The 1,101,045-nt window shown below is 46.9% G+C and overlaps 12 protein-coding genes, 3 long non-coding RNA genes, 3 other non-coding genes and 4 pseudogenes across 61 annotated transcripts; 12 read left to right on the top strand and 10 right to left on the bottom strand.

Moving 5' to 3' along the window:
• Positions 1–2,643: 2,643 nt before the first annotated feature.
• On the top strand, positions 2,644–41,584 carry NTAN1 (N-terminal asparagine amidase). 4 transcript variants are annotated; one of them, XM_012477434.2, is made up of 10 exons: positions 2,644–2,832; positions 13,785–13,887; positions 13,964–14,029; positions 14,333–14,441; positions 17,746–17,819; positions 20,946–20,999; positions 21,508–21,561; positions 22,512–22,609; positions 23,853–23,966; positions 24,609–24,952. In XM_012477434.2, the coding sequence occupies exons 1-10, from the start codon at positions 2,752–2,754 to the stop codon at positions 24,783–24,785; spliced, it is 930 nt and encodes a 309-aa protein (XP_012332857.1). In that variant the 5' UTR covers positions 2,644–2,751; the 3' UTR covers positions 24,786–24,952. The 4 variants fall into 4 exon arrangements, with proteins under 4 accessions (XP_012332857.1, XP_064218548.1, XP_012332859.1 ...); XM_012477435.3 differs by lacking the exon at positions 24,609–24,952 and adding an exon at positions 40,234–41,584 and having other exon boundaries at positions 2,751–2,832; XM_064362478.1 differs by lacking the exon at positions 13,785–13,887.
• PDXDC1 (pyridoxal dependent decarboxylase domain containing 1) lies at positions 25,098–88,193 on the bottom strand. Of its 3 annotated transcripts, none has more exons than XM_012477433.1 (23): positions 88,175–88,193; positions 71,338–71,411; positions 70,757–70,822; positions 67,650–67,730; positions 64,921–65,067; positions 56,020–56,209; positions 53,792–53,860; positions 52,897–52,975; positions 47,034–47,118; positions 46,082–46,130; positions 45,828–45,929; positions 44,255–44,380; positions 40,720–40,770; positions 37,262–37,325; positions 34,456–34,544; positions 33,343–33,448; positions 31,074–31,245; positions 29,921–30,039; positions 29,524–29,645; positions 28,483–28,575; positions 28,310–28,406; positions 27,323–27,427; positions 25,098–26,856 (listed from the first exon to the last, which is right to left on the bottom strand). In XM_012477433.1, the coding sequence occupies exons 2-23, from the start codon at positions 71,385–71,387 to the stop codon at positions 26,597–26,599; spliced, it is 2,322 nt and encodes a 773-aa protein (XP_012332856.1). In that variant the 5' UTR covers positions 71,388–71,411; positions 88,175–88,193; the 3' UTR covers positions 25,098–26,596. The 3 variants fall into 3 exon arrangements, with proteins under 3 accessions (XP_012332856.1, XP_012332854.1, XP_012332855.1); XM_012477431.2 differs by lacking the exon at positions 88,175–88,193 and adding an exon at positions 87,759–87,950; XM_012477432.1 differs by lacking the exon at positions 88,175–88,193 and adding an exon at positions 87,107–87,164.
• Positions 88,194–113,143: 24,950 nt separating this feature from the next.
• MPV17L (MPV17 mitochondrial inner membrane protein like) lies at positions 113,144–127,370 on the top strand. Of its 2 annotated transcripts, XM_021665662.2 has the most exons (4): positions 113,144–113,453; positions 117,921–117,991; positions 125,581–125,610; positions 125,690–127,370. In XM_021665662.2, exons 1-4 carry the CDS (start codon positions 113,144–113,146, stop codon positions 125,867–125,869), a joined length of 591 nt encoding a protein of 196 aa, XP_021521337.1. In that variant the 3' UTR covers positions 125,870–127,370. The 2 variants fall into 2 exon arrangements, with proteins under 2 accessions (XP_021521337.1, XP_021521338.1); XM_021665663.2 differs by lacking the exon at positions 117,921–117,991.
• Positions 127,371–159,995: 32,625 nt separating this feature from the next.
• On the top strand, positions 159,996–327,242 carry BMERB1 (bMERB domain containing 1). Its single transcript, XM_012477438.2, has 6 exons — positions 159,996–160,247; positions 257,205–257,328; positions 304,680–304,753; positions 320,709–320,823; positions 323,146–323,228; positions 325,968–327,242. The coding sequence occupies exons 1-6, from the start codon at positions 160,052–160,054 to the stop codon at positions 326,078–326,080; spliced, it is 705 nt and encodes a 234-aa protein (XP_012332861.1). The 5' UTR covers positions 159,996–160,051; the 3' UTR covers positions 326,081–327,242.
• On the bottom strand, positions 164,335–199,014 carry LOC105734569 (uncharacterized). Of its 4 annotated transcripts, none has more exons than XR_001111546.2 (6): positions 198,926–199,014; positions 194,590–194,706; positions 190,431–190,508; positions 183,965–184,028; positions 176,280–176,344; positions 164,335–166,525 (listed from the first exon to the last, which is right to left on the bottom strand). It is a non-coding gene; the product is annotated as an uncharacterized LOC105734569 (long non-coding RNA). The 4 variants fall into 4 exon arrangements; XR_010337354.1 differs by having other exon boundaries at positions 194,590–194,686; XR_010337355.1 differs by lacking the exon at positions 164,335–166,525 and adding an exon at positions 173,171–174,603 and having other exon boundaries at positions 176,210–176,344.
• On the top strand, positions 193,349–229,660 carry LOC135269015 (uncharacterized). Its single transcript, XR_010337357.1, has 3 exons — positions 193,349–193,571; positions 223,649–223,810; positions 228,789–229,660. It is a non-coding gene; the product is annotated as an uncharacterized LOC135269015 (long non-coding RNA).
• Positions 327,243–333,171: 5,929 nt separating the features above from the next.
• Positions 333,172–380,988, bottom strand: MARF1 (meiosis regulator and mRNA stability factor 1). 6 transcript variants are annotated; one of them, XM_012477439.2, is made up of 27 exons: positions 380,853–380,988; positions 375,996–376,197; positions 371,840–372,526; positions 370,564–370,738; positions 369,430–369,656; positions 366,793–366,910; positions 366,060–366,232; positions 361,211–361,639; positions 360,851–361,008; positions 360,604–360,762; positions 359,108–359,297; positions 357,915–358,093; positions 356,645–356,725; positions 353,591–353,827; positions 353,344–353,463; positions 351,840–352,015; positions 349,899–350,119; positions 348,923–349,065; positions 348,619–348,752; positions 347,167–347,369; positions 345,951–346,178; positions 342,878–343,108; positions 340,837–341,049; positions 339,514–339,574; positions 339,301–339,426; positions 337,733–337,903; positions 333,172–335,715 (listed from the first exon to the last, which is right to left on the bottom strand). In XM_012477439.2, the coding sequence occupies exons 2-27, from the start codon at positions 376,137–376,139 to the stop codon at positions 335,474–335,476; spliced, it is 5,226 nt and encodes a 1,741-aa protein (XP_012332862.1). In that variant the 5' UTR covers positions 376,140–376,197; positions 380,853–380,988; the 3' UTR covers positions 333,172–335,473. The 6 variants fall into 6 exon arrangements, with proteins under 6 accessions (XP_012332862.1, XP_012332863.1, XP_021521335.1 ...); XM_012477440.2 differs by having other exon boundaries at positions 359,108–359,300; positions 361,211–361,636; XM_021665660.2 differs by having other exon boundaries at positions 359,108–359,300; positions 380,853–380,935.
• Positions 335,831–335,934, top strand: LOC135269198 (U6 spliceosomal RNA). Its single transcript, XR_010337490.1, has one exon. It is a non-coding gene; the product is annotated as a U6 spliceosomal RNA (small nuclear RNA).
• Positions 380,989–381,133: 145 nt separating the features above from the next.
• Positions 381,134–446,561, top strand: NDE1 (nudE neurodevelopment protein 1). Of its 9 annotated transcripts, none has more exons than XR_010337351.1 (11): positions 381,134–381,730; positions 383,389–383,453; positions 401,937–402,062; positions 403,884–404,037; positions 412,358–412,506; positions 424,313–424,449; positions 427,959–428,138; positions 431,024–431,115; positions 434,162–434,313; positions 442,914–445,998; positions 446,084–446,561. XR_010337351.1 is itself a non-coding variant. In XM_064362473.1 (11 exons), the coding sequence occupies exons 3-10, from the start codon at positions 401,980–401,982 to the stop codon at positions 443,002–443,004; spliced, it is 1,038 nt and encodes a 345-aa protein (XP_064218543.1). In that variant the 5' UTR covers positions 381,134–381,730; positions 383,389–383,453; positions 401,937–401,979; the 3' UTR covers positions 443,005–443,027; positions 446,084–446,561. The 9 variants fall into 9 exon arrangements, 8 of the variants coding, with proteins under 8 accessions (XP_064218543.1, XP_064218542.1, XP_064218544.1 ...); XM_064362473.1 differs by having other exon boundaries at positions 442,914–443,027; XM_064362472.1 differs by having other exon boundaries at positions 442,914–446,561.
• MYH11 (myosin heavy chain 11) lies at positions 440,852–605,222 on the bottom strand. Of its 5 annotated transcripts, XM_064362464.1 has the most exons (44): positions 605,104–605,222; positions 603,737–603,852; positions 581,112–581,473; positions 566,132–566,288; positions 540,530–540,557; positions 527,602–527,704; positions 525,681–525,701; positions 523,379–523,471; positions 519,693–519,756; positions 516,660–516,758; positions 510,547–510,690; positions 502,145–502,240; positions 498,260–498,378; positions 497,257–497,409; positions 495,552–495,725; positions 493,951–494,124; positions 490,636–490,750; positions 487,610–487,803; positions 485,166–485,287; positions 484,994–485,063; positions 484,688–484,848; positions 482,323–482,431; positions 479,720–479,851; positions 479,423–479,629; positions 477,933–478,070; positions 476,456–476,579; positions 475,676–475,847; positions 473,615–473,827; positions 470,600–470,744; positions 464,632–464,838; positions 462,722–462,826; positions 462,481–462,633; positions 462,002–462,250; positions 459,146–459,358; positions 458,567–458,779; positions 457,860–458,021; positions 456,996–457,124; positions 456,636–456,724; positions 455,730–455,853; positions 454,569–454,777; positions 452,598–452,706; positions 452,351–452,523; positions 445,898–445,936; positions 441,728–441,815 (listed from the first exon to the last, which is right to left on the bottom strand). In XM_064362464.1, exons 1-43 carry the CDS (start codon positions 605,220–605,222, stop codon positions 445,906–445,908), a joined length of 6,090 nt encoding a protein of 2,029 aa, XP_064218534.1. In that variant the 3' UTR covers positions 441,728–441,815; positions 445,898–445,905. The 5 variants fall into 5 exon arrangements, with proteins under 5 accessions (XP_064218536.1, XP_012332842.3, XP_064218537.1 ...); XM_064362466.1 differs by lacking the exons at positions 603,737–603,852; positions 605,104–605,222 and adding an exon at positions 599,868–599,974 and having other exon boundaries at positions 440,852–441,815; XM_012477419.3 differs by lacking the exons at positions 445,898–445,936; positions 603,737–603,852; positions 605,104–605,222 and adding an exon at positions 599,868–599,974 and having other exon boundaries at positions 440,852–441,815.
• Positions 460,688–471,948, top strand: LOC110567161 (uncharacterized). The gene is made up of 2 exons (XR_002477622.2): positions 460,688–463,147; positions 470,527–471,948. It is a non-coding gene; the product is annotated as an uncharacterized LOC110567161 (long non-coding RNA).
• Positions 581,456–633,378, bottom strand: CEP20 (centrosomal protein 20). 9 transcript variants are annotated; one of them, XR_010337352.1, is made up of 8 exons: positions 633,298–633,368; positions 628,999–629,196; positions 623,664–623,748; positions 616,166–616,302; positions 610,770–610,859; positions 605,104–608,989; positions 603,737–603,852; positions 602,681–603,638 (listed from the first exon to the last, which is right to left on the bottom strand). XR_010337352.1 is itself a non-coding variant. In XM_021665656.2 (6 exons), the coding sequence occupies exons 1-5, from the start codon at positions 633,323–633,325 to the stop codon at positions 610,783–610,785; spliced, it is 525 nt and encodes a 174-aa protein (XP_021521331.1). In that variant the 5' UTR covers positions 633,326–633,368; the 3' UTR covers positions 581,456–581,473; positions 610,770–610,782. The 9 variants fall into 9 exon arrangements, 7 of the variants coding, with proteins under 7 accessions (XP_021521331.1, XP_064218546.1, XP_021521329.1 ...); XM_021665656.2 differs by lacking the exons at positions 602,681–603,638; positions 603,737–603,852; positions 605,104–608,989 and adding an exon at positions 581,456–581,473; XR_010337353.1 differs by lacking the exon at positions 605,104–608,989 and having other exon boundaries at positions 602,681–603,852; positions 616,170–616,302.
• Positions 619,935–620,041, bottom strand: LOC135269192 (U6 spliceosomal RNA). Its single transcript, XR_010337485.1, has one exon. It is a non-coding gene; the product is annotated as a U6 spliceosomal RNA (small nuclear RNA).
• Positions 633,379–639,648: 6,270 nt separating the features above from the next.
• On the top strand, positions 639,649–640,584 carry LOC135269013 (tubulin beta-4B chain-like; annotated as a pseudogene).
• Positions 640,585–643,206: 2,622 nt separating this feature from the next.
• LOC135269065 (nuclear pore complex-interacting protein family member B12-like) lies at positions 643,207–666,156 on the bottom strand. The gene is made up of 7 exons (XM_064362747.1): positions 665,808–666,156; positions 651,255–651,383; positions 650,073–650,134; positions 649,563–649,657; positions 647,971–648,044; positions 645,750–646,230; positions 643,207–643,385 (listed from the first exon to the last, which is right to left on the bottom strand). Exons 1-7 carry the CDS (start codon positions 665,811–665,813, stop codon positions 643,207–643,209), a joined length of 1,026 nt encoding a protein of 341 aa, XP_064218817.1. The 5' UTR covers positions 665,814–666,156.
• Positions 666,157–690,016: 23,860 nt separating this feature from the next.
• On the bottom strand, positions 690,017–690,632 carry LOC105708968 (large ribosomal subunit protein eL15-like; annotated as a pseudogene).
• A 12,204-nt stretch (positions 690,633–702,836) lies between these two features.
• Positions 702,837–894,425, top strand: ABCC1 (ATP binding cassette subfamily C member 1 (ABCC1 blood group)). Of its 3 annotated transcripts, none has more exons than XM_064362456.1 (32): positions 702,837–702,896; positions 750,907–751,083; positions 752,834–752,959; positions 759,435–759,572; positions 760,408–760,533; positions 780,880–780,941; positions 784,551–784,682; positions 795,841–796,071; positions 797,239–797,416; positions 800,010–800,171; positions 804,787–804,879; positions 808,800–809,003; positions 822,990–823,136; positions 825,841–825,928; positions 830,859–830,934; positions 833,915–834,041; positions 838,777–838,953; positions 842,062–842,229; positions 844,368–844,551; positions 852,099–852,128; positions 855,790–855,880; positions 858,230–858,365; positions 862,707–862,914; positions 865,924–866,234; positions 873,033–873,232; positions 875,819–875,945; positions 876,830–876,931; positions 883,816–883,962; positions 885,400–885,558; positions 887,603–887,769; positions 889,481–889,675; positions 892,295–894,425. In XM_064362456.1, exons 1-32 carry the CDS (start codon positions 702,849–702,851, stop codon positions 892,401–892,403), a joined length of 4,626 nt encoding a protein of 1,541 aa, XP_064218526.1. In that variant the 5' UTR covers positions 702,837–702,848; the 3' UTR covers positions 892,404–894,425. The 3 variants fall into 3 exon arrangements, with proteins under 3 accessions (XP_064218526.1, XP_064218524.1, XP_064218525.1); XM_064362454.1 differs by lacking the exon at positions 702,837–702,896 and adding an exon at positions 749,947–750,095; XM_064362455.1 differs by lacking the exons at positions 702,837–702,896; positions 852,099–852,128 and adding an exon at positions 749,947–750,095.
• Positions 894,234–980,936, bottom strand: ABCC6 (ATP binding cassette subfamily C member 6). Of its 8 annotated transcripts, XM_064362463.1 has the most exons (31): positions 980,273–980,934; positions 978,548–978,730; positions 976,734–976,859; positions 976,467–976,595; positions 973,024–973,149; positions 970,871–970,932; positions 967,296–967,427; positions 961,171–961,374; positions 959,805–959,982; positions 954,736–954,897; positions 949,903–949,995; positions 947,057–947,260; positions 945,726–945,869; positions 943,934–944,021; positions 941,372–941,447; positions 938,932–939,058; positions 938,544–938,720; positions 934,382–934,549; positions 933,407–933,581; positions 931,877–931,952; positions 928,875–928,995; positions 925,880–926,087; positions 921,877–922,187; positions 918,968–919,167; positions 917,443–917,569; positions 915,380–915,481; positions 914,723–914,869; positions 905,689–905,847; positions 905,445–905,611; positions 900,561–900,755; positions 894,234–900,225 (listed from the first exon to the last, which is right to left on the bottom strand). In XM_064362463.1, the coding sequence occupies exons 1-31, from the start codon at positions 980,306–980,308 to the stop codon at positions 900,117–900,119; spliced, it is 4,512 nt and encodes a 1,503-aa protein (XP_064218533.1). In that variant the 5' UTR covers positions 980,309–980,934; the 3' UTR covers positions 894,234–900,116. The 8 variants fall into 8 exon arrangements, 7 of the variants coding, with proteins under 7 accessions (XP_064218533.1, XP_064218527.1, XP_064218528.1 ...); XM_064362457.1 differs by lacking the exons at positions 894,234–900,225; positions 900,561–900,755 and adding an exon at positions 904,977–905,277 and having other exon boundaries at positions 980,273–980,935; XR_010337350.1 differs by lacking the exons at positions 894,234–900,225; positions 900,561–900,755; positions 905,445–905,611; positions 918,968–919,167 and having other exon boundaries at positions 905,757–905,847; positions 980,273–980,936.
• A 5,597-nt stretch (positions 980,937–986,533) lies between these two features.
• On the top strand, positions 986,534–987,469 carry LOC135269012 (tubulin beta-4B chain-like; annotated as a pseudogene).
• Positions 987,470–1,009,019: 21,550 nt separating this feature from the next.
• Positions 1,009,020–1,084,716, top strand: TEKT5 (tektin 5). Its single transcript, XM_064362871.1, has 8 exons — positions 1,009,020–1,010,123; positions 1,013,217–1,013,962; positions 1,017,569–1,017,652; positions 1,018,261–1,018,331; positions 1,026,586–1,026,729; positions 1,031,658–1,031,880; positions 1,074,602–1,074,756; positions 1,084,340–1,084,716. Exons 2-8 carry the CDS (start codon positions 1,013,399–1,013,401, stop codon positions 1,084,554–1,084,556), a joined length of 1,458 nt encoding a protein of 485 aa, XP_064218941.1. The 5' UTR covers positions 1,009,020–1,010,123; positions 1,013,217–1,013,398; the 3' UTR covers positions 1,084,557–1,084,716.
• Positions 1,024,436–1,024,576, bottom strand: LOC135269171 (U4 spliceosomal RNA). The gene has a single exon (XR_010337466.1). It is a non-coding gene; the product is annotated as a U4 spliceosomal RNA (small nuclear RNA).
• On the top strand, positions 1,082,871–1,083,522 carry LOC135269098 (large ribosomal subunit protein uL13-like; annotated as a pseudogene).
• Positions 1,084,717–1,101,045: the final 16,329 nt, after the last annotated feature.

Below are 1,101,045 nucleotides of genomic sequence, written 5' to 3'. Positions count from 1 at the left end.
GTGCCTGTAATCCCAGCTACTCAGGAGGCTGAGGCAGGAGAATTGCCTGAACCCAGGAGGCGGAGGTTGCGGTGAGCCGAGATCGCGCCATTGCGCTCCAGCCTGGGTATCAAGAGCGAAACTCCGTCTCAAAAAAAAAAAAAAAAAAAAAATGAGCACTAGGGGAGGCCAGCAGGAGGATCTCCTGAGGCCAGGAGTTTGAGATCAGCCAGGGCAACATAGTGAGACACCCATTTCTACATTAAAATATTTGAAAAACAAATTTGGATCGTTTCACTAAATATTTACTAAGGCTCTACATAATGTTCATCTTTTTTTTTTTTCTTTTAAGACAGAATCTCTATCACCCAGGCAGGAGTGCCCTTTTGATCCTCCTGAGTAGCTGGGACTATAGGCCTGCTACCACTTCCAGCTAATTTTTGTTATCTGTTGGAAAGGTAGGGTTCCCTGTGTTGTCCAGGCTGGTCTTGAACTTCTGGGCTCAAGTGAGTCCTCCCTCAGCCTTTGAAACTGCTAGGGTTTCAGGCATGAGCCACAGTGCTGGCCACACATCTGCTCTTGCTTCCTTATTGGCTGTAGACCAAAATTGGTGGGGCTGAGATGGGAAGAGAGGTGGTAGGTGAGGGGCTTTCTGCTTGTTTCTGGCTCACTTAGTTCTTTAAACACAGGAGTCAGCCTAGGAGATTGATAATCTGAGATTACTTGAAAAAAGATCACCCAAAAGTGAAAAACCAATTTAAGGCAAACTGCACTAGCTCCAGGCAGAACCCACAGAACCTTGTTCTTCACCTTTGCACTTCCCAAATGCCTCACTTTTATTGACTATTCTTTGCTCTGCAATTCCAATAATAGCTATCTTTAGAGGATTTAGTACGTACCAGATGAAACAAACTGAGGCTATGACCATTCTTCTACACGTGAGAAAACCAGTTCAGGGAAGTTAAGTAACTTGCTCCAGGCCAGCCTGCTGGTCATTGATCACCCTGGATTCAAGCCCTGTTTTTAGCCACGGGCTTCCTAATTGGGACTTAACTTAATTTCACCTGTAGTACAATGAGTTGTTTACAGTCTAGGGACATCTTATAGTGATGGAGAGCACTGCCTTTGGAATCACACAAAGCTGGGCTCAGTCTTTGTTCTACTATGTATTTCTACCACTTTGAGCAAGTTACTCTGTCTGTGATAACGGAGGTGTTAGTACTGGCTCCTACATTTGTGAGGAGCAAGTGAGAAATGTAGGTGTAATAATACAGAGAAATAATTTCTTGGTAGCTAGAAATAGAGCTATTTTGGGTGAGAAGTTGGGTAAGCTGGCGATGGGGACACCATCTTCTACAGTCACTTCTTTACTGTAGTAAATTTCCTGGTATTTTCGTTGAATGCGATGTGTAAGCTGAGGGAGAGATTTATGAAAGAAGACAAATACAGATGATAAAATTCTAATAAAGATTTTGCTGTATCCTGTGGCTCCTCTTCTTAAACTCACCACTATATCTTTTGTAAAATTACTTTTTGTTAATGTGCTGCAGAGTCGGATGTATTTGAGCAATGTTTCCAACTTTTAGAAGAGAGCTCCACGGTAAGACGCCTTGAACCTTGGGGACTTGTTTTCAGAGTAGGGGGGGTGCAGTCAGTATCTGCAAATCCTTCCCCCATGGTTCCTAGCCCATCTGTGAGTGGCCTGTTGGATTCCAATCACGAAGTGTTATCGATGATCTCTTAATACGTGAGGCTAGCACAGTTCAGGATGTAGTTTCCCAATTTAAGACTGTTGACGTTAGGCCGGGCATGGTGGCTCACGCCTGTAATCCCAGCACTTTGGGAGGCCGAGGTGGGCGGATCACCTGAGGTCAGGAGTTTGAGACCAGCCTGGCCAACATGGTGAAACCCTGTCTCTTAAAAAAAAAAAAAAAAAAAAAAAAAGACTTGACATTTCTTTTTTATTATTTTTAGAGGCAGGGTTTCCCTCTGCAGTGTGCAAACATAGCTCAGTGCAGCCTCCGACTCCTGGGGTCAAGCGATTCTCCTGCCTCAGCCTCCAGGGTGGCTGGGATTACAGGTGCATGCCACCATGCACAGTTTTTAAATTTTTTGCAGAGACGAGGGTATGGAGGAGGGTTGGTTTCGCTGTGTTGCCCAGGCTGGTCTGGAACTTCTGGCCTCAAGCGATCCTCGCGCCTCGGCCTCCCAAAGTGCTGGGATTACAGGCGTGAGCCAGCGTGTCCTCCTGATTAGGTTTATTACTCATTGAATACAATCCTACGGAGCAGCACAGCTGGGTCCCAAACTCAAGCTTGCAGAAGGTCACACACCTGGGAAGCTAAAGCGCAGAAGCCTGAGCCAGACCGCGTCCGTCCGGGGAACTCGCCCTGAGGCTCTCTTAGCTCGCGCAGCTGCTCCCTGTCCTCTCTCTCCCCTTTCCCCAACCAACCGCCCTCCCTCCCACGCTTTTAGGACTACACTTCCCAGCGCCCCTTGCAGAGGAGGCGGGCCGCGGGCTGCTTCCGGGGCTGCCTCCTGGTTTTGGACTACATTTCCCATGAGGCATTGCCGCCCCCGTCCTGGATTTCTTCAGTCTCTTCAGCTAGCGCAGTCTCCGCCTGGACTCCACTTCCCGGCAGCGCCCGCGTCGAGGCGGGACGGGGCGGTACGCGCGGCCCGAGGGGCGGGGGCGGCGGGTGGCCGGGGGCTGGCGCGGGGGGGCGGGGGGGGTGCCGCTTCCCTGGGCCTGCCGGGGCGGCCGCCTCCGCTATGCCGCTGCTAGTCGAGGGGCGGCGAGTGCGGCTGCCGCAGTCCGCCGGGGACCTCGTCCGAGCCCACCCGCCTCTGGAGGTGAGCGAGACGCTGCGCGGGGCTTCGGGGCGGGCCCGAGGGGAAGCTGCCGGGCGGGCGAGCGCTCTCCTCACCCCGCCGTTGCTCGCCTCACGCGACACAGACTTGAAACTTTGCGCTGTCGGCGCATTCGGAGACCCGGCAGTCGGCTCGAGTCTTCTCCTTGAGGTCCGGGAGCTTTTGCCTTCTTTAGACTTCAGCGGGCTGCCGCGCTCTCTGACAGGGGAGGGGACCGGGGCCCAGAGAGGTTATGTGACTTGCCCAAGGTCTCACAGCACCGCGGCACGGGGACACGGCGGGACCCCCCATTCCCAGACTGGACGGCTGCAGCCGCCAACCCAGGCTCGGTCCGTTTAGGCAAATCCGGGCGCTCGCCTTCGGGGACCCGCAGCCTCCAGTGAACATTGCTTCGTCCTTGGGTACCCATGAAGCAGAGGGTTATTCCAGGGTGGGCTTCCGAGAACGTTTGGGCCAGGGGGTCTTGGCGAGGACCCCCAGTCCTTCCTCCTCTCTCTACCCTACCCCCGGGGCGTAGGGCGCCGGGTTATTTTTAGCCGGAAGAGAGAGCCCTGGTTTCCCCAGCTGGGCCATGGGACCACGCCCTGATGCACGGGTTTTGTTTTTTCTGCTTTTGTGCTCAAATAGATCTCCGAACTCTTGTCCACGGCTTCTGCAGGGACTGTTGGCAAGGGAGTTCTTAGTGTTTAAAAGAGGCGGGGGGCGGGGGGGGGGGCAAACGTCCTACTTGCCATAGATCCTGTTAAAGAGGAATCAGTTTGTTGATTTGAGTTCCTAGTATCTGTTGGGTCCCGTACTGATCCCTGTCCCTGCCTTCAGAGTGTTTACAGTCTAGAAGGGAGAATGTTTTCTGAAGGAAGAAGGCTCAGATCCTATAAACGGCAAAGTGCCATAAAGAAAAAGCGTCCCCTTCACTTTGAGACGCGAAACACAGGAACCTGACCAAGTGTGTGGGATTGAGGAAGGCGTTTAGAGGTTTCATCTGTCACAGCTGGACCGTTTGTGTTTGCCTGTTTTGTTCTGCATTTGATCTGTCCTCAGAATGTAAGCTTCTTGAAGACAGATAAGAGTGTGTTCACTGTTGTATCCTCAGAGCTTAGGACGGTTCCTGGCATAGAATTGGCGCTCAGTAAAGATGTGTTGCGTAAATGAGGACACAAAATGACCCCTGAACGTGATGTGAAGGATGACAAGGACTTACTGACGGGGAGAAGGCAGACAGATCCATATGATTCTCAGCTTGCATTTTAGGACGACCAACGTCCTGTTGGCCAACATGCACTGAGCTAGGCGTGGTGCCGTGTCACTTTATTCTTGCACTGTGTCACTGCCCTACTGTTAACTAGCGAAGTCAGGCGTAGGACTCACCAAGAAAAAAAATGTCAGCCGCCTGAAGAATTTCGGGGACGCTCTACCTTTACGTCTGTTTGAGAATGTCCGTGATAGAAAGCTAGATGAGTGTCCTGGGCCGCACACTAAGTGTGGAGCGGGGAAATGTGGTGACGTACTGGGGCGGCTCCTCTCGAAGTAAGGTTTTGGCCTATTTAAGAGGACATGTCCTAGAAAGGCTGTGTGTTGGGGACCAATTTGTGTTACAGGAACATTGGAAGTGGGGTGATGACTTTGATTTGCGGCAGTGTAAGTGAAGAAGGATGCCGGCACGAGAAAGATTTGAAAAGGAGAAGAAGGGTGAGGGCATCGCAGCTGGGCGGGCAGGCCGCCCGGGCTCGGCAGGCAGGAGGGGAAGGCCCCAGTGGGCGGGTGGCCTGGCCAGTTTCCCGGGAGCAGCCCGGGTGAGGACGGGAAGCATGAAAAGTAAACCTACAGAGGTGGGTTGTACCCAGACCAAAGGGCTTAGATGGACCTTTCACCTACTTAGCAACAGGGAGAAATTAAGGGTTGGATTATTTATTTTTATTTTTTTTTAGAGACTGAATTTCACTCTATGGCCCAGGCTGGAGTGCGGTGGTGCGATCTCGGCTCACTGCAACCTCTGCCTCCCGGGTTCAGGCAGTTCTCCTGCCTCAGCCTCTCGAGTAGCTGGGAGATTATAGGTGCACACCACCAAGACCGGCTAAGTTTTTTATTTTTAGTAGAGACGGGTTTCACCATGTTGGCCAGGCTGGTCTCAAACTCCTGACCTCAAGTGATCTGCCGGTCTTGGCCTCACAAATAATCCAGGTCAGGCGCAGTGGCTCACACCTGTTATCCCAGCACTTTGGCTTGGATTATTTTTATATAATAAAGCAGGGTGTCCTCTTTGTAGGAAAGCAAAATATAAATGTTACAGAGAAGAAAAATAATGTATGACCACAACCATTCTTTTTTTTTTTTTTTTTTTTTGAGACGGAGTCTCGCTCTTGTTACCCAGGCTGGAGTGCAATGGCGCGATCTCGGCTCACCGCAACCTCCGCCTCCTGGGTTCAGGCAATTCTCCTGCCTCAGCCTCCTGAGTAGCTGGGATTACAGGCACGCGCCACCGTGCCCAGCTAATTTTTTTGTATTAATAGAGACGGGGTTTCACAATGTTGACCGGGATGGTCTCGATCTCTCGACCTCGTGATCCACCCGCCTCGGCCTCCCAAAGTGCTGGGATTACAGGCTTGAGCCACCGCGCCCGGCCCGACCACAACCATTCTTAAGTTTGTTGAAAGTCCTAATGGAGGTTTTTCTTTGTATGTAATTTACTTTTTAAATGATCGCTTACTATATATTGTTTTACAATGTCTTTTTCACGTAATGATGTGTTGTGAGTATGGAGTACCAACAGTTAGAAGTCTATGTGTAGCTATGAGTAGCAAATAACGACAATAACAGTAATACAGTGGAAGCTGCCAGGTACCACAGCAAGAGTTATTGCTATTCCCATTTTACAGATGAGGACTGTCAGGCACAGAGAGGCTGGGAAACCGGCCCCAGGTTCCACATCTTGGGAGTGGCGAAGCCAGGATGGGAACCCTGGGAGTCTGCCCTTGACTCTGGAGCTGCACTGTTTGTACAGTAGCCACCAGCCATGTGGTTACTTTCATTTTAATTAAAATTAAATAAAATTAGATAAAATAAAAAACTCAGTTCCTCGGTTGCACTAGCCACATTTCAAGTGCTGAGGAGACACTGTGGCTACTAATGGGACAGTGAATATAGACGGGGGCCATCCCTGCATAAAGTTCCTTCAGGCAGAGCTGTTTAGAGCCCTCCCTTAGTCACTCTTAACCAGTCACTGGGCACTTAGTAACCAGTCCTGCAACGTCTTGGGTAACATAGTTCCATAGACTCTGCAAGATGCTCGCAACATAGCTTACTTTCTGCTTTTATTTATTTATTTATTTATTTTATTTATTTAGAGACCGTCTTGCTCTGCTGCCGAGGCTGAAGTGCAGTGGCTTGATCTCGGCTCACTGTAACATCTACCTCCTGGGTTCAAGAGATTCTCCTGCCTCAGCCTCCTGAGTATCTGGGATTACAGGTGTGCACCACCACACTCTGCTAATTTTTGTATTTTAAGTAGAGACAGTGTTTCACCATGTTGGTCAGGCTGGTCTTGAATTCCTGACCTCAGGTGATCCTGACCTCAGGTGATCCTGACCTCGGCCTCCCAAAGTGCTGGAATTACAGCGTGAGCCATTGTGCCTGGCCTTGCATTGATTGATTGATTGATTGAGTCTTGCTTTGTGGCCCAGGCTGGAGTGCAGTGGTGTGATCTTGGCTCACTGCAACCTCTGCCCCCAGGTTCAAGCCATTCTCCTGCCTCAGCTTCCCAAGTAGCTGGGACTACAGGCGTGCACCACTATGACCAGCTGTTTTTGTATTTTTTAGTAGAGACGGGGTTTCACTGTATGTTGGCCAGGCTGGTTTAGAACTGCTGACCTCAGGTGATCCTCCTGCCTCTGCCTCCCAAACTGTTGGGATTACAGGTGTGAGCCACTGCACCCAGCCAGTTACTGCTTTTAAACATGAAAGATACTTACTCTGTTTCACCATTATGCACATTCTTTACCCCCATCCCCTTTTTTTAATGTTAGGGTCTCAGTTTGTGCACCAAGCTGGAGTGCAGTGGCGCAGTCATAGCTTACTGCAGCCTCAGACTCCTGGACTCAAGCAGTTGCCCCCCTCAGTCTCTGGAGTAGCTGGGAGTACAGGCACAAGCCACTGCACCTGGCTGATTTTTAAATTATTTTTTGTAGAGAAAGGGTCTGTCTTTGTTGCCCAGACTGGTCTTGAACTCCTCCTGGCCTCAAGCAGCTTGCTCACCTCACCCTCCTAAGGTGTTGGCATGACAGGTATGAGCCACTACACCCAGCCTGATGTGCACATTCTAAGGGTTCTTTATAAACCCCTGTAATTATTCATACAAGTGAAATTGCTGGACTCAGGTTTTTTATTTATTTATTTTTTGAGACGGAGTTTCGCTCTTGTTACCCAGGCTGGAGTGCAATGGTGCAATCTCCGCTCACTGCAACCTCCGTCTCCTGGGTTCAGGCAATTCTCCTGCCTCAGCCTCCCGAGTAGCTGGGATTACAGGCACGCGCCACCATGTCCAGCTAATTTTTTGTATTTTTAGTAGAGACGGGGTTTCACCATGTTGACCAGGATGGTCTCGATCTCTTGACCTCGTGATCCACCTGCCTCGGCCTCCCAAAGTGCTGGGATTACAAGCGTGAGCCACTGCGCCCGGCCTATTTATTTATTTTTTTGAGACGGAGTCTCGCTCTGTTGTCCAGGCTGGAGTGCAGTGGCATGATCTCAGCTCACTGCAGCCCCCACCTCCCAGGTTCAAGCATTTCTCTCCCTCAGCCTTCTGAGTAGCTGGGATTATAGGCACCCGCCACCATGCCCATCTCATTTTTGTATTTTTAGTAGACACAGGGTTTCACCATGTTGGTCAGGCTGGTCTTGAACTCCTGACCTCGTGATCCGCCTGCCTTGGACTCCCAAAGTGCTGGGATTAGATTACAGGCGTGAGCCACGGCGCCCGGCCTGGACTCAAGTTTTTTTAGCAGAAAAATGATGTAACAAAATCGTGTTTTTAAGTAATGATGCTGCCTGTCATCAGGTAGGAAAGACTGGTCAAGGGAGGCAGGGAAGCAGAGATGGGAATGGTGACAGCCCCATTCAGTGAGCCCTCATCTGGGACCAGGCACAGTATATGCCCTCTACAGAATGTCCTCTCAATTAATTCTCAACCAGTCCACAGAAGTGGGCATCACCATGCCCATCCATTTACCAGAGGAGGAACCAGAAGCACAGAGGCCTAGCAGCATGTGCCCAACCTGGGGAATGTCTTGCTCTATATTGTATTGTATTATGTTGCAGTAATTTATTTTATTATTTTTGAGACAGAGTCTTGCTCTGTCGCCCAGGCTGGAGTGCATTGGTGCGATCTCTCCTCACTGCAACCTCTGCTTCCCAGGTTCAAACGATTCTCCTGCCTCAGCCTCCCAAGTAGCTGGGACTACAGGCATGCGCCACCATGCCTAACTAATTTTCGTATTTTTAGTAGAGATGGGGTTTTGCTGTGTTGGCCAGGCTGCTCTCCAACTCCTGACCTCAAGTAATCCTCCTGCCTCGGCCTCCCGAAATGCTGGGATTACAGGCATGAGCCACTGCTCCTGGCCATATTGCAGTAATTTAGATGTAAGACAAGGAAGGACTGAAGTATGGTATGGGAGTGGATTTTTTTTCATTGTTTGGGAAAGAAGGCTTAATTTTGAGAGCTATACCTATTTGTAATTTTTTTTGTTTTTGAGACAGCATCTCTTTATCACCCAGGCTAGAGCGTAGTGGTGCAGTCATAGCTAACTGCAGCCTCCAACTGCTAGGCTCAAGTGATCATTTTGCCTCAGCCTCCTGAGTAATTTGTAAATTTTTTGTAGAGATGGAGTCTCGCTGTATTCCCCAATCTGGTCTTGAGCTCCTGGATTTAAGCTCTCCTCCTGCCTCTGTCTCCCAAAGTGCTGGGATTACAGGCGTGAGCCACTGCATTGGGCTTCATAATTTCTTTTCTTTTTCTTTTTTTTGAGACGGAGTTTCACTCTTGTTGCCCAGGCTGGAGTGCAATGGCAGGATCTCAGCTCAGGTGACCTCAGGTGAGCCGCCTGCCTCGGCCTCTCAAAATGCTGGTATTACAGATGTGAGCCACCACCACCATGCCCAGCTGGGCCTCATAATTTCTTGTATACTATTGTGCTTTACAGTTCACAAATCACTTTCATGCCACTCTCCTGTTTATAAAGGAAGAACTGACAGGACGGCAGGGGTGAGGGTCACATGATCATCCCCTAGGCCACAGGTAGGTGACTGGCTAAGACAGGTCAGCAAGCCACAGCTCATGGTCCAGACCCTGTTTGTGTATAGTCTGTAGGCCAAGATTGGTCTTTATATTTCTCAAAGGTTGAAAACAAAAGAATATTGTGTAACATGTGAAATTGTATTGAAATTAACACTTCAGTGTCACCCATAAAGTTTTTTTTGGATTGCACCCACATTTATATTGTCTGTGGCTGCTTTCACTCCTAACAGCAGAGTTGGGCAATTGCAGTAGAGACTGCAGCCTTGCAGAACCCCAAATATTTACTGTCTGGTATTTTTCAGAAAATCTGCTGACCCCTGGGTTAAGAGAATACTGCCATTGAATAGGAATTGGGAAATAAGGATGAGGGAGTGAAGGAAAAGTTGTTTTCTTTGTTTGTTTTTTAAGCAAATATTAATGTCTAGAGAATATTAGAAGAAAACTGGGGCCGCTTTTATTTCTAAAGTTTATGAATTTATAAAGTAGGACTGTGTGTTTTCCCAAAGAACAGAAGTTTGGCTAAACTCTTTTCATAACTTAAAGCAAAAATTAGCCAAGTCTGGTGGCATGCACCTGTGGTCCCAGCTACTCTGAAGGAGGCTGAGATGGGAGGATTGCTTGAGCCCAGCAGTTTGAGGTTGCAGTGAGTTAAGATCTGGCCACAGCACTTCAGCCTGGGCAACAGAGTGAAACCTTGTCTCTAAAATATAAAAAATAAAGTAGAGGCTGGGCACAGTGGCTCATGCCTCTAATCCTAGCACTTTGGGAGGCTGAAGCAGGAGGATCACCTGAGGCCAGGAGAGAGTTCAAGACCAGCCTGGGCAACACAGGGAGACCCCATCTCTATAAAAAAAAAAAAAATATATATATATATATATATATATATATATATATATATATATATAGTATTTTATATTATATCTATAAAATATATATTTTAATTATATTATATTACAAATATAAATATATTTATATATATTTCTATTTTATATATATATATATATATATATAAATTAGCCAGGTGTGGTGGCTCACACCCGTAGTCCCAACTCCATGGAAGGCTGAGGTGAGAGGTCTGCTTGAGGCCAGAGGCTACAGTGAGCTGTGATCTCGCCGCTGCACTCCAGCCTGGGAGACAGAGTGAGACCCTGTCTCAAGAAAGAAATTAAAAAATAAAAGAGTAAAGCAGCATACTGTTTTAGTTTTCTGGCATTATTTCTGATAATTTTTGCTTTTATTTCTTTGGGAAATCGTAGGAGCTGTGTTGAAGAGAGACATGAGTTTTGGTCTTTGTGAAAGCAGTAATTCATTTCTCACAAATAGCTTTGCTTTTGAGTGGTGACCCAATTGTGAAAATGAGTGTTAAAAATTCGCCTTTGCGCTCTCCCTTCCCTTCCCTCAAAAAACAAAGCAGAAGGTAAGTATTTCAAGAGTAATGAAGAGGGAATTCTGAATTCTCCCCTATGTAATTCTGAATTAAGGTGAGGTGAGAAGTGGAATGAAAATGAGAGGTTTTCACCGGTAGAGGGGTTCTGAGTTTTAGAACAGGCAGTAACACCTATTTCTTACTGACTTCTGGAGCAAACAAGGCTGTCTTGCCAATTGAATTTTACACTGCAGTTCATTTCATCTTTAGTTTGTTTCTTAAATATGGGGCTTGTCTCATTCTCATTGACATCTTGTTTCCAGTTAATGGAAGTTTATCAGCAGAAGAAAATGCCGTGTCAGTAATCGAGCTGATCATTATTATGTTTATAACATCTCTTCTTTTAGCTTAATTATATATATATATTTTTTGAGGCAGGGTCTTGGTCTGTCACCCAGGCAGGAGTGCAGTGCTATAATCATGGCTCACTGCAGCCTCTATCTCTGGCTGCAAGTGATTCTCCCACCTGAGCCTCCAGAGTAGCTGAGACTGCAAGTAAGCACCACCACACCCAGCTAGTTTCTGTATTTTTTGTAGAGACTGAGTCTCCCTTGTTTCCCAGGCTGGTTTAGAACTTATAGGCTCAAGCAGTCCTCCTTCCTTAGCCTCCCCAAGTGTTGAGATTACCGCTGAGCTCCATCACACCCAGCTGCTCTTATGTTTTATTAAGTGAGCGCTAACCTAAATTAGCTCCAGTTATGCGCAATGGCAGGAAGCTGATAGACTTAAGATGCAAAACCGTTCTCCAGTGTAGGCATACATGCATAGGTTCTCTAGACATTTGAGCAATAATTTGTTCATCAAGAAGTTTATTTGTTGCAAGTAAGAAGGAAATTAAGATACATTGTAGTGTTCTATCACTGTAATGCTTTTGACAAAGTTTGTTTACATTAAAAAACCACCTGAGGTCTTGTAAAATTTTTTTTACAGGCTTAGTAAGAGTTTGTACAAATATTCAATTAGATTATTGACACTTCGTATTAACACATCTTTCATAAATTTGCCTTACCCATTTTGTTTTTGTATTCTGATAATAACTATAGGATAGGACATTTAGAGAAGAGAGAAAAGACAACAGCGCCAGTAAATCTTAACTCGTGTTTGCTCTGGCACAGCCCTGGTTGTATTGGTGAAATTTGCTTTCAGTATTTTTCTCTGTGGGTATAAGAATTTAATCATTGTTGTATTAACAGCACATTTATAGCTATTTAAAACATTTTTTATACTTTTCTATCTTGCTTTTCAGTTAGCATTTCAAAACTATTTTTTCTGTAGTTTTCATTTCTTATGACTCTGCAGTTAGTGGCTGTGACTTGGTTCTGTGCATAATCTACTGACCTTTTCCATTCCTGCTCCCAGCTTTTTGCCATTACAAATGACACAGGGGGCCGGGCACCATGGCTCATGCTACAGTCCTAGCACCTTGGGAGGCCAAGGCAGACGGATCACTTGAGGCTGGGAGTTTGGGACCAGCCTGGCCAACATGGTGAAACCCGGTTTCTACTTTAAAAAGCTGGGCATGGTGGTGCACACCTGTAGTCCCTGCTACTGGGGAGACTAAGGCATGAGAATCGCTTGAACCTGGGAGGTGGATGCTATAGTGAGCCAAGGTCACGCCACTGCACTCCAGCCTGGGCGACAGAGCAAGACTCTGTCTCAAAAAATAAAACAAAACAAATTACACAGGGATGAACACATCTTGAATTACTTCCTTAGGACAGATTTCCAGAAGTGAAATAACTAGGTTCGGGACTAAGGAAGGTTTTTGTTTGTTTGTTTGTTTTGTTTTGTTTTAAAAGATGGGGTTTCACCATCATGGCCAGGCTGGTCTTGAACTCCTGACCTCAGGTGATCCACCCACCTCGGCCTCCCAAAGTGCTAGGATTACAGGCGTGAGCCACCGCGCCCGGCCCGAGACTAAGGAAGTTTTTAACTCCTCTTGGTCTTTAAAGAAGGTAAAGAGGAGGCTGGTCACGGTGTCTCACGCCTGTAATCCCGACACTGTGGGAGGCCGAGACAGGTGGATCACTTGAGTCCAGGTGTTTGAGACCAGCCTGGGCAGCATAGGGAGGTCCCATCTCTACAAAAAGTATAAAAATCAGCTGGATGTGGTGGTGTGCGCCTGTATTCCCAGCACTTTGGGAGGCCGGGGCAGGTGGATCGCTTGAGCCCAGGAGTTTTAGACCATCCTGAGCAGCACAGGGAGACCCTGTTGCTAAAAAAAGTATAAAAATCAGCCAGGTGTGGTGGTGCATGCCTGTAGTCCCAGCTACTTGGGAGGCTGAGGTGGGAGGATTGCTTGAGCCTGGGAGGTGGAGGCTGCAGTGAGTTGAAGTTGCATCACTACACTCCAGCTTGGATGACAGAGAGACTGTCTCAAAAAATAGAGGTGATGTGGTTTCAGAGTCACCCACCCTGTATTCCTAGGTAATCTCATTCTCTTTACAACTGTAAAATTTTGTTTTTTTGCTTGTTTTTTGAGATGGAGTCTTGCTCTGTTGCTAAGCTGGAGTGCAGTGGTGTAATCTCAGCTCAATGCAACCTCCACCTCCTGGGTTCAAGCAATTCTTCTGCCTCAGCCTCCTGAGTAGCTAGGACCACAGGCACTTGCCAGCACGCCCGGCTAATTTTTGTATTTTAAGTAGAGATGGGATTTCACCATGTAGGCCAGGATGGTCTCAATCTGTTAACCTCGTGATCCACCCACCTCAGCCTCCCAAAGTGCTGGGATTACAGGCATGAGCCACCGTGCCTGGCCAACTGTAAAATTGTTAAGAGTCTCACACTGTTTAGTAAAGAACTGTGATAGCCCATGTGGTGGCTCACGCCTGTAATTCCAGCACTTGGTGAGGCCTAGACAGGAAGATTGCTTGAGCCCATGAGTTCAAGACCAGCCTGTGCAACATAGTGAGTGTCTGTCTCTTAAAAAAAAAAAAAAAAAAAAAAGTAATAAAGGATTTTTGCATCTCATTTAATAGGTTACTATAACATCTGATTTCATAGGTTAAAAAACCACCCCCCAGAACCTCATCATTTTCTCTGCATTGTTCCCAATGACTGTGGCTGCTGCATTTTTCTTTGAGCCTCTCTGTCCGCTAACACACTCCCAGCACACTAGTGTGCCGCTCACGCAGAGGCCGCTTCGGCTCTCTCCACATCTTCAGTTTTTCCATCCTCACTAATTTACATCACTATTTTATTTTTTTTTTAATTAAACAGGAAAGAGCCAGACTTCTCAGAGGTCAGTCTGTTCAACAAGTGGGACCCCAGGGCCTTCTGTATGTTCAGCAAAGAGAGCTTGCAGTGACCTCCCCAAAGGATGGTAGGTTAGGAAGCAGTGAATTGGGCGTTATCCCAAAAGGCAATTGGATATTTTATTTTATTTCTTTTTTAAACAGGCTCCATCTCCATTCTGGGTTCTGATGATGCCACTACTTGTCACATTGTGGTCCTGAGGCACACAGGTATGATGAGAGAGGTGAAGGAAACCATTACTTAAAGTGGCCCAACCTTTGGGACCATTGAATTTCTCGAGTTAAGTTTCCTGGTGTCTTGTTGGAAACGGACTCTGCTTACGTTTTTTCTGGTCTGCATGGTGTCTCCCTGGTGTCCTGGTCAGAATGGGTTGGCTGGGCAGCACAGCCCTTTCTGTTTTTCCCTACAGGATGTTCAGAGACGAGGCGGTCCGAAGGGACAGGAGTAGAGTCTCGACCTGCTACTGCGCTCGCATCGGGAATAACTTGAGTCCTTTCACCCTTGTTCTTCAGGTAATGGGGCCACCTGCTTGACACATTGTGATGGAACCGACACCAAAGCTGAGGTCCCCTTGATCATGAACTCCATAAAATCCTTTTCCGACCACGCTCAATGTGGAAGGTGAGATCCATGCTGCTCTAATAGGTGAATTGGGATATTTGAACCCTTGCGTAGAGGACGTAGCCGCGGAAGCTATTATGGCAACACAGGATGCCATCACTGCCGTGTCTGTCTCTTTCCCCCGGAGCAGGGCATGGGCACCGGGTCAGCAGTGGTTGAGTGGATGAGTGGATGCTGGGCACAGGCAAGGAGTCCATGCTGGATTTGAGATGGAAGGCTTGACTATGAACTTGACGTCCTTTTGGGAATGTTGAGTTTGAGGTTTTTACTGCGGGTGTGGTAGCTCTTGATGCGGTCATTCCTCCAGTATTTACTTGTTAATTGCTTCCTCTTACCTATACCTTGTAGTTTCCAGGGACATAGCCGTGAAAAGAGTAGACGGAAAGCCTGCCCTAAGGTGTTCGGATTCTGAAGCCGAGAGACAGTACACAAGACAGGGTGTTCAGGGGTGAAGCAGGCTGTGGAGAAAACAAGGCCAGGGAGATGTGGGAACTGCTAGGGGGTAAGGCATGTGTTTTTTCTTTTTTGTTGTTGTTGAGATAGGGTCTCACTCTGTCGCCCTGGCTGGAACGCAGTTGTGCAATCTCAGCTCACTGCTGCCTCGACTTCCCAGGCTCCGATGATTGTCCCACCTCAGCCTCCCAACTAGCTGAGACCACAGGTGTGTGCCACCATGCCCAGCTAGTGTTTTGTATTTTTTATAAAGACAGAGTTTTGCCATCTTGCCCAGTCTGGTCTCAAACTCTTGGGCTCAAGTGATCCTCCCAGCTGAGGGCGGCGTTTTTAAATTCCAGCAGGTTGGTAGTTTCACCATGGATTGCTGGATAAGAAGCAGCCGCCAGCCTGGCTGTCCCGCAGCACCTCATCCTCTCTTCTCACAGTAAAGTATTCGCTGCCTCCATTTGACAGAGGCAGGCGCTGAGGCTCAGCGTGCTGGAGCACACAGCTAGCTAAGTGGAGGCTGAGGACACAGGCCTGCTGTCCAGACTTGTGTTCACACACCTGTCCCCTCTGCTTTCTCTGCCACTGTGTAGATGTGGCAGGCATTGCTCTCATTTTATTTGAAGTCTAAGCCAGCCATTGAGTGAACTATGCCCATCATATACAAGGGCTTAGAATCCCAAGAGGCAAAAGAGGAAAAAGAAAGAGTTCTCTGGGAGAGTTTTGTTAGTGCAATACCGATCGATTCTTAAATGCCACGTCTGCGGTCCATGCCACGGCTGGGCTAGCTTCATGGCCATGTGACCCATGCAGGCCCAAAATGGCATTTTCATTTTCCTATCATCTTGGCCCCCACAGGGGGACATAATGCCATTATGTTGCCACACACTCCACTCCTTGGTTCTAAGAACATGCTTGTCACCTTTTCCTGGTCTGCTGTAGAACAGCCATGCTTGCTTCAGGAGTCAGAGGCAAACCTGGTGGCCCTGTTGCCAGCAGAGCCATCATGGTCACAGCCCTCTTTACTACTTGGGAGTTTATCATGAGGCCACTTGAGGCAGTGCCCTATATCGGGTACATGCAGGGTCCTGGCTCATCCCTTAGGAAGATTTTTTGTCCCAGAAGGCAGTGTAAAGTCTGGCAGTGCTTTTCCAAGCATGAATTCCCCCGGTTGACAGGGGCTGTGGAAAGGGGGTTGGTAGATGAGTATGGGAAACACTGGGCTCCACAGACATAGTTGGAGTGTTTTCAATCGCAGGACGTATCAGAGCTTCACTGTGCTAATGGCAGTGGAACTCTTCTAAGGAGGGCTTCCAACAGGCAAGATGGCCCTGTCTTTTTTTTTTTTTTTTCCAATTTTTTTTCTCAGAACCACCCCCAATTTTTTTTTTTTTTTTTTGGAGACAGAGTGTTGCTCTGTTGCCCAGGCTGGAGTGCAGTGATGCATTCTTGACTCATTGCAACCTCTGCCTCCTGGGTTCAAGTGATTCTTCTGCCTTAGCTTCCCAAGTAGCTGGGATTACAGGTACCTGTCACCATGCCCAGCTAATTCCTCCTCCCCCAGAAGGAGTCTTGCTCTGTGGCCCAGAGCTGAAGTGCAATGGCACAGTATCGGCCTACTGCAACCTCCCACCTCCCGGGTTCAATTAATTCTCCTGCCTCAGCCACTCGAGTAGCTAGGATTACAGGTGTGCACCGCCGTGCCTGGCTAATTTTTGTATTTTTAGTAGAGATGGGGTTTCACCATGTTGGCCAGGGTGATGTCAAACTCCTGACCTTGTGATCCACCTGTCTCAGCCTCCCAAACTGCTGAGGTTACAGGCGTGAGCTACTGCACCCAGCCTAATTTTTGTAGCTTTAGTAGGGATGAGGTTTCACCATGTTGGCCTGGCTGGTCTCGAACTCCTGACCTTAAGTGATCTGCCTGCCTCGGCCTCCTAAAATGCTAGGATTATAGGCATGAGCCACCATACCTGGCCCCAAACTTTTGTTTTAACTTTATGAACACAGTTTCCCCGTCTCATGAGGCTAGTGGGAAACAACAATTTAGGAAAATCAGGTGTAGTGGTTCGTAAGCATGCATCTCTGTAAAATGGAGCTGATTATCCCCCTCTACCGAGTTATGGTGGACATTAGGAGACGGCACCTGTGAAATGTCTACTTAACAGCAGGCCCCTCCCATTGTCTTACTCTACTTGCTCCCAAGCAGGACACCAAGAGGTGGGTTTTGGCAGTGTCCTGCTTTGGGTAGGTGAGTGACGTGGCCAGCCTCTTCTTTCTTTTTTGAGACAGAGTCTCTGTCGCCCAGGCAGTGGTGACTGCAGTGGTGAGATCTCAGCTCACTGCAACCTCTACCTCCCAGGTCCAAGTGATTCTTCTGCCTCAGTCTCCCGAGCAGCTGGGATTACAGGCACATGCCACCAGGGCTGGCTGAGTTTTTTTGTATATTTAGTAGAGTCAGGGTTTCACCACATTGGCCAGGCTAGTTTCGAACTCTTTACCCCAGGTGATCCACCCACCTCAGCCTCCCAAAGTGCTAAATTAAAGTTGTGAGCCACCACACCCGTCCTGTGCTCGTACTCTTCTAGAGCGGAGCTCCTCACTGCTGCATGGAGGCGGCATCACGTTTGTGTTTAGATACGGATCCTTTCAGTCATTGGGGCCCTCGGGCAGGGTCCCCGGAAACTTCCTATTGGCCTTGGTAGCATGCTGCAGATACCTTATGCGGTGGCACGCAGACGAGCTGGAAGCCCTGCTGTAGAACAAGGGCTCACGGAAGCTGAGAGTGAAAGTTCAAAGCGAGACCAGCCCATGCGCTGGTGTCTTGTTCTGGCCTCTGACCCCTGTCCCATCTCTTTGCCAGGCTGGAAGTGCACCTTGTGGGAGGCTTCAATGACGACAGGCAGTTGTCACAAAAACTCACTCATCAACTTCTTAGTAAGTTCACTGGTTTTTTTCCCCCATATTGGACACAAATTTGTACCTGCTTTTGCTTGGGTTAAAAATCCCAACTGGTTCTAAACCTAGAGGACACATCCACTTGGAGCAGCGCAGAGAAACAGACTGGCCCAGCTTGGAATTTCACAGACGGAATAGCATGGTGCTCATTTGTAGGGGGTAAGGGTAGCAGGGGTAGGGACAAGACTTTCTACTAAAATAGCAGTGGACACATTCCAAAATCCTAAGTGCTCTGAACTGTGTGAAAACAGAAACACCCTCCCTTCTAGCAAAAATGTCTTTTAATCTGCAGAAAAGTAAAATACCGATACCATTTTGCCCTATTAGCAATTTTTTTTTGAAACGTAGTCTTGATCTGTCACCCACACTGCAGTGCAGTGGTGTGATCTCGGCTCACTGCAACCTCCGCCTCCCAAGTTCAAGCAGTTCTCCTGCCTCAGCCTCCCGAGTAGGTGGGATTACCGGCACTCACCACTATGCCTGGTTAATTTTTGTATTTTTTTTTTTCCTTTTTTTGAGACAGAGTCTCACTCTGTTGCCCAGGCTGGAGTGCAGTGGCACGATCTCAGCTCACTGCAACCTCCACCTCTTGGGTTCAAGCGATTTTCCTGCCTCAGCCTCCCGAGTAGCTGGGAACAGGCACGTGCCACTAGGCCTGGCTAATTTTTTTGTACTTTGAGTAGAGAAGACAGGTTTCACTGTGCTAGCCCGGATGCTCTCGATCTCCTGACCTTGTGAGCTGCCTGTCTCAGCCTCCCAAAGTGCAGGGATTATAGGCGTGTGCCACTGCGCCCAGCCTATTTTTGTATTTTTAGTAGAGACGGGGTTTCACCATCTTGGCCAGGCTGGTCTTGAACTCCTGACCTCAGGTGATCTTCCTGCCTCAGGTCCCAAAGTACTGGGATTACAGACGTGAGTCACTGTACCCTGCCTAAATTAGCAAATATTTTCAAAAAATAAAGATGACATTGTTCTGTGTTGACTAACCACCAGGCCATGAGGTAGGCTTACTCATACAATGGTACAGCCTGTCCAGAAAGCAATTTGGCATCATGACTTAACTCTCTCCTCCCCACCCCACCCCCCTGCCGGAGATAGAGTTGCACTCCGTCGCCCAGGCTAGAGTGCAGTGGCTCAGTCTCAGTTCACTGTAACCTCCGCCTCCTGGGTTAAAGCAGTTCTTCTGCCGCAGCCTCCTGAGTAGCTGGGATTACAAGCACAGGCCACCACAGCTGACTAATTTTTTTTTATTTTCAGTAGAGATGGGGTTTCACTATGTTGGCCAGGCCGGTTTTGAACTCCTGACCTTAGGTGATCCACCTGCCTTGGCCTCCCAAAGTGCTGGGATTACAGGCATGAGCAACCACAACCAGCCAACTTAACTCTTAAAAAAGGTTTATACCTGGCTGGGTGCAGTGGCCATAATCCCAGCACTTTGGGAGGCCAAGGCAGGTGGATCCTAAGGTCAGGAGTTCAAGACCAGCCTGGCCAACATAGTGAAACCCTACCTCTACTGAAAATACAAAAACTAGCTGCGTGTGGTGGTGCATGCCTGTAATCCCAGCTACTTGGGAGGCTGAGGCAGGAGAATCGCTTGAACCCAGGAAGCGGAGGTTGCAGTGAGCTGAGATGGTGCCACTGCACTCCAGCCTGGATGACAGAGGCGAGACTCCATCTTAAAAAAAAAAAAAAGTTCATATACTTTGACCCAGTAATTCCCCTTGTGGAAATATATGCTAATAATCTGAAACGTGCATAGAGATTTATACCTGAAGATGAGCAGAACATTATTTACAACAGGAAATCTGATGTTAATAGAACAGTAATTATGTAGTCACTAAAAAATAACACACATGAAGGTGTGAATTACATGGGAAAATACCTATGCACAAGAAATCAGGATGTAAAATTGTCAGCTGGGCTTGGTGGCGCATGCATGCCTGTAATCCCAGCACTTTGGGAGGCCAAGGTGGGTGGATCCCTGGAGGCCACGAGTTTGAGACCAGCCTGGCCAACATGGTGAAACCCCGTCTCTACTAAAAATAGAAAAGTTAGCCAGGCATGGTGGCACACGCCTGTAATCCCAATTACTTGGAAGGCTGAGGCAGAAGAATCGCTTGAACCTGGGAGGTGGAGATTGCAGTGAGCCGAGATGGCACCGCTGCACTCCAGCCTGGGCAAAAGAGCGAGACTCCATGTTTTTTTTTTTTTTTTTTTTGAGATGGAGTTTCGCTCTTTTTACCCAGGCTGGGGTGCAATGGTGCGATCTCGGCTCACCGCAACCTCCGCCTCCCGGGTTCAAGCAATTCTCCTGCCTCGGCCTCCCGAGTAGCTGGGACCACAGGCGCGTGCCACCATGCCCAGCTAATTTTTGTATTTTTAGTAGAGACGGGGTTTCACCTTGTTGACCAGGATGGTCTCGATCTCTTGACCTCGTGATCCACCCGCCTTGGCCTCCCAAAGTGCTGGGATTATAGGCGTGAGCCACCGCGCCCGGCCCATGTTTTTTTTTTTTTTTTTTTTTTTTTTTTTAAAAAAAGGGTATAACATTGTCTCTGTGGTCAGCTCTGCTGAGCATGGAAAAATTTGGATGTAACATTGTCTCTGTGGTCAGCTGTGCTAAGCATGGAAAAATATGGAAGAAAATTAAGTATTAACAGTGCTAGGATTATGGATGTTGAAAACTGACTTATGTTCTCCTGTATTTTTCAAATCTGTTACAGAGGCCAGATTTTTGTTTTTACAACTCCGATAATCAGGAAAACAGGTTACTTAGGAGAAAAGTAAAAATCTTACGAATCCATGGGTCCCTGCAAAACTCTCAGAATGAAGAGAAAAATGGGAAGGCTCAGCCCTGGCTCCTTGGGGCCTGAGGCTGAATGTGGCCATCTTGTGGCGGTCAGGGTTCCGTGGTGGTCAGGGTTCTGCAGCATCAGCTCCCTCGGGTCTGGCCCCAGAGGCTGGGCTGTGGCTGCTTGGGCGTGGGCATGGGGGTGTGGGAGAGTGCACTCAGCTGGCTGCTGTCCCTCCCTGTCCTTGGCTTGCTCAGCAGTTTGTTCTGGTAACTAGAGGAACTTTGCTGATATCCAGTCTTACTCATTGTAGGTGAATTTGACAGGCAAGAAGATGACATTCACTTAGTGACATTATGTGTGACAGGTAAGTTCTGCTATTTATCCCAAAGCGAAGCTGTGCGTTTCAGGACCATTTTGCCCCCAGCCTTGCAGCGGGACCAAGCACCGGCACACACTGCTGTCACTGCTTGGCCAGCGTCTGTTCCAGCTCTTGCTGTGGTGGAATGGCCGTTGCCACACTGCCCAGCCTCAGTTCCAATGCGGCCCTCTCAAGTGTGCCTCGTCTCCCAGGAAGGAGGGCACTGGATCTCACAGCTGCCACCTGTGTGGCAGATGGGGTGCACGGAGAAGGTGGGGTGGGATTAGCGACCTATTCTGCATGTGCCAGTTTGTTCAGTATAAACCTACCCGCCTTGGGGCAGGGCAGGGAAACAGGGTCACAGTCCCTTTCATTTTCTGGGATTTTCCTCCCTTTCTGCAGCATCAGCTCCTTTCTGCAGTGAGGGGTTCCTCCTTGGCCTTTATCATACAAAATAAACATAATTGTTTGGTATTTGTTTAAAAAGTATATCTTAAACATTTTTATTTTGTAGAATTAAATGACCGGGAAGAAAACGAAAACCACTTTCCAATAATATATGGCATTGGTAAGTAGTGTGCATCTTTGTGGGTTGGAGGCTTGGTCACATGTGCAGTTAAATCTAATTCAGCAAACCACTGCTGTCAGGATGGGACAGCCTTGGGTTCAGATCCCAGCTCCTCTGAACACGTGCTGTGAGACCTTGGGCAAGTAGCTTAACTTCTCTAAGCTTTACCTACAAAATGGAGATAATGTTCATGTCTTAAGACTTTGAAGAAGCAGCGTGGTAGCAAATATAGCATAGGCCAGGCCCATCCTTCCCAGGACCTGGGGAGCACCTGGCCTCTGTTTCCTCCTCTCCCCAGCACGTCAGGCAGGTGTGCTTGTCTCCTGCCAGTGCTCTGGGGGAGGGAGGCAGGCACTGGAATCTTTTTATATATCCGGAACTGAGGAAAGTTTTGCTCGAGAACAGAAGTTGTCCAAAGTGTGAAACTATCATGCTGAAGAAAACCTAGAACCATCCTCCCTGCTTGACAGCTCCAGGACTCCTGTGGAAAAGGCATGAGATTGGCTGTATTTCAGAGGCCTTCTGCTGTATCGGTGATATTTATTTAGCAGGTGGTAGGTACACAGGTGTTCACTGTCTTACTCTCTTTAACTTCGTGTATAAAATATGAAATTGTGATAACAGTTCACCCACCTACCCCTGGCCATACACCAGTAGGGCTGACCAGAGAGGTTTTGCTACTTGTCTGACTGCAGGAATGGCTGCTTCCCATGTGGAAAGCAGCTCTTGGTTTAGAACAAAATCTCACCGAGTCCAGCTCAGGCCTCACTGAAATGCATGCGGTAAGGGTAGCATTTTCCCTCTAAAGGGAGGAGCAGCTCCAGACACTTAGGAGCCATTCTGTTCACTTTCCTATCTTTCTCTTAGGAGTGGTGGGAGAAATTTAAGACTTTGCAGGCTTTCTGCTTTGGTTTTTTGTCAATTCAGAGTCATCCTGTTGTCCCTCATAGCTGTCAACATTAAGACTGCAGAGATTTACAGAGCCTCCTTTCAAGATCGAGGTCCGGAGGAGCAGCTGCGTGCCGCACGAGCTTTAGCAGGAGGACCAGTGAGTTTGAAATCATCTTTGTGATAAGGGATTTAAAAAAGGTATCAAATGCCAAGGCCTTAAGTTTTATCAATCTTAGAAAATTCTGTTTATGTTGTATGTCAGCTTCTTTATAGCTGTAAATTATCGAGGACCACAACACACATACACCCCCTCCCCACACACTCTCTCTCAGTAATGAATATCTTTAGGTCATGAGCTCCAGACTCCAGTTCTTTGCCTAAAAGGTGCGGGAGGTATGTGTGAATCCAAGCACCCAAATTCAAAGACAACAAACTTCTGTTACTTCGTAAGAGCTTTCCTATAAAGTTCCTGCAAATAGAGGAGACCTAGGAAGTGGGAGAGAAGTTTTTTTTTGGATCAGGTCACTCAAGAGCAATTTGCTGGAACAATTAACCCAACAGAATGATCAAATTAATTAAATTACACTGTAATTTTAAAAGTTTGAAAACCGAAGGTTTATAAGCCATTTGAGGAATAGGTGAAAGAATTCTTTAAAAATTCTCAAAGTGTGAAAAAACAGAAATCTCATTCAGGCCACCCCAAAGAAATAATATGCTCATTTATGAAATGCTGACATTTTCACTGGAAAATGTGTTGGGATTCAGAGCGATTTGTTTTGCCAACCTTCTAACATTTTTAGGATTTCTCAAGGAGCATAATGGCCCTAGTTTAGTTGATATTCAGAACCTATTTCTGTCTGTTACCAAAGCTGAATATTGCTGGGTAAGGTGACTACCATTGGCAAATCTGGGAATTCAGGGAATGGATCATTTGGCAAATTAGCTTCTTTCTTTTGATGGGGCACCAGGCTTTTAAATTGCAAAGCGATCAGTTGCTTGGGGTATAAATAATGAGGCAGTGTTTTCTGTGGCAATGACGAACACAGACTTGTCAGACGCACCTGGCTTTGAGGTCAAGCTCTGAGGCTTACCAGACAGGCGACCTGGGAAATGGGTCGTTTCTCTGAGTCTCAAGTTTTCACCCTAAATGGGAAAAAAACAGTCTTGCAGGACTGTTGTCAGCACTAAACAGCCATGTATGTGACCCACAGCCTGCAGTAGCAGATAATCTAGATGTGTTTAGTAGGTGGCAGCTTGTGGTATTAGAGACAGTTTATAAGAAGCTTATCAGGCAGATAAATGCCTGAAAGTGCTAGACTACACTGGAGTTTGCATTGCTGGGAGGGTTTGAAAAGTGGGTGACATTCCTGAAATTCTATCCTTGACACGTTCTTTTCTAGATGATTAGCATTTATGATGCAGAGACAGAACAAATTCGTATAGGACCGTACTCCTGGACGCCATTTCCACATGTAGATTTCTGGTTGCAGCAAGATGACAAGCAAATATTAGAGGTGAGAATTTACAGGCTAAGTTTTAAATCTCTGGACCCTGGTTTTCCCACCTGTAAGACAAAAGGGTTTAGACCAGGTCATAGCTGCTTTCCCTTTGGCGTGTAGTAGTTACTTTTTGGATGCCACTGACAGACCCCATATAACTTGTGTATCAATTGGGCGTATGTCGAGTCCTGGATGGAAATTTGTGTGAGTAAAGCAGTAAGCAACAACTTTTTTCTTACTCATCGACGCCACTCCATTTCTTTTTTTTTTGAGACGGAGTTTCGCTCTTGATACCCAGGCTGGAGTGCAATGGCGCGATCTCGGCTCACCGCAACCTCCGCCTCCTGGGTTCAGGCAATTCTCCTGCCTCAGCCTCCTGAGTAGCTGGGATTACAGGCACACGCTACCGTGCCCAGCTAATTTTTTGTATTAGTAGAGACGGGGTTTCACCATGTCGACCAGGATGGTCTCGATCTCTTGACCTCGTGATCCACCCGCCTCGGCCTCCCAAAGTGCTGGGATTACAGGCTTGAGCCACCGCGCCCGGCCTACTCCATTTCTTAACTGTATATATTTATGTGTCCAGGAACAAAGATATTTTGACATCTTTCTCAAACAGGGCCGAGTAAGGTGACTGATACCGTCTTGTGTTTTCAGAATCTTTCCACTTCGCCTCTGGCTGAGCCACCCCACTTTGTTGAACATATTAGATCTACCTTGAGGTTTTTAAAAAAATACCCATCTCCAACTAATACATTGTTTCCTGGAAATAAAGCCCTACTCTACAAAAAAAATGAAGATGGCTTGTGGGAAAAGATCTCTTCAGGAAACTAAAAAATAGGAATTACCAAAGAAAGCACCTTCTTGGCCTGACAAGAGACCATGGGTGGAGCTGGCAAGAATCTGAATTTGGAACCTACATCCACTGGGTCTTAGGTCTCCTTCCTTTCTCAGTGTCTTTCAAATGACTTTCAAAATAAAACCTTATTTTGGCAAAGGCATTTGTTGAGACTGCTTTACTAAAAAGTTGATCTCTAGTTAGTTAGGTTTTTCTCTGCTGACCAAAAAAAAGCTATCTCCCACTGGTAGGTAAGTAGCTATTTCAGATACTGGGGTAAGTAAGTCTGAATTCACTGAATTCACTGGTAACAATTTCAAGAACCTTTATTGAAACCAACATTCAAATAGTATCTCAAGGGTGAAATGTCTCAGCAAAACCAATTTAACAATTCCAAATATATATAAAAACATTTAATCTTGTTAAACGTGATAATTTACCCCACCCCCATTTTATCTGCTATACTTCATTGCACCAAATAAACAGGGAAGACTTTGTTTAATCATTGGCACCAAAAAAAAAAACTGCATTTGGAAAAGTGCCAAATGTCAAAAATCCCATCAAATCAGAGTGTAATTATAGGCTGAATGTGGTATAACTAAGGCTTCCAATACTACAGTCCACAAACCCAGTGTGAATTCCCCATTTTCAGGTCTCCCAAAAGCTTGACTCTGCTGGACTAAGAAGGCACAGGGCCAGTACTTACGACAAAGCGATGCAGTACTTCAGAAAGGTAGTAACGGGCAGTAAGAGCGAGCTTCTACTCACTTAAGCAGGAGCCTGGCTGGATCAGCATGAGAGTGCTCTGCTGGCTTGTGTCTGAGTTGAGCCCAGGTGAGCTGCCAGGGAAGTAGAAGCTGCAGAAGCTTCCGTAGGGGAAGGTCAAAGGGGTACGGTACTTGCTTTCAGGTTTTAACCCAGGTGGGTGCTTCACAGCACCTGGAATAGCAGGCTCTAAGGGTAGCATCTATCAGGTTTTTAGATACTAAACATAAAAATGAGCACAGTCTGTACTTGTGTGCCAATTTAAAAGCTTTACCAGTATTTAAAAATATACATATATGGTCAGGAGGAGACTTTACAGTTTTTCTGAATAAATCTGTCCTTAAATTTGTTTACAAACAGTATACAAAGGGAGAAGTGGGTTTGTGGCAGGGGACAGTCCCTGACAGAAGCCCTGCCACAGCTCAAGTGGACACAGTCCTTACTAAGTCTCCAGGAAGAGCAGCAGCGGGGGATGGTCGGAGAGGGCTTCTGATGCTCTGATTTACAATCCCGAGAACACCCATGCTCCTTCAAGCCTGGCAGTCTAGTTGTGTATTACCAGTTCATCACACTAGAGACCGACTGACACAGACAACAAAGGATGCGGCCAGTCTCACCTCTCTGAAGTGTCGCAGAGAACCTGGAGAGTGCTAATGAAAAGCTGTTTACCAAAAAGTTGCCATGTGCAACCTCGTAACTTCTGCTTATGTTTAGAAAGAGCAAAGGTTCAAGTAGCAGACACTTGAAATTCTAAGTGTTTTTTGTGAATAAAAAGTGTTTATGGTAACTTAGGAAAAAGTGGTATTACTAGAGCTGAGTAGGACAGCATACGGTTCCTGGTGATTCTACACACACAAGAAGTTAGACAAGTTGACTGCCCTAGAAAGCCTACTTTTCAGGCACATATTTGTGCAAAAATCCCAGTGAAGCACAAATAACGGTAATTTCTATTGTATTAGTATGTGGCACAGTTCACATTTCCAGTATCACTTCCTCTTTCCTGAAACAATACTCAGTACAGTCTCAAACCACACACACAATCTTATCTTAAACTCTCCAGTCCTTCTACCTGTGAGTGGTCAACTTCTGGGCGCAGGGCCCCCTTCTTGAGGGCCTCGGTCTGGTCAGCGTGACGAGGGCTGGGAGCCCCTGGGTGTCCCTCAGTGCTGCTGGCCTCAAGGGTCATCTGCTCCGGTCCGTCACACAGGTGCTCCACCTTTTCTAAGTCTTCAATGTGACTGACTGAGCTGGTCTCACTCAAAGCATCTGAACCTCGCAGGGACCTTTTAAAAGGCTTCTGGCCTAGAGAAAGGGCAGACGGACGGCACTGAAAGCTTGGTGAGTATGCTGCCACACAGGCTGTCTGTGCAACAGATAATTGCCTTATTTTACAAGATGGCTTCAGCAGAAATCCTGTAGCTACTGGCTCTGAAGTGTTTGAAGAGAAAACCAGGAGCTGCTAGCATGACACCAACACGTGCCCCAGGCCGGGCATCTCTGCGGCCATCTTCACTAGGAAATGCCCGGGAGGGAAACACCCAGTGACAATGTCACCTTTCGAGACCCCAACTTCCCCCTTGGGGTGCTACCAAGGCATTTCTCCAAGGCTGAACTCCTTGGCTACTGAAATGGTTAAAAAGATGGTAGGAGTTGGTCTTAAGTGAAGATAAACAGACCTTGAGTTAAAGAACCCAGAAAACAAAGGAATGCAAGTAACAACCAACAGGGGAAACCTGTTATCTGAACTCTGCGTGGAGGTGTCACTTACCTGGAAGCCTCTGCTTGGTACGAGTGCCCGAGGGCGTCGGAGGCGGGGTGACTCCTGCACCTTGTGCTTTGTAGACATATATGGGTTCTGTGGACTCCAGAGAGCCTGCAGGAGAGAGAGCTGGGGTGGAAGCTGCAGGCACAGGCTGCCTTGGAAGACGCCACCTGCCCTCACACAGCCTTGCTCCCCAATAACGTTTCAGCCACTGAGCCTGCCACAGACTGGTGTAGACGCGGGCACTTACAATGTGCCGAGAGGAGGCCAGCTCCCAGGGCCAGTACTGCGAACACTGGCCGGCAGTGCGGCCTAAGCGCACCGGGGGAGCCAGGCCCAACAAATGCACTGGAGCCACAAGAAGTAGGTGCCTCTTTGCTGAAAGCTAAGGCTTGGCAGATGAGAAATCAGATTATCTTTTGCTTTCATGACAATGTAGTCATCGTTTCCTGGGGAAGAACAAAGGAAGGGCCTTGGGTGGAGGAAATTACTTCCGTGGTAGAAGAGGAAAGGAGGAGTCCTGGACTATAACATCCTCCCCACACTCCAGCGGCTGCAACGGTTGCTGGCTGCCCAGGTCAGAATAAACCATGCCAGTGCTCCACGCTTCAGTCTCTGCACTGCTGCTTTCAAAAGCAGGCCTGCTGGGGCAAAACATACCTGAGGACGACAAGTATGAGCCCTGAACCAAAATGCCTAAGACAGCACCCTCGGAATCTGCACAGCTGAGTGGGCGTGTCCTCATGGCCTCATGGTGGCGGCAGCTGTGGGGTATGGGTAGCTGCTTCCCTACTGTTTCAGCCACCAGGATGTGTGGGGAGGAGGACAGGGCACAGGGCCAGCCAGACCGTGTCTCCTCAGATGCCCAGCCCATACCCAGTGACGAAGAACGGGAACTAGGCCAGGCTTAGCGGGAGGAGTGTTGGAACCCAAGGGCATTCTGTGAAACCTCCCAAGGTCAACGAGACCTGGGCGGAGACTACGCTGTCCTACCTGCTGTCAAGTTAAAAGTTCTTCCCTTCTGTAAAGCCTGGACTGGAGAAAACCAATTCAGCACGGAGCCCACGACGGGGATCTGCCGCAACACCCCCTGCAAGACATGACCGGGGCTCTGGACTGCCTGGCCTTGTGGCGGCACCCCAGCCTGCTGCCATCGGCGGCCTCACCTCTTCCAGAAGCCGTTCCTCATTTGCCTTCTGCAGCTCGACCTGAGCTTCCTGAATGCCTTTCCGAACCACTTCTGTCATGTTTTCCAGAAGCTGTGGTAAGACCAAGAAAGGCATTACTTTAAGCTTCTTGCCTGGGGCCCAGAAGAGCTAGTAATGAGGCACTGGGGGAATTTTCAAAAGCAGGTCAATGAAATCCTGCACTGAAACACCAGTGTAAAAAGAAAATAGAAAAACAAAGACAAGCAGATGAAATGCTCATAGAGGCCCAGGCAGACACACCTTGGTGACCAGCCTCATTTGCTGGGAACAGAGGAGAAATAACTATTTATCACCCAAATGGCATATTGCGTTAAAAAACAACAGAAAACAAGCACTGTTTAATATTCTTCAAAACACAGAAGTCACAGGCTGGGAAGAAACCTTGAGTCCACCCAAGAATGAACAAAGCTGGCTCTCAGCTGCATTTCCAAGGGCATGCGTCTCTCCTATTAGAGCAGTCTTACCTTGGTCCCTTCTTATCTCCTTTTGAGTGATTTTTTTTAGGGAAGTAATTGTTTGTTTGGAGGACACCCTGTCAGCCTTGTTGCCTGGTTCTCCACCCTAAGGGACCCACAGAAGCAGGTCTATCCCGGGTGGGAAGTGCTGTGGGGGAGGGGTGTGGGGGAAACCACACACAAAGAAGCACCTGTTTCATTCACCCTCAGGACCCACCTCCAGAGCGGAAGTCCTCCCTGACCTGGGCAGGCAGGGGTGAATGTGTCTGCCTGTGTATCTAGCCACCTGCCCTCTTCTCCGAGGCACGGTTACTACCCAGCATGGCTATGTGGATCTTTCCCCTGAGCTTGTGTGTTCACTGGGGCACGGGCTGGGTCAAACCCACTTGGCATCACTGATGCCTGGCACAAGGCCCAGCTTACAGTTAACACTGACAGACAGAGAACGAGCAGACGTCCTGAGAGCAGCTCCTTTCCTCGAGACCCCCGCTGTTTGCTGGGGCAAAACCTGGAAAAGGAATGAACACTGAGGGGAGCCACAGACCCTCGAGTTCTCCTCTATCTCCCGGGCTGTGGCCACGATGGTCTCCACAAGCTCCGCAATGTCAGTGTCGTCGCTCGCCATGCCCACGTACAGGCAGCTCTTCATGCTCTTATACTCAGGGCCTGCAGAGGAAACGAGACAGACTTGGTTCCCAAGTCCTCTGTCATGGGTGAGACACGGGCCTGCTCTCCTGTTCAGTGGCCTGACCACACACAAAGGGGTCTCCTCCATGGAGATTCTGATGACGGAGGGAAAGGCGCAGCAAGGCTGCAGAAGGGGAGAGAGGTCTCAGAGCTGGAGAGACTCTAACCCTCCAAGAGATGAGCCATCTTCCTTAAAGCCAGTTAGCAAATGTCCTTCCAAAGGTCACAGTTGACTTATAAAAGTAAGTAATTACCTATTTTAAATGTTAGGTCTGATTCCAGTTCATTTAACTTTTTCAGGAGTCCAGCATGGATTTTTTCCCCTTCAGGATCTGATTTCAAAGTGCTCTTATCATCATTAGCATGTTCATACCTAAAACAACATCAAACGACAGCATTTCAGCCTAAAAGATCAAATGTCTCTTCAGACACAGGATTAGAGGTGGTGTAGAAACCTCTAGATAGTAATTACCAAGACAGCAGAGCAGAACCAATAGGCAGAGAGCTACTGTGAGTGTCTCCAGACCACAATCTTTCAAGAATGCCACAGGTTTACAGCTTGCCAGGAGTAAAGGAAGAGTCACAGGAAAGCCTCTTTTTTATTTTTTAGTTTTGTTTTGAGGCAGGGTCTTACTCTGTGGCCCAGGCTAGAGTGCAGTGGCATGATCTTGGCTCACTGCAACCTCCACCTCCCGGGCTCAGCTGATCCTTCCATCTTAGCCTCCCGAGTAGCTGGGGCTACAGGTGTGTACCACCACCCCTGGCTAACTTTTATATTTTTGTAGAGGTGTGGTTTTGCCATATAGTCCAGGCTGGTCTCAAGCTCCTGGCCTCAAATAATGCATCCTCCTGTCAGCCTCCCAAACTGCTGGCATTACAGGTGTGAGCCACCATGCCCAGCTGAAAGCCAAAGTCTTAAGTCCATGTAAATAATAGGGAAGACAAGGTCTAGAAGTCTCACATGCAATACAAAAAGAGACTTGCCTCGCCTCTGAAGGCGACAGAAAGCAGCTACAGGACTGTACCCACAGAACAAGAAAGGACAAGGGAGTTCTGTCTCCCTGAGAGCTGGTCCTTTTTCTTACTGATTTGCAATTCTCATTATGCCCGGATGAGTAACCACCGTCAGTGATACATACCCGTCCGAACCTTCTCCTAGGTAGCCGAGAGCCGGTGCTTGCAGACAGAACATTCAGCAACTCCCCCTCCCTGAGTGCCATTGTGGGCCGAATCGCCTGCTTGCACTGTGCTTTTGTAAATGCCCAGAAAATCAAGCTGCATTTTCATTAAACAAGCATATTGTGACTACACATTCATCTTGGATTTCTAAGCTGGTTCAGAAAATGACCCACCCATGTTCTTTATACAGCAAAATCTCTAACATCGAGTGGCAGGCCAAGACTTTACCTGACAACCCCTATTCCAGGCCAGTTAGGGTCATCAACGTATAAGAGACCTGCCGTTCCTTCCACCTCCTGCTTGAACTCTTCATGCAACTGGAGTGTGCAACTCAGCACTGGCAGCTTGCTTTGTATGCAGGCTACAAGCTGATCCACGTCCTCTCCCCGAGTTCCTAAAACTGAAGATGTTCACAAAATGTCAGAGAAACGCTCGAGATGGTCGACGACGAGAGGGCAGGGCTCCCTCTTCCACTACTGGGAAGGTCAAAAGCTCGAGGTACTCCAGTTACCCGGAGCCGTGGAGATTTTTAAAAAAGCCATTCAACCCCGACATGGAAGAATTAGGGTTAGAAACTGACACAGCTGGCTGTACCAGGTGTGGACTGTTTCTTTCACAGATGTGGCCCACAATGACACACTCCAGTGTTAGAAATCACTCTTCCCGTAGAAAGCCCACTTCTGGCAGGCTGCAAACATCATACCACAGGTTCTCTGTATACATTACTATGATTGAGAGAAGGGAAGTACTGTGGTGGGTTGGTGTCCCCACACAGGAAGCGCAGGGAGATGGTGACAGCACAGGGCCTCAGGGGCTCACTGGCTTGCTTTTGCAGTGTGAGAGACTAAGCCTCTAGAGCTGTGGCCAGGCCATCCTTACAGTGGTCAGTGCTTTGGGAAGCTAAGGCAGGAGGATCACTTAAGGCCAGGAGTTCAAGAGCAGCCTGGATGACATAGAGAACCCATCTCTATGAAAAACAAAAAAATTAGTCCAGGCGCGGTGGATCACACCTGTAATGCTAGCACTTTGGGAGGCTGAGTGGGGCAGATCATGAGGTCAGGAGTTCAAGACCAGCCTGACCAACATGGCAAAACCCTGTCTCTACCAAAAATATAAAAATTAGCCAAACGTGGTGGCAGGTGCCTGTAATCCCAGCCACTTGGGAGGCTGAGGCAAAGAACTGCTTGAACCCAGGAGGCGGAGGTTGCAGTGAGCAGAGGTTGTAGTGAGCCGAGACTGCACCACTGCACTCCAGCCTGAGCGACACTCCCATCTCAAAAAAAAAAAAAATTAAGCAGGCGTGGTAGTGTGCGCCTGCAATCCCAGCTATTCAGGAGGCTGAGGCAGAAGAATCACTTGAATCCAGGAGGCAGAGGTTGCAGTGAGCTGAGATGGCACCACTGCACTCCAGCCTGGGTGACAGAACAAGACTCAGTCCCCCCAAAAATAAAATAAAAAATGAAAAAATTAGCCAAATGTGGTGGCACTTGCTTGTAGTCCCAGCTCCTTGGGAGGTTGAGGCAGGAGGACTGTTTGGGCCCCGGAGGTCAAGGTTGCAATGAGCTATGGTCAAGACACTGAATTCCAGCCTGGGTGACAAGTGAGACGCTGTTCTAAAAAAAAATAGTAATAATAACCAAAACACAGATACCCAGGCTCCATTCTAGAATCTCTGGAGGTGGGCAGCCATTGGTTGTGTCTAAAGCTCCCCAGGTAACTGATGTACTGCTAGGAGGAGGAACCCTTGCAGTAGAATACCAAGGGTCACAAGACATCAAAATACAGGAATTCTGCTTGGGCAACATGGCGAAACCTCATTTCTACAAAAAATGCAAAAGTTAGGTGGGTGTGGTGGCTCACGCCTGTGGTCCCAACTACTCAGGGGCTGAGGTGGGAAGATCACTTGAGTGCAGGAGGTCCAGGCTGCAGTGGGCCGTGACCCCACCTCTGCACTCCAGCTGGGCGACAGCAAGACCCTGTCTCAACACAAAAAAGGGAATTCAGGTGATTACTTTTTTTTTTTTGTTTTTGAGACGGAGTCTCCTCTGTTGCCTAGGCTAAAGTGCAGTGGAGCAATCTTGGCTCACTGCAGCCTACGCCTCCTGGGTTCAAGTGATTCTCCTGCCTCAGCCTCCCAAGTAGCTGGGACTACTGGCGTGCACCACCACGCCTGGCTAATTTTTGTATTTTTTGTAGAGACAGGGTTTCGCCATGTTGGCCAGGCTGGTCTTGAACTCCTTACCTCAGATGATCCGCCTGCCTCGGCCTCCCAAAGTGTTGGGATTACAGGCATGAGCCACCACACTCAGCCAATTCAGATGACTTCTGAAGTCTCATTTTGATTCTGAGAAGTTACATGGGAATGCTAATCTACCTTAATTTAGCCCAAAAGAGAAAAAGCCCCTCCAAAAAGAGATGCTAACTCTAGAAGAATGGAATATCCTAAGGGCAGGCAGCCCCACAACAAAAGCAAAGGGCATCCACTGAGCCTGCTTACCTGCTGCTGTCATCAAAGGGCTGAACCGCATACATGTGCCGTCAGCTTCCAGATCCATGACTGTGAGGCCGCTCGCAGGCACCAGCTGCTTCAGCTGTTCTCCTAGCTGTGGGGAGGAGGACAGAATCAACACCTCCTATAACGAGGGACTCAGACTTATTCAGGACCCACCCTCATCCAGTCAGCCCAGACCAAAGAGGCTCCTGGAGAGCTGGCAACTTATCTTTTGACTGTCTCTGAATACTCAGAGCAGCTTTTTAAAAACAGTAAATTTTACTTTTTCTTCTGATTAATAAAGTTCACTGCAGAAAAACCTAGGAAATACAGTTAAACCAAAAGGAGAAAATAACAATGGCCCACAATACATTGCTAAGCAACACCCACTGTTGCCATGTGGTCTACCCACAGGGTCTTTTCTCTGTGCGAGTGGCGGGGAGGGGACTGTATTTTTTCTTGTCATAAAACACGCTACTTGACACTGCTTAGTAACCTACATGGTTTCATGTCTTTCATGGTGACCAGTTCCTTTCTGCCTGAGACATTCAGCTCTGTGGTCTCTCATGGCTGTGCTCAGCCCCAGCATGGATGTGCCATGACTTATCTGCCAACCCCATTAGGCGGGGCATGTCCAGCATGGGCTAGGACCACTGCTGCTTCTGCTGCCGCCACCCCTCACTGTTCATAGCACCCTTCAGACTCAAATCCTATAGCTGCTATTCAGGGCCCAAAAAGCTGCCAAAGCACAGGGCCTGGCTCCACAGCACCAGCCACAGATGCTCGGCAGACTCCGCCTGGGGGTCCTGGCTGTGCTGTCCAGCTCACCAGACCCATGGCAGCTGCCCTGCAGCCCACGTTTGGCATGCTGTCTCACAGACTTATACGGCAGCAAGGAAACTGAGGGAACAATGCTGGAAGGACTGGCCAGAGATGACCCAGTTCATGAGGCAGGCGGTGACGGAAGCGGGAACAGAACCCCAGAGCAGGCCCAGCACCGCAGGGCGGCTCCTCCTGTAGGCCTCAGATCCCATACACGAGCATGTGTCACCCTCACCAGCAGGTCAGACAGGGATGCCCGGGGACCCGAAAGGAAAGGCAGGCGGCTGCACTTCTCACCCAGCGATTCAGTGCGTCACACGAGTGCCTCTCCCGGCTGACTGCTGAAGGTGTCATGTTGGGTGCTGGGACAGCTTTAAGCACCGGATCTGACACCAAAACACAGAAAGGGAGTCACTCCCAGAAACACGGCTGACCGAAACAAACACCATCCCAACCCCACATCATTCCCATCCCAATATTAACCCGAGGGAACAGACTTGTGTTACTCAATTCAAATGTAGTATCTGACAGAAGGGTTACATTTCTTTTTTTTCTCGTGATCTATGTAACATTTGAATACATTCACATAAAACAGAATTATTAAGTTCATTTTTAAAAAGGTTTGCTTTCAAGGGATTGCAAGAGAAAACAGCCATTTTTACTGTAAGTTACTAACTAGTCTACCGAGCACTGTGCGAGGTCTGTGAGAGCGCCACAATCATCCAACTCGGCTTTGTGGTGGGTGCCACCCATGCCAGGCACATGGCATGGAAGGCAGGTAAGGTTTCTGTCATCTCGGAGCTTACATTTTAGTTGAGGAAACAGACCATAAAGAAAGAAAACCACTCCATGTGGTTGTTAGTGCCACAAGAGAAGGCGAGGGCTCCATATGATGCAGTCCCCTCAAGCAGGACAGGCATGGAAGGCTCTGAGGAAGCAGACACTTAGTGGAGACTGAAATGGTGAGGAAGAGCCAACACCAGAAAAGAGAAGAAATCCCAGGTGCCTGGGATTACAGGCACCTGCCACTTCCCTTCACAAAGGGAACGCCAAGTGTGAAGGCCTCGCGATAGGAAAGGGCAGAGTGTTCCTGGAGCACAGAGAAGACTGGTCTGACTGAGGCACATGAACAAGAGGGAGAGTGGCAGAGGGGAAGTCGGGGCAGGGTGCCAGGCCTCATGGGGCATGGCGAAGAGCCTGGCCTTTGTTCAGCTCAAACAATAAGATCCCATGGGCTCTAGCCAGGGAAGTGACATTGATACGGGAGTGCTGGGAAGGGAAGAGCATGGTCCCTTTAAATGACACAAAAGTAGGGAAGTGCTGGGGAGAGAAAGGTGGGTCCCTGGCTAGGGCTCTACCCCCACAGACCTAGGTGATGACAGGCACTCCTGCTTTCCCCCAAATGTTGCATTTCCCAAGACCACGCTGGCCTGCCACACCCCCATCCTGGGCCTATAAAAACCTGAGACCCTAGCGGCCAGACAGAAGCAGGTGGACGGTGAGAGGAGAAGACACAAGAGGCTGGTCATGGAGAGCAGGCCAGCAGAAGAGAACCCCAACAGACGCCGGCAGGCCAAGCCATCGACCGGCAAAACGAAGTGGAGTTTGGCCAGGGCCACCAAGCAGCCTAACTCCAGGGGAAAACCATCTCCCTTCTGACCTCCTCATCAGCAGAGAGCCACTTCCACTCAATAAAACCTGGCACTCATTCTCCAAGCCCAAGTGTGATCCGCTTCTTCTAGTACACCAACCCAAGAACCTGCGATACATGAATCCCTCTGTCCTTATGATAAGGAAGGGGGTCTAACTGAGCCAACTAAAACGAGCCACCTAAAGATGGCTAAATTAAAAGAGCATCCTGTAACATGCCCCCGGGGACCTCAGGAGCTGTAAACATTCAACCCTAGATGCTACCGTGGGGTTGGAGCCCCATGTCTCTATGCTCTCCTAGAGGTCTGAGCAGCAGCGGGGCAGTGAAGAAGCCACACCCCCATCGCATGCCCTGTGAGGGTAGACAAGGGAACCTTTCCTGCTTCAACACCATGTGACTTCTGCTTATAACCCTCACTCTGCCAGGTGGAAGATGGTCTGGAATGGGCTGTGCAGAATGTAGGCAAGTCTGAGATCTGTTGAGAGGGGACAATGGCCGGCCATCCAGGTAAAAAAGAGTGGTGTCCTGGACTATGCTGGTGGCACTTGGAACTTTTTTTTTTTTTTTTTTTTTTTGAGATGGCTGGAGTACAGTGGTGTGATCTTGCCTCATTGCAACCTCCACCTCCCGGTTCAAGCAATTCTTCTGCCTTTGCCTCCCGAGTAGTTGGGATTACAGACATGCACTATGACACCTAGCTAATTTTTGTATTTTTAGTACAGACTGGGTTTCATCATATTGGCCAGGCTGGTCTCAAACTCCTGACCTCAGGCGATCAGCCTGCCTCAGCCTCCCAAAGTGCTGGGATTATAGACAATAGCTACCACACCCAGCTAAGACCCAAAAATCTTTATGTTCAAACAACTCTTTCTCAGCCATTCCAGGACTGTCCAGGGACTGGCATTTGGGAACCCAAACTATTTGCTGATTGTTTAATCACCGCAAACTATCAGCAAAAATGCTAAGGCATTTCGAGCTGAAGTTTTCATAAAAATTGTTACATTTTTCTGAAATGATGACTGAAGATTTTAAGAATAAAAATATTTTCAGCTATCTATTTAACTTGAAATGGTATCAAATTCAAAGCCTTTAACACAGATATGAAAATGGCCCTCTTGGATGAGTGCAGTGGCTCATGCTTGTAATCCCAGAACCTTGGGAGGCCAAGGTGGTCGGCTCACGAGGTCAGGAGATCAAGACCATCCTAGCCAACGTGGTGAAACCCTGTCTCTACTAATAATACAAAAATTAGTCAGGTGTGGTGGCACGTGCCTGTAATCCCAGCTACTCAGAAGCTGAGGCACAAGAATTGCCTGAACCCAGGAGGCAGAGGTTGCAGTGAGCTGAGATCACGCCACTGTACTCCAGCCTGCTGACAGCGTGAGACTCCATCTCAAAAAAAAAAAATAAATAAATAAGAAAGAAAATAACCCTTTTTAAAAAATCACCTACCTGAGCCTGGTAATTCCTGGAAAAATCTGAATACCACCACTGGGGAGCTGAGCTCATCTTCTACCTGGAAGAATGGAAGTCTCATATTAAACTCCAGAGACCTTCAAAACAAAATGCTGAGTTCGAAAAATAAGAGATGCTCTCTTTGTAAATAAACACATTAAAAATTTCAAATATTTCAGTTGCTAGAGAAACAAAAATCAAATTGTTAAAAATCACTATGAACCAGTCCTGAGAGTCTACTGTGAATTATAAGCTATGTGACACTGGTACACTGAAATTAAAGCAGGAGGAAATTTTAATAAGGGACAAACACAGGTCTAATATTAAAGATTAAAACTAGTAAGAAGCAGTGACATGAGACTCAGTGCTGAGAGAGCCCGTGCTTTCAAGAATCCCAGAAATTATGCAGGATTTATTGAAACATAAATTTTTTTTTTTTAGAGATGGGGTCTTGCTATGTTTTCCAGGCTGGTCTTGAACTCTTGGCCACAATTAATCCTCCTACTTTGGCCTTCCAAGTGTTGGGATTACAGGCATGAGACACCATGCCTGACCAACTAGAATTTTTTATATTTATAGAAAAAAGGGAAAGAACAAGTACTTTGTTCCCCTTTGTAAAACTTTCGGAACAAGATGCAAATCCTGCTGGCAATGTAGACAAGCACAGCTGAGAACTGGATCTATGTATTTTCTAATATATGTGCTTATTATTAAGATAGGCCACAGATGACTAACTTCATTAGTGAGTTTCCTAACAGATGAAAACCTTCACTGCATTATGATAACCCGGCACCAAGTTCCTGTTCTGCATCAAGCAGTATACCCTGACCTGGTCAAGCCCATGAGGTCAGGGTACCGTGAGCAGCCATGTCCTTGGCAGGCTCTGTGGTGCTGAAGGGGCGTGTGGGCAGCCCTGGGGGAGAAGATCTCTAAGCAACCAACAATCCCAGTACTATAACTCTAGTCATAAAGTTTCTGTTCCAAGGCTCTGAGTGTGGTGACTCACTGGCAGGGCCACAACAGGAAACGCTAACTTGGAAAGACAGGAAGTGGTGGCCCAAGATCTTTTCTCCTAACTTTTCAAAGGACCGTGTGTACAGGATTCAGATCAAGCAGGATGTGAATTCTAATGTGTCAGTTATTTACGGAGCCAGTTCCTGTGCTAAGTGCCTTCACGTCTATCATCTTTAACTTTCGCAGAGACAAATAAAACGTGTTACTTTAAAAAGTATGGGCCAGGGCTTAATATTTAAATAGGGGAGCAAGACCAATAAGCAAGTAGGAACAAAAAGGCACCAAAATAATCCACCCATTCTCCCGTCCTTAGTTAGGAAAAGGCAGAATGAATTGAGTGCCAAGACTTTGATGAATATTATGATCATCTTTTCTTTCTTTGAACTCAGTAGTCTCAAATGTCAATGTGTGTAAGAAATATTACACAGGGCTAGAGGCACTTCCGGTTCTAGCAATATGATAGACTGAGCCAATATTGAAATTACCAATTCCAAATATCCAAAATATTGGATTAAATATAACCAAGAACCAAAAAAAGGCTAAAGCATTGCTGGGCTCACACAAAAAAGGGTGAATCCACAAAGAAGAAGAAACAGAAAGATGACTGTAAGCTGAACAGCAGCGGGTGGGGAGCATGTCTGGGGCTTGGCACTGGGCTTTCCGGGCAAGGGTCTTGGGTAAGGCTTTGACAAAGCTTCTATAGGAAAAAACAAACAGATTTGATTTCAGATAGCAAAAAGTGGATGAAGAAGACCCAGGCAATGGAGTGATGTATGACAGTGAGAAGTTATCTTAGGGGGTCAGGAAAGGCCTTTCTAAAGAGGTGAGATTTGAATCAGGATCTGAAAGATAAGAAACCAGTCATTAAAAGAATTGGTGTACCCCATGTACAAAGGAGACTGTTGGGAGGGTTGAATGAAATACACATATAGTACCACACACACGTTTCACAAGCAGCAGCTGGGATGGTGGTGATGATGCTGTTGATGATGATGACAAGACACAATGCTTCATGGTGTTTGCCAATTACTGTACGCTCTACTGAAAAAACAGCCACTGGAAGCAGGGACAGAGCAGGCCTTCTGTCTGGGCCAGTGTGGTCTACAGAGATGCACCAAAACAGCTGGTGATTAACTAGCACCACTGGCTCCCCCGACGTGAGAACGAGGGGGCAGCGAGGACTGAGGAAGAGCTGAGTGGGCTCAGCACAGCAGGGGTGGGAAAGCAGACAGGCCCAACACTGCCTGCATTCCTAACAGCTTGCTCAATCTAGGCCATAATTTGCGTTTCTGTTTGCAATCAGAGGAGTTCAACCAACATCTCTGACAGTGGAGCTCGTAGGCCCGGAAAGAAAATGACTCAAATGTCACAGGGCCAACCTGTGGCACTGCTAGAAGCAGAGCCCAAGCCTCCTACATTCATTCCTTGTTTCTCCAGCAGTCCACTTCCTCATCCAAGGCTAGAACCCCAACCCCAGCTACAACTCGGGTCAACTGGCTCAAGACTCTAACTCAGAAGGCAATGCAGAGTAGCCACCCCCTTAAACCAAACCAGTTTTTAAATTTTTCTTCCTTGAGACAGGGTCTCTGTTACCCAAGCTGGAGTGCAGTGGCACAATCTCAGCTCACTGCAACCTCCACCTCCTGGGTTCAAGCAATTCTTTCACCTGAGCCTCCCCAGTAGCTGAGACTACAGGCATGTGCCACCACGCCCAGCTACTTTTTGTATTTAAACCAAACCATGTTCTAAAAGAAAAATAAACTCTACTAACTTGAACCCCAAATACACTCAAATACTAGTTGTAAACTTAACACTGAGTGAACCTATCTAAATCAGAATTTGACATTATTTCCTAAAGTTCTAAAATACAATGAAGCAAAACACAGAAACATTCAAACCTGAACTGATCCTCACGCTCGTGGTTACCTCTCCTAAATCCTTGTTTCCTTGTCTAGTTATGCCTAGGGAGCAATCTCTGCTGGATTCACTTCGGGAAGATACAGCAGAAGACAAGGGCAGGACCATGTGCTTTTTTCTTTCTCTTGCTTCGTGCAAAGGAAAACTCTGATGGCAGAAGGTTTCAGAAAGAGAAGCCCAAAGCACTGTGAGACACAAAGTGAGTTTTCATTTCGGGAAGATGGGTGTGCGAAAGGCCTTGGGCATCTGAAGTCAATGGTATTTATCTCTGTGCAATTCTAAACTTTAACACAATAAATGAAGTATATGAAAATGACCATAGGAATTAAACATTGTATGGTACAAATTTCTTCACTTCAGGCTCACTGTATAATTAGGTCATAAATATAGGCACAATTTTTGTTTTTTTTACTGGATCTACCACAAATCCACTGAAATGTATCAAATGTGGAGAAAATCATTCTAAGTTGAAGTTTAAAAAAAGTTATTTGGTTTTGAAAACAGATGAAATGATAATAGTATACCAAGATTTTGATGTAGTTCACTTTCTTCAAACTTTCCTGCAACCGGTGACTCTGCAAATGACAAAAAATAGCGCATGTAATTTCCTTAGATGGACACAGCACACAAAGACGCAGTTTTTACGAGGGGCTGTGGAGGTCTGCAAACGCGGATCTCAGACAAAAAGTCAAATGTGACTTGGTGGTTTCTAAGTTCAGCCACCCGTTTTTGTATTTCAACATCTGTAAATATTCCCCAATTTTTCATTTAAAAGTTACATGTAGTAATTCAAGAAAAGCAGCTTCTAGTAAGACACAGGAATCTATTGTATTTGCAATGTAAGTCTGTCTTTCATTCAAAAGCTACTGAGTATAAACATGTGTAAGGCACGGTACTGAACACTGGGGGAGACCACTGACAAATGAGAGGCCGCAACGCGCTCAAGAGCTGCCAATAAGAGCACAGGCTGCCACTTACCACCTGCAGGACCACAGGTAAGTCACTCCATCTGCCAGTCACCAGCTATTTAACCTGTCTGCTTCAGTTCCCTCAATTATAAAATGGGGAGGATGGTATCTATCTCATGTGACTGAAAGGATGAAATGAGCTGATGTACGATAATATACAATACACTAAGTGCTTAGAAACAGGGTCTAGAATGTAGTATCACTAGACTAATATCTCAATCCCAGTCCCTCATCACTAATCGTATCTAACTCACGGGATTGGAGTACATTAATTCAACAGATATTGACTACTGGACAGTAGAAAGTCGCTCGAGAAAATTCTTTTTCTCTCTCTCTTTCCTTTTTTCTTTTTCTTAAAGAAAACTAATTCTAGCCGGGTGCTGTGGCTCATGTCTGTAATCCCAGCACTTTGGGAGGCCGAGGTGGGCGGATCACAAGGTAAGGAGTTCAAGACCAGCCTGATCAACATGGTGAAACCCCATCTCTACTAAAAATACAAAAATTAGCTGGGTGTGGTGGCACGTGCCTGTAGTCCCAGCTACTCAGGAGGCTAAGACAGGAGAATCACTTTAACCTGGGAGGCGGAGGTTGCAGTGAGCCAAGATCATGCCACTGCACTCCAGTCTGGGCAACAGAGCAAGACTCCGTCTCAAAAAAAAAAAAAAAAAGAAAACTAATTCTGAATACACTGTCATCAGTGGACATTACCTTCTAGTGAATTTGCAGGGATCAAATGAGATGCTGCATGAAAGTACTTCATGGTACCTGACACTGAGGTGAATGTTCAATAACTACTACAGAAGAGAAAGAAGGAGAGAGAGGGAGAAGAACAGGAAGGAGGAGGATGAGGGGAGAATGCTGATTTCCGCTCTCAGAGAATGTATGCTCTACTGTGGACTATAAGGCATAGATATATACAGATCTCCATGTCTGGTAAATGTCCATGCACTTTAACATGCATTTAGCCTGTAAGTCAGCAGCAGGGCAGCGTTCGAATCCTTGGGAGTATGCAGTTCTGCCTAAATGAAGAGGCCAGAGCTGTGGTGACCTCAACGGTTTGGTAGTTAATAGCATTATTATTCTCCTGCACTCCATAGCCAAGGGGAATTGAAAAAATCTCCCCTGAGCACCTAAACCATCTCTAAACTAAAGTACTATGGCAATAAAGGCTTCTCTTTCCTAAGAGCCACATCTCAAGACATGAGCTAATAGCACAGTGAGACAGTTTTCAAAAAATGCAGTGCTTTTCTAAACATGAGCATCAATCTTTTTCTTCTTTTGAGACAGGGTCTTACTCTGTCACCCAGGTTGGAATGGAATAGTGCAGTAGTGCTATTTGGGCTCACTGCAACCTTGACCTCCTGGGCTTAAGTGATCGTCCCACCTCAGCCTCCTCAGTAGCTGGGATCACAGGTGTGTGCCACTATGCCTGGCTAATTTTTGTCTTTTTTGTAGAGACAGGGTTTCACCACATTGCCCAGGCTGGTCTTGAACTCCCATGCTTAAGCGATCCACCTGCCTTGGCCTTCCAAAATGCTGGGATTACAGGCATGAGCCATCATCCTGCCTGGACCAGTGCATAAATCTTAAAACTGTTAAACTATTCTAACTTATCATGAACCAAGGGACTACAGCTAGAGCAGTATGAAATTACTTATTCTTGTGGGTTTTCTTTTTGAGACAAGAGTCTCGTTCTGTTGCCCAGGCTGGAGTGCAGTGGCGTGATCTTGGCCCACTGCAACCTCCACCTCCTGGGTTTGAGCAATTCTCCCTATCTCAGCCTCCTAAGTAGCTGGGACTACAGGTACCTACCACCATGCCCAGCTAATTTAACAGAGACAGAGGTCTCACCATGTCAGACAGGCTGGTCTCGAACTCCTGACCTCAGATGATCTGACCTCAGGTGATCCTGACCTCGGCCTCCCAAAGTGCTGGGATTATAGGCGTGAGCCACCGTACCTGGCCTATTTTTCTTAAATAAAGAAATAATACTTGAGGAAGTGCCAACTCCCCAAGAATATATTTAAAACAAAGATTTCAACCGTTATGCATAACTTACTATGTGAATAAACGCTACTGCAAAAACTCCACCTGTATTTGCTCTTCAAGCCCTCCTAGCAATCCTGTGTCATATGATTTCTACTTCACAGGTAAGAAAATGGAGGTGACACACTTCTGAGCTTAAGCAAGGCTCAGCTCTAACCCTGAGTACACATGACCTTGTTCTTTTGTTTTCTAAATGCCATAGTCTGAATGTTTATGTCCCCACAAAATTCCTATGTTCAAACCTAATCCCATTCCCAAATGAGTTGTGGCCACTGGGAGGTGATTAGGGCATGAGGATGGAGCCCTCATGAATAGGATTAGTGACCTTCTAAAAGAGGCTCAAGAGAGTGCATTTATCCCCTCTGCCACGTAAGGCCACATGGAAGGTGCTGTCTATGAGGAAAGGGCCCTCATGAGACACGGAATCTCCTGGCACCTTCATCTGAGACTTCCTGCCTCCAAAACTGTAAGCAATAAATTTCTGTTGTTTATAAATTACCCAGTCTAAGGTATTTTGTTATGGAAGCCTGAATGGTCTAAGACACTAAACTATAGCATAATTATGGATTTTTCACAATTAGAACACACCTAAAATGGACAGAGAATTAGAATTGTTCCCAAGAGCCCTGCAATTTGGGAACCCGAGCCAGCTGGTTTTCAAAACACCCGTGCCTTCCAATAACTACCCTCTAACCTTCCTATTCCCTCACCACAGAGACTCGGTCCATCAAGGGGAACGTTCATTCCCGACCCTCCACCTTTCACACCCTTCTCCACTCCCTGGAAGTCATCTGAGACTTCTCTCCTGATCCCATGCTGACAATGCTGTTCCTTTTCATCTTAGTTCATCTGCACACAAATGCTGGGACAACCCAGCAGTTTCTCCCAGAACTTTGAAAAAGAAAGATATACATGCAGGGTGATTAGTCACTGCCTCACCAGACAGTGAAGCTCTGGATGGAAGGTACAGAAATAAGATGTTTTTCTGTCTCTGCTTTGGCCAAGGAGTCTTTCTAACTCTTTTAAACGTCAGGCTTCTACTCACCAGTTGACAGGCATGCTTGATCCTCTCCACAATCCCATCAAGTCCCAAGTATTGTAAAGACAACCACAGAGGCAGGGCACGGAGTTTGTCTGCGGGCTTATTTGATGTAAGACCAGCAACTAAAGTCTAAAAAAGCCAAAAGAGGTTTATTAATCAAAGCCATTGCAATCTCAAAATAGAACCAGCCAGCTACCATTGCTACTGACTTAGTATGAGCTAGATCCCATACTAGTGACTTGGCTTGCATTATCCATTTGATCTTTCAATAACTCTGAGTTAAGTATTCTACGTAACTTCACTCAGAGACCTTGGTTTGTCCAAGGATTCACAGCTCGGGAGTGGCAAAGCCAAGGTAAAAACTCCCGATGGGTCACATCCCAGAACCCAGCCATTCAAGAGACTCCCCACTTCGATGGTAGCTCTGCACATCCTCAAACAGCTGGCCATTATTAGCTGAGCAACATGGTAGACAGTGTTTCAGCAGAAATCACTTAAACCTTATTTTCACACTGACCTATTATCAAGAACCACGCTATGATTTTTTTTTTTTTTTTGACAGGGTTTCATTTGCACACCCAGGCTGGAGTGCAGTGGTGCAATCACAGCTCACTATAGCCTTGCTCTCCAGGGCTCAATCAGTCCTCTCACTTTAGCCTCCTGAGTAGCTGGGACTACAGGCTCACACCACCATGCCTGGCTAATTCTATTGTATTTTTTTGTAGAGACGGGGTTTCACCATGTTGCCCAGGCTGGTCTCAATCTCTTGGGCTCAAGCATTCTGCCTGCCTCGTCCCCGCAAAGTGCTGGGATTACAGACATGGGCCACCACATCCAGCCCACAACTATGATTTAAAAAAAAACATGTGGCCGGGCACAGTGGCTCAAGCCTGTAATCCCAACACTTTGGGAGGACAAGGCAGGCAGATCAGGAGGTCGGGAGTTTGAGACCAACCAAACCAACGTGGTGAAACCTTGCGTCTACTAAAAACACAAAATTAGCTAGGTGTGGTGGCACATGCCTATAATCCTAGTTGCTTGGCAGACTGAGGCAGAATAATTGCTTGAACCCAGAAGGCAGAGGTTGCAGTGAACCAAGATCATCTCACCACTGCACTGCAGCCTGGCCGACAGAGCGACACTCCATATCCAAAAAAAAAAACCCTATTGGACAATGTGGATCAGGAGGCTTCAAATTCCCCCACTCAGTAATTCCACATCTGGGAACCTATTCTTTTTTTGTGTGTGTGTGTGTCTGTGTGTGTGGGGGTGGGGGGGAACCTATTCTAAGGAAATAATCAGAAACACAGAAAGATGTTCACTGCCTCATTATTTCAATAACAAAAAACTGAAAACATCCTAAAAGTTCATAAATGGAGAATAAATTGTGACAGAATATTATACAATCATAAAATGTCACTAAAAAGTTTCACATTACAAATTTTTTTTAAAAATGAAACAGAAGTGAAACTAAGGATATTTTTCACTTTTTCCTGTATTTTTCTGTATTTGGCCCCCACAGCCAATAATATGTACTTAGCCACGTGCGCTCCCTCCCCAGTGAGGGGAAGCGTACCAAGGCGGGGTCGTCGTGTTTATACAGTGTCACCGCAGGAACAGCTGGCAAACCCAGCCACGGACCTGGAGTCATCGTCATGCTATCACATTTGGTTGCAGCCTACCAAAACAAGAACAATTCTTTGTTAGATTATCAGAACACATAAACCCAACACCCTCCTCCATTCATAAAAACTGTGAAGAGCCATCAGGGATTGAGTGATTTTAAATTCCTTCTTACAAACACCAATATTCAGTAAATCAACAACATACCAGCACTGACGAGGAGACATAACCTAGAGCCAATGTTGCCAGATTCACGCTGGAAGAAAAAACACCAGTCTAAGAACTAATTATTTACTGTTGCTTATTTACTATGTACTTAAAAAATAAAGGCTGTGCTGTTGCAAGGTGACATTTAAGTATCTTTTTAATGTGTTATTAGCTTTTATAACAGCAACAGATGATGTGGTTTATACAAATTCAAGAAAATCTTGAAAATGCACTTTAATTAAAACGTGTTTCAGGAATTACCCCTGCTCATTTAGTATAAGGGGACTATTATTCTCTTTCACGGATCCTATTTTCCAGTCATCATTCTTTACTTAGGGATAAAAAACAAACCTCCTTGTATGATGTGGTGGATATAGCCTACTCTGGCCGCCTCACTTCCGTTCCCCCAGCTTCTCTTAACGGCCCTCCAACAGCTTTCTGGGGCGCCATCCCCATTTCCTCTAGCAGAACATGAGGTTTGCAGGGAGGAGACAGCACTACCTGCTCCAGAGGAGGACAAAGAACCTGAACTATCAGAGGATTCTTTCTCCCTGGCCACAGTGGCCAGTTTAGTATGAGCCTTCAGTTGGGACCTCCAGCTGACCATGAAGCTGGAAAGACGACTGGAGTTTCTGCAGCTACTTTGCACTGTAACAGGAAGGTCTGTCCACAGACAGAGTAAACAGTGCCTGTGACTAGGGGAGCAGAGGTGGGAGGAAGACACTGAATCCTGGCTGACGTCATGCCTGAGGCCAGTCCTAACACTGGTCTTCATAGTTATGTGAGCCAATAAAATCTCTTTGTGCTTAAGCCAATTTGGGTTATTTTGTAATCTGTGGCCCGAAGAGCCCTTTGTGACAAACATCACCACAAAGTGAGAGCCTGGCTGTCCAGTCCTCACGAGGACTCTGTGCAGGCCCAACTGGAGCCACCAGCCTCACCGCCGGCTTACCCCTCCACGTGAAGCCATATGCCATACTGCTCACAGAGTTCCTTCAATCGCCCGATCTTGTCTGTGTGTCCTACTGCTGTGGTTCCTAGGATAAAACAAATAAAAGGAACGAACGTTTTCTAAGGCTTTATACCTTAAGCACTTTTATACACATTACCTCCCTAGGAGGGAAGTGACTTATTATATCCCTATTTTACTGAGATTTTCTTTGTGGAAGGACTTAAAGTAAATGTTTGCAAGTTGATTTATTACAAGTTTTGAAGAGTATGTAAACGCTATTACATGTATCTAATTGTGTTATTGTCATCTTTTATATACTTCTTTTCTATCTACTTGATCTGCTGACCCATGAGAAATATATTCCAATCTTCCACCAAGACTGTGAGTTTGTCAATCTATACTTGTATTCCATCAGACTTTTCCTTTAGCTTTCCTTTATATATTTCAAAGTTATGTTCACCAGCATTCATAACTGTTATTTATTTTAGGAGATTACATCTTTCATCAATATGAAGTCTATTTTATCCCACACTAATATTGCTATGGTACTTTCATTTTGTCAGCATTTGTTCAAGATAAACTTTTCCACCATTCTGTTTTATTGTCACTTCCTGGATTATTTTGATTTAGATATGCCCTTTATAAAAACATATAGGTACATTTTTTTTTTTCCACCCAGGATTTTTGTAATACAGAACATGCATTCATTCTGAAGCCAGCTTACACATATTAAGCACTTTAAGCCACTCCCTTGGTAACTGACTGCACTGAAGATTTTGCTGGGGAGATCCCTTTACAGAGAAGGCTTAGGTGAAACGTGGAGTCATGCATTCCCCCAACCATCCTCAATTTTCAGTTAGCAGCAAGCCAACTAATAAAGATTTCAAACCCTCACCAACAACCTCAACAAACACAGGTAAAGAAAGTGGTTCTTTTGTAAGGTCTATGACAGGAAAAGGCCTAAAACCTTTTTCCCCCTCACACCTCAAATTTAAATCTACCTCAAATTTAAAAAAAAAAAATCTTAAGACACATTTGGTTTAGGTGAAACAAGATCAAACGCCAATGCATGGGTTGTGCCAAAAGGCCCTTCCAGCAAAATAAAAGCGTATACTGCTGTGCATTAGTGCCTGGACCGCATTCAGAGTCTCTTTTCATATTTCTGGGCAATGTCTGCTGACTAACCCTTGAGATGTGTCTTCTGGCACCTGCAGCATAATCACACTGGCAAGTCACTCGGTCACATGCCAACTGCAGCCCTCCAGTTTATCATGTTGACTGAATATGAGTGAATTTGTGTTTTTAAACAGTAGTAAGTCAGGCAGGAAGTGATGGTTTTCCTGCTGGCAATAAAGTGAATATTTACGTGGCTTTTTTTTTTTTTTTTGGAGACGGAGTCTCGCTCTATTGCCCAGGCTGGAATGCAGTGGCATGATTTCTGCTCATTACAATCTCCACCTCCTGGGTTCAACCTATTTTCCTGCCTCAGCCTCCTAAGTAGCTTGTATTATAGGAACCTGCCACCACACTGGCTAAATAAATAAATATACATACACACATACACACCTTTTTTTTTTTTTTTTTTTGAGACGGAGTCTCGCTCTGTCGCCAGGCTGGGGTGCAGTGGCGCAATCTCAGCTCACTGCAACCTCTGCCTCCTGGGTTCGAGCAATTCTCCTGCCTCAGTCTCCCCAGTAGCTGGGACTACAGGCGCAGGCCACCATGCCCAGCTAATTTTTGTATTTTTTAGGACCAGGATGGTCTCGATCTCTTGACCTTGTGATCTGCCCATCTCAGCCTCCCAAAGTGCTGGGATTACAGGTGTGAGCCACCATGCCTGGACTAATTTTTACATTTTTAGCAGAGACAGGATTTCACCATTTTGGCCAGGCTTGTCTCGAACTCCTGACCTCAGGTGATCCTTCCGCCTTTGCCTCTCAAAGTACTGGGATTACAGGCATGAGCCACCACGGCCAGCCTAAATAAGCAGTTTTATTGTAGTATGATTTACATGCAATAAAACTCATGTAACTGTACAGTCCAATGAGTTCTGACAAATATATAGAGCATGTAACCACCAACATAATCAAGATTCAGAATATTTCCATCACCCCTCAAATACTTCCATCAACCCCCAAATCCCTCATCCCCACTCCAATTACCCTTTTCCCAACTCCTCACTGGCTCCAGAAAATCCTGATGTGCTTGTCACTGTAGTTTTGCCTTTTCTAGAATTTCTTATCACTGGAATCATATATTATGTAACTTTTTGTCTGGCTTTTTGTACATGCTTTTAAAATTCATCCATGCTAATATGTGTATCAGTAGTTCTATTTACTACCTGGCTAACGTTGAGTATTTTTTTGTAGAGACTTCCTAAGGGTTTTGCCACATTGCCCAGGCCGGTCTTGAACACCTGAAAGCAAGTGATCTTGCCGTCTCAATCTCCCAAAGTATTGGGATTACAGGCATGAGTCACCTTTAATTTCTCCATTCTAACAGGCATGTAGTAGTACCTCATTTTGATCTTAATTTGCATTTCTCTAATGGCTAACGACGTTAAACATCTTTTCAAGTGCTTGCACATTTTCACTTTCTTTAGTGAAGCATCTGCTCAAATCTTTTGTTCATTTAAAAAATTGTATTGTGGGCCAGGCACAGTGGCTCAAGCCTGTAATCCTGGCATTTCGGGAGGCAGAGGTAGATGGATACCTGAGATCACGAGTTAGAGACCAGCCTGGCAACATGGTGAAACCCCATCTCTACTAAAAATACAAAAAAATCAGCTAGGTGTGGTGGTGCATGCCTGTAATCCCAGTTACCTGGGAGGCTAATGCAGGAGAATTGCTTGAACTCGGGAGGCAGAAGTTGCAGTGAGTTGAAACTGTGCTACTGCACTCCAGTCTGGGCAACAGAATGAGACTCGATCTCAAAAAAAAAAAAAAAAAAAAAAAAAATTGTATTGCTAGTCTCCTTATTGAGTTGTAACAGTTCTTTATGTATTTTAGATACAAGGTGTCAAAAAATGTTTTGTAGCTTCTCGGGAAAAGACTGAAAATGAAATTTAAAACAGACAGGCCCGGCACAGTGGCTGGCCAGGTGTGGTGGTGTGGTGGCTCACACCTGTAATCCCATCACTTTGGGAGGTCAAGGCAGGTGAATCACCTGAGGTCAGAAGTTCGAGACCAGCCTGACCAACATGGTGAAACCCCATTTCTACCAAAAATATAAATATTAGCCAGGCATGGCCTGTAATCCCAGCTACTCAGGAGGGTGAGGCATGTGAATTGCTTGATTCTGGGAGGTGGAGGTTGCAGTAAGCCAAAGTTACCCCACTGCGCTCCAGCCTGGGTGGAAGAGCAAAACTCCATCTCAAAAAAAATAAAAAATAAAAATTTAAAAAGACAAAAAAAAAAGAAAAAAGTGTTTTGCAAATATTTATCCCAGTCTTTAACTTGCCTTTCATTTTCTTAATAGAGGCTTTCAAACAGCAAATGCTTTTAATTTTTGATAAAGTACAATTTATGGTTCACAGGTTTTGTGTCCTAAGCAATGTAACCTAAGGTCACAAACATCTCCTGTATTTTCTGAGACATTTTATTGTCTTAGGTCTATGCTTAGGTTGATGAACCATTTATACTTAATTTTTATATATACAAAGAATGAGATAAGGGTTAAGATTCAGTCTTTTCCCATATGAATATCAAATTGCTGTAAGACCGCTGATGGAAAAAGACTGTCCTTTCTCCCTTGAATTACCTGGGTATCTGTAAAAAACTGAAGTGACCATATACGTCATATGAGTCTATTTCTGAATTCTCTATTCTCTTTGGTTACTCACAGAGTTTTACCTTTAGCTTTATAAAAAGTCTTGAAGTATGACAGGATAAGTCTTCCAATTTTGTTCTTTTTCAAAATTCTTTGGGCTATTCCTAGATCCCTTGTATTTCTATAAAGCTTTAGAATTAGCTCATCAATTTCTACAATAAATTGTAGCCTGTTGTTTTTTTTTGGGCGGGGGGAGGCAGAGTTTTGCTCTCGCTGCCCAGGCTGGAGTACAATGGTTCGATCTCAGCTCACTGCAACCTCCACCTCCCAGGTTCAAGCAATTCTCCTGTCTCAGCCTACCAAGTAGGTGGGATTACAAGCACATGCCACTATGCTCAGTAAAGACAGGGTTTCAACTACTGGTCAGGCTGGTTTCAAACTCTTGACGTCAGGTGATCCGCCCACCTCAGCCTCCCAAAGCGCTGGGATTACAGGAGTGAGCCACCGCACCCGGCCACCTGTTGAGATTTTAACAGGGATTGAGTTGACTCTACAGGTGAGTTTGGGAAGAAATGACTTAATACTTAGTCTTCCAACACGTGTATGGCATAGCATTCTTGAGTCTTCTTGAATTTCTCTCAGTAACATTCTTAGTTTTCAATGTACAGATCTTGCATGTATTTTGTTAAATTTATCCATAAATTTTTCATGTTTTTTGATGCCATTATAAATGACATTTTAAATAAAATTTTCAATGGTTCTTTGTTAGTACATAAAAATCCAGAAAGGATAGATTTGCTAATATTAGTTCCAGGAGCTTTTCTTTAGTTTTCTTAGGACCTTCCATCTATACATTCTTGCCTGCAAACACAGTTTTACTTCTTCCTTTCTAATCTGTATGTCATTTATTTTTCTTGCCTATTTCACTTAGATTTCAAGTATGATGCTGAATACAATAAATGGAGCAGAAAGTGGTAGTTGCTCTGCCACCTGTAAGGTAGATATTTAAGTGAGAGACTTTATGAATTTTCTCATTCAATTTTTACAACAATCTTACAATGCCAGTATAATTATTTTTATTTATTTATTGAGATGGGGTCTTGCTATGTTACCCAGGCTGGTATTCAACTTCTGGGCTTAAGCCAACATCCTGCTTGTCTCCTAAGTAGGGGGACTATAGGCACATGCCACCACACCTGGCTTAAAGTGTCATTTTAAATTCAGACTGGGCACAGTGGCTCACGTCTATTTGGGAGGCTGCGGTGGACAGATCACCTGAGGTCAGGAGACCAGACTGGCCAACATGATGAAACCCTATCTCTGCTAAAAATACAAGAAATTAGCTGGGCATGGTGGCATGCACCTGTAGTCCCAGCTACTCAGGAGGCTGAGGCATAAAAATCACTTCAACCTGGGAGGCAGAGACCGCAGTGAGCTGAGATTGTGTCACTGCACTCCAGCCTGGGCAACAGAGTGAGACTCTGTCTCAAAAAAATAAAATAAAACTCAGTTTAGAACAGAGAAAGGAAGTACATGAAGGAGAACATAGAGAAGCATTTACAATCTAAGTGAAAAAGTATACATACACATAAAATGACTTTCAAAACAAACCAACGATTAAAGAAAATCTAATGAGCCAACTTTACTATTATAGTTTTTACTACCTTGTGGATACAGACTATCTTAAACATGTGGCACACAAACATTCCTTAAGACTTTTTTTTTTTTCCTAGTTGAGAAGTCTTGTTCTATTGCCAAGCTGAAATGCAGTGGCACAATCTCAGCTCAATGCAACCTCCACCACCCAGGTTCAAGGGATTCCCCTGCCTCAGCCTCCCAAGTAGCTGGGATTACAGGTGAATGCCACCATGCCTGGTGAATTTTTTTTTTCTTTTAGTAGAGACAGGGTTTCACCATTTGGGCCAGGATGGTCTTGATCTCCTGACCTCGTGATCTTCTTGCTTCAGCCTCCCAAAGTGCTGGGATTACAGGTGTGAGCCACCCCCGCCCAGCTAAGACTTTATCTTTTATAGGCTAAGGACTTAGCCTCACTCCTATATATTCAAAATGGTAGATTCAGCATCATGCTACCTACCCGCATTTGCAACAAGCAACAGGGGCAGTCTTCCTCGTTCTACATCATCTTTAATCAGTTTCTCCAGGAAGGCAACATCCTGGAACCAAAACAAACAATTAAAAAATGAGGTGCCCAGTATAAAAGCTATAAAATGAAAAACTATGACTTACAAAAGAAGCAGATAACTCTCAAAAGTAATCAGTCAAATCAATTCTTACTCTTGACAATTTTTCTGTTTTCTGTCATCATAGATGTGAAAATCAATTTTCCTTGAAGACTAGAAAAATCAGTTAAACAAGATTAAACGTAAAAACTGTACATATGCAGGAACACTTCTTTGGTTTTAGAAATGTTCTCTCAACTCCCCTAAAACAGCCAAGAATATATCTTTACTATTACTCACTGATGTACCTGAACTAGAAAATAAAACTACCTTGACAAAAGAAATACAAAACTCTAAAATCCATCCCTTCCTTTTCCTTCTAGAATTACTAAGGAGAGATTTATCACCTACATGTCTAAATATAAGCAGAAGTCAATCTCATGATTACAATGAAGAACCTCATTTTCAAAATCTGCCCATTCATAAATCCAGGCAACAGTGCTAACTCGTTAAAAGTACGAGGTTTAGAAGAAACTTCTGGTGCTTAATTGAGTTGCCATGTTTCTACTTAAAGCAGGTAATACAGTAATTGCAAGACTCCTTAAAAGCCAGGCTCCTTACCTGTATACCAGCCAACCTTCATGGACATTCACATATTAGTAGAAGCATATATTACACAATGGAAAGATCCAAGCAATAAATGATTAAGCTACTAATTATCTGGAGGCCAGCAAACAGAACTTCATTTGAAAGGAAGGTAGTTTCAAAACACAATCCCACATTATTTTACAAACCAAAGGCAGAACTTACCATCTGATGCTGGGATCCAAACATAGTGTTACAGGGTACACGGCACAGGCAGGGGAAGGGCAAGCCGAGCTGCAAGAGGAAACACGCGACCTGACAAGAAAGCTCTCTGCACCAATTGCAAAAAGCTGTGGCTCTAAGACAGCCATGATTATTCTTCTCAAAAATCTCTCTCCTTAGGAACTCTTAATATTATAAATAGATGTTAAAGTACATTTAGAAAGCCAAGCCAAAAAATAAAGAGTGAATTTCCAAGTGCCTCATAAGAGGATATAACGTAAAATTTTCTAAATGAGTCAAGTAACTATCTTTGGTATATTCTAGAATATAACAGAAACACTTCTGCAAACAGAGAAACAAGTGAGTCGTATTTCAGCGGGGGTAGTTTTGGAGTCTTTCTCCAAGCATTACTGGTAAATAACACCAGCTAAAGGCATTCAAAGAACAGTATCTTATTTGTGGGTCCACCCACTCCTAAAAAATAATAAATATGGATTAGCAGATGTACGTTTCTCAAGAGAAGTGAAGTCAGTGTTATGCACGGAGACAATGACAGTCAACTTAATTTCATATTCTTCATTTTTAGCTTCCAAGTCCTTAAGGAGTTTCTAGATTTAGGAATCGTAAACAGTTGCAGCATATTGTGCAGTGTGACTAAGACTTGGTATCATTCAAAGACCAAAAATTTAACAAGCACATTTTGCTCCTTAAATAATCTTTTTAAAAATTATGAACGTCACATCCAAGTAAAACCAATTATCAAAAAAATACAGGTATTAAAAGTGAGAACGCCGGCCGGGCGCGGTGGCTCACGCCTGTAATCCCAGCACTTTGGGAGGCCAAGGCGGGTGGATCACGAGGTCAAGACATCGAGACCATCCTGGTCAACATGGTGAAACCCCGCCTCTACTAAAAATACAAAAAATTAGCTGGGCACGGTGGCGCGTGCCTGTAATCCCAGCTACTCGGGAGGCTGAGGCAGGAGAATTGCCTGAACTCAGGAGGCGGAGGTTGCGGTGAGCCGAGATTGCGCCATTGCACTCCAGCCTGGGTAACAAGAGCGAAACTCCATCTCAAAAAAAAAAAAAAAAAAGTGAGAACGCCTAGCCTCCTACCCTATAAGCCACCAATCCACCCCTGTTAACAGTTTAATACACAACCTTTCTGATATTTTCTAGGTATAAATGTAACTATTTTTCTAGGTACAAAAACATAGGTATAAAGGGTATACACACTTTAAGAAACATGAACATAACCATCTTACATATGCTGCTCTGCTGGCTGCCTTTCTCAACACAACACTCTCACACATCTTTTGAAGGTTAGACTGTTCTCCTCAAACAGCCTTGGGTCCACGAGAGCCTGGCTTGCAGTAGACACTAAGTGATTTATTTCATGTTTCATAGGATTATTATTAAAGTCTCCATTTTGTACACTCTCAAGAAGACATAATTTCTTGCCACCAGTGATCACAGCTCGAAATCAATTTAAAAGTCAATGAGTGTTTCCCATACACCCTACTGGGACTCCTACAGTTTACAAAAGAGGAACCCTCCAACCCTATGGGTTTTGCTTTCAAATGTTCTTGGTAATGAGGGTTAACAATGTCTTATCTCAATGTAGTCCCCGCACTTGGTCTAGAAGCACCATGAACTTAAAAAATGGTCATGCTCTTTGATCCAGCAATTCTAGATTGACTCTGAAAATCCATCTGAGGACCATAACTCTAAATAAAATACGCAAAGAGCTTTATGCACAGAGAAGTCCGTAATAGCACTACACAAAAAACATGACCTGAAAATGGTCACAGAAAGCAAAAGAATGCAAACACTCTTAATTATCCAAAAGGGAAACAGTTAAATTACTATATATTCACTTGAAGAAATACCATGAAAGCATTAAAAATAAACTATACTCTGAATAATTATTATTAAAATATGATATATTCCTGTTTTAGTCTAAGTGAAAAGAGCCGAATACAACCATATAAACACAAACGCTTCGATTAAGGTCTGGGAAAAAAGAAAGAAAATGTTGGCTGTGGTTGCCCTTGGGTAATCTATTACATATTCTTTATTTCTAAATTCAGTAATTTTTAAAAATATGACAAAAGCATATAAGACCATCTTTCACTCAAAAAGAATAGTAACTAGAGAAACAGGTCAACTTTAAAATTTTCAGGATAAAACAAGACATTATTTCTTTAAAATAGCCACCTTATACCACATTACCTGATTACAAAGGTACTGGCCCAGGCCAGGTCTAGCAGCAGCACTAAGATATATGACAGGCTTTTTGTTATATAACACATTGAACCCATCCACTACGAAGTCTTCATATCGAGAATGAATGGCAAGCCTGCATATTTTTGCAAGTCCTTCTCTTTCCTCTTCGTGGAAATAAGCACAGCCATTTTCATATCTGTTAAGAGTGACACACATATTAATACGCTCTTATTTCTAGTTAAGGATTGTGTAAGTCAATCTTATAATCAAGGAAACAATTCTTTTCTCAAGCTAGGAATTGTCACCTAGATTAAGCAAAGAGGACAGGAATGTGAGACATTCTCATCATAGAGATGGCTGACAACTCATTACACCTGCGGTTACCAAGCAGCGAGACAATAACACTCCACTCATACCCAATTCCATAAAGAGCAGAAACTAGGAAAACAAGTAGAGACCAGGAGTTTCCACATACAAAAAGCCTGAAGATCATGGTTCTGGCTTATTATGAACCAAGGCCAGCACTGGATAACACAGACATGGTTCGTAGCAGTTTCAGCCCTAAAACATCCAAAGTAAATAAAACTGTCAAAAATGCTAGTTAGAGGCCAGGTGTGGTGGCTCACACCCGTAATCTCAGCACTTTGGGAGGCCAAGGCCAGCGGATCACCTGAGGTCAGGAGTTCGAGACCAGGCTGGCCAACATGGTGAAACCCTGTCTCTTTTTGTAATTTTGTAAAAATATAAAAATTAGCTGGTTGTGATGGCGGGCACCTGTATTCCCAGCTCAGGAAACTGAGGCAGGAGAATCGCTTGAACCCACGAGGTAGAGGTTGCAGTGAGCCAAGATCATGCCAATGTACTCCAGCCTGAGCAACAGACCAAGACTCTGTCACCAAAAAAAAAAAAAAAAAAAAAAAAAAAGCTAGTCAGGCTAACTTTTTGCTTCTACTATAATCTGCTGAGGCTCAATCTTCTAGAAGAGGAGGGACAATTTCAATCACAAGCGTTAGATTTTTTACTAGAACAACAGAACACTGCTCCTTTAATAAAGTTAGGCAAACATACTCCTGCTCGGTCAAGTTCTTTCCCAACACTGAAAGTGAAGGTCTCTCAAATGATTCAAGTTAGGCAAAGAATTCTTCTCCATAAAGTCACAGCATAAACCCAATACCCCTGGTCCTATGTCTCCTACTAAATCCTTAATCTGCTCTAACTCCTTCATATTGCCAGCATTATCACAGAATAAAACAGATTCCAATTTCATAACACATATTCATCTCCCTCATGACAGAGTTTCCTTTCTAATAAACACAAGCTAATATTTTCTTTTATCTTTTTCTGTGACACTGAGTCTCACCCTGTCGCTGGAGTGCAATGGTGCAATCTTGGCTCACTGCAACCTCCACCTCCTGTGTTCAAGAGATTCCCTCGTCTCACCCTCCCGAGTAGCTGGGATTACAGGCACATGCCACCACGCCCGGCTCATTTTTTGTATGTTTAGTAAAGAAGGATTTCACCCTGTTGGCCAGGCTGGTCTCAAATTCCTGACCTCATGATCCTCCTGCCTCGGCCTCTCCAAGTGCTGGGATTACAGGCGTAAGCCACTGCGCCCAGCCACAAGCTATTGTTTTCAAAGCACAGCTGGCCCTCCGAACCTGTGGGTTCTGCATCTGTGGATTCAACCAACCGTGAGTAAAAAATCTTCAGAAATTTAAAAAGATGGCTGCATCTGTGCTGAATATCTACAGATTTTTTCCTTGTCATTATTCCCTAAACAATAAAGTGTAACAACTATTTACACAGCATTTATATTGTATTAGGTATTACATATAATCAGAAAAGTTAAAGTATATGGGAAGCTGTGCCTAAGTTATATGCAAAATACTGTGCCATTTTATATAGGGGATTTGAGCAACCATGATTTTTTTTAATCATGGGGTGAGGGTGGGAGGTCCAGAACCAATCCCCCAAGGACACCCAAGTATAAGGGACAACTGTACTTGAATCCAGATCTATCTTCTACTCTATCTTCTACTGACATGTACCAATTAGATAGCCCAAAAATAAGTAGCTGCTGACACTATCAAACATGTATGTAATTATTTTTTCCACCTTTAACATGTACTAGTCCATTAGCTCATTTATCCTCACAACATTTCTATGAAACAGATATTAAGGTTTCTGCCAAGATGGTCTAATAGGAACAGCTCTGGGGTGCAGTTCCCAGTGAGAGCAACGCAGAAGGCGGGTGATCTCAACATTTCCAGCTGAAGTACCTGGTTCATCTCACTGGGACTGGTTACACAGTGGGTGCAGCCGAAGGAGGACGAGCCAAAGCAGGGTGGGGCGTTGCTTCACCCGGGAAGCGCAAGGGCCAGAGAACTCCCTCTCCTAGCCGAGGGAAGCCAGTAGGGACTTTTCCTGACACTCTGGCTCAGATACAGCACTTTTCCCATGGTCTACACAACCCAAAGACCAGGAGATTCCTTCCAGTGCCTGCAACACCAGTGCCCCAGGTTTCCAGCACAAAACTGGGCAGCCGGCCGGGCGTGGTGGCTCATGCCTGTAGTTCAAGCACTTTAGAGACCAAGGCAGGCAGATCACTTGAGGTCAGGAGTTCAAGACCACCCTGATCAACATGGTGAAACCTCATTTTAAAAAAAACAAAACAAACAAAAAAAACTGGGCAGCCATTTTAGCCACAGCAGTTTTTTCCCCCCCCTCATACCCCAGTGGCTCCTGGAATGCCAGACAGACAGAACTGTTCATTTCCAATGAAAAACAGGGGCTGAAGCCAGGGACCCAAGTGATCTGGCTTGTAGGATCCCACCCCCAGGAAGACCAGCAAGCTAAGATCCACTGGCTTGAAATTTCTCGCAGCCAGCACACACAGCAGTCTCAGCTCCACCTGGAATGTTCGAGCTCAGGCCAGGGAGGGGCATCTGCCATTGCTCAGGCTTGGGTAGGCGGTTTTAACCTCGCCTGTGTAAACAAAGTCGCTGGGAAGTTTAAACAGCAACTGGGCAGAGCCGATAGAAGCTCAGCGAGGCCTGTGCAGGTAGACTGTGTCACTGAACTCCCTTCTTGCTGGGCAGGGCATCTCTGAAAAAAGGCAGCAGCCCATCAGGGACTTAAATATAGAGGCCCCACCTTCCTGGGACAGAGCACCTGGGAAAAGGAGTGGTTACAGGTTCAGCTTCAGCAGACTTAAACCTCCCGGCCCAGCAGCTCTGAAGGGAGCCATAATCTCCTGGCACAGCTCTTGAGCTCTGATAAGGGACACACCACCTCCTCAAGGGGCTCCTTGACCCCTGTGTATCCGGACTGAGAGATAACTCCCAGTAGGAGTTGACAGACACCTCATACAGGAGAGCTCTGGCTGGCATGTGGTGGGTACCCCTCTGAGACGAAGCTACCAGAGGAAGGAACAGGCAGCATCTTTGCTATTCTGCAGCCCTGGCTGGTGATTCCCAGGCAAGCAGGGTCTGGAGTGGACGTCCACCAAACTCCAGCAGACCTGGAGCAGAGGGGCCTAACTGTTAGAAAGAAAACTAACAGAAAGAAATGGTTTAACATCAACCGAAAGGACGTCCACTCAGAGACCCAATCCAAAGTTACCAACTTCAAAGACCTAAGGTAGACAGATACACAAAGATGGGAAGAAGCCAGCACAAAAAGGCTGATATCTGCAAAAACCAAAACGCCTCTCCTCCTCCAAGGGATCACAACTGCTCACCAGCAAGGGAACAAAACTGGATGGAGAATGAGTTTGACGAATTGACAGAAACAGCTTCAGAAGGTAGGTAATAACAAATTTCTCCGAACTAAAAGAGCATGTTCTAACCCAATGCAAGGACGCTAAGAACTGTGAAAAAAGGTTAGATGAAATGCTAACTAGAATAACCAGCACAGAGACAAACAAACGACTTGATGGAGCTGAATAGCACAGCACAAGAACTTCGCGAAGCATATGCAAGTTTCAACAGCTGAACTCATCAAGCAGAATAAAGGATATCAGAGATTGAAAATCAACTCAATGAAATAAAGCAAAAAGGCAAGATTAGAGAAAAAACAGTGAAAAGAAATGAACAAAGCCTCCAAGAAATATGGGATTATGTGAAAAAAAAAACCTAATCTATGTTTGATCAGTGCACCTGAAAGTGACAGGGAGAATGAGACCAAGTTGGAAAACACTCTTCAGCATATTATCCAGGAGAACTTCACCAACCTAGCAAGGCAGGCCAACATTCAAACTCAGGAAATATAGAAACCACCACAAAGATATTCCTCAAGAAAAGCAACCTCAAGACACATAATCGTCAGATTCACTAGGGTTGAAATGAAGGAAAAAATGCTAAGGGCAGCCAGAGAGAAAGGTCGGGTTTCCCACAAAGGGAAGCCCATCAGACTCACAGCAGATCTCTCGGCAGAAACCCTACAAGCCAGAAGAGAGTGCGGGCCAATATTCAACATCCTTAAAGAAAAGAATTTTCAACCCAGAATTTCATATCCAACCAAACTAAGCTTTATAAGCGAAGGAGAAATAAAATCCTTTACCAACAAACAAATGCTGAGAGATTTTATCACCATCAGGACTGCCTTACAAGAGCTCCTGAAGGAAGCACTAAACATGGAAAGGAACAACCAGCACCAGTCTCTGCAAAAACATACCAAACTATAAAGACCATCGACACTATGAAGAAACTGCATTAACTAACAGGCAAAACAACCAGTTAGCATCAAAATAGCAGGATCAAATTCACACATATTACCGTAAATATAAATAGGCTTAATGCCCCAATCAAAAGATACAGACTGGCAAATTGGATAAAGAGTCAAGATCCATTGGTGTGTTGTATTCAGGAGACTCGCCTCACGTACAAAGACACACATAAGCTCAAAATAAAGGGATGGAGGAAGATTTACCAATCAAATGGAGAGCAAAAAAAGCAGGGGTTGCAATCCCAGTCATGATAAAACAGACTTTAAACCAACAAAGATAAAAAGAGATAAAGAAGGGCATTACATAATGGTAAAGGGATCAACGCAACAAGAAGAGCTAACTACCCTAAATATACATGCAGCCAACACAGGAGCACCCAGTACATAAAGCAAGCTCTTAATGAGCTACAAAGAGACTCAGACTCCCACACAATAATAGTGGGAGACTTTAACACCCCATTGCCAATATTAGACAGATCAGCAAGACAGAAAATTAATAAGCATATCTAGAACTTGAACTCAGATCTGGACCAAGCAGACCTAATAGACATCTACAGAACTCCCGACCCCAAATCCCCAGAATATGCATTCTTCTCAGCACCACATCCCACTTATTCTAAAATTGACCATATAACTGGAAGTAAAACACACCTCAGCAAATGTTAAAGAACGGAAATCATAACGGTCTCTCAGACCACAGTACAATCAAATTAGAACTCAGGATTAAGAAACTCACTCAAAACCACACAACTACATGGAAACTGAACAACCTGCTCCTGAATGAGTACTGGATAAATAATAAAATGAAGGCAGAAATAAATATGTTCTTTGAAACCAGTAAGAACGAAGACACAACATATCAGAATCTCTGGGACACATTTAAAGCAGTGTCTAGAGGAAAATTTATAGCACTAAATGCCCAAAAGAGAAATGAGGAAAAATCTAAAATCAACACCCTAACATCAAGATTAAAAGAACTAGAGGAGCAAGATCAAACAAATTCAAAAGCTAGCAGAAGACAAGAAATAACTAAGATCAGAGCAGAACTGAAGGAGATAGACACACAAAAAAACCCTTCAAAAAAAAAAAAAAAAATCAATGAATCCAGGAGCTGGTTTTTCAAAACATCAACAAAATAGATGGACTGCTAGCCAGACTAATAGAGAACAAAAGAGAGATGAATCAAATAGATGCAATAAAAAATGATAAAGGGGTTATCACTATTGATCCCACAGAAATACAAACTACCATCAGAGAATACTACAAACACCTCTGTGCAAATAAACCAGTAAATCTAGAGGAAACTGATAAATTCCTGGACACTTACACCCTCCCAAGACTAAACCAGAAAGAAGTTGAATCCCTGAATAAACCAATAACAAGGTCTGAAACTGGGGCAGCAGTTAACAGCCTACCAACCAAAAAAAGTCCAGGACCAGACAGGTTCACAGCCAAATTCTACCAGAGGCACGAAGAGGAGCTACTATCACTCCTTCTTAAACTATTTTAAACAATACAAAAAGGGAAGCCTCCATATCTCATTTTATGAGGCCAACATCATCCTGATACCAAAACCTGGCAGAGACACAACTAAAGAAGAAAACTACAGGCCAATATCCATGATGAACATTGATGTGAAAATCCTCAATGAAATACCGGCAAACCGAATCCAACAGCACATGAAAAAGCTTATCCACCACGACCAAGTTGGCTTCATCCCTCGGATGCAAGGTTAGTTCAACATATGCAAATCTATAAACGTAACCCATCATATAAACAGAACCCAAGACAAAAATCACGATTATCTCAATAGAGACAGAGAAGGCCTTCGACAAAATTCAACAGCTCTCTATGCTAAAAACTCTCAATAAACTAGCTATCAATGGAACACATCTCAAAATAATAAGAGCTATTTATGAAAACCCACGCCAATATCATACTGAACAGGCAAAAACTGGAAGAATTCTTTGAAAACTGGCACAAGACAAGGATGCCCTCAATTAGCACTCCTATTCAACATAGTATTAGAAGTTCTGGCCAGGGCAATCAGGCAAGAAAAAGAAATAAAGGATATTCAATTAGGAAAAGAGAAAGTCAAACTGTCTCTATTTGCAGGCGACATGACTATATTCAGAAGACCCCATCGTCTCAGCCCAAAATCTCCTTAAGCTGATAAGCAACTTCAGCAAAGTCTCAGAATACAAAATCAATGTGCAAAAATCACAAGCATTCCTATACAGCAGTAATAGACAGAGTCAATTCACAACTGCTACAAAGAGAATAAAATACCTAGGAATACAACCAACAAGGGATGTGAAGGACCTCTTCAAGAACTACAAACCACTGCTAAATGAAATAAGAGAGTACACAAACAGATGGAAAAACATTCCATGCTCATGTTTAGGAAGACTCAATATCATGAAAATGGTCATACTGCCCCAAGTAATGTATATATTCAATGCTACACCCATCAAGCTACCATTGACTATCTTAACAGAATTGGAAAAAAAAACACCTTAAACTTCATATGGAACCAAAAAGGGGCCCACACAGTCAAGACAATCCTAAGTAAAAAAAACAAAGCTGGAGGCATCATGCCACCTGACTTCAAACTATACTACAAGGCTACAGTAATCAAAACAGCATGGTACTGGTACCAAAACAGAGATATAGACCAATCGAATAGAACAAAGGACTCAGAAATAACACCATACATCTACAACCATCTAATCTTTGATAAATCTGACAAAAGCAAGCAATGGGGAAAGGATATCCTATATAATAAATGGTGTTGGGAAAACTGGCTAGCCATATACAGAAAGTTGAAACTGGATCCCTTCCTAACTCTAAACGGATTAAAGATTTAAACATAAGACCTAATACCATAAAAACCCCAGAAGGAAACCTAGGCAATACCATTCAGGACATAGGCATGGGCAAGGACTTCATGACTAAAACACCAAAATCATGCCAATGAAAGCCAAAGCAGACAAATGGGATCTAATTAAACTAAAGAGCTTCTACACAGTGAAAGAAACTATCCTTAGAGTTAATCAGCAACCAAAAGAATGGGAAAAATTTTTGCAATCTACCTATCTGACAAAGAGCTAATATCCAGAATCTATAAAGAACTTAAACAAATTTACAAGAAAAAAACAGCCCCATCAAAAAGTAGATGAAGAATATGAACAGACACTTCTCAAAAGAAGGCATCTATGGAGGCAACAAACATATGAAAAAAAGCTCATCATTACTGATCATTAAGAGAAATGCAAATCAAAACCACAATGAGATACCATCTCACTCCAGTTAGAATGGCAATCATTAAAAAAACCAGGAGACAACAGATGCTGGAGAGGATGTAGAGAAACAGAAACGCTTTTACACTGTTGGTGGGAGTATAAATTAGTTCAACCACTGTGGAAGACACTGTGGCAATTCCTCAAGGATCTAGAAACAGAAATACCATTTGACCCAGCAATCCCATTACTGGGTATATACCCAGAGGAATATAAGTCATTCTATTATAAAGACACATGCACACGTATGTTTACTGCAGCACTGTTCACAATAGCAAAGACTTGGAACCAACCCAAATGCCCATCAATGATAGACTGGATAAAGAAAATGTGGCACATATACACCATGGAATACTATGCAGCCATAAAAAAGGATGAGTTCATGTTCTTTGCAGGGACATGGATAAAGCTGGAAATCATCATTCTCAGCAAGGTGACACAAGAACAGAAAACCAAACACCACATGTTCTCACTCATAAGTGGGTGTTGAACAATGAGAACACATGGACACAGGGAGGGGAACACCACACAACGGGCCCTGTCAGCAGGTGGGGGGATAGGGGAGAGATAGCATTAGGAGAAATACCTAACGTAGATGACGGAGTGATGGATGCAGCAAACCACCATGGCATGTGTATACCTATGTAACAAACCTGCATGTTCTGCACATGTACTCCAGAACTTAAGGCATTAAAAAAAAAAAATTGAAATTAATACTATCCCCATCTAACAGACAATGAAACAGGCATGGAGAGGTTAAGCACCTCTTCCAAGAAGGAGTATATCTGAACCTAAGTAGTACAGCTACAGAAAAAAGATCTTTCAGCCTATACCCAACTCATAAAAGTCTTCACTGGAAACTAAAAACTCTTCATGTCTTTACCTGAAAATTCTGCATAGCCATAAGGTGGTATCTGAAAGTATCCTAGTTGTAAGTTTTCTCAGCTTCTCCTTGTCCAGAGTTGAAATATAAGCTCCCAGACTATGTCCCAACAAAGCCATATGACCTTGTTCTCCAATATTTTGGATTCTGTTAAGCAAAATTAAAGAAAGAATTAGTCAAACCATAAAAAAGGACACAGAACATAGAGACAGTATTCCACAGAAATTTCTGTCAGACTTGAAATCTACTTAATGGCCCAGAAGGCAGAAATTCAGATAAATTTAGAAAATTCAAAGGATATACAGTACTGATAGTTTGGTGAAAATTTTGAGATGGAGATATATATATATATATATATATATATAATTTTTTTTTTTAAGATGGAGCCTCACTCTTGCCCAGGCTGGAATGCAATGGTGTGATCTTGGCTGACTGCAACCTCCACGTCCTGGGTTCAAGTGATTCTCCTGCCTCAGCCCCCCAAGTAGCTGGGATTACAGGCACCCACCACCACACCCAGCCAATTTTTTGTACTTTTAGTAGAGATAGGGTTTCACCATGTTGGTTAGGCTGCTCTCGTACTCCTCACCTCAGGTGACCCACACACCTCAGCCTCCCAAAGTGCTGGGATCACAGGCATGAGCCACTGTGCCCGGCCAGAAAAATATTTTCATAATTTAGGTTCCAGGAGGTAAATATCCCTTTTTAAATTGAGTACCTACAAACTGTTTTAAAATAATTTCCTATTAAAAATATTTTTTCAGGCCAGGCGCAGTGGCTCACACCTGTAATCCCAGCACTTTGGGAGGCCGAGGCAGGCGGATCACGAAGTCAAGAGATCAAGACCATCCTGACCAACATGGTGAAACCCCGTCTCTACTAAAAAATACAAAAATTAGCTGGGCATGGTGGCGTGTGCCTGTAGTCCCAGCTACTCGGGAGGCTGAGGCAGGAGAATTGCTTGAACCCAGGAGGCGGAGACTGCAGTGAGCCGAGATTGCGCCACTGCACTCCAGCCTGGAGCCTGGTAACAGAGTGAGACTCTGTCTCGAAAAAAAAAAAATTTTTTTTCGAGATGGAGTCTCACTCTGTAGCTCAGGCCAGAGTACAATGGCGCGATCTCAGCTCACTGCAACCTCCGCCTCCCTGGTCCCAGTTCAAGCAATTCTCCTATCTCAGCGTCCCAACTAGTTGGGATTACAGGCACGAGCCACCATGCCCAGCTGATTTTTGTATTTTTTAGTAGTGACAGAGTTTCACCATGTTGGCCAGTCTAGTCTTGAACTCCTGACCTTGTAATCCGCCCACCTTGGCCTTCCAAAGTGCTAGGATTACAGGCGTGAGCCACAGCACCCAGCCCTGTTAAAATATTTTTAAGATTAAATACCAGCCTTAAGAATTCTGGACGGTAGGCTAAGGTAAAATGAGCTGAAAACATTTTTTAAAGAATTAAAGTCCAAGTCTCTGCATTAAATAAAAATTAATTGTTTATTGCAATAATACAGCAAATTCAAGAGGGACTAGGTATTGTTTCATATATAATTAAAATTGATTTTATAAAATGTTTTGTATATAATTGAAACTAATTTCCCTTATAAAGAAAAACTGTAAATAAGGAGGAAAAAGTTTAAAATTGTTAACTGTAAGTAATAATAAAAAGACAAACAGACTAATAGGACCACAGGCAACAGCCAGTTCCTAGAAAGGGAAATATAAATGGGTCTTAAAACATACAAAAAGATATTTCACTTGGTTCATAATAAAAACTTATCAGATTTCTCATGACAATATCACTTATCAAAGATCATTTAGTCTGACAACGCCTTTGCAGTTGAAGGTGTGGGAATAAAGTCCTCTCATACATTGCTGGTGGGACTGCTGAATGCCACAACTCCACGGAGGGAAATTTGGCAGGATCAATCCCAATTACAGAAGTACACACTGTCTGAGACAGCAATCCCACTTTCAGGACTTTGTCCTCGAGACACACTTGCTTCTATGAGAAGGAACACATGTCAAAAGTGACAGTGAAACATGACAGGGGACCAATAAAATAAAATATGGCTAATCAGTTCCAAGTAAAATACACAGCTCTGACAAAGGAGAAAGCTCCTGAGCATGAATATGCAATGAACTCCAAGACTTAAGTGAAAAAATGTAAGGTGCAGAACATGTGCGTAGTAATTATGTCTTAGAGAGGGTGGGCATGGACATTGTCCTTGTGTATAATACATACAAAATCTCCCGGGAAGAATACACAAGAAAGTGGTAATGTCTATCTCTAGAGAAGAAAACCAGGGAGGGAGAAACAGGTAGAAAGGAAAATTCCCTTTGTATATTGTTTTTTATTGTCAGAATTTTGAACCAAGAGAACATTTTACTTATTGCAAAACATTAAAATTAAAATAATTAAAGAGAAAACTAATCAACACAGGTGCAGCAATTCTTAGGAAGCAGAAGAACAGCAGCAGAACGGTGCTTACTCTTTAGTCCTTCTGCCAGCCCCTCTCTAAGACACGAGACCATACAAACTATGGGTTCTAATTTCAGTAAATGCCTTCAATTCACAAAATATATCTTATATATAAATGTCTTTATGAACAAAATATTTTAGTATCATATGAAACTCAATGAAATATAGCTTCTTATTTGAGCCACTTGTCAGAGTGCAATCACTACTGAAATCAAGAACACATACACTCAAAAAGAAAAGCTGCCAGGTTCTTTACCTGGGGCTCTGGGGCTCCTCATCTTCATCTCCATGCATCAGATTCTGAACCAGCTGGAGGATGCTCACCATATCTTGTCCACTGCAGAATAAAAGGAGTTGATAGGCTGGTGGGAACAACACACATACCCCACCCCTCTCCCGTTACTGCTCTTATCTAACTAGCCTTGCTAAAAAGTTTTTTTTTTTTCTTAAATAACTATAAAAGAAAGAATGTGGTACACATTTTATACTTTTTAAAAAACAAAGCTCAAATTATAAACTAAATTCTGATATAAACTTACTTGTGGCTAAATAAGTCTTCTACCTAAATATGAGTTTCATTTTAATAAATGTAACCAGTCTTTTTATTTATTTATTTTTTTAAGACAGGGTCTCACTCTGTCACCCAGGCTTGAGTGCAGTAACACGATCTTGGCTCACTGCAACCTCCGCCTCCCAAGTTCAAGCAATTGTCCTGCCTCAGCCTCCTGAGTAGTTACACACATGCGCCACAGCGCCTGGCTACTTTTTATATTTTTAGTAGAGACGGGGTTTCACCATATTGCCCAGGCTGGTCTTGAACTCCTGGCCTCAAGTGATCCACCCACCTTGGCCTCCCAAAGTGCTGGGATTACAGGTATGAGCCACCGTGCTCGGTCTTTTTGTATTTTTGGTAGACCATGTTGCTCAGGCTGGTCTCAAACCACTGAGCTCAAGCAATCCTCCTGCCTCAGCCTCCCAAAGTGCTCAGATTATAGGCAAAAGCCACTTTGCCCAGCCACCAGTCTTGCTCTAGCTACATTTCTACACATTTCATTTGAATCTTGGAGTATAAGACAGAGAGTATTTAATAAGCATGTAAGAAGACCCAAAAGTCCTTATAATATGTACCTACAATATATAATAAGCAAATTCCTTATTATATTATAATGCCAGACAGTCACAGACTATTCCAATGCCACTGGCATATCTAATTTCCTCCACTTATGAATCTTGTCTATGTGGACTAACAGGCTTTAACAATGTAAGCTTCATTTATTACCAGCTCTTCCCCAAGCTGGGAAACTTGAGAACTGATTAAAGTGTAAAAACATTTTACTTCTATCCAAGATATGTTGCTATGAAATGCTCATTACATGAGGAGGTGGAAAGTTATGAAAAGAATTCGAATGGCTGAAGTAGCAACCAATGGCAAGGCAACCTGCAACAGGAATAACATAAAGTTATCCCTCCATTAACGAGAACAGACTAATAAAATGCGTCCTCTTACAACAAAGGAAGCACCATCAAAACGATGTCCCCAAACCAATTGTCCCCAAGGTGCTGCCCTTCAAGTGAGAGGGGCTCTGGGCCCTGGACACTGTAGATAAGATTATGGCAGGCAGAGGCCCTTGGCTACCTGCCACATGACCCTGAACATGCTATTCCAACTCGTCAAGCTGAACGTTATGGACTTGAGAGGCTTCAGACAGTGAAAGTATGGTACTCAGTTGTGCCTGGCAGATTACCAGTCTTGAATGCATTCTTAAGTGTGATCCCTCCTAGTCAGTGGCTTAACGTGCTGTCATTTTGATAATTACAGATGCTGTTGGGAGTATCTCTCCTGGGGAAACATCAGTGGAATCAGGAGACTAAAACCTTAAAGCCTTTTGTTTCCATCCGTAGGCCTGAATGGAGATTTTATAGGCCCTGCTTCCTGTTCCAACCTGAGAAAGTACTTCGCGCCTCGCTTCACATGGCATTATTCATGCTATGAATAGGAGTGACTGTTTTAAAGTATTAGTATCTCAGTGAGTTAGATGTGACATTTACTGGCACACTGTGATCCTTCCTCCATACTTTTCTTTTGCAACCTGGTTCAATTTATATTCAGGTCAAAGGATATTTAAGGGAGTTGGACTGTTTACTTATGTGCAGTTTCCTGGTTATAAAAGGAAAAAAAAAATAAGTTGTATCAGAGAAGGTGGGCTGGGTCATCAATCCCAGATTAACTGCTAGTATCTTGTGAACATTTTAGTCAGCTACTTACTTTTTTGCTATTTTTCCTGCTAGCTCAAACAAGGAAGACATGACAGATTTGCTTCAGTTGCCAAACAATAAGTGATTAAATTTGACATTTTCCTTTTCTTTACTGTATTATGAAAACGATAAATCTTATCAAATTAAAATAGCTCTTACAATAAAACTCAGTCTACCAAATAGATTACAGGTTTCAAGAATGAACTAAGTATGATATACCAGTAATAATGATGAATTTTTATATCACTTTTATTTTATTTCAGAGATAGGGTCTCGTGATGTTGTCAGGGTATCCTCGAATTCAACTCAGGTGATCCTCCTGCCTCAGCCTCCCAAGCAGCTGGGAATACAGGTGTGCACCACTGTGCCTGGCTCCATGCATCATTTCTGAGTCATGAGGTTGCATGAAATTGTTGGTTTAAAAAAAAATTTTTTTTAGAGTATCTCTATCACTCAGGCTGGAGTGCAGTGGCACAATGACAGATCACTGTAACACTGAACTCCTGGGCTCAACTGATCCTCCTTCCTTGGCCTCCCAAAGTGCTGGGATTACAGGTATTACCCACTGTACCCAGCCTGTACTGAATTCCAAATGGGAGAGGGAGAGAAGCCAGCAGGTGCAGCAATATCACCAACCAGCCAAGGGTACTTCAGTTTTCTAATGTTATACTGCACAGAAGTCTATTTAAATTTGTTACATGTTCATTAAAACTGAAACCGTAAATCAATGATGGTAAGATATTGGTTTAAGAAAGGTAGGCCAGGCGTGGTGGCTCACACCTGTAATCCCAGCACTTTGGGAGGCCGAGGCGGCTGGATCACCTGAGGTCAAGGTCAGGAGTTAGAAACCAGCCTGGCCAACACGGCGAAACCCCGTCTCTACTGAGAACACAAAAATTAGCCAGGTGTGGTAGCGCACGCCTGTAATTCCAGCTACTCAGGAGGCTGAGGCATGAGAACCGCTTGAACCGAGGAGGCAGAGTTTGCAGTGAGCCCACATCATGCCACTGTACTCCAGCCTGGACAACAGAGCAAGACTCCATCTCAAAAACAAACAAACAAAAATTTACACCTTAACTAAAGGTATGGATCCTCATTGTCACCTACCTGCCCTGGAGTGGTCCTGGAATATCCCCTGACACGAGCTTCTTTCCATTTTCCTCTTCTGTTCTTCTAATTTAAAGAAAAGAAAAAGCTATTCATTTGTTTCATCATATCAAATTTCTAACTCCTAAACATGCAAACATGACTATGTTGCCTATAATCTCTTAGGGACTGAGGCAGGATTTGAAACACATTTATCATATCTCCCTGCCTCTAGTTTTAGGTACAGTTTGAGTTTCTGGAAAAGAATAAGAATATGCAACAAAAAGTTCCGTCCACTTCTTATTTAGTTGGTGCTTTATATGACCTGAATATATAACAAGTAATTACAGAGTCAAATCAATATATTAAGTAAATGAAACTCTTAACAGACAGATTTAAAAATTTTAAGCCCTTCCTCTCAATTTCAAAATCCTTTAATTACAAGGCACCTTTTACTCAAGACAAATACCAATTTTCAAGTCAGCAGAAGCTATGTGTGACACTGTGAAGCCAAGAGGTATCTTTAACAGAAGGAAACCAGAGCCACCAGCTTCACCACAGCAGGCTGAACTCGTTGAACAGGTCACTTCTGTAGTGCTCACCTCTGACTGTCCTCCAACATCTTCATTGCCTCCTTCAAGTTTTTTCCCATTTCAGCTAGCGTGGGGTCTGCTATCTGGGAAACAAAGAAAAAGGAGAAACATAAATAATTCTCTATTGCCTCTACAACACAATTCACCCAGAAAAATTAAGTGCATAATTTCTTGAAGATTTACTGTAAAATACAGGCATGATCTTAAAACTTCCATCAGTACTAAAGTGTAACAGAAAAAGTAAAAGTCCTTCAGCCCCACTTGCCACCACTTTTTTTTTAATTTTTATTTTTTGAGGTGGAGTCTCACTCTGTCACTCAGGCTGGGTGCAGTGGCGCTATCTCAGCTCACCGCAACCTCTGCCTCCCAGGTTCAAGCAATTCTCCTGCCTGAGCCTCCCAAGTAGCAGGAATTACAGGCACATGCAACCATGCCTGGCTAATTTTTGTATTTTTAGTAGAGACAGGGTTTCATCATGTTGTCCAGGCTGGTCTTGAACTCCTGACGTCAACTGATCCGCCCACCTTGGCCTCCTAAAGCGCTGGGATTGCAGGTGTGAGCCACCGCGCCCAGGCTCCTTTTGAATTTTACCATGCATACACCTATCTCCCATCCAAAAAGTAAACAAAATTAAGAATTTAAAGTTTTTCCCAGAATTACTATTTTTTTGCCATTCATTCTGGGGAGAACCAAGTGAGGCCAAAACCAAGGACCCTACCCTTCTCCACTTGGGGTCACCTTCCCCCTTGACAAGTTACTAGTCCCAGTGGGGTAACCACAAGATCCCCTCAGCCTGGCTTTTGTACATAGCCCCAAGGTACTGACAATGCATGACCTACAGTCCAAGGCAGCTGGACAGCTTAGTCTTTGTTGAGATCACACTTCTGATAATAAAGTGAGTCAGCTTCACCTCATACAAGCAATGTGGCAGTTATACAAAGACATGCTATTCTGACAAATATTATTATTTTTGAGACAGTCACTCTGTTACATAGGCTAGGGGTACAGCGGTGTGATCGTGGCTCACTGCAGCCTTGACCTCCAGGGATCAAGTGATCCCCCGACCTCAGCCTCCTGAGTACATGGGAGTACATGCGCTCACCACCACGCCTGGCTAATTTAAAAATCTTTTTTGTACATACAAGGTCTCATTATGCTGCCCAGGCTGGTCTTGAACTCCTGAGCTCAAGTTATCCTTCTGTCTGGCCCTTCCAAAGTGCTTACAAGCATAAGCCACCGCACTGGCCTTTTTGTAGAATTAAAACACACATATTCATTTCCCTTTCTCTCTTCATAATCTCTGTAATTATTTTTAGGGAGCAAATTCTTGTTGACTTCAATCTCTGTGTACTATGAGTTGTGTTATGAAAGTTATAGCTCTTTTGTTCCCCTCTTACTCTTCTTCCAAGAATGCTGCTTAAAGCAAGAGCTGTGTTTATCTTTTCCTGTTCCTCACTGTATCTAGCAGATCTTACAAAGTAGCATACAATATGTATGTATTTAGAACTGTACTGCCTCCTCAAAATTGTTTTTAAGACATTCCACTCTGCTTATCAATATAAGATTCAGAAAATGTTAAATTCTAAACGGGACCTAAGGGATCTAGTCCAGGGATTTTCCCCACTGTGTTCTCCTGAGCCTAAGGCCCCTGGGAGAACTGAAAAGGAAGGGTTAGGTAAGCAGCTGGGGCTTCTAGTTCCCTATCCTCCACTGGGCAGATAAGCTCTGTTTTATATAACAGAGGGTTTTTTTTGGTTTGTTTGTCTGTTTTGTTTTGTTTTTTAGATGGAGTATCACTCTGTTGCCCAGGCTGGAGTGCAGCAGCACAATCTCAGCTCACTACAACCTCCGCCTCCCGGGTTCAAGCAATTCTCCTACCTCAGCCTCCTGAGTAACTGGAAGTACAGGCATGCGCCACTATGCCCACCTCAGTTTTGTATTTTTAGTAGAGATGGGGTTTTGTCATGTTGGCCAGGATGGTCTCAATCTATTGACCTCCTGATCTGCCCACCTCGGCCTCCCAAAGTGCTGGGATTACAGGCGTGACCCACTGCCTCTGGCCCATAACAAGGTTTTGAGCAAAGTTTCATTTGTAAAAAGTTTCATTGAAAAAAAAATGCTTTGGGAGGCCAAGGCAGAAGAATCACTTGAGGCCAGGAATTCCAGATCAGCCTGGACAACACAGCGAGACCCCATTTTTACAAAACAAAACAAAAAAAAAGAGCTGGGTATGGTGGAGTATGCCTATAGTCCTAGCTACTTAAAAGGCAGAGGTAGGAGGATCACTTGAGCCTGGGAATTTGAGGCTGCAGTAAGCTATGATCACATCACTGCATTCCAGCCTGGAACAGAGTAAAACCCTGTCTCAAAAAACAAACAAGAAAAAAGAAAAAAAAATGTATAACATAAAAACGTCTGATTCAGGTCTAACATTTTGGAGGTGATGCAGAGAGGTTAAGCGACTTGCCTACAGTCACGGAGCTAACAAATGACAGCGAGGTGCCAGAACCTGGGGTCCCTGACTCCTGTTTCTGGCCTCTATTACATCATGCTGGCTCCCACAAGGGCTTACAAGGTAATCGTTTAGCCACAACCACTCCAATTTTTAGATAAAAAAGACAAATTTTAAAACAGATTATTTTCAATAAAATTCACCATTTTAACCACGACAAGGGTCAGAAAACACTGGTAAAAGGCCTCAGGGCTGACAGTGAAGAGAATGAGGAATAGATGACGGTCAAGAGAATTTATCATCATCCCTGAGTCAGCTGGTGATGCTCCTGATGATCCTCACTCCTGTGACACTCCCATATGTCCCCTACCATCTGGCCAGATGAAAAGATAAACAGTTTGGCTTGATCATTCACACCTTCATGCTGCCAACAACCGTCTGTCTGAAACACCCTTGTGCTTTTTATCTCTCACCACCTATTCAATTACAAGTCAATAATTCCAGGAAACCTTTAGGGATAAAGCCATCTTTGCTCTTTCACATACCCTCTAATGATACTGATGCCTTTTTTCCTAAACCAAAAATCTAGACTTGTTGCCTGACAACGGTTGTTGTATTTGTGGGGACAACGGGACAGAATGCCTGCAGCTGAGGCCATTATGATGTGCAACTACCATTTAGCCTCATGATTCCTTACATTCTTCACTGTGAATGGTTTTATAGATGTGCTTTCCAGTATAAATGTGCTCTCCAATTAGATTATAAGCTTCCTGAAGGAAGGGATTCAGATTCCTACTAATTTTGACTTCTCTTTAGACCAATGGTCTAAAGTTGGCTCAATTCTCTGATTGTCGTATTACCCTGAAAATCCCTTAGGAAGGCATGCCAGACTGGATATAAGCATACTGTTCCCTCTGTAAGTACAACACAGCTATTTCTTTCTATAGAATTATAATGAATATTTCAGTTAAGAATAGATACAATACACCAGGCATGGTGGCTCATGCCTGTACTCCCAGCACTTTGGGAAGTCAAGGCAGGAGGATCACTTGAGTCCAGGAGTTTGAGACCAGCCCAGGCAACATGGCAAAAACCCATCTCTACAAAAAATACAAAAAAAAAGTTAGTCAGGCATGGCGGCGCATGCCTGTGGTCTCAGCTACTCAGGAGGCTGAGGCGGGAGGATTATTTGAGCCCAGGAGGTCAAGGCAGCAGTGAGCCAAGATCGTGCCACTGCACTCCAGCCTGGGTGACAGAGCGAGAACCTGTCTCGATTAAAAAAAAAAAAAAAGAATAAACAAAATATAGCCTAGCCTAGGCAACATGGCAAAACCCCATGTCTGCAAAAAGTACAAAAACCAGCCTGGCATGGTGATGCGTGCATATAGTACCCAGCTACTTGGGAGGTTTACGTGGGAGGATCACATAAGCCTGGGAGGTTGAGGCTTTGGTGAGCCATAATCACACTACTGCACTCCAACCTGGACAAGAGTGAGAACCTCTCGACAACAACAAATACACACAAACACACACACACACACACACACACACACAGACACACACAGGTTGGTTCAGAAGCCATATTGTGTGAATACTCATTTGTAAACACTAAAATCCCAGGTAATGACAAGATGCTTAAACTGTGAAAGGCAGGAGGGAAATGCAGATTCATAATCCCCGTGTGAATCTCTGACTCTGGAGTATACATGCACTGCATGGACTGGCTTACATTTAAATTGTTCTTGCTGGTTGCATGTGGTGGCTCACATCTGTAATCCCAAGCACTCTGGGAGGCCAAGGTGGGCGGATCACCTAGGGCCAAGGAGTTCGAGACCAGCCTGACCAAGATGGCAAAATTCCTTATCTACTAAAAATTTAAAAATTAGCCAGGTGTGGTGGTGGGCACCTGTAGTCCCAGGTACTTAGGAGGCTGAAGCAGGAGAAACTCCTGAACCCAGGAGGAGGAGGTTACAGTGAGCTGAGATTGCACCACTGCACTCCAGCCTGGGCGCCAGAGCAAGACTGTCTCAAAAAATAAAATTAAAATTAAAAAATAAATAAATAAATTTTTATTGCTCTTCAGGAGTAAGCCCAGTAGGAGAGGGTGGGTAGGAAAAGCAGCATGGATAGTTAACTTTGGGTGAGTAAATGTGAACATGCTATGTCTCCAATGCTGTAGGCCCATGTTTGTTGCATTAATTGGATAATCGAAAATATAAAGTATTATCCAGTTTCAGGATATTAGATATAAACCAAGGAATGCTCTATGAAAAGTTGTAGATTTATTAACTGATCCCTTAAAACTAAAAACAGTGTATTCATAAGCTTCTACTGAGGGCAGCTACCACTTTCTTCATCACATTTCTTATCTTCGGTAGCTGTGGGCAATGCCAAAGTAGTTGTATGATCAATATTTATAAACATTAGCAGGGCAACAGCCAGTCACAAACCTAAATGAAGAATTAAATTCTATAAAGATGTCTATTATTCAGTACATAGAAGGAGACTGTTTGATAATGTTGACAGAAACAAAAACAACAAAAAACAGCAGGCCAGGTGCAGTGGCTCATGCCTGTAATCCCAGCACTTTGGGAGGCTGAAGCAGGCAGATCACTTGAGGTCAGGTCCTTGAGACCAGCCTGGCCAACATGGCAAAACCCTGTCTCTACTAAAAATACAAAAATTAGCCAGGCGTGGCGACCGGCACCTGTAATCCCAGCTACTCGGGAGGTTAAGGCAGGAGAAATGCTTGAACCTGGGAGGCGGAGGCTGCAGTGAGCTGAGATGGTGCCACTGTACTCCAGCCTGGGTGACAGCGAGATTCCATCCAAAACAAAAACAAAAACAAGCAAACGAAAAACAGTATTCTATGTCAGGTTCCTGGGAAAAAACGTTAAATGATTTCTGTATCCTTTTTGCAGGGTCGGACACAGAGTAAGTATTCCATCAGATTTATGATCCTCTATAATTACTAATACTAACTGGCTTGCTTACTATATTCCAGGCATTGTGCTAATAATTAACCCCTCTACACATTACTTCCTCATAAGCCCTAAATCATAGTACGCTTTACAGCCAGAATTTAAAACTAAGTATAATTCTAGAACCAGTGCTCTTAACCACTGGACAATACTCCCTCTCAACTTTATCAGTAAGTAAATGAAGCAGCTCAACACTTAAAAAAAGCTCGTACTCAAAAATTATATTTAGAACTAAGGTTTAATTTTAAAGATTATCCTTGCTTGATTAATGTTTTCACCTAGGAAGAACTCTCTCTACAGAGAAAATGTCTATTTTACAACAGTCTCAACTGATGTCCATAAACTCATCATCCAGACCAGGGCATTTGTTTTTCCTTTTCCACCAACGCTTAAACCGAACATTTTTAAGAATGAAAGTGGGGCTGGGCATGGTGGCTCATACCTGTAACACCAATACTTTGGGAGGCCAAGGTAGGCAGATCACCTGAGGTCAGAAGTTTGAGACTAGCCTGGCCAAAATAGTGAAACCCTGTCTCTACTAAATATACAAAAATTAGCTGGGTATGGCAGCATGCGCCTGTAATCCCAGCTATTCGGGAAGCTGAGGCACAAGAATCATTTGAACCCAGGACGTGAAGGTTGCAGTGAGCCGAGATCACACCACTGCACTCCAGCCTGGGCGACAGATCAAGACTCTGTTTCAAACAAACAAAAACCCCGAAACCAAAAAAAGTGCACCAAAGCATTTACAGAGGGAGTATATCTACATGCACATTTTCTGACAGATGCTAATTGCTGAGAATTTAGAAACAGTTATACCTCTCTGCAAATTTATAAACTGTATTTCAAGTATGTTAACTCTGTCGTGTAATGAAGTGGGTTCAGTATTTTTGCTACAATTATATCTAATACAGATGCATGGTAGCTATCATTTTATTCTCCTTTCCTAAGGAGAACCACTGAAGCGTATGGTCATGGCCACAGAACTGAGAGTGTTGTTGTTGCTGTTTTTGAGACAGTTTCACTGTCTCTCAGGCTGGAGCACAGTAGCACTAGCAGGATCTCTGCAACCTCCACCTCCTGGGCTCAAGTGGTTCTCCCTCCTCCACCTCCCGAGTAGCTGGGATTACAGGCACCTGCCATCGCATCCAGCTAATTGTTTGTATTTTTAGTAGAGACAGGTTCTCATTATGTTGGCCAGGCTGGTCTTGAACTCCCAACCTCAGGTGATCTGCTCTCCTCTGCCTCCCAAAGTGCTGGGATTACAGGTGTGAGCCACTGTGCCCAGCCAGAACTGAGACATTAAAAGGTAGCTCATTTTATAAAACAAGCCCTACTATTGATACCTTCATGAGCACTTTTTTAAATTTTTTTTTTTTTTTTTTTTTTTTGAGACACAATCTCGCTCTATCGCCCAGGCTGTACAGTGGCGTGATCATAGCTGGCTGGAGCCTTGAATTCCTGGGCTCAAGAGATCCTCTACCCTCAGCTACTTAAGCAGTCAGGGCTACAGGCACACGCCACCATGCTTAATTTTTTAAAAATTTTTGGAGAGACAAGGTCTTGCTATGTTTCCCAGGATGATCTCAAACTCCTGGCCTTATAAGCAATCCTTGGCCCCCTAAAGTGCTAAGATTAGAAATGTGGGCCACAGTGCCTAGTCAAGAATCATTTTTATGCTAGGTGATTTTTATCACTTTTATGCTAGGTGATTTTTATCACTTTCGGACAGTATGGGATATTAAAATACTCTGCCACTATCAGAAGAAATATTACACATGTAATGTTAAAATTGCTTTAAAGTTCTGACAATTTAAATATTAGGGAAAAGTCAAGAATCAAATGCAAGGTAAAATAACATAGGAGGTCAGGAAGCAAGTCTCAGTTTTTTAAAAAAGCTAATATTATAAATTTATGTGGAATAAGGCTGCATAGATTGATAAAAAAAAAAAAAACACTTACTTTTGCTTTTGGCTAGAATTATATCAACCTAGCATGAGGTACAATTCCTGCCTCTCTCATCTGGAATATATTCTATTTTCTATTTTGTTCTTTTTGTTAATCAATACATAATAATTGCACATATTTATGGGGTATAAGTCATCTTTTTTGGTTTTTAAAAACTGCTGCTAAACTGATTCGACATTCCATATATAGGATGCATCCTGAAGTATGAAAAAAATCACCATTTAATGGATGTTTACAGTTACTAGTAATGAGATAAACAATTTTTTTCTTTCTTTTTCTTTTTATTGAGACAGAGTCTTGCTCTGTTGCCCAGGCTTCTGTGGGCTCACTTCAACCTCCACCTCCCAGATTCAAGCGATTCTCCTGCCTCAGCCTCCCGAGTAGCAAGGATTACAGGCACGCACCAGCATGCCTAATTTTTGTATTTGCAGTAGAGACAGGGTTTTGCCATGTTGGCCTCAAGTTCCTGGCCACAAATGATTCACCCGCCTCAGCCTCCCAAAGTGCTGGGATTACAGGTGTGAACCACTATGCCTGGGCAATAATCTTTCATTAATAAAGTTTATTTACTAAGATGTTGTTTATCAGATCTTCCAAAAAGTGGAAACTACAGTAGATATAAAAGGAGTTTTTCGAGCCTAAGATTTGGGAATTAACACACTAGCCACTTTAAAATTTTTCTCAGCTTTTGAAAGCACACTAATCAACACTTTCCTCCATTAAACCAGTTCACCAAAGTGTAAATTTAAAAAATTATACATTTGGCTGGGCATGGTGGGTCATGGCTGTAATCCAGCACTTTGAGAGGCTGAAGCAGCCGGATCATGACGTCAGGAGTTCGAGACCAGCCTGGCCAACATGGTGAAACCCCATCTCTACTAAAGATACAAAAAATTAGCTGGGTGTGGTGGTGCACACCTGTAATCCCAGCTGCTCAGGAGGCTGAGGCAGGAGAATCGCTTGAACCCAGGAGGTGAAGGTTGCAGTGAGCCAAGATCATGTTGTTTTACACTCATATATGTATTTACTGTTACATGATTGGGGAAAAAAATACCTCAAATACCAGAATTTACAGACATTACAGTTGAGCATAAATCTAAGTTAAAAGGCGGGGGGACAGGGATGGGATGGGAGGGTGGTAAGGGCTAGAGTGACAGAAAGCAGGTATCTACAGTAAAGGGACACAGAGACATTTTCAGGGAGATGGAAATGCTCTGTACCTTTTTTGGGTGGGTGAGTAGGGGATTTTTTTTTAAGACAGGGTCTCACTCTGTCCGCCAGGCCGAGTGCAGCAACACTATGATGGCTCACTGCAGCCTCACCCTCCTGGGCTCAAGCAGTACTCTCACCTCAGCCTCTCAAGTAGTTGGGACTACAGGTGCATGCCAACAAGCCTGGTTATGTTTTTATTTTTTATAGAGATGAGGGTCTCACTATGTTGCCCTGGTTGCCCTCAAACTCCTAGGCTCAAGTGATCCTCCTGTCTTGGCCTCCTCAAGTGTTGGAATTACAGGTGTGAGCCACTGCTCCAGGTCAGTGCTTTTTATCTTGATCATGTGATAATATGACTATATACAACTTCCAAAACACAAACTGTGTAATTAAAATGGGTATTTTTGTTTTATGTAAACTGTCCCTCAATAAAGGGAAGTGAATCAATTTAAAGTAGATTTAAAAGACAATATTAAGCAAATAATAGTATAGGTGGTACATCAATGTGGCCAAATTCACAAATGGTATATGAATAACTGCTTTTGGAAGATACAGAGCTAAGCCTTTAAAGAGAAGGCTTTTAAGAGAAGCAGCCTCTATAAAAAAAAAAAAAAAGAAAGAAAAACAAAGTCTAAAATGTATTTTTAAAAGTACATTAAGAATAACATTAATCAGTAATAGAAATATGTAGTACTTTAGTTTCAACAAGGTTTTTTTCAGGAGAGGAATGTTCTTATTTGGGGGACTCTTTGGGCTAACTAAAGAGAAAACAGCTGCTCATATTAGAAGACCTTGGTGTTATCAAATGCTAGTGTACACCATATGCATTAGACATAAAAAATCACTACCTTTCTTCGGCTAAGATAAAAAGCAAGAGGTAAAGCTCCAAACAGCTGTTCCTAACTTACCAAGTACTCTTGCCTCCTACAGCTTTCTAAACAAGGCAAATCCGGAAGATGGATAATCATTCAACCTTCATCTCTGCAAAAATCATTTCTTTTCCTCCCAGGAGAAAAGCAAACAGTGTCTGCTATCTAGCACTAAACAAGTTCCCCAAACACCACACGTCTACTTTAATACATACCTCTGAGAAGCCACAGCAGGAACACAATGTTCCTTATGGCAAGGATGAGAGAAGAGGACAGGAGTCCTCCAAGTTGATACAGTGACTTGTAAACCTGGTTTATCTTGTTGGAGTCTCAGTTTTTTACATTTGTAGGTATTTTTGCCTGATTCAACAGTACAGTAATTAAGAACTAGAACTTTTGTTTCCTCCCATCTTTTTTTTTTTTTTTTTTTTGAGATGGAGTCTCACTCTGCCGCCCACACTGGAGTGCAAGTGGTGCAATCTCCTGAGTAGCTGAGACTACAGGCATGCGCCACCACACCTGTCTAATTTTTGTATTTTTAGTCGAGACGGGGTTTCACCATGTTGGCCAGGCTAGTCCCCAACTCCTGACCTCAGGTGATCCACCCACCTCGGCCTCCCAAAGTTCTGGGAGTACAGGTGTGAGCCACCACGCCCAGCTGTCTCCTCTCATCTTCTAAGAACTGCATACTCTTTGAAAGTCTTATTTTTAACCATCATGGTCTCTACGCTTGAGTGTGTCTGTAAGAACATGAAGACATACTGTAATTACTGGCTCATTAAGCATCATAATCTTCCTAGTTGCAAAGGGTTAGCCAAGTACTGTATAAGGTATGAGTATTTAACCCTATAATTCGCTCAAGAAGAGACGCGAAAAATAAGAACGAAAAGGGCAAAAACAGGAGGGGGGGCAGCAGCTCACGTCTATAATCCTTGCACTTTGGGAAGGCCAAGGCAGATGCATCACCTGGGGTCAGGAGTTCAAGACCAGCCTGGCCAACATGCTGAAACCCTGTCTCTACTAAAAATACAAAAAATTAGCTGGGTGTAGTGGTGGGCACCTGTAATTCCAGCTATGCAGAAGGCTGAGGCAGGAGAATCGCTTGAACCCAGGAGGCAGAGGTTATAGTGAGCCGAAATCGTGCCACTGCACTCCAGCCTGGGCAACAAAAGCAAAACTCTATCTCCAAAAAAAAAAGAAAAGGGCAAAAATACTCAACAGTGGAAAGGAGGCAGTAAAGTTAACAGCACAGATCACATCTCAGTCACAAAGAGCAGTACCTGAAGGTGGGAAAAGGCCTCCAATCACTTGACTCAGACATGCGTTGGAGATGCTAGAGATCCAGTCCATGTTCCAAAAAACTGTGTTCCCAAAGACCATTATTGCAGAGTCGATTCATACAGACCTTATAACATGAGTAAACGCTTCCAGATAACTATACCGATGGACAAATACCATACAACAGAAAGCTCTATTTCTAAACACTTCACTGTTTATCTGGAATCACACCCTTATTCTGGAACAAAAAGAAAATTGCTAAAGCGAAGCATGCTATAGTCACTCGATACTGTTATAACGCTTTCTTAGGTTAGGCTTTTTTATAGGCAGTGTTTCCTAGGGCTTGTTAGCGAGCGATCAAATCAGAAAGGTAAAGACGAAATGGCTTTCCTGTCTCTTGATTTTTATCTACCAGCAATGTAAGGCACACTCATAAAGAACTGCATTACATTTACAATTAAACTCTGAAAAGCATCATTCTGAGCTATATATTCTGCCTAAAGAATGTCTTCCACACAATCTTTTCTGGTCACTTCTCCATGCAGTCACAACTTGCTTCTTAATTCCTATGCTTTTCATCCCTCCTTACTATATAAGGATTTGTCCAAAAAAAGTATGCCCCTTACATAGCCTCCTTCAGGGGTCACATCTTATTCATCTTGTGTCTCTGTCAGCACTCAACACGGGGCTTTGACCACAGATGACCTTTTATGAATTGAAGCTGACCTTCAATTCACAAAAATTATAAATCAAGGTTGGGTGTGGTGGCTCACACCTGTAATCTCAGCACTTTGGGAGGCCGATGCAGGCAGATCACTTGAGATCAGGAATTTCAGACCAGCCTGGCAAACATAGTGAGACCCCATTTCTATTAAAAATACAAAAATTGGCTGGGAATGGTACAAAAATAATCCCAGTTGCTCAAGAGGCTAAGGCAGGAGAACTGCTTGAACTCAGGAGCCAGAGGCTGCAGTGAGCTGAGATCATGCCACGGCATTCCAGCCTGGGCAACAGAGCAAGATTCCATCTCAGGAAAAAAAAAAAAAAATTATAAATCAGGTTCTGCTTTAGGTGAAAACAGATGACATTAAGCTCAAGCAACTTCTTATAACTCATAATTCTAGATATAGTGAAGCAAAGACAGAAATAGGAACCATCAATAGCTCTGCCACTGACTACCTCTGCAATCTTGAATAAATCAAGTATGACCAAAGCCATAAATTTCTAGGATCAGAAACTCTGCACTATGGCTGAGTCCCATCAGTTTTCCCTGACACCCAGTATTAGATAATCATTTACAGCCACAGCTGCCATGCACCTGTATGCAAAACTCTCACATTATGATAATGTTGGAATTGGCTTTATATGAAAGCTACAATTACAGCCTATCATCTCCTCCTTTCTATATAAATCTACAAAGATCTACAAAGTCATAAACCAAAACTGGTCATTCAACCTTGCCTAACAGGGGTTCTTTTCTCATGCTTTTAAACAAAGAGCAGCACTTGAAATTCTGGGAATTCTTATCAGTAAGTAAGGATCAGGAATGCTCCATCGATGGTACTATAAACCTCTAGCATAACAATAAGGTGACAAAGAATTTTCTAAAATCAGGCCCAAAGAGCAGGAAAGCAGCACTTAGCTCAGGATGAGTACAAGAACCAAAAATAGGCTGAGTTGTGATTTAGGTCAGAAACAGGGTCAAAGTTGTCTCTTTCAGAGATGAGGATTAGATATAACAAGTAATTGGCTGGGCGTGGTGGCTCATACCATAATCCCAGAACTTTGGGAGGCCAAGAGGGGTAGATCACTTGAGGTCAGGAGTTGGAGACCAGCCTGGCCAAAATGGTGAAATCCCATCTCTACTAAAAATATAAAAGTTAGCCAGGCATGGTGGTGGGCACCTGTAATCCCAGCTACTTAGGAGGCTAAAGCAGGAGAATCACTTGAACCCGGGAGCTCCAGCCTGGGCAACAGAATGAGACTCTATCTCCCCCAACCCCTCGCCCTAAAAAAAACTGCTGCCAGCTCTTAGCGCTGTCCGGTGCAAAGTTCTTTGGCGACGGAAATGTTCTATGTCTGTGCTGCCCAGTGTAGTAAACATCAGCCACATGTGGCTGTTGAGAACTTGCAATGTGGCTAGCATGACTGAGGAAAGGAATTTTAAATTGTGTTTAATTTTAATCTAAATGTAAACTGCCAAATATAGCTAGTAACTACCAAACTGAACACTGTAGTTCTAGATTCCCTAAGCCAGGGACTTTCAACTAGAGGCAATTCCCCCCACCCTTCGGGGGACAATTGCCTCCATCTGGAGACATTTCTTATTGTCACAACTGGGGGTAGGGAGTGCGACTATCATCTACTGAGTGGAGGTCTGGGACACTGCTAAGCATGCTGCCATACACAGGTCAGCCCCCACAACAGAGAATTATCTGACCCAAAATATCAATAGTGCTGATGCTGAGAAACTGCTCCAAGTTTGCACAAGGATGGAATTAAAGTAAATGCAAAGCAAATGCAGTCCACCTTGTCTAAACATAATACTCAGGAAGAATGAGATTTTTTAACCAACAGAAAAATGTCTGGGCTATTCTACAGGTTTCAAGTAGCAGGTTTTGGCCTGGCATGGTGGCTCATGCTTGTAATCCCAGGAGTTTGGGAGCAGCCTGGGCAATACAGTGAGACCTTGTCCCTACAAAAAAAAATAAAAAATTTAATTAGCTGGGGGTGGGGGTGAGTACCTGTAGTCCCAGCACTCAGGAGGCCGAGACTCTAGAATCACCTGAGCCCTGGAGACGGAGGTTGCAGTGAGCCGAGACTGCACCATGGCTCTCCAGCCTGGGTGACAGATTGAGATCCTGTCTCAAAAACAGTAATTTAACAGGGTTTTACTGAGAGGTGTGTTTAATAACTTATTAAGATCTTCAGCATTATAGTGATTACTTCCTGTGGCATTTTCCTTCCTCGAATATTAACATAAGTAAACACTGTAAGACTTTGCTACAGGGCCTTGTTCCTTATGCCTTGGACATACAGTGTGGGGCTTGGGCAAAGCCCCTACTCCTCTCCCAGTTTGAATTCCCTGCCTCCTCAATTAACCTATCTGATTTATTGGGACATCAGTAATCTCGGATGTAAGCAAACTGATACTGTTGTGAAAGAAAAGCAAATCATGACAAGAAAATGGCTCTGTGATCACAGGTCTGCACATTTACCAATCACCTACAGAAAAAGCAAGGGACAGAATTATATTTGGACCAAAGGAAAGGTACTGAGAGATTCTACTAAATGGTGATGGCATACTACATTTTGTTTAATTTTTGTGTTTTTTTCACATACTGCATTTTAAAGTGAGAGATATTATTTGAAATTTTAAAGGGTATCAAATAATGTGGTTTCTGTAATCAGTATAAATTATGCAAGGATCAGTTTAAATGGGATCATTCCGAACTGCTCAAATATCTCCCGAATTAATATTAACAATGTAGAATTTAACGCAGCATAGTCTATTCCTCAAAGAAACAGGAATAATGAACACAACTAAATGTTTCACTTTGATTCAAACTATTTTTCAGCACACAAAGTCCTCAACACTCATAGCAATGCTTTTTCCTTCCTGCCCATTTAGCACCAACAGAAATTGTTCATTCCATCTAAGGCCCTCTATTACTTCACGGAATATAAACATTTAAGTCCCAGTCATAGTTCTGAAAAACTTACATTCAGAATTTTCACACTGACCTAAGGCAGAAACTTCCAGCCCACATGTTCCGAATTCCTAAAAGATCACTGCAATTTTTGCGAAGACGCCAGTATTAGACACACTGGAATTTCAGTCCCTCTTGAGATCTTCACTGACAGAGTTTAAGATCTTTTATCATCAATTAATACTTACAGCAACCACCTTAATCTACTGATCAAATGCCAGAAAAGTCATATTTAAAGCAGGATTCTGACCCACTCTGCACATTTTCCTATAAAGGCTAACTATCCCTGGAGGAAAGATCACCCTAAGTGCTTTAGAATTCCAATCACAACCACATGAAGCCCATCCATCTTCGTATGAAATTGAAAACACTTTGCATCATTTTGTATTCAACTGCTGGTGTTGTAAACATGATCTACACCAGGATTTCTCAGCCTCAACACTGCTGACGTTTTGGGCCAGAGAATTCTCCAGCGTGGGGAGGTGTCCTGTGCAATGTAAGGTGTTTAGAGTCGTCCCTGGCCTCCACCTACTAGGTTACCAGCAGCACCTTCCTGCCCCCATTGTGACAATCAAAAATATGTCCAACGACAGCCAAATGTCCCCTGGGGAAATAAATTGCCCCCTGCTTTAAGAACCACTCATTTGGACAAGACTTTACTTCCAGCCAGAAAAACACAAAACATTCACCCCAGAGATGGCACAAGAAAACCCTATTTTTCTTGTCTTCCACCCCAATTTACGCTAAGCAACCGAGTAGGCTATACCAATGAGAACATGAAGACATCTGGCCCAACTTTTACAATTATTGCCTTCAACTCTCCAGTGACAAGTGAACAAATCTACAGCAGCTGTTGCCTTGAAAAAAGACAAAATGATATTATTCCTACCAGCTCAAAATTAAAATGTAGCAGTCTTAAAACACTAGCATTGCTCCTGAAAGCCACATGCATGAAAAACCGAGTTTGCATTCGACTGGACAAGCAGACTCCCAACGTGAAAAAGAAGGGCTTTGAGGGAGGGCAGAATGTCAGGTACTGAAAGCAAGAACCCGTGAAGAAACCCAAGCACCGATTCCCATTTACAAGCCTACAGCCGGGACAACCAGAAGCCGTTTCCCATGGTAGAGCAGTCACACAGGTACATCACGCTGCTGTTCCCCCCAAGAAGCAACCAGAGGAAGGCGCTGTTACCAGTGGATTTCGGGTTAAGTTGGGGATCCCTCCTCGCCACTGGAAAATGGGGAGCCAAGAAGTTGTGGAGCAGCTGCGATGCCCGAAACTCAATTCGCAATTTACGCAATACCCACCCCTTTCTGGACCTCGGAAGTTCTCGCCAGGTGTTCGCACGCTCAGCATCGGAATCACCTGCGTGGGGCAGAGTGGTGGGGGGCGGTGGCGGTTAAACCCGCAGATCCCGGTCCCGCCCCCAGAGGTCATGACCCCGGGACTGAACATCCACATTTTAAAAAAGGCCCCAGGTGATTCCCACGCAGGCTGAAGTTGGAAGAACACTAATTTAGCAATTTGCATTCCTAACTCGGAGACCAAGGAAAACCTACAGGTTTGCAGTTGGCTCCGAAAAAACTGCGGCTTCCTTCCGGGAGCACCTGGGGCCGCTCCGCGTCCTCCGAAAGGGCCAGCCGCGCTCAGGCCGGCCCCTCGCGGAACCTTAGCAGGGCCCAAGGTCAGCCCCACGATCCCAGTCCTGGGCTCCCGGCCCCTCGCGGCCCCCAGGGAACCCGGCCAGCCTCTTCGGCCCACGGGGACCCGACAAACACCTGGCCCCACGACGCGCCCGAGCCCCAGTCGCCCTCCCAGCCAGGCCTCCTCAGGCGGGGCCCGTTAGCCCGTGTCCCCCTGCCCAGGTCACAATGGCAGCTAAAGACTGGGAAACAGTCGCCTCAGAGGCGGGGGCCAGTGGCCGCAGTGCCGTCCCCTTCGCCCCCTCTCAGTACGGACCTTCTCCAGGGACGCGTCCATGGCTGAGGCGGCCGGTGGCCTGGCGGTCCCGGGCGCTACTTCCTCCTCCCACGCCCCGCCGCTGTTTCCACGCTGGCAGCACTGACGTCCCCCGCGCCCGCGGCCGGCGGCGCGGAAAGGAGGAGGAGGAGCCCGGCGACGCCGCGGGCTGGGCAACCTGCGGGTTGCGAGGCGGTGAGGCGGTGCCCCGTGGCGGTGGGCGGAACCCTCTGGGCTTCCGTACCTGGCCGTCACGCCGGCCCTCCCTAACGTGCGCAGGTGAAGGGGGAGGATACACAGTAAATTGTTCACCAAACTCACACTTTTCAGCAGCCTGTCGCAATCATCAAGGTATAAGTATAATAATCACAAATTACTATTCATGAAGTGAAAGGCTGGAAAAACTAGTGACGCACCTGCACTTGCAGACCCAGGCTTCCAAGTCTCCCGCCTCCCCCCATGTCGGCAATCCTCGGGAATGGAACAGGCTATTCGCTAAGTAGGGGGCGAGCTAGCCAGCACCCTTGCGCATGCGCAGGACCCACAGCATTCTTGGCGCCCAGGGACTTGGGGGTTTGGGGTTTGGGGGCTTCTCGGTGACCGCTGTTCAGAGAAAGTGCTGATCTGAGCTGGAGTGTTTGTCTCAGACCTTGCCGCCGAATTCTAGACGGAAAAGATTGTTGAGACGACTGGTCCAGCCTCCTCCTTCATGTCACAATTATGATTTGTCAGGTAATGGGTAATAATAATGGTGATAATATTAATACATCAGCTGCTGCTCTTCCATTTTCCTATTTCAACAGCCCTTGGAGATCATTATTATCCCCATTTCACGGTGCCGATCTACATAGGATTCAGACCCAAGCCCCATGATTCCACATACTGCTTCCACTCCTACTTTACTTTAAATTTTTTTAAAAGTTAATTTTTAATTATTTTTTTTAATCTTGTTACCGATGAACTGAAAGGACAAAAAATAACAATTTCATTTTAATAGAGAAGGTGTGTGTGTCTCACTATGTTGCCCAGGCTGGCTTCAAACTCCTGGTCTCAGGCGATCCTCCCGTCTCAGCCTCCCAAAGTGCTGGGATTACAGGGGTAATCTAGTACGCCTGGCCACTCCTGCTATTTTACTGCATTTTGTTTCTAACGAATGGGGAGGGCGTACATTCTCTTGGTAGATTCCTCAGACCTTAATGAAGGAAACTATAATAGACTACCATGGTTGCAATCAATGGAACACTTCACCTCTACAGTGACGCTACAACCACAAGTCTGACTCCTTTTCTCTCCTGTTTTATACTCTTCCTCCCGAAATCTGTGTAACAGGGTCACATTTTCAGCGCAGTAACTCCATGTTTTGAGTTATCTCTCTAAATTGTATTCAGTCAATTGCCTGGTTGTGTTAATAAAATTATTTCCTATCAAAACCTTTTGTGGTGATTTAAAGTGTACTGTGGGAATTATTCTGACTCTCTAAAGCGCTTTGCAAACAGAAGGAATGATAGATTTATATCTAAAACTGAAGATTGAATGTACCCCTGCTTGAGTAAAACAAGTCACTTTTCCAACGTGTTATGAAATTTTTCAAACACGTAGAAAAGTTGAAACAATTGTACAGTGAACAACTGTGTACCCACTGCCTATATTCTACAATTAATTTTCCCTATATTTGCTTTATCATATATGCATCCATATATCCATCCATTGATATATGTGTTAGTACATTTCACCTCTGAGCACCTCATCATTGAAACTAGTAAATTTTAAAGTGACCTCCAAGTTTCTCTGGATTGCATTACAAAGTATAATAGATTCCACAAAACAAATACTAGAGAGAGAAAAGTTAAATTTACTGTTTGAAAAGTAGACTTTGAACACCCAACATGAAAAAGTAGAAATAACTGGATTATTTATTATATTTATCTAAACATTTATTGACTACCATCTAGGACAGTTATGCTGGCAATAGTATGTAAAAGAATAAGAGGCTGGTTGTGGTGACACACGCCTGTAATCCCAGCACTTTGGGAGGCTGAGGCGTAATGGGTAATAATAATAATATTAATATATCAGCTGTTGCTCTTCCATTTTCTTGAATTCTTTTTTTTTTTTTTTTTTTTTTCAGAATACCTCACTGGAGAACACATTTTCTTGAATTCTTGACCATCACTTGAGGTCAGGAGTTTAAGACCAGCCTGGCCAACAAAGTGAACTCGTCTCTATTAAAAATACAAAAATTAGCCAGGCATGGTGGCGTGTGCCTGTAATCCCAGCTACTCAGGAGGCTGAGGCAGCAGAATCACTTGAACCTGGCAGGAAGAGGTTGCAGTGAACTGAGGTTTTGCTACCGCACTCCAGCCTGGGTGACAAGAGCGAGACCCTATCTCCAAAAAAATAAAAATAAAGACAATGTCTCTGCCCTAAAAGAAAACACTGTCTTGGGCAGAGGTTTTTACTCTGGGGTGCAGATGGAGGTCTGTGAAACTCCTGAAACTACTCAAAATTTTCTGTGGGAATGAGTGCATTTTTCTGGAGAAAACATCCATCGTTTTCATTGTATACTCAAGTCTGTGACTCCCCCCATCCCCAGAAAACAACAAAAAAAAAACATTGAAACCATTTGGCTTCTGGATATACAGATAGGAAAGCTGATAAGTTATTATGCAACATTCTAAGGACTAGTGAAGACCAATAAGCAGAATATGATTTGGAGCATAAAGCCATCAACTGTGGGGAAGTTTAATCTCTGCTGACCTATGGCTTTATGTGCTGCTAACAGACCTTTCTCTCTCTTTTTTTTTTCTTCTTCTTTTTTTTTATCTTTTTTTTTATTTTTTTTCTCTCTCTTTTTGCTTTCAGATGAGTCTCACTCTGTCGTCCAGGCTGAAGTATAGCAGCGCAATCTCCCCTCACTATAACCTCCACCTCCAGGGTTCAATTGATTCTCCTGCCTCAGCCTCCCCGAGTAGCTGCAACTACAGGCGTGCACCATCACACCTGGCTAATTTTTGTATTTTTAGTAGAGATGGGGTTTTACCATGTTGGCCAGGATGGTCTCAAACTCCTGACCTCAAGTGACCCTTCTGCCTCTGCCTCCCAAACTGCTGGGATTACAGGCATGGCCACCATGCCTGGCCTCAAGCACTTCTAAATCCGTTAGGGACACCTCCCAAACACAATCCCCAGTTCTTCCCAAGAAAGAATAACTATTTTCGACTTTTTTTGGGGGGGTGGGGACAGAGTTTTGCTCTTGTTCCCCAGGCTGGAGTGCAATGGCCTAATCTCAGCTCAGCACAACCTCCACCTCCCAGGTTCAAGTGATTGTCCTGCCTCTACAGGCATGCGCCACCATGCCTGGCTAATTTGTTTGTATTTTTAGTAGAGATGGGGGTTCTCAATGTTGTTCAGGCTGGTCTCAAACTCCCGACCTCAAGTGATTCCCCAGCTTTGGCCTCCCAAAGTGCTGGGATTACAGGCATGAGCAACCGTGCCTGGCCTCTACTTTCTTTTACAGTAATCATTCCTTTTATTTTCTTTGTAGTTTTATCAGCCAAACGTGCATCCCCGAGTGCTATAGCTTAGTTTTATCTTTTAAAAAAAAAAAATTATCTCTTTTAATCTTTGCAATTGATTGCTTGAAGACTCCAGATTATTACTCCAGAATTTCTTTTAGTCTGGATGTTGCTCAGTTCTCTGTATTTCCTGCAAACTGATAGTTGGATGTAGGCTTAAGCCAATTCAGGTATGAAGTTTTGGGGGCATATTCAGAGATAATGTTGTGTTCTTCATCAAGAGGCACAGAAACTAATCTTTAACTTCGTTCATTCTGATTTCAGTGACAAGAGTTGTGAATTCCCTTATACTATAGACTTTTTTTTTTTTTTTTGAAACAGTCTTCCTCTGTTTCCCAGGCTGGAGTGCCAGTGGCATGATCATGGCTCACTGCAGCCTCAACCTCCCAGGCTCAATTGATTTTCCCACCTCAGCCTCCCAAGTAGCTGGGACTACAGGTGCACACCACGACACCTAGCTAAGTCATAGACATTTTTTTGTAATACCTGAGGAAAGTTTTCAAGATATGATTTCGTATCATCCTACTTTCATTTTTATTTTTCATTCATTTCTATTTTTATTTTGACATATTTTCAGACTTGTAAAGATGCAAGAATACAAAGAATTTTCTTAAACTCTTCACTAAGATTCCCCAAATGTTAACATTATATTTTTCCATACTTGTTGTAGTGTTCTCTCTCTCTCTTCCCCACACATTTTTTTTTTTTAAGACCGAGTCTCACTCTGTCACCAGGCTGGAGTGCTGTGGTGTAATCTCGGTTTACTGTTACCTTCGCCTCCTGGGTTCAAGCAATTCCCCTCCTCAGCCCCCTGAGTAGCTGGGACTACAGGCACCCGCCACCACACCCAGCTAATTTTTGTATTTTTAGTAGAGACGGTGTTTTACCATGTCAGCCAGGATAGTCTCAATCTCTTGACCTCATGATCTGCCCGCCTCAACCTCCCAAAGTGCTGGGATTACAAGCATGAGCCACCACGCCCGGCCACATTTTTTATATCATTTTATAGTCGGTTGCAGACATGATGCTCTTTTATCCCTAAATAATGTATATTTCCAAAAAGACAGGACATTTTCCTTCACAAGGCAGAACAGTACAATAAAGAAATGTGAAAATTAACGTTGATACAATACTATTTTCTTTTCCTTTTTTTTTTTTTAAATAGAGATGAGGGTCTCAGTATGTTGCGTAGGCTGATCTCAAACTCCTGGGCTCAAGTGATCCTCCCACCTCAGCCTCCCAAAGTGCTGAGAGTACAGTGTCAGCCACTGCCTGGCCAGATACAATACTGTTTTCTAATCTATTCAGATTTTGACAATTGTCCCAATGAAGTCCTTTATAGCAAAAGAAATTCTGAAACAGTATGTTCTGGAAAGGTTCCTCAGTCTTTGTGTTTTGGAACAGATTTGAGGAGTCCAAGCCGGGTCTGAGATAGAGTCTCACTCCATCACCCAGGTTGGAGTGCAGTGGCGCAATCTTGACTCACTGCAACCTCTGTCTCCCTGGTTCAAGCGATTCTTGTGCCTCAGTCTCCCAAGTAGCTGCGATTACAGGCACATGCCACCACATCCAGCTAATTTTGTACTTTATTTATTTATTTATTTATTGAGACAAAGTTTCACTCTTGTCCTCCAGGCTGGAGTGCAATGGCGTAATCTTGGCTCACTGCAACCTCCGCCTCCCGGGTTCATGCAATTCTCCTGCCTCAGCCTCCCAAGTAGCTGGTATTACAGGCAGGAGCCACGCTCAGCTAAATTTTTGTGTTTTTAGTAGAGATGGGGTTTCACCATGTTGGCCAGGCTGGTCTTGAACTCCTAACCTGAAGTGATCCACACACCTCGGCCTCCCAAAGTGCTAGGATTACAGGTGTGAGCCACCACGCCCAGCCTTACTTTTTTTTGAGATGGATTTTCACTCTGTCACCCAGGCTGGAGTACAGTGGTGCAATCATAACTCACTGAAGCCTCTACCTCCTGGATTCAAGTGATTCTCCTGCCTCAGCCTCCTGAGTGAGTAGTTGGGATTTCAGGCGGCCCACGCCACTATCCCGGCTAATTTTTTACTTTTAGTAGAAACAGGGTTTCACTATGTTGGACAGGCTGATCTTGAACTCCTGACCTCAAGTGATCTGCCCACCTTAGCCTCCCAAAGTGCTGAGATTACAGGTGTGAGGCACCGCACCTGGCCTGAAGGTACAAAAATTGGGTTATGTGTAGGCCAGCTTTTTCCTTGTTCATAGTACAGTCCATGGGTTAGAGCTCAGATTGTAGCTACAAGTATAAATGGACTCTTTTTTTTTTTTAAATGGAGTCTCATTCTGTCACCAGGCTGGAGTGCAGTGGCGCAATCTGGGCTCACTGCAACCTCCACCTCCCAGGTTCAAGTGATTCTCCTGCCTTAGCCTTCCGAGTAGCTGGGACTACAGGCGCGCACCACCATGCCCAGCTAATTTTTGTATTTTTTAGTAGAGACAGGGTTTCACGACATTGGCCAGGATGGTCTCAATCTGTTGACCTCGTGATCTGCCCACCTCAGCCTCCCAAAGTGCTGGGATTACAGGGGTGAGCCACCCACCCGGCCTGGACTCTTATTTTTTAAGCTGTTTAAGTGAAAGCTCCTTGGGCAAGTTACTTAACCTCTTCATATATTAGTTTCCTCATCTGCAAAATTCTGGTTATACTTGCCTTTTAGTGTTTGTTAAACATTCTCATGATTCTTACATCAAAAAACAAGCTAATAAAAACTCATCTCTATCCACATGCCCTCTGGTCACACCTAATGGTCTGTTTTCTCATCACACACATACCACCAACTCATCTCCATCCACCTTCAGCTTTGTTCCATCCACCCACACGAGTCTCACTAAAACCATCTCAGTCCACACCTTGTCTCAGCAGCCCTAGAACCAGATGATCACTTTCTTTTTGAAACTGACTTTCCATGCTCCCCACAATATCAAATCCTTCGGATTGTCACCTTCCCTTTCCGCCTGTTCCTTCTCAATGTCTTTTGCAGTTTCTTCCTCCTCCACCCAATGTTTAATTGTTGGATTTCCTCAGCACTCAGCTGGCAAGACTTTTTTTTTTAAAGACAGACTCTTGTTCTGCTGCCCAGGCTGGAATGCAATGGCACAATCTCCTTGCCTCCCTGCAACCGGTGCCTCCTAGGTTCAGGGGATTCCCCTGCCTCAGACTCCCGAGTAGCTGGGATTACAGGCACGTGCCATCCTACCTGGCTAATTTTTGTATTTTTAGTAGAGATGGGGTTTCACCAAATTGGCCAGGTTGGTCTTGAACTTCTGACCTTAGGTGATCCACCTGCCTCAGCCTCCCAAAGTGCCGGGATTACAGGTGTGAGCCACCATGCCTGGCCTGGAAAGCCCTTTTGATTTCTTCTACACACTTTGATCCTCCATTATTTCAGTTAACACCTATATCAAACTGAGAGTACTTCATCAATGGGTTGTGAAATCAACCATTGGGTCATAAGCATCAATTTAAAAAAAAAATGGAAATAGAATGCAAAACATCAGAGCACATCACATGGATTAAGGATAATTAGGCAGTAACTGAAATGTCCATCAACAGACAGGTAAACAAACTGTGGCCTATCCCTACCATGGAATGGAATACCATACTGCAATAAAAGAGTCAATTACTGATCCATGGCACACCACAGATTAGGAGTTGGCAGACTTTTTCTGTGAAGGGCCCGGTTGTAAATACTTCAGGCTTTGCAAGCCATAGCTTAGGTTCTTGCAATCTCGGTCCCAACTATTTGATTCTGTAGCATGAAAACAGCCATAGACAGTACGTAAACAAATGAGTGTTTCTGTGTTCCAGTAAAGCTTTAATTACAGACACTGGATTCTGGGTTTCATTTAATTTACCTGTGTCACATAATACTCTTCTTTGACTTTTTTTCAATCACTTAAAAATATAAAGTTATGCTGAGCTCCTGGGCCTTTGTATAATCAGGTACTGGGCCACATTTGGCCCACAGGCCCTAGTTTGCTGATCCCTGTCATAGATGAATCTTATAAACATTATGCTGAGTGAAAGAAGCCAGATACATGGCCCAGATCCTGTAATCCCAACACTTTGGGAGGCCGAGATGGGACGTTCACTTGAGCCCAGGAATTTGAGGCCAGCCGAGGCAACATAGAGAGACCCAGTCTATACCAAAAAAAAATTAGTTGGCAGTGGAGGACTGCTCAAGCCTGGGAGGTTGAGGCTGTAGTGAGCTGTGATTGCACCCCTGCACTCCAGGCTGGGTGACAGAGCAAGACTCTGTCTCCGAGGAAATTTTAAAAAAAGCTAGATACAAGTAAATACATATATTGTATGTAGACTGTAGATATGCTCTATAGTTTAATTTATATGGAATTCTAGAAAATGCAAGCTATAATGACAGAAAGCCTGGGGCTGGGGTGGAGAGGGAATTGACTGCCAAGGGGTACTGGGGAATTTTTAAAGGTGACAGAAGAGCTCTGTATTTTAATCATGGTGGTGGTTATGCAGGTATATACATTTGTCAAAACCTGTTGAACTGTACGTGTAATATAGGTGAATTTTATTAAATTATATTATGTAAAACATACTTCAACAAAGTTGATTTATATATATCAGAGCATTGGTTGGTTATTTACTACTGGGTAAAATATTTTTTTTTTTTGAGATGGGAGTCTCACTGTTGCCCAGTCTGGAGTGCAGTAGCGAGATACGGAATCTTACTGCAACCTCCACCTCCCAGGTTCAAACGTTCTTGCGCCTCAGCCTCCCGAGTAGATGAGACTATGGGTATGAGCCACCATGCCCAACTAATTTTTCTATTTTTAGTAGAGACGGGGTTTCACCATGTTGCCCAGGCTGGTCTCGAGCTTCTGCTCTCAAATGATCCATCTGACTCAGCCTCCCACAGTGCTGGGATTACAGGTGTGAGCCACCATGCCCAGCCAAAAAATTCTTTAAAAAAAAAAAAAATATATATATATATATAAAATCAGAGCACCTGCTATGGTGGTAAGAGTACTCATTCCTTCTGAAACTTCTGTTTCTGTTATTCACATTTATAGCTGTGCCCTGATCGCACTGAACTCTTCCACCCTAAGCCAGGGCCTCTCGCACTCCTGATCCCATAAAAGCTCCCCATCCTCCACATAGCTATTCATGCCCAGAATCTGGGATTCTTCCTCTCTCACACACTTTCCCTTCTCCAACCCCTTCCAATCAGTGTTGCCACTTCTACCTCCTAAATATCTCTCAAAGCTGTCTGCATCTCTATTTCCGTTGCTACCACCTTGACTACTGCCATATCTAAGCAGTCTCTGTAGCCAAACCATTCTTAATACAGAAACCAGAGTCATCTGTTAAATGTAGAAATCAGATCATCTGCTCACAAGTCTTCAGCTGTTCATGGAATAAAGCATGCATCCTTCACTTGGCCCAAGAGTATTATATGGTCCCTGCCTACCTCTTTGGTCTTTGGCTGTCATTATCCCCATGGTCTTATTTTTTTTTTTTTTTTTTAATTTTGAGACAGGGTCTCACTGTGTCACCCAGGCTGGAGGGCAGTGGCGTGAACTCAGCTCACTGCAACCTCCACTTCCTAGGGTCAAGTGATCCTCCCACCTCAACCTCCCGAGTAGCTGGGATCACAGAAGCACATCATTACGCCTGGCTAGTTTTTCTGTATTATTGTAGAGACGGGGTTTTACCATGTTGCCTAGGCTGGTCTCCAACTCCTGAGCACAAGTGATCCACCTGCTTCAACCTCCCAAAGTGCTGGGATTACAGGCGTGAGCCATGCTTCCCACCTTGGTTTTTTTCTTTTTCTTTTTTTTTTTTTTTGAGGCAAAGTCTCACTCTGTTGCCCAGGCTGGAGTGCAGTGGCATGATCTCGGCTCACTGCAACCTCCACCTCCTGGGTTCAAGTGATTCTCCTGCCTCAGCCTCCTGAGTAGCTGAGATTACAGGTGCCCACCACCACGCCCGTCTAATTTTTGTAGTTTTAGTGGAGATGAGGTTTGACCATGTTGGCCAGGCTGGTCTCAAACTGCTGACCTCAGGTGATCCACCCTCCTCGGTCTCCGAAAGCAGAGACTACAGGTATGAGCCACTGTACCCAGCAGAGCATCATATTTTAAAGACACTTCAGCCGGCACGGTGGCTCACGCCTGTAATCCCAGCACTTTGGGAGGCCGAGGCGGGCAGATCACAAGGTCAGGAGATCCAGACCATCCTTGCTAATACAGTGAAACCCATCTCTACTAAAAATACAAAAAATTAGCTGGGCTTAGTGGCATATGCCTGTAGTCCCAGCTACTCAGGAGCCTGAGGCAGGAGAATCGCTTGAATCTGGGAGGCAGAGGTTGCAGTGAGCCGAGATCGTCACTGCACTCCAGCCTGGGGGACAAAGAGAGACTCTGTCTCAAAGGAAAAAGAAAAGGACACTTCATGGACCCAGGGGCAATTTACCTCCCAAGTCTAGCTAGTCCAATGTCTAGGATGCAATCGGGGTTCAATAAATAATTACTGAATGTATGGATTCAACAAATACTTTCTGAAGGTACATTATATACCACACAGTATTTTAAAAATTGGGGATACAACAATAATTAAAAGAGATTAAGACCTTGTCTTCCGTGGATTTTTTTAAGTTGAGATAGGTCTCACTTTGCCCCCCAGGCTGGAATGCAGTGGCATGATCCTGGCTCACTGCAGCCTCAACCTCCTGGGCTCAAGTGATCCTTCTACCTCAGCCTCCCAAACTGCAGGGACTACAGGCATGCACTACCACACTCAGCTAATTTTTTCATTTTTGTAGAGATGAGGTCTCCCTATGTTGCTCTGGCTACTCTTTGAGCTCCTGGGTTCAAGTGATCCTCTCGCCTTGGCTCTCCGAAGTACTGGGATTACAGGCTTGAGTCACTGTGCCCGACTATTTTCGTGGATTTTTTTTTTTTTGAGATGGAGTTTCACTCTTGTTGCCTAGGCTGGAGTGCAATGGCACGATCTCAGCTCACCGCAACCTCCACTTCCCAGGTTCAACTGATCCTCCTGCCTCAGCCTTCAGAGTACCTGGGATTACAGGCCGCCACCACCACACCCAGCTAATTTTGTATTTTTAGTAGAGACTGGGTTTCTCCATGTTAGTCAGGCTGGTCTTGAACTCTTGACCTCAGGGTGATCCACCCGCCTTGGCCTCCCACAGTTCTGGGATTACAGGTGTGAGCCACCACACCCGGCCTGTGGATCTCATATCCTACTGTAATAGAGAGATAATTAATTAGCTATATAATGTATATTAATTACTTGTAAATACCATAAGAAAAATAAAGCCGGATTAAAAAAAATAGAGAGCAAATTATGAAAGAATCCGTCCCTTGGCTATCAATTTGAAATCTCTGTTCTGAAACATTGGAAATGTTTTAGAAAATGTTTGTTCAGTGATGATCAACTAGAAATAGACGACAGCAAAACCAGTCACTACCATCAATGATTTGTTGACTTATTATTAATTTTCAAGACTTTGAGGAAAACATTCCCACTGATAATTTTTCTGGTACTCAAAGAAACTTTGTTTTTTTGTTTTTGTTGTTGAGATAGGCTTTCACTCCTGTCTCCCAGGCTGGAGTGCAGTGGCATGATCTCAGCTAACTGCAACCTCTGCCTCCTGGGCTCAAGCCATCTTTCCACCTCCGCCTTCACAGTAGCTAGGACACCACCACTCCTGGCTAATTTTTGTGTTTTTGGTAGAGATGGGGTTTCACCATGTTGCCCAGGCTGGTCTCAAACTCCTGAACTCAAGCATCTGCCCACCTTGGCCTCCCAAAGTGCTGGGATGGCTTAAGCCTGGCTGAAAATAAGAATTTTTATTGGCATTTTAAACTATAATCTATGTTTAATTTGTTTCAGATTTATTTACATTTCATGAAAGTGCCCAGGCTTCTCTAAAACTGTGTGCCCAGAAGACAAATGAGCAAAAACATTAACAGACAATATAAAAAGGAAAAACGTGCAAATACTCAGCATGACAAAAAGTTCAACATTACTAGTAACCAAAGAAATGCAGAAATGGATGAGATAGCATTTTTGCCTATAATTAGCAAAGTTGTTTTGTTTTTTTTTTTAACATCCGGCCAGGCATGGTGGTTCATGCCTGTAATTCCAGCACTTTGGGAGGCCGAGGCAGGCAGATCACCTGAAGGAGGTTAAGACCAGGCTGGCCAACATCGTGAAACCTCGTCTCTACTACAAATACAAAAATTAGCTGGGTATGGTGGCTCACGCCTGCAGTCCCAGGTACTTGGGACACTGAGGCAGGAGAATTGCTTGAACCCAGGAGGCAGAGGTTGCAGTGAGTGGAGATAGTGACAATGTACTCCAGCCTGGGCGACAGAGTGAGACTCTGTCTATAAATAAATAAATAAATAAATAAATAAAATAACATCCAGTGTTAGTGTAGAAGAAAGTAAGTATTCTCACGGATTACTGGTAGATTTTCAAACTGTTAAAAAACCTTTGACATATTTCAACTGTGTTGAACTGGATGGATGGATGGAATTGGGCATTCAGTAACAAAAACATTTAAAATATACCTATGTTTTGTACTTAAAATTCTACTCCCAAAGTGTAAACTAAAGACATAACTATGTTAAAGATTCAAGTATAAGACTGTCCGCACTAGCTTATAATGAAACAAAATTGAAAACAAACTGCATATCCAACAAAATAACAGAGAATTGGCTCAATTCTCAAGTGGTACTTCCATAAAATTTGTTAAGATACCACCTTAAAAAAAAAGTGTCAGGTGCAATGGCTCTCACCTATAATCCTAACACTTTGGGAGGCCAGTGTGGGAGGATCACTTGAGGTCAGGAGTTCCAGGCCAGCCTGGCTGACATGGTGAAACCCCCTCTCTACTAAAAGTACAAAAATATTAGCCGGGCATGGTAGTGGACACCTGTAATCACAGCTACTTGGGACGCTTAGGGAGGAGAATCATTTGAACCTGGGAGGCAGAGGTTGCAGTGAGCTGAGATCATGCCACTGCACTCCAACCTGGGAAACAGAGTGAGACTCCTTCTCAAAAAAAAAAAAAAGTGATGCAGGTGCACACTTATTAACATGGGAAGATGACATTGCCAACTCAGAAGGGCTGGTGAGAACACAGCATGTATAACATGAACCTAATTTTATTTTATAATGAAAACTACATACATGGAAAAGATTCTAAAAATTCACAAAACTTGAAAAGAGTGGTTAACTCTAGAGATGTTCATTTTCTTTGTTTTTGGAGACCGAGTCCAGCTCCGTTGCCCAAGTTGTTATAGTGGCACAATCTCAGCTCAGTGCAGCCTCCTGCCTCTCGGGCTCAAGGGATTCTCCTCCCTCAGCCTCCCAAGTAGCTGAAATTACAGGCATCCATCATCACACCTGGCTAATTTTGTATTTTTAGTAGAGACAGGATTTGCCATGTTGGCCAGGCTGGTCTAGAACTCCCGGCCCCAAGCGATCCGCCTTGGCCTCCCAAAGTGCTGAGATTACAGGTGTGAGCCACCACGCCTGGCCAAAATGTTAACTTTCTTAATTACACTTTTTTGTTTTTCATACTTGTAGAATTATTTTTTAAAAACCATTAAACAGCCAGGCCTAATGCCAGGAGCCCAGAGTACCAGCTACTTAGGAGGCTGAGGTGAGAGGATAACTTGAACCCAGGAATTTGAGGCCAGCCTGGGAAACACAGCAAGACCCCATCTCTAAAAAAAGAGTGTAATATCTCAGTCCTATGGGTAGTGACTGTTCCTTATATCTACTATTTGTATACTTTTTTTTTTTTTGAGGCAGGGTCTCACTCTGTTGCCTAGGCTAGAGTGCAATGGTGCAATCTCAGCTGACTGCAACCTCTGCCTCCCGGGCTCAAGCAATCCTCCCACCTTAGCCTCCCAGGTAGCTGGGACTACAGACACGTGCCATCATGCCTGGCTAATTAATTTTTTTTTTTTTTTTTTAGAAATGGAATCTTGCTGTGTTGCCCAGGCTGATTTCCAACTCCTGAGCTCCAGCTAATCACCTGCCTCAGCCTCCCAAAGTGCTGGGATTACGGATGTGAGCCCCCGCACCTGCCTGTATACTCTTTAGAGTCCTTGTCTTACTACCTAAACCCTCATTATTCCAGTCTCCTGTGAACAATTCTTCATACAGTCCATCCTTGTTATTCACGGGTTCCATGTTTATAAATCCATCTACTTTGCTAAAATGCATTTGGACACTCCCAATCAATACTTCTGGTGCTTTTGCCATTATCTGAAGAATGTACCTGCACAGAGCAGCAAAAAATTTAAGTCACATGATGCACTCATTGCCAGCTGAGGTCCAACAAGGTGACACTCTGCTGTCTTTTTTTAAATTTTTTTGACACAGTCTTGCTCTGTCACCCAGGCTGGAGTGCAGTGGTGCAATCTCAGCTCACTGCAACCTCTGCCTCCAGGGTTCAAGCAATTCTCCCACCTAAGCCTCCTGAGTAGCTGGGACCACACACATGTGCCACCGTGCCCGCCTAATTTCTGATTTTTATTAGAGACAGAGTTTCACCATGTTGACCAGGCTGGTCTCAAACTCTTGACTTCAGGTGATCCTCCCACCTCAGTCTCCCAAAATGCTAGGATTACAAGTATGAGCCACCGTGCCCAGACATACTCTGCCTTCTTGTCTCAGCTTTCAGACTGCAAACAAGTGTCTTTTCTGCAGTTTACTTAGTATCACATATTTCACAGTTCTGTGCTTTTTGTTAGTGATTTTGCTGCTTAAAATGGCCCCCAGCTGGGCGCAGTGGCTCATGTCTGTAATCCCAGGACTTTGGGAGGCCGAAGCAGGTCATCACTTGAGGTCAGGAGTTCGAGACCAGCCTGGCCAAAATGGTGAAACCCTATCTCTACTAAAAAATACAAAAATTAGCTGGGTGTGGTGGCAGGTGCCTGTAATCCCAGCTGCTCTGGAGGCTGAAGCAGGAGAGTTGAATGAATCTGGGAGATGGAGGTTGCAGTGAACCAAGATCACACCACTGCACTCCAGCCTGGGGAACAGAGCGAGACTCTGTCTCAAAAAAAAAGAAGGCCCCCAAGTGTCCTCCTGAAGTGCTATCCAGTGTCTCTGAGTCCAAGAAGGCTGTGAAGTGCCTAGTGGAGAAAGAACATTTGTTACATGAGCTTTGTTCAGGCATGAGTTACAATGCTGTTGGCTGTGAGTTCAATGTCAATGAATCAAGAGTATGTATTAGATAAGGCGTTCTTCAATACACTTACATAAAACCAGGTTATGCATTGACTGCTTTATAAAAATGTTGTGACCAGAGGCTTGGGGAAACCCAATTCTGCATTTCCTTTAGAGCAATGATTCCATATTCGCCAATTCAGTGTCCTTGGTGACTTTATAGAACATAACTATCTGGGATAATGAGAATCAACTATATTAAACTTTCCCCATTCTAGCTGGGCACAGTGACTCTTGCCTGTAATCCCAGCACTTTGGGAGGCTGAGGAGGGTGGACTGCTTGAGTCTAGGAGTTTAAGACCAGTCTGGGCAACATGGTGAAGCCCTGTCTACAGAAAACACAAAAATTACCTGGGCATGGTGGCACTCCTCTGTAGTCTCAGCTACTTTGGAGGCTGAGGCGGGAGGATCACTTGAGCCTGGGAGGCAGAGGATGCAATGAGCCAAGATCGTGCCACTCCACTCCAGCCTGTGCAACAGAGTGAGACTCTGTCTCAAAAAAGAAAAGAAAAAGAAAAATTGTATAGAAAATTTGCAGAAAGCATAGCTATTTTTTATTAGTCTGTAGCCACATTTTGAGCCAAAATCATCACCCAAAAAGAGTCAAACTCTGTAAAATATTTGAAGAGATTTATTCTGAGCCAAATATGGGTGACCATGGCCCATGACACAGCCCTCAGAAGATTCTGAGAACATGTGCCCAGAGTGGTCCGGGTGCAGCTTGATTTGATACATTTTAGGGAGGCATGAAACATCAATCAAATACATTTCAGATTTACATTGGTTTGGTCCAGGTTATAGGTAGATTTAAAAATGTTCTGATGGGCAACATTGGTTGAAAGAGTCATTATTAGCAGAAAGGAATATCTAGGTCACAGTAAGAGGTGGGAGAGATTGAAGTTTTCTCTCTCAGATCAGAGTTAATAGATTGTACATTTCAGAGTAAATAAATTGTAAATGTTTCTTTTCTTTTTTTTTTTTTTTTTTTGAAAAGTAGTTTCACTCTGTCGCCCAGGCTGGAGTGCAGTGTTGGGATCTTGGCTCATTGCAATCTCCACCTCCCAGGCTCAAGCAATTCTTATGCTTCAGCCTCCCAAGTAGCTGGGATTACAGGCATGTGCCACCACGCTCGGCTAATTTTTTTGTATTTTTAGTACATAGGAGGTTTCACCATATTGGCCAGGCTGATCTCAAACTCCCAGCCTCAACTGATCTGCTCACGTCAGCCTCCCAAAATGCTAGGATTGCGCCGCTGCACTCCAGCCTGGGTGACAGAGCAAGACTCTGACTCCAAATAAATAAATAAATAAAAATAAAAAGGAAAGAAAAGAAAATCAGGAAGGAGAGAGGAGTACATATCGTTTCCTTGCCAGCCTCTCTCCAGTCTCATTTCAGGTAACAAAGAGGAAGGCGGTTGCTTCAGTTTCCCACTCTGTCTACACATATGAACGAGTCTCAGAGTCAGATGTTGAAGGAACCTCAGTGCTACATTTTTTGAGGGGTTGGCCTTACTTCATCTGCTCCATTGGAAAACAATCCGTTTGGTCTTAAAAACGTTGCACATTGGCTGGGCATGGTGGCTCATGCCTGTAATCCCAGCATTTTGGGAGGCCAAGGCAAGCAGATCACCTGGGGTCAGGAGTTCGAGACCAGTCTGGCCAACATGGCGAAACCCCATTTCTACAAAAAATACAAAAACATTAGCCGGGTGTGGTAGTGCACACCTGTAATCTCAGCTACTCAGGAGGCTGAGGCAAGAGAATCGCTTGAACCTGGGTGGTGGAGGTTGCAGTGAGCCAAGATGGATCGTGCCACTGCACTCCAGCCTGGGTGACAGAGCGGGACTCCGTCTCAAAAAAAATTGCACCTTGTAGTCTTTTGTTTCTCAGTAGAAATTTCAGAATTTGCAAGAGAAGTTAGATTTTAGACATGGTAGCCCCCTTGGTGGTTCTTATTAAACTGGGATTCATTTAAATGAAACAGTAATAGCTACAATAAGCTTCATTGTAATCATCTTAATATATTTTTAATGTGATCCTTAGTTGTAAATTGAAGCTTAGTTCTACTTCCCACATCAGTACTTATTCCCTGCTGAAAGAGCGCTGAACAAAACTTCTTTTTCATTCGTACACAGCCCTATGTTCTCCATTCATCTCCCACTGTTTGGGGATATTACCGGCACATGAATGTGCAGCTTCATTATTGCTGGAGGGCTCTGAGTCACAGCTTCCACAGATGATGAAGCATCAACGTAATGAATTAATTTATCTTAGAGCTTCTCCTCTTGTTTGAAGACCATGGGAGTCCTTTAGCGTTTGCTTGAGTAATAGATTGTCTTTAGTGCCTGATTATTATTTTTTCTATTGCTTCTAAGAAGAGACAAGTGTATAGTAATGCACTGGAAATCATCAGAGCCTTCTAAGTGTTCATTTTTCCTTCTTGCAGTTCCCATTAAGTAAACCTGTTGAGCTGGTCCATAAAGAACGCCATGGATATTAGAGAATATTTTCCTCTAGAGATTGCTACCAATCCTTTACCTCTCCGGGTTCTGGGAGAACTGACATGTGCAGAAGCCATCTAGTAAATGACAGTTTCATCCCTTTGGTATTGCCAGATTTAGCAAAATATTTTTTTCCCTTTATGGTCTTTTAATTTTTTTTTTTTTCTGGGATAGTTTCGCTCTTTTTGCCCAAGCTGGAGTGCAATGGTGTGATCTTGGCTCACTACAACCTCTGCCTCCCGGGTTCAAGCAATTCGCCTGCCTCAGTCTCCCAAGTATCTGGGACTACAGGCATGCACTACCACGCTCGGCTAATTCTGTATTTTTAGTAGAGACGGGTTTTCAGCATGTTGGCCAGGCTGGTCTCAAACTCCTGACCTCAGGTGATCCACCCGCCTCGGCTTCCCAAAGTGCTGGGATTACAGGCATGAGCCACCGTGCCTGCCCTAATTTTTAAAAATTTTTTTGTTTTCAATTGGTGTCAGAATTTTTTTTCTTTTGAGACAGGGTCTCACTCTGTCACCCGGACTCACCTCAAACATAAGAAATACGTCTGAAAAACAGTTACTTTGATAGAGTAAATTATGCAGGTTACAATCCTCTTATTTCTAGAATCAAAGGAATTGAACCTACCACTGAGAATCCATAAATTCTTGGCTGCAGTGGCACAATCATAGCTCACTGCAGCCTCAAACTTCTGACTTCTGGGCCCAAGTCATCCTCCCACTGAGGCCCCCGAGTAGCTGGGTCTACAGGTGAGTGCCACCACACCAGCTAATTTTTTTTTTTTTTTTGTATTTTTGGTAGAGATGGAGTCTCACCATGTTGCCCAGGCTGGTCTCAAACTCCTGGGCTCAAAGCGATCCTCCCAACCTTGGCCTCCCAAAAGTGTTGGGATTACAGGTGTGAGCCACCATGGCTGGCCAGCAAAATAGTTTTTAAAAATACAGCGTACTCAGTTAACTTTGAATTTCAGGCAAACAATGAAGAAGTTTTTAATGTAAGTATGTCCCCAATTATTGCATGGGGCATACTTACACTAACAACGTATTCATCGTTTATCTGAAATTCAAAGGTAACTTAGCATCCTAGTCCCTTCCCTACTCCACTTTGCGGCTCCCAGTCTCCTTTGTGGAAACCCAATATTGCTCTATTTTTTTCTCTAACAAATTTAGTTAAAGGAATTGTGTAGAAATAATTTGGGAAATTTGGGGTTTTCTTTGTAGATCATAAGAATTTTTTCCTAGAAACCCAATTTTGCTCTAGTTTTCTAACACATTTATTTAAGGTAATTGTGTATGACTGATTAGGGAAATTTTCCTTTTTTTTCATAGACTGTAAGTGCTTTCTTTATTTTAGGCAGGGATTAGATTTTTTTTTTTTTTTTTTTTTTTTTTTTGAGATGGAGTCTCACTCTGTTGCCAAGGCTGGAGTGCAGAGGCGTGATCTCGGCTCACTTTAACCTCCGCCTCCCAGGTTCAAGCAATTCTCCCTGCCTCAGCCTTCCAAGTAGCTAGGACTACAGGCACCCATCTCCACACCCGGCTAATTTTTGTATTTTTTAGCAGAAATGGGGTTTTACCACGTTGGCCAGACTGGTCTTGAACCCCTGACCTCAGGTGATCCACCCACCTCAGCCTACGGAAGTGCTGGGATTTCAGGCGTGAGCCACTGCACATGGCCATATATATATATATATATATATATTTTTTTTTTTAGAGATGGACTCTAACTCTGTAGCTCAGGCTGGAGTGCATGGCACAATCTTGGCTCCCTACAACCTCCACCTCCCAGGTCCTGGTTCAAGCAATTCTTCTACCTCAGCCTCCCAAGTAACTGGGATTACAGGCATGAGCCACCATGCTCAGCTAAGATTTTTTTTTAAGCATTGCAAATACAAAGTCTTTCCATAGCAGATAATTCAGTGCCTGGAACATAATGCTTCTCAATGAATATTTAGCAATTGAATGAATGACTGAATAAATGCTGGGACAAACAAAAGTCCTGGGGCTGTGTGCATTGAGAAAGAGATAGTGTGATTTCAGCTAAAATGATCAACTGCTGTCAGGTGAGACCAGAAGGATTATGGAGAAGGAAGATGTGCTAAAGAGGGGGACAGTAGGCTGAATAATGGTCCCCCAAAGATGCCCACAGCTGAATCTCTTGGGAATATATTATTTTACATGGCAAGATAAACTTTGTAAATATAATTAACATAAATATTATTACTATTACTATTATCGTTTAGTTAGCAGCTCACTCTGTTGCCCAAGTTGGAGTGTAGTGATGTGATCATAGCTCACTGCAGCCTCAAACTCCCAGGTTCAAATGATCCTCCTGCTTCGGCCTCCAGAATAGCAAAGACTACAGGTGTGCACCACCAGGCCCAGGTAATTCAAACAATTTTCTATTTTGTAGAGATGGAGGTTGTATTAGTCCATTCTTGTATTGCTATAGAGAACTACCTAACACTGGGTAATTTATAAACAAAAGAGGTTTAATTGACTCACAGTTCCACAGGCTATACAGGAGGCATGGCTGGGAGGCCTCAGGAAATTTACAATCATGGCAGAAGGTGAAAGGGCAGCAGGCACGTGTTACCTGGCCGGAGCAGGAGGAAGGGAGAGAAGGGGGAGGTGCTACACACTTTTAAACCAACCAGATCTCATGAGAACTCACTCACTATCACAAGAACAGCAAGGGGGAGCTCTGCCCCCATGTTTCAATCACCTCCCAGCAGGTCTCTCCTCCAAAACTGGGGATTACAATTCGGCGTGAGAGTTGGGCAGGGACACAATTCCAAACCATAGCAGGGGTCTCACTATTTTGCCCAGACTGGTCTTGAACTCCTGGCCCGACAAGCGATCCTCCAGCCTCAGCTTCCCAAAGTGCTGTGGTTACAGGTATGAGCCACCACACCCAGCCAACATACAGATTGTGAGATGTGGAGCAATGCCTGGATCATCTAGGTGCACCTAATGTAATCACAGGGGTCCTTCTAAGAGGGAGGCCAAGAATTCAAGACAGCCCTGGAGACATAGCAAGACTCCATCTCTACAAGGTCAGAAAAGGCTATGTGGCTGGGTGCAATGGCTGACGCCTGTAATGTCAGCACTGTGGGGAGGCTGAGGTGGGAGGATCGCTTGAGGCCAAGAATTCAAGACAGCCCTGGTGACATTGCAAGACCCTGTCTCTACAAAAAATTAAAAATTACCTAGGCATGGTGGTGCCTGCCTGTGGTCACAGCTACTCGCGAGGCTGAGGCAAGAGGAACCCTTGAGCCTGGGAATTTGAGGCTGCAGTGAGCTATAACTGTACCACTGCATTCCAGCCTGGGTGACAGAGTGAAAACTTGTCTAAAAAAAGAGAGAAAGAGAGAGGCGAAGATTCTATGCTGCTGACTTTGAAGATGTTGGAAGGGGAACCAACAAATGCAGGGAGCATCTAGAAGCTTGGAAGAAGCAAGGAAATGGACTCTCCTTGGATCTCCAAGAGGAATGCAGTCCTGCGATCTATTTTAGACTCTAACCCCCCAAACTCCAAGACAAGAAATTTGTGTTCTTTTAAGTCATTGAATTTGTAGTAACTTGTTACCTTGACAATGGAAAAATGATACAAAGGGAATACAAGGAGATGTTCTGGTGAGCTGGAAGCTTGCCCAGCTGGGAGAAATCTAACAGAAATTTACTTGGGACCAGTAACAAGGATTGTGAAAGTAAATGGCTAGAAATCAACAAATGGGCAGATAAAAAGGGTCAGAGAATATAGAAACAGGCAGATTGGCTGGGCGCAGTGGCTCACGCCTATAATCCAAGCACTTTGGAGGCCAAGGTGGGCGGATCACCTGAGGTCGGGAGTTCAAAACCAGCCTGACCAACACAATGAAACCCCGTCTTAAAAAAAAAAAAAAAGAAAAAAGAAAAGAAATGGGCAGATTCCCAAGAACTGAAGAAAATGGCTATATTAGTTTGCTGGGGCTGCCATAACAAACTAGATAAGGGTGGCTCAGACGATGAAAATTTATTTTCTCGGCTAGACGTGGTGGCTCATGCCTATAATCCCAGCACTTTGGCCAAGTGGGTGGATCACCTGAGGTCAGGAGTTCGAGACCAGCCTGGCCAACATGGCAAAACTCCATCTCTGCTAAAAACACAAAAATTAGCCGGAAGTGGTTGCACACACCTGTAATGTCAGCTACTCGGGAGGCTGAGGCAGGTCGCTTGAACCTGGGAGGCGTAGGTTGCAGTGAGTTGAGATCCCACCATTGCACCCCAGTCTGGGTGACAGAGCAAGACTCCCCGTCTCAAAAAAAAAAAAAAGAAAAAAAAATTTATTTGCTCACAGTTCTGGAGGCAAGAAATCTAAGACCAGGGTGACTGCTGGGTTGGTTTCACACATCTGCCTTCTTGCTGTGTCTTCTTGACATGGTCTTTCCTTGGTGTAAAAACATCCCTGGTGCCTCATTTTTTCCTTTACTTTTTAAATTAAAAAAAAAAAAGAGAGAAAAAGGGCTTGCTATGTTGCCCAGACTGGTTTCAAAATCCTGAGCTTAAGTGATCCTCCTGCCTTGGCCTTCCAAAGGGCTGCGATTACAGGTGTGAGGCACCATGCCTGGCCCCTGGTGCCTCTTTGTGTGTCCAAATTTCCTTTTTTTTTTTTTTTAGATGAAATCTTGCTCTGTCACCCAGGCTATAGTGCAGTGGCACGATCTTGGCTCACTACAACCTTCCTCTCCTGGGTTCAAGCAATTCTCCTGCCTCAGCCTCCCGAGTAGCTGGGATTACAGGCCACCACACCCGGCTAATTCTTTTATTTTTAGTAGAGATGGGATTTCACCATGTTGGCCAGGCTGGTCTTGAACTCCTGACCTCAAGTGATCCTCCCACTTCGGCCCCTCCCACTTCAGCCTCCTACAAGTGCTGGGATTACAGTGAGCCACTGAGCCTGGCCCCAAATTTCCTTTTCTTATAAGGACACCAGGCAGATTGGATTAGAGCCCATTCTAAATGTCTCACTTTCCATTTAAAGGCCCTATCTTTAAACACAGTTGCATTCTGAGGTACTGTAACTGTACCTCAAAAGGTCTAGGGCTTCAACATATGAATTTTGGAGGGCATTATTTAATTTAACCCATAAAAACTGGGTTGATGAATTGAGGGACAGCCTACAAAATAACTGGTTAGTGGTCTTGCTTGGAGACTAAGACCGTTTGATAGTTCAACACAATGCTGAGAGATCCGGGATTGGAGGCCAGACTGGGAAGAAAGGAACTTAGGGTGACGAACAGCGATCATTTGAATAAGATCTGTAGATTAGGTAAGCACATAATCTCCATGCTTATTTCCTTGTTTTGATCATTGTACCATGGTCAGGTGCAGGTGCATGTCAATATTTCAGGAAGCTTGGGTGAAGAGTATGTGATAACTCTTTGTACTGTTTTTGCATTTTCTTTCAAAGTCTGCAGTTATTTCAAGCAAAATTATAAGTTAAAAATCAAGGCCAGGCATGGTGGCTTATGCCTGTAATCTCAGCACTTTGGGAGACCAAGGCCGGCAGATCATCTGGGGACAGGAGTTCGAGACCAGCCTGGCCAACATGGCAAAACCCTGTCCCTACTAAAAATACCAAAATTAGCTGGGCACGGTGGCACATGCCTGTAGTCCCAGCTACTCGGGAGGCTGAGGTAGGAGAATTGCTTGAACTTGGGAGGTGGAGGTTGCAGTGAGCCAAGATCTTGCCACTGCACTATAGCCTGAGCAACAGAGCAAGAGTCTGTCTCAAATAAAAAAAAAAAAAGAAAGAAAGGAAGGAAGGAAGGAAGGATGGAAGGTAGCAGAAGGAAGGAAGGAAGGAAAATGTTAAAAATCAGAGCTTCATTGGGTGGCATGTGCCTGTAGCCCAGCTACTAGGGAGGCTGAGGTGGGAGTATCGCTTGAGCACTGGAGTTCAAGACCAACCTGGGCAACATAGCGAGACCCTTCTCTCAAAAATAAATAAATGCAATCGTTAAAAGTAAAAAAAAATTAAAACTAAATAAATGTAGGGTAAATAGAGAAGAGGAAGTGAGGGAGAGAGAACAGGTTTGGATGTAACTGTGAAAGAGGAGAAAAAAAGGCAGGAAAAGCCAGACGTGGTGGTTCATGCCTAGAATCCCAGCACTTAGGGAATCCAAGGCAGGAGGATGGCTGGAAGCCAGGGGTTCAGACCAGCCTGGGGAACATAGCAGGACCCTGTCTGTAAAAAAAAACTACAAAATTAGCCAGGCATGGTGGCAGGTGACTGTAGTCCCGGTTACTCAGGAGGCTGAGGCAGGAAGATCCCTTGAGTCCAGGAGTTTAAGGTTGCAGTGAGCTATGATTGCACACTGCACTTCAGCTTGGGCAACAGAGTAAGACTCTATATCAAAAAAAAAAAGAAAGAAAGAAAGAAAGAAAAAGTCAAGAAAGAAAGAAGCAAAGACAAAAACGAGTTCTGTAAGGTGAGAGACTCCACCGTGTCTGTTGCTTGGGACAGTGCCTGGAAGCTGGGAGCTCAGCATATGTTTTGGGAAGTGACGATCACTGAGGCACAAACTGAAGAAGAGAAGGCAGACTGGGCCTCATCTCACATTCATAAAACCCCTCAAATTGTAACTTTGACATTTTCTCTAGAGGAAAGTCACACAATCAGTTCAGTGTATTCTGTGTGTTGCAAATGTGAATTATTGGTCTGCCAACTTTTTTTTTTTTTTTTTTGAGACTGAGTTTTGCTCTTGTTGCCCAGGCTGGAGTGCAATGGCGAAAGCTCCGCTCACCGCAACCTCCGCCTCCCGGGTTCAAGTGATTCTTCTGCCTCAGCCTCCCGAGTAACTGGGACTACAGGCGCTTGCCACCACGTTCAGCTAATTTTCGTATTTTTAGAGACAGGGTTTCACCATGTTGGCCAGGCTGGTCTCGAACTCCTAACCTCAGTTGATCCGCACGCCTCAACCTCCCAAAATGCCGGGATTACAGGCACAAGTCAACTTTTGCTATCCCTTCATTTATCTGTCTCTCTCTCTCTCTCTTTCTCTCTCTCTCTCTCTCTTTTTTCCAGGCTGGAATGCAGTGGCCCTATCGTGGCTCACTGTAGCCTTGAACTCCTGGGCTCAAGCGATCCTCCCACCTCAGCCTCCCGAGTAGCGGTAGCGGAGACTATCAGCGCGAACCACCAAGCCTGGCAAATTCCAATAATTTTTTGTATGTTTGTTTTGTTTGTAGAGACGGGGTCTTCCTGTGTTGCCCAGGCTGATCTGGAACTCCTGGCCTCAAGGGATCCTCCTGTGTAATCCTATCAAAGTGCTGAGATTACAGGCATGTGCCACCGCGCCCGGCCAAATGCACCCTTTCTTAGTGTACAATTCAATGTTTTTTTTAATATAAAAACAAATGCAACCATCACACCTATCTAATTTCAAAATGTTTTCATCACGCCAAAAAATAATCCCGTGTGCGAGGCCGAGGCGGGCGGATCACTCGAGACCAGACTGGCCAACATGTTGAAACCCCGTCTCGGCTAAAAATACAAAAATTAGCCGGGCGTGATGGCGCACGCGTAGTCCCGGGTACGCGGGAGGCTGAGGCAGGAGAATAGCTTGAACCTGGGAGGCGGAGGTTGCAGTGAGCCGAGATCGCATCACGTTACTCTAGCCTGGGCAGAGCGAGACTCCGACTCAAATAATTAATTAATTAATTAATTAAAACAGAAATAAATAAATAACCCCATACCTTCTGCCTCTGTGGCTTTGCCTGTTCTGGGTATTTCGCGTGAATGGACCCAAGCCACGGGTGGGCCGGGCCCCTTTCAAACGCTCAGCCCCGTCGTCGGCCCGTGGTCTCCGGATTGGACGGCGCGGCGGGGTGTGTGCGCGGCGCCCAATCGCTCCGGAGCATCTGGAGGAGGCAGGTGCAGGCGCGGACTGCGGCGCCGCAGAGGCTGCTGCAGGAGCTGCAGGCCCGAACGTGGTACAGAAGCCGCCGACCACCCCGGCTCCTGATCGCGGGTGCCCACGGCGCGGACATGGCGGGCTGGTGGCCGGCGTTGTCGCGCGCGGCCCGGCGCCACCCGTGGCCCACCAACGTGCTGCTCTACGGCGCGCTCTTCTCGTCCGGGGACGCGCTGCAGCAGCGGCTGCGGGGCGCTCAGAACGACTGGCGCCAGACGCGGCGCGTGGCCACCGTGGTGGTGACTTTCCACGCCAACTTCAACTACGTGTGGCTGGGCCTGCTGGAGCGCGCGCTCCCGGGCCGCGCGCCGCGCATCGTGCTGGCCAAAGTACTGTGCGACCAGGTGGTTGGCGCGCCCATAGCTGTCTCGGCCTTCTACGCTGGTGAGGGGCCGGGAGTGGGTCTGGGAGGTGGGACCCAATATTGGGGGACTGGAGGCAGGGACTCAGGGATCAAGTGGCTGGAGGGAGGGCGCTGCAGGGGCCTGGGGACGCGGACAGGAGCTGGGGCTCTGAGACCCGGGCTGCTTCAGCGGCCTGGGAGAGCCGGCGCAAGGGCTGGTGGCTGGGGTGTTTGATGAGAAGTTGGGGTGGGGTACACTGGCTGGGGAGCCCGGAAATTGGGAGCCAGAGGTCCACCGGGTCAGGAATTGAGGGGACTAGGGTCAGGGCTGAGTCTGGGGTTGGGTGTAGGCCAAGGCTGGAGGTAGGCAGGGCTAGGGAGGGTTTTTCCCGTGAAAAAGGCCCACGGGAAAATCAAGGAGATCCCAGCTCAACGCCATAGCAGCTGCAAAGACCGTGAACCAGTCATGGGGAAGGGAAGGGACCCACCTGCTGTTCAGAAAATCCACGCCTGGGGCTCCGGGGCCAACACAGGAACAAAATGCAACGGGACCCATGCAGGTGGAATGTGAGATTATGCCTGGATCCTCAGAAAATTCATGCCCAAGGTCCTAGTCCTGCTTTGGTAACAAAAATTTCCCCTGGGGGTCCCACGGAAAACAGGGGACCTTGTATTCCTGCTGTGGAGGACTATATACCTGTGAGGGTTCGGGGAACCCTCTCCTTAGAATATCCGACCCGGGCCTGGGGTGTAGGGGACAAGGGATTGACTGTGGAAACCTTCTCCACTGCCTAAAATAAGAACCATGGAAATGTTACCTGAAAAATGCCAGGGTTCATTCCCCTAAGGAGTCACAGATGACTCCACCAAGAGGCAGGTTTTGATCAATGGGAGTTTTATTACTTGGCAGGAGTAAGGAAAACACCTGGCTTATTCTCCAAAGCAGTGTGTCGCCCAGAGAAAGAGACAGGAGGGTTTTATGGGATGATGGAGAGGGGAGAAGGGTGAGGGTACATGATTGCATGTAGAGTAGGGGTCCCAGTGGCGCAGATGCAGTGAGTCATCATGTTAGTACATAGGTTGCATGTTATAGTCATGAAGCTATAGCTTCTCCTGTGGTAAAGACTTTAGCATGGTAATGAGGAGAGTTAACTTGGGTTCATCTATAAGTAACCTGGGTTCAGTTAGGAGCTGGGTTGTTTTTTGTTTTGTTTTGTTTTTTTTTTGGAGACAGAGTCTTGCTCTGTTTCCCAAGCTTGAGTGCAGTGGTGTGATCTTGGCTCACTGTAACCTTCACTTCCCGGGTTAAAGCGATTCTCCTGCCTCTGCCTCCCCGGTTCAAACGATTCTCCTGCCACGCTGCCATGCCTGGCTAATTTATTTTTGTATTTTTAGTAGAGATGGGGTTTCACCGTGTTGCCCAGGCTGGTCTCAAAGTCCTGAGCTCAGGCAATCCACCCGCCTTGGCCTCCCAAGCTGCTGGGATTATAGGCATGAGCCACCTTGCCCCCTGGAGCTGGTTTAAACAAACAAAGTGTCCTCATTCCACCCAGGGTTGGGGAAGGACAGGTTGAGGGCAGGAGTCTGTAAAACAGGCTGATTGCTCAAGTTGGTTAAATTCCAGTAATCTTTGGAGATCTTCCCCGTCTGCTTACAGAAAGAGCCCTATGGCCTCTATCATCATCGCAATTTCTATAGCCTTGAAGGGGATGGGGTGGGTAACTGGGGAGAAAAGCTCTATGGGTCTTAAGCCTGACCTTGGGATTAGAGATCACTAATTTCCCCCCAAATGGGAGAGGACTTTTCCTAAGGGCTGTTGATGCTTTCTAATACCCAGGTTGAGGTCAGGCAAGCCACCGTCTTGAAGAAACCTATTGTGCCCCCTGAGCCTTAGTCAGATTCATTTCCTTTCCCGATAGACCCCACCAGAAACACAAACGACCTGATTACCTATGGCCATTGCAGCCAGCTACATGGCTGATGGGGTCAGTGGGTCAGGAGAACAGACAGCCTGAGAGCTAGGGCCTCCTGTTTTATCAGAAGGTCTGTGCCTGATTCCAGGGTATGATTTCCAGACTGGATTTGCAAACAGCTTCCTAGCACATGTTACAGAAGCCTTGTATACTGGCGAAGGGGTAGGGGACCAGAATCCTATTTAATCCTCAAAGACCAATGAGATTGTTCTTTTTCTTTTTTCTGTTTTTTTTTTTTTTTTTTTTTGAAACACACTCTTGCTTTATTACCCAGGCTGGAGTATACAGTGGCCTGATCTCAGCTCACTGCCACCTCTGGGTTCAAGCAATTCTCCTGCCTCAGCCTGCCAAGTAGCTGGGATTACAGACACACACCATCATGTCCGGCTAATTTTTATATTTTTAATGAAGTCGGGGTTTCACCATGTTGGCCAGGCTGGTCTTGAACTCCTGACCTCAAGTGATCTGCCCACCTCGGGCTCCCAAAGTGTTAGGATTACAGACGTGAGCCACCACACCTGAGATTGTTCTTATTATTCTCATCTTACAAATGAGAAAACTCAGTCTTAGAAGGGTTATGTGACTCACCCAAAGAGAACACAATCCAGGTACTTGATGCTCTCATGGTCAGAAGGTTGACAGTGAGCCTGGACTGAAAGGTGCTGAATAACTAACAAGACTTTAACCTATGTCCAGGCCAAGGTCTCTGATACAGATTCCTGGCCAGATTGCTACTTTGCTTTGGTTTTCAGTTTTTTCTGGTTCAGTTTTCCTCATCTTGTATTACAATGAAGGGGGAAGTGGAATGGAATGGATTGGAGGTTTGTGTAAGGCTCTACTTGGAAACTGCATTAATCAGATGATCTTTGTGCTGGGGCCACCTTGGGGAACCTGAGTCGTAACAGATTAAGAGCTCTGCTTGGGAATCGGACACCTGGGTTAATGTCTGCTATTAACCTCTCTAAGCATTTTTCCTCCTTTGTAACTCTGCCTACCTTAGCAAGTTGTAAGGAGAGGAACATGAAATGAGGCACATAAAGTACTTAGCATTTAATTAATTCTGGCTAAGTGGAACACAGTATTACCAGTATTTTGCTGGGTCACGTAAGAATCTTCTGCAATTAACTAATAAAGCTCTTATTTCCCTACTTTGTAATTAGGGATTGGAAAGAACTTTTAAAGTACTCTCAGTTTTACAACCCTTCCTAAAATACAAGAGCTTTGCCTTGCTACCTGAATTTCTTTTTTCTTTTTTCCTTTTCTCTTTTTGAGACAGGGTCTCGCTCTATTCCCCAGGCTGGAGTGCAGTGATGTGATCACAGCTCATGGCAGCCTTGACTTCCTGGGCTCAAGCGATCCTCCCACCTCTGCCTCTGGAGTAGCTGGGACTACAGGCGTGTACTCCCATAACTGGCTGGTTCTTAAATTGTTTTGTAGAGACAAGGTCTTGATGTATCACCCAGGCTGTGAATTTCTCTTCAGAGATGTTGAAGATCAAAGTTTTCGAAGTGTTTTGAGGAAGGCTGAATTGATGTTCCACTTTCAAATTTTGATTAGGGTAATATTGATGAGAAATTTGTAGTTGCCAGAATATTTGGGTCCACTAAATAAAAAAATACTTATTTTTATTTTTTTGAGATGGAATCTCGCTCTGTCACCCAGTCAGGTGCACAGTGGTGTGATCTTGGTTCACTGTAACTTCCGCTTCCTGGGTTCAAGCGATCTTCCTGCCTCAGCTTCCTAAAGTAGCTGGTACTACAGGCATGCACCACCATGCCTAGCTAATTTTGTATTTTTAGTCAAGACAGGGTTTCTCCATGTTGGTCAGCTGGTCTCAAACTCCCAACCTCAGGTGACCTGCCCATGGCCTCCCAAAGTGCTGGGATGAGCCACCGCACGTGACCCACTGGCTTTTTTTTTAAAGATAGAAATTAAAATTTCAAAATGTTCGACATACCACAAAATGTTTGGAAGGTAAAGTCACCAATAGACCCACTATTGTAACTTGTTTGTTTTTGTGAATTGTTACAGTTTTTGAAAAAATAATTGTTCTCCTGTAACTTTTATACTCTGCTTTTAGAATGGAGATTATGTTCTTTTTTTTGTTTTGAGACAGGGTCTTGCTGTGTTGCCCAGGCTGGAGTGCAGTGACATTATCACAGCTCACTGTAGCCTCCACCTCCCAGGCTCAAGCAATCCTCCCACCTTGGCCTCCTGAGTAGCTATGATTACAGGTGCGCCACCACATCTGGCTAAGTTTGGAATTTTTTGTAGAGATGGGCTTTCACCATGTTGCCGGCCTGTCTCTTAACTCCTGGACTGAAGCAATCTCCCTGCTTCGACCTCCCAAAGTGCTGGGATTACAGGCATGAGGCACCACGCCTGCCTATGTTCTTTTCACTGTAGGGTCAGAAAGGTCATTGATGGATGTTAGTGATGGTTACTTTGCATGTTGGAATGGGAAACTTAAACATGAACTGTTATACAGTACTCTTATGAATCTCTTAAAATTCTTTCGGTGTTTTTTGCAAATAGGTATGAGCATTCTCCAGGGAAAGGATGACATATTTTTGGACCTGAAACAGAAATTCTGGAATACCTATATGGTAAGACAGGCTTTTGAAAGCGTAATCAGTATCTTTTTGGGTATATATGTATATAAGGATTTAAAATTTTTTAATTGACACATATATGCAGATAATTCAGTACACACGTGATTACTCAGTACACACGTCTAATCATATCAGGGTTCTCTGTGCACACACGCGTGTGTGTGTGTGTGTGTTTTAAATAAACAAATTTTTCTGAGACAGGGCCTTGTTCTGTTACCCAGGCTGGAATGCAGTTGTGTGATCATGGCTCACTGCAGCCTCTACCCCCTGAGCTCAAGCAATTCTCCCACCTCAGCCTCTGAGCAGCTGAGACTACAGGCATGGGCCACCACACGCAGCTAATTATTTTTAAATTTTTTGGTAGAGACAGAGTCTCACTCTGTAGCCCAGGCTGGCCTCAAACTCATGTGCTTCAGCGATCCTCCCATCTCAACATTAAGTACATTTTAATAAAACTAATTCTTAAATTAGAGCTCCAGTTTGGCTGGCAGAAGGGTCCAATATTTTGAGAGAGAAATCTTAGTTATTTTGATTGATGAATGAGGAGAGGCTTTAAGAGTATCTATACTTCTCATGAATTGGAAAGAAATAATATCTCTAGGCTGGGCAGAGTGCCTCATGCTTGTAATCCCGGCACCTTCAGAGGCTGAGGCAGGTGGATCACTTGAGGTCAGGAGTTTGAGACCAGCCTGGCCAACATGGTGAAACCCCATCCTACTAAAAATACAAAAATTAGCTGGGCATGGTGGTGCACATTTGTAATCCCAGCTACTCCGGAGGCTGAGGCAGGAGAATCACTTGAACCTGGAGACAGAGGTTGCAGTGAGCCGAGATCACACCACTGCACTCCAGCTTGGGCAACAAAGCGAGACTCCATCTCAAAAAAGAAGTAATATCTATGCATTTTAGTCCATGTTCTCAATGATTTCTGACTTTATTATATGAACTCTTATTAATGATCACAATTTATTTTGTAAATTTTGCAGCCAAAGGGACAATTTTTGTAAATTTGGGATCCTATTTGCAAAATAGGGATTGTAGACTGTAAGTGGCTTAATGGAATCCTTCCCACATTCAGAGTCAATGTTTTCAGGTAAGCATTCTGCGGACTCTTGCTGAAAAGAACTTTATTATCAAAAAGGTACTGATAGCGAAGGAGAATGTTTTTCCCCCAGGGTTATTCCAAGGTTTGAAGCAAATCAGCTGTTTTAGTGTTTGCTCAGCACAAACATATACAATCCAGTCCAATACATATTTATTCATTTATTCAGTTAAGATTTATTGAACAGTGTCCTAAGGCCTGGCAAAATCAGGGATGATTTTCATCTCTGCCCTAGAGCATGTTCGATTGCACTCATCACAAGGAGATGAATCTTTGGGATTCCAGAATGTACAGAGACTGGCCTAGGCCTTCACATGTTCTTCATTCCCTATCAAAAGCAGTGTTGAGCCACAATTACCTGTACAGCTTCTAGCATCATCTGTTGGATGGTACTGAGCCCCTGAGCAAGCATCACTTGATGGCTAGAGGCAGAGGATGGAGAGGTTTGAAGCCAGAGGCTTCCCCTGAGCCTCTATACTTGGGAACAGTAACTACAAGGAATGTGTTCAGAACTCTTGGGATTTCTCTTAGGGCAGAAATTGAGGGCCCCATGCTGACAACCAAATGTGATTTTCTTCTGTTTTGTTTGTTTGTTTGTTTGTTTTTGAAGACAGAGTCTCACTCTGTCTCCTAGGCTGGAGTACAGTGGCACCATCTCGGCTCTTTGCAACCTCTGCCTCCCAGTTCAAGCAATTCTCCTGCCTCAGCTTCCTGAGTAGCTGGCATTACGGACGTGCACAACCATGTCCAGCTAATTTTTTTTATTTTTCAGTAGAGACAGGGTTTCATCATGTTGGCCAGACTGGTCTTGAACTCCTGACCTCAGGTGATCCGTCTGCCTCAGCCTCCCAAAGATCTGGGATTACAGGTGTGAACCGCCACACCCAGCCACTTCTTTTGTTTTAATTTGGAAAAAAGGAACAAGCTTTTCCATTATGTTGTAAAGTTTATAGAGATACATACAGCTAACATTTTTTTTTTAAGAGCAAGAAGTAGGCAGTTCACATCTGTAATCCCAGCACTTTGGGAGGCTGAGGCAGGAGGATCACTAGAGTCCAGGAGTTTGAGACCAGCCTGCACAACATAGTGAGAACCCATCTCTACCACAATAAAGTAAAATAGCTGGGTATAGTGGAGTGCATCTGTGGTCCCCGCTGCTTGGGAGGCTGAGATGGGAGGATCACAAGCCTGGGAGACTGAGGCTGCAGTGAGCCATGATTGTGCCACTGGGCTCCAGCCTGAGTGACAGAGTGAGACCCTGTTTCAAAAAAAAAAAAAGAGAGAGAGAGAGAGAAGGAAGTAGAATTGGGAAAGAAAGAAGCTTCAGGCCAGCACTTTGGGAGGCCAAGGTGGGCGGATCACGAAGTCAGGGGATCGGGACCATGCTGGCCAACTTTGTGAAACCCCGTCTCTACTAAAATACAAAAAAATTAGCTGGGCGTGGTGGTACACACCTGTAGTCCCAGCTACTCAGGAGGCTGAAGCAGGAGAATTGCTTGAACCCAGGAGACGGAGGTTGCAGTTGCCAAAGATTGTATCACTGCACTCCAGCCTAGCGACAGACCAAGACTTTGTCTCAAAAAGAAAGAAAGAAAGAAGCTTCAGGCAAGGATTTGTAAATGATGAACAGAACCATGGGAACATTTGCATACTGTTTTAAAAAAATAGTGGTTACAATGAGTGAGTCTTATCTACCCTCATGAAAAGAAAGAGGGTATACCAGCAGTCTGAAGCCCAGCCCATTTAGAGATTTTTCGGGAAGATGTGCTGTAATAAGAAACTGTCTTCCAGGTGCTGTACTGGGTGTTTGTGGAATATACCCAAAAAACCATATAAAACACAGATTCTGTCCTAAAAGGACTTAGATTCTAGTAGAATAGATAGATAAATAGACAAGTCATTAACTAGAATTCCACGAGAAATGCTCTCAGAGCCCATGGGTACTTAGCACAACCAGGAGGTGTGGGGGTGGGGATCCAGGAAGTCTTGCTGGAGCCAGGCACCAGCGGCTCATGCCTGTAATCCCATCACTTTGGGAGGCCAAGGTGGGTGGATCGCTTGAGTTGGGGAGTTTGAGACCAGCCCGGGCAACATGACAACAAAACCTCATCTCTACAAACACAAAAGTGAGCTGGGCATAGTGGCTCACACCATGCCACTCAGGAGTCCCAGCTACTCAGGAGGCCGAGGTGGGAGAATCTCCTGAGCCCAGGAGGCTGAGGCTGCAGTGAGCTATGATTGTGTCACTGCACTCCAGCCTGGGCAACAGAGTTGCCCAGAGACCTTTTTTTCAGAGACCTTGTCTCAGAAAAAAAAAAAAAAAAAAGCTATAATTACACACTTATTGGAGGACAGGGCATCCCAGGGACAGAAGGAGCTGAGCAGAGTTGACAATATGTAAAGCACCTTGGTATGCCTGGAGGGGAGAAAACACAGGCAGTTTGGTGTTCACAGAGCATTTGCTGAGCAACTTGGAATGAGTTTGGATCCTGGAGACTGTTGAATGCCCCGAGCTGAGGCTCTTGAACTTCACCCTCAGATAATAGCAGCAAAGGAAACCAAAGTTACATTTCTTATGTAACCAAGCTCACATAAGAAATAAGGAAGCACGCTGCGTGCGGTAGCTCACACCTGTAATCCTAGCATTTTAGGAGGCTGAGGCAGAAGGATCCCTTGAGGTTACGAGTTCGAGACCAGCTTAGGCAACATAGCAAGACTCTGTCTGTATTTATTTAAAAAAAATAAAACTGGCCAGGTGCGGTGGCTCACACCTGTAATCCCAGCACTTTGGGAGGCAGTGGCAAGTGGATCACTTGAGGTTGGCAGTTTGAGACCAGTGTGGCCAACATGGTGAAACCCTGTCTCCACCAAAAGTACAAAAGTTAGCCGGTGTGGTGGTGCGCACCTGTAGTCCCAGCTACTTGGGAGGCTGAGGCACGAGAATCACTTGAACCCGGGAGGTGGAGGTTGCAGTGAGTCAAGATCACACCACTACACTCCAGCCTGGGCGACAGGGAGAGACTCTCAAAAAAAATTAAACAACAACAACAACAACAACAAATATACATATAAAAGAAATAAGAAAGCAGTGGGCATAGGAAAGATTTGAGGGATATTTAAGAAGGTAGAATGAGTGGGTCAGAATGATTGATTGAAAGTAGGGGTAATGGATTCAGGACACCTCTAAGGAGCCCACAGTTCGAGTTTAAGCAACTACATGGTACTGGTTCATCACTTGATTTAGAGAAAAGGGAGCCAAAAAAAATGAGATGAGTTCAGTTTGGGAAATGCTGAGTGCCAGATGTCTTTGGGCTATTCAGAGAGAGATTGTCGAAGCACAGGGAAGAGTTCACGGCAGTGTTTAATTATTTTTAGTGCTCACACGTCCCAGATTTGGCCAGTGGGAGTCCCTCCAAGCTCGTTCCTGTGTCCTATGACATCACTCAGCTTCTTTCTTCTTTTGTAAGCCACTTCCTTTCTGGCATGATAATATGTTCCTGGACTGTCTTGTACCTTGTATCTCGTACCTGCCCTGCTCTGCTCTGCCCTGGCATCAGCCAATTCTCCGAGGAGTCCTGATTCCTTTTTATGGGAGAATGGTGTAAGAACAAAATTACTACTACATGATACTACATTCTGACAAGAAAAGAAAAAAACACAGTCATAAGAAATAAAGCCATGGTCGGGCACAGTGGCTCATGCCCTCACGAGGCGGAGGCAGGAGGATTGCTTGGGGCCAAGAGTTCAAGACCAACCTGGCCAACATAGTGAAGCCCCCATCTCTATAAAATAAAAAGAAAGAAAGAAAGAAAATTGGAAAGCTATATTTGGATGAGTTTAGTCTTCTGATTATTTTTGCTAAAGTTTAAATTTTTTTTTTTTTTTTTTTGAGGCAGTCTCATTCTGTCACCCAGGCTGGAGTGCAATGGCATGATCTTGGCTCACTGCAACCTCCACCTTTTGGGTTCAAGCGATTCTCCTGCCTCAGCCTTCTAAGTATCTGGGATTACAGGTTCTCACCACCACGCCCTGCTAATTTTTGTTTTTTTACTAGAGATGGGTTTTCGCCATATTGGCCAGGCTGGTCCCAAACTCCTGACCTCAGGTGATCTGCCCGCCTTAGCATCCCAAAGTTCTGGGATTACAGGTGTGAGACACCATGCCCAGCCTTAAATTTTTAAATATACTTTAAATATAAAATATATATTATATGTACTATCTACTTTTAAATATAAACATAAATATTATAAAGCTTTTGTTTTAACTGTTCATTTTAGAAACCTCAGAAAATACAGATTAGGAAAAAGAAGAAAATAAATCACTAATAGCACTTTTAAGGACTATTTTAAAAACCTCTAGCTTTTTTTTTGAGATATAATTTACATATCAAGACTTCTTTTTAAAAAAATTCATAATGGTGACTTTTTCATCAGAATGCGTTGGATAAAGCTTGTTAAAATGTCTAAGATATTTTGTAATATTTAAAAATTTCAGCTAAACTTGTCCTATAGCATCACATGGTTTGAATATATTAACAGAAAGTCATTCATAAACCATGGTTTGGTATATAGTTTTCAGAATTTGAGACTGGGCTCAGTGGCTTACGCCTGAAATTCTAGCATTTTGGGAGGCCGAGGCAGGTGGATCAGGAGGCAGGCTGAGGTCAGGAGTTCAAGATCAGCCTGGCCAACATGGTGAAACCTTGTCTCTACTAAAAATACAAAACTTAGCCAGGCATGGTGGCGGACACTTGTAATCCCAGCTACTCAGGAGGCTGTGGCAGGAGAATTGCTTGAAACCAGGAGGCGTAGGTTGCAGTGAGCCGAGATTGCACCACTGCACTCCAGCCTGGGCAACAGAGCGAGACACCGTCTTAAAAGAAAAAAAAAAAAGGAATTTGGCCAGTGAGGTGGCTCATGCCTGTAATTCCAGCACTTTGGGAGGCTGCGGTGGGACTATTGCTTTTGCCTGGAAATTCGAGAGCAGCCTGGGCAACATAGACACCATGTCTCAAAAAAAAATTAAGAAAAAAAGAATTCATTGATGATTCTGTATTTACAAATATATTCCTGCATCATTTGTTCATGGTAACCAGGAAATTACAATACATAAATATAGGCTATTATTTTCAAAGCATTTGTCTTCCAGAATTGGTACTGATTCTATTAGACTTTTCATTCTGGAGCTAAATATAAATTAAATTAATACAAATGTCTTGTACCTGATAGCTTTTTTTCCCACAACTCCCCAACCCTCTTCACTCTAGAGGCCTTAAGTAGTCTAATTTAATCAGCTTAGTCTGAAATATAATACTACCTCGGCATCTTGTTGGCCTAGTATTGCTTACTTTTTTATGAAATGAACTCTGCAATTGTTTTGTGTGGTTCAAAGGCATTCTAGGCCAGGTGCGGTGGCTCACGCCTGTAATCCCAGGACTTTGGGAGGCCGAGGTGGGCAGATCATCTGAGGTTGGGAGTTTGAGACCAACCTGGCCAACATGGTGAAAACCTTTCTCTACTAAAAAATGCAAAAATTAGCCAGGTGGAGTGGTGTGTACCTGTAATCCCAGCTAGTCAGGAGGCAGAGGCATGAGAATTGCTTGAACCCAGGAGGCAGAGGTTGTAGTGAGCTGAGATCGGGCCACTGTACTCCAGTCTGAGCGACAGATTGAGACCTGTCGGGGGCCGGTGAGAACGGCACGTCTGCCGGGGTCTCTTGGCCTGCAAGAGGGTCCCAATACCTGGAAGAGAGAGTGCGCGGAAGAAAAGAAAAGACAGGACAGCTGGAGTCTGGAGGGCTGGCCCTAAAACCAGCAACTTTATTGTACACTGAGTTAGTATATATATCTTTTCCTACCTCATTTTACAGGAACATTCTTTGCCCCACTTCATTTACATAAGCATTCTTAGTCCCATCTCAATTATCAGAACAGATGCCATTATCTTAATAAAGGGAAGAGAGAGCCATCCGGCTACAAGCTTAGGCAGCGGAAAACACACAATGGGTACAATCAAGTCACATAATGGGTACAATCAAGTCACGGAGGTGGGTCTCATTATCAGGGTGAGGAAACCTATAGTTAAAATGTTAATGATCTATACAAGTCATCAGAGAGGTGATAGACCCATTAACTTTGCAAATAGCAGTCACAGGAACAAGCATGGGACCCATCAATAGAGGGTAAACAAAGTCCTAAAAGTAGCCCAGAGCAGGTACTTCAAGAAACAATGCCTAGTAAAACCACACAGCCTTCACCCAGCATTTTAGGTCAGTGGACCAGAAATAGGCTTCTGCAAACTCAAACTTCTATTAAATCTCTCTTTCACTGGTCTCGACTGCTTCCAGGGGGTGAGAAACATGTCCGGGCTCAAGCTCCATTATGGCGGGGACACCGAGTGGTCTCAACGCTGGAGCGATCCCCACAGAGACCCTGTCTCAAAAAATAAAATTAAAGTTTGTTTTTTTTTTTTTTCAATTCCAGAGTGGACTGTTGTACTGGCCCTTTGTACAGGTGAGTTCCGCCTACTCAGGAATATTAACTCAGGGCTTTGGTTTCCATGTGGCCCTAACGGACTCTCTCTCTGTTCCAGCTGACCAACTTCAGCCTCGTTCCTGTTCAGTGGAGAACAGCTTACGCGGGGCTCTGTTCTTTTCTCTGGGCCATCTTCCTCTGTTTTTCCCAGCAGAGTGGTGATGGCACATTCAAGTCAGCTCTTCCTTTTTTTCATACCAAGGGGAGCAGTGCCATCAAAGAGTCCCCAGAGAAATGAGAATTCAAGGACTCTCTTAAAGGAACCACATTGTTGACATAAAATACACGGATTGCCTGCAGACTGAATACTTGATTCGCCAATTATGTACTTCATTTGGAGGGATTACTACTATTTGTTGACCCACTTGTTTTTTAAATTATCCATGATTATTTGTGAATTGTATTCATTTTTTCCTGTTCTAGTCTGAAAGCTTTACTTCTCTAATATTTTGGTTAATATGAATAATAGTGGCAAAATGGCATTTTAGTATTATTAATATTTCTAATATTTTAAAGCGAGTTTCAGGAAACTTGGTTTTGATTCTTTACATTTCTATTCTAAAATCTCAGGTTATCTCCTGAACATTTTTGGGTCAGATGAACTTTTCTACCAAAAAATAGTCCTTATACTGAATTTTAATTTACATATAACTCAATCGAAATGAAGATTTAATAACCAGATTTCTTTCCCCAAAACATACATAATTTGTTGCTATTTTGATACTAAAATTTAGTTTCTTTCTTTCTTTCTTTCTTTCCCTTCCTCCTTCCCTTCCTTCCCTCCCTCCCTCCTTTCTTTCTTCCTTCCTTCTTTCCTTCCTTCCTTCCTTCAGATGGAGTCTGACGACTCTGTCACCCAGGCTGGAGTGCAGTGGCACAGTCTCGGCTCCCTGCAGCCTCCCAGGTTCAAGCGATTCTCCTGTCTCAGCCTCCGGAGTAGCTGTGGGATTATAGGCATGTACCACCACACCTGGCTAATTTTTGTATTTTTAGTAGAGACGGGGTTTCGCCATTTTGGGCAGGATAACCTCAACCTTTGCCTCGGCCTCCCTCCTAAAGTGATGGGATTACAGGCATGAGCCACCTCTCCTGGCCTTTTTTTTTCTTTTTTTTTTTTTTGAGACAGAGACTTGCTCTGTCGCCCAGACTGGAGTACAGTGGCATGATCTCGGCTCACTGCAAGCTCTGCATCCTGGGTTCAAACAATTCTTCTGCCTCATCCTTCAGAGTAGCTGAGATTACAGGTGCCTGACACCATGCCCTGCTCATTTTTGTATTTTTAGTAGAGACGGTATTTTGCCATTTTGGCCAGGCTGGTCTCAAACTCTGGCTTCAACTGATCTGCCTGCCTTGGCCTCCCAAAGTGCTGGGTTTACAGGTGTGAGCCACCGCGCCCAGCCCAGTAAGTACATTTTTTATTACCAAAAAAAGAGGAGAGTATGACTGGCGTATTCTGTATAGAATGTATTTTATTGATGTCTTGTATTTTTATAATTTCTGAGTTAAGTACTTTTTAATTATTGCTTTTTAGTTTTGAGAAGATTCAGTTGACTAAAGCACCTCATTTCCCAGATACATGAAATAAAATATTTGGCTTCTTAAGGAAATACAGTGAATTCCAGAGGAAGGAAGAATTCTAATCCATAAGGTAGCAGGGAAAATAATTACCTCAAATTTCACACTGATGTTATTTTGTGAAAATAAGTGCTTTAAATTACATCTTTATACTGTAAAGTAAACATGAGAAACTTGATCTAATATTTAGTATTTATTCAGTTTGTCTAACCTCTACACCAGCAAATTTAAAAATTATGTAACTGTCTCAAGAAGTTTCACTTGGATGTGATGGCTCATACCTGTAATCCCAGCACTTTGGGAGGCTGAGGTGGGAGGATCACTTAAGGCCAGGAGTTCAAGACCAGCCTGGGCATTATAGTAACATCCCATCTCTATTTAAAAAATAAAAAGTTTCAGCAAATTTCACCTAAGAATTGCACCACAATTTTGTTGTTTCCAATGTCTTGTTCCATGGATTTCAAGTTGTGAAGCCCTGAACTGTTAATTTATCTCGAGAATTTATATTTAATCTTAATTTAAGTATACCTAAAAATTGAGCATATAATTTGTATAATTTATTTATATGTTTCTATAAGTCATAAGTCTATAGTTTATAAGTATGTAATTTATCTGAATGTAATAGACAATGCTATATTTTACATTATTGGGACAGGAGTAAAGAAATTTCTAAATGGTTTGTAAAATAATTTGCTATTTGCATTGTTGTAGTTAATACAATGGAAAACCTGTTTCATAATAATAAGATACATTTTAACATCAAAAAGTGTACCCAAGGTAATTATAAGTACTATATGACAAAACTTTACATAAGCTGTTTTATCACTTTTATGATGAAAGAACAGTATTTGCATTTTGTATGAAAGTACTTGGGACTGGGTGTAGTGGCTTATATCTATAATCCCAGTGCTTTGGGAGGCCAAGGCAGGTGGATCACTTGAGCCCAGGAGTTTGAGACCAACCTAGGCAACATGACAAGAGCCTATTTCTCCAAAACACAAAAATTAGCCAAGCATGGTGGTGTGAGCCTGTAGTTGCAGCTACTTGGGAGGCTGAGGCAGGAGGATCTCTCAAGCCCAGGAGGCCAAAGGTGCATAAATAAATGGATGCAACTGAATGACATGAGGTTCCTCTTGAAAGAGAGAGCAAAAGAGATTTTAATAATAATAAGAAGAAGAAGAAGCCTGGGTGTGGTGGCTCACGCTTGTAATCCTAGCACTTTGGAAGGCCAAGGCAGGTGGATCCCTTGAGGTCAGGAGTTCAAGACCAGCATGGCCAACATGGTGAAACCCTGTCTCTACTAAAAATACAAAAATTAGCCAGATATGGTAGCTTGTGCTTTCGGTCTCTGCTACTCAGGTGGCTGAGGCAGGAGAATCGCTTGAACCTGGGAGGCGTAGGTTGTAGTGAGCCGATAAATATAAAAAGTATTTAAGTACTAACAGAGGAAAATTTCCACTGACCACCCTTTAGCTTTAAATAATATGCCCAGTTTACTTGTAATTAAAAATCACGCATCATTCACAATTTGTCTTTTTTGTTTGTGCAAAAACTATCTTTTATCTGTATTGTGATTGATTTGGTGAGAGGGAATTAGGCCACTCAAGAGTTTGTGCATGTTTAAAATTGTCTGGCCAGGTGCAGTGCCTCACACCTGTAATCCCAGCACTTTGGGAGGCTAAGGTGGGCAGATCACTTGAGGTCAGGAGTTCAAGGTCAGCCTGGGCAATGTGGTGAAAGCCTATCTCTACCAAAAATACAAAAATTAGCTGGGTGTGGTAGCTTGCTCCTGTCCTCCCAGCTGAGGCAGGAGGATCGCTTGAGCCCAGGAGGCGGAGGTTGCAGTGAGCCTTGATTTTGCCACTACACTCCAGCTAGGGTGACAGAGCAAGATGCAGTCTCAACAGCAACAACAACAAAAAAAAGACAGAAAGAAAGAAAAAGTTAACTTTGATATTTCAGGTTGTATTTAAATAGGGACTTCACATCAACTATGTTCACTACAATTGACCAAATTAAGTGTAAATAGTCTCTTTAATAGATTGTCTGGAATTGCAGTTTCTAACTCATACATCATTGCTATAAACCTTATTTGTTTACTGTTTCTCTTCCAAGGACCATCAGTCATCCTTTAAGATTCACTTGAAGCTATGAAAAGATATTTTTTTGTTACATGGGCAACTTACTTTTAGTTCAGTAAAATGTTATGTGAATTTCTACAGAACGTTTGCCAAAATGAATTATATCTAGAATATGCTTAACAATATATTCTGGAGGCAGCTTTCATTTGAAATTAGGTTCATCTTCTGAGAGTATTAAAAAGTTAATGGGTTTTTGTGCCTGAAGATTTTGACATTGCATTTGGCTACATTTAATTCAGTTTCACCCATAAGGTTTAGCATCTAAAGGAATTAAATCACTGCTAATGTAATTAAAATGATGGAAAATGTTTCTTTTAATACTTTCTGCAGCTGATACATGAAAAGGGAAATCTGGGGTTTAAAGATAAAGTGTGTGCTGGAGTTGAAAGGTTAGGAATGCGTGAAGATCCGTGAACTGTAGCCAACCAAGTGCATAGAAGGCAGTCATTACTAACTGATTAACAGTTTTGGTATATATCAAGTAAAAGCTAGTCTTCCTGGTTCGCTTCTGCTTTGTGTGTCCTTCTCTTGACTGCATCTTTATTCATCCATTTCTTCCTTCCTCTTTCTTTGTCCACAACCCAACAAACCCACTGCTCTCTGCTCTCACTCCCTGTCTGTGCCATGACCACTCAAACATTCCAGGAGGGCAGAATAATTGTAATGAGGGTAAGGCCCAGGGCACCTAAGGACTCAACAGCCTTGCTTTAGAGAGGATGGTAGCAGAGGATCCTCTCTGGTGTCTGGGAGAAGAAAAGGAGGAATGACCATCCCAGGAGGAATTTATTTTTATTTTGGAGATGAAGTCTCACTCTGTTGCCCAGGCTGCAGTGCAATGGGGTGATCTTGGCTCACTGCAACCTCCGCCTCCTGAGTTCAAGCAATTCTCCTGCCTCAGCCTCCCAAGTAGCTGGGACTACAGGCGTGCGCCACCATACCCAGCTAATTTTTGTATTTGTAGTAGAGATGGGATTTCACCATGTTGCCCAGGCTGGTCTCGAATGCCTGACCCCTAGTGATCTGTCCATCTCAGCCTCCCAAAGTGCTAGGATTACAAGCATGAGCCACCGTGCCCAGCCTAGGAAGAATTTTGAACTGAGTAAATATCAGGTGCCTCTTTCTTTTCTGAGACCCTGTATCTTCCAAATTAGTTCTTACTTTCTTCCCCTCACCCTTCAAAACTTCAGTTTTTTCATCTGGCTGATTTTAGCTAGGTGCTAGAAAAGTAGGTTTGGGCACAATGGCTCACACCTATAATCCCAGCACTTTGGGAGGCTGAAGTATGAGGATCACTTGAGGCCAGGCACTGGAGACCAGCTTGGGAAACGTAGTGAGACCCTATCTCTACTACAACAACAACAAATTAGCTGGGTGTGATGTCACGCACAAATATTCCTGAGTAGTCGGGAGGCTGAGGCAGGAGGATCACTTGAGGCTGGGAAGCTGCAGTCAGCTGTGATTTTGCCACTTGGGTGACCGAGTGAGACCCTGTCTCAAAAAAAAAACAAAAAAGTAGATTCAGTAAGCTAATTTACTGAGACGCAGATAACAGCTTTTTTGAGTTTTTATTTTATATTTTATTTATTTTTATTGCTTTTTGAGACAGAGTCTCGCTCTGTCACCCAGGCCGGAGTGCAATGATGTGATATCAGCTCACTGCAATCTCCACCTCCAGGATTTAAGCAGTTCTCCCTGCCTCAGCCTCCAGAGTAGCTGGGATTACAGGTGCTAACTCCCAAGCCCGGCTAATTTTTGTATTTTTTTTTTTTTTTTTTTTTTTTTGAGACGGAGTTTCGCTCGTTACCCAGGCTGGAGTGCAATGGCGCGATCTCGGCTCACCGCAACCTCCGCCTCCTGGGTTCAGGCAATTCTCCTGCCTCAGCCTCCTGAGTAGCTGGGATTACAGGCACGCGCCACCATGCCCAGCTAGTTTTTTTTTTTTTTGTATTAGTAGAGACGGGGTTTCACCATGTTGACCAGGATGGTCTCGATCTCTTGACCTCGTGATCCACCCGCCTCGGCCTCCCAAAGTGCTGGGATTACAGGCTTGAGCCACCGCGCCCGGCCAATTTTTGTATTTTTAATAGATACGGGGTTTCACCATGTTGGCCAGGCTGGTTTCAAACTCCTAATCTCAGGTAATCCACCCACCTCGGCCTCCCAAAGTCTTGGGATTACAGGCATGAGCCTTGGAGCCTGGCCTTGATCCGTTACTTTCTAATATTCATATTTACATCGGTGCCCTGTTTCTCTGAGCCACAGGCCACAATGTCCTTTTCATATTCTGGGTAGAAAGTATTGTAAAAGCAAAACCAATGGTTGCATTTTTAGGTTTAAATTTAATGTAGACATATATTGAAATTTTGATGTCATTTGATTTTGTGTGTATGAAAAATAAATAAATCTTAGTTAAATACAACAAATGACTCTGGCTACTTTGTGTTTTTGGTGATCTGATTATTCTGGGAAATATTTAAAGGTAATTAGATTTATATTCTGTAATCTTTCCTTTATTGCAAATACAAGATTTACACGTTTACTCTGGCTGGAGATACAAGTTGTTGTCTATTTATATATGTTCTTTACATCACTTATTGAAGTCTTCCAAATGTTAAGCTATTTTTTAATTTTTTCTATTAAAAAATTTTTTTTGGCTGGGCACAGTTCATGTCTGTAATCCCAGCTTTTTGGAAGGCCGAGGTGGGCGGGTCACATGAGGCCAGGATTTCAAGACCAGCCTGGCCAACATGGTGAAATCCCGTCTCTACTAAAAATACGAAAATTAGCCAGGCATGGTGGCAGGCACCTGTAGTCCCAGCTACTCCAGAGGCTGAGGCAGGAGAATCACTTGAACCTGAGACGCAGAGGTTGCAGTGAGCCGGAATTATGACACTGCACTCCAGCCTGGGTGACAGAGTGAGACCCTGTCTCAAAACAAAGCAATACAATACAAAAACCAAACAAATTTTTCTTTTTTTTTTTTTAACTGTCTCCCAACTGGCTATGGAAAAATGTCAGCTTATTTTACAGATATGTATGTACTGTCATAGAGGTGAAAATCTAGAGTTGAATTCATTCCCAGGGGACTTCCTAGAAAGCCATTCTTCTTGTAGCATAAGTAGAAAAAAAACGCAGTGTTAAGATTTCTATTGGTCTGGTGCAGAGGCTCAAGCCTGTAATCCGAGCACTTTGGGAGGCCGAGGTGGGTGGATCACCTGAGGTCAGGAGTTCGAGACCAGCCTGGCCAACATGGTGAAACCCTATCTCTAGTAAAAATACAAAAAAATTAGCCAGGCGTGTGGATGGCGCCTATAATCCCAAGCTACTTGGGAGGCTGAGGCAGGAGAATTACTTGAATCCGGGAAGTGGAGGTTGCAGTGAGCCGAGATCGCACCACTGCACTCCATCCTGGGCAACAGAGTGAGACTGTCTCAAAGAAGTGAACAGACAGCTACTCCACAGAGTAGGACATTCTTGAAAGTGAGAGGAGGAATGAATCGACCCCTAGGTACGATACTCATAGATACAGGAGATGTGCTCTGCTATAAGGGTTTGTGATAAATAATTAATTTTTTAATTACTATATTTTGCAAGAATCAATACTATTTTATTTTATTTTATTTTTAATTTAATTTAATTTATTTTTTTTAAAAAAAGAGACGGGGTCTCGCTATGTTGCCCAGGCTGGAGTGCAGTGGCTATTCACAGGCGCGATCCCACTACTGATCAGCACGGGAGTTCTGACTTGCTCCATTTCCGACCTGGGGTGGTTCACCCCACCTTAGGCAACCTGGTGGTCACCATATTGATGCCAAACTTAGTGCGGACACCCGATTGGCATAGTGCACCACAGCCCAGAACTCCTGGACTCAAGAGATCCTCCAGCCTCAGCCTCCCAAATAGCTGGGACTACAGGCACACACCACCGCGCCTGGCAACTATTTTATTATCTTTAAAGAAAAATTAGGAATGCCTTTGTTCTCCAGATATTGGGACATCTGGACACTCCCAAGTCTGGATCTGTTAAGTAACCTTTCCCTTTTTTTTCTTTAAGACGGGGTTTCACCATGTTGGTCAGGCTGGTCTTGGACTCCCGACCTCAGGTGATCCACCCGCCTTGGCCTCCCAAAGTGCTTGGATTACAGGCATGAGCCAATGTGCCAGTTTAAGATCTCTGTTTTAATGTTAATCCTGGTCAGTTGTGTCTGGATTCCAGAAGGAGGAAGGTATAATGAGGCAGGTTGACACTTCTCCTTCCCATCATGGCCTGAGCTGGTTTTTCCAGTTTACTCTGGAATGCCCCTGGCCAAGAGGAAGGGTCCATTCAGTCACATTGGGAGGCTTGGAATTTTATTCTTGGTTTACATCTAAACTATCACAGCATAAAGTAGGAGGGATATTTCATTATTGTCTGGTTAAACTGGTTAATGCAGACAAGAAGTCTGGAAATTCTAGTTTTAAAGGAAAATTCTGGACATTATACAATTGATTATTTGGCATAGCTGTGATGCTTGATCTTGCATTATGGTTTTGCTGGCAGGGCAGCCTTTAAGAATCTGTATATTTTTTTCTAGATTCTATATATTCCCTATGAGTATTAGTTGAATGGTCAAATTGTCAAAGTTTACCATAGGTATAAATAATAGAGAATGTGGAAGAATAAAGTGAGAGAGAAAGTCCATACGATAATAGAGAAGGTGAGAAGTAATAGTGGCTTGGCCTAAATATTTGTTGAATAAATTTTTTTAAAAACAGGCTACCTGCAATTTGTGTTGAAGATATGAATGACTGAAGTTTCCAGACCCTTATGTGGAGTCCAATGAGGAAGGGTCCCCAGATGGGGGAGAGCCCCAAGTTGAGGAGAACAATGAACAATTGTTAGAGACAGCTAATTACAAACAACCTGCAGGCACAATGACCTCATTCCACATGTAGCCCCCTCCAGCACGACCCTATAAAATTTTCCTCCAGCCCCTGCCTCTTTGCAGACAGCCCCTTCTCTGTTGTGCTACCCATTGCAACCTTACAACATATTTTCATACTTTCTCTAATAAATCTGCCTTTCTTTACCTACAACTGTCTTGGTAAATACCTTTACCACCTGCAACACCGACCCTGGCTAGTTGCTACCTGATATGGCTTGGCTGTGTCCCTACCCAAATCTCCTCTTGAATTCTAGCTCCCATAATCCCCATGTGTTGTGGGAGAGACTCGGTGGGAGGTAATTGAATCATGGGGGCAGGTGTTTCCCAAACTGTTCTCATGATAGTGAATAAGTCTCATGAGACCTGATGGTTTTATAAAGGGCAGTTCTCCTGCACACACTCTCTTGCCTGCCACCATGAAAAATGTTCCTCTGTCCTTCTTTGCCTTCCACCACGATTGTGAGGCCTCCCCAGCGCGGAACTGTGAGTCCATGAAACCTCTTTTTCTTTATAAATTACTCAGTCTTGGGTATTTCTTTATAGCAGTATGAAAATGAAATAATACATTACCTAAGACACCTTAGGAGGTTTGTATAAACTGCAATGCCACGTCTACCATATTTTTAACGTAATAAAGCAAATGTTTACCCATGAAAGCACTGGCTTTCAGCTGGAGCCATAGCAACTCAGGTAGCCACCCTGTCTTAGTGTGATTAAAAGTAAATATTAGGCTGGCCACAGTGGCACACACCTGTAATCCCAGTACTTTGGGAGGCAGAGGTACAAAGATTGCTTGAGCCCAGGAGTTTGAGACCAGCCTGGGAAATACAGAGAAACCCTTTCTCTACAAAAAAATATATAAATTAGCTGGGTGTGGTTAACACACGCCTGTAGTCCCAGCACCTCAGGAGGCTGAGGCAGGAGGATCTCTTGAGCCTAGGAGGTTGAAGCTGCAGTGAGCAGTGATAATGTCAGAGGTGTGTGAATTAGAGCAACTCCATCTTGAATAGGAGAGGGGTAAAATGAGGCTGAAACCTACTGGGCTGCATTCTCAGATAGTGAATGCAAGCTAAGTCACAGGATGATAGAAGGTCAGCACAAAATACAGGTTTTACAGACCTTGCCAATAAAACAGGTCTCAGTAAAGGAGCTGGCCAAAACCAAAATGGTGACGAGAGTGACCTCTGGTCGTCCTCACTGCTACACTCCCACCAGCCCCGTGACAGTTTACAAATGCCATGGCAACATCAGGAAGGCATGAATAATCCACCCCTTGTTTAGCATATCATCAAGAAATAACCAGAAAAATGGGCAGCTCTGTCTATGGAGTAGCCATTCTTGTATTCCTTTACTTTCTTAATAAACCTGCTTTTACTTTGCACTGTTGACTCGACCTGAATTCTTCCTTGCACGAGATCCAAGAACCCTCTCTTGGGGTCTGGATTGGAACCACTTTCCTATAACAATCACGCCACCGCACTGGGCCACAGAGCGAGACCCTGTCTCAAAGAAAAGAAAAAGTAATATGACTTAATACATTCATTTTGGAGGATAAGTCTCTCAAAATAGGCCTTTCACTGGGGGGAAATGGTAAAAATACTCCCTGGTAATTCTAGAATTGCATACTCCTGAGATGCTGCTCATATTAGCTGAACACTTGCGAACACTTGTCAATGTTTCACTTTCTCCCATATATACTCAAGGAACAGGTGCTATTTAAAGTGTTTCACTCTGCTGTGCTGGGTGCAAGACTGTAAGAGGTGTGAGGATCAACACTTTTATGAAAATCAATGTCATTCTGGATATAGTTTCAGATGCTAGTGAAAAGGAAGCTCTTGGGACACAGAAGACTTATTCAACAATAACCTAGATATGGTTGCTTCCATTTTCTGCCTCACATTCTTTCTTTTTCATGGCTAAAGTGATGAAATGTTTATGACCGTTGCAGACTAACAGTCCACAGTGTTTTAATGACACCTACAAGGTTTGAAGACTTTGATTTCATATTAAAAATCTGGGTTTCAGGCCGGGTGAAGTAGTACACGCCTGTAATCCCAGCACTTTGGGAGGCTGAGACAGGTGGATCATCTGAGCTCAGCAGTTTGAGATCAGCCTGGCCAACATGGTGAAACTCTGTCTCTACTAAAAATACAAAAATTAGCCAGGCATGGTGGCATGTGCCTGTAATCCCAGCTACTTGGGAGGCTGAGGTGGAAGAATCATTTGAACTCAGGAGGTGGAGGTTGCAGTGAGCCAAGATCATGCCACTGCACTCAAGCCTGGGCAACAGAGCAAGACTCCATGTCCAAAAAAAAAAAAAAAATCTGGGTTTCAGGCCAGGTGTGGTGGTGCACTCCTGTAATCCCAGCACTTTGGGAGGCTAAGATGGGCAGACAGCTTGAGCTCAGGAATTCCAGACCAGCCTGGGAAACATGGCAAAACCCCATCTCTACAAAGAATACAAAAAAATTCGCTGGGTGTGGTGGAGTGCACCTGCAATCCCTGCTAATTGGGAGGCTGAGGTGGGAGGATTGCTTGAGCTTGGGAGGTTGAGGTTACAGTAAGCTGAGATCACACTCCTAAACTCCAGCCTGGGCAACAGAGCAAGACCTTGTCTCAAAAAAAAAAAAAAAAAAATCTGTGTTTCTGGCATCTCAAAAAAAAAGGAAAGTTCTTGTCTGTGGCCTGTTAGGAACTGGGCCACACAGCAGGAGGGGAATGGTGGGTCAACCATCGAAGCTTCATCTATATTTCCAGCTGCTCCCCTTTGCTTCCATTGCTGCCTGAGCTCCGCCTCCTGTCAGATCAGCAGCGTCATTAGACTCTCATGGGAGCGTGAACCCTGTTTTGAACTGCACACATGAGGGATCTAGCTTGCATACTCCTTATGAGAATCTAATCTCTGACGATTTGAGGTGGAACAGTTTCATCTCAAAACCATTACCCCCGTTGCACATCACCCCTCGCCGTGTGTGGAAAAACTGCCTTCCATAAAGCTGGTCCCTGGTGCCAAAAATGCTGGGGACTGCTGTGCTTTAGAATCTGCCATGAATCTGCAGCCTCTATTATATAGTTTCCCATAGATTTCGCTTCCTACTGTCTTACATTTAGCCTTGCAGGCATTTAGGTTTGCAGCCCTTGTTTTTGTTGGTATACTATGCTGGTGACATTGACCAAATGACCATTATTCATTATAAGCTTAGTTGATAATGACCGCAATGGAATAACGTGACACAGTACCGTGACAATACTTCTTGCATGTATCTGCAGGTGGAATCGTAAACCTAGAGGTCAGAGATGGTCTAATTCCATCTTACTATGTAGCTTGTTATATTAATAGTGGTAGCATTGAGGTGGTGATTCAGCATTTTAATGCCACTTCTCATGGCAACAACAAATGTTTTCCTTCTGAATCAGCATTCACCTAGATGTTACTGTGGGTCAAAATTAGACTCTACATTTTCAACCACAGAAATATTGGGCAGTTAAAATTTTTCTTAATACTGATTGCCTACGTAGGTTATATCATTAGCCTATGTTTACAGTTCTGTGATTTACGCATGGCTGCCACAGAGCCGGAGGGGGTAAAGCAACAGCATTTTCTCAGTTGTGCGAACAGCATTACCTTATAATGAATAGATAATATTAAATTGGGCTGATGAGTCATATTACAGTAATCTAATATTTCGCTCGTAAAGTCCCTGAGGTTTATAGAAGGAAATCTTTTCTAGTAACAAGAAGAGTGAGGTGTGTGCTTTGGTCTTTATTTCCTGGTTATATGATCTTGGGTAAGGTGCTCAACTTTTCTCTGCTAAAATTAAATGAGGATTAAATGAGATCATATATGTGAAGGTGTGAGGGACAGTGTAGGATCGATCAGTGTTAGTATCTCTAAAACAGAGATTCTGAACATCCATCAAGTGGGAGAACCCATCTTAAGATTCCCAAATGATAGAATTGTTATTTACTTGCCTATGTAGCATGGGATTACTTACTGTATGCCCAGGGGATCCTTCTTTGTTAAAAAATAATTTTTGTTTATTTATTTATTTTGAGACAGAGTATCGCTCTGTCTCCCAAGCTGGAGTGAAGTGACACCATTTTGGCTCACTGCAACCTCCACCTCCCAGGTTCAAGCGATTCTCCTTCCTCAGCCTCCCGAGTAGCTGGGACTACAGGCGTGCATCACCATACCCAGCTATTTTTTTTTAAATTCATTTTTAGCAGAGACAGGGTTTTGCCATATTGGCCAGGCTAGTCTTCAATTCCTGGCCGCAGGTGATTAACCTGCCTCAGCCTCCCAAAGTGCTGGGATTACAGGTGTTAGCCACTGTCCCTGGCTTCTTTTTTTTTTTTTTTTTTAAGACAAGATCTCACTCTGTTGTCCAGGCTGGAGTGCAGTGGCACTACCATGCCTCACTGCAGCTTCGAACTCCTTGGCTCAAGAGATCCTTCCACCTCAGCCTCCTGAGTAGCTGGAACCACAGGTGTGCACCACCACACCCAGCTAATGTTTTATTTTTTGTAGAGATGAGGTCTTACTATGTGGCCCAGGCTGGTCTTGAATTCCTGAACTCAAGTAATCCTCCCACCTTGACTTCTCAAAATGTTTGGATTACAGGCATGAGCCACCGCACCTGGCTCCCTTCTTTAATAGTTTTAAGGAGGAGAAGAAAGAAAAAGACTGATTTTCTTCCCTTCCACTACCAAGACAGGCAAAACACACCATGATACTTTGTTTAGCATTTCTTTTCAAAAGGAAATTTCTTTTCCAAAATTTATAATAGAACTCTTAAGATTATGTACTGGAATATATCCCAATTTTATCTCCAGTCTATAATTCAGCTAGATGCAGCTCATTTATCTTATTAATGCTATGGATCATCAATAGTTCATGTTTTCATATTACTTGAGGCCATGCAATCCTCTTTTTTGGTTGTTGAAATAATTTCTATAACTTTATTTCACCATTTCAATTATCAATATTAATCCAGCAACACCAAAGCTGTCTGTCTCAGACACTATGCTAGTCACTTGAGATATCCAAGGTGAGTAAGATGAGGACGCTGCTGTCAGTTTGGCTGTGATCTAGCAGACAGACTTCTACACTTTTTTTTTTTTTTTTGTCTTTTTTTCCTTTTTGTGGAGAACAGGGTCTTGCTATATTGCCCAGGCAGGTCTCGAACTCCTGGGCTCAAGCTATCCTCCCCGCTCTGCCTCCCTAAAAGCTGGGATTACAGGCATGAGCCACCGTGTCCTGCCTAGCAGACAGACTTCTAAGAAAATTAGTTGCCACTTTTCGTATGCCCACTAAGTGTAGATAAGGGTCTATGCCATGCCCTTTACATCATGTGGTAAGTGGCACGGTATAGTTGAATGGCCTCCACCATCGATTTCCTCTTCTCCCCCACTTCCCGACAGCTCCCACTTCCTTTTTGGGGATCTTCCCAGAAGATCTTTACTTGGCTGAAGAGGTGGAGCACGTGACAGAGGTTGAGCCAATCAGGGCATTTGACGCCCCTGGCGACAGGGTTCAGAGATGATCATGTTATCTGCAGCTGCCCAATTACAGTGAATCTCATAACCTTTGTTGGGAAATCAGGACAAAGGCATTCTCTCCTTGTGTCACTGGGATGTTAATACAGATGTAAGGCCTGGGACTGCTACAGCCATTTCTGTTACCATGAAAGACATGGGGACAAGAGGATATCACTGAAAGAATCTCAGAGAAACCCTGAAGATTTTATAAAATCTGCTATAACCTATGCCCAAAGTCTGCTCTGGACTTTTCTGTTACAGGAGCTAGTAGATTCTCTTTATTGTTCAAACCACTGTGAATTCGGTTTTCTGTTACTTGAAGGAAGGCATCTTAAAGGATACACATGACCTTTTTTGTTGTGTTGTTTTGTTGTTGTTGTTTTGAGACAGGATCTTGCTTTGTCGCCCAGGTTGGAGTGCAGTGGCGCAATCTTGGCTCACTGCAACCTCCTTCTCCCGGGTTCAACTGATTCTCCTGCCTCAGCCTCCTGAGTAGCTGGACTTACAGGAGTACACCACCATGCTGAGATAACTTTTGTATTTTTAGGAGAGACAGGGTTTCACCATGTTGGCCGGGCTGGTCTCAAACGCCTGGTCTCAAGTGATCCACCCACCTTGGCCTCCCAAAGTGCTGGGATGACAGGCATGAGCCAGCACACTCACCTGATTCATTTATTTTTTATTTTTGCCATACAAACCCAAAACTTGCAAACTCCATTATAACATTTCCCAGAAATTTGTGGGGTACAGGTGCAATTTTGCTGCATGCATAGATTTCATAGTGGTCAAATTAGAGCTTTTAGGCTATCCACCACCTACATGACGTGTATTGTACCCATTAAGTAACTTCTCGTCTTCCACCCCCCCACACACCCTCATCCTTTTCAATCTCCATTGTCTACCATTCCATGCTGTAAATTTCTGCGTACACATTATTTAGCTCCCAGTTATGAGTGAGAACATGCAACATTTGTCTTTCCGTGTCTGGCTGGTTTAAGAAAATGGCGGGCCGGGTGCGGTGGCTCACGCCTGTAATCCCAGCACTTTGGGAGGCCGAGGCGGGTGGATCATGAGGTCAAGAGATCGAGACCATCCTGGTCAACATGGTGAAACCCCGTCTCTACTAAAAATACAACAAATTAGTTGGGCATGGTGGCGCGTGCCCGTAGTCCCAGCTACTCAGGAGGCTGAGGCAGGAGAATTGCCTGAACCCAGGAGGCGGAGGTTGCGGTGAGCCGAGATCGCGCCATTGCACTCCAGCCTGGGTAACAAGAGCGAAACTCCGTTTCAAAAAAAAAAAAAAAAAACGGCTTCCAGTTCTGTTCATATTGCTGCAAAGGACACGATTTCATTCTATTAACAGTTGAATAGTATTCTATTGCATATATGTGCCACATTTTCTCTATGCACTCATCGGTGGATGGACACTTAGATTGAGTCTGCATCTTTGCATTCACTCTCATTGTTATAGCTGAAAAACAGAGGTCCTTGCCCTTTGCCACTGAGTCAATACATGGCAGAGTCATGAAGTCTGGTTGATTTCCAAACCCATACTCTTATGATCATGCTTAGTAACTCCAGTGCAGTATAATAGGTATGTGAAAGATACGGTAGTGAAAGCCAGGCATGGTGGCAGGCATCTGTAATCCCAGCTACGCGGGAGACAGGAGAATTGCTTGAACCCGGGAGGTGGAGGTTACAGTGAGCCAAGTACCACCACACTTCAGTCCGGGCAACACAGCAAGACTCCATCTCACACACACAATAAAAGGCTAGTGACACAAAGGAAGGAATGATCAGCTCAGAGTGTGTGTTTGTGTGTGTGTGTGTGTGTGTGTGTGTGTGTGTGTGTGTGTGTCTGGTAGACATAGAAATATTCCAGGGCACCAGACATGGACAAAAGTATGAAGTGAGGGGCCCATGGTATATGCCAAATAAATGTTTCTGGCCAGGTGCGGTGGCTCATGCCTATAATCCCAGCACTTTGGAAGGCCAAGGTGGGCAGATCATGAGGTCAGGAGTTCAAGACCAGCCTGACCAACATGGTGAAAACCTGTCTTTACTAAAAATATAAATATTAGCTGGGCATGGTGGGGCACGCCTGTAATCCCAGGTACTCAGGAGGCTGAGGCAGGAAAATTGCTTGAACCAGGGAGGCAGAGGTTGCAGTGAGCTGAGATCACGCCACTGTACTCCAGCCTGGACGACAGAGCAAGACTTCATCTAAAAAATAATAATAATAAATAAATGTTTCTATTTTATTTTCCTTTGTGCTTCTGAGAAATTTGCTGTGCCAGAGAATCTTAGTGGGAAAGTCCCAATATCCCTAATGGGTCCTTGAAAATAACACAGCAGACTGAGAGTTACTTTGAAAACCTAGTGTTTTAAAACAGGGTTGTGCAGATGAATTCAGGTCGTTTGTTTTTTGAGACACAGTCTCATTCTGTTGCTCAGGCTGGAGTGAGGCAGTATGATTATAGTTCACTGTCATCTTGACCTGCTGGGCTCAAGCAATCCTCCTACCTCAGTCTCTGGAGTAGCTGGGACTACAGCCCACCACACCTGGCTAATTTTTAATTTGTTGTAAAGATGGAGTTTCACCATATTGCCCAGGCTGCTCTTGACCTCCTGGCCTCAGGCAGTCCTCCCGCTTCAGCCATCAGGAATGGGCCATCAGGAATCTTAGAGCAATTTTAGTAGAACAGAGGGGAAATTTGGGAGGTCAGCGTGGGTAGATCACCTGACGTCAGGAGTTCGAGACCACCCGACGTCAGGAGTTCGAGACCACCCTGGCCAACATGGTGAAACCCTGTCTCTACTAATTGTACAAAAATTAGCTGGGCGTGGTGGCACAGGCCTGTAGTCCCAGCTACTCAGGAGGCTGAGGTATGAGAACTGCTTGAACCCGGGAGGTGGAGGTTGCAGTGAGCAGAGATCACGCTATTGCACTCCAGCCGAGGTGACAGAGCATGACTCTGTCTCAAAAAAAAAAAAAAAAGAATGGAGGGGAAATGACTTGCCCAAGATCATGCAACTGGTAAGCAGTGGAGCTAGAACTAAAAGCCTAGGTGATCTGTTTCCAGAGCTCAGGTTATTTATTGCTATGCTTTACAAGTAATATTTTTGACATGCCTATTAAAACATTAGCAGTGGACTATCTGTATGCTGGAAATAATATGCTATTTCATTGCTATAGAAATTAAATACTGAAACATAAACTTATCTTTACACATTTAATTCTTTGTTCACTTCTTTCTAAGCCAGGAAATCCTATTCTTCCCTAACTGTATTTATTTTATTTATTTTGAGATAGGGTCTCGCTCTGTCACCTACCTTGGGTGCAGTGGCACAATCATAGCTCACTAAAGCCTTGATCTCCTGAGCTCAAGCGATCCTCTCATCTCTCAGCCTCCTGAGTAGCTGGGACTACATGAGCACACCACCATGCCTCGATAATTTTAAAATAATTTTTTTTAATAGAGATAGGGTCTTGTCATGTTGCCCAGGCTGGTCTTGAACTCCTGGGCTGAAGCAATCCTCTTGCCTCAGCCTCCAAACAAGTACTGGGATTACAGGCATGAATCACTACATCCAGCCCCCCTTTCTCCATAATTCAGATAGAACGAAAGAAACATCATGGTAGGAGGGATCCAAGATGGCCGATTAGGAGCAGCTCAGGATTGCAGCTCCCAGTGAAAGCGCAGAGGGTGAGTGGACACTGCATTTCCAGATGGATTTTTATTGCCCACAGACCAGGAGATTCCCAGGTGGAGGAGCCCCACGGGTTGCCAGCATGGCTGTTTTGGCTGGCACAGCTGGTGCGGCTGTTTTCACTGGCACGGCTATTTTGCCGGCACCCTGGCACGGCGGTTCTCTGTACAAAATACACGGGTCTGGGCGCCGTTTTAGCTGGCAATTGGAGCTCCGGGAATGCAGAGTCACCCATTCATCTGATTAAAAAGGGGACTGAAACAGGGAGGCAGGCCAGGAGATTCCCAGGCAAAAAAGTGCCACGAATCTTAGTGCTGCTGTTTCAGCCGGCGCAGTGGGTCGCCACATGAGAAATCACACAGATCCCGGCGCTTTTTCAACGGTGACTGGAACACCTGGGGGAGAGTTGACTATTCAACCAAAAAAAGGCTCTGAGGCAGGGAGCCAGGTGATCAGGCTCAGCTGGTCCCACCTCCACAGAAAAACAGCAATTGGAAATGCTCTGGGTTGAGAGTTTCACAGCAAGCACAGCTGAACCCAGGAATGTCCAGCTCTGTGGGGGAGGGGCGCCTGCCATTACTGAGGCACTCCACCACTACGGAGGTAGTCTGCCATTGCTGAGGCAGCCCGCCATTACAGAGAGAGTCCGCCATTACAGAGGTGGGCCACCATTGCTGAGGCAGTTCTAACTACACCCGTATAAACAGGACTGCAGGCAAGTTTACACGGCAGTAGGGTGGAGCCCACAGCAGCTCAGCAAAGCCCCTGCAGGCAGACAGTGACTAGGCTGCCTCCTTGCTGGGCAGGGCAGCCCTGAAAAAAAGACAGCAGCACAACAGAAACCCATAAATAAAGGCCTAACTCCCTGGGACAGAGGATCTGGGGAAAAAAAGGGATTTATGAGTTCTGATGCAGCAGACTTAAACGTACCTGCCTGGCAGCTCTGACTGAACAACAGAGCTCACAGCTCAGCACTTGAGCTCCTATAAAGGACAGACCGTCTCCTCAAGCAGCTCCCTGACCCCCATATATCCAAAGAGTCACCTCATCAGGGAGCGCTCAGACTGACATCTGGCGGGTATCCTTCTGGGACAAAGATAGCAGAAGAAGAAACTGGCAGCAACCCTTACTGTTCTGCAGCCACTGCAGATGATCCCCAGGCAAGCAGGGCCTGGAGTGGACCTCAGCAGGCCTACAGCAGAGGGGCTAGACTGTTAGAAGGAAAACTAAGAAACACAAAGAATAACTTCATCATCAACCAACTGGATATCCATTCAGAGACCCAATCTGAAAGTCAGCAACTGCAAAGATGACAGGTGGATAAATCCACAAAGATGGGAAGAAACCAGAGCAAAAAGGATGAAAACACCTGAAACCAGAATGCGTCTCCTCCTGCAAGGGATTACAACTCCTCACCAGCAAGGGAACAAGGCTGGATGGAGAATGAGTGTGATGAAATGACTGAATCAGGCTTCAGAAGGTGGGTAATAAGAACTTCTGTGAGCTAAAAGAACATGTTCTACCCCAATGCAAAGAAACTAAGAACCTTGAAAAAAGATTTGATGAAATGCTAACGAGAACAGACAATTTAGAGAGGAATATAAGTGAATTGATGGAGCTGAAAAACACAACATGAGAACTTTGTGAAGCATACACAAGTTTCAACAGCCGAATTGACCAAGCAGAAGAAAGGATATCAGAGGCCGAAGATCAACTCAATGAAATAAAGGAAGAAGGCAAGATTAGAGAAAAAAGTGTAAAAAGGAATGAATAAAGTCTCCAAGAAATATAGTACTATGTGAAAATACCTAATTTACGTTTGATATGTGTACCTGAATGTGACGGAGAGAATGAATCCAAGCTGGAAAATATTCTTCAGGATATTATCCAGGAAAACTTCCCCAACCTAGCAAGGCAGGCTAATATTCAAGTCCAGGAAATACAGAGAACACCACAGATATTCCTCAAGAAGAGCAACCCCAAGGCACATAATTGTCAGATTCACCAGCGTTGAAATGAAGGAGAAAATGCTAAGGTCGGCCAGAGAGAAAGGTCAGGTTACCCACAAAGGGAAGCCCATCAAACTCACAGTGGATCTCTCAGCAGAAACCCTACAAGCCAGAAGAGAGTAGGGGCCAATATTCAACATCCTTAAAGAAAAGAACTTTCAACCAGAATTTCATATCCAGCCAAACTAAGCTTCATAAATGAAGGAAAAATAAAATCCTTTGCAAACAAGCAAGTACTCAGAGATTTCATCACCACCAGGCCTGCTTTACAAGAGCTCCTGAAAGAGGCACTAAACATAGAAAGGAACAACCAGTACCATCCACTCCAAAAACATACCAAATGGTAAAGAGCATCAACACAATGAAGAAACTGCATCAACTAACAGGCAAAACAGCCAGCTAGCATCAAAATGGCAGTATCGAATTCACACATAACTGTATTAATCCTAAATGTAAATGGGCTAAATGCCCCAATCAAAAGACACAGACTGGCGAATTGGATAAAAAGCCAAAACCCATCGGTGTGCTGTATCCAGGAAACCCATCTCACATGCAAGGATACACAAAGGCTCAAAATAAAGGGATGGAGGAAGATTTACCAAGCAAATGGAGAACAAAAAAAAGCAGGAGTTACAATTCTCATCTCTGATAAAATAGACTTTAAAGCAACAAAGATCAAAAGAGACAAAGAAGGAAATTACATAATGGTAAAAGGATCAATGCAACAAGAAGAGCTAACAATCCTAAATATATACGCACCCAATACAGGAGCACCCAGATACATAAGGCAAGTTCTTAATGACTTAAAAAGAGACTTAGACTCCCACACAATAATAGTGGGAGACTTTAACACCCCATTGTCAATATTAGGCAGATCAACAAGACAGAAAATTAACAAGGATATCCAAGACTTGAACTCAGACCTGGACCAAGCAAACCTAATAGACATTTACAGAACTCTCCACCCCAAATCCACAGAATGTACATTCTTCTCAGCACCACATCGCACCTACTCTAAAATTGACCACATAATTGGAAGTAAATCACTCCTCAGCATATGCAAAAGAACGGAAATCATAACAAACAGTCTCTCAGACCACAGTGCAATCAAGTTAGAACTCAGAATTCAGAAATTAACTCAGAACCGCACAGCTTCATGGAAACTCAACAACTGACTCTTGAATGTTAACTGGATAAACAATGAAATGAAGGCAGAAATAAAGATGTTCTTCAAAACCAATGAGAATGAAGACACAACATACCAGAATCTCTGGGACACATTTAAAGCAGTCTCTAGAGGAAAATACGTAGCAATAAATGCCCACATGAGAAGCAAGGAGAGATCTAAAATCGACACCCTATCATCAAAATCAAAAGAGCTAGAGGAGCAAGATAAAAAAAACTCAAAACCTAGCAGAAGACAAGAAATAACTAAGATCAGAGCATAACTGAAGGAGATAGAGACACAAAAAACTCTTCAAAAAATCAATAAATCCAGGAGCTAGTTTTTCGAAAAGATCAACAAAATAGACCACTAGCCAGATTAATAAAAACGAAAAGAGAGAATAATCAAATAGATGCAATAAAAAATGATAAAGGGGATATCACCACAGATTCCACAGAAATTCAAACCATCATCAGAGATTATTACAAACAACTCTAAGCACATAAACTCTATGCACATAAATTCCTGGACATTTGCATCCTCCCAAGCCTAAACCAGGAAGAAGTTGAAACCCTGAATAGACCAATAACAAGGTCTGAAGTTGAGGCAGCAATTAAGAGCCTACCACCCAAAAAAAGACCAGGTCCAGACGGGTTCACAGCTGAATTCTACCAGACATACAAAGAAGAGCTGGTACCATTCCTTCTGAAACTATTCTAAATAATGCAAAAAGAGGGAATCCTTCCTAAATCATTTTATAAACCAACATCGTCCTGATACCAAAACCCGGCAGAGACTCAGCAAGAAAAGAAAACTTCAGGCCAATATCCATGATGAACATAGATGCAAAAATCTTCAATAAAATACTGGCAAGCCGACTGCAACAGCACATCAAAAAGCTTATCTACCATGATCAAGTAGGATTCATCCCAGGGATACAAGGCTGGTTCAACATACGCAAGTCTATAAATGTAATTCATCACATAAACAGAACCAAAGACAAAAACCACATGATTATCTCAACTGATGCAGAGAAGGCCTTTGACAAAATTCAACAGCCCTTTATGCTAAAAACCCTCAATAAACTAAGTATTGACAGAACATATCTCAAAATAATAAAAGCTATTTACGACAAACCAACAGCCAATATCATACTGAATGGGCAAAAACTGGAAGCATTCCTTTTGAAATCTGGCACTAGACAAGGATGCCCTCCTATCCAATATAGTACTGGAAGTTCTAGCCAGAGCAATCAGGCAAAAAAAAAGAAATAAAGATATTCAAATAGGAAAAGGAAGTCAAATTGTCTCTATTTGCAGATGACATGACTGTATATCTAGAAGACCCCATTGTCTCAGCCCAAAATCTCCTGAAACTGATAAGCAACTTCAGCAAAGTCTCAGGATACAAAATCAATATGCAAAAATCACAAGCATTCCTATACACCAATAACAGACTTAAAGAGAGCCAAATCAAGAACGAACTGCCATTCACCATTGCTACAAAGAGAATAAAATACCTAGGAATACAACTAACAAGGAACGTAAAGGACCTCTTCAAGGAGAACTACAAACCACTGCTCAACGAAATAAGAGAGGACACAAACAGATGGAGAAACATTCCATGTTCATGGTTAGGAAGAATCAATATCATGAAAATGGCCATACTGCCCAAAGTAATTTACAGATTCAATGCTATCCCCATCAAGCTACCAATGACCTTCTTCACAGAACTGGAAAAAAAACACCTTAAACTTCATATGGAACCAAAAGAGAGCCCGTATAGCCAAGTCAATTCTAAGCAAAAAGAACAAAGTGGGAGGCATCACACTACCAGACTTCAAACTATACCACAAGGCTACAGTAATCAAAACAGCATGGTACTGGTACCAAAACAGAGATATAGACCAATGGAACAGAACAGAGGCCTCGGAGGCAACACAACATATCTACAACCATCCAATCTTTGACAAACCTGACAAAAACAAGCAATGGGGAAAGGATTCCCTGTGTAATAAATGGTGTTGGGAAAACTGGCTAGCCATGTGTGGAAAGCAGAAACTGGACCCCTTCCTGACACCTTACACTAAAATTAACTCCAGATAGGTTAAAGACTTAAACATAAGACCTAACAGCATAAAAACCCTAGAAGAAAATCTAGGCAAAACCATTCAGGACATAGGCGTAGGCAAGGACTTCATGACCAAAACACCAAAAGCATTGGCAACAAAAGCCAAAATAGACAAATGGGACCTAATCAAACTCCACAGCTTCTGCGTGGCAAAAGAAACAGTCATTAGAGTGAATCAGCAACCAACAGAATGGGAAAAAATTTTTGCAATCTACCCATCTGACAAAGGGCTGATACCCAGAATCTACAAAGAACTAAAACAGATTTACAAGAAAAAAACAAACAAGCCCATTCAAAAGTGGGTGAAGGATATGAACCAACACTTTACAAAAGAAGACATACATGAGGCCAACAAACATATGAAAAAATGCTCATCATCACTGGTCATTAGAGAAATGCAAATCAAAACTACATTGAGATACCATCTCACGCCAGTTAGAATGGCGATCATTAAAAAATATGGAGACAACAGATGCTGGAGAGGATGTGGAGAAACAGGAACACGTTTACACTGTTGGTGGGAGTGTAAATTAGTTCAACCATTGTGGAAGACAGTGTGGCGATTCCTCAAGGACCTAGAAATAGAAATTCCATTTGACCCAGCAATCCCATCACTGGGTAGATATCCAAAGGATTATAAATCGTTCTACTATAAGGACACATGCACACTAATGTTCATTGCAGCACAGTTTACAATAGCAAAGACCTGGAACCAACCCACAGGCCCATTGATGATAGACTGGACAGGGAAAATGTGGCACATATACACCATGGAATATTATGCAGCCATCAAAAACAATGAGTTTGCATCCTTTGTAGGGACATGGATGAACCTGGAAACCATCATTTTCAGCAAACTGACACAAGAACAGAAAATCAAACACCGCATGTTCTCACTCATAGGCGGGTGTTGAACAATGAGAACACATGGACACAGGGAGGGGAGCATCACATACTGGGTCTGTTGCGGGTAAATAGGGGAGGGACAGTGGGGGATGGGGAGTTGGGGAGAGAGAGCATGAGGAGAAATGCCAGATATAGGTGATGGGGAGGAAGGCAGCAAATCACACTGCCATGTGTGTACCTATGCAACAATCTTGCATGTTCTTCACATGTACCCCAAAACCTAAAAGGCAATATATATATATACACACATAAAAGAAACATCATGGTAATAGGAAACTGTATTTCTGATGTTGTTTCATAAATACATCTTGTACAATGGAAGGTTTTTTTTTTGTAATTTCTCTGTTCATCAGCTGATGGACATTTGGGTTGTTTCTTGGCTATTGTGAGTCATGATGCTATGAACTTTTGTGCACAGATTTTTGTGTGAATATCGGTTTTCATCTGTCTTGTGTAGGTTCCTAGGAGTGGAATTGCTGGGTCACAGGGTGACTCTGTGTCTAGTATTTGAGGAACTCCCAGACTGTCTTCCAAAGTAGTTGCAACAATGTATATTCATGGTATGAGAGTTCTAATTTTTCTACTCAATGTCATTTCAACGGTGTTGAAATTTTTTTTGGTTGTTTTTGTTTTTTTGAGACAGGGTTTTACTCTGTCACCCAGGCTGGAGTGCAGAGATACAATCATAGCTCACCTCCACCTCAACCTCCTGGGTTCAAGAAAGCCTCCTACCTCAGCTCCCCGAGGAACTGGGACCACAGGCACATGCCACCACACCCGGCTAATTTCTAAATTATCACTTGTAGAGACAGGGTCTCCCTGTGTCGCCCAGGCTGGTTTTGAACTCCTGGGCTTAAGCAATCCTTTGCCTCAACCTCCCAAAGTGTTAAGTTTACAGGTCAATGTAATTTTAATAGGTTTTTGGTTTTGATTTGGAGACTTCATTTGGTAAATTCTCAAAGAGCTAGAACTCAAAATATCAGCTAGCGCAGTGCTTCAACCCAAGAGTGAAGATGGTCATGATGATGACACTAACTTGTACTGAGGCCCTGCTACAGGCTGTCATGCCTTATCTCATTCAATCATCATAATAGTCCTCTGAGGCTGGGTGTGGTGGCTCACGCCTATAATCCCAGCACTTTGGGAGGCTGAGGCAGGTAGATAGTCTGTGATCAGGAGTTCGAGACCAGCATGGCCAACATGGTGAAACCTCGTCTCTACTAACAATACAAAAATTAGCCAGGTGTGGTGGCGCATGCCTGTCATCTCAGCTACTCAGGAGACTGAGACAGGCGAATCACTTGAACCTGGGAGGTGGAGGTTGCAGTGAGCCAAGATCACACCACTACACTCCAGCCTGGTCAACAGAGTAAGACTCTGTGTCAAAATGAGAATAATAATAACAGTCCTCTGGGCTAGATAATAATATCATTAGCATTTGAAAGAAAGTGAAGAGAAATTAAGGGACACATCACACAGGGTTACACATGGCAGAGTCAGGGCTCAAACTCAGATCCACTGGATTTCACGGCTCGAATTTTTGAAAACCATGCGATTCTGATAAGACCAGTGTCATGGGCATTTCAAATTCTCAACATGCTGGATGAAGTATCAAATTACCAGGATGAGACTGCATTATTTTCCCTTTCAATCAACCAAAGTGACAGTTATAAAAGTGTCTTGCACTGGCCCCTGCTGCCTTGGCTCTTAATAATCACCCAGGATCCCTCCAAGTCCTTGGCATTCCCAGCAGAGCCGAGGCAGTGAGCCAGGACAACCAGCCAGGCTGAGGGGGCAGGGGGTTGTGCGGCTTAATACTTCCACGCAGATGGTGGTTTCAGCCAGTTATTGAACTTGAAGCATTATCACCCTACACTAATGCAAACAGACAGGGTTCTGGGCACTGTGGTGTCAGGGATAGTTTGTCCTCTAGGGTTATGGAATTGTATTACACATTTTCGGAAATGAACTTTATTCTCTTTTGAATTCTAAAACAATATGGGCTCAATATAAATGGTTGAAAAATTCAGAAAATTAAAAAAAATCTTTCCCAAATTTTAACTCTAGAAATAATCATTGTTAATATTCTCTTGTATTTCCTCCTAGTTATTTTATTTTTCATACATTGGAAACATTATTTATCTTTTAGGGACAGAGATTAGCTCTGTAGCCCAGGCAGGAGTGCAGTGGCAAGACTATAGCTCACTCACTGCAGCCTCAACCTCCTGGGCTCAAGCGATCCTCCCACCTAAACCTCCCGAGTAGCTGGGACTACAGGCGCATGCCACAACAGCTGGCTAATTTATTATTTGTTATGGTAGAGACAGGGTCTTGCTGTATTCCTAAGGCTGGTCTTGAACTCCAGGCCTCAGGTGATCCTCCTGCCTATGCTTCCCAAATTGCTGGGATTACAGGTGTGAACCATTGCACCCGGCCTGATTTTTTTTTCCTAATTATAAAAGTAATACAGGCTGGGTGTAGTGGCTCACATCTGTAATCCCAGCACTTTGGGAGGCTGATGTGGGCAGATCACTTGAGGTCAAGAGTGTGAAACCAGCCTGGCCAACATGGTGAAACCTCATCTCTACTAAAAATACAAAAATTAGCCAGGTGTGGTGGCAGGCACCTGTAATCCCATCTACTCGGGAGGCTGAAGTGGGAGGATTGCTTGAACCTGGGAGGTGGAGGTTGCAGTGTGCCAAGTTCAAGACTGTACCATGGCACTACAGCCTGAGCAACAGAGTGAGACCGTCTCGAATGAATGAATGAATGAAATACATGTACTTTGTAGAAACATTGGAGAATATAAACAAAACATTTATCATCATGACATACATAGGGAATCACTATCAACATTTTGGTGTATGACATTTTAGTGTTTTTTTCACCCTGGATGTATATACATGTGTGCATATATGTAAACAGGTAAGCTTGTAATCACAGTAGCCGGATATGGTGGCTCACACCTGTAATCCCAGCTCTTTGGGAGGCCAAAGCAAGAGAAAGACCCAAGGCCAGGAGTTCAAGACCCATCTGGGCAACATGGCAAAACTCTATCTCCACTAAAAATAGAAAAATTAGCTGGGCATGGTGGTCCACACCTGCAGTTCCAGCTACTTGGAAGGCCTAGGTGGGAGGATTGCTTGAGCCCAGGAGGTGGAGGCTGCAGTGAGCTGAGATTACACCACTGCACTCCAGCCTGGGTGACAGAGTGAGACTCTGTCTGGAAAAAATAAAAATTTGGAATCATAGTTTTTTTTTATTTAATTTCTACCATTACCATTCTATAACATAATATGATTGAGATCAGTGTACATGTGATCTTAGCCAATAGATCCAGAACAACAGCTCACACTTCTTTGAGAGGAGTTTCGCTCTTGTTGCCCAGGCTGGAGTGCAATGGTGTGATCTTGGCTCACTGCAACCTTTGCCTCCCAGGTTCAAGCGATTCTCCTGCCTTGACCTCCAGAGTAGCTGGAATTATAGGCATGTGCCACCACACCCAGCTAGTTTTTGTATTGTTAGTAGAGATGGGGTTTCTCTATGTTGGCCAGGCTGGTCTCGAACTCCTGACCTCAGGTAATATGTCTGCCTTGGCCTCCCAAAGTGCTGGGATTGCAGGCATAAGCCACTGTGCCCGGCCTGTACTGAGAACTTTAAACGCATCATTTCATTTAGAAATGACCTCCTGCAGAATCCCTTGAACCCAGGAGGCAGAGGATGCGGTGAGCCAAGATCTCGCCATTGCACTCCAGCCTGGACAACAAGAGCAAAACTCCGTCTCAAAAAAAAAAAAAGAACGAAAGAAAGAAAGAAAAGACCTCCTCCTGCAGTACTAAGACTCCCCTTGCATAGATTAAAAAAAAAAAAAAATTGGATGTGTTAGGTGATCTGACAGTTAAGTGGCAGAACCAGGATCAATCCCCGGTCTGTTGGACCCCAGAACCTGCTTTTAACATGAAGGTTTATTGCTTTCACGGTTTCAGAAAACTTCCTAAGTCTTTTGAGATAGTTGTAGAACATACTCAGTGATTTTATAAATATGTGGCAGCCCTGTTGGTCTCTGAAGCTCACAGAGGCCTTGAAAAAATGCTGAGTCCATGCAGAATAGAAGCTGTTCACACGAGTGCTGCTTTGAATGTTCACTCTGTGCCTTGCTGGCTGTGTGACTTTAGGAGTATTGCTAAGCCTCACGCTACCTTCATTTTCTGAAAATAGAGATGATATTTATTGTGAATACTAAATAAGATGATGCATGTGGAACGCAAGTGCTCAATATATATTGTTTACTTGCATTCTGTTAGTGCACCACATTTATAGAAAGAACCTGCTTTTATTCTTTGCAAGGAATTATGTAAAGCAACACTTTGGACTAAACCTGCAATATTGGTCAGTTCCCTAATAATGCTCTTATAGCTTTTCTGTTTTGTTTTGAGACGGAGTCTCGCTCTGTTGCCCAGGCTGGAGTGCAGGGGCATGATCTCTGCTCACTGCAACCTCTGTCTCCTGGGTTCGAGCAATTCTGCCTCAGCCTCCCGAGTAATTGGAATTACAGGCATGCACCACCATGCCCAGCTAATTTTGTATTTTTAGTAGAGATGGAGTTTCTCCATGTTGGTCAGGCTGGTCTCGAACTCCCGACCTCAGGTGATCTGCCCACCTCAGCTTCTCAAAGTGCTGGGATTACAGGCATGAGCCACCGTGCCCAGCAGCAGCTCACACTTCATATTACAATTTGTATTCTATTTTTCCCGATGTTTTGATTAAATTGTGTTATGTTTCCACTATGACATTTCAAACTCTTTGTAAAGATCATTTTATTTTATTTTATTTTATTTTGAGACAGAGTTTTGCTCTTGTTGCCCAGGCTGGAGTGCAGTGGCGCATTCTCTGCTCACCGCAACCTCTGCCTCCTGGGTTCAAGCAATTCTCCTGTCTCAGCCTCCCAAGTAGCTGGGATTACAGGCATGTGTCACCACGTCCGGCTAATTTTTTGTATTTTTAGTAGAGACAGGGTTTTACCATGTTGGCCAGGATGGTCTCAATCTGTTGACCTTTTGATCCACCCGCCTCGGCCTCCCAAAGTGCTGGGATTACAGGCGTGAGCCACCACGCCCGGCCTTGTAAAGATCATTTGACATAAGTGTACAGTGTTACATTGCATGCATACTCTAAGTTGTTTAGCCATTTCCCTTTTGTAAGATATTAGCCTTTTTCTAATTTTTTCTACATTTTACATAAATTGTAAAATATATATATATATTATATGAATGTATTTCTAGTAATTCAAATATTTCTTAGGATAGATTTCAGGAGTTAAATTTTTAGATCCAATAGATGCATTTTTTCTTTTTTATATTATAAAATATTAGCCAGGCACGGTGGCTCAACATCTGTAATCCCAGCACTTTGGAATGCCAAGGCGGGTAGATCACAAGGTCAGGAGTTCAGGACCAGCCTGGCCAATATGGTGAAACCCCGTCTCTATTAAAAATACAAAAAATTAGCCAGGCATGGTGGCACATGCCTGTAATCCCAGCTACTCGGGAGGCTGAGGTGGAGAACTGCTTAAACCCAGGAGACAGGAGTTGCAGTGAGCTGAGATCGCACCACTGTACTCCAGTCTGGGCGGCAGAGCGAGACTCTGCCTAAAAAAATATATATATATATAAAATATTTTAGTAGATATAATTACATAACAAAGATCCCTGAATGTACCAACCATCTTTTAAGGGACACACAAACACTTTTATTTATATATTATGTCTGTAAGATTCATCCATTTTGTTGGGAGTAGTTTGGTCTTTTTTTTTTTTTTTTGACACAGGGTTTCACTCTGTGGCCCAGGCTGGAGTGCAGTGGCATGATCATGGCTCACTGCAGCCTGAGCCTCCTAATCTCAAGTGATCCTCCCACCTCAGCCTCTGAGTAGCTAGGACTACAGTCCTGTACCACCCATGCCTGGCTAATTTTTGTATTTTTTGTAGAGAAGGAATTTTGCCACGTTGCCCAGGCTGGTCTCAAACTCCTGGGCTCAAGCGATTTGCCACCTTGGCCTCCTAAAGGGCTAAGATTACAGGTGTGAGCCGCTGTGCCTGGCCAGTAGTTTGACCATTTTCATTGCTGTACAGTATTCAATTGTATGAAAATACCACAATTTTTGTACATTCTATTGTTGATGGACATTTTCATTGTTTTCATTTTTTGCTATTACAAGTAAAGCTTTTAACATTGGTGGACACAAGTATTTATTTCTCTTAAGGATACATCCAGGAATAGAATTGCTACGAAATAGAAAAAAACATATTTGTAGCTTTAGAGAGTATTGCCAGTTTGCTTTTTTCTTTCTTTTTTTGTTTTGAGACAAGGTCTCACTCTGTTACCCAGGCTGGAGGACAACGACGCAATCACAGCTGTTTTCAGCCTTGGCCTCCCCGGCTTATGCAATCCTTCACCTCAGCCTCCTAAATAGCAGGGACCACAGACATGCATCACTATACCCAGCTAATTAAAAAGTTTTTTCTTATTTATTTATTTTTGGTGGAGACAACATCTCACTATTTTGCCCAGGCTGGTCTCAAACAATCCTCTTGCCTCAGCCTCCCAAAGTGCTAGCATTATAGGTGTGAGCCACCATGATGAGCCTGAGATCTCCCATTTTCTATTTTTTTTTTTTTTTTTTTTTAGACGGTGTCTCACTCTGTTGCCCAGACTGGAGTGCAGTGGCACAATCTTGGCTCACTGCAACATGCGCCTCCTGAGTTCAAGTGATTCTCCTGCCTCAGCCTCCTGAGTAGCTGGGATTACAGCCATGAGCCATTATGCCAAGCTATTTTTTGTATTTTTTTTTTAATAGAGATGGGGTTTTGCCACGTGGGCTGGTCTCGAACCCCTGACCTCAGGTGATCTGGCTGCCTCAGCCTCCTAAAGTGCTAGGATTACAGGCGTCAGCCACCGCAACTGGCCAATATTTTCCATTTTCTAAAGTGGTTGTACTATTTTATACTCCCAACAGCAATACATTGTATTTACGTTCTTACTAAATGCTCACTCATTCATTTACTAACATCTGGACTAACATTTGGCATTGTCAGCCCTGTGAATTTTAGTCATTCTGGTAAGGGTGTAGTGCCGACCAGCCATCTACAGCACAGCCTAACATATATGCTTCAGATCTCTTTTAAGAAACATAAATTTAAATATTCATTGGTGAGTCTAGTAAAAGACGTGCATGTGTGTATATATATTCATGTGTCTATATACACACATATATACATATGTACTATATAAAAAATTACACATTATACAAAACATGTATATATATACACACATACTATATATATACACACACATACACAAATTATATATGTATGTATGTGTGTATTTTGGAGACAGGGTCTCTATCATCCATGTTGGAGTGCAGTGGTATGGTCTTGGCTCACTGTAGCCTCAACCTCCCAGGCCCAAGTAGGCCTCCTACCTCAGCCTCCCAAGTATCATCTGGAACTACAGGTGTGTGCCACCACACCTGGTTAATGCTTTAATTTTTGTAGAGATGGAAAATTGCTTTGTTGCCCAGGCTGGTCTCAAACACCTAAGCTCAAGGGATCCTCCCACCTTAGCCTCCTAAAGTGCTGGGATTATAGTCGTGAGCCACTTAGCCCAGCCAATGTCTCTATTTTTTAAAATTGTACTAATCTTGCACTTTTCTGTAGATTTAAACATTTTCAAAATACTGTAAACAGTTTAAAATATACACATTTTAGATATAGTTGAAACCAACTATTTACCCCTTCCCAGCCTCCCCCAAGGTAATTACTACTCTGAATGTAGTATTTATTGTTTTGTTTTTGTTTTTTTGAGACAGAGTCTCACTGTCGGCTCAGGCTGGAGTACAGTGTCGTGATCTTGGCTCACTTCAACCTCCGCCTCCTGGGTTCAAGCGATTCTCCTGCCTCAGCCTCCTGAGTAGCTAGGACTACAGGCACACCACCATGCCTAGCTAATTTTTTGCATTTTTATTAGAGATGAGGTTTCACCACGTTGGCCAGTCTGATTTCGAACTCCTGAGCTCAAGTGATCTGCCCACCTTGGCCTCCCAGAGTGCTGAGACTATAGGCATGAGCCACTGTAGGACTGGCTGCATGAATGTAATGTTTATTGTTCTCAAGTGTATATGTATAGATGTACAAATTATATATAATAGCATTATTTTACATTTTCTTATAATTTATACAAATGACATCATACTTTATCTAGAATTCTGCAAGTTGCTTTTTTTTTTCGTTCCACAATATGCTTTTCTTTCTTTTAAAAAGATAGAGACATGTTTTCAATGTGTTGCTCAGGCTGGTCTTGAATTCCTGGGCTCAAGCAATCCACCCACCTTGGCCTGCCAAAGTGCTGGGATTACAGGTGTGAGCCACCATGCCCAGCCCACATTATGCTTTTGAGAAGTATCCATGTTGATTCATGTAACTGTGGTTCATAGTCTACTGTATAGTATTCTACTCCATGAATTAACCACAATTAGACTATTTTTTCATTGATGAGGTATAAAGGTTATTTCCAATTGTCCACAATTACAAACATGGCGACAGCAAACATTTTTATACCCATTTCCCTGCACGACTGAGTAGGACTTTTTCTATGGGAAAAAGTTACAATGGCATGTGGTCTGCACATCTGTAACTGGACTACAGTGTCAACCTACTTTTAAAATTAGTTGTACCAGTCCAGGCACAGTGGCTCACACCTGTAATCCCAGCACTTTGGAAGGTCAAGGCAGATGGATAGTCTGAGGTCAGGAGTTCGAGACTAGCCTGGCCAACATGGTGAAAACTTGTCTCCACTAAAAATAGAAAAAAAAAAAAAAAGAAAGAAAAAAATTAGCCAGGCATCATCGGGTACACCTGTAGTCCCAGCAATTCAGAGGCTGAGGCAGAAGAATTGCTTGAACCCGGGCAGCAGAGGTTGCAGTGAGCAGATATTGTGCCACTGCACTCCAGCATGGGTGACAAAGCAAGGCTCCATCTTAAAAAAAAAAAAAATTAGTTTTACCAATTTATACTCTCACTATCATTAGATAAGAGTTCAAATTTTGCCAGGCATGGTAGTTCATGCCTGTAATCCCAGCACTTTTGGATTCTGTCTCAAAAAAAAAAAAAAAAAAATCCACATCTTCTGCAACACGATTATTACACTTTTTAGTTTTTGCCTATCTGATGATATATTATTATTTACATTTTCATTTTCCTTATTACCAAGGGGGCTGAACAGCTTCTCACATTAGGCCTTCCTCCCCCACCCACATGAAATGTCTGTTCATATTCTCTTCCTGTTTCCTACTGAGATATCTTTTTTTTTGTTGTTACTCTTTTTATTTATTTATTTATTTATTATTTATTTATTTTTGAGACAGCGTCTCCTTCTGTCACCCAGGTTGGAGTGCAGTGGCGAGATCTCGGCTCATTGCAACCTCCACCTCCTGGGTTCAAGCGATTCTCTTGTCTCAGCCTCCCAAGTAGCTGAGATTACAGGTCTGTGCCACCACGCCCAGCTAATTTTTCTATTTTCAGTAGAGATAGGGTTTTGCCATGTTGGCCAGGATAGTCTCGAACTCCTGGCCTCAAGAAATCCACCCTCCTAGGCCTCCCACCGCGCCCGGCCACTGCCTTTTTTTTTTTTTTTTGGTAGTAGGATACTCCTCTGGGTTTCTGGAAAGTGAAGACCAATGCTCCAAATAGCTCTGCTATACCTGCATCCAAAATATTTTCATCCTTCTCTCTCTCTCTCCCAGTTGCATGCAAACACATATGGAACTGACACAGACATCCACTGTCCCACTTCGAATTATACACACAGATGTAAACGACAGAGATTCTCATAGAAACACTATCAGCCAATCCCAGAACCCATTGATCTAGGTCCACACTCACGCCCCTGCATACTCCCCAGAAAGATGGATCCGTCGCCCACAGATAGAGACGGGCTCACCAATCGCACTCAAAAACCGCAGCCCACTGACAGCTCTTAAGCCGCCCACAGTGCCAGCCCCGTGCCAAGCATCACCAGTGGCTCTGGAATGGGCAGGGGTCTTGTTCTCACTTCCTTTGGGTTGGTTTTTAGTTGTTCTGTTTGTTGTTCTTCTTAGAGTTATCACCTACCCCTCTGTCTCCCTACCCAGCCCCCAAACCTCCCCTCCCAAGCCTCCACTGCGCATGTGCCCTACATCCCTCCTCCTCCTGGGTACCAGTAGGCGCTCCCGGGCGCTGGCGACGGAAGAGATGGAGCCGCGTCACGGGCACCCGGCCCCTTAAAATGCTGCTGGCTGGAGCCGCCTCCCTCCCTGCAGCCCGCGGCGGGGATGGAGTAAAGGGAGACCCGTCGACCGGGCCGCGGGGATCAGCGATGGAGTTAAAACAATCTTTGTCCACACATCTGGAAGCCGAGAAGCCTCTGAGGCGCTATGGGGCGGTGGAGGAGACGGCATGGAAAGCGGAGGGACTGGGGAGAAGTGAGTACTGGGGCGGGGGGCAGGGGGCAGCGGGGGATCAGTGCGCCCGAGCGGATGGTCACGGGAGCGCGAGGAACGCCAGCAGCGGATCCAAGGAAGCGCCCCCGCAGCGGGACTGGCAGCGCAGGGGGATGCGCAGCTCTGCGCAGCGACGCGCTCTCCCTGTGAACAAAAGGGGGAACCCTCCGGGCTGAGCCTCACCGGGAGGCTTGGGAGATGGCCAGGCAGCTAAGGCAGGAGCTGGACTTAGGAGTCCAGGATCCGTCAGCTCGCAGCTGGTCCTGGAAAGTCGGGTCTCTCCCGCAGCCCAGGGAGGAGGATGCTCTCTCCGCCTGGGCTGCGCCAGGGCGCTGGAGATGCAGGACCGTCCTGGAAAGCGCCCACGTCCCTGGAAGGGGGGAGTGTCCGCTGGGTTTCCGCTTGCTTTCTCCCCCCCTGCGCGAGGTTTCGGGGTGCACCTAAAATTCTCATCTTTTCCTCCCCGACCTTCCCTGGGTCGGGGTGGGAGGCTTGGGGTGGTGAGAGGGTCAGAAGATTAACCATGCACACACCGTTCTCCTTTCTCGACTAAAGTCTGCTTGGGTACAACACTGGAAGGCAGTTTCAAAATAGACTGGCCGTATTTATTTACTGGTTCTCTCTGTGGTGTTTGGATGCCAACATTTCTAAATAAATGAGGGATTTTTGTTTTTCATTAATAGGATGCAATAGTTCAAACTCCATCCCTCAAAGAGTAGAGGCAGCGTCAGGGGCTCTAGGGTTACCGGAGATCCCTGCAAACCCGGGGGCTCCCCAGAGCCTCTGCTCTCACTTAGCTAGCCCACCAGGCTGCGAAGGAAAGGCCCTCTCGACCTTCTCAGGGACCCTGCAGCTTCCTGCCTCGGCTTTGGGTCACTGCTGTGCGCTCTGCTCCGGCACGGATTCCTAAACGATGTAGGGCTAAAGTATTGTGAATGTGATCTTCTCCTGTCCTCACCTCATAGAAATTGTGTGGGCGCGCTCTCTTTGTCTATACCTGTAATTATCAATTCAGAAAATCTTCCTAGAAGGGCTCAACTGTGTTCTGATTCTGATGGGTTGAAGTTGAAATCATAAATGAATGTCTTAGTGGTTCATCAGCTAGGATGATGCCATGGCGCTGCCAACCTCTTTCCTTTTTTTTTCCTCCTTTTTTAAACCTTGTTCTTTCTGCTTCATCCTTTCAAGACCCATTAACTTGGTGCGTTCGGATAATGTCAGGGCGTCAGGGCTGAGGGTCTCTGTTTCTTTATTTAATTTTTAAGCGCACATAGTGTCTGTATTTATAGGGTACCTGAGATATTTTGATGCAGGCATACAATGTGTAATAATCACATCAGGGTAAATGGGGTATCCACCCCAAGCATTTATCCTTTCTTTGTGTTACAAACAATCCAGTTATACATTTTTTTTTTTAAAGCCCAGCTGTGTCATTACTTATACTCCTAGTTTTTTGTTTGTTTGTTTGTTTGTTTTTTGAGACAGAGTTTCACTCCTGTTGCCCAGGCTGGAGTGCAATGGCACAATCTCAGCTCACCGCAACCTCCGCCTCCCAGGTTCAAGCAATCCTCCTTCCTATCCTCCAGAGCAGCTGGGATTACAGGCACCCGCCACCACGCCTCGCTAACTTTTGTATTTTTAGTAGAGACGGGGTTTCACCACATTGACCAGGCTGATCTTGAACTACTGACCTCAGGTGATCTGCCTGCCTTGGCCTCCCAAAGTGCCGGGATTAAATGACAATAAATTGTTGACTGTAGTCACCCTGTTGTGCTATCAGATAGTAGATCTTATTTATTCTATCTACCTGTATTTTTGCACCCATTAGCTACCTCTACGCCCCCACCTCCCAATACCCTCCAGCCTCTGGTAACCATCATTCTACTCTGTATCTCCATGAGGGTCTCTGTTTCTTAAAAGCTCAAAATAATCTCAACAGTGGCTGCCTTTTTTTTGCTAGATTACCATGTACTGAGAACTTTACTTATTTATTTATTTTTGAGAAGGAGTTTCACTCTTGTTGCCCAGGCTGGAGTGCAATGGTGTGATCTTGGCTCACTGCAACCTTTGCCTCCCAGGTTCAAGCGATTCTCCTGCCTTGACCTCCAGAGTAGCTGGAATTACAGGCATGTGCCACCACACCCAGATAGTTTTTGTATTGTTAGTAGAGATGCGGTTTCTCTATGTTGGCCAGGCTGGTCTCGAACTCCTGACCTCAGGTGATCTGGCTGCCTTGGCCTCCCAAAGTGCTGGGATTGCAGGCATAAGCCACTGTGCCCGGCCTGTACTGAGAACTTTAAATGCATCATTTCATTTAGAAATGACCTCTTGCAGAATCCCTTGAACCCAGGAGGCAGAGGATGCGATGAGCCAAGATCTCGCCATTGCACTCCAGCCTGGACAACAAGAGCAAAACTCCGTCTCAAAAAAAAAAAAAGAAAGAAAGAAAGAAAGAAAAGACCTCCTCCTGCAGTACTAAGACTCCCCTTGCATAGATTAAAAAAAAAAAAAATTGGACGTGTTAGGTGATCTGACAGTTAAGTGTCAGAACCAGGATCAATCCCCGGTCTGTTGGACCCCAGAACCTGCTTTTAACATGAAGGTTTATTGCTTTTACGGTTTCAGAAAACTTCCTAAGTCTTTTGAGATAGTTGTAGAACATACTCAGTGATTTTATAAATATGTGGCAGCCCTGTTGGTCTCTGAAGCTCACAGAGGCCTTGAAAAAATGCTGAGTCCATGCAGAATAGAAGCTGTTCACACGAGTGCTGCTTTGAATGTTCACTCTGTGCCTTGCTGGCTGTGTGACTTTAGGAGTATTGCTAAGCCTCACGCTACCTTCATTTTCTGAAAATAGAGATGATATTTATTGTGAATACTAAATAAGATGATGCATGTGGAACGCAAGTGCTCAATATATATTGTTTACTTGCATTCTGTTAGTGCACCACATTTATAGAAAGAACCTGCTTTTATTCTTTGCAAGGAATTATGTAAAGCAACACTCTGGACTAAACCTGCAATATTGGTCAGTTCCCTAATAATGCTCTTATAGCTTTTCTGTTTTGTTTTGAGACAGAGTCTCGCTCTGTTGCCCAGGCTGGAGTGCAGGGGCATGATCTCTGCTCACTGCAACCTTTGTCTCCTGGATTCAAGCAATTTTCCTATGTTAGCCTCACAAGTAGCTGGGATTACAGGTGCCCGCCACCACACCCAGCTAATTTTTGCATTTTTAGTAGAGACAGGATTTCACCATGTTGGCCAGGCTGGTCTTGAACTCCTGAACTCAGGCGATCTGCCTGCCTCAGTCTCCCAAAGTGCTGGGATTACAGGGGTGAGCCACCTCGCCTGGCCATAGCTTTTTATATTCTTACCATTTTATAAGAAAAAAATTGAAACATGCAGGAAATTTGCAGCAAGCACCCAATTTATAGCAGTTTCATTCCTGAAATTTTTGTACTTCTAAGTCGTATGGGCTGCACACTGCTAAAAGTCTGGTAGAAAGCCTTCTCACCCTCTGTTTCAAACCATCAAAGACTGAGTCTTGCTTCCTAGTCAAAGGCAAGAGGAACAGCTCCTGATCTGCGGTTGCATGGATCCTCAAATCAGGTTTTTCTTTTCTTTTCGATCTCTGCTCACCGCAACCTCCGTCTCCTGGATTCAAGCAATTTTTCCTACCTCAGCCTCCCAAATAGCTGGGAATACAGGCACCTGCCACCACAGCCAGCTAATTTTTGTAGTTTTAGCAGAGAGAGGTTTTCACCATGTTGGCCAGGCTGGTCTTGAACTCCAGACCTCAGGTGATCTGTCCACCTCGGCCTCCCAAAGTGCTGGGATTACAGGCATGAGCCACTATGCCTGGCAAAACTTGAAAGTCTTAAAACACAGATTCAGAGTCTAAGTTTTGAAACCTGAATCTGGCAAGTTTTGTTTTCCAGACTCTTTTTTTGTGGAGGAGGGGACAGGTTCTTGCTCTGTACCCAAGGCTGGAGTGCAGTGGCGCAATCTCAGTTCACTGCCAACACCCGCCTCCCATGTGCAAGCAATTCTCCCTCCTCAGCCTCCCAAGTACCTGGGATAACAGGCGCGAGCCACCACACCTGGCTAATTTTTGTATTTTTAGTAGAGATGGAGTTTCACCATGTTGGCCAGGCTAGTCTCGAACTCCTGGCCTCAAGTGACCCCAAAGGCTGAGATTACAGGCGTGAGCTATCACCCCAGACTGTTTTCTAGACTCTCATTTGCAACCAGGTGGTGTTTGATTAAAGCTTTTTGGAACACTCTTTCAACTCCAAGGGTATCTATGGATCCATTCCATAAAGCTCGGGCCCTCCATTTATTTATTAATGAAGTGTGAAAATTGGTATTTTTGTTTCTATGGCATGACAATTGCCAAGCCAATGTTGTAATGCATGAAATGCTGGAGAAAAGAAGAGTCCCCTTAAAAAGAAGGCAAGCTCTGTTTAACTTCCACACATTTTTAAATATTTTATGTTAAACACTGAGTAGGTGTAAATTAAACAGCATTGAAGAGGGGAGGGAGATTGTGGAACTGGTCTTTTTTAGTTAAGGTTGTGTTGACTGCTATTTTTAATTTCAACTATAGTTTTTAGATAAAAGATATATAATGTACTATAGCGGAGAAGGAAGGCTGAATGAGTTCAAACCAGTCCCATTCAGCTGTCACTTGGTAGATTTGTGACCCTGGGAAAATTGCTCAACGTCTCTGAGTGTCAGTTTCCTCATCTGTGAAATGCGGATAACTGTCATAATATGCACTTGGGACTCTTGGAAGATTAGATGAGATATGTATATAGTGCAATTATCATAGGGCCTCACGTGCTGAAAGTGCTCAATCGAGGCTGAATGGTTGTCACAGGCGGACAGAAGAGGATGGCCCCCAGCAGTATTTGCAGAGGTTATTTCAAGCTCTCCAGTTATAGCTTTTCATTGCTTCCATTTCTTAGTAAATTCTGGATAATGATTGTGTACATATAGCTTTCCTCATGTGAACGCATGGGAAAAGAAAGGCTTCTGCACCCTTACAAACCATCCAGTATTTTCTCCTTTGAGAAAGATTCAAAGTAATTGCTCCCAGCCACTTTTGACAGCATTTTTTCACTAGCAGAGAGGTTTTTTTTCCCCTGCTCAGTTGGAAAATGTATAGTGACATTTCGGCGTGGTTAGATATATAAAAATACTGCTTTCAACCAAGTGTAATTAATTGAGGGAGACATGCAGACAAGGTGCCTTTTGAAAAAGCACAGAGCTATTCAGAAACATACCTATCTGCTGTTGTGGCCATTTCTTGATAGATTTGAATGTGTCTTAAAGGATGATCAAGATTTTGGACAGGGGAAGTAGAGGAGATGGGAATGGCGGAGGGGAATGCCACGAGACGCAGTAGCATCAACTGGCCAGGTGCGGTGGCTCACGCCTATAATCCCAGCACTTTGGGAGGCCAAGCTGGGCAGATCACTTGAGGTTAAGCGTTTGAAACCAGCCTGGCCAACATGGTGAAACCCCATCTGTACTAAAAATACAAAAATTAGCCAGGTGTGGTGGTGTGCGCCGGTAATCCCAGCTGCATGGTAGCCTGAGGTGAGAGAATCGTTTGAACTCAGGAGGCAGAGGTTGCAGTGAGCCGAAATAGTGCCACTGCATTCCAGCCTGGGTGACAAAGCATGACTTCATCTCAAAAAAAAAATAGCATCAACAAAGGCATAGTGGTGGAAATAAATGCTCTGAGTAGGAGATTGGAATAAAGTGGAAAGCTCAAACTGCAATCTTTCTATAAGCCCAGGGGAGATGACTATTATTTAAAAGTTCAAGGTTGTGTACTGACTAACAATCAGATCGTTAAACTGGCCAGCGTTTCAGGTTTCATAAAAAGTGTGGAGCCTGAAATCATGCGAATTGCTGGCAATCTATGTAACAGATTCTTGGGGAAGGTTTTGAACAATTTTCTTCCGTTTGATTACATCTGCTCATTTTATTATTTTATTTTGGTTTTGCATTATTTCTTTTTTTCTGATTCTAGAAGTAATACACGCAGTTTATAAAAATTTGAACTCATCTGAAATATGAAAATAAAACATCAAAAATGACCATCATCTCCTCCCCAGATCCCATCCATTCATTCCATAAATAGGTACTGAGTGCCTTAGAAGTGTCAGGCAGTGTTCTAGAGGCTGCAGGTACAGACTTCAGAAAGACCAAGTCCTGTCCATGTGAAGCTTCTGTTTAAGAAGAATCAAGACCTGGGGTGAGAGTGAAGGTGTCAAATAATAAGAATACACAAGTAAGATGGTTTTGGTTATAATAAGTGTTACATGGGAATTAATAGGGGAAGGATATTTTTCATCTGGTGTTCAGGAATTGCTTCTCTAAGGAGGTGACATTTTGCTGTATAAATAGCAGGAATCCAGGCAGTAAATGCAAAGGCCTTGGTGTGCTAGACAAAGAGACAGAAAGCCAGGGTGGCTGGAATCCAGAGAGTCAGGGTGAAGGGCAGGTGAATCAGAGGGGAGCCAGACTAGGTAGGGCCTTTTAGGTCATGGTTAAAGCAAACAAAAAGCCTGAAATTTATTCTCATTTCAGGAGAAACTGCTGAAAAAATTTAAGCAAGGGAATAACATGAGCTGTTATGTGTTTCATGTTTTTTGTTTGTTTGTTTTTGAGATAGGGTCTTGCTTGTCACCCGGGCTGGAGTGCAGTAGTGAGATCACGGCTCACTGCAGCTTTGACCTGCTGGGCTCAAGGGATTCTCCTGCCGCAGCCTCCTGGGTAGCTGGAATGACAGGCATAAATGCAACCATACTCCATTCACTTTTTTTTTTTTTTTTAGATGGAATCTCACTCTGTTGCCCAAGCTGGAGTGCAGTGGTGCGATCTCAGCTTGCTGCAACCTCTGCCTCCTGGGTCCAAGCAATTCTCCTGCCTCAGCCTCCTGAGTAGCTAGGATTACAGGCACCCACCACCACGCCTGGCTATTTTTAATATTTTTAGTAGAGGTGGGGTTTCTCCATGTTAGCCAGGCTGGTCTCAAACTCCTGGCCTTAAATTATCCACCCACCTCAGCCTCCCAAAATGCTTGGATTACAGGTGTGAGCCACCATACCTGGTAGCCCTGTTAATTTTTGAATTTTTTATAGAGATTGGGTTTTGCCGTGTTTCCCAGGCTGGTCTTGAACTCCTGGGCTCAAAAGCAATCTGCCTGCCTCTGCCTCCCAAAGTGCTGGGACTACAGGCAAGAGCTACTGTGCCCGGCTGGGTTTTCGTTTTTAAAAGGTCATGTTTGCTACTAGATGGGGAATAAGGCCATAGGGGGACAAATGATGATCAACGCAAGCAGCATTTGATGTAGTCCCTGATTCCTTCCTAATCAATTTTATTTTGAAGAAGTGGTGGCAATTTCCTTGAGTGTGAAAGGTGTGACAAGGGCCCCAAGGGCTGATCTCTGAGAGATTAAACTCTGGGTTAAGAATTAGGAGAGGGGGCTGGGCGCGGAGGCTCACGCCTGTAATCCCAGCACTTTGGGAGGCCGAGGCGAGACGGGCAGATCACGAGGTCAGGAGATCGAGACCATCCTGGCCAACCTAGTGCAACCCCGTCTCTACTAAAAGACAAAAAATTAGCCGGGCGTGGTGGTGCGCACCTGTAGTCCCAACTACTCAGGAGGCTGAGGCAGGGGAATCGCTTGAACCCAGGAGACAGAGATTGCAATGAGCCGAGATCATGCCACTGTACTCCAGCCTGGCTACAGAGAAAGACTCCATCTCAAAAAAAAAAAATGAGGAAAGGGATAGATTCTGCACTGTCTCTGGCTAGGCAACTGACTATGTAAATTATTGCACAACTATCATAGCAGGGATATAAATATTATGAATATGATACTATCTAGAATGTACTTTGAACAAGCCTAGTTATTTGCACAGTTGGGTAATGTTTGCTCGTAACTTTGTTCATAACTTTGTCTTATTTTTGTTAGAGTTTCCTTCTCGTGTTAATTGAAAAGAAAAAATTAATCATGCCTATTCTTGGACGAATTAGTTATTAAACACATCTTAATAATAATATCCATTCAATGAGTTTTAGCTATGAACTTCAGCTTATTACATTCTCGTAACAGCCCTGTGACATAGGGAGAATTATTATTCCCATTTTAAACATGGGGAAGCCGAGTTTTCAGGAGGTGAAGAAACTTGCCGAAAGGCATAAAGCTAGAAGGTGGGAGGGATGGAGCCCGATGCCAAGCCCGCGCTGCCTCTAGATGTTCCTACACACTCTCTGTTATTCCTGGTTCAGTGCTGGATGCTGTAGAGATAGAGATGGAATAAAACAGTATCTCAGGCTTCACTCTGAAAAGGTTTACAGATTTGGGGAGTGGGAAACACAGCTATAAAGAACACCACAGGGCCAGGTGTGGTTGCTCACACCTGTAATCCCAGCACTTTGGGAGGCTGAGGCAGGTGGATCATTTGAGGTTAGGAGTTCAAGACCAGCTTGAGCAACATGGTGAAACCTCAGCTCTACTAAAAATACAAAACTTTTTTTTTTTTTTTTTTTTTTTTAGAGAGAGAGAGAATGGGGAGAAGGAAAAAGGAAGAGAAAGAGAGAGAGAGAATGGGGAGGAGGAAAAAGGAAAAGAAAGAGGGAGAGAGATTGGGAGTATTGCTTTCTTGCCCAGGCTAGAATGCAATTTAGTAATGGGTATTGAAAACCTCTTGTATACTGATAATTATACTTAATGATGAAGTCAGGAAGGAATAAGGGAAGAAGATAACAAACAAACAGCCAACCAATATTTCATTTAAACCTATGAAATGCTATGCGATTACTGAGGAGTGATTTACTTCCAATTATATAGTCACTTTTGGAATAGGTGTGAGGTGGTAATGTATGTTTTGTGTATTTGAAGTGGAGAGTTCTATAAATGTTTATTAAGTTTACTTGTTCCGGGTCTGAGTTCAAGTCCTGAATATCCTTGTTAATTTTCTAAAAATACAAAACTTATCCAGGTGTAATGGCGTGCATCTGTACTCCCAGCTACTCGGGAGGCTGAGGCAGGAGGATCACTTAAACCCAGGAGGTGGAGGTTGCAGTGAGGTGAGATTGCACCACTGGACTCCAGCCTGGATGATACAGCAAGACCTGAGACCCTGTCTCAAAACAACCACCACAGGCCGGGCACAGTGGCTGTCACCTATAATCCCAGCACTTTGGGAGGCTAAGCTGTGGAGGATTTCTTGAGCCCAGGAGTTTGAGACCAGCCTGGGCAATGTGGCTAAACCCTGTCTCTACCAAAAATACAAAAAATTAGCTGGATATGGTGGTCTGCCTGGGATTCTAGCTACTTGGGAGGCTGAGGTGGGAGAATCGCTTGAGCCTGGGGGGCAGAAGCTGTGATGAGCCAAGATGGCACCGCTGCACTCCAACCTGGGCAACAGTGAGGCCCCATCTCAAAATTTAAAAAAAAATCCTGCTAAATGAAAAGTACAAGTGTGGGCTGGGCATGGTGGGTTATGCCTGTAATCCCAGCACTATGGGAGACTGAATCGGGTGGATTGTCTGAGGTTGGGAGTTCAAGACCAGCCTAGCCAACACGGTGAAAACCTGTCTTTACTAAAAATATAAAAAGTTAGCCAGATGTGGTGGTGCACGCCTGTGATTCCAGCTACTCAGGAGACTGAGGCAAGAGAATCACTTGCATCCAGGAGGTGGAGGTTGCAGAGATCGTACCACTGCACTCCAGCCTGCATGGCTGAGTGAGAATCTGTCTCAAAATAAACAAACAAACAAAGAAACAAACAAACAAAAAACCTGGCCGGGCGCGGTGGCTCAAGCCTGTAATCCCAGCACTTTGGGAGGCCGAGGCGGGTGGATCACGAGGTCAAGAGATCGAGACCATCCTGGTCACCATGGTGAAACCCCGTCTCTACTAATACAAAAAATTAGCTGGGCACGGTGGCGCGTGCCTGTAATCCCAGCTACTCAGGAGGCTGAGGCAGGAGAATTGCCTGAACCCAGGAGGCGGAGGTTGCGGTGAGCCGAGATCGCGCCATTGCACTCCAGCCTGGGTATCAAGAGAGAAACTCCGCCTCAAAAAAAAAAAAAAAAAAAAAAAAAAACCTGTGAAACGAGGGAAGAAACTGGCTCTGACCGGGGAACCACAGGCCAACAGCAAAGACGGGTGTTTGCATTCGGCCTGAAAGCTAAACAAGGTTTCGAAAGGGGAAGAGGGTACAGAAGGCCATTTCACGTGAGTTGTCTGCCCTAGGCACGGAGGTGGAACTTCCAAAGGCCAGGGTTGAGGTACCAGCTTTGTTTTTCTTTCCTCTGGCTTAATGGATCTCTACCAAAAATTAAAAAAAATTAGCCAGGCATAGTGGCATGCATCTGTAGTCCCAGCTACTCGGGAGGCTAAGGCAGGGGGATCACTTGAACCCAGGAGGTAGAGGTTACAGTAAGCTGAGGTTGCACCACTGGACTCCAGCCTGGACAGCAAGACCTGAGATCCTGTTTTAAAAAAAAAAAAAAAAAAAAAACCACAGGCTGGGCACGGTGGCTCTTACCTGTCATCCCAGCATTTTGGGAGGCCGAAGCGGGGAGGATCGCTTGAGCCCAGGAGTTTGAGACCAGCCTGGGCAATGTGGTGAAACCTTGTCTCTACCAATGTTTCTTTCCCTTGGGCTTAATGGATCCTGGGACTGCCTGTTTCACTTGTGTGCATGGGCTTGGGGGCTGATGGAAACCCAGCACAGGTAAAGGTACTCTTTTAGTGTCACCTTTTAGAACTTCGCTCACAAGTTCCCCAAAACATGCTTACCATACAATCCATTCATTTCTTCACTATTCCTTTGTTGTGAGCGCCTCCTATGCACTCCTCGTTTGAGAGGAAGAGAGCTAGCGGGGTCCTGACTCCACCCTTAAGAAATCCCCTGTCCTACTCTGGTCCCTCTGCTGCTTCCTAGCATTGTGATCTTGGACAATTGGCCTAACTTCCCTATGCCTCAGTTTCTTCACCTGTAAAATGGGTATAGTGATTCCTTTAATCCCCTGAGAATTAAATAGAATAATGCCAGGAAAGTATGGTGACGAATACATGTCACTAAATGTTATCGATGGTAGCAGTATGAAGGCTCAGCTCGGCTTAGCAGACAACATTTATTAAGAAATACCTGCCAGCCTGGGTGAGAGGAACTGGCCTCATAGTATGAGTAAGTGGTGGCCCTGTCACTGAAGAGCAGATGAGTTCTAGGGTATTGGTTATAAGTGGGGCTTTTGAGTCAGACAGCCTGTATTTGGAGGCCTGGCTGTGCCATGTGCTGGCTCTGGACTTCAAATGAATTATTTCACCTTTTTTTTTTGCCACTGCCTCAATCTTTTTCTATTTGTATCTGTTCTCAATGGTAACCATGAGGAATTATATAAATCTGAAGAAGTTTCTAAGTCAGTTTTTGAGATGGGGTCTTGCTCCATTGTGCAGGCTGGAGTGCAGTGGCACAACTACAGCTCTGGCAGCCTCAACCTCCTGGGACCAAGTTAGCCTCCCACCTCAGCCTCCCAACTAACTGGAACTACAGGTGCACGTGACCACACCTGGCTAATTTTTAAAATTTTTTTTATAGAGATGGGGTCTTGGTATGTTGCCCAGGCTGGTCTTGAACTCCAGGCCTTAAGTAATCCTTCTGTCTTGGCTCCCAAAGTGCTGAGATATAGGCATAAGCCATGATGCCCGGCCATTTCACCTCTTAAGCTTTGGTTTGTGCAAATTATACAACAGCAACAGTAATAGTGTCTATTTAGGATAGCTCAGAATTCCTTGAGACACAGATTGGAAATCATTCAGTACAGAGGCCAGTACGCGACACATGTTTAGTAAATGTTAATTATTATATTATTGGCTTTACAACTATGGCAACAGACACATAAAAATGTAAACTCGATTTAATAAGGGTGTGTAAGTAGGGGGCTGGGGGCGGGGCAGCTAATGGAGCAAAGAGGAGGGGCTTAGCCCAACCCTGGGTCTACTGAAAGCTTTCCCAAAGAGCTGAGCCTTAATAAGAAAGAGGAGAAGGAAATACATACATGGAATCACTATTAATCATTAGGAAAAAAACAAATGGAAACCTCACTGAGATATCACTATGCAGCCACTAGAAATAGCCTTTCTAGTTAATTAATTAAAAGGACTAATCATACTAAGTGGTGGAGAGGATGAAGAGCAACTGGCACTTTCATGCCCTTCTGGTGAGAATGTCACATCCGTGGGGAAATGGCTTGGCAAGATCTTAAAAATGTTTAAATACACCATTCATAAGACCTAGATGCTGAACTGTTGGGTATTTACCCAGGAGAAATGACAGCATGGGTCTCTCCAAATATTTGTACACAATGTTCATAGCAGCTTTTTAAGGAATAGCCCCAAAATGAAAACAACCCAAATGTGGTATAACCATACAATAGAATGCTTCTCAACAGTAAAAAGGAACGGACTAAAGATACACTACATAGATGGATCTCAAAATCATTATGCTGAGTGAAAGAAGCGAGAAAGGAAGAAAAGAGTACATACTAGGCCGGGCGCGGTGGCTCAAGCCTGTAATCCCAGCACTTTGGGAGGCCGAGGTGGGTGGATCACGAGGTCGAGAGATCGAGACCATCCTGGTCAACATTGTGAAACCCCGTCTCTATTAAACAAAAAAAAAATTAGCTGGGCACGGTGGCGCGTGCCTGTAATCCCAGCTACTCAGGAGGCTGAGGCAGGAGAATTGCCTGAACCCAGGAGGCGGAGGTTGCGGTGAGCCGAGATCGCACCATTGCACTCCAGCCTGGGTAACAAGAGCGAGACTCCGTCTCAAAAAAAAAAAAAAAAAAAGAGTACATACTATATGAGGCCACGGACATGAAATTATTTTAAAAATGCAAACTACTGTATAGAGACAGAAAGTAAATGAGACCCTGACTCTAAAAAAATAAAAATTAAAAAGTTAGCTAGGCATAGTGGCCCATGCCTACGATGCCAGCTACTCAGGTGGCTGAGGCAGAAGAATGGCTTGAGCCCAGGAGTTCAAGACTAGCCTCGGCAACATGGCAAGACCCCGTCTCTACAAAAAATTTTTTAAAAAATTAGCTGGGTCAGATGATGTACACCTGTAGTCCTAGCTACCTGGCAGGGCTGAGGTGGGAGAATTGCTTAAACCTCATAATTTGAGGCTGCAGTGAGCTCTGACTGTACTACTGCACTCCAGCCTGGGCAACAGTGAGACTCTGTCTCTAAAAATATATTAAAAGAAAGAAAATGATTGTAAGAAATAACACGCATGGAGCACTTCCTATGTGCCTACTCTGTGCATGATTTATATGCATCCTCTGCTCCTTACAAAACATCCTATGAGATGAGGCACAATAGAGCCACTTATTGCTCTATTTTACAGATGAGAAAACTGAGGCTTAGAGAGATTAAGCAATTAGCCCAATGTCACTCCACTGATAAGTGGTAGGGCTAAGGTTTGTAACCAGCACAGGCTGACTTAATTCTGCTGCCTTCCTGATTTCCCGGGATTAGTTGAAGCTGACATTGATATAGATGCTTAATTCAGCTAGACACGTCTCCATATTTCTTAGAACTGATTCTGTTTTCTGGCTCATTAATTTCCTTTTCCATTACAGACACACCCCTTGTAAGCTTGAGGACTACAACTCACCACTTCAGAGTGCCTTCAGGGTCAAACTGGAGTGGAAGTTGAAGACATTCACAAAAATGCAGCAGGAAGAGGCTTTCTGTTTTGAAGACTTGTAGCTTTACAGAAAAAGGCTTTCTTTTTTTTTTTTTTTTTAATAGTTTTTTTTTGTTTTTAAGACAGGTTTCACCACGTTGGTCAGGCTGATCTTGAACTCCCGACCTCTGGTGATCCGCCCGCCTTGGCCTCCAAAGTGCTTGGATTACAGGTGTGAGCCACCACGCCCGGCCAAAGGCTTTCTTTAAATGATCAAGAAGGATTTCTTGGTCAATATAGGGGCATATTAGTGTAATGTTTCAGGGCAAGAGCTCTGCCTGCATTTGAATCCTGGCTTTACCATTTCATAATAGTTGTGTGACCTTGGGCTGGTTACTTAACCTCTCTGAATTTCAGTTTTCTCATCCATAAAACGGGGATAATAATAGGATCTGCCTTAAAGGCTGTATTACTCCGTTTCACCCTGCTATAAAGATACTATCTGAGACTGGGCAATTTATAAAGAAAAGAGATTTAATTGACTCACAGTTCCACCTGGCTGGGGAGGCCTCTGGAAACACAGTCATGGCGGAAGGCGAAAGAGAAGCAAGTACCTTCTTCACAAGGTGGCAGGAAAGGGAGACAGAGAAGAGGGAAACACCAGACACTTACCAAACAACGAGATCTCGTGAGAACTCACTCAGTATCACGAGAACAGCATGGGGGAAACCACCCCCATGATCCAATTACCTCCCACCAGGTCCCTCCCTCCACAAGTGGAGATTACAATTCTGATCACAATTCAAGATGAGATTTGGGTGAGGACACAGCCAAACCAAATCAAAGGCTAATTAAGAAGAGTCAATGAAATAACATGTGAAAACCCTTCACAGAGTCTGGTGCTCTCAGTAAATGGTGGCGATCATGTTAACAGAAGACAATGTGAAGTGGTAATTGACAAGCTAGTATCTGAACAGCTGGAGAGGAGAAGAGGGAAGTTAAATTTAAGTGGGTGAACCAGCCTCGGGGAAGAATGGAGGTGTCGATGAGCGTGGAGGTTTCTGGAGGCGTGCATGAGCTTGGTTGCATTGGAGGAGTCGTGAGATACAAGGGATGGTTTAGCAGGACCACTACACTTTGGTGGATTAAAAAACGGCTGGCCATTATGGGGTCAGAGGGAAAGGAAGTAGAATTTCTTTTCTTTTTCTTTTTTTTTTTTTTTTGAGATGGAGTCTTGCTCTTGTTTCTCAGGCTGAAGTGCAGTGGTGTGATTTTGGCTTGCTGCAACCTCCACCTCCCAGGTTCAAGCAATTCTCATGCCTTAGCCTCCTCAGTACCTGGGATTACTGGTGCCCACCACCACACCTGGCTAATTTTTGTATTTTTAGTAGAGATGGGGTTTCACCATATTGGCCAGGCTGGTCTTGAACTCCTGACCTCAGGTGATCCACCTGCCTCAGCCTCCCAAAGTGCTGGGAGTACAGGCATGAACCACTGCATCTGGCCAGAAGTAGCATTTTAGGAAGCCTTGTCTGGCAATGATAGCCAACTACATGCAAAGTCAGGGGTCCTGGGGATAAGAAGGTCAGCTAGGAGGGTTTGGAATTATCCCAACATGAGGGCTGGATGTCCAAATATCCATCACAGGGCTGGAGTCTACAGGAGCAGTGGCTTTGAAAAAAGAGGCTGATCAGAAATCTTGAAGGGAAAAGACCACAGTAGTAGTTGATTACATCTCAGAAGGAAAAAAAGTCTTCTAAGTGCTTGCAATATGATAGGCAAGGAAAATCCCTGTCGTTAGCCTGAGGTCTTAACCATTTAAAAATATCAGCATCCAGGCATGGTGGCTTATGCCTGTGATTGCAGCACTTTGGGAGGCCCAGGTGGCCAGATCACTTGAGCTCCAGGGTTCAAAACCAGCCTGGGCAACGTGGCAAAATCTCCTCTACCAAAAATATAAAAATTAGCTGGGCATGGTGGTGCAAGCCTGTAATTCCAACTACTCAGGAGGCTGAGGCATGAGAATTGCCTGAACCTGGGAGGTGGAGGTTGCAGTGAGCAGACATAGCACCACTGCCCTCCAGCCTGAGCAACAGAGTGAGACTCTGTCTCAAAAAAAAGCAATTGTTTCTGATACTACCATGAAATTAGCATGTTTGCCTTCCACATTGAGAGAAAGATTCAAGATTTTCAGATCAGATACAAAGTAACAGGAATAGTTACCACGAATGGGAACCCGCAGCCAACTGACAGTGTTGTGATGGGTACAGGCTGGGCTAGATGCTTTACACACCTTAACTTTTGATTCTTAGATGCCAGCATAGGTGAGGTGCAGCATTTCAGAGTAAATCACTCTTTCTGAAACAACAGAAACAAAAAAACAACAAAGCCCCATTAAATAGACTAGTCCATTGAGCACGACTGGCAATAGCAAAGATGTGGAATCAATCTAGATGCCCATTACGGTGGATTGGATAAAGAAAATGTGGTACATACACACCACCAAATACCACCAGCCATCAAAAAGAACAAAATCATGGCCTTTGCAGCAACATGGATGCAGCTGGAAGCCATTATCCTAAATGAATTAATGCGTGTTCTCACTTATAATCGGGAGTTAAACATCGGGTACAGACGGACATAAAGATGGGAACAGCAGACAATGGAGACTACGAGAGGGAGGGAGCTGGAGGGAAGGGTTGAAACACTACCTATTAGGTACTTTGCTGATTACCTGGGTGATGGTTCCATCCAGACACCAAATCTCAGCATCATGAAATATACTCTCTTGACAAACCTGCACATGTACCCTCTGAATCTAAAATAAATGTTGAATTTTTTTTCTTTAACTTTTTTTTGAGATGGAGTTTCACTCTTGTCACCCAGGCTGGAGTGTAATGGCATGATTTCCGCTCACTGCAACCTCTGCCTCCCGGGTTCAAGCAATTCTCCTGCCTCAGCCTCCCGAGTAGCTGGGACTACGTGTGCATGCCACCACGCCCGGCTAATTTTTGTATTTTTACTAGAGATGGGCTTTCACCATGTTGGTCAGCCTGGTCTTGAACTCCCGACCTCAGGTGATCCTCCCACCTCGGCCTCCCAAAGTGCTGGGATTACAGGCATGAGCCACTGCACCTAGCCAAAAAATACATATAAAAGGATGAGAGGCTCACTATGTTGCCTAGGGTGGTTTTGAACTCCTGGACTCAAGCAATCCTCCTGCTCGGCCTCCCAAAGTGCTAGGATTACAAGCACTTAAGTTTGGCCACCAAGCCCAGCCACAGATTAAAATTTTAAAAAATTGTAAATATACAGATCCACTTAAAAGACTAATTTCATGCAGAAAACAGGGTCATAAGAGACATTGTTCAGTGTTACAGCCTTTTTGGAAAGCAATAAGATAATATCCATTCAATATAAAATGCTTTTAAGTTTTGACCCAGCAATCCCACTCCTGGGAGTCCTTTTTTTGAGATGGAGTCTCTGTTGCCCAGACTGGAGTGCAATGGGGCCATCTCAGCTCACTGCAATCTCTGCTTCCCGGGCTCAAGTGATTCTCCCACCTCAGCCTTCCGAGTAGTGGGGATTACAGGCACGCACCACCATGGCCAGCTAATTTTTGTATTTTTAGTAGAGATGGAGTTTCACCATGTTGGCCAGGCCGGCCTCTCACTCCTGACCTCAAGTGATCCACCCGCCTTGAACTCCCAAAACGCTGGGATTACAGGCGTGAGCCACTGCGCTCGGCCCCTCTTCTGGGATTCTATCCAATGGAAATAAAAACACCTATGTGCAAAATACTGGCTGTAAAGTAGAGGTACATCAGGAGAAGAATGGTGGAAGAAATTATTGTTCATCTGCTGTGAAATACTATGTGGATGTTAAAGAAGAATAAATTAGAACAATAATAGTTGTTTTACAGATATCATTGAAGGTGAAAAATGAAAAATGGGATCCAGGAAAATGTATGTAACAGGATCTCCATTCTTTTTTTTTTTTTTTTTTTTTGTGAGACAGAGTCTCACACTGTTGCCTAGGCTGGAGTGCAATGGCATGATGTCGGCTCACTGCAACCTCCGCCTTCCAGGTTCAAGCAATTCTCGTGCCTCAGCCTCCCAATTAGCTGGGACTATAGGCATGTACCACCATGCCCAGCTAATTTTTGTATTTTTAGTAGAGATAGGGTTTCCCCATGTTGACCAGGCTGGTCTTGAACTCCTGATCTCATGTGATGCACCCACCTCGAACTCTCAAAGTGCTGGATTACAAGCGTGAACCACGATGCCAGGCGAAGGTTTCAACATAGACATTTTGGGGAGAGGTAAACATTCAACCTATAGGATCCTCTTTCATGCAGGTGGGAATTAAGATAGCTGAACACTAAAGATCTGTCCAGGCCATACTCCAGAGGTGAAATGCATCTGGCAGTTGGCTCTTAAAAACAGCTGTCGGCCGAGCGCGGTGGCTCACGCCTGCAATCCCAGCACTTTGGGAGGCCGAGGCGGGCGGATCTCGAGGTCAGGAGATCAAGACCATCCTGACCGGGCCGGGCGCGTGGCTCACGCCTGTAATCCCAGCTACTCAGGAGGCTGAGGCAGGAGAATTGCCTGAACCCAGGAGGCAGAGGTTGCGGTGAGCGGAGATCGCGCCATTGCACTCCAGCCTGGGTAACAAGAGCGAAACTCCGCCTCGAAAAAAAAAAAAAAAGACCATCCTGACCAACATGGTGAAACCCCATCTCTACTAAAAAATTCAAAAAATTAGCTGAGCATAGTGGCTCGCGCCTGTAGTCCCAGCTACTCGGGAGGCTGAGGCAGGAGAATCTCTTGAATCCAGGAAGCGGAGGTTGCAGTGAGCAGAGATGGCGCCATTGCATTCCAGCCTGGGCGACAAGGGCGAAACTCCGTCTCAAAAAAAAAAAAAAAAAAAAAAAAAAAAAAAGTGGCCGTCATTTTGACGAGGAACGAAAGTGCTTAAATGGTTTGCATTTTGGTTCCGTTTGGTTCTTCCCACACCGAATCTATCAGGGTAAGACCGCGTCACCCACTCCGTGTTTGCAGTGCTGCCTTAGTGCTGGAGACCCGACAGCCGCGGCTGCAGGATTCATCCTTCTTCATCTTGTTTAAATAGACACCGTGAAGGCGTCCCTGGAGTACATCCTGCTGGTTAAAACCAGTGCAAACGACATCCTGAAGAGAGCAGCTCCGCTGGGGGCCGGGAGGCCGGGCTGGCATTCAGGAGATGAGAGGGCCATTTTCCTAGAGATCAGCTCTGCCTTACACAGAGCTTTGTTCTTTCTCAAATGCTGATCCGGAGCTGGGACTAGGTACGCTTTATAAGTCTTCTCTTCTGAGATAGAGATTTTTTTTTTTTTTAATTTAGGTGCAATTTACATGATGTAAAATTTGCCATTGGCTGGGCGCTTGGCTCACACCTGTAATCCCACCAATTAGGGAGACTGAGGCAGGCAGATGACCTGAAGTCAGGAGTTTGAGACCAGCCTGGTCGACATGGCAAAACCCTGTCTCTACTAAAAATGCAAAAAATTAGCCAGGCCTGGTGGCCCACACATGTAATTCCAGCTACTTGGGAGGCTGAGGCGGGAGAATAGCTTGAACACGGAAGGTGGAGGCTGCAGTGAGTCAAGATGGTGCCACTGCATTCCAGCCTGGGTGACAGAGTGAGACCATTAACTATTTTATAATGTATAATCTACCGTACAAGGTACTGGCATTTAGTACATTCACAGTGTTGTACAATTTTACTTATGTCCAGTTCCAAGACATTTCTAAACCCTAAAATGAAACCCTGTACCCATAAAGCAGTTCCTCCTCATGCATCCACGACAGAGAAAAAGATTTCTTTTCCTCACCCATCACTAGGTTCATGGTTGAGACTCTTACAACAAAAGATAGATTAACAACAGAGAAGCATAATGAATTCATTTTTTGGAAGTTTTACATGACTCAGGAATGAAGACCCAGGCTGGGTATGATGGCTCACACCTGTAATCCCAGTACTTTGGGAGGCTGAGGCAGGAGGATTGCATGAGGCTGGGAGCTCAAGACCAGCCTGGGTAACATAGTGAGATCCTGTCTCTACAGAAAAGTTTAAAAACGTTAGCTGAGGGGGGTGTTGTGTGCTTGTGGTCCTAGTTACTCCAGAGGCTATGACTGGAGGTCACTTGAGACTGGGAGGGGGTGGCTGCAATTTGCTGTGACTGCACTACTGCACTCCAGCCATGGTGACAGAGGGAGGCTGGTGACTGCCTCAAAAATATATATATATATATATTATATATATAAAATAAAGAGAGAGAAAGAAAGAGCCAGGCATGGTGGCTCACTCCTGTAATCCCAGCACTTTGGGAGGCTGAGGCAGGCAGATCACTTGAGATCAGGAGTTCAAGACCAGCCTGGCCAACATGGCAAAACCCCATCTCTACTAAAAATACAAAAATTAGCCTGGCGTGGTGGTATGTGCCTGTAATTCCATCTACTGTGAAGGTTGGGGCACAAGAATCGCTTGAACCCAGGCGGTGGAGGTTGCAGTGAGCCAAGATCGTGCCACTGCACTCCAGCCTGGGCAACAGAAGGAGACTTTGTCTCAAACAAACAAAACCAGAAAGCACTGGCAATAAAATTGTGTTGGAGATAAAGCCGAGAGAAACACCACCATGAGCTTCCCAAAGCATAAAGAAATCTCCCCATGCAAAATGGACTTGATTTTTCTTAAGGTATTCCTGCCCAGAAAGATTCCTACTTCGTACAAATCAAAGTGAATGAGAAAGTGTCACTTTCACTTATAACAAAGAAAATGCTCCAGGTGGATGACTAGAAATACCCTCCCAGCAACAGCCCTCTACTCTGCTACCGAAATGCGGGGGGATTTGTGTCAGTGCAGAGGGCACTGATGGTAAGGTTTCTCTGAAAGGTGATCTGTTTCTAGGGACTGGCTGTTTTTTTCTTCGTTATCATCTCAGAGTACACAGAAAATCATGAAAAGGACCAGCAGAGGAAAGGGACCAGAGGTGACACATGGCATTTCCATTATTGCAAATTGAAAGGAGCATTTCTTCTGGTGGGGCGGGGGAGGAAAAAGAATGCATAGTTCTTCCATCTTTTATTTATTTATTTATTTATTTGAGATGCAGTTTCACTCCTGTTACCCAGGCTTGAGTGCAGTGGTGCGATCTTAGCTCACTGCAACCTCCACCGCCTGGGTTCAAGGGATTCTCCTGCCTCAGCCTCCTGAGTAGCTGGGATTACAGGCATGCGCCACCACACCTGGCTAACTTTTTGTATTTTTAGTAGAGGTGGGGTTTCACCATGTTGACCAGGCTGATCTCAAACTCCTGGCCTCAAGCGATCCACCCACCTGAGCCGCCCAAAGTGCTGGGATTACAGGCGTAAGCCTTGGCAGCCAGCCCTCCCCTTTCCTTCAAACTGGACTAGAAATTGTTATCCCAGAGGGAAGTGCTGAGCAGTAGTGTTACACAAAGGGGTCCTGACTCAGACCCAAGAAGGAGAGTTCTTGAAGATCACGGAAGAAACAACTGGAGGTGAATCCACAGAGTAGAGTGAACCAAGTTTATTCGAGAAGTAAAGAAACAAAAGAACTCCCACTCCATAGGCAGAGCAGCTGCATGGGCTGCGTGACTGAGTATACTTATAGTTATTTCTTGATTATATGCTAAACAAGGGGTAGATTATTCATGAGTTTCCTGGGAAAGGGGCAGGCAATTCTGGAACTGAGGGCTCCTCCCTCTTTTTGACCATATAGAGTAACTTCTGAACGTTGTCATGGCATTTGTAAACTGTCCTGGTGCTGGTGGGAGTGTCTTTTAGCATGCTAATGCATTATAATTAGCATATAATGGGCAGTGAGGATGACCAGAGGTCCTTTTGTTGCCACCTTGGATTTGATGGCTTTTGACCAACTTCTTTATTGCATCTATTTTATCAGCAGGGTCTTTGTGACCTATATTTTGTGATACCAGTCCTCTGACCTCATATCTCATCCTGTGACTAAGAATGCTTAACCTTCTGGGAATGATGCCCAATAGGTCTCAGCCCCATTTTACCCAGCCCCTATTCAAGATGGAGTCACTCTGGTTCAAACACCTCTGACAGTTGCAGAATTAGAACTCCATCCCATTTATCCTATATGTTCAGAAGGAGCTAGGTGGCCGGGTGTAGTGGCTCACACCTGTAATCCCAGCACTTTGGGAGGCCAAGGCAGGTGGATCATTTGAGGTCAGGAGTTTGAAACCAGCATGGCCAAAATGGTGAAACCCCATCTCTACTAAAAATACAAATTAGTTAGGCAAAGTGTCAGGCGCCTGTAATCCCAGCTACTCGGGAGGCTGAGGCAGGAGAATTGCTTGAACGTGGGAGATGGAAGTTGCAGTGAGCTGAGATTGCACCACTGCACTCCAGCCTAGGCAACGGAGACTCCATCTGCTAAAAAGAAAAAAAAAGCTGGGCACGGTGGCTCATGCCTGTAATCCCAGCACTTTGGGAGGCTGAGGCGGGTGGATCACGAGGTCAAGAGATGGAGACCATCCTGGCCAACATGGTGAAACCCCGTCTCTACTAAAAATACAAAAAAATTAGCTGGGTGTGGTGACGTGCGCCTGTAGTCCCAGCTACTTGGGAGGCTGAGGCAGGAGAATTGCTTGAACCCAGGAGGCGGAGGTTGCACTGCAGCCTGGCACCTGGCAACACAGTGAGACTCTGTCTCTAAAAATAAAAATAAAATAAAATAAAAAGGAGCTAGGTAAAATATTTATCTTCCTAATAAAGGACTTTCTCTATCAGACCATGATTGCCAATGCCTGAAAGCTCTCAGTAAACTAATTAAATCTAAAATTGTAAGCCTATCATCATCACTGGGAAAACGTTTTAACCCATGTGTTCTGTTGCCCTAGGTCAGCCAGACTTTGCTGAATACAAAGGATACTATTGCTGTTATTATTTGTAACCATTATTCAGCAATTGGTCATGGCAGAGAGATGTATAACCTGTATTTGGTGGACTAACCTTTCCATTAATTTAGTTCCTTTTCTGAAAAAAAAAGGAAGCACAATAAATTGTATTTAGAAAAGATAATTATCCATTAGCTAATGCATTTCTCAAAGAAATATCCTATTACATGACAATGAGTCAGTTGCAGTAGAAATCCACCCATAGTTCTAATGCAGCATGGGGCAGGAGTCAAAGGCATATTTGAGGAAATTCAGGGAAAAAAGTTAGCATCTTCCTATGTTCCTAAAAGACAATTTTTAGAATAAGGTAAAACCCTGACTCTCAGAAAGATATAAAAACGAACATGTGTTAAAGACTACTCTACCCATTCACTGAGGGATCCAGGTAGGTCTTATTAACCAGTTTAAAAGAAGCTGAAGAACAGACTAAAGTATCAATCAGGAATTTGACATGACTGTGCAAAGGAAAGTAACTTTGATTTTTCCACGAAGGAAAGGGAAGTCGATTGCACTTCTGTGAGACAGGACATAATTGGAATAGAATTATTTTTGCATTGTCGTCAGTTACCTACTACTTACAGAGTTGTGAAATAGCTCACAGACAGCGAAGGACCAGGCTCTGATAACCCGAAGAGGTTAGACAATGCACAGTTTTCCATCCAAGCCCACTTTTTTTTTTTTTTTTTTTTGAGACGGAGTTTCGCTCTTGTTGCCCAGGCTGGAGTGCAATGGCATGATCTCTGCTCACCACAACCTCCACCTCCTGGGTTGAAGTGATTCTCCTGCCTCAGCCTCCCAAGTACCTGGGATTACAGGCATGTGCCACTGTGCCCAACTAATTTTTTGTATTTTTAGTAGACACGAGGTTTCTCCCCATTGGTCAGGCTGATCTCGAACTTTCGACCCCAGGTGATCCACCCACCTTGGCCTCCCAAAGTGCTGGGACTACAGGCGTGAGCCACACGCGCCTGGCCCTTTTCCTTTCCTTTTACCTTTTTCCTTTCCTTTCCTTCTTTCCTTCTTTTCTTTTCTTTCTTTTTCATATTATGCACTCTCCTGAAAGAAAGCAGTGAGAATTCACGTTCTTAATTAACCACAGTGTTTGAGCATAAAGAAAGCAACTTGGTCTCAGGAATTACAGTTCAAAAAATGACCCTTTAGACCATAAAGTGATTTCAGATGAAACCTGGTCTAGTGAAAGTCTGTGCTGGAAACATGAAATTTAGAGGGGTGCTGAAAAATCGTTGAAAATGTGGCCAATTCGTTACCCAGATGTTCGTTTATCTCTTGATGCCAAATGTCTGATATTTTATTGACTTTGTGAAAGCATCAACCAGATGTGTGACTCGATTCAAACAGAGAGGACTGGTTAGAGAGCACTTGCTGGTTATCCAGTTGCTGGCTGCCTTGTGAACCGAAAATGACCAGTACATATATAGATTTTAAGGTCAGAGTCATTACCTCAATCGCCCTGTGGCTGATAGCTACCAACCTGCCTGGTTAACAGATCTTCCTTTCAAAGAAGAGGCTGTGAACACAGGGAGTGGCACGCAGTAGGAATTCAATACGCATTTGCTAAATCCCATCCAAGTATTTGAGTCCAAGCAACAGAGGTGAGTTGCTTCACTTCCTAGGGAGGTAGACATTTGGGGCAAAGCAGCTAACAAGCTTCTAAAAATGGCCTTGAAAGAGAAATTACTTTGGCCCCTGGGGGGATTGGAATCAGGCGTGTAGATTTACAGTATTTACTCGGCTGCCATTTCTATTATCTAAAAATCAGGCAAAGCAGCTTGGAGTTGGCTAGTGAGTATAAACCCCTTGGTGTTTGATTATTTACTGGCTTGGCATACGCTGTTCTGTGTATAAAGATCTGGTGACTCCACGTATCAGAGGCAGGATTTAAAGATAGAAATCCCATGTAGCAATTTGCCTTTTTGCCGCATTTATAAAATCAGCCATCTGGGTGCTCATTGTCCAAATAAAATAATTTCCCTCATGACTGTGGGCTTTTTCTCGAAGGCAGCACTTTCTAAACTATGTTTAGAGGCATAGCAGCTGTTAATAGGTTTTCTAAGAAAAAGAGGCAAGTCTGTGTGGTCAACAAGTTTGGAAATTGCTGGGTGGAACTGAGTGATGTAGGTTTCTCGGTTGTTGGAATCTTTAACAGGCTAATGCATACCGTGACACTCCCATGAAACCTATATAGGGGGTGCCTCCTACTTTCAGCTCTCTTAACCAGTATTTTAATCGCTCTCATTTCAGCCTATGTTTCTCTGGCTCAAAAGCTTCCTGTTGCCTCTGATGCCAGTCCCAAACTCTTCTACCGTATTTTGTTATTTTTACTTTTTTCTGAGATAAGGTCTTGCCCTTTTGCCCAGGCTGGAGTACAGTGGTGCAATCCTAGCTCACTGCAGCTTTGAAGTCGGCTCAAGCAGTCCTCCTGAGTAGTTGGGACTACAGGCATGCCACCATGCATGGCTTGTTTTTACTTTTTAATAGGAGTAAAGACACTGTCTGGACTTCCCCATCTTCTGCAATCCACATCTTTCTTCTCTCCCACCCTAACCTTATTTCCTGCACACTCTAAATACATCCCTGATCCTGCTAGATTGATCTCCTCTTCTGTGTACACAGTGCCTTCACATACTCGTCTGTAAAATGGGGATGGTGTGTAGCTACCTTGCAACAGCATGGAGACCACTGAACGAGGATGTATGTAGGGCTTTGATCACTGTGCCCAGCATGTGAGAAGGACCCGATGAATGTTAGCTGCGCTGCGATTGTGATTGGTGTTATTGTCATCATTCCCTGCTTCGTGCTGTTCTGCCTTCCCATTTTTTCTTCCTTTCTGCTTAAACTGGATACTCCTTTTTTTTTTCTTTTTGAGACTGTCTTGCTCTGTCACCCAGGCTGGAGTGTGGTGGTGCGATCACAGGTGACTGCAGCCTTGACCTACTGGGCTTAAGCATCCTCCCGCCTTAGCCTCCCAATTAGCTGGGACTGCAGGCATGCATCACCATGCCCAGCTTATTTTTTGTATTTTTGAGATAGGGTCTCCATCAAAAGGCTATGTTGGTCTCGAATGGCTGGCCTCAAACTCCTGGGATCAAACGATCCTCCCACCTCGGCCTCCCAAAGTGCTGGGATTCCAGGCGTGCACCACCACACCTGGCCTGGATACTATATTCTCTTTGTGGCATTTCTGTTTGACTACATTTCCCCCACTTCCTTTTTGATTCTATAAGCCCTCTTATATAAAGGAAAATGAAAATCCCAATTGAAATTACTGTTTCTGAGCCCCTCTTATGTAGAAATTCAGGAATAAACAAAGATTCCAGCCTCAGCTCCTCCAAAAGCCCACACCCCTTCCACCTCACTTCTTCCTTTGAAGGGTTTCTTTCATTTCTGGCCTTCTAGTACACCCTCTCCATCCCCAGAGTTGAATGCTTAGTTTCTTGTTTCAGTTGATTTGGGACAATTTCACCCAGTTGGATTATAAGCTCCTTTAGAGCAGGGACAAAGCTTCGCCTTTATTTTTAATCTCCATCTAGTATTTAGACCGGAGATGGGCAAATTTTTCTTTTTTTTAAAGTTTTTCTTTTTTTTGAGAGATGGGGTCTTGCTATGTTGCCCAGGCTGGTCTTGAACTGCTGATCTCAAGTGCTCTTCCTGCCTTGGCCTGCTGGGATTACAGGTGTGTGTCACTATGCCCAGCCCTGACAGATGTTTTCTGCTCAAGGCTAGATACTAAATATTTTAGGGTGTGCAGGCCATATGGCCTCTGTTTCGGGCACTCGACTCTACCACTGTACCCCAGAGATGTAGCCCTAAAACTACCACAGACAGGCACCTAAATGAATGGATGTGGCTATGTTTTATTTCAACTTGATTGGTGAGCCCTGAAGATTGAATTTTATATAATTTTCCCATGTCATAAAACATTATTATTCTTTTGATGTTTTCCCACAGCCGTTTGAAAATGTAGAGGTCATTCTTAGCACAAGAGTGATACAGAAATTGGCACCGGTCTGGGTTTGGCCTGAAGGCTTGTGGACCCCTGGCCTAGACGAATGACAGGCATGTAAAAGGTAGTCACATCACAGGTGGCGCTGTGTGTGTGTGTGTGTGTGTGTGTGTGTGTGTGTGAGACAGAGGTCACTGAGGCTGGAATGCTGTGGCATGATCTCAGCTTACTACAGCCTCACTTCCTGAGCTCAAGCAGTCTTCCTGCCTTAGCCTTCCAAGTAGTTGGGATTACAGTCACAAGCCACCATGCCTGGCTAATTGTTGTATTTTAGTAGAGACAGGGTTTCACCATGTTGTTGAGGCTGGTCTTGAACTCCTGGGCTCAAGTGATCCACCTGCCTCGGCCTCCCAGAGTGCTAGGATTATAGGCATGCGCCACCACTACTGGCCACAGGTGGCTTTTTGATTCCTATGGGAGGAGAAAGTTCTGGCTGGCTTCGATGTTATAATTGGCTCTTCCGAACCACCGTTTTATGGCTTTTTCCTGCCAGAGCTTGTCCTGCCGCTGGATGAGAGTGCATTGCCCAAGAGAAAAAGTTGGTGAGGTTCCGCGTTCCATTTATCAATGATCATTTTGGGGGTTTTCACACACAAGAGACGGGATTATTTGCAAGCAACACCAATGAACTTTGGATAACTCAGAGGTTTTCCAAGATTTAAAGTGTCACGTATGAGACTTTAGTTTAAGGGAGTGTAACCAGCATGAAAAAAACGAAATAGAAGGAAATAGAAAATAGAAAGTTCCATCTATGCCACTAAAGGTTAAGTCTTATTTTGTGCAACTTTTTTTTTTTCCTGTGACGGAGTCTTGCTCTGTCTCCCAGACTGGAGTGCGGAGGCTTGATCTCGGCTTACTGTATTTCCCACCTCCTGGGTTCAATCGATTCTCCTACCTCAGCCTCCCGAGTAGCTGGGACCACAGGCTCATGCCACCACCATGCCTGCCTAATTTTTGTACTTTTAGTGGACATGAGGTTTCACTGATTGGCCAAGCTGGTCTTGAACTCCTCATCTCAAGTGATCCACCTGTCTCAGCCTCCCAAAGTGCTGGGATTAGAGGCATGAGCCATGTGCCCGGCCTATTATGTGCAACTTTTGTTTTACGTATGCCTATATCTGTATAGATACTAGGTCTCTCTTAATATGTCTTTTTTTTCTTTTTTTGAGACAGGAGTTCACTCTGTTGCCGAGGTCAGAGTACAGCGGTGCAGTCATGGCATACTGAAGCGTTGAATTCCTGGGCTTAAGTAATTTTCTCCACCCAGTCTCCTGAGAAGCTGGGACTACAGGTGGGTGCCACCATACCCAGCTAATTAATTTAAAAAACTCTTTTTTTTTTTTTGTAGAGACAGGGTCTTGCTTTATTGCCCAGGCTGATCTTGGACCCCTGGGCTCAAGTGATCCCCCTGCCTCAGCCTCCCAAAGTGCTGGGATTAGAGAGACGAGCCACTGCATCTGGCTCTCTATTTCTTACTGTGATCCACAGCAAGTAAACTTGTTTAAATAAGTGTGCAAACTACAGGAACTTAAGGAAAAGGAATGTATTGAAAGCATCTGGAAATCCTTCCACAATTAAAAAAAAATAGCTCTAGGCACAGTGGCTTATGCCTGAAATCCTAGCACTTTGGGAGGTTGAGGTGGGAGAATTGCAGGAGGCAAGAGTTTGAGACCAGCCTGGGCAACATAGGGAGATCCCATCTCTACAAAACAATTTTTAAAAGTATCCAGTCATGAGGCGTGTACCTCAAGTCCTCTCTACTTGAGAGGCTGAGACAGGAGGATCGCTTGAACCCAGGAGTCTGAGGTTACAATAAGCCATAATTGGGCCACTGCACTCCAGCCTGGGAAACAGTGAGACACTGTCTCTTAAAAAAAATAGAAAAGAAAAGAAAAAGAAAGGCTGGGCACGGTGGCTCATACCTGTAATCCCAGCACTTTGGGAGGCCGAGGTGGGCGGATCACAAGGTCAGGAGTTCAAGACCAGCCTGGCTAACATGGTAAAACCCCGTCTCTACCAAAAATACAAAAAATTAGTTGAGCATGGTGGCACGTACCTTTAATCCTAGCTACTCGAGTGGCTAAGGCAGGAAAACTGCTTGAGCCCAGGAGGCGGAGGTTGCAGTGAGCCAAGATCACGCTATTGCACTCCAGCCTGGGCAACGGGGTGAGACTTCATCTCAAAAAAAAAATAAACGCTTAACAGCCAGACCTTAGAGAGAAGGAGAACCTTGGCAACTAGAAAGTTCCAGATGGCAGAAAATTTAGGGCACTGTCATCTGGGTGAATCAGTCCTACTCTTTTGCATTTCTGAGCCCCTGTGCCCAAGATTCAAATACTCAGGAGAGAACACAGACAAGATCTCTACGTCAGCCAGAGTCCATTTCTGTTGCTTGCCAATCATCCCTATCTCCTGTGTGTGCAAACTCCTAAAATAACCACTTGTAGAAGAAACGCTGACTCATACAAACTTCTACTGTGTCTTAAGGCGTCCTGCCAGCTCTGCAACTGCTGCTGTCGGGCAAGGGAACCTCTCCGGTCTCAGGACAATGGTGGCCGGGAGAAGCTAAGCTAAGGTCAAAGCAAAACACAGCAAGAACTTAGTCTAAGTTATCGACCTGGCTAGGAAGGAGGGCATCTTGAATGCCAGTTCCCCAAGACAGCGTTTCATGGGTGAGGTGTATTCTCCCATGGCAAGACATTGGAGGTGCCACGACGAGACACAGGACAACAGATGACTGCAGAACAGAACCCACAGACGACTACAAAGGAAGGAAACTGGTTTTCCTTCTCTAATAAAAACAACAACAACAACAACAAAAAAAAATATCCAGGTGTGGTGGCGGCTGCCTGTAATCCCAGTTACTTGGGAGGCTGGGGTAGGAGAACTTGAACCCGGGAGGCAGAAGTTGCAGTGAGCCGAGATCGCACCACTGGACAATAGCCTGGGCGACAGAGTGAGACTCCATCTCAAAAAAAAAAAAAACAAAAAATCCAAAACCAAAATATTGTTGCTTCTATTCTGATAATAAAACAGGGTTAATGCTCAAAATTTTTAAACTAAAAAAATACGGAGGCTGGGTGCGGTGGCTCACGCCTGTAATCCAACCACTTTGGGAGGCCACGATGGGCGGATGATGAGGTCAAGAGACCAAGACCATCCTGGCTAACACAATAAAATCCCATCTCTACCAAAAACGCAAAAACTTAGCCAGGCATGGTGGTGCATGCCTGTGTTTCTCAGCTACTTGGGAGGCTGAGGCAGGAGAATTGCTTGAACCAAGGAGGTGGAGATTGCAGTGAGCCTAGATGGCACCACTGCACTCCAGCCTGGGTGACAGAGTGAGACTCCATCTAAAAAAAAAAAATCCTGAAAGTTATAAAAGAGGGCAAATGTCATTTAAAAGAATGCTGCAGCCAGGCAGTGGCTCTCACCTGTAATCCAAGGCAGAAGGCAGGCGCTTGAGCCCAGGAGTTCAAGACCAGCTTGGCCAACACAGCAAGACCCTGTCTCTACAAAAATAAAATTAAAAATAATTACCATGTGTGATGGTGTGGCTCTAACTCTATTTTAGCTACTAGGGAGGGTGAGGCAGGAGGATCACTTGAGCTCAGGAGTTCGAGGCTGCAGTGAACCAAGAGTGTGTCATTGCACTCCAGCCTGGCCAATAGAGTGAGACCCTGTCTCTAAAACTAACCAGCTGGGTGCAGTGGCTCATGCCTGTCATCCCAGCACTTTGGGAGGCCGAGGTAGGCAGATCACTTGAGGTCAGGAGTTCGAGACCAGCCTGGCTAACATGATGAAACCCCATCTCTAGTAAAAATACAAAAATTAGCCAGGCGTGGTGGCACACACCTGTAATCCCAACTACTCGGAAGGCTGAGGCAGGAGAATCACTTGAACTTGAGAGATGGAGGTTGCAGTGAGCCAAGATTGCACCACCACACAACAACCTGGGCAACAGAGCAAGGCTCCGTCTCAAACAATAATAATAATAATAAAAATAATAAAATAATAAAATAAAACTAACAGAATGCTGCCAACCTCAGATAAACACTAAGAGCTTCCCTTCAGACATCTCTTCCTTCTTTCTTTCCTTCCTTCCTTCTCTCCTTCCTCTTTCCTTCCTATCCTCCTTCTCTTCTTCCTGTTCTGAATCATGCTTCTCAAGGAGAGACAAATTGCACTTTGGGATCTGGTCTCTTTTCTCACACATCTCTGCTCTCTAGGGGGGCACCTCCCTCCCTATGGATATCACAGGGAGTTCTTTTCCTTTTAGATTTTGAATGGAGGAAGACTTCAGGCAGAACTGTACACAGCTCAGAGCTGGAGAGAAGTGAAAGCTTAAAAGAAAATAATGCTGGACAAATTAGATGTAGCTTGTATAATCTGGAGCTAGTCATGAGAATAGAATGTAAGAGAAAGTCTAATTTGATTCAGCAAACACATTTTTTCATTCCTTTTATGCAGATGGCTCTGCTAGGTGACCTGGAAGGGAAGGAAACAGGCAGGGTTGCTTCCTTCAAGGAAGACAGAGTTGCTTCCTGTCCCCCTGTCCAGGGGGGAGAGAATTTCAAAGCGATTACAGCACAGACCAGCCTGTGGCAAATGCCTGAGCCAAGTGCGATGAGGACATAGAGGCAATTAAAATGCAATCATTAAGGCCGGGCACCTTGGAAGGCCAAGGCGGGCGGATCACTTGAGGTCAGGTGTTCGAGACCAGCCGAAACCCCCATCTATACTAAAAATACAAAAATTAGCGAGGTGTGATGGCACAGGCCTTTAGTCCCAGCTGCTCAGGAGGCTGGGGCAGGAGAATCTCTTGAACCCAGGAGGTGGAGGTTGCAGTGAGCTGAGATCGCGCCATTGCACTCCAGCCCGGGTGACAAAGTGAAACTCTCTCTTAAAGAAAAAAAAATGCGGCCGGGCGCGGTGGCTCACACCTGTGATCCCAGCACTTTGGGAGCCGAGGCGGGTGGATCATGAGGTCAGGAGTTTGAGATCAGCCTGGCCAAGATGGTGAAACCCCGTATCTACTAAAAACACAAAAAAATAAGCCGGGTGTGGTGGCAGAGCCTGTAGTCCCAACTACTCGGGAGGCTGCAGCAGAAGAATCATCAGAACCCAGGAGGCAGAGGTTGCAGTGACTGCACTCCAGCCTGAGTGACAGAGTGAGACTCCGTCTTCAAAAAAAAAAAAAAAAATGCAATTTAGCTTGTTGTGTGATACATTGTCATTTCACAAGTAAGAGGGCATTCCAGATGCCTTCCACTCCAGCCTCAGGGGGTTCTCTTCTACTTGCTTTGCTTTGCTTTTTCTTTTTTGAGATGAAGTCTCACTCTGTCACCCAGGCTGGAATGCAGTGGTGAGATCTTGGCTCACTGCAACCTCTGCCTCCCAGGTTCAAGCAATTCTCTTGCCTCAGCCTCCTGAGTAGCTGGGACTGCAGGTGCCTGCCACCACACCTGGCTAAGTTCTGTGTATTTAGCAGAGCAAGGGTTTCACCATGTTGGCCAGGCTGATCTCGAACTCCTGGCCTCAAGTGATCCACCCAGCTCGGCTTCCCAAGTGCTGGGATTACAGGAGTGAGCAATGGTGCCCAGCCATTTGTTTTGCTTTCAGCTGCTAGAATGGGTGCTTTTTTTAAAAAAAAAAAAAAAAATCTATTTATTTAAATTTTAGACTCAGAGGGTACACATGCAGGTGTGTTACATGGATTTATTGTGTGAGGCTGATTATTTGGGGGCTTCTATTCACCCAAATCGTGAATATAGGGCCCAATATATTTTTCAATCTTCTGGGTGCTTTTGCTTGGATTCTGTCCTTCCTCACCTGGTGAACTCCTTCTCACACGTTCAGGTCTCAAATATCAATGCCTCACTTTCCCTGACTTCTTCCCTGGGCTCCATACCCATCTCTCTCTCTCTTTCTCTCCCTCTGTCTCTCTCTCCTTTTTTTTTTTTTTTTTTTGAGACAGAGTTGCCCAGGCTGGAGTGCAGTGGCGTAATCTCAGCTCACTGCAGCCTCCGCCTCCCACATTCAAGCGATTCTCCTGCCTCAGCCTCCTGAGTAGCAGGCATCACAGGCGCCTGCCACCACCACGCCCAGCTGATTTTTGTATTTTTAGTAAAAATGAGGTTTCACTATGTTGCCCAGGGTGGTCTTGAACTCCTGACCTCAGGTAATCCACTCCCCTCGGTCTACCAAAGTGCTGGGATCAGAGGTGTGAGCCACCACGCCCAGCTCATACCCCTCTCTCTTATTACAGGTTTTTTTTCTTCCTATCACCTCACCCTGCACAATTTTTAATAACATGTTTACTGCCTGTTCCCTTCATTCTGTTAGGGAAAAGGTCACATTTGTTTTATTTGTCCAGCACTTGGCTGGACTCAGTGAATAGCTATTGAATCAATAAAAGGCAAATGACCATGTTAAATGACAAGATATACACTCATGAGTGGAAGGGGCTGAGGCAGGTTATTCTGATTGAGATGGGGTAGGTTCTGACCATTGAACAAGAGAGATGCTAAAAGCAACGTGGGATGCTGGACTGGATCCTGGAACAGAAAAAAGATGTGAGTAGAAAAACTGGTTACTTTGCATCAAGTCCGTGGTTTAGTGAATAGTGATGTGCCAAGGTTAAATTCTTAGTTTTGACAAAGTTTTTATGTACCATCGTTCTATAAGATGTTAATATTGAGGGGAAGGCAAGTAAAGTGTTCATGGGAACTCTGTGTACTATCATTGCAACTGTTCTGCAAATCTAGAGTTATTCCAAAATAAAACCCTTTTTAATTATTTATTTATTTATTTCAGACGGAGTTTCGCTCTTGTTGCCCTGGCTGAAGTGCAATGGTGTGATCTCACTGCAACCTCCACCTCCCGGGTTCAAGCGATTCTCCTGCCTCAGCCTCCCGAGTAGCTCGGATTACAGGCATGCACCACTATGCCCGGGTAGTTTTGTATTTTTAGTAGAGATGGGGTTTCTTCATGTTATCAGGCTGGTCTCGAACTCCTGACCTCAGGTGATCTCCTGCCTCGGCCTCCCGAAGTCCTGGGATTACAGGCGTGAGCCACAGCGTCCAGCCTATAGAAACCTTATTTTTAAAAAGAACGGAGGCTGGGCACGGTGGCTCACACCTGTCATCCCACCACTTTGGGAGGTTGAGGTGGGAAGATTACTTGAGCCCAGGAGCTCAAGATCAGGCTGGGCAACATGAGGAGAACTTGTCTCTACAAAAAATAAAAAATATGGGGGCCAGGTGATGTGGCTCACACCTGTAATCCTGGCACTTTGGGAGGCCGAGGCGGGCAGATCACCTGAGGTCAGGGGTTCAAGACCAGCCTGGCTAACATGGTGAAACCCCATCTCTACTAAAAATACAAAAATTAGGTGGGCATGGTGGAGCATACATGTAATCTCAGCTACTTGGGAGGCTGAGGCAGGAGAATTGCTTGAACCCAGGAGGCAGAGGTTGCAGTGAGCCAAGATCACGCCACTGCACTCTACCCTGGGTAACAGAGTGAGCCTCCATCTCAAAATAAATAAATAAATAAATAATTTAAAAAATAGCCAGATGTTGTGGTACGCACCTGAAGGCCTAGCTGCTTCAGAGGCTGAGGCAGGAGGGTACTTGAGCCCAGGAGTTTGAGGTCATAGTCAGCCATGATTGTAGCACTGCACTCCAGCCTGGGGGACAGAGTGAGATCCTAACAAAGAAAAAGGAGAAAAGAAAGAAAGAAGGGAGGCAAAGAGGGAGGGAGGTAGGGAGGGAGGGAGGAAGGAGGGAAGGAGAGAAGGAAGGAAAAAAATCTTGCATCTGCAATCAGAGAATTTCAATTTCAGAGATCTTTTGTGATCTCAAGAGTGTTGAAAAACTCTCCCTGCAAAAATAAGCTTGCAAAATTAATTCCCATTCCTTTAAACTGAAATAATACATGCATGTCAAATATATTTAACCACAATTTGCAAAGTCAAGTCATACTAAAGTCAGATCGCAGTATCAAAAACTTACGACTCATCCTGCTAATACCTAATTGATTTTTTCCTTCTGTTTTCTTAAGTTGTAATCATTATAAACCAAGCTGTGGCCTGTGATTAAAAGTTAACTGCTCAGGTGCAGATCAGTGAAGCCTGAGCATACTAACAAGCTCTTCTCAAACCAGCTATTGGATGGGACCAAGAACTGTTAAGTCTCCAGGCCTCCCTGTCTCCCATTGGGTTAGAGTTTTCCTATGGCACATACTAAAATCACCTGTGCCTGAACACCACCAAAAACCAAGCAGAGATTCTAATCTCTGGGGATATACATTAGGCTTACAACTGAAAATTAACTTTGTGTTAAACTACAAGATCAAGATTGCTGCTCGGCCAGGCACGGTGGCTCACACCTGTAATCCCAGCACTTGGGAGGCTGAGGCAGGCAGATCACTTGAGGTCAGGAGTTCGAGACCAGCCTGGCCAACATGGCAAAACCCTGTCTCCAATAAAATACAAAGAAATTAGTCGGACATGGTAGCACGTGGCTATAATCCCAGCTACTCAGAGGCTGAGGCAGGAGAATCATTTGAACCTGAGAGGTGGAGGTAGGGGTTGCAGTGAGCCGAGATCGTGCCACTGCACTCCAGCCTGGATGACAGAGCAGGACTCCGTCTCAAAAAAAAAAAAAGATTGCTGTGCTATTTATGCTGTGAACATTGCTGAAAGATTGAGCAGGAAAAATGGAGATCAATACTCAGACAGTTCCATCTGAAAGGCTCCCTTTGAACATAGCAACTGTTCGCTGGTGGAATTTGGCTCTACAGGTAATGAGCATTTTGTGAGAAATCACACTTGTGGTCTCCCCATCAGCATTAACAATCTCTTGCAACAAAGAAAGCTGCAATGAACAGGGGAAACGTAGAAAATGTCATCAGAGGCCTCGCCGTGGCTCCCGCCTGTAATCCCAGCACTTTGGGAGGCCAAGGCAGGTGGATCTTCTGAGGACAGGAGTTTGAGACCAGCCTGGCCAACATGGTGAAACCCTGTCTCTACTAAAAATACAAAAATTCGGCAGGCATGATGGCGGGTGCCTGTAATCCCAGCTACTCAGGAGGCTGAAGCAGGAGAATCACTTGAACCCGGGAGGTGAAGCTTGCAGTGAGCCGAGATGGCACAACTGCACTCCAGCCTGGGTGACAAATCGAGACTCCAAAAAAAGGAAAATGTCATACCCAACACTGGCCACTACTAGTGTGTTCAGCCATCCTGATTTGCTTGGGACCGTCCTGTTTTTAGCACTCAAAAGTCTTGCATCCCAGGAGACCATTGGTCCTGGGCAAAACGGGTGGGTTTTGTTGTTATTTTACGACTACCTGCTTTATGGAGAGTGCAAGGCTTCAGAAGGCTGTTCAGTGGTAAGCAATGGAACTGGTTTCTCCTTATCTGTAGCATTAAAAGCCAGATACTGAAGAGCGATGGTGTAAGAACATAACCCAGTTGGAGAAAAATACCTGTATAGAGTAAGCTGGTGTATTGGATGCATAATTGCCATATCAACAAAGCAATACTAATAACTATACATTAAGATAGGAAACAGCTTTCTTCCGAGGAGTGCAGCTTTATAAAAGCAGTCTTCACTATCAAGGCATTAAACCTGTACTCTGAAGCCAGGAAACCTTGGCCTGACTTGACACTGTGCTCTTTGAAAGGTCTGTTGTTAATGTTTGACTATTCTTAATGACCATTTCTGGCTTATCAAGGTGACATTTTCCTTTCATTTCAGGTGGCTGAGACTTAGGGAGTGAAGTAATTTGGTGGTATTCATTGCAGGGGCTGCACAGATGCTGTCAGTACGCTTTAAAAGTCTTTTTAAAGTAATAGATGCTCATTATAAAAATTCAAACAATACAAAAATGTAGAAAGTAGAAAGTACTTTCTACTTTAGGAAGGAAATTTCCCACCCTCAAATTTTCATTCCATCACAATTTGATGTGTTTCTTCTCAGTGGTTTGTTGGACATATGTTAACACATGGATATAAAAAAATAAATTGGACGATATTGTACTAATCATAATCTTTTTTTCATTCAAACTATATATCATGACCATCTTTCTATGCCAGTAATACAGCATTATCTTTTCTTTCTTTCTTTTCTTTTTGACGGAATCTCACTCTGTCATCAAGCTGGAGTGTAGTGGCGCCATCTCGGCTCACTGTGACCTCCACCTCCCAGGTTCAAGCAATTTTCCTGCCTCAGCCTCCAGAGTAGCTGGGACTACAGGCACGCGCCACCACACCCAGCTAATTTTTGTATTTTTAGTAGAGACGGGGTTTCACTGTGTTGACAAGGATAGTCTTGATCTCTTGACCTCATGATCCGCCCACCTCAGCCTCCCAAAGTGCTGGGATTACAGTCATGAGTCACTGCGCCCAGCTCCCCTCCCCTTTATTTGAGACAAAGTCTTTTTCTGTCATCCAGGCTGGAGTGCAATGGTATAATCATAGTTCACTGCAACCTCTGCCTCCCAGGTTCAAGTGATCCTCATGCCTCAGCCACAGGAATAGCTGGGGCTAGAGGCACACGCTACCACACCTGGCTAATTTTTGTATTTTTAGTAGAGACAGGGTTTTGCCATGTTGTCCAGGCTGATTTCAAACTCCTGGCCTCAAATGATCTGCTTGCCTTAGTCTCCCAAAATGCTAGGAAGACACTGTGTCCGGCCAAAAATAAAAGTATCTTCTGTTTAATTTGGCCTATTTCTTCCTTTTCTCATCACTGCATAATTTTTCAGCATCTGGTTATACCTTATTTTTTCTTAACTAATTTTTTATTGCTGACAGCTAGGTGATTTAACAATTTTATAAAGAATGCTGCAATAAATATCTTTTGTCATTTTTGCACACTGTCCAATTATTTCCTCTATATAAATTCACTTCTCTTTTTTATTTTTGATACAGAGTCTCACTCTGTTGCAAAGGTTGGAGTGCAGTGGCGCGATCTTGGCTCACTACAACCTCTGCCCCCCGGGTAATACAAGCTATTATCCTGCCTCAGCCTCCTGCGTAGCTGGGATTACAGACACTCGCCACCATGCCTGGCTAATTTTTGTATTTTTAGTAGAGACGGGGTTTCACCATGTTGGCCAGGGTGGTCTCCAACTCCTGACCTCAAGTGATCCACTCGCCTCAGCCTCCCAAAGCGCTGGGATTATAGGCATGAGCCACTGCCTCCAGCCTCCTCTATACAAATTCTTAAAAGTAGAATTGCTGAGTTAAAAGCTTTCAACTAGGCTTAGATTGTGGAAGACGTGCAAATCTGAATTCACTTTACAGGGTGCATTTTGAGACTAAATTAAAACTTCTTAACTTGAGGAAGAGAGAAAATACAATAATTCAAATGACACCATGGAAAGAGCAGCGGAGCAGGAGTTAGAATATCTTGGTTCTAGTGTTTGTTCACCTCCCAGCTAACTGGTTGACCTTTGACAAGCTTCTTAACCTTTCTGCACGTCTGACTCTTGCCTCCAGTTCAATCTAGTCTCATGGATCTTCCAAATAATTGACAGAGTCATTTTCTACAATGCAAATATGACCTCTGCTTAAGTCCGTCAGGAGCTCACCATTGCCTTCCGGATGAAGCTAAAACCCCTAGCTAACCACGCAGCAGCCTGTGTTTGTAGCTTCCTCTCCCTCCACGTGCCCAGCCAGGACCTTTGATTTAGCTGTTCTCGCCTCCTTTCATCGCCCTCAGTGCTCACAGGTTGCTAAGCCGCCAGTGTTGGTTTAGATTTTCCCTCTTTCTGAGCACCTGGTCCCCTCTCTGACCAGCTGACTTCTGCTCATTCTTCAAGAAATACCTTGGACTTTATATGAGTCCATTCTCACACTGCTATAAAGAAATACCCAAGACTGGGCAATTTATAAAGGAAAGAGATTTAATTGACTCACAGTTCCGCATGGCTGGGGAGGCCTCGGGAAACTTAAAATCAAGAAGGAGAAGCAAACACGTCCTTCTCCACAGGGCGGCAGAAGAGAAAGAATGAGCAAGAACAGGGAAAACCGCCTTATGTAATCACCAGATCTCTTGAGATTTCACTCACTATCACGAGAACAGCATGGGGAACACCACCCCCATGATCCAACCATGGGGATTATAATTCAAGATGAGATTTGGGTGGGTACACAACGCCTAAGCACTTCGGACTTCCGACCTTCTTAGAAGACTTTCCTGACACCTCCAGGTTGAACTGATGCCTCTTCTGGCTCTTGTGAATGCAGTGTATTACTTCACATGTCCTCTGTAAATAGCACACACTGTATTACAATGGCTGACTTTCTTATCTGGGTCACTTCATTCTTTTGACGGCAGAAACCATGACTTGTTCATCTTTGAATTCCCAGCATCTACCACAGTGTCTAACACATATAAATGTTTGCTGAATCTTTGTGGAATAAAACAATTGATCTATAAAACAAGTGATTGGATTCAGTAATACAAAATTGTAGCCAAGTGTGGTGGCTCACGCCTGTAATTCTAGCACTTTAGGAGGCTGAGGTGGGTGAATCACTTGAGCTCAGGAGATTGAGACCAGCCTGGGCAATGTGGTGAAACCCATCTCTACAAACAATACAAAAAAATTAGCTGGGTATGGTGGTGCACACCTGTAGTCCCAGCTACTTGGGGGGCTGATGCAGGAAGATTATTTGAACCCAGGAGGACGAGACTGCAGTGAGCCGTGTTGGCACCACTGTTCTCCAGCCTGGGCAACGAAGTGAGACCCTGTCTCAAAAAACAAAAATTGTAGTTTATGAGAATTAAAAGTTGAAGGAAACCTCAGAACAACAACTAAAGAAACAATTCAAAATAATACAGTAAACACACACACACACACACACAGACAAGGCCAGGCATAGTGGCTCACACCTGTAATCCCAGCATTTTGGGAGGCTGAGGTGGGTGGATCATGAGGTCAGGAGTTCGAGACCAGCCTGGCCAACATAGTGAAACCTCATCTCTACTAAAAATACAAAAAAATTAGCCATGCATGGTGGCAGGCTTCTGTAATGCCAGGTACTTGGGAGGCTGAGGCAGAAGAATCACTTGAACCTGGGAGGTGGAGGTTGCAGTCAGCACTCCAGCCCGGGTGACAGTGCAAGACTCCATCTGAAAACACACATGCACACGAATCAAAATGGCACACTGGAAAAATAACTATTTAACATAAAAGAAAGCAATAAAAAAGGAACAGAGTAACAAAAAAGACTTGAAGCATATAAAAAACAAACAGCAAAATGTCAGGTGTAAATCCAGCCACATCAATAATTACATAAATGTGAATGGGTTAAATACTCCAATCAACAGGTAAAGATTGTCAGACTGGATTAAAAAAAAAAACAACCAGGATCCAACTATATGCTGTCTGTAAGAGACACACTTCAGATTCAAAGACACAAATAGGCTGAAAAGGATGAAAAAATGTATACCATGCAAACATAAGAGAGCGGGAGTGGCTATATTAATATCAGACAGAAGAGAATGTAAGACAAAAAACGTTACTACGGAAAAAGAGGGACATTTTATAGTGATAAAAACAGTGGCTCACGCCTGTAATCCCAGCACTTTGGGAGGCAGAGGCAGGGAGATCAGCTGAGGTCGGGAGTTCAAGACCAGCCTGACCAACATAGTGAAACCCCATTTCTACTAAAAATACAAAAAAATTAGCCTGGCATGGTGGCAGACACCTGTAATCCCAGCTACTGGGAAGGCTGAGGCAGGGGAATTGCTTGAACCAGGGAGGTGGAGGTTGCAGTGTGCTGCACTCTAGCCTGGGCAACAGAGCAAGACTCCAACTCAAAAAAAGACAAAAAACAATACATCAGGAAGACATAACAATTATATATATGCCCAATAACAAAAGTAGAAGGGAATTGTAGAATGAATTACAGATCCTTTACAGTGTGTATATTATAACTTACAGTGTGTAATTTACAGTGTGTTTTTAGAATCATCCCTGGGAACCTCTCCAGATTCTTGACCTTGTGGCTTCCTGTCCACTCCATTCTAAGGTGTTATCATACTCAAGTGCACCACAGTGGTGGTCTTGATGGGGAAAAGAAATCACAGTAGCACTAACAGGAAACAGCTGTCATTTTTTGGTGTAGGAGAGATGTTTAAGAGCCCATTTTAAACATCCGAACTTCTGGTGTTCGGATTTTTGTCAGCCCATAGTCAGTTTCTTCTCTTAAGTCTCTTTTCCTTTAACTGGTCCTCTTTCCACACCTCATTTCTCAGTCATTCTGATCTTGATCTCAGAAATCTCACATTCTCCTCATTGATTTAGCATGGTTTCCTACTCTAATACCAATTCTACTATCAGATGGAAAGAATCATCTTCTGGTGTGACAGGAAGCCCTAATTATTGATTTAAAATTCCCCTACCCTTCTCCAACTTCTAAGGAAGTTAACTCAAGAATGATTGGAGTAGATTGAAGATTCTCTGAGTGGAAGAATGGGTGAGATTCAAATTAGAGAAGTACTATGAGGACTGAATGAACCTACCTAAGAAAGACAGTTTCCAAACTAAAGATATGGGAGTTGGGTACATAGGTAGGGGTTCTGGAATCATCTTAACCAGAGAGGGGACAGAGGAAAAACACAGAGGAGACTCAGGGGAGAGAGTATCAGGATGGATATATAGGCAACAGATTCACACTTCAAGGGGACATTTAGACATTCTGCTCTGGGATGAGCAAAATCACCCTCTATTTAATCTCCCAACAAAACGTTTAATAAAAAGTAAAACACTATTCTTTATTGGAGCAGGATCTGTTGATTTTGTTTTTATTTTGCTCTTTACTTTCTTAAAATTCATTGTTTTTGAAGTGATGATATGCTAAGACCAACCTGAAGGTGGCCAAGGGCAGAAGCAGAGATTGTGACTTGCAGGCTACGCTGACGCTGGGCAGTCAAATTCACAGCTCAACACATCAGCACATATTGGCTGAACATTAATTAGTTCTGCCTAGTTACAGAGTTTCCAAAACGGATGAGACATTGTGTCTCCCCTCAAGGAATTTGTGGGCTGGTAAAGGAGACAGACACGTTAACAGATCATTATGTAATATGCTAAGTGCTTTATTAGAGGAAAAAAGCTGGGCGCAGGCAGAGCGCAGTGCCTCACGCCTGTAATCCCAGCACTTCGGGAGGCTGAGGCAGGCAGATCACCTGAAGTCAGGGGTTCGAGACCAGCCTGGCCAACATGGTGAAACCCCATCTCTACTAAAAATACAAAAAATCAGCCAGCTGTGCTGGTGCATGCCTGTAGTCCCAGCTACTTGGGAGGCTGAGGCAGGTGGATTGCTTGAACCCGGGAGTTTGAGACCAGCCTGGACAACATGGCAAATCCCATCTCTACAAAACAAAAACAAAACACCAAAATTCACCAGGTGTGGTTGTGTGCACCTGCTACTCAGGAGGTTGAGGCAGGAGGATCACCTGAGCCCAGGAGGTTGAGACTACAGTGAGCTGTGATTGGGTCACTGTACTCCAGCCTGGACGACAGAGCAAGAGCCTGTCTCACCAAAAACAACAACAAAACCAGACAAAATCCCCCCAAAAACAAGTGCCCAGTTAACTTTGAATTTCAGATAAACAACATAAAATTTTTTAGTATAAGTATGACCCATGCGATGTTTGGGACATACTTATCCTAAAAAAATTGTTATTTATGAGAAATTCAAAGTTAATTGGGTGTCCTGTTTTTCGTTTGTTTGTTTGTTTTTGAGGTGGAGTCTTGCTCTGTCACCCAGGCTGGAGTGCAGTGTTGCAATCTCGGCTCACTGCAACCTCCACCTCCTGGGTTCAAGCAATTCTTCTGCCTCAGCCTCCCGAGGAACCGGGAGTTACAGGCACCTGCCACCATGATCAGCTAATTTTTTGTAATTTTAGTAGAGATGGAGTTTCACCGTCTTGGGCAGGCTGGTCTTGAACTCCTGACCTCGCGATCTGCCCACCTTGGCCTCCCAAAGTGCTGGCATTACAGGTGTGAACCACTGCGCCCAGCCTTTTTTTTTTTTTTTTTTTTTTTTTTGAGACAGAGTCTCGCATTGTTGCCTGGGCTGGAATGCAATGGCACAATCTCAGCTCACTGCAGCCTCTACCTCACAGGTTCATGTGATTCTCCTCCTCTGCCTCCTGGGTAGCTGGGATTACATGCACACACCACCACACCCAGCTAATTTTTTTGTATTTTTAGTAGAGATGAAATGTTAGCCAGGCTGGTCTTGAACTCCTGACCTTGTGATCAGTCCACCTTGGCCCCCCAAAGTGCTAGGATTACAGGCGTGAGCCAGCGGGTCCAGCCTGGTGTTCTATATTTTTATTTGTAAACCTGGCAGGCTTAAGTCCAAGATCCCATAAGATCACATGACTAGGGGACCTGACTTAGCCTGGGCCGCAACCGGAGAAGGTGATTGGAGAAAGCATGAGATCTGTAGACAGGAAGCTGTACCTGGGAGAGGAGGCCAGAGAGGGGAGTGACCCTGGAGGAGGGAACAGCATAAGTGCAAACAGAAATCGGCCCCAACAGAGTATTCAAGAGTCTGAGAGAAGGCTCCTGGGGCTTGAGCACGGACGTTTAGTTCACTGGGATATGGAGAGAGGAGAAGCAATTGGAAAATGAATAAATATATCATGCTTTGAAGGAGGCATGCAGTACAAGTAAATGTCAGGTGCAGTGACTCAGGTTATTGATTTGAAAGATGAGTCAGTGGAGATGTGTGCTGGACTTACTCAGTCCCTCTGTTGTCAAGGAAGTTCGACGGGGCCCGCACTAGATCCTTCAACAATGCAGAGTCCTTCCCCAAATGAATCTGACTTTGCCTGTAAACCGCAGAGAGTTTCAAAAAAGAGAAAGTGGCTAGGCGTGGTGGCTCATGCCTGTAATCCCAGTACTTTGGGAGACTGAGGCGGGCAGATCACAGGTCAGGAGTTTGAGACTAGCCTGGTCATCCCAGCACTTCGGCAGGCTGAGGCGGGCAGATCACCTGAGGTCAGGAGTTTGAGACCAGCCTGGCCAACATGGTGAAACCCCATCTCTACTAAAAATACAAAAATTAGCCGGGTTTGGTGGCAGGTGACTGTAATCCCAGCTACTTGGGAGACTGAGGCAGGAGACTCGCTTGAACCCAGGAGGCTGAGGTTGCAGGAGAGCTGAAATTAGGCCACTGCACTTCAGTTGGGGCAACAGTGAGACTTTGTATCAAACAAAGAAAATCCAAAAATCCAAAGAATGCCAGGCACATTGGCTCATACCTCCCAGCACTTTGGGAGGCCAAGGTGGGAGGACTGGTTGAGGCCAGGAGTTGAAGACTATGCTGGCCAACATAGAGAGACCTTGTCTCTAATTTTTTAAAAAAGAAGAAGAAACAAAAGAATTGCTACTGTGTAGGCAGAGCACTCCCGAGGGCTGCTGGTTGACTATGCTTGTGCTTATATCTTAATCATATGCTAAACAAGGGGTGGATTATTCATGAGTTTTTCAGAAATGGGGCAGGGAATTCCTGAAACAGGATTCCTCTTCCTTTTAGACTATATTGGGTAACTTCCGGAAGTTGCCATGGCATTTGTAAACTGTCATACGGCTGGTGGGAGTGTCTTTTGGCTAATGCATTATAATTAGCATATAATGAGCTGTGAGGACAATCAGTGGTCACTTTTGTCACCATCTTGGAGTTGTCAGATTTTGGCCAGCTTCTTTATTGCACCCTGTTTTACCAGCAGGGCCTTTGAGACCTGTATCTTGTGACCTCCTGTCTCATCCTGGGACAAAGAATGCCTAACTTCCTGGGGATGCAGCCTAGCAGGTCTCAGCCTTATTTCATCCTTATTCAAGATGGAGTCACTCTGATTCAGATGACTCTGACAAAGCCAGCTTAGATGAAGACCTAACATCCTTGAGTAAATGAGAGATCTGTGTGATGGAACAGTGACATGCTTTGACTGGCGTGGTTGATCCCATGAATCCATACACGTGATAAAAATTTCACAGAACCCCACACACATATGCGCGCACATGCCAATGAATGGATGTAAAACTGGAGAAATCTGATTAAAGTCACTAGATACTATCAATTTTGTTTTCCTGGTAAAATGTCATCACTGGGGAACAATGGGTGAAGGTTTTTAGGATCTCTCTAAATTATTTCAAGCAGATATAAACCTACAATTCTCTCCAAATAAAAAGCTAAAAAACAAAACACTCAAAAAACCAAAAACAGTCTCAAACACTAGCGCCTTGTATCCACCATCCACATTTGGTTAATGCTAAGATCTTTTTTTTTTTCTTTTTTTTTTTTTTGAGACGGAGTTTCGCTCTTGATACCCAGGCTGGAGCGCAATGACGCGATCTCGGCTCACCGCAACCTCTGCCTCCTGGGTTCAGGCAATTCTCCTGCCTCAGCCTCCTGAGTAGCTGGGATTACAGGCACGCGCCACCGTGCCCAGCTAATTTTTTGTATTAGTAGAGACGAGGTTTCACCATGTTGACCAGGATGGTCTCGATCTCTTGACCTCGTGATCCACCCGCCTCGGCCTCCCAAAGTGCTGGGATTACAGGCTTGAGCCACAGCGCCCGGCCTTTTTTCTTTTTTTTTTTTTTTTTTTTTTGAGACGGAGTCTCGCTCTTGTTACCCAGGCTGGAGTGCAATGGCGCGATCTCGGCTCACCGCAACCTCCGCCTCCTGGGTTCAGGCAATTCTCCTGCCTCAGCCTCCTGAGTAGCTGGGATTACAGGCACGCGCCACCGTGCCCAGCTAATTTTTTTGTATTAATAGAGACGGGGTTTCACCATGTTGACCAGGATGGTCTCGATCTCTCGACCTCGTGATCCACCCGCCTCGGCCTCCCAAAGTGCTGGGATTACAGGCTTGAGCCACCGCGCCCGGCCTTCTGTTTTTTTTTTTTTAAGACAAGGGTCTCACTTTGTCACCCAGGCTGGAGTGCAATGGTATGATCTTGGCTCACTGCCACCTCTACCTCCTGGGTTCAAGCGATTCTCATGCCTCAGCCTCCCGAGTAGCTGGGATTACAGGTGACTGCAACCACGCCTGGCTAATTCTTGTATTTTTAGTGGAGACAACTTTCACCATGTCGGCCAGGCTGGTCTTTAACTCCTGACCTCAGGTGATCCGCCTGCTTTGGCCTCACAAAATGCTGGGATTACAGCCGTGAGCCACCACATCCAGCCCTAAGATCTTTGTATCCATCTTTTTTAGAAAAATAAAACAAAGCCTTAAAGATTCAGCTGAAGAGTCCTACTCAGTCCTTTTTCTTTCCAGAAGTGACCGTTGTCATTGAATTAATACGTATCTATCTTCTCCACGTTTGCTTCTACTGCATAATGTGTATATTCATAAACAGTCTGTGATATCCTGTCACCCATCTCCTTTGATAGCTTAGTTTGCCACTAAACGTTATGTTTTTAGGGTGTATGCATGTTGAAACATGTAGACCAATTCTTTTAATTTGTTAACTGCGCAAAGTATTTCTAATAGGTGAATATACCACAAATTCTTCAACCAATTTTCCACTGATAATAGATAGGTTGTTTTCCATTTTTTACTATTACCAGACACCGCTATTGTGGCCATCCAGGTGTAAGTGCCTTTGTGGGTCCAGGAACAAGAGTTTCCGAAGGGTGTTTCTCTAGAACTGGAAGTGCTAAGTGTGCACACATTCAATTTCAGTAAACATTGAGAAACGGCTATCCAACCGTGACTATACAAATTTATGGCTGTCCCAGCAGGAGGTAATGATTACCATTTGCTTACATTTTCACCACCCAACCCTGAGCTTTCCAGACTGTTAAAAGTTTGCCAATATGATGGATGTAAAATAGTATTTCATTGATATTTTATTTTTGCATTTTCCTGATTACCAGCAAGGTTAGACATCTCTTCATATGTTTATTAGTTGGAGTTTCCTCTTCTGTGAATCCTGAGTTTATACCCTTTTGCCCTTTTTTTTAATATTGTGTGTCATTGTCAGAGGTATTTTTTGTATTTGGTTCCTGATTTTTTTTGTATGTTTCTGTATTATAAACTTCAGCTTGTGGCCTGTCTTTAAAAAATGACTTTTTATTTTGCAATTATTATAGTTTGCATGCAGTTGTAAGAAATAATACAGAGATCTATGTATACCTTTCACCCATTTTACCCCAAAAGTGACATTTTGGACAACTAACTACAGTATCAAAGGCAGAAAATTGACATTAATGCAATCCATTCATCCTATTCAGATTTCACCAGATTTATGTGTGTGTCAGTGTGATATGTTTATGTGTATTTAGTTCTATACAATTTTACTATATGTTTAGATTTGTGTGAGTCGCAATGCAGTCAAGAAGATACAGAACAGTTCCATCACAACCATTCTTCCTGCTCCTCTTGTATAGTCATAATTACCTTCCTCCATTCAACTCCTAGCAACTACTAGTTACTCCTCTGTTTCATAATTTTGTCATTTCAAGAATGTTAAAGAAATGTACTCATACCATATATAACCTTTTTGAGATTGGCTTTTTTATTCACCATAATTCTCTCAAGCTCCTTCCAAGTTACTGTGTGTATCAGCCATTCATTCCTTTTCATTGCCAAGTAATATTCCATTGTATGGATGTATCACAGTTTGTTTTACCCACTGAAGGACATTTGGATTATTCTCAGTTACAGGCTATTATGAATAAGGCTGCTATGAATACTCTTATATGAATTTTTGTGTGAACATAAGTTTTCATTTCTCTGAGATAAATGCTCAGGAGTGTAGTTACTGAGTTGTGTCAAATGCATATTTAGCTTTATGAGAAATTGCCAAACTATTTTCTAGAGTGGTTGTACCATTTTACATTCCCATTGGCAATGCACAAGGGATTCAGTTTCTTCCCATCCTCACCAGCATTTGGTGTTATCATTTTTCATTTTAGCTAGTCTGATAGGTGTGTAGTGACATCTTGTGGCTTTAATTTGCATTTTCTTTATAACTAATGCCGTTTAACATCTTTTTGTGGGCTTATTTTTACGTCCATCTGTATATTCTCTTCAGTGAAATGTTTGTTCATGACTTTTGTTCACTTAGTAATTTGTTTATTTGGGGTTTTTCTGCTGTTGAGTTTTAAGAATTCTTTATATATTCTAGATACAGGTCTTGCTGGATACGTGATTTGGAAATCTTTCCTCCTAGTCTGTAACTTTTTTTTTTTTTTTAATTCTCTTGTCAATTAAGAGTCAAACTCGGCCGGGCGCGGTGGCTCAAGCCTGTAATCCCAGCACTTTGGGAGGCCGAGGCGGGTGGATCATGAGGTCGAGAGATCGAGACCATCCTGGTCAACATGGTGAAACCCCGTCTCTACTAATACAAAAAAATTAGCTGGGCACGGTGGCGCGTGCCTGTAATCCCAGCTACTCAGGAGGCTGAGGCAGGAGAATTGCCTGAACCCAGGAGGCGGAGGTTGCGGTGAGCCGAGATCGCGCCATTGCACTCCAGCCTGGGTAACAAGAGCGAGACTCCGTCTCAAAAAAAAAAAAAAAAAAAAAAAAAAAAAAGAGTCAAACTCTGGGCCGGGCGCGGTGGCTCAAGCCTGTAATCCCAGCACTTTGGGAGGCCGAGGCGGGTGGATCACAAGGTCAAGAGATCGAGACCATCCTGGTCAACATGGTGAAACCCCGTCTCTACTAATACAAAAAATTAGCTGGGCATGGTGGCGCGTGCCTGTAATCCCAGCTACTCAGGAGGCTGAGGCAGGAGAATTGCCTGAACCCAGGAGGTGGAGGTTGCGGTGAGCCGAGATAGCGCCATTGCACTCCAGCCTGGGTAAGGAGCGAAACTCCGTCTCAAAAAAAAAAAAAAAAAGAGTCAAACTCTGTAAAATATTTGAAGAGAAGTATTCTGAGCCAAATGGGAGTGATCAATGGCCTGTGACACAGCCCTCAGGAGATCCTGAGAACACATGTCCAAGGTGGTTGGGCTGCAACTTGGTTTTATACATCTTAGGGAGACATAAGGCATCAACCAATATATGTAAGATGTTCATTGGTTTGGTCTAGAAAGTCAGGACAACTGAAAGCAGCACCTTTCAAGTCATAGGTGGATTCAAAGATTTTCTGATTGGCAATTGATTGAAAGAGTTAAGTTATTGTCCAAAGACTGAGAATCAATAGAAAGGAATGTCTGGGTTAAGATAAGGGGTTGTGGAGACCAAGGTTTCATCCTGCAGTCAAAGCCTCTGGGTAGCAGGATTCAGAGAAGATAGATTGTCAATGTTTCTTTTCTTTTTCTTTCTTTTTTTTTTTTGAGTCAGGGTCTCAGTCTGTTACCAAGTCTGGAGTACAGTGACACGATCACAGCTCACTACAAACTTTGCCTCCTAGGCTCAAGTGATCCTCTTACCTCAACCTCCCAAGTAACTGGGACCACAGGTGTGCACCTCCCCACCTGGCTATTGTTTATGCTTTTTGCAGAGATGGGGTTTGACTATGTTGGCCAGGCTGGTCTCAAACTCCTGGCCTCAAGTGATCTACCCGCTTGGCCTCCCAAAGTACTGGGATTACAGGGATGAGCCACCACATGTGGTCTGATTGTAAATGTTTCTTATCAGACTTAAAGCATCTGTTCTATTAATAATTCCAAAAGGAAGGAAGGTGTAATGAGGCATGTCTGGCTCCTCCTTCCCATCATGGTCTAAACTAGTTTTTCAGGTTATCTTTGAAATGCCTTTGGCTTAGAGGAGGGCTCCATTCATGGGGAGGCCATAGAATTTTATTCTTGGTTTATACTCTTCACAGGTTCTTTGCAGAGCAAAGGTTTTTAATTTTGATGAGGTCTAATTTATCAATTTTCCCTTTTATAGATTATGCTTTGGTGTCAAATCTGGGAACTCTTTGGCTCCTTTTAGGTTCTAAGGATTTTCTCCTGTTTCATTCTAAAAGTATTACAGTTTTACATAAGTCTGTGAATCATTTTAATTGTTGTGTAAAGCACGATAATTAGGCAGAGATTTATTTTTTTGGCCTATGGATATGCAATTGTCCAGCATTATTTGTTGAAAAGGCTTGCCTTCCTCCAGTGAATTGTTGTCACTTGTTCTTCTTTTTCTCTTTTTGGATCAGAGCCTTGCTCTGTTGCCTGGGCTGGAGTGCAGTGGTGTCATCTCAGCTCACTGCAACCTCCATCTCCTGGGTTCAAGCGATTCTTGTGCCTCAGCCTCCCAAGTAGCTGAGACTACAAGTACATGCCACCACACCTAGCTAATTTTTATATATTTTTGGTAGAGACAGGGTTTTGCCATGTTGGCCAGGCTGGTCTTGAACTCCTGGACTCAAGCTATCCTCCCACCTCAGCCTCCCAAGGTGCTGGGATTACAGGCATAAGTCACCACACCCAGCCTTCATACCTTTGTGAAAAATAATGTGAGCACATTTCTTTGGGGCTAATTCTGGATTCTCTATTCTGGTCCCTTGATCTATGTGTATATTCTTCCACCAGTAACACAGGCTTGTTATAGTAAGCTGTAGGTATATGTAATCATTTGTGATTCCTTCCTCTTTATTCTTATTTTTCAAATTATTTTAGCTCTTATAGGTCATATGCCTTTATATATAAAATTATAGGTTTTATAGGTCCTATGACTTTATATATAAAATTTAGAGTAATAGGTTTAAAGGTCCTATGTCTTTTTTTTTTTTTTTTTTTTTTTTTTTGAGACTGAGTTTCGCTCTTGTTACCCAGGCTGGAGTGCAATGGCGCGATCTCGGCTCACCGCAACCTCCGCCTCCTGGGTTCAGGCAATTCTCCTGCCTCAGCCTCCTGAGTAGCTGGGATTACAGGCACGCGCCACCATGCCCAGCTAATTTTTTGTATTAGTAGAGACGGGGTTTCACCATGTTGACCAGGATGGTCTCGATCTCTTGACCTCGTGATCCACCCGCCTCGGCCTCCCAAAGTGCTGGGATTACAGGCTTGAGCCACCGCGCCCGGCCGGTCCTATGTCTTTATATATAAAATTTAGAGTAAAATTGTTTATACCTTCAAAAATTACCTTGCAGGGGTATTGATAGGAATAGCATTAAACCTACAGGTCATTGTGAGGACAACTGACATCTTCGCTATGTGGAGTCTGCCAATCCATGAACACAATATGTCTCTGGATTTACTGAGGTATTCTTAATTCTTTCTTCAGAATTTTGTAAATTTCAGCATACATATCCCTTACATATTTTGATAGATTATATCTAAGTATTTCATTTTCTTTGAAACGATTATAAATGGTATTGTGTCTTTAATTTTGGTTTCCACATGTTAATTATTAGTATATAGAAATGCAGTTCATATTTGCCTCTTGACATTGGATCTTGCCAACTTTCTAAACTCAGTTATTAGCTCTAATAGTTTTTTTGTAAGTTATTGGCAAGTTTCTACATAGACACTTATGTTATGTAAATAGGGACAGTTTTATTTCTTCCTTCCTAATCTGTACGCCTTTTATTTCTTTTTCTTCTTTTATCGCACTGGCTGGAACTTCAGTATTATGTTGAATAACGATGAGGAGAGCAGGCATTCTTGCCTTGTTCCCAATTTTAGGGAGAAAGAATTCAGCTTCTCACCATTAAGATGTTAACTGTAGTTTTGTGTAGATGCACTTTATTAAGCTGAGGATGTTCTTCCTTATTCCTGCTTTCTCAGACTTTTTGTCCTATGTGGGTGTTGGATTTTGTCAAATGCTTTTTCTGCATCAATTGATATGATTATATGATTCTTCATCTTTACCTTGTTAATATAGTGGATCACACATTGATTGATTTTCAGACTAGCTTTGCATACCTGATTGTCCCACTTGGTTGTGTATATAATTCCTTTCATACATCATTGGGTTTGATTTGCTTGTATTTTGTTGAAAATTTTTCCTCTGAGTTCATGAGGAATATATTGGTCTGTAGTTTTCCTTTTTTATACTGTCTTTGGTTGTGATTTAACAGTAATACTTAGCTTCATAAAATGAATGACAGAGTGTTTTCTTGTCTGTTTTCTACAAAGGATTGTGAAAATGCATGCTAATTCTTTAAATGTTTGATAGAATTCTCCATTCTCCAATGATGAATTGATAAGTTTTCTTTTTTTTTTGGCCTATGGATGTCCAATTTGTCCAGGAATTGCCTGGAGATGTCTCCTTTTGCGAGCTTTAAAATTATGCACTCATTTTCCTTAAGGGTTATAGAACTATGCCGATTTTCTAGTTCATCTTGGATGAGTTTGGTAGTGTGTTGTTTTCGAGGAATTGGTCTATTCTATGAAGTTGTCAAGTTTCTGAGTATAAAGTTGTTTGTAGTATTCCCTTATTATCTATTTAGTGGCTATAGAATTTGTAGAGGTATCACCTGTTTCATTCCTGATATTAGTACTTTGTATCCTCTCTCTCTCTCTTTCTCTCTCTCTCTCTCTCTCTCTCTCTCTGACTCTCTGTCTCTGTCTCTTTTTAGAGATATGAGTCTTGCTTCATTACCTAGGTAAGACTTGACCTCCTGGGCTCAAGAGATGCTCCTGCCTTAGCCTCCAAAGTAACTGGAAGTACAAACATGTACCACCACACCTAGCTAATTTTTAAATTTTTGTAGAGACAGGGTCTCCTTACATTGCCCAGGCTGGTCTCGAACTTCTGGACTCAAGCAATTCTCCCACCTCAGCCTCCCAAAGTGCTAGGATTACAGGCATGAGCCGCTGCACCCAGCCCTCTTTCTTAATATGAGCATTTAGTGCTATACATTTTATGCTGAGCACTGTCTCCGTATCACATATGTTTTGACATGTTTTATTTTCGTTTATATTTGGTTCTATCCTATAAGTTTCCTTTTAGACTTCTTCTTTGACCCAAGGATTATTTAGAAGTACATTGTTTAATTTCCAAGCATCAGGAGATTTTCTGTTATTAATTTCTGGTTTGGTTCCATTATGGCCAGGAAATATAATGCATAATCTTAATTCTTTTGAATTTGTTAGGGATTATTTTTTGGCCCGGCTATGGTCTATCTTGGTAAATTCTCTGTGAGCACTTGGAAAAAAAATACGTATTCCACTGTTGTTGGGTGAAGTGTTCCCAACTGAAGTATCAATTAAGTTGAATGCATTGACAGTGTTATGCAGTTATTCTATATCCTTGCCGATTTTCTGTCTCATAAGTCTACCAATTGCTCACGGTGGAGAGTTGAAGTGATCAATTGGAATTGTAGATTTGTGCACTTCTCCTTTCAGCTCTGTTCCATTTATCTTCAGACTCTGTTGTTTGGTGCACAGACAGGATTGCTGTGCCTTCTTGATGGGTTGACCCTTTTATCGTTATGTAATGTCTCTCTGGTAATCTTCTTTGCTTTAAAGTCTATTTTATCCGGTATCGGTGTAGCCATCTTTGCTTTCTTTGGATTAATATTTGTTTATCTTTTTTGTCATTTAGCTTTGAATCTGCCTATATCATTATATTTGAAGTGAGTTTCTTGTAGATAACATATTGCTGAATAATGTTTTTATGTTCATTCTTCCAATCTGTCTTTTAACTGATATAGTTAGACCATTTACATTTAAGGCAATTATTGATGTGTTAGGGTTTAATTCTGTCATTTTATTGTTTGTTTCTCCTGTTTTTCCTTCTCTGCTTCTCTTTTCCTACTTTCCTATGGGTTACTTGACATTTTTTTAGGATTTCATCTTTTTATTTATTTATTTTTTATATAGGGTCTCACTCTGTTGCCCAGGCTGGAATGCAATGGCACGATCTTGACTTACTGCAACCTCCACCTCCCGGGTTCAAGCAGTTATCATGCCTCAGCCTCCCAAGTATCTGGGATTACAGGTGGGCGCCACCACGGCCAGCTAATTTTTGTATTTTTAGTAGAGATAAGGTTTCACCATGTTGGCCAGGCTGGTCTCAAACTCCAGACCTCAAGTGATCCACCTGCCTTGGCCTCTCATAGTGTTGGGATTACAGGTGTGAGTCACTGCGGCTGGCCAGATTCCATCTTTAAAAAAATGTATCATTAATTTTTGTGGGTACATAGCATGTGTATATTTATGGGTTACATGAGACATTTTGATATAGGCACGCAATGCATAATAATCATATCAGGGTAAATGGTGTATCCATCTCCTTAAGCATTTCTCCTTTGTGTTACAAGTCAATTATGCTCTTTTAGCTATTTTAAAATGTATAACTAAATTATTTTTGACTAGAGTCACCCTTTATTTTTGTACTCATTAACCATCCTAGAATTCCATCTTGATTTATTTATACTTCGTATAGTTTTCTTAGTGGTTGCTCTAGGTATTATAATACATATACATAACTTATCAGTCTACTGATACTGAATTTTTACCACTTCAGTGGCTTCCATTTAGGTCCCATCATCTATTCCCCCACTGTTGTTATTTTTTTGAGACCAGGTCTTACTATGTTGCCCAGGCAGGAGTGCAGTGGCTATTGACAGTCACGATCATGGCACCCTACAGCCTCAAACTCCTGGGCTCAAGTGATACTCCTGCAGCCTCCTGAGTAGCTGGGGCTATAGTTATGTACCACCGTCCTTGGCTATCCCACTTTTAAAGTAGAATTGTCTTAGGTCTGTTTTTCCAAATTCACTGAGTACCACATCAGATTGTGTTATAATTTTTGCCTCAAATATTATCATTGCATCAAATATGACTTAAGAAACACGTAAGATAGTTTATTCTAGTTACCCATATTTTTACCCATTCCAATGTGTTTCTTTCTTTTCTAAAGTTCCAAGCCTTCTTCTGTTATCATTTCCTTTCTGTTTGGAGACCTTCCTTTAACCATTCTTTTTTTTTTTTTGAGATGGAGTTTCGCTCTTCTTGCCCAGGCTGGGGTGCAGTGGCGCCACCTTGGCTCACTGCAACCTCTGCCTCCCAGATTCAAGCAATTCTCACGCCTCAGCCTCCTGAGTAGCTGGGACTCTAGGCACCTGCCACCACACCTGGCTAATTTTTGTGTTTTTAGTAAAGACAGGGTTTCACTATGTTGGCCAGGCTGGTCTCAAACTCCTGACCTCAGGTGATCTACCCACCTCAGCCTCCCAAAGTGCTAGGATTACAGGTGTGAGCCACCACACCCAGCCTCTTTAGCCATTCTTTAAGGGCATTGTTTGCTAGCAACAAATTCTCTTAGTGTTTTCTCACCTGAGAATGTCTTAGTTTCCTTTTCATTCCTGACATACATTTTTGCCAGATATAGAATTCACAATTCATAATTCTTCTCTTTTAGTTCTTGAAAAATATTGAGTCACTTCCTTGTAGTTGCCATGGTTTCAAAGGAGGACTCCACTGTCATTTAAATTGATGTTCCCCTTCAAATAATGTTTTATTTCTCTCTGAATCCATTCAAGATTTTTTTTTTTTTTTTTTGGTCAGAAGTTTAAGGACATGTCTTGGTATGGATTTCTTTGCATTGATCTTATTTGGGATTTTCTCAGCTTCTTGAATACCTAGGTTATCTTTCATCAACTTTGGGAAGTTTTCAGCTATTGATTCTTCAAATACTTTTTAAGTATCATATTATTTCTCTTCTCCTTCTAGGAATACGAATTTTTAAAAAATTTTTATTTATTTATTTTAAGACAGGGTCTTGCTCTGTTGTCCAGGATGGAGTGCAGTGGCACAATCATAGCTCACTACAGCCTCGACCTCCTGGGCTCAAGCAAACTGCCTGCCTCAGCCTCCTGAGTTGCTGGAACTACAGGCATGAGCCACCACACTCTGCTAATTTTTTTTTTTTTTCTTTTTGTAGAGACAGGGTCTCACTATGTTGCCAGACTGATCTTGAACTCCTGGCCTCAAACGATCTTCCTGCCTCAGCCTCCCAAAGCACTGGAATTTGAGGCATGAGCCACTGCACCTGGCCTTTCTCTTTTTTATTTTTATTTACTTTTTTTGAGATGGAGTCTTGCTCTATCGCCCAGGCTGGAATGCAATGGCACGATCTCGGCTCACTGCAACCTCCGCCTCCTGGGTTCAAGAGATTCTCCTGCTTCAGCCTCCCAAGTAGCTGGGATTACAGGCATGCACCACCACACACAGATAATTTTTGTGTTTTAAGTAGAGACAGGGTCTCATCATGTTGGCCAGGCTGGTCTCCAACTCCTGACCTCAAGTGATCTGCCCACCTCGGCCTCCCAAAGCACTGGGATTTCAGGCGTGAGCCACCGCGCCCAGCCTTTCTCTTTTCTTTGTAATCAGGCAGCCTAACTATTGAGCTACAGTATGAGGGGTGGCTGATTGTGTATGTTCACGTTCCCCCTTGGTGCTGGTGCCACTTTCCTAACAAATGTGAAGAATAAACTGACGCTGCTGCATTGCTTCCTAGTTGGGTGTTCATTCAGCTCCTTACTGGGCTCTATTGCTGCTGGGGAAGAGAGAGACGATGCACTCATGCCGCTTTGCTGCTGCAGGGGGAGGGCAGAAGCTTAGCTCCCCTGTGGGTCCCACTGACACCAGCTGGAGCGGGAGTGAGACAGGAATACAGACTAGCCTTGCACAAAGTCAGAGGACAGTCCAAAAGACCGCTCTCACTTCTGACACCAGCTGCAAGTTTGGGGGCCTCCAAAACTTTCCTCAGGTTTCCTGATTTACTAGAAGGACTCACAGAACTCCCTGAAAGCTCTTGTACTCACAGTTAACGGTTTATTACAGGGAAAGAGTACAGATAAAAATCAGGCCAGGGAAGAAGCCTGGGGGGCAGAGTACAGGTACGTTCCAAACACGGAGATGACGGTGGAGTATTGGGCAGCTCTAAAGTTCTGGCAGTAACATGCGACAAAATGCACAGCCTATGGCAACCAGGGAAGCTCACTCAAGCCATGGTGTCACCCCTAGACTTTCCTGACACTTCTTTGGTAAAGAAATCAGAGTGCCACCTCCTTCCACGGGGTGGGGGATGGAGAATCAGCTTTGAATTCATTCCCACCCACGCTACCCCAGCAGGGGAATCAGATTGTTACCACCTGTTTCTGCCACACGGGAGTTGGAAAATCAGCTTTAATCTCCTGCCAACGATGTGTGAAAATACACACAAAGTATTTCCAAACAGGGAAGTGCTCCCAAGCGTTGGTGTCCAGAGTTTTTACTGGGGCTCAGTCATGTAGACCTGGTTGGCCGCCCACATTGCTGACATTGTCCAGCCCCTCTGATGGCTGAGCTGATGCCATGTGACCCAAAGTGCCCACCCTAAATCACATCAGTTGACCTTCTGATGTGGCCTAAAGTCCCCCATGAACAAAGACACTTTTATTAAGCAGGACAGTCCAAGGGCTGAGAGATGACCTCCCAGGAGCCGAAGGTTAAATTCATTACTGTGTGCCCTGCTTCATAACATCTCATTCACTTTTTTTAAGTTTTGAAACAGAGTCTCACTCTGTCGCCCAGGCTGGAGTGCAGTGGCACAATCTTGGCTCACTGCAGCCTCTGCCTACCAGTTTCAAGTGATTCTCCTGCCTCAGCCTCCTGAGTAGCTGGGATTACTGGCGCCCACCACCATGCCTGGCTAATTTTTGTAGTTTTAGTAGAGCCAGGATTTCACCATGTTGGCCAGGCTGGTCTCCCAACTCCTGACCTCAGGCAATTCACCTGCCTCAGCCTCCCAAAGTGCTGGGATTACAGGTGTGAGCCACCGCGCCCAACCAACATCTCATTCACTTTTATTGCTGCCAGGTGGGTGTGGAGATTTAGCTTCACAGTGAGCCTTGTTGACACCAGGGTGGGTGGAAAATGCAGCGCTGGCTGGCCATGACTTGCACCACTTGTCCAATCTTGTTGATGCTGATTGCGATGGAGATTCAGGTTCTGGCTGGGCTCTGCCAACACCAGAGTGAGAGGCAAAGAAGAGTAGCGTTGAGGAGCCTCACCGTGCAGCAGCTCATTAAGTCTGCTGAAGGGGAGGGGAGAGAGATGGGGGAGACCCATCACCAGTCCCTGATGACATGGCCATGCAGGAAAAGAAGAAGGTTCCACTGGGTGGGAGATAGACGATCAGCCTCCCACTCATCCCCATCTGGGTACCCCAGCATCACCACCTGCTGCTGCCACGTGGAAGCTGCAAGACCAGATCCCCAGTTGGCCCTGCTGAAATGACAGGGAAGGGGTTGCAGTTTTTCCATTGGTTTTTGGCTGGCAGGGCAAAGATGGTTTTAAAAAAAAACCTCTCTATAATCTCAGCATTTTGAGAGGCCAAGGTGGGAGGATCGCTTGAGGCTAGGAGTACAAGACCAGCCTGGGCAAGTGTTTTACTCTGTTCTCACGCTGCTATGAAGACATATCTGAGACTGGGTAATTTACAAGGAAAAGAGGCAACTGACTCACAGTTCTGCATGGCTGGGGAGGCCTCAGGAAACACAATTGTGGTAGAAGGCACCTCTTCATAGGGTGGCAGGAGAGAGGATGAGTGCAAGCAGGGGAAATGCCAGATGCTTATAAAACCATCAGATCTCATGAGATTCGCTCATTATCACGAGAACAGCATGAGGGAAACCACCCCCATGATTCAGTTACCTCCACCTGGTCCTGCCCTTGACACGTGGGGATTACGGGGATTACAATTCAGGGTGAGATCTGAGTGGCAACACAGAGCCACATCATATCAGCAACATAGTGAGACCTCCTTTTCTACAAAAAGTACAATAATTCAGCTCCGGCGATGCACGCTTGTGGTCCCAGCTGCTCAGGAGGCTGAGGCGAGAGAATTCCTTGAATCTCGGAGGTCGAGCCTGCAGTGAGTTGACTGCGCCACTACATTCCAGCCTAGGCAACAGAGACAGGCCCTGACTTAAAAATAAAAAGATCAGGAGGCTGAGGCAGGAGAATTGCCTGAACCCAGGAGGCGGAGGTTGCAGTGAGCCGAGATCGCGCCATTGCACTCCAGCCTGGGTAACAAGAGCGAAACTCCGTCTCAAAATAAATAAATAAATAAAAAGATCAAAAATCCTGTTGTTGGTTTTCTTTCTTTTCTTTTGATTCAGGGAAACTGGCTTTTCTTAGAGCCTTTTTTTGTCCATGCCTGGTAGTGGTTCCAGGTCAGAGGCTTTTCCTGCACTGTGTCTGGGATGTTGGGGTATATGGAAGACAATTAGAAAACTCAGGCTACTCACTGCCATGAGTGCCTCAAGTCCCAAGATCCGGAGGTTGTCCGCCTTCTCCTTTTCACCTTTCAGAATCTCTCTTTGCTTGTCTGCTGTGTTATGTCTGTGACTTCTCAGTTGTAAGACAGAGGACCTGGGAAGAATGACACCACTCCATCTTGGCCAGAACCAGAAGTCATGTAGCTTGGCTTTCACTTTCCTTCTGATACTGCACTTAGTTTTGACTTTTAACAAGTCAAATGCATTGATCTTTTCCTCTAAGGGTTGTTTTATTTATTTATTTATTTATTTATTTATTTATTTATTTATTTTTTGTCCCTGTTTAAGAAATCCTGTCTACATTCAGGTCATAAAGATAGCTCAGACTTTTTCCTCTAGCTTTTATTATTTTTTTTTTCAGGTGGTGTCTCTCTCTGTTGTCCAAGCTAGAGTTCAGTTGCATAATCTTAGCTCACTGCAACCTCCGCCCCCCAGGTTCAAGCAATTGTCCTGCCTCAGCCTCCCAAGTAGCTGGGATTACAGGCACATGCCACTATGCCCAGCTAATTTTTGTATTTTTAGTAGAGATGGGTTTTTGCCATGTTGGCCAAGCTGGTCTCAAACTCCTGACCTCAAGTGATCCTCCCACCTCAGCCTCCCAAAGTGCTGGGATTACAGGCATGAGCCACCTCTCCTGGCCTTTTTATCTAGTTTTTAAGTGTTTTCCCCGCCCCCATATTTAGGTCTTCAGTCTAATTGAAATTTATTTTTGGGTGTGATAGTGATTTTCAAAGCATGATCCAAGGCCCCTGGGTGACTGAGATCCTTTCAGGAGGAGCTTGAGATCAAACTATTTTCCTAATGATGCCAAGATTTTTGATTTTTTATTGTGTTGACATTTCCAGTGATGATGCCAAAGCATTGGTGGGTAACACTGTTTGCACCTTAGCACAAAAACAACACAGGGCACGCCACTCTGCTCATCGTCATATTCTTCACGCCCATGCACTCACAGTTAAACAAACATGTACCAGTTTCACATAAGAATGTTCTTGATGAAGCAATGAGAGTTATTCGTGTTACTGACCCCTGATCTCGAGGATGTCTTTGAGCTCTGCTGGATGATGGAATGGAAGGCACATGGAAAGCGCTTCTGCTGTCTTCCGAAGCACAATGGTGGTCGCGAGGAAAAGCATTGATGCAACGGCTTGAACTGACCTAGCTGCCTTTTGTCTTTTGTTTTTTTGTTTGCATAGAAACTCTGGTTTTTCAGCTTGGATATTTGTCAGACATTTTCTCAAAAGCGAGTAAGTGAGCCTGTCACTTCAAGGAAAACAACTGACAGTGTTTGTTGCGGTGATCAAACTTGAGCTTTCAAATAAACATTAGAATTTTGGAACCCTCGCATCTATTACCATGATCTCGATGTTTTCCCATAGAAGACTTGTTTGGTGTGGTTGGTGGTAATGTTAATGAATGAATGTGATTTTGGGGATGAAATGTGTCATATGTGGAAGATTGGTGTAACTCAGTGGACCAGTGTTTTGTAAATGACTAATACGTGATATTCTAAAATCATGCTTGAGCAAAAGATCTTTCAAAGGGTAAGTTAGACCAATGGCTTTTCATGTAACAGAGTATGAAAAGTTCATTGATGTAGTTTCAGATTCCACATTGCAAGTAAACCTTAAGAAACAACTACTTCTTGAGTTTTGGTGTCATAGAAAATAAGAATATTCACAATAATCTGAAAAGGCTATTGAACTACTCCTGCCTTTGCAAACCACACATTTCTGTGAGGCTAGATTTTCTTTATACACTGTAACCAAAACCATGTATAACAGACCGAACATAGAAGCAGATAAGAGAATCTAGCCAGACATTGAAACCATTTGCAAAAATTTAAAACAATGTCACTCAAAATTTTTTTTTGTTTAGAAAAATCAGTTTTTATATTAAATAACATGTTACTTATTTTACCATGTAATGAATTTATACTGAATTAAAACAAAGAAATTAGTAAGGCGAGACGTGGTGGGTGACACTTGTAATCCCAGCATTTTGGGAGGCTGAGGTGGGAGGATCATGTGAGCCCAAGAGTTCGAGACCAGCCTGGGCCACATAGAGAGACGACATCTCTACCAAAAAAAAAAAATTAGCGAGACATGATGGTGCATACCTGTGGTCCCAGCTAGTTGGGAGGCGGAGGTAGGAGGATCACTTGGACCTGGGAGGTTGAGAATGCAGTGAGCCATTATCATGCCGCTACCCTCAAGCTTGAGCAACAGAGTGAGACCCAGTCTAAAAAAATGTTTTCCTAAATTTCTCAGTTTCAATTGATCATATAGTTAATATGGTTAGATAGATATTTTTAAAAAGCTCTTTGTGGCCTCCATATTTTTTAAACGGCCAGGAAATGTCGATCTATGGCCTGAAATAGAGATCTGATTTTATTTTCTTTTTCTTATGTGAATAACCAGTTTCCCCAGTACCGTAAAGTAGTCTATCCTGTCCCCACGAATTTTTAATATAACCTCTTGCAATTAATATGTTTCCATATTCATGTGGTTTTGTGGCTAGACTCTTTTTCTATTACATATATTTATTTGTCCGTCCATATGCCAATTCCACATTGTCTTAATGACTATTACTTGATAGTATCTTGATATCTAAGGGAAAATGGACATTTTATGGTACGTCTTGCCATCCTGACTATGGTATACTTTTATTTATTTATATCTCCTTTCTGTGTCCTTCAATCAAATTTTATAATTTTTTTGTAGAAAGATTTCATATTGTTTATTAAATTCATTCTTAAGAACTTTTAATTTGCTATTGTGATGGTTATTAATTAAACACTTAAATTCATTGGTGCTTAGGTGTAGGAATCTATTGAATTTTTTTGTATCAATCTTGTAAACAGCAACTTTGCTGAACTCTTTTACTAATTGTAATAGTTGATAGCTATGCTTGAATTTTTTATGTGATAATCGCAGAATATGCAAATTAACACGATCTCGTTCTTTCTATTCCTTATGCTCCTTTCTCCCTCTTCATCTTATTGATCAGCACAGTTCTCAAGTGTAATGTTAACAGTCATGATGTTACTTTCCCTCCTCACAATCTGTTAATTTTTTTTTTTTTTTGAGATGGAGTCTCGCTCTGTTGCCCAGGCTGAAGTGCAGTGGCATGATCTCGGCTCACTGCAGCCTCTGCCTCCCGGGTTCAAGCAGCCTCCTGAATAGCTGGGACTACAGGTGCATGTTGCCACGCCCAGCTAATTTTTTGTATTCTAATAGAGATGGGGTTTCACCATGTTGGCCAGGTTGGTGTTGATCTCTTAACTTCATGATCCTCCCACCTCGGCCTTCCAAAGTGCTGGGATTATAGGCGTGAGCCAGGAATTACACTTTTAGAAACTCGTATTATACAAATATTTGCAGAAATGCATGAAGATCTATGTAAAAGAATTTCATTAGAGCATTGTGTCTAGTAATAAAAAATTGGAATGAATGTAAGAGTCCATTCATAGAGAAGTGGCTAAACGATGATACAGCCTTAGAGCAAAATATTATGTAACTATTTGGAAAAGAATGCCGAAGATCTACTTGTATCATCATGAAACGGTCTTCAAGACATTAAGTAGAAAGTCACCAAGTAGGAAAGCAAGTCACAGAATACGTATGGTATGTTCCTATTCTGCTAAAAAAAAAACAGAAAAAAAAAACAAAAAAAAACACGTCAAAACTCACTCATGTGCATACCCGACCACTACCAGTGATTTGTCAACTCTGGGAAGAGGAGTGGGACTGGAAGAGACATGTCAAGGGAACTCTTTTTTTCCTTTTAAAAACATACTTCTAGATTGTTTGCATCTTCTACAATGATAATTAATTCACATATTGCTTGTGTACTTTTTTGTTTTTTGAGATAGAGTGTCACTCTGTCATCCAGGCTGGAGTGCAGTGGTGTGATATCCGCTCACTGCAACCTCCACCTCCCAGGTTCAAGCAATTCTACTACCTCAGCCTCCCAAGTAGCTGTGCTTACAGGAGCCTGCCACCATGCCCAGCTAATTTTGGTATTTTTTTTTTAGTAGAGATGGGGTTTTGCTATGTTGGCCAGCCTGGTCTCAAACTCCTGACCTCAAGTGATCTGCCTGTGTTGGCCTCCCAAAGTGCTGGGATTACAGGCATGCTTGACCTGCTTGTGTAATTCTAAACAATCATCAGGACCATGAACCAGACCATCTGTGAAAGGCAGAGATGTTTCCTGGCAGGATAGGGTCCATCGCCATTGTTACTGGCAACGTGCCTGCTGCTCCTTAGCCTGCTGTAGGTACCAGATTGACCTTGAGTAGAACCAACCTCGAGTGAAAAGGAAAGGAGAGCCAGGCCCTAATCACAGGATCCCCAGGGGTGTAGATGATGCTAAGGCAACATCTTCTCTGTCTCTAAGAGAAAAAGACTCTGCCCTGAGTATGAACTGATTTGTGTGTTTTGCTGTCAGTGCCCTAAACAGGAAGCCATGAGGCGAGCAGAGACACTTCCTTGCTGCCTGGGGCTGGGAGCTGAGAAGTGAGAAAACGACCATCCAGCCGGTGGCTTTGAATCCTCCATTGACATGTTGGGGGCCTCTGGAGGAGGAGCCTGGTGTGGAGGGTTGAGCCTGGTGAGTTAGAGGAAGCAGCTGGTTACTTTCCATGCAGAGCAGCTTGGAGCTGAGTCACTCCACAATCCAAGGGCACCTGTGGAAGCCGCCATGACTCTTGCTACCTTCAGTTTCACATCCGGGGGAGGAAATCACTGAGGGAGCAAAGCGAGGCGACTTCCAGGGTTTGCCGTGTGGGATTCTCCCACATGTAAAAAAGATTGTACAGGATTTAAATATAGCATGTATTGCCTATGTTCCTAGTTACAAAATTAATAAATGTACATAATAATCGTAGTCACAGTTATTCTATTCAGCATTTATCCTATGTCAGGTACTGATGCTTCAAGCTTTACATACGCTGTCTCACTTAGTCTTTCTGATCATTCAATGAGGGAGATCTGTTATTATACCCATTTTACAGACATGGAAACTGAGTCTATACACACACACACACACACACACACGTAAAACACATAGAAAAAAATCACCCACAATTCGACCCACCAAAATCAACCAACATCCCAAAGCATGCTTTTCTAGCGACCTTTTCATATTATTCCTGTGTCGCTAATATCCAACCACTTTACTTTCCCATATCCTGCCTTTTTCACTCAGCACTAAATTGCGATCATAGTCCCAAGTCATCGCATGTTCTCCAATGACTTGATTTTAATCGGTCCATATGGCCAAACGTTGTATGTTTCCAATTTTTCCACTGTTACAAAGGGTGCAGTTGTTAGTATATATCTTAGTGGGCTAAACTCAGATTATTCCTCTAGCAAGAACATGGAAGGATACATTCTTCTAAAGAATTGTTCTGTGTTGCTATGCTCTTCCCTCTACTAGGAAGCAATTGAGCAGAGTGGGTGAGGGTTGGAGAAACCTATGTTTGAGTCCCAGCTCTCTGCTAATCTACAGCTGTGCAAACTTGGACAAGTTATGTCCCCTTTCAGGCCCTTGCATAGTTACCTATAAAACAAGGCTAAAGTAATATTTATTATCTCAAGGGTTGCTCTGAGGATTAATGATGTAATTATTGTTTATAGAGGAGTCTTAGTCCATTTCGTGTTGCTGTAAAGGAATACTGGAGGTTGGGTAATTTATTTTTTATTTATTTTATTTATTTTTATTTATTTATTTTGAGATGGAGTCTCACTCTGTCACCCTGGCTGCAGTGCAGTGGCTCGATCTCAGCTCACTGCAACCTTTGCCTCCTAGGTTCAAGCAATTTTCCTACCTCAGCCTCCCAAGTAACTGGAATTACAGGTGCCTGTCACCGCACCCAGCTAATTTTTGCATTTTTAGTAGAGATGAGGTTTTGCCACATTGGCCAGGCTGGTCTCAAACTCCTGACCTCAGCCCATTTGCCTGCTTCGGCCTCCGAAAGTGCTGGGATTACAGGCGTGAGCCACTGTGCCAGACCAGTTTGGGTAATTTATAAAGCAAAGAGGTTTATTTGGCTCACAGTTCTGCAGGTTATACAAGAAGCATGATGCCAGCATCTGATTCTCGTGAGGGGCCCAGAAAGGTTACAATCACTGTGGAAAGTGAAGGGAAACAGATATCACATGGCAAGAGAGAGAAAAAGAGAGGAGGGAGGTGCCAGAGTCTTTAACAGCCAGATCTCTCAGGAATTAAGGGTGACAACTCACTCGATCCTAAAAACATGGCACCAAGCCATTCACGAGGGATCTGCTCCCATGATCCAAACACTTCTCAACAGGCCCCACTGCCAACACTGGGGATTAAATTTCAACATGAGATTTGAGGGGAACAAATATTCAGACCGTATCAAAAGGGCTTAGCACTTGGTTTTTTCAGAAAGATCTCTCTTTCTCCTGCCTCTTAACCACTATATCTAGTCTCAATGACACTCTGAAATCTCTGCTATCTGCATAGTTAAAATTATGCTCTTCCCCCCACTCGCCTTTTTTTTTTTTTTGAGACAGCTTGCTGCCCAGGCTGGAGTGCAGTGGCACTATCTCAACTCACTGCAGCCTTCACCTCCCGGGTTCAAGCGATTCTCCTGCCTCAGCCTCACAAGTAATTGGGACTACAAGCACACCTGGCTAATTTTTGTCTTTTTAGTAGAGATAGGGTTTCACCATGTTGGCCAGGCTGGTCTGGAACTCCTGACCTCAGGTGATCCACCCACCTTGGCCTCTCAAAGTGCTGAGATTACAGGCATGAGCCACCGCGCCTGGCCTCTTTCCCCGTTTTTAAAAACTGAAGGCAAAATTCACATGACGTAACATTAACCATTTTAAAGGGTAGTCTTCAGTGGCATTACGTACATTCACAATCTTGTGCAACCATCACCTCTAGTTCCCAAACATTTTCATCGTCCATGAGGAAACTGCCCACCCATTGACCCCTTACCCACAGTAGTCGCTGTAATTTAAGGTTTCCCATATCCCATACCCAGCGTGGCTGGATCTAAGGGATCAAATGCCATCAGTAGACTCCATCTTTCCATGTTCTCTTGATTCTGCATCTACCAGTGTTGGCTTCACTCTCAGGCAGATGCTTTCCACATGGTGACCCCAGTGGCTCCAAGCTTACATTAGCTGTCAGGTAGCAATCCCAACAGAGAGAGATTGTTTCATTTGAAGTTTCATTGGAAGTCATGGGACTGAATCTTATTGCTCCAACATGGATAATTTGCCCACGCCTGAACTGATTACTATGGTGGGGGAGAGGGGAAGAAGTGGTGATAGAATATTCTGATTGCCCAGGTTCTGGGTCATAGTCCCCTAAGTTACAATTGGAAAATGGGTGCCGCGTGGGGCAAAAAAATAGGTGTCATTCAAAGGTCACTGGGCTTGGGGAGCTGGGCTCAGAGGTCAGAGGCCCGATCTTGACCTTGCCATCACTTAGCAAATCTCCTGGCCATTCAGGCCTTCACACTTCCTGTCTGTAAATGGGTTCATCACCACCCATTCAAAGCCCAATTATTCCCAGCACTGGGAAACCGATGCTTTCTTTTTCCATCTCGCTTGTATAATTTCTTCAGAGAAGCATTTGGATGGTCTCTGAACCATTTTTACTTTGAGAAATGGTACTTAGGAAATTGCGGCTGAATTTTATATCCCTTCTGGTCATTTCAGTAATTGGTTCTGAGACACTATTTATTTCCCTGAGCTCCATCCCAAGTATAAACGGCCATTTCCATCTGTGTTATTCGAGGAAGACAGGGCAAGACAGTTGTGGGGGGTTTTCCCCAGGACAAAAAAAAAGGCAAACAGACAACAACAAGAAAAACTAAAGTAGAGCCTAAAACCAATTTGTTGGTTCCTAGGTTGGCCTCGGCACCTTAGGCATATTTCACCCGTCCCTCCACCTGCAAACTAGTCATTCTTGGGAGCTGACCTAGTTAGTGCACAGCAAAGGAAATAATCAGAAATCTAGCAAATCCATCATTTGAGAGACCCATGCTGATGATTCAGAGAATATAAAAGATGGCAGTTTGGCCAGGTGCAGTAGCTCACACCTGTAATCCTAGCACTTTTGGAGGCCAAGGTGGGTGGATCACCTGAGGTCAGGAGTTCGAGACCAGCCTGGCCAACATGGTGAAACCCTGTCTCTATTAAAAATACAAAACTTAGCCAGGTGTGGTGGCGCAATTGCTGGAACCTGGGAGGCAGAGGCTGCAGTGAGCCAAGATTGCATCACTGCACTCCAGCCTGAGTGACAGAGCAAGACTCGTCTCAAAAAAAAAAAAAAAAAGGCAGGTTGTTTTGCTTTTAATCAGGTTATGTTTGAGGATTATTTTTGGTCGTAGGTGACCAAAACCCACTCAGTTCAGCCAAAAGTGGATATTGTTGAAGGATTCTGGAGAGTCTCACAGAACACAGGGCCATGGTTCCACTGGAATTCAGGAAGAAGATTAAGCCAGTTGTGAATCAAGGAGGTCCCTCCCACCACCTCTACCTCTTGACTGTGTTTCTCTCTTCATGTCTCGTTTATTCTTCTATCTCATGGAAGAGTGACAGAAGTCAGGTTGAGACTGGAATCTTAACCTTAGTACCAAAATCTCCGGGAAGGAGGCTATTGGTCCAGCTTGGGCCAGATGGCCACACCTGATCCAATCAGATATGGAGAGGGATGTGAGTTCCATTGTATCAACATGATCGTGTTGGGGGTCCAGAGAAAAGATACTTCTGAGGGAAAAACAGGTGTATGTTACACAGGGCTATGAATTAAATTCTAAACTATAGTGAAATATTCTTGTCATTCCCACCTCTTTTAAATAAATCTGAGATGGTCTAACCCCTAGCATAGTTCAGTTTCTGGAGCTAGATTACTGGGGTTTGAATCTTAGCCCCAATATTTGCTGTGTGAATTTAGTTAAATTACTTAACCTGCCTCTGTGCTTTAGTTTTATCATCTACAAAATGGGTATCATAATATTACTTACCTGACCGGGTGGTTGGGGTCATTAAATGTGTTAATATAAGTAAAATGCTCAGAACTCTGCCTGGTAAATTGTAAAGGCTTAACAAATAGCTATTATTACTGTAAAGTTCATTTCATTATGACAAATTATTTTTCAGGTTATTCAAAATATAAAAGATGCTTAAAAGAGAACTTTTGTGATAATAGGAAAATAGGACTAAATAACCATTACTTAAGATTGAATAAATCATTGCTATTGCCCTTGAATGTTATTATTTGAATTCATATTATTTGAATTCTAGATGGTAATTTTGGTTTATAATCTTAAAAGCTTAAGTAAGAGTTTCTTCTAAACAGCCTTAAATAAAATAGTAGCAATTCTTGCCATCTTACCTAGCAAGAAAAACCAACTGTTTTATTAAGTTTGCTGGCATAAGACTGGAATTTAAAGCCTTCAATATCTTAGTTTATAAAAGACAAGTTACAGAAACTCTCTTTCCTGAATGTCTTAAACATAGAGTTACAGTATCCTATAGGGCAGGACTTTGTGAACCTTTGCTAAAAAGGGCTGATGGTAAATATTTTTGTCTTTGCAATCCAGACCCCAGGAGAGGATTCTTGGATACTGTGCAAGAAAGAACTCAAGGCGAATCCAGAGAGTAAAATGAAAACAAGTTTATTTATTAAGTTTCTTAAGTTATTAAGAAAGCAAGAAAGTAAAGAAATAAAAGAATGGCTACTCCACAGCCAGAGCAGCAGCTTGGGTTGCTTGGGTAATAATACTTGAGTCATTTCTTGATTATATGCTAAACAAGGGGCAAATTATTCATGAGTTTTTTGGGAAAGACGTGGGCAATTCCCAACTGAAATTCCCAACTGAGGGTTCTTCCCCTTTTTAGACCATACAGGGTAACTTCCTGATGTTGCCATGGCATTTTTAAACCGTCAAGGCGCTGGTGGGAGTGTCTTTTAGCATGCTAGTGCATTATAATTAGCATATAATGAGCAGTGAGGAGGACCAGAGATCACTTTCATTGCCATCTTGGTTTTGGTGCGTTTTGGCCAGCTTGTTTAGTACAACCTGTTTAATCAGCAAGGTTTTTGTGACCTGTATCTTGTGCTGACTTCCTGTCTCATCCTGTGACTTAGAAGTCTAACCTGGGAAGGCAGCCCAGTAGGTCTCAGCCTCATTTTACCTAACTCCTATTCAAAATGATGTTGCTCTAGTTCAAATGCCTCTGACAATACGGTCTCTGTCCCAGCTACTCAGCCCTACTGTAACGCAAAAGCAGTCATCAACAGTATGTAAACGAATGAGCATGGATGTGTTCTAATAAAGCTTTATTTATAGATGCTGAAACCTGAATTTTTTGCAGTTTTCATGTCATGATGTATTCTCTTTATTTTGATTCCACACTGACCTCTTGCCCCCCGTCCAATCATTTTAAAATGTAAAAGCCATTCTTGGCTCACCGGCTACACAAAAAAGAGATGAAGGCCTGGAGATGACCTTAGGGCCATGTTTTTTGGACCCTGCTTTAGGAGACAGTGCATTGGCACTCTGACATGTTAGAAGCAAATGCATGTTCCTCAGTGCCAAAAAGAAGAACTGGTGCTCAAAGAATTTTCTCAGCAAGGCAATTTTACTTTCTGCAAAAAGGGTGCTTCTCAGAAGCCTGATTGTCATGAGAGCACCGTAAACAAAGAAAAACAGAGGTTTTGATCCCTGATGCATTGGGTCCTTACTGCTGTGTCCTATCTCCATTGGCTAGAGCTGAACCACACAATCTAGACTGATTCTGATTGGCTAGAAACTTATAACTTTCCTAAATAGGTAAACGTACAATGGAGAACAAAGAAAGGAAGGGGGTTGTTTACAGAAAACTAGGAGAATAACATTTCCAAGTAAGGAAGAGGTATAGACAGTAAGTCGGGAAATGCCCAGGTACGTTCAGACATGTCTGAGCAGGCTATAGGCTAGAACAAATAACTTGGTTCAAGCATAAGGACATAGAATGTACTTATTCCCTTAACATGTTTAACAGCTGCATAGAGCTTAACAAAGAGTTATTAGCAAAAAGCAAGGAAGCTTGAAGGAAGTGAGTTTTTAAAAGAAGCTATTATTTCTAACATTTATTATTTAACAAAAGGGGAAACTTTCAAGAGGAAAGTTTTGTTTTTTACAGAAAGCAGGCAGGGGAGATACAAGGTGACTGTCTACGGCCCTCGGGTTCTAACCCTCCAGATGCATGTTTGCCCCCTGCTTCTTCTCATCATGCATTTCTCTTAGAGGATATATAGTATCTGTGTGACCCTCTTGGTTTTATGCAACAGAAAACTCAAACCAAACTGCATATGCAAAAAAAAGGAATGTACTGGTCTATACACTTTAGGGGTGGTTGATACACAGGTCCAAAGTCTTTCACCTGTTTATCTCCATCCCTCAGCTCTTATCCCCTCCATGAGGGCTTTGTTCTCAGGATTCAGGGTTTCTTTCCCCCCAGGGGCGTTCAACACCAAAGTTCTCGGTCCGACTACTTCTGGTGTGTATCTGATCCCATTTCCATCTGAATCTGAAGGGAAACGGAACACAGTGAGTGCCTTAGACCACCCCATTAAATTTGCAAGTCCTGGGAGTGGTGTGCCTCTTGGTTCCCCAAAGGAAACAGGGGTCCTAGTACCTAAGAAAAGTAAATGGATGCTGGGAGGCAAATCAACCAATGGTCATTGCACATGAGGACATCATACTGTGACATTTAGAATCTAAACACCCTGACAAAATGTACGGGGGACCTGCCAGGAACCGGAAATTGCTGTTCCTACCCCGTCTTCCTGGAGAAATTGCTGTCCTCCCATTGGAAAACTCCCTTTGCAGGTTCCAGTTTCTTTCTCTTAGAACAGACCTTCTGGCTTGGCAAGCCCAGTCCCACATCGAGGTGTAGTTTTTGTCTTCTGTGCAGGGTCATGGCAGTTGCTTGATTGAAATTTTGTCTGGGGGAAGCAATGACTCGAAGAGCTTACAGCCTGGGTCAACCACTCACCACTCTCAGGAAAAGCAGACAGAGCCGCACTTTCTAGCTGGGCTCAAAATAGCTACTTTCTGACGTGGGTCCTCCATGACTCATGGTGGAGTTTTCCAGGCTCAAGGGGACTGTTGACATTTATTCTGCTCCTCCCGCGCCACAGAGTCTAGCTTTTTCTGTCTTCCCCCAAACGGAACTCATTACCTCCATTTTATCCCAGGTACACTTCTTTCTCACCCCATTTTTCTTTTATTTTCAGTGATCCATTCCAGATCCAGTATCTTTTTCCTCCATCCTTTGCCAAACCAAGACTTCAGCTTCCAGTTACTGGTGCCCACTTCAAGAGATGCCAGGCAGGGAACTCTCAGGACACATACCAGACCTGGACTGGTATATATATATATTTTTGGAGACAGGGTTTCTCTCTGTCACCCAGGATGGAGTCCAGTGGCATGATCATGGCTCACTGCAGCCTTTAACTCCTGGACTCAAGTGATCCTCCTACCTCAGCCTTCTGAGTAGCTGGGACCACAGGCATACGCCACCACACGCAGCTAATTTTTCAAAATTTTGTGGAGATGGGTCTTGCTGTGTTGCCCACACTGATCTTCAACTCAGTCTCAAGCAATCCTCCTGCCTCAGCCTCCCAGAGTTTTGGGATTACAGGCATGAGCTACTGCACTCAGCCTCGAACTGCTATTTTAGATCCCACTTTCTCAACGAGGTATGATCCTGGGTGTGTGTGCCCAGAGACGTCCTGGCTTCCTGGGATTTATCCACCAAACACCTGGTCACTCAGCCCTGTCTGTGGGAATAGCACCTTAAGGGATGTCCCACCCTCTGCAAAGAACTACGATGCTGCAAAGTTGTCTGTGGCTCAGTCGGAAGAAGTGGAGGTCACCTGCATAAGTGCAGTAGTATGTTTACTGATTTTATTATTACTTTTTTTTTTTTTTTTTTTTGAGACGGAGCCTTGCTCTGTCACCAGGCTGGAGTGCAGTGGCACAATCTCAGCTCACTGCAGCCTCTGCCTCCTGGGTTCAAGCAATTCTTCCGCCTCAGCCTCCCGAATAGCTGGGACCACAGGTGCGTGCCACCACGCCCAGCTAATTTTTGTATTTTTAGTAGAGATGGGGTTTCACCATGTTGGCCAGGATGGTCTCGATCTCTTGACCTTGTGATCCACCCACCTCGGCCTCCCAAAGTGCTGGGATTACAGGCGTGAGCCACCGCACCCGGCCTATTCTTACTTTTTGTTTTTATTTATTTATTTATTTAGAGACAGGGTCTTGCTCTGTCCCCCAGGCTGTGGTGCAGTGGCATGATCTCAGCTCACTGCAACCTCCACTGCCTCCTGGGCTCAATCCTCCCACCTCAGCCTCCCGAGTAGCCGGGACCACAGGCACAGGCCACCATGCCCAGCTATTCTGGTTTTAGTATTTTTTGTAGAGATGAGGGCTTGATATATTGCCCAGGCTGGTCTTGAACTCCTGCGCTCAAGTAATCCTCCCCTCTCGGCCTCTCAAAGTGTTGGGATTACAGGCATGAGCCACCACGCCCAGTCCAGTAGTGCATTTACCAATAGCATTTATTGCAGCCATTTTCTTTTATTGCATTTTCTGTGTTCTGGCTATATCCCAGGCTTTGCACACATTAGTAGGCGTTGGATCCTTTAACAACTCTTTGAGGCAGTAGCAGGTCTTCCTATTTCTATACTTGCTCCCTTAGGAGAGCACACTCTCACGGCAAACAGCGACTTTTTATTTTTTTTGAGACAGAGTTTCCCTCTTGTTGTCCATGCTGGAGTGCAATGGCGAGATCTTGGCTCACTACAACCTCCACCTCCCGGGTTCAAGCAATTCTCCTGCCTCAGCCTTCCAAGTAGCTTGGATTACAGGTGCCTGTCACCACACCCGGGTAATTTTTGTATTTTTAGTAGATAGGGGGTTTCACCATGTTGGCCAGGCTGGTCTCAAACTCCTGACCTCAGGTGATCCGCCTGCCTCGGCCTCCCAAAGTGCTGGGATTACAGGTGTGAGCCACTGTGCCCGGCCTGATTGTATTTTTTAAAATTAAAATACCATCAATAGGTTGACCACCAGGACAAATATCCAAACTTTTCAGTGTGAGCTACAGGCCCGGCATCATCTGGCCTCTTCCTGTCTCTCCACCTCGTAATACCTCTCCCCTTCCTCATTTTGCTCCATTCACATCCGCCTTCTCTCTTTCTTCTAGAGACACGATCTCACTGTGTTGTCGCCTCTCATGGCTTTTGCGCCTGTGGATCCTCTGTCTGAAGCATTCTTCCCCTCCGTCTTCCCAGGCCAGCTTCTGCTGGTCATTCAGTGTCAGCTCAAATGCCACTTTCTCAGAGAGGCCTTCTGTGACCCAGCTATCTGGAGGAGTCCCCTGATCAGTCACTCTCTGGCCCACTAATGGCACTTTACTTTCTCCCTAGCCCTGTCCGTCTAAATGATGTTGTGCGTTTATCTTTTGGCTTGCTGTCTGTCTTCCTCACGAAGACGGATGGTTCATTTCTGCATGCCTAGCTCCTAGAAAGTTGCATGGCATGTGGCGGGTATGTCGAATAAACAAAGAGCCCCCAAATGACATAGAAGGCCATGCCATGTGCCCCAGGCCCCGCAGAGGAGGGAGCACCCACTGGCAGAGCTCTGCGTGTTTGAAAGGAATGCCAGAGAGAATAAAAATCAGAGAGTTAAAAAAAAGTATCCCAACTGGCTGCATCATTGCCTAGTTTTTTGCTCAGTTTTTTTGGTGGTGTTTTTTTGACATCAGTGCCTTTTAAAGCCAGGTCAACCTTTGGACTTGAACCCTCAGGTTTTGCATCTCCCGCTGCGTTGCTGGGCCGCTGACCCTTCCCAAACCACCAGTTCTAGCTGAGACATACACAAGGTTCTGGATTTTTGCTCCACCGGCAGGTGATCTTCTTCATCTTTTAATGTAGACAGCCTTTTCTCTAATTATAAAATAACACCATACTCCACTCTCAAGGACACGCTCATAACTCCCTACTCTGTAAGTATGGGCTGTATGTCGTGACTTCCTTCCAAAGAGGAAGTGAAAGGAGAGACTTGACAGTTGAGAAACTTGGCAGACACTCCCTCAGCCAGGGGATCAAGGTCAGCATCCACAGTGCAAACTCATCTTGATGGGATGTAGCACGGGTGTCAAGTGATGAGACCGGTGACTGGGCACGGTGGCTCACACCTGTATTCCCAGCACTTTGGGAGGCCGAGGCGGGTGGATTATCTGAGGTCAGGAGTTTGAGATCAGCCTCACCAATACGGTGAAACCTTGTCTCTATTAAAAATACAAAAACTAGCCGCGTGTGGTGGCGCATGCCTGTAGTCCCAGCTACTCAGGAAGCTAAGGCAGGAGAATCACTTGAACCCAGGAAGCGGAGGTTACAGTGAGCCACTGCACTACAGCCTGGGTGACAAAGTGAGCTTCCATCACCAAAAAAAAAAAAAAAAAGGAAAAAAGTGATGAGAATGGTAACTTACCTCTGCGGTCTTCTCCCCAAACCCATAACTCGTCTCAATATCAGCAAAATCCCAAATTAAAGGGCATTCCACTACAAAATACCTGTCCAGTGCCCCTTAAAACTGTCAAGGGCATCGTAAAAAAACAAGGGAAGCCTGAGAAACAACTGTCACAGTCCAGAAGAGCCTAAGAGGACATGAGCACTGAATGTCATGCAGCGTCCTAGACGGGATCCTGCAATGGAAAAGGGACATTGGGGGAAAACCAAGGAAATCTGAACAAAGTATGGATTTCAATTTTTAAAAAAATTCCCTAAGGATTTCCAGTACTGATGCTTTGCCTTTGTGATTGAGATCCCCATTTAGGGCTTCGTCTTCCTTCTGTGGATTTTTTTTCTTTTTTTTTTTTTGAGATGGAGTTTCACTCCTGTCTCCCAGGCTGGGTGCAGTGCCGTGATCTCAGCTCATTGCAACCTCCACCTCCCGGGTTCAAGAGATTCTCCTGCTTCAGTCTCCCAAGTATCTGGGATTACAGGCGTTCGTCACCATGCCCGGCTAATTTTTGTACTTTTGGTAGAGATGAGGTTTCACCACGTTGGCCAGGCTGGTCTTGAACTCCTGACCTCAAGTGATCCGCCCACCTCAGCCTCCCAAAGTGCTGGGATTATAGGCATGAGCCACTGCACCCGACCTCTAGTGTGGATTTTCAGTCCGACATCAATACTTCCAGATGTGCTGCTTTCTTCCCTCTGACATCACCTTCAACTTGACCAGTTCATGCCTGCACACATCCTGTTTTTCCCCTGGCTGTTCTTCCTTGCCATCTCACCCAGACCACCCCCATTCACATGAGGATATATCGCACCCTATTTCTTGGGCTTAACTTTCTGAATGAAAATAAGGTTCCTGGTGCAGTTTATCACTCCTGTCAAGTTTCCAGCCTGCAAGGAATTAAATGAGGCACATGATTTTCAGGCTAAGCAATTTTTTAAAACTGAAATATTACTTTGGACAGTCCCAATTTATTTTCCTCTGGATTCCCATCCTTTTAACCCCACCAAGCATGGTTTTAAGCAGCTCCATCTGCTTCTCTAACCATCCTTGTGTGACCAGTGCACTTGACTTACTCCTGAATTGGTTTGTAAATTGGAAGAATTAGGGAGGCGGTTAAGATGCATGAATCATGACTCAGGATAGATTTATAATTGTCTGTAACTTATAGACATCCTCAGATTGCAGGGCTGGGGGATATTTCAGAATAAAAGGACCCTGAGTAACAGAATGAACCTACAGAAGTGCCAAAAAAGATTCATCGTTTCTGCAATTTTAACTGGGCAATTATGTTATCACTGGTTTATCAATTTCCACAATTCTAATTCGATAGCCCTAATGATTTGCTTTGAATTAGGAAGTACACTTCATTCTCTCATAGGGTCCCAAGGGCCTTGGAAAGCAACTGGAGCCCTTCACTTCGGCATTGGAAGAAGTACGACAGTGTGGTTTGGTGACTCACTGAAGGTCACTTTGAAGTGCTGGATCGAGAGGACACTGAGTAATGTAAAATGACATTACAGTTTGTTAAATAATCGGCCAGAACTCTTGTATCATCTCTTTCAAAGTCTCACCCTGGAAGTACCACACACATAATTCAAATGCAAACCTTTCTGGAAGTCCCACCTGGGAGCTGAAATCCCAATCTGTGGCAAAGTCTTGTGAATATCCCAATGGTGACAAACCTTTTCCTTAGAGAGAGTTCAATATTTGGAATAACCAAAGTCATTCTGGGCCACGGTGTTTGAATAAAGTGATTGATCAAATCAAGGTGAACATAAAGGTATTTTAACTGCTTTTCTCAAGTAATGGTGGTGATGGTGATGATGGTAAAGATAATGATGGCGATAGTGGTTATGATGGTGGTGATGGTGATGATGGTGGTGATGACAGTGATGGTGATAGGACAGTAATCGTGATGATGGTGGTAGTGATAGGGATGGTTATGATGGTGGTGATGGTGATGATGGTGGTGATGACAGTGATGGTGATAGGACAGTAATCGTGATGATGGTGGTGGTGATAGGGATGGTTATGATGGTGGTGATGGTGATGGTGGTGGTGATGACAGTTATGGTGATAGGACAGTAATCGTGATGATGGTGGTGGTGATGATGACGGTGATGGTCGTGACTGTGATTGTGTTGATGGTGATGATGGTAAAGATGATGGTGATAGTGCTGATGGTGATGATGATGACGATAGTGATTATGGTGAAGATAGTGACAGTGGCTGTGATGATGGACACTCAGCAAGTCTTCACTCTGTCCTTATGATGTACTAGGCACCACATTAAGAGCCTTACACATGATCTGTCACTCAACCCTCACTGCAACCAAGGGCACCCTCTATTACTAGTCCCAGTTAACAGGTAGTGAACACCAAGGACTGGAAAAGTTGCGTAACTCAGTAACCAGCCACACAACTAGCTATTATGAAATGAACAAACATCGCAAGCTAAGGATTAGTAGACCCACTTTATAAGGGCAACTTGTTAAAGTGGAAACTCAGAGAATTTAAATAACTTGTCCAGGGGCACAGAGCCAGGCAGGGGCAGAGCCAGCCTTTAGACTTGAGTCACACCGTCTGCCATGTGGTGCTGCGCCATGGCTGTTGGCCCTGAGCTGAGTGGCATGGATGATGCCCAGTGAGCAGGAAGGCAGTCTGCTTGGTTCCCCACTTTCACACTGAATTTAGGTCCCTCCCTACAAACCACAGTTTCTATCCTTGAAGATGATAATGACCCTATCCTGGGACCCTCCACTGTAGGCTTACGTGGACTCCTCTATCATGTAGAATGAGACAGGCTGAATAATGGCCCCTCAAAGATGTCCATGCCTGAATCCCTGGGACCTGGAAATCTGTTAACTTGTGTGGTGTCTTAGTCAGCTCTAGCTGCTGTAACAAAATACCATAGACAAAGTGGCTTAAACCTTATTTATCACAGTTCTGAAGACTGGAAGTCTAAGATCATGGTCTGGTTCATGGTGAAAGCCTTCTTCCTGACTTGTAGAAGGCCACCTTCTTGCTGTGCCCTCACATGACAGCATGGCAGGGAGAAATAGTTCTAGCTCTTCCTCTTTTTCTGTTTTTTTCTTAAGACAGGGTCTTGCTCTGTTGCCCAGGCTGCAGTGCAGTGGCATGATCATAGCTTATCACAGCCTCAAACTCCGAGGCTCAAATGATCCTCTCACCTCAGTCTCACAAGTAGTTGGCACGACAGGTGCACATCACCAAACCTGACTGACTTTTAATTTTTTTTTTAAGAGATGGGGTCTTGCTATGTTGCCCAGGCTGGTCTTAAACTCCTGGCCTCAGAAACTCCTCCCACTTTGGCCTCCCAAAATGCTGGGATTGCAGGCTTGAGCTTGGCCACTTTCTCTTATAAGGTCACCAACTCTAGCTTGAGGGTTCTACCCTCATTTCCTCATCCAATCCTAATCACTTCCCAAAGGTTCTACCTCCAAATATCATCACACTGGGGGTTAGGACTTCCACATATGAATTTTGGCAGGACACAAATATTCAGTCCATAAGATACGGCAAACAGGAATGAAAGTTACAGATGGAATTAAGGTTTAAGGACCTTGAGATAGAAGACTATACTAGATTATCTGGGTGGGTCAGATCTAATCACAGGCGTGCTTAAACTCAAGAGAATCTTCCCTGGCTGTGTCAGAAAGAAAGATGTGGGGGTTTAAAAAGGGTCAGAGGCTGAGCACAGTGGCTCACACTGTAATCCCAGTACTTTGGGAGGCCAAGGTGGTCGGATCATCTGAGGTCAGGAGTTTGTGACCAGCCTGGTCAACATGGTGAAACCCTGTCTCTACTACTACTACTACTACTACTAATAATAATAAATTAGCCAGGTGTCGTGGCAGGCGCCTGTAGTCCCAGCTCCTCAGGGGACTGAAGCTGGATAATCACTTGAACCCAGGAGGTGTAGACTGCAGTGAGCCGAGATCGCAGCATCGCACTCCAGCCTGGGCAATAAGAGCAAAACTCTGTCTCAAAAAAAAGGAAGGGTCAGAGAGATGTGCTGTGAATAGACTCCATTCACCATTGCTGGCTTTCAACAAGGAGGAAGGGGCCATGAGCCCAGCAATACAGGTGGCCAAGGAACGTGGAAGCTAGAAAAGGCAAGGAAACTCGCTTTTCCCTAGAGCCCCCAGAAGAAACACAACCCTGCTGACACTGTTACCAAAACACCAGAGGATTGTTCTAGGTCCTGCGCTCACTGCACAGAAAGCCAATCACTGAGAGGACAATTATTGCTAAGGAAGAAGAAAGCTTCACTCAGGTGCTGCAGCCAAGGAGACAGGAACTCAATCTCAAACCCATCTGCCTGACCAATTAAAATTAAGGGTGTACATAGCAGGGAAGAAATGTAACATTGTGTAAGAAAACAGGAACTTGGGAGGGGCAAGGAAGCCATCACATGAATAAGGGTCTGGCATCGCATGGTTTGGATGCTGTAATCTGCTAAGTTTCAGTTCTTTGATACTTTTTTTGAAAGGCAAGGAGTTCCTTCCTGAGGAAGTATCTCAGATGAAACAAATACAGGTTTTAAGCTTTAAGATTAGAAGGGTCAATTTCTATGTTTATCAAGAAAAAAAAAAAAAACCTGTCTATGGGACTACTGGGTCAGTTTCAACACCTTGATTTTCATGTTCAGGGGACCTCTGACCTCCAGAACTATAGTAAACGTGTGTTGTTTTAAGCCACTAAATTTGTGTTCATTTGTTATGGCAGCAGTAACTGAGACACGGATCGGTATTTTTTTCCATTGTCATGCCTCTTGCCTGGTATCGTCAGTTGCCGCTGTTAGTTTTAGCTGGGAGGCAGTCAGAACATGAAGTCAGCATGAACGATGATGATCTCCAGAGAGGGAAGCCCCAGGCTGGCGGGATGATCCCTGCTGTGCCCCGTCATCATTAGCCACAGCACTTGGCTGGCATTTGAGCAGACTGGTTATCACTGCAGCGTTCACGCTCCTGCCCCCGGCTTCCTGTCCTTCCTTCTCTTCAAGAGCACTCAGGGCATCTCTCTCCAAACCAGTGCTTCTCCATCTTTATGGGAGTGATAATAGCTAACATTTAGCACACTGTGGTCGATGTGTGAATCCCCTCACTTAATCTCCATATGAGCCGTTGAGATAGATACTATCATTACCCTTCCCATTTCAGGAAATGCAGGCCTACAGAGTTTAATGAAGAATAACCTTCTTGAAGGGCAGCTTGCTGGGTGTTCTTGAGGGAGATTTTGATTCAGTAGATCCAAGAGAAGCCCAGGGAGATGGATTTTTTTTTTAACCACACCTAGGTGAGTCTCACACCTGTGTCCTAGGAGCACAATAAAAAGCTCTGGGTTTAGGCTGGGTGGGGTGGCTCATGCCTGTAACCCCATCATTTTGGGAGGCTGAGGTGGGAGGATCACTTGAGCCTGGTTTAAGATCAGCTTGGGTGACACAGTGAGACTCTGTCTCTACAAAATTAAAAGAATGCGGTGGCACACACCCATGGTCCCACCTATTCAGGAGGCTGAAGTGGGAGGATTGCTTGAGCCCAGGAGATTGAGGCTGCAGTGAGCTGTGATCACACCACTGCACTCCAGCCTGGGTAATAGAGACCTTGTTTCAGAAAAAAAAAAAAAAAAAAGGAAAGGAAAGAAAATTAAAAGGAAAGAAAAGGGGAAAAAAGAAAAAGGAGATAGGACAGGAAGGAAGACAGGAAGAGAAAGGAAGGAAAGAAGGAACTAAGGAAGGAAGAAAGGAGAAAAAGGAAGAAAAGAAGGATAAAGACCCTGAATCAAATCCTGTGGTTCTCAACAAAGGGTGATTTTGTCCCCTGGGGGATACTTGCCAGTGTCTGAAGACATTTCGGGTTGGGGAGAGGATGCTACTGGCAGCCAGTGGGCAAAGCCCAGGGATGCTGCTGCACACACACCCTGCAGTGTTCAGCACAGCCCCCAGCACAAAGAAGCATCCAACCCCAAATGTCATAGCGCTCGCAGGCTATGGAGCAGCGGTGAGATGAAGCTCATGCTCCAGCCTTGGCTCCTGCTCTCAGAATGAGTCTTCAGAAGTTCTCAGATTACACTTCCACAGGCTTCGCCTGGAGTTTGTCTTTCTTGTGAAAGGAACTCGTTGTCTCAAGTCTTGGGTCCTCCCAGGATGCCTCCCTAGATGGGCTAGCTCAGTCTCTCTTCTACTGCTCAATCTCACCTCTTCACCTGCACCCTTATTTCCTATTTCACTGCAAAAGTCAAGGGCCCAGCCTGGACAACATGGTGAGACCCCGTCTCTACTAAAAACACAAAAATTAGCCGGGCACAGTGGCAGGTACCTGTAATCCCAGCTACTAGGGAGGCTAAGGCAGGAAAATCGCTTGAACCTGGGAGGTGAAGGTTGCAGTGAGCTGAGATAATTTCACTGCACTCCAGCCTGGGTGACAGAACAAGGCTCCGTCTCAAAAAAAAAAAAAAAGTCAAGGGCATCAAATGCTCTCCTTTGTAGTTTCTTTGTACCCGGACCTCTTAGATCTGGGACTTCTGGGAGGTCAAAGAGGAAGAGCCTGTTTGTAGAAAGAAATTCCTACTATCAACCAGTTCTGCATACCCTTGTGGGTCATGAAGGAGGAAGGACCACAGCTTCTCCCAGAGTCCTCCTGGGATGGGCATCCGTGGACACCTGCTGTCTGCCTCCCTTTCCTTCCTCCCAGTTCTTTCCTGGAGGGAGAGTGTTCGAATTCTGCAGCTCTGGACATTTCTTCCAGCTCATCATTCAGGTTGTTCAGAGAATCTGAAAGATGAGTTTTTCTCTTGCCAACCCTGACCGCTTCTTGTGGGAAGATGCCATGTCATTATTATTTAATAAGCTGTCTCCTTCAGCTCACCAAAGACCTTCTAGCTCCAGGCAAGGAGTGCGGGGAGGGAGTGGGGAAACAAAGGGATGAAAGTACAGGAAAATCCCACCCGCCCCTTATCACTCAATCAATATATTCAATCAATATAGTTAATAGCAATGCACCAATGTCCGTTTCTTGGTAACATTAACAAATAGTGGAAATGGAGTGAGGAGTAGCAGGGAATTCTGTATGCTCTTTGCAACTTCTCACGGTCAGTCTCCGGTTTTCTGGCGCCTTTCTTCAGACGCCAGAGGTGGAGTCCCCTCCACAGAGATACCTGTGTCCTTACCCCCACCTTCCTGGCTCCCGACAGACTGCACTGCCTGAGAGAGCTGATGTCAGGCATACTTTCTGCATGATTCTGGATCACAGCCGAGCCAGTCCTATCAGGATTTAGGGGACAGATAACCTGTGCGGCCTGCACCCCACATGCTCCTTCTAAGGGTTTCCTCACAGTCCCTGCTGGAGGGGAGGGTCCCATGTGACCTGGGGTTCCACACAGGTTGAACCTGCTGAGCCCCTGACCAAAGGCAGGGCCACCTATAGGCTGCTGGGGGCTGGAGGTGGGATGAGAGGGTCCATCAGAAGCCCTCTAATGAGAGTGGTTAAAAGAGAAGGCAGAAGAGTCCTGAAATGGAGAAACCTCAGGGAGACAGAATCTTTGAGGAAGGGGAAGGTATCAGGGAGAAAAGAAGGAAACGGAGGAACAGAGTGTCCCAGGATAGTGAACAAGGCCTTGGGACTGGAAAGCACTTGAAATGTGGCCATTCCAAATTGAAATCAATTCTTTATTTAGTTTTGAGACGGAGTCTCACTCTGTCACCCAAGCTGGAGTGCAGTGGCACAATTTTGGCTCACTGCAAACTCCATCCCCCAGGTTCAAGTGATCCTCCTGCCTCAGCCTCCCGAGTAGCTGGGACTACAGGCATGTGCCACCAGACCTATCTAATTTTGGTATTTTTAGTAGAGATAGGGTTTCACCATGCTGTCCAGGCTGGTCTCGAACTCCTGACCTCAGGTGATCTGCCTGCCTCAGCCTTCCAAAGTGCTGGGATTACAGGTGTGAGCCACTGCGCCTGGCCTAAATTGAGATCTATTCAAAGGGTAAAAAATACATACTGGACTTGAGACGCCCATACTCCCTACAAAAAGGATATAAAACATCTGATTTATATCTTTAAAATACTGATTACATTTTGAACTGATAATCCTTTAGATCTATTGGATTAAATAAAATATGTTACTGAAATTAATCTCTCCCATTTCTTTTTATCTTTGTTCTTGTTTTTAAGACACAGGGTCCTGTTGCTATGTTGCCTAGGTTGGACTCAAACGATCCCCCTGCCTCAGCCTTCAGAGCAGCTGGGACTACAGGCACGTGCCTCTGTAACCACCTCTTGTTAGTTTTAGTTTTGTTTTTTTGACACAGAGTCTCATTCTGTCGCCTGGGCTGGAGCACAGTGGTGTGATCTTGCCTCACTGCAACCTCCGCCTCCCAGGTTCAGGCAGTTCTCTTGCCTCAGCCTCCTGAGTAGCTGGGATTATAGGCACCTACCTGCCACCATGCCCGGCTAATTTTTGTATTTTTAGGAGAGACAGGGTTTTGCCATATTGGCCAGGCTGGTCTTGAACTCCTGACCTCAAGTGATACGCCCGCCTCAGCCTCCCAAAGGGCTAGGATTACAGGCATGTGCCTCTGCACCCAGCTCTTTTTTTAAGAATGTGGTTCCTGGAATGTTCAAAATTACATGTGTGGTAGTGTTTTTCAGTTGGACTGTGCTGGTCTGTACATTCTCTCTTTTATGACCCCCGATTTACAGGAAACTGAAGCTCAGAGAGGTTAGGGCATTTGCCAAGGTCGGCCATTAGAAAGACGCAGCGCCGGGCGTCAACTCACGTCTGCTAAAGGCCAACGCCTACGTCTTCACCCGCTGTTGCTGTGTCCTCCCTGATTACTTTTGTGTCCTTTGACATGTCAGATGTGGCTGGGAAAACAGAAATCCAGAGAAGTTAAAAAAGTGTGCCTGAGGTGCCATTGGAGAATAAGAATCATAGCCAGGATCTGAAGGCTGTCAGTGTCCTCAGCTGCAAAATCTTCCGTGTGGGGTCACAGAGACAGGATGTATGGGATGGCAGAGTGCAAGGAAACATATGATCGCTCTCAGGGATCCAGTGCCATCTTCTCCACAAGGCAGGCTGGGGGAAAAGGAGCAGCCAGGAACTTCTGAGTTAAAAGCAGTGACTTCATCTCTTTGGGAAATGGTGACTCATTAAAAGCAACGGGCGGCTTCCCATTACATCCACATTATAGAAAGAAGGCGAGGTGCTTGGTGCATCCCATAATAGGATGCTTGGGGGTTGGAATGAGCTGCTTTCCTACATGAACGATTGATGACAATGAAGGCTGGAGTGCCACCAGGAGCCTTTGAAATGCCTTCAGATGTTGGTTCCCTGGTCAAGGGGTGCAGATCTATCTCTTGGGAATCCAGACTTCCCGTTGGGCCAATACCAGGAACGGGCTCCCTGACAACAGGCTGGTGGGGGCCCCTCTAGAGTCTCCTCTCAGGGCAGGTGTGGGTCTGTTGGAGCTGCAGGGCTGTGGTCTCACCTAGAGGGGTGCAGAGATGGCTTCCATGACCATGAGTCTGTGTTCTTCAAATCTGATGGTCGCTCTGATTTTACTTCCTCCCCAGTGTTAGTCTGGCTTCTTGCAGAGAAAGGCAATGTGATGGCGGGAATAATGCTACTGACCACTGTTTGTGATGTCCAGGTACTCCACCAAGCACATGATGTATACAGTTGGTCCAGGTACTCCACCAAGCACATGATGTATACAGTTGGTCCAGGTACTCCACCAAGCACATGATGTATACAGTTGGTCCAGGTACTCCACCAAGCACATGATGTATACAGTTGGTCCTCTGTATCTGTGGGTTCCGCATTTGCAGATTCAACCAATTGTAGATAGAAAATATTCACAAAAAAATCTGCAAATTTCCAAGAAGCAAAACTTTTGAGTACTACGCTGAATCTATGTAAATGAAGTGATGTGTAGGCATCACATTAGGGATTATAAGCCATCTAGAGATGATTGAAAGTCTACAGGAGGATGTGTGGAGGTTATATGCAAATATTACACTGCGTTGTATCAGGAACTTGAACATCCAAGGCTTTTGGTATCCACAGGGAGGCCTGGAACCAATCCCACAAGGATACTGAGGGGTAAATGTATTATTCTATTTCATCCCTACAGCAGCAACTTCATGAGGTAGGAGTTACTGTTCCCATTTCACAGAAGAGGAAACTGAGTCTTGGGGCGATCAAGTCATTTGCCCGGGTCGCACTATTAGTGGTAGAGCCAGGACTTGAAGCGACGTCTGTCTTGAGCCAGTGGCCCCTACAGATTCTTAGAGCAAGTTTTCTCCCCAGCGGTGTAAGCCTCTTGCTAGAAGCTCAGGTCCACAAAGACAGAGGTTTGTGTCTGTTTCGCTCATTGCTCCAACCCTATGGCTTAGAGCCAGGTCCTCCACAAAGCAGGTTCTTGATGCATAGTTATTTGGTGGATGTAAGAGCAAATGTACTTACAGAGAACTTTCTATATGCTTGGCACTTACATTAATCACCTGTGAGATGGGTATGATTGTTCCCCAGTGTGACAAATAAAGAAACTGAGGCACCCAGAGTCACTGATGGATGAGTCAAGCATGAGAACTGGGCTCTGAAACCCCAGCGCCCACACCCAGCACCACGCCCCTCTCTTGTTCTCTTCAAAGGCTGACCTGGCTCCCCGTGGTGCCTGCACACATCAACCCCTTTTCTTTTCTCCCTTTTTAATTTTAAATGTTTTGAAAAGGTAGCATCTGACCACTGGTAAAATTGGTAAAATTTCAATCAATATAGTTAATAACAATGCACCAACGTCAGCTTCTTGGTAATGTTAACAATAGCGGAAATTGAGTGAGGAGTAGAGGGGAATTCTGTATGCTCTTTGCAACTTTTCTTAAAATCTTTTTTTTTTTTTTTTTTAGAAATTATTTATTTATTTATTTATTAATAGAGATGGGGTCTCACTATGTTGCCCAGGCTGGTCTCAAACTCCTAGGCTCAAGTGATCCTCCCACCTTGGCCTCCCAAAGTGCTAGGATTACAGGCGTGAGCTACCACACCCAGCCCAAAGTGAGCTATGATGGTGCCACTCCACTCCAGCCTGGGTGACAGACTAAGACACTATTTCTAAAAAAAAAAAATTTTAGAAATAGTGACTTAGTCTGTCATCCAGGAGTGGAGTGGCACCATCATAGCTCACTGAAGACTCAAACTCCTGGACCCAAGCAATCCTGTCACTTCAGCCTCCCAAGGAGCTGGGACCACAGTCACGTGCCATCACACCCGGCTAATGTTTACATTTCATTTTTGTAGAGATGGGGTCTTGCTATGTTGTCCAGGCTGGTCTTAAACTCTTGACTTCAAGTGATCCTCTTCCCTAAGCCTCCCGAACCACTGTGAGTACAGACATGAGCCACTGCATCCAGCCAAATTTTCTATAAATCTAAAATTATGCCAAAATAAAAAGTATTTAAAAACCCAAATAAGAGAAAGGGACATATTAGGTGAAAGTTGGTTCTCCCCCAACACTGACTCCCCCTACCCCAGTCCCTCATATCAAGCCTAAATGCAACCTCTCTGGCCCAAGTATATTCCAATGATGACATGAATAGCCCCAGCCCTTCATTTAATTGCCTTTGCTATATGAGCCGAGTTGAAATAATCGCTCAAAATGACAGATTCCTCTTTGGGTAGGACTTAACCCATGGCTGAGAATTGTCCTTTCAGCTTGAGTTCCCATTTAATTTTCTTTTCTTTCTTTCTCTCCCTCTTTCTTTCTTTCTTTTTTGACAGAAACTTGCTCTGTCGCCAGGCTGGAGTGCAGTGGTGCGATCTCGGCCCACTGTGACCTCCGCCTCCCGGGTTCAAGTGATTCTCCTGCCTCAGCCTCCCGAGTAGCTGGGACTACAGGCACACACCACCACGCCCAGCTAATTTTTGTATTTTTAGTAGACATTGGGTCTCCCCATGCTGGCCGATCTTGTGACCTCGTGATTGGCCCACTTCGGCCTCCCAAAGTGCTGGGATTACAGGCATGAGCCACCGCGCCTGGCCCTCATTGAATTTTCAATGAGAACTGTTTATTGAGGGACCCTCAGAACCATATCTTGCCAAGTCATTTTACATCCTATCCAACATGGGTATGAGGCCGACCAAAAAGACCTTTAAGACCTTTCCAATGCAAAGGACTAGAATTCCATTCTACAACAGGGGATAGGATAGGTACCCCCAGTGGTACTCTAATCTTGTAGCATCAAACAGCAATTAATTGTTTTACCCTTCAGGAAAGCTACTTGTTTTTCCCCCTGGTTATCAACCTTTCTGATTACCAAAAGGAGAAAGCCACAATTTGGTGCTAGCTTTGTCTTTAATGCTGATTCACCTTGTTAAGAAAGAAAATTCAAGCTTCTATCTGAACCTTAAGAATGCTAGATGGTATTTAGTCCGAATTTAACAGTATTGCTTTGTTTTCATCAGGTTTATTTTTACGGCTATTTTCTAATTATGCCAAGTAAGAGTCACTTATTATCTGTGGATGTCATATGATATTTCCTTTATAAAATCCGAGTAAAAAAAGCAAATGTCATGACATATTGAGTACTACATGACAGAGCACAGAATATGTAGTCAGGGTGAATTCTACGCAGTGTTGAGAGTTTTGGAAACACTGTTCTGTAGCTCTTCTGACCTTAGAGCACGGGCAGTGGGATCAGACAGATCTGGGCTTGAGTTTCAGCCCCACCACTCATTGTGCCACTGGCCCAACTGCTCCCTTCGAAGTGTTTATGATTCCTTTTCAATAAACATAAAAATTGACCCTCTTAATCTTTAAATTTGAGAAAGTTACATTTATCTTACCTGAGTTCTGTTCTCAAGAAACTGACCTGCAGGCCGCCCAGATAGTATTAAGGAATTGAAATTTACCAGATCACCACGTGTAGACAATTAAATACCAGACTCCTCAACCATCAGGATTGCCTAACCCACCACCTGCATCCTGTTGACCAGATTCTCTTCCTTACCCCTTCCTAATCCTTTTTTCCCAGAAAAAAAAAGAATAGGGATATATCACAATGTAACACATGGTTACATTTCTTCCTTGCTACCTCTAATTTTAGTGGGTTGAGGAGACAGATTTGAGGCTGAGTTTCCATCTCCTCAGCTGCAGCACCCAATTAAAGCCTTTTTCCCTGGCAATACTCATTGTGTCAGTGATTGGCTTTCTCTGCAGCGAGTAAATGGATCTAGACAGAACCCCTGGTGTGTCTTTAACAATTGAGTGAGTGAGTTTGACCCCTCATTTATGACCTCTCTAAGCCTCATTTTACTAATCCAGAAAGTGCTTGATATGAACTAGATCATGGCTCATGGTAAATGCCCAAAATGAGTGCACTCTGGGGCCGGTACTAGGCAAAGAAAGTTATGAAGCAGAAGTAAAAAGAGGGGTTGTGCCGGGCATCCTGGGCTTAAATTCTTACCATGACCCCTGATTGGAAAAGATGGGCTAGGGAAGGTATCTTTCTGGTTCCCCAGCAGTTTAACCCTCCAAGCTTATATTTAAACTAGAAGTTTCTAGATCACCAGCCTTCGTCCTCCATCACGTCCACCACTCCTGTTCCTGGGTAGCCTTACTTTTTGTTTTGAGATCAGTGATTAAACCTGTTGGCACGCCCCAGTGCTGCCCGGGTACTCAGTGCTTGTTTGCTGGTGCCACCGCTCAGGAAGCACGCACCTCCCTGGGGTGGCATTTGGGGATGGGAAGATGGATTTAGCTACCTCTTCCCCCAGAAGTGACTCAGCTCCTGAAAGCTCAGTGACAGCAATGGCAGTTGGAGTCCTGGGGACGTCTGTGGCTACATGCTCTGCTCTTTGCACAGAGCAAGCAACTCTTGCTTGGAAGTATGCACAAGAGGCTCGTGGCGGCCGTTGTCTCTAGCTAGTCAGCTTGAAATGCTCCTCCCGTCTCCTCCCATGATTTGTCTCCTTGTGGAGACGTTCCTTGGCAGCTGTTGGATGCCTGACTTCTAGCTGAAATATGTGATCAAGAAAGGAACAGCCTATCAGGCTAATTACACAAGTTCAGACTGGGAAAAAACCGATCATGTGAGATACTCATTTATTCAGGTCCTGTATCAGCATTTTTAAGTTTGATCTGAAGACCTCCTTTATGAAGCTCCCTGGACAGGATACCTCAACCCCGATTTATCCTAATCCCTGGAGGTGGAGGCAGGGAATTTTTTCTTAAACAATCATCCTAGATATTCACCATGCCCGCTAACTAACGTCTGAGAATAACTACTCCTTCTGTGTCTAAAGCAATACAATCTTTGTTACAATGATGATGGTACTTATATAGAGAGGTGGTTCTTACAGGAATATGGTTGATTACAAGAGCTTTGGAGTAGGACAGACCTTGTTTTAAATCTCCCTCACTAACTCCCTTTCCTGAGCCTTGACTTCCCCATCTGTGAAATGGGATAATAGCACTGACCACCCAGGGCTGTTTTGAGAATCAGATAAGGTAACGCACAGGTTGTGGCATGTGATAAATGCTCGACAAATGTTAGTTATTATCGTTACTGGATAAACCTGGCTTTCATAACCTTTAAGCTGGAGAAATTGGCCAGGTGTGGTAGCTTACACCTGTAATCCCAGCATTTTGGGAAGCCAAGGCAGGCGGAACACGAGGTCAAGAGATCGAGACCATCCTGGCCAATATGGTGAAACCCTGTCTCTACTTAAAAAAAGAATTAGCTGGGCGTGGTGGCACGCGCCTGTAGTCTCAGCCACTTGGGAGGCTGAGGCAGGAGCATTGCTTGAACCCGGGAGGCAGAGGTTGCAGTGAGCCAAGCTCGCGCCACTGCACTCCAGCCTGGCACCTGGCAACAGAGCGAAACTGTCTCTCAAAACAAACAAACAAACTGGAGAAATTACAGTATCTCACCCAGGACAGGGGTTGGCCAACTTTTTCCATAGAGCCAGGTAGAAAATATTTGAGGTGTCATGGGCCAGGGAGTCTCTGTGGCAACTATTCAGTTTTGCCATGCAAAAGCAGCCAGCAATAATGGATGAGCGTGATCAGTGATCCAGAGCAACTCCACTTACAATGTCAAGCTTTGGGCTGGATTTGGTCCCCTGGCCTAGGTTATCAACCCCTAGCTTAGGGGATTGTAAAAGACTAAATGAGATGAGATTCATTCCAGTAATCGCTTTGGGAGGCTGAGGCGGGCGGATCACCAGAGCTCAGGAGTTGGAGACCAGCCTGGGCAACACGGCAAAACCCGGTCTCTACAATAACACAAAAAAATTAGCTGGGTGTGGTGGAGCGAACCTGTAATTTCAGCTACTCAGGAGGCTGAGGTGAGAGGATTGCTTGAGCCTGGGAGGCTGAGGCTACAGTGAGCTGAGATCAGGCCACTGCACTCCAGCCTGGGAGACAGAGCGAGATCCTGTCTCAAAAAAAAAAAAGGAGATGAGGTTTACAATGAGCCCAGCACAGTGCCTGGTGCAGAGACAGCCTTACGGCAAGAAAGGATTCTAACAATTTGTATCTGATTCAAGGTTTAGACTGTGTTCCTTTCTCTTGGGGAAGAAAAGCATCCTTAAACAAGGCTTTTCAACATAGGTCTTTGTTCCATTCTTTGCCCCAAATCCAAGCTAAGCACCTGGAGCCTGGCAGCCACCGCCTCCGCCCTCCCCCGGGGATGGAGGTAAAATGCCAGTTCCTGGGTGTGATTAATTCTCTTTGTCCCACGCCTCGTCCCAGGGTGTGTTGCCATTTTCAGCATCTGCCCCATGGAAATCAGGTTGCCCATCTGAACTGTGATGAGAAAAACAAGGATACTCATATTGTGGGGTGGTTAACTACGCACTTTCGCAGCCACAGATGCATTCGGCCCTCACCAGGAGGCTGGATTGCGTGGTTAAGGTCACGTGGTTGAGGTTACGTGGTTGTGAGTGGAGAAAGGGAGAAAAGAGAGAGACAGTGTGCCCCAGCTGGGTCACTCTCCTTCTCTAAGCCTCAGAGTCATCATCAGTAAAATAGGGATTAAATAAGAGAATACACAGAAAGCCTCCAGCACAGGTACTATTGAACATCGTTGTGCACAGGAGGAAAGTGATACAAAGACCTAGTAAAAGGACTTTCGAGGTCTTGTAGCCAATGGCTGGTGACAAATGAGGATTTCTGCCACTGCCCCTACTCAGCCGTTTTTTGCCAGACCCCAGCTGCCCCACGCACTTCCCTCTCTCACTCCCTGGCCATCTCCCGGGGTTCCTGCTGCTTCCAGCCAAGGCTGTGCTCCATGTGCAGGGTGTAAAGCCCCTGGAGAGAGTGACATTATTGTCAGGAAGCTTGCAAGGCTATGGCCATTCATCCTTGTGGGTTTGTGGCCTGAAGTTCATGTGCATCTTATAACTTCAGAATGTGAGGGTTGGGCGCGGTGGCTCATGCCTGTAATCCCAGCACTTTGGGAGGCCAAGGCGGGCGGATCACAAGGTCAAGAGATCGAGACCATCCCGGCCAATATGGTGAAACCCGGTCTCTACTAAAAAATACAAAAATTAGCCAAGCATGGTGGCGCATGCCTGTAGACCCAGCTACTTGGGAGGCTGAGGCAGGAGAATCGCTTGAACCCGGGAGGCGGAGGTTGAGCATCTGAATGGGACCTTGTTTGGAAATAAGGTCTTTGCAGGGTAATTCAGATGAGGATCCAGATGAGCTCACAATGGATTAGGGTGGGCCCTGAATCTAATGAGACAGAAAGGGACACACAGAGGAAGACCCTGTGAAAACAGAGGCGGAGGTTGGAGTGATGCTATTACTTTGTGGCAAAAACCGCAATAACTTTTACACCAACCTAATACTACAAACCAAAGAGCCACCAGGGGCTGCAAGAGCCAAGAAAAGATCTATCCCTAGAGACTTCAGAGAGCGCACGGCCCTGCCAGCACCTTGGTTTCAGGCTTCTGGCTTCCTGAACTCCAAGAGACTACATTCCTCTTTGTTTCTTTGTCAGGTGGAGGCATTCTCTGTCGCCCAGGCTGGAGTGCAGTGGCACGATCTCGGCTCACTGCAACCTCTGCCTCCCTGGTTCAAGTGATTCTCCTGCCTCAGCCTCCCGAGTAGCTGAGATCACAAGTGCTCACCACCACATCCAGCTAATTTTTGGATTTTTAGTAGAGACGGGGTTTCACCATGTTGGCCAGGATAGTCTCGATCTCTTGACCTGGTGATCCACCCATCTCGGCCTCCCAAAGTGCTGGGATTACAGGCGTGAGCCACTGTGCCCGGCCTTCCTCTTGTTTTAAGCCTCCCCATTGGCCGTGACTTGTTATGGCACCCCACTTGACTCTGAGATGGGAATGAATGGGGGGTGTTGGACTTAGGACAGCTGCATGGACCAGAGGCAGCTATGAGGGTCCAAGAGCAGGAATTTGGAGCCAGACCCGGACTTAGCTCTTTCCCTTGCCAGCACTGAGCCTTCGTTTCTTTGTTTGTGAAAGTGAGAACCTACTGAACCTGCTGGCTTATGGCAAGGGTTAAAAGAGGTGACGGGCAGAGCAGGTATGGATGGCGGTTGTAACGAGGGCAATTGCAAGCATATATTGAACATGATGTGCTGGGGTAATTCATCCCTCATGTCTGTTTTGGGTGGTGAGCTCTCTTCCTATCCTCATTTTACAGACGAGAAACGGAGCCGATGAGAGGTTAACAAACTCCCCAAGCCCACACAGTCAGGGAGGAAAACTGGGACTCAAAGCCAGGCCATCTGATTCCGGGAGGCCGGCCTTCTAGCTTGGTAGCATCACAGCACACAGTAGCCCTCAATATCTTTTTTTTTTTTTTCCAGATAGAGTCTCAGGCTGGAGTGCAGTAGTGCGATCTCGGATCACTGTAGCCTCCGCCTCCCAGGTTCACATGATTCTCATGCCTTGGCCTCCCAAGTAGCTGGAATTACAGGCACCTGCCACCATGCCAGGCTAAATTTTGTATTTTTAGTAGAGATAGGGTTTCGCCACATTGATCGTGCTGGTCTCGAACTCCTGATCTCAGGTGATTCGTCCATTTCAGCCTATCAAAGTGCTGGGATTACAGGCGTGAGCCACTGTGCCTGACCAGTATTAATATTTCGATCCTATCCCTTCCTCCTTCCCTCCTTCCTCAAGCCCGTCCTCACTGCACCAATCCCAGGAGCCATCTCAGCATGGTGTCAGGGACAGTAGTAGGACCCAAAATTGGATTCCGGGGCCTTGAAGCATAACCAGATGACCCCAGGAGATCTTTCTTTTTCTTTTTCTTTTTTTTGAGATGTAGTCTCACTCTGTAGCCAGGCTGCAGTGCAGTAGCACAATCTCGGCACACCGCAACCTCTGCCCCCGGGGTTCAAGCGATTTTCTTGTCTCAGCCTCCCAAGTAGCTGGGACTACAGGTGCATGCCACCATGGCTAATTTTTGTGTTTTTAGTAGAGACAGGGTTTCACCATGTTGGCCAGGATGGTCTCGATCTCCTGACCTTATGAGCCACCCACTTTGGCCTCCCAAAGTGCTGGGATTACAGGCATGAGCCACCGTGCCCAGCCGATCTCAGGAGATCTTTAGCCAGCACGTCACATGAGACGTTACCCACAAATCCTCTGCAGATAGACATCATGTCCTCTCCCCAAGCCACAGCCTGAGACTGCTTCTCTGACCTCTCTCTTACCTGCTTCTCTTTGACACTCCCTCTCCTCCCTCCACTAGTGTCTCCCGTTTCACCCTTCTCTGGCATAGGCTCGGCCAGGTGGGCAGATAATCTTTGGGACCTGCCATCTTTAGAAGGCAGGGAGAGGCTGGGCGTGGTGGCTCTTCCTGCCAGGTTCAAACAATTCCCTGCCTCAGCCTCCTGAGAAGCTGGGGTTACAGGTGCACGCCACCATGCCTGGCTAATTTTTGTATTTTTAGTAGAGACAGGGTTTCACCATCTTGGCTAGGCTGATCTTGAACTCCTGACCTCATGATCCACCCACCTCGGGCTCCCAAGGTGCTGGGATTACAGGTGTGAGCCACCACATCCAGCTGAGGAGAAAATCTTTAACAGGTCTGTGACCATCAGGTCAAATTTTTTCCTCTCCCCAGATAATTGCTTGGCCTTTTCCATTGCCTTTGTTACTGTTTCTCTTGAAAACTGGGAATTGTCAGGCCAGGCATGGTGGCTCACACCTGTAATCCCAACACTTTGGGAGGCCAAGGCTGGTGGATCCTCTCAAGTCAGCCTGGCCAAAATGATGAAATCCTGTCTCTACTAAAAATACAAAAAATTAGCCAGGCATGGTGGCACGTGCCTGTGGTTCCAGCTACTCAGGAGGCTGAGGCAGGAGAATTGCTGGAACTCGGGAGGCAGAGGTTGCAGTGAGCCAAGATTGTACCACTGCACTCCAGCCTGAGCAACAGAGCAAGACTTGGCCTCAAAAAAAAAAAAAAAAGAAAAAGAAAAAAAAGGAATCGTCTTAGAGAGAATGAAGAGAGGCTATTAATTTCAATATGAGAATCAGCTCCACAGAAGTACCTTCTTCCTGTCTCCTCAGCAAAATAAGGTGTTTTGATCGGTGGAGGGGATACAGATAATTTTGGCACATGGAATGGACACTTTAGAGGGTAGGTGATGGAAAGGTATGCCAATTTACCAAGAATCCAATGCCTGCTGAAAAACCCAGGTCCAGGAGAGTCCCATAGGTGGACAAATGCATCAGGTGAGCTCCTGGAAGAGGGTGCTATTCTATCCAGACATCCTAGCAGGCAGGGACTGACTTCAGGGAAACCTGAAATCAGAGCGCCCTAAGCCCTGTGCAAGTACACAGGGGCCAGAGCCTCAGGACCTAGGAGGGAGACGAACAGGTAGAAAGAGGACAACTTTTACTGGGCACATTGGCCCACACCTGTAAATAATCCCAGTGTTTTGGGAGGCTGAGGCAGGAGGATTGCTTGAGGCTGAACGTTCAAGACCAGTCTGGGCCACATAGGGAGACCTTGCTTCTACAAAAAGAAGAAAGAAAACCGGTGTGGTGGCTCACACCTGTAATCCCAGCACTATGGGAGACCAAGATGGGCTGATGACTTGAGATCAGGAGTTCAAGACCAGCCTGGCCAACATGGTGAAACCCAAACTCTACTAAAAATACAAAAATTAGCTGGGCATGGTGGCATGAGCCTGTAATCCCAGCAACTTAGAAGGCTGAGGCAGGAGAATTGCTTGAACCCTGGAGGCAGAATTTGCAGTGAGCTGAGATCACGCCACTACCCTCGAGCCTGGGCAACAGAGGGCGACTTCATCTCAGAGAAAAAAAGAAAAAGGAAAAGAAAAAAGAACAACTTTCCAAATCAAAGGTATAAGATATACCAACTTTGATTATTTCTTGAGGATAAGGAAAAAAGACAGATGCCCTTGTAGAACTGCGGTGTGGGGTGGCTTTCAGCTTGGGGTTGGGTGTGGAGGGAGTTAGCAGATGCAGGTGATGTGATGGTGTCTCAGGGTACACCAAAAACATCTCCTCTCATGAGCCTCCCCCACTACAGGTCAAAGGCTTTGAATAGCATGTCCCTTATAAACTCAGCCATTCACCCTAGAAACAGCCAGAAGGAACCCTGTAGATGTGTGCAAAGATTTCGCTTTGAGAATGTTCCTCACTGGAACATTCCTACAGTGAAAATAATTCTTACATTTTTTTCCCCATGATTACAGTGGGGAAAAATAGGAAACAACCTACATGTCTGTGGATTGCCTAAGCGCGTCGTGATACAGCCACAAATAGAGAACCACCCCGCCTTCCACACTGCTGCCGAGGAAGACCATCCAGGGACAGGCAGGAGCGCTCACAGCGTGTTGCCAAGTGAAAAGAACACGTGATGAAGTAGTAAGATCCTAACTTCATGATAAAAATAAGACCCATATCACGGTGGATAGATGTGTATGTATATAATATTATAAATATACACACACATGCATATATATTAACATTTGAATGGCTAACATCGTAGTGTACTTTTTCAGCCTTAAAAAAGTGTGTCTGGCCAGCCGTGGTGGCTCACGCCTGTAATCCGAGCACTCTGGGAGGCCAAGGCATGTGGATCACAAGGTCAGGAGTTCGAGACCAGCCTGGCCAACATGGTGAAACCCTATCTTTACTAAAAATACAAAAATTAGCCTGGCGTGGTGGCACACACCTGTAATCCCAGCTACTCCGGAGGCTGAGCCAGGAGAGTAGCTCAAACCCGGGAGGTGGAGGTTGCAGTGAGCCAAGATTGTGCCACTGTACTCCAGCCTGGGTGACAGAGTGAGACTCCGTCTAAAACAAACAAACAAACAAACAAACAAACAAAAAAAAAGTGTCTGTGTCTGTTATACATATTATATATAAAAAACCATATATATTCATATATACACACATATGTATGTATATGTATATATGCTCACGCTTGTAATCCCAGCCCTTCTGGAAGCCAAGTTGAAAGGATTGCCTGAGGCCAGCAGTTTGGGACCAGCCTGCGCAGCATAGTGAAGCCCTATCTCTACAAAAAATAAAACTTAAAAATTTACATAGGTGAGCCTGTAGTCCCAGATACTTGGGAGACGGAGGCGGAAGGATCCCTTGAGCCCAGGGTTCGAGGCTGCAGTGAGCTATGATTGCACCACTGCACCCCAGCTTGGATGACAGAGTGAAGCCCAGTCTCAAAAACAAACGAAAAAATATTTATATTACTTATTAGTAGTAGCTGATAAAACTTTGTTCTGCCTAGAGTCGGCCTTGGTCTTGGAGGCTTAGAGCACAGGGCAAAGTGGTCAGCGGGAGCAGATGCTCAGAATTTGGGACTAGGAAGGCGCTGACAAGGCCTTCATCAGGCTTTTGTGAGCCCCCTTGTGAACCTCCACCAGCCATCATAACAAAGTTCCCGGCCGGTGCAACGGCTCATGCCTGTAATCCCAGCACTTCAGGAGGTGGAGGCAGGCGGATCACTTGACCTCAGGAGTTTGAGACCAGCCTGACCAACACGGTGAAACCCCATCTCTACTAAAAATACAAAAATTAGCCAGGCCTGGTGGTGCACACTTGTAATTCCAGCTACTTAGAAGGCTGAGGTGGGAGAATCACTTGAACCTGGGAGGCAGAGGTTGCAGTGAGCTGAGATCGAGATCACGCCACTGCACTCCAGCCTGGGCAACAGAGCATGACTCTGTCTCACACACAAAAAAAGCAAAGTTCCTGTGGAAAATATGTTTTCTGGTTTCCAAAAGGTACACTCATGGATACGCATTTGCAGCACAGGCCGAGGTCTGTGTGCCCTCGAGGCATATGAGGGTCTCGGGAAAGCCTGTGGCCTGGAACGGTATCAGGTCTGCCCCACAGTGCAGCCTTGGGGTCCTGACGCTTGCGTTTCGTGTCTCCTGCACAGATCAGCTGGACATCATCTCCATGGCGGAGACAACCATGATGCCGGAGGAGATTGAGCTGGAGATGGCAAAAATTCAGCGTCTCCGGGAAGTCTTGGTCCGCCGGGAGTCTGAGCTCAGGTTCATGTGAGTGTTTTGGGGATGTGACTGAGAAAAGAAGGGTGTGGAGGAGAGAGGAAAATCTAATATTGATTGATCACCTACTGTGTGCTGGGCAGTGAGATAAAGGCATTATGCATGTTTTAAAAGCCTCGTTTGATTGTCATGACCACCCAGAGAAGTGGGTATTGTTATCTCCTATTTTAAGCAAGACCCTTGTTGGAAATAGATGCTCTGTGCCACAAAGAAAAATTAGCACTGAGACAAAGGATCTTTCAGCAACGCAATTTTTACTTCCCGGACTGCAGGAAGGGTACTCTTGCTAGCCGTTTTGCCGCAAGAGTACAATGAGCAAAGGAAAACACACAAATTTATTTCTTACGCATTTGGGGTCATCCTTACTGCTGTGTCTGATTTCTTGGCTGGAGCCAGACCTCACAATCTAAACTAAAACCCAATTGGCTAATAACTTAAACCTTTTCTAAACAGGTAAAAGCAATGGGGAGCTAAGACATGCCTTTGAGCACATCCAGCACAGATATCTTGGTTAAAGTACAAGGACATAGAGTGTAATATATGCCTGTAAGCATGGCATGTCTAACAGCTACATAGGATAGGGCTTAACAAAGTTATTTGCACACTTATTCTTTAACGAGAAAGGAAACTTTAAAAGGAACTTTTCTACTTCCCACAACCCTGAAGTTGGAATTGAATTCAGGCCAATCTGACTCCAAAACCCCAGCTCTTTCTGTATCACCCACGGAAAAGAAAGAGGGACAGAACGCAGAGGTGGTACCCTGTGCTGGGGTCTTTCACAAGCACACACTCTGCTCTCAGATAGGCCTGAGATTTTTCTTAAAAGCCGATCAGCTTGGGCAGGTTGTGTGGACTCTCTGAATTTCAGTTCCCACATTTCTAAAATGGGGGAAAATAATGATATGGGGTCCCTAGCAACATCAGAGTCAGGTGGGTTGAACACTCCTTATCTACACAGCACAGCATTCCTGAAGAGTTGCAGGTGTCTTTCAAGACAGACTCTCATTTAAAAAGTTGGGTTCTGACCAGGCACAGTGGCTCATGCCTGTAATCCCAGCACTTCGGGAGGCCAAGCCAGCCAGATCATGAAGTCAAGAGATCAAAACCTCTTGTGTGTGTGTGGGTGTGTGTGGATGTGTACGGGTGTGGATGTGTCTGTGTATGTGTGTGAATGGGGTGTGCGGGTGTGGATATATGTGTGTGGATGTGTGTGTGCAGATATGTAGATATATGTCTGTGTGTGTGGATGTGGTGTGTGGATGTGGTATATGGATGTGTGTGTAGATGTGTGGATGTGTGGATATGTGTGTGTGGTGTGTGGATGTGCGGGTGTGGATGTGTGGATATGTGTGTGTGGTGTGTGGATGTGTGTGTGGATGTGATGTGTGGATATGTGGATGTGTGTGTGGTGTGTGTGTGAATGAGGTGTGTGGGTGTGTGGATATGTGTGTGTGGATGTGTGTGTGGATGTGTGCTTGTGTGGATGTGTCTGTGTGTGGGTGTGTCTGTGTGTGGATGTGTCTGTGTTTGTGGATGTGTGTGTGGATGTGTATGGATGTGTGGGTGTGGGTGTACGTGTGTATGTGTATGTGTGTGAATGCGGTGTATAGGTGTGTGTGTGGGGGGTGTGGGTATGTGGATGTGTGTGTGGATATGTGTGTGTGTGTATGTGTATGTGTGTGTGTGTGCATGCACGTGTATGAATAGATGTGCACATGCCTGGCACTTAGCCAGGGCTTAAGGACAAGAATAGCTAGCATTTCTTAAGCAGCAGCTCTGCCCTAAGCTCTTGGCTTGTGATCTCACTGAATTTCCTCATCAAGCCCATGAGTCTGACCACTTCAGGCCAAGTGTCAACAGTAGATTCTTGGATAAATCAAATTATCTAAAGGATACAGAAGGACCTGAGTGTTGTTAGGACATAGATCAGGGACTCTGTCACATTCTCCAGGGAAGGAACCCCCTTCTAGGCCCCCAGATATCTTGCTGGAATGGGGTCCTACGGACAGTATCAGTTGATGATGATGCTCCCCAACCAAGCTCCAACTTGCACGGTGTGTAGCCTGCCCCGAGGTGCACCTGCCTCATCAGTCTCAGAGATACACAGTGGACTCTAAGGCTGCCAGGACAAAGGATGCAGCACGCTCAGATCTGCACAAACTCCTCATCCAGCATCCTCAGCCCGCCAGCCCAACAGGATTTGAGCCAAGTCCCTGCTTGAATTCAGTTTCTCGGCTCTTTCTCAGAGCTGGTTTTTCCTGAAGCTGTGGGGCTTATCCTGTGAGCGGGTCCTCAATGGGAAGGAATGGGAGGTTAAGAAATTTGCCCAATACCGCATTAGCTAATAAGTAGCCAAGCTAAGATACAGTCTGATTCCAGAATATTTATTAAATGAATCAGGGAAGGAAAGAAGGAAGGGAGGAAGGAAGGGAGGGAGGAAGGGAAAGGAAGGGGAGAGGAGGGAAGGGGAGGGAAGGGGAGGGGAGGGAAGCAGAGGGAAAAGGAAACTTTGACTCTAACTACCAAAATAATTCCTTCAAGCTGATAAGCTCCATGAGGGCAGAGACCTTATACAACTTCCTCATGTCTTCTCAGCATTTTGAACACTGCCTGGCACTTAGGTTCATGAATATATGTCAAATGTGCAATAAATTATTTTTTCTCACTCCATCCTTACCCCAACGATCCTCTTACACACACCCACACACACACACATACACGTGAGACACTCTTGGCATAGAGTAGGACAGAGAGAAAAAAAATTCAGACCCTACTGATCATCTTCAGGCTCAGGCAAGGAAGCTTGAAATGACAGGAATGTGACAGCCCTCAGCTGAAAGCCTCCCAGTGACCACAGTGTAATAGCTGCGTTGAGATTGGTTTTGTCACACCTGCTGCGAGGTAATCACCTTAATACCCATCAGCTGCTGCAGAGACAATATGAGTGAGACCCTATTTCATGGTTGAGAATGTGTCTCACTTCCACGGCTTCCTGCTGCATTGATTCTTTATTTCCTTTACTTTTTTGAGACAGAGTCTCACTCTGTTGCCCAGGCTGGAATGCAGTGGCGCGATCTCAGCTCACTGCAACCTCCACCTCCCAGGTTCAAGCAATTCTCAGCCTCCCAAGTAGCTGGGATTTACAGGCATTTGCCACCATGCCCGGCTAATTTTTTTTTGTATTTTTAATAGAGATGGGGTTTCACCAAATTGGCCAGGCTGGTCTCGAACTCCTTACATTGCGATCTGCCCACCTCAGACTCTTTTATTTTTATTTCTTGCGACTGGGTGTCGCTCTGTTGCCTTGGCTAGAGTGAGTGGTGCAGTCTTGGCTCACTGCAACCTCTGCCTCCTGGGTTCAAGTGATTCTTGTGCCTCAGCCTCCCAAGTAGCTGGGACTATAGGTGCCTGTCACCACACCTGGCTATTTTTTGTATTCTTAGTAGAGATGAGGCTTCACGATGTTGGCCAGGCTGGTTTTGAACTTCTGGCCTCAAGTGATCCACCCTCCTTGGCCTCCCAAAGTGCTGGGATTACAGGCGTGAGCCACCATGCCCGGCCTGCACTGACTTTTAAGCATGAGTCCAGGGTGGGCTGCCTGTCGCACCCTCAACACCCTGGCAGCCTGACATTTAGATTATTTCATGGGCTTGCTTTTTCTTGGCTGATTTACCTTGTCCTTTCCCCCAAGATCCACAGCCTCTGTCTGTTCTCCCTCTTTTCCTGCCAAGACAGTGAGGAGGAGGAAGAGGGAGATTCCCCTTCTCCCAGGGAACCAGTGAGAACTCGGGAGATGTGGGATCAGAGGTCATCATCCTGGCTCTCCTACGTCCTTGGTCTGTGACCTTGGGCGCATGACAGAGCACACAGAGTTGCTGTTTCCCACGGGCACTGACATGCCACACTGAGTGCTACATCCCTTCATGCATTCACCCCTTAATTTTAGCTTCCCGAGTCCTCGCAAGAACCCCAATAGAGTGAGTTCTATTTCTTTCTTCTATTTAGTGAGTGAGGAAATTGAGGTGGGAGAGGCAGAGTGTCTTGTTAAAGGTCACCAGCTAGGATGAAGTAGCAACAGGATTTGAACCCAAGATGTCTGTCTTGGGGGTCAGAACCCTTAACTTGAGGCTATTCTGTTATCTTTATTCTCCATGCCAGGACCCCTTTTCTCTTTGCCTTACTCTTCTACAATGCAAGGACAAACTTCCGATTGGACACCCCCATTCCCACACTGGGCCTTATCTTGTTCTGCCATCTTGAATTGTGTATGGTGGAACTTGGATGAATTCTATTCAGTCAGGCTTTGGACTTTTCTGTACCACTGAAACTGACCCAATAGTCCCATCATAGATGTTCTTTCTGATAAACACAGAAGTTGACTTTTCTGATCTTAAAGCTTAGAGTTTACATTTGTTTTATCTGAGTTCCTTACTCAGGAAAGGACCCCCAGGCCTCTCAAAAAAGTATCAAATAACTGAAACTCGCCAGATTGCCCCATTCAGACAATGAGATGCAAGACCCCTCATTCATCATGTTGGCTTCCTTGCCCCTCCCTAATTCCTCTTTCCTTACACATTGTTACATTTCTTCCCTGCTATATAAACTCCTAGTTTTAGTTGGCCAGGGAGATGGCTTTGAGACTGAGCCCCCATCTCCTTAGCTGCAGCACCGGAGTAAAATCTTCTTCCTTGACAATACCACCTTCTCAGTGATGGGCTTTCTGTGTGGTGAGCAGCAGGACCTAGACCAAACCCCTGGTGTTTCAGTAGCACCATTTCTCTGCACATAAACAGTGTACTTATTTCAGACACCAAAATGATGAATTCTAATGTAGACAGTCAAGGTCTGTGAAGTCAAATGCTGGGAATTTGCTGTAGAGAACACTGTTCCCATAAAGACTCTTAAGGACCACAACAGTTGGCATTTACGGAGCCCTTATTGTGGCCCTAGGCTTGTGCTAAGCCCTTCACACACATGCTCACATCACCCATGTCAAATGCTCCCTAACAGAAAGCTACATCAGGAACTACCCCAACACAGGACACCCATTTGCCCTGAATCAGGCCCAAGAGGTCCAGTTCACAGCCCAGCAATGAGTGAGCTCCCAGCAGGCAGGCCAGAGCTGAGTGTGCTCCTCACTCTGAACTTCTAGTGTGTCTTCTGCTGACTTCTCTTTGCTTGGCCTCTGGTTTCCAATGTGTAAAATGTCATTTAGAGATCTCTCTCGAGGCTTGGCAATTTTATCAACTTTACTGGAACAGGGAAGTAATACGAAACCACCTCCAGAAAAGAGGCAGCCAACATCTGGGAGGTAATGCTTGAAACGCCTGTTTTCCCCTTTCCTGACCCTATGTTCCACCCACCTTCTAGTCCTTCCCACTGCTACCCCATCTCCCTACCCATCCTGCCCCCATCTTACTGCAGGCAAGAACTCTCAGAGGCTGTCAACAAGCTCAGGCTCATTTTCTCGCCTTCATTCCAGCACTGAATCACATCATTAGTTTTTAATAATTTCTCTTGCAGCCCCCCTCTCTCGCTTCAGCTTTTCCACGACTCGTCTCATCTACCATCCGCTCCTGCTGTTTATCTGGGTTTCAGATAATTAAGTATCTTCGGCCTCCAAATGGGGCAGGGGTGTGGTTATCTTCCTTTTACACCCACTTGCTGGATTTTCATAAAAAGGGATAGCATGCCCTGCCGCTCGGCTCGCTCTGGGCAAAAGCAGGTTTTAATCAGCCAGAGTCAGAACTGCAGCAGGCAGGGAAGGTGGGCGGCGAAGGACATATTGCAAGAGCACAGCCTTTGACTTCCAATATTTCCAGAGCCTGGGCTTGAAATTCAGTAACTTCATTTTATGAAGAGGTACCAAGTGTGATGAAGGGGTCAGGCCCTGGGAACCTGGCAGAGTCAAAATGGAGTAACATTGGCTGGGCGCGGTGGCTCACGCCTGTAACCTCAACACTTTGAGAGGCTGAGGCGGGTGGATCAAAAGGTCAAGAAATCGAGACCATCCTTGCCAACATGGTGAAACCCCGTCTCTACTAAAAATACAAAAATTAGCTGAGTGTGGTGGCATGCGCCTGTAGTCCCAGCTACTCGGGAGGCTGAGGCAGAAGAATTGCTTGAATCCGGGAGGCGGAGGTTGCAGTGAGCCGAGATCACGTCACTGCACTCCAGCCTGGCGCCTGGTAACAGAGCAAGACTCTGTCTCAAAAAAAAAAAAGTGCATTGTATTGAAAACCACAAACACAAACACACACACACACACGAACGCATAAAGAAACTGCATGCATTGTAGACAACAGTTCTTTTGAAATACTTTCTATGCTGGCCAGTTTTCTAGTGTTTTGCTGTTTTGATTCACATAATCCTCACTACCACCCTCTAGGCAGAAAATATCACATGGCCCTTATCTTACAGATGAGGAAACAGAGGCACTGAGAGTTCAAGTCACTTGCCCAGGGTTGTACATTTCCCATGAAATAGCATTCTGGATCCAGATGAAATGGGCAAAGTTCCCTTGTCCCCCTCGCAGTGTGTGCACTGGGGAAGTGGCTTGCTGCTTCAGTGCCCTGCTGCTCAAACCTCTAGGGTAACATACAGCTGGGCTGGTTGTCGGGCTCCAACCCCACGGCAGTGTCTAGGGTGGATGCTCACAACTCCTGCAGCCCCAGCAGCCGTGTGTTACAGGGTGCCCTTTTAGGTTTGCCATCTATAGGCGGCTTGTGTTAACCCGATCAATTAGACCCTCTACCTTGTCCCAAGGACAGAGGACTTTCTGTATCCCGGGTTCCTGCCTCGGTGAACCAGAAGAATCGGATCACCCCGGGCTTGGAGAATGAGTGCAAGGTTTCACTGAGTAGCAGTACCTCTCAGCAGACGGGGGAAACCACAGACGGATGGAGTGGGAAGGTTTTTCCCTGGAGACGGGCTGCGACTCTCTTCCAACTGCCCCAGCCCAACTCAGCCTCACTTGGCTAATCGATGGCCATGTACTCTTCCGCCAGCGCACTCCCTTTGTTTTTTTTTTGAGACAGTCTTGCTCTGTCACACAGGCTAGAGCGCGGTGGCGTGATCTCGGCTCACTGCAACTTCCAACGCCCTAGTTCAAGTGATTCTTCTGCCCCAGGCTCCCGAGTAGCTGGGATTACAGGTGCGCACCACCAAGTAATTTTATTCGTATTTTTAGTAGAAAGGGGGTTTCACCAGGATGGCTTCGATCTCCTGACATCATGATCTACCTGCCTCTGCCTCCTAGAGTGCAGGGATTACAGGCGTGAGTCGCCGGCCCGGCCCTTCCTGTCTTCTCGCCTACAGCTGCTTGTGTCTTCCTCCGCTGATCCTCTGCTCTCCATCCAGCAGCTTGTGTTTCCGCCCACTAGGGTCTTAGGGTTTTTATAGGCACAGGATGTGGGGGTGGCAGGCCAGGGTGGTCTTGGGAAATGCAACATTTGGGCAGGAAAAGAAAAATGCCTATCCTCACCTAGGTCCGTGGGCACGGGGGGGGGGGTGGGGGTGGGGCCGTCACCAGGGACCACGCCCTCCTCTACCCAGCACTTCCCTTCCCTCCTCCTATGGCATTTGAAGCGACCACGTCCTTCCCTTCCCACCACTTCCCTTCCATATCGCAAGAGTCCATGGTCTCTGTCATCAGGCTGTGAGGTCTCCCAACGAGCTTTGAATCCTGGTTCTACTTCTTACAACTGTGTGACCTGGAGCAAATATTTTATCCTGCTTCGAACTCAGCTTCCCCATCGGTACAATGGGGTCAGCGATATATCTCCCTGCAGCATTATAGCAAGCGGTAAAAACAGACCACCGGTATGAAATTGGGTGGCCCTTCCTAGGTAGTAAGCAATTCAAAATTCCCTTCTTTCCTTTCATTGTTAACGCTGTGCTTTATGGGAGAGCAGGGCATCAGGGCTGCTTATAGTCGTCCCCAGCGAATTCCCAGAAAATATTCCTCTCCCTGAGAGAAGCTGGGATTCACCGTGGTTTCCTTGAGACCCCTTTGGGAGGGGCCGACTCTCTGAGTGTGGCTCTCAACCATTAAGTGCAACTCTACCCTGGGGCCTTGATTTTATGATGATGACTATCAAAATCTTTTTTTATAAACCTGCATTTTTTCCCCTTTAATGAGCTGATAATTCTGCAGTCTGTTAGGAAGAGCTTCAAGCCAAGGGCAGAATGAAGCATGTGCGCTTATGTAACTTGACACATCTCAGCCATATTCGGGAGCCCTGCGTCACTCTAGTTGCACTAGGGGTTTTAAATAGCATCTTCCAGAACAGGTCACTGTTGCCGGGGCCACTGTACGTATCAGGTGGGAAGAGCTGCTCGTAATTGCAGAAGGTCTAAGAAGCAATTTCTCTTGGATAAAATATACAAGAATTTGGGGTGTAGGGGAGGGAAAGGAAGGAAAGGGAGAGATTAGAGGGAGGAGAAAAGAGGGAGAATGTTCTAAGCTAGACTTCTGAATGGAAGGATCCTCCTGCTGAATTTCTAAATGTACTGGGAGGTGGGGAGGAAGGTGGTAATCTGTGTTGATCGAATGGAGAAATAAATGTTGGGCCAGGTGCAGTGGCTCATGCCTGTAATCTCAGCACTTTAGGAGGCCAAGGCAGGTGGATCACCTGAGGTCAGGAGTTCGAGATCAGCCTGGCCAACATGGCAAAACCCTATGTCTACTAAAAAAAAAAAAAAAAAAAAAATTCGCTGAGCATGGTGGTATGCACCTGAAATCCCAGCTACTCAGGAGGTTTGAGGCACCAGAATCACCTGACCCCAGGAGGCAGAGGTTTCAATGAGCCAAGATTGTACCCACTCCACTCCAGCCTGGGTGACAGAATGAGACACTGTCTCAAAGAAAATAAATAAAATAAATGTTCTGCACTTGACAAGCTCTTGCTGCTGCTACAAGTTGTCTTTCATGGTCGGAACAAGTTTCCAGAAAGAAAGTACTCCTCTCTAGAAGTTCTATCTTCTAGAAATGTACTGCATTCTGCTCTGAGGACCACCTCTGAACCACCTAGACTCCACTGGGTTGGGAGGCAGATTACTGTGTAAGACCCTGGTGATGGTTAATTTTATGCATCAGCTTGACTGGGCCACAGGGTGCCCAGATGTTTGGCAAAAGATTCTTCGAGGTAGGTGTCTGGGAGGGCACTGGTGGATGAAATTAACATTTGAATTGGTAGACCGAGTAAAGTGGACTGCCCTCCCTAATGTAGAAGTGGGTGGGCCCCATCCAACCAGTTGAAGCCCTGACTACAACAAAAAGGCTAAGAGGGAACTCCGGCTGCCTGACTGCTTAGGCTGAGACATTGGTCTTTTCCGACCTTTGAACTCAAACTGAAACATTAGCTCTTCTTGGGTCTTGAGCTTGCCAGCCTTTGGACTGGAACTTACACCATCAGCTCTCCTGGATATCCAGTTTGCCACCTATAGTGGACTTCTTGGCCTCTAAAATCCTATGAGCCAATTCCTTGTCATAAATCTCTTTCTAGGCTAGATTTAGTGGCTCACGCCTGAGATGAGGAGTTCAAGACCAGCCTGACCAGGGGTGGTGGCGTCCACCTTTAGTCCCAGCTACTTGGGAGGCTGAGGCAAGAGAATTGCTTGAACTCAGGAGAGGGAGGTTGCAGTGAACCAAGATTGTGCCACTGCACTCCAGCCTGGGCAACAAAGGGAGACTTCATCTCAAAAAAAAAAAAAAAAGGATAAACAAATTAAACAAAATAAATCTCTTTCTACATCTGTCAATACTGTTGGTTCTGTTTCTCTGGAGAACCCTGACTAATAACTAATAGAGCCCCCTTTGTTCTCAGATTTTTTTTTTTTTTTTGAGATAGAGTCTTGCTCCGTCGCCCAGGCTAGAGTGCAGTGGCTCGATCTTGGCTCACTGCAACCTCTGCCTCCTGGGTTCAAGTGATTCTCCTGCCTCAGCCTCCCAAGTAGCTGGTATGACAGGTGTGAGCCATCACGCCCAACCAGAAAGTTTATCTTTGCATCAACTTTCATTTGGATTGTTTATCTGATTAGCAAAGATCTAGGGAGTTGGATAAAATGAAGATATAGGGAAACTGGCTCTACCTCTTTAGAAAACAGTTCAGTGTTACCTAGTAAAGATGAACAGGTAATTATAACCTGCAGTTTTGCTCCTGGGTCTACCCCTGGTTAGCCACTAGCTTCACGTGGCTATTTCACTTTAAAATCATTAAAATTAAATAGCATTGAAAATTCAGTCCCTCGGTAGCCTGAGCCATGTTTCAAGTACTCATTAGTAAATAACAGCTAGTGGCGATTGTATTGAAAAGTACACATTTGTATAGAACATTTCTATTGTTATAGAACATTCTATTGACCAGCACTGTCCTAGAAAAACTACACATGAGCATCAGGAGGCGTGTTCCAGAATGTTCATAACTGCTTTGTTGGTATTCTAGTTGTACCACAGAATACTATACAGCAGTGAAAAATGGATAAGCGTGTATGAACATGAAAGCATCTCAAAAGCAAGATGCTGATTAACAAGTTTATGTAAAGTTTATAAAACTAAAATATATAATTGTGCAGGCATTCATATATGAGCAGTAAATGATAAAAATAAAAAACATTAACACGAGTTTGTGATGGTGTCTACCTCTGAGGGAATAAGAAAAGTACGAGGGAATGGGGCACATGGGGCCATCAGGAGTCACACACAGGTTATTACTTAAGTAGGATGCTTGGAACATAACTGCTTTATTATTCCACAAAAATAATGAAGTATTTTCTAGATAGAGAATCACAAAAAAAAGAAAAAATATAGTAATATTTCCATAAACTATGAATAAAATATTTATTATATTATTTAACTTATGTTTATTATTGTATATTTTATTATAATATAAAGATCATATATTAGAAAAATAAAATGTTTTATGCATACTTTTATGTATAGTTCACACACACTTCTGTTTTTTAAATTGTGGCCAAATATATATAAATATATATAAAATAATATTTACTATTAATAGTAAATATTTATGTGTTATATATATTACTTACATATAACATTTATTATATAAGAGAGTAAATATATGTAATAATATTTACTGTCTTAAACCATTTCTTATAGTTTTGTGTGGTTAAGAACATTCATAATGTGGTGTAACCATCACCACCATGCCCCTCCAGAATTTTTTTCATCTTCCCCAACTGAAACTGTGTACCATTAAACACTAACTCCCTTCCCTCTGGCTCCTGTTAACCAGAATTTTACTTTCTGTCTCTGATTTTGATGACTCTGTGTACTTCATAAAAGTGGAATCAGGCCAGGCCCGCTGGCTAGCACCCGTAATCCCAGCACTTTGGGAGGCCAAGGTGGGCGGATCGCCTGACCTCAGGAGTTTGAGACCACCCTGTGCAACATGATGAAACTCCATCTCTACTAAAATACAAAAAATTGGCCAGGCAACCTGGTGCCCACCTGTGGTACCAGCTACTTAGGAGGCTGAGACATGAGAATAGCTTGAGCCCTGGTGGCAGAGGTTGCGGTGAGCCGAGGTCCCGTTACTGCACTCCAGCAGCTTGGGCTCCAGAGAAAAAGTGGAATCACATGATATTTGTCTTTTGGGGGACACACACACATTTCTAAGGGGAAAATGCTGAGACAGACCAGCAGGGGAAGACACAGTATCTGATACTTCCACTTAAATGTCTCAAAATTACCTTTAACTCAATCTGTCCAAGTCAGATTCCTGATCCCCCCATCTACCCACAATGCCCTCCAGCCCTAGCTCAGAAAATGTCCCAGCACCACCATCTATCCACAGAAATCTCAAAATTCCAAAATTAGACATCACCTTAACCCCTCCCAACCCACCACCTCATATATTCAGTTCGTCACCAACTGGTGTTCGTTTCACCTCCTTAAAATAGTTTTCAGCTGTCCACCTTTCTCCATCTACACGACTACCACCCAGGTTCACACACCCATCTCTGTCCTGCAGCCAGAGAGATTTTCTCAACATGCGAATCTGATTATAGCTCTCGGATTTAAACACTGTCTGAGTCCATTCCTGTTGCTATAACAAAATTCTTTAGACTGGACAAGTTATAAATAGAAACTTCTTTCTCACAGTTTGGAGGCTGGGAAGTCCAAGATCAAGATGCCAGCAGACTCCAAACCTAGTAAGGACTCATTCTCTGCTTCCAAGATGGTGCCTTTTTTCTGTGATCTCCAGAGAGGAAGACCACTGTCTTCTCACAAGCAGAATGGACAGAAGGTCAAAAAGGACTGAACTTGCTCTCTTGAGTACTTTTGCAAGAGCACTGATCCCACCTTCTAAAGGTTCCCACATCTTAATCCTATTGCACTGGAAATTAAGTTTCAATATGAATTTTGGAGAGTCACAAACATTCACACAATAGCAACACCTTCCAGCACGTGTTAGCATGATAAAGCCTATGAAGTCCTGCTAGACCTGCTCACACTTCTCTAGCCTCTTCTTTTCTTCCTCCATTCCCTACCCCAGCTCCCTCCCTGACACACACATGCCACTTCCTTGGGCCTTTTAGTCTCCACCCTTTCCCCGGCCCGCCCCCACCCCCTCCCGCCCAACACACACACCACGTCCCCTCCTGCCATGAGGGCCTTTTTGTTTGTGCTGTTCCCTCTGCCTGGATCCCTCTCCTCCCACCCCACTCTCCTTCCCTAGTGCTGTGATCTGAGTGTTTGTATCACCCGTAACTACATATGTCGACATCTAATTCCCAATGTAATAGTATTAAGAGGTGGAGCTTTAGGGAGGTGATTAGATCATGCGGGCAGAGCCTCATAAATGGGATTAGTGCCTTTGTACAAGAGGCCGAGAGTAGCTTGTTTCTCCCTTTCACTGTGTGAGGACACAGTGAGAAGTCACCATCTATGAGAAACGGGTCCTCACCAGACACTGAATCTTGGACTTCGCAGCCTCTGTTACCATGAGAAATAAGTGTTTGTTGTTTAGCCTAGGCTAAAGTATTTTGTTATGGCAGTCCAAAAGGACTAAGGCACCTAATAAACTCTCTGTCTTCCTCCGGGACTCAGATCCAGAGCATTTCTGGAGGGACACCTCCGAGCACTTCCCCAGCCCCTGTCCCATTACCATCCCTGCAATCCTTTTGTAAATCTACGTTCATTGGTGTGAGTATATGTTCAATATCTGACTCTCCTCCTAGATGCTGACCTCCATGAGGGGAGAGGCTAAGCGGTTTTCACTCCCAACAATGTTGACGGCACCCAGCACGAGGCCAAACACAGAGTAGGCACTCAGTGAAGACTGATTGGATGAATGAATGAGGGCTCATCTTCCTGCTTCTCCCAGGGCCAGATTGTCTCAACGGCTGCCCTTCACGTGGCAGGTCGGTGGTGAAAGCTGCCTGGCTCTGATGGTTAGGGTGGACAGTGGGTTCATTCATAGGAAGGAACAGGGTGATAATGCAGCTAAGTGCATTACTTCCCTGTGGCTAGTGTAACAAACGGCTGCAAACTTGGTCTTAAAACAACACATCCTTCTCTTCCTTGAGTTCTGGAGGCTGGAAGTCTGAAATCGATTTCACTGAGCCAAAGTCAAGGTGTCAGCAGACCATGCTCTTTCTGGAAGCTCTAGAGGAGAAGCTTCTCCCTCACTTGCTCTAGCTTCTGGAACTGTATTCTTTGTATTTCTTGGCTTGTGTTTCTTTCCTCCATCTCCGAAGCCAGCAGCATGGCATCTTCCAGTCCCTCTTCATGGAGGTCATCTTGTCACCTTGGCTCTTCTGTGTCAAATCTTCCTTTGTCTTTCTCTTAATTTTATGCCTAGTGTTCCATTATTGGAACGCTAAGCATGTGAGAGTTATTTATTTCCTACCACTCAAGGTCATCACCAGGTCTGCTTTTTCAAATTCAAAAAATTGCAGCCTCAGGCATAAATGGGTAGGGACACTTGTGATGATATTGAGGGTCCATCTGGATAACCCAGGATGATCTCCCCATCTCAAGAGCCTTCATTTAATCACATCTGCAAATTTCCTTTTTTTTTCTTGAGACAGAGTCTTACTTTGTAGCCAGGCGCCAGGCTGGAGTGCAGTGGTACAATCTTGGCTCACTGCAATCTCCACCTTCTGAGTTCAAGCGATTCTCCTGCCTCGGCCTCCTGAGTAGCTGGGATTACAGGCATGCACCACCATGACCAGCTAATTTTTGTATTTTTTAGTAGAGACGGGGTTTCACCATGTTGGCCAGGATGGTCTCGATCTCTTGACCTAGTGATCCACCCGCCTCAGCCTCCCAAAGTGCTGGGATTACAGGCGTGAGCCACTGCACCTGGCCCAAATTTCCTTTTTTAAAAAATATATATTTTTAGAGAAAAGGTCTTGCTCTGTTGTCCAGGCTGGAGTACTGTGACACAGTCTTAGATTATTGCCACCTTTAATTCCTAGGCTCAAACAATCTTCTTGCCTCAGCCTCCCAAGAAGCTGGGATCACACACACGTGCTACCACACATAGCTAATTTTTGAATATTGTAGAGACAGTCGTATGGCCTGGCTGTGTCCCCACCCAAATCTCATCCTGAATTGTAATCCCATAATCCCCACATGTCATGAGAGGAACTGGTGGGAGGTAATTCGATCATGTGGGTGGTTCCATCATGCTGTTATCGTGATAGTGAGTTCTCACAAGATCTGATGGTTTCATAAGCATCTGGCATTTCCCTTGCTGGCACACTCATTCTCTTTCCTGCTGCCCTGTGAGGAGGAACCTTCCGCCATGTTTATAAGTTTCCTGAGGCCTCCTCAGCCATGCGAAGCTGTGAGTCAATTAAACCTATTTTCTTTACAAGTTACTCAGTCTCAGGTATTTCTTCAGAGCATCCTGAGAATGGACTAGTACAGTCGGGATCTCATCATCTTGTCCAGGCTGGTGTCGAACTCCCAGGCTCAAGAGATCCTGCCGCCTAGGCCTCCCAAAGTCCTGGGATTATAGGCATGAGCCATTATGCCTGGCCCAAAATCCCTTTTGCCATGTAAGGTAACAGATTCATAGGTTCATTAAGACATGGGAATTTTCAGGAACCATTCTTCAGTCTACCACATTAAGTGACCACAGCAATTCCTCTAAGGGCTAAGCCCAGAGCAGGAGCCCCAGGGTGGCAGCAACAATGACAGAGACAGCCCTGGTGAGGCTGGGGAAAGGGGAGGACAGCACACTACACGGAGCACCCTCATAGTTTCATCCTGTGCTGGGTTCTCATCATTTGTTGAAATCTCCGGAAAAAGAAGCTTCTTAGAAAGACAGGGTAATAGATATCAGCAAATTGCATGTACCGTGGCCTGTCGATTAAGGACTTTTCCATTCTCTTTGCTTATTTCTGGAAAGTTTCAGACGTGAGTGGCTGCAGAGATTGAGAAAGCCTCGTCCCTATCACTTGATGGTCTGAATTGAATTGGATCATGCCTGGCTGAGCCTCCTTTCCACATTTTCCTTCAAATAAAATACCAACCCTTTCTTGACAGTTTTAGGAGAGGATGCCCAAAGACAAATGGGAGGGCATAAAACTACAAGCGACTTAGCAGAGCCGCCTTGGTGTCTTGGGTCTACACAAGCAGATCCCCAGACACCCCCTTAAAGCAATATCCTGACTTACATCTTTCATGTATGTAATTGGCTGCTATTACATACATAATTGAGCCATCAATTACCTGGGTCTTGTTTTCTCCTCGAATTCCACTGTGTCTGTCCTCAGTCCTCTAAACTCTTCAGAGATCTCAAATTATGTTAGATCAATCCAAGACATTCCTGGTTGGGTTCTGTCAAAGGTGGCAGGATCCCTGTTTTTTCATTACTAGACATCCTGGTCTTGGATGGAGTTGCTTTCTGATAAACAGAGAGACCTCATGCCTGGTAAGTGTGTTTACTTGCTCCGGATTAAATTACACCTAGATTTGAATTCTAGCTCTGCCGTGTATAGGCTGTGCAATCTTGCCCAAGTGTCTTACCTTCTCTGAGCCTCAGCAGCCTCATCTGTTAAAACAGACATGCATCCAGTATCTCACAAGGTGGTCATGAGGAGTGAAGGAGGTCATGTGTTTTTTTTTTTTTTTTTTTGAGACAGAGTTTCGCTCTTGTTACCCAGGCTGGAGTACAGTGGCGTGATCCCAGCTCACTGCAACCTCCGCCTCCTGGGTTCAGGCAATTCTCCTGCCTCAGCCTCCTGAGTAGCTGGGATTACAGGCATGTGCCACCATGCCCAGCTAATTTTTTGTATTTTTTAGTAGAGACGGGGTTTCACCATGTTGACCAGGATGGTCTCGATCTCTTGACCTCGTGATCCACCCGCCTCGGCCTTCCAAAGTGCTGGGATTACAGGCGTGACCCTGGCCAAGGTCATGTGTATCAAGTGCCCAGTCTAGTGCCTGCTACCATGTAAGTGCTCATTAAATGTTACTTTACCAACAGGAAGCAGTTGAGCTTGGAAATGAATAGATGCAGACATAAGTGCAAACACTGGTTTCTTGGATTGGAAGAGGAGGCACAAGGGAAGGGAGGAGATTGGAGGGTGGACTGATGGTCTTTTCTGTTTCAAAAGTTGCTGAAAGGAAGACAGAGGGCTCAAGGGGCACCTAAGATTTGTCTCAGAATGTCTGAAGGATGTCACAAGGAAGAGGAAATTTATTCCTTCTTTTTTTTTTTTTTTTTTGAGACAGAGTCTCACTGTGTTGCCCAGGTTGGATTACAGTGGTGCAATCCTGGTTCACTGCAACTTCTGCCTCCCAGGCTCAAACAATCCTCCTGCCTCAACCTTCTGAGCAGCTGGGACCAAGCAGCAGCCTCAGGTGTGGGGGGTTTGAGCCTCTCCTCACTCCTCTCTGATTGCTCCAGATTGGCTCAGTCTGGGCTGATCAGAGTCTCTCTGCTGGGATTGAGAGAGACTGGGCCAGGTGGATGAAGGGGGAGTGGCAAACTGAGGTCTACGCTTAAGCAGAGAAACCCGTCTTTGGAGGGAAAGAAGACAGAGCATCTGCCTCAGTAACAAACAAGAGAAACAGTGTCCCTTGGAAACAAAGAATGAACTCTCCCATTGCAGTCCAGATGAACTGGGCAGTCCATAAGATATTGCACCTTGTTTGTCCCTGAGCGTCCCCTCTCCCGGCCCTTGAGGAAATACCTCCCACCCCGTGTTGCCACCGCCTAGGGAAATCCAAAATCCAGCTGTACAATGCCTGTACATTTCCAGGGGACTTCCATCCTCAAGACTTCTCTGCTCCAATGCTTGGTTCTTTGGGTCCTGTACCTCCATCCATCTGAATATGAAACCCAGATGCTTCACTAGTTTCCATAACAGCAGAACGAAACAATGCCCTATCCTACTCCCACAGGTCATTTGAGGAGCAATACAATGAGCATCACAAAAACGGTGTCATTGACCTCTTCATAGCAGACAGCTTAAAAGCATAACCAGTGACAGTCCTCCCCGGCTAATCATTCAACTGGCTCTCCAACCCCAGAGGACTAGCCCCAGCCACAGCCCTGCAAAGACCTTGATTCTTTTTTTAATTGCAAAAGAAAGAAAGAAAAAAGGCCAGGTGCGGTGGCTCATATCTGTAATCCCAGCACTTTGAGAGGCTGAGACGGGTTGATCACCTGAAGTCAGGAGTTCAAGACCAGCCTGGTCAACATGGCAAAACCGCCTCTCTACTAAAAAATACAAAAATGATCTAATCCCAGCTACTCGGGAGGCTGAGACTGGAGAATCACTCGAACCCAGGAGGCAGAGGTTGCAGTGAGCCGAGGTGGTGTCACTGCACTCCAGCCTGGGCGACAGAGCAAGATTCCATCTCAAAAGAAAAAAAAAAAAGTCAGTGTTCCAGTGAAGGGCATCGTGGCATCTGTATGGCCATAACTAGAAGAATTAGAAATTCACATTTGACGTTCCTGGTTAACAAGGTCTTTTTCACCAGGCTGTGCCATGAGACAATGGGGCGGTTTCCTTTTTCTTGGCTTTTTCCACACGCAGGGCCCAGTTCCCTCCATTCAAAGAAAGACGCTTCTTTCTCCTGTCTTATCCACAGCAGCTTTGCCCTCTCCTAAGAAGCCATGGTACCCACCCATTTATGCCTGGCCTCTTGCAAGTACCACCCCAGGTGTTTGTCAAGCTGTAATTCCAAGCAAAACCATTATCTCCTCAAGACAGATATGGATACCATCTGTGGAGACGCTAGCATTTCCCTTCATTTTCTTACACCTTTACTAAACTGTGTTTTTATCAAGTGAGCTTGAGTGGATTTCTCTTTCTTCTAGTCTGTGCTGCAACATTCTATTGAAAACTTAGTCTGAGTGCAGTAATCCCAGCACTTTGAGAGGCTGAGGCAGGAGGATCACTCGAGCCCAGAAGTTCAAGACCAGCTTGGGCAACATAGCAAGACTCCATCTCTACAAAAAAATTTTAAAATTAGCTGGGCGTAGCGGTGCATGCCTGTAGCTTCAGCCATTCTGGAGGCTGAGGTGGGAGGATTGCTTGAGCCCAGGAGTCTAAGGCTGCAGGGAGCTACGCTTGTGCCACTGCACTCTGGTCTGGGCAACATAGTGAGACTCTGTCACAAAAAGAAGAAAGAAAAGAAAAAAAAAAAGCTTAGCTATGCTGAGAACTTTGTTTCTCTCTCTTTTTTTTTTTCCAAGATGGGGTTTCACCATGTTGGTCAGGCTGGTCTTGAACTCCCGACCTCAGGTGATCCGCCCACCTTGGCCTCCAAAGTGCTTGGATTACAAGCGTGAGCCACCACGCCCGGCCGAGAACTTTATTTCTCATATCCATTTCTGTATTAGTCTATTTTTGCACTGTTATTTAAAAATACCCAAGACTGGGTAATTTATAAAATAGAGAGATTTAATTGACTCACAGTTTTGCGTGGCTGGGGAGGCCTCAGGAAACTTAGAATCATGGTGAAAGGCGAGGGGGAAGCAGACCAGCCTGGCTAACACCTTCTTCACGAGGCGGCAGGAGAGAGTGAGCGGCAGCAGAGAAACGCCAGACACTTACATGACCCTCAGATCTCCTGAGCACTCACTCGCTATCAGAAGAACCGCCCCCATGATCCAATCACCTCCCTCCCTCGACACGTGGGGATTACGATTGGAGATGAGATTTGGGTGGGGACGTACAGCCAAAACCCATCCTTTTCCCTGTTGGGTGTGGGTTAAAAGTAGGCAGAATAGGATGGTGCAGGAGATTTGGGAAGTGGAAGGAAGGCGACCTCAGTGTTTACTCTTCGAAGGCTGTCACGGTGAGCCAAGGAGGTGATCTGACAGAGGGGCCACAGAGGTTCCAGCTTCTCCTCCCCCTCCCCCGTGTCCCTTCCAGCCTGTCTTCCTGACCGCTGGCCCTGCGGACCAACAGCAGCCCTACCTTCTCTGGACGCTTGGCAGACAAGGCAACAGCCCTGAGGGGACCCCTCCACCCGCTTCCCCTCTGCCACCCTGTCTTGACAGCTGGAAGTGTCTGACCCTCACATCGGCTGTAGATGATTTCTCTGGTCCTCCCCTCCCCTCCCAGACTGCCATCTCCCCAGCTCCCTGGACGATTGTAGAAGGTCTAATTCCTATAACACATCCCTTGCCCCAGAGCACGTAGTGACCCTGCTTCCCCAGCTGAGCACTGACTGATACCCATCAACAGCCTTTACAGAAGCAGCCAGAGGTTGGAGGCAATGCGTCCGTCTTACACTAGGCGAACATTCCCCCATACTTAGGCTTCTCAGCCTTGACTGTCTATTGAAATCACGTGGAGAGCTTTAAAGAAAATGCTAGGGCCTGGTCTTACAGCCAGAGTCTTGTATAATTGCTCCAAGGCATAGCCTGGGCATTGGGAGTTTTAGAAGCAGGTAGGGTGATGCCCCCCGTCACCCCCCACAGCACAGACATCCCCTCACCTCTTCCCTGGGTGAAACAGAAGAACCCTAGTGTCCGTCAGCTGCTTACAGATGACTCATCTTCTTAATCCTTTCTTGATGAAAACTTGCCTCAGATGTTAATAGAAAGTACAAAATGTGCCCTGTGTTAGTTTGACTCCTTGGCACAGCAGTGGGGACCTTTCTATCTCTCCCCTATAGTCCAGGATCGTGATCGGTATCAGAATGAAATGTGTGTTTGTGGTCTCCCCTGGCGTCAGATAATTCTGATGCCATCTGTCATCTTCATCATCACATCTGTTATTGAAGTCCATTGATTACGCCTTTGATTGAACCCGGTGCTATATTTATCAAGAAAATTACAGGCTTTCTGACAGTTTCCAACCAAACAGAATTTGTCATCATTCGATGACGATTGCTTTCAATTTGGTCCTGTTTTACACTTTTAAAAACCAACACAGGGTCTCCTTTTATTTTAATTCTTTAAAGAACTCAAGTGAGCTGGCCAAGAGCAGAACATGGATTTTATTATATTTTATTATATTTTATTTTATTTTGAGAGGGAGTCTCACTCTGTCGCCCAGGCTGGAGTGCAGTGGCACAGTCTCGGCTCACTGCAACCTCTGCCTCCTGAATTCAAGTGATTCTCCTGCCTCAGCCTCCTGAGTGACTGGGACTACAGACGCCTGCCACTATGCCTGGCTAATTTTTGTATTTTCAGCAGAGGTAGTGTTTCACCATGTTGGCCAGGCTGGTCTCAAACTCCTGACCTCAAATGATCCACCCACCTTGGCCTCCCAAAGTGCTGCGATTACAGGTGTGAGCCACCGTGCCCAGCTGAGAAATATATATATTTTTTTAAGAGATGGGGTTTCACTCTATCGCCTAGGCTGGAGTGCAGTGACGAATCATGGCTCACTGTAGCCTCGAACTCCTAGGCTCCAGCAATCCTTCTGCCTCAGCCCCTTGAGTAGCGGGGACTATAGGCATATGCCACCATGCCTGGCCAATTTTTAAATTTTTTTGTAGAGATGGGGTTTTGCTATGTTGCCCAGGCTGTTGTCAAACTCCTGGCCTCAAGTGATCCTCCTGCCTCAGCCTCCCATAGTGCTAGGATTACAGACATGAGCCACTGTGCCTGGTTGAGAATTCTTAAATTTTTCTGCCACCTATGAAAGCATTTTGGAGCCATAGTTTGACCCAAGACAAAAACCGATCATTTACATAATGAAATGTAATTTCACCTTGAAAGCAACACTTCGGGAAATGCCTGAATAAGCCAACATCTTGACTTGATAGGAGGCTTCCTCACGTGGAGTTTGGTGAGCCATACCAGGTCATTAAAAAGCCCTTACATCAGGCTGGCTATGGTGGCTCACACCTGTAATCCCAGCACTTTGGGAGGCCGACGTGGGTGGCTCACTTGAGGTCAGGAGTTCAAGACCAGTCTGGCCAACATGGCGAAACACCATCTCTCCTAAAAATAACAAAAATTAGCCGGACATGGTGGCACACACCTGTAATCCCAGCTACTCAGGAGGCTGAGGCACAAGGATCACTTGAACCTGAGAGGCGGAGGTTGCAGAGAGCCGAGATCCCACTCCTGCACTCCAGCCTGAGCAACAGAGCAAGACTCTGTCTCAAAGCAAAAAAAAAAAAGGCTCTTAAATTGGAAGTCCGTGCCCTGATTCTCCCTTGAAGACAGTGACTATTTGCTACTGTTCCACGTCTTCAGTGCTCACGCTGTTTCTTAGGCCTGTTAGAACTGACCTTGAATTAGTCCGGAGGAAAATCCCATCAGATCGTAGAACAATCAGAGCAGGCCTGCTTCCGTCCAGAATCACTCTGGTGATTAACTTCAGAGAGCTTGCCCAGGGCATCATTAACCGCCTGGAGGAGTGAGCCCTCTCACCATCTGCTGTCTGCCGTCACTGTGCGGTTTTTCTCTTTGGTCTCATTTAGAGCCAAATTGAGAAATTTCCAGTTTCTCTTCACCTGCTGCCCCAACATGGTTAACCAGAAACACGATGTGGCCATGGGGCCCATGTTGTAGCTAAAAGGGCCCTGGACTGGAAAGCAGGAGCCGGGGTTGATATCTAGCATCCCCAGCCTATTTGGCACTGAGGACTGGTTTCATGAAAGACGATTTTTGAGACGGAGTCTTGCTCTGTTGCCCAGGCTGGAGTGGGCGACCAGGGGTGGGACGGGGGCATGGTTTTGAGATGATTCAACTGTATTACATTTACTGTGCACTTTATTTTTTATTTTTACTTATGTATTTATTTTTTGAGACAGAATCTCTCTCCATCACCCAGGCTGGAGTGCAGTGATGTGATCTCGGCTCAGTGCAACCGCAGCCTCCTGGGTCCAAGGGACTTTTCTGCCTCAGTCTCCCAAGTAACTGGGATTACAGACGAGTGCCACCATGCTTGGCTAATTTTCGTATTTTTAATAGAGACGGAATTTTACCGTATTTCCAAGCTGGTCTTGAACTCCTGACCTCATGATCCACCCTCCTTGGCCGCCCAAAGTGCTGGGATTACAGGTGTGAGCCACTGCTCCTGGCCTACTGTGCAGTTCATTTCTATCATTATAACATTGTAATGTATAATGAAATAATTATGCAAGTCCTCATAAGGTAGAATCAGTAGGAGCCCTGAGCTTGTTTTCCTGCAACTAGATGGTCCCATCTGTGGGTGATGGGAGACAGTGACAGATCATCAGGCGTTAGATTCTTACAAGGAGTATGCAGCCTAGATCCCTCACATGCACAGTTTGAAATAGGGTTTGCACTTTCATGAGAGTCTAATGCAGCTGCTGATCTGACAGGAGCTGGAACTCAGCTGGTAACGTGAGTGATAGGGAGTGGCTGTAAATGTAGATAAAGCTCACTCCCCCTCCGCCTCCTGGCCCCGCCACTCACCTCCTGCTGTGTGGCCTGGCTCCTAACAGGACCAGGACCTGCAATGGTTGTGGCTTGGGGTTTGGGAACCCCTGCTTTATCAGACTCAGTCCAGTTTTTCCCAAAGTAGGGTATACACTCTGGGATGATTTTAGGCAGCATTTAGGAAAACATTAAATTAAGAATTCATTTTCAGGCAGGGCCCAGTGGCTCATGCTTGTAATCCTAGCGCTTTGGAAGGCCAAAGTGGAGGATCGCTTGAGCCTAGGAGTTGAGTCCAGCCTGGGCAACATGGCTACAAAAAATAAGCCCAGCGTGGTGGTGTGCACCTGTAGTCCCTCAGCTACCCAGGAGACTGAAGCAGGAGGATCGCTGGAATCCAGGCTGCAGTGAGCTGAGATCACGCCACTGCACTCCAGCCTGGACGACAGAGTGAGACCCTGTCTTAAAAAAAAAAAAGAATTTATTTTCATGTTTTTAGGAAGAACGTTAGGTTTCCATTTATGGTGATGCAAAAAAGTGAATCAACAGAAAGAGAAGTATTAAATAAACAATAATAGAGAACATACCTGTAACCCCAGCACTTTGAGAGGCTGAGCTGGGCAGATCATGTGAAGCCAGGAATTCAAGAACAGCCTGGCCAACATGGCAAAACCCCATCTCTACTAAAATACACAAATCAGCCAGGCACGGTGGCACACACCTGTAATCCTAGCTAGTCGGGAGGCTGAAGCACGAGAATCGCTTGAACTTGGGAGGTGGAGGTTGCAGTGAGCTGAGATCGTGCCACTGCACTCCAGCCTGGGAGACGGAGTGAGACCCTGTCTCAGAAAATAATAATAATAAAGAGGGCTTGAGACGTAGCAACCATTGCCATGGTGATGTGCCAGTGACTGATGTTCAGGAAACATTGACTTTACCACCCTGAGCCGCACTTTTCCTTCTTCCCTACAAGGCCAGACGGAAGTTGCGCCTGGTGGCTGGTGTGAGGAGGTCGGGCACAGCAAGAGGCAGCACACGTAGCGGTTACGGTCACAGGCTTCGCCTGTGCCAGAGTCTGTGTCCCAGAGCACATGCTTATCAGCTGTGTGATTTTGAGCAAAGTGCTCGACTTCTCTGTTCCTTGTTTGTGTGGTGTTTTCTAACATCAGTTCTGACACCAAATGTGTTTTTTCTGATACCAAATACTTGTCACTTTTTTACACTAAGTCTCCAATTTTTTTTTTTTTTGAGACGTGGTCTTGTTGTCGCCCAGGCTGGAGTGCAGTGGTGCAGTCTCGGCTCACTGCAGCCTGAAACTTCCGGGTTCAGGAGTAGCTGGGACTACAGGCATGTGCCACCACACCCAGCTAATTTTTGTATTTTTAGTAGAGACGGGATTTCACTATGTTGGCCAGGATGATCTCAATCTCCCTGATCTCTCTCGTGATCTGCCCACATCGGCCTCCCAAAGTGTTGGCATTACAGGCGTGAGCCACGGTGCTTGGCCAGCTCTGATTCTTGGATGCCAACCGGGTGACCAGGCAATTCAATTCAACTCTCACACCATGTCCTGGCATGAAAAGTCCCCATCCCACCAGACTGCCCCCACCTTGGATGCCAGTCGCAAGGCTGGAGCCACCCACCCTTCTGCCTGGCCAACTACACGCTTGGGGGTTCCCACGACCACTCCTTAGGTTTGATATTTTGCTGGAATGACTCACAGAACTCAGGAAAGTCCTTTACTTATGTTTGCTTGTTGATTACAAAGGGCAGAACTCAGGAATAGACAAATGGAAGAGAGACGCATTGGGCAAGGTGTGGAGAGGGAGCCATGTGGAGCTTCCACGATGCCCTCCGTAGAAGTAGAAAAGTTCTTCATTGGATTTGTCTTTGTAGCAATGTGTAAGAAAAACAAAGGTTCTTCAAAGTTTCCTTTCTTGTTAAAGAATAATAATAATAATAATGTTAGAAATAATAGTCTCTTTTTTTTTTTTTTTTTTTTTTGAGACGGAGTTTCGCTCTTGATACCCAGGCTGGAGCGCAATGGCGCGATCTCGGCTCACCGCAATCTCCGCCTCCTGGGTTCAGGCAATTCTCCTGCCTCAGCCTCCTGAGTAGCTGGGATTACAGGCACGCGCCACCGTGCCCAGCTAATTTTTTGTATTAGTAGAGACGGGGTTTCACCATGTTGACCAGGATGGTCTTGATCTCTTGACCTCGTGATCCACCCGCCTCGGCCTCCCAAAGTGCTGGGATTACAGGCTTGAGCCACCGCGCCCGGCCCAATAGTCTCTTTTAAGAACTTTCTTCAAAGCCTTCTTGCTTTTTACTAGTGACTCTTTTTTAAGCCCTATCCTGTGTAGCTGTTAGACACGCTCACAGGCACATAGTACATTCTGTGTCCTTGTACTTTAACCAAGATATCTGTGCTGGATGTGCTCACAGGCATGGACCAGCTCGCAGCCTATGCCTCTTCCTTATTTAAACTTCCTTTTTGTTCTCCATTGCTTTTACCTGCTGAGAAAAGTTTTAAGTTGTTAGCCATCAAGTTTTAGTTTTAGATTGTGAGGACTGCCTCCAGCCAATGGAGATCAGACACAGCAGTAAGGATGACCCCAAATGCATGAGGGATAAATATGTCTGCTTTTCCTTTATTCATTGTACTTTCATGGCAAGATGGATAATGAAGGCACCCTTTCTGTAGACAGTAAAGATTGCCTTGCTGAGAGATCCTTTATCTCAGTGCTGATTTTTCTTTGCAGCACCAAACATCTGTTTCAAACACTCTCTCTGTGTGCACTGGTCTCCCAGCACACCAATGTGTCCACCAACCCAGAGGCTTCCTGGATCTCCCTGTTCAAGAGCTTTTATAATTCAGTCACCAGCCTCCTCTTCTTTCTGGCAGGTCAGCGAATGGGACTGAAAGTTGCCCGCCACAATTTTTTTTTTTTTTTTTTGAGACAGGGTCTCGCTCTGTCACCCAGGCTGGAGTGCAGTGGCGCGATCTTGGCTTACTGCAACCTCCACCTCCCGGGTTCAAGCAATTCTCCTGCCTCAGCCTCCCATGTAGCTGAGACTATAGGCATGCGCTACCATGCCCAGCTAATTTTCGTATTTTTAGTAGAGATGGGTTTCACCATGTTGGCCAGGATGGTCTTGATTTCTTGACCTCGTGATCCGCCCACTTCGGCCTCCCAAAGTGCTGCGATTATAGGCGTGAGCCACCACACCTGGCCTGTTATGCTTCTTAAATAAAAATTAACTAACAATTAGAAATAAGGAAGAATGTGGCCGGGCGCGGTGGCTCAAGCCTGTAATTCCAGCACTTTGGGAGGCCGAGGCAGGTGGATCACGAGGTCAAGAGATCGAGACCATCCTGGTCAACATGGTGAAACCCCGTCTCTACTAATACAAAAAATTAGCTGGGCATGGTGGCGTGTGCCTGTAATCCCAGCTACTCAGGAGGCCGAGGCAGGAGAATTGCCTGAACCCAGGAGGCGGAGGTTGCGGTGAGCCGAGATCGCGCCATTGCACTCCAGCCTGGGTAACAAGAGCGAAACTCTGTCTCAAAAAAAAAAAAAAGAAAAAAGAAATAAGGAAGAATGTTTTTTCCATGTCATACAAGGCATTGTTTAAAGACCTGCCCACGGATGATTAATTATCTTGGACAGGATACATGCATCCGACTTTGTTATTTATTATTTGATTAGAGTGCTGACATAGTGAAATTACACGTTAACTTGTAGATTTCTGTCCAGTAGAAAAAAGACAACATTAAAGGTTGTGGTTTTATTGCCCTTACCATGTTAACCAGATTTGTCTCGCATTTTGCCATCTTATGCTAAGATTGTTATTAAAAATTCGATGAATCTACTTTTTTTAAATTGTACTTTAGGTTTTGGGGTACATGTGTAGGTCATGCAGGGTTGTTGCATAGGTGCATACATAACCAGGTGGTTTGCTGCCTTCATTCCCCCTTCACCTATATCCAGCATTTGTCCCCACATTATCCCTCCTCACCCTCCCCACCCCCTGCTGACCCTCTCCTAGCCCCCTCCCAACTGACCCCAGTGTGTGATGCTCCTCTCCCTGAGTCTATGTGTTCTCATTATTCAACATGGAATCTTGCTCTGTTGCCCAGGCTGGAGTGTGCGATCTCAACTCTCTGTAACCTCCACCTCCCGGGTTCAAGCAATTCTCCTGCCTCAGCCTCCCGAGTAGCTGGGACTACAGGCACATGCCACACGGCTAATTTTTTGTATTTTTAGTAGAGATGGGGTTTCACTGTGTTAGCCAGGATGGTCTCGATCTCTTGACCTCACGATCCGCCTTCCTCAGCCTCCCAATGTGCTGGGATTACAGGTGTGAGCCACCACGCCCGGCGAATCCACTTTTTAAATGCCCTTGGAGTAAGCTTTATCATCTTACTGCTTCCCTCATTAATGGGTTAATAAATTTTTTGACAAGCATTCATTTGACATTTGTATGAGTCAGCTTTTAAATTTTGAAAATATACTTCAGCATGATCATAACGCCAAGTCCCAGAGAGTGCTCTGCGCCCATAATTTAGTTCACTGGGCACATTCCCATTGCACATTCTGTATGCAAGGCATCATGGTGAGCCCCGCAGGGAAGACTGAAATGGGTAGTACTGGTCCCTATAGACGCAGATCTCATAATTACTTGTGGGAAGACAGGAAGTTTATAAATTACTTCCTCCACTATGAGAAAGAGAAAAGCAGCCCGTGGCAGCCAGGAGCTGGCTTGACACTCAAAGCTTGGCCAAAGTGTTCTCCTGTTGAACGTCAACAATTTTGCAGATTGCCGGCATCAGACAAGGCCATCCTGAGACCATGATAGATCAAAACAAAATAACACTACCCCTGAAGGCAGATAAAGATATGAACATTGTGCTAACCACAAAAATCACCCAACAGCCCCATTTCCTAGCTCATATGAGTGACTACTGCTTCTCCATCAATCACAGTTTTAGTCTCACTCAGTTCTTCTCCCCTTAAAGGAAAGAATTATGAAGACACTCTATCAGAGAATTACCTTCACTTCCTGACAACATTCAATCCAAAGTAAATGCCCACTTCCTTTAAACTGTCCCCCAAAGAATCTAACACAAGCCCAAATTTATTTTCTTTTTTTCTTTCTTTCTTTTTCCCTCCCCTCCCCTCCCCTTCCCTCCCCTCCCCCTCCCCTTCCCTCCCCTCCCCCTTCCCTTCCCTCCCCGCTCCCCTCCCCTCCCCTTCCCTCCCCATTTCCCTCTTTTTTTTTTTTTTGAGGCAGAGCTTCATTCTTGTTGCTCAGGCTGGAATGCAATGGTACGATCTCTGCTCATTGCAACCTCCACCTCCTAGGTTCAAGCAGTTCGCCTGCGTCAGCTTCCTGAGTAGCTGGGATTACAGGCACCTGCCACCACACCCGGCTAATTTTTTGTATTATTAGTAGAGACAGGGGTTTCACCATGTTGGCCATGCTGGTCTCAAACTCCTGAAGTCAGTGATCCACCTGCCTCGACCTCCAAAAGTGCTGAGATTACAGGTGTGAGCCACCGCTCCTGGCCCTTTTATCTATCTATCTATCTATTTATTTATGGACATGAAGTTTCGCTCTTTCACCCAGGCTGGAGTGAAGTGGTGCAATCTTGGCTCACCACAACCTCCGTGCCCCCACCCCCCGCCACCGGTTCAAGTGATTCTCCTGTCTCAGCTTCCCGAATAGCTGGAATTATAGGCGCCCACCACTACACCTGGCTAATTTTTGTATTTTTAGTAGAGACAGGGTTTCACGATGTTAGCCAGGATGCTCTCCATCTCCTGACCCCGTGATCTGCCCGCCTCGGCCTCCCAAAGTGCTGGGATTACAGGCATGAGCCACCGTGCCCGACCAGAAGGTCTTCATTGACAGAAGTCAAAGAAGAGGATGGGGCCCAGGCACAGGGGCTCATGCCCGTAATCCCAACAATTTGGGAAGCCGAGGTGGGCAGATCGCTTGAGGCCAGGAGTTTGAGACCAGATTGGGCAACACGGTGAAACCTTGTCTCTACAAAATATAGAAAAATTAGCCAAGCATGCCAGGGCGCATCTGTAGTTCCAGCTACTCAGGAGCCTGAGGCAGGAGGATGTCTTGAGCCTGGAAAATTGAGGCTACAGTGAACTGTGATCAAGCAATTGCACTCCAGCCTGCGTGACAGAGCAAGATCCTGTTTCCCCATCTTAAATAAACAAATAAAAACACGTACACACAAACCCTGGCCTTCTAAGCAAAGTGAGTCCTGCTATCTGCAGGATTTTGATTTTTTTCAAGAGTGTTATGCTGAACTGGTATCAGAGCTAAATTACTTGGAACAATTGTTCCTGGATCAAACTGAGGGTTGGGCTGCTCTTCTGGTGGCCCAGTAACGAGATGCAGGTGAACTGGGAAAGCAGGGAGTTTCTACTTCCGTTACCAGTTACGGGGAGAAGGCCTGGAAAATACCACCAGACAAAATTACAAAGTTTTCCAGAGCTTACATACCTTCTAAGCTGTATGTCTACGTGTAAGTGTGCATTCATCTAAAGACCTAAGTGATTAGCTTCTTCTAATCTGTAACTAAGGTCTGAGTCCTGAAGCGCTTTCTCTGGAGCCCCAGTAACTGAGTCTAAAGGGTCCCTGGTGCTGGGCGATTACCCTTATCTTGTCTCCTGCTAAACTGGGGAGGTTTGGGGAGTTCCTTCAGACCCCCAACAAACTTGTCTGTGGAGGCCAGGGAAGTTTCCTCAGGCCCCCAATAAAACGTGTTTAATCCTAAACGGTCCTGTTAAGAATTCCTTCGTTATCTTGTCATGCCTCAAGGCCCAGGAACAGCCTGGGCAAAACTCTTTGGGAGTTTTTGTTAATTCCAGCCTTTGTATAAGGGGACTGGCTCGCTCAGCGTTTTTTTTTTTGTTTTTTTTTTTCCTTTTGAGAGAGAGTCTTGCTCTGTCACCCAGGCTGGAGTGTAGTGGCACAATCTCGGCTCACGGCAACCTCTGCCTCCCGGGTACAAGCGATTCTCCTGCCTCAGCCTCCTGAGTAGCTGGGATTACAGGCGTGTGCAATCATGCCCAGCTAACTTATGTATTTTTAGTAGCGATGGGGTTTCACTATGTTGGCCAGGCTGGTCTTGAACTCCTGACATCAGGTGATGCACCCAGCTCGGCCTCCCAAAGTGCTGGGATTATAGGCGTAAGCCACCTTGCCTGGCTGACTCTTTCAGGTTTTAATATTTAACTTAACCACACAGTCCATGCTGAAACAGCCGTTATGGAGGCCTGCGTTAATGAGACCTGGCTGGCCACACAGTGAAGTCTCATTCCTCATTGTGATAATGTGGGTGCCTGAATCAGGCTACACAAGCGATTCTCCCACCTCAGCCTCCTGAGTAGCTGGGACTGCAGGCGCACGCCACCACACCCAGCTAATTTTTGTGTTTTTTAGTAGAGACAGAGTTTGACCATGTTGGCCAGGATGGTCTCCATCTCTTGCCCTCGTGATCCAACTGCCACGGCCTCCCAAAGTGCTGGGATTACAGGCATGAGCCATTGCGCCTGGCTGAGATTTGTGTAGTACAAATTAATTAAAATTGCATAGTTTCGATCAAGGTTTTTCTTATAGTTTGCACAAAATTGAGGAAAATTTTTATTTCTTATTTTCTCTTATTGTTTCTATCCTACCTGATATTTCGCATTTCAAAAGCACTTTCTAAATGTTGAGGTGGTGTTGAAGGCTAGCGGAAATTATGAGGTGGGACTAAAGCCATTCCCTGCCATCCCCAAGAAAGCCCACCCCTTGGAACTGCCACTGGTTGAAAGCAATTTTTTTTTTTTTTTTGAGACAGGGTGTCACTTTGTCACCCAGGCTAGAGTGCAGTGGCACAATCTCAGCTCACTGCAACCTCTGCCTCCCAGGTTCAAGCCATCCTCCCACCTCAGCCCCCAAGTTGCCGGGACTACTGCTACCACCATGCCTGGCTAATTTTTGTACTTTTTAGAAGAGACGGGGTTTTGCTGCGTTGCCCCGGCTGGTCTCAAACTCCTCAGCTCAAGTGATCCACCTGCCTCAGCCTCCCAAAGTGCTGGGATTACAGGCATGAGCCACTGCGCCTGGCCCGAAAGCATTTTAGAAGGCTCCTGACTGCAAGAATGGGACAAAGCAAGGGACTACAGGAGCAGAGGGTGACAGCCTGGTATAGCTGGTTGGCATATGTAGGCAGTCTGTTGTAGTGGCAATTGTCAGGGCTCTGGAGTCAGACTGTCTTCTTTCAAATCTTGTAAGCTGTGTGATCTTGGGTGATTTACTTAACCTCTCTGAGACTTCTATAAAGTGGAGATTGACAAAACCACACTATAGATGATGAGGATTCCATGAGATTGGGCTGGATGCAAATCAGCTATTGTTGGTATCAGCTTGAGAGGAGGGATGGACTTGGGAGTGGAGAGGGTGGATGTGGGAGGGGGGACGCCGCACAGCGGCAGGAACTTGCAGCAGGTGACTGAGAATGGAAGGCACAAGAGAGCCCAGATGCTGAGACAGCTCGGAATAGAAACAGTATTGATAGCAAAATGCAAAGCAGTATCACTCGATTGACGGATGTTTAATTGGATTTCTCCAGGGCTGACTCACCGCCTTTGATAGATGTGATTGCCCTCGTGGCGTCTATTATGAAATGTGAAATTTTTCCACCTGCACCTGCAGTCTTTAGGTCTTGTTTCAACAAAATGCAGGACTGCATGTACTCCCCAGGCCTGCCAGCCTTCCTTCCCTTCCTTGTGTATTTACTCCGATGTGTCAGGCACGGAGTGGTGTGCTAGAACCATGAAGGAAAAAGGCAAAGTCCCTTAAAGGAGGTGCAGTCTGTTGAGGGAGAAGTGCAAAGAAATGCTTAGATGGTTCTGGGATGCCTAGATGTCAGTGGGATAACAAGGGGGCTATGGCTGCGTGTTGGAAACAGATGCTTGGTGCCACAAAGAAAAATTAGCACTGAGACAAAGCGTCTTTTAGCAACGCAATTTGTGCTTCCTGGACTGCAGGAAGGGTACTCTAGCTAGCCATCGTGCCACGAGAGCACGATGAACAAAGGAAAACGCACAAATTTATCCCTTACGCATTTGGGGTCGTCCTTACTCCTGTGTCTGATCTCCGCTGGCTGGAGCCAGACTTCACAATCTAAACTAAAACCCGATTAATAACTTAAAACTTTTTAAAACAGGTAAAAGCAATAGAGAGCTGAGACATGCCTGTGAGCACGTCCAGCACAGATATCTTGGTTAAAGTACAAGGACTTAGAATATACTATGTGCCTATAAACATGGCATGTCTAACGGCTACATAGGATAGGGCTTAACAAAGTTATTAGCACAATTATTTTTAACAAGAAAGGACACTTTAAAAAGGAACTTTTCCACTTCGCATATTGCATGAAGGAAGAGGCCCTGATGCAGCTGAGAGCATCAGGAAGATTCCAGGAGGAGAAGGGATTAGTGAAGCTGCAGAGGAATTAGTAAAGGTGTGCTGAGCTGGGGGAGGAGTCGGGCAAAGGCTTGACAGACATGGGGCCAGGATGTACACAGGCATGTGCATGGGCTGTGTATCAGTCCATTCTGACACTGCTGTATGATACTACCTGAGACTAGGTAATTTATAAAGGAAAAAGGTTTAATTGACTCACAGTTCTGCCTGACTGGGGAGGCCTCAAGAAACACAGTCCTGGCAGAAGGTGAAGGGAAAGCAAGCATGTCTCACATGGCGGCAGGAGAGAGAGAGCAAGAGAGAAAAAGAGTGAGGAAGTGACACATTTAAAACCATCAGCTCTCTTGAACTCCTGCACTCAAGCAATCCTCCCGCCTTGGCCTCCCAAAGGGCTGGGATAACAGGCAGGAGCCACCTCACCCTCCCTGGAGTTTCATCTCTGTTCACATCTTTAATTATTTCTGGGCCAAGGGCCTTAGAGGTAGAGTTAGGAACACCAAGGGCCAGTCTTATCTCCTTCACAGCTCGCTGGGCCCTCCAAGGGAAGGACTTGTGTCTCATTCTAGGCATTAACTTGGTCAGAGTATGGGGAAAAAAAATAGAAAATAAGAAATGAACTCATGGGGTTGGACACGGTGGCTCACACCTGTAATCCCAGCACTTTGGGAGGCCTGAGGTCAGGAGTTCGAGACCAGCCTGGCCATCATGGTGAAACCCTGACTCTACTAAAAATACAAAAAATTAGCTGAGCATAGTGGTGTGTATCTGTAATCCCAGCTACTCAGGAGGCTGAGGCACAAGGATTACTTGAACCCAGGAGACAGAGGTTATACTGAGCCAAGATCACACCACTGCATTCCAGCCTGGGCAACAGAGTGAGACTCTGTCTCAAAAAAGAAAGAAAGAAAGAAAGAAATGAACTTACAACACTGACTGTCTCCTTCAAAGGAGCGAAGTATGTGCAGAGGGCTAAGTGCGGTCACAGAAACTGCCAGGTAGTATTAGTGAGCATGTGCGGGAAATCTGTTGGCCAACTTTACATGCACTGGGCACAGTCCAGTTCCCCGCCAGAGCCAAGAGAAGAAAACAAGCTCAGGTCTCTCTGATGAAGCAGTGGGGTGGGAAGAGCCCTTCTGTCTTGCCACGTGGCCTTAGTAGCTGGCCTCATCCTCAGTGTCTGTCGAAAGTGAAAATGGATCAGGAGGGCTGGTACACAGTAGACACTCAAGAACTGTTTTCTGGATGAGTCAGGGAATCGGTGAACAGCATTCACCTCTCTGGGCATTGATTTCTTCATTCATGTAAGGTGAGAGCTCTTCTAGCTGCAAACATTTCTTTAGGGCCGGGCCCAGTGGCTCGCGTGTTATCTCAGTACTTTGGGAGGCCCAGGCTTTAGCCCCGGAGTTTGAGACCAGCCTGAGTAACATAGCGAGACTCCCACCTCTACAAAACATTGTTTTTGTTTGTTTGTTTGTTTGAGATGGAGTCTCACTCTGTTGCCCAGGCTGGAGCGCAGTGGCACGATCTCAGCTCACTGCAACCTCCATCTCCCAGGTTCAAGCAATCTCCTGCCTCAGCCTCCCGAGTAGCTGTGATCACAGGCATGCACTGCCACGCCCAGCTAATTTTTGTACTTTTAGTAGAGACGGAGTTTCACCATGTTGGCTGGCCTGGTCTTGAACTTGTGACCTCAACTGATCCACCTGCCTTGACCTCCCAGAGTGTTGGGATTGCAGGCGTGATCCACCGTGCCTGGCCCAAAACATTTTTTTAAAATTACCCAGGTGTGGTGGCATGCATCTGTAGTACCAGCTACTCGGGAGGCTGAGGCAGGAGGATTGCTTCAGCCCAGTGGGTCAAGGCTGCAGTGAACTATGATTACACTCCTGTACTCCATCCAGCCTGGGCAAGACAGAGAGACCTTATCTCAAAAAAAGAGAAAGAAAAGGAAAGAAACTTCCTTAGTCTCTGAAATACTTACCATGGTTCTTTCTGAAAACCAGAGGTCAGCAAAATATTTCTGTAAAGGGCCAGGGACTAAGTATCTTAGGATCTACAGAGTGTACAGTCTCTGTCGGGATTACTCACTTCTGCCACTGTCGTGAGAAGCAGCCACAGATGATGCGGAAATGAACGGATGTGACGTCGTTCCGATAGCCCACTATTTACAGACACTAAGCTTTGAATTTCGCATCATTTTCATACATCAGAAAATGTTATTCTTTTGATTCCCCCAACCATTTACAAATGAAAATTAAACTATTCCTAGTTCCTGAGCTGTACCAAAACAGGCAGTGGGCCAGATTGTGACCGTGGGCTGTAGCTTGCCAACCCCAGCTGAAGATTGATGAGCAAACACATCTTCCAGGAATTCCTTGGAGTGTCATAGACAGAAGTTCAAAGAGAGAGTGCTCTCTCTCCTTGGTGTGTAAATACTGACCACCATGTCTTCCAGTCTGGGTTTCATGGACACATCGCCATGCCATGCTCTCACTCTAGAACCTAAGATGGCTCCCATGTTAAGGTTCTTCACAACCCAGACACATATGTCCCTGATATGTCCTAATTGGGCAGACTCTTCATTGTCACCTACCCTGGCATACCACACTCATTCCTAATATTTGTCTCACCTCCCCCACTCTCTGAATGCCTGGAATCTCTTCCTGACCCCCTCCAAGTTGAGCCCCTCCTGTAAGTGGCACCTCGATTTGAGCAGCCTTCTCCCAGACGATTCTGATCCGTCTTCCTTGAGCTTCAATTACTGTATGGAACTTTCACACTTCCAGTTGAGAGCATGGGCTCTGAGATCAGACTGCACGGGTTCAAGTGACTTTGAATAAGTTCTTTATCCTAAAAGATAATAACAAGCTGGGCGCAGTGGCTCACGCCTGTAATCCCAGCACTTTGGGAGGCCGAGGCGGTGGATCACCTGAGGTCAGGAGTTCAAGACAAGCCTGACCAACATAGAGAAACCCTGTCTCTACTAAAAATTCAAAATTAGCTGGGTATGGTGGCGCATGTCTGTAATTCCAGCTACTCGAGAGGCTGAGGCAGCAGAATCGCTTGAACCAAGGAGGTGAAGGTTGCGGTGGGCCAAGATCATACCATTATACTCCAGCCTGGGCAACAAGAGCGAATCTCTGTCTCAAAATTTAAAAAATTTAGAAATAATAATAGTCTTTACTTCATAGAGTTACTGCAAGAGTTTACTGAGATGATGTGTGTAAGATGCTTAACCCAGAGCCTGACACCAGTAAGTGCAATTATACTTCTGTGTTGTTTGATGTTTTTTTTTTTGGAGTTGGAGTCTCACTCTGTCACCAGACTGGAGTGCAGTGGTGCAATCTCGGCTCACTGCAACCTCCATCTCCTGGGTTCAAGTGATTCCTCTACCTCAGCCTCCCAAGTAGCTGGGACCACAGGCACATGCCACCACCCCGGCTAGTTTTTCGTATTTTAGTAGAGACAGGGTTTCACCATGTTAGCCAGGATGATCTTGATCTCCCGACTTCGTGATCCACCCACCTCAGTCTCCAAAAGTGCTGGGATTAGAGGCGTGAGCCACCACGCCCAGCCTGTATGATGTTTTTATAGTGAGACCATATTTATGTAATATTTGTAAAATGTTTTAAATAGACCAAGCTGGGTGTGGTGGTGCATGCCTATATATGCCTGTGTTCCCAGGTCCTTGGCAGGTTGAAGCAGGGGGATCCCTTGAGCCCAGGAGTTCAAATCCAGCCTGGGCAACATAGTAAGACCCTACCTCTAAAAAAGAAAAAAAGGACCAAGTATCCTTTTAGGTCTAAAACAAAAGTAACTAAGCAGTACTGGTTTCTTTTTGTTTGTTTGTTTGTTTTTTGAGACTGGGTCTCACGCTGTCAAGGCAGAGACAGCTGGTCACCCAAGTCAAGGAAATTAACTATTTTTAAAAGTCAATCCTTCCCTCCCAGGTTGGAGTACAGTGGTTTGATCATGGCTCACTGTAGCCTCAATCTCCTGGGCTCAAGTGATCCTCCCACCTCAGCCTCCCTGGTAGCTGGAACCACGGGCACACGCCACCAGGCACAGCTAATTTTTTTTATTGTGTAGAGTCAGGGTCTCTCTATGTTGCCCAGACTGATCTCAAACTCCTGGACTCTGTCAATCCTCCCGCCTCAGCCTCAAAGTGCCGAGGTTACAGGCATGAGCCACTGTGCTCAGCCATATTTTTTTATATCATACATACAGGAAAGATGAGTATTAGCAATTTTTCTTATAAGAAAAATCAAAACTCAGGCAGTCTAGAAAGCTCTTGGAGGAGAGAAGAGTGAACTGTGCTTGAGGAAGTTGGCATTTGTTTGGTAGCAGAGTGGGAACGAGGATCTTAAAGAAGGCGACATTGGTTTGGGAATAACTGTCTGGTTACAATCAAAGGAGAGGCTGGTGTGACTGGTGGATGTTAATCCACAGACCATTAAACCAGCCACGGAGAAAAACAGGCAGATTGGCCTTCCAGAGTGCGACATGAGGGCATTCCTTTTTTATGTACGTCACCCAAGCCCACTGGCGGGCACCCCTCTGTTCCCTTGGTCCCCAGCAAGATGCCGAGAAGTGGTTGAAGCCTGGGGCTCCCTGGAGACTTCTCAACACTCATCCTTCCCCAGGGATAGCATTTACGCTCATGAATCCCACGAAAGCTGACTCAAAGCACATGTTTAGCATCTTGGTATCATTTGATTTGAGGAAATTGAAATAGCACATGATGGCTGGGCATGGTGGCTCAGGCCTGTAATTCCAGCACTTTGGGAGGCCGGGGTGGGTGAATCGCCTGAGGTCAGGAGTTCAAGACCAGCCTGGCCAACAAAGTGAAACCCCGTCTGTACCAAAATACAAAAATTAGCTGGGCATGGTGGCACACACCTGTTATCCCAGCTACTTGGGAGGCTGAGGCAGGAGAATCGCTTGAACTTGGGAGGCAGAGGTTGCAGTGAGCCAAGATCCTGCTATTGCACTCTAGCCTGGGTGACAAGAGCGAAACTCCTTCTCAAAAAAAAAAAAAACCATGTGATGGTGAGACACACGTTTTGCAGAAATGTTGGCTGAGATAGTCCAGGAGAATCTCTGTGAGCTGACTTCTTACCTAGAGTGGAGGGTGGATGGAAGTGGCTGTGCCTACACACCCACACTGCCTATGCAAACCGTGGGCTGCCTGCATTACACACGCAAGCCTGTTTGAGTCTCATACAACCCAAAGACAAAGGTGTAACCCCTTTTCAACAGTGACAGTGCTGAGGCTGAGAGCAGCAAAGGAATTCATAGCCAGTCAATGGGGGTACTGAGACCGGGCTGGGTCTGAAGTGGGTTGTATCCTCTCTGTGCTCGCAGAATGAGGCTCGAGAGCTCGTCTAAACCCCTCCTTTTATTTTTACTTATTTATTTATTTTTTGAGACAGAGTCTCACTCTGTTGCTCAGGCTGGAGTGCAGTGCCGTGATCCTGGCTTACTAAAACCTCCCTCTCCCGGGTTCAAGCGATTTTCCTGTCTCAGCCTCCCGAGTAGCTGTGACTATAAGGCATGTGCCACCACACCTGGTTAACTTTTTTTTTTTTTTTTTTTTTTTTTAGTAGATACGGGGTTTCACCACGTAGCCCAAGCTGGTCTCAAACTCCTGAGCTCAAGTGATCCACCCATCTCAGCCTCCTGGGGTGCTGGGATTACAGGTGTGAGCCACTGTGCTCAGCCCAAAACCCCTCATCTTATATCTAAGGAAACAGAGAACCAGAGAGGGAGCTGACTTGCCCAAGGTCACAGAGGGTTGTGCTAGAGCTTGTCCAGACACAGGCTCCAAATCTAGACCAGCGTTTCACCTCTAAGGTCATATGTTACTTCTTTTACTCACCTGTCTTAAGATGCCCACAGGCTCCATAACTTACTTTTAAAAGGAGGCAATAGAGACTATTTTTAAAAGTCAATCCTTCCCTCTGGAAATCTGCCTCTGCCTTCATTGTGCTCTCTGCTGGGTTTCCATTAGGCTGCAACTCAAGCTACCAGTGCCTCCGTTTTGTGTCATTTTCAAAGAAATTTTGTAAAGCAGCAGCTCTATTATTCCAGCAGGGCCTGATCACCTCTCCCCACCCAACGCTGGTAAAAATGACCCACTTTCCCCCATCATCCCAGCCCGAAAGGCCAAGATGCTGAATGACACAGGCTGGCTTTCTTTTTCTTCTGGTGTTAATCAAGTTCTTGAAGATGACATCTCTCTCTGGAATAAGCCAAAAACAGCAGAGTTTGATTTCCAGGTTTAGCCCTAATGGTACAAAGACCTGGACTAATGTGGCTTATTCAAAGTTCCAGCTATGCTTTTAACTATTTTAGCCTTCATGAACTATTTACATGCATTTGGAACAATATGATTCAATGGTGTTGGAAAATCATCATGATGTCATGCTTGCAATAAGCAGCACAGATGTAGGTGTGTCTTGATCCAATACACATTAGAAATGCACCGATCCACACACAAGTCCGTGAAAATGTCTTCAGCTGCAAGTAACAGAGCATCCAATAACTTGTGTCTTAAATCTTGGGTGAGCAACTGTCTCTGTTTGCCTGGGACTGAGAGGTCTCTATGGATCTGGAAATTGCAGTGCAGAAAATGGGACAGCCCCAGGCAAACCAAGTCAGTTGGTCACACTACTTCAGTCATAAGGACATTTAATATTTACTTGATAAGCAGTCCAGATGCAGGTGGCCTGGGGGTCAGTGGGGTGGCCCAAGGATGCTATCAAGAGTCTGGCTGTTTCCTCTCCTCCCCTCTGTCATAGATAGCAAACCTGTCCCCTTCTGCTCATGCATAGTAAGTCAATCACTGTTAGGATAGATTTGGCAGAAGAAAAGGATTTATTCACACCAGTGCAGCCAAGCAAGGAGGTAGGAGAAAAGTTCTCATATCTGTCTCCCTGAAGATGGGATGTAGGTATCTTTATTGCTGGGACCAGCTTGGTCATAGAGACCCCGACCCAGGCGGCACCGAAGGAATTAAGCAACAGACACAAAGATAGACTGCAAAAGTGGGAAACAGTGGGACGTCACAGGACTACTGACTGGCAGCACTTCTCAGCTGAAAGCCCAGAGCAGACTCTGACCCACGTATTTATTCTTTGTGAACAAGTTGTTTTGTTTTTTGTTTTGTTTTTTTGGACGGAGTCTTGCTCTGTTGCCAGGCTGGAGTGCTGTGGCACAATTCGGCTCACTGCAACCTCCACCTCGGTTCAAGCGATTCTTCCGCCTCAGCCTCCCGAGTAGCTGGGACCACAGGCGCATGCCACCACGCCCGGCTAATTTTTGTATTTTTTTAGTAGAGACGGGGTTTCACCATGTTGGCCAGGATGGTCTTGATCTCTTGACCTCGTGATCCACCCACATCAGCCTCCCAAAGTGCTGGGATTACAGGCGTGAGCCACCATGCCCGGCTGCGGTTATTTTTACTAAGCAGGTGTTCAGTGTTTCTTCATAGAATAAAGATAGACTAAATCGGCAGATAGTGCCAGTTCACTACTAAGATAGAGATAAGCTAGAAAGCGCCCTTCGTGAGTCAGCAATGGGGACAAGGTCATGTATTCTGCGTTTTGGGAACTGGTTTAACTAGTGCATGACTGGTGCATATTGCTTACTATTTCAGCAGTTTTCTGCCTGGAGATGGCTTGGTGTTCCTTGCTATCGTTTCTCAGTAAACAATATATAATCTGTCACATACACGTCAAGTTATCTACTGTTTGGCTGTTTGACTTTTAGCTATCTAAGTTTTAAGATCAGCTAGAAGTAAGTGGTTAAAAGCAAGCAAGGCAAGTGAAGTTTGGTGGGCTTAATCAGGTTAGCATTCAGTTTCACCACCTCACCTGAGAAGCTATAGGAGCTTAGGACCAGGAGCGGCGAGAATGCAAGGCCCTAATCATCCTTCCCAGAAGCCTGCCCGAGCATACTTATTCTTGCATTGAATTGGCCCAGAGATGTCATGGCTACCTTTAGTTGCAAGAGAGCCAGGAAACGTGCGTGTCTGGCCAAAGCAAATGGGATTCTGTGACTGGCTTCCATCAAGACTGGGCAGGTTGCCTCCTGGACAAATAAGAGCTCTGGGAGAAAGGGGGAGGCGAAGGTCTGCAACTCTTGCAGCCATATGTAGAAGAGACAACACAGTGAAATTGTCAAGAGCAGGAGCTAGGGCTGAATCTCGAAGGTCACTTACCAGTACGGAACTTTGGGCGCGTTGCTTAACCTCCACGTACTCATCTGTAAAATGGGGCTTAAAATAATGTCTCTCTTCCTGGACTGCTGTGAGGGTCTAGACGAATTTATGCACAGAAAGTGCTGAGTGTGATGCCTGGCTCATAGTAAATGGTCTGTAAATGCTGACTTCTTTTTTTTTTTTTTTGAGACGGAGTTTCGCTGTTGTTACCCAGGCTGGAGTGCGATGGCACGATCTCGGCTCACCTCAACCTCCGCCTCCTGGGTTCTGGCAATTCTCCTACCTCAGCCTCCTGAGTAGCTGGGATTACAGGCACGCAGCACTGTGCCCAGCTAATGTTTTGTATTTTTAGTAGAGACGGGGTTTCACCATGTTGACCGGGATGGTCTCGATCTCTTGACCTCGTGATCCACCCGCCTCGGTCTCCCAAAGTGCTGGGATTACAGGCGTGAGCCACCGCGCCCGGCCAAATGCTGATTTCTTAATGGCAGAACCCATCCTTCCATCTTCCAGAAAAAGACTTGATTTTTAGTTAGGTGAATAATGGACAGCTTGGGGTGGGGGGACAAGCTTCTTTCTTGGGGGGATGTTCAAAGGACCATGAGACTTTTGGTTTTGCCAAAACCCTCATGGTCCTTTGGGGTCCTTCTGGGGTTTGTAAGTTGAAGAACAAAGCTGAATTATTTAGGACAGGGGTGTCCAATCTTTTGGCTTCCCTGGGCCACGATGAAAGAATTGTCTTGGGCCACACATAAAATGCACTAACAGTAACAATAGCTGATGAGCTAATAAAAAAAATCACACAAAAAAAATTTCATGTTTTAAGAAAGTTTACAAAATTATGTTTGACCACCTTCAAAGCCATCCTGGGCCAGGTTTGGACAAGCTTGATTTAGGACCTGATGGTCCTCCTTTGTGTGGAAGAGGTAGAGAGAGGGAGAGAAGAGATAGGGCATGAGGAAAACAGAGCCATCTCATGGGGACATTGATGGAGTCCTGCAGCGTGATTCCTGTCAGCTCTCCTGTAGAATTCCACCTGCTTGTCAATGGGTTGTAGGCTTGGATCTCTTGGGAGGATTCAGTGACATGTTAAGTGCAGCCTAGCGAGGGACAAAGGGCTGGGGCAAAGGCCCCCAGGGCAAGCCTGCCACCCTTTGGTTACATGGAGGAAAAAGACTGGTGTGAAATCCACCAAAAGTCCCGGAGTGGAAGCGGCCTCTGTTACATGTAGGTCAAGGTCATGCACACTTTTAGCTTCCCTCTTTGTATTTGTTTGTATTTTCCAAAATTTCTACAGTGGTTAGGGATCCATTCTACAATCCGATAAAAATGCTATTTACAAACTTTTATTGGCCGGACATAGTGGCTCATGCCCATAATCCCAGCACTTTGGGAGGCTGAGGTGGATGGATCACTTGAGCCCAGGACTTTGAGACCAGCCTGGGCAACATGGCGAAGCCCTGTCTCTACCAAAAACACAAAAAATTATCTGGGCATAGTGGTGGTGTATATTCCCAGACTTCAGAGGCTGAGGAGGAGGATGGCTTGAGCTCAGGAGGCAGAGATTGCAGTGAGCCAAGATTGGACCACTGCACTCCCGGCCTGGGTGACAGAGCCAGACCATTTCTCAAACAAAAATAAAAATAAGAACTTTTACAAAGAGAACTATAGTAACTGAAAGTTATTTTTGAAAAAGTTTTACCTCAGGAGGCTGAAGCAGGGGATCGCTTGAACCCAGGAGGCAGAGGTTGCAGTGAGCCAGGATCACACCACTGCACTACTGCATTCCATCAGCGGTAACAGAGCAAGACTACGTCTCAAAAAAAAAATGTTTACATGTTCGCTCCATTCCTCAGAAAGAGTGCTTCTTCTGCATCCTTTTATCTTTCCTTTTTTTCTCTGCTTCTTTATTTTTTATTTATCTATTTTTTTTTTGAGATGGAATCTTGTTCTGTTGCCCAGGCTGGAGTGCAGTGGTGTGATCTTGGTTCACTGCAACCTCTGCTTCCCGAGTTCATGCAATTCTCCTGGCTCAGCCTCCCGAGAAGCTGAGATTACAGGCATGCGCCACCACACCTGGCTCATTTTTGTATTTTTAGTAGAGACAGGGTCTCACCATGTTGGGTAGGCTGGTCTCGAACTCCTGACTTCAAGTGCTCCTCCTGCCTCAGCCTCCCAAAGTGCTGGGATTATAGTGTGAGCCACTGTGCCTGGCCATTCTCTGCTTCTTTCTCACAGCTAATGATAATAGTAAAGGCCAAGGGTGGTGGCTCATGCCTGTAATTCTAGTGCTTTGGGAGGCCGAGGCAGGAGGATTGCTTGAGGCTAGGAGTTCAAGACCATCTTGGCCAACCTATCAAGATCCCATCTCTACAAAAAATTTAAAAATTAGCCGAGTGTAGGCATATATGCTTGTAGTCCCAGCTACTTGGGAAGCTAAGGCAGGAGAATCCTTTGAGCCCAGGAGTTTGAGGCAGCAGTGAGCTATGACTGCACTGCTGAACTTCAGCCTGGGTGATAGAGCAAGACCCTGTCTCTAAAAACATAGTAATATTAGATAGCATGTATTGGGCATTTAACTGTATATGTCCCAAGCACTGTGCTCAGTGTTTGATGTGCATAATAATCCCAGCAAGTAGTACTGCCATCATTCCTATTTACAAAATGACAGCCAGCTGCAGTGGCTCACACCTGTAATCCCAGCACTTTGGGAGGCCAAGGCAGATGGATCACCATTCGAGACCAGCCTGACCAACATGGTGAAACCTTGTCTCTACTAAATAAAAAAAAAAAAAAAAAAAAAAATTTGGCTGGGCCTGGTGGCACATGCCTGTAATCTCAGCTACTTGGGAGGCTAAGGCAGGAGAATCACTTGAACCTGGGAGGCCAAGCTGCAGTGAGCCAAGACTGTGCCACTGCACTCCAACCATTGCACTCCAGCCTGGGCAACAAGAGCAAAACTCTGTCTCAAAAAAGAAAAGAAAAGAAAAGAAAAATAAATAATTACAGATGAGTGAAGCGAGACAGAGAAGGAAGTCACTGCGCCACGGCCCCTTTGAGCCACAGTTGTTTGGTGCCAGAACTCTGCCTCCTCCTCACTACCTGTCCTCCTTTTGTCCTTTTTCCATCTTTTCCTCTCTTGCCTCTCAAAAATTCTCAAGAATGTGCTAATTCTGTGGTTAGAATCCAAGATTCCTTAACTTCAATGTGATTGCCATGGTGGCCGGCTCGCTCTCTGTTGTGGGAACTGTTCTGTGCACAGTAACATGGTTAGCAGTGTCCCTGGTCTCTACCCACCAGATGTCAGTAGCAAGCACAGCCCCTGCCAACACACGCTCAATTATAATAACCAAATATGTCTCCAGGCATTGCCAAACATCCCTGGCGACCAAGATTGCCCTGATAGAGCCTGATCTCTGCGAAAGCATTCGAAGTCTCTCCAGCTGAACGATCGCTGATAGAAACCCACGGGAACAGTCTGTGCCGTCCTGGCAAGCCCATGCTCATTCGAGGCAGCTGTCACCTGCTAGGACATTCCAGGGCAGGGCTTGAGAAATTCTTGGTGTGCCTCTGGCAACAAGAGATGCAGGCTGAAGCAAGGTATTTCTGCCTCTTGTCCTGAAACTAGGATGCTGAGATTAGAATGGACAGCATGAGTTGTTCTTGTGTGGCAAAAGCAAGGGGCCCTGCTGTGGTTTGTATGTTTGTCCCCTTTAAATCTCATGTGGGAATTAGTCTGTGCTCACATTTCTATAAAGAAATTCCTGAGGCCGGGCACGGTGGCTCATGCCTGTAATCCCAGCACTTTGGGAGGCTGAAGTGGGTGGATCGTTTGAGCCAAGGAGTTTGCAACCAGCTTAGGCAACATGGTGTAACTCTATGTCTACTATAAAAACATTGTTTTAACTACCTGAGATTGGGTAATTTATACAGAAAATAAGTTTTATTGACTTGCAGTTCCACAGGCTGTACAGGAAGCATGGCTGGGGAGGCCTCAGGAAACTTATAATCATGGTGGAAGGTGAAGGGGAAGCAGGCACATCTTACATGGCTGGAGAAGGAGGAAGAGAGCAAGGGGCAGGGTGCTACCCACATTTAGACAACCAGATCTCGTGAGAACTCACTCACTATCACGAGAACAGCAAGGGAGATATCTGCCCCCATGATCCAATCACCTCCCACCAGGCCCCTCCTCCAACATTAGAGATTACGATTTGACATGAGATTCGGCAGGGACACAGATCCAAATGATATCATAGGGCCTAGTGGGAGGTGTTTGGGTCATGGAGGTGGATCCCTCAGGAATAGATTAAGCTCTCCCTGGGAGGTAGGGGTGGGTGAGTTCTCGCTCTTTTAGTTCCTGGACAGCTGGTGGTTAAAAAAAGCCTGGCACCTCCCCCTCTCTCTTGCTTCCCCTCTTGCCCTGTGATCTCTACACACATGGGCTCCCTTTCACCTTCCATGAGTATAGTCAGCTTGAGGCCCTCGCCAGATGTCCCATCTTCCAGCCAGCAGAATCGTGACCCAAATAAACCTCTTGTCTTTATAAAGTATCCAGCCACAGGCATTCCTTGATAGCAACACTCAACAGACTAAGACAGGGCCCCATGCTGGTCTACAGATGGCACTGCTGAAAGGAGTCTGCTGACTCCTTTCAGTCCTTGATGTAGACCCTGAGGAATGAGGCAGAAAGATCAGTGGACTCAGACTCCAAGGGTCGATTTCCAGTTCTGCTCCTGCTCCCATGAGCTGTGTGTACACAGTTGAGCCTCTTTACCTGTTTCTGCATGAGTAAAATGAAAATATGATTGCTGTCCTCTGGCTTTTCCTAGGACAGTTGTCAGAAGCAAAGTAAGATATTGGCTCCAAGTGACCCACTCCATCACTCACCTTCTTTGTAACATCTGAAGTATTTGATTTGTGTTTATCTTCTGCCTCTGCTAGCAAAATGTCATCTTCATAAGGGCTAGGTCTTCTTTGCTGCTGCAAGTGCCAGAGATGATAACAGTGCCCCACATAGTAGATGTTCAATAAAGACATGCAGGCCAGGTGTGGTGGCTCATACCTGTAATCCCAGCACTTTGGAAGGCCAAGGTGGGAGGATCACTTAAGGCCAGGTGTTCGAGACCAACCTGGGAAATAGCAAGACGTCATCTCTATGAAAAGTTTAAAAGTTAAAAAAAGAATTAGCTGGACATGGTGGCTGCACACCTGTAGTGCCAGCTACTTTAGAGGCTGAGGTGGGAAGACCACTTGAGCCCAGGAGTTCAGGACTGCAATGAGCTATGATTGTGCCTTGGGTGATAGAGCAGGACTCTGTCTCAAAAAGCAAAACAACAAGAATAAAAAAAACAAAGACATGCAGAGTGAATGTGAACTTATGTATCACGGGGAAGCAATTTGAAGATGTATCTCAACAGCTGTGGAAATATCAAGCCCTTTGTACATAGTGGTTCCAGTTCTGAGAATCTAAACCCCAAATCCAACATGGAGAAAAAGCCTTATAGGCACTGATATTCATCCTACAGTAGCCAAAATTGCTCAAACATCCTGAAAAGCCAGCTTTAGTAATCAAGATGAGGGCATAATTAGCACCATCTCAATGAATCTCCTTTGTGAAACTGCAGACAGCCATTACAAATATTGTTTACAGTAAGATTAGTTAATATTTGTAGCATACACACAAAACTAGAATAATGTGTAATGCAAAACTATAACGTGTAATGCAAAACTGGGTTGCAAAAGCAACCCAATTGCTGAGATTACAGGAGCCAGCATCCACCACCCCCAACCACCACACTGTTGGGAATGTCATATACAATCTCTCTAGAGGGCAATTTGGAATTTCCTACTAAAATATAAGTGTTCATGTCACTAGACTCAGCAATTGCATTTCTAGGAATTTATCCTAGAAATATATTAGGAAACAACCCAGATGCCTATGAATAGGGGAATAGTTAACTACATTATAGTTAAATAGATCACTGTATATCAGCGCCACGTGGGGTGGCTCACACCTGTAATCCCACCTACTCTGGAGGCTATCACTTGAATCTGGGAGGTGGAGGTTGCAGTGAGTCAAGATCACACCACTGCACTCCAGCCTGGGCAAGACAGTGAGACTCTGTCTAAAAAAAAAAATTAAAATTAAAATAAATAAAAATAAAATACATCACTGTGTACCTATAAACGGAATACTATGCAGCCACTAAAAATGTAGAGATTTGCATATACTGATATGGAAAGATGCCCAAGACTATTAAAGATTATTAAATTGAAAAAAGCAAATTACAGAACATTTTTGTACAGTAACAATGGTATCACATATTGTAGTATAAGCATGTCCATTTTTTAAAATCTGGAGGCAGCTGGGTGCAGTGGCTCACACCTATATCCCAGCTTTGAGGTGGGACGATTGCTTGAAGCCAGGAATCCAAGACCAGCCTGGGCAACATAGCGAGGTCCCTGTTTCTACAAAAAATTGTTTAAAAATTAGCCTATAGCCCCAGCTACGCGGAGGTTGCAGTGAGCCAAGATCATGCCACTGCACTCCAGCCTGGGTGACAGAATGAGACTCTGTCTCAAAAAAAAATAAAGTAAATAAAATAAAACAAAAAACAAAAAGAGTGATGGATCATTTCTAAGTTGTGGGATAATTGAGCAGTGTTTGCCTTTTTCCTTCTGAGGGAAAACTTCTACAATTAGCATGTATAGCTTCCTCAAAAGATACCCCACCTTCAGCAGCCCTCTTTGTGTTAACTGGGTGGTGTTCAGGGTGTAATGCTCTGCTGATGTAACCTGATGTTGGTGGTATCCCGTTTCCCTAGGATGGATGACATCCAGCTCTGCAAGGACATCATGGACTTGAAGCAGGAGCTGCAGAACTTGGTCGCCATCCCAGGTAACCATTTGCAACTTCACCTTGTGCTAAGAAGATGCCTGGGGGCCCCCAGCCTGGCCCATCTGTACCCCTGGGTCTGGAAGACAGAGCCTAATTCTTGCGATGCAGTACTCCCTGACCACATGTTTCAAACACAACTTGAAGTCATGCAGACCTGGGTTCAAGTCCTAATTAATTCTGATCACCTTCTTGTCCTTGGGCAAGTCATTGTACTTCTCTGAGACTCAATTTCTCCTCCTCTGAAAATTGGGTAGTGACAGTAAGAGGACCTGATTCATTGAGTATAAATATCATAAAGAGGCTGGGCATGGTGGCTCATGCCTGTAATCCCAGCACTTTGGGAGGCCGAAGAGGGTAGCTCACTTGAGGTCAGGAGTTCGAGACCAGCCTGGCCAACATGGTGAAACTCCATCACTAGTTAAAATACAAAAATTAGCCGGGTGTGGTGGCGGGTACCTGTAATCTCAGCTAGCCAGGAGGCCGAAGCAGGAGAATCGCTTGAGCCTGGGAGGCGGAGGTTGCAGTGAGCTGAGATCATGCCACTGCACTTCAGCCTGGGCAAATTAAATTAAAATTAAAATTAATCAAATTAAAATACATAAATACCATAAAGATCAATGTGATAATGCAAACTAATTGCTTAGCTTGATATTCGGCTTCAAGAGTCCGGTAAATATTAGCAGTTATGACCATTATTATCCTACTTGGGAACAGACAGTCACCCCAGATTTGCTGGTTATTAATGCCTGACTTACTTGGTGACTTCTCCAAAAAATCTTCCTTTGCCCATCAGGCTGGGTTAGGTGCTCTCTGTGGGGCTTACCCTTATCAAAGTACTAGTCCCAGGCTGGACATTATGGCTCATGCCTGTAATCCCAGCACTTTGGAAGGCCTAGGCGGGCAGATCACTTGAGGTCAGGACTTTGAGAACAGCCTGGCTAACAGTGAAACCCCATCTCTCCTAAAAATACGAAAACTAGCCAGGGGTTGTGGCCTGTAATCCCAGTTACTCAGGAGGCTGAAGTGAGAGAATTGCTTGAACCCAGGATGTGAAAGCTGCAGTGAGGTGAGATCTCACCACTACACTCCAGCCTGGGTGACAGAGCAAGACTCTGACTCAAAAGAAAAGAAAAAGAAAAAAGAAATACCTGAGTAATTTATAAAGAAACAGCTTAAATTGGCTAAAGTTCTACAGGCTGTACCAGAAGCATGATGCTGGTGTCTGCTCAGCTGCTGGAAGGCTTCAGGAAACTTACAATCACGGCAGAAGAAAAGGGAGCAGGCATGTCACATGATCAGAGCAGGAGCAAGAAAGTGAAGGGGAGGTGCCACACCAATCACCTCTCATCAGGCCACACCTCCAACACTGGGAATCACATTGCAGTGTGAGATTTGGGTGGGGACACACATCCAAGCTATATGAGAATGGTGCTGCTGATTGGTTGGGGCTGCAGTCATAGGGGTGTGAAAAACGGTTCTCGAGGGTGCTAAGTCCACCTCTGGGTGGCAGGTCCAGGTGGAGCCATTGGTCATCAGAAATGCAAACACCTAAAAACGTATCTCAAAAGGCTGATCTTAGGTTCTGCAAAAGTGATGTTACCTGCAGGAGTAATTGGGTAAGTTGTGAATCTTGTGACCTCTGGAATAATGGCTGTAGTTATTTATGTCTGTGCCTTAGCAGAATTCAGCCACCTCCCATCCTTCTAACATGGTGGCCTTTTATTAGCTTTACAAAGGCAGTTTAGTTGTTGAGAAGGGTTATAATCATTTAAACCATAAACTAAATGTCTCCCAAAGATAGCTTGGCCTAAGCCTGGGAATGATTAAGGGCAGTTTGGAAGTTAAAGGCAAGATGGGGTTGGTTAGAGCAGATCCCTTTCACTGTGATAATTTTCTCACTGTTACCATTTTTGCAAAGGTGTTTTCACTGAGGCCAGATAAGCACTCACCATTGTCCTTGACTTGAATGTTTTTGCCATGCTGTCAGTTCAATAAGTGTGTCCCAAGAGGCCGTTCTGCAGCAAGCCCTGAACCGAGGTGCTGGGCATGCAGTGATGAACAGAGAACAGTTCTCTACTTTCAAAGAGCTCACAAGTTAGTAGAAAGAGACTGGGCCCAGCACACATGGGCACCCATAAGTGGCAGTTATTACTGAGCTGTAAGTGCAGCATGATGAGCCTTAGAGCAGCGTTTCCCAACCTTGAACTATTGACATCTGGGACTGACAAATGTCAGTATCATCCTTTGGGGTTGATCGTTTTTTGTTGGGGAAGCGGGGCTCTGTGTTGTGTCTTGTGGGATGCTGAGTTTCATCCCTGGCCTCTACCCACTACAGGCCATTAGCACAACCTACCTCCCCCCATCCCGTAGTGGTGGTGTTATCAGAAAGGGATCCTGATCCAGACCCCAAGGTTTTTGGACCAAGAGCAAGAAAGAATTTGGGGCGAGTCTGTAGAGCAAAGTGAAAGCAAGTTTATAAGAAACCAAAGGAATAAAACAATGGCTACTCCATGGGCAGAGCAGCAGCTTGGGCTGCGCAACTGTTTATACTTATAGCTATTTATTGAGTACATGCTAAACAAGGGGTGGATTATTCATGAGTTTTCTGGGAAAGGGGTGCGCAATTCCCAGAACTGAGGGTTCCTCCCCTTTTTAGACCATATACGGTAATTTCCTGATGTTGCCACAGCATTTGTAAACCGTCATGGTGCTGGTGGGAGCACCTCTTAACATTCTAATACATCATAATTAGCAGTGAGGACCACCAAAGGTCACTTTCATCACCATCTTGTTTTTGGTGGGATTTGATCAGCTTCTTTACTGATACTGTTTTATCAGGAAGGTCTCTGTGACCTGTATCTTGTGCCAGACTCCTGTCACACCCTGTGACTTAGAATGTCTAGCCTCCTAGGCTTGCAGCCCAGTAGGTCTCAGCCTTATTTTACCCAGCCCCTATTCAAAATGGAGTTGCTCTGGTTCAAACCCCTCTGACAGTGACAATCAAAAATGTATACAGACATCCAGATGTTGCTGAATGTACCCCAAGTGAAACTGGGGAGCATTCAACATTGCCCAGTGAAAGGAAAATGAAGTCCCAGGACCCCAAATTCACTATACCAAAAGGAAAAGTTAAGCTTGGGAACTGTGAGCTATGCAAAAAACTGCCTTTCTTTTTTTCCTGAACAGATAGCTAGCTGCAAGATAGAAGGCCATCTGCTTTCCCAGGGGGCCTCCCTCACCCTGACAATGTAAATTAACAGCTTATCCTCATAGGTAGGGGACAAAGACGAGACTAGAATCATCATCCCTCCGCCCATCCGGAAACAAATGCATATTTGACTTCCTCCTCTACTCCACGTTTCCCTTATCCTATGTAAAATGCAGATTCACCGAGGGCCAGGGAATGCAATCCTCCCCTTCCTGCCCTCTCTTTTCCCTTTAAATATTGAAATCCTGAAAAGCCTTTGCAGGAAAAAGCACAGGCCAAGGATCCTACTGTTGCCTCTGTCTCTTTTTCCCAGGCGCCTCCTTGACTTTGGCAAAATAAACCTCGAGATTGACTGAGACCTTCTCAGACACTTTGCAGCCTATAGTCCCCACATAAGAGCTACTACTTTAGTAGTTAGGGTGCAGTATTTTGGGTTTGAATTCAGCCTTAGTAGGTAGGTGAACTTCGTGAAAGTTCACGACTTAATTTCTCTGCATCTTGAATTCCTTGTGTGGAAAATGAGGCCAATAATAGCACCTCCGCATGGTTGTTGTGAATATCCCATAAATAACAAATGCAAGGTGTAGGCGTGTTTGACACAGTCTTGTTGTAAGGGTAGTGTGTGCGATGACAGGAGAACTGAATCCTCTAGCTTTCATGAGCATTACTAGGTGCCCAGCACTGAACAGGCCATGAGAAAAAATGAGTGAATAGACTCTCCTAATTGAAAGAGAGTGACAGCTAGTGGGCATGGGGTTTCTTTTGGGGGTGATTAAAATGTTCTAAAATGGATTGTGGTGATGGTTGCATAACTTGCAAATACACTTGGAACAGATGAACTGCATGGTGTGTGAATCATATTGCAATAAAGCTGTTACCAAAACAAAAAAGTTAAATGTCAAACATAAAACAACAAAGGAATGGAGGAAAAGTACCAGAGTCTATTCACCACCCATAGAAATCCCAGTGCAGCTGCTCTGGCATCGTTGGCTTTGGACTCTGGCATTGTAATAGAACTCAACTAGTGATACAGTTTGGCTGTGTCTCCACCCAAATCTCACCCTCAGTTGTAGCTCCAATAATTCCCATGTGCTGTGGGAGGGACCTGGTGGGAGATAAATGAATCATGGGAGGGCAGTTTCCCCCATACTGTTTTCATGGTAGTGAATAAGTCTCACAAGATCTGATGCTTTTATAAGGGATTTTCCCTTTCGTTTGGTTCTCATTTTCTCTGTTGCCTGCCACCATTTAGATGTGCCTTTTGCCTTCTGCCCTGATTGTGAGGCCCCCCTAGCCACATGGAACTGTGAGTCCATTAAGCCTCTTTTTCTTTAATAAATTACCCAATCTCAGGTATGTTTTTATCAGCAGTATGAAAATGGACTAATACAACTAGGGTCTATTCACCTGGCACAGTAAGACCAGCTGTCTATCCAGAGGTTTTGCAGTGGTAAAAAGGAAGAAGTTTATTTGCAAGGCTCCAAGCAAGGAGGACTGGGCAGCTAATATTCCCAGCATGACCTCCTCAATGGCTTGTACATAATGTAACTGCCCAACAGGTTCACCTTGCCCTCTGCCTAGACAAAGCTGATTTATCGAGACTGGGGAATTACAATAGAGAAAGAGTAATTCACACAGATCCAGCTGTGAGGGAGACAGGAGTTTTATTATTACTCAAATCAGTCTCCCTGAGTATTCCAGGATTAGAGTGATTAAGGATGATTTGGTGGATGGAGGTAGGGGTGCGGTGCAGTGAGTATGGAGTGCCGATTGGTTGGGTCGGAGATGAAGTCTTAGGGAGTCAAAGCTGTCCTCTTGCATTGAGTCAATTCCTGGGTGGGGGTGACAAGATCAGATGAGCCAGTTTATCAATCTGGGTGCCAGCTGACCCATCAAGTGCAGGGTCTGCAAAATATCTCAAGCACTGATCTTAGGTTTTACAATAGTGATGTTATCTTCAGGAGTAACTTGGGGAGGGTCAGCATCTTGTAGCCTCTGGCTGCATGACTCCTACATCATAACTTTGAATCTTTTGGCTAATTTGTTAAGTCCACTTTCACACCGCTATAAAGAACTGCCTGAGACTGGGTATAAAGGAAAGAGTTTTAATTGACTCACAGTTCAGCATGACTGGGGAAGCCTCAGAAAACTTACAATCGTGGGGGAAGGTGAAGGAGAAGCAAGGCACTTTCTTCACAAGGTGGCAGGAAGGAGAATGAATGTAGAAGGAACTACGTGGTCTCTCCTTTGACGCACGAGGATAGTAGCGATTACAATTCAAGATGAGTTTTGGGTGAGGATGCAAAGCCTAACCATGTCGCCTACAAATTCAGTCTAGTTCCCATGCAAGAAGGGAGTTTGTTTTGGGAAAGGGCTGTTAACATCTTTGTTTTAAACTGTAAACTAAGTTCCTCCCAAAGTTAGTTCAGCCTATGCCCAGGAATGAACAAGGACAGCTTGGAGGTTAGAAGCGAGATGGAGTTGATTAGGTTGAATCTCTTTCACTGTCTCAGTTATAATTTTGCGATGGCGGTTTCAGTAAGGGTTTTTAAAGGCAGGGATAAATTTCAGTCAAGCAGAAGTTACAGGCAAAATTGTAAATCAAACATGGAGATTACACATTGGTTTTGGCCTAAAAGGGCAGCATACCTTGAGGCTAGGGCTTACAGGTCATAGGTAGATTGGAAGATTTTCTAATTTGCAATTGGTTAAGAAAGAGAAGCTTTGTTTAAAAACCAGGGTCAAGGCTAGGCGCAGTGGCTCCTGTATATAATCCCAGCACTTTGGGAGGCTGAGGTGGCCAGATTGCTTGAGGCTAAGAGTTTGAGATCAGTCTGGCCAACATGGCAAGACTGCTGTCTCTACTAAAATTACAAAAATTAGCCGGGCGTCGTGGCGCCTGCCTGTAATTCCAGGTATTCAGGAGGCTGAGTCAGGAGAATTGCTTGAACTCAGGAGAGGAAGGTTGCAGTGAGCCAAGATTGTGCCACTGCATTCCAGCCTGGGCAACACAGCAAGACTCTGCCTTAAAGAAAGAAAATAAAAAATTAAAATAATAAAAATTGGAGGTCAGCAGAAAAGAATGTCAGCCCTGGCCTGTGGGTGTGAGTCCCTCCAAGCCTCTCAGGAAGATATTTAGAAAAAGGAAAGATAGAATTCAGTCCTTAGTCTTCCCTTATCTGATGTCTATATGCCAGTGATCCATTCGGTAAGGCCCTGGGTTTCTGAAAAACAACTCAGACGAATATGTTAAGATGTTTATCTTTAGTTTCCAAAGAGAACAAAACATCTCCAGATTCTAACTTCTGGCTATTGTTTTAGGCTACTATTACCTTCTTGCTAAGCTGCTTGTTGACTTTTCAAGGCTAGCTAGGTGCCTAGAATTTTCTTTGAGGGGACTCAAGATTTTCCTTTATTTGCATGCTTGGGGTGGTAGCTTCAGGGGGAGGGGGCCTCCCACAGGTTCCAAAAGGGAGTCCCTGTGTTACTGGTGTAGGACGTCCAGGTTCTTGATGTTTTGAACAAAGAACTGGACAAAATGCACAAAAAAAGCGAGGAAAGAATGAAGCAACAAAAGCAGAGATTTATTGAAAATGAAAGTATACTCCACAGGGTGGGAGCCAGCCTGACCACCGGGGCTCAAGAGCCCCATTACAGAATTTTCTGAGTTTTAAACACCCTCTAAAGGTTATCCATTGGTTACTTGGCATACACCATATGTAAATGAAGTGGTAACCCACAATCAGTAAAGTGAAGTTACAAAGTTACACTTCTATGCAAAGGTAGACAATCAGCCTAATAACTGAAATTACAAAGCTATACTCCTATGCAAGCATCTGATTGGTTGCTTTCTGCAAGCAATCAGAGATACTTTCCATTTCTCATCTGCCACACAAAAAATGAGGGGGGTTTAACAAACGGTGTAGTCTCCAGTCTTTTCGTTACTTAGGTGTGGAAAGCTGGGGTTTTCCTTTTGATTTAGTTTTAGGAAGCTGGCCCTAGGTTCTCTGCCTCCAGACCCTATTCTCTTGCCTCACCTGCTGCATCTCAGCATTAGTTTTTTTGTTTTGTTTGTTTGTTTTTGAGATGGAGTCTTGCTCTGTCACCCAGGTTGGAGTGCAGTGGCAAGATCTCGCTCACTGCAACTTCTGCCTCCTGGGTTCAAGCGATTCTCCTGCCTCAGCCTCCTGATTAGCTGGGATTACAGGCGTGTGCCACCATGCCTGGCTAATTTTTGTATTTTTAGTAGAGACAGGGTTTTTCCATGTTGACCAGCTTGGTCTCGAACTCCTGAGCTCAGGTGATTTGCTGACCTCAGCCTCCCAAAGTGCTGGGATTACAGGCATGAACCACCATACCCAGCTGAGCATTGGTAATTTTTAAAGCTTCCCACATGATTGTGATGAGCAGTGAGGGTTAGGAACCACCAGGTCTGTTCCACTCTCTCATTTACAGCTCTCCAAGGAATAGTCTGGCTGAAAGTTACAGAAACCCACCCAAGCTTATGTAAGCACAAAACAGGCAATTACTGGAAGAACAGTAGAGTCTCCTGAAGCCCTAGGGCATTGCATTCATTTCCCAGAGCTGCCTAACACACTGATGCAAACTGGATAGCTTAAGCAACAGAAATGTATTCCCTCGGTTCTGGAGGCCAGACATACAAAGTCGAAGCGTTAACACCACGTTCCCTCCCAAGACTGTAGAGGAGACTCCTTTGCCTCTTCCTAGCTTCTGATAGGGTTAGTGAAGCAGTGTCGTTGACTAGAATGAATACCCAACATTCCTCATCCCAAGAGGATGAAGGACACGGACACTCAGGAGGAGTAAGTTTAGGAGCTGAGGTTTAATCGGCAAAAGAAAGAGAAAGGAGAACAGCTCCCTCTGTCTTTCAAGAGGGGTTCCTGAATGGGGATTTCCACTGTGGCAGAGCGCACAGGATTTTATAGGCAGGTTTGAGGAGGCGGTGTCTGATTTACATAGGGCCCACAGATTGGTTGGACCAGGTGTGACATTTACATAGCACGTGGGGAGGGCTGGCAACTCCACCCTAATCTTATTATGCAAATAGACTTTCCATTTGGCGGGCCCCATACTGTCTCCTCCTTACTGTATACTGGCTGGCAAAGAGAAGGGAGCGTGGCGCCGCCATTTTGAACATGCCTAGTCCAGGTTGCCTTTTCTTATGGGCACAGCTGCCAGCATTCAGCCGTGTAAGCTTCCAGCTTTCTTGACTATGTCCACAGCTCGATTTTACTGGCTGCTCTTTCTTAGAAAAGAAAATGACTTGGGGGCTGCTTTTCATTAAAAGGAAAATCTTACCTGAGCACTTCCTTACCCTTGCTATCTGTATAATAATTTCTTCTTAAGTCCTGTAGCGTTAGCAGCGGCCAATCCATACGGGTCTAAAGCAACTTGATTCTTGCCTCCTCAGAGTAAAGAATTCCACCAACATAAGGCAGAGAGACTGAAGCAGGTTTTAGGGCAGGAGCAAAAGTTAATTAACAAGTTTTAGAGCAGGAATCAAAGTAAAGTCGGGCAGTGGCTCACGCCTGTAACCCCAGCACTTTGGGAGGCCGAGGTGGGCCGATCATGAAGTCAAGAGATCGAGACCATCCTGGCCAACATGGTGAACCCCCCGTCTCTACTAAAAATACCAAAAATTAGCGGGGAGTGGTGGCTAGTTGCCTGTAATCCCAGCTACTCGGGAGGCTGAGTTAGGAGAACGGCTTGAACCCCGGAGGCGGAGGTTGCAGTGAGCCGAGATCGTGCTTCGTTCCAGCCTGGTGACAGAACGAAGCTTCCTCTCAGAAAAAAAAAGAAAGAAAGTAAAGTACACTTGGAAGACAGCCAAGTGGGTGACTTGAGAGATCCAAGTGCACCGTTTAACCTTTGATTTTGGGTTTTATATGTTAGCCTGCTTCCAGAGTTTTGCATCTCTCCTCCCTCCATTTTTCCTCTGGGCAGGTTGTCCGCATGCGCAGGGGCCTGCCAGCGCTTGGCAGAGGCCGCATGCGCAGTGTATTTAGGGAAGTCATGCACATGATCATTTGACATGTTTTCCCTTTACCACTTGAGTTTTCCCAAGGAAGGTCATATGCCAGTTAGACTCCGCCCTTTTGCCTCTTAGTGTGCGTGCTTGAACCCAATCTCCCAGCTCCTAAGATCTCATCGGGAAGCTGCTGATCACTTCAGGTGTTTTCTATCTATTGGGAGATGGCCTTTCCCTGGTACCAGCTGCGACCAATTATTAGTTTAGAGAAATAGTTTTAACAACTGCCTGACATCACCTGATGGTTTTCTGACTCTCCTTGGGGGGAATCCCCTCTCCTGTCCTGCTCAAGTCTGTATGGCTACCTAGTCTAACAGTAGCACACACAGTCCTTGGCATTGCTTGGCTTGTAATTGCTCCACTCCAATCTCTGCTTCCATTTTCACATGACCTTCTCCACTGTGTGTGTCTGTGTGTCCTCTCCTCTTCTCCTCTTTTTTATTTTTCTAAAAGACAGAGTCTGGCTATGTTGCCCAGGCTGGTCTTGAACTCCTTGGCTTAAGTAATCCTCCTGCCTCAGCCTCCTGAATAGCTGGGATTACAGGTGCAGGCCACCATGCTTGGCTCTTTCCTCTGCTTATAAGGACCCAAGTCATTGGGTTTAAGGTCCATGCTAATAAGTGTGACCTCATTTTAGCTTAACTATTATAATTACGTCTGCAAAGCAACTTCCACATTACTTTGGAAATAGAGTATTTCCAAATAGAAGAGACATAAACTGGGGAAAATTATTTCCAAATAGGGCACACATGAATTTTGGGGGTGCCTTAGTCCCTGTGGCTTGCTGTAGACTGGAGGCTTATAATTCACAGTTCTGGAGGCTGGGAAGGGCAAGATCAAGGTGTTGGCAGATTCAGTGCCTGGTGAGGGCTTGTTCCTTATAGATGGCACCTTCTCACTGCGTCCTCGTGTGTTGGAAAAGGCAAAGCAGCTCCCTGGGGCCTCTTTTATAAGGGCATTAGTTCCATTCCTGAGGGCTCTACCCTTATAATCTACTCACTTTCCAAAGGCCTCGTTTCTTAGTACTATGACCATGGAGGTTAGGATTTCAGCGTTTAAATTTGGGGGTGCTGCTGAGTACCATGGCGTGCACCTGTAATCCCAGCTACTCAGGAAGTGAGGCAGGAGATGGGAGAATCACCTGAGCCCAGGAGTTCTAGACTGGCCTGGGCAACATAGCAAGACCCTGTCTTAATAAAATAGTTTTAAAATTTTTAAATGAAGTTGATGGGGGGTAGGCAAATATTTAGATTATAACAGGAGAGCTATAGGTGACCGCACTATTCAACCCACTATAGATGTGAAGCTCAGCTCAGCCCTACAAGGACCTGGAGCCAGACACAAGCAAGCCTATGGAATGTTCTTCCCCTCACACCCATTTTGGGGGCAAATTCGACTTTTTTCCGCTAGCCCATGAGCCAGGCAAGACCATTCTGTCTCCCTTCCATGATGTCCCCAGGCAAAAACCCAGTTCTCAGAGGCTCTGTGTCCTAATTTCAACATCTCAGGAAGCTTGATGGACCTAGTGTGAGTCACCGTCTCCCTCTTGGGAGGGAGGATTCTCAGGGCTCAATGTTGGCTCAGCAGGACACAGGGGAGCCCACTGAGCTTCCACACACCAAGGCAAAGGAATCATGTGTACGAGGCCACCAGGGAACCCCCCAGAGCATTTGTGCACCTGGGTGGTCTTTGGTGGACACAATGGCTGGGGTGCAGGGAGAGGATATCTTTTCTTTCTTTCTTTTTTATTTTTATTTTTTGAGACAGAGTCTCGCTCTGTCACATAGGCTGGAGTGCTGTGGCATGATCTTCACTCACCGCAACCTCTGCTTCTTGGGTTCAAGTATTCTTCTGCCTCAGCCTCCCAACTAGCTGGGGTTATAGGCGTGTGCCACCATACCCAGCTAATTTTTGCATTTTTAGTAAAGACGGGGTTTCACCATGTTGCCCAGGCTGGTCTCAAACTTCCAACCTCAGGTGATCTGCCCACCTTGGCCTCCCACAGTGCTGGGATTACAGGCGTGAGCAACTGCACCTAGCCTCTGGAGACATAAATTTTAATTGTCACAACTACGGGAGTGGACACTCCTGGCATGTGGTGAGTAGAGGCAAGGATGCTGCTAAACATCCTTCAATGCCAGGACAGATCCCTACACCAGAGAATTATCTAGTCCCAAATGTCAGTTGTGCTAAGGTGGAGAAGCCCAGATTAAATGAAAACGTAAAGCCCATGGTCGTACAAATGTAATTCTAATAGCTGCAATTTATTAAGCACTTAGAATGTGTATACTTATGATATTTGCCTTTGTTTCTTTCTTTCTCTCTCTTCTCTCTTTCTCTTTCTTTTTCTTTTTTTTGATTGCCATGTTACCCAGGCTGGAGTGCAGTGGCCAGATGTCAGCTCACTGCAACCTCTACCTCCTAGGTTCAAGCCATTTTTCTGCCTCAGCCTCCCAAGTAGGTGGGACTACAGGTGCCCACCACCACGCCTGGCTAATTTTTGTATTTTTAGTAGAGACAGGGTTTCATTATGTTGGCCAGGCTGGTCTTGAACTGCTGACTTTGTGATCCACCTGCTTCGGCCTCCCAAAGTGCTGGGATTACAGACTTGAGCCACCACGCCCGGCCTTTTGTTTATTTAAATAAATGTGTATTTCTTTTGTACCTGTTTCAGTACATATTTACATTAAAATAACAGTGACAATGTAAAATAATAGTGTGTAACAATAGCATCTGATTTTTCATGAGCTCTTACTATGCGTCAGGAGTGAGCTAGGTATTTTACTTGGTTTATACCTCTTAAAACTTGCCACAGCCCGAGCTCACTGGCTCATGCCTATAAATCCCAACACCTTGGGAGGCCAAGGCAGGAGGATCACTTGAAACCAAGAGTTCCAGACCAGCCTGGCCAACATAGTGAGATCCCGTCTCTGCAAAAATTTAAAAAATTAGCCAGGTGTGGTTGCACGTACCTGTGGTCCCAGCTACTTGGGAGGCTGAGGTGGGAGGATCATTGAGCCCAGGAATTCAAGGCTGCATCCAGCTGTGATTGCATCATTGCATTTCAGCCTGGGCAACAGAGTGAGACTCTCTCAATAACAATAATAATAGTAATAAAACAACTTGCAACAACTTTATGGTTATCTGTGTCAAGAGATTGGATTCTCAGAGAGGTTGAGGAGCATGCCCAGAGTCACACAGCAAGGAGGATACCAGAGCTGGGATGTCATGCCGTGACCGTGGGACTCACAATTGTAACTCACAGTTGTGATAGGAGCTACAAGCCAGGGAGACCATATAGGAGGCCACAGCATGCTCTGGGGAGAGGGAATGGTGGCGCGGGCTCAGGAGATGAGAGGAGAAGGTGAGAAGCCAGTGGGAGGGTCACATGGCAAGCACATGGGTACTAGGGGAATCAGGTATGATGCCAGCAAGCCGTGGTCAAGTTGGCAAGCTGGGGGTTCTCAATGGCAAGTAGGTGAGTGAGGCTGGCAGGTGAAAGGGTCACATCATGAAGCAGGTGGTGGGTGATGTCTGCAGGCAGGTGGGTGGTACGTATGGACAGGTAGGCGGTGCCTATAGACAGGTAGATGGTGCCTTCAGGCAGGTGTGTAGTACTTATAGACAGATGAATGATGACTGGAGACGGGAGGGTGGTACGTATAGATGGGGGGTACCTATAGACAGGTGGGTGGTACCCACAGGCAGGTGGCTGGTGCCTACAATAGGTGGGTGGTGCCTGCAGTTATGTGGTGTCTGCAGGCCGGCAGGTAGCACCTGTAGGCAGGTGGGAGGTGACGGGAAAGGTATGTAGCACACCCGCAGTTGAGCAGCACTGGCCAGTGACTTGGAGACTTGGGCTAGTCATAGGTCTGTGAGCTGATGCAGCCTTTTCGTGTGAGTAGGCGGCTTCTCCTGGGAATCGCTGCAGCTGAGGCTCTGGGGGAGGCTGGGGAATACCTCTATTGGCGAGTGACAGAAGACGTGGATGAATGGCTTGGAGACAGAGGTTCACCGGTGCTGGAGGCTCAGCCAGTTGTTGGGTGATTCTGGATAAAATCTAGAGAGCGGTGGTGGGCACTTGTGAATGTGGAAGTGCTGTCAATGGTTACTTGGAGAGTAAAGTCACATCATGAGCTCCTAAAAGAGCCTAAGTGAGCAGGGGGCCCTAGTGAGTCTATGGGTGCTGGTGTGTGCTTGGAGGGGGCAGGGAGCAGCTCTGTGATGCTGATGAGTGATTTGGGGAATCAGACCCAACCCACAAGACTTACCACAGCAGGAGAAATGACACCATTGTCCAGTGCACCAATGGCCAGGAATTGAGAATGGCTAGCAAGCCCACTGCCCTTCTTCGTGCAGTGGTGGGCTCCTGGTTAGTGACAGAAACCAATTTTCTCTCCTATCCAAATATTATGTCCCCCTTACCTCTGATTCTGCTTCCAGATCCAGAAGAAATTATCAGCGCCAGTCTTGGGCAGGCAGACAAACTACCTCACTTTTTTTTTTTGAGACAGATTTTCGCTCTTCTTGCCCAGGCTGAGTGCAGTGGCATGATCTCAGCTCACTGCAACCTCTGACTCCCTGGTTCAAGTGTTCAAGCAGTTCTCCTGCCTCAGCCTCCCAAGTAGCTGGGGTTACAAGCACACACCACCATGCCCAGCTAATTTTTGTATTTTTAGTAGAGATGGGGTTCACCATGTTGGCCAGGATGGTCTCAATCCACCTGCCTTAGCCTCCCAAAGTGCTGGGATTACAGGCGTGAGCCACCGTGCCCAGCCCACATTTTTTATTCTGAAGGGGTCTGAGCAGAAAGAGACCAAGTGGGTTTAAGGTTTTGCCTCCTAATTTTCTCAGACCTCATCTTCAGCCCTCTCTTTTCTTTTCTCTTCGGCATCGTAGTACTTGGTGTTTGGGACAAGGTTAATGTCATCAGCATGGATGATTTTTTTTTCTGGCAAATTGGTTTACACTCACCAAAGAGGCATTCCCTCCCAGCACCCCCATCTGAGTCCCTTCTCACTCCGTCTTTGCAGAAGCCTCTGGCTTTGTCGTTACTATTTACTGAAGGCTCTGAGACAAGGCCAAGCACTCCACTAAGCCATTTACTAACATTCTGCAATTAAAAATTTTATTTTGGCTGGGTGCAATGACTCATGCCTGTAATCCCAGCACGTTGGGAGGCCAAGGGGGGCAGATCACAAGGTCAGGAGTTCAAGACCAGCCTGGCCAACATAGTGAAACCCCATCTCTACTAAAAATACAAAAAATTAGCAGGGCGTGGTGGCACACACCTGTAATCCTAGCTACTAGGGAGGCTGAGGCAGGAGAATCACTTGAACCCAAGAGGTGGAGGTTGCAGTTGAGCCGAGATCATGCCACTGCACACACACCAGCCTGGGTGACACTGCAAGACTTCGTCTCAAAAAATAAATAAATAAAAATTTGATTTTATAAGTTCCAGGGTACGTATGCAGGACGTGCAGGTTTATTACACAGGTAAACATGGGACATGGTGGCTTGCTGCATCTATCAACTTAGCACCTTGGTATTAAGTCCAGCATGCATTAGCTATTTTTCCTGATGCTCTCCCTCCCCACACCCACCCCCAACAAAAAAAAATTTTTTTGAGTCTTTTGCTGTTACCTGGGCTGGAGTGCAATGGTGCAGTCATAACTCACCACAGCCTTTTACTCCTGGGCTCAAGAGATTCTCCCACCTCAGCCTCCCAAGTAGCTGAGACTACAGGAGCATTCCACCACACCCGGCTAATTTACAGAGAAATTTTTTGTAGACATAGGTGGGTCTCACTATGTTGCCCAGGTTGGTCTTGTACTCCTGGCCTCAAGTGATCCTCTTGCCTTGGCCTCCCAAAGTGCTGGGATTACAGGCAACAGCCATTATGCTCAGCCCATCACTCCCATTTTAAGCCTCACTGTGTGTGTGTGTGTGTGTGTGCGTGTGTGTGTGTGTTTCTTTTTTGAGACAGAGCCTTGCTCTGTCACCAGGCTGGAGTGCAGCAGCATGATCTTGGCTCACCGAAACCTCTGCCCCCCCCAGTTCAAGCGATTCTCCTGCCTCAGTCTCTCGACTAGCTCAGACTATAGGCGCATACCACCACGCTCGGTTAATTTTTTGTATTTTAATAGAGATAGGGTTTCACCATGTAGGTCAGGATGGTCTCGATCTCCTGACCTCATGTGCCACCTACCTCGGCCTCCCAAAGTGCTGCGATTACAGCGTGAGCCACCACGCCCGGCCAGCCTCACTGTATTTTACAGATGAGAAAACTGAGGCTTGAAGAGGTCAGGTTGCTTCTCCAAGTTCACCCAGAGGGTGGAAGGGCAGAGTCAGGACTCTAATCCCGGCCACTTTTAGTAGTCAGCCTGTCATCTGTCTCTTTATAGTTTTTGTTGTTATTTGAGGAGTCTCACTCTGTTGCCCAGGCTGGAGTGCAGTGGTTTCATCTCGGCTCACTGCAACCTCGGCTTCCAGGAGGTTCAAGCGATTCTCCTGCCTCAGCCTCCTGAGTAGCTGGTTACAGGTGCACATCACCACGCCTGGCTGATTTTTGTATTTTTAGTAGAGACGGAGTTTCACTATGTTGCCCAGGTTGGTGTCAAACTCCTGACCTCAAGTGATCCTCCCACCTCAGCCTCCCAAAGTGCTTATCTGTCTCTTTGTTGATGTCTTCTTTCCAGAAAAAGAAAAAACCAAACTGCAGAAGCAGAGAGAGGATGAGCTAATCCAGAAGATCCACAAACTGGTGCAGAAGAGAGACTTCCTGGTGGATGATGCGGAGGTTGAGCGGTTAAGGTGAGTGCACTGCGGGTACCCGAGTCCTGGACTGGAGGGCAGCAACCGTCCACTTCCTTCCAGAGCCCATCTTCTGCTCCTGGGACTCACGGCCTTGCCTAACAGACATGGCCTTGGCCTACAGTCTCTGGATGCTGAATCCCCAAGGAACCCCAGTCTTCTGGCTTGAGGACTCATTTCACATTTAAGAGAATCTCAAATCTGGCTCCAAAAAGTCTTGCCAAGCCCAGTGCCTCTTGAAAGAATGCTGTTCCAGGAGGTGACCAGGGAGGAGTCACATCCCATAATACATGGCAGAACTTCCTACACATCCTCGCACTCATCAAGGCAACATCTCAAAACTTCTGCTGTCAGCTTCTTTTTTTCTTTTTCTTTTTTGAGACGGAGTCTCTCTCTGTCGTCAGGCTGGAGTGCAGTGGCACCATCTTAGCTCACTGCAACCTCTGCCTCCCGGGTTCAAACAATTCTCCTGCCTCAGCCTCCCAAGTAGCTGGGATTACAGGCATGAGCCACCACACCCAGCTAATTTCTGTATTTTTAGTAGAGACAGGGTTTCACCATGTTGGCCAGGATAGTCTCGATCTCTTGACCTCATGATCTGCCCGCCTCAGCCTCCCAAAGTGCTGGGATTACAGGCGTGAGCCACCACGCCCGGCCCTTCTGCTGTCAGTTTGTACAGAAACTCTGGCCCCTGAACTGACTTACTCCCCACCCCTGCCCTCTCAACCTCCCAGCTTTGTTCTCCCCTTTTCCTTCTCCCTAGTGGTTCCAATGCCCTTTCCTACCTATCAGAGTCTTCTTTTTGCATCTGCAAACTTGACCTGGACAACCACAGCCCTGGAGCTGCAGTGTCAAAAAATGTTGTAAATGTTGAAAATGTGGAAAGCTGTAAGTGCTGGTTCCTGATTCTTGTTGTTTTTACATCCAAGCAAAGCTTTTAGGGCTTTCCACAAAGAAATAGACCCTTCCAACCCAGAGGGCAACTTGCTCTTCATTCTCTGTGTCCTCAGAGACCTCTCTTCAAGACCCCTGGGACGAGCAATTCCACTGCCCTTCTTTATCCCACAGTGGACTTCTGGTTAATGAGAGAAACCAATTTTCTGTTCTATCCAAATATTACATTCTATGGCTGGGTACAGTGGCTGACACCTGTAATCCCAGCACTTTCAGAGGCTGGGGTGGGTGAATCACCTGAGGTCAAGAGATCGAGACCATCCTGGTCAACATGGTAAAACCTCGTCTCTACTAATACAAAAAAATTAGCTGGGCATGGTGGCGCGTGCCTGTAATCCCAGCTACTCTGGAGGCTGAGGCAGGAGAATTGCCTGAACCCAGGAGGCAGAGGTTGCGGTGAGCCGAGATCGCGCCATTGCACTCCAGCCTGGGTAACAAGAGCGAAACTCCGCCTCAAAAAAAAAAAAATGCAAAAATTAGCTGGGTGTGGTGGCGCACACCTGTAATCTCAGCTACTTGGGAGGCTGAGGCAGGAGAATAGCTTGAACCCAGGAGGCAGAGGTTGCAGTAAGCCAAGATCGTGCCAATGCACTCCAGCCTGGGTGACAGAGTAAGATTCCACCTCAAAAACAACAACAACAAATATTATTTTCTCCTTACCTCCGGTTCTTCTTCCAGATCTAGAAGAAATTATCAACACCAGTCCTGGGCAGGCAGACAAGCTGCCCCAACATATGAGACCCCGATCTCTACAATGTTTTTGAAAAACTAACTGGGTGTGGTGGAGGGCTGTTGTAGTCTCAGCTACGTGGGAGGCTGAGGTGGGAGGATCTTTTGAGCCCAGGAGTTCAAGGCTTCTGTGAGTTATGATTGTACCATTGCACTCCAGCCTGGGTGTCAAAGAAAGATCCTGTCTCTTCAAGGCAGCTCAGAGAGTCTGCACTCCCCTACTTTATCTTGGTGATCCTTGGAATAGCTGGGTGACTTGCTCTCTGAGACCCGCCTCATATTTTGTGGGAGCACAAGTGAATAGGGTGGCTTCAACATACAAGGTCAGGAGAGGTGCTGCCTCACTCATTGACCTCTCAGCAGGGTCCTGTTTTCTCTGCTTCTGCCTGAGAAGAAGCAGAGAAATTACAGGGGTCTCTTACCTGGTTCTGGGTAAGCATTTACCCCATCATTGATACATGTCTCTGGTTCAGAGCAGGTTCACCAGGTACATCATATACATACCGTACACACATAATACACAACAACATATATGCACCATCCACAAAGCCTAATGCTTAACCTATTGGTTTATTTCATTGGTTCCTTGATGCTTTCCTTGCTTGCTGTGTATCTTCTTTTACCCATCTGCTTTCACAGGGAGCAAGAAGAAGACAAGGAAATGGCTGATTTCCTGAGAATCAAGTTAAAACCTTTAGACAAAGTAACCAAATCTCCAGCCAGTGAGTATATACATTATTCATTCCCTTCCCCCATGAAAGAGAAAAGGATATTTCAGGCCAGACACTGTGAATCATGCCTGTAATCCCAGCACTTTGGGAGGCCAAGGTGGATGGGTCACCTGAGGTCAGGAGTTCGAGACCAGCCTGGCCAACATGGTGAAACCCCGACTCTACTAAAAACACAAAAATTAGCCGGGTGTGGTGGTGCACACCTGTAATCCCAGCTGAGGCAGGAGAATCACTTGAATCCAGGAGGCAGAGGTTGCAGTGAGCCAAGATTGTGCCACTGCAACTCCAGCCTGGGTGACAGGGTAAGACTCAGTCTCAAAAAAAAAAAAAAGCTATTTCAAAGAAGTCTGGGAGCCAGAAGGAGCATAACAAAATGCTTTCTAGAAATCAAACTTGAGCATGGGATGAGCGCAGGCAGGACCAGCTTCATGGGCCTGCAGTTGCCCAGGGCCTCATGCCTAGAAGGGTGCCATGCTTGACTTAATTTTCTGCTGTTGTGGTCTTGAAATTGTTAATAAGTTTGGAACATGGGGCCCTACATTTTCATTTTTCACTGAACTCTGCAAACTATGCCCCTGGTCCTGGTAGTTGTTCCTCCCTAATCACAAAGTTTGGTGCATTTCTTGGAAGGAACTGGGTAGCCACTGAGGCTCAGGGAGCTCAGGCCTCTCTTCGGGCTAGAATCTCTGGAGAGGCTAGAAGCATACGTCTTAGAATATTAACCTCATGAGATCCTTAGAACAAAGAGGGTTTTGTATGAAATAAGCTTGAGAAACGCTGTTTACTTGACTCTGTATTTGCAGAGTCCCAGTGTCCATTGGGATATTAAAGTGATAAGGGACCCTGCTGTCAAGCAACTGTCTTCTCTTTGTTGATCAAGTGTTTCTCAAATGTGTTTAACTGCTGTATTAATGAGGCCCCTCTCAGTTATAAGAAATGGATGCCCAATTCAAACTAGTGTAAGCAAGAAAAGGAATTTGTTGGAGAAAGAGCAATAAGAACTAGGGCCTCAAGGACTGAACACTATTACCTCCCCCACTTCTGTTTCTCATGTCTGCCTCTCTTTGCATGTAAGCATCATTTTTTCCTACTACACAGGCCTTCTCCGTGGGACCAGAACCCTAGAACCATAGCTTAGCAACTCGGAGACAATGTCACAGATTCTTTTCCCTGCTATCAAAATACATAAGTCTGAGGGAAAGATTCTGATCAGCCCTTTTTGGATTATGTTCCCACTTCTTAGATCCATTACCATCACCAAGAGTCTGGGGTACTGGGATTGGCCAAGAATGTATCACATGCCCACTCTTGCAGCCACAGGGACACGAGCTGTTAGAGGAAGAAAGACTTGAAATCTTGCTGGGAGGACAAAAACCAAAAGCTGCCTCTGCCTATAAAACCACAAATCTGGTTTGCATTAATATCCTGTGAAACATGGTTGTAGGGAGTAAGTAAAGAGAAGGGCAGTCATCTCTTCCGTTAGATCCTGTAACCACAAGGCACACGATCACTGCCTAAGGCCAGCACCTTCCTCAATGGACTCTTAAGTGAAAAGCAAAGTAGAAAAACTCCACCTAGCATCATGGAGGAGGAGCAAGGAAACTTGCCTTCTCTATAGGGTTATGAGTGGAAAAAAGAAATGAATCTGGCAAAAAATCAAAACACCAAGCCTGCACCACATGCAAGAGACCAACTTTACACGACTCATCTGGTACCAGAATTCCAAGTTGAAAAATAAAAACTATTCTAAAATCAGTGAAATCTCTGGGATCCTAGCAGATTTAGCAAATGCAAAACTGCTCAGTAGGGATTCTTCTGCATCCCATGGTATATAGTATTCTCACAGAAAAAAAAAAAACAAAAAACCCTTGAAGATGAGCTCTCAATAAAAATGAGAAACTCCTGAAGAACTGAATCACATGAGGAAAATCAGTACATGAACCAAAGAGAATGTCCTCCCAGAAGACAAAAATACTAGAACTCTTTGAAAAGGAAAATAAACGAAGTACTTTTAAATTACCAAAAAGATAAGAGAAGGAATAAAACCCAAAATGAAATAGTAAGATGCTATGAAAAAAGAATAAGTAGACATGCAAAAAACTGGCCTTCTTAAAATGTCTTTATCAATAAAGTGAAAACTCAATAGATTAAATACAGAGACACAGCTGAAGGGAAAATTTAAAAATTGGAAGGCAGCCCTGAGAAAGTTACCCAGAATGAAGCACACAGAGAAAAAGAGATGAGAAATAGAAATTATGAAACTGAGAGGACAGAGTGAGAAGGTCCATCTTACATGTGGTAGGCATTCTAGGAGATAAAACAGAGAATGGGAGGTGGAGTTATCTGAAAAGACAATGGATGAGCATTTTCAAAAATTGAAAAATATGAGCCCTGAGATTGAAGTGACTTGAACAAAATTTCCCATTTATCTATTTACCAACTACTTCTTGGATATCAGGCCCTGTGCTAGGCAGGTAATACGATGGTGAGAGCTGACTAGGAGAAGGGCTGAAAGGTAGAGTTGGAAGCTGAGCACTGAAAACCATATAAAATGAGGACCAGCTGAGGATCATATAAAATGTGCATCAGCTCTCCATTTGAACAAGGCCTGGAACAAGACCTGGCTAGGGGTTGCAATGGGACTGGGCTGCAGATGGTCAGGGCTCCCCTCATTTCACCTGTCTCTCTTTCCTTTTCTCCCCCTCTCCCTGTGCCCACATCTTGCTGCAGGCTCCCGGGCAGAGAAGAAAGCAGAGCCCCCACCTAGCAAGCCCACAGTGGCCAAGACGGGGCTGGCACTCATCAAGGATTGTTGCGGGGCCACCCAGTGCAACATCATGTAGCCCCCACGTGGGGTACCCCGGGGCCATGGGGAACCCCCCACCCTCTTGTCTTTATAGCCCCCATTTCACCGGGGCCCAAGAGCTCTCCAAGGCGGAAGGGGTTGAAGGCAAGTCCGTGACTGCCGCCAGAGGCCATGGGTGCGGCAGGCAGGCCTGGCCAACCTGTACAGAGTGTAGCAGTAGGGAGTCCCTCACCGTCGCATGGACCTCCCCAGAGCATGCCGAACCCAGGAGTCTGTCTCACTGTTTATCCAACCACCAGGAAAGGTCCTCCCTCAAAAAAGCGTATCTCTACTTCTTTCTAGCTGTATCTAACCCACCGTGCGAATGAACTGGGAGAGGGGCATGCTCCCCAGCTGTGTGTAGTCGTGACTTTTCAACAATCTAGCACCGTGTCGGACACATCGCCCACTCACCTTCCTAGCTCTGCTGTCAGGCCTGCCCCACACAGGCACAGGTCCCCTCCCCTGTCTGTCCTCTCCCAGCAACTGGGCCCTGGAGGGCTCCACACGGCCCCACCGTGTCTCTCAGGCACCACCCATATAGCATTCCCAGAGACCCAGAGGGCCCATCTGTAAAGATCAAGCTTGTGTGTGGTGTGGCGTCGTGGTCACATCTCCCGCTTCCACCCATCCTGTGTCTGGGCACAGTTCACATCAGGACGGTGTCCTCTGTGCTCTCAGTCTGCCCCAGGTGTGTGCTGCAAAGCAGGGCCAGGGGGCCTGGACTGGCACGGATCCAGTGTGCAGAAGAGCTAGCAAAGAACGGGAAGCTCTGATGTCAAGGCCAGGGCAGTTGAGAATGGGACCTGAGTAGATGCTGATCTGGACACTCCACCACTCTGTGGCCACCAGAGAGATGCCAGCAGGACGCCACCTCACCCGCCCACCCCACAGACCTCGGTAAAGAACAGAGACGGGCAGGAGAGGCAGTGCGTGATCAGATTGTGTCCCATCATTGGTGGCGTATTTTAACCAGCTGCCAAACACTTCGACCCATGTAACTCCATGTACATTTGCGACAGCCAGCCCGGTACAGCCTGTGTGACCTCTCTGTACGTGTGTGTGTGTCGTGACCGGCCTAAGTAGTTAGCGTAACTCAAGATTCACTGATGTGCAGTCACCCGTCAGAGAAAATAAAAATGGAAACCACGTTCACGGCATTTTAAAAGTTTTTACTTTTTTCTTGATTCTGGAAGTAATCCAAGTAATCCACGTACATAGTAAATCATTTTTTTTTTTTTTTTTTTTTTTTTTTTGAGACGGAGTTTCGCTCTTGTTACCCAGGCTGGAGTGCAATGGCGCGATCTCGGCTCACCGCAACCTCCGCCTCCTGGGTTCAGGCAATTCTCCTGCCTCAGCCTCCTGAGTAGCTGGGATTACAGGCACGCGCCACCGTGCCCAGCTAATTTTTTGTATTAGTAGAGACGGGGTTTCACCATGTTGACCAGGATGGTCTCGATCTCTTGACCTCGTGATCCACCCGCCTCGGCCTCCCAAAGTGCTGGGATTACAGGCTAGTAAATCATTTTAAAAGTACAAAAAGTATGAAGAAGTTCGTTTAAAAAAGAAAAAAAAACATTATTTCTCCAACTAGAGACCACTTTGACATTTCAACATTTTGAGTCTTTTCTGTGCATTTTTTTCATTGTTGACATCACTATTGTGTCATTTTATAACCAGTTTTTTCCCCATTTATTATACCACCATCATCTCCCACATCATTAAAAGCTCTTTGTAAACATTAAACACTTCATAAATCATACCAATGTCTGTTTAGTAATCCACCTTGTGGAGGTACCGTAATTCACCTGACCATTTCCTCACTATTGGATGTGTAGACTGGTTCTGGTTTTCAGTATTATAGTGTCTTGGATTAGCTGGCCATGATGGCGGGTGCCTGTAATTCCAGCTACTCAGGAGGCTGAGGCAGGAAAATTGCTCGAACCCGGGAAGTGGAAGCTGCAGTGAGCCAAGATTGTGCCATTGCACTCCAGTCTGGGTAACAGAGCGAGACTCCATCTCAAAGAAAAAAGAAAAAAATAGTGTCTCGGGCTGGGCGCAGTGGCTCATGCCTGTAATCCCAGTACTTTGGAAGACTGAGGTGGGAGGATTGCTTGAGTCCAGGAGTTCGAGACCAGCCTAGGCAACATGGTAAACCTGTCTCTATAAAAAATATGAACAGCTGGACATGGTGGCACGGGCCTGTGGTCCCAGCTTCTTGGGAGGTGGGAGGATTGCTGGAGCTGGGAGGTCCTGGCTGCAATGAGCCATGATCACATCACTGTATTCCAGCCTGGGCAACAGAGCAAGACCACATCCCCTGAAAAAAAAAATTAGTGTCTTGATAAACATCTAGAGGGATAAGGTTTCATCTGAATTTTTGTTTTTTTCCTTAAGATAAACTGCTAGAAGTAAATAAAATTCTTGGGCCATTCATAAGTAGCATTTTCAAAGTATTTATAAATTGGCTGGGTGTGGTGGCTCACACCTGTAATCCAGCACTTTGGGAGGCTGAGGCAGGCAGATTACTTGAGGTCAGGAGTTGGAGACCAGCCTGGTCAACACAGGGAAACCTTGTCTCTACCAAAAAAACACAAAAATTAGCTGGATGTGGTGGTGTGCTCCTGTAATCCAAGCTACTCAAGAGGCTGGGGCAGTGGAAACGCTTGAACCCAGGAGGCAGAGGTTACAGTGAGCCGAGATCATGCCACTGCACTCCAGCTGGGCAACACAGCAAGACTTCGTCTCGGGGAAAAAAAAAATTATAAATCAAAAGGTCTTTCGTTGGACAGGCCCTCTCAGCAGGCTGCTCGACCCCAGTCCTCCCACTCTGCGTGTTGGAGGCTTTGGTCTACACACTACTTCCCACCATTCTGATGCCGAAAAGGGCCCCTCGGGCCACTCAGTGCCAACACGCTGGCCTCACAGGACCCTGTGTCCTCCTTCACCAGCCTAGACCAAGCATGAAGCCAGACTGCATTTGTGTCCTGGGGACGCCATAGCAAATGGCCTTCTACTAAAAACAATGGAAGTGTCTCCTTTCACAGACCTGAAGGGCAAAAGCCTGAAATCAAGGTGTCTGCGGGCCATTCCCTCTGTGGGGAAGAATCTTTTTTTGTTTTTTGAGACAAAGTCTCTCTCTGTTGCCCAGGCTGCTGGGCAGTGGCACAATCTTGGCTCACTGCAACGTCTGCCTCCCAGGTTCAAGTGATTCTCCTGCCTTTGCCTCCAGAGTAGCTAGGACTACACGCAGACACCACCACATCTGGCTAATTTTTTGTATTTTTAATAAAGATGCGGTTTCATCGTGTTGGCCAGGATGGTCTCGAGCTCTTGACCCTGTGATCCGCCTGCCTCAGCCTCCCAAAGTGCTGGGATAACAGGCGTGAGCCACTGCGCCCGGCCGGAAGAACCTTTTTTTTATCTCTTACAGCTCCTGGTGGCTCCTGGCACCTTGGCAATTCCCTGGCTGCACCCCTCCAGTCTTCACCTCTAACTCCACATGGCCTTCTCTGCTGTATATGTGTCTCTGTGCACCCTCTCATCTTATAAAGACAGCAGTCATTGGACTGAGGGCCACCAGAATAGAGTCTGAGCGCATCCGGACCCTTATCTTAATTACCTCTGCAAAAACTCTCTTCCCAACCAAGGTCACATTCTGAGGCTCCAGAGAGACATGCATTTGGGGAGGACCCAATTCCACCTACCACAGACCCTTCCCGCTCTCATGTGCAGTGAAAACTCAGACTGCAAAGGGCCCACCGTCTTCTCTTCCCTATAAAAAAGTGTGGGTCAAGGCGAGGTGCTGTGGCTCATGCCTGCAATCCCAGCACTTTGGAGGTTGAGGTGGGGGGATCACTTGAGGTTAGGAGCTCAAGACCAGCCTGGCCAACATGGTGAAACCCCGTCTCTACTAAAAACACAAGAATTAGCCAGGCGTGGTGGCGCACACTTGTAATCCCAGCTACTCAGGAGGCTGAGGCAGGAGAATCGCTTGAACCCAGGAGGCAGAGGTTGCAGTGAGCCGAGATCATGCCACTGCACTCCAGCCTTGGTGACAGAGCGAGACTCTGTGTCAAAAATAATAACAACAATTTCAGATGCTTCCAGATCACCAGGGCTACCTTCCAAGCTGGGAAACCTTGCAGACGGTGGGGTCCTGCACACCTAGACTTGCTCCTTTTAGACCATGGGGAAGATGGGTAACTGGAATAACATTTCTTGTAGCTTATCACTGTGCCCTGGGTAATGTACACGCACTGGCTGGTTCCCTCCTCACATCAGCCCAACGAGTCAGATCCTGTTATTACTTCCACTTTACAGAGGAGGAAGCAGCAGTAAATCCATTGCCCACGGTCCCTGGGATTATTAGTGACAGAGTCATCATTCATTCCCCTCCCACCCCACCACTGTAGCCCCAATTGTTCTTTCTCTTCCCTTCAGAGGGATTTAAACACATCTCTCTCATTTAAAAACAAACAAACCAGGCTGAGGGTGGTGGGTCACACCTGTAATCCCAGCACTTTTGGAGGCTGAGGCAGGCGGATCACTCATGGTCAGGAGTTTGAGACCAGCCTGACCACCATGGTGGAAACCCTTCTCTACTAAAAATACAAAAATTATCCAGGCATGGTGGCACACGTCTGTAATCCCAGCTACTCTGGAGGCTGAGGCAGGAGAATAGATTGAGCGCGGGAGGAGGAAGTTGCAGTGAGCCAAGATCACACCACTGCACTCCAGCCTGGATGACAGAGTGAGACTCTGTCTCAAAAAATAAAAATTAAAAAAAATTAAAAACAAACTAGCCTGGGCAACATAGTGAAACCCCACTTCTACTAAAAATACAAAAAATCAGCTGACCGTGGTGGCGCACATATGTAGTCCCAGCTACTCAAGAGGCTGAAGTGGGAGAATCGCTTGGGTCCAGAAGTTCAAGACGAGCCTCGGCAACCTGGCAAAATTGTGTCTCTACTAAAATTACAAAAAAAATAAGCCAGGTATGGGGGCATACACATGTAGTACCAGCTATTCAGGAGGCTAAGGTGGGAGGATCACCCGAGCTTCGGAGGTCAAGGCTACAGTGAGCCGAGATGCACCACTGCACTCCAGCCTGGGCGACAGGACTGATACCCTGTCTGAGAAATTAAAAATTAAATAAAACAAAACCAGACTGGGCGCTGTGGCTCATTCCTGTAATCCCAGCACTTTGGGAGGCCGAGGCCTGCAGATCATGAGGTTAGGAGAGCGAGACCATCCTGGCTAAAACGATGAAACCCCGTCTCTACTAAAATTACAAAAAATCAGTCGGGTGTGGTGGCACGTACCTGTAATCCCAGCTACTCGGGAGACTGAGGCAGCAGAATCGCTTGAACCCAGGAGGCAGAGGTTGCAGTGAGCCACTGCACTCTAGCTGGGCGACAGAGTGAGAATCTGCATCCAAAAAAAAAAAAATTCCTCTATCTCATCTTTCCTCATGGCCTCCGTCTTTCTTTGTACCTTTCCGACCTTTCTGCTTCCACATTGGCCATAGTCTTTGTAAGGTTTATTCTCGCCGAGTTTAAAACGAAGAAACTGAGGCCAGCACAAGAAGATCCAATGCGAAGGGTTTATTCAGGCTCCCGGGTGAGGTTCTGCGGTCCGACAGGAGGGGCCAGAGAAGTGGCACGGACTCCTCTCAGGCATGGGTTTTTATAGGGAGTGAAGGAGCTCGATTGGTTGTGGGAGAGCAGGGTGTGGGCAAAGCAGGACTACTATTGGGTAGGGTTCCAAGCCTTTGTTAAGGCCAGGCTGTGCGAGAAGGGGAGAAGGGAGTATGTCCGAGCATGTCTGAACATGTCCGAGCTTGTCCGAGCTTGTCCGAGCTTTCGGAAAAGAGGTGGGGGGTGTGTGTGTCCGAGCTCCTGGTGAGGCAACCGGCTTTACAGTCTTTATTTATTTAATTTTTAATTTTAGCCCAGACTAAGTCTTGGAATCTTTAAGAAAAGCTGGCAGACCACTGACCTAAACTGCACTCAGCTTCTCTGCTGTTTTCCATCTCAGGAAAGGGAACCACCGGGTTGTCCAAGGTCATCCTCTGATTTGCCCTTGACTCGTCTGTGTCTCCTCTGTCTATTCAATTGCCAAGTCTTTAGCATCTACCTCATAAATTTCTCTAGAATCTGGCCACATCTCTAAAGTAGCCCTGTCAATTAAAAAATTTTTTTTAAATATTTTTTCACCTTTTAATTTTTAAAAATTATTTATAGAGATGGAGGTCTCCCTATGTTGCTCAAGCTGGTCTTGAACTCCTGACCTCAAGCAATTCTCCTACCTCGGCCTCCCAAAGTGCTGTGATTACAGGCGTGAGCCACCTCACCTGGCCTAATTATTACTATTTTTTAATTTTTGTTTTTTTGAGACAGAGTTTCGCTCTGTCACCCAGGTTGGAGTACAGTGGCATGATCTCAGCTCACTGCAACCTCCACCTCCCAGATTCAAGTGATTCTCCTGCCTCAGCCTCCCAAGTAGCTGGGATTACAGTTGTGCACCACCACGCCTGGCTAATTTTCTATTTTTAGTAGAGACGGAGTTTTTCCATGTTGGCCAGGCTGGTCTCGATCTCTTGACCTTGTCATCTGCCCACCTTTGCCTCCCAAAGTGCTGGGATTACAGGCGTGATCTGTGCCTGGGCTATTATTTTTAAAATAGAGAAGGGGTCTCCCTAGCAATGACTAAAAACAAGACAGCGGGCATGGTGGATTTCTTTCACAAGAAGAGACAGCCTAGGAATTAATGGAGTTTTCTAACTGGAAGGTTTTTGTGGTTACTGTATTTTCCCACATGTAATTATAATCTGGAACAAAGACTGAGAAACTTGGGAGGATCCTGACCACGAAGGGCCGACCATCCAGTCACCTGCTTAGTTGTGTGCTGAGTTTAAAAGGCCTCTAAAATGTAGACTGATTTGCTCTCCAACTCACAGTTCTATTCTCAGAAGGGGTGCAAAGTTGGGGAGACCCAAAATGAATGATGGCAGAATTGGATTGGTTTATAATCCCTCCCAATAAACAAACAGACAGACAAAACCACTCACTTGGAAAACTCAAAATGGATGCTTGCTTGTAAAGTTTATTGACAACTGTTTGGTCCCAACACACAAAACAGCACTTGAACCACAACAAAAGTGTTCAAACAAAGTAGACAATTAAGAAAAACATCTCTTTCCCCCAAACCCAATCCAAAACAAACAGTGCAAGATGGGAAAGGGGGTTTTGGTGATAACTTTTGTCATTTTTTTTAAACAGATAAATCTAATCTGGTACATTTTTCCACCCAGAAATAAAGAATTACATTGTCTTAATGCTCAAACATCATTTTACCACATCATTTAATTAAGCCTCTGGATAAAAAAATAGATAGCAATTGGACTGGCCATTGTGGAGTACATTATGAATACAACGTGCTTCTGACGTCTTCTCTCTCATTTTCAGACAGCAATTGTTAGAGTCACACACATGTCCCAGACTAAGCAGCATCTCCAGTGAGTAGTACTAAAACACACTCACGGGACGGCACAGAACTTGTTTCTTCTTTTGTCTGTTGCTCAAAGAACCTGTTCTTTGAGTCTGTTCCAGGTGACTTGTAATGATACCTCTTACGGTTTTAAAGTCCACCACTCTTTACATGCTAGCAAAACTGAAGTCCAAGCGTGCAAACTCAGCCTTATGAAATCTTAGAATAAGGCAACCGATGTTCTCAACACCAACTTTATTACATTGTTTAAAAGCTCCTTTAAAAAAACTGCACATGTGCATTTCACTTCCTGTAACACTATGTCTGTAGAGGAAATGCCTTCAGAAGGATTTGGAGAGTGCCATAATACTTAGAGGGTTTTCCATGTTGCTGTGTCTTGACTGGGCCCATGTGTTAAGAACTGGGAATCACTGGCTTCATTTAAAAGATTTGGGGAACAAAAAAACTGACTTGTAAAAATCTCTCTGTAGCCCTTATTTTGTGGCATTTTATCAAAATGCTGGCTATGAAATCAGAGTCCATTTTCTGGCTTTCTAGAAGTTACAAAATAGAAACATTTCCCCAAAACAAACCATCTAACTAGTAGACCTTATGCCAACAGGTTCTTTCTGCTCTATGAAGGCATCCGCCTTTTTTTTGCCTGACAGATACAATCCATTGTAAATGTCAGGTTTCTCTAGGGGGCTAAGAGGCCACCCGTTGGCGGACAGCTCAGGCACCTGGAGAGGAAGGCTGTTCCACATCAGATGCCACAAAACACCCAGACATGCTTCCAACAGCGAGAAGTAACGAGAGTAAAATCAGACACGATTAAAAGATGCTGAGCTGACAAACACACATACAAAGCTTCCCAGCTACCGAAACCAGCTTTAAAATTACAATAACATGGTTAAGTGGATCAACCTTGGCCTTCCCATGTGTAGGTAGAATTCCTGTCTCTTCCCAGTGGAAATCGTATTGATCCTGTTGCTGCTGCTGCTGCTGAAGCACCTCCCCACTCAGCTCTGATTTGTAATTTATGCACTTCATGTGCATATTTTAGAAAATCAGATTCTTCCCAATGCTGCCTCTCGACACACAAGAATGTGTGTTGTAATCCGAATGCTGACTACATGGTCTCGATCCATGACATCAAGACCATCTCCTTTTCCTTAACCTACCTTGTATCAAACTGGAACACCGAAGGGAAGCTTAAAACATCCTCAACTTTCTAGAAAGCTCCTAAATGGAACCCCAAAGTAGAAACGTTTAAAAAAATTTGTGATGAAGCCGCATTTGTCAACTACAGACATAGTTTAAATAAAAAACAAGGCACACTTACAAGTCACATGGAAGCCAGGAACCTTCACATTCCGACCTGAAAACACACCCTCAACCCCTCGCCTACCCTTCTTCTTCAGCGTGTGAACACGCAGGCTTGCGGGACACGCCACGCACTGCGTTAATACTGTCGGAAACATCAGTAAGCAAGGCCGAGAGACTATATATGCTACATGTAGGATGACACCACCGACGTGGCTCAGCGGAAGCAAAACCGCTTCCTGCTAGTTGAGTTCTTAGTGCTTGCTTCTTTCAGAACACCATCATATTTCATATAGTTACAAAAAATTTGGTAAAATATATTAAGGATTCTTTAACAAATGCCACAAGTTCTTCAAATAATTGAAAAAAGAAAGAAAAAAAAGAAGGAAAGGAAAGATTTCAGCTCAAAGCTGTGTTCAAGGTAAAAGAAAAAAATGTTATGGAATACATCTAAGAAGGAGGAAATGGTTTCCAGGGGGTTTTCAGGACAACGGAAAGGGATGTATTTTTGAAACCCACTTTTGTGTGCAGAATCAGACAGTGTTTTCCCATCCTAATTCTATATTCAAAATGGGAGTTAAAGCTTGGTTATAGGTGCTAAGGAAAAGTTGGCTGCCAATTTTACTCTATTTTTGGGTTGCTTTTTGGCCGGGCTTTCCGCAGGGTCCTTGCTGAGCAGTGACGCTGGGGTTTCGGAGGGGCAGGGAGCCATGGGGACAGCTGCTGAGATGCAAGACGAGCTGGGGTCAGAGGTCAGAGTACTGCTCTTTACTGGTATGGGAATCTCAATTTTTCCTTCTTGGTTTAACATCATAATTTCTGTAAACACAGAAAAGCAAACAGACTGAGCTCCAGGATCTCTAAGAAATGTGGAGTGTGGGTTTTCTGTTTCTTGCTCATATTTTCTCAAAAGATATTAAAAAAAATAACCCTCGTGCTTGCTTCAGCAGCACATGTACTAAAATTGGAACCATACAGAGATGAGCATGGCCCCTGTGCAAGGATGACATGCAAATTTGTGAAGCGTTCCATATTAAAAAAAAATAAAAATTAAAAAACCCTCTAAATGCTATATCTATGCCACAGCTTACATATGAGTTGTGTGGCCAGCGTAAGTGGTACAGAAATCAAATACCTATAAACTGCATCCCACCTCTCCCGATGGATTACAAAGTTGCAAAGATCTCTATTTTGAGCTATAAATTAATGAGCAAAGTTAAAAAATTTTTTTTCCCATTTTGGATTCTCTGCCCATTGATTCTCTCTGCCAGATATTAAGGACCCATAAACTATCCAAGACTTAAAGACTTCCTCAGGAGGTGGGGGGGGGTAGCTGGGGGTTGGGGGGTAGGGTCAGAGCATCTCAGTGTCAGGGAGCTCCTGGCCTATTGCATTTATAGAGGACCTACGCTCCCATGGGTCTATTACCAGGGATAAGAGTCAAAATTACCCTCAGAACACAGAAAATGGAGTGCAGCCGGCTCTCCTGCAGTGCTTCTACACTGCCCTTTCTGTGGCTGAGCCACACGTAATTCACCTGCTGCACACACAGGGCCACGCTGCTTGAAACAGATGTATCATTATGCCTTAGACCCCACTGCGCATGGCACGGGCTCCTGCTCCCAAAGGCCCATGGAAAGTGAGACTGGCAGAGGGAACAGCAGAGCCAGCACCCGCCCAGGCTGACCCTCACGGGAAGAGCGGCTGACACAACTACCCACACTATTTCAATTAGTTTCCTCTCATCAGGTGCATGCAGTTGAACTCACCCAGACTAAAGGCACAAAGGCCACAACCCCAAGAAAGAGCTAATATCTATCTGCCACCAACCCTAGTGAGGCACTGCAAAGCCACATGGTGTGCATCTACGCCTGCTTGCACAGGCTGCTTCTATCTGCCGCCAGTTACACTCCCAACTCCTATTTTCCAGGTCAACAGCCTCAGTTCTTTCCCTGGGCAACAGGGCTGCACACTGCCGAGGACAACTCAGACGATAAAAACCAAATCAGGAGTCCGAGGGTTGTTCCTGGTGACCCAGAAAGCAGCATCAGCAGTGGGGAGGAGCTGGGTTCCAACGGATGAAAGCAGGGAAGGACCTGTATGGGGCAGGTGGGCTGTCCTCTCCAGAGCCAGGCGACACCGCAGGACAAGAGGGCCTGCGTTCCAGTCCCAGCTCTGCCCTTGCTAGCCCAGCAGCCCCGGGCCACTGCCTCTCTAGTGATGGCACCAGCTGTGCCTTAGTCACACAGCCTGTGGAACAAAGCGGTCGCACCATACAGAGCCCTGGTGAGAGCTGAATGTGATGGTGTCTGTCAGCCCTGAGCACAGAGTTGGCGCCAATGCTTGCACTAGGCTGGGACTCAGTGTGCTCGGCTTCCTATCTGCTCTCAGATCACTGGGCAGAGCTAAGGGGCTCCAGTCACAGATGGCTCCCTCCATTCACCCCTTTATAAAGCCCTTAGGCCCTCTGGGTCCCCACCACAGGTGACTTGTATATCTGGTGGCAGGTGTGCCTCAGAGTGGCCAAACCTTCACAAAGTCTGGGAGAGCAGAGGCCCAGGAGGACCCTCACCCTCCCCTGTGGGCCCGTCCACAGCCCTGCACCACCAGCCCCCAAGAGCTGCCGACTGGCCCTTGCCTGACGCTTGCCAGGCAACCTTGGGTTGTGAATCCAATTCTGCAGAAACTCAGGTAGGGAAAGAAGGTTGAATACTCAGCACAGGTGTTTTCCACCTGAAAAGGGGTGGTCTCCTCCCACCTCCATCAAGCATTTACTGTATCAGCATCACATCGTGATTTTAAACCCCAAAGAAAACCCCCACAACAAGTCACCTACCAGAAGGCTCTTGAGGGTGCTCCTCAAACTGAATGAGATCAGCAGACTGGAGGACGACGGGGTCTGGTCTCAGCTGAGGGGATGGCAGGCACGAGGGGACGGGCGCACACAGGAGGTCAACGGGGGAGTCATCAGTCAGGCGGAGAAGCTCCTGCTCTGTGTGACTGGGCCCTGGGCAAAGAAGGTGGGCCGTGACGCTACAGGACCTCCACGCCCACCCCAACCACACTCGCTGGATTCACACCAGAGGTTTTCCTTCTAAGCCTTAAAGACTGAGAGTCAAGAAATACTTAAGGTATTTAAAAAATGAAAAACAAAAAAACCCCCAGAAATCCTGATAATGGAATGCCTTAATAAGCCAGTTCTCCTGAAGACCTGTGTTCTTAGGAATAGTGGCCCCTCAAAAGGCCCAAGCAGGGAAAAGGGTCCTGCAATCAGCTTCCAGAGAAGGGGGACAACCCAAGATGGGGTGTGCATGGCTATCAGCATGCGAAAGCTCAGAATCCGAAGCCCTGGGCCCCAGTTCCCCGGCTTCCTAGCTGCCAACTCTGAGTAAGCTATAATACAGAACCGCCTGAGATTTCTGTGCCTCCGCTGGAGAGCACAGGCAAGCGCTGCTGAAGGCTGTGGGCCAACTTAGGCAGATGATTCCCAGTGGGGTACCTCATAAAATGTCAAACGCTGTGTAACTCAGTTATCCTAAAGGCACAGGGCACAGTAACGCGCTATCTATTCTCACCTCGCCATATGAAGACAAAATTCTCACCTATCACAATGAATTCAAAAGTCCTTCAGAAAAGTTAGAACTGCTTTAACATGCATGAGAGTTGGCCTCTCCTACAGAGGTGGATCGACCTGAAACCTATGCGACTTGGTGTAATTTTGGGTAATATTAATCTATTAGTCTATCGAGTCCTGCCCGGGGCTACCCTGCAACAAAGACGTGTTGCCCAGGCTGAGTCAGGCTCCCTGAGCCCTCTTCTGAACCAGGCTGGGCCTTGGCCTTCCATGTCTGCTCTCAACTTGCCAGGCCCAGTCTTAGCTCCAGTCAGTTGAGTGAGAATCCCCTCATCCTTGAGATCTCACCACCCTTCACATCTGACCCAATTCCTTATCCCCAAACACTGATGTTTAGATCCTTGGCCAGCCTGCCTGCCTGTAGCAGGAATCTTCTTAGTAATTTTCCATCCGCTGAGCCCTCACTCTGCTCCTAGGCTATGTACTGGGAGTTGACTCTCTCTCCCGTGTTCCAAGAGTCATGAATTTCCATTATAACAAGTGTCAGAATAATTTTTTTCTTCAACACCTGAACTGAGGTAAGATGATCATTATGGGGGTGCCAACATCCTTCAGGCGCTTTAGCCAGTCGACCATGCAGTGCTAACAAACATAGGTCAATTTTTCCTCTGTTACTAACTTAATACTGAAACTGCTTTAAAAAAATGTATGGCTATTTAACTTCAGCGAATGAGGTGACTTTCTGGAGTCCTCTCTCTTGCTCTCCCCAACCCCAAGCCATTTCTCCTAGAATTTCACAAGCTCTGCTGTCTCTGCTCTTCCTCTCTTACCAATGCCGCCGGCACCAAGCTTGTGTTCCGAGGCCGTGTGTGGTTCGGGCACCTCCAGGATGCGCGAGCCCTCTGAGGGCTGGTTTTCATGACTGGCAGGGGAGAGACTGAGTGAATTCAAACGACCTAGAAGATAAACAGCACCGGTCAGAGAGAAATGTCAGTGAGAGAACCGTGATTTTTTAAGCGGGGAGGGGATGGGTGCTTACTTACTTTTCATGTCATTTTTTAACACTACAATTCTCTTATGACCATGTCCTTTTATCCAGACCACCTGCACACAAGACATACTACTGGTTAAGCAGTGGAAAAGGAGGGACAGAAGCCCTAACATTCAGGAAGAGTGTGACCTACGGTGCCTGCCTGAGGCTAGAATTTAGGAACCAAGTTACTGCCAAGAAGCATGTTTCTCTACTCTCCCCTTAGCTTTTAAAGCAACAGAAGAAGCTGACAGAAACACGCCCCTATAAAAAGCAGAGTAGTTCAAAAATCCTGAGACACAGCTTCAGAAATATTCTTTATAATTCTTAAAAAGACTGTCTTCCAAACACAAGCTTTGGCATATAAATTAAGAGTTCTCACATGAGAGCTCTTGCCGTATTTTTTGCAGAAACTGAAGACCACCTAAAAGAATTAACAGCAATCTCTCAGACCCTTAAACTAAGTTCATTATCAGAATCTTCAAGTCCTCTCCCTGATGGTGCCGCTCTCAATCTCAGCCAAGCAGAGGTGTGGTGGTGGAGCTAGGCCTCAGGCCCCCGACATGTGCACGCCGTTGCCAGGTCACTGATCTCAGCTCCCAGGCGAACGTCACCTAGGGCCTTCCTACTTCCTTTCTTATACTGTTTTCACTCTGGCTCAATCCCTCCATCTAACACTGACCCAGACTTCTGCGGTGGCCAGGATCCTAGCCCAGTTCCCTCTTCCATGCTTGGTTCTCTAGGCTCTACCATGGACAGCAGCCACTGGGGTGCTTTTCAAATGCAAACCTGGGCTCTAGCTCTCTCCATCACGCCCTCCCTAACAGAGCTCGCAGCTCCCTGTTAGGCTCTCAACACTTCATGCCACTTGTCACTGTCCTGTATCTGCTCACGCCATCCCCTCTGCCCAGAATGCTCTCTCCCCTCCTTGTCACATGATTCTCTCAGGCACATCCTTGCAGGTTCCCCACACAAGGGAAGTGGGCCCTGACACAGCCCTCCTCAGCGCATCCACTAAGCATGGGGCTCCTGGCCGTCACTGAGCTGACCACTTTGACTAGCTGCCTGCTTGGTGGTCCTGACTCACTCATTACCCAACACCTTTCTGGGGTTACAGCCTGAGACTTACTCACCAGGCAGGCAGGGATTTAATGAAGGTTTAGAGGTCAAGGAGAAACGCTAAAATCATTTACTTTAGGCCAAAGATATGTTTTTAAAAGATCGGTTCAAAATGCCTGCCACTTTGTCATTCTGGCAGCATTTTATTTTTCTGATCAGGAAAGTTAGCTGTGGGTCTTCGGAAGATGTTCTCCCAGAAGCTGAGAAAAACGCCCACCTGTGGGATTGCTCCCAAGAGCTCCTCCACGCTGCTGTGGCCATAGGTCTTGGGCTGCAGAGTTTCTCCAACATACTTGGTGTAGGCCATGGAAAACTCATGAAGGAAAATCTGCTGGTAGTGGTAAGTATGAAGTAAAGACCGCACGTTCTTTGCAAACAAATACAGACTTGTGAGCTTCACACATTCTTCTGTCTTATCATTAGTGAAAACCTGGTTAAAAAGAAAAGGTAGCATTAGAAATGTCAGTGACTGGCCCTGCCCCCTGGAAAGTTAGGGCCTCCTGCTGAGGGTAAAGGCCCAGAGTCGAAGACAAGGAAGAAGACAACAAAGATGACAAAGATGAAGAAGATGATGACGAAAAAGACGAAGACGAAGACAACAAAGACAAAACGAAGATGATGATGAAGATGATGGCAAAGGCAAAGAAGATAAAGATGAAGACAAGATGAAGACGATGAAGATGAAGACAAATCAGATGAAGATGGATTAGATGAAGATGACAACAAAGATGAAAAAGAAAGGAGGAGGAAGAGGAAGGAGGGAGGAAGGAGGAAGGAAGGAGGGAAGGAAGGACGGAAGGAGAGAGGAAAAAAGGAAGGGGGGGAAGAGGAGGATGAGGGATTTATTCAAGGATTTCCTCCATGAGAAGGCTATAGCCTCCAGCAAACTTCAGTTCTAGTTGCAAGTCTAAGGCTGCAGAGGTCTGAAGAAAGTGTGTGAGTAGGCAAACCATGGTGGCAAATCACTGTACACACAGTGGACACTGAGGCCATTAAACCGCATCTCTCAAATCAGTTTCCAAGAAACACTGTGATGGAGGATGACGATAGCATTCTTTAAAAACACATCAAAAGCAACGAGAAACAAACACAAAACCCTTGTGTATACAGGGTAAGGAAGATTTCTTTACCACAAACCCTTTCAGAGTCTTCGACATGCTCTGGAATCACCAGGAGTAGGGATATTCCCAATCTTAGCTGCCCAGGGAAAGTCCTTTGTCCTGGAACATCCATTAACACAGTCCAGAACTGGTGTTCTTAGGATAGACAGTAACAGGGTTTAGCAAATGTTGGATTTATATCCTTCCATTATTTAATGATCTGTCCCATAGTTAGATGATAATGGTATATTATTCTTTTAAATTGTTGGGGCTTATTTGCTAATATCTTATTTAGGATCATTTTCTTGTAAGGGACTACCTTATGTTTTTGCTATTAAAGTTTATTTTGGCTTCATAAAAGTAAGTGGTAAGGTTTACTGTTTTCTTTTTTGGCAGCCCTGAATAGTATTTTGTTTCTTAGAGATGGGTTCTTGCTGTGTTGCCCAGGCTGGTCTCAAACTCCTGGGCTCCAGGGATTCTCTAGCCTCAGTCTTCTTAGTAGCTGGAATTATAGAGGTGCACCCAGCCCCAGAATGATTTTTTAAAAGGTGGATTTATCTAGTCTTTTAGGGTTGGTTAAAATTCCATTGTTATCCCACTTGGTCCTGATGCATTTTTTCAGTGGTAAATTTCAGTGATCTTTTATAGTCTCTTTTATGGTAACTGGTCTAATTTTTAGCTTTTTGAGTGAATTGTGGTAACTTATTTTTTTCGAGAATTTCATTTATTTACTCTATGTTTTTGTATCTATTGCCCAAGAATTGCATGCAGTATTCTCTTAAGATTCTGCCAATCCTGAAGTGCCATTCTTGAAAGGCTGCCTGGGGGGTGGGCTGGCCAACCTTCCTTTCCACCGTCTCCTCATTGATCTCTCACTTCAAGCCACCAAATAAACCAGCTAATTCAGAAAGACAAACAGTAGCAAAATCCATCCTGCAAGAGGACAAACACACGCCAGTGTCAGGATCCGGAGACCAGGCTTCATTCTGGTTTCTGCCACTCATTTAGGCAGCGCTGCTTCACTGCTTGAGGTCTCAATGTGTTCATCTGTGAAATCTTTTCCAGCTCTACACACTCTAAGCTATACCAGCAGGTAATCTACAAGTACCCAAGCCATAGTCTTCAATAACAATTCTAAAGAACCATTAATATGCGCACCTCAACCAAGTACGGCAGGCTCTTCAGCAGTTCGGTCAAGGACATGAATCCGTATTCACAGGGGTTAAGGGGAGTGTTGTGGGTACTTTCATAATGTCTCTTGAGCTCCTCAACAGAAAGATGGGTGGTTCCTTCCCAAGACATCAATAGTACCAGCAACTGGGCAGTGAGAGATCGCAGAGACTTTCGGTTGATCAGCTGAATCTGTTTGCCAGATTCTATATCAGTTACCTGGGGAAAACAAGAATTCACACTTTTCAGAACTCAGGAGAGACAACGTAGGTTATACCCAACTCAGCTCATTTCATTTTGGTTAATGAGACCAACAGATGAAAAAATCTTTAATTTTTTCTCTTACACTGAAATAAAGCAAGTGGATTTTTTTTTTAGCTTCTTTGGGACAACAGACCAACAATGAAGCAGAAACTGTCCTCCCCCTGCTGATTCACAACTAAAAGCTCTCATCAAGGTAATAATGGGGGAGGAAATTGCATCGTTCTCGTTATTTCTTCATTCATTCTTTCCACCCCCTCCACTGTAAGGAGGAGAAAGACTGGCCAGCCTACGGCCAGGGGCCCAAGCTTGTGAAGTGTGGGCTGCTGTGCTTGAAGGTGAGGTGGGGGATGGGGAGGCAACACTCACATGGCTTCTGTGCAGACCCAACTTAGCCCACATGCATCCCGAGGGCTGGACTGGGGAGGTGAGAGAGGGCCTACCCTTGCCTACAAGGCAAACTGCACAAAGCTGGTATTTTCATCTGAGTAGTACCTGTCCACTCCTCAATTATTTCAGATCCTCAAGGAGATAAAAGGTTTAGGTGGTTAAATGCATTGAGAGGGAAACCTTGCAAAACAGACAGAGATTGTCATTTGGGAACCAAACACCCACATGAAGAAATATGCATCTGGTGACTGAGACCAGCAGGCCTTGGGTGGCGGGGCTGAGTCTATGGACTCAGCCTTTCCTGGTACAAAAACAGAGCTTTGGCACACGTCTGGCTCCAACACTGCTCTCATAAACAGTGCTTATCCTGACAGCTCATCTGCCCCCTTTATTTGGTTTTCCTGCCAGGGCCAAAGGTCTCGGCAGGGCTAAGTTGGCACTCTTTGGACCTTGGATTCTGAGAGGCAGAGAGAGGTGGGTGGCACCTGAGGAGTCATTCCAAGACCAGGGCTTCTTTATCTGGTCCTGCCAGAGCCAAGGCAGGAGGGAGGCTGGCAGGCTCCCACCCCACTTACCATGGGTATGGGACTGTATATATTTCCTCCTCAGAAGCAGGTTTAATCAACCAGTTGATATCAGTCCAGGGGATCCCAGTCATCTTCGCTACCCAGATCACCACTACCACAGCCACTTAGGAAAGAAACCAAACCAGAGCCTGCTCCTCTGGTGCAATTTGGATCCATCCCTTGATTCTCAATCCCAGCTACTATGCATTAGAATTACCTAGGGAGCTTTTAAAAACACCAATGCTCAGAGTGCGCTGGGACTAATTCTACAGGAATCTCAGAGGCAGGGTTGGAGAAGCTCCCAGGAGACCCAGTGGGTGGCCAGGGAGGCACCAGGGAGCCTATCTCAGCTCTCCCCATCCTTGCTGCTCACGCCCCAGCTGCCCGACCGCTACACTCACCCAGCAAAGCCCTAGGTCACGGCATGGGGTCTTCCTATCTACCTGAACCCACCCCTTTCATCATCCTGGGCAACTGAACAACCAGGGACCTGTCCCACACCACAGTCTTTCAGTGCCTTGCCTCTGTCATCTCCCACGACATCCTCTTCTGTTCAATTTCACTGCAGACACCTGTCTCCAGGGTCACAGTGTGAACCTGTCATTACCCCATCCAACATAAATCATTCAAACCTCCTGAGCATCCCACGTGTAAAAGCCAGTCTGGAGCTGCTGTTGGGGTGAGAGAGCAGAAGGAGACTCTACCTGCTCAACTCCTCCCCCTCCTCAAACCTCACCAGCATGGCTGCCTCCTGTCTGTTCCCAATTTGCCAGCCCCCTCCCCCGCTTCACTCTCCTCTTTTGTCATCTTGGCACTGACATTCTTGTCAATATTTAAATTCCCTCATCCCATGCCTTTTCCTGGCACCCATTGGTAAACTCCTACTTTGAATCCAACCACCTGCTTTCCCTGAGCCCGCACCTGCAAAGCCACACCCCAACTGCTGCTCTCACAAAGTCTACAGTGGGTCCCTGTAATCCCAGCTACCTGGGAGGCTGAGGCAGGAGAACTGCTTGAACCTGGGAGGCAGAGGTTGCAGTGAGTCAAGATTGCACCACTGTACTCGATACTGGGTGACAGATCAAGACTCCGTCTCAAAAAAAAAAAAAAAAAAAAAAAAAATCCCACCACAGTGGGGAGGAAAGGAATGAAGCCATTCTAGCTGTTTAAGGAATTAAATGACACAGAAATAAATGCAGCTAGTAATGGGCCTGCAACTGAGGGTGCCATCCTTCATGCTTCCCTTTCCATTCCTTCCTCCTGGCAGTGACTTTTCCTGATCCTGTGGGGGAGGGGCCTGAAAACTGGCAGCTGCTCAGGGAGGGCCAGTGCAGTCCAGGGCAGAAAACAGGACGACTGCCCTCTCTACTATACCTCTGCCAATGACAAAGGCCACTCTGCACCCACGCTTGCTCCTAAGCCTACTCTGAAGTGGGTGAGAATGTACGGAGGGAGAAGACACAATGTGTGATTATGGGCTCCCAAGAACGTCAGAGGCAAAGCTCTCACTGGAAGGAGTTGAGCTCAGGCAGGCAGTGCTGAGGTGACCTTCACCCCAGGTCACCTGATGGTTGAACCCTGGGGTGAAGTATGACCTCATCAGTTCACAAAGGTGTTGCTTTGGTAAAGCCATTCAGAAACACACAAGAGGAAGACCAAAAATCTAAACTCCCAAACCAAGGCTTCTCCTACACCTAATAAGTACTAATTACACAAAACAAGTTGTAAGGCAACAGTAAGTAGTTCAAAGTGTAAATACAGAAACACTACAGCACAAGCAAACGTCCTATTGAGAATTCAACCACTATGAGTTTTATCCCATGAGGAAAAAAAAACACGTTTACCTTCACGACATGGCAGAGTTTCTGAGTTAAAGCTGAAATGGAACCGACATCATAGTCTTGGAGACGAAATGTATAACCAAAAGTTTTAGAATATTCTGTAAGGAGATCTGTCATCATAAGGCAGTTATCTTTTTGGGACCGAAGGAGCTTAACAAACTGGGCAGCTAGAGCTTTGAACCGCTCCACCTCTGTCAGAGTAAGGATCTTTTCTTCTCCACATTCCAATACCTTCAAAAACACATGGCGGGAGGGGAAGAATGATCAAAATACAGCTGTTTATAGAATTAAATAGCACAAAAATGTATGCGACTAGTAAACAAAAAAACAAGTCAGTGTTATTGAATGGGTGTAAAGTTTCAGTTCTGTATGATGAAAAAGATTGGAAGATTGCTTACACAACAATGTGAACGTCTGATCACTACTGGACTGTAGATATGTAGTTATGATGGTAAATTCTATGTTATGTGTATTTTGCCAGAATAAAACAGTTTTTAAAAAGCACTTCAATAGTAAAAAAATAATATTAATAAAATCAACAGAAATGTGGTTTAACTTAGCAACAGCTTAAGAGCTTAGCACTGATGTTACCTCATGTACTCAGCCCTATCTTCAACATGAAGGATTTGAAAAGTATAAAACTAATAAGCGAATATTCAGTGTAAGAAATTGACCAGGCATGGTGGCTCAAGCCCGTATTCCCAGCACTTTGGGAGGCCAAGGTGTGTAGATAAGTTGAGGTCAGGAGTCTTAAACCGGCCTGGACAACATGGTGAAACCCCATCTCTACTAAAAATACAAAAAGTAGCTGAGCATGTTGGTGCGCCTGTAGTCCCCGCTACTGGGGAGGATGAGGCAAGAGAATTGCTTGAACCCAAGAGGTGAAGGTTACAGTGAGCCAAGATCAAGCCACTGCACTCCAGCCTGGGCAATGAGTGAAACTCTGTCTCAAAAAAAAGAAATCAGCCTACTTAATCCTTTTTTGAATAATTACTCTAAAACAAGTTTGAATAATTCTATAATTCTTTACTGATGGAAAATGCCATATTTATCTAAAAATACGAATGAGTCTGTAATATTGCTTCTCTGATGCGAACAGCTTAGATTTTTATCCTTTCTCAAAACGCCCTACTTCCTAGGAAAATAGGTCTTGAACGTGAAAAAAAATTTCCTATATGTTGTTCAGAAAAATACTTTATAAAAGAATTTCTTCACTCACCTGTAAAGTATCAGGTATGGCTTCAAAAAGTTCAAGTAGTTTGGTAAACCCATAGTATGCAAGTTTGCACTGCCGGCCAAAATGGTGATGGTAAGAGGGAATAAATTTATTAAAGGGCATCCGGAAATGGGGCTGGTGACGCAGCAAATCAACGACATCCTTGGAGAATTGTTTTGTCCTTTCTATTTCATCCTGAGTGCGTTCTTTAAAAAAACATAAAATCACAATTTTTTACTACCCATTTGTGTTCAACACCCACACTATAGTAAATCCTACTTAGAATTTACAAGTGGTATCATTCTTGCCTTCCAAACACACATGACCTAAAAAACAAACACCTATACTCTTCCATCTTTGCAAGTTGTTCTTAAACACGTTCCAGGGCAGAATACCAGCAAGTCATGATACTATTACAGTAAATGATGAAATGCATGTAATATATTAATCTTACAAGCTAGAAACCATTTCTAGCCCCTGCCCCATATGTATTAACATGACACACACCAAGGTCCCTGTACTTAAACAAGTACTCGAGAAATTATTCCTATGAAATCACACTTCTGAATAGCCCCACTTTTTTTGTTATTTATTCATCTGATCTTCATTAAAACTCGATAGCAGAAAAGAATATCAGGCTTCAAAAGCTGAACCAAAATAAAGAGGAAAAGCTTAAGCTGAGATTGTTTCTATTAATTTTTAGGTGAGAATTGGAAAAATCCTAGCATTACTAACTTTAGCCCTGGAATTCTATGATTTCATGGATATCAATGTTCTGTACGGTTTAAGAACCAGATAAATAGAAAGAGGAAACAGCCATACAGTCATCCCTTGGTGTTCTCAAGGGATTAGTTCCAGGACCCCGCTTGGACACCAAAATCCTCACCTACTCAAGTCCTGTGGTCCACCCTGCCAAACCTGCAGACATGAAAAATTGGCCCTCGGTATCCGGGGGCCTCACATCCCTCGAATACTGCACTTTCTATCTGTAAGGGGACCTGTGCAGTTCTGATTTCAACTGTAACTATTAAAATTTGAAAGACAAAACAAAACATTCATGTGAACTGTCTTCCTTTCCCAAGTGCACACAGTAAATAAAGTAGCTCAGAATTAAAAAGAAGAGAGAAGCAACAGCCATGGTAACAGATTCTCAATTGGAGGATTATGGCTCACCCAGCCACAAGACAGGCTGCAGAAGGAATCTGAGGGAAGTGCTGATCATGCCCGTTTTTCCAGTTAGAGTGAATTCTAAAAAGCCAGCCTACTTTTTTTCTTGAGAACAGCTTCACCTACTTTGAAGAACTCAGAATCCAAAGAGCAGCAGTTTTCACATTGTGCTTTCTGTGGAATCTTCAGGAACCAAGAGAGGGAGGAAAAAAACACATCTTCTCTGCCATGCTATTTTAAAATAACAGGAGGCAGACAATATCCTTCCAGCAAATGTAAGTCACATACCTCTTTTGGGAATACAAATCACCATTTCATTATCTTGTTGGGATAAGCAGATGGTTGTGTCTGGAATCTCTGATACGATGTCAGTCAACTCACAAACACCGTACTCAGTGACATCCCAGTCCTTTGAGAAACACCTAGGTTTTAACAATGGAAGTGGATAAAGAATGAGTAATATCATCCATCAGTAAAAGAACTACAAGTTTTCCAAAAGAATGCTTAATAGAAACATTAGATAAATATTTAGAATTTGGGAGAAGATGAAGTGTCCTAAAATCTTTGCATTCATTTCTGTTCATCAACTCACCAGTGATAAGCCTGTGAGAATTCTCTCACAATGACCTGTTTGCTGGCCTGGGATTTGAGAAGTTTTAGTAAATCCTGAGTAAAGCGCTTCACCTGGGCCCTGTGGGTAAGGGTCAACAGACGTTTGGAGCCCATTCCAAGAATCTGCAAAGCAAATGGTTTGATTATTTATACACGTAAGACCTCAGCAGACAGTAGCTTCCTTGCTGCTGGCTCACCCTCTTTTCTGTTACTGGCCTCAGAGAATGATTCCCCTTATGTAGAATGTGTGCAATTTCAAACACATGTGAATCAACAAAATGTAGCTGGTCAAAAGAAACGAACGTCCAACCTCCTGAAACTCTTCATTTTTTTTGGTCTAGTGCACCCTCTCCCAAGTAGTCGCTGACTATAGAAATGAAAAGTATAATCTTTTGAAAAGTAGTGAGTACAGAAATGAAAAGTGTATCGGTTGTCCAGACAAATTGGTCTAGACAACCAATTCATCTCTAAAAGACAGTTCAAGTTTTTCAAGCCGTTTTTAGTGAGTGGGAAGCTATTGTAACACTGTGAGTTAAATGGCAAAATCTTCACAGGATTGGGTGCTATACTCTAGCCCAGCTAGTTACACATTGCACTAATCTCCAACTAGTTACATTTAGAAGAAAGGTTAAGCCCTTGACTCTCACATAGGCACCAGGTATTCATGGCAGCTCTTATAATCATGAACAATTCTGGAGAAAGCTGTTCTGGGATGAAGAATGTCTATAGAGCTTAGAGGGAAAAATACTCCTCAGTCCTCCAAGGAGTTCCTCTAAAACTGAAAACTAGTAGCTTTCTGAAAAACTGAGAAGCTACCTTTGAGTGTTATTCCTTCCCTCTGAAGAAAGCTTTTAGAGGATGTTCTGCCCAAAACTGACTTCTTAGAATTAGGTTACTACCTATCCTGTTTTTTTGATGGAGACAGACAAAGCCATGGAGGAATATTCCTGCCTTACCTGCAACACATGAGGCACTGCTTCTAATAACTCAATCAGCTTGGAGTATCCGTAGTCTGACACTCGGCACTGTTTTGCAAAATGATGGTGATAGGATGGGATGAAATGACTGATGGGTATGACACAAGATGGCTGGCTTTTCAGCAAGTCAATCACTTCTCTGCTGAACTGGATCAGCTGGGGGTTCCCTACAGGACTCTTCGAACGCAGAAGCCAAGGGTCTAGAGGAAAAAGAACATGCATAAGACGAAAAGCACAGATTCGAATTCAACCATGGGGAAGCAGACAAAATCAAATAGAGTAGCTGCTTTATGTCTCAGTTTCTATATTCAGGTCTCATAGTCCAATAACTAGCTAGTCTATCTTATTCACAGGCTGGCAAATGCTGTCCTATTAATCCTCAGAGTTAAGTGGTCAAGGCAAAGCAGAGTCTACTACAGTGTTATTTATAGTAGAAGTGAAAACACACAAAAAGCTCCCAGTTTAGAAACTGGTTATATTTCAAAGATCCATCTGGAACCTGGTCATGTGGAACATACTTTCCCGCAAAGTTATAAATGGTCATGAGGAAGGTAGCCCAGAAGAGCAAAATTAATCCATAGTGGAACTGAAAATGTTGTTACCCAGAAAACCACAGAAAGTGATGTTTTAAAATTAGCATGACATAAAAGGGTGTAAGAGACAGGTTTTCGCACCATCTTGACTGCTTATACCCAGTTAAAGAAGTATAAATAATCAGATGGAAATCTTTATAGAAAGGTGGAACAGTCTTGTGGGCACATGGCTTAGGAGAAAGGAGCAGCGGCCCCTGAGAAGTCTAGGACAGAGGGAAAACAAAGGAGGTATCCTCCAAGAAACTTGAGTACGGATATTCCTAAGAGCAGGCTGACTCAGGCAGAATTCCTTGGTTATCCTCATCTTTTCTCCTGTAGGGCAGAAGAGGCGGGAGAAGACAAAGGAGTGTTGGGGACAAAGAGAAGGAAGTATGTGTATATACAGGAAGGCAACAATTTAAAGTGCTATTCATAGGCAGCAGCATTAGACACCTCCAACTCAGGATATGCCTGAAACTCAGACACTCACCCAAATCTAGATCCAAATACCTTGGTCTTTTGAATTTATCTTCACATTTATCAAAGTCCAAAATGTGGACCAAAATGACTTTCAAAGGTAAATTTGCATTAAGTGATATTTCCCCAAATACCTGAAACTATTTTTTCTTTTTCTTTTTTTGAGATGGAGTTTTGCTCCTGTTGCCTAGGCTGGAGGACAATGGCACTCCAGCTCACTGCAACCTCCACCTCCCGGGTTCAAGCAATTAGCTTGCCTCAGCCTCCCAAGTAGCTGGGAATACAGGTGCTTACCACCACGCCTAGCTAATTTTTGTATTTTTAGTAGAGATGGGGTTTCACCATATTGGCCAGGCTGGTCTCAAAGTCCTGACCTCAGGTGATCTGCCCGCCTGGAACTCCCAAAGTGCTGTGATTACAGGCATGAGCTACGGTGCCCAGCCCCTGAAACTATTTTTAAAAGGCCAGTCAACTGGCAAGCCAAACGTTTCACAAAATTAGGTAGCTAAAGGGATCTATAAATGTGAAATTTGAGTTTCAAGTTTTTTACATAACTTATGTTTGTACTTTCAAAAGGTCTAGCTCTGGCCAGGCACAGTGGCTCACACCTGTAACCCCAGCGTTTTGAGGGGCCGAGGTGGGACGACTGCTTGAGCTCAGGAGTTTGAGACCAGCCTGGACAACACAGCAAGACCCTATCTAAAAAACAAAGTCTAGTTCTGCCCTCAAGCATTTTAGAAAGTTTTCAAAAGATTGAAGGACACAGCCATGGTGCTTTCACACTTGGCAAATAGTGTTACTGTTCGAAATAAAAGCCAATAGTCTCCTCTGGTCTCATGGGGGACAGGTGGACAAAATACCTGACACCTACCAGTGTTGGGAGGCGGGGGCTTGTTGTGAATCCATTTAACCACTTTAACGCCATTCTGAGCAGTGACAATGTTGACACCTGGAACACAGGTGATGAAGTGCTCTAAGGGAACACCTCCTTGGTTTTCCTGCACTACTTCTAGATCACCAAACTCTGCAGTGTAACAATCTGGAAAGCTTAAATAGAAAAAAAAAAAAAAAAAGGAAAGGTTAAATTAATAATGGAAAAGGAAGCACTTGCTAAACAGAAGGCTTTGGTTTAATGTATGTGTTAATCATTTGTCTGACTGCTCATGATCAGGTTTTGAAGGTTAAAATTCAGGACCCAAGGAGGCAGGCACTGTGGCCCTGGCCTCTCTGATACATTCTGATGGCATTTTCCTGAATAGTTTTCCAGGAGAGGGGGTTAAAAATAAGGCAGCTGGGCTCTAAATAAGTTCCATGTCTGCTTCCCCATCAGAAGGGGCATGCGGGCCACTGAGTCCTGTGTCAGCCTTTGTATTCAGTTTACTATTGTGGCTCATGGAGTGTCTAAATGAACTTCTGAGGAATACTTTTCTAAGTCTTGAAATGTACACGTATTTGAAGCTGTGTACTCTCAACACTTGTGCAGATTTCTATTATGGCACTTACGACACACCTCCTCCCAGTGGGAAGAAACTGTCCTCTTCACGTTTATGTTTCTAAAATGTAGCGCAAACCAACATCTTTTTTTTGAGATGGAGTCTCGCTCTGATGCCCAGGCTGGAGTGCAGTGGCACGATCTCAGCTCACTGGAACTCCTGCCTCCCAGGTTCAAGCAATTCTCCTGCCTCAGCCTCCCGAGTGGCTCGGATTACAGGTGCGCACCACTGCACCCAGCTAATTTTTCGTATTTTTAGTAGAGAGCGGGTTTCAACATTTTGGCAAGGTTGGTCTCGAACTCCTGACCTCATGACCTGCCTGCCTCAGCCTCCCAAAGTACTGGGATTACAGGCGTGAGCCACTGCACCTGGCCACAAACACATATTTTCTTGTAGACGTACCGAGTGAATGGATCCCATTTCATATATACAGTCGTGTGTTGCTTCGTGATGGGGGCATGTACTAAGAAACGTGTTGCTGGGTGATTCTGTTATCTGAAAACATCATCAAGTCCACTTATGCAAACCTAGATGCTGTAGCCCACTGTACACAGAGGCTGGTGCTGCCCATGGTTTCTGAATTACACATCTGGACAGCTTGTTACTGTACTGAATACTGTGAGCAGTGTGGTATTTGTGTATCTAAACACTAGAAAGGTATAGTGAAAATGTGTTACTATAATCTTATGGGACCACCTGTCCCACATACAGTCCTTGGTTGGCCAAAATGTGGTTATGTGGTGCATTTACTGAAGGATAAACACATCAGGATGAAGCATTCTACAGAACTTCTTTGTAAAGAGGTTATGGGCAGAAAAGGCAGACTTCCTATAAAAAGGAGAACGAAGGCATTACATCAACAAAGGCTTTGATATGGTTCACCTCAATAAAGGCACGGTGCCCTCGTGGGTCTGGAGAAGACTGTGAACCTGGGGTGCAAATGTCTTCAAAGAAAGGATCACAAAAGGAATCTTGTAAGAGTCTGGATCAAATTCATGTTCACTGAAGAAGAGAGAACAAAACAGGAAGCTGACATTCCGCAGGGGTCTGAAATGTTCACAAGGTCATCCTACTATGTTCCACAATCTTACAGAAAAGAATGATTTCTAAAGGAAAACGGGTGGCTTACTTGAAATCCTTATCGGAACAATGCTGTCTGCAGACAGGCTCGTGATATTCTAACTCTTCAAATATAATCGGGCTGCAATTCGTGGAGGAGCCGTCATGTGACTGGGAAGACCCCAAGGGGCTTTGGCGGGCCTGACTGCTGGCTAAGAGACACACCAGCCGTCCATTTCCTTGTTCATGGATTGCGACTGTGTCTGTTAATTTATATAGATCTGACACATTCAACTTGTGTCCAAACCTAAAAGCAAGAGAAGAAAGATGGTGATTAGGTTTTTCTTTGATTATACAGAAACACCCATCCTGTTTAAATAAAGAGCAATAACCAAGAATGGTTCTTCCATCTCTTCAAAGGTAAAACAACAATTCTAGTACAAATTCATCCACTACCAAACCAGTGATGCCTGGTACTCCTTTGAGTCATCTCTGGCACCATCCACGACAATGCTCAAATCATTTGGTAGCCACCCCCAGCCCCTGCCCAGGTGCTATAACTGGCCTCACCGAATTCTCTGAGGTGGAGAGCTCTCTGATAAGACTTCTTTCAATGCGGCTCCCCCTCACTTCCAATTCTCTGTATTCCTTCTCACCATCCCTGCTCTCCTCTCTCAGAAGAAGAATGCATGCTTCCCGTGACACTCTCACCTCTCCTATGCCTCAAATGCGTGACCCACACACATACCCTCTGACACTGGACTCCCCAGTCCTCCTCCTGACCTCTATCTTTCCTACTTAGAACTTAAAGGCACAGGCCCTGGAGGTCGGCAGATTTGAGTTCACATCCTGAGTCTACTTCAACCTGTGTGACCTTAGTCAAGTTCCACAACCAATCAGGGCCTCACTTTTTCCACCTATAAAATGGGGTGATAATAGCGCTTATGTCACAGGGTTGATATGAGTATTAAGTGTGGTTAGGCCTGGACAGAACCTGGCTCATAGTAAGTGCTCAATAAGTATTGCCTGCTCTTCTCACTGCCTGACCAGTGGTTCCTTCCCAGTGTCCTACATATGCTCAGATTCTCATCTAACAAACCAGCCCCTCATCCTCTTCCACCTCCCAGAGAGACACATTCTCCCTTGTACTCTCACTCTCAGTCTGGTACTCTCCCCTGTCCATGTAATACAAACATCCAGCTGCCCAGGAACTGCTTCTGCTGTGTTAACCCAGTCTCTCACACCCTTCCCTCCTGGATTTTAGCCACAGGACTCTGTAGTGATGACTCAAAAGTCATCAGCGGCCTCTGCCTCATCCTCAAACCTCACACATATCCTCATGGCCCTGGATTCTCCCGTTCCTAAGGGCTCTACTGGCACATATCCTGGTGCTTGCCTACACCCCTGGCCCTGGTGACATTCCATCCATTCCTGTTCTCTATTTCTCCTTCCCCTTTCCAACCTTATCTGCTCTTCAGTCTGTCGCAATCATCCTAAAGGCAAACAACTGCCCTATCTTCAGAGCCTACTTCTTTCCCAAAGAAGCCCCTCAATGTGCAGAAGACTTGTGTGAACTCTCTACACAGCTCTTTCAACAGCCCCCTAAAACTTGCATGTCCAAAACCAAGACCAAAAACTTGCTGTATACTCAGAATCAAAATTCCTCTACCTTCTACCTTGCTTGCTACATAAAACTAGTTACCCAGGCCAGATGTGGTAGCTCATGCCTGTAATCCCAGCAGTTTGGGAGGCCAAGGTGGGAGAATCACTTGAGGCCAGGAGTTCAAGGCCAGCCTGGGAAACATAGCAAGACCCCATCACTATGAAAATTAAAAAAAATATTAGCTGGGCAGGGTGGCACATGCCTGTGGTCCCAGCTACTCAGAAGGCTAAGGTGGGAGGATCATCTGAGTCCAGGAGTTTGAGGCTACAGTGAGCTAGGGTTGTGACACTGCACTACAGCCTGGGTGACAGAGACCCTGTCTCAAAAAAAAAAATCTTAATTAAAAAAAATTAGTCATCCACTCTAAATTCAATGACATTTGACATTTTGTAACATTGAGTTCTTTCTGTCCCAGCAGTATCTGCTCAGAATTTGGACTAATGTAACATGTTTCCTTTCTGCCTCCTTCCCTCCCCTGTTCATGCCATCTCAGACACCACTGCTACGAGAAGTCTTCCTGCAGCATGGTTCCCGTCACCACACCTTTCCCCTGCCTCCTTCCTCCAGCACTTCAGTGGCTCCCTATTATCCACAGGATAATGGCCAAGTTCCTTGCTCTTCCCCTCCTGTGTTCTCAAAGCCTTTTATCCTCCTTTCCAATTAGTTTTCTTCACTGTCCATAGGGATTCATGAGCACGTTCTCTTCCCACTAGACATAAGCTCCTCAAGGACAAGGCCTAAGACTTACCCAGCTTTGCCTTCTGTGCAGTGCCTCGGTCTTGCTATCACTAGTCCATGCTGAGCATCTATAAGGTGCTGGATGCTGAGGATACGGTATTAAGGCAGAGCCAGTCCCTGCTGTCCTGAAGCTTACAATCCAGTGCTTAAAATTGTTCATCCAATAAATACTAAAACTTGGCTGGGCACAGTGGCTCACGCCTGTAACCCTAGCACTTTGGGAGGCTGAAGTGGGTGGATCACCTGAGGTCAGGAGTTTGAGACCAGCCTGGCCAACATGGAGAAACCCTGTCTCTACTAAAAATACAAAAACTAAGCCAGGCTTGGGAGCATATGCCTGTAGTCCCAGCTACTTGGGAGGCTGAGGCAGGAGAATCACTTGAACCTGGGAGGCAGAGGTTGTAGTGAGCCGAGATTGAGCCACTGCACTGTAGCCTCGGTGACAGAGCAAGATTCTGCCTCCAAAAAAAACCCCAAACTAAAACCAGGCAATTAGGGGGAAAATAAGCACAGCACTGAGGACTGAACATGTAACTTTGTTAAAAATAAAACATATTTTTAAAATGTCTGCTAAACATTCATTTACATGTAAATCTGAACACCAGTGTCTCTGTCTCCTCTCCTCTATCAGGCTGAACTTCCTCAAGAGTTATTATCATGGTTTTGTGCATATAAGTCACCAATCAGCACTGACTGGATAAAGAAAAAATAAAGCTAACTTACTTTTTTTCATAGATATCTGTAAATTTAAACAGAGGCAGGCAACAGGCAGGGGCATCCTGAAGAACAGACATTGTTTCTGCACTGTAAGACAGAAGTTTAATTAGGGGACAGACCATTTCCTCCATGTTACGAGTTGTATAAACAGAGTTCATAAAATTAACACAGTGCATATGCAAAATAAATTTACCAATTTCTGCTATGTCAGAATTTATTTTCCAGAAAAATTAAAGAAAGGATTTTAGGGAGAAGGTAATGAAAAAACATTAAGTTATACACTACAATTAGTACCAATCACAGGGTTTTCCACACCAGTGGAGCCAAAAGACATGGTTTATTCAGACCGAAAGGCAGAAGAGCTTAAATATCTCCTGCCATACTGCAGTTTATGTTAGATATATATGATTGCCATTCCTGTTGAGGATACACAACTAGACAACATAATCTCAACTATGGTTTTAAAAAACCAAGAGGCACCAAAAAACACTCAAAGGGAAAAAACCCAAACAAAACAAAAAGAAAATGCCAAATATTAAGGGTAATTGGCTTTGAGCCACAGGACTGTGGAAGGTTTTCTCCCCCTACTTCTTCTATGTTTCTAAACTTTTCAAATTGTCTTCAATGAGTATTATTTTTATTCTAAGAACAACAACAACAAAAAAGTAACTCGTAGTGTAAGTAACAGTGAAGTACAAGTTAGAGAAAAGATCTCTGAAAATCCAAGGAGACATTCAGGAGTGGGTCCTGTTTTACCAGTATCCACAAAACAGGGAGACACAAAGAAGTATCACATCTTACTATGAATAAAACCATCACCAGATTCTTAAGACTGATGTAGTCTTAAGGTAGACTTAACAGGGCTGGGTATCCATTTGACACTAAGGGTGTATCTGCAAATGAAGAGCTTGAAGCTTTGTAGATCTAGTCTTTATAGACAAATCTACCTTCTTTTAAGATCTGAAGGTAATACTTAAGACTTTTCAGGTTTATAAACTTTTATTGTAGGGGTCTACTATTTTTAGAACCTGTTCTGAACATGTTGCATATTATTTTACTCCCAAGTGCCTGTCAAGTTTAACCTGTATTCCACCTTTGATTAATGACTTAGAAAAGAGTCAAATGGCTTATTTCTAACTCATCTAGAATAAGCATTATTCCACATGTGATCATCACAAGGGGGTTAGGAATGTGATAGAATCTATTTTTATTATTTCTAAAATTGTTTCTGGGTCAAATGTTATTTCCTGAAATAAACAGCTTGCTTGCTTCTTACCTCAGTAAAGAGAGTGATTTGCTGGCAACCCCGGTGGCAAGTGAGACCAGGATCTTTTTGCTGCCAATTTTGTATCTGTGGAGGCTATTCACTGCACCAATCGCATCTTGTAAATTTTCCATTTGCACAACAGCCTTGAGCTGATAATCTGTATGGGGGCTGAGCTCAACACTCTTCACCTACAACAGGAAAAGGAAAAATTGAAGGCTATGTCCGCCCAGAGCCCTGTGGTCTTAAAACTGAAGGTGAACATGAAGGAACATGTTTGCGGAGTGCAGTGCTTCCATAAAGGACTATGTCTGAACTCTGTTCTTCTGCTGACCAGGACGTGAGTGAGTGAGGATGGGGTGACCTTCCGAGATGTGACACTGGCCTGGCCTGCCTGTGTGCTCTGGCACACACAGCTCTCCAAGGCAGGCTCAGAGGCCAACACATGGGAGGAGTCTTTGGGGTCTTTTCCAGACCCTACAGAGCTAGGGCATGGCCATTTTAAGACTCTATTAAAGGTGCATTTTTAGCAAAACTGCACCTAAAAAAGGAGTCAAATATATAAAATATAAACAAGACCAGCCAACATTATTTTAGAACCCTACCTGTATTTCAGCAGGAGGAGCTTAACTAAAATCCAGCAATGTCTTATCTATCAACTTGCCTTTTTTTTTTCTGAGACAGAGTTTCACTCTGTTACCCAGGCTGGAGTGCAGTGGTGTGATCTCAGCTCATTGCAACCTCTGTCTCTCGTGTTTAAGCAATTCTCCTGCTTCAGCATCCTAAGTAGCTGGGACTGCAGGCACGCACCACCATGCCCCAGTTAATTTTTTATTTTTTAGTAGAGACGAGGTTTCACTTGCCAGGCTGGTCTCAAAATTCCTGACCTCAGGTGATCTGTCCACCTCAGCCTCCCAAAGTGCTGAGATTACAGGCGTGAGCCACCATGCTTAGTCAGAAATTGTCATTTAAATTTCTGCCAAAGACAAGTGTTTCTCACTGCTAGGTGTCTTGCTCTCTGGGGCTATATTGTAAAAACGGATTTATAGCACTACCCTGAGCAGACCAAAGGGAAAAGGAAGGAGTTCAAACTTGTTCAGCTACACTTCTATCCTGGCTGTGGTTATGTCTATCAAATTAGGTCCTCTTAACTAGAAATTCCGTCAAAGAGTAAAACAAAGCAAGCACAAGAGGGAAAAGGTTACCTTGCCATGCCTGGCAAATGCTTCCTGCAGGAGCTGCTGCAGCTCCTTCCGAGATAATCTGTAGTCTATGTTGCTGACCTGGACATCAGCACCATTTGCAAATGGGTCTAGGCAGTCGGCTCCGCTGCTCGAATTTGCAACGTTGAAAGCAAGCGGGGATGCTCTGTTTAAAAGGTTTGGAGACATACTCCTGCTTAAAACACACATATTGAGATTATCTTAAAAAGCTGTTCTGTGTATTTAGGTTTTATCATTTAGGCTTTGCTTGAAATTATATATAGAAGTCACAATGCAACCAAACCAAACATTTGGTTTTCAAACATGTTTTTAATCTTTTTTTTTTTTTTTGAGACAGAGTCTTGCTCTGTCACCCAGGCTAGAGTACAATGGTGGGATCTTGGCTCACTGCAACCTCCACCTCCTGGGTTCCAAGCAATTCTTGTCTCAGCCTCCCAGTAGATGGGACTACAGGCGTGTACCACATCCAGCTAATTTTTTTGTATCCTTGGTGGAGATGGTGTTTCACCATGTTGGCCAGGCCGGTCTTGAACTTCTGACCTCCAGTGATCTGCCTGCCTCGGCCTCCAGAAATGCTGGGATTATAGGTGTGAGCCACTGTGCCCAGTTGTGTTTTTAATCTTAAATATACAGTGATTAGAGACACTGTCAAAAGTACTATCTACTGACTCCTAATTACCACCAATCAATTAATATCAAATATTCTTTCTTTGGGTTATTAAAAGCTAAAGGCAGGAATTAGAGGCAGTCCTGATGAATTAACCTTCTGCTTTGGGCCTTTATCTTTAGGAAATCAGCCTGTGATGCCAATTTAAGGCATTTAACCTCCTCTGCAGTTCTGAAAGAATTAAAACATTCTTGCTCACATGTTGCAGTTCTTTCTGCACATAAAGAAAACTTTTATTTGGATTTTTCAGATATAATTTTATGGATCCATAGTCCCTTTCTACTGTGATTCGTCACCAATTCAGGAGAACAAACGCAACGCTAAAAGCAGCTCGTGGGAAAGCAACACAACCTTATGGCTTCTCTGTTTCCCAAGCCTTGGTGTGAGAGATAGTGGTAGACAGTGACTGTGGTTTACAGAAAACCTTAATTCTCAAACAGCTTCCCATACAGTACCATATTAATAAGAACCACCAAAGCATGCCTCGTTTGGGCTTTCTTCTCAACACAGTCAACATAGGAACATCTTAACATGCCTCCCAGCACTGGCCAGGCACTCTCCAAGGGGTTTCTTTTTCTGACCTCTGCTTTGCCACAATTTCCACATGGAGGGGGAAGAAATGGTGAAAGCATTGCCCCTGAATGTTAACGAAGATTACCTGAGGAGAAGGGGAATCGCAGGGGAGGGATGGGAGACTTATCTTTCACTCTGTGCATTTCAGTACTATTTGAATTCTTTTCAACAAACATACTATTTCATAATCTGTCCTATTACATGTAACCACCCCAATGGGTCAAGAAGCTGGACTCACCTAGAAGACCAAGGCTGAGATGCGAGCAGAGGACTGACGTGCCTGGATGCAACTAACTTGCTAAAAGCAGACGGGTAACTCACTTGGAATACAGTCTCCTCTTTATCTTTTTTCTCTACAGGAGAACTGGTAACACTTCGGGCACTGAGGTTCTCTTTTCTAACAGAAGGGGAAAATTGAAGGGAAAAAGTCATATGTCTTCCTTCACATTCGAGAAGCAACTATGAGAAAGAGTAGTTTCACATACTTCTGATTGGTTTTGTAAACAGGTTCTGCTGCCCCGGAGTTTTTTGCCATCGGCACTGCAGCACTTGAGTTACTATGAGCGGGTACTACCAGCCGCAGGTGACCTTGCTGGTGCTCACTGTTTCTATGACCAGTTTTTGACTCCATGCGGCACAGCTCCTTTAAAAACACAAGCACAGTGGGGTTTAAATTTTAAGTACCCAAGATGTGTTAAATCCTCTACAGAAAACGGCTGACTTTGAGCATCATCAAACACTGAGATCAAAAAGAGACAGGTCAAAAGCAAGTGGGTGCGTAAAACACAGAAACAAAGAAACCAAACCTACCATAAACTTCAGAAAGCAAGAGGTATCAAAATTACCTGTAAACTTTTAACATTTGTATTTTTTGTAGCAGATCCAGAATTTGCCTGTGACCCTTTTCCAGGCGTGGCTTTGGCACTGGAAGATTGTTCACTTGCATCTTTGATGAGGCACAATTTTGGATTCTTAAGTTTTTTGGGAGACTTCACTTTATCAGCAATTGCATTTGAACTCTTTGTTTCACAGAGTTCTCTATTTTTTGGAGTAAATGACACAATGATCCTATTACCAAAGACATCTTCGTTTTCCATTCGCTTCTGAGCGCGCTCTGCACTATCTTGGTTTATGAAGCGGAGAATTGCACTGCATCCTGTAATACTCAGCACTTTCCCACCACAATTATCGGACAAGCGTCTGAGCCTGTTGCTGACGCTCTTGCCATCTTTATTTGCTGGTAGGTTATAAACATAGAGCAGAGTGTGGCACTGCTAATACAGAGGAAAGAAGTGTTACATCAGGTTAACTCAAGGGCGCACATTCAATTTCAAAATAAGAACAATGGGTGACCTCCAAACTTCAGCTAAAACTTTGGAAAGGAGGTGACAGTGATTTAAATGGGAGAGGGTGGTGTCAACAAAGTAAATGAATATTGTTTTAAAGAATATGCTTTAGCTAGGCATGGTGATGCATGCCTATAGTCCCAGCTACTCAGGTGGGAGGATCACCTGAGCCCAGGAAGGTTGAGGCTGTTGCACTCCAGTCTGAGTGACAGAGTGAGATGCTGTCTCAAAAAAAAATAAAAATAAATGAAAATAAAAGATGCCAAGCACAGAAGTCTGTATACTGCATGATTCCATTTCTATTAAGTATGTGGAAAACACAAATCTACAGAGACTGAAAGATTAGTAGCGCCTAACAGTGGGGAAGAGGATTAACCATAAATTAGCACAATAGATCTTACTGAGGTGACAAAAATATTCTAAAACTGTACAACTCAATTTACTAAAAATTATTGTACACCTGAAAGAGCTGAGTTTTGGCCAGGTATGGTGGCTCACACCTGTAATCTGAGCACTTTGGGAGGCTAAGGCGGGCGGAATCACCTGAGGTCAGGAATTCAGGATCAGCCTGGTCAACATGGTGAAACCTCATCTCTACTAAAAATACAAAAAATAGCCAGGCTTGGTGGTATGCACCTGTAATTGCAGCTACTCGGGAGGGCGAGGCAGGAGAATTGATTGAATCTGAGAGCCAGAGGTTGCGGTGAGCCAAGATTGTGACACTGCACGCCAGACTGGGCAACAAGAGCAAAACTCCATCTCAAAAAAAAAAAAAAAAAAAAAAAAATTAGCTGGTTGTGGTGGCGTGTGCCTATAATCCCAGTTACTTGGGAGGCTGAGGCAGGAGAACAGCTTGAACCTGGTAGGCGAAGGTTGCATTGAGCTGAGATCACGCCACTGTACTCCAGCCTGGGTAACAGAGTGAGACTTCGTGTGGAAAAAAAAATAATTTTAATAAGAATAAAAGTAATATTTTAAAAGTAGAACTGGCTGGGCATGGTGGCTTACACTTGTAATCCCAGAACTTTGGGAGGCCAAGGCGGGCAGATCATCTGAGGTCAGGAGTTCGAGATCAGCTTGACCAACATGGAGAAACCCCATGTCTACTAAAAATACAAAATTAGCTAGGCATGGTGGCATGCGCCTACAATCCCAGCTACTCAGGAGGCTGAAGCAGGAGAATCACTTAAACCGAGGAGGCAGAAGTTGCGGTGAGCCAAGATGACACCATTGCACTCTAGCCTGGGCAACAAGAGCAAAACTCCATCACAAAAAAAAAAGGAGAACCACCAGGAGAAAACTTAATTATATAAAGGGTTAAATCCAGAAACCATAAAAGAAATCACTAACAACAGGCAAAGGATGTGAACAATTTACAGAGGAATGAAGAGCAAATGACGATAATCATAAAAGGATATTTTGTACTGTGCTAATGATTAATTGAAAAGCCAATTATAAGAAGATGCCGTTTTTTCACTTATTGGGGTGGCAAATATTTAAAACAGACACTCTCATGAGTGTCAACTGGTACCACCTTTTTGGAGGACAACTCAGATCTTGCTAGTAAAATTCTAACCCAGAACTTTTATGCCTTGGAACTTACCCTATGTTATGTCAGCCCAGGAGCCTAAAGATATAATTACCTTGCTGGAAATGGTAAAAAAAAAAAAAAAAAAAAAAAAAGGAAAAAGAAAAAAAAAACTAGGTATAAACAAAATGTCCACTAACAGACTGGTTAAATAAAGACCAGCCATACAAGTATTTCTCAAACCAAAATTGTTTTTTTAAATGTTGCAGATTTATATTAACATATACTAACATGAAAAGACATCCAAGTTCTGACATGAAGTTTTTTCCAAAAGCTACACTATAAATGTGACACCTTTTTTAAAATTTACTACATTTTTTAAATCTGGAGGACAATATCAAAATATTAACAGCGGTTATCTCTGGAGGATAGAACTGCAGGGTTTTCACTTTCACATTTCTAAATATTGTGTTTTGTTTCTTTTTACAATGATCATATCATATATATTTTTTAAAGACAGGCTGGAGGCCAGGCACGGTGGCTCACGCCTGTAATCCCAGCACTTTGGGAGGCCGAGGCGGGTGGATCACCTGAGGTCAGGAGTTCAAGACCAGCCTGGCCAACATGGTGAAACCCCGTCTCTTTTAAAAAAAAAAAAAAAAAAAAAAAAAATGCTGGAATGCAGTTGGGTGATCTCGGCTCACTGCAACTGCCACCTCCTGGCTTCACACGATTCTCCTGCCTCAGCCTCCAGAATAGCCAGGATTACAGGCACCCGCCACCACACTTGGCTAATTTTTGTATTTTTAGTAGAGACAGGGTTTCACCATGTTGGTCAGGCTGCTCTCGAACTCCTGACTGCAGGTGATCTGCCCGCCTCAGCTTCCCTAAGTGCTAGGATTGCAGGTGTGGGCCATCTTGCTCAGCCCGCGCCATACTTTTCTAATCAGAGGCTTTTCTTTTTATTTGAGGAGTACTGACCAATCATCAAAATCTACACTTTTCCTATTACACCTGGGACTCAAAACCCAGGAAGTACCAATATATGTTTAATTTATTAAAATTAAAGGAACAGGCTAAAGAACGTAAAAAAATGTATCTTAAATTATCACTATAGTGGATGGGAAAAAATATCCAGTAAGAGTAAATCTTTTGAATTATCAAAACATTGTTGTTGTTTTTTTAATCATAAAGAATAAATCTCCAAAGTGGGCAAGTTCATACCTAAAACACTATATTTACTTTTTTTTTTCTGAGACAGAGTCTTGCTCTCTCGCCCAGGCTGGAGTGCAGTGGCGCGATCTCAGCTCACCGCAAGCTCTGCCTCCCAGGAAAAAAAAACACTGTATTTACTTAAGGCCTTCAAAGTTAGAAAATTGAGTGTCAAACAGAAGCAGAAGGGAAGAAATTTTTAGTCACACCCAACTGACTAAAAGCAAATAATGACAAAAAGGTGAGTTAGGAAAGAGCCTCAAAAGATTAGGGGAAGGCCCATCTATGTTTACTCCCTGGGCAAGACTCTGGAATCAACAACTCTGAACTGTCCACAGTGTGAGTTTTATCTTAGGCCAGACTCAAGGCTTGCTGGGTGTCAGGGAACACTGGAGACTAGCAGGCAAGTGCTCCGAATTAGGAGGCCCAGGGCCTAGTCTCATAGCTGCTACAATCACCAATGACCCATTTACTTTTTCTAAGAGCTGATTTCTTACTCCCTTAAATGAACACTTTGCATGAGATCATTTCTAAGGTACTTCTGTAACTCTCAAGTTATTAAATTATATGTGAAGACTGTATTTAATGTATGGGATTGGCACTGTCCTGGATCACCCACACCATGGCTCCTTCTCATTATCATGATTCTTTCCAAGTTACACACGTATTCTCCAAACAGCTTACTCAGCACTGCAGTAAACTTTCTTATCCCAAGTCAAGTCTATTAGAAACGCTAGTCCTTCTGGGAATGTGCTCACCCCTCCCAGTATATGGCTTAAACAGGCTATGTAGGTAGAGCAGTCACCACTCCTGCTAATTGTGTCCATGCAGCACAGGGAATGCACAATAGAAAGCATAGCCTCGGTCGGGCGTGGTGGCTCAGGCCTGTAATCTCAGCACTTTGGGAGGCCGAGGCGGGCGGATCACCTGAGGTAAGGAGTTCGAGAACAGGCTGGCCAACATGGCGAAACCCATCTCTACTAAAACTACAAAAATTAGCCAGGCATAGTGGCACATGGCTGTAATCGCAGGTACTCAGGAGGCTGAGGCAGGAGAATTGCTTGAACCCGGGAGGCAGAGGTTGCAGTGAGCCGAGATTGCACCATTGCACTCTAGCCTAGAGGAGAAGAGCAAGACTTTATCTCCAAAAAAAAAAAGGCACAGCCTCAGAGGCCTGCTGAAGCCAAAAAAATGCACAATGACTCCACTTGTTTGATGCCAACCACACAAGTAGTATGTGAGAACCCTCACCATATTCTCTATCCGTAATACTTGGAAGCAAAAAGAATAGTAACTTTTAATTCATTATTTCTATCGACCTGACACACAACACTGCTAGCTTCGAAGACACTGGCAAGTCAGGAAGGTAAATCTACAAGTCAATTCCATATGATGTTTTGAAATAAACAAAAGCAAACTTCACATACACCAATTCTCTGTATATTTGTAAGAGAAGAACTGAAGGTTTCTAAGCCTTACTTCAAAATCTGACCCACCTCTTACAAAAAACAGCCCCATCTGGGCATGGCAACCCCCTTATTATGGGCTGTCTTTCAGCCTCCACAATGTAATATTGGAAAATGGCAAAAATAACGCAAACCCACTTACTGGCATTTTTAGTGGTAACCTCGGGGGCAAGTCGGAAATGAACTCTTCAAATCTGATCAGCTCGTTAGCATGATGCAGCAATGCTTCTGAGGCCTGGTTTTTATGGACCAAAATTATGTGGAAACCATGCCTGTGTCTCAGGTCACTAAGTTCCAATGCAAAATTGACATCAGCTGAAAGAAAAGGTACAGACCAACCCCATCCCCAAACATTAGAAACACGTGACAAAAACAGACAACTCTACTGACACCCACTCAGGAGGCAAGGATGGACTATATTCAAAGTTGCTTCCCTAGTTCTTAGAAAAGAAACATGTTTCACATCAGAAGAATTAACATGGTAAGACAGTCTTACCATGTACCTACAATGAATTCCAAGATATATACGTTACTTTCAGTTAAAGGGAGCAAATATAATATGTTGGGGAGACTCAAATTCGAAAATTTGTATCCCAGACTTTAAAAATTATTAACACTGGGCCCAAGGTTAAAAAAAAAAATCACATTTTTCTTTAATAAACCTGGTCCCACAAGAATTCAAGTTCTAAGGAGAAAACACAGAAATCCACTTAGACCCAATTTTTTTTCTGAACAGTTCTCAACAATAATCATAAACATGTCTCACATACTTCAGCCTCTTTGGGGATACATTTTACTTTCACATGTGTCCGGCTTCTATGATAACTTCTGACACAATGAGTTTAGCTGAAATTAGTAGATGTTTCTGTACTTACTTGACACAAGAACCACTGTGGCTGGAGCAGTGTGAGTATTTGCAAACCTGCGAAGACTCTGCCGCAATTTATCATCAGCTGCATTCTTTGCAGTCGCATTGATGTGGGCAACAGTTACCTGCATTAATTTATAATAAGGGTGAATGAGCAGCAGCTGAGGCTAGAAAATTGCTACACATTCTGCCCATATTTTATATTTACTTTTTTATTTTTTGAGACAGAGTCTCACTCTGTAGCCCAGGCTGGAGTGCAATGACACGATCTCTGCTCACCGCAACCTCTGCCTCCTGGATCCTGGTTCAAACAATTTTCCTGTCTCAGCCTCTCCAGTAGCTGGGATTAAAGGCCCATGCCACCGTTCCCAGCTAATTTTTGCATTTATAGTAGAGACGGGCCTCCACCATCTTGGCCAGGCTGGTCTTGAATTCTTGACCTCATGATCTGCCCACCTCAGCCTCCCAAAGTGCTGGAATTAGAGGTGTGAGTCACCATGCCTGGCCTTTTAAAAAAAATTTTTATTTTTCTTTAAGTTCCAGGATACATGTGCAGAACATGCAGGTTTTACATAGGTATACATGGGACATGGTAGTTTGCTGCACCTATCAACCTGTTATCTTTTAAGACTGTCATGTATTAGGTATTTGTCCTAATGCTCTCCCTCCCTCTCCTTGCCCCCCGCCCGACAGATAGGCCCCAGTGTGTGATGTTCCCCCTTCTGTGTCCATATGTTTTCATTGTTCAACTCCCATTTATGAGTGAGAACATGGGGTGTTTGGTTTCCTGCTCCTGTGTTAGTGTGCTGAGAATGATGGCTTCTAGCTTCACCCATTGCCCTACAAAGGACATGATCTTATTCTTTTTTGCGGCTGCACAGTATTCCATGGTATATATGTGACACATTTTCTTTATCCAGTCCATCATTGATGTCTATGACTATTTTAATAAGTAATTCCTGAGCCCCCCAAAAAATTCCTTTATTATTACTATTAGGAATGGTAAGAAATTACAACCAGAACTCAGTAACCTCAACATTGGTTCTCCATATGAGCTAACTGGGTCTGTTACTAACCCTGCTCTCATCTCCAATCTTCTGTTTCTGCGTTTCTTTCATCTCCTTTCAGAAAATAAGTAGAAAATAGGAAGTGAAATTTGAAGTCAGTTAAATTTGCTCTGGTACCTTCTGCCAACAATTTGGATGTGGCAGAGATCAGATAAATGACTAAAATAAGATTTAAGGTTGTGTTTTATGTCAGCTGTCTATGCTATCCATGGAAGCTTGTGCAACCTGTCTTATTTTGTTGTTTTTCTGTTTTGTTTTGTTTTAGGCTTTTAGCAGCCTGAAGCCATAATTTTTAGTTTGTCTCAACTAGTAAGCAGAAAAGAGAGATAAGGAAGGGGATTTACTACCCCAACCAGAAACACAAACTGAGAACCCATGACTGTATTCTCTCCCTTGACACCCCTGGATGGCTTTCAGGATCTGGGGTTAGGTGATGGAGAGAGGAGGGAGTATATCCCTAAGGGAGCTAAAATGCATTTATTTCTGTTAAAACTATCAGGCTCATATGTAAGTCTCCAAAGGAAGGAACGGTTTATTTTGAGAAAGTTGCCTCAGTCACTTGCAATATACAATAATAACTTACTGATTTTTTTAAAGAGCACAGGTATATAATTTTAGACATGCAATATGGACTATCAATAGAATTAATTGTCTGAGAGTCAAAAGACCTGAATTCTAATTCCAGCTTAAAAGCACAGACTCTGGGGGTCAGATAAATCTAGACTTAGATCCTTGCTCTTCTACTTCCTGGTCAAATGATCTTAAAGATATTACACTTCACCTCTCAGGGCCTTAGTTTAATTTTCAAATTATAAATATATTCTACATGCCTGGCTCCCAGGGCAGTAATGAAAACTAAAGGAAACAATACATATATAACCATGATAGCAGTACAGAACTAAAGTATAAATTAAGGAGCATAACTGAAAGATAAGAATGCTTAAACTGTGAATGCCAACTGTCTACTAACAGCAACAACAAAAAAAAGGGCCAGGCATGGTGGCTTATGCCTGTAATCCAAGCACTTTGGAGGCCAAGGCGGACGGACCACCTGAGGTTGGGAGTTCAAGACCAGCCTGACCAACATGGTGAAACCCGGTATTTAAAAAAAAAAAAAAAAAAAAAATGCTTAAACTGTTTTTTGGACTTTGGAAGTGGTCTTTTGGTAATTTGTTTCATTTGAAAACTTGGCACAAATGCAGTATCATTAAACAAATTTTCAATCAGAATTCTTAAAAAAACACACATGTACAGGACTTTGAGAGGCCAAAGCAAGAGGACTGCTTGAGCCCAAGAGTTTGAGACAAGCTTGGGCAACGTAGGAAGACCTCATCTCTACAAAAAATAAAAAATTAACTGAGCATGATGGTGTGCATCAGTGATCCCAGCCACTTGGGAGGCTGAGGTGGGAGGATCACTGGGATCCCAGAGTTCAAGGCTGCAGTGAGCCATGACTGTGTCACTGCACTCCAGCCTGGGTGACACTTAGCCTCTGTCTCAAAACAAACAAATAAAAAACACATGTGCTTATTCTTTTACTATAGTAGATTACAATTACTAAAAAAAAATTTTTTTACCTGGCAATTATTCAGCTCTTGAATTACTTCCTTGTTTTCTTTACTGATGTCACACACACAGATGAATTCTGCTTCTCTGTGGCCTTTAAAAAACTTCTCACGGATTCTTTGCACAACAGCCGTCGCTGACCGGCCAGAGGGAACGGAACAATTTTCAATATCCCAAAAAACTCCAATGGGGGGTAAGTTTTCTAGCACCTGTCCAGCTACTGCAACTTCTGGTGACCCTTAAGAAATGTTAACACTTTCAATTACTTGTAGTGGAAAATAAATGGCAAATTAAAATAAGCTAATAAACTACCTACCATTCCTAGTGGTAGAAAAACCAAATTATTAATTAACGCTAAGTTTTAAGGCTACCAACCTCACTGGTTGACTTAATAAGCAACCATGTTGTCCAACTATCACTCTAAGAGATTATTCCTGTTTTTCAGGAGAAGACAAATCTAAGAGTCAAGTGACTTGAAGCTCACAATAAATCCATCTCAAAGCATGAACCATTCTAACATTAAACAGTGATGCTTCTCTGAGAAGGAGCACGTACCTGATGATACTGCAGCTCCAGGACCCAACTCTCAAGCTTAGCTCACACTTATCTACCTACTTGGTATTAACAAATGCTGAGGAGCTGATAAAGGGTGAAGTTGTTACTGTTGTTGATTTTGAGTTCACTCTGCATTAATATCTGATTTAACATTTTAAAAATGTTTTGAAAACAAATCACATTAACTTTTTAGGGACATTATTTTAACTGAGAACTCTCTGGTTTTCAAATACTGTTTTTAATCAGCCATTGCTAAATTACTCTAAACCCTTCTAGGGAGTATACCATCAACAACTGTGATTTCGAACCTAAGCTGACACCAAGTCTTTTCCAGCACTTTTATTTCTCCTGATAGACTACACATTTTTCCATACAAAGCTTCTGAGTATAGCCTTGGCCCAACACAAAGGGCAAATAACTTCCTGATCTATGATAATAAAAAGATTTCTACCAAGATATGGAAATGGAGACTCACATACGCAGTAGCTTTAGAACCACAAGGAATCCTTCAAAGGTGATTAAATGCAATGTTAGTATCAGATACTGAAAGCTATTTAAATATGCACATTTTATGCCATACTGTGATTTACCAAATTTTGAAGCAGCTTTGCCTAGACTGGTCGCCAATAACAACGTGGGCTCCTTCCCTGTTCCTTTGGTTCCACAGCCATTACACAGAGGGACGGCAAGAGGTGCAGGTTGAGTATTTGGAGGTGGTATATTTGGCCAGACTTTGGCCGCATCAATTATGCTATTTCTTGCTGGCTGTTTTAAAATTTTTTTGAAGAGGAGGAGGTGTCAGAGACATCATTTCAGAGACTGGAGTTATACACAACAACTGAAAATATGCTCTAAGTGTTTTACCTTTCCGCTTGCTAGCCTCTAATAAAACATATTTTCAAATAATCTTTCCCAGAACCACTAGCTATCAATTCATAAATTCATTTCCAGAAGTGACTTGACATGATCAAGAAATACATTAACGTCATCACATCTTTACATTCTTGGGCATGTGTCTGCTGCAACAAAGACCTCACAGACGCTTTACATAAAGGGTAGTAAAATCTTCACTTGAACACCAGTGTGACTAGGGTCAAGTTTCAGGTTTCGTATGTTACTGTGAAACGACAACATGCAGTTATCTACATTACATGAATGGGGCCATGTGTAAGTTGAATGTAAGTTGTAAGAAATCCACTGTGCTGGCCAGGCACGGTGGCTCATGCCTGTAATCCCAGCACTTTGGGAGGCTGAGGCAGGAAGAACCCAAGGTCAGAAGTTCGAGAACAGCCTCTCCAATATGGTGAAACCCCATTTCTACTAAAAAATACAAAAATTAGCTGGGCATGGTGGCGCACGCCTGTAGTCTGTCCCAGCTACTCGGGAGACTGAGGCAGGAGTATCACTTGAACCCGGGAGGCAGAGGTTGTGGTGAGCCGAGATCATGTCACTGCACTCCAGCCTGGGCAACAAGAGTGAAACTCTGTCTCAACAACAAAAAAAGAAAGCAAGCAAGCTACAAAGAAAGAAAGAAAGAAATCCACTGTGCTTTAGCCTTTAAAGAGAAAACAGAACATGAAGGCTTTGCCAACCTAGTCTCCCACGTAGGAAATGGATTTATTGCAACAAGAGGCTCTAAAAGTATAAACTACATAAATAATGATTGTACTTTTTAAAATCATCTCCCATTTTCCCCTTTGTTTCTTTCAGAACTAGTAAAAATTATGCTGATGGGGAGATTCCTCTATACCATGGGAGAATCTTCAACTCCATGTATAATAAAGGCTTTTCAAGATAAATCCACTTCAAAAAAGTCATTTCTCCATCCTCAGCTGCACCCAATGTAAGAAATAAAAAGATACAAACCTTGTTTAGACAGTCTTCGCAGTAAAGTGAGCCCTTTAAACAAACCGGAGGTACCACATTAAGGTGCAAAGAGTTGGTGCACAAGTGAGGCGTTAGCTCCGACTGTGATATGTGCTCTTCCAAATGCCCTGGAGCCCCACTTGTGAAATCAGAACAGGGGAAATAGCCAGCGGAGGTGCAGCCCTGGAGAGTCGGAAACTGATGCAGCTTGTGCATGTTACCATGACATGACTGGAAATGGAGTTTTCCACAACAGGGCAGGTGTTTGCAGGAAGATAGGTTACTCTCTAGACACATGCTGGGAAAGTCACTTGCAACGCCTGCCAAACTGTTCCTAGCTGAGGCATTCTGGAGTGAAGATGCAGATTGGAAAGCAAACCCTGACCCTACCTGACACGTGATTGTCCTGGTGCTTTGCGAGTCTAACAGTGCGCCCGGGTGAATCAAGCTACCCGCACCTCCGCTACCGCCACCACCACCACCAAAACGCAATGGCGAAGTGGAGGGTTCATTCGGGCAATGAGCACAGCAGCTTACTTTGGGGACAGATGAAAGCTGTATTTTAGGCTGCTGAAGAGAACGAATATCAGGAAGTGGGACTGCTGGAAAAAGTTTAGAGCCAGCATGAAGGGGAGATGGTACATCCTTTAATTCCACAGCAACTTTCTTGTTCTCCATGTACTCTTTCTGAGAAAAGAAAATCAGAACAGAAATTAATTTTATGAGGTCAGTGGTTTTTAGATTACTCATATCTTACTGCATTCACTAAAAGAAAGTGTTCAATTCTGTTATATCACTCAATCATAACTGAACAAAATGGAATTACAGCTAGTTAAAACCAGGGACATTCTTCAGAGAGGTTTCCAGGAAGTGAACACTGGAACACACAACTAAAATTAAGACTACATTCTGAATCAAAATGGACTTGGGTGGGTGGGCCTATTTACAGCTTTAGCAGCCACTGTGCCTCAGTTGACTTCCTTTTGATAATTTCCCCTTGCCTCACAGAATCTTCTGAAGACAAAACAGGTGGTATGGAAACAACCCAGTCACAAACAGCATTGAATAAAGGTGGCTAACACAGTGGTTTGAGGACAGTACTTAGTAATTCCTGTTGTCAGTCCATAAGGGGTTTTAACAAGCTCCCCCAAAGGAAAAGAGTAAGGTTTCAAACATGGATGAGACCAGCCATCTACCCAGATGGCCCACCCATGTTGCTGATCACTTTTGTAAACCCAAGGATATCATGACCTAAAGCCATAATTAAAACAATTACATTGCAGCCAGTGAAAAGATTTAGAGAAATTAGAAAACTATCTGGGAAAAATATTCAAGACAAATAGTTTGTCATATGACTCCAAAATGGACACAGGAAGTCAGTATATTACAAAGGTTATAATGCACAGCATCAGTGGCAGAGACCTGGGTTGGAATCTGATACTCAATAGTTGTATGACCTTGGGTAAGTTACTTAACCTACACTTTGGTTTCTGTGGGTCAAGATGGTCAGGGGGAGACCTATGTTAATTACAGCTAAATAATTATAGGCTTGCTTGGTTCAGAGTACACTGAAGTTCACACACGAAACTAAACTATTATTATTGGTGCAGTTAATTAGAAAACAAGCAGCAGCAGGAGGCCTAAAGTAAAGACCATCTGAGAGCGCAATAATACTGGGGAACACCTCAGGGTAGTTGCAGAGCAAGCAATACTGCTCTGGTCACACAAATGCCTTTTTAACATGGAAACTGTATGAGGGTCTCGTAAAGAGGGCTTATGCAAAGACCTCTGAGATGGGAGGCGACCACTGCTCACAAGATCCGGGAGGGTCTCTGCAGATGGGAGCTGGCAAGGAGACAAGTCTTGCAGGGCACAGATCATGGAACACCTCAGGCTCTGCCTAGGTTCTCGGATATGGAGCGATTTTAATTGCTCTATGTCCTCAATGCTTGGGAGATAAAAGCCCCTGGATGCACTGGGTGTGGTCAAACCCCCTGACTCCTCATCTGCAGCAGCAGCACCCCGATAACAATCAGTGATAAACTCAGAGTACTGGTTTAGCATGTCTTAGAAGGATTTCAAGTGCTCCCTTACCCCTATCTTACCTACCCCTTCACTCTCCCCTTCCACACACATAAGATCAATGAGATTATGCACATAATAAAAGTATTTGGAGCCCAGAGCTTGGTTCCCATGCTTGCATTGATCCTCTGGACCCAGGCTGTAAATTCTACTGTTGTGTCTCTGTCTTTATTTCCTTTTCTCAATCCCTCGTCACTGCCAGCACTAAGGGCACCCACCTACGGGGCTGGAGCTGGTACCCAACAGTTTCCTCATCCATAAATTGGGAACAATTCAATGTACTTCCTAGAGTTGCTAGACGGATAAAATAAGATAGAGCACTCGGCACAGTACCTGTCCAATGAAGGGGAATAGAACTCATCAGCCTTTATAGGTTAACTGCAAGAGTCATGAAGATGAAGAGAGTGCCCTGCTACAGTGACTGAGACATGCTCACCCTTCACAGCATACAAGGGTCCATCTGATTCCAACAACTCCATTCCTTTTGCTGTGATTCTACACTCACCTGGGAGCACATGCTCATCTGGAAGAAATCTGAATTTTCAACTAAACTTCTCCTAAAACGGAGGTAACAGCAATGGGCTGATCACAGTGAACACCACGTTCTGCCCTCTTGGTAATTACAGTTTGGACGGAAGTTAATACATTGGTATTCTGACTTCCATAGATCAGGTTCATATGGGCAGGCTTACTATGAGTGGGTCCCCTAAACCTACTCCATTCTGCATGCCATTGACAAAACTGAGTTTCAAGATCTGTAAAGCTGACCTGTGTGACTCTATGAGGACCAGATCTACCATCCCATCGCAGGAAGCCTTGCTTTTGATATCAACCCTCACTGTCAACTGTCCATAAAATAAAACACTCCTAAAATGATGCAAATTACTTGATGCCTTGCAACAAAGAAAACTAGACACCGAAAACCTATAGAAGATAGAAAATTAAATTGGTTTTTAAAAAGTTTTTTTTTTTTTTGGAGACGGAGTTTCGCTCCTGTTACCCAGGCTGGAGTGCAATGGCGCGATCTCCGCCTCCTGAGTTCAGGCAATTCTCCTGCGTTCAGGCAATTCTCCTGCCTCAGCCTCCTGAGTAGCTGGGATTACAGGCACGCGCCACCGTGCCCAGCTAATTTTTTGTATTTTTAGTAGAGACGGGGTTTCACCATGGCCAGGATGGTCTCGATCTCTTGACCTCGTGATCCACCCGCCTCGGCCTCCCAAAGTGCTGGGATTACAGGCGTGAGCCACCGCGCCCAGCTTTTAAAAAGTTATTAATACCCGGCCAGACATGTTGGCTCACACCTGTAATCCTAACATTTTGGGAGGCCGAGGCGAGTGGATTACCTGAGGTCAGGAGTTCAAGAACAGCCTGGCCAACATGGTGAAACTCCTTCTCTACTAAAATACAAAAATTAGTCAGGCATGGTGGCGCATGCCTGTAATCCCAGCTACTCAAGAGGCTGAGACGGGAGAATTGCTTGAACCTGGGAGACAGTGGTTGCAGCGAGCCGAGATCATACCACTGCACACCAGCCTAGGTGGCTGAGCAAGACTCTAGCTCAAAAAGAAAAGAAAGGAAATGTCAAAATCACAATGAATAAGCAAGAAGTGAGAGATATAAATTTATACTGAGATGTAAATATTCAAGAGAAATCCGGAAGAAAAAAAACAGGCAGTGGATAAGCTCTTCCCAATCCTCCCTAGATTACAGACTCAAAACTCAGAGGGCTACAGTAAAATATGATGTATTCTGCACTTTCCTCCAATTTTACTACACAGCGTGGATTTTTAATCATTGTTATCTGTGACTTTAATGAGAAAGAAATCTTTCCCAAATTTTAACATTAAACAGCATCAACTGTTACTCAGAGTGAAATAGAGGAGTTAAAAAAATTGTGCTGTGCTTTCACTGAGTCAGGAATCACTATAATGTGGTATAAGGGGCAATACAGGCAAGATCTACAGAAAAACTTGGCACAGACTCCAGGATGAGAGACTGTGTCCCAGACCAAATGGACCTCTCTCATCTATCTGCATAACGAATCTGCTACATCCTTAGTCTTGCATATAGTTACCGTTTGGGGACTATGTGGCAGCGTCTGCTCAGGACGAGAAAAACAATTAGAGAATTTCCAAAGCCATGGCTTAGCATCATTATCTTGTTGAAGCCATCCACGTGTTCTGCCGCAGGAGTTCTCAGTTTCGTTTCCTTCCATCATACAGCCATGCAAAGTGATTCAACATTCTTTCATCTTTCTTTTCTTTCATTCTTCCACCCTGTTAAGAACGAGTAAGATTTCAGTGTTATTTCCTTGCCTAAGTACAAATTTTACAACACATTAAAATGTGAAACTGCAGCTCTATTTGTAGTGCAATGGCTCCCAAGAATTCAGATCTTTTTTTTGAGATGGAGTCTCACTGTGTCACCCAGGCTGGGGTGCAGCGGCACGATCCCAGCTCACAGCAACCTCCACCTTCCAGGTTCAAGCGATTCTCATGCCTCACCCTCCCGAGTAGCTGGGTCTACCAGAGCCTGCCACCATGTCCGGCTAATTTTTGTATTTTTATTAGAGAGGGGTTTCACCAAATTGGCCAGGCTGGTCTCGAATGAAAATACAAAAAGAACCATCACCATATCCTCATTAACAACTATATGTACGAATTTAAAATTGACTTAAGAGCAACCTCTCGCAGTTTCTTTGGTCTGAGCATGGAAGGTCAAAACTAAGGGGCCTCTGTGGACTTCGAATTTGATTTGCTACAGAACAAACTGAACCAATTTCTTAGTTTACTAAGGATGAAAGTGCAATCTGATCCGCCACCAAAAATCTAACTGGTAGAAAAATCTCAAGTCGCAGCTGTGCTATAGCTCCGCCAGGGCAACAACACTTTTATAGGTCTCAACAATAAATGCAGGTGAGGCGCAGTGGCCCAGGCCTGTAATCTCAGCACTTTAGGAAGCCCAGGTGGGTGAATCACTTGAGCCCAGGAGTTCCACACCAGCCTGGGCAACATGGCAAAACCCCATCTCTACAAAAAATACAAAAAATTAGCTGAGTGTGGTGGTGCATGCCAGTAATCCTAGCTACTCAGGAGGTTGAGGGGGAAGATCCTGGGAAGTCAAGGCTGCAGTGAGCTGTGACTGCGCCACTGCACTCCAGCCTGAGTGACAGAGTGAGACCCTGTCTCAAAAACAAACAAACAAAAAACAATACATGCACGGGCATGGAGGCAGCTGGCCAACAGTGAAGACAACTGAGCCGCATTTCCAAGTCCTCCCTGTAGCATCCCAATTCCCTCCTCACCGTTACGTACAGGGGCCATTTTAAGGTGATTACTTTTACTATCTCTTGAAAATTTCACCTGGGCATATATAAAAGAATTTATTTTAGTTATATCTCTCATAAGATGTTATTTTTGAGAGATTTTAATATCTATATGGTGGGGAAAAGGGAGAGATTTATACGAGTACTATATTGAAGGTACAGAAGTGATCCCATAATGCAGAGGTACACTATGGCCCACCAGCCAAAATCAGCCCACAGCTTGTATTTAAATGGCCTGTGAACTAAGAACAAATTTTATATTTTAATTTTTGAAAAAAAAATTAAAAATAATAATATATTATGATATACAAAATTATATGAAATTCGAGCCAGGGGTGGTGGCTCATGCCTATAGTCCCAGCACTTTGGGAGGCCGAGGCAGCTGGATCACTTGAGGTCAGGAGTTTGAGACCAGCCTGGCCAACATGGTGAAATCCTGTCTCTACTAAAAATACAAAAATTAGCCAGGCATGGTTGCATATGTCTGTAAATCCCAGCTACTTTGGAGGCTGAGATTCACTTCGAGGAGAATCACTTGAACCTGGGAGGTAGATGTTGCAATGAGATGAGATTGTGCCAGTTCTCTAGCCTGGGCTATAGAGCGAGACCCTGTCTCAAAAACAAATGAACAAACAAAATTATATGAAATTCAAATTTCAGTGCCCATAAATAAAGTTTTATTGAGACACAGACACACTCATTCATTTAAGTACTGCCTAAGGCTGCTTTTGCATTCCAATTGCAGAGTTGTGAAGAGAACCTCTTTGCAAAGAGACTGTATGGCTTACAATGCCTATAATGTTTACTGTCTGGCTCTTTTTGTCAGCCTGGGCAACAGAGCAAGATCACAGCTGTAAAAAAATAATAAAGTTTACTTTGGGAGGCCGAGGCGGGTGGATCACGAGGTCAAGAGATCGAGACCATCCTGGTCAACATTGTGAAACCCCGTCTCTACTAATACAAAAAAATTAGCTGGGTATGGTGGCGCGTGCCTGTAATCCCAGTTACTCAGGAGGCTGAGGCAGGAGAATTGCCTGAACCCAGGAGGCGGAGGTTGCGGTGAGCCGAGATCGCGCCATTGCACTCCAGCCTGGGTAACAAGAGCGAAACTCCATCTAAAAAAAAAAAATAAAAAAAATAATAATAATAATAATAATAATAAAGTTCAAAAAATCAGCAAGGTGTGGCAGAAAGCACCTAGTCTCAGCTACTCAGGAGACTGAAGTGAGAGGATCTCTTGAGGCCAAGAATTTGACGCTGCAGTGAACTACGACTGTGCCACTGCACTCCAGCGTGGGCAATAGAGTGAGATTCCGTCTCTAAAAAAAATTTGTTTTAAAGTTTCTGTTTTGTCCTATGTAAAATATGTCTAATTTCTCCCCTGTCACCATATAAGAGAAAACAAAATTAGATAAAATGAATCCCACTGTCTATTTTCACCACCATATCTCTTGTGCCAACCAAAGGACCCCTACTCTGTAAATACAAAGTAAACAGTAGTTAAACGAATGAGGAATTCAATTAATAAAGCATGCCATTTACCTATCACACACTGTTGGGAGTAGTTAATTTGGAGACAGAGGTGGATTTAACTGCCACTACTGACAGTAAATTACGATTCTCATTTTTCTTACTATGAAACACAGGTTTCATGGCCCCCAATAAGCTCCTCTCAAAATCATAAGAATCTGTAATATTCATGGTGTACATCAACAGTCTCTCAAACTTCTTCAAAGCCAAATCCTGAAAGTGAGCTGACATTTACAGTATAATCTAGTTTACAAGGCATTTTCATGTAACATGACTTATGTCTTCATTTAGCAAATATTTACTTAGTATCTACTATGCAGCAGGCCTGTGTTTGGTACAAGGAATATAATGATGGGAAAAAAATCCACTTATATAATTTTCGCAATTATTCTGTGAGGTAGACAGGGGAGAAATTAGCTACATTTTTGCAGAGGAGGAAACAGAAACTTAATGAAGTTATGTAGCTAGCCTGACCCAAAATTAGGCTTGTTTACCCCTTCACTACACCAAGGTGCCTTAAATACTGCTCAATACAAGCGATTAAAAGTAAAACTTGGCCGGGCTCTGTGGCTCAGGCCTGTAATTCCAGCACTTTGGGAGACCGAGGCAGGCGATCACGTGGTCAGGAGTTCGAGACCATCCTGGCTGATACGGTGAAACCCCGTCTCTACTAAAAATACAAAAATTAGCCTGGCGTGGTGGCGTCCACCCGTAGTCCCAGCTATTTGGGAGACTGAGGCAGAAGAACCGCTTGAACCGGGGAGGCGGAGGTTGCAGTGAGCCAAGATCGCATCACTGCACTCCAGTCTGGACGACAGAGCAAGACTCTGTCTCAAAGAAAAAAAAACAAAAAAAAACAAAAAAAAAAACTTGTTAGGTGCCTGCACCCTCAAAATTTCCCAAATATTATCCATGAAGCAACTTAGGTAGCCAAAAGCAGATTCTGTTGGACGAATGACAGTCTCCTTTCTGTCACTCTCTTCAAGTTTTTTCAGCAATTCAGTTAGAAGCTGAGAGCATAGGCTCTGTCGACTGTTTGCATTTTAGTCCCCAGTTCTACCGCGGTGCAGCTTTGCACAACTCACAACCTCTCTGAACCTCATATCCCATCTCCAATATAGGTGTGATAATAATAGAAACCACCTCACCAGGCCGTTGTTTGGATTACATGAGATAATCCATGGGGAACATTTAGCAAATAGTGTTTCTGTAGCATCCAATCTAGCCCTCGACCCCACATCACCCCATCCCATTACCGTTTTCTCCCCCATAGCTCTTCAGGCTAAAATGCCCTTTTTAGCTTGTTATTTTATCTTTTCCCCCCATTTAGAATATAAACTCCATGACAACCGGGACTACGTTTTCTTATTCACTCTTCTATCTCCTACCCTAAGTACAATGCCTGGCATATTTTAATAAAAAACTGTTGAACGAATAAAGCTTAATAAGTATCTAGGAAGACAAGGTTTCAATCCACCGATATGCAAAACATAAGAATACCATTCAGAGACGCAGGGAAGTCCAAAAGATACAAATGCAATTGGACGGCTCTTGGTAATATCGGAAAGGTGCTCGAGAAACTCTAAAAGGTGTATCACGAGGTCGCGTCACAACTACTAGTGAGAGTGGCTGAAGCCCTAGGGCAGCTCAACACTGTCAACCCTAAGACTACACCCTAGGGATTGCTAAAAAGCCGAGGAGAATGTAAAACTCCCGGGCATGCGGGAGGGTGTTGCAAAAACACTCACCCCTTTCCTTCTCTCTTAACCTTCCAACTGTGCACTTCACTCCTGGAGGGCCCCACAGGGGGCAGACAGGGGCGGGCGGGGAGCCAAATACCCTCGAAGGGTAACAGGGGCGCAAACAGTTGACAGTACTAAACGGACACGAAAGGGAGACAAGCCAACTCTTTAGTGGGGGGCCCGACTGGCGCGTCCCAGTTAGCCAACCTATCCACTCCACCACCATCCCACCAGCAATAGGAAGGGGAAGGGGGGGCACTGTCCTCCGTCCCGCCCCGCTGGCCCCACAGCAGGGCCAGCCACAGTCTGGCCGCAGCGCTGTCTACAAACTCACCTCTGCCGCCGGCTCCACCTCCGCTCACATTCCGGCCCCGCCACCTTCCCCCCGCCCCCCCAAGCCCTTTGTTTTGATTCCCGACTCCGCAGCTCCCGCCGCCGCCGCCAAGCGCACCCTCCACTTCCGCTTCCGCAACCCACCGCCCCTGTCGCAAAACCGACGCCCTTCTCTTCCTTTCGCCCCGCCCCTTCCTCGCTCCGCCTCCATTGCCGCGTCCTCTCCGCGCGGGGCATGCTGGGAACCCCGGGGGGGGCGGGGCCTCGCGGCCCTGCAGCCTCGTCAGGCTCAGTCCCCTCCCGATAAACCTCTAAATAGGGACCTTCCCGGGGGGTGACCCTGGCTTTTTTGGCGAAAACCCCCAGTTTAAGGAGGCCTTCCCCCTGGCTTCACGTTGTGGAGTCGAAAGGAACCTTGAAGCGGAGAATGAGGGAGCTCGTGACGTGGACCTGAGGAAAAAACCTGCCAACCAGGATTTACTAGAATTCAGCTGTTTCAGGCGTTGAAGGAAAGGCGATTTGAACGGGGTTTTAATGAAAAACCCGATCGCTTGGGCTTTTTTTTCCCCCCTCTCAGGTCTCGTCACGTGATGGTCCTACTTTATTTTAAAAAATTAAATGGCGCATATTCCCCAGCATCCTAAATCTAGTGCAACCTAGTGGCAAGTGGAGAAAAAATAACTACCAACCGAGCTTCCTGCGAGGTCCCCTGGGGTTCTCGCAAAGTTGTGACCCAGCCGGCAAAAACAAAGTGTGCAAAGACTCAACTGGACATTGCCGCTAAGAATCAAGAGATTTTGGGGAACTTGAGCAAGAAAACGTTATTTTTAAATGCCCTGCTCCAGAACTTGCTACAAATGATACAACGTTTCATGACAGGTAGGGCAAGCAAAAAGGAGACGGTTAGTTTCCAGGGCTTTGTGAAACCAAAACACTGTGTTTTAGGTGGCCAGATAGGCCCTGTGGTTTGCTTTTTTTTTAAATAGCGCCCCACAATCTTCACGTTTCCCTGGAATAAAAAAATTTTAAGACTCGGCAAAAGGGTGATTTCTGAAACTACCAGCTGCTGACTATTTTCTGTTGCAAATTAGGAGAGAAACAGTGCATATTGTGTAAATTAAATCTAGACACAATTTAGGATGTGCTATCTGAATGCTACCTTCAAAGTTTATTTTTAAAGTTTGTCCAATAACAAGTTGACTGCAAAACAATGAATAAGTCAAAATTGCCAAACCAGAATATTTTCCTGAAAAAAATCCTCACTTTGAGGTGATTTCAATAGGCAATCTCCATTAGGTGAGGATTAACATTTCCCTATAAACATCCTTGTAGACGGGTATTGTGGAGGGCAAGATCAGACATGTAGCAGAAGAATCCTTTGTGCCTGTATTTAATTTTCCAGAAGGCAGATGACAAGCACACATCCTCTTTCTACATAGGTGTTTATTACTGCTGATTAAATCTTCACTGTGAGCTGGGCGCAGTGGCTCACGCTTGCCTGTAATCCCAACAATTTGGGAGGCTACGGAGGATTTCTTGAGCCTACAAATTTGAGACCAGACTGGGAAACAGTGAAACCCTGTCCCTATTTAAAAAAGAAAGGAAAATATCTTCATTGTGTCTGTGTATAGGCAGTATTTTCCAAGTGGAGATTAGAATAGATAAAAACCCCTCTTCTAGCATTTTGAAGTTTTTTCAAAGTAGCAAACAAATATAATACTCTTCAGAGTTGTTTTTTTCCCCCATTTTATTTCATTTTAGTATGTCTGAATACAAACCATATTAACTAAAAATCTTAAAAAGAAACAAGGTAATTATGAGTTTCTAATTGCTTTTTTAAAAAAGTTTTTAGCCAGAAAACATAAAAAAAGTGACACATTTTATTTTTCTTTCTTTCTTTTTTTTTTTTTGAGACAAAGTCTTGCTCTGTCACCCAGGCTGGAGTGCAGTGGGGGGATCTTGGCTCACTGCAGCCTCCACCTCCCAGATTCAAGCGATTCTCCTGCCCCAGCCTCCTGAGTAGCTAGGATTACAGGTGCTTACCACCATGCCCAGCTAATTTTTGTATTTTTAGTAGAGACAGAATTGTGCCATGTTAAACAGGCCAGGCTGGTCTCGAACTCCTAGATTCACATGATCCTACTGCCTCGGCCTCTTTAGGATTACAAGGCTGAGCCACTGAACCTCAGCACGTTTTCTTTATATGCGTATTTTTATTTTAGATTCCTTTTTACCAAGCAGACACATTTTGCTTGACTTAGCTTGGCATTCTTTCAAGTTCAGAGCTGTAATTAGTCATAACAGGTAAATGTAGTGATAAAAAATGGGTAGGGCATGGCGACTCATGCCTGTAATCCCAGCACTTTAGGAGGCTGAGACAGGAGGATCCCTTGAGGCTAGGTGTTTAGAACCAGCCTGAGCAACCTGGCGAGACACTTGTCTCCATTAAAGCAAATTTTTAACCCTGTGACAGATAACTTTGAAAAGAGTTTTAATGATGTTTAGCATTTTAATGGAAGTCCTCATTTGTATTCCAGCTACTGGTAACGTTTTTATCCCTGGATGGCTGGCTTGGGTGCAGATGTTTGGAGACCTTTTAAAGGTATGGAGAATTGGCTTGACTACACTGTGGGGAGCAAGTTTTTTTTGTTTGTTTGTTTTGGTTTTGTTTTTTCAGATGGAGTCTGTTGCTCTGTTGCCCAGGCTGGAGTGCAGTGGCACAATCTTGGTTCACTGCAACCTCTACCTCCAAGGTTCAAGTGATTTTCCTGCCTCAGCTTCCTGAGTAGCTGGGATTACGGGCACGTGCCACCGCGCCTGGCTAATTTTTGTATTTTTAGTAGAGACAGGGTTTCACTATGTTGGTCAGGCTGGTCTCGAACTCCTGACCTTGTGATTCACCCACCTTGGCCTCCCAAAGTGCTGGGATTACAGACGTGAGCCACTGTGCCCGGCCTGGAGCAAGTTTTAAAGAAGCAAAGGACTCAGAATTCATGCTTGATGAAATGCAGGCAGACCTTTTATCCTAAAAACTACAGTTTTTAATGAACACAGCAAGCAAGCAAGAAAGCATGCAGTTTACCTCTTGAAAGGGTCTTCCCTTACCCTGGCTGGAGTGCGGTGGCCCTTTGACACTCACTACAGCCTGAAATTCCTGGGCTTTAGTAATCCTCAGCCTCCCAGTGAACTTTGTATATAGTCTGTTGGAGTCTCATGGCACAAGAAGATTAAACAATGTCTTGAATTTTAATAAATTTCTGCAATCAAAAAAAACAAAACTTTTTAAAACAAAATAGTCATATTAAGTGGAAAGCTAGTAAAAGTCTGAATTACAAGTACTTTTAAAATAAATGTAATTATATTGCTGCTTTTTTTTTTTTAAGACGGGGTTTTACTATGTTGGTCAGGCTGGTCTTGAACTCCCGACCTCAGGTGATCCGCCGGCCTTGGCCTCCAAAGTGCTTGGATTACAGGTGTGAGCCACCACGCCCAGCCTATATTGCTGCTTTCTAAAGACTACTAGCCTAAGTAAAGTATATCAATCCTTAGAAGGAGACAATTATGAATCAAAATACATAAACGTTCTCTTTTTTTTTTTTGAGACAGAGTTTTGCTCTTGTCACCCAGGCTGGAGTGCAATGGCTCGAACTCGGCTCACTGCAACCTCCACCTCCTGGGTTCAAGCAATTCTCCTGCTGCCTCCCGAGTAGCTGGGACTACAGGTGTGCGCCACCATGCCCAGCTAATTTTTGTATTTTTAATAGAGACGGGGTTTCACCGTGTTGACCAGGATGGTCAGCCTCCCAAAGTGCTGTGATTATAGGCGTGAGCCACTGCGCCTGGCCTCCCATAAATGTTCTCTTAAGGAGCTATGTTTTAAGTATGTATCCTCTGTTGTATTCCTATTTCTTTGCTGGGAATACTTGAGAGAGTACAAGTAACTTTTGCTTTTTTCCTTGTCCAAATTATAATCTTCACATTTATTGAAACCAGAATGATTTTTTTGTGTGCTATTTAAGTAGCTACTTTACATTCAATTCAGCTCAACTAACAAAGCTGTTATTAAAGAAGTTTCTCCTTGTCCTGGCGTGGGTGGCTGATGCCTGTAATCTCAGCACTTTGGGAGGCCGAGGCAGGTGGATCACAAGGTTAGGCGTTCGCGACCAGCCTGGCCAATATGGTGAAACCCTGTCTCTACTAAAAATACAAAAATCTGGGCGTGGTGGCAGGCGCCTGTATCCCTAGCTACTTGGGAAGTTGAGGCAGGAGAACTGCTTGAACTGGGGAGACGGAGGTTGCAGTGAGCCGAGATTGTGCTACTGCACTTTAGCCTGCGTGACAGAGGAAGACTCTGTCTCAAAAAAAAAAAGAAAAAAAAATTAGCCAGATGTGGTTTGCACATGTCTGTAATCCCAGCTACACAGGAGGCTGAGGCAGGAGAATTGCTTGAACCAGGTAGGCGGAGGTTTCGGTGAGCTGAGATCACACCATTGCACTCCAGACTGGGCAACAAGAGCGAAACTCCGTCTCAAAAAAAAAAAAAGGAAATTTCTCTGAAACTTTTCTTCTGCTAGTGTTAGGTTTAGTGGTTTGAATTAATAAATGATCATGGAAGGACCTAAGGAAGTTAAATGGAGTTACTCTGCTCAGCTATATCCCAAAACTACAAGGAAAACAAATTGAATTTAAAAAGGGCAAGAAAAACGTTTTAAAGTACACCAAAATTTTCCTTTCATTTTTGAGGTTTTACCCAATGACAAACCCATCTCCCTAAAGTTTGTTCCCAGATAAGACTTTAATGATTATCATTTCAATGCCCTCTCCCTTTTTTTAATGGAAAATTTGGGAAATTGAGAACCAACTAGTTTAAATGCCTTGATCACAGCTATTTAGGCAACACCAGTACCTCATCAGTTTATGCTTCAGTTTCTCTGTAAACTGAGATTAGTTCCTGTCCAGAAACCTTACAGAGTGGTGAGGGTCAAATAAAATTCTGAGGGGGGCCAGGCGTAGTGGTTCATGACTGTAATCCCAGCACTTTGGGAGGCAGAGGTGGGTGGATCACCTGAGGTCAGAAGTTCAGCCTGGCCAACATGGTGAAAACCTGTCTCTACTAAAAATACGAAATTAGCCAGGCGTGGTGGTGCACACCTGTAATCCCAGCTACTCAGGAAGCTGAAGCAGGAGAATCACTTGAACCCTGGAGGAAGAGGTTGCAGTGAGCCAAGATTGCGCCACTGCACTCCAGCCTGGATGACAGAGCAAGACTTCAGTAACAACAACAACAAAAATCTGAGGGGGATAATCCCAGCTGCTCGGGAGGCTGGGGCAGAATTGCTTAAACCCGGGAGGCAGAGGTTTCAGTGAGCTGAGATTTCGCCACTGCATTCTAGCCTGGGCGAAAGAGTGAGACTCAATCTCAATAAATAAATAACTAATTAAATTAATAAAATTCCAAAGTTGAGGCCTGGTGCGGTGGCTCACACTTGTAATCCCAGCACTGTGGAAGGCTAAGGCAGGTGGATCACTTGAGGTCAGGAGTTTGAGACCAGCCTGGCCAACATGGTGAAAACGCGTCTCGACTAAAAATAAAAAAATTAGCTGGCCTGGTGGCAGGCGCCTGTAATCCCAACCACTTGGGAAGCTGAGGCAGGAGAATCGCTTGAACCTGGGAGGTGGAAGTTGTAGTGAGCTGAGAACTGCACTCCAGCCTGAGCAACAGAGTGAGACTCTGTCTCAATAAAATAAAATAAAATTCCAAGGGGGAAGGCATCAGAACTAGTAAACCGTGAAGCAGGATGCAAATGATTCATTAATGTTTGGGAAGTTTCCTGAAAGACATTTGGTACTTTCCTTAAACTTGTTGATAGGTGGTGAGGTTCCCCTTTGTGCCTCTGAGTAGTTTTTAGGAAATAGCAAGGAGTCCAACGTAGAATTTGAGAAAGGCTATTCTAAGCATAGCTGGGAGGCAGGAGTGGGGTGGGAGACACTGGAATAGCTAAAATCTGTTTGCCTCTACATAGTGCTGAGGAAGGCGGGTTTAGGAGTCAGAGCCAGCTTTGAAGCCTGATTTGTTAATTACTAGTTGTAAGACCGCAGGCAACTCAATTAACTTCCTGCATCTTGATTCTCATTTTTTTTTTTTTTTGAATCAGAGTGTTGCACTGTTGCCCAGGCTGTAGTGCGGTGGGGCAATCTCGATTCACTGCAGTCTCCACCTCCTGGGTTCAAGCAATTCTCCTGCCTCAGCCTCCAGAGTAGCTGGGACTACAGGCTTGAACCACCACGGCCAGCTAATTTTTTTGCATTTTTAGTAGAGATGGGGTTTCACCTTGTTGACCAGGATGATCCTGACCTTGTGATCCACTGGCTTGCTTCGGCCTCCGAAAGTGCTGGGATTACAGGCATGAGCCACTGTTTTCTCATATTTAAAATGGATACAATAAAATGCTTTCCTGGGTTATCATCTGTGGTTCAACTCCATATTCTCCTCCCTGCAGTGACCTTCCCTGACCATAGTATCTGAAGTGACCCCTCTCAGCTCTTTGTATCAGATGAGCTTGGCTTAGCCATAGCACTTATCAATATCTGAAATGATATTACAATTTCTGCTTGTAGGTTTAATGTGTTTCTCTCTTAACAATATAAGCCCTTTGAGGACAGATACCTGTCTGACGTATTCACTGTGCTGTAAAAGTGTACAGAACAATGCTCATAATGCTGGGTGCTGTGGTTCACACCTATAATCCCAGCACTTTGGGAGGCTGAGGTGGGAGGATCACTTGAGATCAGGAGTTTGAGGCCAACCTGGGCAACATAGTGAGATCCATGTCTCTTCAAAAAAATGCAAAAATTAGCTGGGTGTGGTGGTGCGCACCTGTGGTCCCAGCTACTCTGGAGATTGAGGTGGGAGGATTGTTTGAGCCTGGGAGGTACAGGATGCAGTGAGCAGTGATTATGCCACTTCACTTCAGCCAGTGCCACAGGGTGAAACTCAAAAGAAAAAAAAAGCTGGATAATAATATATATATTTTTTAGTTTTTATGGGTACACAGTAGGTGTTTATGGTGTACATGAGATATTTTGATACAGGCATACAATGCATCATAATCACATCACGGTAAATGGAGTGTCTATCATCTTAAGCATTTATCCTTTCTTTGTGTTACAAACACTACATTTATATTCTTTTAGTTATTTTAAAATGTACAATACATTGTTGTTGACTGTAGTCACCTTGTTGTGCTCCCAAATACTAGGTCTTACTCATTCTCTCTACTGTATTTTTGCAGTGAATATGCTATGACAGGATGTTTTAGAAGAAAATAAAGAAAAAAAAAACAAATTCCAGCCAGGTGTGGTGGCTCACGCCTGTAATCCCAGCTCTTTGGGAGGCTGAGGTGGGTGGATCGCCTGAGTTCAGGAGTTTAATACCAGCCTGGCCAACACAGTGAAATCCCATCTCTACTGAAAATACAAAAAATTAGCTGGGCGTGGTGGCAGGTGCCTGTAGTCCCAGCTACTCAGGAGGCTGAGGCAGGAGAATCTCTTGAACCCTGGAGCGGAGATTGGAGTGAGCCAAGATTGTGCCATTGCATTCTACCCTGGGCAACAAAAGCAAAATCTGTCTCAGAAAAAAAAAAAAGAAAAAACAAAAAAAACCCCACATTATTTTAAAATGTGTTAGTGAACAATTAGTGTTGTTTTGAGACTTGTGCCTGGGACACACAGCCATTTAAAAATCATGATCATCAGGCCGGGTCCGGTGGCTCACGCCTGTAACACCAGCACTTTGGGAGGCCGAGGTGGGTGGGTCACCTGAAGTCAAAGGTTGGAGACCAGCCTGGCCAACATGGGGAAAACCCATCTCTACAAAAAATATAAAAATCAGCCCAGTGTGGTGGCATGTGCGTGTAATCCCAGCTACTTGGGAGGCTGAGGCAGGAGAATTACTTGAACCCAGGAGGTGGAGGTTGCAGTGAGCTGGGATTGCATCATTGGACTGCAGCCTGGGCACCAGAGCAAGGCTGTGTCTCAAAAAAAAAAAAAACTTGATCATCGGTGGGTTGTCGTGGCCTACGCCTGGGAGGTCAACATGGGCAGATTATCTGAAGTCAGGTGTTTGAGACTGGCCTGGCCAACATCGTGAAACCCCCATCTCTACTAAAAATAGAAAAATTAGGTGGATGTGGGGATGTGCATCTGTAATCCCAGCTGCTGGGGAGGCTGAAGCATAGAATTGAACTCAGATGGCGGAGGTTGCAGTGAGCAGAGATCATGCCACTGCATTCTAATCTGGACAATAGAGGGAGACTCCATCTCAAAATAAATAAAATTAAGATCATTTAACAGATACATATATTGTATTTACTATGTTCAAAGCTCTGTTGGAAACGTTTTTACAAATGCTTTTAACTCATTTAGTCCTCTGCATAATGCTTTTTTTTTTTTTTTGAGACAGAGTCTCACCCTGTCACTCAGGCTAGAGTGCAGTGGCATGATCTCGGTTCAAGCGATTCTCCTGCCTCGGCAGCCCAAGTAGCTGGGATTACAGGCGCGCCCCCACGACCAGCTAATTTTTTGTTTCTTTAGTGGAGAGGGGGGTTTCACCATGTTAGCCAGGCTGGTCTCGACCTTCTGACCTACTGATCCACCCTCCTCGGCCTCCCGGAGTGCTGGGATTTCAGGCGTGAGCCACTGCACCCAGCCTGAAATGCCGTTTTATAGATGAGGGAACGGAGTCACAGAGGTTACACAACTTTCCCAAGATCACAGTTAGTAAGGGGCAGAACTAGGACTCAAAGCCAAGCTTATGACCCGACTCTTGTGCACTGAGTTTTTCTGCCTCTGAAGAAGAAGATAATGATGGTGAAGATTCTACTTTGGGTGGTAAGGAGTAGGAAGGCACGAGGCACTGCTAGCCTCAGTGGGCCTGAATCTTTGTCTTTCCTTCTGATTTGGAGAAAGTGCAAGAATGGGAAAATGCAATCGGAGTGAAGGAGAGGACGGCATATTTTCCTGAAATGCGCGGCAGGCAAACCCAAACCCGTTTCCCGGGTGTCCAGGCAGCAGTCTGCAACATCTCCAAGACCCGCCAGCCCTGGCACAGCAGCTGGCACCTCCCAAGCCCCCACCGTCCGGCAGCCTCCGCCGCGTGGCCGCACCGCGCCCAGTCTGGGAGAAAAGTTTCCAAACGACGCTGCTCGGCACTGATTGGTCGAGGCGGACGCGGTCCCGTGGCGCGGTAGCCAATGGGTGGCGCCGGCCGCGGGCTCCGGGGCGGGGTCCAGCGGGCCGGGGCAGCACCACCCCTCGCAGACGCCGCCGCCTTGTCCTCGCCGCCCCTGACCGGGTAAGTGCGGGACTGCTCGGGGCTCGGGTCGGGGTGGCTGCCGGGGTACCTTCACCACGGCTGAAAAAGCCCCTCTGCTTCACCACGGGACCCCGGGCCACCGCCTAGCAGGGACCCCCACGCTCCTCGCCTGCGCGTCGCTTCCCGGCCGCGTGGACTCCCCTGGTCCCAGGGCTCCAAAATTCCGCTTCCCTGGAGCCTCCGGTCCTAAGAAGTTAGGCACAGAGTGCGTTGCCACCCGGGCGTCCCTTGTGCCTGCCCCTCGCCCTTGCCAACTTTGTTTCTCTTTCTGCGCTGGTCTCTCTCCCACCCCGTTGCCTTCTTCTCCTTCCAGGACTTCCTTGGGTGGTTCTGCCTTGCCCATCCCCAAACCCCGCTCCCAGGCTCCATCCTCTTTCTCCTCTTCCTCCCTCCCCGTACTCCTCACCTAGATGCCCCTCGTTTATTTTCTCTCTTTCTCCTACCCTCTGATCCTGCCATCTACTTCTCTGAGCCCCCAGGCCTTCCCATTGCAGCGCTGCCCCCGCCCTCACACCCACTATCCCGCCCTTGCTGGCTTCTTTCCAAAAACCTACCCCCCTCCCTCCCTCCCTCTGGGAACATGTTTGGAGCAGTCTCCTCCTCTCCGCTTTGCTCCCGTCTCTGCCCCAGGACGGTTCAGGTTTCTCCTGACAGCACTTTGGGGAGGGATTGGGTAAAGGACGAAACGCTTATTCCACAGCTTGAGTGATGTCTGGGCCCACCTGCCTCTCTGAGGTCCTGGGAAACCCCGCTGTCACCTTGACATCGATTTGGGGGAAGCGACTTTTTTTTTTTCTCGGAGCCATTTCAGGCTCTCTGTCTCCGAAGGGCTTTGAGCTTCCCTGATTGCTTTGTTTGGGGTTAGTACCAGGTTGTGCCTCTTAATTTCTACTTTGAGCCGGAGGCCCTTTTTAACTTTCGAAAGAAAATGCCTTTGCAGCATGAGCTGGGCAGGCTCATCATTTCTAGGGTAATTTGGCGTTTTAGGACTTGGGTAGGGTGCTTTGAAGATGTATTGGATCCCAGCTACTCACGCAGCCTCTTGCTACCTGCCCACCCCTCCATCACCTCATTGGTATACAACCCATTTTTCTTTTTTTATTTTTGAGACAGTCTGGTTCTGTTGCCAAGACTGGAGTGCAATGGCGCAAACTCGGCTCACTGCAACCTCCGCCTCCCAGGTTCAAGCGATTCTCTTGCTTCAGCCTCCCCAGTAGCTGGGACTACAAGCGTGCACCACCACGCCCAGCTAATTTTTTGTAGTTTTAGTAGAGACGTGGTTTCACCGTGTTAGGCAGGATGGTCTCGATTTCCTGACCTCATGATCCACCTACCTCTGCCTCCCAGTGCTGGGATTACAAGCGTGAGCCCCCCCGCCCTCCGGCCTGCAACCTGTTTTGAGCCTTTCCTCTTAGTGTGTCTTTTGTGTAGGATTGAATGCAGATGATCTGTGCCCCTGAAGTGTCAGGGGCCTTTGATTCATGTATTTTATCCCATGTTGGATAACAGTTTATTAACTTGGCTTATTCTGTTAGGATGTTATTTCTGTTTTCAAAGTGTGTTAATTATTAGTATTTTTTATTTTTTTGAGATGGAGTTTCGGTCTCTCACCCAGGCTAGAGTGCAACGGTGTGATCTCGGCTCACTACAACCTCCACCTCCCTAGGTTCAAGCGATTCTTCTGCCTCAGCTTCCCGAGTAGCTGGGACTACAGGTGCACACCACCACGGCCCTATTATTATTGTTATTATTATTATTATTTATGTAGAGGCAGAGTTTTGCTTTGTTGCCCAGGCTGGTCTCAAACTCCTGGACTCAAGCAGTCCTCCTGCTTTGGCCTCCCACAGTGCTGAGATTATTTATGGGCATGAGCCACTGCACCCAGTGGAAAGTGTATTCTTTCTCCTTAGAATGTGGGCTGAGAAATGACACTCCTTTTCTTCACAAGGTCATTTCCTAACATGAGCATGCCTATGTACAGAAAGTTTGTGCCTGCGGCTAGTACTATGGGTGCACCTCATGCGATAAATATAGGTGCTTTTTGTGTGTCTCCCTCAGCAGTGCCCAGCACTTAGTAGGTGTTCAAGAAATGTTTGAAAAGGGATGGAGGAGGCAAAACCACAGTAGGACAAATTCTTTCCCCAGGCCTTGGTTCAGTAGAATAAAATTATCCTGGAATAATAGCTATTTTATTTTCTGTCCAAGTTTTTCTTGGTTTGTTTTTTGAGACAGGGTTTTGCTCTGTCGCCCAAGCTGGAGTGCAGTGGTGCAGTCACAGCTCACTACAGTCTCAACCTCTCAGACTCAAGCAATCCTCTCGCCTCAGCCTCCCAAGTAGCTGAGACTAGAGGCACATTCCACCATGCCTGGCTAATTTTTCAAATTTTTTGTAGAGTTGGGGGTTTCACTATGTTGCCCGGGCTGGTCTCGTACTCCTGGGCACAAGAGATCCTCCTGCCTCAGCCTCCCAAAGTGCAGGTGTGGGAGAGAGCCACAGCACCTGGCCTAAGCTTTTTTTTACTTTATTTAAAAAAATTTTTTTTTAAAGACGGGGTTTCACCATGTTGGCCAGGCTGGTCTTCAACTCCTGACCTCAAGTGATCCGCCTGCCTCAGCCTCTCAAAGTGCTGAGATTACAGGCGTGAGCCACCGCGCCCAGCCCAAGCTTTTTAAAATCTCAAAAGCAGTCTATGCTTACTGTATATATGTGTATGTAGTTTACCTTAAAGCAGTGTGTCAAATACAAATCCGCATGGCCTGTTTCACCCCCATTCTGATGCATCCTCCAGGCCCTTTTCTATTCTGTGTGCAGAAAGAGGGAAATAAACAACAATGGGCACCCATTTTTAACCTATCATGAGCTTTCTTCCGTATTAGTACGTACGGTTCTTAACAACTACGTTGTTTTCCATTCAGTACTCGGTTGACATTGAGGTTTCCAGTTTTCCACATTTGTGAATGGTGATGTGCATCTTTGAACTTGGGTCCTTGCCTGCTTAAGTATTTTTGTAGGTTGATCATTATAAACTTGGAAAGCACAAAGACAGAAGCCAGGCTTGCTGACTCTTGAGTGTTGTTGCCCCAGTGATGTCACTTCTGCAAAATGTAAAGCCTGTGTCCTGGCTGTCGGAGCGTGTGCTGACATTTGGCAACCTCTTTCTCTTCCCTCCTGCTCTTCTGTTTGTTTTGATTGGGAAGCGTATGGAGTGGGGTTGGAGAAGGGTGTTGAGTTAATTACTGATGGTTTCTCTATGTTTATTGCTCCTGACTGGCTGTGCTGGCTTTCTTCTCTTGGAGCAAAGCTGAAAGAGATTGCTTTGCTTTTTTTTCCAGAGTTTTAAAATCGGAGGCGTGAGTCTCAAGTATATTTTCAGACTTTTTTGTTAACTTTAACCATGTAAAAACGTGACAAAAAAAAAAGCATGTGGAAGCGATTTTTTTTTTTTTGAGATGGGGTCTTGCTCTGTCTCCAGGCTGGAGTTCCCGTGGGGTGATCTCTGCTCACTGCAACCTCCACCTCCCACGCTCAAGTGATTCTCCCACCTCAGTCTCCTGAGTAGCTGGAACCACAGGCGTGCATCACCACACCTGGCTAATTTTTTGCATTTTTAGTAGAGATGGGGTTTCACCATGTTGCCCAGGCTGATCTCTAACTCCTGAGCTCAAGCAATCTGCCTGCCTCACCCTCCTAAAGTGCCGGGATTATAGGCGTGAGCCACCACACCTGGCCAGAAACAAGTTTTTGAAGGAGGCATAGATTTCAGTTGTGCAAAATAGATACTTTTTGTACCACTGGGTCCTAGTCTGTCATTGTTCCTTACATGCTCCCGTCAGATTTGTCCACAGAGCTGCTGGGGCATGATGGTGTGATGGTGTATTGAGAATGCAGGTTAGTGGTCACAGATGACATAAATGCATGTGGGATCCACTTTTAAGATAGCAGGTACAAAGTTGTGTATACTGAGACCAGGCCTTCACACTTGCCTATTATAGTGCCTTTTATTTTTTATTTTATTTTTTTGGAGACAGAGTCTTGCTCTGTCACCAGGCTGGAATGCAGTGGTGTGATCTTAGCTCACTGCAACCTCTGCCTCCCTGGTTCAAGTGAGTCTTCTGCCTCAGCCTCCTGAGTAGCTGGAACTACAGGCACGCACCACCACACCCAGCTAATTTTTGTATTTTTAGTAGAGACAGGGTTTCACCATGTTGGCCACGGTGGTCTCGATCTCCTGACCTTGTGATCCGCCCGCCTTAGCCTCCCAAAGTGCTGGGATTACAGTTGTGAGCCACTGCACCTGGCCTACCGTGCCTTACTGTGAGGGCTGGGCGCAGTTGCTCATGCCTGTAATCCCAACACTTTGGGAGGCCAAGGCAGGCAGATCACCTGAGGTCAGGAGTTCGAGACCAGCCTGGCCAACATGGCGAAACCCTGTCTCTCCTAAAAATACAAAAAATTAGCTAGGTGTGGTGGTGTGTGCCTGTAATCCCAGCTGCTAGCGAGGCTGAGGCCAGATAATTGCTTGAACCCAGGAGGTGGAGTTTGCAATGAGTTGAGATCATGCCTTTGCACTCCAGCCTGGGCAACAAAGAGAGACTCTGTCTCAAAAGAAAAAAAAAAGAGATCATTTGGGCCGAATGAAACAAGTGAATCTGACCCCCAGTCAGTCAGTTTGCAACCCCTGGGAAGTCTTGTACTTGAATGCAAAGACCCCTTGAACTTGGGTCTAGTTTGCCTCTGCCACTCACATACACATGCAGAGATAGCCAAGGCATACAATGTTTCTGCTTCCAGGAAGCAGAATGGTTGTCCTGCTTAGCCATCTCTTACAGTTGCACAGCTTAGGGAGGATAATGTTGCAAATGATTTTTGAAATGTCCAGCACACAGCAAACAAAAGGTCAGATTCAGTACTTAATGCTCGAATAAGGGAACCCTTCCAAGTCATCTTGCCTACTTTCTGCGGCAGAGTACTGCAGTAAGTCTGACGTTTTCATGTTGTTTATTTATTTACTTTTTGAGAGAGTCTCGCTCTGTTGCCCAGGCTGGAGTGCAGTGGTGCAATCTTCGCTTACTGCAACCTCTACCTCCAGGTTCAAGCAATTCTCCTGCCTCAGGCACCCAAGTAGCTCGGATTACAGGCACGCTCCACCATGCCTGGCTAATTTTTGTGTTTCTAGTAGAGGCAGGGTTTCACCACGTTTCCCAGGCTGGTCTCAAGCTCCTGGGCTCAAGTGAGCCACCTGCCTCAGCCTCTCGAAGTGCTGAGACTACACACGTGCATCATGATGCCTAGCTGATTTTTGTGTTTTTGGAAGAGATGGGGTTTCACCTTGTGCTGGTCTTGAACTCCTGGGCTCAAGCAGTCTGCCCACCTCCGTCTCCCAGAGTTCTGAGATTACAGGCGTGAGCCACCGTGCCTGGCCGTTCTCTGACATTTTTAAATGGCAAAGGCAAAATCTTGTATTTTTAAGATTGCTGCTTCATGATAAAGTGAAATCAGCTGTTACTTGTTCTTCGCCTCCAGCGTCTCTCTTCCCTGAGGATTGCTTTTAAAATGGAAGGGTTTTTGGTTGAAATGCTGTTCCTGTGATTTTTGTCCCTTGGTTGGAATGAACAGTTTTGCAGGCTGTGACATAAATACAGTTCTCTGCTTAGTTTCTCCTCAGTCCCTGAAATCCAAAACCACATACCTCCCATCAGCCCGCTTGTAATTAGAACCTGCCCCACAATGGACACACCTCCTAAAACATCTCAGATTCATTTCTTTCCTGAGGATTAAGTTTTAAGCCTTACTGGCCAAGATAACAGTGCTTTAAGAAGCTCTTTTCTTTTATTATTATTACTATTTTCTCTTTTTGAGTCGGAGTCTCGCTCTGTTACCCATGCTAGAGTGCAGTGGCGGGATCTCAGCTCACTGCAACCTTCACATCCTGGGTTCAAGAGATTCTCTGTCTTGGCCTACTGAGTAGCTGGGATTACAGGCACCTGCCACCATGCTCGGCTAATTTTTATATTTTTAGCAGAGATGGGGTTTTGCCATGTTGGTCAGGCTGGTCTTGAACTCCTGGCTTCAAGTAATCCGCCTGCCTTGGCCTCCCAAAGTACTAAAATTATAGGTGTGAACCACTGCACCTTGCCAGGCTTGGGTGTTCAAGGAAGAGAAAGAAGGCAGTGTGGCTGGGACATAATTGAGAGGTGGTGGGGTAGGAAATGTGTAGAAAACTAATCAGGGGGCTGATCACACTGGATCTTGTACATCTTTTTCCAAACTACAGGAAGAGTCAGTCTGCTTAGGTAGTTCCTGGTTCCTCACTTCCTCACTTTACAGTTTGGAGCGCAATGGCGCTATCTCAGCTTTCTGCAACCTCTGCCTCCCGGGTTCAAGTGATTCTCCTCTCTCAGCCTCCTGAGTAGCTGGGATTACAGGTGCCTGCCACCATGCTTGGCTAATTTTTTTTTTTTTTGAGATGGAGTCTCACTCTATCACCAGGCTGGAGTGCTGTGGCACGATCTCGGCTCACTGCAGCCTCCTCCTCCTGGGTTCAAGCGATTCTCCTGCCTCAGCCTCCCAAGTAGCTGGGACTATAGGCGCCTGCCGCCATGCCTAGATAATTTTTGTATTTTTAGTAGAGATGGGGTTTCACCGTGTTGGTCAGGCTGGTCTCAAACTCCTGGCCTCAGGTGATCCACCTGCCTCGGCCTCCCAAAGTGAGCCACCATGCCCAGCCACCAATGTCTTAATGGCCACACAATGCTCACTAATATATGCCTTGGCCCTTGGCTCTTGTTGCTATAGAATTGGTTTGATAACTATGTATTAGATGAGATCTGGGTTCATTAGAGCTTATGCCTTGAGTGGGGAGTCCTCGGCCTAGGTTTACGCCTGTTCCTGACCTTGTTAATGACTGCTATTAACACTCTACCCCCTTCTTATTTTTTAAGATGGGGTCTCATTCTGTTGCCCAGGCTGGAGTGCAGTGACACAATCTCGGCTCACTGCAGCCTCTGTCTCCCAGACTCAAGTGATTTTCCTGCCTCAGCCCCCCAAGTAGTTGGGACTGCAGGCACATGCCACAGCCCCTAACTGAGACAGGGGTTTTCAAGAGATGGGGTCTCCATCTGTTGCCCAGGCTGGTCTCAAATTCCTGAGCTTAAGTGATCCTCTTGCCTTGGCCCCAAAGTCCTGGGATTAAAGGTGTGAGCCATGTTTCCCCATGTTGGCCAGGCTGGTCTCAAACTGATAGCTCAGGGGATTCATCCACCTTGGCCTCCCAAAGTGCTGGGATTACAGGTGTGAGCCACTGTGTCCGGCCTTGGACACAGTCTTACTTGGATTCCTTACGCTCTTTTGACAAGATCAGAGCCTCAGATAAACTCAGAAAATAGATGATTACATCAGGCAGGCTCTATCAACAGGGATTATACAAACCATTAGCCCAACCATTAATAGAAGTCTGCTTTCCTGTCAGGTGTGATAGCTCACACATATAATCCCAGTGCTTTGGGAGGCCAAGGCAGGAGGATCACTTGAGCCCAGGAATTTGACACCAGCCCGGGCAACATAGTGAGACCCCATCTCTTAAAAAAAAAAATTAGCTGGGCATGGTGGCATACACCTGTAGTCCCAGCTAGTCAGGAGGCTGAGGTAGGAGGATCACTGCAGCCCAGGAGTCCAAGGCTGCAATTAGCCATGATTGTGCTGCTGCATTTCAGCCTGGATGACAGATTGAGAGCCTATCTCTTAGGAAAGAAAAAAAAAATCTGCTTCCCTCACCTCTGCTGTGGACAGCTCAAAGTCCTGAGAGCCAGTGCTTTTACCATTCGCCTCCTCTAGCTGTTGGCTAAGTTGTTTCATCTTCTTTTAGGAAGTTCTCCAGAATTCCATCTCCTTCCTCATCTTCCCCTCCCAGTTACTCCTGCACTCAGTTCTTTGTCTTTCCTCCTCCACGGGGTAGAAACTCATCTTGCTCATACCGCCAGTGACTGACTTTTCACACAGCCCGGTGGATATTGCCCTTATCTTCCCTGCTTCTCTGTTGCATCCTTGTGACACTGGAATGTTTCCCTTGAAACTGTCCCCTCCCAGGACAGCACACTCTTCCTGATTGTCACCTCTGTCACTCCTCATCTCTCTCACTCTGTTTCTTCTCTGCCTCCTTCAGCTATCATTTCTTTCCCTGCCTGCCTTTCCAATATTGGCACTCTTTGGTGTTCCATACACAGTCCCTAGGATCTCTCATTGTCCCAAGGAAAGAGAAAAACCAGCTACAGACGCATGAATCTCAAATGGATATTGTTGACCTGATTTCAACTGTGAGTTGCAGCTCCAATGCTGCATCTCAGTGTGTCATGGACATGTCAAGCTGTGAATGTCTGAGACTGGGTTCGTTCTCTCTCCCTAACCGACCCACCTACCCAAGAGTTTTCCTTTTGGTAGTCTTTTTTTTTTTGAGATGGGATCTTGCTCTGTTGCCCAGGCTGGAGTACAGTGGCATGGTCATGGGTCACTGCAGCCTTGACCTCCCCGGGCTCAGGCGATCCTCCCCTCTCATCCTCTTGAGTAGTTGGAACTACAGACACACCACCATGGCCACCTAGTTTTTGTATTGTTTTGTAGAGATAGGGTCTCACCAGGTTGCCCAGGCTGGTCTGGAACTCCTGGGCTCAAGCATTCCACCGGCTTTGGCCTCCCAGTGTGCTGGGATTACAGATGTGAGGCACTGCACTTACTGGAATTCTTTATCTCTGGTGATGCGGATGGTGGTGGCACCCAGTTGCCTAAACTAGAGCCGCAGAAGATGTCCTCACCTCCTTTTTCTCTCTCCCCTACTCCAAAAAGTCATAATTCATCAAGTTCTGATAAGTTTACTGGCTAGATAATTTTGGAGTCAATTTTTGTGCCCTCCATCTTCATTCCTACTTTATTTTTTTTTGTTTTTGTTTTTTTTTTTGGGACGGAATTTCGCTCTTGTTACCTAGGCTGGAGTGCAATGGCGCTATCTCAGCTCACAGCAACCTCCGCCTCCTGGGTTCAGGCAATTCTCCTGCCTCAGCCTCCTTAGTAGCTGGGATTACAGGCACGTGCCACCATGCCCAGCTAATTTTTTGTATTTTTAGTAGAGACGGGGTTTCACCATGTTGACCAGGATGGTCTTGATCTCTTGACCTCGTGATTCACCCGCCTCGGCTTCCCAAAGTGCTGGGATTACAGGCGTGAACCACCATGCCCGGCCATTCCTACTTTGTTTTTTTTGTTTGTTTATGAGATGGAGTCTAGCTCCATCGCCAGGCTGCAGTGCAATGGCGAGACCTCAGCTCACCGCAACCTCCCGCCTCCCAGGTTCAAGCGATTCTCCTGCCTCAGCCTCCCGAATAGCTGGGATTACAGGCATGTGCCACCATGCCCGGCCAATTTTTTGTATTTTTAGTAGAGACTAGGTTTCTCCATGTTGGTCAGGCTGGTCTCGAACTCCTGACCTGAGGTGATCTGCCCACCTCCGCCTCCCAAATCGCTGGGATTACAGGCATGAGCCACTGTGCCCAGCCCCTACTTTCTTTTTTTAAGACGAGGTCTCTTTTGGTGGCTGGGCGCAGTGGCTCACACCTTTACTCCCAGTACTTTGGGAGGCTGAGGTGGGTGGATGACGAGGTTAGGAGATAGAAATCATCCTGGCCAACATGGCGAAACCATGTCTCTATTAAAAACACAAAAAATTAGCTGGGCATGGCGGTGCATGCCTGTAATCCCAGCTACTCGGGAGGCTGAGGCAGGAGAACCACTTGAACCCAGGAGGCAGAATTTGCAGTGAGCCGAGATCGCACCACTGTGCTCCAGCCTGGTGACAGAGCTAGACTCCATGTCAAAAAAAAAAAAAAAACTTTCTGTTTCCCAGGCCGGAGTGCAGTGCCACGATCATAGCTTACTACAGCCTCAAAGTCCTGTACTCACATGATCCTCCTTTCTCAGCCTCCCAAGTAGCTAGGACTACAGATGTGTTGCACCACACCAGGCTAATTTTTAAAAGTTTTTTTTGGTTGAGGTAGGGTCTTGCTGTGTTGCCCCAGCTGGTCTCGAACTCCTGGCCCCAAGTGTTGTCTTGCCTTGTTCTCCCAACGTGCTGGGATTATAGGTGTGAGCCACTATACCCGGCCTATTCTCACTTTCTAATGAGGGCCACCTTCATTTCTTTTTTCCTTTTTAAACAGGATCTCACGTCATCACCCACGCTGGAGTATATTGGCACGATCTTGGCTCACTGCAACCTCTGCCTCCTGTGCTCAGGTGATCCTCCCACCTCAGTCTCCTATGTAGCTGAGAACACAGGCATGTGCCACTACACCTGACTGATTTTTTTCTATGTCTAGTAGAGGTGGGGTTTCACCATGTTGCCTAGGCTGCTGTTGAACTCCTGGGCTCAAGCAGTCTGCCCACCTTGGCCTGCCAAAGTGCTGGGATTACAGGTGTGACAACCACGCCTGGCCTCCATCCTCCTTTCTTTTTTGCATTGCTGCAAGTGCTCTCCATCTTTGGCCTTGTCCTTCCTCTGCCTGTCCATGGCCACCAGGACCAGCTATTTAAGCAGGAGAGCCCATCATATGACATTCAGATCACATCACTCTCTTCCTTAACAACCTCCAATGGTTTCCCATTGCCACTAAGTCAGAGATGGCAAAAGCCATCTATTTCAGTCTGTCCAGGTTCCCCTCTGCTCCTCACCCTTCAACCCAGGCCTACCAGACTCCCTCTACCTCCCCTATAAGTGCCTGGCTGTTTCTCCTCATTCCCCTCTGTGTAGTGTCCTCTTTTTTCCCTACTCACTTACCACTGCCTTCCAGTTCTTTCATATGCTCCTCATGCGTCACCTCTTCCAGGAAGTCTTCCTTGACTCAGGTTGAGTTTGGAACTTCTTAAATATCCTGGGCACTGATAGAAATGTTTATTATCTTGATTGTGATGATGGTTTCTCAGGTGCAAACGTGTGAAAACATACCAACGTGTATACTCAAATACATGCAATTTATTGCATGTCAAAATCGTGTGCACATTTCTGTGGCTGCAGTAGACACATAGTTTTATAATTTACATGGGGCTAGGTGCAGTGGTTCACACCTGTAATCCCAGCACTTTGGGAGGCTGAAGCGGCTGGTTCACTTGAGGTCAGGAGTTCGAGACCAACCTGGCCAACATGGTGAAACCCTGTCACTACCAAAAATAACTTAGCCAGGCATGGTGGTGCATGCCTGTAATCCCAGCTCTTCTGGAGGCCGAGGCACAAGAATCATTTGAACCCAGTAGGCAGAGGTTGCAATGAGCTAAGATCATGCTACTGCACTCTAGCCTGGGTGACAGAGCAAGATTCTGTCTCAAATAGTTAATTATATAATAATTATTATTTATGTGCAGTTTACATTCCTCCCCTTCTTCCTCCACCAGGCTGTGAGTCTCCTTTAGGGAAAGCAGGCATCTTGGAGACATTTAACATGGCTCCCTCAGTCCTATAGTAGGTGCTCAATAAATATTTGTATATGGATGTACATGAGCCTTGATAACCCAGGGAATGTAATAGGTGAGTGAGTTGTCTTTTGTTTGGGTTTACTTCAGATTTTTGGTGTATTTAATAATTTAACGCAGCATGAAGTTTATTTTTTTTTCTGTTAAACATCAACTCCTTAACCAGATGTGAGTAATCATTTTCAAACCTTCTATCCTAGACACCATGCCACAAGAAGGCTAATCTCTTCCACTGTTTTCACCATGGAGGACTCTGGAAAGACTTTCAGCTCTGAGGAAGAAGAAGCTAACTATTGGAAAGATCTGGCAATGACCTACAAACAGAGGTCAGTCTGAGTTCACCTGCTTTTCGTTTTTTTTTTTGAGATGAAGTTTTACTCTCGTTTCCAGGCTGGACTGTAGTGGCACGATCTCACCTACCTCAATCTCTGCCTCCTGGGTTCAAGTGATTCTCCTGCCTCTGCCTCCCAAGTAGCTGGGATTACAGTGCGCTGTGGAAGGCTTAACTTATACTATCTCAAAACTGCCTGTGAAGAAACTATTAACACCCCCATTTTATAGATGAAGAAACTGAGACTCAGTGAAAGCAGATAACTTGCCCACAGTCACACAGCCTATAAGTAGTAGAGCTGTAATTTGAACTCCAGACCTATGGTCCTGATTATCCTACTATGCCACTTTTCATTATTATTTTCTTTTTCTTTTCTTTTTTGTTTTTTTTTTGGAGACAGAGTCTTGCTCTGTTGCCCAGGCTGGAGTGCAGTGGCGCCATCTTGGCTTACTGTACTCTCTGCTTCCTGGGTTTAAGTGATTCTCGTGCCTCAGCCTCCCGAGTAGCGGGGATTACAGGTGTACGCCACCATGTCTGGCCAGTTTTTTGTGATTTTAGTAAAGGCGGTTTTGCCATGTTGGCCAGGCTGGTCTTGAACTCCTGGTCTCAAGTGATCTGCCTGCCTCACCCTCCCAAAATGCTGGGATTACAGGCATGAGCCACCATGCCTGGTCTTCCCTGTTATTTTCTAGAAGGGTTTATCAGCTCCTACATGCCTTATCTGGTCAGTTCTTTGTGTGCAGGGAAAGAGCTTTTCCCTATGCCTACGAAAATATCTTGTTGCAGATTTTGAAATTTGAAACCCGTATTTTGGTTGGTGCTCATATCTGGGAGTTATGTGTGTGTGTGTTTGGTTTGGCACTGTTTGTTTTTATTTCTAATGGGTCTTTACAGTCTGTACGTAGAGGCCTTATTCCAGTCCACTTAGTTTCTTTTATTTATTGAAAAATTATTTGAGGGCCAGGCACAGTGGCTCACATCTGTAATCCCAGCACTTTGGGTAGGCAGATGGCTTGAGCTCAGGAGTTTGAGACCAGCTGTGGCAACATGGCAAAACCCTGTCTCTACGAAAAATACAGAAATTAGCAGGCATGGTGGCATGTTCCTGGCGTCCTAGCTACTTGGGAGGCTGAGATGGGAGAATTACTTGAGCCTGGGAGGTTGAGGATGCAGTGAGCTGTGATTGCATGTTTGTTACCCAGGCTTAAGTGCAGTGCCTATTCACAAGTGTGACTCCATCTCACTGCAACTCCTGGACCCAAGTGGTCCTCCTGCCTCAGCCTCCCAGGTAGCTGGGACTACAGGCGTGTGCCACCATTGATTTTTATGCACATGTCTATGAAGGCAGGGTCTTAATTATATTGCCCTGGCTGGTCTCGAACTCCTGGCCTCAAGTAATCCTTAATGAGCTGCTGCACCAGGCCCCTCCTACTTTCTTTATTCTAGTTTGACTTAAAGGTAATTTAGGCTTGATATTTTAAAAATGTTCCTTGAATTTGGCCAGGTGCGGTTGCTAACGCCTGTAATCCCAGCACTTAGGGAGGCGGAGGTGGGCAGATCACCTGCAGTCAGGAGTTTGAGACCAGCTTGGCCAATATGGTGAAACCATGTTCTTACTAAAAATACAAAAATTAGCTGGGCAAGGTGGTGAGCACCTGTAGTCCCAGCTATTCCAGAGGCTGAGAAAGGAGAATCACTTGAACCCGGGAAGCAGAAGTTGCAGTGAGACGAGAGTGTACCCCTTGAACCTGGGTGACAGAGCAAGACTCTCGTCTCTAAAAAAATTATTGCGTGATGATTGGAAATTCTGCTGTAGGGCAGAAAATACACAAGAGGAGCTCCGAGAATTCCAGGAGGGAAGCCGAGAATATGAAGCTGAATTGGAGATGCAGCTGCAACAAATTGAAACCAGGAACAGAGACCTCCTATCAGAAAATAACCGCCTTCGAATGGAGCTGGAAAGCATCAAGGTGAGGGTCTGAGAGGAAGTGTGCTCAGGTGTAGATAGGCTTCCAGCACGGGCATGGCATGCTTGGCTGGAAGAAGGAACCCTGCAATGAGGGGCTCCAGGCTCCAGGCCTGTGCTCAAGGGCCTGTGGGGGTGGACATGGTGGACATGAATTCTTTGTGCCTCTAATGGGTGGAGCTTTTTTTTTCTTTTTTGAGACAGAGTTTCACTGTTGTTACCCAGGCTAGAGTGCAATGGCACAATCTTGGCTCACTGCAACCTTCACCTCCCAGGTTCAAGTGATTCTCCTGCCTCAGCCTCCTGAGTAGCTGGGATTACAGGCACCTGCCACCATGCCTGGTTAATTTTTGTATTTTTTATAGAGATAGGGTTTTGCTCTTCTGCCCAGGTTGGTCTTGAACTCCTGGACTCCAGCAGTTCTCCTGCCTTGGCACTCCAAAATGCTGGTATTACAGGTATAAGCCACTACCTGGCCAGGGAGACTAGAGTGTGGAGGTCTTGCTAGACTAATAAGGTCCAGTATTGTAGTCCTTAGCTACATGTGGCTGTTGAAATTTGTTTTTGAGATGAGTCTTGTCTCTGTCACCCAGGCTGGAGTGCAGTGGCTCCATCTTGGCTGACTGCAACCTCCACCTGCCAGGTTCAAGTGATTCTCTTGTCTCAGCCTCCTGAGTTGCTGAGATTACAGGCATGTGCCACCACACCCCGCTAATTTTTGTATTTTTAGTACAGACAGTTTCACCATGTTGGCCAGGCTGGTCTCAAACTCCTGACCTCAGGTGATCCACCTGCCTCGGCCTCCCAGAGTGCTAGGATTACATCTGTAAGCCACCACACCCGGCTGTGGCTGGTGAAATTTAATGAATTAAAATAAGGCACAGTAGCCACAATTCAAGTGCTTAGGAGCCACATGTGGCCAGTGAGTTTCCTTAGTGGACAGAGGGATGTAGAACATTTCCTTCATTACCAAAAGGTCTGTTGGACTGGGCCAGTTTAGAGCAGGGTTCTTGACCTGGGTGCTGTTGACATTTGAGCCTGGGCTATCCTCCATTGGGAAGGACTGAGGTTTATTTTGTGGGACTTTTTTTTTTTTTTTTTTTTTTTTTTGAGATGGAGTCTTGCTCTCTTGCCCAGGCTGGAGTGCAATGGAACGATTTCAGCTTACTGCAACCTCTGCCTCCCAGGTTCAAGCGATTCACCTGCCTTAGCCTCTTGAGTAGCTGGGATTATAGGCACCCTCTACCGTGCCTGGCTTTTTGTGTTTTTAGCGGAGACGAGGTTTCACCATGTTGGCCAAGCTGGTCTCAATCTGACCTCAAGTGATCCACCTGCCTCAGCCTCCCAAAGTCCTGGGATTACAGGGATGAGCCACCATGCCCGGCCACATTGTGGGATGTTGAGCAGCATCCCTGGCCTCCACCCTCTAGATGCCATTAACATCTCCCTTTACTTCCAAGGTGGTGACAACCAAAAGCACTTCTAGACATAACCATGTATCTGGAGACCCACTGGTCTGACAGGTAAAGACCGTGCCTTCTGTACATTCTGTAGGGCTCAGCAAGGGATCAGTAAGTCAACACTGTGCCCCAGAGACTGGCTCTCAGCCCTGCTGCCAGCCAGCATCACTGGCCCAGCTTCATAAATACCCGACAGGCCTGGACCCTCTCTCCCCATTCTCATCTCCTCACCTCGAGTTGAGATTCCATTTCTCAGTAAGTCTGGGTGGGGTCTTGGTACGTGTGTGTGTGTGTGTGTGTGTGTGTGTGTGTGTGTGTTCTCATTAAGCTCCCCATGTAAATTTTTTTTTTTTAGACAGTCTTGCTCTGTCACCCAGGCTGGAGTACAGTGGCATGATCTTGTTTTACTGCAACCTGTGCATCCCAGGTTCAAGCGATTCTCCTGCCTCAGCCTCCAGAGTAGCTGGGACTACAGGTGCACACTGCTACACCCAGCTAATTTTTGTATTTTTAGTAGAGATGGGCTTTCACTGTGTTGGTCAGGCTGGTCTTAAACTCATGACCTTATGATCCACCTGCTTTGGCCTCCCCAAGTGCTAGGATTACAGGTGTAAGCCACAGTGCTCAGCCACTCCCCATGTAAATTTTGATGAGCTGCTTTGTGGAAGAGTCAAAGCTGTGTGTGCCCAGGGCTAGATGTGGTAGACTGTGAAAGAGGAAGTGCTGGTTGCCTTCTTTGGGAAGACAAACCTAATGCCATGAAACATTTAGGGTCATGGAGTTCAGTCACGGAGCTCTGATGTGGGAGCCTTTCAAGAGAGAAAGGACAGCCAGGTGTAGTGGCACATGCCTGTACTCCCAGCATTTTGGGACGCCAAGGCGGACAGATCACGAGGTCAGGAGTTTGAGACCAGCCTGACCAACATAGTGAAACCTCGTCTGTACTAAAAGTACAAAAATTAGCTGGGTGTGGTGGCAGGTGCCTGCAATCCTAGCTACTCAGGAGGCTGAGGCAGGAGAATCACCTGGACCTGAGGCAGAAGTTGCAATGAGCCAAGATCATGCCACTGCACTCCAGCCTGGATGACAGAGCAAGATGTCATCTCAGGAAAAAAAAAGAGAGAGAGAGGACTGCGTGGGTTGAGGGAGGCTTTGCGGAGGGCATTTTCAGGTGTGGTCACTGACAGCTTGGTGCCTGGGGGATGGGGCCAAGGGAGAGTTGATCGGACCCATCACAGGCATGGACAAGAATGGGTGTTGGGTGGACCTTGGCAAGCCTGGCTTTGCTAATGTATAGGAAAGGGTGTGGGACCCACCAGTGGATTGGAGGTTTAGGGCACGGCAGAGGAAAGGTCCCAAACACGTTGAAGGTGAGCAGTGGAGCTGAAGCTTTCTGTTGCAAACCAGAGAGCCCAGCTGGCTGTCTGATGATCCATTTGCCCTATTGGTGGTGTTTGATCAGCCTTCAGTGGTTTTTGTTCCACATTTCCCCATGAATGTTTTCCAGCATACAAGGCAGAAAGAATTTCCAGTGAATACCTGTGAACCCACCACTATCTAGGCGCTACCAATAATATTTACCCTATTTGCCTTCCATTATATATATTCTCAGCCATCAAAATTGGTAAGGCTTCCTGTAAAAAGATGGATTTCTGGACAGGCACGGTGGTTCACACCTGTAATCCCAGCCCTTTGAGAGGCTGAGGAGGGAAACTCGATTGAGACCAGGAGTTCGAGTCCAGCCTGGGCAACATAGTGAGACTTTGTCTCTACAAAAAAAATCAAAATAAAAAAATTAGCCCAGCAAGGTGGTGGACACCTGTAGTCTCAGCAACTCAAGAGGCTGAGGCAAGAGGATCACTTGAGCCTAGGAGGTCAATGTTGCAGTGACCTACGATTGTACCGTTGCACTCCAGCCTGGGTGACAGAGCAAAAGTTAAAATAAAAAATAAAAAACCTGACTAGTGGTCGCTTAGAACAAACATTCTCGAATTTGCCCCAGTCCCTGTATCCCTGACACCGAGGCCTTCGTGTCTTTGCTGCCTCTCCCTTAACCTGGCCCACTTCACCCATTGTTAACAGCTGAACGCCTGCTACAGGCAATGGGGCATGATTATTTTTCTTTTTGTTGTTGTTGTTGGAGACAGTCTCGCTCTGCCACCCAGGCTGGAGTGCAGTGGGGCAATCTCAGTTCACTGCAACCTCTGCCTTCCAGGCTCAAGTGATCCTCCCACCTCAGCCTCCCAATAGTTGGCATTATAGGCACCCGCCACCATGCCTGGCTAAGTTTTGTTATTTTTTGTAGACATAGGGTTTTACCATGTTGCCCAGGCTTGTTTCGAACTCCTGAGTGCATGTGATCCGCCTGCCTTGGCTTCTCAAAGTGCTGGGATTACAGGTGTGAGCCACTGTGCCTGCTGATTGTAGTTCCTAAATTGAAGGAGCCTCAGGGTTGAAAAGCTGGGTAGAAGGAAGATGAGGGGTATGAACTGCAGTTTCTGGTGGATAACAGGCCCTCCATGGATCCAGAGTAAAATATCAAGCAGTTACTAAATAATTTTCTGCTTCAGGACTGAGCCTTTTTTTTTGAGATGGAGTCTTGTTCTGTCACCCAGGCTGGAGTGCAATGGTGTGATCTCGGCTCACTGCAACCTCTGCCTCCCCGGTTCAAGTGCTTCTCCTATCTCCGCCTCCTCAGTAGCTGGGATTACAGGCGTGCGCCTGGACACCCAGCTAATTTTTTTTGTATTTTTAGTCGAGACGAGGTTTCACCATGTAGGTCAGGCTGGTCTCAAACTCCTGACTTTGTGATCCACCTGCCTCGGACACCCAAAGTACTGGGATTACCGGCATGAGCTGTCACGCCTGGCCAAGACTGAGCCCTTGAACCTGCAGGAGACCCCTTCATTTACAACCATGTCAGATGCATGAGACTCACAGCACACAGCATGGGGAAGAAACCTTGGAATAACGAGGACCTTGCCACCAGCAAATATTTGTCAGTCACCTAAGAGAAATGTATTTAGCTGGGCCAGACTTCTTAACAACTGGCTTATTCATCACGGGTTGAATGAAAAAGCCTTTAAGGGACCAAACAGAGCATCTATTGATGCCCCCATCAGCTGACAGCTTATTCGAATTAGCCCCAAATGGCAGCACAACATTTCAGCGACAGGTTTTCATGTCCACAGGTTCCAAGGAGATCTCCGAATTGCTAATACACAGGCTGCAGAGCTCACTCGCTGCATCCTCCCGGAGCCTGCGTTTGAATTTAGGCTAAAGACTTAAGATCCTGTTTTATTTGGAGATGTTCCCAAGTAAAGGGTGTGAGGCGATGAGAGTCACGCCTGGGAACGGGGCCTGATCTACTTCTACTTGCTGGGTGCAGAAACTTCTCCGTTTACAGCCAGGAAACGGGAGGGTGGGGTGCGGAAGTGAACCGCCCTCCCCGTCCCTCCGCGCTGTAAATCACCTTCTTGTTCTTTCTTTGGAGTCTTCTTGCACCGTGGCCCTCGCCACGCCTCTCTGGCCTCGGCACCATTACATCACCCTTCTGGGTGCATCTGGACTTTCCAGCAACAGCTTTCTTTACTTGATTGAAGGTAGAGCAGTTGGACTTTTTAAAAAAAACAAACTTTTGAATTAGGCCCTGTGTTTTTCTTGTGCAAAGTGTTTTCTCTCATGTTTGTAGAATCTAGGATGCATGTTTTGCAAGTGATTCCCCTGCCTCAGCCTCCTGGGTAGCTGAGACTACAGGCACATGTCACCATACCCAGCTGTTTTTTGTATTTTTGGTAGGGATGGATTTTCACCATGCTGGCCAGGCTGGTCTCAAACTCCTGAACTCAAGTGGTCTGCCCACCTTGGCCTTCCAAGTAGCTGGGACTACAGCTGTGCACCACTGTTCCAGGTTAATTTTTGTTTTTTGGTTTCACCGTGTTGTCCAGGCTGGTGATTTTTTTAAGCATTGGGGTCTCACTCTGGCGTGGGCTGGAGTGCCAGCGGCATGATCTTGGCTCACTGCAACCTCTGCCTCCAGGGTTCAAGTGATTCTCCTGCCTCAGCTTCCTAAGTGGCTGGGATTTCAGGCACCTGCCACCACGCCAGGCTAATTTTTTGTATATTTAGTAGAGATGGGGTTTCACCTGGTTGCCAGGCTGGTGATACCTTTTTTTTTTTTTTTTTTAAGCGTCAGGGTCTCGCTCTCTGGCCTGGGCTAGAGTGCAGTGGCATGATCATAGCTCACTGCAGCCTCAATCTCCTGGCCTCAAGCAATCTTCTCCTGTCACCCTCCCAAGTAGCTAGGACTACAGGTGCATACTGCCATGCTTGGCTGTTTTTTAAATTTTCTATAGAGACAGTCTTGCTGTGTTGTCTAGGCTGGTCTGCCTCTGCCACCTGAAAAGTGCTGGCATTGCAGGCATAAGGCATTGCACCTGGCTCTGGGTGTTTGGTGAAGGAAAGTAATTTGGAAGCGGAGCAGGAACAAAATTGAGAGAGCACGGGAGTGGCCAGGTGATCTGGAGTGAAATGGTTTAGGGGCTTTTAACATAATTGCTTAAGGACACCTGCTCAGGAGGCTGGGGTTTGGTCCTGGGTCAGTCACTTGCTACCCAGTTGACTCTGGGCTAGTTAAGTAGCTGAGCCTCAGTGTTCATATCTCTGAAGTAGGATTAAACAAGACAACAGAGGTAGTGTACTTAGCCCAGAGGCCGGCACAGAATAAGCATGTAATGGATGTTATTGCTGCAACTGGCAACAAGGAATCATTGAGAAGTCAGCTGGACTGTTTCTTTGGTAATTAACAAGGTCTCTTTCTCCTTTCTCCTCTTTTCCTTTCTGTCTCCCTCCCTCTCTTTCTCTTCTCTCCCTCTTCTCTCTTTCCCCCTCCCTTTCCCCCTCCCTCTCTTCTTATGTCTTTGTGTTCCTATTTTTTGTATTTTGTTTTTTATTTTTTTATTTTTGAGAAGGAGTCTTGTTCTTGTTACTCAGGCTGGAGTGCAATGGTGCAATTTCTGCTTGCTGCAACTTCCACCTCCTGGGTTCAAGCCAGTCTTCTGCCTCAACCTCCTGAGTAGCTGGGATTGTAGGCATGTGACACAATGCCTGGCTAATTTTTTTTTTTTTTGTATTTTTAGAGATGGCATTTCAGCATGTTGTCTAGGCTGGTCTCAAACTCCTGACCTCAGGTGATCTGCCCGCCTCAGCCTCCCAGAGTGCTGGGATTACAGGTGTGAGCTACTGTGCCGGGCCTGTCTTTCTGTTTTTAAATAACCCAGAGATTAGAATGTTCCTTCTCTCTTTCTCCGTGCTACAACAGGGAGACCTGGATCAACAATTCAGAATGGTTGACTGTTGTAAAACCAAGTACATGCTACCCTCCCATTGTTGGGGCACAAACAACAGAAGTCATTGTGATTCCTTTTTTTTTTTTTGTGGAGACAGCAGGGTCTCAATTTGTTTCCCAGGCTGGAGTGCAGTGATGCAATCACAGCTCGCAGCTCTGACCTCCCAGGCTCAAATGATCCTCCCACCTCAGCCTCACAAGTAGCTGGAACTACAGGCAAGAGCCACCATGCCCTGCTAATTTTTATTTTTTTGTAGAGAATAGGTTTTACTTTGAGGGCCAGACTGGTGACTCTCTTTGTAATACAGCGATAATGTGTGAAGGAGACCCACGTTGCTCTTGTGGATGAGGCTTGGAGAAGTCACGTGGCTTTCTTGGGCTGTGGACACCTTGGGCAGAATGATTTATCTGAAGATTGTTGGGGGCTGTAGGAACCAGGTTTGGGAGTGGGCAGGATTCAAGGTGCTCAGGGGGTGGGATGTGGGTGGCACTCAGGACATAATTAAAACTGTTGGTCAGGCCGGGTGAGGTGGCTCACACCTGTAATTTCAACACTTTGGGAGGCTGAGGTGGGCAGATCACCTGAAATGGGGAAAAGACCAACCTGACCAACATGGAGAAACCCCATCTCTACTGAAAACACAAAAGATTAGCCGAGCATGGTGGCACATGGCTGTAATCCCAGCTACTCGGGAGGCTGAAGCAGGAGAATCTCTTGAATCATGGAGGTGGAGGTTGCAGTGAGCTGAGATCTTGCTGTTGCACTCCAGCCTGGGCAACAAGAGGGAAACTCCATTTCAAGAAAAAAAAAAAACAAACAGTTGGTCAGTTGTGGCTGCTTTGAATGACACCTGCCTGTTCCCACCTCGTTAAGTGACTTGCCTGAGATTCAGCTTTTTGGAGAGAAGAAGGTTCTGTTGACTGAGCCTGCCTTGACTCTGATTGTGGTGGGAGGGTGGGACGGAAATCCTGGAGCTTCCCCAGGAAGTATGATGGGAGGAGGAGTTTCAGAAAGTGACAGGGTCAGGCTGGGCACAGTGGCTCACACCTGTAATCCCAGCACTTTGGGAGGCCAAGGCATGCGGATCAATTGAGGTCAGGAGTTTGAGACCACCCTGGCTGACACGGTGAAACCTCATCTCTACTAAAAATACAAACATTAGCCAGGCGTTGTGGTGGGTGCCTGTATTCCCAGCTACTCAGGAGGCTGAGGCAGGAGAATTGCTTGAACCCGGGAGGCAGAGGTTACAGTGAGCCAAGATCTCACCACTGCACTCCAGCCTGGGCAACAGAGTGAGACTTAGTCTGAAAAAAAAAAAAAGACACAGGGTCTTGCTTTGTTGCTCAGGCTGGAGTGCAGTGGTACATTCATAGCTCACTGCAGTCTGTAACTCCTGGGCTCAAGCAATCCTCCCACTGTAGCCTCCCGAGTAGCTCCAACTCCAGGCGCGCATTGATGTGCCAGTGCACCTAGTCTTCACTGAAGTCATTCACTCAGTGTCTGTGTCTTCCTTCAGGAGAAGTTTGAAGTGCAGCACTCTGAAGGCTACCGGCAGATCTCAGCTTTGGAAGATGACCTCGCACAGACCAAAGCCATTAAAGACCAGTTGCAGAAATACATCAGAGAGCTGGAGCAAGCAAATGACGACCTGGAAAGAGCCAAGCGGTATGGTGTGGGGCGGGGCAGGGGAAGGCAGGAGTGGGAAACTGGCCTTTCTGCTGTTTGCCTCCAGCACCTGGGTACTGGGCCCTGTGCTGAATATAGGGAACTGGGAACTCAGTGGGGAGCAGAACAAAGCTGGGGCCCTTCTGGCTCTTAGCCCCATGGGAAAAATGGACAATAGTCAAAGAAGTGCAATTTCATTACAGCAGCAAGGCTGGCAGCCCAGGGTCCTGTGGGAGTATGTAATAAGATATATTAATTTGGCTGTTGCCAGGGAGCATCAGGTGAGCCTTACCAGAGAAAATGCCATTTAGGCTAAGACCAGAGGAATGAGTAGCCATGATCCCAGGAGGAGTGTGAGATAAGAACATTCCAGACAGAACAGTGAGCCTGTACTAAGGCCGTAAGGTAGGGAGGAAGCTTGTTCAAAGAACAGTATGTATATGTAGGGGTGTGTGTGTATATATATATATTATTATTTTTTGAGATGGAGTCTTGCTGTGTTGTCAGGCTGGAGTGTAGTGATGTGATTTTGGCTAACTGCAGCCTCTGCCTCCTGGGTTCAAGTGATTCTCCTGCCTCAGCCGCCTGAGTAGCTGGCATTACAGGCACGTGCCACCACGCCTGCCTGATTTTTGTATCTTTAGTAGAGATCAGGTCTCCCTGTGTTGGCCAGGCTGGTCTGAAACTCCTGACCTCAGGTGATCTGCTCACCTGAGCCTCCCAAAGTGCCGGGATTACAGGCGTGAGCCAATGCACATAGCCCAGTGTTTCCTAAGCTGATGTTCTGTGGTTTAGCAGAAGGATCACAACTAACATTTACAGAAGAATTACTCTGAGCCAAGCCCTTTTTTTTGGAAAAAAACACGTTTTAAAAATTTATATATGAATTATGTACAGTGGAATGCACAGATTTTTTTTTTTCTTTTTTCTTTTATTTCATTTTTAGAGGCAGGGTCTTGCTCTGTTACCCAGGCTGGAATGCAGTGGTACCATCATAGCTCATTGCAGCCTCAAACTCCTGGGTGCAAGTGATCCTCCTGCCTCGGCTTCTCAAAGTGCTGGGATTACTGGCATCAGCCACTGTATCCAGCTTCCTCAAAGATTGTTTTCTGCCCCATTCTTTATCTCCCATCCATCTGGAACACGAGTTATACATATATATATACACAGTTATACCTTTTTATGTTGTCAGATAGGTTTCTAAGTCTCTGGTTTTTTTTCCTAATTTTTTTGTTTGTTTCTCAAATCGAATCATTTCCGTTTATACAGTTTCAAGTTGATAGGCGCCTTCTTCTCTTTTCTCCAATCTGCTATTAAAGCGGATGAAATAATGTTGAATTTTCAATATATTTGTATTTTTATTTTTAGATGTAGGATTTGTATTTGGTTGTTCTTTTATAATTTCTGTTTTGTTTTTATTTTCCTTTTCTGAGACAGAGTCTTGCTTTGTTGCCAGGCTGGAGCGCAGTGGCGCGATCTAAGCTCACTGCAATCTCCGACTCCCTGGTTCAAGCAATTCTGCTTCGGTCTCCTGAGTAGCTGAGATTACAGGCACGTGCCACCATGCCCAGCTAATTTTTGCATTTTTAGTAGAGATGGGGTTTTACCATGTTGGCCAGGATGATCTTTATCTCCTGACCTTGTGATCTACGCACCTCTGCCTCCCAAAGTACAGGATTATAGGTGTGAGCCACCGTGCCCAGCCTATAATTTCTGTTCTTCTGTTGAGATTTCTTTCTTGTCATCCTTGAGCATAGTTATAAGAGCTGCTTTAAGGTCGTTTTATGCAGTTTTCAACATCTGGGTTACTGTAGGGTTGATTTTCAGTGATTGTCTTTTCTCTTGAGTTTGGGTCACATTTTCTTTACACTCCAAAAGTTCAGGAACTTTGGGGTTGTATTCTAGAAATTGTGAATGCTGTTTCCCAGAGACTATGAGTTTTGTTTTGTTTTGTTTTTTTGAGAGGGAGTCTTGATCTGTCACTCAGACTGGAGTGCAGTGATGTGATCTCGGCTCACTGCAACTTCTACCTCCCAGGTTCAAGCAATTCTCCTGCCTCAACCTCCAGAATAGCTGGGATTACAGGTGTGTGCTACCACAGCTGGTTAATTTTTGTATTTTTAGTGGAGATGGGATTTCACCATGTTGACCAGTCTGGTCTCGAACTCCTGACCTGAGGTGATCTGCCTGCCTTGGTCTCCTTTGGGATTACAGGTGTGAGCCACCACACCTAGCCAGAGATGATATATTCTTTTATGTTCTTGATGTAGGTGGTTTATTTGGTTAAGCTTATACCCCAAGTTCTGTCTCGCTTTTGATGGACAGTAGCTGAACTCTCTGCTTCTTTTAGCCGTAACCGGGCTGCTTGTGTCTGCGCTGTGGACGTGTGGTTCAGGGGAAACCAGAGATGGGAGAAGATACTATATTAAGAAAGTGGCGGTCCTTCGGTGCTGGATTTCTGTCACTGGAGCTGTCTGCAGAATCTTGTAAAGATGCAGACTTCACCCAGTGTTACTCTGTTCTTCTAAGTGTTGTTTTCCAGTTTCTACCAGTACCCTCAGATCACTGCTTTAAACATTTTACTCAGAATTTGTGTGAGGATTGCTCTGATACCGGTTCCCTCGTCATTACCAGAAGTGAAAACTCCTTCCTTGTCAATCTGTAGGAGTTCTTTGTATGTATATGTTTTTTGAGATGGAGTCTTCCTCTGTTGCCCAGGCTGGAGTGCAGTGGCACAATCAGAGCTCACTGCAGCCGCTGCCTCCCTGTTTCAATTGATTCTCCTGCCTTAGCTTCCCAAGTAGCTCGGATTACAGGGGCCAACACCATGCCTGGCTGATTTTTGTATTTTTAGTAGAGATGGAGTTTTGTCATGTTGGACAGGCTGGTTTCGAACTCCTGACCTCAAGTGATCCCCCGCCTTAGCTTCCCAAAGTGCTAGGATTACAGGCATGAGCCACTACGCACAGCCCTTTGTGTATTTTTGCTACTAATCTTTTCTCCTGCATTGAAAATAATTTTTTTCAGAGTAATCTTTTGTCTGTTGATTTTGTTTGTAGTATCATTTTCCATACAAATATTTCCTTTTTTCTCTGTTGAAAAAAAATTTTTTATACATACGTTTTTCATTTTTAGGTCATCAATTATGTCTTTTTTTCCAATACTTTCTAGGTTTGCAGACTTCACTAGGGAAGTCTCCTTGGTTCTTGATTGTGTATGTGTTTTCTTATTTTTTTGTAATATTTTTAAGTTGTTTATTTTTTTTACACTTATTCCTTAATCTGCCATTTATTTTTGTATCTAGTGTAAAATATGGGTTCAATTTTATTTTCTTTAATAGAAAGAAAACTGGATAGCCAGTTGTGCCAGCACTATTAAACATTACTTTTTTTTTTTTTTTTTGAGTTGGAGTTTCACTCCTTTTGCCCAAACTAGAGTGCAATGGCACCATCTTGGCTCACTGCAACCTCCGCCTCATGAGTTTAAGCAATTCTCCTGCCTCAGCCTCCTGAGTAGCTGGGATTACAGGCATGCACCACCACGCCCAGCTAATTTTTGTATTTTTTAGTAGAGACGGGGTTTCACCGTGTTGGTCAGGCTGGTCTTGAACTCCCGACCTCAGGTGATCCGCCTGCCTTGGCCTCCCAAAGTGCTGGGATTACAGGTATGAGGGATGATGCCCAGGCATAGAGTCTTTTTGCACTCTCTTCGTACCACTCATGTTAAACTCTCATATATTCTGGGATCTAATTCTGGATTCTCTATTTTCTTCCACTGTACAATTTGTGAATGACTATAGCAATACTGTAATGACTTGATTACTCTGGCTTTACATACAGTCTCATAAGATAACATAGATTTCATATGTAAAGTCACATTTTGATTTCCAGCAAGCCACTGGCATACCGTCATTTCCACCCCTATATTATTGATTAAAGCAAGTCACATGGCCAAGCTAAGTCAAAGGGCGAGAAGTTACTTTCTACCCACAATGAAGCCATGGCAAGGGTGTGGACGCAGGGAGGGGTCAAGAATCAGGGCCAATTACACAGTCTACACAAAGAGGTAGTACATTCACACGGTTCGGAAATAATATACAAAGGGGGAGGCGTTTCTTTCATAACTCAAGCAAATAAAAAGATATTCTTATTATCCCCCCACTCCTTTTTCCCCAGATAGAAGAGCATTCTATACACACTGTTGTGCATCTTGCTTTTTCACATAACAATAGAGTGTGAATATTCTTCCTTATTAGGACAGAACATTCTTTGTTCTTTTTTTTTTTTTTCCCAAATACATAGTATTCTATTGTATGCTTGGTATTGAATAATACCATAATTATCTAGTCCCCTGTGGATGGATATCTGTTATATTTCCGTTCTTTTGCAGTGATAAGCATTGCAGTAATGAACAGCCTTGCATGGTTGGGTATCTGTAGGCTGAATTCTCAGAAGTGAAATTGCTAGGTCAGAGGATATATGCATATGTCATTTTGATAGATATCGCTCAGTTATTTATATGGTTGTGCCAGTTTACATTCCCAATAGCTATATATGTGAGTCCCTGTTTTCCAAATAGCTTCACTGGTAGAGTGGTTTTCAAACTTTGGGCTTAACTTTCATTGAAAAGGTGAGAAGTAAGTGCATTTCTGAGTTGGGTTGTCAGATGCTTAAGAGCTATTTGATTTCCTTCTTTGTAAACTCTGTTGATCTTGGCCTATTATTTGTTTGTTTGTTTTGTTTTTGAGATGGAGTCTTGCTCTGTTGCCTAGTCTAGAGTGCAGTGGCTCCATCTTAGCTCACTGCAACCTCCACCTCCTGGGTTCAAGGAATTGTCCCATCTCGGCCTCCCGAGTAGCTGGGGTTATAGGTGTGTGACACCATGCCCAGCTAATTTTTGTATATCTCCTGACCGCAGATGATCTGCCTTCCTCAGCCTCCCAAAGTGCTGGAATTACAAGCATGAGCCACCTTGCCCAGCTGATCTTGGCCTGTTTTCATTGTTGTTTTTTTGAGATGGAGTTTCTCTCTTGTTGCCCAGGCTGGAGTGCAATGGCACAATCTCGGCTTACTGTAACTTCTACCTCCTGGGTTCAAGTGATTCTCCTGCCTCAGCTTCCTGAGTAGCTGAGATTACAGGCGTGTGCCGCCACGCCCAGCTATTTTGTATTTTCAGTAGAGATGGGATGTCTCCATGTTGGTCAGGCTGATCTCAAACTCCTGACCAGGTGCTTCACCTGCCTCGGCCTCCGCAAGTGCTAGGATTACAGGCGTGAGCCACCCCGCCTGGCCCTTGGCCTATTTTTACATTGATTTGTTCATTTTTCCGTTATTTCTAGGAGATTTTTATATATTTGTCTGTGGCATGAATTGACGGTATTTGGAGTTTGTCATTTGTTTTTGAGCTTTGTCTGTTGTATATTTCATTGTACAGAAGTTACTTCATTTGTCTTGGGTCAGTCTTGCCCTGTAGCCCATGCTGGAGTGCAGGGGTATGATCTTAGCTCACTGCAACCTCTGCCTCCCAGGTTCAAGCAATTATGCTGCCTCAGCCTCCCGAGTAGCTGGGATTATAGGTGCCCACCACCATGGCTGGCTAATTTTTATATTTTTAGCAGAGATGGGATTTTACCATGATGGTCGGCTGGTATTGATTTCTTTGTAGTCAGATTTCTTAGGCATAGTTAGAAGGGCCTTCTGCACCTCAAGGTTTATAAAGCAGTTAGCCTGAGTTTTCTTCTAGTATTTTTATGTTTTCTTTTTCTTCCTTTTTTCTTTATTTTTGTACTAAACATACATTGTTTTTGTTAATGTAATTTGACCAAATGCTGAATAGTTTGGTGTTAAAAATCAGGTAGGTTAAAAGCCCAGTTCACCATTATAGAATAAATAAAGTTCTAGAGCACCAAAGTTTTATATATTTATGTTTTGAGACAAGGTCTCTCTCGTTGTTGCCCCTGCTAGAGTGCAGTGGCACAATCCTCGGCCTCCCCAGTGGCTGGGGCTACAGGCACTCACCACCATGCCTGGCTAATTTTGGTATTCTTTGTAGAGATGGGGTTTCTCCATGTTGTGCAGGCTGCAAAGTTTTATTTTAAAAAAGATGTTGAAAATGTTACAATTCAGTGTAAGTTTAATAGTTATATTTGCAACGTTTGGCAGTCTTCTGCAAGAACAATAGTTTCTTGGCACCACCAGCTGTTTTGATTGTTCTCGTGGTCCTTATACTGTACATCCTTAAAACTAAATGACTCACTTTTAACTGAGGAGAGGCCTTTGTACAATAATAACCTTGAAAAGTGCAGGACCTAATTGTAAGTAACTAAAAATTAAATACATTCCCTAAAGGTTATTTTGTTTCATATATGAGTACTAAGATGCCAAAAAGTTTTACAAAAATTCAAGTAGATTTAATCTACTTTTACTATTCCATAGATTTAAAAAAAAAATTTTTATTTATTTATTTTTGAGACAGAGTCTTGCTCTGTCACCCAGGGTGGAGTGCAGTGGCATGATCTCGGCTCACTGCAGCCTCTGCCTCGGTTCAGGCAATTTTACTGCCTCAGCCTCCCAAGTAGCTGGGACTACATGTGTGCACCATTATGCCTGGCTAATGTTTGTATTTTTAGTAGAGATGGGGTCTCACCATGTTGGCCAGGCTGGTCTTGAACTCCTGACCTCAAGTGATTCACCTGCCTGGGCCTCTCTAAGTGCTGAGATTACAGCCATGAGCCACCACACCCAATCCAACTTTTAAATTTTTTTAAAGAGATGAGGCCACATTATGTTGCCCAGGCTAGTCTTAAACTCCTGGACTCAAACAGTCTTCCCATCTCGGCTTGCCAAGGTGTTGGGATTACAAGCATGAGCTACCATGCCCTGATTACATCATTCCATGGATTTTTTTACATTAATTTTTTTTTTATAGAGACAGGGTTTCTTCATGTTGGTCAGGCTGGTCTCGAACTCACGACCTCAGATGATCTGCCTGCCTCGGCCTCCCAAAGTGCTGGGATTACAGGTGTGAGCCACCACACCCAGCCTCAATGTACTTTTAAAGCATTTTTTGTCTCAAAAAGTATATGTTCTTAGTTATCTAACCAGTATATCTCTTAATATTCATATTTACTGAAAATCTGTTTCCCTATTTAAGTATTTTCAAGTTCTCAATAACTGTACATGAAATTAATAGCTTTCATAGTCACAAATTATTGCAACATTTTACTGTTAAATATGCTTTTATAAATTAGTTGACAGAATTTCAACATATAAAAAGTACATAAAGCAGTTTTTGCTCCAGTTATGACTAGAATGCTGACCTTTATTTGAAAGTAAATATTCAAGCCAGGTGAGGTAGCTCATTCCTGTAATCTGTCATTTTAGTACTTTGGGAGACTGAGGCAGGAGGATTGCTTGAACCCAGGAGTTTGAGGCCATCCTGGGCAACATAGTGAGACTCTTGTCTCTAGAAAATTGAAAACTAGCCAGGTATGGTAGGTTGTTTCTGTGGTCCCAGCTACTCTGGAGGCTGAAGTAAGAAGGTGAAAGGATCGCTTAAGCCCAGGGCATCAAGGATGCAGGGAAATTCAGAAGTGTTAATGAAGGGCTGGCTCATACCTGTAATCCCAGTACTTTGGAAGGCTGAGGTGGGTGGATCACCTGAGGTCAGGCGTTCGAGACCAGCCTGGCCAACACGGTAAATGCTGTTTCTACTAAAAATAACAAAAATATTAGCCGGGTGTGATGGCGCATGCCTGTAATCCCAGCTACTTGGGAGGCTGAGGCAGAAGAATCGCTTGAATCCTGGAGGTAGAGGTTGCAGTGAGCCAAGATCGTGTCATTGCACTCCAGCCTGGGCAACAAGAGTGAAACAACATCTCAAAAAAAAAAAAAAAAAAAAAAAGAAGTACCACTGAAGTTGGTCTCCGATTCCCTAGCATGCCAGAAGCGAAATAGATTTTGAGCAAATACTGAGTTTGTTTAAACTTCTAATTCAGTTGGAATTTGTATTAGGGTACAGTATGAGGTACAAATCTAATATTAATTTTTTCCAGGTAGGTGCCCAGTGGCCCCTAAACTAGAACTGCACCTGCCATCTTTTTACCAATGATCTGTGATGCTACCTTTATTATGAATTAAATTCTTGTCTATTTCTGGACCTTTGGTTCCTCTGTCTGTTTATAACCAGTAGCATATAATTGCTCATTGTTGAGGCTTTATAGTAGTGTATGCTGAGTCTGGTAGAGCTAGTTCTGTGATCTCTTCTTTTTGAGAGTTCTCCTGGTCATTCTTGTTTCCTTGTCACAGGATCTTTCAAATCAGTCCAATTTATTCCCCTAATAAAAACCGATTAAGGTGGTATGAAATTTATCAGTTTAACTTATGGAGAATTAATTTCTATGTGATTTTGGGTCTTCCTCTTTACATACACAGGATGTCTGCATTTCTGCAAGCATTTTGTACCCTACATATTTGTTATTATGTGAATTCCTGAATATTTTATCTTTTTTTGTTGTTTGACATGTCAGCCTTAGGGTCACTTTAACTGTTTCTGGTATTGTACTCCAAAGTATTATCCCTTTGTTGTTGGTGGTAGTGTGGGGTTTTTTTTGTTTTCTTTCATTTGTTTTTTGAGACAGGGTCTGGCACTACTATCAACATGTAAAGTACACAAAGCAATTTTTGCTCCAGTTACAAGTAGAATGCTGACCTTTATTTGAAAGTAAATATTCAGGCCAAGTGGGGAGTGCAGTGGCATAATCACGGCTTACCTTGAATTCCTGGGCTCAAGCAATCCTGCTACCTCAGCCTCTGAGTAGCCAGAACTATAAGCACAAGTCATCATGCCCGGCTAGTTCTTTTACTTTTTGTAGAGACAGGGTCTAAACTATATTACCTAGACTGGTCTTGAACCCCCAGCCTCAAATGGTCCTCCTACCTTATCCTCCCAAAGTGCTGGGATTGTAGGCATGAACCACCGTGCCTGGCCCCTTTGTTTTTAATCAGGTACCGTGGTGACTTTATCCTGTCCACTACTTCTAAAGACCCTGTGAGGATGGGTAGTAATATAACTCCATCTAAACACTGATATATTGAAAAATGAATTGATGCATCCATTAATTAATTAGTGCAGTTATTAATTTTGCCATTGAAAGAACTGAGGATGAAGGAAATCAAGTTGCCCAGCGACACCCAGTGAATTCTAGGTGGAGGAAGAGCTGGGTGTGAACTCCTGGGTTCCTCTCCAAACACGTGCTTCTAACCACTATGGGCTATAGTTAGCAGGATGTGAAAGGTCTGGGGACAGGCACAGGGTCAGTAATAAAAATGCTGGCACTTACAGATGTGTGCTTATGTGTAAAAACATCTGTTGTGTGCCTTCTGTATGAGTTCCTTTTGTTTTTTTGAGACAGTCTCTCTCTGTTGTCCAAGCTGGAGTATAGGCATGATCTCAGCTCACTGCAACCTCTGCTTCCGGGTTCAAGTGATTCTCCTGCCTCACCCTCCCAGCTAGATGGGACTATACACATGCACCATCACGCCCGCCTCATTTTTGTATTTTTAGTAGAGATGAGATTTTAGTATGTTGGCCAGGCTGATCTTGAACTCCTGACCGCAAGTGATCTGCCTGCCTTGGCCTCCCATAGTGCTGGAATTATAGGTGTTAGCCACTGCGCCCGGCCTGTATGATTTCTTTTTGCCACTCCTGCCCACCACAACCCGGCATGAAGGTACTATTACTACCTTTGCTTTGCATGAGAGAAAACTGAGGTGCAGAGAAGATGGTTTCTCGAGAGTTAAAATAGATTGCTTTGTTACAGCACTTCACAGTGCCTTTACCATAGTGTCTATGCTGTTCACAAGAAGGGGTCATGAGCAGGGCAGCTGGGCTGGTACTGGACATTTTGAACTTCCACTGAGAGGTTAAAAATGATCTCTTTGGCCACGTGCGGTGGCTCATTCCTATTCCTAGCACTTTGGGAAGCTGAGGTGGGTGGATCATCTGAGGTCGGGAGTTGAAGACCAGCCTGACCAACATGGAGAAACCTCATCTCTACTAAAAATACAAAATTAGCCAGGTGTGGTGGCGCATGCCTGTAATCCCAGCTGCTCGGGAGGCCAAGGCTGGAGAACCACTTGAACCCAGGAGGCAGAGGCTGCAGTGAGCCGAGATCACGCCATTGTACTCCAGCCTGGGCAACAAGAGGGAAACTCCGTCTCAAAAAGTGTATGTGTGTGTGTGTGTGTGTGTGTGTGTGTGTGTGTGTCTTCTTAAATGCATGTTATGCCGGCACAGTGGCTCATGCCTGGGATCCCAGTAACTCAGGAGGCCAAGGCGGGAGGATCTCTTGAGCCCAAGAGTTTGAGGTTGCAGTGAACTGTGATTGTGTCACTGCACTTCAGCCTGACAGGCAGAGCAAAACCCTGTTTCTTAAAGAAAAAAAAAAACACCACAATCATGTTATTGTGTTTTTTATTAGGTTCTTTTTTTTCTTTTGAGACGGAGTCCATTTTGTCGCCCAGACTATAGTGCAGTGGCAGGATTCTTTCCAGCTCAATAGAACCTCCACCCCCTGGGTTCAAGCAGTTCTTCCACCTCAGCCTTCCAAGTAGCTGGGATTACACTACAACTGGCTAATTTTTGTTTTTTTGTTTTGTTTTGTTTTGTTTTTTTGAGACGGAGTTTCACACTTGTTACCCAGGCTGGAGTGCAATGGCACGATCTCGACTCATGGCAACCTCCGCCTCCCAGGTTCAGGCAATTCTCCTGCCTCAGCCTCCTGAGTAGCTGGGATTACAGGCACGCGTCACTGTGCCCAGCTAATTTTTTGTATTTTTAGTAGAGACGGGGTTTCGCCATGTTGACCAGGATGGTCTCGATCTCTTGACCTCGTGATCCACCCACCTCGGCCTCCCGAAGTGCTGGGATTACAGGCTTGAGCCACCACGCCCGGCCTACAACTGGCTAATTTTTATATTTTTAGTAGAGACAGAGTTTTGCCATGTTGGTCACGCTGGCCAGGTGGGTCTCAAACTCCTGACCTCTGGTAATCCACCTGCCACGGCCTCTCAAAGTACTGGGATTGCAGGCATGAACCACCACACCTGGTCATTATTAGTTTTTCTTTTTTTTGGTTTCTTAGTTTTTGAGACGGAGTCTTAATCTGTCGCCAGGCGGGAGTTCAGTGGCACGATCTTGGCTCACTGCAACTTCCACCTCCCAGGTTCAAGTGATTCTCCTGTCTCAGCTTCGAGAGTAGCTGGGATTACAGGTGCGCACCATCACCCTCAGCTAATTTTTGTATTTTTAGTAGACACAGGGTTTCACCGTGTTGGCCAGGCTGGTCTCAAACTCCTGCCCTCAGATGATCCACCCACCTTGGCCTCCCATAGTGCTGGGATTACAGGCATGAGCCACTGCACCCCACCTATTAGGTTATTTTTAATACCAGTTGGCATTGTGAGCCTGCAAGACAAGATAAAGCATACTGCTCTTCTCAAACCTCCAGATGGCACATGCAGTCCTGATAGGGCTTTGGCATATTGTTGAGTGCTGTGTGGAGCAGCGTCTTATTTAATCCTCACAACAGCCTGTGCGCCCCATGTACTACGATGAGTCCCATTCTGCAGGTGAAGAGCCCATGCCCCAGGAGGTTAAGCGACTCGCCCTGCTCTGTGGCATCTAGGAAGTTTGGTGCTGGGACTTGTGCCCAGGTATATCTGACCTTTCACACTTCCTGGATCTGCGGCACTGGGTGGATGCCGCAGTTTGTCCTCTTGGATAATTCTGCTTTTCTCTTCTGCAGAGCCACAATCATGTCTCTTGAAGACTTTGAGCAGCGCTTAAATCAGGCCATCGAAAGAAACGCCTTCCTGGAAAGTGAACTTGATGAGAAAGAGAATCTCCTGGAGTCCGTTCAGAGACTGAAGGATGAAGCCAGAGGTCAGGAGGCCTTGGTGTCTTTCCCAGCATGGTCCCGTCTCCCTACCTGAGCAGCATCTTGTCCCACGGCCTCTCCCAACATTACCTTTACAGTGACCCTGCATCCTCCTCTGCACCCAGGCTGTCTAGTCAGAGGGTGGGAGACTGCACCAGGCCGACTCTTGCCTTGGGCCCTGGCTGGAACTGAAAACAGTCACACATCCAACCCTGTAAGGACCCCTTATGGGTATTTAGAGAAATAGCTTTGGGATTCACAGATTAAGCCCTTGTATTGGGGTTCTGCCTCTGGGCAACAGAATTCATTTCCGGAAAGATGCTTCCTGGTCTGTAATTCACACACACAGCAAACCAGCCTGATGCTCAATAGGAACATAAGTTTTGTAGGGAGAGCCTGGCACAGTGACTCACACCTATAATCCCAGCACTTTGGGAGGCCAAGGATCTCTTGAGCCCAGGAGTTCGAGACCAGCCTGGGAGACATAGTGGGACTCCATCTCTAGAAAAAAAAGAAAAATGAGCTGGGTGTGGGGGCATGTGCCTGTAGTCCCAGCTGCTCAGGAGGCCAAGATGGGGTGATCCCTCGAGCCCAGGAAGTGGAGTCTACAGTGAGCTATGATCGCACCACTGCACTCCAGCCTGGGTGACAGAATGACACTCTGTCTCTTAAAAAAATGAAAAAAAGCTTTTGTGGGGAGAAATTTCTAGTGGAATTGCCAGCTAGTCTATTGTTTTTTTTGAGTTGATGGCAACTGATACATTTGGCTTAGAACTTTGAAATTTCGTCAGCATTTGCTCTAGTGGTTGGCACTTACAGAGGTAGAACATTCAAACTAATGAGACATTTGGCCGGGCACAGTGGTTCACACCTGTAATCCCAGTGGGAGGCCGAGGCAGGCGGATCACCTGAGCTCAGGAGTTCGAGACCAGCCTGGACAACATAGAGAAACCCCATCTCTACTAAAAATAGAAAACATTAGCCAGGCATGGTGGTTCATGCCTGTAATCCCAGCTGCTCAGGAGGCTGAGGCATGAGAATCACTTGAACCCGGGGGGTGGAGATTGCAGTGAGCCAAAATCACACCACTATACTCCAGCTTAGGTGACAGAGTAACTCTGTTTCCAAAAAAAAGGACAGGACATTATTAGTGGACTGTCCAAGTTTGTTTTTAAAGTTCCAATTAATTTTTTTTTGAGATGGAATCTTGCCCTGTTGCTCAGACTGGAGTGCAGTGGTGCTATCTCAGCTCATTGCAACCTCTGCTTCCCAGGTTCAAGTGATTCTCCTGCCTCAGCCTCCCAAGTAGCTGGGGCTGTAGGTGTGCACCCCCATGCCTGGCTGAGTTTTGTATTTTTAGTATAGAGACGGGGTTTCACCATGTTGGCCAGGCTGGTCTTGAACTCCTGACCTCAGGTGATCTGCCCACCTCGGCCTCCCAAAGTGCTGGGATTACAGGTGTGAGTCACCATTCCTGGCCCAATTGTTTATAACATTAATTTGCTTTCTAATGTGGAACCATTAGGTGGGGGATTAAAAATAAAAATTCCTAAGTTTAAAACAGCAGTTGTTCCTAGATGCCCATCAATAATGAAGTGGTTAAGTGAGTGCATAGATTTATTTTGTGAAATGTTCGTTAAAATGAACAAGGTATAGATAGAAATGTTGTGGTAGAAAGATTGCCAAGGCTAGGCACAGTGGCTTATGTGTGTAATCTCAGCGCTTTGAGAGAGTGAGGCAAGAGGATTGCTTGAGCCTAGGAGTTCAAGATTAGCCTGGACAACATAGCAAGACCCCATCTCTACAAAAATAAAAAGTAAAAAAATTAGTAGGCCTGGTGGCGTATGCTTGTAGTTGCAGCTACTCAGTAGGCTAAAGTGGGAGGATGACTTGAGCCCAGGAGTTGGTGATTACATTCAACTGTGATTGTGCCAAAGCACCCTAGCCTGGGTGATTAAGTCAGCCCCTGTCTCTAAAACAAACAAAAAAGATTGCCAAGATATACCACTGATGTGGGGAGAGCAAGTCATACACGGGATGTATGGTATGTTTCCATTAATGCTTAATAAAAATCCTTCCTATTTTATGCTCAGTAGATATACACATATCTATAAAGTTTATGTTTGAAAATGCAGAGAACAGCTGGGCACAGTGGGTCACACCTGTAATCTCAGCACTTTGAGAGGCCGAGGTGGGTGGATCACCTGAGGTCAGGAGTTCGAGACCAGCCTAACCGACATAGTGAAATATGGTCTCTATTAAAAAAAAAAAAAATTAGCTGGGCATGGTGGTGTGTGCTGTAATTTCAGCTACTTGGGAGACTGAGGCAGGAGAATCACTTGAATCCAGGAGTTGGAGGTTGCTGTTAGCTGAGACTGTGTCATTGCATTCCAGCTTGGGCAACAGAGTGAAACTCCATCTCAAAAGGAGGAGCGTTTGGCAATAGTCTGGAAAGCATACTTTACTTATTTTTGAAACAAGAGTGTCACTCTGTCACTTAGGCTGGAGTGCAGTGGTGTGATTTCAGCTCACTGCAACCTTGGTCCCCCAGGTTCAAGCATTTCTTCTGCCTCAGCCTCCCAAGCAGCTGGGACTACAGGTGTACGCTGCAATGCACAGCTTATTTTTTGTATTATTAATAGAGACAGGGTTTTATCATGTTGGCCTTGAACTCCTGACCTCAAGTGATCCTCCCAGCTGGGTCTCCCAGGGTGCTGGGATTATAGGTGTGAACCACTGCGTGCCCCCCCCACCTTTTTTTTTTTTGCCAGGGTCTCACTGTGTCACCCAGGCTGGAGTGGCATGATCACGGCTCACTGCAGCCTCAATCTCCTGGATTGATACGATCCTCCCACCTTGGCCTCCCAAGGTGCTGGGATTACACGTGTGAGCCACTGCATCTGGGCATACTTTCATTTAGTATTCTAGATACACTGCTATGTTGGAATTATTTTTTGAATAATAAAAGCATTAGCGTGTCACTGCCATAGCTTTTTAGAAATCTAAAACCAGTTTGTTTTTTACTTAAAAGAAAAATCCTGTAGAGTTGCAAGTCTGTGGGTTTCCCTCTATTTGGGGTTTCCAACTGGAGTTTTTCATCCCAGTAGATCTTTATCCTGACCAGTATCTACTGTTGAACTTCTCCTCCTGCACTCTGCCAACCCAAAGCCAAGGACTTCAATTCCCTTTTTGTTTTTGAGACAAAGTCTCACTCTCTTGCCCAGGCTGGAGTGCAGTGGCACAATCTGGGCTCACTACAACCCCCGCCTCCTGGATTCAGGTGACTCTCATGCCTCATTCTCTCGAATAGCTGGGATTACAGGCACATGCCACCATGTCTGGCTAATTTTAGTATTTTCGGTAAAGATGGGGTTTCATCATGTTGGCCAGGTTGGTGTCAAGCTCTTGACCTAAAGTGATCTCCCTGACTTGGCCTCCCAAAGTGCTGGCATTACAGGCATGAATCACAGCACCTGCTGAGGACTTGAATTCCTGAATCCTTTTCCTGGCACAGATTTGCGGCAGGAACTGGCCGTGCAGCAGAAGCAGGAGAAACCCAGGACCCCCTTGCCCAGCTCAGTGGAAGCTGAGAGGACAGACACAGCTGTGCAGGCCACAGGCTCCTTGCCATCCACGCCCATCACCCATCGAGGACCCAGCTCGAGTTTAAACACACCCGGGAGCTTCAGACGTGGTAAGGGGAGTGGGAATTGGAGGGATTTCTTGGTTTCACAAAGAATTCCTGGGTAAGAATCTGGGGTGGGTCCTGGGGGTGTGATGATTTGCACCAGGCTCAGAGCCTGATTTGCTCTCAGGCTTTGAGCAGACAGTAGACTGGGATGTTCCTTGGGTTGGGCATTGGGATCAATGAGGAGTGTCTGGATGGGAGGCAGTAGGGAGTGGTGGAGTCTGTGGTGAGGTGGGAGATGGAAACCCCACCCAGAGGGAGTAGCTGCCCCTCTGCAGCTACAAGGAATGGCCCTTCATCTGCAGCTTTTTGCATTCTTCATCAAAGCCAGAAATCCTCTTTTTTGTTGTTGGGTTTTTTTTTTTTGAAACAGGATTTTGCTCTGTTGCCCAGGCTGAAGTGCAGTGACAGGATCTTGGGTCACTGCAGCCTCATCCTCATGGGCTCAAGTGATTCTCCCACCTCATCCTCTGGAGTAGCTGGGACTAAATGCGCTCCCAACACACCTGGCTAACTTTTGTATTTTTGGTGGAGATGGGGTCTTGCTATGTCACCCAGGCTGGTATCGTATTCCTGGACTCAAGTGATCCTCCCGCCTCGGCTGATCCCAAAGCGCTGGGATTACAGGCATGAGCTACCGCATCTGGCCCAAAATCCTCTTTTTGAATATGAAATCTCCCAAATTTGAAATGTCAGTAACCAAATATGAAAAAGTGAAAAGCATTCTGTGGGTCTGGTAATACATCCACCGAGAGCTAGACTCGGTGTAACCTGTGCTGTGTGGAGAAAAAATAAGAAATCTGAATTCTCACCCCAGCGCCTCTGACAGCTTCCGATCAGGACTTTTATAGCAGATATTAATAGCAGACACTTATGAGGTGCTCAGTATGCACCAGCCACCCTGCACCCTTCACCGCAGTCCCAGGATACAAGTGCTGTTCCCATTTGATGGAAGCGAGGCCCTGAGTTAAGCAGAGTCATGAAGCAAGTGAATGGCAGATGGATGGGGATTCAGACCCAGGCAGGCAGACTCCAGGGCTTACCCTACCATCTACTGCTTTATCCCTTAGCTCGTCCCTTGGTGGTGAAGAGACCAGTGAGACTTCTAGAATCCCAGTGTGGAGCCCTTTTGTTTTGTTGAGGTGAAGTTTCGCTCTTTGGCCCAGGCTGGAGTGCAATGGTGCGATCTTGGCTCACTGAAACCACCTCCTCCCAGGTTCAAGTTGATGCTCCTGCCTCAGCGTCCCAAATAAGCTTGGATCACAGGCGTTTACCACCATGGCTGGCTAATTTTGTATTTTTAGTAAAGACATGGTGTCAACATGTTGGCCATGCTGGTCTCAAACTCCTGACTTGAGGTAATCCACCTGCCTCAGCCTCTGAAAGTGCTGGGATTACAGGCATGAGCTGCTCCGCCTGACCCCAGTCTAGAGCCAGTTTGCATACTTTATTTCAGTTTTTTTAGAGAGACAGTTTTGTTCTGTGGCCGAGGCTGGAGTGCAGTGGTGCAATCATAGCTCGCTCCAGCCTCCAGCTCCTGGGTTCCAGTGATCCTCCTGTCTCAGCCTTCTGAGTAGCTGGGACTAGAGGCATGCAACTCCATGCCCGACTATTTTTCTACACTTTAATATGCATGTAGCTCACCTGGGTACCTTGGTAGAATGTACCTCGGATCCAGGGGGTCTTGAGTGGGGCCTGAAATTCTGCCTTTTTTTTTTTTTTTTTTTTTTTGAGACAGTCTTGCTGTATCGTGTCGCCCAGGCTGGAGTGTGGTGGCATGACCTCAATTCACTGCAGCCTCTGCCTCCTGGATTCAGGATATTCTCATGCCTCAGCCTTCTGCGTAGGTGGGATTACAGGCAGCTGTTACCACGCCCAGCTAATTTTGTATTTTTAGTAGAGACGAGGTTTTGCTATGTTAGCCAGGCTGGTTTTGAACTCCTGACCTCAGGTGATCCACCCACCTCGGTCTCCCAAAGTGCTGGGATTATGGGTGTGAGCCACTACCCCCAGCCAAGAGATTGTGCAGTTTTGACAGTTCTCAGATGCTGCTGGTGCATGGACCCCACTTGGAGAAGAGAGGCTCTGCAGGACCCTTGTAAAGCTGGATTGCCCTTTCTATAGTTCCTGTATCTATCACAGATGCCATTATGTTAATTAACTGTATGGATTGCCTACAATTTTAAAAGGATTTGTTTAAAAAGACTGACATGGCTGGGCATGGTGGCTTCTGCCTGTGATCCTAGCTCTTTGGGCGGCTGAGGTGGGAGGATCACTTGAGACCAGAGTTCAGGATGATCAACTTGGCAGCATAGTGAGATCCCGTCTCTATTAAAAATTCTTTTAAAAGGCCAGGCATAGTGGCTCATGCCGGTAATCCCAGCACTTTGAGAGGCTGAGGCCAGCGGATCACTTGAGGTCAGCAGTTCGAGACCAGCCTGGACGACATGGTGAAACACCATCTCTACTAAAAATACAAAAATTAGCCGGGTGTGGTGGCCCCTGGCTGTAATCCCAGCTACTTCGGAGGCAGAGTCAGGAGAATTGCTTGAACCCAGAAGGTGGAGGTTGCAGTGAACTGAGATTGTGTCACTGCACTCCAGCCTGGGTGACAGAGCAAGACTGTGTCTCAAAAAAAAAAAAAAAAAAAGACTAACATGTAAAAACAAACATTTGATGTAGTCATCATCACAAGGACTTGAAAAACTGGTTGTCATATAGGCCCTAGGTGTGTGATGCAGTTAACTACTGAAAGAAGTAGGGTAGCTTCTAGGATCCAAGGGAAGCTATCCATGTCCCTCCCGTCCACATGGTTTTGGATCTCTAGCTGTTAGTGCATAGACATGACTGTAGCTTGATGTGTTATATGCACATTTCTTTTGCACACCCAGGCCTGGATGACTCCACAGGGGGGACGCCCCTCACGCCTGCGGCCCGGATCTCAGCCCTCAACATTGTGGGAGATCTACTGCGGAAAGTTGGGGTAAGACCACACTTTCTTGGCCTTTGGTGCCTTCCTGCCTGTCCTTCAGGATATATGAAGGGGTGGATCTTACTCTAGTTCCTTCCCTCTTCTCTCTTTTTCTTTTTCTAAGAAACAGGAGTCTTGTTCTGTTGCCCAGGCTGAAGTGTAGTGGTATGATCACAACTCACTGTGGCCTCGAACTCCTGGGCTCAAGCGATCTTTCCATCTTAGCCTCCCAAGGAGCTTGGACCACAGGTATGCACCACCATGGCTGGCTGATACTTTGATTTTTTGTAGTAATGGGGTATCGCAGTGTTGCCCAGGCTGGTCTTAAACTCCTGGTGTCATGTGATCCTCCCACGCTGGCCTCCCAAAGTTCTGGGATTACAGGTGTGAGCCAGTGCACCTGGCCCCTTGCATAGCAGTGTGGTAAGTTTTAGGTGTGACTGCTCCTTTAGCATCCCTGGGAGTCATTAGAGCTTCCTGTGGGAGTTACTGCCAGACACTCAGAGCTCTGACTCTAAGAACCGTATGTATATCTCTTTCCTTGTACCATTTTTCCTCTAGGCAATTTGGGAAATAGGGTGATGTCCTATTTTTCCTAAATTTGAAAAAACTGAGGAGCATTTAGAAACTGTCTTTTGGCCGAGTTCAGTGGCTCATGCCTATAATCCCAGTACTTTGGGAGGCCAAGGTGGCAGGATCACTTGAGCCCAGGAGTTTGACGCTAGCCTGGGCAACATGGTGAAATTGCCTGCCCTGACTTGCCTCTATAAAAATGCAGAAATTAGCCAGGCGTGGTAGTGCACACTGGTATTGCCAGCTACGGAGGCTTGAGAGGTGGGAGGATTGCTTGAGCCTGGGAGGTCGAGGCTGCAGTGAGCCGAGATGGCGCCACTGCACTCTAACCTGGGTGACAGAGCACGACATTGTCTGAGAAAAGAAAAAACTGCCTTCTGGTTTTTTCGTTTGTTTATTTCTCAGGGGGTTTAAGAGAATCTTGATACTTTGCAATGCCAAGGCGGGTGGATCACCTGAGGTCAGGAGTTGGAGACAAGCCTGGCCAACATGGTCAAACCCCATCTCTACTACTACTCGGGAGGTTGAGGCAGGAGATTGGCTTGAACCCGGGAGGTAGAGGTTGCAGTGAGCTGAGATTGTGCTACTGCCCTCCAGCCTGGGCAACAAAGTGAGACTTGGTCTCAAAAAAAAAAAAAAAAAAAAGTCGGCTGGGCGTGGTGGCTCACGCCTGTAATCCCAGCACTTTGGGAGGCCGAGGCGGGTGGATCACGAGGTCAAGAGATCAAGACCATCCTGGTCAACATGGTGAAACCCCGTCTCTACTAAAAATACAAAAAATGAGCTAGACATGGTGGCACGTGCCTGTAATCCCAGCTACTCAGGAGGCTGAGGTAGGAGAATTGCCTGAACCCAGGAGGCGGAGGTTGCAGTGAGCCGAGATCGCGCCATTGCACTCCAGCCTGGGTAACGAGCGAAACTACGTCTCAAAAAAGAAAAAAAGTCTTGAAAGCCTAGGGCAAAGAACTTGGCCTTTCAACTTTTATGTTAATTACAGGGAGAGATCCTTTTGTGCTTAAGCAATAACATAGGTATTCTTTGTAGCTGTTTATTTTATTTTTAAAAATGATGCCCAGAAGGCCACATAATTTAACTTCTACCAGGTTGTCACTGTGCGCAGTGTATTCATACAACTTAATAGAAGCTCGCATCTCATTTCTTTCATGTTTCTACTCTGGCTGTTGGTTGTCTGGCTTGCTTTTCTGTAAACAGGTCCGTGTTTTAATAGTTAGCCTGGTTGGAGTACAGAGAAGCCTGGGGGTGCTGTCAGCATCTTTTTGGTTTCCTCCGGATCTGTTATAGCCAGACAAAGTCCTTGTCAAACCTCCTGCCATTCTGCAGAGGTTTAATAAGGTAAACCAAAGAGTGAAGGATTCCAGAAGTGGATTTCATATTTCCTACGGGCAGAGTTGGATAATTGGTAGCTTAGTGATTTTTCCAGAAAGCTTTTATTTGTTTAAAAATTTTTGTAATTAAAAACTTTTTGTTTTTGTTTTTCTTTTTTTTTTTAAGAGACAGAGTCTCACTCTGTCACCAGGCGCCAGGCTGGAGTGCAGTGGCACAATCTTGGCTCACTGCAACTCCGCCTCCCGGGTTCAAGCAATTCTCCTGCCTCAGCCTCCCAAGTAGCTAGGACGACAGGCACACGCCACCACGCCCAGCTAATTTTTGTATTTTTAGTAGAGACGGGGTTTCACCATGTTGGCCAGGATGGTCTCGAGCTCCTGACCTCAGGTGACCCATCCACCTCGGCCTCCCAAAATGCTGAGATTACAGGCTTGAGCCACCATGCCCAGCCACATCTTTTTTTTCATTATTATTTATTATTATTATTTTTTGGCCAGGTGTGATTGTGCATGCCTATAGTCCCAGCTACCCAGGAGGCTGAGGTGGGAGGACTGCTTGAGCATGAGAGGTCGAGGCTCATGATCTCTTTCCAGGAAGCTCCCAAACATTTGTAAAAATGCTTTGTAATTTAAACAATTTTTTTCATTAAAATTTTTTTTTTAATTAGATGGGCATGATTGCAGATGCCTATAATCCCAGCTACTCAGAAGGCTGAGGTGGGAGCATTGCTTGAGCCTGGGAGGTTGAGGCTACAGTGAACTGTGATCTCACCAGTGCACTCCAGCCTGGGTGACACAGCAAGACCTTATCTAAAAAAATAAAAAAAATAAATAAGATGGGATCTTACCTTGTTGCCCAGGCTAGTCTCAAACTCCTGATGTTAAGCCTCCTGCCTTGGCCTCCCAAAGTGCTGGGATTACAGGTGTGAGCCATTGTGCCTAGCCAGCTCCCAAATACCTAAGGTACTTGGTTCTGAGACTGGCATATACATTGGGTTCCTCTTGGGGTCCCACCTTGGAATTCCGGCGCACAACAGTTTGAGAACGACTGTCTGGGGTTCTTTCCTCTGTACGGGCTCTGCTGAGACAGAATAGTCCTTGCCTATAACTTGAGAGATAAAAAGTGTATTTTTCTTCAGGCACTGGAGTCCAAACTCGCTTCTTGCCGGAACCTCGTGTACGATCAGTCCCCAAACCGAACAGGTGGCCCAGCCTCTGGGCGGAGCAGCAAGAACAGAGATGGCAGCGAGAGACGGCCAGGCAGCACCAGCGTCCCTTTGGGTGATAAAGGGTCAGTACCTTCTAATAAGCCTCTCGCTGTTGGGGAGAACCGACCTGCCCCAGACCAGAGACAGTAGCCCCCAACCCACAGCCATGAGGTTTTTTTTTAATTACAGGATGACTTCAGCAAACCTTATCCTCTCCTGTGCTCCCTGTAGGCAGCATTAGGTGGTGTCTTCTGGCTTGGTCAAAGGACTAAGGAGAGGGTCTTGTTTTGTGAGACAGGGTCTCATTCTGTCTCCCAGGCTGAAATACAGTGGCACGATCATAGCTCATCCTCTGCCTCCTGGCTCACATGATCCTCCCACCTTAGTCCCCTGAGTAGCTGGGACTACAGGTGCATGCCACCATGCCTGGCTCATTTTTTGTAGTTTTTCTTTTTTTTTTTTTTTTTTTTTTGAGACCAAGTCTCGCTTTTTTGCCAGGCTGGAGTGCAGTGGCGTGGTCTTGGCTCACTGCAACCTTTGACTCCCTGGTTCAAGAGATTCTCCTGCCTCAGACTCCCAATTACAGGCACGAGCCACTGTGCCAAGCTAATTTTTGTTTTAGTTTTTGGTTTTTTGTTTTTGAGATGGAGCTCGCTCTGTCGCCAGGCTTAGCTGTGATCTCGGCTCACTGCAGCCTCCACCTCCTGGGTTCAAGCAGTTCTGCCTCAGCCTCCCGAGTAGCTGGGACTACAGGCGCATGCCATCACACCCAGCTAATTTTTGTATTTTTAGTAGAGATGGGGTTTCACCATGTTGGCCAGGGTGGTCTTGATCTTCTACCTTGTGATCCGCCTGCCTTGGCCTCCCAAAGTGCTGTAATTACAGGTGTGAGCCACTGCGCCCAGACTAAGTTTTATATTTTTAGTTGAGACCAGTTTTCACTGTATTGGCCAGTATGGTCTCCATCTCCTGACCTTGTGTTTCACTCACCTCAGCCTCCCAAAGTGCTGGGATTACAGACGTGAGCCACTGCGCCCAGCCAACTTTTTGTATTTTTTCTAAAGACAAAGTTTTGCCATGTTGCTGAGGTTGGTCTCAAACTCCTGGCTTCAAGTGATCCTCACTCTTCACCCTCCCAAACTGCTGGAACCACAGGTGTGGGCAACCATGCCTGGCCAAGCAGATCGTTTTTATCATTTGATTCTACAGCTGCTACTCATGGTTACACTGTAAGAAGGTGTTGTATAAAGCTCTTATTTGGACTAGGCATGGTGGCACACACATGTAATCCCAGCATTCTGAGAGGCCGAGGCAGGTGGATTACTTGAGATCAGGAGTTTGAATCCACCCTGGGCAACATTGGTAAAACCCCATCTCCACCAAAAAAATACAAAAATTAGCCAGGCATGGTAGCATGTGCCTGTAGTCCTAGCTACTCGGGAGGCTGAGGAAGGAGAATCACTTGAACCTGGGAGGCAGACGTTGCAGTGAGCCAAGATTGTACCACTGCCCAGCAGCCTGGGCAACAAAGCAAGAATCCATCTAAAAAAAAAAAAAAAAAAAAATTAAACACCTTATTTGGGAAGTTGAGCATCAATCACAGCCCTGCTTCCCCCAGAAGATTTTTTTTTCTTTTTAAATCTGTAGAAGCTCTGAGAAACTGGCATTAACTTCTGGCCAGACTGTGTTCCCGAAACCAGCCACCCCACTGTCCCACCATGGGATAGCACAGATCTGACCTTTGACAGTGTCATTTATTTTCTTGCCTAAAAAAAAATCAGGCCAGGCACAGTGGCACACACTTGTAATCCCAGCACTTTGGCAGCCTGAGACCAGCGTGATTGATTGAGCTCAGGAGGTTGAGGCTGCAGTGAGCTACGGCACTCCAGCTTGGGTGAAGAAGTAAGAACTTATTGCAGAAAAAGTCAGGGCAGCTTTCAGATTTAGAAATTCTGCAAGATGTGTGACTACCATCTCCCCAGGCCCTAAGCCATATGAATTTGATGGGTTTGTAGCAGACACGAGACAGGAAATTAAAAACCTTTTACATGGTGTGCACGTAACTGTCAACCTTTACACGTGGATTTTTAGGCCAGATGCAGTGGTTCACACTTGTAATCCCAGCACTTTGGGAGGCCAGGGTGGGTGGATTGCTTGAGGCCGGGAGTTCACAAGACCAAATTGGGCAATATGGCGAAACCCCATCTCTACTAAAAATACAAAAATTAGCCAGGCATGGTGGTGGGCGCCTGTAGTCCCAGCTACTTGGGAGGCTGAGGCACAAGAATGACTTAAACCCAGGAAGCGGAGGTTGGGGTGAGCTGAGATTGCACCACTGCACTCCAGCCTGGGCAACACAGTGAGACTCTTAAAAAGGATTATACATTTTTTAAAAAATGTTTGTTTTTTCTTTTTCTGTAAGACAGGGTTTTGCTCTGCCGCCCAGGCTGGAGTGCAGTGGTGCGGCCATAGGTCACTGTAGCCTCACCTTCCTGGGCTCAAGCCATCCTCCTGCCTCAGCATCCTAACTAGCTGGGACTCGAGGTGCATGCCACCACTGCTGGCTAATTTTTTTTTAATTTTTTATATAAACAGTCTTGCTATGTTGCCCAGGCTAGTCTCAAACTCTTGGCTTTGAGTTTGAGAATACACCTCTGAGACTGTAGTCTGCTTCTCACTGAGATTTCTAGAGGTATGTTTGAGTTTTCAGAGTAATTTTCCAGGCAGCCCTCCTGCCTTGGCCTCCCAAGTGCTTACAAGCTTAAGCCATCATGCCTTGCCTTTTTTTTTTTTGGAGCCAGGGTCTTGCTCTGTTGCCCAGGCTGCTGGAGCACAATGGCATGATCTCGGCTCACTGCAGCCTCTGTCTCCCAGGCTCAAGCGATCCTCCTACCTCAGCCTCCCAAGTAGCTGGGACTGCACCTATAGGCCACCACACTTAGCTAATTTTTTTTGCATTTTTTTTTGTAGAGGCAGGGTCTGATTATGTTGCCCAGGCTATAAAAACAACCAAAATCAGTTTAATAGGTAAGAGATGGGTCTTTCTAGAGGTTCTGAGACTGGGCGTTTGTGTGACCTTGGAATCTGAGAGCCAGGTAGCCAGTGTCCTCTTCTTCATTTCACAGGAGAGAAAATTGAGACCCTGTGAGACCCTGCTCCTGACTCTTGATGTTCGCCCCTAGACCTCTGTGGGCCCCGATGCTAGCCAGTTTCTCACAGCTGTCATGTCAGCTTAATTTGGTTTGCTCTATCTGAAGGTTGGGGAAGCGCCTGGAATTTGGGAAGCCGCCTTCACACATATCTTCGCCGCCGCTGCCGTCAGCCCAGGGGGTAGTCAAGATGTTGCTTTAGGAAAACCACGGAAGCTGAAGCTCTTGGTGTCGGTGCGGGAGTTGTTACTGTTCGTCATCTTTTTATACTAGGTTTTTGTTTTGTTGTAAGTTAGAGAATAAGAACCAGCACTCACCATAGTTCACTTTGCATCCCAAGCCAATGACAGGCCATCACCTGTGCTCTGGGGTTTGCCCCTGGGAAACGTCTACTCATTCCTGCCTGCCACTGTGTGCACTGCAGAGAGGGACAAACGGGGCTCTCTGGGAAGAGCCCTAAGGTGTCGGTGATGAGGCTACCCTGTTTTTGTTTGTTTTTGTGTTTTGAAATAGAGTCTTGCTCTGTTGCCCCGGCTGGAGTGCAGTGGCGTGATCTCAGTTCACTGCAGCCTCCACCTCCCAGGTTTAAGTGATTCTCCTATCTCAGCCTCCCATGTAGCTGGACTACAGGAGTGTGCCACCACACCCGACAGTTTTTATATTTTTAGTGAGAAATGGTTTCACCATGTTGGCCAGGCTGGTCTTGATCTCCTAGTCTCAAGTGAATCTCACGCCTTGGCTTCCCAGAGTGCTGGGATTACAGGTGTGAGCCACCACGCCTGGCCTCTGATTGGTCTTGACAGGTGTTTTTAATGTCCCGAGTCTCCTTAAATGTGGGATGGAGTCCCTCTCAGAGGCTCTTCCCCCTGCCCCCAGCCAGCTGGCATTGTCTCCCAGAACAAAATCTCCCACTGCTTTGTGGTGTACTGAAATCATGTCTGGGAACAGAGAACAGAATGGTCACATGCCTTTTTAAAAACTGGAATAGGCGGGGCATGCTGACTCACGCTTATAATCCTAGCACTTCGGGAGGCCAAGGCGGGTGGATCACCTGAGGTCAGGAGTTCAAGACCAGCCTGGCCAACATGGTGAAACCCCATCTCTACTAAAAATAGAAAAAATTAGCTGGGTGTGGTGGTGCACACCTGTAATCCCAGCTACTCAGGAGGCTGGGGCAGGAGAATCACTTGTACCTAGAAGGCGGAGGTTGCGATGAGCCGAGATTGCACCACTGCACTCCAGCCTGGGTGAGAGAGTGAGTATCAAAACACACACACACTCTCTCTCTCATGCACGTGCTAAATGTGCACACACACATGCACACACACACCCACACACACTACATCTGAGACTGTAGCCTGCTTCTCATTGAGTTTTCTAGAGGTGTTTTTGGAGTAATTTCTCAGGCCAACCAGGGTCAGTGGAGAATCTGTCCTGTTTTGGCAAACTGCATTCATTCATTTTCCTGAGTCCTCTGGCGGGGTGGGGGGAATTTTGCCTCAGGACCCTGAGGGGTCTTTGGGGTAGTGTGGCCTTGTTAATGCAGCCACTAAGAACAGGACTTCATTCAAAGCCATAATGAAGTAACCAGGGTGATCTTCAAGTAAGATTACACCATGACATCATTGTTGGAGGCCTCCTTGTCAAACAAAGACATGAACACAGGATTTCCAACGCGCCATAGCTTGTCCGCTCACCACTGCTTGTTAGGAACTGCTGTCTCACTCTGTGGGTCACAAGTTAAAAGAACACAGTTTCTGTGTGCCTGCAGCTTCGTGGCCTTCATTTTGTTACTAAGTTATTTTCTGGAAGAACAGCAAAAATATCTTCAGGTTGAAAATGGAACTTTGTAAGTGCTACTGAAATTCCACAGAGAATTAAGCTGCGGTGGCGAGTTTCTTACCCTAGAAACATCCTAACCTGTATCCGAAAAGATGTCCTTTTATTTTTTTAAAAGATCAATAAAATCAAGAGAAGCGAATGTTGAACTGGTTTGGGCCAGTGGTCAAATAGAGGCTTCGTATGTTTGTACTTCCATGTTTTCTCATAGGGTGGTGAAAAACTTTTTTTAACCAAGTTATGAAATAAGAAAAAAATCTTTTCCAAAAATTTCTGTTCAAACCAGGTTTTTAGAAATAGATCTGGGCTATGTTGGTGCATCAGTCAAGGCATGTTAGCATCTGGTCATAGGGTGGAGTCCTTCATTCCCATGTTTCCTGTCTCCCAAATCTGTTTGATCCCACAGACTTGGTGTGGTATATGGCATCGTTTGTGTTGAACAGAGCCTTTGCAAGGCATGTCTGTCTAAAACACTGAAGCTGAAAGAAGGATGGGGCCTACAGCCTCTCCTTCCCCCCACCCCCTGCCCCACCACCAAGACAGAGTCTTGCTCTGTCTCCCAGCTTGGAGTGCAATGGCACGATCTCGGCTCACTGCAACCTTTGCCTCCCAGGTTGAAGCAATTCTTCTGTCTCAGCCTCCCAAGTAGCTGGGATTACAGGCACGTGCCACCATGCCTGGCTAATTATTTTTTGTATTTTTAGTAGAAACGGCATTTACCATGTTGGCCAGGCTGGTCTCAAACTCCTCACCTCATGGTCCGCCTGCCTTGGCCTCCGAAAGTGCTAGGATTACAGGCATGACCCACCGTGCCCAGCCTACAGCCTGTTTTTATGGGCCTTACTAAGAATGATTTATTATGTTTTTAAGAGTTGTTTTAAACATGATGAATATTTGACCATATGTAGCTTATAAAAGCTAAAATACTATCTGGCTGTGTTTTTGTTGTGAGACAGGGTCTTATTCTATTACCTATACATAGCTCACTGCAGCCTTGAACTCCTGGGCTTAGAGGATCCTCCTGCCTCAGCCTTCCAAGTAGTTGGGAGTATAGATGTGCACTGTCCTGCCTGGCTGACTTGAGACTTTTTTTTTTTTTTTTTGGTAGAGAGGGGATCTCTATTGGCCAGGCTGGGTCTCCAACTCCTGGCCTCAAGCGATCTTCCCATCTCAGCCTCCCAAAGTGCGGGGATTACAGGTGTGAGCCACTGTACCTGGCCACTATCTGACTCTTTAGAGAAAGTGTTTGCTGACTTATTGGGCAAGACTTTGTGTTTTAGCTTAAAAAAAATCAAGGAAATCTTGTATTTTTCTTGTGATTCTGGTTTTGATGAGTAAGGATGCTCTTAGTCATGTTGAAGGGCAGAGGGCAGTGGCCCGAGGACCTCACATCACCTTACTCCCCACCCCGCAGCAGCCCAATAACCCCCTTAGACAGTCTCACTTTGCGTCTCTGCCTTGCCTTTTGCTGGTGTGGGATCTTAGGCAATTGATATCACCTCCCTAGGCCTCAGTTTCCCCATTGAAATAACCCTGACTTCAGAGAGTCTGGGACGATGAAGCAAAACCCAGATGTCTCCAACTTCTTTTGCTCTCTAGAAAACAGCTCAACAGAAAAGCCAGTGACATGCTAGTGATTTATAACCGTTTATTAGTGAAGGTGTTTGTAAGTACAGTCAGGGTGTGTAGTAAACCGTGCAGCATTCCTGCTCTCCGCTGTGGGAGCAGCGTCTCCTTTTCAATTCATGTGACTACAGAAGGCACTTGGTCTTGGTGAACTGTGCGTGTCTGAGGTGTGGAAACCAGGATAGGGGAAAAGAATTCTCAAACAAGGGCCTGACATGAGAAGTTGGAAAGGTTCACAGGTTAGGGAATGAATGGGGAGGGGGGTGGCACCCATTTTGGTGACTTTTTCCCCATTTCATGTAAACAAAATTGCCAGTGACCGGTTACCGTGGATATGTTTTTCTGAAAACTCAATGTCTGCACAGTCCATTGATAGAGCTGGAGGGTGTGTCTGTGTTCCCCGTTTGGTTTTTCTCATCTCGTACATCTAATTTATACCTTGAATACAGGGTAGTGGGGGAGGCGGCAGTGGTTGTGGTGGTAGAGACAGGGTCTCACTCTGTTGCCCAGGCTGGAGTGCAGTGATGCAATTATAGTTCACTGCAGCCTCCAACTCCTGGGCTCCAGTGATCCTCCTGACTCAGCCTCCCTAGTAGCTGGGACCACAGGTGTGTAGCACCATGCCCAGCTTATTTTTAAATTTTTGTGGAGATAAGGTTTCACTATGTTGCCCAGGCTGGGGGGTGGTGGTTTTTATATTCCTTGTGTGAGGAGTGTCTGTGATGTTTGGAATTTGAGGATGGATTTAGACAATGCTAAATACAGTCAGCTGGGTTTTGCTTTCTTTTGGATGTTTGTTTTGTTTTTCTTGCCGTGGTGCAAAACTCTAGAAAGTTGCTTATTCACTGGCCTTGGTTCCATTGAAGTCTGCATCTCGAGTGTCCATTTCCTCCTCAGAACCATCTGCATTTTCAATGACTCGACGTCCTCCAGACCTTCTAGAAGGAACGAAAGAGGTCTCGTTTCCTCGCCTGTGGGTTGTAAGAAAACGCATTTCTTTAGCAAAGAAATCTTCACGGTTGGGATAAATTTTTTATGAATTTCTTTTTCTTTCTTTTTTTTTTTTTTTTTTGGAGACTGAGTCTGGCTCTGTTGCCCAGGCTGCAGTGCAGTGGCATGATCCCAGCTCCCTGCAACCTCTGCCTCCTGGGTTCAAGTGATTCTTCTGCCTCAGCTTCTTGAGTAGCTGGGACTACAGGTGTGCGCCCCTACACCCAGATGATTTTTGTATTTTTAGTAGAGATGGGGTTTCACCATGTTGGCCAGGTTGGTCTCGATTTCCTGACCTTGTGATCTGCCGGTCTCAGCCTCCCAAAGTGCTGAGATTACAGGCGTGAGCCACTGCGCCTGGCCCTACTTTTTTTTTTTTTTTTACATTGAGATGAGGTATTGCTATTATTGCCCAGGCTGGTTGTGAACTCCTGAACTTAACACGGTGCTCCTACCTTGGCCTCCCAAAGTGCTGGCATTACAGGTGTCGGCCACCACACCTGTCACCCAGGCTAGAGTGCAGTGGCATGATCTTGACTCACTGCAACCTCTGCCTCCTGGATTGTAGCAATCCTTGTGCCTCAGCATCCCGAGTAGCTGACTACAGGCACATCACCATGCCTGGCTAATTTTTGTATTTTTAATAGAGATGGGATTTTGCCATGTGACCCGCACTGGTTTCAAACTGCTGGTCTCAAATGATCGACCTGCCTCGGCCTCTGGAAGTGTTGGGATTACAAGTGTGTGCCAGTGCGCCTGGCCTGCAAGGTGAATTTTAGCTCCAGCCAGTAACCCCCACCCCCCGCTCCCCCGTCCCTACTACTTGCATCTCCTTTCTGCCCTGGTTCTCCTGAATTCAGCACCTCGACTTCATGGGAAGGGCTGGTCACGTGAGGGGAGACTTTGGGTAGGAGGGAGGAAGGGGGCAGAAGGAGAAATCAGATCTGCCTGCTGCTGACCTTCACTATTTGGAAGAAACGCTTAAGTCTCTTCAGCCACCGCAACAGATAATCATGTTGAGCTCTTGCCGTCTGGCCCTGTTTGACCTGAATTGGAAGACAGGTCTTAATTTATTTTAGGACCTCAATGAAGCAAGCAGACTTTCGCTTCCCATACAAAGGCTGGACTAGAAGCCACAAGGATGAACACAACCCAGTGACCGATTCTTGAGTCAAAAGGAACAACTCAGACAGGTAAGACTAGAGGCGTAAGGAAGGCCCAGTGATTCATGATCGCTGAGAAGAGGAACCCCCTGACGTGGGCCTTCTGTTGACAGAGGATGGGAGAGACCCTGGCTGGGAAAACCCACCTGGCTATAAAGGATGGGGCTTCCCACAGGGCAGCAATCAGAAATACTTAAAGTTGCAGACACTCCAAACTAAACTCTCCTAGGCCAGCTTCAGAGAGAAGTTTCTAGATTTGCAGCCCTACTAGAGAACTCTCTGTCCTTCTCTCTCTAGATGTGACCCTTAAGTCTTTTTCTTTTTTAGCACTGTCTTCCAAGGACTTGACTCAGAAGGATCCCCAAATTGAAGCAGACAGAGGAGCAGCAGTTTGACTGTTCCCTGTATGTTCCCCACACAGCTCTCTTCCTTGCCATTTTTACTCCAGGTTCAAAAGCTGATGGAATGGCTGGGTGCAGTGGCTCATGCCTATAATCCCAGCATTTTGGGAGGCTGAGGTGGTCAGATCACTTCATATCAATTGTTCAAGACCAACCCGGCCACCTGGTGAAACTCCATCTCTATTAAAAATACAAAATTAGCCAGGCGTGGTGGTATACACCTGTAATCCCACCTACTTGGGAGGTGGAGGCAGGAGAATCGCTTGAACCTGGGAGGCAGAGGCTGCAGTGGGTGAAGATTGCACCACTGCACTCTGGCCTGGGTGACAGAGCCAGACTATCTCAAAACAAACAAACAAACAAAAACACCACACCACCTGATGAGCTAACCTGGAGCTGGAATTAGTCCCTAACCTACACATTGGTGCTCCCAGCACTTTCTTTTTGGCTCTTGGAAGAGTCTGTCTGGTAACCGGAAAGCTTAATGGACAAATTTGGCTCCCTTGACCTAAGAAATACATTGTGCCCTGGGTCGTTGGAATCTCCGTGCTTGACTGTCAGCCTGCAAGACACTCCGTTCTGGGTCCAGTGCTTTTCTTAGAACTGGTTTTAATTCCTAGACCAAGGTTGACACGATCTGTACCTGTTACAGGAAGTAAGGGACCCCTCTAAAGATTTTCTTAAAGGGTCTGATCTTGGAGAATCTGGATTTTTTTTTTTTTTTTTTGAGACAGAGTCTTACCTGTTGCCCAGGCTCGAGTGCAGTGGCACGATCTTGGCCCACCGCAGCCTCTGCCTCCTAGGTTCAAGTAATTCTCCTGCTTCCTCCTGAGTAACTGGGACTACAGGCATGTGCCACTACACCTGGCTAATTTTTGTATTTTTAGGAGAGATGGGGTTTCACTGTGTTGTCCAGGTTAGTCTTGAACTCCAGACCTCAAGTGATCTGCCTGCCTCGGCCTCCCAAAGTGCTGGGATTATACAGTTGAGCCACGGCGCCTGGCCAAGCATTTGGATTCTATTCCCGGACTCAACTTACCCAAGGCACCAGGAATGATGTCAGGAATCAACATGAGTGTAAGCACCTGCTACTTTGAAAGGACTCAAGTTTCCCACTGACCGGTGGGTGCTGTACTTCAGCCAACCCTGGAATTCGGCTTATCCTGTGATCCCAGTGAGCTGGCAGGAAAACTGCTCTAAGTGTCCCGGAGACTCATCTCCCCTGCAAAACTGACGCAGAAGCTCTTACCAAGACCTCACCCCCCTGCTTTAAGTATTTTGGTAGTGACAGCAAAGCTGAGATTCTCCAAAAATGAAGATGGACACAAATGAGGGTTGGTTTGGCCTCTCCATGGGGTGAAAGAAGTCAGAGCCACATTGCCTAACTTCACCTGTGAAAAGTAGTTCATCACGCCTGTAATCCTAGCAGTTTGGGGGCCAAGGATCACCTGAGGTCAGGGGTTTGAGACCAGCCTAGCCGACATGGTGAAACCCCTTCTCTACTAAAAATACAAAAATTAGTGGTGGCAGGTGCCTGTAATCCCAGCTACTCAGAAAGCTGTGGTAGGAGAGTCGCTTGAACCCATGAGGCGGAGGTTGCAGTGAGCCGAGATCATGTCACTGCACTCAAGCCTGGGTGACAAAGCAAGACAACATCTCAAAAAAAAAAGTTATTCAAATCCCACAGAAGCAGAGGCCTCTCTGTGCTCTCTTGGAAGGGCCCTATGTGCATCCTTGAGTCTTGGGTGTCCATTCCCCAGTCCTTAAACATGTACGTGCCAGTGAAGCCTCCAGGAAAGGCTCTGCCAGGACTGTGCTTGGATTTGTGGTGGTCACCTTCCACCCCATGTGCTGAAAATGCAGTTTGTAGCTAGACATCACTCAAGCCACATGCAGTCCCCGGCATTTGTCAGACATTGCAGTGAGCTCATTTTTTTCGCGGACAAGCCTGTGAAAGCCGAATCATGGGAGGACCAGTTGCTGTGCTGCAGTTACCGTGAACCTGGGCTTTCTGGTTTCTGACTTGTGATCTGGACTAGCTAACTAGAAGCCAAGTACATTCTCCAGGAATGTGCCTAGGTAGTGGAACCATCATATTCACTCAGTGAAGTGTCTTCACTGGACAAGGGAGGACAGTGCTGCTGAGTGCCCTAACAGTGTAAGAGTGGCTTTTGGCATGAAAGGAAGAAAAATTCAAGCCACACACACAGCCTCTGACATCTGGTCAAGATGCAGTGATAAGGATGCACTGTTGGGTGTCACATCACATGCACTGCCCAGAGGCAGGAAGGACAGTGGGTCAAGAGATGAGTTCTGTTTGTCATCCTGATCTTGGTTTCAATGACAGCTTTGCACTAAGATATCCAAGCCTTCAGATTTTGCAGGAATTTCATGAAAATGTGCAAGGGTTAAAAAACCAGGGTGGGCAGAGGGGCACACTGGGCAGAAAGGAAATGAATACTGAGACAACACACAGCTGCGAAGCTGAAGGCATGATACCTGGTGCATCACTGCGAAGTTTCCTGTTGGGGGGGCCCTCTGAAACAGAGAGAGAGAATCCCTGGAGGTTACTGTCAGCAAACGGGAAGGATCCCGGTGAAGTATGTTCTTAATTGTTAAAAACATTTGCTTTGGTTTGATAATTAAAGGCACACTTTTGAGACGGAGTCTCGCTCTGTCACCCAGGCTGGAGCGCAATGGTGCGATCTAGGCTCACTGCAACCTCCACATCCTGGATTCAAGTGATCCTCTTGCCTCAGCCTCCCAAGTAGCTGGGATTACAGGTAGGTACCACCACACTGGGCTAATTTTTGTATTTTTAGTAGAGACAGGGCTGTACTATGTTGGCTAGGCTGGTCTCGAAAGTCTGACGTCAAGTGATTCTCTTGCCTTGGCTTCCCAAAGTGCTGGGATTTGGGATTACAGGCATGAACCACTGTGCCAGCCTTAAAGGCACTCTTAAGTCAACCTTGCAGTGAATCATCTGACGTCAAGAGCCTTTGGTGAGGCTGGCACATGAAAGGACAAGCAGTTTTCATACAGAGTCTCACTCTGTCACCCAGGATGGAGTGCAGTGGCGTGACCTGTCTCTGCTCACTGCAACCTCCATCTCCAGGGTTCAAGCGATTCTCCTGCTTCAGCCTCCCAAGTAGCTGGGATTACAGGCATGCGCCACCATGCCTGGCTAATTTTTTTTACTTTTAGTAGAGAAGGGGTTTCACCATGTTGGCCAGGCTGATCTCGGACTCCTGACCTCAGGTGATCCGCCCGCCTTGGCCTCCCAAAGTGCTGGGATTACAGGCATGAGCCACCATGCCTGGCCTAGTTTTTTAAATGAAAAGGAAAACGTCTCTCCTTAGAGTTACTTCTAAGAACCACTTGTAAATCCCATCATTGCATACCTGTTGAGGGAAGTAAAAGCATATGAGCAAACTAGTTTGAAAAGTCAATGTCGGAATAGAAGCCAAGAAGTTCTGGGCAAGGAACCTGCAGCCGCAGCTCCCTTGATTATGATTAGTGCTCTTCATTAGCTTTGGGGCCTCTAGCGAGAGGGTAGAGGTGGAGGCCTTGTGCTGTTCTTGCCGGAGGTGACTGGCAGTGTAGCAGATGGTAGGTAAGTGGGTCTGGCTTCAGAGAGGGTTTGTGTTGACATTTGTCTGGCTGATAGAACTCTGTGAAACTTGCACTGCAATTCCTTCTTGGCTGAGGAGCCAGTCAGGCTTACCAACCTCCCTCAATGCTCTAGTGCCTGATTTTATGGTTTTTTTGTGCACCTAGAAGACTCAGAAGACGGGACAGGCTTTTCACTTGCATTATGTGTGTGTTCATGTCAAAACTGGCAAAAATGGTCTTCTTGTTCCACTCTGGACTTGCTTGCCCAAGAAGGGTCAAGTGTGTGGGGCAGAACGCAGAGGGGATATCCATTGAGTCACTGCGCCTGAGAAAGGAGAGCAGAGGCAGCAACAGGGTAGAGAGTCGGAGTGGCTGTGTCCCTGTCACTCAGCCCGGCCACTCAGGAAGGGCAGGGGGACCAGTTGCCAGCAGAGCACATCCCAGGTCTAAGGGTTTTTTTTTGAGACACAGTGTTGCTCTGTCACCCAGGCTGGAGTGCAGTGGCATGATCTCGGCTCACTGCAGCCTCCACCTCCTGAGTTCCATTGAGTCTCCTGCCTCAGCCTCCAGAGTAGCTGGAATTACAGGCATGCTCACCATGCCTAGGTAATTTTTGTATTTTTAGTAGAGATGGGGTTTCATCATGTTGGCCAGGCTGGTCTCCAACTCCTGACCTCAGGTAATCCACCCGCCTTGGCCTCCCAAAATGTTATGAGTACAGGTGTGAGCCACCATGCCCAGCCCCAAGGAGTTTTGACTGTGAGAACAGTTCTCCTCTGCTGACCCTCAACCCCAGGAGATGCGTCCAGGCTCCTGTGTGCTTTGAGAGCCGAGGCCTGGTTTCAGTCCTATCCATGGGACCAACAAGCCCTCACCTTGCAGTGAGTGGGGCTATTCCCTGAAGCCTCGGTGCCCTGCTCCAGCCGCTCTCTTCCCCTTTTCCAAGGAGTTTGGAATTTTCCCTTGTCTCAAGCAGTGGTCCCCGAAGTCAAGGTTATTTCAGATGGCTTCCGGGCATGCCACCAGCTAACTGAACTGCATCATGAGAAAGTCATATTCCTTTCCAACTCTTTTTAAACAGGTCTCATTACTATGTCAGAGAGAGTCTATTTGGTTAATGGCTGTTGTCACCTCCCCCTATTTTTTTTCTTGAGACGAAGTCTCATTTTTGTCACCTAGGCTGGACTGCAGTGGCGTGATCTCGGCTCAGTGCAGCCTCTGCCTCCCGGGTTTAAGTGGTTCTCCTGCCTCAGCCTCCCAAGTAGCTGGGATTACAGGTGTGTGCCACCATGCCCGGCTAATTTTTGCATTTTTAGTAGAGATGGGGTTTTATCATATTGGTCTGGCTGGTCTTGAACTTCTGACCTCAGGCAATCCACCTGCCTCGGCCTCCCAAAGTACTGAGATTACAGGCATGAGCCACCGCTCCTGGTCTTCATGCCCTTTTTAATGGAGACGTAGCCTTCAGGTCTTGGTGATCAGTTTGTGGCTACACCAGCTAGGTATTGAACTTGATGCTGTTTTATTTTCATCTTATTTCACTGTGACTGGTTGATACAGGTGATGCTGGTTAAAAAATGTAGGAGCCATGTTTTATTTGCAATTATAGCCATGTATGATTAAAACAATTTAAAAGATCAAGTTAGTGGTATTAAAGGTGGTGAGAGGCTTAGTACATGCTTATGGGGGTATGAAAATGAAGCTGGGGAAATACCTAGGACTCAAGGGATGAAGCTTTACTTTGTGCCCGGTGCTGTCCTAGACATTGGAGTTTTTGTTTTTTTCGTTTTTATTGAGACTGAGTCTTCCTCTGTCACCCAGGCTGGAGTGCAGTGGCGTGATCTTGGCTCACTGCAACCTCCACCTCCTGGGTTCAAGTGATTCTCCTGCCTCAGCCTCCTGAGTAGCTGGGATTATAGGCACGTGCCACCATGCTTGGCAAATTTTTGTATTTTTAGTGGAGACGTGGTTTTGCCATGTTGGCCAGGCTGGTCTTGAACTCCCAGCCTCAGGTGATCTGCCCTTCTTGGCCTCCCAGAGTGCTGGGATTACAGGTGCGAAGCCACCATGCCCAGCCTGGGCAGGATTCTTTAGGGAAAGTTGACCAGATTCTCCCATAGATGGGACGTCGGGTATCAAGGAGACAAATGTCAAGAAGAACTAGGTGGTTTGTGCTCTGAATTGTTGGCGGCTTCATCATTCTAGCTGCTCAGCTGGAGAGGGCTGTGAGAGGAGCTGGTTTGGGGATGAAGATTTTTGCTCCGTCACGGCTTGGGGTACACAGCATGTTTGGTGTGAGCTGCCTATGAGACATCCACGTGGGAGCATGAGGCAGGTCTGCTGTTCTTAAAAGAAGCTAGGACTTGTCAGATATGAACTGAGAAGCTATAGATGGCATTCTAAAGCGCCAAGACTAGTTGCGACCTCTCACCTAGAAGGGGAGAGAAAGATGAAAAGAGAACCAAGGCTGGGCATGGTGGCTCACACTTGTAATCCCAGGACTTTGGGAGGCCAAGGCAGGCAAATCACCTGAGGTCAGGAGTTCAAGACCAGCTAGCCAACATAGCAAAACCCTGTCTCTACTAAAAATACAGAAATTAGCGGAAAATGGCTTGAACCCTGGACATAGAGGTTGCAGTGAGCCAAGATCGTGCCACTATACACCAGCCTGGGCAACAGAGCAAGACTCTGCGTCAAAAAAAAAAAAAAAAAAAGAGAACTAAGATGCTACTCTGGGGCAGCCCAGTGGCAAGCGGGTTTTGAGGAATCAGCAGAGGCGATGAAGAGGGACAAGCAGGTGAGGACAGGAAACCCAGGGAAGCAAGTGTGTCAGGCCAGAGGCATTACGGGCTACGTCACATGCTGCTGCCCCATCAGGACGTCTGGCCATTGGTGTTACCCATGGGAGGCTTCCGGGACAGTGATGGGTGGGGGTGACAAGAACCAGCAACTTTTTTTTTTTTTTGAGAGGGAGTTTCGCTCTTGTTACCCAGGCTGGAGTGCAATGGCGCGATCTCGGCTCACCGCAACCTCCGCCTCCTAGGTTCAGGCAGTTCTCCTGCCTCAGCTTCCTGAGTAGCTGGGATTACAGGCACGCGCCACCGTGCCCAGTTAATTTTTTTGTATTTTTAGTAGAGATGGGGTTTCACCATGTTTACCAGGATGGTCTCGATCTCTTGACCTCGTGATCCACCCACCTCGGCCTCCCAAAGTGCTGGGATTACAGGCGTGAGCCACCGCGCCTGGTCCGAACCAGCAACTCTTAACATACAGGTTTGTTTTTGAGACAGTGTCTTACTCTGTCACCCAGACTGGAGTACAATGTCACGATCTTGGCTCACTGTAATCTCCGCCTCCCAGGTTCAAGCGACTCTTGTGCCTCAGCCTCCCAAGTAGCTGGGATTTCAGGCGTGCGCCACCGCACCTGGCTCAGTTTTGTAGTTTTTGGTAGAGGTGAGGTTTTGGCACTCACGTACAGTTTTGTAGTAAGGGTAGCAGGGTAGATGTGGAATAAGAGGTTATTCCATTTGCTGATGGAGCAAATGAGAGAGGAAACCTTGCAAAGGAAGGAAGGATTTTTGGAGCCATGTGCTCGAGTGAACTAGAGGGTTGGGTCCAACGGAGGCATGAGCCTTCATTGGTGCCAGAGGGTTTAGCACAGAAATGGAAGAAAGAAGTGTGCAGAGGCACAGGGAGATAGGGAGATGAGGCAGGGGGAGCTTGTGCACGTTTCATGATCATTTCTGCTTTTACGTTAAGTAGGAAGTAAGGTCCCCAGCCCAGAGTGAGGACGGGGAGGAACGATAATAAGTTCAAAGAAAAAGTGAAAAAGCAGCAGAGAGTGAGATGAGGGAGGAGTGTGGGAGGACGCAGGCAGCCCTGAGCAAGGCCTGCTCTGTCGGAAAAGGTGGAGAGTAGGTTTCTTTTTAAATTTATTTTTTTGAAACAGGGTCTCACTCTGTCATCCAGGCCAAGTGCAGTGGCTAGATCATGGCTCACCACAGCCTTGACCTCTGGGGCTCCACTGATCCTCCCACCTCAGCCTCCTGAGTAGCTGGGATTTTAGGTGTGTGCTACCCCATCTGGCTAATTTCTTTCCTTTTTTTTCTTGGAGAGTTGTGGTCTTGCCCTGTTGGCCAGGCTGATCTTGATCTCCTGAGCTCAAGCAATCCACCTGCACTGGCCTCCCGAAGTGCTGGGATTACAGGCGTGAGCCCTGCGCCTGGCCAAGAGTTGAGTTTCATTTGGGTTGTGCTTTTACCAAGTGTGAATGCAGCAGAGCAAGAAGGGGAAGTGGATGTTGAAGATGTGCGATGGGTGTGACTAGACGGCTAGCTTGGAGCTGGGTCAGAGGCTGGCAGGGGCTAGGAGAGGACGATGGCATTGTGAAGATGCCGTTGGGGACAGAGTCAAAGAAAGGTGGCTACAGGCAGACAGTGAGATGCCTGATGGTCAAATTGTGAGGGCGCCTAAAGGTACTGGTTGTGCCTGTAGGAGCAGTGGGATAACCCAGAAGGTCAAGGAACCGAGAGGCTGTGTCACCCCCTGGATGTTGAAATCATGGAGAACTGTGAGGAGTGGCGTGGGCGAGAGACAGGAAGTCTGGAGCTAAAACTTCCAAGGAGCCAGCTAGGATGGATGGACAGGGTGGTGGGAGCAGCGGGGACACCCCACAGTACTAGGAACATGGGAGAGGAAACAGCCCCCACCTCAGTGACAGCAGGAATTCTCGGCAGGGAGGCAGTCGTACCCCCCCAGTCTCTAAAGGACTTCTAGCAACATCTGGAGACATTTTTGGTTGTGGGGGTGGGGTGCTACTGCATCTGGTGGGTAGAGGCCAGGAGTGTCAAACCTGCTACTTTCCAAGGACTCACTTTCCCACTGACCGGGAACCTGCAGTGCACAGCACAGCGCCCACACCCGAGAGGGAAGCAGCCCAGATGGCAGCAGCGCTGAGGGGAGAAACAGGGAGCAGAGAAGGTCAGGAAGAGGTCAAGTGGCAGGGACGGTGTTGCATTGTCAATGGATGCCGTGAGGAAGAGGCTGTAGGAGACGGGGGATAGCATGACTTCCTCCTCCCCACATTGATGACGGGGTGGGAGATGTCGATCGTTGAAGAAACTAGAAGGTGAGCTCTGTTACCAGGCCTGGCCCACTCTAGGCTTAGTGATTAAGAAGGAGCAGGAAGAAACCACAGAAGGGAGTGGTGGTGGTGGGTACAGGGGCATCTGCAGCAATTCACTGACTCACGGTGGGCAGTGCAGGCCGACAGCAGCCTGAGCGCCCAGCGCTTCTCTCTGGCTTGAGAGATGGGGTCCTCCAGGGCCACTGGCTCCTCACCTGAGCTTGCTCTTGAGTGCGTTCACCTCGCGGCCCATGGCCTCGTTGCTCTCCGTGGCCTCATCCAGCTCCCGCTGCAGCTTCCTGCGGTTGGCGTTGATGCGCTGGGACTCCTCCTCTGCCTCCTCCAGCTGCCTCTTGAGCTGCTTGACCCTGGCATTGCCTTTCTCTGCCTGTCGTGGAGAGTGGAGGTGGTTAGGGGAGGCCCCAAGTCGGGGCTCGGGGGAGGCTGGGCAGCCAGGGTTACCTGCTCCTTGTACTGCTCGGCCATCTTGCGCTCGTCCTCCACCTGCAGCAAGACTTCCTTCAGCTTCTTGTCCTTCTGCTTCAGAGACTTGGTGGCCGCCTGTTTCTCCCTGCAAACAGCCAGGAAAAGAGAGGTGGTCTCAGAGGAGAGCGGTACCCCTTGCAGCTGGTGTGTCAACAAGATGTGGCACCTTGAGTGCTTTTCTGAGCTCCATATCGGGACTCCTCCCAAGGATCAGTCAGATGGTGGACTAGTGTACAGCCATGAAAAGGAATAAAGTATCAGTGCATGCCACAGCATGGATGAGCCTGGAATTCTTGCCAAGTGCAAGAAGATACCAGCAGGCCACGTAGTGTGATTCCATTGATATCAAATGTCTAGAATAGATAAATCTATAAAGTAGATTATGGTTGCCAGTAATTGAGGGATTGGCTAAAGGACATGGGTTTTTGTTTTTTTTTTTCTGGAGACAGGGTCTTGCTCTGTTGCCCAAGCTGGAGTGTAGTCGAACTCCAGTGCCTGCTCTCCAGCCTAGTTCATAGTTCACTGCAGCCTTGGACTCCTGGCTCAAGTAATCCTCCCACTTCAGCCTCCCAAGTAGCTGGGACTACAGGTGTGCACCATTGTGCTTAGCTGACTTTTTAAAAGTTTTTCATAGAAATGGAGTCTCTGGCTGGGTGTGGCAGCTCATGCCTGTAATCCTGGCACTTTGGGAGGCCAAGGCACACACATCACCTATGGTCAGGAGTTTGAGACCAGCCTGGCCAACATGGTGAAACTCCGTCTCTACTAAAAAATACCAAAATTAGCTGGGCATGGTAGTGTGCGCCTGCAGTCTCAGCTACTTGGGAGGCTGAGGCAGGAGAATCGCTTGAACCCCGGAGGTGGAGGTTGCAGTGAGCTCAGATCGTACCACTGCACTCCAGTCTGGGCAACAGAGTGAGACTCTGTCTCACAAAAAAAGGAGTCTTGCTATGCTGCCCAGGCTGGTCTCAAACTCCTGGACTTAAGTGCTCCTCCCACCTACCTCAGCCTCCCAAAGTGCTGGGATTACATGCTTGAGGCCCCACATCTGGCCTGGTGTTTCTTTTTGAGCTGATGAAAATGTTCTCAGATTGACTGTGGTGATCATTTTACATGTTTGTGAATTTATGATTAGCCCTTGAATTGGTGTGCTTTAAATGGGTGCATTGCAGGGCATTTGAATTATGGAAAAAGTTGCTAGAAGAGAATGAGAATCCTTAGAATCCAATGGTTAGACATGTGCTATGATCTTATGCCTCACTGGGACCCATAATTAAGAGAAGAAGGCTTCCAGTGTGTGTGCTGAATGGGTTGCCAGTTGGACTTGTGTTTTTGTTTTTTGGGTTTTTATGTGTGTGGGAGGGTCTCACTCTGTGACCCAGGCTGCAGTGCAGTGGCATGATCTCACTGCAGCCTTCACGTCCCACGTTTAAACGATTCTCCTGCCTCAGCCTCCTAGTAGCTGGGGTTATAGGCATATGCCACCACACCCAGCTAAGTTTTGGTACAGACAGGGTTTCACCATATTGGCCAAGCTGGTCTCAAACTCCTGAACTCAAGTGATCCACCTGCCTCTGTCTCCCAAATTGCTGGGATTACAGGCGTGAGCCACTGTGTCCAGTCTGGTTGGATTGTGGGCTGTCAGCAGGCTATCCCCGCCGAGTCTGGGAAAAGCCATGTGCACTGCTGGGAAGGCTGGTTACTGCCAGGAGGACCATCGTGATGCTCAGAGCCGCTCACATTGTAGGTGATTGCTCTAGGCCGGGCACCAGCAGGGCACGTTGCTGTGTTTACATTCAGTTCTCACAACACCCCTGCACTGTGGGCACCACAGAGCTTGCTTCTTAAAGTCAGAACTGATGTTGGAAGAGGCTCCCTTACTTCAGTATGACCCCTGCTGTCTGTCACTCCTCTGCAAACTGGGTTTGGAACTCCAGACCCGCGTACCTGGCCTCCTGCTCGACCTGCTCCTCCAGCTGTGCAATCTTGGCCTCCAGTGCTGCAATGGTGGACTTGAACTTGGACTTGACGGCTCCCTCCATCTCCTGGAGCTTGCTCCGGAGCTCCTTGTTCTGGCGCTCGAGCTGCTGCCGGGCACTCTCATTCTTCTGGGCCGCGCTGCGTTCCGTGGCCAGCTCGTTGTTGAGCTGCTCAGCCTGGGGAGGAGAGTGAAGGCCATGAGGTGGGATCAGGGAAGCCCAGGACAGCGTGCTGAGACCATGTACCTCCTGCTGCCTCCAGCCTTGGTCAGCCTCTGCACGAGTCCCTTGATCCTGGGTGCCCTGACTTGATCCTGTAAAATTCCACTCAAGAGCTTCTTCCAGGCTGGGTGCAGTGGCGCACGTCTGTAATCCCAGCACTTTGGGAAGCCAAGGCAGGCAGATCACTTGAGGTCAGGAGTTCAAGACTGGCCTGACCAACATGGTGAAGCCCCATCTCTTTTAAAAATACAAAAATTAGCCAGGCAGTGGTGGCACACGCCTGAATCCCAGCTAAGCAGAAGAATCTCTTGAACCTGGGAGGCAGAGGTTGCAGTGAGCCGGGATCGCGCCACTGTACTCCAGCCTGGGCAACAGAGTGAGACCCTATCTCCAAAAAAGCTGCTTCCACAAGTGTTATGGTGCCACCTAGGCTGAGTGAGTTACCTGTCCCTTGCTTTCTCTGTCCTAGAGTCACCTAGAGAACAATGCCTGTTCACCCTATACCATGAGGGGCTGCAGGTCACAGGATGGTCCCTAGTGCCCACCATGGAACTGGTGCTTAATGACATCACCAAGGGCTCACTGGATAAGGCCAGAGTTTCAGCTGAGGAAAGCGCAATGAAGGAGCATCCCAAGGCCCCAACTCCAGGGACGCGCCATCAGGTGGAGGGAGCCATACATGCTGTGGCTGGAAAATCAAACACTGTAGCTGGGAGAATCATGTTCTGAACACGGCAGCCTGGGTGCAGGTGTAAGGGCCCTGGGTCCCCACTCAGGCCCTGTCACCCTCTCTTCCCTCAACCCGGGGCCTGCACGTAGGAAGCCACCACGCATGAGTTGACTGGTGCCGGATCCTGCTGCAGGATGACGCAAGGCAGCGTGGCTGCAGTGCCCGGGCGGCCCTCACCTGCTGCGTGGCTTTGCGGACCCGGTCACTCATGGCCTCCATGTTGCCCTGCTCCTCCTCCAGCTCCTCCTCCAGCTGGGCGATCCGGGCCTCCAGGCGGCGCTTCTCATCCTGGAGTGTGTTCCTGGGGGAAGGGCAGCCATGGTGGGGGCCTCCACCCTCTCCCAGCTTAGAAGACACCCCTCCTTTGAGTGATGCCTCATGGAGGAGGGATTGCTGTCATCATCTAATGGGGGAAACTGAGGCTCAGAGAGGATTAGAAGACTTGTCTGTAGTTACACAGACAGGAAGTAGGGGGCTGGGACTCAGGTCAGGTCCGTGTCAGCAAAGCTGGGACTGGGATGGGGACTAGTGTACTCCTCCCTGGCCCTTCCCGGCCCCTCCTTGTCCCCACAAAGCTGCTCATTTGGAGTGAATGAAAGTGGCCACACCCCCAAACAGGGAAAGTCTAACCACCATGGAGCTGTCTTCAATTTCAGAGGATGCTTAGTCATCAGCAGCATCAAAATGGGGGTCCAGGGCTGGGCATGGTGGCTCATGCCTATAATCCTAGCACTTTGGGAGGCTAAGGTAGGAGGATCACCTGAGGTCAGGAGTTTGAGACCAGCCTGGCCAACATGGTGAAACCCCACCTCTACTAAAAATATAAAAATTAGCCAGGCGTGGTGGCGCACACCTATAGTCTCAGCTACCCAGGAAGCTGAGGCAGGAGAATAGCTTGAACCCGGGAGGTGGAGGTTGCCGTGAGCCGAGATTGTGCCACTGCCTTCCAGCCTGGGTGACAGAACAGAACTCTGTCTTGAAAAATACTTTAAAAATAAAATGGGGGTCTAGGATGCTTTCCTGAGAACTGCCTCTCTCCCCATCCTCTGATTCAGAGTCCTCTTCCTCTGTTCAGTTTCCTACCTTCCTGACAGGCTGCTGGCCAGCTCCTCAGCCAGTTCCTCCTTCTCGAGGTCTGCCTGTTTGCGAGCTCTCTCAGCTGCGGCGAGGTCCTAGGTGGGTGGGAGGAAGGCTATTGTCTATAAGGGAAAGACCAAACCCCACTGAGAGTCCACCCTGCCACCTCAGCCACCGTTGAAAGTATATATTCTTCTTTTGAGCTCAGGGGAGCCCCATGAATACATAGAGGAGGAAAGCGTGTGTCTTTCTAGACGGGTGGACCCCAAAGCAGGAGGAAATCTGTGGAAGCACAGACCTGAGCTGCCAAGGGTTGCTACCATGACACCCCCATCTGAGGCTCTCCTAGTAAGAGCAAGGCTTTACCTCTTGTAGCTGCATGAGGTCTGCTTCCAAGCTCTTGGCTTTCTTCTCATTCTCTTTGGCTGTGGCAAAGATCTCATCTCTAGAGGCACGGGCATCTTCCAGCTCCCTTTGGAATTCCTTCATCTGAGCCTGCGTGAGTCAACAGGAAGGACAAGCTAAGATAATCCCTACTCACCCAGGTTCTGCTGCCCAACTTAGCTTTAAATGCCCACCCCTTAGATTTTCTGCAATTGACCACAAAAAAGTCCCCATTGCAAGCCAGGCACGGTGGCTCATGCCTGTAATCCCAGCACTTTGGGAGGCGAAGGCGGGCAGATCATGAGGTCAGGAGATCAAGGCCATCTGGCTAACAAGGTGAAACCCCGTCTTTACTAAAAATACAAAAAAGTAGCTGGGAATGGTGGCACGTGCCTGTAGTCCCAGCTACTCAGGAGGCTGAGGCAGGAGAATAGCTTGAACCCTGGAGGTGGAGGTTGCAGTGAGCCAAGATCATGCCACTGCACTCCAGCCTGGCGACAGTGAGATTCCATCGCAAAAAAAGAAGTCCCCATTGCACAAGCATGGCCCTCAGTCCCAGGTGGCTGGTGACGGGCTGGGAGCACCATTCTGGGTGGGCTCCATAGACCTGCCTGAGAAGCTGAGCCCCTGATGTGATGGGAGAGCAGTGGCCAGATGCCTAACAATGCTGCCCTACTCAGGGCAGGAGACAGCCGCCAAAACCTGAATGGTGCTGGAGAAACCCCAGCTGAACCCACACCAATGGCAGGTGCGGGCTTGCTTCCTGGAGCCTGCTCTGCTGACTGGTGGCCTGCAGGGAACCGTGCCCTCCCTCCACCCATGCCCAGAGCTCCTAGTGTCACCCACCTGCAGTTTGCGTAGCTGCTTGATAGCCTCCTCCCTCCCCTTGATGGCTGAGTCGGCCTGAAGCTCCAGGTCTTTCAGGTCCCCTTCCAGCTTCTTCTTGGCCGCGGCCGCCAGTGCACGTTGCTTTCGCTCGTCTTCCAGTTCCGTCTCATACTCGTGAAGCTGGGAGAGGAAGAGAGATGGGTGCTGCCCTCCTGCCCCTGGGAGGTCCTTTAGTTCCCCCAGGTGGCATGCCACTGCACCCCTGCTGCAGCACAGCCCCCCTGCAAGGCGGGCATCTCATCCTCCATTGCAGATGAGGAAATGGAGACTCGCCAGGCATGGGTGACTCATGCCTGTAATCCCAGCACTTTGGTCAAGGCAGGCGATCACTTGAGGCCAGGAGTTCAGGATCAGCCTGGCCAACGTGGCGAAACCTTGTCTCCACTTACAAAAAAAAAAAAATTGCTGGGTAAAGTGGCGTGCACCTGTAATCCCAACTTGGGAGGCTGAGGCAGGAGCATCGCTTGAACCCCAGAGGTGGAAGTTGCAGTGAAATGAGATTGTGTCACTGCACTCCAGCCTGGGCGACAGAGTGAGACTCTTGTTTCAGAAAAAGAAAATAGAGTTTCCATACTGTTCATGAGAAGTGGTGATGGGAATGGTAAAGCCCACACACCCTCCCCACTCCTGGCCTCCCCACTCCTGGCCTACCCGGCAGCACGCACCTGTCTCTGGAGCTGCCTTCTCTTCTCCTCGTTCTGCTCATCCCGGGCTTGGAGATCTCTCTCAAACTGGCCCTTGAGTGCCTGCATGTTGACTTCCAGCCGCAGCTTGGCGTCCTCTGTGGCCTGCAGCTCATCCTCCAGCTCTTCCAGCTGCGTCTTCATCTCCTCCATCTGGGTCTCCAAGGCCCGCTTGGACTTTTCCAGCTCATGGACCTGCCGGCAGAGCGGGCAGCCCCATTCCCTGAGGCTCAACTTCATAAAGACGGTTGAGAAACCCCCCGTGAGCGGCAGCTCAGAGCCCAGGGAGGTGGCTTTGGCCTCCCGCAGGATGCATGGCTGGGACTCAAGGTGGCCCCTGAGAGCTCAGACCCCAGCCTTGCCCTTGGACCCCCCAACTCAGACCCATCCTCCACTGCTGTCCCCAGCCCCTCCTGGCCTCTGCTCCAGTCTAAAAACCTTCCATTTCTGATGATGGTTCACTATGAAAAAGACCTGGAGCCAGCCTCCCATGGCCTGGTGAATGGCACAGAGGCTGCGCGGGCAAAACATGGACAAGAAAAACCACGAGGAGCCACTTACGTTCTTGCCCACGTCATCTTTGGAGCTGACCAGATCTTCCATTTCAGCTTTGAGCATTTTGTTGGTCCGCTCGAGCTCCTCTTTGGCTTCCAAGGCCTCTTCCAGGGCCCGAGCCAGGGACAGGGCCTTGGTTTCCTTCTCCCTGGCTTCTGCCTCGGCTCTGTCCCTCTCATCCGCATATTTGGAAGAGATGTTTTTCTCCTCCGCTAACAGCTGCAACACAGCATGAGACCCAGAGGTGACTTCTAGGTGTATGCTGGGGTCGGCGTCACTGAATTGTAAACAAGGGTAAAGCCCCATGTCCTACTGAATGTATCGAGGTGCGGAGGTAAGCAATATAGGTATCTATGGGAGTGGTTTATATAATCAATCACCATCTTGCTTCTACATCAACCTTAGGCAGAGCCAGAAGTTAGCAGAATCGTGGTTTTTTTCTTTTTCTTTTTTTGAGATGGAGTTTCGATCTTGTTGCCCAGGTTCTGGGGTGCAATGGTGTGATCTTGGCTCACTGCAACCTCCGCCTCCTGGGCTCAAGCAATTCTCCTGCCTCAGCCTCCTCAGTAGCTGGGATTATAACCATGTGCCACCACTCCCGGCTAATTTTTGTATTTTTAGTAGAGACAAGGTTTCGCCATGTTGGCCAGGCTAGTCTGGAACTCCAGACCTCGAGTGAGCCTCCTGCCTCGGCCTCCCAAAGTGCTGAGATTACAGGCGTCAGCCACTGCACCTGGCCAAATCCTTGTGCTTTTAAAACCACTAAAGCTGCCCACATTGCTTAGAGCACACTGAGGTCAAAATAACATTTAAAGCTGCCAGAAGCCAATTATTAATTTGTTTCATGGCCACAAGTAGCTATTAATATGTCACGAAGGTATCCTAAGAGCCTTAGTAGGGAAACAGTCAGTGTGAGTGGACCTGCACACATCTCTCTCTGCTTGGAGAAGCAACTTGGAGAACATTCCATGCTCACGTGCATCTCATCTTCAGAGAGAGGACAGAGCAGTAGATTATAAATTGTAACATCCAAGAGCCCAACTTGCAGTATTCAGCAAAGACAGGGACCTCTCAACGGCATACTCAACACGAAAGTCCCACACTGTGTGTGACACTGTACTACACTCGAGTGACAGGAAAATAACAAAGGCAACCTCAGGCCTTCAACCAGATAATGAAGCAGTGAAGATGAACTGACGGCCCAGAGGAGGGGTGGCTGATGAGAAAAGAAGGAATTGGGATGTCACCTAGCATCCTGACATCATGAGGCCAGTCAGGAAGTTGTAAGGAACCCTCAGGGATCGGCATTTCACCTCACTGTACAATCCTCAAACTGATTTTTATTTTTATTTATTTCTGAGACAGAGTTTTCACTCTATCACCCAGGCTGGAGTGCAGTGGAGTGATCTCCGCTCACTGCAGCCTCCACTCCACCCCTGGTTCAAGCAGTTCTCTGCCTCAGCCTCCAGAGTAGCTGGGATTACAGGCATGTGCCACCAGGCCAGGGTAATTTTTGTATTTTTAGTAGAGACAAGAGTTTCACCTTGTTGGCCAGGCTGGTCTTGAACTCCTGACCTCAGGTGATCCGCCCACCTTGGCCTCCCAAAGTGCTAGGATTACAGGTGTGAGCCATAATGCCTGCCTCTCAAACTGATTTTTAGAATAACCCTGAGTCACTTGTAAACTAAATCATATTTACTAAATAATCTCAAAAGCTGGTATTTAGGAGTTTGGGTCATACAGGGGTGTGCATTTATTATATACTTAAGATTTGTGCATTTCATCACATGTAAGTTTTACTGCAAAATTATGTTTAAAAATGAACTCTAATTCATATGCAGTGTTGAGGTATAGAAGGGGAAGTGTATGGATATCTGTAATTTGCTCTGAATGCAGCCAAGAGATAAGGCATGACAGAATTAGTCCTTATATATAAATATGTGGGCCGGGCACAGTAGCTCATGCCTATAATCCCAACACTTTGGTAGGCCAACACAGGCGGATCACCTGAGGTCAGGAGTTCAAGACCAGCCTGGCCAACATGGCAAAACCCTGTCTCTACTAAAAATACACAAATTAGTCAGGCTGGTTGGTGTGCTTTTGTAATCCCAGCTAGTCAAGAGGCTGAGGCAGGAGAATCACTTGTACGGGAGGCAGAGGTTGCAGTGAGCCAAAGTGGCACCACTGTACTCCAGCCTGGGCAACAGGGACCCTGTCTCAAAATAAATAAATATGTGATAAAGTCCCTATAATACAGTGTCAATGACTGAATCCAGGTGGTGGCTGTACAGGTGTTCATTGTATGATTTTGTCAACTTTGCTGTGTGCTTGGAATTTTACAGAATGAAATCTTAGGGAAGAGTGGTTTTAAAAGTATAGAAACTGGCTGGGTGCAGTGGCTCACACTTGTAACCCCATCACTTTGAGAGGCTGTGGCCAGTGGATCACCTGAGATAGGGGTTCAAAACCAGCCTGGACAACATGGTGAAACCCTGTCTCTATTAATAATACAAAAATTAGCCAGGAGTGGTGGCACATGGTAATGATCCCAGCTACTTGGGAGGCTGAGGCAGGAGAATCGCTTGAACCTGGGAGGCAGTGGTTGTGGTGAGCCAAGATCTCACCATTGCACTCCAGCCTGGGTGACAAGATCAAAATTCCGTCTCCAAAAAACAAACAAACAAACCTATTACCTGGTAACCTTAATGCTCCATGGTCTCCGAAGACATGAGAGCTTCCCATGGCTCCCACAGAGCGGAGAGGGGAAGCAGGCACAGGCGGAAGCCATGTGTGACGCTCTGCAGAGCTGACTCTCCCACCCAGTGTCCACAGCCAGAGCAGAGTACACCCCATGCCCTCTACCTGATCGAACTTCTTCTGCTTCTTTTCCAGGTTGGACACGAGTTGCCGCTGGTTGTCCAAATCGACGACCAGGTCATCCAGCTCCTGCTGAAGCCTGTTCTTGGTCTTTTCCAGTTTATCATAAGCGGCCGCCTTCTCCTCGTACTGCTGGGTGAGGTTCTCAATCTCCTTCTGGAACCTCTTCTTCCCCTCTTCCAGCGCTTCCACGGTGCTGGCAAAGTCCTGCAGCTTCTTCTTCGAGTCGGAGAGCTACAAGGGCAGCGTCCGGGGTCGGGAGGGGCCGTGAATGACCCCCGTCCCTGCCCCCCACAGACTCTGTGAAGTGAAGACCATGTCTGCTTGCTGGGGAAACCCAGTGGCCCAACTACAGGGGAAGCTGCAGGTCAAGCACCAGTGCCCCACTGCGATCTGCCTCAGGGGCTCTCAGTGCAGAGAAGCCAAGGGGACCCGTGACGGAAGCGAGGACACAGGGCAGGCACCTGGATGTTGAGAGTGGAGATGTGGCGCTCCAGGTTCTGCTTGGCCTCCATTTCCTCGTCCAGCTGGTCTTGCAGGCTGTTCCTCTCCTCCTCCAGCTGGCGCAGCTTGGTGGACACGTTGAGCTTCTGCCGAGTTTCTTCTTGAAGCAGCTCCTGCAAAGGGGACACACGGAGGTCCCAGGGACCTGCCCTGAGGAAGGCCACCCTCCAGGTCCCCTGGATGATGTGGCAGGACACTCACCTGGGTGTCCTGGAGCTGGGACCCGAGGGACGCCACGTCCTTGGCCAGCTTAATGGCCTTCCCCTCGGCCTCGTTAAGCATCCCCGTGACGCTCTCAACTTCAATCTGAGGGTGCCAGGAGATGGGTTAGTCAAAGCCTCTAGAATGGGATCCTTGCTAAATAAGAGGAGCCCTTTTTACTCAAAACAGATGGTGTACCCTCGTGGACTAGGACTTGGGTGTCCACTGATTGAGAAAATACCCATGAGGTATGGGACTCTGATGTTAAAAAACAGAAACAGAGAAATCTCTGTGGCATGAAAGAAACTCCATCACCTATGAGTTGGGACCCTGGCTCCAGACTCTGTCATTCTAAGAACTTATTTGAACCCCAGTTGTATTGACTGGGCCCTGATCCCACTAAATGGATCCTGGATCCCTGCCAAGGTTGGTAGAAACAAAGCAGTAGGTGTGAGAGTCCGGACGAGGCGCTCTGGCTGGTCCACTCTCTAAGGTTGGAGAGGGGAGACCGCGATGGTACTTGAACGTCCAAGGGATGCTGTCCTGTCCCCTCCTTCCTCACTCCTAGTCTTTCTCCCGTCACTGATGCTGATGGCCAAAGTCAGAGACGAGACGCAGACCCTAAAGGTCAAAATGCCCTCTGTGCATTCTCTGGCTTTTACTGCCTGGTGTCTTTGCACACGTCCCGTTGAAGGTATTAGCCTCCCCTCTGTCTCCTCCATGGACAAGGAGGGTATGAGTGATCTTCATGCTACTCTTACAGGACATTGCTTATAGGAGGGCAGCAAAACCCCTTCTCTCAACTGCATGTGGAAAAAACAGCTCACTGAATGCTTCCCCTGCCCCTTGGTCCCAGGCTGTGAGCATGTTAAATATTTAGCAACACTCTGGCCACATCCCATGAATAGAAAGTCGGGGCAAATGTCTATTCCTAGCAGAAGACGAAAGACGGACCATGTCATTTGTCAGCTTCAAACCCCTCAACCACTTGGCAATCGCCCACATTAAGGACTAACATGTGTAAGAGGTTCTCAAAAGGCCTACATCATCTGGGTACCACCTCCCCCTCCAATCCCACTCTGTACTGTCCCCCACCTTGAACCCCAACCCCAACTGTCCACTCTAGCTCTACTAGCCATATGTCTGTCCTCATTTTTCTACTTACCACAGGGCCTTTGCACATGCTCTTCCCGCTGCCTGGTAGACTTATCCATGTTCCTTAAGGAAGCCTTTTGTGGCTCCTCCTCCCCCAGGTTGGGCCTCCTGGTTATTTACACTTAGACATCATGTGCCTTCCCTTTGCTGTATCATTTGACATTCATTTGTGTGATTATTCATGTCTTTCCCTTCCCTTCCCCCCAATTAGGCTGGAGTCCTACTGGGGCAGGGACCATGTCTCTTCTTCCTTGCTGTTGTATCTCAGGATTAAGCACAATGCCTGCCATATAGCAGGTGCTCAATAAATACTTGTCAGTATGGCAAAGGAAGGTTTTTTGTTTGTTTGTTTGTTTTCCTGAGACGAGTTTTGCCCTTTTGGCCCAGGCTGGAGTGCAGTGGCGCGGTCTCGGCTCACTGCAACCTCAGCCTCCTGAGTAGCTGGTATTTACAGGCACCCACCACCACACCCAGCTAATGTTTGTATTTTTAGTAGAGACAGGATTTCACCATGTTGGTCAGGCTGGTCTTGAACCCCTGACCTTGGTGATCCACCCACCTCGGCCTCCCCAAGTGCTAGGATTACAGGAGTGAGCCATTGTACCTGGCTAGAAGGTTTTTTAATATTTAATTGAACAGGGAGATCGTTGCCTCCCCTCCAGGAATGCAACTAAAGGAAAGGACTTGCTCGCAGCAAGAGAGACCTCGGCCAGCCGGCAAGACGCTCCTCCCCACAAAATGGGCCACTGCCTTACCTGCAGCTTGTGGACCTTGTCATTGAGCTCAGCTCGGGCCCGCTCCCCATCGCTGCATTTGGACTGCAGCTCCTGCACCTGCGCCTCCAGCTTCTTCTTCTTGTGTTCCACCTCCTGCTTGGCCTGGCCCAGGACCCGCAGCTCCCCGGCCAGGTCTGCGTTCTCCTTCTCCAGTGTCTGCTTGTTCTTGTCTAGGTTCGCCTTGGCCTGTCAAGGAAGCGGAGGGGAGGGAAAGCAGGGAAGCTGTGGCTGGGATAGCATTTCAGAACCTGCCCTTTCCTCTCTCACATAGGTCCAGGGAGGCACACGGCAGCGGGCACAAAATCACCAGTAAGATATTTGGTGCTTTTTTTTTGGCGGGGGCGGTATTTTTTGAGGTAGAGTCTCACTCTGTCACCTAGGCTGGAGTGCAGTGGCACGATCTTGGCTTACTACAACCTCTGCCTCCTGGGTTCAAGCGATTCTCCTGCCTCAGCCACCCAAGTAGCTGGGATTACAGGTGCCTGCTACCACGCCTGGCTAATTTTTGTATTTTTAGTGGAGATGAGGTTTTACCATGTTGGCCAGGCTGGTCTCGAACTCCTGACCTCAAGTGATCACCCCATCGTGACCTCCCAAAGTGCTGAGATTACAGGAGTGAGCCACCACTCCTGGCCGGTATTTTGGATTCTATTTTCCTAAAGCTCCTGGGTTGCAATCTGGGATCCTGCGAGCTGTGTTCAACCTGCTGTCATGTCCCCTTGACCCATTCACTACTTTAAAAAAAAATGACTTGCCAGCGTTTGAATAAATGTCACATAAAATTCTGGATTCCCAGCTTCTTTTACAAAAAATTTTAATGTTTGAAGGCCTGTCATGGCAGCTCACAGCTGTCATCCCAGCACTCTGAGAAACAGGTGGGAGGACTGCTTGAGGCCAGGAGTTCAAGACCAGCCTGGACAATGTAGTGAGACCCCCATCTCCACTAAAATAAAACATTAGTCAGGTGTGGGGGCACACACCAGCAGTCCCAGCTACTTTAGAGGCTGATGGCAGGACCGCTGGAGTTGAAGGAGCTGAAGATTGCAGTGAGCCATGATCACACCACTGCACTCCAGCCTGGGCAACAAAGTGAGACCCTGTTTCAAAAATAGGTAACTTTGGGAGGCAAAGGCAGATGGATCACTTGTGGTCAGGAGTTTGAGACCAGCCTGGCCAACATGGCAAAACCCCGTCTCTACTATAAATAGAAAAATGAGCCAGGTGTGGTGGCGTATGCCTATAGTCCCAGCTACTTGGGAGGCTGAGGCACAAGAATTGCTTGAACCCAGTAGACAGAGGTTGCAGTGAGCTGAGATTGTGCCACTGCACTCCAACCTCGGCGACAGAGTGAGACCCCCATCTCGATAAATAAATAATACATTCTACATTGTGACTATGGTGGTGGTTACACAACATACATTAGTTAAAATTAATGGAGCTGTAAAATTGATACATTTTACTGCATAGACCTCAGTAATCCTGAACTTAAAAAAAAAAAAAAGAAAGATCTGGAAATGGGGGGTCTTGCCATCCTTCAAGGCAACAACCTGCCAGCTCTAAGTAGTGGCTGACCCGGCTGGTGGGGCAGTGATATTTCTTTGCCCTGTCCTTCACAGGTGTCGTGTGATTTACAACAATAATTCTGCCCTCGTGAAGGGAAACTTATTTTATGTAACCGGCTCCTGTATGCATGTTAAGTTGCCCTACAGAAAAAAAAAAAAAAGGGTGTTGGGGCTGGGCTCGGTGGCTCACGCCTATAATCCCAGCACTTTGGGAAGTTGGTGCAGGCAGGTCACTTGAGGTCAGGAGTTTCAGACCAGCCTGGCCAACATGGTGAAACCCCTTCTCTATTAAAAATACAAAAATTAGCTGGGTGTGGTGGTAGTTGCCTGTAATCCCAGCTACTCAGGAAGCTGAAGCAGGAGAATCGTCTGAACCCGGGAGGCGGGGGTTGCAGTGAGTTACTGCACTCCAGCCTGGGTGACAGAATGAGACTCCATCTCAAAAAAAAAAAAAAAAAAGTGCGTTGGACAAAAGCAGGATAGCGTGGGGGACTCTTTTCCTGGTTGTAGAGAGGGAGAAAGAAGCAAAGGAGAAGTGCTCAGGTCCGAGGGGAAAGGACCCACCACTCTGCTTTCCCATAGTCCCTGGGAAGCGCTGGGCATTGACCAGGCAGCCCTGGAAGCCAGCCCTCCCTGCCAGACTTGACTAAGCTGCCGGACCTCAGATGGAAATGAGGCGCCTCTTAGTGGTAACAGGGTGGTGAAGCGGGGGCGGAGGGGGACATGGGCTTCCTAGAAAACGCAGCCCTGCCTAAGACCCCAGAACTGGGGCCAGACCGCATGAGGGCTCAGGGCAGCCCAGGTAGGAGCTGAGGTTAAACGTTTCCCCCACTAGCAGATGGAACCAGGGCTCTACGTCAGAACTCAAGTTGTTCGAAGCCAAGGCCTCTTTTTCCCTGCACCTGAGATGGGCAGAGGTTCGCACCTCCACCTGCTTCATGTGGGTCAGGAATGGATGTGCCATCTGCTGGTGGTGGTAATAATAACTGAATCTTACCAAAGAGGCCTGGCTGGCAATGGGCTTAGCTTCCAGCCCCCGCTCATGTCTAACTATCCCCAGGCATGGAGATGGTCAGTGACTCTGTCTTTGCCTCACTCTTCCAACTATAAAGGTTTTTTTTTTTTTTTGAAGCTGAGTCTCACACTCTGTCGCCCAGGCTGGAGTGCAGTGGCACGATCTTGGCTCACTACAACCTCCGCCTCCCAGGATCAAGCAATTCTCCTGCCTCAGCCTCCCAAGTAGCTGAGATTACAGGTGACCACCACCATACCTGGCTACTTGTTGTATTTTTAGTAGAAACAAGGTTTCACTATCATTGGTCAGGCTGGTCTCGAACTCCTGACCTCCGGTGATCCATCTGCTTCGGCCTCCCAAAGTACTAGGATTACAGGTGTGAGCCACTGCACCCAACCTCCAACCATAAAGTTAAAAGGGACAAATATGGCTTACGAATGTCTTGAGGGCTAATTGTTCCTGAAGGTGGAAATAGCCCATTCTGATTAAAATTGTATAAAAATAAAAAGTAGGCTGCGAGTGGTGGCTCAGGTCTCTGATTCCAGCACTTTGGGAGGCCAAAATTGGAGGACTGCTTGAGCTCAGTCACTTGAGGTCAGCCTGGGCAACACAGTGAGACCCCCGTCTCTACAAAGAACTGAAAAATTAGCTGGGTATGGTGGTACAAGCCTGTAAGTCCCAGCTACTAGGGAGGCGGAGACAGGAGGATCGCTTGAGCCCAGAAGTTCAAGATTGCAGTGAGCCAAGATTGTACCTCTGCACTGCAGCTTGGGTGACAGAGTGAGATCTTGTCTCTAAAAACAAATAGTTTTTTAAAATAGTAACTTTTGAACATAACAAAAGGAACACAATTGAATGGCGAAATGTATGTCTTAGTTACAACTGGCAAAATCCAATTGGTCCAAAATACATAAAGAGTTGACAAAATGTTGAGGGTTAGTATTTAGATCCCACTCGACAAGTAATAAGAGCCCGTTTATTTATTTGGAGAGTGAAAGTGAGCTCAGTCCCATAGCTTTTCAGAGGGGCCTCCCAAGACCACCTCCATCAGGATCAAGGGCAGGCCTGGAAATTTGTACTTTAACGGGGGCCACAAGTGAAATGAAATTAGTTTGTAAAGCGCTTGGAATAGTGTCTGGTACATAAGTGCTACACTTTTTATTGTATTATTTTACTTATTATTTTTATGTGAAATAACACTTGAGGTTCCAACAGACCAGGCAGTGAACTGGCTCCCAGGAAGGTATTCAGTAACTAGCACATGGAAGAACGTTCACCTTGACTAGTTGACACGTTTGAGATGTACATCCCCATCCAAACCTCATGTTCAAATGTAATCTCAGCCAGGTGTGGTGGCTCACGCCTGTAATCCCAGTACTTTGGGAGGCCAAGGCGGGCGGATCACCTGAGGTCAGGAGTTCGAGACCAGCCTGATCAATATAGTGAAACCTCATCTCTGCTAAAAATACAAAAATTAGCCAGGCATGGTGCTAGGTGCTTGTAGTCCTAGCTACTCAGGAGGCTGAGACAGGAAGACTGCTTGAACCCAGGAAGCAGAGGTTGCAGTGAGCCAATATCGTGCCACTGTACTCAAGCCTGGGCGACAGAGCAAGACTCTGTCTCAAAAACAACAACTGTAATCTCATGTTCAATTGGATTACAATGGTTCTGCAGGCTGTACAGAACCACTGGATTACAACTGAACATGAGATTTGAGTGGGGACACAGGTCCAAACTGTACCGACTAGTCAAGGTGAACACTGGGGCCTGGTGGGATGTGACTGGATCATGGGGGCAGTTTCTAACGGTTTAGCACCATCCCTTTGGTGCTGTTCTCATGAGATCTGGTTGTCTACAAGTGTCGGGCACCTCCCCACTCTCTCTCTCCTGCCTGCTCTGGTCATGTAAAATGTGCCTACTTCCCCTTTGCCTTCCACCATGATCGTAAGTTTCCTGAGGCCTACCCAGAAGCAGAAGCTGCCATGCCTTCTGTATAGCCTGTAAAACCATGAGCCAGTGAAACCTTTTTTCTTTATAAATTACCCAATATTGGGCTGGGTGCAGCAGCTCACACCTGTCATCCCAGCACTTTAGGAGGCCAAGGCAGGCAGATCACCTGAGGTCAGGAGTTTGAGACCAGCCTGGCCAACATGATAAAATACCGTCTCCACTAAAAAAAAAAAAAAAAAAGAAAAAAAAGAAAAATTATCCTGGCCTGGTGGTGCACTCCTGTAGTCCCAGCTACTTAAGAAGCTGAGGCAGGAGAATGATTTGAGCCCAGGAGGTGGAGGTTGCAGTGAGCCGAGATCACGGCACTGCACTCCAGCCTGATTGACAGAGCGAGACTCCATCTCTCAAAAAGTAAATAAATAATCCAATCGAGTATTTCTGTATAGCAATATAAGAACAGACTAATACATTAGCAAGAGAACCAAATGCAAAGTCCCAACAATTTTTAGGCAATGCTGCACCCATTTAATCTAGCAGAACCAAAAGCCTTCACTGAAGGGGATGTGGAGGAGCTGGAGTGCTGAGGGTGATATAACTAGGCCTTCAGGAAAACAATCTGGCAGAGGCCACAAGCCAAAAGACTTACCCTGGGAAATGAAGCACAAGGAGCTACCCCAAAGGAGAGAAAAGCACCCAAGATTCAGATTCAGTAGTGCTGTTTCCCAGCTCCAACTCCCATGCACCCCAAAAAGCCCAACAGGACAAAAAATGATTTGACCTAGTCATTCTCAAACGATGCCAGAGAGCACTGTTCTGCCACTGAAATCAATAATACCAGTTTTCCTCCAATATTTTTTTTTTTAAAGAAAAATAACTCTGTTGCCCAGGCTGATCTGAAACTCCTGGACTCAAGCGATCCTCCCTCCTTGGCCTCCCAAAGTGCTAGGATTACAGGCATCCACCACCATACCTGGCTAATTTTTTGTATTTTTAGTAGAGACGGGGTTTTGCCATGTTGGCCAGGCTGGTCTCAAACTCCTGACCTCAACTGATCTGCACGCCTCAGCCTCCCAAAGTGCTGGGATTACAGGCTTGAGCTACTGCGCCTGGCCTAATTTTTTTTTTTTTTTTTTTTTCAATTTTAGTAGAGAACAGGTCTCATTATGTTGCTCAAGCTGGTCTCGAACTCCTGAGCTCAAGTGATGCTCCCGCCTCAGCCTCCTGAAGTACTGCAATTACAGGTGTGAGCCACCACACCCAGCATGTATGGGAAGCATTTTGTAAATAAATACAAGCTGCTATCATCATCATTCGAATCTTGTGTAACTTGTTTTTGTCTTTATGCAGAGCCTGCCATGTAGTAATTTGATGCTGCTGATGTCACTCTTACGTGCCAGCACCAAAAAGCATCACCACTTACCCTCTTGAACTGCTCCAGCTGCTCTGTCAGCTCCTCCACCGCCTGTGCGTGTTTCTGCCTCATCTCCTGGACCTGGGCCTCGTGGGACCGCGTCTCTTCATCCAGGGCCTTCTTCAGCACTGTCACCTCTTGCTCCCTCTTGGCCCTTGACAGGAAGAACATGGTGGATGGCAATTGAGTGGAGACAGAGGGTCATCTCAGTGCCTTGCAGAAGAGTAAGACCTCTTCCAGGACCCAGAGCTGGAATCCTCATCACTGTCCCTCTCTAGCTGTGTGACCTTAGGCCACTCACCTAACATCTCTGGACCTGGAATTTCCTCAGCTGCAAAATGTGGAGCATAAACCTGCCTAGGACATGTGTAATAACTGGCAAACAAATATACAAAATAACAGAATTGAAAGGATGTCTGTGAGCTGCAAAATGTTGCTGAAATATTAATGTTGGCCCTTACTTACTGAGCAGTTACTATATGCCAGGCCCTGAGCTAAGTTTTTTACACACGTGATCTAATCTTCAGAGTGACCCAAAGAGGCAGGTGTGTTATTATTTCCATTTTACAAATAGGGAAACTAAGGCTAAGAGAGGGTAAGCAGTTTCACTGTCACAGCCATTGTGATGGAGCCAAAATTAGAAGCTAAACCTTGACTTTGAGTCCATGTTTTGTGTTTTGTCTTTTTTGAGACAGAGGTTCACTCTTGTTGCCCAGGCTGGAGTGCATCTCAGCTCACTGTAACCTCCGCCTCCCGGGTTCAAGCCATTCTTCTGCCTCAGCCTCCCAAGTAGCTGGGATTATAGGCACATGCCACCATGCCTGGCTAATTTTGTATTTTTAGTAGAGATGGAGTTTTACCATGTTGGCCAGGCTGGTCTCAAACTCATGACCTCAGGTGATTCACCTGCTGCAGCTTCCCAAAGTGCTGAGATTACAGGTGTGAACCACCTGTTTTTTTATTTTTATTTTTATGGAGTCTCAATCTGTTGCCCAGGCTGGAGTACAGTGGCACAATCTCAGCTCACTGCAACCTCTGCCTCCTGGGTTCAAGCAATTCTCCTGCCTCAGCCTCCCGAGTAGCTGGGACTACAGGTGCCCAACCCCACACCTGGCTAATTTTTGTATTTTTAGTAGAGATAGAGCTTCACGATGTTGGCCAGGCTGGTCTCAAACTCCTGACCTCAAGTGATCTGCCTTCCTCAGCGTCCCAAAGTGCTCAGATTTCAAGCGTGAGCTGCCATGCCTGGACTTTTCTATATTAAAGGCCAGGAGGCAAGGAAGCAGAACACTGTGCCTCTACGTGCGTGTCACATGGCACAAAACCCTAAGTGGGAAATAAACCTCAGGGTATACGGTGTTGGCACAGATTGCATCAAAATATACCCATGTGTTTGCTGAATGAATCAATGACCTAGTTTCACTAAAGTCAGGATTCGGGATCTGGCAGGCGGTTTTTGTTGTTGGTTCATTTGAAGTGAATCTTAAATTGAAAACCAATCTGATCAATTTTATTTTTAAAATTTAACACAAAAGTTATACACACACATACTTGGAAATTGGAGCTTGGGGACTGACTGATACACACATAGACACGAAGGAATTTATCAAAAATGTTGATTGGTGTCACTAAGGATAATTTTTTTTTTTTTGACATGGAGTCTCACTCACTCTGTTTCCCAGGCTGGAATGCAGTGGCACGATCTTGGCTCACTGCAACCTCCGCCTCCCAGGTTCAAGCGATTCTCCTGTCTCAGCCTCCTGAGTAGCTGGGATTATAGGCATGCGCCACCACAGCCAGCCAATTTTTGGATTTTTAGTAGAGACAGGGTTTCACTATGTTGGCCAGGCTGGTCTTGCACTCCTGACCTCAAGTGATCTACCCACCTTGGCCTCCCAAAGTGCTGAGATTACAGGCATGAGCCTGACCCTAAGGGTGAATTTTTTTAATGTCTGCTTTTCTATAGTTTTCAAATTGTTCTCTCACTGAGTATATCCAAGTTTTCTAACTAGGGTGGTTTTGATTGCAGCCTGACGCAAAGTCATAAACTTTCTTAAAACATGAGATTTTTTTTTGCGATTTAAAATTTTTTTTACCTCATCATCTATCATTAGTGTATTTTATGTGTGGCCCAAGACAAATCTTCTTCCAATGTGGCTGAGGGAAGCCAAAAGATTGGACACCCCTGGTATATACTACTTTTGTGATAAGAAATAAGATGATGAGGGCGGGGTACAGTGGCTCACACCTGTAATCCCAGCATTTTGGGAGGCCAGAGTTGGGGGATCACTTGAGGTCAGGAGTTCAAGTCCAGCCTGGGCAACATGGTGAAACCCAGTCTCTACTAAAAATACAACAATTAGCCAGGCGTGGTGGTGGGTGCCTATAATCCCAGCTACTCAGGAGGCTGAGGCATTAGAATTGCTTGAATCTCAGAGGCAGAGGTTGCAGTGAGCCGAGATCGCACCACTGCACTCCAGCCTGGGCGACAAAGTGAGACTTTAAAAAAAAAAGAAAAAAGAAAAAAAAAAGGAATTTTTTTTTTTTTTTTGAGATGGAGTCTTGCTCTGTCACCCAGGCTGGAGTGCAGTGGCATGATCTCGGCTCACTGCAACCTCTGCCTCCCGGGTTCAAGCAGTTCTCCCCCTCAGCCTTCCAAGTAGTTGGGACTATAGGCGCCTGCTCTCATGCCCAGCTAATTTTCGGATTTTTAGTAGACACAGGGTTTCACCACGTTGGCCAGTCTGGTCTTGAACTCCTGACCTTCTGATCTACCCTCCTTGGCCTCCCAAAGTGCTGGTATTACAGGCATGAGCCACTGCGCCCAGCCAAGAAAAGAAAAAAAAAAAGAAAGATGAGAAACAACCATACTTCTACAAGTTAAAGCAAACTGCATCCAGGAAGGGAAATGCACGGGCTGAGAAGTCCTGTGACGCAGGATTTGCTTTGCGTTTGTCCCCTCTCCTACGCCCATCCCACTGCTGTGGCGGGACAGCGGGAGGGTGGGGTCGGCAGGCCCCTCACCTGAGCTCCTGCTGGGTGGCCGTGCTGTCCAACGTGTCCTCCAGCTCTGTCTTCAGGGCCTCCAGCTCCTCGCCCAGGTCTCGCTTCTGCTTTTCAGCCTTGTTCCTGGCGGCCCGCTCCGAGTCCAGGTCCTCCTGGAGGTCCGAGATGTGGCCCTCCAGCTCCCGGATCTTCTTCAGGGCATTGTTCTTCTGAGCGATTTCATCGTCAAGCCTGTCAGAGACAGACCCACCAGAATCAACCCCCAGGGCCCTTGGGTTTTTCTCTTACAAGGTGACCAAAAATGGTTTTCTGGGACCAGACACGTGTTGTAGAGACATCCAGACACCTCCTGTCCACATCCCCAGGCCTGCTTCTTGCTACGTCAGACTACTTGAGATTAACATAGGATGTGAGTGCCGAGGTCTGACATCACATCAGGTTGTGTATGTGTGTGGGTGTGTGTGTGTATGCACGTGTGTGCAAAAATGCAAAGCGTTGGCCCCAGACCGGCAAGTTGTCCGCTTACAGTGGGGACCGCGTAGATGCCTTCTGAATGTTGGACAGTCATTCTCCCCTGTCAGCTGTCTGTTCTTTCTGCATTTGCTCAGTGACTGAGTACCCACCCCACGTACAGTACTTGGCCAGCCACTGCTTGTGGGGGATATTCAAACGGGGGCTCTGCGTCCGGGGTGGGTGGTGACCACAGATAAAGGTGGGCTGTAAGAAGCCCTGTGAGATGGTAGAGCGCTGCCGAGAGGCAAGCACATTGATCTTACTGTGCTTGTGAACGGGCAGCGACAGGAGACAAAGTGAGATAGTTGGATTGGGGTGAGACTGCAGAGGGTGCCTGGGACCTGAGGGTGAGCTAAGGAAACCGGCTTTTCCCTGATAAGCCAGTGAAGTTAGGTTTTGGTTTTTTGGTTTTGAGACAGGGTCTTGCCCTGTTGCCCAGGCTGGAGTGCAGTGGTATGATCATAGCTCACTTTAGCCTCAACTCCTGGGCTCAAGGGATCCTCCCACCTCTGCCTCCTGAGTAGCTGGGACTACAGGCACACACCACCACGCCTGGCTCACTTTTAAATTTTCTGTAGAGACAGGGTCTTGCTATGTTGCCCAGGTTGGTCTCAAACTACTGACCTCAAACAGTCCCCCGACCCTGGCTTCCCAAAGTACTGAGGTTCCGGGCCTGAGCCACTGCATCCAGCCAGCGAAGTTTTTTGAGCGGGTTCGTGCCCCAGAGGGATGTTTTCTCCTCATCACCCCAGCACTGTCAATGCAGCACAAATTAGAAGAGAAAAGAGCCAAGCCAGGGGATCAATCAAAAAGCTTTGAGGCTTAAATCCCAGCTCTACCTCTTAGAAGCAGTGACATTATACCTGTTCCATTACCCCTAGGGGGCTCAGCTTCTTCCTCAGACAAAGATACCAGCAGTACACCTGGCCAGGTATCTGCAAAGGCATTGCTTGAAAAGAACTTAGCACAGAGTGAGCAGGTAAATAATCATTCGTTGTGGCTGGTGCAGTATCACCATTAGTGTAAAGCCAGCTAAGAGCCAGGAAGAGGGAAAAACAGAGGACAGGGATGGGGCACGCTTAGAAGGACTGGCAGCACCTGAAGACCACTGCTCGCTGTGGGTCAGCAGAAGCAATGGAGGAGACTGGCGTTCCCAAAACACAGGGCCCTTACAGCGGGGAGCTGGGGAAGGAAGGTCATTCCCGCCTTAGACAGGGGTGTTTGAGACGCCAATGGAAATGGACTCATTGGGCAACTGGAAGTTGACCCCTTGGCAACTGGGGTCTAGACGAGAAGAGCCTGGATGTGGAAGAGGCATTGGCAACACCGTGGGAGGCGGTGAGATCAACTGCAAAGAGACTACGTGTTTGTCGGGAAGAGAAGAAAGTGGAAGGCGAGGAGCTGGGGGACTGAACGGGGTCAGGGAGGCTCATGGGAGGACCAGGCTGGGAAACAAAGTTCATGCCACGGGCCTGGGGCCACCTTGACCAAGGCAGCCACTGTGAATGAGCAGGGGCCCGCGGGACACGTGAACACAGAGCAAACGCCCCTTGCCAGCCCCACTACCTGGCCAGCGCCGCCTGCAGCTCCTCCTCCTTCTTAGCCAGCTGCATCTTGAGCTCTGCAATCTGTGCCTGGAGGTCGGCGATCTGCTCGTGGTAGTCGCTGGCATCACCCTCCAGCTTCCGTTTCAGCTTCTCCAGCTCCTGCCGGCTCTTCTCCTCCTTCTTTAGCCGCACTGTAAAAACCAGGGTGCTCTTCAGGAGGGGGAGGCCCCAGAGAGACGCCTGGAAATGAGCCTTCCTGCTCAGGCATTTTATGGAGAAGAAATTCACACATCCCCTCATCGGTAACCATCATAGCCACAGCCTGGACCATTATCTCCTGATGAACGTCACCTTCTATCGTATGATTAGTGTGTGTGTTGACTGAGGGTGATTTTGAGATGCGGGATAGAGTTGTCACTCATGGGATAACTGCTTTTAAAAATACCCCCATTCAAGGCCAGGTATAGTGGCTCGTGCCTGTAATCCCAGCACTTTGGGAGGCCGAGGTGGGAGGACTGCAGGAGCCTAGGAGTTCGAGACCAGCCTGGGCATGATAGTGAAACCCCATCTCTACAAAAATAAAAAATAAAAAAATTAGCTGGGTGTGGTGGTGCATGTCTGTAGTCCCAGCTACTCAGGAGGCTGAGGCAGGAGGATTGCTTGAGCTTAGGAGTTTGAGGCTGTAGTGAGTCACGACTATACCACTTGCATCCCAGCCTGGGCAACAGAGCAAGATCCTATCTCTAAAAGAACAGAATAAAAACAAGCCCCATTCGAAACCTCTGGGTAGCTGGTTTACCTTCCAGTTCTGAAATCATGGATTCATGCTTGTTTTTCAGTTTGGTGAGATTCTTGGCCTTCTCTTCCTCTTCTGCAAGATTCGTCGTTAAGTCACTGATTCTCTCTTCAAGGAGTTTTCGCTCCTTTTTGGGGAAAGAGAAAAAAATGTCTTTAGTGTTTTTCTCTAGAATCCATGTTTCAATTTTATTAATTTCCATACAAACAGTTGAAAGAAAAGCCCATGTTATAGCCAAATGCAACTAGAGTTTTAAATGGTAAAGAGAAGTCTCTCAACAATTTCCAAAATCTGGCCATTTCTCATCTCGTGCCAGTCTGTCCCTCACACTGTATGTTCAGCTAAAGGTGCCCTTCTTCCATTCCTGCCACTGGCCAGCTCTTCCCTGCCCGAGAACCTTTGCACCATGTGCCAACCAGCTGAGATGCTCTCCTATTCCCCTCTAACTGCTTCTCGCTCTCCAGGTTTCTGCTTAAATGTCACCTCCTCCAGGAAGCCTTCTCCGAATACCCTTCCTCTATCCCCCATTGCCATACTCCTTTTTTTTTTCTTTTTTTGAGACAGAGTCTCACTCTGTTGCCCAGGATGGAGTGCAGTGGTGCGCTCTCAGCGCACTGCAACCACCACCTCCCAGGTTCAAGTGATTCTCCTGCCTCAGCCCCCTGAGTAGCTAGGATTACAGGCACAGACCACCACACCCAGCTAATTTTTTGTATTTTCAGTAGAGATGGGGTTTCACTAAGTTGGCCAGGCTGGTCTCAAACTCCTGACGTCGGGTAATCCACCTGTTTCAGACTCCCACGGTGCTTGGATTACAGGCATGAGCCACCACACCTAGCCTGCTGCACTCTTCTGGTGAACATTTCCTTCAGAGCCCTGATCACCACAGTAAATGGTAGTTATTTGCCATCTCACTAGAGTATAAGCCCCATGATGGCAGGGTCCTCCTTCACCATGTATACCTGCATCTAACAGCCTAGTTCACAGTAGGGGCCAAGCTGACATCTAGCTCAAAGTACTCAAAGCAGGACCCTTCCTGGACTACTGACTAGGGTAACCAGCTTGTCCTGGTTTGCCAAGGGCTTTTCTGCTTTGAGAACAGAAAGACCCAAATCCCCCAAATCCCCCCGATCCTGGTGAGCCTGTCGTTTTCAACGCAGAAGCTTGATTCCACTCTTTTTTTTTCTTGAGACAGAGTCTCACTCTGTCACCCAGGCTACAGTGCAGTGGCATGATCTTGGCTCACTGAAACCTCCACCTCCCAGGTTCAAGTGATTCTCCTGCCTCAGCCTTCCGAGTAGCCGGGATTACAGGCATTCACCACCACGCCTGGCTGATTTTTGTATTTTTAGTAGAGACAGGAGTTTCACCCTGTTGGCCAGGCTAGTCTCAAACTCCTGGCCTCAAGTGATCTGCCCACTTCGGCCTCCCAAAGTGCTGGGATTTTTGGCGTGAGCCACCACATCCAGCCCTTACTCACTTTTGACAGTTTGTTGTTTTGATCATCCATAACCAGGATCTCATCCTCCAGTTTCTTGATCTTGGCCTCGGCCGTGACCTTCTCAAGTTGCAGCTTCTGCCTTGCAGCTTCCTCCTCCTCCAGCTGCTCTTCAAGGTCCTTTGTTGCGGAGGGAAAAGAATAACAGCTTTGATCATAACAAATTTACTCTTGTGGTGATCTTGGGACTAATGAGCACAGGGGCTAGGCCTGATGATGCCCAGAATTCTGTAGCCTCCTAAAAAGAAGAAATAAAAGGCCTGGACATGGGCAGGGTGGTTCACACTTGTAATCCTAGCACTTTGGGAGGCCGAGGGGAGTGGATCACTTGAGGTCAGGAGTTCGAGACAAGCCTGGCCAACATGGTGAAACCCATCTCTACTAAAACTACAAAAAAATTAGCTAGGTGTGGTGGCAGGTGCCTGTAGTCCCAGCTCCTCTGGAGGCTGAGGTAGGAGAATCATTTGAACCTGGGAGGCAGAGGTTGCAGTGAGCTGAGATTTTACCACTGCACTCCAGCCTGGGCAATACAACAAGACTCCATCTCAAAAAGACCTGGGTAAGCTGCTTGGTTTCATGGAACCTCAACCTTCTCATCTATAAAATGGGCACAGTAGGTACCATGGTGGTTTTAGAATCTATCCACAAATTCTTTGCTACTCTAAAAAGGTGGGCACTAATTCTCTTCCCCTTGAGTGTGGGTTAGATTTAAGGATTTGCTTCTTTTTTGTTGTTTTTTGTTTCGTTCTGATTTGCACAAGACTGGCAGATAGACTTTACTCATAATGATTTGCTTCTAACAACAACAAAAAAAAAATCAGGAGGAAGTGATGGAGTGTAACTTCAGAGATCAAGCTATAAAAGGTATCGTGGCTTCCTTTCTCCTCTCTCTCAGATCACTCTTTCTGAGGGAACTCTACCGCCATGTTGGAAGGACACTCAAGCCGCCTTGAGGAGAGGCCTTCATGGTAAGGAACTGAGGCCTCCTGCCAATAGCTGTGTGAGTGAGCCACATGGAATGGGTCCTCCAGCCCCAGTTGAGCCTTCAGATGACTGCAGCCCAGCCAACATCTTGACTGCAACCTCAGGCCAGACCCTTACCAGAACCACCCACCTAAGCAACTCTCAAATTTCTGACTGTGCAAGATAAATGCTTACTATTTCTATCTGCTGAGTTTGGCATGTTTTGTTACGTAGCAATAGCTAACAAACACAATTATCCTCCACTTAGGCTTCTGTAGTGGAAAAGGGGTTAGCACATGCAAGTCAGGGCAGTAGAACAGAGTGGGCTTGCTATGTTTAAATCCCAACCCCAGCTGTGTGGCCTTGATGAGATGATCGACCATCTCCAAGCCTCAGTCTCATCATCTGTCCCAGCAGGGACACGTATCCCTGGATGCACCTCCACAGACCCTCCGCAGTGAGGGTCAAGAGATTTGCTACCCACCACAGGCTGCCCTGCAATGCCTTACCAGCATCTGCTGGGCCATCTTCTTCCTTTCGGCCTGCAGCTGCTGGCCCCTATCTTCCTCCTCCTCCAGGCGGGCCTCCATCTCATGCAGGATCTCCTCCAGCTCCTGCTTCTTGGCCGCCAGCCGCACTCGCATTTCCTCAGCCTCCGCATACAGCTCTGTCTCGGCCTGCAGCTGTTCTTGTAGCAGGTTCTTCTCCTCGGCCAGCTGCACACAGCGGGTGGGGAGGAGGCGAGTGAGCCCCACGGGGCCAAGTCCTGCTCCCCGGCAGCCCCAGCCACGCATCCATACAGGTACCTGTGAGTGCTTCTGCTCCAGCTCCTTAAGCTCGTTCTCCGCCTTCTGCTGCCGCTCCTTGGTCTTCTGCAGTTCGTCCTCCTTGGCCTGCATCTCTTCCTCCTGCCGGGTCACCTGCAGCAGTGGCTTCACCTGCACACACATGGGTCAGCCTGTCACTTGTTTTTGTGGCAAAGGGATACGCTGTCGTAATAAATTCGATCGGTGGTTCTGAGCCAGGGACAATGTTGCCGCACCGATCCACACCCAGGGGATGTTGTCTGGAGACACTGCTGGTTGTCACGACTGGCATGGGGGGTGCCTCTGACATCTAGCGGGTAGATGTCAGGGATGCTGCTAAACACTGTAAGTGCACAGGACAGCCCCCACCACAGAGGATTATTCACTCCAAAACAGCAACAGTGGCAAGACTGGGGAGCTCTAAACCAGAGCACCAGACAAGGTGCAAAGGAAGGGAGCAAGTCTCATCTTCCCACTTCAGAACCATCCCAAGAGAGAACTACCGCTGAAAAGTGTACTTCCTTCCAAGGACAACAGGGAGAAAAAAAATCTTTCCAATCCCACCTCCCTATCAGACTCATTATGAACACTGTTTACATTTTCTTCCTGTCTCTTTCTCTATGTTTAAAAAATAGACTTGGCCGGGTGCAGTGGCTCACGCCTGTAATCCCAACACTTTGGGAGGCCGAGGCGGGTGGATCACAAATGAGGTCAGGAGATGGAGACCATCCTGGCCAACATGGTGAAACCCCATCTCTACTAAAAATACAAAAATTAGCTGGGCGTGGTGGCCCCTGCCTATAATCCCAGATACTTGGGAGGCTGAAGCAGGAGAATCACTTGAACCAGGGTGGTGGAGGTTGCAGTGAGCCGAGACCACGCCATTGCACTCCGGTCTGGCGACAGAGTAAGACTCTATCTCAAAAAAAAAAAAAATATATATATATATATAGACTTAAGATCATACTGTCTAGTGTCAGAGGCTGCTTTTACTATTTAAAATTATAAGATACAGCCAGGCACGTGGTGCATGTCTATAATCCCAACACTTTGGCAGGCCGAGGCAGGCGCTTGAGCCCAGGAGTGTGAGACCAGCCTGAGCGACATCATGAGACCCCATCTCTACAAGAAAAGCAGCCAGGCATGGTGGTGTATGCTTATAGTCCCAGCTACTGAGGGGCTGAGATAGGAAGATCGCTTGAACTCTGGAGGTTGAGGCTGCGGTGAGCCATGATTGTGCCACTGCACTGCAGCCTGCGTGACAGATAAAGTCTAAAAAAATTATAAGGTATTTATTATCCCATGCTGTTTCCATGCTGTTACATCATTCTTACAACTTTAGATAGCCATCTTTTTTATCTATTTATTTAGGGATGGTCTTGTTCTGTCACCCAGGCTGGAGTACAGTGACACAATCAGCTCACTGCAGCCTTGAACTCCTGGCCTCAAGCAATCCTCCCACCCCAGCTCCAGAGTAGCTGGGACTACAAGCACATGCCACAGTGTCCAGCTAGACAGCTAGGTAGCAGTCATTTTTTTTTTTTTTTTAGCAGACCTATTCAGTATCCAAGCCATCACTTTTAATAGCTGAAAAACATTCCATTGATGGATGAACCGTTGCTGAACTCATCATTCAGCTAGGACTGGACATTGAAATTCTGCTATTGTAAATAAGGAAACAATAAATGCCCTTAACTCTTGAATTTCTTGAAGACTATTTTCTTTTTTGAGATGGAGTCTTGCTCTGTCGCCCTGGCTGGAGTACCGAGGTGTGATCTTGCCTCACTGCAACCTCCACCTCCCGGGTTCAAGAGATTCTCCCACCTCAGCCTGCCAAGTAACTGGGATTACAGGCATGCACCACCATGCCCGGCTAATTTTTGAATTTTTAGTAAAGATGGGGTTTCGCCATGTGGCTGGGCTGGTCTCAAACTTCTGACCTCAGGTACTCCTGACCTCATCTTCCCACCTTGGCCTCCTGAAGTGCTGGGATTACAGGCGTGAGCCACCGCACCCAACTAAGACAATTTTCTTAGGATAGGTTTTCAGAAGTTGGTTCAGTGGGGTGATTATTTCCTAGAAGCAGCATCTGCTTTAGGATGCTTCCCTGAGCTGCCTCCCAACTCCTTGTTTTCAAGCCCATGCCTGGCAATAAGGAGGCCCCCGCTATGGACTCCAGCAGCTTCCTTCATGCACGTGTCACAGTCTGCCATCACGCATCTGTGTCTGCGATGATCTGTTTATCATCTACTCCCGCATTCAGCCAGAATATTCAGAGGCCAGGGACGATGATACCTGTTCACAGCTGCACCCCCAGCACCTATCCTGTGCCTGGCATACAGTAGGCACTCAGTATCTATTTGCTTGGTGCAAAAGCCTTGCACCAATGTATACACTCAAGGGCGCATGAGGAAAAGCCTAGTCAATTGCGACAGAGCGTGAGTTTGTGCCGTGGGTACTGTGCAACCAGCACCACTACAGGCACCAGTTGAGTCCAGAGGCCTTGACTGTGCCAGCAACAGAAAAGATACACTATTGGCCAGGTGAGGTGGCTCACACCTGCAATCCAGCACCTGGGAAGGAGGCTGGGGCAGAGCACTCACCTTGGTGAAAAGCCTCCACCACTGCCAGTTCCGCAGCTTGAGGTAGGCGGCGCAGTTCCTCTGAATCACCTTCATGGCTGTCAGCTGCTGCTGCCTCTTTGCAAAAGCCCTAAGGAGGGGGAAGAGAAGATGGGGAAGGAGTCATGAAGCCTCATCCTGCTGTCCACAGAGCCCTGCCCCGCAGTGTCCCAAACCTGCATAGGGACGTGCTCAGATTCTTCCAGAAACCCTGTGTTACACATGTATTGTCTGGCTGCTCACAACTTAAATCATCTACAGGTTAGAGCCTCTCTCAGCGGGCCAGGAAGACCCAGGGCTTGCAACACGCCCTGGACAGCCGTGATCCAAACACCACTCAGAAAACACGTCCATGTGCCTCACTCCTAAGGGGCTCCTATACACTCCAGCTGCACCAGCTGTTTCTTTTTCTTTCTTTTTTTTTTGAAATGGAGTTTGGTTTTGTTGCCCAGGCTGGGGTACAGTGGCACGATCTTGGCTCACTGTAACCTCCGCCTCCCGGGTTCAATTGATTCTCCTGCCTCAGCCTCCAGAGTAGCTGAGATTAGAGGCACCCACAACCATGCCTGGCTAATTTTTGTATTTTAGTAGAGATGGAGTTTCACATGTTGGCCAGGTGAGTCTCAGACTCCTGACCTCAGATGATCCACTCTTTGGCCTTCCAAAGTGCTGGGATTAAAGGCGGGAGCCACTGAGCCCAGCCTACACCAGCTATTTCTGACAAACCTATTCTTTTTTTTTTTTTTTTTCTTTTTTTCAGAGACAGGGTCTAGCTCTGCGGCCCAGGCTGGAATACAGTGGCATGATCATGGCTCACTGCAGCCTCAAATTCCTGGGCTCAAGTGATCCTCCCACCTCAGCCTCCCAAGTAGCTGGGACTGCAGGCACATGCTATCATGCCCAGCTAATTGTTAAAGTTTTTTTTTTTTTTTTTTTGTAGAGATAGGAGTCTTGCCATGTTGCCCAGGCTGGCCTCAAACTCCTGGGCTCAAGCAATCCTCCTGCCTCAGCCTCTCAAAGTGCTGGGATTACAGATGTCAGCGACCGCACCCAGCCCTGTCAAACCTGTTCTCCCCCGGGTTGTTTTAGGAATCTCAAACTGTGACCCTGATCCGGAACTCTTCTCATTTAAGGGCTCTTGCACTGAGAAACTGTAGCACAGTGAACGTAATTCTGTTTTCCCTGCGTGGCTGCCATTCTGGATACGGGAAAACTTTAAGAATAAAATTGCCCCAGTTATCTTGGAAGCAGGAGGGATAGCAACAGGAAAATCAGTAACAAAATTGGTGAAGTTAGGTCTGTTGCAGAAGGACTAAGAGCTCCCAAATCTGGCCTTGACCTTCTTGGGTCCACGTGTCAACCTGACACATCAGGGCCCTGCAGGTGAGGGTGTGGTCTCTACCCAGTGACAACACAGACGGCCACTCCGCCTGTTCCTGCAGTCCCTTGGGTGTGACTTTCATTGAGGAACCTGAGCCCTTCCCTGGGACATCACACCCTCCAAAGCCCTGCCTTATAAATCCCACTGGGACCTGGAGATCGAGACACGGTCAAGTCCTTTTTCCTCGTTACTTTATCAAATTCTAACATTTCTAGACCAGGTGCAGTGGCTCACGCCTGTAATCCCAGCACTTTGGGAGGCTAAGGAGGGCGGATCACTTGAGACCAGGAGTTCGAGACCAGCCTGGCCAACATGGAGAAACCCCATCTCTATTAAAAATACAAAAATTATCCCAGTGTGGTACTGTGTGCCTGTAATTCCAGCTACTTGGGAGGCTGAGACACGAGAATCGCTTGAGTCCAACAGGCGGAGGTTGCTGTGAGTCAAGATTGCGCCACTGCACTCCAGCCCGGGTGAGAGAGAGAGACTCTCAAAAGAAAGAAAGAAAAGAAAGAAAGGAGGGAAGGGGAAGGGAAGGGAGGAAGAAAGAAAGACAGAAAGACAACACCACCAAACATTTCCGACCTGAGAGCCAGGCACTGTTCTAAGCTCTCATCACGCATTATCTCAGTGACACCTCATAAACAGCTCCCTGAGATCAAAAGGATTATGCCGTTTCTAGCCAAAAACTTGAAACTCAGAGAGGTGGAGTAACTTGCCCAAGGTTTATCGGCAAAACCTCGGGGAGCCAGGATGAGAACCCAAGTCTAAAACTCGTTCCTTCCCTGCACTCATAACGGTACATTTATTTAAGGTAGAAGCATTTCTTCCCTCTCAAGAAAAGGCTGTCATTCAATCAATAATGCATCTCAAACAGGTGGCCTCTTAGAATCGGGGAATCAGAACGGAAAGGCCCCTGTTAGTGATTCGTGCTCAAGGTATCAGGATGTAGGAAAGCATCTTTACTTTCTTGCCAAGTAGCCACGACACATCGCCTGGAAGGCCATGATGACGTCAGTGATCTTCAAGTCTCGTTCCTCCTCCAGGTGGGCCAGGACCCCGGTTCGGAAGAAGATTTTGCTCTGCCCGATCCTGTATAAGTTGGGGTCAAGTTCCAGGGCTTTGATCTGCAGAAGGAGGAAAAAGAAGCGCTCTTGATTTCTGTGGTGGCATTTGGCCAGTGGTGATATGTGGTTAAGAAGGGTCCCGCCAAGAGCAGCAGGTGGCTTGTGGCCAGAGGCTGGGAGGTCTCGGGTGGACTTGCAGACTCACCATGAGGATGCAGGCCTGCTTCCCGTCCATGAAGCCTTTGGGGATGGCATTCGCCGCCAGGATCTCGTAGCTGGAAACACAGAGCAGAAGTCACCTGGCGTACCTCCAGCCTCCATTCCTCTGCCCAGTCCCGCTCACCCCTCCCCTACCTGGGCCAGACCTGGGAACTTACCGTTGGCGGAACTCCTGGAAGACAATCCGGTTGGGGAATCCCTGCCGGCAGATGCGGATGCCCTCCAGCACGCCATTGCACCGCAGCTGCTCCAGCACCAGGAATGCGTCCAGCTTGCCGGACTGCAAAGGCCAAAGAGGGCAGTGGGCTCCTGGGGCCAGGACCTGCGGTGCCGCAGAGCCCCAGACCTCACGCCTGGATGACCCACCTGGCCAGACCACCAGGGTACCAAGAGAAGCACCCAGGGGGTGCTCAGCTGAGGGCCGAGGGGCAAAGCAGCGCCTCTCTCAGGGTTTCCATCTCCCAAGAGAAGCACCCATGGAGTGCTCAGCTGAGGGCCGAGGGGCAAAGCAGCGCCCCTTTCAGGGTTTCCATCTCCCAAGAGAAGCACCCAGGGGGTGCTCAGCTGAGGGCCGAGGGGCAAAGCAGTGCCCCTCTCAGGGTTTCCATCTCCCAAGAGAAGCACCCAGGGGGTGCTCAGCTGAGGGCCGAGGGGCAAAGCAGTGCCCCTCTCAGGGTTTCCATCTCCCAAGAGAAGCACCCAGGGGGTGCTCAGCTGAGGGCCGAGGGGCAAAGCAGTGCCCCTCTCAGGGTTTCCATCTCCCAAGAGAAGCACCCAGGCGGTGCTCAGCTGAGGGCCGAGGGGCACAGGGTTTCCATCTCTTTGCTTCGGCACTGGATGCCTCATGATCTCTCTGGTACCTGGTGACGCTGGCATTGCCTGGCTGGAAACTGGGGCTTCCTCCTCGTCACCTCCTCTCCTCTCCCTCACTTCCTGTCCATCAGCGGTTTGATTGTTTCTAGCTCCCAAATACCTCCCAGTTGCCCCACTTCTTTCACCGCCATAGTCTCCACGATCTTCTCCTGCCTGGACACCATAGAAACCACCACCTGGGCTTCCCTCTCCAGTCGTGACTCTCCCCTCAATGCCCTCATTCACTTTCCTCTGTCCTTTTTATTTTTTGAGACAGGGTCCCACTCTATCACCCAGGCTGGAGTCCAGTGGGGCGATTGTGGCTCACTGCAGCCTCAAACTCCTGGGCTCAAGTGATTCTCCCAAATCAGCCTCCCAAGTAGTTGCAACCACAGGCATGTGCTACCACGCCTGGCTAATTCTAAAAAATGTTTTTGTAGAGATAGGGTCTTGCTATGTTGTCCAGGCTAGCCTTGAACTCCTGGCCTCAAGCGATACTCCCACCTCAACCTATATAAGCCCCTCATATAGCCATGAGCCAGCTTATGCCCAGCCTCCTCATTCACTTCCTAAAATGCAAATCTGACCATGACATAGCCCTGCTTAAACACCCCTAACTGCATCCCTAGAGAGAGAAGGCCAAGCTCCAGAAAGAGCAAGGAGTGCCACAATCTAGCCCCTGCCTGCCCATTCAGCCTCATCTCCAGTTCCTACCTCACACCATCACACATTCACAACATGAAATGACCTATTTAGCATTTTCTTTCCTTTTTTTTTTTTTTTTTTTTTTGAGATGGAGTCTTGCTCTATTGCCCCGGCTGGAGTGCAGTGGTGCGATCTCAGCTCACTACAACTTCCGTCTCCCAGGTTCAAGCAATTCTCCTGCCTCAGTCTCCTGAATAGCTGTGCCACCATGCCTGCCTAAATTTTTGTATTTTTAGTAGAGATGGGGTTTCACCATGTTGGCCAGGCTGGTCTCAAACTCCTGACCTCAGGTGATCCACCCATCTTGGCCTCCCAAAGTGCTGGGATTACAGGAGTGAGCCACCATGCCCGGTCTGTCACACATTCTTAAAGTTCAAGTTGGCCAAGAAGCTTTCTCTCAGCCCTGAGGCTGTGGGAAGAGCCCTGGCTCTTCGGTGTTCCTGTAACTGACCACATTCCATCACCATCTTCAGCTGTGTGTCTGTCTCTCCTCAGGTCTCTCATAACCTCAGCACTACTGGCATCTTGTAGAGATTCTCTGCCGGGGGTTGAGGGACTGCCCTGTGCACTGTACAATGCTGAGTGCATCCCCGGCCTCTACCCACTAGATGCTGACTAGCATCCCCCTCCTGGTTGACAACCAAAAATGTCTCTAGACATGTCCACAGAGAGGACACAATTGCCCCAAGCTGAGAACGCCTGCACCAGATTATGAGAAACCCACAGGCAAGGATGACATTTTTCTAACACTGTCTCCCCAGCATCCAGCACAGGGAGGAACCCAGGGAACACTTCCTGGGATAGTGAATAAGTGAGTGGCTGAATGCCCTGCACAGCAACCCAACGGCTGAAAAGTCTCTGGAGGCATCCTTGCTTCCTCCCTCGCCTCCAGGGATGGGGAGTGGGCCCCAGATTCGAACAGCCTTCCCCCGATGGCAGGTGGGGTCCTCGGGGTGGGTGGGGGTGGACGGTGCCTGGGGGACACTGTGACCAGTTGGGGCAGCCACGGCTCTGGGAGCCCCGGGGTCTGGGCGGTGGGCCTCACCCTCTTCTCGTGGTTGGGGATGATGCAGCGCACGAAGTTGGGCGTGGTGTTGCGCAGCGTGGTCATCAGCTTGCCCAGCTGCTCCTTGTACAGCTGCCCCACTGTGCGGAACATGCCCTTCTTGGTCTTGGAGGCGCTGGGCAGCGAGCTCTCCGTCATCTTGGCCATCTGGTCCAGCCCCACGATGCGGTCCACTACGGGGCACAGCCAGGGTGGCATCAGCCTTTGGCCCATCCACCCCTAAACAGGCCAGTGGCCCAGACCCATCCCACCCCCCACCAACCTGCCCGCTCCAATCTTTCCTTCCATCACCAATGCCACCTTCCCAAGTATTGTCTATTTGGGAAATCCTGAGAGCGCCTGAGTGGCAGAAAGAACAAATTCCCTGTGGAGGAGTCATGCTGACCCAGGAGTCAAGCCTGCTCTTGCTGTCCACTCACTGAGTAGCCTTGGCTTGGCACCATCCTGTGCCTCAGTTTCTCTTTCTACAAAAGGGAGGTAATAACACCATCTACCTTCTAGGGCAGGGATAAGAAAATAAGGCACATAAGGCACTTATTCCCTGCCGGCCTCCAACCCTTCATCCACCAACAAATACTGAGGACCTTCTGTGCTCCAGGCCCTGGGGACACTACCGCGAATAAAAAAAAAAAAAGACCTGACCCCCTTAACCCACTTATATCATAGGGAAGGAGACAGACGGTGATCACAGGCGTTAAGTATGGAATACCTTGAGTAGTGAGGTGTGTTTAGAAAAATAAAAATAGGGTAAAGCAGAGAGTGATGAGAGGGATCTCTTAGATAAGGAGGTGGTGTGCTGGGGTCTGTCTGATAAGTTGATATTTGAGCAGAAACCAGAAAGAAATGAGTGGGTCACCATGTAAGTATCCACAGAAGAAATATTCTGAGGCAGAAGATATGGCACACACTCCAAGACAGGAGCCTGGCACATCAGTAAGTGCTCAACAAAAAGTAGGTCTTATCATCATCCGCACCACCATCATCACCACCGTCGTCATCACCATCATCACCACCATCATCCCCACCATCATCCCCACCATCCTCACCACCATCATCCCCACCATCATCCCCACCATCATCCCCACCATCATCCCCACCATCATCCCCACCATCCTCACCACCATCATCCCCACCATCATCCCCACCATCCTCACCACCATCATCCCCACCATCATCCCCACCATCATCCCCACCATCCTCACCACCATCATCCCCACCATCATCCCCACCATCATCCCCACCATCATCCCCACCATCATCACCACCATCATCGCCACCATCCTGACCACCATCCTCACCACCATCCTCACCACCATCCTCACCACCATCCTCACCACCATCACCACCATCCTCACCACCGTCATCACCACCATCATCATCACCATCATCACTGCCGACCACCAGCCCGGCAGGTCCTGCATGTGCCAAGCCCAACGCACAGGCTATGGACTGCACCATTTCTTCACCTGGAACTCAGTTAGATTCCGTGTAACAGTCTTTTTATTGATTGATTGATTGAGACAGGGTCTTACTCTGTCAGCCAGGCAGAAGTGCAGCGGCACGACCTTGGCTCACTGCAACCTCCACCTCTCAGATCCAAGTGCTTCTCCTGCCTTGTCCTCCCGAGTAGCTGGGATTACAAATGCTTATCACTACACTCAGCTAATTTTTCTGTTATTTTTATCGTTTATTTTTAGTTTTATTTTTTCTTGCTCTGTCACCCAGGCTGGAGTCCAGAGGCTCTATCTATCTCAGCTCACTGCAACCGCCACCCCCTGGGTTCAAGCGATTCTTCTGCCTCAGCCTCCCAAGTAGCTGGGGTTACAGGCACCGGCCACCACACCTGGTTAGTTTTTGTATTTTCAGTAGAGACGGGATTTTTCAATGTTGGCCAGGCTGGTCTTGAACTCCTGACCTCAGATGATCCGCCCGCCTCTCCTCCCATGGTACTGGGATTACAGGTGTGAGCCACTGCACACAGCCCCATGCAACAATCTCTCTGCTAGTCTTTTTAAGTCTCCTCTCTCCCACAAGACTGGGCTTCCACAGGGGAGGGGCTGCAGGCTTCATCATGTGTCCTGGGGTGACACAGACCCAGGGTGCGATGCTGCTCCCCAGACCCAAAGCCCAGCACATGGTTGAGGCACAGCAGGCCCTTCCTGGAGCCTTTTTTAGCATGCTTAAAACAAGAGGAGGCCGGCCTGGGTGCAGTGGTTCACGCCTGTAATCCCAGCACTTTGGGAGGCCAAGGTGGGCGGATCACCTGAGGTCAAGAGATTGAGACCAGCCTGGTCAACATGATGAAACTCTATCTCTACTAAAAATACAAAACTTGGCTGGGCATGGTGGTGTATGCTTGTAATCCCAGCTACCTGGGAGGCTGAGGCAGGAGGATCCCTGGAACCGGGAGGTGGAGGCTGCAGTGAGCTAAGATCGCGCCACTGCGCTCCAGCCTGGGCGACAGAGCGAGATTCCATCTCAACAAAATAAATAGATAGATAGATAAAAAATCAATAAAAAGCACTCCAGGGGGTCGTGATGGATGCTTGAGTGTGAGCACCGCTGGTCTAATTTAACCCTCACAATGCCCCTAGGAGAGGTGGCAACTATTACTGTATTTCCCGGTTTTACTAATGAGGACAATGAACTTAAGGACACTGAGTGACTTGTCCAAGACCACAGAGCTAGGAGGGGACAGAGACAAGATGCAGCCAAATCCTTCTGACTCTGGACGGGGCCATCTAACTCCCCGTGCCTGGCACGCTGTTTCTCCCATCTATTGCCTGAGCCCTGACCTCAGGACCTCATCCCCTGGGGACCATGGAGGATTGACAGGTTCAGGGACCACCGTTCAGGAAGAGACCGAGTGCTTCAACAAGACATCACCAACACGTGCCAGTGCCCCCATGCAAAGGCGTCCCCCCCTGGGGCGGGTGTGGGCGTCAGGGGACTTGGGTGTTCAATTCTCCAGCTCAAAGCAGCTTCCAGAGCAGAGAAGCCCTTACCGTCCTTCCACAGGTCGGCCACAAACTTGTCTGAGGAGGCGTTGAGCAGAGAAGTCACATTGTCATTCAGTGGGTCCATGTTCTTGGTCAGCCAGGCACTCGCGTTATAGTCCACCTGCCAAGGACACCCTGCTGGTCAGATTCCTTGGGAAACTAAAAACTTAGAAACGAAGGCCAGGACCCCAGCCCTCCCATTGCCCTTCCAGATCTTCTGAAGTCAGAGAGGAAATGACGTTTATGGCCACCATGATGGGACTCCACAAACATCAATGCAGAGACCAACAGATCAGGGACCTGTGTCCATGCAGCAGGAAATCAGCCAAGGATACCTATTGCTGAGAAAGCCTAGTTTCTTTTCTTTTAATTTTCTTTATTTTTATTTTTTTGAGATGGTGTCTGGCTCTGTCGCCCAGGCTTGAGTGCAGTGGTGCCATCTCGGCTCACTGCAACCTCTGCCTCCTGGGTCCAAGAGAGTCTCCTGCCTCAGCCTCCCAAGTAGCTGGGATTACAGGCACCTGCCACCACACTCGGCTAATTTTTGTATTTTTAGTAGAGACAGATTTCACCATGTTGGCCAGGCTGGTCTTGAACTCCTTGCCTTCTGATCTGCCCATTTCAGCCTCCCAAAGTGCTGGGATTACAGGTGTGAGCCACCACGCCAGGCCAGGGAAAGCCTAGTTTCTATTCTACATTATTCTAGTAATGCTGCTGTGGTCGCCACCACACGCAGCCTCATGCAGCAACCTCTCTGCTTGTCTGTGAGTCTCATCTCTCCCACAAGACTGTGGCTCCCACAGGGGAGGGGCTGCAGGCTTAGGGGCCCCTAAGTCAGCACAGTGCCTGTGAGTTACACAAGATTAAGAGATTTCACGATGGCAGATGCCCTCCCACAGACATGCAAAAATTTCTCCTCATCTTCCCAATCATCCTGGTTTATAAGTTAGGTGTGGTGGGTGAGCACGATGGCTCATGCCAATAATCCTAGCACTTTGGGAGGCCAAGGTGGGTGGATTACTTGAGGTCAGGAGTTCGAGACCAGCCTGACCAACATGGTGAAACCCTGTCTCTAATAAAAATACAAAAAAAAAAAAAAAACTGAAAAAAACTAACCAGGCATGGTGGCGCATGCCTTTAATCCCAGATACTCGGGAGGGCTGAGGCAGGAGAATTGCTTCAAGCTGGGAGGCAGAGGTTGCAGTGAGCTGATACTGTGTCACTGCACTCCAGCCTGGGCAACAGAGCGAGACTCTTTCTCAAAATAAATAAGTAAATAAATAAATAAAGCGTGGCATCTTCTTTCCCACTCTCTAAGGAGCCTAATTTGTAACTCGGAGATTCTGATATATGGATATAGAGAAAAAGGACACGGCGCTTTTTACATTCCTAACTCGAACACTGACCGTGCCCAAAGCCCTAATTTTTATTATGGTGAATATTAAATGAAGGGACCTGATAATACAGCTCTGCTGGGTTATTACGGGATGAGGTTATCAGGATAATAGCTAGGCTTGATCTGAGAGAAGACTGAAAATAAAAAAAAAGTAGGGAAGCAGGGAAAAGTGTTGTCTCTATATGCTTAAAGGAACATACACTCCCTTGAATATAGGCTAGGAGTTAGGATTTTGGTAAAGGCCCAGATAGTAGATATTTTTGGCTTGGCAAGTCACAGAGTGCTTTGTGTTTGTCTGTGTGTCTGTCCGTCTTTCTCTGTTGCCCAGTCTGGAGTGCAGTGGTGCAATCTCAGCTCACAGCAACCTCTGCCTTCCTGGGTCAAGCCATTCTCTTGCTCGGCCTCCTGGGTAGCTGAGATTCCAGGCTTGTGCCACCACGCCCAGCTAATTTTTTTTTTGTTATTTTTAGCAGAGGGGTTTCCCCACGTTGGCCAGGCTGGTCTCAAAGTGCTGACCTCAAGTGATCCACCTGCCTCGGTGCTGGGATGACAGGCACGAGCCACCGTGCCCACCCAAGTCATAGTCTTTGTCACAGCTACTCAATTCTGCTGTAGTACAAAAGCAGCCACAGACATTATGTAAACAAATGGGCATGTCTGTGTTCCAATAAAACTTTATTTGCAATAACGAGCTGTGAGCCAGATTGGACTCTACTTCCAGCGCCTAGTATAGAGCACTACCTGTTCCCATGATGCAGTGGGGATACTGAGGTGTCAAAAGAATATCACAATTCTGCAAGCCAGACTAAGCTATGCCTTTTGTACATTACCTAGGACCCTTGGGAGCCATAGGGCAAGGGACTATATAATAGTAGCCAAGGCATGATGATGATGATGATGATGATGATGAATACAACTATCAGAAATTTCCCTGGCCAGAGCAGACTGACAATAGCAAACCCTAGGCCATGATAAGGGAGACTTTGTTGAAGCCAGGGTGTGAATTTATTAATCACCCCATCCCAGTTGGCTCCGCCTGTTGGGTATAACTTGTAGCAGGAAGGATTGAGAGTCTATACAAGAAAGAGCAGGCTGAGGCTAGGTACAGGGGCTCATGCCCGTAATCCCAACACTTCAGGAAGCTGAGGTGGGAGGATCGCTTGAGCCCAGGAGTTCAAGACCAGCTTGGGCAACATAGCAAGACCCCATCTCTAGACATAATTTAAAACTTTAGCTGGGCAGCCAGGTGCAGTGGTTCATGCCTATAATCCCAGCACTTGGGGGGACCAAGGCGGGTGGATTACCTGAGGTCAGGAGTTAGAGACCAGTCTGGGCAACATGGTGAAACCCCATCTGTACTAAAAGTACAAATATTAGCTGGGTGTGTCAGCAGGTGCCTGCAATTCCAGCTACATGTGAGGCTGAGGCAGGAGAATTGCTTGAACCCGGAGGCAGAGGTTGTGGTGATCAGAGATCATGCCACTGCACTCCAGCCTGGGTGACAAGAGCAAAACTCCATGTAAAATAAAACAATTTAATTGGCCACAGTGGTGTACACCTGTAGTCCCAGCTACTCGGGAGGCTGAGGCAGGAGGATCACTTGAGCCCAGGACGTTCAGGCTATAGTGAGCTATAATCGCACCATTGCACTCCAGCCTGGGTGACAAAGCGAGACCCTGTCTCCAACAAAAACAGAAAGAAAGAGCAGCCGGACATTCCAGTTGGAAAACATGAGAGAGGCTGCAGCTGACACCTTACAGATGCGTAGGCCAATCACCAACAGGACTTGGTTGGGATGTGCTTTGTAGCAGATGCCTTTGCAGTTCCCAGGCAGCCCAAGGTTCTGCCACTCTCAGACTCTCTCTGCGCTGAGCAGCCACTAGGGCTCCCCTGAGACAGAGCCCCCTGGGCCCTGCGGCTGGTACCTTCCCAGCATAATGGATGATGGAGAACTCGGTCTTGTCTTTGAGCTGCTTGGGCTTCTGGAACTTGGGGTGGTTGCCCTGCTCCGTGCACAGCTTCTCCACAAAAGACTTATCCGTGGCTTTGGGGAACCAGCACTCCTCGTCCAGCAGGGCCAGCACACCTGGGGGGTTGTTCTGTGGGAGACAAGTAGGTTTGAATTAGAGAGAATGCCCAACCTCAGGCATTCCATGAACAGCTGGCCAACTATAAAACACACAGGCAACTTCCGACATCTGATACTGTATTTGCTCAGAGCGGAGATGCGCTGTCTCCAACAAAAACAGAAAGAAAGAACAGCCTGGACCTCATGGGAGCAAACATTATATTCTGCCTTCCATCCCTGATACTGGTCCATTGGGCGCAGGGTAATTTGAGGGTAGATTTGGAAGCATCACCCCACCTCTTGTTTGCTGCTGCCCCCTAGTGGGCAACACACAAGCAACATCATGAAGAAATCATAATTCTTGCGAATGAGTTTGTTGCTTGACTTGAATTCACCTAGGGTTCCTGTTAGAAAAGTTGTTTTGGAGACAGGTTCTCACCGTGTCATCCAGGCTGGAATGCAGTGGTGCAATCTCGGATCACTGCAACCTCTGCCTCCAGGGCTCAAGCAATCCTCCCACCTCAGCCTCCCAAATAGCTGGGACCATGGGCGTCCACCACCATGCCTGGCTAATTTTTTTGTGTTTTTTGTAGAGATGGGGATTCACTGTATTGCTCAGGCTGGTCTCAAAACTCCTGGGCTCAAGCGATCCTCCTGCCTCAGCCTCCCAAAACGCTGGGATTACAGGCGTGAGCCACCGTGCGCGGCCCTGAAGCATTTCTTTGTGACTGAGAAATAGCGTGTGCAAATTTGGTGGTGTTCATTGGTCACCTACTATGTCCATGGTTCTGGAAGTTTGGGATACATTAGTGAACAAAACAAAGGTTACTGCTTTTGGGAATGAAGAAATGGGAGAGGCCAGGTGCAGTGGCTCACGCTGTAATCCCAGCACTTTGGGAGACCGAGGAAGAGGATCCCTTGAGGTCAGGAGTTCGAGACCGGCCTGCGCAACATAGCGAAACCCTGTCTCTACTAAAAAATATAAAAGTTAGCTGGGCGTGGTGGTGCACACCTGTAGTCTTAGCTACTTGGGAGGCTGAGGCAGGAGGATCAGGAGGATCACTTGAGCCTGGCAGGTGGAGGTTGCAGTGAGGCGAGACTGCGCCACTGCACTCCAGCCTGGGCAACACAGCCAGACCCTGTCATAAAAAAAAACAAACAAAAAAGAAATGGCAGAGAAGGGAAGGGAAGGAGGGTAGAGAAGGAAAAAGGAAGGAAAAGGAGGATGGAAGGAAGGCAGAAATTAAAGAAAATACCTTGGATATGAAAATGTGGGTTAATGGAAATTATAACTTAGTTCACAAAGATTCAGCTTACAGCCTTTCAGGACCTGGTGATGGGTGGCGAGGGAGGGGATGCTATGAGCATGGGGAGGCTGTGGGGTCCACGTCAGCTTCACAGAGGCCACACACGTGTGCAAGGTGTGATGGGGGCCGCGCAGGCCCACAGGCCCCTCACCGGCCGCTCGATGAGCTCGATGCAGGGCTGCAGGTCCAGCCCGAAGTCGATGAAGTTCCACTCGATGCCCTCGCGCTGGTACTCCTCCTGCTCCAGGATGAACATGGTGTGGTTGAAGAGCTGCTGCAGCTTCTCGTTGGTGTAGTTGATGCACAGCTGCTCGAAGGAGTTCACCTGAGCACAAGGCATGGGGCGGGGTGTGAGCATCCGGGTATGAAGTCAGAAGACACAGAGCCTCACAGAAGCTCCCCCCGATGGCGCCCCCATCACTGGTCCACATCCTCTCCACAAGAGCCTGTTCTGCCATCCCGGCACCCAGAGGGGTGCTAGGCCCCCACAACATGCCTTCTAGAATCCCCCAGGGCTGACGGAGTTGACATCACGTGGACCTCACACACCTTAAGGATGCTTATCTCCTCCACCTCCACAACCACCTATGGATGGACAAACCTGGTAAAGCATGCTACTGCATTCATAGATGTGGAAACAGAGGCGTACAGAGAAAGTGACTCTGCAGTGGAGCTCTTCTGGGATATCTATCAATCTTAACACCTTCAGGTCAGGTGTGGTGGCTCACAACTGTAATCTCAGCACTTACGGAGCCCAAGTGGCAGGATCACTTGAGGTCAGGAGTTCGAGACCAGCCTGGCAAATGTAGCGAAACCCGTCTCTACTAAAAATACAAAAATTAGCCAGGCACAGTGGCTCGTGCCCGTAATCCCAGCACTTTGGGAGGCCGAGGCTGGTGGATCACTTGAGGTTAGGAGTTCGAGACTAGCATGGCCAATAAGGTGAAATCCCGCCTCTGCCAAAAAAAAAAATTTTTTTTTTAAAGTAAAATTTGGCATGTGCCTATAATCCCAGCTACTCGAGAGGCTGAGGCAGGAGAATCACTTGAACCAGGGAGATGGAGGTTGCAGTCAGCTGAGATCACACTACTGCACTCCAGCCTGGGCGACAGAGTGAGGCTCCATCACAAAAAAACAAAACAAAACAAAACAAAACAAAACAAAAAAAACTTAGATACCTGTAATCCCAGCTACTTAGGAGGCTGAGACAGGAGAATTGCTTGAACTCAGGAGGTGGAGGCTGCAGTGAGCAAGACACTATCTCAAAAAAAAAAAAAAAAAAATCACAAAAAACTTTATTTTTCTCTGGGAACTTTCCTCAAATGGCTGTGTATGGGATCCAATATCTGTATTTCTATTACATGAGGTAATAAAAGCTCCTGCAAACAGTTCTTGGCTTGGAGGTGACCATGTAGCCCAATTCTGGTGAGTAAGAGTCAGTGAGAGTAATTCCAAGACTTGGTTGGAACTGTTAGAAAAGAGATTTTTTTTTTTTTTTTGCCAGGATCACTGAGAGGCAGTCTGGAGCTGTGGCAGCCATCTTGCCACCAGGAGGGGAGAGCCTGCTTGAGAATGGAACGAAATGGAGAAAGGCAGAGAGAGAGAGAGAAAGATGGCGGGAGATCAGACCCTGCCTACTGGATCCAGCTGCATGTCTGGCCTTCTCAGTTCCAGAAACCAAAGCATTTCCTGTTGAATTTCTGTCTCTTGTACCCTCAAGGATCCACCTTTAACTAGACGGCCTCTTACCCTACAGTAGCCATCTACATGCCTTTCTCAAAAATCATGATTCCTCCAAGAAAAGGCCCATCTCAGAGAACCAAGCCCACGGCTGTTACGATCCCACCGAGCTGTACCTCAAAGATCTCAAATCCAGCTATATCCAGGATCCCCAGGAAGGAAGCCCCTTGCCGATGGGTCTTGTCCAGGGCTTTGTTCACTCGAGTGAGTATCCAGCGGAAAAGGCGTTCATATGTTGCCTTGGCCAAAGCCTCCACAGCAAAGTCAGCCTGAAGAGGGGAACCAGGGGAACATGGTTATTTCCAGTGGGCTGCATTTTCACATAAGCCAGGCTGGTGGTGAGTATTCTTATTCTTGGCCAGGCACAGTGGCTCACACCTGTAATCCCAGCACTGTGGGAGGCTGAAGTAGGTGGATCACTAGAGGTCAGGAGTTCAAGACCAGCCTGGCCAACGTGGCAAAAACCCATCTCTACTAAAAATACAAAAATTAGCCAGGCATGGTGGCATGTGCCTGTAGTTCCAGCTGCTTGGGAGACTGAGGCAGGAGAATCATTTGAATGTGGGAGGCAGAGGCTGCAGTGAGCTGAGATTGCACCACTGCACTCCACCCTGGGCAACAGAACAAGACTCACATTCTGCCTAAAAAAAAAAAAAAAAACAAAACAAAAAAACAAAAAACACACACACACAACAACAACAAAACCAACAACCTGACATGGGACTTTGAATACTCTATTACTGAATAAATGAGGGATAAAAAGATAAATGGGTGGATGGATGGACAGATGAATGAATGAATGAATGAATGAATGGAATGACAAGTGGATGGGTGATGAATACATAGAGAGATGAACAGATGGCTGGGTCATGTATGGCTGAATGGACAGATGGATGAATGAAGCATGGATGGACGGATGGGTGAATGGATAGACAGATGAATGGATGGATGGATGAACAGACAGATGAATGAGTAGACAGCAAGATGGATGGATGGATGCACAGATGGACCATGGATGGGTTAATGAATAGATGAATGAGTGAGTGGGTACATAGATGGATGGATGGATGAGTGGTGGACGGGCGGGTAAGTGCTAAGTAAATGGCAGGTGTATCATACCTGTTCTTTTGTCTGAGCTTTCTGTACCACGTCTCGCCCAACCTTGATACGAGGAGTCAGGATGGCTCTGGTGAAATCTGTTACATTAATTCCCATGAGGTGGCAAACTTTCTGAGCAGCTGCATGGAGAAAAGAAACATGTTGAGTGCATCACAAAAGAGAGAACTTGGCCAGAAGGCATATGGTATGGGATATTTGTGATCTGTGAATACACTGGCTTCTCTTGGGGAAATGCAACCCGCTGACAGTGAACGTAACATCAATTGTCCTGAAGGCTGCTGTCATCAGTGGCCACACCCTTCAGTACTTTGCTGACAGGCAGTGATTGGAGTGGGCTAAAGTATGCCCCAGTTGGGGGTTTAGGGTCAGGTAGTTCTAGTTTCGAATCCCTGTCCCTTCACATTTCCAAATCATGTGACTCTGGAAAAGCTCTTTTTTTTTTTTTTTTTTTTTTTTTGAGATGGAGTCTCTGTTACCAGGCTGGAGTACAATGGCGCGATCTGGGCTCACTGCAACCTCCACCTCCCAGGTTCAAGGGATTCTCCTGCCTCAGCCTCCCGAATAGCTGGGATTACAGGCACACACACCGAGCCTAGCTAATTTTTGTATTTTTAGTAGAGACAGGTTTTCACCATGTTGGCCAGGATGGTCTCAATCTCTTGACCTCGTGATCTACCTGCCTTGGCCTCCCAAAGTGCTGGAATTACAGGTGTGAGCCACCGTGCCCGGCCTGGAAAAGCTCCTTAGCCTCTTAGAGTCTTGTTTTTCTCAGGTTTAAAAAGGGTCAGTTCTTTGGTAACTTGATGGTACCCAGGATTAAGTAAGGTAATGTATGTAAAGTCCTTGATATTTATTTAATAGTGACTTAGTATTAAATAGGTACTAATAGTAACATTTATTGAATAGTTACTATTCAATAGTATTTGTTTCACGGTTCTAGAATATGTGTTGCAACACTGTTTGCAATAGCAAAATGCTGGAATCAACCTAAATATTCCCTGTTTTTGAGTCTCGCTCTGTTGCCCAGGCTGGAGTGCAGAGGCACAATCTAGGCTCACTGCAACCTCCACTTCCCGGGTTCAAGTGATTCTTCTGCCTCAGCCTTCCGAGTAGCTGGGATTCTAGGCACACGCAACCACACCCAGCCAAATTTTGTATTTTTAGTAGAGACAGGGTTTTGCCATATTGGCCAGGCTGGTCTCAAACTCCTGACCTTGTGATCCGCCCGCCTTGGCCTCCCAAAGTGCTGGGATTACAGGCTTGAGCCACTGCACCGGCTTTTTTTTTTTTTTTGACACACAGTCTTGCTCTGTCACCCAGGCTGGAGTGCAGTGGTGCCACCACTAGTTAATCCCTTACCATGAAAGTAGCATTACGTGCTGCTTTGCACGTGCAAGGCAGTGAACAGAGTGATTTTAGGATTTTTTTTCCCCATCTCTTGGCAAGGGTGCTTTTTCATTTCTCTTTCCCTGAGGTGTTTCCTTAGCATAAGGATTCCATTAATTTGCCAGATTTAGGGTGGGTAACACCTAGGAAACATCTGAGAGCGAAACTGCCACTGCAAAATCGTAACTGAGACGCTGAAAGAGATCTGACCTAACTGACTCCATCTTGCTTCTAACCTCCAAGCTCCAATGAACCGTTTCTGGGAGTAAGCCAAACTAACTTTGGGGGGAACTTAGCTTATAGCTTATTTTTTAATTTTTTTTGAAATAGGGTCTCATTCTGTCACCCGGGTTGGAGCATAGGGGCATTATCTGGGCTCGCTGCAATCTCTGCCTCCTGGGTTCAGGCAATTCTCCTGCCTCAGCCTCCTGAGTAACTGGGATTACAGGAACTTGTCACCACATCTGGCTAATTTTTGTATTTTTAGTAGAGATGGGGTTTCACCATGTTGGCCAGGCTGGTCTTGAACTCCTGACTTCAAGTGATCCACCTGCCTTGGTATCCCAAAGTGCTAGGATTACAGGCATGAGGCAGCACACCCAGACTCTTATAGTTTAAAACACAAGAACTCTTTCCCAAAACACATCCTCTTCTTGCCTGGGGACTAGCCTGCCTTTGTAGGACTAATAAATTAGCCAAAAGATTAGAAATTACGGTTTAGGAGTCCTGTAACTGGAGGCTACAAGATTCTGACCCTCCCCAAATTGCTCCTGGGGATAACATCACTATTGTAAAACCTAAGATGAGTGCTTGAGATAGCTTGCAGACCCTGGCACCATGTGGATCAGCTGGTCACCCAGATTGAGAAACTGGCTCCCCTGATCTTGTGGCCCCTGTCCAGGAACTGACTCAGGGCAAGAGGACAGCTTCACCTCCCTATGATTTCATCTCAGACCCAACAGTCAGTACTCCCAACTCACTGGCCTCCCCCTAACCAAATGATGCTTAAAAACTCTGATCCCTGAATGCTCAAAGAGACTGATTTGAGTAATAATAAAACTCTGTTCTCTTGTGCAGCCAGCTCTGTGCGAATTTACTCTTTCTCTATCGCAATTCCTCTGTCTTGATTAATTGGCTCTGTCTAGGCAGTGGGCAAGGTAAACTCATTAGGCGGTTACAATAGGTTTGATTAAGGTGAGCTCCAAGGAGTGGAGAAAAGCAACACAATATACAGCTTGGGCCAGGAAATAAGAAACCTAAGTTTTGCTCTCAGCTCAGCCACCAACAAGCATGATGGTAGCCAGGCCAGCTTCTCAAAACACAAAATGCTGTTTATCTGTGGGTAGGGCTGTCAGATTTAGGGGGAAAATTATAGGATGCTCAGTCTGAATTACAGATAAACAAGTATACTCTTTTGGTAAAACCATGGTCCAAATGTTAGAAGGGGCATACTTAAAATTTAAAAAAAAAAAGTTTGTTGTTTACCTGAAACTGAAATTTATCTGGACATCCTGTATTTTATCTGGCACCCCTAATTCTCAGGGCAATCAAGGTCTGTCTCCCCAAGACCACAGGTACCGTAAGAAGAGCTATTCTTGTCTCATTTCCTGCTGGATCCCAGTGGTACATTGCAGGGACTTGAGAAATATTTCTTTGACAAAATAATTAAGTGGAGTGTTTCAGGAGAGATGGTCCCTAAGGATCTTGTCTGGTTTAAAACTATTAGGGGCAGGGCGTGGTAACTCTTGCCTGTAATCCCAGCACTTTGGGAGGCCGAGGTGGGAGGATTGCTTGAGGTCAGGAGTTCAGGATCAGCCTGGGCAACATAGCAAGACCCCGTCTCTATTAAAATTTGTAAAATTTTTTATTTTATGTATTTATTTATTTATTTAGATGGAGTCTCACTCTGTTATTTATGTGTTCTTTTTAAAAATAAAAAAATTTTAAAAAGAACACATAAATAAAATTATTCTTTTTTTTTTTTTTTTTTTTTGGTGTGAGACAGAGTTTCGCTCTTGTTGCCCAGCCTGGAGCACAATGGTGTGATCTTGGCTCACCACAACCTGTGCCTTCTGGGTTCAAGCGATTCTCCTGCCTCAGCCTCCCGAGTAACTGGGATTACAGGCACGTACCACCGTGCCCGGCTAATATTTATATTTTTAGTAGAGACGGGGTTTCACCATGTTGGTCAGGCTGGTCTTGCACTCCTGACCTCGTGATCCTCCTGCCTCGGCCTCCCAAAGTGCTGGGATTACAGGCGTGAGCCACCACGCCTGGCCTATTAGGTTTTTTAAATCCCTCAACTCTGATTCAAGAACTTTCCACATAGTCTTGAGCAGTGAAAAGTGTGAAAAAAGGAAAGTGAGTGATAACAACCTAGTCCAACTGTTGTTAAAATCCCAGATACCGTCACCTTGAAAAATAATCAATAGTTAAATGTCACCCTCCCCATTCATCCAACCCCAAAGTCATCAGTTATTGGGAAAAGGTGGCAAGTACCTGTGTTATCTGGCATGGACGCCTGGTCTGTGTTTCTTTCCTTCTTGAAGACGATATTTCCAAGCTGTAGGACGGATGACACCACCTTCAACACGGCTGAGGTGGGGAGAGAAGAGCAGAGCAGACACAGAGGTCAATGCCAAGGTACCCTGGAGTTTTGGGGTATAAAGCCACTGGGGACCCAGAGCCAGCCTACATCTTTCCTCCAAAGAAACTCAATTCTCAGCTCAATATTTTCAGAAGGTTGCTAAAAACTTTTTACTAACAATGGAATACCACGCAGCAAAAACTGGCAAACTATAGCCTATGGACCAAATCTGGCCCACTGCTTGCTATTACAAATAAAGTTTTATTGGAACACAGCCGTACTCATTCATTTACATATTGTCTACAACTATGTGCATGCTAAAGAGTTGCAACAGAGATCATCTGGCCCACAAAGGCTAAAGGATTTACTATTTGACCCTTTACAGAAAATGTGTTAGCAACCCCTGCCACAGAACAAGGAGAATGAATGAGCTACCACTACCAAAAACCAAAACTGATGTATTGGGGCCAGCACAGTGGCTCATGTCTGTGACCCCAGCACTTTGGGAGGCTGAGGTGGGAGAAGTGTTTGAGGCTAGGAGTTTGAGACAGTCTGGGCAATGTAGGGAGACCCTGTCTCTAAAACGCAAACAAAAATAAACCTGACTTATCTTCCAGACACAAATGCTGAATGAAAGAGGACAGATGGAAAAAAGAACCTACTATCTAAGTCCATTTACAGACAGTTCATTCAAGAAGAGGCAAAACTAATCGATGCTGTTAGAAGTCAGGATAATGATTATCCTCAATTGAGGGAAGCTCCTAGAAGGTGCATGTGGGAGCTTCTGTGGGGCTGGTGGCATTCTCTTACTTAAAATGGATTCTAGTTACACAAACGTGTTCAGTTTATAATAATTCTTTGCACTGCACGCTATATAGCATACACGATATTCTAAGTAAATCATATGTCAATAAAAGGCTTTTTGAAATAAAAACCCTGTGCTTCTTACATACTCTGCTGGGTGTACAAGATGCCCACATTGGGAAGAAGATTATGTAAATCTGTTTCCACTTGTTGTCCAGGTATCTCCAAACAAAAACGCTGTGTTCCACAAAGCTTGGAACCTTTCTGACTTCATACTTAGCCTATGTATGGTTTAGATGGTTTCTACGTCTGAAATCCCCACAAGACCATGAGTTTCTGGAGAGTGGGAGGCCTATCCTAATCATCTTCGAATTTGCAAAGCCTAGTCCAGGGTCCTGATGCACATAGGAGGGAGAGAGAGAGATGGATAGATGGTAGGTGGAGGGTGGACAGATGGATGAATGAATAAATGCATAGAGGATGGGTTCAAGGATGGATGAATGGACAGGTGGGTAGATAAATGGGTGGGCAATGGATGGATGAGTAGAGGACAGATGGATGAAGAGAGGATGGATTGATGGATGAATAATGCATGGATAGAGGATAGATGAATGATAGGTGGATGATGGATGATGGATGGATGGATAGGTGGATGGATAGAGCATGGATGGATGGAGGAATGGATAGAGGATTGATGGACAATGGATAGATGGATGGATAGAGAATGAATGAATGATGGCTGGAGGATGGATGGATGATGGATGGATGGATGGATGATGGATGGATGGATGGATGATGGATGGACGGATGAAGAATGGATGATGATTAATACAAATGCGTGGCTTAGCTTAACTCAGGTACAAATCTCCCAGAGTTCTCGCTTCCAATCAGTCACTATGTTCCAGGAACAAAGCCTAGAGATCCCAGACCTCTCTGGTTCTTCAGGCCAAACCAGACATTACAAGACCCTTCACGACAGCTGTTTTCACACCATGGGGTCCCTGGCCCAGCTCAGCAGAAGAAGGACCAAGCTGCTGACCACCCACCCATCTGCTCCCACTCACTAAGGCAGAAACGCTTCTTCCCAAAATGAATGAAGCTGCTGTTGGCAGGACTTGCAAAGACACTTCCTTTTAACCAGAACAGCTATGAAAGAGACTTTGTAAACTATGAAAGGTTGTACTCAGAGTTTTAAAAGTGCAAATTTAAACTAAAGATTATTGAAATGCCTGCAAGCCCAGGCAAGACAGCCAACTCAATCTTGGCACACAGAAATTGGGGGTCAGATAATTCTCTATTGTGGGGAACGGTCCTGGGCATCAGGGGAAGTTTAGTAGCATCCCTGGTCTCTAACCACTAGATGTCAGTGGCGGTCACCCCTGACAGAGTTGTGACCATGAAAGTCACCAGACACTGCTAAATGTCCCCTGGGAGGCAAACTCACCTCTGGCAGAGAACCACTGGCCTAAACGAACAAAGCCAACTAATGAGGACTGTGGGGACCCAAGGAGGCCACGATCCCATCTGGAGACCAGCAGCTAAGCCATCACTGCCGCAGGGGACAGAGGCCCAGTGCTGCCAGAACTTCTGAATTTTCCAGACAATGAAACCCAGATTTTTAAAGTGAAGTCTACCCATGTTTTGTTTTTGTTTGAGATGGAGTCTTACTCTGTCACCCAAATTGGAGTTCATTGGTGTGATCTCGGCTAACTGCGATCTCCACGCTTCCTGAGTTCAAGGGAATTATCCGGTCTCAGCTTCCCGAGTAGCTGGGATTACAGACATGTGCCACCACACCCGGCTAATTTTTGTATTTTTAGTAGAGACAGGGTTTCACCATGTTGGCCAGGTTGGTCTCAAACTCCTGACCTCAAGTGATCCACCTGCCTTGGCCTCCCAAAGTGCTGGGATTACAGGTCTCTGAGCCACCGTGCCCAGCCTACCCATGTTTAAACTTTAGGAACCAATTTTTAAAAATGTTGAAGGCTATAATGGCCAGTCTCTACTGTGGGCTCAGGAACCGTTAGTTTGCACTTTCTGGTATAGTTAATGTAATTCCTGAAATGACAAAAGAATATCACCACCCCCTGGCCATAAAAGACGAACCCTCTGGGAATAGTTAGCAGACAACAGAGGTAAACCAGTGACGAGACACAACAGCTAGGGCAGTGTCTGCAGGCAGCATCCTGGTGGGCTGGTCAAAGCATGCACTCCGGAGTTAGACAGTCCTGGGTTCAAATCCCAGTTTCACCTCTTACACATCTCATCTTTGAATTTTCAAAGGCTAGTTCAGGGTTCAGATACACATTGGGAGGGAGGGAGGGAGGGAGAGAGATGGATGGATGGCAGATGGAGGGTGGATGGATGGATGAACAAATGAATGAATAAATAGAGGATGGGTTCATGGATGAATGGATGAACGGATGGGTGGGTAGATGGATGGATAGGTGATGAATGGATGGGTGACGGATGAGTAGAAGATGAATAGATGAATAGAGAATGGATTGGTAGATGAATCATGGAAGGATAGAGGATAGATGGATAGAGGCATGAGATATGGATTAAGACAAGAGTCTCAGTAAATTCCATGAGCCTCAGTTTCCCAATCTGGAAAACAGAGATGGTAACAGTAGTACCTACTTCATGAAGCTTGAGTCTTGTAAGATGCTGAGCAAGGGCCTGGCCCAGTAGGTGGTAAAGAGGAGACACCACCAATATTACGTTGAATGGTGGTCCTTCCAAAGTAAGTCCACCTGGAAATTGTAAATATGGCCCAATTTGGCAAAAAATAAACAGGGCTTTGCAGATGGAATCAAGTAAAAGATCTCAAGATGAGATCATCTCGGATTAACCTGGTAGGCACATCCAGTGTCAAGTGTCCTTATGACGGACAGAGGAGAGACACACAGAGTGGAACGCTACATGAAGGAGGAGGCAGAGACTGGAGTGAGGCAAGCCAAGGAAAAGCCAGGAACAGCCAGAGCCACCAGAAACCAGGACAGAGGTAAGGAACAGATTCTTCCTCAGGGCCTCTAGAAGGAACAAACCCTGCCAACATCTTGTCTTTTTTAAAAAATAATAATAATTTTTAAAATTTTTTGTAGAGGTGGGGTCTTGCTATGTTGCCCAGGCTGGTCTTGAACCCCTAGCCTCAGGCAATCTTCTCACCTCGGCCTCCCAAAGTACTGGGATTACAGGTGTCAGTCACCAAGCCCAGCTCCTACTGACACCTTGATTTCAGAACCCTGGCCTCCAGAACTGGGAGACAATAAATTCCTATTGTTTTAAGACATCGTGTTTGTGCTAATTTATTACAGTGGCCTTACACCTCTCTTCTTACCGAGGAATAGGAAACAGGGCTTTCCAACACCAGACATGTGCACCACCAGGGGTACACAGGATGGACGATTTAAGGGATTTAATTTTTTATCTTAAAAATTAGGTGTTTTTGGCCAGGTGCGGTGGCGCACACCTGTAATCCTGGCACTTTGAAAGGCTGAGGCGGGCAGATTACAAGGTCAGGAGATCGAGACCATCCTGGCCAACATGGTGAAATCCCGTCTCTACTAAAATACAAAAAATTAGCCAGGCGTAGTGGCATACACCTGTAGTCTTAGCTACTCAGGAGGTTGAGGCAGGGGAATTGCTTGAACCCAGGAGATGGAGGTTGCAGTGAGCCGAGATCATGCCACCGCACTCCAGCCTGGTGACAGACCACGACTCTGTCTCAAAAAAAAAAAAGTGTTTTTTCTAATATGTTAGAAACAGTATAACCAGGCCAGACATGGTGGTTCATGCCTCTAATCCTAAGGATTTGGGAGGCTGAGGCAGGGGGACTGCTTGAGGCTAGGAGTTTGAGACCAGCCTGGACAACATACCAAGACCCTGTCTCTACCAAAAATTAAAAAATTAGCCAGGCATGGTGGCTCATGAGAATCTCTTGAGCCCAGGAGTTCAAGGCTGCAGAACTCAATGTGGTGGGGGAAATTCTGGTCTCCCCTGGTCACTTGGAGCCTCACAAATCTCCAGCCTGGAGCGTGACCCACCCCCTTCTCCTGAGGCCCCTTGCTGGAGGGTTTGGAAGTCGCTCTTGGTTTATAAATGGGGTTGGTGTTCATTTGGGACTGAGTCCGTTCCCTTGAGAGCTGGTCATCTGCACGCCGTCATCTGAATGCTTGCGCTCTCTGCATACCATCTGCTCCATTATTTGCTTAACCATTTTCTTTTAAATTTACTTTCTTCTCTATCCTTACATTTATTTTAATAGGAAACTTTCTCTATCTTAAGTGAAAAATCATCTTCACTTGCCATAAATAGATGGCAACTGTAAATATAAATACAAGGAAAACGGTATTATCATATTCTAGATAGATGCTTGGGCCTACCGAAGGTGCTGGGGCTGGGGTCTGCTCTCTGTGGTTAAAGGGGAGATTGGCAAGGGCCAGTGTACATTAAGGACACTGGGGGCTGGGTGTGGTGGCTCCCGCCTAATCCCAGCCCTGTGGGAGGACAAGGCGGGTGGATTGTTTGAGCCCAGGAGTTCAAGACTAGAGACTACTGGGTAACATGGTAAAGCCTCATCTCACCCCGATTCCCCCAAAAAAGAAAACAAACCCAGGCCAGGCTCGGTGGCTCACACTTGCAATCCCAGCACTTTGGGAGGCCAAGATAGGTGGATCATCTGAGGTCAAGAGTTCGAGACCAGCCTAGCCAACATGGTGAAACCCCGTCTCTATTAAAAATAAAAAAAAATTAGCCAGGCATGGTGGTGAGCACCTGTAATCCCAGGTATTCAGGAGGCTGAGGCAGGAGAATCGCTTAAACCCAGGAGATGGAGATTGCAGTCAGCCGAGATCGTGCCACTGCACTCTAGCCTGAGCTACAAGAGCGAGACTCTCTCTCCAGACAAAACAAAACAAAATCCAAAATCAAAAATTAGGCAGGCGTGGTAGCACATGCTTGTAATCTCAACGACTTGAGAAGTTGAGGTGGGAGGACTGCTTCGGCCTGCAAGGAAGAGGCTGCACTAAGCTGAGATTGCACCACTGTACTCCAGCCTGGGTGACAGAACCCAGTGTGGTGGGGGAAATCCTGAAACCCATGATCCCCCTGGCCTCCAACATCTCAGCTCACCACAGCTTCGAACTCCTGGGCTCAAGGGATCTTCCTGCCTCAGTGTCCCAAGTAGCTGGGACTACAGGTATGCACCACCAAGCCCAGTTAACTTTTTGTATTATCTGTAAAGAAGGGGTCTTGCCGTGTTGTTCAGGTTGGTCTCGAACTCGAGCTCAAGTGATCTGCCTGCTTTGGCCTCCCAAAGTGCTGGGATTACAGGCGGGAGCCACCATGCCCAGCAAAACACAGTTTAAATGGTCTCATTGTTTTCTTTCGCAAGGATAGACAATAATTTAATAAACCCTTTATCAATCAACATAGTTTGTTCCAGTTTTTTTTTCTATTTTCTTTATTTTTGTGTAGAGACAGAGTCTCGCTGTGTTGCCTAGGCTAGTTTCAAACTCCTGGGTTCAAGCGCTCCTCCTCCCTCAGTGTCTCAAAATGCTGGAATTACAGGCATGAGCCACTGTGCCCAGCCTGTTCCAGGTTTTTATTATTTAAATAAAACTGGCCGGGCGCGGTGGCTCAAGCCTGTAATCCCAGCACTTTGGGAGGCCGAGGCGGGTGGATCACGAGGTCAAGAGATCGAGACCATCCTGGTCAACATTGTGAAACCCCGTCTCTACTAATACAAAAAAATTAGCTGGGCACGGTGGCGCGTGCCTGTAATCCCAGCTACTCAGGAGGCTGAGGCAGGAGAATTGCCTGAACCCAGGAGGCGGAGGTTGCGGTGAGCCGAGATCGCGCCATTGCACTCCAGCCTGGGTAACAAGAGCGAGACTTCGTCTCAAAAAATAAAAATAAAAAAAAAAAATAAATAAAACTATACCGAACACTAGCACATTAAGGAAGAAAACAGTGTAGTAATTGCCAGGCACACAGCAAATACTTAACCATTGTTCCTTGTTTATTTAATGGGGAGATTAGAAGCAAAAAGGATCCCTGCCCCAAATAAAATGAATCATTCTCGAAGAGCCGATGTCATTCAGACAGAGACTATCAGTGCTAGATTCTCATGTGGGACCTTGGCCAAGACTCCCACACACCATCCATTTGTCAACTGACCCATAGAACCGCTTTTTTCTAGACCCCAAGTTATCTTCGGAGGAGCTGCCAGCATTTCAGCAACCTCGGTGCTATTCTGGGGCTCTAAAGGGGTGTGGGCGTGGGAAGGAAGGGAAACTTTCCACAGTTCTGTCCTGGTGTTTTCCAAAGAGATTAACCTTGAACACTGAGGCACATCTAACACAGAAGAAAAAGAGTTTCTGGAAGCACAGTGTCCTGACCAAGAATTTTGTTTTGAGCGGTCCTGTTCTTAAGACTCAGTGTGTTTCTTGGCCATTGGTTGGATGATTTTGATCAATATCAATCGCTCACCAGAGCAACCCTTCCAGGAAGAGCCTGAGTAAACCCACTGCCTCAATCACTCCCCCTCCCGCCAACCCTGCCCACATGTTCCTGATGAGGCCAACATCTCTACCTTCAGCTCCAAGAATCCATTCTTAGGGACCATAATTAAACCACCCTGTGCTTTCCACAACGCTGACAGTGCTGCATAGCTCAGGAATGTACATTTCAACCTAAGCCAACCAATCAGAGTCACTGACACTCCATTCAGGAACTTAAGCAAGGAATCTACTCTGTTCTTTGGACAGAAACCCAAAGAATGTAGGAGCTGGAACCTAGCCATGCTGCTGTCAACAAGCTGCATCCTATATAGAGACAACGTGGCTGAGAGAGATGGAAGACAAGAAATTAGATTCTAGAAAAATCTTCTGAGCACCTACGTCTCACTGTACCTGAAGCCTGTATTCCTGAACTTTTTTTTTTCTTTTTTTTTGAGAGAGAGTCTAGTGCCATCTCCGAAGCTGGAATGGAGTAGTGTGATCTAGGCTCATGGCAACCTCTGCCTGCTGGGTTCAAGTGATCCTCCCACCTCAGCCTCCCAGGTAGCTGGGTCTACAGGTGTGTGCCACCATCCCTGGCTAATTTTTTCTGTATTTTTAGTAGAGACAGAGTTTCACCATATTGACCGGGTTGGTCTTGAACTCCTGACCTAAAGTGATCTGCCCACCTTGGCCTCCCAAAGTGCTGGGATTACAAGCATAAACCACCATGCTCAGCCTCCCTGAACTTTTCAACATTGTGAGTTAATTACTTTCCCTTTGGTTTAAGCCAGCTTGGGTCACTTGCAATGAAAATGGTCTCAGTTATACAGCGCTTTTCTAAAACACAAACAAACCACCTAGAATAAAATTCATTTTCCTCCTGCTTTTTTTTTAAGGAAGGTGGGGAATTCAGAGAGCAGAAATCTGTCCTGACCAGAGGAGAATTCCTAACAGATTCCACTGGTACCCAGGCAGGCCACCCCACAAACTCAAGGTGTGAAGCTTACATAGCTGCTCCTCCTCATTGAAACCCATGATCCCCATGGCCTCCAAGGTTTCCTGGAACATCTCATCGTCCTGGGCTGCAGGGATGGGCACGAAGCCATTGGAGAGGAAGGTGTAGTTGTTGAAGCCCTCCAAAAGCAAGTCACCTAGAAGGAGAGGAAGAGGGGCCAGGGTCAACAAGACACACTTCTAATTTCAACATGACAAGGAGCTCTGGTCAAGGGTCTGGGGCATCGCAATTCCTTTCCCTTTCTTGAGGCTTGGACCGTTTAAAACCCTCATGCATTGTCATATAGATGGCCTCACCAACCACTGCCAACCTTGCACAGTGGTGCAGGTTGTGCACTGCTCCCGTGACTGGCAGCTGATATCCAGCCTTTGTTCTACTTGCTAAGCCACAATCCCTGGCATGAAGTTGCATCTACCTGGAGGAAGGGATGCCTTTACCTCAATTGTCCAGAGGCCCCTGCCTTCAGAGACTAAGCTGTCACAACAGTTAGATCAACCTTTATTCACCTTTGTTTTTATTTTTTTGAGACAGTCTCCCTCTGTCATCCAGGCTGGAGTGCAGTGGTGTGATCTTGGCTCCCTGTAACCTCCGCCTCCCAGGTTCAAGTGATTCTCTTGCCTCAGCCTCCCAAGTAGCTGGGATCACAGGCATGTACCACCATGCCTGGCTAGTTTTTGTATTTTCAGTAGATACAGGGTTTTACCATGTTGGTCAGGCTGGTCTCCAACACCTGACCTCAGATGATCCACCCACCTTGGCCTCCCAAAGTTCTGGGATTACAGAAGTGAACCACCACACCTATCCTTATTCATCTATTTATAAAATTTTTATGCAGGAGAATCTCTTGAACCCGGGAGGCAGAGGTTTCAGTGAGCCAAGATTGTGCCACTGCACTCCAGCCTGGGCGACAGGGTGAGACTTCATCTCAAAAAAAAAAAAAAAAAATTCAAACAGGCACATAAGTTTCAAAAATCAATCACCATAAAAGGTTTATAATGAAAAATACCATCCTCCTGTCACTCCCTTCTCCAGCTCCTACCTTACTCCGTAATACCTGCTTTTTCTCTCTTTTCTGGCAGTTACCACTACCTCTCTGTAGAACAGGCTTGCTATATATACAAGCCTATTATAATGTATATACCGTTATGTATTATACATAATAGGCCAGGGGTTCCCCAACCCCCAGGCCTTAGACCAGTACCGGCCCGTGTTAGGAACCAGGCCGCACAGCAGGAGGTGAGCAAGTGAAGCTTCATCTGAATTTACAGCCGCTCCCCATCGCTGCTTCACTGTCTGAGCTCCGCTTCCCAGCAGATCAGTGGCAGAATCAGATTCTCACAGGAGCCTGAACCCTATCGTGAAGTGCGCATGTGAGGGATCTAGGCTGCGCGGTCCTTATGAGAATCAAATGCTAATGATCTGTCACTGTCTGCCATCACCCCTAGATGGGACCGCAGGAAAACAAGCTCCCACGGATTCTACATTAATAAGGTGAGTAGAGAAATTATTTCACGATACATGACAATGTAATAATAATAAAGAGCACAGTAAATGTAATACACTTGAAACATCCCCAAACCATCCCCCACCCTGCCTGCCCAATCTGTGGAAACATTTTCTTCCAGGAAACCAGTCCTTAGTGTCAAAATTAGGTCGGGGACCGGATATGTCACGTTTAGATAGAGTCTAGTGACTTCCTGCTATTGTAGATGAAATATAGCTTTCTTATACCACTTTTCCTTTCCCCCAGCTATTTTTTATTTTCTTTTTGAGACGGAGTTTTGTTTTTGTTGTTCAGGGCTAGAGTGCAGTGGTACGATCTCGGCTCACTGCAACCTCTGCCTTCTGGGTTCAAGCAATTCTCCTGCCTCGGCCTCTCAAATAGCTGGGATTACAGGCACTCACCACCACGCCCAGCTCATTTTTTGTATTTTTAATAGAGGTGGGGTTTCATCATGTTGGTCAGGCTGGTCTCGAACTCCTAACCTCAGGTGATCCACCTGCCTTGGCTTCCCAAAGTGCTGGGATGACAGGCATGAGTCACTGTTTCCAGCCACCCCCAGCTATTGTTAGTTGAATCAATACCTAAGGCTTATATCAGGGGTTGACAAATCTGGTCCCCTGTTGTTTTTGTAAATAAAGTTTTATTGAAACACAGCTGCTCCCATGTCCTTGTTTATTTCTCATGGCTGCTTTCTCACTAGGCAAGAGAGTTGAGTAGCTGCAACAGAAACCATCTTGTCCTCAAAGTCTAAAGCATTTACAACTGACCCTTTAGTGAAAACGGTTTGCCAACTCCTTGTTTATATTATGACATTAGATATTGTTTTCTGTAAAACTCCATCCTATGATTACATTTCCTCTGTTGTTATTCACCTTCAAATTTATAATCGCCTTTCTTTCTCCTGCACCATTTGCTTTTATGACACCCTCCAATACATCAAGGATCCTCTTCCAGATCAATCTTTAATTAGGGTGGATTTTGTTCTATTTTTGGACAGACGTCAGCAAGATATTTTTCTTTTAAAACAAAGGTCTTTTATGGGTCAACTCACTTGGAAGCTGCTTGATAAACTCGAGGCTAAATTGACCCAAGACAGCAGTGAACTCAATCTTTTGGATTAACTTAAATGCCTGATTCCTCACGAGGACTGAGGTCATTGCCAAGACTTTATTATCCTTAGTATGGATACATTTAGAAGTATTTGGTTCTCCCTAAAAGCCTGACATCTTTCCAGTTCTACCATCGAGAATACAAAGGGCTCCCAGGAATTTAGTTGTGAGCCCTATACGTGCCCATTTCTGGAAGACCAGAGGCACAAAGCACAAAACCGGAACCCAAGTTACCAGACAACCAAACTCTTTTCTTTGATACCAAACAAAGAGAAGAGGAATGTAAACATTTTTCCCTGGCCCATTCCACAGGGTCCTGCACTGAAATTGCTAATGTACCATGTTTGCTGGTATATGTAAGGCTGGTTGCCTCACAGAGAGCTCGGACACACCCCCTCCCTCACGGGGACCTCAGACACACCCCCCTCCCTCGTGGGGAGCTCGGACGCACCCCCTACCCTCGCAGGGAGCTCAGACACGCCTCCTTCCCTTGCCGGGAGCTTGGGCGCACCTCCCCCCCCCCCGCCCCCCCCGCCCCCAGGGAAAAAAGCACTGCCAGGACCTACCTGATAGCATTTTGTCCCATCCAGGCCCCACTCCCTGCCTACCATTTTGTCCTATCATCTGGGCCCCACTCCCTGCCTACCATTTTGTCCTATCATCTGGGCCCCACTCCCTGCCTACCATTTTGTCCTATCTGGGTCCCACTCCCTGCCTGCCATTTTGTTCCATCCGGGCCCCACTCCCCGCCATTTTGTCCCATTCACCTTGGGCACAACCAATCAAACTTTGCCTCCACTCCCTATAAAACCCCACGTCTGAGAGGAGTCCGCGTGACTTCTCCAGCCCTTCCTGTCAGACCGCAGAACCTCACCCAGGGGGCCTGAATAAATTCCCTTGCATTGGATTATTTTCGTGCTGGCCTCAGTTTCTTCATTTTATCCTCGGCAAGAACAGACCTTACAGTATATAGCCTCCATTCAGCATTCCCCCTTTACCCCAAATCGCTCCACCTCATGCCCTATGCTCCATAAAGCCAGCCATTAAGGAAATTTATGTTTATTTTTAGAGACTGAGTCTCACTCTGTTACCCAGGCTGGAGTACAGTGATACAATCTCAGCTTACTGCAACCTCCACCTCCTAGGTTCAAGTGATTCCTCTGCCTCAGCCTCCCAAGTAGCTGGGATTACAGGCGTGCACCACCACACCTGGCTAATTTTTGAATTTTTGATAGAGATAGGGTTTCACTATCTTGAGGAAGCTGGTCTCCAACTCCCGACCTCAGGTAATCCACCCTCCTCGGTCTCCCGAAGTGCTGGGATTACAAGTATGAGCCCGCACCCGACCCTGAAAATTTAAATAATGGATAATGCCACCCCCCAGTAGCCGAGCTTTGCAATACACTTCAACACAGTGAAGTTCTGAGCTCACACAGATCCTTTTGGTAACTGTCTTAACCAAAATAACTAACCTTGGCCACAAAAGAGATGGGAAGCAAAGTCTGTCTTCTTCTCACAAAATTTTAGACTTAAAATTTATTACTAACATGTATGTAGACTCCACTACATACAGATGGTCACTGATCCATTTCTTTTTTAAGCTATATGGTTTGTATATATCTTTAAGAGTTAGGGCCAGGCAAGGTGGCTCATGCCTGTAATCCCAGCACTTTGGGAGGCTGAGGTGGGTGGATCACGAGGTCAAGAGATCGAGACCATCCTGGTCAACGTGGTGAAACCCCGTCTCTACTAAAAATACAAAAAATTAGCTGGGCATGGTGGCGCGTGCCTGTAATCCCGGCTACTCGGGAGGCTGAGGCAGGAGAATTGCCTGAACCCAGGAGGCGGAGGTTGTGGTGAGCCGAGATCGCGCCATTGCACTCCAGCCTGGGTAACAAGAGCGAAACTCCGTCTCAAAAAAAAAAAAAAAAAAAGAGTTAGTAAACAACTGCATGTCCATAACTTATAACTTCCTGCTGAAGTTTGGTATACAGTGTGTTGTATTTACATAACAAAGTATTTTCCCTACAACAGAGGTCCGCAAACTTCTGTACACTTGTAGATAAAGTTTTTGTAAATAAAGTTTTATTGGAACACAGTGATGCATCTGAGTTCACTGATTTATGTGTTGCCTGCACTCATTGGTTTATGTGTTGCCTGTACTCATTGGTTTATGTACTGTCTGTGCTCACTGGTTTATGTGTTGCCTGTGCTCATTGGCTTATGTGTTGCCTGTGTTCATTGTTTTATGTGTTGCCTGTACTCACTGGTTTGTGTGTTGCCTGCGTTCATTGGTTTATGTGTTGCCTGCATTCGATGGTGTATTTGTTGCCTGTGTTCATTGGTTTATGTGTTGCCTGTACTCACTGGTTTGTGTGTTGCCTGCGTTCATTGGTTTATGTGTTGCCTGCATTCGATGGTGTATTTGTTGCCTGTGTTCATTGGTTTATGAGTTGCCTGCTCTCATTGGTTTACGTTCCTGTGTTACCTGTATTCATTGGTTTAAGTATTGCCTGCGCTCATTGGTTTATGTGTTGCCAGCATTCATTGGTTTATGTGTTGCCTGCATTCGATGGTTTATGTGTTGCCTGTGCTCATTGGTTTATGTGTTGCCTGCATTCACTGGTTTATACTCCTGTGTTGCCTGTGTTCATTGGTTTCAGTATTGCCTGTGCTCACTGGTTTATGTGTTGCCTGCGTTCATTGGTTTATGTGTTGCCTGGATTTGTTGGTTTATGTGTTGCCTGTGCTCATTGGTTTATGTGTTGCCTGCATTCGTTGGTTTATGTGTTGCCTATGCTCATTGGTTTGTGTGTTGCCTGCATTCGATGGTGTATTTGTTGCCTGTGTTCATTGGTTTATGTGTTGCCTGCACTCATTGGTTTATGTTCCTGTGTTGCCTGTATTCATTGGTTTAAGTATTGCCTGCGCTCATTGGTTTATGTGTTGCCTATGGCTGCTTTTGCATTACAATGGCAGAGTTGAATAGCTGTGACAGAGGCCATGTGGCCTGCAAAGCCTAAAAGATTTACTATCTGGCCTTCTACAGAAAAAGTACCCCTGTTCTACAAAGTCACCAGCACAACATGTATAATGAAAAGTGCTTAGTCCCACTGCCCCTGCAAATCCCTTATAAAACCAGAATGCATCTTATATACTTACAAGCTTTATAAATTGGCAAGTTAGGCAAATGTCTTTCTCCCTTTCCTTGAAGGCATAGATTGTGTCTAGTTGGACTTGAAGTTCTCTGGTCTAATTAGACATGAATCATTAATAATCTAATGTCACATGGTGCTCAGTAAATGAGAATGACGGAACAAAAGCCACACTCACTCACTGGGAGGAGATGAAGAACTGCTCATCTGTCATTCACAGACACAGGACTTTCTGGCAGGATCTCAGACTCTGTTTTAATAGCCAGTCCGTGAACCCTGGATCCTGATGAAAGGGAGACTCAAACCATGCAATCACACGTCATTGCTAGTCACTTACTTTTCATCTTCTCCTTGGCTCCAGCAATCATGTAGTAAAAGATGTGAAATGTCCTCTCGTCTCTGGCTTGGCGAATGGCCCGTGATTTTTCCAGCAGATCTGGTCAGAAGAAGTTAGGGATTCTGGGGATACTGCGGGTGTTCCCCTAACAGAATTCTGGCCTTGCACCTCCATCCCTGTCATACCCAATTCACACGGGTTGACTTTCCAGTTCTGACCCAGGGATAGGCAATGTCTAACTTGGACCATAGCCCTGTGGACAAATGGAACCACTGGGTGCTGCCAGCAGACTTCAGATGAAGAAGGGAGGGGAACAGAGTGAAAGAAAAAGCATAAAAAGACCCCAGGAAGATGGCAATGGTAACAAGATGTTATCCCAACAGCCATCACAAGCTCTTCTTCTTTAAAACACAACACAAATTATGGCACCCTCTATGATTTATGATTCATTCCTATGTAAAACAATAAATATAAATTGTCTCATTTAAGACTCACAAAGTATCCTCAGAAATAAGTGCAAGTATCAGTGCTTTCAATAAGGGGAAACTGAAGCTTAGAAAGGTGAAGTTCTTTCTCAAGATCATACAGCTAGAAAGTGGCAAAGCTGTCTTCCATGCCCTCTGTTTCAAGATTGGGGTATGATGGGACTGAGGGGAAGAGACTATAAATACGTCACAATGATTAATTTCAGGAGAGCTGCTCTGCCATGGGGTGGCAGGAGGGAGAGCAGAGGGGAGGGCAGGGGAGGGTGGCATGAGATCACAGGGTCCAGGGTGATGGGAGAGGGCAGCTGGGAGGCTGGGCTAGTGTATTGGGTGGAATTCCTCAGCACTAAGCGTGATGGTGCAGAATGATGAGGCTAGATCAGCAGACCTTGTCTTCTTCAAGTCCTAAACCCAGCTAGCAGTGCCTGGGCTGCCACAGCCCATGTCCAATCCGGAAAGCAGTGATTCTCAGACTTTCTCATGGTCCATCCGAATTCCGAGAGGGCTTATTCAAACCCAGCTTGCTGGGCTCCATCCCCTCACATTTGATTCAGCAGATCTGGGGCAGGGCCTGAGGTGTGCGTTTTATACATACATACACACATACATACATACATACATACATACATATATACGAGAAGGAGCCTCGCTCTGTCGCCCAGGCTGGAGTGCAGTGGCACAATCTTTCTCACTGCAACCTCTGCCTCCCAAGTTCAAGTGATTCTCCTACCTCAGCCTCCTGAGTAGCTGGGACTAAAGGTGAACACCACCATGCCTGGCTAATTTTTGTATTTTTAGTGGAGACAGAGTTTTACCATGTTGGCCAGGTTGATCTCAAACTCCTGACCTAAAGTGGTCTGCCCACCTTGGCCTCCCAAAGTGCTGGGATTACAGGCGTGTGCCACTATGCCAGGCTAATTTTTGTATTTTTAGTAGAGACAGGGTTTCGCCATGTTGGCCAGGCTGATCTCGAACTCCTGACCTCAAGTGATCTGCCCACCTTAGCTTCCCAAAGTGCTGGGATTACAGGTGTGAGCTATCATGCCCGGCTGAGATGTGTATTTCTAAAGCATTCCCAAGTGATGCTGATACTGCTGGTTTGGGAAACATACTTTGAGAACCACTGATCTAAAAGGAAGGCTGAGGCTATGCCTGGGGCTTGCTGTAAACACAGGAATGAACTGCTGAGAAGTGTGTGCAGGGCTGCAGGCCGAGAGGGCCCTGGCTCTGGACTTGATCTAAGTCTGGCAGCCCTCCCAGTGGCAGGACAGCAATCCTGGCAGGTTTGGGCAGATTAAAACGGAAAAGTAGAAAAGGTTAGGTTAACAGTAACACAATAGCCACCACCTATGTGATGCTCACTTTGGGCCCAGCACGTGCCAAGTGCTGTGCATATTACTAGGCATATCATTTCATTTAACCACTACACCAGCTCCACAAAGTAGGTGCGATCACCCTCATTTTACTGAGGCAAAACTGAGGCCCAGAGAGCTTCCGTGATTTTCCGAAAGCCCCACAGTTCAGATGAGTGCAGTGGAGAAGGGGCCGCTCCACAACCCACCTTCTTAACCAGGGCACATAAAATGGACGAATAGGACCACTGGGCACTGCCAGCAGACTTTGGGTGCAGATTGAAGCTAAACCACCCCCCAGGTCCTATTCATCACCAAGCATGTGTTCCAAAGGAAGCCGTGAACATGCCACACCCTTGAGGCCTAGGGCCGCCTGCAAAGCTTCCGAGGCTCATCAGTCACTGAACCCTACACTGTCCCCGCCACGTCCGGAAATTTCTAACTTGGTTCCACTTCACCAGCTAGATTCACGAAAGAGACGCTCTACTTGTCCCCTGCCACACCAGCATTCCTCTGGGTAAATTCTGTTTTCATCAGTTTCCTACTTCAGAATGGAGTTGATCTCAGACCAACGCTCTAACAGGACAACAGGTCCAGAATTCGGCCTTGGACAATCAATGTGTTCACAGATCCATTTCACTTGGCTCTTGCAACGACTGTAGTCCATCATGGCTATCCCCGTTTTTTAAAATTATTTGTTAGAGACAGGGTCCTGCTGTGCCATCCAGGCTGGAGTACAGTGGTGCATCCACAGTTGACTAAGAATGAAGGGAAGATCATACAATAGACAGCACGCAGCCAGCCCTTCCTCTGTGCCCTGCATGATGCCTAGAGCTTTATGAGTTCATTCACTCTATTCTCACATTTCCATGAGGTGGGTATGATTCACTAGCATCCCCATTTTGCTGATGAGGCATAGAGAGGTGGGGTAACTAGCCCAAGGTCACTCAGCTAAGGGACAGGTCATCTGAGCATCAAATGCAGGCCAGGCGGCTTGTTTGGGGTTCAAAGCAGGGGTCTGGTCCACACGTGTATAACCACTGTGCCACAATGCCTGCTGTTAAGGGGAAGATTTGTTCTGGAAGAAACCTAAGAGGCTGGAAAGACAGAGCTGGCTCTTGGACTCTCCCAGCCTCTGGGCAGGAGGTTGGTAGGGGCAGGGGTGCCCGTGTGGCCCAGGCTCAGGGAAAGGATACAGGTCTCAATGTTGGCTCCCACGATGTAACCCGTAACGTCGAAGTTGATGCGGATGAATTTGCCCTGCCAACAGGAAAACACAGTTCAGGCTTTGCTGACCAGCTTCAGCCTTTAACCCCATGCTGTGGGCAAGCAGGGAGGGAGCTGTTACAGAGGATGGGGGCAGGGAGATTCTTGCAAACCCTCAGAGCCCCACAGGTAGGCTTGTCAGGTGGAACCAACATCTGCTGAGCTGAACCACCCTGGCCTGACAGCAACAGAACGTGTGAAACGTGTTCACAGATCAATTTCATTTGGCTTTTGCAATGACTGTAATCTGTCATGGCTATCTTCATTTTTAAAGATTATTTATTTATTAGGGACAGTGTCCTTCTCTGTCACCCAGGCTGGAGTGCAGTAGTATAATCACAGCTCACTGTAACCTTGAACTCCTGGGTTCAAGCAATCCCCCTTTCCCCATGACCTCAGCCTCCCAAGCAGCTGGGACTACAGGCATGCACCACCATGCCCAGCTAATTTTTAAATTTTTTTTGTAGAGATGGTATCTCACTGTGTTGCCCAGGTGGGCCTCAGACTCCTGCACTCAAGCAACCCTCCCACCTCGGCCTCCCAAAGTGCTGGGATTACAGGAGGGAGCTGCCACACCCAGCCCACTATCCCCATTTTAAAGCTGGGAAAACTAAGGCTAAGAGAGATCAAGTGACTTGTCCAATGTGACATTGCTCCTGAGAGGTAGAGCCCTAAGCTGAAGGAAGGTTTCTCCATATTCAAGGGCTGGAGGCTCCCTCTCCATGCCTCATCCTGCTCCGAAACATGCTTCATTCTCATCATCCAACTAAGGATTAAACCTTCTCTGCGGGACAGGTGAGTATGCATTGCCCACAGTACCCAAACCCAAGCAGGCCCTGTGTAAGATGTCCTTCAGGCAGGATTGGGTCACGCCCCTCGCCCTAGAGCTCAAGTATCTCCATTTGGAGAAGATGGTCCGATCTACCTGCCTCAGCTAAGCCATGAAACCAATCCTTCATCTGCTGGCATCAACCCTCTTCCTGCTTCCTCAATAGGTGACAAAGGATTGCATCCGTTTCCCCAACCACGACATAACGTGGTGGGAAGCGTTGACCTGTGTGGACATGATCCCCTAGGCTTGCTCAGTCCTTGACAAAACCTTCAAATTTTCCCACTGGGACATGGGCAGTAGAGTGATTTGGGATGACCATATCCCAAATGGAGCCATGGAGAGCCGGCTGGTCACAGGCAAGGCCCAGGCGCCTTCCTTCACTCTCCTTCACTCTCCTTCACTCCCCTTCCCAAGATGACAGGGATGCCAGTAAGCGGAGGACGTTTTTAGGGGTGTGTCTTGCACTTACTCTCATTTATGATGGCTAGAGACTTGGCACTGAATTGTAACATGCAAACATGGTGCTTTTCAGTGGAGGTGGCACATCCGCTATGGGGATTTCGGGAATCGGTGGAAGTGATGATTTGGTTTGTCACATGGTGACGGGGGGCACTGTTAGCAAACAGGGGGGCCAAGGATATTTTGGGAGTCCTGAAATGACCAGGATAGTCTCTGCTGCCAATCTCTGTCTATATCCTATGACTCTTCCAGTGTCTCAGCTGACACTCTTGGAGGGAAAAACCAGTTTGTAATTAGCTAGGCTTAGAACCTCATCTTTATGCCTTTAGATTTTGTGTTGTTTTTTTGAGATGGAGTCTCACTCTGTCTCCCAGGCTGGAGTGCAGTGGTGTGATCTTGGCTCACTGCAACCTCTGCCTCCCGGGTTCAAGCGATTCTCCCACCTCAGCCTCCTAAGCAGCTGGGAATATAGGCGTGCACCACCATGCCTGGCTAATTTTTGTATTTTTAGTCGAGACGGAGTTTTACCATGTTGGCCAGGCTGGTCTCAAAATCCTGACCTCAGGAGATCTTCCCACCTCAGCCTCTCAAAGTGCTGGGTTTACAGGTATGAACCACTGTGCCTGGCTTAGATTTTTATGCTTTTAAATAAAAGCATGAAAAAGTATTTAAAATATTGTTCTAATATAAGAATATCCCATCTGTGTGACTCCAGAGAAGACTATTCTTTGGTTCAGAGCCTCACTGAGAGTCAGCTGCCATTAGGGAAAATCCCATCCCAACATCACCAGTCCCCGAATCTGACCCTGTTCCTTGTATTTGTAGCTGTCGCAGTGGACAGACCTGAGTGTCTGACTCTTACTGTGCCTTCCGGTGGTGTGGTCCGGCCTAAGCACTGAAATGCTGAAATGCACTTAATTTATTTTTTTCTTGTAGAGATGGGATTTCTCCATGTTGCCCAGCCTGCCCTCAAACTCTTGAGCTCAAGCAATCTGCCCGCCTCAGCCTCCCAAAGTACTGGGGTGACAGGCATGAGCCACCTCGCCTGGCCTGAAACACACGTTTTTATTATCAACTGTCTTTTGCTATTTCCTCTTCATATTACAGTTAGGGTATTATGCGGATGTGTTCGTCCAATACATGTAGGAGATGATATTATCTATGATTCTAACTGAAGGCAAGGAAAGGAGGAGACATTATGTAATTGCTACTAAAATGGGCCTTGGGATCACAGGGTCAGGGACCACTACGTGAATATGCTCAGCAGAGCAGAGCTTTCTGCAGAGTCTTTTATGGGGCCGCATCCCAGTGGGCAACAGTTCAGAGATCCCCTACTCCTGGAAGGCAGAGACCCTTTTCCCTTAATCTTTTCTCACTAAAATATCTTTCTGGCCCTCCTATGGAATCAACCGCTTCTTTTGTACAATAAAACCGTTTTTGTCTACATATCAACCACTCAACTTTTAGAGTTCTCTTGCCCTTGTTGGGCTCAGGCAAAAACCTTTGCCTTGGATCCTGGGGAAGTGTGCGTGGGAAGATGGTACCCCCTGCCTCACTGACTGTCTGTTCTTCAATTGGAAGCAGCAGCTTCATGAAGGTTGGAACTACATCTGAACTATTCATCACAATTCTATGAGCCTAGCTCAGTGCCTGGTATACAGTAGGCACTTATAATAACAGCAAATTAAAAAAAAAAAAACAAAGAGAACAGTGGGACATACAGAAGTGCCTACCACGGAGGTTGTGGTGAGCCGAGATCATGCCACTGCACTCCAGCCTGGCGATGGAGTGAGACTCCATCTCAAAAAAAAAAAAAAAAAAAAAGTGCCTATCAGAATAATTGTACAGAACAGGTACTTACTAAATATTTCTTGGAGGAGGTGTGTGCCTGGTACATAGTTGACACTCAATTCATGTTTCGCTACATAAAATGGTATTGGATGTAAGTGTATACCAGGTGCTCAATAAATAATTTTTAAATTTTTATTTATTTTAGTAATAAAGATGGGGTCTCACTTTGTCACCCAGGCTGGTCTTAAATCCCTGGGCCCAAGTGATCCTCCCACCTCAGCCTTCCAAAGTGCTGGGATTACAGGTATGAGCCACTGCACCTGGCTGATCAATAAATATTTGTTGAATGAATAGTGAATGAATGAACGAATGAATGAGAGAGTGAGAGGCAAGAGCCCCTGCAAGATTGTAAGGTACAGCCCCTCTCTCCAGGATCAGACGCCCCTCCCACCTCCTCACACAAACACTCTGCAGCCCCAGGGAGTAGATGACACCAAGCCTTTTCTGGAAAACCTGCGTGGCTTTGCTACTTACGAATCGTGAGGAGTTGTCGTTCTTGACCGTTTTGGCGTTGCCGAAAGCCTCCAGAATCGGGTTTGCTTGTAGAAGCTGCTTTTCCAGCTCTCCCTAAAATTCATTTACATCTAGTTATTGGAGAAAGCAACCTAGGTCCTGACAGTTCTATCTTGGATAGATGTTGCCACAAAACTCTGCCCTGGATGCACAGGTTCTCTCCTCCCTCCTCCCTCCTCTTAGACCCCTCCAGATTTACAGGAAGATTTCAGAAGAGAAGCAACTGTCTGAAATCTCTAATAGCTAGGACATCTGCCACACGGGAAGGTTACTTTTTTCAAGTTTAGGGCCTGCTCATCTCTGCAACATTACTGTCGCTCAAAGCTACCGCCTTGCACAATGCCAATGATGTCATTTACATCATGATGAATGGTGCCCCACGGAATTGTGCAGTGCACCACCTGGCCCACTGTACATAGCAGCCGCGCTGCTGTTCGTGTTTAACAAGCAGCCTTCTTCAAGCTAAATCGCTACAATCCTCCTTCTGATTATTTTAGTGCAGTTTTTTTTTTTTTTTTAGTTGCAATTTTTCCTTTCTCAGGACTGGTTTTCTGAAGTCTCCTATGGAAGAAAAATAAGGAATGCACAAAACCCACCAGGAATCCTCTTAGCGGACTGCAGAATAAAGCTTCGAAGCAGGTTGCCTGAGCTCCATTCATCGGGTTAAAGGCAGCTGAGACTGTACATAGCCCACCCGGCCCCTCTGCGGGGCGCCTGTGCACAAACGCGGTCACGTGATTAATCATGGCGGGAAAGGGCCGATGTGGTAAGTCAAGCTGGGAAAGCCAATGCGCTGCTCTTGGCCTAGCCTGAAAACACGGCGGCTGCAGATGCGCCCTGAGGCCTCAGGCCCTGGATTCTGGGAGTTTTTCTCCTTGTCCTGCCCTCCTGCCTTCCCTTCCGTATGTTTCCAGGCAGCAGGGATGGGCCGAACGGGAGCCGGGAAAGTGTCTAGAGGGGACAAGGATGGGCGTGGCTTCCTCCTCGTTCCCCCATGCCAGGAAGGCATCAGGGTACCTAGTCTTCAGGACAAAGAAAGGTACCTGGTCTTCAGGACAAAGCAGGGAGCTGCTATTTATTTGTTTTTATTTGTCCACACGTTCTCCTTTTTGTAGCTCCCAGAGAAAGATGAAGCAAAAGCCTCATCCACATAAAAATCTCAGCTCCAAGTGGAATCGCCCCAGCTGAGACCAGTGGAAATTTGCGAGGAGCGCCGTGGGCGTTTCTTCCCTGGTGGGAAGACGACTACGGAATCACTTTCATTCACATAAACTTGGGGTCTCCATGCTGCCTGAAAAAGGCCCTCTTTCTAGAATGGGGATTCTAGCAGGCAGGGTTGGAAAGTCTTTGCAAGAGAGCTTTAAAGGGGGGGACCTGGTTCAAACCCTTCATTTTACAGATGACAGAACGGTGGCCCTGAGAAGTTAACTGACTCAGCCAACGTCACACAAGAGCAGATCTCACATAAGGACTCTAATTCTCTGTCTGTTCTGCAGCACTGTCACCTGGGGTCTAACTAAGGTGGATTGAAGGGTTTCTTCTAGGCTGGGACCCACATGCCAGCCCCCACAAGCTCTGCGTTAGAGATGAGTTTACATGTGCGGAGGTCCAAGCAGGACCAGGTTATGCGTTGCGTAGCTGGGGCCTTACCATGCCACCAAAGCTAGTGCATCGCGACCTCGCAACCTCCAAGACTGTTTCTGGAGCCTTGAGTCAAGCAACCAGCATGCAACAGACAGAAACGCACTGCACACGCATGCACAGGGCCACACAGGTGCACCAGGGACAGGGCCGGGGGAAGAAACTCAGGGATGATGGCAGGGAGAGAAGAGGGAGGCATGCCACAGCTGTGCCATCCAATGTCCATTGAGCCGGGGAAGCTCTGGGGCCTAACACTCCTAAAACAGACAGAAGGGACAGACGTCTCTGTCTAGGTTGTTCCAGTCAAGGGTACAAGGGTGGATGCATTGAAAGGGTGCAGGGGTTCATTCTGAACTGGAGAAATCCATTTCAGCCTGGAGCACAAGCCCGGGGATCCCAGTAGGAGTCCCACGGGTGGCAAATGCACCCCCACACCCCGCCCTGGCATCAGACGCCCACGGGATGGTATCTCGGTGCATTTACTGATTTGAGTTGTGAAACTCCAGGGCCTACCCCATTTCTACCACCAGCTACGGGACTCAGTGGGTGCAAGAGGACCATGCAGATCTAAATCCACTCCGTGCCTCCCCTACACACCCAGAAAACACTCTCGGTTACTCACGTAGGCAAAAGATGGGCCTTGCTGTGGTTGAACAACACAGTATAAAACAAATGTCAGTGGCATTTCCATCACATGGACAGCAGGGGCTGGAGAACACGTGACTTCAACCCCCCCAAACAGCCTGGAGTTCCCAAGACAAACTGCCCTTTTCCTTGATACTGTTTCTTTTCTCTCTGTTTAGCTGCAGGGATGCCATGACGGCTCACCACAGTCTCAACCTCCCAGGCTCAGGCAATCCTCCTGCCTCAGCCTCCCAAGTAGCTAAGACTACAGGCATGCACCACCACGCCTAGCTGATTCTCTTGAATTTTTTTTTTTTTTTTTTTTTTTTTTTTTTTTGTAGAGACAGAGTGTCACTATGTCGTCCAGGCTGGTTTTGAACTCCTGGGCTCAAATCATCTTCCCGCCGCAGCTGCCAAAAGCTCAGCCGCTTCCCCCTTCCTCTAAGTTTTAGAGATCAGACATTTCAAAGGCCTTCATAATTACTGGGGCCACATTAGACTCCTTAAAACAGTATCGAATGAGACCATGTCTGAGACGTGTTCACACATGCAGCCAAAAGCAGCAGTACATAGCAGCCCTCGAGAAAGATGAGCTGTTATGAAGTATGAGCTCTTACTCTTCCCCCGGAGGGAAAGGGAAGGCATGGAAAACTGTAGTTTCGCTGCCACACAACCTTTGGGGCTGTCGTTCCCACTCACAATGGCTAGAAACCAACATGCCAGAGGCACTTCTAGGACGAGGAATCTTGAGTTTCCTGCATTTGTTTGGAGAAGGAAAGTTCCCCAAATCCACGACCAGTGCCCAGCCCAGATCTCCAAGGACCTCTGGACAAGCCAGCCATGGCAGCTGCCCCAGTGTTCCCTCTGAGGGCCCAAAGCGACATCCGGAATGGTGAGAACTGGAGACAGCCCACGCGGTGGTCAGATCTCCACCTTACCATCTTCCTGCCTGCAAACCTGAAGACAGAGGCGCTGGCCAGTCCTGGCGGCCCCAGCACTTGCCCCGACCTCCAGGACAGATGGGGCAGGGCTGACACACGAGGAGGAAGAGAAGGATGGGCCCTAGAGGGCGTGACTTCAGAAACCTGCCCTTCTTTTCCTTCCAAGCTCTTCCTCATACTGTGTCATCATCTGTTTATTTTGTGATTCTTTGACAACTACACTCTCTACCACAGGTCCAGAAGCTCAGAGAAGAGACTAACAGCAGCTCTCAGACATCTCCCTGAGTTTTCACCCCAAGTGGTGCCGGGCACACAGTAGGTACTCAATCCACAGTTACTGAATGACCTTGCCCCAAAGCCCATGGGCTGAATGATACCAGCATCTCCATCGCAGGGACGGGGGGACACTGGAGGAATTCCTGGAGGAATCAGGAAACCCAAAAGCTATCTCAACCCCAGGGACGGTACAGAGATTCCCTGAATGGAGCGCTTCTCAACCTAGGGCAACCGTCCCACTGCAGGGCTCATCTGACAATGTCTAGAGATATTTTTGGTTGTCACAACTGGAGGGGAGGGGGCTATCGGCATCTAGTGGGTCGAGGCCAGGGAGATTGCTAAACACTCTACGAGGCACAGGAAAGCCCCTCCAAGGAAGAATTATCTGGTCCAAAATGACATCAGTGCCACCCCTGAGAAGCCCCGACGCGAAGGAAGAGCTCACTATGGAAGGGAGTGGGCTTATTCCCATTTCACGAAACGGGCCACCTTCTGGAGGGATGCTTCCAGCCGAGTCAAGGAGTCACCCATCCTCAACAGGCCTGCTAGCCAGAAAAAACTGTCCCTCTTTGAGTCTTCAGGGGAGGGGCAGTCAGACGGGACCTGAGTTCCTGCAATGATGCTCTGTTTGTATCTCGGTCGGCCTGCAAGCTGGAGACGGGCTGGCTAAGCCGCGGCCTCGGATTGGGAGCTGCCACTCACCGTGATACTGGTGTCTTTCTTGCCCTTGTGGGAGGAGGCCACCACGGCCAGGTACTGAATGACTTTCTTGGTGTTCTCGGTTTTCCCAGCTCCAGACTCGCCTCTGAAAGACACAGGAACAGTGACCCAGTGGACATAGTTTATGCACACATTCCATGGTGACCTTTCCGCAGCTCCGTGGGCCAGACAGGATGATAATGACCACGGCTGCCATTTCCCACATGGGGAGACGGAGGCTCCCAGAGGGGAAGTAACTTGGCCAAGGTCACATCTCTGGCAGTGAACTGAGCCGGGTGCCCAACCTAGGTCTGATGCTCAATCTGTTCCTTCCAAGAGGATGTAGAAGAGAATTCAGATGCAGTGCTGGGTGCAGTGGCTCAGGCGTGTGATCCCAGCACTGTGGGAGGCCGAGGCAGGTGGATCACCTGAGGTCAGGAGTTCGAGACCAGCCTGGCCAATATGGAGAAACCCCATCTCTACTAAAAATACAAAATTAGCTGGGCATGGTGGTGTGTGCCTGTAATCCCAGCTACTCTGAGGCTGAGGCAAGAGAATCTCTTAGAACCTGGGAGGCGGAGGTTGTAGTGAACCGAGATCGCACCACAGCACTCCAGACTAGGCAACAAAGAGAGACTCTTGTCTTAAAAAAAAAAAAAAAAAAAAAAAAAATTCAGATACAAAGAGTGAAAAAGTTGCTCGGGCACAGTTATACCTGTGATCCCAGCACTTTGGGAGGCTGAGGTGGGAGGATCATTTGAGCCCATGAGTTTGAGACCAGCCTCAGCAACACAGAGAGACCTCACCTCTACAAAAGTATTTAAAAATTAGCCAGGCATGGTGACACATGCCTGTAGTCCCAGCTCTTTGGGAAGTTGAGGCAGGAGGATCACTCGAGTCCAAGAGTTCAAGAACAGCCTGAGTAACATAGTGAAACCCTGTCTCTATTTAAAAAATTAGGAAAATTAACCAGGCATGGTGGTACACGCCTGTAGTCCCAGCTACTCAGGAGGCTGAGGTGGAAGGATGGCTTGAGCCCAAGAGGCAGAGGTTGCAGTGAGCCATGATCACACCACTCCACTCCAGCCTGGGTGACAGAGCGAGACCTCATCACTAAAAAAAACAGGGTGAAAAAGAAAACCTTTCTTTTCCTACAAGGGTCCAAGCAGGTTTATTTGGAATTGTCTACTTTTAAGACATCATCAGCATTGCTAGAAATGGAAAGACCAGGCACGAGGCAGCCTTCAAGAAAGGACTTAAGTGCCTCTGGAGTACCAGGACCTCAGATAAAAGTTTAAAGGGCTTTCTTAAGGAAAAAAAACTTCCCAGAAAGAACTGGTTATCCCATTCATCACTGGGCAGATGCAAGCCCCTTTATCCCCTGAGGAATCCCACCCTGTGTATCAGGAGGCTAGCTGATGATCTTAGCCAAGTATCTAAAGCTAAACCCAGTTGAAGTAATTCGCACTAAAGTGTAAATGACTGATGGGTTTAGATCAGCATGACATGGCTTGTCTTATCAAAAAAGTATGTACTCCTGGAATATGAAGGGTAGATTTTTTTTTTTTTAACCAAAATGGCCTTCGTGAACTAGCTGCCTCTTTCGGCCACCAGAAATCATCACAATGGAACAGTTCCATCCAGATGCTACCTCTACGTCCCACCACTCCTCGTAGAAGGTAAGGACAGGGCCCTGACCGAGGCTTCCCTTGTTTATCGTCTTCTGTTTTTTAGTTTCCTTTTGTTTTTTTGTGCTTCCTTTCTGCACCTCATCTCTCTCACTTTCTGAGCTCAGTTAATACCCAAAAATCTAAGAGAGACTTTTTTTTAAATTGGAAAAAGAATTTGTTCAGCCCGAGGTCGGCCCAAGGTTGTCCGTGCTGAACCAGTGCCACCAAAGCTAGTCCAGTCTCTGCTCTTCTTCCTAATTAGGAAATAAAGAAATTAATTTTCTCTGCCAAGGGCCCATTAATAACTTTGCTCATGGCTTTAAAAAGAAGCAGAAGAAAAGAGAAAGGGAGAAAGAAAAAAAAGTGCCCTGAACTGCTGGGCCTAATTCTACAGGTCCCGCTGTCCTGAAATCAAGTGTCTGATTGCCAAGAATGATGGAGCATCTTGCAGGGACGTTGTGTGGCCCCTTCCCTTCCCAGAGGCCTTCCTTGCCAACGGCCACATTATTTCACATGGCCTCAGAGGCAGTTTAGGAAATGCGAACCACAAAGGCATATTTCCCAGGAAAGGGAAGCGCGTGAGTGCATGTGTGTGTGTCTGTGTGTGTGTGTTTGTGTGTGTTTAAAAGAGAAGAACAGGGCCTAGCCCAGTGGCTCACACCTGTAATCCTGAAACTTTGGGAGACTAAGGAGGACAGATCACGAGGTCAGGAATTCAAGACCATCCTGACCAACATGGTGAAACCCCGTCTCTACTAAAAATACAAAAATTAGCCATGTGTGGTGGTGCACACCTGTAATCCCAGCTACTCTGGAGGTTGAGGCAGTGGAATTGCTTGAAGCCAGGAGGTGGCGATTGCCGTGAGCTGAGATCATGCCACTGCACTCCAGCCTGATGACAGAGCGAGACTCTGTCTCAAAAAAAAAGAGGAGAACTGACCAGGTGAAGCAGAGAATTGGCCACGGTTATACTTCCAGCTACTCAGGAGTCTGAGTTGGGAGGATCCCTTGAGGCCAGGAGTTTGAGAGAAGCCTGGACAACAGAGCAAGATCCCATCTCTTAAGAGAGACAAAAACTGGCATTTGTCATTGAGGGGATGTCGGGGGAAGGGTCCTTTTGCTAATTGCTTTACATGAATTATTTCCTTTATCCTCCTCCTGCCTCCATGTTATTATAGAAAGAGGAGTCTTGCCCAGAGTGGGTAAGCAATTTTCCCTAGGTCACATACCAAAGCAGGGATACAGTCAGAATTGAAAGTCAGGTCTCTGATTCCAATGCAATCAGAATTCCTTTTACTGTATTTCAACAAGTTGTTCCATGACATAGGCCCAACCGTCTAGGGACTTGCTTTCTAAGGCCATCAGAAGGGCGGGGGAAGGGGAATTGGTATTTGTTGAAGGCCTCCACAGTGTGAGGCTTTGGGCTCGCAAATCTTTTCATTTACTCCACCCAGCAATCTAATGAAAGAGTTTCATTATCCCCATCACCCACCTGGGGAAACTGAGGCAAAAGAGGTTGAAGTAAATCGCTCCAGCCCACAATTGCTGCTGCTTTCACAGAGATAGGAAACGGAGGAGAAGCAGGATTCGAACTTAGGTCCACTTGCCACCAGAGCCCACGTTCTGTCTCCTGCCCTTTTATTTTAACAAAACAGCAAAGGGGAAAGACAGACTGAAGCCCCAGCCCCACTCCATCCGAGTTCTTCCATCTATTCCAGGAGTCTTCACTTGCCCGAATCAATGAACCAAGCCACTCAGTCATTCACACCTTAGTATGAATTACTTCCATCAGGCTAATGTCAGAACTTTGCTAGACTCATTCTGAAGTGAAGGGGATGGATTCTGATTAAAGCAAGAGAAAGGAGAGAAACTTTGGGACTGAGGAAACCACTTGTGTAGGTGGTCCCGAGCCTATTCAGATCTAGACAAGGATCAGAACAGCAGTGTGCACAAACAACACATGTGGAACACACTCAGTGCTGACAAACCAGTGTTCCTGGACTGCTGCTCCTCACTTCTTTCCCACAACACTTCCTTCCTTCCACCCTGGCCTTGAACCTCTCCCACCTCCTCTCTTTCACAACAAAGACATCCCTGGGTAAGGTGGCTCATGCCTGTAATCCCAGCACTTTGGGAGGTCGAGGCGGGTGGATCACTTGAGGTCAGGAGTTCGAGATCAGCTTGGCCAACATGGCAAAGCCCTGTGTTTACAAAAATACAAAAATTAGCCAGTCGTGGTGATGGGCACCAGCTACTCGGGGGGCTGAGGCAGGAGAATCACTTGAACCAGGAGGTGGAGGTTGCAGTGAGCTGAGATCGTGCCACTGTACTCCAGCCTGGGCGATAGAGTGAGACACACTCTCAAAAAACAAACAAACAAAAAACCAAAGACATCAGCGTTCCCTGTCCGTGGCTGTGGTCTTCCATGTTGCCAGGGATGGGGATGGGACATAAACTTTGGGAATCTATCCCTTCCCACGTAGCTGCTGGGCTCCACTGCTTCCAAGTTCTGTTGGGAAAAATAAATTATCCCAGCAAGTTCTGCCAAAGAAAACATCCCAAGCTCCAGGCTCGTGGGTGTCTGAAGGTTGATGAAGCTCAGGGCTGGTCCAGAAAAACCCATAGCTTAGCTTTTCTGACTCCTGACCCCTAGGGGTGAAGATGCCTTCCTGGTCTGAGCACCCTACACTCCTTTCTTATTTATTTCTTCTCCAGGAAGCTCCGTCTTCCTGGAGAAGAACCGGACTCATGACTCTGTGTAGCCTCCTGGCCTTGTAACTACCCCGATGCCAATTCTTTTTAATCAGTCCAGCCCCAGCGGCTAGGAGGCGCTCCCCAACGGCTGCTTAACCCGTCAGCCAGGCTGGCTTCATGAGTGTAACCTGTACAGCCTCACAGGGTCACCCTGTGCTTGATTTAATGTTCTGACGTTGCCATCTGGAAATTCTTCATAAAGGCTCTGCATTTTCTTCTTCTTCTTCTTCTTTTTTTTTTTTTGAGACAGTCTTGTTCTCTTGCCCAAGCTGGAGTGCAGTGTGTGATGTTGGCTCACTGCAACCTCCACCTCCTGCATTCAAGTGACTCTCCTGCCTCAGCCTCCCGAGTAGCTGGAACAATAGGTGCCCACCTCTATGCCTGGGTAATTTTTGCATTTTTAATAGAGATGGGCTTTTGCCACGTTGGGGAGGTTGGCCTCAAACTCTTAACCTCAAGGGATCTGCCTGCCTTGTCCTTCCAAAGTTCTGGGATTGCAGGTGTGAGCTACTGCACTCAGCCAGAATTTTCATTTTGCAAAATTTTACAAATTCTGCAGCTGGTCCTGGCTCCCAGGGTTGAAGTCCATTGCAGGCTGTGGTTTGCCCCTGGTAGGAAAGCCAAACTGCCTCTGATGAACCTCAGAGCCGTTCAGACCCTGGTCTTTATGTGACTGGCAAAGCACTTTGGCATTTTGTACTGTCCAACTCCTACACGTCCAGCAAAACCCCAGGCAGAAGCAACACCTCTCTCCCCTACAGCACCAATTGGTAGAATAGCACAATGTGCTCCAGGGCCAGGTTGCTCAAGTTCAAATCGCTGCTCTGCCAGTTACCTGTGTGACCTTAGGGAAGTCATTTAGCCTCTCCATGCCTCAGCTTCTTTACCCCTTTATAAAATGGGTATAATAAAAACACTTACCTAGTATAATGGTTTTTTTTTTTTTTTTTAGATAAAGTCTCACTCTGTGGCCCAGGCTGGTGGGCAGTGATGCAGTCATAGCTCACTGCAGCTGAGAATTCCTAGGCCCAAATGATCTTCCTGCCCCAACCTCCCAAGTAGCTGGGACTGCAGGTACACATACCACAACTGGCTAATTTTTAAATTTTCTGTAGAGACAGGGGTCTCACTATGTTGCCCAAGCTGGTCTCCAACTCCTGGTCTCAAGTGATCTCTAGTCTCGGCCTCCCAAAGGGCTGGGAGTACAGGCGTGAGCCACCATGCCTGACCTTATATGATTCTGATGAGGATTAAATGAGTGTATATATATATAAAATGCTTAAAACAATACCTGGTACACCAAAATGTTAGTTATTATTACTTTTGTTTTTTTGAGACAGAGTTTTGCCTGTTGCCCAAGCTGGAGTGCAGTGGCATTATCTGACTCACTGCAGCCTCAAACTCCTGGGCTCACATGATCCTCCCACCTCAGCCTCCTGAGTAGATGGGATGACAGGCATGTGCCACCACACCTAGCTAATTTTTTTATTTTGTGGGGTCTTGCTAACTTGCCCAGGCTACTCTTGAACTCCAGGCCTCAAGCAATCCTTCTGCCTGAGCCTCCTAAAGTGTTGGGATTACAGGTGTGAGGCCCTGTGCGCACCTATTATGACTTTCATAACCACTGCTTCCCTAGTGCTTCTATAGTGTTTGTATAATAATTTTCAACATTCATCCTATCATTAAAATATAAATAACATTCACATTTCCCACTGTCTAAGCTAGGAGTCAGCAAACTCTTTCTGTAAAAGGTCAGCTAGTGGCCAGGCATGGTGGCTCATGCCTGTAATCCCAGCACTTTGGGAGGCAGAGGTGGGCGGATTACTAGGCAAGAGATTGAGACCACCCTGGCCAACATGGTGATAGCCAGTCTCTACTAAAAATACAAAGATTAGCTTGGCGTGGTGGTGTGCCTTTAGTAGAAGCTACTTGGGAGGCTGAGGCAGGGAAATCTCATGAACCCAGGAGGTGGCGGTTGCAGTGAGCTGAGATCACGCCACAGTACTCCAGCCTGGGAGACAGAGCGAGACTTGGTTTAGTAAATATTTTAGACTTTGAGGATCATGTGTTCTTTGTCACATCTGCTCGGCTCTCCACAGCAGCACAAAAGTAAATACCTAAACAAGTGGGTGTGGCTGTGTTTCAATAAAGCTTTAGGTAAAACAAATAGACAAGGGCCTGATTTGACCCACTGGTCAAAGTTTGTCCATCCCTGGCTTCAGACCCTTAGTGTTTCCTTATCCATTTTATTAATATTATTATTGAGATGGGGTCTCACTCCATCATTCAGGCTGACGTGCAGTGGTGTGATCTTGGCTCACTGCCAAATTTCCGCCTCCCAGACTCAGTGAGCTGAGATCCTTCTGCCTCAGCCTCTTAAGTAGCTGGGACTGCAGGCACATGCCACTAATTTTTGTGTTTTTTGTAGAGACGAGGTTTTGTCATGTTGGTCAGGCTGGTCTCAAACTCCTGAGCTCAAGCAATCAGCCCACCTTGGCCTCCCAAAGTGCTGGGATTACAGGCATGAACCACCATGCCCGGCCTGTCATCCATTTTAGATGAAAGTTTAAACCCCCCAGAGCATGGAAGCACCCCGCTCCTCCTTTTAATCTAGCCCCTTGATCATACAGCTCTTTCTCCACCCAGGCCCATGGCCTCTAATTAATCTGATTACACTGTATGAATTACACGCCAGACAAAACACAACTCAGGTCTAAATATTACATTTATTCGACTTTCAGTTTTCCTTCCTTCCTTTTCTTCCTTCCCTTCCTTTCTCCCTCTCTCTCTCCTCTCTCTCTCTCTCTCTCTCTCTCTTGCCCAGGCTGCAATGCAGTGGTACAATCATAGCTCACTTAGTTTCTAATCCCAAGCTCAAGTGATCCTCCCTCCCCAACCTCCTGAGTAGCTGGGACTCCAGGCACGCACCATCGCACCTAGCTAATTTTTAACTTTTTTGTAGAGATGGGGTCTCACTAGGTTCCTCAGTTTGGTCTCAAACTCCTGGCCTCAAGCAACCCTCCCGCCTTGGCCTCTCAAGGCCCTGAGTTCACAGGCATCAGCCGCCACATCCAGCCAACTTTCACTTTCCTAACTGCGTAACCAAATAGTTGGTTCCAGCCTGACTTCTCTTTTTTTTTTTTTTTTGAAACAGAGTCTCACTCTGTTGCCCAGGCTGGAGTACAGTAGCACAATGTCAGCTCACTGCAACCTCCGCCTTCTGGGTTCAAGCAATTCTCCTGCCTCAGCCTCCTGAGCTGCTGCAATTACAGGTGCACCCCACCACACCCAGTGAAGTTTTCTATTAGTAGAGACAGGGTTTCACCACGTTGGTCAGGCAGGTCTCAAACTCCTCACCTGGTGATCCTCCCACCTTGGCCTCCCAAAGTGCTGGTATTACAGGCATGAACCACCGTGCCTGGCCAGCCTGGCTTCTCTTGACCACCAACTATGCCTAAAAGCTCAGCTCTGCTTTCAACTTATAGGGCCTCAAGTCACTTCAGCTTAATTTCACAAGTAAAATAAAATTTAATACAGAGACTGAAGCTGTTGGTGGTTCTAGAGTGACTAGATGCATTTGCAAATAAAATTTGGATTGTTTTGGGATTTCCTTTTTAATGTCAGCTAATGCCTACTTCTCTAGCACTGGCTGTGTGTGGGCAGTGTGCTAAGTGCTTGCTAACCCTGCATTCCAGGAGATGGGGACAGACCACAGCCAAGTAAACAAACAAACAATCAAAAACAATCAATATAGTTTGTGGTGGCAATATCATTGCTCCATCGGGGTGATATGACTGAGAAGATTGAGGGGAAGGGAGGAGAGGGAGGCTGTGGATGGGGAAGCCAGGGAGTTGCTGAGCCTTGAAAGTTACAAGGATCACTGCTGGAACAAGTCTTAACGTGTGTGATGGATTGCATTGTTTACTGAGAATGACAGCAAAGAAAACTGAGCCAGCTCCCAAGCGGAAAACTGCTCAGGGCGTTCTAAAATACTAAGCAATGTATGCATATCATACAGTAGTTAAACCAATTCTTTAAACACAAGAGATGTGACCCTGCCTCCATTGCTCCCTTGTGAAGAATGATTTCTGGTTTGTCATTGATTAGTGGTGAGCAAGCACCAGCTGCCTGAGAAAACACAGAACACTTGCTTGTTAATGATAATCATCTGTTCAGAGAGTTTGCAGGAGGCTGTCAGCTCTGAAGGCTGTTAGCCCCCTAATCCCACTTTGCACTCTATCTTTGTGTTTGTTTCTTCGGTTCCTTCAGTGCTGCCTGGGTTGGGGTCTCCATGACTGAGCTGGTCTCGGTAACAGCACAGTGGGAAGGATGGAGGGAGGGATGGGCCAGGCAGGGGAAACAGAGGTCCAAGGGAAGGAAATGCTGGACCCAGGAAATGCTGGGTCTCATTCTATGAGACAGAATGGCCCCCAGGGTGGCTGGAGGGCCACAAGGGACAGGGACTGCAGGAAGTGATGACAGAAGAGCAGATTACACTCAATCTTCCAAACCACAGTTAGGAATCTGGGTTTTATTCTCATGGGTGCAGGAAACCATTTCAGGAGGGCAATGGGGCTTTAGAACCAGTACAGGGAGAATCAGAACTGCAGGATGAGCCAGGTGTGGTGGCTCACATCTGTAATCCCAACACTGGGAGGCCGAGGTGGGTGGCTCACCTGAGATCAGGAGTTCGAAACCAGGCTGGCCAACATGGTCAAACCCCATCTCTACTAAAAATATAAAAATTAGCCAGCCATGATGGAACACACCTATAATCCCAGCTACTCAGGAGGCTGAGGCAGGAGAATAGCTTGAACCCGAGAGGCAGGGGTTGCAGTGAGCCGAGATCACACTACTGCACTCCAGCCTGGGCAACAGAGCGAGACTCTGTCTCAACCAAAAAATAAACAACAACAACAAAAATGCGGGATAGAGACTGGATTGCAGGAAGGATTTAAAAAAAATAATGATCAACGAGGTCAGGAGTTTGAGACTAGCCTGGCCAAGATGGTGAAACCCCATCTCTACTAAAAATACAAATACTAGCCAGGCACAGTGGCAGGAGCCTGTAATCCCAGCTACTCAGGAGGTTGAGGCAGGAGAATCGGGAGGCAAAGGAACCCAGGAGGCGGAGGTTGCAGTGAGCCAAGATCGCACCATGGCACAACAGCCTAGTGACAGAGCGAGACTCCATCTCCAAAAAAAAAAAAAAAAAAAAAAAAGTGATCACTTTCACTACAATAGCAGTTAATTCTTAAGAAGTGCTCACTATGGGGCAGTGGCCTATTTCTCAATTCTTCACATGTAGTGATTTGTTTAATCCTTCCAACAACCCAACGGGGCGCTTATTGCTCCCATTTTACAGATGGGGAAACTGAGGCTCAGAGAAGCGAACGGACCTGTGTCCCAGAGCATACAACTAGATGATGTTGGGGCTGGAATTCAAACCCCAGGGGTTAGGCTCTGGAATCCACACTTTATGACACCATGCTAAGGAATATTTACTGAATGAACAATGAATGAATATTCTTATAATGTATATTTATGGAAGGAAGGAAGCAAGCAAAGGGAGGAGGGAGCTTAAGAGACTGCCGCAGAGGCCCTGGAGAGAGGTGACGAGACCCTGAACTAGGAAGAGGCAGTGGAGTCAGAAGAATGGGCAGAGATAAGAAATATTTCAGCATCACACTCTCTCCAAGGCAGAAACCACTATCTAAATTAACTAAAATCTTAAAAATTCAGTTCTGTAATACACGTGCCACTTTTAAAGTGCGCAATTAAATGAACTTTTAAGTGAACATTTTAAGTGAACTTTGTGCTCATCACAAAGTTGTGTTGGACAGCACTGTTTTAAATGAAACAGCACCTGATGATGGCATGGGTGCTGCTAATGAGAACAGGCTGGCCTCTTCTTCATCTTCACAGCCTCTCCATAAGCTCAGCTCAGAGAGGTCAAGTGACCCCTGCATAGCCACACAGCTAGGAAGCCATCTCAAAGTCTTACTGTTCCCTGCACCTCTCTGTTACAACACTTAATTCATTCACTCAACAGAGGGCAACTGAGCAACATTATTTTGGTTCCTGGGGAGGTGACATGTGGCTCACACATGGGCCTGGCTCCTAGGGGCTCAAATGCCTGTGTGGTCAGCTGAAAAACAGCCCCACAAAGATGTCCATAGCCTATTCTCAGAATCTGTGAATCTATTTGCTTGAATTGAGGAGACTGTCTTGGATCATCTAGGTGGGGCTAATATAACCACAAGGGCCCTGGGCCTTATAAGAGGGAGGTAGGGGTACTAGAGAAAGAGATTTAAAGATACCATGCTGAAGGATTTAAAGGTGGAGGAAGGGACAATGAGCCAAGGGATGTCGGTGATTCCAAGAAGCCGGAAAAGCTAGGAAACCAGGCCAGCAGGTTGTTGTAGCATTTATGTCCACATACCTAGGTACCATGATATCTCTAGTTCCAGACTACTCATTTTAAACGTCCAATGTTTGATTCCTACCATGGAAGATGAGAATTCAGCTCCATCTAATCCTCTTCCTTTTCCCCACAGAGCCAATTCCATCACAGGTAGTTATTCTAGTTAGATAAATACTCCAAATTTGCACAGCTGGCCTCCTTAGTCCAGCGTGATTACTCCTCCTTCCATCCCAACTTTCGTTTTTTCCTGGAGTTTATAATTGCCTTTGTTTTATTGTTTCTGGGTTTTCTATCTACATCAACCCCAAACTTATCATGGATTATCTCAATATTCTCTCAGTACAGTTCACCGCCATCCTAGCATCCATCACCATCTGCAATTCTTATTACTAGTTTTTAATTGTCCTTTCAGAAAATTTTATTCAAATAGAAAACATATGTATGTTTACACATTCCCACTCTTGTGCATTGTGCATATGCTGGTTTGCCCTTTTGTTTTCCACTCAACATTAAGAGCGTTCTCTCTGAGCATAAGTAGATCAGCCTCACTCTTTGTAGTGGCTAGCTAGAAAAGCTATATTTTATTTAACTAACCCCTGTTGATTATAGCTTTAGTTGCTTCTAGACCTTAAATATATATATGAATATAAATATATTAAATATATATATGAATATAAATATGTTAAATATATATAAAATACATATTATATATTATTTTATATAAACATATATACACAGCCTATCCTCATTATTTACATATTCTGTATTTGCAAACTCACCCACTTGCTAAAACTTATTTGCAGCCCCCAAATCAATATTCATGATACTTTTGTGGTCATTTGTGAACATGTGCAGAGCAGAAAAAATCTGATTCCCCCAATGCACATGTTCCCAGCTAAGGCTGAACAGGGCAATGCTCTACCTTCTAGTTTCAACTCTCATACTGTAAACAAGTGTCCTTTTTGTAGTGTATTTAGTGCCACCATTTTTTGTATTTTGGGGCTTTTTGTTAGTTATCTTGCAGCTTAAAATGTCCTCTCAGATGTGCTTGCTTTGGCAGCACACATTAAAAATGCCCCCAGCACAGTGATAAAGTGTTGGCTCATGTTTCTAAGTTACAGTAAGGCTGTGGCATCCATTATGTAAGAAAGACACATCAGATAAACTTCATCCAGGCATCAGTCACAGGGCCGTTGGCTATGAGTTCAATGTCAGTGAATCAACAATATATATTAAGTAAATACCTGTTTCTTGCATGTAATACAATAGTGAAAATTTTCTGAATGATTCTGAAATGATTCTGAAATTTTCTATGTACCTAGGTCTTCAAAGAAACAGTGATACCAATCACCTAATATGGCACTGATGTGTTAGTGGCTTGATAACTGTGAAATATTGAAGTGAGAGTTTAACATCTTCCCTATCAATGAAGATGGCTGTTATGCAATTAGATGAGATTCTGCATATAAAATGTATAGTTCAAGTCCTAGCACACAGTACATGATCAACAAATGCTAGTTTTTTTAGAAGGAGGAGAGGTATAGAACCAAATGATACCAGGTGTCATTAAGAGTTTAAATCTGGGCCAGGCATGGTGGCTCACACCTGTAATCCCAGCACTTCAGGAGGCCGAGGCAGGCGGATCACGAGGTCAGGAGTTCAAGACCAGCCTGACCAGCATGGTGAAACCCTGTCTCTACTAAAAATACAAAAATTAGCCAGGCATGGTGGTGCGCACCTGTAATCCCAGCTACTCAGGAGGCTGAGGCAGGAGAATCACTTGAACCTGGGAGGCAGAGGTTGCAATGAGCTGAGATCGCACCACGGCACTCCAGCCTGGGCAACAGAGCAAGACTCCGTCTCAAAAAAAAAAAAAAAGAGTTTAAGTTTGCCTGCCTCTGCAGGAGAACCTATGTCATAAATGTTAAAGGAGCATCTACACTGTGCCAGGTATAAGGAAAGTTCACTTGGAACGGTGAACAAATCAGATCTCTGCACTCATGGATCTTTTCTTTCACAGGCTGGATCTCGACGCAAAAAAAACAAAACAAAACAAAACAGAATAAAAAGCGCTTCCACTTACGTGCATAGGATGGACTGGTCCTCCCGATCTGCAAACAGAAAGAAAAAAGAGCCATGAATTAGGAGCTCTGAGCTAAGGGCGTGGACGTGGCTCCTCCCAGGGCCCTCCCTCTAAAACTGAGCCATGGGTCACCTGTGGAATCTGGCCTGCAGACCCTGGCTCTCCAAAGGATGAATGAATGCACTCTCACACCTGGTTCAGTGATTTCAGTGACCTAGGGATGGCTGTGGGCTGCTTTCAGAGGGTGAAATGGAATCAACCGACCCAGACTCTGTGTTCATCCACACTTTTATTCTGTAGATTTTACAACAGAGGTTCTAAGTGAACACACTGTGGATAATTAACATGGGTAAGAGAATGGTTTTATCACTGATAAAAGTTTTTGGTTTGGAGCCCAGAGTAAACACTATTAACAGGTAATTCCTCTTTGATCTTCCCCTGAGAGGACCACCCAGCACAACATTTACCGAAGTAAACAGAGTAGAGACCAGACGTGGAGTAAACAGACTTTCCCTGGGAAGGCCTTTGATCATCTCGAGCTCTTTCCTATGCTAATGTTCAATGAGGCGGCTGCCTTCAGCAGGCCTCAGTAAAACCTCGTGGCCTTCTAAAAGGTTTGAGATTACAATCTTTAACTTTTCCTAGTATTCTGCCAGCCACTCCAAGTGGATATCAACATAGAGCTCTTTCATGCCGGCCCCACTGGGGTGACAACAGGCCAGCTGGGCTCATTGCCCAGGCCACAGGGGCCAAGACCAGAGCCAAAGGGGCAGCCCCAAAGTCCCAGAAGAAGCCCCAGAAAGATACTGGAGCCTGACTGACCCAGGAGTCATCAGCATCCAGCCACATCAGCTCTGGGGGTGTCCCGGGAGGCCCACCCCACCCGGATTAGGTTAGGGACAGAACACAGATGCTTGATCTACACAGATCGGGGTGCCACTTAGCCACTTCTCAGCTCTGTGGCCTTGGGCAAATATTCTTGAACTCCATGCCTCAGTTCCTTAAACTGTAATATAGTACTGTGTTTCCTGTAAATCCAGCATCCATTTCCTCTTCTTCCAGAGGCATCCTGTGGTCCTTGAGGTTTTGTCACCTCTGCCACCATGTACAGTCTTAGTGGGACTTCCCCATAAGCACCTTCAATGAAGAGGTAAGAATGTGTTCCAGTCTGCATTGGTCGGACTCTCTGGCCTAAAACTCCAGACTCAGTGAAGGACAGGGAAGCACAGCAGGTGGACAGAGCTCTGAGGGGGACTTCCTGTCTGCCCTCAGGCCCAAGCAGCCCTAGTCTCTGTCATTTTCCAAGCCTGATTCCTAGTCTTCCCACTGCATTCGTGAGCTCCTCCATACTCCCCCACAAATCCCTTTCCTCTGCTACATGACACAATCAGTCTCTGTTGTTTACCACCAGAGAAACCCAAAGGATACAGAGGGCATCAAAGAATTAGACGTGATTAAGCAGACATGACCCATCACCTTCTACTCTTAAAGAGGCCTCTGAGGTGGAGCCAGGCTCTGAGGACTCATTTCCTCCCCAGAGAGAGATCTGAGAACAGTTACTAACACTTTCAACGGTCACCTAATAATGTAGAAATCACAGCATCGTATCTGGTGGAAGGCAAACCCACAGTGGCAAGCATTTCTTAAATCCACTCCCTGGCTTCAGTCCTGCTATCACAGTGCTCAGCGCTAACGAGCTTCATTTCATCAAAAACCTCCCAGGCTTGGTTTAACATTGTATCTCTAGTACCTGGCAGATAGAGAGTGGATGCTGAATTAAACTTGTTGGATGGATGGATGGATGGATGGATGGGTGGATGGATGGGAGGATGGCTGGATGGAAGGGTAGATGGGTGAAGAGAAGGGTGAGTGGATGAGTAGCTAGATGGATGGGTGGGGGACGGATGAACTGAATGATGGATGGGAGGGTGGATGGGTGGGTGGATAGGTAGATGAGTAGGTGAGTAGGTGCGTGGGTGGATGGGCAGATGGGTAGGAAGATGGATGGATGAATGGATGGGAGGATGGATGAACAAATGGATAGATGAGTAGATAGGTGGCAGGATAGAAGGACAGGTAGACGGATAAGTGGACAGAAAAAAGGAAGAAAGGATGAAAGGATGGATGGATAGATTTGTGGGAGGATAAGTGGGTGGATGGATGGATGGATGGATGAATGGGTAGACAGATGGGCGGCTGAATGGGTAGACTGGTAGGTGGATGGGAGAATGGATAGATAGGCAAATGGATGGTAGGATAAATGGATGGGTGGCTGGGTGAATAGGTAGACAGGTGGCTGGATGGAAGGATGGACAGATGGATAGAGAGACAGGAGGATAAATGGATGAGTGGCTGGGTGGGTAAGTGGATGGATGGATGGAAAGAAGGATGGATGGATGGATGGATGGACAGATGGATAGATAGAAGAAAGGAAGGAAGGGTAGATGGATAGGTAGGTGGGTAGGTGAGTGGGTATATGGCTGGGTGGATGATTGGATGGAAGGAGGGAAGGATGAGTGGGAGGATGAGTGGGTGGATGAGCGGGTGGATGAGTGGGTGAATGGGAGGGAGGATAGAGTGGATGGGTGGGTGAATGAGTGGGATGGATGGATAGATGGATGGACAGACAGATCTATGCATGTATATATCTATGTATGTATGGATGGATGGATGGGACCGATGAAGGCCATGACTGTGTATCACTGTGGGACAGAGAGGGCAGTAGTGACCACAAATGGAGGTAGGGGGATTTACATTACACAGAGAAGGTCTGCCCCACCCCAGGGCAAGATGAAAGAGACGGGTCTTTCTTCCATCTGAAATCTGGAGAGAGAGAGAACTGATTGGAGATGCGCAGCTTCCTCAGATCCTACGTCCACCTCCAGTCAATTCTCCCTCTTCCCCTGGATTATAGGTGGATGTCTGGGTGGCCCGGTTGAATGAAATCCTCAGGACACAAGGCCTAAAGACTAGTCAACTCTGGAGTTTCAGTTCTGGTGTGTTCACACAGCGGCACATTTAAAAATAGGCAGGCCGGGCGTGGTGGCTGACCCCTGTGATCCCATCACTTTGGGAGGCCGAGGCCAAGGAGGCAGATCACTTGAGTTCAAGAGTTCCAGACCGCCTGGCCAACAGGGCAAAACCCCATCTCTACTAAAAGTACAAAAATTAGCCGAGTGTGGTGGTATACGCTTATAATCCCAGCTACTCAGGAGGCTGAGGCAGGATAATTGCTTCAATCCAGGAGGCGGAGTTTGCAGTGAGCCCTGATTGTGCCACTACACTCCAGCCTGGGCGACAAGAGCGAAAAGGGAAAAAAAGGAGAGAGAGAGAGAAAGGAGATTAGAGACACAGGGGAGAGCATCATGTGAAGGAGACGGAGGGTGGAGTGAGTCACTACCCACAGGCAAGGACACCAAGGGCTGCTGGCAGCCACCAGAAGCCAGGGAGGAGGCAGGGGACGGAGTCTCCCTCAGAGTACCTGGGAGGACCAATCCTCCTGATGCCTCGATTTCAGACCTCTGGACCTCCAGGACAGTGAGAGAATAAATGCCTGTGGTCTTAAGCCACCACCTTAGTGGTCGTCGTGATGGCAACCACAGGGACTAATAGTCACACGGCTAGTAAGGGTTAGGTGGATTCACGCTCAGGGTCTGCCTGATTCCAAGGACTGCTTTCACCAATGCATTCTTCACCCTCCTCAAGTCACCCACACTCATCTTCTGGGGACATCTCCTTCCAAGAAAAAAACAGGAAGAAAACAGGCTGGGAGCGGCGGCTCTTACATATATAATTCCAGCACTTTGGGAGGCCAAGGCAGGTGGATCACCTGAGGTCAAGAGTTTGAGACCAGCCTGGGCAACATGGTGAACCCCCATCTCTACTAAAAATACACAAACAATTAGCCAGATATGGTGGTGCGCGCCTGTAATTCCAGATACTCGTGAGGCTGAGGCAGAAGAATTGCTTGAACCTGGGAGGGAGGTAGAGTTTGCAGTGAGCTGAGATTGCACTAAATGGGTGACAGAGCAAGACTTCATCTCAAAAAGAAAAGAAAAGAAACAGGAAGAAAGCAATCCATTATACTCTGGAGAGAGACCTTCAGCTTCCACCTTCAGCTTCCACTCGGGGAGAAATTCACTCGAGGACATAACAAAATGGGAAACCAGTTTAAAAAAATTTTTTTTTTTTTTTTCCTGAGATAGTCTTGCTCTGTCACCTGGACTGGAGTGCAGTGGCTCAATCTTGGCTCACTGCAACCTCTGCCTCCTGAGTTCAAGCAATTTTCCTACCTGAGCTTCCTGAGTAGCTGGGACTACAGGCGCATGCCACCACGCCCGGCTAATTTTTGCATTTTTTCTAGAGACGGGGTTTCACCATGTTGGCCAGGCTGGTCTCAAACTCCTGACCTCAGGTGATCTGCCCACCTCAGCCTTCCAAAGTGCTAAAAAATGACATTTTAAAAGAGGTAAAGGACGGAAGAACCAGGTACCCAGCAATTAGAACCCAGGCAGAGAGAACCTCCTGGGACCGGCCCAGACAACCTCTACTACTATCTTAAGGAAAGATTTTGAGATGGACGGACAGATAGGCGATGTTGATCCCCTATTTCAGGGAGAGAGGTAGGTTTTCCCGGCAGCCTTGTGAATCCTCAAGCCCACAGCAGGAGAGATTTATAGGCTCAGATGTTCACACACTCCCCAGGAGAGGGAGCAGGCTCCAGGGGAAGGCCTGGGAGCTGCCAGCATGGCTCCAAGCTGGGGGATGCAGGGAGACCTCTGGCCTGATGTTCCCATCGGAAACACACCGCCTCCAGGCGTGGGAAGCTTGCAGGGCACTGCTTACGAGCAGAAGATCTCCATGTGGGTGCTGTTTGCCAACCCACGTGGAAAACAGGGAACTCTGAGATCCTGCAACTTTTTATCTGATTCCTTCCCCAAGCCTGAGCTTGTGTGGGACTCAAAAGCAGTGTTCTCTGTACAAAGCAGTTTCACCCCTTCCTTCCTTTGCACAGGCGATTTTTTCCGCCCGGGGCAGCCACCACCCCTTCTCTTCCAGCCTAATCCATTCTCTTTTTTTCATGGAAGTGAAATTTACACTGCATTAAATGAACCATTTTAGGCTGGGCATGGTGGCTCATGGCTGTAATCCCAGCACTTTGGGAGGCTGAGGCGGGTGGATCACCTGAGATCAGGAGTTCATGACCAGCTTGGCCAGCATGGAGAAACCCTGTCTCTACGAAAAGTACAAAACATTAGCCAGAGGTGGTGTGGGTGCCTGTCATCGCAGCAATTTGGGAGGCTGAGGCAGGAGAATCACTGGAACCCAGGAGGCGGAGGTTGTGGTGAGCCAAAATCACACCATTGCACTCCAGCCTAGGCAACAAGAGTGAAATTCCACCTCAAAAAAAAAAAAAAAAAAAAAAAAAAGGAACCATTTTAAAGTGAATAATTCAAGCCAGGTGTGGTAGCTTATCCCTGTAATCCCAACACTTTGGGAGGCTGAGGCAGGCAGATCTGAAGTCAGAAGTTCGAGACCAGCATGGTGAAACCCCATCTGTACCAAAAATACAAAAATTAGCTGGATACAGTGGTGTACAACTGTAACCCCAGCTACTCAGGAGGCTGAGGCAGGAGAATCTTGTGAACCAGGGAGGTGTAGGTTGCAGTGAGCCGAGATCACGCTACTGCACTCCAGCCTGAGTGACAGAAGGAGTCTGTGTCTCAGAAAATAATAAAAAGATAAAAAAGTGAATAATTTGGGGGCATTTAGTACATTCACAATGTTACGTAACTACCACCTCTATCTACTTCTAAAATACTTTGTCACCCCCAAAATGAAAACCTGTACCTGTTCATCAGTCATACCCCTGTAAACCCTGCCGACCACCAATTTGCTTTCTGTCTCTAGGGACTTACCTATTCTAGCTATTTTGGCATAAATGGAATTATACCATGCGTGGCCTCTTGTGTTTGGCTTCCTTCACTTAGCACGTGGCTGGAGTTAATCCCTGTTGCAGCAGGTCCCAGACTTCACGCCTATTTGTGGCTGAGTCGTATCACATTGCATGGATAGACTGTACTTCGTTTATCCATTCAACAGTTGACGGACATTTGGGTTATTTCCACCTTTTGGCTGTTCTGCACAGTGCTGCCATGAACATTCCTGCACAAATTTTAGTTTGAGTACCTTTTTGGTTCTTTGTGTATATACCCTAATCTGTATGTGAAACGTCATCTTGGGAGTCAACTCTTCCATGCTATCTTCTCTAACTCTGCACTTTTCTAGAGCTGAGCTGGTGACCTTTCCACTTTACTCTCTACCTGCAGGATGGCCATGGACAGTGGTGCATGTTGTACACTGCATAACTCTATGCAGAAACTATTCACACTGGTCACTGTAGATGTGTGTATTTATTGTAATAATCTTTCAGCAGATGGAGGAAAAGTCCTTTGAGAAAATGATGCGTTTCTCTAATTCTATAAACATGAGGGTCACAAGGCCTACTGGCTCCCATGGTCCAAAGGTTCTCTGTATTTTAGCAATTATCATCATTGTGATCCTTAATTAACAAATGTCTCAAAACATTTTTTCGGGAAAAGGTACAGATTATATGGAATGGTAATGGACCATCTATCCATGATCTGGCCTGCAGAGTTTTTCTTTTCCATATTGGTAAAAATTATGCTACTTTCATTATCCATAATATGCAAAAAGTAGAAACAACCAAATGTCCATGAATGGGTAAATGGATGAATGAAAGGTGGTCTGCCCAGACAATGGGATTCAGTATTCAGCCACAAAAAGAAAGGACCGTATGACCGGGTGCCGTGGCTCATGCCTGGAATTCCAGCACTTTGGGAGGCCGAGGTGGGTGGATTAATTGAGCCCAGGAGTCTGATACCAGCTTGGGCAACATGGCGAAACCCTGTCTCTACAAAAAAATACAAACATTCCCAGGCATAGTGGCATGTGCCTGTGGTCCCAGCTACTCAGGAGGCTGAGGTGGGACCATGGTTTGAGCCTAGGAGGTGGAGGTTGTGGTAAGCCAAGACAGTGCCACTGTACAGCTGGGATGATAGAGACAGACCCTGTCTCAAAAAAAAAAAAAAAAAAGTACGAATCCATCATACAATGTGGATGAACCTTGACAATATTATACTAAGTCAAAGAAGCAGGCTGCCCAGGCGCGGTGGCTCACGCCTGTAACCCCAGCACCAGACTAGTCAGGTGGATCACAAGTTCAGGAGTTTGAGACTAGCTTGGCCAATGTGGTGAAACCCTGTCTCTATTAAAAATACAAAACTTAGCCAGGTGTGGTGGCAGGTGCCTGTAGTCCCAGCTGCTTGGGAGGCTGAGCAGGAAAATCACTTAAACTGGGGAGGCGGAGGTTGCAGTGAGCCAAGACCATGCCATTGCACTCCAGCCTGGAAAACAGAGTGAGACTTCATCTCAAACAAACAAATGAAAAAAGAAGTCAGCCACAAAAGGTCACATGTGATTCCATTTATATGACATTTGCAGAATAGGCAAATCCATAGAGACAGAAAGTAGCTTAGTGAGTTCGTGGCTGCCCGGGGCTGGGGGTAGGAATATGGAGTGATAAAAAATGTGCACAAGATTTCTTTGGGGGATGATAGAAATATAAAATCACATTGCAGTGATGGCTGCATAACGATGTAAACTACTCGTGAATTTAGATGGTTATGCAGCCATCACTGCAATATAATTTAGGTGTGAATTGTATCTTTGACATGAATTTATTTAAACTATACCACATAAAGCTTTTTAAAAAATGATGTTCATTTTATACCACCTCTGAATGGTTATAAATCTGACTCCTTCCCCTTCACGCAGGTCTATCTGATTCCCAATAATTACAGAATTGTTTGTTTTTAATGCTTTTCCCATGGACCCAGGAGCTCCTGAAGGTCAAGGGCTGTGCCTGATCCCGGGTACAAAGAACTATGCCTGACACACAGTAGGTGCTCAGGAAATGCTTGTTGATTTCAATTGCTCTCCGGCTCAGAGAAGCAACTGAGGTAGAAGCAATGGAAAATGCATATTTATGTGTTCACATATTCACTCAGCAAACGAGTCCTGACCCAGGTACTGAAACCACAAAAGTCAGTAAGATCTGCTTTTTTTTTCTTTCTTTCTTTCTTTTTTAAGAGATGAGGTCTCACTCTGATGCCCAGGCTGGAGTGCAGTAGCATGATCATAGTTCACTCCAAACTCCTGGGCTCATGTGATCCTCCCATCTCAGCCTCCTGAGCAGCTGGGACCACAAGTGCATATCACCATGCCTGGTCAATGTTTTCATTTTTTTGTAGAGACAGGGCCTTACCATATTGGCCAGGCTTGTTTCAAACTCCTGGCCTCAAATGATCCTCCCACCTCGGCCTCCCAGGTAACTGAAATTACAGGCTGAAGCCAATGCACCTGGCTGCATGCCTTGTTTACCCTTGCTTTTGAGCAGCTCACGACTGAGGGTGGGAGTCAGCTGGGCAAATAAATGACTGTAAGATATGAGACTTATATCTTACAGACTCATAGCCATTCAGATGGGTGTGCACCCCAAGTGCTACTGACATGAAGTTTTTTGTTTTTTTTTTACACTCCCTGAGCAAGACAGGAAGGCTTCACGGCAGAGGTGACCACTCAGTGTCATTAAGAAGGATGTGTAGAAATCTCCCGGGGAGAGGTAGCAGCAGAGCATCCCAAGCAGAGGGCCTGGGACAGAAGCTCCGAAGTGGGCAGGGACACAGTGCCTAGCGCTCCTGGAGGTTGCCAGGGCTGGAGCCTGCCAGGGCTGGAGCTGGGGGCTGCTGCCTGGGGCTGCTGCCTGGGGCTGAGCTTCCCAGTCCAGATACCCAGGGCTTGTGTCACCTCCCACCCCAGCCTTAAACGTGCCTCTCTCCCCTCCTCCTTCCCAGACTCCCTGCCCAGCCTTGGATGTGCAAGGCCCCAGGCGTGTTTCCTGAGAAGATAAAGGGCTTCAGCCGTTCCTCCCCCTGCTGCAGTCCTGAGGACTCCCAGGAGGTACCCAGTTCCCCACAGACCAGCTATTTCAGCCCAAGCCCAAACATAAGCTCGTGGATTCTGGCTGGGGAGCCAGCGCAGTGCAGGCTGACCATAAAAGGAGAAAACCCAGCCGGGACTGAGCACAGACACAGACTCGCTGTGTCCATCCTTTCTGGCGCCAGGCGGCTGGGGGACCCAGTGAGAGGTAGTCAATGCCCTGTCTCTGCAGGGCCATCAATACCCCTGGCTAGTAAAGAAGAAAAGTCTCAGCCTCCACTGTGTGCAGAAAAGCAGCCCTCTACCTAATGCCCTGTGCAAAGGCGGATGCCAGAGGTTCCAGATCTGCTGTGACGTGACTGTGAACGTGGCCACCACATGGCCCTCGACAGTGGGTCCCGGGCAGATGACCACTAATGCCTGCTGAAATTGTCTTGTCCATGCACCGTGTCCCCACACACTGCCCAAACTGGAGTAGGCACAGTCATCATCCTCATGGGACAAGTGGGGAAACTGAGGCACGAAGTCACAGCCCTGGCTGAGCTGGGAGCTGAACCCAGCTCCAGGGCCCGTGCCCTAAGCCGCTCTGTAAGTGAGGGCTCTTCTCTTTTCCCAGCCTTCATCTCCCCACTCTACTCCCCCGGCAGAGTTGGTTAGGATGAGATGCTGAGTAGGAAGAGATACTTTGAAGGCCTGTGCTGCAACCCAACAGGGGTATTTTCCAAACCTGCAGGAAGTCCTGGTATTTTAAAAGCAGAACTGGGCTGGGCATAGGAGCTCATGCCTGTAATCCCAGTGCTTTGGGAGGCTGAGGACAGGCCAGATACAAAGCTTGAGGCCAAGGGTTTGACACGCAAAGTGATACCTCCAGCTCTATGAAAAATTCTTTTTTTTGAGATGCAGTTTTGATCTTGTTGCCCAGGCTAGAGTGCCGTGGCACAATCCCGGCTCACCACAACCTCTGCCCCCTGGGTTCAGGTGATTCTTCTGCCTCAGCCTCCTGAATAGCTGGGATTACAGGCATGCACCACCACACCTGGCTAATTTTGTATTTTTAATAAAGACCAGGTTTCTCCATGTTGGTTAGACTTGTCTCAAACTCTCAACCTCAGGTGATCCACCCAGCTTGGCATCCCTAAGTGCTGGGATTATAGGCATAAGCCACCAAGCCCAGCCTGAAAAAATTTATTTGAATTAGCTGGGCACAGAGGTGTGTGCCTGTAGTCCCAGCTATTTAGAAGGCTGAGGCAGGAAAACTGCTTGAGCCCAGGAGTTCAAAGTTACAGGGAACCATTATTGCGCCACTGCAATCTAACGTGGGTGTCAGAGTGAAACCTTGTCTCTAAAAAAATCTAATAAATAAAAAAGTAAGGCTGAGCCCAGTGGCTCATGCCTGTAATCCCAGTCATTTGGGAGGCTGAAGTGGGCAGATCACAAGGTCAGGAGATAGAGACCAGCCTGACCAACATGACAAAATCCTGTCTCTACTATAAATACAAAAAATTAGTTGGGCATGGTGGCGTGTGCCTGTAGTCCCAGCTACTCGGGAGGCTGAGGCAGGAAAATTGCTTGAATCCGGGAGGCGGAGATTGCAGTGAGCCAAGATCACCCCATTGTACTCCAGCCCAGGCGACAGTATGAGACTCTGTCTCAAAAAAAAAAAAAAACAAACATAAAAGCAGAACTGGCAGTGAAGGGGTGTAGGCAGGGAAACCAGTCTCTCCCTCTTGGGCCTCCACTCCTACCTCCTACATTCTCCCCCTCCTCTCTACTCCAGCCCCAGCAGCCTCGTGGAACCTGTATCAAGTTTCTTAGTCAAGCTCACAGGTCACCTTCCAAGGAGGCCTCCTCTGTCCTCCCAAGGCCCCCAGGCGTGCACCTCCCCTCTCCCTGGACCTCTTCTTCTTAGCAGCTAGCTGTAGGATGATTCAATTCATATTTACACATACACACACTAGGCTCTGTCTATGACAACATAGGACCTACTCTGTGGCACATAGTAGGTCCTCAATCAATACTGTTAGATGACCGCGTGTGGTGGGTCACATCTATAATTCCAGCACTTTGGGAGGCCAAGGCAGGAGGATTGCTTGAGGCCAAGAGTTCAACGCCAGCCTAGGCAACATAATGAGACCATGTCTCTAAAAAAATTTAAAAATTAGCCAAGTGTGGGCTAGGTACAGTGGCTCATGCCTGTAAACCCAGCCCTTTGGGAGGCTGAGGCAGGTGGACCACAAGGTCAGGAGTTCGAGCCCAACCTGGCCAACACAGTGAAACCCCACCTCTACTAAAAACACAAAAATTAGCTGGGCATGAGGGCTGCACCTGTAGTCCCAGCTACGCAGGAGGCTGAGGCAGGAGAATCGCTTGAACCCAGGAAACAGAGGTTGCAGTGAGCCAAGATCATGCCACTGCACTCCAGCCTGGGCCACAGAGTGAGACTCCATCTCAAAAAAAAAAATTAGCCAGGTATGATGATGTGCGCCTGTAGTCCCAGCTACTTGGGAGGCTGAGAGGGGAAGATTGCTTGAGCCCAGGAGTTGGAGGCTGGAGTCAGCTATGAGTGCACCACTGCACTCCAGCCTAGGCAACAGAGCAAGGGCGTCTCATGAAAAAAATACCATTGGATCAACAAGGAAACGGGGAACCAGACTCTCCAGAGGCTGGGAGGACAGTGAGGGAGGTGCCTGACACATGCAATTTAACAAGGAAGGTGCTGGCCAGGCACTGTGGCTTATGCCTGTGATCCCAGCATTTTGGGAGGCCGAGGCAGGTGAATCATTTGAGATCAGTTCAAGACCAGCCTGGACAACATAGCAAAACTTCACCTCTACAAAAAATACAAAAATGAGCCGGCTGTGGTGGTGCATGCCTATAACCCAGCTACTCTGGAGGCTGAGGTGGGAGGATCGCCTGAGCCTGGAGAGGCTGAGGCTCTGGTGAGCTGAGATCACACCTTACACTCCAGTTTGAGCAACAGGGTGAGACCCTGTCTCAAAAAAAACAAAACAAAGCAAACAAGGAAGTTGTCCCCAAGTGTCAGCTGGGGCTTTTCGAGTTCACTCCCTTAAGTATATCCCTCATGCAATTTAATATTTCCTTTTTTTTTTTTTTTTTGAGACAGAGTCTCGCTGTGTTGCCCAGGCTGGAGTGCAGTGCCGTGATCTTGGTTCACTGCAACCTCCACCTCCCAGGTTCAAGGGATTCTCCTGCCTTGTTCTCCCTAGTAGCTGGGATTACAGGCACACACCATCACACCCAGCTAAATTTTGTATTTTTAGTAGAGACGGGGTTTCATCATGTTGACAAGCATGGTCTCGATCTCCTGACCTCATGATCTGCTTGCCTCAGCCTCCCAAAGTGCTGGGATTATAGATGTGAACCACTGCGCCCAGCCAATATTTACTTTATTATTATTATTATTATTTAATAATTCTCCTTTGCTCTTTCCCTTCCCTGGGTACCAAAAAAAAGGTGAACTTTTTGTAGTAAGTCAGAGCACCAAACAGCTACTCCTAGTACCTCCGTAAAGACTGAGCCAGACCCACAGAGCCACTGTCCCTGTCATTTCCAAACAGGCCAGACACAGAGCTGACAGCCACTGCAAAATCCACAGGAGACAAAGAAGCATGTGGCTGTTCCCCTCCCTGGAGTGTCTGTAGCAGCACTGCCTCTGCAGGGAAACAGCTGGGGATGACTTCTTGGCTCCACCTCTTAGTCACCTCTGCCCCCAGGGCCTGTTTCCTAAAAATCCAGACCTTTCAAGGTTGTGAAGATAACTGAATGAGACTGGATTCAAAAAAGGTTAAAATCTCCCATGGCACATTTAAGAGCTTAATAATTGCCATTAATATAATCTTAATCATCACCATTATCTAAAATAGTGACCTAGGGAAGAGGTTATAGACAGCAGTGATTTTGAATCAGGAGGACGGGATATTGGACCAAGTTCAAGTCCTTTCTGATTACCAGGTGTTACAGTCTCAATGTTCATGTCTCCCCACAAATTCATATGTTGGCATCCTCACTCCCAAAGTGATGATATTAGGAGGCGGGCCTTTGGGAGGTGATGAGATCCTGAGGGACCCATTCTCATGAACGGCATTAGTATCCTTCTAAAAGACCCAGAGAGCTAGCAGGTCCCTTGCACCACGTGAGACACAGAGAGAAAGCACCATTAGGCTCTCACCAGACACCAAGCTTGATCTTGGACTTCCCAGCCCCCAGAACCACAAGAAACAAATATCTGTTTAAAAGCCACCCAGTCGATGATAAACATATCATATAGCCCCTGAACAGACTAAGACACAAGGCCTGTGCTAGTCCCTTAGCTTTCTGGGGGCCTCAGTTTCCTCTTCTGTTATATGGGGACAAGAGTACTACACTGTCCATACCACGCTACCTTGGAGAGAAGAGAAAGATTCTGAGGGCAGTGGAGCTGGGTCCCCAGGTTCGACTCAGTTCTGGGGCCAGGTCACTCAGTGTGCTGAGTTTTCCCCATCTACCAAATGCGGAGGCTGCCACCCACCCTGTGTGGTGCTGGCGGGGACCAAGTAATTGAGATTTATAGAGCAGTGAGCCCAGGACCTATCACAGGGGCCCCATGGACATCAGCGCCCTTCCTTGCTCTGCCTCTATTGGGGAGCAGCCTCAGGGGAGGTGGGTAAGCAGGAACTAGCCCCCAGGGGGCTGCCAATCACAGGAAGATACAGCTGAGTGTGGGAACTTGCAAAGTAGAGAAAGTCGTTGGGATCACTCTACCCGCAGAGTTGTCTTAAGCTTAGAGAGGACTCAGCCAAGAGCCCCAGGCTGATAAAGGCTGGCTATGTTTCTTTTTCTAATCCCCTGAGAGTGGCCATTTGTTGCTAATGAGGTGAGGATAAAACATGACTTGACTATCTTGCACAGGGTGAGTGAGTGCGGATGCTCAGAATGGAATCTTATCTGCCTTTCCTGCCCCTCCCACACCCCAGGGACCTATGGAGGGGCTCTAAAGTGGTTCTTGTCTGGAGGGCTTTAGTGGCACTTTTCTCCTACTCATCACGTTCATTTATTGAACTCAGCTCCAGCCTCCTATGCTTTGAGATGTCAACACTCTTGAGATGTAAGAAGACAGACCCTCTGCGGTAGACAGACTCCCATGGGGGCCAGCGGAGTCCCCTGTGGCTGCTCAGTGGCCTGGACTGACCAGCAGGGCTCTGGCTTTGGAGTCAGGATAATGCAAGCGTATATTTGGCTCTGACACTTACCAAACCTTTGGCCAATTCTCCATTGCTCTGAGTCTGTTTTCCCCGCTGTAAAAGAGGGCTAAGAAAAGCTTCTGCCCTAGCGTCGGATCTCCCAACAAGCCTTGTAAGCCCACATGCTGAGGACATACCCACACAGGCACATATGCCGAGGAAGAATTTCATAGTTGCCATTTCATAAACACCACCAAGGTAAACATCATGGGAAAAATAACAACTTTAGGCTGGGCGTGGTGGCTCACGCCCATGATCCCAGCACTTTGGGAGGCCAAGGCAAGAGGATCACTTGAGGCCAGGAGTAAGAGACAAGCCTGGGCAATACCGTGAGACCCTATCTCTAAAATAAATAAATAAATAAATAAATAAATAAATAAATAATTATTTTTTGACTGGGCACTGTGGCTCATGCTTGTAATCTCAGCACTTTGGGAAGCCTAGGTAGGTGGATCACTTGAACTCAGGAGTTCAAGACAAGCCTGGGCAACATGGTGAAATCCTGTCTCTACAAAAAAACATAAATATTAGCCATGTGTGGTGTTACGTGCCTGTAGTCCCAGATACTTGGGGAGCTGAGGTGAGAGGATCACGGGAGCCTAGGAGGTCAAGGTTACAGTGAGTCGTGTTCGTGCCACTGCACTCTAGCCTGGGTGACAAAGGGAGAACCTGTCTCAAAAATAAAAAAGGCCAGGCCCAGTGGCTCACGCCTGTAATCCCAGTACTTTGGGAGGCTGAGGTGGGTGGATCACCTGAGGTCAGGAGTTCAAGACCATCCAGACCAACATGGTGAAACCCCATCTCTACTAAAAATATAAAAATTAGCTGGGCGTGGTGGTGTGTGCCTGTAATCCCAGCTACTCAGGAGGCTGAGGCAGAAGAATGACTTAAACCCAGGAGGTGGAAGTTGCCGTGAGTTGAGATCGTGCCATTGTACTCCAGCCTGGGTGACAAGAGTGAAACTCTGTCTCAAAACAAAAACAAAAAACACTTTTTAAAAAAAAAATTAGCTGAGTGTGGTACTGCATCTCTGTAGTCTCAGCTGCTTGGCATGCTGAGGCAGGAGGACTGCTGAACCCAGGAGTTTAAGGCTGCAGTGAGCTATGATTGCACCACTGTACTCCAGACTGGGCAACACAGCAAGACCCTGTCTCTAAAAAAAGCAAAAACAGAAACAATTTTGTCAGCCTTCCTTACTTTATAATTTAATAATGTTTTTATTTTGGATGACATATGCCTGCACCATGATAGTTTCAGGGCTTAATTTTAAAATTTCTAGTCTGGTCCTGTCCACCTCGTAGGTTTGCGGTAGAGATTAACAGAATATTTCTGAAAAGCCCTGAGCTTATAGGAAGCATATAATAAAAATCCATGATGAGTATTGCTTCTTTGGGAAATAAGGCACGAGCGGATTCCCATCAGAAGATGGTAGGTTGAGTGCATGCATTTAGCTCTCTTCCTTCCTAAACGTTGCTAAAATAACAGCAAAAGATTTTTCAAAAGTACACGAACCAGTTTAGCTGGGCGTGTTGGCTCATGCCTGGAGTCCCAGCTCTTAGGAAGGCACAGGCAGGAGGATAGCTTTAGCCCAAGAGTTCGAGACCTGCCTAGGAAATATAACAAGACCCCATTCTCCAAACAAAAGGAAAAAAGAAAAGTAAAAAAAAAAAAAAGGAAGAAGAAGTGTAAAAAGACTGGGCGCAGTGGCTCACACCTGTAATCCCAGCACTTTGGGAGGCTGAGGCAGGTGGATCACCTGAGGTCAGGAGTTCGAGACCAGCCTGGCCAACCCATCTCTACTAAAAATATAATACACTGCACTCCTGCCTGCACAACAAGAGCGAAACGCCATCTTAAAAAAAAAAAAAGTGTAAAAATACATGAGGCAGTTTAAAAAGAACGCGAGAGGGGAGGACAGCAAAGCCACCTTGGAAGCCAGAGAACAAGATAAGTGTTGAATAGTACAAAGAAAAAGGCCGGGCACTGTGGCTCACACCCGTAATCCTAGCACTTTGGGAGGCCGAGTTGGGTGGATCACCTGAGGTCAGGAGTTCAAGACCAGCTTGACCAATATGGTGAAACCCCATCTCTACTTAAAATACAAAAATTAGCTGGGCGTGGTGGTGGATGCCTGTAATACCAGCTACTTGGGAGGCTGAGGCAGAAGAATCATTTGAACCTGGGAGGGGAGGTTGCAGTGAGCCAATATCGCGCCATTGCACTCCAGCCTGGGCAACAAGAGCAAAACTCCATCTCAAAAAAAAAAAAAAAAAAAAAGATGCCAAGAAAAAAGTCTAAGTCAGCAGTAAGGAAAGGTGAGAAACGACCTAATTTCAACACAGAGTTCCCCATTTCTACCCCAAACCTCAGAAACTGACAACACCAGGGAACTCTAGCAGAGAAGATCAAGGAGGAGATTAAAACATAAGGACTGGATGAAATATAAGGCACTGTCAGACCCCTTGGATACCTTCTACACTCCCTGAAGCCAAGTGACTGCCTTTCCCACACCCCACAGAAGGTGGTGGATTTAGTCTCTGGTGAGGGTTTAACAGAGGGTCTCTGTCCTGGGGGACACCAGGAACCACAGTGAAAGAAGGAAGGTAATGTACAAATTTCATCCCAAATTTTGAAACCCTCAACTTATTCTCAACTAAACCCTCTAAATGATGCTAAACAGAGCTTTAACTTTCAGGCAGAAGATTCTTCTACAAACTTTCTCTGAAGAATCAGATTAGCCCACGAACAAAAGACAGAAAGACAAATCAGAAGGGTCCTAATGGGGTGACTCAGCTCTTTCTTATAGCCAAGCACATGAGCAAGCCCATCCTACAAGCACCGAGCTTCCATCAACTCTTTGGTATCCCATGCTTAAAGCATCCCAGATGAATGGATAGCCAAGAATCCCAAGACATTTGAAGAAATCACCAATATGACAGACAGAAAAAACAAATACATAGGAAAATATGTATCTTGGAGAAAAGTGACTATGCATGAAATATCCTTTGAGAATCAGGATATCACATCCACAGAAAAACAATGTCATATGAAAGAAACATTTAGAAAATAAAATAGATTTTTTGGAATTTAATAAAATATATACCAGACATTTAAAATACAATGGAAGGGTTACCCATACAATAGAATTAAAAACATTAAGGTGATGAAAACAACAAGAGAAAGAGATTAAAATTATAGGATCCATCTAGGAGTTCCATTATGGAAATAAAAAGACTTCTAGGAAAAAGAAACAGAGAACACAGGGAGAAAGAAAGCATCGAAGAAATAAATTTATGGACACAAGTTTATAGATTAATTGGGCCACTAAGTGTTCAGCATAATGCATAAAAAAGGACTCATAGCAAGTCCCATCATCATGAACAGGGGGTAAAGAGAGTCTAAAAGTTTCTAGAGAAGGAGGAGAAACAAAAACTGGTAATGTATGAAGGATCAAGAATATTCTCAGCCAGGAAGGTAAATATCATCAATCTCTCTCTCTCTCTCTCTCTGTCACACACACACACACTCACACACACACACACACACGAATCAGAATGAGTTTCATCTTCTCAAAACTGAAACTGAAGCTAGAAGGCAACAAAGCAACGCCTTAAAAAGCTCAGGCAAGAAAGTTATTTATAACTTTCCAAAAACAACTTGCTTGCCTGAAATTTTACACCCAGCTAAACTATTCTTTAAGTGTTAGAGAAGCATCAAGCCTCTCAAATATGCAAGATTTCAATGCCTCAGGATAACATACATCCTTTCTTGAGAAACTACTGGACGAAGTGCTCAATTTAAGCAGGAGAGTAAGGCAAGAAAGAGGAAGACATGAAAACTGAGAAACAAAGAATCTACTATGAAAGCATCACAGGGAATTTCAAGGATGGTGAAAATGATCCTATATGACAGTTACTAGCTATAGAGAAGGCCAGGGCAGATCGGAAGGCTATAGCAGAGATCACCTTCAAGGAGACAGTATCAGTATGATCCCCAATACATGTCTGGCCATATTAAAAGGAGATTAACTAATTTAGAAGGAGGATTTGGGGCAGAATTGGTGGTTAAATGCATAGAAAACAAGGTTGGGGAAAAAGGCAATTGCTAATTCCAAAAAAAAAAAAACAGGTGATACAGAAAAAAGAAAAGTAGTCACAAAGCAGTGCAAAGCTCAGGTTTGAATAAGATCTACATAATCATAATAATATAAACTCTAGATAGCATGTACATAGTCCAAATAATGGAAACTCTGAACACCGAGTTTGTCAAAATTAAGATAAAATTATATATAGACTCTACAAGATGAGGCATGTATGCTGGAACAAGGAAGTAGGTAAATGAGTTAAATTTCATCTTTCCTGGAGAAAAGTCAAGAGATTATACCTGAAATTGAAAACAAAATTAAGATTGCAGCACTAAGATCAAGCTCTTTTTAGAGATACGGTGGTAAATTAAAAAAAAAACAAAGGAGTTGAGAATTAGCAGAGGATGGCTATTTTTCTTAACAAGCCTTCAAAAGTTACTTGACTCTAAGCCACCTGCATGAATACTTTTAATAAAAATTAAAACAAAATTTAAAAAAAAGGAAACAAGAACTTCCTACATGCACTGATATGTATCACTGTCTGGCAAAATATAGACTTGTATATATATGGAATGCTAGTATTTATGGAGAACCCTTAGGGAATAAAATAGATACCTATTTGCTTATACTTGCAAAATTATCTCTAGAACAAAACCTCATACACTAGAAACCGTAATTGTCCCTTGGGAGGGAAGCTAGGGGTGTAACGCACAAGGTTGACAGGAGAAGTTCAGCTTTGGAATTTGGATGTATCATCTTTCCAAAAACAAACCACAGCCAGGCGCGGTGGCTCATGCCTGTAACCTCATCACAGTGGGAGGTCAAGATGGACAGATCACCTGAGATCAAGAGTTTGAAACCAGCCTGGCCAACATGGCGAAACCCCATCTCTACTAAAAATACAAAAAATTAGCCAGGTGTGGTGGTGTGCACCTGTGATCCCAGCTACTCAGGAGGCTGAGGCAGGAGAATCGCTTTTACCCAGGACACAGAGGTTGCGGTGAGCCGAGATTGCGCCACTGCACTCCAGCCTGGGCAACAGAGTGACAGTCTCAAAAACTACAAGAATGGAAACAACAACAATCAAGTAAAATCAAAAAATGGGGAAATTTTAAAATAAATGACATAATTTATACATACAGTTATAAGATACATCTTTTAAATATTGGCCTCTCCTCCCCCTACCCTCAAGGGGCTTGGCTTCCGCTGGGGAGGGTGCCATGTTGTAAAGTATTTCTTAGAAAGTCCCTCCCATATTCCCAACTCCTGTAAGGCAGCAAAGGGCTCAGCTCTGGCTCTGAGCTCCCTGCCACTGTATACTAGTCAAACCCTCCAAAATGGCTCCTCCCACCCTCATTATACCCATTCTCACCTCCACATTTATGCTTTTATTATTGTTGGCTAGAAAGCCATTCCTGTTCCCTTTCTCTCATCTTAGCAAACTATTCTTCAAGGCTTATAAAGCCCACCTCTCCCAAATCACCCACCCCATCCATTCTTTCCCTGGTAGGTTCTTTTCTATAAACAACTCTGATCACTCATTAATTCAGCAAATATTAACAAAATGAGTAGCTACTACATGCCAGGCACCAGAAAATGTGCTGGAGATACAAGGCAGAACATGCAGAGAAGGATGGAGTTTATGGGTCCTTGGGAACTTACTGTCCATATGACATAATTGCAATGCGTCATCCTATATTCAGTGCACATGTTACCCATCCCTCTTCAGTCCCCCCTTTTCACACCCCATCTTGTTTCATGAAGCACTCAAGGAAGAAGCCACGTGTGCTAGCTTTCCCTCTCCAGCTTGACGGTAAGCTCAGGGTGGATCCTCGCCTAGTGACTTAACAGCATGAGATAGCGCCATTTATCGAGGGAGTCAACACACTGCACCCACATGTTCCTTCACGAAAACCAGTTTCCTCCTTGGGACTTGGGGAAACAACAAGATGAACAGAATTCTTCCCAAGCTTAAATTTTCCTCCATGGTTTTTGAGATTCTTTTTATTTTTGGAGTCTATAATCAATGATTTGCCAAAATAGATGAGTGCATAGCAGTTATTGATTAGCATTTAAATTAAGTAAAGAGCTTATCTTATGGATGGGTGTGCTCATGTTTGTCATTTTCTTTCCTTTTTCTTTCTTTCTTTTTTTTTTTTTTTGTTGTTGAGACAGGTTCTTACTCTGTTGCCAAGGCTGGAGTACCACAGCATGATCATAGCACGCTGCATTCTCGAAGTCCTGAGCTCAAGCGATCCTCCTGCCTCAGCCTCCATGGTAGCTAGGACTACAGACTCACACCACCGTGGCCAGATAATTATCTTTTTGTAGAGACAAGATCTTACTATGTTGCCCAGGCTGGTCTTGGTCTCCTGGCCTCAAGTGATCCTCCTGCCTTGGCCTCCCAAAGTGCTAGGATTGGATAAACGCCGCCGAGCTCAGTCATGACTGTCATTTCCTATTGGAGCTTACTACATGTTAAATGAACATTTCTCAGTAGTTTTAGAGAGCTAACTATGGCATTTTGTGTTAAAACCTAGAGCCTACGAGGAATGAAATGTATGAACACGGGGTGCCCTTGTCGATTACAACATTGCCCCATAGTTAAGAGGTGGTCTAGGGCAGGCGTCTCAAACCACTGGACCACTGACTGGTACCGCACAGCAGGAGTTGAGTAGTGGGCTTCATCTGTATTTACAGCCACTCCCCATCACTAAATTACCATCTGAGCTCCGCCTCCTGTCAGATCATGGGCGGCATCAGATTCTTAAAGGACCTCGAACGCTGTTGTGAACTACGCATGCGAGGGATCTAGGTTGCGCTGCTTCTTATGAGAATCTAATGCCTGATGATCTGTCACTGTCTCCCATCACCGCCAGATGGGACTGTCCAGTTGCAGGAAAACAAGCTCAGGACTCCCACTGATTCTACACTGTGGTGAGCTGTATTATTATTTCATTACATATCACAATGTAATAATATAAATAAAGTGCACCATAAATGTAATATGCTTGAATCATCCCCAAACTCTCTCTCCCCTGTGGTCCATGGAAAAATGGTCTTCCATGAAACTGGTCCCTGGTACCAAAAAGGTTGGAGACTGCTGGTCTAGGAAAGCAAAAGTCCCTATGACACAAAAAGGTTCTTCAATGACTACATGAGCAATCAAACTCCACTGAAACCTCCTTCTCTGCCACCTACGATTCAATGGCTTCACCTTGCCAATCACTGGGCATCAACATCTACCATCATGCTACAAACACAAAACAAAGTGGCAGCTCTGTGATATTTTAAGGTGCAGTGATTGGCAAAGTCAGTGGCCTTAGAAAGGCCATAAAAAAACATTCAGGCGCCTGGTGAGGTAGCTCACGCCTGTAATCCCAGCACTTTGGGAGGCTGAGGTGGGTGGATCACCTGATGCCAGGAGTTCAAGACCAGCCTGATCAACATGTTGAAACCCTATCTCTACTAAAAATACAAAATTAGCCAAGCATGGTGGCGCATGCCTGTAATCCCAGCTACTTGGGAGGCTGAGGCAGGAGAATTGCTTGAATCCAGAAGGCAGAGGTTGCAGTGAGCTGAGATCGCACCATTGCACTCCAACCTGGGCAACAAGAGTGAAACTCGGTCAAAAAAAAAAAAAAAAAAAAAAGATTCAGGACAATCACAGCTAAATGAACACCAGGACCACAATGGTCTTGCTGTTCATTTAGCTGCGAGTTACCCTGAATCTGTACTAAACACCAAAGAAGTAAAAGAAGCCCTTAGGAAAACTGGTGACCCATCAAATAAATCTGCAAGCATGATTTAGCTCGGGCTGCGGAAGTCAAGCGTGACATGAAGAACGTCGTTTTATCTCTCACATGATTTTGTCCCTCACCCCAAAAAAAGTTAAGGCAAAAACACACCCACTCTTAATTCATTTTATAATGAATCTACTAATTAGCACCTACTTGTAATTAAAAAATTCTTGTTACATGTAAGATGAAACGAACCTATTTTTATAATTTGCAATGTTGTTTTTTTTCTTTTCTTTTTTCTTCTTTTGAGACAAGGTCTGGCTCTATCTCCCAGGCTGGAGTGCAGTGGCATGATCTCAGCTCATGGCAACCTCCAGTTCAAGCGATCCTCCCACCTCAGCTTCCTGAGAAGCGTGACTACAGGCAGGCACTATCATACCCAGCTTATTTTTAAATTTTTTGCAGAGACAGGGTTTCACTGTATTGCCCAGACTGGTCTCAAACTCGTGACCTCAAGCAATCCACCTGTCTGGGCTTCCCAAAGTGCTGGGATTACGTGCATGAGCCACCGTGCCCGACTTGCAATGTCATTTTTCAAGCTTTTAAACCTTTTGCCCACTCTCCTTCCCTCCTCCACACACATACTAATCTACAGTAAAACTTTGGTCCCTGTTTTAAGGGATCTTTTTCTGGAAGCAATTATCTTCAGATGGCAAAGATTTCCTTCATTTCATGCCGTTCAGCTTAGTTGTGTATGAAAGGTCACATAGCAAGATGTTAATGGCAATGACTTTTAAATGACAGAATTATAGATGCCAGCAAGTTCTCTTTTACTTAAATATATGTTTAAGTTTTTCTAGAATAAATACACAATATTAAAGACTTGTTAAAGTTACAAATATATTTTTTCAGAGCACTATAGAAATGCTTACCCATCTGTTGCTCCCCTCCTTCTCCTTGACTGACAGAATTTTATTTCATTTTGGTATTTAGATTAAAATGTGCTTAGTGGGACCTCCCTCAGCTCCAGAAAAGAACCAGGAATTGCCAGGTGTGGTGGCTTATGCCTGTAATCCCAATACTTTGAGAGGCCAAGGCAGGTGGATCACTTGAGGTCAGGAGTTCAAGACCAGCCTGGCCAACATGACCAAATGCACTGTCTACTAAAAATACAAAAAATTAGCCAGGTGTGGTGGCATACACCTGTAATCCCAGCTACTCGGGAGGCTAAGGTGGGAGAATCACTTGAATCCAGGAGGCAGAGGTTGCAGTAAGCTGAGATCACGCCACTGCACCTCCAGCCTGGGCAACAGAGTGGGAACCTGTCTCAAAAAAAAAAAAAAAAAAAAAAAACCCTAAAAAACAAAACAAAACAAAACAAAACAGGAAAGGTTCAAACAAATCATAAACATCCCAATCCCCTTTACTAGTGACTGCTTCAGGGATTAGCAGATCACCAAGTTCCTCCCTAATTAAAAAAAAAAAAAAAGAGAGAGAGAGAGAGACATGGGAAAAGAATCTAACCCTCTACTTCCTTCCTGCTTTTGGATATTATCACATGAGAATGTGATATCCGGAACTATGGCTACCACTTTGTGACCTTGAGGAAGAAGCTGAGAAAAATCCCAAGGAAGTCAACTCTGAAATCAGTCACTAGGCTTCCTGTTATGACAGGTAATCAAGTCCTATTGGTTGGCTGGGCGTGGTGGCTCACACCTGTAATCCCAGCACTTTGGGAGGCCAAGGCAGATGGATCATGAGGTCAGGAGTTTGAGACCAGGTTGGTCAACATGGTGAAACCCTGTCTCTACTAAATATACAAAAATTAGCCAGGTGTGGTGGTGCGCCTGTAATCCCAGCTTTCAGGAGGCTGAGGCAGGAGAATTGCTTGAACCCGAGAGATGGAGGTTGCAGTGAGCAGAGATTGCACCACTGCACTTCAGCCTGGGTGACAGAGCAAGACTCCATCTTGAAAAATCAATAAATAAATAAATAAAAAGTAAATAAAAATAAACTCCTATTGGTTAAGCCACTTTAATTGCTTATGTTACTTGCAACCCAACTCACCCCAAATGATAGGAACACTGAGCTCTGTGAGGCTCAGCTTCCCAAAGACATACACGAAACACTTTGCAAATACACTCCCATCAAGGGAGATCACAAAGAGAGTGTGTGTGTCTTTGCGTTTAATACAAAGACAGATGCCTAACCCCAGGAGTCATCATTTTCCAACCGGAGATTGTGTCTCCATGATTCTCCTTGCAAGGCTCCACCTGCTGGTCTTTGGAGGTAATGGCAGCCCCTGCCTAGAGAGGCCCAGTTCTGGCCCTACCTGTGGAGTCTGACTAACTCTGTCAGTAACTCCGGGCACTTACACCCCACCTTTACCTTGGGGGTGGTGGAGTGGCACCTCTCGGGCACACCTGGATTCCTGCCTCAAGAACTTTCAAAAATGGGCTCCTCTCAATTCCCAACTCAGATCCCTGGGTTCTCATCTGTGGGTTCCCTTTTCGAGGGGGTGTGAGTTTTCGGGTTCTTTGTAGTCTTTGCCTGACCTAGCACACGTGTTTGTATTAACTGCCTGTTTGACTTATGGATGGCTATTTCAGGGGCTCCAAAGTGCTCCAAATACAAACTGAGTGCAGGCCTGAGTGCAGTGGCTCATGCCTATAATCACAATATTTTGGGAGGCCAAAGTGGGAGGACCGCTTGAGGCCAGGAGTTTGGGACCAACCAATATAGCAAGATACTGTCACTGCAAAAAAAAAAAAAAAAAAAAAAAAACTTTTAAAAATTAGCTTGGCATGGTGGTGCATGTCTACAGTCCCAGCTACTCGGGAGGCTGAGGCAGCAGAATTGCTTGAGCCTAGGAGGCAGAGGTTTACAGGGAGCCGAGATCACAATTGCACCTCTGCACTCCAGCCTGGGCAGGAAAGCGAGACCCTGTCTCAAAAATCATAATAAAATAATAGTAAAAATAGTAACACATAAACATGAAGGTAACAGGCACAAGTCTTAAGTTTGGAAAAACCAGCACTAACAATCTTCACAAGAAGTTACGAGATAGAGACTATCATCACCCCTTTTGACAGATGAGGAAACTGAGGCTGGAGAGGAAAAGATAATTGGCCACAGTCCCACAGGGACTGAGGGACAGGCGGGTGCCAACACAGACCCCGATGGCTCAGCCGCAGGGCTGTTCCCCACCCTCTTTCCATCCTTTGCAGACAGCTGGCCCAGCAGGGCCCTTGGGCAGCGAGCCCCAGAGCCAGAGCTGAATTGGGCCCATGCCCGTATTTGCCCAAGCCCTCAGTTCTTCCTCACCCTCCCAGGCTGCAAACACAGATGTTCCTTTTGCTTTTTTCCTTTTTCAGCCACAGCACGCCTGGTCCCCAGCACTGCCTGCCAAGCTCCACATTCCTGGCAAGAACTGCAGACAAGCAGGACAGGAAGAGCTCTCTGGCGCTGGCCCCGTGTGCCCTTGCCGGGCTCCCGTGCCCACGCGGGGCCCACTCACCTTGAAGCATGCTCCGGTAGGCGGTGTCTGCGATGGCATAGATGTGAGGCGGCATCTCGTGCCTCTTCTTGCCCTTGTACATGTCGACAATCTTCTCCGAGTAGATAGGCAGGTGTTTATAGGGGTTGACCACCACGCAGAAGAGGCCAGAGTACGTCTGCGGACAGAGAACCCAGCTTATTTCCAGACCTCCCCCAGGGAAGACAGATCGCACAGAAGCACTCAATGTTCTCATTTTAGAGATGGGGAAACTGAGGCTTGGGGTCTTGGGAGGAAACCCTGGGCCCCACTGGTATTCCAGATACAGGGGAAGGGAAGAGGAGAAAAGCCAGGAGTGGATTTCCAGGCTGCCTATGTGATATTTTGCAACTGTGGGGGGTTTTTGTTTGAGATGGGGTCACACCCTGTCACCTAGGCTGGAGTACAGTGGTATGAACATGACTCACTGCAGCCTTGACCTTTCTGGACTCTGGTGATCCTCCTACCTCAGACTCCCGAGTAGCCAGGACTACAGGTGGTCGCCACCATGCCTGGCTAATGTTTGTATTTTTTGTAGAGACATAGATTTCACTATGTTGCCCAAGCTGATCTTGAACTCCTGGGTTCAAACAATCCTCCCTTTTCAGCCTTCAAAAGTGCTGGGATTACAGGCATGAGCCATTGCACCTGGCCAAACTGTGACGTTTTAAAGAGCTCTGGGTCCAAATCTCAGCTCTACTCCTCTAAGCTATGACTCTACCTCCCTGGACCTCACTGGCTTAAATAACAGCCAGCATTCATTGAGCAGTTACTATGTGCCAGGCACCAAGCTAAGCACTACACAGAGTCTTTTGCTGGATGCTCACAATCTTATTAAATGCTCATCATCTAACAGGCAGCACAGAAAATGAACAGCACACTTAAAATAGTAACTCAGGAACATTAAATAAAGGGACTGTTTACAGGCGTGTGCAGAATTAACGACACCCAACCAGTTATGGGAGCAGTTAACAGCAAGAAGAGAATGGTGTTTACTTGACTTTTTTTTTTTTTTTTTTTTTTTTGAGACAGGGTCCTGCTGTCGCCCAGGCTGGATTGCAATGGTGTGATCTTGGCTCACTGCAACCTTGAGTTCCTGGGCTCAAATGCCCCTCTCTCCTCAGCCTCCCCAGTAGCTGGTACCACAGGTGTGCACCACCACGCTCAGCTAATTTTTTTTTTTTTTTTTTTGAGACAAAGTCTCAGTCTTTTCCCCCAGGCTGGAGTGCAGTGGTGCCATCTCGACTCACTACAACCTCCGCCTCCTGGGTTCAAGCAATTCTCCTGCCTCAGCCTCCTGAGTAGCTGGGATTAAAGATGCGCGCCACCATACCCGACTAATTTTTGTACTTTTAGTAGAGACAGGGTTTCACCATGTTGGCCAGGCTGATGTCAAACTCCTGGTCTCAGATGATCTGCCTGCCTCAGCCTCCTAAAAGTGCTGGGATTACAGATGTGAGCTACCGCGCCTGCCCAGGTTTTTTTTTTTGTAGAGACAGGGTTTCACCAGGTTGGTCTCAAACTCCTGAGCTCAGGCGATGCACCTGTCTCAGCCTCCCAAAGTGCTGGGATTACTGCGCCCAGCCAGAGAGGAAATGTTAACTGAACACTGGAGACGTAAAAAGCCACACGGCCATAGAAAGGGACTGTTCAGAGGGAGCTGCAGCCACACAGAAACACGACTGCCAAAACCATGTTCGGGGAGGGAGAAGAGGGGGTAACACTGCAGCCTCGCTCTCCTCCTACCACCCTCTCGTCTCTTTCTGGTGCCTCCCATTGTTCATATCTAAGAAGAAACCCTAGTGAATCAGTCTCTAAAACACGGCAGAGGCTTCTCCTTATGGAATCTTCACAACTACTCAGTAACAGTGATTTCCCCACTGCCCGTTTGACAGGAGGGCAAAGTGAGGCTTGGTGAGGTTGTCACCAAGTCACACAGCTGGAGAGAAGTCGGGAACTACTGCCCTCCAGCTGTGTAACCTGGTGACAACCTCACCAGCTACTTGGGAGGCGGAGGCAGGAGAACTGCTTGAACCTGGGAGGCAGAGGTTGTAGTGACTGTTTACCCCAGAGCACCTGCTCCTGACCACTAATGAAATGCCTTCCTCATGTGTAAAACGGAGACAAACACAGCTGTGCCTAAAAAGGATCGAAGCACTGACACATGTTCTCCAAGGTGCATGAACCTTGAAACTATGCCAAGTGAAAGAAGCCAGGCATGAAAGGTCACGCATCTTGTCATCTCATTTATGTGAAGCGTCTAGAGTAGGCAAAGCCACAGAGACAGGAAACAGACTCATGGTTCGCAGGGGCTGGAGAGGCGAGGATGAGGAATAACTGCTGATGGGTATGGGGTTTCCTCTTGGGGCTATAAAAATGCTCTGGGGCCAAGTGTAGTGGTTCATGCCTGTAATCCTGGCACTTTGGGAGGCCAAGGCAGGAGGATCACTTCGGGCCAAGAGTTTGAGACCAGCCCAGACAAAAACAGCAAGACCCCACCTCTACAAAAAATTTAAAAAATTAGCTGGCCATGGTGGTGAGCACCTGTAGTCCCAGCTACTTGGGAGGCTGAGTCGGAAGGATTGCTTGAGCCGAGGAGCTCAAGGTTATAGTGAGCTATGATTGCACCACTGCACTCTAGCCCCTGGGTGCCATAGCAAGACCTTGTCTTGAAATTGACAGCTGCACAACATTGTGAATGCACCAAATGCCACTGTTTTCTTTAAAATGTTTAAAATGGTAAATTTTATGTTACTTGCACGTTACCATTTAAAAAGTAGCAGTCCTGGCTGGGCTCAGTGGCTCATGCTCAGCACTTGGGAGGCTGAGGAGTGTGGATCATGAAGTCAGGAGGTCAAGACCAGCCTGATCAACATGGTGTTGTATCTACTAAAAACACAAAAATTAGCCAGGCATGGTGGCGGGCACCTATAATCCCAGCTACTCAGGCAGTTAAGGCAGGAGAATCACATGAACCCAGGAGGCAGAGGCTGCAGTGAACCCGAGATCACACCACTGCACTCCAGCCTGGGTGACAGAGCAAGATTCCATCTCAAGAAAAAAAAAAGTAGCAGTCCTGTCCTACCGGGTGAATAGGAGCATCTGAAGATAATCAGACCAGGGATGAGGGAGCAAAGGCTCAAGGCGAATCCCGCCATTCTGTGCGTGGTGAGGTGCTATCGTCATGATTTTTCACTTCTGGATGCTAGATTTTCCCATGATTGAGGTCACAGTTCAGGAGACAGGCTCCCACCCATCCCACAGGAACTGCTTTCCCCAAGCGATAAACATCAGTACTGCCCAAGACTCTGATGGCCATAAAGCACATCCTCTTCTGAGCAAGTGACCTAGGGAGAATCAGAGATCCATCTCTGAGTTACAACTAGGGTGAACCAAGCAACAGAAGGTTAAGGCACTTGACCAACGTAACCAAGGAAGACCCTGGCAGCACCAAGCCCAGCCTGGCCCATCTCCAGGTGTGAGCACAGTCCATTATGCTAACCAGCCTAGGCCCATCTGACAGAAACAGAAACCATTGATCATTCCTTCCTTCGTTCATTTGTTCATTTATTCATTCATTCATTCATTATGTATGTCCTAGATGCCATGCAAGGTGCTGCGACTACATTAGAACATAAAAAAACACAAGGTCCCAGCCCTCAAGGGGCTTTTAGTCAAGGGCTGGAGCCAGAGAGTGGGAAGGTCTGCTTGGGTGCAGTGGCTCATGCCTATAATCCCAGGACTTTGGGAGATCAAGGCAGGAAGGACCCCTCTTCCCCATTCTATCACCCAGGACCCTCCCACCCATCCTGCAAACACCAGCTGCAAGTACCCTGAGGCCGGGGAGCCCCCACTTTCTCTTCTTCAGTCCCAGTACTGACCTTGGTATGGAGTAGGTGCTAACTAAATGCTTGTTAAATGCATATCGAGGGAGTAACTTAAGGATACACTTCCAGAGAGCAGGGGCAACCTGACTTCATCTCTGTGACCAGGGGCCTTGCGCTGCAGCAGTACGTGCTTAGTAGACCACATGGAGCCAGGACAGGGGCTATGTGCTGTTCATTGGTGTTCCCCGTCCCCAGGACAAGCCTCCCAAACAGCACGTGCCCATCTGAATAAAGGTCAACCAAGCCCCACCCTCCTTCAGGTCTTGACTCCACCTCCAGCTCCTCTGGGGCCACACCCACTGCCACACCCCTTTTGAATATAGGTATCATTTACAGCCCAATCCGTCTTCACTCAAGCCCTTACTTGACCTGGAGGCAGTCAAGGGCACTGGCTCAGGGCTCAGAACTGGGTATCAGTTACTTGAATTTGAACCTTCACTCTACTACTTCATTTTGTTTTGTTTGAGACAGAGTTTCAGTCTTGTTGCCCAGGCTGGAGTGCAATGGCGCCATCTCAGCTCACTGCAATCTCGGCCTCCCGTGTTGAAATGATTCTCCTGCCTCAGCCTCCTGAGTAGCTGGGGTTACAGGGGATTACAGGCATGCACCACCATGACCAGCTAATTTTGTATTTGTAGTAGAAACAGGGTTTCTCCATGTTGGTCAGGCTGGTCTTGAACTCCTGACCTTAGGTGATCCGCCCACCTCAGCCACTCAAAGTGCTGGGATTACAGGTATGAGTCACTGTGCCTGGCCACTCTGCTCCTTCTTAGCTGTGTGACCCTGGGCAAGTTTCTTAACCTCTCTGAGCCTCAGTTATCCTCATCTACAAAACGGGGCAGCGTACCAACAAGCCCTTCCTAGGTGTGCTGTGAGATAATGCTCACAAAGCACTTAGCATGGCGACTAGTATGTAGTAGGTGCTCAATTAATGTTGTTTAGTGACTCTTACTATGCTCCCTTCATTTCATGAGAAGTGAAGTCTTGCCACCTTAGAGCCTTCAATATGCTGTTCCCTCCACATGGAACACTTTTCCCCCGATCTTCCCACAGCTGTCTCCCTCTCCTCCTTTAGATCTCAGCCTAAATGTCACCTCCGGGACTGTGACCCGCACACTACTGTAATTCCCACATCCCACACAGTGCCAGGCACGGGGGTAGACACTCAGTCACCTGTAATCCCAGCACTTTGGGAAGCCGACAGGAGGTCAGATCAGTTGAGGTCAGGAGTTTGAGTTTGAGACCAGCCTGGCTAACATGGTGAAACCCTGTTTCTACTAAAAATACAAAAATAAGCCGGGTATGGTGGTGCACGCCTGTAATCCCAGCTACTCAGAAGGCTGAGGCAGGAGAATTGCTTGAACCCAGGAGGCGGAGGTTGCAGTGAGCCGAGATCATGCCGCTGCACTCCAGCCTGGGTGACAGAATAAGACTGTCTCAAAGAAAAAAGAATTCTTATGAAGAAGGAAGGACCATCCAGCCTTTTCAACTCCATCACCAGCTTCTGAAAGAGGAATATGACTTTCATCCCGTTGTGTTTGGGATACCTCTGCCAGTGCCATGCACGCAGGAAGCACTTAATCCATGCTTCCAGGCAGAGCTGAATCTCTGCTGAGTTCTGCAAAAGCGTTCCAAGCAAGCCAGGGTATGACGATGGGGCGAGAGGGAGACGGGGACAGGCAGCGGCACATCTCACGCAGGGCCGCGGGGCTTCAGCATCTGGCTCTTCCTCCCACATCGTTCAGCCACTTCCCCTTCACCTCGACCCAGCCCAACCATAGTTGGCTGCGTTTCTGCCTCTCTGGCCCCAAGAGCCCGTCTCCAGCTGGTTAAGTTCAGAGGTTTCAACATCCCGGCCTCCAGTGTCCCAGCCGGCATGTCACGGGCCCTTAGCGACCCAGCTGCAGGCCCAGGATTTCCCTCTTGTGACCGTATTAGGAAGCAGCTCCAACTTTTCCCTGATGCTTTATATGGTCAGTCACAGAGCCCTGAGCAGGGGGTGCTCCCAGGGCCTGCAGCAGAAATGAGGAACAGGGAGGGAAGGAACACTGACTTTCAGACACACAGGGCTGGCCAGGCGTAGAGGCTCACACCTGTAATCCCCGCACTTCGGGAGGCTGAGGCAGACGGATCACCTGAGGTCAGGAGTTCGAGACCAGCCTGGCCAACACAGCGAAATCTCATCTCTACTAAAAATACAAAAATTAGGCCGGGGCGCGGTGGCTCAAGCCTGTAATCCCAGCAGTTTGGGAGGCCGAGGCGGGTGGATCACGAGGTCAAGAGATCGAGACTATCCTAGTCAACATGGTGAAACCCCGTCTCTACTAAAATACAAACAATTAGCTGGGCACGGTGGCGCGTGCCTGTAATCCCGGCTACTCAGGAGACTGAGGCAGGAGAATTGCCTGAACCCAAGAGGCGGAGGTTGCGGTGAGCCGAGATCGCGCCATTGCACTCCAGCCTGGGTAACGAGCGAAACTCCATCTCAAAAAAAAAAAAAAAAAAAAAAAATTAGCAAGGGGTGGTGGCGCACACCTGTAGTCCTAGCTACTTGGGTGGCTGAGGCAGGAGAATTGCTTGAACCCGGGAGGCAGAGGTTGCAGAGAGCTGAGATGGCTCCACTGCACTCCAGCCTGGGTGACAGAGTGAGACTCCATCTTGAAAAATAATATAAATAGGTGAATAAATAACATCACTGAAGGCTACATATATAACCGGTAACCACAGTGTCTCTAAGGAGGGGAACTGGAAGGTCAAGGAATAGAAATGAAGGGGGAAGTTCTGTACACCCTTATACACCATTTTATTTCATATTTGCATGTCTTACCTATTCAAAAATATATTTTAAGTCTGACAAGACTGTTAAGAACAGAAAAACTACAAGGTAGGGGTAAGTGGAAAACACGCTAACTGCAAAACATACATGGAGCAACTTTTTCTTGTGTGTGTGTACATACCTGACCCTGCAAATCATGTTTGCTCCATGTATGCTTTTTGTGATACATACTTATTCTTAAATATTCTCCTGTGGTCTTTGCATAGATTATCCTTGTATTATTGGAGGAGGTTCTTTGACGCAATAATGACTTGAAAGATCAGAAGGCTGACGCAGTGGCTCATGCCTGTAATCCCAAAATGTTGGGAGGCTGAGGCGGGCGGATCACCTGAGGTCAGGAGTTCAAGACCAGCCTGGTCAACGTGGTGAAACTCCCTCTCTACTAAAAATACAAAAATTAGCTGGGCATGGTGGCAGGCACCTGTAATCCCAGCTACCTGGGAGACTGACGCAGGAGAATTGTTTGAACCCAGGAGATAGAGGTTGCAGTGAGCCAAGATTGCACCATTGCACTCCAGCCTGGGCAACAGAGCAAGACTCTATCTAAAAGATTTCCTGGGGCTTAACAAAGCACTGCTTCCAGCTATGGTGGCTTTCTACCCTCCAGGGACCAGAGCAGTGGCTAGCACACAGGAGCCTCTGCTCACAGTCCACTTGCTCCCTGCGTCCCTGGGTGGACACTGCTTCCAGAGAAGGCTAAGATTGCTGGGCTAGGTCTCTAAGGAGAAAACGTTGTCACCTGCTCAAGTTTGGAAGGTGGGCTTCTCCTGACCCCCAGGCATTCCAGAAGCAGAACCAGAACTGGAAAAATGGCCTTTAGGGCTCACGGGTTGGGGATTCGGGTTTGGGGGTCCAATGAGCAGGGGGGTCCACCCACCGTGGCTCCGGATCATGCTTTTCCCAACCCCAGAGGTTTGTATTGGGTGGAGGGTCCCACTGTCTGCGGCACCAAGCAGGTAAGGCATGAGGGAAGCAGGCCCTGTGTGAGTCAACAAAAGAGGTGCCACGGTCAATGGCTGCCAGGGCCTGGGAGACGACAGGGAGTGGTGGGGCCTGTGGGAAAGCAGAGAGCATAAAGCCCATCTCACAGGGACTGTTACCTCGCACCCTGTGTCCTCGAGTGTCAGATTCTCTGCTTTTTCAAGCAATGCCAGAAATAGATTTCTTTCTTTTTTTGATATATTAGGTCAACTCAATTTAAAAAGGAAGAAAATCACTCACTCTGTGTTAGCAGGTTGTAATCATTAGCCTAGCACCTAGTTTTAGGCAGGGTGCAGTGACTCACACCTGTAATCCCAGCACTTTGAGAGACCGAAGCAGGTGGATCCCTTGAGGTCAGGAATTTGAGACCAGCCTGGCCAACATGGTGAAACCTGTCTCTACCAAAAATATAAAAAATTAGCCGGGTGTGGTGGCATGCACCTGTAATCCCAGTTATTCGGGAGGCTGAGGCAGGAGAATTGCTTGAACCTGGAAGGTGGAGGTTGCAGTGAGCTGAGAATGTGCCACTGCACTCCAGCTTGGTGACAGAGTGAGACTCCGCCTCAGAAAAAAAAAGAACCCCACGCTTTAGAATTGATGTCATAGATGTGCATCTAAGTCTCATGCATCTTGTCTTCTTCCAATCAACTGTACAGCTGGGATGGGACTCGGTCCCCTGAATCAGTTTCCCACAGAGAAGCGAGAGAGCAAAGAAAACACACACTTTACAGTCAGATAAGACCAGAGTTTGAAGCCAGGTCCCTTTCTAAGTGTGCACCCTCACATCCCCTTCCTAAGCAAGCATAACGTCTCTGCCTCAGTCACCTGATCTGCAAGCTGGGATTATCAGCTTCACTGTTGCTGGTGTTGTGAAGAATGATCCGGGCTGGGAGGAAGCTGAGATAGTACCCGGCCCACAGCAGATCCACACTTACTGAGCTCACTCCTCCTGAATCCCTTTTCCTCATCCCCTAGCAAGATGCCAGGGACAGAGCTGATTGCTTTAGTGACCCACGAAGATTTCCAGGCTGTGCCCCGTGGCTCAGGCCTGTAACCCCAACACTTTGGGAGGCCGAAGCAGGCGGATTGCTTGAGCTCAGGAGTTTGAGATCAGCCTGGGCAATACGGTGCAACCCCATCTCTACCAAAAACCCAAAAAATTAGCCAGGTGTGGTGGTACACGCCTGTAGTCCCAGCTACTCAAGTGACTGAGGCAGGTGGATCCCCTGGGTCCCAGGAGGCAGAGGTTGCGGTGAGCCGAGATCATGCCACTGCACTCCAGCCTGGGCAACAGAGCAAGACCCTATCTCAAAAAAAAAAAAAGGAAAGAAAAAAATAAATTTGAGCAGACAGAACTCAGCCAAAAGACAGCATTCAGAAGACCAAGGGACCCTTAGGACCAGGCATGAAAGTGATGCTCCCCGCCAGGTACGCCACGAGCAATCTCCAGCAGTTCGGGTAGGGTGCTGGACATTGCTGAGCCCAGAACCTGCATCTCTAAGATAAGGAGACAAGCTCCTCCGGCTTCTACAGACCCTGCTAGATCCAGGAGGACAAGAGGTCTGCCAGAACCTTCTCAAGGGCCCATCATTTCAGGCGAGCTTTGCAGAACGGAGGACAAAGTTCCCTTCATCACAGAGGGCAAAGCCATGCAGGCCAGCCCACGGACCTGGCATCGCCTCGCCATCTGCCTATTAACAAGAGGCATGCGTGCTACTATTATGGGCTGGGAGAGTAACTTCCTGTGCTTCCCCACCCAACCCTTTCCTTCTTTATCTTATCCGTCATGGACAACGGTTTCTATTAAGCAATTAAATTGACCAGAAAGAAACAGCAGAAGAGCAGGCCCATCATCACAAGGCTGAAAGGATTTTAATCTAATCTGCTCAGAGAAGCATAGCAGGAATTTGAAGCTTTCAGTCATTTATTTTTAATCTGCTGTCAGAAGATATTCTGGGTCTCGGGACCTTCCTGTGCCCCCCTTTTTTTTTCTGAGTTCTGTTTGAGGAGAGCAGGTGAGATGAATACATAGGCCTGTCCTGAGACTCCCTGGATAGAGGTGACACGTCTTAGATGGAAGATTTGTGCCCCAAGGAGTCTAATTTTCCCTCTGGCTCCCTGCCAACCTCTTTAGAAATGTTCAACAGACTGGCTGGGCGCGGTGGCTCACGACTGTAATCTCAGAACTGTGGGAGACTGAGGCAGGTGGATCACCTGAGGTCAGGAGTTCCAGACCCGGCTGGCCAACATGGTGAAATCTGTCTCTACTAAAAATACAAAAATTAGCCAGGCATGGCGGCACATCCCTGTAATCCCAGCTACTTGGGAGGCTGAAGCAGGAGATTCACTTGAACCCAGGAGGCGGAGATTGCAGTGAGCCGAGATCACTCCATTGCATTCCAGCCTGGGCAACAAGAGCAAAACTGTCTCAAAAAAAAAAAAAAAAAAAAAACAGAGGAAGAAGAAAAGAAAATTCCAATATACCAACAGCCCCAGGTTTGTATTTCTTTTTCTTTTTCTTTTTTTTTAAATTGCATTTTAGGTTTTGGGGTACATGTGAAGAACATGCAAGACTGTTGCATAGGTACACACATGGCAGTGTGATTTGCTGCCTTCCTCCCCTTCACCTATATCTGGTATTTCTCCTAACAGTGCCACAGACAAGAGATGTTCCCTACTTGAGAAAGTAAAGATACACTTTACAACACTGCGCCTCAGCTTCCTTCCCTAAAAGGGGCAAACATTTTTCAACCAGAGGATATTGTGTTAAATAAAATGTGTCAAGGGACAGCACTTGGGTTGGAGGACCTACTTAATGGTTATGGCGGGCGCAGTGGCTCACACCTGTAATCCAGTGCCTTGAAAACTCAAGGCAGGAGATGATTTGAGGCCAGGAGTTTGAGACCACCCTGGGCAATATAGTGAGACCCCAGTCTCTATAAAATATTTTTTTAAAAATTGGCTGGGTACAGTCATTCACGCCTGTAATCCTAGCACTTTGGGAGGTCGAGGTGGGCAGATCACAAGGTCAGGAGTTCGAGACCAGCCTAGCCAACATGGTGAAACCCTGTCTCTACTAAAAATACAAAAGTTAGCTGGGCATGGTGGTGGGTGCCTGTAATCCCAGCTACTCGGGAGTCTGAGGCAGGAGAATCACTTGAACCTGGGAGGTGTAAGTTGCAGGGGGCTGAGACTACACCATTGCACTCCAGCCTGGGTGACAGAGCAAGACTCCATCTCAAAAAATAAAAAATAAATAAATATGAATTAGCTAGGGCCGGGCACAGTGGCTCACACCTGTAATCCCATCACTTTGGGAGGCCGAGGCAGGCAGATTACCTGAGGACAGGAATTCAAGACCAGCCTGGCCAATGTGGTGAAACCTCGTTTCTACCAAAAATACAAAAATTAGCCAAGTGTGGTGGCGGGCACCCGTAATCCCAGCTACCCAGGAGGCTGAGGCAGGAGAATCGCTGGAACCAAGGAGGCAGAGGCTGCAGTGAACTGAGTTTTGTGCCACTGCACTCCAGCCTGGATGACAGAGCAGGACTCCATCTCAAGAAAAAAAAATTTAGCCAGGTGTAGTGGTGCACGCCTGTGGTCCATAGCTACTCAGGAGGCTGAGGTGAGAGGATTGCTTGAACCCAGGACTTCGAAGCTATAGTGAGCTATGATGGAACCACTGCACTCCAACCCGAATGTCAGAGTAAGCGACCATCTCGAAAAAAAATATCAACATAGATATGAGTTGCTCACCTTTACCGTTTGGCTCTTTAAAAAGCCACTCTAACCCCCTCTGAAATATCTGTAAGAACAGTGGTAAAATGGCCTATCCCCGTGGCAAATTCTATACCCCTTAAAAGGGGTATCTTTGGGGCTGCCTGAGATATATTATACCAGTCAATGCTGAGCATTTCCAAATGGAAAAAAGTTTAGTGTTGGGTCACTAAACTGTGCACCCAACAGGCTTTTAAATACGTAAACATATACCCTGCTCAGAGAAACAGATGAAGAGCGTACCGCACCTCTGGGTGAGGACTGACTTTTCTGTTTTGTGTTCACTATGCTTTCTGAATTTGCCTACTGTTCCATAGTGAACGTGTCTTGGTTTCCTAAGTAGGAAAAAAAAATGTGCAGGACATTTTTAGAGATGACAAGGGGCTTTCTGTAATCTGCAATTTGCACTTGGCAAAAGGTACAGAGCACAACCAAAGGGACAGAAGGATCCCAAGTGATGCAAGAAGAACATCTTATTCGAAATAACAAAAGTGATCATGACCACAGCAAAAACCAATCATAGTAACACTTGACATTTTCAGTGTCTACACTTAACACGTAGCGGAAGTGTGTTAATGCCTTCTCTTTAGCATAATCCACTCCATAAGGCTGGCACTATCTTTTTTTTTAAACAGATAGGGTCTCACTCTGTCACCCAGGCCGGAGTACAGTGGCACAATCATAGCTCACTGCAGCCTCCAACTCCTGGGCTCACGTCATCCTCCTGCCTCAGCCTCCCTGAGTAGCTGGAACTACAGGTACGTGCCACTGCACCTGGCTAATTTATTTTTGTAGAGATGGGGTCTCATTGTGTTGCTCAGGCCGCTCCCAAACTCCTGGCCTTAAGTGATCCACCTGCCTCAGCTTCCCAAAATGCTGGGATTACAGGCATCAGCCACCATACCCGACTCCCAAAAGGCTGGTACTATTCTCTTTTTTTTTTTTTTTTTTGAGGAGTCATCTCACACTGTCACCTGGGCTGGAGTGCAGTGGTGCAATCTCAGCTCACTGCAATGTCCGCCTCCCAGGTTCAAGTGATTCTCCTGCCTCAGCCTCCAGAGTAGGTGAGATTACAGGCACCTGCCACTATGCCCAGCTAATTTTTTGTATTTTTAGTAAAGAAGGGGTTTCCCTATGTTGACCATGGTCTTGAACTCCTGACCTCGTGATGTGCCCGCCTTGGCCTCCCAAAGTGCTGGGATTACAGGCGTGAGCCACCACGCGTAGCCGAGGCTGGTACTATTCTTGCATCTATTATATGGAAAAGGATGAAAAAACTTTAGAGACATGAGGTAACGTGCTCAAGGGTGAGCAAGCCCATTCAGAGAGAAGAGACAGACACAGGCCGGTTGGATGACCTCTGCACACCAGTCTGGCATCACGGGGTCTCAATGTCCTTGTCCAGGAGAGCTGACCCAACCCCACCAGTGATCTGGGCCTCACTACATCACACTCCAAGCCCCAGTCCTGTAGTCCAGGCAGTCCCACAGAACTCTCTATAATGGGAACGTCCAACAGAACTTTCTATGATAATGGGAACGTTCTGACTTATGCCACCCAATACACAAGCCACTAGCCATAGGCAGCCATTGAGCACTTCATCCAGGGCCAATACAACAGAAGAAATACCTTTTTAAATTTTTTTTATGTATTTATTTTGAGATGGAGTTTCACTCTTGTTGCCTACACTGGAGTACAATGGCGCAGTCTCGGCTCACTGCAACCTCTGCCTCCCAGGTTCAAGTGAGTCTTCTGCCTCAGCCTCCCAAGTAGCTGAGATGACAGGCACATGCTACCACGCTTGGCTAATTTTTGTATTTTAGTAGAGATGGGTTTCACCATGTTGGCCAGACTGGGCTCAAACTCCTGACCTCGTGATCCACCCACCTCGGCCTTCCAAAGTGCTGGGATTACAAGTGTGAGCCATCGCACCCAGCCAATTAATTTTTTAATGTTTCTTTCTTTTTTTAATTTTTTTTGAGATGGTGTTTCTCTCTTGTTGCCCAGGCTGGAGTGCAATGGCGCAATCTCGGATCACTGCAACGTGTGCCTCCCAGGTTCAGGTAATTCTCCTGCCTCAGACTCCTAAGTAGCTAGGATTACAAGTGTGTACTACCATGCCTGGCCAATTGTTGTATTTTTAGTAGAGACGGGTTTCACCATGTTGGCCAGGCTGGTCTTGAACTCCTGACCTCAAGTGATCCACCTGACTTGGCCTCCCCGAGTGCTGGGATTACATGTGTGAGCCACTGCACCCGGCCTAATGTTTATTTTTAATTAATTCAAATCTAAATGGAGTAAGCCATGAGTGGCCACGGGCTACCATATTGTGCCATCTCTAGTCCACTCTGATCTGCAAGTCTCCCTGTAGGAGTCCCAGGACTGACCTGACCATTCCTCTCTGTGACAAGGAAGGCCTCCCTAAAACCTAGCCACTTTTTTTTTTTTTTTTTTTTTTTTTTTGAGACAGAGTCTTGCTTTGTCACCCAGGCTGGAGTGCAGTGGCACAATTTCAGCTCACTGCAACCTCCGCCTCCTGGGTTCAAGCGATTCTCCTGCCTCAGCCTCCTGAGAAGTTGGGATTACAAGCACATGCCACCACGCCCAGCTAATTTTTGTGTTTTTAGTAGAGACAGGGTTTCACTATGTTGGCCAAGCTGGTCTCGAATTCCTGACCTCAGGTGATCTGCCTGCCTTGGCCTCCCAAAGTGCTGAGACTATAGGCATGAGCCACTATGCTTGGACAACCTAGCCACATTTTCATGTCTCCTACCCACCTGGCTGCCAAGAAAAACCAGTCTTTCTAAAGCGGTTATGAGCTCTTCTTTATTTTCAAGAGGAAGGAAGGACAGAGAATGATATCAATGAAATCTGTTGAGAGCTTATCATAACATCTTGGCACTTGGCGTTTGTGATGACGTGAGATGGCACACCTCCTATCTACAGGAGGGGGATTATTCCCCATTTTACTGATAGGAAAACTGAGACTTCAAGAGGGGAAATGACCTGCTCAAGGAATGAGATGTGAACCCACATCGGAATGATTCTGCCTCATGATGCAGTCTCCCTCCATCAAACCTTCAGCCTTCTTAACACATTGCCCCCACCCTTTTTTTTTTTTTTCTTGAGACAGAGTCTTGTTCTGTCACCCAGGCTGGAGTGTAGTGGTGTGATCTTGGCTCACTACAACCTCTGCCTCCTGGGTTCAAGCAATTCTTCTGCCCCAGCCTCCCCAGTAGCTGGGATTACAGGTGCACACCACCACACTCGGCTAATTTTTGTATTTTTAGTAGAGACAGGGTTTTACCATGTTGGCCAGGCTGGCCTGGAACTCCTGACCTCAGGTGATCTGCCCACCCTGGCCTCCCAAAGTTCTGGGATGACAGGCGTGAGCCACCGCGCCCGCCCTCCCAATACATTTCTAATGCCTGCTTTCCTTGTGAGGCCAGGAGTAGGTACCTGGCCGCCCCGCAATACTCACATATATTAGCCCTGAGAAGTACCGCTCTCTCAGGTTGTGTAGTACAGAAGCTTCGTTGAGGCACGTCAGCTCCGCCATGTCCTCCACCTTGGAGAACTTGGGTGGGTTCATCTTCTGGATGTCATCTTTCCCCACCGTGACCTTCTTGCCATTCTCCACGAGCTCCACAATCACCTCATCCCCCTTCTCCTCCTTGATGCTGGCCGCCTCGAAGCCCTGCTTCTCCGAGGGGACCCAGACGAGTTTCTTGGCGGCCCAGTCAGCCTGGGCCACGGGGCTGTTGATGAAGTTTTTGTCCACAAAGAGGAACTTCTCATCGTCACTGAGTTGGCCCTTCTGCGCCATGGTGCCTGGTTGGTCCCCTGTGGAATAAGGTCACAGCATCATAATCAGGCCAGAACGAAGCCCCGAAGACACTCAGTCACTCACCTTGCCCCGTCTAGGGACTCAGTCTGCAGAAACATCTCACAGAGACGTTCCCTGCCTGGGAAGGGTGGGGAAGGTTTGATGGTTTGATGGAGGGAGACTGCATCATGAGGCAGAATCATTCCGATGTGGGTTCACATCTCATTCCTTGAGCAGGTCATTTCCCCTCTTGAAGTATTGTGTATGTGGTCAAAGAACGAGGCCACCCAAAGACCCTTCAGAAAGGGATGTGTGTCATTGCCTAGAGCACCAGAAGTCAAGAAATGACCCAAATGTCCAATATAGAGCTGGATACGTAAGCCATGCTATTTCCATACAGTGAAATACTACCCAGTGGTTAAGAAGCAGGAAGTAGGGCTGGACGCGGTGGTTCACGCCTGTAATCTCAACACTGTGGGAGGCCGAGGTGGGTGAATCACTTGAGGCCAGGAGTTCGAGGCCATCCTGGCCAACATGGTGAAACCCTGTCTCTACTAAAAATATCAAAATTAGCCAGGTGGTGGTGCGCAACTGTAACCCCAGCCACTTGAGAGGCTGAGGCAGGAGAATCGCTTGAACCCGGGAGGCAGAGGTTGCAATGAGCCAAGGTAGTGCCACTGCACTCCAGCCTGGGCGACAGAGTAAGATTCCATATCAAAAAAAACAAAAAAAAACAAAAAAAACAAAGAAGCAGCAGGAAGTATGTCTAAACATGCTGATGTGGGAAGATGGTCTAGTCTAATAGTTCATTGCAAAGTAAGACTCCTCAAACGTTTAAACATAGAATTACCCAGATCGCTTGAGCCCAGAAGTTGGAGACCAGCCTGGGCAAGGTGGCAAACCCTGTCTTTACAAAACAATACAAAAAGTTAGCCAGGCATGGTAGCACACACCTGTAGTCCCAGCTACTTGGGACGCTCAGGTGGGAGAATCACCTGAGCCTGGGAGGCCAAGGGTGCAGTGAGCCTAGATCAAGCCACTGTACTCCTGCCTGGGTGATAAGTGAGACTCTCTCTTAAAAACAAACAAAAACCCCAATGCATATCTATAGAATACAACTCAGTAAAAGGAAGAAATGATGCAATAAAATAGCTGAAGCTCAAAAGCATCATGCTCAGTGAAAGAAACCAGACCCCAAGGGCCACAGGCTGTATTATTCCTTCGATACTGAAAGCCATTAGGCTAGTACAAAAGTAACTGCGGTTATTGCCATTGCGAGTAATGGCGACCGGGTGCAGTGGCTCACGCCTGTAATCCCAGCATCTTGGGAGGCTGAGGTGGGCAGATCACCTGAGGTCAGGAGTTCAAGATCAGCCTGGGCAACATGGTGAGACCCCATCTCTACTAAAAATACAAATATTAGTAGGGTATGGTGGCATGCACCTGTAGTCCCAGCTACTCAGGAGGCTGAATCCCTTGAACTGAGGAAGTGGAGGTTACAGTGAGCTGAAATCACACCATTACACTCCAGCCTGCGCGACAGAGCCAGACTCTGTCTCAAAACAAACAAAACAAAACAAAACAAAACAAAAAAAATGAAAAGAAAGTATTGGCAAAATAGAAAAGGCGTATCTATGGTGACGGGCAATCAAGAGCCGCCAGTGGAGGTCGTGCATGGTGGCTCACACCTATGATCCCAGCACTTTGGGAGGCTGAGGCAGGCGGATCACTTGAGGCCAGGAGTTCAAAATCAGCCTGACCAATGTGGTGAAACTCCGTCTCTACTAAAAATACAAAAATTAGCCGGGTGGTGGTGCACACCTGTAATCCCAGCTACCCGAGAAGCTGAGGCAGGAGAATCACTTGAACCCAGGAGGTGGAGGTTGCAGTGAGCTGAGACTGCACCACTGCACTCCAGCTTGGGTGACAGAACAAGACTCTGTCTCAAAAAAATAAAAAAAGAATTGCTAGTTCACGGAAAGGAACTGACTGATAAGAGGCACAAAAGACGTTTCAGGGTGATAAAAGCATTCCATGTGGTAATGGTGGTGCTTACAAGACTGTATACATTTCTCAAAACTCATTAAGAATGTTCTGTACCCCTATAAGATGACTAAAGTGAATGATAACGTATTACAGAGTTTCAAAGAGCTAGGAGGAGGACACTGAATGTTTCCAACATAATGAGATGGTAAATGTCATCACAGAGGAAGTAGCAAAATAAATAAATAAATAAAAGAAACGGTAAATGTTTGAGATGATGGATATGCTAATTACCCTGATCTTATCTCCCCATATATTTTATGTATTAATATCAAAACATTACTAAGAGCTGGGCGCAGTGGCTCACACCTGTAATCCCAGCACTTTGGGAAGCTGACACAGGAGGATCCCTTGAGGCCAAGAGTTCAAGACCAACCTGGGCAACATAAGGAGACCGCCCCTATACAAAAAGTTAAAAATTAGCCGGGCATGGTGGCGCATGCCTATGGTTCCAGCTACTCATGAGGCTGAGGTGGAAAGATGGCTTGAGACCAGGAGGTCAAGGCTGCAGTGAGCGGTGATCACACCACAGCACTCCAGCCTGAGTGACAGAGCAAGACCCTGTCTCAAAAAAAAAAAAAAAAAAAAAAAAACACTATGAACTCCATGAACATGTAGGATCATTTGTCAATTAAGAAATAAATTTTTAGCCAGGTGTGGTGGCTCATGCCTGTAATTCCAGCACTTTGGGAGGCTGAAGTGGGCAAATCACAAGGTCAGGAATTCAAGACCAGCCTGGCCAATATTGTGAAACCCTGTCTCTACTAAAAATACAAAAATTAGCTGGGCATGGTGGCAGATACCTACAATCCCAGCTGCTTGAGAGGCTGAGGCAGGAGAATTTCTTGAACCCAGGAGGTGGAGGTTGAAGTGAGCCAAGATGGCACCACTGCACTCCAGCCTGGTGACAGAGACTCTGTCTCAAATAAAAAAAAAAAAAAAAAAGAAAGAAATTTTTTAAGTTGAAAAAACTCACTCAAGCTGTCCATTTTAAAAAAACCTTGAATTTAAGTTGGTGAGTTTTATTTTATGTAGACTATACCTCAATAAACTTTATTTAAATATTTATAATAAAGTATTTCTCCTCCTTTTATATGTTTGTGTGTACATTTCTCAAAGTCTAGAGAATTTCATACTAAAATATTATACCAGGGTTCTAGCTGGTCAAATATGAGACAGTTTGAATATCAATAAGAAAAATAATTATATTTCCATCACCCCAACACCCCAAAAAGGGTTGAAAGACGAATATATCTAAATCCGTATGTTTAAAATGATTTTGTTGTTGTTGTTTGGGATGGAGTCTTGCTCTGTTGCCAGGCTGGAGTACCATCACCCAACCTCCGCCTCCCAGGTTCAAGCGATTCTCCTGCCTCAGCCTCCTGAGCAACTGGGATTACAGGCGCCTGCCACCACATCCAGCTAATTTTTCTATTATTAGTAGAGATGGAGATTCATGAAGTTGACCAGGCTGGTCTCAAACTCCTGACCTCAAGTGATCCACCAGCCTTGGCCTACCGAAGTGCTGGGATTACAGGCGTGAGCCACTACACCCAGCCCCAAATGCATTACTTTTATAAGTGGCACAGAAAGTCGGGGTGGGGTGTGTGATATAAAAATCTTGATTCTACCACTTCCATACAAACCGTTCCTTAGGATAACTAAACTGAAAAGGAGAAGTCTCTCTTGATGGAAGATTAAGTCATCCAATGTCTCTACATGGGAAGCCCACTGGTGGTGGGTCCTTGCTACCTGTCCTGTCATCCAGATGTGTTTATGAGGAGAGAGACAGAGACGACATGCTCTATAGGCCCGTCCAGCCTCCTGTTCCCGACTCTGACCACAGCTACAGGAGCAGCCCCTTCCACCTGCCTCTGCTGGAGCCCAAAGAACTGAGTTGCTGGCTAAGTGAGGACATACAGCCACCAGGATCTATGTGTGGCTGACATCCTTCCTTCAGCAGAGAATTCACAACTCCTTTGAATTCACTGATAATTCCCACACTTGGTCCCCAAATCCCATAGAGACAAGTAAAGACCTATGTCCCACTACTGGACCCCCAGAGCTGAGTAGCCAGCTCCTGAAACCTAGTCTCTTGGGTGATGCAGATTTTTGCAAGACACAATGGGAGTGGCAGATATTCCAATACCTATTCTTTTTCTTTCAGGGCAGCTGGGTGTGGTGGCTCATGCCTGTAATCCCAGCACTTTGGGAGGCCAAGGCATGGAGATCACCTGAGGTCAGGAGTTCGAGAACAGCCTGGGCAACGTGGTGAAACCCTGTCTCTACTAAAAAATAAAAAAAACTAGCCAGGCATGGTGGCAGGCACCTGTAATCCCAGCTACTCGGGAGGCTGAGGCAGAAGAATCACTTGAACCCAGGAGGCAGAGGTTGCAGTGAGCCAAGATTGTGTACTCCAGCCTGGGTGACAGAGCAAGACTCTGCCTCAAAATAAATAAATAAATAAATAATGAGGTCTTGGCAAGGGCTGCCAGTAATTGCTAAAACAATTAGACCAGTGTGGCTCACATTTCCTGATTCATTAGCTACTGAGTCATTAGGATTGGGGTGGGGCCTGAGAATATGCATTTCTTTTTCTTTTTCTTTTTTGAGATGGAGTTTTGCTCTTGTTGCCCAGTCTGGAGTGCAATGGCACGTTCTCGGCTCACTGCAACCTCTGCCTCCTGGGTTCAAGTGATTCTCCTGCCTCATCCTCCCAAGTAGCTGGGATTACAGGCATGCGCCACCATGTCCGGCTAATTTTGTATTTTTAGTACAGACGGGGTTTCTCTATGTTGGTCAGGCTGGTCTCGAACTCCCACATTTCTAACCAGCTTCCAGGTGATGCTGATGATGCTGTTCTAGGTTCCCCACCATAGAACCAACTGTATTAGATGAAAAGCTGCTGTGGAATTTTATAAGAGATGGGTCCACCTGACATCACCCGAATTTACTAATCAATCTTAACATCATGAAAAGAGAGCTGACTAGACATTATAAACATTACATGCCTTGCAGATGGGACGACATAGCAAATGCCGATACCACGAATGACGTGTTCTTGCTAATAAGAAAAGGGGATGGAGATGGAGGATGAAGGTGATGAAGCTTCTGGACCTAACGCCTGTCTACAGAAAAGGCAAGGCACAGGAGAGCATGTTAAACAATGCAGTAATATCCCAGAGGTGGGCACTAGGACAAAAGACTGTTTTTTTGTTTTGTTTTGTTTTTTGACGGAGTCTTGCTTTGTTGCTCAGGTTAGAGCTCAATGCAGGGAATCTCGGCTGGGTTCAAGCGATTCTCCTGCCTCAGTCTCCTGAGTAGCTGGCATTACAGGAGCATGCCACCACACCTGGCTAATGGTTGTATTTTTAGTAGGGTCAGGGTTTCACCATGTTGTCCAAGCTGGTCTCGAACTCCTCACTGAGGTGATCTCCCTGCCTCAGCCTCTCAAAGTGCTGAGATTACAGGTGTGAGCCACCATACTCAGCCAGGACACTGCTTCTTTAACAAATAAAATACAAACAAAAAGGATGGGAACCTATAGATTAAAAAATCATTAAAAGAAAAGAGGCTGGCAGTGGCCCACGCATATAATCCCATAATTTCGGAGGCCAAGGCAGGAGGATTGCTTGAGCCCAGGAGTTCCAGACCAGCCTGGGCATTATAGCAAGACTATAAAATCATAACAAAACAAGCAGGCATGGTGATTTCTAAAAAATAATAAAAATAAAAATAAATACATCAACCAAGAATGGTGATGCATGCTTGTAGTCCCAGCTACTAGGAGGCTAAGGCAGGAGGGCTGCTTGAGCCCAGGAGTTTGAGGCTGCAGTGAGCTGTGATTGCATTACTGCACTCCAGCCTGGGTGACAGGGTGAGACCCTATCTCAAAAAAAAAAAAGAAAAAAGAAAAAACCCACAGAGAATGAGGACATTTTATAAATATAGGGCATTTTTCATTAACCTAGAAGATCTTTCTGAGCCTAAATAAAGTGCATGTTCATGGGTGCTGGCAAAATTTGATTGGTCGCCTCATCCTGAGAGACAAGATCACCTGCAATCATGAAAAGACACCCAGACTCTGCAATCAGATGCGAATTCAAATGTGATTCTGCCACTGCAGAATGCCTGCTTCCGGCCAACTCACGTAGCTCTCTGAGACTCGGATTTACTGTATGTTAATACGGGGGACATACTGGGTGCCCTACAGGGCTGCCGTGAGCTGTAGATGAAATTGCTGACACCAAGCTTGTCTAACCCGCAGCCCACAGGCAGTATATGCGGCCCAACGCATTAATATACTTCCTTAAAACAGGGTGAGATTTTTTGTGGTTTTCTTTTTTAGTTCATCAGCTATCATTAGTGTTATTTTATGTGTGGCCTAAGACAATTCTTTTTCTAAAGTGGCCCAGGAAAGCCAAAAGATTGGACACCCCTGGTCCGGACCAAGTACCTTCTGCTTCTACACCGTTCCCTGCTTCCCATGACTCTAAGCCACTTCACTCATTCCTAACCAATAGCATTTACGCCTGTTGGATGTTTTAATTATGTTTATTTCTGAACAGTCATAGTCACAGAAGTGGCTCGATTTGATGTGTCTTCTTCCTTTTTTTTTCTGAGATGGAGTTTTGCTTTTGTCACCCAGGCTGGAGTACGATGGCGCGATCTCAGCTCACTGCAACCTCCCCCTCCCAGGTTCAAGCGATTCTCCTGCCTCAGCCTCCGAAGCAGCTGGGATTACAGGCACCCATCATCACAACAGGCTAATTTTTTGTATTACTAGAGACAGGGTCTCACCATGTTGGCCAGGCTGGTCTTGAACTCCTGACCTTGTGATCTGTCTATGTTGGCCTCCCAAAGTGCTGGGATTACAGGCATGAGCCACTGCACCTGACCTGATGTGTCTTATTTTAATAGTGTTACCAAGGTTAGTTTAAACAGGCAGCAAAAGAGGAAATGCAGCAAAGTATTCAGTAATTCTTTGATAATCTCGTTTCTTAAGAAGATGTTGCAGTGATTGTGTGTGTATGAGACAGAGAGATACTTGAGGACATATAAGAGAAATGGGAGGGTGTGAAGATAAAATAAGATTGACCACAAGTAGGCCGGGTGTGGTAGCTCACACCTGTAATCCCAGCACTTTGGGAGGCCGAGGCAGGCGGATCACCAGGTCAGGAGTTTGAGACCAGCGTGGCCAACATGGTGAAACCTCATCTCTACTAAAAATATAAAAATGAGCTGGGAGAGGTGGTGTGTGCCTGTAGCCCCAGCTACTTGGGAGGCTGAGGCAGGAGAATCACTGTAACCTGGGAGGTGGAGGTTGCAGTGAGCTAAGATCAAACCATTGTACTCCAGCCTCAGTGACAGAGTCAGACTCTGAATTTAAAAAAAAAAAAAAAAGAAATGTCAGAGCTGGGACCCAAACCCAGGTCTCATTCTGGACCCTGTGTGGTTCTGCCTTTCATAACAGGTGGGTGGGCTTGTCAGATGCCCATAAAGGAACCGATCCTTTAAGGCACCTGGCACAGTGCCTGACACATTACATACAAACACCCAAAATAGGACTCGAATCAGATGAAGTAAACTACAGCTCCACACCACAAAAAAGGACATCTCGCAACACACCCTTGAGCAAAAGAAGGTAGTCCCAAAAAACATAGGCTCTGCGACTGTTGAACTGAGGTCCAAAACCAGGCAGAATGAGTCTACGGTGCGAGCTCAGGTAAGGAATGAATGTGCTTTGAGGCTGCAGTCATTGCAAGAACGTGATGGGGGCTGGCTAGGGTGGACACTCTAGATCTGAACGCCAGCCCTATGAGTGTTCACTTTGTGAAAATTCATCAAACTGTGTCATGACTCATGCCTGCAATCCCAGCACTTTGAGAAGCCAAGGTGGGAGGATCCCTTGAGCCCAGGAGTTTGAGACCAGCCTGGCCAACACAGCAAGACCCCATCTCTAAGAAAAAAATTTTTTTAATTAGCTGGGTGGGAGACTGAGGTAGGAGGATCAGTTGAGCCCAGGAGGCCAAGACCAGCCTGGCCAACATAGTGAAAGCTTTTCTCTAACAAAAATACAAAAATTAGCTGGGTGTGGTGCTGTGCACCTGTAGTCCCAGCTACTCAGGTGGCTGAGGCAGGAGAATTGCTTGAACCCAGGAGGCAGAGGTTGCAGTGAGCCGTGATGATGCCACTGCACTCCAGCCTGGGTGACAAAATGAGACCCCACCTAAAAATATATATATCCTCTCGAAAATTCATCAAGCTGCACATCCGTGGTGTTTGTACGTTTTTGGATGTAAAGTACACTTCATTTTCCATCCCTCTTATCTTTAACCATGGTAAAATACAGCTAACATTCACCGTCTCAGCCATTTAAGTGCAAAGTTCAGTAGCATTAAGTATATTGATACTGTTGTCTAATAATGAAGAGTTTGTGCAGTTGGTAGCCAATTATGTCCCAAGAGGGCCAGGAGAGTGTATCATTTGTTTCAGGCACCATAACGAGTGGGCTTTTTTTTTGAGACAAGGTCTCACTTTGTTGCCCAGACTGGAGTGCAGTGACATAATCTCAGCTCACTGCAGTCTCCGCCCTCCAGGCTCAAGTGATCCTCCCACCTCAGCCTCCCTGATAGTTGGGACCACAGGCATTTGTCACCATGCCCAGCTATTTTTTTTTGTATTCTTTGTAGAGATGGGATTTCAAATGTTTCCCAGACTGTTCTTGAACTTCTGACCTCAAGTGATCCACCCGCCTTGGTCTCCCAACGTACTGGCATTACAGGCATGAGCTTGTAGTGGGCTCTTTCTTATTACCATGTTGATGGGTTGCCTGAAAAGTCAGAAAAAATAGAAAAAAATACAATGGAAAAATAAAGGGACATGCACATCTCCGTTGCCAGGGACCCTGTCTAACCTCGGACTTAGAAACACAAACAAGATCAAGTGCAAAGATTCAGTCTGCCCAAAAAAGGAGAGCTTGGAGCAAACTGGCCTTCCGTGGCTTTGATGTCTCTGACAGTTACGATGTGCAAAATCTGCTTTGGTCAAAAGAAAGCAAGATGGGGAATAAGAAGCTTGGACTCACGCTAGAATGGTGTTTTCCACAGCATGCTCCTTGGAACCCTAATCGCCTGAAATATCTGGGCTGGGGTGGAACCAGGGAGGTTGAGCAGCTCTTCAAACAGTGCTGCGGTCAAGGTCAAATCCATTTGGAAGGTGCTACATATTCCCTTTCCCTCATTAAGACACAAAACACACACCAGGACGTTTAAGTCTCTGGCAGATCCGGAAACCTGAAAGCCCTTTTGCTCCTGTGATCCTTGGGTCCCCAAAACAATATTTCACAGATTTGTGCTTGAGAAAATTCAGTGAGCATGGCAAATTAATAATACTAATACTAGTAATAATAGCTGCTAAGTCTTTTTTTTTTTTTTTTTTTTGACACAGAGTCTCACTCTGTCACCCAGGCTGGAGTGCAGTGGCATGATCTCAGCTCACTGCAACCTCCACCTTCTGATTCCAAGTATTTCTTGTGCCTCAACCTCCTGAGTAGCTGGGACTACAGGAGTGCATTACCAGGACTGGCTAATTTTTGTACTTTTAGTAGAGATGGAGTTTCACTATTTTGGCCAAGCTGGTCTTGAACTCCTGGCCTCAAGCGATCCTCCCACCTTGGCCTCCCAAAGTGCTGGGATTACAGGCATAAGCCACCACACTTGGCCACAACTTCTGCACTGTGAACTCTTGCGCTGGGTCATTCTGTGTCGTGAGGGGGCGGTTCTGTGCATTGCGGGGTGTTCTCCAGCATCCCTGGCTTCTACCCACTTGATGCAAGTAGCACCCCTTCCTCCACTCATGACAATCAAAAATGTCTCCAGACACTGCTAGATGTCCCCCGTGGTGGCAAAACTGTGCCCAGTTCAGAGCCACAGCGTTAGAATAAAAAAAAAGGTTGTCTTGGGAAAGGCGGTTAAAGCTGAGAGCAGCGGTCACTTAGTCAAACTCAACTTGGAATGCTGACTGCCGAAGGTCAGATGGGGGCAATGTGAACGCATCAGACCAGAGACGGACCACTAGGTGGCCCAACCCCAGGGACACTCTCCACCCACCTTGGCGCACCTTCCCAAGCCTCCCTCCTCCCCATTGTCCATGTTCAAGGCCCTGCAGCAGCTCCAACGGCTGAAAAAACATCTCTAAAATGATGACCCAGAACTGCTGACCACAAGGTACAGTTCACTCATCAAGGGCTGCTCTCCATTTTCTTGGTGGAGGGAAGGCTCTCACTCTATATGCCCAGGGTGGAGTGCAGTGGTGCAATCATAGCTCACTGCAGACTCAAACTCATGGGCTCAAGGGATCCTTCCACCTCAGGTGTGGGCCACCGTGCCCGGCTAGTTTTATTTTTTGTAGAGATGGGGTCTCGCTATGCTGCCCAGGCTGGTCTCAAGCTCCTGGCCTCAAATGATCATCCTGCCTTGGCCTCCCAAAGCTGTAGGATGACAGGCATGAGTGACCTCGTCCAACTTTCTCAAATGTTTTGATGAAAACAAATGACTCTGTCACCTTTGGCGTTAGTGATGTTTGACATATCTGAGTGTGTCAGCTGTGTTCACAGTCCTGTCCTGACCAACAACTGCATCATTCTTTTTTTTTTTTTTTGAGACAGGGTTTAGCTTTGTCACCCAGGCTAGAGTGAAGTGGTGCGATCGATCTGGGCTCACTGCAACCTCTGCCTCCCAGGCTCAAGCCGTCTTCCCACCTGAGTCCCCCAGGTAGCTGGGATCACAGGCACATACCACCATATCCAGCTAATGCTTTAATTCTTGTATTTTTGGTAGAGACAGGGGTCTCACTTTGTCGGCCAGGCTGGTCTCAAACTACTGAGCTCAAGCGATCTGCCTGCCTCAGCCTCCCAAAGTGCTGGGATTACAGACGTGAGGCACTGCGCCCAGACTGCTTCATTTTTTTGAGCACAAACTATTCATTAGCCTCTGGAAGACCTTAGGATGTCGAGTTACAAGTCTCAGCTCTGCCCCAAACTTGCTGGGTGACTCTGAACAAGTCACTCGCCTTCTCTGGACCCTGTGTATTTCATTTAGGGAAAAGAAATCAATGGTGGGCTGGCCTGGCTCTACCATCTTATGGAACCTGTCTGTGACTCCCAGTCAAACGGCTGAAATTGGAGCAAAAGAGAATGTCAGGCTGCTTCCGTTTGTTTTGCCATCAGTTTCATTTTTCCCAGAGGAACTCAGGGGCAAACAATCTTGCCCTCTCTGATTCAGCATAAATAAAAAATAAATTAGGCCAGCCATGGTGGCTCACATCTATAATCCCAGAACTTTGGAAGGCTGAGGCAGGCGGATCACCTGAGGTCAGGAGTTCGAGACCAGCCTGGCCAACATGAGGAAACCCCGTCTCTACTAAAAATACAAAAATCAGCTGGGTGTGGTGGCAGGTGCCTGTCATCCCAGCTACTTGGGAGGCTGAGGCAGAAGAATCACTTGAACCCAGGAGGTGGAGGTTACAGTGACCTGAGATTGCACCACTACTCTGCAACCTGCATGACAAGAACAAAACTCTGACTCGAAAATAAACAAATAAATAAATAAAAAGTAAATTAAATATCCCAGAGCCCAGAGAGTACGGGATTTGCACGTCACCTCGCCTGGTCAGCAGCTTCCCTCAGGATTTTACTGCCAAGCCATTGGCTCCAGATTTTGGACGAGAGACACAAATCCAAATGTTTCTGGATATCAGGTAAGCAGTACAAAGTGACCGAGACCAGATGTTAGAGTACTGCTTATATTCTAAATGCCACACAGGGTTCAGCATTGTGGCTCATGCCTGAAATTCCAGCACTTTGGGAGGCTGAGGCAGGCAGATCGCTTGAGCTCAGGAGTTCAAGACCAGCTTGGGATGGTGAAACCCTGTCTCTACAAAAACTACAAAAATTAGCCAGGTATGGCTTCATATGCCTGTAGTTTCAGCTACTTGGGAGGCTGAGGTGGGACGATCACTTGAGCCTGGGTGGTAGAGGATGCAGTGAGCAGAGATCACGCCACTGCACTCTAGCCTGGGTGATGGAAAAAAGAAAAATTATTGCTCATATTCTAAATGCCATGAAGGGCTGGACACGGTGGCTCACGCCTGTAATCCAAGCACTTTGGGAGGCCAAGCCAAGAGGATTGCTTGAATTAGGAGTTCTAGATTAACCTGGGGAGCACAGTGAGATCCCTTCTCTATTTCAAATGAATGAATGAATGAATGTCATGCAGGCAAAACAGAAGTTCTCTGAACCTGAACTGCAACACAGTTCACCAGCTGGAAGGACCTCTGCAGTGGAAATCCTCATTCAAGGCCTGGTCCAGGTGTAGGGAGGCGTCAAATGTGTCTCAGGGAGAGGGACTGGGTACCCTAAATGCACCTGCTTGGCAGGTCCCCAGTGATCCCAAAAAGGCAGTTGAGATCTATTATTAATAACAATCACTGTATTTATTGGGCCCCTTGTACTCATCAGGTATCAGGCCAGATAGCTTCCTATAGAGACCATCTCACTATGTCTCGTAAGCCCTCTGTGAGGTGGCATTATCTGCTATTGCTATTTTCTTGCTAAGATGACTGAGGTCCTAGAAGGTAAATGCAAGGCCCCAGCTTATAAAATTTGGAGCCAGGAGTAGAATCCAGAATCTAATTCTAATATTCTGCTAAGAGTAAATGGACACCCAATTTACTCTCAGCAGAAAGTCCCTTTCTTGCCCTTGACCCTGCTGCACCATTTCCACCCTCCTCGCACCATCCACATCCCCTGACCTCCCAAGGTCTTGTTCCCAAGAAAGCCTTACCTCACTTTAACAGAATAAAAAGTATATGGTGGGCCGGGCGCAGTGGCTCATGCCTGTAATCCCAGCACTTTGGCAGGCTGAGGTGGGCTGACCACCTGATGTTGGGAGTTCCAGACCAGCCTGACCAACATGGAGAAACCCCATCTCTACTAAAAATACAAAAAATTAGCTGGATGTGGTGGCATATGTGTGTAATCCTGACTAATGGAGAGGCCGAGGCAGGAGAATCACTTGAACCTGGGAGGCAGCAGTTGCAGTGAGCCAAGGTCGCACCACTGCACTCCAGCCTGGGCAACGAGAGCGAAACTCCATCTTAAAAAAAAAAAAAAAAGAATGGTGAACTTGTCACTTTCTTATTGTCTTGTGACATCTGCCTAATCATTTGAATACCAATGGTTTCAAGTAAGTTCAGAAAGAAGTTCTCTTAATGTATAACACTATTTTCTTCTCCCAAGAGGACCTGGTTGCTAAGAGCTACAGTACCCCTGTGAAGGATGCTTCTGGAAGTGAGCAAGGACTGATCATTTCCAGCCCTAAAAGCCCCACTGTGTTTTGTGTTTTACAGTTCTGGCACGCCACAGCTTAAAATAAATGGATAGTCTCATATGTCACGGGTCCACAACCCTAGGGCTGCAGTACCCATCCATGCCCTGTTAGGAACCAGGCCAAGAGCAGGAGGGAGCAGTGGGTGAGGGAGCGTCACCGCCTGAGCTCCGCCTCCTGTCAGATAAGCAGCAGCGTTAGATTCTCATAGGAGTGTGAACCCTGTCGCGAACTGCACATGTGAGAGAGCTAGCTTTTGCAGATTCTCCTTATGAGATCTAACTAATGCCTGATGATCTGAGGTGGGACAGTTTCACCCCAAAACCATCCTCTGCACTCCATCCCAGGTGCTTGGAAAAAAAATTTTCTTCTACAAAACTGGTCCCTGGTGCCAAGAGGTTGGGGACTGCTGTCATACGTAACTGCAACAAGTTACAATTTGCAATGCCTTTTTTTTTTTTTTTTTGAGACGGAGTCTCACTTTGCTGCCCAGGCTGGAGTGCAGTGGTGTGATCTTGGCTCACTGCAACCTCAGCCTCCTGGGTTCAAGAGATTCTCATGCCTCAGTCTCCTGAGTAGCTGGGATTATAGGTGCCCACCACCATGCCAGCTAATTTTTGTATTTTTAGTAGAGACAGGGTTTAGTAGAGACCATGTTGGCCAGGCTGGTCTCGAACTGCTGATCTCAGGTGATCCACTTGCCTCAGCCTCCCGAAGTGCTGAGATTATAGGCATGGGCCACCGCGCCTGGCCTGCAATATCTTTAGATGGTCATTTGCAGTATCTATTAATTTTTGATATGCATGCCCTTTAACTTGGCAATGGAATTACATAATTAGACAAAAAGTCCACAGCTGAAAGAGTGGCATTATCTATTATTCCCACTTTCTTGCTAAAACTATCAAGGTCTTAAAAGGTAAATGCAAGGCCCTCCCTTGTACAAGTTGGAGCTAGGATTAGAATCCAGATGTTTGAAACCTAATTGACTCAGAGATGGCATTAGCAACGTTTGATACACCTGAATGTGCCAGCCCTATTCACAGTCCTGTCCTGACCCACAACTCTCTGCTTCATCCTCTGAGCACAAACAAGCTATTTGTTAGCCTGTGGAAGACCTCAGGACATCGCGTTACAAGTCTCAGCTTTGCCCAAAACTCGCTGGGTGACTCTCGGCAAGTCAACAGCTTGCCCTCTCTGGGCCTTGTATTTTTCAGCCTAGTACAGTAAATTTCTATGCCCCTCACCATTTTTTTTTTTTTTTTTTTGAAACAGAGTCTCACTCTGTTGCCCAGGCTGGAGTGCAGTGATACAATCATGACCCACTGCAGCCTTGACCTCCTGGGCTCAAGTGATCCTCCTGCCTCAGCCTCCTGAATAACTGGGACTACAGGTGCATGCCACCATGCCCAGCTAATTTTTAAAAATGTTTTTGTAGAGAGGGCACCTTGCTGTGTTTCCCAGTCTGGTCTCAAACTCCTGACCTCAAGGCATCGTCCCACCTTAGCCTCCCAAAGTGCCGGGATTACAAGTGTCACTTGCCATACCTGACCTCTACAGCTCTTTCCTAGCAACTCTGATGAGGGTTGTCCCTCCTGAACCCCTGAAACCCTGATACAAGTCACAGATTCTGAGCCCCCCTTTCAGCCACTGTGAGCGCTTCTTCCTCTGTCCTCAGATCACATACAAGGTTTCCTTCAAATTCCTGCCTAGCTTTCTCTAAACTCAATCTTTCCTCCATTGTGTGGCCAGGGTTAAACGCTGAAAGGTTAGGGGTGCAGGGAGAAGACACAGAGAGCAAAAAGTCCACCCCTTAAAGTATGCCATCAAGACCCTAAATAAGCCAGGCATGCTGGCTCATGCCTGTAATCCCAGCACTTTGGGAGACCAAGGAAGGCAGATGACTTGAAGTCAGGAGTTCAAGACCAGCCTGGCCAACATGGTGAAACCCCATCTCTACTAAAACTACAAAAATTAGCCAGGCATGGTGATGGGTGCCTGTAATCCCAACTACTCAGGAGGCTGAGGCCAGAGAATTGCTTGAATCCAGGAGGTGGAGGTTGCAGTGAGCCAAGATCGCACCACTGCACTCCAGCCTGGGTGACAGAGCAACATTCCATCTCAAAATAAATAAACAAAAATTAAAAAACTAAACAAATGTAACTGGAGTTTGTAATCTTCCCAATTCAGGTGAGGAAATGTGGTTTAATAGATTAAAGATTATAATCACCACTTTCAGCCCAAATGGAAATGGGGTTGATGAGAAGAGATCACAGGGAAAAACATTAAGTAAAGTTTCTCCTTTAATGGGCACACAATTTAGGCTTCCCAGTTCTGCCAAAAACTAGCTGTGCCATACTGAGTGAACATCTTGAACTCTCTGGTGGCGTTTGCTATAAATAACCATCTACTGAAGTTTACCAGGGGCCAGGCACGGTGCTAAAAGTCCATACACGCTAGCTCATCAAATCCTCCCACGAGGTCATCTGTTAAACTCTGGAGTTAAAGAGTTCGAGATTTGTAGCATCTAGTTTTCCTCACTGGCCGGCTGATCTATCTTGAGCAAGTTATTCACACTCCACATTTGTAAAATAAAGCCAGTTCTAATACCAGTGTCTACTCTAAAGGGTTGTTATGAAGACTTACAATATCCACAAAGGGTTTAGCATCCTGCCAGGCAAAAATGCCCAACCAATATTTGTTATTCTCATGAGCCCCACTTCCCAGATGAGAAAGTGAGGTTTGGGGAGGCGATTAGATGATTTCTAAATTTGCTTATGACCTCCTATGATTCTAGTGGATTGAAAATTGAACTTGGCCTTCAAGAAAAATCTACTATGTATCTACTTTTGGAATTACATGCTTGTGCCTAAAACATAAAACCCACCTGTTTGGATTGAAGCACCTTGGAAAGGAGACAATTCTCCCCATCCCCACCCAAAAAGTCCAACTTCTGAAAAAGAGGGGGTAGGAAAAAAGGATCCCACTTTTCTCCCTAATGTCTTCTCCTTGGGGCTTCTCCACTAGTTTTTGAATGGGTGAGGGACATGGTAGAGAAGTCTCCAGGGATCAACAGGGCTGCAGTGCAAGGCTGGGTAACTGACGAGGGGGCCCGGATGGACTCATGGAAAACGCTTCCATAAATGGGCATGTTTGCCTCAATCTCAGCCCTCCCACAAAAAAGTAATGATAACAAATCCATAGCAAATACCTTGTACGGAATAACACATCTATTTCAGACGTGATAATAAAAAAACATGGCAAGCCCAGTGGCTTCTTGAAAAAGTCCCAGCTAGTTCACGTTCTGGACTCTCGGGATGGCAGCCCACCTGGGGTCACTGGTTTCAACTAGATCACCCACCCCCTGACCAGGGGACAAACAGTGCCTTTTATTTTAAATGTGCAAAAGGTCAGTTTATGTTTTCTTCAAAGGAGATGATAAACATTTACTTTGTTGGAAGCATTTAGTCTTAACAGAAACCTGACCCCAACAAGTTTGTGTCCATGGTAAAAAAAGAAAGACGGTGGGGTCAAGCGTATGAACTTGGACTCAAACAGACCCGGGAATGGGTTCTGCCACTTACTGGCTGTGTGACACTTTACCTCCCTGAGCCACAGCTGCCTTGCGTACTAAACAGGCTTCAGAATGCCTTTCTCAAGAAGTTGCTGCAAGGATTAAATGAGATAAATTACACGTTGCAACAGCGTGTAGCACTGAACGGTAGCTATCTCAATGGGAAGGCATCAATTTTCCTTCCAACAAAATTCCCTAACTTATTTCACACACTGCTGCCTAATGACTTTCAGTTCAGCGTCTTCGAGTTCCCTCTCTAAACAAGTCTAAAATAGTATCGTTAAGTAAACCAAAGAAACAAACAAACAACAACAAAAAAAACGATGCAAAGCAGTTCACTAATAGCCTGCCTTCTTTTCTCCAACCCTGGACAGTTCACAACTTAATCTCTCAGTTCTTCTTACTGCAATTAAATACTCCTGGTCTCGTGTTTCTAAATATTTTCTTTTACTTCTTGACCAGCATGGTTTTGAATGGTACCTTTTCTCAAGTGGCAAAAGCCCTACCAGACCCTGTGCTGGAAGAAAACTTACAACAGGCAGTAGCCACACTTGTTCTCGTTTTAGCCATCTGGTCGGGCACGAGAGCAGCATGGACACAGGTGGCTCTGTGGGAAATTCCATTGTAATCTTATCTAATGCACCTGCAGATAATGGAAGCAAATGGAGACTTTGGAGCCCACCTGGGTATTGGAGGCCCTTGGGGTCAACCTGGGTCAGATTTTTGTTTTAATTTGGAGAAGATTTAAAAAGTAGGCTGTAATAAACTGGATCGTAACCAGCCTTATCTCCCAGGGGTTCTCAACATTTACCTCCCCTAAACTGATGAAAAACCCTTCTACTAAGCCCATACCCTTGTGTTTTTAACTGATTTAACGCGTTATCAACACAATTGCGCAGGTCAAATCCACTAGGAGCCTCACTCTGCCCGTCTGTCATAGCAAGTGACTTGACAGTGAAGTTCAGCTGCGCTTTCTTTGGTGCCTAGAAAAAAAGTGAGATGCCTGATTGTTTACACTGGAGCCCTGAGATTTCCAACGGAGCCTATCTCCTAGATTAGCCTCTTAATAAGAATCACCCAGGACTGCTGATTTTTTTTTTTTTTTTAAGGGGAGTTTTTCTGGGGATTCTAGAGTTGGGAACTGGAATTGAGTCCAGGCACTGGTATTGTTAGTAAGCACCACCAAAATGGTACTTCTCACTGGCAACCTTGAGAAATGCTGTTTGGGGAAAGTCTAGGGTAATCTAGGATAGGGCAGAGACAATTCCAAATCACAATTCTGCCTCTACCAGGGTCCTTGCGAGGTTGACAACAGGGACCCCTAAGCGCACCCCAACCCCTGTAGAATACCCTATAGGACTTTTAACCCCCCACACCCAATCTGCCCCCAGAAGGACCACTACTACTTACAGATCTCCAACTGGGGGAGCTAGTGGAGAGGAACTGGATGGTGAGCTCGGAACCGACGACACACCTCCCAGGCCGGAGCGGCCAAATCTCCCTGCGCGTCTCGAACGCCTCTCTTTATAGACCCGGAGCTGCCCACGGGTGGGAAAGGGGAGGAGGCCGAAGGGGTGGAGTTGGGGAGGGTCCCTCGCGGCCCCTCGTCGCGCCCCCTGCAGGGCACACCCGGCGGGAGCACGAGGGATTGGGGTGCTCAGGACAACGGCGCACAGAACAGGTGCGCACAGGGATAGGAGTCTCACTCCCGGCCCCGGGGCGGTCGCAGACACTCCGGAGGGGTCGAGCAGGCAGCGTCTCTGTGGGATGCTTGAGAATGTCCTCCCTGAGTCGGTTCCAGCCGCACAGGCTTTAACCTCTTCCTCTCTGAGCCAGGGCTGTGGTAGATCTGACTTAACACCTCCCACCCCACTACCCATTTTATTGGCATCGCGCTGTCTGGAAAGAGGGCCGGCTGTGCTGCGTGAAGGGTAGGGAAAGGGGATTTCTTGAACTTTGCAAAGTGCAAGACAGGAGGTCCCCACCCTTGCTGGGAATTGTGCAGGAAGGGGAAGTTTTTACTTTTCCCAACTTGCCATCTCCACCTCCACCCACACCACCATGACCCAAATACAAATAATAATTAAAAATAAGCCCACTGTGGTTATTTCAGCTGCCCTCCTCCCCTGTGTGACACTCAATAGCTGCGTGACCTTGGGCAAGTAACTTCACTTCTCTGAGCCTCGGTGTTCGCAGCTGGAAAATGGGGGAAGGCGGTGTCGGTGGTAATTACGTAATTTGCAAGGTGCAAATGTCAAGATCCAAGGAGAAACTGGGTGCGCCCCCAGAGCCTGCACGTTCCCTTCAACTGCTGCCCCTCCCCAAGGATTCCTCGCCTAAAGTTGCACACCCCTCTGCCCCCGTCTCTCCATCTCAGCGCCACTCTCCTTTGCCCCGGGTTGGTCCCAGTCTGTGTGAGTCTCTCTCCTGTGACTGACACCGTCTCCCCCGCTCTGTCTCCGCCACTGTCTCCGCATGTCACTCTGATCATTGCTGTCTCCCATTCTATCTTTTGTCTCGTCCCTCTCGCTGTCTCTAGATCTGTCGATGTCTCTGGTCTATGTCTCTTGCTCTCCATCCCTCCCGCAAGTCTCACTCCTGTCTTTGCGCGCTCTCTCCCTCTCTCTGTTCCTCAGGCTCTCCGTCTTCTCCCCGTCCCTCTCCCCTCCTGTCCACGCACGCACACACAGGCCATAAAAGGAAGTCGAGGCGGTGGGCTGGCCCCGCGCCAGGCCGGGGACCCGCGGGCAGCCCGGGCGCTCTGCTCCCCGCGCGGCACCGGCTCCTCCGAGGTTCCTAGGCCGGGCCGGGCCGGTTCCCCTCCCCGGGCGCGGCGGGCGGGAGACAACCCAAAAAGGGCAGGCGCGGGCTCCTTCCTGCAGGAATTCCCAGCGCCGCATACCAGCCCGGGGCTGCCCGCTCCCCCTGACTAAATATGGTGCCGAGCGGCCTCCCTATGCGCATGGCGCGGGGGAGGGGGCCCTTCACGCAGCCAAGGGCCGCTGTCGCCCTGCGGGAAGCAAAGGGGACCCTCTCTGCGTGGGGCAGGCCCGGAAGGGGGAAGCCCCCAGTCCCACGTGGGTTTCTGCTGCTTCAGGCCAGAGGGTCTAGAGTCAGGGTTAAAGTTGGGCAGACCCCTGCTGGGCTCTGTACTTGGCAGAGGCCCTTAGTCTACAACCCCTCCTCTTGCAACAGGGTGGAGAGGATGGGGTGGGGGGTGCTTAATACCCCCATGGTTGCAGGTGAGAAAACCGAGTCCCCGCAGGGGTAAAGGGATTTGCCCAAGCTCTCACTGGGACAGTCATGGATTGGTGCTGGCACTGGAACCTTTCTGATGACACCATTCACTTCCAGAGAGGAGACATTAAAGGGATGTGCCCAGGCAAACTGGCCTTGAGGCCCAGGGCAGGTCTGTGAGAATAGATGTCTGGGTTCGAATCTGTCAGTGCCGCTTTCTACCTATTTGACCATGGGCAAGTAACTTTGCCTCTCCATGCCTCAGTTTCCCTACCTGTAAGATGGGAAGAACATCAGCTACTTCCTGGCCTTTCTGTAAGCAGTCCTTGAGTTGATCCATGTAAAATGACCACAGTTCACTGCTTCACGTTAGCTGCTGATATTTGCAACAAACGTGAAACCAACTAGAGGGGCACTTGGTCTTGGGGACATAAAGACAGGGCTCTTTCCCTGCAGGCTCCCAGGCCCCTCTGCATCTCAGAGCTCTGCATCTCAGACACTCTTGGGTCCTTCTTCCTCCTCCCAACCTCAAGCCCATCTGGTTTTCACTCTGGAAACTCCTGAGCCTGGCCCTCACCCTGCAACATGCCTAAATCCGAGAGTCAATAACAGGCTGCATTTAGCTGGCGGGGGAAGTGAGGGGTAAAGCTCTTAGAAAATGATAAATGAGCTACTCCCCACATGCTTTTAACATCTACACTGTAAAAGGAGTGGAAATCGTCCCTGCATTATTAGCACAGCAATGATGTGGAGCAGAGAAGTAAGGGAAGGGGGAAAATTGAAGTCAATCATCCCCTTCCCATCCTGGAAAGAGAATGCACGGCAGGCTGTTGGAATCTAACTTGCTGGCCTGGAAGTAAAAAGTGGTATTCATACCAGGGGAGTGAATATTGTACTTCCAAAGGGTTCCATTTGATTCTTTAAAGAACTTGCTGGTAGCTTTTAAAAGAGAATAATTACAACGTAATTAACAATTGGAGACTTGGTAACAAACACTTGATTTTACTTCATTCTCTCACATACTCCTTGTAACAACACTTTATTAAAAATTAAAGTAGCCAGCCGCCTGTAATCCCAGCACTTTGGGAGGCTGAAGCAGGTAGATCACTTGAGGTCACGAGTTCGAGACCAGCCTAGTCAACATAGTGAACCCCCCGCCTCTACTAAAAATACAAAAATTAGCGGCAGGACATGGTGGCTCATGCCTGTAATTTCAGCACTTTGGGAGGCCAGGGCGAGTGGATCACCTGAAGTCAGGAGTTCCAGACCAGCCTGACTAAAATGGTGAAATCCCACCGCTACTAAAAATACAAAAAATTAGCTGGGCATGGTGCCCAGTACCTGTAATCCCAGTTACTTGAGGGGCTGAGGCAGGAGAATCCCTTGAATCCAGGAGGTGGACGTTGCAGTGAGCCGAAGTCTTGCCACTGCACTCCAACCTGGGCAACAAGAGTAAAACTCTGCCTCAAATAAATAAATAAATAAAATAGCTGGGTGTGTGGCATGCACCTATAGTCCCAGCTACTCAGGAGGGTGAGGCAGAAGAATCACTTGAACTTGGGATAGAGGTTGCAGTGAGCTGAGATTGTGCCACTGCATTCCAGCCTGGGTGACAGAGCAAGACTCCATCTCACAAAAACAAACAAACAAAAAACTAAAGTAGCCAAGGCCAAGTATGGTGGCTCACGGCTGTAATCCCAGTACTTTGGGAGGCCAAGGCAGGAGGACTGCCTGAGCTCAGAAGTCTGAGACCAACCTGGCCAACAGGGTGAAACCCATCTCTACAAAAAATACAAAAATTAGCCAGGTGTGGGGGTAGGCACCTGTAATCCCAGCTACTCAGGAGGATGAGGTGAGAGGATCACTTCAGCCTGGGAGGCAGAGGTTGCAATGAGCTGAGATTGTGCCATTGTATTCCAGCCTGGTGGTAGACTAAGACTTTACCTTGGGAGAAAAAAAAAAAAAATAAAGTAGCCAGCCTGGGCAACATGGTGAGATCCCATCTCTATAAATAAATAAATAGCAGCAGGGCACAGTCTAACCTGTAGTTCCAACTACTAGGGAGGCTGAGGTAGGAGGATCTCTTGAGCCTGGAAGGTTGAGGCTGCAGTGAACTATGATTGCACCACTGCATTCCAGCCTGGGTGACAGAGCAAGTCTGAAAAAAAGAAAATATGTACTTTAATCCCCACCGCACCCCCATTTTGTTGTTGATAATCTAGGTTTGGAGACGTTAAATAACGGGGCAGTGGTGGGACAGGAATTCCAACCCCAGGTTTTCTGACAGTCCATAGTTAGTAGACAGAAGTCTGAGTTTTTTAAACCCAGATCTTTTAAGCACCAACCAAGCAGCTCTGAGATTGTCAGTAAACCTCTCTGAGCCCGTTCTCTCAAGGAAAAGCAAAGATGATCAGATTCTTTGCCTCAAGTACCTTTCTGATTGTTAAATATGACAGGCTTTATGTGAAGGCCTTTATGAACCATCTCTGACCTTTCTGGTACACTCTGGAAGCAGGCAGGGACAGTATGCTCACCGAACAGTCATTCAATAGATATCTGTCCAATGCATGGAGTTCTGACGTTTGAATCTTCAAAAGTGCATTATTATCATTAAATCAGATGTTTCTGTTTTATTTCTCATGGCTCAAAAGGTCAGTTCTTTTAAGATAGAGGAGGCAATAGCTACTTTTTAAAATGTCACTTTGACTGAGCACTGTCAAGTAATTTTCCTTGGTATATCTTTTCTGTGAAGGGCTGTTTAATGGGAGTTTCCATGAATTCATGAAACAAGACAGACAAGGGGAAATTTCTCTCTTATAGTCGTTTTATGCTATTGGATTTAAAAAGCCCCACAGTGGCTGGGCAGGCCTGTAATCCCAGTACTTTGGGAGGCTGCAGCGGAAGGATTGCTTGAGTCCATGAGTTTGAGATCAGCCTAGGCAACACAGCAAGATCACTGTCTCTACAAAATAATAATTATTATTATTAGCAGTCGAGCATGGTGGTGTATGCCTGTAGTACCAACTACTGAGGAGAGTGAAGTAGGAGGATTGTTTTGAGTCCCGGAGTTTGAGGCTGCAGTGAACTGTGATCATACCAGTGCACTCTAGCCTGGGCAACAGAGCAAGACCCTGCCTCAAAAACAAAACAAAACAAAACCATAAAGTGTGATCCCTTCCAATTTTTAGTGATATCAAAGATTGGGTCTGAGTGTGGTTTACTTCTGCATGAGCTTCAAGATTTAGTAATTTTTGGCTGGGTGGAGTGGCTCATGGCTGTAATCCCAGCACTTTCAGAGGCCAATGTGGGTGGAACACCTGAGGTCAGGAGTTTGAGACCAGCCTGACCAACACGGTAAAACCCTGTCACTACTAAAATTACAAAAATTGGCCGGCGTGGTGGTACACACCTGTAGTCCCAGCTACTCGGGAGGCTGAGACAGAATTGCTGGAACCCAGGAGGCAGAGGTTGCAGTGAGCCAAGATTGCACCATTGTACTCCAGCCTCGGCTACAGAGAGAGACTCCATCTCAAAAAAAAAAAAAGAAGATTTACTAATTCCAAAGTGTATCAGCCCAAGCAGATAGTCTAAAGTAGATCTGGGGCCCAAGACCTATGAATAAAGAACATCATTCCTGACCACAAGCACGCCCAGCTCCAACTCTTGCACAAAACCACCTTTGTTTCACTCATAATGGCCCCCACGATGGACCTCACACTTCTCCCAATACTAGACTGCATTGCATAGTAACCTGCAATGCTCTTTCTTTCATCACCAATTTCCAACTCTGATGTCACGACTTGGTTCATGACATTCCTGATAGATTCTCTGTATCTATCAGGAAGGGTCCTAAAACTCTCAATAAAAGCAGTTCAGTTTTTTAAAAAATGAAACACACTGGCCAGACGTGGTGGTTTATGCCTGTAATCCCAGCACTTTGGGAGGCTTAGGCAGGTGGATCATCTGAGGTCAGGAGTTCAAGACCAGCCTGGCCAACATGGTGGAACTCCACTTCTACTAAAAGTATAAATACAGCTGGGCATGGTGGCTCATGCCTATAATCCCAACACTTTGGGAGGCTGAGGTGGGTGGATGACCTGAAGTCAGAAGTTCAAGACCAGCCTGACTAACGTGGAGAAACTCCCATCTCTACTAAAAATACAAAAATTAGCTGGGCGTGGTGGTGGTGCCTGTAATCCCAGCTACTTTGGAGGCTGAGGCAAGAGAATCCCTTGAATCCGGGAGGCAGAGGTTGCGGTTAGCCAAGATCATGCCACTGCACTCCAGCCAGGGTGACTGAGACTCCATCTCAAAAAAAAAAAAAAAGTACAAATATTAACTGGGAGTAGTGGCAGGCGCCTGTAATCCCAGCTACTCAGGAGGCTGAGGCATGAGAATCGCTTGAACCTGAGAGGTGGAGGTTGCAGTGAGAGATCACGCCATTGCACTCCAGCCTGGGCGACAAGAGCAAGACTCCATTTCAATAAAAAAAAAAAACAAAACAAAAAACAAAAACAAACACACTCCTACCACATGATCCAGAAAATCCTTCTTAGGATTTGCCCAAAAGAGTTGAAAACTTTTATCCATACAAAAACCTGCACATGAAGTTTATAACAGCTTTACTCATTATTGTCAAAACTTAGAAGCAGGCAAGATGACCCTAGGCAGGTGAATGGATAAATAACAATGGAATATTACTCAGTGCTAAAAAGAAATGAGCTATCAAGACATGAAAAGACGAAGAAAAATTACAGCTGGTGGCTCACGCCTGTAATCCCAGCATTTTGGGAGGCCAAGGCAGGCCGATCACCTGAGGTCAGGAGTTGAGACCAGCCTGGCCAACGTGGTGAAATTCCGTCTCTACTAAAAATACAAAAATTAACCAGGTTTGGTGGTGGGCACCTGTAATCGCAGCTACTCCAGAGGCTGAGGCAGGAGAATCGCTTGAACCAGGAAGGCAGAGGTTGCAGTGAGCCGAGATCGTGCCATTGCACTCCAGCCTAGCCAACAGAGCGAGACTCTGTCTCAAAGAAAAAAAAAAAAAAAAAGACAGGAAGAAAACTTAAATGCCTGTTATTAAAGATGCCAATCAGAAAAGGCCACATACTGTATGATTCCAACTATACACCATTCTGGAAAAGGCAGGGATAGGTGGTGTAGAGGATTTTTTAGGGTGGTGAAACTGTGCATGATACTAAAATGGTCAATACAAGTCACTAGACTGTCTGAAACCATTGAATATGCAGACAGTGTCCAACTTACAAGCGTTAAACTTATGATTTTTCAAGTTTATGAAGATGTGAAAATGGTACACATTCAGTAGAAACCGTACTTTGAATACCTACAAATCCATTTTTTTCACTTTCAAACAGTATTCAATAAATTACATGAGATAGTCAACACTTTATTATAAAATAGGATTTGTGTTAGATAATTTTGCCCAACTGTAGGCTAATGTAACTGATCTGAACACATTTAAGCAGGCTAGGCTAAGCTACGATGCTTGGTAGGTGAGGTGTATTAAATGCATTTTAGGCTGGACATGGTGGCTCACAGCTCCAGCCTGGCCAACAGAGCAAGACTCTGTTTCAGAGAAAAAAAAATGACATGAAGAAAACTTAAATGCCTGTTATTAAGTGAAAGATGCCAATCGGAAAAGGCCATATACTGTACGGTTCCAACTATACAACATTCTGGAAGAGGCCGGGATAGGTAGAGTAGAGAGGATTTTTTAGGGCAATGAAACTCTCCATGATACAAGCTGGAGTAATCTCAGTACTTTGGGAGGTCAAGATGGGCAGATCACTTGAACTCAGGAGTTTGAGACCAGCCTGGACAACGTAATGAGATTCCAACTCTGCAAAAAATACAAAAATTCACCAGGTGTGGTGGCATGTGCCTACAGTCTCAGCTATTCAGGGAGGCTGAGGCAGGAGGATCACTTGAGCCTGTGAGGCAGAGGTTGCAGTGAGCCCAGATCACACCACTGTACTGTAGCCTGGGTGCTAGAGTGAGACTGTATCTTAAAAATAAATAAATGCATTTTGACTTATTTTCAACTCCTGATTTTATTGAGACATAACCCCATAAGTCAAAGAACATCTCTACAATCAAGAGTAAACCCCAAAGTAACTGGACTTTGTGTGATGATGATGTGTCAAAATAGGTCCACCCATTGGAATAAATGTGCCACTCCAAGGCCAGATGTTGATAGTGGGAGAAGTTATACATGCATGAGTGCAGGGGCAGACAGGAGCTCTGTGCTTCCGGTCAAGTGAGCTGTGAACCTAAAACTGCCCTAAAGACAAAAGTCTGCTTTTATAAAGGTAGCTGGATTTTTTTTTTTTTTTTTCAGACAAGAGTCTCACTCTGACACCCAGGCTGGAGTACAGTGGCATGATCTCAGCTCACTGCAACCTCTGCCTCCCAGGTTCGAACAACTCTCCTGCCTCAGCCTCCCAGGTAGCTGGGACTACAGGCACATACCACCACACCCAGCTAATTTTTGTATTTTTAGTAGAGACAGGGTTTCATCATATCGGTCAGGCTGGTCTCGAACTCTTGACCTCAGCTGATCAACCCACCTCTGCCTCCCAAAGTGCTGAGATTACAGGCGTGAGCCACTGCACCTGGCCGGTAGTCTTATTTCACTTTTATTTTAAAAAGATTCCTGAATACCACACAATCCTCAGAATTGTGGTTACCAAAAAATCAAATACCTAGTGGCTGGGAAGCATTGTCCCAAATGCCTTTAAAGGCATATTCTCACAAATGTTCATCTTTCATGTACACTTGACTTTAAAAGAACACATCAAATTTTACATAATCACAAAGGTATGTGAGTGATATACAAAAGTGTTCTTGCACATCATTATAAGGCTATTAGTTTGTTCTATGCAAACATATATGCTAAGCTTAAATTTATCTTCTTCAAAAGCCACCTCTGCTCCTGCTATGAGGTTTTAGATCACCCAAGTTTCACATTTCCTAAATCCCTCTCTGTTCCCATTCCCATCCTGTTTTTGTGTAAATCTAAGTTTTCTCCTAAAACTTCTCTAGCATCTCTAGAAGATAACTTCTCCTGACAATTCCAAGAAACCCATGAGCAAGGTACTTAACACATTTATGAGAAAAGCTGGCTTGTCCTCTGCGCTTTTCCTTCCTTCCTATAAACATGTGCAGACACCAGGAAAGTCCCCCTGCCTCCACTTATCAACAGTGAAGCTCCTGAAGATCCCGACAGAAGGCCAGCAGCCATCTCCGATCATTCTTCTGTTTTTGATGTATGTCTTCTGATGACAGAACAGTGATATGAACACCCTTTGCATAAAAGTAACTTATTTTTTTAATTAAATGATACACTGAAAGTATAAAAAGTTGCCTCAGTACAAACAAGTTACAGAATAATGCATACCAAAGTGCTACGGACTACATGCGACAATTCTGTTTAACTTCCATTTTGATGATTTTATGTCAGTATCCAAAATTATATACTGTGGCATTTTTTCCTAATCTAGTCCTACATGATTACAATTCCTGAGGTAAACTGAGTGTTCATTGCCAACATCCTTGGATAAGAACCAAGCCCCCCGGGAGAATTCAGATATTTATATTCCCACATACAATATGATGGAATTCATAATTGTAATCAGATATTACAGATTAAAAAATGGAAAATGGGCCCTTGTAATACTTCTGCATCTATTTATAATTTTACCAACAGGGCCTCTCGAGATCTTGTGTAAGTATAGTTTAAAGCGATAAGTATAATTTAAATGGATTTCATTAAGAATGTTCTGCATTTAGATAAAAACTGACTAATCTGTAAGAGGTGAACACTGACTAGCATTGCCAAATAGAAAATCCAAAGTCTGAACAATTTGCAAAGGAGCACAGAACTGACACCCTAAAGGGGATGCCAATTATGCCAACTACAGCTCTTGCCACCCTTCCCCATGGAAAACCTTTAAGCTAAATGTTGTCAGTGTATAGGTGCCCAGGCAAAGTTTAATTCTGAATACACTATAGGACTTCTGCCAATCAGGAGCTGTCTACCACCACAGGCAGTTGTTTTCAATGAAATGAGCCTGTGGACACTACATTAAAAACGTCTTTAATAAATATCAAAGTAGTGTATTAGATAGCACATACTATTTTTTTATCCCAAGAATAAAAATTGATATTTAATAAAAGTTCTGGAGCCCAAACAAGTAGGGGGCTGGCTCTCTCCTGGCTCACCGCTGATTGCACACCCTGGGCCACATGGAGGTTAAACAATGCCATCTTTGAAAAATCACTTTCTGGTATTTCTCCCAAAGCCTGGCTCTTCATGCTTACTTCACATTCTTTATCTAATAAAATAAACTCTGTTTTATTTACAGCAAAATTATTACAGCAAATTTATTTCCCCTCTACCTTTTAATGAAATCTTCTAGTAGAAGCCAAAATGGTCTAAGAAAAGAAAAAGTCCATTGTTGCCTATTGAAAAGGTAATACAATGAAAGCCCTTTCATTTCCTGACGAACTTTAAGGGCCTTTATAATACTTCCTAAATGGCCAGGCTAGGTGGCTCACGCCTGTAATCCCAGCACTTTGGGAAGCCGAGGGAGGCAGATCACTTGAGGTCTGAAGTTCGAGACCTGCCTGGCCAATATGGTAAAACCCCATGTCTACTAAAAATACAAAAATCAGCCGGGTGTGGTGGCACAGGCCTGTTGTCCCAGGTACTAGCAGGAGGCTGAAGCAGGAGAATCACTTGAATCCAGGAGGCAGAGGCTGCAGTGAGCTGAGATCATGCCACTGTACTCCAGCCTGGGTAACACAGAGAGACTCCGTCTCAAAAACAAAAAATAAAGCCAAAAAAACCCCAATACTTCCTAAAAACAATATATATTTTTTTCAAGTGAAATCCAATAATCCAGATGACAGAGTTAGCTTTTATTCACAAATGTAGTTAAACATGAGGGGTGTTTTGTAGAAACTAAAATTTCTACAGACACTAGCAGTGCATTTTGGTAACATTGGGACAATAAATAAGTTATTTAATACATATAATTTTAATATAAAAGATACCCAAAACGAAGCGTCATCTGTTTACTGCCTGAGAAACATGAAGATCTTCAATGTTAGTACTTTCCCGCTCCTCCTTTCTTAGGTGATCACCTGAAATGCACAGAAACCAATGTTAATACTTATCCCAAGTCAAGGCAGATAGGTAGATACGTCTACAAACACTTTAGGATGTTACATATTTAATATTCTGAGTTCTTTAGATGGCTTAGGATGATGAAAAAAACTCATTATTTTTTAAAAACTATTGACAAAATGAGAGGCCTGGTGCAGTGCCTCACACCTGTAATCCCTGCACTTTGGAAGGCCAAGGTAGGTGGATCACCAGAGATCAAGAGTTCAAGATCAGCCTGGGCAACACAGTGAAACCCCGTTGCTACTAAAAATAAAAAAATTAGCCGGGCGTGGTGGCAGGTGCCAATAATCCCAGCTACTTGGGAAGCTGAGGCAAGAGAATTGCTTGAATCTGGGAGGTGGAGGTTGCAGTGGGCTGAGATAGTGCCACTGCACTCCAGCCTGGGTGACAAGAGTGAAACTCTGCCTCAAAAAAAAAAAGAAAAAAGAAATCAGAAATGTCTGGCACTAGAAACTCTAATTAGTCAAAAGTGTTTAACTTTTTTTTAAGTGAGTAGAGTGCAACCTGCAGTACACCCATGCATAAGTAGTTACAAACTTCTTTTACATGTAAGGAATGGAATTTCTAAGAAAGGACAAGGTGTTCAATCAGCATTCTGAGGGTTGCCAAAGCTCTTCAATGAAAACACAATGAAAAACACTTCAAATAGAAATAGGAAGTGTTGGCTCACACCTATAATCCCAGCACTTTGGGAGGTGAGGTGAGTGAATCGCCTGAGGTCGAGTTTGAGACCAGCGTGGCCAACATGGTGAAACTCCGTCTCTACTAAAAATACAAAAATTAGCTGGGTGTGGTGGCAGCTGCCTATAATCCCAGCTACTCGGGAGGCTGAGGCAGGAGAATTGCTTGAACCCAGGAGGCAGAGGTTGCAGTGAGCCGAGATCTCGCCATGGCACTCCAGCCTGGGTGACAGAGCAAGACTCTGTCTCAAAAAACAAAAAACAAAAAACAAAAAACCTAGAGACTTAATATCCTAATGCAACAAAAATGTAATGCAAAAACTAGATTCCTGAGAATGTATGAGCCCCAAACACTTTCTACAACTGATAAAACATCTTTCTTACAACAATTTTGATAATAGGAAAAAAAGAATATAAATTTAGATAAACTGCTAGAAAATGAAATTTTATCACCATAACACCTACAGGATTTTCTAAGTCTACAATATGATTATATATATGATTTATTAGTCCTCAGCAGCTGATTATTTTCAGTGCCAACACCACTTTAAAGGTCTGGATATCAGATGGAAATCTCTCTCCCTTTATTTTAGGTAACTTTGCTGGCCAGAAAAAATATTAACAATTTCCTTAGAAGGCAACAATTTTAGGTCTTCTAGAAAAATGTTATAAAAAATGAAGTCTATTATGCTTGACAGATGTGCAATAAAGTTGAGCTGATGACTGTCTCTATTATAAAAATCTGGTCTTTCATTTACAGTAAAAATCTTAGCCAGGCATGTAGTCCCAGCCACTTGGGAGGCTGAGGTGGGACGATCACCTGGGCCTGTGACATCAAGGCTGCAGTAAGCCATGACTGTGTCACTGCACTCCAGCCTGGGTGACAGAGTGAGATCCTTTCTCTTAAAAAAAAAAAATTATATATATAAAATTTATTGAATAGCAAAAACTACTTTGCCTCCAAGATTACAAGTACTAACAGCAACAGTACAAATGCATTGGCTGTTATTTTAAAGGTGGGTGTTCCTACATAAACCCTCTTCATTTTTTTCCAGCACTTTGAAAACTTAGATGAGAGAAGCACTTTTTCATCTTGGCATGCTTTTGACTTACTTCTCTTTTTTTTTTGAGATGGAGTCTTGCTCGATCTATCACTCAGGCTGGAGTGCAGTGGCATAATCTCAGCTTAGTGCAACCTCCGCCTCCTGGGTTCAAGCGATTCTCCTGCTTCAGCCTCCTGAGCAGCTGGAATTACAGGCATGAACCACCATGCCTGGCTAATATTTGTATTTTTAGTAGAGATGGGGTTTCACCATGTTGGCCAGGCTGCTCTCCAACTCCTGACCTCAGGTGATCTGCCTGCCTTGGCCTCCCAAAGTGCTGGGATTACAGGGGTGAGCCGCCACACCCGGCCTGGACTTATTTCCAAATAAAAGGCTATTTAGTTTCAGTGTTTGTTATTTCCGTTGAATGAGCTTCTGTGGAGATAAGGTGCTGTGATGTAGAGAATGAGGATTTTAATATCTTCATGACCTTTTCAATACTGTCCAATTAGAGTTGTGCAGACAGTGAGCTAGAGTGGGGAAAGTAAATGGAATGCTTAAGTGTGTTACTGATACATGACGCAATTTTGGCTGACAATTTTCAAGGCACTACACAAAGAGGTTGTGCCAAGAAAATTTTTGATAACAAAGAAAATAATCTGCAAAATCACTGTTCTTCCCTGATTTGTTCAGCAGTCATCCTCACTTCTGAGCTGTCTACAGAGCTTTCCACAGAACCAGCACTAAGACTGCTTTACTGACTTGAACTCGACTCCGATGTTTCTGGCACTTTAGTGGTGTGTAGGGGGCGTGTCTGCATGTCTCTCTCCCTGCCTCCCTTCCTACCTCCATAAATACCTCTCTCCCTACGGTGTATGCCCAATCTACCGCTTTTATCTCAGAAGAACAGAACTTGGTTAGGAAATAGTGTTACCTATAACTTTCCTACTAGTCATTAGCTGTGAATATTAAGGAGCCCACCTATGAAACACTTACAAACCAGGAAGTTATTTCTCAAGTTCTCAAGAGATTATTTTTCTTTATGGGACTGACAGTATCAATGACTTGGGGTTGCTGTGTTAACAAGTGTTAAGGTGTACAATATCCATTGGTGACAAGTGAACACAGAAACCCACTTTGTCATATATTCTTGGTAAGTGTATAGACTAATAAAGTCTTTTTGGAGGAGAATCAGACAATATCTACTACATTTTAAAATATGCATATCCTTTGAACTAGTAACTACTTTAGGCATCCACACAAGAGAAATGTGTGGACAAAGATAAAATGTTACATCACAATACTATAAAAGCAAAATATTTAAAACTACATAAGAGTGATTATAAGGTAGGAGACTAGCCTGGGCAACATGACAAGATCCTGACTGCAAAACATTAAAAAATGAGCGAGGTGCAGTGGTGCACCCCTATAGTCCTGGCCACTTGGGAGCCTGATGTGAGAAGACTGTTTGAGCCCAGGAGTTCGAGGCTACAGTGAGCTATGACTGTGCCACTGCACTCCAACCTAGATGAAAGATTAAGAACTCATCTCTAAAATTATAAAAAGAATGATTATAATACTACTTTGGAATAAGAGATCTACAAGTATCAGCAAGTGAAAAAAAGCAAATTTCAGGATAATAGCCACCATAACAATGCATATATATTTAAATACACAGAAATGAGTCCCAAAGGGCCCAGGCATGGCCAGGGGCAGTGGCTCAAGCCTGTAATCCCAGCACTTTGAGAGGCCGAGGCGGGCAGATCACCTGAGGTCATGAGCTCGAGACCAGCCTGGCCAACATAGTGAAACCCTGTCTTTACTAAAAATACAAAAATTACCCAGGTGTGGTAGCACATGCCCCCAGTCCCAGCTACATGGGAAGTTAAGGCAGGAGAATCACTGGAACCTGGGAGGCAGAGGTTGCAGTGAGCTGAGATTCTGCCATTGCACTCCAGCCTGGGTGACACAGCAAGAGTCCATCTCAAACCAAATCAAATCAAAATAAAATAAAATAAAATAAAATAGAAATGAGTCACAAAGAATACCCAGCAAACGGCTAACAGGGATACCTTCCATAAAAACGGAGGAGAACTGAGGAGTTAAGGAAAGGAAAGTTAAAGGGACTTTATATTATTTGAAAAATTTAGAGATTTACTCATGTACTAGCACAATTAATGTTTTATTTTGCTTGTTAAGTACTTGCCAAATAGTAGGCAGTAAAGTCAGTTCCTTACCAATCCCTAAAAAGAGAATTTCGAAAACCTCTCCATAATCCATAAATGGAAAGGTATACAGGAACAGCAACCAATAATGTGCTGATTCTGCTACTAATGATCTGCTACAGGCCTCAGAAGAGTCACTTAATCTCTTAGTCCTGGAACCTTCTTAAGGTTTCCTCAACTGTAAAATAAGTAGGCGGGAATGACTTATTTTCCAGTGTTCCATCCCATGCAGAATTCTAAGATATGTAGATTCAAGATTTACATTTGTTCTGATAATCAGTACCTGAACCCCACCTGTAACTGTCCTTAAAAATCGATCAACTCTGGCCGGGCGTCATGGCTCACTCCTGCAATCCCAGCACTTTGGGAGGCTGAGGTGGGCAGATCACAAGGTCAGGAGTTTGAGACCAGCCTGACCAACATCACGGTGAAACCCCGTCTCTACTAAAAATTTAGAAAAAATAAAAGATTAGCTGGGTGTGGTGGCGCGCACCTGTAGTCCCAGCTACTCAGGAGGCTGAGGCAGGAGAACTGCCAGAACCCAGGAGGTGGAGGTTGCGGTGAGCCGAGATCGCGCCATTGCAGTCCAGCCTGGGTAACAACGGCGAAACTCCATCTCAGAAAAAAAAAAAAAAAAAACAAGTATTCTGAAAGAAATATGGACCATTCTCCGAGGAATCTATAACTTGTCGGTAACTTTCACTCTAACATAAACGGTATCCTAAAAATGCAAATGACTTAGAGAAGTCTGTATTTAGCTATGTGTATTTAGTAATCTTACCTTTTATTTTGTAGTCATGGAGAGAAAAAAAAATGATCACTTGATAAAAAGCTATCTATTTAGTATTGTAAGGATCTAAGCTGCTCCAAAGACTACAAATTTACGTGAAAATTAGAGTTTTTGAACTTCTTTATTTTACTTTTTAAACATTTAATAACTTTAAAAAAATGGAGAAAAAAAATTTCACCATGTCACTTAGGCTAGTCTCAATCCCCTGGCCTCAAGTGATCTACCTGTCTTAGCTTCCCAAAGTGCTGGGATTACAGGCATGAGTCATTGTGCCTGGTCTGCAGTTTTCAATACTTCTATAAAGAAATTACATCTAAGAACTCGGCCCAGTTATGCCTGCCACCCTTCCCTGTTCAAGATTCCCTTTCCAAAAAGCATTCTATTTCTTGGAGTAACACAGGCTAACCATATTAGATAGAGGCAGAATTAAATTGATGCAAAAGCTCAGTAAAGACTCCAAAGAAAAATATATAGGAAGAAAATATATTTGCTGACAGCTAAACGATGAATCTTGGAAACTCATACCCACTGGCTTTCTTCTACTAGGTTGTCTGCCAAGACTTGGGTCTGGAGGCTGAAGTGAAGGTCCTTTCAGAAATGCATTCGGGATGCCATCCTTAGTTCCATGCAAGAAATGGGCTAAAATCCCATACAAAAGAGGTCTACAGCAGGAAGGAAATAAGACCAAAAGCTAGTAAATTTTCATAAACAGGAAAATCTTAAAACATTTATTCTTTAAAAGGCAACCTGTGACACCAAAATGACAAAGTGATTCATCAGACTTTAAAAAGCTGCATGATTATTATCCAAACTGCAAATGGTTTGTACTTTCGAAGAGTACCATTTAATTTAATGACAATTTTAAAACCCAGAGAAAACATGTTAACAACTTACACCTCATCTACACTGAAATATCACTGCTATCAATCCACAGGAATTTATCTTTTAAACTCCAAAGTCCAGTATAATATTTCCCAATACCTAATATACAACCCTGTCTAATACACAACAGGTATTCAATAAACACATCTTGATTAATAAATCCTTGCCCTGAGAAAGTCGTAGGTCCTGAGAGCCAGGCAGCCTGGGTTCAAATCTTGGCTTTGCCATTTGCTAGCTGTGGGACTCTGTGTTAAGAACCTCTCCAGCCTCATAAATGTTTCTTCCTTTACAAATTAGGATAAGCACCATCCCTCCCTTACAGGGTTGTTAGGCACTAAATGAATTAATAAATGTCAAGTGTTTTTTTTTTACTGTGCCTGGCACATACGACATATGTAGCTATGTAGCTAACATTTATTTATATTAATATTTACGTGACTTAGTATTTTAAAACCTTCTTTATAGTTTATGGAACACTTAACTCTTTTCCTCTGATCCTCATTGTGTAATGTCAAAATCAACTGTAATTTATAAAAAACCACAGCCAGGAGATTTGCTAGAGATTCCCTCAGACAGTAAACAAAGTTTACGCTTGAACCCCGAATCCCATATTCTTTTCCTCACAATGTGCTGCCTGGGGATTCATATCAGTCCTCTTGCATAATGGAAAGCTGCTCTGCTGACAATAAAGAGTGGTACAACGGCAATGTTTTCCTTTCTTTCCAGTCTCATATTTGAAAATACAATTAAAAGGATTTAATCGTTTTAATTTTTGTGGGTACATAGTAGGTATATATATTTGTGAGGAGGATTTATTTTTTGAGATATGTATCTATTTATTAGCTGGTATAATGGTTGAAAGTGCGACACCCCTTCCAAAGATGGAATCTCACTGCCCTCCCTTTGAGTGTGAGCTGAACTCACTTCTAACTGGCAGAAGGCTGACCTCAGAGGCTGCGTGGTAATGGCACTGTGGTTTCCTCCTTGCTTTCTCTTGAATTGCTGCCTTTGGGAGAAGTGAGATGCCTCAGGACACTTCAGTAGCCCTGGAAAGGCACTTGTGGCAAGGAATTGAGGCCGCCTGTCAATATCCTTATGAGTTTGGAAGCAGATAGTTCAGCCACATTCAAGGGTTCAGGCTTCAGACTACAACCCTGGCTGGCATCTTGACTACAACCTCACGGGGGACCCTGAGGTAGACTCATGTGACTAAGCCAATCCCAAATCCCCAAATATCCCACAAATAACCTACGTTGTTGTTTTAAGCCACTAAATTCTGGAATAATATCATGCCAATTTTTCCATGCCACAAGGAAATCAGGAAAGTAAGTTTCTTTATTTAACAAGATGCTTCAACTCTTATGAAAGCATCACCTAGTAATATAAAACAGGTATCTTTGTTTACTTTACACTAATCTTCCCCAAAGTGTTCATTGGTTCAAGATGATTTTTAGATGTTAAAAATTTTACTTTTCAAATTAATATTAAATAAAATTTGTGATAAAAATTTGGGGTTAGAACATGGATGCTCAAGCCTGTAATCCCAGCAGTTTGGGGGTACTGAAGTGGGAGAACTCCTTGAAGCCAGGAGTTTACAGCCTAGACAACACAACGAGTCCCCTAGCTCTACAACAATTTTTTTAAAAATTAGCCACACAAGGTAATAAGCACCTGTGGTCTCAGCTACTTGGGAGGCTGAGGTTGGAGGATGGCATAAGCCCAGGACGGAAAGGCAACTTGCAAATTCATGGATTAAGGCTTATTTTTAAAAATAAGTTTAAAAAAGATAATTTAAAGAAAAGTGCAGCCTCGTAATACCTTGCCTGTAATTCTGAAATGCAAAATTCTGAAAACTGGATTCTCTTCCTATATCTGACAAAAAATCATCAGATGATATGGCTTGACCTAACAAAACTATTACAGACTTTATCTTACTTTATCTGAAAATATTAATGTGCCAGGCACGATGGCTCACGCCTGTAATCCCAGCACTTTGGGAGGCTGAGGTGGGCAGACCGCCTGAGGTCGGGAGTTCGAGACCGCCTGACCAACAAGGAGAAACCCCATCTCTACTAAAAATACATAACTAGCCGGGCATAGGGGCACAGGCCTGTAATCCCAGCTACTAGGAAGGCTGAGGCAGGAGAATCGCTTGAACCCGGAAGGCAGACGTTGCGGTAAGTCAAGATCGTGCCATTGCACTCCAGCCTGGGCAACAAGAGCAAAACTCTGTCTCAAAAAAACAAAAAAGAAAAAATTTATCTGATTATGGAACACTGCCTTATGACTCCCTGGCACCCTGGCACATATATGTATTACTTGATATAGGTACCATATTACTTTCTTTTTTTTAAGAATTGAAGTCTCGGCCAAGCGCGGTGAATCCCAGCACTTTGGGAGGCCGAGGCAGGCGGATCACGAGGTCAGGAGATTGAGTCCATCCTGGCTAACATGGTGAAACCCCGTCTCTACTAAAAATACAAAAATTTCAGCTGTAGGAGAGAAAAAAACAAAACAAAAATGAGCCAGGTGTGGTGGCACACGCCTGCAGTCCCAGCTACTCGGGAAGCTGAGGCAGGAGAATTGCTTGAACCCAGGAGGCAGAAATTGCAGTGAGTTGAGATCATGCCATTGCACCCCAGCCTGGGCATGGAGCAAGACTCCATCGCCAAAAAAAAAAAAGGAATTGAAGTGTCGCTGTGTGGCTCAGGCTGGTGTACAGCAGCAAGATCATGGCTTACTGCAGCCTCGAACTCCTGGATTTAAGCAATCTTCTTGCCTCATCCACCTAACTAGCTAGGACTGCAGGAGTGTCATTACACCTAACTAACCATATTACTTTTTAAAACCTGAAAACATTTGAATTTTCAAAACATATATCTGGCTTCAGTGGTTTTAGACGCAGCACTGTAAATCTGCAAGTAAAAAGTTTAAGGCCAGGTGTGGTGGCTCACACCAGTAATCCCAGCACTTTGGGAGCCCAAGTCGGGTAGATAATGAGGTCAAGAGATTGAGACCATCCTGGCCAACATGGTGAAATCCTGTCACTACTAAAAATACAAAAATCAGCTGGGTGTAGTGGCAGGCGCCTGTAGTCCCAGCTACTTGGGAAGCTGAGGTAGGAGAATCACTTGAACCTGGGAGGCGGAGGTTGCAGTAAGCCAAGATCATGCCACTGCACTCCAGCCTGGGTGACACAGTGAGACTCTGCCTCAAAAAAAAAAAAAAAAAAAGAAAAGAAAAGAAAAGAAAAATGAGTAATACGTGATTATGGCAAACTTTGTGAATGCAAATCACTGAAGCATGAAAAACCAGGGCTTAAACAAGTTATCTAACTTTTAAAAAATAAAGCTGTTTGAGCAACTTTTTTTTTGCTTCCTCATCCTCTCTCAAACTTACTTCTCTTTTAAAAAAAAATATAAAACATTTCACAAATGTGCATGTCATCCCTTTGCTGGGGCCATGCTAATCTTCTCTGTATTGCTCCAGTTTTAGTCTATGTGCTGCCAAAGCGAGCACAAACTTCTTAATACTTTCATCTAAAGTAAGTTCTCAAAAGCTACCAAGAAGCCAATAGGAGTATAATCATTGCTTATTTCCATCAACTGCTAAATGTAAAATATCCTGTACTAAACAATGTAATACCTCACTGCTCATACTGAGTCACACTTAGATTCACCAAATTATTTTTCTCACTGTTCTTAATTGTACAATTTTTATACTTTCCAAAACTGGGATTGCAGTGGCTCACGCCTGTAATCCAAGCACTTTGGGAAGCCGAAGAGTGGATGGCTTGAGCCCAGGAACTGAAGACCAGCCTGGCTAACACGGTAAAACACCACCTCTACAAAAAATACAAAAATTGGTCAGGCATGATGCCGCATGCCTGTAATTCTAGCTACATGGGAGACTGAGACGGGAGGATCACTTGAACCCAGGAGTTGGAGGCTGCAGTGAGCCATGATCAAGCCACTGTACTCTGGAGCCTGGGCACCAGAGTGAAACCCTGCCTTGAAAAACAAAAAAACACAGCACTTTGGGAGGAGGAGGAGGGGGGCAGATCACTTGAGGTCAGGAGTTCGAGACCGGCCTGGCCAACAAGGTGAAACACCATCTCTACTAAAAAATATGAAAAAAAAATTAGCGGATTTGGTGGTGGGCACCTGTAATCCCAGCTACTTGGGAGACTGAGGCAGGAGAATTGCTTGAACCCGGGAGGCAGAAGTTGCAGTGAGCTGAGATGGGGTCACTGCACGCCAGCCTGGGAGACAGAGCGAGACCCTATCTCAAAACAAACAAACAAAAAACCAAACCACACACACAGGAAGATGAGGGGAAGTAAAAGAAAAATGTCATAAAGGAGTTATATCTGAACAGGGCCAATAGAAAGAAAGATGCTCCGATAGGAGGCGTTAAAAGGGAGAAAGTGATCTGGGGCTTCTAGGCTAAGGGCTTGGTTTACCAAGGCAAAGAAGCATAAAGCTGCTAAGTGTCTTCAGGGCACAATCAGAAATCAGGTGTGAGCAGATACAACAAAAGACAGGGGTAGAAACAGACCTATGACTCAGAAGTTACATTTTTTCAAGGAAAACACATTATTATTTTCCTTTCTTCTTTTTTTGAGACTAGAGTGCAGTGGCACGATCTTGGCTCACTGCAATCTCCGCCTCCTGGGTTCAAGTGATTCTCCTGCCTCAGCCTCCCGAGTAGCTGGGATTACAGGTGCCCACCACCATGCCTAGCTAATTTTTGTATTTTTAGTAGAGATGGAGTTTCACCATCTTGATCAGGATAGTCTCGAGCTCTTTTTTTTTTTTTTTTTTTGAGACGGAGTCTCACTCTTGTTACCCAGGCTGGAGTGCAATGGCGCGATCTTGGCTCACTGCAACCTCCGCCTCCTGGGTTCAGGCAATTCTCCTGCCTCAGCCTCCTGAGTAGCTGGGATTACAGGCACGCACCACCGTGCCCAGCTAATTTTTTTGTATTAGTAGAGACGGGGTTTCACAATGTTGACCAGGATGGTCTCGATCTCTCGACCTCGTGATCCACCCGCCTCGGCCTCCCAAAGTGCTGGGATTACAGGCTTGAGCCACCTCGCCCGGCCAGTCTCGAGCTCTTGAACGCGTGATCCGCCCGCCTCAGCCTCCCAAAGTGCTGGGATTACAGGCATGAACCACCACGCCCGGCGAAAACACATTTTTCATTACATTCATGTGAGTCTTGAAATTAGCTGTTTTGTAAGTGTGTTATTGAGAATTCATATCTTACAGGGGCTGACTGTAAAAAAAATTCAGTTGAACATTCAGATTCAGGTTCACTATTTGCTCTCTGATGCTGCTTAATAGTAAAGTATATTCTAAATTCCAAAAAAAAAAGAAAAAAGAAAAAAAAGAAAGATAGAAGCCTAAAGTACTATGCTATGCAATTGGGACTTCATTTTACACACTATGACAAAGGTGACATATGATCCTGGAACATTAATTTTACACAAGGATTTGTGGGAGAGTTAAATTTAACTGGAATGTCACTGAAAACATTTGTATGGTAAAACAAACAACTTTAAGAACATTTTTTTTTGAGACAGGGTCTGGTTCTGTCACCCAGGCTGGAACGCAGTGCTGCGGTCTTGGCTCACTGCAACCTCTGCTGCCCAGGTTCAAGCAATTCTCGTGCCTCAGCCTCCCTAGTACCTGAGGCTACAGGCACACGCCAGGATGCCTGGCTGATTTTTTTGTATTTTTACTAGAGACAGGGTTTAGCCGTGTTAGCCACACTGGCCTCGAACTCCTAACCTCAGGTGATTCGCCTGCCTAGGCCTCCCAAAGTACTGGGATTACAGGCGTGAGCAATTGTGCCTGACTAGACATGGGGTTTCACCATGTTGCCCAGGCTGGTCTTGAACTCCTGAGCTCAAGTGATCCACCCACTTCAGCCTTCCAAAGTACTGGCATTACAAGATAAGACACATCACATGGCCTTAAGAACTTTTAGGATGAGAAAACAAGGTTTCAAAGAAATTTCTACCTAAAAAATGGCTGCTTTAAGCTATGTTCTCAGGTGTCCTATGTACTTTTCTTTGGCCATTCAGGGACCCCCACCCCCTGGAAAAAGTTTAAGAAATACTGAAATAGAAAAAAAAAAAACTAAGAAAACTAGAAAGTGGTCATCCTCCTTTACAAGAGCATACTTCATCTGTATTTACAGCCGCTGCCCGTCACTTGCATCACTGCCTGAGCTCCACCTCTTGATGGCAGCACTAGATTCTCAGAGCACGGGGAACCCTACTGTGAATTGTGCATGCAAGGGATCTGGGTTGGGGGCTCCTTATGAGAATCTAATGCCTGATGATCTCTCACGGTCGCCCACCATAGTTGGTGAGAGGAGGTGGATGGAGGGCAATGGAGGGAGTAATTGTAACGAAAGCTGATGGAATTCAAGCAGAAGCTTGGGGTTGGGCATTCATAGGTTTTTTTTTTTTTTTTAGGAAAGGAAAGAATTGAGTACATTCCTAAGTTGAAGTGGAGGAAGAGTTAAATATGAAGAAAACAACTAACAAAGCAAAGCCTCAGAGGCCAGGTGCAGGGAACTCATGCCTGCAACCCTAGCACTTTGGGAGGCCAAGGCAAGAAGATCACCTGAGGTCAGGAGTTCAAGACAAGCCTGGGCAACAAAGTGAGGCTTCCTCTCTACAAAAATAATTTGAAAATACAAATAAAAGTTAAACATTTACTTGGTATATTTTCAGAGTTTTGGGAAAAGAAAAAGAAAAAAAAAGAAAAAGTTAAAATTATAAATTGAAAAAAAAAAAAAGAAAAAAGAAAAGAACAAAGCCTTAGAAGGAGCAAGCATCAAGAAGTCAAAAGGAGCTAACCCCAGAAAGAAGTAGAGACACTTAGTAACTCTGAGGCCACAGGATGGAGAAAGAAGTAGAGATGCTTAGTCACTCTGAGGCCACAGGAATTTTAGCTTCAGCAAACACAGACCTCATCTGACTTGTTCACTGCTGCACATCCTGGATTTAATACAATGCTTGACACACACTAGATCTGAATAAATACTTGCTGAATTAAAAAGAAGCAAAACCACCATGCACAATTATGACTAATACAATATTTGGAAACTTCTTTAAAACAATTCTTACATTGTATTATCCTTTGATTCTTCAAATGCATTTAGTTCATGGATGAGAAACTGTCTGTCCAATGGAACTACAGGTTGACCAGATTCTGGGAGAAAGAAATTTATGATCACACGGAGTCTATTAAATTAAAAAGCAAATAGGATTTTGGTAAGATTCACATTTACCAAATATACATTTTTCAGACTTTGGAAGAACAATGATAACACATACCAAGACATATTCAATTGCATGTGATTTTATGACTTTCAAAATATGTCTTTTGTTAAATGCATGTCTTAATACAGTTTAACATAAATTTGCTTTTTTTTTTTTTGAGACGGAGTTTTGCTCGTTACCCAGGCTGGAGTGCAATGGCGCAATCTCGGCTCACTGCAACCTCCGCCTCCTGGGTTCAGGCAATTCTCCTGCCTCAGCCTCCTGAGTAGCTGGGATTACAGGCTCGCGCCACTATGCCCAGCTAAGTTTTTTGTATTTTTAGTAGAGATGGGTTTTCACCATGTTGACCAGGATGGTCTCGATCTCTTGACCTCGTGATCCACCCGCCTCGGTCTCCCAAAGTGCCGGGATTACAGGCTTGAGCCACCGCGCCCAGCCTAAATTTGCTTTTTAAATTCCCCAGTGTTTGGTTGGAAAAATACTGTTTCTATATCCAAACTACAATACTAAATTTTAGAAGTCTGCTTACCAATAACTTATTTTTGAAAAGAATATCCACTTAGTGGTTTTCTTTCTCCGCTGCAAGCTTCCAAGATGACAAAGAAAAGAAGGAATAACAGTAGTGCCAAAAAGGGCCATGGCCATGTTCAGCCTATTTGCTGCACGAACTGCGCCCAATGCATGCCCAAGGACAAGGCCATTAAGCAATTTGTCATTCTGGCCGGGCGCGGTGGCTCACGCCTGTAATCCCAGCACTTTGGGAGGCCGAGGCGGGTGGATCACGAGGTCAAGAGATCGAGACCATCCTGGTCAACATGGTGAAACCCCGTCTCTACTAAAAATACAAAAAATTAGCTGGGCATGGTGGCGCGTGCCTGTAATCCCTGCTACTCAGGAGGCTGAGGCAGGAGAATTGCCTGAACCCAAGAGGCGGAGGTTGCAGTGAGCCGAGATCGCGCCATTGCACTCCAGCCTGGGTAAAAGGAGCGAAACTCCGTCTCAAAAAAAAAAAAAAAAAGAAAAGAAATTTGTCATTCCAAACGTAGTGGAGGCTGCAGCAGTCAGGGATATTTCTGAAGCGAGCGTCTTTGATGCCTATGTACTTCCCAAGCTCTATGTGAAGCTACATTACTGTGTGAGTTGTGCAATTCACAGCAAAGTAGTCAGGAATCGATCTCGCAAAGCCCGCAAGGACCGAACACCTCTACCCCGATTTAGACCTGTGGGTGCTGCCCCACAACCCCCACCAAAACCCATTAAGGAGCTGAGTAAAAGATTGAAGACAACTATTCTCTGGAGAAAAATAAAATTAGCTGAAATTGTATTGGAAATTGTACTTGATATTGCCTATTAAGTGTATCTGTGCCAGATAGGGTGGGAATTTTGTGTGTGTTCAACCAAGTGTGAAGTGACAAGTAGTATTTTCATGGGGAAGAAAGCTTATTTATGTAATCAGGGTTTTTTTTGTTGGGGGGGAGGGGTGGGAGGAGATGGAGTCTTGCTCTGTTGCCCAGGCTGCAGTGCAATGGTGCTATCTCAGCTCATTGCAACCTGGGCCTCCTGGGTTCAAGCGATTCTCCTGCCTTGGCTTTCCAAGTGGCTAGGATTAGAGAGGCGTGCTACCACACCCAGCTAATTTTTTGTATTTTTAGTAGAGATGGCCAGGCTGGTCTGGAACTCCTGACCTCAGATAATTCACCCCTTAGGCCTCCCAAAGTGCTGGGATTACAGGCGTGAGCCACCACGCCCGGCTATTCATTTAAATTAAACCTTGTTTACAGTCATGTCTTTGGCCTCACAACTTGCATATCTGTGTGAAACAAAAAGGAGTTTAGACAAAAAAAAGAAAAAAAAAGAATATCCATTTAGTGATAATAATTATAAAGGAAAATTAAATTAACCTGAAGTGTGGGGCAACTAGAACTTTCACACTTTGCTGGTGGGAAAGCACAATGATACAGTCACTTTGGAAAACAGTTGAGCAGTTTTCTTATAAAGGTGAGCATGTGTGTACTTAACCACACAACCCAGCAATCCCACTTTTAGCTTTTTACCCCAGATTAATGAAAACTTATGTTCTCATAGAAACCTGTATGTAAATGTTTATGGCAGCTTGGTTCCTAACTGCCAAAACTAGAAACAATCCACTGTCCATCAACTGGTAACAGATGAGCAAACTAGCACAGCCACACAATGGAACACTATTCAAAGAAAAAACAAACATGGCTGAATCTCATATGTATTATGCTAAGTGAAAAGAGGCAGACTCAAAAGGCTGCATCCTGTAAGGTTCCATCTATACCAACGGCCCCCAACCCCAAAGCCACAGATTAGAAATTGGGCAGCACAGCAGGAGATGAGCAGTAGGCAAACAAGTGAGCGAAGCTTCATCTGTATTTACAGCTGCTGCCCATCGTTTGCATCACTGCCTGAGCTCCACCTCCTGTTGGCAGCACTAGATTCTCATAGGACCTCCCGGTGTGAACTGCACAGGAGAGGGATCTGGGTTGCGGACTCCTTATGACAATCTAATGCCTGATGATCTCTCACTGTTGCCCATCACCCCCAGATGGGACTGTCTAGTTGCAGGAAAACAAGCTCAGGGTTCCCATTGATTCTACATTATGGTGAGTTGTATCATTATTTCATTATATATTACAATGTGATAATAGAAATAAAATGTACAATAAACAAAGTGTCCTTAAATCATCCCAAACCATCCTCCCAGGTCCATGGAAAAACTGTCTTCCTCGAAACCGGTCCCCGGTGCCAAAAAGGCTGGTGATATCTTGTTTGTGATTGTGGTGGTAATTACGCAACTGCAGGAATTTGACTAAAACCATAGAACTGGACAGTTTAAAAGGTAAATTTAATTGTATGTAAATTATATCCCAGTTTTCTTAAAAAGCCAAAACATTTAAGATGAAAACTTGACTATTGTCACTGTATTTCATTCTAGTGAATCCCAAGACCCCTAACTCATGATATTTTCATAATTTTCTTCTTTTCTGGGTGTAACTGGTATCATACAGCCATCTAGAACAAACTAGGGAAAGTAGAGATGCTGATATCAAAGATCCTGAAACCAATAAAAATCACTAGTCTTTATGTAGTTAAGATGTATATTTAATATTAAATAAAGGATCTGAAATGAAGAATTCTAACTTCACAAAGAATTCATTCTCTCTTCCAAAATCTACTTCCTGGTCTCGTTTCTTTACTGAGGCTCATCTCTGAGGCACGCAGTAGTCAAAGCAGAGACAGAACCTGAAACAAGGTAATCCAATGATGCACATTCAGGGTGCCTTGGACCGCCCCCCAACTGCATCCCCCACCCCTCCAACTCGAGGGTAACCAGGATTCTGACTTATTTATATCCAGTCTTTCCTCACTTTCTTGAGAGAAGATATTTAAAAAGTCAGCAGAAGATATTAAAAATATTCTCACCACTTAATAACTGTTACACTTCAAGAGAAAATTTACTTCTTAAGAAATAAAATTTAACAGATAGAGGAAATTTATCTTATCCCCAAAATCATTCTATGCCTCCTATCACTAGGCCTCCTATCACTACGATGAATTTGGAGTTTCCCTGCTGATTGAGTTTGGATATTTATCCCTGCCCAAATCTCATGTTGAAATATACTCCCCAGTGTTGGAGGTGGGACCTGGTGGGAGTTGTTTGGGTCATGGGGGTGGATCCCTCATGGCTTGGTGCTGTCCTTAACACAGTGAGTGGGTTCTCCTGAGATCTGGTCATTTAAAGTGTGTGGGACTAACCTTCCCCACCCTTGGCCCTGCTTTCCACGATGTAACGTGGTGAGTAAAAGCTCCCCGAGGCCTCCCAGAAGCCAAGCAGATGCCAATGCCACGCCTGTATAGTCTGCAGAACCGTGAGCTAGGTAAACCTCTCTTCTTCACAAATTACCCAGTCTCAAGTATTTCTTTTTTTTTTTTTACTTTTCTCTTTTCTTTGCCAGCTGCCATGTAATCAGGTATTTCTTTATAGCAATTCAAGAACAACCTAATATACCTGCCTAGTCCTTTATAAATACCATGCTTTTACATACATACATTTGTAAATACACCTAACCACTACATAGTAGTAATATTTTGAAGTTTTATCTCCATTATATATATAGATATTTATATACACACACATATATAGATAGATATCCACATATCTACATATATATATATATATAGAGAGAGAGAGAGAGAGAGAGACAGAGAGAGACAGACAGAGAGAGAGAGAGAGTTTTTTGTTTTTTTTTTAAAGAGGCAGGGATTAGGTGCCCAGGAGTTCAATATCAGGCTAGGTAACATAGGGAGAACTCATTTCCACAAATAATTAAAAAATTAGCTGGGCATGGAGGCATGTACCTATGGTCCCATCTACTCGGAAGGCTGAGGCAAGAAGACTGCTTGAGCCCACGGACAAAGTTGCAATAAGCCATGATTGAGCCACTGCAGTCTAGCCTGTGCAACACAGCAAGACCCTGTCTCTGGGGGGAAAATAAAAAGAGAGAGAGAGAAACAGGGTCTCACTATGTCACCCAGACTGGAGTGCAGTGTTGCGATCATGGCTCACTGTAGCCCTGACCACATGGGCTCACATGATCCCCCTCCCCCGCCCCCCACCCAGCTGCAGCTAGGAGTACAGACACGTGCCACCGTGAATGGCTAATTTTAAAAATTCTTTTGTAGAGACGGGGTTCTCCCTATGTTGCCCATGCTGGTCTCAAACTCCTGGGCTCAAGTAATCTTCTTACCTCAGTCTCCGAAAGCACTGAGATTACAGGTGTGAGCTACCCACACAGCCTATTTTTAAATAAATAGTACATTTAATCTGTGTATATTTTCAAAGCTTAATACATATTTAAAAACTGGTGGCAAATAGGACAGAATGTCAACAATTGTTTATTCTCAGTACCAGGAATAATAAATGATTTTTCCAAATATATGCCTAGTTTAAGTGATTATTTAGTTGTGTATTTTCCCTACAATATAATATGCCTTATGAGAATTTGTTTAAACTACTGAAAGAACCCAGGTGATTTTTGTGTCCCTGTCACACAGATGACATCTTTGGTAAGAGAATTCGATCTAGGCTAAACACTTCCTGAGAACTGGGGGAAAGGGAGAAACAGATTTTATGTAATAAACAATAACCACTTACCTGCTATGAGGACAGATGCTGTATACTTATATTTGTTGAATTCTAAATACTCCCGAATTAATTCATTAATTAGAAGGTTTTCATGAGACAATGATGGTCTGGGTTCACGGTCATCATCCAGGGCATTGAAAACTTCAGCTCGGATCCTTGCTTTTAAATGCCCTAATACCCCTTTTTTTTCCAAGGTGTCCTTTAAAACTGTTCGATATAAAATATTAAGGCTTCAGTTACGGAGTAAATTTGTCATTCTGAGGCATACTTTGAATAGAAATGTTGAAAAGGTAAATGGTACAATAGCAGCACTCAATCAAAACTATGTGACAAATTATTAAACTATTACACTAACTATCATGAGCCATGTTCATACTAAAAAATACAGTTCCCATGTTGCAGTGAGTTAGTCTTAATATACTTGAGCAAATTCAAGTTCATTTTTACATCATCAGCACTGTCAGGGGCTGTAGTCTAATACATATTCTTTAGTGAGGGGAAAAGGCAGGGAATAGGATTATAGTTGCTTACTGGGACTGAACTGAATCCCCAGACTCTCATGTGTTTTCAAGAGTGTTTCCCACTGCAGCTGTCTGCTTGTCACTAGCAACCCCTGGTCTAGAAAGATGATTAAAGAAAACAACTAGACTGGGTGAGGTGGCTCACACCTGTAATCCCAGCACTTTGGGAGGCGAAGGCGGGTGGATTACCTGAGGTTGGGAGTTCGAGATCAGCCTGACCAACACGGAAAAACCCTGTCTCTACTAAAAAAATACAAAATTAGACGGGTGTGGTGGTGCATGCCTGTAGTCCCAGCTATTCAGGAGGCTGAGGCAGGAGAATTGCTTGAACCCGTGAGGTAGAGGTTGCAGTTAGCTGAGATTGCATCACTGCACTCCAGACTGAGTAACAAGAGTAAAACTCTGTCTCAAAAAACAAAAAAAAAGAAAGAGAGACACAGAGAGAGAGAGAGAAAGCCAGAGAGAGAGAGAGAGAGAGAGAGAGAGAGAGAGAGAGCGCGCGCGCGCAAGCAAGCAGGCAACTACATTCCATAAAAGGAGTCTGTTGGGTTACTGTATAAAAACCTTTAGGGAGTGAAAAGGTGTTTTGGGTTTTTCATTGTTGTTTTAAAGACAACTATGAGTTATTTCCTCACAACAGCAGGATTCTGAAATTTTAGGCCTGAATGGAAGTCTAAGATGTGACTATATCAATGCCATCTTAATGAGTCAGGGATGTATACACAGAATGTAACTTAACTTATTGAGTGGCCAGAGTCACCATGACAAAGCAGTTCTGATCATGGGATTTGGCTGTACATACTTAGTATAGATAATGGGGACCTTAGGACTGAATTGGCACCATCCTGTGTAATGGTCTGGAACTTTCTATTTTCCAACAGTTCCTACTGGCTAAACGACAAATTCAGACAATCAATACAACTCTTCCACAGAGCCTAGAACACAGCGAGAGCTCAGCAGGTGTCACCTAGCAGCATTATAATACAGTGCTGGACACCACTGGGAAATCACTGTAGTTTAATACTGTTCTGCCCCCCGTCAAAGGCACCAGATAAGTACACCACAGTAACAAAAATCCATAAAGACAGCCCAGGAGCTTATTCAAGTCAGTATGGACATAAGATATTTTTAAGCTTCAATAAATAACATCAACAATAATCCTGGATCATAAGACTAAAGAGATACAATCTTTACTGACTTTTGACCTTTCTTTACCCTCATTTTTAAAGCATCCCTTCAACCTTCTTGGAGACAGGTTAAGTACAGTTATCACCCGATCATTCTTTGTAACAGGCCCATAAAAGGAAGGTACAGCCTTATTGTACTCTTAAGATCATAACTGAACCCCTATTCTCTAATTCCATCTTTGGAAATTAGATGGAGAGATTTTTGTCATTGGCAAGGATCCTGTCCCAATTACTCTGTATTACACAGAGTACAGCCTTGAACTGGCCAGAGAAAAGAGAATTAATGACAGCAGAGTGAGGAAACCTAGCATGCCTCATCAGCACCTCAGTGGTAGATTACCAACCCATGCCTCAGTTGCCTTCTACAACATAATTAGCTCTACCTCTCAGAAACAGAACCAAATAAAGAGGAAAAATGGGCACAGTGGCTCATGTCTGTAATCCCAGCACTTTGGGAGGCCAAGGTGGGCAGATCATGAGGTCAGGAGATGAAGACCATCCTGGCCAACATGGTGAAACCCCGTCTCTACTAAAAATACAAAAATTAGCTGGGTGTGGTGGTGGAGGCCTGTAATCTCAGCTACTTGGGAGGCTGAGGCCGGAGAATCTCTTGAACTCGGCAGGCGGAGATTGTAGTGAGCCGAGATTGTGCCACTGTATTCCAGCCTGGTGACACAGCAAGACTCCATCTCAAACAAAAAAAAAAAAAAAAGGGTAAAAGCCCATAAAATGTAAGACAACTGGCTGGCAAACAAGTTTTCACTGGGTTTCTTCTGGAGGTCCCTATCATTTCACCTTTCCCTCTATTATTTATGCTTAGATAGCCGGGCCATCAAAACCTCTTCAGAAAGGTCTTAACCTTGCTTATATTTCAAGAGTATCTTTTTTTTTTTAATTTTAATTTTTATTTACTGACACAAGGTCTCATTTTGTTGCCCAGACTGGAGTGCAGTGGCATCAGTGTACCTCACTGTCACCTCTACCTCCAGGGCTCAAGCCATCTCCCGTCTCAGCCTCTAGAGTAGCTGGGACTACAGGCACAGGCCACTATGCCCAGCTCTTTTTTTTTTGGCGGGGGTGGGGGGTAAAGATGGGATCTCACTATATTAGGTAGGCTGGTCCTAAACTCCTGGGCTCAAGCGATCCTCCCGAAGTGTTAGGATTACAGGCATGAGCCACTGTGCTTGGCCTATTCCAAGTGTACCTTTAAAACCTCTGAAATTGTATGCAATATTACATGTGATGTGTATTTCCCTGGGAACAGGGTCTACAGATTGTTCTTGTGGCCAGAGGCATGCCTATTTTATAATTGTTCACCAGCCCTGGGCCCCAAACACACACTTTTATACTTGCCTCCTCTCTAAAATCTCTAAGAATTGCTGGTTTAAACCCTGACTTCCCTGCAAACTGGAACTGTTTTTATTTACTGGACAGCAGTATTGCTCAATGTTTAAGACCGGACACACCGGTGCATCACAACTGGGTTCCCATGCTCTGCCTCTTTCTAGCAAAATCACTTGGGCTATTTCACCTCTCAGCACGTCAGTTTCCCAATCTATGAAATGGGCATCGGGTTGTTACATGGAAACAATTAGGTAACACAAGGGCTGAATAGTGCCTGACACATGAGGCTCAACGATAACTATTATTACTATTTCTTGTCTGGACATTTGCTACAAAGTAAAGTGTACATATGTCATTCGTGAATCGCACTTAAATAGCTTAGAGTATCTTTTCCTGAAATGACAGGAGAATGGCCAGGCCAGCAAACTTTTTGCCTCTAGTTTCTCCTGATGAAAAAGGGGCCAGATGCTCACGCCTGTAATCCCAGCACTTTGAGGGGTCCAAGGCGGAACGATCGCTTGAGACCAGGAGTTCAAGACCAGCCTGGGCAACACAGCAAGACCCCGTGTCTACAAAAAACAGAAAAATTAGCCGGGCAAGGTGAGGAGCGCCTGTATTCCCACCTGCTACGGAAGCTGAAATGGCAGGATCGCTGGAGTCATGGAGTTCGAGGCTGCAGTGAGCTGTGATCGCGCCACTGCACTCCAACCTGGGTGGCAGAAAGAGACTCTCTCTTAGAAAAAAAAAGAAAAGAAAAGAAAAGAAAAGAAAGAAAGAAAAAAGAAAAGGCGGGGAGGGGAGGGCTACTTCACAGGTTGTTGTAAGGATCCAACGAAATCCTTACAAAAGCAAATTGTTTAGGGCAGTGCCTAACCCAACAGGGGTTGTGGGAATTGTAGTCATTAGCCCTGAGTGCCAAGCCTGGTTCAAGCCCTCCAGCCCCCGGCAGGTTACAAGAAGATGCGCCAGGGGCCCCAGATGCAGCCCTGTATGCTTCTTAGACGCCTACAGATTATGCGACTCCTCCTTTGCCTCCAAACTGGCTTAACACTCGCCAGCGGACAACCTCTTCCCCCTGAGAACTTCCGGAGCAGGCACCAAGACAGCAGCCGGCCGCTCCCCAAAGGCCCTCACAACGAAGAATGACCCCTGAAAAAGGCAACCCTTGTGTTCCGCGCGCTCCCCTCCCGTCCCATCCTTTCCACAAAATGAAGGCTCGACGCTTCCCAGGCGGAGGCCTCCTAGCTGGCACTCACCAGCCTTCAACTCCGCGACAGTCGCCATTTTTCAACGGCCGCCAGGGGCGCACCTCGGTCCCGCGCACGCGCAGCTCCGCCCCACTCACTCCGCAGAGTGGTCTGTAGCCAATAGGTGCACAGCTATGGCCCCGCCTAGTTCCGCCTCTCTCAGTTTACGCTCTCCGCGGTTGGGTGGGTGGTAAATGTCGACCAGAGACTCCACCAATCAGCGAGCGCTCTCGGAGTGCCCTGCTGCGTGAAAAAGGAGAGAAGTCCGAGAGTGAGGCAGTTGCGAGTCTTTAGCTGTGGGTGCTGCTGGTACCTTAGTGCTTAAGTTTAGCCAGCTGAGCTTTGTATTGTCTCTGCAGCCTCAAGTACTAACTGCTAATAGTTACCATCTGTTAAACCTGCGGTTCTCAAACTTGAGCATGAATCCGCATCACCTGGAAGACTTGTTTAAACAGATTGCTTGCTGGGTCCCCCCACCCCCCTAGAATTTGCATTTCTATAGAGTTCCCAGGTGGTACTGGCGCTGCGGATCTGGGGATCACATCTGGAGAACCACAGTATTAAGCACTTACTATGACGCCTTGGCGCATTATTTCCTTACGATCAGGTCCTTTTTACAGAGAAGGAAACTGAGTCCTCCATAGCTGAAGAGACTTAACCAAGATCACGGATCTGTTCTCTTCCACTCGCAGTTACACAGTGCACATGAGTCCAGGAGCTTTTTGTGGAACTAACTGATGAAGGAAGAAGCTCTAACATCCCATGGAAATAAAGAAAAAGGAACACGGGAATAATGTACACTAAACTGAGTGTGAGGTTGCATGATTCCAGTTGTATAGCCAGGGAGATCCAAACACTTGGCTAAATAAGAAGCATCAATTAGAAGTACACCTAAGAGCGGCAGGGCACGGTGGCTCACACCTAGAATCCCAGCACTTTGGGATGCCCAGGTGGCAGGCTGAGGTAAGGAGGTCAAGACCAGCCTGGCCAGGTTGGTGAAACCCCGTCTCTACTAAAAATAATAATAATAATAATAATAATAAATTAGCAGGGCGTGGTAGCAGGTGCCCGTAATCCCAGCTACTCGGGAGGCTGAAGCACGAGAATAGCTTGAACTTGAGAGGCAGAGGTTGCAGTTAGTTGAGATCGCCCCATTGCACTCCAGCCTGTGTGACAGAGCAAGACTCTGTCTTTAAAAAAAAAAAAAAGGACACCTAAAAGCAAGGAAACCTCTTTCCCAGGAACCTCCATCATACTTTTGGTTCCATGCCTATTCCTTTTAAAAATTGATATATTGGCCGGGTGCAGGGCTCATCCCTGTAATCCCAGCACTTTGCGAGGCCGAGGAGGGAGGATTGTTTGAGCTCAGGAGTTTGAGATCAGCTTGGGCAATGCAAGACCCCATCTCTTCAAAATAAACACAAAAAATTAGTTGGGCATTACCATGTAGTCCCAGTTACTCAGGAGGCCAAAGAGGGAGGATTGCTTGAGTCAGGAGTTCTAGACCAACCCGGGCAACATGAGACCCATCGCTCCAAAATGAATACAAAAAAAAATTAGCCAGGTAGGATGGTGCATGCCTGTGGTCCCAGCTACTCGGGAGGATCGTTTGAGCCCAGGTCCCAGCTACTCAGGAGGATTGCTTGAGCCTGGGAGGGCTAATTGTACTTGACTCTGGGCGACAGTGAGTCCCTGTCTCAAAAAAAAGAAAAAAAAAAAAAAGCAAAAAAAATTGACATATTACAATTATACATATTTTGGGGAGAGATGTGATATTTTGATACACATATACAATGTGCAATTATCAAGTCAAGGCAATTGGGATAAACATCACCCTAAACATTCTTTGTGTTGGGAACATTACAAGTATCCTAGTTATTTTGAAATATACAATCAATAATTGTCAAATATCTTTTTTAAAGGGAGGGGAAACAGCCTGGGCAGCATAGGGAGAACCTGTTAAAAATGAGCAAACAAAATAAAAAATTAGCTTGGCATGTGTGCCTGTAGTCCCAGCTACTCGGGAGGCTGAGGCAAGAGGATCGCTTGAGCCCAGCAGGTCGTGGCTACAATGTGCCATGACCATGCCATTGCATTCCAGCCTGATGGCAAGAGGAGGTGCTTTTCTTTTCTTTTCTTCTCTTTTCTTTCTTCTTTCTTTCTTTCTTTTTTTTTTGAGACTTAAAAAAAAGGGGTGGAGGGGAGCAGAGCATCTGGACCTAGATTCTAGAATAATGCTCTTTAAACTCCTGGTTAACCGAATAGTAGGTTTTGAAATCTGTTTATTAGTAGATGCCCATGAGTACATTTTCAATGAAATGGAATGTAACAAATAGAAAACATAGGAGTATGGTTTTCTGGAACTTTCATTTCAGGTACACATGTGTATGCTGGTACCTGATGCATTTCTTAAAGTGATCAGCCATCAAAAAAGCTTGAAAGTGATTGTAACCTAGAGGAATCTCTTCCTGTTCCAAACTAGATTAATTTGTGACGATTAATTTTTTATGGTGGGCCGCATATCTGTTTTGTAACCTTGAAAATGTCCTATCTTAAAACCAAATGCCTGAAGAAAAAAATAATAAAAGAAAAGGTCTTATCTTGCCTCTCTGCTCTGTAAAACCACAGTGACTGAATTCCTGGCCAGCATTTCACGGGGATTAACTAAATTCCATAGGTGGAATTTTTAAGCCTCTCAGAAAAAAAGCACTCCTGTGGTGTTATGATATAGATATTGGTTTTTGTCTGCAGGATTCCTGGCATGTAACTGCCATTGTCCTCATTATAATGTTGAGGCATTTTTGGCCTCAGGAAACAGAATCCCCTTCTGATCTTCTGCTGTCCACCTCTCACCTGCCCCAAGCAGGACTCTAATCTGATTGTGGCTCAAAAGACCCTCATTCAAGAGAGGGTTCTGCCCCCTACCCTCACAAAAGAAACGCTGCACAGAGAGGCCAAGAAAAATCTGAGCAGACAGATTTTGCTGGGTTTAGATCATGCAATTTCTGTCCAATTGCATTTATTTCTTTTTTTTTCTTGAGATTGAGATGGAGTCTCGCTCTGCCCAGATGGAATGCAGTGGTGTGATCTCTGCTCACTGCTAACTCCGCCTCCTGGGTTCAAGCATTTCTCCTGTTTCAGCCTCCCAAGTAGCTGGGATTACAGGTGCGCACCTCCAGGCCTTGCTAATTTTTTCTTTGTTTTCTGTTTGGTTTGGTTTGGTTTAGAGATAGAGTCTCGCTCTGTCGCCCAGGCTGGAGTAGTGTCTCGATCTCAGCTCACTGCAGCCTCCGCCTCCCAAGTTCAAGCGATTCTCCTGCCTCAGCCTCCCAAATAGTAGCTGCGACTGTAGGCGAGTGCCACTACGCCCGGCTAATTTTTTGTATTTTTAGTAGAGCCAGAGTTTCACTGTGTTAGCCAGGATAGTCTCGATCTCCTGATCTCTTGATCCAGCCGCCTCAGCTTCCCAAAGTGCTGGGATTACTGCACGGACGTGAGCCACCATGTCTGGCCCAATTTTTGTATTTTTAGTAGAGATGGAGTTTTGCCATTTTGGCCAGGCTGATCTCAAACGCCTGATCTCAGGTGATCCACTGGCCTCAGTCTCCCAAAGTGCTGGGATTATGAGTGTGAGCCACTGCCCCCAGCCTGTCCAATCACATTTCTACATGATGGTCAATCACACCTATGTAATACAATGTCCCATAAAAACCCAAGAGAACTGGGTTGGGAGAACTTCTGGATAACAGAACACATGGAGGTTCTTGAAGGGTGGTGCATTCAGTGAAGGCATGGAAGCTCCGGGACCCTCTCCCTATACCTTACCCCATGTGTCTCCTCATCTGTATAAACGAAAGTAAGCGTTTCCCTGAGTTCTGTGAGCTGCTCCAGCAAATTAATGGAACCCGAAGTGGGGGTCATGAGAGCCCCAATTTGAAGGCGGTCCATCAGAAGTTTCAGAGACCCAGACTTCTGACTGGTGTCTGAAGAAGGGCAGTCTTGGGGACTGAGTCCTCGCCCTATGGATCTGACATTATTTCCAGGTAGATGACAGTTAAATTAAAGGACACCCAGCTGGTGTCCACTGCAGATCTGATTGCTTGCTGGCCAGGTAAGATGGCTTAGCCTGCAATCCCAGCATTTTGGGAGGCAGAGGTGGGAGGATCACTTGAGGTCAGGAGTTCGAGACCAGCCTGGCACATGGTGAAACCCTGTCTCCACTAGAAATACAAGAAAATAGCCGGGCATGGTGGCATGCACCTGTAATCCCAGCGACTCAGGAGGCTGAGGCAGAAGAATCGCTTGAACCTGGGAGGCTGCGGTTGCAGTGAGCAGAGATCATAATCTGCGTGACAGAGTGAGGCTCCATCTCAAAAAATAAAAAACAAAAACTGATTGTATGTTTGCTGGTGGGGGGAATTCCCCCCATATTTTTGGGGGCCCACAGAAGTCTTCTGTGTTGATTATTGGTGTGTTGCTGTGCGAGCAGAAAAAAAACACAGTTTGAGAAATCTTATCCCCAGACAACTCCTGAATGTATTGATGAGGACCTCAGAGAGACAGGCAAATAATAATGTGATTGAACTGACTGGCAGAGGTAATCATACAGCAACTAACATTCATTGCTACTCTCTGTATGGCAAGGACTGCTCTAAAAGCTTTACATTAAGTATTCACTAACAACACTATAAGATAGATACATGCAATTGTATCAAGAAAAATTGTATTTAAAAACATGTACTGGCCGGGTGTGGTGGCTCACGCCTGTCATCCCAGCACTTTGGGAGGCCGAGGCAGGCAGATTCCTTGAGGCCAGGAGTTCAAGACTAGCTTTGTCAACATAGCGAAACCCCCTCTCTACTAAAAGTACAAAAATTTAGTTGGGTGTGGTGGCACACACCTGTAATCCCAGCTACTAGAGAAGCTGTGGCATGAGAATCACTTGGACCCGAGAGGCAGAGGTTTCAGTGAGCTGAGAATGTGCCAGGCACTCCAACCTGGGTGATAGAGAAAGGCTCTGTCTCACAGACAAAGACACAAAGAAACAAACAAAAAACATGTACTAATGGCCAGGCACATCGGCTCATGCCTGTAATCCCAGCACTTCAAGAAGCTGAGGCGAGAGGATCACTTGAAGCCAGGAGTTTGAGACCAGCCTAACCAACAAATTAAGAACCCATGTCTTTTTTTTTTTTTTAAAGACAGAATCTCACTGTTTCACTCAGGTGGAAGTGCAGTGGCACAATCTTGGCTCACTGCAACCTCTTCCTCCCAGGTTCAAGTGATTCTCCTGCCTCAGCCTCCTGAGTAGCTGGGATTCCAGGTGTGCACCACCACATCCGGCTAATGTCTGCATTTTTAGTAGAGACGGGGTCTTGCCACGTTGGCCAGCTTATCTCGAACTCCTGGCCCAAGGTGATCTGACTGCCTCGGCCTCCCAAAGTGCTGGGATTACAGGCATGAGTCACCTCACCCAACTCCAAGAACCCATGTCTTTAAAAAAAAGAATAGTAGGGCCGGGCGCGGTGGCTCAAGCCTGTAATCCCAGCACTTTGGGAGGCCGAGGTGGGTGGATCACAAGGTCAGGTGTTTGAGACCAGCCTAACCAACATGGTGAAACCCCATCTCTACTAAAAATACAAAAATGAGCTGGGTGTGGTGGCACATGCCTGTAATCCCAGTTACTCAGGAGGCTGAGGCAGGAGAAATGCTTGACCCCAGGAGATGCAGGTGGCAGTGAGCTGAGATCCCACTACTGCAGTCCAGCCTGGGTGACAAGAGCAAGACTCTGTTTCCAGAAAAAAAGAAAAGAAAAAAAAAGAAAATATTTGGGCTGGGTGCAGTGGCTCATGCTGTAATCTCTGCATTTTCAGTGGCCAAGATGAGAAAAATCACTTGAGCCCAGGAGTTTGAGACCAGCCTGAGCAACATAGTGAGACCCCATCTCTATTAATTTATTTAATTAATTAATTTATTTTTGAGACAGAGTGTCTCTCTGTCATCCAGGCTGGAGTGCAGTGGCATGATCTCAGCTCACTACAACCTCTGCCTCCCCAGTTCAAGCGATTCTCCTGTCTCAGCCTCCTGAGTAGCTGGGATTACAAGTGCATGCCACCATACCCAGCTAATTTTTGTATTTTTAATAGAGGTGCGGTTGCATGATGTTGGTCAGGCTGGTCTCGAACTCCTGACCTAGTGATCCACCCACCTCAGCCTCCCAAAATGTTGAGATTATAGATGTGAGCCACTTCACCCAGCCCTCTATGAATCTAAACATAAATAAAAGAAAACATTTGTTAGGTATGTAGTAGCTAACACAAAGGTATCTGAACATAAAATTAAGAAACAGCATATTAAATCCAGAAGTATAGTAAAAAACACAAAATAAAACAGCAAAGTGGTCGGGCCCCCCTGGGTGGGGGGACTGGGTCTGGGATGGGTTTCCTCCTCATCAACAAGATCCGGGAGGAGTACCCAGACAGGGTAATGAACACATTCAGTGTGGTGCCCTCACCCAAGGTGTCAGACACGGTGGTGGAGCCCTACAATGCCACCCTCTCCATCCACCAGCTCATAGGAAACATAGATGGGACCTACTGCATCAATAACGAGGCTCTCTATGACATCTGCTTCAGAACCCTAAAGCTGCTATGCCCACCTGTGGTGACCTGAACCACCTGGTATCTGCCACCATGAGTGGGGTCACCACCTGCCTGCACTTCCCATGCAGAAGCTGGCAGTGAACATGGTCCCATTCCCCCGCCTGCAAGTCTTCATGCCCATTTTTGCCCCACTGACCAGGAGGGCAGCCAGCAATACTGGGGCCCTGACAGTGCCCAAGCTCACCCAGCAGATGTTGGATTCCAAGAACATGATGGCAGCCTGCAACCCTGCCATGGCCGCTACCTAACAGTGGCTGCCGTGTTCAGGGGCTGCATGTCCATGAAGGAGGTGGACAAGGTTAATGTCCAAAACAAGAACAGTGGCTACTTTGCTGAGTGGATCCCCAACAATGAGAAAATGGCTGTCTGTGACATCCCACCCCAAGAGCTAAAAATGTCCACCACCTTTATTGGCAACAGCAGGGCCATCCAGGAGCTGTTCTAGTGCATCTCGGAGCAGTTCACAGCCATGTTTCCACACAAGACCTTCCTGCACTGCTACACGAGCAAGGGCCTGGATGAGATGGAGTTTACCCAGGCCAAGAGCAACATGAATTACCTGGTGTTCAAATACCATCAGTACCAGGACACCATGGCCAAGGAGGAGGGCGAGTTCGAGGAGGAGGTGGCCTAGAGCCTGCAGTCACCGGGGAAAGCAGGGAGTGGTGTGAACTCATTATTCACTCCCAGCCTGTCCTCTGGCCTGTGCCTCTGTGTGTGCACTTGGTTTTCCCTGTCCACGTCCCCTGCTGTACACACACCATTACTGAAGCATTTTTATAGTGAAAAAAATTGTTTTGGTTTATTTCCATGTGATCTTTTTTGCCCGATATACATTTTGTCTTCTATAAAATACCTGTGCCCCTACTGAATAATTCCGTGTGTGGCTGCAGATGTGTATGTATGTCATGAAGAATAATTATCTACAGATCACACATATAGATCTCAGATTTCACTGTGTGTGCGTTCCTATAATCTCTTCATCCTGTAAGAATCTGAATTTTAGTCTTGGAGACAGAGGCTATCCCTTATCTTTTGAAACAGAGATAGGAAATCCCGGGGCCTGAGCTGTTACACCCTAAGGTTAGTAAACTTCAATGAACATCTTATGCTGATCTTCTGAGTGGGAATGTTCCCATGTAACCAGCGTGAGGGAGGAGGTTCTCCCTTTTAGCAGCTATTTGGCAAGATGCTTTCCTCATGGGCTTGGTCTCCTTGTCCTCACCATGAACTCATAACCACATCAGTCCCAGCTCACTTCTGAGAAAGCTGGGGCTCTGAGCCCCACTGAGAATTGGTGTCTGGGATCAGGCAGCAGGGACACAGCGAAGGGGGAGGATTTTACATGCCAAGGTTGGGAGAGGCAAAGCTGGGAGTCGCAGGGGGAGAGCGAGGTTGCTGGGGATAAGATGATGCCAGAACAGCTCAGGATTGGCTTTGAGTTTCCCGCCAAAGTCAACCTGATTCTGAAGACCAAGGCGCAGTTCCAATACACCAGACCCATCCTCACTGTTAGTCTCCTGGCACCATAAAAAGTAGGGGAGACAGGGCCCCCTGACAGAACCAAGTTAAATTTCCCAGAGCTCTAGGCATTCATTCACCCTGATCCAGAGCCTTCACACACCCAGGGAAAGAATCATTCCTACAGATAATGGACTAAGGGCAGTAAGGCAATGAGGAAGTGCTGGGGGCATAATTCCCTGTGCACACCCGGCTATCTGAGCTCTCCCGTGGCGGCTCTATGGGGCCCTCACGCAGCCTCCATGCTCCTGCTCACACTGCTTGCCCAGCCAGGAGCCTTCCAGCTCCACCTGAGTTACACAAACTCCCAAGTGAAAACAACCCACTCCAGCCTTTTCCGCAGCCTCCTGCTTGTTCCCAGGAGATCCGGTCTCTTTCTTTTGCACCCTGGGTCCCTTCACTTGTGCTTCCACTGCGGGTGGGTGGTCACAAGCTCTGTGCCCGTTAGTGTGGATCTCTCTGCTGGAGGACACAGGATGCCCTGCAAGTCAGGGACAGGTCTCATCCCTCACAGAGATGGCCATGTGGCCCAGGTTCGATGCACACCTGCAGAACTGCTATTTCTGGCTTCTATACACAATCTCTGGCTGGGCTGGTGGCTCAAGCCTGTAATCTCAGCACTTTGGAAGGCCTAAGTTGGCAGATGGCATGAGTCCAGGAGTTTGAGACCAGCCTGGGCAACATGGTGAAACACAAACTCTACAAAAAAAAAAAAAGAGAGAGAGAGAGAGAGAGAGAAGGCATGGTGGCTCACACCTGTAATCCCAGCAGTTTGGGAGGCTGAGGTGGTTGGATCACCTGAGGTCAGGAGTTCAAGAACAGCCTGGCCAATATGGTGAAACCCTGTCTCTACTAAAAATAGAAAAATTAGCCAGGTGTGATGGTATGCACCTGTAGTCTCAGCTACTCAGGAGGCTGAGGCAGAAGAATCACTTGAACCTGGGAGGTGGAGATTGCAGTGAGCTGAGATCTAAGATCCCACCACTGCACTCCAGCCTGGGTGACAAAGCGAGACTCCATCTCAAAAAAAAAAAAAAAGGCTGGGCACTGTGGCTCATGCGTGTAATCCGAGCACGTTCAGAGGCCAAGGTGGGCAGATCATGAGATCAATAGATCAAGACTCTCCTGGCCAACACGGTGAAACGCTGTCGCTACTAAAAATACAAAAAATTAGTTGGGCATGGTGACATGCACCTGTGGTCCCAGCTACTTGGGAGGCAGAGGCAGGAGAATTGCTTGAACCTAAGAGGCAGAGGTTGCAGTCAACCAAGATGGTGCCACTGCACTACAGCCTGGCAACAGAGTGAGACTCCATCTCAAAAAAATTTTTTTAAATAGAAAGGAGCCAAACATGGTGGTGCATGACTGCAGTCCCAGCTGATCCTCTGGAGGCTAAGGTGGGAGGATCACCTGAACCCTGGAGATGGAGGTTGCACTGAGCCAGGATTGCACCACTGCACTCCAGCCTGAGTGACACAGTGAGACTCTGTCCCCATAAAAAATAAAAAATCTGTCTTTATCTACAAGAGATACCTGCTGCCAAACTCATGACAAGGAAATAATGCAACTGACTGTGTGCTCTCAGAAACTTGAGAGAAGTGAGCAGGATCTCAGCCGGTGTTACCTTTGTACTGCAAAGCCGTGCAGTACCATCTGTGACATTTCTTTCTATTCACTCAAAAAAGAAGAGATGAATTTTTTTTTAAAATTACTTTATACCGTTCGAATGAACACATCAAGTGGTGCCTTTAGAGGTGCTGCTCAAGGTCTCAGAGGCCACATGACTAGAGGAGAGGGTGAAGTCTGAGAGGACACTCAGGTGAAGGTTGAGTGTCGGTTGAGACAGCAGGTCAGCTGGCAGAGGTGTCAGAAGACACTCGGGTGGAGTTGTGTACGGACTCAGAAAATCATTGGCTAAAGGTGGTAGAGGTAATAAAAGACACTCATGTGCAGGCGTCTGTGGTCTTGAAAACATCATCTGTAGAAGCTGGCAGGGGTGTCAGAAGACACTCGGGTGGAGTAGCATATACACTCAGAAAATCATTCGCTAAATGTGGTAGAGGTAATAGAAGACACTCATGTGCAGGTGTCTGTGGTCTCGAAAACTCATTATCTGTAGAACGTGGCAGGGGTGTCAGAAGAAACTCGGGTGGAGTTGCAGATAGACTCAGAAAATCATCCGCTAATGGTGGTAGAGGTAATAGAAGACACTCATGTGTAAGTATCTGTGGTCTCAAAAACTCATCATCAGTAGAAGCTGGCAGAGGTGTCAGAAGACACTCGGGTGGAGTTGCGTATAGAGTCAGAAAATCATTCGCTAAAGGTGGTACAGGTAACAAAAGACAGTCATGTGCAGGCATCTGTGGTCTGGAAAATTCATCATCTGTAGAAGCTGGCAGAGGCGTATAAAGACACTCGGGTGGAGTGCGTATAAAATCTGACAATCATCGGTTAAAGGTATTAGAAGTAATACAAGACACTCATGTGTAGGTGTCTGTGGTCTCGAAAACTCATCATCTGTAGAAGCTGGCAGAGGTGTCGGAAGACACTCGAGTGGAGTTGCGTATGGATTCAGAAAATCATTGGCTAATGGTGGTAGAGGTAACAGACACTCATGTGCAGGCATCTGTGGTCTTGAAAACTCGTCATCTGTAGAAGCTGGCAGAGGTGTCAGACACTCGGGTTGAGTTGCGTATGGTCTCACAGAATCATCGGTTAAAGGTGTTAGAGGTAATACAAGACACTCATGTGTAGGTGTCTGTGGTCTCGAAAACTCATCATCTGTAGAAGCTGGCAGAGGTGTCAGAAGACAGTCGAGTGGAGTTGCGTATGGATTCAGAAAATCATTGGTTAAAGGTGGTAGAGGTAATAGACACTCATGTGCAGGCGTCTGTGGTCTTGAAAACTCATCATCTGAAGAAGGTGGCAGAGGTATCAGAAGACACTCGAGTGGAGTTGCGCATGGAATCAGAAAATCACTGGCTAAAGGTGGTAGAGGTAATAGAAGACACTCATGTGTAGGTGTCTGTGGTCTCGAAAACTCATCATCTGTAGAACCTGGCAGGGGTGTCAGAAGACACTCGGGTGGAGTTGCAAATAGACTCAGAAAATCATTCGCTAAAGGTGGTAGAGGTAATAGAAGACACTCATGTGCAGGTGTCTGTGATCTTGAAAACTCATCATCTGTAGAAGCTGGCAGAGGTGTCAGAAGACACTCGGGTGGATTTGCGTATAGACTCAGAAAATCATTCGCTGAAGGTGGTAGAGGCAATAGAAGACACTCATGTGTAAGTGTCTGTGGTCTCGAAAACTCATCATCTGTAGAAACTGGCAGGGGTGTCAGAAGACACTCGGGTGGAGTTGTGTATAGACTCAGAAAATCATTCGCTAAAGGTGGTAGAGGTAATAGAAGACATTCATGTGCAGGTGTCTGTGATCTTGAAAACTCATCATCTGTAGAAGCTGGCAGGGGTGTCAGAAGACACTCGGGTGGAGTTGCATATAGACTCAGAAAATCATTCGCCAAAGGTGGTAGCGGTAATAGACACTCATGTTCAGGCGTCTGTGGTCTTGAAAACTCATCATCTGTAGAAGCTGGCAGGGGTGTCAGAAGACACTCGGGTGGAGTTGCATACAGACTCAGAAAATCATTCGCTAAAGGTGGTAGAGGCAATAGACACTCATGTTCAGGCGTCTGTGGTCTTGAAAACTCATCATCTGTAGAAGCTGGCAGGGGTGTCAGCAGACACTCGGGTGGAGTTGCGTATGGACACAGAAAATCATTGGCTAAAGGTGGTAGCGGTAATAGACACTCATGTTCAGGCGTCTGTGGTCTTGAAAACTCATCATCTGTAGAAGCTGGCAGGGGTGTCAGAAGACACTCGGGTGGAATTGCATATAGACTCAGAAAATCATTGGCTAAAGGTGGTAGTGGTAATAGACACTCATGTTCAGGCGTCTGTGGTCTTGAAAACTCATCATCTGTAGAAGCTGGCAGGGGTGTCAGAAGACACTCGGGTGGAATTGCGTATAGACTCAGAAAATCATTGGCTAAAGGTGGTAGTGGTAATAGACACTCATGTTCAGGCGTCTGTGGTCTTGAAAACTCATCATCTGTAGAAGCTGGCAGGGGTGTCAGAAGACACTCGGGCGGAGTTGCATATAGACTCAGAAAATCATTCGCTAAAGGTGGTAGAGGTAATAGAAGACACTCATGTGCAGGCGTCTGTGGTCTTGAAAACTCATCATCTGTAGAAGCTGGCAGGGGTGTCAGAAGACACTCGGGTGGAATTGCGTATAGACTCAGAAAATCATTGGCTAAAGGTGGTAGTGGTAATAGACACTCATGTGCAGGCGTCTGTGGTCTTGAAAACTCATCATCTGTAGAAGCTGGCAGGGGTGTCAGAAGACACTCGGGTGGAGTTGCATATAGACTCAGAAAATCATTCGCTAAAGGTGGTAGAGGTAATAGAAGACACTCATGTGCAGGTGTCTGTGGTCTTGAAAACTCATCATCTGTAGAAGCTGGCAGGGGTGCCAGAAGACATTCGGGTGGAGTTGTGTACAGACTCAGAAAATCATTGGCTAATGGTGGTAGAGGTGCCAGAAGACTTTTGTGTGTAGGTGTCTGTAGTCCCAGGTGACACCCAGACGGAGGATGTGGCCGCCAAGCCATCAGTGGTCTTGAAGCGTCAGCCATGAGGTAGGGCGAGTAGAGCAATCCTGAGCAATGATGTTGCTGTGCTGCAGCCAAATTAACCTGTAGGCAGAAGGAAGAATTATTTTGAAATGTATGAATCTGACAGACAGAACCACCAACGCCAACACAGGCTGCACCTTATGTTGCTGCTGATAGTTTTTTGCACCTTTCTGTCCTCCAGGTTTCAAAACAGCAGCATCAGTGTCATGAAGTCACCCTTCCACTAAGTACCACTGACAGCTGGGGAGTGAAGAAGAGTCATTGGGACAAACTGTTTTCTCCACATGCCACTGCGTCTGTCTGCAAATGTAGGCAGGCTGGGGGCCTGCCCCAGGGAAGACAGAGTCATAGCACAGTAAGGAAGAAGCATCTTTCAGACACAGGAGTGTCTCTGTCCATCCTCATTCCTCCCTCATCGCCATCACCAGAGCATGTTCTTTGCGTCAGATAAACAGCGAGTAAGAGAGGTATGAAAAGCCCATTGTCCACACATGTGTTACAGCTTCTTTTTGCAGAATGTTCTCCAGGCCTTTTATGTTCCGTCTCTGATTCTCAAAACTCTGCAAGTCAGTGTGACCACCCTGCTCCAAATCTTAAGAAAACAGAGGCTCCCCAAGGAAGAAGAACATGTGCCCAGGGTCACAGAGCTTGCAGGAGGCAGAGTGGAAGTCTATTCCAGCTCTGCCTGCAGGACCCTCTCATTTTCCCTCTGATTCCCTTCTTGACAAAGGCTCTTCTTCACTCTGGGGGTGCCCTCCATGAGCACAGATGGCTCTGGGAAATGTGTAAGCAGGGAAACTGGGAGAGGGTTTTCTGACAGAAGAATCTGACATACAGAAGTCAGTTAGGCATGGCTAGAGTATTTCTTTTAACTCCCAGGTAATACAAATTTTAAGTGCATTATGACATAAATAATACTTTTGTCCAGGGAATAATGAGGTGGGACTTCTGAAAAAAGCAAGTTTTAGAAATGTGTTTAATTTCAAGTGTACAGTTCCCATCATGTGTAATCATAGGACTCGGCAGCTGTTGAAGGTACAGAGGCCAGACGAGAACCAGCACAGCTGAGCATCATTTAAGGCCTTAGTTGGGAATTGTCACTGTGGGTAATAGGTTACATTCACTTTCACTAACTCACAATCGAGGCATTTTTTTATTACAAATATGGAGACTCTGACACTTAGAATGTTAGATCAGGGCACCGCCACATGGGGGTGAAGGCGTTTTTGCACAACACAGTTACCAACAGGAATGGGAGTGTGATGAACTATGAAATTGACCTTGACGAAGAGCATTCAAAATTGCACAAAGCACATATTAATGTTGGATTAATGAGTTTTCACTTTCATCACTTCTGGGAATACAGCAGATATTTGAAATGTTGATCACCTACCTTGTAGAAAAAAACAAACAAAATCACAGCAAAATAAAAGAAAACCCCACATAATTCAGAAATAGACCCCACAACACCTTGAGTAACAGATCAGTCAGCGTTCACTGGGCCATGAGACCCATGAAAGTGGAGGTCAGTGGAATTCCTGTTATTTCCAGAAACAGAACAGTAAAAGCCCTTCAGCCCTCAGTCCCTAAGCATTTATGGCTTCTGGAGGTGCCACTCAAGATGACTAGCTGGGAATGAAGAAGCCAGAAAGCTTATGGGAAAAATTTTGCTTCTGAAAAAGTCCAGACAGAAAAGGTATCACAGAACCTACAGAGCAGAGGCCAGGCCAGGAGAGGATGATGGAGGAAAAGACTACAGTGTCCTGATACAGGCACAGTGAAAATGACCCCAGCATTTACCTTTGTCTTCTCTGTGTTTTCACTTGGGATGCAGCTGCTGTTCCTCACGGGAACCGAATGAGGTCCTGCATCTGCTAAGGGCAAGAGAAGGGAATGGGGCTAAATCTCACTCGCATGTTCTGTGCAGAATAAGAAACCCTCCACGCCTTCTGCTGCCATCTCACCCTCTTTGCCACACTCAGGTCCCTTACCAGAGGCACAGGGTTAATTGACCAGATGCATCAGAGGACCCTGGAGCCCTCTGGGCCTGAGCCTTGAGGAAGATACTGCAGAGTCCTGGTCCAGGGGTTTTCTTAACTCTCAACAGGCTGTGGACAAGTCGGGCTCTAACCAGTTGGAAATGAGCTTTAAATCAGGGTTCCCAGTACACATCAAAGGAAATCACCCATCATGTGAGCACAGACTCCAAATTAAAATAGAAACAGCCATGGATGGGAAGAACATCTATAGGGCCAGGACAGGAGCAGCACTGCTCCTTTTCTTCAAGCTGTAGGGGCATTTAAAATCCTGCAGATTCATAGTGAATCTAACCTCCATATCTCACCAGGCATTGTCAATATTTATGAACAGAAATGAACATAAAGAGACTAACGGTCATGAGAAAAGGTAAGCGCTACAGAAATTAAATGGGGGCCGGATGCGGTGGCTCACACTTGTAATCCGAGAACTTTGGAAGGCTGAGGTGGGCAGATCACTTGAGGTCAAGAGTTAGAGACAAGCCTGACCAACATGGTGAAACTCTGTCTCTACTAAAAATACAAAAAGAAAAAATTTGCCAGGCATGGTGGCAGGCACATGTAATCCCAGCCACTTGGGAGGCTGAGGCAGAAGAACTGCTTGAACTCAGGAGGTGGAGGTTGCAGTGAGCAAAAATTGTGCCACTGCACTTCAGCCTCAGTGACTGAGCAAGGTTTTCAAAACGAAAAGGAAAGAAAAGAAAAAAAGAAAGAAAGAAATCAACTGGAAAGTTTTAGGGTCACACTTCAAATGTTAGAGTAAGATTACATAGAAATTTAGCTTCCTAAAGGAGTTATATAGTTCACAATAAACAATTTAAATAAGCAAAAGGAATGAAGGAAGTTCCAAAAAGTACAAATAAATGCTTCTTTTCTTAAAGCAGATCTCATGTACTGTTTTATTGATCCATGAAGACATCACCTGAAAATCTCTGCTCTCATCAGCACTTACAGCTCCCATTCTAAAATGTTATCGTTGTTACTTTTCTCAAATGAAAGAAAAACAAAGCCTTCACACTGACTCAAGGTGGGAAGGGGAGCTGGCCCATTTGCCTTGTAGGCTCGTCTTCACAGTTAAAACTAACCAAGGCATCAGTGGGGGGCAAAGTCCACAGTCAGTGGAGGGGTCTCAGCTCAATCATTCACACAGGACTAGCCAAGAGCCATTCAGCCAGGGCACTTGAGAAAAATGGGGTCCTGCCCCCCAGCAGGACAACTGTTCTCTTCATAAGTGCTAGGAACTGTTTCCAGGAGACATGACAATTACCCCACCTGAGCCCTCACCCCCAAAAGGAGAAGCAGGGTATGTGGACTGTGCAGCAGAAACTAAGCGGCTGCCTTCACGGGAGCTCCTACCTCGCCAGAAAGCGTTCTTCAGGCACAGGTGTTTCTGGGCTGGCCCCTCACTCATGTGTCTCCCTGGCACTCTCCTCATTCTCCTCATTTCCCATCTAGAAGACAGAGAAAGAACTGACTTGAAAAAGAATTAAAACACCACGTTCTTTACTAGACACTTGAAGCTTCATCTTAAAACAAAAACATCCTTAAAAATGACCATAACAACTGAGCGCGGTGGCGCAAGCCTGCAATCCCAGCACTTTGGGAGGCTGAGGTGGCCAGATCACCTGAGGTCGGGAGTTTGAGACCAGCCTGACCAACAAGGAGAAATTGTCTCTACTAAAAATACAAAAAAGTCAGGTGTAGTGGCACATGCTTTTAATTCCATCTACTTGGGAGCCTGACACAGAGAATTGCTTGAACCCGGGAGGTGGAGGTTGCAGTGTGCTGAGATTTCACCACTGCACTCCAGCCTGAGTGACGGAGACTCCGGCTCAAAAAGAAAAAAAATCCATCACAATGACCTACCTGTGCTGCTTGTAGGAAGCCTTGCTCTCTGCCGTCTCCCCCTCCGAGGCTTGAGCACAGAACTGTGGGGAGAAAAATACATCCATGTCCTCACCTGGCAGACTATGCCCAAAAGCAAGGAAAACAAAGAAACAAAACTTACCCAGTTGTCAAGAGCCTTTCTTGCAGAAGAGGTGACCTGAAAAAGCCACCACACCCAGCCTGAAAGAACATCTTTCAAGTTCTTTATAGAATTTGATTTTTCTGATTTTAACTCACAGGTAATTTAGTTAAAATCAGAAGTGGTACATCAAAAAGCATCCCCTCCCCAGGCATGGTGGCTCACGCTTGTAATCCCAGCACTTTGAGAGGCTGAGGTGGGTGGATCACTTGAGATTGGGAGTTTGAGACCAGCCTGGCAAACATGGTGAAACCCCAACTCTACTAATACAAAAATTAGCTGGGTGTGGTGGTGACCGCCTGTCATTCCAGCTGCTCATTGGGAGCTGAGGCAGGAGAATCACTTAAACTCATGAGGTAGAGGTTGCAGTGAGCCGAGATCACACCATTATACTCCAGGCTGGGTGACAGAGCCAGACTGTCAAAAAAAAAAAAAAAAAAAAAGAGAAAACTTCCCCCAACTTGTATTGACAATTCTCTGCTCAGGACTAAGTAGGGTAGAGACTGTTAAATGCGGCAGGGTGTGGTGGCTCACACCTGTAATCCCAGCACTTTGGGAGGCCGAGGCAGGTGGATCACCTGAGTTCAGAGTTCAAGACCAGCCTGACAAAAATGGTGAAATCCTGTCTCTACCAAAAATACAAAAATTAGCCGGGCATAGTGGTACATGCCTGCAGCTCCAGCTACTTGGGAGGCTGGGGCAGGAGTCTCACTGGGACCTAGGAGGCAGAGGTTGCAGTGAGCTGAGATTGTGCCACCACACTCCAACCTGGGCCAGAGAGTCAGACTCCATTTCAAAAAAAAAAAAAAAAAAAAAGGAGAAAGGCAGTCCCGAATGGCAGGTAATTATCTAGGTTGTAAAAATAAAACGTACTTCCTCTTCCCTTGAATATAAAAAGCATTGTGGGATTAGTGCTTTTTTCTTGGATCGTTATTCAGAAGGAGGTTCAGTCCCCAGACAACCACATTTTTACTGTCATGAAAGGTAAAGTATACTTTACCTTTCTGTGTTAGTATACTCACACAGAAGCAAATTTTTCGGAGGAAAAGGCCAACCATAGAAACTCCCATAAATACAACAGTGAAGAGTATCCACAAAATGCCAGGAACGTCATGCCCAGTGTACAAATCATTAGGTGGAAAACTGATGCCCTGGAATAATAATAGTTGAAATAATGAAAAGGTCAGTGACATTGACAATATTTCAGTAAAAAATAATAATCTTTAGAAACCATCAACCTCCTCCAAGAGGTAACCACACCCCTCAGATATCACCAGGGGATTCCACTGCTTCAAAAAAGATTGGAAGTTACCAGTCTCATGTTTTTTGCATGGCTGGTAGTGTGTTTAGGCATTCTAAATGTACACTGCCTTTTTTTTTTCTTGACGTAAAGCAGGGATATCCAATTTGTTGACTTCCCTGGGCAATATTAAAAGAAGGAACCTTGTCTTAGGCCACACATAAAATACACTAACCCTAACAATAGCTGATGATCTAAAAAATATCACAAAAAGGCCAGGTGTGGTGGCTCATGCCTGTAATCCCAGCACTCTCGGAGAGTGAGGCTAGGGGATCACCTGAGGTCAGGAGTTCCAGACCAGCATGGCCAAAATGGTGAAACCTCATCTCTGCCAAAAATACAAAAATTGGTCAGGTATGGTGGCAGATGCCTGCAATACCAGCTACTCAGGAGGCTGAGGCAGAAGAATCGCTTGAACCAAGGGAGGGAGAGGTTGAAGTGAGCCAATATCACGCTATTGTACTCCAGCCTGGGAGACAAGTGGGAGACTTTGTCTCAAAAAAACAAAAACAAAAACAAAAATCACAAAAAAAAAATTTTTTTTTTTTTTTGAGACGTGTCCCACTCAGTCGCCCAGGCTAGAGTGCAGTGGTGCAATCTCAGCTCACTGCAACCTCCGCCACCTGGATTCAAGCCATTCTCCTGCCTCAGCCTCCTGAGTAGCTGGTACTACAGGCACCTGCCACCACGCCTGACTAATTTTTATATTTTTAATAGAGACAGCATTTCACCATGTTGGTCAGGCTGGTCTGGAGCTCCTGACCTCAACTGATCCGCCAGCCTCAGCCTCCCAGTTACAGGCGTGAGCCACCACACCAGGCCTGTCATTTCTTTATATTTAAATAACATAAGGACTTTAAGACCCTTTCTCCTTTGGGTCAATCAATGATCTGCACCATACACATTTTACAAAACCAAGGACAATACAGTCCTGACTCACATCCTGGTCACGTCACTCCTAGTGACTCCCACATTGCAAACCTCCCAGCAGGTGCAGCCCTCTCCTCTCCATCTGATGGGCCTCTAATCTCCCATCACACTGACTGGACACAGACTCCCTAGAGGCAGCCCCCAAGAGCAGAAGACAGGGATGACACAGAAGTTCCTAAACAGTCATCAAATGACAAAACTCAAATGACATTTCATCTTGTTTTGGTTTTGTTTGAGACAAGAGTGCAGTAGGCATCCAACTAATCATTTTTGGAATCTTTAGTAGAGATGGGTTTGGCTATGATGCCCAGGCTAGACTTGAACTCCTGGACTCAGGTGATCTGCCCACCTTAACCCCCCAAAGTGCTGAAATTACAGGCCTGCACTGTGTAATATGCCAAGTGACACAGCCCAATAACAAGGAAGAAACCCCAAGGGCCCAGCGTCTACTCACATGGGTGGATGGATGGCTGGGAAACCCCAGCAGGAGGAGCCAAAAGAGCGGCCACGGCACCCACATGTCCTGGTCCTCTCAGGGCACCCTGAGAGGGCCAGGACAGAGGTGGGGGTGGCTAAGGGCTGGGGGAGGGAAGGGGATGGGGATGGGGCAGGATCTGAGTTGGGGAGGGGGATGGGAGGGAAGGGGAGGGAGGGGTACAGGGGATGTTGGGCACCTGGAGGAGGGGGAGGAGAAAGGAGTCTAGGAAAGGATCGGGTTGAAACAGTCTTCAAGTGCGAGTGGGAGGTTCAGCTACAAGTCAGGGAGAAAGTCCATCAGGGAAGCCGCAGGACACGTGGAGCAAGAGAGCGGGAGGCTCGGGAGCAATTAAATGGAGACCAGGGCTCTGGCTTCCACCTAATCTTCTCCTGTCTGGGCGCTGCCTAAGCAACCCTCGTGCTTTATACTCCCTCTCCACCAATCCCTGGCCCCGGAATGTGGAACCACACAATGGACATTACATCTGTCCTCCAATGCCCCTCCCCCACCTCAGCCCCCAACTGACTCCCAAGGACAGGTCCTCTCTGGAACCTTCACAGACCTCATTTCTGGTCTTCCCCACCAGCTCCCTGTTCCTGCTTCTGGGTGGCTCCTTCCTTCCTGAGCTTCCAGGGTTTCTCATGGTCAGTCTTGGCTGCACAACATAAGAAACAAATGATGGCAGGATGGCAGGAAGAACCTCACACACAAGCAGAGTGGGAGGCTCTACAGGCCCCTCTCAGCCATTCATATTCTAAGCAACAAAACATCACAAGGATGCAGAAGGTCCCAATAGTAAAGCATCTCCATCACATCCATGCAGCCATCATCCATCATCCTGTATCTCAGGAACAAATGTTGGAGCTACACTGGTTTTAAGCATGCAAGGTACATTTACAAAAATTAACCCGACTTATTTTGTTCATCACACCCCCTTCCCTCTCCGGGGGCTCGGACACACCCCCTCCCCTCGCGGGGACCTCGGACACACACCCTCCCCTCGCGGGGACCTCGGACACGCCCCCCTCCCCTCGCGGGGACCTCGGACACGCCCACCTCCCCTTGCGGGGACATCGGACACGCCCCCTGCCCTCTCTGGGGGCTCGGACACACCCCTTTCCCTCTCAGGGGGCTCAGACACGCCCCCCTCCCCTCGCGGGGACCTCGGACACGCCCCCCTCCCCTCGCGGGGACCTCGGACACGCCCCCTGCCCTCTCTGGGGGCTCGGACACACCCCCTTCCCTCTCCGGGGGGCTCGGACAAAACCCCTCCCCTCGCGGGGACCTCGGACACGCCCCCCTCCCCTCGCGGGGACCTCGGACACGCCCCCTTCCCTCTCCGGGGGCTCGGATACACCCCCTTCGCTCTCCGGGGGCTCGGACACACCCCCTTCCCTCTCCGGGGGCTCGGACACACCCCCTTCCCTCGCGGGGACCTCGGACACGCCCCCGCCCCTCACGGGGAACTCGGACACGCCCCCCTCCCCTTGTTTACAAGAATATACTGGCAAGGATGAGAGGAACTGTAAACCAGTCTCATACACTGAAATTAGGAGAATATACAGTTACATAAGCTTTCTGAATAATAATTTGGAAATATATACATAAAGCCTTAACTGTTTGAGGGATATTCAACTCTTGATCTACTAACTCTACTACTAGAAATTTATTATAAGGAAATAATTTTATATGTGCACAATTTACTGCAAGAAGATCATCAAAAGCATTTTATTTTTTTGAGACTTAGTCTTACTCTGTTAACCAGGCTAGAGTGCAATGGCACAATCTCAGCTCACTGCCACCTCCACCTTCCGGGTTCAAGCGATTCTAGTGCCTCAGCCTCCCAGGTAGCTGGGATTACAGGTGACCACCACCACGCCCAGTTAATTTTTGTATTTTTAGTAGAGACAGGGTTTTGCCATGTTGGCCAGGCTGATCTTGAACTCCTCTGCTCAAGTGATCCACCTGCCTCAGTCTCCCAAAGTGCGGGGATTAGAGACAGGAGCCACTGTACCTGGCTTCATGTCATAGTTTATTAACTACTTATTCTAAGAAAAAAATTGGCTGGGCACAGTGGCTCACGCCTGTAATCCCAGCACTTTGGAAGGCCAAGGTGGGCAGATCACCTGAGTTCCGGAGCCTGAGACCAGCCTGGCCATTATGGCGAAGCCATGTCTCTATTAAAAATACAAACAAAAATTTAGCTGGGTGTGGTAGCGCACACCTGTAATCCCAGCTACTCAGGAGGCTGAGGCAGGCGAATTGCTTGAACCTGGGAGATGGAGGTTGCAGTGAGCCAATATCGCAGCACTGCACTCCAGCCTGGGCGACAGAACAAGAATCTGTCTCAAAAAAATAAAAAATAAAAATAAAAAATAAATTTGTTAAGCTTTCTCAGTTAGAAATATTCCCTTTCTTTAGAAATCTCTCTATAGGTAATGGTACACACCTGCAATCCCAGCACGTTGAGATTACAGCCAAGGCAGGAGGATCGCTTGAGGCCAGGATTTTTGAGACTAGCCTGGGCAACAAAAGGAGAATCCGACTCTATGAACAATAAAAAGTGAGTCGGGTATGATGGTGCCCGCCTACATCCAAGCTACTCAGGAGGCTGAAATCCGGGGATCACGAGCCCAGCCGTTCACGGCAGCAGTGAGCTATGATCAAGCCACTGCCCTCCAACTTGGGTGACAGGGTGAGATTCTGTCTCAAAAACAAAACAAAACTGAGAAAGAAAAATCCAAAGTAATCCCATTAAAAAATGGGCAAAAACAACGGGGCGCCCGGGCCACCTGAACTCAGCCTCGCCGGGCGCCACCAGAGGCCTGGACCGCCAGGACTCCCCGCGCTCGCGCCTCTCGTCCAACTCATGACCCTCGCCAACCGCCCTGCGGGGTTGGTGGGGGGACCGGGAGCGGGGCCGTCATCCGGACCAAACCCATGACATCGCGCTGCCCAGGCCCCGAGCCCGCCCAGAAGCCACAGACGAGCAGTAGGTAGCCATAGTCGGACTGAACCGCTGGGCCAGCGGGGCAGCCCCCTCCGAGCCACGGCCGTCCCCGTTCATCGTCCTGATCCCCATCGCCCCTGGCCCAGAGGCGACCTCAGGTAGGAGAGGGCTCCCTTCACCTCGGTGCCTCAGTTCCCCCAGCTGTAAAACAGGGACTGGGCTGCCCAGTGGCCGAGAGGGGCTGGCTGTGGAGCCGCGTCCAACCCCCGCCCTCTAGGTGGCCCGCGGTCCCATGAGGACGTTTTCTAATGGAAATACTTGGCCTGCCGCTCCCAGCTGCCCCCATCGCACTCACGCAATTACCGGCCCAGCCCCAGTCCAAGCACGACCCATGGTGACCTCCGGGAACAGCACCCTGGCTCCCTCCAGCACTGGCACCCAGGGTGGGCTGATCTGGCTGCACAGGGCACGGGGTGAGGCTGGGATCCCGCTGTCCTGATGAATGGACTGATCAACGGAGGCAGCAATGCCCCCACCGTGGAGCCCACACCCCACCCCCACAACCCATTTCGTGCAATAAATGTCATTTATTTTTGCCCCTCCAAAAATAATGGGCAAAATATCTCAATAGATATTTTCCAATGGAAGACATACAAATGGCCAACAAGTATATGCAAACATTTAACCTCACTAATCGTCACAGAATCTGTCAAATTTATCTCTCTGTTGTTGCTGTGTAATCTTTGCATTGAATTCACATTGCAGGCCAGGCATGGTGGCTCACGCCTGTAATCCAAGCACTTTGGAGGCCAAGGTGGGCGGATCACCTGAGGTCGGGAGTTCAAGACCAGCCTGACCAACATGGTGAAACTCCATCTTTATTTAAAAAAAAAAAAAAAGTCATTAAAAAAAAGAAAAAAAAAAAAGAATTCACATTGCAAAAATATAACAGCTATTAGAAACAAGGGCTGCAGAGGGTATTTCCTGAGTTGTAAGAGTTGCTAGAATAATAAGATTCAGGATCCTAGCAGCATAAGAATATGTTTATGGGCCTCATTCAAGAAGTTTTTTTGTTGCCTCTTTTTTTTTTTTTTAAGACAGAGTTTTACTCTGTTGCCCAGGCTGGAGTGCAATGGCGATCTCGGCTCACTGCAACCTCTGCCTCCTGGGTTCAAGAGATTCTCCTGCCTTAGCCTCTCGTGTAGCTGGGATCACAGGCATGTGCCACTACGCCCAGCTAAGTTTTTTGTATTTTTAGTAGAAATGGATTTTTTCCATGCTAACCAGGCTGGTCTCGAGCTCCTAACCTCAGGTGATCTGCCCACCTCAGATTCCCAAAGTGCTGGAATTACACTGGAATTGAGACTAGCCTGGGCAGCAAAGGGAGAATCCGTCTGTACAAAAAATAAAATAAAAAGTAAGTTGGGAATTACAGGCCTGAGCCACCATGCCCGGCCTTCTTTTAATTTTCTTCCTGAAATCCCAAGAAACTATAGTGCACTGTTGCCAGTGTGGGGCAAGGAAGATAGGTAGGGAAAAGAGGGTTCCAAATAAAGCTTCAGGCCGGGTGTGGTGGCTCATGCCTATAATCCCAGCATTTTGGGAGACTGAGGCGGGTGGATCACCTGAGATTAGAAGTTTGAGACCAGTCTGGCCAGCATGGTCAAAGACCTTCTCTACTAAAAATACAAAATTTAGCCAGGCCTCGTGGCGGGTGCCTGTGGCCCCAGCTACTTGTGACTGAGGCAGAAGAATCACTTGAACCTGGCAGGTGGAGGTTGCAGTCAGCCAAGATCGCACCACTGCACTTTAACCTGGGCGACACAGTGAGGCTCTGTCTCACAAAACAAACAAACAAAAAGAAAAAGAATAAAACAATAAGGTTTCAAAGGCCAGCTAGACCAGCAGTGTTCCTCAAATTTTCACATTCACAAAAATCACCTGGGGGAATCTTGTTACGATGTGGCGGATTCTAATTCTGTCTGTGATTCAGTATTTCTTTTTTTTAAATGGAGTTTCACTTGATCTCGGCTCACTGCAACCTCCCTCTCAGGTTCAAGGGATTCTCCTGTGTCAGCCTCCCAAGTAGCTGGCATTACAGAGGCCTACCACCATGCCCAGCTACTTTTTCTATTTTTTTTTTTTTTTTTGAGACGGAGTTTTGCTCTTGTTACACAGGCTGGAGTGCAATGGCGCGATCTCGGCTCACCGCAACCTCCGCCTCCTGGGTTCAGGCAATTCTCCTGCCTCAGCCTCCTGAGTAGCTGGGATTACAGGCACGTGCCACCATGCCCAGCTAATTTTTTGTATTAGTAGAGACAGGGTTTCACCATGTTGACCAGGATGGTCTCGATCTCTTGACCTCGTGATCCACCCGCCTCGGCCTCCCAAAGTGCTGGGATTACAGGCTTGAGCCACCGCGCCCGGCCTTACTTTTTCTATTTTTAGTAGAGACGGGGTTTCACCATATTGGCCAGGATAGTCTCGAACTCTTGACCACAGGTGATCCACCTGCCTCGGCCTCCCAAAGTGCTGGGATTACAGGCACCAGCCACCACGCCCGGCCATGATTCAGTATTTCTAACAAGCTCCCTAGTGGTTCCAGTGCTGCTGGTCTTTAGACCATACTTTTCTAAGCAACGATACTTAAAGCTAAAAAGGAATGTGGTTTTTTGTTTGTTTTTTGAGACAGGGTCTCACTCTGTTACCCAGTCTGAAGTGTAGTGGTGCAATCTTGGCTCACTTCAAGCAATTCTCCAGCCTCAGCCTCCTGAGTAGCTGGAATTACAGGTGAGCACCACCAGGCTCAGCTAATTTTGTAATTTTAGTACAGCTGAGGGTTTTACCATGTTGACCAGACTGGTCTCCAACTCCTGACCTAAAGTGTTGGGATTGGTATTACAGGTGTGAGCCACCTTGCCCAGCCTCTTTCTTTTTTTGAGATGGAGTTTCGCTCTTGTTGCCCAGGCTGGCATGATCTCAGCTCACCGCAACCTCCACCTCCTGGGTTCAAGCAATTCTCCTGCCTCAGCCTCCCAAGTACCTGGGATTACAGGCATGCACCACCACGCCCAGCTAATTTTTTGTATTTTTAGTAGAGACAGGGTTTCTCCATGTTGGCCAGGCTGGTCTCGAACTCCTGACCTCCTGACCCGCCCACATTAGCCTCCCAAAATGCTGAGATTACAGGCGTGAGCCACCGCACCTAGCCTATTTTATTTTTATTTTTATCTTCATTTGTACTTATTTATTGAGATGGAGTTTTGCTCTTGTTGCTGTTGTTACCCAGGCTGGGGTGCGACGGTGAGATCTCTGCTCACTGCAACCTCCACCTCCCGGATTCAAGTGATTCTCCTGCCTCAGCCTCCTGTGTAGCTAGGATTACAGGCGCTCACCACCACGCCCAGCTAATTTTTGTATTTTTAGTAGAGAAAGCGTTTCTCCATGTTGGTCAGGCTGGTCTCAAACCCCTGACCTCAGGTGATCCACTGGTCTCGGCCTCCTGAGGTGCTGGGATTACAGGCATGAGCCACCACGCCTGGCCCTTTTATTTATTTATTTTTTTGAGATGGAGTCTCACTCTGTTGCCCAGGCTGGAGTGCAGGGGTGCGATCTCAGATAACTGCAACCTCCACCCCCGGGTTCAAGAGATTCTCCTACCTCAGCCTCCTGAGTAGCTGGGAATTACTGGCACATGTCACCATGCACAGCTAATTTTTTTGTATTCTTAGTAGAGACGGGGTTTCATCATGTTAGCCAGGATGGTCCTGATCTCCTGACCTCATGATCTGCCCACCTCCCACCTCCCTGAGTAGCTGGGATTACAGGCATGAGCCACCACGCCAGGCCACATTTAGTTTTTAATTCCATTTTCACTTACCTGGTATTACCTTAGGACAGAACTACCTTCAAGAAATCAGCTAGATGCCTACAAGAAAAGTATCACACTTCTCTGAGGAACCTTTAAAAGGCATAGGTACTATCTTAATTAGATAATGAAAGTAGCCTGGATTCTCAAGGTTACCATTTTTACACCGTAAATTCATTTTTTTTCTTGATTCAATCAATAGGCTGTGCCCAGTGGCTCACATCTGTAATCTCAGCACTTTGGGAGGCCAAAGGGGGTGGATCACCTGAGGTCAGGAATTTGAGACCAGCCTGGCCAACATCGTGAAATACCACCTCTACTAAAAATACAAAAATTAGCTAGGCGTGGTGGTGCACGCTTTAATCCCAGCTACTCGGGAGGCTGAGACAGGAGAATCACTTTAACCTGAGAGGCAGAGTTTGCAGTGAGCCTCAATCACGGCATTGCAATCCAGGCTGGGCTGCAGACCGAGACCCTGATTTTTGTCGTTGTTTTGTTTTTGAGACAGGGTCTTGGTCCTCAAAACCAAAACAATGACAAAAATCAGTGAGGCTCCAAGTTGTGTGCATCTGCAGCAATAAAGGTCAACTTTGGTGTCCCACTAGCATCATCTGCACAGCTAAATTTGACTTACTTTTAAAAAATAAAACTAAAAATAGAATCATCTGGGGAGTTTAAAGACCTCTGATGCCATGCCCCATTCCAGACCAACTCATTGAGAATGGCTGGGAGTGAAACCCATGCATTGGTATTTTTAAAAATTCTCTGGCCGGGCATGATGGCTCATGCCTGTAATCCCAGCACTTTGGGAGGCCAAAGTAGGAGGATTGCTTGAGGCCAGGAGTTTGAGACCAGCCTGGGAACACAGTGAAACCCTGTCTCTATAAAAAAATACAAACACTACCTAGGCAGTGTTTGTACTGGGTGGGAAGCACCTGTGGTCCCAGCTACTGGGGAGACTGGGTGGGAGGATCATTTGAGCCCTGGAGGTTGAGGCTGCAGTGAGCAGTGCCAGCCTGGGCGACAGAGCAAGACCCTGTCTCAAAGGAAAAATAAAAAACCTCACCAAAATGCAGATACTTTCGAGAGTTCATGCTAGAGTAGGTAACTCTCTGGGCATCTTATATTAGGCATAAGTAAATCCGTATTATAATAACATTGCTCTTCAAATAGGAGCTCTGAAACCTTCCCCTGCTGCTACTTTGGTCATCGTATTAAACTTAAATGCTAGTTGCTGGTAAAGTAGCATGTAAACAGCTCTCATAGCTTTTGAAAAATTGAGATATAATTCATACACCTTACAATCTTTCCAGTTAAAGTGTGCAATCCAGTGGTTTTGGGATATTCACAGTTGTACAACCATCACCATAATCAATTTTAGATCATTTTCACCACCCCAAAAAGAAATTCATACCCTTTAGCTATCACTACTCAATCCCTCCATCCTCCCCAGACCTAGGCAATCCTTAATCTATTTCATATTCAAGTCATTTCACATAAATGGAATGTGCTCTTTTGTGACTGCACATAGCATAACATTTTTCAGGTTCATGCATGTTATAGCACGTAACAGTACTTCGTTTTATTGCAGAATAAGCTTTCTCTGCATGGATATGTCACATTTGAAAAATCTAGGGCCTGGTTTGGTGGCTCATGGCTGTAATCATAGTATTTGGAAGGCCGTGGCAGAAGGATCGTTTTAGCTCAGGATGTAGAGGCTGCAGTGAGTCAAGATCACACCACTGCAACTCCAGCCTGGGTGACAAAGTGAGACCTCATCTCAAAAAGTAAAATAAAAAATAAAAATAAAAACATGTGGCCGGGCGCGGTGGCTCAAGCCTGTAATCCCAGCACTTTGGGAGGCCGAGGCGGGTGGATCACGAGGTCAAGAGATCGAGACCATCCTGGTCAACATGGTGAAACCCCGTCTCTACTAATACAAAAAATTAGCTGGGCATGGTGGCGCGTGCCTGTAATCCCAGCTACTCAGGAGGCTGAGGCAGGAGAATTGCCTGAACCCAGGAGGCGGAGATTGCGGTGAGCCGAGATCGCGCCATTGCACTCCAGCCTGGGTATCAAGAGCGAAACTCCGTCTCAAAAAATAAATAAATAAATAAATAAAAATAAATAAATAAATAAAAATAAAAACATGTTTATCAGCTGATGGACATCTGGGTCTCATGTGCTTTTAAGATTTTTTGTTTTTAAAGATAGGATCTTGCTCTTTTGCCCAGGCTAGAGTGCAGTGGTGCAATCATGTCTCACTGTAGCCTAAAACTCCTAAGCTCAAGCAATCCTCCTGCCTCAGCCTCCTGAGTAGCTAGGACTATAGGTATACACCACCATGGCTGGATAATTAAAAGAAAAAAATTGTAGAGATGGGGTGTCCCTATGTTGCCCAGCCTGGTCTGGAACTCCTGGCCTCAAGTGATCCTCCTGTGTCAGCCTCCCAAAGTGCTGGGATTACAAGCATGGGCCACCAGACCTGGCCAATTTAAGATTTTTATTTTATTTTTTCAATTTAAGACTTTTGAAAAGGCAGTATTATTGGGTATAAATATCCTTCCATAATTTTTTTTTTTTTTTTCAGATGGATTCTCACTCAGCCACCTTGGCTGGCATGTAGTGGCGCAATCAAGAGTATTACATGACACAGATAAATTCTACAAAATTAATCTCGGCCGGGCGCGGTGGCTCACACCTGTAATCCCAACACTTTGGGAGGCTGAGGCGGGTGGATCACGAGGTCAAGAGATCGAGACCATCCTGGTCAATATGGTGAAATCCCGTCTCTACTAAAAATACAAAAAATTAGCTGGGCATAGTGGCGCGTGCCTGATACTCCGGAGGCTGAGGCAGGAGAATTGCCTGAACGCAGGAGGCGGAGGTTGCAGTGAGCCGAGATCGTGCCATTGCACTCCAGCCTGGGTAACAAGAGTGAAACTCCGTCTCAAAAAAAAAAAAAGAATAGTAGCCGGGCATGGTGGCACATACCTGTAGTATGCGCCACCATGGTGGCGGGTTGCTTGAGCCCAGGAGTTCAAGACTACAGAGAGCTATGACTGCATCAATGGACTCCAGCCTGGGCAACAGAGTAAGATCCCACCTCTAAAAAAAATAAATACCTCTATACGTACATTAAAAACATGCACTGACATTATTGCTGGGGATATGTTGAAACAGGCCATACATAGTTCATAGGTAGGCAATTAACACCGCCATCCAGAAGGCAGTTTGTCAATATCTAATCAGACTTTCACATCCTTTGACTCATCAATTCTAGTTCTAAGAATGTTTCTTACAGATATAATCACACCTACTTATAAAGTATATATGTATAAGAACATTCATTCACTGTTGGTAATAGAAAAAATGTGCATACCTTTCAGAAAGTCTAAAATAAGGACTACTGATAATACTGTTGGCAAACACACATGCATTGCTGGTGGAAAGACAAAGTGGTGTAGTCACTTTGGAAAGCAGTTTGCCAATTGCTTAAGTCATACGCACACTTGACCCAATAATCCCAAAACTAGATGTTTGCCCAAGTGAAGTAAGAAGTTGCAGGCTGGGCGCAGTGGCTCATGTCTGTAATACCAGCACGTTGAGAAGCCAAGGTGAGTGGATGACTTGAGGTCAGGAGTTCGAGACCAGCCTGGCCAACATGGAGAAACCCCATCTCTACTAAAAATACAAAATTAGCCAGGTATGGTGGCACATACCTGTAATCCCAGCTACCCAGGAGGCTGAGGCAGGAGAATCGCTTGAACCTGGACAGTGCAGGTTGCAGTGAGGTGAGATTGCATCATTGCACTCCAGCCTGGGCAACAAGAGCGAAACTGTCTGAAAAAAAGAAGAAGAAGAAAAGAAAAAAAAAAAAGAAATAACTTGTAGCCAGGCACAGTGGCTCACGCCTATAATCCCCACACTTTATGAGGCCAAAGCAGGAGGGTCACTTGAAAAAGTTTGATACTGGCCTGGGCAACATAGTGAAACCTCATCTCTATAGAAACAAAAAACAAAAATTAGATAGACATGGTTGGGTGAATATGTAGTCCCAGCTAGTCCAGGGGCTGAGGTGAGAAGACCTCCTGAGCCTGGGAGGTCAAGGTTGCAGTCAGCTGTGATCGCACCACTGCACTCCAGCCTGGGCAACAGAGTGAAACTGTGTCTCAAAAAAATTAAAAATTAAAAAAATAAAACTGGCCTCTGGGGAGGACTGGGTGATTAAGGGTCAGTGGTCAATGAAGACTTGCTTTTTTTTTCTTTTTGAGACAGAGTCTCTCTCTGTTGCCCAGGCTGGAATGCAGTGGCACCATCATAGCTCACTACAGCCTTGAACTTCAGGCGCAAGTGATCCTTCAGGCTCCTGAATAGCTGGGACCACAGGCACGCGCCACTATGCCCAGCTATGTTTATTTTTTGTAGAGATGGGGTCTCACTACGTTGCTCAAGCTGATCTCAAACTCTTAGGCTCAAATGATCCTCCTGCCTCAAACTCCCAAAAGGCTGGGGTTATAGGCATGAAACACCACATCCAGCTTTACTTTTGTCCATAGACTTATTTTAATTAATTAATTAATTTGGGACTGAGTCTTGCTCTATTGCCCAAGCTGGAGCGTAGTGGTGTGATCTTGGCTCACTGCAACCTTTGCCTCCTGGGTTCAAGCAATTATCGTGCCTCAGCCGCCTGAGTAACTGTGATTACAGGTGTCTGCCACCACCCCTGGCTAATTTTTGTATTTTAGAAGAGACAGGGTTTCATCATGTTGGCCGGGCTGGTCTCAAACTCCTGACCTCAAGTGATCTGCCCACCTTGGCCTCCCAAAGTGCTGGGATTACAGGCCTGAGCCACCACGCCCAGCCTAATTTAAATTTTAACTAGGTACACGCATTACTGTGCACAACCAGCTGTGAGCATGTACAGCCCAATAGCCCCTCTTCACCGCCTTGAGTATCTCTTGCTGGTTGTCGAGAGCCCATCTAGTGTCACGCCCCATAGGCTGCCCGTAGGAGTCCTTTTGGCCCTTCAGGCACCCACACAATTCTGGAAATGTGGATGGACCAAGAAGTAGTCAGAGCCAGTGGTAATCCATGCGAGATGGGAGAGGCTGTCATTTCTCTCTCTCTCTCTTTTGGTAGAAATATAAAATGTTTGTAGAAATGTAAAATCTTTTGTTTTTGCTTAACAAATTTTTTAAGACAGGGGCTCACTCTGTTGCCCAGGCTGGGCTGCAGAGGCACAATCGAAGCTCACTGCAGCCTCAACATCCCAGGCTCAAGGGATCCTCCCACCTCAGCCTCCTGAGTAGCTGTAACTACAGGTGTGTGCCATCACACCTGGCAAATTCTTTTTGTCTGTAGAAGTGGGATCTTACTATGTTGCCCAGGCTAGTCTTGAACTCCTGACCTCAAACAAATTCTCCCTCCGCAGCCTCCCAAAGTGCTGGGATTACAGGCATGAGGCACTGTGCCCAGCTTGTAATCTAATTAGAACACAGCCATGCCCCCCCACATTTTTTTTTTTTTGAGACAGGGTCTTACTCTCACCCAGGCTGGAGTGCAGTGGAGTGATAAGGGCTCACTGCAGCCTCAATCTCCCCTGGCTCAGGGGATCCTCTTATCTCAGCCTCCCAATTAGCTGGGACTACAAGTGCACACCACCATGGCCCGCTAATTTTTTGTATTTTTTTTTTTAGAGCTAGGGTTTCACCATGTTGCCCAGACTGGTCTTGAACTCCTAGATTCAAGCAATCTGCCCACCTCGGCCTCTCAAAGTGTTGGAATGTCAGGCGTGAGCCACCACGCCTGGCCACCTGCTCATTTTTTAATGCATTGTCTATGGATGCTTTTACACGGCAACAGAAGGATTGAGAAGCTGCAACAGAACTCAAAATATTTTATCTGGCACTTTAAGAAAATGTTTGTCAACTCGAGTTATTTTTTCACACTTTTTCTAGGCCACGGGTATATTATTAACAGATCAACCATTATTATTTTTTTCTTTTTTTTTCACAGTAACCAATAATAATAAAAAAGAGCAACTCACATTCATGGTGCCTTTATTGTGTGTGCGTCATTTCACAGCATCCTGAAGACAGCTTTGCGATAGATGCGATCATCCCTGTTTAACAGATGACGAAACTGAGGTTTGGAGAGAAGTCGCTTCTGAGTGAACAGCTGAGTCAGTGCTTGACCCCAGGTCCACTCCACTGACTGTTGCTCAGTGTTTCAGTTTCACTGCACCCTGCCCTCCTCTCCCCAAAATGCTGTCTTTTCCTTCTCCTCCTTCTCCTTCTTCCTCTTCTCCTCCCCAATCTCCTTCCTCCTCTTTCATCATCTTCTTCCTCCTCCTTCCTCCTCCCAGACCTCCTCCTCAACCACTTCCTCCTCTACCTCCTTCCCTTCTCCTCTTTCTTCTCCCTCCTCTTCCTCTCTTCTTTTCTCTCCCCCAACCCCCTCTCTACTGAGTCTTTTCATATGCCCTTCCCCCAGCCTGGAAACTTCCTCCTGCTCTGGTTAATTTCCACTCATTCTCCAGGTCTCAGTCTACTTTTTTTTTTTTTTGACACAGAGCCTTGCTCTGTCACCCAGGCTGAAGTACAGTGGCGCGATCTCGGTTCACTGCAACCTCCACCTCCCGGGTTCAAGCGATTCTCCTGCCTGAGCCTTCTGAGTAGCTGGGATTACAGGTGCCCACCACCACACCCGGCTACTCTTACTAGACATGGAGTTTTTTTTTTTTTTTAATTTTTTTTCTTTTTTAAAGACGGGGTTTCACTATGTTGGTCAGGCTGGTCTTGAACTCCCGACCTCAGGTGATCCGCCCACCTTGGCCTCCAAAGTGCCTGGATGACAGGCGTGAGCCACCGCGCCCGGCCTTAGACATGGAGTTTTACCATGTTGACCAGGCTGGTCTCAAACTCCTGGGCTCAAGTGATCCACATGCCTCGGCCTCCCAAAGTGCTGGGATTACAGGCATGAGCCACTGTGCCTGGTCTCCCGGTCTGCTTAACTGTCATTTCTTCCTAAAGCTTTCCCGGCTAATTTGATTTTTCTTCTCAAATCTATTTTGGCAGGTGGAAGGGCGGAGAAGAGAGAAGGGCATAGAGCTAAGGGAAGCTTCCAACAGAGATGCGTCGCCAGTGCCCTTCCCCCAGGTTCAAAGTCACGCCCGTTGCTCATGGGGAGGCTGCTTCCAATGCCTGGTCCATGCTGGGGTATCAAGTTCCAGCCCTCTCATCCCAGTTTGGGACAATTCTGTAGGATCGCCTCAATGGCAGAGCTTGCTGAGGAAGTAAGCTGAGGTGTTCGAGGCCAGGAGTTTGAGACCAGCGTGGGCAACACAGTGAGATCTTATCTCTACAAAAACATTTTTTTAAAAATGAAACTTCCCACGTGACAATTTTTTATTTTATTTATTTATTTATTTTGAGACAGAGTCGCATTCTGCCACCCAGGCTGGAGTGCAGTGGCACGATCTCGGGTCACTACCATCTCCACCTCCCAGGTTCAAGTGATTCTCTTGTCTCGCCTCCCAAGTAGCTGGGATTACAGGTGCACGCCACCACACCCAGCTAATTTTTATATATTTTAGTAGAGCCGGGGTTTCACCATGTTGGCCAGGCTGGTCTTGAACTCCTGTCTTCAAGTGATCCGCCCAACTCGGCCTCCCACAGTGTTGGGATTACAGTTGTGAGCCACTGCACCTGGCTCCCCCATGACAATTTCAAATGTGAGAACTGTTAAGTGCCACAGTCTGGAGCGTGGGATCTCAAATCGTCATGGATTCCATGATCTTAATCCCCATAAAGAAGGGAGGGCTGGCCTTTGGACTCGCCCAAATCTGGGTTCGAATGGCAGCGCCACTTCTGCAAGTCTGGTTGGTCTGGACCAGTTATTTCATGTCCCCTAAATGTCAGTTTCATCTGTGAGATGAGCCACCTTGCAGTTCATTCGGTCCTTTTACAAATATTTGTAGAATATTTGTAGGCCGAGGCCTTTGCTGGGACTGCATAGAAGCCCAACCTCCTCCTCCCTTTCCCCCCACTTCCTAGGCTTTGATCCATCCCAAGAGCCTTGATCAAATTGATCTCTCTTTCAGAGTCTTCCAGGGAACCTATGACTCAATCCTAGAAACTGGTGGCAGGTTCAGGTTGACTTGCTCCACCTCCTTAGGTGCTCAAATGTGGCTTATCATTCAGGAATTGCAGAGCAAAGGGCGTTCCCCTCAGTGTGCCAGGAGCACAGCAGGAATGTAGCCGCCCTCAGAAATCCACAGAATTCCTCCACCCTGGACCATGCCTCGGCATGGCTGCCTATGTGGAGCTGAGGTTCTATCTCACATTGGGTGCCCACACTGGTCTGCTTTACAGGACGGACACCTTGTTATCCTGCTCTGCTCTGGTAGAACAAATATCTGTAGAATGGCTGAACGAAGTACTGCAAGGTAGCTCATCTCAGAGATGAAACTGACATTTATCTTTTATTTTTATTTTTTATTTTTTTTTGAGATGGAGTCTCGCTCTGTCACCCAGGTTGGAGTACAGTGGCATGATCTCGGCTCATTGCAGCCTCCACCTCCTGGGTTGAAGCGATTCTCCTGCCTCAGCCTCCTGAGTAGCTGGGATTACAGGTGTGCCACCACGCCTGGCTAATTTTTGTCATCCTGATTTTTAGTAGAGACATGGTTTCACCATGTTGGTCTGGCTGGTCTCCAACTCCTGACCTCGTGATCTGCCCACTTCGGCCTCCCAAAGTGCTGAGATTATAGGTGTGAGCCACCGCGCCTGGCTGAAACTGACATTTAGAGGACATTAAATAACTGGCCCAGAGCAACCAGACTTGCAGTGGTGGAGCTGTGATTCGAACCTGGATTTGGGGAAGTCCAAAGGCCAGCCCTCCCTTTTATACGGGGACTGAGAAAATGGAATCCATGATTATTAGAGATCCCAGTTTCCAGACTGTGGCATGTACATAATTCTCTTGTTTAAAATCGTCATGTGGGAAGTTTCATTAAAAATTTTTTTTTTCAAATTTTGAGATGAGGTCTCACTCTGCTGCCCAGGCTGGAGTGTAGTGGTGCGATCTCAGCTCACAGCAACCTCCGCCTCCCAGGTTCAAGGGATTCTGCCCCAGCCTCTTGAGTAGCTGGGATTACAGGAGCATGCCACCATACCCGGCTAATTTTTTTTTCTTGTATTTTTAGTAGAGACGGGGTTTCACCATGTTGGTCATGCTGGTCTCAAACTCCTTCCCTCATGATCCACTTGCCTCGACCTCTCAAAGTGCTGGGATTACACGTGTGAGCCACCGTGCCTGGCAAAAAAAAATACTTTTTTTTTTTTTTGTAGCAACAGGTCTTACTATGATGCCCAGGCTGGTCTCAAACTCTTGACCTCAAGTGATGCTCCTGCCTTAGCCTCCCAAACTGTTGGGATTATAGGCGTAAACCACTGAGCTCTGCCTGGAGGTTTCAAAGCAAACTTTTTTTTTTTTTAATGGAGATGGGGTCTTACTAGGTTGCCCAGACTGAACTCAAGCTCCTGAGCTCAAGCGATCCTCCTGCTTCAGTCTCCCAAACTGCTGGGATTACAGGTGTGAACCACCACACCTGGCCTCAAAGTGGAATTCTTTTGGTGGAGGGAAGGTGCTGGATATTATTGTCAGTCCTTTAGAGAAAGTAAAATAACTCTTCCAGGTACAATGACATTCTCTGGTCACTTTCAGAGGAATAAGCAATACATTCATTCAATGCCTTCTTTTACTAAAAGCATTAGAGATTAAGACAATTTTGACCAGGCATGGTTGCTCATGCCTGTAATCCCAGCACTTTGGGAGGCTGAGGCAGGTGGATCACCTGAGGTCGGGAGTTTGAGACCAGCCTGGGCAACATGGTGAAACCCTGTCTCTAGTAAAAAATACAAAAATTAGCCAGGTGTGGTGGCATGTGCCTATAATCCCAGCTACTCGGGAGACTGAGGCAGGAGAATCACTTGAACCCGGGAGACAGAAGTTGCAGTGAGAGGAGATCGAGCCACTGCACTCCAGCCTGGGCAACAAAGCAAGACTCCATGTCAAAAAAAAAAAGAAATTCATGAAGTAAATTTTGCTGAAATGTATTTCGCCAGGGGAACTCAGTTGAACAAAAACTACAGGTTGAGTTCAGAAAAAGTAAATGTGTTTTACCAAGACTTAGTTGTTTTCTACCTGGTAGATATACCTTTTCTTAGGAGCTGGAGTGAGAAGCTGTTGGAGAATAAGGGTCGGGTAAAGCCACAGATAGAATTTTACAAATTAGAGACAGCTGCTTAATAGAAATGGCATCTTTTCATCAGACAAGTCAAGGCAACTTCTGAAAATATGACATGCCTCTCTATCAGCCATTCATGCCCAGGATACTATGGTAACCAAATCCAAACTGCTGGTTCAAAGGGATCAGTCTGAATCCCAAAGGAATCCTAATTCTCTCCTGGTTTATTAAGGAAGAAAACAACAACTGCCTTTATTTGCAATATTACTGCATTACATACAATCCTAGGAAAAGGCATGGCTGTTATTTTTGAAGATGTACTCACCCCATACTAGACACTGTATGAAACATTCTACGTTCATCATTGCATTTATTGCTCACACGATATCAAGAGGTAGGTGCTACTGTCGTCCTGATTTTAAGATGAAGAAAGCAAGCCTTAGGGAGGAAAAGTGACCTGCCCAAGGTCAGACAGCTGGGAAGAGACTTGGCCAGATGCAAAAACAGTCTGATGCCAGGTTCAAGGTCTTTCAGTTTCATCCGTCCAGCAAGTAGACAGAGTATTTGATACTCTGGCTGCACTAGACAAGTACATGATGTGTGGTTGTTGTAATGAACTCATAGATCCATAGCACGAATAGTTTTTCTTTTTCTCTTTCTTTTCTTTCTTTCCTTCCTTCCTTCTTTCTCTCTCCCTCCCTCCCTCCCTTCTTTGTTTCTTCCTTCCTTCTTTCTTTCTTTTTTTCTTTTTCTTTTTTTGAGACAGGGTCTTGCTCTGTCACCCAGGCTAGAGTGCAGTGGTGCCATCATAGCTCACTGCAACCTTGAATTCCTGGTCTCAACCAATTCTCCCACCTCAGCCTCCTGTGTGACTGGGTCTACAGGTGCATACCATCACAACACCTGGCTAATTTTTCAATTTTTTAATGTTTTGTAGAGACAGGTTCTCGTTATGTTACCCAAGGTGGTATCGAACTCCTGGCCTCAAGTGATCCTCCCACCTTGGCCTACAAAGTTCTGAGATTACAGGTGTGAGCCACTGGGTCTAACCAAATGTAGACTTTTTTGGCTGGGCATGGTGGTTTGCCCCTGTAATGCCAGCACTTTGGGAGGCCGAGGTGGGTGGATCACCTGAGGTCAGGAGTTCAAGACCAGTCTGGCCAATATGGCAAAACCCTATCTCTACTAAAAATACAAAAATTAGCTGGGTGTGGTGGTGTGTGCCTGGAGTCCCAGCTACTTAGGAGGCTGAGGCAGAAGAATCGCTGGAACCTGGAAGCCAGAGGTTGCGGTGAGCCGAGATTGCACCACTGCACTCCAGCCTGGGTGACAGAGCAAGACTCCATCTCAAAAAAAACCAAAAACAAACAAACAAACAAAGCCCAAATGAGGACTTTTACATGATAACAAAGAATGTAGGATAAAGCTGATGCCCTCTCCAGAATCTCTCCCAATTTTCCCAGCCTCTGTACCAATCAGGACTCCGTTCCTTTCTGACTTTCAATCAATGTAACAAAAATAAAATGGAGGCAGAGAAGGGTTAAATATGTAGCTCAAGGTCTGGCAGGTGATTTGGGATAGAGACGATCTTGAATCAGCCAGGCAAGGTATCACCTGGTTCTATGCCTGGAGCCTCCCTGCTGCACTGGTCCTTGAGAAGATTCTTAAACGTATGTCCCTGGTCTCCTTGAAGCTTTGATTTTCCACCCAGAGCCCCATGGCGGCATCCTGGTTGTCTGCATAAGCTCTGTTGTTACACTAAACTGGATGGTGAATCCTGGCTACCTGTGTGGCCTTGGACAAATTGCTGCACCTCTCTGAGCCTCCGTTTTTTTTCTTTTTCTTTTTTTTTTTTCAGATGGAGTCTAGCTCTGTTGCGCAGTCTGGAATGCAGTGGTGTGATCTTGGCTCGCTACAACCTCCACCTCCCGGGTTCAAGCAATTCTTCTGCCTTGGACTCCGAAGTAGCTGGGATTACAGGTGTGAGCCACCACACCTGGCTAATTTTTGTATTTTTGTAGAGACAGGGTTTCACCATGTTAGCCAAGCTGGTCTCAAACTCCTGATCTCAAGTAATACACCCACCTTGGCCTCCCAAAGTGCTGGGGTTATAGGTATGAGCCACCGCACATGTCCTTGGGCTTCCGTTTCTACAGCTATTAAAAGACCATAATAGTACCTAACTCCTGGGATATTGATGTGGCTAAAATGGACTAATGGGCCAGGTGTGGTGGCTCACATCTGTAATCCCAGTACGTTGGGAGGCCGAGACGGGTGGATTACCAGAGGTCAGGGGTTCAAGATCAGCCTGGCCAACAAGGTGAAAGCCGGTCTCTACTAAAAATACAAAAATTAGCCAGTAGCTGTGGTGGTATGCCTGTAGTCCCAGCTACTCAGGAGGCTGAGGCAGGAGAACCACTTGAAACTGGGAGGTAGAGGTTGCACTGAGATTGTGCCACTGCGCTCCAGCCTGGGTGACAGAGCTAGACTCCATCTCAAATAATAATAATAATAATAATAATAATAATAATAATAAAATGAACTAATGCAGGAAAAGCACTTAGCACAGTGCCTAGAACATAATAAGCACTCCATAAGTAGGCTGGGCATAGTGGCTCAGGCCTGTAATCCCAGCACTCTGGGAGGTCAAGGTGGGTGGATCGATCATCTGATCTCAGGAATTCAAGACCAGCCTGGGCAACATGGCAAAACCCCATCTGTACAAAAAATACAAAAATTAGCTGGTCCTAGTGACACCTACCTGTAGTCCCAGTTACTTGGGAGGCTGAGGTGGGAGGATCACTTGAGCCCAGGAGGCAAAGGCTGCTGCGAGCTGAGATCAAGCCCACTGCCTGGGCATCAAATCTAGACCCTACCTAAAAAAAAAAAAAAAAAAAAAAAAAAAGTGGCTATTTCCTCACCCTTTGGCAGGTCACAGGCCAGTCTACTCCATCCCTCCACGTTCTCCATTCTGGTCCCCAGGACACCAGGCTGCCTGGATTAAGTGTGTGAGAACATTTTTATGCTTCAGTTTTCTCTGGTCAATTTCCTTATCCTTCCTTTCACCTTCCCAGATGTTCGTCATTCTCTAAAAATCCTGACCCTCACCTCCATCCTCTGCCTGCTCTTTGGTCACTCTGTCTCCTGCTCAACCCGGAAGACCCTAGGAACCCTCTATTTGAACTCCAAATCTCTTTGCATTTTAACTTTTTATTCATGCATTCAAAACATATCACTGAGCGTCTGCTGTGCACCAGGCACTAAGGATACTACAGCGAACAAAATAAACAGGATCCTGACTGGGCGTGGTGGCTCATGCCTGTAATCCCAGCACTTCAGGAGGCTGGGGTGGGTGGATCACTTGAGGTCAGAAGTTCGAGGCCAGCCTGGTCAACATGGTGAAATCCTATCTCTAGTAAAAACACAAAAATTAGCTGGGCGTGGTGGTGCATGCCTGTAATCCCAGCTACGCAGGAGGTTGAGGCAGGAGAATCGCTTGAACTCTGAAAACAGGTAGCAGTGAACTGAGATCACACCACTGCACTCCAGCCTAGTGACAGAGCAAGATTCTGTCTCAAAAAAATAAAGAGTCTCTACTCACACAGAGCTCACTGGCCAACAGGGAGGGTAGCAATTCATCAAATACTAAATTACAAACTGGGATAAATACTATAATGAAAAATGCAGAGATCCTGAGGTAGACAGAGGTCCTAACCTAGCGTGGGTTACTAGTTAGGGAAGACTTCCGTATCAGGAGCAGCACGTTTTTCTTTTGTTTTTTTTTTTTTTTTCCTTTTTTTTGAGATGGAGTCTTGCTCTGTTGCCCAGGCTGGAGTGCAGTGGCACCATCTCGGCTCACTGCAACCTCCTTCTCCCGGGTTCAAGCGATTCTCCTGCCTCAGTCTCCCGAGTAGCTGGGATTTCAGGTGTGTGCCACCACACCCGACTAATTTTTGTATTTTTAGTAGAGACAGGGTTTCACCATGTTAGTCAGGCTGGACAGCACATGTTTCCATGCCACAAAGCAACCCCAAGCTTAGAGGCTTAATAACGACAACCATTGATTTCACCTCCAAATCTGCAGTTTGGGCAGGAGGTAAACTGGACAGCAAGTCTGTGTTCCACATGGCATGCTCATCACGGGGCAGCTTGACAGGGGCTGGAGGACCCACTTTTTTTTTGGTTGTCTTTAAGATGTAATTCACATGCCATAAATTTCACCATTTTCACCATTTCAAAATGCACAATTCAATGTTTTTTAGTGTATTCATAGGGTTGTACAACTACTGCTATCTAATTCCACAATATTTCCTTTTCCCTAAAAAGAAATCCTATACTTAGCTGGTTATGGTGGTGCACACCTGTGGTCCCAGCTACTTGGGAGGCTGAGGCAGGTGGATCGATTGAGCCCAAGAGTTCCAGGCTGCAGTGAGCTATGATCACACCACTGTGCCCCAGCCTGGGTGACAGAATGAGACCCTGTTATTAAACAACAACAACAATAAAACATATACCATTAGCAGTTTCTTCTATTCCCTCTTCCCCTAGCCCGTGGCAACCACTAATCTATCTTCTGTCTCTATAGATTTGCCTGTTCTAGACACTTCAAATGGAGTATACACCATGTGGCCTCCCGAGTAGCTGGGACTACATGCCTGGTTAATTTTCATGTTTTTAGTAAAGATTAGGTTTCACCATGTTGCCAAGGCTGAAATCTCAAACTTCTAACCTCAAGTGATCCAGCGCCTGGCCTCCTAAAGTGCTGGGATCACAGGTGTGAGCCACTGTGCCAGGTCAGTTTGGCAGGTTTAAGGTTTGACTTATGCCTGTGGCTTTGGCTATCTTTCTTTATATTCTCATGGCTTACCCCAGGCAGGCCACTAGTAATATACGGTCACCTTAACCCAGCTGATGTGGTGGCTCACACCTGAAGTCCCAGCACTTTGGGAGGCCACTTTGGTCCATCACTTGAGCCCAGAAGTTTGAGACCAGCCTGGGCAACATAGCAAGACCTCGTCTCTACAAAAAACACAAAAAGTAGCTGGACATTATTGTGCATGCCTGTAGTCCCAGCTACTTGAGAGGCAGAGGTGGAGCCTGGGAGGCGGAGGCTGCAGTGAGCCAAGATGGGACCACTGCACTCTAGCCTGGGCAACAGAGGGACACCCTGTCTCAAAAAAAAAAAAAAAAAAAAAAAAAACCCTGACATGGGACTTTGAATATTCTAGTATTAATAAATGAGGAATAAAGAGATGGATGGATGGACCGATGGATGAATGAATGGATAGAGGGATGGATAGATGGATGAGTGGATGGGTGATGGAAGGACAGATGGAAAGATGGATGAATGGATGGATAGGTAGTTGATAGAAGAACGAGTGAATGGGTGATGGAAGGATGAATGGATGGATAGATGGTGAATAGATGAATGAGTGAATGGGTGATGGAAAGATGGAGGAATGAGTGGATGGATGGGTGATGGATGAATGGATGGAAAGATGAATGAATAGATTAACAAGTGGTCGAGTGATGGATGGATGAATAGATGGACAGATGGATGGGCCATGGATGGATGAATAGACAGATAGATGAGAAAGAGTTATTCTTCTGGGCAGCAATTTCCTTAACAAAAGTGTTTCCTTTCTTGGGAAGAGACAATCACACACCAAGAGGAACATGGGCTGAATGTCAGCCCAAAATCACCTACTCAGTACTTCCAGGGCATACGGCACAATTTTCTGCAAGTGGCCAGCTCATGAGGACCACACACAGGCACCATTTTTTCAAGGATTGGTGGGATGATCACCACTGTTTGAGGTATTGTATTAAAGCTTTGCAGGCCGGGCGCGGTGGCTCACGCCTATAATCCCAGCACTTTGGGAGGCCGAGGCGGGTGGATCACGAGGTCAAGAGATCGAGACCATACTGGTCAACACAGTGAAACCCCGTCTCTGCTAAAAATACAAAAAAATTAGCTGGGCGTGGTGGCGCAGGCCTGTAGTCCCAGCTACTTGGGAGGCTGAGGCAGGAGAATTGCTTGAACCCAGGAGGCGGAGGTTGCGGCGACGAGATCACGCCATTGCACTCCAGCCTGGGTAACAAGAGCGAAACTCTGTCTCAAAAAAAAAAGAAAGCTTTGCAATGTTCAGAGGAGAAAACAGAATGACTTTCAAGATCTCTGTCAGAGTGCCAGGAAGAACTTCCCCAAAAACATTTAACAAAGTCTCTTCGTATGTCATTAGCCTGTTTTGAGTCACATTTCTTTTCGTTTTTTTCTTTTTTTTTCGATGGAATCTTGCTCTGTTGACCAGGCTGGAGTGCAATGGCACGATCTTGGCTCACTGCAACCTCCGCCTCTGGGTTCAAGCAATTTTCCCTGCCTCCGCCTCCTGATCAGCTGGGATTACAGGCTTCTGCCACCACGCCCAACTAATTTTTGCATTTTTTAGTAGAGATGGGGTTTCACCATGTTGGCCAGGCTGGTTTTGAACTCCTGACCTCAGGTGATCCGCCTGCCTCGGCCTCCCAAAGAGCTGGGATTATAGGCGTGAGTCACTGTGCCAGGCTTTCTTTCTATTTTTGAGGTAAGATTCATAAAACATTTTTTAAAATCACCATTTGGAGCCAGGCATGCCGGCATGTGCCTGTAGTTCCAGCCATTGGGGAGGCTGAGGCAGGAGGATCACTTGGGCCTAGGAGGCTGAAGTGAGCTATGATCACTCCACTGCACTCCAGCATGGGTGACAGAGTGAGACCCTAACTCAAACAACAACAACAAAATCATCATTTGAAAGTGAATAGTTCAGTGGTTTTTGTCACATTCACGATGTTGCACAGTTATCATCACTAATTCTAGAACATTATGCCACAGTAAAACAAACAAATAAACAAACAAACAAAAAACACCTCTAACCATTAAGCAGTCACCCTCTAGTCCCCCTCCTGCTGGGCCCTGAGAACTAGGCTACTTTGTGTCTCTCTGGCTTTGCTTATTCTGTGTGTTTCATGGTATACAAATAGATCACACAATATGTGGCGTTTTGTGTCAGTGTCTGTGTTCTTTCTTTTCTTTCACATGATGGCTCACTGCAGCCTTGACCTCCCAGGTTGAAGCAAAATTCCCACCTCAGCCTCCCGAGTAGCTGGGACTACATATGTGCACCACCCCCAGCTAATTTTTGTATTTTTTTGTAGAGATGTGCTTTTGCCATGGTGCCCGGCCTGGTCTTGAACTCCTGAGCTCAAGCAATCTGCCCACCTTGGCCTCCCAAAGTGCCGGGATTACACGTATGAGCCACTGCATTTCACCAAGGTTCATTCGTTCTTTCTTTCTTTCTTTTTTTTTTTTTTTGAGACAGAGTTTCGATCTTGTTACACAGGCTGGAGTGCAGTGGTGCGATCTCAGCTCACCGCAACCTCTGGCTCCTGGGTTCAAGCAATTCTCCTGCCTCAGCCTCTCAAGTAGCTGGGACTACAGGTGCGTGCCACCATGCCCAGCTAATTTTTTGTATTTTTACTGGAGATGAGGTTTCACCAGGTTGACCAGGATGATCTCGTTCTCTTGACCTCGTGATCCACCCACCTCAGCTTCCCAAAGTGCTGGGATTACAGGCGTGAGCCACCGTGCCCGGCCTCTTTTTTTTTTTTTTGACGACTGGAGTCTTGCTCTGTCACCCAGGCTTGAATGCAATGGTGTGGTCTTGGCTCACTGTAACCTTCACCTCCTGGGTTCAAGCGATTCTCCTGCTTCAGCCTCCCGAGTAGCTGGGACTATAGGCGTGTGCCACCACACCTGGCTAATTTTTGTAGTTTTAGTAGAGAGGAGGTTTCACGACGTTGGCCAGACTGGTCTCGAACTCCTGACCTCGTGATCTGCCTGCTCGGCCTCCCAAAATGCTGGGATTATAAGTGTCAGTGACCCGCCTGGCCAGGGTTCTTTTCTTGTAGCATGACGTTTTCAAGGTTCATCCAAGTTGTGGCATGCATCCGTTATTTTCTTCCTTTTCATGTCTGAATGATATTGCAGTGTATGGACAGACTCAATACTATTTATCCAGTCATTACTTGATGGACATTTGGTTTCCACGTTACGGGCTGTCATGAATAGCGCTGCTATGACCTCTTGCATGCAAGTTAATGTTTGAACATTTGTACACCAGTATACATCTAGGCATGAAATTCCTGGGTCATATTGTAATTCTATGTTCAACATTTTGAGGAACTGCCAAATTGTTTTCCATAGAGGCTGTATCATTTTACATTCCTATCAGCAATGTACAAGGGTTCCAATTTCCCCACATCCCCATCATGTTTGTAATTTTCCTTTTTTTTTGTTTGTTTGTTTGTTTCAGACAGAGTCTCACTCTGTCACCCAGGCTGGAGTGCAGTGGCATGATCTTGGCTCATTGCAACCTCCGCCCCCAGGTTCAAGCCATTCTCCTGCCTCAGCCTCCCAAGTAGCTGGGATGACAGGCACCTGCCACCGTGCCTGGCTATTTTTTTTGTGTTTTTAGTGGAGACGGGGTTTCACCATCTTGGACAGGCTGGTCTTGAACTCCTGACCTTGTGATCCACCCACATCGGCCTTCCAAAATGCTGAGATTACAGGCGTGAGCCACTGCACTCAGCCATATTTTTCATTTTTAAAAATTATAATCAGGCCAGGTGTGGTGGCTCATGCCTGTAATCCTAGCACTTTGGGAGGCCGAGGAGGGAGGATCACGTGAGGTCGGGAGTTTGAGACTAGCCTGACCAATGTGGAGAAACTCCACCTCTACTAAAAATACAAAATTAGCCGGACGTGCCTGTAATCCCAGCTACTCGGGAGGCTGAGGCAGGTGAATCGCTTGAATCTGGGAGGCGGAGGTTGCAGTGAGTCGATATCGTACCACTGCACTCCAGCCTGGGCAACAAGCACAAAACTCCGTCTCAGAAAAAAAAAAATTATAATCATTCTATTGCGTGTGAAGTGTCATATCTCTGTGGTTTTTGTTTGCATTTCCCTAATAACGAATGATGTTGAGCATCTGTTCGTGTGCTTGTTGGCTATTTGAATATCTTCTTTGGAGAAACGTCTATTCAAATCCAGGGCCCATTTTTTTGAATTGGGTTCTTTGTTTTTTTGTTGTTGAGTTGTAAAGCTCCTTACATATTCTGGATAGTGGTGCCTTATCAAACACGTGATTTGCAAATATTTCCTCTCATTCGGTGGACCGCCTTTCCACTCCTTCGATAGTGTTCTTTGATGCACAGAAGGTTTTAATTTTGGTAAACTCTCGTTTCTCTACTTTTGCTGTTGTTACTGTGCTTTGGCATTGTATTTAAGAAACCATTGCCAAGCCCAAGAGAATGAGGATTTCCCTCTAGGCTCTCTGTGAAGTGTAGTTTATTGTTCTAACTTTTGTAATTCAGGAGTCAGTATATGGCGTGAGTTCAAAGTTCAATTTCATTCTTTTGCATGTGGATATCTTGTTGTTTCAGGGCCATTTGTTGAAGAGACTGTTCTGTGAAATTACGTCTTTTGGGCTGGGCACGGTGGCTCATCCCTGTAATCCTAGCACTTTGGGAGGCCAAGGTGGGTGGATCACCTGAGGTCAGCAGTTGGAGACCAGCCCGGCCAACATGGTAAAACCCTGTCTCTAATAAAAGTACAAAAATTAGCCAGGCATGGTTGTGTGTGCCTGTAGTCCCAGCTACTCAGGAGGCTGAGACAGGAGAATGCCTTGAACCCATGAGGAGGAGGTTGTAGTGAGCCGAGATCGTGCCACTGCACTCCAGCCTGGGTGACAGAGCAAGACTCCATCTCAAAAAAAAAAAACAGAAAAAAGAAAAATAAAAAATTATGTCTTTTCAGCAACTTGGATGGAGCTGGAGGCCATTATTCTAAGTGAAGTAACTCAGGAATGGAAACTAAATATCATATGTCTCACTTATAAGTAGAAGCTAAACTGAGTACCCAAAGTCATACAGAGTGACATAATGGACTTTGAAGTCTCAGAATGGGGAGGATGTGAGGAAGGTGTGGATGAAAATCACATATTGGGCACATGTATAACTACTTGGGTGATGATGGGTGCATTAAAATCTCAAAGTTCACTACTTTATAATTCATCTATGAAACCAAAACCCACTTGTACCCCAAAAGCTGTTGAAATAAGAAAGAGAGAGAGAGAGAGAGAGATACTGTTCTTTCATCTATTAAGCAGCCTTGGCACGCTTGTCAAAAGCCAATTGACTGACTGGGCATGGTGGCTCATGCCTGAATCCCAGCACTTTGTGAGGCCCAGGTGGGTGGATTACGGGAGATCAGGAGTTCAAGACCAGCCTGGCTATGATGGTGAAACCTTGTCTCTACTAAAAATACAAAAGCTAGCCGGCCATGGTCGTGGGCACCTGTAGTCCCAGCTACTTGGGAGGCTGAGGCAGGAGAATCGTTTGAACCCAGGAGGAGGAGGTTGCAGTGAGCCAAGATTGGGTCTGCACTCCAGCCTGGGTGACAGAGTGAGACTCCATCTCAAAAACAAATAAACAAATAACAACAAAAAACCAATTGACTACACCAGGTGCAGTTGCTCACACCTGTAATCCCAGCACTTCGGGAGGTTAAGGTGAGAGGATTGCTTAAGCCTAGGAGTTTGAGACCAGCCTGAGCAACACGGCGAGACTTCATCTCTACTAAAAATAACAAAAACATTAGCCAGTTATGGTGGCACGTGCCTGTAGTTCCAGCTACCAGCTACATGGGAGGCTGAGGGTGGGAGGATTGCTTGAGCTCAAGAGGTAGAGGCTACAGTGAGCTGTGATTGTGCCACTGCACTCCAGCCAGGCAACAGAGCAGGACCCTGCCTCAAAAGAAAAAAATCAACTGACCATAGATATATGGGTTATTTCCAGACTTTCGGTTCCATTCCACTAATAAATCCGCCTATCCTCATACCAGTATCACACCTTTCGATTACTGTTTCTTTTTTTTTTTAAGACAGAGTCTCGCTCCATCGCCAGGCGCCAGGCTGGAGTGCAGTGGCGCGATCTCAGCTCACCGCAACCTCCACCTCCCGAGTTCAAGCAATTCTCCTGCCTCAGCCTCCCGAGTAGCTGGGACTACAGGCATGCACCACCACACCCGGCTAATAATTATTGTTTCTTTGTAGTAAATTCTTTTTTTTTTTTTAGATAGAGTCTTGCTCTCTTGCCCAGGCTGGAATGCAGTGGCATGATCTCAGCTCACTGCAACCTTCACCTCCCAGGTTCAAGTGATTCTCCTGCCTCAGCGTCCCAAGTAGCTGGGATTACAGGCAGCTGCCACCACGCCCGGCTAAAGTTTGTATTTTTTGTAGAAACAGGATTTCACCATGTTGGTCAGGCTGGTCTTGAACTCCTGAACTCAGGCAATCCATCTACCTCGGCCTCCCAAAGTGCTGGGATTATAGGCGTGAGCCACCGTGCCCCGGCCTCTAGTAAATTCTTAAATCACTAAGTGTGAATCTTTCAACTTTGCTCTTTGTTTCAAGATTGGCTATTGGGCGGAATACCATGTGAATTATAGGTCTGAATTTTCCAAGTGTGCAAACAAGGACAATGGGATTTTCATAGGGATCACATCAAGTCTACAGATCACTTTGGGCAATATTGTCATCTGAACAATATTAAGTCTTCTAATCCATAAACGTGTATTAGTCTGTTTTCATGCTGCTGATAAAGACATACCAGAGACTGGGCAATTTACAGAAGAAAGAGGTTTAATGGTCTTTCAGTTCCACGTGGCTAGGGAAGCCTCACAATCATGACAGAAGGCGAAAGGCATTTTTTATATGGTAGTGGCAAGACAGAGAATGAGAACCAAGTGAGACTGGTTTCCCCTTATCAAACCATCAGATCGCTTGAGACTGACTGCCACAAGAACAGTGTAGTAGAAACTACTGCCATGACTCAATTATCTCCCACATTGTCCCTCCCACAACACGTGGGAATTATGGGAGTACAATTCAAGATGAGATTTGGGTGTGGACACAGAGCCAGCCCATATCAACACGTGACATCTTCTATTCATTTAGGTCTTTGTTATTTCTTTCAACCATGTTTTGCAGTTTTCAGGGCACTAGTATTACTCTTACTTGGTTAAATTTATTTACTTTTATTCTATCGGAAGTGAAATTGTTTTCTTAATTTTACTCTCTGATTGTTTATTGCTAATTTATAGAAATGTGGCTGATGTTTGTGCATTGATTTTTCCTTTCTTTTCTTTCTTTCTTTCTTTTTTTTTTTGAGACAGAGTTTATCTCTTGTTGCCCAGGCTGGAGTGCAGTGGTTAGATCTTGGCTCACTGCAACCTCCGCCTCCAGGGTTCAAGCAATTCTCCTGCCTCAACCTCCCGAGTAGCTGGGACTGCAGGTGCCCCCATCACACTCAGCTAATTTTCGTATTTTTTTTTTTTAGTAGATATGAGGTTTCACCATGTTGGCCAGGCTGGTCTCAAACTCCTGACCTCAAGTAATCCACTCTCTTTGACCTCCCAAAGTGCTGGGATTACAGGTGTGAGTCACTGCACGTGACCACAAACTATCTTTTCAATGACAGCTGTCTCCTAATCTGTTGGCCTCAGTATATGTAAATAATAATAAAACCTACATTTTGGAACGTTAAAGGGCCATGTTCGGCTGGGCATGGTGGCTCATGCCTGTAATTTCAGCACTTTGGGAGGCCAAGGTGGACAGATCACTTGAGGTGAGGAGTTCAAGACCAGTCTGGCCAACATGGTGAAACCCTGTATCTACTAACAATACAAAAATTACGTAGGCAGGGTGGTCCACATCTGTAGTCCCAACTACTTGGGAGGCTGAGGCAGAAGAATCACTTGAACCTGGGAGGCAGAGGTCACAGTAAGCCGAGATTGTGCCACTGCACTTCAGCCTGGGTGACAGAGAATCGGTCTCAAAAAATAAATAAATGAAAATAGATCCATCAATAAATAAAACACTAAAGTGCAAAGTTGACTAGAGGTGGTAAAAGCAGGTGTCTTGTTCTTGGTCTTTGTGGGGAAACCTTTAAGTCTGTGAGTCTTTCACTGCTACATATAGTGTGGGTTTTTCCTCTTCTCTTTGCTTGTCTTCTCTTCTCTTCCTTCCTCCCTCCCTTCCCTCCTTCCCTCTTTCACTCCTTCCCTCCTTCCCTCCTTCTTTCCTTCCTTCCCTCCTTCCCTCCTTCTTTCCTTCCTTCCCTCCTTCCCCCTTTCCCTCCTTCCCTCTTTCCTTCCTTTCCTCCTTCCCTCCTTTCCTCCTTCTTCCTCCTTCCCTCCTTCCTTTCTTTTTAATAAATAGAGACAGGGTCTCACTGTGTTGCCCAGGCGGGTCTCAAAGTTCTGGGTTCAAGCAATCTTCCCAAAGTGCTGGGATTACAGGAATGAGCTACCATGTCTGGCCTGGTGTAGGTTTTTCACATATGCCCTTTATCCTGTTGAAGAAGTTCTCTTCTGGTCTTTATTGTTTCAGTGTTCTGTTTTTTTTTTTTATTATTTTTTAATTTTCATTTTTATTTTTGAGATGGAGTCTTCCTCTGTCGCCCAGGCTGGAGTGCAGCAGCATGACCTCGGCTCACTGCAACCTCCACCTCCTGGGTTCAAGTGATTCTCCTGCCTCAGCCTCCCGAGTAGCCAGGACTACAGGCGCATGCAACCACGACAGCTAATTTTTTTGTATTTTTAGTAGAAATGGCGTTTCATGATGTTAGCCAGCATGGTCTCAATCCTCTGACCTCATGATCTGCCTGCCTCAGCCTCCCAAATTCTGGGATTACAGGCATGAGTCACCGAACCCAGCCCTGTTTTGTGTGTGTTTTGAATCCTGAAAAGTCATTGGTTTTTGTCAAAGGCTGTTTTCTACATTATGCCTTCATTCTATTAAAGTTGTGAATGGCATTGATTGATTTCTTTTTTTGAGAGGAGTCTCACTCTGTCACCAGGCTTGAGTGCAGTGGTGTGATCTCAGCTCACAACAGCCTCCATCTCCCAAGTTCAAGTGATTCTCCTGCCTCAGCCTTTGTAATAGCTGGCGTTACAGGCATGTGTCACCATGCCCAGCTAATTTTTTTTTTCTTTGTATTTTTAGGAGAGATGGGGTTTTACCATGTTGGCCAGGCTGATCTCAAACTCCTTACCTCAAATGATCTGCCTTCTTTGGCCTCCCAAAGTGCTGGGATTACAGGCATGAGCCACCGCGCCTGGCCAAAAACTTATTTTTTAACAGACAGGAGACTATGGTTTTTAAACAAGACACAGTAAAGACAGTATGAGGCTAACTGAATCTGTGTCTCCTGCAAACAAAATTTTTTTTAGCATTTTTTAATATTACATGATAATTTTGTCTAAAAGAGAAAACTAAATTTTACCTTTATATGTAAAATTGTTGTTTTAGTAGTTTTAATTATGTATATTATAATGTTAACTCTTAGTAACTTTTTTTTTTTTTTGAGATGTCTCACTCTGTTGCCCAGGCTGGAATGCAGTGATGCGATCTTAGCTCACTGCAGCCTCTGCCTCTTGGGTTCAAGCGATTCTCTTGCCTCAGCCTGTTGAGTAGCTCTGAGTACAGGAGTGCACCACCACACTGAGCTAATTTTTTAATTTTTTGTAGAGACATGGTTTCACCATGTTGGCCAGGCTGGTCTCAAACTCCTGACCTCAGGTGATCTGCTCGCCTTGGTCTCTCAAAGAGCTGGGGTTACAGCCATGAGCCACTGCACCCAGCCACAACCTCCGCCTCCCAGGTTCCAGCTATTTTCCTGCCTCAGCCTCCAGAGTACCTGGGATTACAGGTGTGCACCACCACGCCTGGCTTTGTATTTTTAGTAGAGACAGGGTTTCTCCATGTTGGTCAGGCTAGTCTCGAACTCCCAACCTCCACTGATCTGCCCACCTCAGCCTCCTCAGGTGCTGGGATTGCAGGCGTGAGCCACCACACCTGGTACCATCCTTCGTTTTTATGTGTCAAAATCCCACTAGTCTGTACTCTAGTCCCAACACCAATGTTCTGGGTGCCAATGAAGCCTTTCCTCACCTCCAAATTGACTTTATTGACCTTTCTTGAGGTGCTTATATCTGGCTTTGGGTTGAGATCTATTTTTTTCTCCTCTCCCCTTGAAGAATAACCTCTCTTTGCTTGAGAGGATGTAGAAACCACAGGAGATCCTAGCAGGTATCTATCACCCGAAAGAAGAGGTCAGGGCCCAGGTACGGTGGCTCACAACTGTAACCCCAGCACTTCGGGAAGTCGAGGTGGCAGATTGCTTGATCCCAGGAGTTCAAGACCAGCTTGGGCAACATGGCAGGATCCCCTGACTCTAAAAAAAAATACAAAAATTAGCTGGGTGTGGTGGTATGTGCCTGTAATATCAGGTACTTGAAAGGCTGACCTGGAAGAATCAGCTGAGCCCAGGAAGTTGAGGCTGCAGTAAGCTGTGATTGCCCCACTGCACTCCAGCCTGGGCGATAGAGCGAGACCTTGTCTCATTTTAAAAAGTAATGAGATCAAGCATGGGTGGCTCTCGCCTGTAATCCCAGCACTTTGGGAGGCTGAGGCGGGCAGATCACTTGAGGTCAGGAGTTGGAGGCCAGCCTGGCCAAAATCGTGAAACCCTGTCTCTACTAAAAATACACAAATTGGGCCGGGCGCAGTGGCTCACGCCTGTAATCCCAGCACTTTGGGAGGCCGAGGCGGGCAGATCACTTGAGGTCAGGAGTTGGAGGCCAGCCTGGCCAAAATCACGAAACCCTGTCTCTGCTAAAAATACACAAATTAGCTGGGCATGGTGGCATGTGCCTGTAGTGTCAGCTACTTGGGAGGCTGAGGCAGGAGAATCGCTTGAACCCAGGAGGCAGAGGTCGCAGTGAGCCGAGATCACACCATTGCACTCCAGCCTGGGTGATAGAGCGAGACTCCGTAAAAAAAAAAAAAAAGAGAGAGAGAGAGAGAGAGAGGGAGAGAGAGATCAAGCACTCAGGTTTATGCCTGTAATCCCAGCACTTTGAGAGGATGAGGCGGGCAGATCACTTGAGGCTAGCAGTTGGAGATCAGCCTGGTCAACATGGGGAAGCCCCATCTCTACTAAAAACTACAAAACTTAGCTGAGCATGGTGGTGGGCACCTGTAATCCCAGCTACTGGGAGGCTGAGGCAGGAGAATTGCTTGAATCTGGGAGGCGAAGGTTGCAATGAGCAGAGATCGAGTCACTACACTCCAGCCTAGGCCACAGAGCAAGACCCTGTCTCAATAACCAACTAGCTAACTAAATAAAAATAAAAATTAATTTAAAAAATAAGAAGAAAGGGTCAGGGGAATTTTAGAAGGCATTAAATAAGGCCTGCTTGGAATCTGGGAGTGCCGGCAACTGATTTCTTTGAAGCCTCCCGTTGTTCTGTTTCCATGACATTGACAAGAACCAGCTCCCACGGTTCAGGTGCTGCTGAAGGTTAACATCCTGTCCTGGGAGGGATCTGACCCCACTGATGGCTTTCTCATTGCCTCATGGGGGAGGCCTTGTGGGGATTTATCAAGGACTGAGAGTACAGAAGAGCCTCCTACACACAGTTACGCTAATGGAAACACAATGGGTGGATTGCACGAGGGCCAGCAGGCATGCAGGCAAACAGGGCATTCAGGTGGGAAACTTCCCCTTCCACCAGAAACTCGGATTCCTTTCTGGGAGGCAGATAAAACACTTACCAGAACCCAAACCCTGTTCACTCTTAATTTGCAAACTGCAGTCAATGTTCTTAGGCATCTTCTTTAGGTAAACGCTTTGAGAGCTCATGTTCGTTTCAGGACTAAAACGAACAATCATAGCGACTGTCCTCTGGAGCCTGCTGGACACCAGGCCCCTCACAAGTGTCTCCCAGTGCTGGGTGCAGTGACTTACGCCTGTAATCCCAGGACTTTGGGAGGCTGAGGGGGTGGATCGCTTGAGCTCGAGAGATTGAGATCAGCCTGGGCAATAGAGTGAGACCTGCCTCTGAAAAAAAGAAAAAGGGAAAAAGTAACTAACTCCTGGTGGATTTTCAACTTAGAACAACAGGAAGTGGGAGGTGTCCCATTTATGATCTTTAATTCTTTGCTCAAATATCACCTTCTCTGTGAGGCCTACCCTGACCACTCTGCTTAAATCTGCAACCCTCCCCCACCTCCACCCAACAAACGGTCTGTTGCTCAGGCAGGAGTGCAGTGGCACGGTGTTGGCTCACTGCAACCTCTGCCTCCCAGGTTCAAGGGATTCTTCCTCCTCCCAAGTAGCTGAGATTACAGGCGCCTGCCACCACACCTATCTAATTTTTTTGTATTTTTAGTATAGCTGGGAGGCGCCTGCCACCATGCCTGTCTAATTTTTTTGTATTTTTAGTATAGACGGGGTTTAACCATGTTGGCCAGGCTGGTCTCATACTCCTGACCTCGTGATCTGCCTGCCTCAGCCTCCCAAAGTTCTGGGATTACCGGTGTGAGCCACCGCACCTGGCCCGAACAGTCTAAATTTTTGTTTGTTTTTGAGATATCACTCAGGCTGGAATGCAATCAATGGCACATTCTTGGCTCACTGCAAACTCTGCCTCCCGAGTTCTAGCAATTCTCTTGCCTCAGTCTCCAAGTAGATAGGCTTACAGGCGCCTGCCACCACGCCCAGCTAATTTTTGTAGTTTTTAATAGAGATGAGGTTTCACCATGTTGGCCAGGCTGGCCTTGAACTTCTAACCTTCGGTGATCCACCCACCTCAGCCTCCCAAAGTGTTTGGATTACAGGCGTGAGCCTCCTCGCCCGGCCTGAACAGTCTAAATTTTAATAAATACTGACAAACAACACTTCCAAAAAGACAGTTTCTGTTCATACTCCCATCAATGGTATATTAAAAGGCTTAATAACAATTGGAGAAATTGGTTTGGGAGGATTCAGTTCTACACTGCTGAGCTGCTGATATTTGTAGCCACAGAATCTTTTTATCTTACTTTATTTTTTTCTGAGACGGAGTCTTGCTCTGTCACCCAGACTGGAGTGCAATGGCACAATCTTGGTTCACCGCAACCTTTGCCTCCTGGCTTCAAGTGATCTTCCTGCCTCAGCTTCCCCAGTAGCTGGGATTACAGGCATGCAACACCACAACCAGCTAATTTTGTATTTTTAGTAGAGATGAGGTTTTACCATGTTGGCCAGGCTGGTCTCAAATTCCTGACCTCAGGTGATCTGTTCACCTCGGCCTCCCAAAGTGCTGAGATTACAGGTGTGAGCCACCATGCTGGGCCCTGCAAACATAGAATCTTAGAGTTGAAAGGGACATAAAAACTCCTCGAGTTCTTGTCCAACTCCTCTTCCAAAGCAGCAATCCGCTACAACACAGCCTTGTTTCCAATGCTTCTCTTGTTCAGGGCTGAGGTCAAACTCCCCATCTCTGATCTTCAGAATAAACCACCACCGACAGTGGGCTTATTACCTCCAGTAAGTTTGTTATATCACTGGGCCAACATCTACTTCCTGGTGGGGCGTGGTGGCTCATGCCTGTGATCCCAGCACTTTGGGAGGCCGAGGAGGTGGATCACCTAAGGTCAGGGTTTGAGACCAGCCTGGCCAACATGGCCAAACCCCATCTCTACTATAAATACAAAAATTAGCTGGGTGTGGGGGTGCATGCCTGTAGTCCCAGCTACTCGGGAGGCTGAGGCAGGAGAATCGCTTGAACCCAGGAGGCGGAGGTTGCAGTGATCTGAGATCACACTATTGCACTCCGGCCTGGGTGACAGAGCAAGACTCCATCTCAAAAAAAAAAAAAAAAAACCAAACACACACACACACACACAGAAAATTGACTTTCCTGCAACACACCCCACCTATCTTACCTCTGCTCTCAGGAGTAACACAAAAGAGCTAATCCTTTTCCACATGACAGCCCTTAAAATACTTGAAGACCATATCAAATTTCCTCTGAGCCTTCTTTTTGTGGGGTAAACCTTCCAGTGGTGACCAAACACGCCCCTTCCGTAGGAAAGTGCTGACTGGAGTCTCCTCAGCTCAGTGGCCCAGCATAAGAGCTTTAGGGTCACAGGCTTGGGTTCAAATCCATGTTCCCAGCCTTTCCAGCCACCTCACCTTGGCTAAATCACTTCTCAGACTTTAGTTTCCTCCCTTGAATAAACTGCATAGCAACAGTACCTATGGAATAGGGTTGCTGGCTTGGCCACATTATGATTTGGAGACAGAGTTTCGCTCTTGTTGCCCAGGCTGGAGTGCAGTGGCATGACCTTGGCTCACTACAACCTCCACGTCCCGGGTTCAAGTTTGCAAGTAACACAGTTCCTGGGTCCATGTTTTCTCACTGTGTCCACAAGAGTCTTTTTGCAAAAGATTCTGCAAAAAGACGCACAGTCTATGGCATTTATTTTGAGGAGAGAGAAAGTATACATTTAGGGACATGTGCATGAAGAATTCCGGAAGGATAAATAAGAAATTAATTTATAGCCATTACCTATTGGAAAGGAAGGATTGGGAATATGTGAATAGGTCCAGAAGTGGGAGAGAAACTTTCTGCTGTATGCCTACTTATAGTTTTGATGTGCAAACAATGATAATAGAGTGCTGATTCAAAAATCTTAACAATTTCTTTCTTTCTTTTTTTTTTTTTTTACAATTAGTCTCAATCTATCACCCAGGCTGGAGAGCAGTGGGGCTATCTCAGCTCGCTTCAACCTCTGCTTCCCAGCTTCAAGAGATTCTCCTGGGCTCTACCTTCTGAGTAGCTGGGATAACAAGCATATGCCACCACGCCCAGCTAATTTTTGTAATTTTAGTAGAGACTGGGTTTCATCATATTGCCCAGGTTGGTCTCAAACTCCTGACCTCAGGTGATCCACCCGCCTTGGCCTCCCAAAGTGCTGGAATTACAGGCTTAAGCCACTGCGCCTGTCCCAAAAATCTTAATTACTTTTTTGACTGTCTTAGTTGTTTATTAAGTATGAGTTTCACAAACTTTACTTCTATTAGCAGTAACAGTGGAGCTGGAGAGTATTGCGTCTTCTCCAAGCTTGCTGGCGAGAACCACCAATAGTGTGGTGGAAGTTATGACCCTTCCCAAGGCCACGGCTCTTTCGGCCTGCAGATGTCAGCCCAGGCATCTCCCTGTGCTTGTGGACTGGTTTGGTGATCCACTACGTATCAGAATTTCTTCTCATAGCTTTATGGAATGGATCTATGGGGATAACCTCAAAAAATTTGTATGTGGAATCTTCACCAACCCAGTAAGAATTCAGGATTCTTAGAGCCCCACAGTGGCATCCAACTCACTCCTCTGCAATGGACTGAAGACTTCAGTTAATACCATGATGGACAGCCGTAAGTTGCACCCTTAGGAGCTGGGCGTTTTAGGTCATCATGGCAAACGCGAATCCTACATATAACATAACCTGGCTTGGTCCTGTAGCCCAGTTGGCACGCTTTATCGGGCCAGAAGCGGCAGGGAGACTTGTGGAGAGCAGAGAGCCAGCAGCAGACACTTAGAAGAAAGCTCATGACATCAGACTGCTTCTTTCTCCATAGCTCCTGGATGTACTTTTTTTTTTGAGACAGGATCTTGCGAAAGTGCAGTAGTGCAACCATAACTCACTGCAGCCTTGACGTCCTGCGCTCAAGCGATCCTCCTGCCTCAGCCTCTTGAGTAACTGGGACCACAGGCATGTGCCATCAGGTCTGAGTAATTTTTTTTTTCTTTTTTTTTTTTTTTGAGATGGAGTCTCGCTCTGTTGCTCAGGCTGGAGTGCAGTGGTGCGATCTCGGCTCACTGCAACCTCTGCCTCCCAGGTTCAAGTAATTCTCTGTCACAGCCTCCCCAAATAGCTGGGATTACAGGCGCCTGCCACCACACCAGGCTAATTTTTATGTATTTTTAGCAAAGACGGGGTTTCACCATCTTGGCCAGGCTGGTCTTGAACTCCTGACCTCGTGATCCACCCACCTTGGCCTTCCAAAGTGCTGAGATTACAGGCATGAGCCACTGCACCCGGCTGTTCCTGGATGTACTTCTATGCACCCATCTTGGCTTATCTGATGGCTGCCGCCAGATGGAAAGGCCAAAAATCTTGATAATTTTTATTTTGAAAAATATATGCATGTGGTTAGAAAAAACTTCAAACAGGCCGGGCGCGGTGGCTCAAGCCTGTAATCCCAGCACTTTGGGAGGCCGAGGCGGGTGGATCACGAGGTCAAGAGATCGAGACCATCCTGGTCAACATGGTGAAACCCCGTCTCTACTAATACAAAAAAATTAGCTGGGCACGGTGGCGCGTGCCTGTAATCCCAGCTACTCAGGAGGCTGAGGCAGGAGAATTGCCTGAACCCAGGAGGCGGAGATTGCGGTGAGCCGAGATCGCGCCATTGCGCTCCAGCCTGGGTATCAAGGGCGAAACTCCGTCTCAAAAAAAAAAAAAAAGAAAAAAAAGAAAAAACTTCAAACAGTTCAAAAAGGTGAAAAGCAAATTCCCCTCTTGTACCTAAGGAATACGTAACAAGATACAATGTCTCATACAGGACTTATAAAACCTCTATGGAAACTATTAAAAAATGTTGTTGGGGGCTGGGCGTGGTGGCTCACACCTGTAATCCCCGCACTTTGAGAGGCCAAGGCAGGCAGATCACCTGAGGTCAGGAGTTCGAGACCAGCATGACCAACATGGAGAAACCCAGTCTCTATTAAAAATACAAAATTAGCAGGGCTTGGTGGTACATGCTTATAATCCCAGCTACTTGGGAGGCTGAGGCAGGAGAATCGCTTGAACCTGGGAGGCGGAGGTTGTGGTGAGTGGAGATTACGCCATTGCACTCCAGCCTGGGCAACAAGAGTGAAACTCCATCTCAAAAAAAAAAAAAAAAGAAAAAGAAAAAAATTTTGTTTAGAGAGTAAAGAAGACCTAAATAAATGGAGAGATATATATGTTCATTGATTGGAAGATTCTAGATTTGAAGGTGTCAACTCTTGTACTGATTCATAAATCAAATGTAATCCCAATGAAAAGCTGAGCTTTTCTTTTTTTTTTTGTAGAACTTGACAATTTGTTTCCAAAACTAATAGGGGAATAAAAAGGAGTCAAAGTATCCAAGACACTCTTGGGAGGAAAAAACAAAAACAAAAATGAACTGTGGGCCGGGGGCGGTGGCTCACACCTGTAATCCCATCGCTGTGGGAGGCCGAGGCAGGCGGATCACCTGAGCTCAGGAGTTCGAGACCAGCCTGGCCAACATGGTGAAATCGTGTCTCTACTAAAATACAAAAGTTAGCCAGGTATGGTGGTGCATGCCTGTAATCCCAGCTACTGGGGAGGCTGAGGCAGAAGAATCACTTGACTTGCTGCGAAATCTCGTTCCATAAAACCATAGGTAGATAATTTGCAGTTTGAAAATATATCACTACAAGTGAAAATTTTTCCTCTTGCCTGAAGTTTCTGGGCTCGAAAAAGCTGCTGTAGTATCCACCCCAGGCACAAGACTTCAGATAAAGACTCCCAGAACAAAACGGTGCACATTTATTTAATTTTATGGTTTCCAAAGGAACAGGACCCTTAGTCCACTTTGCAATTCACTTTGACATTGACTTTTATTTACCCACAGCCTTGTTTTGCTATGAGCCTATAAAAACTCTGCTTCATTTATATTTTACCTAAATTTGACCTTCCCTAAATACTATAAGAAGTTAATTTTTAGGCTGGGCTCTGTGGCTCACGTCTATAATCCCAGCACTTTGGGAGGATGAGGTGGGCAGATCATGAGGTCAGGAGATTGAGACCATGCTGGCCAACATGGTGAAACCTGTCTCTCCGAAAAATACAAAAACTAGCTGGCTGTGGTGGCATGTCCCTGTAACTCCAGATACCTGGGTGGCTGAGGCAGGAGAATCGCTTGAACCAGGGAGTTGGACGTTGCACAGATTGCGCCACTACTCTACAGGCTGGTAACAGAGCAAGACTCTGTCTCAAAAACAACAAAAAAAAGAAGTTAATTTTTGCCTTTGTTTGGAGAAACATCCCATAGCTGCTCAGTTGCTGTGGTGTGCTCCTCTCTCTCTCTCTCTCTTTTTTTTTTTTGAGACAGAGTCTTACTCTATTTCCCAGGCTGCAGTGCAGTGGTGCAATCACGGCTCAGTGGAACCTCCACCTCCTGGGCTCAAAGAATCCTCCTACCTTAGCCTCCCAAGTAACTGGGAGTACAGGCGTGTACTACCATGCTTGGCTAATTTTTGTATTTTTTGTAGAGACGGGGTTTTGCCATGTTGCCCCGGCTGGTCTTGAACTCCTGGCTTCAAGTGATCTGCCCGCCTTGGCCTCCCAAAGTGGTGGGATTATAGGCATGAGCCTCCATCCTCCAGCATCTCCCTGCCTTTTTTTTTTCACATCGTACAATTAATGCTTCAAAACAGCCCCTGTTTTTAATAAGTGAATAAACCTGGCTTTTCCTCACTACAGGTTAGTCCTTGGTGGTTAGGTCGGTCTCAAACTTCTGGGCTCAAGCAATCCTCCCACTGTGGCCTCTCAAAGTGCCGGGATTATAGGTATGAGCCACCACCCCCAGCCTCGTTTATATATTAGTTATGACTGCTTTTGCACTCCCATGATAGATGTGAGAAGTGGTGGCAGAGACTGCAGGGTCTGCTAAGCCTAAAATATTTATAATCTGGCTCTTTACAGAAAAACCTTGCTGACCCCTTGTCTAAGTGTTCTGGGTACGTAAGTGAGCAAGACATAGCTAAGTCCCTCCATCATGGAGCTGACATTCTAGTGGGAAAAAGAAAAAGATTTGCATACTTACAAGGCACCATAAATACATTTAGTATATGACTTAGGGTAATTAAATGGTAAGAAAAGAAAAAGTGGCCAGGCGTAGTGGGTCACCCCTGTAATCCCAGCACTTTGGGAGGCCGAGGTGGGCAGATCACCTGAGGCCAAGAGTTCAAGACCAGCCTGGACAACATGGAAAAACCCCATCTCTACTAAAAATACAAAAACTAGGTGGTCATGGTGGTGCGAACCTGTAATCCCAGCTACTCGGGAAGCTGAGGTTGGAGGAATCACCGTGCCCGGCCTGCTTCTGCTTTTTGGCTACTGTGAATTATGCTGCTATGAACATGGGTATACAAATACCTGCTTGAGGCCGGACACAGTGGCTCCTGCCTGTAATCCCAGCATTTTGGGAGGCTGAGGTGGGTGGATCACTAGGTTAGGAGTTTGACACCAGCCTGGCCAAAATGGTGAAACCTCGTCTCTACCAAAAATACGAAAATTAGCCAGGTGTGGTGGTGCGCGCCTGTAATTCCAGCTACTCGGGAGGCTGAGGCAGGAGAATTGCTTGAACCCAGGAGACAGATTGCAGTGAGTGCACCATTGCACTCCAGCCTGGGTGACAAAGAAGACTCTGCCTCAGAAAACAAAAAACAAATACCTGCTCGAACCCCTGCTTTTACTTCTTTTGATTACATACATAGAAGTAGATTTGTCATATGTTTTTCCAGCAGGATTTGATATCAAGGACAAAGAGAGGCCATTGGAGGCTGCATGCAGGGTGCATTACTAGGTCCCCTGGGGCTGCTGGGAGGGGTTCTGATTATAGTGGGGAGAGAAGAGCAATGGGGAGACCAAGGAGGAGGTAGGTGAAGAAGTTCAGGTCAGAGATAGCAGCAGCTTCAAGGTCCCAGTCTGGGCGAGGCACTCATGCCCGGAATCTCAGCACTTTGAGAGTCCAAGGTGGGTGGATCACTCAAGTTCAGGAGTTTGAGACCAGCCTGGCCAATGTGGCAAAACCCTATCTCTACTAAAAATACAAAAATTAGTTGGGCATGATGGTGCGTGCCTGTGCTCCCAGCTGTAAGGCTGGCTGCCTTGCCGGGAGCTAAATGGACACACTTATCTCTCCCCGTGCCGGCCTCTCCATGCTAACACACTTATCTCTCCCTGAGCCGGTCTCTCTATGCAGGCTCCACACACCCACTCCTGCATTCCTCACTCAACCCCTTCAAAATTTAAAAAGCCCGCCAAAGATTTGTCCAACGGCAGCTTAACATTGACCTCCCCAGCCAGTCAGCCTACCAGTAGTCCTGCCTGGCAACCAATGGCAGCTCGCCCCATTGGCACCTTGACTTCCCCTCACCAATGAAACTGTCTGCTCTTTGTTTCCCTAATCATCAATCAACCCTCCTCACCAATGAAACTGTCTGCTCTTTGTTTCCCTAAAGACCAATCAATTGCCTCCACTCCCTATAAAACCCCACACCCTGAGAAGCCCAGTGCGACTTCTCTGGCCCCTTCCTGGACCACAGAACCTTGCCCGGGAGTTGAGTAAATTGGATTCTCATTTTCTCACACTGGCCTGTTTCCTCATTTTGATTCGGCAATATACCTTACAGCTGGTGCCGAAACCCGGGAGCACGGCCGTGCGGGCCACGGATCAGGAACCTGAGGGAGACGTCCCCATCTTCCTGAACCCTCTCCGGTGTTTGGTAGGGCAGTCCAGGACGCCTGCCGGTCTTCTCCGCAGCAGCGAGTGAGGCTCGGGTAATCAGAAGCCTTGTTTACTCCTCCAGGCCCTACTTAGGGCCTGGATCAGACCTCGGCTCCTAACCCCAAAACTCGCCCTTTGGCAAGCCAGCTCCCATTTAAATATACCTTACACCAGCTATTCGGTAGACTGAGTCAGGAGAATCGCTTGAACCTGGGAGATCGTGCCACTGCACTCCAGCCTGGGTGACAGAATGAGACTTTATCTCAGAAAAAAAAAAACAAAAAACTCCTAGTCTGGCTGGGGAGGCTATGTGGAGCAAGTAAATAAGTGAATGATAACAAATAGTGATAAGTGCTCCTATGTAACTAAACAAGAACAGAGTGCTATGATTACAGGAAACACAAAGAGGATCTCTGGCATTCTTTCTGCTAGCTACCAGTTAACTGAGGCTTGAAATCTAAAATCCAAATCTTGCATCTTAATCATGAGTCACTTTGCTGCCAGTTGAGTGGGTTTGATGCAGGGCCCAGAGTCTCTTGGTCTAAGGGTGTTTGTTATATTACAAGAGCCCCTAATGGGGAGGAAGGGCTTAGAAAGAAGATAAAGGAGTGGTTTGAGCCTGTGGCTGAAAGACTTGCGTGGAGAGGCTGGGCGGTTAGGAGCTTATGTCTGCCACATTCCAGCGATCGGATCGGGAATAAGTTACTTCGTGCCTCTAACCCCAGTTTCTGCTTTAGGAAAATCGTAGACTAATTTGTTTGGTCTATAATTTACTTCCTTCTTTGTTTTGATCACTCCTGTGTATACAGCACCTAATACAGCATCTGGTGCACAGGAGACCCACAATCAATATTTTTTAACTTTTTTTTTTTTTTTTTTTTTGAGATGGAGTCTTGCTCTGCTGCCCAGGCTGCAGTACAGTGATACAATCTTAGCTCACTACAACCTCTGCCTCCTGGGTTCAAGTGATTCTCCTGCCTCAGCCTCCCGAGTAGCTTGCATTACAGGCATGTGCTACCATACTTGGCTAATTTTTGTATTTTTAGTAGAGGTGGCATTTCACCATATCGGTCAGGCTGTTCTCAAACTCCTGACCTCAGGTGATCCACGCAATTCGGCCTCCCAGAGTGTTGGGATTACAGGGGTGAGCCACCATGCCGAGCTCACATTTATTTACTTTTTATTTTAAAATTGTTATTTGGCCTGGCAAGGTGGCTTACGCCTGTAATCCCAGCACTTTGGTAGGCTGAGGTGGGCCAATCACGAAGTTAGGAGATCGAGACCATCCTGGCCAACATGGCGAAACCCCGTCTTCAACTAAAATACAAAAAATCAGCCACACGCGGCGGCACGCGCCTGTAGTACCAGCTCCTGGGGAGGCTGAGGCAGGGGAATCGTTTGAATCTAGGAGGAGGAGGTTGCAGTAAGCTGAGGTGGTGCCACTGCACCCCAGTAGCCTGACGACACAGCAAGACTCCATCTCAAAAAAAAAAAAGGCCAGGCACAGTGGCTCACACCTATAATCTCAGCACTTTGGGAGGCTGAGGCAGGTGGATCATGAGGTCAGGAGTTGGAGACCAGGCTGACCAACATGGTGAAACCCTGTCTCTACTAAAAATACAAAAATTAGCCAGGCATGGTGGTGTGCACCTGTAATCCCAGCTACTCAGAAGGCTGAGGCAGGAGAATCACTTGAACCCAGGAAGCAGAGGTTGCAGTGAGCAGAGATCCCACCACTGCACTCCAGCCTGGATGACAGAGCGAGACTCCATCTCAAAAAATATATATATTTAATTGAGGCTTGGTACAATGGCTCGTACCTGTAATCCCAGCTCTTTGGGAAGGATGGCCTGAGGCTGGGAGTTTGAGACCAGCTTGGGCAACATAGTAAGATCTCGTCTTACAACAATATTACAAAAAATACTAGCTAGGCATGGTGGTGTGCTCCTATAATTCCAGCTACTTGGGAGGCTGAGACAGGAGGATTGCTCGAGCCCAAGGGTTTAAGGCTGCAATGAGCACCACTGCTCTCTAGCCTGGGCCACAGAACAGGAGGAAGATCCTATCTCAAAAAAGTTTTTAAATTGAGTTTAACTTTCATTGAGCAAAGTACAGCAACCTTAAATTTCCTCTTGACGAATTTTTTATTTGAGACAGAGTCTCGCTCTGTTGCCCAGGCTGGAGTGCAGTGGCACGATCTCGGCTCACTGCAACCTCTGCCTCCCAGGTTCAAGCGATTCTACTGCCGCAGCCTCCTGAGTAGCTGGCATTACAGGCGTGCACTAGGACACCCGGCTAATTATGTATTTTTAGTAGAGACAGAGTTTCACCATGCTGGCCAAGCTGGTCTTGAACTCCTGACCTCAAGTGATCCACCCACCTTGGCTTCCCAAAGTGCTGGGATTACAGGCATGAGACAATGCACCCAGGCAAGCTCAATGAATTTTACAATACAAATGTGTGTATATGTATATATATACATACACAATACATACATTTAAATATATATATATATTTAAAACCACATAACTACCACCAAATCAAGTTATAGAACATTTCCATCTCCCTAGCACATTTCTATTTTGACATTGATCAACATACGTTATTACTATTATTGTTATTCGGAGACAGGGTCTAGCTCTGTTGCCCAGGCTGGAATGCAGTGTTGGAATCATACACAATTCACTGCAGGCTGGAACTCCACAGCTCAAGCAATCCTCCTTTCTCAGTCTCCTGAAAAGCTAGGACCACAGGTGTGTGCCAACATGCTCAGCTAATCTTTAAAATTGTTTTGTAGAAATGAGGTCTCACTATGTTGCCTAGGCTGGTCTCGAACTCCTGACCTGAAGCAATCCTCCTACCTGGGCCTCCCAGAATGCTGGTATTACAGACGTGAGCCACGGCGCCTGCCTCTCAAATAATGTATATTAGTTTTTCCTACTCTTGAACATCGTATAAATGGGATCATGGCAAATGTGCTTTTTTGTGCCTGGGTTGTTTTGCTCCTTGTTATATTTTGTGGGATTCATACGGGTTGTTGCCATTATGAACATTTTTTTGTAGCTGTGTTTTCGTGGATGTAAGTTCACCTCTCTTGGAGACGAGTGGAATTGCTGTGTGACTGTGTAGTTGCATGTTTAGCTTTAGCACAAATTGTCAGTTATTTTTTTCAGACGGAGTCTCACTGTATCACCCAGGCTGGAGTGAAGTGGTGTGATCTTGGCTCACAGAAACCTGCGCCTCCTGGGTTCAAGTGATTCTTGCGCCTCAGCTTCTTAAGAAGCTAAGACTATAGGCATGCACCACAATGCCTGGCTATTGTTTTTTTTTTCTTCTTTTTTTTAGACAGAGTCTTACTCTGTCACCCAGGCTTGAGTGCAGTGGTGTGATCTCAGCTCACTGCAACCTCCGAGTCCTGGGTTCAAGTGATTTTCCTGCCTTAGCCTCCTGAGAAGTTCAGATTACAGATGTGTGCTGCTCTGCCTGGCTAATTTTTTGTATTTTTAATAGAGACGGGGTTTCTCCATCTTGGCCAGGCTAGTCTTGAGCTCCAGAGTTCAGGCAATCCACCCACCTTAGCCCATCTTTTTGTATTTTTTGTAGAGATGGGGTTTTGCCATGTTGCTCGGGCTGGTCTCAATCTCCTGGGTTTAAGAGATCCACCTGCCTTGGCCTCCCAAAGTGCTGGGATTACAGGCGTAAGTCAGTGCACCTGGCCAAATTGTTAGTTTTCCAAAGTAGTTGAGCAGATTTATACATCTCCTAGCAGAGCGTGCCTGTCCCAGTTAATTGACGTCTTTGTCTCACGTGGAATTTTCAGTCTTTCCTGTCACTCTGGTGGGTGTATGATAATGGTATTTCACTGGGTTTTATTTGTGTTTCACTGATGACTAATGATGTTGAGCACGTTTTCATATGCTTGCTTAATAAATGTTTGTTTAAAGGATGAATAAAGAGTGAATGAATAAGACATGGAAAGAAATCCAACTGTGTCTTGTGCCCTGCCTAAAACTCACCAGTGGCTCCCAGTGCCCTTCCCTTGGCTGACAGAATCCAGCCTGCTCTGGATGGATTTCTTTTACTTCCTTCCCTGGGTTCCTGCCACCCAGGCCATCTTCAGTTTCCTCCAAGGGCCCTCCTAACTTTTCCATAAAGTGTTTTCTTCCACCCAGAACACAAGCCAGACCCCAGGAACCCAGACTCATTCCTTGTATCTCAGTTTGAAAGCCTTTTCCTCCGGGAAGCTTTCTCTGACTTCCACCCCCAGCAGGTCAGAAACTCTTTAGGTCCCCTTTTGCCCATTTTTCTTTTTTTGTTTTGATATGGAGTCACACTTTGTCACCCAGGCTGGAGTGCAGTGGGGCCACCTCAGCTCACTGCAACCTCCACCTCCTGGGTTCAAGTGATTCTCCTGCCTCAGTCTCCTGAAGAACTGGAATTATAGGCACCCACCACCACGCCCGGCTAATTTTTGTATTTTCATTTTTATTATTTATTTATTTGAGACAGAGTCTTGGTTTGTCACCCAGGCTGGAGTGCAGTGGCGTGATCTCGGCTCACTGCAACCTCCGCCTTCCAGGTTCAAGTGATTCTCCTGCCTAAGACTCTGGAGTAGCTGGGATTACAGGCGCCCGCCACCACGCCCAGCTAATTTTTAAGATTTTAGTAGAGATGGGGTTTCGCCTTGTTGGTCAGGCTGGTCTTGAACTCCTGACCTTAAGTGATCCATCCGCCTTGGCCTCCCAAAGTGCTAGGATTACAGGCATAAGCTACCATGCCCAGACGCCACTTTTTCTTTCTAGTTGTGACCGTAGTAGTAAATATCTCCCCTGGCTTTTTTTTTCTGAAACAGGGTCTCACTGTGTTACCCAGGCTGCAGTGCAGCGGTAGGATCACAGCTCATTGCAGCATTGAACTCATGGGCCAAGTGAATCTCCCACCTCGGCCTCCCAAAGTACTGAGATTACACGCTTGAGTCACCACTTCTGGCCTGTAAATACCCTTTCAAAAATATAATATTTGATTAACATCTGCCATCTTACAAAAAACACTTAAAATCCTTTCAACTCCACAAGAGTAGTAATTTTATCTTGTTCCTAGCAAGACATCTGGCATATAGTAAATGCTCGATAAATATTTGTTGATAGTATAAAGGTCAAGCAACAGCACAATTGGCATTATTACATGAAAGTAATTATCCCTTAGAAACTCACTCGCCCTTAGGGGGACCTGGGCCAATAGAAAAAGCACACAAAACAATCGTATCTTCCTCTTTCCTCCTTCCTTCGCTAGGTCCTTTGGCAGGGGTCTCAAATGCACACACTGTTTCCGTTTTATCTGGTGCAGCTGTTGTGTGTATGTGCATGTGTTATGGAAACCACAAATCAGGCAGGAGATTAAGGAGGAGAGGAGAAAAGAAAGGCATCGCTAGTATCACAGTGGAAGTTTACATTCCCAGGCCTCGCCCTAGCTCCTTTGTCTCTGCCTGTCTGCCTATGAAACAGATCAAAAGTAATATGGTGCAATGGATGGCATTATAGATTTCCCACTTCCCTAGCCAGACTTCCTGGGTCCAAAGTTTGGCTTAAGTGATTAGCCATCCAAATAATCCGTGACAATTAATGCTGTCTTTCTGGGCTTCAGTCTCCTCATCTGCAAAGTGGGGGTAATACTACCTCTTACCTCAAGGGGTTGTGAGAATTGCACAAGTTAATTCAAGTAAACTGCTAAGAACACAGCCTTAGGAAGACTTGTCACTGTGAATGCCTATTAATTATTATTATTTTTTGAGACGGAGTCTTGCTGTGTTGCCCAGGCTAGAGTGCAATGGCGTGACTTTGGCTCATTGCAACCTCTGTGTCCTAGGTTCAAGCAATTCTCCTTTTTCAGCTTCCCAAGTAGCTGGGACTACAGGTGCCTGCCACCACACCCGGCTAATTTTTGTATTTTTAGTAGAGATAGGGTTTTTCTATGTTGGCCAGGCTGGTCTTTAACTCTTGACTTCAAGTGATCGGCCCACCTCGGCCTCCCAAAGTGCTGGGATTATAAGCATGAACCACCATGCCTGGACTATTATTTATTTTTATTTTTATTTTTTTGAGACTGAGTCTCGCTCTGTCACCCAGGCTGGAGTGCTGTGGCGCGATCTCAGCTCACCGGAACCTCTGCCTCCCACGTTGAAGTGTTCTCCTGCCTCCGCCTCCGGAGTAGCTGGGACTACAGGTATGTGCCACCATGCCTGACTGATTTTTTGTATGTTTAGTAGAGACTGGGTGTCACTGTGCTAGCCAGGATGGTCTCAATCTCCTGACCTCGTGATCCACCTGCCTTGGCCTCCCAAAGTTCTGGGATTACAGGCGTGAGCGACCGTGCACTGTCTGCTGGCCTATTATTAGTATGTCTTAAGGCTTCAGTTTCCTTACCTCTGAGGTGAGGATCAATAACCCTGCTATTTCCTAAGTGATGCTTAAAGAGGGCGAGAAGAAGCAAAGGCACTCTGCACACAGGTGAGGACCACAGCTGTTAGGGATGGAGACTGGCGCCCTCTGAGCCATGAGTGCCCTGAAATCAGACTGCTCATGGGTTTGAATCTCACTTCCCCTTTCACTCCTTGCTTACTGTGTGACCTCAGGCAAGTTATTTTGCCTCTCTGAACTTCAGTTTTCCCATCTGTAAAAGATAGGTGAAAAGAGTATCCACCTCCTCCTGCTGGAGTCAGCGAACCGCTTTCAAATCCCAGCCGTGCTAGTAATTAGCCAGGTGATCCTGATCCTGGCCAGGGGGAATCACTCAACCTCTCTGCACCTGGTGTTCTTCCTTCTTTAAAGAGGAGACAGAACAGGACGAAATGAGGGCGTAGCTAAAACGCGCGGCACACTCCAGGCGGGTAGAGGGCTCTGTTCACGTTATTTCCCCCTGATTACGGACACTGTCGTTCAACAGGATTTGAAAAGTGGTCGCAGGATGTGCGGCCTCAAAGACCCCAGGCGCTTCCGGAAGGCGAGCCAACGCTCCCCGGGCCCGTCGGAGAGCGGGTGGGCCTAGGCCTCCGAGGATCTGAGGGCGGGTGGCGCGGCGTCCAGGCCCGGGGCGCCGAGGGGTGGCGGGTCCCGCTGCCCACGCCGAGCCGTGCGAGGTGAGCCGGACGCCGGGGCGGGGCGGGGCGGGGCGGCCGCATCCCCGTGACGCGCCGGCCAATCAGGCGGCGTTGCGGCCCCGGCCCCGGCTCCGGCTCCCTGCGCCGCCGCAGCCGCCGCCCGCCCTCCCGCCGCCGCCGCCACCTCCAGCGCCAGCAGCCGGGCCTGATCGCCCGCCGCCGCCCGCGCCGTCCGCATGGCGCTCCGGGGCTTTTGCAGAGCCGATGGCTCCGACCCGCTCTGGGTACGTGCGGCGGGCAAACTTGGGGCCGGCGGGACGGAGGGAGGGAGGGAGGCCGGCGGGGAGGGGAAGCGCAGGGCCCGCAGCCGCCGGGGGCACCCCACTTCCCGCTCTGCGTCTGGCCTGGGGGGCCCGGGACCCTCGCCTCGCCCGCGGCCTGGCCCCTTTCGGGGGAGCGGGGTATGGCGGAAAACTTGGGTGACTCAGTTCTGGGGAGCAGGGCGTGGGGGGCCGCGTGCCCCGTCTTGGGGTTTTGGAGGGGAGGGTCAGGGGCCAGAGCCTCGGGGAGGAGGAGGCCTTCCTGTTTTGGGGTTCTAGCCTCTAAAAACCTTCCAGGGAAGGGGACGCTAGAGATGGGGGGCGGGAAAGGGGGTGTCTCTGCTTCTTTTCTCCTATCTCCTTTGTGGTTAGGGTTCCCCTTTCACGAAAAATACCCCATGACCAACGGGGTGAGCTGGGGAAGGGCTTAGATTGTAGAAAGGGACTTTCACTGTCTCCCCAAAGTTGTCGTACAGCCACGTTACTCTTCTGTGATTACCTAGCTGTCTTTTTTGTTGCTGCTTAAATACTCCGGGGAAAGTTTGGGGAAACCAAGGAAGAAGGGGGGTGTTCACCTTTGGCATGCCCCACCTGACCCTCGGCTCGGGTCAAATTTGGGGTGCAGCTGAGGACGCCCAGGACCCTGGTACCTGTGGTCATGCCCTCCCTTCCCTGAAACACGTGGAGCTCCTTTCTGGGGATGCCCCTTAGATTTAAACCTGGCAAGTTTTCTTCTGGAACGTGGACGGCGGAGCCTAGCTGGATGTCTGGAGTCCACTTTCAGTGGTTTACGTCCAGTCTTTAGGGCTTCAGCTTCTCTGTAATGCGATTTGCCTGTTTGTTCCAAGAAGGCACTTCTGTGCGGTGCTGTCTTGATTACTGGTGAACGCAGTGGGCAAATCTGGACAGGACTGTTTCTCCTCTTTTGTTTAGGAATCGGGAGAAACAGCTTTGGTTCTTAGGAGTTGGTGATTAGCATCCTAAAATACGTTCTGGTCCTGTTTTGCTGGCCTTTCCTTGAAGGCTGCATTTGGAGTGTTGAAAAGTCATCCTCCAGGGCCCCTTTGGAGAGTTTTTTTTTGTTTTTTAGTAGGGTGTGATTGTGTTTAATAACCTACCACACTTTGAAACGTTTCCCATTTTAAGCTCCTGGGGTTGGAGATTGACACCAGAGCTAGAAATAGAACATAAACTTTGCCTTCAGGGTCTGGGAGTGATTGCAGCCTCTTTGCAGATGGACTTTGTTTAGCAGAAGGAGAAAAACCTGCGGATCCTTTGTTACCAGGTGTAATAATGGTGATCTGGGTTCGTGTTGCTGGGAATTCTGGAATATTCGCTAGTTTATTTTCTTCTCCTGAATTGAGGAGGCGGTGAAATTGGTGACCCTACGTGAGGTTTTGTGTCGGGATGTATTTTATTGATGGCTGCTGGTAGTTGATGGCTAATGAGTATGCTCGGGGTGCCCTTTGTTTCTTAAGAGACTCATCCAGAAAGTCCAGTTGTGTTTGTTTGTTTGTTTGTTTCCTCATCAAGGACTTTTTGTCACAGATACTGCCAGGTGGTTGGGTTTTGCGTGAGGGTGATCATAGCTGATCTCTGCCTCTGGTAGGTACCCTGTCCACTTCTTTGACCTTGAATATTCCTGCTGCCTGGATTCCAAGACTTGCTGGACGTGCCCTGGAACCAGAATTTGAGAGGAGGCAGCTGGGGCCTGAGTGGGAAAATCGCAATGTAATTAAAATGGAAAACTAGAAAGTAGGTAGTTTTTGTGTTTTTCTTTTTGAGGCAGTCTCACTCTGTGGCCCAGGCTGGAGTGCAGTGGTGTGATCTCAGCTTACTGTAATCTCTGCCTCCTGGGCTCAAGTGATCCTCCTAACTCAGCCTCCTGAGCAGCTGGGACTACAGGCATGTTCCACCATACCCAACTAATTTTTGTATTTTTTGTAGAGACAGGGTCGCACTGTGTTGCCCAGGTTGGTCTTGAACTCCTGGGCTCAAGTGGTCCTCCTGCCTCAGCCTCCCAAAGTACTGGGGTTATAGGCATGAGCCACTGCACCGGCTGTTTTTGTGTTTTTCAAGGCAGCATGTTGCACACCAGGAGCGACTGGCCTTTAGGCAGTCAGATAGCTGTGTGACCTTGAGTAAGCCACTTTCCCTCTGTGTGCCTCACTTTGCTCATCTATAAAATGGGACAGGAGCCAAAAATGTCGCGGCCTTCTAGGGTTGTAGTGAAGTGTGAATGGGTTAATCTTTGTAAGCGGCTCAGCTTGTGCTCTGCATGGAGATAAACAATGGTTATTATTAAATACTATTTTTTCCAAAGATAAAGTTGTGTGTTTCAAGCTCCTTATTGTTCCTTTGGATTCACCTGTTCTTCAGCTGGTGCGGATGGAGTTGGGCTGTGGAAAGGCAGTGAGGCATTCTTGCTCGGCTCCTGTTGTGACCAAGGTCAAGTGCTGAGAAGTCAAGGTTACTGGGCCTCGTGGGACTCAGTCAGAGCTTTGTTCCTAGGCCCCTGTTTGCCTCTAAGCCCCAGGAAATGTCTAAGAACATGGAAATGGCCCATGATAAGGGTTCTGTTGACCTTCACTCAGGCAGATGCTCTGGGAAGAGAAAAGGAGAACTTCGCTATCAAACTGGAAACTAGGGCCTGATGACAGGGTCCCAGCCACCACGGAGGCCGAGGCACGAGAATCACTTGAACTCTGGAGAGGGGTGTGGAACTGGTAGTGGGGGCTGGTTTGTGGTTGATATTTGAATGAAGGTTGGAAAAATGGGCCTGGGCCTTTTTTTGGGTTCATTTAAAAAAAGAAAAAAGGCAGGCCAGGTGCAGTGGCTCACACCTGTAATCCCAGCACTTTGGGAGGCTGAGGTAGGTAGATCGATTGAGGTCAGGAATTTGAGACCAGCCTGGGTGACATGGCTTGCTGACCCCCGTCTCTACTAAAAATACAAAACAAAAAATAGCCAGGCGTGGTGGTGCGACACCTGTGGTCCCAGCTACTGGGGAGGCTGAGGCATGAGAATCACTTGAACTCCGTGGGGATGGAGGCTGCAGTGAGCTGAGATCACAGTCACTGCACTCCATCCAGTCTGGGCCACAGACTGAGACCTTGTCTCAAAAATAAAAGAAAGGACTGGGTGTGATGGCTCACGCCTGTAATCCCAGCACTGTGGGAGACCAAGGCGGGTGGATCACCTGAGGTCAGGAGTTCGAGACCAGCCTGACCAACATGGTGAAGCCCCATCTCTAAAAATAGAAAAATTAGCTGGGTGTGGTGATGCATGCCTGGTAATCCCAGCTACTTGGGAGGCTGAGGCAGGAGAATTGCTTGAACCCAGGAGGCAGAGATTGCAGTGAGCCGAGATCGCACCACTATACTCCAGCCTGGGTGACAGAGTGACCCTCTGAAAAAAAAAAAAAGAACCACTAATGTGTTTCAGGGCCTGTATAGAAAAATTGAAAATTACGGAAAAGCAGAGAAAAAAACTTGGTATGAAGCATTATAATGTGGTGGCTCAGCAAATCCGGCTCTCCTGCTGAGGCAAGTTACTACGTCTCTCTGTGCCTCAGTTTCCCTATGTGGGATAACATAGTACGAATGAATAGTGGTGACTTGAGGAAGAAGTGGGTGAATCTTCAGCAAGGATTTAAAATGTTGCTGCTTGGTACACAGCGCCCAGTGAATATCAGTGGTCGTCACCACCTGGAATTCTCCAGTTCATTTTTGCTGTCTCACCGACTGTCACTGGAATGACCAGGAGTAAGCTGCAGGCATGTGTCACCGTCAATGGAGTGAGCTGGTCCCAGGGTCAATGTGCACCTCTGAGATACTCTGTGGCATCCACCAACTCAGTAGACCCCTGAATATCCGACTTAGCCACCAAGAGAAATCTCTTAGAAGCTATCAGAAATTCCTATTGGGGCTGGGGTTGGCCTTGGAGTTAGTCTGATCCCTGCTTTCATTCCTCCTGTTGGCTCCAAAACAGTCTACGAAGAGCCAATTATTTCCCTCCTCCCAGTGCAGCTTTGGTTTTCTTTCTTTCTTTTTTTTTTTTTTTTAGACGGGGTTTCCCCATATTGGTCAGGCTGGTCTCGAACTTCTGACCTCAGGTGATCCACCTGCCTCAGCCTCCCAAAGTGCTGGGATTACAGGTGTGAGCCACCATGCCCAGCGCAGCTTTGGTTTTCAAATCCATCCCGTAGCCTTCTCCCCTTTCTTCTGTTTCTTCCCTCCCACCACCCACCCCCTTTAAAGTTTTTTTTTTTTTTTTTAAGACTGTCTTGCTCTGTCTCCCAGGCTGGAGTGCAGTGGTGTGATCTTGGCTCACTGCAACCTCTGCCTCCTGGGTTCAGGTGATTCTCCTGCCTCAGCCTCCCGAGTAGCTGGGATTACATGTACCCACCAGCATGCCTGGCTAATTTTTGTATTTTTAGTAGAGACAGGGTTTCATCATGTTGGCCAGGCTGGTCTCCAACTCTTGACCTCAAGTGGTCCTCCTGCCTCAGCCTCCCAAAGTATTGGGATTATAGGCATGAGCCACTGTGCTCAGCCTGTTTTCCCCCTTTTTGACCCCCCATCCTCCCAGACCTTTCCTCTCTCCCTTCCTTATGGATTGTTAGAGTGGAAAGGGATGTCAGATCTTGGGGGGCCCTTCCCTCCACCCACCCCATTTTATGGATGTGGACACTGTGGTCCAGGATGGTGACATGACAGGGCGCAGGGTGCCTTTGGGAGGAGATGAGGGTGACCTGGGAGAGGCCTGGGTAGGAATGAACTCAGGATTCCTGATCCAAATGTGTTGGTGATTCAGGCCAATCAGGAGCAGATTGAAAGTTCCTTGGCCAAATGGAGTCGCTGCAGCCAGCAGGGGCCTTGCAGAAGGCAGCTGCAGCTGGTCCATTTGGCGAAGACTCTCCTGAAGGGTGGTGTTCTCCTTCTCTGGGGACAAGCTCTGTTTGTGATAGCCTGGAAGGGTTGCCTCGCCTTTGCGACCTGGTGGTGGATGGAAAAAATAACTTTTTCCTGTGTGGACACAACTTTTAGGAGCGGATGTCTCTACGTGTGTGTCTTCCACTGACTGAGTTCCTACAGGAACGTGAGCTTTCTCTCCCCATCTCAGCCTCCAGCTTTGACTTCTCCCTTCCTCCTCCCATTTAGTATCACTTCTGCCAGCAAATCATGTTGCTCGCGCCTTCAAACAGCCGGCTTCTCATGGCTTCCCCGGCTACTGCTCTGGCCTGAATCACCGTTGGCCAATTCCTGGATTTAAAGAGTCACTTCAATCCAGGCGCTGTGGCTCATGCCTGTAATCCTGGCACCTTGGGAGGCCAAGGCAGATGGTTCATTCGAGGCCAGGAGTTCGAGACCAGCCTGGGCAAAATGGCAAAAACCCGTCTCAACTAAAAATGCAAAAATTAGCTGAGCCTGGTGGTGGGTACCTGTAATCCCAGCTACTTGGGAGGCTGAGGCAGGAGAATCGCTTGAACCCCCGGGGTGCGGAGGTTGCAGTAAGCCAAGATTTTACCACTGCACTCCAGCCTGGGTGACAGAGTGAGACTCTATCTCAAAAAAAAAAAGCAAACAGTCACCTCTTTGCTGCTGTGCCTACTCTACCCTTGACCCCTTCAGTCTAGTCTGTTGCTCTTCTGCAGTAGCTCCCATTTCCCCGAGGGTACAAGCCAAAGGACTTACAGTGGCCTTGAAGGCTCGGCAGCATCTCTCCCCACCGCCTCTGACCGCCTTCCTGGCTGCTTTCTGTCTCACTCTCCTCCAGCCACACTGGTGGACAGGCCCGCCCCTGCCTCAGGGCCTTTGCACTTCCTGTTTCCCCTACCTGCAATGTCGCTCATCTTCAAACCTTGTTCTGGTGTCACCTAAGGCGTCCCTGCCTTTCTCTGTACTAGCAAACCTCTGTCCCCATCTACACCTGCAGTAGCACTTACTGCCTTCTAATACACCTAATATTTTGCTTAAGTATTGTGCCTACTCTGTAAACTCCTACTAAAAGGTCAGCTCCATGGGGCAGGGATAATTGCCTGTGTTTGTTTATGGCTGTAATGCTAGCACCTAGAACTGTGCCAGGGGCTTAGTAAATAACAGTTGACCTTGGGAACAATTCAGGGGTTAGGAGTGCTGATGCCCTGTGTAGTTGAAAAATTCAGGGCTCTGCGTGGTGGTTCATGCCTGTTATCTCAGCACTTTGGGAGGTCAAGGCAGGTGGATCACCTGAGGTCAGGAGTTTGAGACCAGCCTGATCAACATGGTGAAACCCTTTCTCTGTAACAATTAGCCGGGTGTGGTGGTGGATGCTTGTAATCCCAGCTACCTGGGAAGCTGAGGCATGAGAATTGCTTGAACCTGGGAGGTGAACATTGCAGTGAACTGAGATCAGGCCACTACCCTCCAGCTTGGGTGACAGAGTGAGACTCTCAAAAAAAAAATCCAGGTATAACTTTCAACTCCCTAAACATTTAAATATTAACAGCCTACTGTTGACTGGAAGCCTTACCAATAACATAAACAATTGGTAACACAAATTTTATTGTTGGGTTTTTTTTTGTAGAGGTAAGGAACTCACTATGTTGCTCAGGCTGGTCTCAAACTCCTGGCCTCAAGCAATCCTCCTGCCTCGGCCTCCTAAAGGGCTGGGCCTAACTCATATCTTGCATACATATTATATACCATATTCTTACAGTGAAGCAAGATTAGAAAAAAAAAAAGTTAAACTGAAAGAAGAGAGGTTTTTACTTTTTTTTTTTTTTTTTGAGACGGAGTTTCGCTCGTTACCCAGGCTGGAGTGCAATGGCACGATCTCGGCTCACCGCAACCTCCGCCTCCTGGGTTCAGGCAATTCTCCTGCCTCAGCCTCCTGAGTAGCTGGGATTACAGGCACGCGCCACCGTGCCCAGCTAATTTTTTGTATTTATAGTAGAGACGGGGTTTCACCATGTTGACCAGGATGGTCTCGATCTCTTGACCTCGTGATCCACCCGCCTTGGCCTCCCAAAGTGCTGGGATTATAGGCTTGAGCCACCGCGCCCAGCCCGGTTTTTACTCTTTATTAAGTGGAAGTGGGTTCATTAGAAAGGTCTTCATCTTAGTAGTCTTCATGCTGAGAAGGCAGAGGAGGAGGAGGAGGTTGCAGTGAGCTGAGATCGTGCCTGGGAGACAGTGAGATTCAGTCTCAAAAAAAAAAAAAAAAAACTGCTAGCCCCAGGCCCGCATTTATACATGGTAGTGGTCCACTGGGGTTGTTGCTTTAATTTTAAGGCCAAGTGTCTGTTGCCTTTATTTTATTTATTTTTTTACAACTTAAACTTTATTTACTTGATTGAGAGCTTATTGTATTTATTTTTTTGAGATGAAGTCTCACTCTGTCGCCCAGGCTGGAGTGCAGTGGTGGGATCACAGCTCACTACAACCTCTGCCTCCCCTCCCAGGTTTCCAGCTGATTCTCCTGTCTCAGCCTCCGAGTAGCTGGGATTACAGGCATGCGCCACCACACCTGGTTTATTTTTGTATTTTTAGTGGAGATGGGATTTCACCATGTTGGCCAGGCTGGTCTCATTCTTGACCTCAAGTGATCTGCCTGCCTCAGCCTTCTGAAGTGCTGGGATTACAGGTGTGAACCACTACACCTGGCCTGGTGCCTTTTTAAAATTGTGCTTCGACACACCTGGTCCACTTCTCTCATTTATGGAACCCCCTTGGCACCTGTTGGTATCTGAGTTGGCATCTCCTGCTTTGAAGGCCAACCTCGAAGTAAGCGTCTGAGTAGTACGTTGGCTTCAGATTTTCATGGCGAAGTAAGTCCTCAGTTTGATGATCAGATCTTGGTGGTCAGTACAAGTCCAGCTCCTGAAAACATGCGCAAACATTTTGCAAAAATAACGCCCTGCTTCCTGAGATAGGCTTCCCCCCAGCTTAGCAAGAAAACTGGGATAGGGTAACATCCCTGCAGTTGGAGGAGTGGAGCTGAGGACCAGCACTTACCTCTTAGAGGCTGAATGGTTGAATAGGGCCTTTGAAGAAGCTATATTTTGGGAGTGGGGACAGGGTAGACAGTTGCTCAGTGCCTGCCCCGTTGACACCATTCTTTGTGTCCTGGTTGCAGTTCTGTGGACCGTAGTCTTAGCCACAAACGTGGCTTCTACCCCTAGATGCTGGTAGTACTTCCCCTTGTTGTGACAACCGAAAATGTCTCTAGATGTTTCCAAATGTCCCCTGGAGTGTGAAATCACCCAGCCGCCGGTGTGGAGGAATATGGGGGAGGAATGAGCAAGACCCTCCTCATCCTGCATTTCCCTAAGAGATTGTGGGCTAGTGAACTTCTAGTCTAATTGGCTTACTGGGGTTGCCTTGGAGAAGCTTAATGAGACGTTAAGGAGGTTAAACTCCAATTAGCTAGAGAAGAAACTTGCAGCAGTTTCTTTTTGAGGGCTGTGTCTTTTCACCTTTTTCCAGCTGGAGTTGTGACAGTTCATTCTCCCCTGGGAAAATGAAAATGGCTTTTGCTTTTTCTTTTGAGACAGTCTCCCTCTGTCGCCCAGGCTGGAGTGCGGTGGCACAATCATAGCTCACTGCAGCCTTGACCTCCCGGGCTGAAGCCATCCTCCCATCTTAGCCTCCCGAGTAGCTGGGACCACAGGCACACAGCACTACACCTGGGTAATTATTGTATTTTTTGTAGAGTCAGGGTCTCTCCATGTTGCCCAGGCTGGTCTCGAACTCCTGGGCTCAAGTGATTCTCCTGCCTTGGTCTCCCAAAGTGCTGGGATTATAGGTGGGCGCCACAAAGCCCAGCTGAAAGTGGCTTTCTTGAGAGATCAACTTTGAAGCTCTACTCATTCATTTTAAAGTGCCCCGGGAGAAGGGGACGATCAAAGTTGAGGTTCCACTTCAACCAAGGGGACACTTACCTGTGGGATTCATCTCCTGGGGAGTTTGCCAGGTTCCGGAAAGCAGGTTTTAATGGCCAGGGAGGGCGGCTCTAGGCTAGCATCCGGTAACCTTCAGGTAGTAACTGAGATTTTTAGGGAGCTTTTCTCTTCCTCTCTATAAGTTTTCTCTCTGAGAAACTTCAGTCTACCTTTTACTGGCCGCCTAGGTAATACTTGCTTGGAGAACATATGTGATGCCTAAGTTTTTCTAGTATGAGAAATTTGTGCAGCGATTGATCAGCTGATGGATTGATGGGGTCTTGTTCTGTTGCCCTGGCTGATTGTGCCACTGCAGTGCAGTCTTGACCTCCCAGGCTCAAGTGACCCTCCCAAGTAGCTGGGACTAGAGTCATGCACCATCACTCCTGGCTAATTTTCTTATTTTTTTTTTTTTGTAGAGATGGGGTTTTGCTATGCTGCCCAGTTTGGTCCTGAACTCCTGAACTCAAGCAGTCCTCCTGAGCTCAAGTGGCCTCCCAGGGTGCTGGGATTACAGGTCTGAGCCATTGTGCCCGGCCTCCTGTGGTCCTTTATAGCCCTGGGTTCATTGTCTTGTTCTCACACTGTTTTTCATTCATTCATTTATTCAGTCATTAATTGAGCATCTACTATGTGCTGCTTTAGACACTGAGGATACAAAATGAACAGGCTAGAACAGGCCAGTGTTCTCATAGAGTTTACACTGAGGGTGACTGAAATGATTTCAGATGCAAGTAAGTGCTGCAAGGGCTTGAACCAGGAAGAAGTGGGTGAGGTGCAAAGTACTACAGACGGATGTCCACAGAAGGCCTTTCAGGGGCAGTGAGTGAGGTCTGACTGAGGTTTCAGTGGCAAGGCTGACCATGCAAGGATGTGGGGGAAGGGAGTCCCAAAGTGGGAAGAGAATGTGCAGAGGCCTTGAGGACGATCATGGTGTGGTTAAGGTATCGAGGAGTTTAACTCAAAGGAACTGCAGAGCCCATCTCGTAAAAATCTTGCTTAGAGCATTCTGCAAAATGCATAAAGCACTAACACAATGGCCTGTGGTCCTGGAAGTTCCAGGGAAGACACTTACCGACTGGGCAAGGAAGTAGAGCAATGCACGGTCCCTGACAGAAGCATGAACCTTCTGATCTATTTATGTGAATGACTCTCAGGTTTTTTTTTGTTTTTTTTTAAATAGATGGCATCTTGCTGTGCTGCTCAGGCTGGTCTCCAACTCCTGGGCTCAAGCAGTCCATCCACCTTGGCCTCTCCAAGTGCTAGGATGGTAGGCATGAGCCACTATGCCCTGCTGAATCTCAGGTCTTGAAAATGAAGTTTGTTTTGTTTTATGAGTGTCTTCTCTTTCTCAGAACCTTAGCTGAAATGTTTGAGATGGAGACCAACTTGGGTTTCCCCACTCCCCAACTGCCTTTGATCCTCTGCCAAAGGCTTGTTAGTAAGATGATGAAGTACTTTTTTTCTGTGATTAAGAGGACTTTCTATAGGTTGCTAGAAAACTCTTCTTTTAAAACTAGATACTACTGAATTCATCAGGCAGGAGGAAGATCTTGCACTGCAACTTTTTTGATGGTGCACAGACTAATATAAAGGGAGAAGTAGAAGTTTTAGTACGTTCCCACCCTGCCCTTTGTTCGCAGTAGTTGTTCTTGGGTGTTTAAGAAAAGTTTCAAGCATATGCAAATACATGTGCAAGAACGTGTTTACATATTCATTTTTTCCCTCCCCAGTTGGATATTTTGAAGTTTTGTATCTTGTTCTCTTCACTTAACCAGTGTAGAGTTTCTTAGCATTTTAAGCCCATGCAAATTGAAAGTAAAAGCCAGTCACTTTTTTTTTTTTTCAAGCTACACATGTTAAACGATTGAGCCGTGTATTTACCCAGTCCCCTCTTGGGCGATCAAGGTTGTTCCCAGTTCCTTTTTTTTTTTGCTGTGATAAGCAGTGCTGCATTGAAAGCATATATATGGAAATATAGGGAAAGATTCAGCAGAATGTTTTCCCACAGGAAACTGGTAGGTTGAGAGTATGTGCATTTTGAAATTGGATAATTAATTGCCAGGTTACTGCAGCAGTTCATCCTCCCACTACAACCTCTGCCCCCTTGGTTCAAGTGATTCTCACCCCTCAGCCTCCTGAGTAGCCGGGCATGATGGTGGGATTGCAGGCACCCACTGTCATGCCCGGCTAATTTTTATATTTTTGTAGAGAAGGGTTTTCACCATGTGGCCAGGCTGGTCTCAAATTCCTGACCTCAAGTGAACTGCCCACCTCGGCCTCCCAAAGTGCTGGGATTACAGGCCTGAGCCAGCGCGCCTGGGCAGTTTCCACACTTTTATGTTTTGCTACCTCTTGAACACTTTACTGCTTAATTTCTTCTGCCAGATGGCCTAAATAATCTCTCTGAAGTTCAAAGTTCCACAGAGCTCTAGAGCAGGGGCAAAATGCTGCCGGTCTCTTTGCTAAAGGATAGCAAGTCAGGAGAACAGCATGGGGGAGCCACCCCCATGATCTAATCACCTCCCATGAAGTCCCTTCCATAACATATGGGGATTCCAATTTGGATTACAATTCAAGATGGGATTTAAGTGGGGAAAGAGCCAGACCATGTGAGTACTCTGTTCGGCTAACGAATAACCAATGTATTCTTCCATTCTTTCTTTGAAATCATATAAATATTTATAAATTTAATATATCGAATCAAAATGGATTATGTTGTAAGTATTACTCTGCCAGTTAAAAAAATTTTTTTTTTTTTTTTATTTTTTGTAGAGGCAGGATCTCCCTTTGTCACCCAGGCTAGTCTTGAACCCCTGGCCTGAATCAATCCTCCAACCTTGGCCTCCCCAAGTGCTAGGATCAAAGTTTGTTAATTTGATGGCTAAAAAAATATTTTCTTGTGCATTTCAATTACAGTTAGAAGCTACGCATCCTGGCTGGGCTCGGAGGCTCACATCTGTAATCCCAGCACTTTAGGAGACCTAGGTGGGTGATCACAAGGTCAGGAGTTTGCAACTAGCCTGGCCAATATGGTGAAACGATGTCTCTACTAAAAATACAAAAAAGTTAACTGGTCGTGGTAGTGGGCGCCTGAACTACTTGGATGTGGAGGCAGGAGACTTGCTTGAACCTGGAAAGCGGAATTGCTTGAACCCAGGAGGCAGAGGTTGCAGTCAGCTGAGATTGCACCATTGCACTCCAACCTGGGCAACAGAGCCCGTCTGAAAAAAAAAAAAATAAAGTTATGCATTCTGCAACACATTTTTCAGCAATTTGTGTATTTTCAGTTTGTATTTCTCTGTCGTTTTTGGGTACATCTGGACTAGTTTGTCTTTTTCTTGTTATTTTGTAGGGGTTCTTGTTACTGTGGGTCCTTTCGTCTCTGTCCATCATCTGTATTGTATAAATGTTTTGTTATAGGCCATTGTTTTTCTCTTGGCATTTAGAAACATTTGAAGCTTGTCCTTATTAGTATGTAGTTTTGCAAGGTTGCATTTGCAGCTTGCGTACTATTTTGTCTCCTATGTTTTTATTTATTGTTACAAGAATTTTCCCGGGCCAGGTGTGGGGGCTCACACCTGTAATCCCAGCATTTTGGGAGGCTGAGGTGGGCAGGTCCCTTGAGGTCAGGAGGTCGAGACCGGCCTGGTTAACATGGTGAAACCCCATCTCTACCAAAAATAGAAAAATTAGCTGGGTGTGGTGTCACATGTTGAGGCAGGAGAATTGCTTGAGCACAGGAGGCGGAGGCTGCAGTGAGTTGAGATAGCACCACTGTACTCCAGCTTGAGAGACAGAGTGAGACTCCATCCCCCCGAAAAAAATTTCCCACGTACCCACATAACCTTTGTAATTACACCTATAAATGTCCAATCAATAATTTCCTGTATTGGTGGGCTTTAATCACATAATTATTATCTGTGGTTTGACATTTGGGTTGCTGTGTTTTCTTGCCTTTTTTTTTTTTTTTTGAGACAGCATCTCACACTGTCACCCAGGCTGGAGTGCGTTGGTGCAATCTTGGCTCACTGTGACCTCTGCTTCCTGGATTCAGGCAATCAGGCAATTCTCCTGCCTCAGCCTCTGGAGTAGCTGGGATTACAGACTGTACCACCATGCCTGGCTGATTTTTGTATTTTTAATAGAGATGGGGTTTCACCATGTTGGCCAGGCTGTTCTCGAACTCCCCACCTCAGGTGATCCACCCGCCTCCTTGCCCTCCTAAAGTGCTGGGATTATAGGTGAGAGTTATTTTTCTTTTAAAGAAAATACTGTCCTGAATACCATATGGATATAGTGCGTATTGGCTTATTTCCTTAGATTATATTCTGAGTGGAATGAATAACATGTCAATAGGCTTCACTCTAGCCATTGTCTAAAGTGGGCTGGACTGTGCTCACCATTCTAACAGGGTTTAAGGTTGCTCATTATCATGGTTATTAATTGAGAGAGGATGATGGGTGCATATTAATGTCAGGCTCTTCTCAGGTTCCTCCATCAGCCTTATAAGACTGGAGACCCCGGGTCAGGAAGAAAGGTGGAGCTGTCTGGCACTGGGAAAGGTAACCTCTTAGTTATAATTAGGGTTGGCTTATTTAGGAGCCCTTTGATAGGGCTTCACTAATTGACTAACCCAGGGTTACCTGTTAGATCAGGATCTCTCTGAGGGCTGCAATTGTAGTTTTTTTTCTCTCTCTTTTTTTTTTTAGAGACAGAGACTCACTCTGTTGCCTGGGTTGGAGTGCAGTGGCATGATCTTGGTTCACTGCATCCTTGAACTCTTGACCTCAAGCAATCTTCCTGCCTCAGCCTCCTGAGTAGCTTGCACTATAGATGCTTGTCAACATGCCCAGCTAATTTTTTTTTTTTTGTGGAGACGAGGTCTCGCTCTGTCACCCAGGTTGGAGTGCAGTGGCATGATCATAGCTCACTGCAGCCTTAAACTTCTGACCTCAAGCAATTCTCCTGCCTCAGCCTTTCACATTGCTGGGATTACAGGTGGGTGCCACCATTCCTGGCCTGCAGTGGTTTGACAGGGCTCTTTGATCTTTCACTTTGGTCCCCTGCCCCCTGAGATCTGTGGAGTGATCCATTTGACACTTGGTGCTAGGGACAGAGCTGACCTACATCCAGTTCTCTGCATAATTGGTATAGGTGGTAGGGGTCTGGAGAAAGGGCCCACCTCTGGTGTTCACACCCTCTGTATTCTCCAGGGGGCCATGGGGATGGGGTGGAGGAGGCTGGAGTGAAGAGATAGTGTAGCGCCAAAGAAAGCCAGGGAGGTGTATGCTGCGGGTCAAGAGGCCAAGTTCAGGAGCCTAGGCTGGAAGATCAGTATAGACAATACAAGTTAATTCACCCTGTCCTTACAGAGCATCTGTCTGTAGGGTGCCCAGGTCTGGGTGAGTCTCTTGGATGAGATAGGTATCAGGTTTTGCTCTGAAGTTGGACTGATGTGTGGGGAAATTCATTCTGCAGGTTTTTTTTTTTTTTTTTTTTTTTTTTTTTTTTGAGACGAAGTTTCGCTCTCGTTACCCGGGCTGGAGTGCAATGGCGCGATCTCGGCTCACCGCAACCTCCGCCTCCTGGGTTCAGGCAATTCTCCTGCCTCAGCCTCCTGAGTAGCTGGGATTACAGGCACGCGCCACCATGCCCAGCTAATTTTTTGTATTTTTAGTAGAGATGGGGTTTCACCATGTTGACCAGGATGGTCTCGATCTCTTGACCTCGTGATCCACCCCCTCAGCCTCCCAAAGTGCTGGGATTATAGGCGTGAGCCACCGCGCCCGGCCTACCATTCTGCAGTTTTATTTGTAGTTGAGGATTAAGAAAACTTGGGTCAGGCATGGTGGCTGTCGTGTGATCCCAGCACTTTGTGAGGCTGTGGTGGGAGGTCACTTGGGCCCAGGAGTTTGAGACCAGCCTGGGCAACAGGAAGACCCCATCTTGTCTGTGCGTGATGGCACATGCCTATAGTCCCAGCTACTCAGGAGGCTGAGGCCGGAGGATTGCTTGATCCTGGGAGGTTGAGCTGCAGTGAGCTATGATTGCAGCACTGCAATCCACCCTGGGCAACAGCATGACACTGTCTCTAAAAAAAAAAGAAAAAAAAGAGAACTTGCTTAACTACCTCAATCATACATATGTGTGAAGCCAGACTATCACAACTCTGAGAGCTGTTGATACATACATATTTTGGAAGTTCCAGGTTTTCTGTTACTATAAACATGGAAGAGATTGAATTACTTAAAGGGACTTTTTTTCATCCTTCTCTTTGTCTTTTTTGTCTGATGTTATAAGGGGTACAGAATAGAATGAGAACAGCGCAGAAATGAGTAAAACATGTAAATCTCTTTTAGCGATACTTTTTTTTTGTTTTCTAGACGGAGTCTTGCTCTGTCGCCTACTTTGGGGTGTAGTGGCTTGATCTCAGCTCACTGCAACCTCCACTTCCCAGGTTCAAGCGATTCCCCTGCCTCAGCCTCCAGAGTAGCTGGGATCACAGGTGTGCACTATGCACCACCATGCCTGGCTAATTTTTATATTTTTAGTAGAAACCTGGTTTTGCCATGTTAGCCAGGCTAGTCTCAAGCTCCTGACCTTAGGTGATCTGCCCACCCAGCCTCCCAAACTGCTGGGATTACTGGTATGAGCCACCATGCCTGGCCTCTTCTAGAGATAATCTTATTGGCAGGTTGATGTTTTTAACTTCAGCCTGTTCATTTCACAGATCCTATATCAATAGTTTTTTTTTTTTTTTTTTGAGACAGAGTCTTGCTCTGTTGCCCAGGCTGGAGTGCAGTGGTGCGATCTCTGCTCATTGCAGTCTCTATCTGTTGAGTAGTTAGGACTACAGGCGTGCTCCACCACTTCCAACTAATTTTTAGTAGAGATGGGGTTTCACAGTTTTGGCCAGGTTGGTCTCAAACTTATGACCTCAAGTGATTTGCCTGCCTCTGCCTCCCCAAGTGCTGTGATTACAGGTCTGAGCCACCATTCCTGGCCATAAATATATAGTATTTTTTAAAAACAAGAATGGGATTCTACAAAAACATATTATTATTATTTTTTGAGATAGGGTCTCCTCTGTTGGCTCAGGCTGGAGTGCAGGGGCACGATCATGGCTCACTGCAGCCATGATCTCCCAAGCTCAAGCAATCCTCCCACCTTAGCCTCCCGAGTAGTTGGGACCACAGGTGCTCACCATCATGCCCGGCTAATTTTTTTTTTTTTTTTTAATTGAAAACAGTCAGCCAGGCGTGGTGGCTCACATCTGTAATCCCAGTATTTTGGGAGGCTGCAGTGGGCAGATCATTTGAGGTCAGCAGTTCGAGACCACCCTGGCCAACATGGTGAAACTCCATCTCTACTAAAAATGTAAAAATTAGCCAGACACGGTGGTGCTTGCCTGTAATCCCAGCTACTGGAAAGACTGAGGCATGAGGATCACTTGAACATGGGAGGTGGAAGTTGCAGTGAGCCAAGATCATGCCACTGCACTCCAGCCTGGGTGACAGAGCAACACTCTATCTCAAAACAAAACAAAAAACATAGTCTTTATTTATTGTTTGCGTGGACTGGTGCATCTTGGTTACGATGCATTTTTGTTGATTAACCGATATTTAATTGCAGATGAAATGTAACATGAATCTGAGTATTTGCGGATATTTGTTTCCTCTTTAGGCAGCTGGTCATAGTCTTTTTTTTTTTTCTTTTTTTTTGAGATGGAGTTTCTCTATTGTTGCCCAGGCTGGAGTGCAGTGCATGATCTCAGCTCATTGAGGCAGTTCAAGTGATTCTCCTGCTTCAGCCTCCTGAGTAGCTGGGATTACAGGCATGTGCCACCACACCCAGTTAATTTTTGTATTTTTAGTAGAGATGGGGTTTCGCCATGTTGACTAGGCTAGTCTTGAACTTTTAACCTCAGGGGATCCGCCTCGGCCTCCCAAAGTGCTGGGATTACAGGCATGAGCCACCACACCTGGCCCACAGTTTTTTTTAACCTCTGTGTACATGTGGGTCCTGGGGAAATTTGAGGCAGGCAAGACTTTGTTGAGTGGGTGTCTTAGATTCTCTTAGGAGCTCTTTGTAGGAGGTAGGAATCTCTGAGAGTCCGTGCCCATAAATTGGTCGCATGGCCTGGCTGGTCCCATTCAGGTGACCATCTCTGAGGTCCTGAATAGCCTTTACTTGGGCTCCATGCTGGGAATCCAGCTGTGCACAGAGCATGGTTCCCTGCCTTCCTTGAGTGCCAGTCTTGTGGGGCAAACGGCCAAATAAATGGACAATCATCAGGAAGTGCTATGAAGGGGAGCTGCGTGGTGCCTGGTGAGTGCGATAGTGGGGTTTGATGTGGTTGGAGAGAAAACAGGAGACTCCTTAGGTAGGGAACCCATTTGATGATACAGATTTGGCTACGTGTGGCAAAGACCCCAAATACGATGGCTTTAGATACAAGCTCATTTCTCTGTCATGTAAAAATGCCATTTTAATTCGTAGAGATGAGGTCTCCCTGTGTTGTCTAGGGTTTCACATCCCTGGGTTCAAGCAGTCCTCCTGCCTCGGCCTCCCAAAGTGTTGAGATTACAGGTGTGCGCCATCACACCTGGACTACAACTCAGTTCTTAAAGACAACTTCCTTCTCAAGTGTTGGAAAGAACCAGTGACTGAATCAGTTCTAGTCTTTGCGTTATCCCCATCTTAGTTGCCTGACTTTGGTAAGAGTTTATTTAGAGGAGTGGAGAGTTTAATAGGCTAGAAGGGTTAAGAAGGAAGGGAGAAGGAAGAAGCTCCCCTGTAAGGAAACAGAAGGAGCGGGGCTCCCAAGCTGAGAGAGGGAACCCCATCTGCCACAGATACTAGCTAGGTATATATACAGAGACTGGAAGAGGTGGTGTCTGATTTGCTTAGAGCTCAGGGGATTGGTTTGACTAGGCATGTCATTCACTTAGCCCTCCTACCCTAGCCTTAATACACAAATGTAGGGTACCATGATGTTCCACACACGTGGGAATACGTGGGGGTGGTCATGTTGCCAGGAACATGTAGGGTAATCATGTTTGGGTGGACCCAGTTTCTAATGGCTGGCATTTGCACATCAAAGGTTGTCGGCCTGGCTCTGAGAGCCGGGCTTTACAAGAAACTTTTCCTGAGATGCTTTAAAAAATGAAAACTTCCTACTGAAGGGACTGGGAAAAGTAAAAAAGTAAAAAACGAAAACTTCCCAAGGATCCTCTTTCCTCTTTATCTGCCTAAAATAATTTCTTAATAACTCCTACAACATTCCCCTTGTCGGGGGGCCACACAAACTGCTGTTAGGGGTTTGGGGCGATGACTTCTTCTGGCTACTTCTTGGTGAAAAGGGACATCGAATGGGGAACAGCAGCTAGGGCTCCTCCTGGCGTCGATCTAAGGGTCCTCGGAAGAATGGCGTGTCCATGTGCAGTTCAGTTTACAGCACCATTTGGAGTTTGATTGCTTCAGTCTTATGAATGAATTTCCTTTCCCAGCCAATGCACCAAAATGATACCGCTCTGATACGTGGAGGAACACCAGGGTTCTTTGTCCTCATGCTGGTTTAGCTAAAACAACATGGACACATGTGGAGTGGTTTTGAGGAGCGGACAGTATAATAGGCAAGAAGGAAGGGAGAAGGAAGAAGCTCCCCTGTACAGAGGGAGGGGAGCTCCAAAGCCCAGAGAGGGAACCCCTGAGAGTTTATTTTATAAATAAAATGACGTGCATTGAGGGTACTCTGTTTTGTGTGGCATGCTCAGCCCTCTCCGTGCATACCTTGTTTCAGGCACATAGTCACGCCGGGTGGGTGCTGTAACTCTTTATCTTAGATGGGGAAAGTGCGATACCGTTAAACATGCCCAGGATTATATTGCTAGCAAGGGATGGGCGCAGTATTCAAACCCAGCAGTTTGACTCAAAGCCTGCCCTCTCCAGCTGTTTTGCACCTCAGTTGTTTAGTCTTCAAGATTTTGACATCTATCTCATACCTCACATCTGTTAGGATTGCATTTGGCTTCCAGAAACAGCTCGACTCCAGCAGCCTAAGCAGAAAGGTATTTATTTATTTTTTTACACGTCAGAAATTCCAGTACCTCTTGGAGTTGCTGGCATTGGATTAGTGATGCAGGGCTGTTAGGACTGATATCTCTGCTGTTTACATTGTCTTTTCCTCAAGGCCCCTAAATGGCTGCCGCAGCCCTAACCAATGTGTGTGGGTTCAAGTTACGAAGAGGGAAGGGTCACACCCTCCCCAGAGGCTCCTCTCTCTACACTGCAGACTTCTGCTCACGTCTCCTTGGGTGGAACTGGATTACAGGACCACTGATAGCTGCAAGAGAGGCAGGAAAAGCGAGCATTTGGTTTTATGCTTCTCCAGGAGGAAACAGCAAGGGAGAAACTGTTGAGTAAGCCAGCCAGTATTGTCCAAAATGTACTTATTTACTTAACTTTTTTTTTCTTTTGATACAAGGTCTGGCTCTATTACCCAGGCTGGAGTGTGGTGGCATGATCTCGGCTCACTGCAACCTCAGCCTCCTGGCTCAAGCCATCCTCCCACCTTAGCCTCCCGAGTGGCTGAGACTACTGCGGTCACCACCACACCTGGCTAATTTTTGTGTTATTTGTAGAGATGGAGTCTAACTATGTTGTCCAGGCTGCTCTTGAACTTGTGAGCTTAAGCCATCTGCCCACCTCAGCCTCCCAACGTGCTGGGATGATAGGCATGAGCCACCACACTCAGTTAACATCTTTCTTTCTATCAATTCACTTTTTAAAACTTAACAAAGTTATTGCAAAAGGAAGTTTCATATCACGGTAGGATATCTGTGAAGTCACAGGTTGGTCATATTTATGTATTTACTTAGTAGCTGTTAAAGTATCACTACTAAGAAAAAACGATATTCTTTAAATTGCCTATATCTGTGGTTCTTAACTCTGGATGATTTTGTCTCCAGGGGACATTTGGCAATGTGTGGAAATGTTTCTGGTGGTTGCAATGGGGCAGGGAACGTGCTCCTATAGAGGCCAGGGATGTGCTAAACATCTACGGTACAGGATGGGCTCCCACAGTGAAAAATCCTCTGGTCCCAAATGTCAGTGGTACTGCAGTTGAGAAACCCTGGTGTGGGCGCAATCCACCTGCTGCCAAGAGTTATGTACAAGCCATGTTTGGGTAATGCTTCAATATGTCCACTGCGATTGTGTTTTCTCCTGGATGACTATCAGCAACACTGTAGCCTGCTTGTTGGTTTTCAAGGCCCATTCTCACAGATAATATCAGATCTCCGGCAGTCCTGTGATGCAGTTCAAAATGTTCATGTGGGCCATGCATGGTGACTTATGCCTGTAATCCCAGCCCTTTGGGAGGCCAAGGCTGGAGAATGGCTTGAGCCCAGGAGTTTGAAACCAGCCTCGGCAATATAGCGAGACCCCGTCTCTACAAAAAATTAGGAAAAAAAAAAAAAAATTAGCCAGGTATGGTGGTGCATGCCCCTGGTCAAAGCTACTCAGCAGGCAGAGGCGGGAGGATCATTTGGACCTGGGAGGTTGAGGCTGCAGTGAGCCATGATTGCACCACTGTATTCCAGCTTGGGTGACAGAGCACGACCCTGTCTCAAAAAAAAGAATGTACATGTGAATTCAAGATATGCCCCTTACAGAGACCTTGAGGATGCAGCTCACTGACCCTGAAGCTAAAGTGGTTGAAGTGATACCCCTTTTGCCAGGCAAATCCTGCATGAGTGCTTCTAAAAGAACACGGCAGAGAGTGTTGTTGGGACCTGGCAGAAATCGTGGTCTCTTGGTGACCACGTGCTTTGGAAAGGGCTGTGCTCTGGCAAGTGGGAAATTTTATTTTTCATTTTCTCCTGTCTGCCTCGGTTTGGCAAAAACGACCTGGCCTGGGCCTGGACCTTGTGGAGACAAGAAGGCAGCTGGTAGGTGGAGATGATCAGAGATCAGGCTGCTGGCAGGTTTGCCCGAAGGTAGCTTGACAGTTATGCTCACCACCTCCATTAAAGTTAATTGAGCTGTTACAGAGTGGGAGCGGGGAGTGTGATACTGCCTGTCTCTTTGTGTTGGTGTGGCTAAGAAGCAAGGGAATTTTTTATTTTTCCTTCTTAATTCTGTAAACTTAGAAAAGAGCCTGTCACCATCCCTTAATCATGCAGTCAGAGAAGGAGACCAGGCTGTTGAGACAGATATGCTGCATTTGATGGAATCCAAGAGGCCAGCATTTGTGACTTGGATTCCAGTTTCAGGGATGTTAGGATATAAACACGTAGCCAGCAATGTTTAAAGGATGGGCTGATGGAGAGACACAGACAAATATCAAAGATACCAAAATAGGAAGAAACAGTCTTAGAATCAATGCAGTATAAAAATGGTTTCTAGTTTCTTTTGTTTGTTTTTGTTTTTGAGACGGAGTTTCGCTCTTGTTACCCAGGCTGGAATGCAATGGCGCAATCTCGGCTCACCGCAACCTCTGTCTCAGCCTCCTGAGTAGCTGGGATTACAGGCACGTGCCACCATGCCCAGCTAATTTTTTGTATTTTTAGTAGAGACGGGGTTTCACCATGTTGACCAGGATGGTCTTGATCTCTTGACCTCATGATCCACCCGCCTCGGCCTCCCAAAGTGCTGGGATTACAGGCGTTAGCCATCGCGCCCGGCCCGTTTCTTTTGTTTTTTTTTGAGACAGAGTCTCACTCTGTTGCCCAAGTTGGAGTGCAGTGGCGTGATCTCGGCACACTGCAGCCTCCGCTTCCCAGGTTCAGGTGATCCTCCCACCTCAGCCTCCAAGTCACTGGGATTCCATACATTTGTCACTGTGCCCAGGTAATATTTTTTGTATTTTTGTATTTTTTGTTTTTTGAGACAGAGTCTCACTTTATTGCCCAGGCTGGAGTACAGTGGCACAGTCTCAACTCACTGCAACCTCTGCCACCTAGATTCAAGTGATTCTCCTGTCTCATCCTCTGTCACTGTGCCCACCTAATTTTTGTATTTTTAGTAGAGACGGAGTTTCACCATCTTGGTCAGGCTGGTCTTGAACTTCTGACCTCGTGATCCGCCTGCCTTAGCCTCCTAAAGTGCTGGGATTACAGGCATGAGCCACAGTGCCCGGCCGATTTTTATTTTTTTAATAGAGATGGGGTTTCACCATGTTGGCCAGGTTGGCCTTGAATTCCTGACCTGAAGTGATCCACCCGCCTTGGCCTCCCAAAGTGCTGGGATTGATTGTGAGCCACCACTGCTCCTGGCCTCTTCTCATCCTTAAGCACAGCCTTAGGCAGTCATGGATGTTGCCTGCTATACTTCTTGTTCTGCTTTTATGCCTGGTTTAAAAATTCTTGCCTAAAAAGTAAGCCCCATGGCCAGTGCTATCTGTCACCTTCAGGAGTGGCATCTCCTGGGGTGCAGGAGGTCCTGTAGTTTGTTTTGTGACAGCTGGGTCATTTTTAATCAGATCTTCTGCTCTAGTTTGCCTGGCTCTTAGGTGCTTGGGAGTTGTCCTGTTTTTTTTTTTTTCTGTTGTGAAATGGCCCAGCTTGTACACCTTGTTCCTTTTCTTGCTGGAGTTATTTCCTTTGGACTCCTGTCTGTAAAGTAGGGTCGTTGGGTGAAAGTGGGGTATGCGTGGTTAGGATTTTCTCTGCATGCATTCTGGGTTGATCTTCAGATGATTTAATTACCTTTTATTTGTTGAATGAGTATATTTAATAAGCGTGTTTTCTATGTACCAGGAGCATTAAATGGGCATGGTCTTGCTTTGGGGGAAATGTCAGGTAGGAGAAAAGAGACACTTAGAACCCAACAGAGACTGGGAAAGAGACACTTAGAACTCAGCAGAGGCTGGGCATGGTGGCTCCCGCCTGTAATACCAGCACTTTAGAAGACTGAGGCAGGAACACCACCTGAAGTCAAGAGTTCAAGACCAGTCTGGCCAACATCGTGAAACCCTGTCTCTACTAAAAATATAAAATGAGTCGGGCATGGTGGTGCATGCCTGTAATCCCAGCTACTTAGGAGGCTGAGGCAGGAGAATTGCCCAGGAGGCAGAGGTTGCAGTGGGCTGAGATCACGCTACTGTACTCCAGCCTGGGCAACAAGAGCAAAACTCTGTCTCAAAGAAAAAAAAAAAAAAGAACTCAACAGAGAAACAGTGGATTGTTAAGGCTTCCTTGGTACTTCCAAAGTGCCAGGGGACTGTTCTTAATGTTTTTTAAGTACTAATAATGATTTAATCATGACAAGCTCTCTGTGAAGCAGGGACTGGGGTTATTTCTATCTTATGGGTGGGGAAAGGCAGAGAGAGGTGAAGTCACCCAGCTAGCAAATGACTGGACTGGACTGAAACCCAGGCTGTCTGACTCCAGGGCCTGGCTGGTACCCCATGCTCCATCTTGCCCCATAAACACCCTGGGGTGGGCCAGAGAGGAGTCTTTTCCAACAGGCTGTGCCAGATGACTTTGGCTAATCTTGGAGGCTGGAGGATTAGTCAGTCTGCTGGGGGGGCTTCAGCATTTTGGATATGGCTTTAGGAGCTGTTTACTTCCACAGTGATGATGACCACAGTCATAGTAGCAAAAGTACTACAGTAGAAGTAACCTCAGCAAACTCAACCCCTAACCAGTACCGTATCCTCCCAACGTTGTATGCAATAGCCAGGAGAGATGGGCATTCTTCTTTTAATTTGACACCGGGCAACTGAAGGTCAGAGAGTTTGGGTGGCTTCCCCCAGGCCACACAGCCTGGAAATAGTAGGACCAGGACTCGAGCCCAGATCTGCTGCCCTAGAGCCTGTACCATTGACTGCCAAGTCATGGTCACTCCCTTTGACCCTGCCTGCCCCGGGCCATCTGCATTATGATGCTGGCTGGCCAGGATGGGGAGTGAGGATTTCAGTCTGGCACAGGACAGGGTGATGGGTGAGCCAGGACACTCCTTGGGATGGAAGGCTCTGGGATGGGGGGAAAGTCGGTGGTAGAGATTGGGGTGTCTCCGAGGGAGTGTTTGAAGATGATAGTGGTTTTTCCAGTTTCCTTTTCTTAGCTATATTCAAGAAAAGGGTAAGCCAGAAAATTTCCCTGTGAGTTTCACAACTTCTGGGAGCTTTTGCAATGTCTGCATGATGCAGCATTTTCCTGGTGGGAATTCTAAGTGAAGTTTCATTTTCCTTCACTTAACTTGTTCTGGCCCTGGCCTGTCTTCCCAGCTGTATTGGCCATCTGGTTCTCTTCTGGCTCTTTGTCCCATTTATTTTTTATTTATTTGTCTATCTTTGAGACGGAATCTCGCTCTGTCACTCACGCTGGAGTGCTGTGGCATGATCTCAGCTCATTGCAACCTCTGCCTCCTAGGTTCAAGTGGTTCTTCTGCCTCAGCCTTTCAGGTAGCTGGGACTACAGGCATGCATCACCATGCCTGGCTAAATTTTGAATTTTTTTTAGTAGACATGGAGTTTCACCATATTGGCCAGGCTGATCTTGAACTCCTGATCTTGTGATCCTCCCACCTTGGCCTCCCAAAGTGCTGCGATTACAGGTGTGAGCCACCGCACCCAGCTTATTATTTATTTTTATTTTTAATAGAGGTGGGGATCTCACTATGTTGCCCAGGCTGGTCTACAACTCCTGGACCCAAGTGATCCTCCTGCCTCAGTCTCCCAAAGTACTGTGATCAGAGGCATGAGCCAACGTGGCCAGCCTATTCCATTTCTTTTTTTTTTTCCCTTCTGTCTCTTTCCATTTTAATGTACTTATATCCCCTAAGCTTGTCCAGTGACTGTCTTCTGTGTGTGTCCATCTTGGAGTGAGGTTCCCTCCTGTTTCCATGTTGGCAAATCTTAGCACCTTGGCCCTTCGAGATGGAGGTCTCAGTTGCCCAGGCTGGTCTTGAACTCCTGGTCTCAAGTGATCTTCCCATCTTGACATTCCAAAGTGCTGGAATTGTAGGTGTGAGCCACTGTGCCCTGCCAACCCTTCTTACATTTTACTCACTTCAAGAAGCCTGCTTTGACCTCTCAAGTGGAAATAACAACACCTTCCAGGAATAGAGTGGTCACTGGTACCCATTTATTGTCACATAAACGATTTTGTCCATATTAAGAAGGCAATATATGCAGCAGCGAGCTAGCCTGCCTATGTTGAAGTTTTCTTCCACTTACAGGCTGTGCAATCTCGGACAAGTTGCTTTACTTCTCTGTGCCTTAGTCTCTTCCTCAGCAAAATGGAAAAAATACCCACTTCAAATTGAGTGAAAATGAAATAATATGTAAGTTTCATCTTCACAATGTGTCTGATGAAAAGAAGTTATTGGCTGCACGTGGCGCTCATGCCAGTAATCCCAGCACTTTGGGAGGCTGAGTTGGGAGGATTGTTTGAGGCCAGGAGTTCAAGACCAGCCTGGGGAACATGACAAGACCACATCTCTTAAAAAATATTTAGCTGGGTGTGGTGGTATGCACTTGTGGGTCTAACTACTTGGGAGGCTGAGGTGGGAGAATCTCCTGAGCTCAGGAGATTGAGGCTGCAGTGAACTGTGATTGCACCACTGCTTTCTAGCCTGGAAAACAGAGTAAAACTGTGTCTTAAAAAAAAAAAAAAAAAAAAAGGCAAGTATTGTTCTTGCTGTGTGAATAAGGATACTGAGTTTTCCTTTTTGCTTTGACTCTTCTGGATATCTCTTGCCTTTTATGTGTATCTCCTTGATTCTTTGTGATTTTAAAATCTTTTTGTAATGGTCATTTATGTACACTCCTACCTTATATTGAAGATTCTAAGCTGCTTGAGGGCAGAATACAAATGTGGTCATTTCTGGTTCAAGTCCTGATACAAACAAAACTCGGTAAATTGTTTAAATGAGTGTTGGGCCGGTGGTTGGGTCTTCAGAGTCACTAGGTATTGGTGGCAGGAGTGGGACCCCATAGAAAAAATGTTAAGGCAGTGGATCTCAATGGGGAGCGTTTTTGCCTATCGGAGGAGGTTTGGTGATGTCTAGAGATATTTTTGTTGTCACAACTTGAGGTGGGGGTGCAATTGGCATCTATTGGGTTGGGGTCAGGAATGCTGTAAACATCCTGTAATACACAGGACAGACTTAACACAGCATAAAACGTCAGTAGTGCTGAGGGTGAGAAACCTTGGGTTTAAGGGGACATGTCACCTAGTAACAAGCAACATATTAATAGCAACAGGAAAACATAAGCACTTAAATTTTTTTTCACAAATGCAAAGTAGTGTAGATGAGATGTGTTCTTCTTGAGATGATAAAGTGAGGTCTAAGTGCATTTATTCTTTTGAGGAGGGCGTTAGGTACTAAAGGCAGCATGTGTAAGGTGGAAAATGTATATAGTCAAAATGACCCTGGGGCTTATTCATTCTCTCTCTTTTTAATCAACGGCTTTGTTGAGATAAAATTCACATACCATATGCGTTTATAAAGTGTGCAACTCAGTCTAGTATATTCAGAATTGTGCATGTCTTCTGTCTCCAGGCTGGCAAATCTTAGCACCTCAGCCCTTCTTACATTTTATTTTTTAGTGACAGGGTCTCACTGTGTTGTCCAGGCTGGTCTTGAATGCCTGGCCTCAGGCCTTCTTGGCTTTCCTCCTGTCTTGTCCTTCCAGAGTGACTATATTCAATATTCAAAGTGACTACAGTCAGCATTAGACATTTTTATCACCCCACTTATTTATTTTTATTTAAGACCTGGTGTGGTGTGTGCCTGGCCTTGTGATCACAAATGCCGACATCACCAAATTGACATTTTGCTAGGCTTGTTCTGATGTCCATTCATAGATTGCATGGGTACTTCCTGAGTGCTTGCCACACCCCAGGAATTTTGCACAATGAGTGGGGAGTGATACACTGAGGGACAGCACCAGAGCATTCACTGCCTTCAAGAAACTGACAGTCTGGGGAGAGCGTGACATCGAAAAAATAACTATAAAATATCTGATGGAGACATAGGAAAATGCCAATCTTCAACAATGTGTGACTTCCAGCAGGGGTTGGCATGCTTTTTCTGTGAAGGGTTAGGTGTACATATTTTTAGTCTTGCAGGCCCAGGGGCAAATAGAGCAACTACTCTCAGCAATGGGCAAGTAGTCTTTTTTTATAATATGTATTTAAAAATTGGCCAGGTATGGTGGCTCATGCCTGTAATCTTAGCACTTTGGGAGGCCAAGGTGGGAAGATTGCTTGAGCCCAGTTTGAGACTAGCCTCAGCAACAAAGTGAGACTCTGTATTAGTCTGTTCTCACACTGCTATAAAGAACTGCCCAACCCTGGATGGTTTATAAAGGGAAGAGGTTTAATTGACTCATAGTTCTGCAGGGCTTGGGAGGCCTCAGGAAATTTGCACTCACGGTGGAAAGGGAGGCATGTATGTCCTTCACATGGTGGCAGGAAGGAGAAGCCCCTTATCAAACCATCAGATCTCCTGAGAACTCACTAACAGACCTCATGATTCAATTATCTCCCATCAGGTTCCTCTCACGACACGTGGGGATATTATGGGAACTATAAATCAAGGTTAGATTTGGGTGGGGCCACAGCCAAACCATATAATTTCACAGACAAACCATATCATTTTGCCTATCCCAAATCTCACGTCTTCACACTTCAAAACATAATCATGCCTTTCCAACAGTTCCCAGAGTCTTAGCTCATTCCAGCATTAACCCAATAGTCCAAGTCCAAAGTCTCATCTGAGACAAGGCAAGTCCCTTCTGTCTATGAGCCTGTAAAATGGAAAGCAAGTTAGTTACTTCCTAGATACAATGGGAATACAAGCTTTGGGTAAATACACCCATTTCAAATGGGAATATTTGGCCAAAATGAAGGTGCTCCAGGCCCCTGCAAGTCCGAAATCAAGTAGAGCAGTCAAATCTTAAAGCTCTGAAATGATCTCCTTTGACTCTCATGTCTCATATCCAGGTCATGCTTATGCAAGAGGTGGACTCCTATGGCCTTGGGCAGCTCTGCCTCTGTGGCTTTGCAGGGTACATCCCCCTTCCAGCTGCTTTCACGGGTTTGTGTTGAGAATCTGCGGCTTTTCCAGGTGCACGGTGCAAGCTGTGTATGGATTTGCCATTCTGGAGTCTGGAAGATGGTGGCCCTCTTCTCACAGCTCCACTAGGCAGTGCCCCAGTGGGGACTCTATGGGGGCTGTGATGCCACATTTCCCTTCTGCACTGAACCACCCTAATGGAGGTTCTTCATGAGGACTCTACTGCTGCAGCTAACTTCTGCCTGGACATCCAGGCGTTTCCATACATCTTCTGAAATCTAAGTGGAAGTTCCTAAACCTTGATTCTTGACTTTTGTGTACCCACAGGCTCAATAACACATGGAAGCTGCCAAGGCTTGGGGCTTGCACCCTCTGAAGGCATAGCCTGAGCTGTATTTTGGTCCCTTTTAGCCGTGGCTGAAGCAGCTAGGACAAAATGCACCAAATCCCTAGGCAGCACACAGTAGGGAGGCCCTGGGCCTGGCCCATGAAATCATTTTTTCCTCCCAGACCTCTGGGCCTGTGATAGGAGGGCCTACTGTGAAGATCTCTGACATGTGCTAGAGACATTTTCCCCATTGTCTTGGTGATTAACATTAGGTTCCTTTTACTTAGGCAAATTTCTGCAGTAGGCTTGAATTTCTCCCCAGAAAATGGGTTTTTCTTTTCTATTGCATTATCAGCCTTTGAATTTTTCAAACTTTTATGCTCGGCTTCCTTTTGAATACTTTTTTGCTTAGAAATCTCTTCTGCCAGTCATCTAAATAATCTCTCTCCAGTTCAAAGTTCCACAGATTTCTGGGACAAGGGTGAAATGGTGCCTCTCTCTTTGCTAAAGCATATCAAGAGTCGCCTTGGCTCCATTTCCTGAGAAGTTCCTCATCTCCATCTGAAGCTGCCTCAAAGCCTGTACTTCATTGTCTATGTCACTATCAGCATTTTGGTTAAAGCCATTCAATAAGTCTCTAGGAAGTTCCAAACTTTGTCACCTCTTCTTGTCCTCTTCTGATCTCTCCAACCTGTTCCAACTGCTGCCTGTTACCCAGTTCCAAAGTTGCTTCCACATCTTCGGGTATCTTTACAGCAGCACCCCACTCCCAGTACCAATTTACTGTATTAGTTTGTTCTCATGCTGCTATAAAGAACTGCCAAAGTCTGGATAGTTTATAAAGGAAAGAAGTTTAATTGGCCCACAGTTCTGCAAGGCTTGGGAGGCCTCAGGAAGCTTAAAATCATGGTAGAAGGGGAATCAAATACATCCTTCTTCACATGGCAGCAGGAAGGAGAAGTGCTTTGCAAAATCAGAAGTGCTGAGCAAAGTCTCTTTTGCTGAGAAATACTGAGAACAATCAGATCTCGTGAGAACTCACTATCATGAGAACAGCATGGAGGTAACCACTCCGATGATTCAATTACCTCCCATTGGGTTTCTCCCATGACATGTGAGGATTATGGGAACTACAGTTCAAGATGAGATTTTGGTGGGGACACAGCCAAGCCATATCACTGTGTCTACAAAACAAACAAACAAACAAAAAAAAACAAAAAACACAAAACCTTGGCTGGGTGTGGTGGTTTATGCCTGTAATCCCAGCACTTTGGGAGGCCAGGGTGGGCGGATCACCTGAGGTCAGGAGTTGGAGACCAGCCTGACCAACATGGTGAAATCCCGTCTCAACTAAAAATACAAAAATTAGCTGGGTGTGGTGGCACCTGCTTATAATCCCAGCTACTTGGGAGGCTGAGGCAGGAGAGTTGCTTGGACATGGGAAGGAGAGATTGCGATGAGCCGACATCATGCCGTTGCACTCCAGCCTGTGTGACAAGAGTGAAACTCCGTCTCAAACAACAAAAAATAGATAATAAAAAATTAGCCAGGTGTGGTAGCTTTTGCCTGTATCCCACCTACTCACCAGGCTGAGGTGGGAGGATTGCTCAAGTCCAGAAGGTTGAGGCTGCAGTCAGCTATGATCATGCCGCTGCACTCCAGCCTGGGTAACATAGTGAAATACTGTCCAAAAAAAAAAGAAAAAAAAAATCTGTATGCTGTACAAAAGCAGGCAGCAGGCTGAATTTGGCCCACAGGCTGTGGTTTGCCAACTCTTCACCTAAACAAATGGCAATTGATATGGTTCATCCTAGTCATAAAAACTGTACATGGCATACTAGATACTATATAGCATGTTCATATCATATGTCATAATGTATGGGTAACATATACAACATAAAATAATATCTGAGAAATATTGAGTGAAAAAGTCTGGTAAGTACTTAGCAGGCACAGTACAGAGTACCATGAGATTGTTAAATGGGGAATCTGGCATGTTGAGAAAGGGTGGGGAGGTAGGTGGGCCTCCCTGAAGGAGTGTTTCAACTGAGAACTGAATGGTGCCCCTGCATTGCATGTCAGGGTAGTGATGGGGAGAAAGACTCCAGGTAGTGGGAACCCACTCTGCCAAGGCCCTGAGTCATGAAGGAACAGTGAGTTGGGCTGGAGCCACAAGCTGCAGTTGTGGGGATTGTGATCCATCTTGAGAGCTCTGAGAACCCCGAATAGTTTTCAGTACAGTGTGACGGGATTGGGGCTGTGTCCCCTGGCTGCAGTTGGGAGGGGAGTCAGGAAACCTTACTTGGAGGCTGGGGTTTTCACCCAGGTCCTGCAAATAGGTATTTATCAGGTGTGGAATGAACTGAGCAAATCACTTGTCTTCTGATGGTAGTCACACTTTTTTTTTTGTTTGTTTTGAGACAGGGTCTTGCTCTGTCTCCCAGACTGGAGAGCAGTGGCATTATCATGGCTTACTGCAGCCTTGACTTCCCAGGTTCAAGCAATCCTCTTGCCTCAGCCTTCCAAGTAGCTGGGACTACAGGTGCCCACTACCATCTCCGGCTACTTTTGGTATTTTTGGTGGAGACAGGGTTTCATCACGTTGGCCAGTCTGTTCTTGAACTCCTGATGTCAAGTGATCTGCCCGCCTCAGCCTCCCAAAGTGCTGGAATTATAGGCACAAGCTACCCTGCCCAGCCTTTAGTGGTATTTTAAAGACTAAATTCCCTTAGGGATGCCTGGGTCTGCATTTATTACTGTTCTTCTGTTTCTCGTCGCGTGTCTCCAGGTCATCAAAACTAACCTCGGCCTTTTCCCTTTTTTCTGTCTCCTGGAGACTTAGGAGTCATTAAGCAAAGCCCGATTGGTGTGTGGGTCAGGATTTCCATGTTTTCTTTAGCTTAAGAAGCAGTTTCTAAGGTAACTCATTGTGTCATTGTTTAGAATAGCAACAGATTGGCAGCCTCCCAAGTGGCGGGCGGTCAGTAGGGGCCGGGTGAATACAGTGGGTTCCACCCGTCCCGTGGTGGGATGGGATGCTGGCACAAGGAAGTAAGACGAGGAACCCTTTGTGCAAAGATGTGCAGCAGCCTCCAAGGTCCAGTTTTTTTTTTGAGACAGCGTCTTGACTGTTCCCTGGGCTGGAGTGCAGTGGTGCGATCTCAGCTCTCAGGTTCAAGGCTCACTGCAGCCTCCACCTTCTGAGTTCAAGGGATTTTCGTGCCTCAGCCTCCTGAGTAGCGGGGATTATAGGCTGTACCCCAACGCCTGGCTAAATTTTGTAGTTTTAGTAGAGACAGGGTTTCGCTCTGTTGGCTAGGCTGGTCTCAAACTCCTGGTCTCAAGTAATCCATCTGCCTTGGCCTCCCAAAGTGCTGGGATTGTAGGCGCCTATAATGGCTCAATCCTGTATTTAAATACCCATTCTCAGCAAGGCCTGCTATCTTCTCTGAGTCCTTTTCATCACACACATCTTCATAGCCTCTCTCTTCTTTATCATCTGTCTCTTTTTAGGCTGTCAGCTCCAGGAGGGCCAGCCCTTGGTCCCCACTGTTCGCTGCTGGGCCCTGAGCCCTAGGAACCATGCTCCGTAAATGGATGAATGCTGTGTGTCCTGTTACTGCAATGTCACAGACACATCCTATGCCCAGCACATGCCTGACCCTCACAAAACCCTGGAATGTGACCAAGGGGTTTGGTGAATCAGGAGAGTCTGATGAGAGGAAATGTCTGGGGAAACTTTGCAAAGATAGCCAGGGCTGGAAGGAGAACATGAGGACAAGTGTCAGCTTCATAGGGACAGGTACCCCATGAGAGGCCTCCTGGTGCTTGGGAGAGTTGGGGTGAAAGCAGGTTGGAGCCAGCTGCTTGCTACTGACGTTTGGGCACCTGTGATGGGCTGCCTGACCCCTGCTTTCTTTTCATCATTAAAGTCCTGTGAAGACAAGAGTCTTAGGGCTGGCACAGTTGGGAGACTGAGGTGGGAGGATCATTTGAGCCCCAGGAGCTTGAGGTCAGACTGGGCAACACAGCAAGACCCCGTCTCTGAAAAAAATAGAAAAATTAACCAGGCTTGGTGGTGTGCACCTCTAGTCTCAGCTACTTGAGAAACTGAGGTGGGAGGATCACTTGAGCCTGGGAATTCAAAGCTGTAATGAGCTATGGTCACACCATTGCACTCCAGCCGGGAGACAGAGCAAGACTGTGTGTCCAGAAACAAAAAAACCCCAGGAGACTTAGTTGTGCATGTAATTCGTCTCGTCTTGCTTCCTTACCAAGGTGTTCAGTTCTGCATCTTGGATGTGAGGATTTGTGGTACCTGCCTGGACAGAGCAAGGACGGCCTTCCTGGGTGTTGGGGATAAGTCCGGAAGTTGACCCTGTGATGTTACTGAGCTGTATTCTTAGCTCTGCTGAGCTAGGGGGCAGGGTGGGGTGCAGCCCAGCCAGCAGCATGCCAGGGCGCGTCACCACCCACGCGATGCTGGCTCCGGCCGCTTTCCTCTCACCTCATGCCCCTGCCAGCCGTGCTTGCCTCTTGCTGTGTTGGGGCGGGAGACTTTAGCCTTTCGCCGGATCTTTTCAGGACTGCAGTGGGAAAATGAACGCCACATGCTGTGTCTCTAAAGAGGATTAATCTTGGAGGCCCAGCGGGTGCCGTGACCTAACCGTGGGCCTCCTGTGCTCCTTTTCTCAGCTTTCCTTGGCTTCTGAACCCCTTTGCACTGTTGTTTTCTGAGCGAGGCATTTAGGAGCAGCCTGTCGCCTTAGCTCTTCCCCTGCAAGCCTGGTCTGTCCCTTGGTTGGTGGTGCAGAAGATTTGCTGGGGTTTGAATCCGGGACCCTTGAGATCCCGCCCCCGTGACTCGCAGGACATGTTCTCATTGGTCTGTTTCCGCGTTCCTCTGTAAAATGGGAATCATGGCAGTCCTTTCCCCACAGATTGCTAGGGTGATGCCCTTGAAACCTGAACGCAGGGCCTGCCATGCAGTGAGTGCTTAGCAAAGCTGCCGTTTTATTTTTATTTCTTTTTCTTTGAGACAGGGTCTCTCTTTCACCCAGGCTGGAGTGCATTGGCGTAATCACGTCTCACTGCAGCTTCCGGCTGCTGGGCTCAAGCGATCCTCCCACTTTAGCCTCCTGATTAGCTGGGATTACAGGCGTGGGCCACGGCGCCTGGCCCCATTTAGCTTTTTTTTTTTTTTTTTTTTTTTGAGACAGTCTGGCTCTGTCACCCAGGCTGGAGTACAGTGGTGAGATCTCAGCTCACTGCAACCTCTGCCTTCCTGGTTGAAGCGATTCTCCTGCCTCAGCCTCCCAAGTAGCTGGGATTACAGGCGTGCACCACCACACCTGGCTAATCTTTGTATTTTTAGTAGAGACGGGGTTTTGCCATGTTGGCCAGGCTGGTCTTGAACTCCTGACTTCAAGTGATCCATCCCCCTCAGCCTCCCAAAGTACAGGGATTACAGGTGTGAGCCACCGCCGCCCAGCCCACTGTCTTAATATGTGAATTAGGCGGTGCCATGTACCTGCTTAGTGGCCTTCCATGGCCTACTGTGAGAGTTAGAACAAAAAATCCAGCTCTATACCATGGCTCTAAGACAAGCTATGCTGTGGCCCCTGGTAACTTCTGCAGCCCCATCTTGGGTCCTGGCTCTTTGCTGCAGCCACATCCCCCCCACCCCACTATGGCCTTTGCCTCTCTGCTTGGCATGTGTTTCCCAAGATATTTGCACAGCTAGCTCTTCCTGACCCTTCCAGTCTGCTGGGATGTCATCTGCCCAGACCCCACTCAGGTGCTTTCTGTCCTGACACCCCTTTCTTTCCTTCCCAGCGGGTACTGCTCTTTGTCATTATGTTCTTATCTGTGAGCTTTTGTCTTTGATGGACTATGAGTCTTAAGAGGGCAGAGATTGTTTCTGATTTTCCCCCATGCCTGTGACTAGTTCCGTGCTAGGCAGATAGTAGGTGCTCAATAAACATGAGCATGCATGATAGCTGAATGATAGTTGAATGCATGAATGGATGGATGAATGAATGATAGAATGAATGAAAGCATGAGGGGAACCCTGCACTTGTGTGTGTTAATCTGTCTCTTGGTGGCCTGGAACACCAGCACCTAGAACCTGGCACTTGGGTCACCTGATTGAACCCTTCTGATAGCTCTGTCATAGGTGGCTTCTAGAATTAGCCCCATTTCACAGATGAAGAAATCAAGGCCTGGTGAGGTGAACTGATTTGCTTTAGGGAAGTGGGGTTAATTTTGCCTCTCTGGAGACATTTGGCAATGTCTAGAGACAGTTTTGATTGTCACTACTTGAGGAGGTGGGGAGTGCTACTATAATCTAGTGGTAGAGGCCATCGGCACCGCTCCATATCTTACAATGCACAGGATGCTTCCCCACAACCAAGAATTATTTGGGCTCAAATATCAGTAGTTCTGAAGTTGAAGACCTCTTGCCTGAGGGCAGACATCTGTAAGTGGTGGAGAAGGGAACCTAGACCCTGAACCTTGTATTGTTAACCACTGCCCTGCACTGGTCACATTTGGGCGTCGGTGGGTGGGAGGAGTTGTAGAATGTTTCCATGTCTGAGTCAGAACTTTGCTTCTCTGCTCTGGAGACATGAATTTGGAATCTGTGAGGCCTGAGGTCATTAACTTGATCTCCGGTGCTGGAGATCATGCCTCCAAGCCACCTCAGGCTCCATCTGTCCACCATGTACCTTGCAAATGCGTAGAGTTCTGACTGGGTGTGGTGGCTCACACCTGTAATCCTGGCACTCTGGGAGGCCGAGGTAGGCAGATTGCTTGAGTTCAAGACTAGCCTGGGCAACATAGTGAAACCCTGTCTCTACAAAGATAGAAAAATTAGTTAGGCATGGTGGTACATGCCCACAGTCCCAGCCACTTGGGAGGCTGAGGCAGGAGGATTGCTTGAGCCCAGGAGATTGAGGCTGCAGTGAGCTATGAGTGTGCCGCTGCACTCAAGCCTGGGCAACAGAGTGAGAGCGTGTCCCAAAAAAAAAACAAAACCAAGCAAACAAAAAAGCCTCAGAGTTCCAAGCATCTGGTTTAGAGGTGGTGGAGTGCACTGTCAGACTCTCCATGTGTTCAAATCCTGGTTCTGCCTCTTCTTGGTTTATTAGTCCAAGCAATTCATATAAACTTTCTGGACCTCAGAGACCTGGCTAGAAAAGGGGAGAGTTTTAATAGTCCTGACTTTGTAGGGCTGTTGGAAAGCTTAAATGGACCGTGCTTGGAAAGCACTTATCACTGTGCCTGGCGCGGCCACTCTGGCTGTTGTTATTGGCACCCAGTAAATATGTGCTTTCTCTTTGTTTCCAACTCGGCATTTAGAAACGTCCTGCCCTTCAATTCCTGCTGCTGTTACTTGTTTATTTGAAGTGCGAACTACCTTATTATTTTAGAAATAATGCATGCAGAGGAGAAAATTCAAACAGTACAAAAGATAAAACAAAAACTAATAGTTGCCTTCCTCTTTTTGGTTCGAGGCCTACTCCCTGCAGATTAATTAGCTTTTTTACTTTTTTTTTTTAAAAAGATACGAAGTCTTGCTCTGTTGCCCAGGCTGGAGTGCAGTGGCGCGATCTTGACTCACTGCAACCTCCGCCTCTCAGGTTCAAGCGATTCTCCTGCCTCAGACTCCCGAGTAGATGGAATGAGGGTGGATCATGAGGTCAGGAGTGTGAGACCAGCCTAGCCAACATGGTGAAACCCTGTCTATACTAAAAATGCAAAAATTAGCCTGGCATGGTGGTGGGCGCCTATAATCCCAGCCACTTGGGAGGCTGAGGCTGGAGAATCGCTTGAACGTGGGAGGTGGAGGTACCGTTGAGCCAAGATCGCACCATTGCACTCCAGCCTGGGCAACAAGAGCGAAACTTGGTCTAAAACGAACGAGAAAAACAAAAACAAAAAACATCAAATTCCTGACTGTGTATGCTGCTTGCAGGTTATATCTGACCAGGCCTATTTGTGTGTCTGTAAAATGGGTTAGATTCTAGTACCTGAGTCCTAGAGTTGTGCGTGAGGATGAGATATGATGTGAAGCGCTTAGAGGGTGCTTGGTTGATGCAGCTAATGAATTTCCTCTTTACTCTTTCTGTAGACAGGAGGAGGTGGCGGCATGGGTTTCTTCATTCTTTCAGCTCTTTGCTCAAATGTCATCGTGGCCCAGAGGCCCTTTCTGTCTACCTGATACAGAACTAGCACCTGTCCACCCACCGTTACGCCTTCCCTGCTCTCTTCTTCTTCAAGCCATTTGCTCCCATTGGGCATACATGGAGTTTTTTTTTCTTTTTCTTGAGACTGTGTCTTGCTCTGTCGCTCATGCCGGAGTGTGGTCTTGACTCACTGCAACCTCCGCCTCCCGGGTTCAAGCAATTCTCCTGCCTCAGCCTCCTGAGTAGCTGGGACTATAGGTGACTGCCACCATGCCCAGCTAATTCTTTGTATTTTTAGTGGAGACGGGGTTTCAGCATATTGGCCAGTCTGGTCTTGAGCTCCTGACTTTGTGGTCTGCACACCTTGGCCTCCTAAAGTGTTGGGATTACAGGCGTGAGCCACCGCACCTGGCAGTTTTTCTTTTCTTTTTTTGTTGGTAGTCTTGGCCTCTTTCCATACAATGAAACTGTGTGAGAGTGGAGACTTTATTTTACTTTCACATGACCTTGGTCGTAATCCCTGATAAATGTTCACTGAGCAATAGGAACCCGACAGTTGCAAGTTACTTATTTATTTTTCAGACAGGGTCTCAATCTGTCACCCAGGCTGGAGTTCAGTGGTGTAGTCATAGCTCGCTGCAGTCTCGAACTGCTGGGCTTAGGGGATCCTCCCCCATCAGCCTCTTGAGTAGCTGGGACTACAGGCAAGCATCACCATATCTGGCTACTTCTTAATTTTTTAAATTGTAGAGGTGGGGGGAGTCTCGATACATTGCCAACTTTGGTCTCGAACTTCTGGGCTCAAACGATCCTCCTGCCTCGGCCTCCCAAAGTATTGGGATTACAGGTGTGCACTACCATTCCCAGCTAAGTTTTTAAATTGTTTTGTAGAGATGGAGTCTCACTGTGTTGCCCAAGCTGGCCTCAAACTATCCTCCAGCCTTGGCCTCCTGAAGTGCTGGAATATATAGGCATGAGCCACTGCACCCAGCTGGTTGTGAGTTACTGAGATGGTTGAATTGGGAATGGATGCTCAGGCCTCAGCGGACCTCGTTGTACACAGTAGGTCCTCATTACCTCCTTTAGTAGCAGTTGAGATTCCTGCTCACTTTTTCTGCCTGTTGACTGCCCTGTCCTCTTGGTGGCTTTTCCTCCTGTCCTGGAGTTGGTTGGCTGGGCCCCTGGGAGGGCTGCCTGCCTCATCTCTGCAGGCCCTGGCAGAGCGTCCATCCAGGGGTGTAGGGGAAAGTCGTTGAGCTGCCCGATGCACCGGCACTTCCATGATAATCATGGCTGAACCTGGAGAGCAGGTCAAAGCCAGGGTCATGTACAGGAAGACTTAGCTCACTGCCCAGCGCCTTAGTCATCACCACTCAGCCCAGAAAAGATGACGCCATGCCACAGGAATTTTACGAACGCACGAAGGTCAGGGGCCACTCTAACTTGGACTAGGTCCCCAGCTCCTCCAATGTCAGGGCTGAGGGCAAGGGGACGCAAGAACTAGACCAAGCTGCTGAGGTGTCCTGCAAAGAGACGCCTCTGTGGGAGGGAGCCGGGAGCTGGGAAGGACAGGCCCTTTCCCTGTGAAGATTTCTGTGGGCCAGGTTCCCCAAAGGGCAGGGCCCGGGCCAGTGCGGTGACCAGTGACCGTGTCCGGGACTCATCTCTTGTGGCCGAAGTGTGTGTCTGGGCAGTTGGATCCCTCTGATTCTGCTCAGAGAGTGGTGGGCCTGGCTGGATTTCCCTAGATGAGGAAGTAGCCTTGGGTAGCTGTGCTTCTTTGAGTTCGGAACAGCTGGTGGCCTGCAGACTTCCAGGACATGGTCCCCTCCTCTTTGAGCCTTTAGGTATTGCCCAGTATTCACCATTTTCCCCAGAAGCCTCCAGTACTGACAGTTGCACTTCTTACCTCCTGGGGTTGTTAACGTAAAGAAGGACACATCAGGGTCCCTGCCAGTAAGGAACACCCAGAAGACCTTGATAATTTTTTTTTTTTTTTGGAGATGAAGTCTCAGTCTTGTCCCCCAGGCTGAAGTGCAGTGGCACGATCTCTGCTCATTGCATCCCCCCCACCCAACTGCTTCAAGCGATTGTCCTGCCTCAGCCTTCCGAGGAGCTGGGATTACAGGCACCTACCACCATGCCTGGCTAATTTTTGTATTTTTAGTAGAGACAGGGTTTTGCCATGTTGGCCAGACTGGTCTCAAACTCCAGACCTCAATTGATCTGCCCACCTTGGCCTCCCAAAGCTCTATCACCCAGGCTGGAGGACAATGGCATGATCTAGGCTCACTGCACCCTTCACCTCCTGGGTTCAAGCGATTCTTGTGCCTCAGCCTCCTGACTAGCTGGGATTACAGGCATTTGCCACCACGCCTGGCTAATAGTTCTGTATTTTTTAGTAGAGACACAGTTTCACCATATTGGCCAGGCTGGTCTTGAACTCCTGGCCTCAAGTGATCTGCCCTCCTCAGCCTCCCAAAGTGCTGGGATTACATGTGTCGTTGTGCTCACCCCCGATACTTTTTAAAATTTGAGACAGAGTCTTACTCCGTCACCCAGGCTGGAGTGCAGTGGCATGATCACAGCCTACTGCAGCCTCAACCCTCTAGGCTCAAGAGATCCTCCCACCTTAGCCTCCTGAGTAGGTGGGACTACAGGCGTGCACTACTATGCCTGGAAAATTTAATTTTTTTGTGAGGACAGGGTCTCACTGTGTTGTCCAGGGTTTTCTTAAACTGAGCTCAAGCGATCCTCCTGCTTTGGCCTCCCAAAGTGCTAGGATTATAAGCGTGAGCCACCGTGCCTGGTCCCAGATGCTCTTAACTTTGTGACCTACTCTGTTGGTCGCTGTAGGGGCTGTGATGTAGGTGATGTGGGGATGCATGGCAGGGTGACCCGTTTTGGCTGCTTTCTGCAACAGTCAAAGTTCACGATCAGAGTCAGATTTCCTCTTTTCATGCCTTCCCTCCCTCCCTCCCTTCCTTCCTTCCTCCCTCTCCCTCCCACAGCTGCCCTCTGGGTCTGGGCTGGCCATCTGCCTCTGAGCAGGAAGCTAGCATGTGCTCTTCAATTTGCATTCTCTGGAGGAAACACCTTCCTTTGCTCAGTGTGTCCTGACCTCTCCTTCCCTGGAGTTCGCGGTTCTTTAAATACTCCCTGGTTTCTTTTGTAGCTTACTTTCTTGCCTGAACTTTTCTTTGTCCCTTAAACTTCTTATCTCTGGGACTACAGTGGTGGTGGCAGGGGTGATTGTTGCCAACTGTTAGCATCTGCTACTGCGGTTTGTTGTCTCTAGACTGTATCAACTCTATGCAAAGCACCTGTCACACATTATCTCCTTGACTCCTCTCCAGAACGCTTCCAAATATGTTTTCCTGACTTTTTAAAAAAAATTTTATTTTATTTTTTTTAAAAAGAGATGGGTCTCACTGTGTTGCCCAGTCTCATCTAGACCTCCTGGGCTCAAGCAGTCCTCCCATTTTGGCCTCCCAAAGTTCTGGGATTAAAGGTGTGAGCCTCTGTGCCTGGCCTTTTGTTTTTTTGAAACAGGTTCTCACTCTGTCACCCAGGTTGGAGTGCAGTGGTGTGATTACGGGTCTCTGCACCGTCTACAGGTGCTCAGGTGATCCTCCTGCTTTAGCCCAATGAGAAGCTGGGATGATAGGTGAGGGCCACCATGCCTGGCTAATTTTTGCATTTTTAGTAGAGAGGCTAATTTTTGCATGTTGTCCAGACTGGTTTTGAACTCCTGGGGTCAAGCGATGCACCCACGTTGGCCTACCAAAGTGCTGGAATTACAGGCGTGAGCCGTCGAGCCCAGCCTTTCTCACTCTTTTTACTGATCATTAGACTGAGGCTTGGAGAAATTAAGTGACTTGCCCAGGTTCATGTGTGGGGTCAGGGCTTGAATTTGAATTTACATCTGCTTGATTAAGAAGTGAGTGGTCATAGCTAGTCTGTACCTGGATGGATTGTTGCTGTTAAAATTTTTCAGAATAACTTAAAATAGTTTTATTAAAAAAGAGACAGGGTATCATCATGTTTCCCAGGCTGGTCTTGAACTCTTGGGCTCAAGTGAGAGGCTCCTGCCTTGGCCTCTCAAAATGCTGAGATTACAAGTGTGAACTGTGCCCAGCCAGATTATTATTTAATAACCAAAACAAGAACAATGACAAAAGCAAAACAAAGGAAATTGATGATGGACAAGTAAGGCAGTCACTGCAAAGTTTGGGGGCAGATGGTTTGGAGAGTGTGGAGGGAGCTTCTTAAATGAGGTAACCTGAGTTGGGTTTGAAGGATGAATAGGAGTTTGTTAGGGCAGAAAGACATTGCAGAGAGAGGATCTACCAAGAGGTAACTGAGAGAACTATTTATTTGACCAGCAGCTGGGGAATGCCTTGAAGGCAGGGATCACAGCCTTCCTGAATATCCAGTGGCTGGAACAGTGTCTAGAACAGTATCTGGCAGCAAGCTTGGTAAATACTTCTTTTAGTAAATGCCTGAGTTGGCACATTTGGGGAATAGGGTGGGAGAAATCGTAGGAGAAGCAGATGGGACTTGAATGTGGAAGGAAAGCCTCGTGGATCACCACCAGGATTGGTTCTTGTTTTTTTTTTTTTTTGTTTTTTCAGACGGAGTCTTGTTCTGTTGCCCAGGCTGGAGTGCAGTGGCGCTATCTCAGCTCACTGCAACCTCTGCCTTCTGGGTTCAAGTGATTCTCCTGCCTCAGTCTCCGGAGTAGCTGGGATTACAGGCACATGCCACCATACCCACTAATTTTTGCATCTTTAGTAGAGATGGGGTTTTGCCATATTGGCCAGGCTGGTCTCAAACTCCTGACCTTGTGATCTGCCTGCCTCGGCCTCCCAAAGTGCTGGGATTACAGGGGTGAGCTACCGCGCCCAGCCTAGGATTGGTTCTTAACAGCAAGAGGGAGCCATGGGAAGCTGTTACCCGGGAGAGAGATGGCCATTAGGTCTACGCTATTTATTAATGCAGATATCTAAGTCTTCGAATTTTCCTCTGAGCAGGAAAACCTGATTGCTTTTAAACACATATGGAAAGACCCTCAGTTTCACTCATGATAAAGAGAAAAGGAATTGAACTAGAGAGATACTTTTCACCATCAGATTGGCAGAGTTCAGAAACTTATTATCTGCTGTGGTTTGTGAAGTAATTGCCTTTGTACCTTATCAGGCAGAGTATGAATTGATGTTCCCCATGCGGAGGGCAGTGTCTGTCTAAATGTTACTGTATACCCCCTTTGACCTGGCAGGTTCATTTTTAAAAACTTTATATATGAGACAGGGTCTCACTATGTTGTCCAGGGTGGTCTCAAACTCCTGGGCTCATGGGATCCTCCCACTTGGGTCTCCCAAGGTGCTGGAGTTACAGACACGAGCCACCACACCTGGCCAAGAAAGTGATCTTGTCAACACTCTTGCTTGTGTGTGAAACAAGGCCCCTTCCAGGTTGTTTATTCAATGATGCCTTGTTTGAAAGAGCAGCACCAATGCCAGGTCACCAGGAGACCCATGGAAGTCAAGTTCATCCCTGCAGTAGAATACAAAGCAGCCGTAACAAAGAATGAGTAAACTGTTCACATATACTGCGGGATGATCTTTAAAATCTATGATTATGAGAAAAAAGCAAAGCCCAGGACATTATGTAATGTATGCTTCCTTCCCTTTGATAACAGAAGATATGTATTTACTTTTGGTATTTTTGTATGAAATATTTTCTGAAGACATAAGAAACCCATGATCGTTGCTTCTAGAGAATGGAACTGCGGGGAGGGGAGGGGTTTAGGGAATGGACCGAGAAGACTTGTCCCTTTTACTTCTTTGTTTAAAAGAAATAAAATTAAAATATCAACAGTAAGGCATATCTATGTTACTGATAAAGATCCGTTTCCAAAGGCTGGGTGCAGTGGTTCACATCTGTGATTCCAGCACTTAGGGAGGCCAAGGCTAGTGGAGTCTCTTTGGGAGACTATCCTGGGGCAACGTGGCAAAACCCCATTTCTCCTAAAAATACAAAATTAGCTCTGCATGCTGGCATGTGCCTGTGGTCCTAGCTACTCGGGAGCCTGAGGTGGGAGGATTGCTGGAGCCCAGGAGGTTGAGGCTGCAGTGAGCTATGATTGTGCCACTGCACTCCAGCCTGAGCAACAGAGTGAGACCTTGTCTCAAAAAAAAAAAAAAAAAAAAAAAAAAATTCAGTTTTTAATATTGGCTAAGTTTAAAAAAAAAAAAGCAAGGTATAGAACAGAGTATGTATCATGGTGCCTTTTGGGGAAACAGTATACACAGGTCGTATTTGGAATATATCTGGAAGAATGTAAGATGTTAACGGTAGCTTGCTTATGGGGTAGAATTGGGGGGCGGTTAGTTTGGGGAGAAACATTTTTCACTGTATACCTTTTTGAGTAGTTTGAAAGAGTTTTAGCACACAAATACATTACCTATTAAAAATAATTACAAAGAGAGAGACACGGTTCGATGCATGAATGGATGGATGCTTGGAGATATAGATGGGTACCTAGACAGGTGGATGAATAGGTTGGTGGGTGGGTGGATGGGTGAAGTGGGTGGGAAGGTGAGTAGGTGGATGGATGGATGAATGAATTGGTAGGTGGGTAGGGTGGATATATGAGTGGGTGGATGGATGGATGAATGAATTGGTAGGTTATTAGGGTGGATAGATGAATGGGTGGATGGGTAGGTGGATGGATGAATGAATTGGTGGCTGGGTAGGGTGGATGGATGAATCAGTTGGTGGGTGGGTAGGATGGATGGATGAATGAATTGGTGGGTGGGTGGCTAGGGTAGATGGATGAATGGGTGGATGGATAGGTGGATGGATGAATGAATTGGTGGGTGGGTAGGGTGGAGGGACGAATGGGTGGATGCGTAGGTGGATGGATGAATGGGTGGATGGATGGGTGCGTGGATGAATTGGTAGGTGAGCAGGTGGATGGATGAATGAATTGGTGGGTGGGTAGGGTAGAGGGACGAATGGGTGGATGGGTAGGTGGATGGATGAATGGGTGGATGGTTGGGTGGATGGATGAATTGGTAGGTGGGTAGGTGGATGGATAAATGAATTGGTGGGTGGGTAGGGTGGATGGATGAATGAGTAGATGGGTAGGTGGATGGATGAATGAATTGGTGGGTTGGTTGGTGGATGGGTGGATGAATTGGTGGGGAGTGAATGGAGGGATAGGTTCATGGTTGGCTGATAAATATATTCATGGGTATACATGTGGATGTGTACGTAGATAGACTATTCTCTGGCTATGGTGAGGAGGACTGGCTGTGGTGGGGAGCACTGACTGTAGTGGGGAGGACTCAGTAGGACAAGGAGAGGCTGGAGGCAGAGAAGAGTTAGGAAGCAATTGCAATAGTCCTGGCAAGGAATGATTTGGGGCTAGGATCAGGTCAATTAAATGTTTAACATTGGAACTATGTCTCTTGTATACATAACTACATATGCCAAGTCTCAGTATTGTTTTCTTTTTAGAAGGACAAATTCCTTTGGAATGAGCTTTTACTGGCAACTGCTCAGAAGCCATTATATATATAATGACCACCAACAATTTAATCCCTTTTTCTGCCTGTTACTTAGGAATTACCAGTGGTGTAAAGTCAGTTAAAATAATCAGTTCTTGAGATGTCACTCCTTCTCCACGATCAACTTCTTATTTACAAGGCTGTGTTCCAAATGTCCCACGCCACAGAGGAAGGGACTTTGTTCTTTTTAGGGTTTGTGTCTTGATGTTTCCTTGCTGAATCTCTTTGTGTATGTTGGCCTTGTAAGGTTTATTTTTTTGTTTTGTTTTGAGATGGAGTCTGCCCAGACTGGAGTGCAGTGGTAAGATCTTGACTCACTGCAGCCTCTGCCTCCCGGGTTCAAGCGATCCTCCTGCCTCAGCCTCCCAAGTAGCTGGGACTACAGAAGTGCATTACCACGCCCAGCTAATTTTTATGTTTTTGGTAGAGATGGGGTTTTGCCATGTTGGCCAGGCTGGTCTCGAACTCCTGATGGCCTGCCTCGGCCTCTCAAAGTGCTGGGATTACAGGCATGAGCAATCACGCCTGGCCTAATAACTGGATTTCTTTAATTCTTGGAACATGTATATTTTTATCAGATTGTCAGATTTTTTAAAAAGTGAAATCTTATTTCCTTCATTTCCCATTTTTTAACCTTTTTTTTTGTCATGGCTTTAAAGATATATGGAGCTCTAAGGGTCTGGGTACCTTGACATTCCATGGGTAATCAGGTGATCATGGGAGGGCTGCTGGAATCAGAGATATTTGGAGGGTGCATAGGCCAGTGGGAAGGGAAGGCTGAGGGAAAAGTGGCCTTTTTGGGGACTGCAGCCAAGTGAACACCTGGGCCTAATACAAAGACTGGCTCCTCCCAGCTCCTGCTGATGGTCATGTAGCAGGAATAGGGGCCTAGCACCACCAGATTTTCTCATTTTTAAAGTTATGCTAGAGGCTGGGCACAGTGGTTCACGCCTGTAATTCCAACACTATGGGAGGCCAAGGTGGGCGGATCACCTGAGGTTAGGACTTTGAGACCAGACTAGCCAACATGGTGAAACCCTGTCGCTACTAAAAACAATTAGCCAGGCGTGGTGGTGTGTGACTGTAGTCCCAGCTACTGAGGAGGCTGAGGCAGGAGAATTGCTTGAACCCAGGAAGTGAAGATTGCAGTGAGCTGAGATCACGCCACTGCATTCCAGTCTGGGCAAGAAAGCAAGACTCTATCTCAACAACAACAACAAATCCAGAAATTTAAATTTTAAATGTTGACATGTAATCTAATTTTTAAATAATAAAATGTATGCCAGCTGGGCATGGTGGCTTACACCTGTAATGCTAGTACTTTGGGAGGCTGAGGTGAGCAGATCACTGGAGGTTGGGAGTTCAAGACCAGCCTGACCAACAGGAAGAAACCCTGTCTCTACTAAAAATATAAAATTAGCCAGGCATGGTAGCACATGCCTATAATCCCAGCTACTCAGAAGACTAAGGCAGGAAAATCGCTTGAACCTGGGTAGGCGGAGGTTGCAGTGAGCTGAGATTGCACCGTTGTACTCCAGCCTGGGCAACAAGAGCGAAACTCTGTCTCAAAAAAAAAAAAAGAAAAAAATGTAAATAGTATGCCTTAACAGCAATAACAACAAGCCAAACTGTGGTTGGGGGAACCTGTTTTGTATGTCTTATTTTATCCAACCTAATTTTGGTAGAGATAGGAAACTGAGATCCCAAAAAGGGGAGTAAATTTTCTCAAAATTGTCTAGTCAGTTGCTGGATTATGGCTTGAACTAAATTTAAATTCTTCAGCTAGGCAGGCATGGTGGGGCACACCTGTAGTGTATAGCTGCTCAGGAGGCAGAGGTGGAAGGATCGTTTGAGCCCAAGAGTTCAAGGCGCAGGGAGTTGTGATCTCACCACCACACTCCAGCCTGGGCAACAGAGCATCACCCCATTTCAAAAAAAAAAAAAAAAGTAAAGGAAAATTTAAATTCTTCAATATATTACAGCTCATAGCGGAGGTTTATTTTTAGGCAGGTATCTCTGATCTATTTATGTATTCATCTGTTTGGCATGGATCCTTAACAAAATACAGGTTTTTTTTTTTTAAGATGGGGTTTCACCATATTGGTCAGGCTGGTCTTGAACTCCTGACCTCAGGTGATCGGCCCGCCTCAGCCTCCCAAAGTGCTGGGATTACAGGCGTGAGCCACTGCGCCCTGCTCTTTTTTTTTTTTTTTTTTTTTAAAGTAAAAGTAGGGCTGGGCCCGGTGGCTCACGCCTGTAGTCCCAGCACTTTGGGAGGCCGAGGCGGGTGGATCACGAGGTCAAGAGGTCGAGACCATCCTGGTCAACATGGTGAAACCCCATCTCTACTAAAAAATACAAAAATTAGCTGGGCATGGTGGCGCACGCCTGTAGTCCCAGCTACTCAGGAGGCTGAGGCAGGAGAATTGCTTGAACCCAGGAGACGGAGGTTGCGGTGAGCCAGGATCGCGCCATTGCACTCCAGCCTGGGTAACAAGAGTGAAACTCCATCTCAAAAAAAAAAATAAATAAAAATAAATAAAAGTAATTGAAACAAATTTGTTTCCAAGGTTGGACAGCTCCGTGGTAAAATGCAGACTTGAACCGCATTGCCTGAGTTTAAATTCAGCTCCAGAACTTACTAGCTGTGTGATACCAGACACAGTATTTAACTCTTCTGCGCCTAAGTTTCACATCTAAAAAAGGAGATGATAAAAATACTTATAGAATTAAAGGAGATAATGTACACGAGGCACTTAGAATAAAACCTGGCACACAGAACTGCAATTTGGATGTTATCCTGGTGGTGGTGGGTAGTGTTGTTGGTGACGGTGGTGGGTTGTGGTGGTGGCGGTGGCGATAGCAGTGATGATGGTAGTGATGTGGTGGTGGCAGTGGTAGTGGGTGGTGGTGATGGTGGCGGCGGTGGTGGTGATGGTGGCGGAGGCGGTGGTGATGGCGGAGACAGCGGTTATGGCAGTGGGGGCGATGGTGGCGGTGGTGATGGCGGAGACAGCGGTTATGGCAGTGGTGGTGATGGTGGTGGTGGTGATGATGGTGGTGATGGTGATAGTGGTGGAGGTGATGGTGATGAAGATTAGAAAGTCCTCAGTTCACAAGGTCAGAGTGAACTAGATGACCTAGGGTTCTTGGGTTACAAGAGAATATCCTTCAGGGTTCCTTTAAATGTCTGTGTCCGTCTTTTGTACTACAGTGGGACTCACACAGGTTCTGGGGACTGTTAATGTGAGATGAGACGCTGCATGCCTTTTTTGTTGTTGATTGGTTTTGTGTATGTGTGTGTGTGTGTGTGTGTGTGTGTGAGAGAGAGAGAGAGAGAGAGCGAGAGAGACAGACAGACAGACAGACAGACAGAGACAGGGTCTTGCTCTGTTGCCCAGGGTGTAGAGCAGTGGCATGATCTCAGCTCACTGCACCCTCTGCCTTCCAGTCTCAAACGATCCTCCCACCTCAGCCTCCTGAGTGGCTGGGACTACAGGTGTGCTCCATGCTTAGCCACTTGTGTTTTTTGTTGAGACAGCATCTCACTATTTTGCCTAGGCTGGCCTAAAACTCCCGACCTCAAGTGATCTGTCCACTTGGCCTCCCAAAGTGCTGGAATGACAGGCGTGAGCCTCTGCACCTGGCCTGTATGCTCCTGTTAAGAGAGCTTTATTTATTTATTTTGAGACAGGGTCTCTGTTTCTCAGCGAGGAGTGCAGAAGACACCACATACCTTTATCTCTCGTTCCTCATTTCTTAGTCTTTCTGGCTACTGATCTTTTGCGTTTGTGTCTTCATCCTGAGAGTCCTTGGGTATAGGGGCCTTGTGTGTTTCTTCAAACCCCATGGCAAGTGGTTTGGAGCTCCAGGTGAGCTCCTGTCCTCTGGGGTGTGTCTGCTGACCCCTCGCCTGTGTTTGTGTCTGCAGGACTGGAACATCACGTGGTATACCAGCAACCCCGACTTCACCAAGTGCTTTCAGAACACGGTCCTCGTGTGGGTGCCTTGTTTTTACCTCTGGGCCTGTTTCCCCTTCTACTTCCTTTATCTCTCCCGACATGACCGGGGCTACATTCAGATGACACCTCTCAACAAAACCAAAACTGTAAGTCACCGGGGGAGGGGTTTTGTCGTGGAGGGGCGGGGAGGTGCATCTGGGACGGGGAGCGTGGTTGGTGAGAACAAACATTTCTCTTCTACTTAGTTGGCCCTAAGTTCCTTCTTGTAGAAGGCAGAAGAATAAGGTAGGAGATGAGCACTGGAGCTCTGGAGACAAACATGGGTTCAAATCTTAGCTCCGCCACTTAGTATTTGGCCTTGAGCAAATTTTTTAACCCCCCCAAGCCTCAGTTTCCCTATTTATGCAACAGGAATGATAGGATTGCTCTCAAGGTGTTACTGGGAAATTATTAGTTCCTCCCCCCTTACCGAGGAGTGAGCTTTTTAAAGTATATATGTGTGTGTGTGTGTGTGTGTGTGTGTGTGTGTGTGTATATGTATATATATATATATATATATATTTTTTTTTTTCTGACCAATTGTTAATTTTTTGTACAGAGCAGGTCTTGCTATGTTGCTCAGGCTGGTCTTGAACTCCTGGCTTCAAGTAGTCCTCCTGCCTTGGCCTCCCAAAGTACTGGGATTATAGGTGTGAACCACCATGCCTGGCCTCTAATTTTTTTTTTTTTTTTAAGTTTGCTTTTATTTTGAAATAATTTAAAGCTACAGGAAAATTGCAATAATGGGCCAGGCATGGTGGCTCACACCTGTAATCCCAGCACTTTGCAAGGCCTAGGTGGGCGGATCACTTAAGGCCAGGAGTTTGAGACTAGCCTGACCAACATGGTGAAACCCTTTTTCTACATAAAATACAAAAATTAGCTGGGTATGGTGGCACACGCCTGTAATCTTAGCTGCTTGGGAGGCTGAGGCTAGAGGATCTCTTGAACCTAGGAGGTGGAGGTTGCAGTGAGCTAATATTCTGTCACTGTACTCTAGCTTGTGCAACATAGCAAGACTCCATCTCAAAAAAAATAAAAATGTTGAAATAATGATACCAGGAACTGCCCCCTGATTTTCTCTTAATTTCTCATAATTACTGTCTTTTTTTTTTTTTTTTTTTTTGAGACAGGGTTTTGCTGTCCCCAGGCTGTGGTGCAATGTTATGATCACAGCACACTGCAACCTCGAACTCCTTGCTCAAGCCATCGTCCTGCCTCAGCTTTTTGGGTAGCTGGTAGCTGGGACTGCAGGTGTGCATCACCATGCCTTGCTAATTAAAAAAATTTTTTTAGAGCTAGGATCTCACTTTGTTGCCTAGGCTGTTCTCAAACTCCTGGCTCTCAGCGATCCTCCTGCCTCAGCCTCCCAAAGTGCTGGGATTACAGGCATGAATCTGGCCTATATTCACTGATTTTTAATCTTTTGCTACATTTGTTTTATCAAGAGCTTTTGCTCTCTCCCTCTCTGTGCATGCTATAATTTATTTTTTCTGAATCATTTGAGAATGGATGCACCTTGAGAGGTATCTGACTCACAGAGTGCCCTCAGTAAATACCGGTTGAGTGAATGGTTGTCATGGGGGGCTTTCTTGCGCAGGGTGCTGGGGTTGTAGATAGAGGTGAGCTATGGGCTGAGCTCTTGAGTGTTCAGGTGCTGGGGGGAATGGTGACCAGACAGACAGTCCTGTTGGAGGCAATGGGGCATAGCAAGCTGGCAACAGACCATCGTGTGCCGGCCCGGATGCCAGCTCCCCCTCCCAAGGACTTGTCCTTATTCCAGAGGAAACGCACCATGTCCTAGGACTGTGGTTGACCATTTGAAGGTTGTAGGATGTGTATATGCTTCCCTTCCAGGCCTTGGGATTTTTGCTGTGGATCGTCTGCTGGGCAGACCTCTTCTACTCTTTCTGGGAAAGAAGTCAGGGCATATTCCTGGCCCCTGTGTTTCTGGTCAGCCCAACTCTCTTGGGCATCACCATGGTAAGTAGGAGCTGGCTGTGACCCCTGGGTGATCTGCTGGGCTCAGTGGAGACCAAAAGTAGTAACTGGCATTTAGAAATAAAAAGACACAGGCTGGGCACGGTGGCTCATGCCTGTAATCCCAGCACTATGCGAGGCTGAGGTGGGCGGATCACTTACCAGCCTGGCCAACGTAGCAAAACCCCATCTCTACTAAAAATACATACACACACACACACATACACCCCTCCCCCCCGGCAGTAAAAACCTGGCCAACATAGCAAAACCCCATCTGTACTAAAAATACACACCCACCCACACCCACACCTCCCCCCCTCCAGTAAAAACCTGGCCAACATAGCAAAACCCCATCTGTACTAAAAATAGACACACACACACACACACACACACACACACACACACACACCTCCCCCCCCCGCAGTAAAAACCTGGCCAACATAGCAAAACCCCATCTGTACTAAAAATACACAGACAGACACACACACACACACACACACACACACACACACACACACACACACACACACACACACACACACACACACAGACACCTGGCAGTAAAAACCCAGAAACGTGGCTTTTCTTGGAAAACTCAAAGATCTGGCAAGGCTAGAATTATAATTTTTTAGGACAGTGATCAGCTGGAGCTGGGATACAACTGTAGCCTTTTTTTTTTTCCCCTTCTTAAAGAGATATGGTCTCACTTTCATTCAGGCTGGGGTGCAGTGGCGCCACCATAGTTCACTGCAGCCTCAAACTTCTGGCCTCAAGCCATCTTCCCACCTCAGCCTTCTGAGTAGTTGGGACTACAGCTGTGTGTCACCATGCCCAGCTAAATTTTGGCTAATTTAAATTTTTGTTTGTAGAAGTGGGATCTTACTGTGTTGTCTAGGCTGATCTTAAGCTCCTGGCCTCAGGTGATCTGTCTGTCTGGTCCTCCCAGAGTGCTGGCATTATAGGCGTGAGCCACTGCTCCCAGTCCCAGCTGCAGTCTTTGGCTGGGGCATGTGTTGTCCAGTTTGCCACAGTCCCTACCATGCCCTATTGTCTTCCCTGCCACTGATTCTGAATGGCAGACGCCCCCTTTTGTTGTGTTTGCTGTACTTTGCTTTTGTACTGGCTACTTTGGTCACTTACATACTAACTGCCTGGGACCTAATAGCCTTGAGTTTTCAGTATTTGGCATAGGGTGGGTTGCTAAGCTAAATAGGAAACTGCTCTGTCCCAGGGAGATACAGGACTTAGTGAGTGATAGAGACAAGGAATCAACTTTATTAATTACAGCTGACATGCATCAAGGACTCATGATGTATGTACCTTGCAGTATTCTTGGTGTTTCACATGTCTTGAAATTCATTGAATTTTCAGAACAGCCCTGTGAGATGGGTACTGCTTTATTCCCATCTTACAGGTGAGGAAACAAGGCACAGAGAGGTTAAGTGTCCTGCTCAAGGTCACACCACTAGCGTGCAGCTGAGTCAGGGGTACAACCCTAGAGGCCATGCTTTTAGCCCCTGCAACCTGCTGCTTCTGAGTCATGATTAGAGAGTTCTCAGAGAGTGAAGCCCTTAAGTGTTGTCAAAGGGGGAGGGAGGCTGGGTGCAGTGGCTTATGCCTGTAATCCCAGCACTTTGGGAGGCCGAGGCTGGAGAATCACTTGAGGTCGGGAGTTCGAGACCAGCCTGACCAACATGGCGAAACCCCGTCTCTACCAAAAATACAAAAACTAGCCAGGCATGGTGGCACATGCCTGTAGTCCCAGCTACTCAGGAGGCTGAGACAGGAGAATTGCTTGAACCCAGGAAGCGGAGGTACAGTGAGCTGGGATTGTACCACTGTGGTTTAGTCTGGGCGACAGAGCGAGACCTTGTCTCAAAAAAGAAAAAAAAAAAAAGAGCAAGTTTGAGGCAGGACATTCTAAACAGGGAAAACAGTTTGTCTAGGTAGGGGTTGAAGGTTAAGGGGAGTATGATGAGTGGGGAGGGAGATGAACTGTGAAAAAGGAACGCGGTGTGAAGTTTGAGGTGATAGAGAATGGGCATGACAGAGAGGTCAGGAAAGGCGGCGTAGAGTCATATTGCCAAGGATCATGAGTCTTTATTTTAATTAATATTTTATTTTTAGAATTTTAGAGACAGAGTCTTAGTTGCCCAGGCTGGACTGCACTGGCATGAGACCACAGCTCACAGCAGGCTTGAACTCTTGGGCTCAAGCGATCTTCCCGCCTCAGCCTCCCAAGTAGCTGGGAGCACAGGCATGCACCAACACGCCTGGCTAAATTTGTTATTTTTGTAGAGACGGGGTCTACCTATGTTGCCCAGGCTGGCCTCAAACTCCTGGTTGCAAGTGATGCTCCTGCCTGGGGCTCCCAAAGTGCTAGGATTGTAGGTGTGAGTCACTGTGCCTTGCCCAGACCATGATTTTTTATAGCACACATATGTGCTATCCACTCTCTGCCAGAACTGACCTAATCCCTTTATTTATTAATCCATTTATATTTGTTTACTGATTATCCTCCTGTTGTGTGTTAGATAAGTGACTGTTGTACAGAGAGGATAGGGAACTGGCCCACGGTGACCTGGTGAGCAAGTGGTGCAGCCAACTTCCAGTCTGGGCCCCAGCGTGTGGCCTGGCACTTGCGGGGCTCTCTCTGCTTTGTGCCTGGCTCTCCTGCTGAGTTTGGTTCCCCTTTGGACCCTCAGAGCCTGGCACTGTGCCTGGCATGCAGTAAGCATTACATAAATACATGGAGGGAATGAGTCGGTAAAGGGCTTTGCTTCGTCCTGAATTCGGGTCTTGAGCTCAGTGTTCTGGCAGTGGGGTATTAGAGTGGGTTTTTTTTTTCTTTTCTTTTTTTCAATTTCAATATAATAGAGACGGGGTCTCTCTCCATCTTGCCCAGGCTGGTCTTAACTCCTGGGCTCAAGTGATCTCCCCGCCTCGGCCTCCTAAAGTGCTGGGATTACGGGCATGAGCCACCACACCTGGTCAACTGTTTTTGACTTGAGTAGGTCATCCCCCCCTTAATTTCCTCGTTCTTGGTCGTATTTTTTTTTTTGAGATGGAGTTTTACTCTTGTCGCTCAGGTTGGAGTGCAATGGTGCGATCTCAGCTCACTGCAACCTCCGCCTCCTGGGTTCAAGTGATTCTCTTGCCTCAGCCTCCTGAGTAGCTGGGATTACAGGCGCATGCCACCATGCCCAGCTAATTTTTGTATTTTTTAGTAGAGACGGGGTTTCACCATGTTGGCCAGGCTGGTCTCGAACTCCTGACCCCAGATGATCCATCTGCTTTGGCCTCCCAAAGTGGTGGGATTACAGGCGTGAGCCACCGCACCAGCCATTCCTGGTCTTTTGATCATTCATTTATGACTTTGTCTGTCATCCTGGGGACACGGGTGATGGACTCAGGGTTGGGTCTTTTGATCCCTTAGGGGACTCTGAGCTGCGCTGACTGAGAGGTGAACTGGCCTGTAAGATCCTCAGCCTCTTTTGTCCACCTGAGGTCTCTGGGATGGAACGGAGGACCAGCTCTGCTGTGAATGCATCAGGAACATTCTGACTATACCTCAGGGAACCAGAATATGCAGGCACTGGGAATATGGGACAGGATGCAGCCAGCACACTTTTTTCTTTTTTCAACGGAGTCTTGCTCAGTTGCCCAGCCTGGAGTGCAGTGAGTGGCATGATCTCAACTCACTGTAACCTCCACCTTGCACGTTCAAGCAATTGTCCTGCCTCAGCCTCCTGAGTAGCTGGGATTATAGGCATGTGCCACCACACCTGGCCAATTTTTGTATTTTTTGTAGAAATGGAGTTTCACCATGTTGGCCTGGCTGGTCTCCAATTCCTGACTTCAAGTGATCCATCCGCATTGGCCTCCCAAAGTATTGGAATTAAAGGCATGAGCCACTGCACCTGGCTGATTTTTAAAAATTTTTTTATCTCTACTCTGTACCAAGCATTGGAGACACAAGCATATAGTCTAGCTGTACAAACAGACATTAAACAGATGAGTCCTCAAAAAGGCACCAAGTGTTAAGTGTATGCAGAGTGCCATGAGGGGGAAGGGAGGGGTGCTTGACTTGGCTGGGGGATAGTGAGGCTTCTCTGAGGGAGGGATGGTGGAGCCGAGCAGGTTGTTAAAATGTTGAAGGACCTGAGGGCATAAGACCCGTTGGGGAGAATAGCACGTGTAAAGTCCTGGGGTCACAGGGAGAACCGGAGAGTTCTGTGTGGCTGGAGCAGAGATGGGTGAGGCAGAGAGCAGGGGAGATGGGGCAGAGGCTGACCTCAGGAACTTGGAGCATCAGGACATGTGGGTTTTGGTTTTCATTCCAGGTACTCTGCCTGTATTTCTAAATAAAGTTTTATTGGCATGAAGGCATGACCATTCATTTACATCTTGGCTACGGCCACTTTCACACTAGGGTGGCGGAGCTGAGTAGTTTTTTTTTCTTTTTGAGATGGAGTCTTGCTCTATCTCCCAGGCTGGAGTACAGTAGCATGATCTTGGCTCTCTACAACCTCCACCTCCTGGGTTCAAGCGATTCTCCTCCCTCAACCTCCTAAGTAGCTGGGACTACAGACAGGCGCTACCATGCCCGGCAAATTTTTTGTATTTTTGGTAGAGATGGACCTTCACCGTGTTAGCCAGGATGATCTCGATCTCCTAACCTCGGCCTCCCAGAGTACTGGGATTACAGGTGTGAGCCACCACACCTGGCCAAGTAGTTTTGATGTAGTGTCTTTGGCCCATGAAGTCCAAAATATTAATTGGTCCATTAAGAAATAGTGTGGCCGGGAGCAGTGGCTCACACTTGAAATCCCAGCACTTTGGAAGGTGAAGGTGAGAGGATCATTTGAGGCAAGGAGTTCCAGACCAGCCCAGGCTTCGTAAGACCCTGTCTCTACCCCCCCAAAAAAAATTTGTCTGGGCATGGTGGTGTGCGCCCATAGTGCCTGCTGCTCGGGAGGCTGAAGTGGGAGAATTGCTTGAGCCTGGAAGTTTGAGGCTGCTGTGAGCGGTGATGGCGTCACTGTGCGCCAGCCTGGGCAGACAGAGGGAGACCCTGTCTCAGAAAAAAGTGTGCTGATGTCTTTTCTAAACAGAGCCTTCATCCTGATGCGGTGGCTCATACCTGTAATCCCAACACTTTGGGAGGCTGAGTTGGGAAGATTGCTTGAGGCCAGGAGTTCAAGATCAGTGTGGGAAACAGAGTGACTCTGTCTTTGAAAAAAAAAAAAAAAATTGTATGGGCCTGGTGGCTCTCAGGAGGCCGAGATGGGAGGATTGCTCAAGCCCAGGAGTTTGAGGCTTACAGTGAACTGTGATCATACCACTGCAATCCAGTCTGGGCAACAGAGGGAGACCCTGTCTCAAACAACATCACCAACAAGAACAAACTCAAACCATGCTTCCCCCCGACCTTTCTATCCCATCCCAGATCGACACATGGGCTCTTCCAACCCCTGCAACTTTCCAAGTTGATGCTGTTCGCATCTCCATTTTGCAGAGGAGCCATTGGAGGTCCCAAGAGGTTCTGTAATTTGCCTGCAGGTGCTCAGTGAGGCAGGGGTGGAGCTGGGCCTGGAGCCTCTGAGCTGAGGGGCAGCCCTTACTCCAGGCTTCTGGTCTGCCAGCTCACAGGGACCAGGCTGTGGTCAGGCTGCTGCACTCCGGCCTGGACAACGCAGTGAGACTCTGTCTCAAAACAAAAAGAAAAGAATGAAGATGAATGGTATCCTGCATCAGGAGATGAATGATGAATGAATACGAAGATGATGGTCCTGCCCTCTTTTTTAAAATTTATTTTTATTTTTAAAGACTCAGTCTCACTCTTGTTCGTCAGGCTGGAGTGCAATGGTGTGATCTCGGCTCACTGCAACCTCTGCCTCCTAGGTTCAAGTGATTCTCCTGCTTTAGCCTCCTGAGTAGTTGGGATTACAGGCATCTGTCACCATGCCTGGATCATTTTTGTAGTTTTTTTTTAAGTAGGGGTGGGATTTCACCATGTTGGCCAGGGTGGCCTCGTACTGCTGACCTCAGGTGATCCACCCACCTCAGCCTCGCAAAGTGCTGGGACTACAGGCGTGAATCCCTGCGCCCAGCCAGGTCCTGCCCTCTCTTAAGTCCTTTCGGCTGGGCGCTTTGACTCAGGCTTGTAATCCCAGCACCATGGCAGTCCGAGGCAAACGGATCACCTGAGGTCGGGAGTTTGAGATCAGCCTGGCCAACATGATGAAACTCCATCTCTATTAAAAATACAAAAATAAGCCGAGCATTGTGGCAGGCACCTGTAGTCCCAGGTACTCGGGAGGCTGAGGCAGGAGAATCACTTGAACTTGGGAGACGGAGGTTGCTGTGAGCTGAGATTGTGCCTCTGCACTCCAGCCTGGACAACAAGAGTGAAACTCCGTCTCAAAAAAAAAAAAAAAAAAAATCACCAACTCCTGTCGTGTGCTTCTCTCCTCAGCTGCTTGCTACCTTTTTAATTCAGCTGGAGAGGCGGAAGGGAGTTCAGTCCTCAGGGATCATGCTCACTTTCTGGCTGGTAGCCCTGCTGTGTGCCCTAGCCATCCTAAGATCCAAAATCATGACTGCCTTAAAAGCGGTAAGTGGCAGCCTCGTTCCTCATCTTCTTTCAGTGGCCCTGCAGGGAGAGATGCTGGGTCCCTCTGGCTTGTGTAGAACTGATGCGTTGCCGTGAGAACCAGGGGATGGGTACCACATGCACCTGGCTTCTTGCTTGGAAACTTCCCTACCTCACCAAATCCTCACCAAGTCAGTCCCAGCCTTTGTTCTAGAACCTTCTTTCCCCAGGACCTGATTTGTCTGTGTTCCTCTGAGGGCCTCCCGTGGGACCTCCAAGGTCAGGAGCTGTGGGCAGATGCCAGGCTGTCCCCATTAGCAGGAAACAGCAAGACAGGCGGCTGCGAATGCTTCTGGGCTGGGATTGGAGCTGAGCCGGGAGTGGTGTTTGCAGAGTGACTCTTCCCCCCTGGGGACCCTAGGCTTGTCCTCATGTTACCTTTATCCTGTCAGTTGCTGTTCTGGCTGGAAATGTTGTTTACATTGGCTGCCGTGGCCTGCTCCTAGGAATTTCGAGGAGTGCGCACTTTTTTTTGGGAGATGGAATCCTACTCTATCGCAAGGCTGGAGTGCTGTGGCACGATGTCTCACTGCAGCCTCTGCGTCCTGGGTTCAAGCCCTTCTTCTGTTTCAGCCTCCTTAGTAGCTGGGATTATAGGTGCCTGCCACTACACCTAGTTAAATTTTGTATTTTTAGTCGAGACGAGGTTTCACAGTGTTGGCCAGGCTGGTCTCGAACTCCTGACTTCAGGTGATCTGCCTGTCTTGGCCTCCAAAAGTGCTAGGATTACAGGCGTGAGCCACCGTGCCCAGCCCCAGAATGTGACCTTTTTCCTTTTTCCTTCCCCACCATGCAGGATGCTCGGGTGGACCTGTTTCGTGACACCAGTTTCTATGTCTACTTTACCCTTGTGCTCATTCAGCTCGTCTTGTCCTGTTTCTCAGATCGCTCACCCCTGTTCTCGGAAACCATCCACGACCCTGTAAGTGTGACCATAGACACGTGTGTACGCGTGTGTGTATGTCAATGCAAGAGAGAAGCGTGACGCAGTACCAGCTAACATTTCTCAGGTCCATCCAGGATCTCGTTCCAGCCTCCCTCAACCCCTGATACAGGGAATATCATCCTGCCCACTTTACAGATGGAAAAACTGAGGCTTAGATGTGGCTGGGGGAGCTGAAGGAGAGAATCTGCTTTGTCGTTGTGAACTGCTGTGTCTTGCAGGCCTGTAGGTTTTTCACTTGGCATGGTGATTCTGGAAAATGTGAGCAGATATTTAAAAATCACTATTTTTTATGAATTCTAGCTGTCCAGATGTTCTGGAAAAGTGAGAATCTCTGACAGATTAGGCCTCTGTAATTCCACAGGGCGGAGCTGCGGAGTTGCCGGAGTCCTCACCACTCTCTGTCCTATTATACTGGTGTGCTTTCCTCACTTGTGGCCGGTGTCTGGCTCCTAGGGATTTGAGTTTAAGACCCTTGGTCTTTTTTGTGAGTTTCAGAGAAATTCTGTAAATGCGGAAACTCGTCAGTGGGGAGTGTGGAGATGGCCATGCTTTCTGCTGGTAGAACAAAAGGGAACACTTCATTTGTCTCCCTTAATTCTTTTGTTTTTTCTTTCTTTGAGACAGGATCTTGCTCATTGCCCAGGCTGGAGTCCAGTGGTACGATCTTGGCTCACTGTAGCCTTGACCTCGTGTGTTCAAGCAATCCTCCTACTTCAGCCTTCTGAGTAGCTGGAATTACAGGCATGCACCACCATGCCTGGCAATTTTTTTTTTTTGGTTTGAGATGGAGTCTCACTCTGTTACCCAGGCAGGAGTGCAGTGGTGTGATCTTGGCTTACTGTGACCTCTGCCTCCTGGGTTCAAGCGATTCTCCTGCCTCAGCTTCCCAAGTAGCTGGGACTACAGGCATATGCCACCATGCCTGTCTAATTTTTTGTATTTTTAGTAGAGACGAGATTTCACTGTGTTATCCAGGATGGTCTCAATCTCCTGACCTCATGATCCACCCACCTCAGCCTTCCAAAGTACTGGGATTGCAGAAATGAGCCACTGACCCCGGCTGGCAAATTTTTTCTTCAACTTTTAAGTTCTGGGGTACATGTACAGGATGTGCAGGTTTGTTACATAGGTAAACGTATGCCCTGGTGATTTGCTGCACAGATCAGCCCGTCATCTAGCAATCAAGCTGAGGATCCATTAGCTATTCTTCCTGACTCTTTCCCTCCACCCAATCCCCAACCTGGCAAACTTTTGATTAATTAATTAGAGATGGGGTCTTACGATGTTGGCCGGGCTGGTCTCAAACCACTGGGCTCAAGCGATCCTCCCGCCTTGGCATCTCAAAGTGCTGTGATTACAGGTATGAGTCACTGCGTCCGGCCTATATTCTTTATTTTTCTAATAGGGATGGGCTCTGGCTGTGTTGCCCTGGCCCATGTGCAGTTTTTGAGAAGAGAGATCCGGGAAGGCCTGTCCAGAAACACTGCATTTGAGCCCAGACCTAAAGGGGTGAGGGAGTGGGTGGAGCAAACACTTAGAGGAAGAATGTTCCAGGCAGAGGGGAGCAAGTGCAGGGGCACTGGGGTGGGAGGTGTGGATGGAAGGGCAAGAACAGCCAGCGTAGCAGGGGAAGGCCAAGAGATGGTGGGTGCCTGAGAGCTGGGACTGTCCCCTTTGAGCCAGATGAGCTGTTTAGGTTTTATTTATTTTATTTTATTTAAAACGGAGTTTCACTCTTGTTGTCCAGGCTGGAGTTCAATGGCATGATCTTGGCTCACTGCAACCTCTGCCCACTGGGTTCAAGTGATTCTTCTGCCTCAACCTCCCAAGCAGCTGGGATTACAGGCATGCACCACCACACCTGGCTAATTTTGTATTTTTAGTAGAGACGGGGGTTTCTCCATGTTGGTCTTGATCTCCCGACCTCAGGTGATCCGCTTGCATCAGCCTCCCAAAGTGCTGGGATTACAGACATGAGCCACTGTGCCTGCCACTGTTTGGGTTTTATTGTGAGTGTGGCAGGTGGCCTTGGAGCACCTGTTTGATGCTTGTTCATGGCTAGTCAGCTGGCAATGGGCAGGGTGCAGCGGGAACACTTTTCAGCTCTGTGGTTCTGTTGGGTTTGGCCTGAACCTTTGTGAAGGTCAGAGGCTCGCCTTGTGGGTGATAAAAGGGCTTGCTGGGCATCAGCATGGAGGAGGAGGCTGATGATAACCAAGAGATTTTAGAAACACATGTCCCAGGCTGGGCATGGTGGCTGTAATCCTAGCCCTTTGAGAGGCCGAGGCAGGAAGATCACCTGAGGTCAGGAGTTCAAGATTAGCCTGGCCAACATGGTGAAACGCCGTCTCTGCTAAAACTGACAAAAATTAGCCAGACATGGTGGTGCACGCTTTTAATCCCAGCTAGTAGGGAGGCTGAGGCAGGAGAATCACTTGACCCTGGGAGGCAGAGGTTGCAGTGAGCAGAGATCATGCCACTGCATTCCAGCCTTTGTAACAGAGTGAGATTCTGTCTCAAAAAAAAAAAAAGGAAAAGAAAAAAAAAAAAATGCATGTCCCAGTGTATGTTCGAGGAGCCCCGTGTTGGTATTTCCTTGCTCAAAGAGGAGCTGGGTTGGAGAAATGAGCAAGTGCATGTGTCTGTGTTCCTATGCATCTGTGTGTATGTGCGTGTATGCATGCATGTGCATTCTCGTCTCTGCAGTCACAGGCATGTATATGCATATATGTGCTAATGTGTGAATGCGTTCTTGGTAGTGTGTTTATATTCATGTATGTGTGTGTTTGAGAGAGAGAGAGTGTGTGTGTGTGTGTGTGTGTGTGTGTGTCTCTTTGTGTTGTATGTGTTTGCATATGTATACAGTTCACAAAGGCAATGGCCATACCTGGGTCACCCCATTTTGGATCCCTAGCTGATGCCTGGCATAGAAGAGGGACTCATGAGTCAGCGACTATTGTGCATGTTGTGTTATCAGTGTGTGTGAGTGTGTGACAGCCAAGTGTCCCCATTTGTCAAGTGTTGGGCCATTATTTGTTGTTGTTGTTGTTGTTGTTTTTGAGCTGGATTCTTGCTCTTGTCACCCAGGCTGGAGTGCAGTGGCACGATCTTGGCTCACTGTAACCTCTGCCTCTCAGGTTCAAGTGATTCTTCGCTTCAGCCTCCTGTGTAGCTGTGATTACAGGCGCCCGCCACCATGCTCAACTAATTTTTGTATTTTTAGTAAAGACAGGGCTTCATCATGTTGGCCTGGCTGGTCTTGAGCTCCTGACCTCAAGTGATCTACCCGCCTTGGCCTCCCAAAATGTTGGGATTACAGGCATGAGCCACTGTGCCCAGCCAAGCCATTCTTTAGAACTGGAATTAATACGAACAAGTCACACCTTACCTGGTGGCTGCAGGCCTTAGATTGCTGAGGGTAAACTGTGTGTGGTTGGGGCTGCTTGGCTGGTGTGGGGATCACCTGACCCATTAGGCTTTCTCTGGGAGCCTGGGAAGAGCTCTCTTGCCGTGGATGGTTCTGGAAGCTTTTTGAAGGAGGGACTTTCTGATTTCTGATCTCCCTTGGGAATCTGGATAAATTCCTTTTCACTTCTCCCGTGGGTGTATGTGTACCAGGGTGACTCACAGAGCTGACTTGGCCCTTTCTTCCTACTTTCTGCATTCCTGGCCGCCTGGGCCTGGGATCTGCTCTGCCACCCTGGGTGGCATGAAGCTCTCAGCTCTGGCGGCTGGAGGGCTGCACTGTGGGGGGCTGGGACACCCCAACTCTTCTCTCCAGTCGTTGTTTTCTGTCTCATCTCCCCCGGCTCCTCCTGTGGCACTCCTGGTCCTCCAAGAGGGCAGAAGACACTATGGTTTGCCTCTTTCTACTTTTTCTTTTTTTTGAGGTGGAGTCTTGCTCTGTCACCAAGGCTGAAGTGCAGTGGCACAATCTTGGCTCTGCAGCCTCTACCTCCCAAGTTGAAGTGATTCTCCTGCCTCAGCCTCCAGAGTAGCTGGGACTACAGGTGTGCGCCACTAGGTCTGGCTGGTTTTTGTGTTTTTAGTAGAGACAGGATTTCACCATGTTGTCCAGGCTCATCTCGAACTCCTGACCTCAAGTAATCTGCCACTTCAGCTTCCCAAAGTGCTGGGATTACAGGCATGAGCCACTGTGCCTGGCTGTGGTTTGCCTCTTGTGTGGTGAGATCCAGCATGATGTCAAATGTGGGTGTGTGGGCTGGTGCATTGCTGACATTTGCACACGTGTCCAGGAGAGAAACTTTGATTGGCTGACACTCTCTGTCCAGCAAGCCTGACCATTCCTTTGAATTCCTGTTCAGGACCCCCATAGGGGTGTCATTTACCTTTTTGCAGATTGGAGTTTAGACCAGGAGGAGTTGGCCAGTAGCCCATGGGCCAAGTTTGGCCTGCTGCTTGGTTTTGTAAATAAAGTTTTATTGGAACACAGCCGTGCTTATTCATCACATAGTGTGTACAGGTGTCTCGCGCTGCAACAGTGGAGTTGTGTAGTTGCTACCGAGACTGTAGCACCTACAGAGTCTAACATACCTACCGTCTGGCCCTTCACAGAAGTAGGTTGTCCACCCCTGGTCTAAGCATTTCTTTAGCTCTGATGACTTTCTAGCTTCCTTTTTTGTCTCCTTTCCATTTTCAGGCAGTCTTTCTTGCTGTGTAAGGTAAGGATGGGAATCAACATTTATTAGATGCCTGCTGTGTACTAGCTAGCACTATGCTAAGCTCTTTATATGCATGTCTCACTTAACTCTCACAGCAGCCCTGATGAACTTGGTACTATTTTTCTCATTTTAAAGACAAAGAAACAATCTCCGACATAAGTGCCTTACTCAATGTGAGTAGTAGAGCAGAGATTCGAATTCAGTATTGGCCATCTGCAGAATCACGTCACTTATCTTGGTTATAACTGTTGAACAGCAGGGTCCTGGCTAAATTATGGCTTTGTGTCAGGCACGTGGCAGTATCCACCCTGTAACCTCAATGCCTAAGACAGAGCCTGGCACACGGTGGCCTGTAGTGGTAATTCACTGTTGTGTTATATGGAGAGGTACTCAGTACCTGTGGCTTGTGTTTTATGCCTTGGATAAGGGTGAGTTCTGCATGGGGACTCATAGGACATCAGAATCAGCTGCTTCTCTGCCTTCACTCTCTTCTGGTATTACCAAGGAAACAGGAAGGAACTGTGCAGTGCCCCCCCCCCCCAAAATCTCGTTCAAATCCCTGCTTCTTAAATTGGGGTCCATGACCACTTGCATTGATGCCACTTTGGAACATGTTAGATGTGCAGAATCTCAGGCCCCGCCCGAGACTGAAACCTGCACTTTGACATCCTCCCCAGGTAATTTGTGTGCACAGAAAAGTTTGAGAAACTTGATTTAAACCTCAAAATAGCCTGGCGCAGTGGCTCACGCCTGTAATCCTAGCCCTTTGGGAGGCCAACGCGAGTGGATCACCTCAGGTCGGGAATTTGAGACCAGCCTGGCCAACATGGAGAAACCCTGTCTCCTAAAATTACAAAATTAGCCAGGCATGGTGGTGAATGCCTGTAATCCTAGCTACTAGTGAGGCTGAGGCAGGAGAATCACTTGAACCTGGGAGATAGAGATTGTGATGAGCTGAGATTGTGCCATTGCACTCCAGCCTGGGCAACAAGAGTGAAACTCTGTCTCAAACAAATAAACCTCACAATAGCCTTGTGTTTTTGTTTGTTTGTTTTGAGACAGAGTCTTACTCTGTCACGCAGGCCAGAGTGCAGTCATGCAGTATCGGCTCACTGTAACCTCTGCCTGCTGGCTTCAAGTGATTCTCCTGCCTCAGCCGCCTATGTAGATGGGACTACAGGTGTACGCCACCACGCCCATCTGATTTTTGTGCTTTTAGTAGAGACGGGGTTTCACCATGTTTCCTAGGCTGGTCTTGAACTCCTGGGCTCAAGTGATCTGCCCACCTTGGCCACCCAAAACGCTGGGATTGCAGGTGTGAGCCACCACACCCAAATAAGGTTTTTAAATATTTTTTTAAGACATGAAGGAACTGTGGCTTAGGGAGGTTGAATTGTTAGACCCTGACATATACCTACGTCTGTTGGTGGAGGCAGCATGGTGTGATGGAGGAGGATCTTCATTTCAGAGTTTGGCAGACCTTGGGCTTTAATCCCACCTTGGTCCCTTAATCCTTTGAGCAGACATCTGTTAAGCATCTATTGTATATTGTGCTTCGTGCTAGGGACACTGCAGTGTGCAGAATAGATATGGTTTGAACTATGGGGGCCTGGGGAATGCTTTGCCTCTACTCTCTTAGGTTCAGTGGCTGGGGCCTGCAAATCAAATGATAAAAGATTAGCAGGCGAAAATGTTTGTATATACATGGGCTCCGGGTGGGCTGGGGGTGAGCTCACAGAAGACAGATGAAAATCCTACAGAAGTGGTAAGGCCTGAGAGCTTGTATGCCTTCAACAAAGGGCAATCAACTGGTGGAGAAGTGACCAGGCAAAGAGAAAAGGGGTTTGGGCTTCTAGAGGTATCAAATTGTGAGAAGGTAAAGATATGGGGGGAAGTGAATGGAAGTTGAGTGTTGGTTTAGTAAGGATTGTTTGTGCAGATCCATCCTGGTGCTGCCAGTGATAAATAGTTCTCGTGGTATGGAGGAGAGGAGGGGGAAGACCATCACAAAGGGAAATTTATGTCCTGCTTTTAGGGATTTAAAAGAAGGGCTAAGAGTTCTTTCTGTGTTCACTGCTTGATTATCTTCAGCTCAAAACAGTCCTTATGCCAAAGTTGGGTATTTTGAGGTAGCATATTCTGGTCTCCTTCAGAATACATGCCAGTTATCTATTACTCTGCGACGAACCACTGAGTTTAGTTGCGTGAAACAACAACAGTAGTTTACAATGGTGTTTCACAGTCCCGGGTGTTGACTGGGCTCAGCTGGGTGGTTTTCAGTCTCTCCTGTAGTCACACTCAGATACAGAAGGGAAGAGGAACAGAACCAACATATCTGGAGAGCTGCTAAAGGCTGGCACTGTGCCAAGAGCTTTCTTTTCTTTTTTTGAGACAGTCTCTGTTGCCTAGGCTGGAGTAGAGTGACATGAGCTTGGCTCACTGCCACCTCCACCTCCCAGGCTGAAGCAGTTCTGATGCCTCAGCCTCCCGAGTAGCTGAGATTACAGATGCATGCCACCACACCTGGCTCATTTTTATATTTTTAGTATAGACAGTTTTGCTGTTTTGGCCAGGTTGGTCTGGAACTCCTGGCCTCAGGTGATCCATCTGGCTCGGCCTCTCAAAGTGTTGGGATTACAAGCATGAGCCATCGTGCCCAGCCAAGAGCTTTATTTTTTCCTTAAACATTTTGCATTTGTTTATTTTGGGAAAAAATAGGTAACATAAAATTTAGTATCTTAACCATTTTGAGTTGAATCAAAGGTTCCGCAGCCTCCTGCCTAGTGGCTAATGCTGGCCATTAGCTGGAACCTTCCCTGGGGTGGCCCCCTACTTGTGGTCTCTCTGTGTGGCCCACATTTCTCACAGCAAGGAGGCTCATCTGTAAGCATGAATGCCCTAAGAGGCAGAGTTGGGTAGAAGTGGTGTCATCTTTTATTACTTTGTCCCAGAAGTCACCATGCCACTCCCACCATGCCCTGTGGGTTGAGGCAGTCACAAAAGTCAGCCCAGGCCTAAAGGGAAGGGTCACATACCCTACTTCTGAATGGGTGAATGGCCATGTCTCATTGTAAGAAGAGCCTTTGGGGTGCAGTTCCTGTTCTGCCTCTCATTGGCACATACAGTCTGCTGTGTGTCCTTGGCAAGCTTTTACTTAGCCAGGCGTGGAGGTGGTACATGCCTAAAGTCCCAGCTACTTGGAAGGCTGAGGTGGGAGGATCACCTGAGCACAGGAGTTTGAGGCTGCAGTCAGCTGTGATTGCATCACTGCACTCTAGCCTGGGCGACAGAGCAAGACCTTGTCTCAAAAAAAAAGAAAAGGAAAAAAAAAAAAAAAAAAGGGAAGCTTGTGGGTTGGCTGGGGAATAGCCTAAGTAAGCAGTCAAATAACCACATAACCAGCTGGGCACAGTGGCTTGTGCCTGTAATCCTAACACTTTGGGAGGCTGAGGTGGATGGGTAACTTGAGGCCAGGAGTTTGAGATCAGCCTGGCCAACGTGGTGAAACCTCATCTCTACCAAAACTACAAAAATGAGCTGGGCATGCTGGTGGGTGCCTGTAATCCCAGATACTCAGGGGTCTGAGGCAGGAGAATCAATTGAACCAGGGAGGTGGAGGTTGCAGTGAGCTGAGATTGTGCCCCTACGCTCTAGCCTGGGCGACAGAATGAGATCCTGTCTCCAAACCAACCAACCAACCAACCAACCAACCAACCAACCAACCAACCAACCAACCATCCAACCATGTTACTACCTAGCAACATAGCCTAGCAATTGAGATGGGGGCTAAGAAGGGTAGGAACCAGGTCCCACGAGAATCAGCTAGACTTGTGGTTTTGCGTCGGTGCTCTTTCTTTGTGGACCTCAGCAGCCCCTCCTTATAAATGGGTTGCATCTCCATTTGATGTTGGCTGTACCTTCTCTCCCCACCCCAGAACGGAGCCCTGTGATGTGGGGAGGAGGACAGTGAGACACCCTCTTTGCTTGTCTTTGCGTCACTCTCAGAGATTAAATCACAGTGGAGCTGGGAAGATGAGGAGAGTCCAGGCTTGCTGCCCTCCCGTCCTCAGAGCAGCAGAGGGCATCCATCACCTGTTGCCTGTCCTCAGAGTGATCAGCCAAGGCCTGGGGCGGCTGGGATCAGGCAGGGCCAGGGTGGGAGCTGCGGGGCTGGCTCCTCCAGGCCACCTCATGCTGAGTCACGGAGTCAGCCAATCATCCCAGCTGGCCCTGCTCCCACCCTGTGACTCAGATGTCTATTCCGGCCTTGGCTGCTCAGTGGGGCTCCTCCCATCTGTTCTCCTGGCTTGTGGGAGCCTGGGCAGGGCTAGCCCACACTCCCAAGGGCTCCTGCCTGGCCCCAGTCTCCTGCCTTTTATCTCATTGGAACTGAGTCTGTGGTTTAGGGTTAGGGGAGGAGGGTCCCGCAGATAAGGGGATCAAGGCCAAAGGAGATCTTTAGTAGGTCCCAGCTGAAAGTTGGGGGTGGTCCTTGGACCATTTGCAACAGCTTGATATCTTGAAGAAGGCTGCTAGAAATGCTGGGTCTCAGGCCCCATCCCAGACCTCCCGAGTCAGAATGTCATTTTAGCAAGATCTCTGGGTGGTTCAGGGTTGCAAATCACTGATTTGGAACATTCAGTGAAAACTACTCAGCTCATTTGCAGTAAGAGGTATTTTTAGTCCTTGTTTGTACAACGTGGAGTATTCCCGCAGCATTTTACTATAAACATTTTCAAACGTACAGAAAAGTTGAAAGAATTCTACAGTGAGCAGTCGTATACTTGGTACCTAGAACCACAGTTAACATTTTGCTAAACTTGCTTTGTCACATATCTGTCTAAGCAGATAGCTAATCAGCTAGCCAACAAACTACTTTTGTTTTGTTTGTTGCTTTTGAGACAGGGTCTCACTCTGTCTTGGAGGCTGGAGTGCAGTGGTGCAGTCATGGTTCACTGCAGCCTCCAACTCCTGGGCTCAAATGGTCCTCCTGCTTCTGCCTCCCAAGTAGCTTGGGCACTACAGGTGAATGCCACTGTGTTTGGCTAATTTTTAAATTTTTTTTTTGAGACGGAGTTTTGCTCTTGTTGCCCAGGCTGGAGTGCAATGGTACGATCTTAACTCACTGCAACTTCCGCCTCCCGGGTTCAGGCAATTCACCTGTCTCAGCCTCCCGAGTATCTGGGACTACAGGCATGTGCCACCACACCTGACTAATTTTGTATTTTTAGTAGAGACGGCGTTTCATCTTGTTGGTCAGCCTGGTCTTGAACTCCTGACCTCAGGTGATCCACCCGCCTCAGCCTCCCAAAGTGCTGGAATTACATGTGTGAGCCACCATGCTCGGCCAATTTTTAAATTTTTTATAGGCATGATGTCTTGCTATGTTACCCAGTCTGGCCTGAAGTAGTCCTCCTGCCTCAGCTTCTCAAAGTACTGGAATTACAGGCCTGAGCCACTGAACCTAGATTTTTTGGTATCTGAAATTTATTTTAAAATGCATTAGTATCATTTCATGCAACCACTTCCAAGCAGATCATTAGCTAGAGCTCAGTATTTGTTTACAGTTCTGAGTTTTTCCTTAAAATTTACATATAGCGAAATTACTGATATCAAGTTAGCATTTGATGAGTTTTGATAAGGGGATACCTTCAACCCCTGTCAAGATACAGAACACTGCAAGGACTAGAGGAAGTTCCCTTGTGCCCCTTTATCATCAATCTCAGTTCCCCCACTTCCCCCCCAACCATGCAGGCCTGATCTTGGATTATTGATTACCGCTCTGTAAACTCCATTTTTTTTTTTTTTCCATTTCCCCGTTAGGCTTTCAGTCATTTAATAATCAGGCTCGTGCCAGGGGCTGAGCTAGAAAGAAACAAATCTTGACCACTGCCCTGGAGGAGAGATGGAAGGTGGTGGCAGGCAGTTAAACCACAACTGCAGGCTGGACAGTGGGGGCTCTGAGGGAGGGAAGTGCTGGGAGTTGTGGGGGCTGCGGGGTGGTCCCTGACTTGGCGTGAGGATCCAGGCCTAGCATCCAGGGAGGGGAGGGGATGCTCAAGTCTAAGGAGTCAGAGGCTCCAGCAAGGTGAATATGGTTGGAGATGGTGGAGTGGGACAGTAGGTGCTCCTGGTAAAGCAACCAGCATGTGCAAAGGTCTAGGTGAGGGAGCTGATGGGTGTTTGGAACTGCTTTGAATTCTGCTTGGCTAGGCCAGGTAGGTGGCTTATGCCTGTAATCCCAGCGCTTTGGGAGGCCGAGGCGGGCGGATCACCTGAAGTCAGTAGTTTGAGACCAGCCTGGCCAACGTGGTGAAACCCCGTCTCTACCAAAAATAGAAAAAGCCAGGTGTGGTGGAGTAGTCCCAGCTACTCGGGAGGCCGAGGCAGAAGACTCACTTCAACCTGGGAGGCGGAAGTCACAATGAGCCGAGATCTCGCCACTGTACTCCAGCCTGGGCAGCAGAGCAAGTCTCCATCTCAAAAGAAAGAAAGAAAAAAAGAATTCTGCTTCACTAGATTGGAAGGGCTACAGTGTAAGTGAAAAGAGAGGCAAGAGCCAGGGAGCCGAGCATCAGAGATCAAGGCTGCAATTATGGGTCACGATAAGGACTTGGAAATTTGTTACCCTTTTTTTTTTTTTTTTTTGAGATGGAGTCTCACTCGGTCACCCAGGTGGGAGTGCGGTGACGTGGTCTCAGGTCACTGTACCCGCCACCTCCCAGGCTCAAGCGATCCTCCCACCTCAGCCTCCCGAGTAGCTGGGACCGTCGTTGCGTGCCACCACGCTTGAGTCTTTTTGTATGTTTGGTAGAGACTCAGTTTTGGGATGTTACCCAGGCTGGTCTTAAACTCCTGAGCTCAAGTGATGCCCTGCCTTGGCCTCCCAAAATGGTAGGACTATAGGCGTGCGTGAACCACCCTGTCCAGCCAGGACTTGGAATTTTAATCCTACTATGGTGGGAGCTGAGGAAAGATTTTTCACCAGTGGAATGACACGCTCAGGTTGGACATGTTTTGGAAGATCCTTAGGCTGAAAGGAAGAGGATACATTGGACATGGGGGTGAGGTTGGTGGCTCTGAAAAAGGCTTTGCAGGCACACAGGCAGGTAGAGAGGGAGGCTGAGCCAGGATATTCACTTGTGCCCACTACAGCATCAGAAACCAGAAAAAGGGCCAGGTATGGTGACTCACACCGGTAGTCCTGGCACTTTGGGAGGCCTAGGTGGGAAGGTTTGAGGCCGGGAGTTTAAGACTAACCTGACTAATATAGTGAGACCCCATCTCTTAAAACAAACAAAAACAAAAGAGACAAGTTCATGGGCAAAGGGCATGGGAAAAGTTTTAAGGGATGTGCTCCAGCAGAGGAAATGGAGGTCCTGGGCAGGGCGGCAGTTTGCACAGTTGGTAAGCAGCAGTGCAAACAAATGATGTTATACTGGCAAGTCTCTTATTGCTGGGCATTTAGGCTTCATCTAATAATAAGGATAACAGCTGGGTGCACTGTATTATTTAGTCCTCGCAGCAGGATAGGATGATTAGTCTCCCCACTTTGCAGATGAAGTCACTGAGGGTCACAGTGTCGATGTGTCAGGAACCCTCCCACTGGGTTCTCACACTTGAAACACAGATTACTGGTCACCACCCCCACAGTTTCTGATACAGTAGATCTGGGTGGGGCCCAAGCATTTGTGGTTCCCAACAAGTTCCCAGGTGCCACCGATGCTGGTGACAGAGCTGCATTTGAGGACTACTGCTCTAAGCTATATTGCTGCTGCACACATCCCCTCTTGCTGAGCACAGGGGCCAGGGTGGGGTGGGGGGCAGCGGCACTTAGGCAGTGCAGAGTGAAGGTAACCAGCAGAAAACCCATTAGAATCAACAGCCCAGAGAGTTTCTGACAAACAGGCCAACATGCTGAAAGACCCAGACAAGGTCTGCAAACTACCCTGAGCTCCAAGAAGCAGTGCCTAGGGCAGCTGTACCTAATTGGTTTAACCCACAGGGTTTCTGGCCAGCTCATCTGGTACCAAACATAGATGTCAATATGATGGATGCCAAAGAACACATATCACTCTGTTTGCATGAACCAGACTTTTCCTCCCTCCGCCTTCAGCCAAGACTTCTCTGAATTCATTTTCAAATGAAGGAGGGACCATTTCCCAAGCTTCTTTCATGCTATCTGGGACATGAGTTGCTGTATTTCAGTGCCTAAGGCTGGGAAACCCCCCGAAGGTGACTCTGTCTTTTGTACTTAGTGTATGATGTCAGAAGATTCTCCTTGGTTTGGGTTAAATGAGATGCTTCCTCGATGATGATCCTGTGCCCCATGATTTTTTCCTCCTATTTTGTTATCAACCCTTGACCTACTTTAGAAGTTGTCTTTGTCGTCAAGTAAGGTCTTCCATGTCAGATAGAGGCTATTGCCAGGCCGGTCGCTGTGGCTCACTTCTGTAATCCCAGCACTTTGCGTTCCTGGGGCAGGTGGATTGCTTGAGGTCAGGAGTTTGAGACCAGCCTAGGCAACATGGTAAAACCTCGTCTTTACTACAAATGCAAAAAGTAGCCGGGCATGGTGGGACGCTCCTGTAGTCCCAGCTGTGTGGCAGGATGAGGCGGGAGAATAGCTTCAATATGGGAAGTGGAGGCTGCAGTGAGCTGAGAACCTGCCATTGCACTCCAGCCTGGGTGACGAGAGCGAAACTGTCTCAAAAAAAAAAAAAAAAAAAAGACTATTTCCTTTTTTGCCAGTGAAGGGGGGCCCCGTGTTGGTCTCCATATCTGTTACTTGAGATAATCTGAAAATCTGTTTAGAGCCATAGAAGAGAGGCGGCCAGGGAAGAAGAATTTGACTAAGTTCTTTGAGTGTGCAAATTAAGAAACTGCAGTGACTGGGTACAGTGGCTCACGCCTGTAATTCCAGCACTTTGTGAGGCTGAGGCAGGCAAATCACTTGCGGTCAGGAGTTTGAGACCAGCCTGGCCAACATGGCAAAACCCTATCTCTACCAAAAATTAGCTGGGCATAGTGGCAGACGCCTGTAATCCCAGCTACCTGGGAGACTGAGGCAGGAGAATCGCTTGAACCTGCGAGGCGGAGGTTGCAGTGAGCAGAGATCATGCCATTGCATTTCAGCCTGGATGGCAGAGCAAGACTCAGTCTCAAAATAAATAAATAAATAAACTGTGCAGTGTTCCATCTGTCATATGACCTTATTGCATTTGCAGGGGTACTCAGTTTTACTGGCCAGAGGGAAGGTTAGAATTTGAGGGTCTTGTTAAGCTGGACACGGGCTGCATTTCAAGCCTCCCCTGGTTGTCTCTGTCCTATGTGTTGATGCCAAGGCTGAAAGAAGATTGGATTTGCAGGCAAAAGACTCATTTGAGGCCTGATTTCAGCCCTTAATCACTGTGTCTTAGCATGTTGTGAGGGTTGAGGTAGGCAGGTTGGCCAGCCTTTTCTGGAAAGGGCTGGCTGATAAATGCTTTAGACTTTGCAGCCTGTACAGTGTCTGTGGCAATCCCCAACTCTGCTCTGTAGCTCCAAAGCACCCATAGTTCATTTATAATAAGTAAATGATGGGTGTGACTATATTCCAATAAAACTTTATATATAAACAGCTGAGGGCCATAGATACTTCATATATTTAAAGCATGATATTACATAGATACACAGCTGTGGGCCATAGATACTTCTGATATTTAAAGCATCTGGTACAGCACTTGGTGTACTGTGAACCCGTTGGACTTTTTTTTTCCTCAACTCTTTCAGCTTTAGTATATTGACAAATAAAAATGGAACATGGGTCGGGCGTGGTGTTTTACGCATGTAATCCCAGGACTTGGTTGGCCAAGGCAGGTGGATCACTTGCGCTCAGGAGTTTGAGACCAGCTCAAGCAATATAGTGAAATCCCGCCTATAAAAAGATTAGCTGAGTGTTGTGGTGTGCGCCTGTAGTCCCAGCTACTTGGGGGGCTGAGGTGGGAGGAACACTTGAACCCAGGAAGTCGAGGCTGCAGTGAGCTGTGATCACACCACTGCACTCCAGACTGGGCGACAGAGCGAGACCCTGTCTCAAAAACAAAAAGGAATATATGTAAGGTGTACAGTTTGATGTTTCCATATACCGGAGGCCATTGTCACTGTTTCTACTACTTTCATTATTACTACTGCTACTCATACTACCCTTTCTTGAGCTGTCAGTCTGTGCCAGGCACTATTCTAAAAGTGCTTAACATGTTTGATCTCATTTAATCTTCACCAAGGAACTGACCCAAGGTCTCCCAGCTAGGAAATGGCACAGCTGGGATTGAGTCATGCCAGCTAACGCTGTGCTGTGCCCTGCTTCACACAGAAGCTGCCCCTCCACCCCTACCACCTTCTTTTCACTCTGCATCCTGACCTTTTTCCTCTGTTGCCACTTGCACTGATCATAGTTCTGATTGAAATGATACATTTATTTGCACTGTGGTTTGCTTACTGTCCATCTCTTCCTGGGCGGGAGGCTGAATGGAGCAGGGGCCTTGCTGCCTCGTTCTCAGCTCCTTCTGCAGCACTTCACCCACATCTTGGCCCATAAGCAAGTCCTGCCCGTATCTTTGCCCAAGAAATGAATAATTGACAGCCATGTCCCACCTCTTCCCCCTTTCTCTGCCTACCAGCACCTTGGTCTTTCACAGTGGGTAGGACTTGGGCTGCAGGTGAAATGGGTTTGCAATTCCCTGATAACCCACCCACCAACCATGGAAGTGGGCAGGAAGGCATCAGCTCTTCCAGATGAAAAACCAGCCTGCAATGCAACGTTTTCTACCCAGCCTAGAAAGCAAATACCACCACCTCCATGCCTTAGGTTGGAGAAATTCTAATTTACAACACAGTCCCATGGGCCTTATGTTACTTGTCCCTCCTGGCAGACCCATGGGGTAGGCCGAGCAAGCAGTAATACAAACTACTTCCATTTTCCAGATGCAAAAACTGAGGCTTGGAGGTGAGGGGTCTTTCCCAAGGTCATCAGCTAGAAAATAGCAGGGTGAGATTAGGACCCGTATCTGTCTGGGTCCACAGTCTGAACTGAACTCTGCTTTGGTTGGTCTGGAATGTAGTCCGTGGACCGGCTGCATCTGCTTACCTTATTTGAAGATCTGCGGCTGTAGGGCCCGCCCTCTAGAGGTGCTGATGTAGTTGGTCTGGGATGGGGAACTAGGTACCTGCATTTCACTCCTCAGGTGATTGCAGTGGACAGGCAGTGCTGGGAATCTCATCAGCCCTCTGATCCCCAGAGTGGAGCCTGATCCTTAGCCCTAGCTGTGTATTTGAATCACTGGAGGAGCTTTTTATTTAGCCTTCTATGATGCAAACATAAATAGACAGCATAGGATATTTAACTGCCATGAGGTCTTTTTCTTTTGATTTATTTTTGAGAGGGTGTCACTCTGTTACCCAGGCTGAAGTGCAGTGGCGCAGTCTCAGCTCACTGCAACCTCTGGGTTCAAGCCATTCTCGTGCCTTAGCCTCTTGAGTAGCTGGGACTATAGGTGCGAGCCACCACGTCTGGCCAATTTTTGTATTTTTTGTAGAGACAGGGTTTTGCCATGTTGCCCAGGCTGCTCTCGAACTCCTGAACTCAAAGCAATTTGCCCGCGTTGGCCTCCCAAAGTGCTGGGATGACAAGTGTAAGCCACTGCCCCCCAGCTGCCATTAGCTCTTTGGCATGCATTGCAAAGGTGAATGTTTCAGTATGTATCTCCAAAGGACATGCATTTTTTTGTTGTTTATTTTTAATGACTTTTTATTTTGCAATAGTTTGGCTCACAAAAAGTTGCAAAAATAGTAGGTAGTTCCTGATACCCATCACTCTACTTTCTCTAATGATAACATCTAAAATTTAGATAAGGATTTTTTTTTTTTTTTTTTTTTGAGACGGAGTTTCGCTCTTGTTACCCAGGCTGGAGTGCAATGGCGCGATCTCGGCTCACCACAACCTCCGCCTCCTGGATTCAGGCAATTCTCCTGCCTCAGCCTCCCGAGTAGCCGGGATTACAGGCACGCGCCACCATGCCCAGCTAATTTTTTGTATTTTTAGTAGAGATGGGGTTTCACCATGTTGACCAGGATGGTCTCGATCTCTTGACCTCGTGATCCACCCGCCTCGGCCTCCCAAAGTGCTGGGATTACAGGCATGAGCCACCGCGTCCGGCCCTAAAGATAAGGATTTAAAAAAATGTAACTGTGGGGCTTCGTGTGGTGGCTCATGCCTGTAACTACGGCACTTTGGGAAGCTTAGGCAGGAGGATCACTTCAGCCCAGGAGTTTGAGACTTGCCTGATCAATATAGCCAGACCTTGTCTTTACAAAAAACTGATATATGTGACTGTAATACCATTTTTAATAATTAATTAATATCAAATATTCCAATAATCCCTTGTGTCTGCACAATGGCTCATTCTTTTGTGATATCATTCCTTCTGGAATTTTTTTTTTTCTCTTTTGAGATGGAATTTCACTCTTGTTGTCCAGGCTGGAGTGCAGTGGCGTGATCTTCACTCACCGCAGCCTCTGCCTCCTGGGTTCAAGTGATACTCCTGCCGTAGCCTCCCAAGTAGCTAGGATTATAGGCATGCACCACCACGCCAGCTAATTTTGTATTTTGTATTTGTATTTTGTAGAGACGGGGTTTCTCTATTTTAGTCTGGTCTTGACCTCCTGACCTCAGGTGATCCGCCTGTGTCGGCCTCCCAACGTGCTAGGATTACGGGCATGAGCCACCATGCCTGGCCTCTTAGCTGGAATTTTTTTTATAGAAAAGAGCTTCCCCTTCATTTCTTTAGTCATTAATCACTCTGTAGTGATCAAATAAATGTCTGTCTTCCTCGGGGAAGCCTTCTCTAACCCTGGAAACCAAATGAATACTTTTGGGAAAGGTGGAAGAATACTTGTTTCTTTCCACTTTGTCTGTTTTCAAACAATGACCTCGCTCACTATCAACACCAGAGACACCAAGAGGTTTCTCTTTATTCCCAGCGTCAATGTGAACTTCTGCATGTAAGCATGTGTGGTAAGGGCGGGTGCGGTAGCTCAAGCCTGTAATCCCAACACTTTGGGACGCCAAGGAGGGTGGATCCCTTGTCGTCAAGAGTTCAAGACCAGCCTGGTCACCAACATGGTGAAACCCCATCTCTACTAAAAATACAGTAAAAAACACTAAAACGGCTCATGCTTGTAATCCCAGCTACTTGGGAGGCTGAGGTGGGAGGATCACTTGAATCTAGTGGGGCAGAGGTTGTATGAGCCAAGATCACGCCACTGGACTCCAGCCTGGGCAACAGAGCAAGACTCCGTCTCAAAAAAAAAAAAACAACACAAAAAAACAAGAAACCAAACGTACATGGTATGTTTCAGCCCGTTGCACTTACTCTCCTTGTCAAAGCTCACATTGTCCCTTTTTTAGCCTTCGGTGCCACTTCTGCTTGGCTCTTGGGCCTTCTAACAATCCTGTTCATGCTGCGTTTCCTTGTTGCCCAGTGTGACAAGATGTCTTGGCTTATCTTGCATATTTCTTGCCCAGCCACTTTTCCAAGAAGAATGTGATCATTTAAAACAAAAACAAAGTTTCAGTGGCCCAGTTGGATCCCAAACCAGCTTAATCAGAATCCCTGGTGGGGATAAGGCAGGATACAGTATTTTTTATTTTTCTGAGACAGGGTCCCCAGGCTGGAGTGCAGTGGTGGGATCTTGGCTCACTGTAACCTCCCGCTCCTGGGTTCAAGTGATTCTCCTGCCTCAGTCTCCCCAGTAGCTGGGACTACAGACATGAGCCACCACACTCAGCTAATTTTGTGTTTTTTTTTAGTAGAAACAGGGTTTTGCCACGTTGGCCAGGCTGGTCTCTAACTCCTGACCTCAAGTGATCCGACCGCCTTGGCCTCCCAAAGTGCTGGGATTACAGGTATGAGCCACCTTGCCTGGTCAGGATACAGTATTTTTTAAAAAGCACATCCAGCCTTGGATGGAAAACCACTTGAGGAGAGTTTGCTGCCTTATCCGGCTCTGTAAATGCCTTACCTTTGCGCAAGGCTAGAACTTTGAGTGGAGTCCTTGGCTAAAACTCTCATGGCTGCATGGTGACCTCTCTTCCTTCTGCTGCTAAAACTTGTGTTTCAGAATTTAGACCCAAACGCATCCGTGTTGAAAACCAGGCTTGGTCTGTGTGTCGGTCCCTTTCCTTGCCTGCATACTGTTGAGCTGGGGCTCATCTTGATACCTGTAGAAAATAAGTTCTTTGATAGCTTGCTTAGAGTCTCTCAGTACTTCGCCTTGCCCTTAGAATGCAGACCAAAATATGTGGCCTGCAGTGTAGACTGCGCACAGCCTTCAGTGTAGACTGCTCAGGCCCCCTCTTGGTTCCTGGAGTCTGCCATGCTTCCTTCTACTACTGGGCCTTTGCACACACAGCTGTCTGCTGGGAATGCCTTGCCTTTCCTCCTCAGTGAGTTCTCTACTCACCCTTCAGGCACCAGCTTGACTGTCTTTCTTGGGGGAGCCTTCTTTGATCTTGGTGCACCAGATCAGCCCCCATGCGCTTACTTGGTCTCATTGATAGTATTTCTTTACCTTAAGGACACCTGTCAAGGCCCAGAAGTTGCAGTTTTGCATTTGTTGGTGTAATCATTAGACGCATATCTCTCTCTGGAGCCTGACTCTTTGCGGCTTACATCCTGCCTCCACCACTTTTAGCTGTGGGACCTTGAAGAAATCATTTCATCTCTGGTCCCTGGTTTCTTTTAACTGCACAGCAGGGATGATAAAATACATTCATCTACCTTGTGAGGCGGGGGTGAAGATTAAATAGGGTAGTTTGTGTAAAGCACTTAGAACAGAGCTAGCTATCAATAGTAGAGAATCTTGGCAGGTATTACTGATGATTACTGCAGTGGACCACAAGCTCCATACAGGCAGGGGTCATTTCTGTTTGTTTAGATTTGTATGCAGGGTGCTTGGCACATGGGCGGTGCTCAGGAAATACTTGTTGGATGAATGAAAGAATGAAGTGGAAGTAATAGTAATACCATGTTTATAGAATTCCATGAGGATATAAAATAATGCAAGTATATTTTGCATATCTAGCACATAGTAGGTGGTCAATAAATATTCAATGCCTGAATGAGGAAAGTGGGGAAAATATAATACCAGCTCATGAGGTTGTCGTGGGGATCTAAGGCAACCCTGTAGTACCTTGTAGAGTGCCTAGCACATAGTAGGTGCTCAGAAAATACTTGTTGAATGAATGAGTGAAGTGGGGATGATGGTAACACCAGCTCCTAGGGTTGTTGAGGGGATAGAAGATAAGGCAGGTCCATAGCTTGTTTTTTTTTTTTTTTTTTTTTTTTTTTTTAAAGCTTGTTGTATTTTGGTTGCACCTGGTAGACACTCTGTTGAGTGAAACGGGAGGAGCTGCTATGAGTTTCTTTGTCCTGGGGCTTAGGAGAGAATCCTTTTGGGGTACAGAATGGTATGGAGTGGACGCTGGTCCTCTTGAAGGAAGAATGGGCAACTGACTAGTCCTTGCCAAGCTCTGGCCTGGATGAAAAGTTGAATCGTTCCTTTCCCTCTTCCTCCCTAACCTGTTCTTTCTTTCCACTAGAATCCTTGCCCGGAGTCCAGCGCCTCCTTCCTGTCCAGGATCACCTTCTGGTGGATCACAGGGTAAGGCTGGGCCCCCGAGACCTCAGGGAGGTGGTGGGGAATGAATGAATGAATGAATGAACGAGCATGCTGAGCTCCCCGCCTTGGCTTCTCCCTCCTTTGCTCTTCTGCAGAGTTGTCTTGAATCTGCCTATGCTGGCCATGTGGTCTCAGAGACACCTACTCTGTCCTGCAAGTTGATGGACTTGCATAAGATAAACACATGAGCCGAGAGCGGCGTAAACCTCTGCAGAAGGCTTGGCCTGGGACAGCCATACACTGGACTGCTCTTGCTTTAGCTTCAGATTTGGGTTTTTAAAATATTAGGTATAGTTATTGACATCATCCCCTTCCCGCCCCCGACTCCTTAGAAAAATAATACTATCTCGCCATCGGAAATGTGGGTTAACAAAACACCTGTGCAGATCAGTAGTAAGCAAACAGCCAGAGGCAACCACTGTCAACATTTTAGTATACCTCTTTCCGGTCTTTCTTTCCTTCTTTTTTTTTGAGATGGAGTCTTGTTCTGTCTCCTAGGCTAGAGTGTAGTAGTGTGATCTCAGTTCACTACAAGCTCTGCCTCCTGGGTTCAAGTGATTTTCCTGCCTCAGCCTCCCAGATAGCTGACACTACAGGCATGTGCCACCACCACTGGCTAATTTGTGTCTTTTTAGTAGAGATGGGGTTCCTCCATGTTGATCAGGCTGGTCTTGAACTTGTGACGTCAGGTGATCTACCTGCATTGGCCTCCCAAAGTGCTGGGATGACAGGAGTGATCTACCGTGCCCACCTACCTTCTGGTCCCCTTCTTGTACATCTTTTTCTGCCCATTGTCAATGTCTTACTGGGGATTGTTTGAAGAATCTTTTTCCCCCCCTAATACGCATCATTTTTGTTCTTTTGGAGAAAGGCTTTTCCTCTGTTGCTGAGGCTGGAGTGCAGAGGCACAATCGTAGCTCATTGCAGTCTTGATATACTGGGCTCAGGGTGATGCTCCCGCCTTACCCTCCCAAGTAGCTGGGACTCCAGGCACGCTCCACCATGCCCAGCAGATTTTTGTTTTTTTTTTTGCAGAGATGAGTTTCACCATGCTGCCCAGGCTGCTAACCAACTCCTGAGCTCAAGTGGTTCCTCCGCCTCAGCCTCCCAGAGTGCTGGGATTATAGGAGTGAGCCACCATGCCCGGGCTCATCCTTGTCTTTATGAACTTTTTACAAACATCTTTTTAAAAAAATTAGGTGTCTTAAATAATTTTTTCAAATTACTATTAAAGAATGGCACTGGGGCAGTTGATGTAATTGGTATATGACTGTAGGACCCTGGATGCATGCTAATAACATTCATTCTTGTTTTGGAAAATTGTGCTCTAGTTATGTAAGAGCATGTCCTGGATTACAAGGGGATACCCCTAGTTTTTTTGGGGTGAAGACATGTAGATCCTACATCTTAACTTTTTTTTTTTTTTCGGGACAGAGTCTTGCTCTGTCGTCCAGACTGGAGTGCGTGGCGTGATCTCAGCTCACTGCAGCCTCCACCTTCTGGGTTCAAGTGATTCTTCTGTCTCAGCCTCCCGAGTATCTGGAATTATAGACCTATACCTCTACAAACGGCTAATTTTTGTATTTTTAGTGGAGATGGGGTTTCACCATGTTGGCCAGGCTGGTCTCAAACTCCTGACCTCAGGTGATCCACCCACCTCCGCCTCCCAAAGTGCTGTCATTACAGGTGTGAGCCACTATGCCAGGACTTTTTTTTTTTTTTTTTTTGGAGACGGAGTCTTACTGTCTCCCAGGCTGGAGCACAGTGGCACGATCTCAGCTCACTGCAACCTCTGTCTCCCGGGTTCAAGCGATTCTCCTGCCTCAGCCTCCCGAGCAGCTGGGACTACAGGCGTGTGCCACCATGCCCAGCAAATTTTTCTATTTTTAGTAGAGACAGAGTTCACCATGTTGGCCAGGATGTTCTCGATCTCTTGACCTCATGATTCACGCGCCTCAGGCTCCCAAAGTGCTGGCATTACAGGCGTGCACCATCGCGCCCAGCCAATGCCAGGCCTTTAACTGTTGCAATGGTTTATAAAAAGATCATGTGTTTGCATGTGTATGTATGCGTGACAGTGGATGGAGAATGATACTGCAAACGTGGCAACATGTTAACAGTGCTGAGTTGAGTGAATTCTTAGTATGATTTGAGTAATTTTTAAAAGGAGTTTGAAATTATTTTAAAACAAAAGAAAAGTATTTTACCTTTTAATTATAAAAGTGTTGAGTCAGCTGGGTATGGTGGCTGACGCCTGTTACGTTAGCACTTTGGGAGGCCGAGTGGGTGGATTACCTGAGGTCAGGAGTTTGAGACCAGCCTGGCCCATGTGGTAAAACCCTGTCTCCACTAAAAATGCAAAAATTAGCTGGGTGTGGTGGTAGGTGCCTGTAATCCCAGCTGCTTGGGAGGCTGAGGCAGGAGAATCTCTTGAACCCAGGAGGCGGAGGTTACAGTGAGTCGAAATTGTACCACTGTAATCCAGCCTGGGTAGAGTCACATAGAAAGACTCATGTAACAAAACTCAGTAAGCTCATCACCCAGATTTCATGATTGCTAATGCTTTGTCATGTCAGCCTTTTTGTTTTTTTCTCCCCCTCAACCTGTTTTTATTTTTCTTTTATTTATAGGGTCTGTCTCTGTTGCCCAGGCTGGAGTGCAGTGACATGATCACAGCTCCCTGCAGCCTCCACCTCCTGGCCTTGAGCAGTCCTCCCACCTCAGCCTGCCTAGGAGCTGGGACTAGAGTTGTGAGCCATTATGACTGGCTAGTTTTTTTATTTTTACCTTTTGTAGAGATAGTCACCCTATGTTGCCCAGGCTGGTCTTGAAATCCTGGGCTCAGGAAGTCCTCCCACCTCAACCTCCCAAGGTGCTAGGATTATAGGCATGAGCTACTGGGCCTGGCCCATATCAGCCATTTTTAATGTGAAATTTTAAAAAGTTGGCGGGGGCATGGTGGCTCATGCCTATAATCCCAGCACTTCTTGAGGCCAAGGTAGGAGGATTGCTTGAGCCCAGGAGCTCAAGACCAGCTTGGGCAACATAGGGAGACTCTGTTTCTACAAACATAAAAAATAAAAAAAATTAGCCATTCGTAATCGCTCATACCTGAAGTCCTAGCTACTTGGGAGGCTGAGGTGGGAGGATTGCTCTAGGCTGGGAGCTGGAGGCTGCAGAAAGCTGTCATGGTACCACTGCACTCCATCCTGGGTGACACAGCAAGACTGTGTCACCAAAAGTAAATGAATGAATGATTTAAAAAAAAAAGTAAATTAGAGCCATCCTGATATTTCCGTCCTAAATCATCTTATTTTCTAAATATTTTGTATGCTCACCCCCTCTGAAAACAAAGCCATTTTTTCCTGCATGACCCAACAGAATGAGCTGTAATTTCCTTGTAATAGATGCAAATGTCCATCCACATTTGGACTTCCCCAGCTGTAAGGCTGCTTTCATTCGCCTCGGGCAGTTGTGCTGGGGAGGGGAGCAGCATCAGCAGGCGTGTGGGGTGAGTTAGCCCCGTCCTCCTCCTCCTCCTCCTCTTCTCATTGACTCTCATTGCCTAACCGCCTTGTGTCTTTGTCCCAGGTTGATGGTCCAGGGCTACCGCCAGCCCCTGGAGAGCAGTGACCTCTGGTCCTTAAACAAGGAAGACACATCGGAACAAGTCGTGCCTGTTTTGGTAAAGAACTGGAAGAAGGAATTTGCCAAGTCTAGGAAGTAAGTGCGAGTTTCCTTGTCCTCCAGGATGCCCCGGTCACCTCCTTGCCACCCCTGTGGCCTAATCTAGGCTGCGGCCCTGGCAGTGCTGCCTGTTACTAGCCTTATGGTATTGGGCAAGATGCCTCACTTCTCTGGGCCTCAGTTTGCTTTTCTGCCAAACGGAGTAAAATCTCACAAGTCATTAAGGCTAGTGGGTAGAAAATAAGAGAGAAGCCGGGCATGATGACTCATGCCTGTAATCCCAGCACTTTGGGAGGCCGAGGTGGGTGAATCAATTGGTCAGGAGTTCGAGATCAGCCCGGGTAACGTGGTGAAACCCCGTCTCTACTAAAAATACAAAAATTAGCTGGGTGTGGTGGTGCACGCTTGTTATCTCAACTACTTAGGGGCCTGAGGCAGGAGAATTGCTTGATCCCGGGAGGCAGAGGTTGCAGTGAGCCAAGATCCCAGCCTGGGAGACAGAGCGAGACTCCATCTCAGAAAAAGAAAAGAAGCCGGCAGTTGATGCCGTGGCACGTTACTGTCCCTCCTTGAGTCAGTCTCACTTTTTCTGTCTCTTTCTGAGCATCTGGCATCCCGCATGTTCCTGCTGTTTGAAGTGTTTCTGTCCATTGTGCCCAGCTGACCATGTGTCTCTTTAGCCAAAGAGGCTCCATTCACGAGTGATTTTGGCTGTACTGGATTTTAGACTCTACCCGCTATGGAAGGCGTGCCCCACTGTGCCACCTCTGTCATTCTTTTGGGAATCAGGCCAGGGCCTCCCCTGCACATAACTTAACTCATCAAATCTAAGACACATCAGTTGCATGATAAGTTATTATTCTGTGTAACAGAAGGAAAAGCAACTGCCAATTAAACAAGGATGTAAGATGCGTCCTGAGCCTGGAATTGCCAAAACATGAAATTGCAGGTGACATGAGGGCAGTGGATTTCGGCCATGGGGTGGTAGGGCGACTCTCTGTTCCTGTTGCCTATTCTGGGGTAAGGTTACTATGGTAAGCTGTGATGGGGCCAGTCTCGTGCATTGAATTCCCCACAGACCCGCTGGCCTTACAGAGAAAAACCCCAGACCTGGGTTCAGTTCCTCATTCTATTCCAGGGATGCCCAGGATATAGGCCTTCAGTCAGACCCAGAGGGCAGGTAGGAATCTGGGACATCCATGGTGCCAGCCACTAGGACATCAGCAGAGGACCGGATGACTCTGGTGGGAGGCTGTTTGGGTGGTCCGGGTGATGGGAGAAATTGTCTTGTGGGAGGCAGATACAGCTGGGCCTCCGTGGCTGAGCACAGTAAGGAAATGGCCCATGTCCATGACCCAGTTGAAGGTTGTTGGCAGGCAGAGGTGGGGTCCCTGTTTATTACAATTTTTCATGGAGACAGAACTAGTAGGATGGATGGATAACTGATAGATTAGATGATAGATGGATGGATGGTGGATGGATACATGATAGGTGGAACACTCAGGATGCCAGATGCTGAGAAAGAGGCAGAGAAAGTGAGATCGACTTAGGGAGGGTCAGGCACATGTCCCTCCAAGGAGATTCTCATGTCCTAGGGCAAGGGAGAGCAGGTTGCAGGAGACACCATGGGAGAGGGAGAGCCTCAGGAGGAGGACAGAGTTTGAATCAAGAAGATAGATAGATGGGTGATAGATGGATAGATGATAGATGGATGGATGGATGGATGATTGACAGATGATGGATGAGTGGATGGATTGAGGGTGAGAGGGGGTCTGCTAGGGAAACTGGATCATGTGATTATGGAGAAGTCCTATGCTAGGCCATCTGCAAGCTGGAGAAGCCGGGAAGCTGGTAGCATGGCTCAGGCCAAGTTTGAAGATCTCAGACCCAGGGAAGCTGCTGGAATTCTCAGTCCACAACCAAAGGTCTGAGAACCTGGAGTCACTGGGGTAAGTCCCAGAGTCCAGAGGCCAGCCAGCCTGGAGTTTTGAAGTCCAGGGGCAGGAGAGGATGACATGATGACATCCTGGCTGCAGAAGAGAGATCATATGAATTTGTCATTTCTCTGACTTTTTGTTGGTCTGGACCCTCTGCTGATTGGGTGGTGCCCACCCACATAGGGTGAGGATGGATCCTCCATACTGAGTCCACTGATTCAAATGCCAATGGAAACATTTCAATCATCTGGAAACACCCTCACAGACACACCCAGAAATAACACTTTACCAGCCATCTGGGTATCCCCTAACCCAGCCAAGTTGACCCCGAACAGCACCTCTAACCAAGATTCCTTCAGCCTCACCTGCAGCGTCGTCCCTCCCCCACACTAAGAAGGCCACATGTGTACCGTGAGCTTCAGCATTCCTCATCACTCACACCTCTGCTGATCTCCTGGCTCGGCTTCCTCTCATGGAAGAAGGATGGCCCATCTTTGTGTTCCCTGGAGCTTGCCAGGCGAGCAGGTTGCCGGAGACACCGTGGGAGAGGGAGAGCCTCGGGAGGAGGACAGAGTTTGAATCAAGAAGCTCCTCCGCTGACCTGGCCCTTAATTCGTGAATTGATGGAGCAGATGAAACTGACTGTTGTGCTTAGTGATGTTTAGTCCTTGAGGGTTCAGACAGTGGACCAAAACACACTATTTATTTTTATTTTTATTTTTTGAGATGGAGTCTTGCTCTGTCACCAGACTGGACTGTAGTGGCACCATCTCAGCTCACTGCAACCCCCACTTCCTGGGTTGAAGTGATTCTCGTGCCTCAGCCTCCCAAGTAACTGGGATTACAGGCATGTGCCACCACACCCATCTAATTTTTTATTTTAGTAGAGACAGGGTTTCACCATGTTGGCCAGGATGGTCTCAATCTCCTGACCTCATGATCCAGCCCCCTCGGCCTCCCAGAGTGCTGGGATTACAGGTGTGAGCCACTGTGTCCGGCCAACAGACACTCTTGCTGGGTGCCATCGACGTTCTGTGTGAGAGATAGGATGTTGGTAGTGAAACATGCATGATGAGAAGCTTTGGAGAATGATAGTGTTGGGGTGAGATAAAAATGAAGAAATGAGAACTTTTTTTTTTTTTGGAGATGGAGTCTCTCTTGGCCAGGCTGGAGTGCAGTAATGTGATCTTAGGTCACTCCAACCTCTGCCTCTCGTGTTCAAGCGATTCTCCTGCCCTGGCCTCCCAAAGTGCTGGAATTACTGGTGTGTGCCACTATACCTGGCTAATTTTTGTATTTTTTTTTTTTGAGATGGAGTTTCGCTTTTGTTACCCAGACTGGAGTGCAGTGGCGCGATCTTGGCTCACCGCAATCTCCGCCTCCTGGGTTCAAGCAATTCTCCTGCCTCAGCCTCCCAAGTAACTGGGACTACAGGCGTGTGCCACCATGCCCAGCTAATTTTTGTGTTTTTTTTTTTTTTTTTTTTTTTTTTTTTTTTTTAGTAGAGACGGGGTTTCACCATGTTGACCAGGATGGTCTTGATCTCTTAACCTTGTGATCCACCCACCTCGGCCTCCCAAAGTGCTGGGATTATAGGCATGAGCTACCGCGCCCGGCCTAATTTTTGTATTTTTAATAGAGACAGGGTTTCACCATGTTAGCCAGGCTGGTCTAGAACTTCTAACCTCAAGTGATCCTCCTGCCTTGGCCTCCCAAAGTGCTGGGATTACAGGCATGATCTCCCATGCCTGGCTGAGGGAGGTGTTTTAGATAGAGTGGTCAAGAGTTCTACCAAGTATGGCCTTGACCCTTGGTGAGCATGTGCCTGTTCCTCCCTAAGTCGATCTCACTTTCTCTGCCTCTTTCTGAGCATCCGGCATACTGAGTGTTCTTGCTTTTTGAAGTGTGTTTGTTCAGCATGCCCAGCTGCCCATGTACGTTTGTTTTAAGAAGGTCACATGTAAGTAGAGACTTGGATAGAAGCAGGAAGTTAGTCTTGTGTCTATTTGGGGAAGGAAGGGCTTTCCAGGTAGAGGGAACAGCCAGTGCAAAGGCCCTGAGGAGGCTCGTGGTGCAGCAGGGGGCTCACATGGCTTGAGCGGAATCAACAAGGGGGAGAAAGGGAGGCGACGAAGCTGGAGAAGGATTTGCAGGGGTCTCCTCTGAGAATTAGGGTGGGATTCCAGGTGCAGTGAGAACACAGAGGTAGCTTTTCTGCAGGGCAGTGGTGTGACATGAGTTCTGTTGTATTTCTTTATATTTTAGAGACAGGGTCTTGCTCTGTTGCCCAGGATGGATTGCAGTGGCATGATCACTGCTCATTGCAGCCTGAAAATCCCGGGCTCAAGCAATCCTCCCATTTCACCCTCCAGAGTAGTTGGGATTATAGGTGCATACCACCGCACCTGACTTATTTATTTATTATTTCTTATTTATTCGTTTTTTTTGAGACAGAGTTTTTCTCTTGTTGCCCAGGCTGGAGTGCAATGGCATGATCTTGGCTCGCCTTAACCTCCGCTTCCAGGTTCAAGCGATTCTTCTGCCTCAGCCTCCCGAGTAGCTGGTATTATAGGCATGCGCCACACGTGGCTGATTTCGTATTTTTATTAGAGTTGGAGTTTTTCCATGTTTGTCAGGCGGGTCTCAATCTCCCAACCTCAGGTGATCCCTCCCAAAGTGCTGGGATTACAGGTGTGAGCCACCGCGCCTGACCTTTTTAAATTTTCTTTTATAGAGACAGGTCTCAGTATGTTGCCCTGGATGGTCTCCAACTCCTGGCTTCAGGTGATCCTCCTGCCTCAGCCTCCCAAGTAGCTGGGATTAGAGGTATAAGCCACCATACCCAGCTGAGATATGGTTTATAACAACCCAGGCTGCCCGGGGGAAGGTGGATATTAGGGATGAGAGTGAAGGCAGGGAGACCTGGATGGGGACCTGGAGGCCTGTCCATGAAGTCCCTTCATGCCTCACTGAGAGCCTTCATTTTGTTTGTTAATTTTGACACAGGGTCTCTTTTGTCCGGGCTGGAGTGCAGTGGTTCCATCTTAGATCACTGCAACCTCCATTGCCTAGGCTGGAGTGATCCTCCCACTTCAGCCTCCCGAGTAGCTGGGACTACAGGCATGTGCCACCACACCTGGCTAATTTTTTTTGGTAGAGATGGTGTCTTGCCATGTTGCTCAGGCTGTTCTTAGCTCCTGAGCTCAAGCAGTCCACCTACCTTGGCCTCCCAAATGTTGGGATTACAGGCATGGACCACTGTGCCTGACAGGAGCCTCCAGTTTTCACTCAGTGCATTTTCTGAGAATTCAGTGAGATAAATGTCTTCAAAAGCTGTGCCCTAGTCCTGAGTAAACACTGGGCAGGTTTCAGCTGTACAAGTTTTATTTATTCATTTGTACACTTCCATCCTGCCAGGGAGGGTGTGGTGAGAACTGGCTCATCGGGCTTGAAAGTGGGCCACCTGAGAGGGGCCTGGCTCTGTGAGTACCTTGGTGTTTAGGGATGCTCAGCTTGGGGCCAGGGCGTCATTTCCCAGGGACATTGGTAGAAGGATCGCTTACTTTATTCCCAGAGGCATAGGCCAGATCTGGCAGCTGTAACCACTGTGGACCTGAAGAGAGCGACAAGGACAACCCTGTCCTAGGCTGGAATTGCCTGGTGTGGCCCCTTATGCCCAGATCCCTTTAGTTAACCGGGGAAGGGAATACAGTCTGTGCAGCTCTGGGCTGCTGGGTGTCCTAGGCTCGGGGACCAGGTGAGGGAGGCCTGGGCTGGGGGGTCTGCATGGCTTCTTGGACCCCTTTACCACCTCTCTTCACCCCTGAGTGACTCCTTGTGAAAAATCGGATGTGGTGGGGCATGGTGGCTCATGCCTATGATCAAAGCACTTAGGAAGGTCGAGGTGGGAGGATCACCTGAGGTCATAAGTTCAAGACCAGCCTGGACAACATGGTGAAACCTCATCTCTACTAAAAAATACAAAAATTAGCCGAGTGTGGTGGTGCTTGCCTGTAATCCCAGCTACTTGGGAGGCTGAGGCATGAGAATTGCTTGAATCCGGGAAGCGGAGGTTGCAGTGAGCTGAGATCATACCACTGTACTCCAGCCTGGGAGACAGTGTGAGACTCCATCTTAAAACAAAACAAAACAAAACAAAAAAACAAAAAGCAGGTGCGAGCGATCTCCATTTCTGCCTTTGGGTTAAAAAACCCAGTGCTTCATTGGTTTGCGTGTAACAGTTTTACGTTCTCTTTTGTGTGTCACCACGCAGAGTTAGGGCCATTTTGGATTGTGGCTTCTGGTGTGAATGTAAAATGCTTCTGTGACTCTGGAAGAGTTTGGCAGTTTCTTTTTTAAAGTTAGACAGTGACCATACAGCCAGCCACTCCCTTCCCTATATAGCCACCCAAGAGAGCTAAGAACATATGTTCATAAAAGGCTGGTACAGGATCGTTCTTATCTACTTTGTGATAACCAAACTGGAGGTAAGCCAGACATCTATTAGCAAGGGAACAGACAGATGTACCCATTAGGTGCATCTGTGCAGCTGAATACTAAGTGACGTACAAGAACGAACTGTCGACTGGGCACAGTGGCTCATGCCTGTAATTTCAGCACTTTGGGAAGCCACGGTGGGTGAATCACCTGAGGTCAGGAGTTCAAGACCAGCCTGGCTTACGTGGTGAAACCCCGTGTCTACTAAAAATACAAAAATTAGCCGAGTGTGGTGGCACACACCTGTAATCCCAGCTACTTGGGAGGCTGAGACAGGAGAATCGCTTGAACCTGCGAGACGGAGGTTGCAGTGAGCTGAGCTTGTGCTCCTGCACTCCAGCCTTGGCAACAGAGTGAGACTCCGTCAAAAAAAAAAAAAAAAAAGAACTATTGATACGTGCATCAATATGGATGAATCTTAGAGTAATTACAGCAAGTGAAAGGAAATCAAGACAAAAAAATACATACTAAACGATTTCATTTGCACACAGTTCTGGAAGATGAAAATTATAGTGACAGTGATGAGGCCAGGACTTTCCTGGGGTACCGGTACACATGTTGAGGATGATTTATAGCCTCTCAGATCTGTTGTCTCCTTAAATACAAACTTTTTTACTAGATGCATTGGCTCACACCTGTAATCCCAGCACCTTGGAAGGCTGAGGCGGGAGGCTTGCTTGAGTCCAGGAGTTCATGAGCAGCCTGGGCAACATACTGAGACCCTCTTTCTACCAAAAATTTAAAAACAAAAGCCAAGTGTGGTGATGTACACGTGTGGTCCTAGGTACCTGGGAGGCTGAGGTGGGGGAGGATCACTTGAGCCTCGGAGGTGGAGGTTGTGGTGAGCTGAGATCGCGCCACTGCACTCCAGCCTGGGGGACATAAACCCTGTCTCAAAAAAAAAAAAAAAAAAATTTAATTTCAGGATGCCTGTCAGGTATGACAGAGGTATTGAGCACTTAATCAAAATAAGATCATAAGTCACTGTAAATAATACTCATTTGTCCAAAGTGATAATTAAAAGGTTTTTTTTTTTTTTTTTTTTTTGAGTCTTGCTCTTGTTGCCCAGGCTGGCCTGCAATGATCCGATCTTGGGTCACTGCAACCTTTGCCTCCCAGGTTTAAGTGATGATCCTGCCTCAGCCTCCCGAGTAGCTGGGATTATGGAAATCTGCCACCACGCCCGGCTGATGTTTTGTATTTTTAGTGTAGACGCGGTTTCGCCATGTGGGCCAGGCTAGGGTCTTGAACTCCTGACCTCAGGTGATCCACCCACCTTGGCCTCCCAAAGTGCTGGGATTACAGGCATGAGCCACCACGCCCCGCCAATTAAAAGGTTTTAAGATTCAGAAAACTTTTTTTTTCCTGATAGAAAAGAAACTCAATTTCCCAAATAATCAAAAGGTCTGTATAAGACCGCAAGAGACAGAATCTGTCTTTCCTCTCCCCTGTTTTTTTTACCTGCAGTTTACTCAGGTGAACAAAATCAATTACTGTCTTTTATCAGTACTACACAAAATTCTTGTTCAAAAGATAAAGCCAAACTTTACTTTTGTATAGGAGTATTATCAATACTAAAGCTAGTTTTAATAAAACCTTATAAATCCATTCTTTTACCTTTTGACTACACAAAAAAGAGTTTTCCATAAATCATTTATAATCTCTTACAAAATACTTTCTATTTTTTCTTCAGCTTTTTGTATCCGTTTAGTTTTATCTATATTATTTTTCCCTTATTTTGAAACAAATGTTAACCTCTAAATAAAATTACTTTTCCTTTAACAAGAACTATATCCTTGTGTCTTTTTGTAACCCTCACCAAAAGCACGTCTTGTAATCTTTATACACAGTGATACAAAATTTTTAAAATATAAATGAAGTTTTTGTAAAAATAAATGTGGTTAACTACATATAACCACAATTAACTTTTTATTTTTAAATAGAGATGGGGTCTCACTATGTTGTCCAGACTGGTCTTGAACTCCTAGGCTCAAGCAATCCTCCTGCCTTGGCCTCTCAAAGTTCTGGGATTATAGGCATGAGCCACCATGCGTAGCCTACAATTAACACTTAGTAACCATAATTTCTGGTGAAAAACCTAGGAAGTATGTCTTTTTGGACTGTTGAATACCAGTATTTTTAGATGAAAACCATTTTATAATTTTGTAAGGTAATTATTGTTTCAGTATTTTCAGTTACTTTGAAAAGACTCACACATTTTATAATTATTACTTAATTTAACATAACATGCCTTTAAGATTTTAAATTACTGAAAATAGTTTTGAAAACGTAATACAGCTACCCTCCCTGTCTTCCCCAGTCGTCCTGGGTTCTGAATACCCGTGTGGCACCCATGATATCTATGAAGGTCAGGGACCATCTTGGTCCTAGATTCACACACGAGGTATGGAGCCCAGGAGAGAAGACAGAGGTTTGGGGAATGACGAACGGTACTGGGGAAATGGCCCCCATGATTCGTTTGTCTCCCACTGGGTCCCTCCCACAACATGTGGGAGTTATGGGAGCTACAATTCAAGATGAGATTTGCGTAGAGACACAGTGAAACCATGTCACTGTGTCATCTCTCTGAACTTTGCATTCTACCTGAAAAGCGGATGTGTTGGATGGTGCAGTGTTTTGCGTTTCCCTCTAGCTGTGGTGTAAAGTAATATATACAGTACTGACTGGTACTTTAAAAAAAATCTGGCCAGGTATGGTGGGTCATGCCTCTAATCCCAGCACTTTGGGAGGCTAAGGCAGGTGGATCACCTGAGGCCAGGTGTTCAAGACCAGCCTGACCAACATGGTGAAACCCCCGTCTCTAGTAAAAAATACAAAAATTAGCTGGGCATAGTGGCGCATGCCTGTAATCCCAGCTACTAAGGAGCTGAGGCAGGAGAATTGCTTGAATCCAAGAGGCAGAGGTTGCATTGAGTCGAGATTGCACCATTGCACTCCAGCCTGGGCAACAGGGCAAGACTCTGTTCCAAAAAAAAAAAAAAAGAATAAAATCCCTGTAAAATAAAGACTACTTTTCTGATGACAGCTTTTTGAGATATTCATATACCACACGATGTATGTATGTGGACCGTACAGTTCACTGATTTTTAGTGCGTTCACAGAATTGTGCAGTCATCATCACAGTCAATTTTATTTGTTTTTTAAGACAGAGTCTTGCTCTGGTCCTGAGGCTGCAGTGCAGTGGCGAAATCTTGACTCATTGCAACGTCCTCTTCCTCCTGGGTAAAGCAATTCTCTGGCCTAGGCCTCCCATGCTGGGATTACAGGCACCTGTTATCATGCTTGAATAATTCTTTCTGTTTTTAGTAGAGATAGGATTTTGCCATGTTGGCCAGGCTGGTCTCAACGTTATGACCTCAAGTGATCCACCTACCTTGGCCTTCCCAAGTGCTGGGATTACAGGCATAAACCACCACCCCCAGTCAAAAAATTTTTTTTTTTTTTAGAGACAGAGTTTCACCATGTTGGCCTGGCTAATCTTGAATTCCTGACCTCAGGTGATCCTCCTGCCTTGACCTCCCAAAGTGCTGGGATTATAGATGTGAGCCACTGTGCCTGGCCAAAAAAATTTTTTTTTTGAAACAGGGTCTTGCTATGTTTCCTTAGCTGGACTCTCCTTTCTTTTCCCCTTCCTTTCCCCTTTCTCCTTCCTTTTCCCTGTTCCTTTCCTTTCCTTTCCTTGGATTACAGGCATGCACCATCACACCCGGCTAATTCTGTATATTTTTAGTAGAGACAGGGTTTTCCCATGTTTGTTAGGCTTGTCTCGAATTCTCAACCTTAGGTGATAAGCCTGTCTTGGCCTCCCAAAGTGCTGGGGTTACAGGCGTGAGCCAGCACAACTGGCAAGGACGCTTTCTTCTTTTGCATTGATCTATATATGACTATCCCTTTGCCTGTCTTGATGATTTTTTTTTTTTTTTTTTTCCTGAGATGTAGTCTTGCTCTGTCACCCAGGCTGGAGTGCAATGGCACGATCTCAGCTCACTGCAACCTCTGCCTCCCAGGTTGAAGCAATTCTCCTGCCTCAGCCTCCCAAGTGGCTGGGATTACAGGTGCCTGCCACCGTGCCTGGCTAATATTTGTACTTCAGTAGAGACGAGGTTTCACCATGTTGGCCAGGCTGGTCTCGGATAGACCTCAAGTGATCCATCCACCTTGGCCTCCCAAAGTGCGGGGATTAGAGGCGTGAGCCACCGCGCCCTGCCGCGACTGTTGTTTTGTATTGTTTTGAAATCAAGAAGTGTGTATCCTCCAACTTGGTTCTTCTTTTTCACAGTTGTTTTGGCTGTTCTGGGTCCTGAAGTTTCCATATGAATTATAGTGTTAGCTCATCCATTTCTCCCAGGAAGCCAGCTGGGCTTCTGATAGGGATTGCCTTGACTCTAGATCAGTTTGGAGCCATCACTTCTCTCTGTCTTTCACTTGTTCAACTCAGTTAATCTTACCTACCTTGGAGGTAGGTCCTACTTTTATACTCATTTCAAAGGGGAGGAAACTTGAGGCCCAGAGAGCTTAAGGACTTTGCCTGAAGCCACGCAGCTGGCCAGTGGCCAAGCCCTACTTGGCAATGGTGGCTCTTGAGACTGTGCGTAATTACTGTGCTGACCTGCCCCTCTCCTTGGGCTTTTCATCTTTGACTCTGCCTCCCCTGAGGGTGACATCCTCTGGCTGTTTCCCTCAGTGGGGGGCTGTGTCTCTGGCAGACCCCACAACGGCTTCACCTCCTTGTGTTCTAGGCAGCCCGTGAAGGTCGTGTACTCCTCCAAGGATCCTGCCAAGCCGAAAGGGAGTTCCAAGGTGGATGTGAATGAGGAGGTGGAGGCTTTGATCGTCAAGTCTCCACAGAAGGAGTGGAATCCCTCCCTGTTTAAGGTCTTATACAAGACCTTCGGGCCCTACTTCCTCATGAGCTTTTTCTTTAAGGCCATCCATGACCTGCTGATGTTTGCCGGTCCGGAGATCTTGAAGTAAGACCCCTTCCCTCCTAGGTGGGCTCCGTTTGGCCTCCTTTGGTTGGATCTTTCATTTGCATCACTCATAACCCCAGGGTCATGCTGTGTCCAGAAGTGTGCTCATAGTCAGGTGTCTCCATTTTTACCAGCTTACCTTTTTTGGAACAAAAAAAAAAAAAATAGAGACAGGGTCTTGCTGTGTTGGTCAGGCTGGTCTGGAATTCCTGGCTTCAAGCAATCCTCCTGACTTGGCTTCCTGAGGTGCTGGGATTGCAGAGGTGAGCGACCACCACTGCCTAGCTTTGCTTTATGCTTTACTTAATTACCATCTTAGGGAAAACCACTTTAGTTGCAAGTAACAGAAACCCACTAGGGTCCCCTGAAACCCAAATGAGGAGGGTATGGCATTATCTTGGAAAACCAAGAGCAAGGAAATGCCAGCAGATCACATGAAAAAACTGCAACCAGGGTTGGGCACGGTGGCTCATGCCTGTAATCCAGCACTTTGAGAGGCTGCGACAGGCAGATCACCTGAGGTCAGGAGGTCAACACTAGCCTGGCCAACATGGCAAAGCTCTGTCGCTACTGAAAATACAAAAATTAGCTGGTGTGGTGGCGCACACTTGTAATCCCAGCTACTTGGGAGGCTGACGCGGGAGAATTGCTTGAAACCAGGAGGCATAGGTCACACCATTGAGCAGAGGTCACACCACTGAACTCCAGTCTTGAAGACAGAACAAGACTTTGTCTCAAAAAAAGAAAAAAAACACAACGCAACAAAACAAAAAAAACTATAACCAAAACCGGGTAGTCAGAAGGGAGGTGGCCTCCCTCTTCCCCTGTTCTCTGCTGCTCTGTCACGCTGGGAACATGTTCATTCTCTTTCCCTCCCTGCCTGTTTCCTTGTGTTCCCTGTGCAGTTCTTTAGGGTGACTTGCTGGTGATGAGATAGAGCTAGAGCAATTAGTGCAAAATCCCAAGCCAGAGACCTCTGTTGTGAGCAGTTTGGGCCACCTGCACAGCCACATCACCACTGTGGACTTGTGTTTCCATCTGTGAAATAGGAGTGATAGTGTCTCGCTCAGCTGGCTCAGGAGAAAGTTGCAGTGGCAACACTGAAGCCCTTTTCCCTGCCCCCACGTGTCACAAGTCATCTCTGGCCGTCTCTTTGCTCCTTCGCAGGTTGCTCATCAGCTTTGTGAATGACACCACGGCCCCAGACTGGCAGGGCTACTTCTACACGGTGCTGCTGTTCGTCAGCGCCTGCCTGCAGACCCTCCTGCTGCACCAGTACTTCCACATCTGCTTCGTCAGCGGCATGAGGATCAAGACCGCGGTCATCGGGGCTGTCTATCGCAAGGTAGGGGAGGCTGTGCCACTGGCCTGTGGACCGATTTTGACATCCCCTCCTGCAGCCCTGGGTTCCTCCAGGGGGCCAGCCTGGGGACTTCCAGCCCAGCTTCTGCAGCAGTAGGATGATGGTGGCGTCCATGACCGCAAGTGGCAGGGACAGTGACCATCAGGCATTGTACCTCAGCAAAGCTGATTTCAAGGGTTGGCGCGTAGAGGTCCCTGTGTATCAGCTGTGGGTAATTGAGTTTTTTAGATGGATCAATGGACCTTGATGTGGGGAAATTGTAGTTCAGATTCTGGTTCTGCTGTTAACATTCTGTGTTTCAGCTTCTTGTCACTTTTTTTCTTTTTCTTTTTTTTTTTTGAGGCAGAGTCTCAATTTGTCTGCCAGGCTGGAGTGCAGTGGCATGATCTTGGCTCACTGCCATTTCTGCCTCCTAGGTTCAAGCAATTCCTCTGCCTCACCCTCCTGAGTAGCTGGGATTACAGGCATCCGCCACCATGACCAGCTAATTTTTGTATCTTTACTAGAGATGGGGTTTCGCCATGTTGGCCAGGCTGGTCTTGAACTGCTGACCTCAGGTGATCTGCCTGCCTTGGCCTCTCAAAGTGCTGGGATTATAGGCGTGAGCCACCGCTCCCAGCCTGTTGTCAGTCTTAATTTGAACTGAGCAGGTGGCACATTCTCTGCATGATGAGAGTATGTAGTAGGCATTTGTGCACATCTAGCTTCAGAGGAACCAAGTTACCATCTTGGTCTCTATAAATTTTTTTTTTGTCTCAAGGGCAAGGAAACTGCTTGGTGCATAGATCAGAAAGAGAGAGTCTTGCAACGTACTTGGGAAAGATGAACTAGATCAGTGATTCTGTGGCCTGTGTGTGAGTTAGAGTCACCCGGGGAGCTTAAAAAACTGATGCAGGCCAGGCACTGTAGCTCATGCCTGTAATCCCAGCACTTTGGGAGGCCAAGGTGGGAGAATCACTTGAAGGCAGGAGTTCAATACCAGCTGGTCAATATAGCAAGACCCTGGCTCTGCAGAAAATAAATAAATTAGCCATGAATGGTGGTGAGCACCTGTAGTCTCAGCTACTCAGGACGTTGAGTCAGAAGAATTGCTTGAGCCCAGGAGTTGGAGGCTGCAGTGAGTCCTGATTGCACCCCTGCATTCCAGCCTATGTGACAGAAGGGAACCCTGTCTCAAAAAACAAAAAACTTCCTGACACCTAGGTTGCACCAGATTAAATTAAATTGAGATTGCTAAGGTTGGACCCAGGTGTCAGTGTTTTTGTTTTTTATTTAATTTTATTTTTATTTAATTTTATTTATTATTATTTTTTTTGAGACGGAGTTTTGCTCTTGTTACCCAGGCTGGAGTGCAATGGCGCGATCTCGGCTCACCGCAACCTCCGCCTCCTGGGTTCAGGCAATTCTCCTGCCTCAGCCTCCTCAGTAGCTGGGATTACAGGCATGCACCACCATGCCCAGCTAATTTTTTGTATTTTTAGTAGAGACGGGGTTTCACCATGTTGACCAGGATGGTCTCGATCTCTTGACCTCGTGATCCACCCGCCTCGGCCTCCCAGAATGCTGGGATTACAGGCGTGAGCCACTGCGCCCGACCCTATTTTTATTTTTTGAAATAGGGTCTTGCTCTGTCGCCCAGGCTGGAGTGCAGTAGCACAATCTTGGCTCACTGCAGCGTCCACGTCCCCAGGCTCAAACAGTCCTGGCACCTCAGCCCTCAAGTAGCTGGGACCACAGGCGGGCACCATGACGCCTGGCTAATGTGTTAGTGTTTTTAAAACTCGCCAGGTGATAGTTTGGGGCCATGTTGGAGGGCCAGTGACCCAGACCAGGGGTTCTCAGCCAGGGAGATTTGCCCCTCCCTAGGGCATGTATGACAATATCTGGAGGCATTTTCCATTGTCCCAACTAGGGGTGAGGGCACAAGACAGCCCCCCAAAGAAGTATCTGGCCCCAGATGTCAAGAACACCAAGGTTTTGAGACCGTGGCCTAGACCCTCCGTCCTTCATTGGGATCTGGAACCAGCAGCATCAGCACAGCCTGGGAGTATGGTAGAAATGCAGAATCCCAGGCTGCACCTCAGACCTGCAGAATCTGAAGCTGCATTGGAACAACCTCTCCCATTACCCTCAAAAAAAAAAAAAAAAAAAAAAAACCCTGGTGGTGTCTGTGCGCATTAAAGCTTGTGAAGCCCCGGTTTCGAGCATGCCTAGGGTCCCTTGCCAGTCGAATTCAAGGTTGGGAGGCAGTGAACCAATCACTGTGGTCCAGGAGGCAGAGGTCTCTGATTGGCCAGCCTGGGTCACGTGTCCTCTCTCATGGCAGAAGAGATGTGATTGACAGTCCTTCGGTTTGAGGAGGGAGAGTTCCCAAAATAAAAGTGCCATGGATAAGAATGTGGGTTTTGAGAGAGGACACAGGCGTCCTGGGCAGACAGGTAAATCAGGAGGGGTGGAGCAAAAATCTGCAGCATTTCCACCCCTGGGAGTCTCCTTTCTCTCCGTGGGCCTGGAGGAAGAGTCAGGTCTCTTCACCCACCACACTCACCCACCCTCCCTCTCCTTTGTCCCACAGGCCCTGGTGATCACCAGTTCAGCTAGAAAATCCTCAACAGTTGGAGAGATCGTCAACCTTATGTCTGTGGACGCTCAGAGGTTCATGGACTTGGCAACGTACATTAACATGGTCTGGTCAGCCCCGCTGCAAGTCATCCTTGCTCTCTACCTCCTGTGGCTGGTGTGTGTTTGACGCCATCCTCTTTTGCATGCAGGCAGGGACTTGTACGTGGGGGCAGCGGGCTGAGGGAGTGGGGGTTGATGGTAATGGCATGTGTACTCCCTGGCAGTTCGGACTGTTGTTCATATTTTATTTTCCAGCCTGGTAAGCACTTCCTCAGTATTTTGTTCCTTTCATGAGTTGTCAGGTTGATGTTCTCCTTGGTGGCATGGTGTTTTCATTCTCTCTTTCCTGGACAGTGCCAGTAATTAACAACGCTGCAATGAACACTCCATATTTCTCCCACTGAATCCTCCGAAACACTAACCAGACTCACTTATTCACTAGTCCCTAATTATGGTGGTCAAGATTCTCTAAATTGCAAGGGATAGAAATCTATCTTAAAGTAGCCTAAGTAAATAAAGGGAACTTTGGGGCTGCATGTATCTCAGAAAGCTGAGTATTAGCTTCAGGTGTGGATTGATCCAGGAGATCAAGCAATGTTTGTCAGTACTCACTTTCGGTCTTTCATCATTTCATAGCCCTTTTGTTCTCTGAGTTGACATCATTCTCAGTGGTACTTCCCCACGTCTCCATAGCTATGGGCTGATATCATCCTGTCAGAACGACGTGCCAGAGAAAAGAGAAGACAGCATTTCTTTGCATAGCCAGAGTCAATCTCAGGGAGCACTCTGGCCTGGCTTGGTCCTATTCACATCCCTTAACCAATCACCATGGCTTAGAAGGCAGAGTTCTCATTGGGTCTCATGTCCTTTCACATGGCAGAAGAGATGTGATTGACAGCCCTTCCATGTGAGGGGGGAGAGTTCCCAAAATAAAATGATGATAAGCAAAGAGGCTCATAGCACAATACATGCCTTGTGCTTTGCTACCTCTGAGCCTTTGCCAGGTGCCTTTTATTCCATAAAGAATTTTCTTCCTTCCTACTAACTGATGAAAGCCTGCTCATTCTCCTGCTGTAACAAACACCACTTTCCTTGATGTCCCCTCCCCCTGAAGTAGATGAAGTTTCTCCTTTTTTGAATTTTGAATCCCAATAACTTTAGTACGGGAACTCATCTGATACTATTTTCTGAAATAGTTTTTCTTTTTCTTTTTCTTTTCTTTTTTTTTTTTTTTTTGAGACAGTCTAACTCTGTTGCCCAGGCTGGAGTGCAGTGGCACCATCTTGGCTTGCTGTGACTTCTGCTGCTGAGGTTCAAGTGATTCTCCTGCCTCAGCCTGCCAAACAGCTGGAACTACAGACTCACGCCACCATGCGCAGCTAATTTTTTTTTTTTTTTTTGTATTTTTAGTAGAGACAGGGTTTCATCATGTTGGCCAGGCTGGTCTTAAACTCCTGACATCAGGTGATCCATCCACCTCAGCTTCCCAAAGTGCTGGGATTACAGGCATGAGCCACCCCGCCTGGCCCACTTTCTGAAATAGTTTTTTTTTTGCATGCTCAGTGTATTGCCTCCTCTTGGATGGGTAACATGTTAGCTACTTGCAGACATACAGTATCTGACTTATTTTTGTGTCTTCTGTGGGTACAACCCCAGGAGGCCCTGGTGCATAATGAGCACAGCTCAGATTATTATCTGTTATTGAAAGAAAAGTTGACTGGGTGCGACGGCTCATGCCTGTAATCCCAGCACTTTGGGAGGCTGAGGCGCATGGGTCACCTGATGTCAGGAGTTCGAGACCAGCCTGGCCAACATGGTGAAACCCCATCTCTACTAAAAATGCAAAAAATTAGCCGGGTGTGGTGGCACACACCTGTAATTCTAGCTACTGGGGAGGCTGAGGCAGGAGAATTGCTTGAACCCAGGAAGCAGAGGTTGCAATGAGCTGAGATTGCACCACTGCACTCAAGACTCTGTCTCAAAAAAAAAAAACATGCCTGTAATCCCAGCACTTTGGGAAGCCGAGGTGGGCGACTCACGAGGTCAAGAGATGGAGACCATCCTGGCCAACATGGTGAAACCCCATCTCTACTAAAAATATAAAAATTATCTGGGCGTGGTGGTGTGCACCTGTAGTCCCAGCTACTCGGGAGGCTGAGGCAGGGAATTGCTTGAACCTGGGAGGCGGAGGTTGCAGTGAGCCGAGATCGCGCCACTGCGCTTCAGCCTGGCACCTGGTGAGAGAGCAAGACTCTGTTTCAAAAAAAAAAAAAAGAGAAGGGCTGGACACAATGGCTCATGCCTATAATTTGAACACTTTGGGAGGCTGAGGTGAGTGGATCATCTAAGGCCAGGAGACTAGCCTAGCCAACATGGCAGAACCCCATCTCTACTAAAAATACAAACATTAGCTGGGCATAGTGGTGTATGCCTATAATCCCAGCTACTTGGGGCTGAGGTAGAAGAATTGCTTGAATCCGGGAGGCAGAGGTTGCAGTGAGCCGAGATTGCACCACTGCACTTCGGTTCGGGCAACAGAGTGAGACTCTATTTCTAAAAAGAAAAGAAAAAGGAAGAAGAAAAAATTACCAGTTTATTTGGCCGTAGTTTGCTTTTTTAAAAAATACATTTGTAGAGCAGAAGGTGAGTAAAGTGTTTCTAATAATAAAACTTAGAAAAAAAGCACCAGAATTTAATTATCTGAGAGGCTGGGCACAGATACAGGTGGCATGCACCTGTAATCCTAGCACCTTAGAAAGCCGAGGTGGAAGGATTGCTTGAAGCCAGAGTTGAGACCAGGCTGAGCAACATAGTGAGACACTGTCTCTGCAAAACAAACAAACAAAGCTGGGCATGATGGTCCCTACCTGTGGTCCCAGCTACTGTGGAGGCTGAGGCAGGAGGATTGCTTGAGCCTAGGAGTTCAGAGGCTGCAGTGAGCTGCAATCACACCACTGCACTCCTGCCTGGGTGACAAGGCGAGACTCTGTCTCGAGAAGAAAAAATAAATAAATGTCTTCTCAAGCAGATGTCTTGGGGAGTCCACTTTCCCAAAAGTACTACCATGGTAAAAAAATTTTTTGAAACGTTTCTTTGAGAATTGCCTTCAAGATTGGTTTATGAACCATTAAGAAAATTGTCTTAACATCACATCTTGTTTTAGATGGCAGTCGCTTGAGCTCAGCACTGGGGCCAGACAGTTCTTGGTTGTGGCGGCTGTCTTGTTTTTTTGTTTCTGTTTTTTAAGGGACAGAGTCTTGCTCTACTGCCCAGGCTGGAGTGCAGTGGTGCGATTATAGCTAACTGCAGCCTCAAATTTCTGGACTTCAAGTAATCCTTCCCACTTTGTCCTCTCAACTAGCTGGGGACTATAGGTGTACGTCACCATGCTTGGCTAAGTTATTAATTTTTTTGTAGAAATGGGGTCTCACTATGTTGTCCAGGCTGGTCTCGAACTTCTGGCCTCAAGCTATCTTCCCACTTTGGCCTCCCAAAGTGATGGGATTGCAGGTGTGAGCCACTGTACCCAGCCTCAAGGCTCTAAGTTAATATAGCAAAATTAGCAAAGAATGAAGGCATACATGGGGCAGTGTTTAAGGGAAACCAGGTACAGGCTTCCAGGAGTCTCCAGCAGAGTTACACAAGGTGCACTTAATTCTCTGGCAACCATTATGATTATATGTGTGAAATGTTGCCACCCAGGGAAGCTTGGTAGGAGCTCAGTGCTTGGGCTTTTATTAGGGGCATGGCACTGTGTACTTGGCACATACCAAAAGTCCAGACTCCCATAGGGAAAGTAGTGTTCAGCATAAACCATATATTTGTGTAAACAGTTGAGGCACATCGAGCCACTCTTACCACTTCTGTTAATGGTGGAAACCCTCCTGAAATCCAAGTATGCAGGCGCTAGCTGAGGGCTAAACTTGTAAGCAGCCTTCAAACAGAATAAGCAGTCAGGTGGTCACGTTCACAGTTTTCTTCATACTACCTTATTACCATTCTAAAAACGTAAGCTGGATGTGGTGGCTCGCGCCTGTAATCCCAGCTACTTGGGAGCAGAGGCAGGAGGAGCGCTTGAGGCCATGAGTTCAAGACCAGCTTGGGCAACATAGTGAGACCTTGTCTCTAATAGTCACAGTTACTTGGGAGGCTGAGTTGGGAGGATCGCTTGAGCCCAGGAATTTGAGAGCAGCTTGAGTAACATAGTGAAACCTTGTCTCTACCAAACAAACAAAAAACCCAAAAAATTACCCAGGCATGGTAGTGTGACTGTAGTGACAGTTACTTGGGAGGCTGAGCTGGGAGGATTGCTTGAGCCCAGGAGTTGGAGACCAGCCGGGGCAACATAGCAAGACCTAATGGTTACCTGTAGTTGCAGCTACTTTGGAGGCTGCAGTAGGAGAATCAGTGAAGATAGCCACTGTATTGCAGTCTGGGCAACATCTCCAAAATTAGAATTCTAAATTTGTAATTTGCAAAACTCACGTGGCCCAAGGGCTTTGGAGAAAGGAGCATGGACCTGCTTATTCTTCAAGGGATTGGGAGGGCCCCGAGTGATGCTCAGGAATAAAACCGCAGGCCCCTAACACCCTATCGTGGGGTAAAAGTAACACCTCTTGCCCTTAACTTGGTTAGCAGCATCCATCGGGGGTGGACCAGGCAGGGAAGCTGTTAAGGGCCCGGTTTTTTCCTGTCTGGTGAGTGATTAAGAGTCTCCTTTCCTTCCTTAGAACCTGGGCCCGTCTGTCCTGGCTGGAGTGGCCGTCATGGTCCTCATGGTGCCCATCAATGCTGTAATGGCAATGAAGACCAAGACCTATCAGGTAGGGCATGTGTCTCTGAAGGCCTCCAAGCCGGGCCCTAGGCTGGGGCCTCTCCATGCAGGTTTTAGTCGAGTTCTTTCTGCTTAGACCCTGGGGTTCTCAGTTTTGCCTGCCAGTTGGAGTAACCCGGGGAGCCTGAACAAAATGCTGATGCCCAGGTCCTATATCTGGGATTTGGATTCAGTTACTGTGGGTGGGGTCCGGACATCAGGATGTGTTAAAACTTCCCAGGTGATTTTATTGGGCAGCCCATGGTTGAGAGCTCTTGACATGTGGTTAGACTTTGTAGGCCGGTGACTGACATCACAAGGTCTGTGAGCCTCTGAGAGACAATCCTTGTTTCCCATGGTCTTATTTTATTTTATTTTATATTTTTTTGAGATGGAGTCTTGCTCTGTCGCCAGGCTGGAGTGCAATGGCGCAATCTCAGCTCACTGCAGCCTCTGCCTTCTGGGTTCAAGCGATTCTCCTGCCTCAGCCTCCTGAGTAGCTGGGACTACAGGCCTGTGCCACCACGCCCAGCTAATTTTTGTATTTTTTTTTTTTTTTTTTTTTTTTGAGACGGAGTTTCGCTCTCGTTACCCAGGCTGGAGTGCAATGGCGCGATCTCGGCTCACCGCAACCTCCGCCTCCCGGGTTCAGGCAATTCTCCTGCCTCAGCCTCCTGAGTAGCTGGGATTACAGGCACGCGCCACCATGCCCAGCTAATTTTTTGTATTAGTAGAGACGGGGTTTCACCATGTTGACCAGGATGGTCTCGATTTCTTGACCTAGTGATCCACCCGCCTCGGCCTCCCAAAGTGCTGGGATTACAGGCTTGAGCCACCGCGCCCGGCCCTAATTTTTGTATTTTTAATAGAGACAGGGTTTCACCGAATTGGCCAGGATGGTCTTTATCTCTTGACCTTGAGATCCGCTCGCCTCAGCCTCCCAAAGTGCTGGGATTACAGGTGTGAGCCACCGCGCCCAGCCACTCATGGTTTTATTATGGCTATATGTGACTGTGCTTTCAAGAGTTGAGTACAAATTACCCTCTACTTTTTTTCTCCTCATTAGCTCTTACCTTATTCGAGGCATGGTGTTAATCTCTTTATTTTAATTAAATTAATTAATTAATTTCTGAGATGGGATCTTGCTGTGTTGCCCAGGCTGGTCTCAAACTCCTGGGCTCAAGTGATCCTGTTGTCTCAGCTTCCCAATGTGTTGGGATTACAGGTGTGAGCCACCATGCCTGGCTTTCAACTTTTTATTTTTGGAGATATTCTGTATTTTAAAAAGTTTAAATACTCAATTAATATAGTGTGCTTTCTTATTATAAAGAAATTTGAATCAGGCCAGTCTCACCCCTGTACTTTGAGCATTTTGGGAGGCCAAGGTGGGTGGATCGCCTGAACTCAGGGATTTAAGACCAGCCTGGAAACCCATCTTCACCAAAATGGAAAAGTTAGCTGTGTGTGGTGATGTGTGCCTGTCATCCCAGCTACTCAGGAGGCTGAAGCATGAGGACCACCTGAGCACAGGAGGTCAAGGCTGCAGTGAGCCATGATTGTGCCACTGTACTCCAGCATGGACAACAGAGTGAGACCCTGTCTCAAAAAAAAAAAAAAAGTTTCAATCATACAAAAGTATATAAATTAAAGGGGGCTATCTCCTTCCCTACTGTCTTAGCCACTGTGAATGTATAGAAGCAAATCCTTCTAGAACTTTCTATGTTTGTATATACAGACCTGATTAATGATATAGTTATGTTTGGTTTTTTATATATGTGGGTTTCTCTCATTTTGTTTTGTTTTTTTGAGATGGCATCTCACTCTGTTGCCCAGGCTAGAGTGCAGTGGTGCACTCTTGGCTCACTGCAACTTCTTACTCCTGGGTTCAAACGTTTCTCCTGCCTCAGCCCCCTGAGCAGCTGGGATTACAGGCACCTGCCACCATGCCTGGCTAACTTTTGTATTTTTAGTAGAGACGGGTTTCACCGTTTTGGCCAGGCTGGTCTCGAACTCCTGACCTCCCAAAGTGCTGGGATTACAGGCATGAGACACCATGCCTGGCCATTACAAATATTTTTGTGATATTACCATATCTGTTTTTATCTAAACGGGCTGGTGTGGCAGCATGATTTTGTCTTGTAGTGCCCTGCTTTGGGGACCTCTCTGTGCTGCGCTGTATAGCTTGAGTTCATTCTCCTGACCTGGTGCCTTTTGGTCCTTAATGGACATGGTGTGGTTTGTTTCTCTGCTCTTCTGTTGATGGATAGTTACGGTGTGCTGTGAAATTTCAAATGGGAGCACTTGGCTGCACTGATGGTACCATAGGGAGATGAGTTTCAGAACACAGACCTGTTGGAAGGAGAGGCCTTATGGGGTAGGGATGGGTGGGATGGGTGAGGCAGGGGCTTTGAGGGTCGAGTCACCATTTAATCAATCTCTTGATGTGTGGGATTCCCTGAGTGGCCCGACTCTGAACCCACTTCACTCGCTGGCCTCCAGATCATGTAGCTTAATTTCTTCCCATCTGTGGCCCGGGGATGACTATAGCACTAAACGATAGTTCTTGTGAATGTTGAGTGGCTAAATACATGTAAAATGCTTAGAAAGATGCTGCTATTGGTATTAAAAATATTTAACAACGGCACTGCACAAGTACCTACTGTTTGGAGCCAGTACTAGCCAGTACATGAACATTTCACTATTTTAACAACTATGGGCCGGGCATAGTGGATCATGTCTGTAATCCTGGCTCTTTGGCAGGCTGAAGCAGAAGGATGGCTTGTGGCCAGGAGTTCAAAACCAGCCTGGGCAATATAGCGAGACGCTGTCTCTACAAAAAATACAAAAATGAGCTGGGTCTGGTGGCATGTGCCTGTGTGGTCCCAGCTACTCGGGAGGCTGAGGTGGGAGGATTACTTGAGCCCAGGAACTGAAGGCTGCAGGGAGCTATGATCATGTCACTGTACTCCTGCCTCGATGCCAGAGTGAGACACTGTCTCCAAAAAGAAAGATTTAAAAAAAAAAAAAAAAAAAGAAAACTAGGCTGTCAAGAAATAAGAAAACAGGCCGGGCACAGTGGCTCACGCCCATAATCCCAGCACTCTGGGAGGCCGATGTCGGTGGATCACCTGAAGTCAGGAGTTCAAGACCAGCCTGGCTAACATGGTGAAATCCCATCTCTACTGAAAATACAAAATAGAAAATACTGAAAATACAAAATAGAAAGTACTGAAAATAGAAAAATAGCCATGTGTGCTGATGGGCATCTATAGTCCGCTATCTGGGAGGCTGAGGTAGGAGAACCCCTTTAACCTGGGAGGTGGAGGTTGCAATGAGCTGAAATTACACCACTGCACTCCAGTCTGGGTGACAGAGCAAGACTCTGTCTTAAAAAAAAAAAAAAAAGAAGAAGAAAACAGAAGAAAAAACACCCCCACCATCTTTCCTGTGTTTGGGTCAGCAGAATAGGGACTGAATCCCTTCTTTTCTGGAGACCTGAAGGGTTTCTCTTGCCTCTATTCCTGGATTCTTAATTGAGTATGTTTCTCCAATATCTAACCTAACAAGACTTGAAGTGGGTGTTTTCTTTGATAGCAGAGTCCTTTGGTATGGTCTCAGGACCAAGAGTAGGGCTCATAGGGATTACAGGATCAGCTCTCCCACCCTCAGGAGGCCTGCTTTTAATAGACAGTGATGTTGAGGCCGAGTGCAGTGGCTCACACCTGTAATCCCAGCATAGAAATTCGAGACCAGCCTGGGCAGCATGGTGAAATACCATCTCTATTTAAAAGAAAAAAAAAATCAATATAAAAAGCATTCACATATCAGAGTACACAGTAAAGTTTAAGAAAAACATAGCTGGTAATGCTGAGTGATGGTCTGATCCCAGGGTTGCCCCAGATGTGGTGTTGACTGCCCTTCTCTTCCAAGGTGGCCCACATGAAGAGCAAAGACAACCGGATCAAGCTGATGAATGAAATTCTTAATGGGATCAAAGTGCTGAAGCTTTATGCTTGGGAGCTGGCGTTCAAGGACAAGGTGTTGGATATCAGGCAGGAGGAGCTGAAGGTGCTGAAGAAGTCTGCCTACCTGGCAGCCGTGGGCACCTTCACTTGGGTCTGCACGCCTTTCCTGGTGAGTGGAGCCCCCTGTTTCCTGGCCCCCGTTGTTTGATGTTTTATTGTCTGCATACCTGAAGAATTTTAAAAGGTCACTGTGTCGCCCAGGTGCAGTGGTTCACGCCTGTAATCCCAGCAGTTTGGGAGGCCAAAGCAGGTGGATCACCTGAGGTCAGGAGTTCAAGACCAGCCTGGCCAACATGGTGAAACCCTGTCTCTACTAAAAATACAAAAAAAAAAGTAGCCAGGCATGGTGGTGCGTGCCTGTAGTCCCAACCACTCGGGAGGCTGAGGCAGGAGAATTGCTTCACCTTGGGAGGTGGAGGTTGCAGTGAGCCAAGATTGTACCACTGCACTCCAGCCTGGGTGACAGAGCAAAACCTTGTCTCCACCGAAAAAAAAAAAAAAAAAAAAAAAAAAAGGTCACTATGTCAGCAAGACCCTCCCTGAACACTCGCTTTCAGCATTTGTCATCTCCGTTCTCCTTTATTTTATTCACACTTAGCTTCTAGCCAACCTGTTTAGGAACTCTTCGTTAGCTGTTCACTGTGGTACAAGGAGTTGGTGCCAGAATGTAAACCAGTGCCAGTGCCCTCTGCTTCTTGCATTAAGAAAGCCTTGTAAGAAAAAAAGCGTGAGCTGAGCTGAACGGCACACTTGGTGCCATAGTTGATCTGCATTATGGTGCTGCCTCCCTATTTTGTCACCAACTGGTCACAAAGTGGATTGTCAGTGTCCTGTGGACCACTTGTCAAGTGTGTTTAGACCACAGACATGGCAGGGTCTAAACATGCTCTAACATTTACTTATTTTGGGCTGGGTGCAGTGGCTCACGCCTGTAATCCCAGCACTTTGAGAGTCCGAGGTAGGTGGGTCACTTAAGGCCAGGAGCTCAAGACCAGTCTGGCCAACTTGGCCAAACCTTGTCTCTACCGAAGAAAAAAAAAAAAAAAGCTAGTCATGGTGGTGCCTGCTTATAATTCCAGCTACTCAGGAGGCCGGGACATGAGAATCCCTTGAACCTGGGAGGCAGAGGTTGCAGTGAGCCGAAATTGAGCCACTGCACTTCAGCCTGGGCAATAGAGCAAGACCCTGTTTCAAAAAAATTTAAAAAAATTTAAAATGTACGTATTTTATTGTCTGTCTTTCCCCACTAGGATGTCAGCTCCAGGTAGGCGTTTGTGTCTTTTCTGTTGACTGCTGTATCCTCAGTATGTAAAACAGTGCATAGCAGGTGCTGAACAAATATTTGTCATCCATTGTAAAAAAAAAAAAAAAAAATTTATATCTATCTATCTATATATATATATATAGATAGATAGATATATTATAAGCTAGGCGCCAGTGGCTCCTGCCTGTAATCTCAACATTTTGGGAGGCCAAGGTGGGCGGATTACGAGGTCAGGAGTTCCAGACCAGCCTGGCCAACATGGTGAAACCCTGTCTCTACTAAAAATAGAAAAATTAGTTGGGTGTGGTGGTTCATTTCTCTAATCCCAGCTACTCATGAGGCTGAGGCAGGAGAATCGCTTGAACCTGGGAGGCGGAGGTTGCAGTGAGCTGAGATCATGCCACTGCACCCCAGCCTGGGTGAGAAAGCAAGGCTTCGTCTCAGAAAACAAAAAATCATACAAAAGGATATGAAATGAAAAATATATTGTCCTCTGTTCCATCAGTTCCTCTCCTCCAAAGTGACAGTTTTGTTTATACTTTTAGAAAACAATGTACAAGTGTATAGGTACTTAAAAATATTTTGACAGATTTAAATGGGATCATACTGTGCATCGTGTTCTCTTTTGTGTAGCTAATAATATATCATCTTGGCTCTTTCATTCTGATCTGCTTCATTTTGGGTTTTTGTTTTGAAAAGGGGTCACACTGGGTCCCTGAAGCTGGAGTACAGTGTTGCAATCATAGCTTGCTACAGCCTCGAACTCATGGGCTTAAGCAATCCTCCTGCTTTAGCTTCTCAAGCAGCTGGGACTGCAGGTGCACCGCTACCATGCCTGGCTTGCTTCATTTGTGTTCGTGATGGATGCTTGCCTGGCGTGTGGATGTGTCCTGCTGGAATTACCCTTTCTCCCATTCCTTGCAAAAATAGGTGGTTTCCTGTTTTTTTGCTGTTAGGATCCATGCTACACTAAGTGTTGTGGTACCTCTCCTGGGGTACAGTCACAGGTCTATCCCTGCCTAACTGGCTTGGAAAAGTTTAAAAACAACAGTGCAGGCTGGGTGTGGTGGCTCACACCTGGAATCCCAGCACTTTGAAAGTCTGAGGTGGGCAGATCACCTGAGGTGAGGAGTTCGAGACCAGCCTGACCAACATGATGAAACCCCCGTCTCTTCTAAAAATTCAAAATTAAGTGGGCGTGGTGGCTCGTGTATGTAATACCAGCTACTTGGGAGGCTGAGGCAGGAGACTCGCTTGAACTTGGGAGGCAGAGGTTGCAGTGAGCCGAGATCATGCCATTGCACTCCAGCCTCAAAAAAAAAACCAAAAAACAAAAAAACTCCATCTCACAAAAAAAAAAAAAGGCAATAGTTCACCTTACTGTTTTGCAAAGCTGGACCCACATCAGGAGACCATACAGAGATGGACTATGGAAATTCCCTTTTAAGCACCAAAACAGTTAATGGTGAAGGATGACTTCAGATCATGCCCTGTGTTTGGTTTTTCTTTTTGTTATTAACTGTGTCATTATTTTTGTAATGTTGTGCTCATTGCAACTATTCGTTCTTGATCAGGTTGCCAAATTTTTCTGGCAAGTTTCTGTGAAGCAGCGTTAAACATTTTTATAAATATGAAACTTATTTGTTAAACTACCACCTACTTCATGTTAGCTGAGTTGCAGGTGGAATGTTAAAGGAAGCTGTAGTGTTTTCAGCATTTGCAAAAGCATGTTCATGCTGACACTGAATTTTCCTAGTCTACCTTATATCTCTCAGAGTCTGGACTTGCAGGAGAGGTGGTGTTAAAATTCTGGCCTGCATCAGAATCACCTGGATAGCTTGTTATTATATATTATTGATGGATTGATTAATTGAGACAGAGTCTCACTCTGTCTCCCAGGCTGGAGTGCCATGGCGTGATCTTGGCTAACTGCAACGTCTGCCTCCTGGGTTCAAGCAATTCTTCCACCTCAGCCTTGAGTAGCTGGGATTACAGGTGGGTGACACCATGCTCTGCTAACTTAAAAAATAATTTCAGTAGAGATGATGTTTCCCCATATTGGCCAGGCTGGTCTCGAACTCCTGACCTCAGTTGATCAGCCCCCACCTCAGTCTTCCAAAGTGCTGGGATTACAGGCTTGAGCCACTGTGTTGACTGATAGTTTGTCACAGATTTTCAATTTTAGTAGGTCTGGGTGGAGCCTGAGTATTTGCATTGCTAACACATCCCCAGGTGCTGCTGCTGCTGGTTCAGGTCGAGAAGTAAAGACACACTGGAGTCTATCCTCACTAATTAAAGTGTGGTGCGTTGGCCAGCAGCCATGGCATCACCTGGTGCTTAATAACAGTGCAGAATTTCAGGCCTCAGCCCAGGTCCACTGAAACTGAATCTGAATTGTCACTAGTTCTCTAGGTGGTGTGTATGGATCTTTAAGTTCAAGAGACACGGCAGAAAGTAGGAGTAAAGAAACTTTGGGTAAACACTTTTGGCATTCCAGGCCATACAGTCTCTGTCACAAATACCAGTTTCTTCCAGTATAGTGGAAAGGCAGCCGTAGATAATATGGAAATCGATGGGTGTGACTGTGCTCCTGTAAGAATGTATTTAGAGATTAATTTTTTTTTTTTTTTGAGATGGAGTTTCGCTCTTGTTACCCAGGCTGGAGTGCAATGGCGCAATCTCGGCTCACCACAACCTCCGCCTCCTGGGTTCAGGCAATTCTCCTGCCTCAGCCTCCCGAATAGCCGGGATTATAGGCACGCGCCACCGTGCCCAGCTAATTTTTTGTATTAGTAGAGACGGGGTTTCACCATGTTGACCAGGATGGTCTCGATCTCTTGACCTCGTGATCCACCTGCCTCGGCCTCCCAAAGTGCTGGGATTACAGGCGTGAGCCACCGCGCCCGGTCGAGATTAATTTTACAGAATTTACCTGTGACATGTAATACTCTTGATTTTTTTTTCAACCATTAAAAAATATGAAATTCGGTTGAGCATAGTGGCTCATGCCTGTAATCTCAGCACTTTGGGAGGCCGTGACGGGCAGGTAGCTTGAGGATAGGAGTTTGAGACCAGCCTGACCAACATGGTGAAACCCTGTCTCTACTAAAAATACAAAAATTAGCCAGGTGTGGTGGTGTGCACCTGTGGTCACATCTACTTAGGAGGCTGAGGCAGGAGGATCGCTTGAACCCGGGAGGTGGAAGTTGCAGTGAACCAAGATCATGCCACTGTATTTCTGGCTAGGTAAAAGAGTGAGGCCTTGTCCCCCACAAAAAAACAAATTTGCCAGGCGCAGTGAAGCATGATGGTCATCCCAGCTTCTTGGGAGGCTGAGACAGGAATCGTGTGAACCCAGGAGGCGGAGGTCCCATTGAGCCGAGGTCATACCACTGCATTCCAGCCTGGGCAACAGAGCAAGACACTGTCTCAAAAAAAATAAATGAAATCCATGCTGAGCTCATGGGTCATACGTGGTCCTCAAGCCATCGTTGGCCAGCCCCTGGCTTAGAGGAATGTTCTGAGAGTCAGGTCACCCGCCACATTCTACTGCCAGCTCACAGTGGGACCCCAAAGCCGGTTAGCTCACCTCCCTGGCTCCAGATTTTGTCATGTGGAAGATGAAGGGATTAGATCCCAAGCATGTCAAATACTGGGACCTGCCTGCCCTTCTCATGCCCACAGCACACCTCCACAGTCACTCATGGTGTTTCCCACTGAGTTACGTTCAAGCAGCCCTCCACGGGACTGCTGCCAGTGGACTGGAGTTGAGCAAGAAATGGCATCTCGTTGCTCTTCTGCGACTCTGTGTTCCCTTCCAGCTCCAGTGCCCCTGCATTCTGCCGTGTACATTGCTTTCTTCTTATGCTCTGGTCCCTTGATTTAACCGGGGTGCTTTGATGAACTCTTGATGTTTTTTCAAAATTTTTTTTTTTGTATTTTTAGTAGAGACGGGGGTTTTTCCATGTTGGTCTGGCTGGTCTCAAATTCCCGCCTCAAGCTCCCAAAGTGCTGGGGACTACAGGCATGAGCCACTGCGCCTGGCCTTTTTTTCTTTCTTTCTTTTTTTTATTTTATTTTAAAGAGATGGAGTCTCCATCTCTTACCCAGGCTGGAGTGCAGCGGCGCGATCTTGGCTCACCGCAACCTCCGCCTCCAAGGTTCTAGCAGTTCTTCTGCCTCAGCCTTCTGAGTAGCTGGGACTACATACAAGGGCAAGCCACCACGCACAAATAACCTTTTGTATTTTTAGTAGAGACGGAGTTTCACCGTGTTGCCCAGGCTGGTCACGAACTCCTGACCTCAGGTGATCCACCTCCCTCGGCCTCCCAAAGTGCTGGGATTACAGGCGTGTGTGCCACCGCACCTGGCCTCTACTTGTTTTTTAAAAGTAAAAGTAATAGACTGGACGGGAGGTATATAGAATGTTTATTGTTTCTCCTTATTCAATAGTCTCTGCTAAGTATAACTATGAAATACTTGCTTTTGTATATGTGATAGGTCTTATCTTATTTTTTCGAGACAGAGTCCTGCTCTGTTGCCCAGGCTAGTGTGCAGTGGTGCGATCTTGGCTCACTGCAACCTCCACCTCCTGGGTTCAAGCGATTCTCCCACCTCAGCTTCCGAGTGGCTGGTATTAAATGTGTGTGCCACCATGCCGAGCTAATTTTTTTGTATTTTTAGTGGAGATGGGATTTTGCCATGTTGGCCAGGCTGGTCTTGAACTCCTGGCGTCAAGTGATCCACCCACCTTGTCCTCCAAAAGTATTGGGATTACAGGCATGAGCCACCACTCCTGGCTGGTCTTTAAAAAATAGTAAGTGATGGATTTGCATGGTAAAACTTAAATAAAACTGCACCAGATGCTATTCATACAGCGGGGCTTCGGGGCACGCAGCAACCTCAGCCTGCTGACATTCGCCAGCAGGTCATCCTTTGTCCCTGTGTTGTAGGGCCTGTCCTGTGCATTGTAGGATATTTCTTGGCTTCTGTGGCCTCTATCTGCCAGATGCTAAGTAGTGCCTCTCCTGGGTCTTTCCAGTGTCGACAGTAGAAAATGGCTCCAGGCGTTGCGAAGTGACAAAATTCTCCCATTTGAGAGCCACATTCCATAGGGAAAGGCCCAAGCCCTTCCTCCTAACTCACCAGTCACCTTGCTTTCCTCTCTCCGTGTTTCTTGTGTGTTCTTCCAGAGTCTATTTTCACTGTAACGGTGGATACATGTCATACGTGTAGTATACTTACGTGATTCTGTTTACTTTGTCACAAGTGACAGTTAATCATATAGAAATCCATGGCTTTTTTTTTTTTTTTTTTTTTTTTGAGACAAGGTCTCATTCTGCCGCCCGAGCTTGAGTGCGGTGAAGTGCTATCAGCTCATTGCAACCTCTGCCTCCCAGCGCCAAGTGATCTTCCCACCTCAGCCTCCCAAGCAGCTGGGGCTACAGGCATGCACCACCATGCTGAGCTAATTTTTCTAATTTTTGCAGAGACAGGCTCTCAGTTTGTTGCCCAGGATGTTCTCAAACTCCTGAGCTCAAGCAGTTTACCTGCCTCTGCCTCCCAAAGTGCTGGGATTGCAGGTATGAGCCACTGCACCTGGCCTTGATGGCATTTTGGAAGGTCTTCTCTTAGAGGGAAAGATCCAAAGGCAGAGGGGGTAAAGAGACAGTCTTGTTTCTCTGCCCAGGCTGGAGTGCAGTGGGTTGATCACAGCTCACTGCACCCTCCAACTCCTGAGCTAAAGCGATTCTCCTGCCTCAGCCTCTCGAGTAGCTGGAATTACAGGTGTGAGATGTTGAATCCCACTGCCAGCTTTACTTAACCTTTTCTTGACCTTCCTTGCCATTCAGTTTCCCGGATAGTGGGAACCGGTGGTGTTGATGAGTTTCCAGAGACAGAGTTTGTTGAGCTGTTTGGCAAGAAACCGATGGGCCTGGGTGTCAGTTGGAGACCTTGGTCTTGGCGGAGCATTGAAGCCTCTGACTACATTAGGTTAAAATATGTGGCCCTCAGTCCCCCTAGAAGGTGTTTGAGTGTTTTTTCCACTGGGGCATTCCTGTGCTTCAAAGACGTTGAGGTGTTTACCCAGTGGTAGGTATGATGGAACACAGAGATGGGGGAAGGCCAGGGATTCCATCCAGAGGGACACATGGGACTGTTTTTCTGGAATGTGCCAAGCCTGGTGTTTATCACGTCCACCTAATGCACTTTCCTAAAATAGCATCGCCAGGCAGCCGTCAATATTTAACATTTTCTGTCTTGGATGATTTGTGAGCTTCTTGCCTTCTGTTTACCCTGTATCTCCCTTTGTTAGAAGAATTCATCATTCTCTGTGGTAGTGATCTGCCCTGTCATTCTCTGTTGATCATACCCTAGGGTCTGTGGAGACATGGCCATGACCTTGTCATTTCATTTATATGTGTATTTATTTTTGAGGCGGAGTCTTGTTCTGTGGCCCAGGCTGGAGTGCAGTGACACAGTCTCAGCTCATTGCAACCTCCACCTCCCAGGTTCAAACCATTCACCTGCCTCGGCCTCCTGGGGAGCTGGGACTACATGTGTGTGCCACCCCACCTAGTTAATTTTTGTGTTTTTAATAGAGACAGTGTTTCACCGTGTTGGCCAGGGCAGTCTCAAACTCCTGACCTCATGATTCGACCGCCTCGGCCTCCCAAAGTGCTGGGGTTACAGGTGTGAGCCACTGTGCCCAGTCAGACCTTGTCATCTTATGCTCGTACCCCCAAAGCATAGGGAACTTGGCAAATGGTACATGCTCTGTAAATGTATGTAGATAAATGAACACATGAATGAATGAAAGGTTGAAATAAATCATATTAGTTAGAAACTGTCTTGCAAATGACAGAAACCTAGTTTACATCAACTAGAGTAAGAAAAGAGGGGGATTTTTGAGTCACAAAACTGAAAACTGTAGAAAAAGAGTGTTACGTGTGAATGGGGCTGCAGGCATGGCTGGATCTAGGTGTTCCCAAGATATTGTTGGGAATAACATCTCTGTCTCTCAGCTATGTTTTCTTGATGGTGGTTTCTTTGTCAGCTGGCAGTTTCCTCATCATTCTGTCACTTCTGCAAACCCTGTGAGCAGAGCCTTACTCTTTTTCCCCAGTAGTTCATGCAGAGCTATGGAATTGAGTCTCATTAGTTGTGGTTGATCACGTGCTTATTCCTAAACCAATCACTGAGGCTGGGGAGATGGGACGCTTGGGTCGGCCAGGGCTGGCTCGTGTCTTTTAGAGCTTGGGGCCAAGGTGGGGGGCGAGGGAGGAATTTCATCTGTGGCTGAAGCTCGTAGGTTGAGACTGGGAGAAGTTCAGTTCCCCCAGAGAAAAATCGCATATTACCATAAACAGAGCAGTAGATGGCAGGCAGGCAGTAAGAGCAGACATCTGTATGCAGGGCGTCTGGCTTTTTGGTGGGAGGCTGGAGTGTAGGTGTTCCATTCATTGATTTTCCCCATTTCTCAGAAAAGGGGACAGTTGCCCCTCATTGTGTATGAAGGACTTTTGCACCCTTGACCCTCGCCTATTACAAAACTGCTGCAAACACCAGTCTCCACCTGCCTGGAGCCCCAGTCATAGTGCCTGTCCTACCAGCCTCTGCGATTTCCAAACACTGCCTGTAGGGAACCTGGTTAAAGCCTGTGCTTCCACTAGACTGTGCGCCTCAGGGTTGCAAAGCCCGCCTCAGTCCCCAGCACATAGTAGGTGCTCAGTTAATAACCAAGGGTTAGATGGCTAAGTGACCTCCTCCTTCTGGAGAAGCCAGGGCTGCGCACCCGAAAGGGGCTGTGTGATGATGTCCTGTCCCCTTTCTGTGTGTGCCCTGTGTTGCCAGCAGCCGGCATCGATCGGTCCTTGGGTCACCAAGGGGGCTGGTACGTTTTGGTGGTGAGATGGCTGAGACCTGGCTTGCTTCACTGCTGAAGACACACCTCTGATGTGCTCTTCTGTCCTCAGGAAAATTCATCCACCCCTTACCCCCCCACTTACCCACTCCTACCCATCCATCATCTACCCAGCAGACGTTCACCGAGTACCATGATCTGGACTCTGTCCCAGGCTCTGACAATATATAGTGAAGACTACAGGTAGTAATCTCCAGTCAAGGAACATGTACTTTCACTGGGAGAGACAGACAGGAAACAGTAGGCACAGTGAATACATCTAGTGCTAGAGAAAGCCGTCCTAAGTGCTAGAGAAAGAAAGGAGTCAGGTTTTTGTAATAGGGACGGCTTGCAGTTTTAAGTAGGGTGGTCCAAGCTCGCTGAGAAGGTGACACTTGAGTACAGACTTGATGGCAGTGAAGAGGCCAACCAGGGAGTGGCAAGAGCATGTGTAAACGCCCCGGGGCAGTCCTGTGCCCATTCCTAGATGGGACAGCCATGGAGGCTGAAACAGTGGGAGTGAGGGGAGAGTGCTGGATGAGGCCAGATGAGGTCTAGGGAAGGGACTTTACAAATCAACTGGGCCCTGGGATCTGAGTCGGGACTTTGACTTATACACTAAAAAATAGGTTGACTTGGAGAGGTACTTTTAAAAAAATTACTCATTTAGAGATAGGGGTGTCACTTTGTTGCCCAGGCTGGTATGGTGGCACAGTCACAACTCACTGCAGTCTTGACCTCCTGGGCTCAAGTGATCCTCCTGCTGCAGCCTCCCTAGTAGCTAGGACTATAGGTGGCATGCCACTACACCTGAATTTTTAAAATTTATTATTATTATTATTATTTTGAGACGGAGTCTTTCTTCGTCACCTAGGCTGGAGTACAGTGGCGCGATCTTGGCTCATTGCAACCTACACCTCATGGGTTAAAGTGATTCTGCTGCCTCAGCCTCCCTCGTAGCTGGGATTATAAGCACATGCCACCATGCCCAACTAATTTTTACATTTTTAGTAGAGACAGGGTTTGCCCTGGTGGCCAGGCTGGTCTTGAACTCCAGACGTCAAGTGATTCGCCTGCCTCGGCCTCCCAGCGTGCTGGGATTACAGGCATGAGCCATCCCGTCTGGCTGCCTGGCTTATTTTTTAAAAAATTTTTGTAGAGACACAGTCTTGCTATGCTGCCCAGGCTAGCCTCAAACTCCCGGCCTCAAGTGATCCTCCCTCTTCAGCCTCTGAAAGCATTGGGATTACAGGCAGGAGCCACTATGCCCATCCAAATTTATTTCTTTTAAAGGAGATATAATTGACCATTTCAGAGTGTGCAATTCAGTGGTTTTTTTGTATAGGTGATGTGATGGTCACCAGTGGGTTTTGTGTAGGTGGTGGGATAGTCACCCAGAGGGTTTTGTGTGGGTGGTGTGATGGTCACCCAGTAGGTTTTGTGTGGGTGGTGTGATGGTCACCCAGTGGGTTTTGTGTAGGTGGTGTGAGGGTCACCAGTGGGTTTTGTGTAGGTGGTGTGACGGTCACCAGTAGGTTTTGTGTGGGTGGTGTGACGGTCACCCAGTAGGTTTTGTGTGGGTGGCGTGACGGTCACCCAGTGGGTTTTGTGTAGGTGGTGTGAGGGTCACCAGTGGGTTTTTTGTAGGTGGTGTGACGGTCACCCAGTGGGTTTTGTGTAGGTGGTGTGATGGTCACCCAGTAGGTTTTGTGTGGGTGGTGTGACGGTCACCCAGTGGGTTTTGTGTGGGTGGTGTGAGGGTCACCAGTGGGTTTTGTGTGGGTGGTGTGACGGTCACCCAGTGGGTTTTGTGTGGGTGGTGTGACGGTCACCCAGTGGGTTTTGTGTGGGTGGTGTGACGGTCACCCAGTGGGTTTTGTGTGGGTGGTGTGACGGTCACCCAGTGGGTTTTGTGTGGGTGGTGTGACGGTCACCCAGTGGGTTTTGTGTGGGTGGTGTGACGGTCACCCAGTGGGTTTTGTGTGGGTGGTGTGACGGTCACCCAGTGGGTTTTGTGTGGGTGGTGTGAGGGTCACCAGTGGGTTTTGTGTGGGTGGTGTGACGGTCAGTCACCCAGTGGGTTTTGTGTGGGTGGTGTGACGGTCACCCAGTAGGTTTTGTGTGGGTGGTGTGATGGTCACCCAGTAGGTTTTGTGGGGGTGGTGTGACGGTCATCCAGTGGGTTTTGTGTAGGTGGTGATGTGACGGTCACCCAGTGGGTTTTGTGTAGGTGGTGTGACGGTCACCCAGTGGGTTTTGTGTGGGTGGTGTGACGGTCACCCAGTGGGTTTTGTGTAGGTGGTGTGACAGTCACCCAGTGGGTTTTGTTTAGGTGGTGTGACGGTCAGTCACCCAGTGGGTTTTGTGTGGGTGGTGTGACGGTCACCCAGTAGATTTTGTGGGGGTGATGTGACGGTCACCCAGTGAGTTTTGTGTAGGTGGTGTGACGGTTAGTCACCCAGTGGGTTTTGTGTGGGTGGTGTGACGGTCACCCAGTGGGTTTTGTGTGGGTGGTGTGACGGTCACCCAGTGGGTTTTGTGTGGGTGGTGTGACAGTCACTGATAATTCCAGGACATTTTCATTACCCCAAAAGCAAGCCCTGTACCTCTCAGCACTTGCTTCCCAAGCCTTGCATTCCATCCCAGGCAACCACTCATCTGCTTTCTGTCTCTCTATATTAGTCTACTTTTGACATTTCATATAAATGGAATCAAGCAATAGGTGACCTTTTCTCACTGGTTTCTTTTTTTTTTTTGAGACAGAGTTTTGCTCTTGTTGCCCAGGCTGAAGTGCCACAGCATGACCTCAGCTCACTGCAACCTCCGCCTTCCGGGTTCAAGCGATTTTCCTGCCTCAGCCTCCTGAGTAGCTGGGATTACAGGCATCTACCACCATGCTCGGCTAATTTTAGTATTTTTAGTAGAGATGGGTTTCTCTGTGTTGGTCAATCTGGTCTTGAACTCCTGACTTCAGGTATTCTGCCTGCCTCGACCTCCCAAAGTGCTGGGATTACAGGCATCTGCCACCATGCTTGGCTAATTTTAGTATTTTTAGTAGAGATGGGTTTCTCTGTGTTGGTCAGTCTGGTCTTAAACTCCTGACCTCAGGTAATCTGCCTGCCTCGACCTCCCAAAGTGCTGGGATTACAGGCATCTGCCACCATGCTTGGCTAATTTTAGTATTTTTAGTAGAGATGGGTTTCTCTGTGTTGGTCAGTCTGGTCTTGAACTCCCAACCTCAGGTAATCTGCCTGCCTCGACCTCCCAAAGTGCTGGGATTACAGGCGTGAGGCACCATGCCCGACCGTCTGACTGGTTTCTCAGCATGATGTTTTCAAGGTTTATCCATGTTTCAGCATGTATAAGAATTTCAGTCCTTTTTGTGGCTGAATACTCTGTCATGTAGATACATGTAGACACTTTTGAGTAGAGGATTTCTGGACTTGGCATTGTGGCTCACACCTGTATTCCCAGCCCTTTGGGAGGCCAAGGCAGATGGATCATCTGAGGCCAGGAGCTCAAGACCAGCCTGACCAACATGGCAAAACCCCATCTCTGCTAAGAAAAACACCAAAAGTTAGCTGGGTGTGGTGGCACGTGCCTGTAATCCCAGCTACTTGGAGGCTGAGGCGTGAGAATCATTTGACCCTGGGAGGCTGAGGTTGCAGTGAGCTGCGATTGTGTCACTGCACTCTATCCTGGACAAAAGAATGAGACTGTGTCTTAAAAAAAAAAAAGTAAGATTCCAGTGTGTTGTTACCACTTAGAAGATGGGAGCCAGGATGGGTGCAGCGGCTCATGACTGTAATCCCAGCACTTCAGGTGGCTGAGGCAGGCAGATCACCTGAGCTCCGGAGTTCAAGACCAGCTTAGGCAACACAGGGAGACCCTGTCTCTACAAAAATAAAAAAATGAGCTGGACATAGTGGTGTACGCCTGTAGTCCTAGCTACTGAGGAGGCTGAGGTGGGAATTACGCTTGGGTCCAGAAGGTCGAGGCTGCAGTGAGCAATGATCGAACCACTGCACCCAGGGAATGTCTGTCCCTATCATTTTGAGCACCTTGCCTCCTCTTGGCATTGGAGCCTGGAAAATTACTGATCCGCGCCTTAGTGTCATCTGTCTCGTTAATGTCAGAGCCAAAACAGGAACCAGCTTTGCCTGCCTGTGGGACTCGGCTCTTGCTTGTGGGACCAGGTTAATAGATTCCTTGGAAGAATGATCTAAGGAATTTGGACCGAATCCTGGAACAAGAAATAAAAACAACTGCCACCTGTTAAGTTTTACTGAGCTTGGGCCCTGGCTAATAAACACACTATGTAAGTGCCAACTGCCCTTAAAAGCGTATCACGACTCGCGTTTTATCGATGAGAAAACAGGGTCTGGAGAGGTGAAATAACTCAACTAGAGTCCCACAGCGGATACACGGCAAAGCATATGGTTTTTATTTTTAAGCTGTATGATCTTCCAGGAAGTAACAATGAAATGGCGGTCCTGAGACCCTGAAAGTACACGGGCTGATGGCCAGATGGCAGGGCTATTTGGGTAGAGTGGGAGAGGCAGCTCCTTTGAATGGGGAGAGGGAGGAGCCAGGTGGCCACCTGGATGGAAGATGGTTTCAGGCCGAGGAAACTGCAGGGGCAAAGGCCTGGTGGTGGGATCGCGCCCCTCTAGGACATCGCTGAGAATATTGATGCGTGAGGCCAGGTCTTTGTGCTCCTGGTCGTTCACTTATCCAGTTCATTCCTGAAGTGTTTGGTGAGCACCTGCTATGTGCTAGCTACTGCCCCAGGCTTGTCCATGAGCTCCAGCGGCTGGCCAGTTATGGCCACCTGCAGAGGGCCCGAGCCTGTCCCCAGGACCTGTCGCTGCTCCTGGATAATGTCTCACTCCGGGCATAGCAGTAAGCACTGGACGTTGTGCTTGCAGGTGGCCCTCTGCACATTTGCCGTCTACGTGACCATTGAAGAGAAGAACATCCTGGATGCCCAGAAAGCCTTCGTGTCCTTGGCCTTGTTCAATATCCTCCGGTTTCCCCTGAACATTCTCCCCATGGTCATCAGCAGCATCGTGCAGGTACAGGGGGAAGCTGGGGCTACTTCAGAGAGGGGGCCCAGGGGTTCCAGGCCACAAAAGCATGGAAGTTCCCCAGAGTGCAGCCTCTAGACTGCACTCTATATCCGGCTCCACGAGGCCCGGACCAGGGCTGCCGTGCTTTTGTCTGGTCATGCCCGAAAGAAGGAAAACGCATTTGACTTCTTGACAGAGAACTTGCACTTGAGTATATGAAACAAGTTGAATCCAGCAAGGCTTTCCCATGTTCTGGAGCAGTCTTTCTGAAGTGCTCTGTTCTCTTCTGTTCTTCCTCCCCCATTCCTATCCTTTTTTTCAAAAAGTAGCTCTTGTTTGACTTGATTGATTTTACAACCCACTGATAGGTCTTGCCTACCCACACTTTGAGAAACCCCAACCTTACGGCCGGACGCGGTGGCTCACGCCTGTAATCCCAGCACTTTGGGAGGCCGAGGCGGGCGGATCACAAGGTCAAGAGATCAAGACCATCCTCGCCATGATGAAACCCCGTCTCTGCTAAAAATATAAAAATTAGCCGGGTGTGGTGGCACGCACCTGTAGTCCCAGCTACTCGGGAGGCTGAGGCGGAAGAATCGCTTGAACCCAGGAGGCGGAGGTTGCAGTGAGCCGAGATTGCACCACTGCGCTCCAGCCTGGCGACAGAGCAAGACTCCGTCTCGGGGAAAAAAAAAAAAAAATACAAGAATTAGCAGGGCTTGGTGGTAGGCGCCTATAATCCCAGCTACTTGGGAGACTGAGTAAGGAGAATCGCTTGAACCCAGCAGGTGGAGGTTGCAGTGAGCTGAGATCATGCCCTTGCACTCCAGCCTGGGTGACACAGCAAAAACTCCGTCTCATAAACAAAAGAGAAAAACCCCAACCTTACCGCCAGGCGTGGTGGCTCACGCCTGCAATCCCAGCACTTTGGGAGGCCAAGGCAGGTGGATCTCTTGAGCCCTGGAGTTTGAGACTAGCCTAAGCAATATGGCAAAACCTCGTTTATACAAAAAAAATAAAATTAGCCAGGTATGGTGGTGTCCCCCTGTACTCCTAGCTACTGAGCAGGCTGAGGTGAGAGGATCACCTGAGCTCAGGAAGTCGAGGCTGCAGTGAGTCGTGTTCACACCACTACATTCCAGCCTGGCTGAAGGGAATAAGATTAGACCCTGTAGAAGTAGAATCTCTGAAATTCATGCCAGGGACTATGTAAGGAGGGGCAGCTTTCTGCTTTGTCACAGTTGGGCACTCTTGGAAGCTCCTGTCACTTTTCTGCACTATTTTCACGTTCTTTGCCTGAGCATTGCACATATCCATTTTGAAAACTCCGTTTCAACCACATAGACAAATCAACCTTAAAATTTCATAGTATAGCTCTGATTGGTCGCTTTGTCAAAAACTAGATGCCCTTTTTATTATGAAAAATGTCAGATGTACACAGAAGTAGAATAGCTTGAAGCTTGTAAGCTGGTATTAAAAAAGAAAAAAGGCCAGGTACAGTGTTTCACGCCTGTAATCCCAGCACTTTTAGAGGCTGACTTGGGTGGATCTCTTGAGGTCAGGAGTTTGAGACCAACCTGGCCAACGTGGGGCTCTACTAAAAATACAAAAATTAGTCGGGCATGGTGGTGGATGGCTGTAATCCCAGTTACTCTGGAGTCTGAGGCATAAGAATTGCTTGAACCCAGGAGGTGGAGGTTGCAGTGAGCTGAGATTATGCCATTGCACTCCAACCTGGGCAACAGAGTAAGACTCAGTCTCCAAAAACAATAAAAGGAAAAAAGAAAAAAAGAAAAGGAATCATACAACATGAACCCCATGTACATATCATTCAGATTCATTTTTTAAAATGCTAAACGCTATTCCTTCCTTCCTTCTTTCTTTGCCGAAGAATTTTAAAGCAAATCTCAGACCCCTTACAATCCACCCATAAATACTTCAGCCTGTATTTCTTCTTATGTAAATACACCACCATCGTCATGTCTAAGCAAATTAATAATAATTTTTTACGATAATACTCAGCCCTTGTCTGTTTTTTCTGGAGTCTCTCAGAAATGCCTGTCCCATTGGGCTGTTGGAATCAGATCTGTTGCATTTGCTGTTATGTTTCCAGAGTCCCTTTTCCTCCAGGCTAGCCCTGTGCCCTTCTCTTCTTATCATTTTGTTTTTTTTTTTTTTTTGAGATGGAGTCTCACTCTGTTGCCCAGTCTGGAGTGCAGTGGCATGATCTTGGCTCACTGCAACCTCCACCTTCCCAGGTTCAAGTGATTCTCCTGCCTCAGCCTCCCGAGTAGCTAGGACTAGCACAGGTGCACACCACCACGCCTGGGCAATTACATGTTTTTTAGTAGAGGCAGGGTTTTTACCATGTTGGCCAGACTGGTCTCGAACTCCTGAGCTCAGGTGATCTGCCCGCTTCGGCCTCCCAAAGTGCTGGGATTACAGGTGTGAGCCACTGCGACCAGCCATTTGCCCATTTTTTCTGAAACACCTTTTGTGGGCTTTTAAAGCAAAAGAAAGAAGAATGAAAACCTGTTTCTTTTTTTTTTTGTTCTAAAGCATATGCTGATCTAAGAAGTGTGGGGCCTTCGGAAATAAGGAAGGATGTGTGTCCCGCCACACCTAGGGAAACCCCTGAAAGTTAGCTTAGGTTTGTTTTGCAAAAATGCTTTTCAAAAGTAACTCTCCCCTGCCGTTGCTCTCTGTATAGGCGAGTGTCTCTCTCAAACGCCTGAGGATCTTTCTGTCTCATGAGGAGCTGGAACCCGACAGCATCGAGCGGCGGCCCGTGAAAGACGGTATGTGTGTGTTGGTTCTGGTTTCTGGAAGCGGCCGCCGTCCCATCTCCCGCTGGTCCTCCCTACTTGCTGTTCTTTTCCTTGGCCGCTCTCAGGTTTGACCCTGCCCAGCTGCTGGTCTGCGGGATCCCGGAGCCTGAGGAAGGGAAGGGAAGGGAAGCCCGGCCTCCTAGGCCGATGTCTTGTCTTATACCTCCCAGGAGGGTGAACTTGAACTTGTACTTTTGTTTTCTTGCTGAGAGGCAGCTGCTGGGCGAGGCTTCCCCCTGGGAGTCACTTTCCAGGGCTTTGACCTTGTTTCTATTCTGGGCTAAATGAGCGCTCTGGAGGCTGGCCCACCTCCACCACCCACAAGCTGTGTAGACTTAGGTCTCAGCCCCTGTTTTATCTAGATAAGGGAAATGAGATTGTCTGTGGCTGAGTGTTATTTGGAATTTTTTTTGTTTTTTGTCAGGGTCTCATTCCATTGCCCAGGCTGGCTGGAGTGCAGTGGCACAATCATGGCTCACTGCAACTTTGAGTTTGTAGGCCCTGGTGATCTTCTTTCCTCAGCCTCCCAAGTAGCTGGAACTGCAGGCACACAGCACCATACTTGGCTAATTTTTTGGTATGTTTTGTGGAGAACAGGGTCTTGCCAAGTTGCCCAGGCTGGTCTCGAACTCCTCAGCTCAAGCAGTCTACCCGCCTCTCCCATTCCCTAAGTGCTGGGCTTACCAGCATGAGCCACTGCACCTCACCTTTTTTTTTTCCCCCAATATTAATTTTTTTTTTTTAGAGAGACAGGGTCTTGCTTTGTTCCTCAAGTTGGTCCTGAACACCTGGGCTCAAGAGTCTTTCTGCCTCAATCTCCCAGTGTGCTGGGATTACGGGCATGAGCCACTGCACCAGGCAGTGGATTTTTATTTATTTATTTATTTATTTTTTGAGAAGGGGTCTCGCTCTGTCGCCAGGCTGGAGTGCAGTGGCACGATCTCAGCTCACTGCAACCTCCGCCTCCTGGGTTCAAGCGATTCTCCTGCCTCAGCCTCTCAAGTAGCTGGGATTACAGGCGCCCACCACCATGCCCAGCTAATTTTTGTATTTTTTGTAGAAACGGGGTTTCACCATGTTGATCTTGATCTCCTGACCTCGTGATCTGTCTGCCTTGGCCTCCCGAAGTGCTGGGATTACAGGTGTGAGCTGCCAGGCTTGGCCTGGCCATGGATTTTTATTGGCAGGTTTGTTTATTTTGTAGCTTGTTAATTTATCATTTCCCAGTTCATTCCCCTGTGCAAGGGCTCTTGTCAGCAACCATCTCTTCAGGCACTTAATAATAAATATTAGGCCGGGCACAGTGGCTGATGCCTGTAATCCCAGCACTTTGGGAGGCTGAGGCGAGTGGATCACGTGAGGTCAGGAGTTCGAGACCAGCCTGGCCAACATGGTGAAAACCCATCTCGATTAAAAATACAAAAATTAGCCGAGTATAGTGGTGGGCACCTGTAATCCCAACTACTCAGGAGGCTGAGGCAGGAGAATCGCTTGAACCTGGGGGCAGAGGTTGCGGTGAGCCGAGATCACACCAGTTTTTGTTGTTGTTCTTTTGCTGTTTTTTTCTTTTTGTTTTTTGAAACGGAGTCTCGCTCCATTGCCCAGGCTGGAGTACAGTGACTTGATCTCCACTTCAGCCTTGGTGACAGAGCGAGACTCTATCTCAAAAAAGAATAAGTAAGTACTCATGGCAGTAAGTACAGTGACACTGTAACTTATAAAGGCCTTGCCGTGCACGTTGTGTTCCAAGGATATTAATGTACAAATTCGTCCATTACTTACCATGGCACCCCTAGAAGAAGGTGACGGAAACCCCCATTTTCCAGATGAAGAAAGTGGCCTCTGAAACTTGCCTGAGATTGCACAGCTGATGAAAAGAAGAGTCGGCATTCTCACCCACAGCCAGTCGGTAGAGCTGGTGTTCTTCCAGGGCATAGGGTGTTGCCTCACTGAGATTTACTGAGCACCTACTAAGTGCCAACCATTGTTGGAAGTGCTCTGTGTGCACTGACTCATAAACACCCCACCACAGCCCTCTGAAGTCAATTGCATGATTGTCAGCTGTATTTTACAAATCAAAAAGTGAGGTACAGGCTGGGTGCAATGGCTCGTACTTACAATCCTAGCCCTTTGGGAGACCAAGGCAGGAGGATTGCTTGAGGCCAGGGGTTTGAGACCAGTCTGGGTAATACAGTGAGACCACGTTGAAACAGAAATTAAAAAACCAGGCATGGTGGTGCACCTGTAGTTCTAGTTACTTGAGAGGCTGAGGCAGGAGGATTGATTGATCCCAGGAGTTCAAGGTTACAGTGAGCTATGATCATGCTGCCGTCCTGCAGCCTGGGCATCAGAGTGAGACCCTCTTTCAAAAAAGAAAAAAAAAGGCACAGAGAAGTTAAGTAACTTGCCCATTGCTACCCAGCTACGAAGTGGTAGCCTCAGGATTCAAACCCATACTGTCTGGCTCCAGAGTCCAATGAATGTTGTCAGAAGACTGAATGTGTGTAAATGTCGGTTATAACGTGTGAGCTGTGCCTGGCACCTCGCAGGCGCTTACGTGTCTTTAGCGGCACCTAAAACATTTAACACAATTGACACGGCACCTGGTGCATAGAAGGTGCTAAACAGATCGTGGGAGTTGTCACTTCTCCAGTGTCAGCGACACGATCTCATCATCTTTAGGTCAGTCCCTTGGAGTGGGATTTCTTATCCTGGGAGCTCCTGACATTTGGAGACACGTGATTCTTTGTTGTTGGGGACTGTCATGTGCGCTGTGGGAAGGTGAGGAGCAGCCCTGGACTCTGCCTGTTAGATACAGGAGCACCCACCCCAGTTTTCACCACCAAAAAATGTCTCCAGACATCGCCAGATGCTCCTTGAGGAGCATAGTTGCCTCCAGTTGAGAACCATGGCCCAAGAGGATGTGGCCTCCTCCTCCCAACATCCCTGGGCTGTGGGCATCTGGTTTCTGCTGCCCCAGTCTCCCACATCCCATCACATGATAAGGGAATGGTTCCATCTGCTCTGGGGTCAGATTTCTCTGCAAAACACAGGCTGAAATTTGCGGTGGCCAGAGGGGGCTTCTTGCTACTGAAGTTGTTCACAACTCAATGCAGGAAATCCCTGGGCCCCGGGGTGCCGCCAGCACCCCAACCCCTCCTTCCCGCCTTAATAGTGGCCTCCTAGGTGGTTGGGCTTTGTGGAATGTTTAGCACGCTCTAGCCAGTGGGGCCCCCTTGGCAGCTCTCCGCTCCCGAGCCTGACTTGTCTGCAACGTCTCTCGCCCCACTGGCTTTTCTTAAATTCCTTACATAGGAGCTCCCTGTTTCCTCATTCCACATCCTCTCTTTTGAAAGAGCTGAGGGAGAAGGTTAATCTAGGTTAACTAGGAACTTCCCGTCTCTGTAGGTTTTTTGTTTCTTTGATGCATGGAGGAAGTTACTTCTTCATTTGACAACTTAAACAGAAATACTCCTCTGTTATCTCTGGATGGTTTTACATAATTCAGAGAGTTGCTTTTATCTTTTTCTTTTTTTTTTTTGAGATGGAGTCTCACTCTATTGCCTAGGCTGGAGTGCAGTTTCACAATCTCTGCTCACTGCAACCTCTGCCTTCGGGTTTCAAGTGATTCTCCTGCCTTAGCCTCCCAAGTAGCTGGGATTACAGGCGCCTGCCACCACACCTGGCTAATTTTATATTTTTAGTAGAGACGGGATTTTACCATGTTGGCTAGGCTGGTCTCCAACTCTTGACCTCAGGTGATCTGCCTGCCTCGGCCTCCCCGAGTGCTGGGATTACAGGCGTGAGCCACTGTGCCCGGCCTGCTTTTCTTTTAAGTGAGAGACATGGAGTAAAAGGATAATAACGGTAGGAAAAGTGAAAGAAGACAGAGGTGCCAGGAGCTTTAGAAGCACGGAGCCGGCTGGGCATGATGTCTCACGCCTGTAATCTCAGCACTTTGGGAGGCTGAGGTCAGCAGATCCCTTGAGGCCAAGAGTTCGAGACCAGCCTGGGCAGCATGCCAAGACCCTGTCTCTACAAAAAACACAGGAAAAAAAAAATGAGCGGGGCATGATGGTGCTCATTCTGTAGTCCCAGTTGCTCAGGAGGCTGATATGAGAGAATTGCTTGATCCTGGGAGGTAGAGGTTGCAGTCAGCCGAGATAGTGCCACCACACTCCAGCCTGGGCAACAGAGCCAGACCCTGTCCCAGAAAAAGACGGAAACTCAGAGCCATATAATGTGGGCTTTGTCTCCAACACTCTCCGCTCCCCCATGCCCTGATACTGCACTTCCTGTTTTGTATCCTGTTTTTTTGCGTTAACTGTGACGGGTGTTTTAGAAAGATCCACCTGCTGCGATGTGTGTGGGTGGTGTGGCTGGGCAGGGAAGAGAGAGAGTACACGGGGAGAAGGGTGAACGACCTCCCGTGGAACCTCAAGGAGGGCCCAGTGGTGTGATGCGGGCCACCCCGGTGGTGAGAGCTTTGTATGTGGACACCACCTGTTTCCCACTGACCTCGGCCGCTGCTCGGCCCTCCCAGCTGGGGCTGCCCTGGACCTGCCTGAGAGGCGCCAGGGCGTCCAGAGCGTTGAGTAACCCCCGTGGGGTCCCCGCCTCTGGAGTCGTCTTGGAGATGAGCATCTGGATGGTGCAACTCCGTCTTACAAGGACAGCCTTCCTGCCGTTTCCTTCTGCTTTCTGGGTCTGAGGCTGCCTCCAAAACTGCAGGTTGGGGTTCTTCTTTCACAACCTGTGGCTGCTGTCACCAGATAATGCCTGGTGCCATTCATGTCGAGCGTCTGGGGTGGAACCTCTTGGGCAGAAAAAGAGGGTGTTCTGCTCATGCGGAGTCCCACAGCTCAGCCTGGGTCTGACGTGTTGTCTCTGTGCTCTCTAGGCGGGGGCACGAACAGCATCACTGTGAGGAACGCCACATTCACCTGGGCCAGGAGCGAACCTCCCACACTGAATGGGTAAGCCGGGACATGGACACGTGATGGCGTGGAGAGAGCCACAGGGCTTTGGTCAAAGGTGGGTTTGAATTCCCACTGCACTCCATCTCTGTGACCTTGAACAACTCTTTGCCCTTCTGAGCCTCAGCTTACCCATCTGGAAAATTGGTCCAGGTACACCTCCTTGGGCTGTCTCGAGAAGCAGACACAAAGGTGCCCGGCACAGAGGGTTCCCTCTGATTATAAGTCAAAGCAGCCTTGGACAGCTAGGCTTAGAGAAATAGGGAGTTTTTGACTCCCATAGTGGGAAGTTCTGCTTTCAGGTATGGTGTGATCCAGGGACTTTGCCATCGGAACTTTCTGCATATTCTCTTTTTTCCACTTTCTCCTGGGCTGCTTTACCCTCACGCATCCTATCCCCTTGTGATCGCAAATGGCCCCAGCAGCTCCCACTGTGTGTCCTGCTGGTAGGAGAGCTGCCTGCTTCTTACTGACCCAGATTGGGTCCTGTGCCCTCTCTGAGTCAGTCACTGTGACTGCAGACACTGAATGTGTTGACTGGCCAGGCTCAGTCGGAGGCTGCGATGCTGCTGAGCTCCAGTGCTCCTCAGCTGCCCGGCCCACCTTTCTCATCAGCTCTACCCGGCACCCCACACGCTACAGTCCTTACCGGTCCCAAGCACGTGGTATCTAGGAAGTTGACCTCATCCCCAGGCATCTTGTTAAGCACCTCTCATTCTTTTCTGACCAGAGGCCTTGATCAGCAGCTTCTTGAGGTCCTCTAAAGGAATCCACAAACCACAGGGGCAATGGGGCCCTTTTAGAGGTTTAGCTTATGCCTGGGTAGCCAGATCACTGCCGTGTTTGGTCATGTAGGAGACAAACTCTCCAGAGAAAAGAATCTGTGTAAAGCTTGCATTGACAATTCATGGTGAGACTGCATACTTAGGAAGTTCTTCCTTATGTCTAACTAAAATCCTGCCTGCTTCAGCTGTAGCTGTTCTCTCTTGTTGAGCCCCACAACTAATCTGGATCTGTGTCCCTTTCTTGACCAAATGGTTTTCCTCTTCCAGTACCTTCCTACCATGGGCCCCCAGAACCTTCTCTAACCCTTTTCTCTCGTCAGCCTGTAAGAATGTTTCAGTCTCACATGGGTAATGGCAGGTACTGTCTCACTGGGCTCCGGCCCTCTCAGGCCCCATAATCCTTCCCTCCCAGCTTAGGAACAGAAAGCCTGTAAGTGCCATCATGCAGCAGTGTAGTAAGAATGAAACAGTCGGCGACAGCAACAACTATCAGCATTTCCACTAATACTGTGACATCAGAAGGGCAGCAGTTAAAAAGCATATTCCGCTGGGGGCGGTGGCTCACGCCTGTCATCCCAACACTGTGGGAGGCCCAGGCGGGCAGATCACCTGAAGTCTGAAGTTCAAGACCAGCTGGTCAACATGCTGAAACTCTGTCTCTACTAAAAATACAAAAATTAGCTGGATGTGGTGGTGCCCGCCTGTAATCCCAGTACTTTGGGAGGCTGAGGTGGGCAGATCACTGGAGGTCAGCGGTTTGTGACCAGCCTGGCCAACATGGGGAAACCCCATTTCTACTAAAAACACAAAAATTAGCTGGGTGTGGTGGTGCTCATCTGTAATTACAGCTAAGCGAGAGGCTGAAGCAGGAGAATCACTGGAACCTCAGAGGTGGAGGTTGCAGTGAGCCGAGATCACGTCACTGCACTCCATCCTGGGCCACAGAGTGAGATTCTATCTCAAAATAAATAAATAAATAAATAAATAAATAAATAAATAAATAAATAAATAAATAAATAAATCTGGGCTGCAGAGTGAGACTCTGTCTCAAAAAAAATGCATAAATCACATAAATAAAAGCACATTCCACGTAAGTGATTCCAGCAAAGCCTCAGGTGTGCCGCCTTCCCTGGGAGATTGGAGACGCTGCTCTGTCTATGCCGCGGGCACTGGGCATGGTGTGGAGCTGTCCTGCTTCATGTAACAGGCAGTCTTGGGGGAGAATGTGGAGCTTATTTTATTTTGCTTTCTGCTGTTTGTTAAAGGATGATTCCAACAGAGACAACTTCCTGAAATTCAACTCAGATTTATTCAAGTCCATCTCCCTTTTCGACCCTTCGGTGGCTCCCGCTGGCAGAGGTCAGGTGTCTTAACACAGCGTCCTTCCAGGGCATCTTTCCAGGTGCTGCCAGGCCTGGCCACCACCCACCTCAGCGCCATCTCATCCCTGTTCACACCCCATGCCATCACCCCTTTAAACCCTTCTCCCGCACTCCCCGTGTTTCTGTGTCTGAGACTTTCCTGCTTTTCTGTCAGAGTTTTTGTTTGTTTGAGACAGAGTCTCACGCTCTTGCTCAGGCTGGAGTGCAGTGGCGCGATCTCTGCTCACTGTAGCCTCTGCCTCCGGGGTTCAAGCGATTCTCCTGCCTCAGCCTCCGGAGTAGCTGGGACCACAGGTGCCCACAACCATGCTGGGCTAATTTTTTTTTTTTTGTATTTTTAGTAGAGATGGGGTTTTACTATTTTGGCTAGGCTGGTCTTGAACTCTTGACTTCGTGATTCACCTACCTGGGCCTCCCAAAGTGTTAGGATTACAGGCATGAGCCACCGCGCCTGGCCCCAGAGTTTGTCTTGAGGTGTCCTCTCTTTTCAGACCTTGCCTCGTGCCCCTAGGGAAGTGTCTGCCCCTCCCTCAGCTTGGTGTGACGAGATTCCTCAGGTCATTCCCTGCCTCTGTTCTCTGAGGTACACCTGTCACCTGTCTTACACCCGGAGGCCCCCTGAGATGGGTCACTGAACTGAACTCAGCAGTAGAAACAGAAGGAATGCTGAGGCCTTCGGTGCTTAGGACAGCCTTGCCTTCTGTCTGTCTCTCTCTTTCTCTGCTTGGGGTAAATTGAGGCTTGGTGGGCAGGGGCATCAGCCCGGCAGGCCTCATCCAGCACGGCTGAGTAAGGTGTGTGGTGTCGTTTCAGCATCACCTTCTCCATCCCGGAAGGTGCCTTGGTGGCCGTGGTGGGCCAGGTGGGCTGTGGAAAGTCGTCGCTGCTCTCGGCCCTCTTGGCTGAGATGGAGAAAGTGGAGGGGCACGTGGCTATCAAGGTAGGACGGGGACCAGCGAGGAGGGGTGGCGGGAAGCTAGTGGCCTCAGGAAAAGCTCAAGAATGATGCCGTTTCTTTTGACTATCCCTGTGCCAGAAGTGGGAGCAGAACCGTGTCTTCCTCCTCCTCCTCCATCTTTCTGTCTTTCTCCCTCATTCTTTCTGTTCTGCTCTGTGTCATCCTAGAAGGCAGGATTTATCATTTATTTCCATCTGTATCACACTTAGAATAGTGCCCAGTATTGTTTTTTTTTTGAGACAGGGTCGGGCCCCGTCACCCAGGCTGGAGTGCAGTGGTGCAATCTTAGCTCACTGAAGCCTCTGCCTCCTGGGTCCAAGCGATTCTCCTGCTTCAGCCTCCCAAGTATCTGAGATTGTAGGCATGTACCACCACGTCAGGCTAATTTTTACGTTTTTTAGTAGAGACAGAGTTTTACCTCGTTGGCTAGGCTGGTCTTGAACTCCTGACCTCAAGTGATCTGCCTGCTGCAGCCTTGCAAAGTGCTGGGATTACAGGCTTGAGCCACCACACCCGGCCACTTAATAAATATTTAGTAGACACGTGAAGTCTCCCTGTGGTACGTGGCCTGTCTCTCCTTCCCTTGCATCTCTGCCTGTCATTGAGTATCTCTGGTCTCTTTGGGTCTCCCTGGGTTGTTCTTTATGGAATCTCTGGGTATCTTTTCTTATAAATACAACAAAATAAAAATGTTCATGTGGTTGGAATATTTTATTAGATCATTCTTTAAAGGGAACAGTTTAAATTTTTAGTGTTTGTTGAATTCTTCATACGGGGCTAAAAGAAGACTGCAGTTTTACTGCTGATAGTGTACTTTGAATTAAGTTGAAATTCCCCAGGAATGAACTTAAGAGGCTGCTTTACAAGTCAGTCCCACTGGAAATCAGCAGCCTTGGTGTGCATTTAGTGTGTGCTCATTGAAGGCTTTTCCTAGCATAGCAGTACGGCCCTGGAAGTTTTGTTACCATCATTTCCAGGAGTGTAGTCTGCAGCCAGCTCATCTTGGAGGAAGATTGGGAGATAAAGAACCCCAGGCTTGGCTGGGTGCGGTGGCTCACACGTGTAATTCCAGCACTTTGGGAGGCTAAGTTGGGTGGATCACGAGGGCGGGAGTTCAAGACCAGCCTGGCCAACATGGCAAAACCTCATCTCTACTAAAAAATACATTAGCCGGTTGTGGTGGTAGGTGCCTGTAATCCCAGCCACTCAGGAGGCTGAGGTGGTAGAATTGCTTGAACCCAGGAGGTGGAGGTTGCAGTGAGCTGAGATTGTGCCATTGCACTCCAGCCTGGGTGACAGGATTAAGACTCCATCTCAAAAAAAAAAGAACTCCAGGTTCAAACAAGCTTGGGAAATACTGTTGAGAATACTGTTGGGAAATAATGCAGACATACTCTGACCCCTCCCTCTTGGAGATTTATAATAAACATTAGCAAATTAAAGGCTCTGATAAATCCTGCAATGAGAAAAAAAATTCTATTAACTGTTTAACCTCATGTGTCCCAGACATACTTGCCTGCACCTCTTTAGTGTCTGTGCAGCTGCACATTTGTCGCTTGGAATCTGCCTTTGGGAATGTCAAGTTTATGACTTCGTTTGTTTCAGACAGAGTTTTGCTTTATTGTCCAGGCTGGAGTGCAGTGGCGAGATGTCAGCTCACTACGACTTCCACCTCCTGGGTTCAAGTGAATGATTCTCCTGCCTCAGCCACCTTAGTAACTAGGATTACAGGCACACGCCACTACCATGCCTGGCTAATTTTTGTATTTTTAGTAGAGACAGGGTTTCACCATGTTGACCTGGGTAGTCTAAAACTCCTGACCTCAAGTGATCTGCCTGCCTCAGCCTCCCTAAGTGCTGGGATGACAGGCGTAAGTCACTGCTCCTGGCCTAATTTGTGACGTTTTTATTTCCGAGCAAAACCCTTTCTTTGGTATTTATACAATGCCTTTAGAAAGTATACATTGTGGTTGGGTCCAAACTCATGACCTTTAGCTGTTGTTTTAAGAACTGTTCTGTCATTACTTTCAAGTTCCTGCCATAAAAGACGATGAATGAACTATGAGAGCTAGATTAATGGAAGAAAATCCCACATCATCGTGGGATCCACATGGCTTCCTGTTTTCTTAACCCCAGGTTTCTGCTATCCCTGCACTGTTGTCATTTCAGGCCAGATAATTATTCATTATTGGTTATTTTTCTCTGATAAGAGGAGTGCTAGAACTGTGTATAAAGTGTTTATCTTTTCCCAAATGTTTTAATTGGTGTGGTTTGTATATATTATGTCTGAATTTTTTGTGGGTTGTTTGGTAAGGCACCTATGTTGACATTTTGGCTTCTTATAAGTTAGGATATTCAAGTTCGCAGGTTAGTTATTTATCTGAGAATTTAGAGTAAGAATCAGGGCACCTGGGACCTGCTGTCAGCTTTGCCCTCTCTAGAATCATTCTCTTATTCAAGAACCTTCTGGCTGGGCATGGTGGCTCATGCCTGTAATCCCAGCACTTTGGGAGGCTAAGGCAGGTGGATCACCCGAAGTCAGGAGTTTGAGACCAGCCTGGTCACCACGGTGAAACCTTGTCTCTACTAAAAATATAAAAATTATCAGGCCTGTTGGCACGTGCCTGTAATCCCAGCTACTCAGGAGGCTGAGGCAGGAAAATTCCTTGAACCCAAAGGCGGAGGTTGCAGTGAGCCAAGATTGTGCCACTGTATTCCAGCCTGGGCGACAATGAGACTTCATTTTAAAAAAAAAAAAGAGGCCGGGCGCGGTGGCTCACGCCTGTAATCCCAGCACTTTGGGAGACTGAGGCAGGTAGATCACGAGGTCAAGAGATCGAGACCATCCTGGTCAACATGGTGAAACCCCGTCTCTACTAAAAATACAAAAAAATTAACTGGGCATGGTGGCGCATGCCTGTAATCCCACCTACTGAGGAGGCTGAGGCAGGAGAATTGCCTGAACCCAGGAGGCGGAGGTTGTGGTGAGCCGAGATCGCGCCATTGCACTCCAGCCTGGGTAACAAGAGCGAAACTCCGTCTAAAAAAAAAAAAAGAAAAAGAAAAAGTCTTCAGGGGCGTCCCATTGCCCTTCCGATAAAGCCCCTGCTCCTCACCATGTATAGGCCCCTTACTGTCCGTGGTCTGCTTTCTCCCAGTCATCCCTTCACAGGATTGATCCGTGCTCCTGTCACAGTGGCCTTTCTGTTCCTTGAATGTGCTAAGTACTCTTCAGCTCCAGGCCTTTGCTTGTGCTTCTCCCTCGGACTTGAATGCTCTTCCCTCTTCTCCTCATGAACCGGACTCAATCTTCACTTTTTGGTCCTTGTCTAAAAATAGGTTTGGGCCGGGCGTCATGGCCCATGCCTGTAATCCCAGCACTTCAGGAGCCTTAGGCAGGGAGGATCACTTGAGGCCAAGAGTTCGAGACCAGGCTCGGCAACATGGGGAGATTGTTTCTACAAACATAACAAATGAATGGAGAGAAAATTTTTAACTACTTCAGCGTTTTTATTAGCAAAATACAAGAAACAAATATCCTTACTCTAGCCTTTATTCTCATGCTGTTTGTGATGCATGACATTAAATGGAAATAAAAATAAACCTTTGAAATGGATGCTTTGATGTAAGAGTATTTGCTTTAATTTTTAGCAAGGATATTTTCTCAAGGATCCTTCCCTGATGTCCCAAACTAGGGCAGTCTTTATTTTTTATTTTTTTGAGACAGAGTCTTGCTCTGTGGGCCAGGTTGGAGTGGTGTGGTGTGGTGCAGTCTCAGCTCATGCAACCTCCGTGTCCTCCCACCACAGCCTCCCAAGTAGCTGGGACTGCAAATGCACACCACCATGCCTGGCTAATTTTTCTATTTTTATTACAGATAGTGTTTCTCTATGTTGCCTAGCCTGGCTTTGAACTCTTGGTCTCAAGTGTTCTGCCCAGGTTGGCCTCCCAAAGTACTAGGATTACAGGCATGAGCCACTGTGCCTAGTCAAGTTAGACACTTTTTTTTTTTTTTTTTTACTGAGATGGAGTCTGGCTCTTGTTGCCCAGGCTGGAGTACAATGGCATGATCTTGGCTCACTGCAACCTCTGCCTCCCGGGTTCAAGTGATTCTCCTGCCTCAGCATCCTGAGTAGCTGGGATTACAGGTGGACGCCACCACACCCAGCTGATTTTTGTATTCTTAGTAGAGATGGGTTTCACCATGTTGGCCAGGATGGTCTCAATCTCTTGACCTTGTGATCCGCCATCCTCGGCCTCCTAAAGTGCTGGGATTACAGGCGTGAGCCACCTTGCCCGGGCCAAGTCAGGTTTTTAAAAAGTGTCATGTGTCTTTCTCTCTTCGCATCCACTGTAACTGTAATCAGGTAGTTTTTGGTGATGCCAGGACTTCTGCTCTTGGGAAGCAAGGGTGTTCATCACCACTGGAGGCATGAAGGTAATAGCTAGCTACTAAATAAGCAACTGTAATCTCATCAATGAGGAGATCAACTCTTTAACTCCTGGTATTGGAGTCAGTCATTCGCCTGGTATGTGTTCTGATCCTAGCCCTGGCGCCTGTTGTCCTTTGTGACTCAGTTTCCCTCTTGTCAAAGCAGTAGGTGTGATGAAAATGACTTGTGAAGTGAGGCCCTCCTAGCAGGAGGGCAGGCTGTCTGCTGTGTTGTTGATGAAATCTGTCTGTGTGTCTGTCTCATCTCTCTCTATTTGCATGTAGGGCTCGTTGGCCTATGTGCCGCAGCAGGCCTGGATTCAGAATGATTCTCTCCGAGAAAACATCCTTTTTGGATGTCAGCTGGAGGAACGGTATTATAAGTCCGTGATACAGGCCTGTGCCCTCCTCCCAGACCTGGAAATCCTGCCCAGCGGGGATCGGACAGAGATCGGTGAGAAGGTCAGTATAGTTTCACCGCTGGCCCCTGGATCAGTCAGCTGTTGCTGACTAACACCCTCACAATGTCAGTGGTTTGTGAGTTGACTGCAATCAGCTGACCCGGTGGGGCTCAGCTGGGTGGTTCCACTGCGCGCCTCAGGCCAGCTGAGCTTGGCTCCAGGCCGTGGGTGTGGCTCAGGCCTCCCTTACAGAGCTTCTTGCTGGGGACTGGGTGAGGGGTCAGCAGCTTTCCACAGGGAGGCTTTTCTCATGGTAGGCCCCCCAAAAAGCATGCAGTGCCCCTTAAAGTACACTGTCCCTTACACCCACAAAGCAAGTCACTTGGCCAAGCTCCAAGGCAAGGGACCGGAAGGGAAGCACATACTACCTTTGTGGTCACATGACTACAAAGTTATGTGACAAAGGGCTTGCTGTTGGGAGGAGGGGTGTGGATTCAGATGCCCACAGTCCCCGTCAGAACAGCCATAATAAGGAGAATAGCACGTTAGCTAACACTAACTGAGCATTTTCTCTTTCTTTTTATAAGACAGAGTCTTGCTCTGGTGCCCAGGCTGGAGTGCAGTGGCATGATCTCCACTCACTGCAACCTCCGCCTCCGAGGTTTAAGTCATCTTCATGCCTTAGCCTCCATTTTTTATAGGTGCGTATCACCACTCTCAGCCAGTTTTTGGATTTTTAGTAGAGGTGGGGTTTTACCATGTTGACTAGGCTGGTCTCCAACTCCTGACCTCAAGTGATCTGCTGGCCTCAGCCTCTCAAAGTTCTTTTTTTTTTTTTTTTTTTGAGATGGATGGAGTCTTGCTCTGTTGCCCAGGCTGGAGTGTAGTGGCACAATCTTGGCTCACTGCACCCTCCGCCTCCCAGGTTCAAGTGATTCTCCTGTCAGCCTCTTGAGTAGCTGGGACTACAGGCACCTGCCACCACGCCCAGCTTATTTCTGTATTTTTAGTAGAGATGATGTTTCACTGTGTTGGCCAGGTTGGTCTTGAACTCCTGGCCTCAGGTGATCTGCCCACCTTTGCCTCTCAAAGTGTTGGAATTACAGATGTGAGCCACTGTGCCTGGCCTATAACTTGAGCATTTTCTGTGTGCTGGGAACTATGCTAAATGTTTTACACGTATTTCCTCCTCACAGCAAGCCCATGGGTGGAATTTGTTGTTACACCCAGGTAATCATTGAGGAAAAGGAGGCACAGAGAGGCCAAGTGACTTGCGTGAGGCCACGCAGCCACAGAACTGTGGAGAGCATGGTTCCTGTGTCCATGTTCTTACCTGTTCGTTTTGTCGTCTCTAAAAGAGCCCTTCTCTGTTTTTCTCACCACTGCAGTCCCTCCCTCCCTCCCTCTCTCTCTCCCCCTGTGCTCCAGCCCCCAGGTTTTCCTGCTGTTCTTCAGCAACCCCGGCCCCTGCCCACCTCCCCACCTTGGTCTGAGCCTTCCAGGCCTGGGGTGCCCTCCCCTGCTGCTTGCCTGGCCGCTTGGCTCTGGCGCCCGTGGCAGTTGTCTGGTGTGTCCCTTGTCGGAAGACTTGGAGTGCAAAGCACTGGCCCATTTCTGTTTTCAGTTATAAGCCAGGGGCTCCATTGGCTTTCTTACTTGATGAATGATTTTTAAAAATTGAAGTAAGTGTACAGCTCCTTGGAAATAAAAAACAAATTATTGGCTGGGTGCATTAGCTCACACCTATAATCCCAGCACTTGGGGAGGCCAAGGTGGGAGGATTGCCTGACATCAGGAGTTCAAGACCAGCCTGGGTAACATGGTAAAACCTCATCTCTACAAAAAAATACAAAAATTAGCCAGGCATGGTGGTGTGCATCTGTGGTCCCAGCTACTCGGGAGGCTGAAGTGAGAGGATTGCTTGAACCCAGGAGGTGGAGATTACAGTGAGCTGAGATTGTGCCACTGCACTCCAGCCTGAGTGATAGAGTGAGATTCTGTCTCAGAGAAGGCACCTGGCTGCCAGGATCCCCGCTCAGTGCATGGGAGCTAGGGTAGGCATCTCAGGAGGGGCCAGGCGGTGACCCAGTGTGTGTCCCCTTGATTTCCAGCCATATAGGGAAATGATATTGACTTCTCTGTCATGATGGGAGCAGGCGCTGCTGCCGGTCCATGCGTTGTCCTTCCTCCTGGTGACGGACACGGGCTGGATTTAAGCGTCCCCAGGTTGGAGCTTGATTCACATGTATGTGGCCTTGCTGGGCAATGACAGATCCAGAGTAAGCTGGCAAACATGGCAGCCGTTACCAACGGCAGCAGCAACAATAGCGTCACCCCATCCACCTGCGCCTTCCCTGAGACTAAGTGATCCGGGCCTTCCCACCAGCCAGCAGGATTGGGTGCCACCGGCTGCCCTTTGCTGAGTGCTTGCTATGCACCACGTGCCCTGCCCAGCACTTCACGGGAGACTCGCACTTTCTCCTTGGCCCGCTTTACAGATGGGGCTAAACCTGTGCCTGTGGTTCCTTCCCTGCTGCTGGTGGATCTGGGGCCTGGCTCCAGGTTTGTGTGGGCAGGACCTCGTGCCTTCAGTCTCTCACTCAAAGAAGAGGAGGCGGGTGCAGCCCTTCAGGGCCTCCGCCCTGGGCCGGTGGTGTGCTGAGCAGGCCCTATGTCTGCCCGCCTGCCCACCTCCCTCCCTCCCTCCCTCCCTCCCTTTTTCTTTATTTCTTCCTTCCTTTCTTTTCTGTCTCTCTCTCTCTCTCCCTTTCTATCCTTTCTTTTTCCTCCCCTCCCCTTCCCTCCTCTCTGCTCCCCTCCCCTCCTTTCTTGACAGGGTCTCATTCTGTCGCCCGGGCTGGAGTGCGGTGGCCTAGTCATGACTCACTGCAGCCTTGAACTTCTGGGCTCAAGCCTTCCTCCCACCTCAGCCTCCTGAGTAGCTGGGACTACAGGTGCACACCACCACACCTGGCTAACTTTTTATTTTATTTTTTGTAGAGACAAGGTCCCCTATGTTGCCCAGGCTGGTCTCAAACTCCTGGCCTCAAGCAATCCTCCCACCTTGGCTTCCAAAATTCTGGGATCACAGCACACCTGGCCTGCTTCTACATTTCTTGAGTGTCAGGGTTTCCCAGGAAGCCCACTCATCTGCCATGTCTCTCCCCAGGGCGTGAACCTGTCTGGGGGCCAGAAGCAGCGCGTGAGCCTGGCCCGGGCCGTGTACTGCAACTCTGACGTTTACCTCTTCGATGATCCTCTCTCGGCAGTGGATGCCCACGTGGGAAAGCACATCTTTGAAAATGTGATTGGCCCCAAGGGGATGCTGAAGAACAAGGTGCCTGCTGGCGGGGTGGGGAGCAGCTTGGCGTCGGGCTGTCTTGCCCTTCGGTTAAGTCGGGATGTGTCCCCTTTAGGAGTCCTTCGCTTTCATTGGCTTTTTTTGTTTTTAATTGGACTTTAAAGAACACATTTCTCATGCTTCTCTTGGAAGCCGTCCGAAGGCAGCCGCCTGTACTTGTCTTTATAGGGATAAGTCTTCCACGCAGAGTTAAATTCATTGCTTCTGTGTGGCCAAAGGAAGGCTCCCTCCCTGAGTAAGTCACAGGGCTGGCTTCTCGGTGGGGAATCCTACTCTGAGACACTGCCTGTGACCTAGCAGGCTGCATTTTCTTACTTGCAGAGGCCGCCGTGGATAGAGGGGTAGGAAAATTGCCACAACACCTTATTGTGATAGAAAAAAGCTCCTGTGTTCTTTTCATAGGGCAGTTGTGGTAATGGGTGCACACTGGCTTTTTTCCCCCCGATTATATATTATTATTTTTTTTTGAGATGGAGTTCCACTATTGTTGCCCAAGCTGGAGTGCACTGGGGCTACCTTGGCCCACTGCAACTTCCGCCTCCTGGGTTCAAGTGATGGTCATGCCTCAGCCTCCCGGGTAGCTGGGATTACAGGCACCCACCACTACGCCCAGCTAACTTTTTGTATTTTTAGTAGAGAGTGGGTTTCACCATGTTGGCCAGGCTGGTCTCGAATTCCTGAGCTCAAGTGATCTGCCCACCTTGGCCTCCCAAAGTGCTGGGATTAACAGGCGTGAGCCACCGTGCCTGACTGTTTCCCCTGATTTTAAAACTAACACATCCCCATGGAGGAAATACACATTAAGAAAAACATGAAAAAGGAAAATGGAAGCAGTTACACACATTCCACTGGTTAGAGATTTTGTATTTCTTTCAAGTCTTTTTACTCTGTATAAACTTTTTAAATAGGGTTATCTTGTTACTTGTATATATACAGGAAGCATCGTGCTACATGACCTGTTATTGTAAGCATTCCCATACATACCACTAACATGCTGTGTAAACATAATTTTAAAATAGTAAACAACATTTTTGAAAATTACTAAGTAATTTTTGCCCGTGGTAACAAAATTGAAAAGTACACGAATATGGATATGTTCTTATAATATATGCACGTACGTGTGCACATGTATGTATATAAATAAAGCTGGGCACTGTGAGGAATCCCAACACTTTGGGAGGCCAAGACCAGTGGATCACCTGAGGTCAGGAGTTTGAGACCAGCCTGGCCAACATGGTGAAATGCTGTTTCTACTAAAAATACAAAAATTAGATGGGTGTGGTGGCACGCGCCTATAATCACAGCTATTCAGGAGGCTGAGGCAGGAGAATTGCTTGAACCCGGAGGTGGATGTTGCAGTGAGCTGAGATTGCATTACTGCACTCTAGCCTGGGAAACAGTGAGACTCTATCTCAAAAAATATGTATTAAGTAAATAAAATAGTCTCTATTGATCCTGTACCCCAATCCCTAATTCTTCTCTTAGAGAGCAGAGGTTAGCAAATCTGGCCCACTGCCTGCTTTTTGTATGGCTCTATAGCTGAGAGTGATGTTTATATTTTTAAATGGTCAAAAATCATACTAAATTTAAGTATCAGTGTCCATAAATAAAACTATTGGAACATAGCCAGTGCATTTGTTTTTTTTGGAGATAGGGTGGAGTCCAGATTGGAGTGCAGTGCCACGATCATGGCTCACAGTAGCCTCCACATCCTGAGCTCAAGCCATCCTCCTGCCTTCTGAGTAGCTGGGACTACAGGCACGCACCACCTTGCCTGGCTAATTTTTTAAATTTTTTTGTGGAGACGGGTCTCACTGTGTTTCCCTGGCTGGTTTCAATTTTTGTAGTTTTAGTAGAGATGGGATTTCACCATATTGGCCAGGCTGATCTTGAACTCCTGGCCTCAAGGGAGCCTCCTGACTCAGCCTCCCAAAGTGTTGGGATTATAGGTTAAGCTGCTCCTGCATGCTGTCATCCCAGGTGCGTGCCCTGCCTTCAGACCTGAGTTCTGCCCACCAGGTTTGGTTGGCTCATTCCTGCTTTAGTCTTCACTGCCCAGCCAGGCAGTCTCGCACGTGTGCGCTGATGTGGCCGCTTGTCCTCTCTGCCCACAGACGCGGATCTTGGTCACGCACGGCGTGAGCTACCTGCCGCAGGTGGACATCATCATCGTCATGAGTGGCGGCAAGATCTCTGAGATGGGCTCCTACCAGGAGCTGCTGGCCCGGGACGGTGCCTTCGCTGAGTTCCTGCGCACCTACGCCAGCGCAGAGCAGGAGCAGGACCCAGAAGACAATGGTAGGGGCAGCCCCGGGGTTCCTCCCGCTTGGGGTGCCTGGTGCCTTGAAGGGCCACATTGGCCTCCTGAGGGGGCTACCAGCCACCCACGGAAGGCGGCTCAGCAGAGCATGAGAGTGGGAGGTAAATGAGCCCCCTAAAGAACCAACTTGGAAGACCATCTTAGTCTCTGCAGGACTGAATTGGGAGGGAGTCCCAGTGCTTTACGACTAGGGCATGGGGGCACCAGGCTTCTGCTCAGCTGACCTCACGGCAGGGTCTAGTGCCTTCCTGGGACATGCCTTGGACCTGCTGAGTTTCAGGGTCCTTAAGGCAAAACCAGAAACAGTGGTAATTATTTAATTTATTTAATTTCTCTATCTCGGAGCTGAGAGAAACTGAGGACATGCATGACACAAGAGACATGAGGGTTGTGAGGTGAAGCACAGAGTTGAGCTTGCAGGCTCGGGTTGGTGACATCTGGTTTCAGACCCTGGACGCTGATCTCCCCAGCTGTGTGACCTCAGGCCTGCCCTTCAGACCCATCTGAGCTTCAGTTCCCTCCCTCATAAAGCAGTTTAGCAGGGCCAAGCATCATGGCTCACGCTTGTAATCCCAATACTTAGAGAGGCTGAGGCGGGAGGATTGCTGGAGCCCAGGAGTTTGAGGCCATCCTGGGTAGCATGGCAAAACCTCATCTCTACAAAAAATACAAAAAAACGTGCTAGGAGCGGTGGCTCACAACTGTAATCCCAGCACTTTGGGAGGCTGAGGTGGGTGGATCACTTGAGTCTAGGAGTTCATGACCAGCCTGGCCAATATATTGAAAGCCCAACTCTACCAAACAAAAAAAAAAAAAAAAAAAAAAAGGGATTTAGATACTATTAAGTGCTATGAAAGGAAAAAAAAGTGACAGTCCATGGGCTGAGGAGTGATGGGTGTCATTGTGGCAACTGAGGCAGGGGACAGGGAAACTCTCTCTGGGAAGGTTGCATAGGCATGGGAAGGAGCTAGCAGGGAGAAGGTCTGGGAACAGTGTTATAGACATGGGGAACAGCAAGTGCAAAGGCTTCAGGACCAGCATGAGCTCAATTTATTTACAACACATAAAGGCTAGTGTGGTCAGACCATGGTGTGCCAGGACGTGGGGGTAAGACAGGAGGTCAGCACAGTGATCGTCCTGCAGGGTTTCCAGGCGGGTTTTGCATTGGGAAAATGTACTGGGAAGCCCCTGACTGGCAGAGAGGCAAAGTGACCAGCCCCAGGATACTCAGCAACTGCGGGCAGAGTTGGGTCTAAAGTTGGTCTCTGAGTTCTCATCTTCTGCTCCTTTAGTGGTCTCCTGGTCTGACTGGGGTGGGAGCTCCTTCTCTGCAGGGATCCTAGTGTCTCTAATAAGTGCTTTCCTGAGATGTAATTCACACATGTAGGCTGAGCACAGTGCCTCATGCCTGTAATCCCAGCACTTTAGGAGGCCGATGTGGGTGGATCATCTGAGGTCAGGAGTTCGAGACCATCCTGGCCAACATGATGAAACCCCATCTCTAAAAATACAAAAACCAGACGGGTATGGTGGTGCATACCTATATTCCCAGCTACTGGGGAGGCTGAGGCAGGAAAATAGCTTGAACCCAGGAGGCAGAGGTTGCAGTGAGCTGAGATCGTGCCACTGCCCTCTAGTCTGGGTGACAATGAGTCTTCACCTCAAAAAAAAAAAATTCACACAACATACAGTTAAGTCACTTAAGTCGCACAATCCAGTGATTGCTAGTATATTCAGAGTTTTGCAACCATTGCCACAATCAAGGTCATAACATTTTTTCACCCCCCAAAAACACCCCACATCCATCAGCAGTAACTCCCTATTTTCCCCAGCAACCCCCAAGCCCTAGGCAACCACAAATCTATTTTCTGTCTCTCTAGATTTGCTTCTTCCGGACATTTCATTTTAATGGCTTCACAATAGGTGGAATGTTGTGATTGGTAGCTTTTCCACTTAGCCTGATGCTTTCAAGGTTCTCCTGTGTTACAGCTTCGTTTCCTCTTACTGCAGATTAATACGCCACTGTGCAGATGGTCCATCCTGTGTTTATTCACTGGCTGATGGGCATTTGGGTTGTTTCCGCTTTCTGACTCTTATGAATCCTGCTGTCATGAGCCCTGGTGGTTTAAAGGAGAAGCTGGTGGCCAGGCGTGGTGGCTCATGTCTGTAATCCCAGCACTTTGGGAGGCCAGGGCGGGTGGATCACTTGAGGTCAGCAGTTCAAGACCAGCCTGGGCAACGTGATGAAACCTCATCTCTACTAAAAATAAAGTTAGCTGGGGTGGTGGTGTACGCATGTAGTCCCAGCTATATGAGAGGCTGAGGTGGGAAAATGGCTTGAGTCTGGGAGTTGGAGGCTGCTGTGAGCCAAGATCATGCCCACTGCACTCCATCCAGCCTGGGTGACAGAGCAAGACCATGTCTCAAAACTAAATAAATGGGTAAGTTGGGTTTTTGTTTATTGCCAGTGTGTGATAGCTGACATTCCCTTCAGCTTTTAAATTCTCTGATTAGAATGAAGTTCTACATGTTCATTCCCTTGTGGTTGGGAAGTTCTACCTTGAGTCTAGCCTGTTTCTTCTTGCTGCAAAATCTCCCTTGTCTGTCTCTTAGCCTGAGCGATGGGTTGTGGCAAAATCTCAGTGAGTCTTTCACTGACCTGCTTCGCAGGCTACTTTTAGGTGAAAATACCTTCTGTGCTTTATAAATCATAAGTGTGTGGGTTAGCTGAATCTCTTGAGCAGTGTGAGATCTCTCTCTCTTCCCTTCCATCCAGGTGAGCAAAAAATGTCCTTAAACTCCGTTAGCCCCAGAAAGGTTCTGCCCTGCTGTTCCTTGCCAACTGCCAGATTATCCAAGCAGTGTATAGGAACGTGGAAGACTGCCAGATGCTTTATTATTTTTTGTGCACATCAGCACTTAATTTGGTGATGTGAATACCACCCACCATCCTGGTACCCACTTGCTGCCTGTGAGGACACCTAGAAGTCCTTGGCAGTGGGTCTGAGAGCAAACTTGGGCATCCCCCACCCACCCCGCTCTGGAAGGGCCCTGACTGTAAAGTCTTTACATCAGGGTCTCATCTTGCCCAGCCTTCGCCAACTCGAAGTGCCAATGACCTTAGATTTGTTTAAACCACATTTCTGGCTCTTCCTGAAGGGGAACTGTTTTCCTTGTTGGATTAATCAGCTTTATTTAGAACACCCAGGCCAAAGAGGGGTGGGTGTTGGTATTTGGCTTGGGAGAATCCTTGAGGGGAGAGGTGCAGGAAGTAGGCTTGTGAATAGGGTGATACGGACCTCTCTCCTGGGATAGTTAGTTTACTGATTTCTAAGAAATATATATATATATTTATTTCTTTTTTTAATAGTTTTTTTTTTAAACTTTTAATGGCATTTCTTTTATTCTGAATTTATTCCCCCATGCCATAAAGTTTTGTTTCTTCACTTTCTTCTGGGGTGTCTTCAGTTTCTTCTGGCGTATCTTCAGTTTCTTCTGGGGTATCTTCAGTTTCTTCTGGGATATCTTCAGTTTCTTCTGGGGTATCTTCAGTTTCTTCTGGGATATCTTCAGTTTCTTCTGGGGTATCTTCAGTTTCTTCTGGGGTATCTTCAGTTTCTTCTGGGATATCTTCAGTTTCTTCTGGGATATCTTCAGTTTCTTCTGGGGTATCTTCAGTTTCTTCTGGGATATCTTCAGTTTCTTCTGGGGTATCTTCAGTTTCTTCTGGGGTATCTTCAGTTTCTTCTGGGACATCTTTTTCTTCTGTGCAGCCTCCTTTTCCAGTTTAGGAACAGCTTGTTCCCTTTCTGGAAGGATCATCTGGATGAGGCAGGGTGAGCTCACGTATGGGTTAATCCGACCGACCTTGAACTCTGTAGCTTTGGCAGTGCATCTTAGGTGCTGTGTTCACTTGGATATGCTCATTGACTGGAGAATCTGCATACCTAGAAGGTGGAACACATTGCTATGACTCTGGTTTCTTCTTAGGAACCTCATACTTAGAGCAGTGGTTTTCCATGGGGGACAAATTGCACCCACCCTATCCCCACCCTGGGGACATTTGGAAACGTTGAGAGACATGTTTGGATGTCGCAACTGGAGTGGGGGTTACCCCTGGCAGGCACCAGGGTAGAGGCCAGTGATGTCGCCAAGCACCCTACAACACTCTACAACACTCAAGACGAATTCCCCCTTGCCCTGCCCCCGTGACAGAGAATCCGCTAGCCAGGATGTCTGAAGCGCCGAGAGCAAGAAGCCCTTTGTTCTCCGACTTCACACTGCCAGCTTCTTCCCTTGTCCTCTTGGGAGAAGGACTCTTATTTCAACAATGTGGCCATTTTTCCTTTTCAGAAATTTTTATTTATCGATTTTTACATTGTTTCATAGAGATGGGGTCTCACTCTTTTGCCCAGGCTGGTCTCGAACTCCTGGGCTCAAGAGATCCTCCTGCCTCAGCCTCCCAAAGTGCTGGGATGAAAGTTGCGTGTCATGGTGCCTGGCCTGTGGCCGCTTTTCAAGTCCTTGCTTGAACTATCTCTTAACCTCATGGCAAATATTTTTCCCTCTTAACTATTTACTGAGTTTTTCTTAATGATTATAAAAGCAACATGTGCTCATCATAGATAAATGCAAACTCTAAAAGAGTACAAAGAATCAGGAAAAAGCTGGGCACGGTGGGTCACACCTGTAATGCCAGCACTTTGGTTTGCCGGGGGGATCACCTGAGGTCAGGAGTTCAAGACGACCAGCCTGGCTAACATGGTGAAACTCCATCTCTACTAAAAATACAAAAATGTTAGCTAGGCGTGGTGGTGGGTGCCTCTAATCCCAGCTGCCTGGGAGGCTGAGGCAGGAGAATCACTTGAACCTGGGAGGCAGAAGTTGTAGTGAGCCAAGATCGTGCCATTGTACTCCAGCCTGGGTGACAGATGTCGACTCCATCTCAAAAAAAAAACCAAAACGTCACAAAAAACATCTTCTGTCCCTTCTCACTTCCCAGAAGGAGAGCCGATTAGCGTCGACATCGTTTTCACCTGTCCTTGCTTCCGAGGCCTTTTTCCTTGACAAGATTGAGAGCATATTGCAGCGTTTTCTCATCTGCTGCCACCTTTTGATTTCTTTCTTAACATTGTATCATAAGAGCCTCCCCAAGTTACAGAGATTGATTGTAAGCACAGGGCAGCCACCGAGAGAGTTCATCTGACAGACCCCCACATTCCTTCTGGCTGTCCTTAGAGGCGGAATTTCTTCCTCTTTTGAGGATGAAGAGCTTTCTGTGCCGAGGCTGGAGGACGAGGTCGGTGAGGCAACCAGTGAATGCCATTTTTGGTCAAAAATGAGGCGTTGACTATAAAGCTGTGAGTCGAATTCTTTCCTCTGGGGAGCCTGGCCTGCTGGCCGGTGCCCAAGCAGAGTTCCAGAACCTTCTTGAGTAAAGGCAGCGTTGGCAGAATAAACAGTGAGTGTGCTGGCAGCACAATGCACAGACCCGGGCAGCACTTAACATGGGTCAAGGGTAGAAACGGCACCTGGTTCCACTGCATGGAAACCAAACACCTGGTGCTTGCAGGGACTCAGGGACTGTCATCGAATTACAGGTTTCCTGTGTTTGCTTTAAAACTAAAAGAGAAAGAATTCTTACTCCACCCTGGCCCCCATCCTTCGTTTCCCTCTTTGTGGCACTTACTGCTGCCTGGAGGTAAATTATGGATCTACCTGTTCGTTTATTATCTATCTCTTCCCTTGCAATTTAAGCTCAGAGGGTTTTTTTTTTCTTTTTTGAGGTGGAGTCTCACTTTGTCTCCCAGGCTGGAATGCAGTGGCATGATTTCTGCTCACTGCAACCTCTGCCTCCTGGGTTCAAGCAATTCTCCCACCTCAGCCTCCCGAGTAGCTGGGGCTACAGATGCTCGCTACCACACCTGGCCAATTTGTTTTGTATTTTTAGTAGAGGCGGGGTTTCACCGTGTTGGCCAGGCTGGTCTCAAACTCCTGACCTCAGGCAATCCACCTGCCTTGGCCTCCCAAAGTGCTGGGATTACAGGTGTGAGCTGCTGCGCCCAGCTGCTCTGAGGGTTTTTTGGTTGTCTCTGCATCCCAGGCCTGAGAAAAGAGCCTGGCATATAGTAGACATTGAATAAATGTATTAAATAAGTGGGTGGATGAATCGTGCCCTGGCTGTTCAAGGCATGTCCTGCATAAGCAATCGGTGGGCTGGAGGGCTTTGGTTGTTTACACAGCTGCACAAATACCTCAGATTCAGAGAAAATAGGAATGGATTTCACCTCTTCGGGTCTGCTTTAGAAACCAACTTTCTCAGTCCTGGCTGCGAGAGGGGGCTCTGGCAATGGGAAGTCAGCTCTGCTTGTTGATGTGGCCATACACCTATCAGTCTGTCCTTCTGCCTGTTGGGTGTGTACAGAGTGCCTGCTGTGTGCCACAGGGCCGCTTGGTACATGAGCCTCTGTGTGGAATGGTGCCCCTGCCTTGACTTCTGCAGTGTGCATCCTCTGTAACTGTTCTTGGCCACCTGGTATGCCAGGTGCTGGGAATACAGCAATGGATAAGACTCACTTCATGCCCTTGAGAGCTCACGGTCTGATGGGGGAGACAAACAGCAAACAGTTCAGGGTATCGCTGTCCTAAATGCAGTAATGGAGGGGTGCTTGAGGGCCTGGGAAATTTCAGAGAAGGAACCCCCATCCCAGCCTGGGAGGGTTTAGGATGGTATCTGGGCTAAGTCACCTTCTCTTCCCCTTGTCTTGGGTACATGTGCTTCTGGCTCCATGTGGGGCCAGCCCCTCTCATGAGCAGTGTCTGTCCTCAAGGAGCTGAGCCTAGGGGCTGCAGCAGATGCCCGTTCCTCCTGCCAGTGTCATGCCTGGCCTGCCTACTGTAATACATCATTTCCTTCCCTCTCCTGCCATGAAAACAGGCGTGAAGACTGAAGGTTGGTCTGCATTCTTTATTTAGCTCTATTTATAACTGTGTTAAACACAGTTATAACTTTGGTAGGGTGCATTGGCTCACGCCTGTAATCCCAGCACTTTGGGAGGCCAAGGCAGGTGGATCACCTGAGGTCAGGAGTTCAAGACCAGCCTGACCAACGTGGCAAAACCCCATCTCTACTAAAAATAAATTAGCCGGGCATGGTGATGGGTGTGTGTAATCCCAGCTAGTCAGGAGGTTGAGGCAGGAGAATTGCTTGAATCCGGGGGCTAGAGGTTGCAGTGAACTGAGACCACGCTACCGCACTCAAGCCTGGCTAAAGAGCAAAACTCCGTCTCAAAACAAAACAAATCAAAAAACCCACACAATTACGCCTTTTGAGAATGGGGTTGATCTTGGGCAGTGTACGGGATGGGGAAACTGAGGCACAAATGGAGCAGACCTTTCAGCCATCCTTGCCCCTCCCACTTTAGAAAAGACAGTCCCTTCACTCCCTTGGGGCATTAAGATAGGGGCTTAGGGCAGGAGTTTTGCTTTGCTTCTTACCAATTTCTTGGGTCTTCTGAATTCCCAGGCAGCACGGTGATGGGCGAGGAGGAAGCAGGTCAGTGATTTCTGGGTTGGAGTTGGCTCTGCTCATAGAATGAGGCCAGAGACGTGCCGGGACTGCTGCTGCATGCCTGGGGAGGGGCCCTCGAATGTCTGCATTTTCACCCCTCTGGCTGTTCATTAGTTCATTTAGCACACATTTACTAACCACTTACTGTGTGTCTGGCTTTGAGGCTGGCACTGGGGGATATAGCCTGAGTCCCCAGATCCCTTTCTTGTCACTGGTGACCTTGTCTAAGCTTTACTGTTGTGTGGGTCACGTTACCGTGACCAGCATGCCTTGAGGAGACTGTGCTTATAAAGCACCTGGCACACAGTGGATGGACAGTAAATGGCAACCATTTGATTGTCAGCTGCCACCTATGCATCCTGGGGCACAGTCAAGGCACACACCAGCCCAGGCAGTGCAGGTTCACCCGTGCCTGTTGAGGAGCTCCAGCAGGTGGCAGAGGGGACCTTGAGGAGGGGTGTCACCTAGTGGAATTCCAATGGCCAGAGCCAACACATCCCTCCTGCCTTCCGCATTGTGTGGCTAAGCCCAGGGCTTTTGTGCAAGCAGTCAGAAGCTGACTCTGCCACCTTAAAGAAAAAGAGAGTGTTTTCTGGAAGGATACCAGGTAACTCATGAATCAAAGGCAGAACCGAGCAAGTAGGACTCCGGAAGTGGGAACTGCAGGAGACAAGGCAAACTCTTTCAGGACAGATGAACTTGCACTGTCTTTGGTCCTTGTAGACCACTGATAACGATTCACGTCCTGGGAGAGGGGCTCTTAGGGGCGACCTGGGACAATGCCCTCCTTGACTGGGGGAGCTGAGGTGCCCTGATTGACAGGCCTGCCAGGGCTGTGGGAAAAGGGAGAGCTGATCCCCTCAAAAGGCTGACAGGTGTCCAGGTGTGGTGGCTCCCGCCTGTAATCCCAGCACTTTAGGAGGCCAAGGTGGGTGGATCACCTGAGGTCAGGAGTTGGAGACCAGCCTGGCCAACATGGTGAAACCCCATCTCTACTAAAAATAGAAAAGAATTATCCTGGTGCAGTGGTGCGTGCCTGTAGTCCCAGCTCCCTGGGAGGTTGAGGTGGGATGATTGATTAAACCCAAGAGGCAGAGGTTGCAGTGAGCCAAGATTGCACCACTGCACTCCAGCCAGGGCGACAGAGAAAACACCCTGTCTCCAAAAAAAAAAAAAAGAAAAAAAAACGCCAACAGGATGGTAGACTAGCTGATGTTCAGATTCCTCCTCTTAAGCTTCAGAGTGGAATTTCCCAGCTGCCCAGTTCAACCTGTGGGCTAACTGGTGGGTCGAGAGGGTGAGACAGCCTCAGCAGCCACTGCAGAAGCTCCCAACTGACCCTGGTGGTTGCACACAGTGAGGAACAGGAGAGGCGAAGGCTGAGGCTTACAGGAGGGCGGCCTGGGGCTGTTGGTAGGAGAGGCGGGGCTCTCCGCAGCATGCAGCCTCCAGATGGGGGGTCCCTGGGAGTGTTCTGGAACATTCTCTTCTCATCCCTGCACAGAGAAAGAAGGTTAAAGCCATGCGGGTTCCCAGCATCATGCATGTGTGTGAGGACTGGCTGCACGGAAGTCCTGCTTGGTATCACTCTTCCTTCCTGAGTGATGTGGCTATTTGGGCTTGGTTGGTTGGTTTGTTTGTTTTAATTTAGTGTTTTTTAAATTTCTAATTTAAAAAACAAAACAGACATTGACACTAAAGGGAATGTTAAAAGCAGAGGTTCTCAGTTTCTGGCTGTGTTTAGAATTCTCTATGGAGCGTGTTTAAAGATGCATTTAGTAATAAGCAACACAGGTATGCCATCACCGAACACTCGCTGTGCCAAGCACTGTGTGTGATGTCATTTCACCATCTCGCGAATGAGGGTGGTGTCTGCTGCCATTGCGGTTTTGCAGATGTGGAAGATAAGGCTCAGAGAAGGCGCACAGCCAGGTAGTGAGAGAACACTTCCCATGCATCACAGTTACCTTCAGAGTCACCGCAGGGACCGGGCTGGACATGACAGCACCTGCTCATTTTTTATTTTAATTTTTTTTTTTTATTCATTTTTTAAAATTCTTTCGTTCTTTATTTAATTTTTGAGACAGTCTTGCTCTGTGACCCAGGCTGGAGTGTAGTGGCGCCATCTTGTCTCACTGCAACCTCCGACTCCCTGGTTCAAGTGATTCTCGTGCCTCAGCCTCCCAAGTAGGTTGGATTGTAAGTGCACACCACTGCACCTGGCTAAGTTTTATATTTTTAGAGTAGAAATGGGGTTTTGCAATGTTGGCCAAGCTGGTCTTGAACTCCTGGCCTCAGCTGATCTGCCTGCCTCGGCCTCATGAATGCTGGAATTACAGACGTGAGCCACTGTGCCTGACTGCCACCTGCTCATTAGTAAAGCCCCACTGTGATTGATTTGCAACCAAGATGAGAATCCCTGGCATGGAATGCCTTCCTGAGTCCAGAGATGATCTGTAGCCCCCACTTCCCTTCCAGGCGTGTCTGTGTCTCCATGTGGCTGTTTCTGTGAGACCCTGCATTTTGGAGTTCTGCTTTTATTCATGTCACCCGAGCATGTCCCCAGGGTCACCCTGACTGTGCTGCTGGCTGCATATTTTTCCCTTTTGTATCTTCTGTCCTGGGTCCTCTCCCACCTCTTCTGGGGTCAGCCCTTTGGTGTCTTACATTGTGCTGCTTTCTCTCCTGGCACCAAAGAGTGAGTCAGCCAGTGCACAGTGGGGGCTGCAGTTGTCATCATCACTGGGGTGCTGTGAACCGGGAAAGAGATACAATCTGTTTCAACATAGCACAGTGCCTGAGCACGCTTGATAAGTGCTGGTTGTCATTGTCATTGTTGATGTTCTGGTGATAATAGTTGATGCTGGGTGGATTCTTCCTGGGTTGGTGCAGATACCTAGCTGCCCTGTCCCTCGGTGTCCTTATCAGGGTCCTTCCTTAAGTCTGCAGCCAAGGCATCTGCCTGGGCTGGGGTCTCATCTGAAGAATCAACCGGGAAAGGGCCCACTTCGAAGCTCACCTGGTTGTTGGCAGGACTTGGTTCCCCAGTTGTTCAAATATTGAAATACTTGCTTAGTACTATGGAAACAGCCACTGCCCCAGGCACCTTTTACAATGAACTCTCTCTGGGGACCTCTCTGTGATCTGGGAGCTAAAGCGTTAATTCCTGGCACTACAGGGGTCCCTGGGCCTCTGCCTGTTGGCTGATGCCCTTGTCAAACTGGTTCTCTATTTTGAATATCACCTCTTCTTACAATGCTTAGGAACCAGGGGACTATGGCCTTTCCCTCCTGTGGTTCCTTGCATCAGGGTCCTGAGAAGTGAGCTTCATACAGCAGAAATGCTGTTACCTGGGCTGGGTTTTACCCACTTCTGCTGGTACGAGACGCTAGCTCGGGCCCTCAGTGGATGGTGCTCTCTGCACAGCTGCAGAACACCATTCCTGCCCCAAGGGACTGAACTGCAGGTACCACCTGCCCCGCAACCACGCAGCATGTTCATGGCCTCTGCAGAGCAGGTCTACTTTCTGAGCATCCTGGTGGCCTGGTGCTCTGCCGTCTCCTCCCTGAAGTAGCCAGTTTTCCTTGCCCTTGGTTTTAGCATCTGGATCATATAACTCCCCTCCCCTCCATCTCTTGTCTGCCAGGGGTGACGGGCATCAGCGGTCCAGGGAAGGAAGCAAAGCAAATGGAGAATGGCTTGCTGGTGACGGACAGGGCGGGGAAGCAACTGCAGAGGTAAGTGCAGGGAGGTGGCGTGACTCAGCAGGCCTCATGATTTCACCATCTGTCCACGCTTCTGACACTCACGTTCCCTACATGGTGTGGGTCTTTGCTCAGGTCATTCGGGGGGGCCTGGAAGGTTCAGGCTTGTGAAGCAGCATTCGATTGAAAACTGTCTCATGGCCAGATATGGTGGCTCATGCTTGTAATCTCAGCACTTTAGGAGGTTGAGGCAGGAGGATTGCTTGAGGCCAGGAGTTTGAGACCACCCTGGACAAGATAGCAAGACCCCGTGTCTACAAAAAAAGGAAGTATCCTTGTGTTTGATTATAGAGGGCTTCCTTAGATCCCATAGGATTTACGGCATATGCAGTATGTTAACCATACCAGCTTTTAAAGATTGGCTAAGTTGGCCAGGCGTGGTGGCTCACACCTGTAATCCCAGCACTTTCGGAGGCTGAGGCAGGTGGATCGCCTGAGGACGGGAGTTCAAGACCAGCCTGGCCAACATGGTGAAACCTCGTCTCTACTAAAGGTACAAAAATTAGTCAGGTGTGGTGGCAGGCGCCTGTAATCCTAGCTACTTGGGAGGCTGAGGCATGAGTATCGCTTGAACCTGTGAAGTGGGGGTTACATTGAGCCGAGATTGTGCCACAGCACTCCAGCCTGGGCAACAGAGCGAGACTACGTCTAAAAAAAAACAAAACCAAAAAAACAGCAAAAGAACAACAACAAAAATGGACAAGTCAAAACCTACACACACCGGACCCCAGGGATTTGAGAAAGGGTGGTGGCCCTGCAGTTGCTATGGGAGTCGGGAGGGCAAAGACGATGAGGCCTAGTGCTGTGTGTTGGTAGATGTCACTTCTGCCATTGCTGTCATCTTTCACAGCCTACATTCTAGTGAGAGACTCCAGACAGTGCATAAGCACAGAAGGATGTAAGATTTTCATCCGACATGCTAGCGTGGATTTGTGAAGCCCTGGGTCATGAAGCAGATAGCGCCAGCTCCCCACCTGAATTCTAGATTCCGTCCAGAGTTGGTTCTGATTCTTCCCTTGGCCGCTCCCTGAAAACTCACTCTTGCCACTTCCACCTCACTTGGTCTTAACCAAAGACCTTTGCACAGATCTCATGTGCAAGGAAAGGTTACCCACCTCCAGGCCCTAGATCAAAGAGGGGAGGTGCTGGAGGTTTATTTGGCCTTCAGGAAGCGTTTTCAGGGGACACAGTTCTGGGGGTGCAGTGATGACTCACATGGGGCTCTTGACCTCAGGTATCTTGTAATCCTGTGCAGGAGATAAGTGGGTAGAGGAAGGTACAGAAAGTTCCACGGCAAAGAGCCACATCTGTGTTTTGCATGGACTCCATAGTTTCTTTTTTTTTTGAGATGGAGTCTCCCTCTGTCACCCAGGTTGGAGGGCAGTGTGCAGTGGGGCCATCTCAACCACTGACCACAAAACTGAATCTGTGATGATCTCTGGGGGTTTGCAATAAAACTGATGACCACTGATATGCAAAAAGTGCCTTTGTTTTGGGCAGGGTCTCACTGTGTCGCCGAGGCTGGAGTGCAGTGTCACAATCACGGCTAACTGCAACTTCTGCCTCTGAGATTCAAGTGATTCTTCTGCCTCAGCCTGCCGAGTATTTGGGACTCTAGGTGCCTGCCACCACACCTGGCTAATTTTTGTATTTTTAGTAGAGATGGGGTTTCACCGTGTTGGGCAGGCTGGTCTTGAACTGTGGCCTCAAGTGATCTGCCCTCTTTGGTCTCCCAGAGTGTTAGGATTACAGGTGTGAGCCACCGTGCGCAGCCAAAAAGTGCTTTCTGAGTACATGCTCGGATGAAGGAGCAGCCAGGGCAAGATCCCACCCCAACCCCCACCACCTGTGTGAAACAAGAAAATTAAACGAGCTGGGTACTTTGCCCTATTTTTTTGATCATATTTTATATTTTGAATCTTTCATGTTTGAAAGATGATCTAAGACAAGCTGTTTCTGTTTTATCTTTTATTTGAGATCAATTAGAATTGATCTCAAAAAAAAAGGAAACACACACTTTTTTGCTTATCAGTGGTTGTGGGCTTTTTGCAGACCCCAGAGATCATCACACATTGAATTTCCCACAGGCCTCATTCCTGCCTGAGACAGTCCGTTTCTCTGGAGACCTGTTACCCTGGGGAATGACTTGGTGGGGAGGTTGCACATGTGCACGTGTTCATACATACGTTTACATGTGTGCCTGTGGGAACACTCTATCTCTTACGCCATGGTTCAGATGCACAAAAGCAGCCCCAGGAGGGAGCCCCCCGATCCTGCCCAAAGCATCCGTGCAGTTGACACCTCTGTGCTTTGCTTCTCCAGACAGCTCAGCAGCTCCTCCTCCTACAGCGGGGACATCAGCAGGTGCCACAACAGCACCGCAGAGCTGCAGAAAGCCGAGGCCAAGACGGAGGAGACCTGGAAGCTGATGGAGGCTGACAAGGCACAGACAGGGCAGGTGAGATTCGCTCCTTCAGTGATGATGGTGGCTGGAGTTCACAGAGCGCCCACTGTGCAGAGTGCCTTGTCTGTAATTATTTACTGCACCAGAAACGGAGGCCAGAGAGGTTTAGTGACTTACCCAAGGTCACTGCTGGTAAACAGCAGAACTGGGATTTGAACCCTGGCGGGCAGACTCCAGGGTTGATGCATGGTCTCTGCTCTACTGACTGCCACATCGACTTGAGGAGCTTAGGGGCTCTCATTAGCTATAGGTGACCTGGATGCTTTAAATCAGGGCTTCCTGCAACATGCGGATCCGTCGTGCCTGAGATGGTTTCAGGTTGTGTGCAGACACATTCAATGACAAATGAATGTTTGTTTCATTTCTTTCTTTTGAGACGGAGTCTCTGTCACCAAGTCTCGAGTGCAGTGGCGCAATCTTGGCTCACTATAACCTCTGCCTCCCAGGTTCAAGCAATTTTCCTGCCTTAGCCTCCTGAGTAGATGGAATTGCAGACACTTGCTACCACGCCCAGCTAATTTTTGTATTTTTAGTAGAGACAGGGTTTCGCCACTTTGGCTAGCCTCGTCTTGAACTCCTGGGATCATCTGCCCTCCTCAGCCTCCCAAAATGCTGGGATTACAGGTGTGAGCCACTGCTCCCAGCCTGTTTTTTATTTCTCATTTGGTCCTTATGATTATGTCCCTGAGAAAGTCCCAGTTGGGTCTTAGCCTGGCTTCGATACCTAACATCTGCTAGCTTCTCTTTGTAACAAGCAAAGCAGGTTTCGAGCTCCTGTTTTATTATTTTTTTTTTAAAGATCATCTATTTTGGGCAAGTGTTAATAATTTTCCATTTATGGTAGTGATACAGAGTTTATTTTTAAAAATAAACGTGGTTGTGTTTTTAAAAAAATAGGAAATGGAATTTTTAAAGTAGGTAAAAAAAAATTCAGATAAAGAAAAACAGCGCCGGGTGCGGTGGCTCACGCCTGTAATCCCAGCACTTTGGTAGGCCAAGGCGGGTGGATCACGAGGTCAAGAGATCAAGACCATCCTGGTCAACATGAAACCCTGTCTCTACTAAAAATACAAAAAAGTAGCTGGGCACCGTGGCGCATGCCTATAATCCCAGCTACTCAGGAGGCTGAGGCAGGAGAATTGCCTGAACCCAGGAGGTGGAGGTTGCGGTGAACCGAGATGCGCCATGCACTCCAGCCTGAGTAACAAGAGCGAAACTGTCTCAAAAAAAAACCAAAAAACCCCTTGAAAGGTGGTAGCGGAGGAGTGAGGCTGGGACACTTTCTCTTAGATCCGCCCGGATGTGTCCAGAGCTTCCCAGGACTTTCTGTTCCTGGTTTCTTCCTTAACTTGTCATCACAGGTAGGACCAAGGCCGGGGGTGGAGATAACTGGTGTTATGACCTCTCTCCTCTTTTGCATTACCCTAATGACCCTCCAGGAAGCCAGAGAAATTACCCAAATGGCAGGATATGGGAAGGACGGGGCAGAGATGCAAGGCCCTTTAATCCTCATTTAACTCCAATTTTATATTCAAGGGACACCAAAGTCAGGGGGCTTGTAACTTGTCAAAGCTGGACCAAGAGTGGAGCCAGGCACAACATGCTTATCGTTTCTTTCTTGTTTTTTTTTTTTGTTTTTTTTGTTTTCTCTGACAAGGTCTGACTTCGTCACCAAGGATGGAGTATAGTGGCACAATCATGGCTCACTGAAGCCTCTACCTCCCAGATTCAAGTGATTCTCCCACCTCAGCCTCCCAAGTAGCTGGGAGTTCAGGTGTGCACCACCATGCTTGACTAATGTTTTTATTTTTTTTGTAGAGCTGAATTTCACCTCGTTGCCCAGGCTGGTCTTGAACTCCTGGGCTCAAGTGATCTGCCTGCCTTGGCCTCCCAAAGTACTGGGATTACCAGCATGAGCCACCACACCTGGCCACACACTTGTCATTTCTGACTCCTGAACCCACCATACTCCACTGCTCATGAGAAAGGGATTCCCGAACCCTCCAGGCTAATTTCAGGGGCAACAGGCAGCTTGGCTGCGTGATGACGCCAACTGGTAAAATAAACACATTCTTAATTATGACCTGTCTCCTCTCCCACGTATTTCATTTCCCAGAATGGAGACTGGAAAATTCAAAAGGCAGCAATTAGTTCCACATCAGACCTGTTATCTTTCACATGTTACCTTTCAGCTAGACCTTAGGGTCAGGTGATTTTTGATTTGTTTGGGGGCGGGCAGGGCCTCGCTGTATTGCTCAGGCTGGAGTGCAGTGGAGTGACCATAGCTCACTGCAGCTTCAAGCTTCTGGGTTCAAGTGATCCTCCTAGCTCAGCCTCCTGAGTAGGCGTGGCTCACCATGCCTAACTAATTTAAAACTTTTTTGTAGAGACAGGGTCTTACTGTGTTTGCCAGACTGGTCTCGAACTCCTGGGCTCAAGCAATTCTCTTGCCTTGGCCTCCCAAAGTGCTGGAATTGTAAGTGTGAGCCACCGTTCCCAGTCCAGGTGATTTTTATGACTCAAAATTCAGCATGAAAAGCTTGAAATCACAATGAGCACAGACATGGGTAAAGATACCTGGAGTTTCTTGAAACCAAGCCAGGCAGTTTAGGAAGGGGCTGGCCTAGGGCAGATTGCCGTCTCTCATGTCAGGCAGCTAGATTGGTTTAGCCCCATGCCGGGCTCCCTAGGGAATACACCAGGAAAAGAAACTCTAGCCTTAGTCTCCTGGAGGGAACTGGGCACTGGGAAAATGGGTAAGATGGTATTCTGTGCTCAGAATGAAAGGAGCTGGGGGAGGCTGGCCTAGTTGTGGCACATAGGTGACACTGGCCTTGGTTGCTGGGTAGTATGTCACACATTGCTTAAAGCTCATTGATGGCTTCTGCTTTCTGTCGGTCTCGGCATAGAAGTTGGAATCCTGACCCGACTCTCCCGCCATGTGTGGGCCGGCTGCGACTGTTTTCTCCAGCCTCCTGCTCCTTGCTGCCCCATGATCTCCTGGCTCCAGCCACCTGTGCCTTCTCTCAGTTCCCCACAGGCGCTTGGTTCCCTCCTACCCGAGGGCCTTTGCAAGTGCTGCTTCAGCTGGTTTTAACTTTTTTTTTTTTTTAATTCTGGAGACAGAGTCTTCCTCTGTCACCCAGGCTGGAGTACAGTGGTGCATTTATGGCTTGCTGCAACCTCCACCTCCCAGGTTCAACTGATTCTTGTGCCTCAGCCTCCAGAGTAGCTGGGACTACAGGTGCATGCCTCTATGCCCAAATTATTTTTGTATTTAGTACAGACAGTTCACCATGCTGGCCAGGCTGCTCTCGGACTCCTGACCTCAGGTGATCCACCTGCCTCTGCCTCCCAAACTGCTGGGATTACAGGCATGAGCCACCACCCAGCCAATAGTCTTGATTTTTTTTTATGTTTCATTTTCTTTTGAGACAAGAGTCTCACTCTGTCATCTAGGCTGGAGTGCAGTGGCACAATCTCAGTTCACTGCAACTTCCACCTCCCAGGTTCAGGTGATTCTCCTGCCTCAGCCTCCTGAGTAGCTGGGGCTACAGGCGTGTGCCACCACGCCCAGCTAATTTTTATATTTTAGTAGAGATGGGGCTTTACCATGTTGGTCAGGCTGGTCTTGAACTCCTGACCTCAGGTGACCCACTTACTCTGGCCTCCCAGAGTGCTGGGATTACAGGTGTGAGCCACCACACCCGGCTTTGGTTTAACTCTTTACGTAGAAAAAACGGGAATCGTGTGCTGTTTGCAGCCCTTCTCTGTGATGATGCATTTATCTGGGATGATTTGATGGGAGCCTGTCTCACCACGCGACTGGAAGCTCCGTGCGTGAGGGCAGAGACCTACAGTTTGTTTTTGTTGTTGTTGTTTTTGAGATGGGGTGTCACTCTGTCACCCAGGCTGGAGTACAGTGGGGCAATCTTGCCTCACTGCTACAACCTCTGCCTCCTGTGTTCAAGTGATTGTCCTGCCTCTTCCTCCCAGTTAGCTGGGATTACAGGCGCCCATCACCAAACCTGGCTAATTTTGTATATTTTTAGTAGAGGCCGAGTTTCACCGTATTGGCCAGGCTGGTCTCCAATTCCTGACCTCAGTTGATCCACCCGCCTGGGCCTCACAAAGTGCTGGGATTACAGGCGTGAGCCACCGCGCCTGGCCCTGGACTTTGTTTACTGCTGATGTTGTCGAATAGCTAAAGGGGAGGGTGTTCCAGGTGAGAGCAAAGGCAGGCAGCTGGGTGGCGCAGTGCTGGTGAAGCCCTGGCCTTGTGCAGCTGGGCTGGTGCTGCACGTGCTAAGCTGCCGTATCCCCCATGGTCTCCAGGTCAAGCTCTCCGTGTACTGGGACTACATGAAGGCCATCGGACTCTTCGTCTCCTTTCTCAGCATCTTCCTTTTCATGTGTAACCACGTGGCCTCACTGGCTTCCAACTATTGGCTCAGCCTCTGGACTGATGACCCCATCGTCAATGGGACCCAGGAGCACACGAAAGTCCGACTGAGCGTCTATGGAGCCCTGGGCATTTCCCAAGGTGGGTGGCACCATCTCCCACCCCGCTCGATTTGAACCCCTGTGGTGGCTTTGTCTGATTATAGAATTGGATCCTTAGAGTCCTCAGGGTTTTGTGGGACCCCAGACCAGGCCAGAGGAACAGTAGCTGTCAGCTAGTAGACACTCAAAGATTTGCAGAGTGAGTGTTTGAGTGCTTTGTTCACGTGGCCCTTGGTGGTAGACGGGAGGAGTGCTCCTTTGTGCCCATTTTACAGATGAGGACAGTTGAGAACAGACACCACTGGAAGCACTGTGAGTTGGGAGGGCCCCCCTACGCTGTTTGCTCTGTCAGGGTGGCAGAGCTTCCGTGAGGTCTCACTTGTGGACTGTGGCCTGCTGGGCATAGGTAGAAATTGGTTCATCCTAGTAATTCCCAATTATGGGCAGGGAATGTTTGACAATACCTGGAGTTGCTTTTGGTTGTCACAAAATTGAGAAACCCTGCTGTTGGCCAGGCATGGTGGCTCACACCTAGAATCCTGCACTTTGGGAAGCTGAGGTCAGAGGATCACTTGAGGCCAGATGTTTGAGACCAGCCTGGACAACATAGTGAGACCCTGCCTCTAGAAAAAATAGATGAGTAAAAAAAAAAAAAAAAATAGATAAAATAATCTATAGCTACACATGGTGCTCTGTGCCTGTGGTCTCAGCTGCTTTGGTGGCTGAGGTGAGAGGATTGCTTGAGGCCAGGAGTTTGAGCCTACAGTTCCACCTATGACTGCACCATTGCACTCCAGCCTGGGTGACAGAGCAAGACCCTGTCTCAAAAAACAAAAACACGAAAACAAAAAAGAAAAGAAACCCTGCTCTGTACCGTTCTGTGTGGTCGTGTGGGAGTCCTCAAACGCAGCAGTGTTGATTATAACAGCTGGTGCTGACAGATCATTTATTTGGTACTTGGCTCAGTTCTAAACACTTACACGTGTTTTGGCTTATTTTATCCTTGCAGCAGTCCTGCGAGGTAGGAGTTAATATTTCCACTATTTCGGAGATGTAGAATTTGAGGTCCAGAGAGGTTGAGTGGTTTGCCAGAAGTCACACAGCTAATACATGGTGGCATTGGCATAGAACAAGGCAGTCTGGCTCAGGAGCTCACGCTGTTAACCACTGTGCTGTGCAGTGTGTGAGCTGTGTTTGTAAATAGTCATGTGTGTTTCGTATGATATATACACAGTAAATGCATAGGCTTCACAGATTTGAGAGCTTCCTATATGCCAGGCACATTGCCAGGTGGGGATGTTACATTCCACAGTGCTCCGGGGTCAGTGTCATTGTCCCGTTTTATGGTGAGGAAACTGAGAGATTCAGTGACCTGTAGGAGGTCCCATAACTGGTTAGTGGCAGAGGCGGAGTTTGGCACCATTGCCTCCAGAGCCTGTCATTGGAGCCCCTGCCTCTGCAGTCTCTTCCTGATTAAAGAGGCTGAGATGGAAGCCTCTTCCTTCCTAGGAAGTTGCTGCTCTGGAATGCGCAGTGCCCTCCTGTGGGTTGTTTGAGAGAACCACCAGTGTCTCAGGATCTCCAGGAGATGGCTTTGGAAAACCCACCGGTAGCAGAGCAGACATGGATTCCCTGAGTCTCTGAATCTCTAACCTCCCCTTTCCTTGCCATTAGGGCAAAGGACTGTGGCCTACAAATTATAATTGAGGGAAAGTAGAGAACAGAAACAGTGTGGTATTACCTGAACTCACACAGCATCAGTGTCTATTCTAGAGCTCTACTGTCTGGTGCGGTAGTCACAAGGCACAAGTGGCTATTTCAGTTTCAACTATTAAAATTAAATAAAGCCTGGGTGCAGTAGCTCACGCCTGTAATTCCAGCACTTTGGGAGGCCAAGGTGGGTAGATTGCTTAGTCCAGGGGTTCGAGACCAGCCTGGGCAACATGGCAAAACCTTGTCTCTACAAAAAATTCAAAAATGTGCTGGGCGTGGTGGCCCACACCTGTAATCCCTGCTACTCGGGAGGCATAGAACATTTCCATCTTTACAGAAAACTACCTTAGATAGCACTGTTCTAGTGCAGCGATTCCCGGGCTTTTTTGACACTAGAGACCGGTTTCATGGAAAGGGCGGGGGGTGATTTTGATATGAAACTGTTTCACCTTAGATCCTCAGGCAGTAGTTAGATTCTCATCAGGAGTGCACAGCCCAGGTCCCTTGCATGCGCAGTTCACAGTAGGGTTTGCGCTGCTCTGAGGATCTAATGCCACCGCTGAGCTGACAGGAGGCAGAGCTCAGGCGGTGATGCTCACTTGCCCACTGCACCGTCCTGCTGTGTGGCCCAATTCCTAACAGGTCATGGACTGGTGCCTGTCTGTGGCCCGGGGGTTTGGGACCTTGTTCCAGAGGAGTATGGCCTGTGGATTAAAAGCAGGCTGTCTGGATTAAAATCCCAGTTCTGCTTCTGATAGCCACAGTATAATATGGGCAAAGGCATTCACCTACCTAGACTTCAGTTTTCTCATTTGTAAGTTGGGTAGTAATAGAAATTATTCGGAGTCACCATACAAATTAATTACATGCGAAACCCAGCACAGTGCTTAGCACATAGGAAGTGCCCTCTGAAAAATAGCCACCGCCATCATCATCATCATCATGATTATTTTTGAGACGGAGTCTCACTCTGTCCCCCATGTTGGAGTGCAGTGGCATAATCTCGGCTCACTGCAACCTCCACCTCCCGGATTTCAGTAATTCCCTTGCCTCAGCCTCCCGAGCAGCTGGGATGACAGGTGCCTGCCACCAGATGGGGTTTTACTATGTTGGCCAGGCTGGTGTCAAACTCCTGACCTTAAGTGATCTGCCCACCTCGGCCTCCCAAAGTGGTGGGATTACAGGTGTGGGCCACTGTGCCTGGCCATCATCATCATTATTATTAGAAATTCAGAGTCCAGGTCTGCCTCCTGCACACGGCCACTCCTCCCTGCAGTGTCTGGCCGGCAGTCAGCTCACCCTCCGCATTGTGGAGTTTAACTCCAAGTGTCTGCAGGGATCGCTGTGTTTGGCTACTCCATGGCCGTGTCCATGGGGGGGATCTTCGCTTCCCGCCGTCTGCACCTGGACCTGCTGGACAACGTCCTGCGGTCACCCATGAGCTTCTTTGAGCGGACCCCCAGCGGGAACCTGGTGAACCGCTTCTCCAAGGAGCTGGACACGGTGGACTCCATGATCCCGCAGGTCATCAAGATGTTCATGGGCTCCCTGTTCAACGTCATCGGTGCCTGCATCATTATCCTGCTGGCCACGCCCATTGCTGCCGTCATCATCCCTCCCCTCGGCCTCATCTACTTCTTCGTCCAGGTAAGAGGTGGGGTCTTAATATTCGGGACCAGCCCTACTGTGTGTTACACACCAGTGTCACCTAAAGCCTCATCTCATCTCACCATGTCTCCAGTGTGGTGCTTTTGAAGCTTGTAGATTTGTTTTTGTCAGTTCCTAATACCTAAATTGATTGTGTTTTTGCTCACAATAACCAAATGCACTTTTTTTGTCAAATCCACTTTTTCCCTAAGTTTTATTTTTCCATCTGTCAATTTAAAAAGGAAACAAAACCTATAGCTATGAAGACAACTTTATTATTGAAATTTCTTCTTTTTCTCTTTTTGAGATGGTACAGTCTTGACTCACTGCAGCCTCTCCCTTCTGGTTCAAGTGATTCCCCTGCCTCAGACTCCCGAGTAGCTGGGACTACAGGCACGCACCATCATGCCTGGCTAATTTTTGTGTTTTTAGTAGAGATGGGGTTTCATGAATATTGGCCAGGCTGATCTCAAACTCCTGACCTCAGGTAATCCACCCACCTCAACCTCCCAAAGTATTGGGATTACAGGCGTGAGCCACTGCACCTGGCCTAAAATTCCATTAAGTATAAAATTGTTTAGTTCCTAAGCCTCCTGCAGATAGTAGAAACATGAATAATAGGAGCTTAAACAAGGTAGGTGTTTCTTTTGCTCTGTCATAATAGAAATGTAGAGGTAGGCTGTTCAGGGCTGGTATGGCATCTTAATGAGTTTAAGATCCCATATACCTGCTTTTATTTAAAAATTTAAAAATTGTTACCATATTTTTATAAGCTCTTCATTCTTCAGTTGGCCTCATGGCCCAAGATGGCTGCTAGGTCTCCAGCCATTATATCTATATTTCAGTCAGCAAGTCTGAGGAGGGGAAGCAGGGCAAGGGAGTGTATGGGCGCTGAATCAGCACCACCCCCTTATCTGCAGGCACACATTCTAAGACCCCCCCCCAATGGATGCCTGAAGCCACACATAGTACTGAATGGTACATACGCTGTTTGTTTCCTGTACACACATACCTGTGATAAAGTTAAATTTATAAATTTAGCATAGTAAGAACTTAATAGTAATAATGTACGATAATGGAACAATTATAACAATATGCCACTATCACTGCTCTTGCACTTGAGGGGCATTATTTTTATTACTTTTTGAGACAGAGTCTAGCTCTGTCCTCCAGGCTGGAGTGCAGTGACGCCATCTTGGCTCATTGCAACATCTGCGTCCCAGGTTCAAGTGATTCCCTTGCGTCAGCCTCCCAAGTAGCTGGGATTACAGGCGTGTACCATGCCCAGCTAATTTTTGCATCTTTAGTAGAGATGAGTTTTCACCATGTTTGGCCAGGAAGGTCTCAAACTCTTGACCTCAAGTGATTCGCCCACCTTGGCCTCCCAAAGTGCTGGGATTACAGGCATGAGCCACTGTGCCCAGCCAGGGGCATTCTTAAATAAATTCGGGTTACTTACACATAAGCACTGCAGAACCATCGCAGTCAGTCCGATAACCGATACTGCTGTTAAGTAACTGAACTGACAGGGAGGATCTGCAGCATGGATCTGCTGGAGAAAGGGGTGATTCACACTCTCATGGGACTGTGGAAGATGTCATCAGACTACTCAGAAGGGTGCACAATTTAAAACTTACACTGGCCAGGCGCTGTGGCTCACAGCTTTAATTCCGGCACTTTGGGAGGCCAAGGCTGGATGTTCACCTGATGTCAGGAGTTCCAAACCAGCCTGGCCAACATGGTGAAACCCCCTCTCTACTAAACATTTAAAAATTAGCTGGGCATGGTGGTGGGTGCCTGTAATCCCAGCTACTCCGGAGGCTGAGGCAAGAGAATTGCTTGAACCCAGGAGTTGGAGGTTGCAGTGGTGTGACACTGCATGCCAGCCTGGTGGTGACAAACAGAGTGAGACTCCATCTTGGAAAAAAAAAAAAGTATACATTATTTATTTCTGATATTTTTCATTTACTGTTTTTGGACCACAGTTGACCATGGATAACTGAAACCATGTGTATTAGTTTGTTGTCATACTGCTATGAATAAACACCTGATACTGGGTAATTTGTTGAGGAGAGAGGTGTAATTGACTCACAGTTGTGCATAGCTAAGGAGGCCAGGCAGAAGGAGATGCAGACATGTCCTCCTTCACATGGCGGGTGGAAGAAGAATGAGAGCCCAGGGAAGCCAGGAGCCCCTTGCAAAACTCCGTATCTTGTGAGCACTAACTCACTGTCATGAGAACAGGTTGGGGGAAACTGTCTCCGTGATTCAGTTACCTCCACCTGGTCCCTCCCATGACACCTGGGGATTAAGGGAACTATAGTTCAGGGTGAGATTTGGGTGGAGACATAACCAAACCATGTAACCGTGGAAAGTGAGACCTTGGATAAGAGGGACACCTGTACATCTAATTGTCCAGAACTTAGCCATGGGACCACCTCTACTCACAAGGGACCCTGGGAAGTGCCGTATTTCACCTGGGCACATTGCACTTCCCAAGAAGAAGTTTCTGTTGGGGCCGGGCGTGGTGGGTCACGCCTGTAATCATAGTCCTTTGGGAAGCCGAGGCGGGTGGACCACCTGAGGTCAGGAGTTGGAGACCAGCCTAATTAATATGGTGAAACCCAGTCTCTACTAAAAATACATAACTTAGCCAGGTATGGTGGCATGCGTCTGTAGTCCCAGCTACTCAGAAGACTGAGACAGGAGAATCGCTTGAACCCAGGAGGCAGAGGTTGCAGTGAACAGAGATCACACCACTGCACTCCAGCCTGGGCCACAGAGCGAGACTGTCTCAGAAAAAAAGATAAAGAAGCTTCTGTTGGGAAAGAAGGGGAAATTGTGTAGGCAGTCAGTCTGTGCTGCATCTCTTCTGCAGAAACTGTTATTTGTTCTTTGAACACGTGGTTTCTTAGGGTGCCACAGGATAGATGTTTTTAATGGAAGAGCTGAGAGTGCAAACTCAAGTTGGTCTATTCCAAAACTGTGCCGTTACTTACCCCTAAAGGATTAACTGCAGCACAATTTCCGGTAAGGAAGGGTTGTTTAGATAGGAGCATTTCAGCTGCAATGCAAAATAAGAGTAAGAATCCATGAGGTTTGCCATATCTCAAACCAGGCTGCACAGCCGTTCAGGTGGCGTCCAGGAGGCCTCGCTTCAGTCATCCGTACCCTGTGGCCCACCACACTGTGGCCCAGTGATTGATGAGAACAAACAGTGGTGGAATCAGAGAGAGTAGGTCCAGTTCCCAGAGTCTCGTTATTCCCCTTGAAATTGCTGCCAGCTTTTTTTTTTTCACATTTACCAAAAAATGTTATCTACGTTCATACGCCAGCTGGAAAAGTTCCTGAAACACTTGAACAAAACAGGGCAAATGCGATGTGGAAGGCACCTTAAATATCTGCCAACAGCAGGACCCTGGGTACGCCACGGAGCGATGTGGCTTCCAGCAGGGTCATTAGAAGGCACTGTTACTGCAGCACCAAGGATTTTATTTTTCAACAACAAAGGAAATGATTTCAGCAAAGGGCCAAGTTGTGTGTGCACCGTCATTATCACTGAGACGAAGTGCACGATGTGTGTGGGCAGGACTGGAGGGGAGGCAGATACATGAAAACATCATCTTTTTAAGGGTTGAGATCATAGGATAATTAATGTTTAATCGCTTTTGGCTAAATGTACGTTTAGCCTCTCATCAGGCAATCTCGTTCCTAAGTGTATATGGAAAAAAAAAAAGAGAAGGATAAAGAGAGAAAAGGCAGCGCTTAGAATGTTCTTAGCATCTAGATTCGTGATCGCCGCAAACTAGAAACAACTCAAATGTCCATTAACAGGACCATGGAGAAATAAATTGTGATATAATTATATAGTTTATGACTGAGTAGTAAAAAGGAATGCAGTGCTCATATACAAAATCATTTGGGTTTATCTCATAGATATTACAGTACTGAAAAGAAGCCAGACACAAAAGAGTATGTCCTGTGAGATTTCCTTTATATGAAGTTCAGCCGGGTGCAGTGGCTCATGCCTGTAATTCCAGCACTTTGGGAGGCTGAGGCGGGAGGATCACTTGGGCCCAAAAGTTCAAGACCAGCCTGGGCAACATGGGAAAACCTGGTCTCTATAGAAAATACAAAAATGAGCTGGGTGTGGTAGCAGGTAGTCCCAGCTGCTTGGGAGGCTGAGGTGGAAGGGTCTCTTGAGCCTGGGAGGCGGAGGTCGCAGTGAGTTAAGGTTGTGTCAGTGCACTTCAGCCTTGGTGACAGAGCAAGTTGTCTCAAAAAAAAAATAAACGTCAAATCGATAGGGCAGGTGGATCACCTGAGGTCAGGAGTTTGAGACCAGCCTGGCCAACATGGTGAAACCCTGTCTCTACTGAAAATACAAAAATGAGCTGGATGTGGTGGCAGGCACCTGCAATTTCAGCTACTTGGGAGGCTGAGGCAGGAGAATTGGTTGAACTTGGGAGGCAGAGATTGCAGTGAGCTGAGATCATGCCACTACACTCCAGCCTCGGTGATAGAATGAGACTCTGTTTCAAAAAAAATCAGATCATTCCTGAACAAATATCTGTCTCAGGTTAGATTTTTCCAGTAAATAAGGTTCCGAGGCAGAGGCAAGTGGAGGAAATTGAACAGGCAACACACTTGAGGGCGACTTGCATCTGGACTATTGAGAAAGATAGCTGGTGAGAGAGGAAGGAGGGTGGTCCAGGGTAAGGTGGGGGCAGATCACCTGGACCTTCGGCCGTGCAGAGGGGTCTGGATTTCATGGCGGGGAGGGTGGGAACAGCTGGAGGAGAAATGATATCTGATCTACATTCCAGGAATTGGCAGAACAGCTGTTTTGAGAGTGTCTGGGGTTGTGCAGTGCCTGGGTTCACTTACAGAGTTTCTGGGGCCTCAGAAGGCTCTCCATCTGTGGGTTCCAGTTCACGCCCGTGCTACCACCCAGAAAGAAGCTGCCAATCACGGAGGCCTTGTAAAAGCCACCTGTTGCTATTGATGCTCTCTGTTGGACTCTGCCCCCAAGTGGCCCAGCACATCTGGCCCAGGGCAGGAGGCAGGGAGCCAAGTTCCTAGCGACCTTCCTTAGTTTTCCCAGCTCTGCTGTTGATAAGCAATTGTAGGCGCCTTTGGGAGTCGGGAACTGCATACTCAACAGTTTCTCTAGGAGAGCACACGTGTCCTCAAACCACCAGCCCAGCATCTGTTCCACAGCGCCTCAGAACTTGGAGAGGGTGGTGGCTTTTGTTCTGAATCTAACGAGACTCATCAGGTGGCTCTTGGTGCCTGGCACTGGTGGAATGCCCAGGTTGGGGCAGGCAGAGCAGATGAGACGTCTGCCCACCAGGTGGGTGGAGCTACTGGTGAAATGTGTCATCGCAGTCCAGGAACTGGGACACTGAGCCTGGAGATGGTGCCCGTGTTGGAGGATGGGAGGGGCTCCGCCAGGAAGTGATATTTGTGCTCTCATCTGCTGGGTGATGAGGAATGGCCCAGAAGGGACAGAGACGTGGTGGAGGCAGGCAGCCTGCGTGTAGGGAAGGAGGGGGAGAGTTACAGGACCAGGTGAGTAGGGGGAAGCATAGTTGGCACCTCTAAGAGCATTGGGAGGCCATCGAGGGAGGCAGATGATGAGATTTGCCTTATCCTCGTGGGCATCTCAGCTGGGCTGAGAGTGCTGGCACCAGCCATTACATGGCCAGTCACTCTTGAGGGCATGTGATCAGCAGGCAGAATTCTGTCACTTAATGATAACAGTAGTCACCATGGAATGGAGTGCTTCCTGTTAGGTCAAACTATGTGAGATTGCTAATACTCATTTCTTATCTACAGAAACAGCCGTGTCTTATGGTTCACCCTAATATGACCGGGCACTGTGCTGAGTGACATCATGTATGTCTGTATGATTTATGGAATAATGTGTACGTGTAAATTTACATCAGAAGTATGATTGTCTAATTCTTACATGTCACCCTTACAATTACCCTGTGAAGTAAGCCCTGATTTTTTTTTTTTTTTTTTTTTTTTTAATAATTTTCTATTTTTGTAGAGATGGTGTTTTGCCATGTGCCTGGGCTGGTCTCAAACTCCCGGCCTCAAGTGATCTCCCCCCTCGCCCTCCCAAAGGGTGGGTATTACAAGTGTGAGCCACCACACCAGGCTGAGCAACCGTCATTGTTCCCATTTTACAGATAAGGAAACTGAGGCTTAGAGAAACAGCCTGTTAGCCAATCAGTAGTTGAGTCAGGATTTGACCTGAGGTCTGGTTGACCTGAAAGCCTGTGCTAAAACCACACTGCTGGTTCCAGAAAACACTAGAGGTTAAAGGCTTCAGAGAAGCTGTGGAGGGTAGAGGGTAGCACTTTCAGCCCAGATGGTCTGGGTTTGAATCACACAGCTCTGCACCTTGCTAGCCACATGGCGAAACATGGCGACCTTGGGGAGGAGATTAAACTAGCTTCTTTGTGCCTTAGTTTACCCATCATATATAGGAATGAGCACCTCATAGGTTTTTTTGTGAGGATTGAATGAACTGATGTTTGTAAAAATGCTAAGAACAATGCCTGGGGCTGTGGGCCTTGCACAGGCATGAGCTCTTATTGTCACTGTCCTGATCGTTGGCGGGGCGGTACCTGTGGCTCACCAGGTGAGCGGACACCCCTGTGAGAGCAGCCCGGCTCTGACATGGTGCCTCCTGGAGGTGTCGGTTGTGTCTAGACTTTCTCCAGCTCAGCCCTGGGAGGATGGATGAAGGAACTTTCATCAACTCCCCACGTCCGTTCTCTACCCTAGAGGTTCTACGTGGCCACCTCCCGGCAGCTGAAGCGCCTCGAGTCGGTCAGCCGCTCCCCCGTCTATTCCCATTTCAACGAGACCTTGCTGGGGGTCAGCGTTATTCGGGCCTTCGAGGAGCAGGAACGCTTCATCCGCCAGAGTGATCTGAAGGTGGACGAGAACCAGAAGGCCTATTACCCCAGCATCGTGGCCAACAGGTAGGCATGGTGGGACGCACAGGAGGGGGCGAAGGAGGTACCTGAGCACCTCATTCCTTTGCCTCGATCTCTTCCTTGCACCTTGGGCTGGGTGTAAAGGCAAATCTGGGCCTTGGCAGAAAGGATGGAGAGGCTTGAAGATTGTCAGCGGCAGGCTCTGCCATTGAGTGTCTTCACACTGCTGTTTCTGTCTGGGGGTCATGCACCCCTGGATGAAGTGTGTCAGAAGCAATTTACTAATATTAAGCTGAACCATGTAGATTGTCATCTTGTGGGCCAGATGTCATGGCTCACGCCTGTAATCCCAGTACTCTGGGGTCCCTTGAGGCCAGGGATTCAAGGCCAGCCTGGGCAACATAGCAAGACTCTTATCTTTCTCTCTAAGAAAAAAAAAAAAGTAGCCTGTGATGGTGATGTGTGCCTGTAGTCCCAGCTTCTTGAGAGGCTGAGGCTGAGGCTGAGGCTGGAGGCTCATTTGAGCCCAGGAATTTGAAGAGCTATTATTGTACCACTGCACTCCAGCCTGGGTGGCACAGTGAGACCCTGTCTCGGGGAAAAAAAAGGAGAGCGGGGTTGGGGATTGACCTCTTGTGGATCACAGAGAATACCGTCAGTCCAAAGGAGGCAGAAGTTTGCTAATTATTTGCTGAATTTAGAGAAGTGTCTGACTTACCCCTAAAATAGAATCCCTCTCACCGATTTGCGTCCTGATAGACTCTTATGAAGCAGCAGCAGCACCCCAGAGGTGACCCATAACCATCAGCCCATCTCACACACTCTAATCCCATAGTGTAAGTCTGGGCAGGCCAACGCTGAATGACGAGAGACCTTGACTTTCCTCGCACAATTTTTAGGGAGGGGTTTGTCACAGTCCAGCTGTGTCTGTCAGAGTAGGAGAATCAGTCACATGTTTCGTAAGTGCTGCAGTGAAGAAAAGATCAACACCCCATCTTCCTAGAAAGGTTTATATTTTAGAAGAAAATTAAAATATTAGTTCTAGTGCTATATGATATCATACGAAGCCTACCTTTTAAACAAATAAGATGGCCAGGCACAGTGGCCTACGCCTGTAATCCCAGCACTTTGGGAGGCCAAGGCAGGTGGATCACCAGAGGTCAGGAGTTCGAGACCAGCCTGGCCAACATGGCAAGACCCTGTATCTACTAAAAATACAAAAAAATTAGCCGGGCCTGGTGATGAGTGCCTGTAGTCCCAGCTACTCAGGAGGCTGAGGCAGGAGGATCACTTGAACCTGGAAGGTTGAGGCTGCAGTGAGATGTGATCATGTCATCCACACTCCAGCCTGGATGATAGAGCAAGACCCCATCTCAAAAAACAAAACGATAAAAAACAAGATTTCTGTTTATATACAGGGTTAAATAGTATGTTTTAGTCTGGGCGTGGTGGCTCATGCTTGTAATCCCAGCACTTTGGGAGGCCGAGGTGGGCAGATCACCTGAGGTTAGGAATTCCAGACCAGCCTGGACCAACATGGAAAAACCTCATCTCTACTAAAAATACAAAATCAGCCGGGTGTGGTGGTGTACCTGTAATCCCAACTACTCGGGAGGATGAGGCAGGAGAATCACTTCAACCTGGGAGGCGGAGGTTGCAGTGAGCCGAGATTGCATCATTACACTCCAGCCTGAGCGACAAGAGTGAAATTCCATCTCAAAAAAAAGAAAAGTATACTTTAACATTTTGAAATGAAGGCTGGTCTGGCTTTGGGAACGTTACAAGGATGTTTAATCGTAGTATTGTGTTTCTCACTCCCCTCAGATCTGTCTCGTGAGAAGAGACTGTTATTTTATACTTGTTCTTAACCAAAAGGCTGAGAAACAGTGATGGTTATTTTAAATCACTGGTGCCTCTAATAGTTGATGTCTTTGTCTTCTTAGTATTTAGGAATTTCCAGGATGTCTTTTTTTTTTTTTCTTTTTTGAGTTAATGCACATATATATATATTTTGAGACAGGGTCTCTTTCGCCCAGTCTGGAGTGCAGTGGCATGATCTGGGCTCACTGCACCTTCACCCTCCCAGATTCAATTAATTCTCCCACCTCAGTCTCCCAAGTGGCTGAGATCGCTGAGATCACAGGTGTGCGCCACCACACCCAGCTAACTTTTGTATTTTTAGTAGGGACGGAGTTTTGCCATGTTGGCCAGGCTTGTCTGGAGCTCCTGACCTAAGTGATCCACCCACTTTGGCCTCCCAAAGTGCTGGGATCACAGGCTTGAGCCCCCGCACCTGGCCTATATGTATGTATTTTAAAGGCTTCAATGACGAAAAGTTGGTTCTTAAAAAGGCAAGCTTCAGATTCCAGAGAAGATTGCCTCTGGAGAGCTCTGTTTTAATCCATGGGTTTGCCAGATTAATGAGGATTTACTGGCATCATGTCCTTTCCATCCTCCCTGCCCTGTGCCTGTTGTGCATGTTTTGAAAAAGCAGTGCCAAGAAGGCCTGTCTCTGGAACTATTGCGGAGTTACTTGAGTTAGCAGAGTCCCCTTCTGTCCCCAAGAGCTGGAAGCCAAGTCTCTGAAAAGCTGACTCCATGCCTGTCTGTCTGCCTGTGTGTCTTCGACAGGTGGCTAGCCGTGCGGCTGGAGTGTGTGGGCAACTGCATTGTCCTGTTCGCTGCCCTGTTCGCGGTGATCTCCAGGCAGAGCCTCAGCGCTGGCTTGGTGGGTCTCTCCGTGTCTTACGCGTTGCAGGTAAGAGAGGATGCTCGCAGTTGGGTCATTAACGTCTGTTAATAGGGGAGTCAGTTGTCCTTTGCTTTGGATTCCAACTGCAGCAGGAATCGGGGAGAGGCAAGTGAGAGGCACGGAGTTTGAGGAGTGGGTACGGTGCCTGGTGACCAACTAGAGCAGAGAGGAATTTGACCTGTAGCCAGGATTTGCCCCATTACTCAAAGATACTACTTGGTGGCCCAAGAGGATACTTCCATCTATAAGGGGAATGCTTTTAAAACTATGAATTTCCCTCTAAGCACTGCTTTAGCTGCATCTCTCAAATGGTGATACATTGTGTTTTCATATTGTCACCTAGTTCAAAGTATTTTCCAGTTTTCTTTCTGATTGCTTATGTGGCCCGTGGGTTATTTTGGAAACATGATACATCCTTAGGAGGAGGCAGCGTGGCAGGCCTGAGTGACGGCTGTACCTGGGGTTGCTCATTTTTTCTGTACCTTTCTTACCTGAATGTTTCATAATTCATAACTTTTTTTTTTTTTTTTTTTTTAAGACAGAGTCTCACTCTGTTACCCAGGCTGGAGTGCAGTGTTGTGATCTCGCCTCACTGCAACCTCCATCTCCCAGGTTCAAGTGATTCTCCTGCCTCAGCCTCCCGAGTAGCTGAGATTACAGGTGTGCATCACCATGCCTGGCTAATTTTTGTATTTTTAGTAGAGGCGGTGTTCACCATGTTGGCCAGGCTGATCTCAAACTCATGACCTCAGGTGACCCATCCTCCTTGGCCTCCCATAAGTCAATCTTATTGGAAATAATTTGTTTCCTGTTACCTCAGTGAAAAGAGAAAAGGAAAATAAAGTCCACCTGCTCACTCTAGAAATGCCATGTGACTGTTCCACTTGCAGGTCACCACGTACTTGAACTGGCTGGTCCGGATGTCATCTGAGATGGAAACCAACATTGTGGCGGTGGAGAGACTCAAGGAGTATTCAGAAACTGAGAAGGAGGTAGGCAAGGGCCCTGGCCCGACCTCTCGGTCTTTGGTGTAGCTTTACCCCAAGCACATCTCTGAGCCCTATCCTGTGTACCCTCTGCCTCTGAGTAGGAGAGTGAGCTGGCTACCCCCTCCAGGTAGAAGCGCGTCTGACTCTTGTCCAGTCTCTTTGCGGCACTTACTTAGAGCCTGGCTGTAGGGTGAGAACAGTTGGCCAGCTTTCCCCAAGATCTGGGGTATCCATATACAAGACTGGGATGCTGGCAGGGCATTCAGAAGGTACTCACATTGTGAAGAAGTTTCCCCTCTAATTCTCTTTCATACGTTTTGACGACATTACAGAGAAAGTCTGTTTGGTGCTAGCAGGTCTTTAACACTTTAGCAATTGAGATGATCTCCCTTCAACAGATAGATAAACAGTAGCCTTCACACATAGAGCCTTCAACAGGACAGCCTCTGTCTTGTATCAGAAATAACCTATTATTTATGTGTTTGGTATTTTTTTTTTTTTTCCTGAGATGGAGTCTCACTGTTGCCCAGGCTGGAGTGCAGTGGCATGATCTCAGCTCACTGCAGCCTCCACCTCCCAGGTTCAAGTAATTCTCCTGCCTCAGCCTCTTGGATAGCTGGGATTACAGGCACCTGCCATCACACCTGGTTAGTTTTTGTATTTTTAGTAGAGATGAGGTTTCACCAACTTCGCCAGGCTGGTCTCGATCTCCTAACCTTGGGTGATCCACCCTCCTCGGCCTCTGAAAGTGCTGAGATTACAGGCGTGAGCCACTGCTTCCGGCCTGTCTGTTATGTATTTATATGGGAGACTCCTGTTACAGAAAATAATACTGTTCTTCTGTTTGTGGTGGTAATAAATTTTCCTCTGAAGTAAGTTGAGAAATGAGGTGTAAGTGAGTTGATTAGGTGTATTAAAACAAGAGAATCGGTGCCTGCATACTACACAAATGATGTAGTCGGGTACTGAACCAAGTTTGGGAAAACTTGCAGTCATTTAACCCCAGTCCCCTTTTTATAGATGGAGAAAAAGGGAACCTGGGGAAGAACAATGGCTTCAAGGTCCCAAGTGGCACAGTAGAACAGCTGTGACTGGGACCCATGTCTGCAGACTTTTATGATGTCACATTGTCCTTAATAACTGCCTTCTTAGACCCTGAACACCAGCATGATTAGGAACAGCAGCGATAACCACCCCCACCCCACAATTAATGATAGGGACACGCGTTGTGCCTTGTAGTATGTCAGGCCCAGACCTAAACGTTTTAACACAGAGTAACCCACTCAACCTTTACCTCGCCCTATTTTTGAGGCAGGTCTCACTCTTGCGCAGTCTGGAGTGTAATGTGATCTCACTCACTGCCTCCCAGGCTCAAGTGATTCTCTCACCTCTGCCTCCTGAGTGGCTGGGACCACGGGCACATGCCACCACGGCCGGCTGGTTTTTGTGTTTTTAGTAGAGTTGGGGTTTTGCCATGTTGCCCACACTGGTCTCGATGTCCTGAGCTCAAGTGATCTGCCTGCCTTGACCTCCCAAAGTGCTGGGATTATAAGTGGCAGCCACCGCACCTGGCCCAGCCATATGATTTTCATGCTCTTAATACCCCCGTTTTACAGATGAGGAAACAGACAGAAAGGTGAAGGTACTTGTCCAGGATTCCATGGCTGGTAAACGGCAGACCTAGGCTTTGAGCCTGTGCCTCCTCGGAGGCCCTATTCAGTGCCATGGGAGTCATGCTACACTGCCTCCTGAGGAAATGCCCCTTAGGAGTAAGATCAAGGCCTCGGGGAAGGTCTGTCCTCCCCAGGAATTCACGGAGGTGACCTCTGCCCACTCCTTTAACATTCTGACTGGGTGACCCAGGTCCCCTGTCACGGGTGAGCATTATAAGAAGGGCGTGAGTGCCCCCCGAGGAACCAAGGGTGCATTATACCGGCAGCTTCCAACTTGACATTGAATTTATTTACAGGGTATTTCATTAGTTTTGTTTTTGTTTTGAGATGTAATTTTGCTTTTTTTGCCCAGGCTGCAGGCTGGCATTACAGGTACCCACCATGCCGCCCAGCTAATTTATTTCATTGGTTTTTTTTTTTTTTTTTTAATGGTCTGTCTCTATAATATTCTGAATGCAAAAATAAATAATGAAGGCAGTGAACATTTTATTTATTTATTTTTTTAAAAGGAAGAAAGGAAGAGAAAAAAAGAATGAAGGAGAGAAAGAAAAAGGAAGAGAAAGAGGGAGAGAGAACGGGAGTATTGCTTTATTGCCTAGGCTAGAATGCAGTCTAGAAATGGGTATTGAAAACCTCTTTTATGCCAATAATTGTGCTTAACAATGGAGACAGGAAGGAATAAGGGAAGAAAATAACAAACAAGCAGCCAACCAATATTTCATTTAAACCTATGAAATGCTATGCAATTACTGAGGAGTGATTTACTTGCAATTATGTAGTCACTTTTGGAATAGGTGTGATGTGATACTGATAAGAATGTATGTTTTGTGTATTTGAAGTGGAGAGTTCATAAATGTTTATTAAGTTTACTTGTTCTGGATCTGAGTTCAAGTCCTGGATGTCCTTGTTAATTTTCTATCTCGTTGGTCAGTCTAGTATTGACAATGTGATGTTACAGTCTCCCACTATTATTGTGTGGGAGGCTAAGTCTCTTTCTAAGTCATTAAGAACTTGCCTTATGTATCTGGGTGCTCCTGTATTGGGTGCGTATATGTAGGATCGTTAGCTCTTCTTGTTGCATTGATCCTTTTACCATTATGTAATGTCCTTCTTTGCCTCTTTTGATCTTTGTTGCTTTAAAGTCTATTTTATCAGAGGCAAGAATTGCAACTCCTGCTTTTTATTTATTTGTTTATTTTTGCTCTTTGTTCGGTTGGTAAATCTTCCTCCATCCCTTTGTTTTGAGTGTTTGTGTATCGTTGCATGTGAGATGGGTCTGGATACAGCATACCGATGGGTTTTGGCTTTTTATCCAGTTTGAATAATAATATATATGAGTTTAATACTGCCATTTGATGCTAGCTGGCTGTTTTGCCCATTAGTTGATGTAAATTCTTCATTATGTTGATGCTCTTTACTTTTTGATATATTTTTGAAAAGGCTGATATTGGTTGTTCCTTTATATGTGTAGTGCTTCTTTCAGAAGCTCTTGTAAAGCAGGCCTGGTGGTGGTGAAATCTCTAAGTACTTGCTTGTTCGCAAAAGATTTTATTTTATTCATTGGTTTTTATAATAGCCTTATTGATGTGTGAATTTCACATGCCATGCAGTTCACCCAGTTAAAGCGTACAGTTCGATTGAATTCAATTTTTTTTTCTTTTTGAGACCAGGTCCTGCTCTGTTCCCAGGCGGGAGTGCAGTGGCGTGATCTCAGCTCCCTGCAACCTCTGCCTCCTGAGTTCAAGCGATTCTCAGACTCTTGAATAGCTGGGATTACACAGCGCGCATCACCACGCCTGGTTAATTTTTGTATTTTTAGTAGAGATGAGGTTTCACCATGTTGGCCAGGCTCATCTCAAACTCCCGATCTTGTGATCTGCCCACCTCGGCCTCCCAAAATGCTGGGATCACAGGCTTGTGCCACCACTCCTGTCCCAAATTCAGTTTTTAAAAGCATTTTACTTTTGAGTTACTTTTAGATTTTTAGGAGCATATTTGACAAACACAAGAGGAAGTAATTGCCCTCATTAGTCCTACCACTATTCTGTCTGTATATACAGGTATTTTCACATGTAGATAGAAAGTTCCACATGCTTCTCTCCATTCCCCTTGCTGTGCTCTCATAGCATCTCCCCTTCAATTTTGTATATAAATTATAAAATAGAGATCTGCTTGTTGGTTGTCTTTTTTTTTTTTTAAATCAATACAAGGCCGGGCACAGTGGCCAACACCTATAATTCCATCCCTTTGAGAGGCCAAAGTGGGTAGATCACTTGAGGCCAGGAGTTCTAGACCAGCCTGGCCAACATGGTGGTCTAATCAAGGTCCCACATGGCTCTGTAGAACAGCTGGGACTATCACATTGCCCTTCATAACTGCCTTCTTAGGCCCTGAACACCAGCACGAGTAGGAACAGCAGTGATAATAAATAATCACAGTAATGCCTGGTGGCACCCCTACCCCTACCCTGACCTCAAGTGATCTGTGCGCCTCTGCCTCCCAAAGTGCTGGGATTACAAGCATGAGCCACCACGCAGCACTGCTGTTTTATAGCGCACCCACAAAAGGACTGAATGTCTTACCTAAAGGCTGCCTGATGTTTTCTTGTTACGGGCCCACCGTGCCCCTGAGCTTGGCCATGTGCTCTCTAGGCTGGTTCCCCACCTGTGTGTGCCCTGGAGGGACATGCATTCTCTGAGGCTAAAACCACTGAACCTGGCTCAGTCCACGTGCAGCTGTGGCCTCAGGAAATGCTGAACTCCTGCTTTGCAGAAGCAGGCTGTGTGTCCTGGGGCAAGCTGCCTCCCCTCTCTGTGTCTCAGTCCCCTGTGTGTAAACTGGGGTAATGGACCCCCACATGGGATTGCTGTGAGGATTGGGTGAGGCACTGTGTGTAAACTGGGGTAACGGAAGGACCCCACATGGGACTGCTGTGAGGATTGGGTGAGGCACTGTGTGTAAACTGGGGTAATGGAAGGACCCCACATAGGATTGCTGTGAGGATTGGGTGAGGCACTGTGTGTAAACTGGGGTAATGGACCCCCTACATGGGACTGCTGTGAGGATTGGGTGAGGCACTGTGTGTAAACTGGGGTAATGGAAGGACCCCACATGGGACTGCTGTGAGGATTGGGTGGGGCACTATGTGTAAACTGGGGTAATGGAAGGACCCCACATGGGACTGTTGTGAGGATTGGGTGGGGCACTGTGTGTAAACTGGGGTAATGGAAGGACCCCACATGGGACTGCTGTGAGGATTGGGTGAGGCACTGTGTGTAAACTGGGGTAATGGAAGGACCCCACATGGGACTGCTGTGAGGATTGGGTGAGGCACTGTGTGTAAACTGGGGTAATGGAAGGACCCCACATGGGATTGCTGTGAGGATTGGGTGGGGCCTATGACAGAGCCCCTGCCTTTCTCCTTGCCTTCCTGCCGGGGTGGGCAGCCAGGGTCTCCCACTTTTATTCTAGTGCTTGTCCAGAGAAGACCACTCATTTCATTGACTCCATCCATAAATATTTATTGTTTTAGATTTTTTTCATCAAACAAATAACTTTTATTGGTGTCTAAAAACAGAAATTCACCCAACATTGAAACATACTTCAAGGTTGATGTGATTGTTTTCCTGTTTCTTTTTGACTTTTGTGTGAGGAACAAATCACAAACGCCTACTTTAGAGAAACAGAGACCATGGTGTAGACTTTGCAGAATCACTTTTACAAATCTCTGTATGGTGTTCCTCAAATACTTACAGCCAGTCTGTGCGTAAAATATCACTCTGTTGTCTATAACCTTAAAATTCTGCATCGGCCTAGAGATACGGATATGATGTACCACCACTTGTTATGTTGAAATATATCTATTACCTTATATCTAAAAAATACTTTCTTCATAGGAAGTCTCTGACAAGCTGTTACTCATTTTCTTGACGTTAAAAGAATCTGGGGGCGGGGGAAATAGGGGAGGGACAGCAGGGGGTGGGGAGGTGGGGACAGATAGCATGGGGAGAAATGCCAGATATAGGTGATGGGGAGGAAGGCAGCACATCACGCTGCCATGTGTGTACCTATGCAACAATCCTGCATGTTCTTCACATGTACCCCAAAACCTAAAATGCAATAAAAAATAATTTAAAAAAAATCTGGGGGCAACATTTATTTTATATTTTAAATAGTTACAAATTAAACTATTTAAAATTTAAAAAGTTTACCTACTATGTTCATATTAAGAACAATATCTTTGGCTGGGCGCGGTGGCTCACGCCTGTAATCCCAGCACTTTGGGAGGCCGAGGTCAGTGGATCATGAGGTCAGGAGTCCAAGACCAGCCTGACCAACATGGTGAAACCCCGTCTCTACTAAAAATAAAAAAATTAGCTGGACGTGGTGGCACCTGCCTGTAATCTCAGCTACTTGGGAGGCTGAGGCAGGAGAATTGCCTGAACTTGGGAGGCAGAGGTTGCAGCAAGCTGAAATGCCATTGCCCTCCAGCCTGGGCAACTCGCTCTGTTGCCCAGGCTGGAGGACAATGGAAAAATAAAAGATAAAAAATAGAAAAGAACAATGTATATACAAGTCATTTGTACAGTTATTTTAAGAGAAAGGTGAACATGAACATCAGACAGAAGTGAACAACTATGGTCCAGTCAGCCATAACCAATTACAGAGAGACGACAGCTTTACAAAAGGTATCTCTGACCTACTGAGTGATGATCATGTCCCCTCAGTTTCTTTGCCTTCTGCCTCTGGTTCACTTACCATGTCATGTCAGCAACTGTGTCACTCTTGTTGTTTATGGCCATAAATATTTACTGAGTGCTTACTATGTGCTCTGAGCCCTGGGATACAGCGGTGAACAATTAGACACTGTCCTCACTTAGTGGATGGTGCAGTGAGTGTGGGAGACAGAACACACTCAAGTGTAAGAGCCCCAAGAGGGTCAGAGGCAGGCAGTGCTCTGAAGGAGAAGGCAGCACAGGAGGGGAGAGAGGGACGCAGGGGTGGGAGGGCGCTCCGCATGGACCAGAGATCTTCAGGATGCGAGGGGGTCATTTGGGGAAGAGCATTCCAGGAAGCACAAACCCGCAGTGCTGAAGCCTGGGAGGTCACCTCGGGCAGCAGAGGGAGTAACAGGGAGGGGAGGTCGGGGAAGTCACGGCTTTATAGGATAGACTGGGAATTTCTGACTCTCTCCCTCTGCTGCTGTGATCGAAGGCCCCCTGGCAAATCCAGGAGACAGCTCCTCCCAACAGCTGGCCCCAGGTGGGCCGAGTGGAATTCCGGAACTACTGTCTGCGCTACCGAGAGGACCTGGATTTTGTTCTCAGGCACATCAATGTCACCATCAATGGGGGAGAAAAGGTGGGTACACATCGCCTCCGCATTCACAGGGTGCCACGAGGCAGGCGAATCTAGCTGCGGCTTCTGCCCTTCACTCACGCCTCCACACCTCCGTGAGAGTAGCTGTTGGCGGGATGGGATGGACCGTGGCTGTAAACGTTAGCACGCATCCAACTTGCAGAAGTGAAGGCTTTAGGCGAACTGATAGCCCGAAGACCGAATGAGTCCCACAGATACGTTTTGAAAGATTTTTTTCTTTTTTGGGACAGTGACCCACTTTTTCACCCAGGCTAGAGTGCAGGGGTGTGATCTCAGCCCACTGCAGCCACAGCCTCTCAAGTGGGGGGACAGCAAGTGACTGGGACTACAGGTGTGTCCCACTAAGCTCAGCTCATTTTTGTCTCACTATGTTGCCCAGGCTGGCCTGGAAGTCTTGAGTTCAAGCGATCTGCCTGCCTCAGCCTCCCAAAGTGCTGGGATTACAGGAGTCAGCTGCCATGCCTGGCCCCTGGAAGAAGTTTTTTTTTTGTTTTTTTGGGGTTTTTTTGAGATGGAGTCTTACTCTGTTGCCCAGGCTGGAGTGCAGTGGCTTGATCTTGGCTCACTGCAACCTCCATTCCCCGAGTTCAAGTGATTCTCCTGCCTCAGTCTTCTGAGTATCTGGGATCACAGGTACATGCCACCAGACCTGGCTAAGTTTTGTGGTAGTAGAGCCGGAGTTTCACCATGTTGGCCAAGCTGGTCTCCATCTCCTAACCCTCTGTGATCCACCCACCTCGGCCTCTCACAGTGCTGGGATCACAGGCATGCGCCCCCGCACCCCAGCCCTCGCTGAGTCTTTATGGCTTATCTTACGTTATGAGAAGTTTTGCACGCATGCTGCCCTGTGACACCCCTGTAGGAGAGTAGAGGAAGCCCGTTTCTCAAGAGCCCAGGGAGAATTGCAGATGAGGAATGGCATCATTGGCCTTTAGCTGGAGAAACTAGTTCCTTCAAGGGAGGATGTGTGGAGACTAGGTCATGGCAAAGGGCACAGAAGATCCGCTTGAATCTTTCAGGTATTTCAACAGCTCATAATGGAAACTCACCATGAGAGGGGTGAAAAAGAGCATGGGGAAGTGAGGAGCTACCTGATTGTTAGTAGTTACTTGAGTCGAAACAAATAGGGCTTCGTTGGAAATTCCTTCTGCCTGTTGTGTATCTCTTTTGAGGTCTCTAGTAACTTCAAAAAGCTGAGGAATTCCTTCCCGGAGCCTGGCAAAGGGAAGAGAGTCCTTTGTAACCTTTCGCCAAAACACCCTTAAAGGAGTGTCCCTGGGCAGCGGGTGAGGGAGAGGGCTGTGGAGTTGGGTTGACCAGATGACTGATGCCTGAGGTGGGCAGAGAAGAGGGCGCTGTGGGTCAGGGACAAGTCCAGATGCCAGCATTCCTACCACAGCCGGGCCCTCTGTCCTGCAGGTTGGCATCGTGGGGCGGACGGGAGCTGGGAAGTCGTCCCTGACCCTGGGCTTATTTCGGATGAACGAGTCTGCCGAAGGCGAGATCATCATCGATGACATCAACATTGCCAAGATCGGCCTGCACAACCTCCGCTTCAAGATCACCATCATCCCCCAGGTGGGTCTGGGTGCGGCCAGGGGTGAGCGCGTCCTGTGGGTGTACTCACAGCGATGTATGTGTATTTTGGGGACAAACATACATTTGGCCCTACTTCATTGTATTGTGTTTTTTTTGTTTGTTTTTTTTTTTTTCCTGAAACAGGGTCTCACTCTGTTGCCCAGGGTGGAGTGCTGTGGCTCAGTCTGAGCTCACTGCAACCTCCGCCTCCCAGGCTCAAGCGATTTTCCCACCCCGGCCTCCTGAGTAGCTGTGACTACGGGCACATGCCACCATTCTCAGCTAAATCTCTTTTGTATTTTTTGTGGTGGTGGGGTCTCAGCATGTGGCCCAGGCTGCTCTTGAACTCCTGGGCTGAAATGATCCTCCTGCCTTGGCCTCCCAAAGTGCTGGGATTACAGGCGTGAGCCCCCACGCCCGACTGGCCTTCATTATTTGTGTTGAATTTAGGCTGTGCTGCTGCTTCCCTCAGTTTCCCCTTTGCATGTGATTCACAATGTGAGAAATCCCTGAGTATCATTCCCGACCTCCTGTCCCCGCAAGGGGTAGTTTCCCAAGCATCTAGAAAAATCCAAAAAGATACCGTCTTCTCTCTCTGCTGTCAGAGTCAGACTGAGAATCTCTCACCCTTCTGAGAGCTAGACAAGAAATAAGAATGTTTTCTTTTTATTTTAGATTCGCGGGGTGCACGTGCAGGCTTGTTACATGGGTATATTGTGTGATGCTGACGCTTGGGCTTCTGTGGATCTCATCACCCAAATGTTGAATAAGTACCCGAGAGAGAGTTTCAACCATTACCCTCCTCTCTCTGTCCCCACTTTTGGAGGCTCTGGTTCTGTTGTTCCCATCTTTACATCCATGAGTACCCACAGTTCAGCTCCCACTTATAAGTGAGAACATGCAGTATTTGGTAAGAAATAAGGATTTCTTTTTTTTTAATTAAGACAGAGTCTCAGTCTGTCTCCCAGGATGGTGTGTGGTGGTGCGATCTCGGCTCACTGCAACCTCCACCGTCTGGGTTCAAGCGATTCTCCTGCCTCAGCCTCCCAATTAGCTGGGATTACAGGCATGCACCACCATACTTGGCTAGTTTTTGTATTTTTAGTAGAGATGGGATTTCACCATGTTACCCAGGCTGGTCTCCAACTCCTGACCTCAGGTGATCTGCCTGCCTTGGCCCCCAAGAGTGCTGGGATTCCAGGCGTGAGCCACTGTGCCTGTCCTTTTCCTCCATTATTAACATCTCCAGAAATAGCGATTCCAAGGAGTGGATTACAGGGGTGAGCCAACGTGCGCGGCCAAAATAAGGGTTTTCTAGACCAGTCCCTGCAGGTGGATTCTTTGACATGTTGCTTTTCAGTGTCATCTTCTCTAAAGCTTCTTAGAAGATTCTCTTTTGGAGTTGGAGGACAGGTGAGAAATCTACAGGACTTTACCATTAGGAGTTACCTGTGCTGCAGCTCACTTGTGGAGGGTTCTCAACCTACCTGCATATTGAAGGCTCTAGGAAGTTGTATGGAAAGGAAGTCGGTCTTATTTTGCCAAACTCAGATTTTCCAGACTTTTTTTTTCCATTATTAAGAAATTTTTTTTTTTTTAATTGAGACGGAGTCTCGCTCTGTTGCCCAGGCTGGAGCGCAGTGGCAGGATCTTGGATCACTGCAGCCTCCGCCTCCCGGGTCCAAGTGATTCTCCTGCTTCAGCATCCCGAGTAGGTGCGACTACAGGTGTGTGCCACCACGTCCAGCTAATTTTTGCATTTTTAGTAGAGACAGGGTTTCGCCATGTTGGCCAGGCTGGTCTCAAACTCTTGACCTCAAGTGATCTGCCCACCTCGGCCTCGGAGAGTGCTGGGATTCCAGGCGTGAGCCGCTGCACCTGGCCTTTTTCTCTATTATTAACGTCTCCGGAAATAGTGATTCCAAGGAGCTCTGAAACCCCACCTTCACCAGTCCTGGCCGGAAGTCCTTATGCCTCACCTCTTCTCCATCCACGTCAGTGTGACATAGGTGTGACATGCCGCCACTCTCTTCTCTCTGAACAGGACCCTATTTTGTTTTCGGGTTCCCTCCGCATGAACCTGGACCCGTTCAGCCAATACTCGGACGAAGAAGTCTGGACGTCCCTGGAGCTGGCTCACCTGAAGGACTTCGTGTCAGCCCTTCCTGACAAGCTGGACCACGAGTGCGCGGAAGGCGGAGAGAACCTCAGGTAGGCGGGGTGGACTGGGGACACCGGACACGGTCTCCGAGGTGCCCCCTCGGGAGGGGTGTGTGAAGATTCTGTCCAGACCTGTGGTAGACCTGGATTTGAGTCCCAGTTGTGCTGCAGATGACCCATTTGTCCCTTCACCTTTTGGAGCCTCAGTTTCTGTATCTGTAAAATGGGTCTAATCCAGGCTTTTTATACCATGAGGCTTTTTATAACCAGGATGGCTAATGTGTTTCCCTTTATATGCACCAGCTCCATTCAGTTGAGAGTGGCTGTCAGTTGTTAAACTATAGAAAGGCTCTGTACAGTTGCTGACTAGCACTGCTCTGAGCCCCTCAAGTCCCCATGCACTACTCCAGCTGTCTTGGTCCTTCTCCCAGGATCTTGGAGCTCTGTCCCTGACCCAGCAACTAAAGCATTAATGCCTGGCACAGCACGGGTACCTCTGGGGTGCTGCTGTGGTGGTCTTTGTTAGTGCCTGGTTCTGGTTCGGTTATCCATCTCTGTGACAGCCACAAAGCTTCAGTCATGTTCAACCATAAAGCAGTGATCATTGCTACCATGCGAGGGCAGTCAGCCAGGTGGCTCTGCTGATCTTGGCTGGGCTCACATGCGTGTCTCAGGTCAGCTGACCGTCAGCTCATCTACTTGGCCTCAGATGGGGCAAGAAGGGTATGTCCCTCATTCTCTAGCAGACCAGCTTGGGCATGTTGTCATGGCAGTGATGGGGGCACCAGAGCGTGCAAGCCCCAATGTGCATCTCACAGTATTCTTTTGGCTGGTCTTATGTTTGCTGGTGTCCTATTGGCCAAAGCAAGGTACATGTCTGAGTCCAGAGCCAACTGTCATGGCCCCGCAGTTGGATAGGGATGCATGGATATGAGGCCATTTCTTTCTTTCTTTCTTTCTTTTTTTTTTTTTTTTTTTTGAGACAGGGACTTACTCTGTCACCCTGGCTGGAGTGCAGTGATGCAATCTCAGCTGCAACCTCCACCCCCAGTCTCAAGCAATTGTCCTGCTTCTGCCTCCCAAGTAGCTGCATGTTAGGTGCCTGCCACCATGTCCAGCTAATTTTTGCATTTTTAGTAGAGAAGGAGTATCATTACCACATTGGCCAGACAGGTCTGGAACTCCTGGCCTCAAGTGATCTGTTTGCCTTGGCCTCACAAAGTGCTGGGATTGTAAGTATAAGCCACTGTGCCTGGCTCTTTTTTGTTCTAGTTTTTTTAAGAGACAGGGTCTCACTCTGTTACCTAGGCTGGAGTACAGTGGCTTGATCTCAGCCTCAAACTCGGGGACTCAAGCAGTCCTCCTGTCTCAGCCTCCCAAGTAACTGGGACTACAGAAGTGTGCCATCACATCCAGCTGATTTTTTTATTTCTGTTTTTTAGAGAGAGAGAGATCTAGCTTTGCTGTCCAGGCTGGTCTCAAACTCCTGGCTTCAAGCAATCCTCACACCTTGGCCACCCAAAGTGTGAGGTTTATAGATGTGAGCCACTGTTTTGAGAATATTCTGAACCTGCGTCTTGCTGAATGGGAGATGTGTTCCGATTGATTAGTGATGTCTGCTGTAGGCACAGATGTTGGGAGTGACGGGCTGTCCTGTCAAGCAACACAGAGTGTTTCGTCTCACTCCTTGCAGCCTGGGCCTAGGTTGAGGGCCAGGTGGTTTGACCCAACACTGTCTCCTGGTCTTTTTCTTCTGGTCAAGTGTTGGGCAGCGACAGCTTGTGTGCCTGGCCCGGGCCCTGCTGAGGAAGACGAAGATCCTTGTGTTGGATGAGGCCACGGCGGCCGTGGACCTGGAGACGGACGACCTCATCCAGTCCACCATCCGGACGCAGTTTGAGGGCTGCACCGTCCTCACCATCGCCCACCGGCTCAACACCATCATGGACTACACAAGGTGATGTCCTGGCACAGTGGCCTCTGGGCTTGGGGAGTTCGCCTCACTTACTGGCTCATTCATTTATTCATTCACTGAACACTGTCCTTATGCCGAGTGACAGCCCAGTGAGTGGATCCTCTCTTCATCATGGATGGTACCAGGTATTTCTCTTTTTTTTTTTTTTTTTTTTTGAGATTGAGTCTCGCCCCATTGCCCGGACTGTTGTGTAGTGGCACCATCTCGGCTCACTGCTTCCTCCACCTCTGGGATTCAAGCAGTTCTCCTGCCTCAGTCTCCTGAATAGCTGGGACTATAGGCGTGTGCCATCATGTCTGGCTATGTTTTGTATTTTTAATAGTGACAGGGTTTCACCATGTTGGCCAGGCTGGTCTCAAACTTCTGACATCAGGTGATCAGTCCTCCTTGGCCTCCCAAAGTGCTGGGAGTACAGGCGGGAGCCACTGCACCTGGCGGTACCAGGTATTTCTGACATCTTCCAGTCATTCATTCTGTCAGTGTGTCCACATAGCGCACCTGCCCTGCTTCCAGACACTGCAGACTCTGTAGGCTGCTGTCAGACGAGGTCCCTGCTTCTGGCACCAAGTGGCTTATTAGATGAGGGAGACAAAAATTGGACAGAGCAACAAACCAACAGGATTCCAGAGGGCAGCAGTGCTGGGAAGGACACTTGCCAGGGACACAGGATAGTGGCCAGGCAGGGTCAGGGTTTCCATCGAGCACTGCAGGCCCAGTGCCTGGGGCCTACAGAAAGATTTACTTTTCTTTTAAAAATCAGATGCAGGCTGGGTGCAGTGGCTCATGCCTATAATCCCAGCACTTTGGGACACCGAGGCAGGTGGATCACCTGCGGTCAGTAGTTCAAGACCAGCCTGGCCAACATGGTGAGACCCTGTCTCCATTCAAAATACAAAAATTAGCCAAGTGTGGTGGTACATGCCTATAATCCCAGCTACTCGGGAGGCTGAGAAAGGAGAATTGCTTGAATTTGGGAGATGGAGGTTGCAGTGAGCTGAGATCATGCCCCTACACTCCAGCCTGGGCAACAGAGTGAGACTCCATCTCAAAAAAAAAAAAAAGCCAAAAAAGAGTATAATCCAACCTGGGTTCTATTTATTTCAACACAGTCATAAAACAGAATTTTCAGCATTTTGTATGCAGAACGCCACCCCCGCACCTCAAGCATCAGTGCCTGGAACCACAAAGTCAAAATGCAGCTCTGTTGCCAGGCTCTTGGGGGGTTTTGAGTTTTGCATGGGTCACCTCCAAGGAGGTGACATTTTAGCTGAGACCTGAACCATGAAAAGGAGTCAGCTATGGGAAGGTCTGGAATAGCGATCCTGAACCTTGTTCTGTAAGGGCTGGGATAGTTTCAGCCATGCGGGCCGTGTGGCCTCTCAGCTACTTGGCTCCCATGTTGCTTTGTGAAAGCAGCCATAGACAGTGCACAAATGAATGAGCATGGCTGTGTTCCAATAAAACTTTATTAGTAAAAACAGGCAGGGTGGCAGATTTGACCTGCAGACCACAGTTTGCCAACCTCTGATCTACAGGAAGAACATTCTAGGCAGCTGGTACAGCTGAATGTAAAACTGAATGAATGCGCTTAATGGATTTGAAGGCTAGCACGAGGAGGCCATTGTACCTAGAGGTTGGAATTGAGGAGACGAGGCCAGAAAGGTAGGCAGGGGCTAGATCTTAGAGCAGCATGTAACCATGGCGAGAAGCTTGGAACTTATTCTAAGAATCCTGGAAAGCCATAGGAAGGTTTTAAGCAGAGGAGTGACATGGTATTTCTATTTTATGTTATTTTGTTTATTTTTGAGACAGGGTCTCACCCTGTGGCCCAGGCTGGAGTGCAGTGGTGAGATCACAACTCACTACAGCCTCAAACTCCTGGCCTCAAGCGATCTTCCTGTCTTAGCCTTCCAAAGAGCCAGAATTACAGCCATGAGCCTCTGTACCCAACAGACATCACGTTTCTAGCTCACTGAGTACCACCTATTATGTGACAGATGCTGAGCTGGTGCTTTTGAGATATAGGACATAGAAATGAGGTCAGACCTGGGCAGTGTCAGATCCTATAGGTCCTCAAATATTAGGGGTCAGTCAACTACAGTGCACAGGCCAGATCTGGCACACAGCCACGCTGTTCATTTGCCATTGTCGCTGGCAGCTTTCACACTTTAAATACAGCAGAGATGTGTAGTTGTAACAGAAACCATGTGGCCTGCACAGCCTGAAGTATTTGCTCTCAGGCCTTTTTCACAAAAATGCTGCCAATCCTTATTGTAGACCATGGTAAGATCTTTTTCTTTTACTCTGAATGTAATGGAACAGTGAATGTGGACAGTCAACACTGTTATTACTGTTCCCACCATGATTAATGTGGGGTAAATACTAAGGAGGTGAATACTAAGGAGGTGACCTCATGGGAACTTGACATTGACTAGAAATAGAGATTGAGGGTGAGCAGCCAGCTGGAAGGCTACTCCACCAGTCCTAGCAGAAAGTGTTAGGGGCCTGACCCAAAGCAGTGACTTGCCCAGGTGGTGTCCCGGGGGCATGAGGTACTAACCCCTCTTGTTCCCCTCATGTCTGTATACCCTCCCTCTACAGGGTGATCGTCCTGGACAAAGGAGAAATCCAGGAGTATGGCGCCCCCTCGGACCTCCTGCAGCAAAGAGGTCTCTTCTATAGCATGGCCAAAGATGCCAGCTTGGTGTGAGCCCCAGAGCTGGCATATCTGGTCGGAACTGCAGGGCCTACATGCCAGCGTCCAGGGAGGAGTCAGCGCCCCTGGGAAACAAAGCCTCCCACACTGAAACCAAAAAATAAAAACCAAATCCATATAACTAAAACATACCCAAAGCAGCAGCCACCACCATCTGGTCCCCTGCCTGGAACTGGCCGTGAAGACACAGGAGAGACAGAGATGTGTGCCACCCAAAACATGCATGCCCTGGCTTCTGGTGCCCCGAGACACACAGCCTCACACCCCCGGGAAGGCAAGTGTGTTTCTGGTGCTTTCCACAGAGGAGTCATTGGTTGTATAGAAGATCCTAGTGACCAAATCCAGTCTCCTGCCTCGGATCTCTTCAGCCGACGTCTGTGGACTCCAAGTCTTTGAGATGCTTCTGGCTCCCATCACCTCTAACATCCTTGTCTGGGTCCACCCAGAATGCCTCATTTCCTTGGGAATGCTGTTTTGAGGTTGAGGGGCCTGCTGAAAATCATTCTCTCCCGTGGGCAGTGTCCCAGCACCCTGGATGGCCCTCTTACCGACATCTGGTCTTCCAGGCACTCAGAAGCTGGGATCCGACATCCCAGCATCACCTCTACCAGGTCTTGCTTCGGACTGGAGGCAGCCTGTGCACTCACACGCCTGTCCTCCTGGAAGGGACCTGGTTGGACTAATGGATAACCTGGAGCTGGAACTGCAGCGCCAGGGGATTGTCTCTTAGTCGACTTTCCGTCTTGGACTCCCTTCCCCACCCACCCCACTCCAGGCTTTCCCTTGCTTATTTCTTTTGTTCAACAATGTAAGAACAATCAACACTTACTGCTGTTCCCACTATGATTGATGTGGGGTAAATATTTAGGAGATGGCCTCATGGGGATTTGACATTGACTAGAAATAGAGATTGAGGGCGAGCAACTGGCTGGAAGGCTACTGCACCAGTCCTAGCAGAAGAAGTGTCAGGGGCCTGGCCCACAGCTGTGTTGGTTGCTTACAGTGTTGACTGTGTTCTTTTTTCTTCCTGCCTCTTTTCTTTCCCTCTCCTGGTACCTGGTCATGGTTATGAAGCTTTCAAAGTAAATAACACGAGTACCTCCCAAGTATTACTAGTGGGTACCAAAAAGCATCCCTGTGCATCTTTTCCTTGTTTTTAGGCTATAGTCTCTCTCCCTTGGCATCTGGTTAGCTGCCGAGGGGAGAACCTGACATGTAGTCTCTGATGCTCTTCCAGGACATGAAAAGAACCCATCTTTGAATATTGCTTTTTTTTTTTTTTTTTTAAGTACTGCTCCAGGGAGAAAAACAGTCTCAAAACTTGAACTTCTTAGGAGGAGAATTGTTATGCTGGGAAGTAACATTCCCAGGAAACAGTGAGAAGCGCACCCTGCATTTGTGTTCCTGGAAGAAAACGGAGAAGCAGCATCTTCTAAAGCCTGTTCTTTCAGGTGTCTTGGCTGGAGCCCAGAGTGGAATCCAGAAAGCAGCCAGAGCTGACGGCTGCCCCAGGACTCATACTTGCTAAGAATTATGTCGCTGACTTCAGTCGCACACGGTGGCTCACGCCTGTAATCCCAGCACTTTGGGAGGCCGAGGCAGGTGGATCACAAGGTCAAGAGATCAAGACCATCCTGGCCAACATGGTGAAACCCCGTCTCTACTAAAAATACAAAAATTAGCGGGGCGTGGTGGTGCATGCCAGTAGTCCCAGCTACTGGGGAGGCTGAGGCCAGAGAATTGCTTGAACCCAGGAGGCAGAGGTTGTGGTGAGCCGAGATCGCGCCATTGCACTCTAGCTGGAGCCAGGTGACAGAGTGAGACTTTGTCTCAGAAAAAAGAATTATGCCACCAATTTCACACCCAGAGAGCATCTTTCTTTTAGGTGAAAATATATTTATTTTTTGTAAGTTATACCATTCTTTTGCGTTAGATAAACCAAGTTTTGGGGGATCCTTTTGTAATGGCTTACAATGGAAGTGTGAACATTTGCAGTAAAAAAATATATATATTTTATTTCTTTCTAATTGATGTTTCCCTTTCCTTTGGGGCGTCAGCCAGGGTTCCAGCCATCTCCTCTGGCACGGTCAGGATGTGGGATCTTCCCGTGTCTCTTCTTTCCTTTTGACAAACACGTCACCTCTGGTGGGAGCTGTTGCCAGAAAGAGCGAGTCCTAGAGATCACGCGTCAGGTGGGGTTCAGTGGGAAGGCGGGGCAGCCGCAGGGTGGACAGACCCTAGCTTGAGTCCTGCTCTTGTCATTTGCTGTTCATGTGACCCTGGGATGGTCACTTAGCCTCTGAGCCTCACTTACTTTTGTAAAATGAGGCTGATTGTACATACCCTGTGAGCAGTGATGTGTGTGGTATGCGTAGCTTTGGTAAGGTTCTAAGACAGGTGAGGCGGAAATCACATGTGGGCAGAATGATCCTTGAAAATCCTGCCCCCGCTTTTATTTCCTAGAGACAGGGTCTCACTCTGTTGCCCAGGCTGGTGTACAGTGGCATGATCATAGCTCACGGCGGCCTCAGCCTCCTCGGTTCAAACAATCTTCCTGCTTCGGCCTCCAGAGTAGCTGAGACTACAGGCATGTGCCACCATGCCTGGCTAATTGTTAAAATTTTTTATAGAGACAGAGTCTTGCTGTGTTACCCAGATTGGTCTTAAACTCCTGGACTCAAGGGATCTTCCCACCTGAGCCTCCCAAAGTGCTGGGATTACAGGCATGAGCCACCGCGCCTGGTCTGAAAATCCCTTTATGTTAGTCCAGAGAGGCAAGGCCATGCTGCAGTGTAAAATTCGCCGTAAAATCTTGGGAAATGCATGCAAGCTTTATTTCCTGCTCATGCAGTTCTTGATGAGAGTCAGCTGCCTCTCTGGGGTAGCTGATTTCCCTGTGACAGCTGATCCAGACGTCCTGGTTTTACGACATAGCCTCCGAAGGGCTGGCTTCCAGTTCTCCACTGTGGGAGAAGAGAGTGGACGATTCTTCCCGACTATTCTGTGTCTAAAACCAGAACTGATGCAGTGAATCCCACTCATAGCTCGGCCCAAATGAGTCACATGGCCCCCACCCAACTACTGCGGGAGACTGGAAATGGAGCAGTGTTGGCGGAAGAGAAGTATTTCCCCCTTTCCTAATTGACGTGGTCCCCAAGTTGTGGGTAGTGGAGTAGTCAGACTGGAGTAGTCAGACTAGAGTGTTTGGTTTCTAGCTTCGAACTGGGTGAATCTGGGCAGTAAGGAACGTTCCTTACATTTGGAGAGCACACCATTTCTCCCGCTCCTAAAACCATGTACCAAGTACATGTGAATCCTTGCTGTCCCTGTTTGAAATTGTTGGCTTGAACTAGGGACTGTGGTGTACAAAGGTGTCCAGAGAAGGTGGGTGAGGTGGTGACCATTAGAAGTAGTGGTATTGTCTGGGTGCAGTGACTCACGCCCCACTGAAACCACTGGTGTGCACTGGGAACCACGGAGTATGAAGGTGACTAGTGAAAGGCCAGTAAGGTCATAACCATGCGAATGGGTAGTGTCGCCAGGCGTGGTGGCTCATGCCTGAATGAAGTCATTGGCTTGTGTTAGGAACTGGAGTATGAAGGTGCCCAGTGAGAAGCTGGTGAGGTGGTGACCATTAGAATTAGTGGTATTGGCCGGATGGAGTGGCTCCTGCCTGTAGTTTTGTTTTTTTTTTAAAAAAAGAAAAAGAGGCAAAGTAGCCTGGTGGTGAGGACACAGGCTTTGAAGCAAGACCGCTGGGGCAGAGACACCACTCACGCTCTGCTTTCTCATCTGCTAAAAGGGCCCGATGGTGGGACCTTCCTTATCAAAGCGCCCTGTTGAGGGGCCCAGTGATGGTGGCTTTGTCTCCGGATCTGCTGGGTGAGTGTGGGGCAGGCATTTAGAGCAGCGTCAGGGGTTCGCAGTGGCAATGGGGATGGAGTTGAGTTTGAAGAGCCTACTGGGTGCAGGCATTGACCGAGGGAGGAGGTCCACAGCCTTGCTGGATCTAACTCGTGTTCCACCCGCCAGCCAGGCGCTGCTGGCCAGAGCCTGTGTCAGGGGGATGAATGGCCCGGGCAGTCCTGCTGGCACATCTCCAGGCAGCTGTGGTGCAGGCTGGACAGCAGCCTCATTAGCAGACCGGCAGGCACCAGTTCCCGCATGCCAGCGGCCCGTGGCCCACACTCTGCTTCCTGGCACACAGCCTAGGAAAGAGGGTCTGGTGGCCCTGCCTCATGCCCAGCTGAGTTTGCCAAACGCCCACACGGCAGCCCCTGCCTGGGGTCACTCTGCAAGGCTGTCAGGTGGCTCAGCTCCAGGCAGAGAAAAGACAAAGGCTGCATCTACTGCCCTTCCTTTGTCTACAGCACACACGTGCCCGGTGCAGTGACTCTGACATTACACTCAGAAGCAGATCCCCACTCTGTCTTTACTAACTAGGTCATCCACTTGTGAGGAGTTGTGAAGTCATGTCAACTCCTCGAGCCTCGGTTTCCTCACCTGTGAAATGGAACTAGGAGTAGGCAGTTGTAGGTCCGCAGCTTTGTGGGCATGACTCGGGGCAGGTGAAGACTGAGGACTCCCTGCTCCACTTTGAAGGAGGTAGAAGCTGCATTTCCATCTAGATTTAGATTACTCCAGGCCTAAAGGGGCATCACAAAACCCTCTGTCAGGATGGGCCATCAGAAAGTCCCTTGACCAAATGGACGGAGCAGGCCCTGTGTCCTCAAGAAAAGGTGGAATCCCTGCCTCCCTCCTCCGCCCGGCACCGGCACCGGCACAGCCACCACCCAAGTATCCGTGGATGATGGATGGCAGCGGGGCAGGTTAGACCGGGGATTCTCAACCAAGTGGGTCTTTCTGTTTTGGGTTTTTTTTTTTTTTTCAGTCTCCCAGGCTGGAGTGCAGTGCCGTGATCTCGGTTCATTGCAGGCTCCTCCACCTGGGTTTAAACGATTCTCCTACCTCAGCCTCCCGAGTGGCTGGGCTTACTAGAGCCGCCACCACACCCAGCTAATTTTTATATTTTTGGTAGAGACGGGGATTCACCATATTAGGAAGGCTGGATTCGAACTTCTGACCTTAAGTGATCGGCCTACCTCGCCCTCCCAAAGCATGATTATAGGTGTGAGTTACTGTGTCTGGCCCAGCCAGGTGGTTTTGACTCCCCAGGGGATGTGGGGCAGCGTCTGAAGATACTTTGTTACAACACTGGTGGTGGTAGGGGGAGGAGGTTACTGGCATCTGGTGAATGAGAGGCCAGGGACGCTGCTGACTGTCCTACGGTGTGCAGGATGTGTCCGCACAGCACAGAACGTTGTGGCCCCACGTGTCAGTAATGCTAAGGTTGAGAAAGCCTGGGTATTGCCTTCTCTGCTTCCACACCCTCAAATCCATGTATTAACTTAGGTTATCCTTGCAGCAGTGCCACGAGGTCAGTGAGACGCCCTGGCCCTGTCAAGTTAGGATCAAGGGAGTTATCTGGTGTCTCACGCTGCCCTCCCTTCCCAGCGATCTCTCTGTGGCCTGAAGCTTGGCTGTGTTAGACGTGGTTCCTCTTTCCTGGTGACTGAAGCTGGTTTGGTGAGTCCAATATTAATATTCTGACCGCTGTCAGAAACAGGCGTGAGGCAGCTGGGCATAGTGGTTCACGGCTGTAATCCCAGCACTTTGGGAGGCTGAGGGGGGACGGATGACCTGATGTCAGGAGTTCAAGACCACCCTGGCCAACATGGTGAAACTCCAGCTCTAGTAAAAATACAAAAATTAGCCAGGTATGGTGGTGGATGTCTGTAATTTCAGCTACTTACTCAGCAGGCCGTAGCAGGAGACTCACTTGAATCTGGGAGGCAGAGGTTGTAGTGAGCTGAGATCGTGGCATTGGGCTTCCGCCTGGGTAACAGAGTAAGGCTTTGTCTCGAAAAGAAAGTAATATGTGAGGAATGCAACGAGCTGTGCATTGGCCGCCCTGGGTTACAGCAAGTTCTCCACGCTCAGCGGGCTCCGGCCTGTGGATGTCAGCAGCATCTGGAGCGGAACGGTGAACAGAAACACTCCAGGTGTTCTGATGGTTGCTGGGGTGCCCCCAGGAAGCTGGAATTTGGTCTTTAGCAACCACATGTAAGAAATGCACCCGCCAGGCATGGTGGTTCACGCCTGTAATCCCAGCACTTTGGGAGACCGAGGCGGATAGATCACCTGAGGTCAGGAGTTGTAGACCAGCCTGGCCAAATGGTGAAACCCCATCTCTGCCAAGAATACAAAAATTAGCTGGGCATGGTGGGGGGCACCTGTAATCCCAGCTACTTGGGAGGTTGAGGTGGGAGAATTGCTTGAGCCTGGGAGGTGGAGGTGGCAGTGAGCTGATACTATGCCATTGCACTCTAGCCTGGGTGACACAGCAAAACTCTCTCAAAACAAAGGAAATGCACCAAGTCCTCGGCAAATTCTCCCATTGAGGGCTGAGTAGTCCTGGGTCCTCTGTTGTTTTAGACACGGATCACGCACATTTGACTTGCTCATGAGTGGAGAGGACCCATGCTTGGCATGGGGGGACCAGGCTTTTGTGTCCCTGGAGCTCATCGCCGGTGGGGGAGGAGCAGCAGAGATGTGGGGGCTCTAAGTTCTCAGTCCTGGCTGCACTCTGGAATCCGATGGGGGAGCTTTACAATTATATAACAAGCTCGACCAGGCGCAGTGTTTCACGCCTGTAATCCCAACACTTTGGGAGGCCAAGGAGGGTGGATCTCTTGAGGCCAGGAGTTCAAGACCAGCCTGGCTAATACGGTGAAACCTCTCTACTAAAAAATACAAAAGTTAGCTGGGCATAGTGGCACACACCTGTAACCCCAACTACTACGGGAGGTTGAGGCACAAGAATCACTTGAACTCGGGATGTGGAGGCTGCAGTAAGCCAAGATTGTGCCCCTGCACTCCAGCCTGGGCCACAGGGTGAGACTCTGTCTGTCTCAAAAAATATATATAGATCTATCTATATACACACAAAACTGGGGAACAGAGCACGGTCGGCGGGGGCAGGAGTGCAGGAGATGGGTGTGGCCAGAAAATGGTGGTGGCTCTTCCGTATCCTCACCGTGGTATGGATTCACAAGACTACACGTGTGATAAAACTGCATGGACCAAAATAAATACACATACACACACGTAGAAGTCAAATGGGAAATCCGAGCAAGACTGGTGTGTCGATGGCAATTCCCTGGCTGTGATACTCTATACTAGAGTTAGCAAGATGTTGCCGTTGGGAGAAATGGGGTAACGAGTACATGAATTTCTCGATACTGTTTCCTTTAACTGCACGTGAATCTAGGATTATCCGAAAATGAAACTGTTAATTTGTAAGACGTACACACACCATTGCAGTCCCCAGCCCCAGGGATTCCGATTTAAGGGTGTAGGGCGAGCCTAGGCAGGTGCTTGTGTCCCCAGGTGAGTCCAGGGCTCAGCCAGGGCTGAGGGTCACTGTTGACACTGGCTGCAGGTGATTTGTGTATTGCTAGGTCCTTCCGGCTCTGGTGCTGTGTGATCATCGGCCACTTTCTCTGCCATTTTCCTCCCAGAGAGCAAAAACAGGTCTAGACTCAACATCGCGTGGAGCTGTCGATGACCCCGGGACCACTTCCGTCTCCAGCACTGCAGGCTCTGCGGGCTGGCCCAGTGGGGCCGGGGACGGTTGAGGAGCCTGGCTCAGACGAGGCCTGACTCCTGGGCCAGCCTGTAAAACAGGCCCTTCTGGGCCAGCAGCTGGGCTGGGCTGCCGCTCTCTGCCACCTGCCCCTTGTCCATGACCAGAACCCTGCGGAGGAGAGGGAGACAGAGAGGCTCTTTGGACACCAGCCCAGGCTCTCAGCAGCTGTGAGAGCCCAGTGTGTCTGCACTGAGGTTTTCTCCCTAGACCTCCTGCTTTCTGTGCGGCTCCCCGACCCTCACAGCTGGGTTGGAAGCGCGTGTTGGGCGCATGTCCTCGGGCAGCCTTCCTGCTTGGCAGGTGTTATCGGGCATTCCTCCTGCTCTGGCCCCATTCAGGGCCCTTCCAGCTCTAACCTGGAACCAGTGGCCCGGGACTGCCTCCACTCCCCCCACACCCCGCTGCAGAGCTGTCTTGAGGTCTGGCCGGGGCGGGGGCTTTACCGGGCACAATCCATCACGGAGCGCAGGCGGTGGGCGATGAGCAGCACTGTGCACTGTGCAAACCAGCTCCCGAGCGTGGCCTGCATCTGCAGCTCCGTGCCTGGGTCCACAGCAGCCGTAGCCTCATCCAGGATGAGGATCTGGGTCTTCCGGAGAAGAGCACGCGCCAGACACAGGAGCTGTTTCTGGCCCACACTGGGAATGATTGGGACAATTAGGTGGGCTGTGTGTTGGCACATCGTGATATGTGGGGTGTGCCCAGAAACAGGTCTGTGAGAGTGCAGGAGTGAGGTGCCTGTGTTGAGACATCCCCATACATGGGGTCTGCAGGCTGCAGAGCTGATGGGAATCCCTTTCCTGCCAGCTTTGAGCAGGCTGACTATGGGCAAGTCATTCAAATCCTTTGTGTCTCAGTTTTCCCTCCTGTGAAATGAGTATTTTATTTTTTTCTGTTGATGGCCTTTTTTTTCCCTTTGCCTTTTTTTTTTTTTTTTTTTTTTTTTTGAGATGGAATTTTGCTCTGTCACCCAGGCTGGAGTACAGTGGCACAATCTCGGCTCACTATAACCTCTACCTCCCCATTCAAGCAATTTTCCGGCCTCAGCCTCCCAAGTAGCTGGAATTACAGGCATGCACCACCACACTAGGCTAATTTTTTCTATTTTTTAAGTAAAGAGACAGGGTTTCATCATGCTGTCCAGGCTGGTCTCAAACTCCTGACCTCAGGTGATCCACCCGCCTTGGCCTCCCAAAGTTGGGGTTGCAGGCGTGAGCCACCGCGCCCTGGTAGTTCTACTTCTAGTTTTTTTGAGAAATCCTCATGCTGTTTTCCATAACGGCTGCGCTAATTGATGTTTCCTCCAACAGCGAAAGCACGGCTTTGACTTCAGTCCTGCCCTTGCCAACAAACCTAATATGACCCACCGCTGCTTCCAGAATACAATCTACACTCTTCCTAAGACCTTCCAGGCTGGTGTCAAGCGGGCCTTCAATGTACACATGTACAACACATGGGTGGGACTTGGGATTCCAGGCATCAGCCACCGCACCTGCCCTGTCTATGGCTATTTCTATTTCTGCATCTTCGCCTTGTACCAGACACATTCTAAGTGCTTGTATATATGTTGACTCAACCCTCCTCTTGTCCACAAAGGAAGGTATTATTGTTCTCCTCTTCTGAAAGAGGAGGACATGGATACAGAGAAGCTCAGTGGCTTGACCAACATCTCAAGGCTAGTGGTGGGTCCCTAATTAATTTGAACCCAAGTCCTATGACCCCAGAGTCTGTGGATCCCCCCCACACACACTGAATTGTGAAGACAAGTCATGTAAAAGTGTGTGGGCTTGTCACAGAGTAAGCCCTTGGCATGGAGTAGCAGCCTCTAATTACAAAAGTGGAGAAGTTGAGATTCCAGGTCATGAAGCCAGTGAGTCCCTGACCCAGGTGGGAACTGGGCCCTGGGACCCAGCATGGCTGTCTTACACAGTAAACCCTTCCACAAAACGTCTAAAGCATCCCTTTAGACGATCAGAACCCACTACCGTCACACAGGCATTAGAGGGCCTGGGTCTTGTCCCGACCTCACTACTTACAAGCTGTGTGACCTCGGGCAAGGCTCAGGCCTCCAATTCCAACTTTGAAATGACATTATCAGGAGTGTGACTCTGAGGACTGTAATGAATAATTACTGTTTCCTCTCTGCCTGGCACTGTTGCAACAACTTTGTGCATATAACTCAATCCTTGCAAAGTAGGTGGGTGCTATTTCCGCTTTGCAGATGAGAAACTGAGGCACAAGAGATGGGTAAGTTGCCCAAGATCCTAGAGCTGGCAAGTGGGGGGCCTGGATTTGAGCCCAGGCAGTCTGTCACCTGTGTATACTCTCACCCCCCAAGCAATGCTGCCTCTCTAGTGCTGGAAATTACTGCCTACTGAGAGCCATTCTGACACCCTCAGGGTCAGAGGGGTTTATAAATCCTGAACACCTTTTGTTTTGAGAGGGTCTTGCTCTGTCGCCCAGGCTGGAGTGCAGTGGCGCTATCTCAGCTCACTGCAGCCACTGCCTCCTGGGTTCAAGCGATTTTCCTGCCTCAATATCTCAGCCTCTTGAGAGGGGATTATAGGCACCTGCCACCACACCTGGCTAATTTTTTTTTTTTTTTTTTTTTTTTTTTTTTTTTTTGAGACGGAGTTTCGCTCTTGTTACCCAGGCTGGAGTGCAATGGCAAGATCTCGGCTCACTGCAACCTCCACCTCCTGGGTTCAGGCAATTCTCCTGCCTCAGCCTCCCGAGTAGCTGGGATTACAGGCACGCGCCACCATGCCCAGCTAATTTTTGTATTTTTAGTAGAGACGGGGTTTCACCTTATTGACCAGGATGGTCTCGATCTCTTGACCTCGTGATCCACCCGCCTCGGCCTCCCAAAGTGCTGGGATTATAGGTGTGAGCCACCGTGCCCGGCCTAATTTTTGTATTTTTAGTAGAGACAGACACAGCTTCACCATATTGGTCAGACTGGTCTCAGCTGCCTACCTCGGCCTCCCATAGTGCTGGGATTACAGGGGTGAGCCAACATGCCTGGCCACCTTAGTTTTTTTTAAAAGCATATACCTGTACAACTATGTTCATAGTGATATCATTCAAAGTGGCCAAAAGGTGGAAACAGCCTGGGTACCTACTGGCAGATAAATGGATAAGCAAAATGTGGTCTATACCTGTAATGGAAAATGATTCAGCCTTAAAAAGGAAGGGAATCTGACAGGTGCTACACCATGGATGAACCTGGAGGGTATCATGCTACGTGAAACAAGCCAGTCACAAAAGACAGACACTGATTCCAGATACGATTCCACTTTCATCCACAGTAGTCACACTTAGAGATACAGAAAGTAGAGGCTGCGCGCCGTGGCTCACACCCAGCACTTCGGGAGGCCGAGGCGGACGGATCACCTGAGGTCAGGAGTTTGAGACCAGCCTAACCAACATGGAGAAACTCTGTCTCTACTAAAAAATACAAAATAAGCTGGGGGTGGTGGCGCATGTCTGTAATCTCAGCTACTTGGGAGGCTGAATCAGGAGAATCGCTTGAACCCAAGAGGCAGAGGTTGCAGTAAGTGGAGATCACGCCATTGCACTCCCGCCTGGCAATGAGAGTCAGACTCTTGTTTAAAAAAAAAAAAAAGGTAAAATACTGGTGGCCAGGGGCTGGGGAAGGGAACACGGGAGTTAGGGTCTCATGGGTACAGAGTTTCAGTTTTGTTGTGGAACTGAATGTATGTATTACTACAGAAACTGCACACTGAAAAACGGGTGGATGGGCTCGTCGTGGCGGCTCGCACCTGTAATCCCAGAACTTTGGAAGGCCTAGGCAAGTCTGCGTGCAGCCTAGGCAACATGGCGAAACCCTGTCTCTACAGAAGAAAGATGAGCTGGGCATGGTGGCTCACACCTCTAATCCCAGCTACTCAGGACGCTGAGGTGGGAAGAAGGCTTGAGCCTGGGAGGGGGAAGGTGCAGTAAGCCGAGATTGCACCACTGCACTCCAGCCCGGATGACAGAGCCACACTCTGTCTCCAAAACAAAAGTTGAGATGATAGTAAATTTTATGTGTATTTTTTCCCACAATTTTTAGTTGTTGAGATGGAGCCTAGGCTGGAGTGCAGCGGTGTGATCTCGGCTCACTGCAACCTCCACCTCCTGGGTTCAAGCAATTCTCCTACCTCAGCCTCCCAAGTAGCTGGGACTATGGGTGCCTGCCACCATACCCAGCTAATTTTTTTATTTTTAGTAGAGATGGGATTTCACCATGTTGGCCAGGCTGGTCTTGAACTCCTGACCTCAGGTAATCCATCCACCTCAGCCTCCCAAAGTGCTGGGATTACAGATGTCAGCCACCACGCCTACAAACCTTTTTTTTTTTTTTTTTTGTGGAGATAGGATCTTACTCTGTTACCCAGGCTGAAGTGCAGTGGCATGATCTCGGCTCACTGCAACCTTCGCCTCCCTGGCTCAAGCTTTCCTCCCACCTCAGGCTCCCAAGTAACTATGAAAAAAAATAGCCAGGCATGGTGGCACATGCCCATAGTCCTAGAGATGGGGGTCTTGCTATGTTGCCCAGGCTAGTCTTGAACTCCTGGACCAAGCAATCCTCCTGCCTCCGCCTCTCAAAGTGCTGGTATTACAGGCATGAACTACAGCACCCAGCCCACACTTGACATTAAAAAAAAACAAAATTCGATGTTACTTACAGTCCCAGTGAGTGGTGAGGTTACCACCCAATATCAAACGATATTTTTATAGCAAAATAAATACTGAGCAAGAGCAATAAAGACTATCAGTAGCCCCGTGTCAGCTGAGGTTGGGTTTTACCACCAAATAAGCTTGGAAGACTAATTTAGGGGGGGAAATCTTGGTATTCAGAGACTGTGTTGGAGCTTGGAATTGCAGATCAGAGACATTTGGCCAGGCGCGGTGGCTCACGCCTGTAATGCCAGCACTTTGGGAGGCCGAGGCCGAGGCCGAGGCGGGCGGATCAGAAAGTCGGCCGTTTGAGACCAGCCTGACCAAGATGGCAAAACCCCATCTCTACTAAAAATACAATTAGCCGGATGTGGTGGCAGGTGCCCTGAATCCCAGCTACTCAGGAGGCCAAGGCAGAAGAATCGCTTGAACCCAGGAGGCGGAGGCTGCCGACAGATCGCGCCATTGCACTCCAGCCTGGACAGCAAGAGTAAAACGATCTCAAAAAAGAGAAACATGGTCATTCATGTAAGAGTAATAATCCTACCGGGGGAGGCATTTCCTGAGGGCCCTTGGGGAGAGCCTGGCCATCCTCCCCATCCCCCGCCTCCCCGCAGGTCCTGGCCATGGTGGGATGACCATACCTCAGGTCCTCGCCTCGGTCGGCACACTTGTACTGCAGCTGGCCGGGCAGGCTGGCCACCAAAGCCTTGAGCTGCACCGTCTCCAGGGCTGCCCAGATAGCTTCGTCCGAGTGCTCCTCCAGCAAGTCGAGGTTCATCCGTAGAGAGCCAGGGAACAGAATGGGGTCCTGGTGGGGAGAGGCAGTGGATCAGAGCGGGGCCCCACCATGCCTCCCACCTTTGCCCACCCCGCGACCAGCCTCACCTGGGGGATGATGGTAATCCTGGAGCGCAGTGTGTGCAGCCCCACGTGGGCAATGGGGACCCCATCGATCCAGATCCCACCTTCAGCTGCCTCCTGGAGCCGCAGCAGCCCACAGGCTAGGGAGGACTTTCCGGCCCCTGTCCTGCCAACGATGCCCACCTGTCCAGGAGGAAAGCCCTGGTCTGACTGGAGGGTCCTTGGGCATTTTTGGGGTTATGTTTCCGCTATGCCCCAGCTCTGTCTGCCCATCCCTCACTGTGTAAAGGCCCCCCTTCCATCTACCTTTCTGTATATCCACCCATCAATCCATCCAGTCTTCCATCTGCATTCTTCTCTATCTTCCCCTTACCTCATCTCTCTCCCATCTCTCCCCTCATCCATCCTTTAGTTCCTCCATCGTTCCTCATCCTTCTATTGACACCTCTCCATCAGCTCTTGTCGTTTCTACTCCCCCACCCCATCCGGGAGTTCATCCATCCCTGTCAGTCATCCTTCTTCACACCCCATCCCACCCATCCCCAGTTCCATCCCTCTATCTCTCATTCTTCCATCCCATCCATCCATCCCCAATCCCATCCCTCTGATTCTTCTACCGCATTCTGTCTGTCCATCCATTTCTCATTTCTTCTCTGCTATTCATCAATTTATTAATCCTTTCATCCACTTTTTTCTCTCATTCGTCCATCCTATCCATGTGTCCATTCTCTTATCCATCTCCCATCTGTTACCCCTCCTCCATCTTTATCTCTCTTGCTACTATTGCATCCCCAGCGCCTGACACAAGGTGGGGTTCAACATTATTTAATAAATGACTGAAACATGTGGGTCACCCCATAGTATGCCAGGGCCATGTATAGCACCAGAAGTAAGGGAATTAAAGAGTCCTAGCTCCAGTGTGCCGCCATCTCGTCTAGGAAACAGTGCAACTGAGTAAATGGAATACAGTATGATGAACAATGCTCTTTTTATTGATTGATTCATTCATTTTTGAGACAGAGTCTTGCTCTATCACCCGGGCTGGAGTGTAGTTGCACGATCTTGGCTCACTACAACCTCCACCTTCCAGGGCCAAGAGATTCTCCTGCCTCAGCCTCCTGAGTAGCTGGGACTACAGGTTCCTGCCACCATGCTTGGCTGGTATTTGTATTTTTAGTAGAGATAGGGTTTCACCATGTTGGCCAGGCTGGTTTCATACTCCTTGGCCTCCCAAAATGCTGGGATTGCAGGTATAAGCCCCAGCACCCAGACAACAACACTGTTTATTACCAAGCTCTGGATCTTTGGCAACTCAGGGAAGCAAGGCGGTGCTGCTCATGCTGCCTGGGATTTGGTAGCGGTAAAAAGAGAAGGCCTCACAGAGGAGGAGATACTTGCATGGAAGCTTGAAGGTTGAATAGGAGTTCAAGGAAGGCGAACACTGCAGGTAACGAACCCACCAAGTGGGCTTCCAAAACTAGAAGCTCATGGAGCTCGTGGCACCACGTGCCCCCTGGCAGAGACGCAGCTGCTCCACAACACTGGCTAAGCCCAGGCAGAGCAATGAAAGAGGAGGTGGGGCAGGACCTGGGCTAGGCAGAGCCTTGAATACCAAGCTCAGGAATTCAGACTTCAGCCCAAGAGAAGCTGGAACTACTAGAAGGTTTTGAGCAGGGGAATGACATGCAGTGTCAGTCACGCTGATAAAGATCACAGGACGGCTGTGCACGGTGGCTCGTGCCTGTAATCCCAGCACTTTGGGAGCCCATGGCAGGTGGATCATTTGAGGTCAGGAGTTTGAGACCAACCTAGCCAACATGGTAAAACCCAGTCTCTACTAAAAACACAAAAATTAGCCAGGCATGGTGGTATGCACCTGTAATCCCCACTACTTGGGAAGCTAAGGCAGGAGAATCACTTGAACCTGGGAGGCGGAGGTTGCAGTGAGCAGAGACAGTGCCACTGCACTCCAGCCTGGGCGACAGAGTGAGACTGCCTCAGAAAAAAAAGTTTTCCATCAAGATGACCAAATAGGAACAGATCCGGTCAGCAGTTCCCAGTGAGAGCAACCCAAAAGACAAGTGATCGCTGCATGTCCAACTGAGGTGCCAGGTTCATCTCATTGGGACTGATGAGACAGTGGGTGCAGCCCAAGGACGGCAAGCCGAAGCAGGGCGGGGCGTTGCCTCACCTGGGAAGCACAAGACGCCAGAGAACTCCCTCTCCTCGCCAAGGGAAGCCCTTGGGAACAGTTCCCTGCACTCTGGCTCAGATACTGCACTTTTCCCACGTTCTTCACAACCCGCAGACCAGGAGATTCCCTCCAGTGCCCAGAACACCAGTGTCCCAGGTTTCCAGCACAAAACTGGGTGGCCATTTGGGCTGCAGGAGATTTTTTCTCTCATACCCCAGTGGCACACGGAATGCCAGCCAGCCGGCCAGCCTGCACTGCTCATTCCCCTGAAAAAGGGGGCTCTAGCCAGGGAGACATGTGATATGGCTTGGTCGATCCCACCCCCAAGAAGACCAGCAAGCTAAGATCCACTGGCTTGAAATTCTCACAGCCAGCACAGCAGTCTGAGCTCGACCTCGGATGTTTGAACTTGGTAGGGGGAGGGGCATCTGCCATTGTTGCAGCTTGGGTAGTTGGTTTTAACCTCACCTGTGTAAAGAAAGTCACAAGGAAATTTACACAGCAACTGGGCAGAGCCAACAGCGGCTCAGCAAGGCCTCTGCAGGGAGACTGTCACTAGACTCCCTTCTTGCTGGGGAGGGCATCTCTGAAAAAAGGCAGCAGCTCATCAGGGACTTATAAATAAAGCCCCCACCTTCCTGGGATAGAGCACCTGGGACAAGGGGCAGTTGTGGGCTCAGCTTCAGCAGACTTAAATGTCCCTGCCCAGCAGCTCTGAAGGGAGCAATGGATCTCCCAGCACAGTGCCTGAGCTCTGATAAGGGACAGACTGCCTCAAGTGGCTCCCTGACCCTGTTTATATTGACTGGGAGATACCTCATACAGGAGAGCTCTGGCTGTCATCTGGTGGGTGCCCTTCTGAGACGAAGCTACCAGAGGAAGGAACAGGCAGCAATCTTTGCTGCTCTGCAGCCCCTAGGGGTGGTTCCCAGGCAAGCAGGGTTTAGAGTGGACCTACAGCAGAGAGGCCTCTTAGTTTTCCTTCTAACAAAAAGAAACATCAACAGAAAGGACGTCCACTCAGAGACCCCATCCAAAAGTCACCAACTTCAAAGACCAAAGATAGATAAATCCACAAAGACGGGAAGAAACCAGTGCAAAACTGAAATTCCCAAAAACCAGAATGCCTCTCCTCCTCCAAGGGATCTCAACTCCTCACCAGAAAGGGAACAAAACTGGATGGAGAATGAGTGTGACAAATTGACAGAAGCAGGCTTCAGAAGGTGGGTAATAACAAACTTCTCCAAGCTAAAGGAGCATGTTCTAACCCAATGCAAGGAAACTAAAAACCTTTAAAAAAAAGTTGAGACAAAATGCTAACTAGAATAACGAGTGTAGAGACTAACATAGACGACTTGCTGGAGCTGAAAAACACCACGAGAACTTCGTGAAGCATACACAAGTTTCAATAATCAAACCGATCAAGTGGAAGAAAGGCTATCAGAGATTGAAGATCAACTCAATGAAATAAAGCAAGAAGGCAAGATGAGAGAAAAAAGTGAAAACAAATGAACAAAGCCTCCAAGAAATATGGGATTATGTGAATAGACCAAATCTACATTTGATCGGTGTATCTGAAGGTGATGGAGAGAGTGAAATCAAGTTGGAAAACACTCTTCAGGATATTATCCAGGAGAACCTCTCCAACCTAGCAAGGCAGGCCAACATTTAAATTCAGGAAATAGAACACCACAAAGATATTCATCAAGAAGAGCAACCCCAAGGCACATAATTGTTAGATTCACCAGAGTTGAAATGAAGAAAAAATTGCTAAGGGCAGACCGAGAGAAAGGTTGGGTTACCCACAAAGGGAAGCCCATCAGACTCACAGCAGATCTCTTGCAGAAACTCTACAAGCCAGAAGAAAGTGAGGGCCAATATTCAACATCCTTAAAGAAAAGAATTTTCAACCCAGAATTTCATATCCAGTCAAACTAAGCTTCATAAGTGAAGGAGAAATAAAATCCTTTACAGACAAGCAACTGTTTTAAGAGATTTCATCACCACCAGGCCTGCCTTACAAGAGCTCCTGAAGGAAGCACTAAACATGGAAAGGAACAACCAGTGCCAGCCACAGTGAAAACATACCAAATTGTAAAGACCATCAACAGTATGAAGAAACCACATTAACTAATGGGCAAAACAACCAGCTAGCATCAAAATGGCAGCATCAAATTCACACATAATAATAATAATCTTAAATGTAAGTGGGCTAAATGCTCCAATCATAACACACAGACTGGCAAATTGGATAAAAAGTCAAGACCAATTGGTGTGCTGTATTCAGAAGACCCATCTCAGGTGCAAAGATACAGGCTCAAAGGGATGGAAGTAGATTTACCAAGCAAATGGAGAGCAAAAAAAAGCAGGCATTGCACTCCTAGTGTCTGTTGTTTTAAAATCTATTTTATCAAAGATTAAAAGAGACAAAGAAGGGCATTACATAATGGTAAAGGGATCAATGCAATAAGAAAAGCTAACATAGGTATATATATACACGCACCCAATACAGGAGCACCCAGATACATAAAACAAGTTCTTACTGATCTACAAAGAAACTTAGACTTCCATACAATAATAGTGGGAGACATTAACACCCCACTGTCAATATTAGATCAAGACAGAAAATTAACAAGGATATCCAGGACTTGAACTTGGATCTGGACCAAGCAGTCCTAATAGACATCTACAGAACTCTCCATTCCAAATCCACAGAATATATGTTTTTTCTCAGCACCACATCACACTTATTCTAAAATTTACCACATAATTGGAAGTAAAATGCGCTCCTTAGCAAATGCAAAAGAAGGGAAATCATAACGGTCTCTCAGACCACAGTACAATCAAATTAGAACTCAGGATTAAGAAACTCACTCAAAACCACACAACTACATGGAAACTGAACAACCTGCTCCTGAATGAGTACTGGATAAATAATAAAATGAAGGCAGAAATAAATATGTTCTTTGAAACCAGTAAGAACGAAGACACAACATATCAGAATCTCTGGGACACATTTAAAGCAGTGTCTAGAGGGAAATTTATAGCACTAAATGCCCAAAAGAGAAATGAGGAGAAATCTAAAATCAACACCCTAACACACGATTAAAAGAACTAGAGGAGCAAGATCAAACAAATTCAAAAGCTAGCAGAAGACAAGAAATAACTAAGATCAGAGCAGAACTGAAGGAGATAGAGACACAAACCCTTCAAAAAAAAATAAATTCAGGAGTTTAAAAAAAAAAAAAAGAAACAAACAAAATAGACCACTAACCAGACTAATCAAGAAGGAAAGAGAGAAGAATCAAATAGATGCAATAAAAAATGATAAAGGGAATGTCACCACTGATCCCACAGAAATACAAACTACCATCAGAGATTACTACAAATACTTCTATGCAAATAAACCAGTAAATCTAGAAGAAATGTATAAATTCCTGAACACTTACACCCTCCCAAACTAACCAGGAAGAAGTTGAATCACTGAATACACCAAACAAGGTCTGAAATTGAGGCAGCAATTAATAGCCTACCAACTGAATAAAAAGTGCAGGCCCAGATGAGTTCACAGCCGAATTCTACCAGAGGTACAAAGAGGAGCTGGTACCATTCCTTCTGAAATTGTTCCAAACAGTACAAAAAGAGGGAATCCTGTATAACTCATTTTGAGACCAACATCATCCTTATACCAAAACCTGGCAGAGACATAACTAAAAAAGAAAATTTCAGGCCAATATCCATGATGAACATTAATGCAAAAATCCTCCATAAAATACTGGCAAACCGAATCCAACAGCACATCAAAAAGCTTATCCATCATAATCAAATCAGCTTCATCCCTGGGATGCAAGACTAGTTCAATATACACAAATCTATAAACATAATCCATCACATAAACAGAACCAAAGACAAAAACCACATGATTATCTCAATAGATGCAGAGAAGGCCTTCAACAAAATTCAACAGCCCTTTATGCTAAAAAGTCTCAATAAACCAGGTATTGATGGAACATATCCCAAAATAGTAAGAGCTATTTATGACAAACCCACAGCCAATATCATACTGAATGGGCAAAAACTGGAAGCATTCCCTTTGAAAACTGGCACAAGACAAGGATGCCCTCTCTCACCACTACTGTTCAACATAATATTTGAAGTTCTGCCCACAGCAATCAAAGGGTATTCAATTAGGAAAAGAAGAAGTTACATTGTTTCTATTTGCAGATGACATGATTGTATATTTAGAAAAGCCCATCGTCTCAGCCCAAAATCTCCTTAAGCTGATAAGCAATAAGCAACTTGAGCAAAGTCTCCGGATACATAATCAATGTGCAAAAATCACTAGCATTCCTATACCCCATAACAGACAAAGAGCCAAATCATGAATGAACTCCCATTCACAATTTCTACAAAGAGAATAAAATATCTAGGTATACAACTAAAAAGAGATGTGAAGGACCTCTTCAAGGAGAACTAGAAACCACTGCTCAAGGAAATAACAGAGGACACAAACAGATGGAAAAACATTCCATGTTCATGGTTTGGAAGAATTAGCATCGTGAAAATGGCCATAGTGCGCAAAGTAATTTATAGATTCAGTGCTATCCCCATCGAGCTACCATTGACCTTCTTCACAGAATTGGGAAAAAACCACCTTAAACTTCATATGGAACCAAAACAGAGCCTGCATAGCCAAGACAATCCTAAGCAGAAAAAAAACAAAGCTGGAGGCATCATGCTACCTGATTTCAAACTGTACTACAAGGTTACAGTAATAAAAACAGCATGGTACTGGTACCAAAACAGAGATGCAGATCAATGAAATAGAACAGGGGCCTCAGAAATAACTCCACACATATATAAACATCTGATCTTTGACACACCAGACAAAAGCAATGGGGAAAGGATTCTCTATATAATAAATGATGCTGGAAAAACTGGCTTAGCCATATGCAGAAGCTCAACTGAATCCCTTCCTTACACCTGTTACAAAAATTAACTCCAGAGGGATTAAACATAAGACCTAACACCATAAAAATTCTAGAAGAAAGCCTAGGCAATACCATTCAGGACATAGGCATGGGCAAGGACTTCATGACTAGAACAACAAAACCCAAAATAGACAAATGGGATCTAAGTAAACCTAAGAGCTTCTGCACAGTAAAAGAACCTATCATTAGAGTGAACTGGCAACCAACAGAAGGGAAAAAAAATGTGCAATCTACCCATCTGACAAAGGGCCAATATCCAGAATCTACAAACAACTTAAACAAATTTTCAAGAAAAAAACAACCCCATCAAAAAGTGGGTGAAGGATATGAACAGACACTTCTCAAAAGAAGACATTTATGTGACCAATAAACATACGAAAAAAAGCTCATCATCAATGGTCATTAGAGAAATGCATATCAAAACCACATTGAGATATCATCTCACGCCAGTTAGAATGGCGATCATTAAAAAATCAGGAGACAGATGCTGGAGAGGATGTGGAGAAACAGGAATGCTTTTACACTGTTGGTGAGAGTGTAAATTAGTTCCACCATTGCAGAAAACTGTGTGGCGATTTCTCAAGGACCTAGAACTAGAAATACCATTTGACCCGGCAATCCCATTACTGGGTGTATACCCAAAGGATTATAAATCGTTATACTATAAAGACATATGCATACATATATTTATTGTGGCACTGTTCACAATAGCCAAGACTTGGAACCAACCCAAATGCCAGTCAATGATAGACTGGAAAAAGAAAATGTGGCACATATATACCATGGAATACTATGCAGCCATAAAAAATGATGAGTTCATGTTTTTTGCAGGGACATGGATAAAGCTGGAAACCATAATTCTCAGCAAACTGACAGAAGAACAGAAAACCAAACACCGCCTGTTCCCACTCCTAAGTGGGTGTTGAACAATCAGAACGCATGGACACAGGGAGGGGAACATCACACACACGGGCCTGTCAGAGGGTGGGGGGCTAGGAGAGGAATAGCATTAGGAAAAATACCTAATGTAGATGACAGGGTGACGGATGCAGCAAACCACCATGGCATGTGTATACCTATGAAACAAACCTGCATGTTCTGCACGTGTACTCCAGAACTTAAAGTATAATAATAAAAAAAAAGATCTAATTTTTAAAAATCACAAGAGACCAGATTGGAGCTGGTGAGACAGGATCCACTGGAAACCTCGAGTAGGAAGTGGGCATCGGGGACAAGGAGGGGACGGGAGGAAGCCTCTGTAGTTTCAGAGGCAGGGAGGAAAGGCATTCAGTAAAGGGGTCCAATGAGGCCTCTGTAAATGGGATAGTACTAGCATCTCCCTTATATGTTTGTCGTGAGAGTAAAAATGCAAATAATAAAAGCATTAGTAAACATTTCTGGAGCACTTTGTATGAGCCAAGCATTTTTTATGTGTTAACTCAAACTTCACAACAACTCAAAGATCAGTATTACCAGTCTCATTTTACAGATGGGAAAACTGAGACAGAACTATGAAGTGATTTTCACAACACCTCCCACAGCAAAGCCAATAACCCATTTGTGCAAACTGGAAAATGTCCTTTGAGCATTTAACACACTGCCCAGCACATATTAGGTGCTGGGTTAACGTTAAAGGAAGAAGAAAGTCAGGGACTTGCTTCCTTATCTGAGGACACCAAGGTGGCTGAGGAAATCACAAGATGGAAGCAGGTTTGGGGAAGGTGAGGACTTCTGTGTGGGGAGTAATAGGTCTGAAAGCTAGGGGACCTGAGGCTGGGACACTGAGGAGTCAGCTGGTGCCCAGGGTTTAGGGCCTGGCTGGAGTCCTTTGGCCTGAACTCCATGAAGAGGACGTTGTGAGACAACCACTCACCTTCTCTCCTGCGTGGACCTTGAAGGACACGCCCTGCACAGCCAGTGGGAGCTCAGGTCGGTATCTTAGCCCAAAGTCCCGGAACTCGATCTGCCCACCATGAGGCCAGGGGGGCTGAGCTGAACACGTGGGCAGCCTCCAGGGAGCCTGGAGCAGGAGGGGACACTGAGTGAGAGGGCAGCCTTCCTCTAAGACTTCACACAAGATGGTCCAGCTCTCTCAGCTTCAGTTTTCTCTTCTGCAAAATGGACATATTTATTCCTGTTTTACAGGGTTATGGGAATTCAACAAGGGCGGGCATGGGATGTGTTACTATCATGTTGCTGGAATGTTGCCATCATGTTGCTGTTGCCGTTATGTTACTATCATGTTGCAGCTACACTGCTGTTGCAGTGTTGTTCCTCACGGTCCCTGCCACTCCCATAGGTGATCAGCTTTCCTCAAGCTCAGAAGCAAAGGAACCAAGATTTGACCTCGCTCCAAACCTTTGCTCCTAACCACTGCTGACACCCTGTCTGTGACTCTGACCTATAGTGGTGGGGTTGAGTCGGGGAGAAGAGGGTGCAAGCTCCAAAGCCTGCAGCAGACGTCAACAGGGACCCACTGTCCCCCGATATGTTCCTGCTGGGACCCCCTCCCCACCTCCCCACCCATCACCTCCTTGGGTGTCCAGGCATAGTCCTGCATCCGCTCCACTGACACGATGCTGTTCTCTAGGTCCGTCCAGTTGCGAACAACCCACTGCAGTGTCTGGGTCACCTGGTGCAAGAAGGCATCTCAGGCTGGGTTTGGCAAGGCCACTTGAGGGCTTGCATCAGCCCCCCTGGTTTCCCAGCCTTTGCTGGGAGGCCAGACTCAGGGGAGCAAAGAGGGGAGGCAGGAATGGGGCAGTCTGAGGACCTGGACCCGGGGAATTGGGATTTGGATGCAACCAACAGGTCCCTCCCCTTCCTTCAGTAGAACCAGAGCAGGCAGAGCAAAAAGCAGCTCTCAGACATCAGCCTGTACAAACTGCCTTGATGCAGGTGGGAAGACAGAACCAGAGAGGGTGTGTGGCCCCCCTCAAGGACACCCAGCAGGACCCAGGGTCACTGATTCCATTCTGACAGCTTCCCCACAGTGACCAGGTGGCTACTGATTTCCCATGACACTTGAAACTGCTCCAAACTCCTTCCTGTGAGCCATTACCAGCTCTAGCCCTGCCATCCTGTCCCCAATCTTGTCTCCCAGCACCCCTGCCTTCGCCTACCCTCTCCAGCCACACCCGCTTTCCTGCTGTTCCTCTAACACACCAGGGATGAACCTTCAACTCCCAGGGCTTTTTCTCCTGCTGTTATCTCACTTCCTCCTAAGTCACCTCCTCAGAGAGGCCTTTCTGGATGTAGCAGGAAAATGCCCCCACCCCCCACCCAACATGCTCCAGCCTCTTACTTCATCCCTAAGCTTAGCAGCCTCGACTGTAAAATGAGGATAATGATGGTACCTCTGGTGGGGTTGTGGGCAGGATTAAGTGAGTTAAGATTTATAAAGCTCTTGTCCACTGTGGCCCATGCCTATAATGCCAGCTTTTTGGAAGGCCAAGATGGGAAGATTGACCCCAGGAGTTGGAGGCTGCAGCAAGCTGTGATCACGTCACTGCACTCCAGTCTGAGTGACAGGGTGTGACCTTGTCTTAAACCAAAACCGCAGGGCATGGTGGCTCACACCTATAATCTTAGCATTTTGGGAGGCTGAGGCAGGCAGACCATTTGAACCTAGAGTTTGAGACCAGGCTGAGCAACACGGTGTAACCGTTTCTTAAAAAAAAAAAACAAAAAACATTAGTCAGGCATGGTGGTGCACGCCTGTAGTCCCAGCTAACTGGCAAAGTGAGGTGGGAGAATCCCTTGAGCCTGGAGATGGAGACTGCAGTGAGCCAAGATCACATCACTGCACTCAAGCCTGGGTAACAAAATGAGATCCTGTCTCAAACAACAACAAACCAAAATGAACAAAATTGTATAAAGCTCTTAGAATAGCGCCACCCCCATTACGAATGCTGACATGTGTATGTACACATTTTTTTCACAGATGTCACGAACTGACATTACATACTGTTATTAATAGTTAACAAAATGTGGCCGGGCACGGTGGCTCATGCCTGTAATCCTAGCACTTTGAGAGGCAGAGGTGGGTGGATCACTTGAGCACAGAAGCTGGAGACTAGCCTGGCCAACATAATGAAACCCCATCTTGACTAGAAATACTAAAAAATAGCCAAGCGTAGTGGCTTATGCCTGTAATCCCAGCAACTTGGGAGGCTGAGGCATGAGAATTGCTTGCACCCAGGAGGCAGAGGTTGCAGTAAGCCGAGACTGCACCACTGCCTGAGTGACAGAGACTCTCTCTTTAAAAAAAAAAAAGTTAACAATGCCCTAGAAATGTCCTCCACAGGATATTCTCCATCTCAACTAGTCTTTATAACATCAGAAGTGATGGGATTACTGGCCTATTTTTCCAAGGAGCACACTGAGACTCCACGATGAAAGACTCTTGCCCAAGGTTGCAAGGTCACCTTGGCTGAGTCTGGCTTTTGTGGAGCTGTGTGTCCCTCCTTGGCGGAGGGACTCCAGACCCCTTAGTGGTTTGGACTTGGGGTCTTTGAAGGTCTCACTGGCAGGGGTCTGATGGTCTCTGCCTCTGTCTGTCCCCTAAGCCCAGTTTGGGGGTGTGGGGAGTACCTGGAGGGCAGCAGAGACAGAGAAGCCCACAAGGCCGGCACTCAGGTGGGCTTTGCTCAGCACAGCACACGTGGCAGCCGCGAACACCAGGCCATTCCCCAGGAGCTCCACGTTGGCCGCAAGCCACCTGCAATGGGAGGCAACAGTGGGGTGAGTGGGAACTCTCATCTGCAGGGAGATGCTTCTCTGGGCACAAGGACTGGTCATGCCAGCATTGTACCCACAGGGCTCCCAGCAATGGCCTCCACATGCAAGGCCCCATCCTGGCTCAGGGAGTAGAGGAAGATGACACTGTCCTGTCTTGACTGAGTTCAGCTCCGGGTATGGGGTACTCTCGGTGCTCCATAGAGCTTCCCTGTGTGGCTGCTTTTCTGTCCCTGGAACTCACCCAGCCACATCCACCCGCCATTCCCCTGTATCCCCACCCAAATCTCATCTCAAATTGTAATCCCCACGTGTGAAGGGAGGGATCTGGTGGACGGTGATTGGATCATGGGGGCGGTTTTCCCCAGGTTGTTCTCCTGATGGTGAGTGAGTTCTCGTGAGATCTGATTATTTAAAAGGGTGCGGCAGTTCCCCTCTGTGCCTTCTCTTGCCTGCCGCCGTGTAAGACATGCCTTGCTTCCCCTTCTGCCATGATTGTAAATTTCCTGAGGCCTCCCCAGCCACGTGGAACTGTAAATTAAACCTTCCTTTCTTTATAAATCACCCAGTTTCAGGTAGTTTTTTATAGCAGTGTGAAGATGGACTGCGACACAGCCCCAGCTGGCTGGGGACCTTAGTAGAAAGGGAAAAGGACTTGACATGTATTGAGTACCTCGTGTGTACTTAACCCTCTCCACCCTCTGGTACCAGACTGCCTGGATTCAAATCCTGACTCTTTGGCATTAGCTGTGTGACCTTGGACAAGTTTCCAAACCTCTCTGTGCCTAGGGTTTATCATGCATAAAACAGTTTCTGCCTGAAGTTGTTAGCAGAATTAAATACATTAATCCACATAGGTTGCTCAGAACAGTGCCAAGCATGCAGTAAGCAGGTTACAAGTCTTATCTATGAGTGTCTGTATTTAATCCTCACATCCACTCCATGAGCATGATCCCTGTCTGACAAATGAGGCTCAGAGAGGTTATAATAACTTGCCTGAAATCAACCAGTTGGTTAGTGGCAGAGCTGGGATTTGAACCTGCGTTTATCTGTTCTTAAACTTGTGTTCTTGTTCTTGCTTAGTATCTAAAGATAGCTGAGGATGCTTGTATGGCTGCTTTATCACCAAGGCAAAAGAAGCTGATCCAGTTGCCTGGCAACAGAAGCTTCTTCCTGTACCTACTGCTCACCTGCTGTTGGGAACCTCTCAGTCATGTTCCATCTGCCCACAGTCAGAACCAAGAGACTGCCTGTAGGATCTAGCCTTGACTATGTCCCCCACTCTCTAGGTGACCTCTCTAGCCAAACAATATGACCTCAGGTCTCACCCTCTGAGGATATGGATGAATTACACGATCTTCTCTGCCCTGGCTCTTCCTACCTGTCAGCCACTAGTCGCGGAAAACTGATCCTCTGGCTTTCATCCACGCGAGCATTGTTCTGAGCCACGAAGTGGCCCTGGGTTCGGAACGCCCGGACCACTGTGCTGCCCTGGAATGTCTCAGCCATGTGGGAGCAGACAGACGAGTAGCTGGCTGACTCCAAGCGTCTCAGCTGGCATGAGCTAACCACATACAGGCTCTGAGAAGGAAGGATGCGAGAGGGGAGAGGAGAAGCCACGGGCATAGAGAGGTAGTTTCCAGAAGCAGAGAGAGCCCCAAGTACAGGGTTCCAGACCAGGCTCTGTTACCACCTTGCTGTGTGACCTTGGGCTAGTTGCTTGCCCTCTCTGGGTTTCCTTTTTTTTTTTTTTTTTTTTTTAACAGAATCAGAATTCTATGGTTTTTTTTTGAAAATTACATGGGGAGCTTCACAAACCTCTAATGCCCCACCCCAGAATGACTGAATCAGAATCTCTGGCAATGTCACCTTGACTTTAGTGCTGTTTAGACAGCCTTGCAGATGATTCTAATGAACAGCCGAGGTTGAGAAACCACCAATTTAGTTTAAGTGTTTCACTTCCCAGCACTGAGGTCAACTACATTTAGGGCTGGTCATTGGGAGAACAAAACTTTAAGGGGAAATGAAGACAGATGGCCAAGTCAGTTTCACTCATGTAACCCCAGGGTTACATGCCAGGGGATGCACAGAAAGTCTGTGTGATCTGGTTTGCAGCTGCAGGTTGGGTGCAGCTGGCAGACAGGCAGGCAGAGAGGAACTGAATTTGCTGAACACCCAAGCTGTGAGTACCAGGCTTTTTACAATGTTTCATTCATTGCAGAGTCACATTCCTGTCATTCATCAGTTAATGGTGAGAACATCTGAGGCTCTGGGGATTCAGCAGCTGTCCTGAGCTCCACATTAAGTGGCAGAGTCTGGATTCAAACCCATCTCTGCTTGACTCCAAAGCTTGAGACAGAGAAACAGCCCATCATCGGAGTCAAGTGGACTTAGAGAAGGCCTAGGACAGTTGTGGGGGACAGTGGCAGCCATGGGTTTTTGGTTTTTGTCTTTTGAGATTCAGTCTCACTCTGTTGCCCAGGCTGGAGTGCAGTGGCACAATCCCAGCTCACTGCAACCTCTGCCTCCCGAGTTCAAGCAATCCTGCCTCCTCAGCCTCCCAAGAAGCTGGAATTATGGGCGTGTGCCACTACGCCAGCTAATTTTGTATTTTTAGTAGAGACAGGTTTTCACATTAGCCAAGCTGGTCTCAAATGATCTGCCCACCTCAGCCTCGCAAAGTCCTGTTTTTTTGTTTTTTTGAAATGAAGTCTCACTCTGTCACTCAGGCTAGTGCAGTGGCGTGATCTCAGCTCACTGCAACCTCCACCTCATGAGTTCAACCAATTGTCCTGCCTCAGCCTCCCAAGTGGCTGGGATTATAGGGGTGCACCACCATGCCCAGCTAATTTTTGTATTTTTAGTAGACATGGGGTTTCACCTTGTTGGTCAGGCTGGTCTTGAACTCCTGACATTATGTTCCACTCACCTCAGCCTCCTAAAGTGCTGAGATTACAGGCACAACCCACTGTGCCTGGCCCCAAAGTGCTGGTTTTACAGGTGTGAGCTACCACCCCTGGCCCTAGTCATGGTTTTTATCTGACTACCATGTTTTCTTCTACTTCTGGTTTCCTATGGGAAGGGGCTGGGTTGGGTATTGTCAATATGGGACCTGATCAGAGAAGTGGTCACATGACACAGCCTAGCCTATCAGACTCTACTATTTATTCAGTTACTGTGATGAGTTCAGAGATGGACACATGATCCAAAAAGGGCCCATCAGAATGTTCCCTGGGATTCCTATATGACTACTGAGCTGGAGAAACATTTTTTTACATGTTGAATTGCTGAAGTGAGATGATATGATGGCTAGTGGCCATCAGACCTGCCTTGGAAAGAGAGCATGTACAAAATTAGACCAAACGGGGTAAGCCAGTGGCTCCTAAATATTCATGTCCATCAGAATTACTTGGAAGGTTAATTAAAACCTAGATTAACAGGCCAACCCACAGAGTATCTGAGTCAGTAGGCCTGGGCTGGGGCCTAAGAGTGTACCTGGCTAACCAGTCCCCAGGTGATACTACTGCTGATCCTGGGGCCTACACCTTGAGAAGCACTGAGTGAGGATATGGAGAGAGTCACTGTGTCCTGATAACAGCTGGGCCCACGCACCCTAGGAATGTAAACCATTACATTCTGTTCTTTTGGTTAAGCTCATTTTAGTTGGTCTCTGGTCCCAGCAACTGAAAGAATCTAGCTTAATAGCCTTTGAGACCTGGCCTCCAGATAATTGGAGAGGAGGCAATGGCAGCAGGATATAATGTAAAAACATTACACATGAAGAGCTCTGGCCCTTGGTATTTAATTGTGCCATGAGGCACAGTGGCTCATGCCTGTAATCCCAGAATTTTGGGAGGCCAAGGTGGGAGGATCACTTGAGGCTGGGAATTTGAGACCAGCCTGGGCAACATGGTGTGACACTGTCTTTACAAAAATAAATTTAAAAATTAGCCAGGCATGGTGGCACGTGTCTGTAGTCCCACCTACTGGAGAGGCTGAGGTAGGAGGATCACTTAAGCCCAAGAGTTCAAGGCTGCAGTGAGCTATGATCACCTCTGCACTTCAGCCTGGGCAGAAGAGCAGGACTCTGTCTCTAAAAAAAAGAACTATGAGAGGCAGAGACTAGTGGAGACATCAGAAAGACTGTAGTGTCTCTGTCCCTGGGAATTCTAGGAACAACCCCTAGATGCCCAGCTGGGTGAAACCTCATATATGGAGTCTTCCCCAGAGACAGGGGACTGGCTGAGTTGACCTCAGCTGGTCCCAGAAGCCTCCCTGACTTCTCCATACCTGAAACCCAGCGTAGAGGAGAAACAATGGCAGGATGGCTACAATGGCCAGTGGAGTAGTCACTGCCACCACCAGGGTGACCTCCAAGAGTCCAAAGGCGTACATCAGCAGGGACCGGAGTTTGTCTGGGATGTCCACGTCCACCGTGTCCGTCTCCTTGGAGAAGCGGTTCAGAAGGTTGCCGATGGGAGTCCTCTCAAAGAAGCTGATGGGAGATCGCACCACATCCCACAGAAGCCTCTGGAAGAGCAACCTGGATGCCCGGACCCCACCTAGGAGCACCGCGGCCATGGAGGCAAATAGCCCGATGGCTGGGGAGGGAGAGGACGTAAGAGCATGAAGGCTGCAGACCCTCAGGAGCATCCCCGTGGGGCCTTGCAGGGGTCTCCCCCGCTACCTTGTGGCGGCCATCTTATGGTTTAACCACCCTACTAGATATTTTTTGACAGGGTCTCACTCTGTCACTCATGTTGAAGTACAGTAGCATGATCATGGCTCACTGCAGCCTTGACCTCCTGGACTCAATTTATTCTCCTGCCTCAGCCTCTGAGTAGCTGGGACCACAGATGTATACCCCAACACTGGCTAATTTTGGGTATTTTTTGTAGAGATGGGATCTTGCTATGTGTCCAGGCTGGTCTCGAACTCCTGGGATCAAGTGATCTGCCTGCCTTGGCCTGAGATGACAGGCATGAGCCACTGCACCCAGACTCTGCTTGTTTCTTGATGTAATGGATTGAAGAGTATCCCCCAAAACTCATTTTGGATGGGTCCTAAATTCAATGACTGCCATTTGTATAAGACTACTAGAGGATACTGAGAGACACAGAGCAGGAGATGTGAAGATCGCGGCACAGATTAGAGGACACATCTACAAGCCAAGGAATGCCGGGGACTTCTGGTGACCACAGGAAACCAGGAGAGAAGCCTGGGGGGTTCTCCCTCAGAACCTCCATAAGACGTTAACCCAGCTGACACCTTGATTTTAGACTTCAGGCCTCAGAACTGTGACAGAACAAATTTCAGCTATGCTGGGCTCCCAAGTTTGTGGCGATTGGTTTTGCAGTAGTCCTAGGAGAAAAAGGTACATCTTTCCTCCCAGTGCTAATCTATATGCTTGGGGTGGGACTAACTTCTCCTCTGGAGCGGGGTAAATTTCACCCATGGCTAATCCAAACCACTGAACTTGGTTCAGAGATGAGTGCATAACCCAAGTCCAGCCAATGACAGGGAGACCTGAGACTTTGCTAGTACTTGGTTATTAGAGGTGGCCAGGCTGGAGCTGTGGGGTATCATCTTGCCACCAGAGAGAGCAGCTGAGCTGGACAGGAAGCTGTCACAGGGGAGGGAAATGAAGTGATTTTTTGTTTGGACCCCTATATCCAGCTATACCTGAAGCCAGAACCCTATGCATACTCGCCCTATGAGCCAATCAATTCTCTTGTTGCTTAAATCACTTTGAATTGGAGCTGATTTTTTCTTTTTTTGAGATGGAGTCTTGCTCTGTTGCCCAGGCCGCAGTGCAGTGGTGCAATCTCAGCTCACTGCAGCCTCCACCTCCCAGGTTCAAGCAATTCTCCTGCCTCGGCCTCCCAAGTAGCTGGGATTACAGGCACTGCCAGCATGCCTGGCTAAGTTTTGTATTTTTAGTAGAGATGGGGTTTCACCACGTTGACCAGGTTGGTCTCAAACTCCTGACCTCAAGTGATCTGCTCACCTCGGCCTCCCAAAGTGCTGAGATTACAGATGTGAGCCACTGTGCCTGGGCTGGAGCTGATTTTTTTATTCTTTGTATTCAAAAGAGTCATAACCAATTTCTCTCTCTTGGCTCCAGTCTCTCCATCTTTAAGGGAGAGTAAGTCTTGCCCTTAGCTATCAAATGAGGGATGGCAGTGGAAGGATTTTGAAAGGGCCATTTGCCACCCACATGAGGATCTGGGTTAATTCCAGGGCTCAGCAGACTCTGACAAGCCCTCATTTCCTCTTGGTTCAGTAGCCATTCATCTTGAGTATTCCACTGTACATGCAGTTGTGGCGGGCAGGTCTCCAGGTTGTTAGGATTAGAAGAGTCCTCAAGTTGAGTCCTGGCACACCCATTTTATAGAGGAGGGTACAGGCTCACAGCATTTTGGTGATGTGGCCAAGGTCACCCAGTGAATGAGGAGAAATCAACATGGGAGTGAGGCAGCTGTCCTTTAAAGATGAAGCCAGGCTGGACATGGTGGCTCATGCCTGTAATGCCAACACTTTGGGAGGCTTAGGCAGAGGACTGCCTGAGCCCAGGAGTTTGAGACCACCCTGGGCATCGTGCCAAATCCTGTCTCTATAAAAAAAAAAAAAAAAATTAGCCAGGCATGGTGGGATGTACATGCAGTCCCAGCTACTCGGGAGGCTGAAGTAGGAGGATCGCTTGAGCCCAGGAGGCGGAGGTTGCAGCGAGCCAAGTTTGCACCACTGCACTCCAGCCTGGGTGACAAAGCCAGACAGTCTGTGTGTGTGTGTGTGTGTGTGTGTGTGTGTGTGTGTGTGTGTGTGAATAAATAAATAAGAAGCCAAACTCACATGTGCACTCCCGTGAATCCCTTGAGCCAGGCCACATATTAACAGAAGAATCAGGTGTTAGGGATGGTGTGGGGGAGGCAGGAGGAATGTGGGTGTGGTTGTAAAAGGGCCACATGAGAGCACCTGGTGGTGAGGGGGTTGTTAAGTATCTCAAATGTCAACCACATTTGGGCAGGAGCCCAAACCAGATACAACTGCACAGAGGCAAACATGCACACACACACATGCAAGTAAAACTGGGGAAATCAGGAAATCCATGAGGCCAAGCGCGGGGGCTCATGCCTGTAATCCCAGCACTTTGGGAGGCTAAGGCGGGCAGATCATTTGAGGTCAGGAGTTCGAGACCAGCCTGGCCAACATGGTGAAACCCCGTCTCTACTAAAAATACAAAAATTAACCAGGCATGGTGGTACACACGTATAATCCCAGCTCCCAGCTACTCGGGAAGCTGAGGCAGGAGAATTGCTTGAACCTGGGAGGCAGAGGTTACAGTGAGAAGAGATCATGCCACTGTACTCCAGCCTGGGTGGCAGAATGAGACTGTTAATAAATGAATGAATCAATGAGATCCATGGATTGATGAGTTTCGTTATCCTTTATGTGTGATACTTTTTTTGTTGTTTTTTTGAGATGGAGTCTTGCTCTGTGGCCAGGCTGGACTACAGTGGCACAATCTTGGCTCACTGCAACCTCTGCCTCCTGGGTTCAAGCAATTCTCTTGCCTCAACTTCCCGAGTAGCGGGAGCTGGGATTACAGGTGTCTACCACCACACCCAGCTAGTTCTTGCTTTTAGTAGAAACAGGGTTTCACCATGTTGGCCAGGATGGTCTCCATCTCCTGATCTTGTGATCCGCCCTCCTTGGCCTCCCACAGTGCTGGAATTATAGGTGTGAGCCACCGTACCCGGCCTTGTGTGATACTTTACTATCATTTTGCAAAATATCTCCACTGGGAGAAACTGGGCAGACTGCACAAGGTAGCTAGCTGCCTTATTTCCTGGAACTGCATGTCAATCTACAAGTATTTCTGTAAGTATTTCCATTTTTAACAAGGAGAAGATAGAGTGATAGCGGTGATGCACCTGTTAGGGAGGGTCTGGAGGTTTGGGGACAGGCACTGAAAGCCACCAGCAGGCAGGCCCTGGAGCTGCCTTCTGCTAGTGGGGAGGGACTGGGGGAGGTTCTGAAGGTTCGAGAAAAGGAGGGATGTGCCCTGTCCTCCCCGTTCCCTCCAGCATCATCTTAAGGACACTGATCTTTGCTTGGACCCTGGACATTTTGCACAGTTGTTCCAGAGGGGACCCAGGGAGGGGCGGGGCCAAGGAGCCCTGAGCAGCCCTCAGTGGAGCTGGAGGAGGGGATGAGGAGCAGCCCTCGGTGGAGCTGGATGGGGGGATGAGGAGCAGCCCTCGGTGGAGCTGGAGGAGGGGGTGAGGCGTACCTTGGAGACAGCCGAGGAGCCCGAAGATCCCGCCACGAAGGGCTGCCTGCGTCTGCTGCCCACCCACTGTGGGGTCGTCCGCCCACAGGCTCAGCCAGTAGCCCCGGCAGAAGGAGGCCACTTGCTGGCAGAGGAAGAGAAAGAGTGCATAGAGGCAGAGGGGGGTGCCCACGGCCCGCAGGTAGGCCAGGTGCACTGCAGCCTTCACCTGTAGCACACAGGAGGGAAAGGGAGGCAGAGAGCGCCCCCAGCGGGAGGGGTGAGTTGAGGCAAGGCCAGGCGAGTCTCCCAGAAAACATGCCAATGGGCAGAGGGAACCACCAGGCAGACCTCATGGGTTCTTCCTCTGTGCCTCCCACCAGGAGCTCCCTCTCACCCCTACAGGACCCGGCTAGCCTTACAACCCCCATCTCCTACACAATCCCCAATGAGCTAGCATTCATATTTTTTTCCTTTTCTTTTTTCTTTTTTTGAGACAGAGTCTTGCTCTGTCACTAGGCTGGAGTGCAGTGGCACGATCTCAGCTCACTGCAACCTTTGCCTCCCAGGTTCAAGCGATTCTTCTGCCTCAGTCTCCCAAGTAGCTGGGATGACAGGTGCCCGCCAACACACCTGGCTAATTTTTCTTGTAGTTTTAGTAGAGATGGGGTTTTGCTGGCCAGGCTGGTCTCGAACTGCTGACCTCGTGATCAGCCGCCTCAGCCCCCCAAAGTGCTGGGATTACAGGCATGAGCGACTGTGCCCCTTCTTATTTCCTTTACAGCACTTATTGTTATCAGATATAGCTTATTAGCCTAATTATTTGCTGTCTGTCTATCCTCACTAGTATCCAATCTCTACCAGACTTAGCTTGGCACATAGTGGGTATTGTGCACACGTTTGCTGGATGAATGAGGGGGTGGGTGAATAAATGAGTGAGTGGGTAGGTAGGTAGGTAGGTGTGTGGATGAGTAAGTGAATGAATGGATGGAATGATCAATGAATGGATGAACAGCTGAACAGACAGATGCATAGGTGAGGGAATGGTTGGTATGTATTGTTAGGATGGATAAAGGAGGACGTGTGTGAATGGATGGGATGAATAAATGAATAGGTGGGATGGATAGATGAGTGGGTGGGATGGATAGATGGTGGGTGGGATGGATAGGTGAGTGGGTGAGATGCATAGGTGAGTGGGTGGGATGGATAGAGGGTGGGTGAGATGCATAGGTGAGTGGGTGGGATGGACAGATGGTGGGTGGGATGGATAGGTGAGTGGGCGGGATGGATAGGTGAGTGGGCGGGATGGATAGATGAGTGGGTGGGATGATAGATGAGTGGGTGGGATGGACAGATGGTGGGTGGGATGGATAGGTGAGTCAGTGGGATGGACAGGTGAATGGGTGGGATGGACAGATGGTGGGTGGGATGGATAGGTGAGTGGGTGGGATGGATAGATGGTGAGTGGGATGGATAGATGGTGGGTGGGATGGATAGGTGAGTGGGTGGGATGGACAGATGGTGGGTGGGATGGATAGGTGGGTGAGTGGGTGGGATGGATAGATGGTGAGTGGGATGGATAGATGGTGGGTGGGATGGATAGGTGGGTGGGTGGGATGGATAGGTGAGTGGGTGGGATGGATAGATGGTGAGTGGGATGGATAGATGGTGGGTGGGATAGATAGATGGTGAGTGGGATGGATAGGTGAGTCGGTGGGATGGACAGATGGTGGGTGGGATGGATAGGTGAGTGGGTGGGATGGATAGATGGTGAGTGGGATGGATAGATGGTGGGTGGGATGGATAGGTGAGTGGGTGGGATGGATAGATGGTGAGTGGGATGGATAGATGAGTGGATGGGATGGATAGGTGAGTGGGTGGGATGGACAGATGGTAGGTGGGATGGATAGGTGAGTGGGTGGGATGGATAGATGGTGAGTGGGATGGATAGATGGTGGGTGGGATGGATAGATGGTGAGTGGGATGGATAGGTGAGTCAGTGGGATGGACAGGTGAATGGGTGGGATGGATAGATGGTGGGTGGGATGGATAGGTGAATGGGTGGGATGGATAGATGGTGGGTGGGATGGATAGATGGTGGGTGGGATGGATAGGTGAGTGGGTGGGATGGATAGATGGTGGGTGGGATGGATAGGTGGGTGGGATGGATAGGTGGGTGGGATGGATAGGTGGGTGGGATGGATAGGTGAGTGGGTAGGATGGATAGATGGTGGGTGGGATGGATGGGTGGATGAGTGGGATGGATAGATGAGTTGGTGGGATGGATAGGTGAGTGGGTGGAATGGATGGGTGGGTGGGTGGCTGAGCACTGAAGTGGATGATGGAATGGAAAGGTAGGTGGGTGGAGGTATGTAGCCGTATAGAAGAGGAGAAACAGTACAAGCTTCAAATAGACTGGCCTAGATTTGGATCCCAGGTTGAGTCCCAGGCTGGCGATGAGAACACTGACAAGTCTCTTAGCTCTTTAAGACTTCAGTTTCTTGGCTGGGCACAGTGGCTCATGCCTGTATCCCAGCACTATAGGAGGCAGAGGCAGGAGGATCACTTAAGCCCAGAAGTTCAAGACCAACCTGGGCAACAGGACAAAACCCCATTTCTACTAAAAGTACAAAAATTAGCTGGGCATGATGGCACATGCCTGTAGTCCCAGCTACTTGAGAGACTAAGGTAGAAGGATTGCTTGAGTCCAGGAGGTCAAGGCTGCAGTGAGCTGATTACATCACTGCAGTCCAGCCTGGGTGAGTGAGCAAGCCACTCTCTCAAAAATAAAATAAAATTTAAGTTATTTATGTCTAAAATAGAGCTATCATATCTATTTTTTAGAGTGGTTATGAGGTTTAAGAAAATGAAGGTCTAGAATGCTACTGGCACATAGTAGGTGCTCAAGAAAGGTGAGTATCACTGCCCCACTGCCAACTGCTACATCTGGTAGGAGGACTTGGGCCCTGGGGGCAGCAGCAGTGGCTGGGGAGGGGTGGGCCAAGCTGGTGCTTACCCTGCTGTACTGCACACTGTCCTTTCCTGTTGGCCATGCTGCCCTGTCAGGGTCATCTAGAGGAACCCCTGTCTGGGCTTCTGAAGTGGTGTGGTCCTTCTCAGGGACTGACTTGATGAACCTGTCATTTAGAGGAAATGAAGAGGAAGTCAGTGTCTCAACCAATGGTGGGGTGTATGTTCCCAACCCTAAGGCCCACTGACAGCCACTGAGCTCAGGGTACACTCTTCATTTATTCATTCATTCATTCATTCATTCAACAGAATACTGACCAGATATCTATCATGCTTCCCTTCTGTGTGTGTGGTACCTAGCTAAATGCCATCTATTACCCCAGAGTCAAGCAAGCCCATTCTTCTGATGCCATTCACAGGATGAACTTCATTTGCTCACCACTGGAACTCTGTTCTCAGAATTTTCTTATTTGTTTCTTTTTTGAGACAGGGTCTTGCTATGTTGCCCAGGTTGGTCTTAAATTCCTGAGCTCAAGCATTCCGCCCACCTCAGCCTCCCAAAGTGCTGGGATTATAGGCATGAGCTGCCTCACCCAGCATGTTTTCAAAACTTTCATTTTGGTCTTTGGTGCAATTGTTTTGCCCCTACTGTTTACCATCAGATTTGTCAGTCCAACTAGCAGAATATAAATTATGCACAATTCAGATGCTAAAGACCTTTTGAATGTCTTATCTGTGGATGAGTGAGCTTTAACCTCTGTGCCTCAGTTTCATCAGCTGTAAACATAGGGGTAGTATCTATTCACCCATCCATCCATCCATCCATCCATCCATCCATCCATCCATCCATCCATCCATCTACATATCTATACATCTACATATACTTGTCTACCTATCTACTATTAAAGTTTAGCCTAAAGCTGCCTCCTTACATATTCTAAGTTTGGCCTAAAGGTTTTCCCGTACTTAGTGAACTGTAACTTAACTGGACTCTTTTGCAAACAGACTGCACCCTACTTCTGTGTCAATCACTGAATTTCAGCCAATCAAAAGCAGCCAACTGTTCAAACCATGTTCAAATAAAGCAAATGGTAAGCTGCAACCAGTCCAGCTGTTTTTGTACCTCACTTCTGTTTCCTGTCCTTCACGTTCCTTTTTCTGTCCATTCGCCTTTGATCACGTGGCTGTACCAGAGCCTCTCTAGATGTATTCTGGCTCAGGGGCTGCCCAATGTGTGGATAATTCTTTGCTGGATTAACCTCTGTCAGCCAGGTGCCCTGGCTCATGCCTGTAATCCCAGCCCTTTGGGAGGCTGAGGCAGGTGGATCACCTGAGGTCAGGAGTTCGAGACCAGCCTGGCCAACATCACAAAACCCTGTTTCTACTAAAAATACAAAAATTAGCTGGGTTTGGTGGTGCATGCCTGTAGTCCCAGCTACTCGGAAGGCTGAGGCATGAGAATCGCTTGAACCCGGGAGGCAGAGGTTGCAGTGAGCTGAGATTGTGCCACTGCACTCCAGCCTAAGGTAGAGAGAGAGATTCTATTTCAAAAACAAAACAAAACAAACCTTAGACACATTAAATTTGACAGAGGTTAATTTTTTTTTTCTTTTTGAAATTGAGTATCACTCTGTTGCCCAGGACAGAGTGCAGTGGCATGATCTCTGCTCACTGCAACCTCCGACTCCTGGGTTCAAGCAGTTCTCAGGACTCAGTCTCCCAAGTGGCTGGGACTACAGGTGCGCACCACCAGGCCCAGCTAATTTTTGTATTTTTAGTAGAGAGTGTTTTGCCATGTTGGCTTGGCTGGTCTCGAACTCCTGACCTCAGGTGATCCATGCACCTTGGCCTCCCAAAGTGCTGATATTACAGATGTGTGCCACTGCGCCCAGCCTTAATGTGTCAAAGGGTTTTCTTTGAACATGACTACCTATCCATCTGATCTTATTTCATATTCTTTTTTTTTTTTTGTCTTTTCTGAGACAGAGTTTTGCTCTTGTTGCCCAGGCTGGAGTGCAATGGCATGATCTCGGCTCACTGCAACTTCCACCACCCGGGTTCAAGCGATTCTCCTGCCTCAGTCTCCAAATAGCTGGGATTACAGGTGCACACCATCACGCCCAGCTAATTTTTTGTACTTTTAGTAGAGATGGGATTTCTTTATGTTGGTCAGGCTGGTCTCAAACTCCTGAACTCAGGTGATCCACCTGCCCAGGCCTCCCAAAGTGCTGGGATTACAGGCATGAGCCACCACGCCCGGTCTTACTTCAGATTCTTGCGCGCTGTGAAAATGGTGGGATTGCTCAGTGCATGACTGAGAAGTGCCATCGAGGTGGCTAGCTGGGACAGGGATCAGCCCCAGTGATCCCCAGGGACTGAGGCCCCTTAGGATACCTGCTGCCCTGCACCCCTGTATAGAAGGCACTTAAGCTCAGACCACCTGGTACCAGTGGCCTGTGGTTCTGCTTCCCAAGACCCCGCTCATTAATAGGGGAGAGGATCAGGCAGCATGTCCTTCTGCTCCAGACAGCCCCACAGTGAGCCCAGCTGTGTCCTAGCTGAAGGGAGCTGACTGAACAGGAAACCACAGGCCTCCTCCTGGACCCCTGCCTACATGTTCTGGCCAGCAGCAAGTGATACTGTGTGTATAGACCCAAGCCCTGGGCATAGCCCGCCTGTGAAAGCATAAATGACCGGGCCTGGCATGGTGGCTAACAACTATGGGGGGAATCTTTCTTTGGAACCAGCGCTGCCCTACTGCAGCATTCAGACAACCCCAGCAAGCTGGCTCAGCCCCCTTGAAGACATCCATCTCGCTGGGAGGCATTTGTTCATCCCATGAACTGGCCCTATGGGGACCTAATCATCTTGGCCAACTGGACCGATTTTGGTGAATTATCCCTCAGTTGGGCATCATGGGGGGCTTCAGCAGGTGCTCCATCCATAATGGTTTTGGTTGCCCCCTAACTGCCTGAGATGCAGGCGGTCCCTTCAGCAATGTCAGCTTCAGCCTGTGCCCTTCTGAGCGTGGCACCATGGTGGACTCACCTCTCGGGTCTATGTTCAGGCCTCCTGCCTGCAGAGGAGTCTCTGGGGTCCTTGGTGCTGGTCCCAGGTTCTGTTTCTGCAAGGTCAAGAGCGTCCTGTCACACAACACAGTCCAGATACTCACTTTGACACCCACTGACTATGTGGCCTTAACTGCTCTGACCATCCATTTCCCCTGATCTGCCTCCTGCCACTTCTCCAGCAACCTCTCTCAACACCCCACTCTGAGTTCTTCCAGAAACACCATTCAGACATTCATTCACTCACTCATTCATTTCTTCAATCAGTGTATAATTGAGCACCTGCTATGAACCTGATGTTGGATAAACAGCAGTGAACACTGTACAAACTCAAGTTATCTCTGTTTCCCCTGACAGCCTTGCTCAAGCAGTTCCTTGTGTCTGGAATGCTCTTTTCTGGCTAACTCCCAACTACCCTCAGGTACCATCTACCCCAGAAAGGACACCTCCCCACCACTATCCCCCAGGTGTGGCCAGTAACTGAAGGCATAGCTGTAATAGTTTAACCATAGACCTGTAAGCAAGAAATAACTGCTATTTTAAGCTGCTGCTATTTGGGGGCTATTTGTTACACAGCATCATCACAGCAAAGGTTGACCAATACCAACAGGCAAGTTCTAGCTTCAATCTTCAGGACTGTGACATTGTGAATCAACACTTAGGGTTTTTACCAGGGTGGGGCAGTGCTAAGCAGATGTTCTCAGAAGAGGCAAAGCCTGAGATTGAGGGAGACCTGGGTGTGAGTCCCTGCTTTGTCATGAAGGATAGTATGGAGCCGAAGTGATTAAAAAATACATTCTCTGGAATCAGGTTGCTTGGGTTTAAATCCCAGTGCTACCACTTATAAGCCATGTAATCTGGGACTAGTTCCTTAACTACTGGGCCTCAGTTTCTTCATCTGTGAAATGGAAATGATTCTAGTACCAGCCTCACAGGGGCATTATGTTGATTCATTGAGCTAACGTGTGTGCTGTGTGGTTAGTTGCTACTTTTCAGTTATTGTGGGTGAGCTTGGCTTGGCAACTTCATTTCCAGAACTTTGTCATGTATCCAGCGCACTTTGTGTTCTTTGGATTATTAGAAACTCTAGCTGGCATGGTGTAGCTTTCTAGGCTTCTTGCGCTGTCTCCATAGCAACTGCAAGCATAGACTGTGGAGCTGGATACACTCAAGTTGTAATCTGTGACCTCGGGCGAGTGATTTAACTCTCTGTGCCTCAGTTTGCTTATCTGTAAAATGACAGCAATACCTTCACATGCCTCTGAGGGTACGGTGAGAATCAAATGAAACAGTATATTTTTTACAGAAGCACTAAGCACAGCCCCTGGCTCATAGATGGTGTTATTGGCTCTTCTTGGAGAGAGGTGACTTAGTGGAGAGTCATCTGCTTCCAGGCCTAGGCCTGCAGGGAGGGTGTGACCAGAGCAATCCACTCATGCCAGTAGGACCTTTTGAGCCTCTTTCCCCCAAGAGTGGCAGGCATGGAGAATCAGCAAAGCCCACCTAGTACCTCCTTCTCCACTATCTCCTGGCTGTCCAGCTTGATCCAGAAGACCCATGAGGGCCCCCTTCTTGTGCAGAAGCTCCTGGTAGGAACCCATCTCTGCGATGGCCCCATCTGCTAGCACCACGATCCAATCAACCTGGGGCAGGATGTGGAGCGTGTGGGTCACGAGAATCCGTGTCTGGGCAGGGAAGGGGTAGAAGTTACACACATGTGGCTGGGCGCAGTGGCTCACACGTGTCATCCCAGCACTTTGGGAGGCCAAGGCAGTTTGATCACCTGAGGTCGGGAGTTCAAGACCAGCCTGGCTGACATGGCTAAGCCCTGTCTCTACTAAAAATACAAAAATTAGCTAGGTATGGTGGTGCATACCTGTAGTCCCAACTACTTGGGAGGCTGAGGCATGAAAGTCACTTGAACCTGGGAGGTGGAGGTTGCAGTGAGCTGAGATTGCACCACAGCACTCCATCCTGAGTGACAGAGCAAGACTCAAAAAAACGGAGAGAGAGAGAGAACAAGGAAGGAAGGAAAAGTTACACACATGTGCTTGGCCAGCCTCCCAGAGCTGGGGGTTGGGGTGGGGGTGTTGTCCCTGAACTCAGAGTGGGGACAGCTCCCCTTCTTGTGCTCCTGCCATCTTTCTTGAAAACAGCATGCCCAAGAGAAACAGAGGGGACTCCTTCAGCCTGTGTCTCAAAACAAGAAGACAAGGAGTCCATCTGATGAAGGCCAACCATCCAAGGCAGAGCTGTAGTAGTTAAACCACAGACACATAAGCAAGAAACAGCTACTGTTGTAAGCTGATGGAATCTGAGTGGTTGTTTGTTACGTAGCATCATCACAGCAAAAGCCGACCCATACAAAGAGGAAAACTGGACTCAAAGTGGAAGGGAGTGATGAGAGAAACCTGGGTTAGGACTGGATGCTAAGGGCATCCTCTACCTTTGCTCTGTGCCCTCTGACACATGTTCCCAAACTTACTGTTCCCTGGAGTAGTCCACCAGGCCCGATGACCTGGTTGAAGACGTGCTGGCCGACATGGGCATCCAGGGCTGCCAGAGGGTCATCCAGCAGGTACACAGCTGCCTTTCTGTACACAGCCCGGGCCAGGCTCAGTCGCTGCTTCTGGCCCCCAGAGAGATGCATGCCCTGTGGCCACAGAAGGAACAATGTCCTGAGTCTGCATCTACAGGGTGAAACTGGGGCGCCCAGGCTGGGGCAGGTCGGGGCAAATCTGCCCATCAGGGTGAGGTGCAGCTCGCCATGGCTGTCCCCTAGGCATTCACCCAGCTTCAAAGACACTCACTTGCAAGCCAGCATCACCTCCATCATCCTTACCCGATCTCACTTCTCCCCTCACCAGCACGCTTCCTGGAGGAGTTCCATACGCTTCCCAATACACTCTGTCTCCTCCTGCTCACTCTCTGTGTCCATCTGAATCCAACTTCTGTTTCCCTTCCTCCACCGAGACCACCTTCAATGAGGACACCACTCATTTCCCTATTCCCTGATCCAGTGGTAGCTTTTCAGTCCTACCTTTCCATTTTAAATTTTATTTGTTTTAGTTGTTATTGACATGTAATAGCTGTACCTATGTGAGGGGCACAGGTGATATTTTGATGTCTGTAGAGCAGTGGTCCCCAACCTTTTTGGCACCAGGGACCAGTTTTGTAGAAGACAATTTTTCCACGGACCTGGGGGCAGGGGATTGGTTTCAGGATGATTCAAGCACATGACATTGATTGTGCACCTTACTCCTATTATTGTTATTATTATTGTTAATTGAGATGCAGTCTTGCTCTTATCACCTGGCTGCAGTGCAGTGGTGCGATCTCTGCTCACTACAACCTCCGCCTCCTGGGTTCAAGCAATTCCCCTGCCTCAGCCTCCCAAGTAGCTGGGATTACAGGCACCTGCCACCACACCTGGCTAGTTTTTGTATTTTTAGTAGAGATGGGGTTTCACCATGTTGGCCAGGCTGGTCTTGAACTCCTGACCTCAGGTGATCCACTCACCTCGGCCTCCCAAAGTGCTGGGATGACAGGCATGAGCCCCTGCACCAGGCCTACTTCTATTATTGTTACATTGTAATATGTAATGAAATACTTACACAACTCACCATAACGTAGAATCAGTGGGAGCCCTGAGCTTGTTTTCCTGAAACTAGATCATCCCTTCTGGGGGTGATGGGAGAGAGTGACAGATCATCAGGCATTGGATTCTCATAAGGAGCACGCAGCCTAGATCCCTCGTATGTGCTGTTTACAGTAGGGTTTGCGCTCCTATGAGACTCTAACACCACCAGCGATCTGACAGGAGGTGGAGCTCAGGTGGTGACGCCAGCAATAAGGAGCGGCTGTGAACACAGATGAAGCCTCCCTCACCCGCTGCTGCTCACCGCCGTGCGGCCTGCCCAGTTCCTAACAGGTGAGCCAGGCGCGGTGGCTCACGCCTGTAATCTCAGCACTTTGGGAGGGCAAGGTGGGCCGATCACCTTAAGTCAGGAGTTTGAGACCAGCCTGATCAACATGGAGACACCCCGTCACTACTAAAAATACAAAAATTAGCCAGGCGTGGTGGCTTACACCTGTAATCCCAGCTACTCCTGAGGCTGAGGCAGGAGAATCGCTTGAACCCAGGAGGCGGAGGTTGCAGTGGGCCAAGATCGCACCATTGCACTGCAGCCTGGACAACAAGAGTAAAACTCCATCTTAAAAAAAAAGGCCAGGTGCAGTGGCTCATGCTTGTAATCCCAGCACTTTGGGAGGCTGAGGCAGGCGAATCACCTGAGGTCAGGAGTTCCAGACCAGCCTGGCCAACATGGTGAAACCCTGTGTCTACTAAAAATACAAAAATTAGCTGGATGTAGTGGTGCATGCCTGTAATCCCAGCTACTTGGGAGGCTGAGAGAGGAGAACTGCTTGAACCTCCGAGATGAAGGCTGCAGTCAGCCAAGATCCACTGCACAGAGTGACTCTGTCTCAAAAAAATCCAAAAAACAAACAAAAAAACCAGACCACAAACTGGTACTGATCTGTGGCCGGGGGGTTGGGGACCCCTGCTGTAGACAGTATGTAATGATCATATCAGGGTAACTGAGACAGTCGTCACCTCAAATATTTATCTTTTGTATTGGGAACATGACAATCCTTCTCGTCTAGTTATCTTGAAATACACAAATTATCATTCGCTATAATTTCCCTTGTGTACTACCGATTACTATAACTTATTCCTTCTATCAAGGCCTTCTTGTCTTTCATTCATTCTTTTAATTATTTTTATTTATTTTTGAGACAGAGTTTCACTCTTTCACCCAGGCTGGAGGGCAGTGGCGTGATCTCGACTCACTGCAACCTCCGCTTCCTGGGCAGGCAATTCTCCTGCCTCAGCCTCCCGAGTAGCTGAGATTACAGGCATGCACTACCATTCCTAGCTAATTTTTGTATTTTTAGTAGAGATGGGGTTTCACCATGTTGGCCAGGCTAGTCTCAAACTCTTGACCTCAAGCAATCCACCCACCTGGGCCTCCCAAAGTGCTGGGATAACAGGCATAAGCCACTGCACCCAGCCATTCGTTCATTCTTACATTCATTCATTCTATGAATAACTACTGCCTGCTTATCATATACCTGGCAGGGTTCTAGGCTTTGGGGAAACAGCAATGAGCAAAACAAAGCTGCTGCTCTCTTAATGGATCCATCATTGTAATGAGGGGGAGAGAGACGAGCGATTCATAAACAAACCAGTAACACAGACAGGACATCGGGTGGAGAATGCTATGGAAAATAAATACGAAGGCAGGGCAGGCCGGCCAGGAGCGGTGGCTCATGCCTATATTCCCAACACTTTGGGAGGCTGAGGTGGATGGGTCCCTTGAGGTCAGGAGTTCAAGACCAGCCTGGCCAATGTGGTGAAACCCCATCTCTACTAACCCAGGAGGTGGAGGGTGCAGTGAGCCGTGACTGCACCACTGAACTCCAGCCTGGGGAACAGAGTGAGGCTGTCGAAACAAAAGAAAAGAAAGAAAAGAAAGAAAAGGAAGGGAGGGAGGGAGGGAGGGAGGGAGGGAAAAGAAAAGAAAAGAAACAAAGAAAAGATAGAGAAGGAAGGAAGGAGAGAGAAATCAGGTGCAGGTGTGGGGTGCACTAGCCTGAGCAGGGGTGCTGTGGTGGTGGATAAGGTGGTCAGGGAAGGCCTCTCTTTGAAGGTGATAGACATGAGGGATGAGCCCTGGGGACTCCTGGGGAGAGCTTTCCAGCAGAGGGAATAGCAGGTGCAAAGGCCCTGGGGTCAGAGTGTGCCACAGGGGATCAGGGAACTTCACAGACTCTGGAGGCTGGAGTGAAGCCGAGAGATGATGATAAGAGATGGGGCTGATGGGTACCACAGTCAGGTCACAGGGACCTTGCCAGGGATTGTCACAACTTAGGCTTTGACTCTGAGGGAGATGGGGAGACTGCCTGAGGTCAGGAGTTTGAGACCAGCCTAGCCAACATGGTGAAACCCTGTCTCTACTAAAAATACAAAAATCAGCCAGGTGTGGTGGGGCATGCTTGAAATCTCAGCTACTCAGGAGGCTGAGGTGGGACAACTGCTTGAACATGGGGGGCAGAGGTTGCAGTGAGCTGAGATTGTACCACTGCACTCCAGCCTGTGCAACAGAGTGAGACTCCATCTCAAAAAATAAAATAAAATAAAAAACACAAGTGTTAGGCTGAATTTGGACTGAGGGTCACAGTTTGCCAACTCCTGCTCAATCCATTGCTCCAGATGCATATATCCTGTGTCTTGGACATCTCTGTCCAGACCCTTTGGTGAGGCCCAGAGAGGGGAAGCAATTAGATCAACGTCACCCAGCAAGGCAGGGCAGAGAAAGACAGGAAGTAGGTCTCCTCACTCTGAGTTGTCACAGAGCCCCTCACCGCCAATTCCTGCCACAACTCCCTGCCTCTCTCTGTGTCCATCTCTACTCATCAATTCTGATTTATTAAGCACCTACCACATGCTTGGCCCTGAGCTGAGCCCTTCTCCCCACTTCTGTGACCACCCCCCGCCATTTCTCCATCATATTGCCCATGAGTCAGGGACCCAAATGACCCCCAACTACAACATCTCCTGTCCCACAAAGACCCGAGACTCTCACCTGCTCCCCAACTGAAGTGTGAACTCCTGCAGGGAAGCTGTCCACATCTGGCTGCAGGGCGCAGGCCTCCAGGACTCTCTCCAGCCAGGCTGGCTCCAGCTCCTGCCCGAAGCACACATTCTCCACCACAGAGGTGTTCTGCACCCAGGCCTCCTGGGGCATGTAGGCCACCGAACCCTGAAACACACTTACTTTGGTCACAGGAGGATGATGGAGACAGAGGTAGGATAGGCTTTGAGGAGAATCGGGAGCCTCAGTGGTGGGTGGGTGGTGGACAGAATGAATGAAATGAGCTTGGCTGGGATGGGGAGGGGTGGGAAGGCAGCAAGGAAGGGGGACTTTCAGGATGGTGGGGACATCCTAGCAGACAGGCGGGGGGTGGCCTCACCTTGATGCTCATGAACCCCTCCACTTTTGACAGCTCCCCAAGGAGGGCGGACAGCAGGGAAGACTTCCCTGCCCCCACTGGACCAACAACAGCCAGGAGACAGCCCTGGGGCACAGTGAGGTTTATTCTGGCAATGCAAGAGAGGAGACATAATCTTGGTTAGGGTCTAGCCTGCATCTGTGGGGAAGGCTGAGCCCCAGATGCAGCCGGGCTTTCCTGCTCTGGGAGTTTCTAAGAGCACCTGTGGGGCTGTTCTTCTTTTCCCAGTCCTTGTCTGGCTATTTCAGCAACCATCCTGTGCAAATCTGCGCATGTGTACATGCATACACACACACAAAGTATGCCCACATGCATGCACATTTGCACACTCATACAAGCATGCTAGCGTGCACAGAAACACACACAATGTGGTCACACATCCACACACAAAGCACATGCGCATACGCAAGCAAACCATGCTCACACACATACATGTGTGCACACACACACATATGCATGCATGTCCACCCACATGCACACACAGAGTTGGCGGTAGCCTGAGGGTTTCACCAGCTTGGCCTCCTGCCTTGACTTTTGCAATAAATAGGCTCTTTCCTCCCCTCCCTGCCCTGCTCTTGGTCCCGCCCCACTCCTGTCCATGTCCCACAGCCCATCCTCCATCCCGTGACCAGAGGGATCTGTTAAAACCCAAGTCAGCAGTGGCTCATGCCTGATATCCCAGCACTTTGGAAGGTCAAGGAGGGTGTATCACTTGAGGTTGGGAATTTGAGATCAGCCTGACTAATACAGAGAAACCCCGTATCTACTAAAAACACAAAAATTAGCTGGCCATGGTGGTGTGTGCCTGTAGTCCCAGCTACTTGGGAGGCTGAGACAGGAGAATCGCTTGAATCTGGGAGGCGGAGGTTGCAGTGAGCCGAGATCGCGCCACTTCACTCCAGCCTGGCGACAGAGTAAGACTCCGTCTCAAAAAACAAACAAAAAACCCAAGTCAGATCATGACACTTCCCAACTAAACCCGCCAGAGCTCCCGTTTCACTCAGGGTCAGAGCTGAAGTCCTGGCGGTCATGAGCGACGTCCCGCCTCCTTCCGCCCTGTGCCTCCTTCCGCTCTGTGCCTCAGCTGCTCAGCCTTGACCACAATGACCTTGCTGTTTCTTAAACACAATAGGTCACTGGTTCTCAACTGGGAGTAACTGAGTTTTCTATGAGTCATTTGGCAAGATCTAGACATCTTTTTGGATGTCACACTGGTAGGGGGTGCTGCCGGAATCTAGTGGGTAGAGTCTGGGGGTCTGCTAAATATCCCATAATGCACAGGACGGCCCCATCAAAGAAGTTTCAGCCCAAAATATCAACCGTGCTGAGGTTGGGAAACCCAGGTTCAGGCACACTCCTGCCCCAGGACCTTTACACATGCCATTCCCACTGCCTAAAAGGCTCTTCTCCAAGGCCAGATGCGGTGACTCATGCCTGTAATCCCAGTCCTTTGGGAGCTGAGGCAGGTGGATCACTTGAGGTCAGGAGATGGAGACCAGCATGGCCAACATGGTGAAACCCCGTCTCTACTAAAAATACAAAAGTTAGCCAGGCATGGTGGTGCACGCCTGTAATCTCAGCTACTAGGGAAGCTGAGGCACAAGAATCACTTGAACTCAGGAGCTGGAGGCTGCAGTAAGCCGAGATCATGCCATTGCATCCCAGCCTGTGCAACAGAGCAAGACTGTTTCACAAAAAAAAAAAAAAAAAAAAGAAAAGAAAGAAAAGTCTTCTCCCAGACACTTATGATCTCAGCTTGAATGCCAGGCCTTCCCTCACTAGGTATGCCATTGTGCTCTGTCCCCCTGCCCTGGCTTCCTGTTTGGGCCTCATGTCTATCAGCATGTCACCCCAAGAGAGCAGAGCCCTTGTCTATATCCTTCACCCAGTACCTAGAACAGAGCACGGCCTGTAGCAAGTACTCCGACGAGGAAGTGAGTGAATGACAACCAATACAAATACTGCCCAGGGCATGTTCTTTCCCTTTTCAGGGAGTTTTAGGACTGGCTGAGATTTTTGCCACAAGACCAATCCATAGAGTTGGGGGCTTAGGTGATAATGGCCTCAGACTGATATAGGTGGCACAGAAGTGAGCATAGCTGATGAGGCTGAACCTCGGGGCACCTCTCGGCCAGCCCCCCACTTTGCAATGTCTTGGCCAGCCTGGGAACAAAGGGGTGTCTCCCCATGATGGGAGAGGCTCAGATGGCCTGGTCCCCACCTGCAGGAGGTACAGGAGCGTCCTGGGAACTTCCCTGGCAGAGCCCTAGCACAGCCTAACCCACCCTCCCGTCCCAGGCTGGAAACCTGCACCACCTCTCAGGTGAGAGGAGGCGGCAGGAGCCCCACGCAGCTTCTTCCTAAAAACATAAGGCTGGTTATCACGGGTGTCGTTCTGTACCTGTGGAGGCAGGGAGAGCTCTCCTGGGACCAGGTGAAGGTGGCACTGTGTATAGTGATGCAATTCTTCCCGGCAGCTGCAGGGCACAAGAGGCCAATTACAGGAGACCCCCTTACCTGGCCAGCCTCTGCATCGAAGAGTCGCCCAGGCACTGCCCCCCAGGGCAGAAGCTGCAGCAGGAAATCTCTCCCACTTCACAGACTGCCCGACTACTCACTGGCTTTTGTGTGACCCTGCAGGGGTCTTGTTCTCTCCATGTCCCATGGCTAATAATCCAGGGGGAGGCAAACCATGGCCCAGAGACCAAATCCTGCCTGGTGCCTATTCTTATCAATAAAGTTTTATTGAAACACAGGCAAATCCATTCATTTCTATATTTCATGCTTTGAGCAGTTGTGACAGAGACTGTGTGGCCCATGAGCCTAAAATATGCAGTCTGGTCATTTATAAAAAAGTTAACATAATTCTGATATAAATTGTCATCTAATCCCAGCCTTCCCAGAGAGTGAAGGAGGTGTTACTAATTTCACTGTGGCCGGAAGCAGTGTCTCAAGCCTGTAATTCCAGTGCTTTGGGAAGCAGAGGTGGGTTGATCACTTGAGGTTAGGAGTTTGAGACCACCCTGGCCAACACAGCAAAACACTGTCTCTACCAAAAAGTATGAAAATTAGCCAGGCGTGGTGGCAGGTGCCTGTAATCACAGCTACTTAAGAGGCTGAGGCAGGAGAATTGCTTGAAACCGGGAGGCTGCAGTGAGCTGAGATTGCGCAACTAAACTATACCATGGATAACAGAGAGAGACTCCATCTCAAACAATAACAGTAATAATAATAATTATCATAACATATAATTCATATATATATTTATGTTCTATAATTATAACATATTATATAATGTATAGTATAGTATAATTATAACTACTATAATTAACAGTAATTATTATTTCACTGTGACAAGTGTAATTAGATCAGTGATTCTTGATCCTTAACACACAGTTAGAATCGCCTGAAAGATTTTCTAAAAATCAAAGCTCTAACGGCTCAGCCAAGATCAATTAAATCCATCTGCAAAATTAGCTGCTGTGATGATTGACATGCCCATTTTGCAGATGGGAACACGGAGGCTCGGATAGACTATCTACTTGTCAGGATCACCAAGCTAGTCAGTGCTGGGGCTGGGACTTGGACCAGGGCAGTCCAATGTCACAGGCGAGGCATTTACCCACCATGTGGGTGTTTCTCAGGTACACGGTTTGCCCAGGTTCTTCAGTACAACAAGGGGGAGGGTGTCTTGGCCCGTGGGGTGACAAAACGATGGGGTGGAGTGGGGGAGGCCCAGGTAACTTGAGCTTGGTGAGTCTTATCGCGCAATGGTGCTTGCAGTGATGCTATTTTCTTTTCTTTTCTTTTTTTTTGAGACAGAGTCTCGCTGTCACCCAGGCTGGAGTGCAGTGGTGCGATCTTGGCTCAGTGCAACCTCTGCTTCCTGGGTTCAAGTGATTCTCCTGCCTCAGCATCCTGAGTAGCTGGGATTACAGACTCATGCCACCACGCCCGGCTAATTTTTGTATTTTAGTATAGACGAGGTTTTGCCACGTTAGTCAGGCTGGTCTTGAACTCCTGACCTCATGATCCACTGGCCTCAGCCTCCCAAAGTGCTGGGATTACAGGTGTAAGACACTGTGCCTGGCTTGTAATGATGTTATTTTCTAGCATGACCAAAATGTTGCCATGCTTATCATCTTGGACTTTCTGCATGAGGACAAGGACCTGGTCTGTTAGAGCAGGAGTCCCCACTCCCAGCTCACAGACTAGTACCATCTGCAGCCTCTCAGGAACTGGGCCATCCAGCAGGAGGTGAGCAGAGAGCAGGCGAGCAGAGTGTCATCTGTGTTTACAGCCACTTCCCATCACCTGCATCACCGCCTGAGCTCCACCTCCTGCCAGATGAGCAGTGTCATTAGATTCTCACAGGAGCACAAACCCTTCTGTGAACTGCACAAGTGAGGAATCTGGGCTGCATGTTCCTTATGAGAATCTAACGCCTGATGATCTGTCACTGTCTCCCATCACCCCCAGATGGGACTCTCCAGTTGCAGGAAAACAAGCTCAGGGCTCCCACTGACTCTACATCATGGTGAGCTGTGTCATTATTTCATTACATATCACAATGTAGTAATAATAAAGTGCACAATAAATGTCGTGTGTTTGAATCGTCCCAAAACTGTGCACCCCACCCCAGTCCACAGAAAAACTGTCTTCCACAAAACTAGTCCCTGGTGCCAAAAAGCCTGGGGCCCACTGTGTTAGCCTGGTCTCTGCTGCACACGCAGGACGGCACAAAGTTGGTGCTCACTGCGTGGTCGCCAAATGGCTAGCACAAAGAGCAGCAGCACTGTGCCTGTTTCCAAGTGACAGGCAGATGGCGTGATCTGCACATGCCAGTCCACTACCTGCAGCCCCCATCTGCCCCCAACACCGATGCTGGCTTGCCGTTATGGGCCGGGACAGGCCCCATGCCTCCCATCCCTCCCACACCCCTCCTGCCAGACTCAGCACTCACAGCTTCCAGAGGGACATGAGTCCACTGCACCAGGGTCAACTTCTTCCAGGCAGAGGAAGGAGACCAGACGGTCGAAGGACACCCGGGCCTAGGGAAACCGAAGCCCCAGGTCACCCAGCCAGAAGACCAAAGAACTTGGGTTTGGGGTGTCAGTGTCTCAAGATGTGTGGCAACAACTTCCTGTCTACCAAGTTCTGTGTATGTGCAAGGCGTGAGAACAAAGCTTTCTAGTTCATGGGAAACGATGCACCCTGAGTGGTGACCTTGATGGTGGCGATCTGCCACCTCAGCACTCCTATCAATCAGTGACACGGGAACGAACCAGCTGCCATTCCACAGACAAGATCTGAGAAGAGGATGGTGGCTTTTCCAATGAGGTTAACAAGCCGTGATACAATTTCAAATGTCCACCTGGGGGCGTCCTGTCCCAGTCACAAACCCATCTTGGGGAAGAAAGACCGATCCTTAAAGTAAGAGATTAAGCCAGGTGCAGCGGCTGATGCTTATAAACCCAGCACTTTGGGAAGCCAAGTGCAGGAGCATCACTTGAGGCCAGGAGTTCGAGACCCGGGTAACATAGCAAGACGGGTCTCCATAAAAAGTTAAAAATTAGCCAGATGTGGTGGCCCCTGCCTATAGTCCCAGCTACTCGGGAGGTTGGGAGGTGGATCACTTGAGTCCAGGAGTTTGAGGATGCAGTGAGTTGAGATCACACCACTGCACTCCAGCCTGGGTGACAGAGTAAGACCCTATCTCAGTAAATAAATAAATAAGTAAACAAGGCTGGGCACAGTGGCTCATGTCTGTAATCCCAGCACTTTGGGATGCCAAGGTAGACAGATCACCCGAAATCAGCAGTTCAAAACCAGCCTGGTCAACACAGTGAAACCCATCTCTATGAAAAACATGAAAAAATTAGCTGGGCATGGTTGTATGTGCCTGCAGTCCCACCTAGTTGCGAGGCTGAAGCAGGAGAATCACTTGAACCCAGGAGGTGGAGGTTGCAGTGAGCTGAGACTGCACCACTGCATTCCAGCCTGGGTGACAGAGTGAGACTCTGTCTCAAAAATAGTAATCATAAATAAAATATAAATAAAAATTTAAAAAAATAGAAACACAGATGGTTCAGGTATGCCACCGTTTCTTGTTTTCATGATGCTGAAAGGACCAGAGATAGCAAAGGAAGAGAAACAAAATTGCTTTGTGTAAAAAAGGGAACTGACATGATTGCTTGTATGTGGAATCACTGGACAGATGGATGAGTCTGCATGTTCTGAGGGTGTCTGTGGAGAGGTCCACACACTATACGGAACAATTTCAAATATTGTCCGTCTGGGGGTGCCCTCTCCCAGTCACAAACCCATCTTTGGGGAAGAAAGAAACCAGTCATTAAAATACAGATTAGGCCAGGTGCAGCGGCTCATGCCTGTAATCCCAGCACTTTGGGAAGCCAAGTGCCCTCCTGGTTCTCAGCGATGGAACCTGTGACCAAGTGCTGACAGTGTTGGTGACACGTGCTGACAGTGTTGGTGACACCTGCTGTCATAGCAGACAGCCCGTGGTTCTAGATCCTCATGGAAACGGTTGTCAGATTCCACGGTGGTACAGACAAAGGCTGGCCCCTTGCAGATGTCTGCTGTACTCTCTGCTCGCCTCTTTTCCAGCTCCACACCATCTGTCTCCCTCCCACTCTGTCTTTCCCCTCCTCTGCAAATGGCAGGCCTAGGGTAGCTGAAGCCAGGCCAGCCCACGCGCTCCCCCGGGATGGCTCCAGCCCTGACCCCCACCTCACCTGGACGAGGGAGTGGATGGAGAAGGGCAGGAATGCCTGGGCCTTGTTGAGGATGTTGAGAACCGTGAGAGTCACAAAGGCTTTCTCTGCATCCATGGCATTCTCGGCCACCAGAGTGTGGACAGCAAACACCACCAGTGCAACCTGGGGTGGGAGGAAGAAAACGTGGGGTGACAGTGAGACATGCAAGCATGGACTGGGCAGCCCAGGCAAGCTATGGTGCCTGCAGGGTCCACGAGGCCCACCCACCATGTCTGCATGAGCCTCCCTCGGCAGATCCCACTCCCAATCCTGCTAATACGCGTCCACTCCTCAGCCATAAGCTATGCAAGGCTCTCTCCAAAGACACAGCATGTTGTTAAAGGCGATCAGGGTGCAGCACCGGCTCCAGACATCACTAGAGACTAGGGGAGAACCTAATGCCTCTTGGCTCCAGGCGCTGGGGGGACAGCAGAGTTTCTGATCTTGGTAACATTGCTGTTTTAGGCATGGTGGAACTTGTGACCCAAGAGTCCCTTGGAAGAGGACTCTAAACCTGCAGGCAAGAGCAGCATGTGAGGGCTCTAGGAGTTGGTGCCATTTGTGGGCCCCCTGCCTTTTTTTTATTTTTTAAACGAAATCTTGCTCTGTTGCCCAGCCTGGAGTAAAGTGGCACGATCTTGGCTCACTGCCATCTCCACCACCCAGGTTCAAGCGATTCTTCTGCCTCAGCCTCCCGAGTAGCTGGGATTACAGCCGCTCCCTACCATGCCTGGCTAATCTTTGTGTTTTTGGTAGAGACAGGGTTTTGCCATGTTGGGCAGGCTGGTCTTGAACTCCTGACCTCAAGTGATCCACCCACCTCAGCCTCCCAAAGTGCTGGGATGACAGGCTTGAGCTACTGTGCCCAGCCTATGTATCCAATTTTTTAAAGCTGTGCTTTAGGAAGGCTGTTCTGACAGCAATCTGAAATAAATGACAGAATGGCAGGACAAGGATCACATCAGTGACAGGGTGGCTGTGGACATCTGCTGGCCAGCAGCAGGGAAGCCACTCAGACCCTGGATTCTACCTCGGCAGTCCCCCTGCACCTCCACCCTCCTTCTCATGTCAGTAGAAGCCTGGAACTCTCAGAACAGCAGACCTCATCAGCCGCTGCCACCTTCACCAGAATGACGAGATTAATTCACTCAAGCAGAACACAGCAGGAACCCCGAGAGAACAGAATCCTGAATGAGTGGGATTTGATGGACAGGGTGGTAGGATCTGGGAGGCTCCACCTACCTCACCCAGTCCCCACCCCCACACTCCTTTCCCAGCCCTGCTCTGCATAGAGATTAGAGTGACGTCACCAGAAACGTAGACACTTGGAAGGACACCAGCGACACGGAGAAGAGGAGGCCGGAGGTCCGCAAGGCACCCAGCTCCTGGCCCCGGATGCCCAGGACTCTGTCCAGAAAGGCTCCCTCCCAGCCATGGAACTTGATGGTCCTCGAGTTCCTGAGGATGGAGCTGGTGAGCCGGGCCCTCGAGTCCTTCTGCCTCATTTGCTCTTCCTGGGATTGGAGAGAAGAGAGAGATGAAGACAGGGCCGGTCCAGAATTCTCCCCTGCATCCTGACAGCCACCCTGCAGCAAATCACACTGATTTCCACAAGTACGTCCCAAAGCTGTCTGCCTCTCAGCATCTCTGACCCTCAGTCCTGGTCCATCCACCATCATCCTGTGCCTGGACTCCTGCAGGAGCTGACCTGGGACCATCGCCCCAGGGAAGCAGCCTCTCTCTGATGCCCGGAGAACAGAGGCAGCCCCTGAGCCCACCTGGGTACGGCATCGTCAGGAAGGCTAAATGGAGGTGGCTGATATCTGAGCTACATCTTTTTTCTGTTTACATTTTGTGAAGTTGGAGGGTCTCACTATGTTACCAAGGCTGGTATGGAGCTCCTGGGCTCAAGTGAACATCTGCCTTCGGTCTCCTGAAGTGCTGGGATGACAGCCTGAGCTACATCTTTGTTTTTTTTTTTTTTTTTTTTAAAGACAGAGTCTTACTCTTGTTGCCCAGGCTGGAGTGCAGTGGTGCAATCTCGGTTCACTGCAACCTCCACTTCTCAGGTTCAGACGATTCTCCTGCCTCAGCCTCCCGAGTAGCTGGGATTACAGGTGCCCGCCACCATGCCCAGCTATTTTTTGAATGTTTAGTAGAGATGGGGTTTCACTGTGTTAGACAGGCTTGTCTCGATCTCCTGACCTTGTGATCTGCCCACCTCGGCCTCCCCAAGTGCTAGGATCACAGGTGTGAGTCACTGCACCCAGCCCCTGAGCTACACGTTAAATGACCAGGAGGTGGGTGCTGGGCAGACAGAGGATGGGGAGATGGAGCCGGGAAGAGGGAGGGGAGGCTTTGAGACAGGAGGCAGCAAAAACCCAGGCACAGGGAGCAGCAAGACTTGGAGGACTCTCAGGGTGGCCACAGGAATCCGTAGGCAGGGTCATTTGGCACTTTAGGGTCAGGCAGGAGTTTGGGGTCTCTCGTGCTTCACTGGGTCAGGGGGCATCACCAGAGGGCAGCTGCCTGGAGAAGGTTTTTTTTTTTTTTTAATTGAGATGGAGTCTTGCTCTGTCACCCAGTCTGGAGTACAGTGGCATGATCTTGGCTCACTGTAACCTCCTCCTCCCGGGTTCAAGGGATTGTCATGCCTGAGCCTCCCAAGTAGCTGGGATTATAGGCACCTGCTACCACACCTGGCTAATCCTTGTGTTTTTTTAGTAGAGACAGGGTTTTGCCATGTTGGCCAAGCTGGTTTCAAACTCCTCACCTCAGGTGACCTGCCCAGCTTGGCCTCCCAAAGTGCTGGGATTACAGGCCTGAGCCACCGTGCCCACCTAGAAGATTTTCGAGGAGGCCACGCAGGAGGCTGGAGAAACAGCCCAAGTGACAGATGGACACTGGGACAGCTGGGCCTAGAGAGGAAATAAGTTCCTTCCCTCCATCCCCCTTCCCTCCCTCCTTCACTCTCAACTTTCTTTCCTTTCTTCCTCTCTCCTGTCCTTTCTTCTCTCCCTCCCTCCTCCCTTTCTTCCTTCCCTCCCTCATTCCTTCTTTCTTTCAACTCTTTCCTTCCCTCCATCTGTCCTCCCCTTTCCTATCTTTCCTTCCCTCCCTCCTTTTCACTCCTCCCCTCCCTCCTTTTCCCCTCCCTCCCTTCTTCCCTTCCTCTCTCCTTCCCTTCTCCCCTCCCTCCTTTCTTCCGTAGTTCTCAAACACTTATCCAGCACCTTCTGCATGCCGAGCACTAACTGGATACTGAGTCTGCCACAGTGAGTGGCCCGTGCTGCTGTGGAGCTTCCCGCAGGGCCCTTTAGGAAGGGGAAGTGCTGGGGAAAAGCAAAAACAAACCCAGGACAGGCCAAGGAAGGGAGCTGCTGAGAGGAGAGGGATGGGTGGGCCGTGTCCTTGCTGGACAGTGGTGAGGGAGGTGGCCCTGACTGCAGTGGGTGCTGGAGGGGACAAGGGTCTTCTGGAGTGAGGGTGGTCCAGGCAGAGGGAATAGCTAAAGCAGATGCCTGGAGAGATGTGTGAATATCAGGCAGGTGTGAGGACGGGGGAGTGGGGGGTAGGTGGGGAAGGGAGGGAGATGGGTGGAAGGTGAGGCTGGAGGCAATGAGGCAGCTCAGGGCGGGCTTGGTGGGCCACTGTGGGGCCTTTGGCTCAGACTGAGGAAAACCGGGCAGCTGTGGGTCTCAGCAGAGGAGGGTGCAATGGATTCGGCTTACACAGGTCTCCTGTGGCTGGGAGTGGAGAGAGGCTGCGGCAGAGGTACAGAGTGAGCCAGGGCCTTGCTGCAGAGATCCAGGTTAGAGAAAGGGTGGGGGTGGGGGGTGGAGAGCCTGCACCAGGAAGGGTGACATTCTGGATGCATTTTGAAGGTGATGCCAAGCAAATCTGCTGACTGATGGGGTGCCAGAGAAAAAGGCATTGAACTGACCCAGGGCCTGGGGCCTGAACACTGGAGGGAGGAGCCACCGTCCACTGCGATGGGGAAGGAAGGTGGCAGGTCCGCACAATGGGCAACTCACAGAGACTAGAACAAAGCGGACCCTCGGGCTCCCACTCAGCTCTCCCCTCCCCATCGCCCACACAGGACCTGTGGCTTCCTCCCTTCTTCCTGCCTGGTCCATCCCTTTCCCAAAAGCCGAACCTGATGGTGGTTCCTCTTCTTGGTGATGAAGAAATTCAGAGGGAGGAGGCTCAGGAAGACAGCGATGGCCATGAGGGCAGATGGGCCAAGGAGCTGGGGACAGAGGGGACAGGATGTCAGGAGATCCCGAGGAACCCAGCTGCCAAGGCATGTGAACCACAGCAGCTCCATCTTGAATAGGAGCTGGGTAAAAGGAGGCTGAGACCTACTGGGCTGCATTCCCAGGCAGTGAAGGCATTCTAAGTCACAGGATGAGACAGGAGGGCAGTACAGGATACAGGTCACAGAGACCTCGCCAGTAAAACAGGCTGCAGTAAAGAAGCCGGTCCAACCCACCAAAACCAAGATGGCGACCAGAGTGAGCTCTGGTCATCCTCACTGCTGCACAAATGCCATGGCAATATCCAGAAGTTTCCCTATATGGTCTAAAAAGGGGAGGTGTGAATAATCCACCCCCTGTTCAGCACATCATCAAGAAATAACCATAAAACACCAGTGCCCTCTGGGCTGCTCTATGGAGTAGTCATTCTTTTATATCGTTACTTTCCTGAAAAACTTGCTTTCGGCCAGGCGCCATAGCTCATACCTATAATCCCAACACTTTGGGAGGCTGAGGTGTGTGGATCACCTGAGATCAGGAGTTCAAGACCAGCCTGGCCAACATGGTGAAATCTCATCTCTACTGAAAATATAAAAATTAGCTGGGTGTGGTGGCAGGCACCTGTGATCCCAGCTACTCAGGAGGCTGAAAGGGGAGAATCGCTTGAACCTGGGAGACTGAGGTTGCAGTGAGCCACAATTGTGCCACTGCACTCCAGCCTGGGCACTAGAGCAAGATTCCATGTCAAAAACAAAAAACTCACTTGGCTTTACAGACTCATCCTGAATTCTTTCTTGCATGGGATCCAAGAACCCTCCCTTGGGGTCTGGATTGGGTCCCCTTTCCTGTAACACAGCTGCAGATCCTGAAGGGGGTCAGACTTGGGTCCTAAGATGGGGAGTCAGGGAATGTGATAAGGGCAGCCACCAGGTCCCAGGGATCCGGGCTCATAGGGGCCTGCTGAAGATGGGGTCCTTCAGTTTCAGGGAGGGGAATGGCCCACTTACACGATGGGGAGAGGGTCATATTCAAGACAGAACATGCACACACACGAGTAGGACTAGGGGGTGTTCCTGGCCACAACAGTGAAGTTGAGACCTCTGGAATCAGGACTGGGTTCAAATCCTGACTCTGACGTTTGTGAGTGTGGCCTTGGGGCAAGCCGCTTCCCTAACGTGCAATTCCCTTGTCTGCAAAATGGGAACAGATTTGTCCTCATTTTGCATGTTTGCTTATTACATTTAATTATTTTCCTAATCTTCATTTTACCCTCATGAGGGTTGTCAGACTTAGTAAATCATCATAGAGATGCCCAGTTACCTTTGAAGATGAAGAGTAAGATTTTCGTGTAAGTCTCGTGCATTATTTGGGACATACACTGAGAGTCCAAAACTCACACTTCACTGCATGTCCTGTGTTTTCTTTTTCTCTGGCAACCCTGCTCCCTACCAACATGGTGCTTTTGGGATAGTTTTCTTCCCCTCTCAGCTTTGGTTTCTTTTTTTTTTTTTTGAGACGGAGTTTCGCTCCTGTTACCCAGGCTGGAGTGCAATGGCACGATCTCGGCTCACCGCAGCCTCCGCCCCCTGGGTTCAAGCAATTCTCCTGCCTCAGCCTCCTGAGTAGCTGGGATTACAGGCACGCGCCACCACGCCCAGCTAATTTTAGTATTTTTAGTAGAGACGGGGTTTCACCTTGTTGACCAGGATGGTCTCGATCTCTTGACCTCGTGATCCACCCGCCTCGGCCTCCCAAAGTGCTGGGATTACAGGCATGAGCCACCGCGCCCGGCCTTCAGCTTTGGTTTCTATATCTGGAAAACGTGGAAGTGGGAGGTAGAATAAATGATTTTTAAGTTCCTGTGACTTTCTGAGAGTCCTTCACAGGTTACTTGAACCCGTTCTCTTGACAAGCGCCACCCCAACTCCAGGCTGTGTGCCTCAGTTTCCCATCTCAGTCCTTAGGAACACATTTTCTTTTTCTTTTGTTTTTCTTTTCTTCTTCTTCTTTTTTTTTTTTAATGAGATGGAGTCTTCCTCTGTCACCCAGGCTGGAGTGCAGTGACATGATCTCGGTTCACTGCAACCTCTGCTTCCCAAGTGATTCTCCTGTCTCAGCCTCCTGAGTAGCTGGGATTACAGGTGCATGCCACCATGCCTGGCTAATTTTTGTATTTTCAGTATTTGCCATATTGGCCATGCTGGTCTTGAACTCCTGACCTAAGTGATCGACCAGCCTCGGCCTCCCAAAGTGCTGGGATTACAGGTGTAAGCCACCATGCTCAGACTGGTCTTATCTGATTTTTAGCAGTGGTGGTGTCAACCTAATCAATTGCCCTGAAATTTCCCATGTTCTTCCTCTCTCCCTCTCTTTCTTCCTAATGATGACATGTATGTACTGCACATCAAGCACTGTCTGAGTGCCTTATTGTACTTGCTAAGAACCTATTGTTTGCAAGGCCCTGGAATACAAGGTGAAGGCATTAGAAAAGGCCCCAGCCCCTAGTCCTGGCATAAACAATCATATGCATGTGCATTCCAATTTTGGGGGGAGTATGTAACAATTATAATCAAAACGCCACTAACATTTTTTTACAAGGGCAGGCATGGTGGCTCATGCCCATAATCACAGCACTTTGGGAGGCTCTGGTGGGCAGATCAGCTGAGGTCAGGAGTTCGAGACCAGCCTGGCCAACATGGTGAAACCCAGTCTCTACTAAAAATACAAAAATTAGCCAGATACAGTGGTGCACGCCTGTAATCCCAGCTACTTGGGAGGCTGAGGCTGGAGAACCGTTGAACCTGGGAGGAGGAGGTTGCAGTGAGCCAAGATTGTGCCACTGTACTCCAACCTGGGTGACACAGTGAGACTCTGTCTCAAAAAACAAAACAAAACAAAACATTTTTTACAGTTTTAAAAAGAGTCTTGCTCTGTCTCCGAGCTGGAATTCAGTGGCATGATCACAGCCTACTGTAACCTTGAACTCCTGGGCTCAATCGATCCTCCTGCCTCAGCCTCCCAAGTAGTTAGGACTACAGGTGTGTACCACCACCATGCCCAGTTAAATATATAAATATAAATATATATATAAATCTAAAGGATACTATGTCATGACATATGAAAATTATATGGAGTTCAAATGTCAGCGTCCATAAACAGGTTTTTTTTTTTTTTTTTTTTTTGAGACTCACTCTGTTGCCCGGGCTGAAGTACAATGGCACGGTCTTGGCTCACTGCAACCTCTGTCTCCCAGGTTCAAGCAATTCTCCTGCCTCAGCCTCCCGAGATGCTAGGATTACAGTGGTCCACCACCACACCCAGCTACTTTTTGTATTTTTAGTAGAGACAGGGTTTCACCATGTTGGCCAGGCTGGTCTCAAACTCCTGGCCTCTTGATCCATCCACTTTGGCCTCCAAAAGTGCTGGGATTATGGGTGGGAGCCATTGCGCCTTGCCTATAAATAGAGTTTTATTGGAGGAAAACCATGCCTGTTTGCTTAGTATTACCTGTGGCCACTTCTGCACTCCAAGGGCAGAGGTGAGTATTTGCAGGAGAGACAGTAGGGCCCCCAATGTAAAAATATCTACTGTCTTGTCCTTTGCGGAAAAGTAGCTAATGATAATACTAGCAAATACCTACAGAGTGCCACTGTGTGCCCGGTGCCATGTTAAGTGCTTTCTACGTATGGGCTCGTGTCATGCCTCAGCACCTCTGGGGCAGGGGCGCTACTGTTAGTTATGATCCTGGTGTTATAGACAAGGACAGGGGCTGAGAGAGTAGGTTCCTTGATCACGAATTCACAGCTGGTAAGTTGTCAGAAGCAGGATTTGAGCCTGGGCAGTTTCTGATACAGAGTCTAATTTTCTTTTTCTTTTCTGGAGACGGGGTCTCTTTCTGTCACCCAGGCTGGAGTGTAATGGTGCGATCTCGGCTCACTGCAACCTCCACTTCCAAGGCTCAAGCGATTCTCCTGCCTCAGCCTCTGGAGTAGCTGGGATTACAAGTGCCCACCACCACACCCAGCTAATTTTTGTATTTTTAGTAGAGACAGGGTTTCGCCATGTTAGCCAGGTTGGTCTCGAACGCCTGGCCTAAAGTGATCCACCCACCTTGGCCTCCCAAAGTGCTGGGATTACAGGCGTGAGCCACTGCACCCAGGCCAGAGTCTAATTAAAAAAAAAAAAAAGAAAAAAAAGAAAATCCTGTACCACAAAGTTGAAGGAAGTCAGAAAACAGATGTTTTGTTTGGTTTTTGTTCTGGTTGTTTCCTGATGGCTACTTTGTCCTTTTTGAACCCTAAGTAACAATTTGTTTCCCGTGAATTTTTTCCTCTGTTTTGTGGACGGCGGCTGTGGTGGTACCCCAGGGCTACTGGTAACTTCAAAACATAGTTAAGTTGCCTACTGGGTACCCTAATAGCACAAGGGAAAGTGTCAATGTCATCATCATCATTCTACAGAGGAAACTGAGGCCCAGAGAGGATAAGCTTCCTGCCCAAGGGCAAGTGAAGGCCATCCTCTTGAAGACTTTTCCCATTAGATCAGCCAATTTGGTTCTGACACCAATTTGGTTCTCTGGCAGCTTCAAATTGCCCTAACCCTGGGCTCACAGTAGACCCATTCTAGCCTCTTGAATGCCAAGTGCTGAGGAGGGAGGGTGGGAGGGGGGAGGAGGAGGGGAGAAGGAAGGATCGGCGACTCCATTCAAATCCCATCTTCCTCCACCCACACACCTGCCAGAGATAGATGAAACAGACGACGATCCAGACAAGAGGCAGCCACAGCCCGTTGAGGTAGATGATGCTCTCGGTCACCCGCTGCACATCCACGGACACCAAGTTGACCACGTCGCCCACTGCACTGGCCTTTCTGGAGCCGCTGGACAGAGCCAGGACCTGGTGGGAGAGCAGAAGGAAAGAAGTAGAGGGGGTGAGGCTGGGGCAGAGGGATGTCCCAGGTGGCTTCTCCACCCACTGAGCCTCACTTTGTGCATCTGCACAATGAGTAAAGTCTCTTAGGCCAACCTCTCGGGGCTGCTTGAGAATCCAGAGATGATTTTTAAAAAAAAATCTCCAAGATCCCTAAAGCACAGGGGGTTTAATAATGAATAACATGCATGAAAACACCAGATTAACACAGGTAATGGTGGTCATCTGCCCAGTGCTCACCACGTCCCAGGCGCTGTGCTAAACGAACAGTCTCATCATGTCCCAGGGAGCTCATGGCCGTGAATGGCACCCAGCAGGCACTACCACATTCTTTCCATCTAAAATGCCAGGCCAGGTGCGGTGGCCCCTGCCTGTAATCTCACCACTATGGGAGGCTGAGTGGGGGGACTGCTTGATCCTAGGAGTTTGAGACCAGCCTGGACAACATAGCAAGACCTAATCTCTACAAAAACAATTTTAAAAATTAGCCAGGGGGCTGGGCACAGTGGATCATGCCTGTAATCCCAGCATTTTGGGAGGCCGAAGTAGACATATCACCTGAGGTCAGGAGTTCGAGACCAGCCTGGCCCATACAGTAAAATGTTGTCTCTACCAAAAATACAAAAATTAGCCAGGCGTGGTGATGGGCGTCTGTAATCCCAGCTACTTGGGAGGCTGAGGCAGGAGACTCGCTTGAACCCGGGAGGTGGAGGTTGCAGTGAGCCAAGATCAAGCCATTGCACTTCAGCCTGGGTGACAAGAGCAAAACTCCATCTCAAAACAAAAAGAAAAATTGGCCAGGCACGGTTGTGGTGTGCCTGTGGTCCCAGCTACTGGGGAGGCTGAGGTGGGAGGATCACTTGAGTTCAGGAGGTTGGTGCTGCAGTGAGCCGGGTTGGTGCCGCTGCACCCTAGCCTGGGGAACAGAGCAAGCCTCTGCCTTTAAAAAAAAATGCCATGGACAAAATGCTGTCTAATGTTCTCTCACCAAGGAAGATATTTCCAATTACATAAAGACATGTAAGAGATATCTCCATTTTGGAAATATTAGACTGAAAAAAAAAATGTGAGACTAGAATCAATGAAATGCGCAATGACTAACCCCATTCTCCAGCTAAGGAAATGGAGGCACAGAGAAGTTAAGCAACTCACCCCAAGTCACAGGCCTTGCAAGCTCCTACACCCTTGAAGCAATCCAGGGTGACAGAGGCACACAAGGGTGAGACCTTTCATGTGCTTCTCTGACACCAACCTGCTTCTCTGTCAGCCTCTTATCTGCCCTAACCCTGGGGTCACAGTGGACCCCTTCCAGCCTGTTGAATGCTAAGTCCCACATGCAGTCCTGTCTCTATGACTATGTAAGGGAGTGAAGGAATGATCCAGCAATGACTGAGCATAGAAATTCTCCACGTAGCAAATCTCTGGAGAGGGCCCACTGTTTGACTCACACTGAGCTGAGAGCTGAAAACACAGCTGTGAACAGCAGAGATGAGGCTTGCTCTCCCAGGACTGGAGTTTGGGGTGGGAAACAAGGCCCTATAATAAAGATTTATATAACTGGCCTGGCATGGTGGCTCATGCCGGTAATCCCAGCACTTTGGGAGGCCGAGGCGGGTGGATGGCTTGAGGCCAGGAGTTGGAGACCAGCCTGCCAATATGGTAAAAACTGTCTCTAGTAAAAATACAAAAATTAGATGGGCACGGTGGTGGGGGCCTGTAGTCCCAGCTACTCCAGAGGCTGAGGCAAGACAATCACTTGAACCTGGGAGGTGGAGATTGCAGTGAGCTGAGATCTCCACTGCACTCCAGCCTGGGTGGCAAAAAGTAAGAAAACCCAGGCAATACCATTCAGGACACAGGCATAGGCAAAGACTTCATGACTAAAACATCAAAAGCAACGGCAACAAAAGCCGAAATTGACAAATGCAATCTAATTAAACTAAAGAGCTTCTGCACAGCAAAATAAACCATCCTCAGAGTGAACAGGCAACCTACACTTTGGTTGTAGAAATGGGAAAAATTTTTTGCAATTTATTCATCTGACTGAAGGCGAATATCCAGAATCTACAAAGAACCTAAACAAATTTACAAGAAAAATAACCAACCCCATCAAAAAGTGAGTGAAGGATATGACCAGACACTTCTCAAAAGAGACATTTATGCAGCCAACAGACATATGGAAAAATGCTCATCATCACTGGTCATTAGAGAAATGCAAATCAAAACCACAGTGAGATACCACTCATGCCAGTTAGAATGGCATTCATTAAAAAGTCAGGAAACAACAGATGCTGGAGAGCATGTAGAGAAATAGGAAAGCTTTCACACTGTTGGTGGGAGTGTAAATTAGTTCAACCATTGTGGAAGACAGAGTGGTGATTCCTCAAGGATTTAGAACTAGAAATACCGTTTGACCCAGTAATCCCATTACTGGGTATACACTCAAATGATTATAAATCACTCTACTGTAAAGACATATGTACACATATGTTTATTGTGACACTGCTCACAATAGCAAAGACTTGGAACCAATACAAATGCCCATCAATGATAGACTAGATAAAGAAAATGTGGCACATATATACCATGGAATACTATGCAGCCATAAAAAAGGATGAGTTCATGTCCTTCGTAGGGACATGGATGAAGCTGGAAACCATCATTCTCGACAAACTAACACAATAACAGAAAACCAAATACCACACATTCTCACTCATAGGTGGGAGTTGAACAACGAGAACACATGGACACAGGGAGGGGAACATCACATACTGAGGCCTGTTAGGGGTGGAGAGTAGGAGGAGGGACAGCATTAGGAGGAGTATTTAATGTAGATGATGGGTAGATGGGTGCAGCAAGCCACCATGGCATGTGTATACCTGTGTAACAAACCTGCACGTCCTGCACATGTACCCCAGAACTTAAAGTATATATGTAAAATGACAAAACAAAAACATTTATCTAACTCATGCTTTAATGGTAGTTATGATGAGTACCATAAAAAAGCAGCCCAGGCCGGGCGTGGTGTCTCACACTTGTAATCCCAGTAATTTGGGAGGCTGAGGTGGGCGGATCACCTGAGGTCAGGAGTTTGAGACCAGCCTGACCAAATGGTGAAACCCTATCTCTACTAAAAATACAAAATTATTTGTGCATGGTGGTGCATGCCTGTAATCCCAGCTACTCGGGAGGCTGAGGCAGGAGAATCGCTTGAACCTGGTGGGCAGAGGTTGCAGTGAGCCAAGATCATGCCATTGCACTCCAGCCTGGGCTATAAGCATTAAACTCTGTCTCAAAAATAAATAAATGGCAGCACAGAGGTTAGAGAGGAGAGGAGGGGTCTGACCTCATCAGGAGATCAAAGGCGGCCTCCTGCAGGCGGGGAGTGAGATCAATGCCCATAAGGCGGCTTTCCTCTCAGGCTCAAGCAAACATGTGGACTCCGGAAACAGGATAGGGCACGCCCAGCTCTGGCATGCTCAGGGGGACGCGAGGCTGGGACAAAGCACTCTGGCAGGCCAGCATCAAGAGCTGCCCTCCTGGCCACCCAGGATTTGTCCCCTTGGTCCCCTCCTCCCCAGGTGACAGCTCAGGTGTCACAGAACGAGACTTAAATGGAACGGGACCTGCCCTGGCTCAGATGCTTCATGCCCCACAGGAGCCAACAGCTCCTGCGGCAGCAGTCTAGGGACTTAGTGTAATGAGAGCGCAGAGACAAGTCCAAAGCTATGGCCTCCAATCAGGTATGCAGTCAACAGACACAACTTCCCAGCCCGCATGCAATTTGGAATCTTTTTTTTTTTTTTTTGAGATGGGGTCTCACTTTGTCACCAAGGCTGAAGTACAGTGGTACAATCTTAGCTCACTGCAACCTCTCCCTCCTGGGTTCGAGTGGTTCTCCTGCCTCAGCTTCCTGAGTAGCTGAGATTACAGGCACCTGCCACCATGCTTGGCTAATTTTTGTAGTTTTAGTAGAGATGGGGTTTCATCATGTTGGCCAGGCTGGTCTTAAACTCCTGACCTCAAGTGATCCTCCCATGTGAAAATGACCCCTAGGCCGGGTGCAGTGGCTCCTGCCTGTAATGTCAGCCTCCCAAAGTGCTGAGATTACAGGCTTGAGCCACTGCACCCGGCCTAGGGGTCATTTCCACCACAAGCAGTATTGTCTGGGAACACAGCTGACTGGCCACCTTATCAGAAGTATAACCCTTTATCCTCAAGAGGGAAAGACTAAGTTAAAATTAGGCTCAAACATTAAAATTAGGCTAGGAGGAGTGGACATGGTGTCTAGACAGTGAAAGCAAAGACCCCGAGGTGGGTGGGTTCCCAGAGTGTTTGAGGAACAGAAAGGAGGCCTGTGTGGCGGGAGGAGAGTGAGCATGGAAGGAGGCGTGTGTGAGAGCTCATGAGGCCAGAGGAGTCCCAGGAGCAGATCTCACAAGACCTTACAGAAATGATTAAGGAGGTGAGGCAGATCACTTGAAGCCAGGAGTTCCAGACCAGCCTGGCCACATGGCAAAACCTTGTCTCTACTAAAAATACAAAAATTAGCTGGGCATGGTGAAGTCTGACTGTAGTCCCAGCTACTCAGGAGGCTGAGGCAGGAGAATCGCATGAACCCGGGAGGCGGAGGTTGCAGTGAGCCGAGATTGCACCACTGCACTCCAGCCTGGGCAAGAGAGCGAGACTCTGCCTCAAAGAAATGAATACATATAAATAAATAGAAATAACAAAGGAAGTGAGAATGTATTGTGAGCGACTTTAATAAGCGAGGACTGAATGCATTCTCAGCTGCTGATGGCGTTCCTACCAAGCAGCTCAGTGATGTTGCTTTTCCCGGCCGGGTAGGCCTGCACTTGTCCCCCGGGGCTCACCTTTCTGTACACCAGCCCAGTGATGGCCGACCGCAGCCTCATCTGCAGCACCTTTAGCTGGAACATGTGCTGCTGCTCAAACAGCGTTTGCAGGCAGGCCGAGAGGAACATCAGCACCGCAAGGAGGTAGCCCTTCCAGGCTGGAGGCTTGGGATCACCAATAAACTCCAGGAAAAGGCTTGCAGGGGAAGGAGGGAGAAGGTACAGCTGGTGAGAGGAGGCACCCATGTGTGTTGCCTTTGCTCAAACCAGGCCAGGTGTGGAGGATTAGTCGGCGTGGCTTTTTCACAATCATTGTCTCGGATATTTTCCCCCACTATCCATGCTTCTTTTCAATCTGACCATAGCTCCTCAAGATCAAGAGGTGGAGTTTTTTTTGTCCCCACTTGTTATGGGCTACATTTTGTCCTCACAAAATTTGTATGTTGAAGCCCCAACCCCCAGTACCTCTGAATGTGACGGTATTTGGAAATAGGGCCTTTAAAGAGGCAATAAAGTTAAAATGAGGTCATTAGGCTGTGCCCTCATCCAATCTGGAGTCCTGGTAAGAGGAGAAAATGTAGACACAGGGAGACGCCAGGTCTCACGCAGAGGGAAGACCGTATGAGGACACAGGGAGGAGGTGGCCAACTGCACACCAAGGGCAGAGGCCTCAGAGGGAACCAACTTGCAGATACCTGATCTGGAACTTCCAGCCTCCAGAATCAGGAGAATATACACTTCTGTTGTTCAAGCTGCTCAGTTTGTGATGCTCTGTTATGGCAGCTGAGCACACACCGCTTGAATCTGGGCTGGCCACAAAACCACCTTTGACCAACAGAGTAGAGTAGAGGTAAAGCTATGCTGGCTCTGAGCCTCAAGAGAAAATGTGGCTTTTGGCCTGTTTCTTAGAACCCTCCCAAGCAGCCACATGAACAAGTCTGAGCTAGCTTTTTGGAGGATGGGAACCCACATGGAACAGAGACTATCACCCTAGCTTCAGATACACAACTGCAGGCACATTACAAAAGCCAGCCAAGGAAAGCAAAACCGCCAAGCCGAGCCCAGCCGAGCCCAGCCCATGTTACTGACCCACATTACCATGAACTAAATAAATGAATGCTTGCAATTTTAAGCCACTCGCTTTTGGGGCATTTTACAGGAAAAGCTAATTGATACAGTCAGGTAAGAGCTTGCTTATTTGCCCTTCTGGGGGACAGTCACTTTCTCATTAACCATTTCCCTTCCTCAGTATCCTTCTCACCCACCCTCCAGTGTCCCGAGCACCAGATCTATAGGCAGGCAGGAGAGCTGAAGCCCCTTGGCTCTGGAAGGATGCCATTAAGAGACCACCAGCCTTAGCAGGGCACCTGAAGTCTGGACTCACCTGAGCAGCTTGGGGACAGTGAACCTGAAGACATCACTGATGACGAGGCTGAGGGTCCCCAGGAGGAAGGTAGAATGGAACACCTGCCAGATGGCCCTCAGCAGTGGGCCCCACTGGCTCCCTTCTTGCCGTAGGAAGGGCTCAGTCTCTGGAGCCTCCATGCCACTGCCTCCTTTCCTTTCAAACGCTGTTGCCTTGGGGTGCCTTGAGGAAGGGAAGAGATTGGCTCTGAGTCTCATTTTATACTCTCAGGCACCTGTGTCAGGACCAGGCATTAAAGGCTTGTTTTCCCAATGATGCACGTGGGTGGGTGTGGATCCAGCCTGGCTCCCTCACCTGTTCCTCCTTATCACCCTGAGTACCCACTTAAGAGGCAGTCACAGGAGTTGTGGGGGCAGGGCAGGAAGGCAGCCCCGAAGCCTCTTAGACGGCCACGGGAAAGCACACAGGTTGACCATCTACTACATGCCAGGCACTCAGTCATCCTAAGACCCCCAGCAAGCCAGGTGTTGTTCCCATTTCATAGATGAGAAAACTGAGGCTCAGAAATGCGAACTTATCCAAGGGCACACAGCTGAGAAGTAAAAGAACTGGGATTTCAGCACTTTGGGAGGCTGAGGCGGGTGGATCACAAGGTCAAGACATCGAGACCATCCTGGTCAACATGGTGAAACCCCGTCTCTACTAATACAAAAAATTAGCTGGGCATGGTGGCACGTGCCTGTAATCCCAGCTACTCAGGAGGCTGAGGCAGGAGAATTGCCTGAACCCAGGAGGCGGAGGTTGCGGTGAGCCGAGATCGCGCCATTGCCCTCCAGCCTGGGTAACAAGAGCGAAACTCCGTCTCAAAAAAAAAAAAAAAAAAGAACTGGGATTTGATTCCAGCTCTCTGCCTCCATGGCCCATGCACTTTTCTTTTCTTTTCTTTTTTTTGAGAAGTCTCGCTCTGTTGCCTAGGTGGGAGTGCAGTGGTGTGATCTTGGCTCACTGCAACCTCTGCCTCCTGGTTTCAAGTGATTCTCCCACCTCAGCCTCCCGAGTAGCTGGAATTACAGGCAAAGGCCACCATGCCCAGCTAATTTTTGTATGTTTAGGAGATGAGGTTTCACCATATTGGCCAGGCTGGTTTTGAAATCCTGACCTCAGGTGATCTGCTTGCCTCAGCCTTCCAGAGTTCTGGGATTACAGGCATGAGCCACTGTGCCTGGCCTCCCATGTACTTTTCAATCTATTGTGTTGTCAACCTGGAGGAAGAACAGCACCCCCCCGCCCCCAACACACACACAACCAGCCAGCCCTTAGGTAGTTTTGAACCGGTGGAGAATCACAGCTGATGTGCATGGGGCCTGGTGCTCTGGCTCTGGGTGAAAGCACAGACAGAAGCTCAGGCCGCCTCAAACTCCTAAGATCCCCAGCCTTTGGCCATAACCAGGGGCCAAAGAGAAGAGCTAAAGTGAGGGGTGGAGAGGAGGAGATAGGGGAGGAGAAAGGGCCCATCAGGGGCAGGTCAGAATCCATGGGCCGTAAGGGAGAGACTGGGGCGATGCAGCTGCTGCTAGCTGGTTGCTGGTCTTGGGCAGGTGGACTGCTCCTCTCTCTCTGTGTGAGAGGATGGGTGTCATCCCCCCGTGAGTCCCTTGTGGCTCTGACAATCTATAAGGTTATCAGTAATGTTTTTTTTTTGTTTTGAGACAGAGTTTCACTCTTGTCACCCAGACTGGGGATCTTAGGAGTTGGAAGCAGCCTGAGCTTCTGTCTGCTGTCACCCAGGCTGGAGTGCAGTGGCATGATCTCAGCTCACTGCAACCTCCGCCTCCCGGGTTCCAGTGATTCTTCCGCCTCAGCCTCTCAGAGTAGCTGGGATTATAGGTGCACACCACCATGTCCAGCTAATTTTTGTATTTTTAGTAGAGACGAGATTTCACTATGTTGGTTAGGTTGGTGTTAAACTCCTGACCTCAGGTGATCCACCTGCCTCAGCCTCCCAAAGTGCTGGGATTATGGGTGTAAGCCCCATTACAGATCTGTGACCTGAGGCCACTTGCAGGGATCAGCTCTTTACACAAAGGAGCTCACTGACTTCGCTGGAGCCCCTTGCCATGTGGATACTATATTAGGCTCTCCATTTTACAGAAGAGGAAGGAAGCTGAGGTTCTGAGAGGTGGTGACAGTGGCCCAAGATCACACAGCAAGGGCAGAGCAAGATTGGAGCTAGGTCTTGACTTATGGTTCCTAGAGTGTTTTTTTTTGTGCACTAAGGACCCCCAACCCCACCATAATAAAAAAAAGAAGCATAAGAAAAATCCTCTGGTGTGCTCAGGTGACCAGACCTTTCCAGGCCAAGGTCTTTGTCCCTCATTGCTGGCCTGATCTGGTGTTTGGTTTGGCATCTATGGAGGGTTGTGGCTCAGCTCTGTTACTGAGTGGGCGTGGCCTGCTGCCCACAGGTATTTTGGCATTTGGGTCTCAAAGCCAAGAAGATGCCCCTTCCATGCAGAGAGCACCCCTGACCACCCTTCCTGCCTGACCCCACCACTTCATTCATTACCTTCACAGCCTTGCCCATGGCGCCAACCCTCTCTTTGTCTTGTTAGAACCCCAGGTGGGTAGACTTTGCCTGAGTTTTCTACCAAGATGTCCCTAGTGTCAAGTCCAGCTCCTGCACACAGTAGGAGCTCAATAAACACTTGTCAAATGAATGGGAAAAACAGACTGAGTGATATGTTTAAAAAGGCCTAACAAGAGTGCCCAGCACATACTGTTATAAACATTTACAGAAGGAAGGAGCTTGGCTGGGTGGACAGAACTTGGCTTTGGAGCCAGGAGACTGTGGTTCCAATGCCTGCTCTGTCTTCTCCTCTGATCCTTAGTGTTTCCACCTGTAAAATGGGGTCAGGGAAGAGCTGACTGGGAAGTTTTCTTTCTGGCTGGAGGTTTTGCTCAGTTCTGTTCTAGCTGTTTGCCTGGAGAGTCAGCGTGTTCAGCCTGCAGCCTCCATAGCAGGTGTTTTCCTCTTCTGGAGGTCTCACCTCCCATCAAGGAAGAGGTCCAGATTGCTCTCCGATGTCTGGTCTCTGGACTGAAGGCCATTTAGTGCAAGACTCACAAATGACCGTGGGACAAGGCAGGAGGTATGCATGAGTGACATGGGCAAGGTGTGAGTTGGGGGATACAAAAGGGAGTGGTGGAGGCCGGGCATGGTGGCTCACACCTGTGATCCTAGCACTTTGGGAGGCCAAGGCAGGTGGATCACCTGAGGTCAGGAGTTCGAGAGCAGCCTGATAGCCTGAGCAACATGGAGAAACCCCGCCTCTAATAAAGAATAGAAAAATTAGCTGAACCTGGTGGCAGGCGCTTGTGGTCCCAGCTACTTGGGAGGCTGAGGCAGGAGAATCATTTGAACCCGGGAGACGGAGCTTGCAATGAGGCAAGATGGTGCCACTGCACTCCAGCCTGGGTGACAGAAGCAGAGGGAAGGAAGGAAGGAAAAAGAAAAGAAAGAGAAGGCAGGAAGGGAGGAAGGGAGGGGGGAAAGAAAGGAAGAAAGAAGGAATGAAGGCAGGAGGAAAAGAAGGAAAGAAAGGGAAAGCGAGACAGAGGTGGGGACGGACTGTGGCAAATTGAAGTCTGCACACCTTGTTCAACGCTGCGGACTCTACCCGAATCCCATCTCCTGCTGCCTTGTGAAGATGTGGCCTAGTGTTTCCAGATCTACTTTAAGAGAGACCAGAATTCCAGATTTTTATTTTTATTTATTTGTATTTGTATTATATTTATTTTTTGAGACACAGTCTCACTCTATCAGCCAGGCTGGAGTGCAGTGGCCTGATCTCAGCTCACTGCAACCTCCACCTCCCGGGTTCAAGCAATTCTCCTGCCTCAGCCTTTCCAGTAGCTGGGATTACAAGCACTCACCACCACACCCAGCTAATTTTTGTATTTTTAGTAGAGACGGGGTTTTACCATGTTGGCCAGCCTGGTCTCGAACTCCTGACCTCATGTGATTTGCCCGCCTCGGCCTCCCAAAGTGCTCAGATTTCAGGCATAAGCCACTGCACCCAGCCTTGATTACCAGATTTGTATGTGATCTCTCCAAATTTTTAAATATTAACAACTTATTAAAAAACAAAACAACATAAACAACCACAAAGCCCCACGTGCGCCAAACATACCTTGTGAAGCTGACCTGACCAGCAGGTGGCTGTTGCGTGACCTCTCAGGAGGACGTCCTCTCCCTTCCCCCAGTGGTTGCAAAATATTTCAGACAGAAAACCAAAGTTCTCTCTGTGCGCAGTCAGTTGGCTCAGAAGCTGATGGAGCCTGGTCTTTGCATAACCCCGTCGTTCCCCTTTCTTTCTGTCAATTGTTGCTCTGGAGAATGTTTCTACCTTTTAGTTCTAGTGTCGGGTGACCTAGACTTTCATGTTGGCTGTGGATGCCAGGAGTTGGCAGGAGCTGGCAGAGGCTCATTCCAGAGTCCCTGTGGACTGAATTCTGCCACTTTTGTGAAGTCATTTAAAAGTAGAGGGTGAGTCAGGCACAGTGGCTCATGCCTGTAATCCCAGAACTTTGAGAGGCCGAGGCAGGCAGATCACCTGAGGTCAGGAGTTCAAGATCAGCCTGGCCAACATGGCAAAACCCTGTCTCTACTAAAAAAATACAAAAATTAGCTGGGCATGGTGGTGCACGCCTGTGGTACCAGCCACACAGAAGGCCGAAGCAGGAGAATCACTTGAACCCAGGAGGTGGAGGTTGCAGTGAGCTGAAATCACGCCACTGCACTCCAGCCTGGGTGACAGAGCGAGACTCTGTCTCAAAAAGAAAACAAACAAACAGCAACCACAACAAAAGTGGAGGGGGGTCCAGCAAGCTACGCCTGGGGTGAGAGGGAACTGATGTTTTCACTCACACTACTTATTCTGTTTGGAAAAACACACGCCCTTCCTTTGTGGGAACAGCCCCTACCCTCTTCTGTGGCTCTGAAGGGACCACCAGTCATGGAACCAGGTCCCTGAGCATGGGATTGGCTCCTGACGGGCACATGACTTGAGCCAGGTCAATTAGAGGCCTTCCTTGGGATCCTCTATATGGCCATTAGGGGAGATGCTCTCTCATTCTGCTGAGGTTTGCTGAACTTGCATGGGAAGGGACAGGCCTATGGAGAGACCAACACATAGACAACAGCTGGGCTGGGAGATGAAGCGAGAAAACCCTGACATCAAGTGAGTCCCCTGATCCAGCAGTACCTGAGGCTAGATCCTCTTAGCTATGTGAGCCTATAGTATCAGTCTCTCTCCTCTCTCTCTCCTAATGCATGGGGTTCAGCCATCTGCAGCAACTACCACAAAATCCCAGAGCATGCCGGGTAACCTTGGTCCTCTTCCCATAGAGCGAACTTACTTTTGTTCTGTCTCCTGAAACACCAAGATCCTGTGAGGTTAAGCAACGTGTCCAGGTCATCACTATTCGATGGCCGGGCAGCATGTAACCCAATTCTATCTAATCTTATGTTTCAGTCTAATTTCTCTAGACCAGAGCTTCTCAAATGAGGCTCCCCAGGCTCTAAGGGCTGCAGAGAAGTTTCCAGAGAAGCCACTGAGGATAGGAGTGGACACACTGGATAACTCCAAAGATCTTCACACCCTCTGGATGACTAACAATGCTTGAGTACTTCCTATTTTCAAGAAATTTGCAAATTCTTTTCCAAAAATCAACTTTTTTTCATCCTCATAAGCGATGAGCTGGGGCTGATGACATCCCCATTGAACAGATGAAAAAACTGAGGCCCAGGAAAGGAATGTTCAGGTTATATAGTAAGTGAGCAGCTGCCTGCCTGATATGTGTCACCTCCCAACCATCCACCCAGGTCTTAAAATACCTCTCCTGTTTCCTGCCTGTCTTCTGCTGTGAGTTTCCCATTTGTAGGAACCTGCGAGGCATTCTGGCAGGAACCATGTCTTGAGCCTGATGAGTTACTACTTAGTGGGATCAGCTGGAAGGCAAGATTTGGGGGCTGGGGTGGGTTGGCAGTGCAGCTGAGAGTAGTGTCAGGGGCTAAACTGGAGGTCAAAGGATGAGATTTTCTGACGGAGCATCAGGTGAGTTCTTGATCTCCACACACTTACCTCTGGCTTGCACTGCGGATCTTTATCCACTCCTTTTCGAGCCGGGAAACAAGTTCTTCTGAGGAGTTTTCAAGCCCAAGTGACCAGAGATCTTTTGGTCTCAGTGGCTTCCTGTAGCCTCTCCAGACCAGCCTGCAAAAGAGGGGCATCAGGGCAAGCTCCTCCTGCCATTCACCCCTGCAGGATCCTGGCCAGGCCAGCAGCTGTGTGACCCTGAGTAGTCACTTTATCTCTCTGTACCTCTACTGGCCCTTGGGTAAAATGAAAGCAATTCACTAACCCCACCTAACTTCTCAGTGCACAGAGATGGTCCCATTCATTAATTCTTATGTGAGCGCATAGGGTGGTTTTTTGTTTTGTTTCATTTCTGAGATGGAGTATTGCTCTGTTGCTTGGGCTGGAGTGCAGTGGCGTGATCTTGGCTCACTGCAACCTCCACCTCCCGGGTTCAAACGATTCTCCCACTTCAGCCTCCTGAGTAGATAGAATTACAGGCACCCACCACCACACCTGGCTAACTTTTGTATTTTTTGTAGAGACGGGGTTCACCATGTTGGCCAGGCTGGTCTTGAACTCCTGGCCTCAGGTGATCCACCCATCTCAGCCTCCCAAAGTGCTGGGATTACAAACATGAGCCACCACACCCAGCCTGTAAATTGATAGTTTGTAATTGCATAAATGTATATTATTACAGATGTGTTGTACAAATGGGGAAGGAAATAGAAGTACAGAGAGATTAAGTGACTAAAGCAAGGGACGTCCCTTGGCAAGGGAAACAGACATTTCCCTGGGAGTCATAAGTCCAGCGTCCAAAACTACCATTGTAGAAGAAACCTGAATTCCTTCCTCAGCTTTATGTTACTATTATTGTTATTTTTGAGACAGAGTCTTGCTCTGTTGTCCAGGCTGGAGGGCAGTGTTGCAATCTGGCCTCACTGCAACCTCCACCTCCCTGGTTTAAGCGATTCCCATGCCTCAGCCTCCTGAGTAGTTGAAATTACAGGCACCTACCATCATGCCTGGCTAATTTTTGTGTTTTTAGTACAGATCGTGTATCACCATGTTGGCCAGGCTGATCTCAACCTACTGGCCTCAAGCAATCCTTCCATCTCAGCCTCCCAAAGTGCTGGGACTATAGGTGTATGCCACCACACCCAGCTAATTTTTGTGTTTATAGTAGAGAAGGGATTTTTCCATGTTGGTTAGGCTGATCTTGAAGTCCTGACCTCAAGGGATCCGTCTGCATTGGCCTTCCAAAGTGCTGGGATTATGGGTGTGAGCCACCGCACCTGGTCTCAGGTCTCTTTAATCTTTCTGATGACACCAGCCAGAATGTCTTGCCTGGTTCTGGTCTCTGACTCTTCTCTAAGCCTCACGAAGTTCCCTTTTCTACTTTTTTTTAAATTTTTTGAGATAGAGTCTCACTTTGTCGCCCAGGCTGGAGTGCATCGGTGTGATCTCGGCTCATTGCAGCATCTGCCTCCCAGGTTCAAGTGATTCCCCTGCCTCAGCCTCCTGAGTGGCTGAGATTGCAGGCACCCACCACCATACCATGCTAATTTTTATATTTTTAGTAGAGATGGAGTTTCACCATGTTGGCTAGGCTGGTCTCGAACTCCTGACCTCAGGTGATCCACCCACCTCAGCCTCCCAAGGTGCTGGGATTATAGGCATGAGCCACTGTGCCCGGCCACCAAATTCCCTTTTCTAATGCAGAGCCAACTTGGGGAAGCAACTGTTCTGACATAGAAATTATTAACATGGCTTGATTTTCCCTGGAATTATTTTTGGAATTCTCCTATATGGTAAGTGATACTACAGATTTTTCCTATTTTGGCAGTTACAGAAAGTTTCTTTTTAGAAACAGTTTATTAGAGTTAAAAAAGTGATTCAATTTAATTTTTACACCAGTAGGACAAAAAAGCATGAAGAGTGGTCCATAAATGCTTAAGTTTGGGAAGCAGGGGCTGGACACCCCAGTAGGGCTGTTTAGAAAATGTTTCTACCAATTCCACACATCCAAAGCCTGATATTTTTCATTTATTTAATAACCACTAGGCCGGGTGCAGTGGTTCATGCCTATAATCCCAGCACTTTGGGAGGTTATGCCATTGTACTGCAGCCTGGGCCACAAAAGTGAAACTGTGCCTCAAAAAAAAAAAAAAAAGAAGAAGAAGAAGAAGAAGAATAGGCCAGGGGTGGTGGCTCATGCTATAATCCCAGCACTTTGGGAGGCCAAAGTGATGGATCACCTGAGGTCAGGAGTTCAAGACCAGCCTGACCAATATGGAGAAACCCTGTCTCTACTAAAAATACCAAACTAGCCAGCCGTGGTGGTGTATGCCTGTAATCCCAGGTACTTGGGAGGCTGAGGCAGAATAGGAGAATTGCTTGAACCTGGGAGGTGGAGGTTGCAGTGAGCCAAGATTGCATTATTGCACTCCAGCCTGGGCAATAAGAATGAAACTCCGTCTCAAGATAAATAAATAAATATTTAAAAACAATCACTTACACTCATTATGTCCCAGGCCCTTTATTTATTTATTTATTTTTTGACACAGTCTCGCTCTGTCACCAGGCTGGAGTGCAGTGGCATGATCTTGGCTCACTACAACCACTGACTCCTGGGTTCAAGTGATTCTCCTGCCTTTGCCTCCCGAGTAGCTTGGACTGTAGGTCTCCACCACCATGCCCAGCTAATTTTTGTATTGTTAGTAGAGATGGGGTTTCACCATGTTGACCAGCATGGTCTTGATCTCTTGACCTCGTGATCCTCCCATCTCGGCCTCCCAAAGTGCTGGGATTATGGGCATGAGCCACTGCGCCTGTTCCAGGCCCTGTTCTAAGTGCTTTACAGAATTTATCCTATTTAATCTTCACAACTCTATGAGGTAGGTGCTATTATTAATCCCATTTTGAAGGAATGGGGAGACTAAGGCACAGAGAGGTTAAGTAACTTGCCCAAAGCTACACAGCTAGAAGTGGTAGGGCCAGGATTGAACTCCACATGTCTTGTGCTTCTGAGGTCTGGATGCAGCGTGGTCAGGAGGGAGCATATCCTCAAGTGCCTGCTGAGCTGGCCATGGAGAGGCAGCTGGTTCCTCCATCTGCCTGGAACTCTCCAGGAAGTAGACACTTGCTCCTTTATCTCCTTGCCCCTGGTGCTTATTAAATGCTGGTGGAATGACTGAAGCCAAGTAGTGGAGACAATTCTATTACTATTAAGCATCTGCTGTGTGCCAGCACTAAGCACTTTCCGACTCATGAAGGTTGAGTCATCCCCATTTTACAGAGGGGAATACTGAGACTCCAGGGCTTGTGACATGGCCTGCTGAGAGGCAGAGGCAGGATTTGAATCCAGATCTCACTCCAGTGACTGAGTGGGAACAGGATGTAGACAGTGGACACTGAACACAAAGAAGAAAAGAAGAAAGCGCCGAGGCTGGGATGGAGAAAGTCTGGCTGGCCTTTGTGAGCATGGGGGGAGCCCTACAGGGGAAGAGCCGTGGGTGGAAATCTGCAGCAAATGCAGGTGGGTGAGGCACCCCCCAACCCTTCCCTGTGACTTTACTTACCCAGAAACCCACCAGAACATGGCTTTGGAGGGGAAGGATGCCCCTGCCTCTGGACAGGGATTCTGCAACAGACAAAAGTGGAGAAGGGGGAAGCCTTGGTCTCACATCCCGTGGTGAGTGTGTGGGAAGGGCAGGAAGACAGGATGAACTGACTGTGTATTTTTTTTTTTTTTTTGAAACAGAATTTTGCTCTGTCACCCAGGCTGGAGTACAGTGGTGTGATCTTGGCTCATTTCTACCTCCGCCTCCCAGGTTCAAGTGATTCTCCTGTCAGCCTTCCAAAGAGCTGGGATTACAAGTGTGCACCACCACACCTGGCTAATTTTTTTGTATTTTTAGTAGAGACAGGGTTTCACCATGTTGGCCAGGCTAGTCTCAAACTCCTGATCTCACGTCATCTGCCCACCTCGGACTCCCAAAGTGCTGGGATTACAGGCGTGAGCCACTGACCCGGCCCTGACCGTGTATTTGATACTGAAAGTACACATCGGGGTGCCCCGTCTCCTTTCCAGAGGTGCACACCAATGAGCTTGGTGCTTCCCAGCAGGCAGGGCAAAAAGGGATTGGGCCACAGGACTGACAATGTCCCCAAGTTAAGAAGTAACTGTGGCTCAGAAGAACAACTATGATTACACTGAAACCAAAACCTTGCTTTGCTTCTCAAAGCAGGGACCCTGCATAATGAAGACAATGAGGTTCTTGACAATATCCCTCAGCAAATGCTGTGGAGAGAGACCTGTGCTGCGATTTTGTCAGGCGCTCCAGGGAGATTACACCAGCCTGTACTCTTTACCAGTAAGGCATGACGGTGCCCATTTCACCGTGTCTTTGCCATCACAGCTTATCAATTGTTAAATTTTGTTGACACTCTGGTAGGTGAAGAAAGATCCCTATGATAGTTTTAACTATATTTCTTAAGCATTTGAGCAAATTTTTTTTTTTGAGATAGGGTCTCGCTCTGTTACCCAGGCTGGAGTGCAGTGGTGTGATCATAGCTCACTGCAGCCTTTACCTCTGGGACTCAAGCAATCCTCCTGCCTCAGCCTCCACACAGCTACTCTGTAGTGGGACTAGAGGCGTGCACCACCACACTTGGTTATTTTTTTAAAAACGTTCTGTAGAGATGGGGTCTCACTACATTGCCTAGTCTGATCTAGAACAACTGGGCTCAAGCAAGCCTCCTTCCTCGGCCTCCCAAAGCGTTGAGATTAGAGGCATGCTCCACTGTACCCAGTCCATCTGAACATCTGTTTATATGATGTCAGATCAGTCTTTTCCTCAAAATAATTATTTCTTGATTTCACGGATTGCTTCAGTGTTACCTGTTGTAAAACTCTCATGAACTTCTCCTACAGACCACTTATCCCAGGGGTAATTTTCTTTCTTCTTCTCCTTCTTTTTTTTAGAGATGGAGTTTTGCTCTTTGCCACCCAGGCTGGAGTGCAGTGGCACAATCTCAGTTCACTGCAACCTCCACCTCCAGGGTTCAAGTGATTCTCCTGCCCTAGCCTTCCAAGTAGCTGGGATTACAGGCGTGCGCCACCATGCCTGGCTAACTTTTATAATTTTAGTAGAGACAAGGTTTTACCATGTTGGCCAGGCTGGTCTTGAACTCTTGACCTCAGGTGACCAACGTGCTTTGGCCTCCCAAAGTGTTGGGATTACAGGCATGAGCCACTGCGCCCAGCCAATTTTCAACATATTTGTTTAATTACGTGAGTAATGTCTAGTTCCCCTACTTGACCACTAGCTACAGGAGAACAGGAACTCTATCTGCTTTTTCACCATAGATCCTTAAGCCCTTGCTGGGGCATAGAGGGGGTCAGCAAACTATGACCAAATCTGGCCCACTGCCTGTTGCTGCAAATAAAGTTTTATTGCAACACAGCCATGCAATTTGTTGACAGATTCTGCTTTTGTGTTCAGTGGCAGAGTTGAGGAGTTTCCACAGAGATCACTGTATGGCTCACAGAGTCTAAAATATTTTCTCTTGCCCTGAACACAAAATGTCTGCCAACCATGGCACCAACTAGAAATGCAGTTCACATTTTGCTGAATGTTGAAATGAATAAAAAATTAAAGACTTTTGGTCACATGGGGGAGACTGAGACCTCAACGTGGAAGAGGAATGAGGTTGGAACTTGGTGACTTACAGACTGCTGGGGGTCTTTACGGAAGAAGGGAGGTTGATCTGCCAAGCAGGACAGCACAAACTGTGCCACCACTAGAGACAAGCACAGATAGGTGGACAGGTGGTGGACCGGGTCACTCTGGAAGCCCTGTGGGAGAGAGAGCAGAAGGTAAGGCATGGAGGCAGAGGAGGGTTCTCAGAGAAGAGAAAAGGTTCCTAATGGCGGGGTCAGTGTCCACACTGGGGACCAGGGCAAGAGGATTTGAAAGGCAGAGCCCTGGCATTCCTAGGGGTCCTAATGTTCTTTTCTTTTTTGTGGTGGCGGGGATGGAGTCGCACTCTGTCACCCAGGCTGGAGAGCAGTCAGTGGCGTGATCTTGGCTCATTGCAACCTCTGTCTCCTGGGTTCAAGCAATTCTTCTGCCTCAGCCGCCTGGGTAGTTGGGACTACAGGTGCACATCACCATGCCTGGCTAATTTTTGTGTATTTGTAGTAGCTGGGGTTTTCCTGCTTCCTTTGACTCCTGGGGAAACCAAGGCTCAGAGAGGCCCCTTGTTTCAAGGACACACAGATGATCTGGTCCAAATGGTGATGCTCCTACTGCCACATCACGATGACTTCTGCATCTGCTGCCCTGACATCTGGTCATAAACGCTCTAATTTTATTTCCTTTTTTAATTTAAAAAATTTTTTATTTTTTAATTTTAGGTATATATATTATATATGTACATATATGATTTTATTTTTTAATTTTAGGTGTATCATATATGTGTATATATGTGTGTTTGTGTGTGTGCATATACACATACATATATTTTGAGACAGAGTCTTGCTCTGTCACCCAGGCTGGTTGTGGAGTCGCATGATCTCGGCTCACTGCAACCTCCGCCTCCTGGGTTCAAGCAATTCTCTTGCCTCAGCGTTCCGAGTAGCTGGGATTACAGGTACATGCCACAAAGGCTGGGTAATTTTTGTATTTTTAGTAGAGATGGGGTTTTACCATGTTGGCCAGGCTGGTCTCTGACTCCTGACCTCAGGGGATCCACCCTCCTCGGCCTCCCAAACTGCTGAAATTACAGGTGTGAGCCACCGTGTTCGGCCCAGAGCCCTAGTTTCAAATAGCAATTTGTCTACTGGATTTTTTACTCTTCTAGGTTTTTTTGGTGTTATTTTTTTTTTGGCAGATAGGAAACCATTGGATATTCCAATGACAATATGGCCCATCTTCCCTAAACTGACACTGTCTTCCCCACTTTCTATGAGAAACTTGGTTCCGCATTTGCCTGAGATGACCTTGGGCTCTGCACTCCCCAGCTGTGTGGCCCCGAGGTCATCATTCCCTTCTCCTAGCCTTAGTTTCCCTCCTCTTTGAAATGGCCTATTAGAATCCATCACATGGCTGAGCTTGGCTCAAGCCTGTAATCCCAGCACTTCGGGAGGCTGAGGCGGAAAGATCACTTGGGCCCTGGAGTTTGAGACCAGGCTTGCGAACATAGTGAGACTTTATCTCTATTTAAAAAAAGAAAAAACAATCCCTCACTGTGCCCTGTTGTGAGAATCCAATGGGACAGGTGTGTAAGTGCCTGCCACAGTGACTGGCACATGCTTGGAACCCCAGAGTGTAAATGGTCCCAGTATTATTGTTTCTATGCTGTGTCCCAAAAAGCTGACTTAGGTCAACTGTGGGAGCCCAGCCTTGCAGAAATTACTGAATAACCTGTGGAATTTCCCCTTAGTTACAAAGGTTACTCTTTTAAAAATGCTATCCTTGGTCAGGCGCTGTGGCTCACACCTGTAATCCCAGCACTTTGGGAGGCCAAGGCGGGTGGATTACTTGAGGTCAGGCATTCGAGACCAGCCTGGCCAACATGGTAAAACCCTGTCTGTACTAAAAATAAAAAAATCAACTGGGGTGGTGGCACATGCCTGTAATCCCAGCTGCTTGGGAGGCTGAGGCACGAGAATCACCTGAACCGGGAGTTGGAGGTTGCAGTGAGCCAAGATCATGCCACTGCACTCCAGCCTGGGCGACAGAGCAAGCCTCTCAGAATAAATAAATAAAATAAACAAACAAACAAAAATAAAAACTTTGTCCTTAAGGACAGGATGATGTTTCTCTACCTTCTTCTTTAGGGGCAGGATGGAGTAACCACTGGACACCAGAAATGATCTGTGAGTCCAGACGTGGTGGCTCACGCCTATAATCCCAGCACTTTAGGAGGCTGAGGTCGGAGAATTGCTCAAACCCAGGAGTTTAAGATCAGCCTGGGCAACAAAGAACAACCTTTTCTCCACAAAAATAAAATAATAAAGTAAAATATCTGCAACCTGCTACAGCCTGGTCATTGGTGTCAAGATAACCCCTCTCCCCGAAGCCTTGGCTAAACACTGTTGAGGCCAGTGACCCGCAACAGGTGGGCCATTGTGTCCTACTCCCCCACAAGGGACACGTGGTAATATCGGGAGACATTTTGGGTTACTGCAATTGGATGGTATGCTACTGGCATCTATGGGTGGAAGCCAGAGATGCTGTTTCACACCCTCCAGCAAACAGGACACCCCTGTCCTCCCAACAAACAGTCATCTGGCCACAGCGTTACTAAAACTGAGGTTGAGAAAAGTTGGTCTAGACTACCTGTTTTTCCTTTACAGAGAAAATGACCCATCATGTCTCCTAATAAAGAAATGCTGCTTCCAGCTGGGCACATTGACTCACACCTGTAATCTCAGCACTCTGGGAGGCCGAGGCAGGTGGATCACCTGAGGTCAGGAGTTCAAGACCAGCCTGGCCAACATGGTGAAACCCCATCTCTACTAAAAATACAAATATTAGCTGGGTGTAGTGGCACACACCTATAATCCCAGCTACATGAGAAACTGAGGTAGGAGTATCGCTTGAACCTGGGAGGCAGAGGTTGCTGTGAACTGAGATCATGCCACTGCACTCCAAGCTGGGCAACAGAGCAAGCCTCTCAAAAAAAAAAAAAAAAAAAAGGCTGCTTCCCAGATTAGGCAACAGAAATAACAGAAATATGGGTGGGTGTGCAGAATGAGTGTGTAAACATAGATGCCTAGGAATGAGGGGAGGGTGAGTACATGAGATGAGGGAGGCGTGCAAGTAGGGGAATGTGTGCACACAGGAGTGTCTCTGCCCAGGTTGTGTGTGTGTGCATGCATGCATGTGCTTGTGTGATGTGTGATGCATTAAGTGTGTGCCCCGTGTGCAAGCGGAGCATGTGATGTGCATGTGTAAGACAACAGGAAACCGTGTTGATGAGAAATGTATGGAATGACAGGTACTTACAGGTGCGAGAGTGGATTTTGTGTCTCTAGAGTGTAAGTGACTGGCTTGTGTGTGTCGCTGGGTTGAGAATAAATCATATGTGGAAATGGGAGGAGGAAGGATGGGACCCAGGGCCTGAGCCAGCATTTTGGTTTCCAGGGTGGCCCACGCCCCCACTTACCCCTCTGGAGGCCTGCTGGGCGGCGCTCGTAGCTGGCAAGACAAAGCAGAGAAGCCAGTACCCAAACAGCACTCCAGATGACTGGACTCCCTTCTTCCTCTCAGTGTGAATCAGGAAAACTGCGAAGCTCTGGGCGGGAAAGTCAGGACAGGCCCCTTAGGGGAGGGCAGGAGGCAGGGGAGCCTCTTCTCCTCCCCTTGTTTTCCACTGTGGCAGGCAAAGCAGCAGCTGGGAGCAAGCCCGGCTCCAGATGGAAGCTATCCTTACCATCGTGGTGAGCCACACCGTAGGGTGAATGAGGAATTCCGGGGCCTCGGGCTTTCCCTGCTGGATTTTCCAAAGAGCGACAGCCACGCTGGAGGTACACAGGACCATGAGGGCGAACCCAAGCACCTGGGGAGACAGGCTTAGATAAGCTTGGGGGGCAATAAGAAAGGTCACAGAAAACGAGTTCGCGACCCCACGTTCAGTTGGGAGCTGGTTCTGGGACATCGCAGCTGGGGCCCTGTCATGAACCGACATCACCAGCTAGCAATGTGCCAACGTAAACAACGTGTAAAGGGCATTGCAGGTCAGTCCTGACGTGTAACTGTCTTGTAAATAATGCACAGCAAGGCCTTGAGCCAACCGAGTGTTTTCCAACGTGCAGGGAGTGCTCCAGTCATGCACATGTGAGACAACTGTGGGTGTGAAGAAACAGCAGGAGATGAGACGTACTCACTGGGTAAAGAACTATCCTCTCTCCAAGTTATTTTCAGTCCCTGCTATGAAATCAAGGAGAAGCTCTCTGTTGGGGCAGTAAGTCACTAGGGTCTCTCTAATATAGATGGGTTTCTCTGCTGAATGAAAGAAAGGAAGAAAGTGAGAGAACACGTACACACCAGAGGGAAGGCCAGAGCTAAGGCGCATTGCAGGAGCTGCTCAAAGAACCTCAGTTTAAAGCAGAGGCTGGAAAACTATCAATCACTGAGGAAAAATAAAAACCATAATACGTCATGACAGGTGAAAATTACATGAAATTCAAGTTTCAGTGACTACAAAAAAGTCTTATTGAAACACAGTTAGCCGGGCGCAGTGGCTCACACCTGTAATCCCAGCACTTTGGGAGGCTGAGGCAGGCAGATCACCTGAGGTCAGGAGTTGGAGACCAGCCTGGCCAACATGGTGAAAAACCGTCTCTACTAAAAATACAAAAAATAGTGAGGTGTGCTGCTGGGCACCTGAAATCTCAGCTACTTGGGAGGCTGAAACAGGAGAATCACTTGAACCCAGGAAGTGGAGGTTGCAGTGAGCCAAGATCATGCCATTGCACTCCAACCTGGGTGACAAGAGTGAAACTCCATCTCAAAAAAAAAGAGTAAGAAAGAAACACAGTTATGACTGTTGTCTGTGGTTGTGACTACTGCGCTCATGCTGCAGTGGCAGAGCTGAGTGTTTGGAAGGAAGCCTGCCTGGCCGACAAAGCCTCAAGTACTATGTGATGCTCGGCTCCTTAAGTTTGCCAACCCCTGGGTTGGTGGTGGGTGATGATGCAAACATTAACACAATGGCAGAAGAAGGAGTGAACTCTGAAGAACATTCTTTAGGCCTACAAGAATGGAGGAGAAGAGGATGGATGAGCAGAAAGGCTCACACTTGGAATGCCAGTGCCTATGCAGCACACTGAAGTAAATACGTGTCACTTATGAAACTGTTCTATAACACAGCCAGTGGGAAACAAAAATCAATGCATGACGTTTAAAAGGCTCATCCTAATGTGGTCCTAAAATCATCTTATGGATCCGAGAGTCGACATGGTACGTTTTGGAAAATGCCAGGCTATGGTAGTTATCAACTGTCTGGGAACGTGGGAATGTGTGTGTGTGTTTGTGCAAGCATGGATTTTTGGAATTACAAAATCTGTTTGGGAGAACTGTGTCCCACCGAGTTGACCTCTGACGCCTCTCTAATATTGCTCTGTTTGATTAACAGAGTCCCTCCTACAACCTGATAGGAGGAGTCTACTTTAGGACTCCACCAGGTTCCAGCCTGTCCCCTGCTTCCCCCACCACTGCCTGGTTCCAGGCTCCCAGGGATGGTACCATCTTGGCTTTGAAGAGTGGGGACATCCGGAGGTAGCCCCGGCCATGGTGGTGGATGAAGAGGAGGTAGATGGGGCCGAGGACCCAGAGGTACATGGGTGGCACCCACACTCCTGCTGTTCTCAGGAAGCACAGGCTCAACAGACTGGTGGCGGCAGGTTCAGACTCTGTCTGGTTCCAGACCTGAGGGAACACCAGGAGGACTCTTAGGAATGTAGAGGGCAGGGGTCCCCAGCTCTAACATTTACACAGAAATGTACCAAGCACTCTTCGGAATACCTAATAATTCTCAACTCCTTTCATCCTGACATCAACCTTAGGTAGATGCAATTATCATATTGATTTGCAGATGAAGAAGCCGAGGACCAGAGAGGTTGAGTAGCTTGGCTGACTTTACCCAGCTGAGAAGTGGAAGGGCTGGGATTTGAACCCAGGGAACTTGGCTCTGGGGTCTAGGAGACCTGGGCTCCATAATTATTGCTAGGCATGGACTGTCAGTTAATCTTTACAGCAACTCTAGGACATAGGCCATACTGTCCCCATTTCAGAGACCAGCCGAATGAGGCACCAAGAGGGGACCTGCCTCCCTCAGGGCCACACAAATGGGAAGTAGCAGAGCTGACTCTGACCCAGGCTTATCTGTCCCCAAAGCTTGTCCGACTGGTGATCCTGATGTGATTTATTTTTATTATTATTTATGTTTTAGAGACAGAGTCTCACTCTGTTGCCCAGGCTGCAGTGGCACAATCAAAGCTCACTAAAGCTTTGAACTCCTGGGCTCAATCAATCCTCTCACCTTGGCCTCCCAGCGTGCTGGGATTACAGGCATAAGCCCCCTCACCTGGCCTGGCTAATTTTTTTTTTTTTTTTTTTTATGTTTTGTAGAAATAGAGGTCTCACTACGTTGCCCACACTGGTCTGGAACTCCAGGCCTCAAGCAATCCTCCTGACTCAGCCTCCTAAGTGCTGGGATTACAGGCAATGAGCCACCGTGCCCAGCTTCATCTGTTGTTTTTATCTCAGCAGTTCTGCTGGTCCTGTCTAACCTTAGAGGAAATTTGAAGTTTAGTGGACGTGGCCTCTCCACGTCTCTCTCCGCTGTCTTTTTATTTTCCCTGGTTTCACAATCCACTGGCTGTGCAAACGTTAACCTCTGTGCCTCAGTTTTCTTCCCTGAAAAAGGGGGATGAGACTCTACCTCTATGAATTGTATTAAATGGATTAGCAGCAGCAAAGTTCACAGGAGTGTGGCACCATGTTGGGCACAAGGCTAGGCACAGAGGATCCCTCAATTCATACCAGCCTATTGCTTCACCTCCCTGGCCCTCAGAATGCTGGGAGCTTGCAACCCCCACCCCAACCCCCACCGCCCGATGAACTCCACTCCCTGGAATACTTTGCTAAGAGCAAAGGGAAAAGAAACCAGAGAGGTAAGTGCTCTCTGGGGGTAGGAGAGCTTGGGGGACCCACTAGCTTTACGCAAATAAGGGTCAAAGCCCCTAGAAGCCGGGCGGTCTGGTGGCCCCTTAAACAGAGCTGGAGTATCGGGGGCCGGCTTGGTGAAAGGGGTCCAACCCGTGCAGTTAGGGGGCTGGAGTAATTCTCCTCGCTTCTGGGTCCAGGAATTTGGGGGTCTCTCCTCTCCCCAGTATCGCAGCCCGAGAGATCCGCAGCCAAACCAAGCCTGGAAAAGGAGAGTGGGGCGCGATGTGAGGGGGCACTCACCTCCTGCCCCACGCAGGGCTCACCAGGCGCGGCCATCGGCGCCTCAGTTGTCCTGGGTCCCAGCGTCTGTCTGTACGTCGGTGTCTGAACAGAGTTCTCCGCTGTGCTCCTGCCAGGGAAGGGGCGGGGCTGGGCAGTTCCGGCTGAAATTGGAGCTCGGAGATCAGAAGGCCCCGGGCAAGGTCCAGCTGCCCGGCGGGGGTGGAGCCACAAGGGGTGAAAACAGGTAGGGGCGGGAGGGGGGCTCGCTCGGGAAGCTGGAGCAGGCACCTGGGTGGGGGATCCCGGAACCCCTGAAAGTTCAGTGACACGTCCTTAGTTTCCTCCTCCCCCTGCAACAAGAATCACTCCAAACTTCCCAAACACTTTGGACCCAGCAATTCCAGTTTCTCCTGATGAGAGAAGTCAAAGGTCTGTGAGCTTGTTCAGAACATCCAGTGGGGGAGAAGATACTATTCCTCCCAATATTGCATGGCATGTACACCCCCCTGTGATATTGTTTGTTGTATTCAGGGAGGGAGAGTATAATATTCCTCCCAATGTCACAGGGAGTGTACACCCCCAAATGATATTGTTCATAATACTGAGGGGAGGAGGAGATGATATTCCTCCCAATATCACAGGAAGTGCACACCCTTCTTGGATCCTTTCCATAATATCCAGGAAGGGAGAGGATGATATTCCTCCCAATATTGCAGGAGTTGTACACCCCCAGTGATATTGTTCGTAATATCCAGGGTGGGAGAGGATAATATTGCTTTTCATATTACAGTGGGTGTACATCCCCCTGCAATATTGTTTGTAACATCAGGGTGGGGCGAGAAGAGGCTATTAGTCCCATATCGCAGGGGTATACACCCCTGTGATACTGTCCACAACATCCAGGGGAAAAGAGGATGACATTACTGCCCATATCACGGGCGGTGTACACCCTCCTTCGATATTGTTCATAATATCCAGGAGGGGAGAGGATGATGTTACTCCCCATATCGCAGGGGTGGACAAGCTGTGATACTGTTTGTAACATTCAGTGGGGGAGAGGATGATGTTAGTCCGAATATCACAGATTGTGGACAGCCCCCTGCGATATTGTTCATAATATCCAGGGGGAAAGAGGATGATGTTACTCCACACATTGCAGGGGTGTACGCCCTCCTGCGATAGTGTTCATAATATCTGGTGGGGGAGAGAATAATGTTACTCCTCATATCACAGAACGTGTACACCCCTCTGCGATATTGTTCATAATATTTGCGGAGGGGGGAAGGATGATGTTACTTTTCACATCACAGGGGGTGTACACCCCTGCAATATGGGAATATGCACCCATATTGTGATATGGTGTACACCCCCTGCAATATTGTTCATAATATTCAGGAAGGGAGAAAATGATGTTACTTCCCATATCGTGTTCACACCTCTGCAATATTGTTCATAAAATTCATGGGGCAAGAGGATGGTATTACTTGCCACATTGCAGAGGGCATACACCCTCCTGGGAAATTGTTTGTAATATGCAGGGGATGACAGGACATTTTTGCCAATATGGTAAATGTAAGGCTGGTTGCCTCGCCGGGGGCTCGGACACACCCCCTTCCCTCTCCGAGGGCTCGGACACACCCCCTTCCCTCGTGGGGACCTCGGAAACGGGCCCCTCCCCTCGCGGGGACCTCGGACACGCCCCCTTCCCTCTCCGGGGGCTCGGACACACCCCCTTCCCTCTCTGGGGGCTCGGACACACCCCCTCCCCTCGCGGGGACCTCGGACACGCCCCCTTCCCTCTCCGGGGGCTGGGACACGCCCCCTTCCCTCTCCGGGGACTCGGACACGCCCCCTTCCCTCTCCGGGGGCTCGGACACACCCCCTTCCCTCTCCGGGGGCTCGGACACACCCCCTTCCCTCTCCGGGACCTCGGACACGCCCCCTTCCCTCTCCAGGGGCTCAGACACGCCCCCTTCCCACTCCGGGGACTCGGACACACCCCCTCCACTCGCGGGGACCTCGGACACGCCCCCCTGCCCTCGCGGGGACCTCGGACACGCCCCCTTCCCTCTCCGGAGGCTCGGACACACCCCTTCCCTCTCCGGGGGCTCGGACACACCCCCTTCCCTCTCCGGGGGCTAGGACACACCCCCTTCCCTTTCCGGGGGCTCAGACACACCCTCTTCCCTCTCCGGGTGCTCGGACACACCCCCTCCCCTAGCGGGGACATCGGAAACGCCCCCCTCCCCTCGCGGGGACCTCGGACACGCCCCCTTCCCTCTCCGGGGGCTCGGACACGCCCCCTTCCCTCTCCGGGGGCTCGGACACACCCCCTCCCCTCGCGGGGACCTCGGACACGCCCCCCTCCCCCCGCGAGGACCTCGGACACGCCCCCCTCCCCTCGCAGGGACCTCGGAAAGGCCCCCTTACCTCTCCGGGAGCTCGGACACACCCCTTCCCTCTCCGGGGGCTCGGACACACCCCCTTCCCTCTCCAGGGGCTCGGACACACCCCCTTCCCTCTCCGGGGGCTCGGACACACCCCCTTCCCTCTCCGGGGGCTCAGACACAACTCCTCCCCTCGTGGGGACCTCGGACACGCCCCCTTCCCTCTCTGGGGGCTCGGACACACCCCCTTCCCTCTCCGGGGGCTCGGACACACCCCCTTCCCTCTACGGGGGCTCGGACACACCCCCTTCCCTCGCGGGGACCTCGGACACGCCCCCTTCCCTCTCCAGGAGCTCGGACACGCCCCCTTCCCTCTCAGGGGGCTCGGACACGCCCCCTTCCCTCTCCGGGGGCTCGGACACACCCCTGCCCCTCGCGGGGACCTCGGACACTCCCCCTTCCCTCTCCGGGGGCTCGGACACACCCCCTTCCCTCTCCGGTGGCTCGGACACACTCCCTCCCCTCGCGGGGACCTCGGACACGCCCCCCTCTCCTCGCGGGGATCTCGGACACACCACCTTCCCTCTCCGGGGGCTCGGATACACCCCCTCCTCTCGTGGGGACCTTGGACACCCCCCCTCCCCTCGAGGGGACCTCGGACACGCCCCCCTCCCCTCCCGGGGACCTCGGATACGCCCCCTTCGCTCTCCGGGGGCTCGGACACACCCCTATCCCTCTCCGGGGGCTCGGACACACCCCCTCCCCTCGCGGGGACCTCGGGCACGCCCCCCTACCCTCGCGGGGACCTCGGACACGCCCCCTTCCCTCTCCGGGGGCTCGGACACACCCCCTTCCCTCTCCGGGGGCTCGGACACACTCCCTTCCCTCTCCGGGGGCTCGGACACACCCCCTCCCCTCACCGGGACCTCGGACAGACCCCCTTTCCTCTCCGGGGGCTCGGACACACCCCCTTCCCTCTCCGGGGGCTCGGACACACCCCCTCCCCTCGCGGGGACCTCGGACACGCCCCCTTCCCTCTTTGGGGGCTCGGACACACCCCCTTCCCTCTCCGGGGGCATGGACACACCCCCTTCCCTCTCCGGGGGCTCGGACACACCCCCTCCCCTCGCGGGGACCTCGGACACGCCCCCCTCCCCTCGCGGGGACCTCGGACACGCCCCCTTCCCTCTCCGGGGGCTCGCACACACCCCCTTCCCTCTCTGGGGGCTCGGACACACCCCGTTCCCTCTCTGGGGGCTCGGACACACCCCCTTCCCTCTCCGGGGGCTCGGACACACCCCCTCCACTCGCGGGGACCTCGGACACGCCCCCCTCCCCTCGCGGGGACCTCGGACACGCCCCCTTCCCTCTCCGGGGGCTCGCACACACCCCTTCCCTCTCTGGGGGCTCGGACACGCCCTCTTCCCTCTCCGGGGGCTCGGACACACACACCCCTCGCGGGGACCTCGGACACGCCCCCTTCCCTCTCCAGGGGCTCGGACACACCCCCTTCCCTCTCCGGGGGCTCGGACACACCCCCTCCCCTCGCAGGGACCTCGGACACACCCCCTTCCCTCTCCGGGAGCTTGGACACACCTTCCCCCCCCATGCCGGGAGCCTGGGAAAAAAACCCCATCAGGACCTACCTGATAGCATTTCGTCCTATCCAGGCCCCACTCCCTACCTACTCTTTTGTCCTATCTGGGCCCCACTCCCTGCCTACTATTTTGTCCTATCTGGGCCCCACTCCCATCCATTTTGTTCCATCCGGGTCCCACTCCCCTCCATTTTGGCCCACTCACCTTGGGCACAGTCAATCAAACGCCTCCACTCCCTATAAAATTCCGTGCCCGAGAGGAGTCTGCGCGACTTCTCCAGCCCCTCCTGTCCGGAGCGCAGAACCTCACCCGGGAGCATGAATAAATTTCTTCGTGTTGGATTATCTTCGTGCTGGCCTCAGTTTTTTCCTTTTAAACGCGGCAAGAACCCAAGAACAAACCTTATAGTAAACACCCTCTGTGTACAACCCCCTGTGATATTGTTCATAATATCCAGCAGAAGACAGGATGATATTACTCTGCGTATGGAAGGGATGTACACTCCCCTGTGATACTTTTAATCATATCCAGTGTGGGAAAGGATGATACAACTTCCAATATGGCAGGGGGTGTAAACTCCACTGTAATATGGTTCATAATATTTAGGGGGAAAGAGGATATTATTACTTCCAATGTCGCAGGGGTTGTACACCCACCTTGTGATATTGTTTGTGATATCCACGAGGTGAGAGGATGATATTACTCCTAATATCACAAAGAACGTACACCCCCTGGTTTTGGGGGGCACACGGCAACATATTCAAGCTTATGTACGTGGCATTTGAGGTCAGGGCATTGAAAAATAATGAGGCACTGTGTGTATGTTATTTGTGCATGAGAACGAAACAAATTTCGTAGCCTGGGCACTTAAGCTATCAGCCTAATTTGAGAGGAGAAACATTGATATGAAATGTAAGAGAGAATTCCTTCTAAGGACCATGTTATTATCCAATCAATTTATTTAAAAGAAGGAGAGGCTGGGCAAGATGGCTTACACCTATAATCCCAGCACTTGAGGTAGGGAGTTGGAGACCAGTCTGGTCAACATAGTGAAACCCCCATCTCTACTAAAAACACAAAAAATAGCCTGGCCTTGTGGTTCATTATCCCAGCTACTCAGGAGGCTGAGGCTGGAGAATCACTTGAAGCCAGGAGATGCAAGTTGCGGTGAACTAAGATCATACCACTACACTCTGGCTGGGCAGCAGAATAAGACCCTGTCTCAAAAAACAGAAATAATAACAATAATAAAAAAAATATTCCTTTTTCACTTTATGTAGTATCCTTGCTTACAAAAGTATGCTCTACATTAAGACTCTGTCTTAAAAAACAGAAATAAAAAGAAGCCCACATTACTTTTTAACTTTAAGTATCCTTGCTTACAAAATCATGGTCTAAAGACCAGCAGCACTGGAATCACTAGGAAACTTGTTAGAAATCCTGAATCATGGCTGGGCATGGTGGCTCATGACTGTAATCCCAGCACTTTGGGAGGCCAAGGCAGCTGGATCACAAGGTCAGGTGTTTGAGACCAGCCTAACCAACATGGTGAAACCCCATCTCTACTAAAAATACAAAAATGAGCTGGGTGTGGTGGCACATGCCTGTAATCCCAGTTACTCAGGAGACTGAGGCAGGAGAAATGCTTGACCCCAGGAGATGCAGGTGGCAGTGAGCTGAGATCCCACTACTGCAGTCCAGCCTGGGTGACAAGAGCAAGACTCTGTTTCCAGAAAAAAAGAAAAGAAAAAAAAAGAAAATATTTGGGCTGGGTGCAGTGGCTCATGCTGTAATCTCTGCATTTTCAGTGGCCAAGATGAGAAAATCACTTGAGCCCAGGAGTTTGAGACCAGCCTGAGCAACATAGTGAGACCCCATCTCTATTAATTTATTTAATTAATTAATTTATTTTTGAGACAGAGTGTCTCTCTGTCATCCAGGCTGGAGTGCAGTGGCATGATCTCAGCTCACTACAACCTCTGCCTCCCCAGTTCAAGCGATTCTCCTGTCTCAGCCTCCTGAGTAGCTGGGATTACAAGTGCATGCCACCATACCCAGCTAATTTTTGTATTTTTAATAGAGGTGCGGTTGCATGATGTTGGTCAGGCTGGTCTCGAACTCCTGACCTAGTGATCCACCCACCTCAGCCTCCCAAAATGTTGAGATTATAGATGTGAGCCACTTCACCCAGCCCTCTATGAATCTAAACATAAATAAAAGAAAACATTTGTTAGGTATGTAGTAGCTAACACAAAGGTATCTGAACATAAAATTAAGAAACAGCATATTAAATCCAGAAGTATAGTAAAAAACACAAAATAAAACAGCAAAGTGGTCGGGCCCCCCTGGGTGGGGGGACTGGGTCTGGGATGGGTTTCCTCCTCATCAACAAGATCCGGGAGGAGTACCCAGACAGGGTAATGAACACATTCAGTGTGGTGCCCTCACCCAAGGTGTCAGACAAGGTGGTGGAGCCCTACAATGCCACCCTCTCCATCCACCAGCTCATAGGAAACATAGATGGGACCTACTGCATCAATAACGAGGCTCTCTATGACATCTGCTTCAGAACCCTAAAGCTGCTATGCCCACCTGTGGTGACCTGAACCACCTGGTATCTGCCACCATGAGTGGGGTCACCACCTGCCCGCACTTCCCATGCAGAAGCTGGCAGTGAACATGGTCCCATTCCCCCGCCTGCAAGTCTTCATGCCCACTTTTGCCCCACTGACCAGGAGGGCAGCCAGCAATACTGGGGCCCTGACAGTGCCCAAGCTCACCCAGCAGATGTTGGATTCCAAGAACATGATGGCAGCCTGCAACCCTGCCATGGCCGCTACCTAACAGTGGCTGCCGTGTTCAGGGGCTGCATGTCCATGAAGGAGGTGGACAAGGTTAATGTCCAAAACAAGAACAGTGGCTACTTTGCTGAGTGGATCCCCAACAATGAGAAAATGGCTGTCTGTGACATCCCACCCCAAGAGCTAAAAATGTCCACCACCTTTATTGGCAACAGCAGGGCCATCCAGGAGCTGTTCTAGTGCATCTCGGAGCAGTTCACAGCCATGTTTCCACACAAGACCTTCCTGCACTGCTACACGAGCAAGGGCCTGGATGAGATGGAGTTTACCCAGGCCAAGAGCAACATGAATTACCTGGTGTTCAAATACCATCAGTACCAGGACACCATGGCCAAGGAGGAGGGCGAGTTCGAGGAGGAGGTGGCCTAGAGTCTGCAGTCACCGGGGAAAGCAGGGAGTGGTGTGAACTCATTATTCACTCCCAGCCTGTCCTCTGGCCTGTGCCTCTGTGTGTGCACTTGGTTTTCCCTGTCCACGTCCCCTGCTGTACACACACCATTACTGAAGCATTTTTATAGTGAAAAAAATTGTTTTGGTTTATTTCCATGTGATCTTTTTTGCCCGATATACATTTTGTCTTCTATAAAATACCTGTGCCCCTACTGAATAATTCCGTGTGTGGCTGCAGATGTGTATGTATGTCATGAAGAATAATTATCTACAGATCACACATATAGATCTCAGATTTCACTGTGTGTGCGTTCCTATAATCTCTTCATCCTGTAAGAATCTGAATTTTCGTCTTGGAGACAGAGGCTATCCCTTATCTTTTGAAACAGAGATAGGAAATCCCGGGGCCTGAGCTGTTACACCCTAAGGTTAGTAAACTTCAATGAACATCTTATGCTGATCTTCTGAGTGGGAATGTTCCCATGTAACCAGCGTGAGGGAGGAGGTTCTCCCTTTTAGCAGCTATTTGGCAAGATGCTTTCCTCATGGGCTTGGTCTCCTTGTCCTCACCATGAACTCATAACCACATCAGTCCCAGCTCACTTCTGAGAAAGCTGGGGCTCTGAGCCCCACTGAGAATTGGTGTCTGGGATCAGGCAGCAGGGACACAGCGAAGGGGGAGGATTTTACATGCCAAGGTTGGGAGAGGCAAAGCTGGGAGTCGCAGGGGGAGAGCGAGGTTGCTGGGGATAAGATGATGCCAGAACAGCTCAGGATTGGCTTTGAGTTTCCCGCCAAAGTCAACCTGATTCTGAAGACCAAGGCGCAGCTCCAATACACCAGACCCATCCTCACTGTTAGTCTCCTGGCACCATAAAAAGTAGGGGAGACAGGGCCCCCTGACAGAACCAAGTTAAATTTCCCAGAGCTCTAGGCATTCATTCACCCTGATCCAGAGCCTTCACACACCCAGGGAAAGAATCATTCCTACAGATAATGGACTAAGGGCAGTAAGGCAATGAGGAAGTGCTGGGGGCATAATTCCCTGTGCACACCCGACTATCTGAGCTCTCCCGTGGCGGCTCTATGGGGCCCTCACGCAGCCTCCATGCTCCTGCTCACACTGCTTGCCCAGCCAGGAGCCTTCCAGCTCCACCTGAGTTACACAAACTCCCAAGTGAAAACAACCCACTCCAGCCTTTTCCGCAGCCTCCTGCTTGTTCCCAGGAGATCCGGTCTCTTTCTTTTGCACCCTGGGTCCCTTCACTTGTGCTTCCACTGCGGGTGGGTGGTCACAAGCTCTGTGCCCTTTAGTGTGGATCTCTCTGCTGGAGGACACAGGATGCCCTGCAAGTCAGGGACAGGTCTCATCCCTCACAGAGATGGCCATGTGGCCCAGGTTCGATGCACACCTGCAGAACTGCTATTTCTGGCTTCTATACATAATCTCTGGCTGGGCTGGTGGCTCAAGCCTGTAATCTCAGCACTTTGGAAGGCCTAAGTTGGCAGATGGCATGAGTCCAGGAGTTTGAGACCAGCCTGGGCAACATGGTGAAACACAAACTCTACAAAAAAAAAAAAGAGAGAGAGAGAGAGAGAGAAGGCATGGTGGCTCACACCTGTAATCCCAGCAGTTTGGGAGGCTGAGGTGGTTGGATCACCTGAGGTCAGGAGTTCAAGAACAGCCTGGCCAATATGGTGAAACCCTGTCTCTACTAAAAATAGAAAAATTAGCCAGGTGTGATGGTATGCACCTGTAGTCTCAGCTACTCAGGAGGCTGAGGCAGAAGAATCACTTGAACCTGGGAGGTGGAGATTGCAGTGAGCTGAGATCTAAGATCCCACCACTGCACTCCAGCCTGGGTGACAAAGCGAGACTCCATCTCAAAAAAAAAAAAAAAAAAAGGCTGGGCACTGTGGCTCATGCGTGTAATCCGAGCACGTTCAGAGGCCAAGGTGGGCAGATCATGAGATCAATAGATCAAGACTCTCCTGGCCAACACGGTGAAACGCTGTCGCTACTAAAAATACAAAAAATTAGTTGGGCATGGTGACATGCACCTGTGGTCCCAGCTACTTGGGAGGCAGAGGCAGGAGAATTGCTTGAACCTAAGAGGCAGAGGTTGCAGTCAAGCAAGATGGTGCCACTGCACTACAGCCTGGCAACAGAGTGAGACTCCATCTCAAAAAAATTTTTTTAAATAGAAAGGAGCCAAACATGGTGGTGCATGACTGCAGTCCCAGCTGATCCTCTGGAGGCTAAGGTGGGAGGATCACCTGAACCCTGGAGATGGAGGTTGCACTGAGCCAGGATTGCACCACTGCACTCCAGCCTGAGTGACACAGTGAGACTCTGTCCCCACAAAAAATAAAAAATCTGTCTTTATCTACAAGAGATACCTGCTGCCAAACTCATGACAAGGAAATAATGCAACCGACTGTGTACTCTCAGAAACTTGAGAGAAGTGAGCAGGATCTCAGCCGGTGTTACCTTTGTACTGCAAAGCCGTGCAGTACCATCTGTGACATTTCTTTCTATTCACTCAAAAAAGAAGAGATGAATTTTTTTTTAAAATTACTTTATACCGTTCGAATGAACACATCAAGTGGTGCCTTTAGAGGTGCTGCTCAAGGTCTCAGAGGCCACATGACTAGAGGAGAGGGTGAAGTCTGAGAGGACACTCAGGTGAAGGTTGAGGGTCAGTTGAGACAGCAGGTCAGCTGGCAGAGGTGTCAGAAGACACTCGGGTGGAGTTGTGTACGGACTCAGAAAATCATTGGCTAAAGGTGGTAGAGGTAATAAAAGACACTCATGTGCAGGCGTCTGTGGTCTTGAAAACATCATCTGTAGAAGCTGGCAGGGGTGTCAGAAGACACTCGGGTGGAGTAGCATATACACTCAGAAAATCATTCGCTAAATGTGGTAGAGGTAATAGAAGACACTCATGTGCAGGTGTCTGTGGTCTCGAAAACTCATTATCTGTAGAACGTGGCAGGGGTGTCAGAAGAAACTCGGGTGGAGTTGCAGATAGACTCAGAAAATCATCCGCTAATGGTGGTAGAGGTAATAGAAGACAGTCATGTGTAAGTATCTGTGGTCTCAAAAACTCATCATCAGTAGAAGCTGGCAGAGGTGTCAGAAGACACTCGGGTGGAGTTGCGTATAGAGTCAGAAAATCATTCGCTAAAGGTGGTAGAGGTAACAAAAGACAGTCATGTGCAGGCATCTGTGGTCTGGAAAATTCATCATCTGTAGAAGCTGGCAGAGGCGTATAAAGACACTCGGGTGGAGTGCGTATAAAATCTGACAATCATCGGTTAAAGGTATTAGAAGTAAAACAAGACACTCATGTGTAGGTGTCTGTGGTCTCGAAAACTCATCATCTGTAGAAGCTGGCAGAGGTGTCGGAAGACACTCGAGTGGAGTTGCGTATGGATTCAGAAAATCATTGGCTAATGGTGGTAGAGGTAACAGACACTCATGTGCAGGCGTCTGTGGTCTTGAAAACTCGTCATCTGTAGAAGCTGGCAGAGGTGTCAGACACTCGGGTTGAGTTGCGTATGGTCTCACAGAATCATCGGTTAAAGGTGTTAGAGGTAATACAAGACACTCATGTGTAGGTGTCTGTGGTCTCGAAAACTCATCATCTGTAGAAGCTGGCAGAGGTGTCAGAAGACAGTCGAGTGGAGTTGCGTATGGATTCAGAAAATCATTGGTTAAAGGTGGTAGAGGTAATAGACACTCATGTGCAGGCGTCTGTGGTCTTGAAAACTCATCATGTGAAGAAGGTGGCAGAGGTATCAGAAGACACTCGAGTGGAGTTGCGCATGGAATCAGAAAATCACTGGCTAAAGGTGGTAGAGGTAATAGAAGACACTCATGTGTAGGTGTCTGTGGTCTCGAAAACTCATCATCTGTAGAAGCTGGCAGGGGTGTCAGAAGACACTCGGGTGGAGTTGCAAATAGACTCAGAAAATCATTCGCTAAAGGTGGTAGAGGTAATAGAAGACACTCATGTGCAGGTGTCTGTGATCTTGAAAACTCATCATCTGTAGAAGCTGGCAGAGGTGTCAGAAGACACTCGGGTGGATTTGCGTATAGACTCAGAAAATCATTCGCTGAAGGTGGTAGAGGCAATAGAAGACACTCATGTGTAAGTGTCTGTGGTCTTGAAAACTCATCATCTGTAGAAACTGGCAGGGGTGTCAGAAGACACTCGGGTGGAGTTGTGTACAGACTCAGAAAATCATTCGCTAAAGGTGGTAGAGGCAATAGACACTCATGTTCAGGCATCTGTGGTCTTGAAAACTCATCATCTGTAGAAGCTGGCAGGGGTGTCAGAAGACACTCGGGTGGAGTTGCATATAGACTCAGAAAATCATTGGCTAAAGGTGGTAGAGGCAATAGACACTCATGTTCAGGCATCTGTGGTCTTGAAAACTCATCATCTGTAGAAGCTGGCAGGGGTGTCAGAAGACACTCGGGTGGAATTGCGTATAGACTCAGAAAATCATTGGCTAAAGGCGGTAGTGGTAATAGACACTCATGTGCAGGCGTCTGTGGTCTTGAAAACTCATCATCTGTAGAAGCTGGCAGGGGTGTCAGAAGACACTCGGGTGGAGTTGCATATAGACTCAGAAAATCATTCGCTAAAGGTGGTAGAGGTAATAGAAGACACTCATGTGCAGGTGTCTGTGGTCTTGAAAACTCATCATCTGTAGAAGCTGGCAGGGGTGTCAGAAGACACTCGGGCGGAGTTGCATATAGACTCAGAAAATCATTCGCTAAAGGTGGTAGAGGTAATAGAAGACACTCATGTGCAGGTGTCTGTGGTCTTGAAAACTCATCATCTGTAGAAGCTGGCAGGGGTGTCAGAAGACACTCGGGCGGAGTTGCATATAGACTCAGAAAATCATTCGCTAAAGGTGGTAGAGGTAATAGAAGACACTCATGTGCAGGCGTCTGTGGTCTTGAAAACTCATCATCTGTAGAAGCTGGCAGGGGTGTCAGAAGACACTCGGGTGGAATTGCGTATAGACTCAGAAAATCATTGGCTAAAGGTGGTAGCGGTAATAGACACTCATGTGCAGGCGTCTGTGGTCTTGAAAACTCATCATCTGTAGAAGCTGGCAGGGGTGTCAGAAGACACTCGGGTGGAATTGCGTATAGACTCAGAAAATCATTGGCTAAAGGTGGTAGTGGTAATAGACACTCATGTGCAGGCATCTGTGGTCTTGAAAACTCATCATCTGTAGAAGCTGGCAGGGGTGTCAGAAGACACTCGGGTGGAGTTGCATATAGACTCAGAAAATCATTCGCTAAAGGTGGTAGAGGTAATAGAAGACACTCATGTGCAGGTGTCTGTGGTCTTGAAAACTCATCATCTGTAGAAGCTGGCAGGGGTGTCAGAAGACACTCGGGTGGAGTTGCATATAGACTCAGAAAATCATTCGCTAAAGGTGGTAGAGGTAATAGAAGACACTCATGTGCAGGTGTCTGTGGTCTTGAAAACTCATCATCTGTAGAAGCTGGCAGGGGTGCCAGAAGACATTCGGGTGGAGTTGTGTACAGACTCAGAAAATCATTGGCTAATGGTGGTAGAGGTGCCAGAAGACTTTTGTGTGTAGGTGTCTGTAGTCCCAGGTGACACCCAGACGGAGGATGTGGCCGCCAAGCCATCAGTGATCTTGAAGCGTCAGCCATGAGGTAGGGCGAGTAGAGCAATCCTGAGCAATGATGTTGCTGTGCTGCAGCCAAATTAACCTGTAGGCAGAAGGAAGAATTATTTTGAAATGTATGAATCTGACAGACAGAACCACCACCGCCAACACAGGCTGCACCTTATGTTGCTGCTGATAGTTTTTTGCACCTTTCTGTCCTCCAGGTTTCAAAACAGCAGCATCAGTGTCATGAAGTCACCCTTCCACTAAGTACCACTGACAGCTGGGGAGTGAAGAAGAGTCATTGGGACAAACTGTTTTCTCCACATGCCACTGCGTCTGTCTGCAAATGTAGGCAGGCTGGGGGCCTGCCCCAGGGAAGACAGAGTCATAGCACAGTAAGGAAGAAGCATCTTTCAGACACAGGAGTGTCTCTGTCCATCCTCATTCCTCCCTCATCGCCATCACCAGAGCATGTTCTTTGCGTCAGATAAACAGCGAGTAAGAGAGGTATGAAAAGCCCATTGTCCACACATGTGTTACAGCTTCTTTTTGCAGAATGTTCTCCAGGCCTTTTATGTTCCGTCTCTGATTCTCAAAACTCTGCAAGTCAGTGTGACCACCCTGCTCCAAATCTTAAGAAAACAGAGGCTCCCCAAGGAAGAAGAACATGTGCCCAGGGTCACAGAGCTTGCAGGAGGCAGAGTGGAAGTCTATTCCAGCTCTGCCTGCAGGACCCTCTCATTTTCCCTCTGATTCCCTTCTTGACAAAGGCTCTTCTTCACTCTGGGGGTGCCCTCCATGAGCACAGATGGCTCTGGGAAATGTGTAAGCAGGGAAACTGGGAGAGGGTTTTCTGACAGAAGAATCTGACATACAGAAGTCAGTTAGGCATGGCTAGAGTATTTCTTTTAACTCCCAGGTAATACAAATTTTAAGTGCATTATGACATAAATAATACTTTTGTCCAGGGAATAATGAGGTGGGACTTCTGAAAAAAGCAAGTTTTAGAAATGTGTTTAATTTCAAGTGTACAGTTCCCATCATGTGTAATCATAGGACTCGGCAGCTGTTGAAGGTACAGAGGCCAGACGAGAACCAGCACAGCTGAGCATCATTTAAGGCCTTAGTTGGGAATTGTCACTGTGGGTAATAGGTTACATTCACTTTCACTAACTCACAATCGAGGCATTTTTTTATTACAAATATGGAGACTCCGACACTTAGAATGTTAGATCAGGGCACCGCCACATGGGGGTGAAGGCGTTTTTGCACAACACAGTTACCAACAGGAATGGGAGTGTGATGAACTATGAAATTGACCTTGACGAAGAGCATTCAAAATTGCACAAAGCACATATTAATGTTGGATTAATGAGTTTTCACTTTCATCACTTCTGGGAATACAGCAGATATTTGAAATGTTGATCACCTACCTTGTAGAAAAAAACAAACAAAATCACAGCAAAATAAAAGAAAACCCCACATAATTCAGAAATAGACCCCACAACACCTTGAGTAACAGATCAGTCAGCGTTCACTGGGCCATGAGACCCATGAAAGTGGAGGTCAGTGGAATTCCTGTTATTTCCAGAAACAGAACAGTAAAAGCCCTTCAGCCCTCAGTCCCTAAGCATTTATGGCTTCTGGAGGTGCCACTCAAGATGACTAGCTGGGAATGAAGAAGCCAGAAAGCTTATGGGAAAAATTTTGCTTCTGAAAAAGTCCAGACAGAAAAGGTATCACAGAACCTACAGAGCAGAGGCCAGGCCAGGAGAGGATGATGGAGGAAAAGACTACAGTGTCCTGATACAGGCACAGTGAAAATGACCCCAGCATTTACCTTTGTCTTCTCTGTGTTTTCACTTGGGATGCAGCTGCTGTTCCTCACGGGAACCGAATGAGGTCCTGCATCTGCTAAGGGCAAGAGAAGGGAATGGGGCTAAATCTCACTCGCATGTTCTGTGCAGAATAAGAAACCCTCCACGCCTTCTGCTGCCATCTCACCCTCTTTGCCACACTCAGGTCCCTTACCAGAGGCACAGGGTTAATTGACCAGATGCATCAGAGGACCCTGGAGCCCTCTGGGCCTGAGCCTTGAGGAAGATACTGCAGAGTCCTGGTCCAGGGGTTTTCTTAACTCTCAACAGGCTGTGGACAAGTCGGGCTCTAACCAGTTGGAAATGAGCTTTAAATCAGGGTTCCCAGTACACATCAAAGGAAATCACCCATCATGTGAGCACAGACTCCAAATTAAAATAGAAACAGCCATGGATGGGAAGAACATCTATAGGGCCAGGACAGGAGCAGCACTGCTCCTTTTCTTCAAGCTGTAGGGGCATTTAAAATCCTGCAGATTCATAGTGAATCTAACCTCCATATCTCACCAGGCATTGTCAATATTTATGAACAGAAATGAACATAAAGAGACTAACGGTCATGAGAAAAGGTAAGCGCTACAGAAATTAAATGGGGGCCGGATGCGGTGGCTCACACTTGTAATCCGAGAACTTTGGAAGGCTGAGGTGGGCAGATCACTTGAGGTCAAGAGTTAGAGACAAGCCTGACCAACATGGTGAAACTCTGTCTCTACTAAAAATACAAAAAGAAAAAATTTGCCAGGCATGGTGGCAGGCACATGTAATCCCAGCCACTTGGGAGACTGAGGCAGAAGAACTGCTTGAACTCAGGAGGTGGAGGTTGCAGTGAGCAAAAATTGTGCCACTGCACTTCGGCCTCAGTGACTGAGCAAGGTTTTCAAAACGAAAAGGAAAGAAAAGAAAAAAAGAAAGAAAGAAATCAACTGGAAAGTTTTAGGGTCACACTTCAAATGTTAGAGTAAGATTACATAGAAATTTAGCTTCCTAAAGGAGTTATATAGTTCACAATAAACAATTTAAATAAGCAAAAGGAATGAAGGAAGTTCCAAAAAGTACAAATAAATGCTTCTTTTCTTAAAGCAGATCTCATGTACTGTTTTATTGATCCATGAAGACATCACCTGAAAATCTCTGCTCTCATCAGCACTTACAGCTCCCATTCTAAAATGTTATCGTTGTTACTTTTCTCAAATGAAAGAAAAACAAAGCCTTCACACTGACTCAAGGTGGGAAGGGGAGCTGGCCCATTTGCCTTGTAGGCTTGTCTTCACAGTTAAAACTAACCAAGGCATCAGTGGGGGGCAAAGTCCACAGTCAGTGGAGGGGTCTCAGCTCAATCATTCACACAGGACTAGCCAAGAGCCATTCAGCCAGGGCACTTGAGAAAAATGGGGTCCTGCCCCCCAGCAGGACAACTGTTCTCTTCATAAGTGCTAGGAACTGTTTCCAGGAGACATGACAATTACCCCACCTGAGCCCTCACCCCCAAAAGGAGAAGCAGGGTATGTGGACTGTGCAGCAGAAACTAAGCGGCTGCCTTCACGGGAGCTCCTACCTCGCCAGAAAGCGTTCTTCAGGCACAGGTGTTTCTGGGCTGGCCCCTCACTCATGTGTCTCCCTGGCACTCTCCTCATTCTCCTCATTTCCCATCTAGAAGACAGAGAAAGAACTGACTTGAAAAAGAACTAAAACACCACGTTCTTTACTAGACACTTGAAGCTTCATCTTAAAACAAAAACATCCTTAAAAATGACCATAACAACTGAGCGCGGTGGCGCAAGCCTGCAATCCCAGCACTTTGGGAGGCTGAGGTGGCCAGATCACCTGAGGTCGGGAGTTTGAGACCAGCCTGACCAACAAGGAGAAATTGTCTCTACTAAAAATACAAAAAAGTCAGGTGTAGTGGCACATGCTTTTAATTCCATCTACTTGGGAGCCTGACACAGAGAATTGCTTGAACCCGGGAGGTGGAGGTTGCAGTGTGCTGAGATTTCACCACTGCACTCCAGCCTGAGTGACGGAGACTCCGGCTCAAAAAGAAAAAAAATCCATCACAATGACCTACCTGTGCTGCTTGTAGGAAGCCTTGCTCTCTGCCGTCTCCCCCTCCGAGGCTTGAGCACAGAACTGTGGGGAGAAAAATACATCCATGTCCTCACCTGGCAGACTATGCCCAAAAGCAAGGAAAACAAAGAAACAAAACTTACCCAGTTGTCAAGAGCCTTTCTTGCAGAAGAGGTGACCTGAAAAAGCCACCACACCCAGCCTGAAAGAACATCTTTCAAGTTCTTTATAGAATTTGATTTTTCTGATTTTAACTCACAGGTAATTTAGTTAAAATCAGAAGTGGTACATCAAAAAACATCCCCTCCCCAGGCATGGTGGCTCACGCTTGTAATCCCAGCACTTTGAGAGGCTGAGGTGGGTGGATCACTTCAGATTGGGAGTTTGAGACCAGCCTGGCAAACATGGTGAAACCCCAACTCTACTAATACAAAAATTAGCTGGGTGTGGTGGTGACCGCCTGTCATTCCAGCTGCTCATTGGGAGCTGAGGCAGGAGAATCACTTAAACTCATGAGGTAGAGGTTGCAGTGAGCCGAGATCACACCATTATACTCCAGGCTGGGTGACAGAGCCAGACTGTCAAAAAAAAAAAAAAAAAAAGAGAAAACTTCCCCCCACTTGTATTGACAATTCTCTGCTCAGGACTAAGTAGGGTAGAGACTGTTAAATGCGGCAGGGTGTGGTGGCTCACACCTGTAATCCCAGCACTTTGGGAGGCCGAGGCAGGTGGATCACCTGAGTTCAGAGTTCAAGACCAGCCTGACAAAAATGGTGAAATCCTGTCTCTACCAAAAATACAAAAATTAGCCGGGCATAGTGGTACATGCCTGCAGTTCCAGCTACTTGGGAGGCTGGGGCAGGAGTCTCACTGGGACCTAGGAGGCAGAGGTTGCAGTGAGCTGAGATTGTGCCACCACACTCCAACCTGGGCCAGAGAGTCAGACTCCATTTCAAAAAAAAAAAAAAAAAAAAAGGAGAAAGGCAGTCCCGAATGGCAGGTAATTATCTAGGTTGTAAAAATAAAACGTACTTCCTCTTCCCTTGAATATAAAAAGCATTGTGGGATTAGTGCTTTTTTCTTGGATCGTTATTCAGAAGGAGGTTCAGTCCCCAGACAACCACATTTTTACTGTCATGAAAGGTAAAGTATACTTTACCTTTCTGTGTTAGTATACTCACACAGAAGCAAATTTTTCGGAGGAAAAGGCCAACCATAGAAACTCCCATAAATACAACAGTGAAGAGTATCCACAAAATGCCAGGAACGTCATGCCCAGTGTACAAATCATTAGGTGGAAAACTGATGCCCTGGAATAATAATAGTTGAAATAATGAAAAGGTCAGTGACATTGACAATATTTCAGTAAAAAATAATAATCTTTAGAAACCATCAACCTCCTCCAAGAGGTAACCACACCCCTCAGATATCACCAGGGGATTCCACTGCTTCAAAAAAGATTGGAAGTTACCAGTCTCATGTTTTTTGCATGGCTGGTAGTGTGTTTAGGCATTCTAAATGTACACTGCCTTTTTTTTTTCTTGACGTAAAGCAGGGATATCCAATTTGTTGACTTCCCTGGGCAATATTAAAAGAAGGAAACTTGTCTTAGGCCACACATAAAATACACTAACCCTAACAATAGCTGATGATCTAAAAAATATCACAAAAAGGCCAGGTGTGGTGGCTCATGCCTGTAATCCCAGCACTCTCGGAGAGTGAGGCTAGGGGATCACCTGAGGTCAGGAGTTCCAGACCAGCATGGCCAAAATGGTGAAACCTCATCTCTACCAAAAATACAAAAATTGGTCAGGTATGGTGGCAGATGCCTGCAATACCAGCTACTCAGGAGGCTGAGGCAGAAGAATCGCTTGAACCAGGGAGGGAGAGGTTGAAGTGAGCCAATATCACGCTATTGTACTCCAGCCTGGGAGACAAGTGGGAGACTTTGTCTCAAAAAAACAAAAACAAAAACAAAAATCACAAAAAAAAAATTTTTTTTTTTTTTTGAGACGTGTCCCACTCAGTCGCCCAGGCTAGAGTGCAGTGGTGCAATCTCAGCTCACTGCAACCTCCGCCACCTGGATTCAAGCCATTCTCCTGCCTCAGCCTCCTGAGTAGCTGGTACTACAGGCACCTGCCACCACGCCTGACTAATTTTTATATTTTTAATAGAGACAGCATTTCACCATGTTGGTCAGGCTGGTCTGGAGCTCCTGACCTCAACTGATCCGCCAGCCTCAGCCTCCCAGTTACAGGCGTGAGCCACCACACCAGGCCTGTCATTTCTTTATATTTAAATAACATAAGGACTTTAAGACCCTTTCTCCTTTGGGTCAATCAATGATCTGCACCATACACATTTTACAAAACCAAGGACAATACAGTCCTGACTCACATCCTGGTCACGTCACTCCTAGTGACTCCCACATTGCAAACCTCCCAGCAGGTGCAGCCCTCTCCTCTCCATCTGATGGGCCTCTAATCTCCCATCACACTGACTGGACACAGACTCCCTAGAGGCAGCCCCCAAGAGCAGAAGACGGGGATGACACAGAAGTTCCTAAACAGTCATCAAATGACAAAACTCAAATGACATTTCATCTTGTTTTGGTTTTGTTTGAGACAAGAGTGCAGTAGGCATCCAACTAATCATTTTTGGAATCTTTAGTAGAGATGGGTTTGGCTATGATGCCCAGGCTAGACTTGAACTCCTGGACTCAGGTGATCTGCCCACCTTAACCCCCCAAAGTGCTGAAATTACAGGCCTGCACTGTGTAATATGCCAAGTGACACAGCCCAATAACAAGGAAGAAACCCCAAGGGCCCAGCGTCTACTCACATGGGTGGATTGATGGCTGGGAAACCCCAGCAGGAGGAGCCAAAAGAGCGGCCACGGCACCCACATGTCCTGGTCCTCTCAGGGCACCCTGAGAGGGCCAGGACAGAGGTGGGGGTGGCTAAGGACTGGGGGAGGGAAGGGGATGGGGATGGGGCAGGATCTGAGTTGGGGAGGGGGATGGGAGGGAAGGGGAGGGAGGGGTACAGGGGATGTTGGGCACCTGGAGGAGGGGGAGGAGAAAGGAGTCTAGGAAAGGATCGGGTTGAAACAGTCTTCAAGTGCGAGTGGGAGGTTCAGCTACAAGTCAGGGAGAAAGTCCATCAGGGAAGCCGCAGGACACGTGGAGCAAGAGAGCGGGAGGCTCGGGAGCAATTAAATGGAGACCAGGGCTCTGGCTTCCACCTAATCTTCTCCCGTCTGGGCGCTGCCTAAGCAACCCTCGTGCTTTATACTCCCTCTCCACCAATCCCTGGCCCCGGAATGTGGAACCACACAATGGACATTACATCTGTCCTCCAATGCCCCTCCCCCACCTCAGCCCCCAACTGACTCCCAAGGACAGGTCCTCTCTGGAACCTTCACAGACCTCATTTCTGGTCTTCCCCACCAGCTCCCTGTTCCTGCTTCTGGGTGGCTCCTTCCTTCCTGAGCTTCCAGGGTTTCTCATGGTCAGTCTTGGCTGCACAACATAAGAAACAAATGATGGCAGGATGGCAGGAAGAACCTCACACACAAGCAGAGTGGGAGGCTCTACAGGCCCCTCTCAGCCATTCATATTCTAAGCAACAAAACATCAGAAGGATGCAGAAGGTCCCAATAGTAAAGCATCTCCATCACATCCATGCAGCCATCATCCATCATCCTGTATCTCAGGAACAAATGTTGGAGCTACACTGGTTTTAAGCATGCAAGGTACATTTACAAAAATTAACCAGACTTATTTTGTTCATCAAGTCAGACAAATCTAATCACACAGCAGGTTTCTGGTCACAGACTTGTGCTAGAAGTCAATGATTAAAAGCTAACCAAAAATTATTATATGCTTGGAAATTCAAAGTGCCCTTACAAGATATCAACAGAAGAAAGAATCCAAAATGAAACAAGACTGCCTTTACACTCATTGAGAAGATCACAACATGGCAATCAAATGCCTCCCTCTGGCCCAGGAATTCTACTTTGTGGCACAAGGTTGTGTGGTCTCAAATCACCCCTAACACACCTAGACATGTTAACATCTGAAATAGGGTGATGGTGTCACTTATCTATATTATCTTACTGCCTATGAAGGTGGACTTTTAATTCTGAACCCTAATGAGGGGGAGAAAACCAAGTTAACTCTCATGCTTGAGCTCCCAGGGATGTCCAAGGAATCTGTGCATTTCAAGTGACAAACTTCATCAGCCTCTCTCCTGGGAGATTTGGCCAGAATACCCAGAGGGTTTGGCAGCATCAAGAGTGATGGGTGGGGAGTGTCAAGCAGGTGGGCAGGAGCCACGCGTCTGGTGGCCAAGCCAGTCCCCCACTGTCCATCATCTTTCCTGGCCCCATCCTCACCTAAACTTCCCAAAGGAAGTTTCATAAGTTATCCATAATTTACACCGATTTGGTAAAGCACACTCTTGTGTACAGAGGTGGGAGGAAGCATTTGTTTTTCCTCCCTACTTGATCCCTCCAAAGTTTGGAACCTATACATAAATATTCTTTTCTGTTCATATGTTCTCATTATCAGCAGGCGATAATCAGAAAGAGTGGTTCTACCATCAGCCTTTGATTGAAGCATCCCGTTTAAGAATATGCAGAAAATGCCCGGCCCTGAGTTTGCAGACTCACAGCGAGGAACAAAGTGTCCCTCCCTGCAGGCCCGAGAGCCTTAGAGCTTCCTGGGGAGCAACACGGCAGGGAGGGCCCCGGCAGCTGCTCGCGGGCAGGAAGCAGGGGGCGCAGCCCCGGGCCGACCCTCCTGCGGGCGGGGACGTTCTGCTTCCTGGCGTCTTTCTCCTCCGCCCCGCCGGCTGCTGGGGGAGCGGAAGCTGCCCAGTGCCTGGAGGTCGCTCCATCGCCTCCTCCCACCGCGGGAAGGGAGAGGCGGTGGCGGCGGCCGGAGCGGGGTGGGCGGCCTGAGGCGAGAGCCCGGCTGACCCCGGCTGACCCCGGCGGGGAATATGGCGACCTGGGCAGCAGAGGCCTCAGCGGCTGTACCGCTAACTTCCCAGAGGAGCAAAGGCGCCTCGGAAGAACATGCAGCCCAGTGGAACCCCGCCCTGCCACCCCGGGAGGGGGCAGGAGCGACGCAGACAGGAAGCCCCGAGCAGGGCGCTGGGCACCAACAAGCGCCGCGTTCTGCTTCCTGGCATCTTTCTCCTCCGCCCCGCCGGCTGCTGGGGGAGCGGAAGCTGCCCAGTGCCTAGAGGTCGCTCCATCGCCTCGTCCCACCGCGGGAAGGGAGAGGCGGTGGCGGCGGCCGGAGCGGGGCGGGCGGCCTGAGGCGAGAGCCCGGCTGACCCCGGCTGACCCCGGCTGACCCCGGCGGGGAATATGGCGACCTGGGCAGCAGAGGCCTCAGCGGCTGTACCGCTAACTTCCCAGAGGAGCAAAGGCGCCTCGGAAGAACCTGCAGCCCAGTGGAACCCCGCCCTGCCACCCCGGGAGGGGGCAGGAGCGACGCAGACAGGAAGCCCCGAGCAGGGCGCTGGGCACCAACAAGCGCCGCGTTCTGCTTCCTGGCGTCTTTCTCCTCCGCCCCGCCGGCTGCTGGGGGAGCGGAAGCTGCCCAGTGCCTGGAGGTCGCTCCATCGCCTCCTCCGGGCCGACCCTCCTGCGGGCGGGGACGTTCTGCTTCCTGGCGTCTTTCTCCTCCGCCCCGCCGGCTGCTGGGGGAGCGGAAGCTGCCCAGTGCCTGGAGGTCGCTCCATCGCCTCCTCCCACCGCGGGAAGGGAGAGGCGGTGGCGGCAGCCGGAGCGGGGTGGGCGGCCTGAGGCGAGAGCCCTGCTGAGCCCTGCTGAGCCCTGCTGACCCCGGCGGGGAATATGGCGACCTGGGCAGCAGAGGCCTCAGCGGCTGTACCGCTAACTTCCCAGAGGAGCAAAGGCGCCTCGGAAGAACCTGCAGCCCAGTGGAACCCCGCCCTGCCACCCCGGGAGGGGGCAGGAGCGACGCAGACAGGAAGCCCCGAGCAGGGCGCTGGGCACCAACAAGCGCCGCAGCAACCTCCAGGCCGTGGCCACACCAGCCTCTAGGGGGCGCCACACCAACCTCCAGGCGGCGCCCACACCAGCCTCTAGGGGGCGCAGCACCAACCTCGAGGCAACACCCACACCAGCTTCCAGGGGGCACCGCACCAGCCTCCAGGCGGCACCCACACCAGCCTCCAGGCGGCACCCACGCTAGCCTCCAGGGGGCGTTGCACGAACCTCCAGGCGGCACCCACACTAGCCTACAGGGCTGCACCTGCCGGCACCACACTGGAGCGGGAACTGTGCTGTCAGCCCCACCACACTGACCCGGGCGGCCCAGGCCCGCAGCAGCCAGAGGACAAGACCATGCCCACTGCCCCCGCGTGATGAGGAGGAGCAAGATAGCACCCTAGTGCTAAATACATACTTAATACTTAAATACAAATCATTAGCCAGGGATGGTGGCAAGTGCCTCTAATACCCAGCTACTAGGGAAGCTGAGGCAGGAGAATCACTTGAACCTGGGAGGTGAAGGGTGCAGTGAGCCGAGATTGTGCCACTGAACTCCAGCCTGGGTGACAGAGTGATTTTTTTAAAAAAAAAACTCAAAAACAAAAATCCCAAATAATTCCATATGGGCAAGAGCCACAGCATGCCTGGCCCCATGGCCTCCTCCAGTCCAGCCAGAAGCTCCATTAGATGAAATAGATCGAGCGGGGATAGAGAAGTGCAAGTTGTGATCAGAGAAGCCTGCATGAACCTCACAGGCTACACTAAAGCACCAGGTGGTAGTAATGGCAGATAAAGCGAAAAAATTACATAGCAGACTGTGGAAATTTTGGAGTACCGAGCCGTTTTGTCATAAGTTAGGAGTCAGTACATTTTCTCATCATTACCCATTTTGTTTACACGGTTTTTTATAAAAGTGTTTGCTTTGAATCTGGGTTCAAATTTTGCTCTGCCTATCACTTACTAGCGATGTGACATCAGGAAGCTCCTGTAACTTGAGCTTGTTTCCCTGTTGGTAAGATGGGGAAAATGCCTCACACAGTTGTGACAAATAGAATAAGAGCATGCAGTACAACAGTTAGCACGTAGTAGGCAACTATTTTTTGGAAATTATATATTTATTGCTAATTCGAAGTACATTATGCTTTTGTGGCAACGCTTTGAAGATTTTAATTCCTTAGACTGTATTTTGGTTTTTGAAGGTCTTGAATCTGTCACCCTGATGGCGTTCTGATTTATTCATTCTCACAAAATTTAACAACTACCACTACCTCCTCTTCTATGCTCTTCTGTATCTGAGAAAGAAGATATCATTTACGCCGTGGTTTTGTGTATATGTTGTTTGATATTCTAATCCAGCTCTTCTCTAGTGGAGACTCCAGGGAACTGTTGGCTGATCTGATTTAAGAGGCCCAGTAGGTGGCCTCACCACCCTGTTTATAAATTTTCTCATTATGTTTTGATGAATTCTTAGCTACAAGTGGGCAAGTGCTTAGCCTGGGATTCCAGGATCACCATAGATCTGCTGCTATATAATTTTTTTTTGCTTTATCTACCATGGCAATCTAATGCTCTAATCTAGCCCAAGAGGTTTATTGAACAGTTCGGATCACAACATGCCTGCTACCTTATTAGTTGTATTTGGTTTCAGAGATATAATCCAACTCTGATTAAAATTAGGAAAAGATCCTGTGCCCAGTTGACGCTTCCAGATTTGAATCTTTATTCCGTTTACTTATTAGCTTTGTAACCTGGAGCAAGTCATTCATTGCCTATCACAGGACTTTGTGGTGAGATGCAAATGGATTAACTATAAAGGATTATTAACATTGAACTTTAGTAAAAATATGATTAACTATCCATCTCAAAAATAAATAAAACTTTTATTCTAATATTTTAATGGAAGCTCAATAAATTTACTGATAAATTTTAAAAATCAGCTGACAGTAATTATATTAGTAAATTTTTTATATTAATCTTATATTAGTAATTTTTACACTTACTATTTTAGGACAGGTAATTTTCTGAACAATATTTCAGAAACCTTTGAGACATATACAAATGAGTTATAAAGTTCATGACACAATATTAAACCTTTTTTGCACTGGAAGGATTCTTATTGGTTGAAGCACTGTCAATTGTCAAAAAGGCTGGGGGATTTCACACACTTTGAAAACTGTTTTCTTTACCTCTAGTGCATGAAAGCTGTTCGTCAGCTTTAAAGGAGATGTTCATATTTTTCCTTTTATTCTTAATTTGATTTCAGAAGGGCTTATACATCCCTCTGTGACACCATAGATATCCCAAAGGTTTAGAATGGCACTCACATATTGTGGGATATATGGAAATGAAGGAAGCATTTTCACTAATGTAAAAAGGGCATTGGACCTGTGTCCTTGCCTCTGGCATTTACTAGCTGTGTGTCGTGAACAGGCTTTCAACCTTTCTTTTTTAACTTTCTCATCCCACCCAGCAGAAATTTCTCACCAGTTTAATAAATAGTTGTGATTATCTTGAGCACCTGGTTGATTTTTAATCTTAAAACCATTGCAGAGCAGTACACTGAGGAGGCTGTCTTAATTCATGTTGGCTGCCACAGTTGAGCTAAAATTTGTCCCATCTCTAGCAAATGCGTACAATTTTATGGCATTCACTTTGTATCTGAACCTCATTCCTGGCTCTGTCTATCCTCTTCATGCCTATCTTCTCTTCAGCTTTATTTTTCTTACCTATACTTATTTTTGTAGCACTTTAATCTATGGAAGCTGCCTTAAATTTTTCCTGGAAGGACATGGGTGCAGGACATTTAATAAAATAGATAATGCCCACTTTTCAAAGCTACTGTAATATATGTAATGTGTGATACACGTAGTAGGTATCATTAATTTGGTTTTTTTTAATTGAATCAAAGAATATTGGTTATAACTACTTTGAACTGAGAAAAGTTTAAATAGTTTGATTTTGAAGGGAACATAGAGTTTCAGAAGAGCAGACTGGCCCATTGCCATGTGTCCAGAAGTCTTCTATACTTTCTATAAAGATAAACAAGGATATCTGGAAGATGTTTTTCTTTTCAGCCTTCAGCCTGGTAAAATAGTCATGTTACATATCTGTATGGAGGCCTCCAACTATCTTGTATACAGCTCTCAGCCATCTTATCTTCACAGGGTCTTGGGTGAACAAGAAAACTCCCTAATGGAGTTTTCTGGTGTATGTATTATGTCTCTGTAGAGGATGTTTTACAGGACAGTTGTTCTGATTTAAATCACATATGTAAATGAACTAGATATAGTCAATAGAACTACATGTTTTGAATGTTTATTGTGTGAATGATTTACACTTAACAAGCCTTGAATTTGTAAAAGGAAAAGCCATATTTAACTGGTGTAAACTGTTCCATGAGCTTAGGATTCAAATGTGGTCACAATTAGTATTTTTAAAACTTAATCACTCAAATATCCACTTGCCTTATTAGCAGAAAGTACACCACCTTCCTATTGGAATTTCTGCTTTTCTCTGAATTCTTCCAAACACTTTGGTGACTTACATGGAATGGGTTCCTCAGCAGCTTCCATATCCAAGATGGGTGTGGGGTGTGTATCCATGCATCTGTATATGTGCATGTGAGGGAGACACACTAGAGTCTGTTCAGCCACCGCTGCCCCTGTACCTGTACTTCCCTGCCCCATGCTAGAGTGTTGAAAACCAGTCTTAAACTGTCCAACGGGAGCTACAGGCTCACTGTTGACCCAGATGTTTGTGCAGGCCAGCACGGTGCATCAGGGAAGGATCTTCCTGTGCTAAGCTCAGTCAGGATATTCCATGGTGCCTATGGATAAGCACCCAAGATTACAGCTATTAGCACCCAGCTCTTTGAGTTCACATCATGGACACCTCTCAACTATTGTTCTAAGTGCACCGTGAAGAGTAAGTTAGGACTGGTCCTACGTCTACCACTTCATACCCTTAGAACCACATTTCCCCTTACCATCAAAAGCTCCTATGCCATTATTTTATTTTACTTTTTAAACTTCCTGGCCAGGCATGGTGGCTCACGCCTGTAATCCCACCACTCTGGGCAGCCGAGGGAGGTGGATCAGTTGAGATTCAGGAGTTTGAGACCAACCTGACCAACATGGTGAAACTCCATTTCTACTAAAAATACAAAAATTAGCCAGGTGTGGTGGCATATGCCTATTATCCCAGCTACCTGGGAGGCTGAGATAGGAGAATCACTTGAACCCAGGAGGTGGCAGTTGCAGTGAGCTGAGATTGTGCCACTGCACTCCAGCTTGGACAACAGAGCGACTCTATCTCAAAAAAAAAATGTTCCCTAGACTTCTGGGAACTTAGATGGAGCCTCTAGAGATTCACCCTTCTCAAGGAGGTTTTCTCAGTTATCTCCCAGGTATTCATACCTACCCTTCGTGGAGGTGGTGATTCCAAAATAATTTTCTGCCTTCTCCTTCTTAGGCAAAGGAGGGAAGATGGAACTAATTTCTGCCAGGGCATCCTGCTACATATGTAACTAATACCCAATGGAAGAGCAAGGGTTAAGTGTTTTATATTGTAAGAGCCTTCATCTTTAAAATAACGTAGACATGACCAAGAGAACAAATGACGAACTTAGTAAATGCATTGGTTGGATGTGATGGAAAGTCAGAACCAATTACTTGCGATGTGAGGGATTGGGAGAAGTTTCATATGATGAACCATGTTAGTAACTTGAAGGTTACTGGAATGTGTTCTCTTACTGTTCAGGGTTTTGATCTATATAAACACTGTTTCTTCCAGCTTCTCACTTCACTGTACCCCCAAAAAGATACAGCAGAACTCCAGAATATGGAACCCAAAGTCCCATTTAAAAACTCATTTATCACAGTGTTGCAAAAGAGTAATTAGAACTCAACTCTTATTAATTTGCTTTCAGAGTTTATGGAGCTAAGGAATTGCCATGGAAATCAAATGGAAACCATGATTTAGTGTGTCTTAGTAAAACCTTTTGCCATTGAGTCACTCTGTATTCAAAGTTGTGCCCCATTCACATGGGGACTCTGTCCTAGCTAAGCAAGGAGTGGGTCACCTTTTATGCAGCACTTTCTTGGTGCTTGAGTTGCCTATTAATAAGAGGAGTCTTATCTGTGCCTGTCTAGTGTAGATATTATATCTCATTTTCTTTGACATTAAGAATGCCTAATGGTACCCCCACTAAAAGCAAACTTCTTACTGCTTCTTCCAATGCTTTGATTTTATTATTTTGTGTTTTATATTTGTTTTTAAATAGTAGAGGTAAAAGCTATTCAGAAGAGAGATGGGGGAAGATTGGTTGTATTGGAGCAAGTTACGTTTGGGCCATTCTGCTGCAAGTGAGATGCGCATCCTCAGTCTTTGTGTGGATTACAGGCTTTTTGGGAAGACTTGGAATGCCTTATTTAAGAACAGATGAAGAAACGCCACAACCCAACTGGATTGCTAGCATTACAACAGATTGCAGATGACATCGTGACCGGTTCTTTCTTGGGTTTTTCTTCACCTGCCCTCAGTATGTCAGTTTTGGAGAATTTTGCCCATTATCATTTTACCTCCACTTGGGAACACTGTAATCTCTAGCAGCATAGTCTGCTCAGGTTCAGCCCTTAAGTTGATAACATCTAATACTTAGAGTAACGTAGTGTTAGAACCTCCTACTTTCATATCAACCAGGCATTTACGACACTTTATACAGATGGTAAGATGATATAAACCATGGTCCTGGGCTGGGACCTGTGGCATGTGTCGGTAGTCCCAGCCACATGGGAGGCTGAGGTGGGAGGATCACTTGAGCCCAGGAGTTCGAGACCAGCCTAGCAACAAAGTGAAAATTCTGTCTCTATCTTTTAAAATAATAAATCTGATTTTAATGTGGCTGAATATAAATCATATCACAATCAGATTTGAAAGTTAGGGTTTTATTCCTAACTTTGCTGGGAAGCCATTTTAAGCAGAAAGATGATTTTAAAAGACCACTATATTTTCTGTGTGAAGACTGAACTGGGAGATTTCATAGTATTATTAACAAAACTAGAAGAGTCCAGATTTGGGGATCTGGTTTGGCTTGGGAAATGGAGGAAGTTCAGCTTTGGGCACGCTCCGTTTGCATTGCCAAGACGTTGCAGCAGTCGGAAACGCAGTCAGAGAGCTTAGGAGAAAGACTTGGCAAATGGCCATAGAGAAGTAGTTCTCAAAGCTGTGGACATTGATTAAAACAGTCAGACAAGAGGGTATAGGCCGACAAAAGATTCCAAAGAGAGAACCTCAAAAGCTCAAAGAGGAAGACCAGTCAGGGAAAACAGAAATAGTAAAAGAAGCTGTCCTGCAAGTGTCCTGGCTTCCACGGCGCGATCGAGAAGCTACAGGAGACCTTGGCCTGCTGGCTGGAACGCACAAAGGCACAGCAGGAGGAAAGCCATGTGCCGCTGTTCGGAGGTCAGGAAATAGCAACCAGTTTGCCTCAAATACTTACGCTGTGTTGTGAAAAGCAGAAGTCAAAGCTGAGAAGGTTAGGGGAGAGTAGGAGACAGGTTAATGGCTGACTCTAAAATTCTGTCAGAAATTACACTATTTTGTACAGCTTATGTATTAAAACTGTTCAGATTACTTCAAAACACCTCAAAATTAAAAGGTCTTACACGGAAATATTGATTCTCTTTAAAAGTGCTTGCTCGCATTCTCAGGTTGAAAGCAGTGCTTTAGAAAACTCAATGGCTTTATGCATAATGAATTTACAAAGAAAGGGGCTGCAGTCAAGGACAAGAATGAGGCTGATTGCACCGATCCACACATGAGTGATGGCCTGAACTCAAGTGTGCACAGTGAGGGACCTTACGAAGAAAACAGTCATGGCCTGTGGTGACAAATTATTTATGGCAACCCTGGAGAGATTAAGAGGTAGAGGTTACTTAGAGTATGAGCCCGTGAGAATGGTAACATCAATATTAGAAGCAAAGTAAGGAGAAGAGAGAAGGTAAGAAAAACTAGGAAAGAGAAGAAATGCCCTGTGATGTTATTTGTAATATCTAAGGGCAGATATTCTTCCTAATATGACTGTGGGTATACACTGTGTGTGTGAACATTCACTTGATATTATTCATAATATCTAAGGGGAGATATTTCTCCAAATACTACAGTGAGTGTACACTCTGGGTGTATATTTTTTGATACTATTTGTAATATTTAATGGGAGATATTTCTTCTAGTATCACAGTGGGTGTACACGCTGTGATGTGTTGCATAATATCCTCACCATGTTACTGCGAATACCACAGTGGTTTTACACCCCGTGATGTTGTGCGTAATATCTTTGCTATATTACTGCTAATATTACAGTGGTTTTGCACCCTGTCTGTACTAATGTCATAGTGTTAACACTGGATATTTTATTAATATCATAGTGTTAACAGTAGATATTATAAATACAGTGAAAATGTTATTAATGTAATTGTGTTAACGTGGTAACATTTATGTTATAAATGTCATAGACATTTTATTAATATAGTGTTTTAACACTAGATACTGTAAGTATCATAGATGTTTCATTAATATCATAGTGTGTTAACACTGTATGTTATCACTAAACATAAATATCATAGACATTTTGTTAACATTATAGTGTGGTAACACTATGTGTTAACACTTGGTATTATTATAAATATTTTAGATATTTTATTAATATACTGTGTTACATTATCTACATGTATACTATATATGTATGAATTATCTCTGGAAAAATCTGGTAGCATTAATTATATCTGGGGAGACTACAAGAAGCCAAGGCTGACGAGAAACCCTAAATTTCACTTTATACTTATTGTTACACAAAAAACCTTTTTTTCTCACCTCCCCTCACAATTCCCTCCAAAAAGATACTTTACCATAACCATTTAGTGCTTAAAAAATTACCCCAATCTATTTTGTCTATTTCTCACCTGCCTTCTGTGTGCAGGCCCCTCCTGTATGCGGCGCCCCATCTTAGAAGATCCTGAGAGGTAAGCGTTGTGGACATTGAGAGAACCAGAGCCCACCTGCTTTTCTGATTCCCACTCTAGAAGATGTGGGTGTGAAGCCTTCCTTAAAGGTTTGCGGTGGAAATGAAACAAATTAGTATATGTAAAGCACAAGAACATGGAAGATGCTTACTAAATGTTATTTATCTTCACTTTGTCTGCCTTGGCCCTCTCATATCCACTCCTGATTTTAGGCAATTGGGGGAAAATTGCCATCGAACATTGTACTCTACTAACAAAGACCATTTGAGAGTTAGATTCATCTGTTTCCCGTTTCAACAGCAGAAAGAAGCCAGCAAATCAAGCCCTCCCCTTGTTCTATACCCTGTCATTTTGTTGCTAGTGTCACCAGCCAAAGAGAGAGGAAAGTTTTTTGGTGTAATTAAAATATTATCATAGGCTGGGTGCGGGGAGGAGGGCTCATGCCTATAATCCCAGCACTTTCAGAGGCCAAGATGGAAGGGTCACTTGAGGCCAGGAGTTCGAGATCAGGCTGGGCAACATAGTGAGACACCCCATCTCTACAAAAATAAAATAAAAATAGCCAGGCATGATGGCATGCATCTGTAGTCCCAGCTACTTGGGAGGCTGAGGCAGGAGGATCACTTGAGCCAACGGTTTCAGTCTGCAGTAAGCTGTGATCATGCCACTGCACTCCAGCCTGGGCAACAGAGCAAGACTGCCTCTCTGAAAACAAAAATTGTTATAGAATATAGAGTTGAAAAACTTTTCTGGAACAAAAAAGCTCTCATTTTAGATACCCATTCATTCACTCATTCAATAGTGTGCTGGATGCCAGGAATTTAATGGTGAGCAAAATAGACATGGTCTCTGCCTCCTAAGGCTCAAGATCCCTCCCTCTATTTTTAAAAATCAGGTTTATTCTGTAATCCCAGCACTTTGGGAGGCCAAGGTGGGTGGATCATGAGGTCAAGAGATCGAGACCATACTGGTCAACATGGTGAAACCCCGTCTCTACTAAAAATACAAAAAATTAGCTGGGCATGGTGGCGTGTGCCTGTAATCCCAGCTACTCATGAGGCTGAGGCAGGAGAATTGCCTGAACCCAGGAGGCGGAGGTTGCAGTGAGCCGAGATCGCGCCATTGCACTCCAGCCTGGGTAACAAGAGCGAAACTCTGTCTCAAAAAAAAAAGAAAAAAAATCAGGTTTATTGAAGTATAACTGATGTCCAGTAAACTTTACTCTTTTCAGTGGAAACTTCTATGGGTTTTGGCAAATGTGTAACTAACATAATTTAGATCTGGAACATACTGTCTCGCCCCTCCCAATTTTCTTGGGCTTCTTTGGAGTCAACAACTCTCCCCCAACCTCTAACCCCTGGCAACCACTGATCTGTCCTCTGTCCGTATGGATTCGCTTTTTCCAGAATGTCATATAAATGGACTATTACACGATGTCCTAGCTGCTTCCACATAGCTTAACATTTGAGATTCATTCATGCTGTTTTGAGTAGTATTGCTGAGTGGTATTCTGTGGTACTAATGGACCTTCTTTTTTCTTGGAGACAGAGTCTTGCTCTGTCACCCAGGCTGGAGGGCAGTAGTGTGATCACAGTTCACTGGAGCCTCCACTTCCTGGACTCAAGTGATCCTCCTGCCTTAGCCTCCAGAGTAGTTGGGACTACGGGCGTTAGCCACTGTGCCCAGTTCATTTTACATTATTTTGTAGAGATTGGGTCTCAATATGTTGCCCAGGCTAGTCTCAAACTCCTGTACTTGAGCGATCCTCCAGCCACAGCCTCCCGAAGTGCTAAGATTACAGGTATGAGCCACCATGCCTTGCCTCAGGTAGACCATTTTGATGCCATGTTGGGGACAAAGAAAACAAGTCACTTTGACCAAATTGGCCCGTGATGATTGAATTCAATGACTGAACTACATTAATTTTCCTCCCATGGGGCCGAGTCAGGTCTGGGAACACAATTCAGTTGTAATAGGAAGATAAAATGTCACTGCTTGCATCTGAATCTGTGGATTGTGAAACTCACATTCACTTTGGTGATTACTGTTTCTGTCTTTTTGTGTTGGACAAGATGGCCCCAGCTGGCCTGTAAGTGAGCAAAGGCCCCGCTAAAGGTCCCTCCCTCCAGGCTTTATGACACTGGTGCTAAGTCATAGAGGTTCTGCCGGTCCCTAAGAGAAGCGCTTTCCCCTTTCCTGGTGATGCCTTAGGCCCCTTGAACAGAGTTTTGCCCAAGTGGGGCTCAAGGTAAGGATGGAGTTTCTTGGGACCACTCAAACCGCCAGTTACTGTAGCCCCAAGAAATGCTGTGGCTTGACCTCGCTGCCAGCCATACAGGCTCCAGTGACCCAGGAGTGCTACCAGCCCTACTGCCGGCCCGGGTACCGCTACCTCAATTCATGGAGGCCTAGCCTCTTCTCCAAGATCTCCAACGTCCAGACCTGCCCAGACGAGACCCCCAGCACCCTGCGGCCACCCACCATCCTGCCCGCACTCCGCTCCGCACTCTTCTCTCGCTATAGCCCCCACGACTGGGACCAGTCCAACCAGCTGCAGGTGCGTGGGGCTGAGGCCTCCCGGCTGTGGGCCAGCCGGCTGACTGACGACTCCATGAGGCTCTTGCAGGACAAGGATCAGCTGACGCACCAGATGCAGGAGGGCACCTCCTGGAACCTGGGCCAGAGGCTGTTGGACATCGGCTTCTGGAAGTCAGAGCTGAGCTACGAGCTGGACAGGCTTCTAACTGAGAATCAGAACTTGAAGATGGTCAAGAGGCGGCTGGAGTGCGCGGCGGATGAGGTGAACTCCCCGTTGCAGGTGAGTACAGGGGCAGGGACGGGGCTGTGGCCGTGTGATGGGGATACTGTGTGCTCATTCCACATCCCTTAACTGAAGATCAAGGTGGCAGGCACCTTGCAGGTCACGTTGAACTGCATCATCGTATATACGATCAGTAATACAATCTCAGTCAATCCAGGATCATCCCAGTCAAATCAGTGTTTCTTGGACTGAATAGAATTTCCTTGTCTCCTTGAGGCTACATCAAAGTTGCAGGGGTTTCATGGAGATGTTGTGTGCACACTTATGCGTGCCTCAGCATGTGTGTACATGCATGTGCATGTATGAGCATGTGTGTGTTCTGGTCCTGAGAGCACATACTTCAAATAACTGCCTCATTTATGTTTTACACAGAGTTTTGCTCTGTCATCCAGGCTGGAGTACAGTGGTGTGATCCTGGCTCACTGCAACCCTCACCTCCTGGGTTCAAGCAACTCTCATGCCTCAGCCTCCCAAGGACCTGGGATTACAGGCACCCACCACCACGCCCAGCTAATTCTTGTATTTTTAGTAAAGGCAGGGTTTCACTATGTTGGTCAGGCTGGTCTCAAACTCCTGGCCTCAAGTGATCCACCCACCTCAGCCTCCCAGAGTGCCGGGATTACAAGCATGAGCCGCTGCACCCAGCCCATAACTGCTTCATTTTTCCCCATAATACTTAACATCCTCTAACATGCTCTACACTTGATTGAATACTAGAAAATAGGATAGTCTGCATCAAGGTGGAGATTTTTGCTTACTTTGTCACTGATGTGTTCAAGACTGCTATTCAGTGCAGGGCACCTGTGTGTCTGTGTGTGTCCATGGTGACCAATGTTGGTGCTGACTGATGTTGTTGACACTAACGTTTTGAATGTATTCCCAGCCTAGGACAGGGCGAAGCACAGAGTAGGCATTCAATAAATACATGTTGCATAAATGAGTGAATATCTAAATGTGGACTGGGCGTTGTGGCTCATGCCTGTAGACCCAGCACTTTTGGAGGTGGACCACTTGAGTTCAGGAGTTGGAGACCAGCCTGGCCAACAAGATGAAACCCCGTTTCTACTAAAAATACAAAAATTAGCTGGGCATGGTGGCACATGCCTGTAATCCCAGCTGCTTGGGTGGCTGAAGCCGGGAAATCACTTGAACCCAGGAGGCGGAGGTGGCAGTGAGCTGAGATCACACCACTGTACTCCAGCCTGTGCCACAAAGCAAGACTCCATCTCAAAAACAAACCGACAAAAAAACTAAATGTGGACAATCCTGACACTTCTTTGGTCTCCCAGCCTCCAGTCATCTCCCTGCTCAGTCAGGATTGCTTTTGGCTGCATGTAACAGATATGCCACAACAATGGCTTAGCCAAACCGGAATTTGTTTCTGTCATAAGGAAAATTCCAGAGGGAGACAGATCAGGCGGCTGCAGCCTCAACTTGGTGCCAGAAGGGACCCAGCCTCCTCTCTTTCTGCTCTGCCACCCACAGCATGTTGCCCTACAGTTTCCAAGGAGGTTTCGTATTTTATATTGCAAGTCCCTATGTGCCCGGGGCCCTTGAATAGAACAAAGAGCAGACACACCAAGGGGCACCGTCGCTTTTTATCAGGGGATGTCTTTTCCAGAAAGTCTGTCGTGTGTTTCCATTTATAGCCTGTTTGCCAGCACTTGCATGGGCTCTCTGGCTGCAGAGGGGTCTGGATAAGTGAATGTTTCTCACTGCATCCAGGAGAGAATCATGGGAGGGGTTGAGTGGACACTGGGTAAGGAACCAGCAGCACCTACAGGAGCTGATCTTGGCCACACAGGATGATGACTGGCTGCTCACTGGAGTGTGTGGGGAACTCAGGACCTCTTGCCTGGAAGCCTCCTGCAGCTACAGGTGCTTCTGTAGGAGAGATCCTGCCTCCGGATTCCCTTGGGAGACACGGCATAGGTTTCCACCACTCTGGGATTTCCAAACCCATGGATGCAGGGAGCGGGAGGAGGGGTCCACTGTCTCCCTATCCCCACCCCCGGATTCTCCCTGGGAAGGAGTACAGGCAAGGCTGCTTCTCAGAGCCCCACTGCAGCATCCCCAACCTACTGCTCTCCCTCCCACTCTCTTCTCATGCCCCCCTCCTGTCTGGAAAGTCCAGCTCTGACTGGTCACATGTGGCTTTCTCTGATTAGCCACGTGGCGGCAGGGGGACCATCAACATCTCAGTTCTATCTCACGGGCTGCCCCCACAGTCCAGGCAGCCTCTCCCTGTGCAATGTCCTCCACCTCCTTCCTGGTCTCCCAATTCCTGCTCCCTTCTAATCCATTGTCCTCACAGCAACCGCTAGTTCCCTTGATGGCCTCCCAGAAATTAACATCTTCATTCTCGAATTCCTTCCCCTCCCCATAACCCCTGTCCCTGATATTGCTCTAGCCTCACTTCCTCTACTCCAGTGCCAATGGCTTCCTGTCTGTTCCTCTGCTGACCTCAGGGCCTCTGCACCTGCTATTTTCCCTTCTGGTCCATTCCTACCCAGCTCTGCATCTCTGCTTTTCATGACTCAGTCCTTCTCCTCCTTAGAGAATTCCTCCCTGACCACTGCGCTGCTTACTCCTCACCCACTCACGTGACTCTGAATATTTTCATCCTGGCCCTTCACACAGTTGGAAATGATTGAGTTTCTGGTTTGTTGTTGTTGTTATTGTTTGAGACAGGGTCTTGCTCTGTTGCCCAGGTTAGAATGCAGTGGCATGATCTTGGCTCACTGCTAGACCTCCTGGAGTCAAGGGATCCTCCCACCTCAGCCTCTCAAGAAGGTGAGACTATGGGCACGCACCACCACCCATGGCTAAGTTTCAATTTTTGTAGAGATGGGGTCTCACTATACTGCCTAGGCTGGTCTCCAACTCCTGGGCTCAAGTGATCCTCCCAGCTTGGCTTCCCAAAGTGTGGAGATTACAGGCATGAGGGAGGCACTGCGCCCAGTCTGACTGAGCTTCTCATGGGTATTCTCTCCCTTAGGAGAACACAGGTTGCATGAGAGCCTGCGTTCTCCTAGGGGACTGTCAGCCTTGTTCATTGTGCTATCCCCAGCACCTCAACAGAGCATGACTCCGAGAAGGGGCTCTGGAAACCCTTGTGGCACAGGTCAGTGACTCCTTCCTGTTTCTGGGTTCTCAGATTCATTTGCATCCTGACATTCAGACCTTGACATCCTGCTTCCTTCTGCTGAAATCAGAAGAAAAGCTACATGGAAGATGGCAGCCAACACCATCTTATCTGAAATTATTATGAAATTTTACTCTATGTATTATCGTATTTTGGGAAGGCTTGGGGCTGTTGATGCAGTTATGGGAATCAAAATTGGTCCTTGGGACGCTACTTTATCCTGCTTTCTCTACATGGGCCTTGCATCTCTGGATGCATTGGTCATATGGCAACTCACAGCTCTCATCGGGGGAGAAGGGGCAGCAGAAGCCCATCTGATGCCCAGTAAAGAGGTCACATGAAGCAGCCAGGTTTCTGGGAGAAAAGAACAGATTGTGACAAGGGTGGATGCGAGTCTCTCTGTTCAGGGTCTGCAAACAGCTGCAGGGAGAATATACTGTTTCCCCTGCTTCCCACAGGTGGCCTTGGAGTGTCTATACCATCGAGAGAAGAGGATCGGGATTGATTTGGTCCATGACAACGTGGAGAAAAACCTTATTCGGGTAAGGCATCTCCTGGGTCTGCCCAGTGCCGTGAAGGGGGCGGGAAGGCCAGCAGGTCAGAGACATTACTGAGCTACCTGTCAGGAGCAGAAGCCACACGTGTCACCCTGTGCAAAGTTAGGGCTCAGAAAGCATGGGTGGAGGCCTAGTTTGCAGTTTAGAAACAGGGAGAAACGGAGTTATCTGACCCTCAGTCTTTTCATCTCCCAAAATGGACATGATAATAATACACCAATAACCATAATGAAAGCTAGTGTTTCTTGAGCACCTACTATATGTCATAGGCTGTACTACTTCATATGCATTATTTAATGTAATGATAAAATAATCTATAAGTGAGTGCTTGGCACATAGAAGGTGCTATTTTTTTTAATTCTAGGAGTCTATAAAAAAAAGTAGGGCAAAAAAGGGTGGAGCCTCCACAATCAACCCTTCACTACCTGGCCCTGGGGTTATGTGGATTGAGGCAGAAGCTCCACACTGACATTTCACTTCCTGGGGTCAAGGGTGGTCGGTGGGAGGGAAGGGGAGAGGTAAGGGCTCTGGCCGGAAAGACGAGGCTGTCAGGTTCTAAGAGGCACCGTTCTTTCTGACATTTTTCATTTCAGGAAGTAGATTTGCTAAAATGTTGCCAAGAACGGATGAGAAAATTAGCTCAAAGAATTGATATGCAGATGCGGTAAGGGCTTTTTTTCCTTCTCTTCCCTCTCGTTGGGGTTTGTTTCGGCACTCCCAGGTTTCTGGGGGACAAGCCAGACGGGCCCACTTTTGGTCAGTGGTGTGCTGGTAAATGTTTAACAACCAGCTTTCGAAGACAAAAGGAGTCCCGATCTCTCGGGCCTGCCAGTTTCGGTGGTGTAAATGCTACCACAATGGCTGATTTTCAGCTGCAAATATGAAGTTACTGAGATGTGCGCAACTGACTCTCACAAGCCAGTGCCTCACTGTCTTGTTTGCAACAAGAGTCCTGGCAAGAGACACCTGGCTTCCCTGAGGCCCCTCTTAGTCTGTGGCTTCCCCATTTGAGTTCTGAGCCTTGGGAGATGGCAGAAAGTGGGTGGTATTAGGTAGCAAGTCCAGGGGCTGGGCACCTCCACAAGGGAGCTGGTGGAGGCACTGAGCCAGGAGTCTCCAAAAGAAACCAGCTTTTTGTTCTTACAAGATTACATAACCAGTATCTTAACAAGCCTGGGGACTCCTCTCACAGTTAAAGGGAGGCTTGCGTTTTACGGGGCTTGGGGCCCATAGCTAAGCCCTTGGCACCAGTTCCCTGTGGAAGCAGCTGCCTCACCTCTGCCTGCAGCTGGCACTCGTCTTTAACTCTTTCAGGGCACGCTGCTCTGCTGGTTTTCCCACTTCATTCACTCTTGACAGAGACACATAGACAGCATGGGACAGGCTGGCAACCTGGCAGTGGCTCGTTCCTCCGGCTGCCTGGTGCACATGGGCAGCAGGGGGTGGAGGCAGAAGGGCCAGGCAGCTTCCAAGTCAGCTCTGGGGAGCATACATCTTGGTTTGCTGTGCCCCAGAAGTCACCTCCTCCTCCAGGAGCCTTTGGACTCCCCAAAGGGGTTAGAACTGTATGTTAGGGAGAAAGACATCGCAGACAAGCTACCCTTAGAGCAAAGAGCTTGGTCATAGCAAGACACATTGGAGAGCCCTAGGAAGACATCGGGGTGGAGGTGTGCAGAAAAGATGCAAATACAGCAGGAGGAATGAAGGCTGAAAGGACAAACACAGAGTTGAAGTTCAATAATTTGTGTGCCCCTGGACTAATTTCTCACAATTCCATTTATCACCGGGACTATGGTACCTACAGTTTGTCTACAAATTAATTTGCTTAAAAAAACCTTAAGCATAGCAGGGTGACTACAGTCAACAGTAATTTATTGCACATTTTAAAATAACTAAAAGAGTATAGGGGGCCAGGTGCAATGGCTCACACCTGTAATCCCAGCACTTTGGGAGGCTGAGATGGATGGATCACGAGGTCAAGAGTTCAAGACCAGCCTTGCCAAGATGGTGAAACCCTGTCTCCATTAAAAATACAAAAATTAGCCAGGCGTGGTGGCAGTGCTTGTAATCCCAGCTATTTGGGAGGCTGAGGCAGAGAATTGTTTGAACCAAGGAGGTGGAGGCTGCAGTGAGCTAAGATCATGCTACTGCACTCCAGCCTGGGCAACAGAGTGACACTGTGTCTCAAAACAACAAAAAAAAAAAGTAAAAATGGGAATGTTTGTAACACAAAGGAATGGTAAATGCTGGAGAGGATGGATACCCCAGTTACCCTGATGTGATTGTTACAAATTGCATGCCTATATCAAAGTATCTCATGTACCCTATAAATATATACATCTACTATGTACTGGTAAATTCATGTACCCCATAAATATATACACCTACTATGTACCCGTAAAAGCTTAAAAAATAAAATTAAATAAATAAAAATCAAGTCCGTAAATAAAATGCCTTAAATATTCTTTTTTTTTGAGATGGAGTCCCACTCTGCCCCCTAGGCTGGAGTGCAGTGGTGCGGTCTCAGCTCACTGTAACCTGCACCTCCTGAATTCCAGCAATTCTCCTGCCTAAGCCTCCCAAGTAGCTGGGATTACAGGCCCATGCCACCACACCCAGCTAGTTTTTGTATTTTTAGTAGAGACAGAGATTTACCATATTGACCAGGCTGGTCTCAAACTCCTAACCTCAGGTGATTGGCCCACATCTGCCTCCCAAAGTGCTGAGATTATAGGTGTGAGCCACTGTGCCCAGCTGAAATACTTGTATTTAAACAGGCAAATTTCAACAAAGGGAGAATTGGAAACTGGCTAGTGTCTTTGTTTTATTGCATTTTTATTTCTTTTTTCTTTCCCAAGATGGAGTCTTGCTCTGTCACCTAGGCTGGAGGACGGTGGTGCGACCTCTGCTCACTGCAACCTCCACTTCCTGAGTTCAAGTGATTCTCCTACCTCAGCCTCCTGAGTAGCTGGGATTACAGGTGCCTGCCACTACATCTGGCTAATTTTTGTATTTTCAGTAGAGACGGGGTTTCACCATGTTGGCCAGGCTGGTCTCAAACTCCTGACCTTGTGATCCACCTGCCTTAGCCTCCCAAAGTGCTGGGATTACAGGCACGAGCCACCGCGCCCAGCCCTTATTGCGTTTTTCTTGCACTTTTAAAAAAATTACTTATTCATTTTTAATTGACAAAAATGGTATATGCTGTATCGTGTAAAACATGATGTTTTGAAATTACATGTATATTTTAAAACATTGAACTAATTGGAACTAATTAACACATGCGTTATCTCACATATTTATTCTTTGTAGAGAGAACACTTAAAATCTCAGTGATTTTCAAGAACACAGTACATTGTTATTAACTATGGTCACCATGTTGTACAGGAGATCTCTGGAACTTACTCCTCTTGATGAAAGGAAATTTTGTACCCTTTGACCAACATCTCCCCCATCCCCCACTCCAGCCTCTGGTCACCACCATTCTACTCTGTACTTTTATAAGTTCGATTGTTTTAGACTCCACATGTGTGTGAGATCATGAGATATTTGTCTTTCTGTGCCTGACTTACTTCACTTTATGTGATGTCCTGTAGGTTCATTCATGTTGTCACAAATGACAGGATTTCCTTCTTTTTTAAGGCTAAGTAGTATTCCTTTGTGTATACATACCACATTTTCTTTATCCATTCATCTGCTATGAGACACTTGGGTTGATTTCATATCTAGGCTATCAGAAATTGTTTTGCAATAACTTTGCCCATTTTAAAACTGGGCTTTTTTTTGTTATTGAGTTGTCTGAGTTCCTTATATATTTTGGATAGTAACCCCTTATCAGATGTATAGTTTGCAAATATTTTCTCCCATTTCTTAGGTTGTCTCTTTACTCTCTTGATTGTTTTGTAGGCTGTGCAGAAGCTTTTTAGTTTGATGTAATCCCATTTGTCTATTTTTGCTTTATTTTGTGTGCTGTTGGGGTCATTGTCCAGACCAATGTCATGGAACTTTTCCCCTATGTTTTCTTCTAGTAGTTTTACAGTTTCAGGTGTTACATTTCAGTCTTTAATCTTTTTTTTCTTTTAGATGGCATCTCAGTCTGTCACCCAGGCTGGCAGGCAGTGGTGCAATCTCGACTCACTGCAACCTCCGTCTCCCAGGTTCAAGTGATTCTTCTGCCTCGGCCTCCTGAGTAGCTAGGGTTATGTGTGTGTGCCACCATGCCTGGCTAACTTTAATCTATTTTGAGTTGATTTTTGTCTATGGTGTGAGATAAGGGTCTAATTTGTTCTTCAGCATGTACATTTCCACTTGTATCAATACCATTTATTGAAGAAGCTGTCCTTTCTCCATTGTACGTTCTTGGCATCTTTGCCGAAAAGCAATTGAGTGTAAATGCCTGGATTTATTTCTGGGCTCTTTATTCTGTTCTTTCTTCCACTTATTTTGTGATCTTCTATTTATGGCAAGAGAGAATGGTTTTCCATTTGTAACTGCCATGGCACGTGACAAACCATGGCACTGCAAGGAAGAGGAGGGCTGATGTTTTGGAAATGGGATAGTTTGAGCTGGCAGAGTGAACAATTTCCAAACTTAAAGTGGGGAGCTGGACCTCAGAGGAGGAATCCTGAGATTGGGGTCAAGAGTCTGCTTAAGCAACCCCAGACGATGCAACCAGAGGGCGGTGGGGAGCTGGGAGAACCAGGAAGACTGAGACAGATGGAGACAGTCCCAGAGACTGAGACACACAGAGAGAGCTGAGCACTGACATCAAAAGAGACAGAGAGACATGAAGAGATAAACAGAGACAGAGATGGGGAGTCAGGAGACAGAGGGACAGAGAGACACAGAATCAGATATGCCAGAAAGCTAAATCAAGAGATGAGACAGAGACAGAGAAAGGCAAAGAGATGGAGAGAGACAGACATGGAAAAAGAAGAAAAGAGGCCAGGCATCGCGGCTCACGCCTGTAATCCCAGCACTTTGGGAGGCTGAAGTGGGTGGATCACTTGCGGTCAGGAGTTCAAGACCAGCCTGGACAAAATGGAGAAACCCTGTCTCTACTAAAAACACAAAATTAGCTGGGTGTGGTGGTGCATGTCTCTAATCTCAGCTGCTTGGGAGGCTGAGGCAGGAGAATCGCTTGAACCCGGGAGGCAGAGGTTGCAGTGAGCCAAGATTGCACCACTGCACTCTTACCTGGGCCACAGAGCAAGATTGTCTAAAAGAGAGAGAGAGAGAGATGCTTGGATAGCTTGAATAGGGACCAAGAGAGATGAAAGCAACTGAGGCAGAGAGCCACAGTGAGAGAGTGAGAGAGCGCAAACGCAGAGTGAGTGAGGGAGAGGATGAGAGCAGGTGAGGGCAGCATTTCACTTTGTGGAGACTGGAGGCTGAGCCACCCTGGATGGAAGCTGTTTGTCCCTGGGCAGTGGCTGTGTGTCAGAGGACTCCTGCCATCTCACAGGGAGGCAGCTCATGCTGCCGGAGGGGTTGGGATTCTCCTAATTAACCAAGGGCCAGCCGGCGCCTCATTAGCTGGGAAGAGCCTGGTGTGTCCTCACCTGCTTGGGGAAGCTCAGCCACTGACCAGTTCAGGTGGCCCCCCTGGCATGGGCAGGCACTAGGCTGTTGGCTCACGATTTTCTTCAAAGCCTGAGGCCCGCATCTGGGCAGGGCGGTGTCCTCACTGTACCAGGTGCCCTGGCAAGGCAGAAAAGACTCTTCCTGACAGAGTAGGAGCTTTGTTTGGGCTTTTCCCAGTGGGCTGACAGCAGGGTGAGTTTGGCACTGGTCCAGCCCTTGGTTGTGGACCAAGTAGGGAGGACAGGGCTGCCTCCTCTTTCCAGGCCTCATGACAAGGGCCAGGCAGCTGGACACACTGGACTCTGAGGCCCCCAGGTTTCCCTCTAATTCTCCGACATGTTTGCTTTCCACATTCTGGCCTTGCTTCACATTCCAGCTCATTAGCAGGACAGGGCCCCATTCCTCCAGGGCTCTGCCAACTTGGAAGCCCCAAGGGCCCCAGGACCAGGTTCCTTCTGCCCCAATATGACTTGTGCTTCCTGATAGGCAGGAACCCACCCACTATTGGGATTTAACTTCCTGGTTCCTGGCCAGCTGGAAACCCCTCACCAGCAACCAACATCCATAGCAGGAAAGAAAAAAAAGATACGGATGGAGGAGAGGGAGGGAGAGACCCAGAGAGACACACAGAGGCTTAGACAGAGGGAAACTGAGAAAGAGACAAAGGTTAGAGAGACAGAGACATAGACACAAGAAGGGAGAGAGGGAGAGAGAAAGAGAGACAGACAGAGAACAGATGGAGACACTCAGAGTAGCGGGTATCTGACTTAACCTCAATTAATGGAAGTGATTCCCTTCTCTATTCTCACAATTCTAAATACTCCAAGGCAAAAGTTTCAGCTGGTGCATATGTGTCTGTAACACCAACTGATCTCTCTTTTCTCAGCCAACAAGGAAACAGAAAAAAGTCCAGGCTTAGTACCTTCTGGAGGAAACATATTCTAGCTAGAATTTAGTGAGTGCCCACTTAGTATTAATATTTAGGTCTGAAGTGATCTTCTATTAATGGAAAGGGTGATGGGTTTTTCTTTAAAGACAGGAATATAAATTTTCCTTTTAACATACATTTATATACAGATATATTTTTTCTTTTTTCTTTTTTTTCTTTTTCTTTTACTATATAGATGTATTTTTTGTCTTTTTTCTTTTTTTTTCTTTTTCTTTTTCTACTTTTAAATAACTCAGTCTCCGTAGAGACTGTCAAAAATTGCCAGTGCCAACTATATTTCAAGTCATCATGGCGGGGTATTGGGAAAAGTTTTCAATTAGCAATAATCGTGCCTTGGATAAACCTCATTGGCTACGATACTACCACTGCGCAAAGCTTCATTTATTTATATTTTAAAAGTGATTTTAGGCAGGGTGCGGTGGCTCATGCCTATAATTCCAGAACTTTGGGAGGCTAAGGTGGGCGGATCACCTGAGGTCAGGAGTTCAAGACCCGCCTGGCCAACATGGTGAAACCCCATTTCTACTAAAAAAATACAAAAATTAGACCAGGCGCGGTGGCTCATGCCTTTAATCCCGCACTTTGGGAGGCCGAAGCTGAGGGAGGATTGCCTGAGCTCCAGAGTTCGCGACCAGCCTCGGCAACACGGTGAAACCTGTCTCTACTAAAATGCGAAACATTAGGTGTGTGAGGCAGTGTGTGCCTGTAATCCCAGCTACTCAGGAGGCTGAGGCAGGAGAATTGCTTGAACCCGGGAGGTGGAGGTTGCAGTGAGCTGAGATCTTGCCACTGCACTCCAGCCTGGGCAACAAGAGGAAAAATCCATCCCACCAAAATTAATTAATTAATTAATTTTAAAAAAGTGATTTTTGAAAAGAAAAATAAGTAAATAGTAGAGTTTGGTATTTGGAGAGAATCACGGAAGTGGTCCTCAAACGTCTGGAATTTGGCAGTCACCTTTAAGTCTAAGCTTCTTAGTCAAGATACCAACCAGGCCTCGGGGCTTAAGCCTTGGCCCTGGTCCCTTGTCCTCTCTTTACCTCCGCCCAGTCTCTGACACCGCCTAGCGCCAACCCTAACCAATCCCTGTCTTCATCTAGTCCCTGACCCTACCCAATCCCTGTCCTCACCTAGCCCCTGTCCCCGCCCAGTCCTTGACCCCACTCAATCCCTGTCTTCACATAGCCCCTGACCCCGCCCAGTCCCTGACGCCACCCAATCCCTAGCCTCATCTAGCCCCTGATTCCACCCGTTCCTGATCTCGAGGTCCCTACACGTCTGGCGTTTCTAGCTTCTCTGTGTTGGTGAGTGTGATGTTCTTGGCTTGGAATTCTCATTTCACCAGCAGCAATTACCCCATAATGTCTACTCCTATTTATTGTGAAAACTCAGTTCCGATACCTCCTTGGGAAGCCTTCCCTGACCGCCCTCTCACCCTCAGTTAGTGGTTTCCTCCTCTGTGTTATTTCGTATTTGCAAACCTGCAGGATGCCCTTACCATTCTGTTCTGGATTTATTTTTTGTATTTGTTCACACAAGTTGGTGAGCAACCTGAAGGCAGTGACTGGGTCGTCTTATTCGTGTCTTATCCCTCAGTGCCCAGCATAGGGTCAGACACAATGATTGATTTAAGAAGTGATTTGACTTTAATCAGGCTTTCTCCAAAGTGTGGATTGATAGCTTCTAAATTAGGCCAACAAGCTACAGCTGGAGGGACAAATCTGGCCCACCATCTGTTCTTGTGAATAAACTTTTATTGAGATGAAGCCACATTGATTTTTACATATCTGTGACTGCTTTCATGCATAGTTGAGTAGTTACAACAGACACCATATGACCCACAAAGCCTAAAATATTTACCATGCAACCCTTTACAGTAAATGCTTACCTATCCCTATTCTGAAGGACAACAGGGGCCAGGTGTGGTGGCTCACACCTGTAATCCCAACACTTTGGGAAATTGATGCAGGTAGGATCACAACACAGCAAGACGATCTCTACAAAATATTTAAAAAGTTAGTCAGGCTTGGTGGCACATGCCTTTAGTCCCAGCTACTCAGGAGGCTGAGGTGGGAGGAGTGCTTGAGCCTGAGAGGTCAAGACTGCTGTGAGCCATGACTGCCCACTGCACTCCAACCTGGGCAAAAGATTGAGACTCTGAAAAAAAAAAAAAAAAGAATAAAGGACAAATCTGTTTGGAGTGGGTGGAGGTGGGAGAGTGGGGGGGCCTCTGGGTGTGTGGTGGGGCATCGAGGTGGGAAGAGGACTGAAAAGCTACTGGGTGGCTTCCTGGGGGTCTAGGCTTACAACACACACCTGCTGTGTGGCCCAGGCTGGGAACTCTGGGCAGGTGCACAGTACACAGATGACTCCTTCCTCCCTGCAGGGATAACCGAGATGCTCAGCACGCCCTGGAGAGGGACCTCGAGGACAAAAGCTCGGCCCAGTTCATAGATGAGAAGTGCTTTAACCTGAGAAATACGTCAGACTGCATCAGCTTCTTCCACGGCGTGGAGAAAATTGATGGCACGTAGGTATCGGACTCCCCCCTCTCCATCCCGGGCATGTCCAACTGGAGTGAGGGCTTCTGCTCCTGCCAACGAATGGCGAAGGGGCATCGTATACCAGTTAAGTGGGAAGTGGTGTGGTTGAACGGGGTCCTCTAGTGCAAGCAGCAGAATCCAAGTCGGGTTAACTAAAGACAAAATGGAATTTACCGGAGGGCTCTGGGGGAGCCACCATCTCAAGGGGAAGGCTGGAGGGAAAGGTTCTGGCAGTGGGAGCTGTGTGGTCCCGACGCCTTCATCTTTCCATCCTTGCCCCACTGTTCAAGATCCAAATTTCAGGAAGAAGGAGCATGCCATTGGCTTAGTGAGGGTCGCACAGCTGCTGCTGCTCAGCAGTTTCAGAAAAAAATTCCAAAACAAGCGATGAGCTCAGCAGGGAGGCCAGCTGAGGTTGGCTGGTGCTGGTGGTGGTTTGAGTGAATTCTTGCCTGGCCAGGCGTGGTGCCTTACTCCTGTAATCCCAGCCCTTTGGGAGGCCGAGGCAGGAGGATTGCTTGAGGCCAGGGGTTCCAGACCACCCAAAGAGAGACAGGGAGTGGAATCTTGAGCCAGGCTGCCTGACTTCTAATCCCAGCCTCTACACTAACACTGAGCAAGCGACTTCATTTCTTTGGACCATTTCTGAATCTATACCACTGGAAGAAAAATAGTACCCACTTCCCAGGGTTGCTGTGAGTATGACAATGATGTGTGTGTGTGGAGTTTTAAGCACAGAGCCTACTATAGAATAGTAACAGCCAACATTTATCAAGTGCTTACTGTGTGCCCTCATTTTCTCGTCACAGCAGCTACGAGGTGGTGCCTTCTGTGAGCCTGTCAAGATCGTGGGCATGTCACAGCACTGTGGTATTTTATGCAGAATGCAAACATGCTTCCTAGTTGGTTGTCTGAGGTCTGAGAGATGCTGAGGATGAGGAAGAGGTTGAGGTCTATCTTGGTTTCTCTTTTCCATTTAAAAAAAAATCCCTAGCACATAGAATTGTGCTTTGGCACATGTTGGTATGCAATACATTTTTGTTGAAAGAAAGAATGAATGAAAAGAGAAAGTCAGGGAAAGAAGCAGCACAGGAAGGAAGGAAGGGGAGAGAGAAGGAGGGTGTTCCTCGCAGTCTCCTTGGCTCAAGCCTGGCCTCACTTTCTGGATCTTAACAAATGTCAAAGTGCGGAGGTGACCCTTTGGGACTTCTGGTAATGACAACTCCTGGGAACTTTCCTCCTCTTCCTGACAAGGTGCTCTTCCCCCATGGCACTGGCAAAGTGAGCAAGACTTAGGGGGCTTGGCCCCCCTCATCTGCACAGGGAGTCCAGAGGGTCTGTGTTCCAAAATAGATTCCTCTCCAGAGACCTGGCAGCCCTGGAGCCTCCAATTTCCATACCCAGGAGAGGCCTGCTATTTAAAGTCCCCCATCTAGAGACTCCATCTGGAAGGGAGAGCTGCTGTTTGTGATGACTAATTGCTGCCCAGATGTGCTAGCTTCAGGCTTTGTATTTGGGCTCTCCTCCCCTCCCCCTCCCCTCCCCTCCCCTCCCCTCCCCTCCTCTTCTCTTCTCTCTCTCTTCTCTTCTCTTTCTTTTTTTGATAAAGAGTCTTGCTCAGTCACCAGGCTGGAGTGCGGTGACAAGATCTCGGCTCACTGCAACCTCTGACTCCCTTGTTCAAGCCATTCTTCTGCCTCAGCCTCCAAGTAGCTGGGATTACAGGCATGCGCCACCACGCCCAGCTAATTTTTGTATTTTTAGTTGAGAAGGGGTTTCACCGTGTTTCCAGGATGGTCTTGATCTCTTAACCTTGTGATCCACCTGCCTTGGCCTCTCAAAGTGCTGGGATTACAGGCATGAGCCACCGTGCCCGGCCCATATCTGGGATTTTCTTAAAGCAAGGGTATATCTGGGTGGATTAAAGAGGACGTTTGGTGACTGTGAACTGCAGTATCTCTATTCACTGTATTTCTCGTTACCATGGATTAATGATGATGATGATGACAATGATGATGGCAGTAGACACCTTTTACCTGCTGTTTGCTATGTGCTAGACATCATGCTGACAGCTTCATATGCAATATCTCATGAATAATAAACATTTTTCGGGCGCTTACTCTGCCCAGTGCCATGATAAGGGCTTCACATTTAAACACCCAGCAACCCTGAGGGTTGGTATCGTTATCCCCATTTTACAATAAGGAAACTAAAGGTCAGAGAGGTGAATCGACAGGCTCAAGCTCACACAATAAATGGCAGAGCTGTGATTCTGAATCTACATTGAATACTGAACCTGTGTGTTTTACCAGTGGTGCCTTCCTGCCTCCCCAGCAAAGCCCGCTAACCTCTCCATGTTTAGAGGACACAGACTCCAGAAAGCATTTCCCCCTACTGAGGTGCACTGCCTGCTGAGGAGGCAGGCTGTCTTTGGCAAATTCCTCCCCAGGGAGAATGTGATTAAGTGGGTTATTTTCTCCTGGGAGCTCAGCTGTCTGTTGCAACGGAGGGCAAAGGCCTAGAGGTTGCTGTTCATGACATTGACAGTGTCCACCATTCAGAGGCAACGGAGACACTCAAAGTAAATCTGTGTGTTTCTGTCTGCTGTCCTTATCCTCTCCTCTTTCCTCAGTATCCTGGGATGGAGCGATGCTTCACTCTCTGAGCCTCAGGTCTTGGTTGGATGAAAGCTCTGAACCTGACATAGTGCCACTCCTGTCTCCAGAAGCCCATGATGCCTGTTTATTACTTGATTTTTAACTCCTGCAAAAAGCCAGGCAAAACAATCACACACACACTATATGATTTTTAAAAATTCTATTCACCATGCAACCTAAGTGGCTTTAAAATGTCTGAAAAGAGAGTTCTATTTCAGAAATTTGAGTTCAGTTTTTTCCCCTGCAGCCTGAGTATAAAAATCTGCTTTATTTAAGAACTGGAAACTTCCTGGACCAGAAAAGACCTTGAGAAGTTACCTAGTCTGGTTTACCCAGGACCTGAAGCCAGCTCAAAGAAATGCATGCCCTTCCTCAAAGCCTTCCCAGATGAGAAAACCCTACATGGTCCATGGATTGTTTGTAGCAGGGATTTACATGCTCTGCCAGGAAGAACTTTATGTTGTCTAAACTGAGGAGTTCCTCGTGTGTCACCACCTCTGAGAAGCCTTCCCTGTCTTTGCCTTTGCTAATGTAGCCTGTGTACCTGTCCATTGATCTCCCCAGATGCCCTCGCCAGCTGCCATGCCGTGTGTCCTGCAGAGCAGACAGTCCTCTGCAGATCTCCTCTCCTGGGCTCTCTGTCCTTTGGTTTCCAGATGGGTTCAGCCAGGAGGAGGGGCATCAGCAGAAGACAGGGTGTGGGAGGGGAGAGGCTGTGATTTCCTCTCCTGCTCCCTCCCTCCCAGACACTGTGGTCCACTGTGGTCCCTCCTCTTCTGGGGCTCTTGTAACAACTATTGCTTCCTTTCCTCTTGCCCTTTACAGCTGGGATGCTGAAAGCTTCATGCATTTTCTTTTCTTTTCCTTTTTTTTTCTTTGAGACAGAATCTTCCTCTGTTGCCCAGGCTGGAGTGCAGTGGCATGATCTCAGCTCACTGCAACCTCCGACCCCCCAGTTCAAGTGATTCTCCTGCTTCAGCCTTCCAAGTAGCTCAGATTACAGGCGCATGCCACCATGCCTGGCTAATTTTTGTATTTTTGGTAAAGACAGGATTTCACCATGTTGGCCAGGCTGGTCTTGAACTCCTGACCTCAAGTGATCTGCCCACCTTGGGCTCCCAAAGTGCTGGGATTACAGGCATGAACCATCACAGTTAGCACTTCATGAATTTTCTAATCCCTAACCATCTCATTACCCTTCTGAGTATTCCTCTATTCCCTTTTACAACCCTGACCAACACATAATGACACCACTCCATTCGTCTCCTTCATCCTCCTGCTGCTGCTTCCTACAAGACAGGGTCTTGTTAGGCTGGAGTGCAGTGACGTGACCATGGCTCACTGCAGCCCCGAACTCCTGGGCTGAAGCAATCCTCCTACCTCAGTCCCCCAAGTAGCTGGGGCCACAGGCATGCACCACCGCACCCAGTTAATTTTGGGGGGTATTTTTTATAGAGATGGGAGTTTCACCATGTTGCTCAGGCTGGTCTTGAACTTCTGGGCTCAACTGATCCGCCTGTATCGGCTGGGATTAGAGGCATGGCTGGCTCAGCCCTCCAGTTTCTAAATCCCTTCCCGGCACATAACACAATGTGTAAATATCTCCTCGTTCACTGTCAGTCTCCCTCCTCTGGCAATTAATCACCACGAGAACATGGATGCTGCCATTCGTATTCATGGCTGTCTCCTAAGTGCCTGGTTGGCGTGTGGTAGAAGTTGAAGGAATACTCCATGAATGAATGGCAGTGAAAGTAGCATGGCCACATTCTCATCACAGACTTGGAGGGACCCTCAACCACCTCTGTGCCCAGTGCCTGCTTCTTGGCTTGTCCGAGTTGCGTTTCTCCTGGTGGTGGTGGTGTGGGTGTGAGGGAAAAGAGCTGTCTGAAGGAGCCCCTCTCTCTGACCCACTTGCTGGATGCCCTTCTGCCAACCAGCTGTTCTCTTTAGGGTTCTCTTGCCTCCTCTGTAAAATGAGGGTATTGGATCAGGATAGTGGTTCTCAATGGGGTGACTGTCCCCTCCCCTAAGGGACATTTGGCAATGTCTGAAGCCATGTTTTGGTTGTCACATGGGACAGTGAGGGAGCTACTGCCATCTAGTGGGTAGAGGCCAGGGATGCTGCTGAACATCCCAACATCCCACACTGCACAGGACGGAAAATAATCCTGACCCAAAGGCCGAGACTGCCAAGGCAGAGAAACGCCAGATTCCGAGGTCTCCCAGGCCTGCTGCAACTCGCCCCTGTGCCTTCGCAGGATCTCCGTGCCCGAGACCTGGGCCAAGTTCAGTAACGACAACATCAAGCACTCTCAGAACATGCGGGCCAACTCCACCCGGCTGCGGGAGGAGGCGGAGCACCTCTTTGAGACCCTGTCGGATCAGATGTGGAGGCAGTTCACCGACACCAACCTGGCCTTCAATGCCCGCATCTCCGAGGTGACGGACGTGAAGAATAAGCTGCAGGTGCAGCTGGCGAAGGTGAGCAGATCCTCCCAGGACCCCTGTCTTCTCTGCCAAGCCCTCGCCCTCCTCCTGTGAGCCTGAGGGGTATCTGGGTCAAGCTGGCTCTGCCCCTGGTGCCAAACCAGTACTCTGCCACGGTCTGTGGTCTTGTTCATTCTAAAAGGGGCCAAGGCCTGAGCTTCCTGAGGGATTTAAGCATTTAAGCATCCAGGTTACATCCTCTGTTGCTCACTGGAGGATGGAGCCTGGAGCTTGGCCTGGCTGTCCCCAAGAGACTGTGATGCTGCCAGGACCCCTTATTCTCCATCTAAAACCCATATGGCTGAGTGCAACGAGTGCAGAGAACAGAACCCTGCAGGCCATTGTCTCTGCCGCTCCAGCACCTCTTGTCCACCCACAACAGCATCTTTGGAAGTGTAACCTTTGACTTCCAGAGGCCTCAACAGCACTTTAAAAGTCTAAAGTTTCCCTGCTGAGGGGTGAGGTGCTCTTTGGATCTGAGGAGTCTGCAGCACTGTCCGATTCTGTCGTCTGTCCGCTATGCCCACACCAGCGTGCCCTTTAGGCATTCTGCATCATGCTGTTTCACAGCTCTGGGTTGGCTCTTGGAGTCCTCTTTGCATGGAATTTATACTCCCTGCTCAACATAAATTTAGATTCCCACGTGGTGCCAGATGCTGTGCTAGGCACTAGGAGTAAAATGAGGAGCTGTATAAACTTAGGCCCTGGCCTCTGGGGACTTGACGTTCTCCTTGAAGAACAGTGGTGGCTGTGAAATTTAGACACAGAAAGATCTGGGTGATAGTCAGGTCAGAGGGAACTTGCCTTGAGTTTGTATTTGCAGAACAGTACCTCTTTTACCTCTTTTTAAGGCAGGCACAGTGGCTCATGCTTGTAGTTCCAGCACTGTGGGAGGCTGAGGGGGGCACATCATTGAGGACAGGAGCTTGAGACCAGATGGCTAATATGATGAAACCCCGTCTCTACTAAAAATACAAAAAAATTAGCCAGGTGTGGTAGTGTGGGCCTGTAGTCCCGGCTACTTGGGAGGCTGAGGTGGGAGAATTGCTTGAAGCTAGGAGGCAGAGGTTGCAGTGAACAAGATCACACCACTGCACTCCAGTCTGGGTGAAAGAGTCAGACCCTATCTCAAAAAAAAAAAAGAAGAAAAAAGGAACTGTGCTCCTTTTTTATTGTGTCTATGTCTTGAGGGGCTTAGTGGGCTACAGGCAGGGTTTGATGGAAATTACAGCGGTAGATTCAGCCTACCTACAATTGCTACCCTTTGGTCTGGTCCTCCAAAAGAGACCAAAAAAAAAAGTTTATTTTTATTTTATTCTCTCTCTCTCTCTTTTTTTTGAGACAGGGTCTTGCTCTGTTGCCCAGCCTGGAGTGCAGTGGTGCAATCACGACTCACTGCAGCCTGGAACTCCTGAGTTCAAGCAATCCTCCCACCTCAGCCTCCCAAGTAGCTGAGACTACATGTGTGTGCCACCACACCTGGCTAATCTTTTTAGTTTTTTGTAGAGACAGGGTTTCGCTATGTTGCTTAGGCTGGTCTCAAACCCCTGAGCTCCGGCAATCCTCCTACTTTGGCCTCCTAAAGTGCCAGGATTATTGGCATGAGCCACCCTGCCCAGCCTCAAAACAGGAGTTTCCATGAAATCATTGCAGCATTTTTATATGGAGGAAACAAGGGTGGGTGAGCCAGAGACTCTCATGGGACCCATACTGGGTGGAACAGAGAAGCAGGGGATGTTGACACCAAGAAGAGATCAACAGGGAGATGAGCAGCCAAAAGGTGGTGGGAAGAGGATTCCCGAGAGAGCAGCAAGGGCAGAGGACGCGTCGGGACGAAGCTGGAGGAAGAGGCAGGCTAGGCTTAGATCATTCTGGTCTGAGTGAAGGGTTTGGAGTCCCACCTAGGAACAATGGGGAGACTTTGAAGGTGTTAAGCAGGACGGTGTTTGGATCCAAACTCATCCTTTTGTTGATTTCTTTTCTGCCTGGATGGCAGAAGGGATACAGAGGTTAAGAGCAGATGTAGGGAGTGGACACGGTGCCTCACGAATGTAATCCCAGCAATTTGGAAGGCAGAGGTAGGAGGATCACTTGAGGTCAGGAGTTTGAGAAGAGTGAAATCCCATCTTTATTAAAAATTAAACCCCATCCCCAGAAACCCCATATCTACTAAAAATTTAAAAATTTAGCTGCACGTGGTTGCGGGCGCCTGTAATCCCAGCACTTTGGAAGGCAGAGGTGGAAGGGTGACTTGAGGTCAGGAGTTCAAAACCAACCTGGCCAACATAGTGAAACCCCTGTGTCTACTAACAATACAGAAAATTAGCTGGGAGCAATAGCATGCACCTGTAATCCCAGCTACTCAGGAGGCTAAGGCAGGAGAAAGGTTTGAACCTGGGAGGCAGAGGTTGCAGTGAGCCGAGATCTCACCACTGCACTCCAGCCTGGGCGACAGGGAGAGACTCTGTCTCAAAAAAAATAGAGTGGATGGAGTGGTTAGGAGGCTCTGGAAGAGGCCCAGGGAGGGGGAAGGCTGCCTGTGCTGTTGAGGTGACATCAAGTAGAAGAAGGAATGGAAAAGGGTGAGCTACCTGGAGAAGGCAAAGTCAGCATCGAGTTGGCCTGTGCACCTTCCCTTTATCTTTCATGAACTGTTTTCCTATTAATCCTCTAGGACAGGGTTGGCGAACTTTTTCTGTCAAGGGCTAGATGATAACTGTTTTCAGCTTTGCAGGCCATATGGTTTCTGCCCCTGTACCACAAAAACAACCATGTATACAAATGAGCATGAGTGCGTTCCAATAAAACCTCACACTACTAAGTAGTGGCCGGATTTGGTCCACAGGTTGTAGTTTTGACAACCCCTGCTCTGGAACTTAGCTCAAAAGTTCCTTCGCTTCCTCCAGGAATCCTTCCTAAACGCCATGGCTTGTTTGCACTCACCATCTCTGGGTGGCCGCTGCCTTCTGAGACTGGTTTTCATTGCTTCTTCCATCTCATACCTCTTGGCTAGAAGCAGTGACCCTGAGCCAGACTGCATGGGTGTGATGCATCCTCCATAACCTCGGACAAGTTTCTTCACTTCTCTGAGCCTCAGTCTTCTTGTTTGTAGAATGAGGATAAGAATGACTGTCACAGGAGGCTGAGGCAAGGAGGATCGCTCGAGCCTGGGAGGTGGAGGCTGCAGTGAGTTATGGCTGCAGTGATTTATGGCTGCACCACTGCACTCCATCCAGCCTGGATGACAGAGCAAGACCCTGTCTTAAAAAAACCAAAAACCAAAAATGACTGCCATGAGGATTATTTGAGTTAATGCAGGTACAACACCTGAGCAAGTGCGGACACGTAGTAGCCACCATGTCTGTGCTAGTGGCTGTGATTTTACTGTAATAGTTGGTTTACTTGCCTGCACATCTTCAGAGCACTGCTCCTGATTTAACCTTGCCCCTCTGCTGCTCAGTAATTGCCTGGCACTCCTCACCACTTTGTGCAATGAATGGAAGGAATCTACAGTGTTGAGGTGGTTTTTTTGAGATGGTCTTGCTCTGTAGCCCAGGCTGGAGTGCAGTGGCGCCATCTCGGCTCACTGCAACCTCTGCTTCTCTGGTTCAAGCGATTCTCTTGCCTCCGCCTCCTGAGTAGTTGGAATTATAGGTGCCCCCTCACCACTCCCTGGCTAATTTTTGTATTTTTTTGTAGAGATGGGGTTTTTCTGCATTGCCCAGGCTGGTCTTGAACTTCTGGGCTTAAGCCCCCTGGGCTCAAGTGATCCACCTGCCTCTGCCTCTGAAAGTGCTGGAATTACAGGTGTGAGCCACCATGCCCGGCCTACCATGTTGAGCTTTGTACTGATGCTTTTTAAAGAATGATGCATGCACAAATGAATGCTTTTCATGTCTCTTTTTCTTTTTTTTTTAATTTTTAATTTTTTTTTTTAAAAGATGGGGTTTCACCATGATGGCCAGGCTGGTCTTGAACTCCTGACCTCAGGTGATCCGCCCACGTCAGCCTCCCAAAGTGCTAGGATTACAGGCGTGAGCCACCACGCCCGGCTCTTTTTCTTTTTTCATGTAAAAATACATTTTTATTATGGTAAAATACACATCACATAAAAGTAAGCATTTTAACTGCTCTGAAGTGTACAGTTCTGTGGCATTAAGCACATTCACACATTCTGCATCCATCACCACCATCGGTCTCCAGAACTTTCCCGTCTTCCCAAACTAAAACTCTGCACCCATTCAACACTTGCCTTTTCCATTTCCCCCTACATTTATAGGTGATACGGTTTGGCTGTGTCCCCACCGAACTCTCATCTTGAATTGTAGCTCTCATAATTCCCATGTGTTGTGGGAGGGACCCGGTAGGCAGGTTTTTCTGCAAGCTGCTCCGGTGATAGTAAATAAGTCTCACGAGACCTGACGGTTCTATAAACGGGAGTTCCCCTGCGCATGCTCTTTCACCTGCTGCCATTTAGACCTGCCTTTGCTCCTCCTCCACCTTCCGCCATGATTGTGAGGCCCTCCCTAGCCATGTGGAACTGTGAGTCCTTTGAATTTCTTTTTCTTTATAAATTTCCCAGTCCTGGGTATTTGCTTATTAGCAGTGTGAGCACAGACAAATACAGGTAACCTCCATTTTACTTTCTGTCTCTGAGAATTTGACCACTCTATGGACCTCCTATAAGCGGAATCATACAGTAGTTGTCCTTCTGTGACTGGTTAATTTCACTTGATATCATGTCTTTGAGATTCACCCATGTTGTAGCATGAGTCAGAATTTTCTTCCTTTTTGAGGCAGAATAATATTCCATTGTCTGTCTATACCACATTTTCTTTATTCTTTCATCAATTTATGGACACTTGGTGGCTTCCGTCTTTTGGTTCTTATGCATTTTCTTTTAATGAGGTATCTCATATGGTGGATCAAATGTAGTTCGTTGTCATGTTTCATTGCCTGAAGTTTGTGGTCTGGGGATGACTTGAGAAGGTTACTTTAGTTGGCTGTTAGTACCTAGTTTTCCATCTGTGAAACAGGGATAAGAATTTCTTTTTTTTTTTTTTTTTTTTTTTTGAGACGGAGTTTCGCTCTTGATACCCAGGCTGGAGTGCAATGGCGCGATCTCGGCTCACCGCAACCTCCGCCTCCTGGGTTCAGGCAATTCTCCTGCCTCAGCCTCCTGAGTAGCTGGGATTACAGGCACGCGCCACCGTGCCCAGCTAATTTTTTTTTTTTGTATTAGTAGAGACAGGGTTTCACCATGTTGACCAGGATGGTCTCGATCTCTTGACCTCGTGATCCACCCGCCTCGGCCTCCCAAAGTGCTGGGATTACAGGCTTGAGCCACCGCGCCCGGCCAGGGATAAGAATTTCTACATGGTAACATTACTGTGTTAATGAATTAATCTCTGGAGTTCTTAAAACAGTGCTTGACGGATGATAAACACTCAGTAAAAGGTAACTGTGAGTATTAATATTATTACTGATGGAGAAAGAAAGGATCTTTTGAGTGGAGGTGGGGAGAGCAAAACCTTTTCTCTTTCAAAATTCCTCTAGTGAGGATCTCTTGAGCCCAGGAGTTCAATGCTGCAGTGAGCTATGATCACGGCACTGCACTCCAGCCTGGGTGACAGAGCAAGACCTTGTCTCTAAAAAATTAAAATTAAAATAAGTTGAAATAAATAAAAATAAAAATTCCTCCAGGGAAGTTTTGAATTATTATAACAACTTCATCACTGCAGACCAGAGGGTTTTTGCAACCTCCTGGATTTTTATTAATAGTCATAATTTAATCACCAGCTGTTCTGCAAATAGACTAGCTCCCATCTGAAATGCACCAAACTCCAACCCTGCACTACTGACATTTTCCTGAGCAAGGATTTGTTTTCTGATTGGTAAATTTCACATGGTGTTTTTCTAAAATAATAAAAGAAGTTGATGTAATGAAGATGTATATATAGTAACCATTTCACCTTTCAACAGTTTACTTTGGCTAGAAAATTTGAAATGCTCTCTTCTTTTTTTGAGACAGAGTCTCGCTGTCGCTCAGTCTGGAGTGCAGTGACAAGATCTTGGCTCACTGCAACCTCTGCCTTCCAGGTTCAAGTGATTCTCCCGCCTCAGCTTCCTGAGTAGCTGGGATTACAGGTGCCTGCCACCATGCCTGACTAATTTTTGTATTTTTAGTAGAAACCATATTGTCCAGGCTGGTCTTGAACTCCTGACCTCAGGTGACCCACCTGCCTTGGCCTCCCAAACTGCTGGGATTACAGGTGTGAGCCACTGTGCCCAGCCTAAAATGCTCTCTTTAAAATGTAATTGTTATTAGTTGAGCTCAGCCTCAGTCTCCTTGGCAAAAGGCATTTCTGGAAACTTCCATGTACCTATCCTCACCTGTGCTGCAAGGCAGTTATTTCCTAAGTGGTCATAGGAATGCACATCGTAAGGCCAGGTCTACACAGCTCCTCATGCAGACTGGTCTGGGACTGTGCAGACCAGTCTCCTCTGTTCACTGAGATCCTAGAGTTCTGTCACCTTGGCCACACCCCAAGCCTTGTAATTTGCCCTGGGGCCTCGTCCTTGCATTTTGAGGCTCCAGGAATCACTGTTTCATACTGGCCACTGCTAGCAGAGGAGCTGGTGACTTCTCTGGAAGTTGGTGGCCACGGAGTGGGTTGCCGTCTTTGAGTGCTGATGCCTCTGAGACCCAAAGATCCTGGGAACTTCCAGAAAAACAACCCCTCACTAACATGCAATTACCTAAATGAATGTGCATTTGAGTGGGGGATCTCTTAATGGGTGGGGGAAAAGATGCCCAAATATGGCTTTTGGAGGCAGGATGTGTGGGGACAGGGATTCTTCTGTGGAGAAAATGCTTATTCTGAAGTTGTGGGAAGCTGACCCTGGAAGGTGAAATATTAGATGTGTTACCTGGATGTAGTGTTAATATCATTGAAACATACAATGAGAAGGTTATTCCTTCTTCATTGCTTCTGATAATCTCAAGGGTGCTAAAATGCCTTCCTTACCTCTTTTAACACCTGCCGGTCTCCCTTTTATAAATTTTTTTTTTTTTTTTTTGGAGACAGGATCTCTCTTTGTTGCCGAGGTTGAAATGCAGTGGTATAATCACGGCTCACTGCAGCCTCAGCTTCTCAGGCTCAGGCAGTCCTCCCATCTCCGCCTCCCGAGTAGAGGGGACCACAGGTGCTCACCACCAAGCCTGGCTAATTTTTTTTTTAATTACTTGTAGAGATGGGGTCTCACTATGTTGCCCAGGCTGGTCTTTGACTTCTGGACCAGTGAGTTCAAGAAATCAATGAATCAATCTCTATGAATCAGTCTCTGGAGCTCTTAAAACAGTGAGCTGTTTTAAGATCCTCCCACTTCAGCCTCCCAAAGTGTGGGGATTACAGAAGTGAGCCACTGTGCCTGGCCTGCCCTTTTAAGCAAGAAGGAGCCTGCCTCAGGCTAAGAACTTTGGGCGGCAACAGTATCCAGCCAGAGCTGTAAATAATGTGGTTTTACTGTTATCTTGTTTCCTGCATTTTTATTTTATTTTTTTCATTATGGCAAATAATGCTAATTTTCCACTTGTAGTGATAAAGAGTTTTGTTTTAAACATGTCTGCATTAAAGTTTTTTGTTTTGTTTTGTTTTTGTTATTGTTGCTGTTTTTACATAAATTGATTTAAAGAAAAGCTTAAGCTAGTCGTGTTATGAGTGGTGTGAGGATGGTAAGGGAAAGTCAGGCTTGTGAAACGGCAGTGAAGACTCATGTGTTTCAAATACTACTGTGTGTGTGGTCAAGCCTGAACTATCTGAATAGTTTGCATTTTAGCTGATGCTGATTGAGCAAGTCCGAGTGAGTCTGGGGATCTGCATTTTGTTTTTATGGGGTTTTGTTTTGTTTTGAGATGGAGTCTCTCTCTGTTGCCTAGGCTGTAGTGCAGAGGGGCAATTTTGGCTCACTGCAACCTCTGCTCCCAGGTTCAAGCGATTCTCCTGCCTCAGCCTCCCCAGTAGCTGGGACTACAGGCACGTGCCACTATACCCAACTAATTTTTTACTTTTAGTAGAGATGGGTTTTCACCATGTTGGCCAGGCTAGTCTTGAACTCCTGGCCTCAAATAATTCACCTGCCTCATACTCCCAAAGTGCTGGGATTACGGTCATGAGCCATCATGCCTGGCCCCTTCTCAGATATTTTCCAATTTTAGGGTCAACTGGTAACTGGCAACTAGTACAGTGGGCATTCAATCCAACTAGATTTGCAGAGAGAAAAAGTTCAGTTGCTTTAGATTTTTTTTTTTTTTTTTTTTTGAGACATAGTCTCACTCTGTTGCCAGGCTGGAGTGCAATGGCACGATCTTGGCTCGCTGCAACCTCTGCTTCCCAGGTTCAAGTGATTCTTCCGCCTCAGCCTCCCAAGTAGCTGGGACTACAGGTGCACGCCACCACGCTCAGCCAATTTTTGTATTTTTAGTAGAGACGAGATTTCACCATGCTGAGCAGGTTGGTCTCGATCTCTCGACCTGGTGATCTGCCCGCCTTGGCCTCCCAAAGTGCTGGGATTACAGGTGTGAGCCACCGCACCCAGCCACTTCAACTTCTTTAGAAAACCTTAAGAGGTTAGCCATGGAAAGCAGGTGACAGACTCTGTTTGGGAAATGCCTGTCACTGTCTCACCTTGGCCAAGCTGGATGTGCCCTGCTGGTCTCATGAGAATTCCTCAGTACCCCTCCCTTCTGCAACCGCAGCCCCTCACATGATTCCTGGTGCACAGTGACTTCTGAGTAAATATAGATTGAGTGGTTTGAATCAGAGGATGTTGAACTTGGCCCACATGTTGTTTGGCCTTCACATTTTTCTTTTAACAGTTTTATTTATATTTGATGCATAAATAGTTGCACATAGTTTGAGTGTACAGTTTGAGAAGTTTTGACATCTGTAAGTCATAAAGCCATCATTTCTTTTTTTCCTTTTTATTTATTTATTTATTTTTTTGACACGGAGTCTTGCTCTGTCATCCAGGCTGGAGTGCAGTGTTGCAGTCTTGGCTCACTGCAACCTCCACCTCCCAGGTTCAAGCGATTCTCCTGCCTCAGCCTCCCCAGTAGCTGGGACTACAGGCACACCCAGCTAAATTTTGTATTTTTAGTAGAGATGGGTTTTCACCATGTTGGCCAGTATGGTCTCCATGTCTTGACTTGTGATCCGCCCACCTCGGCCTCTCAAAGTTCTGGGATTATAGGCGTGAGCCACCATACCCAGCCAAAGCCATCATTTCAATCAAGGCAGTGACCGTAAGTATTGCCCCACGAGTTCCTGTGGCCCTGTGTCATCTCTGTCTCCTGCTCCTCCTCCCAATTCCCACGTAAGCCCTTATCTGTCTTTTGTCACCATAGATTGGTTTGCATTTTTCTGGAATTGTATATAAATGGAGACATACTTGCAGGTACTCTTTTTAAAACTTTGTCTTCTTCCCTTCCATGTAATTATTTTGAGTTACATAGTTGATTTCTTCTTATTGCTGAGGAGTATGTATTGGATGGGTATACCACACTGCATGCACTGTGTGGAGAGACCACTATTTATTGATCTATTCACCTGTTTTTTTTGTTTGTTTGTTTTTTGTTTTTTTTGAGACAGAGTTTCACTCTTATTGCCCAGGCTGGAGTGCAATGGCACGATCTTGGCTTACTACAACCTCCGCCTCCCGGGTTCAAATGATTCTCCTGCCTCAGCCTCCCAGGTAGCTGGGATTACAGGCATGCACCACCATGCCCAGCTAAATTTTCTTTGTATTTTTACTAGAGGCAGAGTGTCTCCATGTTGGCCAGGCTGGTCTTGAACTCCAGACCTCAGGTGATTCACCTGCCTCAGCCTCCCAAAGTGCTGGGATTACAGGCGTGAGCCACTGCACCTGGCCTCACCTGTTGCTAAGCATTTGGGTTGTTTCCAGTTTGGGACTGTTACAAATAAAGCTGCTGTGAACATTCACATACACGTATTTGTATGCACTCTCATAGAGTTAAAAAAATATTAGGTAAAAAAATGGAGATTCCACATAAAAAAAAAATTCAGATTTCCGGTGTCTCTTGAAAAATTGGTAGCTCTAGCAATTCAGAGCCCATGTTTCTACCAGAGAACAATGGGTGAGGGTTGAGTGGCTGCTGCCTCTCTTTGGGGTCAGGTGCTCTGATTAGCCTCAGGCCCCACCACTCCCAATCACAGCAGTTCCCTCATTTGTATTATTTACTTGATCCTGTAGGCCTGTGTTTGTGCATTCTGCTTTATATATCACAGGAAATTCAGAGGCAGATAAACAAAACATCCAGGTTTAGGAAGAGCTTGAACAGAATAGAGAAGGGCTATGAATTTTAATGAAGGGCTTTGCTTTCATTCTGAAGTTTCTTTGGGATTTTGACTCCCAAGCAGCCATGATTAGCATCGGCAAAACCACCGCTTCTCAGGAAGGCCTGGGCAGGAAGGTCTGGCGTCTGAGGGGTGAGGGCCCCTGCTGGTGATCTGAGGCCTTGCGTGCCTACTGCCAACCCCTCTGTTTGTCCAAGGAGGTCTGGAACCCATTGTGCAGTGGGAAATGCTTTTGTGCTTTGCAGCCCATTCCTTCCAGCTCCAGGGCCTGCAGCCAAGCTACTGATGGCTGGTTTCTAAAACCAGTGCAGCTCTGGGGAAGTGGAGCCGGCAGCCTGGCCCTGTGCTACCCTCCTCATGAAACATCACTGCATCCTGGAGAGAATGTCTCTCTTTTCTGGTGGTGTCGCGGAGCAAGACTTATCATGATGCTGACCTCTCTTTAACACTTCTCCTCCCTTTGCCCATCTCCCTTTCTAACAGAGGCATCAGGCCTCAGGCTTAGAAGCTTTGGAAAGCAATAGAACCTAGATAGAATTATCAACTTCTTTTTCCAGCCCGGCATGGTGGCTCACACCTGTAATCCCAGCACTTTGGGAAACTGAGGCAGGCAGATCACCTGAGGTCAGGAGTTTGAGATCAGCCTGGCCAATATGGTGAAACCCCGTCTCTACTAAAAATACAAAAATTAGCTGGGTGTGGTGGTACATGCCTGTAGTTCCAGCTACTTGGGAGACTGAGGCAGGAGAATCACTTGAACCTGGGAGGCAGAGGTTGAAGTGAGAGAGATTGTGCCACTGCACTCCAGCCTGGGTGACAGAGCAAGTCTCCATCTCAAAAAAAAAAAAAAGAATTATTAACTTATTTTTCCCATTTTCCTTATTGTTATGGTACCCTCTGTTAGTGGAAAATGATACTAGCTTTCCACTTGTGGATATAATTTAAAGATTTCATTTCAAATGCATATGTTAAAGGCTGAAACAGGCTGATTTGAAGAAAAATATTAATTATGTAGATGGTATGTGGAGCTGGGAAATGATAATGCTGCCCAGTACATGAAATTTGAGAATGTTAGAAGAAAAACTTAAGGCAGATTAAATTTAACAAAATTTAATTGAGCAAAGAATGATTCATGAATTGGGCAACCCTGTGAACCAGAATAGGTTCAGAACAACCCGGAGGCTGCCATGTGGTCAGATGATATTTACAGACAGAAAAAGGAAATTGATGCACAGAAGAAGATGGAAGTCTGGTACAGAAAGAGCCCGACTGGTTACTGCTCAGTGTTTGTTTGCCTTATTTGAACATAATTTGAACAGTTGGTCACCTGCGATTGGCTGACATTCTGTGATTGTACAGGAGTTGGTTCCATGCTGTTCACACATCCAGTTAGGTTACAGTTCTCTGGGTATGGGAGAGAGCTTTAAGATATGTAAGGAAGGAGGCCAGGCATTGTGGCTCACACCTGTATTCCCAGCACTTTGGGAGGGTGAGGTAGGAGGATCACTTGAGCCCAGGAGTTTGAGACCAGCCTGGGCAGCATAGTGAGATCTCATCTCTACAAAAAATATAAAAATTAGCTCAGCCGGGCATGGTGGCTCACACTTGTAATGCAAGCACTTTGGAGGCCAAGGTGGGCAGATCACCTGAGGTCGGGAGTTCAAGACCAGCCTGACCAACATGGTGAAACCCCATCTTTAAAAAAAAAAAAAAATTAGCTGGGCATGGTGGCATGTGCCTATAGTCCCAGCTACTTGGGATGCTGAGGTGGGAGGATCGCTTGAGCCCAGGAGACTGAGGTTGCAGTGAGCTGAGATTGTGCCACTGCACTCCACCCTGTGCGACAGAGTGAGACTGTCTCAAAAAAAAATAAAAAAGTAAGGAAGCGGCGTTAAGCTGAATGAAGTTTAGTTCATTTCATTGGAATCCCTGGCAGAATAGTTACCCCTGCCTCAGTGTAGACAGTTCATACGGGCAACTGTGATGTGAAAGTGACTACCATGTTCTAGGAAAACATGCTCACAAAACTTACCCACATGAGTATTCAACTAAGGAAACAGTCATGTGTCCTGATGCAAGGATGACCAGATTTCAAGGACGCTTTTGACCAGACACAATTTTCATGCCTTGTATTGACTTCAGAACAACACCTCATCCCTGGCTTCATAAGATGACCCGCCCATGCAGACACTCAGTAATCAACAGCTGCTGTTCATTCCTGTGCAGGCGTTCCCCTCTCTCTGCAGTCTGCGTTTTCTTAGAGTAATTCTTCAATGCAATGTTGTCAGCTGAAGGCAGTTGTGTCCCCTAGAGGACATTTGAAATGTTCAGAGGCATTTTTGGTTGCTATAGCTGGGTGAGGGGGTGCTGCTGGCATCTCCTGGGTGGCTGCCAGGGATACTGCTGAACATCCCACACAGCATAGGACAGCTCCACACAGCAAAGAACGATTGGCCCCAAATGTCAGCAGTGCTGAAGCTGAGAAATCTTGTTTTAAAAAAATTCCAGGTACCACTGAGGACAAGGAGGGAAGGTTTTAGGAGGTAGAAGACCTCCAGAATTCTTCAGATCGGCATGAGTCCTGAACTCATGGACTGCTGCCTAAAGAGGCCGATTGCCCTTTTATAAACTACAAGATTCCAGAAGAGAGGAAGAATCTGGGTGTATAAAAACTGGACTGTGCCTACTCCCTGTGGCTTGGTGAACACGGTGGTTCTTCAGGGTATCCACACCCCTAAATGCCATCCCCTGATCTGTTTTTCTTTTGTTTTTGAGACAGAGTCTCTCTCTGTTGCACAGGCCGGAATACAGTGGCACAATCTTGGCTCACTGCAACCTCTGCCTCCAGGGTTCAAGCGATTCTCCTGCCTCAGGCTCTTGGAGTAGCTGGGATTACAGGTGCATACCACCACGTCTGGCTAATTTTTGTATTTTTAGTAGAGACGAGGTTTCACCATGTTGGCCAGGCTGGTCTTGAACTCCGAGGTCCACCAGCCTTGGCCTCTCCAAGGTGCTGGGATTACAGGCCTGAGCCACCATGCCCAGCCTCCTGATCTGTTTAAGATTACTTTCCTGTAGGTCCTGGGCTATCTGTGAATGTGGCTTTGAGAGGCTATGCTATCTGTGGGTTTCTAGCTGTCTCAGGCTGTAGCTCTCGGGAAAAAGTTCAGGGCCATATGCATAGTTAGGTCTCTACCTGATGTCCACCTTAGCACCAGTGCGAATCAAAAGCTCTTCTAGTGTCACGTGGGCTCAGGTCTCATCATGGTAGGTAGGTGGTGTGTGCCTGGACAGAGTCACCATGAGGGATCCCTGGGACCCTTTTTTATGGAGTTTTTTTTTTTACTTTATTGAGAAATGTAAAACTTGGGTACATCAAATGGGAAATTCTGAGAGCTGTGCCAGAAGGGGGGACTGCGTCACTGGTTATCAGTTCATGGAAACACTGTGCCAAATGGGAAAGGAGCTTCTGGAATCGGGAAAATGGAGCCAAGGTCCAGAGCCGGGGAGGTAACTGACAGATGCAGGAAGTTGGAGGGACCAGACAGAAGATGGAGAGTGAGCACAGGAGAGGGCAGGACAAATGAGGCTGTTTCGAGCTCATTTTGTGAACACCACCTGTACTCAGGGACGCTAGTACTTCCTCCTATGGCTGGCTTCAAATGGTGACAGCCAATCATATGCTTTGCCTAGAAGCTCTGGGCAGGGCAATCACTGGGATTGGTTCCTGGTGAGACGAGAAGAATATAAGGTGCAGCCTGGTCAAGGCAGAGGGTTGCAGCGGCATCTCCGAGGTACTGTTATGCCGCAGCAGTCCCCTAATTTTTTCCAAGTCATGACTCGTCCACCTTCGCGTCCTCGTCTGCTTGCTGGCATGGAACTGCTGGCCAGCCTCACCTTTGTGCCCAGCTTTCACATCTGCTGGCCTCCTCGTCGGTTCAGCCATCTCTACCCTCTGCATCCCCACAGGTGAGCCCCACAGTGCAGTGCAGAGGGTTGGGCTCAATTCTGGCTTCTTTTCTGAAGACAGGAAGGACTCAATTCTGAATTCTGAGCCCTTCCTGTCTGGGTGACCAAAGTTAGGTTACCCTACCTATCTGTGCCTCAGTTTTTTTCCTCTGTCAAATGACAGTGATGGCTGACAAGCAATTTCTACGTAAGTGATCAAGGAGCATTAGCTGTGAAAACAGTACAAAGCTATGGTCTGCTTTCTGACCTGCTGAAGTGGGAGGGACGACAAAGTAATTAAAAGAACCTAGCACCTGGTTTGAATTTTGTTATGACTAAGGGGTCTTGGGGGAGTAACTAAACCTTCTGAATCTGTTTCTTAATCTATAAGAAAGGAACAGTCCACGGGCGTGGTGGCTCATGCCTGTAATCTCAGCACTTCGGGAGGCTGAGGCAGGCGGATCACCTGAGGTCAGGAGTTCAAGACCAGCCTGGCCAACAGGGTGAAACCTTGTCTTTAGAAAAAAAAAAAGTTTTTTAAAAAAAGAAAGAGGAACAATCCTACCAGCTGAGAGGAACAAATGAGAAGGTGCTGGTGAGCAGCAATCAGCCTTAGTGCCACATTGGAATCTCTCAGAGGCCTGGGTCTCACCTTTAGGGATTATGATTTAATTGGCCAGGGTGTGGCCTCTCTTTTTTAAAGCTCCCCAGGTGACTCTAATGCATAGCCCAGGACTGAGCACCAAAAGTTAGGTCTTCAGACCAGTGGTCCTTGGACCATCAGCATCAGCGTTACCTGGGAATTTGTTAGAAATGCATGTTCTCAGTCTCCGTCCGGGAACCACTGAATCAGAAAGTCTGCAAGTGGGGTTCAGCTATCTGAGTTTTGACAGGCCCTCTAGGTATGTGTTTGAAATAGATGCTTGGTGCTCCAAAGAAAAATTGGCACTGAGACAAATGATTTTTTAGCAACGAAATTTTTACTTTCTGGACTGCAGGAAGGGTATCTTTGCTAGCCATTGTGCCACGAGAGTACAATGAACAAAGGAAAACACACAAATTTATTTCTTGTGCATTTGGGGTTGTTCTTACTGCTGTGTTTGATCTTTGTTGCCTGGAGCCAGACTTTACAGTTTAAATTAAAACCTGATTGGCTAACAAGTTAAAACTTTTTAAAACAGGTAAAAGCAATGGAGAGCTGAGACGCGGCTGTGAGCACATTCAGCACAGATATCTTGGTTAAAGTACAAGGACAAAGAATGTACTACGTACCTGTAAGCACAGCACGTCTAATAGCTACATAGGATAGGGCTTAACAAAGGTATTAGCACGCTTATTCTTTAACAAGAAAGGAAACTTTAAAAAGGAAGCTTTTTACTTCCCACAGTGTATCTTCCAGGTGTAGACTTGCAACAAATGGCAGTTGTTCCCTCCCTCCCTCTTCCTTGTCTCCCTGCAGCAGATACGTACTTAGCGCATCCTGTGTGCTAGACTCAGGCATTGGGAATACAACAGTGAACAACAGACAAGATCCCTGCCCACAGGGGGCTTATTTTCTAGAGGGAGAAATAGAGTTAAAAAAAGAAAGCAAAGACACAATTAATTAAAAACGGTAGTAAGTGTTAAGAAGGAGACCCTCAAAGGCCTGAGATGGTGAATTACCATGAATTTTTTAAAGAGCACATTGGTCTTTTAGGCAAGGAAGCTTCTACCCATTTCTAACCCCATTCGGGACTTTCAGGACCCCTGACCTCAGCCTCTCAACAGCTGATGCATGTGCTGGCCTGACATTTTCCATAAGCAGCTGGGCCACCACTTGACAAAAACAGCTGTGAGCAGGGCCTGCTCATTTATCTCCCAGAGCAGTGGTTCCCAACCAGGGTGAATTTGCACCCCACTGGCATTTGCCAATATCTGGAGGCATTTTTGGTTAGTGCAACTGTTGGTGGCGGAGAATGCTACTCACATCTAGTGAGCGGAAACCAGAGATGCTGTGCTAAGTGCACAGGAGACCTCTGCCCCAATGCACAGGACAGAGACATATCTGGGCCCAAATGTCAGGAGTGCTGATGGTTGAGAGTCCCAGCTCTGGGGGGTTCATGTTCTGAATCCCTGGCCGGGTCCCTCCGAGGTGCGTCTCTCTTCTCTCTCTCCTTGTTCCTGAATTTGGCTGAACTTGAAATTCTTCCACCATTTGACCAGAAAAGGATTCCACCAAAATAAATAAAAAAATAAATAAAAATAATTTAAAAAATTAAAAAAAAGAATTCCAAGCTGCCTTCCCGCTTCCTGAGCTGGGGATCTGCACTGAGCCAAGCATCTCCTTGGAAACTCCTTGGCTTCATGCAATTTGGAAAACAATAAATTTGCAAGGTTGCACAAAACATCCAGAATCCTAAAGCCGGCTGGAACTGCTAAATCCATTTTTTTCCTTCCACATCAAAAATAATTCCTTGGCCTTAGAGGCTTTCTCCACTGTCACAAGACACAGGCAGATAGTTTTACATGGCAAACAACCCTGCCAAACATAGCTCTGCTTTCAGAGCTGTTGGGTAGATTTCTAGTCCAGCCAGGAATATCAGCATGCTCTTCTTCTGAGCCGAGGTTGGTTTTAATCTGAGGCAGACCTGATAATTGCCTTTCACACTCCATGCATGGCCAGAGACCATTCCCAGTGCCGACATCAACCCTTTCCACATCCTGGGTGCAGGGTTGAGGGTGAGTGGGTGGGTGGGTGGGTGGAGTGGAGATTTGCTTCCAGCTTCTCCTCTACAGGGGTTGAGAGTGTGTGATCATAATTGAGTTTTCCATCCTGCTGCAGGCAGAAGGAGGAAGAAGAAAATAACTTACTATAACAAAAAAGACGTATTAGCCTTACTGAGTGCTTTACTTAGGTGAGCTTATCTTTCCTGCTTATGAAGAAAGGGTTAATATTAGACCTGTTTTACAGATGAGGAAACTGAGGACTGGTGACAAAAAGTGATTTGCCTAAAGTCCCCATCACTAACCATTCCAACTAGGAAATGGCAGAGCTGAGATTTGACTCCAGGTGGTTTTGTCATGGGTATAATTGGCTGCGGCCAGTGTTGTGGATGGTAAATAATCTACCAAGACAGTCATGGGTAAAGAAAGGCAGATGTATTGGAGAAAGTACAAGGATTCGTTGCAAGAAAGCAATGGGCAGCACAGCACAGAAAGGGCTGTCTGCAAAGAGGCAGGAGCTGGAAGGAAGTTTACAGGATCGTGCTGCCGGGGCTATGTGCAGAACAAAGTATTTGGGAACAGAATGCTGTGCAAGTGAGTTGTTTGTGTTAACCATCTCTTAGAACAATTGTTCTCCCCACGCTGGGGCTTCCTCCTTCTTGCTAACTTATTAGGACTCCACGAGTCCTATTCTAGATTCTGGGCTTCAGGTTAATAGGGACAGTTCTCCCCCCACCCAGCCTAATGATAACAAGAATTGATGTTGATAACAATCAGTATCTACAGCAGTAGTTCTCAGGCAAGGTGATTCTGCCACCCATTTCCCCCAGGGGCATTTGGCAATGTGTGGAGACATTTAGTTGTCACAAATGGGGGTGCATGCTACTGGTGATTGGCATCCAGTGAGCAGAGGCTAGGGATACTGCAAAATATCCTACAGTGCACAGGACAGTCCCCACCCCCACCATGGAGAATCGCCCAGCCTCAAATGTCAATAGTGCTGAAGCTAAGAAACCCTTATCTACTAGCATTAAGGTTTAATTTAAAAAGAGAGAAAGGAAAAAGATAGCAGATAGGTAGATGGCTAGGCAGATGGTAGGATAGATAGTGTGGAGGCTGAGGGCCCCAGGGCTCTGGAGGGCTTGCTTTGTGCTAGCCACAGTACTGAACACATTACACTGGTAACCTAAATCCATCCTAGAAGTCACTTTCTAGGATAGGTGCTATTATCATCTCCTTTATACACATGGGGAAACAGGCTCAAAGAGGTTTGGTGATTTGCCAAAGCCATATGCTTGGCAGTGGCTGGTGGTTCTGCAACCTCTCTACTAGAAGGTCCCTCTGAATTGCAGTGTGGTGGGCACGCTAGAATCCGAATACCCCTGGCCTCTCCTCACTTTGCACATTCTGTGAGTTCTGAAGTCCTTCCCACTTCACCTTTTGGATTCTCTGGTGACCTCATTTCTTCTGCAGTTGTCGACACTGCCTGGGTATGAGTCCTCCTGTCTCTCTTCTTGTCCAGATTGGCCCCTCTGTCCATCCTCCAAATGGCAGCCAGACATATCTGCCTATCTCTGGAAAGGCTGCAAGCAAATCTCTCTAACACCAAACTGGGAAGGAAGTGATCTATTTGGCTGGGAGCTGCGGCCGGCGGCATGACCTGAGCTCTCCGACAAAGAAAATCCTTGCCTTTTTAAAGACTGACAACTCTAGAAATTACATGTGAAAGTGTCTTGATCCATGAAGTAGGTGTGACTTAGGTGGGGGTTTGATCATGTTTAAACAAACACAGTGCCTTCCAGAAAGATTCCTCCACACCATGCCTGCGATTAAGGATGGCTCCCGCCCTGGTCTGTCAGCCTTTGCTTCTATCGAAATGCACTGTAGAAGTCTAGGGGGAAGGGCTCTTACAAACTTAAGAGGATTAAGGGTCTCCTTTCTCACTTTAATATGCATATAAATGGCTTGGGAGTTTGTAAAAATGTAGATTGTGTTCTGAGATCTGGGGTGGGGCCTGGGTTTCCAACAAGCTCTTCAAGTCCAAAGATGCTGGTCCATGGACCACATTTTGAGTACCTAGGCACTGGAGAAATTGTTCTCTGAGCACAGAAACCCATGAAATGGGCAGCTTTGGCGACCATGATTTCCCCTGGGATGGCTTATAGCAAGGGTTGCAAACTCGAAGCCCCAGGGGCCAAGTCCTGGCCCCCCAACCTATTGTTTGTAAATAGTTTTATTGGAGCACAGCCTCCCTAATACATATTCACTTTTTCTGTGGCTGCTTTTGTGCTACAGTGGCCAAGTTGAGTAGTTTTAACAGAGATCCTAAGGCTGTGTATTGGGACTTGTAGCAATTTAAAGGGGATGGAGTTGAAGAATTAAAAACAAAACATGGCTGGGCATGATGGCTCATACCTGGAATCCCAGCACTCTGGGTGGCTAAGGTGGGTGGATCACTTGAGGTTGGGAGTTCGAGACCAGCCTGGCTAACATGGTGAAGCCCCATCTCTACTAAAAATACAAAAATTAGCCAGGTGTGGTGACATGGGCCTGTAGTTCCAGCTACTCTGGAGGCTGAGGCAGAAGAATCTCTTGAACCCAGGAGGTGGAGGTTATAGTGAGCCAAGATCATGCCACTGCACTCCAGCCTGGGCAACAGAATGAGACTCTGTCTTCAAAAAAATTAAAAACAACACAGACACAGCCATGCACTCCTGCTCGTAACATTCTCAGACTGGCTTTTGAAGGAAGTGGCTCTGGGCATGTGTGGGAGTTTGAGGGTGGAATTAATAGAGGACAGTACCTGGCCAGTCTTTATTTCCTGGATGAGGAGGTAGAAGCTCAGAGCAGTCAGAGGTTCTGAGTGTGGGTCTGGGCTCCACAGTTAGTTTGTGTTAGGGCCGAGATGGGAACCTAGGCCTCCTGACTTCCTACCTAGGGTTTCTACCTCCAGGATGACTTGCACAGAATTCTTTCATCAGGTGGGGGTGGGGTGGGAGGAGTTACTTAACATGAAAACCTTTGGTCTGCCCAAAGAGCCACCTGCCACCTGCCTTGGGCGGGCTTGCTTTCTGAGCCACATTCAAAGGATGGAGAGCTCTTTTCCATCGCACAGGCAACCCCCATCTTGACCCTTTACACTAGAATAAGTGTGTTGATGGAGGCTGGGCTGGGATTGGGGGCATTAAGTTGGAGTCCATGCTGGAGGGCTGGTGATCTGCCTCTCTGCAGCTGTGACCTCTTCACACTGCCTAATGTCTCAGAGTGTTGCCTGTAATATCCAGGGAATTGGATTAAATGCTTCTGAAGGTGGATTCCTTTTAGATTAAAATAGTAATAGGTATTGGGGGTGGTGGAGACAAAAATGAGATTTTTCCTTAATTTTATTTATTTATTTATTTATTAGATGGAGTCTTGCTCTGTCTCCCAGACTGGAGTCAGTGGTGCGATCTCGGCTCACTGCAACCGCTGTCCCCTGGGTTCAAGCGATTCTCCTACCTCAGCCTCCTGAGTAGCTGGGATTACAGGTGCGCTATCACACCCAGCTAATTTTTATACTTTTAGTAGAGACTGGGTTTTACCATATTGGCCAGGCTGGTATTGAACTCCTGACCTCATGGTCCACCCACCTCAGCCTCCCAAAGTGCTGGGATTACAGGCGTGCGCCACTGCACCCAGTGAGTTTTTTTCTTTATTAAGGTAGAATTCACATTACTTTAAAGTGAAAAATTCACCGCCTTTTAGTATTCATAAAAGGCAACTACCACCTCTACCCAGTTCGATTTTCGTCACTCCAGAAGAAAACCCTGTACCCATTTAAATCTTTTCTCCCCAAACTTCACCCATTTACCTTTCACCTTTATGTTATCATAAAACTGGTAATAAGCATACAGGCCTTTCATTGTTTTCTTCTTTGGAATGTAAATACATTGATTTGTTTTCTCTGCAGTTGCCTTACTCAAACTTTTTTTTTCAAAGTGAGGTATAACTCAGCAAAGAACACAACTGCATGAATCTTCATATCTTTAAAAATGTTTAGTTATTAGGGAGACATAATAGTTGTACATATTTATCAGGTACATGTGATATTTGACTGTATTAATCTGTGTACAGCTTGAATTTGATTTTTACATGTGTGCGCATATGTGAAACCAGTACCTAGTTCAGTGACTCTCAGAGGTGATTATGCCCCTCAGGGGACATTTAGCAATGTGGTTGTTGTAAGTTGGGAGCTGGATGTTACTGGTGTTAAGTGGGTAGAGGCCAGGGATGCTGCTAAACATCCTTCAATGCACAGGACAGATGCCACACACAGAATTACCTGGTCCCAGACCAGGCTCAATGGCTCACATCTGTAATCCTGGCACTTGGGTAGACCGAGATGGGGGGGATCACTTGAGGTCAGGAGTTTGAGACCAGGCTGACCAACAGGGTGAAACCCCATCTCTACTAAAAGTAGAAAAATTTTTACTTTTTCTAGGTGTGGTGGCCTGCTCCTATAATCCCAGCTACTCAAAAGGCTGAGGTATGAGAATTGCTCGAACTCGGGAGGCAGAGGTTACAGTGAGCTGAGGTGGTGATACTGCACTCTAGACTGGGTGACAATGAGACTCTGTCTCAAAAAAAAAAAAAAAAAAAAAAAAAGTCTGGTCCTAAATGTCAATAGGTGATGAGGTTAGAAAACCCTGTTGCAGATCAAAGCCTAGGGCATTTGTAGTTCCAGGAGCCCCTCTTTTGCTCCCTCCCAGTCTACACCCCTCCCCAAAGGGAACCATCATTCTTTCTTCTATCACCATCCATTAGGTTTGCCTGGTATTGAAATTCATATTAATGGAATCATGTAATATATTCTTTACTTGTGTTTGGTTGCTTCCACTCAATAGAATATCTGTAAGGTTCATCCATGTTGTATGTATTAGAAGTTCTTTTTTGACCAGATGCAGTAGCTCACCCCTGTAATCCCAGCACTTCGGAAGACTGAGGTGGGTGGATTATGAGGTCAGGAGTTTGATACCAGCCTGGCCAAGATGGTGAAACCCCATCTCTACTAAAAATAAAAAGATTAGCTGGGCGTGGTGGTAGGTGCCTATAATCCCAGCTACTTGGGAGGCTAAGGCAGGAGAATCACTTGAACTCAGGAAGGGGAGGTTGTAGTGAGCCGAGATTGTGCCACTGCATTCCAGCCTGGGCAACACAGTGAGACTCTGTCTCAAAAAAAAAAAAAAAAAATACATATATATAATTAACCCGGTTAAGCCAGTCAAATTGACATATAAAATTAACCACTAGGGTGCGATGGTTCACATCTGTAATCCCAGCACTTTGATAGGCCAAGGCGGGTGGATTGCTTGAGCCCAGGAGTTTGAGGCCAGCCTGGCCAACACAGCAAAACCCCATCTCTACGAAAACACAAAAATTAGCTGGATGTGGTAGCATGTACCTGTAGTTCCAGCAACTCTGGAGGCTGAAGAAATGTGAGGATCCCTTGAGCCTGGGAGATTGAGGCTGCAGTTAGCCGTAATGGTGCCACTGCACTTCAGCGTGGGCAACGATTGAGAACCTATCTCAAAAAAATAAAATAATAGTCGCCACCACACACACGCACACATGTGCACACACACACAATTTTATTTAGTCCTCACAATCACCTTGTGGGCAAGTTTGTTGTTGTTGTTGTTATTTTGAGACGGAATTTTGCTCTCGTTGCCCAGGCTGGAGTGCAATGGCTCGGTCTCGGCTTACTGCAACTTCTGCCTCCTGGGTTCAAGCAACTCTGCTGCCTCAGGTGCCCACCACCACGCCTGGCTAATTTTTGTATTTTTAGTAGAGATGAGGTTTCAGCACATTGGCCAGGCTGTTCTCGAACTCCTAACCTCAGATGATCTGCTCTCCTTGGCCTCCCAAAGTGTTGGGATTACAGGCGTGAGCCACCATGCCCGGCTGGGCAGGTTATTGTTATTAAGCCAGTTTTTACAGACAAAAGAGCAAGTGCTCTACACAGTGTCTGGCAGCTAGAAAGGGTTCAATTGATGTTGAGTGCAAATAGCATGAGGCACAGAGAGGTTGTGATTCATGCAAGGTCACACAGCAGGAGGTGGAATTTGAACCACATCTATGCAACTGTAGAGAGGCTCAGGGAGATGAAGTAACCTGTCCCCAAGTGTACAGCATGTGGGAGGCTTAGGACTCCTCCTCCCCAGCTTCACCTCATCTCCACTGGCAGGCAGCCTGCTGTATACAGAGCACAGAGCTTGGGCGGGAAAGGGAGTGAGGTGAGCCTTCTACTCCACCACCCTCTTCCCACCAGAGATCCAGTTCCCAGGCAGGGCTGGGCAGGGAAGGCAGGGCTGGCTGCCAGATGCTGGGTGCCAGGACTCCTCCCATGGAGTGACCCCCTGGGCCAATCCCTAGCAGCCTCACCCAGCCACTAGGATATACCAGGCTGTGCCCCAGAAGCCTCTTTTTCCCATATTTCTCCAGCTTCATGGGAACAGGAAGGTTAACATCCCTGGGGAGGGTGCCGGCAGTGGGGACTCTGGGGAAGCCCCTCAGAGCTTGGGGACTGGGCAGAGAGATGCTAACTCTGTGCGTGTGTGTATGTCTCTGCTTCTGTCTATAAGAGATTGTTCTACCTGGCCTGGAGAGGGTGGGATGGCAGGTGGGGAGAAGAGCAGGAATTTCCTTTGGCATTTTTCAGAATGTGTGGGAGAAAAGCATGCACTGTGGGAAGAGCTGGGCATGCCACCTTTGCTCTGTGACCAGAAAGGTGTCTGTGTCTGCCAGCAATGTGTGCCGGGGTGGTGAAGGGTTTCCATACTTGCTAGGGTTTTCAAGAACTCCTTCTCCTAGGCCCTGTGCTGATCACATTACTGGATTGTCTCACTAAGCCTCACCTCCGCCCCAGCATCTAGAAATGATTATGATCTCTGCTGTAGTGGAAAGCTCAGAGAGGGTAGAACACTGGCCCAAGGCCACCAAGCTTGGCTGTGCTGGAGCTGGGATTTGGACAGTCTGGTGCTAGTGCCTGTCCTGTTGTCTTTTTTTTTTTTAGGTGGAGTCTTGCTCTGTTGCCCAGGATGGAGTACAGTGGTGCTATCTTGCGTCACTGCAACTTTTGCTTCCCGGATTCACGTGATTCTCCTGCCTCAGCCTCCCGAGTAGCTGGGATTACAGGTGCCTGCCACCATAGCTGGCTAAGTTTTTTGTGTTTTTAGTAGAGACGGGGGTTTTGCCGTGTTTGTCAGGCTGGTCTCAAACCCCTGACCACACCTCAGATGATCCTCTCATCTTGGCCTCTCAAAGTGCTGGAATTACAGGTGTGAGCCACCGCACCTGGCCGAGTACTCATGTCTTAATCAAACACCCCACGGTGTATATTTATCCATCCAGGGAGCCAGTGTTCGCAGAGCATCTGCTAATTGATTAATATATGCAAAGCCCTTGGAAGAGTGCCTGGCACACAACAGCAGTATGCTAAGTGTTGCATATTATCATCATCATTGCTATTTACTGTGTTCCAGACACTGATCCCATGTAGGCATTGGGAATTCAGAAGTGAGCAAAGCAAACCACAACCCCTCCCCAGAGGCAAACCTTGCTTTCTGGTTATGGGAATTAACAACCAATTTAATGAGTAAAACATACAGTATGTCAGGGATAAGGGCTAGAGATAAAATGAAGCAGGGAAGCAGACAATTGGGGGTGATGGCTGCTTTAGGGCTGCAATTTAAACTGGGGTGGTCAGGGAAGGCTGCCTTGGCTTTTTAGCTATAGACTGAAGGAGGTGAGAGAATGAGCCACTTGGGTACCTGGGGAAGTGCATCCCAGGTGGAGGGGCAGCTCCCCGTTTGATCTTGCTGTGTTGGATTGTCCTGCAGAAAGACCGTGTCACTAAACTGTCCCTCCAGCTCAGGATGAAGGTCCCGTGGGCTTCCTCCTGGACATGAACATTCAGGCTGCTCTGCCTCCAGCCCCAGCCCCTGGCCAGCCCATACAGCCATCTGCCTCTTGAGCATTGGGAATCCCATTCCTCCAACTTCTGGAGGCTGTCATGGTGTCCCAGGGTTTCTGGAGGTACACAAGCAGGGGCTGCCCCCCAGACAGAGTGGGTGTGGCTTTTAAAATTATTTATTTAATTATTTATTTGAGATGAAGTCTCCCTCTTGTCACCCAGGCTGGAGTGCAGTAGCACCATCTCTGCTCACTGTAACCTCTGCCTCCTGGGTTCAAGCAATTCTCCTGCCTCAGCTTCCTGTGTAACTGGGATTACAGGCACGTGCCACCACGCCTGGCTAATTTTTGGATTTTTAGTAGAGACAGGGTTTCATCATACTGGCCAAGATGTTCTTAATCTCCTGACCTTGTGATCTGCCTGCCTCAGCCTCCCAGAGTTCTGGGATTACAGGTGTGAGCCATCACCCCCAGTGCTTTTTTTTTTTTTAAGACGGAGCCTCACTCTGTCACCCAGGCTGCAGTGCAATGGCACCATCTCAGCTCACTGCAACCTCCGCCTCCCAAGGCCAAGAGATTCTTGTGCCTCAGCCTCCTAAGTAGCTGGCAAGTGCCAGCTATTACAGGCAAGTGCCACCATGCCTGGCTAATTTTTGTATTTTCAGTGGAAACACGGTGTTACCATGTTGGCCAGGCTGGTCTCGAACTCCTGACCTCAGGTGATTCACTCTTGGCCTCCCAAAGTGCTGAATTACAGGCATGAGCTACTTGCTGGGGGTGGGCTTTTTTCCTCCATTCTAATAAAGATGACCCTGGCCTTGAGTGACGGGCTAGACTAGAGATTAGGGGGCATGTTTTTTGGCAGAGTGCATACACACCTGGGCAGATTTGCCTTGGGTGTGAGTCACCGATAGGTTCTAGGGAAGCCAACTTCAGAAAACCTGCAGGCAAGCCCTGTCAAGAAATGGGAGGGGGGACTGGGCGCCATGGCTCATTCCTGTAATCTCAGCACTTTGGGAGGTCAAGGCAGGCAGATCACTTGAGGTCAGGAGTTTGAGACCAGCTTGGCCAACATGGTGAAATCCACTAAAAACACAAAAATTATCTGCGTCTGGTAGCACATGCTTATTATCCCAGCTACTTGGGAGTTGGAGGCAGGAGAATCTCCTGAACGCGGAAGACAGAGGTTGCGGTGAGCCGAGATTGCACCACTGCACTCCAGCTTGGGTGACAGAGTGAGACTTCATCTCAAAAAAATATAAAAATAAAAAAGAAATGGCAGCAGAGTGGGGAAGAGACAACAGGGGGAGGAGAAAGGTAGAGCAGGGTGGGGTGTGGTGGAGAAACAGGCAGGTGTCAGTTCTAGTCTGAACCTGGGAGGGGTATGGGGAGGGAACAGACTCCACAATGGTCCCGGTCCCTGCCCTTTGGTGTCCTCCTTCTAGCTCTGCTTCCGTTCTCTCTCACCTGCATTATCTGTGTACCAAGTGCAGGAATGCCATGTTCCCAATTTTACCATATTCATGGGCCACCTAGACTGTTACTGACTTTGTATTTCTATTTAAATTGAGTTGCCTAAAAATTTCAAAAAATAGGCCAACTGTGGTGGCTCATACTTGTAATCCCAGCACTTTAGGAGGCCGGCGTGGAAGGATTGCTTGAGCCCCAGAGTTCAAACCAGCCTGGGCAGCATGGCAAGACCTGGTCTCTACAGAAAACTAGCTGAGGATGGAGGTGCATGTCTGTAGTCCTAGCTACTCAGGAGGCTAGGTTGGGAGGATCACTTGAGGCCTGGGAGGTTGAGGCTGCAGTGAAGTGAAATTGTACCATTGCACTCCAGCCTGGGTGACAGAGAGAGACCCTGTGTTAAAAAGAAAAAGGAAATTAAAAAAAAAATTATTGCTGGACACAGTGGCTCACACCTTTAATCCCAGCACTTTGTGAGACTGAGGTGGGCGGAGCACTGAGGTTGGGAGTTTGAGACCAGCCTGACCAACATGGCGAAACCCCATCTCTACTAAAAATACAAAATTAGCCAGGCGTGGTGGCACATGCCTGTAATCCCAGCTACTTGGGAGGCTGTGGCAGAAGAATCACTTGAACCCGAGAGGCGGAGGTTGCAGCGAGCCAAGATCACACCATCGCATTCCAGCCTGGGCAACAAGAGCAAAACTCCATCTCAAAAAATATATATATTTAAAAGAGACACAGCCAGGTGCAGTGGCTCATGCCTATAATCCCAGAACTTTGGGAGTCTGAGGCAAGAGGATAGCTTGAGGCTAGGAGTTCAAGACCAGCCTGGGCAATATAGCAAGACCCCATCTCTACAAAAAATTAGCCAGGCATGGTGACACACACTTGTAGTGCCAGCCACATAGGAAGCTGAGTTGGGAAAATCACTTGAGTCCAGGAGTTCTAGGCTGCAGTGAGATAAGACAGTGCCACCGCACTCTAGCCTGAGTGACATAGTAAGATCCAATTTCTACAAACAAAATAAAAATAAAAAATTGGCCAGGTGTGGTAGCATGCACCTGTAGTACCAGCTACTCAGGAGGCTGAGGCAGAAGAATCACTTGAGCCTGAGAGTTTAAGGTTGCAGTGAGCCATGATCACACCATTGTACTCCAGCCTGGGCAACAGAGAGAGACCCTGTCTCTAAAAAATAAAAAATGAAAATGAAAGAGAAACGTCAGGTCACTTCAATAAATGGAAAATCATCGGCACTTACTGTAAGTAGAGGGTGGCTAGAAAATAAATACAAGGAAAGCAGAGCCAGCCGTTCAAATGCTGTCTGAGGCTGTGGCCTGCAGAAACTGCTCGATGCTGAAGCTGCTCTTTGTGAACCATACAAGATCTCCAAGGGCTAGAGAGACAAAGACAGGCTGGCACCATGTGTGGCCTCATGCCTGGAAACGGCCAGCAAGGTTTGAAAAAGAATTGACAAGGAGGTAACTGTCTCATTTCTCTCATCTAAAAACCAGGGAATGCAGGCAGGGTGCGGTGGCTTATGCTTGTAATCCCAGTACTTTGGGAGGCCAAGATGGGTGGATTACTTGAGGCTGGGAGTTCAAGACCAGCCTGGCCAACATGGTGAAACCCCATCATTTAAAAAAGAAAAAAATACAAAAGGTAGCCAGATTTTGTGGTGCATGCCTGTGTTCCAGCTACTTGGGAGGATGAGGCAGGAGAATCACTTGAACCCGGGAGGCAGAGGTTGCAGTGAGCCAAGACCATGCCACTGCATTCCAGCTTGGGCAACACAGTGAGACTCTGTCTCAAAAAATAAATAATAAATAAAAATAAAAGCCAGGAAATGTTGCTAGAACCTTCTGCATAGGATAGGTTTGATCCTATAATGAGATGATTAATGTGTCTTGGTGCAGGAATCGGCCTTGGTAAAGGGTCATGTGTGGCTTTACCCTCGTTCCTCTGCTTACACAGGAATTCCAGGGGACCTAAAATGGTGCCGTTTTATGGACCTGTCCCCCACCCATATGTTGTATATCAAAGGCATCTAATAAATGTTTTTAACAGGAGGTGGAAGGGACTTGAGTTCCTCTGATGCCTAAAGTGAGCATTCGTCTCACTTGTAGTGAGCACTTGTATGTGCTCAACAAATGTTTGTTGTAGAAAGAAGCAAACAACAGAGTATAAGGTCCACCAGAATGTCAACTCCACGATGACAGGGTTTTCCAGCTGTTCTGCTTAAGCTGGTTCCACTGCCTGGAACAGTGCTTGGCACTGCGTAGGTGCTCAACGAGCGATTGTTGTGTGGACACGTGAATCAATGACAATGAATGAATGAATGAAGAAATGATTGAGCACATGAATGAGTGTTAACCCTTCCTTCCCCAGACCCAGGAGACAGGCCTTCTATAAAGTTTCAGGTCCCCATTGCAGGCTGGCTGAGCCATGAGCATGGTGACCAGGGAGCGGAGAGAAAGTGAACAAAGAGAGAGACAAGGCGGCTCAGGTCACTAGCCCGAGACATCTTTAGATTTCCCTAGCAACAACCCCTATTGGTAGAGAGGAGCATCCTGGGAGCTGCCCTGGATGGGCTCAGGGTAGGGCATGGCTGGCGAGTACTACAGGCAGATGCTCCTTTTTGTTTGTTGGCTTATTTTTGAGACAGGGTCCCACTCTGTCACCCAGGCTGGGGTGCGGTGGCATGATCACAGCTCACTGCAACCTCAACATCCCAGGTTTAAGCCATCCTCCTGCCTCAGCTCCTGAATAGCTAGGACTACAGGTGTGTATTACCATGTCCAGCTTATTTTTTTTAAGTTTTGCAGAAACAGGGTCTCACCATGCTACCCAGGCTGATTGAACTCCTGGGCTCAAGCGATCTGTCTGCCTCTGCCTCCTAAAGTGCTGGGACCACAGGTGTGAGCCACGCGCCCAGCCCACTGGCAGCTTATCACCCACTGAACCCTCATAATGTCCCCTCATCCACCCCAACAATAGCTCTTCAAGTAGGGATGCCTAGATGGTCGGGGCTGTTTTCCATGACAGAACAAACACTGGGCAGAGTGGCACCAAGAAGCATTTTTCATCTATATAAGGCTCTATTTTCTTCTGCGCTGGGCTGAAGTGGGTGCATTCTGAGAGTTGTTCATCCCACCCACTGCCCCCACAAAGGGGAGGTTTCTGAAGAAAATCCCCAGGGCTTCCAAGAGGTGTTCCCCCATTGAGTGTTTATATGCCACTCACACGCTGGGCACAGAACCTTCTTATGGGATAATGTTTAACCAGCGTGTGGACTGAGTTACTGTGGCTCACGGAGGACCAGGCTGGGGGCTGGCTTCCCTCCTAGGTGGGCTCTGGAGGAGGCTGGGCCTCCCTGCCCTCCCGTAACCCAGCTTCCCATCATGACTCCACCAGTAGGAAACCGGCATCCTTTTGTCCTCTTAAAGGAGCAAACTGCTGTCTATCTTTCCTAGTTTTTTTTCTTAAGCTAATGCAGAAGTCAGGACCTGATTCTTTGAAAAAATTTTGTTTTAAGCACTTTCTTGGTGCCCATTGGGTATAGACCCAACCTCACTAAAATAGTGATTCCTTGTATGTTAAGATTTGTGAATGTTTTACAGCTTATGAGAAACGAAAAACACAAAGTGATTGTAAAATCCTTGAAGGCAGGGACTGGGTGTTTTACTTGCAGTCCCACCTCCTTCAGGAGCAATTGACTGTGTAATCAGTTTTCCTCTATCTTAAAATCTGAGATGGGCGGGACTCTATCATTTTTAGGGCCGATTGTTCCCAAATTTGAGTGTGCACAAGAGCCACTGGGGGGAAGCCGGTTAAAAATCTAGACTTCCGGATCCCCTTGTGATTCATTTATTCAATTGATGTTTATTGAGCTACTACCATAAGAAGGGTTTCCAGATTTAGCAAAGACAAATACGGGATTTCCATTTAAACGTGAATGTCAGATCAACAATTTTTTTTTTTTTTAAACAGAGTCTCACTCTGTTGCTCAGGCTGGAGTGTAGTGTAGTGTTGTGATCACAGCTCAGTGCAACCTCGACCTCCTGGCTCAAGCAATCCTACCTCAGCCTCTCAAGTAGCTGGGACTATCAATGTGCACTATATGCCTGGCCAGTTTTTCATTTCTTTTGTAGAGAGGAGGTCTCGCTATGTTTCCCAGGCTAGTCTCAAACTCCTGGGCTCAAGGGATCCCCCCACCTCAGTCTGCCAAAGTGCTGGGATTACAGGCACTGAGGCACCATGGCTGGCTAACAAATTGTTTTATTATTTATTTTATTTTATTTATTTTTTGAGACAGAGTTTCACTCTTGTCACCCAGTCTGGAGTGCAGTGCTGCGATCTTGGCTCCCTGCAACCTCCACCTCCTGGGTTCAAGCGATTTTCCTGTCTCAGCCTCCCAGTAGCTGGAGTTACAGGTACCCGCCACCACGCCTGGCTAATTTTTGTATTTTTAGTAGAGATGGGGTTTCACCATGTTGGCCAGGCTGGTTTTGAGCTCCTGACCTCAGATGCTACATCTGCCTTGGCATCCCAAAGTGCTGGGATTATAGGCATGAGCCACTGTGCCTGGCTAAATTATTATTATTATTTTTGAGACAGGATCTTGCTCTGCTGCCCAGGCTGTAGTGTGGTGGTGCATCATGGTTCACTGCAGCCTTGACCTCCTGGGCTCAGGCAATCCTCCCACCTCAGCCTCCTAAGTAGCTAGGACCACAGGTACATATCACCACGCCTGACTAATTTTTGTATTTTTTGTTGAGATGGGTTTTCACCATGTTGCCCAGGCTGGTCTCAAACTCCTGGGTTCAAGCAATGCTCCCACCTTGGCCTCCCCAAGTGTTAGGATTATAGGTGTGAGCCACTACACGTGGCCTACAAGTCATGTTTTAACATTAGTATGTCTCATGCAATAACTGGGGTTTGCCTCTGTGCATTCATGCTACTATAACCAAGTACCCTAGGCTAGGTGGCTTGTAAACAATGAAATTTATTTCTCATAGTTCTGGAGGCTAAAAGTCCAAGGTCAAGGTGCCAGCATGATTGGGTTCTGGTGAGGGCCCTCTTCCGGATTGTAGACAGCCGACTTCCTGTTTTTTCTTTGCATGGCAGAAAGAGAGCAGAGTAGCTCTCTGGCCCCTTCTTATAAAGGTACTAATCTCCTTCATGAGAGCTCCACTTCATCACCTAATCATCTCTCAAAGGCGCCACCTCCAACACACCAGGACAGATTAAGCGTTCAACATAGGAATTTTGGGAACACAAACATTTAGGCAGTCCATTATAGAACGTCATGAGAAACTGCTTTGTTCTTTATATGAAATTCAAATGTAACTGGGAGTCCTATAGTTTCACTGGTAACCATAATGCTGTACCACACACTGCTGTAGCCAATGGAAGAACAGCATGAACAAAACACAGCCCCTGATTTCTGACAGCTTATGTTCTAGGGAGGAAGCAATTTCCTGGTGCCTATAAGGGCTGGAGACAAATCAATCCATGCAGACAAATAGATCCAGGAAGGAAGGGGGAAGCCAGTTGAGGGGTGGCATGATGGAGGTGGCTGTCCATTTTGAACAGAGCAGTCAGGGAGGCTCTTTCTTTGGAGGTAACATTTAAACAAGGACCTCGGGAGGTGAGATTTGGATGCAGTAAGTGTGTAGGGCGCAAGGATCTGCATGGATAATAAGCCCTTCTGGAACAATCAGATGTGAGGGTCTGTGAATGCCACTTTGAGAAAATGACTTTAGGGTTTCAAGCCTCACGTTTCAATCCTCACCTCTGAGGATGCACTTAGCTGTTGACAGTGCCTCTCTGGGCCCCAGGTGACTTCATACATGCAATGGGAATAGTAGTGATGGACTCGCTTTCCCACTGGGCTGTTGTGGGTATCAAATGATGTAAAAGATGGGAAGGGACTTTATCAGCTGTAAAGTGCTCAGCAGGGTCTCAACGAGCGCCGTCCAGCAGAAATGCATTGTTATTTTATTTTATTTATTTATTTATTTTTCAAGACAGAGTTTCACTCTTGTTGCCCAGTCTGGAGTGCAATGGTACAATCTTGGCTCGCTGCAATGTCCACCTCCCAGGTTCAAACAGTTATCCTGCCTCAGCATCCCAAATAGCTGGGATTACAGACATGTGCCACCACGCCTGGGTAATTTTGTATTTTTTGTATCTCTAATTTTGTAGACATGGGGTTTCTCCTTGTTGGTCAGGCTGGTCTCCAACTCCCGAGGTCAGATGATCCACCCACCTTGGCATCCCAAAGTGCTGGGATTATAGGTGTGCGCCAGTGCACCCAGCTGCCCCTTTTGTAATTTTAAAGTGTCTAGTAGCTGCTTGGAAAAGTAAAAAAGGCAAAATTGATTTTATTTTTTGAGACAGAGTTTTGCTCTTGTTGCCCAGTCTGGAGTGCAATGGTACAATTTCAGCTCACTACAACCTCTGCCTCCCAGGTTCAAGTGATCCTCCTGCCTCAGACTCCTGAGTAGCTGGGATTGCAGGCGCCCACCACTATGCCCAGCTAATTTTTTGTATTTTTAATAGAGATGGGGTTTCACCATGTAGGCCAGGCCGGTCTCAGACTCCTGACCTCAGGTGATCAACCTGCCTCGGCCTCCCAAAGTATTGGGATTACAGGAGTGAGCCACCATGCCAGGCATGAAATTGATTTTAATGTGTTTTATGTAATGTAATATATCCAAGGTATTATTTTTAGATGTGTTCAATATAAAAACTGCTACAGAGATATTTTATAACATTATTCTTGTGTCAAGTCTTCTAAATCTGGCTATCATGTGCTTACGGCTCATCTCAATTTGGACTAGCCACATTCAAATACTTAAGAACCCTGTGTCACCCGCAGCCTCGTATTGGACAGCACAGACCATATCATTAATATTATGTGAAGAGCTGGCCTCATTGTTTTAAAATACAGTGTGTTAGTGGAAATTTTTAGGTATAGGGTCTTGCTCTGTCACCTAGCCTGCGGTACAATGGTGCAGTCACAGCTCCCTGGAGCCTCAAATTCATGGGCTCAAGCGATCTTTCCACCTCAGCCTTCTGAGTAGCTAGGACTGTAGACATGAGCTACCAGGCCCAGATAGTTTTTTTTTGTAGAGATGGGGTCTCACTATGTTGCCCAGGCTGGTCTCAAACTCCTAGCCTCAAGTGAGTCTCCTGCCTTGGCATCCCAAAGTGCTGGGACTACAGGCATGACCCACCACGCCCAGCCTTCATTTTTTAAATTGCCACAGTAATTGTGCATGTGTTTCAATACATACTATGTATAGTGATCAGGGTAATTTGCATTTCTTTCATCTCAAATATCATTTCTTGTGTTGGGAACATTCACTATCTTCCTTCTGAGAAAGGAGACCCTTAATCCTCTTAAGCTTCTAAGAGCCCTCCCCCCTAGACTTCTACATTGCATTTCATAGGAGAAGTAAAGGCTGGTAGACCCGGGCACCACCCTTAATCACACTCCTGTAGATGGAGGCATGGTGTGGAGGAATCTTTCCTCCGAAAGGCATTGTTTCAAGCCCCCACCTAAGTCGTGTACCCCACGCCCACTCCATGGATCAAGATCCTTTCACAGGTATTGTCTGGAGTTGTAAGCTCTTAAAAGGGCAAGGATTTTCTTTGTTGGGAGCTCAGCTGTTAGGCATCTGTGCTCCCAGCCAAATAAGTCACCACTTCCTTCCCAGTTCCCAGTTTGAGAGGTTTGTTTTGAGACCTTTCCTGCTTTACTTATAGCTATTTGGAACTTACGTTATAGTTATCCTACAGTGGTATAAAACACTGGAATTTTGTGATCTTTTTTTATTTTTAGTTATCCTACAGTGGTATAAAACACTAGAATTTTGTGATCTTTCTTTATTTTTAGTTTTTTGAGAGAGTCTTGCTCCATCGCCCAGGCTGGAGTGCAGTGGCATGATCTTGGCTCACTGCAACCTCCGCCTCCTGGGTTCGAGCAATTCTCCTGCCTCAGACTCCTGAGTAGCTGAGATTAAAGGTGGCTAAGTTTTGTATTTTTAGTAGAGACGGGGCTTTGTCATGTTGGCCAGGCTGGTCTCAAACCTCTGACCTCAGGTGATCTGCCTGCCTCAGCCTCCCGAAGTGCTGGCATTACAGCATGAGCCACCGTGCCTGGCCAATTTTGTAATCTTTAATAGCTCTCTATCCACCACGCTTTCCCTTCCCCTTCCTAGCCTCTAGTGTCTTCTATTCTACTGTTTACTTCTATGTGATCAACACCTTAGCTTCTGCATATGCGTTAGAGCAAGTGGTGTTTAACTTTCTGTCCCTGGTTTATTTCTACAGTGGAATATTGAACAGTAAAGTGAAACAGACCAGTGACACAACAATATGAATGATTTCTTACAATAGGCTAAGTAAAAGAAGCCAGACTAAGGGCAACAGATCAGCAGATGATCACCATGGAAAAGATAGTTCCCGTGGTGGGAGGGATTCCACACCACAGGGGTCCACATGGGGAGCTTTGGGGTGGCTCAGGAAGAAGAGAGAGGGGGAGAAATGTGAGCAGGAGCTTTTGTTATGGTTTCTGTGGGAAGGGCTGGGTGGGGCAGAGTAAGAGGCTTAGGAATGGCTAATTAGGATCCTTTCAGTGGGCTCCAGGGCATAGGGACTGTCCCTAGTTGAATAGTACCTGGCCTTGGGGTGATTAGAGCAGGTGAACTGTGGCCTGGCGGACAGGGAGTACACAGTAAAGGAGGTGGTTGGACTGTGAGCTCTGGGTTGATTGCTTTGCTTTTGAAGAGTGTGCTCCAGGGTTAGTTGTCTGCTTACCTCTAGGAACTGGCTAACCCTGCGAGGGGCAGTGCCTCTACGGTCAGCAAGGCCTCAGATATCAAAGCTCCGGAACACAAAGATAAGACGAGTGTCATGCACTCCTACAGCTAGAGGTTTGGCCGGGGGTATGGCAATCCAGATTGGTTTGGGTGAACATCAGTAGCTCTGTCATTTCTCGGCCCTGCCAGCCTGTGGCCAGCCCCTTAGCTTTTTCTAGGAAGAGAGACTTCAAGGAATGGCCTGAACTGAGCTTTTCTAGAGCTTTTTTTTTTTTAAAATCACTGCAAATTTTATTTTTAACTTTTCTGAGTACATAGTATAAGGTCTGACCGCACCATGGAGGGCATGGCGACCCCATTGTGACCAGCACCTCGGGAGGGCCTTCCGGAATTAGAAAACCTGAAATGGCTGTAAGATCATGGAAAGAGGAAGAAATTTTCAACCACTGCCATTGCCTACTTAACTCTGAGAGGTTCTCTATTGTTTCTTTTTTCTTTTTTTTGGAGACGGAGTTTCGCTCTTGTTACCCAGGCTGGAGTGCAATGACACGATCTCGGCTCACCGCAACCTCCGTCTCCTGGGTTCAGGCAATTCTCCTGCCTCAGCCTCCTGAGTAGCTGGGATTACAGGCACGTGCCACCATGCCCAGCTAATTTTTTTTTTATATTTTTAGTAGAGACGGGGTTTCACCTTGTTGACCAGGATGGTCTCGATCTCTTGACCTTGTGATCCACCCGCCTCGGCCTCCCAAAGTGCTGGGATTACGGGCGTGAGCCACCGCGCCCGGTGGTTCTCTATCGTTTCTTATTCCAACCTCAATTGACAAGGCCATTGGACTTTGTAACCAACCTTGGCCAACCTCATGACTCTACACCCTACGACCATCTTCCAGCTTGCAAACCAAGGATCCCTCCTAGCTTGCAAAAAACCTGCCAACTGTAACTTTTGTAACTTTCCACTGCCTCCCCCACAACCTATAAAACCAACTCCTATGCCACCACCCTTGCTGACGCCCTTTTCAGTCTTAGCTCGCCTGCACCCAGGTGAATAAACAGCCGTGTTGCTCACACAAAGCCTGTTTTGGGGGTCTCTTCATTCAGAGTGTGCGTTTTAACACACAGTAGGTCTGCTAATACTTTATGAGCATACGATGTGTGTGTTTGTGTCTTTTAAAGTAGAATCTACCATGTATACAGTCTTGTTACTGTGGTTTTTAAACTCAGTTTTTATTTTGGGTTTCTTTCCTGATGTTGGCTTATTTTTGTACTCTGCGACTATTCTCGAGCTAGTCTTGTGCTAGAAGTTGTGAAGGCTTTGCCTAATTCCAGTTGAGACATTCAACGGACACGATCCCTTTCTGCTCCTTTCATGTGATTATTTATTTATTTATTTAGTTTGAGATGGAGTCTCACTCTGTCGCCCAGGCTGGAGTGCAATGGCAAGATACAAGCTCACTGCAGCCTCCACCTCCCAGGTTCAAGCGATTCTCCTCCTGCCTCAGCCTCCTGAGTAGCTGGGATTACAGGCTCCCACTACCACACACAGCTAGCTAATTTTTGTATTTTAGTAGAGATGGGGTTTCACCATATTGGCCCGGCCGATCTCGAACTCATTACCTCATGATCTGCCTGCCTTGGCCTCCCAAAGTGCTGGGATTACAGGCATGAGCCACTCCACCCAGCCTATTTATTTATTTTTGAGACAGTGTCTCACTGTGTCACCTGGGCTGGGGTGCAGTGGTGTGATCTCGATTCCCTGCAGCTTCGACCTCCCATGCTCAAGCGATCCCCCTGCCTCAGCCTCCCATGTAGCTGGGACTACAAGCATGCATCACCATGCCTGGTTAATTTTGTCTATTTTTTGTAGAGTTGGGGTCTCACTCTTTTGCCCAGCGTGGTCTCAAACTCCTGGACTCAAGTGATCCTCCCACCTCAGCCTCCCAAAGTGCTGCAATTACACACCAGGCCTCCATGTTATAATAATGCCCAACTCCAAACATGGTAGGGTCTGGGGGAGTTTGGGGGTTTCTAGGGCCTGCTGATAATCACCTAAATGTATTGGGAGATATGAGAAGTGATATTTTCCTTTCTCTTGGAAATACCAGGCCCCTCTTGGCTGTAACACCTCAGTGGCTGGTGCTTGCAGACCATGGGAGAAGAGTGTGGGGATAGGAGCCTCTTCTGGTTAATATCATCTGTGATTCTCACCCCTCAGCCCCCACCCCCTCACTGCCCACCTGTACCACCTGGGCTAATCCACATGCTTCTCTGAAGACCTACTTTTCAAAGAGATAAGCACAATGCAAATTAAAACCACAATATGTCACTACGTATCCACCAGAATGGTTGAAATGAAAAAGACTGACCACACTAAGTGCTGATGAAGGTGTGGAGCAACTGGCACTCTTGAACACTGCTGGTGGGAATGAAAACTGGAAACTAGGGGGAAAACTTTGATGGTTTCTTAAAACGTGAAACATCAACCATCCTTTGATCCAGCTATTCCACTCTTAGGCATTTACCCAAAAGAAATGAAAGTATACACCTGCCCAAAGACTCGAATACAAATGCTCATAGCAGCTCTTACTTGTAATAGCCCCAAAGTGGAAACAACCCACATGTCTATCAACAGGTGGCTAGATGAAAATTGTGGTGTAGGTACACAATGGGATATTGAGCAATGAAATGAAACAAATTACTGATACACACAACAACATGAATAATTCTCAAAATAATTATGCTGAGTAAAAGAAGCCAGAACCACCCCCTCTCCAAAAAAAAGTACATGCTGTCAGATTATGATGGTAGAAAGGCAGCCTAATGGATCGTGACAGAAGTGTTTATCTGTGATGAGGGTTCCCTAAGGTAGGCAGAGGCAGGAGGGAGGGATTATAAAGAGGTGTATGGAAACCTTTGGGAGTGATGGATTCATTCATATCTTATTATGGCAGTGGCTTCATGGGTATATACATAAGTCAAAACTCAGCTAATTGTAAACATTAACATGGGTAATTTATTATATATCAACTGTGCCTCAAGAAAGCTATAAAGCTTTAGGCTGGGCATGGTGGCTCACGCCTGTAATCCCAGCACTTTGGGAAGCCGAGATGGGTGGATCACCTGAGGTCAGGAGTTTGAGACCAGCCTGACCCACATGGTGAAACCCTGTCTCTAAAAAAAATAAAAATAAAGCTATAAAGCTTTAAAATGTCATGTACAGGCTAGTCACGGTGGCTCATGTGCACATGCCTGTATTCTCAGTGCTCCAAGAGGTCAAGCCTGCAGGATCACTTTAGATCAGGAGTTTGAGACTAGCCTGGGCAACAGAGCAAGACCCCTCTCTAAAAATATACAAAGAAAGCTAGTTGAGTGTGGTAGCATGCACCTGTAGTCCCAGCTACTTAGGAGGCTGAGGTGGGAGGATCACTAGAGCCCGGGAGGCAGAGGTTACAGTGAGCCATGATCCTGCCACTGTTCTTCAGTCTGAGCAACAGAGACCCTGTCCCAAGAAGAAGGAGAAGGAGGGGAAAGAGGGAGAGGAAGAGGGAGGAGGGGGAGGAGGAGGGAGAAGGGGGAGGAGCGGGGAGGAACGGGGGAGAAGGGAGGAGGGAGCTAGTGAGGCAGGCAGGCAGGAAGGAGAAGAAAGGAAGGAAGGAAAAGGAAGGAGGAGGAGAAAGAAAAAGGAAAAAGAGAAAAAAAGGAAAAGGAGGAAGAAGAAGAAGAAAGAAGCATGCATAAACTTTAGGGGTGGGCTGGCAGAAGATCAGGCTGTGAGGCAGTGCCAGGGTCCAGTCCCAAGGTGCAGATCTGGGAGCAGGTGCTAGGATGCAGAGGGGACACAGAAGGGGACAGGTGGGCCTGGACCCTCTCCAGGAGTGGCTCACACTCTGATTGGGAGGCCCAACCTACCCTGCTGTGAAACAGTCTGTCTGAGGTGTGTTAGTGGAGACACACATCTTTGCTTATGCCAGAGATGTGATTTATTTCCATTGGGAGGATGGGATGAGGCTTCTTGGAACCAATGGTATTTCAATGTATAGGTCTCATATTTGAAAAATAGATTGTGATCATTGCAACAGCTGACCTCTGATGAGCACTTAGTATGTGCCAGGGACTCTTGGAAAGCTGTACGTGCAGTGTTCTATTTTATTCTTGTCACACGCTTTCTGGGAAGACACTTTTGTCACCTCCACTTAAGGGCATGGATGCCCAAGGTCTTACAGGTATAGTGGTGATACCAAGATTTGGCCCTTGGTGGTCTACTTTCTGACTCAGCATTCCTGTTGTTCCCAATCTGCCTCTGGTATGTGGGTGTGTTGATGGAGAATATATCGGAATGTACAACTGTTTGGGTTTTTTTTTTTTATTTTGGAGATAGGGTCTTGCTCTGTCACACAGGCTGGAGTGCAGTGTGCAATCATAACTCAAAGCAACCTTGAACTCCTGGGCTCAAGTAGTCCTCCAGCCTCAGCCTCCCAAGTAGCTGGTACTACAGCCGTGTGCCACCATGCCTGGCTAATTTTAAAAGGCTTTTGTAGAGATAAGGTCTTGCTATGTTGTCCAGGCTGGTCTCAAACTCCTGGGCTCAAGCAGTTCTCCCACCTTGGCCTCCCAAAGTGCACCCGACCTTGAGTATGATTTCAAAGTGCCTTTGGGACCGTTCTGTAGAAAGTCATTGTCACTTACCACCAGTCTAAAATGAAAAAGGTAGACAGTATTGAACAAATGTTTGATTAATTACCCATGTCACTTGCAGATAGTGCTTGTTGTTTTACATCATGGTCTTCTGTCTGTCTGTTTCCCTAGACCTCCATGGTTTGGATGACGTACCTTCCAAGTAGGGCTTCACTGGTTGTTTCTTTGAATTATCCTCTTCGTTCATTATATGAACAGGGTAGAAATGGTCAAAGATGTTGACTCGCCATGGTCTTATATCAAGGTAGCAGTCACACTCACAAAGCAGATGCCCTTGTACAGAAGAGCAGGTGCATCTCCAGCAGTGACTCCATAGAGATGTTCCTGGTGGAGCGTCCTGTAAGTGTGGGATGGGGTGTCAGGACAGCTTCTCCTCAAAGGGCCTTGTCACAGGAGAGGGACACTATGACCAGCAGAAGTGCTCACAGGTCGGGGCCACTGGGTGACAGCAGGGTGCAGAGTGGATATTTCAGTCACGGTGAGGTGACATCATTTAGTGCCAGTGTCTCAGTTCCAGGTGTGTTTGTGGTTGGTCAGGTGCAAGGTTGGATTCCTTCTGGTAATGGAGTAGACTTTTGAGCCCATTCTTTGTTTGTTCTCTCATCCTTTCATTTTTTGTTGTGGAAAGTTTCAAACACACAGAAGTAGAGAGAATCATATAAAACACTCCCACCAAGTGTTGTGGGTCACACCTATAATCCCAACAGTTTGGGAAGCCGAGGAGTGACAGTTGCTCAAGCCTAGGAGTTCAAGACCGGTCTGAGCTTCCTGAGATCTGCACTTTCATAAATTATAGGGTACAGTGGTGACATCATATTGAGAAAAATATTTTGACCAATAAAAAGTTTTGTCTTCCTTCCTGCCTTTCTTTCTCCCTCCCCTCCCTCCTTTCTTCCTTCCACACTTCCATTCTTCTTTCCTTACCTTCTTCCTTCTTTTTTTATTTTTGAGACAGACTTTCACTCTTGTTGCCCATGCTAGAGTGCAGTGGCACGATCTCAGCTTCCTGGATTCAAGCGATTCCCCTGTCTCACCCTCCTGAGTAGCTGGGATTACAGGCATCCACCACCATGCCCAGCTAATTTTGTATTTTTTACTAGAGACGGGGTTTCTCCATGTTGGTCAGTCTGGTCTTGAACTCCTGACCTCAGGTGATCCACCCGCCTCGGCCTCCTAAAGTGCTGAGATTACAGGTGTGAGCCACCGTGCCCGGCCCCTCCTTTTTTTTTGAGGAGTCTTGCTCTGTTGCCCAGGCTGGAGTGCAGTGGCGTGATCTTGGCTCACTGCAATCTCTGCCTCCTGTGGTCAAGCGATGCTTCTGCCTCAATCTCCTGAGTAGCTGGGACTACAGGCATGCACCACCATGCCCGGCTAATTTCTGTATTATTAGTAGAGATGGGGTTTCATCATATTGGCCAGGCTGGTCTCAAACTCCTGACCTCATGATCTGCCTGCCCCGGCCTCCCAGAGTTGCTGGGATTACTGGCATGAGCCACTGCACCCTACCACTTTCTTTCTTCTTTATTCACCGATCTAGTTACTAAGAGGGTAAACTCTGGATTTGTTTTTTTAAAAAAAATGGGCTGGGTGTAGTGGCTCACGCCTATAATTCCAGCACTTTGGGAGGCTGAGGCAAGTGGATCACCTGAGGTCAGGAGTTTGAGACCAGCCTGGCCAACATGGTGAAACCCCATCTCTACTAAAAATACAAAAATCTGCCAGGCAAGGTACCAAGTACCTGTAATTCCAACTACTTGGGAGGCTGAGGCAGGAGAATCGCTTGAACCTAGGAGGCAGAGTTTGCAGTTAGCCAAGATCACACCACTGCACTCCAGCCTGGGTGACAGAGAAAGACTTCATGTCAAAGTACTTAAGAATAATGAAAAATACATACAGATCCACAGTTTACCTTCTTAGTAATTAAGAAGGTAATTACTGGCCAGGCATGGTGGTTCATGCCTGTAATCCCAGCACTTTGGGAAGCCGAGGTGGGTGGATCACGAGGTCAGGAGATAGAGACCATCCTGGCTAACATGGTAAAACCACATCTCTACTAAAAATACAAAAAGTTAGCTGGGTGTGGTGGCACATGCCCACAGTCCCAGCTACTTGGGAGGCTGAGGCAGGAGATCCCACTTGAACCCGGGAGGCAGAGATTGCAGTGAGTCGAGATCGTGCCACTGCACTCCAGCCTGGGCACCTGGGCGACAGAACAAGACTCCGTCTCAAAAAACAAAACAAAACAAAACAAGAAGGTAATTACTAAGAAGGTAAACTCTGGATCTGTTTGAATACATACATATATATTCTTACATACAAATGAAGTGAAACTGGCTTAAAGATTGGCTCCTGTTGTGAACAGTCTCTGTTAATCTGAAAGGCCTGCCTTCCTCCTTCTCTCCCTCTCCTTCTCTGTCTCCCTCTCCGTCACTCCCTTCCTTTGCTTTCTTCCTGCTGAATACTCACTGGCAACTCTAATGGCTTTTGGGGATTCAGAACAAAAACAACCATGGTACTGGCCCATCTTCCACGTCCACAGTGCCCTGGTGACTAGTGGTGCCTGAAGCAGCTTCTCAGGGTTTCTTAGGAAGGGTGAGCTCCCTGCCCCACAAGTGCTTAAGGCCGGGAAAGGGCTATCTTAAGTGCCTGGCTGGAGGCTGACCTAGTTGACTTGAGCCCCGTCCAGGCCCCCAGCCAGAGGAGATCAGGAGGGCCTGGTGGGTGGTGACTCCTGTGTGTTCCCCACAGACGCTGCAGGAGATCTTCCAGGCTGAGAACACCATCATGCTGCTGGAAAGGTCCATCATGGCCAAGGAGGGCCCACTGAAGGTGGCCCAGACGAGGCTGGAATGCCGGACCCGGCGCCCCAACGTGGAGCTGTGCAGGGACACCCCACAGTTCAAGTAAGTGAGGGAGACCAGAGGAGGTAGGAGAACCCCTGGGAATCCAGGAAGGGGGAGAGGGGCTCTGGAGCTCTGAGTCACACGGGGTCTGATAAAGGGACCCACAGACAATTAGGACATCGAGTGCCACAACTCAACAGAGTGCAGGGTGTGGGTGGAGTTCTGAGATGCAGCTCGGGCTGGACCATGGCATGGCTTCCTCTTCACTGGGAGCCCCACCTTGTGCACTGTGGTCTTCTCACTGCCTAAATGAGGGGTGGTTTTGTTACTCTGTTGTGCTCTAGAAACCTTCCTGTTTGCCCTTGAAAGCCAAGGAGATGGTAGCCTCCTGGGCGGTGGCTTCACCTTCTCTCTCCAGGCTCCCATGAAAGAGGCACGTGGCTCATTCCTCACTCATTTCCCACCTCCGTCTTTGTAAAGTTCTCACCATGAAGCCCTGGAAGAGCCTCATGAGCTCCTCACTAATGGATCCCACCCATCTTCCTGTGCTAAAAAGGCTGGTCTATAGACAGGGCTTTCTCAGAGGAAATGGGTTGAAAAGCTCATGCCAGCCCAAGAAGGAGGTTTGTAGGGGGCAGAAGGGCGGGAATTGTAATAGGATGATGGCCAGGCCAAGAGGGAACAGGTCATTAGACATGAGGATTATTTCCCATAAATGTCCTGTCTGGCTTGGGGAAAACCACTTGGCCATTCTGTTCCCCCCATGCTAGAGGCATTATCTTAGTTGTCTATTGCTGTGTAATAAATTACCCCAAAAGGTAGTGACTCAAAAGAACCACATGTGTTTCCTCAGTTTCTGTGGGTTAGGAATTGGGCTAGGTTCCTTGATAGGTTCCACGTGTCAGGGTCATCCACAGGTTGCAGTCAAGGTGTTGGCTGGAGCTGTGGTCTTATCACAAGGCTAGACTGGGGAAGGTTCCACATCCAAGCTCGCTCCCATGGTTGTTGGCAGAACTCAGTTCTTTGCGGGCTGTTGTCTGGCAGCCAGCCTCTCACTTCCTTGCCCTGTGGGTCTCTCCAGCATGGCAGCTTGCTCCAACAAAGCATACAAGCCAGAAGGACAGTGATGGTACCGGCAGCAAGGATGTCACAGTCTTTCGTAACCTAACCGTGGAAGTGACAGCCCATCACTCTTTCTACATACTTTTCTTTAGAAGCAAATCACTAGGTCCAGCCCACACTCGAGGGTATGCTACTAAGAGGTGGGGATCATTGAGGGTCATCCTTGGAACTTCCTCCCATGGGCACTAACAGGGCTTTTGGTGGAGTGGGAGGAGCCTGAGTTTGGCCCCATTTCAGCAGCTCATTTACTCCATAAACCTTATTCTGCATTCACTGTGCCCAGGGCTGTGCTCACTGGGTTTCATAGCAGTACTTGTGTTTCAACAAGACACTGAGTTGATACCCCTCAAGAGAAGAAGATGGAAAGGACCATCCTTAGGCTTCCTTGGGCATATTATTTCAGCACTGGCTTATAGCAAGGGAAGTTCACCCTGATGTCTAACTGCAATCCCTTGAGTTTATTTTGAGTTCTATCCCCTTTAGTCTTACTCCTAGGGGAGTTGGGGAGTCAGTTATTCCTACTTTTGTCAAATGGGAAGATAAATTGAGTTCCAGAGAGGTTGAAAAAGCTGTCCCAGTCACACAGCACTAAAGCCAGGGCTTCACTGGGTGGGGAGTGCGGGTCTTGGTGTAGTGATGGATGCTGCTCCCTCCATCCTGGTGTGGAGACCTCACTCCTAGAAGTGGGGAGATGCCAAGAAAAGAGATAAGAGTCAGGAGAGGGAGACAGATAATCAAGAAAAAGTGCTGGGTGGTTCCCAAGTGATGATTTTTGCACAGCCTCAGTTACTGCCTAGATAACCATTTAGGAAATGGAAAAAGCAGGATATGTGTTGGAGTGGGGGTGGAGGGGCAGGCAAAGTAATCCAAGGCTTTGAACTTGAGGGCCTGGGGTTTCCCACCACTTTGGGAGGACAAGGCAGGAGAATCACTCGAGGCCAGGAGTTTGAGACCAGCCTGGACAACATAGCAAGATCCCATCTCTACAAAAAATACAAAATTAGCCAGGCATGGTGGCATGTGCCTATAGTCCCAGCTATGTGGGAGGCGGAGGTGGAAGCCCAGGAATTGGAGGCTGCAGTGAGCTATGACTGCACCATTGCACTCCACCCTGGGCAACAGCAACACCCAACAGACCTGCTGCTGGCTTGCAAGGTCTTCGGCCCTGGAAGTGGGTTGAATGGGTCTAGGTCCTGGGTGCAGGAGAGTGGGGGCTGGTCTCTGCTGATCTATCTTCCACCTGCTCCTACTTCTTAGATGCTCAGGCTGAGCCCCAGCACCTCCTGGGGTGATCCCTTTGCCTCCCCCATGGGACTTCTTTTTTTTTTGAAATGGAGTCTCGCTCTGTTGCCTAGGCTGGAGTGCAATGGTGTGATCTCGGCTCACTGTAAGCTCTGCCTCCTGGGTTCAAGCAATTCTCCTGCCTCAGCCTCCCAGGTAGCTGGGATTACAGGCAAGCACCACCATGCCTGGCTAATTTTTGTATTTTTTAGTAGAGACAGGGTTTCACTATGTTGGCCAGACTGGTCTTCAACTCCTGACCTTAAGTGATCAACCTGCCTCAGCCTCCCAAAGTGCTGGGATTACAGGCATGAGCCACTGTGCCCAGTCCCCCAGGGGACTTCTACAAAACAGGGCTTCTGGGGGAGTTGCCAGATGTCCTGGAGGACTTACTGCTTTGGGGCAAGCTCTCTGCCTTTCTGTTCGACGGTCATACCACTAAGGAGGACAGAGGGCAAGGGGGCGGAGCATGTTTGGTTCAGGAGCTGGGCTGTGTGTGTGTCTGCATCTGTGCATGTTGTGTTTTGGTTTGTGTGCATGGCTGTCTTGGGAACTGAGATCAAAGGACTCAGGCTGTCTTTCTTCTCCAGTGACTAAATTGTCCCATCTGTGCATGATCGTCCTTGCCTCCATCCCCTCCATTCCTGCCTTTGGGCCATCTTTTTCCTTTTCCTCCTAGAAGTGGTCTCTTTTCTTCTGACCTACTCCAATCACTGGGGTCCCATCCATACCCATCCCCCAGAAAGAAAGTCCATTTAAAGTTGAATTTTAAAGGCTAGGTGGGGCAGTTCATGCCTGTAACCCCAGCACTTTGGGAGGCTGAGATGGAGGATCGCATGAGGCCAGGAGTTTGAGACCAGCCTGGACAACATAGCAAGACCCCATCTCTACAAAAAATATAAAAATAGGCCAGGCATGGTGGCATGTGTCTGTAGTCCAAGCTACTCAGGAGGCTGAAGCAGGAGGATTGCTTAGGCATAGAAGTTGGAGGCTGCAGTGAGCTATAATTGTGCCACTGTACTCCAGCCTGGGCAACAGAGCAACACCCTGCCAAAAAAAAAAATTGAACTTTAACTGAAATTAAATACAGTTAAAAACACAATTCCTTATTCACACTAACCACATTTCAAGTGCTCAGTATTCACATGTGGTTGGGATCTACCATATCAGACAGCATAGCACAGAACATCTCCCTTGGTCTAGAAAGTTCTATTGGACAGTGCTGGTAGAAGTTTCCAGCCTGCTTCTGTCACTTCTCTTTGCTTCCCTCTAGCCCAGGCTTACCATAGGGAAGTTCACCCAGCTTCATGTTCTCCGGTCCTGAGCAGTTTCATTGTCTGTTCTCCCCAGAGGTGGGACCTGCAGCACAGTCCCACAACCCAGCCACTGTCACAGTCCACCTGCTGCCTTCATTTCCCACGGCTGCTATCACACATTACTCTAAACTGGGTGGGTACAGACAACACAAGTTTATTCCCTCACAGCTTTGGAGGCCAGAAGTCACAAATCAAGGTTGCTGTTCCTGGAGGCTCTGAGAGAGGCTGTTCCCTGTCCCTCTCCCAGCTCGGGGGCTGTCAGCAGTCCTCAGTGTCCCTCAGCTTGTAGCCTCATCGCGCCCATCTCTGCCTTCATCAACATGGCTTTCGCCCCTGCGTGTCTCCGTGTCTCAAACCTCCCTCTCCTTTCCTTCTAAGGAGATCATTCGTTGCATTTAGGCGTCACCCTAACTCCAGGATGAGCTTATTTTAAGATCCTTAGCTTCATTACACCTGCAAAGACCTTACTTCCTAACGGCATCACAGGCACCAGGGGTTAGGACCTGAACATACCTTCCTGGGGAACACCGTCCAATCTGCTCCATGCGATACCATAATAACCTCCTAACCTTTCTCCTGCCTCTACTCTTGCCCCCGTCCAATCTTATCTTACACAGCAGCCTAGAGGTTATCCCGAAACTTGAATCAGCATGTCATTCTCTTGTTTCAAACCCGCTGCCTCACCCCATTGCTTCCCATGGCTCTGAGAACAAACCCAAGCCCCTTAATTTTGCATATGCTTTTCTGTTTTTTTTTGTTTTGTTTTGTTTTTGTTTTGAGACTGAATTTTGCTCTATTGCCCAGGCTGGAGTGCAGTGGTGCGATCTTGGCCCACTGCAACCTCTACCTCCCAGGTTCAGGCAATTTTCATGCCTCAGCCTTCTGAGTAGCTGGAATTACAGGCACTTGCCACCACTTCTGGCTAATTTTTGTTGTTGTTGTTGTTGTTGTTGTTGTTTGGTAGAGATGGCATGAGCCACTGTTCCTGGCTGATTTATTTATTTATTTGTTTGTTTTGAGACAGTCTTGCTCCGTCACCCAGGCTAGAGTGCAGAGGCATGATCTCGGCTCACTGCAACCTTTGCCTCATGGGTTCAAGTGATTCTTGTGCCTCAGCCCCCTAAATAGCTGAGATTACAGGTGTGCACAACACCCGGCTAATTTTTTTCATTTTTAGTAGAGATGGCATTTTGCCATGTTGGCCAGGCTGGTCTCAAACCCCTGACCTCAAGTGATTTACCCACCTCAGCCTCCCAAAGTGCTAGGATTACAAGTGTGAGTCACCATGCCCAGCCAAAATTTAAATTTTAAAGTAATACAATTAAAAATTCAGCTTCTCAATTGCCTGGCCACATTCAAGTGTTCAGTAGCCTCATGGGGCTGGTCGGTACCATATTGGATGGTGCAGATATAGACCATTTCCATCTTCACAGAAAGTTCTACTCCATGGCACTGCTGCAGCATACTTTCTCTCTTGGTCTTCGCATGTCCTGCTCAGTCTGATCTTTCTTCTTTGCTCCAAGTCCTCGCCTGGGAGGCTGAGGGAGGAGGGTCACTCGAGTCCAAGAGTTTGAGACCAACCTGGAGGCAAAAAAGAAGAAACGCTATCCCTATAAAATTTTGTTTTTGAATAGCCAGGTGTAGTGGTGCTTGCCTGTAGCCTCAGCTGTGTGGGAGGCTGAGACAGGAGGATCTCTTGAACCCAGAGGTTTGAGGTTGCAGTAAGCTATGATGGCACCACTGCACTCCAGCCTGGGTTATTATGCGATACCATAATAACCTCCTAACCTTTCTCCTGCCTCTACTTTTGCCCCCGTCCAATCTCATCTTACACAGCAGCCTAGAGGTTATCCCGAAACTTGAATCAGCATGTCATTCTCTTGTTTCAAACCCGCTGCCTCACCCCATGGCTTCCCATGGCTCTGAGAACAAACCCAAACCCCTTAATTTTGCAGAGGGAGACCTTGTCTAAAAAAAAAAAATTAAAATCGGCCGGGTGCAGTGGCTCATGCATGTAATCTCAGCATTTTGTGAGGCTGGCTTAGGCAGATTGCTTGAACCTAGGAGTTCAAGGCCTCCTGGGAAACATGGTGAAACCTCGTCTCTACACAAAATATAAACTTAGCCGAGTGCAGTTTTGCCCACCTCTAGTCCCAGCTACTTGGGAGGCTGAGGCTGGAGGAACGCTCGAGCCAAGGAAGTTGAGGCTGCAGTGAGCTATGACTACATCACTGCACTCTGGCCTAGACAGAGTGAGACTCTGTCTCAAAAAGAAAAAAGGAAAAAGTCCTCTCATCAGAAAGTTCTAGAAAAGCAAAGCCTCAGAAGGAGAGGTGTGGGGAAGTAGTACGGGGCAGCCCAGCCCCAGCTGATTCTCCAAGGGGCTCCAGATCGTGAATTGCATCACGCAGATATCTGCACCTGAGACCCTTAGTACCTGAGTCAGCCAGCCATTGTCTGTGGCCACTGGCAGGGACTTTCCTCCCAGGTGAGGTAGCTGTGATTGGCTAAGCAACATAATTCTCTGGAGAAGCGCCGATCTGTGGGCCATTAGCAGCTAAAACTGACTCACAGCAGCTGGGGATAGTGCCCTGGACAGTAAGGGAGACTTGAATGAGGCTCTTATCTAGAGACAAGGCTGGCCCTGTTATCCTGTCTATTAAAAAAAAAATTGTGATAAAGTATGAGTAACACAAAATTTACCATCAGTGACATTAGGACATTCACGCTGTTGTGCAACCCTCACCACTCTCTAGTTCTATTGTAGCAGGAAAGGCCGCAAAACAAACCTCTTAAACACTGAACTGGGAAGGAAGGGGTGATTTATTCGGCCAGGAACAGCGACCATGGCATAGTTGCCTAACAGCAGAGCTCCCCTAACAAAGAAAATCCCTGCCCTTTTAAAGGCTTACAACTCCAGAAATTACATGTGAAAGGGTCTTGATCCATGAAGTAGGTGTGGGGTATGTGACTTAGGTAGGGGTGTGATAGTGTTTAAGTAAAAACAATGCCTTCCAGAAAGATTCCTACACACCATGCCTGTGATCTACAGGAGTGCGATTAAGGGTGGCGCCCTGGTCTGCCAGCCTTTACTTCTATTGAAATGCACTGTAGAAGTCTAGGGGGAAGGACTCTTAGAAGCCTAAGAGGATTAAGGGTCTCCTTCCTCACTGTGACATTTTCATCACCCCAAAAGGAAACCCATATCCATTAAGCAATTTACATTCTCTCCAACCCCTGACCCATGGAAGTCACCAGTTAACTTTCAGTCTGTATGACTTTGCCTATTCTGGATATTTCTTTTTATATATATATATATATTTTTGGAGTTGGAGTTTTGCTCTTGTTGCCCAGGCTGGAGCACAATGGCACAGTCTTGGCTCACTGCAACCTCCATCCTGGGTTCAAGTGCTTGTCCTGCCTTAACCTCCCTAGTAGCTAGCACTACAGGCACCTGCTGCCATGCCCAGCTAATTTTTGTATTTTTAGTAGAGACATGGTTTCGCCATGTTGGCCAGGCTGGTCTTGAACTCCTGACCTCGTGATCCACCCGCCTCAGCCTCCCAAAGTGCTAGGATTACAGGCGTGAGCCACCATGCCCGGCCCCGCATAATGGTTTTCGAGGTTCATCCACGTTGTCACATGTATTGGTATTTCATTCTTTTTTATTATAGCTGAATAATATTCCATTTTGTGGATTGATTACATTGTGGTTATCCACTCATTCATCCATCCATGGACATTTGAGCTGCTGCCACCTTTTGGCTATTGTGAATAGGGCTGCTGTGAACACTGATGTACACATTTTGGTTTGAACACCTGTTTTTCATTCTTTTGGGTATACACCCAGGAGCAGAACTGCTGGACTGGATAGTAAGTCTATGTCGAACTCACAGAAGAATCTTGAGATTGGTCTCCTGTCCTGTTTTATCATCCTGTCTTACTTCTTACTTCGTGTGCATTATCCTTGACAGCTGTCTCATGTATTTCCTTGTCTACCTGTTCTGCCTCTACCTTCTCCTGGAGGGCTAAGCCTTGCCTGTCTTGCTTGCTGCTGTCTCTCAGTGCCAGGCACAGTTCCTGGTACACAGTGAGTGCATCTACCTTGAACCGCTGAATAACCTGTGCCGGGTCAGGCACAGTGACTCAGGCTTATTATCCAAGCACTTTGGGAGGCCAAGGCAGGTGGATTACTTGAGGTCAGGAGTTCAAGACCAGCCTGGCCAATATGGCGAAAGCCTGCCTGTACTAAAAAAAAAAAAATACAAAAATTAGTTGGACGTTGTGGTGTGTGCCTGTAATACCAGCTACTCAGGAGACTGAGGCAGAATTGCTTGAACCCGGGAGGCAGAGGTTGTAGTGAGCCAAGATCATGCCACTGCACTCCAGTCTGGGTGACAGAGCGAGACTCTGTCTCAAAAAATAATAAACAGCTTTCCCAGGTGACTGCCGAAGATGACAGAGGTGCGGGTCCTGGTGCTCCATGGCCGCGGCCATCTCCTGGGCCGCCTGTAGACGTCGTGGCTAAGCAGGTACTCCTGGGCTGGAAGGCAGTGGTCATACGCTGCGAGGGCATCAATATTTCTGGCAATTTCTATAAAAGCAAGTTGAAGTACTGGCTTTCCTCTGCAAGCGGTTGAACACCAACCCTTCCTGAGGCCGCTATCACTTGCGGGCCCCCAGCCGCATCTTTCGGCGGATGGTGCAAGGCCTGCTGCCCCACGAGACCAAGCGACGCCGGGCCGCCCTGGACCGCCTCGGGGTGTTTGACAGCATCCCACCGCCTTACGACAAGAGAAAGCGGATGGTGGTTCCCACTGCCCTCACGGTTGTGCGACTGAAACCTACAAGGAAGTTGGCCTCTCTGGGACGCCTGGCTCATGAGGTTGGCCGGAAGTACCAGGCAGTGACAGCCATGCTGGAGGAGAAGAGGAAGGAGAAAGCCAAGATCCACGACCAGAAGCAAAAACAGCTCGTGGGGCTATGGAAACAGGCCGAGAAGAACGTGGAGAAGAAAACTGACAAATACACAGAGGTCCTCAAGACCCACGGACTTCTGGTCTGAGCCCAATAAAGACTGTTAATTCCTCATGCTTGGCCTGGCCTGCCCTTCCTCCATCATCGCCCTGGAATGTGCGGGGCCCAGGCGCAGGCAGCAGCAGTTGGGGTGCCACAGGCAGCCTGGGACATAGGAAGCTGGGAGCAAGGAAAGGGTCTTCGTCACTGCTTTCTGAGGTTACTTGAAAGCACTCGGAGAATTGTGTAGATATAATTTATCTGTGATCAATAGGAAGAGCAACCAGTTACTATTAGCAAAAGGGAGCCGGAAGAGAAGTTGGAGGGACCCTTCCTTGTGAGTGGGGCGTCTGTTTAACTTTCCACCTGGTCGTATACTATACTCTGCAGCTGTTAGAATGTGCAAGCCCTTGGGGACAGCATGAGCTTGCTATTGTACACAGCGTATTTATAGAAGCATAGACTGGAAAGATGCACAACCGAGGGGTTACAGGCATTGCCCCTGTTCCTCACCTGTATTTTATAATCAGAATCAAATAAATTACTTTTAAACAAAAAAAAGGTCAGGCGCAGTGGCTCATGCCTATAATCCTAGCACTTTGGGAGGCCGAGGTGGGCGGATCACGAGGTCAGGAGATGAAGACCATCCTGGGCAACATGGTGAAATCCCATCTCTACTAAAAATACAAAAATTAGCTGGGTGTGGTGGTGTGTGCCTGTAATCCCAGCTACTCAGGAGGCTGAGGCAGGAGAATCGTGAACCTGGGAGATGGAGGTTGCCGTGAGCTTAGATCGTACCACTGTACTCCAGCCTGGCAACAGAGCTAGACTCTGTATCAAAAATAAATAAATAAACAAACAAAATAAATAAATGAATGACCATAGCTTCTCCTCTGCCTTCACCGCAGGCTGGTGAACGAGGTGTTCACCATCGACGATACCCTGCAGACCCTCAAGCTGCGGCTGCGGGAGACACAGGACACACTGCAGATGCTGGTGATGACCAAGTGCCGGCTGGAGCACGAGCTTGCCATCAAGGCCAACACCCTCTGCATCGACAAGGAGAAGTGCATGGGCATGCGTAAGACTTTCCCCTGCACCCCACGCCTGGTGGGCCACACCTGAGCAGCGCCCTGGCCCTTGGTGCCTCACTCCATGCTGGCATAAAATTGGAAAAGGCCGAGAAACAAAATAAAACAGTATTTTGTTTGGAAGGGGCCAGCTTTCTCTCTTTTTCTTATCTGTTTGTTCTCTGCATTTCTTTCTTTCTTTCTCCCTCTCTCTTTCTCTGTTACCTGTTTGTCATCTTAGGAGCACAGCATAGATGAGGGTGTTTTAAGATTAGACATGGCAGCTCAAAATCTAGAGCCCAGCTCTGTCACTTAGGAGCTGTGTGGCCTCGAACAAGCTTCTAACCTGCAGTCCTCATCTATTGAACGAGGGTAGTCCTAGGTGCAGGGGATTGTCAGCAGTGTGGGGCAGAGAAAAACAAAAACAAAAATAACCAGGATTTAGAATCAGAAGCTCTGGGGTTGAATCCTAGCCTTGGTAGATGGAGTGTTTGTATGTATGTAAGTATATATGCGTGTATTTATTTATTTATTTGAGATCGAGTCTCACTGTGTTGTACAGGTTTGAGTGCAGTGGGGCACTCTCGGCTCACTACAACCCCTGCCTCCCTCGTTCAAGCGGTTCCCCTGCCTCAGCCTCCCCAGTAGTGGGAGTACAGGTGCCCACCACCACACCTGGCTAATTTTTGTATTTTTAGTAGAGATGGGGTTTCACCATGTTGACCAGGCTGGTCTCGAACTCCTGACCTCAGGTGATCCACCCATGTCAACCTCCCAAAGTGCTGGGACTACAGGTGTGAGCCATCACATCCACTGATGGAGTGTTCTACAAATAGCTATGGGAGGCCAGGTGTGGCGGCTCACGCCTCTAATCCCAGCACTTTGGGGAGCCCAGGTGGCTGGATCACTTGAGGCCAGTAGTTCCAGACCACGCTGGCCAATGTAGGGAAGCAATGTCTCTACTGAAAATACAAAAATTTGCCCGGTGTCTTGGCGCAAACCTGTAGTCCCACCTTCTGGGGAGGCTGAGGTGGGAGAATCACTTGAACCTGGGAGGCAGAGGCTGCAGTGAGCCAAGATTGCTCCACTGCACGCCAGCCTAGATAACAGAGGAAGACTCCCTATGAAAGTAAAAAAATTGCAATGGGAGAGAAAGGAGGCAAAATTCATTCTGTGGACTGAGCGTGGTGACTCACATCTATAATCCCAGAACTTTGGGAGGCTAAGGCAGATCACAACGTCTGGAGTTTGAAACCAGCCTGGCCAACATAGTGAAACCCCGTCTCTACTAAAAAAATACAAAAGTTAACTGGGCATGGTGGTGCGTGCCTGTAGTTCTAGCTACTCAGGAGGCTGAGGCAGGAGAATCACTTGAACCCAGGAGGCAGAGGTTGCAGTGAGCTGAGATTGTGCCACTGCACTCCAGACGGCAACAGAGCAACCCTCCGTCTCAAAAACAAAACAAAAAAAAAATCCATTATGTGGGTGGAATAGGAATTGAGGGAAAGCTCTATGGGGAAGTGACATTGCCTCAAAAAGTAGTTAAGCATAAAATTACTCTATGACCCAGCAATTTCACTCCTAGGTGTTTACCCAAGAGAAGTGAAAACAATCCTCAAATACTTGTACATGAATGTTCAGAGCAGCACTGGTCACATTAGTCAAAAGGTGGAAGCAACCTAAATGTCTATCCATGGATAAATAGGAAAACAAAATGTGCTGAATCCTTTTAATGGAGTGTGATTCAGCCGTAAAGTGGAATGAAGCACTGATCACAGTACAACGTGGCTATACCTTGAAAACAGGATGCTCAATGGAAAAGGCCAGACACAAATGCCACCTAGAGTATGATTCCGTTTATATGAAATGCCCGGAATAGGCAAATCCGTAGAAAGAGCAGATACAGTTGCTGGGAGAGGGCAATGGGAGTGACTGCTTAGTGGGTACGGGGTTTTTATTTTGGAGTGATTGAAATGTTTTGGAACTAGAGAGAAGCGGGTGTGCAACATTGTGAATGCACTAAATGCCATAGAATTGTTAATTTTTGAGTTGGAGTTTCTCTCTGTCACCCAGGGTGGAGTACAATGGCATGATCTTGACTCACTGCAACCTCCACCTCCTGGGCTCAAGGATCTTCCTGCCTCAGCCTCCTGAATAGCTGGGACTACAAACATGCACCACCATTCCTAGCTAATTTTTTTTTTTTTTTGGTAGAGGTGGGGTTTTGCCATGTTGCCCAGGCTGCTCTTGAACTCATGAGCTCAAGCAATCCTCCCACCTTGGTCTCCCAAAGTGCTTAGTGTGCTGGCGGCCTCTCTTTCTTAATATACCTCTTCCATAAGGGATCTCACTCCTTCCCCTCCTTTTTTTTTCTTTTTTGAAATGGAATTTGGCTCTTGTCTCCCAGGCTGGAGTGTGTGGCACAGTCTCGGCTCGCTGCAACCTCTGCCTCCCTGGTTCATCGATTCTCTTGCCTCAGCCTCCTGAGTAGCTGGAACTACAGGCATACGCCACCGCGCCAGGCTAATTTTTTGTGTTTTTAGGAGAGACGGGGTTTCACCATGTTGGCCAGGCTGGTCTCAAACTCCTGACCTCAAGTGATCCACCTGCCTTGGCCTCCTAAAGTGCTGGGATTACAGGTGTGAGCCACCGCACTTTCCCCTCCTTTTAATCCCGTTCATCCCCCACTGACTCCCAAATTTCTGGCTTCTAAATCCAGGCTCCTGAACCCAGCTCCTGATGACAATTCTAGCTTTAACCGCCCAGCTCCAGGACATCCCTTGTTCCTCCCTAAGTAAATGCACCACCAGCTGATCCCCAAGCTTGGAGCTATCCTTGATTCCTCTCTGTCTCCCACACCCCAGATTTAATTCGTCAGCAAGTCGTGTGCATACTACCTTCCTCATTTTTCCCGAATTTGGCCACTGCTTGCCTTCTCCTCTGTTACCATCCGAGATAAGCGCCTACTATGTCTCACCTGGGCAGCAGGTAGAGTGGGGAATGAAGATGAGTCAGCTTGGACTGTGACCCCCAGGTGCTTACAGGTGCTACTAGGAGACACAGGGCCTCTACACCACCAGATGCAGCTACATTTAGGCAGACGGGGATCAGTGATCTCTCAGGAAAGATCAACTTTGAAGTCAGACACTTGAGTTGGAAGGTTCCTGCACTTCAGTGAGCCTATGTATCATGGTTCCCCTGACATGAGGATGTCTAGGAAAAGCTCAGCATTATTGGGACAGGATCTTTGAGTCCATGTGAGCACCAAAACACGGGTAGAAAAAATAAGTAATAGATCTCCAACACTTTTTAAGCTATTGTTGAAATGTTTGTGGATGCTGTTGGATTCAACCAATACATTATTGAATTGATACTGGCCTCCTGTAGTTACAGGTTTTCTATGACAAATCCTGAAAATACATATAAGGAGGCCACCTAATCTCATGTGGAGAAGGGGTCCTCCTCCTCTGTCGTTGTTTAAAAGAGGCGGTAGGGCCAGACACGGTGGCTCACGCCTGTCGTCCCAGCATTTTGGGAGGCTGAGATGGGCAGATCACCTAAGGTTGGGAGTTCAAGACCAGCCTGACCAACATGGTGAAACCCCGTCTCTATTAAAAATACAAAACTAGCTGGGCATAATGGCGCATACCTGTAATCCCAGCTACTTAGGAAGCTGAGGTAGGACAATCACTTGAACCTGGGAGGCAGAGGTTGTGATGAGCTGAGATCGTACCATTGCATTCCAGCCTGGGCAACAAGAGTGAAACTCCTTCTCAAAAAAAGAAAAAAAAAAAAAGGTGGTGGGATGATACCATGGTCAAGAGCCCCTCCCTCCCTCCCTCTTTCCCTCTCTCCCTCCCTCCCTCTCTCCCTCTCTTCCTCCTTCCCTCCCTCCCTCCCTCCCTCCTTCCCTTCTTCCACAGGGTTTTGCCATGTTGCCTAGGCTAGTCTTGAACTCCTGGCCTCAAACGATCCTCCCTCTTCAGCTTCCCAAGGAATTGGGATGTCCGGTGCTAGCCATTGATCCTGGCATGAGCAGAATTTTCACACTGGGTCTAATTTGGTTCCACTCCCCATTAGCCGTGTTACCCTGGGAAAGTCACTGAGTCACCGAACCTCAGTTTCCCTATCAAAGGGGGCCAACATTCATTTCCTCCATTCATGGGTGATTGTGAGGACTAAGATTTCCATATCTAAGAGGTATTCAGTAATATTTGAAGAATAACAGCTCATATTTATTGAGGATTTGCTCTGTGTCAGGCAATTTAAAAAGTACCATCTCATTTTAATCATCACTCAGCCCTGGATCATGGAAATGGAAATTAAGGCACAGAGAGGTTAAGAAATTTATCCATAGTCACACAGTCTCCTTATCTGTGTAATGGTCCTCCTAAGTGAGGATTTTTAAATAATAAATGACTGAGGCAGGATTTAAGTCCAGTTATGAGAATCCAGAGTCTGAAATACTACTGACCACAGCTTCCCCAATAAAAAGCTATTGTTTAGGGTGGACCCACAGTCCAAAAAGGGTCAGGCAAAGACCAGCCCCATAGGGGCATCTAAAGGAGCAGAGGACCCCACAGGCTTGTCCTCAGAGGGGCTGATCTGATCAAACATTTCTCCATTTTCTGGAGGAGAGAGTAATAATAACAATTGGAGGCCAAGATGGAAGGATTGCTTGAGGCCAGGACTTTGAGATCAGCCTGAGCAACATAGCAAGACCCCATCTCTACAAAAAACAAATTAGCTGGGCACAGTGCTATGCACCTGTGGTCCCAGTTACTTGGGAGGCTGAGGCAGGAAAATCACTTGGGTTCAGGAGTTTGAGGCTGCAATGAGCTATGATGGTGCCACTGCACTCCAGCCTGGGTGACTGAGCAAGACCCTGTCTGTTAAAAAAAAAAAAAAAAATCAGAAAACAACTGGAGCTAACAGCTTGAATGCTTGGAAGTTGCCAAGTACTCCATCTCAGATAATCCTCATGCTCACACCCACTTTACAGATAAGGAAACTGAGGCACAGAGAGTCTAGGTCTTTTGCCCACAGATACACAGCTAGGATGGGTGGGCTCTGGTCTTCAGCATTTACACACCCACCACCCAGGTGGCCACCCACTGGCGACTCTGCCCCTACTCTATTCCCAGCCAGTGTCGGTGACAAGGCATTGCCTGCTGGGAGGGAGGCGGCTGCATTTTTTTGCCTTGTCCAGAAATGTCAGTGCGTCACTGTCACACAAAGTCCTGGCTGTTCACTCCTGTGATTCCCAAGGCACTCTAGACAAGAGTCCCTGCTCCCAGGGTGGGAGGTGGGGGAAGGAGCAGCAATGGGAGGCAGGTTCAAAGCACACAATTAAAATTCCTAAGGGGCCATATGGAGTCTTATTCCACATGCAGAACATTCTTGGTCTCCATATGGCACTGGGAGCTGGGCTTTAAGCCTCTTGCCACACCTTCTCCCATCCCATGTAACCCCTGACGTGCTACTGGGTGGAATTCTCTGTGTCCCCAAGACAGCTGGCCCCTCCCTCCCTCCCTCCACCCAGCAGGGCTGCTTGGGATTCCTGGCGCTCCTCTGGGGGCAGGCATGAGTGTGGGCACCCATGGGCCACAGAGCCCTGGACAGCCTGAGTCAGGGATATCCAAGGGCCTGCTGGCTCAGGCCACACACCTCGTAGGTCAGCACCTGGCAGTGTGTGTGTGTGTCCTGGGAGGGAGCGTCCACGGCTCCTGGCGGCCCTGGGCTGTTGGTAGTCTCAGAGGATAAGGGAGACCAATCAGCTGAGGTTGTGAGGGAGAGAGAGCCGCCTTCACCAGGGGTGTGGGCCCCCTCTCCCGATAAGGGGCTGCTCTTATCTAGGAGCTGAGAGCAGGTAAGGGGCTGTCCTTATCCATGAACCGAAAGGCAGATGAGGGAGGACACCAGGAGTGCCAAATCCAAGGAGTCTTCACTTTGGGTCACTTAAAGTTTTTTCTCTTACCTCTTTTTTTTTCTTTTTTATTTTTGAGACAGGGTTTCACTCTGTCACCCAAGCTAGAGTGCAGTGAGTGGTGTGATCATGGCTCACTGCAGCCTCCAACTCCTGGACTCAAGCAATTCTCTGCTCTCAGCCTCCAGAGTAGCTGGGATTACAGGGCCACAGGCATGCGTCACCATATCCAGCGCATTTTGTTTATTTCTTGTAGAGACAGGGTCTCATTCTGTTGCCTAAGCTGGTCTCTAATTCCTGGCCTCAAGTGATCCTCCTGCCTCAGCCTCCCAAAGTGCTGGGATTGCCAATGTGAACCATGGTGCCTGGCCTCACTTCACTCTTAATGGTCTGGGGGAAGGGAGAGGGGAGCAACTGCCCAAGGGCACATGATCTCCGGTTCGCGTGAAAATAGATAGAGCTGATGGTTGTACAACATTGTGACTTCACTGTGAATATCCCTGGACACTTTAAAATAGTTCATTTTATGTTAAACTAATTTCACCTTGATATATTTTTTTTTCTTTTGAGATGGAGTCTCACTCTGTTGCCCAGGCTAGAGTGCATTGGTGCGATCTCAGCTCACTGTGAACCTCTGCCTCCCGGTTTCAAGTGATTGTCCCACCGTGTGATGTCTGAAGCCACTCTGCCTGGATTTAAATCTGGGTTCTTCGGCTCCCCCTCTGAGTGCCTTTGCAACTCACTTAAACACTCCAAGCCTCGGTTTTCTCATCTGTAAAATGGGGACAATGATAATAGTCTCTACTCATAAGAGCTTATTTAGCAAGGGTTATTTGGGTGAATGTATATGAAGTCCGGGCCACAGAAACTGGCACACAGCAGGCGCTCACTAGTGGGTCCTGCTTGCCTAGAAGCTGTTAGTGACACCCTGCTTCAACACGGAGAGCTTCCTGGCAGGTGGGAGACCCTGCAGGGGCCTTGTCCACATAGGACTCCCTGACTTGCACTCAGATTTAGCAAGACAGTGGTGCATGCTGGGTGAAGGGGGCTTCTCACTCACCGCTGCTCCTGGAATAAGAGGAGGAGAAGAGAGTTTGAGGACCCCAGAAGGGTGACCAAGACAGCAAATGACCCTTGGAATGGAAGGATGCAGAACACGCTGTTGGGATCTGACCCTCTCCCTACACACCTTCCCACTGGTTTCTCAGAAATCCCAGTGGACTTGATTTTTTTCGAGAAATGGAACCAAAAGCAGTATCATTAGTTTGCAGGGTGGAGTTCATTCTGTCCCCAATCCCCATCTATCTTCCCTGGATTCCAGGAATTTGGTTTAGGAGCAAGCATTAACTCTAATCAAAGAGGAGATAACGAGGCAAGGTGGGGAAAGTCTGGCTGCTGCAGAGGTGGTGAGATGGCAATTCAAGAATTGTAGGCGGTCTGGCCCCACCCCTCACTGTTGTATGCAAATGAAGCCACTGCAGCTGGGTCCCTTTGCAGGCACCAGGGCTGCCACACCCCTGTGCAGACCTCAGGCACCTAGCCAACTCTGTGCCAGCCCAGCCCAGCCCACCGTGTGCACTGCCCACCTGCTCCCCCCACTGCCACTGCCTCCTACCCGCCAGCCTCTGCGAGACTGAGAAGCGGCTGGGGACCCCCTTGTTCCCCATTTGCTCCCCTAGTCTTTGGAGCATATGAGGTGGTGGTGGGAGAACGGGGCTGAGTCAGGTACAGGGATGAGGACCCTGCCCGAGGGGCCGCTCCTCTGAACACCCCATGGCCATCTTTTTCCAGGTGATCCCTTCTGGGCTGGAGTGGGTGGGTGGAGTATGTGTCGGGATTGGGGGGAAGTCCTGATATCACCTTCTGGAGAACAAAGGGGATGTTCTTGGTTGGAGGGCCAATAGGTTCCCTAGGGGGTGCCCACCCACCACTGGGTCTGAGGGGATGCTGAGGCAGACACAACCGCTGGGAGATGCCGAAACCCACTCTACAGCTTTCTGTCTGCCAAATCCGGGAGAGGAGCCGAGGCCAGGCCTCCAGGCCACCTGGGCTCCCCCTTCTCCCTCTGCCAAGGCCCTAAGAAGCGGGCTAGCCAGGGCGTGACAGGAAGAGGGAATTGGGAGAGGAGCCTGATTCTGCCAGAACCTGGCACGGGGCCTGTACAGCTCAGTACAGGCATCTGCTGAATGAGAAACCTTTTGAAAACAAGCAGAGCAGGCCTCTTGCACGAAGCCTTCCCAGGGCTCTCCAGGGCTCCTAGGATACCCCCTCTCCAACTTCAACTCACACCCACCTCTCCAGCTACCCCTTACTCCTGAGCTGCCCTTTCCCACCCCAGGGTCTTCACATGTGCTGTTCCCTCCTCCCGGAACACTGGTCCCTGTCCCACCTTCCTTCCCCCAGTTCACAGCTTTGTGCTAAGGTCACAGCTGTCAGTCAGTTTCCCAGGAAAGCCTTACCAGATCTCACTGATGGGTCCTCTCGGCTTCTTTTTTCCCCCAGTCCAGTAGGTTTCCTTTCCTTAGGATGCAGTTTGCCAAACTGCCTTGAAAATAGAGTCATATGAAATACTATGTTTTAGAAATACAGATTCCTTGATCCTTTCCTATCCCTAGAGTCAGAAGCTCCTAGAGAGGGAGCTGGGTGATATTGAATCACCACCATGGGCTGGCAGCAGAGGGATGCCCCTACCCTAGATTCTGAGCGCCAGGAGGTGGGCACCGCCATTTCTTTATCATTGCAATCCCACCTCCAGCACAGTGTCTGGCATGGGATCCGGCTCAAAACGTATTTATTAAGTGGATACATGGCTATAGAATGAATGAGTCACAGTAACTAACTGATTTAATTCCGAGCATACTGTACTTCTTACCCTGCCTACACAAGACTGGCCCACAAGAAGAATGCCAAGGTAGATGATGTGGGCGCCAGGAATCGGAGCTGAGAGAGAGTGGACAGGATGTCAATAAAACCCAAGTGGGGTCCGGGATAGAGGCGAGTATGGGAAGAGGACTCAGCCTGCATAAGGAGCCCTAAGAGGAAGACAGAAGTACCTGATGTATGTAGCTGGACTCACCTCCCACTGGGAGAGCATCTCTCACCTAAGTCGGGTGGAGGCAGAGAATCCGTTACACCTGTGGGGAACTGAAGACCCAGACAGGACAGGGTAACAGCAACAGCAATGAAGATGTACCTTTTGGGCATCTGGATAATGCTAGGCACTGCTTTGAGTGCTCTGCCTGTCAGGTCCTGCAGTCTAGTAGCTGTACCTGCTCCCTCGCTCCCTCTCAAGTTCCTGCCATGCACCGCTTTCCTCTCTTTTCCCTCCCTCTCCAGTTCCTCCAAATGTGAAACTTGGAACTGAAGTATCTCCTTCCACCATGGTATGTCCTGGATTTCAAACAGCTCCCCTCTCCCTGCCAATCTCTGCATCAGAGCCCCTCTCTGTCTGTATGTGTTGATTTCGGGTTCTGCTCTGGGGGCTAGGTGTGGTAGTGGGGCTCCTCCATCTGCTGCAAGAGTGTAGGGGTGAAGGGAAGAGGGACGGGAGTAGCAGAGGGAGCCAGCCTGTTTCCCCCAGCTCTCCTGCCTCTTGGCTTCCTACTCTGCAGCCAGGCCGGCACCCACGAGAGGCTGCAGCCTGCATTTCAGGATTTCAAGCTTGGCAGGGCGCCAGAGGGGGCAGGAAATGGAAAAAGAGGGTGGGAGGAGCCAGAGGCTTTCCCAGTGCCCTGCCCAGGCTGGGATGGACAGTATCTCTGAGATCAAAAAACCAACTGGCCCACACCCTGCAGAGCAGGCCTAGTCCCTGCCCCTTAATGGGAGGAGAGGGCTGGATCTGCAAAGTCGGAGGAGTGGGAGGTGGGGGCGCTAGCGAGCTGGTGGCCCTTGCTGTCACCGCCCCCCAGGGGTTACTGTCAGACCCCACCCCCGGGAAGACAGAAAGGACGCATTTCAGAGCTGGGTGGGCTGTGCTGATACTGAACGCTTGTTTGTCTGCCGCCCACACTCTCTGGGAATAGCCTTTGTAGCTGGGCACCCCAGGCGGGGGTTGCCGCTAACACCAGGCCTGTGCCCATCAGTTCCTCTTCCCCAGAGGGGCAGCTCTGAGAGTGCCCCAAAGGACAAAGGATGGGACTCTGGGTGGTGACCTTTGGGGCAGGACAGGGAGAGACCAGGGTAAGCCAGAGCCCTGAACTTTACCAGGCCTGGTAAACAAAACACCCAAAAGATTTAAAAAAAGGCTCTGAAATCTCTGCCAACCTCTCCCCCTCCCCCCCAGGAGAGCGTGGCCAACTGGGTGACTTGAGGGTACAGGGGGAGTGGGTGAGAGTGTTGGACAGGCCAGGGCTCGCTCCTGCTACTGCGGGCTCCCTGGAGCAGGCGTCCCAGGAAACCAGAAATTCTCAGCCCACTCCTGAGCGCAGTTCTCAGAAGCAGTCTGAGCTCTGCCTTTGCTTTCTCCAGGCTTGGCCCCCAGCTCACATGGGGCCCAGAAAGAAGCCCCCAGCTCCCTGGAAATCCTGGACCCAGGATTTCACAAGACAGCCAGTATCAGGGCTCTACAGAACATTTCCTGAAGCTTTTTTTTTTTTTCAAAATGTGCCCCTGGGTTGGAATTCCCTAGGGTTAGAGAGTTGAGATGTATTCTCAGCCAGGAGGTCACGACACTTCTGACTCTGATGGGGTGGAACAGATTGGGTAGTTGGCATCCTGGATTCTGACTTTGCCCTCTTAATACATGGTCTTATTCGAGGCTGGTTTCATGGACATTCAACCTGTACAGTAACACATGGGCCCACCTTCAGAATCCACCTGCACGGTCACACGGGGGCCCACCTTCAGAATCCACCTGCACGGTCACACGGGGGCCCACCTTCAGAATCCACCTGCACGGTCACACGGGGGCCCACCTTCAGAATCCACCTGCACGGTCACACGGGGGCCCACCTTCAGAATCCACCTGCACGGTCACACGGGGGCCCACCTTCAGAATCCACCTGCACGGTCACACGGGGGCCCACCTTCAGAATCCACCTGCACGGTCACACGGGGGCCCACCTTCAGAATCGACCCGTACGGTCACACGGGGGCCCACCTTCAGAATCGACCCGTACGGTCACACGGGGGCCCACCTTCAGAATCGACCCGTACGGTCACACGGGGGCCCACCTTCTACAGGGGACCCACCTTCAGAATCGACCCGTACGGTCACACGGGGGCCCACCTTCAGAATCGACCCGTACGGTCACACGGGGGCCCACCTTCAGAATCCACCTGCACGGTCACACGGGGGCCCACCTTCAGAATCAACCCGTACGGTCACACGGGGGCCCACCTTCAGAATCCACCTGCACAGTCACACGGGGACCCACCTTCAGAATCTACCTATACAGTCACACAGGGACCCACCTTCAGAATTGACCTCTACAGTCACACAAGGCCCACCTTCAGTAGGGCTTCAAACTCTATTTGGTGGGTACCATAATATTGAACAAGAAGCTCTGTGTTTTAATTTTGCACTGGGCCCTGAAAATTATGTAGCTGATCCTGGTCTTAAAATACAAAAGGCCGAGCATGGTGGCTCACACCTGTAATACCAGCACTTTGGGAGACCAAGGCGGCTAGATCACCTGAGTTCAGGAGTTCGAGACCAGACTGACCAATATGGTAAAACCCTGTCTTTACTAAAAACACAAAAATTAGCTGGATGTGGTGGCATGCACCTGTAGTCCCAGCTACTTGAGAGACTGAAATAGGAGAATCCCTTAAACCCAGGAGGCAGAGGTTTCAGTGAGCTGAGATCATGGCACTGCACTCCAGCCTGGGCAGCAGAGCGAGACTCTGCCTCAAAAAAAGAAAAATTAGTGGCTCTAAAATTTCTATTTAGGAGAAGCTTTGAAGTAAAAGTCTCATTAGAAGTGAGGTCTAGACAATTTATTTTGAAGCTGTACTTGGATAATAAATAATAACAGCATATTCTTAGAGCACTTATTATGTACCAGTCACTATTCTAAATGCTTTATGTGGGGCCAGGCTCAGTGACTCACACTTGTAATCCCAGCACTTTGGGAGGCCAAGGAGGGAAGATACTTGAAGTCAGGAGTTAGAGACCAGCCTTGCCAACATGGTGAAAACCCTGTCTCTACTAAAAATACAAAAATTAGCCGGACATCGTGCTGGGAGCCTATAATCCCAGCTACTCGTGAGGCTGAGGCAGGAGAATCTCTTGAACCCAGGAGGTAGAGGTTGCAGTGAGCTGAGATTGTGCCACTGAACTTCAGCCTGGGCGACAGAGCAAGACTCCTTCTCAAATAAATAAATAAATAAACAAATGACTTTATATGAGTTAGCTCATTTACTCCTCTTTCTTAGCATATCAGTTACATTCTTTTTCATCAGAACTACTATTCCCATTTTACAGCAAAGGAAACTGAGGCATATTAAAATTAAAGAAATGGCCAGGTGTGGTGTTTCATGCCTGTAATCCTATTACTTTGGGAGACTGAGCTGGGAGGATCACTTGAGTCCAGGAGTTTGAGACCAGTCTGGGCAGCAGAGTGAGACCTTGTCTCTATAAATAAAAATCAAGAAATTATCCAGGCATGCTGACGTGCACCTGTGCATCTGTAGTCTCAGCTACTTAGGAGGCTGAGGCAGAGGGATTGCTTGAGCCCAGGAGGTCAAGGCTGCAGTGAGCTGTGATTGCACCGCTGCACTCCAGCCTGGGTGGCAAAGCAAGATGCTGTCTCAAGAAAAGAAAGGGAGGAAGGGAGGAAGGAAGGAAAGAATTAAGGAAGTGGCCTAATAAATCCTAGGCAGTTTGGCTTCACAGCCGTTCACCTCTGCTAGCACTCCTGCTTGTATTTAAAGTGGGTTTCTTGTGGACGACACATAGTTGGGTCTTGATCTTTCTAGTCCATTCTGAGGTCTCTGTCTTTGATTGGTGTTTTTAGACCATTCACATTTAAAGTGATTTTGATGTAGTTGGATTAATACCTACCACATTTGTAACTGCTTTGCATTCAGTGCCCTTTTTTTTACTTTTAAAAAATCTTCTCTTTTTCTGCCTTCTCTTGTTTTCAGAGTTTTATGTGATTCCATATTCTCTCCTTTCTTAACATATCAATTATACTTTTAAACAACTTTTTGGTGGTTGACCTAGAGGTTTTACAATATATATTTACTATCTATCTATAAGTAATCTGAGTCCCTTTTCTCTCTTCCTTTCTCTCCCTCTCTTGCCCCCTCCTCTCCTCCCCTCTCCTCCCCTCCGTTTCCCTCCCTTTTTCTTTCTTTCGAGATGGAGTCTCACTCTGTTGCCCAGGCTGGAGTGCAGTGGCACAATCTTAGCTCACTGAGACTTCCGCCTCCGGGGTTCAAGTGATCCTCCCACCTCAGCCTCCTGTGTAGTGGGATTACAGGTGCTCGCCACCAGGCCCGGCTAATTTTTGTATTTTTAGTAGAGACGGGGTTTCACCCTGTTGGCCAGGCTGGTCTTGAACTGCTGACATCAAGTGATCCTCCTGCCTCGGCCTCCCAAAGTGCTGGGATTACAGGCGTGAGCCACTGCACCAAGCCCTGAGTCCACTTTCAAGTAACACTCTAGGGCTTCACTGAGTATGCGCAGTGCCTCCCTCCCTCCTTTATAATGTTGCTGCCATTCACTCTGCATGTGCTGTCATCACCCATAAGCACTGAATACATTGCTGCTGTGATTGTTGGTTTACAGCAGTTATTCATTTCTTGAATCTTCACACAACCATCTTAGGTGGAGACAGTCCTCAGCCTCATGTTACAGGGGTCTATGGACGAAGTTTCTGCAAGTCACAGGGTCACACAGTCAGCGAGTGGCAGAGCTGAGCTTTGAACCCAAGCATCCCTCACACTGCAGGCAGGCAGCCTGCTTTTGTTTAGTTGAAATGCTACCTGTCTTCCAACAGAGCAAAGTTTACTAAAGAGAGTTTTGATTCCCCTCCTCTCCTTTTATTTTGAAGCAGGGTCTCACTCCATCACCCAGGCTAGAGTGCAGTGGCGTGATCTCCACTTACAGCAACCTCCGCCTCCTGAGTTCAAGCAATTCTCCTGCCTCAGCCTCCTGAGTAGTTGGGATTAGGCACCTACCACCACACCCAGCTAATTTTTTTTTTTTGATAGGCACACGGTTTCACCGTGTTGGCAGGGCTGGTCTCAAACTCCTGACCTCAGGTGTTCTGTCAGCCTTGGCCTCCCAGAGTGCTGGGATTCAGGCGTGAGCCACTGCACTAGACCTAAAGAGAGTTTTAATTTCCATTTCCTGTGGTGTTTTCACTTACTATTTTTCTGCTCAGCATATTATTACTATGGGGGCTTTGTAGGGACTGATGGAGATGGAGGGGGCAACCAAAAAAGAATTGGGGTTCTGACCTCATCCACTGACTCCTCCCAGATCACATCCTCATCCTCTTTCTTTTTTTTTTTGAGACGGAGTCTCGCTCTGTCACCCAGGCTGGAGTGCAGTGGCGTGATCTCAGCTCACTGCAACCTCCGCCTCCTGGGTTCAAGCAATTCTTCTGCCTCAGCCTCCTGAGTAGCTGGGACTACAGGCTCATGCCACCATGCCCAGCTAATTTTTGTATTTTTAGTAGAGATGGAGTTTCACCACATTGGCCAGGCTGGTTTTGAACTCCTAACCTTGTGATCCACCCGCCTCAGCCTCTCAAAGTGCTAGGATTACAGGCGTAAGCCACCGCGCCCAGCCCACATCCTGATCCTCTAAGGCTCAAGAGTGAGAGGGAGGGGCTCGCTATGCCCACCCTGTGGCATGAATCATCAAGGGTTGGGGCATCCCCATGTAGAAACACAGGCATCTGTTCTCCAAGGTGAACACTCTGGGTCTGCAGTCTGGCCTGTAAACCTTTCTCTAGATAAGCCTGATCTGCAAATTCTCAGGCTGTTCCCTGGTGACCCAGGGATTGGCTGTGGGTCTTTGGCAAGAGGCCAGAAGGGGCATTCTAGGGACCTTCCCTGCAGTAGCTGAGCAGGGCAGCACGGCTTTTGGGGGAGGGCAGGAAGGAGCCACTTTCTGTTTGTAAACAGCATCCATATGCCACTGGCATCCTTCCTGAACTCTGCTCCTTTTGGCAGAGAGAAGCAACGTGGACAACGTCTTGGGGCAGGAGCAGGCAGAACTGTCCCACCCAGTCTCGCTGGGGCTGAGTTTCTAGGCCAGTGGGGACCCCCCTGAAAAGGCATCTGGAATCAGACGTCAGTTGATTTCTTTTCTTTTTTTTTTTTAAATAGAAATGGGGTTTCACCATGTTGGTCAGGCTGGTCTTGAACTCCTGACCTCAGGTGATCCACCCGCCTCAGTCTCCCAAAGTGCTGGAATTACAGGCTTGAGCCACCACACCCAGCCGATTTATTTTATTTTATTTATTTATTTTTTGAGATGGAGTCTCGCTCTGTCACCTAGGCTGGAGTCCAGTGGCATGACCTCGACTCACTGCAACCTCCACCTCCTGGGTTCAAGCAATTCTCCTGCTTCAGCCTCCTAGTAGCTGGGATTACAGGCATGTGCCACCACGCCCAACTAATTTTTGTATTTTTTGTAGAGACAAAGTTTCACCATGTTGGCCAAGCTGGTCTCGAACTCCTGATCTCGTGATCTGCCCGCCTCAGCCTCCCAAAGTGCTGGGATTACAGGCCTGAACCACTGCGCCTGGGCTAAAGATGATTTTTCAAATGGCATTTTTAATTAGTGGGGAAAGAGTGAATTGTTTACAAAATGGAACAACTGGCTACACATTTGGGGGGGTGGAAATGAAGTCAGACCCCTTCCTTGTATCACAAAAAGATTCCAGTTACATGTAGGAAGTATTAAAAAGTGGACACGGTGAAAGAAAACTCAGCATAATACTTTGTCATACACTTGAGAGTGGGCAAGACTTCCTTGGCATGCCACTAAGTCCAGAAGCTACAAATGGAAAATACTTGCAGATTGACTTCCTGAAAGCAGAAACCTGTATAGCCAAAGACAGCATAGAGCAAGTTGAAAGGCCAACAGTGACTGGGAGAAAAGATTCACAACATTGCAATGGACAGAGGTAAATACTCCTAATTACAGAAAGAATTGACCATCAATAAGACAAAAGGAAAAACCACTTATGCTGAAACTGGGCAAAGGACATGAGCTACCAAGTCACAGAAAAATAGTCAGATCATTGTTCACCCCTAGAAACACTGATCAAAAGAAGCATCCAGGGGAAGGGATTAGAAGTGATGTCATGCACAGAATTGTTGAAGGAATGGAGAATAGTGTGGAAGGAAACAGGTTAGCGCAACACAGTCCAATAAAAACTCTGCCTCAGCCTCTAGAGTCTCATGCCTGTAATCCCAACACTTTGAGAGGCCAAGGCTGACAGATTGCTTGAGCGCAGGATTTTGAGTCCAACCTGGGAAACATGGCCTCTAGAGGCTGAGGCAGAAGGATCACTTGAGCCCTGGGGGTTGAAGGTACAGTGAGCTGTGACCACTGCAATCCAGCCTAAGTGACAGAGCAACACTGTCTCAAAAACACCTAAACAAACAACAACCAAATAGCTGGCATATAGAAAAGGAGTTAAGCCTGCTAAGCACA

The sequence above is a fragment of the Aotus nancymaae genome, unplaced genomic scaffold (assembly GCF_030222135.1).
Source record: "Aotus nancymaae isolate 86718 unplaced genomic scaffold, 86718_ANA_hifiasm-v0.15.2.pri h1tg000049l, whole genome shotgun sequence".
Taxonomy (NCBI): domain Eukaryota; kingdom Metazoa; phylum Chordata; class Mammalia; order Primates; family Aotidae; genus Aotus; species Aotus nancymaae.
This window is presented reverse-complemented; position numbering and strand designations above follow the sequence as displayed.

What these genes read in the sequence shown, in the direction of transcription:
- NTAN1 (XM_012477434.2), top strand. Translation starts at nt 2,752, where the DNA reads ATGCCGCTGCTAGTCGAGGGGCGGCGAGTGCGGCTGCCGCAGTCCGCC. An exon ending in TGTGGTCCTGAGGCACACAG is followed by an intron (nt 14,030 to 14,332) that starts GTATGATGAGAG and finishes CTTGTTCTTCAG; the next exon opens with GTAATGGGGCCACCTGCTTG. An exon ending in AGTGACATTATGTGTGACAG is followed by an intron (nt 21,000 to 21,507) that starts GTAAGTTCTGCT and finishes TTTATTTTGTAG; the next exon opens with AATTAAATGACCGGGAAGAA.
- PDXDC1 (XM_012477431.2), bottom strand. Translation starts at nt 87,779, where the DNA reads ATGGACGCGTCCCTGGAGAAG. An exon ending in TGGACGCGTCCCTGGAGAAG is followed by an intron (nt 71,412 to 87,758) that starts GTCCGTACTGAG and finishes TTTGTTTCCCAG; the next exon opens with ATAGCAGACCCCACGCTAGC. An exon ending in ATGTCTCCTCGTCAGTGCTG is followed by an intron (nt 45,930 to 46,081) that starts GTATGTTGTTGA and finishes TTGTTTTGGTAG; the next exon opens with GCTGCAACCAAATGTGATAG.
- MPV17L (XM_021665662.2), top strand. Translation starts at nt 113,144, where the DNA reads ATGGCGGGCTGGTGGCCGGCGTTGTCGCGCGCGGCCCGGCGCCACCCG. An exon ending in AATTCTGGAATACCTATATG is followed by an intron (nt 117,992 to 125,580) that starts GTAAGACAGGCT and finishes TTTCAATTCCAG; the next exon opens with AGTGGACTGTTGTACTGGCC. An exon ending in TGTACTGGCCCTTTGTACAG is followed by an intron (nt 125,611 to 125,689) that starts GTGAGTTCCGCC and finishes TCTCTGTTCCAG; the next exon opens with CTGACCAACTTCAGCCTCGT.
- BMERB1 (XM_012477438.2), top strand. Translation starts at nt 160,052, where the DNA reads ATGCTGCTGGCTGGAGCCGCCTCCCTCCCTGCAGCCCGCGGCGGGGAT. An exon ending in AGCGGAGGGACTGGGGAGAA is followed by an intron (nt 160,248 to 257,204) that starts GTGAGTACTGGG and finishes TCTCCTGCACAG; the next exon opens with ATCAGCTGGACATCATCTCC. An exon ending in GAGTCTGAGCTCAGGTTCAT is followed by an intron (nt 257,329 to 304,679) that starts GTGAGTGTTTTG and finishes CCGTTTCCCTAG; the next exon opens with GATGGATGACATCCAGCTCT.
- MARF1 (XM_021665660.2), bottom strand. Translation starts at nt 376,139, where the DNA reads ATGATGGAAGGAAACGAAACTGAGAACTCCTGCGGCAGAACACGTGGA. An exon ending in AACTCTGCCATGTCGTGAAG is followed by an intron (nt 343,109 to 345,950) that starts GTAAACGTGTTT and finishes TGTTTTCCCCAG; the next exon opens with GTAACTGATATAGAATCTGG. An exon ending in GCACCCTCAAGAGCCTTCTG is followed by an intron (nt 335,716 to 337,732) that starts GTAGGTGACTTG and finishes CTGTGTTTACAG; the next exon opens with AAATTATGATGTTAAACCAA.
- NDE1 (XM_064362468.1), top strand. Translation starts at nt 401,980, where the DNA reads ATGGAGGACTCTGGAAAGACTTTCAGCTCTGAGGAAGAAGAAGCTAAC. An exon ending in GCAATGACCTACAAACAGAG is followed by an intron (nt 402,063 to 403,883) that starts GTCAGTCTGAGT and finishes ATTCTGCTGTAG; the next exon opens with GGCAGAAAATACACAAGAGG. An exon ending in GACCTGGAAAGAGCCAAGCG is followed by an intron (nt 412,507 to 424,312) that starts GTATGGTGTGGG and finishes TCTCTTCTGCAG; the next exon opens with AGCCACAATCATGTCTCTTG.
- MYH11 (XM_064362464.1), bottom strand. Translation starts at nt 605,222, where the DNA reads ATGGAGTCTCTCTCTGTAGCCGAGGCTGGAGTACAATGGTGCAATCTT. An exon ending in TTCCAGGAGTTCCGCCAACG is followed by an intron (nt 485,064 to 485,165) that starts GTAAGTTCCCAG and finishes CTGTGTTTCCAG; the next exon opens with CTACGAGATCCTGGCGGCGA. An exon ending in CGTGGCTACTTGGCAAGAAA is followed by an intron (nt 482,432 to 484,687) that starts GTAAAGATGCTT and finishes CCCCCTCCTTAG; the next exon opens with GGCTTTTGCAAAGAGGCAGC.
- CEP20 (XM_021665656.2), bottom strand. Translation starts at nt 633,325, where the DNA reads ATGGCGACTGTCGCGGAGTTGAAGGCTG. An exon ending in AGCATCTGTCCTCATAGCAG is followed by an intron (nt 623,749 to 628,998) that starts GTAAGTGGTTAT and finishes TCTTTCTCCCAG; the next exon opens with AATCTGGTCAACCTGTAGTT. An exon ending in GAATCAAAGGATAATACAAT is followed by an intron (nt 616,303 to 623,663) that starts GTAAGAATTGTT and finishes TTCCTGCTGTAG; the next exon opens with ACCTCTTTTGTATGGGATTT.
- LOC135269065 (XM_064362747.1), bottom strand. An exon ending in TCCGAAAAATTTGCTTCTGT is followed by an intron (nt 650,135 to 651,254) that starts GTGAGTATACTA and finishes TTCTCCCCACAG; the next exon opens with TTCTGTGCTCAAGCCTCGGA. An exon ending in AAAACACAGAGAAGACAAAG is followed by an intron (nt 646,231 to 647,970) that starts GTAAATGCTGGG and finishes TTCTGCCTACAG; the next exon opens with GTTAATTTGGCTGCAGCACA.
- ABCC1 (XM_064362454.1), top strand. Translation starts at nt 749,949, where the DNA reads ATGGCAGTGGGGGCGATGGTGGCGGTGGTGATGGCGGAGACAGCGGTT. An exon ending in GGGTCTGCACGCCTTTCCTG is followed by an intron (nt 809,004 to 822,989) that starts GTGAGTGGAGCC and finishes TTGTGCTTGCAG; the next exon opens with GTGGCCCTCTGCACATTTGC. An exon ending in ACAAGGCACAGACAGGGCAG is followed by an intron (nt 858,366 to 862,706) that starts GTGAGATTCGCT and finishes CATGGTCTCCAG; the next exon opens with GTCAAGCTCTCCGTGTACTG.
- ABCC6 (XM_064362463.1), bottom strand. Translation starts at nt 980,308, where the DNA reads ATGGCCGCGCCTGGTGAGCCCTGCGTGGGGCAGGAG. An exon ending in ATCCGCAGTGCAAGCCAGAG is followed by an intron (nt 961,375 to 967,295) that starts GTAAGTGTGTGG and finishes CCCTTCCTCAAG; the next exon opens with GCACCCCAAGGCAACAGCGT. An exon ending in TCCAAGTGTCTACGTTTCTG is followed by an intron (nt 945,870 to 947,056) that starts GTGACGTCACTC and finishes CTCCCACCCCAG; the next exon opens with GTTGCACTGGTGGTGTTTGC.
- TEKT5 (XM_064362871.1), top strand. Translation starts at nt 1,013,399, where the DNA reads ATGGAGTTTCTTGGGACCACTCAAACCGCCAGTTACTGTAGCCCCAAG. An exon ending in GTGGAGAAAATTGATGGCAC is followed by an intron (nt 1,026,730 to 1,031,657) that starts GTAGGTATCGGA and finishes GTGCCTTCGCAG; the next exon opens with GATCTCCGTGCCCGAGACCT. An exon ending in TGCAGGTGCAGCTGGCGAAG is followed by an intron (nt 1,031,881 to 1,074,601) that starts GTGAGCAGATCC and finishes TGTTCCCCACAG; the next exon opens with ACGCTGCAGGAGATCTTCCA.